Source organism: Scyliorhinus torazame, chromosome 17, assembly GCF_047496885.1.
Source record: "Scyliorhinus torazame isolate Kashiwa2021f chromosome 17, sScyTor2.1, whole genome shotgun sequence".
Lineage (NCBI taxonomy): Eukaryota > Metazoa > Chordata > Chondrichthyes > Carcharhiniformes > Scyliorhinidae > Scyliorhinus > Scyliorhinus torazame.
Window position 1 is genome coordinate 125,232,618 of NC_092723.1, and position 1,153,433 is coordinate 126,386,050.

Here is a 1,153,433-nt window from a genome sequence, read left to right on the forward strand (position 1 = left end):
GCATTTGCTTTTGTGACTAGGGGAAAACAAAAGGGTATAGAAGAGGTAACTTCAAAGTGGAAAGATAAGGGAATTTGCACTTGGATTCTCAAAGGCTGGGTCCACAGGGTGGGTAACATCAAAGAGAAAGAATGATATGTCCACAGAACAATAACTGGAGGAAGGGACACAGTAGAGGCAGCTGCCATCTCAGCCACACCCAGCTGCAGAAAGCCAGTCTCCCTGAAACAAGTTATTGCAAAAAGAACAGCCGGTTGAAATGCAAAGCTCGAACTGAGAAGATTTTGCCTTGGCTGAAACTGAAGATAATTTTCCCAAATGCAGACAACGGCCCTGTGCATGGTAATTATCTGCTGGATTTAGCTCAGAGTTATACAATATTTGATGTTGTTTGAGAACAAAAGGGGCATCTCAGAGTTCTGGAAACATAGGGGGCGGGATTCTCTCAGCCCAGGCCGGGCCAGCGAATCGCCGGGATGGGCGCGAATCGCGCGACGCCGTCCCGACACCGGTCTGCCGATTCTCCGGAGAATGGAGAATTGGCGCAATTGGGCGCGGTCGGCGCGGCGCCGGTTGGGGGACGCTCTACGCAGCCCCCCTGGCGATTCTCGGCCCGGTATGGGCCTTGTGGCCATGCATAAAAACCCGAGCCCTGCTGGCGCCGTTCACACCTGCTCTTACCCGGCGGGACCTCGGCGTGGATGCATCCAGAGGCGGCCTGGTGGGGGGTCCGATCCCGGAGGTGTGGGGCCTCCGCTGTGGCCTGGCCCGTGATCGGGGCCTACCGATCGGCAGGCCAGCCTCTCTGGCTTGGGGCCTCTTTTGTTTCGTGCCGGCCCCTGTAGCCCTACGCCATGTGGCATCGGGGACGGAGAAGGAAGCCATTATGTGTGCGCGCAATTGCGCCGGTCCCACTGCGCATGCGCAGACCTGCAGCGCCCATCTGACGCTGGGATTGGCAGCTGGAGCGGCGTAGGTCGCTCCAGTGCTGTGCTGGCCCCCTGTGGGGGTCAGAATCGCTGCTCCTGAGGCCATGTTGACCCCATCGAGAAACGCGACGGCGCTTACGACGGTGTCAACACTTAGCCTCAGGATCAGAGAATCCCGCCCAGGCAGTTGGGAACAAAGCGGTAACTTCATGCAATAGTGTGAGTATACAGTCATCAATGTAGTAAAGTATTGTAGTGTATTAAAGCCCTTCTTGTCATGTATTTTCTTTTAAAGTTAATATTCTTTATTCATTTATCACAAAACCATTGGACTATTTCTCCCTGGTGTGCATATCTTTTCTCACAATATACCAAATTGAAAATATGCACCCTAAGAACAGGTGTCCCACGTTACCTTTCTGGATTTTGGGATACCCTTGCATTTATCATCAGCGAGGTTCTTAACCATGTCCATGATATTTTACCACCTCTGCAGCAGTTAAGGTTGATTTTACTGGCTAGCGTAATTCCATGCCTTGGCCCTTTGTGGAATTGAGGGAAAATTATTAATCTGTTTTGGAGATTGTTGCCAACTAACCTGAGTCTGGATAAGTGACCAGTGGTGTCCCGCAAGGAATTGTGCTGGGCCCTCAACAGTTCACACTATTTATAATGACTGATAACACAACAAAAAGCAATATATCCATGTTTGTCAATGATAAATGGCATAGTAAGTAATGCATGCGGGAGTGTAGAGTGTACAGCACGGTAGCACAGTGATTAACACAGTTGCTTTACAGTTTCAGGGTCCCAGGTTCGATTCCTGGCTTGGGTCACTGTCTGTGTGGAGTCTGCACATTCTCCCTGTGTCTGCGTGGGTTTCTTCCGGGTGCTCCGTTTTCCTGCCACAGTCCAAAGATGTGCAGGTTAGGTGGATTGGCTGTGCTAAATTTCCCTTAGTGTCAAAAGGTTCGGTGGAGTTATTGGGTTACGGGGATAGGGTGGAGGTGTGGGCATAGGTAGGGTGCTCTTTCCAGGGGCCAGTGCAGACTCGATGGGCTGAATGGCCTCCTTCTGCACTAAATTCTATGATCTATGATAAAGTAGCTTAATACATTGATGGGGCAAATCCCTGGCAGATGGATTTCAATGCAGGTTTGAGGACATACTTGCAGGAGCAAAAATGGTGAAAAGATAAAAGTGGAGATCCAAGGAGATTTCGAGGCCCATATACTCAGATCACTGAAATCTGGTAGTCAGGAAGAAAAAAGAGTAGAAAGACTAGTGGAATGTAAGCCCATCCAACTGGAGAGGTACAATATAAAGGGGATGATGCTTTGTTGCAACTCAACAGACCCTTTGGGCACTGTGCAGAATTCTGGTCACTGCACCTTTTAAAGATATTCTGGCCTTGGAAGGAGTGTGACATCAATTCACCAGAATGTTACCATTGGACCTAATACTGTAGTTATATTACCTAATCTGTGTTTGTAATTCTGGAATATAGAACGTGAAGGGGTGATTTAACTCAAGTTTTGGGGATTTTTAAAGGATGTTTTAGAGTAGATAGAATTTGATTCTGCTCGTGAGGTGTGTGTGTGTGTGTGAGGGGGGGGGGGGTTGTTAAGAGCAAGGTAACATAACCTTACAATCAGAGCCACACCATTCATAAATTCAACACTTATGTAAAGTGTGGAACTCCTCCCACTGAAAATATGTGTTGATGTAAGATCTATGTTGATCTAAGATCTGGGCAGCACGATGGCACAGTGGTTAGCACTGCTGCCTCACAGCGCCCCAGATTTGATTCCAACCTTCGGTGACTGTCTGCGTGAGTTTGCACATTCTCCTCATGTTTGTGTGGGTTTCCTCTGGGTGCTCTGGTTCCTCCCACAGTCCAAAGATGTGCAGGTTAGGAGGTTAGGTGGATTGGCCATGCTAAATTGCCCCTTAGTGTCCTAAGGATAGGTGTGGGTACGGGGATAGCGTGTATGAGTGGGCGTAGGTAGGGTGCTCTTTCAGAAGGTCGATGCAGGCTTGATGGGCTGAATGGTCTCCATTTGCACTGTAGGGATTCTATTAATAGTTTTAAAGCTAATATTGATAGATATTTATTGCAACGGTATAAAAGAATATGAAGCCAGATTGGAGTTGTGATGCAAATCAGTCATGACCTTATTGAATACAGAACAGACTAGAGAGGCTGAATGGCTTATTTCTGTTCCTGCGTTCAGGCTACTTTGGGTGGGTTGTGTTGACGTCTTTTGCATACTGTACAATTCTCAATATCCTTGGTTCTATCTCGCTCCAGAAACCTCTGGCGGAATTTTGACGTTCTCACATTCCTAAAGTGACATAGCCAGTGGTACAGATGCTCAAAAGCCTGCTTCCTGCTATAATTGGTGTATGGGAAAGTGGTATATTCGTGGCCCTTGATCCAAATCCATTGTCTCAGCAGTTAATGACACGAGTTCTGACTTATGCTATGTTGGCTTTTTTCTATTAATTTGATTGTAGAAAGCTAACTCCAAGACAAGGTCCTCCTGATCCAGTTGCAGACCAAGAAAACTTCTTTTGCTGGAGTGACATTTCTACTCCTCGTTTGAATCAACACAGTTTTGCTTCCAAAGCTGTGCCTTGGGAGTAGCTCACCACTGGCTTAGATTGCTTCTTCCTGATAGCACCATAGACAGGCATTGTCCAGTCCAATCTTTGTTATTAGAAATCTCTTCTGCCTTCTTAATCTCCAGGGATTGAAGATTAATCTCCAGGACCTATTACTGGGCAAATAGATGCAGTTTTTGCTCCATTTGCACATGCAAATTCTAAATTTCTCTTTTGGAATACAGCCTACTGCAAATTTTGCCTTTGTGCTTCGATGAGGAGCACATCAGTTTTTTTAAAGTTATAGCTATCCTCTTAATTTTCCCCTCCTGACCTTTATTTTGTTCTGTTAAAATATTGGTGCACTGCTCCCAGGACCCAGCTTTCACCAAATTATCTGTCTGAGTACTTATAGTTGAAAAGTGTTTGTTCGTCATATGTAACAACGATGGGTTTCTGAAGAATACAACCCAGGTCTCAGTTTGATTCAATTGGCAGCACTCTTGCCTTGGAGTCAAAAGGTTGTTGGTTTAAGCCTGAGGCTGAAACACAGAGTGCAGTCTGACTACAATTACATTGCTGGGGGAGGCAGGCCTTCAGATGAGATACTTTGCTGTCAGTTCCAATGGCTCAGGTGGATGTTTAAAAATAACATTATGCTATTGAAGGAGGATTAAGGAGGTTGTTCATTGCCCTGGCAAAAAACAGATGAACTCATCTCACTTCTGTTTGTCGGGTCATGTTGCGTGTAAAATGGGAACTTTGTTTATCAACCTTGTACCATTCCTTCCATTTCCAAGTGACTCCCTCCCTCTCTGTTAAGTGTTTCACATTTTTCAGAAAGTGCCACGGGGCGGGGAGGGGGAGGGGGAGGGAGGGGAAGGAGTTGCCGAGATTTGGTTTGGTGCCTAAGTTTTTAAATCAACCATAACATATGAGGAATTTTAAAACTATCCAAGGCAGAATCTTGTACAGTTAATCCTGTGTATCGGGTTTCATCGGTGGCCCCAGCAGTTTCGTAGCAACTTTCCAAAGGGAATTGGCTAAATACTTGAAAAGGGAAATCTATGGGGCTTTAGGGAAGGAAGAGGGAGTGGCACTAATCAAAATGTTCTATCAAGAGCCAATGCAGATACCATGGACCAAACCTCCTTCAGTGTTGTGTCATTCTATGAAGTTAGAGGCTCCATTGTATGTCAGTAATCCTGTGAATTCCTCATCCTGAAGTGCCTTTTCCAAGGAGAACACTCCTAACTTTTTAAACCACCCCTCATGACTGAAGTCCCTCATCCTTTTTATTGCCTTTGCATCTTAACTGAATCGTGGTGTCCCAAATGGCCCCCAATACTCCAGCAAAGCCCTAAACATTGATTGATAAAGTTCTATCATCATTAATTTGCTTGTGTATTCTACTCCTCTATTTTAAAATCCAAATAACCTAGATTTTTTAATCGCCTTATCAACTTGGGCTGCCACCTTTAAAAATTTGTGGACATATATCGTACATATTCCAAAATTGTGCAATTAATAGTATTCTGTTTTTTGATATTAGTTCTGTCAAAGGACGTTGCTTCACACCTCTCTTCATTGGACTCCATCTGCAGTGCCCTTGCTAATTTCATCATGTTCTCCGATGTCATCCTGATGCCCATCAGCATCCTCATCATGATTTATTACTTCGCCAGGTTTTGTATCGTGCAAATTTTATAATGCTGCTCGCGACACCCAAGCCAAAGTGATTTATAAAAATCGCAACGAGTAATGAAACCAAGACTGGCCCTTGGGAACACCACTGCAAGCTAATGCACCCTTCACCCACACTTAAGTCTGGAAAACACCCACCCGCCTTTGCTTCTTGTCATTGAGCCAGTTTACAGTCACTTTTTCCTTAATTCCATGGACTTCCATCTTCTTAATAAGCTTAATAAGCTTCCTGTGTGGCATTTAGTCCCCATGGTGGCACAGTGGTTAGCACTGTTGCCTCACAGTGCCAGGGGCCCAGGTTCAATTCCAGCCTTGGGTGACTGTGGAGTTTGCACGTACTCCCTGTGTCTGCGTGGATTTCCTCTGGGTGCTCATTCCTCCCACAGGTAGATTGGCAATGCTAATTTGCCCCTTAGTGTCCAACGGTTAGATGAGGTTATGGGGATAGGACGGGGTCATGGGCCTAGGTAACGTGCTCTTTCGGAGGATCGGTGTAGATTCAATGGGCCGAATGGCACTGTAGGGATTCTATGAATGCCTTCTGATGATCCATATATACATATTACTGCATTTCTTTGATACATTTCTCTGTTACCTGATGAAAAACATTCAACGATGAGTATCAGATACCAATCCTTGCCTTTCTAAATTAAAATTTAATTTGTCTCTGACAATGGTTTCCAGTAACTTCCCAACTATTGATGTTGGGCTGACTAATTTCCTGGTTAATTCCTCTCTCTTTCCTGAATACTTCCAGTCCTTTTGCATGGGAATGGTAACATAATGGTAATGTTACTGGACTAGTAATTGAGAAGCCCGACTAATGTTTTGGAGGCATGAGCTCATTGAGGGGCATGAGATGGCATGCCAGGAGCTGAACCAGGCATATCTAAAGATGAGATACCAACCTTGTGAAGCTATAACATTGGATTGCATGCATGCCAAACAGCTGAAACAGCATGCAATAGAAAGAGTTAAGTGATTCCACAACCAACAGATTATATCAAAGTTCTGCAGACTGTCATCTAGAAGGGAATGATGGCAGCCAATTAAACAACTAACTGGAGGAGAAGGCCCCATGAATATCCCCATTCTCGGTGAAAGGGGAGCGCCGCAATCCATGAAAAAAACAAGGCTGAAGCATTGGTAATTATTTTGGCCTGTTCCTGACATCCCCAGCACCACAGATACCAGTCTTCAGTCAATTTGATTTGCTTCACATGACATCAAAACACAGCTGAACACACAGGATACAGCAAAGACGATGTTCACAATATCATGGATGTAGTCTTGAAGAGTTGTGCTCCATAACTAGTTACTCCCTTAGTCAATCTGTTTCTGCGCAGCTTATATCTACCCCATTGTGGAAAATTGTCCAGAGAGCAGAGCAAATCCATTCAGGCCAACTATCGCCCTTTTGGTCTTCCCTCAATCACCAGCACAGAAATGGAAGGTGTTGTCGACAGTGCAGCAATAATCTACTGCTTAATGCTCAGATTATGTTCCACAAGGACCACTCTGCTCCAGCCTTGGTTCAAACATGGTCAAAACAGTTGAATACCAGAGGTGAGGTGAGAGTGTCCACTCTTGACATTAAGACAGCATTTGACTGAATGTGGCATCAAGGAGCCCAAATTGAAGTCGATGAGAATCGGAGTGGGGGCTGGGTGGGGGGAGAAGCTTGCCACTGGTTGGAGATGTATCAAACGCAAAGATTATGGTTGTGGTTGTTGGTATGCTAGTCATCTCAGCCCCAGGACACCACCACAGGAGTTCCTCAGGTTGAACCATCTTCAGCTGGTTCGTCAATGGCTTTGACTTTGTCAAAAGGTCAAAAGTGGGAATGTTTGCTGATGATTGCACAATGTTCAGTACCATTTGCAACTCCTCACATACTGAAGTGGTCCATGCCCTGGTGCAGAAAGACCGGGACAGTATTAGACTTTGGCTGATAAGTGGCAAGTATTATTTATATGACAGAAGTGCCTGGCAATCATAGAATCATAGAATTCAAAGAATCATAGAATTTACAGTGCAGAAGGAGGCCATTCGGCATTTCGAGCCTACACCGGCCCTTGGAAAGGGCACCCTACCCAAGCACACACATCCATCCTATAACCTAATAACCCTACCCAACCTATTTTTCTGGACACTAAGGGTAATTTAGCAAGTTCAATCCACCTAACCTGCACATCTTTGGACTGTGGGAGGAAACCGGAGCACCCAGTGGAAACCCACGCACAAATGGGGAGAACGTGCAGACTCCGCACAGACAGTGACCCTATTTGGGAATCGAACCTGGGACCCTGGAGCTGTGAAGCAACTGTGCTAACCACTATGCTATCGTGCTGCCCGACATAGGTACATAGATACGTAGAAGACAGCAGCAGGAGGAGGCCTGCTGGCCGTTTGAGCCTGCTCCGCCATTCATCACGATCATGGCTGATCATCCAACTCAATAGCCTAATCCTGTTTTCTCCCCATAGCCTTTGATCCCATTCTCCCCAAGTGCTATATCTAGCCGCCTCTTGAATATATTCAAAGTTTTAGCATCAATTACTTCCTGTGGTAATGAATTCCACAGGCTCACCATTCTTTGTATGAAGAAATGTCTCCTTATATCTGTCCGAAATGGTTTACCCTGAATCCTCAGACTGTGACCGCTGGTTCTGGACAAATCCATCATTGGTAACATCTTCCCTGCATCTACCTTGTTTAGTCCCGTTAAAATTTTATACGTCTCTATGAGATCCCCCCTCATTCTTCTGAACTCTAGCGAGAACAATCCCAATCTAGTAAATCTCTTCTCGTATGACAATCCTGCCATCTCTGGAATCAGTCTGGTAAACCTTTGTTGCATTCTTTCGAGAGCAAGAACATGCTTCCTCAGAGAAGGAGACCAAAACTGCACACACTACTCCAGGTGTGGCCTCACCAAGGCAGCAACACATCCCTGCTTCTATACTCGAAACCTCTCGCAATGAAGTCCAACATACCGTTAGCCTTCTTTACCACCTGCTGCACCTGCATGCTTACCTTCAGCGACTGGTGCACACTCCACTCTCCCAATTTACAACCATTCAGGTAGTAATCTGCCTTCCTGTTTTTGCTTCCAAAGTGAATAAACTCATACTTATCCAAATTATACTGCATCTGCCATTTATTTGGCCACTTGCCCAACCTGTCCAGATCATGCTGTGGGATCCCTGCATCCTCGTCACAATTCACCCTCCCACCTAACTTGGTATCATCTGCAAACTTTGAGATGTTACATTTTGTTCCCCCATCCAAATCATTAATATATATTGTTAATAGCTGGGGTCCCAGCACCGATCCCTGTGGTACCCCACCAGTTGCTGCCTGCCAATTTGAAAAGGACCCATTAATCCCTTTTCTTTGTTTCCTCTCTGCCAACCAGTTTTCTATCCAGCTCAATACATTTCCCCCAATCCCATGTGCTTCGATTTTGCACAATAACCTCTTATGCGGGACTTTGTCTAACGCCTTCTGAAAGTCCAAATATACCACATTGACTGGCTCCCCCTTGTCAACTTTGCTGGTTACATCTTCAAAGAATTCCAACAGATTTGTCAAGCATGATTTTCCCTTCATAAATCCACGCTGACTCTGACTGATCCTGCCACTGCTTTCTAAATGTTCCGCTTCAAAGTCCTTGATAATGGATTCATGCATTTTCTCCACTACTGCTGTTAGGCTTACTGGTCTATATTTCCCTGTTTTCTCTCTACCTCCCTTTTTTGAATATCGGAGTGACTTGAGCTACCCTCCAATCTGCAGGGACAGTTCCAGAATCTATAGAATCCCAGAAGATGATCACCCAATGCATCCACTATTTCCAGAGCCATTTCCTTAAGCACTCTGGGATGCAGATTCTCAGGCCCTGGGGATTGATCTGCCTTCAATCCCATCAATTTTCCCAGCACCATTTGTCTACTAATGTTGATCTCCCTCAGTTCTTCCCTCTCACTAAACCTTTCATTCTCCAACATTTCTGGTATCTGATTTGTGTCCTCTTTTGTGAAGACAGAGCCAAAGTATGTATTCAATTACTCAGGCATTTCTTTGTACCTTATTATGCATTCCCCTGTTTCAGACTGTAGGGGGCCTACATTTCTCTTTACCAATCTCTTTCTCTTCACATATCTATAGAAACTCTTAGTGTCAGTCTTTATGTTCCCTTCAAACTTCCTTTCATACTGTACTCCCCTTCTTAATCAATCCCTTCATCCTTCTTTGATGAATTCTAAACTGCTCCCAATCCACAACCTATGGGCCGGGATTCTCTGAGCCCGCACCGGGTCGGCGAATTGTTGGTGACGCCGGACATTTCCGCGACACCGCTCTGACGCCGGGACGCGATTCTCCGGCGACAGAGAATTGGTGGTGGTCGTGCGTGCGGTTGATGCGGTGCCGGTTGGCGGCCGCTGAAAACGGCCCCACGGTGATTCTCTGCCATCTTCCTGCCGAGTTCCGCCGACGTGGTTCCAACCCTAACCACCCATTGCTACTCTCTGCCTTCTATGACCTAGCCAGTTCTGTATCCATCTCTGCCTTCTATGACCTAGCCAGTTGTGTATCCATCAGGGCCGCGTATTGGCGCCAGAGCAGTGTGGCGCCATGCTGGCCCCCTGTGGGCCACTGAATCGCCAGGCCAAGAGGCCCGTTGACGCCGGGATTTTGGAGAATCCTGGCCATTATTTTTCTTGGCCAATCTGTATGCGTCTTCCTTGAATCAGATACTATTTATAATTTCCTTTGTAAGCCATGGATTCGCCCTCTTTCCCCCTTTGCTTTTCTGCCAGACAGGAATGAACAGTTACTGTAGTTTCCCCATGCGTTCCTTGAATGTTTGACCATTTCTAACAAGAGAGCATTTGACCATCTCCTGATCATGGTCAATAGCATTGCCACCACTGATCATTAACATTTTGGGCGTTACCATTGACCAGAAATTTAACTGGACCAGTCGTATAAATACTGTGGTTCCAAGAGCAGGCCATAGACTGGGAGATCTGTAGAGAGTTGCTCACTTGCTGAATCCCCTAAGACTGTTCATCATTTACAAGGCACCGGTCAAGAGTGTGATGGACTAGTCTCCACTTGTCTGGATGAGTGTAGCTCCAACAACACTCAAGAAGCTCAATGCCATCCAGGACAAAGCAATCTGCTTAAGGGGCCCTCCCAACCACCATCTTAAATATTCACTCTCTTCACCTGCAGTGCAGGTAGCAACAATACTATCTACAAGATGCACTGCAGTAACTTGCCAAAACATTTTTGGCATCTTCCAAACCGTGGACCACTAGCCAATAGAAGAACAAGGGTAGCAGAGGGATGGAAACACAATTGCTCTCGCAAGTCGCACAACATCCTGAGTTGAAACTATATCGTTGTTCCTTCATTGTTGCTGGGTCCAAATCTGCAACTCCCTCTCCAACAGCATGACGAGTATGTTGGGTCAGTCCGAGAAGTCATCACACCACCACCTCGAGAACAATTTGGGTTGGCAATAAATACTGTTCTTGCTGACGATGCTTATATCTTCTAAACAAATCCAAAAATCTCTTGAATCCAATGAGGATCATTAAGTGTCCAATGCCTCTCCTGTTTCGACCTTTGCTTCTTTCTTCCGACCAGGTGAAATATCAATAATTACCCTTTTAATGCATCTTATCTCTCGGTTATGATCCCATCTATAACTTTTGCTGCCTCTTTTAGTGTAGCCTGCTCGTCATCTGCTTCCTTTGGAAAGTGGCATACAAAGTATTTAATACTTTTGCCATGTCCTTTGCCTCTACTTGAAGATTTCCCCTTGTGTCCTTAAGGAGCCAAAGCTTTTTCCTTGCAAACCATTTGTACTGTCTATGTGATAAAATATTTTAGGGTTCAATTTAATATTTCCTGCTAATCTTTGCCTCTTGTATTAACTTTTCCATTTACTTCCTGTACTTTCCATGACCTCCCAATTATTAACTGAATCTTGCTCCTGGCTTTTGTCTCCTTTTCCTGTTTTAACTTTATTTTGCCATTCAGAACAATTTAGGTTTTCCCTTCCCAAAGGAAAATGCTGGTAACTGAACTATCTTTTCCTTGAATGCTCTCAATTTCTCTGTTACTGCTTTTCCTTGCAACTGCCTTTTCCAATCTATCTGTGGTAGGTCTCTTCTTAAAGCACTGGCCCAATCACTATCACAGGAGTTGGGTGTAAATAATTCCTAGCTCAGGCTTATGAAATAAACTCAATTTGAAAAATGTTCTGATTTGATTGTATGAAGGTGGGTTGGTTGGGAGACGAGATTGCACCTATTCCTCAGTGCTCTGCCATACACATTTTGAGCTGCATTAGATGCTTTTAGTTCACATTGTTAATTGTTCCATTGCCCTGAAGTTGTTTTTTTTTCTAATAAATTTCGAGTGCCCAATTCTTTTTTTCCAATTAAGGGGCAATTTCTCATCGCTAACCTACCCTGCCCATCTTTTGGGTTTGTGGGGGTGCGGTCCACACAGACTCAGGGAGAATGTGCAAACTCAACACGGACAGTGACCTGGGGCCAGGATTGAACCCGGGCCATCAGCGCCGTGAGGCAGCAGTGCTAACCACTGTGTCATCGTGTCGCCCCTGCTCTGAAGTTGTTAATTTACTTCCTCGAGTTGCATTGTCACAGGTGATCCAATTACTACCACAAGCTTTGTTGTAAATAATTCCTAGCTCAAGTTTAGGAGATAAAATCATCAAAAATGTTACATGTTAATCTAAGGAGAGCGCTATGGGAACAAATAGGTTATTGTGTGCTTTGTGCCACTGTGCAATGATGTGGATGGCAGGTATTGAGGCACAACAGTGGCTGTATTAGCTGAAGGGGGTTAATGTCCAGCATCTATCCATATTGCCAGATTGCCCATACAGCATTGCTGCAATCTAATACAGAAGTGCATTGGCCCACATTGCCACAATGAAAGTGTCCAATGCAGTATTAGCTTTTACTGCTGAATTTTTCACCTGAGAAAATAGCCTGCTTCTGGAATCATATTGCACAATTATAATCAGTCCATTTGAATTATGACTGCTGCTTTCAATGTCCCATTTATTTTTAGCCTACATATCCATAGATTATCCATAGAATTTACAGTGCAGAAGGAGGCCATTCAGCCCATCGAGTCTGCACCGGCTCTTGGAAAGAGCACCCTACCCAAGGTCCACACCTCCACCCGATCCCCACAAGCCAACAACCCCACCCAACACTAAGGGCAATTTTGGACACTAAGGGCAATTTATCCTGGCCAATCCACCTAACCTGCACATCTTTGGACTGTGGGAGGAAACCGGAGCACCCGGAGGAAACCCACGCACACACAGGGAGGATGTGCAGAATCCGCACAGACAGTGACCCAAGCCGGAATCGAACCTGGGACACTGGCGCTGTGAATCAATTGTGCTATCCACAATGCTACCGTGCTGCCCTGTCTAGACTATTTTATGTGAATAGTACTTGAGACTCTGTGCTGAATTAGTGAACAGACAGCTGATTAAAGTATGAGCCACTTCTTAAAAATATAGTAAGCACCTATGAATGCAGGTCTTAGGAAATTCATAACTGCGACCTTGTAATGGATAGCCAGCAGCAAAACCCTAACCAGTTCTTCTCCTTATTGTCCCAGGGCATTGAAGTCTTAAAGGCACCCTACAATGACTATTTCCCCTGGCAGGGTGTTTAGAACATTGGGGCATTACCTTAAAATTAGAATTGGGCTAATTATGAGTGCCAAGTAGCATCATTTCACACATAAGGTAGTGGAAATCTGGAACACTCCCCATCCTTGAAAACTGTTGAACCTGGAGGTCAATTGAAAATTGAAACAAAACTGAGGTTGGTAGAATTCAGTTAGGTAAGTGTTACAGAGCCAAGGTGGGTAGCTGCAACTAATTGACAGGTTAGTTATGATTTAATTGAATGGTAATCTGGACCAAGCTTGAGAGGTCATATTCCAATGAAATCAACATGTGTTCAGCACCTTCCTGACCTTTGTGACTGTACTACAACATAGGCTGTGTTTACTCACTGAGCCCTTCTGGAAGTGCTAATTCATTGGATTCCAATAAAACTAGCTACAAGCACTAAATGTGCAAAATAGTTGGTTTGATAAGGTTTTGTCCATCCTAATTTTCTCATATTGGATTAAATGTTTCTGCGAATTGTCTTGCAATAGTTGAAAATTGAATTTGAAAGGGGCATTGTGAGGACTTGTTTACATCAAGATGACCGAACAATCAATTCGCTGGAGAGTTAGGTGAAATTGTCTCCTACCACTGTGGCACACCATATTATTACACCACAGTATGAAAATTGGCTGCCTCCTGTCTTGCATTGTGACAGTGACTACACTTTAGTTACACTACTAAATTTGCTATAAAGCACTTTGGGAATTTAAATAGAAATTGTATCTTTCTTCCTTGCTTTCCTGGTTTTCCGTTGTGCCAGTTCCATGATCAGTCCCCCAGAAGGACCCAGCAGTGCCCGCCTCAAAATGGAAGGGGGCTGTAGTGTTGGGTGTTCCGATATACAAATGAACCAACACAGTTGTAGATGGTACAACTCTGTTTTATTATTCTGTATAATAACAACTGTTAACTTCTGGCTGTGGTTCGTACTTCACCAGTTAACCTGTGGACCCAGCCCTAGCGCTAACTTAGAGAGGCACTCAGCACATGGTGTATGTCTGAGTGGCACGCTGTGAGCTCTGCTCTGAGCTATCTCCTGGTGGAAAAGAGCGGGAGCTGTGGTGTTCCCTGTTTTATAGTGCGTGTGCTCTCACAGCGTGATTGGCTGTGATGTTGCATGTGTGTTGATTGGTCCGCCTACCTGTCCATCAGTGTGTGTGTGTGATTGCACCATGATAAGTTAATATGGATATCATGACATCCCCCTTTTCACAAGAATATGTGCCTACATGGTAATAAATATTGGTGTGTACTGAGTGCGGCTGAGGATGTGTGTGCAATATTTACAACATGTACATGAGGCTAAACTATATACATAGGAAGGTGTCAGGTGCAACAGAGCAACGAGGTTGTAACACAAACAAAACAAGTGCAATCATCAAATAGCGAAAGAGAACTCCTGGAACGACAAAAAAGAGAAACACGTTAACATTGTTGCATAACAATTCAGTGAGTCCAATGTGCAAACAGGCCCATAAGTCCAGTCTAGTAGGTGGGCGACGAATTCGGGTTGACCGTTAGGGTGGCACACCATTCATCGCCCGGATTAACGCTGTGCACTGGCATCGGCTGGTAGGTCCTACTTGGGGACATCCGATTTCTGTCTATTACCGCAATGCGGAAGGGTTCCCGGTCGTCGGTATCACTGGTCTGTACGTCGTCAGGGTATGACTCGGTGTATGGAGACTGAATGGTCCGCACGTCCCTGCGAGGCTGGCAGAATTGCGGAGCGTTGGCAGGTTGAGCTGCTCGACAGCAGGCAGCGTAGTGGCCCATCTTGCCACAGCGGAGGCATTGTAGAGTTTTGGCTGGACATTGCCACTTTAAGTGTGCGGATCCACAGTTGCCGCACATCGTGACATCATGGCGTTCGTTGCGCCACCACGCATGCGCAGTTCGGTCCTGCGTAGAGTGCGCCTGCGCATCACGTCCCTCTGCGTCGACGTCCCCTCTTTTGGCACGTACAAACGCGGGAGGCGTCGGAAAGCGCGCGAAATGGCCGCCCTCGTCCGGGCTGTGGGCCGGGAGGTACTCGATCAACTGGACCCGCTCGGCCTCGTAGGACCCCTGCCGTGCCGATTTGGCCGCCTGGAATTGGGAGTACCGGCTGGTCGCGTTTTCATGGAGGACTCGGGTTTCGATGGCGGTGGCTAGGGTGAGGCGATTTATTTTGGGGAGCTGCTGGCGTAGGGTGTCCGAGGTGACCCCAAAAACTATCTGGTCCCGCATCATGGAATCGGAGGTGGCCTCATAGCCGCAGGACTGCGCGAGGATACGGAGGTGTGTCAAAAAAGATTGAAAAGGCTCATCCTTACCCTGCAGGCGCTGCTGGAAGAGGTACCTCTTTAAGCTCTCATTCACTTCTACACTGAAGTGTTGCTCAAGTTTTAGAAGGACCGTCTTGTACTTCCTCTCCTTCCGTGAATGCCAGGGAGTTGTCGATGTGGATGGCGTGTTGTCCCGCCGTGGAGAGGAGGAGGGTGATCTTCCTGGTGTCCGATGCATTCTCCCTGTTTATGGCTTCCATGAAGAGCTGGAAGCGCTGTTTAAACAGCTTCCAGTTGACGCCCAGATTTCCAGCGATTCGGAGCGGCTGCGGCGGGCTGATGGTGTCCATGGCGCAGGCTGGCGGATCTCTGAAGAGGTGCAGGTAGGTCTCACAGTTGCTGGCGAGTTTCCAATCCTGGTATCATATCGTGTTGGGTGTTCCGATATACAAACGAACCAACACGCTTGTAGATGGTACACCTCTGTTTTATTATTCTGTATAATAACAACTGTTAACTTCTGGCTGTGGTTCGTACTTCACCAGTTAACCTGTGGACCCAGCCCTAGCGCTAACTTAGAGAGGCACTCAGCACATGGTGTATGTCTGAGTGGCATGCTGTGAGCTCTGTGCTCTGAGCTATCTCCTGGTGGAAAAGAGCGGGAGCTGTGGTGTTCCCTGTTTTATAGTGCGTGTGCTCTCACTGGTGATTGGCTGTGATGTTGCGTGTGTGTTGATTGGTCCGTCTACCTGTCCATCAGTGTGTGTGTGTGATTGCACCATGATATGTTAATATGGATATCATGACAAAGGCCTTTTAAGAAATTGCTCTTTCCTAACAACTGAAAATAACTCGGCTCTAACTGAAGACTTAAAAATAATTGTAAACTCCTTACAAACCTTCCTGGAACCAACGTCAAACTCCAGGAGCTGATGGTTTAAAGCTCTCTTAAAACCTCAGCTGAAGTCCAGTAGTCAGCTGTAGCCTGACCTATTTGACCTAGAGAAACTTTCTAATTGGTCTGGTTATGATCATAAGAAATTATAACTTTTGTTTCTGGATGAGGAGAATCGACAGTTTGAGAGATGCCACTATTGGTTTCAACTTCTTGTTGTTGTGTCAGAAGTATTAAAGAAAATTGCAGCATTGAATACAAGGCTTGAGGAAACCATCCGAGTTAAAATGCTGTAATTTTCAGCCTTTTGTTCTCTGTCCGTGAGTGAGTCACATGGAAACCAACCGCACACAGTTGTTTGCGATGGACACTACGGCATGCAAAGGATTTGCGCCTGCCAGATGTGGCATATAATTTTATTTTAGACAGCACACAAATCTAACCACAGAGCCGGTAAGTAGAAAAGCCATGAGTGGGTTCGGCTAGCTGGAGTCACAAATAATCTCGGAATGACGTTCAGACACAGTAGTCACAATTAGTGTATGTTTGCAGACTGCAGTTTTTGTGTAAATGTATTTGGCTTTCACACAGTCTGTTTCAATAAACAGAGTATTTGTGGTACTGTAAAATTAAGTATAATTTACCTGTTAACAAGCATTCAGCTCTTTGAATGGTGACCACAAAGTAAATGAGTATTACTACCAGCCCAATCCTCAGTCACCTAATCTAATTGTTTACTTACCATGTGCATTCAAATAAGTTCATTTGATCCTGTCAAGACTAAAATGAAGTTGACAGAAGAAGTCAAAATTTATTTTATGCTAACCAACATTTACATTAACATAATCCGAAGAAAGAGGAGAAGACTTCTATTTATATAGTGCCTTCATGATCTCAGGGAACCCCAAATTCCTTTACAGCCAATGAAGTGCTTTTTTAGTCACTGTTACAATGTATGAAACAACAACTTCTCACAGCAAAGCTTATATTGGTTATTGGTTGCACTTAGAAAAGTTAGGTAGAGTTTCTGCTTTGGGCGCTATCGACAATCGAGGCACAATTGTGCTCACTCTCCAAAGTGCAGTAATGGTTCAAATTTTGGCTCAAACCCATTTGCGTAACCACAAAGGTACTTTTTTTTTGTGACCAACACCATGTGACAGTGTTCTAGAATGTAATAAGTCCTTTAATGCCTTGCATTAAAATATTTCTTGTTTTATTTAAGAGTGGCAACATGGTGCCGTTTTACTAATGCAGCTGAAATTGGGTTTAGCAAAAGTTAAGCTTTTTAAAATCTGTGCGTCGTCCATAACCTGTGAATAATCTGACTTTAAATGACTGAAAAGGATTTGTTAAAAGAAAATGCAGAACTGTTTACTAGTTTCAGAGCTGTACACTGGTCAGTTTCTTAAATATTTAGAAATGTTCAGTGTGCTAAAAACCTCTTAAAGTGTTGCTGAATGCCTTTGTGCTAAGACAAGACATTAAGGATGCGATTTGTGGAGACTCACTGTCATTGTTCTTTCAATCTAGGGGCATGGCTAGTTTTGTGGGAGAGGTTAACTTTCAATGTAAACTAGTACAGAACATTGCAGAAAATTTACCGCACTGGACATGACTTGCAGTTTAAATTCATGATTATCCTAATGCTGATTTGACAGATTTCGGGTGAATTGTGCTGATAACCTAGTGGAAACCTATACTCCATTGTGTCCATCGTATGGCATCTTAGTTTAGAGGGGATGTCGATGATTAAGATAGTGAAGAATTGACTAGGTTGAAACTGAGTGGCCTGTCTGTAATGATATGCAGTAACAGTGTATATAAAAGTGTGTATAGCCTCCGACTACTAGCTGTCATGCAACAGAAACAGGACACTCTAACCAGACAGAGCAAGTCTTGATCAGAGTTACAGAAGCTGTCAGTAGTAGAATGATATGTATAGTACAAGTATAGTAAAGGGTTAAAAAGAGAGACTACATGTAACTCAACACTAGATGGCGTTACTAAGTAATCATATAAAAGGCTGCATCTCTCGGCATGCTGGGAGAAGCAGATGGAGATTTCAATGTAGCAGGATAGTGTGAGGTTGAGTTATAGTGTAGTTTATAAATTAGAGAGATTATTGATTACTGTATCACAGATTCAGAACTGTTATTTTATTATGTTACTCAGTAAAGTGTGCAAACCTAATCAAGTTAAGTAGTGTAAAATAAATTAGTTTTGTTTTAGACTTCTTAGTTTTATATTCTTTGTCAACACTACATATCTGGACATCTTGGAGAACAAGACAAGGAATATAACAAGTAGCATGGTTAAAAGATCCATAGTTTGGTTAGCAATAGTTTTGTTTATTCAACATTAAATAACGAGTCTTGAACTAGAGGTTCTGTCGTACACTGATTCATTTATAATCATAGTACAGGGACATAACACCGTCTGGTTTTATTCCATTTTGTTCCATTTGTAGCAGTTGAATACAGCTGAGTGGCTTGCTATGCCATTTCAGAGAGCATTTAAGATTCACAGACATTGCTTTGGGTCTGGAATCACATGTAGGCCAGACCAGGTAAGGACAGCAGATTTTGTTCCCTAAAGGACGCTACTGAACCAGGTGTTTTTTATGACAATGGTCTTAAGGTCATCGTTAGACTTTTATTTCCAGCTATTTTGTTGAGTTTTTAATTCCACCATCTACCATGGTGGGATTTGAATCCTGGTTCCCAGAGCATTACCCTCAGTCTCTGGATTAATAGTCAAATAGTCAAATGGGCGGCACGGTAGCACAGTTGATAGCATTGTGGTTTCACAGCGCCAGGGTCCCAGGTTCGATTCCCCGCTGGGTCACTGTCTGTGCGGAGTCTGCACGTTCTCCCCGTGTCTGCAGGGTTTCCTCCGGGTTCTCCGGTTTCCTCCCACAGTCCAAAGACATGCAGTTTAGATGGATTGGCCATGCTAAATTGCCCTTAGTGTCCAAAAAGGTTAGGAGGGATTATTGGGTTATGGTGATGGGGTGGAAGTGAGGGCTTAAGTGGGTCGGCGAAGACTTGATGGGCCGGATGGCCTCCTTCTGCACTGTATGTTCTATGTTCTAAATGACAATTTCACTGTGCCATCAATCTGAGTGCATGACTCAGCGCTTCGAGATGGCCGCTTACTACCACCTTCGCAAGGGCAGTTAAGGATCAGCAATTAATGCTGGCCTAGCCAGCAACACCACATTCCATGAAAGAATGAAATAGAACACAGTCAATTAGGTGTCAATGCAAACAATGACATGCATCCAAGCTGTCATGTTGCGATGCGGGATGTGGAAGACTGCATTGCTGACGAAGAGCTCCGCATACATCTTCATTCCCAGACATGGTGGTCTGCACCGAGTTTTGTATTGAAGTCATCAAGAATACTTGTTTGACTTGGGCACTGTCGCAATCAATTAGTGGTGTCATCATAGTATTTATTCTTAACTTCATCAGGGTTGGTCATGGCTTTGGGGGGGCGGTGGGGAGGGAGGGTTGCCGGCCTTTTGCTGTGCAGGAGGAGTTTAGACACCATCATAAACACTCTTGAGAAGGCAAATAACCAATGGTTCATGACAGCAAAGTCTACTCCAGCTTACATGCAGAAGAAACAGAGGCAGGCCATTCAGCCCCTCAAGCCTGCTTTGCCTGCTTTGTGCTGTTTCTTTTTTCTTGGCCACTCCAAAAGAATGCTGGACTTTCACCGATTTCCTTGAGCCAAGCTTCTTCAGGTTGACAAATCTTGAAGAGGGGAATGATCTGGACAATGCACCTAGCCAGCTTTCTACTGACAAGAACAGTTCTCTCAGGCCTGTCAGCTATGGCGGTGTCCATGAGGGTGCGCACGTTTTTTGCGCCAGTGATGACCAGTGCCAGCTTTACCTTTTTGAGATTGATGGGATCCCTGCCAATTGCAGCTGATAGCCGGGGAGGTGAAGCAAACAATATTTAGGTCGTATTTTCCAGCCCTTTCCTCATATTGGGAAGGTGAGCAGTATGGCCCTGAAAAGGGCTGCTCGGGCGCTCAAACTGCTAAATTCCACTTCTTCGGCTTCTTCCAGTGAAAAGCAAGCCTATGGCCTCAGTCACCTGTGTAAGCCGCAGCTCCCAGTGAACGCACTCCTGCTGTTACATCATTCACTTTCACCAGAAGATTTGTGATAGATGTTGGAGGAAAGATGATGAATTGGATATGGTGAGGGAAGGTTGTGCATCAACAGCTGGTTTAAATTGCTGAGCTTATCAAAGAGCATATGAACAAGCTTGAAAGCGTTCAGGAACCAGCATTGGAGCTGTTCTGTGTAATGGGCACCAAAGCTACTCTTTGACACGACCAAACAACCGGAAGTGTTCCCTTGCTGAAAGGCAGAAAACATGCTGTCTGAACTTAAGAGAAAACTTTTGAATTCCACTTCCCTTTGCTGCTATCTTGCCACAGCCATACAAAAGTAAACGTGTGATAGAATGAAGGAGAAAAGGCACCATTTTTCAAATAATAAATAAATAATCTTTATTGTTACAAGTAGGCTTCCATTAACACTGAAACTAAGTTACTGTGAAAAGCTCCTCGTCACCACATTCCAGCACCTGTTCGAGTACACAGAGGGAGAATTCAGAATATCCAATTCACCTAACTGCACGTCTTTCGGGAGTTGTGGGAGGAAATCGGAGCACCTGGAGGAAACGCACGCAGACACGGGGAGAACGTGCAGACGCCACACAGACAGTGACCCAAGCCGGGAATCGAACCTGGGATCCTGGCGCTGTGCAGCAACAGTGCTGCCCACTGTGCTATGATGCTGCTCACTGTGCTACCATGCATCGCATAATAAGATACAGAGGCTACCCATTCCTCTACTTCATAAACCTCATAAATATTATGTAAATGATTGAGAATTTGATAAACTCAGCCTGAGAACATTTGGGGCGGGATTCTCCGGTCCGCCAGCTGCAATGTCTGCCGCTGCGTGCCCCCGCTGGCAGCAGAATTCTCCGTTTCCACAGCCAGCCGATGGGGTTTCCTATCGTGGCCACTCCACGCCGTCAGGAAACCCAGGGGCGTGGGTACGCTGCCGGCAGACCAGAGGATCTCGCTGATGGAGAAATCCGCTGATGCTATGTGGACTTTCATACAAAATGCAGAGTGCATGAAAGTAGGCCTTTCATTATTGTCATGTGAGAATACCTTTAAGAAATGGGTGTTTAAGAAATGTACCTTTAAGAAATGGAGCTGTTCATGTTACTGGAGTGATGTCAGAGTGTGGGTGGAGCTGAGCTCTACTTCTCCTTTTCAGTTTCAGTTTGAGAAAAAGCTTGGTGTGTGACTGTTTTTCAGTTAGCTGCATCTGAATTTTAACAAAGAGCTGTACTGTTGATCTCTGCTATCCAAAGACTATCTATGGATCACTTGGTGAACCCAGAATTGTAAAAGGTCTCAGTATTGAATGTAAATCTAATGTGCTCCTGTTTGAAGGTTTGTTAAGTCTTTTGGATGTTAAAAGGACAGCTTACAGGGTTACTTAGTGTTGTAGTCTTTGGGGTTGTATTTGATTTACTGGTTGCTAAGATGTTCACTTTGTTTTAAAAAGGTTAACTTGAGTTCATAGATAAAACATTGTTTTGTTTTAAAGAAATACTTGTCCATTTTCTGCTGTACCACACCTGTAGAGTGGGACGTGTGCTCCCCATACCACAATCTATTAAAAGTTGTGGGTCAGGTGAACTCCATGATACACTTTGGGGTTCTCTAAACCCTGACCCATAACATTCTTAACCTGTAAATTAAGGAGACTTGCATTTTCTATAGTATTGTAATTGTGTGTACCCTTAAATGTTCTCAGCTGTGCAATTCTTTTATTATTTTATGCTTTTTGCTTTAATTTAATGATTGTAACTATGGATTATGATGGCTTGCTTTTTTTTAAATGTCATCGTCACAATTTGCCACGTGCCGCCATGATGATTTTCAATAAAGCCATTTATCTATGTATCCATCTATTCCCTCACCCTGACCTACCTTGGTCCAGTGGCAAGACCATTCAAGATGGCTGGAGATAGATCTGGATGCAGTGGCTGACCAGGACATCATCCACACGTTCCACAACACGGTGCTGTTTGGCCATTCGACCTTCGATAGGTCTCATTTGCCCAGTCCATGAGAACCATTCTTCACATGGCAGGGTAGACAAATCCCTAAGCTGCTGAGGGTAAGAGACCTAATGGCAACCCTCATCTGGGTTTGGCCTGCCAGTCGAAATGGTTTCAAGGGTGTCTAATGCTGTCGTATGCTGATAAATACATAGAGCCACATGTGAAAGCTGGGTGAAGGTGAGGACCAATACAGAATGAGCCCCCTGTGAGAGGTGCTACCCTGCCTTTACACCCCATTAGATAGTTTCCTACGAACGACCTGGAATTAGGGAGGGCGATAAAGAAGCTTATGGGTTTTACAGTGTATGTTCACAGAAGAAAGTTCCACATCTGCACATAGTTAACTTTTTGAATGTTCTCATCTTCTATCTCTTACAGGCTGGGAGTCTCAGCTTCTGGAAACTGGCTTCCTAGGTATTTTCCTGTGTCCTGTTCTGACACTCCGCATCATTCCACATCATACACCACCATCCAAAATTGTCATATGGTCTTTTCGTTGGCTCATTTTCCGCATCATGCTGGGAGCGGTAAGGATTTTAAAAAAAAAAATCATTTAATACTGATCCTGGTTTTCACTGTAATCTTCTGTTTTGCAACATTAATTAGCAACAGATGCAATTTAGAGATGTGCAATCAGGGTGGGTGGCTTACGGAGAATGAGGGGATATAAACGAGTTCTTCTAAAAATCATTGAGTAAACTACCGAGAGAAGAAATATAAGATGCTGCATCTGGCAACCAAAGTTAAATAATGAGAATAGATCTGATTGATGAATATCTATTGCATTTAAAGGTGTATCAGTAACCATCAGTTGCACTTCTCCTTTCACGATAAGAACATTGACCTTGACTTCCGGTTGCAGCTATGCGGAGCTAAGCCGCACGAATCGGCATCTCCCGCAAAGACGGACTTTCGGGCTCGATAGAAGAGCCCCAACGGGACTTTTCACAGAGCCAACCCGTGGGGAAGAGAGGAGAGAGGTCCCCCACTAACCTGTATGGACCGGACCTGCAGTGAAACGGCCAAAAAAAGGGCACTGGAGCAGCGGGAGAAGAAGGGTAAAATAAACAAAATGGCGGCGGCCGGGGACAAAGAAGAGATGCAAGAATTCATCAAGCACTGCTTCGAGGAGCTGCGCAAGGAGATGGTGGTGCCTATGCTGGCAATAATTGAAGGACTTGGGGCAACCCAGAAAGCCCACGAGGTTAAGATCCAGGAGATAGAACATAGAACAGTACAGCACAGAACAGGCCCTTCGGCCCTCGATGTTGTGCCAAGCATTGTCCGAAACCAAGATCAAGCTATCCCACTCCCTGTTATTCTGGTGTGCTCCATGTGCCTATCCAATAACCGCTTGAAAGTTCCTAAAGTGTCCGACTCCACTATCACAGCAGGCAGTCCATTCCACACCCTAACCCTCTCTGAATAAAGAACCTACCTCGGACATCCCTCCTATATCTCCCACTCTGAATTTAAAGTTATGCCCCTTTGTAACAGCTACATCCACCCGAGGAAATAGCCTCTGACCGTCCACTCTATCTATCCCCCTCATTATCTTATAAACCTCTATTAAGTCGCCTCTCATCCTCCTCCGTTCCAAAGAGAAAAGCCCTAGCTCCCTCAACCTTTCCTCATAAAACCTATCCTGCAAACCAGGCAGCATCCTGGTAAATCTCCTTTGCACCCTTTCCAATGCTTCCACATCCTTCCTATAATGAGGTGACCAGAACTGCACACAATACTCCAAATGTGGTCTCACCAGGGTCATGTATAGTTGCAGCATAACCCCGCGGCTCTTAACTCAAGCCCCCTGTTAATAAACGTTAACACACTATAAGCCTTCTTCACGGCTCTATCCACTTGAGTGGCAACCTTCAGAGATCTGTGGACATGAACCCCAAGATCCAGGACAAAGTGAGTGAAAATGAGGACGAGCTCTTGGGCCTGGCGGTGAGAGTGGAGCGGCACGATGCGCTACACAAGACGTGGGCGGGAAGACTCAAAGACCTGGCGAACAGGTCGAGGATTAAGAATTTGAGGATCCTGGGTCTCCCAGAAGGAGTGGAGGGGGCCGACGCCGCGGCATATGCGGGCACAATGATCGGGGCGCTGATGGGCGCGGAGGCTCCCCCGGGGTTGCTGGAGCTGGAAGGGGTGCACCGGGTGCTGGCGAGGAAGCCCAAAGCAAACGAGCCACCAAGGGCGATGGTGGTGAGATTTCACCGGTTCACAGACAGAGAGAGGGTCCTGAAATGGGCCAAGAAGGAACGGAGCAGCAAGTGGGACTATTCTGAGATTAGAATATACCCGGACTGGAGCATGGAGGTCGCTAAGCGGAGAGCGGGTTTCAACCGGGCCAAAGCGGTGCTGCATCGGAAAGGAGTGAAATTTGGAATGTTGCAGCCAGCACGACTGTGGGTCACATATAACGGCCAACACCACTACTTTGAAACGCCCGAAGAGGCGTGGACCTTTATATTAACTGAAAAGTTGGACTCTAATTGAGGGTTTGTGAGGTTGGGGGTATGTGAGGGTTGAAGTATGATGGCGGTTGTATATAGGGGGGCAAGCATGCGCAGGGAATGTTATATGGGCTGGGGACGAGAGACAAGGCCGCAACAGAAGCTGCGTCGGGGGGGGCGGGGCAGGCTCTGGAAAGCGCGGGGAGGTGAGGGGGGGAGGAGGGGGGGTGAGAGGGGTGGGGGAGGAGGGGGGGTGGGGGAGGAGGGGGGGTGAGAGGGGTGGGGGAGGAGGGGGGGTGAGAGGGGTGGGGGAGGAGGGGGGGTGAGAGGGAGGGGAGGGGGGAGGGGGGAGTGAGGAGGGTGGGGGAGGGGGAGGAGGGGGGGTGAGAGGGGTGGGGGAGGAGGGGGGAGGGGGGAGTGAGGAGGGTGGGGGAGGGGGAGGAGGGGGGGTGAGAGGGGTGGGGGAGGAGGGGGGTGGGGGAGGGGGGGTGAGAGGGGGGTGGGGGAGGAGGGGGGTGAGGGGGGTGGGGAGGAGGGGGGGTGAGGGGGGTGGGGGAGGGAGGGGGGGTGAGGGGGGTGGGGGAGGGAGGGGGGGTGAGGGGGGTGGGGGAGGGAGGGGGGTGGGGGAGGGAGGGGGGGTGAGGGGGGTGGGGAGGTGGGGGGTGAGGGTGGTGGGGGAGGGGGGGTGAGGGGGTGTGGGGGGTGTGGGGGGTGAGGGTGGTGGGTGAGGGTGGTGAGGGGGGTGGGGGGTGAGGGTGGTGGGGGAGGGGGGGTGGGGAAGGGGGGGGAGGGTGGTGGGGGAGGGGGAGGGGGGGTGAGGGTGGTGGGGGAGGGGGTGGGGAGGAGGGGGGGTGAGGGGGAGGGGGGGTGAGGGTGGTGAGGGTGGTAGGGGAGTGGGGGGAGGGGGGAGGAGGAGGGGGGTGAGGGGGAGGAGGGGGGGTGAGGGGGAGGAGGGGGGTGAGGGGGAGTGAGGGGGAGAAGGGGGGGAGGGGGATGAGGAGGGGGAGTGAGGGGGAGAAGGGGGGAGGGGGATGAGGAGGGGGGTGAGGGGGAGTGAGGGGGAGAAGGGGGGGAGGGGGATGATGAGGGGGGTGAGGGGGGAGTGTGGGGGGGAGGGGGAGGAGGAGGGGGGGAGTGTGGGGGGGGAGGGGGAGGAGGAGGGGGGGTGAGGGGGGAGGGGGAGGGGAGGGGAGGTGAGGGGGAGGGGGGGAGGGGTGGGAGGTGAGGGGAGGGGTGGGAGGTGAGGTGAGGGGAGGGGGGGGAGTGGTGGGAGGGGAGGGGTGGGAGGTGAGGTGAGGGGAGGGGGAGTAGAGGGGGGGGAGGGGGGAGGGGGAGGGGAGAGGGGGAGGGGGAGGTGAGGGGGGAGGGGAGGGGAGGTGAGGGGGGAGGGGGGAGGGGAGGTGAGGGGGGAGGGGGAGGGGAGGGGAGGGGGGAGGGGTGGGGGGGGAGGTGAGGTGAGGGGGGAGGGGAGGGGGAGGGGAGGGGGGGGAGGGGAGGGGGGGAGGTGAGGTGAGGGGAGGGGGGAGGTGAGTGGAGGGGGAGGTGAGGGGGGGAGGGGGAGGAAGGAGGGGGAGGGGGAGGAAGGAGGGTGGGAGGGGGAGGGGGGAGGGGGAGGAAGGAGGGGGAGGGGAGGGAGAGGAGGGGGAGGAAGGAGGGGGAGGGGAGGGAGAGGAGGGGGGAAGAGGAGGGGGGAGAGGAAGGAGGGGATGGGATGGGGGGAGGGGATGGGATGGGGGGAGGAGAGGAAGGAGGGGAGGGGGAGGGGAGGGGGAGAGAGGATGGGGGGAGGAGAGGAAGGAGGGGAGGGGGAGAGAGGAGGGGGGAGAGGAATGAGGGGAGAGGGAGGGGGGGAGTGGATGGGGGGGGAGGGGGGAGGGGAGGGGGAGGGGAGAGGGGGAGGGAGAGGGGAGGAGGGAGGGGGGGAGGAGGGGGAGGGGGAGAGGGAGGGGGAGGAGGGGGGAGGGTGAGAGGAGAGGAGGTGAGGTGAGGTGGATTTATGAAGCGCATGTTGGGGCGCATCCCGGACCTGGAGGTAGGAGGACTGATAATGGGAGGGGACATTAACACAGTGCTGGACCCAGCACTAGACCGCTCCAGATCAAGGACGGGAAAGAGGCCGGCGGCGGCCAAGGTGCTCAGGGGGTTTATGGACCAGATGGGGTGAGTGGACCCATGGAAGTTTGCAAGACCGCAGGCCAGGGAATTTTCTTTCTTCTCCCACGTGCACAAGGCATCCTCCCGGATAGACTTCTTTGTGCTGGGCAGGGCGCTCATCCCGAGGGTGGAGGGGACGGAGTATTCGGCCATAGCCGTTCCGGACCATGCCCCGCACTGGGTGGAAGTGGGGCTGGGAGAGGAGAGGGACCAACGCCCGCTGTGGCGGTTGGATGTGGGACTGCTGGCAGATGAGGTGGTGTGTGGTAAGGTAAGGGGGTGTATTGAAAGGTACTTGGTGGCCAACGACAACGGGGAGGTGCGAGTGGGGGTGGTATGGGAGGCATTGAAGGCGGTGATCAGGGGAGAGCTAATCTCCATCAGGGCTCATAGGGTGAAGACAGAGGGCATGGAAAGGGAGAGGTTAGTGAGGGAGATTTTGCGAGTGGACAGGAGATATGCAGAGGCCCGGAGGAAAGATTACTTGGGGAAAGGCGACGGCTCCAGACGGAGTTTGACTTGTTGACCATGGGGAAGGCGGAGGCACAGCGGAGGAAGGTGCAGGGGGCGACCTACGAGTACAGGGAAAAGGCCAGTCGGATGCTGGCACATCAGCTCCGTAAGAGGGCGGCAGCGAGGGAAATAGGGGGAGTCAAAGATGGTGGGGGAGCCATGGCCCAGAGTGCAACGGAAATAAACAAGGTATTCAAGACCTTCTATGAAGAGCTGTACAGATCCCAGCCCCCAGGGGGGGAAGAGGGGATGGGAAGACTCCTGGACCAACTGCGGTTCCCGAGGGTGGAGGAGCAAGAGGTGGCTGGTATGGGGGCACTAATCGGGTTGGAGGAGCTGAGTAAGGGTTTGGGGAGCATGCAGGCTGGGAAGGCCCCGGGGCCGAACGGGTTCCCGGTGGAGTTCTATAGAAAGTATGTGGACCTGTTGGCCCCGCTACTAGTGAGGACCTTTAACGAGGCAAGAGAGGAGGGGACCCTGCCCCCGACAATGTCGGAGGCGACAATTTCCTTGTTTCTGAAGCGAGACAAGGACCCACAGCAATGTGGATCGTACAGGCCGATTTCGCTCCTTAATGTGGACGCTAAGCTATTGGCAAAAGTGCTGGCCACGAGGATTGAGGACTGTGACCGGGGGTGATACATGAGGACCAGACGGGATTCGTAAAGGGCAGGCAATTAAATACGAATGTGCGGCGGTTCTTAAACGTGATAATGATGCCATCGGAGGAGGGAGAGGCGGAGATAGTGGCAGCCATGGACGCGGAAAAGGCCTTTGACCGAGTTGAGTGGGAGTACCTCTGGGAGGTGTTGCGTAGGTTTGGGTTCGGGGGAGGGTTTATTAGCTGGGTTAAGCTCCTTTACAGCGCCCCGGTGGCAAGTGTGGTGACGAACCAGCGGAGGTCGGAGTACTTTCGGCTGTACCGAGGAACGAGGCAGGGGTGCCCTCTGTCCCCCCTGTTGTTTGCATTGGCGATCGAACCCTTGGTCATATCACTGAGGGAGTCTAATAAATGGAGGGGAGTGGTCCGCGGGGGAGAAGAGCATCGGGTGTCGCTATACGCGGACGACCTGCTGCTGTACGTGGCGGACCCAATGGTGGGGATGGTGGAGGTCATGCAGACTTTGAGGGAGTTTGGGGAGTTCTCGGGCTATAAGCTCAATGTAGGGAAGAGCGAGCTTTTTGTACTACAGGCAGGGGACCAAGAAAGAGGGATAGGGGACCTACCGCTGAGGAGGGCGGAGGGGAGTTTTCAGTATCTAGGGATCCAGATAGCCAGGAGCTGGGGGGCCCTACACAAACTGAATCTGACGAGGTTGGTGGACAAAATGGAGGTGGACTTTAAAAGATGGGACATGTTGCCGCTCTCGTTGGCGAGTTGAGTGCAGTCGGTAAAAATGGTCCTTCCGAGGTTTTTGGTTGTGTTCCAGTGCCTCCCCATCGTGATCACCAAAGGCTTTTTCAAGAGAGTAGGTAGGAGTATTATGGGATTTGTGTGGGCGAACAAAACCCCGAGGGTAAGGAGAGGGTTCCTGGAGCGCAGTAGGGACCGAGGAGGGCTGGCACTGTCAAACATAGGGAGCTACTACTGGGCAGCAAACGTGGCGATGATCTGTAAGTGGGTTATGGAGGGAGAGGGGGCGGCATGGACGAGGATGGAGATGGCGTCCTGCAAAGGAACGAGCTTGGGGGCGCTGGTGACGGCACCGTTGCCGCTCTCGCCATCAAAGTACACCACGAGCCCGCGTTAAGGGTCTGGGGCCAGTGGAGACGGCATAAGGGTCCAGTGGGAGCCTCGGTGTGGTCCCCGATCAGGGGTAACCACCGGTTTGGCCCGGGGAAGACGGACGGGGGGTTCCAGGGCTGGCACCGGGCGGGGATTAGAAGAATGGGGGACCTGTTCATCGACAGGACATTTGCGAGCCTAGGGGCACTGGAGGAGAAGTTTGAGCTACCCCCTGGAAATGCATTCAGATATATGCAGGTGAGGGCTTTTGTGAGGCGACAGGACAGGGAATTCCCGCTGCTCCCGACACAGGAAATTCAAGACAGGGTGATCTCGGGTGTATAGGTCGGGGAGGGCAAGGTTTCAGCAATACACCAAGAGATGAAAGAAGAGGGGGAAACGCTAGCAGAAGAGTTGAAGGGTAAATGGGAGGAGGAGCTGGGGGAGGAGATCGAGGAAGGTTTGTGGGCTGATGCCCTGGGTAGGGTCAATTCCTCCTCCTCATGTGCCAGGCTCAGCCTGATACAATTTAAGGTGGTTCACAGAGCGCACTTGACGGGAGCGAGGTTGAGTAGGTTCTTTGGGGTAGAGGACAGATGTGGAAGGTGTTCAGGGAGTCCGGTGAACCATGTCCATATGTTTTGGTCATGCCCGGCACTGGAGGGGTTCTGGAGAGGAGTGGCGGGAGCAATATCTCAGGTGGTGAAAGTCCGGGTCAAGCCAAGCTGGGGGCTAGCAATATTTGGAGTAGTGGACGAGCCGGGAGTGCAGGAGGCGAAAGAGGCCGGCATTCTGGCCTTTGCGTCCCTGGTAGCCCGGCGAAGGATCTTGCTAATGTGGAAGGAGGCGAAGCCCCCTAGCGTGGAGGCCTGGACAAACGACATGGCTGGGTTCATAAAGTTGGAAAGGATTAAGTTTGCCTTAAGGGGGTCTGCGCAGGGGTTCTACAGGCGGTGGCAACCGTTCCTAGACTACCTCGCGGAGCGTAAGAGGAAGGTCGGTCAGCAACAGCAGCAGCAACCCTGGGGGAGGGGTGGGGGGAGGTGAGAGAGGAGGGGGGAACGAGAGATTGCCTGAGGGGACGGACGACCGGGGGATAACGTGGAGGGTGGGGGAAACTGGCACGAACGGGCGAGAGTCAGTGTATAAAGCTCTGTAAATATATCATCTTACCATGTATGTATCTTGCTCAGGGCGATTTTGTTTTATTTTGTTACGGGGTGGGGGGGTGGTTTATTGTTTGTAAGGGGAAAAAATTGTTTTGTTTTGTTAAAAAACTTTAATAAATCTATTTTTTTAAAAAAGAACATTTTTCATTGTCATGCCTTGCTTCCCGTCTGATAATCACATATTCTAGTGTTAGCTGCAGCCTTTAAAGAAATATTAAGAGCTTGTCGATCTTGTGTGTGTAACTACAGGTTGCAAGCCATTACCCAATTAAAGTCACGAGAAAATCTAATGAGTTACCAGAGAGTGGTAACTTGCTACCACTTGCAGTAGTTGAGCTGAATATTCTCGGTCCATTTCAGGGGAAGCGAGATATGCACACGGAAGAAAGAAATAGAAGGATATGCAGATAAAATAGAGCGTGAAGGGGCATGTGTGGAGCATTGTTACATAGTGTCATTTTGAGTACACAGTATTCTTATAAGCCTTTCTCCAATGTAATTGTTCTGCTGGTATCTGTTGAGGGTTCAGAGGATGTGCAAGCTTTGGGCATGTTTTTCCGTCTATTGTTTTGCTACTGCTCCTGTTTTAATGGTTATTTCTGTTATGCTGAGTTACTGTTAAACATTTTTATTTATATATATCATGTGAAGTTCCTTTGTTTGAACAAGACATTCGACGACCCTCTTTGTGGTCTGAAGATGCCACAAGCATAAACACCTGCATACATCAGGTGGCCTGAATGGCCTATTCCTGTGTAATTCTGTGTATTCCTTTGTAATTCTGTGTATAAGGAGCGACAAAATATGATTGAGTATCTTATTTTGCTTTTCCCCTCAAAGTGGATGTTTCACCTGGAGGATCACCAGAGAACTGTCTCAATAAACCCATTCACCTTAGTTGTGCCAATCTAATTAATGCCACCCACTAATTATAGACAAGCAGCTGGTGAAAATCCGAGAAGATGGGCATGTTGGCCAATTGATAATAAATGTTAATACTTTCAGCCATTTCCTCGAGAATTCAGTTCACAGTTGTTGTTTGTGATCCTTTATTGTGGTTAATGGGGAAGGGTCCATGCAGAGCGTTCAGTCTTTAAAAAGGCAACCTCATGCAAAGCAGCTTGCTTACCAAAGTAGTGGAATTTTCTCTGAATTTGACTATGAAGGTGATGTAATTGTAGCTGGGTGTGCACGGAATTCATACACCAGATTAGGTGGAAGGAATTGAGAGTTGAGATTCAGAGGCATCTTATTGAGTTAAATTTAGAGGCAGCAATAGTCAGCGAAGGGAGATCGCAGGCTACTGATGTTCCAGATGAAAGTTGCTGTGATCATTTCAACAAGAACTTGGGCAGCACGGTAGCATTGTGGATAGCACAATTGCTTCACAGCTCCAGGGTCCCAGGTTCGATTCCGGCTTGGGTCACTGTCTGTGCGGAGTCTGCACATCCTCCCCGTGTGTGCGTGGGTTTCCTCCGGGTGCTCCGGTTTCCTCCCACAGTCCAAAGATGTGCAGGTTAGGTGGATTGGCCATGATAAATTGCCCTTCGTGTCCAAAATTGCCCTTAGTGTTGGGTGGGGTTACTGGGTTATGGGGATAGGGTGGAGGTATTGACCTCGGGTAGGGTGCTCTTTCCAAGAGCCGGTGCAGACTCGATGGGCCGAATGGCCTCCTTCTGCACTGTAAATTCTATGATAAAAAATGACTATCAGCTCAAAAAGTGCATTGGCCAATTTTGCAAACGAGGTTATTACGTAATAAGGCTGGAGTGCGTTGGTTTGGGTCGAATAAACCAGAGCAAACCTCTGTTCTATGTTCTCAGAAAATAGGCAACAATGTAAGTTAGCCCTCCAGTGTACACAGAAGGCTGAAGCAGCCATAATATGTTCTGAGGTAACCGAGCTGATGTCCAGAATAGTATAAAGGCTGTAGGTAATTGTTTAGAGCAGTAGTTCCCAACCTGTGGTCCATGACGGTACTGCAGGTGGTCTGTGTCTCCATTGAAGGAAGTAAAGGGCTGGTTTCGCTCAATGGGCTAGACAGCTGGTTTGCAATGCGGAACAAGGCCAGCAGCGCGGGTTTAATTCCCATACCAGCTTACCCGAACATGTGCAGGAATGTGGTGTCTAGGGGCTTTTCACAGTAACTTCATACTTGTGACAATAAAAGATCATTATCATCATTAAAGGTCGGTGAAATAAAAATTCATTAGACAAAATATAACAAGTACCTTGTGGGCGGCACGGTAGCACAGTGGTTAGCACAGTTCCTTCATAGCGCCGGGGACCCGGGTTCAATTCCTTGCTTTGTTCACTGTCTGTGCGGAGTCTGCACATTCACCCCGTGTCTGCATGGGTTTCTTCCGGGTACTCCGGTTTCCTCCCGCAAGTCCTGAAAGGCATGCTTGTTACGTGAATTGGACGTTCTGAATTCTCTCTCTGTGTACCCAAACAGCCGCCGGAATGTGGCAACTAGGGGATTTTCACAGTAACTTCATTGAAGTGTTAATGTAAGCCTACTTGTGACACTAATAAAAATTATTATTAATTAGCATACTAATCCTTGTTAAACTATTTTCGTGATTAATTTTGGTATTATATTAATCCCTGCAATTAAATATTGTGGCCAAAGGTGGTCTTTCAATGAAACACACAGCGCTGCCCCGCCAATGGGGGGTAGGGAGGCCTACAGAGAGGTGACTTATGGTGGGAACACCATGGGAACACCAATCTTAGCCTTGGTTGCTCTAAATTTGCTGATAGGTTCAAGATTGAGCCAATCAGCAGGCAATACAGAACAACATCGGGCTCTGTTTGGTGGACTCCCCTTCAGAGCAGGAAAACAGTTTGCCAGATATCAAGAGGTGGTGGAGACTTAGAGAAATTCAGACATGGATCTCCTGAATTGGTGTGAAGTTTCTGAACTTTGATTGAGTAAAGGTACAAAGCAGGAGCCAGGTTCCTGGCATTTGGTCTGGCAGGCAGCCTGAGGCAAAAGTGAGGTGATCGATCTAACATCGGGTTGCGTGCCTGCGAAGCCTTCAGTGAGGTGCTTGATTTGTTATGTTGTAGGTGTAACATAAGCGGCTTCCTTGTGGTGCACTTGACAAAGGAAGGTTCAGACGTGGAGATAACCTCAACACGTTTATTAAGCTATTTACACTTCTATTACTCGGGTTCGACACTACTGCTAATCCTACTATAGCTACCCAGACTGACTAACCAGTTGCTGCAATCCACCTGGTGGGTCTAATATTGAATCAACCCTGTGTCTGTACTCACTGACTGTCTCCACTGGAAAGAGGCAGATCATGTGTGTGGTGTCCTTTATACATGGGTTGGTGTAATGCCCCCCTGTGGTCGTGTCACCTCCTTGTGTATCATGAATGTCCATTGGTCGCGTCCTATCTAACTGATCTATTGGTTGAGTGTCTGTGTGTGATGTTTCTGGTGCTCCCTCTAGTGTCTAGTTAGCCTGCATGCATTTACATTGATGCACATCACCACAGTGCTGGCATATGACCATCGAAGGGAGCAGTGGGGCGACTCTTGACCTTCAGGACAGGACTGAGGAGGGCGTGTGTGCAACCAACCAAAAAGAACCGAGGTCACCAGGCTAGATAGCCAGCAGCAACAGCCAGGTAGCTAGCCAGGAGCACATGCGGTCGAGGTTTGAGGCCCAGCCACCCGAGAGAGAGCCCGGAGGAAACCCACGCAGACACAGGGAGAAAGTGCAAACTCGACGCAGACAGTCACCTAAGGCCAGAATTGAACCCGGATTGAACCGGTAAGTGTTAACTTTTCCACTGGTAGGCCTATTTCAGGTAATGTGCTGTGATGAATGCAATGTATTTGTGAGTGTGCATCATGAACTATTAGAAATAGCTGCGTTACCAATAGCAGTCTTGATATATTATAGAAGTTCAACTCCCGTCAGCCATAGGTTACGCAAAAAAAATGTTTAAAACAGTGGTCCGTGAAAGGTTTTGATGACAGTCCGTGGTCCCCATGAAGGAAAAGGTTGGGAACCACTGGTTTAGAGGGAACAATAAATTGTGCAATGAGAGTAGTTTCAGCTTTTTATGGGAATATTTCTATTATTTCTATTATTTTTAGATGCTTTTAGCTAAGAAGGGTGAGTATGTTTTAAGTGTTGAATATGGCAGTCTCGATCTCTGTGTCAAAATAATTTCCAATACACAAAGTTCTCTAGATTTGGCAGCATTACAAATAAGAGCAGTCTTTCTCGTTTTGCTGTTTAAAGATATTGATTGTAAAAATAACCTTATGTGGAATATCCTTAAGCGCTTATGGATTCATTTCATCCTTATCCTCTCCTAAGTATCTATTCCACCAATATCTCGCAATTCTTTCCTCCTACTGTAGTTACCTTAGTTGTAAATAAATTTCTATTGTAATTTTAGTCTCAACCTGATGGCCTGGCTTTGTGGAATGAACAAGCCTTGGCCTGCTTCTGGTCTTTTGCCTGTGGATGCAAATTGGCAGAGAACCAACGTTGCAACAAGCTGAATCTTTTTTTTCTTTTTTATGAATTTAGACTGCACAATAAGTTTTTATCCAATTAAGGGGCAATTTAGCGTGGCCAATCCACCTACCCCACCCTGCATATCTTTTTGGGTCGTGGGGTCGAACCGGGGACCTGAGCGCCGTGAAGCAGCCGTGCTCACCACTGCGCCACTGTGCCGCCCTCACAACTAGCTGAATCTGACTAAGAGGGATGCCACAAGTTAGATAATTGCTTTATTTTGGTTCAATGTCTGATGTTAACATCACTTCACAAAAATACTTCAATGAGGAAGATGTCCATTACAGAGCTCAGGCAACGGAGTGGACTGTAGTTCAATTCTCCCTTCTCAGGTAAAATGATAGGAGTGAATGGGTGAGACCTGCAGGATTATGGAGGAGAAACATTATTGAATAAGAAGCCAAGATTATTTAACATATTAACCTTGTTGCAAGAACAAACACTTTCAGACGTCTGATCCATCATGAGCCTTCGGAAATAAGTTAGGTCAAGTAGCTATGGTCAGTTGAAACTGAACTGGAAAAAAAACACGTAAACCTAAATCAGTTTAAGCAGTGCAGAAAGCAGGGGACAGATAATAAGTACACAGATCTCCACAGATTAAGTGTGAGAAATTAGTGGGGATGAACACTAGTTTTTCTAATTGTTTGAAATAATCTGCGTTTTAATATTTGAATGCAGCTTCAATTCAAAGCATGAATACTATGGCAGCAAGTAATCTTTTGCCTCCTTCCTCCTACTGCTGTTAATTTGCATCAAATTGCAGCTGTTTCAGTGTGAATGGTCAAGAATAAGTTGTGCAGGGTTTATACTTGGAGCACAGCTGAAGATGAAACACTGTCGCTTGCCAGTGGAGTTGATCGCTACTGCTGAGTGGGACGGTTGCATTTTGGTGAGGGAAGCACCGTTTGTCAATCTCATTCTATTTACTGCGGGGAAAATCATCAGCTTCAGACTCTTCATCCAGACATAGTGAAAAAAGGCGGACATCTGTATGAGCAAACATTGAGAAACTGAATTCAGTTTTAGCTATCATGACCTGAATGTGCTTATGCCCACCGCTATTGTACTTGTAGACATCTTCTATTTTTGACTTTTTATAGAGTTATGCATTGGTGGCTCAAGCTACAAAGCATTGAAATGGAGTGCGCTCGAATCCAGTCTCTTTTGGTCAGAAGTATAGAAGTAGAAGTATATCTTCTGTGAACCTGGGATTGGACATTCAACTTCACCATTCATGAGATGAGAAAATAACCGAGTGATCCTAGTTACCTCCAAATCCTTCCTCTTCATTGATCAAGACAGTCATTAAATCAGTGGCACTGACTACATAGAAGGAATTGGAAATATCGATTATTACATCGTTTTTTTAAACTAGCTTTTAAAAATATTTCCCCTGACTTCAATTTTGGCACAGTGACCAATGTTTTTTTGTGTTCAATGAAAGCAAAATTGAGATCTGAAAATCTTGAAAATCGTAGCCTTAATAAAAGAAACACTGCCTCGCTGGTCGAAGCAGTGGATTTTTAGCAGTAAGTGTATAGTTAAAACTTGATCTGATCTGTCCTGCTAGAGATGTGAGGTATGAGGAAAGATGGAGAATGGAAAAGAAGGCCTGGAATCACTTAAGATGTTTCTCTGGGGGGCTTCTAGGGCTCTTCTCGATGGATGAATTCGGCCAAGTGGCTTCCCTCATCCATAATTACTTCATAATTGGCACTTTTTTGTTTATCTTACTCATCGTCTACAATGTACAGCAAGGCGACAACCATTTTCCTTAAATACAGTCTTTTTTACGGTATAACTTTGTCAAGCATGCACATTTGTCAACTATGTTAACTTAGCTGACAAAAACAACTGTTTTAGTCTATATTGCAGCAAAAGATTTGTGGACTTCCTTCAGTGCACATATTCACAATAAATGGTTTGCGAAGTGCCCAGACTTTGTTCTTCCCTGCTCTGATACTGTACTGCAAAGTTAGAAATTAAAACGCTACTTGCAAGGGTTGAGGTGCTGAATTTGTTAAAGCTTTGTTCAGCTTTGCTCTCAGTAACTTGCTGGACCTAATCCATGTGGCTGTTCAAATATATTGTAGAGGATTAAAAGATGGGGATAAAGTTCAAACGGTGTTTTAGTACAAGGTATCGAGATACTTTGAAAAGTTGCTCCTTACTGGAAAGAACAAAGCTACTCTGCATATGGTCCTAGTTGCTACATTCCGATCCAGACTACATGGGCCAAAATAATTCTTAGTCAAAGGGACCAAAAGTGGTTATTTTCTGTTGCCAGCAGCCAAGACTACCAGCAACGCATAAATATCGCAAATTAGTTTAAGATGTCTAAGTGAAGTGCCATCCATCTGTTTAATGAGACTTAGGACATTAACGTCAGTGGGGGTGACCAATATAGTAAAATCTGAAATGTTGCAGATGGCTACCATTTCAAAGTTTGATTTTTGGAACAATCACAGACTGCAATAGCTTATATTTCAGTAATTAAGTGAAATTCATATAACTCAACTAAAAGTAAACAATTCTAAAACCATAACGATCAGACTCACTGTAGTTTGGCTTAATTCTAGAATTATAGAATCTTGCAGCACAGAAGAAGACCGTTCGGCCCTTTTTGCCTATGCCGGGTCTTTGAAAGAACTAGCCTGTTAGTCCCATTTCCCACATAACCCTGCAGATTTCTCCCCTTCCAGTTGATGTCATACCTGGACAGGAAGATTCCAGAATGAAACCCTGGCTCAAAAGATCATAACTTTTAGTTTTTTTTTAGAAAATGTGGAGGGACAGTCACAGGACCTCTAATTAGTTTTGACAGCAAGAAAAAAAATGTATTAAACATGAAAAAATTGGATTATAATACAATACTCCTTTACTCCCCCTTTAGCTTAACAATTACACACAGGATTAACACATTGACGCATTATGAAATGCATCTTAAACTACAATGGTCTCATCAACACAAAGTCCCTTTTAAGCACAAGATGACTGTGGTCAAATACACTCTCTCTGAACACAAGCTAGTATCTGTAGATTTCTCCTCTGAAATCTCCCAGATAATTATCAGATGTGAGTTTCCAAACTTCATTTTGAAAAATATGTTTTAAATCTCACATAATAATGTTTCCCCTTAGCCTTTTGCATTCCGAAATCCAGACCAGGTTTCCAAATGACACTTTTAACAAAGCTTCCGCTCCAGTTTTAACAGTGAATCCAGTCCAGCATTTTACACCATGACCTTTAGGATTTATTTGTCTTGGCTGGCATACAAACTGTTCACAGTTGTTTTAACTCTTGATTCCTAGACTATATTAAAATGTTATCAAATGTTTCATTTACCTTTGAAATCTACTGTCCCACTTTAAATCTAGTTACTGTAATTGTCTCTTTAACTCAGAATAGTTTGTTTACTCTTCCTTGAATTCTTCAGAACAATACCTTGGTCTCGGTTCTCTTAACTTCAATCGTCTAAAACATTCTTTCTGTCCCATTCTCTGGTTATGTGAACTGTAACTTGTTGCTTAGGAAGCTTGTATCTTTGCAACTCCTTTGTCCTGTCCACCTTCTCTTGGTAGAGTCGAGAGCTGTTCACTCCCCAGTGTTCTGTCTCCAACTGCACTGGTTTCCAGATGAAAAAAAGAAAGCTCGTCCCTCTAGAAAGTGGCCTTCTGTTGCTGAGTAATGGCTTACTTCTATTTACTCTTCATGGTGTAACCGTCTCTAAGCACAATTGGGATTGTAGTTGGAATTTAAACCAGCCCCCATACATACAAACACCTTTGTCCAGCATGAATTTAACTCTAGGTTTTAACCTTCCAGGCGCAGAAACATTAACTTAAATCCACTTAGGAAAACTATACCTTATTTCTAATGTTCACCAATACAAATATAAATCTCTTAAGGGCAGCACGGTGGCGCAGTGGTTAGCACTGCTGCCTCACGGCACCAAGGTCCTAGGTTCCACCCCGGCCCCGGGTCACTGTCCGTGTGGAGTTTGCACATTCTCCCCGTGTTCGCGTGGGTTTCGCCCCCACAACCCAAAGATGTGCAGAGTATGTGGATTGGCCACGCTAAATTGCCCCTTAATTGGAAAAAATGAATTGGGTACTCAATATTTTTTTTAAAAAGAAATAAGTCTCTTAAAACTACCTTTGTTTTCTAATACAAGTATATATTCAATTTACTTTTGAAAATTACAATCCAACAACTTCCACTATCTTTTCAAGCACACACAAAAGCAAACACTACAGATACAGGAAATCTGAAATAGAAAACAGAAGTTGTCAGAAATTCTCAGTAGGTTTCAGGTCGTGACATTTCATTAGAACTGGGAAAAGTTAGAAATGTAACAGGTCTTGAGCAAATGAAACAAAACTCATTACAGGAGGTTACAAAATAAAATATCAGCTACATACTGAGGTATTAGATCAGATGACTAAAAGCTTAGTCAAATGTTTTATGGAGTATTTCAGTGGTGGAAAGTGACGTAAAAAGGTGAGGGGTGCGGGAAGAGTATTCTAGGGCTTTGTGCCTGGGAATTAGAAGGCATGGCCACCAGTGGTGGAGCAAATAAAACTTGAGATGCACAAGAATCCAGAATTAGAGGTTTACTGATATCTTGGAATGTTGTGAGGCTAGAGGAAACTGCAGAGATAGAGAGGGGAAGGCCTATGTAGGGATTTGAAAATAAGGGTGAGAATTCCAACAACAAGATTTAATGTGACTGGGAGCCAAGGTAGGTGGTCAGAGAGCACAGCGGCGATGGGAGACCAGAACTTGGTGCGAGTAAAGACGTGTGAGCAGAGTTCTGGATTGATTCAAGTTTACAGAGGGTGGGATGTGGGAATCCATCCAGGAGTGTAGTAGAATAGTAACATTTAGAGGTAATGAATGAGAGTTTCAGCAGAAGTTAAGCTGAGATGGGTGATGCTATGGAGGTGGAAGTAGTCATCGATGGCGCGCATCTTGGGGACAATGGCTGCAAACAGACTGGCTTAATCTTAGACTGTTTCCAGATAGAGGATGGAGTTGGTTGCTGGGGAATGGAGTTTGGAGCTCAATTCCCTAGCAACCAGATGAAAAGGAGCAGAGTGGAAAGAATAAAAGGGCAACTGGTGATGGGGGTGGAGGGCAGGATAAATTGAGTGGTCATGGTGAAAGGCCAAATGAAATAATTATAGGAACAGAAAGGAGATGTAAATGATAGAATCCTGAATACAATCCAGTTAAGTGGAGACCAGAAACCTCGCTCTGAATTCTGACTGACTATCCAGTAGGATACTTGTATATGGCGAGTGTCGTATTCCACTCTACCTTATTGCATTCAACAACATGCATGCATAGAAAGTTTGACATTGAGTTATAAATGGAGATTTTAGGACAGAAAACCGATCGCTTGGTCGACGGGGTAGGTTTTAAAGAAGGTCTTGTAGGAGCTGGAGAGAGGAGGAGAGGCAGAGACGTTTAGGGAGGGAATTCAGGGTCAAGGTAACTGAAAGCATCGCTGCAAATGGTGAGCAAATAAAGTCAGGGATACATGGAACAGAATTGGAGCATCATAAATATCTTGGGAGATCTGTAGGAGGTTATAGTGATAGGGAGGGGCTGAGGCCATGGAGAGATTGAAAATAAGGATGAGAATTTCAAATCTGAAGGCTTTGCTGTACCAATAGACAATGATTGTCTGCAAGAGGTGATTGGTGCAACAGGACTTGAGGTGAATTTGAATACTTGCAGTAGGACAGAGGTTTATGGAAGGTGTAGATTGGGAGGCCAGCCAAGCAGTTTGTTGGAGTACAGTCCTCACTTAAAATTGTATTTGAATTTACCAGTGATTTACTTCACAGTTCATTTGTGTATTTCTGACGAGGGGCTGGATTCTCTGTTTTTGGGACTATGTCCCCACGCCGTATTAAAACTATGGACCTTCATGCCAGAAAAACTGGCGTGAAAGGGTCACATATTTCTAGCCATGCAGAGGGCTAGCAGTGAACCAGCGTGAAACCAGCAGCTTCTGCTGCAGATATGGGCACCCCCACTTCTGGGTCGGAGGCCACGCATGCGCACAGCGGCGGCCTCCAGCGGCCACGCCGTGCTACAGGCGGACTCAGACCGAGAACTGGACCCTAAACATAGTGCCCCCGATCGCCACGCGCCCGACCCTGACCACCCACCCAAACATTGCCGGCCGCGAATAAGGATCCCCTGCCTTCTGATCGGCCCGCCCCCGACCAGGGCGGCGCAGACTGAGTCCGCAGCCGCCACACTAGTATCCCGACCAGCAGGATCATGTTAGATCCACGCTGTCGGGATTTTGGCCGGTCGAGGGTGGAGAATGGCAGGCTGGGCCTCCAGAAATGGCCGGAGGTAGCTGATATGCGGCACGCGTACTCAGAGAGTGCATCACTTTTCGGGGCCCGGAGAATCGGGGAACCGACGCCAGTTCCGATTTCGTGCGCCAAAATGGATTCTCCATCCCGGCGCCGGCCACGATTTCGGTGTCGGGGTGCAGAGAATCCAGCCCAAGGTACTTGACTGAGTAGTGCTGTGAAGACTGCAATAACAGGACATGATCAAAGTTTTACTGTGAAATAGAAAATGTTAGTGTTTCTACTGCCTCAGAAAGACAGTACTTCAAAAACGTAACGTAACAGAATGAAGAAAAATAAAATTACTTTGCAAATTAAGTTACATTTTTGAAAAAAAATTAACTCAACCAAAATTGCATTGGTGTAATTTTAGATTTTGTGCTTCATAATTCTATTGTATGATCCCCACGAGGATATTCTTATATTTCCCATATTTGCAGCCAGAATTTGGCCGTAAAAGTGTCAAGTTCTACAATAATATTCTGTTCTGGTTCATATTACGCACAATTAAATCATTTGTTCTTTTTATCCTCACTATATTTAAACAATTAGCCTTTTACCCATTCACTTCAAGTGCATGGAATATTGTGTCCATGTGAGTCCAGAAGCAGAACTTTTATCTCATAATACACAAGAGTAATCTTTGCGCACCTATTCTGTTACAGGCGTTATAGGTTAGGAACTAAATTTTTACTCCACAATTTGTGCATAGAAATTAAATTGATAGCACGATCCTGCCAGTGCCTGAGTGAGTAATAGCTCTACCCAGTGTGGCTTTGAGGCTTACAGACTGGAATCATCTTTTCCCTAACCAGTACTTTGTGCTGCAAAACCTGGCATTATACAAGGCTGTAAAAGGACACTTCTTGTGGCCTCTGCACTCTGATTGAGGGAAGAAAAACAAAATGACCCCCAGAGAGCACGCCTGGCTGTTACTGGGTAATCCCACTGCAAATTGTGCATGTGTGCACCTAGCTAGGGACAAGATTGGGTTGAACGCGATGCCATCAGTCAGGCAGCCTGCCAAAGCATTCTGACTATGCTCAGGGATGAAGAGTATCAAGGTACCAGAATGTTGCCTGCTCCTATGAATCCTTGTTTTAGGATAAGGCGGTAGGAGAAAAGGGGAATATTGTAGCAAAATAGTAAAATCCTAAATTTGTGGGGGGCAAAATAATAAAATCCTAAATTTGAGGGAGGGGAAAAAACAGAGGGTAGAAAAACCTTGCATCAAATAGGAACACAGCATTGAATTTACTGAGGTATTGGAGTGGCACATGTTAACCTAATTCAAACTTGCTGTAGTTTTCAGTTTTATGTATTTGCCAAAGTTCCTTGTTTGTTCTCCAAGTTGCCCTGAACTGAATGTCAATATCCATGTCAGTGGAATCCTAACATGTAGAACAATAATCTTGACAAATGTTGAACATTCCCAATCAATCATTATGTGCTTCTTCATCCAAAGAGCCAGTAATAGAAAAAGCTATTTTTCCACATCTTCGGCAAGTATTTCAATTTACTTTTCCTTTTTGTGTTTTTTTTGACAAGTGTACACTTTTTGGGCCATTGATTGAATTGTAGTCCAGGAATGAAGTCCCGATAGTGGTAGTGGCAGCAATACAAGAATAGCAGTGTATCTTATGCTGCCAGTTATGTCTTGTGTTATTTGGTTGTCTGAGAATAAATGTTTTGAAATAAATTTAGAGTACCCAATTCTTTTATCTTCCAATTAAGGGGCAATTTTGGGTTGTGGGGGTGAGACCCACGCAGACATGGGGAGAATGTGCAAACTCCACATGGACAGTGACCCAGGGCTGGGATCGAACCCGGGTCATCAGTATCATGAGGCAGCAGTGCTAACCACTGTGCCACCATGCCACCACTGAGAATAAATGTTTGCATGTAAACGTGGCCGTTCACTGTTCAAACCCGGCAACTCCTGAGAGTCAGCAAATGCCAGCCAATTTATCTGAATTTCCCTACTCAATATCGCTTATATTAGTGCAAACATTAGTCTTGGTAATTGTGGTATGTTTTGACAAAGGGTCATCTGGACTCGAAACGTTAGCTCTTTTCTCTCCCTACAGATGCTGCCAGACCTGCTGAGATTTTCCAGCGTTTTCTCTTTGGTTTCAGATTCCAGCATCCGCAGTAGTTTGCTTTTGTTAATTGTGGTATGTTTTATTATTTCACAGCCGGAATAACAGATTTTGCAACTCAATATTTCAGAAGAAACTTTGACGCCTTTAAATTTCCCAACTAAAATTGGGCTCAATTCCAACATCACTCACTCTTTGCGACAAATATTTATGTTCTTGAGTGATATATAATATGCTATATTGAGATTTTACAGGTTTTCTTTAGTAAGTTATGACTAATAAAATCTAATTCTTACTTTTTCCCAATTTTATTTATTTCTCTTTTTCTTTCTTTCTCTCTCCTTATCTAATGCTTCATTAGCGAGCTCCTTTCCCTGGTCAGGAATTGGGTCACTCACATCACTTTGCTGTTATTGATGGCTATGACTGGAATGTGGGGATTTTCAGAACCATTTTTGTTTTGATTTATGGAAGTGCTGACTATGCTAGTCATCAATCTCTTTCCTGTTTCGAAACATGCCCCGACTACACTGAAATCTATAAAATACAGTTTGCCGAGCAGTGTTTTTATTATCTTGGTAGAAAAACCCAACATCCACCTGATGGAGCAGCTTGGTAGATGTCATGGGCGTTACCGCTGTCTGACACCACCTGGTATCAGGTTTGACAGCAAAATAGAGAAAATGCGCACTTCTCCATTGCGTTGTTTAAAGTCTCAAGTAATTTGGTTAGAATGCTACCACTCTCAATAAATGTACTATGCACAACTTACAAAAGATATTCAAGGGCATGTTTGAACATCAGAACAGTGTTTGAACTGCTATAGACTATAATAATAATAACCTTTTATTGTCACAAGTGCAAAGTTACTGTGAAAAGCCCCTAGTCACCACATTCCGGCACCTGTTCAGGTAAGTTGGTACGGGAATTGAACCCGCGCTGCTGGCCTTGCTCTGCATCACAAATCAGCTGTCTAGCCCACTGAGCTAAATCAGGAAGCCAAAAGTGTTGAAGTTCTTTGTCAAATGAATTATTACAGAGTGCTGGCCTAAGTTCTACTCTTGACCCAAAAATCGGAAGAGTAAACCCCTCGATTCTGTTCCTCCGTTCAACAAGATCATAGCTGATCTTCTATAGCAATTCGACTTTCCCTCCCTAATCACCATATTCCTGATTCCCTTCTTGTCTATCACTGATTCCCTTCTCATCTTGAATATAGTCAGTGACTGAGCAGTCACAGACCTCTGAGATTTCCATAGATTCACAATCCTCGAAATGAAGAAATGCCTCCTCACCTCCGTACTCAATAGTATGGTCCCTATCCTGAGACCATGACCCCTAGTTCTCTGCAGCCAGAGGAAACTGCAGGCTCTCCGTGTTTAGCTTGTCACACCCTCATTTGTGTTTATCTTGGGTGATAGTCACATGTGTCAACTTATACTAGATTCAACACCTGCATAATGTATCATTTGCAAAGAATGCTCATGGCATCTAGTGGCTCAGCATCAATCCTTTTTTATATTACTTTCTCTTAAAGCAGTGTCCAGTTTGGGTAGCCTAAATCCTGTTTGCGGCATCCACCTGGAATATCATTCATCCATTAGGTGTGTGGTTGATGCAAGTCAAGGTTGAGATCTTTAGCCAGTTGTGGAATAAAGTGCGTATGTATTGAATATTCTTGATATTTTTTGATTGCTTAGTAGGCTTTGACAGGACTTCAGTTGCTGACCATGGCACTGAAGTGAGTAACTTGCGTTTGATTTACGATTGTTTTGAAAGGCTGGACACATGGTGTCTTCTTTTAGAAAATGGACTGCTTAGGATATATTTCACAGAACTATAAGCTGTTTTAGGAAGGAAAGGTCCTTGGAGATCAGTTAAATGGTTAATCTGTGAAAGGAGAAAGAGCTGTGATTGATGGGGGTGTTAATGTCACTGGTTATGAACATGACACATAGACACTTGTAGGATTCCTTCTGTGCGACGATAATGTGCTTGACAGGCATGATAAAGTTAGTTTAATGCATGAAACTCCCATTTCCTTTGGAAAGGGGAGTGCACCTGTTAGGTTGCAACTCTGAGTACCACACTAAGCCTAGCAGGAGATGTAACACGTGCACTTCACAAGAGGTTTCCCAGGGCTGGTTTTCAGCAAGCAACCGAGCTTAGTGAGCCTTGCATAACACATGTCCCAGTGAACTACAAACCCTGATACCACTTAACAGAAACTTGTAAAACTCCTCATTCCCTTAAAAAAAAGTATATGTTTAAAGGTCTGCCCCTGTTCTTTTCTTCTAAAATGAGCGGTCGCTTGGATTACAAGGTTCTGTCACCTGTTTATAGAAGAAACATTTAAATTTTTCCAAAGCAGTGTTTATAGCGAGATCATTTATCAGTAAACAAGGAGCTAATTTAAACGTCACAGCTGTTATTTCTATTGGATTAATTTACTTCAAGAACAAAAATGCTGTTAATAAAATATACCGGTTATTTACTATATAGTTAACCATTCTGAAAGCAGTGTGCAAAACTAAGGCATCGCAATTTGTGATAAGAATGAAAATATTATTGAACAGGATTCAGAGACTAGACTGGGGGGGAAAAAACCGTCTCAATCGCATTTGAGATTAAGTTGTAGCTGAATACATTTCTACAGTTACTGTTGCCGAGAGCAATTTGCACAAAGTGTGATAACTATGACCAATTCAAAAAAACACTGACATCAGGCTCACAGTATCACTGGGATCTGTACACCCGCATGTTAACAAAATGGTAATAAGTTGACAAAAGAAAATCCATTAGGCTGCCCCATTTCATAAACTGATGAAGACTTGCCTGCTAATAGCATGCTGAGTTATAAATTGGAAGGCTTTCCACGGGTTCATTGAAAAATAACACCACATTGTTTCAATAAGCAAATTACTCGATACATTACTGGCATTGACTAATACAGATGTTTATTCCATGCCAAAATTTTCTTTAAAAATTGTAAATGGCTTGTGCTAGCTGTAGGCAAGATTAATATAAAAATTGAACCCAGGAAATATTTGTTGAATAGATAACAAGTTTTTGATTACAGTGATTTTGGAAAAAATGTAACTTAACTCATATAAGGCATAATCTCTTTTCATACCCTTGCCAAGTGATTATACATATAATATATAACTTGATTTACCAAATGAGAAATGTTCTTGATTAAAGCAGGCATGGGATCAATAAGCAGCCTAAAGGGTAGCCTTAAAGATATTCCCAGCACTTTCCCATTGGCTCATGGTTCATATGAAAATATTAGCAAGAGGTAAGATTTGCCCCTCAAATCTGACCTGTGTGTGCTGCTACAAACTACACAACTTACTAGTTCTTAATGTATACCAGTGTAATCCAGGCATGACCACAATGTAGATTTTATGCTAGTCCAGCAGAGATTAAAAAACAACAAAAGTCAGTTTCTCAGTGCTGTTCTCCTAGAATGCCGTCGAACATTCTCACTGCGTGTGTGTAATAAAGAGTTGTTTTACTGGGTAATGGAAAGCAAGAGGCACCGGCATTTACACAGCGCCTTTCATGACCTCAGGTTGTCTCAAAGCACTTTACAGCTAATGAATCACTTTTGAAGTTTCGTCACTGTTATGATTTAAGAAGCACAGCAGACATTTTGGTGCATAGCAAGGTAGGTCCCACAAATAACCAAATGATAATGGCCTGATAACTGCAAGTGCATTCCGAAAGCTCAGTGCAGATTTTGCTTTTCGATCTCATCATAACAAATACAACCAAGATGTAGAAAAAGATCTCGGAGAATTGACCATTTTTATGTTGCTGTGTATTTTCTCTGAATTGTTGTAATTTTAAAAATAATAGTGCAATATCACAGCTATCAGATACTGATTGCAGAATACCATTCCAGACAACCTAGTAAGGTATCTTGGCTGGTTTGTAGTATGTATGAATCAAACCAGTTGATCAAAATGTGGAGGGAGGCAGCTTCAGCATTAAAGTGTATCACATGATTATTTAGTTAATCATAAAAGCATTTGTCTTTTTTTAAGCTCCTTTCCATAGAATCCCTACAGTGTAGCCCATCGAGTCTGCACTGACCCTCCGAAAGAGGTCTCTACCTCTGCCCACTCCCCCCCCCCCCCCCCCCCTGTAAGAGTTTGAAATGCTGTATACACTCAAGTAATGATCGACCAAAGTGGGGGGGTCATGTCAGGCTGGGGCAGGAGTGGAGGGAGGTGGGGGTTAGTGTACGGGATTCCCCTGGTGGGTGGGAGGGGCATGTTTTTTTTGGGGGGGGGGATGTCCCGTGTGAGGCTGGGTCTGGGTTTTTTAAATAGTTCGTCTAGAGTCAGAACTGATTTTTTTATGAGTCATTGTACTTACCATCTACTCCTCGTTGAAGTCAGACTCATCTTGGTGCAAACCATTTCGTGCCATACATTTGGGGGTGGAGTTGGTAGAAGCAGTCTCTCCAGGCATCAACAAGAATGAGACACAATAAGCACCATCACCTCACTGGCATTGTTATAATCCTAGACCAGATCCTCCAAGTTTAAAACAAGATCCGGGTAGGAACCGATAATGTTTTGTTTAAAGTGGACAAAGTCAGAGAATAAAATCACAAGATTCCATGGGTTTTGAACATGTAAAAATAAACTGTATTATATAAGGTCAGAAAGATAAAGCAATTTGAAATATCTACCATATGCTCTCACAAGAAAGGCAAATGTGAGGCACATGTGAATTAACAGGCAAACTGTGCTCGAACACATCACACTCGTAGTCTATCATAGCATTTACAGTGCAGAAGGAGGCCATTCAGCCCATCGAGTCAGCACCGGCCCTTGGAAGAGCACCCTGCCCAAGCCCACACTTCCACCCTATCCCCGTAATCCAGCAACCCCACTGAACCTTTTTGAACACTAAGGGCAATTTAGCATGGTCAATCCACCTAACGCGCACATCTTTGGACTGTGGGAGGAAACCGAAGCACCCGGACGAAACCTATGCAGACACTGGGAGAATGTGTGGACTCTGCACAGGCAGTGACCCAAGCCGGGAAACTAACCTGGGACTCTAGAGCTGTGAAGTAATTGTGCTATCCACTGTGCTACCGTGCCGCCCCACTGCAAAACTAATGGCAAATGCGCCCAAGACAGAATCCACGGATTTCTCAACAGTCAACCCAGACATCAGTAAACACTGTGAATCAACTAATCTCAATGAAACTCTGTCCCTCTCATGAAAATCTTGCCTTGACATTCCCTCCACAAGTTGCACCACTTCAGATGACCTCAATCATGGTCCACCTTGCAGTCTTTTAGTCTCGTCACCCGAGACTCCTTTCCCCTGGATTTACAAATCTCCACTCAAGCACCAACTCACGAGCACGACTTCAGCACTTTGCCTGAGATCAGCAGAACCTATTGCTCCGAAGGTTTACCTTCACCCCAACAGCACATACCATGGAGTCACTGACCTTCTGATGCCTTCATGGATCCTCAGGACTTTTCTTGAGCCCTTTTTCATCACCACTGCTTTACCTGAGGTTTGCCAGGATTTGGAGTTCCTGATCTCCCTCTCTCCAATGAGGTAACTGTGGCTTTCATAACACTGCCGATTGTCTTCTATTACCTGTGCTGTGTTTCACTGGACCGCCTGGTACACCTGAAACTTTATTAAATAATGAGGTGAAAGAAAGGATGCTTCAACTCACTCTTCTACAGGATTGGAGTTAGCAACTCCACGCTAGTGAGACGATGGGAGAAGATAGATTTCAGCCTTTCAAAACTATTATTTGTGTAAAGGTCGATCCCCTACTCGTTGACTCAAAATTTAGTCTTAGCAACTCGACTTTTGCATGAGAATATACATTACTTGGTCTTCTCACGTCTATCTCAACATTCTGTATAGTTCCAAGATCTTTATTACTTCACGTGCAGTGACAGGAAAATTATTTCCTTTTTGACAATGATGGAGCAGAAATTGATGCTGGTTTCATGAGTAGCATTTTGTTTGCGACTTTGCTCAGTTGTTGGGAGTCCTCAATTTGCCTATACGTATTTGGGACTCATGTGACCTCATTCACTTCTAGGTATTTTGATCCTAAATTTTGAACACATTCTTCTATAAAATGGTGAATTGTTTAAACAGGTCACCTCCAATTTTCGCAATTATACAGCTTCCCTCACTTACCGTTGATGGAAAATTAAAAGTCCAATCATGCTGGAGTTGGAATATATTCTCAGAATTGGGACTAACTCTGAAACTGCAAGTACGATGCATAAATTGCACCTTTTGCTTGTGAACAAGGTGGCAAATTATATGAAAATGCAACCAAAATTTTGCCTCTTGGGTCGAGAAAAAGAAAGACTTTGGATTTACATGGAACCTTATCACTCAACATCACATGAAATTACTGTGACTATTCTGTAGGCAAACATGGCAGCCATTTTATTGTTATCAGCATCCCAAAAGCAGGATTGGATGAGTGACCAGCTGACTTATTTTTTTTGTGGTGATGTTTGAGGATGGAGTGTTGAACTAGTGGGTTCTTTAAAATCCATCTGAACCACCCTAATAGGCACATGACACTTGGCTTAGTGTCTCATCTGAAGGGTGACCGTTCCAATGAAACATCAGCCTAGATCATGTTCTCAGATTCTGGTGTGGGGTTTGAACTTCTCTCCCAGAGCCGAGACTGTTACAAACTTAACGAGCTGACAGTCTGCAAAGAAGTCATGAATACCATTTTTACCCAACCGATATAAACATTAAAAGAATTTGGGAATCTTTGTTTACTAAAGTAAACATATATAAGTAAATATATTTCAGAAATGTCAAACTATAATACTTTTATGGCAATCGGGTTGAATACTGGAATATTTAATAGACAAATATGAATATTAATAAAATCTTCATTAACCATGTAGAAAAATGAATTTACTTTAAGACTATATGCTGAATGTTTTAAGAAAAAAGATGATTAATGTACCACTCTTTCCCCTTGGTGACTGCTTTTTCTGATTTTAAATTCCTAATTGTATAGTGAACGGGACATATTGTTCTTATTTTATTCCATGTTTCTGCTACTTGATGTTCTTCCAGCTTAAGGTCTTGGCAAAAAAAAAAATAGAATTAATTTGGTATGTTTGCCAACTTTGTACACAGACAAAGAGTCAACATAGGTATAATGGGTTGATGATCACTAATTTATAATGCACATTATGCAACTTTAATATACAGCTAGTAAGCTTTAAGTGCAATGTGTCTAATGATTATACTACATTAATGTACATCAATGTAACTTATGACTCAGGCTAGGCATGTATCCCTTCTGTCAAAGGATTAACTAAAAACATCTTCACTGTTAACCATGAGCTTAAAAAGCAAAACAAAGTTAACTACGCATATCAATGTGTTTCTACCTTTTACCTGACAGTTCACTGAAGCATTCAATTCAAATTAATATCACTGCAATGTGAAATATCTTGCGGAAGTACAACACTTTATCATGGCCTCAGGGCATCCCAAATTGCTTTAAAATTTATGAATTACATTTAACCTGTACATGTAGGCCAGCTGAGACAGGAAGGTTCTGCAAATAACAAATCCATGAATGACCAGATAATCTGTCTTGATGGTTTTAGTTGGAAGAGGACATTTTGGGCTAGACATTGAGAGAGCTCCCTCCTCTTCTTTTCATAGGACCCTGAGATCTTCTACATCAGCCTGAGCAGGTAAATTAAAATACAAAACAGAACACATGATTCTTTTTCTGGAGCTGGCTGGGGATGTCAAGAGAGGGAATTCAGTATGCATGAAAAGTCAGAAAATAATTTTCTGCACCTTTTCATTTGAGTTCAGATTCATTCCTGTGATTTGTTAAAATAACACGCAAAAACATTAATGCCAAAATGCACTAAAATGATGCTCAGATGATACTTTTCCTTATTTTGCTTGTTTTACTTAAAATTACTTGAAATTAGAAAAAAGTATGAATGCACACATCAGTTTAAAAATTAAGATAACAATTTTCCCTTGAGGTGAACAGTTTTCTTTGAACATTTCATGTTACGTGGTTTTACAGGAAACTCCTAAAGTCAGATGGGGGAAATTGGACCTTGGTATTTGATGTAGATAAACCTTATGCCAAAGGCTCCAGAGTCACAAGGTGCAACTGAAATACAAAGAGGTTGAGGGTAAATGTAGAGGTCAAAATTTCACTCAGGAAAATGGAGAATCGGGTGGGTGGGCAAGTCACAAGGGGCAGAGATCCTGAAATAGGATTCATACATTCATGACTCACCCTTTGGATAAGATGCTAAAGTGGTGTACAGCTGAAAAAAGCTGACAGCCCCAAATTTCAGGAAACGTGAGGTGCACGCAAATCGGAAGACCATGGGAAGCTGGATGGCTGGAGGAATTTGCCCATTTTGAGTGAAAAGCCAACAAAAGAAACAATTTGGAAAGCCTTGAAAATCTGACAATTGGTTACAACAAAATTGGAAAACTACAGAACATAGTTCTGAGATACAAAATGACAAAGAGAGAACTTAATCATAGAATCATAGAATTTAAAATGCAGAGGGAGGGCATTCGGCCAATAGAGTCTGCATCGACCCTTGGAAAGAGCACCTACTTAAGCCCATGCCGCCACCCTATCCCAGTAACCCCACCTAACCTTTGGACATTAAGGGGCAATTTAGCATGACCAATCCACCTAACCTGCACATCTTTGGACTGTGGGAGGAAACTGGAGCACTCGGAGTCACCGGAGGCTGGAATTGGACCCGGGACCCTGGCGCTGTGAGGCAGCAGTGCTAAGCGCTGTGCCACTGTGCTGCCCCAATTTGAATATATAGAATGCTTTATTGGATTCTTGGGATATCCCAAGCACTTCACACCACTGGATTATTTTGTTACTGTATAGGCAAACTATAATGTTACTCATGTTCTTTGCTCCGCAGCATTGATTTGTATCAAGCTCTATGACTTGTGTAAAAATGAACAAGGGGGATAGTTTTCTCGTCGACTGTACATTTTGGGAAGTTGCAAGCATTTAGTGGATGATTTCCTGTTCATGGATGCAGAATTGTTGGGCAGCATGCCTGTTATTTCCCAATATGTGCTGACAGTGGGTGAGCCTCCTTGCCAGCAGCTTGGAAAACTGGCCCTATAATGGAATGTGTTCCAAGCATAAAAAGATCAAAGGTTCAGATGATATCACAAGTTGAAGAATACAGCCCAAGTAAAACTATTGATGCCAACCCAAAACGCGAAATGTGCTATTGTCTTGTAACACATTTTATTTTAATCGTAACGTTCTTCAAGTTAGTCTTTCCTTCCCCTATTCCCTCCACACTCTGGCCTAACAAGTTTAGCTGCTTCCAACTCCATGTTCACCAACCCTCCTCTTCCCCCCCCCACACCCCCTCCCCAATCTGACCCTTCAATTTGACCTCCCCCACCCTATCCCTCATTACCTCTCACCCTCGACCACCATCTGCTCGAACCCACCCTCTGACTGCAATCTCTGGCTACCTCCCTACTTGGTGGTGTTCTTCTACGGCAGGCTTTCCTGTTCTACATGTAGTCAGTCAGGCTGTCAATTTCACTGTTTGTCATGTGGGAAACCTGAAGAAACAATTCAACAGGCATCCTGAAGTATTTGTGTGGGAGACCTATATTTCTGGATTTCCAGTCCACACTGCCTTTCGGCCCCGTGAGTGTGCAAGTATCGGGGTCTGTATTTCTGTTGCAACCAGAAGGATGATGCAACTGTCTAAAGTACTAAACTGCAGCAATTCTTTAAATGCACAACATGTGCATTTAATTAATCAATTTTCTTTCCCCGATTCCTTCCCCAGTGAGCCCCCTACTTGTGCACTTCTTGGTATTTGTGTCAGCATTGTGCCAGAAGGTAAACTAAGTTACAAGTAAATACTACAGAAGATCTGTATACAGTTGCAATACATTTATCTGATGCAGTCTAATTCTAATTGCTAATCTATTTTGGCATCTTATTTCCCTCCTTGCAACAAATCGGAGTGAAAGGTCACAAAAAAATCATTTGCTGAATGTAAGATTATAGATGCTTGAGTCCTATGTTGGCCCATTCTTAGGTAAAAATTTTATTAACTGGGCTATTGATCTTAAAGAACTTATGATATTTAACTCTGATAAATTATCTTTAAAGTAAGCTTTTAATAATGCTAAGTAATACTGAGATTTTAACAGTGTGTCGCAACATTGAAAAATAGCAACAGATGCCGATGAATTGGTGTGACGGAATGGAGAAAGTGGGAAAAAACAGCTGTTCAGAGTCAAAGAGGCTCTGGCCTCATGTAGTGTCAGTGGAGTCATCTGTTGTCAGTGGAGGGCAAGAACATTCAGTTTTTACATGTTGCTTTTAGAATTCCGAGAAAACCATATTTTAAAGAAAGTTTTCAGAATGTACAAAATCTGCAATGTTACTTTAAGAAAAATCCTGGTGTTGTAGGTAATAAAAGTCTGCATTTGACTTTTTCTCACATGGGTTTTCTACTTGCACTAATCTTATATTTTTCTGGGTGATAGAAATATAAAGGTACCCTAATCAAAACAAAGCCCAGTAATCTAAGTAAAATCTATAAGTTCCTTTCCTTCCCCGATCAATATTTTTTTCTTCTAGTGTTTCTGGCCAACTAAAACTCTGAATTGTGCTATTCCTGCTTACATGACGATGATTGGTTAGATACGAACATGCAAAATTGGCAGGCAGGAAAAGACCAGTGGGTTCAGCAAGCCTTCCCCTCAACATCATGAAGATGGAGCGTCATGACTAAACATTCCTTCCACCCTCCCCCACCACCCACCCTCCTCCTCGCTCCTCTTCACCAACTTCCCCTGCAGCCAAATAATCACATTGGAGAGACAAGAAAACAGGTAAAAGGCAAGGCCCAACAAAGGGAATGTTAACTCTTCTTTGATCTCACCAGGTGATTGAAACCACTTCGGGAGATCACATGGACCAAGTGTTATCTATAAAGGCACTTACAGTACCTACTGCAATCTCTACTGCAGTTAGGAACCTGTCAAACTCTCTCTTGAAAGTCTCTGTGGAAAAGAGAATTCTAATAGCCAAAAGATATTCTGGTGCAATTGGGGCTTAGTTTGGCTGCTGATATTTTTTAAGTTCAATTTCCTATCAAATATTGTGGAGTCACGAATACAAATGTTCCAACCTAGCACTTTGATAATTTACAAAATCTCACAATTTTATTTCAACATCCTACATTGTTTTATGTATATGCTGTTGAAAAGTTCAATTTTTTTTGCAAATCTTTCCTCAAAATAATTACTCTTTAGGGAGCGACTCCTTTAGGAGAGTTGCTAATGTAGTCCACCAAATGTATGGCAAAAGACAGTCAATGCTGTCCAGTGCCATCAGCACGACAGATCCTTGTGGTCTAAATGTTTTGAAAATCTAATTTGCAACATATTCCTCATCCAATTAATGTAGTTTTCTTTCCCTGAAGTAACAGGAAATATTTCGGAAACAAGTTGGTTCGTTAGCTGAGCGAAATGCTTTGCCAGGGTAGCTTAAGAAGGAGTGCTGTGATACCGGTTGAATTGCACTTACAGTTGTGTTGTTGGAAGCTTTTGAAATTTTCATTTGATCTCGTCTCAAAAACTTTTAGTGGAAAAAAGTTGCAACTTTTTGTGCGAAGAAGTGTTTCCTGGCATTACCCCTGATTGGCCTGGCACTAATTTTAAGGCTATATCCCCCTTGTTCTGGACTGCCTGCCAGAGAAAATAGTTTCACTTTATCGAGCCTATCAATTCCTGTAATCTTCTTAAGTAGCTCAGTTGTGATTGCCCCTTAATCGTTTGTACTCTTTTGCTCAAAACCTTTTCCTTTGGGAAATGGCTTGACAATAGTTTCCACGAGCAAAGTAAATCTTTACTTTTTGCCATATTTAGTCGCACTTAATACTCAAGTGGACTGGAGTAAATTACCTGCCTCATCTCCTTTCCTCCAAATGGCATACTGTTACTTTACTAATTTACTTTACAACGCTAGACACTTAATGAAGGATGCAGCTGACAGGTAAACAAAATGAAGGAGGTTGAGGGGCGACCTGATAGAGGTCTACAAAATTATTAGGGGCATAGACAGAGTGGATAGTCAGAGGCTTTTTCCCAGGGTAGAGGGGTCAATTACTAGGGGGCATAGGTTTAAGATACAAGGGGCAAGGTTTCGAGGAGATGTACGAGGCAAGTTTTTTGCACATAGGGTAGTGTCTGGAACTCGCTGCTGGAGGAGGTGGTGGAAGCAGGGACGATAGTGACATTTAAGGGGCATCTTGACAAATACATGAATAGGATGGGAATAGAGGGATACAGACCCAGGAAGTGTAGAAGATTTTAGTTTAGACGGGCAGCATGGTCGGCGCAGGCTTGGAGGGCCGAAGGGCCTGTTCCTGTGCTGTACTTTTTTTTGTTCTTTGTTTGTTGAGAGACACCCTGTTTCCCTGTGAATTAGTGAGTCAAGGGTTATGGGGGATAGGTAGGAAAGTGGAGGTACAACCACAGTCAATTCAGCCATTATCTTATTGATACGTGAAGCAGGCTCGATGGCCCAATAGCCTACTCCTGCACCTATATCTTATGACCTTGCGACCTTTTTATGCATTATTTATTTATTTTAAATATTAATTTAGAGTACCCAATTCTTTTTTTCTCACAGTTAAGGGGCAATTTTAGCCTGGCCAATTCACCTACCTGCACATCTTTTGGGTTGTGGGGGTGAGACCCGCGCAGACACGGGGAGAATGTAAAAACTCCACACGGACAGTGACCAGGTGCCGGGATCGAACCTGGGTCCTTGGCGGCATGAGGCAGCAGTGCTAAACACTGCACCTGTCCCTTTTATGCACAATTTATAATGGTTCATCCTTGAGGCATTAGAGGCCTGATGTTTAGTTACCTCTTCTTGTTGCAGCTTTGTCTTGCTGACTATCGGCCCTCTCTTTCTTGAAATAATGTAAATTACTCTTTGTTCGGTGTAGCAAAATACAATATGTTTTATGTTAATTGAGTGCAGCAGGTACTTACATTCCACCCACTGCATTTGCGAAGTGAATAATGGAAGGATGAGAGAAGGAACACTTCCAGTTGGGGGAGTGGGGCGGGGAGAGGTGCAATGGACATGGCATTACCTCCTGGGCACTGATGGTGAATGAAGTGTTGGGTGCTCTGAGATACAGACGAACCAACACGGCTGCGATTGGTACAACGCAGTTTTATTTTGTTAAACTATTTATACAATGAACTTGGTACTCAGCACATGGCGACTGTCTGAGTGTTTTGCTTTGAGGTCCTACCCCTGTGCCGTCTCCTGACTGACTGCCCAGGAAGTGTTGTGTTTCTTGTTTTGTACTGTGTCTGCTCTTGTCTGTGATTGGCTGTCGTGTTATGTGTGCTAATTGGTCCGTTGCTCTGTCTATCATTATGTATGTGTTGTGATGTTCACTTGAATATCATGACAGTGAACAACTCAGGATCCTTGCCAGAGCATGAGGTGAGGGTTATTATATGTGGCAACCAGTCTTGGAAGATGTGCACGATGACTTCCTCCTGCCTTGCCTGGTCCAGTAAGAGCATTAAAGGTTTTTTGAAACTGACTGGCTGTGAATGAGGTTTTGGGAGTGGCAGTGAATTTTGACCTTCTTTCATTGGGACTCCTGCATTTTAATGTTGCAAAGAGGACCAACCTCCTGCACCAACAGTCGTAACAAAGTACAAAAAGCAGGGGGCTGCTTCCCTCCAATGAACCTCGTTGATATTTAGTGACAAATTTCTTAGCTGCAGCAAAAAATGTAAGCAAGGTGATGAATTGGCCATTTAAGCAGCTTGTCACCTTTGAAAGTTTATAGCTATTTTGACAACCCCATGCAGGAGATTGCAGTGCATGCTGTTTTTATACCTAGAATTTGCTCAAATAATTGCAAGGAGCCTAGCCCCAGAAATGATGTCAACATTTGTTATGTAAGGCAGGTGCGAATTGTACTGGGCCTCACTACTAATAATTGGATTGGAAAATCTAGGTTAGACACTCCTGTTTTTGTCATGCCAATCGATGACAGAAACTTACATTATACAGAGCTTTTAACATAGTCAAAAGTCCCAAGGCACTTCTCAAAAGCGTTTTCAAACAACATTTGAAGAAAATGAAATAGAGAGGTGGAGAGAGCTACAGCTGAAGGACAACCACCAATGGTGCGGTGATTAAATTTCCAGATTGCCTAAAAGACCAGAATCACAGGATTGCAAATATCTTGGGAAGAAATACGGCTGGAGCAGATGACAAATGAGGAGCTGATTTTCATCTTCGAGACGGGCAGCGAGAGTCGGTAAAATTCCTGCCTTGCTCCGTCCACCTTAGAAGAAAGTGTCAGGAAAAATGTGATGCTCATTGTGCTTGTGTGTGTGTGTGAGGAGGGGGGCCGGGGGGCAGGGGTGGGGGGGGGGGGGGTGGGGTGATGTGTTGTGGACTGCAGAGGGCCCAGCTGACCCAATAGAGAGTTTAGAGACAGACACACAATGCTGGGTGCTGAGGAGGCTGGTTTAAAAGGCCCACCGTGCTGCTGTGAGTCCTGATGTAATGAAAACGTAAGGCCCTCTAGCTCTTACCATTCGTACCCCCTCATCCCCACACACTGCCAATGCCACCTCATACTCCCCACCCACCTCCCTGTGGCTCCTCATTCCCTCCCATGTCTGCCTATGGCACTTCCATCCTCATTCACCCACTATACTCTATTGAGAACCAATGAACCCCACAGTGACAATACAATATGTTTTTTTCAAAAAGCTGATAACTTTCCACTTTCTAATGGATATCTGGGCTCCCAGCCAAGAATACATAATAAGGTTTGTCTGAGAGTCCAGCAATCCATTAGAATACTGAAACACCTGAGCACCAGGATAATATTGCTTCATTGACTGATCCTGCCCTTGGATCTGTGCTATCAATTTCACAATGTTTATGTACACAAGATAGAGGTTTCAAGCACTTGTAGCTTGAGCTGTTGATCCTTCAAAGGGTACGGATAATTGGCACTTTTATTAGCCTGCAGTAAAAAGGGTATTTTCCGGAAAATTACTGATGAATAACTTTTTTAAAAGCCATTTTTATACATTCTATTGTCACTATAGGGTTCATTGATTCTATACAATGTATAGTGAATGAATGGACATAGGAGTTTCATGACGTAGCAAGGGGGACATGAGGGGCTATAGGGCAAGAGGAGGACTTTTTTCAAAAGCTTCCCTCATGCAGATTATGGCTTGTAACCTCCGAGGTGCCGTGAACCACAACCTGTTGAAAATGTTAGTCCAACTTAATGAAAATTATGCAGGGACTAGGACGTACCTATCCCCCCAATGGAGTAAGCTGGGTATGAGTGCAGAGTGTGGACTTGTGACCTGAACTAGCCCGTACCCTTAAAAGACATTCCTGAAAATCGGCCGCCCTGGGAATACGGCTATATTAAAATGTTCTGTGTTAAAAGGGAATAGAGCATGCTCAATTTGTATGAAACCTCAGACTGAAAATGTATGTAGTAGCTGTGAATGAACACTTACTTTCCGACAGCTGCTTTTGGTTTACTTTTAAAAAGAATTATTTTGTTGAGTTAGCTTGTTCCATTTTGTCCGGAATGAAGCTGGTCATGGTTCACTTCAATAATCATGAGATTGCTTTTCTTACAAGCAGAATTCTAATTCCAAACAAATTCTGGAATAAATACTGGTAACCATAATATATATGAAATTGATGCTCTTTAGTCGATCAATTTCCTAAATCTGTTTGTCAGACATGATTATGTCTGCATTTATTCTCTTTGACAAGCAGAAAAAGATCAACTCGTCCATCAAGCCTGCCCCACACCACCATCTTCGCTGGGGTATTATAATTTTAAAAAATATATTTTTTTTATTCTCCTCCTTTTTCACATTTTCTCCCAATTTTACACCCAACAATAATCAGTAACAAATGTAATGTCAATCTCCACATCAATAACAACGATCCCATCCTCCCACCAAACCCCCAAACATTAGCCCGCATGTTAACATAAACAAATGACAAAAAGGAATCAGGAATCGCCCATAGTCACCATTAACACACACAGTCCCCCTCTCCCAACCCTCCCAGCACCCCCCCCCCCCCCTAATGTTCGATGTGATCCAATTCTCGAAAGTGCATAATAAATAACCCCATGAATTGTAGAACCCCACTGGAGTATTATAATTAAGCCTTCCCCTACCCCCACCCTTCCCCTACCCACCAACCATCCACTAGGTCCAAAAAGGGCCAAAGTATTGTAAAAAGTTTTTTCTGATGCCCGAAGATTATCAGAACCAGCCCAGGAGATCACATGAACCAGGTTTATTCGTAGAACCACAGAATCCCAACGGTGCAGACAGAGACCATTTGGCCCATCGAGTTTGCACCGACCCACTGAAAGAGCAGCCTTCCTACTCCCGTAACACCATCTAATCTGCACATCCCTGGACACTAAGGGACAATTTAGCATTGTCAATCCACCTAACCTGCATATCTTTAGACTGTGGGAGGAAAAGGGAGCACCCGGAGGAAACTCCCCAGACATGGGGAGAACGTGCAAACTCAGCATAAACAGTCACTTAAGGCTGGAATTGAACCAGGGTCCCTGGCACTTTGAGGCAGCAGTGCTAATCACTGTGCCACTGTTTAAAAAAAAGTGGGCTGAATGTTTGCCTTGGAACCAGGCAGCAGGAGCCAGGGACTGACTGTTTCTGGGTCCCATACCTGTCCCTACCCCTCAAAAATTATGGAGCCGCTCTCTTAATTGGTATGGAGTCAGGTTCCCTATCCGATTAAGGATAACAGATGAACCTTTGAGGCTGGACAGTCAATCAGAGGCTGCAGTAAAGGCTAGGTAACTGAGAGGATGCTTCAGCATGGGATTGCCCTCTCATCAACCTTTGTGGAGGCCGACGGGGAAATCCAGTTCTTGTAATGAAGTTGCTGATGAGCCTAATTGGCCACCTAACCCCATGAGATGGGCAACCTTAGCAGTCCCTGAACCCACCTTCCATAAAACCGATGACACTGGGGTCAGCGTGGGGTAACTTTGTCAGATGGCGCTGCTATTTCTGGGCTACAAGTACTTCCATTCCTGAATTCGGTGTGGCCTGAAAATTCTGTTCAGTCCATCTGCTGTTGCCATAGCAACGGCTAGAGCATGAAAGCAAATGGCTGTCTGCCTGTGCCAGCAAAGTTGCAGGTGAATGAGGTAAGTGCCAGTGATGAATTGCAGCCTGGCGATGTGTAATCAAGGAACCTGATAGCGCTGCCTGAGAAACCTGTTGGGAGAATCCGGTCAGAAGCAAAGATTACCAAAGCAACTGCGCTGCTGGCTTCCAGCGGGTGTGCAGCTGGCTGATCCCCATTTCCCGTCTGCATCGGTTCAATCTGAGACACATAAGAGTATTAGTAGTGTGCAGGATCATAGAATCATAGAATATGCAGTGCAGAAGGAGGCCATTCGACCCATCGAATCTGCACCGGCCCTTGGAAAGAGCACCCTACCTAAGCCTCCACCCTATCCCAGTAACCCCAACTAACCTTTTTGGCCACTAAGGGCAATTTATCATGGCCAATCCACCTAACCTGCACACCGCTGGACCCTGGGAAGAAGCCCACGCAGACACGGGGAGAACATGCAGACTCCGCACAGACAATGACCCTTGTTGGGCTTTAGTTAGGTTGGGAAGTGTGTCGCCTTCCTCTGAAATAATTTTTTTTGTACGCTGTAACAAATTGAAACATGCATCATTCTTCAGGGTGTTAGCCATTTAAGACTGAGATGAAAGAGTGTGCACTTCGGGATTCTCTATCCCAGAGATCTGATGTTCAGCTGATCGGTACAGACCAAGGGATTTTTGACTACCTAGGGAATTAATAGGCATGTGGATACTGCAGGAAAGTGGACTTCAAATAGAAGTTGAACCATGATTGTGTTGAATGGTGGAACAGGCTCGAAGGGCTGGTTGACCTACTCGTCCTCCTATTTCTTATGCAACTTATTGAACACTTAACTAATCAAAAACATGGACACACAAAAATATATTAAAGTGATACATTTTTGTCTTTGATCACCTCTATACATTTTTGTTCGATAAATTGTGACGGTGATATGCACCTGATTAAACTAGAACAGGGTCTCCCAAACTTCTCCAACCAGGGATCCATTTTGAGCTCCCAAGAGTACTGACCGAACACCTAAGAAACATTCTTATTATGTTGAACCAAAAAAAATATTTTATTGTGCAATAGGTACAAACATACAAAATCAAATTTATAAAAGTATTTTCTATTTTTAGTATGTGCACATATATTATAATTAAAATGTCCTCTTATTCAACAACTACTTCTAAATCTTGTCTTTTTGACTTTTTTTTATAAATGTTTTTTATTGGGTTTCTTTTTGACATTTTTAAAGGGAGAAGTGATTCTGATCTTTTGCTCACAGGTTTATTTAATACTGGGAGTGCTGCTGGAGAGCTGGATTTTTATTTCTGACACGTGCACACGCACACACACTCAAAAGAAGCGAAAGCACCTCTCACACACACACACACATTCACCTCTCTCTCACACACACACACATTCACCTCTCACACACACGTTCACCTCTCACACACACTCGCCTCTCACACAGACTCACCACTTCCACACATGCACACACACTCATCTCTCACATGCACACACTTCTATTACATGCGCTCACATCTCTCTCACACTCTTTCTGTCACACACACCTCTCTCCCTTGCACATGCACACATTTCCGTGTCTCTCGCACACATACACACACCTCTCTCTCACACAAGCACCTCTCGCACACACATACCTCAACTCTCCCTCATACATGCACACACATTCATCTCTCACATGCACACACTTCTATCACACACGCTCACGTCTCTCTCACACTCACTTCTGTCACACACACCTCTCTCCCTTGCACATGTACACACTACCGTGTCTCTCGCACACATACACACACCTCTCACACACAAGCACCTCTCGCACACACACACTCACCTCTCTTTCTCACACATGTATCTACACTCACCTCTCTCACACACGCATGCACTCAACTCTCACACAAGCATACACGCACATCTTTCTCACACCTATCCATCACATATACATACCTCTCTCTCACTCGCATACACACATGCACAAATACATCTCTCTCAGACAGGCACATAACTCTTTCAAAGCACACACGCGCACACTTGTCTCAGATGCACATACACACCTCTCACACACACACCTTTCTCTCACACACACTGACCCTCTCTCTCAACTTTCTCTCACACACTCACCTCTCCCTTTCACACCCACACCTCCCTCCCTCTCTCTCTCTCAAACCCCCACTTCTCTCTCACACACACACATACCCACTCACCCTGCTCTTGCACACACTCACCTCACTCTCGCACACACCTCAATCTCGCACACACTCACCTCACTCCAGCACACACTCACCTTGCTCTCTCTCGCACTCACTCGGTTTCACACACACTCACTCACCCCTCTATTTCACACACACACATGCACACATATACCTCTTACTTATACATACACACACCTCTGTCACACATGCTCATGCTCACCTCTCGCTCACATGCACATGCTCACCTCTCTCATGCACACGCTCACCTCTCTCACATGCACATGCTCACGTCTCTCACGCAAACGCACATGCTCACCTCTCCCACATGCAAACACACATGCTCACCTCTCTCACATGCATACGCTCACCTCTCTCTCTCACATGCTCACCTCTCTCTCTCACATGCTCACCTCTCTCTCTCACATGCTCAATTCTCTCTCTCACATGCTCACCTCTCGCTCACATGCACACGCCCACCTCTTGCTCACATGCACACGCTCACCTCTTGCTCACATGCAACGCTCACCTCTCGCTCACATGCAACGCTCACCTCTCGCTCACATGCACACGCTCACCTCTCGCTCACATGTACACACACATGCTCACCTCTCTTTCACGCGCACACTCATATGCTCACCTCCCTCCTCTCTTCCTCTAACTCTCTCGGGACTGTCCCGACCCCATTATTTCTCACATGCACACGCTCACCTCTCTCTCACATGTTCACCTCTCTCTCACATGTTCACCTCTCTCTCACATGCACATGCTCACTCTCACATGCACACGCTCACCCCTCTCTCACATGCACATGCTCAGCTCTCTCTCACATGCTTGCTCAGCTCTCTCTCTCATATGCACATGCTCACCTCTCGCTCACATGTACACACACATGCTCACCTCTCTTTGACGTGCACGCTCATATGCTCACCTCCCTCCTCTCTTCCTCTGACTTTTCCGGGATCGCCCCGACCCCGTTATTTCCTGGGTGCCCTCCCCGCTGGCCTTCGCCTCTCTCACTCTGTGGTTGTAACCTACCTTGTTCTGTTGTCCGGTCGCCTTTGCTTTCGGCCTTTCCTGTGCTTTTAGATTGACATGGTCGGTATTTCCAGTTCTCCCCCATCAGAGCCGATTGGCTAGCCTGTAAGAAGCCAATGCTGTGTGAAATCAACCTCCGATTGGACGAGCTGGAAGGGAAAGTTTGTTTTCAAATTTGAAACCGCTGGACCTGACACGGAACTCTTGGATGAGTTTGGGTTCTGCAGAACCAGGTTTGGAGAGCCCTGAAGTAGGCCACTCCTTGGAGCCCAGCTGCATCTTGATAATGGCGTCTCTGTGTCATTTTTTTTGCAGGTTTTGCAAATTCGTTGCAAAATCTGAGCGAAATGGTGCACAAAAAGCACTCAGATTTGCAACATTTTAGTGCTTCTCGTTGAATGCAACAAATAGATTACTGTGAGGCAGAAACAACAGAAATGATCACCTTGTGTTCCAGTTTCATTGTCAAGTGTTAGCTAGCACCTTTTTTTAGAAGTAGCTCTTACCATGTTATTGGTGATTTTGTTCTCTTGAGCAAAGCTATTTTAATATGTTGAAACCCACAATAACTGCCGTATGTGAGTTATTACTTATTTGACTAAGCTATACCAACTGAGCTGTTGAATGTTTGCTACAGTCATTTAGTAAGTCAAATTACTTCCTGGTATAGCTATGCTGCCAACTTGACTGTACCATCTGATTGACTAATGGAAAGAAAACCTGGAAGAGATGGGGCTTCCTTTTCCATGGCCTTGAGCTGTTTTTTCAGAATTATCAGCAATCAGATGTACTTGTACATGGGGTCTGGTTTGATACAGTTCATTCCTTTCTAAAACGATCCACATGGTTTCTTGAACCGTTAATGAGGATTTTTGTGTATTGTTTTTAAAAGAGCCAGCAGCTGAAGATGGCAACTTGTTGCTGTCGCAATCGCATTTGATGAAGTTTGATTTGTACTGATTGGAATAGGCAAGCCCGATGGTGCAGTTCATAAGAACTTAAGAAATAGGAGCAGGGGTAAGCCATTTGCCCCCCCTTCTGCTTGCTCCACTATTCAGTAAAAGCATCGACGACTTGGGGCGGGATTCTCTGACCCCCCCCCCCCCCCTTCCCCACGCCGAGTCGGAGAATCGCCCGGGGGAGGGGGGGGCGGCATGAATCCCACCCCCCTGCTCCGACGCTGGCTGCCGAATCCTCCTGCTCCGTTTTTTTGGCGGGGGTGGGGATCGCACCGTGCCGGTTGGGGCCGTTGGCAGTGGCCCCCCCGGCGATTCTCCGGTGCCGATGGGCCGAGCGGCCGCCCGTTTCCGGCCAGTCCCGCTGGCGTCGATTACACAATGTCTATACCGGCGGGCCCTGGCTCTGAGGGCACCCTGCGGAGTCCTCGGGGGAGCGCGGGGGGTTCCGGCCCCGGTGGGGGTGGGGTGGGGGGGGGCCCCTATGGTGGCCTGGCCCGCGATCGGGGCCCACTGATCTGCGGGTGGGCCTGTGCCGTGGGGGCACTCTTTTCCTCTGTGCCGGCCTGTGTAAAGCTCCGGCATGGCCGGCGCGGAGAAGAAACCCCCTGCGCAGGAATCACGGCACGGTTCTGGGAACACCCTGGCACTCCTGCCCATGCGCCAACTCACGCCAGCCGGCAGAGGCCATTCGGCGTCGGTTGGCGCGGCGCCAATCACTCCAGCCCAGCCTAGCCCCCGAAGATGCGGAGGATTCCGCACCTTCCGGGCGGCCGACGCCGGAGTGATTAACTCTTTGGCGCTGGTACGGTCCGCCCTGCCGGACACCGGAGAATCCCGGCCATCTCGGTCTGAAGTCAACTTTACTGCTCGCCCTCCATAATCTTTGACTCTCTTGTTGATCAAAAACCTGTCTTACTGAGCTTTGAATATACTCAACCTAGTCTCCACTCTTGTCTATGGAAGAAAATTCTGAAGACTAACAATCCTTTGAGAGAAGAGAATTCTTCTCATCTCAGTCTTTATTTTAAAAATGTGCGTCCGTGTTCCAGATGCCCCCCATGAGGGGAAACCTCCACCCTACCAAGTCCCCTCCAAATGTTATGTTTAATTGAGATTACCTCTCATTCTTCTGAACCTCAGTGAGTCTAGGCCCATCCTTTCCTCATAAACCAACCCCTTCGTCCCAGGAATCCATCTAGTGAACCTTCCCTGAACTGCTTCCAATGCAGGTGTATCCTGCCTTAGTAAGTAGAGAAAAATTGTACACAATACCCTTGGTACAGTCTCACAATACCCTGTGCAGTTGTAGCAAGGCTTCCTGTTATGGGCCAGGGTTTAGAGAACCCCAAAGTGTATCATGGAATTCACCTGACCCACAACGTTTACTAGATTGTGGTATGGGGAGCACACGACCCACTCTACAGGTGTGGTACAGCAGAAATGGATAAGTATTTTTTAAAGCAAAACAATGTTTATTCTATGAACACAAGTTAACCCTTTTAAAACATACAGTGAACATCTTAGCAACGATTAATTCAAATGCAACCCCAAAGACTACAACACTAAGTAAACTTTTAAGCTTTCCTTTTTAACATGCATACGATTTAAAAATAAAACCTTTATCAGAAGCACATCAGGTTAAAGTCACTACTGAAAACATTTATAATTCTGAATTCACCAAATGATGGCAGAGAGAACAGCAGTACACCTGCTTGGTCTGGCTTCAGCTCCTACACTAAAACACACCCTGCAGCCTGCTCAAAAACAAAAGTAAAAAGCTGACAGACAGCCCAGCTCCACCATGACATCACTGCAGTAATAAACACCCATTTCTTAAAGATACTCTCACTACAGATATTTATATACACACCCATTTATAAACACCCATTTCTTAAAGGTACTCTCACATGACACTTCCCTACTTTTATACTCCACTCCCCGCCCCCTTTGCAATAAAGGTCAATATCCCATTTGCTTCGTAATTCCTGCTGTACATGCATTCTAACTTTCTATGATGCATGTATGAGAACATGAAGATCCTTCTGTACCGCAGCATTCTGGAGTCAGTTTCCGTTTAAATGATAATCTGCTTTACTATTCTTCTTTCCTAAGTGGACAACTTCCCATTTTCCCCACACCATATTCCATCTGCCAGTTTTTTGCCCACTCACTTAATCTATTTATATCCCTTCGCAGACTCTTCATATCCTCCTCGCAACTTGCTTCCTACCTATTATTGTATCGCCAGCTAATTTGGCTATAATGCAGTCAGTTCCTTGATCTAAGACATTCACATGGATCAAAATAGTTGACGCCCCACCACTGATCCCTTTGGTGTCCACTCATTAGAGTTTGGCAAATTGAAAATTATTCTTTTATTCTGGCTCTCTGTTGCCTGTTAGTTAGGCAATCTTCTCTCCATGCTAAAATATCACCCTAACACCATGAGCTCTTGTGCAGCAACATTTTATGTGGCACCACTTTGAATGCCTTTTGACAGTCCAAATACATTACAGTTACTAGTACCCCAGTATCTACCTTCCTTTTTGCATCCTCAAATAACTAATAAATTTGTGAAACACAATTTCCCTTTCACAAAACCATGTTGATTCCGCCTAATTGTAATTTGATTTTCTAAATGTCCTGATACTACTTACTGAATAATGGATTCTCATATTTTTTTTTTTTCTAAATGTTTTTATTCAGGTTTTCATTTTATAGAATACAAAATAAACATGTCTGTGTAGACCATATACTATTTACAAAAGCCAAACACTAGAGGTAACCTCAAGTCCTTACCCCCCCCCCCCTCCCCCCCCCCCCCCCCCGGAAACCCCTGTCCTTTTTATTTTACTTTAAAATATTTTTGTTGATTTTTTACAACTGGACACTGTCCGATAGTTGAGCGAGACGGTTTGTATGTACAATTTTGTTACTATTGCCCCCATGGCTTTGTTTAGGGGGTACTCTGGCCGCCTCCTTGTTGTCTTCCCGTGTCGCCTCCTGATGTTTCCCTGGGTTTCTCCCTTGCTGCCTCCCTGCCTCCCTTATTCCTATCCGGTTAAGCCGACGTGCTGTCTCATCTGGCTCCAAGTTTTCAACTTTTCACCACTGGGCTGGATGTGTTCTTTGCCATGGGGGATGGGAGCGCTGTCATGGCTAAGACTTGAAGGGTCGTTAGTGTACAGGGGGACTCCTCCATTTTCACCCATTCCTTGCTCGGCTCCCTTACAAGATGACCCCGCTATTCATGGCCTTTTCCTCTGCTCCTGCCGTCTCCGCAGCCTCTTGAGCTCCCGTTTGCTGGCATTGTGGCTCTGTTCTTTCCCTTTCTGAATTGTGGGTGAGATGATACCGGATTTTCGGGCTAATTTTGACTAAAAGTGCCTATTAATAATAATAATAATAATAATAATAATAATAATAATCGCTTATTGTCACATGTAGGCTTCAATTAAGTTACTGTGAAAATCCCCTAGTCGCCACATTCCAGCGCCTGTTCAGGGAGGACGGTACGGGAATTGAACCCACGCTGCTGGCCTTGTTCTGCATCACAATCCAGCCCCTATTTGGCTATGTTCTGGAGGAGAGTCATCTGATGTGCGTCTGCTTAGCACATCACCGTCACCGGAAGTCTTGATTCTCATATTTTCCCCATAGGGGAGAGATTCAAGCCATTGGCAGTTATAGCCACCAGTAATGGAAGCAGGAAAGGTCGGGTGAGGGCAACTGAGTGAGCAGGTGGGATGAGACTGGTGCGGTTGCAACAACACGGAAACATGGCTCAACTAAATGTCATAGAGTTCAGAGTGAGTAAAACTAGACATGCATGGCTGTGATGATAGGAAGGGTGTGCGCTGTGATTGACTCAGGGCTTGAAAGAACCTGAGCAGCACTGTCCCGCTACCCACGTATTTAGCATCCAGTCTTCTTAATTTTAAAGTGCACGCATCTTATCTAAAATTTGCATTTTTAATTTCAAACTTTCAAATGTGAGTTTTTAGCAAAGAGCTCATCCTTATGTAAATGAGTGTTAGCTTAATTTGGTTAATAGCACTCTTACCTTTGAATAGGAAGTTGCAGGTCCCATTTCACGTTAGTGCATGGGCTGCTACTTCAGCACAGCCTCGAAGGAGAGCTGCACAGTCAGAAGAGCCATGTTTTGAATGAGATGTTAAGCCAAGACCTTGGCTGTCTGTCCAGGGGCATGAAACAGCTATTCAAAGAAGGGCAGGGGATATTTTTCCGCTGTCCTGGCCAATTCCTTCTTGAACCATCACCAGCAAAGCAAATTAAAAGTGTTATTCATCTCACTTGCTATTTTGGAACTTCGCTGTTCAAATTGGCAGTTGAATTTGCCTACATAATAACAGCGACTTCACTTCAAAAATAATTAATTGAATATGAAGTGCTTTGGGGCATCCTGAGCATGTGATGAGGGTCTATGAATACTGGTTCGTTTCTTCTAAATGATGCTTATTGATTAATTTGCCTGGAGGTGTGCTTGTTAATTGAGGGCAAAAGGCCATTGAACCATCATGTCAGAAAAAGGGGAAAAACCATTTACGAAATGCATTGTGTTGCGGTGTGACGGGGAATGTTTATTTTATCTTTGCTCTTTATTATTGAACAGTCAGGTCATGTGTGATGAGCATTGCAGACAATTATCTCGGCTGATTTTTACTTTAATACGCTTTGGAATTAAAAATAAATTATATCATAAGCACTGCCTTCACATCATAGATAAAGGCCACAGCTCCAGTCCTGAATTGGGAAAATAGCACATGTTGACAAAGTTAGTCATTAATCTGGATTTATTTTCATAGACCTGCTCATACTGATTTCAGGTGGGGTTTTTTCAACAATTTATAAAATCTAACCGCAGAATGTTCTGGGTGAGAATCATAATTTCAGGGTTGGAAGTATACTTTTATAATTAGAGCTTATAGACAATGAGGTGCAATCCAACACGAAGTCCACAAGTCAGCGACTTTGTGTACTGAATTTTCTTTATCCAAACGTGATGTGGTTAATGGCAAATTAATTTTCTTCCGGTTCATTCCATTGCAAGCAATAGGTATGCACGATTATATTTGCCCTTCACAACCGGGTCACTTTGCAGTTCCAAATTTAATTGTATGACCTTTTCTTTAAATTTCAAAGTTGTTGATGACCTTTATTAAAATGTATTTTGCAGAATTTTGAAAGCCTCATTGTCGAATTTCTTTTAATTTGAATTGCCTACTAGTTTTAAGTGCAAGCTAAATGTGCATTGTGGGTCTCCTTTGATGGCCATGCAATTCTAAAAGGCATATTCTCACATTTCTTTTTCTTACATTAATATTCCATACCTAACATAATGGTTGCAGTGAACGCTGGGAATATGTTGCCTTGGGTATACATATCAGCTTGCATTTCCAGAATTTTGAATGGGGGAAGGCTCAGATTTGGGTGTGTAACAAAGAGCTATTGATGGTGCTAAGAAAAGAGACATGGTTCCATTTTATGTTTACAAGCACAAACATATAACTAGCTGGATTGTTAATTAGACTGTGCAGTATGTGTGCTGTATATGTAGCACCAATATCCACAATAAGCTTTCTGTTCCTCGGTAAGTGTGTGAAAAGAACACATGTTGAGGTTGACATTTGAAATGAAACAATTATTATTTGTGGGATTGTGCTGCACAATTGACAAAACCTTGATTGAAAGCACAGCAGGACAATCTATGAGTATCTGACCTGAGTATTTGAAGCTCGATTTTAACTTGCGATTTGAGTGTGGCTTGTTGGGATCAGGCAATCGTCAAAGCTGCAACAGGGTGTCACAAAAGCTTTTAACAATTTTAATGCCTTGGCCTTATTCAAATGTTAACCACAAATCTCTTGCCCAAATCCAGTGAGAATCATTACCTAGATCCAAGGGTTAGAACTTTGGGTCCCATGACACTTGTCACCGGGAATTGCTACTGTAAAAATTGCTGATGAAGGAGGCTGGTCCAGAGATGATCAGAGGAGGAGGACAGACTCAAAGTCTCATTGTTCATCCTGGATGAGAACTCCTGTGCTGAAGCACCCTTTCTGAATTTTGAGACTAATTAGGCAGGCCAAAATAGCCATTTACAATAATGTATGTTGCTATCTTTCGACCAGTGTTGAAATGGCCTCAAATGGGTTAAAATATTGGCATGCAGGAGCCTATTTAACTCTTTGTGTCTGCAACAGCTCTTTGAAAGAATTATCCTATTGTCCTGCTCATTTCCCATCGCCATGCAGATTTCTCTTTTCAGCATTTTTCCAATGCCCTCTTGAAAGTTATTATTGAATCTTCTTCCATTGCCCTTTCAGGTTGTGCATTTCACAGCACCTGGTCATGGAGGGTTGAGATTTAAGTCAAGTTTATTTATAATTTTAAACACCAATTTTGAATTATGTTAAAATGGCATGCAGAGAGATTTTGTATGGGCACCTCAAGAGTGTTTGTGATCAGCCCAGCTGAGTGGAATTTCAATTGTTATATCTTTTGACGTTTATCCAGTTGCTTCACACTCCTGGGAATATTCTGTAGACGTTTAGGAAAATCAGTTGGAGGTATTTCAGCTCAGTAATTGAGGGTTCTTTTTTAAGTAGTCAAGAGAACATAAAGTACACATTTTGTAATTATTCTTTCGCTGTATTTTTAAGTGTATGTTTTAAATTTGGGTTTAAGAAATCTACTTGGTTCAGATTGTATAGACAATCCTTTATTCTAGCTGAATTTTAAGCTGACATAGTAGAACACTAATTCAGCAGTTTTGGGAATGCAGCCATGCTCTCTCTGCTATGGGAACAGGATAAGGTTTCCCTGAGGCTTAAAATCTGACCTTCCTACCCCTCTACTGCCACTGGATATCCCATTGCATATTCCTGGGCTGACACAGGCTGTGAGACTATCTACTAGTGAAAGCTCCCATGCCACTTGGCAGGCATCTTTTTGAAGTTTCCGTGGGTTATTGAATTCAATAAAATAGGGGTAGTTTTTCAAGCTCGCGCTACTAGCATGAGTCTTGCCTGCCATTCCCCCATTAATAGATCGTAGGTGCACCACCCATGATTTGTCGATCATTTGTACTAAAGGTGCTATGAACTTGGAAAGAAACGACCCTGTTTTGTCATTTGGTTTCTGCTAATTAATGACCAGTACAGTAGGAGTATCCCATGGCAACTGTGAATGCAATTTGTTTTCAAGTGATTATATTTAAAGAGCTTTTATGCAGTGTGAAAGGTTGATCAAAGTTAGGATTTAGAAGTTCTCAAGACAAGAAATTTAAAAGCCAAATGTCTACATGCATTTATGTTACAAATGTAATATATTGGTATAATGCAGTTTCAGCTTTGCATTGACACTAACTTTGTGTAGAGTAAATCAGAGCACAACTAACTTCTGAGTGAAACAAAGTGAGACTCTCTCCTCCAAGGGTTCTTACATCCCTTCAACCCAGCGCCAGGCTGGGCTCTGATTTCAGGCCGACTCTAAAATCATCTGTAGCCTTGTGTAAATTGAAACTCCTATGCAAACACTATGGGGGCGATTCTCCGTTATTGAGGCCAAGTGTTCGTGCCGTTGTGAACGCCGTCGCGTTTCACGACGGCGCAAACAGGGCCTGGACACAACCTATTCTGGCCCCCAAAGGGGGCGTCCTTATGCGGCGCCAAGTGGGCGTCGTGCCAACCCGCGCATGCGCAGTTGGGACAGCCCAACCCAGCACATGCGCAGTTGGGCCGCGCCATACTGTGCATGCGCGGGGAACGTCTTGCGCACGCCGGCCCCTCACTAACATGGAGCCGGTGTTCTGGGGCCGCGCGCGGAAGGAGGTAGGTCCAGGGGGGAGAGGTTGGCCCGCCGATCGGTAGGTCCCGATCGCGGGCCAGACCCCATTGGAGGCCACCCCGGTGAAGGAGCCCCCCTTAAAGGACAGTTACCCAGAGCTGGGATCGAACCTGGGACCTCGACGCCGTGAGACTGCAGTGCTCCCACTGCGCCACAGTGCTGCCCTTTAATTTAAAAAAAAAAATTTTTTTTTAAAAGATATTTTATTCAGATTTTTTGGCCAAACAAAACAATACAAAGGTTTTCCTTTTTACAACAGTAAAACAGTATAAATAACAGTGGCCTTTTAAAATAAATAAATAATATATAAACTAAACGGCAACTGCCCTATCAAAAATAATAACTCTCCAAAATAAAATCAAACAGTCTAGTACATAGCCTAGTACAAATATTTATACAAAAACACCCCTGTGGACCCACCCGGGCCCCCCCCTCCTGGGTTGCTGCTGTTACCTTCCCATTTCTTTTATCGTTCTGCGAGGTAGTCAATGAACGGTTGCCAACGCCTGGTGAACCCTTGAGCCGAACCCCTTAGTGCAAACTTTATCCGTTCTAGTTTTATAAACCCTGCCATGTCATTTATCCAGGTCTCCACGCCCGGGGGTTTGGCTTCCTTCCACATAAGCAATATTCTTCGCCGGGCTACTAGTGACGCAAAGGCCAAGACATCAGCCTCTTTTGCCTCCTGCACTCCCGGCTCTTCTGCAACCCCGAATATAGCCAACCCCCAGCTTGGCTCGACCCGGATCCCCACCACCTTCGAAAGCACCTTTGCCACCCCCACCCAGAACCCCTGTAGTGCCGGACATGACCAAAACATGTGTGTGTGGTTTGCTGGGCTTCTTGAGCATCTCCCACTTAATTTTATTTTTTTAATAGCAGAGCTTGCGTACGTGCCAAAGAATGTGAACAATAATATGACATGCACTGTGTATCGTGGTTAGAAGTTTCTGATCTTAGTGATTGAATCAGCTGTAGATGCCATTCATCCCAAGTAATTATTCACTAACAAAATATTGTTAGTGCTGGTTCTTTGAAAGATCTACAGATATTTATATACATCCATTTATAGACACCCATTTCACTGGAATCCTTCTCGATTGACAGTCTCTTTGAACAAGAAGGTCTCTGCACGATGCATCCATTTCTGTACGCCTCGGCATTTCTCTTTAAGGTCAGATACTTTAGTTCAATCTGATCACAGAGTCCCTTGTAATTCTCCAACACAGGAGCAATGGTTATCACAGCTTTCAGGCAGTCAAATGCATGTTTAAACTCCGCTGTCCACTGAAATTTGTGACGCTTCTTGAGCAAGTCCGTCAGTGGAGCAATCACGCTATAAAACTTTTGCACAAATGTTCGATCAAATCCATTCATGCCAAGAAATCGCATTATTTCCCTTCATCTTGAGGGTATTGAAAACTCCTCAAGGAAAGTGACTTGGGCTTTTCCAAATTCGCCGTTGGCCAGGTTTATCACCAAAACCGCCTCCTGAAGTCGATCAAATAACTCCATCAGATGTTTTAAATGTTCTTTCCATGTCTGGCTGAAAATTACCAGATCGTCGATGTATACCGCACAATTGGGTAATCCTGAAACAACTTTGTTAGTTAACAGTTGAAATGTGGCTGGGGTGTTTTTCATGCCAAATGACATACTTTGAATTGGTATATATCATCTGGAATCACAAAAGCTGAAATCTCCTTCGCAATTTCGAATAAAGGTACCTGCCAGTAACCTTTAAGTAAATCCAGTTTGGAAATAAAAGCTGATTGTCCCACTTTCTCAATGCAATCCTCCAAACGTGGGATAGGATAAGAGTTTGTTCTTGTAACTGCATTAACCTTTCTGTGGTCCACACACAACCATTGGGTACCGTCTGGTTCAGGTACCATCACTATGGGTGAGCTCCATTGGCTGCAACCCACTTCAATGATGCCATTTTTAAGCATACTCTCAATCTCTTTGTTAACCTGTGCCAATTTTAAAGGGTTAAGTCTATTTTGGATGTTGTTTGATTGGAACAGCATTTTCCACATCTACATCATGTAGAGCCATTTTGGTACTTCCCAATTTATCTCTACATACTTATCCATGTGATATCAATAACTCTTAAAGGTCAGTCCGTTTTTCCTCTGGAAGGTAACTCAACAATTTATCCCAATTTTTAAGACCGTCCTCGTTTTCCAATTTAATTTGAGGTATGTCAAATTCACAGTCATCTGGATTTGGTTAGAATCATTAAAATCTCCTTTTTCTCTCCTTCCCTTTCAAAGTACCTTTTAAGCATATTCACATGACCCACTCGGTGAGTCTTCCTTCTATCTGGTGTTTTTACCACATAATTCACCTCAATTTCCTTTCAATCTGATAAGGTCTACAAAACCTTGCTTTTAAAGGCTCACATACCACTTGTAACAATAGTAAAACTTTATCTCCACTGGCAAAACTACGAACTTTGGATTTCTTTTACACTACCCGTTTCATGACATTTTGTGCAACTTTTAAATGTTGTCTAGCCAATTTACCTGCTCCATTTAATCGTTCCCTAAAATTTGCAACGTAATCCAATAATGTAATTTCCGATTTCTCACTCACCAATTTTTCCTCAATCAATTTAAGTGGTCCTCTGACCTCATGACCAAAAATTAGTTCAAAAGGACTGAATTTGGTTGACTCATTAGGTGCATCCTTAATTGCAAACAGTATGAATGGAATTCCTTTATCCCAATCCTCTGGATAATCGTGACAGTAAGCCCTCAACATTGTCTTTAATGTCTGATACCACCTTTCTAATGCTTCTTGCAATTCCGGATGGTACGCAGTTGATTTAAATTGTTTTATTCCTAAGCTATCCATAACTTCTTTGAATAACCTGGAGGTAAAATTTGACCCTTGATCCGATTGTAATTCTGTGGGTAGTCCATATCTAGTAAAGAATTTAAGTAACTCCTCCACAATCTTTTTAGCTGTAATATTACGTACTGGAATGGCCTCGGGAAAGCTAGTAGACACATCCATTATAGTCAAAAGATATTGATTCCCACTTTTTGTTTTAGGAAGCGGTCCTACGCAGTCAGTTAGGATCCTTGTAAAAGGGCACTCAAATGCTGGAATGGGTATTAAGGATGCTGGTTTTATCACTGCTTGAGGTTTCCCTGTCACTTGACATGTGTGACATGATTGACAAAATTTAACTACATCTTTATGTAGTCCAGGCCAATAAAAATGTTTCTGGATTTTAGCTTGAGTTTTCCTTATTCCTAAATTACCTCTCACTGGTACCTCATGTGCAACTCGCATCACCTCCTTTCTATATACCCGACCGCCAATACTACTTGATGAACTTCTGCCCACGTTTCATCCGCCTGCATATGTAAAGGTCTCCATTTTCTCATCAAGACATCACTTTTACGGTAATAACACTCTGGTATCCACTCAGATTCCTCTTCAATGTATGCTTTCTGATACATCCGTTTTATTTGTATATCTTTCTGTTGTAACTCCGCCAATTTTCCTGAACTAAAAATATCCGCCTCATCCTCCACCTGTTCTTGTTCTTTTTAAACCATCTGATCAAAAATTGTTTCTGACAATTGCACTTCAACTTCATCTTCACTCTTTGATTTCTCCTCTTGTCTTAACCTGTGACTTTGCGACCTTGTTACGAGACAATCCGGAAAAATCCCAGGATATTCATCCTTCAACACTTCAGCTTATCAACCACAGTAGGCATCACTCCCACCTGCGATCCAGCTCCATCATTACCCAAGATGAACTGCATTCCTGGACAAGATAGTTTCTCTATTACTCCTACTACCACTTCACCACTCTTCACTGCACTTTCCAACCTTACCTTATATAATTGAACATACTCCTCTCACCCTGAATTCCACATATTACCACCTTATCTGGCAATATTCTTCCCAGACTACATAACTCCTCATCTCTTACCATTAAAGATTGACTAGCTCCCTTATCTCTTAACATTGTGACTTGTTTATCTGCTCCTCCTGATGCACATAAGTAAACTTTACCCACACAAGTAAGGCTGTAAAATCTTTTGCATCTCCTTCGCTTCACTTGGGCTTCCCTTTAGCACTTTAACAAACCCCACTGTCTTATCCTGTTTTACCACATCAGCCTTCCCAGTGCTTTTCTTCAACCACCAACACTGTGACTTTACATGGCCTAGTTTATTACAGTGAAAACATTTGAAACTTTTCATTTCCTTTCCACCCTCCTGGATTTCTTTTTTAATCTGAGGTACACTCTCCTTTTTATCTCCCATCAGATCACCTTTACGTTTACCAATTGAGTATTTCTCATGTCCCCAGTTTCTATCCCTCACAGGCTGAAACTGATGTCGGAAACCAAGCTTTGATTTATGAACTAATTCATAATCATCTGCCATTTCTGCTGCTAATCCTGCAGTTTTAACCCTCTGCTCTTCCACATGAGTTCTCACTATATCAGGAATTGAATTTTTAAACTCCTCCAAAAGTATAATTTCTCTGAGAGCTTCATACGTTTGGTCTATTTTCAAAGCCCTTATCCACCTATCAAAATTACTCTGTTTGAGACTTTCAAACTCCATGTATGTTTGACCAAATTCTTTTCTTAAATTTCTAAAACTTTGTCTGTAGGCTTCATTCACCAGTTCATATGCACCTAAGATGAATTTTTTCACCTCCTTGTAGTCTCAGATACCTCCTCCGGTAGTGATGCAGACACTTCACTAGCCCTACCAATCAGCTTTGTTTGAATCAGTAATACCCACATGTCCTGTGGCCATTTCATTTGTTTAGCTACCTTCTCAAATGAAATGAAAAAGGCTTCTACCTCCTTCTCATCAAACCTTGGCAATGCTTGGACATATTTAAATAGATTCCCACCAAGCCTTCAACTTTGATGCTCTTTCTCACTATCGTCATCAGTATCAACCAACTGCACATTTCCCTTTACGCCTGCCAATTTTAACTGACTGTCATGTTTCATGGCAATTTTCTGATGTTCAAACTCTCTTTCTTTATCTTTTTCCCTGATCTGTATCTCCCTTTCTCTTTCATTTTGTTCTGCTAGGGCTATTCTTCCTGTTTTCCTTTCTTCTCTCTCTTTCTCTTTCTTTTTCGTCCCTCTCTCTTTCGTATTCAAACTGCATTAATTCTTTTTCCTGTTCCATTTGTTTCATTTGTAACTGAATTTTTGCCATTTCCAATGAGTCAAACTGTATCTCGGTCAACTTTAAATGCTTAGCCACAGCCATAATGACCTCATCTTTTCGCATTTTGTCAGGTAATATTAACTGCAATGTTTTTGCCAAATCTAACAGTCTGCTTTTAGTCTCTGACCGTAAGGTACTGCGTGTGACCGTCTCTACCCCTGAAAACTTCAGAGCCTCTGAAAGAGCCATTGTCCACTACACACTCCCTACTTAAACTAAAATGCCACACCTCTAAAGCACCCACAATATGCTCACCCCTCACTGTCTTTATGTTTTTAAAACCAATCCAATAGATAGACTTTTATCCCGGACGAGCCCCCAATTTGTTATGAGCCAGGGTTTAGAGAACCCCAAAGTGTATCATGGAGTTCACCATGATGGTATGGGGAGCACACGGCCCACTCTACAGGTGTGGTACAGCAGAAATGAAAAAGTATTTTTGAAAGCAAAACAATGTTTATTTTATGAACTCAAGTTAGCTTTTTTAAAACATACAGTGAACATCTTAGCAACCATTAATTCAAATACAATCCCAAAGAATACAACACTAAGTAATCCTTTAAGCTTTCCTTTTAACATCCATAAGACTTAAAAGTCCCTTTACCAGAAGCATATCAGGTTAAAGTCACTACTGTTCTTAGTATTAAATCACCAGGATCGATTTACAGACTTTAGATTACAGAGAGAGACTCTAATACACCTTCTGGCTGTGACTGCAGCTATCCAGCTCTGAAAATGAACCTAAAACACACCCAGCAGCAAACAGCCTAAAACGAAAATAAAAAGCTGCCAGACAGCCCAGCTCCACCCACTCTCAGACATCACTGCAGTAATAAACACCCATTTCTTAAAAGTACTCTCACATGACAATTATAAATTCGGGATATGCTATATTAAAACAAACTTTATTATTCACACAGTATTACTAACTTTTACACCATAAAGACAAAAGGTTGGACAGCACGGTGGTGCAGTGGGTTAGCCCAGCAGCCTCATGGCGCCGAGGTCCCATGTTCGATCCCGGCTCTGGGTGTGTGGAGTTTGCACATTCTCTCCGTATTTGCATGGGTTTCGCCCCCACAACCCAAAGATGTGCAGGCTAGGCGGATTGGCCACATTAAATTGCCCCTTATTGAAAAAAATACATTGGGTATTCTAAATTTATAAAAAAAGTAAAGACAACAGGTTACAATTACCAGTTAAACAATGCTTCACCATACAATGAAACACTAACTCCTAACTGCAAACTTTATCCCCATTCAAACAACACCTAACTCAGGTGAAAATCCACTTTACAGTTAGCAGACCCAGGAATACTTGCTTGATAGAAATGTTTTAGATACCCTGTTTTGAGAAAGAGATGTCCTTCAGGACACATCTTTCCGATTCTTGCCTGTCTCAAAATATTGTTTAACCTGCCACCTTTTGAGAAACTGCTCCTGTCCTGTTCACAGGCAAATCTTTAACTCGCCATCTTGAGAGAAACATTTCCTGTTCACTTCCCACAACTCACTGTTTTCAGAGAAGCTGCTTGTCTGTCCACATCCCAATCTAAAATTCACTGATTTGATAGTCCACAGTCTAAAGTCAAACCTTGAACAAAAATGTTTTGCCAGAAACTGAATACACAACACCTGACTGCTTCAGCTGCTGGCTCCTCCGATTAGCTACATCATCTTACTAAAACTAAACGTAATGGCGTGATTCACCCACAAAATGTCATTTGGGCAGGTTTGGCCCCTTACACACTAGCAGTGCTAACCTGGCACACTGGAAATGCCAACTGGGCACCGCCAGGGTGCACAGGTGACATGGGGAGTACCAGCGTACTGCCCTGCCCTGTCCCTGACCACCTGGGGGTCCAATGGCCTCCCACGATCCTCGGAGTGGCCATCACTGGAGACCAGTACTAATCGCCGCCCAGGTTAGGATCCCAGGATCCGTGAGAATGAGGCCTCAACCGGGCCATGCATATTTATTGTGATCCAGATAGCGGCAGCTGCCACGGGACCGCTGACATGCTCGCAGTTTTTGTCCAACATGTTGCCCGATTTGGCTCCTGCGATGAGATGGGCACCATGTGCAACGCAGTGAGAAAATTGCGCACAACTTATCTAATTATTTACTCCCCAGGAAACCTCATTTCACCGGGGTTCCTGCGATGCTCCGCCTCCGCCAGGAGGGATCACTGACAGCGAGGTTCACTTGTGGTTCTACAAATTGGGAAACAGGCGCAGTGGTTGCTGAGGGTGAGAGCGGAGGTGGGTTATGTTCCCAGAGTTGCGACCGTGGGCCACTGGCTTGGTTGGCGGGGGGTGATGAGGGGATGGGATGTGACGTTGAGTAATACCCGGGACCGAGGTATCCAAGCACGGACTGCATTGCGCGTGGCCTGCAAGGTAGCCACCTTGCTGTACACCCCACTGACTGCCCACCGTGGTCCATGGTTGGGTAGAGCGACACCGGCTGCATGGATGCACCCACTAACACAACCTCTCCGTCCATCCCCTCCCCCCACCCACAACCGGGCATCACCTGGCGGTGGGCCATCACGAAGCCCACCCATGGGCAACACCCATCGTAGCCCCTATAGGAGGGCACCGGACAGGGGCAACAGTGTGTACCGCTGGCATGGGTAGCGCCCAAGGATGGCTGCTGGGCCAGAGTGCCAGGGGGTGGGTATTGGGATGGTGGAGGAGAGGGTTGGGGGTGGGACATGCAGGGCAGTGGTTGCAGTGTAGGCTGGGATCACCGTGTAGCTTGTTGGACCTGGTTGGGCCCGGCGGTACACACCATGCTAACATGTCTGCCTTACATCTGCTGAAGACAATGGATTTCGGAATCCAACCGGGAATGGTTGCCATCTGCCTTGGGAATGTAATGATGCTTTACGAGCAGGAGCTACTCAGGGAGCACCCTGCAGCAGTGGAGCCTGTACCAGAGAAGCAGTAATCAACCTGTGAGGTTGGAGAGCTGGCCGCCCAAAAGACCGAGGAGGAGGTGGGAAAGAGGTGCCGAATTAGGCCTCGTGTACCGGCAGTGCCTGTCATTCGAGGACCTGTTGGACCGGGCATACCATTGAAGAATCCGGTTGTGCAAGGGGACTGTATTGCATATCTGACGGATCATGGCACACCTTGGACCGCTGGTGGCCATCAATATGACGGTCGCCCTGAACATTCTCGCCACGGGCTCCTTCCAGGCGCCGAGTGGGGACCTGTGATGGATCTTGCATACCTTGTTGCACAGGTTCATCCGCGCCGTCACGGAGGCCTTATGTGTTTACACGGCACAATATATGAGCTTAATTGTGGAGTGAGCCCACCAGGATGCCTGGGCAGTGGGGTTCACCTCCATTGCTGGGATGCCCCAGGTTCAGGGAGTGATCACCAGTGCGCATGTCCCTCTATGAGCACCGGTGCATGGGGGGGTGATCTTCACGAAGATCCATGAACGTGCAGCTGGTGGATGACCACGAGATGCACATCATGTACGTGTGCGCCAGTACCAAACAGCGTGCATGACGCCTTCATCCTGGCGCATTTGACGGTTCCCCATACTTTCGAGGCGCAACCCAGGATGAGGGGTTGGCTCCTGTGCGACAGGGGTTATCCGCTGCCACCATGGCTGATGACGCCTATCCAGAGGCCACAGACTGACGTGGAGACCCACTAGAATGACACCCATGCCATCACCAGGGCCATGATCAAGCGGTGCATTGGCGTCCTGAAGATGCAGTTCAGGTGTCTGGACTGCTCTGGAGGGGCCATCCAGTATAATGCTGGGAGAGTCACCCATATCGCTGTCCACACGATGGTGCATCCTCCACAACATTGCGCAGCAGAGAGGTGACATGCTGGATAAGGGGGATGAATGCCAGGTCTGGTCCAATGAGGAGGATGCGGGTGAGAGCCACAATGGGCAGGTCATGGGGCCTGGGTAGACACGGGAGGCTGCACAAAATGTCCGCCAGGGCCCCTGGGCGCTGGCCGAACTAATCACCTCCAGGTATGCCGATTAGGGGGCCTGGCCGACAGCGGCAAGAACATCTCATCTCACCCCCTCTTCCCTCCCTGCACCATCCACCCCCCCCCCCCCCCCCCCTTCCCTCACCCTGCACCTGAAACCTCCTCCGTGATTCCTACCTGCCTCACTATGACGTGCGGTCCCTGGGTTGGCAGTAACAGCGGGTCTGGTCCATGGGATGATAGATGATGATGACTTACTCTGCAATGAGCTCTGATGCTCTGCATTGTTTGACAATATCTGACTCCTGCCCATGGTACCATTTTCCACTGTCCACCTGGGTGACCCCTGCAGGTGAATTGGCCACTCCATCACATGGTCCCATCGAACCCTTGGGATGGCGGAGGTAGGAGCAGGGTGGGGTGGGGGAGATGGCGTGCAGTTGTTGGGGTGGAGAGGGATAGGGGTGGGGCTGGATACCGGGGTGGTGAGTGGTGACTGACCTGGGGGCCCTGGCCCATGTCCACCTCCAACGGCTGCACACCCCCCCCCCCCCCCCCCCGCCCCCCATCAGCCGTCAGCCCAGCTCATCCCTCACACCCTTCTGACAGAGCATCAATGCAGGTTCAAACGTTCATGTACAGGTGGGTGAAAATATTTCTAAAGCCCTGTGCCCTAGCTTCTAACACTATCCTGTGTGCTGCACCTGTACCAACTCAACTGGCATCTAACATTCTGGCCTTACGAGCCCTAACTCTACATCTAGGTGGATCCCCAGCCGGTATATCAGGGGTGGAGCTGCCTGCTGCTGGGTTCCCTTTGGCGGCCGTCCCATGGGGCAACCGGGCCTGGACGGGCCCGGCAGTCTCTTGGGTGCCCCAAGTGGCGTGGTGCCACCCAGTTATGCCCGTTGCCCATCGGATGCACCAGGGCCAGGAGGGGAGAGTCTGTGGCTCTGTGGTGTTCCTGCATCTCCGTGGCAGGAGTCACTGGCATGGGTCCCATCACCTCGTCGTCCTTCGGTGTGCCTAATGGCCCCTGGGCTACTCCTTGGAATGGTAGTGTGGCCAGATCAAACTCTGGGGCTCCCCCACTACCTGGCGGTGCCAGCTCTTGTCTCGACCAGGATCTCAATGCTCGCGGCCATGGAGCACAGGGACTGGTTCACCTCCCTCGAGGACTGTGCCATTTCCCTCTGTGACTGGCTCGGGTCAGCCACGCCTGGGCATTGCCGTCGACGCCCGCAGCCATGACCTCTTGTGACTGGGCCAAGCTCTGGAGCACTGCTGCAATGTCCAGGTGCATAGCTGTTGGTGACGGCAGCCGTTTCCTGTACCTCAGCCACCACCCACACAGAGTGCCTCAGGTCTTGGAAATGCTGACCCATGGCCAATACCTTCGCCCACCAAGGCCTCCACCGCAGATGCCATTCATTCGGTATTGGCCTGGGTGGCACGCATGTTTTGGCTCCTCATCCTACCCCTGCAGGTGGTTGGGCTCCTCCAAAGCACCTGTAGGTGCTGGATGGTTTCCGTAAACCCCTCATGTAGTCCCCAGCTCTCAGTCTGCATCTCCAGCATCGATGCGACTGCCTTTACCAGAAGCCCAAGACCCGTCTGGATGGCAGCTAGTCCCTGCTGTGGGCTGTCCTCCGATCGGCCAATCCCGCGTGGGTTCCTACCTCCACCTCATTTATACCACGTGTTTGGTGCGCACCAGATAGTGCCCCAGGAGCCTCTTCACTAAAGTGCCCAACCGAGGTAAGTGTTTCTGGGATGGTGGACGCTGTTGGAGACGGCTGTGACAGAAAGTCGGTGTTGTCCCTGGACTGCTGCTCCAGGGTGTTGCGAGCTGACGTTTGGGGTCTTGATATGGCCAGGTGTGCGGGGACACCAGAAGGGTCCACCTTGTCACCAGGTGATCCTGCAAGACACAAGACATGACGCATGGTTGGATTGCGGGTCTGGGTGGTGGTGTGGGGGAGATGGCATGATGAGGTGTGTGGGGGGAGTGGGTGGTCGGGTGGTGGGGTGGTGTGGGGAATGTGGAGTGGTGTGGGGGGGTGGTGTGGTGTGGAGGTGGTGGGATGCTGGGGTTGGGATGATGTGGGGGAGATGGGGTGATGTGGGAGAAATGGGGTGATGTGGGAGAGATGGGGTGGTGGGGTGCTGGGGTGGGTGTGGTGTGGGGTTGGGGGATGCTGGGGTTGGGATGATGTGGGGGAGATGGGCTGCTGGGGTGGGTGTGGTGTGGGGTTGGGGGATGCTGGGGGAGATGGGGTGGTGTGGGGAGGTGGGGTGCTGGGGTGGGTGTGGTGTTGGGGTGCTGGGGTGGGATGGAGGTGGGGTGATATGGGAATGGCGCAGTGGTGTAGGGGTGGTGGGCTGGAGATGAGGTGGTATGGGAGTGGCGCTGTGGTGTGGGGGTTGTGCCACAGAGACAATAACTCAGCTGGGGCTAACCTGTCTCTCCAATGTCGACCTCTGCCTCGGCGACTGCCCTCTCCCTGGGCCCACCGACCAGGTCCAGAGCCCGCTCTGCGACTGTGAGGGGCTGCAGTTCCAGCGGGCCCTGTCCATTCTTCGCTTGCTCCCTGCAGTTGTGCGCTGCCTTCTCCTGAGGTGGAGGGGTGGCGGGGATGGAGACAGAAAATATGTTAAGCAATCGAATGTCGACAGCACGGGTGGGCAGCTGGTGACCTTTGTTAACAGGGCACCCGGCCATGGCAACTGGTATGGGTGCTGGCATGTGGTGCAGGATGGGGTGCAAGCAGACTGCTGGCACGTGGGGTTGGTCGCCCTCTGGGTGTGGGCGGGGGTTGGGGATTGGAGGGGGGGGGGGGGAGTTACGGGTGTGCGGGACGGGGGTTGGTGACTGGGGGATGGTGCTGGCTACTCACCCTGGCTGCCCTGAAGAGCACTTGAAGCTTTTTCCGGCACTGTTGGCCAATCCTGGTGGTAGGGCCCATGACGCTCACGGACTCTGCCACCTGCACCAAGGCCCGGTGTATGGCGAATACAGTGTGCCCTGCCTCTGCTCCACGGCGTCTGACGGGGACTGCAAAACGAGGTGCCACTCTTCGTGGTGCCATCTTGTTGGCTGGAATGAGTGTGTGTGGGGAGTGGAGTGTTTATATGTGGCTGCAGCTTGTCAGCCTCTCGAGTGCCATTCCTGACTCCATCGGACACTGTTGTCCATTGGAATTTCTCTAGTTCCATGTGGTGCCGGATCCTGAATTGCTCTGGGACAGGAGCCGCTTCTGTTGTAAAACACCACCGATTCAGTCCCGGCGTCAGCACTTAGTCTCTGAAACAGAGAATTTTGTCCTTAAACTTTTATATTCAAATGTATAACATTGATATTTTGATCTAAGCAGAATAAGTAATTGTTTTGTCCTGGCACATAAGTAATTGTTAATTGGAACATGCACTGACTCCCTTTGGAGTGTCACTTTGCATTACAATTTTGTCAGATGGTTAAAAATCAGTTCCTTTGCAATCTGTCCTGCCAGACACATTACTCTAGGGTGGCTAGAATGCTATGAAAAATAATGTTGACTAAACACAGTTGCAAAATAAAACCTTGATGATCTTATTCGTCAGGGACATTGGAGCATATCCATTTTTTTTTAACTGCTGGTAATCTTGACTGATTGAGATCCCTATTGCTTCTCTCGGCAGTGACATTTAGAAATCCTTACTGTTGTGCATAATTTTAAATGCAACTTATTTCTAATTTTCCAATTAATTAATTTCATGACAATGTGTCTTCAATTGAAATGATTGTAAAGATCTGCTGTCTGATGTACATTTTAATATTTCTCACGTGATTTCCAACTGTGGTTCTGTTTCTATTTTAGTTTATTTTCAGTTTGACCCTTTGTGGCGCACAAAGACTCCGTGAGACGAATAGAGTGAAGTCGATGAGGCTTTATTAAGCGTGTCTGTTCCCCAGCAGCCCGATAGTAAACTGGCCTGCGGGGGAAGGCACCGGCTTCTTATACTTCGCCTTCAGGGCGGAGTATGAGGTCAACGGCCAACCAGGACCCGGGATCTGTCAGCCAATGGCATTAGGGCTTCCAGTCCCACATGACCCCCAATACATACTACCACACCCTTTTTCTGATATCGACGTGCTCCTTCTGATTTCAGTGTGTTAAGTGTTCAACCGAGCTATCTCCCTCTGACTTTGCGCTCCCAGTCTTTACCATCCTAGTCTTAGAAATCAATCTCCGTCTCTTAACCTAGGCACCATTTGAGCTGAGAATAAGTCACAATGGTAAATCAGAATTTTCGCAAAATGGACTAAATTTAATTTGTAGTTTCATGATGACCAATTGAAATGAGGCAAGACTGCACATTTTTTTATGCATTTAACCCTTATATTTTTTAATTTTCTGCACCTTTTAAGCAGTTTCCCTTTAAGTTTGATTTAATCTTGAAATGTGACAGCACTGGCCACATTTATTGTCCATTCTCTGGGAACCATTGTCATCGCCACTGTAGCCTATATGTTGCAATGGTGATAGGTAAGAAGTATAAAAATAATGATCCAGTGATTATCAAGGTAGGCAGGAAGTGTCTATGTTGACATAGTGTGTGACCTTGGAGGTGACTGTGTTCTCATATTCTTGCTCTTCTCTTGGTGGCGGACATTGTGGGGTTCTTGAAATAACCTTGGATTTCTGCAAAACATTCTGTCGGTAGCAGATACTGCATTTGCGACGGGCTGTTGATGCCAGGGGGCGGCTGCCAAGTCCAGTGACAGATGCATATGAAAAAGACAACCTTTCTAATGGCATTGATCTTTAAAAAAATTTTTTAGAGTACCCAATTCATTTTTTCCGATTAAGGGGCAATTTAGCGTGGCCAATTCACCTACCCTACACATCTTTGGGTTGTGGGGGCGAAACCCACGCAAACACGGGGAGAATGTGCAATCTTCACACTGACATTGACCCAGAGCCGGGATCGAACCTGGGACCGCGGCGCCGTGTGGCAGCAATGCTAACCACTGTGCCACCATGCTGCCCCTGGCATTGATCTTCCTGAGTATCGTAGCTGCACCAATCCATGTGAGTGGTGGGTATTCCATCACAGTTCAGGAGAGGTTTGGAAGAGTTAGAAGGTGAGCCACTTGCCACAGGTTGTGCTTGTATTATCTGTAGCCGTGATGTTGATATGGGTGGTCCTGTTAAGCTTTTGTTAATGAAGGGAGCATGTAGACAGTCCTTTCCTTAGTTATCATCCATGGTGCCCTTGTCTTCAGGGCAGCAAGATTGAAAAATAAATACCGTTGGGGAGAAAAGAAAGAATTTAATGTTTCTAAATGCCACTTCAAAATCACAATAACTAGAATCTCAAAACATTCAGTTGTTTTGTTACACAACTGTGCATGGTTCAGTAAGAAGAAGAAAAAAGGATTTCTCAGGGTATAGGCTTACCGTCTTCGACACAATTACTGCCACACGAGGAGCTTAAGAGATTGCATGAACAACAATTACCATACATGTTGTTTCATAGGTCATGTGCAATATCATATCATGTGGATCAATTATACTGTCACTTGGAATAAGTAAGCACAGCACTAATATTGAAAAGAACTTCCCTAATTTCCTACCACAAAACTTTCACTTTATATCTTGAGTTTCTGCCAAGACTTCTCTGATATTTTACTACAGTCTAAAACTTTCTGCAACTGACGAAATAAACAGCTTTTCATCAAAACAACTCATTTTCCATGATTAAAATAGCATTTAAAAATCTCAATACTCCACAGTTACACATGGTTGAGAAGACATTATCAAGATGTTGACTCCTACTTTACAAGGAAACCATCTTGGCAAATATACAGAACTGGATCTGATCAAAGGAAGTGTGGAAAGTCCAAAGTGGTTCTGACGCAAGGTTTTGAACCTCGTACCTAATCTTATTCCGTTCTCTGCCGGTGTTGTGTTTCCAGTACTTTTTTTGCCTTTTATTCCAAGGACTGCAAACTGTTTTCAACACCTCATCCTGCTTGCATAGAGGTTAATTTCTACATGCATTGGTTACTTCTAGGGAATTCTCGTAACAATTGCATAACTACAGTGCAGTCTGCATAGCTGAGTTGTTTTGCGATCCTAGTAGGAACCGTTATGGTATAAGTCTACTGAGACAAGAAATTGTTCAGATATTTACATGTAAAAACTTGTCTACCTGTCAAAACTTTAAATATTGTCGTACTTTGTTAAAAGGGCGGCCACATCAGTGTAAGTTATTGTTGGATCATTCCACATTATAATTAAGTGTATGTATAGCATCGTTTCAGAGTGGCAGTGTTGCAGTGCATTTGAACACCAATTTTTAAGTGCTAGCTTGCAGTTTTGTGTCAAATTCCTTAAATGTTGTTTTTCTAAATTTGGTACCATTTTGCCCATCAGTGTGAGCTGCGACTCAATCTTGCTCAGTCAGAAGGTTGTGGTTCAGGTCCTACTCCAGGGTTTGAGCAAAAGGTCCAAGGCTGACACTCAGTGCTGAGGGAGGGCTGCATGTTGGAGGTGTCATCTTTCGTATGACGCATTAAACCAAGGCCCCATTTGCCCTCGCACACAGATGTAAACATTCCATGGCACTATCTTGAAGAAGAGTAGGGAAATTGCCAAGTCATTGCCAGCATCCTGTCTAGGAGTTACCTTTTGATCAACGTCACAAAGACATGTTATCTATTTGTTATTATATTTGTTGAGTTTTCTGTGTGCAAATTGGCTGTCGCATTTCATATTCTCCAATGACTGCAATTCAAAAGGAATTCATAGACTGTAAAGCCCTTTGGGACTTCCTGTAAGAATGAAAGGTGGCCATATAAATGCAAGTCTTAGTTAATCAAGCTTGCACCAGTGTTTTCTCCACAAGAGCCTCCTAGCCTTAATCCCAATTGTCTGCTCATTCCACTTTCTGATTTCTGATTTCAAGCAAATCATTTCTGTTTTTAGGAATTTATGAACTTTGACTCAACAATGATTTGTGATGGAAAATTCTACATTTTTGTTATCCTCCATGATCATATCCTCCACTTTCAATATTTTTCAATATTTTTGTGATTGTCTTAAAATTTTGCCTTCTCATTATTGTTTCTTTGCCTCCTTTGTTGGCGATAAAGGCACTTTAGAATACAGTCTACTGTAGAAACCACCCCATTTATTGGTGCATATTACTTTGAGTCAAGTTAAATCTGTGGATAATAAATATCATCTATTTTTCTGAGCCTGTTATTTCTACTTTTCTTATAAATTGACCAGATATCTCCTTTCTATTTTTTGGCACTCTTAAAATGAAATTCCATTGACTGTTCAGCCCGCTATTTGAATGGTCACCAACAGTTGGAGATTCGTGTGAGCAATGTTTCATTGCACTTTGCAATCGAACGGCACAGTTGGATTATAGAAGCATTTGTGGCGCAATTTAACTGAGCATAAGGACTATATGGTTCGAGAGCTTCCATGGCAAGTGAGGGGTGGGGGTAAAATAGTCTAGAGACATTCCCCCTCTAGATTTCACCACTGCATGTACAGCACAACTGTATTTATGTCTGTGCTTGCAGTTTTACTGAGGCCATGCTTTCGCTGCTACTCCAGGGATATGATTACACAATAGCAATTATGTTTTGAATGCCACTTGAATTGAGTGTTACCTTTTTCAAAGAACCAAACTATACAGGACAGTCAGTGCGCATCGCAGTCTGCTTAAAGTGCTACTGCATTGAAGTTAATTGAGTACTGTATGTCAATGCAAATGAGTTTGTGAAAACCCAATTTTTAATTGGTAGCACAAAATACTTTCTGCATTGTTGATGCCCATCAGTTGTATCAAATGTATGGCTGATTGTAATACTCTCCTCTTCCTTGCCCATATCAACAGTTTTACTTTGCAGTACAGTGTAAAAATAGAAGGCAAAATTCTTCAAATCTAATTGATTTCATACCCTTCCACCATGAGTTTCTTTTTATCTTTTGCTGCAAAATGGATGTATTGAGATTGTTCAGAGCAGAGTGCATTTCCAGTGAGGTGGAAATGTTAATAAATTATGAGAAGAAATCAAAGGGTTAATTTTAAAAGTGGCCTGGAATTTCCTGTAACAGTACAATAGAGGGCAATAGTAAATCTGGCAGTTGTGACCTCTGGTCTTCCCACACTATAGAGGTTCCCTGCCTCTCTAGCCCTCTCCCCTTGTTTAAGGTGCCCCTTAAAACCCACTTCTTTGGCCATGTTTTTGGTCACCAGTTCTAAAATCTCCTTATATGTCCTAATGTCAAATCTTGTTTGATAGTTCTCCTGCAAAACTTCTTGGGTCACTTTGCTACGTAAAAGGTGCTTATATAAATGCAACTTGTTATACTTGTCCTCTTTTTGTCTCTATTCCGGCAGACCTAGGGTGAAATTCAAGTTCAGTGGGAGTGCAATGCTGGAAGTAACGGGTTGACACCCCCTTATACAACTTGCATGATTTTCTTTATGTCATTTGAAGTTGATTGAAGGCTTCGCTGACCTCAATTTACAAATGGAGCTTTTATGTGAAGTATCATAAAAAATGGAGCATTTCTGATGGGTAGTACCACCATGACTAACACTTTCTTGTCAATGCTTGTCCTGAAAATGTGAGGACCAGCTCCTCATGTGTAGTGAGTGACAACCACCACCTTTCTCGATAGCCTTGGCCTGTGAACAGAGCAGCGTTTATAAAACAATTAACTCTTGGCGGAAGCGAACAATCACCACCATCTGCGTTGATCATTCCTGATTCATTTGTGATTGAGCTATGAAGAGCTATGTTTATGGAAAGGTTGGGCCACTGGTACTGTGCCGTGCAGGTTTTGTAGAATGAGGGTGTGCTCCAAGTGCTGTGTGCTAACTTGGCCAGCGACCTCCCTGAGGATGCAGCAAATGGACAGTATGTTAGGGCTACAACTTAGATGAACAATTTTCAACAGGATGAAGCTAAACCATGGGATTGTGAACAACTGTGTTGAATTATCTCTTCCAGTCACAATTGCCCTGTTGAGACGCTTGTCAGAATAACTCAGTTTGGCTCTTGCCAAAATGTAAAATTTTTGTGGATGGTTTTGACCTCCAGAGTTGGAGAAGGAAGACTTCCTCGTCGGGAGAAAAGTAAAATATTTCAGCTTAATAAGAAAGTAAAATAGGACACGGTATGATGAAGGAAAATAGAAATTAAAAATGTAGAAGGGAGAGTTTGAGAAAAATGATAGCATATAGGGGAAAAGGAAAATGGAGTGAGCAGAAGTTTAAACCTTTATTTCTGTCTTATTTTGTTTAATATTGCTGTGGTTTCTTTATCATAGTTGCACAAGTTGAAAATTTTAACAAACTGTTGATCCAAAGAACAGGAGCTGCATCCGAAATAGTCAATATGATGTGAGCTCGATGTTACTATCAATGGCATTGTTTCAATTTTGAACTCCAAGTATGGAGCTTTAAAAAAATAACTGATAGATCAGAGAAACTGAGTAATAATGGTGTAATTGAATCACAGGTTTCAGATGACATCTATAAGCCACTTGAGTTTTACTGCTGTGCTTCATCACATTATCTGAACCTTTTGATTAAATTACAATCTAATCAACCACTCCCAACTATGAGGAATCTTATAGTTCATGTGTTGACCTTCTCGATTGTACTCAACAAAAAAAACAATAAATTTAGACATTCTGGTCCATTAGTTGAACGTGAACATGAGAATAGCTATTATTTGTTAGCGATTAGATGCCCCACAGCAAAATGACCTCCAATGCTTCTCTGTGGATAAATCCTATCTATTTTTTTAAAAATGCATTTAATCAGTTGAGGCAAAAAGAAAATTCAATTTTTTGAAATTCAGCACAGCATACTGATACCCTGTGCAGCATGTTGCTCAGTATTTAGAATGATAAGTACATTAAAACAAAGTGGACACTGAGCCAACATAGGAGATATTAGAAGGGGTGACCAGAAGCTTTGCCCAAGTGTTGGAATTTAAGTGTCATAAAGTACGAGATGGAGGTGGAGGCCCTTATGGGAGGGAAGTCTAGAGCATGGGACCCAGGTTGCCAAAGGCACAGCCTCCAATAGTGACAAGAGAGCAGAGTCTGACAGAGGGAGGGTTTGGGACAGGCAAGGGTTTCGTGCAACGAGAGGTGATTACAGAGATGTTGTAACAAGATGATTTAAACACAAGGATGAAAATTTTAAATTAGAGGCATTGGGAGAATAGAGGCCAGAGTACATCAGAACGTGCAGGAGCAGTGGGAGTGTGGATCTTTGTTTGGGGTTGGATAGCAATAGTAAAGGTCTGAATGAAGTGAACATTTTTGGAGATCGGAAGATGGAATGCTAGCGGCAAGAGCATTGGAATAATTGAGCCTGGAGATGCCAACAACATCAAAAGTTTCACGATGTGTTAGTATGGGGACTTTATAATGGAGTTAGGTCGTAGATCAGAAACAAAATTTTGGATCAAATAGGACTCACCCTCTCAGTAGAAAATCCAGGAACTCACAGAACTCTGCCCTGCCATTTCCACATCATGGCATAGCTGAGAAAGGAATGTTGCTGAGGAAGGAATATGGTGGCATTATCTCCATTTACATCGGTACCTCAAAAATGAGAGAGCACAGCCGCTGACCTCAAATACCAATTTCTGTTTTGAATGGAATATAAATTTACTTTTTCAGTTTTCAGATATGTACTGTTTGTGTAAAGACATTGTATAAACATATTTCAGAGCTTGAGCCTTGTGTGACAGTGGCTCCGTTAGTACAACTCTCGTCTCTGAGGTTGTGGATTCATATCCCACTCCAGGGCTTGAGCACAAGAATGAAGGTTGACATTTCAGTACAGTACGGGGTGGTGGGGGTGGGGGGTGGGGAGGGGGGATGGGGGGAGTGCGGCATTATCGGAGGTGCTGTCATTTGGGTGAGATGTTAAGCTGTGATCCAGTCTCCTTTGCCAGGTGGATGTAAAAGATTCCATTTCGAAGAAGAGCAGGGGAATTATCTCTGTTGTCCTGGGCAATATCTAGCCCTTAATCAGCATTGTAAAAAAAAACAAATTATCTGATCATAATCACACTACTGTTTGTGGACGCTTGCTGTGCACATATTGGCCATCATGTTTTCTATTGTGACTACACTTCAGCATATTTTATTGGCTATAAAGCACTTTGTGATATCTGGTGGTCAAGTGCGGCACTATACAAAGGCAAATCCTTCCTCCTCTTCCCTATTCACGTTGATGGAAAACATCTTCATTTGCTCCAACCCGCAAGGGAAATACCAAGCTCTCTGAACCAAACTGTTGAACACTTCACTGTTACAGTGATGGAATGGCATTGCATTTCTTCTTGCTCATACGCTTAATGATATAATGAGATAAATGTAGGAATGAACTGGCCTCTTGCTGTTGATAAATACCAAAAGTAACAGATGCATTTGCCATCCTGTTTATGTGCATGTCCTCATCCTGTATATTATGAGTCTTAAATTGAGAGTAATTATTCTAATTTGTTTTATTACATTAGTGTAGGTCGTACGAATAAAGGAGGCTTTATTTAATGCTTTATTATTATTCATAGGAGAAGAGTCAGCTAGCCCAGACTTGTGACTTTTGTGCTGTGCTTCATGGGAAGTTTTAGAAAATGATGTCTAAAATGCTCTGACCTGTGCCCTTTCCAGCTGCAGCCTCTGCTCTCCACAGGAATCCCATACTTGACTCCTTAGAAAGTCCTTTGTAGTCGTTATCTTCATCCGTTTGTTTTGCCGTAGCCTTTGGCAGCACGATTTGATGCCACTGAATGGAATAAAAGGCGTAGAATCATTAATGCCAAGTTCTTTTCAAATCCCTTTCACCCACTACTTAAAGCTAGACTTGAAAGAGGCTGGATTGCAAATAATTCTGTTTGGGTGCAAATACATTGACTATCCAACGGACTGATAGAAGTTAACATTAAAAAACGTGGGGTTGGTTTAGTTTTTTTGTTGTGTTTTAGCAAAATGCAAGCTTGGAACAATTAGGGGATTGCTGCTCTGGCTTTTAAATGTGGCAGATCTGTATATGCAAAATATTTGTTTAAAACTGTGACTCAATTGGCTGAAAAGACAGTATTCAGTTTTCAAAATAATTTGCTTAATACAACTATGGTGGCGCGGATCCTATAAGGTGGCAGGTTGCGGGCGCATGTGACGGGGTCCGAGAAAATCATGCGGAATGCGCAAATCCCGGCCAATAGCGAGCCAGCGCGGGACTGGGGAGGGGAGGGGCCGGTGCAGTGTAAATCCAGGAGCTGGGGCATGAGCATCTGTACATAGTTACTCCACACTGATATTATGCTTGCCCTTAGCTTCCTTGATAAACCACTTTTGGTTTACGCCGCGCGCCTCCAGCGTGTATATCTCGAGCCGCCACTTTGGCGACGAGGTAAAAACTTTATCCTCAGCAAAGTTCTGCAAAATTGAAGGGCTGGGGCGGAGCGGGGGGTGGGCGGGTGGGGTTGGGGGAGGAGAGAAAAGGTGCCCCAAGAAGGCAGAAATCCCAGAAAACCTCATTGTAAAGTCGAGAACCAGCATTGAACAAAGAAGACATGAGTCAAAATGCCGATCAAAGGTAAATTGGAACCTTTTGACCAAGTTGCTGAGGGTTGAAGTTAGTACATAGAACGGCTCCGTTACTTCTTCACTGCAAGTGAGATCACTGGTGAAGATAAAAAGATGAATCTTCTGACAACCTGTGGACCGCAAACCTACAGCTAGATTAGGAATCTGATGTCCGCTGAAGCACTTGACTCGATGTTCTTCGACCAGCTGATCAAACTGGTGAAGGAGCATTTTAACCCAGAGCCCTCAATCATTCTTCAGCGTTACAAATTTAACTCAGGCAGTCCAGGACTCTGAGTAATTCATTTCGGTCTTCATCGCCAGACTTTGACAACTCGCTGAGCACTGCGAGTTCGGAACCAGGCTTAGAAACATACTTTGATACCAGTTGGTTTGTGGGATCCAGGATCACAGTATACAATTGAAGCTTTTGGCTGAGACCACGATAACACTGGAGAAGGCTATTGAGATTGCATAGGCAATGAAATGCGCAGCAAAAAGTGCCAGTGAACTACAGACAGACTGTGGCTGAAGGGGAAATAAATTATTTTGGGGCGGTACGGCTGTGAGACGAGCGGCAGGATAACCAGGCACAGCGTGGAACCAGACTTGGTCCTGAGTACGGGACCGACATCAGAGAACAGTGGACCGGTTAGGTCGTCAATCCCTAGTTGTAGAGGACTGTGATGGTTGGGGATGGGAGCATCCCCAGGAGAATTGCCCCTGTTGGGTGTTTGTGTGTTTTAAATGCAGTCGACAAGGCCACTTCCAAGTACGATGGGCAAAAAACGCCACAGTGATGCAAAAAAGGAAAAAAAGAAGGGGCAGCAGCAGCAACAGTCCATGGAACAACTGTGCCAAGTGCAGAGGAGCTCCAGGGAGAAGCTCATCATATATCGATTAAATGTTGTTCAAGTGAAAACAACAAATCTTATTGAGATTGTCTTGAACATGAATGGCAAATCATTAAAAGATGGAGGTTGACACTGGGGCTTCGGTGACCATTATGGGTGGGCAAGCCTTTAACTATATCCGGGCGGTAACCCGGGTCCTGCAGTTAAGCAACACTAAGGCAAAGCTATACATGTTTACAGGAGATCCTCGGTTCTGCGGAAACTTCAGTTGTTTACAAGGGGAAAGAAGCAAGTCCTCCGTTGGCTGTCGTCGAATGGGACACACCCAGCCTCCTGGGACGGGACTGGTTGAAACATATCAGGCTGAACTGGCTGGTAATTTTAAACATTTCCTACAGTGTACTATAAGATGTCCTGCACCGTTACAATGACCTCTTCCACAGTGAACTGCGCTGTATCAGATGCATGAAAGCAAAGTTTTATGTAAACCCTGACACAAAGCCCAGATTCTTGAGAGCGAGATCAGTTCCTTATGCCCTGCACCAGAAGGCGGAGACTGAGTTAAAAGGCCTTGTTGGGCATGATAAGACCAGTCCAATCCTTGGAATGGGCTGCTCTCATAGTCCCTGTCCACAAACCGGACAGATCTCGCAAACTTTGTGGGGACTGTAGGTGACAATACACCAGGTTGCCCAGGTTGCACCAGATACCCCATCCCCAGGATCAAAGGCTTCTATGCCAAGTTGTCAGGAGGCCTGACCTATTTGAAGCTGGACCTTAGCCGCGCCTACCTCCAGCTAGAGTTGGTTGAGGAATGCCAGAACTATACCACGATAAACACCCACAAAGGGTTGTACCAACACACCAGATTGCCTTTTGGGGTTGCATCAGCCTGCGCCATCTTCCAGCGCACAATGGAAAACCTCCTCCAGGGGAAGCTGAAAGTAATGGTTTACCTCGATGATGTGCTGGTTACTGGAACCACTCTGGAGGAACATATGTCAAGTCTGGAAGAAGTGTTAAAGCGCTGCTGTGATGCGGGGGTCCATCTTCAAGAAAAATGTCATCTGCGGGGTGCCTGTGGCTGCCCCCGTACAGGGGGAGTCGCGGGTTCAGGAAGCTGCTGTACCTGTGGTGCTTTCATCGAGTGGTGAACTGGCTATTCCAGTTGTTGGTGTTTCGGAGGTCTCGACTGTTCCAGGAGGTGAAAGATAAGCTCTCATGTTGAGATCATCCAGTTGGATCAGAAAGTCACCAGACCGATTGACTCTTTAATGGACTGACGGTCTTTCCCTTCTATTGTTATCCCTATTATGTATCATATTGTAAATAGTTTTCTTGTTGTTAAGCAAAGGATTTAAGGGGGAGGGTTGTGGTAGCGTGATCACTTTACGGGGGCAGGCTCATGGGCCATGTGACAGGGTCTGAGCCAATCGTGTGGGATCAAGCGAACTCTGGCCAATAGCGCGCCAGTGCGGGGCCAGGCAAAGTAAACCCCCAAGCTGGGGAAGGACACAGTTACTCCCTGCCAATATTGTGCTTGTCTTTGTCTTCCCTAATAAACCCCTTTTGGTTTACACCAGTGTTTTTCAAACTTTTTTGCCCGGGACCCATTTTTACCAACTGGCCATCCTTTGGGACTCACACCAGCCCACCTTCGTGGCCCACGCCGGCCCACCTTCGCAGTCCACGCCGGCCCACCTTCGCAGCCCACGCCGGCCCACCTTCACGACCCATCCGGGCCCACCTTCGTGGCCCATGCCAGCCATCCTTCGCAACCCACGCCGACCAAACTTCGTGATCCACGCCATCCAAACTTTGCGATCTACGCCAATCGAACGTAGTCATGACCCACCATTTAGCTTACCTTTAATGTGACAGGTGAGCCTGCCTCGTCCTCACAATCTCACTTGCTTTGTCATTCAATGTTACATTTCTGCTAAGGACTTCAGCTAATGATATAAGGTCTCACTGCGTCCATGGAAAACAAAATCAAAGATTTGTCCTCGAACTCTCCATGTTTCGTCTTCAAATGCCTTTGACGTTTTGAGGGTTTTAATCTTTCATTTGGCAGTACTTCCCTGCATATAATACACATGGGCTTTGTATCCTGATTTGCGGTGACACAATTAATAAACCCATACCTCAAGAAAACCTCTTTATTCTGCTTTGTTCCTGATTTCAGCTCTTAATGGGTTGTTCACCGGCCTGGAGCTCATACGAGCGCTGCTGGCATCTACAAAATGGAGGAATCTCTCTCCTGCCGAGAACATGTGAAATCAGTGTACATGACTTGTGAACATGTGAAATCAGTGTACGTGACTTGTGAACATGTGAAATCAGTGCACATGACCTGCTCCCTGCCGCCACTTCTGGAGAGAACACTCCATCTAACTTGCAAAAGGAATCTGCTTCTGGGTCAGCGCATCGACGTCAGGAGGAGGTGGTCTGCTTCGCTGGTACCTGGCCCAGCACACTGCTGAGGGGGCACGCATGCGCGGGACGGCCAGCATTCTGAAAGCCGGTCGCGGCCTTTGAGCCTTCGTCCCATGATTGGGAACACCACGATCTTGCCCCACGGCCCTCCCGGCACCTGCCCGCATTTACACCAGACGTCACCAGTGTGTATATCTCAAACCACCACAATAACTGCCTGTGACTGAGAGTGTTTGCTGTTGAAGTTTCATCCATTTCAAAATGTAATTTTTGTATTTCGTTTTTTGAATATGCTGTGCGTCATCATTTTAAGGAAATATTTTTTTCTGTATCCAAATTAGATTAAATAATTCAGGTTTTCTGTTCAAATTAACTTGAATTCGGTCAATACATTTGAACTGAAGGCTGTTCCAATATTGAAATAAAAATTCCTCAGTGAAATAATTGGGCGACTAAAGGAATAGCAATGGGGTAGCTATGTGCTTTTGATCGCCAAAGGATGTCAGATTAGTAGCAACACATTTTCATGCCAGTAATTCCTTATCATAACAAGTTCCTCATCTTCACCAAATTGGCGGTTGGGGTTCAGGGAGTGCTCAGTGGAAACCTTTCTATTGCCAGCTGGTGCAAATCTGAGAGAGCTCACCCCATGTTGCTTCAGTGCACTTTCTAGTTGTATCTCAGAGAAGCTCATTGACAAAAGCCCAGAAACAAGTTTCATGGCCGTCTTTGGTAAAGGGGGGTTCAGAGGTGGTTGGTGTGTTGATGTAAGGTGGCACGGTGGCACAATGGTTGGCACTGCTGTCTCACAGCGCCAGGGACCCGGGTTCAATTCTGGCCTTGGGCCACTGTCTGTGTCGAGTTTGTAGGTTCTCCCCGTGTCAGCGTGGGTTTCCTCTGGGTGCTCGGTTTCCTCCCACAGTCTAAAGATGTGCCGGTTAGGTGGATTGACCACGATAAATTTCCCCTTAGTGCAAGGGATGTGTGGGTTAGGTTATGGGGTTAATTGGATAGGGCGGGGTGGACAGGGGAGTGGTCATGGGTTGAGCGCTGATTCAAAGGGCCGGTGCAGACTTGATGGGCCAAATGGCCTCCTTCTACACTGTAGGGATTCTATGATATGCCTGCATGCAGTGTAATGTAAAGGCACTCAGCTGAATAAGGTGTTAACGTGTGACTGGCGAGTGGCACTGCTCATGGTCACATGGTAAGGGACAGTATAGAGAACACTCTGACATGTTGGAGCACCACCATGCGTGAACATGGCTTTCAACTGTATATGGCTAAACCCTACCAATAAAGTTGTTTCTGCTTAAACATCCAAGTCTCAAGATCTCATCAATAAGCCATCCCTACAGCAGAAAGAACCCATATTTAGGGAGGGATAGCTTAAAAGTAAGTAGAAAGGAAGGCAGGCCTCAAAACTATTTGAAATGAACAACTTACTCCATCCCACGTCATGTAACCTGTAAAGCTTTATACCCATGCTAATAAAGCTAGCAGAAGAACTATTTTTACTGGAGCAGTGTAGGCTGTAAAATATACTCTGTGTAATTTTATGTGAGGTGGAAATTTAGAAACATTGAACCACACTTGGCACAATAACACCCAGATTATAATTGCATCAGTTTCTACAGTTGAAATTACAAATTGCAGCTCAGCCTTAAGCATTTAGCATGCGAGATCCATTCCCAAGGTCACTTTTGTCTTTGCATAGTTAGCACAGTCAACATTTTTAAAGATACTTTGTTGACCTGATTTGCCGCATTGCCATTTGAGATGTTCATTGCCTTGAAACTAATTTAAAATGATAACATCTTATTTATCTATGGCTGTGCAATTCCCCAGTGGAGATGAGAAGCCAGGAACAATAAAAAATACATGAATAGTGGAAAAGATACAGAGTTGCTTGTGTCTGTACCTGTGGCTGAAATGCTACCAGCCCTTTAGATATGGGCTGGAAGGTGGTGGGGTCAGTGAAGCCGTGCCGAAAAGCATTGGAAGGGGAGTGCGTGTCCGTGCTGCCACCAGATATGACCAAGGTGAGAAGGGCTGTGGCTCAGCCCCATTAACATTTCACTGCCGTCGGCATAGCCCCTGCTGAGTGGTCAGTCTGCCGATGTCACCGAGGTGACCTCCCAGCAACATCCTGTCCGGGGGGGGCGGGGGGGGGGGGGAGGGTCACTGAAAGGGCAATGGCTGCTCCTGTGGCTCAACACCTCTGCTGGAGGGTTCACCCCTCTAGTTTTTTTTAAAGAAAAATATTTTTATTAAAGGTTTTTAACAACACAATTTTTTCCCCTTACAAACAATAACTCTCCCCCCCCCCCCCCGTATCAAAATAACGCAAAGTCACCCTGAGCAAGATATATACATGGCAAGATGGTATATTTACATAGCTTTATACACTGGCTTTTGGCCGCACGTGCCATTTCTCCCCACCCTCCATGCCATCTCCCGCTCGTCCATCCCCTCGGGTTCACCCCTCTAGTTGCTGTGGCTGCCCGTCTGACCTTGGCATGTAGCTGCTTTTACTGCCGGCTTTTTAAGTGCACCTGAACATGGAGTTGCTGGCTCCTTTTCCTTGCACCCTTAGAAGTGACCACCTCTATTGGTGGCGTTGCTGAGGCTGCCGAGCTGCCAGAATTCTTTGGGCCGGCAGCTTGGAGAAGCAAACCGTGGTCCATAATGGGATGGTGTCACCGGCAGCAGTCTCTCAATTGGCCGATACCTGTAAAATTGTCACCAAATTCCCGTTGCTCAACCTGAGTGCGCTTGGGACCAGTCTTTGGTCCTGACGGCACACCCAAGACATGCTGTTCGAATTCTGGCCCATGTTTCTTCTCTTCAGAATCAGTGTCCCGTGTGGTCTACTCTTAATTCTGAGAGTCTGATAATTCAGTCTGAAAACCCTCACTTTTCTGTGGTGTTTACATTGTCTGGTTCAAATGATTAGGTAATATCCATTTTTAGCACAGTAAATTACTTTGATTTATTAGGAGTAAGGTGTCCTTCCTTTTCTGCATCTGTGTGGTTGATCATTTCACTTTCTCTCTCCGTCTGTTATCCCAAAGCCTTTGTCTAGCAGTGTGTTGAAGAGCTGGTTAGATTTTCCCCCATGAGATTAAATGGTGAGGGAGGGAGGGAGGTAAATTGGGTAGCTTTGCCAGGCTTTGATGGGTTGAATGGCATCCTCCTTTTCTGTACAATTCGGTGAAATGAGTTTGAAAATGATGAGACAGATCAGATTTGAATCTGGACCACCTGCTAATGGAAACTCTGAAGCTGAGCTATTCGTCGTCACTGGACATTCATTTGCTAGACATTAGACGTTAGAAACCCGCAAAGGCAATTCGAAAAATGTTACCCCTTAGAGTACCTAGGGCAGAGCTTGAGCAATGGGAGCACATATTGGGAATTGGTGCATGATGCTGACATCGGTGATTCATGTTTTGGTGGATGAAGAATTGGGCAGGCTTGAATTTGTTGTACTTGCATCCATGTATCATTTCCTGATATGCACTTCTTTTGTGCACAGCTCTGTGCTATGAGGACTAAATTATAACATTTCTCTGGTTGTCAGGTTTATTTATCTATCTGTTATTCTGTATTAGTGTACACTCTCTAGTCCCCTTGGATTTCATCAGTCTCATTGCTGCCATATTAAAATAATTTGAGGTTTTATCCAAACTTAATCACCCAGTAGATTTTATTCCTTTGGTAGTGTTTGTAGCTTTCCATTAACTCCATGAACAGGAAGGCAGGAAATTCCCTTTATATAGCACTTTATGCATCCATACAATATCCCAAAGCCCCCTCCCAGCTACTTTTGAGGTATAGTCAAGGTTTTAATGTAGGGACTGCCCAAACAATAATTCTTGCGAGAAAGATCTGTGTTTAATTTTCTGTTTTTGCAATAAGGTTGCCCTCTTGGTCTGTGGTCAACATCAAGTACAATGAACATTTTGGCTTCCTTTCCAAAATCTGCCAACTCAACCACTACCTCTTCTGAAAAGACACCTAATCTATATTAATAACCACAGTGTGTGCCTCTGCATTCGATTCACTAGTCTCCCAAATCAGCAGTGTATTTCCCTTGAGCATGGAGACACAGAGACTAATGCTTCTCATAGAAGTCTTAAATGTGGTCAAACCAAAGCATTGTAAAGGGCTGATATCATCACTCTGGATATAAGCTTGATGCACACCCTGCACATCCATTGAAACATGCTTGAAAGTACTCAGACCAGATCAATGAGTGGTTAGTTAAAACCCGCAAGATTTTTTTCACATTTAACTTCCTTCCCCCTTCCTCCACAATGTAATCATTCCCAATGCTTCCAGGCCTATTCACATTGGAAGGTATCTACCATTTAACTCTCCAAATAGAGCCCAGATCCCTCAGAGTGCTCCAAAAAAAGTGCTCCACAAGAAAATATTTTCTATTCAGATCCCTATTCTGACATACCGTCACCTAAATTATGAAATGAAGAGTTTTTGGGGGGTCGTGGTGGTTGGCAGGAGAGAAGGAGAAGAGAATGTGTGATTGAATTTTTTATTAACCAGTTAAAATGTTTTGTTCTCTGTATTATTAAGTTAAATCAATACTCTTATGCAAATACATGAAGGAAAACTAATTTGTATTTAAATAAAAGGGGTAATGCTTCAAAGGATCAAATTAAAAAGCAACGCATTGATCTCTGTGGGTAAAGCTGCAACTATTTGAGAGAGTTTTCCAGTTAGAATTTGGTAACTCCTGGAATATTTAACAACTCACCTAGTGCATGGCTGCCATTTATTTTGAGGGCTTACATGATTCACCTAATTTTTGCCATCTTGTTTGCAACTGTTTGAAGCTTTACTAGCTACTGAAACTTAACTTTAGATGACAGTATCTTTTGTCTCTTCTATGAAATTTGTAATACTATGCCAAAATCATGTTGTGAATACATGCAGCTGACAAATATTGTCAAATTAATTGCTACTGAAGAATTATTGTCTAACCAGTTCTGTTTCTCAATCGTAAAGTGACAACTGACAAAATGCTTGATGCTGCATGAATCGAGTATCCATTTTGGTCATTTGCTACCGTTTCTAGAGCACCTATTTTGCTTTGAACATAGAGATGCTTGAAAGTTTCACAACTGATAACACCGGATAATTCCAAAACTGCTCCTATTTTCACTATGTAATTGTTACTCAAATAATGCCAGAGTTTTTGCCCTCGTATTTCTACTTGAACTCCATTTCAAATGTTGCCGCTATTTGTGTGAACATTTGTGTTATATCAGTCTTAAATCTTTTGACTCAGAAGATTGTGGTTTCAAGCAGCACTTCAAAGACTGGGCAAAAAATCGAGGCTAACATACCCGACCTCAATGCCGGATGTGTCCCCCTTTGGAATTTATTTGTGATGTTTCTCGGCTAGTAATCCAGAGGCCCAGGCCAATGCTCTGTGGACACAGGTTCAAATACCACCACGGCAGCTGCTGGAATATAAATTCAATTAATAAATCTAGAATATAAAACTAGCCTCAATAATAATGATCATGACAGCTGTCATTGATTGTTGTCAAGAACTATCTGCTTCACCAATGTCCTGTAGGGAAGGAAGTCTGTCGTGTTTACGCGGTCTGATCTACATCTGACCTTAGGCCCACAGCAATGTGGTTGACTCTTAAGTGCCCTCGAAATGGCCTAGTTAGTCACTCAGTTCAAGGGCAATTAGGGATGGGCAAGATATGCTGTCCTTGTCAGTGACTCCTGTATCCCATGAAAGACTAAAAAAGCTTATATTTACATACCATCTTCAACATAACAAAACATCTCAAGGTGCTTCACTGGAGCATTAATAAACAAAATATGACATTGAGATAAGATGACCGAAAGCTTGGTCAAAGAGGTAGGTTTTAAGGAGAATCTTATGGGAGGAGTGGGGTTAGCATTGCTGCCTCACAGAGCCAGGGACCTGGGTTCAATTCCGACCTCGGGTAACTGTCTGTGTAGAGTTTGCACTTCCTCTCCATGTTTGCGTGGGTTTCCTCCTGGTGCTCCGGTTTCCTCCCACAGTCATAAGATATGCGGGTTAGGTGGGTTTGCGGGAACAGGACGGGGAAGTGGGCCGAGGTAGGGAGCTCTTTCAGAGGATTGGTGCAGACTCGATGGGCCAAATGGCCTCCTTCTGCACTGTAGAGATTCTAGTCTAAAGTGAGTTAGAGATGTGGAGAGGTTTAGGAAGGGTAATCCAGAGTTTAGGGCTGAGGCAACTGTGGTGTTAAACTGGGTCCCAGTCTGCCCCCTTAGGTGGACTTAAATTATGTCATGGCGGTATTCAAGTGGAGTTCTCCCTTGTGTCCAGTTATTTATCCCTCAACCAACATTCGTTTTGAAAAAGGATGATGTCATTGCCTCCCAAATCTGTACTTATCTTTCCCAGAACTCCATGTTTGAATCCCATTGATTCCACCAAATCCCAGAAGCACACATAATACCTAATGGGACTGTGACAAAGGTAAGTTATCCCATCTCATTCTCCTCAACCTGTCTGTGGTCTTTCACATGATCCATCTGGGTTGGAATGCATACACCTGTTTCCATCCGAGCCAGAATATCACCTGCGATTCCTCTTCCCACTTCTGCACTGTCACCCCTGGTGTCCACCAAGAATCTACCCTTTTCCCTCTCCTATTACTAATCACATACTGCCAATCAGTGACATCATCCGGGAGCACAGCTTTAGATTTTGTATGCAATTGTGCTGAAGGTACCCAGCTAGTCCTCACCCTTACCTCTCTTGGATACTCCCTGCCACTGAATTATCAAATTGCTTATCTGGCAACCAGATGAGCTGAAATTCCCTCCAATTAAATATTAGAAAGACCGAAGCTATTGTTTTTGATGTGCACTGTAAAATGTGTTACCTGGCTACCAACTCCATCCCGTTTCCATGCAACAATCTGAGGCTGAACAGGAGACTCTGCCACTTTGGTCTCATATTTGCCCCTAGGATGAGCTTCCAATGTCACATCCCTGCCATCAGTAAAACCGCCGGTTTCCACTTCTGTAACATTGCCTGACTTTGCCCCTGTCACAACTTAACTGCTACTGAAATCCTCATCCATGTTTTTATTACCTCTCGACTTGACTACTCTAACACCGTATTCTTCAAACTTTTTTTCTGGGAACCCATTTTTACCAACCGGCCAACCTTCGGGACCCAACCCGGCCGACCTTCGCGACCCACGCCGGCCGACCTTTGCGACCCACCATTTTCTCTTACCTTGTTTGCTGCTGACAAAAATGGAGGAAATGGTTTTGGGTCCCTTTGGCCCTCGTCACGCTCCTCCAATGGAACCTGTTGGATGAAGGTGAAGCCTTCCGGTGTCGGAAAGCATGGAGTCTCCATCTGTCCAAAGTTCTGCATTTTTTTTCCTGTAAAATGTTATCAAATAACCCCCCCCCCCCCCAAACTTGTTGAAAAAAAATAAAAATAAAATGAACAAAGTAAATGAAAAAAAAAATTAAACGAATAAAATAAATTAATAAAATGAATAAACCCCCCCCCCCCCGAACATGCAAAACAAAAAGCTGCGACTGTTTTAAAAAAAAAAGCGGCCGCACTGCGCATGCATGCCTGATCATCGGCGCGCATGCGCATAGTTTTGCGCATGTGCGCCGATGATCGGGCACGCATGCGCAGTGCGGCCGCTTTTTTTTTCCATGTCGTGGCCATTTTGAAGGCCGCTTGCAGCCGGCGTTATTAACAGGCGGCTGTTGCGCGCAGATTTGTTTGATCGGGAACGCCACGATGGACGGCTCCGCGACCCTCCCGACATCCGCCTGCGACCCACCTGCAGGTTGCGCCTCCGAGTTTGACAATGCCTGCTCTAACACACTCTCAATCAACCTTCCACATTCTAGCCTCTGTAAATTTGGGGCCATCTAAATAGCTGCTGCCTGTGTCCTTACTTTGCAATCAAGTCCCGTTCACCCATGACTCCTGTGCTTGCTGACCTGATTGGCTCCCAGTTAAGTTATGCCTTGTTTTTGAAATTCTCATCCTTGTTTTCAACTCCCTCCATTGCCACATCTCTCCCTGGCTTTGTAATCTCCTTGAGCTCCACAACCCTCAGATGTCTGCACTCCTCCAAATCTGACCTCTGAAGCATCCCGATTTTAATTTGCCGCAGCATTGCTGGCTGTACCGAGAAATGCTACATACAGCCCTCAGCTCCTTCCCTAAACATCTCCCATTCTCTTTCCTCCTTTAAGATGCTCCTTAAAACCTAACTCTTCAATCAAGCGTTTGACCATCTACCCTAATATCTTACTGTGTCCACTTTAAAAGTGACTTCATTGGCTGTAAAACATTTTGGGACAGCTAGAGATGATGCAAAATGCAAGTCTTCTTTTCATTCTTTAACTTTACCACTTGCTGGTTAAAACCTGTTTTCCCTGATGGGATAAAATTTAGTTTCCCTTCACGAGGACGATATTTGGTCATTTTGACTGTCACCCTGGGTGGTAATCTGGCAGAGTGGATCACCCTTCCTGTTGTAGAAACCATCACGGAACCTGCCAGATTTTCATTCCTTTCAAATGAATGCGGATTGAGAATGTTCTGTAGTGAGTGTGGGTAATTCAGTCAGCCTGTTACTGCCTGTGTGCTGAAGAACTTTCCTTTATGTAGCTCTTTTCTTGAACTCAGAACATCCCAAAAGACTTAACAGCTAATAACGTGCATTAGAAGTGGAGGTTAGGTGGGGTTACGGGGATAGGGCGAGGGTGTGGGCTAGGTAGGGTGCTCTTTCAGAGGGTCGGTGCAAATTCAATGGGCCGAATGGCCTCCTTCTGCACTGCACGGATTCTAGCTGTCTTATTGTAGGATATGCAACAGCCAATTTACGCAGCGTGACATGATCAGATAACCTGTTTTAGTGATAGACTATTCTGTCCCTCAAGTCTGCTCTGCCATTCAATAAGAACGTGGTTGATCTGTTGTGTTTCAAGCTCTATATTTCCATCTTCCCCCCATAATCCTTCAGTTCCTTTGCCTAGGACGAATCTATCTACTTCTGATACAAAATATCCAGTGAGCCCACCTCTGCTGCCTTCTGAGGCAGAGAGTTCAAACATCGCATAACCCTCTGTGAGAAAAAGATTCTCCTCATCTCTGACCTAAAAGGCCGACCCCTAATTTTAAAACAGTGCCCCCTAGTTCTTGACTCGCCCACAAAAGGAAATTGCCTTGACACATTCACCTTGACAAGACCATTCAAGGTCTTATATACTTCAATCAAGTCACCCCTCACTCTTCTAATTTCCAGTAAAAACAAGCCCGGCCTGTCCAACCTCTCCTCTTAAGACAACTCACTCATTCCAGGTATCAATTGAGGAATAAATATTGATTAGGTCACCGGAGAACAACTCCCCTGCTAAACATCACTCCCACATGCATTATCAGAGTGCATTGTCATGCTACACGTTTACATATGTCAACATATGAAGACAGTCTGAACTCCAGAATTTAATTCAGCCGTTATCTCACTCCAAAATGATTCCACATTTCCAAGTGGCTTCATCATGGAGTCGTAGTTAATCAAACAGTTGAAGAATTTTGACTTCTAGTCTATAGCCAGTTCACCATTTTACTAAATTAATATGCTATGGTGTCACAAATTGCACAGTTGGACTGCCATCCAGCATCCTTCAGTGTCGTTAATGGAATCTCCTTGTGTAAAGGCAGACGTCCGGAAACAAGACTATTTTGCATCGTATATGGAAACAATGCGGTAAATTGCTTGTCTTATTGCTGACAAGCATAAGTCTGTCAATCATCCATGGGGGCGATTCTCCGAGCCCCGCGCCGGGCTGGAGAATCACCGCAACCGCGTCACGGCGCCCCGACGCCGGTGCGCAATTCTCCAAGGGGCGGAAAATCGGTGCCATTTGCGCCAGCACGTTTGGCGCGGAGCGGGCTGCTGGAATCGGTGGGGCCGCCGATTCTCCGGCCCAGATGGGCCGAGCGGCTGTGCCGATACGACAGTGTCCCGCCGGCACTGTTCACCACTGGTCGCTGCCGGCGGGAACTCTGCTCGACCGGACGAGGGGCGGCCTGTGGTGGCGGGAGGGGGGCTCCTTCACCCGGGGGGGACCTCCGATGGGGTCTGGCCCGTGATCGGGGCCCACCGATCGGCGGGCCAGCCCCCCCCCCCCCCCCCCCCGGCCTACTGTCTGGCGCGGCCGGCCCCTGAACACCGACGTTATGTTGAGCCGGGGCCGGAGCACTAAAGAAGTCTCCCGCGCATGCGCAGGTTGGCATGGCTCAACTGCGCATGTGTGGGTTGGTGCGGCGCCCATTTGGCTCCGTGAAAGGAGGCTGGACGGCGTGAACCCCTACAGCACCGTGCTGGCCCCTCATGGGGGCCAGAATCAGTCGCACCCGGGCCCGGTTCGCGCCGTTGTGAAACGCGACGGCGTTCACGATGGCGCGAACACTTGGGCTCCATATTGGAGAATCGCCCCCCATATCTTTTAAGTAATGAATCAGGTCCTTTTCTGATTACCATGTATATACCACAGACACCACAAATTGGAGGGGGCTAAGGGGCAGGATTCTCCGTTTGGGAGACTAAGTTTTCCTGCCGGAGTAAAATCGCTCCGGGTCTCCGTTCGCGCAAGGAGCAGTGCCCAGGAGCTATTCCCTCTCCCTTGCCATGCACATTTATGCATGGCGGGGAGCTCTGGTACGGGGCGGGGAGCTAATTGCCGCCACCGACTGGGGACCGAAGCATCAGAACGCCGATCCTGGGCTGGAATCTCCACCCCACCGCGCCACATTTCCGTTTCAACCTGCCAGCGGGGTGCTCCGTTACGGCAGCTAGTCAATGGGGTTTCCCATTGTGGGGCATCCCACGCTATCAGGAAACCTCCGGTCTGCAGGAAAAACAGAGCATCCTGCCGGCGAAGAATCCAGCCCCCTGTTTTTAGCCCGACGCTCGATTCTCCACCACATTGGGAACCCCGCTACCGGCAAAGGGCAGCGGAGAATCCTCTCCAAGATGTTTTTTGATTCCCGTTTTTTCATTCTTGCCCTTTGTTTGGTGCAAACCTCTTTTAAAGTGTGTCTGTTTTTTATTTAACATCTATTTTATGTTGTCCAGTCCCGCCAGCCCAATAAATGACTTTGGCCATCTGCCTTCAATGTCTCAGTTATGCCTCAAAACATTTGTTTGTTTTCAAAGTGTCATTAGCTTGTTCGGTTGCTTTTAAGGAAAGGGATGGAAAGTTAATGCTGTGTCTAATGCAACATTGGGAAGTTACTTGAACTTAAAATATAATTTAATTTTTAATCAGCTGAACAGAAATAAAGGATTAAAAACATTTTGTTCAGGCACTCTGATGTGCCCTGAGGTGCTGGTCGTTGGCTCGAGTGAAGCAGTGGATTGGAGCTAGTAATGGTCGTAATGTTGAATAAAACAATGTTATCACTGTTGTTATCAGTTTTGAATGAGTCGTTTTTTTCCCCAAAATCCTGCACATTGAGGTTCTTTGCATGAAGCCAAAGACGATGCATTCTTTGTTCAATCACATGAATAAACTCGACAAAACAGAAGAAAAAAATCATTTTTCCTGTTTATGTGCAGCTGATGTCTTGTTGACTTGTTTTTTGTTGCCGGAAGACTGGTCAACAAATCTTGGAATATCAAATGGTTCTGGAATTTCCTAACATCTGGCGTGTACATGAAATCAAATTGAAGGCTGGTCCAACAAAATTCTGTCAGATAATTTATCATTTGAGAGGCTGAAATGACTTTATGTGCAAAGATTCTGAGAGTGCTTTTTTTTTTTTGCTACGTCTGTAATGACTCGCAAACAAAATTGTGTTTCAGAAATTACACTTTTCAAAAGTGGGCTTTTCCAGGACTTCATTTGCAGGTTGCTATTTTCAGAGAAATACTAACAGCCCCCTATTTCCAATTGGCAGGTCCGAGTCCCCTTAGTTTTTCCAAACCAAGTAAACCTATGACTTTTTTGTCAAAACTCAATTCAATCATAGGTTCTCACTTGGAACATCACATTCATTGGAAAATGTTAACCGATTCTGCTGCTTTGTGTCTGCAACATTGGCTAAATACTTGGTGTTGTCAGTTCTTTTAATTCTTTGGAAAGTTAGGAAACTGGTAAAACGGAATTGTCTGCTCTGACAATTCACTGCGGCACGGTAGCACTGTTGCTTCACAGTTCCAGGGTCCCAGGTTCGATTCCCGGTTTTGGGTCACTGTCTGTACGGAGTCTGCACGTTCTCCCCGTGTCTGCGTGGGTTTCCTCCGGGTGCTCCAGTTTCCTCCCACAAACCCCGAAAGACGTGCTGTTAGGTAATTTGGACATTCTGAATTCTCCCTCAGTGTGCCCGAACAGGCTTCGAAATGTGGCGACTAGGGGCTTTACACAGTGTTAATGTAAGCCTACTTGTGACAATAAAGATTATTATTAGTATGAACGTCTTGTTACTCTTTAACAATTGACCCAGTTTCTGCTTTGAGATCCAGAATATTGTTTGGCAGCATTTTCTATGATTTACAGACGATGAGATTCCTTGGCCTCCCTGCGGTCTGTTTCCCGGCGACGGGATTTTCTGGTGCCACTGCTGTCAATGGGATTTCCCACTGAATCTACCCCACACTGTCAGGAAACCAGTGGCTGGGGTGTGCGTCAGCGGGACCGGAATATCCCGCCATATGAACAGCAGATTTTGCAGTCTGCAGCAAGGAAACAGTCCGTTTGGCCCAGCTGCACACCTTACCCTCTCAGCATATCATAGCATAATTAAACTGAGTGAGGGAACATTATTTATCATTGTTCTGTTAACAGATGGAGCAGGACTGCTTGGTTTCAGTGAAAATATTTTTAGTTAATACCTGGATGGCTGATAGTCATAGAGAATTGAAAAGCCAGTTGATGAGAGGTGGCCTGCTCCTTCCAAGCTATTATTCCCATTTTATACATACTGTTGCCTACTGTGAGGATAAGTTCAGGAATGCTGCTATAAGAAAAATGCTTGAAGCCCTCTCCTCATTGGGGCCAAAACGTTTTATTTAAGCTTTTGTGCGTTTCGGAGGTGAGGGAAGGGTAATTTGTTCAAGACTTGTTTTGTACTTTATGCAAACCCTACAGGATTTCGACAATTGGGTTTCAAAGCCAATTGCACCTGTAATAACTTATTCTTAATTATAACAAGTATGTTTGTCGTAGATGAAACTTAAATCTTGGCACTCCCTCATTAGATTTACTTCTATTTTGAATAAAACAGAATAAGTTTTTTTTTAAGTTAAATGTGTTTGCATTTTATTTAACTGGTTACATGGAAAACAGGATGGCTTTTTATAGAATGGATTCTGTCCAATCTCTCCCCCTCAGTTAAAAGTTGTCTGCAACTTTCAGCTCCAAAGTAGGTAAAAACTCCATAGTCCATGAGCAGATGCATGTGATAGATCTAATTATGTCTGTGTGAAATTGTGCTATATCCTTGAAATCATGCTGCCAGGGTGGAATTGTTTAGCTCTTTAAATAAATGTACTTTATTTGTACGGAAATTGTTTGGAATTGAAGCCTTTTTCAAAGTACCTTTGTAAAGTTTAAATTGGAGATGCAAATTTACTGATTTCTGTTAGTATATTGGATGAGGTGATTCTATAAGATGAACAGTGAATGCCCTTTCTGGTTGTTAAAGATTCATTAGACACTGATGAAAGCCAGCATCGGGTCTTGAAATATCTCTGATACTGTAGTAATCCCATTTCCCTAACTTCCTTTCCCCCACTATTGTTGGCTGTTACTTCAGCTGTCAGGACCCAAATTTCAGGAATGACCTCTTGAAACCTTCCTGCCCCTAAGGCATTCCTATAAAATCCACCTTCTTGACTAAGTTCTCGGTCACCCGTCTAATGCATTTCCTTTGGCTTATTCTTTATTCTTCTTTTATTATTGTCACAAGTAGGCTTACATTAGCACTGCAATGAAGTTACTGTGAAAATCCCCTAGTGTCACATTCTGGCATCTATTCACGTACACAGAGGGAGAATTCAGAATGTCCAATTCATCTAACAGCACGTCTTTCGAGACCTGTGATAGGAAACCGGAGCACCCGGAGGAAACCCACGCAGACACGGGGAGAACGTGTATACTCCGCACAGACAGTGGCCCAAGCCGGAAATCGAACCTGGGAATCTGGCGCTGTGAAGCAACAGTGCTAATCACTGTGCTACCATGCCGCCCATGTCACTTGATGTCACTTCTATCTGATTAGACTCCAGTGAATATTTTATGTAAAGGTGCTGCATAAGATGCAAACTGCTGTTGATTGGTGTTAATTTTTAAATGATATAACTGAGTATTTAATGAAAATAGGTGAAAATTCACGACACAAAACATTCCTCATCATTGAGGGCTTTGCTGCATGTAATTTATTACTTCACCCTCACTCATGGAATAGCTCAGTGTCCCACCATTTCTCATTATGGATTCTCTACATTTTAGTTTATAAAATCTCAATCATTTAAATCCCTCCGTGAGGCTATTTACAAAGTACCTATTTCTTAATACTGCGCAATGAAATAATTTTCACATTATTCCAGTCTTAGCCCTGTGAAATATTGGTAAATATGCCCATCATTAATCTCTGCATTGAAATTTTGGATTATTCTATGTAAAGCTACCTGTATGGTAACGATTGCCGGTTGTGTGTTTAATGTGCAACGTGGGTGCCAGAATTTAAATAAAGTGCATGAAACTGGTGACTTTGTTCTTGTTATCAGAATTCTGGACGTTGGAAATTTGATCTAAAGGTCAGGAAAGCTGGAAATGCAAGACGGACAGCCAATATCTGAAAAACAGATGAACGCTCATGATTTTGGAACATTTAATTATAGCTGTGCTTCCAGAAATTTTAAGTTTAAAAAGATGCTCACGTTGGCCAGTTTCTGAGTTAACAAGCTGTTTGTGACAGTTGAGGCTGCATTTTTGGAAATGGTCTCAAATTGCAAGGCTGATGGCATTTTCTTCTCATTGTTTCCCAGCAGATATGAATAGCAATGCAGACATAGCTGTAGGTCACTTGGCTTTTATTTGCCTCCCGTGCCCTTGCCCTGTCGATACCAGTTTTTGAATTAATTTGGGGTTGAATTGCTCAAAGACCGCTTTGTTCAGCAGACACTTGTGATCTAAGAATCCATGGAGGATCTGACATCTGCATGTAGAAAATCAATAGATTAAGAGTGAGTATAATTATACACTGTTTCCGAAAGATTTCTGCATCCTTTCATACTTAATTGGGCAGAATTTTTCATCATTTGCGACATACTTTCCATTATAGCTTACTAATGCTTTGTAATATGTTTTAGCAAAATGTTTTACATTTTATAATACCCACAGCTTTTAGTTGATTCTGTAGTGATAAGAACCTGTTTTGTACTTAGAAATGTTTATCACAATTCTGAAAATAAATATTAATGAAGTTTCATTTTAGCCAGTAAAGAACTCCACTGAAACATTCTGGTGATTTTATCAAAAGCAATGCAATAAATTTCAAGCCAAAAGCTAAAAGTTCAAAAATAAACATTGCAATTTATTACAAGATGTTTTACCTACATAACCATGGTGAATAAGTCAGCACTTTGTGAAGTCTTAAGGGCATGCTAAGATGTCATATAAATACAAGTTACCCTTTTTTTTGTTACCAGAAGAAAAATCATTGCAGTGACGAATAGTGTAGGGCCTAGGAGTCTGATTTTTAAAAAGGCAACAATACATTTAGGGTCTCAGAGTGCCTAAAACTAACAGACTCTGTGCAAAAGCGCGACCAATTTATAAACATTATCTGAATCTGTAGTGTGGAGGGCGAATGTGAATGTTTTCGAAAACGAGAGAAAAGCCACAAGTAACCTACAAAGAAATACCCGTGATACTACCCTAATTACACATTGAGTTCCCTTCTCCTGTAATTTTCTTCACATTTCTCCAGTGCTTACTGCATCTACTCATAAAAGTAAATAAGTGAGAAAGTTAGGAAATAAGATACACAAAACAAGCGAAAGAGGAAAATAAAGTATCTGGCTGTCCTCGAATTACTGTTGCAGTCAGTGCAAAATAGGACATGGGTTTTTGCCACCACGGGAATTCGGCCATCCCCAGCTGCCTGGGACACTGGCAGGAATGGTTCCCAACAGTCATTCTCATCTGTCCAATTGGCTTTCCAGCTGAGAATGAAATGACTGAGGTTATAAAAGGCAACATGCAAACAGGAAACAATTACGCATCAAAAGAAAGGAATTGGGAGAAGTGAAAGGCAAAAGAATCCATCAAAACAGATAGAGAGAAGAACTGAAATGAAAAGTTGATGACAAACTGTAAGGAAGCAGTCAAAAATGTACTAAGTGAATGCATAAGGGAAATGAAGATTATGCTAAGAGAAAGTACACGGTCAAAACAGAATGAGAAAATAAACAAGTGGATTCTCATAACTTCTCTGTGTTTGTAGAACATATAAACATGATTTAAAGAAACTGCTGAATGCATTGGATACATTAAATTCTAGGGCCCTGACAATATCCTGGCAATAGGGCTGAAGATTTGTGTTCCAGAACTAAACATGTCCATAGTGAAACAGTTCCAGTACAGCTAGAACACTGGCATCTGGCAATTTGGAAAATTATCCACATATGGCCTATCCACAAAAAGCAGGACAAATCTATTCAGGCCAATCATTGTCCGATCAGCAAAGTGATGGATGGTGTCATTGACAGTGGTATCAAACGGCACTTGCCCATAGCAATAATCTCCACACCGATGCTCAGTTTAGGTTATACCAGGGCTGCTCAGTTCTGTACCTTACTACAGACTTGGTCCAAATATCGATCAAAAGGCTGAAATACAGAAGTGAGGTGAGAGTGACTGGCCTGGACATCAGGCTGGTTGTAACAGCAAGGAGCCCTTGCAAAATTGAAGTCAGTGGGAATCGGGGGAAGCTCTCCACTGGATGGCATCATAATGTGCACAAAGGTAGATGGTTGTGGTTGTTGGAGGCCAATCATCTCAGCCCCAGGATATCGCTGCTGGAGTTCCCCATTGTAGTGTCCTCGGCCTAACCAGCTTTAGTTGCTTCATCAATGATCTTTCCTCCATCAGAAGGTCAGAAGTGGGAATATTTACTGATGGTTATGCATCATCAATTATTTGCAACTCCTCAGAAAATGAAGCAGTCTTTGATGATATGAGCAAGGCCCGGACAACATTCAGGCTTGCGCTGATAAGTAGCAAATAATATTTTTGTCATACAAGTGCCAGGCATTGAGAATTCAACAAGAGCGAATCAACCCATCCCCCCTTGACATTCAATAGCATTACCTTTATGAATCCTCTGCCTTCGCTGAGTCAACACCTGGGCATTACTATTGGCCAACAACTTAATTGGCCAGGCCATATGAAGTGTGCCAGAGGCTGGGAGGCTGGGAACATCTGCAGCATGCACTGCAGCAACTCTACCAGGCTCCTTTGGCAGCACCTTCCAAATCCATGATCAATACCACCCAGAAGAATAAGGGTACCAGATGAGTAGGAACATCACCAACTGCAAGTTCCCCTCCAATTCACACACTGGCCTGTCTTGGAAGTATATTGCTGTTTCTTCACTATCCCTGGGACAAAATCCTGAAATTACCCCTTGACAGTGCTGTACCTACACTACTTGGACTGCAGTGATTCAAGGCGATGGCTCACCACCTCGAGCGCAATTAGGAATGGGCACTAATGTTGGTCTAACCAGTGATGTTCAAATTCAATAAACAAATTAAATAAAGATGCATTTCTTAAAAACTACTGTGCATAATTTAATGATACTGTGAGTGCATGTTTTAGACATGGAGAAGATATTTCCATTTAGGGTCCATAATTATAATAGTTACTAACAAATCCAATAACAAATTCAGGAGAAGATTTACCCATGGAGTGGTTAGAATGTGGTACTTGTTACCACACAAAATGTATTTAAGGGGCAGCTGGCTAAGTGCATCAGGGAGCAAAGAATGGAGGGATAATACCGATAGGGTTAATTACAGTGGGAGGAGCTCTTGTGTATCTTGAAAACTGGTACAGACTAATTGACCTGTTTCTTTGTTGACGTTCCACGTAATTATAGGTTTCTATTTCATATTAGCTCATTGTTAGCACATCAATACAATATTGGCAATGTGATTGGGCTCTGCTAACGCTCAGCAGGTGATTAGTTCAACTATTTGCTCACTGTCAAAGATAACACCTGAATGATGTCTGCTATTTGGCCTACTGAGGGTGATCAGCATTCAATGAGGAGTTGGTATTTTCAGGAGAAGGTATGGTGGAAGACGAATGTTGAGGAAGACAGAGATCAGCACCATCACTGGGCAGGCATTTTAAATGTACTACCCATTGTCATGATATTCATATAAACATATCATGGTGCAATCACACACACGCACTGATGGACAGATCAACGGACCAATCAACACACACGCAACATCACAGCCAATCACCAGTGAGAACACACGCACTATAAAACAGGGAACACCACAGTTCCCGCTCATTCCAGCAGGAGATAGCTCAGAGCACAGAGCTCACAGCGTGCCACTCAGACATGCACCATGTGCTGAGTGCCTCTCTAAGATAGTGTTAGGGCTGGGTCCACAGGTTAACGGGTAAAGTACGAACCACAGCCATGAGTTAACAGATGTTGTTATCAAGAGTAATAAAACAGAGTTGTACCATCTACAACCGTGTTGGTTCGTCTGTATAGCGGAACACCCAACACGACATAGTACCAGGGTTGGAACCCAGCAACTGTGAGACCCACCTGCACATTTTCAGAGATCCGCCATCCTGCGCCATGGACACCATCAGCCCGCCGCAGCCGCTCCGAATCGCTGGAAACCTCGGCGTCAGCTGGAAGCTGTTTATACAGCGCTTCCAGCTCTTCCTAGAGGCCTCAGAAAGGGAGAATGCATCGGACACCAAGAAGATCGCCCTCCTCCTCTCTACGGCAGGGCAACACGCCATCCACATCTACAACTCCCTGGTATTCGCGGAAGGTGAGGACAAGACGAAGTACAAGACGGTCCTTCTAAAACTTGAGCAACACTTCAGCGTCGAGGTGAATGAGAGCTTCGAGAGGTACCTCTTCCAGCGGCGCCTGCAGGGTAAGGATGAGCCTTTTCAATCTTTTCTGACACACCTCCGTATCCTCGCGCAGTCCTGCGGCTATGAGGCCGCCTCCGATTCCATGATCCGGGACCAGATAGTTTTTGGGGTCACCTCGGGCACCCTACGGCAGCAGCTCCTCAAAATCAAGAGCCTCATCCTAGCCACCGCCATCGAAACCTGCGTCCTCTACGAAAACGCGACCAGCCGGTACTCTCAATTGCAGGTGGCTGAATCGGCACGGCAGGGGTCCTGCGAGGCCGAGCGCGTCCAGGCGATTGAGTTCCTCCCGGCCCGCGGCCCGGATGAGGGCGGCCATTTTGCGCGCTTTCCGCGGCCTCCCGCGCTTGTACACGCCAAAAGAGACGTTGACGCAGAGGGATGTGACACGCAGGCTCGCTCTACGCAGGACCGAACTGCGCATGCGTGGTGGCGCAATGAACGCCATGACATCATGACGTGCGGCAACTGTAGATCCGCACATTTAAAGCGGCAATGTCCAGCAAAAAAATCGACTATGCCTCCGCTGTGGCAAGATGGGCCACTACGCTGCCTGCTGTCGAGCAGCTCAACCTGCCAACGCTCCCAATTCCGCCAGCCTCGCAGGGACGTGCGGGCCATTCAGCCTCCATACACCGAGTCAAACCCTGACGATGTACAGACCGGTGATACCGACGACCGGGAAGCCTTCCGCGTTGCGGTAATTGACAGAAATCGGATGTCCCCAAGTAGGACCCACCAGCCGATGCCAGTGCACAGCGTTAATCCGGGTGATGAATGGTGTGCCACCCTAACGGTCAACCCGAATTCGTCGCCCACCTACTAGACTGGACTTATGGGCCTGTTTGCACATTGGACTCACTGAATTGTTATGCAACAATGTTAATGTGTTTCGCTTTTTGTCGTTTCAGGAGTTCTCTTTCGATATTTGATGATTGCACTTGTTTGTGGTACAACATTGTTGCTATGTTGCACCTGACACCTTCCTATGTATATAGTTTAGCCTCATGTACATGTTATAGATATTGCACACACATATTCAGCTGCACTCAGTACACACCAATATTTATTACCATATAGGCACATATTCTTGTAAAAAGGGGATGTCATGATATTCATATAAACATATCATGGTGCAATCACACACACACACACTGATGGACAGATCAACGGACCAATCAACACACATGCAACATCACAGCCAATCACCAGTGAGAACACACGCACTATAAAACAGGGAACACCACAGTTCCCGCTCATTCCAGCAGGAGATAGCTCAGAGCACAGAGCTCACAGCGTGCCACTCAGACATACACCATGTGCTGAGTGCCTCTCTAAGATAGTGTTAGGGCTGGGTCCACAGGTTAACGGGTAAAGTACGAACCACAGCCATGAGTTAACAGATGTTGTTATCAAGAATAATAAAACAGTTGTACCATCTACAACCGTGTTGGTTCGTTTGTATAGCGGAACACCCAACACGACACCCATCTTTCGGCTTACACTTGCTTTGGAAATCAAATTCATGCACACACGGGGATTTGCAATCTGCCGAAGGTTGTGTTACTGGATTGTATTGTTTCACCTCTTCAGTCAGCTGAACAGTTCAGAACCATATTTGTGATGAAGATATTAACAGAATTAACTGTGGCAAGATGTATAATCTTCTTCGGCATCAGTGGAACTTTGACTAACAAATAGCGTGCATAATGAATCCAGAGATTTGCATTAGTTCTGAATACTGTAAGTCATGTTGTATTGTCAGGGAATTTTAGATCATTTGATCATCTAAATAACAGAAATGTTCAGTTCACTCATTTACATCATCTTCCAGTTGACTTGATTAACCCAATTAAACCTCATGAAGGGACGTAATGTTATTGACAGCAGTTTTAAACCTTGGCCTCTGAAAGGTGTGGAACTATTCCAGCATATGGAGAATTTCTGAATTTTTGCATTTGATTATCATCTGAGAGCATTAGTTGATAACATGAAAGATGCCAACTGTTCTGTTTTGAATTTTTCTTTTTGCACAGGTTGTTTAGAATTTCTAAGATGTGAAGCAAATTTTAAACACTCACTTTTATAATAGCAGTCCATTTTTTTTTTTTGCCATGCTGAGATATCATTGTTTCTGATGTGGAGGTATTAGTTTATTATGGTTTTCAGTAAGCTTTCATCATCTGCACACACACATGCTGAAGTATTCCGCAAACCGACTCACTCTCATTTTGAATTTGGAAGATGTGACCATTCTACATTATGTGCTGGTCCCATTCACTGTGCTTTAGTTCTGGGAATAGTCATTCAGTGCAGCACAAAGAGATTAGATAAAAGCAGTGGTTAAGCAGTGCTTGAAATTCTTGAGGATTGACGTCTTAGCTTTGAAAACATAGCTGCTAAAATCTAACTTCTTTTGAAGAGCGAAACTTGGCTGGTGCTTATAATTGGGTCTAAAAGTTCCACAATCCTTGTATGCTTCCTACCAACTTTTTTATTCCCCAGCTTCTAATGATGACCCCAAGCTGAGAAACTCTGAGGGGCCTAGGGTAGCTCCTGCCAAAAGTATGTAAATTCAAGGTCTGCTAAGTATCACAAGTGAATTCAAGTTTCCGTCTCAGCCGAGGCTGTAGAGGAGATGTATTGCAGACCCGAATTATAGTTGGGGATGAATTTGTCCGTTTAATGGTGGGGCCTTGGATTGAAGATGTAGAAAATAAACGTTAAATAAATAATTGGTAGTGCCACTGAGGTGGGTATCTGTTGAACAGAAGCTCAGCATCATCACTCGTTTCAACCAAAACCAACAGCAGAATGTAAAAGCTCACTGAAAATTACCCGTATTACAAAGATATGGGGCTGGAGTCTCCGTATGTCCGGAACATGTGTCTAGTCATACGACCAAAAAGATGGCGCCGCCCCCACACCGATGCACCACCCGCTGGGGGTCTAACAGCCGTACCACATACCTGCAGATATGGATGAAGAATAGCCGGGTCTGTGGCCGCGCATGTGCACGGCGGCGACCTTTGACGGCTGCGCCGTACAACATGGCGCCGACCCCGTGCAGACCCAGCCTGCCAGATAGTCCCCCCTCGCCACTCCCGGACCCCGGACCCCCCCCCCCCCCCCCACCAGTCCCCGCCGCCCCAGCCGAAGCTCCCCCTGGCCCGCGGAATGCCCCCCCCCCCCACCGACTGTGGCAAGGCTGGACACAGTCCGCAGCCGCCACGTCAGGTCCCCGAAAACTGAGGACACGCGACCGATGCCGTCGGCAAGTCGGCCCATCGGGTGCGGAGCATCGGTGGAGGGCCTCAGGTGACATCCTGAGGCCGTCCCAACGCTGTGCGGTGTACTCAGCAATTGTGCCGTTTTTGAGGGGGCGGACAATCCGAAAAACGGCACCTCCCCCGAATTCGGCGTAAAAACGGATTCCCTGGCTAATCGTCGAACGCGATTTTGGGGTCAGCAATCAGAGAATCCAGTCTATAGTCTATGAATGATACCTGTCCCATGAGGTCTTACAATGGTGAAAATAAGGAAGATATCATGTGAAGCCTTAAGGATAAAACACCCTCACCGTTGATCTGTGCTGAGTTCTTGGATAAGACAGTACAATTGTTTTCAGTGCCTCAGGGCTTGGTAGGTGAATCAATGAAGGCTCTGCTACTGATGACAGCATCAGACTCGAATGTGCTGTGTTCCTTAGCAAAATAGCATGTTAATGATTGCTGTCTAGGTTTGCATAAGAAAAATGGCAGTAGGGTGAAATATTGGAGGCAAGTTTCCACTCATGAAATTGTCTTCCAGCTAGACTCGACCCCTCCGAGAGAGGGAAATAGAAAGAAAATAAGAAAAATGATACCCGCAGATATAAATTGACTCATTATGCTTCCGTGATTAATGGCAAAATTTATTTTGGATCACTTTTTAATTGCAAATTATTGCTTGTGCACATATCAGGATATTACTGTGACATCTTTCTTGAATATGGTGCAGTTAATCTTGGCCTTTTTGGGGGGATTATAAAGTCAATTTTCCCTTTTGCACATTTTGCTAAGTTTCAAAAAAATTGTAATCTAATCATATTTTAGTAGTTTGTAGAGATAATTCTTGAATTTCTACATTGATGCACACATAAGACCTAATAGAAATCCATGCAGTGAGTTATATTTGAAGTTGAATGGCTGTTGTTGTGCAGGCAAAACACAATTATGCACAGATGTTTCCTAAGTTATGAGTGTTGAAATGCGTTCGATGAAGTAAAAACTAAAAAGTAAGTGAATGCCAGCAATCTGCAATTTTAAATAAAAGTTTTATCAGTGTTTGTAAAGACTAAGTTAACTGACAAAAGCAATTCTGGAAGGCACACCATTTTTTTCCCCTCAGAGTATTCCTGCATTTAATGAAGGAAAATAACTCGAGCAACATATTTTACAAAAATAAAACATTGGTTTTCTCAGTTGTTGGGATTCCCTCCCTAGTAGGCCCCTCGGCGATGATGCTGATGGGGAACGTCTTGGAGCAGCTTTATAGGAAAGAACTGTGACTTTGAACTGGGCCTGAGAGCTGCTCTGGGGCCGATCTGCTTCACATCCTTGGCGGGGGATGCGCAGTACCTCACGCCAGCTGTATGCCTGGAGTTATCACATGGAAGACTCTTCCTCAGTTCCCATGGACACTGCCTAATTTGGGAAGTAGATTTTCACAGGTATTTACACCAACTTAATAGGAACAAAAATAGTGCAAGTAATATAACCTTGCCTGACCATGCAACATCATTTTGTTTTTATGTACACACACAGATGTGGAGGCAACAGTCTTCTGGAAGTTGGGGCATTGATCCTCAGAAGTGTGTCCATATTTGAAGTTCCTCACACAGAAGGATTTCTCAGATTGTCGTGATCCTTTAATATGAATAAGATCACTATTTTACAAATCAAAGAATTGCATTGTGTTGATTGAGATTTTAAAATTCAAGTCTTTTTGTTCAAATCTTTCCATGACTGCTCCTTATCTCTGCAACCTCCAGGCCCTAAAATCCCCTGAGATCTCTGCACTCCCTCAATTCTGGCCTCATGTTCATCCCTGTTATTCTTTGTTTCACTAATGATGATCATGCCTACAGCAGCTTCGGCCCGAATCTCTGGAGTTCCCTCTCTAAATTCTCCACTTCTTTACCTCTCTTTTCGGTGCCAAATGTGCCTGATAGCACTCCTGTCAATTGCTTTGTACATTTTCTTACATTAAAGGTGCTTTCCAGACGCAAGTTGTTGTTGATATAATGTGAGTTGCTAAATGCTTATTGCTACTGATGCTGCCCATTCCAAATACATGAGGACACGTGTATTGTACACAGAATTCATAGAGAGAAATAGGATAACTTGCTTTATCAATTTTGTTGTGCATGAACAGTGCAAAAAGCTGAATCCTTCTTGGAAAATAACTAATCATTGTCATTTAACTTTTGTTAGTGCTATGTAGCAACACAGATGCGTGTCTGGTTTCTGACAGAGAAATGAGAGTGTAGGAGAGAGAAAAAGAAACATGAACAAGAAAATAAAGCAACGAGAAATTGAGAACCATAATATTTCCGTAGCTTTATTCCTGCTTTAATTAGAAGTATTGCCATGGTGTGTTGACTACTTGATTCTCAATCAGAGCGGCTGTTAAGGTACGCACAGACCTCAATTGGTTTGGAGCTTCTAAGCGCAACTTGCATTGTACCATTCACACAGTAGCCCAATGCCCTTCACAACCACATGGATCTGAAATGTTTAAATTTCATAGCTTGATTGAAAATAACAGCGAGCAGCAAGGTCAACAATGTTGTATCCTATTGGGTTGGTGAAATGCCATCAGGATATCTTGGAAACCACATAGCCTTGAGCACCTTGATTAAGATGCAGGCTTTCACAGTACAATGCCTCATATCAGCTTTTGACATAGGTAGTACGTCTGTGCACTTAATTTTTCATTAGGCTTCATAAAACATTGACCAACATTTTATTTCAACTGAAGCTCAAGAAAGCTAGTTGTAGTAATAGTCCCACGTTAGACGTTATGAAGAGTTGGTCAAAATAAATTTACCCAACAGTTTTTCCCTTTTCTCCTCATTGATTGTCGTGAGTGCATGGATTCACAAATGTTGCCGGTTCTCGAATACCTCCAGGCAAGTGCGTGCTTTTTAAAATAAACTTACCGTAATTTTTTAATAATGTGGATACTGAAAGTCTGAAATAAAAACAGAAAGTGCTGGACAACCCAGGGGGTCTGGCAGCATCTGTGGAGAGAGAAACAGTAAAATTAAGGTTTTGGGCTTAATTCTTTGGAACCACATATTATTTAATCTTTTGTGGGATGTGAGCATCACTGGCAAGGCCAACATCCATTACCTAGCCCTTAAGTTTGGGCGTGTTCAAGCTTAGAAAATGAGTGCGTGTAGAGCATTCAGTCCCAGATTGATTTTATTTGCTCTTAATGACATCCTGTAGATATTTTCCAAGAGGGGTTACTGCATAACAGTTAGCACTGGGTGTCTTGACTAATTAACTTCTTTCCCCCTTCTTTGCTGCTGAGCAGAGGGACAGTAGGGTTGATTGTCGTTCTGCAGCTGCAGATGTGCCTGAGATTTATTTGTATATTCAACTCAGACCCCAGATGGACCTCCGAATTTGTATGGCTCAGCACTATATCGGGTGGTTTATCCATGAAACTTGTTTCTCATTGCTTTGTGTGGAATTATCTTGGAGCAATTGGAATCTTGATTTGGTACACTGTAACTTCTGCCATAAAACTGTCAAGTGTGACATGCAAAGTAGGAAACAGTGTTTCTGGTTCAAATATTGATCTGTCTTGTTTGCCATTTCTTATTATGTGGCTTTCAAAGGAAGTGCTCTTAGCAGAGTGTTAGATATTCCACAAATTAAACAGGTATACTAAAGGGTTAGCGGGCCTATTTTGGTTTTAACTAGCAATTAGCTACAGTCGTTCCAAATGCACAAGCGGATACATTTCTGTTTCAAATCATTCCTAATCTGTTTCAAAGCATCCCTGTAACTAGGGAAATACTGCTAATATTCCTGCTAGTGTTTGCATATCTTAGTAAAATAATATTCAAATACCAAAATATTGAAATAAGTTGGCAGGGTTGAACACACAACAAAACATCTCTGTATTTATATTAATTTCTGAGTTATCTAGTTGACTGCATTTCAAAGACCACGAACATTTGTGCAGGTCTGAATAGGACAAAGTAAAACCATGAGCACATTCCTTTCCCAAAACAGTATCTAGGACATTGGCCAGGGCTTTCTGCCCCCCCCCCCCCCCCCAACCCTGGGACGTGTTTCCCGGTGATGGAAGCAGCTTGCCATCGGCGGCCAACAGGATCTTCCGGGCCTGCCGGCGGGAAGAGGCGGAAAATTCAGCCCGTGGTGTTGAAAATCCTTAAGAAAGTTGGTCCTATACTCATTTGAGTTTGGAAGAGTGAGAGGTGATCTTTTTGAAACACAAGATTCTGAGGGGGCTTGTGTAGTTTCCCATCTTGATTTGAGTAGCATTTTAAGAGAGAGCAAAACATTTGATGGAATGAGAAATTTATAAGAAGCCAGCGGGTCTTCCATATATCCAAATAATGGAATTTTCAACTTCTAATTTCTCTTAAAATTTAAAGAACACTTAGAATGTAAATTTATTAACACTACTAACTTGGATTCAACACGTATTCCTAAAGAATGCACAGTTGATTAATAACATTTAAACTACACTCATCTACAGCTAATCTCACGACTGATACAAACTATGATCTGCTCTCACGTACACTATCTGTACTTCTGACACTCTTTAGCTAACTCCTCACACACTCTTCCACAAGGCTTAGCATCACTGCCTTATATAGTTGTAGCTGTAGCTCACTCTAGTGGCTACTCTAGGCACTTCATTAGCCCTTGCAGTTCCTACAGTTATGATAATACCACACACAACAATGTGCCATGCTGAAATAGAAGGGTTTCCTGTAATTGCTATAATTCAATATTTTTATTTTAAAAATAAATTTAGAGTACCCAATCCTTTTTTTTTTACAATTAAGGGGCAATTTAGCATGGCCAATTCACCTACCCTGCACATCTTTTTGGGTTGTGGGGGTGAGATCCATGCAAATACGGGGAAAATGTGCAAACTCCACACAGACAGTGGCCTGGGACCAGGACTATTTTTATTTTTAAAGCTCTAAACATATTTTGTGTAGATACTGAGAAGATGCTTCCCTCATGAGGGAACCGAGAGAAGTAGGAAGGGAATTCCAGAGCTTAGGACCTCAATAACTGAAGCACAGCCATCAGAGGTGGAGCGATTGAAAGTAGGGATGTTCAAGAGGTCAAAGTTAGAGGAGCAGATATACTTAAGAGCCTGTGGGACCGAAGATTACAGAGATTGGGACGATCAGTCAGCTGCTGCCATCAGTTGTATGGGGTGAGATGATTCCGCTCCACAGTACCAAATCACAAATTTTGTGATCAGTTCAGTTCAGCACGGCTTGCATTTTGAAAATATGTTCTGTTTTTGAAAAATGAAGATAGAACTATGACAATTGCAATTAACCCTTTGAATGCATGTTCTTCGAGTTTTACAAAGAATGATGCCTTGAAAAATTCCATTGTTCAGATATAAAGTAGATCCATGTGCTTATTGTAAATTTCCCATTACATTAAATGTTTTGCTCTATCTTATATGACTGGAAATCAAGATGAGAGTCAATGCAAGGCCTGTGAGAATCTCACATGTTTCCAAAAGATCAGCTCTCGTTCTTCTAAACTGCAATGAGTGCAGGTCCAACCCTCTCAACCTTTCCTTATAAGACAAACCCCTTCACCTCAGGAACCAGGTTCGTGAACTCTTTGAACTTCTTTTGTTGCAAATATATCCTTCCTAAAGTGAGGAGATTAGAACTGTACAAAATACTCTAGGTATGGTCTCCCCACTGCTCTGTACAGTTGTAATTGTATCCATTTGTAACTGGAATCCCACCCCCTTGCAATAAAGAACAATCCATGTGCCTTCCTAATTACTTGCTGTACCTGTGTGCACAGATAACGAGATCCCTCAGTGCAAAATTCAGCAATCTTTCCATTTAAATAATATTCTGCTTTTCTATTTTTTCTTGCCAATAACCTCACATTTTCCCACATCATGCTCCATCGTCTAAATTTTTACCCACTTACTTAACCTATCTGATTCCTTTTGTAGACTCTTTGTATCCCTCTCACAGTTTGCTTTCCTACCTATTTTGTATCAATGATAGTGAAGAGGATGGCTAGTGCCTCCAGCATTATATGAATGGTTTAGTTCAGTGGGCAGAAAAGTGGCAAATGGAATTCAATCCAGAGAGGTTTTAGGTAATGCATTTGGGGAGGACAAACAAAGTTAGGGAATGCACAGCAAACGGGAGGATATTGAGAGTGGAAGAGGACGTGAGAGACCTTGGAATGCATGTCCACAGTGGGAGGGCAGGTAGACAACGTGGTAAAGAAAACATGTGGAATGCTTTCCTTTATTGGACATGGTATTGAGCAAAAAAGCATGGATGGAACGCTATATAAATACTGGTTAAGCCATACCTGGAATTTTGTGTATTGTTCTGGTCATCACATTATATGAAGGGCACAATTGTTCTGCACAGAGGAGATTGTAGCTATGAGGAGAGGTTGGATAGTTTAGTTTTCCTTGGCACAGTGAAAGCTAGTTAAGATGTAGAGAATTATGAGGGACCTAGATAGGGTAGGCCGAAAAAACTCTTTCCCCTAACTAAAGAGTGAATTATCAGGGTGCATTGATTTAAGCTGATTGGTAGAAAGATTAGAGGAAAAAGATTAGAGGGAAAACGTTTACACCCAGAGAGTGCTTGGCATTTGGAACTCACTGCCTGAATTGGAGATTGAGGCACAAACACTCAATACCTGGATTTGCACCTGAAATGCTGTAACTTGGAGGGTGATGGAGCTGGAAATGAGCAGCTAGTTTCTTTTTTGTCTCTATCTCATGGCGCAGGCATGATGGGTTAAATGGCCTCTTTCCATGTCATAACTTTTCTATGGTTCTAATGCAGTCAGTCCCTGAATCTAAGTTATTCGTACAGGTCGCAGAAGGAATCCATTTAGTCCATCGAGTCTGCACCGACCCTCCGAAAGAGCACGTCATCTAGGCCCACTCTCGCGCCCTATCCCATTAACCTCACGCATTGATCATGACCACCTAACCATCATGTCTTTTTTGATTTGATTTGGTTTGATTTATTATTGTCACATGTATTAGTAGACAGTGAAAAGTATTGTTTCTTGCATGCTGTACAAACAATGCATACGTACATGGGGAAGGAAGGAGAGACTGCAGAATATAATGTCACAGTCATAGCAAGGTGTAGAGAAAAGATCAACTTAATACGAGGTAGGTCCATTCAAAAGTCTGATGGCAGTAGGGAAGAAGTTGTTCTTGAGTTGGTTGGAGGCCCGCTTGGACATTGGGGGTCGTGCGAGCTCCGCGCAGACATTCGCGCAGGACTGGAGTTGAACCTGGATCCCTGGCCCTGTGAGGCAGCAGTGCACTCTGAGAGAAAGTGGGATGCGTAAGGGTGGGGGAGGCTTGGGAGAGTTGAGGATCCTGGGGTGGAAGCCCTAACTGATTGTTGGTCTCTCTCCTTCTCCAATTCCTGACATACTACAATGGATGGTGTTGTTGACGCCGCAGCGGCAGCCCTCGCAGTCCTGGTGGCAGCCCAGGCAGCCAGACGTCGGAGATGAAAATGAAAATCGCTTATTGTCACAAGTAGGCTTTAAATGAAGTTACTGTGAAAAGCCCCTAGTCGCCACATTCTGGCTAGCAGCAACAGCATCGATGCAGGCTGGAGGAGACACCCCATGTGCAGGGGCTGCTTGCCGCACGCACTGCAGACCCGGCCACCCATCAGGCCAGGAGGGACCCAGAGGGGGATACCAGCGACGGCCCAAGGTGTGCAGGCCATTGGTCATACGAGGAGATGACGGACAGCATGTGGTGCAGGATGCTCTGTCTCTACACCCCGTAGAGGAGGAGGATGCCCACTCCTGGAGGCCATGAAGGTCACCGCAGCCCTGATCTTTTATGCAACAGATTCATTCCAGAGCTCGTGCAGGGACTTGTGCGGCATTTCTCAAGCAACAGCCCACAAGTGCATCCGTGAAGTCACTCATGTCCTGTATGCCCGGGCAGCTGATTATTATCAACTTTAAACTGGACCAAGCCCATCAAGTTGCACGGGCAGCAGGATTCTCCACCATCGTCGGGATGCCCCAGGTCCAGGGGGTAACAGATGGCATGCATGTCACCTTGTGCACACCGGGGCATCAGGGAGTGCCTTTCATTAACAGGAAGAGGTTCCACACTCTGAATGTTTACATCATGTGTGACCACCACTTTCAGATCATGCACGTGTATGCACGCTTCCCAGGGAGCGTGCATGACAACTACATCCTTGAGACAGTCTGAGATCCCCCGTCGTCTTTGAGGACCAACCCAGGATGACGTGTTGGCTCCTGGGCTGAGGTCCTGGCTGATAATGCCAGTATGGAGGCCAGAGACCGAGGTGGAGATACAATATAGCAAGACCCATGTAGCTGCCCCGGCTGTTGTTGAGCGGTGCATCGGATTGCTAAAAATACTTTTCCGATGCCTGACCCTCCACACCCCCCCCCCCTCCCCCCAGAGGGTCTCCCGCATTATGGTGGTGTGCTGTGCCCTCCATAACCTGGCTCAGCAGCGGGGAAATGTGCTGGAGGAGGAGGGACATGCTGCCTCATCTGAGGAGGATGAGGAGGAGCCGAACCAGAGGATGGAGACTGCTGTCATCTCCGTGGTGGAAGTGTGTCAGCTCGTTGACCACCTCCTTCAGGTCTGTGCCCGTAGGGTCCTGGGATCTCCATGGGATGGAGAGGCAGCTAGAGTGAGCTCCAAAAGCCTCTGCATTATCTGGCTCTGCCATTCCTGAAGCTCCATGCTGTCTGCACCATGGTGTTGACGACCTTGGCGATGCACCTCAGTGACTGCCGCATGCTCTGGAGTGCCTCGGCAATGTCCACCAGTGTCTGAAGCATGTCCCTCATCGGCTGGGACATGATGCCGAGGCCCTCAGCCATGGTCATCACTGATTGAGCCATGTCTTGGACACCACCACTCAAGGAGCTGACCTCATGCTCCAGCTTTCCACTGCAGTCGCCACCCTAGCAGTGATAACCTCGCTGCCACACATTGCCAGTGCCATCTCCTGCACCCATAGCCTTTGGAACTCTTCCAATCGGCTATGCACTCGCCTGAGTGTCGCTGACATCCCTCCCGAACCAAATTTCACGGCCGTACTCTCGCATCTGCCCAGAGGCTTGGCATCTGACTGGGAATCAGCTGACTTCTGGGATCCCACTGATCCAACTGCTGACTCCCGTGGATGTTCCAGCCTCCACCTGATGTGCATCAGCATCTGTACGGTACTTACCAGATTGCGCCCCAGAAGCTTGTCCACAAGGTGTGGGTCTCTGTGCTGGTGGAGGATGTTGCTCCCCGAGGTGTGTGCCTCTATGCTGGTGGAGTATGGGAGTGACAACTGTAATGCCTTGATGATGGTCTTCTCGGTGCTCTCCTCCGAGATATTCTCTTGGGTGGACGGTGGCGGCGGTGTGGTGGTGACCCAGTTGGCCCGGCCCCATCAGGTGGAGATCCTGCAAAAGAATGGGCGTATGATCAGTGGAAGGGGAGGACCATTTTATCTGACATGAACTACTCACTTGAGACAGGTCATCTGGGTGAAGGGTCTCCCGCATTATGGTGGTGTGCTGTGCCCTCCATAACCTGGCTCAGCAGCGGGGAAATGTGCTGGAGGAGGAGGGACATGCTGTCTCATCTGAGGAGGATGAGGAGGAGCCGAACCAGAGGATGGAGACTGCTGTCATCTCCGTGGTGGAAGTGTGTCAGCTCGTTGACCACCTCCTTCAGGTCTGTGCCCGTAGGGTCCTGGGATCTCCATGGGATGGAGAGGCAGCTAGAGTGAGCTCCAAAAGCCTCTGCATTATCTGGCTCTGCCATTCCTGAAGCTCCATGCTGTCTGCACCATGGTGTTGACGACCTTGGCGATGCACCTCAGTGACTGCCGCATGCTCTGGAGTGCCTCGGCAATGTCCACCAGTGTCTGAAGCATGTCCCTCATCGGCTGGGACATGATGCCGAGGCAGTGCATCCTCAGCTCTGCGGCGCAGCCCAACCTCGCTGTCGGTGACTGCTTTGTCCTCGGCCAACCCCGCGATCTCCAGGGCCTGTTCCTCATAGTGGGTGAGAACACTCATAACTGGAACTCCATTGCTCGTCTAGGCCCTTTCATACCTATAATAATGGGCTAACTTCTCCTGCAGGAGAAGTTAAATGGACAGAGAGGGGGCATTGTGAACTGCACGCTTGATGCATCAGAGGGTTCCATGACCGGTGGCATGTGTGGACACCGCACCCGGGCATGGAGGGCTTGTGCTGGTGGGTGCCAGGGACATGAGCGCGCTGATCTGATGTGGGGAAAGTGCAAGGTGCCAGCTGCTGACTTGGGTGGGGGGGGGAGGGGGAACTGCGGTCAAGGGGGTGGCAGGCAGGACTGATGTCAGGGGGCCAGTGTTAACTTACCCTTGCGGTCCAGTGGAGGCAGTTGGTCTTCCTGCATTGTACAGTGGTCCTCCTGGTTACACCGTCCGAACTGACTGCCACTGCCTCCCAGGCAGCATTGGCAGCTCTGCTACTGGCCCTCCGACCCCATCGGGGGAGCAGGGAGTCCTTGTCCCCACGGCATCCAGCAGCCTGACCAGTTCAGCATCTCCGAAGCGTGGAGCATATCTGCATGGTGCCATGCTCGTGTGCTGACTGGGTGTGAGTTCGGAGGGAGCGTTTAAGACCAGCTCCCCCTTGTTAGCAGTGAGCTGCCTGGCGTGGGTCTGGGGAATCAGCTGGCTGGGCAGCCAGGCCCGGTGTGAAGCTTGTGAGGGATCATTTCTGGCACTAAGTGCATTCAATACGAGCTGCGATCCCACTGGCTCGGCCGTCGGGAAACACCCAGGAAGTCACGCCCGATATGACGCTTGGAACGTTTCGAATGAAATCACGTCCATTATATTTGTTTATATATTATAAATGTAAATATTTTACAGAGTAGCTGTAATTTTTGTGGTGGAAACAGAAAGGTTTCCCAATGGGAAAAATACTATAACGCATTTAACACTTAACCAATGCCATAATGCACTGGTCAATTTACATATGCAGAGCCCTGTAATCAATCACTGCAGTAAAACATACATTTAACTTGCAACACAGCATCTAATTATTGAAATTGAAAGAAAGATTTTTTTAAATTTCAAATCTTGTCAATGAAAGAATTCCAGGAGTAGGTGATTTGTTTGGGGGGGTTTCCCACTTGGAACTGGAGTTCCCCCGTGGTTCATGGTGACTCATGTGAGATGCCGGAATGCACATATTCTTATGGAAGGGGCTCGACACCCGAATATTTCAGAGAGGTTTAAACTGCCCATCCCCACGATGGAGTCGGCAAGAGTGGGAGTGCTTTGTGTGGGCTGGCTACCTGCATCCTTGATCACACCAGCAAAAATTGCCAGGAATAGAAATGGGGATGGACCCCAACATGGTTTTTTTCTGGGAAGGTGTCGACTGCTGCGTACACTTTCTAAACGGCTATGCAAAAACTATTTTGTGCCCTGCAGCAGTTTCAGGGAATGTTGGTACTCAGCTTTCCTTACTACTACAAGCATTTAATTCCTTGTTTAAAAAAACAAACATGTTACCGATGATAACAAACACAATAGTGTGCCTTTGGCAAATATTCGTTTTGGGCTTCGGGATCGGATGATTACACTTGACAGCTAACATTTGCTTCTGTTTTGACTAAGAGAAGGGGCTTCTTGGGTGCGATTTATTGGAAAGGTTTCTAAGTGTGGGAGCGAGCAGGAAATGCTGCGAGCTCCCTGACGTGTGGCCCCGCGAGGTCATCACCTCTGTAAAACGTTAATTGGCCCACTTAACGAGGTCCCACAGGATTCCCGCCGCACATCATGGTTCGCTGGCTGACTCGCTCGGCACTGCGCTTGCCAGTCCCCTGCTAACAAGTGACAGCAGCATTTAAACCACTGCTGCACAACTAACCCCACTCTGATCTGATTTACAGAGTAGAAGGAGGCCATTCAGCCCATCGAGGCTGCACTGGCTCTTTGAAAGAGCACCCTACTCAAGGTCAACACCTCCACCCTATCCCCATAACCCAGTAACCCCACTGAACACTAAGGGCAATTTGGGACACTAAGGGCAATTTAGCATGGCCAATCCACCTAACCTGCACATCTTTGGACTGTGGGAGGAAACCGGAGCACCCGGAGGAAACCCACGCACACACGGGGAGGATGTGCAGACTCCGCACAGGCAGTGACACAAGCCGGGAATCGAACCTGGGACCCTGGAGCTCCGAAGCAATTGTGCTATCCACAATGCTACCGTGCTGCCCTCGCAGTAATGCCACCACGGAGACCAGCCTCACGCTTTGCTGACGTCGACCTGCGACGACTGCCCACTCTGTGTCCCCACAGGGGAAATTGGCCCATAACTGACAGGAGAAGGCCCAGACGGGAAGCGGGGTGCCAGACATAAGGGGTGGGATTCTCCGACCCCCCCACCGGGTCGGAGAATCCCCAGGGCGTGGCGTGAATCCCGCCCCGCCGCTCAGATGCCGGCTGCCGTATTCTCTGGCGCCGGTTTTCGGGCAGGGGCGGGGATCACGCCACGCAGGTCGGGGGCCTTTGGCAGCGCCCCCCCCCCCGGCAATTCTCGGAGCTCCGATAGGCCGAGCGGCCTTCGGTTGCCAGTCTCGCCGGCGTGGATTGGACATGGTCCCACATGCCGGGACCTGGCTGGTAGGCCGGCTGGTGCTGTCGTCGGGGGGGGGGCACGGGGGTATCCGGCCCCACGGGGGCCCGCACGGTGGCCTGGCCCGCGATCGGGGCCCAGCGATCTGTGGGCGGGCCTGTGCCATGGGGGCACTTCTTCCTTCCGCGCTGGTCTCTGTTGGGCTCACGCCGGAGTGGTTCGCGCCACTTTTTATGCTGGTGTCGGGGCATCGCAGGGATTCGGGAGAATCCCGCTGCAGAGTCCTCACTCCCCATGAGGAATGAGCCTTGAAGGTTATGGGAATGGCAGAGAACAGATCGGTCACCAATGTGGAGGTTGCAGCTGTAAGGATCCACCGGCGGCTCCCCAATGACCTGTCGAAACTGAGCTGTTAATGCCATACTCGATGGTGCCGGCCCGTCCTCCCCAATACCTCCCATGAGAACACCTCAGAGCAGTGTTCCAAGGATGCCACCATACACGCGGCATAGCTGTCATCCCCACCCTCCACCAGCGCAGAGACACACACCTCGGTGGGCAATGCTAGTGGTCAGGTTTCTGGGGCACATTCTGGTGACCAACACACAGTTCCAGATGTACATCAGGTGGAGGCAGGAATGCCCAGGTGAGACAGCAGTTAGAGATCTGCTGGGTCCCAGGACCCAGCTGGGTCAGAACCCGATGCTGAGCCTCTGGACCAGGTTTACCCGGAGTTGTTGCAGACGATAGGGTGTGGCCATGATATTTAGAGGAAGCAGTCAGTGACTCTCCAGCAGGTCCATAGCTGATTGGAGGACTCCCAGAGGCTACGGGCGCAGGAGTTGGCGTCGGCAATTTGTGGCGAGGCCAATACTGCTAGGGTGGTGACCGCAGAGGAGCGTCTGGTGCATGATGTCAGTAGTATTCGTGGATTTAGCCAAGGCATGGCTCAGTCAGTGACGGCCATGGCTGAGGGCCTCGGTTGAATGTCCGACTCGCTGGGAGTCGTGACGCAGTACCAGGCAGATCTTGATGAGGTTTTGCAGGCCATGTCCCACTCTCAGATGGGAATAGCCAAGGTGCTGCAGAGCTTGTCACAGTCACTGAGGAGCATTTCTGAGGGCGCTGGCACCATGCTGCAGACATTGAGGAGCCGCCAGGGCTGGCAGAGCCAGATGACGTAGGGGCTCGAACCAGCTGCCCCTCCATCCCGAAGAGAACCCCAGGGCCCAATGGGCACTGACTGGGAGGAGGAGACATTAGACGCGGAGTGGCTACAGTGGCCGCTAACTTCTCTCTGACATCGCTGTGTCTCACAGTCAGCACTCAGTACAGTGCGTCACGGAGGAGCATGTGCCGCCGGCAAGTGCACCGGGGCCCACCAGCCCCAGAGGATGCCTGCTAGGGGCATCGAGGGCCATGGGACGTGGTTAGCAGCTGATTGCTCCCACCTCTGATGCGCATCCTGGGGATACACCTAGACGCAGTGGTAGAGCACGTCGAAAATCACTGAGGGGGCACTGGGAGGAGGGGGAAAGGGGGGTAGGAAAGTGGTGGGAATGCACATTAGGGGGAGGGGTAGCGAGAGTGGGGCAGTAGTGGACACTCTGTGAAACCCATTAAAATATCTGCACCTCGACCACTAGATGCCTCCGGCACTTTCTTTCGCTATGCGGGCCGAGCACCAATCCCACGCCCCATCTCCCTGGACATGGGAGTCCTGGACTCCTGCAACTTGCCCCCCCGCCCCTTCGGCATACCATGTGATGGATGTGAACAAGCAGACAGCAACGGGTCAGACTATGACGTAGATTGAGAAGCATCAGCGCTCAGCTGTCTGCGGGTTATCATCACTGTGGGTTATGATTGCCCTCGACAGTGACCCGCCGACACAGTTCCAGCACCCTCAATTGATATTACACAGGCCCTGTAGATGTTCGGAGCTGACGTGACTTTGGTGGCCACTGGGAGGGGGTATCACCCTCCTCTATGTGGTGCCAAGTCCGCAAGGACATGGCATAGGTGCCGCATTGTCCCCTTGTTGAGGCGGAGCAGCCTGCAGCACAGACTGTCAACCATCGGCTCAAAGGACTTGTGACGCTTGTACACCTTGTGCCATCATGGGCCTACCCTTCTGGGTCCCTCCCTGGCATGTTGGGCGACTGGGTCCATAGGGTGAGGAGCGGGGCTCAACACATAGGCCAGCGCCAGGAGCTGCTGTCGATGCTGCAGTTGTGAGGTGCTCACTTAACTATGATGCCCATTCCCAATTATCAATAGCCATCAGCCGCGTGGCCAGAGGCCTCCATCAGTGGGAGTTATGGGTGGTCGGTGGGGCAGACAGACAGGTGCTAGGTTTGCCCCCAGAATGGGTACACACGATCCAGGGATTGGCATGGCTGACCCGCGAGTGATTATACCCCCCAGCGGGACTATGGACAGCCATCCCCCCCTGTTCTGCAACCCCCAACCACCATGGCGGCCCACCCCGACCGAGGTTGGCGCCCCGGTTGCTCCCACACACCCTGTCCGAGCACCGGGGCAGCAACCCCAGTGCCCCTGGACTCTTTGCCCGTGAGTGACTGTTCATCACCTCGGGTCCCCGCAGCAGCCCCCCCGCCAATACTAATTGGTGCCGTGTGGCCACTTGCTGGGGAGGCCATTAGATCAGGGGTCACTGCTGTTAATTGTATGGAGATTGGGCTTAATTGGTGATTATTGGTTTCTCGCCATGCTAAGGCGAGATCCAGATTTCAGCAAGGGGAGATGGCTGGTTAGATATTAACAGATTGGCACCCAGCCTGGTTCTCGTTTCTGGCCTTTCCCGCTATTTAACGGCCGCGTCGCGCTCTTGCTTAAGTGCAACGCGGTCATTAAATCCCGCCTCTTGTGTTGTGCATGTTTGTTAAGTGCTTTTGCCAGATTTACCCCAATACACTGGTAGTGCAGTAATGTAACTGAACTGGTTGGAGAATTTTCATTTGTGCCGTAACTGTGGCCAGACATCATTACACAATCATTCCTGGATCAAATGGGCCAATGCATCACTCCAAGAGCCTCCAACTGTTAGTTTTAAATCGCTGGCGGAATCTTTCATCAACATTGAGGAAGGGATTCCCTAATTGAACCACTTAAGGTGATTAAACAATTAAACCTTTCTCCAAAGGAGCTGGAACACAAAGGGATGAAGTTGTGTTACAGTTGCATAACGTTTTGGTTAGACCCCATTTTAAAAGATGGCATGCATTTATTTAGCACCTTTCTCAGCCTCAGGAAGTTCAAAGCATTTTATTGTTGCTAATGAAGTTCTTTTGAAGCGTAGTCACTGTTGTAACGTAGCAAATGTGGCATCTCATCTGCGCGCAGCAACCTTACACAGGCAGCAGTGTGATGTTCTGTTTAGTGATGCTGATTGAGGGATGAATATTAGCCATGACTCTGGGAATAACTCACCTGCTACTGTTCAGTACTGCCATGGCTCCACCTGGGAAAGCCTCAATTTAAGTTTTTGTCTGCAAGTCAGCACCTCTGACTGTGCAGCATTCTCTCAGTATAGCACCGGGTGTTAGCCCAGAATTTCCTATTCAAGTCTCTGGACAGCACTCAAACCCACAATATCCCGACTCGGGGATAGTCAGAGTGTTATACCTCCTGAACCACCGGCGATGTTTAGAGCACTGTGTTCACTTCTGAACACCACACCGAAGGAGGGAAATATCGGCCTGGGAATTGGTGCAGCCAATGCAGCAGAATGATACAGGGTTAAAAGGGTTAAATTATGAGGCCAAGTTGGATCAATTATGCTTGTATTTAATCGAGTATAGAATGGTGAGCTAATTGAGGTGTTTAAGATGATCTGAGTTGATGGTTTCTCCCTTATCTGTCCTGTACCCGAACAGGCGCCGGAATGTGGCGACTAGGGGCTTTTCACAGTAACTTCATTGCAGTGTTAATGTAAGCCTACTTGTGACAATAAAGATTATTATTATTATGAAAATGAAAATCGCTTATTGCCACAAGTAGGCTTCAAATGAACTTACTGTGAAAAGCCCCTATTTATTTTATTGGTGGTATTTTGGACATCTCTATCATGTGTGCACTTTCTAATAAAAATCAACAGGGTGTCTGATGAAGAGTTCCACTCTTAACATTATTCCTCTGTGGTGTTAACTAACTTATGGTGACTTTGCAGGATTATCTATTTTATTTGAATGCTTTGTTGATTGTGCATTTTCAGCTGTGCATATTAATTCTACTTGCATCTGCAGCTTTTGCAACCCAGCAGCCCAGTGTTTTCAACTATTTGTTACCAAAACACACACAGGAAATGGAAAATGAATCAGGCTTGTTTTGAAATGTGTATGTGTTTAATGAGAGTTACCCAAGTTAAGATTCCCACTTCAACAGAATTATTGACGAGTCAAGGGTGTGTAATGAGAGTGAAATGTTGCCAGTTTTTATTGCCTGCCAAATAAGTACTAACACGATGTTTTCTGTTTGCACAAATGGCAAAATTGGCAATTAGCATAACTTGCACTGACACCTGCTGTTATATCGTTTTGATGGGAGATAGAAGTGGCCTAATTTGCACATTGCCTCTATAAGCCTTGTTATTTGAATTGAATGGCATTATTTTTTGCTTTCCGAGTGAAAGGTGCCTTTGTTCAGATCCGGTTGCATTTGTCAGCTTTGCATATGAATATGGGAAAAGTTGGTGCAGTACGAAAATGAACAGTTATTCTGCAACCATACAGTATCTGTTACAGTAAGCTTGGCTTTGCTAAAGTAAAAGGGTGCCTTGTTAACTGCAAGATGCTTCTGGATGAGCTGTTATGTTAATTAGTGTTTGGCATTCCATTTTGCATGCGTTAGAAGGGAAGAATGAAAAAAAAAATTTTTGCTTTTTAAACTGTATTTTTAGTTTGGAGATTCGATATGACACAAAATGAAGTGAAATTACTGGCAGCTGTTGGCAATTTCTAATGACGTCCTTCCCACTGCAATGAATAGACAGCAGTTGCTGTGAGAGAGAGGACACTGGATTGCCATACACACGTCCTCAGCTTGAAATGGTGCCAAAAATAAGCTGTAGAATTTCCTCCACAGAGATTGTAAAACTACTGTTGTAACGCATACATGCCCCTGTAGTCTTGCTCCCAACTGCTGCAGGCTTTGCTAGAGGCAGCAGTTTAATTTGCTTTATACATTTCCGGCCCCTCCACTTCTATTCCCTAGAAGGTGACCAAGGTCCACAAACCTTTAGAAAAAGTGAAATGAGAGCGATCTTGGAAATGGCTGTTCTTGTGACTCTTTGGTTGATCCCCATATGCACTTGGGTTCGACTGTCAGTGGGTTATTTGCGCTACCGCGTTGGCCAAAATTCAGTTTGGGGGATGCTGACCACTGGCTGTGAGACAACTTTTTGCCTGAAGTTACTGGTCACTTCGCTAACTCTTCTATGAGAGGCCTTACTGCAAGACCTGGTTTCTTTATAAAAATAATACTCAAAATAGCCTGTTCCTGGGCAGTTTCCTTTAGAATTTCTTCCTTTTGTGTGGAACTGGCAACCATTTTGGCCAAGGTGGCAGATTTCCAAAATCATGCGTTTTAAGTGGCTGGATATGGCAGTCCAAGGCTGGGGGGATCATAATGCCTCTTGTGTTCAGATATATAATGCAACCTTTGATTTTGCGCCCTTCTCTATTTTCTGATATCCTCAGCAATTTTGTTTGCATTAAATTGTATGCAAAGCAGGACAACTGAAAAAAATAAAAAGCAGGGCTTTTGTGTGGAAGTGCACTGCTGAAGGTTCACTTTTTTACTAAATTATTTCAAACAATGGGAGTGACCACCAGGGCGGTACGGATAGGCTTTCCGTATTGCTTAATGAGCAGAAAATTGGTTTGTTGTAGCTGTAATGATATCTGTTGTAGATCGCGTAATATTCTAGTTGCTGTGCAACGCTTCTTTGCGGGGGCGTGCCGGTCAACGTCTCTTTGCGCACACAAACACACACACACAGATTTTGAACTCTTATCTTGGATTCCTTTGAATGATTTTTATTGGGCATTTGCCTCTGAAACAATATGTGTTCCCTGTCCCACAGGAGCTGTAATTTAAGCCTGTTGCAGAATTTTAACTGCCCCTGTCCTGAGCCACTGCAGATAACATTGTAAATAGTAACAAGTGATAACAAATCTACCTAGTGCATGGACATCCTGATGGTTTAGAAATTGGCTAAACTATTTGGAAAACATTGGCAAACTAATCAGCAGAAGTTCCATACAATCTGAAAAGTGCCAGCCCGCTTAAAAATAACGGGGTTTCTGTGTGAACGGTTTAAAACGTTTTTCTAAAAGTTATATTTTACAATCAACATGTCTCAGATTGTATTTTCAGCTCTTGCAGGATAGGACAAAATCAGTCAAAGGTTCTGAGGATTAAAGGGGCAAAACCGATTCTTGCGAGACATGGGAACGCAAGAATAGGGCATTCAGCACCTCAAACCTTCTCCATTTTACTTTGTTTATGGATAGATGCAGAAAGGGCAGGGATGTGGAACTAGCTAAACTGCTCTTGTGGAGAACCTGGATCAGCCTGAAAGACCACCTTCTGCACTGTGGTCTATGTTTCTGAGAATTAGAATTAAGGAGGTCTGCAGAGACTTCAATATTCTTTTGATATGGAGCAGATCTTTCTTTTCATCTCCTGTGTTAATAGTGATATTTCAAATTTAAAAAATCAATTGAGATTCAAAGCACATTTAAAAACAGATTGTTCTGGCAGAGCAGGTGTCCCTGTTGCAAACTAAACTTGTGTGGCAGCCAATTTGGCAGTCGGCGATCAGGAAATTAGCCTGTCTGAAAATTCCTGATCTGAGTCAATTTCCCCTCTTCAAAAACATGTGAAGTGACCATCCTTTCAAGTCGCAGCACTGCACACAGTCTATGTACATTTTATTGCCTGTGTAACCTCTAGACTCGAATATTCCACTGCACTCCTGGCTGATCTCTCATCCTGCACCTCTACTGTCAGTGTCCCACCTCGCTCACATCTTGTTCATGTATCAACTCTGCACTTAACGATATTTTCCCATGATCTGGCAACGACACAACTTCTTTTCAAATTTCTCTGTGGAGTTGCCCCACTCTGTCCCTGTAAGTCAACAACTCTTGGAGATTTCTAAACTCCTCCAATTCTGGCCCCTTGGGTATTCCCAATTTTCTTTGCTCCATCATTGGTAACTGAGCCTTCAACGGCCTCAACCCTAAACTCAGGAATATCCCGCCGAACCTCGGGGCCACTGTACCTCTCTGCCTCTTCTCCTTTGAGACATTTGATTAAACATAGCACTTTGAGCAGGTTAGCTATGCTAATTCATCCTAACGTGGCTTGGTGCCACATTTTGATTGCTAATACTCTTGTTTTCAATGCTATCAGAGAATCCGAGAATTGTTACCGTGCAGAAGGTGGCTATTTGGCCCATTGTGCACGCACAGGCTCTTCAACCCAGCATCGTGATTTAGTACCATTCTCCTGCCTTTTCCCCGTACCCCTGCACATTGTTTCTATTTAAGTAATCGTCTAATGCCCTCTTGAATGTCTGGATTGAACCTGCTTCTACCACACTCATAGGTAGGACGTTCCAGGCCCCAACCACTCACTGTCTGAAAACCTTTTTTCTCACATCACATTTGCTTGTTTTGCAAATCACTTTAATCTATGTCTGCTTGTTCTTGATCCTTTTATGAGCCGGAGCAGTTTCTACCCATCGACTCTGTCCAGCCCCCTCATGGTTTTGAGCATCTCTATCAAATCTCCTCTTGGCCTTCTCTCCAGGGAGAAAAATCACAACCTCTCCATAACCTCTCCATAACCTAAGCATAACCGCCTTGTTCTTGTACTATTAATAATGCCCAAAATACTATGTGCTTTATTAACTGCTCTCTCCACCTGTCCTGCCTCCTTCAATGGTCTAAGCACAGACACCCAGGTTGTTCTACTCCTGCACCCCCTTAAGAATTTTACCCCTTATTTTATATTGTTTCTCCATGCGCTTCTTACCAAAATGCATCATCCCCACTTCTCCGCATTGAACTTCATTTGCCCCTATCTGCCAAATCCACCAACCTATCTATGTTCTTTTGAAGGACATAACTCTACACTATCGTCTTCACAGCTTTGTGTCATCAGCAAACTTTGAAATTGCCCCCAGCACACCAAGATTTAGATCATTAATATATATCAGGAAAAGAAAGGGTTACAATACCCACCCCTGCAGAACACCACTGCAAACCTTCCTTCAGCCTGAAAAATATCCATTACTCTCTGCTTCCTATTATTCAGCCAATTTTGTATCCACACTTCAACTGTCCCTTTTATTCCATGAGCTATAACTTTTCTTACTAGTCTGTTGTGTGGCACTGTACTGAATGACTTTTGAAAGTCTAAGTACACAACATCAACAGCATTACCCTCATTAACCCTTTCTGTTACCTCCTCAAAAACTCCAACAAGTTTACTTCCGGTGGCGGCCATGGAGTGAATGGTCACTCCCGCTCAAGGTGGATTTTGTTGGTCCTTCCTCACCCATGTGGGGAGATTTTTGAGGGCAAAAGGTGTGTGAGTGCCTAGGGAAGGTAATACTCTGGTGAATCGGTGGATGGATCAGAGGATGAGAAATGCCACGAGAAAGAGAGAACAGCTGGATCAGGACAGCTGGTGCACCACAGGTTAAGATGGTGGAGGGCAAGGGGCAGCGTTGCCTGCCCAGTGGTCGACAGAGCAGCTGGTGGAGTTTTTGAACGGAAAATTCCAACAGCTAAGGAAGGAGGCATTGGAAGACTTGGCTAGGGTGGTGAAGATGCTCAGAGCTGCAATTGAGAAAATGCCGATTTGGGGGAACCATAGATTTGAGCGAAGGAAATGGGATGGAAATTTTCGGAGATGAGAGGAGAAAGGAAATAGAACGCTAAAAGATTTATTTCTTGGGGGTCGTTTTGCAGGATTGAAGGAGCTGGGAGCAAAGTTTGGACTGGAGCAGAAGGAAATATTTAGATACATGCAGGTTCGAGACGTTGCCAGAAAGGAGATACAGAGTTTCCCAGTAGAGCCGGCTTCCACATTGCTGGAGGAGGTGCTGACGACAGGGGGACTGGAGAAGGGGGTAGTGGGGCTATTTTGGAGGAGGAGAAGGCGCCATTAGATGGGATCAAGGCAAAGGAGGAAGAGTTGGGAGAGATATGGAGGAGGGGTTCTGGTGCGAGGTGCTCCGGAGGGTGAACGCCTCCACCTCGTGTACGAGGTTGGGCTGATACAGCTGAAGGTGGTGTATAGATCACCTTACAAGGGCGAGGATGAGCCGGCTCTTTGAGGGGGTAGAAGATGTGTGTGAACGTTGCGGGGGAGGTCCCACAAACCACGTTCATATGTTTTGGTCCTGTCTAAAGTTGGAGGATTACTGGAAGGAGGTGTTTAGGGTAATCTCTAAAGTGGTGCACGTGAAACTGGACCCGGGCCCTCAGGGTGTCGGACCAGCCGGGGTTGGAAACAGGCACGGAGGCAGATGTTGTAGCCTTTGCCTCGTTGATCGCCCAAAGGCGGATCCTGTTAGGGTGGAGATCAACCTCGCCACCGTGTGCCATGGCGTGGCGGGGCGACCTGCTGGAATTCTTAACACTTGTAAAGGTAAAATTTGAACTGAGGGGAAGGATGCAGGGGTTCTACAATTCATGACCGTTATTGATTATGCCCTTTCGAGAATTGGATCACATCGAACATGAGGGAGGTTGGGGGCTGGGAGGGTTGGGGGGAGGGGGACTGTGTGTGTTAATGGTGACTATGGGTGATTCCTGATTCCTTTTTGTCATTTGTTTATGTTAACATGCGGACCAATGTTTGGTAGGAGGATGGGATCGTTGTTATTAATATGGGGATTGACATTACATTCGTTACTGATTATTGTTTATTGTTGGGTGTAAATTTGGGAGAAAATGTGAAAAAGGAGAATAAAATAATATTTGAAAAAAGAGCTGCAATTGAGAGAGTGGAGCAGAGATTGGAGGCTCAGGGCCTGGCAATTCAGAAGGTGGAGGAGGCGGTGGGGGAGCACAAGGAATGGATGGCCTTGTTGGAGATGGATTTGGGAATGGTTTTGGACAGCCAGAAGAGGTTGAGAGAGAAATTGGAGGACCTGGAGAATCACTCCAGGAGACAGAACTCCAGAAGACAGCACGGTAGCACAGTATTTAGCACAGTTGCTTCACAGCGCCAGGGCCCCAGGTTCGATTCCCGGCTTGGGTCACTGTCTGTGTAGAGTCTGCACGTTCTCCCCATGTGTGCGTGGGTTTCCGCCGGGTGCTCCGGTTTCCTCCCACAGTCCAAAGATGTGCAGGGTAGGTGGATGGGCCATTCTAAAAAAAATTGCCCTTAGTGTCCAAAAAGGCTTACTGGGTTACGGGGATAAAGAGGGATAGGTTGGAGGCGTGGGGCTTAAGTAGGGTGCTCTTTCCAAGGGCCGGTGCAGACTCGATGGGCTGAATGGCCTCCTTCTGCACTGTAAATTCTCTGATCTATGATTCTCATCTATGCACTGCTTCTGCGACACATCATTGGAAAACACCAGGTCAGTTTTTGCATATACGTTGATGACATCAAGCTATATGTCTCCACCAATTCCACTCCACTATTGCCAAATTATCAGACTGCTTACTCGACATCCAGCACTGAATATGTGAAAACTTCCTCTAATTAAATATTGAGAAGACTGAATCTATTAATTTAAATTCCCAGGTCAAACTTCATTCCCTGGCCCTCTCCCGAGCACCTGCCAGAGGCTGAACCATGTTGTTCGTAAATTTGCACAAGTTTGGTGTTATATTTGGTTGAGATGAACTTCTGATCACATATCTGGGCAATCACTGAGATCACTTACTTCCATTTCCTTAATCTTCCATCACTTTGCTCTGTACTGCTGAAACCTTCATCCGTGCCTTTGTTACCCCTGGACCTAACTGTTCCAATGCACTTCTGACCCACCTCCCACTTTCTTCCATCCGTAGTAAACTTGAGTTATCCAAAACTCTGTTGGCCATGTCTTTATAAAAAATATTTTTATTCAATTAGGGAATATAACAACATCTACACAATCAATCAATAATAAAATAAACAAAATACAATCCTCCTAATTTGAGATTTTTTTTCTTTTATTTCCATGAAAATGTTCCATTTCTTCTCTCCCCTACCTCCCCCTCACTTTACCCACTGGCAACAAATACGTCTGTAAATAGAGGCAAGAATAGCTTCCACCTTGTCCACAATTCCCCATCTGAGCCACAAAGTGCAACCTTAATTTTTTTCATGTTTAAGGAATCCCACAAGATCCCCCAGCTATGTTGATATTTTCGGCAGATCTTCAGATTGCCATTCTAATAAAATTCGCCTTTGGGCAATCAACGTGGCAAATACCACCACATAGGCTCTTTTCCCTTCTATTACTCCTGGTATTTCCGACACTCTAAAAATTGCTTCATAAGGTCCTGGTCATATTTCCACCTCCATAATTTTTATAATGTTTTAAACACTTGAGGTCCAAAACCCTACTAATCGTGGCCATGACCAGGACACGTGAACGTGGTTAGCTGGTCCTCCTTCACACCTCTCACAATTATCTTCTACTTCAGTGAATAATCTGCTCATTCTTTCTTATGTCACATGGGCCCTATGTACTATCTTGAATTGTACTAAGCTTATTCTAGCACATGAAGATGAAGTAATGACTCTGTGCATAATTTCACTCTATAGTCCCCATTCTAATTCCACACCCAACTCTTTCTCCCACTTTTGTTTTATGTCTTCAATCAGTGTTTTCTTTGTGTCCATCAGCCATCTATAAATGTTAGTAATTTTCCCAACTCCCAAATCATCTGGAACCAGCAATTTATCAAGGAGGTTGATATCTGGTAGTCGAGGGAAAGAGGACAACTCCTGTTTGCGTGCAGTTTTGGCGCCCATATCTGAGGAAGGATGTTCTTACTATGGAGGGATGGCAGCAAAGGTTTACCAAGCTGATTTCTGGGATGGCGGGAATGTCATATAAGGAGAGACTAAGTCAGTTAAATATTCATTGGAGTTTAGAAGAGTGAGAGGGGATCTCATCAAAACTTCCAAAATTCTAACAGGATTAGGAACGCTAGATTCAGAAAGAATGTTCCCGATGGTGGGGGTGTCCAAAACTAGGGGTCATAGTTGGGGGATAAGGAGTATCCCTTTTAAGTTTGAGGTGAGGAGACATTTCTTCACGCAGAGAGTGGTGAATCTGTGGAATTCGCTACCACAGAAAGTAGTTGAGGCCAAAACTTTGTGTAATTTCAAGAAGGAATTAGATATAGCTGTCGCGCGTGCTGAGGACCCGGGTTCGATCTCGGCTCCGGGTAACTGACCTTGTGGAGTTTGCACATTCTCCCCGTGTCTGCGTGGGTCTCACCCCCACAACCCAAAAATATGTGCAGGTTTGTGAATTGCCCCCATTAAATTGCCCCTTAATTGGAAAAAAAGAATTGGATACTCTAAATTTATTTTTAAAAAGATATCGCTCTAGGGGCTGAAGGGATCATGGGATATGGGGGAGAAGGCTGGATCAGGGTATTGAACTTGATGATCAGCCATGATCATAATGAATGGCAGATGAAGCTCAGAGGGCTGAATGGCCTCCTCCTGCTTCTATGTTCTATGTTTCGATGTTTCACCAAATTTCGTAATTGAAGATATTCAAACTTCTCCTCCTTCTGCATTGTGTTTCTCCCTCAATTCTGCAAATGTCACAAGTCTATCTTCTAATGATAAGTCTTTTGCTTGTCTCAATCCCTCTTTATGCCCACTGTTTAAATATTATATCCAATCTTGTCATGGTGAATCAGTGGTTTCCATAAATAGGGGCTAGCACCGACATGTTTCCCAAACCAATATGTTGCCTCAGTTGGCTCCAGACTTTCAGGATGATGTCACCACCGGACTTTCTGTAAACTTCCCCGGGATAAACGGGGGTGGGCAGCAGTTAAAGCCTTCAAGCTGGCCCCCTTACACGATGCTTCCTCCACCTGTACCCATTCCGCTTCTTCCTCTTTCCACCTTTGCTGAATCTTTTCTATATTAGCCGCCCAATAATAATACAAAAGATTGGTCAGTACAAACCCTCCCACTGCCATTTCTTTTGTAAAACTATCTGTCCAGTTCGTGGAATTTTATTAGCCCATATAAAATCCGAAATTATTTGATCCATTTTATAGAAAAATATTTTAGGTAGAAATATTGGAAGGGATTGAAACACGAATAAACATTTTGGAAGGATGTTCATTTTTATCGTTTGTACCCACCCAGCTAATGAAAGGGGAAGGGTATTCTACCTTTTTAAATCTTCTTTTACCCCCTCCACCAGGACTGTCAAATTACATTTATACATTGTGGCCCAGTCATAAGCCACCTCAATACCTCAGCATTTAAATTTATTTTTGGTTAGTTTAAATGGAAGGGTACTTAAATCTGATCCTTTCCCCGGGGTATTTATTGGAAATATTTCACTTTTTGGTATATTCAATTTATAGCCCGAGAAGGTTCCAAATATTTTCTGTATATTCATAACCTTATCCATAGATTTCAATGGGTTAGATACATATAATAATAAATTGTCCACATATTGCGAAACTCTATGTTCTCTATTATCTCTAACAATACCTGACTATTCCAGAGAAGCTCGGAAAGCAATAGCCAGAGGTTCTGTGGCTAACCGGCAGGAAAGGACACTCCACTGAAAAACAGGAAGTGATCGATGCAATTGTCGCAGTGCAGTCAGGGAAGGGGCCAGGTCCAGATGGATTTACAATTGATTTATGTAAACGATTTGCGACAGTATTGGCCCCACATCTCTTAAATATGTTTTCTGATCTTTGGCATGGGGGGGGGGAATTACCAACCACGCTTACTTCAGCGTCTATTTCATTAATCTCCAAAAAAGAAAAAGAACCATGGAATGTGGATCGTACTGACCCATCTCCTTATTGAATACAGATGTAAAAATTCATGCTAAGGTGTTAGCACTACGGCTCGTGGGGTATGTTCCAGATGTAGCGATGGAAGATCAAACAGGTTTTGTGAAAGGTAGACAGTTGTCTAATAATATCAGTCACCTATTAAATGTTATTATGACATCCTCTAAAATTAAGGTGCTGGAAGTTATGGTAGCTGTGATGCAGAGAAAAGTTTGATAGGGTTTAAAAAAAATAAATTTAGAGTACCCAATTAATTTCTTTTCCAATTAAGCATGGCCAATTCACCTACCCTGCACATCTTTGTGTTGTGGGGGTGAGACTCACGCACGCACGGGGAGAATGTGCAAACTCCACACGGACAGTGACCCAGGTCCTCGGTGCCGTGAGGCAGCAGTGCTAACCATTGCGCACTGCGCCACCCAGCTTTTGATAAGATTGAGTGGAGTTATTTGTTGGAGGTTTGGGGTAAGTTCCGATTTGGGCCAACATTCATCTCATGGGTTAGATTATTATATATGGCCCCCACAGTTCCTGTTCAGATTAATTTGACTAGCTTGGGTTATTTACAACTATTTAGGGGCACAAGACAGGGTTGTCCATTCACTCCACTTCTGTTCACAGCAGCCATGTCTTTACTTATGCTGAGCATGTTCACCCATCACCTCTGTGCTTGCTGACCAACACTGTCTCCTGGTAAAACATGCCTTGAATTTCTAATTCACAACTTTGTTTTTAAATCCCTCCATGACCTCACCACTCCCTAGCTCCACAATCCCCCCCTGCTCCATAACCCTGAGATGAGGAGAATTTCTTTCTCACAGAGGGTCTTGAGTCTCTGGAACTCTATTCCTCAAAAGGCAGTGGAAGCAGAGGCTTTGAATGTTTTTAAGACAGAGCTAGATCGATTCTTGCTCGACAAGGGGGTGAAAGATTATCGGAGGTAGGCAGGAATGTGGAGTTGAGGTTACAATCAGATCAGCCGTGATCTTATTGAAAAGCTGAGCAGGCTTGAAGGGCCAAGATGTCTATTCCTACTCCTAATTCTTATGTCTGTATGTAAACTAGTCTAATTCTGGCCTCTTGAGCATTCCCAGTTTTAATTGTTCCACTGCTTATGGCTGCGCTTTCTGTTGCCTGGGCCCTAAGTTCTAAACTTCTTTCCCTACACCTCCACCCCTCTGTCTTGCTTTCCTCCTTAAGAGGCTCCTTCAAACCTAATTCATTGCCCAAACTTTTGGTTATTTGACTTAATATCTCCTTGTGTGGCTCAGTGTCATACTTAATTTTACACTGCTGTGTGAAGCACCACAGAATGTTAAACTATGTTAAAGGCACAGTATAAATATAAGTTGTTGTTGAATTATATGGGATAGAAAGAAATGGGATTGTAAGGCGAGGGGGTGTTTAATTGCCAGAAATATGCTCCAAGCTTGATTTGGACCGGAGGCAAACTGGTTGCTTATTTACTAGGTTAAAAAAGCTATTGATCTGCCCTTGTGTTGTCCAGATGGAAAGAGAGAATGTAGCACTTGTAACAAAATTTGGAATAGGGATCCATTTTGAAACTTCATTTTAAATATTACAGCCTGATAACAGAAAGAGCTGGAGAACGGCAGAAGGTCATCAAGATAATCTTTGCGTCCATATCAACCGCCATCCTGTTCCATTCTTCTGCGTGCTTTTCTATAATGTGCCGTCTTCCCTCTTGGTGACAGCTTTGGCAGTATGTATCCTGAATTCCTCTGAGATCACCTGAAGAGATATCCCTGTAATCCTAGAAGGCAAAGACTGAGATTGGATCAGGTTTTTCTGACTGCTGATGCCTCCTTTGGTCTGTTGCATTTGTAATTATAATCAGAACCTGCCTGCACTTCAAAGGCCCATGACAGGCCGCATAGCTTCAGGCCCATACGATCTGATTGTGTATCTTCCTGTCAGTAGTATTGCCATGATCCAGGTGTCTTTGTTGTTGCGGGCCACTAGCTCCTTTTTATTATTTGTGGTGATGAAGAAATTTAATCCATTTTTTATGTGCCCTGGCACAGCTCAGTAGGTTGGAAATATTATCCTGCGCTTATTTTGAAATTCAAATGCAAGAAAGGTAATAACAGTGCCTTCTTTTTCATTATAGCTTCCTTATAATATGTCCTAGCGGCCCATCAGTTACGGGTACATACATTGATTTGTCAGCCTCATATCAGATTATACCAGGACTGAAAATATAGAATTATCAGGGAAAACTGAGGTTGGAACTCTCTTTAGAAAAGAGAAGACTTAAGTAGTGGAGATCTTTCAAATTATAAGGAGAAATGCTTCGACTTATGGGGAGTCCAAATTAGGGTTAATAAATATTAAATTACCAATAGAGTAAGCTAAATAAATACATGAGGGAGAAAAGAACAGAAGGATGTGCTGATTGGATGAGATGGAGCAGACTTAATGAGGCTTGACTTGAATTTGGCCCGTTTCTATACAGTAAATTTTATCTGATAAAAGTTAACTTGGCAGCACTGTTGTGTGTTCTCATGAAGAGATTTTGAGTCTTGTGTGGTTGAATATTAACAGGTTATAGGCAACGCACAACTAAGTACATTTACACAAATATAACCTGAGCTCTGAACTAACTCAATGCTTGCCTCTACACAGGTCTCTGTCCAGCCCACAACAGGCTCTCTTTTCAGGTCATATGCCTCTTTACACCACACTGTGGGTGGTTTTCCAGTCTCACCTCAACCCTTACGATGTCAGATACTCTTATACTACACCTCCCCCCCCCCCCCCCCCCAGTCTTTACAGAATGTATTTATATCATAATTATGCTGCCACCCCCCCCCCCCCCCCCTCCCTCCCCCACAAGATCTCATTCTGGTCACGTTTGGAGGAGTGGAAGATTCAGTTGATATGGACACCCTATGTTCATTCAGAGTTTGAGTTGTAGTCTGCAGTTGACTTCTTATTCACTCAAATGTATAGTTGGAGGTTTGACTCAAAGGATAAGGATGTGACTTCACCTGCTCCTCCTGATCTTACCTTCTGGTGTATGGGTGAGGTATGACTTTGGTGGGTCATTGTCTCCCCAGACAATGATGCTTTCTCTTTCAAGGTTCCTGGTCCACACCCTGTTCCCTGTGTGCAACTGTGGCAAGTCTCTAATGCGGTACCTTCTATTGTAATCAGACGTCTGCCACAGCCTGTAGTGCTGTTCTCGGTCCTGAATGTTTTGGTCATCCACTACCAACCCTGGGATTATTTTTTGGCAGCATTGGGAGTTAGATGAGGAGTTTTCTGTCCTTCAAGTGTTTGATGAGGCTGATCTACATTGCAGCCAAATGGAATTATAAGTAAAAGCGCTGTCAGGAAGTCATCGTACTTTCTCATTTAGAGCTTTATTATGCGTCTTTCCGCCTCACTGCTCGACCCGTGATTGGGGAGCTGGTGCAGTGTTGAAAGCAGTAACTGATGGCAAATTGGATGAAGGTTCATTTGTGAATTGTGAGCCTTTATTGGACACCACCTGGTCTGGAATACGGTGCTTCTCAAATCATCAAATATCAACTGCGCTTTGGTCAGTATTAAATATCACCTAGATGGAAAAGTCTTTTGAATTCTATAATTCACCCCCGAAACCTCACCAAGTCTCTACCTCTCTCCTCCATGAAGATGCTCCTCCAAATCTATCTCTTTGACCAAGCACTGTCTGTAATATTCCTATGTGACTTGGTGTCAAATTCTGTTTCAAAATGCCCCTCACCCCCTATGGTAAAGATGCAACTTACATGCAAGTTGTTACTGCAGCACACTTTTAGCTGTCCTATTATCCTGTATATGTAATATACTCTCTTACTATAGCCATATTTACAACATCATTTTTGTGAAGAAATCATGGAAAATATGAGCCAAATTTCAAAGAAATTCTGTACTCGAGGTGCAATCTGCTGCCTTCTAGGTTATTTATTGTTAGATGTTTTCAAAAGAGTGATAGGTTTGAGTGTCTTGGTTATGGAAGCTGTAATAACCAGCACGGGACATCTGGTGTGGGGATGATTGTCTTCCTCGTGCTCCTTGAGGAGTACGGGCTCCCCCGCTAGGGGCAAGTTAGCTTACCCAAACTTATATAAAAGGTCGGCCAGTGTGCAATTGACCAACAGGGGAGAGTACCGGATGAGGTTTTACCAGTACCCGTGTATGGAATTGTGGTAAAATGAATGTTGATTACTTTTACTTACTTTGGACTCCCCAAGCCTTGTTAAAGAAGCAATCACTGCTTGTGTAGCACAGATCAATAATATCAATTAAACAGAATATTACACCGAAAGTGAAATCCATACTCTTGTACGTAATCACAAAGACACTGTATATAAAGTTTCCTAAAAATCAATGTTAATGCCATCATAGTGTGACACAAAACCCATTAAAATTTGAAAGACATCCCAAGAACAATAAAGAATAGAATTTGTAATGTTTTAACGTCCAAAAAGTAGAAACAGCATCCCCATGATAGGGAGTAAAGTGAACGGTGTAATCTGATTTAACCATTCTGGCAAAGGTCAGAAGCCTCCCGTTTCTTTTGTTGTCATCAGAACTCTTTCATTGAGCTACAATCTTGCTCAGGGATATGTACTCTTCAGCAACAAACAAAAACAGAAAAATGTTGGAAAAACTCAGTAGGTGTGGCAGCATCTGTGGAGAGAGAAGATAGAGTGCACAATCTACCCAAATGGGAACAGTCCCATCGTGCACGCAATTAGCCAAGTGTCTCCCGGCGCTTGGAGCACCAAGAAACACCACGTGAACGAATGGCCATTCAGGTAGATCGAGGGCCTCAGCAGGGAATGGGTGGCCGAGGACTCCTCAATGTAGGGAGAGAAAATGGCGCCCCGATCACGCGATCCCCTGACTCGACCCCCAAGCCCCAACTCAATGCAGCAGGTAGATCTTACCCAGAGTTAATGTTTCATGCCTGTATGACTTCTTCAGAGCTTTTTCAGATTCCAGCATCTGCAGTATATTGCTCTCATTATCCTCTTCAAGATCTGGACCTATATTTATTGTGATAGTTTTACTTTTGAAAGTGTTGAACTACTACGCCACTTTCTCAATAATGTTTTAATTTATTTCCTGACCCATTGATCAATTGTAAACAGTGTACTTCTATTTTTTAATTAACAGGGGCTGATTAAAATTCGCGGAGATCGCTGTTGGAAGGACCTGACCTGTATGAACTATCATTATGAGGTATGTGCATTGCAGCAATGTTGCATAAAGTGTATCTGACCCATTTTAGAATGTCACCTGGGAATGACTGATCAATCAGTGTGTGATCAATAATATATTTTTGTCTGGCATGTACAGTTTTTGTCTGACAAATCAGGTAAAAACAGGTTGTTCAACCCAAAATGGTTATGCATGGATTGTGTGTGTGCTTACACTGTAAGTTGAAAAGAAATCAGAAATCAAAAGCAGAAAGTGTTGAAAACATAGGGCAAGCCAGCAGAACTTGAAAGAGAGGACACTTTCTGCAGCTGTGACAGTGACTGTCTGTATCATAATTCTTGACCTTTCTGTTGACCATGACATCTTCTTCCAGCATTTGCACTCTGCTGGTTCGATTTATTAGTGACTTCAACAGCAACTCCTGTTGGCACACTGTGCTGACCAGATGAGGAGGGCTAGAAGGGCTCCCCTCTTTGCCCTCTGTGTTTTGCCCTTTGAAAAGGATATACTAGTCAATTCAGTGAGTACTTAAACTGTTACACGCTGTGATAATAATAGAAGAAGTTTTCTTGACTATAACAAAGAAAGAAGTTAGCTTTATTACACTTAAACTGATCTGAGTAAATTAATAAAATATACATTAACTTTTGCGCATGCACGCACACACACACCCAACCACGCGCACACACAAACGCACATACGTATGCAGCTGTAGTTTGGTGACACAGCTGGCTTCAGGTTGAATTTCATGGTCTCAATGCTTCTGATTTAGAGATAGAAACGATCGAGTTTGTTGTTCTTTAGGAGGTGGTAGTGCTGGGTTAGATTCTTTTATGAAATCTCTGCCTGAAGCAGGGCACCCTGGGTGATCATAGTCAGTAAACACAACTTGAAACTACCAGGTGGATTGGAGAGAAAATAGGAGGCAGGAGGGACCCCACTTAGACCGGCCCCTAAGCTCCTTGTTCTCAGTTCAGCCGAGAAAATATGTTTAAAACATACAGAGGTGTTTCTTGTCATGTGACCTTCCTTCTCCAACTGTCAGGGAATTAAGAAAAGTCATTGTCCTTGCATCCCCTTTCCTCTGCCTCATTTACATATTGCCTCTTGGTGCCATTATCCGGAAGCAAAGCTTATGGGTTCTGCTCCCACACGTATACTGATGGCACCCTGCTTTATTTCTCTGCCTCCTCCATTGATTCAACGGCTTCAACTGCTTTATTGATATCTAATGTACCTCCAGTTCAATATTTCGTTAAGTGACTATATCCTCTTCAACTCCGATTCGAGTCTACATTTGGATGTTGTTTCTGCCACCTACCTCACCACCTACTACCACAGGCTGAGTCCAGAGGTGTGAAGCTTTGTTGTATCATGGCCCCAAGTTCCGCTTCCATTCCCACCTCCATTCCTTGACCAAGTTTGCTTTTATTCATCATTACAACATTGAATGCCTCTGTCAAATATCTTCTTCACCACTAAAATCATAGGCCGGGATTTTCTCAGTTTTTAACTTGAATGTCAACTCAGGCAGGAAAAGTAGTGTGTAGCTCGCTGGCCCCACTGACCGCTTTTCCTGACAGGTTTTTCGAAACATAGTAAAACAAAATCCTGGAGCAGGTACCGCGAGCACCCTGTCTCCCACCCGGACATGGAGAATGCACGCGGAACGCCGCCCCCAGACACAGAGAACCCCCCTCTTGGACTTTCCCAGCTGAAGTCCCTGCCTCCGGGAGTGCCTCCAGGGAGCAGTGCCAAGGCAGTACCATGAAGGGAGGATTCTGGTGGGGAGGTTCGTGAAAAGGGTCCCCAGTTACATCATTGGCCGGGGGGAGGGAAAATGGAATTGGAAACCCCGCCTGTGGGTAAGGAGTTTGGGGAACCCCTTTGGATATCCACACCCAGCAGCTTTCTTGCCCACCAAAAACAAGAGCAGGGACTCCTGGCCATAGTCTGTGCCTTTATCAACTCATTACCTAACCTTCTCTTGGCCTGCACCCAACTTGCTAATACCTTTTTCAGGTGCTGATGGACCTGATATACATTCAGCATTCTTTGTTTTCACTCGTGTTCCATATAACTGACGGAATAATATTCTGACCATGACTGTGCCAGTGGTGGAAGCTTATTTAAGCCTTAGCATACTGCCAGAGAAGTGAATCATTATCAGTGTAGGTGAAGAGTTGATACTTGATACTTTTGGAGATAAAACCACCAAAAACAAAAAAAAAGCCAGGAACGTGAAATATTCTGCTTTCTGTTTAAACATGCTATTTTCCATCCCTTGTCTCATTTCAATACTGTGATATCAATACTTCAAGCATTTACTACAAGGCTAGCTAAACAGTTATTGAATTCTTTGCAAATATTTACAGTGTAATAATCATTAAACACAACAGACAATAAACTGTAAAATCTTTACGTAAGGGTAATATCCTATAGCTGAACACATGAAGGCCTCAACTTGTATCCCATTATGCTCTCGTCTCCCCTTTTGAAGTCTGATTTCAATTGCAAATGGTACTAGATTGGTAACAGATCTCTGTTTGTATTCTGGCTCCACTTTTTATCACAGTTAGATTATAGGGAGACAACGCTGTAATCAGTCATACGGGAAATTCACTGTTTACTTTTTGAACATTCACACACTGGCCTGTTGCAGATACATACTAACGCTAATAAGAGACAATTAATTTGTTTTTCACGTCAAGCCTTGGACTTACTTTTGACAGATAAAGTCTTCTACTCTAATTGCACTGCATCAAGATTTACCTTTTGATACCCTGCTCAAGCTATTCTTGAATGGAGCGTGGTATAATTTTGCATCATAGGTGCACAGATATATGCATGGAGCTCTGCTCATGATTGTTAAGAGATCTTTCGAAGATTGGAAACGAGCCCATAGGACGGGCAACCGAGTTAAACTTGGAAGAAAGTGAATAAGTAATTTGGGCTGGAGCAGCTGTTTCAAACTCTGATATTTATCACAAATTTCATGGGTTTATGATCCACTTAAACTATTTGTTTCCAACTCCTATGTGGCTGGAGAAAATGTAAATGTTGTGTTGGGATTTTGCATATGGATCAGTTTCACATTTGTCTGGACTTGACTGGGTAATTCACAGGACAGTTTGACCGTTTTTGACTTGTCATCACTGGCTGTACCCTTTCCAGTAGTAAATTGGTGTGAAAAGATTATCTGTTATTTCCAAAGGAAGTTATCTGCACGACGTAGTTTGTGAAATCCAACCCCCACCCCCCCCCCACCGGCTAGTGTTTCTCACAGTCACAAACAAACAATGTTAACAATTTAAAGAGGATTTTCAAAACGTAATTATCCCGCAACATGTCGGTATAATGGATGTTTGCAATGGGCTTCTTTATTACTTTTATAAAACAGTTTTATTTTTTCCAACTTCTCTACGGACAATGGGCGCGATTCTCCGATCGCGGGACAGAGTGTCCGTGCCGTTGTGAACGCCGTCACGTTTCACGACGGCGCGAAACGGGCACGGGCACTGGCGATTCTGGCTCCCACAGGGGGCCAGCACAGCACTGGAGCGGTTCATGCCGCTCCAGCCTCATTTCCTGGCGCGCACTGGGGGCGGCTCCAACCCGCGCATGCGCAGTGGCGACACAACATGGCGTGGGGGTTCTGGGGCCCGACGCGCAACAAAGTAGGCCCAGAGTGGGAGAGGCCGACCTGCCGATCGGTGGGCCCCGATCGCGGGCCAGACTGCATCGGAGGCCCCCCCCCAGGGGACGGACCCCCATCCCCCCCCACACAGGCCGCACCCCGACCCTTCGCACAGAGTTCCCGGCGGCAGCGACCAGGTGTGGACGGTGCTGGCGGGACTCTGCTTTTTCCACTTGGCCCATGAGGGCCGGAGAATTGGCGGCCCAGCCTCGTAAGGCAGCCCGTGACCAGTGCCGCGCCAAACGCGCCGGCGCAAATGGCGCTGATTCTCCGCACCTTGGAGAATCGCGCGCCGGTTGGGGCGGCGTGGCGCGATTGCGGCGTTTCTCCGGCCCGGCACGGGGTTGGGAGAATCGCGCCCTATGTTTCAAGTAGTATAGAAATATAAATTTATATATTTATATTTAAATATATAAGTATATCGATTTATAGGAATCTATTTTGTATAATTTTATTTACAACTACACATATTGGCCCAATTATACACAGTTCGCCACCTGAAGTTACACTTGAATGTAATGATACAGAGGATTGATTACTATCTTCTACATGTGAAGCTATTGACCCTCCTAGCTCACAGTCTTGTAATTTTTCTGAGGCATATGTTTGCTGAGTCCACTGACTTTGACATTTAAATCTTCTGACTTTTGTAGATGTTTTGACACTTTTTTCCTTCTTCAATTGGTTTAAGTTTTCCATTAAAGAAATGTAGTAATACTATGATGTACTGGATACTGGTGTGAAGGCTGGCTGCTCCTTAGAATGGATGGGAGCTGACTGCTAAAATACTAGCATCTCTGTAGCATGCTTGGCTGAAACACAAAGGAGCTATATGCACGCATTCAAATGGACACTTCCACACGCTGCTATCCAAATGTTGGTTAAATGTATTAGTATTTATTAATATTGTTAAGGAACTAATTGTGTCATGCTAGCTCTTTGCTTTCAAATAGACAGTTTGTATCACCCTTTTTGTCGGAGTCAGAAGGTTGTGGGTTGTCTTCCGCTATAAACCTTTAGCTTATAAAAGAGGCTGACATTCAAATGAGGCAAAGAGGAAGTGTTTGAGATTCCATTTTTTGCATAAGACATTAAACAATCCCCCATTTGCCTGTTCTGATCCTGGTGAGAGTTCACAATCTCACATTATTCAAAGAAAACCAGAGGATTATTGCATTCTCCTGGCGGTTATTCAAATCTCAATCAGTATCTCCTAAAAATGTATTAACAGGTCACTGGTGCTTATGGGATCTTGACATGTATTCAATGGCTGTCATATTTGCCAACATAACACACGTTACTATCTCATTTCCAATAATTCATTAATGTCATGAGCTTAATTGAGACTTTTTGAGTGAAATAATAAGGTGCCACATAACTCCAAGTATTCAATTCCTTTTTGTCGGGATTCAAAAGGTTAAAACTTTAGGTTAGACAACTCTGGAACGTTTTTTAAGCTTGGTTTGCACTGATTGCAGTGTGAAACTACCTCCTTGAAGTGGTCTCACGCTGCTTGCCAGAATTCAATCCAGGCAACTTCACTCCTCAGTTATGCAACTTATTTTGTATTGATGTAAAGGGGCCTTGGCTTTGCATCAGTGCAAAACATTGCAGTATGACCAACCTGTAAGTAAAATTATAGACTCAATTATGTGGCAGTAACTTGTGTAATATGCCAGTCCCGCACTAATGTGTGAGGAATGCTTGTTAGTAATGAATTGATTCCTTCGATATATGGTTAAAATGTAATTGTAGATTAGCCTGCAAAAAACAAAGTTTTTTTTCACTCCCTTGAAAGCAGTGATAGCAGAACCTTGATTCTTTGCAAAACTGTAGGAGCAATGACAGCAGCAGGGAGGATGAGTAGGAGAAACTACAATCGGGCATGGAGTCAATGGGTAATAGAACAATCATTAGTTTACTTTCACGTTGATTTTGTTTGGAAAGAATCCAATGCAATTTTTCCTGAATAGCACACTAGTATTGAGTAAGACCTTGGGACTTGTAGTTTAATATAAAACATTTATCAGTAAAATCTGTTTTCCTTGCAAAACGTGTATGCAGGAGATAAAGAAGGTTGTTGAAGTCCCCAGCATCACCGAATGCTTTGTAGTCTTGTGCGGGGAACGAAAGCATGCATTTTGGACTTGGGGTCACCACAACGCTTCTCCATCTCTTCCTGTCAGTCACCCTTTCTTCTTCTAATCCCGCTACATTTCTGATAGCTATATGTCCTCTCTTACCGCAATAATGATTTCCATGTTAATGATGGAAAGGGATAAGTATACACCGCAGGGCAAGAGTTATAGCTGGGGGAAGGGCAATTATGATGCCATTAGACGTGACTTGGGGGGGATAAGGTGGAGAAGTAGGCTGCAAGTGTTGGGCACACTGGATAAGTGGGGCTTGTTCAAGGATCAGCTACTGCGTGTTCTTGATAAGTATGTACCGGTCAGACAGGGAGGAAGGCGTCGAGCGAGGGAACCGTGGTTTACCAAGGAAGTGGAATCTCTTGTTAAGAGGAAGAAGGAGGCCTATGTGAAGATGAGGTGTGAAGTTTCGGTTGGGGCGATGGATAGTTACAAGGTAGCGAGAAAGGATCTAAAGAGAGAGCTAAGACGAGCAAGGAGGGGACATGAGAAGTATTTGGCAGGAAGGATCAAGGAAAACCCAAAAGCTTTCTATAGGTATGTCAGGAATAAGCGAATGACTAGGGAAAGAGTAGGACCAGTCAAGGACAGGGATGGGAAATTGTGTGTGGAGTCTGAAGAGATAGGCGAGATACTAAATGAATATTTTTCGTCAGTATTCACTCAGGAAAAATATAATGTTGTGGAGGAGAATGCTGAGCCCCAGGCTAATAGAATAGATGGCATTGAGGTACGTAGGGAAGAGGTGTTGGCAATTCTGGACAGGCTGAAAATAGATAAGTCCCCGGGACCTGATGGGATTTATCCTAGGATTCTCTGGGAGGCCAGGGAAGAGATTGCTGGACCTTTGGCTTTGATTTTTATGCCATCATTGGCTACAGGAATAGTGCCAGAGGACTGGAGGACAGCAAATGTGGTCCCTTTGTTCAAAAAGGGGAGCAGAGACAACCCCGGCAACTATAGACCGGTGAGCCTCACGTCTGTAGTGGGTAAAGTCTTGGAGGGGGTTATAAGAGACAAGATTTATAATCATCTAGATAGGAATAATATGATCAGGGATAGTCAGCATGGCTTTGTGAAGGGTAGGTCATGCCTCACAAACCTTATTGAGTTCTTTGAGAAGGTGACTGAACAGGTAGACGAGGGTAGAGCAGTTGATGTGGTGTATATGGATTTCAGCAAAGCGTTTGATAAGGTTCCCCACGGTAGGCTATTGCAAAAAATACGGAGGCTGGGGATTGAGGGTGATTTAGAGATGTGGATCAGAAATTGGCTAGCTGAAAGAAGACAGAGGGTGGTGGTTGATGGGAAATGTTCAGAATGGAGTACAGTCACAAGTGGAGTACCACAAGGATCTGTTCTGGGGCCGTTGCTGTTTCTCATTTTTATCAATGACCTAGAGGAAGGCGCAGAAGGGTGGGTGAGTAAATTTGCAGACGATACTAAAGTCGGTGGTGTTGTCGATAGTGTGGAAGGATGTAGCAGGTTACAGAGGGATATAGATAAGCTGCAGAGCTGGGCTGAGAGGTGGCAAATGGAGTTTAATGTAGAGAAGTGTGAGGTGATTCACTTTGGAAGGAATAACAGGAATGCGGAATATTTGGCTAATGGTAAAGTTCTTGAAAGTGTGGATGAGCAGAGGGATCTAGGTGTCCATGCACATAGATCCCTGAAAGTTGCCACCCAGGTTGACAGGGTTGTGAAGAAGGCCTATGGAGTGTTGGCCTTTATTGGTAGAGGGATTGAGTTCCGGAGTCGGGAGGTCATGTTGCAGCTGTACAGAACTCTGGTACGGCCGCATTTGGAGTATTGCGTACAGTTCTGGTCACCGCATTATAGGAAGGACGTGGAGGCTTTGGAGCGGGTGCAGAGGAGATTTACCAGGATGTTGCCTGGTATGGAGGGAAAATCTTATGAGGAAAGGCTGATGGACTTGAGGTTGTTTTCGTTGGAGAGAAGAAGGTTAAGAGGAGACTTAATAGAGGCATACAAAATGATCAGGGGGTTGGATAGGGTGGACAGTGAGAGCCTTCTCCCGCGGATGGATATGGCTGGCACGAGGGGACATAACTTTAAACTGAGGGGTAATAGATATAGGACAGAGGTCAGAGGTAGGTTCTTTACGCAAAGAGTAGTGAGGCCGTGGAATGCCCTACCTGCTACAGTAGTGAACTCGCCAACATTGAGGGCATTTAAATGTTTATTGGATAAACATATGGATGATAATGGCATAGTGTAGGTTAGATGGCTTTTGTTTCGGTGCAACATTGTGGGCCGAAGGGCCTGTACTGCGCTGTATTGTTCTATGTTCTATGTTCTATAAATGGCCATACCATTGCAACCTCTTCTGGGCTACTTTCTTCAAATTTTGCATAATCTTCACCGGCTCCTTGATGTGCTGGTTCCCGATCTTGTCCTTTCTCCTCACTCTGCATATGCATCTGAACATCTGCATCTCATTAATAGCTAGTCTTTGTTTCTCTCTTCTTGATGTTGCTCAGGTTTCTGCACTTTATAACAAGGCCGGCCTCACAACTGTCTTGTTCTTCCTTTCAGTTTCAGCAGTAACTTTCTGTCATAAAACACTCCATTGCACTTCTTCTAATTATGCCAACCAGAACAAATGTGTTGCTTTTCTTATTCCCCTACTTCCATCCTGCAACTATTACCAGTTACTTCAAACAACTCTCTTTTCCCAGGTCTTCTTAATCTCCTTCCCGAGGCTCAAACTGATGGTCTACACATTAGGCCTTTGGTCTACTAATTTTCGTACCCCTGTCATGCCATGTTTTTCTCCAGTTCTCCAGACAGTCAGTCATATTCTCATTATGCCCACCATGCATTTCAATGTCATCTGCAAGCATCATTGGCCAAGGCATTTGTTGCCTCACTTGCTCAGTTAGGACATCCATTCAATCAAGTAAAGGAGTGATGGCTGAAACAATGGTTGAATTGTCTTTTCATCTTAATACTGAAATATTTACTCATACCTTTAAACACATGAAACCTGGTGCTGTCGTATACTGGAGTCACATTGTTTGAAGTGACCAGTACCTTCCAGTGATTTTTCTATTTGCTCACTTCCCTCCCCAAGCTTGGAGTGCAGTTCTACAGATGCCAGCATCCGGCCAATCATTATCATTCTCAGCTGGCCATTTTTAATAAAAAACTATGGATGGTGAGTAGGCCATTTGATTATGGAGATCATCAAGGTTGAGTCCTCTTTCATTCTGGGTTTTCAACTGATTGGTTTTATACTTTAACTCAAGGGCAATGGGTATAATTGTAGCAAGCATAGTTACAGCATAGACTGAGGTTCTGTAACTCAACTGACAAGCCACTGTTCTTTGGTCGGGATTCTCCGTTCGCCGACACAGATTTCATAATCAGCGATCAGGCGGAGAATCCAACAGTCGGGAGGGAGCTGTGCTGCTGGCCTGGGGGTGGGGTGGGGGTCTTTGGCGAGGGCTGGGGAAAATTGTGGGGGGTGGCGAGGGGGTGTCCGGGGGGAGGGGCACTATCTGGCAGGTCGGGTCCGCGCACGGCCACGGACCAGCAATTCTCCAGGTGGTTATATCAGGAAAGCCGTGCGTTTTACGTGGCACAGTTGCTAGCCCCTCATCGGTCGGAGGATACGGGGCCGCGCCGATCTTTCCCACGTAAAACGCCACGGATCCTCTGGACATAGCCCCAAAATCATAGAATCCAGCCCCTTATCTCAGTGTCACATCTTCATCCATTGAGCAGATGGAATTCTGTGTTGAGATTTGACTATGGACCTGTCATACCATTAAGGAAGAGGTCGGTAGGAATTACAGTGAGGTCAGGTTTCTGCTGCAAATTTTTGAAGTGATCAAATCTTCATTTACTTTTGTGCATGAAGAAAGGCAAACTTGAATATAAATGCTTTTCACAACTCCATAGTGACCCAAGGCACTTCACAGCTGATGCGGCAAGTTTGGATGTAGTCACTGTTGAAGTGAAGAAAATGTACAAGCTACTGCACACTGTGAGCTCCACAAACAACAAACTGATAAACACCAGGGACAAAATTCTCCATTTGGGAGACTATGGGCTGGATTCTCTGTTTGGGAGACAAGGTCCGCATGCCAGCGTGGAAACGGTGGTGTTTAACACCAGGAAAACTGATGCAAAACGGCCACCGATTCCCTACTCCGGGGTGGTTGGGGGGGGGGGGGGCGGGGTGCAGGCAGCGTAGAGCTCCCAGCTCTAGCTGCTGATACGGCCCGGAGCATTGCCGGGTCCGTGACCACGCATGGCGGATGCAGCCTGCGGACCCGGTCTGCAAAAATAGTCTCCCCCTTCAGCAGGCTCGTGCTCCCCGGAACCCCCCTCCCCCTCCTCCCCCTCACAGTGCCCCCAGCCCTGAATAATGCCCCACCTTGCCCACAGATTGGCCCTCCTCTGACTGTGACAGGGCTGGACTGAGTCCGCAGCCGCCACGCTGAGTTCACGATGGGTGAGACCACACGTGTCCCACAGCGTCGGGAACCCGGCCGGTCGGGACGGAGCATCGCGGGGGCAGGCCGCAGGCAATGGCCTGAGGCACTGGATACAGCGTGTGGCGTATTCCTAGAGTACGGAACATCGCAAAAACGGCACCGGCCCCGATTCTGCCGCCATTGGGGATTCTCCGCCCTGTCGCCAAACTCGATTTTGGCGTCGGGGATCGGAGAATCCAGCCCCATGTTCTCCCACTGGAGCTGAATTATACTTGATTTGATTCTTGCTGGGGGCGCAAATCAGGACGAGATTCCCAATACTTCGCCATGCTAATTTATGCATTGGATTATGATTGCAAGGGAATCACGCTATCGGGCCGCCCACTCAAAATGGTTGAGTCGCTGGGCACCGCCACCTCCCCCGCAGTGCAATTCAGCCCCCTATCCCCGGATATTATAGGTCCCCCCCAGTACGTGGGTTACGCAACTCCCCCACTCCACAGTGAGCCCCACCTCAAGACGCCCTAAATAAAGAGACTCCCCAGAGACCCCCAGAAAAGAGAACCCTCTCAGGAAGCCCCCCTAGAAAAGAGAACCCTCTCAGAAAGCTCCCCCAGAAAAGAGATCCCTTTCAGGAAGCTCCCCCAGAAAAGAGACCCCTTTCAGGAAGCTTCTAGAAGAGAGACACCAGTCTGGAAGTTAGAGAGCAGTCCAGACAGAGGCAGTGACAAATAATCACTGCTCTAACACTCATTGGGGCAATACATCTGTTGGCTCAGATACAGGAAGCAGCATGGAGTGGTTCCTGGAAAGAGAAAACCAGTCAGCTGTGTTTAAGCCCCCTCAGAACTTTGATCTGCCAGCAATTAATTAATTTCTCTTTGATATTGATTTTACTAGGCTGTGATTGACAGCTTCCACACACCCTAGCTGTCAGCATTGTTTCATTCATCTTCCTTCATGGCTGAGTAACTCGTGAAGTGCTCTCACTACAATGTTTATAAGCTTTGATTGGCAGCTCCTGGACCATTTCAAACAGAGTTAAGTGCTGTCACTTTCTAGCTCACCACTTCAAAATCATTCAACCATGAAGGGAGGTGATTGGAAAGCACTTAATCTACGACGCTGGATTCGCTGCCTCAACGGTAACTCCGCCACCAGCAGCGCGAGGCAGAGAATTTCAGCCCAGGTAATCGGTTTCAATGATGTTGGTTGAGGGACAAATATTAGCCAGGACACTGGGGAGAACTCCCCTTCTCTTTGCAATAGTGACATTCCATCCAGCTGTGAAGGCCCCTCAGTTTAACGTCTCCTCCAACAGCGCTGAACGCCCTCAGTATCGAGTACCAGATCATATGCTGAAATTTGTTAGAATGGGAAGTGTTCCTTGATAACGAGTCAAATCATGCCTTGTGCATCAGGTAATATCTGGGACTGTACAGAACAAGCCAGACCCAATGCATTTCTCTGGATTCATTTTGAGTAACAATTTGTGATATTAAGGTAGATGATAACAATTTGTTCCATTAAAGTTGATGATATTTAAGCTGCCTTGTGGATGTTTACGTTATAATAATTATTACGTGTAATAATTTATCAATTAATAAAATATGCGTTTCTTACAAATTAGTTTCCACTGCCATATTATTTTCATTAGTAAAATTAAACTGAAAAAGTCTGATAGAATTAAACAAGCTTCCAGAATTTACAGTCCTTTGTGTTTCAGCTGGAGAAACCTTGGGCATGATCCACCAGCCGTGTCCTACCGGAATCTGGATGGATGTGGCTAGGAGAGGCCTCCCCCGGGATTCCCAATGGTCGTTATACCTCACAAGATCTAACCAAATCTTGCGAGACATGATGATCTGTATCTGGCCCACAATGGGTGGGACCCAGTCTTGCATGGCTAAGTGAGTTCAAGAAGCTGAATCAATCGGCTATCTGGCACATATCGACCTCACCAAGGAGAGCCCAGCCAGGCTCCACTCAGTACTGGTCCCTGCAAATGGAATGACACCTGGGGAGGGTCTCCCAGGTGAATGGAGGCCCCTGGGTGTTCGACCTCTGGAAAAGATGGCACCCTCACACTGCTGATCTCATCTGCGCACCTTGGCACTGCCAGCCTGGCACCCTGGCAGTGCTACTGTGGTGCCCCTGTGGCACTGCCAGGCTGGAGATGCCAAGGCGGCATTGTGGCTGTGCTGGGGATCGGGCCCACGGTGCCCTTCTCATATGAAGTGGGGTTCGGGGTCCCCCAACAGGTGAATTGGTGCATTGGTGGGATCCGGGGTTGTGTCGGGGAGTTGAAAGATTGGGCCACCATTTAAAAATGGCTGAATTGTTGCTTTATTTATATTCCCCTACTTCCATCTTCTGCAACAAAGACAAGATTAGGTAGTGGAGCACCGGGTACGACCTGGCTAATCCTGCCCAGAATGCACACTGTTTTAATTTGGTTAGATCGCACCCCTTGTCTATTGGAGCAGGAAGAGAGAATAGTGGACAAACTCAACAGGTCTGGCAGCATCTGGAGGGAATTTTCCAGCATTCTCTTTTCTTGTTCAGACTCTAGCATTGGCAGTATTTTGTTTGTTCTTGTCTACTGGAATTTGAACTTGGAGACTCCAAATCGCAGAGCATGAAAGAAATGCATCAATTTACATTAGCACCTCAGCACATCTCATGGAAGCATCTTGAAGCACTTCAATTCAGTCAGTTCACTTTGAAGTGCAGTGACGGTCATGTTAGCAAGTTCAGCTACAGTTTTGTACACAAAAATACAACAATGGTACAAAAGCAAAATACTGTGGATGCTGGAAAACTTAAATAAAAATGCTGGAAATCCTCAGCAGGTCAGTCAGCATAAGTGGTGAGAGAAACAGCATTAATGTTTCAGATTGATAACCTTTCATCAGAACTGTCCAAGACATAATCTTGGCTACTCTGGTGCTGTCAAGTGTGAATCACACTCTGCCTATTTTAAAATTCGTACTCTCATTCAAGAAGATTATCCTGACCAGTATAGCACATCATCAGATGATTTACAGTAGTAATCTGAATATGATCTTCATTAAGCCTGAATTTGTTAATCCATGTGACCTTTCACAACTCAACTGTTGTGCACCTGATCAGTTGATATTTTCACCCTGAACATGTGCAGATAGCAATTGTAACATTAAGGGGCCTTTAGACACAATCCCAGTGTCTAGGGGCTTTTCACAGGAACTTCATTTGAAGCCTACTTGTGACAAGCGATTTTCATTTCATTTTGTTTCATTTTCATTTCAAGCTAGTTTATTGCTCTTATGCGAGACATATATGGGACTATCCTCAGCATTAACTTTTATTATTGGTTTAGTAAAATACGTCCAGGCAATGGCCTGGGATTCCTTGTATTAATTTGTTCCATGTGTACAGTACCGACATAACAGACTGGAAAATTCCACTTGCCAACTAATGGAGGATGGTGCAGTGTGTTGACCAACCCAAGCTATTTGCCAGATTGTAAATGACATCCATGTATTTATCCATCAATCTTCAGTTCCTAATTGTTTCTCTGTTCTGTAGTTTTTTTTTTCCCTTCCTACTTTGGCCAATTTTCCTTTGGTCTAAGTCCAAGTGGCTGTTTCGCAGAGGAATAAAATGTTATATTTTAAAAGGGGATTATTGTTTGACAAAGTGTGTAATTTTTTTACATTTATTTTGGTGAAAATGAGACGTCAGTAGGAAATCTCCCAGCATTGAGGACTCTGCTGCTGATATGAAATGACAGAAACCCTTTTTGTCTTTCAAATATGAAGCTTAAAGCCAAATGTTACTTTGGGAGGGATGGGGTGAACGTACTTTCAATGGATGTTACGCCAATATGTCTAACAAAGTTTATTTAGAAAATTCTTTCGTCATTACTTTTTAAGGAAAATCATCATTTTCTTTGCAGCTGACAGGATAGACCAGGATTAGTAGTATAGAGTCTCAACTGCCTGGATAGTACCTGATTTCTGTGGTGTATTGCTGAGCAAGTGCTTGTCCTAATGGGAGCATGGATGTTTATGCATTGTGCTGCTTAGGGACGATCCTTTAAAACAGAGACGAGGAGGAATTTCTTCAGCCAGAGGGTGGTGAATCTGTGGAACCCTTTGCCGCAGAAGGCTGTTGAGGCCAAGTCATTGAGTGTCTTTTAAGACAGAGGTAGATAGGTTCTTGATTAATAAGGAAATTAGGGGTTCTGGGGAGAAGGCAGGAGAATGGGGATAAGAAACGTAACAGCCAAGATTGAATGGCGGAGCAGACTCGATGTGCCGAATGGGCTAGTTCTGCTCCCTTGTCTTATGGTCTAATGGTGAGTTATAAAAATAGTATTAGCTGAGTGAACTACCTAGTGTCAACACGTTGAGATCTTTATTTTCTTGTTTAAAATTTTGGAATGTCATGAGTGGAATCCACGACCAGGAAGTTTGCTGCTCTTTGCTTTCACAATAGATCTGATCAGTCATGGACATGGTGCTAAAATGAGTATAGCTTCTGTCTCGACTGGAAACCTGCTGAGTGAATAATTCTGGAACTGGGAGATTGTGCCCATCAAGTAATATTAAACAGGCTGGGGCTCTTTTTTCGAGAATAGGGAAGACGGAGGGGATAACATGATGGGGGCCTTTAAGATTCTAAAGGGTTTAATAGGGCAGACGTCAGCACGACATTTCGACTTTCGGGTGAGATTAGAGGCCACTATAAATCCAGTAGTGAATTCAGGAGAAACGTCTTTACCCAGAGAACGGTTTGAATGTGGAACTTGCTGCCACAGTGGATAGTTGAGGAGACGAACATAGATACATTTAAGAGGAAGCTGAATAAACACAAGGGAGAAAGTCATAGAAGGATAAGTTGATGGAGAGATTAATTGGGAAAGAGTGGGAGGAGGCTCATATGGAGCTTAAACAATGGCAGAGACCATTTGGCTCATTGGCCTGCTTCTATAGTAAATACTTTGTAATATTTTGAGAAGTTCATAGATGTTACAGCAAATCGCTCCTGTGGTAGTGCATGCTCCACAAATTAAGTTGTATACTTTGTTCCATTTCCACATGGATTTCTACGTATCCTTTTACTTCCTTATTTTTGATATTTTCTTTCTATTGCACGAGGATGTGCTTCTTGTGAAGGAGCCATGCCCATTGTCAGCTCACCCAAATTGAGCAAATGAGGCCTGAGAGCCAATTTAATGGTCCATTTTGCAATGTTCAACCATCAGCACGTCCGGTTAGAAGTGAACTACGGTTACAAGTTTGTGCAGGCATAGGGCTTCTAAAGACCGACCCACTGTTCAGAACGGACCACAAGAACATTGTTGCTAGCTGCAGACTGCGGAATCATAGTTGCACTAAACTTTCTATTTGGCCAGTGTTAATGAATCACCCAGCAGAATGTGTTCCGCAGTATAATTTGCAGAGATCTAAATAATCTTAACAGCACTGTGTGCTAATATTAGATATTAGATTATTTAAATTTAAAATGCATCTTGAGCTACAGTGTAAGTGCTAAACAAAATCTTTAAACAAAATCTTTGAGACTGCAAAATTTACTGTTATTCCTTAAATAGAAACTTTGATTGACATGTTTAGATTTACTTTGGTTCCCAATTTACACAAATGAACTCATAAACTGTGATGTCTGTAACCCCTAATTACACACTTGCTAACTGATAATCACTCTGATAAAGATCAGTATGGAAGGGACTCTTGTCATTTGGAGCTTGTTTCATCACATCAATTAACCTTTGCGCTTTGCTTAACAGACGCAATCATCCCCTTTGTCTTCCCTCCAGAATGACCACTGAACTGGAATCTGCCTTGACTATTTTATGACCTTGGGAGTAATTGAAAACTCATTATATGGCAATTATTTTCATGAGGATGAAAATTATCTTGCAATGTCATCATCAGCGTCTGGTAACTTGTTTGATAGGTGCTGTGGGAGTCTATTGATGAGGTTAATAAAGACCTAGGCATATCTTGGGATTGGGCCAGGCTTTAGATATATATGTTAAAGTCTTATTGCTGATGTTTTTGGGTTACTTATTAATCTGGGTCAAAGAGGTACCGGTAGTTTAGTGATAATGAAGGTAGGTATTTGCAAGATACTTTTGGTTAGGCATAGAGAATAAGCTAAAGTTTCATGAGTGTACTTTAGGCCTTGAAGAACTGTAGCCAGATATAAAGTATTGAGGTAATAAAGGGATTGTTGAATTTAAACCTTGTATTCACAAATGTAAACTCTCCTATTTCTATGCATGTTCCTGTAATATTTGTGACAACCTTCTTTTAAGGACAGAAAATGCTTCAAACATATGGAAAGTCAGCATATGTGGAGGGAGCGAACAAATCAGCATTTCAAGTGAACATCCTTCGGCTCTGAAACATCAGACGAGGACGGATTTATTAATAACAATTAACCCCCTCCCATTTGTCCAAAAGCCCAGTGAGCAATGATGAGTGGAATAATTTTGCAGGTCACGTTTACAAACAGCAGAGGTCTTCAGAAAAGTGAGCAATGTACCTAATCTGCACATTCGCCGTGAACAGTGAATGTAATGTACTATATAAGAAGCTGTCTCATAGAATTATTTTTCAATTCTATAGCGGAATCCCAAAAGTATGTACCGTGAATGGGACCATGAATGTAAGATGGTCACGAATAAATGCAATTCGGAATTTAAGAGAAACATTTTCCTGCAGAGAGGAGTGAGAATGTGGAACTTGCTAAGACGCTGTTTGGTCGCAGGTGGATGATTTTGAGGGGCGGCTCAGTAAAAACCTGAGGGAGAGAGGAAAAGAAAGACCTATTAATGAGATGAAGTAAGGTGGGAGGAGGTTCTTACAAGGCATAAACATGGGCATGGACCCGTTGGACCAATTTCTGTGCTGTTAATTCTACGAAGAAATATCCATGTCCAAAACGTTAACTTGTCTGTTCTTTCCTCAAATGTTGACAGACCTGCTGTGAATTTTCAGCATCTTTTTTTCTTTTGCCATATTTTTCTTTTCACTTCCTTCTGTTGTCTTTTTGAATTTGTTTACTGGTAGGCTTAGTTCCTCAGTCAGTGCTTCTGCAAACATGGATGGTGGGTTTTATTGTGGATGTTCTGATGATTTAAGTGGAGGGGCTGCAAAGACCTAACTGTTACTCTGTTACCCACTAAAATGGAAAAGTGTGGTTCATATTGAGAAAGCAAATAAAATAAATTGTGTAATCCTGTAGCCTCCATTTTAAACTAATGTGCCCATCGAAAAGCAGGCACATTTGGATTGAACGTTAGAACCCTGTTCAACACAGTCAATGTAAATCAGGAATATGACCCAAATATGCCCTGTTCTCCCAGGGATGTTAGGTTAAAATCAGGACTTGTACCTATCACATACTCTTCAGTCCTGTCATTCGTAATTATTATTTTGTCAATCTCTGTGGTTGAACAGGAATGCAATATTTGTCATTCTTGTAATAAAACCAGATTTTGTTTTAAAGCATGTTTTTGCTGCAATAAAAATGATCTGAAACCCTCCACACTTGAGGCCACCTCATTCCCTGAACGTCATCTCCAGGCAGAGTCGCTATCGTCCTGGGCTGGCGTTGAGTCTCCAGGAGCTGAAGGTTAATCTCCAGGATACTTCTGCGCGCAGTCTGTGGAAAAATCACAGTGACTTTATTTTTCAATGCTTTTTTCTCTCGTTTTCTTTGATCACCTTGATAAAAATAAGAAATGGAGAGAAAAGGTTGTTGTGTTGCCAGCCAGTCAGTTAACAAAGAATCTGTTCACTTCTTGTTGGTGTGGGAAGACAGGACATCATGAGGGTGGGACAGCCAGGGAACAGGATGGAGTATAGGGTGAGGGTTTGGGGATGGCGGTTGGACATGGGAGGTCATCCGATGAAACCTGTCGGAATAGATCAGACGAGAGTTGGCAACCCTGTCCCACCCAATTGATTTGCCCTGGATCTCTGGCACCTGTCATTTCAATAGAATGTGATATGTTGCAGCTCTCAAGGAATGGGCTACACTCAAGAATTTTACTTTGTTCTGTTGCTGGATGTTGTCACTGAATGTTCACATTGTGTTAACAGCTGATTCTCTTCGTCCTCCAACTGAGTTTTAATAATATTTATAGTTAAATCTTTATCAGATCATGTGTGCCAGCTGCTTTCTTCCTGATTTCTCTTACGGTTTATAATGAGTTCCAGCAAAAACACCACCTCTACTTTCACAGATGTAAACTTTACACTGCATGAAAATCACTTGCTGCACATTTTGGTCATGTATTAGACAGAACATAGAACATACAGTGCAGAAGGAGGCCATTCGGCTCATCGAGTCTGCACCGACCCACTTAAGCCCTTACTTCCACCCTATTGCCGTAACCCAATAACCCCTCCTAACCTTTTTGGACACTGAGGGCTATGAAGCATGGCCAATCCACCTAACCTGCACATCCTTGGACTGTGCGAGGAAACCGGAGCATCCGGAGGAAATCCACGCAGACATGGGGAAAACGTGCAGACTCCGCACAGACAGTGACCCAGCGGGGAATCGAACCTGAGACCCTGGCATGTGAAGCCACAGTGCTAGCCACCATGCTGCCCACTTGGGACATTGTGCTCCATGCTAGACGGTTAAGAGAGTCATAAATATGGGATGAGCTATCTCACTTTTAACTGTTTCCCAAACACTCTTAGGCACGTTCCAGCCCTTTGGCCTAAAGCTTGTGAGACAGCTTTGAATGAAGAATTCAAATGATTAGCAAAGCTTTGAATTTGCTTCTCTGGGTTCAAAGTTTTCTGAGGCAAGGTCATTGCCCATTACCAGTCTCTGTGCCGCTTCTCCCCTCCCTGACCCAGCTCATGCTCTGCAAAGGTTGAAATGCAAAGTGGATAAAAGCTTTGAAACTTTAGAGTAAAACAACAACCAAAGCCTGGAAGAAAAAAAGAAAAGAACTTAGTTCAGCTTTGTATGATTGTTCCTGCAGTTGTAATGTGACTGGACAAAAATCAGCTCACAAACAATCTCCAGGGTCCTTGAAGAGACAAATCTTGAAATTCGTAGTGAGACCAAGTTACCTTATTTGTAAATTGTTAAGATTTTTGGGTAGCAGCAGATATTTCTCTTGTACTCGGTGCAAAGAATCATTCCTGTAAGGGAGGTTCCTCTCGATCTTTACAGGCCCAATGTGAACAATATTTGGTGTAGCTCAATACTGTAATTCGCTTCCAGGAAATGTCACAAATATATCCAGCGGAATTCTCCATCCGTGGGTGTGGTGATATGCATCACTGTAAATACACAAGGGGTTAATGTAGATACACTAGGACACTGTAAATACACAAGGGGTTAATGTAGGTACACTCGGACACTGTAAATACACAAGGGGTTAATGTAGATACACTAGGACTAAATACACACTAGAGGGAGCACGAGAGACATCATGACACACAGACATTCAACCAATAGGTCAGTAAGATAGGACACGACCAATCGGCAGTCAAGACACACCCAGAGGTGACACTACCACAAGGGGGCTACCCATATAAAAGGACAGGGCACACATGCTCTTCCTCTTTCCACAGGCGACACGCAGAGAGACAGGGGCAGATCAGGAAGCATCGCACCCACCGCATGGATTAGAGCAGACTGGTTAGTTAGATTGAGTTACTATAGTTAGATTAGCAGTAGAGTTGAATTCAAGTAGGAGAATTGTTAACTGTTCAATAAATGTGTTAAATCTATCTCCAAGTCTGAAACTTCCTTTGTCAGAGTATACAAGAAGGCACCTCACCTCCACCTTTTAATGAGCAACGAGGGATGGGCAATAAATGCTGGCCTAACTAGCGATGCCCACACCCCGTTAATGAATTCAAAAATGTTTAAAAAAAAATAAATTTGGCCCCGACAGCTTGCTTCACCATTCAATGAAATCATGCTGATTTGATTGTGGCCTTAATTCCATTTTCCTGCATGACCTCCCCAAAATCCTTGAAACTCTTTTCAAACAAAAATATGTCCAACTGAGCCATGTATATATTCCACCACTTGCTGGCAATAGAATTAGAAACACTCATAACCTTCAGAGAGAAGAAATTCCTCGTCACCTAAAGGGCAACCCCTTATTTTTAAACTGTGTCCCCCAGATCTAGGTTTCCCCATAAGGGGAAACATCCTCTCAGCAAGTGCCCCGTCCAGCACGGGCAGCACGGTAGCACAAGTGGAGAGCACTGTGGCTTCACAGCGCCAGGCTCCCAGGTTCAATTCCACACTGGGTCACAGTCTGTGCGGAGTCTGCACATTCTCCTCGTGTCTGCGTGCGTTTCCTCCGGGTGCTCCGGTTTCCTCCCACAGTCCAAAGACGTGCAGGTTAGGTGGATTGGCCATAATAAATTGCCCTTAGTGACCAAAAAGGTTAGGAGGGGTTATTGGGTTATGGGGATAGGATGGAAGTGAGGGTTTAAGTGGGTCGGTGCAGACTCGATGGGCCAAATGGCCTCCTTCTGCACTGTATGTTCTATGACTATGACATCAAGGAAGCAGCTTATGCTACGTGAAGAAGCACAACACAACAGCGGGATCCTCCAGTCTGTCGGTCGGCAGCGCACACAATGGCGTTTGGTGTCCACAATGGGAAACCCCATTGGCCGGCTGCGGGAACAGAGAATCCCGCTGCTGGCGGGGAGGGGGGGGGGGGGGGGGGGGGGGGTGTGGGGGGGGGGGTGTGGGGGGGGGGTGCCGTGCCGAAAAACGGGGCTGGCGAACTGGAGAATCCCATCATGTTTTGATCATCAGAAAATAGAAGAGTCAACAGGGCTGGTTTAGCTCAGTGGGCTAGGCAGCTGTCTTGTGATGCAGAACAAGGCCAGGAGCACGGGTTCAATTCCCATACCTGCTTACCCGAACAGGCGCCGGAATGTGGCGACTAGGGGCTTTTCACAGTTACTTCATACTTGTGACAATAAAAGGTTATTATTATTCTGACAGACTGTGTGGTTTAGGATATAATCTCCCAATCAGTTTAATAAAAGGTGTGCAGTAAATAGCAACAAAGAATCTCACAACATATTCCAGAATGTAATATTTACTACACTTGGCTTACAATTTCTCAGTTCATGAATCATAGAATTTACAGTGCAGAAGGAGCCCATTCGGCCCATCGAGTCGACACAGGCCCTTGCAAAGTGCACCCTACTGAAACCCACGTATCTACCCTATCCCCGTAACCCCCACTTAACATTTTTTTGGACACAAAGGGCAATTTAACATGGCCAATCCACCTAACCCGTACATCTTTGGATTGTGGGAGGAAACCGGAGCACCCGGAAAAAACCCACGAAAACACAGGGAGAACGTGCAGACTCCGCACAGACAGTGGCCCAGCCGGGAATCGAACCTGGGACCCTGGAACGGTGAAGCAACCGTGCTAACCACTATGCTACCGTGCTGATGTTTAATAAAAGTAATCACACTTCACTTACTCTTCGTTACCATAGACCTTGGATCATCACCTGTAGCATAGAACTTGTACATGTAAGTGAGTCCATCCCTCTGGAGTCTCCATGTGTTGACTATCATATTGGTGGAACTGCTGAACTGGCCAAGCGCTACAACACATTTCTCCTTGCGCCAGAGGCATACTGTGGGATATCCTCAGTTATCTGAACCAGATGGCGGAAGTTCAGGTTTCTTAGCTGATTTTCAGGCCATGCAGGAAGGCAACACTTCTTCCCCACCTATTGCATGAAGTGGACCTCTCTCCCACAAAATGTAGCAGGTGCTAGTTCAGATACTGCTTTAAAATCTGAGATTTAGGGATTTTTACTTGCCAAGGGTATTAAGGAATATGGAGCCACAGCAAGTTTGTTGGTGTTGGGGAAAGAAATCGCCCATGATCTTGTTGAATTAACAAAATAGACTCAGGGGGGTCAGTAATGACATTGTGTGTCTGTGCCATCTGTAAAACAGTAAGCTTGGGGTCACAATAAACAGTCAAAACAGTTGAGTCCTGTGGTGGTCTGAGACATAGACTGGAGGCTCCCAGAAGTAAACAAAGGGGTTTATTGATGGAAGGCAAAGTTAGATAACAGGCACACAACAATAAACAACACGCCTTTACACTTCAGCTCCCTGGTCCAAACTGAGCAGGGCCCGCGCAAATTCCCCATTGGCTGGGGTTCACATGCTCCTGGGCGATTGGCCCTGAGCCAGTCACGTGGTCTGTTAGCCCGTCAGTTTAAAGAGGCCACGCGGCCACATCCCTCCCTCCTTAAGTCCCTTAACAAACTTCCCCAAAACTATGTACAAAAGTTACAGTGGTTAACCGGTACAACCAAGGAAAGAGAGTCCATCAAAAATCAATCGATCCAGAGACCTCCAGGTCTCCGACCTTCAGAGTCCAACCATGGGCTTGGCACCTGTAGCGTACAATGGCTTACGAGAGAGACGAGAAGTGATGAAGTCGATTCAGGCTTTATTAAGCGAGACTTGTCCCCAGCAGCTCAGCAACAGAATGAAGCTGCGGGGAGAAGCTCGGGTTCTTATACTCCGCCTTCAGGGCGGAGACAGGAGTCGGCAGCCAACCAGGACCCGGGATCTGTCAGTCAATAGCATCACGGCTTCACAGTCCCACATGGCCCCTAATACATACCACCACATTCACCCCTTGTTGAAAAGGAACCCAGCGGGGTGGTGATTCGCATGGTGGTAGGGGTTTACAAGGCTGGCCCTGGAAGGAAAATTTCGGACATGTTACTACAGTTTTAGCCCTACACTGGGCTATGTACAAGTTTGTGAAAACTATTTACAATATTAGCAAAAAAATGTTTTTTTGTTACAACAACATTCTTGGTGTCACGCGGATTCCACGAGTCGAGCGGGCGGTCTGGTCTTCCTCATCGATCGCCTCAGCCCCGGTGGTGGTGCAGGTGCTTGTTCAGGCGTTGTCGTCTCCGGGAGCGTTTCGGTGTTTGTTCCTGTTTTACTCCTGGGCGGGCACGGGAGGAGGACCGATCCCCCCGGGAAGGGGGCGGTCGCGGGGTGCGCCGGTGGCAGGGAGGGGATGATCGGTGTCGGGGATGTGTGTGTGTTGCCGGCGGGCACCAGGTCCCGCAGGGAGACTGTGTCCTGTCGGCCGTCGGGGTACGCCATGTAGGCGTACTGCGGGTTCGCGTGGAGAAGGTGAACCCTCTCGACCAACGGGTCCGATTTGTGCGCCCGCACATGTTTCCGGAGCAAGATGTGTCCTGGGGCCGCCAGCCAGGTCGGCAGCGACGTTCCGGAGGAGGACTTCCTGGGGAAGACAAGGAGGCGCTCGTGCGGCGTTTGGTTAGTGGTGGTACACAGCAACGACCGGATGGAGTGGAGTGCGTCCGGGAGGACCTCCTGCCACCGGGAAACTGGGAGATCCCTGGACCGTAGGGCCAGTAGGACGGTCTTCCAGACCGTGCCGTTCTCCCTCTCTACTTGCCCGCTCCCCCGGGGGTTGTAGCTGGTCGTCCTGCTTGAGGCTATGCCCTTGCTGAGCAGGAACTGGTGCAGCTCGTCACTCATGAAGGAGGACCCCCTGTCGCTATGGATATACGCGGGGCAACCGAACAGTGTGAATATGGTGCCAAGGGCTTTAATGACTGTGGCCGCTGTCATGTCGGGGCAGGGGATGGCGAAGGGGAAACAAGAGTACTCGTCCACCACGTTCAGGAAGTATGCGTTGCGGTCAGTGGAGGGGAGGGGGCCTTTGAAATCCAAACTGAGGCGTTCAAAGGGGCGGGAAGCCTTGATCAGGTGCGCTCTATCCGGCCTGAAAAAGTGCGGTTTGCACTCTGTGCAGATGTGGCAGTTCCTGGTGACTGTACGGACCTCCTCCACAGAGTAGGGGAGGTTGCGGGACTTTACGAAATGGTAGAATCGAGTGACCCCCGGGTGGCAGAGGTCCTCGTGGAGGGCTTGAAGGCGGTCTATTTGTGCGTTGGCACATGTGCCGCGGGATAGGGCATCGGACGGCTCGTTCAGCTTTCCGGGACGGTACAAGATCTCATAGTTGAAGGTGGAGAGCTCGATCCTCCACCTTAAGATCTTGTCATTTTTAATTTTGCCCCGCTGTGCATTATCGAAAATGAAGGCTATCGACCGTTGGTCGGTGAGGAGAGTGAATCTCCTGCCGGCCAGGTAATGCCTCCAATGTCGCACAGCTTCCACTATGGCTTGGGCTTCCTTTTCCACTGAGGAGTGCCGGATTTCTGAGGCGTGGAGGGTCCGGGAGAAAAAGGCCACGGGTCTGCCCGCTTGGTTAAGGGTGGCCGCCAGAGCTACGTCGGATGCGTCACTCTCGACCTGGAAGGGGAGGGACTCGTCGATGGCGCGCATCGTGGCCTTTGCGATATCCACTTTGATGCTGCTGAAGGCCTGGCGAGCCTCTGTCGACAGGGGAAAGGTAGTGGACTGTATTAGCGGGCGGGCCTTGTCTGCATACTGGGGGACCCACTGGGCGTAATATGAAAAGAAACCCAGGCAACTTTTCAGGGCTTTGGAGCAGTGGGGGAGGGGAAATTCCATAAGACGGCGCATGCGTTCGGGGTCGGGGCCTATTATCCCATTGCGCACTACGTATCCCAGGATGGCCAACCGGTTTGTGCTAAAAACGCACTTTTCCTCGTTGTATGTGAGGTTCAGGGCGTTAGCGGTCTGGAGGAACTTTGAGGTTGGCGTCGTGGTCCTGCTGATCGTGGCCGCAGATGGTTACGTTGTCGAGATACGGGAACGTGGCCTGCAACCCGTGCTGGTCAACCATTCGGTCCATCTCCCGTTGCAAGACCGAGACCCCGTTTGTGACACCAAATGGGACCCTTAGGAAGTGGTATAGACGCCCGTCTGCCTCGAAGGCTGTGTACTTGTGGTCACCTGGACGGATGGGGAGCTGGTGGTAGGCGGACTTGAGGTCCACGGTGGAGAAGACCTTATACTGGGCAATCTGATTGACCATGTCGGATATGCGGGGGAGAGGGTACGCATCTAGCTGCGTGTACCTGTTGATGGTCTGACTATAGTCTACGACCATCCTTTGCTTCCCCCCGGTCTTTACTACTACCACCTGGGCTCTCCAGGGACTATTGCTGGCCTGGATTATGCCTTCCTTCAGCTACCGCTGGACTTCAGACCGAATAAATATCCGGTCCTGGGCGCTGTACCGTATGCTCCTAGTGGCGACGGGTTTGCAATCCGGGGTGAGGTTTGCAAACAAAAGGACGGCGGTTCAACCTTGAGAGTTGCGAGGCCGCAGATAGTGAGTGGGGGTATTGGGCCGCCGAATTGGAATGTTAGGCTCTGCAGGTTACACTGGAAATCTAATCCCAGTAATGTGGGCGCGCAGAGTTGGGGAAGGACGTAGAGCCTGTAGTTCTTAAACTCCCTCCCTTGCACCGTTAGGTTCGCGATGCAGAACCCTTTGATCTCTACGGAGTGGGATCCTGCAGCTAGGGAAATCTTTTGCGTGCTTGGATGGATGGTCAGAAAACAGCGTCTTACCGTGTCTGGGTGAATAAAGCTTTCAGTGCTCCCGGAGTCGATCAGGCATGGCGTCTCGTATCCGTTGACCAGCACCGTTGTTGTCGTCGTCTGGAGCGTCCGGGGCCGCGATTGATCCAGTGTCACCGAAGCCAGTCGTGGTCGCGGCGTCTTCTTCGGACCCCGTGGAGCCGTCGATGCTGGGGTCCTTTGTTGTCAACCAAGATGGTGGCGTCCATGAATCGCACACGGCCGGGGGTGGACAAAATGGCCGCCCCCATGGATCGCACGTGGTCGGGGGTGGACAAAATGGCTGCCCCCATGAATCGCACGTGGCTGGGGGGGTCACAAGATGGCGGCGCCCATCCTCCCCTCGTGGTGCCCGGGACCCAAAATGGGGCGCTGGGGGGGGTTGGGGAGCGTTTGGGATATGCTGGGCTCGTTCTTCTCCGGGGATTGCGGCGACCCCCTGGGACCGGCACAATGCCGCGTAATGGCCCTTCTTGCCGCAGCTTTTACAAATAGCTGCGCGGGCCGGCCACGCTGCCGGGGGTGTTTCGCTTGTCCGCAGAAATAGCAGCGGGCCTCCCCGGGATGGTCTGGCGCTTTAACCGCGCAAGCTTGCGAGGGGGGGTTGTCGCGACGGGGGTCCACGGAGCCCAAGGGGCTGCCGCGCGGTCGGGGCCGTAGGCGTTTTGCGAGGCCACATCTAGGGAAGCTGCAAGGGCCCGTGCCTCTGAGAGTCCTAGCGACTCTCTTTCTAAAAGTCTTTGGCGGATTTGGGGAGGGTTCATACCTGCCACAAATGCATCGCGAATTAGCATATCCGTGTGTTCGATCGCGTTCACCGGCGGGCAGCTGCAGCCCCGTCACAAAATTAGCGCGGCGTAGAATTCTTCTAGTGATTCTCCGGGACTTTGCCGTCTCGTCGCAAGTTGGTGGCGCGCGTAGACCTGGTTAACGGGCCGAACGTAGATGCCCTTCAGCAATGCGAGTGCCGTCGGGAAATCCTCTGCGTCTTCTATGAGAGGGTAAATTTCCGGGCTTACCCTAGAATGCAGGACCTGCATTTTCTGGTCTTCTGTGATCCGGCCGGGGGCCGTTCGGAGGTAGCCTTCAAAGCATGCTTGCCAGTGTTTAAATACTGCTGCCGAGTTCGCTGCGTGGGGGCTGATCCGCAGGCATTCCGGGGCAGTCCGGAGCTCCATAGTCTTTTAAGCTCGCTTAATAAATTGTAGCGCACAATGACTTACGAGAGAGACGAGAAGTGATGAAGTCGATTCAGGCTTTATTAAGCGAGACTTGTCCCCAGCAGCTCAGCAACAGAATGAAGCTGCGGGGAGAAGCTCGGGTTCTTATACTCCACCTTCAGGGCGGAGCCAGGAGTCGGCAGCCAACCAGGACCCGGGATCTGTCAGCCAACAGCATCACGGCTTCACAGTCCCACATGACCCCTAATACATACCACCACAGCACCCTTTTGGCTGATCGAATGGTCTACAGTCGATGCCATCTCAGGAGACACCACTCGACAACAGCTGGTGTGACCCCTATGGTCGAATGAGGAGTTTTAAAAACATTTTTAAAAATTCATTTATGGGATGTGGGTGTCGCTGGTTAGGTTAGCATTTAATGCCCATCGCTAGTTGTCCTTCAGAAGGTGAAGTCCTTGAGGTGTAGGTACATCCACTATGCTGTTGGGGAGGGAGCTCCAGGATATTGCCCCAGTAACAGTGAAGGAACAACGATATATTTCCAAGTCAGGGCGAGTGACTTGGAGGGGAATCTTCAGGTGGTGGGGTTCCCAGATATCTGCTGCTCTTGCCCTTTTAGATGATAGTGGTCGTGGGTTTGGAAGGTGCTGCCTAAGAAACCTTGGTGAGTTACTGCAGTGCATCTTGTAGATGTTATACACGGCTGCCACTGTTCGTCAGTGGTGGAGGGTTTGAGTGTTTGTGGCAGGAGGAGCAATCAAGCGGACTGGTTTGTCCTGGATGGTGCCGATCTTTTTCTTTAAATAAACATTTTATTGAGGTATATTTGGTTTTACAACAATGACAAAATAAACAATGTACATGAGTCTATAAACATACTGCAAAAAGCCTGCATCCTCCCTTACAGATCCCACCTTTATTAAACCCCTACTCTAAGCTAAACTTCTGCTGACGATTAATTTTCTGCAAAGAAGTCGATGAACGGTTGCCACCTCCGGGCGAACCCTAATAGTGACCCTCTCAAGGTGAACTTGATTTTCTCCAAACAGAGAAAGCTAGCCATGTCAGATAGCCAGGTCTCCGACTTTGGGGGCTTTGAGTCCCTCCAAGCTAATAATATCCGTCTCCGGGCTACCAGGGAAGCAAAGGCCAGAACGTCTGCCTCTTTCTCCTCCTGGATTCCCGGATCTTCCGACACCCCGAAAATCGCCACCTCCGGACTCGGTGCCACCCTTGTTTTTAACACTGTGGACATGACATCCGCAAACCCCTGCCAGAATCCCCTAAGCTTCGGACATGTCCAGAACAGGTGGACATGGTTCGCTGGCCCCCCCCGCACACCTTGCGCACCTATCCTCCACCCCAAAGAACCTGCTGATCCGGGCCACTGTCATGTGAGCCCGGTGAACGACCTTAAACTGTATCAGGCTGAGCCTGGCGCATGTTGTGGTCGCGTTGACTCTACTCAACGCATCTGTCCAGAGACCATCCTCTATCACTCCTCCTAACTCCTCTTCCCATTTGTGCTTTAGCTCCTCAGTCTGCGTGATCCTCTGACCCCATGAGTTCCTTGTCGATGTCAGAGACCTTCCCTTCTCCCACCCCCACTCTGGAAACTACTCTATTCTGTATCCACCTTGGTGGTAGGAGCGGGAAGGTTGAGACCTTCCGACGTAGGAAGTCTCGCACCTGCAGGTACCTGAATTCATTTCCCCTCGCCAATCCAAATTTCTCCTCCTGCTCCCTCAAGCTAGGAAAGCTCCCCTCTATAAACATATCCCCCATCTTCTCAACTCCTGCTCTCTGCCATCTCCGAAACACCCCGTCCATCCTTCCCGGGGCAAACCGGTGATTATTACAAATTGGGGACCAGACAGATGCTCCCTCCGCACCCACATGTTTCCTCCATTGCCCCCAGACTCTCAGGGCTGCAACCACCACGAGGCTGGTGGAGTACCGTGCCGGTGGGAACGGCAGAGGCACCGTTATCAACACCCACAAGCTTTAGGGGCAGCACGGTAGCATTGTGTATAGCACAATTGCTTTACAGCTCCAGGGTCCCAGGTTCGATTCCGGCTTGGGTCACTGTCTGTGCGGAGTCTGCACATCCTCCCCGTGTGTGCGTGGGTTTCCTCCGGGCGCACCGGTTTCCTCCCACAGTCCAAAGATGTGCAGGTTAGGTGGATTGGCCATGATAAATTGCCCTTAGTGGCCAAAATTGCCCTTGGTGTTAGGGGGTTACTGGGTTCTGGGGATAGGGTGGAGGTGTTGACCTTGGGTAGGGTGCTCTTTCCAAGAGCCGGTGCAGACTCGATGGGCCGAATGGCCTCCTTCTGCACTGTAAATTCTATGAATTCTATGGTGCCCTTACATGAGGCCGTCTCCATACGCTCCCATGCCGACCCTCCCCCACCACCCACTTCCTAATCATGGCTATATTCGCCACCCAATAATAATTACTGAAGTTTGGCAGCGCCAGCCTGCCCTCTCCCCGGCTCCGCTCAAGCTTCCCCTTTTTTACTCGCTCGGTCTTGCCCGCCCACACAAAGCCAGTGATAACTTTGTTCACCCATTTAATAAAGGACCACAGAATAAAGATGGTGAGAAATTGGAACACTAACAGGAATCTCGGAAGGACCGTCATCTTCAGCGTCTAGACCCTCCCAGCTAATGACAACGGGAGCGCATCCCACCTTGGGAAATCGTCCTTCATTTGGTCTACTAGTCGGGCCAGATTAAGTTTGTGCAACTGTTCCCATTCCCGCGCCACCTGGATGCCTAGATACCTAAAGCTTCCCCCTACCACTCTAAACAGCAGTTCCCCTAGTCGCCTCTCCTGTCCCCTTGCCTGGATCGCAAACATCTTGCTTTTCCCCATATTTAGTTTGTACCCCGAAAACCAGCCAAATTCCTCCAAAACCTTCATGATTTCTTCCATCCCCTCTGCTGGGTCCGATACATATGGGAGCAGGTCGTCTGCGTAAAGCGAGACTCTGTGTTCCACTCTTCCCCCGCCCCCCCCCCCCCGGACTAGCCCCTTCCAGCACCTTGAGGCTCTTCGTGCAATTGCCAATGGCTCTATAGCTAAGGCGAACAACAGTAGGGAGAGGGCACATCCCTGTCTCATCCCCTGATGTAGCCTAAAATAGTCCGATGTTGTCCTATTCGTCCATACGCTCTACACAGGAGCCTGATACAGCAACCTGACCCAGTCAATAAAGCCCCGCCCAAATCCGAACCGTCCCAGTACCTCCCACAGGTATTCCCATTCTACTCGATCAAAAGCCTTCTCTGCATCCATTGCCAGCACTACCTCCACCTCCCTGCCTTCTGGGGGCATCATGATCGCATTTAGCAACTTTCTTATATTGGCCACCAACTGCCTTCCCTTAACGCACCCCGTCTGGTCCTCCCCAATCACGCCCGGAACGCAGTCTTCAATCCTAGAGGACAAAATTTCATCCAGCAGTTTGGCGTTCACATTCAATAGGGATATCGGCCTGTAGGACCCACACAGCTCCAGATCCTTGTCCCGCTTCAGGATCAGCGAGATCGTGGCCTGTGACATCATCGGGGGAAGCACCCCTCTCTTCCTAGCTTCATTGAATGTCCTCAACAACAGCGGCCCCAATATCCCAGAGAACGTTTTATAGAACTCCACTGGGTACCCATCCGGCTCCGGGGCTTTAGCCGACTGCATGGCCTTCAGCCCCTCCGCTATCTGTTCGATCCCTATCGGGGCCCTTCTAACAGCTCCCCGTCCGGTGCCGACCTTCTTGAGTGTTGTTGGAGCTGCACTCATCCAGGCAAGTGAAGAGTATTCCATTACACTCCTGACTTGCGCCTTGTAGACTATGCACAGGCTTTGGGGGGGTCAGGAGGTGAGTTACTCGCCGTAGGATACCTAGCCTTTGACCTGACCTGGTCGCCACAGTATTAATATGGCTAGTCCAGTTCAGTTTCTGATCAATGGTAACCCCCAGGATGTTGATTGTGGGGAATTCAGCGATGGTAATGCCATTGAATGTCAAGGGACGGTGGCTAGATCTTCTCTTGTAGGAGATGGTCGTTGCCTGGTACTCGTGCGGCACAAATGTAACTTGCTATTCGTCAGCCCATGACTGGATATTGTCCAGGTCTTGCTGCATTTGGACATGGACTGCTTCATTATATGAGGAGTCGCGAATGGTGCTGAACATTGTGTAGTCATCTGGAAACATCTCCACTTCTGACCTTAGTATTCAAGGGAAGTCCTTGATGGAGCAGTTGGAGATGGTTGCACCAAGGACACTACCCCGATGAACTCCTGCAGCAATGTCCTGGAGCTGAAATGATTGACCTCCAACCACCACAACCATCTTCCTTTGTGCCTCATATGACTCCAATCAACAGAGAGTTCCCCCCCCCTGATTCCCATTGACTCCAGTTTGGTTGGGGCTCCTTGATGCCATACTCGGTCAAATGCTGCCTTGATGTCAAGGCAGTCACTCTCACCTCACCTCTGACATTCAGCTTTTTTATCCATGTTTGAACCAAGGCTGTGATGAGGTCAGGAGCAGAGTGACCCTGGCAGAACCCAAACTGAGTGTCCGTAAGCAGGTTATTGCTGAGTAAGTGCCGCTTGATAGCACTGTTGATGGCTCCTCCATCACTTTGCTGATGATGGAGAGTAGACTGATAGGGTAGTACTTGGCTCAGTTTGCTTTGTCCCGTTTCTTGTGCACAGGACACACCTGGACAATTTTCCACATTGCCAGGTAGATGCCAGTATTGTCGCTGTACTGGAACAGCTTGACTAGGGGTACATCAAGTTTTGGAGCACAAGTCTTTAGTACTCTTGCTGGAATGTTCCTTCAGCCATTTCATGATATCAAGTGGAATGATTCGTATTGGCTGAAGACGGACATCTGTGATGCTGGGGATCTCTGAGGAGACCGAGATGGATCATCCTCTCGGCACTTCTGGCGGAAGATTGTTGCGAATGCCTCAGCCTTGTTTTTGCACACGTGCTGGGTTAAGTTGTACAACAACAAAAAATTAGCCAATCTCTGGCGAAGTGATTTATCGGATTGCTTTTTCATGGCATTCTTGAAAGTTTGAATGACCCTCTCAGCCTGCCCTTTTGAGGCTGGGTGGTAGGAGGGTCGTGTATCGTAGTCCATTGTCTGAAACAATTGGCTCTGAATGCCCATAAATGGCAAAAGCTCAGCTCGAGGCATCTACCGTGGTCTCGGAGGTAGGGGCACTCATCTCTTGAATTGATGGGCCACTTCAAGTGGGGATCTACCAGCACCAAAAACATCTTGCCCAGGAACAGGGCTGCATAATCAATGTAGACCCTGATCCATGGGCAACCTGGCCATTCCCAAGGATGAAGACTGGTGGAAAGTGGCAAAGATTGCTGCATTTGGCAAGGGTGGACTGTTGCATTAGCTCTATTGCTGCGTTCCAGCACCTTCATCTTTGTCTGCCCTGGGTGGGCGCTTTGCAGCTTTTGAAGGAAGAGCCCCCCCTGTCCTGAGGTGGGACGACCACTCGTGATCCCAACTGTTGAGACTTCTAATAAATCCACCCACCCTGCATCATTCGTCTAACCTTTGAAAGAATATGGTCTCTTTGGGTTCAGTTGCAGATGTGCCCAGCGGACACTGGCAGAGGGCCGTGGATGTTTAAAGCCTGAATGATCTCCTGGGGTAGCAGTAGTGGTGAAATGTTCTTGGGTAGGGGCAGGCAATGAATACATCGGCATTGACAATTTGCTTCCCAGACTTGTGCTGGGGATGGGTGGTATGAACTTATCTTATCGGACTCAATAATGGCAAACATCAACATCACTGGTGGAATTCCTTCACACCGAACTTCTCAATCTGCGCACAGTTTTGTTCTGCTTTAGAACGGGTCCTTGAGGCAAAGGTGATAGGATGTTCCGAACCATGTATCATTTTGTGGGATAAAATTGCTCCTATGCCATAAGGGATGCATCACATCTCAGCATGATTGGTTTTCAAAGATCAAAATGCACAAAGAGGTTTGACGACTGTGATGCTTGTTTCACAACTCTGGAAGCTGCCTCTTGAGATTCTCTCCATTGCCACCGCTGATTGTTCCTTAATAGCTGGTGTAATGGCGCCAATGTTGTGGCTGGATTCAAAATGCACCTCCATGATTTAAAAACATTTTTTTTAGAGTATCCATTTCATTTTTCCAATTAAGGGGCAATTTTGCGTGGTCAATCCACTTACCCTGCACATCTTTGGGTTGTGGGGGCGAAACCCACGCAAACACGGGGAGAATGTCCAAACTCCACATGGACAGCAACCCAGGGCCGGGATTGAACCTGGGACCTCGGCGCCGTAAGGCAGCAGTGCTAACCTGCAAAATAATTGACCATACCAAGGTAGGACTTCAGCTCACTGACATGTTTGGGTGCAGGGATGTCTCCTATGGTCTTTACCTTTTCTTCCACTGGGTGCAACCCTGGTCGCATCATTCCAAAATCCTAGATACGTCACTTCTGAGCCCTGAAAAGTAATGTTTTTGCGTTTTAGGCAGACCCCTGCATCACAAAACCTCTTTAATACTTCCTCTAGGCCATGTGTTCTTCTGGTGTAGTGCCAGTGACGAGCATGTCATCAAGGTAAATCATAACCTTGGGAATTCCCTGGAGGAGATTTTCCATCATGCGCTGGTAGATAGCGCAGGCTGAAATGATGTCAAATGGTAGTCTGGTATAATGGAAGAGGCTTTTATGGGTATTGATTGCAGCAAAAGTTTGAGACTCCACATCCAACTCTGGTTGCAGTTAGGCATCACTGAGGTCGAATTTTGATTGGTGAGGCCCCCCTGACGCTTGACGTAGCGGTTTTCAATTCAGAGAATTGGTTATCGGTTGACCTGTTCAGCTTGATTTATTGTCAGCTTAAAGTCCCCACAAATGCTTATCGATTGATCCCGACTAAGGACGAGGACCATCGCCGACGCACATTCTGAAAACTGAACCGACTTGATTGTACCTATATCTTCCAATCTCTTCAGGTTGCTTCAACCTTAAATCATAGAATCAGACAATGCAGAAGGAGGCCATTTGGTCCATTGATTCTGCACCGACCCTCCGAAAGAGCACTCCATCTAGGCTTTCTTCCCTGCCCACCCCCCCAATCCCTGTAACCTATCCTGCACATCCCTGGACATGAAGCGGTAATTTAGCATGGCCAATCCACCTAACCTGTACATCTCTGGACTTTGGGAGGAAACCGGAGCACTCAGAGGAAACTCTCACAGACACGGGAAGAACGTACAAAACTCCCCACAGTCATCCAAGGTCAAAATCAAACCTGGGTCCCTGGTGCTGTGAGGCAGCAGTGCTAAACACTGTGCTGTCATGCCACCCTTCTGATGCAATGCATATGACGCTGGACTGGCTCTGAAGAACTTTGGTGTTGAATCGGATTGACATATATTTTGGTTTTTACGCCCTTAATCCGACACAATTTCGGCGTGGAGGCACGGAGAATCCCGCCGCTTGTTTTAAACCAATATTTTGTGTATTCGACATTTCTGTTTTTGAGAAAACAATGCAACTGGAATACACGTGGAATTTGCTGGCTACTTTGGACAAATGCAATGTAATCTACTCATGTAATTTAGCAGCTATTTTGTGTCAAACAGTCTCACAAGTCTTAAACATGGAAAATATCTGTAACAGCACCACCGACAGGAGTGGCAGGTACAAGTAGTGTAGCTCACAATGAGTAGTCAGTAAAAAGTGTTTCTTGCATTCTAAATTTAATGTTACTTTTTATTTCAAAACAAATGAATTTTGAGGCTGACTGATTACTTCCAGCAGCATCCCAGAAGTGAAAGGTCAGAACATTAGCCCAGTGCAACATCCAATTCCCCAGTTTCCATTTCAAAGATTTAAAGATTAAAGAATTAAAAAGAAAACCCTGCCACGTGCTGATGGATTTCTGAACAATAGCTGCCAATGTGCTCACATCTCCACCTCAGTGCTGGGAATGTTGACCAGATTTTTAAAATATTCTCTGATGAATAAAATGTAAATTGATTTTTAAAAAGTTACTTTTGTTGAGAAAAATTATACAGCTCAGGAGGAGGCCATTCAGCCCATGGTACATATGTTTTCTCTTGAAAGAGCTATCAAATAAGTCCATTCCCCTGCTCTCTCCACAACCTTGCAAAAGTCTCCTTTTGAAAACTACAATTAAATCTGCTTCCACCATCCTTTCAGGCAGTAAATTCCAAACACTCATAACTTGATGCATTTAAAAAACAAACCCTCATCCCATTGATTTTTCTAAAAACCCACAATGATTGACCACATTTGGTTATTCACAATGGTCTTATCAGTCTATTTAGTTGGAAAAGAACAATACAAAAGTATATGCACTTACTCCTCTGCTCAACCATCTTCAGCTGCTCCATCAATGACCTACCTTCCATCATAAGATCAGAAGTGGGAAAGTTCTCTAATGATTGCACAATGTTCAGCACCATTTGCAACTCCTCAGGTACTGAAGTAGTTCAGGTACAAATGCAGAAAGGCTTGGTTGGGGACTTCCGGTGGCAACTTGCAGGGGAGAAGTTGCACATCAGGTGGCTCCCGCCAGAGATCTTTATTTAAGCCCTATTCGCCCGATTTTTGTAGGAAATTTGGGTGCAAGTTTGTTTGTATTGATGGGTTAAGTATCCCATATCAAGGGGATGCCCAATAGATCCAGGACCAGGCAACAGGAAAAGAAAGAATTATCGTCGAACTTGGAAGCTTCGAGAGTCTTGTCTGGGAAACATACAGCGGAGGCTGCTGCGGTATCACTGCACTAACTGTTAAGATCTTAGCGGTGGAGTTTCAGAAGTAAGGCCGGGAGGTTTTGGGGGACCATGAGAAAGCAATTGAAGCAGCAATACCCTCAATTCGAACGGCCTTGGCTAAGGTGGGCAAGGTGGTGAAGGCACAGGGTGTGGGGGGACCTCTGATTAGGCAGAGTGATCAGATCACCTCCCTGGAAGTGGAGGTGGCACGGGTGACGAACGATATAAAATATTAAGGGCCAAGGTGGAATACTTGGAAAATTGTTCTCAAAGACAGAACTTGAGGGGGGCTGAGTTGCCGGAGGGTCTACAGGGCCCGAGCCTGACAGTTCATGTCGCCGTTGTTTTGGAAGATGGTGGAGGAAATGCCAACCTCTCCCGAGTTAGATCGTACCCATAGGTCATTGGGGCAGAAGCCCGTGCAGATGAACCACCACATGTGATCATCGTGTGCTTCAACAGCTTTCAGCACAAAGAAAGAGTTTTACGATTGGCAAAAGATCATCATGATTGCAGATGAGAGGGCCATGCATTGAGAATTTATCAAGATGTTGGAGCTGACATTATTAGTGGTTGTTGGAGGAGCGATAATTTCTTACAAGGCACATAAGGAGAGGAGCGAAAGGATGGAGAGGCAAAGGTTGGTGGATGCCATCCTAGAAGTGGATCAGCAAGATTCAGTTGGTCAGACACCAGAGCTACTGGCAAGTAGAAAGAAACAACAGTTGGAGTCTGGGATGGTTTCGACTGACAGGGCGGTATGCCAGCTGCAACGTTTGAGGGGGGCTTTTTATGAGCATGGAGAGAAGGCCAGGCGCCTGCTAGGGCACCAGCTGAGGTGACAGGCGGCTCCTCGGGAAATAGTGCAGGTAAAGGACTCGGGTGGCAGGTTGGTCTCTGTCCCAGCTAAGGTTAGTGAGGTTTTTGGGGCTTCTTACTGTAACATGTTGGAGCCCCCGAAGAATGGGTTGTCAATGTTGGAGTTCATGGTTGGGTTGCCTTTCCTGGTTGTGGAGCAGGAGAGAAGGGAGGAACTGGAGTCCCCGCCGACCTTCTAGGAGGTTATGAAATGCATGGGTATGATGCAGTCAAGTAAGGCGCCGAGACCGGACCGATTCCCAATCGAATTTTACAAGATGTTTGCTGGACAGATAGGCCCGTAGCTGTTAGAAGTATTTAAGGATTCCCCCTTCTTGTTTGCAGTGGTGGTAGAGCCTTTGGCCATTGCCCTGAGGGCTTCAGGTAGGTGGAGGGGGATAATGAGGGGAGAGGTGGAACATAGTGTGTCCTGTACGCCAATGATCCCTTACTGTATGTGACAGACCACATCCCCACCAGGGGTGATATAATGGGGCTGCTGAGGCACTTTGGCTCTTTTTTACGGTACAAGTTAAACTTGGAAAAAAGTGAGTGCTTCCTGGTCAATCCCTCAGGGAGGGGAGTCAAGCTGGGATGCTGCCGTTCCAGTTCTCTGGTTCCAACATTAGGTATCTGGGAATGCAGGTGACCCGGCTCAATAAGCTGAAATATACAAACTTGGTGGGTAGGGTTAGGAATGATCTATAGAGGGACAAAGTTCCTCTGCCCATCAAGATGGACATTTTGACAAGGTTTTGTTTCTGTTCCAGTGTTTGCCGGCCTCGCTCCCCAAATCTTTTTTTGGGGCGAGTTGAAAGATTGATTACATCCTTTATTTAGGCGGGCAAGACCACGAGAATTCAGAGGGCAGTCTTCAAAAGGATAAACAGTCAGGGGGCTTGGTGTTGCCGAGCCTGATCCATAATTATTGGCCTGTGAATGTGGAGACTGTTGGGTTGGTGTAGTAATCCGGGAATCAAGTGGATGCTGATGGAATCAAAGACGTGTAGAGGGTCCAGGTTGGTGGCAGTAGCGACGGCCTCGCTCCCGTTCTCACCGGTAAAATATTCGGCATATCCGGTAGTTGTCTCCACCTTGAAGACACAGAGACGATTTCGACAGCATTGTAAATTGGGGGCAGTATCGAAGTTGACTCCGATTTGTGCGAATCATCAGTTTGAGCCTGCGTGATTGGAAGTCACGTTCGAGGGTTGTGAGGGGACGGAGTTGGAAATAATGGGGGATCTGTTCCTGGAAGGGAGGTTTGCCAGTTTAGATGAACTGTCGGAGATGTTTCGGCTCTCTCGCGCTCTGACTCATTTTGTAACTTACAAGTTTGCAATTTTGTAAAACTGATTTTTCCGACATTCCCAGTGGCACTGCCAACCTTGTTAATGGAGAGGGTTCTCTTGCTCGCAGGAAGAGAGTATTTCCGCTATCTGTGGACTGATTGTGGGAGGCTCAGTATCTGTGGAGGGGGTTAAGGCCAAGTGGGAGGAGGAGTTGGGGTCTGTTTGGATGATGAGGTGTGGAGAGAGGCCCTACAGAGGATGAACTCCACGTCCTCGTGTGTGAGGCTTGGCCTAACACAACTTAAGGTAGAGTATTGGGTTAACCTGACTAGGTCCAGGTTGAGGCGGCTCTTTGCAGTGGTGGAGGACAAGGTGAGCGCTGTGCGGGAGGCCCGACCAACTATGTACATAAGTTTTGGTCATGTCCCAAGCTTGTGGGTTTCTGGATGTCCTTCTTAAGCACCATGTCGGTGATTCTGAAAATTGAGCTGGAGCCCTGTCACTTCGTGGCCATATTTGGGTGTCGGAATCGCCAGAGTAGCAGGCAGGAGTGAGGGCTCATGTCCTGGCCTTTGCCCGGAGGGGAGTGCTGACGGGTTGGAGGTCAACTCCTCTGTCCAGTGTCTCAGTGGTACTGGGAGATCTGATGGAGTTCCTATACCTCAGCAAAGTCAAGTACACCGCAAGGGGAGCAATTGGGGGGTTCTACCGAAGATGGCAGCCATTTATTGTGTATTTCAAAGAGCTGGAAACCGTTAGTTGCTAAGTGGGGGTGAGGGGAAAAGGGGGCGGGTGAAAGTTAGTTATTTGGGAAGGTGGGGTTAGGTTTTAGGGTAAGGCATGTGGGATTGGGAGTTCTTACTCTGTTTGGTTGTGTTGTTTTGCATAATGTATAAAATGGAAACAAGTTGAATGAAATGTTTAAAGATTCGATGTTTCGGGGTACGTTGCCAGCCACATTGGCAGAGGCTTCGATCTCCTTGTCTTACAGAAGGATAAATATCCAGCAAAGTGTCTAACTTTTGGAAATGTCCCAGCCTGGGAAGATTTCAGCTGTAATTAATGTGTTTAATGAGAACCTAACCCTTTTCTTTACATGGAGGTAATTAATCTGCTTGAGTAATTTGCTGCAGTTGTCCAGGTACCAAGGTAAATACGAAATTGAATTGGTTCTAGCTTCTCCCACAGCAAAATGCTTCAGGTTACAACTTTCTAACAGAATCACAGCTCAGTTTGAATTTATTACAAAGCTACCGCACAATTGAGCAGCTCAAATTACATCACTGAGAGGGCAAAACTTGAGCTAGCACCTCTTAAATTACTTTTGTGCTGTAAAGTTTGCATTACATTGTTACTTGTGGCTGTATTGATCCTTACTATTTAATATTCACCTTTTAATAAATCTGATTTGCATATTACTGTCTGAGCTGCACTAAATTATTTTTTGTGTGCTCATTCTGGTTTGCTAAATTTTGTCCATTGTTTGAGGGATACTAGTCTCATTTGAATGGCAGGGCTGAACTGTTCATTTTAAAGTTTCTTAGTGATGGAGAAACGTTAATGGGCCGCGATTTAATGGAAATGAAGCAGAGTCTCGTGTTGAGCCTGTTTAGTGAGGTGTTTCCCGGCGCTTGCAGCACTGAGAATAACTCCGCTACTAAACGGGACCCTGCTTTATTTTTGGGTCTTGGCGAGGAACCCCACGCCCAGGCCACTCTTAGGCTCACTTGCTGCACTAACAAGCTCAGCTTGCCAGTGCGGAAGAGATCATGGGGCCATTTTTAAATGGTGCCCCGATCTCTAGACCACCCACTGCAGCCTCTGGACTCGCCCAATGCCCAACTCACCATTGAGCCCCCCCACACACCCCACAGGGACAGGGCATCCCAGGTCCAATTCCCAGCATGGGCAAGATGTCACGTGGGCACGTTGGCATTGCCAGGATGGCACCTGGGTGGCATTGCCAGGGTGCCCTAAGTGGCACTGCCAGGGTGCCAGACTGGCAGTGACAAGGTGCCCAAATGGCATTGGAGATTCCAAGGTACCACCCTGCCCAGAGCCCTACCACTCAGAGGCCCCTGGGAGATCCCCGCAAGTCCCAGTACGCATGGTCCACGTTGTGGAAAACAGTGCAAAACCTGCTCGGGGTCATTGAGGCGAGGCCATTAGATCCTGCGTCTTTGTATCTCAGGCCTCCACACATTCACGTGAGACTAACTATTCACGTGAATATGCAAAGCTCGATGGGCAGGATCCAGATCGTGACGCCTTGCGAGATCTCATTAGATCTCGTGAGGTGCGACAAGGGCTCGTGAGATTTACCCGCCTCGTTGCATCCCATGTCGGGCGCGACCTGGCCGATAGGTCGTGCTCAATATTTCAAAAATATATTTTGAAAATCCTGGAAAAGAAGTTTTTGTGACCAAGGCGGAAGAAGAATTCTGTTCTCAGTAGAATGCTCTGGGTTTCAGCAATGCTGAGCAAAACCTAAGGAATGAGCTCAAAGGCTGGAACAACATTGCAGAATGTTCTAACCCACTTTAGCCACTAATGTACTCTGTGTCCTTAAAGCATGATGATGATGATAACCTAATTGCATTAACCATTTTGTCTTTGGTACTGCAAGTTTATCAAGAAATAATTTGCAGTCGATTAGTGGAAATACTGTGTCCAGTGTATATGTTATGCAATAATCGCAGTAAATGTGTACTTAATTTTGGACTTCCTGCCTCTTTCCTTGCAGCTTAAATGTTTTCTATTAAATGCAGTTTGCAGCGAGACAGCATTGGGTCCCCATTGTTTGTTACCCTGTTGCCAATTTCTTAACTTCTTAGAAAATGTAGGATTTGGCTATCGCACCAATTAGTAGATGTACCGTCTTTCCCAAGTTTTTCCCAGCGATGTGATACACAAGTGATGGTTGTGAAGCGTGTCGTTTTTTGTAGAAACCCACGTCTGTGCTGAAAGAAAAATCTGTTGCCAAATCATTTTTAAATGTTTTTGTCTCAGAGATTGTTGCATTGAAAGGCATTGCAAAATGAAGCAAGTCTCCCCCATGTGCTGTGTTCCTCATTGCCACTGTGGAACTGGTGAGCAGGTTACAGAAGTTGTAACTGAAACAGAACAAAGCAGCAGAAAGTTTCAGTGACTCGCAGCAGACCCTTGGAAGCATTAACTCATTTGCTGCCACGGAGAGTTACAGTTCCATTTGATTTTCAGCAGAACGAAAAATATTAAATGGAACTTATGTACAATTTTTAATGCAGTAAAGTAAAGGCACTCACAGATAAGATTTGGCAGCAAACCACTTAAACCTATGCAGGACAGGCGACCAAATTCTTGCCAAGTAGGGGTATAATAGTGTCTTAAAAGAAGAGAGAGAGGGAGAGCTAGAGAGTCGAAGAGGCTTCGGGAGAGAATTCCACAGCATAGAGTCTAAATGGCTGTCGGCAAAACAGCCACTATTGGGGCAAAGGGAGTGGGTAATTCAGAGTTGGAGGAACATAGAACACCTGGAGGAATGTAGGGCTGGAAGAGTTTACAGAAATGCTAATCTCGATTGATCAGTACTTTTTGTTTAACTGTGACTAACATCTCTTCATTTTACATTAATCAGATGTAAGTGACATTTTGAGGGCATCTACCTGTTTATCAGGAAGTTTTCAAGTTAGCTGTGTTGCAGCAACAGCCAGCTCTCATGCCAATGCCGCACGACCTTTTGTCTTTCACTGTTCCTACAAGTATTTCACTTTTGCTACAGCGCAAGCTTCTTTTGTTAAATTTTATATGACTTGAAAATAAAAACTTAACATCTAAATTTGCATGTGCCAGACATCCATGAGCAGCCAACCTGCAGATGCTTTTAGTGGAGTGGAATTAGGAAGTGCCACAAATGACCAAAGGAAGAGGAGAAAGTTTTTAAAAAAAGAAAACAATGCTGCTTTTTACAGGTACTGGAGCACTGCAGCCCATAATCCTGTCAGTGAACATGTACTTGTGCTTTGTGACATATTGCACCAAATCATTGGATAATGGCCAACCCCAAAAGAGCAGGCTTTAACTTTTTAATCAATCACATGATGTACTTTGGATCATGCTGCTCGACGTCTCCAGGGTGTCCTTTCGTGCCCTGCAGTACTGATGCCAAAAGTCCTCTGTAGTAGCAGTACATGATGAAAAAAAACTGTGATGTAGATGTTGCAGACGGAACTAATTTACTATTTGCCAAGTTTAACCTGTGCTGAGCCGGAAAGCTGTTGTGTTACAGCTTTAGGCAACTGCTTTGCTCATTCTGCATTGACCAAACTGCCCGACTGAATTTTTAAGCTTTGATAGAAATGTCACCGCTGTGTGCTATATTCCTCCCCATCCCTGCCATCGCACCAAAATACCTCTTGCCCATTCCTTTTGCTGAATAATTTGCAGCAATTCTTGAGGTTCATTGCCATCCAACTCAAAGCTTCAGCCTCCCTTTGTGAACCACTATATTGCTTTGATTTGTTTAAGATCCAGCAGGTTAATTCTCATACACTTGGATGGATTTCTCTGGTGCCTATTAAGAACTCAAGTTGCCCAAAACACCCTTCAGTCAATGAAATACTTTTGAAGTGTCATCACTGTTATTATGGATAAATAATAACTGCTATCAAACAAAGTGGAACAGCCTAATTGTGCACAGCAAGGTACCACGAACATTAATAAGGTAATGAACAGGTACTTTTTTAGGCAACGTCGAGGGTTAGATACTGGCTTGGACATCAGGGAGAATCCCTTTGATTTTCTTTGAATAATGTCACGGGATATTTTACCCCCTCCAGATAGATGAGACAGCTGAGTGCCTCATCGAAAAGGCGGCAGCTCTGAAAGTGCAGCACCCCATCGGTACTGTTTTGAAATATCAGCAAAGGTTATATGCTTGGATCTATTGAGGTAGACCAACTCACTTCCAGAGACTTGAAGAAGATTTGAGTTAACAATCTTTTGACTAAACTAGCCTACCCCTGCTCCTATGTTCCTTTGATGACCAAATAATCCATCTTTGGTGCTCTTCATTGCAGTTTGATTCATGACTTGCCCTGTTCTCACTGTAAGCTCTAAAGAGTTTCCTGCAATGCTGAATTCTGAAAGAGTGTTGCACCAGTTGCTATTAACCATTCCTACGCCACACAGTTTAGTGCATTATAGAGTTTGTAACGAGCATGTATTAACTCGGACGAGCGTGCACTGATTTTTCTTTCAGGTAGGAATCATAGAATCCCTACAGTGCAGAGGAGGACATTCGGCCCATCGAGCCTGTACTGACCCTCCAAAAGACCACCCTGTTTAAGCCCAATCAGCCACCCTATCCCCGTAACCCCACCTAACCTTTGGGCCCTAAAGGGAAATTTAGCATGGCTAACCCACCTAACCTTGGATCTTCCAGTTGGACTTTTTCTAGCACCTATTGCGTAAATAATTTGTTAACCTTATTGATAAACACACCAAGAAACAAAAAGTTGGAAGCAAAACCACTAGCTAGCACAATACGTATGTGCAACAATTGGAATCAGCCGGTGATAATAATGGAAAAGGAAATCCTTTTATTAATTTGAACCTATGTCCTCTTCTCTTGTTCTACTCTGATTTAATTTGATTATATTCTAGATTTACCTTGATTATCTTGCGTATCTCTGTAAGATCACCTCTTTTTCAGGATGAGAAGTCCAAGTTTCTTCAGTTTGTCCTAATAACTTGGACACTTGCGACTCGGAATCAGCCTGATGGCATTTTCTGTTTCCTCTGCCTCAGTGCTCCTCAGTGGCCAGAAGAACGCAAAGTATTCAAGCTGCGATCTGACCAGAGAATTGTACAATTTCTTGTAAGAATAGCCTAAATGATTAGACAGCCAGCAATAATGGGAAATTACATTATTTTCTACCAAAAGCTGTATTTAAAATTTGTCATCTCAGCAATTAAGCAAAATATTATTGCCTAATTTTGGACTGTGACCCTGCTTGGATAATACCCAAGGTCTATCTCTTATACTCTTATTGCATGAACCTAAAAATGGAGCCTTCTATTTTGAAACAGTCACCACAATCTCGATCCTGAAAAAATTCACGCTACTATTTGTTGCTTAATTTACAATTGTACAACTGAATGGAAAGCATGAAAAAAAAATAAGTTCAGGCAATTTGCCTTTCTTTCTCCCTCACAAAAATTGCCAAAGGTCTGATGAAAATTTACTTAATTAACGTCAATTAATTTGTGAGGTGAACTGAGGTCAATAACTGAACCCATGATCTTCATTTTGTGAGACTCGCCTTCCATTACCTACTGGGCTATAGTGAGGTTCAACTTCTGAGCATCAACCTTATCGCTCTTGAGCTTGCTTGTCTCTGTGTTATCTGCAGAAGATCAGAAAATGGTGGAAACACTTGGTGAATTAGGCAGTATGTGTCTCAGGGAACAAACAATTTAAAACTTTGGGTGCGGAATCCCTTGCCAAAGTAGTTTTGATCAATGACCCAATGCTGTGTTGCTTGTCTGGTGATGGATGCTGCTTGACCTGCTGCACATTTCCAGCTTAGTCCGTTTTTTGTTTTCAATTTTGAGCACCTGCAGATTTTCCGTTTAGCATAAGCTTTAGTTCTGTTTCAAGTAATGCATATTTATTGAAAAAAATTGACAATCTGAAGAACAGTGTTTAAATGTTGAATTCGCTCTCATTAGAGGACTCAGCAGTGTTCTCAAGATTGCTATTTCATCATCCATTATGCTTCTTGTGCTGTGTACAATTTACTTTTAAATCTAAAAAGCATTTATCTTTCATGTCGACTGTATACTAGAATGTAGTACATGGGGACATTTAAAAGAAGGATAGGAACTAAAGTTTTTCAAAGTGGATCACAACACAGGTGAACGTCTCTCTGATTTGGACCCATTGCACTAACTGTTGTAATATAGGAAATGTGGCAGCTAATTTAGGCACAGTAATGACCCACACACAGCAACAAATGACCGGACTATCTATTTTAGTTGTTGGGTGTGCAATAATTGTTGTCAGGAGACAGGGAGAACTCCTCTGTCGTTTCTTGATTGATAGGATGGGAACCTTTAGATATTTATTACTCCGCTTTTGAGACATCTGGTAGTCTTGAAAAGTGCAATATAGATGCAAGTCTTTCAAAAGTTTTATCTTGAGAAGGCAGCCAAACTTTGTGAAACTTTTCATTTGAGGGGCAGTGTTTCTGATGGTGCAGCATTTCCAAGGTGCTGCATTGAAGTTTCAGTCTTGGATAATGTGCATAAATGCCTGGAGTGGAGTTTGAACCCCTGACCTTACTGATTCATTTCATGGACCCCTGCAGTGCAGAAGGAGAGAAGGAGGCCATTCGGCCCATCGGGTCTGCACTGATGTGCCAAAAGAGCACCCTGCCGAGGTCTACTCCCCCACCCTATCCCCATAACTCCACCCAACCATTGGACACTAAGGGGCATGGCCAATCCACCTAATATGCACATCTTTAGACACTTGGAGGAAACTGGAGGACCCAGAGGAAACTCATGGGTGAGAGTGCTGCTCAAGAGCGATCGAGGATAGTTTGTGGCGAATTCTGAAGTCCAATTTCCATACCTTGAGTCAAAATTCTCTTAACACCAATGAAACCCATAATGCAGAACTATCATAATTCACAAAACTAAATTGATGAGTCAGAGAATTCATTGGTTGATGTAGGAAATACAAAATTTCCACAGCCAGGAAGGAGGGAATTCAACTGCCAATGCTTGATGTGGGCTCAGAGAAATGCACACTATACAGGGCCCTGGAAAACTTGATGCTGACATATGATGAAAAAGTTGGAAAAAGTATGAAATCTCTCACTTGAACACAAAAAGTGTCCCCAAGAAATAAATAAAACCAGAAAATTGAACTGGCTGGTAGAGTGCTTTGCTGTGTTGGCAATCTTTCTGTGCTTTCTAACTGCTGTTGTTTCGTTATTGAGCAGGATTTTCCCATCCCGCGGGGTGTGTTTTCTGGCGCTGGCTCGCTATTGGCCCGCTGGCGAGATCTTCCGGTCCCACCGAGGTCAACGGCATTTTGTGTGGCTCGCCCATCCCGTCACCAGAGAACACACTTTCGGCAGGACCGCAAGATCCCACCGGCGGGAAAGGCCGGTAAATTCCATCCATTGACTCTTGGTGTCAATTATAGCCAGATTTACGGAATAGACTCATTTCCACCAAGAACTGTTTTAGGCATTTTTGACCTCCCTCCACAGAAATGTTCACAACAGAGAAAATTTTCATCTGATATGCCCCGACTTATATGAAGCCATATTTCAGTAGTAATAGGGGAATTTTTTGATGGGTCTTTTTTAATTGTGTAATTTGCATTTTCAAAATTGACCTGACTCATTTTCAAAATAATGCACGGAAAAGACATATTTTCTATATATGATTTCTTTACACGCCATATAATTGATGTCCTTATTGTTAGCAAAGCTGATCGAATCTTAATGAAGGTTACTTTGGCATCAAATTACAAACCGTTATCATTGTCACAATGTCAGACTCTTCAAGTTCATGACCAGCATATTCCACCTGAGTTCACAATCATTGTAGCTTGCCAAAGAACGGATACTTTGTAATGGGTACGTGGAGTCTCAAAGGAAGAAAGAGATGATCAGAGTGAAAACAAAGGCTGCACTCATATATACCTCCCTCCAACGAGCATGGACAGAGGCCAAGAATTAGGTCACCTACCTGTCTGGGTGGCCAGAAAATTGTGCCCTTAAATATATTCCAACCAAGTAACTTTCAAAAATAAGGAATAATTATACTCTTCAGAAATGTTGTGGCTATATTCAGAATAAGTGACACTATTATGTAAAAGAAGCTAAAACCATAATAGTTTTAACCCAGAAAATGTCTCCATTTCCCCAAAGCTCCTATTCTAAGGTCTTGAATGCAGCCTTGTGCGACGACAACTGTGACCTTCGTGCTGTAGTCACTTTGGAAAGTCTTTCCTGCAATGCAGCAATTCTCACGTACATATTGGAATATTTGTATTAGTGAGGCTGGAGTGAGATCAAAACAAAGGATTTCCTTCTTTGGACTCCGAATTCAGGAAAATCGTTTTTTATTTAGGTCTTTTTTACTGGTTGAAGATTCTGATTCCACTTTTGTTTACAATTGGCCCTATGGTTCACACAAAGCACCCACATGCTCATATTACAGTCAGCATGATACATGGTGTGCTTTTACTGTCAAAAAAAATAGATTGAACTCTAAGATAGTGGAAACAGGAACAGTGCAAGGGTTTGTAATTAGCATTTTGGACTTTTGGCAGAATTTGTTATTGATGGGAGAAAAGAGGCCAGCAGTAAATTTAATTTTTTTCAGAGACTCTACTCCTTTTAAGTTTAAAATGATTTAGCCGCCAAATGCTCACTTCCATATATCTGCGTCTTGCATCATTCGCATTGTATGAGAGAATACATTGCTTTACAATAGCCATTGTGCAGTGTGACTTAATAATAATAATCTTTATTTTCGCAAGTAGGCTTACATTAACACTGCAATGAAGTTACTGTGAAAATCCCCTAATCGTCACACTACGGCGCCTGTTCGGGTACACAAAGGGAGAATTCAGAATGTCCAATTCACCTAACAAGCACGTCTTTTGGGACGTGTGGGAGGAAACCGGAGCTCCCGGAGGAAACCCACGCAGACATGGGGCGAACGTACAGACTCTGCACAGACAGTGACCGAAGCCGGAAATCGAACCCGGGTCCCTAGCGCTGTGAAGCAACAGTGCTAACCACTGGGCTACCGTGCCGCCCCAGAGTACAGTTTGCACTTCAGGCATAATTGGCAATCTGGGCACAAATCACGCTCCAAACTGCACCAGTTTAAGTGTTTTATCCCTTTATATTTCCCCTCAACTCAGTTAAATCACTGCATATAAGACTGGCAATGAACTGGCACAGTCAGGGAGCATTTTAGATTATTGATTTTTTAATGTTGCTTTAAAGGGTATTCCTTGATATTCTTGAGAGTAGCAAAGTGTTATAGTTTGACAGTACAGCTGAATATGGGTTTATCAACAAAAAAAACTTAATCAGTGTTGAGTCATCACATGCACGTAACCTGATTTATGTTGAAAATGACTTTTAAAACCTATACAGAACCATTTGCTAGTTATTTAATGTACAGTAGTCAGTGGATTAAAAAATATATATTTAAAAGCTTTTAAAACAAACCTATTGTTATGATCCCTGTAGAAAATGATAACTTTGAAAAACACATTTTTAAATTTTCAATTAACAACTGAAAAAAATAACATTGCAGGATTTAGAGCTTTAAGACATTCATTGACTAAAAGCATTTTTGCCTAAATGCTCTTTAAACTGTAGACCAGAACTTTCCCTTTTTATTTTCAACACAACTGAAAAACCCACTTCACAGATGTAATTTACACTGCCCCAAGTCGTCATTTGATTTTCCCCCTGACCGAATCCAAAATCATTCTTGGGTCACAAGGGTTCACTTCTGTTCCTTTCCTATCCTTTCTCAGAGTGGGAAAATGTAACTCCACAGCTGTCTTTCACAGTGATGGGGTTTTCTTGCTGATTCTCCCTCGAGCACGGGTGAATTTTCCAGCCTCGTTTTGAATCCTCACGCATTTGGTCTTTTCAATCCGAGCGAATGGACAGTTTAAAGTTTCCAATCTGCCATTCCCACTTTCCTGGGATTTTGGAGACCAGCAGTCTAACTCCTGCTGCTGCCATTGTCTCCCAAGTGAGAACAACTTGCACGTTCTTTCCAGCAAAAATCCCTGGCCTCCCTATAATTTAGGATAAAATGAAAGGGGGATCACGTGAAAGGGCAGCACGGTAGCACAAGTGGATAGCACTGTGGCTTCACAGCACCAGGGTCCCAGGTTCGATTCCCCGCTGGGTCACTGTCTATGCGGAGTCTGCACGTTCTCCCCGTATCTGCGTGGCTTCCTCAGGGTGCTCCGGATTCCTCCCACAATCCAAAGATGTGCAGGTTAGGTGGACTGGCCATGATAAATTGCCTTTAGTGGCAAAAAGGTTAGGAGGGGTTATTGGGTTACAGGGATAGGGTGGAAGTGAGGGCTTAAGTGGGTCGGTGCAGACTTGATGGGCCGAATGGCCTCCTTCTGCACTATGTTCTATGTGACCTGTCCTGAAGTCTGCCTCACAGGAGGCCTGGGCGACTGAATGTTAAAGGATTAAAGACATGCTCCTAAACTAATTGTAAAAACCTCATATTTGTAGCATATTAGTGCATTTGAACCCAAAAGAACCAGCTGAATTTTAAGATCCTCTTCGAAGGCAAACAAGCATAATTAACACAAACCTGCCAAAGTGACTAATTTGATCTGAGGTGAGCCAGTTATGTGATGGGAGGATGGCTTCTAGTGTGATTTACTAACATGAAAGATTGTGGAAACTAGATTTTGTTAGGGTTTGGGCAAAGCTGGGTTCAAGTATATGTTACCTGATTCATTGTGCTTGGGTCTGGCCATGTTGGTGGATTCCTTTTTGGCTGCAGTCTGGGAGAGGGACAATGAGATAAGACAAATCTATATGATGGAGGTCACAAGGAATTATCCCTTTGACTGAATGTTGAGGCTCCATGTTCACCTGATATTGGGCCTAGAGCCTTGTGTTCATCCAGCTGTGGGACTGTAACATGTAGCTTTCCAGCGAATCAGCACCAAAGATTGAGAGGCTGCACCACCATCAATCAGCTTCCTGCAGGTAATTGCTGAAGGGACAATTGGAAGTGGGAATTGGACCCCAACCTTCTAACTGAGGGTGTGAATGTTGCCTGTGATCTGTTTTGTGTTCACCTTCGCTGTCTGCGATCCCCTCACTGTTCACCTTTGCTGTCTACGATCTCCTTGGTGTTCACCCTCACTATCTGCTGTCTCCTTGGTATTTTGACTTGCTGTCTATGATCTCTGTCTTCACCTCTCTGTCTGCAATCTCCTCGGTGTTCACCCTCACTATCTGCTGTCTCCTTGGTATTTAGACTTGCTGCCTATGATCTCTGTCTTCACCCTCTCTGTCTGCAATCTCCTCGGTGTTCACCCTCACTATCCGCTGTCTCCTCAGTATTTAGACTTGCTGTCTATGATCGCTGTCTTCACCCTCACTGTCTGCAATCTCCTGGTGTTCATTCAACCTCACTGTGTGCGGTCTCCTGGTATTCAGCCTCACTGTCTGCGATCCTCTAGTGTTCAACCTCACTGTCTGCGATCCCCTTACTGTTTACCTGTACTGTCTACGATCTCTTCGGTGTTCACCTTTTCTGTCTGTGATCTTCTCATTCACCCTCACTGTCTGTGATCACCTTATTGTTCAAACCTGCTGTCTGTGCTGTTAACTTATAGTCTGCGATCACCTTCGTGTTCACCCTGCTGTCTGAGATCTCCTTGTTCACCCTCGCTCTCTGAGATCTCCTCATTCACTTTTGCTGTCTGTGATCACCTGGTGTTCACCCTCACTATCTGCTATTACCTCAGTGATAAAACTTGTTGTCTGCGATCTCCTGGTGTTCACTCTTGCTGTCAGTCATCTCCTTGGTCTTCATAATAACTGTTGCAATCTCCTGGTTGCCACCCTCATGGTCTGCAATCCCCTGATGTTCACTCTTGCTGTCTGTGATCTCTGTCTTCACCCTCATTGTCTGCGATCTCCTCGGTCTTTACCCTCGCTGCCTGCGATCTCCTTGGTCTTCATCCTCACTCTCTGCGATCTCCTCGCTGTTCACTCTTACTGTCTGCGATCTCCTTGATGTTCATCCTCACTGTCCACCCTTGCTGTCTTCAATCTCCTCGCTGTTCACCCTTGCTGTCTATGATCTCCTCGCTATCTGCGATCTCCTCGCTGTCCACCCTTGCTGTCTGCAATCTCCTCACTATTCTCCCTTTCTGTCTACGATCTCTTCGCTGTCGCGATCGCCTTGCTGTTCTCTCTCACTGTCTACGGCCTCCTCAGTGTTCACCCTCGCTGTCTCCAATCTCCTCGGTCTTCACCCTTGCTATCTGCGATCTCCTTGCTGTCCTCTCACTGTCTGCGATCTCCTCACTGTTCTCTCTCGCTGTCTGCGGTCTCCTTGCTGTTGTCTCTCGCTGTCTTCGGTCTCCTCGCTGTCCTCTCTTGCTTTCTGCGATCTCCTCGCTGTTCTCTCTGTCTGCGATCTCCTCGCTGTTCATGTTTGCTGTAAGTGCTGACGTTCACCCTCCTGTCGAGAAAATGTGACTGAGTCTTTGCAAGCTCAATGAAAAGCTGCTGACCTATTTGAATACTCTAGACCTGTAGAGTATACTGCTGTCTTAAGGATCTTTACAACAAATATGCAGTAGGAAGCAAAGTGCTTACAGAGCGAGATGAGAAAAATGGGAATTTTCTTTTTTTTTAAATATATTTATTAAAGTTTTTTAAACACAATTTTTCTCCCTTACAAACAATAACCCCCCCCCCCCCACCCCCCGTAACAAAAAAATGAGAAATCGCGCAGAGCAAGATATATACATGGCAAAATGATATATTTACACAGCTTTGTACACTGGCCCTCTCCCGTACGTGCCAGTTTCCCCAGCCCTTCATGTTATCTCTTGCTCATCCACTCTCCCCGGTAGTCTCTCCCCCCCCCCCCCCCCCCCCCCCCCCCAGGACGTGTCTCCCCCCCCCCCCCCCCCCTCCCCTCCCCAAGGTTGCTGTTGCTGCTGACCGACCTTCCTCTAACGCTCCGCGAGATAGTCTAGGAACGGTTGCACCGCCTGTAGAACCCCTGCGCAGACCCTCTCAAGGAGAACTTAATCCTCTCCAACTTTATGAACCCAGCCATATCATTTATCCAGGCCTCCAGGTTGGGGGGCTTCGCCTCCTTCCACATTAGCAAGATCCTTCCCCGGGCTACTAGGGACGCAAAGGCCAGAATGCCGGCCTCTTTACCTCCTGCACTCCCGGTTCGTCCACTACTCCAAATATTGCTAGCCCCCAGCTTGGCTTGACCCGGACTTTCACCACCTGAGATATTGCTCCCACCACTCCTCTCCAGAACCCCTCCAGTGCCGGGCATGACCAAAACATATGGACATGGTTCGCCGGGCTCCCTGCGCACCTTCCACACCTGTCCTCTACCCCAAAGAACCTGCTCAACCTCGCCCCCGTCAAGTGCGCTCTGTGAACCACCTTAAATTGTATCAGGCTGAGCCTGGCACACGAGGAGGAGGAATTAACCCTCCCAGGGCATCAGCCCACAGCCCTTCCTCGATCTCCTCCCCCAGCTCCTCCTCCCATTTACCCTTCAACTCTTCTACTAGCACTTCCCCCTCTTCTTTCATCTCTTGGTGTATTTCCGACACCTTGCCCTCCCCGACCCATACCCCTGAGATCACCCTATCTTGAACTTCTTGTGCCGGAAGCAACGGGAATTCCCTCACCTGTCACCTCACAAAAGCCCTCACCTGCATATATCTAAAGGCATTTCCCGGGGGTAACTCAAACTTCTTCTCCAGTGCCCCTAGGCACGCAAACGTCCCGTCGATGAACAGGTCCCCCATTCTTCCAATCCCCGCCCAATGCCAGCTCTGGAACCCTCCGTCCATCTTCCCCGGGACAAACCGGTGGTTACCCCTGATCGGAGACCACACCGATGCTCCCATTGCACCCTGGTGCCGTCTCCACTGGCCCCAGATCCTTAGCGTTGCCGCCACCACCGGGCTCGTGGTATACTTTGTCGGCGAGAGCGGCAGCGGTGCCGTCACCAATGCCCCCAGGCTCTTTCCTTTACAGGACGCCATCTTCATCCTCTTCCATGCCACCCACTCTCCCTCCATAACCCACTTGCGGATCATCGCCACATTTGCTGCCCAGTAATAGCTCCCCAGGTTTGGCAGTGCCAACCCTTCTCAGTCCCTACTGCGTTCCAGGAACCTTCTCCATACTCTCAGGGTCTTATTCGCCCACACAAACGCCATAATACTCCTACCTACTCTCTTAAAAAAGGCCTTAGTGATCACGATGGGAAGGCACTGAAACACAAACAGAAACCTCGGAAGGACCACCATTTTGACCGACTGCACTCTACCCGCCAACGAGAGTGGTAACATGCCCCATCTTTTGAAATCCTCCTCTATTTGCTCCACCAACCTCGTCAGATTCAGTTTATATAGTGTCCCCTAATTCCTGGCTATCTGGGTCCCCAGATACCGAAAGCTCCCCTCCGCCCTCCTCAGCGGTAGGTCCCCTATCCCTCTTTCTTGGTCCCCCGCCTGTAATACAAAGAGCTCACTCTTCTCTACATTGAGCTTATAGCCCGAAAACTCCCCAAACTCCCTTAGAGTCTGCATGACCTCCACCATCCCCTCCATTGGATCCGCCACGTACAGCAACAGGTCATCCGCATATAGCGACACCCGATGCTCTTCTCCCCCTCGGACCACCCCCCTCCATTTATTAGACTCCCTCAATGACATGGCCAATGGTTCGATCGCCAATGCGAACAACAGGGGGGACAGGGGGCACCCCTGCCTCGTCCCTCGGTACAGTCGAAAGTACTCCGACCTCCGCCGGTTCGTCACTACACTCGCCATCGGGGCTCTAAAGGAGCTTAACCCAACTGATAAACCCTCCCCCGAACCCAAACCTACGCAGCACCTCCCAGAGGTACTCCCACTCTACTCGGCGTCCATAGCTGCCACTATCTCCGCCTCTCCCTCCTCCGATGGCATCATCATCACGTTTAAGAGCCGCCGCACGTTAGTGTTTAATTGCCTGCCCTTTACGAATCCCGTCTGGTCTTCATGGATCACTCCCGGGACACAGTCCTCGATCCTCGTGGCCAGCACTTTTGCCAGCAACTTTGCATCCACATTGAGGAGCGAGATCGGCCTGTACGATCCACATTGCAGTGTGTCCTTGTCCCGCTTTAGGATCAAAGAAATTGTCGCTTCCGACATTGTCGGGGGAAGGGTCCCCTCCTCTCTTGCCTCATTAAAGGTCCTCACCAGTAGCGGGGCCAACAGGTCTACGTACTTCCTGTAGAACTCCACCGGGAATCCGTCCGGTCCCGGGGCCTTCCCCGCCTGCATACTCCCCAAACCCTTGCTCAGCTCCTCCAACCCAATTGGTGCCCCCAAACCAGCCACCTCCTGCTCCTCCACCCTCGGGAATCTCAGTTGATCTAGGAATCGTCTCATCCCCTCTTCCCCCGCTGGGGGCTGGGATCTGTACAGCTCTTCATAAAAGGCCTTAAATACCTCGTTTATTTTCGTCGCACTCCGAACCATGGCTCCCCTTCCATCTTTGACTCCCCCTATTTCCCTTGCTGCCATCCTCTTACGGAGCTGGTGTGCCAGCATCCGACTAGCCTTTTCCCCATACTCGTAGGTCGGCCCCCTGCGCTTTCCTCCACTGTGCCTCCGCCTTCCCTGTGGTCAACAGGTCAAACTCCGACTGGAGCCGTCGTCTTTCCCCAAGTAATCTTTCCTCCGGGGCCTCTGCGTATCTCCTGTCCACTCTCAAAATCTCCCCCACTAACCTCGCCCTTGCCATACCCTCTGTCTTCTCCCTATGAGCCCTAATGGAGATTAGCTCTCCCCTGATCACCGCCTTCAACGCCTCCCATACCACCCCCATCCGCACCTCCCCGTTGTCGTTGGCCTCCAAATACCTTTCGATACACCCCCTCACCTTCCCACACACCACCTCGTCCGCCAGCAGTCCCACATCCAGCCGCCACAACGGGCGTTGGTCCCTCTCCTCACCCAGCTCCAGTTCCATCCAGTGCGGTCCGAAACGGCTATGGCCGAATACTCCGTCCCCTCCACCCTCAGGATGAGCGCCCTACCAAGAACAAAGAAATCTATCCGGGAGTAGTCTTTGTGTACATGGAAGAAGAAAGAAAATTCCCTGGCCTGCGGCCTTGAAAACCGCCATGGGTCCACTCCCCCCATCTGATCCATAAACCCCCTAAGTACCTTGGCCGCCGCCGGCCTCTTTCCAGTCTTTGATTTGGAGCGGTCCAGTGCTGGATCCAACACTGTATTGAAGTCCCCTCCCATTATCAGGCCTCCTATCTCCAGGTCCGGAATGCGCCCCAACATGCGCTTCAATGAATCCTGCATCATCCCAGTTCGGGGTGTATACGTTTACCAACACCACCCACGTCCCTTGCAGCCTACCGCTCACCATTACATATCGCCCTCCATTGTCCACGACAATAGTCTTGGCCTCAAAAGACACCCGCTTTCCCACCAATATTGCCACCCCTCTATTCTTCGCGTCCAGTCCCGAGTGGAATACCTGTCCTACCCATCCCTTTGTTAGCCTGACCTGGTCCGCCACCTTCAGGTGTGTCTCTTGGAGCATGGCCACGTCCACCTTCAGTCCCTTTAAGTGCGCGAACACTCGAGCCCTCTTCACCGGCCCATTCAGGCCCCTCACATTCCACGTTATCAGCCGGATTGGAGGGGCTCCCCCCCCCCCCCCCCTGCTGAGTAGCCATCTCCTTTTCTGGGCCAGTCCCGTGTCCACTCCTCCCTCACCCTCCAGTCCCCCAAACGGGGGACCCCCATCCCGACCACCTCTTCTGTGTCTCATTCCCTTTCGGCCACTGCACCAGCAACCCTCCCCCCCCCCCTCCCCCTCCCCTCCTCCCCGCTAGACCCCTGTCTAGCTTTTTTGCTCCCTCCATGTCACTCCCGTAAGTCAGCCGACGCCTGCTGACCCGGGCTTCCCCCGCCATCCCATTGACCTCCCCGTGTGGGAGTCTCCCAATCAATATGCATTCCTTCGTTCCCCTTCCCGCCTTTCTTCCCGCGCGTGGGAAAAAACCCCGCGCTTTCCAAAGCCCACTCCGCCCCCTCTGCCGCAGCTCCTGTCGCAGCCTTGTCTCTCTCCCCCAGCCCATGTGACATTTCCTGCACGTGATTGACCCCCTATATACAACAACCATCACACATCAAACCTCAAATATCCCCCCCACCCTCACAAACCCTCAGTTAGAGTCCAACTTTTCGGCTTGTACAAAGGTCCACGCCTCTTCAGGCGTTTCGAAGTAATAGTATTGGCCCTTGTATGTGACCCACAGTCGCGCTGGCTGCAGAATTCCTAATTTCACTTTCCGGTACAACGCCGCTTTGGCCCGGTTGAAACCCGCTCTCCGCTTTGCAACCTCCGTGCTCCAGTCCGGATATATTCGGATATCTGCATTGTCCCACTTACTGCTCTGCTCCTTCTTGGCCCATCGCAGGGCCCACTCTCTGTCCGTGAACCGGTGAAACCTCACCACCATCGCCCTTGGCGGCTTATTTGCTTGGGGCTTCCTCGCCAGCACCCAATGTGCCCCGTCCAACTCCAGCAGCCTCGAAGGGGCCTTCGTGCCCATCATCGCCTCGAGCATCGTGCTTGCGTATGCCCCGGCATCAGCCCCCTCCACTCCCTCAGGGAGACCCAGGATCCGCAGATTCTTTCTCCTCAACCTGTTCTCCAGGTCTTCGAGTCTTCCCGCCCACCTCTTGTGTAGCGCCTCGTTCTGTTCCACTCCACTCTCACCGCCAGGCCCACGAGCCCGTCCTCGTTCTGTCTGACTCTTTTCTGTACCTCCTGGATCTTAACTTTGTGGGCCTTCTGGGTGATCCCGAGTCCTTCAATTGCCGAAAGCATAGGTGCCAACATCTCCTTGCGCATCTCCTCGAAGCAGCGCTTGATGAACTCCTGCAGCTCCCCTTTGTCCCTGGCCACCGCCATTTTGTTTTCTTTCCCTCGCTTCTCCCGTTGCTCCAGTGCCGCTCCTTTGTCCGTTGCACTTCTGGTCCGTTTCATCGAAGTTGGAGGGGGACCTCTCTCTTCCCTTCCCCACGGGTTACGTCAAAAAAAAGTTCCGTTGGGGCTTCTCTAGCGAGCCCGAAAGTCCGTGGTAGAGGGAGCTGCCGAATCGTGCGGCTTAGCTCCGCATAGCCGCAACCGGAAGTCCAAAATGGGGATTTTCTTAATGAAGCAACTGATAATGCATCATCTTCTTAGAGCTTACAATGTTAAGTGATAAAATGTGAGGAGTGAAAGTGAGGATTTATTTCCTCTGTTGGCCCAAATTAATGGTGTCACAATTGATGACTGTCTGGATATTTGAACCAACAGACTTATTACTGAAAACAGATCCAAAATGAATAATTCTATGATTCCCCATTAGATTTGAATGGTGTCCATAAGATTACTCACGCTTACACACTCTGGGTTGTTGTGGCCAAACATTAACTCTGAAGTCATCTATCTTGGTGGGAAAATGATCAAAAATCAGGAAATGACCTTACGATTATTAATTTCACTTACAATAAGAGCAGTTTCTGTTATTCTAATTCCCCAGTGGTGTAATTTAAAGTTGTGTAAAGTTCCACTGTCTGATGATAATTAAAGCTGCAGTGCTCCATTTTTGTAATGAAGTTTTCTTTCTACGCTGACTTATGACTAAGTGGTAAGTCCCATTTTTCAGGAATATATTCAAGGTGTCCCAGTGGTGCTAGTTTTGGAAGGCCCTGCCTGTGTACCTGCACCCGTGGTCTCTTCAACGTTGTGCCCAGTGCTCTGATTGGCAAGAACCCAGGATTCATTTGGATCTTATATTGAAGTTAATTTGAAAATGAGGGAAATGTCAGTTCCTGGCTGATGTAAATTTCTATTTTCTAATTACGTGGGAAACCGCAAGAGGTAACTGCAGAATGGCGCATGGGTAAATGCACCAAATCAGAAGTAGGAGCAAAAACAGTTGGAAAATCTCAGCAGGTCAAACAGCATCTGTGAAAAGAAACGGGAACTCCCGGTGTCCACCTTCTCTGCCTGCGACCTTTGCAATACTTTACTTCTCTCCACAAGTGCTGCCTGAGTTTTTTCCCAGCAATTTTTGTGCTTATTTCGGATTCGTAGTATTTGCCTCTGTATTAACCAGAAATCTGAAAAGCCTGACTATCTGTACAGCATCACAATCAACACTTAAACCCGTTTCCAAATGACCTTTCGTTATCTTGCATGGTTACAGTGGCTTTAAAATGCTCATCCTTGTTTTCAAATCAATCCTCCGTGATCTCTGTGTTCCTTTAATCCCTGCCCTCTAAGCTGCTCTGATTTTTGCCATTCTGCTTTTAGCCGTTTTGGCCCTAAATTCTGGAATTATTTTTCGAAACCTCTTTGTTATTAATCTCTATCTCTCTCCTGATTAAGATGCTCCTTAAAGCCTTTGATCAAGCTTTGGTCAGCTGTTGTAATAGCTCCTTATGTGACTCGTTGCCAGGTTATTTTCTGTTATACACCTGTGAACCACTTTGGGAAGTCCTATTGTGTTCAAGGCATGAGATCAATCCAAGCTGTTGTATGAATCCAAGTTGTTAGCTTTGGAACCCGGACATTTGTGTTCCAAGCTACTTATTTGGGATGTTATTCCCAACCTAGTTGTCATATTTTTTTTTAATCTGTTCACGGGGTGTGGGCGTCGCTGGTTAGAGCAGCATTTATTACCCACCCCTAAATGCTATCCAGAAACTATCCCTTAATCCTGAAGTGTTCAAATGTGATCTTTTAATGTAATAACAACTGGAGAATTTTTGAAGCAAAACAAGCAATTACATTGAAATATCTTCTATAGATACCTCTAATAAAACAGAAAATGCTGGCAGTACATTTTGGCACCATTTAATGTAAAAGGTAATATCGCCATAGTCCCAGAAGACCAGAGGCTACTTTCCCCTTGGAGGGGGCGGGGGGGGGGGGTTGGGGGGGGGTGGGGGGGAGCTGACTGGTGGTGATTTAACCTGAGGATCACCACGCCTCAGGCGAGGTTTATCGAACTGGTGAAAGGTCATAAACCTGGAACATTCACCGTTTCTCTCCTGACAGTGCCTGACTTGACTATTTCCAACTTTTTTTGTTTTATTTCCGATTTCCAACATCTGCAGTAAAATGTTTGCTTTGGTCAAAGTTAACTGGGGTTGTATGAGAGTGTGATTACCAGCTGGCTGGGATCTGTGATTAAGGAGATAGTAGATGCCCACGGGTTTGCCACAATAAGGTGTTAAACTTGAAGGCGGTTTGTTAATTTCTCAACCGGCAAGGTGAAGGCGAAGTGAATCACTGAAACCTGAGATGATTTCTGCTGTGAAACACACTTCTAAAAAGAAAATTCCTTAACATGTATGTTAAAAGATAAGCCTGTCATTTGAAGAAAATGGAGACTGCAAAGCTAGGAGAAAGAAACCCGACAACCCACTACACTTGAGGGCGATCATAGAATTTACAGTGCAGAAGAAGGCCATTCAGCCCATCGAGTCTGCACTGGCCCTTGGAAAGAGCACCCCACCTAAGCCCACACTTCCACCCTATCCCATTTTTGGACATGAAGGGCAATTTAGCATGGCCAAAACACATCTTTGGGACTGTGGGAGGAATCCGGAGCACCCGGAGGAAACCCAGGCAGACAAGGGAAGAATGTGCAAACTCCACAGTCACCTGAGGTCAGAATCAAACCTGGGTCCCTGGCACTGCGAGGCAGCAGTGCTAAGCACTGTGCCACTGTGCCGCCCTAGTGTATTTTAAACCTTTATAACACGGCATAGTGTATCTTTGCTGAGGCAATGTGCTCAAAATTAAATATAGTACTCCAAATGAAATCTGACTGTAGCAATGCTTTGATGCTTTTTATATTTGAAATTTCTCGTGACTGAACCTAATAATCAGACAGCCTTTTGATTAATATCTGAAGAAGCATTTAATATTATGTAAATATTGGATGCAAACTGTACAAATTTTATTTTATTAAAACTGTCGCAGTTTGCACTTTCATCCTAAACATAACGTTTCGTTCTGACATTGATCATTTTTCCTGTTCTATCTGTAGTTCCCAGCAACCTCAAACATGGCCAGGGACCACCCAGCCACTCATCACCTGACTTTTAATATTACAGCAAACTCTTTAGTACTAATCAGGTTAAACCCCAAACCTACTTCACAGGCACTTTAATCAGCTCTTCACGATGACCTTCAGTGCACTTTTCATCCTTTTGAACAGTTCAACAGGCCTGGAAAACAACTGTTTGTCCCTGTGAGAGGTAGCTGAACACAGCTACTTGAAACTCTTTATGGCTCTTCAGGTTCAATTGGCTTCTTATGAAAGCCTGAGGGATTCTCGGAATGCCTTTTGTTTTGACATCATAGTTGTACCATAGTCACAGCAAAGCTGGAACAGATTTTTTTGGAAGATGTAACTGGTTAACGGTGTATATTTTAGTTGACTAATAATAAAATTGCCGATAACTAAAAATGTCTCACGTAGTTCAAAACAGATTGTGAAATCTTTTTTCAACATTTGTGGTGATTTTTTAACGTTACACACCCAACATGCTGGGTTATCAAAGGAAGATGTTTCTTTGTGGCAAAAGTGGTCAAATTGGAGGGTTATACACTTTCCAAACGTTTGGCCCAAGAGGCAAACCCTTGAGAACAGGTGACCTACCCGACAGCTAAAGAGGTAAATAAAAACATCATGGGTTGGATTCTCCGTTTGGGAGACTAAGTCCCCACGCCGGCGTGAAAACGGTGGTGTTTTACGCCAGAAAAACTGGCGCAAAACGGCCACTTATTTCCTGTTCCGGGGAGGGGGACGGGGGGGGAGCGCTGGCAGCCAGGCAGCATAGAGCTCCCAGCTCTAGCTGCCGATACGGCCCAGAGCATTGCCAGGTCCATGAGGAATATTGATGTTGTCTTATTTATTTTGGAAAGCGTTGGTGCAGGCTTGATAAGCCAAATATCCAACTTTAGTTCTAAGCTCTTCTGCGATTCAGCAATCCAGCTGAAATGTGTAAATCTATGCTAAATCTGAACAGTGAAGTTTTCAAGTCAATCCTGTACATTTTAGCAAGTTGCATTCTGTAAATCATGATTTGGTTTTACTCCACAAGGTGCCGGAGCACACGGTACAGTTTGATGAGGACACTGGAACTGGATGGTGCACTTATTTTAAACGCTTTCAGTTCAGAGTAAAATTTGGAAGGTATTAGAAATGAATGATGAGCAATTTATTTCCATGAGCTTAAATGGAGGGGCATTCGTGGTGATCCCGAGGAAGTCCATTTTCATACCACTCTGCCTTGCTGACCAAGATGATAGGATATCAGCTGGAAGGCAAAATAAATTAGCAGAAAATTGAGCATCACCATATATTATTTTTCATGATTTGCAAAGGATCTCACCAACAAGACCAGAGAGTAATGATGAGTGCCTGGTTTATAACGCAGGAGGTACAAAGACTATGGGCGGAATTCCCATATCCCTACTGGTGGTATCAATGGTGGGCGGGGGAGGGGGAGAATTCGGCTGGATCGTGAATCCTGCTAGAGGCTGGCCTGAAACCGATTTGTGTCCCGCCAATGAGATGCAGATGAAGGCCCAACTGGAATTTTCCCCCCAATGCCCATTTTTCCGTGACGCCAGCGGAAAAATGCACTGGTCCAGAACACATTTGCATTAATGAGGCATGCAAAAGTCAGAACTTTCCTGAAGAAGGCCTTGGGCTGCCTCTGGAGTTCGGGATGGAGACCACCAGCCACCCTGAACCCTGGAACAGCTCAGCAGTGTGGAGCAGCATCTGTCAGCAGCATCTTCCAGCATCAATGTCTTTGAGGAGGTCCACCTTCCCGCCTTAGAATGTTCCTGGAAATCCATCTTCTTTCTTCAACGGTGGTCAGTGATGTCAGGTGCCTTTCAAATATGTCAGTCAGATATGACGGCGGGACACGCGCCATCAAGCCCACCCCGCCACTGAAGAGTGCGCGCAACTCCAGGATGCATAATTAATTGTGCCAGGGATCAAAGATATGACGTGGTTTCCCATTGGCCTCCACAGCGAAAAACACTCCCAATCCTTGCCCCATCGCGGAACGTACAAAGAACAAAGAAATGTACAGCACAGGAACAGGCCCTTCGGCCCTCCAAGCCCGTGCCGACCATACTGCCCGGCTAAACTACAATCTTCTACACTTCCTGGGTCCGTATCCTTCTATTCCCATCCTATTCATATATTTGTCAAGATGCCCCTTAAATGTCCCTATCGTCCCTGCTTCCACTACCTCCTCCGGTAGCGAGTTCCAGGTACCCACTACCCTCTGCGTAAAAAACTTGCCTCGTACATCTACTCTAAACCTTGCCCCTCTCACCTTAAACCTATGCCCCCTAGTAATTGACCCCTCTACCCTGGGGAAAAGCCTCTGACTATCCACTCTGTCTATGCAGAGTGGATAGTCAGTGGCACGTAGTGCCGGATCTGGGAATCCTACCTTATAAGTCTCTGTCGACTCAATCTTTGGTGTGGAGCACATGACTAAAACATGTTCGACGTATCTTATTGATTATGAAGTCAGTGCAAGTGAAATAAGAAAATTTATTTTTTTATGCTTTCTAACTATATCTTGATGCTTCAGGGGCAGATGTAAGAAATATAATTTTAAAAAGCCTCCAGGGAACCCCGTTAACATTGCTGGCCCATTACAGACTGCCTCCCATAATTGGGGAAGGTTTGCAGCCAGGAAGCGAAAGTCAAGATGACAACGTTTACACAGCGCGTGTGGAAGCAGCTGTTTCTATGTTGCTGCAGGCACTTGGAAAGCTTTGGAACCCAATCTGAGCATTGCAAGCTTCAGAAAATTGTCAAACTATTGCAGCTAAAAGCATCTCTATGTCTAAAGTGGAATGGCAGCAGAGGGAAGCCCAGGTGGATTTATTAATAAACATGCTTTGAGTTGACTGGAAGCAAATTGGTCACAGCACGGAATTTTCATTGCTTATGACCACTTGACCAAGTGTGGAATTTGTGAAACCATATGATCTTGATGTACAAATTGTCTCTAACTAATGTCTGAGCTAGGTCAGTCAGCCTCACACAAAATTGTTCTTTCTGCATACTGTACACAAAACTCGCATCAACAGGATGCCCTTTGTGTTTTTCAGTAAAACAAGTCCAGATAATTTGTTAGTTGTGATTCAATGTGGTTCACACTTTCCTACTTAGGTGTTTGTGGGTTTCCCTAATTCGATCCCGTCCCTGGGTCACTGTCCAGGTGGAGTTTGCATATTCTCCCCGTGCCTGCGTGGGTCTCACCCCCCACAACCCAAAGATGGGCAGGTGGTTTGGCCACGCTAAATTGCCCCTTAATTGGAATTTATTTTGGAAAAAAGGTGTTTGTGGATTCAAATCTCACCCCAGAGCCTATATTCTACTGTTAACGACAGGAGGTGGGTTAATTTACACAGCACTAATTTCCTGTCGATAAACAGAAAGGTGTTTTGGATTTTCTTATGCCTTTGTAATGGGCAGACAGGCAAACATAACAGGAGAAGTGCCAATTAAGCACATCTTGCCAGCCCGGAGCAGAAACTTGACTGAGGCATATCATGGTTGATCATCTTACTAGCTCTGTATACGAAAACGGCTCTTGAAGCATGCAAGAAGAAAAACGGAAAGCGTTACAACTCAGGCAGCCACCATTACAGAAGGAGGACCCCGAGTTCGGAGCTCAGAGAAGAACAACCATTGTGGAAAGAAGACCCTGAGCTCAAAGCTGAAAGAAGAACAGTAAGAAGTCTGGCAACACCAGGTTAAAGTCCAACAGGTTTGTTTTGATTCACTAGCTTTCGGAGCGCAGCTCCTTCCTCAGGTGAATGAAGAGGTGTGAGGCATCCCGCCTCTACCACCCTCCCAGGCAGTGCATATCAGACTGTCACCACCCTCTGGGTAAAAAAGATTTTTCTCAAATCACCCCTAAACCTCCTGCTCCTCACATTGAACTTGTGTGTTCCTGAAGGAACTGATCCTTCAACTAAGGGGAACAACTGCTCCCTATCCACCCTGTCCTTGCCCCTCAAATCTTGTACACCTTGATCAAGTCGCCCTTCTGTCTTCTCTGCTCCAGCGAAAACAACCCAAGCCTCTCTTTATAACTTAAATGTTCCATCCCAGGCAACATTCTGGTGAATCTTCTCTGCCGCCCTTCCGGTGTAATTACATCCTTCCTATAATGCGGCGACCAGAATTGCACACAGTACTCCAGCTATGGCCTCCCCAAAGTTCTATGCAGCTCCATCACGACCTCCCTGCTTTTGTAATCTATGCCTTGATTGATAAAAGCAAGTGTCCCATATGCCTTTTTCATCTGACCTTCTGCCCTCCGAGATCAATAGACAAACACGCCAAGGTCCCTTTGTTCTTCGGAACTTCCCAGTCTCAGGCCATTCATAGTATTCTTCCTTGTTAAATTACTCCTTCCAAAGCGTATCACCTCACACTTTTCAGGATTAAATTCCATGTGCCACTGATCCGCACATTTGACCATCCCGTCTATATCTTTGTGTCGTCCACAAACTTACTGATCCTACCGCCCACATAGTCACCTATGTCATTTATCTAAATGACAAACAATAGGGGGCCCAGCATATGGATCCCTGTGGTAAGCCACTTGTCACTGGCTTCCAGACACTAAAGTCGCCATCTATCATCACCCGCTGTCTCCTATCGCGAATGCAATTATAAATCCACCTTATCAAACCACCCTGTATCCCATATGCCTTTACCTTCTTAACAAGTCTCCCATGTGGGACCTTGTCAAAGGCTTTGCTGAAATCCAGGTAAACAACATTAACTGCCCTACCCTCATCTAAACACTTGAGTACATGCTCAAAAATTTCAATCAAATTTGTTAGGCATGACCTCCTTCTGACAAAGCCATGCTGACTATCCCTGATCAAACCTTGCCTTTCCAAGTGGAGATAGATTCTCTCCTTCAGAAACTTCTCCAATAGTTTCCCAACCACTGACGTGAGGCTCACTGGCCTGTAGTTCTCTGGCTTGTCTCTGCGACCTTTCTTGAATATTGGGACCACATTAGCTGTTCTTCAGTCCTCTGGTACCTCCCTGTGCCTAGAGGGGAATTAAAAATTTGGGTCAGAGCCCCGGAAATCTCCTCCCTCTCCTCCCACAGCAGCCTGGGACACAATTCATCTGCACCTGGATATTTGTCCACTTTTAAGCCCACCAATACCTTGTCACTCCCTATGACAATTTGCTCAAGAACCTCACAATCTCTCTCCCCGAGTTCCATAACTACCTCCTCATTCTCTTGGGTGAAGAAAGATGTGAAATATTCGTTCAACACCCAACCAATGTCCTCTGGCTCCACCCACATATTTCTCCATGGTCCTTAATGGGCCCTACGCTATCTCTGGTTATCCTCTTCCCATAGGTATACTTCAAGAATATCTTTGGATTCTCCCTCCTTTTACCAGCCAGGGCTTTCTCATATTCCCTCTTTTCTCTCCTAATTGATTGCTTAAGCTCCATCCTGCACTTTCTGTACTCCACTAATGCCTCTGCAGACTTGCTCCCCTTATACTTGTTAAAAGCCTCTCTTTTCCTTCACTGTGCCGTCGTGCCACCCTACATGTATTGCAGATACATTTGCCGTGGATGATACTCGTGTCCATGAGCTCCCAGATTCTGCTGCCACCACACATCACCAGTCCTGCCATTCTTATGGCATTTAATTCATTACTTTACTGATTAAATTTTAATTAATGTCTCTAGTCTTGTCTGTGCTTACATTCTTATTATTTCAATAAATGCTCTGCTTAGCGCGATTGGAATTTCCTAATTACAATAAATAAATATGCACCAGCCAATCTAATGAGCTTTACAACTATTAGTAAACCTTTTACCAATAAACCCTTACAATTATTAAAATTACCCAGGTTTTAAAAGATAACTGAGAAATATACACCTCAACGAATCAACTACCTGTTTCTTGTGTCCTCGCATCTTGACTTTTCTCCTGACGTGGTTGGTCTGAGCTGAATCCACGGATTTGTCTGGATTGGATATCTCTGTCTGTCTCAGGGTCCTCCACTCCTCTAATAGGTACTGCTGTTTGTCTCTGGGTCCTCCTCACTCCTCTATTGGGTACTGCTGTCTGTCTCTGGGTCCTCCTCTCCCCTCTATTGGGTACTGCTGTCTGTCTCTGGGTCCTCCTCTCCTCTAATGGGTACTGCTGTCTGTCGATGGGTCCTCCTCACTCCTCTATTGGGTACTGCTGTCTGTCTCTGGGTCCTCCTCTCCTCCAATAGATATTGCTGTCTGTCTCTGGTCCTCCTCTCCTCTAATAGATACTGTTCTCTGTCTCTGGGTCATCCTCTCTCCTCTATTGGGTACTGCTGTCTGTCTCTGGGTCCTCCTCTCCCCTCTATTGGGTACTGCTGTCTGTCTCTGGGTCCTCCTCTTCTAATCTATCAGGTACTGCTATCTGCCTCTGGGCCCTCCACTCTCCTCTATTAGGTACTGCTGTCAGTCTCAGGGTTCCCCTCTCCTCTAATAGGTACTGCTGTCTTCCTCTTGGTCTCCTCTCTCCTCTATTAGGTACTGTTGCCTGTCTCTGGGTCCTCCTCTCTACTCTATTAGGTACTGCTGTCTGTCTCTGGGTCCTCCTCTCTCCTCTATTAAATACTGCTGTCTGTCTCTGGGTCCTCCTCTCTACTCTATTAGGTACTGCTGTCTGTCTCTGGGTCCTCCTCTCTCCTCTATTAAATACTGCTGTCTGTCTCTGTGTCTTCCTCTCTCCCACTCTTTTCTTTACTTGGTTCTTTCTCATGTTTTATGTCAAAGTACTTCTTGTAATGAATTATGTGAAAGCAAATCATCTACTTTGATTTCACTCTCCTGCCGTATCCCCAAATCCTTTATTTCCCTTAGTGTCCAAAACTTTATCAAATCTCATTTTCTAATGCACTCAGTGACTGAGAATTATAGCTCTCAAGGGTAAGGAACTCCAAAGATTGACAATCATCTGAAGACATTTTCCCTTGTCTCAGTTCAGTTAACACTCATTGGAGGCAATGCCAAGAGGATTCACCAGGCTAATTCCTGGGATGAGAGGGTTGTCCTATCAAGAGAGAGTAAATAGTCTGGGGCTGTATCCCTTGGCGTTTAGAAGAGCGAGGGGTGACTTTATTCAAACAAAAAACATCCTGAGGAGGCTTGACAGGGTAGATGATGAGGTGTTTTCATGAGTGGGAGAGTCTCAAACGAGGGGACACAGCTACAAGATAAAGGGCTGGTCATTTAAAACTTGAGGTGTGTAGAAATTTCTTCTCACAGAGGGTGGTGAATGTCTGGAATTCCTCTGCCCCGGGGGGTTGGGGAGGCTGGATCATCAGAAGTATTTAAAGTGGACGTGGATAAATATTTGATTGAGGAATAGAGATCTATGGGGAAATGGCACAGAAAAGGAGTTGAGGCCGGCATAGATCAGCCATGATCGTATTGAATGGCAGGGCAGGCTTGACGGCCTGGTGGCCAAGAGCTGCTTCTATTTCTTGTGTTCTTATGAATGTCCCATTCATCTATTTTGCTGGTGGAGGGAAGAGCACTGGTTAGGAAATTAAAAATTTGTGCTCTGCATTGGATAATGCCCAGACAAATTTTCAACATTCCCAACTACTGGAGCAGGCAGATGGAACCTCACACAGTTTAATGTGCCATCTGAAGAATGTCAGTTCTGCCAACACAGCAGTCCCTCACTTCTGCATCATCATTATGTGTTTGTATGGGATTCAAAACCACATTAACTCTCCGGGAGCCCAGACTGATTCTACCAACTGATGCTACCAATTGATTCAGATTGTGTGCTGACAAGGTCCTGTATGAACCAATTTGGATTTGGATGTCAAAATGAGTGAAAGAAACAATTTGATTGTGGATTTTTGTCAAGGAGTATGGGGCGGGCGCGATGGCGGAAGTGGTGTGTTGAGTTGAGGAGCAGCCATTATCATGTTGAATGGTGGAGCAGGCTCTAAAGGCCGAATGCCCTACCACTGCTGCTGTTTTCTATCTTTCTATTTACGTGGCATATAGAAACTGCAACACCTTCTGAAGACATCATCTTCCTGTGCACCAAACATTCTCCTTTAAATAGCATTGCGCAGCATGCCTTTCATACACTTTGATTGAATGGTGTCAGCCAAGGCCCATTGGGTAGCCCCCTTGTCTCTGATGAGCTGTAGTTCAAAACCTATTTCAGAGACATGAGCATAAAATCTAGGTTGACACTCCATTGGTCACGGGAAGTGCTCAATTAATACAGACTCTTTACTTTCATACCCGTGAATGGTTTAGGTACTACATAATTTGTGGCATTCATAGCAGATTGATCTCATGATCTAATTTCTACATGAGTTAGCGAAAGCAATCCCTGTTTACAGCATCTATTTTGAATGAAATGTGTTTTCCATCCTTTTGGTCTTGACCCTCCAGTGAAGTGTCATGTGTTTTCATTATACAAGGGAGGAAATCGAGGGCAGATGAGATTCGGGAGCACTGCAGAAGTTCAGGAGAAACCTCACCAAGATTCAATGACGTTATCTTGAGCTTTGCATGTGCGAGAGTTAAAGGGTTGCTGGGAGTTACGTTTTCAAAAACATCTGGGTTCATTTTCTTTCATTGAACAATCAGTTTGGACCTAGGCCGATTCTGCGAAATGTGTTCAAAGTTTTAGGTTCAGTTGCGTGGATGCTCTGTCTTAAAATTGGTCAGCTGGTTATAGTTACTAACAATTATAGTGGAGTGTCGCCATCCAGCTCGAGTTTACACTGAAAGCCTGCTTGGAAAACAAACACAAAATAACAACAGAAATGTCAGCAACAACAGCCATTTCTTCGAGGCTTTATTCAGGATTCCAACCCAGATGTTTCAAATAAAATAAACTGTAGCGAACCAGCTCTTGCTGGCTAGCAATCTGTACTTTAGGTCTATCGAACATAAATCAGTGCAACACCAATTACTACAAATTTTGAAAAGGCTTCCTCTGATAAATCACTTTCTCCTCTTCATGAGAAAATGAATTGCAAACACATTGCAATGCATTATGCTTGAGTAAAATGTTGTGATTTTGAATATGAGAAAGTTGATGATGCCGTTCAGTAATGGCAATTACTATTTGATGTAATGCTCTCATCCATCTACTAATCAAATTTATATATATTTTTTCATTCTTGGAATGTGAGCATCAGTCTAAGGTGGCATTAATTCCCCCATCTCTTGTGGTCCTTGAGAAGGTGGTGAACGTCTGCTTTGAACTAATGCAGTCCAAGTGGTGAAGGTGCTCCCACATTGCTATTAAGTCGGGAGATCGAGGATTCTAAGGTAGTGATGATGAAGCAATGGCAATGTGTGACCTGGGGCGATGGTGATCCCATGCATTTTCTGCCTTTGCCCTTCTAGCTAGTCGAAGTTATTATTGATGTTCTTCATTTTGTTCTTTTTACTTTTCTGTGATTTATTTTTAGAATTTGAGTTTGGCAAGATACTAGTTGATCTTTTGGTGATAGGTTATTTCCAGCTCCTGGTAAGGCACTTTTATATTACAGGCCAGTTATACTTTACAACTTGCAGTGAGACAAAACAGTTTCAGTTTTCATAATGCATACCACATTGTTTTCGTGAAATGTGCAGTTACTCAAAGTTAAGTTTGAAAGGTGATTGTTTTTCATTGTAATTCCAATTATTTTAATGTTAGCCAAGAGCTGCTTATCGTATTGAATCTTTGTAATATTAAAATACAAGGAGCATTTCATACCAATGAGCCTACCTATGCAGGTGTGTGAAGAATGTTCGTGGAGAGGTCTGGTTTCACTTGTTGGAAAGGGTGGGGTTTGCAGAATTGTTTGTTGCTCCCTTGTCAGTCAAAGCAGACACTGGCCTTGAACCAGTACTGTTTTAAAACAGAGCTGTACGGTTTCTATTTCGTATCAGAATTAACTGCAACCTTGCTCTTGAACCACTTTCAATCTTTCTCAGAGTATAGGTTCAGGTCAAACAAATTTTAATATGCTTCAATGCTGATGTGCACATTAGGATTGTATCCACCCATAAGACATCAGAGACTCGATTGACTTAAGGGCTAATCTTTCCTTGATTTCCTTTGGCCTCTGGAATATCCATGGAGCCGCCACCTCTTGCTTGTTGTCTGATTGTCCACCATCATTCTAAATCATTCAGGACCGTAGAACTTTGTTCTGCTCTGTTAGTTCTGGAGCTGCTTCGCTCTTTCTATTGCTTGTTCTTGGTTTTTCACATGCAGCCAGTGTTAAATAGAATACAAGAAATAGAGGTAGGCCTTATGCCCGCTCAAGCCTGCTCTGCCACAAGTAAGATCATGGCAGATCTAATCTTGGCTTCCACTTTCCTGCCTATTTTCCATAATTCTTTACTCCCCTGTATTAAAAAAAAAAAATATCTATCAATTACAGTTTTGAATATATTCAATAGCAGTCTTCATAGCTCTCTCGGGTAGAGAATTAAAATATTTGTGGACGGCATGTGGTTAGCACTGCTCCTCACAGCACTGAGGACCCGGGTTCGATCCCAGCCCCGGGACACTGTGTGGATTTTGCACTTTCTCCCCATGCCTGCGTGGGTGTCACCCCCACAACTCAAAGATGTGCAGGCTAGGTACATTGGCCACACATAAATTGCCCTTTAATTAGAAAAAAAATGAATTGGGTACTTTCATTTAAAAAAAACGATTTGCCACCCTCAAAGAGGAAAGTCCTTCTCATTTCAATCTGAAATGAGGGATCCCTTATTCTGAAGTTATGCTCTAGATTCTGCCAAGAAGGGAAGCATCCCCTTAGCATCTACCCTGTCAAGCCCCTCAATGTAAGATCTCGTCTCATTTTTGAGTATAGGCCCAAGCTGTTCAACTGTTGTCTCACAAGGGAACTCCTTTATCCAAGCAATCAACCTATTGGACATCCTCTGAACTATTTCTAGTGCAAGTGCATCCTTCCTTAAACAAGCAGGGCGACAGTGGTTAGTGCTGTTTCATTACAGTACCAAGAGGCCAGGTTCAATTCCAGCCTTGGATGACTGCCAGTGTGGAGTTTGCATGTTGTCCCCGTGTCTGTGTGGGTTTCCTTCGCGTGCTCTGCTTTCCTCCCACAGTCCAAAGATGTGCAAGTTAGGTAGATGTGCCATGTTAAATTGTCCCTTTGTGTCTAAAGATGGGTAGGATAGTGAGAGTTGCGGGGATAGAGCGATGGATTGGGTCTAGGTCAGGTGTTCTTTCAGAGGGTCAGTGCAGATACGATGGGCCGAATGGCCTCCTTCTACACTGTAGGGATTCTATTAGTTCCATGGAAGGAGACCAAAATTGTATGTTGTGCTCTAGGTGTGATCTCCATTGCCAATAGACATTAATATAGATCGTAAATAATTGTGGTTCCAGTTTGGGCGTATACTCAAAAATGAGACGTGATCTTACATTGAGGGGCTTGACAGGGTAGATGCTGAGGGGATGCTTCCCTTCTTGGCAGAATCTAGAGCATAATTTTGGAATAAGGGATCCCTCATTTCAGATTGAAATGAGAAGGAATTTCCTCTTTGAGGGTTGCAAATCTTTTTTTTTAATTGCCTTAGACAAAAGTAGAACAGCTTCCCTTTTGTTCATTCTCCACCCCCTTGCAATAAAGGCCAACATTCCATTTGCTGTTCCAATTATTTGCTGTACCTGCATGCTAACTTATTGTGATTCATGCACAAGGACATCCAGATCCCTCTGTACCACAGCATTCCGTCGTCTCTCCCCACTTAAAAATATTTTGCTTTTCTGTTCTTCGTACCAACCTCATTTTTTCCCCCACATTGTATTCCATCTGTCAGATTTTCCCACTCAACCTATGTGTCTTTGTATCCTCCTCACAACTCCCACCTGTCTTTGTATTGTCAGCAAATTTGGCCACAATACAATTTGTCCATTCATCCATTGTCAATAGACATTAATATAGATTGTAAATAATTGTGGTTCCAGCACTAACACTAATGATGCAGCATTAGTTACAGTTTGCCAATCTGGAATTGACCCGTTTGTCCTGTTTCTGTTTTCTTTTAGTGAGCAAAACACCTATCCAATCTAATATATTCGCCCCTCTCTCCCATCCGTACACAGACACACGCCCTCCCCTGCCCACTCCATGGGCTCTTATCCTTTTATGTGGCACCTTATTGAATGCCTTTTGGAAATGCAGATATGTATATCTCCTTATTCCTCATTATTTCTTGATTTATATTCTGTCCTGCAGCATATCTACGGTTAAGGAGATTATATATTACCCCCACCAAGCAGCCATGGTGTCATGATGGCACAGCATATCAACTTTTTGCAGGCTCGATAGAGCAATCCAGTCAGTCCCATTCTGCAGCTCTATGCCTGTAGTACTGCAAGTTCCTATCCCCACAAGTGCCCATCCATTTGCCTTCTGACATCAATGATTATCTCTGCTCTCACAACTTGGTGAAGGTGTTTTAATGGTCAATGCAGAAGCCAGAGAAAGATGATTTTTCTGAAAATGGACTACAAAATTTAAATGTAGCATTTAATTGTATTCTCACTAATACTGTGTTATTTAAAAGTGTACATGGGAAAACTTTGCCCACTAATACAATTTCCGTTGTTTCTTTTAATTGAAATCTATATTATACTTTATTATTCCTTCTCTCACTCCTCTGCTCACCTCCTCTCTCACATACCGTCCTCTGCTGTCAATCCTTTTTCTTCATGTCTCTCATTCCCTTTCATACTTTGTAACTCATTCCTTTTTCTCCTGTCTTTCATTCTCTCTCATATATCCCTCCTACTTTTTCTTTTATGTTCTTCTCCCATTCCCTGCAGCACTTTCTCTGGGAACTTGTCAGTAATTTGATCTTTGGGCGATGATGTAAAGCAGGTAATATTAGATCCCCTTACACCCCCCCCCCCCTTATATGTCTCTTCCAATTGAAGTCAATAGAAATTTAAATTGGGACAATGTTAATATATTGGAGTTACCACTTTTGTAACTTGAATGACTGAAGACTGTTCAGCTGAGGCTGTTGTATCCTTATGTTGCAGCTATGTTATGCTACATTCAATAAAGTGAATCCTTGGAATGGAGATAGTAATACAGTGTCAAACGTGGCACAGTAAATAACATAATTTCCTCTGAATCAGACGGTTACTGGAACAAGTCCCACATTAAGAATTTCAGCCCAAAATTAAAGTTGCCGTTTTCAATGCAAATGGAGTGTTGCACCGTTTGAGGAGATATCTTTCGGATGGTTCATTAATCCAAGATCCCCATCATCCTTCTCAACTAAATGTGCAAGATTCCATGACGCTATTTGAAGAAGCCCTTTGGAGATATTTATTTTCAACAACACCTTATATGTGAAATCTCCGGGTGCTCTGGTTTCCTCCCACAGTCAAAAGATGTTCAGATTAGGTGGATTGGCCATGCTAAATTGATCCTCAGTGTCCAAAGATGTGTAGGTTAGGTGGATTGGGCATGATCAATGTGCGGTGTAATGGAGATACGGTGGGGGATTGGGCCGAGGTAGACAGCAGTACCCAATAGAGGGGAGAGGAGGACCCAGAGACAGACAGCAGTACCCAATAGAGGAGTGAGGAGGACCCAGAGACAAACAGCAGTACTTATTAGAGGAGTGGAGGACCCTGAGACAGACAGAGATATCCAATCCAGACAAATCCGTGGATTTTTGTTCGGCAGCTCTGAAGAATTGTAAAATAATATTGTTAATTTAAAGTGTTCAGTTTTCAAGGTCCCATCAGAGAAGAAAAGGTTTGTGTCAGAAATATTACATCTGAGAACCACTGCCCTCTGATTTCACAACAAAAGGAGGAATGACTTCCATTTATACGGCACTAACCACCTCAGAACAGCCGAAAGCACCTTCGTTTGCAACCAATTTCTGAAGTGTAAATCACTTATGTAGTGTAGGAAACATGGTAGGAAACAGCACCTAAATTGGTTCAATGTTTAGGCCGCAAAGACAGTTGATACGGGAATGCAAATGTCACATTAGAACAGCAGATGCAATTTAAAGAATTCTCTTCATTTGAAGAACATTTTCCAACATCTAACCATTCCTTTGCCTAGTTTGGCCATATTTGAGCTGATCGAGGGTACTGAAAATGAAAAAAAAAATGATATCATAATCAAGAAATTTCCGGTAGAACAAGAGCCCAAATTGACAGTAAAATGTAAAAATTTACCATGTATTTCTGACCATGATCTCTTTCTAGCTGTTATTTTTCCATCATTGCAATGATACCTTCCAGGAAGTAGCAGTCATTTAAAAAGAGCAAACCCGACAGTGACTACCCTCCTTAAATGTAGCTGCAGAAATGAAGAGGCATAGATACACAAGAAGAAATTTGGTCTGGTTCTTTCATTTCCAAGGGACGTAACTAATTACAGGTGAACCCCAGTCAGTAAGTCTTGGTTGATGTAAGATTGTCACAGACATCTTTAAGATGACATTTGACACGCAGACATGATAGTGACTTGACTGTTTCATATCCGAAACGATGCACTGGGGGGGAAGCTGGTTAACCACATGAAGGAAGAAAGGATACAAGAATTAGGAGCAAGAGAAGGCTGTGCCGCCCCTTGAGCCTGCTATGCTGTTGGATAGGATCATGGCTGCTCTGATTATGTCCTCAGCTCCACCTACCTGACAACTCCCCAGAACCTTTGTCTCCCCTGCCAATCAAAAATCTACCTAACTCAGCTTTGAATGTATTCAATGTCCCAGCCTCTACTGGTCTCTGGAAAAGAGAGTTCCACAGACAGGCGACCCTCGGAGGGAAAAAAAAATCACCTCAGTCTTAAATGGGAAACCCCTAAGTTTTAAAGTGTGCCCTCTAGTCTGAGAATTTCCCACAAGGGGAGACATCCTCACCGCATCCACCCTGTCAAATCCCCTCAGGATCTTAAAAGTTTCAATGTGACCTCCCCTCACTCTTCCAAACTCCAATGGATACATAGGCCCAACCTGCTCAACCTTTCCTCACAAGCTAATTCTTCATCCCAGGAATCAATCGAGTGAATCTTCTCTCAACTGCCTCTAATGCGACTGTATCCTTTCTTAAGTCGGCCACAAGGGTAAGGAATGTAAATCGCCATCAATCTCAGCGGGACCAAAACTGCACAGAGTACGCAAAATGCGGTCTCACCACTGTATATCTGCAGCAGCAATTCCCTGCTTTTATACACAATTCTCCTTGCAATAAATGCCAACATTCCATTTGCTTTTCAAATCACTTGCTGTATCTGCATATTAACCTTTTGTGTACAAGGACTCTTTTGTACCATGGAGCTCTGCTGTCTCTCATTTAAATAATATACTGCTTTTCTTTTCTTCCGTAGACATGTTCACATTTTCCCACATTAGACGCCATCTGCCAAATTTTACCAATTCCCTTAACCTTTGTAGGTCTTTATCACCTCTTGACAACTGACTTTCCTACCTATCTTTGTGTTATCCACAAATATAGCTGCCATTTGGTTCCTTCATCCAAGTCATTGATATCGATTGTAAATTGTTGTGTCACTCAACTAGTTGCCAACCCAAAATGACCTATTTATCCCTACTCTCTGCTTCCTGTTAGCTAACCAATCCCCTATCCATGCTAATACGTTTCCTTCTGCGTCATGAGCTCTTATCTGTGTGGCAACATTTGATATGGCACCTTTTCAAATGCCTTTCGGAAATCCAATACATTGCACCTTTGCTTGATATATCCTCAATGAACTCTGATTAATTAATCAAACATGATTTCAGTTTCACAAAACCATGTTGATTCTGCCTGATTTTCTAAATGTCCTGATATTCCCTCATTAATAATGGATCCTATTGTGTACCCTATGGCTGGGGCCTTTCCCAAATTTAGGGAATTTTGGAAGCTCACAAGCATTGCATCCACTATCTCTACAGTCATTTCTTCCAGGACCCTAGGATGCAAACTAGAAGGGTCCAGGGGAATTGTCAGCTTTTAGCTGTAATAATTTCCCCAGTGCCTTTTCCCCAGTGAGTGCGATTGTTTTAAGTTCCTCAAACTCTTTAACCTGTTGATTTTCAGGCATTCTTGGGATTTTTTTATGAAGACAGACAGAAAATGCTTATTTTACACTTCTGCCATTTCCTTGTTGCCCATTATTAATTGCCCAGTCTCACCCTCGAAGGTACCAGCACATGAGTTTAGTTACGCTGTTCCTTATTAAATGCTTACAGAAACTCTTGTTATTTGTCTACATGGGCGGAATTCTCCCACTCTTCTTGTGACAGGGGTTGACCTCTGGGGCAATAAATGTAAATCGCCATCGCCTTTGGTGGGACTAGAAGATCCTGCCGCAGTCTGTGGTGAGCCAGGGAAACATGCCGGTGGGCTGGGGGCTGGGGGGAGGGGTGGAGTGTGCTTGAGAATTCCGCCCTATATTTGTAGTTAGCTTTTCCCCACACTCTAAATTCTTCCTCATTATTCCTTTAGTGATTCTTTGCTTGTCTCTAAAATTTATCCATCCTTCTAATCTTTGCAGTATTGGCATATATTGTGAGCTATTGTAAGAGAATACGTGGATTTGGTTCAGTATAAAGAGGTGGAAGGAGGCTCATAAAGGCTGACGGAATGATTGGCCTGTTTCTGTGCTGTACATTCTGTGTAACTGTCATTAATTTTAATCGGTTTCAAATTGTAATACAATTCATCCATTTCATTATTTTATGTCACATACTATTCTCTTGCTGATAGAGTAGCCAGACAGCCTGCTTCCAGGCCTCTGGTAATTGCAACTAAGTCAGCCTAGTTGACTAGCTCCTTGTTTTTTTTCCCCTAGCTGTCTTGTTTTTTTAAATTCTTTCCTGGATTGGGGGTGTCTTTTGGATTGGCAAGGTCAGCATTTGTTGCCCATTCTTAGTTGCCCTTGAGAAGTTGGTGATGAGCTGCCTTCTTGAATCGCTGCAGCCTATGTGGTGTAGATACACCCACAGTGCTGAGAGGGAGTCCCAGGATTTTAATCCAGCCACAGTGAAGAAACAAGAATATAATTCCAAATCAGGATGGTGGCTTGGGGCAGCACGGTGGCGCAGTGGGTTAGCACTGCGGCCTCACGGCGCCGAGGTCCCACGTTCGATCCCGGAGTGGAGTTTGCACATTCTCCCCGTGTTTGCGTGGGTTTCACCCCCACAACCCAAAGATGTGCTGGTTAAGTGGATTGGACACGCTAAATTGCCCCTGAATTGGAAAAAATGAATTGGGTACTCTAAATTTAAAAAAAAAGGATGGTGGCTTGGAAGAGACATGCAGGTGATGTGCTCCCATGCTTCTGCTGCTCTGGTCTTCCTTGGTGGCAGAGTTTGTGGGTTTGGAAGGTCCTGTCGAATGAGTCTGGACAAGTAGATGGTATACACTGCTGCCAGTGCGTGTCAGCGATCGAGGGAGTAAACATTTAAGATAGTGGATGGGGTGCTAATCAGTGGGGTAGCTTTGCCTTGGATGGTGTCGAGCTTCTTGAGTGTTGTTGAAACTGCATTCAAGTGTAGACTATTCCATCACACTCCTGACTTATTTTTTGTAGTGGTGGACAGGCTTTGGGGAGTCAAAAGGCTGGTTACTTTTCTCAGAATTCCCAGTCTCTAACCTGCCCTGTGGCAACCACAGTATTGATATGGCTAGTCCGTTTCAGTTTCTGGTCAACGGTAACCCCTCAGGATGTTGATAGTGGGGTCTTCAGTGATGGTCATGCCATTGAATGTCAAGGGCGATGGTTGGATTCTCTCTTGTTGGAGATGGTCATTGCCTGGCACTTGTCCATTAAATTCAATTTTACTCTGGCTCCTTGATGCCTCACTTGGTCGAATGCTGCCTTGATGTCAAGGGCAGCCAGTTTCATTTCACCTCATGAATGCAGCTCTTTTGTCCATGTTTGGACCAAGGATGTAATGAAGTCAGGAGCCAAGCTGCCCTGGTGGAATTCAAACTGAACAACTTATTGTTGTGTACACTTCCGGTGGCGTAGGCGAGTGGGGCGGCCGCATCAAGAAGAGCCCCCGCCGGTGGCCACGATTTGTGGCATTTTCGGGGATTTCCCCGATTTTTTGATAACCCCCCCGACTATCGTCGGCCTTTGGGGCCGTCACGGGCAGTTAGCGTAGCCCGTTTGAAAACCGGCGAGGAACCCCGCGCGGGTGGCGGAGGCTGAGGCCCGAAGGCCAGAGCAGCGGGGGCCAGGGCGTGATGTAGGTGGGATGTCCCACATCGGATGGCTCCCACCTAGAATGAAATAAGAAGGCTGAAGTCCGGTCCCAGAGGAACTCTGGGGGAATGTAAAAGAGAAGAGAAAGACGTTTTAAAGAAGTTTGGTGAAAGTTTTTTTTTCTCCCCTTTTTTTTGTGTGAAGGAAGAAAAATTGTTTGTATTTTTCAAAAAAAAAGAAACAGATTGATGAGGGACAGAAGGGTGAAAAGGAGAAAAAGGAAAGGAAAAACAATAAGCCACTAAAGGTGTGGTAGTACCAGGTATTGCGGTACCTGAGAGGCTGATGACTATTGGTTAGACCCAGGAGTCTACCATTGGCTGTATTACAAAGAACAAAGAACAAAGAAATGTACAGCACAGGAACAGGCCCTTCGGCCCTCCAAGCCCGTGCCGACCATACTGCCCGACTAAACTACAATCTTCTACACTTCCTGGGTCCGTATCCTTCTATTCCCATCCTATTCATATATTTGTCAAGATGCCCCTTAAATGTCCCTATCGTCCCTGCTTCCACTACCTCCTCCGGTAGTGAGTTCCAGGCACCCACTACCCTCTGCGTAAAAAACTTGCCTCGTACATCTACTCTAAACTTTGCCCCTCTCACCTTAAACCTATGCCCCCTAGTAATTGACCCCTCTACCCTGGGGAAAAGCCTCTGACTATCCACTCTGTCTATGCCCCTCATAATTTTGTATACCTCTATCAGGTCGCCCCTCAACCTCCTTCGTTCCAGTGAGAACAAACCGAGTTTATTCAATCGCTCCTCATAGCTTATGCCCTCCATACCAGGCAACATTCAGCCACAGTGAAGAAACAAGAATATAATTCCAAATCAGGATGGTGGCTTGGGGCAGCACGGTGGCGCAGTGGGTTAACATATTACGTAGCTCCGCCCTGAAGGCGGGGTATAAGAGATGGTGCCGTCCCAGCAGCCTTCACTTTCTGTATCGAAGCTGCTGGGGAAAAGGTTGTAGCAGATTAGGGCAGCACGGTAGCATTGTGGATAGCACAATTGCTTCACAGCTCCAGGGTCCCAGGTTCGATTCCGGCTTGGGTCACTGTCTGTGCGGAGTCTGCACATCCTCCCCGTGTGTGCGTGGGTTTCCTCCGGGTGCTCCGGTTTCCTCTCACAGTCCAAAGATGTGCAGGTTAGGTGGATTGACCATGATAAATTGCCCTTAGTGTCCAAAATTGCCCTTGGTGTTGGGTTGGGTTACTGGGTTATGGGGATAGGATGGAGGTGTTGACCTTGGGTAGGGTGCTCTTTCCAAGAGCCAGTGCAGACTCGATGGGCCGAATGGCCTCCTTCTGCACTGTACATTCTATGATTCTATGATTAAAGCCTTCAGTTATGGAATGACTTCGTCTTGAGTGTAATTGATTACGCTTCAATTTAATCTGCTACAACTTACGTTGGAAGGATGGATCTCCGAATCAAACTGGAGTGCCTCCAGCTCAGCCCCCACACGGAGAACTCTGCTGGTATTTTTAAACACTGGCTGGCGTGCTTTAAGGGCTACCTCGACATGGCTGTAGGCACCCCCACGGAAGGACAGAAGATGCATCTCCTGCGCTCCTGGGTCAGCCCTGGGATCTATCCCCTTATCGAGGAGGCGGAGAACTATGCTGCCGCTATTGAACTGCTAGAAGGACATTACATCCGCCCTGTAAACCAGGTCTACGCTCGTCACCTGCTTGCGACTAGGCGGCAAAGCCCCGAGGAAACGTTGGAAGATTTCTACCGGGCGCTACTGGTGCTGGGCCAAAACTGTGGCTGCCCGCAAGTTTTGGGGAGCGAGCACACGGAACCTTTATGCAGGATATATATATATGTCTTATAATACCGCTTCACCATTATTACCTCATTTCCAATTTGCCCACCATAAATATTGGACACTTCTGGTGTTGGGCGGTGCTGACAATCTGAACTTTTAGGGCAGTTTGAAAAGGCGGGGATCTAGTGAAATGTGCCCCAGCCCAATTTTCTACCTCTGCCCAATAAAGTGACACTGGGAAATTGGTGGGTAGACTATCTTGCTTACTGTATATAATTTCCAAAAAGGTGAGTGGAGAGACGGCTGGGGAGATGTGCAAAGTGTGAAGACATGGCACATTGACCCCATGATAATATTGGTGTACTGATGGAATGGCAGATTACTTGTTGCTGCTAGAATTCTTTGCACAGCAAGTATCTGATTTATCTCTAAGACTAAATGGAAGTACTGAGGAAACTCACTGATGTGGTCCCTCTCTATTGGATTAGCTGCAGCAGGCTGGTTAGGTGCTACTTTTTGTGATGTGCATCAATGTAAATGCATGTAGACTAGCTAGACACTAGAGGGAGCACCAGAAACATCACACACACACACACACACACACACACACACACACACACTCAACCAATAGATCAGTTAGATAGGACATGACCAATGGACATTCACGATACACACAGAGGTGACATGACCACAGGGAGGCATTACACCAACCAATATATAAAGGACACCACACACATGATCTGCCTCTTTCCAGTGGAGACAGTCAGTGAGTAGAGACACAGGGTTGATTCAATATTACACCCACCACGTGGATTGCAGCAACTGGTTAGTCAGCCTGGGACTGTAGTAGGATTAGCAGTAGTGTCGAACCCGAGTAATAGAGGTGTAAATAGTTTAATAGACGTGTTGAAGTTATCTCCACGTCTGAACCTTCCTTTGTCAAGTGCACCACAAGGAAGCTGCTTGTTACACCGAGAACATAACAAAACATGGTACCAGGACTGAACTGTTTCAATCCATATAGCCATACCTCAGTGTACTGTGACAACCAGCAACGATACCCAGGCAAGATGTTCGAGATCCGGGTTCCGCAGCAGCTCCAGTGCCACGGCGATCTCCGCGAAAACTGGCGGGTATTCCGGCAAATGTTTGAAATCTTCCTGGTAGTAGCCGAACTAGAAGACGTGGCCGATGCTGAAAAGACAGAGCTTCTCCTCACCATCGCCGGTGCCAGAGCAGAAGAAATCTTTTTAAAATTCAAGTTCTCCAAGGGGCAAAACAGGAGCGACTTCCAGGCAGCCCTGGACAAATTCGGCAAATACTGTGAGGAGAAAACACTCCAACCAGCAAGAAAGGGTAAGAGAAGAGCCAGTACTCACCACGAGGCCGAGATCCCGGAGCCGAGAACAATTGTGATCGGCGGCCATCTTTCTAAAGGTACTGCACTTGCACAGTTGCGCCAGAAGCGCACAGAACGGGAAGGTCCGTTTGCGTATGCGCGAGACGCCGCGCATGCGCAATCACAAAAACGGCCATCGGTACAGGAACAGCGATTTGCGCATGTGCAAACGCTTCCTACGTATGATGTCACATGCGTCATGACGCCAGAGGCCCTGGACCACGCCCATTTAAAGGGGAAACGTCCCAAATCAAAGAAAAAATCTTTTAAAGCCGTAAAACAACCTTCCTTCACCTGGAATGACAGCACAATGCCTCAAATTAAACCAGGAAATGAAATTAACCTCCAAAGAACCTTGCAGCAAGCAGTTATCTACGCCCAAACCGATGATTCCGACCTTGAATACTTCAAAACCGACCGTTACATTTTCTCTGGACCTCGCGAGCCCAATGCCAGCTCCAACGCAAATAGTGATGATATGGTCCTAGAAGACAACGACTCAGACAAACCTTTCACCTTGGGAGGCTACCCCAGTACCAAATCCGAACTGCAACTAGACGTGTTGCACATTGGCGACCCCCGTATTGAATCCGACGCAGTCACGGATTCGTTCTTCGGATTTGAGGATCTTCAGCCCAGCAGATATGACATCCCGACTCATGAGTGCAGGATTATGCTGTGGCCTGAAACCAAGAGACCGAGAGCGGTACAAGCCCACAGAGAGCGGCCTGCTGCCACACAGAGTGTGGTCCACGCACCGCTCAGGGTTCTCGACTCTACGAAAGAAAACACGCAAGACTCCACACCGCAGTCCTTGCATGAACACGAAGTGACTCCAGTGTCACAAGCCTCCACAGCGAGCTCGTGGACAGACTCCACAACTGCAGAAACGCAAGACTCCAGAGCGCAGTCCTTGCACGAACAAGAAGTGACTCCAGTGTCACAAGCTTCCACAGCGAGCTCGTGGACAGACTCCACAACTGCAGAAACGCAAGACTCCAGAGCGCAGTCCTTGCACGAACAAGAAGTGACTCCAGTGTCACAAGCCTCCACAGCGAGCTCGTGGACAGACTCCACGATAGAAGAAACGCAAGACTCCAGAGCACAGTCCTTGCACACACAAAATGTGACTCCAGTGTCACAAGCCTCCGCAGCGAGCTCGTGGACAGCCTCCATGATAGAAGCAACGCAAGACTCCGACGCGCAGTCCTTGCAGGAACAAGACCATGAGGGTCTAGCAACCTCCTCTGACCAACTAGCGGCAGACGATGCAATTCTGCCATGCTCAAGTAAACAGCAAGAAGACTGTGACAGTCTACCACGCTCCAGTGCACAGCAGGACAACCATGACCATCTATCATGCTACAGTGAAGAACAAAGCGACGATGACAGTCCAAGCCCAAATGAAGGACAACAGCAAGACAATGACAGTCCACCCATATTGTTTGCACCATCAGATGAAGACTGTGACAATTTACCCAACCCAAGTGAACAACAAGCAGCTACTGAGGCTCTATCCACGGTATGTGAGACGAGTGACAACAGCATCCCACTTCCCATGCAAGATGTGCAAAGTGACAGAGCTCAGATAGTGTGTACAGAGACACTCGACGATCACTGTGAGACCACTGGTGACTCCGATGACACCATGATACTTCCACCCTCATTCGCTCAAACCTCACCACAAGTCAATGCATTCCTGCATGTTCCGACTCCAGACGCGCAGCTTCAAGAAATCTCAGCTGACTCCAGTGAACCTGCTAAGACTCCGGACGGGGAGCATCAACAAACCAACACTGACTCAGTTAAAACAGACCAGACTCCAGATGGGGAGCAACCAAATGCCGAATCTGATTCATGTAAGCCGGACTTTACTCCAGACAGGGAGTGCCGCAACCTCAGTGATGGCACGCTCAGGGTGACAGCAGATGCCACAACGACAGGAGATGGATCACTTAACAATTACACTGGGTCAGTAATAACAAGCAGCGGCTACAGTCCAAGAGGAATACACCAATATTCACCACAGCTATATCCACACATTTTTTCCACACCAGCAGTGCAGCCAATGATAGCTCATGCTGGACAAACCCAGTATTCAGGCATGCTGCAGCCAGCAGTCTATGCAGCATATTCTCAAACAGGCCAGCACTACGGATTGCCCACTAATGGAATAAAGATCGAAGGAGGACTACCGCAAGTGCAATCTGCACTACAGACTGGATGCCTTAGTTACAGCCCAGGATTTGCTGCACCCCAGCCTGGTCAGACGGCATATTCCTATCAGATGCAAGGTTCTAGTTTCACACCATCACCAGGTATTTATGGCGAGCAGCAATTCTGTTTCCAATTCGACAAGCTTCAACGGTTCTCAGCAGGATCACCCTTCCAGCACAGCACGTGGCCTGAACCAGTACGTACAGTCTTATCCAACTTCAACAAAAGGCACATCCATGACCTCGAATGATACTGTTGATGGTACCTCTTCAACGTCAACACCTTATCAGCTACAAGATGCCATCCAACAACACCATCACAAACATCGAAAAAGAAAGGGACTCCAAATCAGACAGGAAAGTGATTTGACCACTTCTTGGTTCCTGTGGCACAGGGACGTTGATGGCGTTCATAACCAAGAGAGACATTTGACCATGATGATTGATGGTTTTTGGACTCACACGAATGATTTGGACTGATTGTTTAATCACTGTTCCCATTACTTGTATATACCTTAACGTATCTACCTGTTTTTTGTTCAATTTTCTAAAAGTGTACAGAAAATATGTAACATATAAAGAAAAGGGGATGTGGTGATGTGCATCAATGTAAATGCATGTAGGCTAGCTAGACACTAGATGGAGCACCAGAAACGTCACACACACACACACACACACACACACACAACCAATAGATCAGTTAGATAGGATGCGACCAATGGACATTCACGATGCACACGGACGTGACATGACCACAGGGAGGCATTGCACCAACCCATATATAAAGGACACCACACATATGATCTGCCTCTTTCCAGTGGAGACAGTCAGTGAGTAGAGACACAGGGTTGATTCAATATTACACCCACCACGTGGATTGCAGCAACTGGTTAGTCAGTCTGGGTAGCTATAGTCGGATTAGCAGTAGTGTCGAACCCGAGTAATAGAAGTGTAAATAGTTTAATAAACGTGTTGAAGTTATCTCCACGTCTGAACCTTCCTTTGTCAAGTGCACCACAAGGAAGCCGCTTATGTTACACCGAGAACATAACAAATCACTTGTCTCCTTTTTTTAAATTTAAGATTACCCAATTCATTTTTCCAATTAAGAGGCAATTTAGTGTGACCTAACCAGCACATCTTTGGGTTTTGGGGGCGAAACCCAGGCAAAAACGGGGAGAATGTGCAAACTCCACACGGACAGTGACCCCGGGCCGGGATCGAACCTGGGATCTAGGCGCCGAAAGGCAGCAGTGCTAACCACTGCACCACCATGCTGCCCTACTTTTCTTTCCTTAACCTATATCGACTGGCCTTTAACAACAAACTGTATTTTATGAAGTGTTAACCAAAGTGATCCGTTAAACTTGTTTTAAAATCGTCTCTTCAACTGGCAAACTTTCTGGACAATTATGTTCCTTTCCCCTTTTAAGTAATGGGGTTTTTATAATTATTTTCTAATCCTTAGAAATCTCTCCCAAACTTCCAATGGTGGCAGTTCAGCAAATGTTTGCTGAAACCTGTAACAAGAAACTACGAAGTCCTGTTTCATTCTGAGTAGAGGGAAGAATGTTCCAAATATCAGCACGGTGACACGATGGGTAAAGTACGTTTGAGGTTATTCTTGGCAGTGGTCAATTGCTGCCTTTGTTGTCAAAATGGTCCTATTGAGCACGCAGCTGACTGAACACTCATGCAGCAATTATAATGGCAGCGGTACAAACATGACTTTTATAACCCTCATCATTTTTCTAGTTGGTGGTGGCATCAAGAGTGGTCCGCCCCAGCTTAGGAACTGATTGTAGCATATTTAGCAATGTGATGCATGTTAGCTGTGGCCAAAGCTCAATACTAATTCCATGTCACAAGACCTTTGTAGAAAATTAATGGTTCGCAATTAATTATGCATGGTAAAAGCAAAGTCTATCCTTCTTTCTCACACACAGAGCTTCCTTTGTCGAGAAGTCCTTTGGGCATTTGAGAACAAAGTTGCACATGAAACACCTGAGGGCAGAGCTCGCCCTTCTGGCCCTGGCCTATTTTTCACACTGCTTTTAAAGTGTATGTAATTTGTAAGAGAGCATTCCCAACCTATTTTCCAATTATTTGTTCTTATTTCTGTTGATTTATGATATAATAAACAAGACGTAAGGAATTATTTTCCTCCCCCTTTTCTGACCAGATAGACAGCCATTTATTAATTCTGGAAGGGTATGCTGTAGTTTTAATACTGAGGTTTGATGGCATATACCATTGGGCCAGTGGGAATTAAATAGCTGGAAAGGAAGAGACTGGTAAGATCTTCCCTCTCACCTTCCCTGGAGACTTTTTGATTTCTCAATGTGTACAACTAACGATCAGAATTTTTCTTTATCCCACACATATCATGGGGAATAATCAGGAGCAACATCTTGTTGTTGGCCCGGAATTGAAGAACTATTTTCATTTGCTGAGTTTTGAGTTTGGCTGAATGTTGTCACTGGAGGCCTTTTTTTGCTTTTTACCAATGCCTGACTTCAGTGTTTATATGGACTGTCGAAAGGTATCGCACTAGCGTTTCCAGGGAATCTTGATGAATGTGAAAGGATAATGAATTCTGGATTGATGCAAGCCAGAATGCCTGAACTTACACTTTCATGTCTGAGCACTAGATGCATACCAACCTGAACCCCAAATCTTCCTCTGCCTTTTCTTCACTCCCAGGAGGAGTAATTGGACAACAAACAGTTTAAATGCTTTTATTCAGATGATTAGTTTAATGTCCAAGTTGTTAAATAAGAATCCACAGCATGAAAAAGAGTGTATTCTCTGACGGAGATGTGATTCCCCAGATGCAAGCTTTTGCAGCTTCATTGAAGTGACTTGTCTAGCTGGTTACTGCTCTGCGCAGCAATCTTCTCAATTGCAATCAACAAAAAATCTTCATCATCAAACCATGTTTCTCATGTATCGCTGGTGCACAGGTTAGTTCAACTGAAGCTTAGAGAGTCTTGGTTTTGCATATCTATCTCCAAATGCCACATAAGATGCAGGAAGAACCAGACTTGGGTGAACTCATTCCTTATACAGGAGATTGTAAAGTTATTCCCCAAGAAACTCTGAAGATATCAAATAATATAGAAAAGAAATGCACTTTGAAAGTACCCTTCAAAAAGAAATAAAATTCTGTATATAACAACTTCCATAGCCTCCAGACATCCATAGTCGATCATGTATTTTTAAAGCATAGCTGCTGTTACGCAGGAAACATGGCAGCCAATTTTTCATGTAGTAAGGGCCAACAAATAATACTGATAGCGCTGATATAACAACCAGATAATCTGTTTTTGTGATGTTTATTGAGAGAAAAATATTTATCAGAGCACTGGGAAGGACTGCTCTGCTTTTTGTCGAATAGTACCATGGGATCTTTTACACCCTCGTGAGAGGATAGACCCTGGATTTATTTTAAATTAAAAACAAATGACCACGGATGATGAAAATTCTGAGCTAAAAACAGAAAGCGTTGGAAATACTCAACAGGTTTTGCCCGCACCAGTGGAGAGAGGAACAGAGTTAATGGTGTGAGTGGAATATGACTCTTCTTTGAAACAGTTCCTCTTTTTCTCTCCACAGATGCTGCCAGACCTGCTGTGTATTGCTCCTATTTTCTGTTTCAGTTTAATTTTGTCTTCCGAAAGATGACACCTCTAATAGTGCAGCACTCCTTCAATACTGCGCTGGAGTGCCTGTCTAGATTTTGTCAAGTTCTGACTCAGAACTGAAAGTGCTGCCCACGGTTGAGAAGCAAGGATACTGGTGAACTTTGCCAACTTCCAAATGAGTCGGCAAAGGAGCTGACCGTCCACCTTCTCAGTAAAAGAAAGGCGCCTCTCTTTGAATACATGTGATAACTGGGAAGGCTGCAATGCCGATGAACCATGTCAGTGTGGTTAGAAGTAAAAAAAACTTGCTGGAAATGTAGCATTTTTACTGCCCATGCGCCCGTTAGGATTGTAGTCTCTTAGGAGGAAATCAAATCACAATTCGCAGCATTCAATACTGATTTCATTCCAGGATGAAACCAACACCGAGAAAAAAAAACCTTTTCTGACAGCAATGAATTGTGCAAATTTTCGGACTGAATTAATCGCTATTGTTGACAGGGTGTGTCATCTAGATTGCTATATTATCAATTTGATTATGACCCTTTCAATCTTGAACCTTGCAATTGCCCAATTTTCAAGCACAATTATAATGTTTTTCCGTAAGGTCAATTGCAAAAAATTTTAAACATAATTCATTTGAAATCATCTGAATATTTAACAAATTTTAAATCATTGCTTTTTGCTGCTACAACTTTTTAGTTGGTGCCCCTTTTCAATGAATCATAACGTTTGTTGAGCTCTGCCATTGCCAGGGTTGCGGAATGCAGTATGTTTATCGCTTTTGGCACGTATCACGTTCTCTGCAGTGACTGCGCGATTCTCCGGAAAGATTTCTAAGTGAGGTAGTGAACAGGAAGTGCCGCGAGCTTTCCGGTATTCGGCCCAGCGAGGCTGGCAAAACTATTCAACGTTAATTGGTCCACTTAACGAGGCCGCACAGGTTTCTCGCCGCAAATGAAGGCTCGCCAGCTGATTAGCCGGCTCCCCGCTTGCCAGCCCCTCACTAACAAGCAACACTTGCTCAGCCAACCCCAGTCAGCTCACAACAATGGCGCTGGGGAGACGGGCCCCAAGATTCGGGGGTGCAGACCTAGAGAGGCTCATGGACACAGTGGAGGCCAGGAGAGATGACCTGTTCCCCCGAGGGTCCCAGAATGTGAGCCACAGGGCTGCCTGGGACGAGGTGGCGCCAGCAGCTAGGTCGGGCAGTGTGACCAGGAGGACGGGTCTCCAGTGTCGAAAGAAACTCAACGACCTACACCAGGCAGCACAAGTGAGTAGACACCAATGCCCCTCCCCCCGCCGAGATCCTTCCACCCCCACGTGAGCATCCACATCCCCAATCTCCCCCATGTGACATCCAACTTTCTCTTCACCCCCCCTTTCAACCCCCCAACCCTTCCTTCACAGCACCCTCCCCTACCACTTTGAACCACGCATGTGGCTAATGATGCCTCTTTGTGTCTCCTCAGGGAAAGTTCTCCCACAATCGTGGGAGAGGGCCCAGACTGGCAGCGGGGTGCCAGATTTAAGAATCGTCACCTCCTTCGAGAAGCGGGCCCTGGAGGTGACTGGAGTGGCCGAGGACAGGGCGGCCATCCACGCAGAGGTTGGCGGACGCTGCAGAAGCGAGGAACCACCGGGCTTCACCCGGAGGACCTGTCAAATGTGAGTTGTTATTGCTTTACTGACTGACTGACCCATCCCTCCAACTGGCCACATGTCCATTCTCCCGCAGGTCCTTCAGCTGACGCTGCTGCCCCATCCCGGGTGGCCCCTCTCTATTGACTACCTGGAGACACCTCGGAGGGGAGCTCCGAGGAAGACACGGTCGAGGCGTCACAGCTGTCATCCCCACCCTCCACCAGTGCAGATACATACACCTCGGTGGGAAATGTTAGTGGTCAGGCTTCTGAGGCACAATCTGGTGAACACCACACAGCTGCTGATGCACATCAGGTGGAGGCAGGAACCCCCAGGCGAGACAGCAGCTGGAGGTCTGCTGGATCCCAGGACCCAGCTGGGTCCCAGCCTGACGCTGAGCCTATGGAAGGGGTATACCCAGAGCTGATTGATATGATAGGGTACGACCGCGAGATTCAGAGGGAGATGTCAGCGTCACTCCAACAGATCCATAGCCGATTGGAGGAGTCTAGGGGCTACGGGTACAGGAGATGTCACCAGCAATGTGTGGCACCGAGGCCAACACTGGCGACCCCAGTGGAGAGCCTGGTGTACAGCTTTGGCACCATTAATGAAGGTATCCAAGGCGTCATGCAGTCGGTGAAGGCCATGGATGAGGCAGAATGATCGACTCGCTAGGGGATGTCACCCAGTACCAGGCTGACCTAGAAGAGGTGCTGTGGGACATGTCCCGCTCTCAGATGGGAATGGCCGAGACACTACGGAGCTTGTCCCAGTTGCAAGTAGGCATTTGTCAAGGCACTGCAGAGCATGACCTAATCACTGAGGAACATTGCCGATGCTGTCGACACCATGGAGCGGACCAAGGGGAACCGCCAGGGCTGGCAGGGGCAGATGATGCAGGGCAGCCGGGCCTCGAACCAGCTGCCCCTCCAGCCCAAGGTGAACCCTGGGGCCCTCTGTGTACCGTCCGGGAGGAGGGAGTGCTGGGTGGCAACCCAGACCGCCCCATGGAGTGACGATGGTGGCTACTAGCTCCCCCATGATCCATCCCTCTGATAGGCCACGTCTTGCAACCAGCACACGGGACAAGTGCATCGGGGCACTCCGGCCCCACAGGACGCCCGCCAGGGGCATCAAAGGCCACATGATGAGGAAGCAGCTGCCTGCCTCCACCTCAGATGTACATCCTGGGGACACACCTAGATGTAGGGGTAGAGCTAGGAAAGCAAATCACACGGAGGGTTGCTGAGGGCACCGGGGAGTGGGGGGGGGGGGAAGAGGATGGGGGGTTGGAGTAGGTAGGGGTTGAAGGTGGGGGGGGGGGGGGGGGTGCTGCACCATTGGGAGGGTGGGGAATTGTAAAACATAATAATCACCCTTGACCACAAGAAGTATGATGGCCCTGTCACTTTCTTCCGCAATGCGGCCCAACCTCCGAACACTTGGCCTATCTCTCCAGGCATCTCCCCCTCCCTGGCACCCACCCACCCTCCGGCCGTGGAAATTTCCCTGGAGCTGTGTCCCATCCCCTGGGTGTTGGCTGCTCCATCTGTACTGTTGCCTCCCGCAGTGTTCAAGCACAGTATCTAGGCATCAAGGTGTGATTGGGATGCTAGGCAATGACTCCAACATGCATCATGGCCCGCATACCCACGGGGATCCACTTGAGCTGTGTGAAGTGCTCATTTAACCACGATTGCCAATTCCCGATTAGCAATAGCCTTCAGCAGCTCGGCCAGAGTCCTTGGCAGTCAGTAGGGGTTATGGGCGTGATGCACGATGAATGACTACTAAAGCGAGGTTGTAGTCCAACTGAAGGCTTTAATAAGCTAGATGTTTCCCCCAGCAGCTCAGGTACAGAATGAAGGTTGCTGGGGCGGCACGGGTTCTTATACCCCGCCGAGCAGGGCGGAGCTACCATACATTTTAACCAATAGAAAGCATACAGTTTCCACCAATGGTGCTTTAGCCTATCAGGTACCGTAATACCTAAAATACCACATTCACCCCCTGTTAAAAAAGAGTCCGGCGGGGGTGGTGGCCTGAAACGACAATACATGGCAACGTGGTATAATTAGTTATGGAGGTACCGTAATACCTCTGTACAGTGTTTAGTAACTATTTACAATTCTGATAGCTATGTACATTTGATGGTTTATATTTACAGTTTACAATTAAAATTAAGCAATCAGTCGATCGGGGGCCCTGGTCGTCCTCTGTGATCGTCGGAGGTGTGGTGGTGACTCCGGTGGAGGCTCGGGCGTCTGTGACTCCGGCAGCATGGCTTCGATCTCCATGGCAGCTTCGGCACACCTAGTGGCGCTGGTGGGGAAAACGGTTGACCTGGGAAGGGAGCGCCTGCGGGGGGCGTCGGTGGGGGGGTTGCCTAGACGGGGCCGGCGGAAGGACTGATCCTCCTGTAAGGTGCTGCAGTGGAGGGGAGGGTGGGACTGGTGGCTGGAATGTGCGTGGGGTTCCGGCGGGCGCCAGGTCCCGTAGGGAGACCGTATCTTGTCGGCCGTCGGGGTACGCCACGTAGGCGTACTGGGGGTTAGCATGGAGCAGATGGACCCTCTCGACCAACGGTCCGACTTGTGCGCCCGCACGTGTTTTCGGAGCAGGATGGGTCCGGATGCTGCCAGCCAGGTCGGGAGCGAGGTCCCAGAGGAGGACTTTCTAGGGAAGACGAGGAGACGTTCGTGAGGTGTCTGATTGGTGGTCGTACAAAGCAGTGACCGGATGGAATGGAGGGCATCCGGGAGGGTTTCTTGCCAGCGGAAGACTGGGAGGTTCCTGGAGCAGAGGGCCAGTAGGACGGTCTTCCAGACCATTCCGTTCTCCCTCTCTACCTGTCCGTTACCCTGGGGGTTGTAACTGGTCGTCCTGCTCGAGGCGATGCCCTTGCTGAGCAGGAATTGACGCAGTTCGTCGCTCATAAAGGAGGAGCCCCTATCACTGTGTATGTAAGCGGGGAACCCAAACGGTGCAAAGATGCTATGGAGGGCCTTGATGACGGTGGAGGCGGTCATGTCGGGGCAGGGGATGGCGAATGGGAACCGGGAGTACTCGTCAATCACGTTCAGGAAGTACGTGTTGCGGTCGGTGGAGGGGAGGGGGCCTTTGAAGTCCATGCTGAGGCGTTCAAAGGGACGGGAAGCCTTTATCAGGTGCGCTTTCTCTGGTTGGTAGAAGTGCGGTTTGCACTCCGCGCAGATTTGGCAGTCCCTGGTGGCTGTCCTGAGTTCCTCGATGGAGTAGGGCAGGTTGCGGGTCTTGACAAAATGGAAAAAGCGAGTGACCCCCGGGTGGCAGAGGTCCTCGTGGAGGGCTCGGAGGCGGTCCACTTGTGCGGTGGCACATGTGCCATGGGACAGGGCGTTAGGAGGCTCGTTTAGCTTACCGGGACGAATCAAGATCCCGTAGTTGTAGGTGGAGAGTTCGATCCTCCACCGCAAGATCTTGTCGTTTTTTATCTTGCCCCGCTGTGCATCATAAAACATGAAAGCAACGTGAGGAGAGTGAATCTCCTGCCGGCCAGGTAATGCCTCCAATGTCGCACAGCTTCTACTATGGCCTGGGCCTCCTTTTCGACTGAGGAGTGGCAGATTTCGGAAGCATGGAGGGTACGAGAGAAGAAGGCCACAGGTCTGCCCGCTTGGTTGAAGGTGGCCACCAGAGCTACGTCGGACGCATCGCTCTCGACCTGGAAGGGGAGGGACTCGTCGATGGCGTGCATCGTGGCCTTTGCAATGTCTGCTTTGATGCGGCTGAAGGCCTGGCGGGCCTCTTATCGCCAGGGGAAAAGCTGTGGATTGGATCAGGCGACGGGCCTTGTCCGTGTAGTTGGGGACCCACTGGGCGTAGTAGCTGGAAAACCCTAGGCAACGTTTCAGGGCCTTGGAGCAGTGAGGGAGGGGGAACTCCATAAGGGGGCGCATGCGTTCAGGGTCGGGGCCTATAACTCCATTTCACACTACGTAGCCGAGGATGGCGAGGCGGTCGATGCTAAACACGCATTTATCTTGTTGTATGTAAGGTTAAGGATTTTAGCGGTCTGGAGAAATTTTCGGAGGTTGGTGTCGTGGTCCTGCTTGTCGTGGCCGCAGATGGTGACATTATCGAGATACGGGAATGTTGCCCGTAAACCGTACCGGTCAACCATTCGGTTCATCTCGCGCTGGAAGACCGAGACCCCATTGGTGACACCGAAGGGAACCCTTAAGAAATGATAGAGCCGCCCATCTGCCTCGAAGGCAGTGTATTTGCGGTCACTAGTACGGATGGGGAGCTGATGGTAGGCGGACTTGAGATCCACCGTGGAGAAGACCTTATAATGCGCGATCCTGTTTACCAGGTCGGATATGCGGGGGACAGGGTACGCGTGCAGCTGCGTAAACCTGTTGATGGTCTGACTGTAGTCGATGACCATCCTATGCTTCTCCCCGGTCTTTACCACCACTACTTGAGCTCTCCAGGGGCTGTTACTGGCTTCAATGACTCCTTCCCTCAGTAGCCTTTCGACGTCTGACCTAATAAAGATCCGGTCCTGGGCACTGTAGCGTCTGCTCCTGGTGGCGACGGGTTTGCAATCTGGGGTGAGGTTCGCAAACAGGGAAGGCGGGTCGACCTTAAGGGTCGCGAGGCTGCAGACAGTAAGGGGGGTATAGGGCCGCCGAATTTCAAGGTCAGACTTTGAAGGTTACACTGGAAGTCTAAACCCAGGAGTGTAGCCGCGCAGAGGTGGGGAAGGACGTAGAAACGGAAATTTCTGAACTCCCTTCCCTGGACTGTGAGGTTTGCTACACAAAACCCCTTTATCTCCACTGAGTGTGAACCGGAGGCCAGGGAGATTTTTTGATTAATGGGGTGGATGAGGATAGAACAGCGCCTTACTGTGTCAGGGTGTATGAAGCTCTCCGTGCTCCCAGAGTCGATTAGGCAGGACGTCTCGTGCCCGTTGATAAATACAGTCGTTGTAGCAGTTGAGAGTGTTCGGGGCCGAGACTGATCCAGAGTCACCGAGACTAATCGCAGCAGTTGAGTGTTCTCTTCGGGCAGTGCATGGTCAGCCGAGCTGGGGTCCTGGGGGTTCATCCAAGATGGCAGCTCCCATTGGTCGCACATGGCTGGGGGGTGCACAAAATGGCGGCGCCCATCCCTCCAACGTGGCGTCCGCGGAACAAGATGGCAGCGCCCGGGGTCCGCACATGGCCCTGGAATAGGAGGATGGCGGCGACCGCTGGCCGCACGGAGCCCGTGGAGAAGTTTGTGGCATACCCCCACGAAATGGCCCTTTTTGCCGCATCCCTTGCAGGTGGATGCGCGGGCCGGGCAGCGCTGGCAGGGGGTGCTTGGCCTGCCCACAAAAGTAGCAGCGGGGCCCCTCGGGGTTGACAGGCCGCCTTGCAGCGCAGGCCTGTGGGGGAATGGGGGAAGTCTCGGGGTCGGCCGCGGAGGGGTTCCATGCTGCCCAGGGGGCTGCCGCGCGGTCGGGAACATAAGCGCGGGCGCTCCTGGAGGCCACGTCCAGGGAGCCTGCAAGGGCCCGTGCCTCCCTGAGACCCAGGGTGTCCTTTTCTAACAGACGCTGGCGGATTTGTGAAGATAGCATACCTGCCACGAAAGCGTCCCGGACTAAGAGTTCCGTGTGTTCGCTTGCCGAAACTTGCGGGCAGCTGCAGCTTCTTCCCAACACCAGGAGTGCATGGTAGAATTCCTCCAGCGATTCCCCAGGGGTTTGTCGCCTTGTTGCAAGCAGGTGCCGTGCGTAGACCTGGTTTACCGGGCGAATATAGTGTCCTTTTAGCAGCTCTATTGCTGCATCGAAGTCTTCCGCTTTCTCGATGAGGGTGTATATCCCCGGGCTCACCCTTGAGTGCAGGATGTGCAGTTTCTGCTCTCCCGTGGGTGCATTTTCGGCCGTCCCGAGATACCCTTTAAAGCACGCCAGCCAGTGCTTAAAGATTGCCGTTGAGTTGGCCGCGTGGGGGCTAAGTTGCAGACACTCCAGCTTGATTCGGAGCTCCATCCTTTCTTCTTAAAAAAACTAGCTTATTCAATTGATGCACGATCAATGACCACTAAAGCGAGGTTGTAGTCCAACTGAAGGCTTTAATAAGGTAGATGTTTCCCCCAGCAGCTCAGGTACAGAATGAAGGCTGCTGGGGCAGCACGGGTTCTTATACCCCACCTAGCAGGGCGGAGCTATCATACATTCTAACCAATAGAAACCATACAGTTTCCACCAATGGTGCTTTGGCCTATCAGGTACCGTAATACCTATAATATCACAGGGTGGTCAGTAGGTCAGACGGACAGATGCCAGGCTTTCCCCTGGAATGGGTACACACAATCCAAGGGTTGACATGCTGGTGCCGCAAGCGGTTGCCCCGCAGTGCTGTCCCTTTCCCCCCCCGGCCTTTCCATTGCAGCCCACCCCTCTGGAGGGTGCCCCCCCACCCAGCTGTGGGTCCCCCATCGCCCAGGATGTTGCGAAACTGACATTAAAAGCATCAGTAAAACCAGAAAATGCGAGATAAAAGCTCAGCAGATCAGGCAGCTTCTGTGGCGGGAGAAAACTGAGTTAATGTTTCGGTTTGGGTATCTTTGTTGAATCATGTTATCGATGTAATGGGCTGGATTCACCGATTTTGAGACTATGTCCCCACCCTGGCGTGGGAACTGTGGCGTTTTACGACAGAAAAAATGGCGTAAAACGGCCACTGGTTCTCCGTTTGGTGGGAGCTAACTGCAAGGCAGCGTGGAGCGCTCGGCTATGGCTGCCAATACGGCCCGGAAAATTGCCAGGTCTGTGGCCACACATGCAACATGGTGCCGGCCGTTCCTGGACCCGGCCTGGGAAGTAGTGCCTCCCCTTTGGCTGGCTCACCTCCCAGACCACCTCCACCCCCCCCCCGCCCCCCCCCCCACAGTGCCCCCAGCCCTTGGCAAAGTCCCCCCTGCCTGTTGATCGGCCCTCCCCCGACTGTGGCGACACTGGACTGAATCCGCAGCCGCCAAGCTGAGTTCCCGAAACAAAATAGCATGAGAGACCCACGCCGTCGGGAACTCGGCCGGCTGGGGGCGGAGCATCGGGGGGCGGGCCTCAGGCAATGTCCTGAGGCCGTCGATACGTCACGCGGAGTACGCCGCTTTGAAGGGGGCGGAGCATCGCGAAAGCGGCGCCGCCCCCGATTTGGTCGTGAACGGGGATTTTCCGGCCGATCGCCGAATGCGTTATCGGCGTCAGCGACCGGAGAACCCAGCCCAATAACTTTTAAACAAGTACAGAAATATGGGGGAAAGGAGGGAGGGAAGAAAATTTCATAAAGGTCATTAATTGGGTGGAAGGCAGGACTAACAAAAGAAGATTATAAAGGGTCAAGTAAAGAGGCAAAAGATGGCACAGGAGGAGTTATAAATGGCAACAGCTGAACCATTGTCAGTATCTGCTGCCTGAGATAATGGGAGGAGTGGTTTTGATCTAAAGTTGATGAACTCAAGGTTGTAAAGTAGAAGGTATATCAACTGTCTGCCTACTTTGTGGGCAGACACTGGAATTGGAATAATTTTCCATACACCCCGTTATGTCTGGTCACTAATGTACACTTGAAGCAGCAGTGACTCAGATGCCTCTGCATCCAGGTGGTGAGAAGTCCTGTGGGTGTGCTGCAGATCCACATGAATACCCGTGCAAGTAAAAGCACTTCCTGGCAAACAAAGTGAAGCTTCATCTCGGGAGTTGAGAGTTGCAGCCTGTGGTTGGCATCTTCTTTAATAATTTCCATTATGTCCCATCTTCAAATGCTTCATTCAGTCAAGCAAGCTTCTTTCCTCAGCTTCAACTCATTTTAAAACTAATAACTAACCAACGTTTTAAAAGAGAATTATAAAAACGCTATATTTTCCCCCTGACACCTGCATGCAGCAGATCAACTTTTAATTCCTACACTCTCCAGGACCGCTTTGAATCTCGGAGAGTGGGCAATGAATGGGAATTGTAGGTGAGTGAGAAAAAACATTCCCCAACCCCTCCCCCGCAAACTGTGACAACATTGAAAGCTAAGAATTGAAAACTATAAAATTTAAAACAAGGGGCAGCACGATGGCACAGTGGTTAGCACTGCTGACTCACAACGGTAGGGTCCTGGGTGAGAATCCGACCTTGGGTGATTATCTCTATGGACTTTATATATTCTCCCCGTGTCTACGTGGGTTTCCTCTGGTTGCTCCGGTTTCCTCCCACAGTCCCCAAGAAGCAGGTTAACTGAGGTTACAGGGATGGGGTGGGGGAGTGGGCATAGGTAGGGTGCTCTTTCGGAAGATCAGTGCAGATTCAATGGGCCGAGTGGTCTACTTCTGCACTGTCGGGATTTTGTGGTTTCTGTAGAAGAATGTGGAGGATTAACAAAAGAAAATCCACAAAAAATGCTCAACTTGTTTTACATGCCAGCCAATTCTCCTAAAATTACCTCATTTTTAAATATCGTCCTTGAACAGCCACTTAACCTGACAATGTTGAATTCTTTACCCATCAGTCTGGCCTCAATAAAACTCGAGATGGATTTGTCGGTATAGTATTATTTATTTTTAACCAACTTGCAAGGCTGACTCGCTCCATAGAGATTCAGAACACACAAGCTGTCTCCTGGAGCTCCAGAACCGAGTGCTAGCGGAGACAAAGAAATCTTTACAAATCTCATTCAAATGGCATCAAGTTACACATACAAGATTCCCATAGGTCATCCTATACACCTCCTGACCTGGCCATATATCCTGATTGGCTCACTTCGCATTCCTTAACCCTGGGCCTCTTGTTACCCAGCTGGTGAGTTCCCCACCGCTAACAAATGACACTGTGGGCACGATTCTCCCATAAGGGAACAATGTTTAGCCGCATGTTCCCGGCACTCGCAGTGCTGAGAGATGCATGGCTTTTCAACGCGATAAGGGGTCTGAATGGGGACTGTGCAGCTGGGGCCACACATAGCCGTTTTGTACAGTGAGGAGCTCCACATGCCGGAACTCCCCCTTACAGCGAGAGAACAAAACGGTAATTTTAAATGGCGTCCTGATCTCCGTAGACCCCGAAACAATTGCACCATAGGAGGGCCCCCCCCCCTCCCCCCCTGCCATTCACACACCCAACACCCACGCAGGGCACCCTCGATCCGATTGTGCATGTAAAGAAAATGCCAGCTTGGGACCTTGGCAATGTCAAACTTGCACCCTGGCAGTGCCTCTGCCAGCTGGCAATTCCAACTGGCTGACACCCAGGTGGCACTGGTAGGGTACCCCAGTGGCACCAGGAGTGCCAGGGCACCACTCTGCCCAAAGGGCAAGCAGCTGGAGGCCTCCAATAACCTGGGAGACCCCCACGAGTGCTGTTTTGTCTGGTTGCCGTTTGTGGGAACTAGTGCTGAATGGCGCTCGCCCGAGGCCTCTGAGGTGAAGGGATTGAATCCCAAATCCTCAAGAATCTCAGGAATCTGCACATTCGAATGAGACTTACTCCCTCGCTCTAATATGCAGATTTGCAAAAAAGTGATCCCGCCCATTGTGAGCAGGATTCTCATCGCAACATCTCACGAGATCGTGTTGCGAGCCAGGTAGATCCTGGGAGTGGGGTCTCCCGGCTTTCAACAGCCATGCTGTGCCACGAAGAGCTGCTTTTCCAATGCAACCAGGCCGTTGCACCGTGCCCTTCTTCCCTTTTTGGGGCCCTGGGGAGTTTCTCACCAGTTTAGCCCAGACTTAGAATTTCTTTCGGCACACGGGAGGTGAACTCTGAGATCACCATTTTGAAATCTCTAAGTAAGCTTGTGGGCCCCCACACCTCCCACCTATGGATACTGTCACCCCCCCACACACACCCCAAGTGAGGACACCCCTCTATGGGACCCACTCTTCAGGCACCCCACCGCCCCTTACAGGCCCCCCCTTCCAGGACCCCCACCCGTCACCCCTCAACCTCGCAGAGGCCTCTACTTAGCTGCCATGCACCTCCCCCACCCTTCAAAGCCCCCTCCACCCTCCATTCAGGGGCATGCCCTCCCTCGGGCCCTAACCCTTGGCACCATTGCACTGCCACCCTTGCATCCAGGCAATGCTCCTGCCAGCTTGGCAGTGCCACCTGGACACCTTGGCTATGCCAGGGTGCCAGGCCAAGGTGCGAACTGGGCAGTGTCAAGGTGCCCACGTTCTAGGTGGAGGGCCAGGGAGCCACCTTGCACTACCCCTGACCACCCAGCGGTCTCCGATGGCCCGGGAGACCCCACGGGTGTCATTCCACCTGGTCCACGCTTGTAGTCGCTGAGGAGGCTGGTAGATCCTGGTAGACTGGCAGGCCACGGGTTAGCTTGCCTAAGTAGGTTTAACCCTACTTAGGTACGTGGCGTTTGGCCACGGCCCTTTTGGGCGGGATCCCGATTCCAAATCCTCGCGGGATTCGGGTAGATCCCATGTGGAAGAAGGCAGCCGGGAAGCCCGAGAGAAGCCTCTCCCGGAATATACCGGCCACATCCTTCTCTCGCCCAAACTCAATGTGGCTGATAGATTGTGCCCTAAGTGGCAAATGATCATGAAACTGATCATCTAAACTGCACATCTTTGGACTGAGGGAGGAGACCAGAGCACCTGGAAGAAACCCACGGAGAGACGGGGACAATGTGCAAACTCCACACAGTCATCCAGTGCCAAAATTGAATATGGGTTCCTGGCGTTGCGGGACAGCAGTGCAAAGAACAAAGAAAATTACAGCACAGGAACAGGCCCTTTGGCCCTCCCAGCCTGCTCCGATCCAGATCCTTTATATAAACCTGTCACCTATTTTCCAAGGATCTACTTCCCTCTGTTCCCCTCCCGTTCATTTATCTGTCTAGCTGCATCTTAAATGATGCTATTGTGCCCGCCTCTACCACCTCCGCTGGCAAAGCGTTCCAGGCACCCACCACCCTCAGCGTAAAAAACTTTCCACGCACATCTCCCTTAAACTTTCCCCCTCTCACCTTAAAATCGTGACCCCCCCTTGTAATTGACACCCCCACTCTTGGAAAAAGCTTGTTGCTATCCACCCTGTCCATACCTCTCATAATTTTGTAGACCTCAATCGGTCCCCCCTCAACCTCCGTCTTTCCAACGAAAAGAATCCTAATCGACTCAACCTTTCTTCATAGCTAGCACCCTCCATACCAGGCAACATCCTGGTGAACCTCCTCTGTACCCTCTGTAAAGCATCCACATCCTTCTGGTAATGTGGCGACCAGAACTGCACGCAGTATTCCAAATGTGGCCTAACCAAAGTCCTATGCAACTGTAACATGACCTGCCGACTCTTGTACTCAATACCCCGTCCGATGAAGGCAAGCATGCTGTCTGCCTTCTTGACCACTCTATCGACCTGCGTTGCCACCTTCAGGGTACAGTGGACCTGAACTCCCAGATCTCTCTGTACATCAATTATCCCCAGGACTCTTCCATTGACCGTATAGTCCGCTCTTGAATTAGATCTTCCAAAATGCATCACCTCGCATTTGCCTGGATTGAACTCCATCTGCCATTTCTCTGCCCAACTCTCCAATCTATTTATATTTTGCTGTATTCTCTGACAGTCCTCCTCGCTATCTGCAACTCCACCAATCTTAGTATCATCTGGAAACTTGTTAATCAGGCCACCTATACCTTCGTCCAGATCATTTATGTATATGACAAACAACAGTGGTCCGAGCACGGATCCCCGTGGAACACCACTAGTCACCTTTCTCCATTTTGAGACACTCCCTTCCACGACTACTCTCTGTCTCCTCTTGCCCAGCCAGTTCTTTATCCATCTAGCTAGTACATCCTGAACCCCATACGACTTCACTTTTTCCATCAACCTGCCATGGGAAACTTTATCAAACGCCTTACTGAAGTCCATGTATATGACATCTACAGCCCTCCCCTCATCAATTAACTTTGTCACTTCCTCAAAGAATTCTATTAGGTTTGTAAGACATGACCTTCCCTGCACAAAACCATGCTGCCTATCACTGATGTCTATTTTCTTCCAAATGTGAATAGATCATATCCCTCAGTATCTTCTCCAACAGTTTGCCTGCCACTGACGTCAAGCTCACAGGTCTATAATTCCCTGGATTATCCATGCTACCCTTCTTAAACAAAGGGACAACATTAGCAATTCTCCAGTCCTCCGGGACCTCACCCATGCTCAAGGATGCTGCAAAGATATCTGTTAAGGCCCCAGCTATTTCTTCCCTCGCTTCCCTCAGAAACCTGGGATAGATCCCATCCGGACCTGGGGACTTGTCCACCTTAATGCCTTTTAGAATACCCCCTTCCCCCTTCCTTATGCCGACTTGACCTAGAGTATTTAAACACCCATCCTTAGCCTCATGTCCCTCATCCGTCATGTCCCTCTCCTTGGTGAATACCGATGCAAAGTACTCATTAAGAATCTCACCCATTTCCTCTGACTCCACGCATAAATTCCCTCTTTTGTCTTTGAGTGGGCCAATCCTTTCTCTAGTTACCCTCTTGCTCCTTTTATACGAATAAAAGGCTTTGGGATTTTCCTTAACCCTGTTAGCCAAAGATATTTCATGATCCCTTTTAGCCCTCTTTATTGCGCGTTTGAGATGTGTCCTACCTTCCCGATATTCCTCCAAAGCTTCATCAGATTTAAGTCGCCTAGATCTTATCTATGCTTCCTTTTTCATTTTAGCTAGTCTCACAATTCCACCCGTCATCCATGGTTCCCTAATCTTGCCATTTCTATCCCTCATTTTCACAGGGACATGTCTGTCCTGCACTTTAATCAACCTTTCCTTAAAAGACTCCCACATTTCAAATGTGGATTTACCCTTAAAGAGCTGCTCCCAATCCACATTCCCTAGCTCCTGCCGAATTTTGTTATACTTGGCCTTTCCCCAATTTAGCACTTTTTCTTTAGGACCACTCTCTTCTTTGTCCATGAGTATTCTAAAACTTACGGAATTGTGATCGCTATTCCCAAAGTAATCACCAACTGAAACTTCAACCACCTGGCCGGGATCATCCCCAATACCAGGTCCTGTATGGCCCCTTCCCGAGTTGGACTATTTACATACTGCTCGAAAAAGCTCTCCTGGATGCTGACCACTGTACCACAATGCTACCCGGAGATTTGGAGACTTGCAAAGTAGAACTGTCGATCAATTAATTTCTGAAAAAATTATTTCCAAATGAGAAAAGCCCTCTGTGAATGGAAAAACATGAAAGGAGTTTATGGTCCTATTAAATAAATTGAAGGGAACTTTCGTCTTTACTTATTGCCTGATTATTTATTTGAGAAGCATCTTAAAGCATTTTGCCCATGACAATTTGTTTTCAAGGGCAGTGACTATTATGTGAGCAAACACAGCTCCCACATACAGCAGTAATATTTGAACTAAAAATAGAAAATTCTGGATATACTCAGCAGGTCTGTTAGCACCAGTGGAGAGATTGGTTAAAAAGTAAATGATTTTACATATTTAGAAAGGAGAAGGAAGGAAGAAGGGAAATGGGCTAGTGCTACTAATTCAAGGCAACGCAGTGACAATAGAAAAACGAACATCGAAGCAGAGTCCATTTGGATTCATACCGTGTCATATAATTTACAGTGCAGAAGGAGGCCATTAGGGCTATCGAGTCTGCACTGATTGAGACAAAGCAAAAAGGACACAATCAATCACGAGCCGCAGATGGCCCAATAATTAAAGTGTTCTGATAAAAGGTCATTGACCTGTAATGTTAACTGCATTTCTCACTCCACAGAAGCTGCCTGCTCTGCTGACTGTTTCCTGTATTTTCTAAATTTATTTCAGATTTCTGGCATCTGTAGCATTTTATTTTTGTTGTTTTTTTTGAATGACTAGTCATCTACTTTTCATAAAAAATGTTTGATGGACAGATAGTGGTGAGGCTATTATATTCTTTTAGCAAGCTAAAACTTTTCCTTATCTCTCTTGATTAATCCTTTTATTGCATCTTATCTCATTGATAATCTCTAACCTAATTCCAAGGACCTCATCTATTTGGCACGTATCAGTAGCCTTTCAATTGTTTTTGTTGTAGATTGGAACATTTTTTTGGCAAGGCTGCAAGTGTCACTTCGCTCTTGAAGGTACTAACTTTTGACAACTCTTTCTCTCTCTCCCTCTCTCTCGTATGTATAAACACCCTCCTCTCTTACCCCTCATTGTTTTCACCTCATTTTGCTCACCATCTTGCCTTTCCACTTCCCAATGTTTCCAGTAATTGTGAATATTTTGCTGTGACGATATGGATGCAAGTTTGCTTGTCCATAATGGTAAGGCGTAGTCATAGTCAACTTTAAGTGACCTAAAAATCTTTTTAGCTTCCAAGACCTCAAGAGTTTTTTTTATCGAGTTACCAAAATTAGTGAGCAGTAATTGTAACCTACCTTGCCACAGCACAAAACCACTTTCAGCAAGAATTTCCATGACAGAGATTTCAGATTTGCTGTCAGTTTTATTTTCCTCCCAATTGGTTGCAATCTATAATCACCAATCTCTGACTTCAATGCTAACACAAGATTGTTGAAATTATTTAGTTGCAAATTATAAGCCATAATTGTCCACAACTATTTGCTTTGTTTGGCCCCTTGTTCCGCACTGTAACCAATCACTGTTTGTCGATCTACCATTTGTCAATGTACTCTGTTGATTATTCTTTTTGTCTACTATGTACATACTGTGTACATTCCCTCGGCTGCAGAGAAATACTTTTCACTGTACTTCGGTACATGTGACAAGAAATCAAATCAAATCTATTTGTTCGGAAATTCCCCTCGCCCCCCCCCCCCCCCCCAAATAAATACCTTGCTTCCCCTGGGCACTTTCACTGAACATATAAGCAGGATTCCCTTCCCTTTCACCAGCTAGGAAATTACACTGACAGATTTGCGTCCTTCGGCTCTGCAGCACAATATGGTCAGAAGGTTGTTGGTTCAAGCCCACCCTAGACATGAGCACATAGCTGATCTGACACTCGCGGTTCAGCCTGAAGGGGGATTGCTATACCCTTGCTCACTAAAAACTGAGGCCCCCGTCAGGTTCAGGTGGTTGTGAAATACCCACGGCCGCTCTTCAAGGAACGGCAGGGACATTTCTTGCTGTCAGGCCAACATTCCTCTCTCAAATGATACAACAAAAGCAAACTAATTGGCAATTCATCTGATTGTGCTCCTGGGATCTTGCTGTGTGAAAGTCACTGCCACTTTCTTCTACATAACAACAGTCGCTGTAGTACAAATGTAATCCAGGGTATTAAACTCTGAGCATGGTGACGAAGTGCGATATTAATGTAATTTTGTTAGGTTGTCTTCTAGTTTGGTACGCTGATCTATTCTGGGATTTAAACTGGACTCAAAACAGGAAAGTAAACCCACCTGTAATATTTTCTTTTCTTTCATATTAATTGCTGACTGTTTACAAGGAAGTGTTGGAACGCATCAGGTAAATACATATCTGTACTTATCAGCGTATTTTTTTAAACTACTGCACAGGGAATACTTTAGGAAGTAAATATGATCTTGATATATTCGTGTATCTGCTTCCAAGTTCATTACTTTCCCTGTCCCCTCTCCAGTTGTACACAACTATATTTTTTAGCAGTAACTCGAGAGAGTATAGGTTTTGCGTCGATTATTTCTGAAGCTATTTGACATTGCATAGCAGGACTCACTTTTGCTGTGCAGCTGGGCTGCGCTGATACTTGAGCCGGAAACATCTGGGTCCATCCACTGATTGCTCTTCTTGTTTCACCACTTCGTGTGGAGCTTTATGATTGATTTTTCAGCTTTAAGGCTTCAGTGGCTTGAGACAATTTGCTGCCTTGCTGGAATTTGACTTTATAAAGTACATAACAAAAACGCAAAAAGAGAACTGAAAAAAAACTGAACCAAGGAAAGAATTTGCAACACTTTTTTTTCACGTTGCGGGAGTTTGCTCAACAATTGCTCCAAAAAAGGGCTCGGTGAAAATCTTTTTTTCCAACGGTCATTCATTTTGAAGGTACTTGCACTGGATCTCTACTTTGAGAGTGTATGGTTTATATATTACTGAGGCTAAAGTCTTTACTTCACCCCATGTTCCTAACACTCAATCGTGCAGGATCTAGGGGTGTTGAGGCGTGATTAGCAGGACTGCACTAGTTGTTCATTTCTGAAATTTGCCAAGAAAGGAATCTTTTCATTGACGGTGGGGTTGAAGCTCATTATTGAGGAGAATAGAGCGAGCACTACTCTGTGCCCAAAGTAATGTGGAAGTGCTGTTAGTGACTGGAAGAAATAGGGACATGTTCCATTCCCCAGCACTACCATCCCTCACTTCAACGAGCACAAATAATGTCCCAGAAATTATTTTTGAAAAGGATAACAGTAGAACTGAGCTATGCTCTTTATAGCAGATGTTGTTTGGAAGAACAGTGCTGAAACCAGGAGAATTACTTAGTACTGATCTGTATGTCAGATTTATTTGTTTGCATGGTAACTGCAGGGTGTTTTTAGAAAGGAATCTTCCAACGGAAATAGTTAAAATAAGATGAGCTGAAAGGGAACAGCCTTTGCAGTCTTTATTTTTTGTTAAAAATATTTTTATTCACCTCCTTTTTCACATTTTCTCCCACATTTACACCCATTAACAATAAACAATAATCAGCAAGATATGTCAATCCCCATAATAACAACGATCCCATCTGCCCACCAACCCCCAAACATCAGCCCGCATGTTTACATAAACAAATTACAAAAAGGAATCAGGGATTACCCATAGTCACCCTTAATCTACACAGCCCCCCTCTCCCCCCCCAACTAATGTTCGATGTTATCCAATTCTTGAAAGTGCATAATAAATAGTGCCCATGACTTGTAGAACCCCTCTCAGCTTCGCCTCAGTTTGAACTTAACCTTCTCAAGGGTCAAGTATTCCAACACGTCCCCCCGCCACGCCAGGGCACTGGGTGGAGAGGCTGCTCTCCATCCCATCAGGATCCACCTTCGGGCGATCAACGAGGCGAAGGCTATGATATCTGCCTCCGCTCCCGTTTCCAACCCTGGCTGGTCCGACACCCCGAATATGGCCTCCTGGGGACCCGGGTCCAGTTTCACACGCACCACCTTGGAAATTACCCTAAACACCTCCTTCCAGTACTCCCCTAGCTTTGGACAGGACCAAAACATATGAACGTGATTCACGACCGCCCCCCCCCCCCCCCCCCCCCCCCCCCCCCCCCCCCACAACACTCACACACATCCTCTACTCCTTCAAAGAATCGGCTCATCCTCGCCCTCGTGAGGTGCGCTCTATATACCACCTTCAGCTGTATCAGCCCCAACCTCGCACATGAGGTGGAGGCATTCACTCTCCGGAGCACCTCACACCAGACCCCCTCCTCTATAGCCTCTCCCAGCTCTTCCTCCCACTTTGCTTTGATCCCTTCCAGTGGTGCCTTATCCTCTTCCAGAATAGCTCCGCACACTGCTGACACTGCCCCCTTCTCCAGTCCCCTTGTCGTCAACACCTCCTCCAGCAATGTGGAGGCCGGTTCCTCTGGGAAGCTCTATATCTCCTTCCTGGCAAAATCCCGAACCTGCATGTACCTAAACTCTTCTTCCTGCTCTAGCCCATACTTCGCTTTCAGCTCCCTCAATCCTGCAAACCGACCCCGAAGATACAAATCTTTTAGCATCTTAATCCCCTTCTCTTCCCATTTCCGAAAACTTCCATCCCACCTCCCTGGCTCAAATCTGTGGTTCCTCCGAATCGGCATTTCCCTTGACCCTAAACCCAACCCGAAGTGTTGGCGAAGCTGCCTCCAGATTTTCAATGAAGCTATTATTACCGGACTCCCTGAATATTTCCCCGGAGCTATCGGGAGCGGCGCTGTTGCAAGTGCCTTCAGCCCCGACCCCCTACACAAACTCTCCTCCATTCTGACCCACTGAGAATTAACCCCTCTGACCCAGCTCCGCACTTTCTCCACGTTCGCCGCCCAGTAGTAGTACAACAGGTTCGGGAGACCCAAACCCCCTGCCTGCTTTCCCCTCTGTAGCAGCACCTTTCTCACTCTGGCCACCTTCCCTCCCCAGATGAATGAGGTAATCCTTCCCTCAATCTCCCTGAAAAAAGACTTTGGTAGGAAAATCGGTAGGCATTGAAAAATAAACCGGAATCGCGGCAACACATTCATTTTAACCGCCTGTACCCGACCCGCCAGTGACAGAGGACGGCCATCCCACCTTGCCAGATCGGCTTTCACTCTCCCCACCAAACTAGTGATGTTGTACCTGCGAAGCCTCCCCCACCCCCGGGCAACCTGCACCCCCAGATACCTAAAATGAGTCCCTGCTCTACGGAATGGCAGCCCCCCCACCCCTGCCCCCACCCCCGGCCGAGACACAGCCTTGCAGTCTTTATGTCTAAAAATGTTGCCTCATCAAAATCAGCCTCTATGTACCTTCTTATTAAAATAGCTATTTTCTTAATGTCTTTTATCTTATCTCAGGGACAGTATTTATACCCATTTGGAAACAAATGGACTCTGTAGCGATAGTGAAGGGGAGGTCGTGCCTCACTAACTTGTCGAGTTTTTTAAGGAGGTGGCAAAGATGATTAATGAGGGGAGGGCGGTGGATGTTGTTTACATGGACTTCAGTAAAGCCTTTGACAAGGTGCCTTATGGCAGACTGGTACAAAAGGTGAAGTCACACGGGATCAGACGTGAGGTGGTAAGATGAATACAGAACTGGCTCAGTCTCAGTAGCAGTAGAAGGGTGTATTTCTGAATGGAAGGTTGTGACTAGTGGTGTTCCACAGGGATCTGTGCTTGGGCCTCTGTTGTTTGGAGTATACATAAACGATTTGGAGGAAAATATAGCTGGTCTGATTAGTAAGTTCACGGATGATACCAAGGTTGCTGGTGTGGCAGATAGTGTTGAGGATTGTCAGAGGATACAGCAGGACATATATAGGTTGGCGATTTGGGCAGAGAAATGGCAAGTGGAGTTTAATTCAGACAAATGTGAGGTAATGCATTTTGGTTGGTCGAACATGTAGGGGAAATATACTGTAAATGGCAAAACCTCTGGAATATAGAAGGTCAGAGAGATCTGAGCGTGCAGGTTGTCATGGGAGTGTCCCTTTAAGAAATGTTTTTTTGTCTTAACACATGGCTTCAGTGATGCCATTGTTTGTGTGGAGCTGGGCTGTGGCTCTGGAAGTTGATTTTACTTTCGCTTTGGTTTGGAGCCGGTTTGTGGTTCTGAGTTTTTTGCTTTCGTTTTCACATTTGGCTGCTGTACTCATAAAGAGAAGTATATTGGCCTGTCTCTATCTTCAGTTTAAAAGCTATATTTCCAGATTACTTGATAACTTAAAAGTGATAACTGTTTTCTGAAAGGAATTCAAACCTGCTGATTTGGAAAGGAAACGAGAACATCCATACCAAGTCTTAAAGATAGTAAGAGTGCCGTGTGTTGGGCCACATCTTTGAAAAGGGGTTTATGGTTTATGGGATCTTGTTATTAAATTGGAATAGTTAAAGGGGGAAACTTATTAAGGGTGATACATAGATTACTGTAGCTGTGGGGGGTATTTATGTTTGTAGTTAATAACAATGCTTACTGTATGTGTTTATAAAAATGTTAACTAAATTCATAGAATAAAGCTTGTTTTTGATTAAAAGTGCTTAAGGCCTCTGTTGAATAACATCTGAAAGGCAGGCCCTTGTGCTCATCGTAACCAAAATCAATAAACAGTTGTAGAACTCCATGATATACTTTGGAGTTTTCTAAACCCTGGCCCATAACACGGTCCACAGATCTTTGAAAGTGGCAACACAAGTGGACAAGGTAGTCAAGAAAGCATACGGAATGCTTGCCTTCATTGGATGGGGCATTGAGTATAAAAACTGGCAAGCCATGCTGCAGTTGTAGAGAACCTTGTAACGCCGTTTGTTAAATAGATCAAATTTCTCCATGCAGATTCTATGTCCAATTAGCTATGTCTATGTCTAATTAGCTGGAATGCAACACAACTGCAGACAAAAAATGGATACCATGAAAGATTATTTCCGGAATGCAGTTAACTTCTGTTTCATCAAATGCCAAAACAAATGGACGTGCTTTTTTGGGAAGTGTGGCTTTTGCATAGCTGTCTTGATGTCACAATGAATGAAGCCACTGCAGAGAATATCAGAGATCATAGTCTCAGGATAAGAGGTAGAAATTTAAAAATAGTTGAGGAAAAACTACTTCTAAAGGGTTGTGAATCTATGGAAATCGCTACCCCAGAGTGTGGTGGGTGCTGGGACATGAGTAAATTTAAGTAGGAGTTAGACATATTTTTAATTGGTAATAAATTAAAGGGTTATGGATAACGGGCTGAACGGCGGAGTTAAGGCCAGGATGAGATCAGCCATGATCGAATGGCGGAGCAGATTTGATGGGTCAAATGGCCCAATTCTGCTCCTATATCTTGTGAACCTATGAACATTAACTGGTGCAGGTCAGAGTTCCTTGGTTCAATTCCCAGTCTTCTGAGTTGGCACATCTGAGCTGGTGTGGAACAACTGGCCTCAGTGCCTCTGGACAATGGAGGGGAGAAATCACCCTGGATTCACACTTTAGTTTGCTTTCTGGTGACTCTTCTTAGCAAGCACATGAACGTGTGAGAATAGTTAATGAAATGGCATCAAATGGCAAATATCCTGGACCCATGAATGAAAAATTACTAATTGGTCGAATGACTAGGAGGGCCTCATGATGAGGCAGCACATTCAGGATAGCAGCAAAGAACATGGTAGGGGAATGAATCATAGAATCTCAACAATGAATATGGAGACCATTCGGCCCACCGAAAGTGCACCCTAAATCGGCCCATTCCTCCGCCTTATCCACATAACTCCACCTAACCTTTTGGACACTAAGTGGCAATTGAACATGGCCAATTCATCTAACCTGCACATGTTTGGACATCTTTGAACGATGCAGTTGGCCTTTTTGTGACATTTGTTGTTTGAGTTGTAGACTAAGTTCGAAGAATTATCATTAACTCATACAAAAAAGGAATCAGTCAGCTCATTATATCTGCCAGCACTTTGAAAGGGCTACCCTCTACACTTTCCCCATTGCCCTGAATGTTTTCCTTTGTCAAATATATATCCAGTTTCCCTTTGAAAGTTGCTATTGGATCTACCTCCACTGCTCTTTCATGCAATGTATTCCTCATAATAATTTACAAATTTTCTCCAATTCACCTTTTTTGCTAATTACCTTAAATCTATGCCCCCTGATCACAGATCTTCCTGTCATGGAACAATGCCTCCCTGTCCACTGTATTGAAACCCCATATAAGATTGACTACCTGTACAAAACTGTTATCCTTCTCTGCTTTAAGGAGATGTCCAACAGGTTTGTTTTGAATCACTAGCTTTCGGAGTGCAGCTCCTTAATCAGGTGAATGATAAAGGAGCTGCGCTCTGAACGCTAGCGATTCAAAACAAACCTGTTAGACTTTAACCTGGTGTTGTAAGACTTCTTACTGTACCTACCCCAGTCCAACGCCGGCATCTCCACATCCTGCTTTAAGGAGAATAGTCCCAACTTCTCCAGTCTCTCCATATAACCTAGTCACTCATCCATTTGTCATAATTTTGCAACATGTCTTGTTCACATGAGCAAAGTGTATGGGCATGTATGCTCCCCTGAAGGAAGTAATGCTGATGTTAGGATTCAATTTTAAAGAAAACAAATTCAAATCTTTTGTGACTGCAGTTGTGAACCATCCTTCATGGATTGCAGCCGAACACACAAATTGGTTTAGTATCAATGCTGGAGCTGGGCATAGCTGTAGCATTGCATCCTCACTGATCAGTCTTGTTACTGCGACTACATCTTGGCAGAGGGGCTGGCGAGCAGGACTGCAGGAGTCCTGGTTAATTGAAACCAGATGTCCCTGCTCATGTACGCTGATGGCATTATGTTGGCTGGCCTTTGGCTTTCATGCAGTGCTGGAGTTTGAGTTGGTCTCTGCGCTTCAACAATTAACAAACAATCAGTGACACCAACATTGCAGCTGTTTTGCGTTTTAGCTCGAGTTCTCACTCAAGTAAGCATGCCAGGATTGACGAAGTAACATTTCAATTTCAGTGTTTTAACTAGCAGCAAAAGATATCAGAACGCAACTTCGGACTGGTGACAGGCGGCAGGTAGCTTAAGCAGCTTTGTAATTGTGACATGAAATAATGCAAGTTGTAAATGCATTATACAATGGTTACCACACCCTGTTCTGTGACATCGCAGGAAATTACCAAAGCAGTGTAAGTACGTTGGATGGGGTTCCCATAAGAGCACTTTGGACAACTGAAAAGACAGGTGATTCACAGGAAGGCATTGAAGTGATTAAAGGAAAATGGCTTATTTGGAGCTTTCCCATGTGTGCCTGCCATCAGGGAAAAGGCCACCTTCATAAATGCTATACTAACAAGTGGAAGGTGACCAATAGTGCAGGCCAGAGGAGTGTTGTTTTTCTCTCTCAACTTGGACTATGTGCCCCCATTTATTTGTATTCATTTTTTAACAGCAGCAGCTTGCATTTATGTAATGCCTTTAACAGAGCGACAGTGTGCACTTGCATTGTTGGTGATTGCTCCCAATTTAAATAAACAGCAAAGACAATAAATGTGAAAATGGAGTTGTCACTTTGACTCAACACGATATCTGAGACACATTTCATGTGGTAATTGGTTTGAAGCTTGGCAAACACCCATCTATTACCAACCAAACTTATGTGTTCTTTATCTCCAAGAAAAACAGTGTAACTCCTCTCCTGAGGCCTGTAAATCGGCATTTAGGAGAAAACCATAGCAGTTGAATCCCTTCAGACATGTACTTAATCGTGATTGTTTGGGAATAAACTTTTTAAAATTGTCATTGGACTGTTAAAGTAAACATAGTTACTCAAGATTCTCCCCCAGAACTTTCAGTGCTTCCTTTCAGTCCCTGATGAAGATAATTTTCAATGCTCAACTTTCGGTTAGTGTGTTGTTAAGGACTATGTGTGATTAGAATGAATCCTGAAATAATTAAATGTAGGTACCTTCTATAGAGGCACAGATAATAACCCCGTACGTAAAATATTTCTTGAGAGATCTTAGCAGTTGCTGTAGTTTCAAAAAAGGGCAAAAAACACAAATGCACAATAAGTATTTTTAACTCCTTAAATTGCAATAATTGTTTCCAGTAATCCAAACCATTCTTTCCTCCACCTCCTTTCCACATTAGTCATTTGAAGATTCGAGCAGCATTTCTTTTTTTGAAAGTTTTTATTTCAAATTTTGAACCTTTTTACAATGTACAACAAAACAAAACCCACCCAACACAATACACCCCCCCCCCACGCGTACCTCCCCCTCCCTCCCCCACCCCTCCCTCAACAGTCAACAGTAACCAACTTTCCAAAATGCTAAATAAACAAACCCCAACCGGGATTCTCCGAAAATGGGGCTATGTGTGATTAGAATGAATCCTGAAATAATTAAATGCAGGTACCTTCTATAGAGGTACAGATAATAACCCCATACATAAAATATTTCTTAAGAGATCTCAGCAGTTGCTGTAGTTTCAAAAAAGGGCAAAAAACGGGTGCGAGTCACTCCAGCCTCCCACCAGGACGGCCACCGCGAGTCTGAGCTCCTGCCGGGTGAAACCATATGGGAACCACGCCGGCGGAACTCGGCGGGAACCACGCTGGCGGAACTCGGCGGGAACTCGGCCAGTCGATCGCGGGGAATCGCCGCAGGGTCTCTTTCAACGGCCCTTGACTGGCGCCGTGTCGACCGCGCGCGCGAGGCTGGCGCCGATTCTCCGGTCCACGGAGAATCGCGTCGCAGTGCCGTGGGTCTGAGACCCCATTCTCCGCCCCCCGCCGAGCGCGATTTCAGCACGGAGGCTTGGTGAATCCCGCCCCCCAACTTTTGTGGAACCCATCACTCGCCCCCCCCCCTTAGAGCAAATTTCACTTTCTCTCGGGCTAAAATCTCCAGTAGGTCCCCCCGCCACATCGAGGCACAGGTGGAGAAGCTGACCTCCACCCCAACTGTGAGCAGTCAGCGAAGGCTGAGACATCTGCCCCCACACCCATCTGCAACTCCAGCCAGTCCGACACCCGGAATATTCGATTCCCGGCTTGGGTCACTGTCTGTGCGGAGTCTGCACATTCTCCCCATGTCTGCGTGGGTTTCCTCCGGGTGCTCCGGTGTCCTCCCACAGGTCCAGAAAGATGAGCTGTGAGGTAATTTGGACATTCTGAATTCTCCCTTTGTGTTACCGAACAGGTGCCGGAGTGTGGCGATGAGGGGATTTTCACAAATTCATTGTAGGCTCCACATCAACATGCAAGACCCACGAGATGGTGCTGTAAACCGTCCTCCAAAATCTTTCGAGCTTCGGGCAGGATTAGAACATATGTACATGGTTCACTGGGCCCCTCCCACTTCGCTCACAGGTATCCTCCCTTCAAACAGCCGGCTTATCCTTGACTTTGTCAGGTGCGCCCTGTACACCACCTTCAGCTGTCTAAGCCCTAATCTCGCACAGAAAGTTGAGGCATTCACCCTCCACAGTACCTCACATTACAATCCCTCCTCCAGCGCCGCCCCCAGCTCATCCTCCCACTTAGCCTTAACTCAAGGATCATTTATAATGTCCTAAAATAGCACAATCTTTCTTGAAGTGTAACAAATAAATTCAGTTGTGTTCCCCCACCCTGGTTTAGCTGGTTTAGCACACTGGGCTAAATCGCTGGTTTTTAAAGCAGACCAAGGCAGGCCAGCAGCACGGTTCAATTCCCATACCAGCCTCCCCGAACAGGCGGCGGAATATGGCGACTAGGGGCTTTTCACAGTAACTTCATTGAAGTCTACTTGTGACAATAAGAGTTTTTCATTTCATTTTCATTTTTCAATGTCAGTTTTTTGCTGAATATTTAGTAAAAGCTGATATGCACTGAACGTAGTTACATTCTAAAGGATAAAATAGCACAAATTAAGTAGTGGGTCTTCCCTTTCTGTGAGCAAGTTAAAATAATTGAAGTGAACAGCTGACTAGGCACACTACTTGTGTTTAATTTTTCAATGGAAAACTCCAGTGCGAACCCCAGCCCAGCGATTCACCACCAAACTTGCATCGGAAATCTCGACCAGTTGTCTGGAGAGGAATGGATTGAAAATCAAGGTGGGCACTAGACCAAGGAAAAACTTGTGGATGCGGGAACTTCCTAGGGTGCAGTGGAGGAAGAGAATAATTGTCATAATAACAGCTTTAATTTCTTTTTTAGTTAAACTGAGGAGAAGGAGGATATGGCGGTTTGTAAAATTGTGTAATGAGTATATTAAGTCATGTAATTGCAGTCTTTGAGATAGCATTACTTGTGACAAATGGAGAAGGCTGGAGTTTAGCGGTCAATTTTCTATTATGCTTGTCTTGCATCAAGGTTGACCACTAACTGAACCAATATACTGATAAATTTCCTGTTCTTGGTAACTAGACTCATTGCAAGTTGACCACAGAATCAGTAGATGCTGGTACATGTTACATTAGACTGGAAAATGCTTTGATTGCTGACATTCATTGAAACCATGATGTTACAATACTGCATGCAAAGTTCCCTGGCCTGAATCAACAGCATTGCCAGTTTGCTAAGTGAATTTAGCACCGTTAATATACTGGTGAGAATAAGAGAGTGTTAAAAGATATTTGACATTTTTGTGTGAGAGTATGTCTGTTGGCCATTAGAAAAAAAACTTTCTCTTTAAGTTAAAACCATTGATGAGTAATAGACTTATGATGTGGTGTCAGAAATGCTACTGTGCGCCTTTGGGGAAAGAGGGTTAATCCCAGGCTATTCAGACTGTTCAGCTTCCTGCTCTCCACCTCATTGGGTAACCTGAGACTCAGACTCTGCTACATCCTGCAGAAGCTTTTCTGTTGGCAGAATGTTAGCACTGTATTCGCCTGAGGCACTTCCACCACTAACAAACTGCAACAGGAAGGCTCCTAAGGGGTTCAGAGTACATTCAACAAAACAAATGAAGGCTTGGCAAAAATGAAGTACCTTTTTGAGAATATGTAATAATGTTCCTTAAAATGAACGTGACTCTTTGCTTTATTTGGCATGTGATTAACTTCCATTTTTGTTGTGATGACAAGTTACATTGAAAGAGTCTTTACTCTTGTGAATTTGAGATGCCTTCACTTGCTTCAGTGAGGATTATGTAACTTGGTGAGACCCACCTATCTCCCTGATGCTCTCCAACAGTTTAGAAGGCAGACCACCTTGGCTGTAGCTGTTGTCAATTCTGCTAAATTTTTAGTTGCTTGCTTTAGTTTGTAATAACTGGAAGGCTCAATAATATGTATTTTAAACGTGTTTTTAAAAATTCAATGGTCATCTGCTATCTGCAAATTTTGAGTAACTCCTGTTGATTAGCACACAGATTACCATTTTGTTTCAGGGTACGTTGTGATGAATGTAAGAAACTGTCAGATTTTATAACTTACATTTTTCACAGTAATGTTATTAAAACCTGGGTTAAGATGCATTACGACACTATGACTACTAGAACTGTAATTAAAGTGTCGTAAAAGTGAGATAATCATTGATTTGCAGGTGAAGTGTTGTGCCAATAGATCTTGAGAACCATTTATTTGTTAACATATAGCTAGTTAATGGAATATTGTTACATTTGAAGGACCCCTGGGGTGTCGATAATTTATGAGAGGTACAGTGTTTGGTCCTTTCTAAACAAGCCAGGGACATTTTGTAATAAAAGACAAAAGAATGCGTTACGCTTTGGGTACAGGTGATGTAGTTAATAGAAAGAATCAGGTCTTTCTGAAGAGTCAGTAGGTACTAGAACTCTCATCTGAATGGAGGTGTTTCAGTTTGGACCTGAAAGGTGTTCTCGCCAATGAGTCTGCATAGAGAAAAGCAAGCAAAACCTTGGTTGTTAACTTTATTCATGAGTTCTATTTAGCATATGTTGATTTGCTTAATCAGAAAATCATGGCAGGTTTAGGAACTAAGTTAAAATTTCTTGTTTTGCTTAAGAACTGTTGTAACTGTTACTTCATTATGGTGTTAATGTAAAGCCACTTCTTTGTTGCTAATGTGGTTAATTCTGTGTTTAAATTAAAGTTTGTTTGAACATAAAAGATATCTATTAATATCATAGTACAGAAGGAGGCCATTTGGCCAGTCAAGTCTGCACCAGCCCTTGCTCAGATAGAGCCCCCTATCTAGGCCCAAATCCCCGTTCCCATTCCTGTAACTCACCTAACCTTTGGGCAATTTTAACATAGCCAATTCACCTAACCTGCACATCTTGGACTGTGGGAGGAAACCAAAGCACCCGGAGGAAACCCACACAGACACGGGGACAAAGTACAAACTCCACACAGTCACCCAAGGTTGAAACTGAACCTGGGTCCCTGGTGCTGTGAGGCAGCAGTGCTAACCACCGTGCCACCCTATAGGTCAGTGTTATCACTCCTGTGGTGCAGTAACCTTTCCACGCAGTCTTACAAATTGAAATCAGTTGGCTTCCCATTTGGGATCCTAACAGCGTTTGAAAGTAGGCATGAAAAAATAATTCATGATGTATATCCTAAGTGCATAAATAGACAAACACACATGTTTTACCTGGGATCATTATGATTCTGATCTTTTTTTTGTTACTTGAAAAATAAAGTGTTCAGTTCTCATGGAGTCCATGGCCGAGATTCTCCTATCCCGCGGCCAAGTTCTGATGCCGGCGTCAAAAGCGGCTCGAGTGACTCCGGCGTCAAATTGCCTCCAGGCCCAGGCATTCACCCCTTCCTAGGGGGCTAGTACGGCGCCGGAGTGGTGTCCGCTGCTCCGGCGGTTGAAAACTGGCACGCCATGGCCGGCGCGGGTCAGCGCATTCGTGTGGGTTGTCGTCTCCGCGCTGGCCCCCGGGCAATATGGCGGAGCCCTACAGGGGCCCGGCGCGGAGGAACATAGACCCCCCCACGGAATTAGCCCACCCACTGATTGGTAGTCCCCGATCGCGGTCCTGGCCACCGTGGAGGCTCCCCCTGGAGTCGGGTCCCCGCCCCCCACCAGGACAGCCCCTGCAGCCAGAACTCCGAGGTTCCACCGTGTATGACCATACGTAACCCACGCCGGCGGGACTCGGCCGAATTCGGTGGGCACTCGGCCCGTCGAGGTGTGGAGAATCACCAGGGGGGCTGCTTTCAACGGCCCCCGACCGGCGCGGCGGTGACCCCGTGGGCTCGATTGGCGCCGGAGCAGCGTGGCACGATTCTCAGGAAAAGATATTGGCCAAGATTTTTGAAAATATCATGGGTTGCAGGCATCGTTACAGGCCATCATTTGTTGCCCATCCATAATTGCCCTTAAACAGAGTGGCTTGAACCCATGTCCCCAGAGGATTAGCCTGGGCCTCTGGATTACCAGTCAGTGACATTAACACCCTGCCACCATCTCCCTTTAATTGCAGAATCAATCCCAAGATTCTTGTTGTTGTTCTGTTGTATTACTTTTTATTACATCATATAATCCACTCAAAACTATGATTTGTAGAATTTCTAAAGGAAACGGCGTACTTTTTTTCTAAATTAGTTTTTCTATTTGCGGATATAAAAAGTCTTTAGAAAGCAGTCCAGTATTCATTAAAAACACTGACATCCTGTTCTATATCCTTCCATCTCACCTCATTGTCCAACAAGATTGAGCACATTCTTGCATGCAGCTGTTTGTTGCTTTTCTCCTGTCAGTGTCACTGACAGGCAAATACGCCAGAGATAATTTGATCAAGCATAGCTGCCTGCCCTGTGACAGGTACAGCAGAACAACTTGCCCTCTTGAAAATCAACATGTCAAGCACAACTAAATGATGTTAAAGACGCGAACACACAGCAGAATTTCACAGCCTTCTCAAGTGACAACCAAGCAAACCTGTGCAGCTGAAGTATTGATTCAGCTCTTGATAACTTGCGTAACCCGGTGTGCCCATTTTTGAAGGGCAGGGAAGTGTCATTCCATGGTGGGAAATCTAACTGAGCTACTGGATACGTTAAAAGGAAATAAGTCCAGCCGAGAACTAAGAACCCCATGACACATATGTGCCCATCATTGAGGGCAGCATGGTAGCACAGTGGTTAGCATGGTTGCTTCACAGCGCCAGGGTCCCAGGTTCAATTCCCGGCTTGGGTCACTGTCTGTGCGGAGTCTGCACGTTCTCCCCGTGTCTGCGTGAGTTTCCTCCGGGTGCTCCGGTTTCCTCCCACAGTCCAAAGATGTGCAGGTTAGGTGGATTGGCCATGCTAAATTGCCCTTAGTGTCCAAAAAAGGTTACACTGGGTTACGGGGATAGGGTGGAGGTGTGGGGCTTAAGTAGGGTGCTTTTTCCAAGGGCCGGTACAGACTTGATGGGCCGAATGGCCACCTTCTGCACTGTAAATTCTATGATTCCATGATGATTCTATGACATCTATCAGAACACAAATTTGAATGTGAAGATTCAAACAAACGCGTTGCACTTTTCACATCATAAATAGCCGCAAGGCGCTATCAAACAATAGTCAATGCAGTCATATAAGTAGATATTAGAATAGAAAGAGAAGTTCAGGGAGGGGATTCCAGAACTTAAGGTCTAGGCAGCCAAAGGCATTTCTGCCAATGGTGACTCTAAGAAATTGGGAGATGCACTTGAGGCCAAGATTGGAGTGATGCAGTGACCTTGGGAGATTTGTCAGGCTAGCAGTGGTTACAGAGATGGGGAAGCATGAGGCCATGGAGAGATTTGAAAATAAGCGTTAAAATATTAAAATCAAGATGTTAAAGGCTTTCAAACACAATGGTGTAAAGTGGGCATATACAACACAGACTATGATTTTTCCCAGGCGTATATGAAGCAGTGAACTAGGTTTGCTGTAATCTTAAACTGAGACTTACCGTAAAACTGTCTGTAGCTGGGTAGAAAATTTAGGCCAACGGTCATTCCGACACCATCAACTAAGAAAATCAGAGCTTTGACTCTTCCCTTTTTCTAAGTTTACCTTCGAATACAATAATTTGATCTTTTTAATTGGGTGAATTTGTATGTGCTAAAGGTAAGAAATCTAGGCTTTGGATATCAATCACTCCCAAGGTTGTTTGCTGCATGGAAATCATGTGGTATTAAACTCCCTCACCTCAATCCTGATACTGTACCTTAGCCATGGCATTAGGTGAGTATTCCCTCCCACCAATATGTCACAGTGACCTTTTCCATACCAGCTAACCTTGGGGTTAAATTGCTGTCTTCGTAATTTACTGGAAAAGCCCTAGTATGTTCTCAGTGAAGGAAACCTGTTTTATACCTGTGCTTTCAATTTTATTATAATTGGCAGGAACGCCAATTTCATTTCATACTGGGAATGAGATTTGTCAGGGTAGTCCCAATTAGGTTGAATTATTTGCAGATTTATGGTATGGATTCTTAACCGAGGCTCCCAGTAAGCTGCATGGGTGCGTGACTGAGCAGCATGCTGGAAGATGCCAGGCAGGCCTTGTTTGTGATAAATAAAGTGCGTGACTGCAAAATCTTTAAAGGAGGCGCACAACTGACCACACACAATTAAGTTTTTAAGGAAAACTGTTCATAACCAGTGAAAAAAGAATCAGCTATGACGATTGTCACAGACAGATTTATGGACCATAACTTAGGTGAGTGGCAATCTCAGATGGATTCTGCTCCTGGTTTTGTGCACTGAAATGCAGCCACACCTTTCTCGCCTGACCTTCCAAATCGGGCTGGGTTCAAATATTGCAGTGCAGCAAGTTCACGAGGTCATCTGTCAAGTGCAATAGAGTTGAGGGTGAGCAAGTCTGGCTTCATTTTTACAGCGCTGGCTGCCAAAAGGCCGGTCATTTTAATGGTTCAGTCACTTTGAGAAACCAGGGTGTCAGGTAAGCAGGTAGGACGTGGAGTTGCGGGGGGTGGGGGCGTCAGATTGGGGGAGTATTGAGGGAATGGCCAGTGGTTGGGGGATGGGTATCAGTGAACATTGGGCGGTTTGGGTGGCCAGTGGGCATTTCACATGCCCAGTGTAGGAGGTTGGTCAGTTGGGAGGGGAAGCCAGTGGTGGGGGGGTGGGGGCGGTTTGGGCAGTCAGTTAGGGATTTGGCCGTGAGATACTGGGAAGGGGGGCATAATCTAAAGTACGCAAGTCATGTTTTGGGCATCCCACAAGTGAAAATCAGATCTGACTGAAGGAAACAACATTTCAACATGTGAAGCCGTCTCCGTGAACCACTATCTCTGTCCACCTCATATAGGCCTGAGACTTTTGGGACTCCTGCTGAGGGGAGAAGCAGGTCCTCCACTTGCAGTAGGTGCTCTCATTGGAAAGTGGGAGAAGAGCAGCTTGCTTCCCTGTTACAGAGTCAGTTTGGCATCCAGCTGCTGGCTATCTGAAAAAAGTGGTGGTGGGATTTGTATTGGCAATCAAGAGTCTCGGGGGTCAGGTCAAAAGTTACTTTGCTTTTTAACTGTGCTCGTTGCATTTTGACACTTGCAGGCTTTCTGGATGTCATTCTGTAAACCTCCGAGGTGCCATTTCTGCAAAACACGTCGGCACATCATGGAACTCAGCCATTTTTCTGGTTCGGTCTACCAAATCTCACGGGTGCCTTGATTCGGCCAAGCAAGTTTCACAGCTGTGTAGTTTCTGAGAAGCAGAAAGTTAGGGACATCAGACAGAGAAACCCATGCAAATATGACTCCTACCATTACCGTTGCCTCAACCTGTTCATTAACTGACTTGAAATACAATCTTGAGCGCAATTGTTTGACATCTTTGGACCCAAACTCTTGATTACCTGGATATTCACACAGACCCATGGGAGCCTCATCCCATTTGGTAGTCATCCCCAAACTAGATACCTCACAAGATCGAGGCTGATATTTCAGCAGTGTACTGAAGGAGTGTTGCGCGATTGGAGGTGCCACGTATGCAAAAGATCCTATGGCACTATTCAAAGAAGATCAGGAGATTTCTGCAGATGCTCCAGTCAATATTTACCCCTTACCCTACACATTTATGCAGGTGTTGATGCGACCATCAATTCACTGAGAGACACGTTGAGAAGTAAACCGTGGTTTTAATCAGCTTACAACTGAGCCTGGCCTGCCTGTGACCGGTACAACAATGAATGCGGCCCCGCAGGTCAGCTGCCTTTATACTTCCTGTAAGGGGTGGAGCCATGGGCGAGCCCGTACATACCCCGACATATCCCCCTGTGGGTGAAGCCGTACAATGGCCCATAGGTGGAACCCACAGGGTTAAACACATAACGTAACACGATACAGCAGTAACATGCTATCACAGTGCACTGGTGAATTAACAGTAGTTCCATTCACCACAGGTGTTATGGTCACTTACTTCATTGTTGGTTGTAGCAATCTGTTGTTTGCAGAAATGACTGAATGTAAAAACAACTTCATTAGTTGTGAAATACTTTTAGGTGTCCAGAGGTCGTAAAGGACAATGTATGACTGCAAGTCTTCTGCATACTGGCTTGGTGTGGTGTTTTCCTCCCTCCTCCCTGCCTGCTGTGCGCTGCAGGACTGATAGTGCACATGAAGTGATTGTTGAAGGGAGAAAATCTGAAGACAAAGCAGGTAGCATATCCGCAAAATGAGATTTCCTTTTAAATGCTAATCAAAAAAACATGTGAAGGCACCTTTTAATGAGGGAGCATGGATCTGTTTAGATTACTAGCAGTCTGAATTTCCCATTAGCTCTTTTGACCAGTAGGTGTTTAAATATACTGCTGTTTGAGGGGCCAGTTGACAGTGTGAAGTGCAGATCTATGTCATATAGATGGGCTTTTCTTGTCGGATGCACAATTGAAAAATGAAAGACATATGGTAGAGTTTCTTGCCTCGCTGCAGGCAATGCAATAATTCCTGTTGTAATTCCCCTACAGATTTAAGGTAAATATTTACATTTATTCTTTGGCTGATTGCCACATGTCCCAACAATTATTGTAATAATGATATTTTCTTTCCGTTTACTATATGGATTTTCTTTTTTAAATTAAAGCCTAAAGGTTGAACATTTGGAAACATATGAAACCCATCTTTCAGTACAGGACCCTATTCTGTTTAAAGTTCATTACCACATATCAACAGTGATCGTAGTTTATTTTTCCTTTCCGTTTACTAAATACATTCAAAATACAACCCTAAAGGTTATATATTTGGAAATCTATCAAATTAATCTTTGGATGCTGGAATTCTCAGTACAGGACCCATTTAAAAGAAATCTTGGATGTGGGTGTTGCTGACGAGGCTGGCATTTCTTGCCCATCTTTCAGTTGCCTCCAGAAGATGAGCAGACTTCTAGGTCTGCAACAGCCCTTGTGGTGGAGGTGCTCCCACAGTGGTTTTAGGTAGGGAATTCCGGGATTTTGACCTGGGGCCATTAATATCTAATGATATTCGAACAGAAATTTCTGATCTAGCAGCATCTGTGGAGGGAGAAACAGAGCTAACATGTAAAAGGTCGTTGAGCTTCCATCAGAGCTGGGAATAGTTAGATATAAAAAGGCTTTGATCAAATAAAAGGGGCGAGGAGGGGGTCACTGGTGGGGAAGAGGAAAGGTCCATGATAGTGTGTAAGGCAGGACGGATTAAATGAGAAAAGGGTTGATGGTGCAAGGCAAAGGGAGCGGTAACAAGTAAAAATACAAAGTGTCTGGAGGGTGTGTAAATGGCAGGATCATGAACAGCTGCTGTGCAAAAGCAAAAAAGGACATAAACGCAATAGAGGGGAACCAGCATATAAAGAGGAATCAAAATAAGGACAGGGATTGTAGTTTGACTATTGAGTCTGGAAGACTACATGATCGAAAGATGGAGTGTCGTCCCTCGAACTGAAGCTAAGCTTAATTGGAACACTGTAGGAGTCCCAGGCCAGAACAGTCAGAGCGGGAGCAAGGTGGAGAATTAAAATGACGGTCAACTGGAGGCCTGGGGTCATGTTAGCAGACTTAACTGAAATGTTTTACAAAGCGGTCACCCAATCTGCGTTTGGTCTCCCCAGTGTGGAGGACAGCACATCGTGAATAGTGGATACAATATAGTAAATTGAAAAAAGGACAAGTTCAAGAAGGAAGCATTCAAGGTGGCAAGGGCGTATACTGTACACTGGGTGTACACAAGGTGGCAAGGACGTATACTGTATACTGTACAAGGGCATATACTGTACACTGGGTCTACCATTACCACCAAGCTGGGATCAACCTTGGTTCAGTGAAGAGTGCAGGAGGGCATACCAATAGCAGCAGAACTAAAAATGAGGTGTCAACACAAGACTATTACGTGCCAAACAGCATAAGCAACAAGTATTAGGCAGATCTAAGCAACTCCACAACCAACAGATCAGATCTAAGCTCTGTAGTCCTGCCACATCCAGCCACAAATATTGGCGGCAGACAATTAAACAACTCACTGGTGGAGCAAGCCCTACAAATATCCCCATCCTTAATGCTGGGGAACCAGCACATAGTGCAAAAGACAAGGTTGAGGCATTTGTTATAATCTTCAGCCAAAAGTGCAGAGTGGTTGATCCGTCTGAGCGGCCTCCAGAGGTTCCCAACATCACAGATCTCAGTCTTCAGCCAATTCGATTCACTCCCCATGATATCACACGAAAAAGCTGAAGGCACTGGATACTGCTCTGGCAATAATACCAAAGACTTGTGCTCCAGTGTTCCTAGTCAAGATCATCCAGTACAGCTACAGCACTAGCATCGACCGTGGAACATTGTCCAGGTATGTCCTGCACACAAAAAGCAGGACAAATCCAACCCAGTCAATTATCGCCCAATCAGGCTACCCTCAATCATCAGTAAAGTGATTAAAGGAGCCATCAACAGTGCAACAGTGTAATTAAGTATTACCTGCTCACTGACGCTCAGTTTAGATTCTGCCAGGGCCACCCAGCTCCTTACATTACAGCCTTGCTTCAAGCATGGACAAAAAAGCTGAACTCTGAGGCGAGAGTTGCTGCTCTTGATATCTAGGCTGCGTGTGGCATCAAAGAATCCTAGCAAAACGTATGTCAGTGCGAATCAGGAGGAAAACGCTCTCCTGGATGGAGTTATACCCAGCACAAAGTTGTGTTTGTTGGAGGTCAGTCATCTCCCGTCCAGGACATCACCACAGAAATTCCTCAGGGGAGTGCCAAGGCCTAACCATCTTCAACTGCTTCACCAAATACCTTCCTTCCATCATAAGGTCAGAAGTGGGGATGTTCATGGAAGACTGCGCAATGTTCAATTTAAACTCTGCAAATAGTGAAGCAGTCCATGTCCAAGTTCAATATGACCAAATGGCAAGTAACATTCGCAACGCACAAACACCAGGCAATGACCATCTCCAGCAAGAGAAAATCTAGCGATTGCACCTTGACATTCAATGGAATTACCATCGTTGGATTCCCTACTATCAACAGCCTGGGGATCACCATTGACCAGAAACTCAACTGGACCAGCCAAATAAACACTGTGGCTACAAGAGAAGGTCAGAGGCTAGGAATCCTATGGTGGGTAACTCACTCCTGATTTCCTAAAGCCAGTCCACAATCTACAAGACACAAGTCAGGATTGTTATGGAATACCCACCCCTAGTCATGATGAGTCTGTATCCAAGAACACTCAAGAAGCTTGATGCCAACTAGGACAAAGCAGCCCGCTTGATTCGCATTCCTTCTACTAACCCTCCAGCATTGATGCACAGTAGCAGCAGTGCGTACCACCTACAATGTGCACAGGAACTCACCAAGGATTCTTAGGCAGCACCTTCCAAACCCACAACCGCTACTATCTAGAAGGAGAGGAGCAGCAGACACATGGGAACACCACCAGCTGGAGGTTCCCCTCCAAGCTGCTTACCATCCTGACTTGGAAATATATCGCCATTCCTTCACGTCAAAATCCTGGAATTCCCTCCGTAACTGCACTGTGGATGTACTTACACTATATGGACTGCGGTGGTTCATGAAGGCAGCTCACCACCACCTTCTCAAGACCAATTTGGGATGGATAATGAATGCTAGCCCAGCCTGAGAAACCCACATCCCATGAATGAATAATTTAAAAACAGGAACGATGGTATGTTTCCAGGTTGGGATGATGTGTGACTTAGAGGGGAACTTGGTCTGTGATGGTGTTGCCATGCACCTATGCCTGTGTCATTCCACAGGTGTGATTTAAATCAGTTTAGACTGCTTTAAAATTGTAAGTATAGTGAAAATATTTCAATCAGGTTGTATCCTTTCTACATTCAAATGCATGAAGTTTTCATTTTGTGTAGTGCCAGTAAGGAATGGTGACCTCAGCTGCTGTGATGCTTCAATTTTATTTATGGGTACAGAAGAAAAAATATCTGTTGGACAACTTTAAATATACCATTTATTTAACAAAATAATTCTGTTATTAAACACTATAAATACCATGCTACGATAGTCATTATGTTAAAATGATGCTTCTTTTTCTTGGTTGATCAGTATTCTTGGTTAATGGTGGGAGCCGCCTCGTCACCCCTTTCTGGGAGTAGATACGTATGATGTTTGTGAGGACAGACTTGGATGTAGATGTGTGACGCCCTTACTGAAATAGCTCACTGGCGTTCCAAATTCAGGCTCACACGCAGAGAGTGATTTTCGAATCATAGAACCCCTACAGTGCCGAAAGAGGCCATTCGGCCCATTGAGTCAGTACCGACCCTCTGAAAGAGCACCCTACCCACTCCCACTCACCCACCCTATTTCCGTAACACCACCTAACTTTGGACACTTAAGTGTCCAATTTAACGTGGACGATCCACCTAACCTGCGCATCTTTGGACTGTGGAAGAAAACGGAGCACCCGGAGGAAACCCACGCAGAAACGGGGGGGGGGGGGGGGGGATGTGCAAACTCCACGCAGACAGTCACCCAAGATCGGAATCAAACCCCGGTCCCTGGCACTGTGAGGCAACAGTGCTAACCACCGTGCCACCCATCTTCTGTTGTGTCATCCCAAAGATCAGACTGATTGAATTGTAGTCCACTATTGCAACCTGGGATGGTTTTCTTTTTCAGGAATGGATAGATGGAGAAAGAAACAGCAGAAGGGCTGCCATATGAATGTGTTCTGTCAGATTACAAATACAACAGCACAAACAAAATTTAAATTTGTCTTCTGAGACCTAATTAAATGAGGGCATTGCATGCATTATCCACGTGTTATTAATAAATAGGCAGCATTTTAATAGAGGTAAAGTGTTCATTAAAAATCTCTGGGTGAGTGCGCTGCTGATGACGCTACACATATTGGTCATTCCTTTGTGCCCTGAAGAAGCAGTGCTGGACTGCAAACTTTACAAGTGCGTGACTTATGCAGCCACTTCAGAGGACGTTAAGAATCAAGTTATGCAGGACAGGACCAGAGTCACATGTAGGCGAGACCAGTTAGGGATGTCAAGTTCCCTCCCTGTAGGCCCCAGAAGTTGGACCAAATGGGCTTTTACATAGTTTCTGATAGTTTTCCTCATGATGGCAACCCACAAATGAAAAACAGCATGCACCTTGAATTGTCTGATTCTCTCCCCTTTCCCTTGATACTCATGTCCTCTGATGTGTAAAGATATGCAAGTTGGGTCAAAGAGACCCCATTGTTCATCTAGAACCTCTGGACTAAGGTGGCACTGGTATAAATCGGTCGCAGTGCAATATTTGGTCCTGGATGAAACCTACCAAGTGCCTTTAATGCAGTAAAACTGCCTAAGGCATTTGACAAGAGTATTATCAACCATAGACACTGAGCCGCATGAGAAACCAATATTCTGACTGCCTTAAGCATTCTGCAAATATAATTCTTTCAAGATACAGACAGGAAAGTGAACAGTGATGGATTTGCTACCGGTTAAGGCTAAAGTGGAATCTCAAAACTTCTAGGTGATTTCCTCCCCAGTCTTGATGTTGACTTTCATGTCAAGATTTGATTTCCCCACACAACTTCCATGTCCTCTAAACATATACTTCCCATTTTAAATCCTTGCCTCATTTTACCTCTTCAGTGGACAAAGAAATGTTTCATTTGCAGTAAAACTGGTCGATTTTGTTCAGGTTTAATGCTCCAAGTATAAACCTTTGTTTGAGGTTGACGTCTGCATATGTTGTCCTTTTGAATGACTTTCTACTTATATTCAAGAGAGCTGCTGGAGCTTCAACTCTTGGCACCAACAAAAGAAATACAATCCCTCTTGTATATAAGAAATAAGAGCCAGAATATACCGATGAATTGGGGAAATAATACTTCAGTAAAGTAATGATATCCAAGTGGAGGATGAAGAAATGCAGAAGTAGGTCATGTCATTCAGTGTGGAGTTGCAGAGTGGCCTACTTCAGTTAACATCATGTGATGCTGTTCCAGATATCAGCAATTGTTCAAGCCCTGAGCCTGCCCACATAAAGCATCATTTTTAATGATGCAATGTTCTTTGATTGACGAGGATCACTCTCGGGATCTGAAAATATTTCCAGAGTATTTAGTTTCAGCAGATTTTGGGGTAAAACTCCTAAGTGTTTTGAGGAAGGTTGCATGAGTAAACTTTTCTTATTTAATGCAAGTCACTGTCAATTCAACTTTCATTGTAAGACTAATGAATAATTGCCTTGCATTTGAATTACTGTTATTTTTATGTAGCGTGGGACATTGTGGAATACGTTGGGCAAAATTCTTTTTCCCCCAAGTGTGTGGCAGGCAGTTCTCACGGCACCATTCCTGCTGGCTGGAATGCTGTGAACTCTCACTTGATTATGCACGAGCGAGCATCTCTCAGAATCATCTGGTGTCCGGGTGTTAATGGGCGCTATTCTCCCATCGGGAGACTAAGTCCCGACGCTGGAGTGAAAACCGGAGTGTTTCACTCCGGCGTCGGAGGCCGTTCCCAGCCCCCTATTCTCCTGCCCCCGGGGGGCTAGGAGTGGCGTCGCGTCATTTACGCGCGCCGGGCCTTGGCGCAGCGTAAAAGCGGCGCCGCGTAAATGACGCGACCGGCACAGCATAAATGACGTCACCCGCGCATGCGCGGTTGCCGTCCTCCCTGCGGCCGTCCCGCAAGAAGATGTCGGATGGATCTTGCGGGGCAGCGGAGGAAAGGAGGTCCTCCTTCAGAGAGGCCGGCCCGCCGATCGGTGGGCACCGATTGCAGGCCAGACCCCTTTTGAGCCCCCCCTCCCCCACCGGTGCAGGCACCCCCTTGCCCCCACAAAGGCTGCCCCCCCCACCCCCAGCGTTCCCGCGCTGTTTCTGCCAGCAGCGACCAGGTGTGGACGGCGCTGGTGGGAACCCGTCGTGTTGGGCAGGCCGCTCGGCCCATCTGGGCCGAAGAATCGCCGCTCGGCCATTACCAACGGCAAGCGGCGATTCTCCCAGCGGCCGGCCATGATTCGCGCCGCGCCAGTTTGGGGGGGGGGGTGGGAGAATCGTGTGCGGGCGTCAGGGCGGCGTGGCGTGACTCGCGCGGCGCCTGGGCAATTCTCCCTCCCGGCGTGGGGGGGAGAATTCCGCCCCTTTCGTCTGCCCGCCATTAGCTAGCGGGCTCCAAGGTCTGAGCGCCATATGTAAATTCTAATCCAGCACACTCGTATCACTCTCGCTAACCCACCGGCCTTCACCACTCCGTGCAAGGTTTTCGGAACCCAGAGGCAAAAGGCTTTAAACAACAAGATTCAACCAGCAGACGCTTGAGGTTTTGATTTGAGGAGTCTGGGTGCAGAAGTATGTTCTCTATGCAAAGGAAGGCTCCAGGAAACATGCCAGAATGTGTGCTCGTTGCTCAGGAGATCGGTGGGGCTGGCAACTGAGCCAGACACGCCACGCAGTGCAGAGCGTGGATGAATGATCTTGTCCGCTCCGCCAAGGTAAATCCTCTCTTAGCTCCCCTCCATTATCAAACTCTCATTGTGGCATCATGTACTCAAACGGTAACTCTCATCACGGATATCAAACATGCACTAGTGGGGGACACATATTAACAGCACTCATTCTCTCACGGGCACTTACACATCACCACATCTCATCTGTCACCTTGCTACACTCCATCCTCTGGATTCCTGGGTAGGTCGCACCTCACTGCATAGGCGCGATTGTGAAGGGCACAGCAAACTGCAATCATGTGGGAAACCCTCTCTGGAGCATATTACAGAGAGCGAGCTGAGCATTCCAGGCATCTGAATCACCGATGTCCTGTGGTTTGCTCTATGAGGGAGCGTGTGGACTGTTAACAGTATTGTACGTCTCCTCAGCACAGATCTGAGGGCGATGCACCAAAGTCATCAGCCAGTGTCTAAATGATAGCCCTTATCCCCTAGCAACCATCCCTGTAGATATTCTGCATCCAGTCATTGTTGTGGTGAACATTCCCATCCTACACCCCCACACCTGGGCCCATCACCTGCTAGGCACCCATGTTCCATCTGGAGTCTGCATGCATCCCCTTCCAGGAAACAATGCGGAATCCCTTAGATCTCTTTGTGAGTGTTTCATGCAGCCTTGGCGGGATCCAGCTTCCCTCCTCTCGGTCTTCCCTTTGTCTTCTATCCTTCCATTATTCTTCATCCTCATCCGCCTCCTTGCCCCTCTCCCTGCCATTATGCCCCCTTGCCCTTCCCCCCGACTCTTGTACAGTACCTCTTGTCTTGTTCAGCAACCCCCATCTCACATCCGACCCCCAGTCAAACTTCAGTCCATTGGAGTGGATGGTCCATGAGTCTCGCAGCACAGCGCTGCCCCAGCAGAGTGACGTTCATCACAATGGGAGCAGTGCAGGGCTATGTATGTTGCACTCACCTCAAAGTCTCGAACAAACTGAGGCCGCCTTGTGCATGCCACTCTTTTTAAAACAGGTTTGAGGTCGACATGGTTTCCCATTGGAGTGACATGAGGTTGGAAGGCTTGACCCGACTCTGGTGAGCAGCTGTTTTAATGAGCATTCATGAACTGCAAGTGGCGTTCATGACAACACGCAGCAGGAGAACCGTCCCGCCGTTCGGAGAATTTCCAAGTGTCTTTACTCTGATGCGTTTTCGACTCCCGCTGGATTCTCTGCTCCCGCCACCAAGAATATCGCCTATTATGCCACAACATAAACTATACTGGCATTTTCATTAAGAAGTCTTACAACACCAGGTTATATTGAACAAACTCAAGACAGTATGAGAAGTCCTGTGTGGTGAACTTAATGTTGTTGAAGATTCAGCTTTGAAGGATGTTAATCAGGGACAATTGCTATCTTTCTTTTGGTGCTGGTAATATAACTTCATGTAACCGAGCTCTGATTAGAATCTCAGTTGCAACGATTAAGATGGAATCTTATCGATTCTCAGTTCGAATCCCAGTGTTAGAACATTGAGACAAGAGACAGCTGCACCATGATTTCAGAGGAGGGGACAAAAATAAAGCAACGGTAAACTCTCTCATGTCAGGGTGATTTCAAACTCAAGAAGAGTTGACCTGTGGAGAAAGATTGGGGGTAGCGTTAATGGGGCAACCATGTCTGCACTTTGGGCACCCAAGGTCGACCAGCTGCAGTTTCAAGTGGGCAGCATAAGGTGCACAGTATGCCCAACAGTTTCAGTGGGAGGCTGTTTAAATATAGAAACCAGGGTCAGGATTCTCCGAGCCTGTGCCGGCTTGGAGAATCGGAGATGATGCCCGGCCCGCGACGCCGGTCCGACACTGGGACGCAATTTTCTGGCGACCGGAGAATCGCCGCGTGCGCGCGGTCGGCGGGGCGCCCGTTGGGGGCCGATGAAAGAAGACCCCGCGGTGATTCCTGCACTGGCGAGGTTCTAACATGGTTCCACCCACCGGGAGTTCGGACCCGCGCCCACGGTGACCGTCCTGGTGGGGGGGGGGGGGCAGGTAAGTCAGACTTCGGGAGGTGGGGGGGCCTCCACGACATCCAGGCCTGCGATCGGGGGCCACCAATTGGCGGGCGCGTGATCCGAGGCGGGGCCTACCTTCTTCCGCGCTGGCCCACTGTGTGGCTCCGCCATGTTGCGCAAGCCCGGTGCGGAAGCGGGCGCAGTGCACATGCGTGGACCCGCGGCCGGCAGTGCAGGGCCGCGTATCGGCACAGGTGCTGCAAGCAGCACTCCGGTGCCATGCTGGCCCCCTGTGGGTCACTGAATCGTTGGGCCAGGAGGCCCGTTGACCCTGGCGTGAAACACTCCAGTCTTTATGCCGGCATCAACACTTAGCCACCGAATTGCAGAATCTCGGCCCAGATTCCTGTGCCTTTCAAGATTCTAATTGCAACTTTGCGATACAGGAGGAATAGAAAAGCAACATATTATTTAAATGCAGAGAGATTGCAGAACTCTGAGGTACAGAGGGACCTGTATGTCCTGGTACATGAACCACAATACGTTAATGTGCAGGAATAGCAGGTGATTAGCAGGGCAAATGGAACATTATCATTTATTGCAAAGGGAATGGAATGACTATAAAAGGAGGGGTGTTTTGCTACAGTTGTACAGGGCATTGGTGAGACCACACCGAGAGCATTGTGTACGGTTAATCCTTTAAAAGGATTGTGAATAGACACTCCGCAATAGAGCCTGAAACACTTGTTTCCATTCATTCCAACAATTTAGGAATATAGGATCAGGAGTAGGCCATTCAGCCCGTCAAGCCTGCTCCGCCATTTAATATAATTATGGCTGGTCGGACACTTCAGTGCCTTTTGCACCACTATCCCTATAACCCTTTAATCAGAAATGTATTAACATACTCAATGACTGAGCTTCCACAGCCCACTGCAGAAGAGAATTCCAAAGATTCACCACCCTCTGTTGAAAGAAATTGCTCCTCATCTAGGAGTGGCAAGGTCCTTATTCTGAAATTGTGCCCCCTGGTTTTAGACTCCCCAAGGAAGGGAAACATCTTACCTGCATCTACCCTGTCTATTCCTTTAAGTATGTTGGTTTCAATGAGACCACTCTTTGAAGCTCGAGAGTATACAGGCCTAGTTTGCCCAGTCTCTCTTGATGAGATAGACCTGCCATCCTAGGAACTTGGGTCTCTAATGCCTTTTGTGCAGCAGAATATCCCAAAGTGCTTCACAAGAGTATGGTCAACTATAGTTTGATACCCAGCTGCATAAGGCGATATCATGATAGGCAAATTAGAACTCTCCAAAGTGGGTGATTTTAAGCAGCTTCTTAAAGGAGAGAACTTGAGAGATTTAAGGAGTGAATTTCAAAGCTTGGGCCGTGGCAGCTGTAGGCACGGCTGCCAGTGGGGGTGGTAGGGGGGTGGGGGTGGAGGGGGGTGGGGGTGGGGGGGGGAATCGCTCAGTGTTAGCTTGAATCTAAGTCTGCTTATCTGCTTTCTGCCATTTCAAATATTGCCCTCAATTTCTTTAACTACATCTTAAATACTTCTGAAACTTCACGTCCTGGCTAAGACTAGCCAGATCAGCACAGAAGACCCAGAATCAAGATTATCTTGTCTGGATAGTCTTGTACAAGATCCAACAAGGATTAATATAACCTGAATAAGGAAGTGTCATCCTTCCAGAGGCAAAAAACACATTAGGGTAGCAAAGTTCACCTTGGAGTCGCCATCTCATATGCACACAAACACACACACACCTATGTGTGCCCTGTTGCTGGTTTATGAAGTGATGTTGCCCTAATATTCAATTTGCAGGAGTCAGACTGTCTCTTGGGCTAATTGATATTAAAACATTACATCCTAAAAGAAAAAGTTGAAATAAATTATTTGTCTCTAAAGAACTTCATAGTAGAAAAAATAAAGTATTTCAAAAAGACAGGAAAATGAAAATCAAGCAGAATATCTGAGAAATACTGTGCAGGTCAGGCAGCATATTCGGAGGGAGAAACAGAGTTAATGTTTCATTTTTGGATTCAGCCAGGGACAAAGTAAAGGTGGGGTGGGGGTGGTAAGGAAAGAACAAAGGGGGAAAATCTATGGTAGGGTGGAGGGACAAAAGTGATTAAATAACATTCAATGACCTGCTTTGTGTGGTGTAAAAATCTTTTAAAACAATAAATCGCTGTAAGTTAATATATTTCTATTGTGTGTGGTTGACAGTGAAGTGGGTGGGGAAGGATCCAGTTGTTGTGGACCGCATGGGCACCAAGGACATAAGCGGGACAAAGAAAGTTTTTCCTGAGGGAGTTTGAGCACCTAGGGACTACATTTGAAAAAGCAGAAAAGCAGAGGTACTAATTTTGGCAATAATGTGTGCTTGGCAGCACTGCATTTATTGCCCTTTGCCAGTTGCCCTGAGAAGTTCATGGAAAATGCTCTTCTTGAACCACTGGTCTATGGGTGTGATATGAAAAGTTCTGCCCAGTGATTTACTTTCAAAGGAACCTTGCCACACAATGGAGGCTTTGACCACTGTCAATATTAGTGGAAATATTTTCCCTGGAAAATATAGGGCTGACTTTACTGTGATGTGGCAATCACTGTCAGATTTCCACTCTGCTCAGTTATACTTGTCTCAGTCTGGAGCTGCAAATTTCCCACCATGCTTTCTGATTCGGGCCTGATGAGAAATGTGCAGTGCGGGCTGCTCCTGGAGGCCTTCAATGCAGCGCAGGACCATCAGGAGTAGTGAAGTCATGGACCCCTTTACTCAGCACGAGCTGCCGTAAGTTTAAATGTCCCTGCCACTTTTCAAGAGGTGGGTGAGATTGTAGGAGAGGTCAGTCAGTGTGTGTGTGTGTAGCGGGGGGGGGTTGGGGAGTGGGGGGGAGGGGGGGGCTGTAGTTGTGTAGTTGGAGTGGGGGTGGGGGGTTAAAGTTGTGGGTCCAGTGGGGAGGGGTTGGTGTATGGAGCTTGTAGTTGGAGGTCCAACAAGGGGCTCACTGTTGGTGGTACGGGGATGATAGGTAGGGAGTCAGGGGTCGAGTGGAGGGTGTTGTCGTTGGGAGGTCGAATGGTTAAGTGTGTGGGGGGGGGGGGGGTCCGGTCCAGGGGTCCAGTAAAGGGTTGGGAAGTCAGTCAGTAGTATAGTTACCCTGGAGTCAGAACTGACTTTGATCCTTTTAACTTTTCCTGGGTAGTTAACCTGTTAAGAGAGTCGGAACCATCTGAAGTCTCTGACTTTAAATCAGAACTTTGGAAGACTCTAGGCGAAGGATAATTGTCCAACAAAAGTTAACACGTCCTTGGAAAATTCCATGCAGTCCTTTTCTGGGGACTTCAAGGGACCTGCGAGTGCATATTCTCGGGGATACATTCCTCTGTGGAACAGAAAATGTGGGACACAGTATTTGTTGTTTTGCTTAATACATGTGCACCTGATGTGGCAGATGTCTACTGGGGTGGTTTAGACAATCCAGCACCTGAAAACTCTCACTTTCCTGATCGACTTGTTTTCTGCAGACCATTACACAATGGATGGTATAATTCTATAGATACCTGTCTCAGGGCGGCATAGTAGCACAGTGGTTAGCACTGTTGCTTCACAGCGACAGGGTTCCAGGTTTGATTCCTGCTTGGGAATCTCTGTCTGTGCAGAGTCTGCATATTCTCCCGTGTCTGCGTGGATTTCCTCCGGATGCCCAGTTTCCTCCCACAAGCCCCGAAAGATGTACTTGTCAGGTGAATTAGACATTCTGAATTCTCCTTCTGTGTACCCGAACAGGCGCCGGAGTGTGGCGACTAGGGGATTTACACAGTAAATTCATTGCAGTGTTAATGTAAGCCTCCTTGTGACAATAATAAAGATTAATATCAATAAAGTTAAAGGACAAGTTGAGAAGGCTGATAAAGAGGCCTATGAGATATTTGACTCCACCAACAGAAGGATCAAGTTCAAAAGCAAAGCGGTTTTGCTAAACCTTTATAAATCACTGGTTAGGGCCCAGCAAAGAGGCGCGATTCAACAGAAACATTTCTAAATTCATTTGTGGCGGGTTTTTCAGGGAGTTTCCCACCGCTCTGCTGGTGAGTTCCCCACCGCTTTCCAATGACACTTTTCTGGGCCCCGGGGAATTTCTCACCTGTTAAGCCTACACTTAGAATTTCTTTTAGCACGGGGAGCTGATCTCAGATCGGGCCGCCAATTTGAACGGGTGCCCCGATCTCTAACTGAGCCTGTTACCCCCCCCCCCCCCACCCATGGGCAATGTCACCCCCTACACACATGGGCACTACCTCTAAGTTAGGACCCCCTGGGGGTCCCCCTTCTTTAGGCCCCCCCACACCTTCTTGCATGCCTCCCCCTTCCAGGACCCTCAACCGTCAGCCCTCCATCTCCCAAATGCTTCTACATACCTGCCATGCACACCTCCCTCACCTTTCATATCCACCCTCCTTTCATGGGCATGGCCCCCCTCAGCCTCTGAGGCTTGGCAGTGCCACCCTGGCACCCTTGCACTGCCACCCTGGTATCCAGGCAGTGCTCCTGCCAGATTTGCAGTGCCACTAGGCACCTTGGCAGTGCCAGGGTGGCAGTACCAAGGTGCCAGCTGGGCAGTTCCATTGTGCCCGCATTCTAGGGGTGGAAGACCAGGGAGACACCGTGCACTGACTAACCATTCAGGGGTCTCCGATGGCCCGGGAGACCCCCTGAGTTCGGTTCTGCCTGGTCCACGTTTGTGAGACCCAGTACTGAACGGATGCGGCCTCACTGGGGAGGCTGGTAGATCCTGGGAGGCCAGTAGGTCCCGGGTAAGTTCGCCAAAGTCGGTTTTAAACCGACTTCGGCGCATTCTGTCTGGCCCCATCCCATTTGCCCATGATTCAGATGCCGACACCTCGTGGGACTTGGGAGGACCTCGTGGGACTTGGGAGGATCCCGCGAGGCATAGAGGCTGCCGAGAAACCCGTGAGAGACCTCTCATGGGATTCACCAGTCGCACCCCGCTCGAGCAAGAGCGCAACAGCCTGTGGATCACTCCCAGGTATTGTGTCCAGCTATGGATATCATACTTGAGGAAAGATGTCAAGACCTTAGAGATGGTACAAAGATTTACCAGAATGGTATCAGGAATGAAGGAGTTGAGGTCTGTGGAGATCTAGAGAAAATGGGAAAGTTCTCCTTAGCGTAGAGAGGGTGAGGGGAGATTTAGTGGATGTGTTCAAAATCATGAAGAGCCTTGATGGACTGAATAAGGAAAAACTGTTTCCAGTGGCTAAAGAGTTGGTAACAAGAAGAGAAAGATTGAAAATAATTGGCACAAGAATCATAGGCCAGACTAGAATATTTTTTATGTGGCTAGATGTTATGATTTTGAACACACTGCCTGGAAGGAGGTCCAATAATAGCTCTCTGAAAGAAATTGGATAAATCCTTCAAGGGGAAGAATTTGCAGGGCTATGGGCAAGAGGAGTGGAACTAATTGGATAGATCTTGTCAGTATGACCTCCTGTGTGTCACGGACAGGAGGGGCATCAATTTAAACTGCCCTGATTTCCACGCTCTCTACTTTCCCGTAAACAGGAAGGTGTTTTTCTTATCTTGATTTTCCCTTTATAAAATGGTGTTGTATTTTCACCTACCCTTAAATTTGGAAAGGTTCCAATCCTCCATTAATGACTTGCACAGCAAACTTGAGGTAAGATGAAAATAAAAGGGTTGGTTTATTTTTCCATAAACATACAGGCGAGAAGGGTTTTGCAACGACCACCACCCTTTTTACACTCGCACAATAAATGGGGGATAAGGAAAAAAGGAAGAAGATCCAGGACACGACCAGAATAGAAATACAAGCATGCGTTTTACATGTGTGCAGAATCAGAAGGAATGCTCCTTCCAAGGAGAAGTTGGCTGATTTTAGAATGTTTAGTTTTTCCAGAGTGAGACTTGCCGCAGCTGGAGGAGGCACAAAGAATGAGTTAGTCTGGAGGCACGAATTCCGAGGTTCCAGCAGTTGGCAGCTTCGATGAAGGCCAGAGTTCCTACTGCTGCCACTAGCTTGTTGGGAGACAGCACAGGCTGTTGCCTGGAGTCCTGTTCATGTTGAGAGGTCAAAGCAGTAACTGCTGGAATTTGGTTCCAACAGATGTGATCACAGTGCAGTTTGGGGGAGGTCATGTGACATACCTCCTCGATGTTGGACACAGTCTGACTGGAATCTTGAGGTTTAATTGGAGCCGGGATTTCTTCTGCTTTTGGAGGCACTGGTGTCAGGTTAACTAACGGCCGCTCTCTTTGTCGAAACTGTTGTGTTAGGACTGCCAATGCCATTTGCACCTGCAAAGGGTTTTCCTCTGTTCTGATTTAGCTGGACCAGAGTCCTCATCCTGTGGCCATTGTTTTTTTTAAATATTTTTATTAAAGGCAGTTTGCATATATACATAGAAATAACAGAAAACCAGAAATCCACAGGAACAAAAAACATCGGCCCACAACTCTCCTCTCCCCCTTAATTTCCCCCCCCTTTCTCCACCCCCCAAAACAACAAAGAAATCAGAGATCAATCCCCCCCCCCCCCCCCCACCCACCGACTGACTCCTTAATTCACCTTAAAGAAATCGATGAATGACTTCCACCTTCAGGTGAACTCATCCTCCGCTCCCCCTAAGGCGAACTTGACCTTTTCCAAGTGCAGGAATTCTGTCTGGTCGCTCACCCCCACACCACCACCTTTGGCGGCTACGAGCCCCCCCATCCCCTCCCCCCGACCTTTGGACACATCCAGAACATGTGGACATGATTCGCAGGCCCCCTCGCACACTGTCCACACCTATCCTCCACCCCTGCAAAGAACCGGCTCATCCTCGTAACCGTCATGTGGGCCCTATGCACCACCTTAAACTGGGTGAGGCTCGACTTCGCACACGACGAGGACGCATTCACCTTCCTCCGGTTTCTTTCCACGTCACGGCCCTCACCTCCCCATCCAGCTCCGCTCATTTGCACTTGATCCCCTCCAACTGAGCGCACTCTCCTACCATCAGCTCTGCATGAATGTCTAACATTCCCCCCTCCCCAAATCATCCTTGGACGACAGCTTATCTTGCGACACTGGAGGCGGAAGCCCTGGGTAGGATGGCACCTCTATCCTCACAAAGTCCCTCATCTGCAGGTATATGAAGCCATTCCCCTTAGGCAACTTGTACATTTCCTCCAGCTCTTCCAGGCCTGCAAACATATCCCTTACAAACAAGTCCCTGAAGTACTCTATCCCAACCTGTCATCAACCCTGGAACCTCGAACCCAGTACCTCCGGCACAAACCTGTGATTATTGCATATCGGCGCCCACAGAGACATGCCTTCCAACCCAAAATGGGAATGCACTATTCCAAACTCGTAACGCCGAGACCACCACCAGGCTCGCCGAATACCAGACCAGTGAGAACAGAAGGGGCGCCAACGACAATCCCCTCAGACGCGTCCCCTTACACGATGCAGCCGCCATCCGCTCCCACACCGAGCACTGCTCCCCTGCACATTTCCTAACCATTGTGATATTCGTTGCCCAATAATAGTTAATCAAGCTTGGCAATGCCAGCCCCTCGCCCTCCCTTCACTCCCTCTCCAAAAACATCCTTCTCACCCGCGGGGTCTTGCCCACCCAAACGAACCCCAACATTATCCCATTCACCTTCCTATAAAAGGACTTGGGAACAAAAATGAGGGGATTCTGCAACACGAACAAGAACATGGGCAGCACTGTCATTTTAACCGTCTGCACGTGCTCAACCAGTGACAGCGGCAACCCATCCCAACTCTTAAAGTCCGCCCTTATTCCCTCCACCGGTCGTGGAGGGAATCAATTTATGCAGCTGTGCCCAGCTCCACACCACCTGTTTCCTGAGATTCCGAAAACTTGCTCCCACCATCTGGAAAGGCAACTCTCTTAACCTCCTCTCCTACCCTGTAGTATTGATCGGGAGCACCTCGCTTTTTCTCATGTTCAAGTTATATCCTGGAAAACGGCCAGGTTCCCTCAGGATCTCCATGACCCTAGTTAAAACTGCCGCCTAGGTCTGTAATGTACAACAGAAGATCATCGCATACAACGAGACTCTGCTCATCCCCACCCCGCTTAATCCCTTTCCAACCCCTCAACGCTTTGAGTGCCATTGCCAATGGCTCCATCGCCGGACCAAAATGCGGGCATCCCTGCCTTGTCCCCCGATTCAGCCCGAAGTATCCCAAACCCACCCTGTTCGTCCGGACAATAGCCATCAGCGCCCTATACAGTAGCCAAACCCAATCAATGAACTCCTGACCCAGCACCTCCAACAAATACGCCCACACCACCCAATCAAACGCCTTCTTCGCATCCATTGCCACCACGACTTCTACCTCCTGTTCCCTCCGAGAGCATCATAATGACATTGAGCAACCTGCGCACATACATCGACAGCTGTTGTCCCTTCACAAACCCTGTCTGGTCCTCTCCTATCACCCCCGGTGCACAGTTCTCTATCTGTGACGCTAACAGCTTCACATCCACATTTAGCAGTGAAATCAGGCACCACGACCCACACTGCACCGGGCTGTTATCTTTCTTTAAAATTAGCTAAATGGATGCCAGCGACAATTTGGGGGAAGCTCCCCCCTTCTCCTCGACTATTGTACATCCCCACTAGAAGGGCCCCCAGCTCCCCACTAAATTTCTTGTTGGTGCCCCTTCTGTACTCACTGGTCTGGTATTCAGCGAGCCTGGTGGTGGTCTCGGCGTTACGAGTTTGGAATAGTGCAGGAGACATTTCGGGTTGGAAGGCATGTCTCTGTGGGCGCCGATATGCAATTCTCACTCGCTTCCCCGCGGGTGAGAAGGATGTTTTTGGAGAGGGAGTGAAGGGAAGGCGAGGGGCGGCATTGCCGACAGGGTCGGGTCTTGGAAACCCGACCCTGAGGCCTTTCCCGCCTGCATCGCGCCTACACAGTCCATCACCTCCCTCAGCCCAATTGAGGACGCCAACCCCTACACCTTCTCCTCCACCTGTGGGAACTGCAGCCCATCCAAGAACCCCCTCATGCCTTCCTTGCAAGGCGGGGGCTCCGACTCATACAACTTCTTGATTAATAAGGGGATCAGGGGTTATGGGGAGAAGGCAGGAGAATGAGGATGAGAAACATATTAACCATGATTGAATAGTGGAGCAGATTCGATGGGCCAAATGGCCTACTTCTGCTCCTATATCTTATGGTCAAAGGCCTTAAACACCCCCATTCGCTCCTGCTGAGTCCGAATCCATCTTACCTCTCTCATTTCTCACCCCTCCGATCTCTCTTGTCATTGCTTGATTCCTCACTTGGTGCGCGAACATCCAGCTCGCTTTTTCCCCAAACTCGTACACTGCCCCTTTGGCCCTCCGCAATTGCCCTACCGCCTCCCCCGTAGACACCAATTCAAATTCCACCTGGAGCCTCTGCCTCTACTTTAGTAGCCCCTCCTCTGGTGCAAACAAATACCGTCGATCCACCCTCAAAATCTCTTCCACAAGTCTTGCTCTCTTCTCTCGCTCCACCGACTCCCTGTGCACCCAAATCGAGGTACGTTCCCCCTTAACTACTGCCTTAAGTGCCTCCCACAGCTTGGAGGCCATGACTTCCCCTTTGTCATTCAGCTCCACATAACCTCAGATGACTGCCCTCACCCTCTCGCACATCCCCTTATCCATCAACAAACCCACATCTGCCCTCCACTGCAGCCGCTGGGCCTCCCCCTGTACCACCCACAAATCCACCCAACACGGCGCATGGGCCGAGACCACGATCGGTGAATACTCCGAGTCGACTACTCCCGCCAACAGCTCCTTATTCATTACAAACATGTTGCCCCATTATCAGCCGGTGCATGTCCAGATCCTGAATCTTCCCTAATACCCGCCTCAGGAAATCCACATTGTCCCAATTTGGGCCTGTGGTTCATCAGAACCACAGCTGCATCTCCAGCTTCCCAGTAACCATCACGTATCTGCCCCCAGGGTCAGCCACAATACTGCCAACTTTGAAGGCCGAGTTCTTGTTGAGCAGCTCCGTCATCCTCCTCGTCGTCATGTCCAAACCTGAGTGGACACCTGCCCCACACATCCCTTCCTCAGCCTCGCCTGATTACCCAGCTTCAGGTGCGTCTCCTGAAGGAACACAATGTCCGCCTTCAAACTCCTCATGTGTGCGAAAACACGCCACTGTTTAACCAGCTCCTTCAGACCCAACACGTTTCATGTAACCAACCAGGTTGGGGCTTCTTCTTCAGCCAGCTCCCCCCGCTCTGCGTTTTGCACCTTTCCAGGCCTGTCCCAAGATGTCCGCCGCCATCCCTTTCTAACCAACTGTGTCACATCAACCCCACCCACGTCAGCATCCATCTCCCCCCACCCCGAACTTCACCCCTTCTTGTAGAGAGTGGCATTGATCCGGTTGTGCCCGGCACTCCGGTTGGCACACTCCGCTCCCAGGTCCTGATATATATGCAGCTCGTTCTCCTCCCAGGTGCACTTCTTTGTCTGCCTCGTCCACCTCAAGATCTTCTCTTTGTCGATAAACGATGCAACCACAGGATCATCTCCCTCAGCGGCTCCCCCACCTGCGGCCTCCTCCTCAGCGCCCTGTGCACTCGGTCTACCTTGAGAGGATAGTCCAACTGATTAACATTATTTTTATCTTTCACGCTTTAGCTGTGACATATGTTAATGTATTATTCTCTGATTCTAGTGAAATGGAGCTGACCAAGGAATGACTCTCTTTGGACATGTTCAGGCAGGAGTGCTGTGGTCCATATTACAGTAGCTGCAGAACTTATCTAAGTGTACAGAGTACTTTAGATTTCTTTGCGTCAAAAAGCTCACTCAGTGGCATAATAATTCCCATCCTCCAACCTTTTTAGTTTCCACTGTATTGTTGAAGCCAGTTGTCACTTTAAATTGGAAAAGTAATGATTGTGCAGAAAAACGGGTAATATGCCAAATACTGAAAGGTAGCAAAGATGTCGGAGCTGTCAAAGGCTTTTATTGAGGCTGCTCAATATTTGTGATGGGTGGATCTTCTCCAAAGTTTGAAAAGTTTGACCTGTGGCAGCTTGGAATAGAGACTCTTCTGTATTCCCGCATGCACAGCTTTTCCCTTGCCCCTGGAAAAATGGACGATATATAATCAGTTGACAAACCCTGATTTCCTGAGCCATGGCCACTGCCGACAGTGCCAATACTCTCAGCCAGCCTTGGAAAAATAGTAGTAAACCAACCTATTTTATGCCTACAGTATCTTGCTCTCAGTTCCTTCTCATCATCTGCCAGGGGTCTGGTGTACGCTGAGAGGTCTATGATCAGTCGCCGAATCTCTAATAAGCAGTGACCCAGGAAAAAGAGTCAAGAAGCATTGAGACATTATTTCTAATGTATTTCCATATAATTGAAGTGCCTGTAGCAGGTTGAGGAGCTAATTTACAAACCCCCCCCCCCAGACCTCCCCAAATCCAGAAATTATGAGAAATGAGCATTTCCTTGATGCGAGGAAGAGGAAAATTGGCCTTTAAATGTCTTATTACTTCCAGTCAACTCATTACAGTTTGAGCTTACTGTGCTGGCCTGTGTTCTGTAGAGATTGGATCTATATTTTATTCGTTGCTTGAATATTAATAGATAATTTTGGTTTGGTGAGATTACGAATGTCTACATGTATACTTACCAAAAGTATTAAACCTCCATGAGACAAAGTATTAAATTGTTTTGCACAATAACATTTTGCATTCATTGCACTAACAGAGGCAGATTTTTAAACATATTTTCCCATTTAAGACTAAGATGAGGAGGAATTTCTTCTCTCTGAGGGTCTTTTGTGTTTGGACTTTCCTTTCCTAGCAAGCAGTGGAGGCTGAGTCATTGAAAACGTTCAATACTGAGTTGGACAGATCTTTGATTGATAAAGGAGTCAAGGGTTTATGTTCTACCCTTGAATGTCTCATAAGGCAGAATTCCTTCAGTGACAGGAGCCCCTTTAAAGTTTATTCAGGCGCCTGGTTGGAAGAACACATTGTGCAGAATCCTGATGGATATTTTGCGGGTCATTAGTCAGTACTCGCTGCCATTGGGCTGCATTACATCAGAGTGTTTCTCTTTCCCTGTCCTTGAGTGACAAATCACTTGATAGTTTGATGGTTTGCAGACACGATAGTCTTTTTCTCTACTGTCTGATTGCTCTGGCCGGGTTCCTAATAGGGCTTCACCTCCTGCTGACATGTGGCTATTTTAATTGCATTGCACATCTTTAACCTTTCTACCTCCAGGGCACATTAAAATTGATTACAGTCTTAAGGCACTCAGCTGAATTCAGTTGTCCATGTGCTTAAATAAGACTTTAATATTTAAATGTATAAATACTAAAGGGACATGTTAGTTATAATGAAGATGATTTTTCCACAAACCTGGGGCGGAATTCTCTGATAATGGGGCTATGTCCCCACGCCTGCGAGAAAACGGGCGCAAATCACTCTGGACTTTCCTGGCGATCACCATTCACCTGAGGAAGGAGCTGCGCTCCAAAAGCTAGTGATTCAAAACAAACCTGTTGGACTTAAACCTGGTGTTGTAAGACTTCTTACTATATTAAAACAGTGATTGTATTTGAAATGCATTGGCTGTTAATGTATTTTGGGACATCCTGAGATTCTGATCTCTAAGCATCTTTGCTACTGTTACAGCACTCTGCTCTGGATGCTTCATCCGATGTCTATGTCCATATATTTACATTGTGTATTTCTAGTATGTCCTATCTTTTTCATGTATGGAACGATCTGCATGGACTGTACGCAGAACAATACTTTTAACATGACAATAAATCTGAGAGAAAAAACTGTACAGTTTTATCTACAATTACAAATAATAACCCTGAAATTTCATTGGGTAGGTTGGGGTGGGGCTTCTCTCAATGATTTCTTTAGGATCTCAACAGTCTCGCACAGAGAGAGAGAGAGACATTGCAATAAAATCTTTTGATTCATTCTGTTTCAACAGTGCACTTTGTGAATAATGAGGAAAAGAAAGATGATCTAGACTGATTTTCATATCGATTGCCCTGAATATTTGGTTTTTTTTAAAAAAGGCATATATTCCAGACAGTGCAGTAATGGTTTATGAAACTCGCAAGAGTTGTGGTGAAACAGTGAGTCGTTAAAAACAAATCCGCATATTAGTGTCAGCTTGGCTCAGTAGTGGCTCTCTCTTATTTGTGAGTCAGAAGCACAGATATTCAATCCTACGGCAGACATTCGAGCACATAATCAAAGTTGCTATTCCGGAGGGCTATACTGAACGCGAGTTGACATTCTCGTGTTAAACCAAGCCTGTCTCCTAAGGTGAATGCGAGTGATCTGATGGCATGATTTGGACGAAGAGCAGGATAGGTCTCACTGAATACTTGGACAATATTTATTCATCAACCAACATAATTAGAATAGATCATCTGGTCATTATTACATTGCAGCTTGTGAAACCCTATCATGCACAATTGAGTGCCACATTTCTCTACATTAAAACAGCGACTATATTTCATAGCCTGTGAATCGCGCCTGATATGGGTTGTTCGAACTTGTGAAGAGTTCTGTATAAATGTAAGTGCTTTCTTTACCAATGTGAGAAGAAATATTTTAAAATTAACCAATTTGTCCACAGTAGCAGTCTACAATAGGACATATATTTTCATTTCTCCAAGGCTATGTTTTCCTAACCAGATCCCTGGTGATGATTAATTTTAGTGTCTTTAGTTTCTTGCATATAATTACAATAAATTCACAGCACAGAAACAAGTCATTCATCCATTCCGGCTCCTGAGGCACACGAGCCTTCTCCCACCTTAACTACCTCTATCCCTGTCAGCGTACCCTCCCCTCTGTTCTCCCCTGTGTACTTGTCTAGCATCCCCTTAAATGCATTAACGATATTCATCTCAATAACTTTGATTAAAAATAAATGTTTTGATGCATCGAGTGCTTTGTAGTGCATTACCTGATGGGATGGTGGAAACAGAGTCAGTGGTAACTTGGATAAATGCCCCCAGCAGAAATGTTTGTAGGGATTTGGGAGAAGAGTTGGGAAGTGGATTGTCTATAAAGAGCCAGCACATGTTTGAAAGGCTGACTAGCCTCTTCCTGTGATTTAGTAGGTTCTATTGGAGGGATTTTTCACCCTCATTTTTGGCAGACTGGAATGGCGGAGGGGGCAGAGAATCGAGTGGGAGACCCAAAACTGCTTTCAAGCTCGCGGAATTAGTCCATTTGATTGTCTCCACCTCCCCTCATCAGTGATGTATCGGGGATCCCATCATGCAATTACAGGAACCCCATTTTAATACATTTAAATATAATTATTGGACCTCCCCATTGTAACATTCACCCCATATAGAAAAGTCCCCCCCTCCTTTCCTGGTAGTGTGGCATCACATCGGCGAAGTTTACAACAGGTTTTTAAAAATAGGGAACTGGGGGGCGTTATTCTGTGGTGGTCGTGATTATTCCGCGGTGGTTTGAGGGGGGGGGGAGGTTCCTTCATTCTATTTTTATCTTTCTGACATGGGGTGTCCTTTAAAAATGGTGCCTCAATCAGTCAAGAGCCGAGGTCACTGACAGGGTGAGCTCATTCAGAGCGTGGCTGTGGGACCCGCCTCCTTGATTTTTTTTTTGCCTAAGTGTCAGAAAGAATGGCTCGAAAAGCCAGCAGTGGGGCCGAGGGACTCTATACTCGCTTTTCCTGCCTGAGTTGACACTTAGTCAAAAAATGAGAAAATTATGCTCTGTGCAGTCGCGAGTTTCATATTCTAACCACCCTCAACAGAAAAAACAGTTTTTTTTGATTAATGTGCCCCTCGGTAAGGATTTCCTCCGAAAGTGGAAATTTCCATGGAAACCCTACAAAACCCTTTCATAATTTTTAAGCTTCTTTGGTCTTAGAGTCACAGGAGCCTACAGCACTGAAAAGGTGTTTTGGCCCATCGCATCCACACCAGTAAAAACAACCACCTAACTATTCTAATCCCATTTTCCAACACTTGGCCAATAGCCTTGTATGCCTTCCCATTGCAAGTGCACATCTAAATGTTATGAGGGTCTCTGCCTCCACCACCCAGTCATGTAGTGAGTTCCAGGCTCCCACCACCCTCTGAGTGAAAATGTTTTTCTTCACATCATCTCTAAACCTCTTGCCCCTTACCTTTAAATCTATGCTCTTGGTCATTGATCCCTTCACTAAGGGGAAAGGTTTCTTCCTGTCTACTCTATCTATGCCCCTCATAATTTTATACATCTCCATCATGTCTCGTTTCCCCCCCCCCCCCTCCCCCCCCCCCCCCGCCCCAATCTCCTCTGCTCTCAGGAAAACAACCCCAGTCTGTCCAATCTCTCTTCATGACTAAACTCTCGAGCCCAGGCAACATCCTGATAAAATTCCTCTGCACCCTTTCCAGTGCTAGCACATCCCTCGTATAATGTGGATTGTGAGCATTTTGGGCTCTGCATTGAAGGGAGGATGTGCTGGTCTTGTAGAGGGTCCAGAGGAGGTTCACTAGAATGATGCCTGGAATGAAGGACTTGTCATATGAGGAGCGATTGAGGACTCTGGGTCTGTACTCGATGGAGTTTAGAAGAGGGGGATCTTATTGAAACTTACAGAATACTGAGAGGCCTATATAGAGTGGACATGGACAGGATATTTCCATTTGTAGGAGAAACCCAGAACCCGAGGGCACAGCCTCAGACTGAAGGGATGTTTCTTTAAAACAGAGATGAGGAGGAACTTCTTCAGCCAGAGGTGGTGAATCTGTGGAACTCATTCCACAGAAGGCTGTGGAGGCCAAATCACTGAGTATCTTTAAAACAGAGACAGATAGTTTCTTGACTAATAAGGGGAACAGGGGTTAAGGGGAGAACTCAGTAGAATGGGGATGAAAAACATATCAGCCATGATTGAATGGTGGAGTAGACTCCATGGGCCAAATGGCTTAATTCTGCTCCTATATATACGACCTTATGGATTCCAGAACTGCACACAATATTCTAACTGTGGCCTGACCAGCGCTTTATACAGTTCCAGCATAACCTCTTCATCGATACTTAACAGTTTCTCAGTTCTAGTATCATCCTGGTTTGCGCTTTCTCTGATGCCTGCTAATGCAAAGATAATGTGTCGAAGTCCAGGAGCAACTTGCTCGCCTCTCCTCAAAGCATGAGAAACTATAATCCCACATCAAATCTGCACGGCTTCTGGAAAGAGCTTGACCTTCATTGTCATATGGCATCATCATAACCCTCTGGGTGCTTGTGGCTGTGCAATGCCACCTTAGCCATCAGATTCAAGGTGACAGTTTTAAACGATACAAAATATTGCTACTCACTTAAAAAAAGTTAATTTTGATTGGAAAACAAAAAATGCTCCATCATTTGTTCTTTCTAAACAGTTCTGAATGCTCTTGTTTCCAACGTGGACAAATTAGCATTTGGACTATATCCTGAAGAAATGTTTTTCTCCATTAGAATGTACTGTAATTAAACGAGTATTTTGGCTTCCGCAATGTTTTTTTAAAAACTTGGACCTGTTTATTTTCTTTAATTTTATTGAACAGGCAGCACAGAGCTGATTATGGAAACACATTTGCCCAGTTTCATCATTTTTTTCGTTGAAAGTCATACGGTGTAGAGTAATAACCAAAGTGATCAATGAGTGAATGATGGATCTCTGGCACTTTTTCTGGCCTGCACAATCTAATTAACTTCAAGTATTTGATGGTAGGCAGGCCTACTGTTTCACTGGAGAGATTTTTTAATGGAAATCAAACTGTATATATGGAGTTTAAAGTTTCATTGCTTTGCTGTTCAGCTGACTGGGACAGTCCCAACATGTGGACTTAACTGTTGATTACCCTGTTTACTTATACTGATTGTCTCCCTTCTCAATTAAAAGATTACTGATGACTAAAATTGTAAGCGTTAACCACCAATTTTAGAAATGGCCTGACATTACGCATTCAGTTGGTGATGCCTGATGATGGTGATAAACAAATCACCAGAATGATGCCTGAAAACCTGCTTTATCTTGATCAATAACTACTGACCAATTAAACAAACACTGATCCCATTGCCCTGTTTCACCACAGCCGATCCACGTTGGCTGATCTTGCCAAGTAAATGGAATAAATTGGATTATTTGGATATGAGAAAATGCAAAATAGCTGACATGTGATTGCTTGCTGGATGGCTCCTTTATTGATTAAGGACGTTGCGTATTATGTTACAAACTTCCTGGCACAGTTGGAGTATTTTAAAGTAAATTTAGAACAGTAACTCCATCTTGGTATGGTGTTCGAGAGAAAATGCAAATGAATGCATTTTACATCATGGGCGATGAAGGAGGATGCTTCTCATTTACCTTTGAAAGTATATTTTTCAGTTCTGTTTGTACATATGGAGGCGATTTTCTGAATGTACGTTTGCAGATGAGGTTACAAGCTTCCAGTGCGTACTTGTAAAACTATCGTCAATTACAAACGAAAAGCACATTAAAAGCCTACAGTATTGTGATGCTTTTATAATGAGGTGACCTGTTGTTGTACACTTTGGACATCATTGCCTGTCTTCCACAGACAAGGAGATTAATATCATATCCAGCAAGTGTCAGGCGTATATCCTCTGGTTCGAATATTGAACTTTCCATCAGTGGTAAGTTAACGTTAAACATTATTGAATTCTTTGTCCTTAAGGAGGACTAGATCTGGAACTTGTTATCACAGGGGAGTTGTTGAGGGGAATTGATGCTGCTACGGTCCCATGGAGAACAATGACGTTTTAAAAGAGGTGGATTTCTCAAACGAGTAACAGAAATAACCAAAGGACAAAATCTCACATTTGAAGACTTTTACTACAACAGACAAACTAAATTCAACAAAGATCAAACATCAATTAGCACCAAACTAAAGAAAAAGGTAAGTTTCACCTTGAAAAACTGACAGAACTCAACATATGGCTTAAGAAATGCGTTTACCCTATGCCACCCTTCTGGCAGATATGTAGCATTAAAGGGACAGTTTCAAAGTTACCCCCATCTCTCCAGCAAAGGTTCACCTCTCCCCACCATGCCAAGACAAAACCCTCAGCATCCTTCGACAATCGTTCCACTCTGCCTGAGTTTTCTGCATCCTATTATCACCAGCAAGGTTGAACCAACTCTTAGTTATTCTTTGGACAGAATTTAATGAAGGTGACTGGGGTCTCATCCACCAGTTGGTGACCTGGTGAGAAGGCTGCACTGCGTCTTTTTGGGAAGGCCTGCCTTATTAAGCGCCAAACAGCACTTAACTGGACAATGTTGGACCTTCCCCGAGGTCAAAGTCCCACCTGCTGAGAGCTGCCGGCCAAGCAGAGGTCGGCAGCTCTTCATTGCTCAGCAGCACCACCAGGGCAGCAATCACTGCTGCTGGTACTGCACCCACCAGAGCCCCAGGATCGCAGAGGGATCCAGGCCACAGGCGAGTGATGGCAGGATTGTGGCAGGTGGTTGGCAGCAAGGATAGAGGGGTGGCTCTCCTTTCCCAATGCCAGGTTCCTCAGTTAGACACGAGTGCCTTTGAATGAGGGACCAAGGTTTGCTTCTCGGGCTTCCCACAAGTCGAAACCCTCAATTGAAGGTCGGGTGGGAGCCATCCACGAACCTTCCCACCATTGACTTAATCAAATTAGAGTTGGGAAGGTGGTGGGGCTCCACCTACCACCCTCCCTCTTGATTAACTGCTCTCCCTTCACAAAATTCACCCTGGGGGAGAGCATTCAATTTCCTGCTTTTGAGTGAAAACATAGTAAAAGGAGCTTTAAGTATCAGAAATATAGCCAGAGTTCTTTGGTTATTGTGATTCACTTTTCCCACTGTCAGTTCATCCCCGCCAGCTGGTTTTGCAGTGATGTGGGGTGGTTACAATGGGGAATCCCATAAATAAGCGGCAGGAATATAGAATCCTGGCGCCAGCGAACGGCATGCTGCCAGGAAACACCCGAGGCACCGCAGAATCTCTCCCTTTGTAACTAATTGCATTTGAATCCTGGACTTCTTAAAATTTCCCATTCTCCTCTTCCCTAACCATCAACGTTTATGACTTCACGAGGATTCTTAGTTCAAGGCCTTGAGAATTTGCAGCATGGTATTGGAGATGAGAGACTTAAGTCATGTGAAAAGCGTGGCCTGTTGTTCTGAGAGCAGTGAAAACTTAATGGGAGGTTTAAGAGAGGTGTTCAAAATGATAAGTGGCCTTGGTAGGGTAGACGGGGAGAATTTGTTTCACAGGCAGGATTGGTGACCAAAAGACACAGATTTAATGTATTTGTCAAAATATCCATGGAGGAATTGAAGAGAAATCTTTTTTTTAGCAGCAGATTATTAGAGCCTCAAATACACTGCCTGATCAAAGCAGATTTACTGTCACTTTCAAATACTTGAAAGTATACTTGAAAGCTGGGTGACTAATTGGATAACTTTTAGGGAGTCAGCACAGATTCAAAGGGCTGAATGGCCTCTCCTGTGCTTTATGAATCTATCATTTGTGCTCTTTGGTTTGCACTCGAACTTGAAACTTTCAAATCTCATTGGCACCAGTGAAATGGAGTAGATTTATTGTGACCAATTTCCAGTAGACCAAATTATTTCATCTTGTATATTTTGCTGACAGAGGGGAAGTTTATCGTTTCAAAGTATATTAGCCGGTGGCAAATTTGAAGTTGAGATGTCACCTGGAATCAGTAACAAACAGTCATGAGGCGTCGATCCCGGCCCTGGGTCACTGCCCGTGTGGAGTTTATACATTCTCCACCTGTCTACATGGGTCTCACCCCCACAACCCAAAAGATGTGCAGGATAGGTGGATTGGCCACACTAATTAGAAAAGAAATAATTGGGTATTCTAAATTTATTTATTTATTTTTTAAATTTTAGAGTATCCAATTCATTTTTTCCAATTAAGGGGCAATTTAGCGTGGCCAATCCACCTAACCAGCATATTTTTGGGTTGTTGGGGCGAAACCCACGCAAACACGGGGAGAATGTGCAAACTCCACACGAACAGTGACCCAGAGCCGGGATCGAACCTGGGACCTTGGTGCCGTGAGGTAAACAGTGCTAAACCACTGTGCCACCGTGCTGCCCTCTAAATTTATTTTTAACAGTTACACTACAGACTGATTTATTTTGTCTAGGATTTTAGCATTTAAAAGAATTTGATAACAACGTAAAAGTTAGATTTGAAACAGTACCTTTCTTCAGCCATTGATATTAATTTGACACAATAAATGTCAGAAAAGAAGTGAATTGAATATATCTGGGCCAATTATTGCATCAAATGAACCAAGAGTTAATTACGACTGAGTTTCTTCAGATTTTGAGTCTCCATGTTGTTGAATTTATTGTTCCCTGGAATGAGAAAGTCACAACAAAATGCACTTAGTTAAATTTACAAGCAATAAAATGTAGATCCTATATTGTTCTAGGAAGGACACGTAATTTCTTAAATTTGTAATTTTACCTGCCTGCTGTGCTTTCTGAATTCAAGCTACAGAAAACCAGGACTACACTGCAGTCTGAAATCTGCAGTTTGGGTGTGGAACCCTCCCCCCACCCCCACCTCACCCCTCAGCTCTTGGGCGTTTCACTTCAGCTCAGTCACTGTTTCTCATCAACTTGCTCCACAACGCAGTAGAAATTGCTTTGTTGCTTTGTTGAAACCGAAACACAAAGTGCTTTGAGAGCCGCCCAAGGCAGTAAAATGTGCCTTCTGGCCTCCTTTGGCGTTTAGCCTGTGAATATCTGTGGAGGGATTGGAAGCTCCAGTGCATGAAAAAAACATTGATTAACCCTTTCGGGTATTCGTTCGGATCGGAACAGAGACAGTTACTGTCGTTGCAACACTTCAAAAAGTACTTTATTGACCCCAAAGCACTTGGGAGTACCGGGTGATCGTGAAAATTGCTATGTAAATGCCAGCATTTCTTTTTTTAAATATTTTGATATAGTAGATTATCAAAGGAAATGATGGTTTGTTAAGTGTTCATTAATTTATTTCACCGTAATCATTAGAAAACTAGACCGATACTCAGGTGGCACGGTGGTGCAGTGGTTAGCCCTGCTGCCTGACCCCACTGAGGACCCGTTTGATCCCGACCCCGGGTCAGTGTCCATGTGGAGTTCTTCCCCTGTCTGTGTAGGTTGCACCCCCAGAATCCAAAGACACGCTCGACACGGGACTCTTGATTCATTTCTGTTAATTTCTTCTCTATAAATATACCAGTTCAGTGGAAGCAACTTTCAGCAGCTCCTCCTTACTCTGTTTGACTTGTGTCTGGTGATCTTTGTGAGGGGTTTCCAGGATGGAGGCATAGTGATTACAAAGATACACAAAGCCCTTTTGAAGAACTAAACTAAATTTATTAACACTATTAAATTTGAGTTCTACACTTATTGTGAATAGCAAACATACATGTAAGAATTAAACTACACTCACTAACACTATCTCGAAATACTAATTATAAACTATTATATCTTTTATAAAAACATTTAGAGTATCCAATTCATTTTTTCCAATTAAAGGGCAATTTAGCGTGGCCAATTCACCTATTCGGCACAAAATTGGGTTGAGGGGGCGAATCCCACGCAAACACGGGGAGAATGTGCAAACTCCACACGGACAGTGACCCAGAGCTGGGATCAAATCTGGGACTTCAGCGGCGTGAGGCAACCGTGCTAACCCTCTGCGCCACCGTGCTGCCCCCTATTGTATCTTTTTTAAAAATAGGCATTTTATTGAAACTTGTATCAAAGTAGGTTACAGCAAATAAACACCCCGGGAAACATTCTTCCCAACAATCAACTAAACAGTTTGTACAGATTTTTCTTCTTTTTCACCCCCCCTTCCCCATCACCCACGCCCCCACCCTACTGCGACGAACAGCTCCTCAAACACGGTCACAAACATCCCCCACCTTTTCTAAAACTTCCCTGCTGAGCCCCTTAACTCAAACTTTATCTTCCCTAACCGCAGGAAGTCGTACAGGTCACCCAACCATGCTGCTACCTCCGGTGGCGATGCCGACCGCCACTCCAGCAAAATTTGTCACCATGCAATCAGAGAGGCGAAGGCCAAGACATCGGCCTTCCTCCTCTCCACGAGCTCCGGCTTCTCTGAAACCCCAAATATCACCAGCAAAGGGTCCAGGTGCACTCCCTCCTCCACTATCCTGGCTAAGACCGCGAACACTCCCGCCCAGAATCTTCTCAATTTTTCACAACCGCAAAACGTGTGCGCGTGATTCGCTGGCCCCCGCCCACACCTCACACTCATCTGCTACTCCCTGAAAGAACCCACTCATTCTCGCCCGAATCATATGCACCCTGTGCACCACCTTAAACTGTATCAGGCTCATCCTTGCACAAGAGGAGGTCCCGTTTACCCTTTGCAGTGCCTCACTCCATACTCCCCAATTGATCTCCATTCCCAACTCTGCTTCCCATTTCTTCTTGATCTTCACCACCCGCTCGCCTCCCTGCTCCCCCAGCCACTTATATATATCCCCAATTCTTCCATCCCCTTCCACATCCAGAAGCAGCAGTCGCTCCAGCAGGGTGTATCTCTGCAATCTAGGGAACCCCGTCCAGACCTTTCTTGCAAAGTCCCTAACCTATAGATATCTGAACTCACTACCCCTCGGCAGCTCTACCCTGTCCCTTAACTCCCCCAGACTGGCGAACCCTTCCTCCAAATACAAATTCCTCACCTTGACCAGCCCCACTTCCCTCCACCTCCTGTATAAACTATCTATCCCCCCCGGTTCAAACCCATGATTCTCGCACAGCGGCGTTAGCACCGACATCCCTTCCACCCTAAAATGCCTCCTCAGGTGATTCCACATCTTCACCGTGGACTGCACCACTGGGCTCCCTGAATACCTACTCGGAGCCATTGGCAATGTTGCCATCACCATAGCCCTCAAACTAGACCCCTTACAAGATTCCTCCTCCATCCTAACCCAAACTACCCCTTCTCCTTCCCACAACCACCGCACCTTGTCCACATTCGCTGCCCAATAATAATGAAGCAAGTTTGGCAATGCCAATCCCTCCTGCTGCCTCTGCCTCTGTAGCAGGGTTCTCCCCACCCTCGGCACCTTCCCTGCCCATACAAAGTCAGAGATGTTTGTGTCCACTTTCCGAAAAAAGGCCTTTGGTATAAAGATCGGGAGAGCCTGAAAGATAAACAAGAACCTCAGCAGAATATTCATTTTCACCACTTGGACCCTCCCCGCCAACGTTAAGTGCAGTGTATCCCACCTCTTAAAATCCTCCCTGGCTTCCTCTACCAGCTTCGTTAAGTTCCACTTATGGAGCCCTGTCCATTCCCTCACTATCTGAATCCCCAAGTACCTAAATCTATCCTTCGCTACCGTAAATGGCATCCCCCCTAAATTAGCCCGCTGTGCCAGCTCATTCATCGGGAATACCTCGCTTTTCCCTCCATTCAGCTTGTATCCCGAGAACCCTCCAAACCTCCCCAACAGGCCCATAATCATTCCCTTACTCTCCATCGGATCCGAAACATACAGCAAGAGGTCATCAGCATAGAGCTCCCTCTGTCCCCTCATTATCCCCTGCCACTCTGCCGACCCCGTGAGAGCCATCGCCAATGGCTCTATGGCCAGCGCAAGCTGCAGCGGCGACAGGGGGCATCCCTTCCTCATAACCCTGAGTAAGCCAAAGCTCCGTGAGTTCATATCATTCGTCCACCCCCTCGCTCTTGGCGCCACATACAGCAACCGCACCCATGCCACAAATCTCGGCCCAAACCCAAACCTTCCCAAAACTTCGAACAAGTACCGCCACTCCACCCGATCAAATGCTTTCTCCGCGTCCATGGACACCACCACCTCCGGTACCAGAGCTTTCGACGGATTCATCACCACATTCAACAGCCGTCTTATATTACCCGCGAGCTGCCTGCCCTTCACGAAGCCTGTTTGATCTTCTGCAACCACCCCCGGGACACAATCCTCCATCCTCTCCGCCAACAACTTAGCCAATACTTTCACATCCGTGTTCAATATTGATATGGGTCTATATGACCCACATTCCACCGGATCCTTCCCTTTTTTGGGATTAGTGTGATTACTGCCTGCATCATCGTCTCCGGCAACCCCCCCTTATCCAGTGCCTCATTAAACGCCCCCAACAGATGTGGTGCGCCGCAAATTCCTTATAAAATTCTGCCGGGTACCCATCCGGCCCAGGGGCCTTCCCCCGACTTCATATCCCTGATACTATCCAGCACCTCCCTCAGCCCTAGGGGCTCCTCCAACGCCTGCCTCGTTGCTTCCTCCACCTGGGGAAATTCCAGCTCACCCAGAAACCACCCCATGTCCCCCTCATCTCCTCCTTGGTCTGCCTCATAAAGTCCCTGGTAATACTCTCTAAATGCCTCATTTATCTTCCCTGGCTCTGACACCACATCCCCAGCCCCAGTCCGGATCTTCAATATTTCCCTGGATGCAGCCTGCCTCCGCAGCTGCTGCGCCAGCATGCGGCTCGCCTTTTCCCCATACTCATATTGCACCCCTCTTGCCCTACGCAGTTGCCCTAGCGCCCTCCCCGTTGTCAGCCTGTAAAATTGCCCCTGCGACTTTTTCCTCCTCGCCAATCCCTCCACGGTGGGAACCCTCGAATATTCCCTGTCCACCTCCACTATCTCGCTCACTAGATGGTCATGTTCCGCCCTCCTTTCCTTATTCACACAAACCGTAAATGAGAATTTCTCCCCGGACCACTGCCTTCAGTGCTTCCCAAAAAATGTCCGCCGACACCTCCACATTCTGATTGAACTCCACATAATCCCTAATTGTGACTTGCCGAAGTGCAATGGGGGGAGTAAATCAGCTAGGATGAGTCCTTGGTGGGGGTGGGGGGGGGGGAATCGAGCTGCTGCTGCTATGGTCAAGGGGGAGCTGGAGCGAGTGGGGGGGGGGGGGGGGTCGAGACGGGGGTATGCCGCTGTGGGGAACGCGCCGGGTGTGGGGTGCGGGCACGAGGCTGGCCGAGGAGGGGCTATGGCTAGTCGGCGGGGGAGGGGGGCGGGTAGCCCCCTGATCTGGCTGGTTACCTGGAATGTAAGGGGACTGAATGGGCCGGTTATGCGGGCCCGCGTGTTCGCGCACCTGAAGGGGCTCAAGGCGGATGTGGTTATGCTCCTGGAAAAACACCTGAAGGTGGCAGACCAGGTAAGACTGAGGAAAGGGTGGGAAGGTCAGGTGTTTCACTCGGGGCTAGATGCCAAAAATCGAGGGGTGGCGATCTTGGTGGGAAAGAAGGTGTCATTCGAGGCGTCGAGCATTGTGGCAGATAATGGCGGTAGGTACATAATGGTGAGTGGTAAGTTGCAGGGAGAGAGAGTGGTACTGATCAATGTGTATGCTCCGAACTGGGACGATGCGGGTTTTATGCGGCGTATGTTGGATCAGATCCCAGACTTGGAAGTGGGGGGCCTGATAATGGGGGAAGACTTTAACACGGTGCTGGATCCGCCACTAGATCGCTCCAGGTCTAGGACAGGTAGGAAGCAGGCGGCGGCTAGAGTGCTGAGGGGGTTTATGGACCAGATGGGAGGGGTGGACTCTTGGAGATTTGCAAGGCCGGGGGCTAGGGAATTTTCATTCTTCTCACATGTCCATAAGGCTTATTCCCGAATCGACTTTTTCATTTTGAATAGGGCGCTGATAGCGAGAGTAGAGGTACCGAGTATTCGGCAATGGCCATTTCGGACCACGCCCCGCATTGGGTGGACTTGGAGATGGGGGAGGAGAGGGACCAGCGCCCGCTGTGGCGCTTGGAGGTGGGGCTGTTGGCGGACCAGGAGGTGAGCGAGAGGGTCCGAGGAAGTATAGAGAGGTACTTGGAGACCAACGACAACGGGGAGGTCCGAATGGGGATGGTATGGGAGGCACTGAAGGTGGTGGTGAGGGGAGAGCTGATCTCCATTAGGGCCCACAAGGAGCGGGGGGAGAGGGAGAGGCTGGTGGGGGAGATGGTGAGGGTAGACAGGAGGTATGCGGAGGAACCCGAGGAAGGATTGTTGAGGAAGAGGCGTAGCCTCCAGGCAGAATTCGACCTGGTGACCACCAGGAAGGTGGAGGTGCAGTGGAGGAAGGCCCAGGGGGTGATCTATGAGAATGGGGAAAAGGCAAGCCGGATGCTTGCGCATCAGCTTCGGAAGCGGGACGCAGCTAGGGAGATCGGGGGAGTTAAGGACAGGGGAGGGAGTGTGGTGCGGAGTGGGGTTGGCATCAATGGGGTCTTCAGGGACTTTTATGAAGAATTGTACCGATCCGAGCCCCCACGGGAGGAGGGAGGGATGGGTCGCTTCTTGGACCAATTGAGGTTTCCAAAGGTGGAAGAGGGACTGGTGGCGGGATTGGGGGCCCCGATTGGGCTGGAGGAGCTGATCAAAGGGATAGGAAGCATGCAGGGGGGGAAGCCATCGGGGCCGGATGGTTTCCCGGTCGAGTTCTATAAAAAATGTATGGACCTGTTGGGCCCGCTGTTAGTCAGGACCTTTAATGAGGCAAGGGAGGGGGGGGGCTTTGCCCCCGATGATGTCCAGGGCACTGATCTCCTTGATCCTGAAGCGGGACAAGGATCCCCTGCAATGTGGGTCTTACAGACCAATTTCCTTGCTAAATGTAGATGCCAAGGTGCTGGCGAAGGTCTTACCCATGAGGATTGAGGATTGTGTGCCACAGATCATCCATGAAGACCAGACGGGGTTTGTGAAGGGGAGACAGTTGACGTGAATGTGCGGAGGCTTTTGAACATTATCATGATGCCGGCGAGGGAGGGAGAAGCGGAGATAGTGGTGGCGATGGACGCTGAGAAAGCCTTCGATAGGGTAGAGTGGGGGTACCTGTGGGAGGTGCTGAAGAGGTTCGGGTTTGGGGAGGGGTTTGTCAGGTGCGTTAGGCTGTTGTATGAGGTCCTGATGGCAAGTGTGGCCACAAACAGGAGGAGGTCCGAATACCTTCGGTTGCACCGAGGGACGAGACAGGGGTGTCCCCTGTCCCCCCTGCTCTTCGCACTGGTGATTGAACCCCTGGCTATGGCACTGAGAGAGTCGAGGAACTGGAGGGGGTTGGTGCGGGGTGGGAAGGAGCATAGGGTGTCGCTTTATGTGGACAACCTGCTGCTGTATGTGGCAGACCCGGTGGGAGGAATGCCGGAGGTAATGAGGATTCTTAGGGAATTCGGGGACTTTTCGGGGTATAAGCTCAACATGGGGAAGAGTGAGCTGTTCGTAGTTCATCCAGGGAATCAGGAGAGGGGGATTGGTGAGCTCCCACTAAAAAGGGCGGAGAGGAGCTTCAGGTATTTGGGGGTCCAGGTGGCCAGGAGCTGGGGGGCCCTGCATAGGCTTAATTTCACAAGGCTGGTGGAGCAAATGGAGGAGGAGTTCAAGAGGTGGGACGCATTGCCACTGTCCTTGGCGGGTAGGGTGCAGTCAGTCAAAATTATGGTGCTCCCAAGGTTTTTGTTCCCGTTCCAGTGCCTCCCCGTGTTTATCCCGAAGGCCTTCTTTAGGCGGGTCAACAGGAGTATAATGGGGTTTGTGTGGGCGCGAGGGACTCCGAGGGTGAGAAGGGTGTTCCTGGAGCGGAGTAGAGATAGGGGGGGGCTGGCGCTGCCCAACCTCTGTGGGTACTACTGGGCCGCCAATGCGATGATGGTGCGCAAGTGGGTGATGGAGGGGGAGGGGGCTGCATGGAAGAGGCTGGAGACGGCGTCTTGTGTGGGTACGAGTCTGCGGGCGCTGGCAACGGCGCCGCTGCCTCTCCCTACAAGGAGGTATACCACGAGCCCGGTGGTGGCGGCTGCCCTCAAAATTTGGGGGCAGTGGAGGTGGCATAGGGGGGAAGTTGGGGCCTCGGCGTGGATCCCAATACGGGGGAACCACCGGTTCGCCCCAGGGAGAACAGGTGGAGGGTTTTCGGGGTGGCACAGGGCAGGGATACAAAAGTTGGGGGACCTGTTTGTGGACTGGAGGTTCGTGAGCCTGGGTGAGCTGGAGGAGAAGTACGAGCTCCCCCCGGGGAACACCTTCAGGTACTTACAGGTAAGGGCGTTTGCCAGGCGGCAGGTGGTGGAATTCCCACGGCTACTGCCACCCACAGTACAGGACAGGTGCTCTCGGGGGGGGGGGGGGGGGGGGATCATTGAAACTTACCAGGTGATGCAGGAGGAGGAGGAGGCCTCGGTGGTGGAGGTGAAAGGTAAGTGGGAGGAGTTGAGAGAGGAGATCGGGGAAGGGACGTGGGCAGATGCCCTAGGGAGGGTGAACTCTTCCTCATCGTGCGCAAGGCTCAGCCTCATACAGTTCAAGGTGCTGCACAGGGCACACATGACCGGGACAAGGATGAGCCGTCTTTTTTGGGGTGAGGACAGGTGTGTTAGGTGCTCAGGGAGCCCAGCAAATCACACCCATACGTTCTGGGCATGCCCAGCGCTGGAGGAATTTTAGAAGGGCGTAGCGAGGACGGTGTCGAGGGTGGTAGGATCCAGGGTCAAACCGGGCTGGGGGCTCGCAATATTTGGGGTGGCAGAGGAGCCGGGAGTGCAGGAGGCGAAAGAGGCTGGTATTCTGGCCTTTGGGTCCCTGGTAGCCCGGCGAAGGATTCTTCTTCAGTGGAAGGACGCGAGGCCCCCAAGCGTCGAATCCTGGATCAGCGATATGGCAGGGTTCATTAAATTGGAGAGGGTGAAATTTGCCTTGAGAGGGTCGGTACAAGGGTTCTTTAGGCGGTGGCAACCGTTCTTAGACTTTCTGGCAGAACGATAGACATTGGTCAATGGCAGCAGCAGCTCGGGGGGTGGGGGTTTACTTTATTATTGTTTTTGTTATTTACTGAGGGGGTGTATATACCTGTTGTGTTAAGTCGGGGTGTTAATGTTAATTTATTATTATTTATGTACAGTGGGGAGGGGGGTATGGAGGGTTGCTTTTCTAGACTGTGTTTTGTACTTAACCCTGTTGGGTTGTTTTTTTCTCATTTTGTTATTGATATTTTATGAAAACCTTTAATAAAAATTATTTTAAAAACAATAAATAATCCCTAATTGCCAACCGCACCTTATCACAAAAACCTCCATCCGCCAACAACCCCGAGTCAAACCTCCACCCCGGCCTCTGCTCTCGTCCCGTACTGAACCAAATATCCAGCCAGTGGGGTGCATGGTCCGAGATAACTATCCCCGCATACTCTGCCCCCTCCACCCCAACTGGTACGTGGCCAAATCCGGGATTGCTGCCAGCAACCCCCCCATAAAACCCACATCATCCCAATTTGGGCCATACACATTTACCAACACTACCGATGCCCCTTCCAATACCCTACTCACAATCTCATATCTCCCACCTGCATCCTTCACCTCCTTCGCACTCACGAATCCCATTTTTTTGCTCATTAAAATCGCCACTCTCCTCGATTTCAAATCAAACCCCGAGTGAAAAACCTGCCCGACCCACCCCTTCCTTCACCTAACCTGGTCCTTCACACGGAGGTGTGTCTCCTGCAAAAAGACAACCCCCGCTTTCAAGTTCTTGAGGTGCGATAACACCCGCGACCTTTTAACCAGCCCATTCAGTCCCCGGACGTTCCACGTTACCAACCTTACCGGAGGCTTGCGCCTCCAATCCCCTCTACCATCCGTCATCTTCCCCACTTAACACCTGCCCCTTTAATTCCACTCTGTACCTAGCCCATCCCAGATCGCCCCTTTCCCCTTTCTTCACCCTTGACCATGTCATCTCTCACCCCCTGCCGCGTCGCAGAAACCCCCGCCTCCGCTTTCCCCCTTCCCCTTCTCCCCCCCCCCCCCCCACTTCCCCTTTCTCCCCTCCACCCGGCCACCCCTCTTGGCCTTCTCCCCCACCACCTCACTTCCGTTCACCAGCATAACCTGCTAGCGCAGCTGCCCCTGCCCAAAGGCACATCCTAATGACCTCTTCCCCCCCCCCCCCCACCCCCCCACACTCCTTAGCTCAAAGAAGAAGGCCTTACCCTCCCCCACCCAAACAAGGACTTCTGAACTCCAGGCAGCCTTCTCCAAAAGCAAACAAACAGATGTTAATCACAAACAGTCCTATAAAACAAGAGGGGGGATGGGAACATCCATCCCCACATAAACGTTTCACCCCTACTACTCCTTACAATCTCAACATTGAACAGAAACCCTCCCCCAGAAAAAAAGTCGTAAATTCCCCAATCCCTACACCCACTTCAAACATGCTCCCGACCATTACATAGTGCAAGTACCCAGGTTCCCAAGCATTGTCCACTCAGTTCTCCCCCAGTTTATGCTCCTTGATGAAGTCTTCGGCCGCGTCTGGGGTCTCGAAATAATACTCCCGGCCTCCGAACGTCACCCATAATTTCGCCGGGTAGAGCACCACAAACCTGATCTGCCGCCGGTACAGCACCACCTTGGCCTTGTTGAAACCTGCCTGCTGTTTTGCCAACTCGGCTCCGATGTCCTGATAAATCTGGATGTTATTTCCCTCCCAGTCGCAGCTACGCTTCTCCCTGGCCCACCGTAGAATTTTCTCTTCCTCCACAAATCTATGGAGTCTCACGATCACCTCCCGCGGCAGCTCCCCAGCTCTAGGCTTTTGCCTCAGAGACCTATGCGCTCAGTTCACTTCAGATGCCTTATCTAGCACCCCTTCTGCCTCCAGTCCCGCCAGCATCCTCGAGACGTACCCTGTGGCACTCACACCTTTCACTCCTTCAGGCAGGCCCACTATTCACAGGTTCTGTCTTCTCCTGCTCCTCAACCTTTGCCCTCAGCGTTTTTCAAAGGTCTCCTAGGAGCCCACCTCCGCCTCCAGAACCACCACACGATCGCTGTGGTCCGAGATCACTACTTCAATCTCACGAATCTGTGACCCCTGCACCTCCAAACATCTCTCCATTTGCTCCAAAGTACCCTTCAGGGGTGCCACAGCTTCTGCAATGGCCTTTGCATGATCCTCATGCATTTCTTTCCTGTTTATGGAATTCCTCCTTGATAAAAGTCATCTGTTGCAGTATCTGGGGCCTTACAGCTTGTCCCTTCCCCGCCTGCATGCTGGAAGAGACTGTCTGTGAAGCACAAGACTGTTTCAACATTCCAGCCAAACCTCTCACTGTTTTCTGCTGGGTCCGGTGATCAGAAGACCTACCATTCCAGGGGTAAACTACTCCTCTAACATTCACCTTCGCCTTTTCATCAAAATTCCACCCGGATCTGGGTAAAAAGAGCCCTTTTCTGTGACTTTGAACAGGAACAGCCCTTTATGTGACCAATCACTCCATGGTCACAAGTGGAAGTGCTCCCTATTATATCGTAACTAACTCTGCAATGCACTATGAATCTTATCTTTTTCCGCTCCAGTCTAAACTCCTCCTCTTAGCTTAAGAGCTCGTGCAATTTATAGTACTGTTCCTCAGCTCTCTCTAGTGGCTAGGCTTAACATAACGTTAACTCTTCACATGCTGTACGTTTGTATAATGTCACATTGTGAACTTGTTCTGCTTCATATAATCTAACGTTGGGATTTTCTTGTTTTTCCTTATATGATTGCCCTTCTGTTTCTTAGTGTATTGCAGATTATACATTCACATGAAATAACAGAACTGAGGGCTATTTAAAAAATATTTATTGGCCTATTTGAATCAATTGTTTGGTATGTGCAAACACACATATTGGGGGAGTAATGTGTTCACTTTGTTGACTTATCTTGATTCTGCTGGGGAAGGTTGTGCTGTGGGCTGCTACCTTTCATGGCTTTCTTCAATTATATAATTTGTTTGCATGGAAATGGCACTATGCAAACACGTTTCTCTTCCATTGCTTGTCAACTCTGGTGCACAATCATCACTATGTTTAATTTGTATTTCAATGGGTTAATCCCAACTAGCACAGCGATGTTGGGTACTTTGCTGCCTAATATCGCCATATTGGTACATTTCTCACTCTACAGTGTCACCAACTTGAATTATTTGGCAGAGGCAGTTGCCCTGTTTTTTATTCTATATTACATCTTGACGGCATGTTCTCCTGAGATGTCAGTATGCATAAGATGCAAGGAAACTAGCTGTAATGTAGTATGAAGGCTTGAATGAATAAACTTTGCAATATGAACCATAACCTTATTGGTTGACATTACCGGATTTCATCTTCTCCAGCAACGGTTCCAGCAACTGTTGGTTCATTCTGACTTCCACGTCTTGCCGGGCCCGCCTGGTGTGCTGTGCTGCCCTCTGAGGATGGTTCTCTGGAATGCCAATCAGGCAGGACATTGCACTTCGTTCATGCACTAGCAAATTAATCATGCCAATCATCAAACGTGGGAATGGAGGATGTGTGTGTGTGTGACCATATATATTCACTAGCTTTGGCAAATCTTTCCAATTCTTTGGAATGGTATGGGGATGCCTGATAGTACTGGCTGTTCTTTTTATCTGGCGAATCGGGAATTCAACCACCTATTTGGAGGTAAGGTTATGAAAATTAACACTTGTAACTGTTTACTCAACATTAATATGCCTGATCTTGACATAATCTACCACCTGAAACATTCATTACCTGCACTGCAGTGGATACTAGCATCATAGTGAGGCTTCTTCGACAGGACCTTCGCAGCTTGTGACCTCTATCATCGAGAAGGCCAAGGTCCTGAAGATGTGTGGGGACTCTATCACCTCCAAGTCACACCATCTTGACTTGGACATTTATCACCTTTCCTTTCTCATCACTGGGTCAAAATTCCACAACTCCCGAACCAGCAGCATGATGAGAGCACCTTCACCACACAGACTGCAGCTCACCACCACCGGGCTGGTTTAGCACAGTAGGCTAAGCAGCTGGCTTGTAATGCAGAACAAGGCAGCAGCGTGGGTTCAATTCCCGTACCAGCCTCCCCGAACAGGTGCCGGAATGTGGCGACTAGGGGCTTTTCACGTAACTTCATTGAAGCCTACTTGTGACAATAAGCTATTATTATTATTATTATTATTATTATTATTATTATTACTTTCCCAAGGGCAACTAGAAATTGACAATAAATGCTGGCCTTGCCAGCTACACCTATATTCCCAGAATGAATGAAAAAGAAGCAATGCTATTGAACAGATTGATGTGGGAACTTGCTGAATCACAGTTTGGTTTGCTTATTTTCCCTTGTTCTAGATGGATGCACCCAAATGAATAGTTGTGAACTTAGAATAGAAAGATAGACAGAAGACATCAATAACAGCACATCTAAGATGGCTTTAGCAGATTGCACTGTATAGTTGCTGAGCTATTAACATGAATAATTGAAGATACATATCCATCATGGAAAAACTCAAATGTAGCTTCATTATATTGAAGCTGTACTCCGTTTACTCAGGAGACCAGTAAGATGCTAAGGATTACCAAGGATGCATGCCAATAATGTGTGGCTGCCTCAACTGAAAAATAAATACTGGTTCAACCATTTAACACACTGCATCTTTATCACAGAAAGCCTCAGTGATGGTGGGTGTATGTGTTACCTGCTTCACAGCAGACCTTGTACAGGAATTGTCATTGTGAAGTTGTGCTGTATCGGACAGAAGAGAATTGATAACTTTTGTCCAATGTTTATGGACACTTATTGTGGAAATTTCAATGTATTCCCCTATCTTAAGTGTGAGACAAATATGTTTTTTGGCATTAAAGCTGGATTCTGGATTCTGACTAACGCTGCCCAGAGTAACTTTGATTTTGGGGAACATTTCAAAAGAAGACTGGAATATAGATTTTTTTTTTAAACTGTATCTAGTTTTCCCACCGACATGGGAAAGTACCAAAATGTGGTTAGACTGAAGTTACTCTATTGGTTATCTGAAGTTTGTTAATTTAAATGGACAGTTTTTTAAAATCTCATTGCTATCCAGGCTGCATCCTTAGTCCTTCAATCGTCTGAAACCGAGCCATTTTATGGAACCGAATGAACTTGTGTTTTTATAACTTCAGTGAATGTATACAATGCTGCCCTCTTTAGGAGCATATGCTTGATACTGATGTAGGTATTATGCCCCTCTTATTAACCTTGATGTGGTTTATTAATTTGTACTCGCTATTGAAAGCAGAGATTTGAGCATTGAATTTAGTCTATACCACCCTAAATGCAGTACTGAAAGAGAGCTGTGTTGGTGGAGGTGTGCAAACCTTTTGGTTGAGTTGGTAATTGGAGGCCTCAACTGCCTACCCAGCTGACCGTAAAAGGTCCTAAGGCACTATTTCATCCAAGAACAATGTCGTTCTCTCCAGTGTCCTAGAAAATATGTATCCTTTCACCAACATCACTAAAACAGATGAGCTGGTCATTTATCTCATTGCTGTTTGTGAGAGTTTGTTGTGCATAAATGGCCTCCGTGCTTTCTACATTACAACAGTAACTTCTTTGGCTGCAAAGCACTTAAAGGTATTCTGAAGTTGTGAAGTACACTATGTAAACTGAAGTTCTATTTGTTGGTCCCTTATAATCTGTACTGCGGGGCTGTTAACCTTCAGGTCAAATATTCCCACCCAATGCTATATCTGTATCACTCTACAGACCCCCTTTGACACTATCTTCCAAGTTGCAGCAAAACAAAAGGAACTCATTATAAATGCAGGCATAAGAACCACCAGACCTAATTTCATCCTCAAGTTACTTATTAACATAAACTGTGAGAATTTTCTTCTAGCTGAGAAATATAAGCAGGTATTAATAAAGTTCATGATGTAAGATAGCAGTAGCAACAGCAACCCCCGAGGGGTCTTGACAGGGTGGATGTGGGAAAGATGTTTCCTCTTATGAGAGAATCTAATATTAGGGGTCATTGTTTAAAAATAAGGGGTCGCACATTTAAGACAGAGATGAGGAGAAGTTTTTTCTCTCAGAGGGTCATGATGCTAGAATTAGAGGAATGAAGAGATCTCACAGGGCTGTGAGGCGTTACAGCGAATGAATGGGACAAGGCCACAGAGAGATGTGCAAACAAGGATGAGAATATCAAAATTGAGCTATTGCCACACTAGGTGCCAATGTAAGTCAATACGCACACGGCTAATGGGGAAACGGGCCTTGGTGTTCATTAAGAAATAGGCAGTTTTGGACACTTCTGAGATCAAAATTGATATAAGGAGATTAGATAATTCAAGAAGTAACAGTAATAGCAAGCTTAGGGTTTCAAAGCCTGTATGCTGGAGGATGGGAAGACTGAGAGAGTCCATGTTTCAAATTGACAAATCCATACAAAATTCAATTTGCCACACTGTAAATTACTCTTCATACGAACCATTCTATACAGCTACTCGTTAGAAAGGAATCCACAACTCATGACTGATGCCTGCAGTTGTTTTGTGGAAGGAAAATGACATGAATTAACACAAGTGATTATTTTCAGAGTACAGAAAATGTTCATTGCCTGCTGTCATGTTGATTTACATCATCTGAACTCTCCAGTGATGATAATAGCCTGTACCTTACTTTACATTATCGGCTGTGCATAAAATGTATGTTAGCAAAAGATTGTTTTGTAAATCAAAAGATTGATGAATGGCACATAGCTAGTTGCACTGATCTAAATTATTTGATGATTTGCTTTCGTAAAACTACTGAGTCCTGTTGTGCATCAAATTTTACCCACTCTCGCTTGATTTTCTTTCACAAATTGTGGAGAATGTTCAGCACGAAACCGGCCACTTGTCCCAACTGGTTTCTGCTGGTTTTATCCTGCCAACTTACTTCATTCCACCCTATCAGCAATTCTCCTATTCTTTTCTCCCGCATATGTATATCTCGCTTCCCACTAAATGTCATCGATGCTGCTCACCTTAACCACTTCACTCAAGTTCCACCTCCAGCAATTTTAAAGGTGGAGAGACCACTGATTATCCTTGGTGGGGCCTGCAGCTCGTTCTGATGGAGAGTGTTAGGGTCGAGCGCTTTTAGGCAACTTTAATGTGGAGCTGATGAGCTGGTGTCTATATTCTTCTCCCCTTCCTCCAGGTAGAATCTTTGATTATTCAAGGATTGTGGAGCCACAGCTTATGCATCGATTTTACTACCAGGAAGGGTGAAGAGGCACACAGGGTACAGACCCATGTTGTTGCTGTTATTCTGAACCACCGACTAGCCATCTAGCTAACTGAGCTAACCTCACCACCGCCCACTGTAACTCCCACCAAATCAATATGATATAGCAACAGAAAGCATAAATAAAAAATAGTTGTTGTAGCAAAAACTTAAATAATGATAACAAGGAGCAGATGTCGAGGTGAGAGAGCACATTATGAACTTGCAGTTTTAGGGTATTGCACTCATTCATATTTTGGGTAATGAAAGGGTGTCAGCATTACAGATAATTGATCACAACCCTTCAGTAGCAGCAACTTGAATTTATCTTGCACCTTTAACAGAGTAAAACATACCAAGGTACTCGATAAGAGAGTTATCAGGCAAAATTTGGCACCAAGCCACCTAAGGAGATTTGTGTTCCTCTCTCCACAGATGATACAGCTATTTATTTGCAAAGTATTTCCTGAATTTTCTGCTTTTATTTAAGGGGAAATAAGGACAGGTCCCCAAAGGGCGGTACAGTGGCTAGCACTGCTGCCTCAAAGTTCCAGGGACCCTGGTTCGATTCTGACCTTGAGTGACTGTGTGGAGTGTGCACATTCTCCCCGTGTCTGCGTGGGTTTTCTCCGGGTGCTCCGGTTTTCTCCCACAGTCCAAAGATGTGCAGGTTAAGTGGGTTGGCCATGTTAAATTGCCCTTAGTGTCCAAATGTTAGGTGGAGTTATGGAGATAGGGCGGGGGAGTGCACCTAGGTAGAGTGCTGTTTTGGAGGGTGGGGGCAGACTTGATGGGCTGAATGGCCTCCTGCACTGTGGGGATTCTGTGATATTCTATTTTTTAAATGTTTTTTATTGGGTTTTGTACATGATCTAAATACAGGTATATATATATATATATATATAGTAAAGCAAATCGCAAAGGATCTAGGAAATATGTAATTGGGTGGTACCCCTTAGTGCTATGTATATTCTTCGGTGCAGTTGCCTCGGCGTCAGCCCTTGCTTGTTTCTTTTTATCGTTTTTCCTGACTTTCTCTCACCGTGCTATGGTAGTTGCCGCCGTTGGCTTCCCCTATGCTCTCTTTCTCCTCCCCCCTGCGTTTTTGTTCTCTTATCTCTTCCCCCATCTGGCTCCACTTTTTTTTCCCCCTCCCCTTTCTATGATATTCTATAAAGTTTGGTCAAAGATAAACACTTTTTTTATAGAAACGGAAAAATGATGATCCAAATAAAATGTTGTTGGATTTGGAAATTGGTCTCATGGGCTCTGTTAAATCTTACATAAGGGGCACTATAAATCCATATTTATCCTGCTGGTTTGTCTGAGCAAACATCCCCTTTTTGAAATATTTGGCAGAGATAGCTGGCGATAGCTGCAACAAGGGCGGATGTCTTGCATTGACCCTAGGTGGTTGTAAAGTCTCGGCTATTAGCGAGGAATGTTCTTGGATTTTCTAACTCTACCATGTTGTCGGGGAGCTCTGAATGGAAGCCAGATGCTTTTGAACTGGGAGGGAGTGATTGGTAAATGAATCACCCTGTTGTACTCCCTCCTGCTGGCAGAGTTGGCCAAGAGAATGTTTATAAAAGCAGCAGTGAAATTTCCCCAGATATGATTCTGGTAACTCCCAATAATTGTTTGTGGACTGCAGTCATTTCTTCAGAGAGAATCCCAAGTGAATAGGTGGCAGTTACTGCAGCACTGTTCCACTAGAAACTGTACTGTAACAACAGAACATTTAGGGGGCTGGAGGAAGTGGGGGGGGGGGGGGGGGAGGGGGGGTGAAAACTACGATTCACAAGGAAATGCAAACATTGCTGACTAAACTTGGATGTTTAGTTTCAGAGAAGGTATTACTGAGGTTTTCAACTTTGCCATGAAAACAAAGTGAGACAGTGTTGGCGCGAATAAGCTCCAAGATGGTAAGCTGATCTCTTCACATCATATCTAAGGGAAAGGCAGTGGTGTAATAATAATGTCACCAGACTAGTAATCCAGAGGCCTAGGCTAATTCTCTGGGGCACACAGGTTCAATACCCACCATGGCAGCTGTTGGAATTTGAATTCAGTTAATAAATCTGGAATTTAAAAAAAGCCAGTCTCAGTAATAATCACCATGAGAGCATTGGCGATTGTCATCAAAGCCCAATTGGTTCTCTAATGTCCTTCAGGGAAGGAAATCTGCCCTCTGAAATGGAACCTATAAAAAGGAATCAAACTGGATGGATCATCTAGAATTGACCTAGGAACTGAAAATGACCCGACAGCCCTGCCAAGCCGTTGGAGTGGCAATGCGGCACAGTGGCTCGCAATGCTTCCTCGCAGCTCCAGGAACCCGGGTTCAATTCCGGCCTTGGGTGACTGGTTGTGTGGAGTATCCTCTGGGTGCTCCGGTCTCCTCCCACAGTCCAAAGATGTGCAGGTTAGGTGGGGTTACAGGGATGGGGTGGGGGAGTGGGCCTGGGTGAGTTGCTCTTTTCGAGGGCTGGTGCGGACTCGATGGGCCTTATGGCCTCCTTCTGCACTCTATGAAATCGCCTCCTTCTGCACTCTATGAAATCTATGATATACCATCTGAGGCCGTGTATCAAACTTTGGACAGCTGTCCCATCAGCCTGATATAGTCATACTCAAGGAGTCGTATCTTACAGACAATGTTCCTGACACCAACATCACCATCCCTGGGTATGTCCCACTGAAAAGACAGACCCAGCAGAGGTAGCACCACAGTGCTACACAGTCAGGAGTGAGTTGCCCTGGGAGCTTTCAACACCAATTATGGTCCCCCTGAAGACTCGTGACATCCGATCAAACATGGACAAGGAAACCTCCTTTGATTACAACAATGCCCCACCCCCACCTCAGCTTGTGAATCAGTCAGTACGCCCCCATGTTGAACATCACTTGGAGGATGCACTGAGGTTGGCAAGAACACAGAATGTACTCTGGGTGGGGGACTTCAAAATCCGTCACAGAGCGGCTCGATCGCACCACTACAGACCAGGCTGGCTGAGTCCTAAAGGACACAGCTGCTATACTGGGTCTGCAGCAAGTGGCGAGGGAACAGACAAGAGGGAAAAACATAGTTGTTCTCATCCTCACCAATCTACCTTCCGCAGACGCATCATGCACTGATCATGGTATTGGTAGGAGTGACCACCGCACAGTCCTTGTGGAGACAAAGTCTCGTATTCACAGTGAGGATACCCTCCCTTGAGCTGTGTGGCACTACCCTGTGCTAAATGAGATATATTTCGAATAGATCCAGCAACTCAAAACCTGGCATTCATGAGGCATTTTGGACAATCAGCAGCAGCAGAATTGTATACAACCACAATCTGGTAAATCCCCACCCCACCATTCGCATCAAACCAGGGGATCAACCTCAGTTCAGTGAAGAGTGCAGGACCAGGCACACCTAAAGATAGGGGGCTGGATTCTCCGCAGCCCCGTGCCGAAATCTCGTTCGACGCGGGGGTGGAGAATCCCCGTTTACATGAGAATCGTAGCCGGCGCCGCATCCGCGCGAATCACTCGCGGGCGGATTATGAGGCGTGGCTGGGGGCCCATTGACAGAGACCCCCCCCCCCCCCCCGGCGATTTTCTGGGCAAAACTGGCCGAGTTCCCGACGCCGTGGTTCTAACCACATATTTACCGCCGGGAACCTCGGGTGAATGGCCAGAGTAAAACTCCAGCGTTTTTACGCTGGCATGGGGACATAGCCCCATTTTTGAAGAATCCAGCCCGAGGTGTCAAACTGGTGAAGCTACAACACAGGACTGCCTGCATGACAGACAGCGAAAGCAGCATGTAATGGACAGAGTTAGGCAATCCCACAACCAGTGGACCAGATCTAACTTCTGCAGTCCTGTCACATTCGTGGAATGGTGGTGGACAAATAAACAATTAATGAGGAGGAAGCTCCACAAACCTCATGATCCTCAATGATGAAGGAGTCCAGCACATTAATGAACAAGACAAAGCCAACGCATTTTCAGCCATCATCACCCAGAAGCACCGAGTGGATGATCCATCTTTACCACCCCTGAGGTCCCCAGCATCAATGATGCCAGTCTTCAGCCAATTCGATTCACTCCATGTGAAATCAAGAAATGGCCAAAGGCACTCGATATTGTGAAGGCTGTGGGCCCTGCCAATATTCTGGCAAGATTCCTTTAACATTCAGTGCCATTACCTGTTGTGCCAGGCATAAAAGGTTACGAAGAAATAGTGGAAAGTTTGTAGGCCCACTATTCACCGAAACCTCTAGTCATCGCAGAAAGATTTAGGTTTCATCGGCGCAATCAAGAAGAAGGGGATTCGATTTCACAGTTTATGGTTACACTGAAAAGATTGGCTGAACACTGTGAAATTGGGGATGTATTAAACGATACCATCCAAAATAGACTAGTCTGATGGTTAAGGAGCGAGGCAATTCAAAAGCAGTTGTTAACCGAAAGCAACCCGACTTTAAAGAAAATCTTGGAAGTTGCTGTATCAATGGAATTAGCAGCCAAAGAAGCTGAACATTTGAGTTCAAACGCAAGAATTTCTAAGATGTTGGGTGATACTCGAACGCAAACACAGACTTGCATTTGGTATAGGTGTGCTAAACCATACACTCAGCAGCAAGTTGTTGGTGCAAAGGCATCATGTGCAAAACCTGTGGCAGAAAGGGCCGCATTGAACACGCGTGTTGGAGAAAGAAATAAGCTTCATGTAAAAGTTGCAAAAAGCAAGAAGCTAATAAAACAAATAGCAAACAGAATAAAGGAAAAAGTGTCCATTGAGCACAAAAAGGATGTGAAGGGAGACCCGATTCACAGTCCGAAGACGAGTTGTCATTAAATGTACTAGCTATTGCTGGTCCTACAAATCAGTCCTGGGTCACTCCACTACTACTAGATTGTCAGCTGGTAAAGATGGAGGTGGATACTGGGGCAACAATCTTGCTGGTGCTCGAGACGGTTTGTAAAGAAAAGCTCAGATAATATCTCTGAAACGTCCGAAGACAGTGTTAAAAACTTACACTGGAGAAGTGGTTCTGTTGAGGGACCATATTTATGCACCAGTACAATTGAATGGACAGACGGCAGATTTTTCCTTGCATATATTCAAAGGGAATTATCTGGCACTAATAGGAAAAACTTGGTCGGAATAGATCAGGTTAAATTGGGCTGAATGAAACCTCATGACAGATTCCGTATCAGGCCTTACCAAAATCCTGAAGAAACACTTCATTGTTTTCAATAGTGATCTGGGAAGTATGAAGGATATCTCAGTAAAGTTGAAGATCAAAGAAGAGAATCGGCAAAATGCTTAAAGGCTGGGTCAGTGCCTTACGCAATCAGACCTAAAATAGAGGCAGAATTAGAGCAAGAGGGAGCCCCAAAACCTGTTGACGTGAGTGGATGAGCTACACCAATCGTGCCAGTAGTGAAAAATGATGGATCCATACAGATTTGTGGTGACTTCAAAGTAACCTTAATCATGTACTCCATGCAGAACAATATCCTCTACCTTGATTGATGGCCTGTTCACAGGATTGGCTGAAGGCCAATCAGTAAGATCGACCTTGGTCAAGTATATCTACAAATGAATATGGATCAGGTTTCACAACAGTTCTTGATGATTGGTTATCTATACAAAAAGATGACCACTTTGCATCACTTCAGCTCCGGCATTGTTTCAACCCAAATTTTAAGGGGCTTAAACAGAGTCCAGTGTAACCTGGCTGACATTCTGGTGACTGGGAAGATTGAGAAAAAACACCTCTGCAACCTGGATGCCACAATTCAGAGATTAGAAGATGATGGAATAAAAGACAAATGCAAGTTTTTTCAATCTTCAGTCAAATAGCTGGGCCCTGTAATTGATGCCAAGGAATTGCATGAGTTTCCCTTGTAGGTCAAAGATATTACCATAATAGCACAGACTGGTGGTCTCCTACACCGTCCAAACCCAAGACAATGTAATTTGGAGAAAACACACCGATCAACTTTTGGTGACAAGAACTAATCTCCAGAGGCAGAGATGACAGAGTCCAAATCCAACTGTGCTGAGAGATGACATGGACCTTCACAAAAACCAGGCACTAACAGAAACAATTAGAAAAACAGTACCTCAATTGCCAATCAAACATTGAGTCAATATTAGATCATAATGGCGACTCCAGGTAAAACAACCGCTGACAACGGTGACACCAAGTCAAAGACATCAGAGGTTGCAGCATGGGCTAAGAAGTAGATGCCCGAGGTTCACCGACAACAATTCAGAGAATGACAACCTCCAAAACATCTGACTTAATTGACTGTTGCTGTTAATCCATTGTTCTTGTTCTAATTTTCAATGTGTTTGGGATCATTTGATTGCCATTGCTGAATCCCCCAGTATCAACATCATGGGCAGTTATCATTGACCAGAAGCTGAACTGGACCAGCTATTTAAATACTGTGGCTAAAAGAGAAGGTCAGAGACTAAGGGCGGGATTTTCCGTTGCCCGATGCCGATATAGTAATCGGCGATCGGGCGGAGAATCCTTTTTGACGCCAAAATCGGGGGTGTTGCCTGTTTTCTGATGCTCCGCCCCCTCCAAAACAGCATCGTCAGGGAATACGCCACACGCGGTTGGGACAGCCTCAGGACATAACCTGAAGACCCTCCCCCGATGCTCCGTCCCCGATGGGCCGTGTTCACAACGGCGCAGATCATTTGTGCTCTGAGTTTTTGTCAACCTCGCGTGGCGGCTGCGGACTGTGTCCAGCACTGCAACAATTGGAAGGGAAACCGCGCTGCTGGACAGGGGACTTTGGCTGGGACTGGTGGGGGGTGGTCCAGGGTTGGTGGGTGGGGGTCCGGGGGGCACTATGTAGCAGGTCGGGTCCGAACGCAGCCGGCGCCATGTTGTACGGCACGACCGCTGGAGGTCGTCGCTGTGCGCATGCATGGCCACGGACCCGGCTATTTTTGGCGCAGGAGCCAGGAATTTTACCCGGCGCTGCTGCTAGCCCCTCACGGGTTCGGTGCCAAGTTTGGCGTTGTAAAACACCATTGTTCCAACACCGGCATCAGCACTTAGCCACAAAATCGGAGAATCCAGCCCTTAGAATTTTGTGGCGAGTAACTCCCCTCCCATGGTACTATTTTGAAAAAAGAGTAGGGGAGTTGGTCTGATATCCTGGTCAGTATTTATTCCTCAAACAAAATTTCTTAAATAGATAATCTGGTCATCACCACTTTGCTATTTGTGGGTCTTTTCTGTGTACAAAATGTCTGTTGCATTTCAGACGTTAAACAGTGATTACACTCAAAAATATGTAATGAGCTGTAAAGTACTCTGAGATTGCAAATGGTGCTATATAAAGACAATTCTTTCATTAACATCCATTTTGGGTGAGAGCAAAGGGTTAGCTTGTGCCACTTTGTTTTATTAATTAAAAAAATATTTAATAATATTTTTTTAAATGCGAAGCAGAAGTAAAGCGGCCACCCTAAACACAGATCGGCGCTGATAACTTGACCCTTTTTATTCCAAAAGTGGAAATAGATTATTCTTTCCACCCTGCCACCCACGTTCACACACCTGCAGACACAAATATCCCCATGGGTAGGTCACATACCTTTTATATTCCATAACAATGAGCTTTCTGTGACAATAAAGATTAATTACGAGAGGTTTCCTCTTGGGACCACATACAAAAGGTTTTGCAAATGTAACATGGACCAACAGCAGCCAATGGGCCAAAGCATCACAACTAGCATGAAAATCCATTATCCCATTTACTGGTATAAACCTGAGCAGGATTTGTGAAAATCTGCCTCCAGGACAGCATTAACCTACATACAGGTTTACATTGCTAATAAATATTCGTCATGCAGTTGCATCTGTGTGGTACTCCATGGATCAGAACATGTTAACCAGATTTAGTTTTGTGCACAGGCTGAGGAAATTATTTTGAGTAAATCCACCTCAGGTAATTATAGAGAAGTTCCAACTCAGTGCTGTTATAATAATGCTTCAGGAAATCGGTGAAGAATTTATTTCAGGAGGATGGCTTGGGATTGAAAACTACTAACTTGGAGGGGTATTTTGGGTTAAGACATAGGATTGCACTTGGCAGTTTTCATAAATGCGATTCATAGAATTTTAGAATCATAGAATTAGAATTTACAATGCAGAAGGAGGCCATTCGGCCCATCGTGTCTGCACCAGCTCTTGGAAAGAGCACCCTACCCAAGCCACCCCCCCACCCTATCCCCATAACCCAGTAACCCCACCTAACACTAAGGGCAATTTTGGACACTAAGGGCAATTTCGCATGTACAATCCACCTAATCTGCACATCTTTGGATTGTGGAAGGAAACCGGAGCACCCGGAGGAAACCCACGCACACACGGGGAGGATGTGCAGACTCCGCACAGACAGTGACCCAAGCCAGGAATCGAACCTGGGACCCTGGAGCTGTGAAGCATGTGTGCTAACCACTGTGCTACCATGCTGCCCATTCATTAGCACCAACTCAATAACCACCACAGATGTGGCTTCACGGCAAGTGTATTGGGTCTCTGCATCCTATAACTGGAACACCAGAGTGGAATTTCATCACTTGGGTGCCAGCATTTGGTCAGAAGATCCCAATTCTTCTCGTCCCGAACAAAAGCATGTTGAACATTTCCTGAAGCAATTATAACTTATTAAGAACATGGGGCTGGATTCTCTGATTCTGGGGCTATGTCCCCACGCTGGCATGGGAACGGTGGCGTTTTACATAGAAGAAATAGTGCAAAACCACCACCGGTTCCTTGTTTTGCTGGGGGCTAGCATACCGGCAGCGTAGAGCACCCGGCTCTAGCTGTCGATATGGCCCAGAGAATTGCCGGGTCCGTGGCCGCGCATGTGCACGCCGGCGGCCTGCAGCGACCGCGTCGTGCTACATGGCGCAGGCCGCTCGCGGACCCGGCCTGTGAAATAGTGCCCCCCCTTCGGCCGGCTCACGAGCACCTGACCACCCCCCAACAGTGTCTCCAGCCCCAAATAATGTGTCCCCCCCCTGCCCGCGGATCGGCCCTCCCCCAACAGTGGCGTCACTGGACTGAGTCCGCAGCCGCCACTCCGAGTTCCCGACAGATGAGACCATGAGAGACCCATGCCGTTGGGAACTCGGCTGGTCGGGAGCGGAGCATTGGGGGGCGGGCCTCAGGCAATCTCCTGAGGCCAACGATACGTGGCGCAGCGTATGCCGCTTTGGAGGGGGCGGAGCATCACAGAAGAGGCGCCGAACCCGATTCGGTCGGGAACCCGGATTCTCCGGCCGATCGCTGAACGCGATTTCGGCATCGGCGACCGGAGAATCCAGCCCAAGAGATATTCAGACGTTACATAAGCAGAAAAATGCTGGAAAAACTCAGTAGGTCTGGAGGTGTCTGTGAAGAGAGGAAATAGAATTGCCATTTCAAATCTGTATGACTCTTCAGAGCTCTGAGGAAGAGTTACACGGACTCAAAACATTTTCTCTCCTTTCTCTCTGTACAGATGCTGCCAGATCTGCTGAGTTTCTTCAGCATTTTTAAGTAATTGTTTCAAATTCCAGCATCTTCAGTATTTTGCTTTTAATTTTGATATTCATATGGTGCTTTATCTCTTGGATGTCTTGCACACAATGATTTGCTTTGAAATATGGTGACTTAGGTAAGTAACTGCACCAGCCATTTTGTGCATATTAAAAAAGTAGGAAATAAATAGAACTACAAATCGTACAGCACAGAATGAGTCTATTCAGCCCATAGTGCCGATTGTTATGATCCCAGTTGATGTAATGTCTGCCCAGAATGAAGCCCTGGCTCAAAAGACCGCAACTTTTAGTTTTTTTTATAAAATGTGCAGGAACAGAGTCAAAGGACCGCTAATTAGTTTTATCAACAAGAAAAAAACATTTATTGAACATGAAAAAAAGGGTTATGATACAATACTCCTTTACTCTCCACTTGTTTTAATGATTACATGCCAGTTTTAGGATTAACACAGATTACAAAGTACATCTTAATTTACAATGGTCTCATTACCACAAAGTCCCATTTAAGCGCACAAGATGACTGTGGGCAAATACACTCTCCACTCTAAACCCCAAGTCAATGTTTGTGGATGTCTCCTCAGAATCCCACCAGATGATTATCACGTGAGGTATTCCGAAATCCAGACCCGTTTTTTTAAATGAGGGGGAGCTGCCTGGAGAGATGGGCTAAGGGTCGGAGGACGGCCCGTATTGCGGAAGAAGGTGACAGAGGCATCATACTGGTTGTGCACAATGGTGTTTATTGTGTTTGACAATTCCTCAACCACCAGACGGTGCTGCCCCTCCCCCACCCCCAGCCCCCTCACCCCCTACCTACCCCAGTGCTGTCCTGTCCCGTGTGCTAGCTGTGAGACGCGGGCTCGTCAGAGGGATAGGACCCGGGTGATCTGATGACCACCTTCCTACTCCACGGGATAGATCGAGGTTGGCACTCAGCGCCCCTTCATCCTGGACGGCGCCCTCAGGGTCCTGGGATTAACCTTGGGATGGAGGGGCAGCTGGTTCGAGCCCCGGCTGCTCCTGCATCATCTGGCTGTGACAGCCCTGGCGGTCCTCCATGGTCCACAGCATCATTTCGACGCCCTTGGTGATGCTCCTCAGTGACTGGGACATGCTCTGCAGCGCCTCGGCAATGCCCACCTGTGACTGGGACAAGCTCCACAGCGTCTCAGTCATTCCCATCTGAGAGTGGGACATGTCCTGCAGAACTTCATCAAGGTCAGTCTGGTACTGGGTGTCATCCCCCAGCGAGGCGCTTATTCCTCCGAGACCCTCAGCCATGGCTGTCACCGATTGCGCGACGCCTTGGACACCTTCACTAATGTTGCCGACATCTTGCACCAGGCTCTCCACTGCGGTCGCCACCCTAACAGTGTTGGCCTCGGTGGGTGCCACGCGTTACCGGCAACATCTCCTGCACCTGTAGCCTCTGGGACTCCTCCAAGCGGCTATGGATCTGCTGGAGTGTCGCTGACATCTCCCTCTGAATGTCCCGGCCGCTCCCTAACGTCTCCATCAGCTCTGGGTAACCCTGTTGCAGAGGCTCAGCATCTGGCTAGGATCCAGTTTGGTCCTGGGATCCAGCAAACCTCCAAGTGCTGTCTCACCTGGGGGTCCCTGCCTCCATTAGATGTACATCAGCAGCAGTGTGGTGCCTCAGAAGCCTGACTACTAACATTTCTTACCGAGGTTCATAGAATTTACAGTGCAGAAGGAGGCCATTCGCCTATCAAGTCTGCACCGGCCCTTACAAAGAGCACCCTACTCAAGCCCACGTATCTATCCTATCCCTGTAACCCAATAACCCCCACTTAACCTTTTTGGACACTAAGGGCAATTTTGCATGGCCAATCCACCTAACCTGCACATCTTTGGACTGTGGGAGGAAACCGGAGTACCCGGAGGAAACCCACGCAGACACGGGGATAACGTGCAGACTCCGCAGAGACAGTGACCCAGCGGGGAATCTGACCTGGGACCCTGGAGCTGTGGAGCAACTGTTCTAACCACTATGCTACCATGCTGCCCTATAGGGTCCTGGATTTCACCTTGGGATGGAGGGGCAGCTGGTTCGAGCCCCGGCTGCTCCTGCATTATCCAGCACGGCTGCACCGTGTATCTGCGGTGGTGGAGGGTGAGGATGACAACTGTGCCACAACTATTATGGTGGCATCCTCGGAGCTCTCCTCCAAGGTGGTCTCCTGGTAGGCTGGAGAGGGTGCCAGCCCGGGCTGGAGGACCTGCCGGTGGTCAGTGGGAGGGATGGGTCAGTCATTAAGGTGATAACACCTCACATTTGACAGGTCCTTCGGGTGAGGCTCGGTGTTTCCTCACCTCTGCGCCGTCCGCCAGCCCCCGCTTTGGTGACCACTCTGTCCTTGGCCACACCGGTCAACTCCAGGGCATGCTCCTCGAAGGTGGTGAGGATCTTGATATCTGGCACCCCTCTGCCAGTCTGGGCCCTCTCCTGGCGAATGTGGGAGAGCTTTTCCTGAGGCGACCAGAGAGGGCATCATTATCCACACTTGTGGTTCACAGTGGTGGGAGGGGATGGGGGGGGGGGGGAGAGAGGTCTCGGGGGAGGGGGGGCAGGGGCGTGCTGTTGGTGTCTACTCACTTGTGCTGCAAGATGTAGATCATTGACCTTCCTGCACTGGAGGCCAGTCCTGGTCACACTTCCCGGGCTCACTGCCGCCGCCACCTCGTCCCAGGCAGCACTGGCTGCCCTGTGGCTGACCCTCCTGGATCCTTGGGGGAACAGGACATCCCTCCTGACCTCCACAGCATCTAGCAGACTCCCCAGGTCAGCATCCCCGAATCTTGGGACTGGTCTCCTCGGCGCCATAGATTTCATAGAATTTACATTGCTGAAGGAGGCCATTCGGCCCATCGTGTCTATACTGGCCCTCAGAAAGAGCACCCTACTTAAGCCCATGCTCCCCCCCCCCCCCTTCCCAGCAACCCCACTTGGACACTAAGAGGCAATTTAGCATAGCCAATCCACCTAACCTGCACATCTTTGGACTGAGAGAGGAAACCCACACCGACATGGGGCGAAAGTGCAAACTCCACACAGACGGTCACCAAAGGCTGGAATTGAACCTGGGTACCTGGAGCTGTGAGTCAGCAGTGCTCACCACTGTGCCACCGTGCCGCCATTGTTATGAGCTCGCTGGGGTTGACTGAGCAAGTGCAAGTGCTGCTTGACCTTGGCTGATCGAGTGCTGGCAAGTGAGGTGCGGGCCATCCGCTGGCGAGCCTTTATTTGAGGTCTTGTTAAGTGCACCAATTAACATTGAATAGTGTTGCTGTGCCGAGCGCCGGGAAGCTCGAGGCAATTCCTGTTCGCTACAACACTTAGCAATCTTTCCAGAGAATCGCACTCCCAAGATCAAACCACCAATTTCCATAGTTTTTTCAATTGTGTTTCACAAGCTATAGTAAAATCTTACAAACCTGAAAATCACCTGAGATATCTTTCTGGTGTCTCATCCATCTTCTCAGTTTGGTGTATATTAAATTAACAGTTCTCTGTTCTGGTACCTTTAATCTCAGACTTCTTGAAACTTTCTCTTCATTTTTATAATTCCCTCAATTAGCTGTTCTTCTGATCTCTGATTCTTTTTTCTTAACCATTATGTAATTGCCCGCATGGAGCCTACAAGGTTTGAATGATTATCTTCCCCATGATCCTTGTGGAGTATGAGTTCTCCTCCTAGGTGCGGGGGCTCTCTATTAGTCTCTGTACAAAAGATCAACCAGTAAGGTACCCATCAGAAAGGAACCCGGTAGGGACCTACCGGGCAGTGTATATACTGTGATACAAATAAAAATGTTGTTTCTTTATTTTACTCTGTGTGAATCCCTGTGTCCTTATTAAACTGGTGACGAGGTTGTGATCCTCCTGTGAGGTACAAGGGTTCTTGTTCTGACGAAGGGCCAGGTAATCGTGTTGAAGGACAGTTACAACTGGCACCCCGGAGAATTCAAAATGAATATGCTGGCGAGCAGCCACGTCTGGTGGTCAGGTTTGGACGCGGGTATCGAGACATTGGCCCAACAATGCTCGATCTGTCAAGAGCACCAAAAGCTCCTTGCGATGGCACCCCTCCACCCTCGAGAATGGCCAGGATGCCCAAGGGCTCACATGCATGCCGATTTCGCTGGTCCATTCCTGCATTCGATGCTCCTCGTCCTATTGGCTGTGCACTCGAAGTGGCTGGAGATCCACAGAATGGCAATGATCACTGCACGGGCGACCAGTTACTGTCGAGCGATGTGCATTTCTGAGGCACTCATGACAGATAACAGAGCGTCTTTCACGAATGAAGAGTTTGTTGCTTTTGGGAAAGACAACAGGATTTGCCATGTCCGCACTGCCCCATACTACCGGCATCGAATGGCTTGGCAGAGAGGGTCATGCAAACGGTTAAACGGTGACTCGGTTTAACTTCTCACATCCCTCAACATTATTGCGGTACTGCAGCTTTAGATTGTGAGATCAAGACCTGAAGTGGAGTTTAAACTCATTGCCTTCCGACTGTGATTGGACTATTTCCAATAAATCAAGTTGACAGACAACTAGATCTTTTTAATGTTTGATTTTGGAATGTCTTAATATATGGACAATTTGAATCATATTTTTTCTAAATTTCATTTGATTTTTCATAGAACTCAAGGCTGTCAGGAATTTATGCTACTAGGCAGAGAATCAGATCACGCAACCTTTCAGGAAACATTCTGGCCGCTTATAAATGACATTTTATATATTACCTTTCATACCGCAAGATGTCGTAAAAGTGCTCCCCAAGCAAGGAGTTGCTTTTGAAGCATAATCATTGTTGCTATGCAGCCAAAAACCTAACTTACACTAGTTACCTGGTGATCTGTATTGGTGCTGTTGGTTGCAGAATATATTCTGGTCAGAATGATCACCGTAATTGTGGACATGTGATGATGCAGATTGCAGAGGCAAAGCAAGAAAAGGGATTTATAAATGACGCTAAGATTTGGGAGACAATGGATGTTGGCAAAATAGAGGAGAGAGACGTAGAATGGAATAGAAAGTGGATGGCAAACGTTTGGATGAGGTGAAGCATTTATGGGCTGGAGGAGAGATTTTGCAGAAGTGGAAGGTACGATGGTGAAGTAAGGATGGAGCTAGGGGATGTTGTGGAGTTAATTGGGGTTTGAAGCTTAGTTCAGGTTTAACTATGTTGCATATCATTGAATTTAGCCGATGAGTGTAGCTGGGATGGCAGATTCAATTTATAATTTGCTGAACTGCCTTTGTTGGGTGTCGAACAACATGGCTTTAGTCTTATTAGGTTAAGTGGCACAATGTTCTGGAACATCTATAACTTAAACAAATGGCCAAACAGCATAATGGAGCCAAGGATGGTTATAAAAAGAGACAGAGCTGGGTGTCATTTTTAATAGATATGAGTAACATGACACGGTGGCACAGTGGTTAGCACTGCTGCCTCACAGCGCCAGGGACCCGGGTTCAATTCCAGCCTTGGGTGATGACTGTGTGGAGTTAACACTTTCTCCCCGTTTCTGCGTGCATTTTTTCCAAGTGCTCCGGTTTTACCCCGCAGACCAAAAATACGAGGGTTAGGTGGATTGGCCTTGTTAAATTGCCCCTTTGTGTCTGAAGATATGCAGGTTAGGTGGGGTTATGGGGAGAAAGCGGGGAGTGGGTCTATGTAGGGTGCTCTTTCGGGGGAGTCAGTGCAGACGCGATGGGTCAAATGGCCTCATTCTGCACTGTAGCAATTCTGTGGTTCTAACTGAGGGCGACACGGTAGCAGAGTGGTTAGCAGTGTTGCTTCACAGCGCCAGTGTCGCAGGTTCGATTCCCGGCGTGGGTGACTGTCTGCGGAGTCTGCACGTTGTCCCTGTGTTTGCTTGGATTTCCTCCGGGTGCTCCTTTTTCCTCCCACTAATTCCGAAAGATGTGCTGTTAGGTAATTTGGACATTCTAAATCCTCCCTCTGTGTACCCGAACAGGCGCTGGAATGTGGCGACTAGGGGCTTTACACCGGAACTTCATTGCAGTGTTAATGTAAGCCTACTTGTGACAATAAAGTTTATTATTATTATATGTTAGATGATACATGCCAAAGGATGCTGTCTCCAACAACTTTTATTTATGTAACATCTTTAACATATTAAAGCACCAAAAGTGCGTCATAGGAGCATTATCAAACAAAAATGGACACCAAATCACAAAAGCAATACTGGAACAGAAGGTTAGAAATTTGGTCAAAGAGGTCAGTATTAAGGAGTGTCTTAAAGGAGTAGAGAGGGCTAGAGAAATTGAACAATTTAGGAAGGGATTTCCAGAGCTTATGATCTTGGCAGCTGAAGATGTGGCCACCGATGATGGACAGATTAATGTTGAGGATGCTCAAGATGCCAGAGTTAGAGGAGCTCAGATATTTTGTGGGGCTGGAGGGGTTCACAGATATAGACAGGTTGTGGCCATGAAAGGATTGAAAACCAGGATAAGAATATTAACATTGAGGTGTTGTTTAACCAGGAGCCAAATAGGTAAGTGAGCACAGGCATGATGGGTGAACAGGAGTTGGTGTGTTAGACAGGCAGCAGAGGTTTGGATGCCCTCAGACTTACAGCAAGTGGGACGTTAGCCACAAACTTGTTGGAATAGTCTAGTCTAGAAGTATCAAAGGCATGGGTGATATGTGAGACTTGTAGATTTCCCTGTACGTATCACCACAACAGTACTACCAAAGAAAGCAATTTCAGAGCTTGTTTTAAGCGATATTAACCACGCTATTAGAAAAATGAATTGCTAGATATTATTTCACTTTCGCTGTTGGTAAGTGAATGAAGTGCTAACATTTGGTTTGCAAATCATCTCATCATGATCTAAAAAATTGTTCTGGACTGTGAGGAGGGCTGGGAATTAAACTCAGTTGCATTGGACTTTGATGTTGACTATTTCATATTTATTGCAGTAATGTTATTAAAAACCTTGGTTTAAAATACATATACGTAGTATGCCTGCCAAAGCTGAATTAAAGAGCTGTAAAAGGTGAGGCAATCATTGTTTCTAACCATTTACTTGGTTACAGATAAAGGACTAATGTGATGTTGTTATGATTGTGATGATTTCCTGGAGTGTAGATCATTTATGAGGGATTGTATTTGGTTCTAGCTAAGCATGTCATGAACTTAGTGGGATACAGATGATGTAATTAATGGGAGGAGCCAGATATGTCCATAGTCTTGCAGTCTGTTATCGGATTTTAAGTTGAACAGTTGTTTTGCCAAATGCTGTTAGGCTGAGCATAATTGTACTGGACCTGCTCTTGAAAGGAACTCTCTACAAAAGTGTCTACACAGCTAAGCAAGTAACCTGTTTTGTTAACTTTACTTATCAGCGGCATTTGAACTGTATTGGGTTGCTTAATTGGAATTACTAGCAGGTGTAGATAGTGGGGGCGATTCTCCAAAACGGAGACGGCGCTAAACGGGCCTGGGTACGACCCCACAGGGGGCCAGCATGGCACTGGAGCGGTTCACGCCACTCCAGCCTCCCTTCCCAGCGCCAAATGGGCACCGTGCCAACCCGTGAATGCGCAGTTGGGCCACGCCAACCTGCGCATGCACGGGGGTCTTCTTCAGCGCGCCGGCCCCGACTCAACATGGCGTCGGTGTTCAGGGGTCGGCCGCGCAACAAAGTAGGCCCGGGGGGGGGGGGGGAATGCCGGCCCGCCGATCGGTGGGCCAGACCCCATCGGAGGCCCCCCCTGGTGAAGGATCGCTTTTCCCCACCCCACAGGCCACCCCTCCCGACCCTTCGTGCACAGTTCGCGCCGGCAGCGACCAGGGGTAAATGGCGCTGGCGGGACTCTGTCGTATCTGCGCGGCCGCTCGGCCCATCCGGGCCGGAGAATCGGTGGCTCCGCCGAGTCCAGTGGCCCGGCGCCGGGTCAAACGGCGCCGATTCTCCGAACCTCGGAGAATCGCGCGCCGGCGTCATGGCGCAATTACGCCGATTCTCCGGCCTGGCGCGGGGCTCTGAGAATCGCCCCCAGTATTTAAGAACAGTTTAACTGATAATTGTAAAGCTATTTCTTTGATGCTAATGTGGTTAATTCTGTGTTTATATGAAAGTTTGCTTTTAACAAGATACCTGTTGGTCAGAGTCATCACTCCTGGGGTAAAGTATCCTTTCCTCACTGTTTTACAAATAAAGAAATTGTTTGGTGTTCCTGTCCAGCATCCTAACAAAAGTTGGGGTCTTGTCCGGTTTCTTAACACTTAAAAGGCAAAACCAGCAGCCACTTCACGACATGCAGCAAGTTAATTTACTTTGGGTGGTGTGAGTGTAGATGTTGAACAGTATAATGGAAGGACTCCTGCATAGACTCTTGTTCAATTAGTGCCATGGAATCATTTGGATCCAGGCAAACAGGAGGTCTTGTGGCGCAGTGGATAGTGCCCTGCCTCTGAGCCAGAAGCTTTGTGTTCGAGTCCCAACCCAAGACTTGATGACCAAGGAGAGTGCGTTCATAATGTGGCCAAAAGTTCAGTGTCAACCTGCAAAATCATTCCAACATTCCAAGGGCAGGAGAAACTTCTGGTGAGCCAGGCTTGATGCAGAGTGGCGCCCCTCAAGCTATAAACCTCTGGTGAAAGGCGAGCAATCTGTTCCAGGAAACACCTCGCTCCGGGAACAGATGTAAATCTGCCTGGTGCACCATTAGGCGTGGGAAGTGAAACAACAGGCAAACAGGGCATGAACATTTCTTCCAAAAGATAGCGGGTGGGATTCTCCGGTGGCAGGATTCTCCGTTTAGCCGGCGCCCGGGGTTTCCCAACGGCGTGGGGCTGCCCCGCAATGGGAAACCCCATTGATCGGCCGGCGTAACGGAGAATCCTGCCGGCGGGTCGAGGCTGAAAAGTGGCGCGGTGGGGCTGAAAATCCAACCCAGCACCTTTGACAATTAGCACTGCACTGGCATATAGCCTAGATTTTGTACTCAGGCCCTGGAGTGGAACTTGAACCCACAAATTTCTGACTCGAAAGCATAAGTGCTATCAACTGGACAAAACTGAAACCTATGTTTGATGGCATTATTAGGGAGGGAAGCATTTCCCCAGGACAGCTGGAAAAAAAATCTTGTTCTTCAAAAGTACAGTGGGATCTTCAAAAGTATAACCTTTGGAATAGGCAGACTGTCATTCAGAGGGTAGCACTTCTGACAACAGAGCACTCTGTCAGCATTGCACAGATATATTTCTTTGATGATGTAGTCAAGGCCCATTTTGGCTGTGAATATCCCAATCACGCCATGGTGCCTGCACAGCATTCTCCTTCAGACTGCTTGAAACTTTTTTAATGTATTAAATATGTGGTTGGGTCAAAGAGTCTCTGTACTTCCTCACACAAAGTGTACTGTTTCAGTCTCTGCCCTTGCTGTACTCATTGATGCAAGTAGATTAGCTCCTGTAAGTAGCATGCTGGCTCATACGGATATATATTGTATGGTGTTAACTGTGCCTCAGTGGTAGGATTCTTCTGAGTTAAAAGATAATGGGTTCAAGCCTCGCTCCAGAGACCTGAGCATAGAATCTAGGTTGACTGTCCTGGTTCAATACTGATGAAGTAGGTTATTCATGACAACCCCGCCTTCTCAAACTTGCCCCTCGCCTGAGCTGTGGTGATCCTCAGGTTAAATCACCACCAGTCAGCTCTCCTCCTCAAGGGGAAAGCAGCCTCAGGTCATCCGGGAATATGGCGATATTACCTTTACATGCTACAACATTAAAGGTGCTGTCTTTAAGATGAGAACCAAGGTCTCCTCTTTCTTCACAGGTGGATGTAAAAGGTTTGATTATGCTATTTTGAAGAAAAGATATAAAGTCCTTTCCAGTTTTTGGTTAATATTTATCCCTCAACCAGGGTGGCACGTTGGCGCAATGGCTAGCATTGGTGCCTCACGGCGCTGAGGAGCCGGGTTGATCCCAGCCCCGGGTCACTGTCCGTGTGAAGTTTGTACATTCTCTCTGTGTCTGTGTGGATCTTACCCCCACAATTCAAACTAAATTGGCCCTTAATTGAAAAAATTGAAGCAGTATATTTATCCCTCAAAAAACATCACTGAAAGAGATTGGACTTTATCACATTGGTGTTGTGGGAGCTTGCTGTGTGTAAATTGGCAGCTGCAATTTTTTACATTACAAGAATGATTATACTTCCAAAGTATTTTATTGGCGGTGCTATGGGAAGTTCCTGAGATTGTGAATGATGCTATATAAATATTCATTTTCATATCCATTTATGGTTTTTCGGGAGGATGAACACGTCATTGAAGCATATTGGGTGGAATCTTGTTGAAGTGTCGGGGGTCTCGTCAATCAGGTAGAGAGCCAACAGGACACCCACACTGCCTCTTTTCAGGACAGCCCTCCGAACCATGTGCCGATTAGGCAGTGTTGAGGACACCACGGGGCCTTCTGCTGAAATCAAGCCCCCAGGGGGGGCTGCCAAAAAATCAGAGGCCATTAGCTCTTGTGCTCAGTAGCCTCATGGAGTAGGCCATGTCTGTTGTCGAAGAACATTACCCCCTCGCCTCATTCCCCAGTAACCCAGTAACAATGCTAAATTATGTGGAGGTTGGTTTAATGAGGTGGAGGTCATGAGGAGGGGGGAGGGGGCAGCAGGGTCTGAAGCAAGTGCCAGGCGGATGGCTTTTAGCGGGCATCTCTCCTCCCCCACCGCCCCCCCCTTCCAAATTGACAAGTTGGCCATGCACACCACATGGTGACAGGCCCACCTGCAGCTGGGTAAACGACAGTGGCGGCAGGATGAGGCCCGTATGTGGCCTTTAATGGGCCATTTAAGGGCCTCAATTGGAAACAGGGCAGGAGGTTGACCATAAGCCTGTCCGCCCAGAACCTCCTTCGGGTGGAGGCAGGGAAGTGGCGGCTTTCTGATGTGCCATCATTCTTCCCAAGTAATTGCCCCTCCCATCTCCAAGCTCACCAGCAGAGCACACGATTCTGCCTGCTGTTACTGAATGCAGATTTAATAATTTTGACAAATTGCTCCTTCAATTTGCAAGGCGCCGTAAGAGTAATTTGTTTGACCTCAAATTTAGTCGTCCACCTGCCCTGCAGCTTGTGCCGGGAACATTCACCATCCTACCTCACAGTGTGAAGTTTAAAGGTTACTGTGTTGCATGCGATGCCAACCCACAATGTAACATAAACCTCTTGTGCTGTCCTCATCAAGGTTATCTGTGTACATCATGGTGTGCGGTAAAGTGATGAATCATCATTATGTATATTGAAATGAGAGAGCTTTGCAAATCAGAATCTTGTTCATTCTATCTGTTTCTGTTTCTATGTTTTTAATAAAAGCAAACTTTGCAGGCGGACAATACATTGGAAGCTATGAGCAATCAAAGGGACTAAATGCATGAAGTAAATTAATCTATGTCTGCAAGCGTTTCAGGGGATTTGGCACTGAATGTGTTAATCAGAAAGCCTCCTCTGCAAATTCAGTTGGTGTCCATAAGGAGTAAAATTTCTGGCGGCCTCATTTGCTTTGGGGATCGGGACCCTTGTGAGACATTTGCGCAACCAGTACCAGAGAGGTGGCCTAGCTCAGCCACAATGCCTCGGAAAATTCAGCATCTCCAGCTTCCGGAGGGCATGCTCACATTGGAGAAACAATCCGAATGACACAAGAGGCCAAGAGCTCAGAAAAAACACTTTTATTCTTGCATTAGGCTGAACGATTGTTTTGAATGTGTAAGCCTGTGTTTTTGAGGGGGGTCTGGTTGACTTTGTTTGAGCCAGATGGAACAGAATGTGCCCCTCTCTCTTCAGGGGTGCAGAAATTGGTGTGGGCAAGCAAGGGCAAACAGTTTCTATTTCTCTTGGAACCAGTGTAAGTTTTTTTGGTAAAATTCGGGGTGTCATGATATGCAAACATGTATATAATGATATACAGACAGGCAGCTAATGAACACAGAACAGGACATGACCAATGAGCAGGCAGGACACTCAGGGGTGGTATCTCACTATAAAAGGCATGAGGCACTCACACTTCGCCTCTTTCCACTGGTGAACATCTACAGAGTGAGTCAGGGTGTATGTACAGTATCACACCTCCAGCACGTGGCTAAGAACTAGCCTCGTCCAGTCAGACAGAGTAACCACACTTAGGTTAGCAGAGAGTCGAACTCATAGAGAACTGTGCTACTGGTTCAGTAAATCAGATTGAACTAACTTCAAGGTCTGGAGTACCTTTTGGTCAAAGCTGCATCCAGTTGCAGCCTGTGTTATCCCAGAGTACATAACACATCAGCCAGATGGAACAGAATGTGCCCCTCTCTCTTCAGGGGTGCAGAAATTGGTATGGGCAGGCAAGGGCAAACAGTGGAATCCTCTATTTCTCTTGGAACCAGTGTAAGCTGTTTTGGTAAAATTCGGGGAAGATATCCTGCTCCTTCACTGCTGCCATTTTAGTAATATAGCATTGGCACCATCCAGCACACTTTTTCTTTTGAAGCCTAAATAAAACCTAATGGCCAGTAAAGTTTATAGATAGGTAGTGCTGATGGTTCATATGTAAACTTACTGACATACATTTTGTTTTTCTGCAAGTTTTGCGTCATTACTCAAGGTCAGCAATATAATAGAGGAATTTCCTACTCCTGATCGCTAGCCAGCATTGTCTGTTTTTTTGGGTAAGAACAAGAACAAGTCGGGCATTGGTTCCTCCCTCTCACCTACAGTCAGTTGACATTCATTTTCTTGGCTGATGTGTGGAACTGGGTTTAGATAGGGATGGCAAGGATGCACCGATCTGTGGAGTTAAAAAAGAGATTCAGCACTTAAAATATCGGAAAAGGAAAACAGTGAAATACTGTTCGTGCAACATAATGCCGCAGATGCTGAAAATGCAACAGCTAAATAATTTTAACCATGAAAAGAAATCAGAATCTCCACATGAATTATTTTACTAAGTTTGCATTTTACTCAGCAGGTGATGCAGTCGACAGTTCGTGCATTCACGATCCACACATCTTTGCAAAGTGAGCATAGGGCGCTGTGCAGGGTACCCAACTTTCCCCTTCTGTTGAACAGCTGACATCTGATGTTGATTTAATTCCTCTGGGATTGTGGCGCGGCACACTGTCTCTTTTAAATTGCCAAGTTTTATGACTGGACCAGCTCTGGGTCAAACACACATCGTTTTGGCCAAGCATGCTCTCCGAAAGCGTGCTGATTTTGTACGTTGGCCTACGGACGGAGAATTACTTTTGACTGGTCTGGGAAGACAATTCTTGATTCAGACTGCCCTGTAAGCGGTTATGATTCCTGGTGGACTTAATTATACACATCTTTGAATTTCTGTTTAAGTGTGGAAAAATTGACATGTGAAGCCAATGTAAGTTAAAGGTAAAACAAAAGATTTTTTTTCTGAACATTGATGTTGTTGTCTGTTTCTGGGGATTCTCGTAAAGCCTGAGTACATAAAATGTGCTAGTGTGCTGCAGCAAGATTCCAGGTTTGATGTTTAGTTAACTTGTGCTAAGATCGTCTAAATTTAGGGACCATAAATATAAGATAAATACAAATAAATAAATCCAGTAAAGCATTTGGCCATAACTCCTTATCCATAAATGGTGAGGATGTGACGCTCACTACCCTAAGGATTAATAGAGGCAAATATCATAAGGATGCATTTAAGGAGTAGCTAGATAAACACATGAGGGAGAATGGGATATAAAGGTATGTTAGGGTTTGATACAGTGGTGTGATGAGGCTCGTGGGTGCCAATGTATCACTTTGGCAATTGCATTGTTAAACTGATTACTTTGTTAAAGACGTCCAAAAGAGTATAAATGTGCAGAGCTGGGCAGCTGATGTGGGGAAACCATTAAGGAGTTTGTATCTCTGCTAAGTTGTATGAAGCATAAACCTGCTGAAGGGAGAAGACAAGCTGCTGCATTATTCCTCCATCATTATCTATTCGTGGAATTAACAATTGGGAACATAAACAGTCAGGTAGAATGGCCTGTTTCTGTGCAGTTAGCTCTAGGTAGGTTTCCTGAACCCAGCCAGGAAATTGTCAAAAATGAGCTCAAGCCTGCTCAATGCAAATAGCACACATGATTATTCTGCAATTGCCTTTGCCACCCTCGCCATGGCCTGTTACCCCTCTACTTCAGTCCAGTCAGTTTAGACTTAGCGGTTCAAGGTAAAACAATGTTCAAAAGTCAGCCAGGTTTCCAGGTGCCCATCATTATTAATTGATCTTCACTGAAAAGTATGGAAGTCGTCAAGCCTCACGGACATTATGCAACTTGGTGACAATGACATATGGCTTCCGAGTCCTCACTGAATAAGTTCTGACATGAGGAATGTCTTGAATGACTTGAATTTCTCCAGCTCCCATCATGATCTCAGGATATTCCAAAATGCCTTCAGCCAATGAAGTATCTTTGAATTATAGTCACTATTGTAATATAGAAGATGAGTAAGGAATGATTTGGTCAAGGCATCAAAGGGCTTTTTGTAATGAAAATCTGTACCCAGTATTAAGGAATAAAAGGAGAGTAAATTAGAAAAATGAAAACAAACTATGTTTGCATTGATAATTATTGATACTATAGTGTGACATGTTGGTAATTTCTCAGTGTTTGCAGGCTGTCTGAGGAAGTAAATGACGGGAGGAGGTGGGTTCAACATGTACCAGTCTCCTTGATCTATGTGTATTGAGCATACAGGGAGCTTGCCCAGAAAGTCTGCCATTCACTGGTGATGCCTGGAGCTTCATGATTAGAAGCTTCCTCACCATCCCACCCATAGCCATATAACCTCTTGTGATAGGCAGAGGGGCAGGAAACAAATTTGAAGATCATTAAAGTCAGATACAAAGGGCTGGATTTGGATGGAGTAGGGGAGCCTTCAGGGAAGTGTAAAAATGATTGCCAAGACCCAATTCTGGGGTTCCTCACCTCCTTCCTGGTATCCCCAACTTTCATATGAGTGGGCTAAAGATGTGGACTGGCGCAGAGCTCACACCCTGCACTTCTGACCTAGCTGGCTGCCTCTATTGCCAAGATAGGCATCTCCTATTCCTTTGCAACTTTCATAGAGTTTCATGGGCCAGTTTTTAAAGGATTTGTGGTTCGCGGCCCCTCCTAGGTGTCATGAACCATAGTGTGGATAAGAGAACCTTTTGAAAAGTAATTTCAAAAGGTCCTACCCATGCCACCCATACAAACCTATGCGCCCCCCCACTCATCCCCATGGCCCCATACCCTCCATGCCATGCTGTGCCACTGACTCACCTCCCCATAACCCCTCAGTCTCCATGCAGTCTTTGCCCCCATGGCCTCTCATGCACTCCATACCAATCGTCATGCCCACTCACCCACAATGTACTCTATATACATAATCAATGAACCCTGTAGTAACAATAGGGGGGGGGGATTCTCCGCAATCGGTGCGATGTCCGCCGACCGGCGCCATAAACGGCGTGAATCAGTCCGGCATCGCGCCACCCCAAAGGTGCGGAATTCTCCGCATCTTATGGGGCCGAGCCCTCACCTTGAGGGGCTAGGCCCGCGCCGGAGTGATTTCCGCCCCGCTGGCTGGCGGGATAGGCCTTTGGTGCCCCGCCAGCTGGCGCAGAAATGACTTTGCCGTGCGACCCATGCGCGGGAGCGTCAGCAGCCGCTCACGGCATCCCCGCGCATGCGCAGTGGAGGGGGTCTCTTCTGCCTCTGCCATAGTGAAGACCATGGTGAAGGCGGAAGGAAAGGAGTGCCCCCACGGCACAGGCCCGTCCGCGGATCGGTGGGCCCCGATCGCGGGCCAGGCCACCGTGGGGGCACCCCCCGGGGCCAGATCACCCCGCGCGCCCCCCAGGATCCTGGAGCCCGCCCGCGCCGCCTTGTCCCGCCGTTCGAAAGGTGGTTCAATCCATGCCGGCTGGCGTGGGTTGACAGCGGCGGGACTTCGGCCCATCGCGGACCGGAGAATCGCCGGGGGTGGGCCCGCCGACCGGCGCGATTTCCGCCGACTGGCACGGCGCGATTCCCGCCCCCGCCGAATCTCTGGTGTCGGAGAATTCGGGACACGGCGGGAGCGGGATTCACGCCAGCCCCCGGCAATTCTCCGACCCGGTGGCGGGTCGGAGAATCGCGCCCAGGATGTGTGAAAAATATTTTGAAGGAAGTCATTCATCATAACTTTCATTAAAAACCTGTTTTTAACCGCAGACCTTAAAAGTAGCAATCATCGAGATTCTTTAAAGTATCAATAGCAGAAACTGCAAACCTCTTGAAACCTCTTTTATCTTGAATAAATAAATAATGTACAATAGATAAAATAGATCATCGAGCAAGAGCTGTCAATCAAGCTTTGTTTTGCCAGGGGCACAGATGTTTCAACAGTCTAATGGATATTTGGGCTCTCAGCCAGGAGTGAATCTTGACTGAAATCCATTACTCTGATACAACAGCTGCATCCCATAGAAAACCTTGCTTGATTGACAGCTATTGATCTGTGATCTATTCTGCCAATTGTACAATGTTTATCTAGGATGGAAATACAGTCCAAAGTGCCATCGACCTAGACTTGAAAAATGTCTGTTGACATGGCTTTTTTAGATTGTGGTGCACTGCAACCTAAAACAGGACAACACAGGAACATTTTGGAATGAATAAACAGATAACATCTGGCTTATTTTGTGGTGTCATGAATGTCTCATCATGGTTTTGGACAAGAATATATTTCAGCGGCTAGTGGTGGAACATTGTGTCCTCATTATTTGAAGACATTGCTCTGCTTGCATAGAATTCTTGTGGAATGCTGGGGCCCACTAATCAAATATCTTACAAAGTTCTAATTGTGACAAGAAACGATATGGAAAATTCCATATTAAAGGGTAAGCTCACTTCAATTTGATTGACAATGCACAGCCATATCTCCACAGAACTGCATATATGCTTGATTTATACTCTATTTAGACTTGTATTCGTTGAGTGATTTGTCATGTCTCTGAGAAAAAGCATTGAATTACTTTCAAGTCTTTCATGTCATAACTTTGAATCGTCAATAACTTGGCTAGCAGGATACTTCCTCAATGTAAAGCAGTATGCAACAACTAGTGTTTGCAAAGATCCTGTGACATAGTAAAATATCCTAAGGCGCTTCACAGGAGTGCAATCAGCCAACCTTTTGACATCAAGCCAAAAAAATGAGATATTGGGACAGGTTTAGTCAAATAAATAGACTTAAGGAGTGTCTTAAAGGAAAAGATAAGGGGAGAGAAGTCTAAGGAAGAATTTCCAAAGTATAAGGCCTAAGCAATTGAAGACACAGCTGCTCGCGAAGTGAAGGAAGTTGGAGGAAAGCAGCGGAAACAGAAATTTTCTGAAACGGGTTTCGAAGAAAAATAACTTGACTCAAAACATGAACTCTGTTTTTCTCTCTACAGATGCTGCCTGATCTGTTGTGTTTTTTGAGTATTTTCTGTTTCTATCACCTAAGATAGATGATCCGTTTATTTATTTAATTACTGTTTGTGGGATTTCTCTCTGTGCAAATTGGTTGCTGCATTTCCTACATCACAACAGTGACAACACTTCAAAAGGTACTTCATTGCCTGTGAAGTACTTTGAGACGTTGCTGAGATTGGGAAATACACTGTGGAAATGTAAGTCTTTCCTCCTTTTCTCTGACGTCTGCTCCTATGATTCCTCTTGTTCCCAGATTAGTCCTTATTTAACAGGTAGCATGCTTTCTAAGTAGTTGTGCGTGTTCACTGACCTTTCAAGCTACATGGTTCTACTGTTGAATGCTGCAGAATGTTGCTTCTAGTTCTTCCTACCATAATCTGAAAATGTGTCTTGATGCGAATGAAAGCAATTTAGATTTGTAGGTGTGGCTGAAGATTTTAAGATCTTTTGTGTCTTGAGGGTGAAGAAAACACTTCAATAAATAAATTACCACTGTGGAATGAAGTAAAAATATGCAAGTTCCGATATTGTTTTATGAACTGGTCCATTTAAATTGTCCTAGATAGCTGGATTCAATCATTCTCAGTTACAAGGAGCCCTTTGTGAACTGAAACCCATGATCAATGTGTGGACCAATCACTCCATTAGTAATGTATTCTTGTGATAGTTTTCGTGTTAATTGGAAACATTGGTCCGTAGCTTCCTCAGAGTGGCAATCCCTGGCCGATTGCCACTCTTGAACGACATACCTATGTTGAAATTGTAAAGGCCCTGTCTCCCCCAACCTTCCTCAATCAGGCTGGGTGAGACAGGAGCAGCGAAGTGTGCCCCTGGTTTCAACAGCGAGGAGTAACTGGGTCGCAGGGAACAAAGGAATGTACCCTTTTCATGGCACTAGCTGCCGCAAAGGAGATGTTTAAAGGGATATATATATTTTTTAAATTTAGAGTACCCAATTCATTTTTTCCAATTAAGGGGCAATTTAGCATGGCCAATCCACCTAGCTTGCACACAGGGAGAATGCGCAAACTCCACACGGACTGTGACCGAGAGCCAGGATCGAACCTGGGACCTCGGTGCCGTCAGGCCGCAGTGCTAACCCACAGCGCCACCGTGCTGCCCTTAAAGCGACAATTTAAATGGAGACGGTACGTTTCAAAGATAAATGGTTCAGACAGTCGGGGGAGACTGGAACAGGATGGGGTGTGGGCGAGGGTCGGAGGGTGTGGGCGAGGGTCGGGGGTTGGGGTTTGATGAGTCGGGAGGGCTAGGAGGAGGGGGATGGAGGGGGAGTATGACTGGAGAGAGACAGAGTGGGGTAGTTAGAACATAGAACATAGAACATTACAGCGCAGTACAGGCCCTTCGGCCCTCGATGTTGCGCCGACCTGTGAAACCACTCTAAAGCCCATCTACACTATTCCCTTATCATCCATATGTTTATCCAATGACCATTTGAATGCCCTTAGTGTTGGCGAGTCCACTACTGTTGGCAGGCAGGGCGTTCCACACCCTTACTACTCTCTGAGTAAAGAACCTACCTCTGACATCTGTCCTAATTCTATCTCCCCTCAATTTAAAGCTATGTCCCCTCGTGCTAGACATCACCATCCGAGGAAAAAGGCTCTCACTGTCCACCCTATCCAATCGTCTGATCATCTTGTATGCCTCAATTAAGTCACCTCTTAACCTTCTCTCTAACGAAAACAGCCTCAAGTCGCTCAGCCTTTCCTTATAAGATCTTCCCTCCATACCAGGCAACATTCTGGTAAATCTCCTCTGCACCCTTTCCAATGCTTCCACATCTTTCCTATAATGCGGCGACCAGAATTGCACGCAATACTCCAAATGCGGCCACACCAGAGTTTTGTACAGCTGCAACATGACCTCATGGCTCCAAAACTCAATCCCTCTGCCAATAAAAGCTAACACACCGTACGCCTTCTTAACAACCCTCTCAACCTGGGTGGCAACTTTCAGGGATCTATGTACATGGACACCGAGATCTCTCTGCTCATCCACACTGCCAAGAATCTTACCATTAGCCCAGTACTCTGTCTTCCTGTTATTCCTTCCAAAATTAATCACTTCATACTTTTCTGCATTAAACTCCATTTGCCACCTCTCAGCCCAGCGCTGCAGCTTATCTATGTCCCTCTGTAACTTATAACATCCTTCCGCACTGTCCACAACTCCACCAACTTTAGTGTCATCTGCAAATTTACTCACCCATCCTTCTACGCCCTCCTCCAGGTGATTTATAAAAATTACAAACAGCAGTGGCCCCAAAACAGATCCTTGTGGTACACCACTAGTAACTGGACTCCAGTCTGAACATTTCCCATCAACCACCACCCTTTGTCTTCTTCCAGCTAGCCAATTTTTGATCCAAACTGCTAAATCACCCCGAATCCCATGCCTCTGTATTTTCTGCAGTAGCCTGCCGTGGGGAACCTTATCAAACGCTTTACTGAAATCCATATACACCACATCAACTGCTTTACCCTCATCCACCTGTTTGGTCACCTTCTCAAAGAACTCAATAATGTTTGTGAGGCACGACCTACCCTTCACAAAACCGTGTTGACTATCACTAATCAAATTATTCCTTTCCAGATGATTATACATCCTATCTCTTATAAACCTTTCCAAGATTTTGCCCACAACAGAAGTAAGGCTCACTGGTCTATAGTTACCGGGGTTGTCTCTACTTCCCTTCTTGAACAAGGCGACAACATTTGCTATCCTCCAGTCTTCTGGCACTATTCCTGTATACAAAGATGACTTAAAGATCAAAGCCAAAGGCTCAGCAATCTCCTCCCTAGCTTCCCATTTCTATTTTCACACTTTCCAGAATTGCTAACACCTCCTCCTTCTGAACCTCAAGCCCTTGTAGTCTAGTAGCCTGAATCTCAGTATTCTCCTCGACAACATTATCTTTTTCCTGTGGGAATACTGACGAAAAATATTCATTTAGCACCTCTCCTATCTCCTCGGACTCCACGCACAACTTCCCGCTACTGTCCTTGACTGGCCCTACTCTTACCCTAGTCATTCTTTTATTCCTGACATATCTGTAGAAAGCTTTAGGGTGATCCTTGATCCTACCTGCCAAAGACTTCTCATGTTGGACTGGAGGAGGTCATGGTGGGGGAGTCAGACCGGAGTTGGTCGGAGTGAGGGGAGGAAGCGGACCGGAGGGGGGGTGGGGAGGCAGACCAAATGGCGCGGGGGAGGCAGACCAAATGGGGCGGGGGGAATGGAATGACCTGTGCCCTTCCGTACGGGGGGTGCAAGGGGGTTGGGTGGGGGGAGGGAGGTCAGATTGGAGGGGTTTGGGGGAGGTGGGACATCCAGGGGGAAGGGGCACCAGGCCGGTCTGGAAGGGGGGAGGACATCGGGGAGAGGGGCGGTGATGTGGGAGATTCACGGGGGTGGATGGGAGGGGGAACTCATAAATATCATCCTAGTGCATTGTGATCTGTTTGCTGCTTTTGACATGGTTGACCATGAAATGTTAGTCCGATGCCACCTGCATCCACCTGGGTGTGACTGTGTTTGCCTGATTTCATTCTCGTCTCTCCTGCCATAGTCAGGGAATCCCTTCTGCACCATTACTTCTGGTGTTCCTAAGAATCTAACCTTGGCCTACTTTTTCTCATCTATCCCGTGAATATCCCTGTGATATTTTATTATGCTGAAGTTATTCTGTAAATACACATTGTTGTTGCTCTATTGGCCAAACCCTACCTTTCGTGAACTTATTTTCCTTTCATAAACTGAGGCCCATCTTAAAACTGTGTTGCCCATATCCTAACTCGCACCAAGTCCTGTTCACCCATCACTCTCTTCTTACTCACCTACATTAGCTCCCAGTCCAGCAAAGCCACAGAAAGTATCAGTTTGTTCAAATTCCTGGATGGCACTGCCCTCTACCTATCTCAGCAATGTCTCTTACCCGACAACTGTGGTCTCCAACCTTTTCAAGCACAAAGTCACTTTTAGGATCTAAATGCAGTGCAAGATCTACTCTTAAAAATTTGACTTTACTGAAGGCCCCCAAATGCACACTATGCAATACACTCACCTATTCTTAGTGTGACACCTGTGCTTGCACACTATCTGAGAGTGCTGTGAAGTCTGGGCCATTCAGTCCATCAGATAGGCATCTATGAGATGAGTGTGATACTTGTACTTGATGATTTTCAGCTGGGAAAAAGCCATCTCACAGAGGAACCAAAGTAGGCCTTCACCTTGAGTGCGCAGCATGTCAGAAGAGGGAACTTCTCACTGTCTATAAGTCCCCAAAAGTCTTTGTCCCTTGACTTAACTTTCAGCTCTATGTCATTTTGCATGGTGATGGTTTCCCTGTCAAGTCCACTGCTTTGTTCAAGCACCTCTGAAATGTTGCTGTCAGTTCTCTAATGTCTACTTGAAGAAAATGATTTGAGGCAAACATAGTGATGTGTTCCATCTTGTCTGACTCCTGAAATTGCATGTTGAATTCCTTTACAATTTGTTCAGGTGGCCACAGAATTTGTTTGGATGGAACACTTCCTGTTTGACCTGTTGTTGGGTTTTCTCCAGATTTGGGAAGTGCTCAGTAATTTTGTTCTTTATCTGAGAGGACCACGGACCCAGTTTCAACTTGAACACATTCTCTGCAGTGATCCTGTGTGACAAGCATGTGTCCTTCCCTTGCAGCTCACGATTCAGCTCGTTCAATTTTGCACTTAGAAACGACAAGTCCAGCAACCACGCATTATCTGACAGCTCGCTGTACACCTCATTTCTTAATTGAAGAAAGGTGACAATTTCAGGGAGCAGATCTAAAAATCTCTGAAGGACTCTTCCTCGACTTAACAACCTCACATCTGCATGAAGGCAACAAGCTCGTTGAGTAATGGTTTTAGCAAGCGATGTTGCAGAGCTCTGGCACTAATTGAGTTGACGATCTTGACAACAATTGTCATTACATGTGAAAAGTCAATAATCCTGCTCACAAGCACTTGTTGATGGATAACACAGTGATAATTAACAAAAGAGGGGAATTCAGGATCATTTCTGCAAAGTGCAACAAATCCAACATTGATACCCAGCATTGATGGTACACCATCGGTTGTGATTGAAATCAGTTTCTTGATCGGATTGTTTTTCTCAGTCACGTACCTTTTGAATTCATTATAGACATCCTCACCTCTTGACTTCTCTTTGAGTGGCAGAAGAGTTTGTTGTTGAGTCTTCAAGTGCCATGCGATTGAAAACAATCAGCTAGGCTGTATCCGTCATCATATAATCCCGACAGTGCAGAAGGAGGCCATTCGGTCCATCGAATGTGCACTGACCCTCAAACACTCAACCTAGGTCCACGGACCTGCCCACCCCACCTCCTTAAGCTAACCTGCATGTCCGTGGGCATTAAGGGGAAATTTTGAATGGTCAATCCACCTAACCTTCATATCTTTGGACTGTGGGAGGAAACTGGGGCACCCGGAAGAAACCAACATAGACACGGGGAGAACGTGCAGAGTCCACACAGGCATCACCTATGGCCGGAGTTGAACCCGGGTCCCTGGCGCTGTGAGGCAGTAGTGCTAACCACTGTGCCGCCATCCCATCAAGACGACTGGTTCATCAAACCACAGTGAGAAACATTCACATCCTGATAAGTCTTGATGTATTTGCGGAGACACCTCTTCGGACATCAATTCCACCCTTCTGGCTACTATTACAGTGCCAAGCCGCATACACTTGATGGCTGTCATACCTTCATATTTGTTTTTCAAGTCTTTGAACAAAGTGTCGGCAGCAACCGTCATAGCCTCATTGATAACGTTGACATCGGTGAATGGTTTCTTACGTTTCACCACTTTGCGCTAATCTTGCCTCTTTGCTAGCCTTGCCTTTATCCACAAGTTTTGGAAAGAGTGACTTTAAAGTTCCGTTTAACTCCCCAACTTTCTTCATTCGAATTGCATTGTTTAACAGGAAATTTTCTTGAATTTGTGCATGTTTGTCTTGTGATGCCATTCCAAATGACCCCCTTTTACAAATGGTCTTGCCGTTGACATTCATAAAAAGATATTTGTTTTCCCATTCCTGGTGGAAATGGTACATTTTTGCCCCTGGCTCCTTGCTCATCATTTTATCTTCAACCAGCTTATTCTAAGTTTTGGCTTTGTCGAGAATCTCATTGCCCGAGTCCTGCAAATGTTTGGCATTGTTCAGCAGGCAATGAGCTGATTCGCTCATCATTACGTAAAATCCCGAGGCGCTTGCAATTTGGTGAGGTTCGGCAGGCAACGGCAATCAATTGTTCGAGACCCTAGAATTGACCTGTCAATCGCGATCGACTATTTGGGGACTACTGCCCTACAACCAGTTGATACCCTTGTGCCCTTTTAGTTTGGATTTCTCACATATCTTTGATTTTCACTTCCTCAAATATTGACGGCCATGTCTTCAACTATCCTTCCTTATAATCCCCTCTCTTCCTGCCAATTTCTTCCTTTAAGACCCTCCTGAACACTGACCACTTGTGCCAAACATGTTGTCACCTGCCCTAATGTCTCTGTGTGGATTGCTGTCAAATTTAGTATTATAATGCTCAAGTGAAGTACCTTAGGATGTTTACTATGTTAAATGTGTTATATGAATGTAAATTGATGTTGTGGTACAATTATTTGGACCTCTCTTAACTAGCAGGGTTACTGAACCAGGAGTGAAAGTGTAAACTCTGTTGTTGTCTGCTGTAAGCTGCTAGTCTCAGAGCAGCATTGCCCTGCCATTATTGTCTTTATTTTTTCTTATCCCATCCTTAAAGTTACAAAGCCAATGTGCAGAGTGGACAGTGCAATCCATCTCATTGCTTGCTCAAAAAAACAATTCAAATTCAAATTGAATCCAATTCATAGACTCCACAAAAGAGACATACAAGATCCAAGCTGACAAGGAAAGACATTTCACCTCATCTTAGGCTTGATCTTAGCCAAAAGGCCACTATCGGCTGATTTTCATTAACGTCTCTGATAAGGGCCATGTATTTTGTGGAGCTGCTCGATGTAGGTTCTTAGCCTATTGGAACTCAAAAAGGATCTATAGTGGTAACGTTTTCAGCTACTACCTAAGTCTGCGTTTCCCAAAAATATTTTAGAAATTTAGGGCATTTGATTTTGGTTTTGAATATATTTAGAAAATACCATGTGTGAAGGCTAATAACAAAGTGGCTGCAGAATATTAAAGGGATGACTTTATAATTGTAGGTCAAGCTGCCATTTGATTTTTATTATACCTTGGAGATGCTGTTTCACTATGATACGATAGCCAGATGTTTCTGTTTAAGTCACATGATTGCAGAACATCCGCGCAGCTTCAGACATTTACCTCTAGGGATTCTCAGGATGGATAAAATGAATCTATCGTTTGCCAATAGGAGACGTCACCAGGAAAACATCGAAGGGGGTAGTAAGTGGGAAAGTACACGGCCTTCTAGAAGGAATTATGTCCGCAGTGATGTATTTTCAAGCAAAGTTATGATTATGCTTTTCTGAATGTCTGTCTCCTTTCTAGTATAGAAGGAATGATTTAAGTACAGTTTATACCAACAGAAATGCGTTCATTCCAGGAGGCTTCCAAAAGCTTTTGATGTATTCTACTTGAACAGCCAGAGGCAATCACACCTAAAAGATGACCATTTGTCAGAAAAAAAAGCCCAAGTACTACAAATATTCTTTTGCAAATCTCTTGGGAAACCGAAAGGAAGTTCAGGGCTGAGAATTCAGACGTTTTTGGAAGGAGCTTCAACACATTTGTCTCACAGTGTCTTCCTGCAGAATGGCCTGCTAACGATTATTGCAGTAATATATTAAAGCAATCACATGACATGATTTTGAAAATACTGTGGCAGATGCTCACGATTTCTTACATTGACCAGTGAAACCAACCGCCCTTTACACGATTAAAAGTAAATTGAATATTTAGTAACATTTGACGGACTAGACCAGTACTTCATTTCTAGAAAAAAATCTGCCGCGCACATCTCCTCTAACTGTTGCCACACAGACCTTAAACCTCTGCCCCCTAGTGACTGACCCCTCCACATTTGGAAAGAGTGCCTGCCCCTCCACTCTATCTATGCCCCTACAAGATTATGAGAGCCATGGGTAGAGTGGATGGGCAGGCACTCTTTCCCAGGGTGGAGGGGTCAGTCACTAGTGTCATAATATACACCAGTATATCATGGTGCAGACACACACACTGATGGACACACAGTGGGACCAATCAACACACACAACACCGCAGCCAATCACCACTTAGAGCACATGCACTATAAAGACAGGGGGCATCAGAGTTCCCGCTCATTCGAGCTGCAGCTTCCTAGTAGGACAGCTCACAGCCTGCAGCACAGATATTCACCATGTGCTGAGTGCATCGACTGGTTAGGACAAGGCAAAGATCTTTAGTTAAAGCTAGTATCGTGTTAACCCACAGTGAGAGTATGTTAAACTGTTAATGACTCAATAAAATAGTGTTGCACTATTTCAAGTGTTGGTGACCTGTATGTGTTCCACGGATCCAGAGCGCCCAACACAACAACTAGGGGACATAGGTTTAAAGTTGCGGGGCAAAGTTTAGAGGGGATGTGCGAGCAAGTATCTTACAGAGGGTGGTGAGTCCCTGGAACGAGTTGCCAGGGAAGGTTGTGGAAGCTGATACATTAACGGCATTCAAAAGGCATCTCAACAAATACATGGATAGGGTGGGTAAAGAGAGATACGTCACAAGGAAGTGCTGAGGGTTTTGGCCAAGGGTGGTATCATGACCGGTGCAGGCTTGGAGGGCCGAAGGGCCTGTTCCTGTGCTGTATTGTTCTTTGTTCTCTTTGTTAGAAGTAAACAAGAGGAGAAAATGTGCCACGAGGGTATAAGGATCAAGATCACAGACTAAACCATGAGGTCACCTTTTCAAGGTTATTTTGAATGCCTTCGATGTTCTGCAGTAATATATACAAATCCATGTTTCTTGTAGCTCCACAATGAGTGACACTTTTCACCTAGAATTCCTATTTCAGGTATAAGCCTTATTTGAAGTCAGAACTTAAATTGCAGTTGGCAAGATACTTTGTAGGAGTTGTAGCATCTGACTACACCGTGATGGAAAACGAGCACTCACATGCATACACGAGCATGCACACGTGTATCTATGCACATAACTAGAAATCTTGCATCTGTGCACACTTCCGGTATACCATCCCTTACTTCACCTTGTCACATCTTATGTTCCACTTTGTTAGTTTCTTCTAACGGCTTACATGTGTGACAGAATTACCCGAAGTGTGCACATGTATCAATGTCTTAACCTCAGCAGTCTATCGTTCTTCAGTGTTTACACTTTAAGTGTCAAAAATATAAAATTAGAGAGGCAATTTCTTCTGGCGTTAGGAACTTGCCAGCAATTGCCTATCTGCCAACCATCCTGATCAGCACCAATCAACTTCTAATTGACTTTAGGTTGTGCCTGTTGACAACAATTGAGCGCTGTGTCCTAAAAGGAAGAAGTCCGATAAACACAGCTGTATGAATAATATCTTATGTATTGTGTGGTGGAATACGCCTCTCTTTATAAAATACTTTACCATCTGATTTCCCTTCAGAAATAGAAAGAATTCACTTTTTTTCCACCACTTGCATTTACATATCTTTTTCTTATGTTTAGGTTAACTCCCTTCCATCAAGAGTATTGGATGCTGCATTAAAACAGTAGTCAAATTAAGATTCATGATCAACTATCATGAGACATGAATTAAGGACGCCCTATTTGCTAAGTCTGAATCATTTGGTTAGAAATCTGATCTAAATTGACACAACTCGATCCTTAAAATACTAAAAAAACAACTTCATTTAAACTGGGCATGCAATTTCTCTTTGTCATCGTAACTCTCAAGTCATTTCCCCACAATGTGATTAACTGTTTTCAAGGGACAGATTTTTTGGTTTTTCTTGATTATTCAACTGGTCATGTTCATGAAAATAAGACAGTTTCAGAGAAATTTAGCATTTGAATATGAATCCTTGTATTTGCATTCATTCAAATTAAGTTGCATTCATGGACAGTATCTCATCCCACGTTCATTGCTGGGTCACCAGATAGATCACTTAGCAGTTGCTGTGGTTTGTATGGAAAAATGACCATCCAGGCTAAGTCCTTCCTGGTCAAAGTTCATTTACCCTGTTGACTAATTAATTGGAATTGCCTGGAAGGTTGGATCTGAGGGAAAATAAAGAGAAAAAAACCGTATTCAAATATTGTGTAAGTTTAAAAAGTGTTATTATTTTGGCAATATGAGGTATCTGTGGCATAATAACGTTGCCAGAATTTCTTGTAAAGGTGCAAGGGAATTAAGCCATGGCGAAAATTTAAGGTCTCTTTATCGCTGCTGTATGGTTTCCCTTGCTGAATTCCAATGTCATCATTCTACCCACCCCTCCACCACTGCTTCTCCTATAAAGATCAATGGTAAAGTCGAGTTGCTGAATTAATCCTGCTTGGAACTCCAGTGCCACTTATCCTGAAGCAGAATGGCACTGATGACCTGTCAGCGGCCTACTTTATTGCTCTGAAATCAACTTCGCTAGACAGGGGACCTTTTTTACTGATACAAACACAAAATACTGTGGATACACGGAATCTGAAAAATAACCAGAAAGTGCTGGAAATACTCATCACGTCAGCCAGCATCTATGGTGAGGGGAACCAAATTAAATTTTCAGGTTGAAGAACGTCTGTCCTTTCACTGAATTTTGTCAATTTACACAGCATGGCAGAGGCGTACTGACACTTTTGAGGCCCCGTGCTCTCTCTCTTTACATGGCCCCCATGTCATGTCCCTCCCACTGGTGATGTCAAGCCCTGCCCCCAATGACATCAGTACCCGCCCCCAATGATATCAAACCCCACACCAATGGCGTCAAGTCTCATCCCCAATGACGTCAAGCCCTGCCCTCAATGGCATCAGTGCCCTCTTGACCCTGCAGTTCAGATAGTGCAAGCCACACAACCCCCAAATCACTGCTTAACTGCTTTAGTGCATTTAACTTATGCGAACAAGCCTGCAATTGATGAATTGAGATACACAATGTAAGTCACAAAACGCCAAAATCACTGTTTTAGTGCTCTTTAACTCATGAGAACAAGTCTATAATTGATAAATTAGAATTCCACAATGCATGCCACAAAAACCCAAAATCATTGCTTAACTCCTTTAGTTCTCTTTAAGAACAAGCCTGTAATTGATTAATTGAAATCCAAGCCTGCCTGTTGTCAGCCTGATGGTAGAGATGGTTAATATTGCGATCTGCATTCTTGAGGTGAACAAACATGAACTGGCTGCTGAGCAATGGGATGGAGAAATGAAAAGATCATATGATTGCAGCACAGCACTGAATGAACCAGAAAACGTCCAGTGCAATGAAGTGGAGTGCCCAGTGCAAGTCTAGCATCAGTGGAATTTTCTACCAATTGTCTGGCTGGATTCCGCTTTTTGTCCAGAAAAGATGAGACTTTATGAAGACCAGTAGTGAGAGCAATGAGGTGGTTACTCACTGATATAACTGTCTGCATGTGACCACCAGGCATTATATCAGACCAGCTTATGTTCTCTTTTGAAGAATAGAATTTAGACTGGAGAACATGGTGAGGGACAGATTTTTTTTAGATTTTCTTGCTTCATCAGTTGTTTGCATTCCATTGCAATTTAGGTAGCCTTTCCTCTGCACTTTGTCTTCACAAAATTATCAATAACTTCATTGTAGGTAAAATCTTGTAAGGATGCATTTTCAATTGTGAGTATAGCTGAACTTGTCAAATGTTCTTGACTCATCATACTTCACAAATAATTTTTCACTCATTTCAAGACAGGGGATGAACATTCACAAGAAGCATTTGTGACAGCTATTGTTAAAAAAAAATTCAGAATGGTTTCCACATTTGGAAAGGTTGGCTGTAATCCATCATGTACAAACCTGTACAAATCAGCTGGTGATCTCAAAGCATAGAGCTCATAATTATTGATGAAATGAATGAATTGTTTCACTTCACCTTCAAAAGGATTTGTGTCGTCCCAGTAGAATTCAATTAATCTCTTACTTAAACGGCTCTGAACATTCTTATCCAAACTTTTGTTGAAAAGCATGCAAAATAATTCAACAACTTTCTTCAGAGATTCACTTCTACTCTGCAATTGCACCATTATTGTCCGGTATTCTCCGACCCTGCGCGGGGTTGGAGAATCCCCTGGGGGAAGCGCGAATCCTGCCCCGCTGCCCCGACGCCGGCTTCCCTATTCTCCGGTGCCGTTTTTCGGGCGACTGCGGGATTTCCGCCACGCCGGTCAGGGGCCGTTGACAGCGGCCCTCCCCAGTGATTCTCCAGGCCCCGATGGGCCGAGTGGCTGACAGGTTTTGCCCAGTCCCGCCGGCATGGATTACTCACCTCACACACAGCGGGATCTGGCAGGTAATTGTGCGGGGTCGGGCCTGTGGGGGGGCGGGGGGATCCGACCCTCGGTGGCCTGGCCCACGATCGGGGCCTACTGATTGGCGGGCTGGCTGGTTCTGTGTGGGCCTTCTTTCCTCCGTGCAGGGCCCCTGTGGTGCTCCGCCGCATTGCCCGGCGGCCAGCTCAGAGAAGGGAATCCGCACGCATGCGTGGAAATACGCCGCCCATTCTGCGCATGCACGGAAATACACTGCCGTTCCGCGCATGCGCAAATTCACGCCGGCCCTTTGGCGCCGGCTGCAGCTGTGGGAATCACTCCGGCGTCAACCTAGCCCCCTAGAAAGTGGCAAATTCCTCACTTTCGGGGGTCGTTGACGCTGGAGTGGTTGGTGCCGGTTTACCTGCCGGCGTGGGGACATAGCCCCATTATTGGAGAATCCCGCCCATAGTATCACAAATGAAATTGACAGTATCAATGATGATCTTCCCTCTCCCGTTTAAAGTAATTTTGTTGTCCATAGTTTCATTAAAAGTAACTTCCTGTGCACTGTACACTTCTCATCATCAGAGGGACGTATATTCTTTGTTAATATTAATGCCTCTGCTTCCACTGAGGTATTGTCATTTCAGACTTCCATGAAAAATATTCTAACTGAGGCTAAATGTTGTGAAGAATTCAATCAAGTTGTTTCAACATTTTGCAACAATTTTCTGTTGATATTAATTCTCTGATGTAAATGGTTCCACAAAACAGTACAATCTGCAATATTATACTTTTCAAACTTCTCTACGAAGGATTTTGCTTCAGATTTCACACGTTTTCTTTGGTTTTGATGTGGCTAAATCTAATTAGCATTCCTTAATATCAACCAAGTTCATTCTCAAAGCCAAAATAGCATCCGCATGAGAGGAACACCTGGTGTCACATTATTTTGACTGTCAAATATTTTCGATGTGCCTTCTCCAAGTGTGATTGCAGCATATTCCCCTGATGTGTAGAAACCAAAAAAATGGCATACAAGTTTTGAACAAAGTTTTTTTAAAAATACGCCTGCCTCACATGATTCAGATGCTGCGTTGCCCATTAAATTCAAGGAGTGACTGGAACACTGGATGAATAATGCACAGGGCCATAGGTTGTTCCGTATTGCTTGCAGACCTGAATATTTTCCTGCTATGTTTGCGACATTATCAAAGCTCCACACAGAACAGTACTTGATGTCCAAACCTAAATTTGCAATGTTTTCCAAAACAGTTGTCTCCAGGCACTCAGAAATGTGGGAATGTAACTGGACAAAACAGAAAAATTGCTCTACACCTTCACCATCGCTGGTCACATCTCCTAAAATGAATGTTAATTGGCCTGCATGACTCACACCTGGTGTTGAATCAACTATCATGGAATAGTATTTGGCATCTTTTACTTCATTACTGAATTGGTTTCTGAGTTGCTCTGCCATTATAGCAATGAAGTCATCGTAAGTTCTGAGCGTTAAAAAGTTAGTCTACCCAGAACCACAATATTGATAACTTTTGAAGCTCGTCAAATTCAGCTAAATATTCAAAGCAGGCTAAAAAACTACCTCTTCAAGTTGACATTGATGACTCATCATGTCCTCTTTTAGGAAGTCCCAAGGAAGACAGCAGTTTGACACTGAGAGTAACACATCTCAGCACGTTCCTCCAATAAGAACACTCCATTCAAACAGCTGATAACACAATCAATTCTTCCAGATAATTTACATCTTTGAAAGAACACACACACTGCTTAACAAGACTTTTTGAAGTTTCATGACCACCAATATCTCTTACAACATTTCTCCGGTTAGAGCACCCATCGACATATGATTGTCTCCCTTTACTTGGAGCAGGGAATACTTTGCAAACAGAACAGTTGACTTCCTTAGAGGTTCTGAAGAAAATCAACCAATTTCTTCTTTCCGTCATGCCAATTCTCTTCACCCTCAGAAAGGGACCCATTAAGACTTCTAAACTGTTTTCGGTCTCAAACCTCAAACATTTTTCTCAAATTTACCATATTTTCTATGTTCTTTGGTCTATTTATTACAAAATATTCAATCATATCCAGTGGAACAAACTTTGGCCATAAGACAGCCCTCTCACTCTTAGCCCTGACCTATGGTCGAGTCGCCCTGCTGCTCCCCGAGAAACACGATGCTGGCGCTTGCCTGGTCCTCGCTCCTCCCGACTGCTCACTTCTCGTTCGGGTGACCAGGTCTCAAACGTGAATGTCCACATGTGTTCTGGCTGCCTCGCTGCTGCTGGCTATCTGGCCTGGCCCCTGCTCTCACCACTGCCAGGCTGGTTGCTGTCCAGCCCTCTCACTCTCAGCCCTGGCCTCTGGTCGAGTCCCCGAAAACCCCAATGCCGCAGCTTACCTGGCCCTCTCACCTCCTGACTGCTCACCTCTTACTCGGGTGACCCGGCCTTAAGTGTCGTCGACAGTGTGTGCTCCTGGCTGGCTGCCTTGGTGCTGCTGCTGGCTATCTGATCTGGCTTCTGCTCTCGCTCTCGCTGCTCTGGTGCTGCCAAGCCCTCTCAGTTTCAGCCCTGGCCTCCGCTCTAGCCGAGTCATGCTGCTGCTCCCTGAAAACCGCAACACCAGTGCTTGCCTGGTCCTTGCACCTCCCCGCGGCTTCCCTCGACAGCCGTTGCCAAGCACCTCCTCCTCGCCTTACCGAAGGTTTCACAGGCTCGCACTTCGATGTAAGGTCAACAACCTCAGTTTTGCCTCAGGCTGCCAGGCCGAATATCAGAAACCTGGCTGCTGCTTCATTCAATGAAAGTTCAGAAATTTCACAGGAGATGATCAGGCGATCCTGAACTGCTCTTCGTGTCCACCACCTCAATGTCTCGCACATTGTTTCCCCACTGCAAAGAGGAGCCCACCAATCAAAGCCCAATGTTGGTCTGTTGAGCCTATCAGCAAATTCCAAGCTACCAGGCTCTGATTAATGTTCCCAAACCACAGCCACCTCTCAGTATGGAGCAGTACCATTGGCCGGGTCCCACGCTGCATCGCTGTGTGTCTCATTGTAAGTTCACCTCTGCGGTGTGGTATTTTTAAAGGATAGGCTGGCAGACCATGAAGGTGCAAACAAGAGCTTTATTAGGAAGCTGTTTTCTCACAGGCTGCTAGAATAGACTAACTGTTAGCCTGCCTAAACTGCCGATGATGTCATCAGTATGTCGCATGATCAAACTCTTAAAGTGATCTTGTTCCAACTGGGAACAAACATGAATACTCAACCCTCAGTGCATATAAAAATAATAAACTCTCAGGCATTTTAGCTGGCTGTAAAGTTCCTTCTTCAGTGGATTTGAATCTTTGAAACTCATTAAACGTTTATATCCATTTACTTGGTCACTTAGTAATGTCGAGTGTTACCTTTAACATGGGAGTGTCCACTCAAAAGTATGTTTCTTTTGAAATTCATTTTGAAAATTACAATTCAATTACATTACATTCAATTACAGTTCAGTGGGGCAGTGCGTTTGTAAATATTGTATTGCAGGAAATATTTAAAGAGTTAAGATAACGATTGGAGACCAGGCAGCTGCTCTGAATTTAAAGATGGGGTAACTGAGTGATGCATTATTAAATAATTACTTCCGATCCTACCTTCCATTGACATTTTAATATATTTAAACGGCAAAGCACACGACATGTGCTTTGAAATGAATTGGGCCACCAACATCTGAAAACAATTACAGTTCAGAAGTCCTCAATTGGCTCAGGTACTTGCAACCTCACTTGGGCTACCCGTATTACACCAAGGGATTACTTCACAAAGCAGCATTATTAACATGATAAGTACAGATCTGTTGTAAATTCTCCAAATGTGGACTTGCCAGTCGAGTGCGGGCTTTTCCATTAGACGTGCACGGATCTTTCAACCTTGTACATGATCAAATCGGAATTGGTGGCCAATGAAAGTCAATAGCTATTGGCTGCTCCACTCCCAAATTCCCTGTCTGTAGTGTATTTTAATTAGTTCTCCAACAAAGTATGGACTCACTTCACCACTGGAAGGTCCAAAACAGCATCTGTCGAAATCCATTTCTTAACAAATGAACAATACAATGGCATGAATTTCATGAAGACGCATCAATAGGACATTTAGGTTGGGTGAAAGTGTTGAACTTTTCTACTTGTTCTCTTTTCATGAGTATTGAGCAGCAACTGAGTTTTAACGGCCAGTCATGCAATGCTGTTGAAAAGTTTGAAGTCTGTTTGTTTTCAATAAAACCTTTTGATTGTTTTCTGCTCCTTGTAAATTGCTCATCAATTCATGCTTTCCAGCTGTAGAAGTGGGCATGTGCAAATCATGGATGAGTAGGAATTAGCAGCCCTGCGACTTCAGGATTCAGAAGAGATATTATTTGGGGAGTAAAGTGGGTCAGACGTGACTTATTCCTACCCCTTCTTGATCCTTCTCCGAGATAAATCACTCCTACATTTAATTGAGGTGTTTAAAACTTCAGTGTTCAGGGACCGCTTGAAAATATTGGCGTAGCTTAGGGCTCCCTCTAAGTACTGAGGTGCCGCTAATATGCCATTTGATTCTAACTTGCAAACATTTTGCATGTTCAACTGCCACTATAAAACCTCTAAAATGCAAATTTTGTGTAAGTCAACAAAGACAGAATCCTGTTGAAGTCACAAACCACCTGGATTCTTTCTGGAGACCCTCGTTCAAAAAGCTGCTGCCCAGGCCTGGTGGAAATGGTTCCAGCTGAGGGATAGCGAATTGAATTATGGTTAACCTTATGCATCAAATCCATGTTCTTTTGGTTGAGAACTCTATTGTTTAAGTGATTTTTCTACTTTGAAGATGTTATGTAAATGTAAGTTGTTGCTGTTGAAGTATAAGGGTGTAGATTCCATATATGTTCACTGAAACCGAGTATAGTTTTTCATTCTTAGGAAATGAGTATCTCTAGTAGACCGGCAATTAGGACCCATCCTGAGTTACATTTGAGAAGGAGATGCAGCATGAATTTCTGCAGACAAATGCTGCTAGGCAGGGAGCAGGCGGTGATGAATCAACAGTGATATATATCCAAGTTAGAATGGTGTTTAACTGGGAGAGGATGGAGTTGGTGCTCTTCCCATGCACCTGCTGCAGTTATCCTCCTTAAATCTAGTTGGTGAAAAATGCAAAGTGGCATTATAGTAATGATTTTCTAATGTTCTAATGTATGTAACACATTGAAAAGCTATTGACAAGCGAATAGTAATAGACTTGTCATGACTGACAAACATAATAATAATCTTTATTGTCACAAGTAGGCTTACATTAACACTGCAATGAAGTTACCGTGGAAAGTCCCAAGTCACCACGTTTCTGCACCTGTTCGGGTACACAGAGGGAGAATTCAGAATGTCCAAATTACCTAACAGCACGTCTTTCAGGACTTGTGGGAGGAAACCGGAGCACCCAGAGGAAACCCACACAGACACAGGGAGAACGTGCAGAATCCGCACAGACAGTGACCAAGCCGGAAATCGAACCTGGGACCCTGGAGCTGTGAAGCAACAGTCCTGTGCCGACCATATCTGCACACTTAGGGTGTAATTCTCCCCAAGTGATTTCTAAGAGTGGTTTCCAGCGGGAATTGGGGGTGTGATACCCGCCAGGTGACTCGGCGTGATCCAGATCGCAATCCAGCCACACTCGGACATTTATTTGGAGGGGGATGAGTTTTACACCAGCACTATACACGCCGGCAAGTCGGGATGCCCTGATCTCAAAGTGACAGTAAAGGCCCCACCATCACCACCATCCTCACCGACATCGGGAGTTCAGTACTCCTTCACCTTTACCATCGCTGGCATTGGGGCTTAAGTGGTCACCCACCATCATCCTCGGCATCAACCCCCCTCACCCCTCCCCCACCCCAAGAATTGCTGTTCGCAAATGGTGTTTGTTCAGCAGTCCCCCCCGCCCCCCCAGGTGAGCGACACCCCGCAATGGGGGTGACTAAATACTCCTCATTTCATGCCTCTTCCCCTTTCAGGCCATGCCCTTGGCAGTTCCAACCTGGTTCTGGTAATTCCAACCTTGCACTGGGCTGCCATATCCCTGGCCACCCGGGGCTCCATGGTCATCACACTTGGGGCAGGATTCTCTCTAACGCCTGGTGCAGTTTTCTGGTGCAGCGCGTCCCGCCGATGGCGGGATTCTCGGTCTCGCCAGCTGATCAATGGGGTTTTCCATTGTGGGCAGCCCCTGGTCTCCGGTGGTGAGAGGGCTTCATGTTGCGCTGGCAGATGGGAGAATACTGGGAGACAGGAGAAACCAGCTTCAAACAATCCCAGCATATTTAAGTTGGGATTTAAATACGCAAATCTGGTTAACGCCCAGCGAGTACATGAATCCGACTGCGTCAGCTGCAGCAGGCCGGGAGCATCACCTGCTGTTTAACGCCTGGCGCAAACGCGTTTCGGGGTTTTCCGGCAATTCTCCCAACATAATGAGATTTGCAGCAGAGAACCGCCCCTTATTTTTTTCAAATTGTGTGAACCATTATGTTCAGCAGCAATTGGCTCTGCGCTTTCAATTTCTGTTTAAGGCTTTTGAAGATTGCACAATTATATTGCAGAAACTACAAAGTTACTAAACAGAACTATAATATTAAACTGTGCAACGTCTAATTGAAGGAATTGTAACCTGCAACTCAGCACAAGTGAAAGCTGGCTGCATCTGACACCACACTGAATTGAATTGTTTCCACTCAGGAAGTGCCTCGAGAAGCATTTCAAAGACATGCACCTTGCTGACCTAGGAAGTAATAATTCTGTGACCCTTACCGGTGAAGTTGTTGAACTTCTGGTCATTGCTGGGTGCTTCCTGCATTGGTCTTGGAAGAGGAAGGAAGGATGCGGTAGTGTCCTCAGGGAGAGGGGGTTGAATTCTGTGCTTATTTAATACAAATGCAAACACAAGAACTAGTTTATTAATTCCAGGTTGCATGGAGATTATTATCACACTTGTTTATTGGCAATGCGGATATATTTTTGTTGTACCATTTGTGAGGAAAATGAACATGTCAGAACTAAACATGTAACCCAAGTTTAGAAATATGTTACGTGCGTTTTCCACTTTTGATGATGCATATTATTTCCACAACCTTCTGTAAGTCAACCTCAGCACTTCAAGATCCCCCAATGATTCTGACTAGTTCCAGCAAGTGAAAGTGCTTTGTGTTCATGCCAACTAGGTAGCTAATTAGAGTACTAATAAAACATCAATGGCCTTCGAATAACTATTTGAAACTCATGATTTTTCTTTCCAAAATTAACTGATCAAGATTGTAAAAATAATTCCTTTGCCTTTCGCCATTTAAAAACAAAACTACACTTGCTCAGGAACACTTCTGTTCTTCTCGATGAAATGTTCTGCACATTTACTTAATTCAGTCACTTCATTTCCCTAGGAGCCTTGCAGGATCTCATGAAACTTAATGCTCAAAGATTTCACGTGCTGCTGATGAGTATGTTAGTGCCACTATACTGCCACTATGAAATCCCGGAGCCAGTGATTCAACCAATTACGTGCCTCAAAATAAAGGGAGGAACAGTGGACATGTTTTCGGCAGGCCGACAGCTGTGCTTACCTTTGTGACCAGCAAACCACACCAATTTGTGACCCGACAAACACTTAGATTAGCGTTCGGGAAATCGGGTGACTTCTCTCATGTCCCTCTTACAGCAGCACCCTATTAGGCTCTTGGCTCAGGTACAGAGAATACCAACCTTCCCCCAAGCACATGACCCCGGGTGGCTTCCCAGAATCTGGCTACAATTTCTTTCTTGCAGATGTTCAAGGTGTTTCCTGACATGCCAAAGAACAGAGACTGGGTTTTTCTTTTAACTGCAGGAGGTGTACCGGCTTTGTGAAAAGGCATTTGGAAGTATAACAGTCAGTATTTTCCAGAGCATTTCCCTATAAAGAGCAACTCATTGCAGGGTTTCAACGTCTTGTACTCGAAAATTGATATCTGTTTGCTCATCTCTGTTAATCGTCAATCATTTTTTGTTCTATGTTACAGACTCAACCTGTGCCTAATCCTATTGCATATTATATGCATCGATCCCCATGGTGGTTCCACAGTTTTGAGGTCCTTACTAACCATTTTATTGAGCTTATCGTGCCCTTTTTCCTATTAATTGGGCGCCGGATGTGTGCAATCCATGGAATCCTGCAGATCCTTTTCCAGGTAGGATTGGACATTTACCACTACTCCTGCTCAATTCTCATGTTATTGCTACAAAAATGCTCAGAAGAAAAAAAAATGGGATTAAAGGCATCCCAGTTAGCTGACAACTGTCACTGCCACAGGATAATTTTCAATGGTCTAGTGTATTCCTAGGTTTCTTTTCCCACGCAGTTACTTTGTTTATTTCACCAATTTTTCATCAACTCGTGTGTAATTGTTACACTTGTGCATCGAATTCACACCACAACAACAGGCCATTTGACCCACCTGGACCATGCTGGTGTTTACGTTCTTTGTTTATATTCTTCTTCCCATATGGGCCAGGGTTTAGAAACTCCAAAGTAAATTATGTAGCTCACCTGACCTATAATCTTTTGTTGAATTTGGCTAGGATGAGCACAAGCGCCTTCACTTGAGATGTGATTCAACAGTCTTCCCAGACACTTTAACCAAACAAGCTTTATTATAAGAATGTAGTAAACACTTATATAAACACACAGCAAGAATTTTTATCAATTACAAACATAAAGGCACCACCCAGCTACAATAATCTATGCATAACATTTAATGGATTCCCCCTTAACTGTTCCAATTCAAAAACAAAATCCCACAGACCAAAAATCCCGTTTCAAGGGCATAGCACAGCACTCTGCATTTTCACTTGAATAAGACTGGCTTTTCCTGAGATTCTGACCCCGTCTCACAAGCAGGTTTAAACCCTTCCGGAAAGCAAACTATATCGAAAGCCACCACCAAGGTCAGTTTTGCTGGAACAGATATTGAAAATAGAGAGAGACAGGCCAAAAAAACATTTCTGTTCTCTGACTGAGTCCACAGCAGCCAAATGTGAAAGCGAAACCAAAAACAGCTCATAGAACCACAGCCCAGCCCACCAACACAATGACATCACTGAAGCCATGTGAATAGACAAAAAACTTTCTTAAAGGGTCGCACATGGCACTACTTCATCTCACGCACAGCATAACCCTACTTTTCCTTTCTCCCTCAAGTACTTATCCAGCTTCCTCTTAAACTTATTGTTGATATTTGCCATGACTACCCCATGAAATAGAGAGTTTCACATTCTCATCACTCTGAGTTCCTCCTAAATTTCTTATTGGATTTATTGATTAACTTAAACTTATGAAGCATAGCTTTGATTTCCCCTTCAAGTGATGCTTTATGTGACTAACCTACCCTTCATAGTGTTAAAGTTCATATCAGGTACCCCTTTAGTCTTTATTCTGGAGAAGAAAGTTCCAACTCATGTTATGATCCCATAGTCATTAATAGTCTCTTCTTACCTCACACAAGTGACTGTTCTTCATATGTAAATGTGTTGACCACTGGCAAGGTGCCTTGGTGATGCAGCACTCTTAAGTCTGTCCCTGTTCTTGCCTAATATCCGTACATACAGACTACCCAGCAGGGAGTCAATGGCTAACAATCAAGAACCCAAATCCAGCCCCCCACCCGCCCCCAGTCCCTCCTCTACCTATTAAAAGGCATTGAGGCCAATTCTGCGATCTGGTTGGGACAATTGCTGAGATCAGTTAGTTTGCACAGACTGGTGATCAAATTTGTAACTTTCTAGACTGCAACCCCTACCTCTGTTCTGGGGGTTTCATTATGTAATAAGCAACCAGGAGGTTTTCTGGTGCGACGTTGATTTGAGCCCTGTCTGCCCTCTCAGGTCCCATCAGCGCACTATTCTGAAGAGGAGCAGGGGTATCCTGGCTCGTATGTATCCCTCAACTATCATTAAAAAAAGCTGCATTATCAGATTACTGATTGTGGGAGTTTCCTGTGTTCAAATTGGTTGTCATGTTTTCTGCACTTCATAAGTGACCAGATTTCAAAAGGTTTTTAATTGGCTGGAAGGCGCTCTGATACGTCTTGAGGTTGCAAAAGGTGCATGTGAATGCAAGCCTTTCTTTTTGGACAGTACGGAATTAAATTTACAACATCCCAACTCTCTGTTGCTCAATAACAACAGCCGTTACATGAAATATACCAGCTGCGCGAATACTCTGCCTCTTTTTGTTCTCCTTTTGCTCCTGGTAACATTTGACATCCAAACGGTGTCAAATTTCTGATGGTCAGGGCAGAAAGGAATCAAACTGTGTCCAGAATTTCTGTGCCAAGAATCTCAGATATTTACTTGCGCTTCATTTTTATGTTAAGGGGATGCTTGCTTATCACATCTGTGGTCACATGTTTTGGTTATGAAAGATGCCAATTTTAATCCAAATCCATAAAGTTTGCCATCAGCTGTTCACTGGCAGATACATTTGGAATATCTGAACTGACTGAATTTTAGTCACTTGCTTCAGATCCACAGAAATAAATAAGAGTTCCTTTCTGAATGGGATTATGGACATAACAGGGACATTAGGAGCTTGAGTAGACTGTTGAGCCTTCTCCGCCATGTAATTAGATCATGATTAATCTTCCTCTCAAGTCTATTTCGCTACCAGTGCCAAATGTGCTTGACTTCCTTACCCAAGAAGATCTCCGTATTGAAAGCTTCTGTTGACATGCCCATCATCGCTAACTTTTTTGGGTGAGAGTTTCTAACAAGTTATAGATTTCTACCATGAACCCTTGTTTTGATTTCCCCACCAGAGGGAAATACCCTAGAGAACCTTTGTTTTAAATCATTTTAAACACCTCAATCAGATCACTTCTCAGTCTCTCAATCTTCTATACTCAAAGGACTACCAGCTAAATATTTTAGTCCGATTGATTGGTCTGAATTAGAAAGCAGCCTTATCACCTTGTATTTCTATTTTAAGGATTTCTTTGCAATTATTATGAAGCACACTTTGTACAACTTCTTGCTTCTAAGGCATCACTGAATGAGGCAGGATCGTACATTGAAAATATAGATGTGGCAGTCTGATTAGTGACTCCTTGACTTTCTGTTCAAAATTGTACAAGCAGTGAATCAGGTGTACCACTCCCTTGCCCAAATTCCCATAATGTGCTTCTATTCCACAATGCCTTGCTAGCTTATTAAATGGACCCCCAAATGAACAGATTTGTGCTCGGCTTGCTGCTGCACCTGTAACTTTCAACAGTTATTCGATAAAGTTGACCCAAGCGCAGGGCCACTGCAATGATGGGTGGGAAACAGGAAAGAACAAAGAGAAAGTTGATGGCCTTTTTTTTTACAGTAAATGAGCGCAGCACTTAAGTGTGATGTTGTGTTTATTTAATGAAGATGCGAACTCAGTTGACATGATAAGCTTGGCAAGTGTGTTAAAGTAGTGGATAGGCAGGATCTTGGACAAAGACATTAAGCATCTGGTTGCTAATGCATTTTTGGCAGCCATTTCTACCCTCAGACTTCCAAAGCATGCAACATTTTTCTTCATATTTGCTGCTTAAGTGACTTTGTACTTGTCCAACAGGTTGGAGTACTCAGAACTTATGGATGGTAATATTCTTTCCATGTTTGTTCTGATGCACTGTACGTTGTCTCATAACATTGCCTGAAAATCCTCAAGAGCGTTTTAAATTATTGTTAAAATCCTATCTTTAGGTCTATTTTAGTGATCAATATGAAAGATGATTGAATCTGTTGTTTGATTTTTTCAGTTATGTTTCCATGCGAGGGGCCATTTAGATGACTATCAGGCATCAGGCACCTAGGTATGGACCTGCCATTTTATACAAAGAACAGCATTAGCTTATCTTTGCCCACTGGAGATTTGCTACAAAAAATAGAGCATTATTGGATGCATTAGGGCGCACTTTCCTGGTCATATGCCTGCTCTGGCTATGGCTCAGTTGCCAACATCTTTAGCATTACATAGGATGTCCGGCACAGAAACGCTTTATTCCGTCCAACAAGTCCATGCCGGCATTTATGTTCCACTTGAGTCTCTTCCCATCTTTTGTCATCTAAATCTATCATCGTATTCATCCATTCCCATCTCCCTCAAACTTGTCTAGCCTTCCCTAAATACATCTATACTATTCACTTCAACCACGTCATGCGGTACACTGTATGTGATACCGGGTTCCCCATTCTTATCTCTCTTTTGGTGAAGAAGTTACTTCTGTATTCGCTATTGGATTTCTTGGTGACTATTTTATATTGATGGCCTCTAGTTATGGTTTTCCCCACAAGAGGAAACATTCTCCCTGGATCCACTATACCTTGCATGATTCTAAAGATCTTGATTGGTCATCAAGAGAGTAGAGACCCAACCTATACCCACACATCTCTCGTATCATCATTATTACCAAGAGCACTCTCGCCTTTGAGTTAGAGGGTTGTGGTCAAGTCCCATGCCAGCATTTGAGCACAAAAGTCAAGGCTGACACTCCAGTGTAGTAGTGAAGGAGTGCTGTATGTCAGAGGTGTCTTTCAGGTGAGATATTAAACCTGCTCCCTCAGGCGGAGTTATTCCCAGTGTACTGGTTAATGTTTATCCATTATCAACATTTTAAAAACAGATTATCTGGTCATTATCACATTGCTGTTATAGGATTTTACTGTGCAGAATTTAATTGCTACATTTCCTACATTACAATCATGACTACATTTCAAAAGTACTTCAGTGGTCATGTAGCATTTTCAGATTCCCTGGCTGGGATTCTCCACACTGGCGGGAAAACCGGCGCCACGACTCCGGCATCAACGGGCCCCCAAGGTGAGGAATTCTCACCTGTCTCGGGGGCTAGGTTGACGCCGGAGGAGTTGGCGCCGCTCCAGCAGGCGCCGAAGGGACAGCGCGAGTTCGCGGATGTGAGGAACGGCCATCGTGATCTCGCGCATGCGCAGATTGGCCGTCATATTTTGCCGCATGCACAGGGGGTTCTCTTCTCCGCGCCGGCCATGGCGGAGCCCTACATGGGGCCTGCGCGGAAGGAAGAAGTGCCCCCATGGAACAGGCCCGCCCAGGGTAGGATCCCCCCCCGCGCCCCTCCCCAAGGACCGCCCATTCCGACTTACCTGCCAGGTCCCGCCGTGTGGGACCATGTGTAATTCACACCGGTGGGACTGGCCAAAAACGGACGGCCGCTTGGCCCATCGGGGCCCGGAGAATCGCCGGGAGGGCCGCTGCCAACGACCCCCGACCGGCGTGGCGTGAGGCCCGCCCCGGCCCGGGAAACTGTGCCGGAGGATACGGCAGCCGGCGGCGGGGTGGGATTCGCACCACCCCCCGGGGATTCTCCAATCCGGCGGGGGTTTGGAGAATCCCATTGCCTAATGCTGTGAAAGACATGAATGCAAATCTATTGTTTTGTACTTGGTGAGAAAATTGGGTGTGCTGCTCCTCACCTCACTGTCCTCTTCTCACTGGTTATGTGATCATGTCTGACCAGCAAGTCCAGGCCATTCTGCAAATCCAGACTTTCAATTGAAAACTGTTGTTGGGAAATGATGCAAATTGTTACGGGCCAGGGTTTAGAGAACACCAAAGTATATCATGGAGTTCACCTGACCCACAACTTTTAATAGATTTTGGTTATGGGGAGCACAAAGGCCCACTTTACAGGTGTGGTGCAACAGAGATCTAAAGTATTTTAAAAACAAAACAATGTTTATTCTATGAATCTAGTTAACATTTTATAAACCCACAATAAACATCTTACCAACTACCAACACTGATAGCCCCCCAAAAAGATACAATACTCTATAAGGTAACTCTCAGTAACTTTCCTAACAACATCCATAAGCCAAAACACTTTTTAACAAAGACAGTAGGTTTGAATTCTCTACAGAGAACAGTTATCACTTTTAAATTATCAAGTGATCTAAACACCTTGCTTAACATATAAAGAGACGCCAGTATACATCTGCTTGGTTTGAATGCAGCTCTCCAACTGAAAGCAAAACTAAAACACAGAGCCAAAAAGAGCTTCCAGCTCAAAACAAAAGTAAAAAGCAGAATCACATTCCAGCTCCACCCACACAATAACATCACTGCAGCCATTTGATGGAACACACTTTTCTTAAAGGGACTCTCACATGACAAAATGAGCATTATTGAAAGCAAACTCTTGTAATAATCTGACAGAAAATTATACTTCTGTGCGATGTGACTTGCTTATCTTAAAAACTATGGGCAGAATTCTCCCAAAACATTTCTGGGTGTTGTCCCCAGCGGGAAAACGGGTGAGATTCCCGCTGGGTGCTTTGGGCAATTCAACCACTTTTTCGGAGCCTGGGGAGATTCTCACTGAATTCTGCCACACTTTCTTTGGAGTGAAGACCTAAAGACGGCAGCAAGACAGGCTCCTCAGAGATCGGGGTGTCCCAAGTTGAAGGTCTTTCTGTCCCCCCAATGAATATCGGGACCCCCCCACCCCCCTCTTCCCTGGGTCCCTTCCATCCCCCACCATCAAAAAATGTCTGGGACCCTCCACACACAGGGCGCAGGCACGAGCGTGAACCCGCCCCTCTCCCCAAGCTTAAATAGCCTCCAAGTGTTGCCATCACGGCTGGTTCATCACGACTGGTTTCCGCTTTTGGAAACCAGTAGTGATTTGCACGGGTTCCTGCAGGCCGATGAATCCCGGGAGTAGGGAGAATCCAGCTCAAAACTGATAGCACAATTGAATGAGGATTTCAATATGCTAAACTGGTTCACACCCTCGCTGGTATTACCGTCACATTTTAGAATGTCACATTTAAAGGTTTCATCTGTAAACATTTATATGTACAACAACAATAGTTCCCAGCCATTGCCAATTAATTTAGCACATGGAGCCTTTACAACTTAACAATTTCCAGTAAATTTCGATTTTTTTTTTTTGAGGTGATTAATGCTAAAATTCCACCTATCTCCTCTGCTAACAATTATACAGGGCAGCTTCACTGAATATTTGACAGTTCCAGGTCATTATTTGAGGTTTGATTTTCAAGCAATCAATATGAGCAAGTGATCCTTTTAAACCTTGTTCCTCGAGAATTGGTTTTGTTGAGATAGTGTGGGATGGTATGGTGCCTCAAGGCAATACCAGGTAGATGGTAGTTTATTGGCAAAGTGTTTATTGGCAACTAACAAGGGTAACGTATGTACAGACACAAGAGTATCTAATATAGATGTTCACATTCGCTCCCGGGTTCACCCCAGGACCCAGGCTGATACCTCATTGGTCGGGCTTCTCACACTCCTGCATGATGGGCCCCAAGCCAGTCACATGGACTGTGAGGGCACGCCCCGTAAAGGGGCAGCGCTACCACAGTATTATTCTATATCATACATTGTCCTCCCATCAGTTCTCGCAAGTGACCATTTCTTCATGAGTGGGCTTTGAAGCTGTTGAGGGGCTTGATTAGAAAGGACCTTTTTTGCTGAGTTTGATTTTGCTGGAAGTAACATATTTCAGAAACTGAGGCCCCATCTCAGGTGCATATATAAGATCCCATGGTGTTAGAAGAGCCCTGGCCAACGTTTAACCGCAAGTCAACATCACTGCAAAAACAGATCATCTGGTCCTTCTCATGTCGCTGTTTGGGAACTTGCTAGTTGCAAACTGGTTTCCAGGTTCCCTAATTATAAGAAAGGCTTCATTTCAGAAGTATTTCATTGGCCATAAAGCACTTTGGGATGCCCTCAACTCATGAAAGCGCGATACAAATGCAAGTCTCTGCCATTAACATTAATGGGTAGAAAATTATACGTTCTGCACCTGTGCTCTCCCGGGATTGGCTTCCGTTGAGCAATGGCAATCTGGAAGTAATAGTTTGTAAAATCACCCTTTTGCATGCCGCCTGTATCTTTCTTAGATTAGTGATGGCTAATTATCTTTATTTGATACTTAAAATAACTGCAGATACTAATAAGGGAGATGAGACATCCAAATATTACCTTTACGATTGAAAAGTGGGCAGCATAGTGTCTCACAGCACCGAGGAACCCGGTTCGATCCCGTCCCGGGTCATTCTCTCTGTGGAGTTTGCACATTCTCCCCGTGTCTGCATGGGTCTCACCCCCAGAACCCAAAGATATGCAGGGTAGGTGGATTGGCCACGCTAAATACCCCTTAATTGGGAAAACAAATGATTAGGCACTCTAAATTTGTAAAAAAAAAAAAGAATTGAAATGTGAAATATTCAAATATGCTTTCATTAATCCCCAGCGGCCTGCAAATATCTTAGTAAGTGAGGTTTGGAGTGATACTTTTGAAGGATACTGGCTATCACAGGAATCATTGGTTAGGCTTTGTTAATGTGTATTTGCAAAGTAAAGAACTGTAATTTCACGAAATATGACCTTGGCACACCTCACTCACACTCACACCTGCAGTATTATTGAAGAAAAGAAAAATCACAATCATCAACAACCCAATGCCCTGGGGGAAAGTGTCACTCACAATAGTTCCACTACACTTGGTATAACTTTTCCTTTCTCTATCTACACGGTCAAGATAGTCTTTTAAAGTGGCAAGCATACTACTGAAACAGTGAAGAAATAACGTAGGATGAAGCGGTTTCAGCGTTAAATGTAAATAAGAGAAAGTTTTATGGAAGCAATCTTATGTCGCGTACATCTTTAATGCAACTGAGGAGCTGGGGAGGGGAGAGTAGGAAATCCAAAGTGACAGGAACTTCAATACTAAAGCAGTGAATGATGGATTATGCCATGTTGACCTCTGTACACTGTTACATCCATCCAACCTAGCCTGGAGATAAAAAGCTACCCTTTCACATGTTGTAATTTTCTGCAAGACTTGGCCCATACGTTGATAAGTTAGTAACTTGTTTTTGTTTTCGCCGACCCCAGTGTTGACCGACATTGAATAATCTAGTTAGCCCAAATTGAATTCTCAGGGAATTAATCGCAAGAAGGATCTCTTAGTATTTCCGCAGCTTGGACCTTGGGGTCTGCACATTCAAAATTTCACCGGTGGATTTGAAAAAGTATTTGTAGATTGCTATCACCCTCGGGGCATCCCAAAGTGAGTGCAGCAAAGTTTTAGGGAAGCAATCTTATGTCCCGTACATCTTCCACGTTTCCACTTCAGTGAATGTTTTTGAGAGATCTGCAAAACTATGCTCAATTCCACGGCAAATTAGTTAAAGGGTGGGTATTCTATTTATACAGATAATAAACAAGTTATGGATTTGGCTGTATTGTAACAAGTTAGAATTTGAATATTTTGCGACATGTTACGCCTTTTTTTAGCTAGAGGAGAGCAACAGCACATCTCCCCTCCTGTTAAATTAAAGTGATATATGGAACTGATGGCATTGAAAGGAGTTGTAAATCAGATGAGATTGATTTAGAAGATGTCAAATGTACATGAAAGCTACTCTTGTGAAAAAGTCCACTGCACACAGACTGTATTGCCAGCCTGGGACCACTCTGCCAATATATTTTCATTTGAGTTTTTTGCTTTGCAATGTTTCAGCTGGTTGATGGTAACTGCAGTTAGCTTTGTAGAGTATAGAGTTGGAAGGCCACAGAGATAACCATGCAGCAGACGTACACTTGTTGCATGGAGGCCCACTGCTCATTGCAAAGTTAGCTTGGTAGAGTCTCTGAACTGGAAGTACAGTGTGATAAACTGTAGATGCTAGAGAATAGCCATGGAATAAAGTTTCCATGGGGAGAATTCTCCCATCCTGCCTGCAGCAGGCAGGTGCGGAGAATCTGGTGGGAACCAAAAAGTCAGAAACCCGCCAGCGTAAAATCACGTTGAGATTCTCCCAATGGCGTGTCGCTCTTCCCACTGATGGGTGGCGCGAATGCCATTTTATTCATTTATGTCCCATGAATGCTCATTAAAACAGGCATCCTGTCAGGCTTTCCAGTCTTGCGTCTCGCCAGCGTGAAATCACATCGGCGTCACACCCGATTGATGGAGAGCGGTGTGTACAAGGTGGCCCTCAGTTCAGCAGAGACTCCGAGGTGAGTGTAACACTTCCATAATGCCGCACTGCTCCTGATGCACTGTCCATTGCGCTGCGGGGGCAGATCGGTTCCTGCCCTCCATCTCCATGCCAAACTGGTCTTCATGGACCCTGCTCTGGCACCAGTCAGATCCATACTGCCCTTGGGGTTGGGGAGTACAGTGATCTCCTTCCCCCTGTTGCTCACACCAGTGTCTATCTGAACAGCATTGCAAAGTGGGACTCATGCAGCCACCGCAACAATGGTCTGAAGTTCGACCGAGGGTGAGTGTGAGGCGAGGCTGGGGACAGAATGAGGGCTGTGCAAGGTGGGGGAGAAGGGCGAGGCCTCACGATGGCAGGCAGAGGGACAAGGAGGTGGATGACGAAGAATGGAATGCAGAGGGAAGACCGAGAGGAAGGAATCTGGACCCTGACAAGGCTGCATGAGAAGTTCACAAACAAGGGGAGGTAAAAGGGATACCACAACGTTTACCGGAAGGGGATGCATGAGAACTCCAGATGCAGAGGGTAGAGGTCTAAGTCGGGAATGGCCGCCTTGCAGGTGATGGGTTTGGACGGAGGGTAGTTGATTTGAGGAACAGGCTTCTTATTGGGGCGACTAGTCTTTTCCCTCTGGGTTGCTGATGTCCTGCATGATCTGGTGGAGACCGGTGAGCTGGAGAGGGTGATATGAGTGTGCTGGATTTAAATATGGCGTCTGGATTTCCAAACCCGCCAGCTGAGCGTGGGCAAGCGAATCAGCTGCCAGACTCCCAGGAGAGTCGAAGGGGACCTCGCCTGTGCATAATTAATGCGGTTTTGAGCACAGAATCTGACATGGGATCCCAGCATTCTGGCCAGCAGGTCAGGTGCTGCCAGAGCTTCCCACCACGACACTTACCTTAAAATGGAAGAATTCCCTTTGTCTGGCTGCAGTCATGTCCCAGCAAAGGATCAATCATAGAAACATGCAGCACAGGAAGAGATCTTCTAACCCCTCTTGCCTGTGCCACTGTTTAAATTATGAGGAGGGGTAAGGCAGGGATCTACCTCAATGCAGTTCTCGAAAAATGTGCTCTATGCTCAGTTTGAACCCAATGCTATAACTTGAACCATGCTCACCTAGATAGTGGCAGAGAAAAACTGTCTCAGGAACAATGCTCCCTGCAAAATGTACCAAATTTTATTGTGTGGCAGGGCATGCTAAGTATTTAAGGTAAAAAAAAAACTCCTATGCAACATCTAGGCTGCTGTGTGGCCATGCATGTGCGTAGCTTAGCAGAAACAATGGTGAGAAGGCACCAGATATAGATAGTGTCGTGTTGGGTGTTCCGATATACAAATGAACCAACACGGTTGTAGATGGTACAACTCTGTTTTATTATTCTGTACAATAATAACTATTAACTTCTGGCTGTGGTACGTGCTTCACCAGCTAACCTGTGGACCCAACCCTATCACTATCTTAGTGAGGCACTCAGCACATGGTGCATGTCTGAGTGGCTCGCTGTGAGCTCTGTGCTCTGAGCTATCTCCTGGTAGAATGAGCGGGAACTGTGGTGTTCCCTGTTTTATAGTGCGTGTGCTCTCACTGGTGATTGGCTGCGATGTTGTGTGTGTGTTGGTTGGTCCAACTACCTGTCCATCAGTGTGTGTGTGTGATTGCACCATGATATGTTAATGTGAATATCATGACAGATAGCATTATCATTTTTGTTGTTTTATCTGCCTCTATGGCAACAATAGGTCTAGATTGAAAATGTCAGTGTTATTTAGAGTCCCGTGTCCTCTTCAAGTCTGTTTCATCATAATATATATTGCTCGTGTTACGTGGAAGGGAATTATGAGGAGAGGGTGGAAAAGTGGAGTTGAGGCAGGAAATCAGCCACAATCCTATTTATTGGCAGAGCAGGCTCAAGGGCTGTACGGCCTACACCGGCTCCTATTTCTTATGTTCTTCTGTGCTTCACACTTCGTAATAGCTGAGGGAAACTCTCAGACTGAAAAAATGGAACAATTTTCTAGAATGGATAGAGTGAACGTGGAGAGGATGTTTCCACTAGTAGGAGAAACTAGAGTACGAGGGCATAGCCTCAGACTGAAGGGACGATCGTTTAAAACAACGATGAGCAGGAATTTTTCAGCTATAGTGTGGTGAATCTGTGGAACTCTTTGCCGCAGAAGGCTGTGGAGACCAAGTCACTGAATGTCTTTAACAGAGATAGATAGGTTCTTGATTATTAAGGGGATCAGGAGTTATGGAGAGAAGACAGGAGAATGGGGATGAGAAACATATCAGCCATGATTAAATGGCCTAATTCTTTCCTATGTCTCATGATCTCAATAATTAAATGCGGATTACATATATCATGAACTTTTTGAATATTTGTGATATGGTGTTCAAACTATGTGACAAATGGCTGAAACTATGTGCTGAAAGAAGGCTTATGGTCTGATTTATAGTTTAACCTAAGTTTCATCACAAGACAAGACTCATAAATGTGTTTATTTTATTCCCTTTTAATACATTGACTGCTCCTGACTAATACACAGATGGAAAATGTTCGATATGTTGATTTTGAAATAATTATCAAAACAGCCCATGGAATAAACTGAGCATGGTAATGTTTGCAGTGATGCCATTGCATTGCATGTAAATGGCTCGTCTCTTCAGTAACATTCCCAACTTTAACTGAGAGACGGCTACACTGCAGGTATACAGTAAACCACAGGGTACCACTGCAACCCTGCCACATGGTTCCTCTCAAAAATAGCCACTCTTCTTATATCATCTAAGACAGTTAGCATCATCAGTCTGCTCAAATAATTTGTGGAGGTTGAGCCACAGCTGAGTTTAGTCGAGTTCTTGCCCAATAACCCTGTTTAACTTTTTTTTGGAAATATTTAATGATAATTTTTAACAATTTTTATACAAAACATACAATAACAGAATAACAACCAAACAGTAAGAACCTCCACCCCCCACTTACAACACTATAATCTCACCAATAAATTCCCCCCCCCCCACCACCCTATCCTCACACCCCCCAACAGCGAACAGTGACCAACTCTTTAAAGTACATTATCAACAGTCAGCATCTACGGTAAAGCCCTTCCATTGACCCTCTCACGGTAAACTTGACCTTCTAGAGGTGCAAAAACGTCACTAAATCATTCATATACGCCAGGGGGCTTGGCAACATAATCGACCTCCAGCCCAAGAGGGTCTGCCCCTCGCCACAGGTGAGGCAAAGGCCAGGACATCTGCCCTGCTCTCGTCCAGAGAGCAGGCACATCTGAAATCTCAAAAATCGGCACCTGCGGTCAAGGCTCCAACCCAATGCCCAGGATTGCCAACATAGTATCACCGACCAGCTTTGAGTACAACCAGGACATGTACGCATGGTGCACCGGCCCCCTCGAACACCGATCACATCTATTCTCCACCCCCATCGAAAAATAGACTCATTCTAGCCTTTGTGAGGTGTGCATGAAACTTATCTGGATGAAACTCAGCCTCCCACAGGATGAGGTCACGTTTATCCTCCTCAGTGCCTCACTCCAAATCTCCTCTTCCAAGATCGGCCTCAGCTCCTCTGCCCACTTTGCCTTCACACCCTCATAAGCACGTCACCTCCCACGCTATCCATTGGTATATGTCCGACGTAATGGCCACTCTCGGCCCTGAGCAGGATAAAATCCGCTCGAACAAGGTAGAAGGCTGTGAAGTGCCTTTTGACCCAGCTACGCACCTGGAGATACCTGAACCCATCAGCATCTGTAAGCCCATATTTCTCCTTCAGTTCCCACAGGCTATTGGACCGGCCCTCTAAAAACAAATCTTCCACCTTCCCCAACCCCTTTTCCTTCCACTCCGTAAACTTCACAAATCAACCTGGCAGGCTCGAATAACTGGTTTCCACAGGTGGGATCTAGCCTCAAGGCAACCTTCAAATTGAAATGTTGACAGAATTGCCTCCAAATTTTTAACGTGGCTAATACCACCGGGTTAGTTGAGTGTTTCTTCGGCACCACCAGGAGTGGAGCCATTACCAACGTCCCCAGGCTTGTCCCCCTCACAGACTCTGCTTCTACCCGGACCCACAGCTCCTCTGAATCCCCGCACCACTGGCACCTTTTCAGCATTGGCCGCCCAGCAGTAATTTAAAAGCGTGGCAAGGCCAAGACCCCTGCTTGCCTCTCCATCCACTGTCCCCCTGATCCTTGGACCCTTACCCGCCAAAACAAACCCAGTCACAAGTCGGTTGATATCTCTGAAGAACGCAAGGAGGCACTGGAGTAAAATAAAAATCTCGCCAAGATATTCATCTTAACCGATTGCATTCAACCCACCAGAGATAGTGGGAGACCGTTGCACATTTGCCCCCCCCCCCCGTTTCCTCCTTCGGCCGTTTGGGGGGGGTGGAGGATTGCGGAGCAGGCCTCTGGCAATGGTCACAGGTAGGTCCTAGGCGGCGCAGGCCTACTCCCAAGTACACAGCTTTTCGGGGCCCACAGAATCAGGAAACCGGCACCGATCCCGATTCTTGCAGGAAAATGGATTCTCTGCCCCTGCGCTGGCCGCGATTATGGCATCGTGGTTCAGAGAATTCAGCCCATTGTTTTTGTGAAGCAGTGTAAAAAGGTCACTTTATCAAAGAATATCCCTGAAAAGCAAGTATTCCTTTGTGCCATTGGTATTTAAGGTGGATTGAGAGCTGCGATTGCTTTCTTCTTATTTAAGTGGGAATAAAGGTAGCAATTAAGGATATTGTATTCACTGTATTGAGTAGTATTATTTAAGGTGTAATTTTAAGTTATTCTCTGGTGTGATGTTAAAGATTTTAATGCTGTGTCAGTAATAAAGTTTGTTATAATATAACACATCCCTATTTCTTCATGCAATCACTCCTGGGGTGAAGTATCCTTACTCACAGTCTTAAAAAAATAAAATAAAATATTAATAATAGTAAACTTTATTGTCACAAGTAGGCTTACATTAACACTGCAATGAGTTATTGTGAAATGCCCCGAGTCGCCACATTCCGGCGCCCATTCGGGTACACAGAGGGAGAATTCAGAATGTCCAGATTACCTAATAGCATGTCTTTCGGGACTTATGGGAGGAAACCGGAGCACCCAGAGGAAAGCCACGCAGACATGGGGAGAACGTGCAGACTCCGCACAGACAGTGACCCAAGCCGGGAATCGAACCTGGACCCTGGCGCTGTGAAACAATTGTGCTAACCATGGTGCTACCTAAGGTTTCTGTCCAATATCCTAGCCACTGTTAGGGTCTGGCCTGGGATCGTAATACTATATTCCTTCTTGGCTCTGAATTTTTCACTTTCTTCGGCTATCCCAGAAGATTACATAGTTGTGGAGAGGAGGTTGTGGAGGGACTGTAGGATGTCTCTAGTTGAAATACTCCATTCAACTTAGCGCAGACCAACAATCCAGTGTTGCAGCTTTCTCCTCTGAAACTACCTCTGCAATTGTTGGTGAATGACATAACGCATACTTGCATGTAGGATTATTGACAAAAGAAGTGGGTTAATTTTACATCATTGTCCTTCCTGTGACAAAAGTACATGTTGGCAATTTGGGCAAGCAGAACGCCCAGTTTCATTTCTTGTCCTATCCTCTAACCATTAATTTTAACCAACTGCGAATTGGTCACACTGACCTGCTGCATCTAATCTCCTGATATACAGGGTCCCTCAGTTAATAGAATTTGCTTCAGTACTTTCAAACAGCAGATTAATGGGCTTTGACCATAAAAACGACCTTCTCCATTCCAGTAAAACACCTCATTATTAACAAACACAGTCTTCCCGATGGTCATGCTCCTTATCTCTAATAATTATCCTAATTTTCCAGTAATGGTAAATGTCAAACAAAGTTTTACAGAATTTTATTTTGATTGTCAACATATATAATAAGCATCTTCTTAATAAACATTCAGAATATATGTTAACGGTATAATTGGCAAAGTCTGCCAAGTGGGTACATTACTTTCACTTAGCTATGGGTAATGTCATACAGTGATGAGGCCAATAGTGCTCACTGGTTTTCAAAACATGGGGATCAAATTTCTGAATCCTAATACCTTCTTGCTGAAAAGGAAGCAGTAAGCAGTAGTTTCACAATTATGTTGGAATTGATCATTAAGGAGGTTATAGCTCGGCATTTCGAAAAACTCAAGGTAACTAGGAAGAGTCAGCATGGTTTTGTGAAAAAGAAATCATGTTTTACCAATTTATTGGAGTTCTTTGAAGGAGTAACATGCACTGTAGATAAAGGGGAGCCTGTTGATGTGCTTAACTTGGATTTCCAAAAGACATTTGAGAAAGTGCCCTAACAAAGGTTACCGTGGAAAATTAAAGCTAATGATGGAGTAACATTTAGCATGAACAGAAGATTGGCATGCTGGAAGAAACCAGAGAGAACGCATAAATGGGTATTTTTGAGATTGGCAGGATGTGACGAGTGATGTCCCACAGGACTCCGTGGTGGTGCCTCAACTTTTTACAATTTACGTCAATGGCTTAGATGAGGGGAGTGAAGCCATGGTAGCTAAATGTGAAGGTAGGTAGGAAAGTATGTTGTGAAGAGCACATAAGGAGTTTGCAGGTGGATATAGATAGGTTGAGTGAATGGACAAAAATCTGGCCGATGGAGTATATAATGGGAAATGCGATGTTCACTTTGGCAGAATAAAGAAGCGAGTATTAAACAGAGAGCAGCTGCAGAATTCTGAGGTGCAGAGGGATCTGGGTTTTCTGGTGCATGAGTCACAAAAGGTTATTTAGGTACACCAAGTAATTGAGAAGGTTAATGGAATGTTATCCTTTATTACAAGAGGAATTGAACATAAAAGCAAGGATGTCATGCTTCAGTTGTGCAGGACCACATCTCGAATATTGTGCTCCGTTTTGGTCTCCTTATTTATGGAAGGGTGTAAATTGTTGGAGGTGGTTCAGAGGTTTACTAGATGGTTCCCCGGAATGAGTGGGTTGTCTTATGCGGAAAGGTTAGACAGACTGGGCTTGTTTGCACTGGAGTTTAGAAGAGTGAGGGTGACTTGATTGAAGTATAAACGAAACTGAATTGTCTTGATGAGCTGGAAGTGGAAAGGAAGTTTCCACTTGTGCATGAGTCTAGGACTCAGGTTTTAAAATTAGGGCTCATCTTTTTAGCACAGAGGTTTGGAGATTTATTTCTCTGACGGTTTTGCAACTTTGGAACATCAGTGGACTGAAGGAAGGGTCATTACATTTTTTTAAGTAAGAAGTACAAGGGGCTGGATTCTCCACCAGCAGGATGCTCCATTTTGCCAGCAGCCCGGGCGTTTCTGAACAGCGTGGGGCTGCCCCACAATGGGAAACCCCATTGACCGGCTGGCGTAATGGAGCATCCTGCCGGCGGGGTAAAACAGAAATGTGGCGGGGCGGAGAATCCAGCCCATGGATTCTCAGGGAATATGGAATAAATTGTTATTGGGTGTAGATGGGAATTTAGAACTTGAAATCCAAATAGATCAGCCATGATCTTATTGAATGGCGGAACAGGATAGAGGGGCTGAATGGCCTAGTCTCTGCTCCTATTTCGTATGTTTGTGTGTAAATGACTTTTTTTTAAAAACTACCTCCCCAACCCCTAGCCATCTGACTGGATTTCTGAGGGGATCTTAACACAAGTGATCAGTATTCCCGTTTGAAACAGGTGTTTTATTAGAATATTACATCCTGAAGCCTTTTTAAATTGGATTTATTTATCCTGCACTTCAGCAATCTCCTTTTTAACACCACCTAATGAATGATCAACACTCCAGTCTTTCCAACCCAGCTAGTTCACTCTTCGTCTTTCTAAGATCTGCCCTATTCAGTCACATTGCACAGAAGCGATCAAGGCTTCAAGGACTCGAGTAGCGGAAACAAAGAGGTTGCAGTTGGCTGAAATGTGAGAATCTGAAGTCCACACCTCGCAACAAGAGACGAAACATGCTGGTAGCATTCCACTTAGAACAACGGGGAAGCAGCCAGTGGGAGCACAGTCACGTGAGAGCTGTTTTGTTTTTTAATGAACTTCTTTTTCCGTCAGGTAACTGGAATATCTCTCGCTCACCTCTGGCCTGTTCCTGGCTCCCAGCTCTCTGCTTCTATGACTCCCTTGACAGGCCACTGTAATGAGGGGGGTGGGGGGGAGATCATGGCCATGAACCCACACCCTACCGTTCTGACAGCTTGTTGAAGCACCAGTGTATTTGTTCTGCTGTGTTCAGTCAACTGTATTTGTTGATAGCTTTGTGTAATAATTTATTGGTGATTAAAATGTTGCTGAACGGAATCACAGTTATGAACTACTAACTAAATGTACAAAACCTTTGGGACTTCAGTACATTAACCAGATTCTTTTGGGGTGCTGTTAGTCCTCAAAATACACCCAGAAGTGGCCTTGACATAAGCTAATTAAAACAAGTTGTTTTGTTACTGTTTAAGTCATTCATTATTAATTATGTTCTCCTGTGGATTTTTTTGGGTTGCTTTACAGTGCAAGAGCTGGTTTGTAGTTGTTAATTTAAAAAAAATAAGTAAATGTCAACAGTGGGATCTTTACTCTGAAGGTATGTTCTTCATTCAAGAGCCAAAAAACCTTTCAGTATGTAAGAAATTTTTGATAAACATCCTCTAGTTTTTCTTTCACCTTCTTGTCCTGAACGCCCTGCTGTGCACTGCGATTAAAGTTCTACGGGTGCTGACAAGTCCTTTGGTACTTTCTAAACTGGTCATTATTTGAAGAGGCAGTTTAGCTCGATGCTCACTTCATTCAGTGTTCTTTTATTTCTCCTCTCATGCCCCCGTCGCTTATAGTCATCACTTTCTCACTCTGCTCTCTCTCACGCATGTTTGCTTTGTCTCTCTCTGCTCTCTCACATACTTGCTTTCTCTCTCTCCCATACGTTTTGTCTCGCACACAGTTCAGTTTCTTCCTCTCCATCCACCGCTGTCTCTCCCTGTGAACTACTCCACACATTCTTCACTTTCTTTTTCTGCACTCTTACAGACTCACGCAATCTCTTACAGATTGCATGACCAGAAGTGTTTGATCCCGCCAGCACCAGAATCAGTGTGGGCGGGACTGGAAAATTTGGAGTGCAGCCAATAATCAATTGATTTTGAGTGGGAATTTCTGATTCTGCCACTGGCAGGACTGGAAAATCCTGGCCTTTTTCTCTCTCTCTGCTCCCAAACTTTTGCTATCTTTCACTGTACTCAAATACTCTCACTATCGTTCTCTTTGCACTCCCACATATACTGTGTACTTTCTCTTTCTCTGCTCTCAATACACTTCACTTTCCCTCCCTCAGCACTGTCTCATGTTGGCTTCAATATTTCTCCCTCACTCTTCATTTTCTGTGATTTTCCTTGCAAACGCTCACTTTCTCTTCTTCTGCATGCTCTCAGACACGCTCTCTCACTGTCTATTTTCTCACACTCACTTTCTATCTCAGATACAACTGCTATGACTTCTGTAGGGCAGCTATAGTCCAAAATAAGGAAATTTACCAAATGACTCCTAAATGAAATAATTACCAACAAGATTTTGCTTTTTGTCAATTTTACTTCAACATGAATCAGAACCAACGCAACCTAAACATGAATTAACAGGCAAATTACACTTAAGTAAATTGCTTTTTAAATAGTCGATACAACAAACATACATCTTACACAAGCATCGGCATTGTTCTCCGCAGACATTTGGTACTATGTAGATACACAGTTCCACAATATGCTTTTCTTTATTAACACAGACTTGGTCAGGAGTCTTAGTCGACAACAGCTTTCACCTTCCAGTTTTACGAGTATGATTAACATCAGCCTGGCGCATTTCTTCAAATTCTCTCTCAGGACATGACAGTCCTGATGGTGTGGCTTTCCAGAGTTTATTTTCGACCGAGAAACTCAGAATGCCCCGGTTCCTGGTTTAACTGCTTAAGGGAAAATACCCTGCTCTTTAGCGCCTCCAAGCAGTTCTCAGGTCTCTGCTGGCATTAGAACGTTTCAGCCAGCTCGCATAATACCTCCAACAGCTCCTGTCCTCTTTTCTGCAAACATAAAAACTGTCCACCTCCTGAGAGCAATTTGCTTTTTAATCTCACAAGAATTCTTTCTATCTCTGTCTACAGTTCTGTATTGATCACCTTCACCCTCCAGCTCCTCGGCTTGTATCTTTCCTATGTGCCTGCCAGCCACATGGCTTCTTTCTTTGGGGCGTCACAGTGGCACAGTGGTTAGCACTTCTGCCTCACAGTGCCCAGGATCCGGGTTCAATTCCGGTCTTCGATGACTGTCTGTGTGAAGTTTGCACTTTCTCCCGGTGTCTGCGTGGGTTTCCTCCAGGTGCTCCGGTTTCCTCCCACAGTCCAAAGAAGTGTAGGTTAGGTGAATTGGCCATGTTAAATTGCCCCTAGTGTCCAAAGATGTGCAGGTTTGGTGGGGTTATGGGGTTGCGGGATTAGGATGGGGGAGTGGGCCTAGTTAGGGTGCTCTTTCAGAGGGTAGGTACAGACTCGGTGGGCTAAATGGCCTCTTCTGCACTGTAGGAATTCTATGGTTCTTAACTGCTTTCCCATTGGTACTGCTTCCAGGTCAAGGGTTACCAGGCCACATGACCAGCCTTTCTTGTTCAAGAAAACTACAATTGTTTCCTTTACAATTGGTGCAAACCCTTAAAAGTCCTTTTCAAACATTCTTGGAAGCAGATTCCACAGACCTTTTAAAAAAAATAAATGTTCTTGACTGTACTGCATCTGAATCAAAGGTTGAAATTCAATCTTTATTTCTCTCTCACTCATTCACATCGCTCTCTGTATTGCATGTGTCGCTGTACTCTCTCAGATATGCGCACAAATACACTCTGCATGACAATTAGGACTGGAAGCTCTAGATTATTTTCCTCACCTCAGCCCAGTGACACTGAGACTAATTATTGTGCTTGAGTCCAACTGACTGAGATGAGCTAGGTCATCTTTTTTTTTTTTTAAACGCATTTTATTCAAACTTGTATCAAAGTAGGTTACAGCAAATAAACACCTCGGGAAATATTCTTCCGTCCAGAATCTTCCCAATTTTTCACAACCCCAAGACATGTGCGCGTGATTCGCTGGCCCCCGCCCATACCTCTCACACTCATCTGCTATCCCCTGAAAGAACCCACTCATTCTCGCCCGAGTCATATGCACCCTGTGCATTACCTTAAACTGTATCAGGCTCATCCTTGCACAAGAGGAGGTCTGTTTACCCTTCGCAGTGCCTCACTCCATACTCCCCAATTGATCTCCATTCCCAACTCTGCTTCCCATTTCTCCTTGATCAGCCCCACTTCCCTCCACCTCCTGTATACACTATCCATCCCCCCCGGTTCAAACCCATGATTCTGAGCTAGGTCATCTTGGATCTACCTGGAATATTTCTGCTCTGCAAACTTGCGCAGAACACTGACCAATGTAAATTATGTAATAATGATGATTTTTATTAGTGTCACAAGGAGGCTTGCATTAACACTGCAATGAAGTTACTGTGAAAATCCCCTAGTCGCCACACTCCAGCACCTGTTCGGATATACTTGAGGGAGAATTCAGAATGTCCAATTCACCTAACAAGCACGTCTACTGACGGTTCTGAGTGATCCTTAATGATATCTTTCCCAATTTATCCCACCAAAATACATGGATATTAATTACCTAAAGGTCATGTGTAGTGACAAATATTCTGGCAACTAAGTTATCAACTGGGTTTGTCCTGCCTTAAATTAGAGGTCTTTTATTGGCTAATTTATGGGCGGCATGGTGGCACAGTGGTTAGCTCTGCTTCTTCAAGTGCCAGGGACCCAGGTTCAATTCCAGCCTTGGGTGGCTGTGTAGAGTTTGCACGTTCTCCCTGTGTCTGCATGGGTTTCCTCCGGGTGCTGTGGTTTCCTCCTACAGTCCAACGATGTGCAGGTTAGGTGAACTGGCCATGCTAAATTGCCCCTTAGAGTCCAAAAGATTTGGTGGGGTTATTGGGTTACAGGGATAGGGTGGGGGTGTGGACCTAGGTAGGATGCTCTTTCAGAGGGTCGGTGCAGACTCAATGTATCGAATGGTCTCCCTGTACTACAGGAATTCTATGATTCTGTGATTCTATACTCCCCATTTATTTTTTAAGATTTGGGCAGTTGCTGACAGATATGGAAAATTAGGAAGTAAATTAATTGCCAAAAGATTTTGATCCAAACTAGCTGCCTCTGTTTATATGATGTCTGCAAATCCTGTAAAAGACACATAAGCTGTTCAAAGATTATTTGTTATTTTTACACACTCCAGATGTGGAGAAAATGCTGAATGAGCCATCAAACGTCAGACCCTAAACTGTTAAAACTTCAGATAGTTGGCAGATAGGTGCCCATCAGCTGGATTGATTTCAGTCATTAAACAAGTACATTTTTGTTCCTTCTAAATCAACATTATTAGCTTCATTTCAGGAAAGCATAAAAAAGCAAAAAATAATTCAGTTGTTCCGATTCCCCCACCCACCCTCCCTGAGTAATGGAAGGTGAGGATTTCTCACTTCAAGATTGTGTCAGACCCCTTATGGGCAGTCGTCATTTGCCACATTAACCTTTAAAACTTCGCGGGATTCTCCTCTACCCGGTGGGGCGGGCTGTACCGGCGCTGAAGATTGGCGTGAACCACTCCGGCGTCGGGCCACCCGGAAGGTGCGGAATCCTCCGCACCTTCAGGGACTAGGCCGGCGCCAGCGGGAATGCGCCACGCCAGCCGGCGTGGAAGGGCCTCCGCCGGCTGCTGCGAGTTGGCACATGCGTGGGAGCGCCAGCGTGTGCTGGCATCATCCCAGCACATGTGCAGGGGGTTCTTCTCTGCGCCGGCCATGGCTAGATTTAACTGTTTGGCAAGCTTTACACACAATTTGAATCCTCAGCTTGGTTAATGAGCTGAGAATTGACCAGATCCTGCTCACAGGGAGGGAATCAGAATTTTATTTTTCTGACCACGGCCTTAAATTGTGTATATTATTTTAGGGCAGCACGGTGGCGCAGTGGGTTAGCACTACTGCCTCTCGGCGCCGAGGTCCCAGGTTCGATCCCGGCTCTGGGTCACTGTCCGTGTGGAGTTTGCACATTCACCCCGTGGTTGCGTGGGTTTTGCCCCCACAACCCAAACATGGGGAGGGTAGGTGGATTGGCCACGCTAAATTGCCCCTAAATTGGAAAAAAAAAATATTTTAAAAAAAGTTGTGTGTATTTTTAATGCTCAATTCTTTTTCTGGCGGGCGGATGTAGAGGGTGGGACAGTTTGAACAACAGGAAGCAAACCGTGGATGAATTGCATAGCTTCTGCATGTTTCACACTTCATTCTGTTGCTGTTCCCAGTGACTTGAATTTCAGACCTCTCTGCAGTCACACTCTTAGTCACCTCAGCTGTGTTAGCTGCAATTACTGAAGATGCATTACTTCCTCCTGAAGGCAGAATTAAAAAATAATGGTGAAACTCTAAACTACCATCACCAGGGCTGAAGTGGTTACAGGGCAATAAAGCAGAAGAAACTCAAGCCTTCTCAGATGTGCTTTCTGTTCTTTAGTATGAGCCTAGTTTTCTTTGAAAGCAGTGGAAAAACGGGGGCGGGGGGAGGCAAATGTTGAAAGTTTCACACTTAAGTTTGGCCCCTCAGGTGAGTCGTTGCTGGAGGATGTGTCACTGGATGATATTACACCAGAGAGACTCAACCATCGGGTAGAAGTGGCTCAACCAACCCTTAAGGATTGAAACTGGATCCCCTTTTGCTCAAGACGGTGAACTGCACCTGGGACATTTCAGTTGGGGGAACCTTCTTGCGAACCACAATGGACGTGTAGATGCATTATCATGGCTGTGGACCCAAGGGGAAAATGAAGAAAACTCTTTTGGAGTTGGAAAATATCTGCAATCAATCATTGGCATGTCGGGGAGACTTCCGGTGGCGGCTATGAAGGAGTAAGTCGCACATTTGGTGGCTCCCGCACTGGTCGGACTTTTGGACCTTTCCCCCCGACTTTTTTACGGTTTTAAATTGTAAATTCGAAGGCTGAGGCAATTGGGCACCGTTTCCACGTATCGGTGGATGGAGAAAAGAACCAGAAGTGCACGAACGGGCAGAAATAAAAAGACAGGCAAGGGCTGGGCTGAAGCTGCAGCAGAAGACAGCATGGCCGAGGACCGGACTCCTGGTGTGTCGGCCCAGCAATCAACGGAGCAGTTGATTAAAGCCAGCCAGCAGAAACGGGACTGCCTGGACCCGATAAAAGAGTCGATTGATCGGCTGGAGTACAGATTGGACGCCCAGGATCGGGCGATCCAGAAGGTTGAGAAGGCGCTGGTTGAGCAGGAGGAGCATCAAACTGCGGTGGAACTGGAGGTGGGGATGTTGAGGGACCAGCAGAAAAGGCTTCTGGAGAAGGTGGAGGACCTAGAGAATAGGTCCCGCCGGCAGAACTTAAGAATTGTTGGGCTCCCGGAGGGGTCTGAGGGAGCTGATGCTGGGGCATACATAGCGGGTATGTTTGAGAAGCTGCTGGGGGAGGGGACATTCTCCCGACCCCTGGAGGTGGACATGGCGTACAGAGCGCTTGCGAGGAAGCTGCGAATGGGGGACCCTCCGAGGGCAATGGTGGTGAGATTCCACAGGTTCCTGGACAAGGAATGTATTCCTCAGTGGGCCAAGCGAACGCGGAGCTGTAAGTGTTGTTGCAATATTAATCCTGTTCAGTACGAGAGGAACCGCAGGTTCAGACATTTGGTGTATGTGCTTGGCTGAGGAGCCAATGGTGCGAAGCTACCATCTGTGGGATTATGACTGAATGCCTCTAAGTCAGAATCCCGCCTAAAAGTAACGATACCCTGATCACTTGGTGGCCTGGGATAGCCGACTCCGATCAGTGAGGAGTGCCACCCAATACTGGACTGGAGCGCGGCTGGATGGGTGCCGCCTCTCTCTATAAACACACACAATGTTCATAAGTGGGACACCAGTATCCTGCGAGTTCATCAGGACCTGAGTGTGGAGGTGGCCAGGAAAAGGGCAGGCTTCAACCAAATTAAGTCAATCTTTTTCAAGAAACAGGTGAAGTTTGGACTGCTGTATCCGGCTCGTCTCTGGGTCACGAATGAGGACCAGCATCATTATTTTGAGTCTCCCGAAGACGCGCTGGACTTTACGAAAAGAAAAGGACTGGTGGTGGATTGAGAACTTTTGAACTTTGATGCAACTTTTTGGCTTATATTTGTTTGTTTTTTTCTCTTCCGTTTTTGAGTTCTGTTTAAGAAGGGGGAAAAAAGTTTTTCGTTTTCGGGTTTTCTTTTTGGTGAATGTTGGCAGTGCCTTTTACTTTGATTTGCACTTTTGTGGGATGGAGACGTGCATGTTTGGATTTTGGTGTTTTTCTTTCAGTTGGGTGATTGTGTGGGGATCATTAGATGAAGAATGTGTTTGTATGAGCGGGAGGGAGGGGAGCGAGGGAACAATAGGTGGGAGACTAGCTGCCACCAGGAGTGGACGTCACCAAGCTAGCTGGGTGAGCTAGCTCACGGAAGCGCAGTGGGAGGTGTGCATATGTCTAGTTTATTGTATGGGTTAGGTTTCAGAGTGGTGTTGCCAGGGGGGGAGGGCGGGTAGTTGTTCTGCTGACGAGGGAGGGACTTCGGTTGACGGACAAAGAGGAGGTTGGTGGCGGGGGCCTCCGGGGGGCGGGCCGGAGGTGGCGCGGCGCATGGGCTGGAGGGGGGCCCAAGAAAGGGGATGGCTGATCGGCGGAGGGGGGGTACTGTGTCCCCCAACTAGGCTGATCACTTGGAATGTTCGAGGGTTAAATGGGCCGGTTAAGAGGGCGCGTGTGTTCGCGCACCTGAGGGGACTGAAGGCAGACGTGGTAATGTTGCAGGAGATGCACCTTAGAGTAGTGGGCCAGGTTAGATTGAGGAAAGGCTGGGTCAGTCAGGTCTTTCACTCGGGGCTGGACACAAAGACTAGACGGGTTGCTATCTTGATTAATAAGCGGGTGATATTTGAGGTGGGTGGAATAGTTTCGGATGTGGGAGGTTGATATATTATGGTTAGTGGTAAGCTGGAGAGAATGAAGGTAGTGTTGGTTAATGTGTATGTGCCAAATTGGGATGATGTGGAATTCATAAAGAGGATGCTGGGGAAGATACCGGACCTGGACTCGCACAAGCTGGTCATGGGAGGAAACTTTAATACAGTTATTGATCCCGGCCTGGATCGGTCATGCTCTAAAACGGGCAGGGTGCCAGCAATGGCAAAGGAACTGAAAGGGTTCATGGAGCAAATGGGGGGGATGCATCCATGGAGATTTAGGCAGTCGAGGGTGAAGGAGTTCTCATTCTGCTCCCACGTACGTAAGATATACTCTCGGATCGATTTCTTTATTTTGAGTAGGGCCTTACTGGCAGGGGTGGTGGACACGGGGTACTCGGCGATCACAATCCCAGACCATGCTCCACACTGGGTTGACCTGCAGGTTAGTAAAGATAGCAATCAGCGCCCGCAATGGAGGTTAGATGTAGGGCTGTTGGCAGATGAAGCGGTGTGTGAGAGGCTGAGGAAATGCATACAAAATTACCTGCAGGTAAATGATATGGGGGAAGTCTCAGCAGCGGTGGTCTGGAAGCGCTGAAGGCAGTGGTGAGAGGAGAGCTGATCTCGATCCGGGCTCACAGGGACAGGACGGACAGGGCAGAGACGGACCTACTGGTAAAAGAGATTCTACAAGTCAACAGCAGGTACGCGTAGACTCTAGAGATGGGGTTTTAAGGAAACGGCGGAGGCTACAGGCGGAGTTCGGCTTGTTAACCACAGGGAGGGCAGTGGAACAGCTTAGAAAGGTGAGGGGGGCATGGTGAGAATGTCAGCAGGATGCTTGCACAGCAGCTCAGAAAGAGGGAGGCAGCCAGAGAAATAGGGAAGGTTATTGACCGGGATGGGAACTTGGTGATTCGGCAGGGGTAAATAAGGCATTTAGGGATTTCTACAGCAGGCTGTACAGGTCGGAACCCCCTACGGGGCCGGAGGGGATGAGGCACTTCCTGGAGAGGCTGACTTTCCCGAAGGTGGACAGGGAGCTGGTAGGAGGACTGAGGGCCCCGATCGGGTTGGAAGAGATAGTGGAGGGCTTGAAGGCCATGCAGTCGGGAAGGCCCCGGGACCGGACGGGTACCCTGCAGAGTTCCATAAAAAGTTCTCCGGGATATTGGGACCAGTGCTGATGAAGGTGTTAAATGAGGCAAGGGAAAGAGGGGTTCTGCCCCAGACGATGTCACAGGCCACGATTTCACTTATCCTGAAATGGGACAAGAACCCGGAGCTATGTGGGTCCTACAGGCCGATATCCCTGTTGAATGTAGATGCCAAACTGTTGGCCAAAATTTTGTCCTCCAGGATTGAGGATTGTGTACTGGATGTTATTGTGGAGGATCAGATGGGGTTCGTTAAGGGCAGGCAGCTGGTGGCCAATGTAAGAAGGCTGTTAAATGTGACAATGATGCCCCCGAAACGTTGGGAGGTGGGGGTAGTGGTCGCAATGGATGCGGAAAAAGCTTTTGACCTGGTTGAATGGGATTATTTATGGGAGGTTCTGGGGTGGTTTGGATTTGAGAGGGGCTTTATTGACTGGGTCAGGTTGCTGTACCAGGCTCCTGTGGCAAGTGTACGGACGAACAGGACGACTTCGGACTATTTTGGACTGCACCGGGGGACGAGACAGGGATGCCCCCTCTCCCCACTGCTGTTTGCGCTGGCAGTAGAGCCGCTGGCAATTGCTCTGAGAGCCTCAAGGGGCTGGTCGCCGGGGGGGGTGGGGGAGGGGGGTTGGGGGGTTGGAGCACAGAGTCTCACTTTACGCGGTTGACCAGCTCCTGTATGTTTCAGATCCAATTGAGGGGATAGAAGAAATCATGGGATTTTTAGGGGACTTTGGCCGGTTTTCAGGGGATAAGCTTAATATGGGGAAGAGTGAGATGTTTGCGGTCCAGGCGAGGGGTCGGGAGTGGCGACTGGGGGAACTGCCGTTTAGATTTGTAGGGGACAGTTTCAGTTTCAGGTATCTAGGTATTCAAGTAGCGCGGGATTGGGACCGGCTACATAAATTGAACTTGGCCCGGTTGGTAGATCAGATGAAAGATGATTTCCGGAGATGGGATGCGCTCCCGTTGTCTCTAGCTGGGAGAGTCCAAACGGTGAAAATGACGGGCCTCCCGAGATTCCTGTTTGTATTTCAATGTCTCCCCATCTTTATTCAGTGGTCCTTTTTTAAGCGGGTCAACAAAGTTATTGCAGGCTTCGTGTGTGTGGGGGGGGCAAGTCCCCACGAGTGAGGAGGAGAATGCTTGAGCGGAGTCTGGGAGAGGGCGGGCTGGCGCTGCCGAATTTTAGTAACTATTACTGGACAGCTAACATGTCCATGATCAGGAAGTGGGTGGTGTGGGAGGGGTCGGCATGGGAGCGTATGGCAGCGGCGTCATGAAAGGGCACAAGTTTGGGGGCCCTGGTAACTGCGCCTCTGCCCTTCCTGCCGGCACGGTACTCCACCAGCCCCGAGGTGGTGGTGGCCCTGAGAGTCTGTGGGCAATGGAGGAGGTATGTGGGAGCAGTGGGAGCATCGGTCTGGTCCTCAATCTGCGATAATCACCAGTTTGCCCCGGGGAGTATGGATGGGGGGTTCCGAATATGGCGGAGAGCGGGGATTGAGAGGATGGGGGATATGTTTCTAGAGGGGAGCTTTCTGAGTATCAGGGCACTGGAGGAGAAGTTTGCATTGGTGAGGGGAAACAAATTTAGATATCTGTAGGTGCGGGACTTTCTGCATAGGCAGGTATCAACCTTCCCACTCCTGCTGCTCAGGGGGATTCAGGACAGGGTAGTTTCCAGAGGATGGGTAGGAGAGGGGAGCGTCTCTGACATTTACAAGAACTTATGGGGTCAGAGGAGACACAGACCGAGGAGCTGAAGTGCAAGTGGGAGGAGGAGTTGGGAGGAGAGATAGAGGAGGGCCTTTCGGCAGACACGTTGAGTAGGGTCAACGCGACCGCAACATGTGCCAGGCTCAGCCTGATTCAATTCAAGGTCGTTCACCGGGCCCACATGACGGTGGCCCGGATGAGCAGATTCTTTGGGGTGGAGGACAGGTGTGCAAAATGTGCGGGAGGACCAGCGGACCATGTTCACATGTTCTGGGCATGTCCAAAGCTTAGGGGATTTTGGCAGGGGTTTGCTGATGTCATGTCCACGATGTTAAAAACGAGGGTGGCATTGAGTTCAGAGGTGGCGATTTTCAGGGTGTCGCAAGATCCGGGAATCCAGGAGGAGAAAGAGGTAGACATTCTGGCCTTTGCTTCCCTGGTAGATCGGAGACAGATACTATTAGCTTGGAGGGACTCAAAGCACCTGAAGTCAGAGACCTGGCTATCGGACATGGCTAGCTTTCTCTGTTTGGAGAAAATCAATTTCGCCCTGAGAGGGTCACTGTTAGGGTTCGTCCGGAGGTGGCAACCATTCGTCGACTTCTGCCCGGAAAATTAATCGTCAGCAGAGAGGGGGGGAGGGGGGTGGGAGGGTTAGGTTAGCGTAGATTAGGGGGTTAATTAATGGTGGGACCTGTTAGGGAGGGAGGTGGTATTTGCACTATGTTTATAGTCTCATGTACATTGTTTATATTGTTGCTGTTGTAATGCTAAAAAAGACCTCAATAAAATGTTTATGAAAAAAAAAATCATTGTCATGTTGGTAACTCGTATCATTGACAATTATTGATCAAGATTTTTCTCCATCAAGCTGATCTTTTTAATAAATACCTGGAAGATTCAAATTGACATCTTGGATTTTGAAGAGGGATAGAGGTTTCCTGGGAGCTCACACTCCTGGCCTCTGCATGTGCACAAGTATATTTTTGGAAGCAGGGAAATTGCAGTGTGCTGGGAAGCAGAGACACGGTGATCACTCTGGAAAGTCCTTACAGCTCTTAACTCAATGCATGGGTTCATAATGTCCACTATGATTTTTTTTCTAGGAATATTTGGTGTTGAGCTTCTTGCATGTTGTTGGAGCTGCACTCATCCAAGCAAGCGGGGAGTATTCCATCACATTTGTGCCTTGTAGATGGTGGACAGGCTTTGGGGGGGGGGGGTCAGGAGGTGAGCTACTTGCAGCAGGATTCCTAGCCTCTGATCTGCTGTATTAATATGGCTAGTCTAGTTCAGTTTGTGGTCAATGGTAACCCCCAGGATGTTGATAATGGGACAAGTGGGGAATATTCCATCACACCTCTGACTTGTGATCTATCTATATCATTGAAATTCATCTCTTAATATTTAGCGGACACAACTATAAGGGCTTGGAAGTTATAATTCAGCGAAAAAAAGGCTCTGGTAGACCACACCTGGAGTATTGTATTCGGTTGTGGGTACCACACCTTTGGGATTAATATATTGGCCTGGGAGTGAATGCAGAGTAGATTTATTAAAATATACACCTAAAATAAAATACAGGGAGAGATGACAGAAAGTAGGCTTTTATCTCCTGGAATTTGGAAGATTAAGGGTTAACTTGATTGATGTTTTCTTGATACGAAGGAGGAATGGCAGGGGAGATATGCAAAGGCTGTTTCTGCTGGTTGGGGAGTCTTTGATTTGTGGAAATAGCCTCAAAATTGAAGCCAGGCGATTCAGGAGTGACCCAGAATCAAAATCCTGCAAATTCTAGAAATCTGAAATAGAAAAAGAGAACGCTAGAAACACTCAGCTGGTCAGGCAGCATCTGTAGATAGAGAAACAGAGTTAATGTTTCAGGTTCATGACTTTTTATTAAACCTGTAGCTCCGATGAAAGGTCACCAACCGGCAAAATTGGCTTTAATTCTCCAGTTGTTGCGATTCACATTTCCCACCGGCAGCGCACCCCGTCTGCGGTTTTCCTGGCACCGTGGGGTGGTAACAATGGGAAGTCCCATTGACAAGCGGCGGGAAGAGCGAATCCCACCGCCAGCAAACAGCGCACCGCTGAGAAACACGCAGATGGGGTCCGGAGAACCCAGCTCATTAACTCTGCTTCCCTCTCCCCAGATGCTGCCTGACCTGCTGAGTGTTTCCAGCATTCTCCATTTTTATTTCAGGGGTATTGTTAGGGAATACTTGGAAGCGCAAGGAATGTTGCAAGTTTGAAACAGCAGTTGATGTCAGATCAATTTGTAAATTTTAAATCTGAGATTGACAAATTTCTATTGACCAGTGCCATTCAGGGATATGGGGCAAAGTTCACAGATTAGCAATAATCTCATTGAATGGCAGAACAGGCGTACCGTCTCCAGTTTCTATCTTTAAATAGGTGTAAAATGTGGTGCGCAAGATCACAGTCGTCGCCCTTGTGTATTCTGATCTATGCTGAAGTAATTTCTACTTTTTATCATAAAAAATTATTGCAAAAAATGGTGTATGATATCCTTCATCTGTGGGATGTTCAGATCATAGAATCATAGAATCATAGAATCCGTAGAAGGAGGCCGTTTGGTCCATCAAATCTACACCGACCCTCTGAAAGAGCAACCTATCTAGGCCCACGTCCCGCCTTATCCCTGTAACCCTATAACCCCACCTAACCTTTGGACAGTAAGGGGCAATTTAGCCTGGCCAATCCACCTAACCTGCACGTTTTTGGATTGTGAGAAGAAACCGTAGCACCCAGAGGAAACCCACGCAGACACGAGGAGAACGTACAAACTCCACAGTCACCCAAGGTCAGAATTGAACCCTTGGCGCTGTGAGGCAGAAGCGCTAACCACTGTGCCGCCAATGATTTCAGCCTCTTTAAAATTTAATAACATGGTGAGGCATTCAGATAATGTACTACAGATGTGTTCTCCACCAAATCATTGATTACTGTTTGACGTGTGAAATATAAAACAAGGAACACTTCCTTAGTTGAGGCCCCATAATAAACTCCCGATGGATAATATGTACACATAGCTGTATGGTAATTAAAAGAGAGAATTTCTTTTTCGTTGAGCATTCGCAAAGATTTAAAGCTGTTATGTGTGAGGTAGCAATGTCATTCTTTAAAGGCGATTTCATTATTTCAGGAAGGGCTTCATTGTTTGCTCCGGAGAAAACAAACAATAATTCAGGCCAGTGATTGTAATTATAAGTCGACTTTGGGCAGAAGGGTAGAGAGATGAGTTGGAAGCTCATGTTGCTCCACAATGAGACCTTGGCCTGTCCTTCATTTTGCAGCTGACTTTCCACCTCTAGGCAACATCATCCTGGACCAGCTTTCACAAATGTCCTGAATACACCCCTCTCCACTGTGTGCTAGTAGGACCAGCAACTCTGACTGGACATATTCCTGGATGTTTCAGCGCATGAACTCCTTGATTCTCTGACTTCCCCAGGGAGGCTGGAGCCGGGCACCATTCAGCACTGGTCCACACAAACATAGACCAGGCGGAATGGCACCGGGTGGGTCCCCTGGACCATTGGAGACCCCTGGGTGGTCAGGGTAAGTGCAGGCTGGTCCCCTGGCCCTCCCCCTGGAACACACCTTGGCACTGCCAAGCTGGCAGCAGCACTGCGTGGGTGCCAGGGTAGCACTACCCAGCGTCAGGGGCTGAGGGGGGGGTCATGCCCATGAAATGAGGGTGAAGGTGGGGGTGTTGAAGGGTGGAGGAGTGCAGGGCAGGTAAGTAAACGCGTCCGGGAGGTTGGGGGAGTGACGGGTGGGGGTCCTGGAAGGGTGGGGGTGCTGTAAGGCAGCTGAACAGGTCTGAAGAGGGGGAGCTCCCCAAGACTCCCATAATGGGGTGTTTTCACTTGGGGAGGGGGGGTGGGGGGGGGGGGGGGTAGTGCCCATGTGTGTGGGGGTGTCATTGCTCTTGGGTGGGGGGGACCCACAAGCTCATTTAGAGATCGGGTTACCAAGTGTGGGTTAAACCGGTGAGAAACTCCCCAAGGCCCAAACAAATGGCTGAGTGTCATTGAATAATGGTGGGCAACTCGCTGGCAGAGCCAGCGGGAAACTCTGTGAAAAACCTGTCACAAATTAACTTAGAAATCTTCCCGGAGAATCGTGGCCTGTAGCTTTTTCTTTAGAAAACGTGGATGAACAATGTCATCGGACTACCGATTAGCTTTTAGCAAAAAAAAATTATTAAACGTGGAAAGTTTGATTATAATACATTACTCTTTTACTCCCACTTACCTTCGCAAATATGCACAAATTTTAAGGATAACTCCAGTTACAAAATATATCTTATGCTATAATGTTCTCAGTAAACACACATCCATTTAAAGCCACATGCTCACTGTGATCAGATACTCCACTTTGAAACCAAGTGGCAGTTGCCACCCAAGTGAACTTCCATGGATATCTCATGCAATCCCCCCAGATAATTCTTTCACCATGTGCCAAATAATCTCACCGGACTTCAGCTTCCAGCCTCCACTCTCGAAAAGACATTCTTTGGAATCTTCTTTCAAGCAATGCTTTTCCGCAGCTGTTTCCAACAAGGATCGGCAATTCAACGCAATCACGCAAAACGTTGAGATGTAAATCCCGTCAACAATGGGCGGGATCACCTTTTAGAAAATCTGCATACTAGAGCGAGACAGGCCCCTTATTCAACGTGAGTGCTGGGAAACATGCAGCTAAATGCACTCGCTGGAGGTCTTTGTTCCCTTTTGGGAGAATCATGCCTGTTAACTCTGGGCTGGATTCTACCGTCCCACACGCCACAAAAACGCCACAGACAAGCCACGTAGAATGTTGAACTCCATGGATTTAGGGCAGGAGTCTCCGGTCGCTGGGCGGACATGGCCGGAGAATCCCGCCCTCTGTTTTTCTTCACAGATGTTGCCAGACTTGTTGCATATACCCAGCATTTCCCAACATCCGCACTATTTTGCTTCCACTTCAATCTATACCTTATTTCTTACATTTAACAATGCAATTATAAATCACTTAAAACTACCTCTGCTTCCTGACGCACCACAAAGGCAACCTAATTCCACCTCCAGAACATCACCTGCCTCCATCCTGCAAAGCCCTCACCCATGTCCTTCTTACCTCCAGACTGGAATAAAAGAAAATTAATACGGACACTGGAAGTCTGAAATAAGAAGAAAAAATGCAGGTCTGGCTGGAAAGAGAAACAGCATTAACATTTCGAATCGAATATCACCCTTTAGAACTCTTCCTTCCTGAAAAAGTGTTGACACCGGCGTCAAAACCGGTGCGAGCAACTCCGGCGTCAACGGGCCTCCAGGCCCAGGCATTCACCCCTCCCTAGGAGGCTAGTATGGCACCGGAGTGCTGTTCGCTGCTCCAGCAGTGAAAGCCGGCGCACAGGTAAAAGTCGGCGGGACTCGGCCGAACTCGGCAGGCACTCGGCCCGTCGAGGCGCGGAGAATCGGCGGGGGGTCCGCTGTCAACGGCCCCAACTGGTGCGGCGGCGACCCCACGGGCGCAATTGCCGCCAATTCTCCGGTTGCCGGAGAATCGGTGGCGGCGTGGCGTGATTCTCGCGTCCCCCAGTGATTCTCCGACCCGGTGCGGGATCGGAGAATTACGGCCATTAATTCTTGCTTCTCTTTCTTCAGTTGTTGCCAGAGGTGCTGAGTATTCCCAGCACTTTCTGGTCTTACTTCCAGACTAGATTGTTCCATTTCTTCATTTCCCATCCTCTAAGGTTATGAAAGACACATTGAGATGTAATTCTTTGTCTCTGAGGCAATCTGCAGCAAAAAAGTAGAAAAAGTGCTTTTCATTGTTTGCATTCCGAACGTCCAGTGTTATATTGAGGTATGGGAGTTTATAAGGAGCTGATCAATAATGTTGCTGTTTGTATGTCAGTTGTATCTCAGTTCGTAGCACCCTCACCTCTGAGTCAGAAGGTGGTGGGTCCAAGTGCCGGCCCAGAACTTGAGCACAACAATCTTGGCTGTCGCTTCAATGCAGTGCTGAGGACGTGATGCACTGTCGGAGGTGCCATCTTTCAGATGAGGCATTAGCCCACATCTGCCCTCACAGGTGAATGTAAAGGATCCTACGACATTATTTTGATGAAGGGCAGGGGAGTTATCCTCTGTATCCTGACCAATATCTGTCCCTCAAATAATATAGCAAAAATAGATGATTAATTTGTGGGAGCTTCCTCTGTGCAAATTAGCTGCCGAGTTCACTACATTAGGAGAGTGGCTACATTTCAAAAGTACCTAATTGATGATAATGAATTTTGGGATGCATGGTGGTCATGAACCATTCTACATAAATCCAAGTATACCTGCCTTTCTTTCTGTTTTCCTACTCTTCAATCTGTCTCGCACGTTGAACCTGCTTGACTTGCTGTTCAGTGGAGGATTTTTGAAGATTTCTTTCAATTAAGGGGCAATTTAGCGTGGTCAATCCACCTACCCTGCACATCTTTGGGTTGTGGGGGTGAGACCCACGTAGACACAGGGAGAATGTGCAAACTCCACACAGACAGTGACCCAGGGTCAGGATCGAACGAGGGTCGAATGAGAATTCCAAAGATTAACAACACTCTAAGAAAATACATTTCTACAGATCTCTATCTAAACTGTGCCCCATCGTTCTAGATTCCCTCGCAAAGCGAAACATCCTCTCAGCATCTAAGCTGTCAATTCCCCACAGAATGATATACGGTATAAGGCCAGGAATGGGAGGTTGGTTAGCTCAGTTGGCAGGACAGCTGGTTCGTGATGCGGAATGACGCCAACAACACGGGTTCAATTCCCGTACCAGTTGAGGTTATTTATGAAGGCTTCACCTTCTCAACTTCACCCCTCGCCTGTGGTGTGATGACCCTCAGGTTAAATCACCACCAGTCAGCTCTCTCTCTCTCAAAAGAGACAGCAGCCTATGGTCAACTGGGACTATGGCGACTTTCAAGGTCTGGGAGCATTAGCACTGGAAGCACACAATTCTCATTGGAGGTATTGCCTAGCCTGTGAAAATAAACTTCTAATCCAAGCGTGAAATCTTTCACAATTACTGATCTGCCTTTTGAATACCCTTGAATATTGTTAATCTATTGTCAATTTACACTTATGAATTTTTAAAGTCCAAACACTTGAATACTGTTGTTGCTTTTGATCTTTTTACTTAGATTGAATCACTGAATAATTTAGATGGGCTGCAACCACAATTTGAAAATTGGCTATTTTTGCCTTGTTCTTCATTCCCTTGACAATGTGTGCTCATCCAGATTCAATTTTATTAAGGGTGTGGTGTGGCTCACAAGTATCAAGTAGACAGTAGGACAAAGACAGGGGCGAAGTCATCAAAACAATTCAGTATAATTAGAAAATTGATCGCCGTAGTCCAAAGTAGTGTTGGTGTTACAGTGCAACATCTTTAGCTTTGAATTTAATATTTTTCCTGATACTAACAGCAGATACTGACTGCCTCTTTACATATTTACATCAGTAAAGTAGCTGACTTCTCATTTTATATTGCAACCTATTGACTAAAAATAATTGTAAAATTAGCTTGCTAAGCTAAGTAACTATTTTGGGTGGGTTTGGCACTCAGATTGCACCAGTCTTTTGATGCATCTGGAAGTAGAAAAGGCCATTCGAGTTCATGGGTTTTGCAGTTCACGCTTCGAGGGCATATATGAAAAGCTGCTCAGACCACAGGCGTCTGCACAAGGCAGCATTTTACCACAGATGCTGTGGTAGTGTGAGACTGCGGCCCAATAAGAGGATTGGAAGAGTCACAGTCTTGTAACTTGTCTCAGAGATTCTTTGTGATGGTCAAAACATGTCTTCAGCTTCCGCCGACAGCGACCCCTCGCGACGGGTTCCCTGGCGACGGCAGAGCTGAGACATGCAAAATGGCGTAAACTTCGGCAGGGCCGGAAGGTCCCACTGGCAGTCGACGGTGGGCCACATCCGCCGCTGGAAAACACGCGTGGATGGCGGTGGCGGAAAATTCCGCTGGATTGAATAACTGATTGATAACTGAAACCAAAAATCTGGTAAGAAATTAATTAAAGAGGGACTCAATTTCCCTATCCTTTCTTTTTAAAATAAGCGTATAAAATGAATTTGATGATATTCTCTGGCAGGGCAACAGATGTGGACATCAAGCAAAGACTGAATTGGGCACAGCTACGATATAGTGCACACCCAAATAGATCACTGATGCTCACTTCCCAGGCTTAATCCTGTAGTTTCCGTGCTAAGGTGAGGAATTCAAGAGTTGCTAATATGCCTCGAGTTTAACTCCAGCATGATTCAGCACTTCTAGAAGTGGGATAAATGTTAAAAAGAATTATCTTCTTTAACTACTGTAGGAAGGAGCTGACCAATGTATACTTGAGCTCACAAGGAGCATAACATATAGGAGCATAACATGTGGCCGTAACAACAGCACTTTGGGCGCAATTCTCCCATCGGGAGACTAAGTGCCGACGCCGGAGTGAAAACCGGAGTGTTTCACTCCAGCGTTGGAGGCCGTTCCCAGCCCTCTATTCTCCCGCCCCCGGGGGGCTAGGAGCGGCGCCGTGTCATTTACGCGCATCGGGCCTTGGCGCCACGTAAAAGCGGCACCGCGTAAATGACATGGCCGGCGCCGCGTAAATTACGTCATCCGCGCATGCGCAGGTTGACCGGCGCCAACCCGCACATGCGCGGTTGCCGTCCTCCCTGCGGCCGTCCCGCAAGAAGATGTCGGATGGATCTTGCGGAGCAGCGGAGGAAAGGGGGTCCTCCTTCAGAGAGGCCGGCCCGCCGATCGGGCCTTTTGAGTCCCCCACAACCCCCCGGTGCAGGAACCCCCCCCCCCCACCCTCACAGGACACCCCCCAGCGTTCCCGCACTGTTCCCGCCGGCAGCGACCAGGTGTGGACGGCGCCGGTGGGAACCTGTCGTGTTGGGCAGGCCGCTCGGCCTATCCGGGCCGGTGAATCGGCGCTCGCCCGTTACAATAACGAGCGGCGATTCTCTGAACGGCCAGCCGTGATTCTCGCCGTGCCGGTTTGGGAGAATCGCGTGCGGGTGCCGGGCGGAGTGGCAGGACTCGCGCGGCGCCCCAACGATTCTCCCACCCGGCACGGGGGGGTGGGGGGGAGAATTCCACCCTTTGTGTTTACATAGCATCTTCAGCATAATAAAAGATCCAAAAGCTTCCCACGGGTATTTTCAAACAAAATTTGACACCAAACTATATACTAGGGTTAATGCGGTGGTCTTTATGGACCATGTTGATGGGGAAATAGAGATAGAGAGGGGAAAAAGTTTAGGGCTTCGGCAATTGAACACACGGCTGCCAGTGGTGGAGAGATTGAATTCAGGGATGTGCAAGAGATCAAACTCTTGGAGATCTGTGCATTGTTGTAGAGTAGTAGGTACACAGGAATATCCAGAAAGTATGTCCATCCAACTGAAGCTGCTTTTGGGGTGAACAAAAGTTCATCATATTGTGCAGCTAGTTGACTGACATGTGGCACAACAAACACTACCAAGCACTTAGAGTAGAAAGTACTCACTCCAGATAATGTAGTGATGTTGTTATAATAATCTTTATTATTGTCACAAGTAGGCTTATATTAACACTGCAATGAAGTTATTGTGAAAACCCTCTAGTCGCCACACTCCGGCACCTGTTCGGGTACACGGAGGGAGAATTCAAAATGTCCAATTCACCAACAAGCACATCCTTCAGGACTTGTGGGAGGAAACCGGAGCACCCGGAGGAAATCTACGCAGACCCGGGGAGAAGGTGCAGACTCCGCACAGACAGAGACCCAAGTCGGGATCGAACCATTGAGTCCGTGAAGCAACAGTGCTAACCACTGTGCTTCTTTGCCGCCCATGTTTTCCACAGAGCCATGCCAGCCAAGAAATTCCAGGTTCAATCAGGCCTTGGGGAGCATTGGTTAGGATTCTTACTCTTGATCTCAGTCCAGTGACTCTTGTGAGGTGTGTTGAATAGTACCATCATTGGTGGCTGCACCGTTACCATCTCTTCCAAAACTTCTCCACCTCTCTTTTCCTTTCCTTTAAAATACTTATTTCCCAAACTTTTCCAGTCACAGAATCCTTTTGATCTCTTAGGATTCCTGACAGAACCCCTCATGTTGAGCGTTATTGGGCGTGATTCTCCACTCCCGCATCGAAGTGGCCGTGCTGTCGAGGTTCACGACGGTGCAAAACGGCCCCGGTCCCGACCGATTCAGGCCCTGACAATGGGCCAGGATCGGGGCCGCGTCATCTACACGCGCCAGGCCTTGTCGTTCGCGTAAAAGCGGCGCCGCATAGATGACGCGGCCGGCGCCGCATAACGGGCGTCATGCGCGGGTTGGCCGGCGCCAACCCGCGCATGCGTGGTTGTCGTCCTCTCTAAGTCTGCCCCGCAAGAAGATGTCTGACGGGTCTTGTGGGGCCGCGGAAGGAAGGAGGTCCTCCTTCAGAGAGGACGGCCCGACGATCGGTGGGCACCGATCGCAGGCCACCCCAACATCTGAGGTACCCCCCGGTGCAGGATCCCCCCTCGCCCCCCCGCAGGCCGCCCCCCCAGCGTTCACGCACCGCCCACGACTGCAGCGACCAGGTGTGGACGGAGCCGGGGGGAACCCGCCGTTTTGGCCTGGCCGCTCGGCCCATCTGGGCCTCAGAATAGCGGGGGTGCCGGAGAATCGCCATTTTCGGTGTCTCCGGCGATTCTCCAGCCTGCGAAACTCGACCGGGCTGTTCCCGCCGCTTGGGAGAATCGCGGGAGGGCGTCGGACCGGCGTCCCGGGAAATTTTGGCGGCCCAGGCGATTCTCCCAACCGGCGCGGGAGTGGAGAATCGCGCCCATTGTTTTTGTGCAATAGGTACAGTCATACAAAATTAAATTTATAAAAGTCTTTTCTTTTTCTTATATCTATACATTTATTATAATTAATAAGTTCTCCTTTTCAACAAATACTTAAGTCTTACATTTTTGAAAATGTTAATAGGAGTAGTGAACCTGTCTCGTTTGCTGATACATTTGTTTACTATTAGGAGTCCCTGGAGAGCTGGGTTCTTCTATCAGTCACATACACACACACACACACACTCTTTCTCTTTCATACACACACGGTCTCTCTCTCTCTCTCACTCACACACACACTCTCAGCTCTCTCTCACACAAACACACTCAGCTCTCTCTCACACATACACACTCAGCTCTCTCAAACACACACTCAGCTCTCCCTCTCTTTCACACACACACTCTCAGCTCTCCCTCTCTTTCACACACACACTCTCAGCTCTCCCTCTCACTCACACTCTCAGCTCTCACTCACACACACTCTCTCACACACACAAATGCACTCACACTCAACTCTCCTCTCTCACTCACACACACATGCAAATGCACACGCACCCTTACTCATTGGATGCAATCTAACGCAAATGTTTCGAAGTGTCATTTGTGGCGGGTTTTGATGGGGGTTTCCTGCCGGCCCTGTCAGCGAGTTCCCCACCGCTATCTAACAACACTTGGGGTGTGATCCAATGGCCACGCTGCACCCAAAAAGCTGCTCGCCACGGCGTAATGTGGCCGACAGAAGTCGGGAGACCACGCTCCGGGGATCCACCTGGCTCGTACATCCTCGCGAGATCTAACGCTAGCTCACGAGGCGTTGTGAGGTAGATCGTCCCCATTGTGGGTGGGATCACTTTTTAGCAAATCTGCACATTAGTATGAGACAGTGAGTCTCACTTTAATATGCAGTTTCTCGAGGGAGCCAAGACGTTGGGATATATCCCCTTCGCCTCGGAGACCTCAGGCAAGCGCCGTTCAGTTCTGGTCTCCACAAATGGGCATGAGCAGAACGGCACTCGTGAGGGTCTCCCAGGGGGTTGGACGCTCCCAGGTGCATGCCCTTTGGGCAGGGTGGTACCTGGTACTGCTGGTACCACCCTTGCAGCCTGGCACCTTGGCAATACTAGGCCAGCACCCTTGCAGTGGCACGTGGGTGCCAGCCTGGCACTGCCAAGGTGCCCAGGTGGCACTGCCAAGGGCACTGCCATGGTGCCAGATTGGCACTGCCAAAGTGCCTGCACTGGTGTTGGAGGGTGTGTGGGGGGGCGCTGGGACCCCTCCAATAGTGTTGGGTGGGGACGGGGGTCGCATCAGGCGCCTCGGAATTCGGGATACTATTTAAAAATGGCAGCCCAATCTCTCGCTGCACTGAGGAATTCCGGTGAGCGGAGCTCCTCAGTGTACAAAACGGGGCTATGTGCGGCCTCAGCCGCGCGTTCCCTGCTGAGGTCCCTTATTTAATCCGAGTGCCGTTTATAGCCATATTCTCAGCTCTCCCATTCTCTCACACACAGGCATCTCTCAGCTCACTCACACTCACTCTCTCTCTCCCCCCCTCTCTCCCCCTCTCTCTCTGTTTCTCACTTTCTCGCTCTTTCTCACACACGCGCATTCTCAGCTCTCCTCTCTCACACACATTCTCAGCTCTCTTAGTCTCTCTCACACACGCTCTCAGCTCTCCCTCTCTCTAACACACACACTCTCAGCTCTCCCTTACTCACACATTCACACACACACATGGCCTTCCCCTTCCAGCCCCATAGCCTCTTCCCCTCCCAGCCCCAAGGCCTCTTCCCCTCCCAGCCCCAAGGCCTCTTCCCCTCCCAGCCCCAAGGCCTCTTCCCCTCCCAGCCCCAAGGCCTCGTCCCCTCCCAGCCCCAAGGTTTCGGCCCTTCCCGACCCATGGCCTCTGCTCCTCCCAATCCCGTGGCCTCTCCCCTTCCTGCACATTGGCCTCTTACTCTCCCAGCCCACGTCTACGATCTACCTCACTCCGCTATCTGCTCGCCTTCATTCTGCTGCCTGGTGCCCTTTGCTTTCATCTTTTTGGAACTTTTAATAATCACTTTGTCCCTATTTCCAGCTTGTCTAATCAGAGGCTGACTTCTTAGTGCATTCAGGGCGGCATGGTTGCACAGTGGTTAGCACTGTTGTTTCACAGTCCCAGGATCGATTCCCGGCTTGGGTCACTGTCTGTGCCGAGTCTGCACTTTCTCCCCGTGTCCGTGTGGGTTTCCTCCGGGTGCTCCGTTTTCCTCCCACAAGTCCCGAAAGACGTTCTGTTAGGTAATTTGGACATTCTGAATCCTCCCTCTGTGTACCCGAACAGGGATGGCAAGAAATACTAGCCCAGCCGATGAAGCCCCCATCCCATAAATGAATTTAAACAAATAATGTTAAACAGGCTTGTGTGTGTGTAAACCTGGGAAATGGATTGATACAACAGACTTGTATATATTGTCATGTGTCTTAGAGTGTAATAGTTTCGTGTATATACACAAGAATGTAAGTAAGGCTGAGAAAATGAAACCGTCTTTTAGAGTTAGAATTTCCATCAAGCTGGAGGTGTGATGGAAATATATTTCTGTGAAATGGGCTTGTGTGTACATGGGTGTGACTACTTTAATTAGACTAACAACAGTTTGTTTGCAAGGTTAAAACATCAATAGGGGTTGGGTATGGATGCAAGTATTTCAAAGTGGAGATGAGCAGGGCTAAGGTGGGAACAGTGAGCAGCATGAATAGAAATTTGCATTATGAAGATGAGGAGGGTGACTTGGAGTTTAACTGTTATAAATGCATAAAGTATTAAGTTTATTGTTACACAGAAGTAGTAGCCATAAAGATAACATGAAAGTTAGTGACAATGTTAGAGCGAGACTGTTGGTAAAGGGTAAAGTGTTGGTTGTGTGACCATTTTATTTTTCAAGTGGCATTGGGATAAATGGGCTGATGATTTTGCCCTGCTTTAAACTGTTTCAGCCGGAGAACATGAGAGTTCTGTCATTCTGGGGCTGAAGATATGGTTTCCGTATTGTGCATCTGCCTTCATATTTTGCTGTTGCTCCATTGAAGATTACCTGTCTACAGTGCTGAGAATGGTATCACCCAAAATGTCTTCGGAAAGATACCTAGACCGTGGAACCTTGTAAATCTATTTTCTGCATTTAAATGAATTATTTAAGATCAGGGCAGCACGGTAGCACGGTGGAAAGCACTGTGGCTTCATAGCGCCAGGGTCCCAGGTTCGTTTCCCCATTGGAACACTGTCTGTGCGGAGTCTGCACGTTCTCCCCGTGTCTGCGTGGGTTTCCTCCGGGTGCTCCGGTTTCCTCCCACAGTCCAAAGATGTGCAGGTTAGGTGGATTGGCCATGCTAAATTACCCTTAGTGTCCAAAAAGTTTAGGAGGGGTTATTGGGTTACGAGGATAGGGTGGAAGTGAGGGCTTAAGTGGGTCGGTGCAGACTCAATGGGCCGAATGGCTTCCTTCTGCACTGTATGTTCTATGTTCATCTGTATGTTCTGGGAAAAGGAACTTCCAAAGGGGTGTAAAAACAATAGATTTAAAGATGAAAGGTTAAAACATATTTAAAGAGAGATTGGAGGCTGGATCAGTGGGGGGGGGGGGGGGGGGGGGTCATAAGGTCCTATAGAGCATGTGTGCTGAAACATATCTGTGGAGAAAGCAGCTTGCAGTCACGCTTCGAGAAGGCAAGTGTTTTGCCTGCGAGATTTTGATACAAATTCTGGCTATTCATTTTGCATTCGATACTGAAAATGGAAAGCAATGAATGGTAACACCTCCCGTGTAGCAACAGTGGATATTTGTGGTAACGTTACTGGATTAAAAGTAATGAGGACTGTTGCCTCAAAGGGGTATTTAACTCTGATTTTAACTGAGCAGAAATATTTTGGGAAATGTTTGTAGAACTACAATTAACTGTGTAAATGCAATCATGTGTGCTTAAGTTTTTTTTTCTTTTTAAATAATTGTTCAAATTTAGTGTTTAAATCTCTCAGGGTGGTTTGAAATTTGTGCTCCTGACTTCACATTATGAAGGACAAATCTCAAATCATTGTGATAGCTTGTCCCAAGTTTTCCAACTTTGGGATTTAGGAAGCCCTGCAATGACCATCTGCATGTCATAACATAATAGAAAAGACAGAAGAGAAAAGAGTTATCTGGTGAATTCTCTTGAGCATATTTCTGGCCCAATGGTGAAGGAAGCATTACTGGATCTAGCTGTAGGGAATGAGGTTGGTAAGTGGATCAAGTGTCATTGTGGGAACATTTAAGGAAGAGTGAGCATGGTATTATAAGATTTAGGTTAGCTTTGGAAAAAGACGAGGAGTAACTGAGAGTACCAATGCTTAATTAGAGGAGGGCCAATTTCACGTGGGGTGAGAGTGGATTTGGACAAGATAAATTGAAATTTAAAAATTGCAATGGAAGAATGAGTAACCGATAAAGCCGAGTTCAGGTATAGTCTCAGGAGGAGGAAGGGTAGGACAGCCAAAGCCAGAGTTCCATGTATGATGAAATAGATAGACAGTTAAGGTGAAGGAGGAGATGTATTACAGATGTCAGTTGATGATACAAGTGAGAACCAGGTTGAAAATAGAAGGTTTAGAGGGGAAATGAAAAATGATAACAGAGAACGTCATTCTGAAGTTACTAATCGATTGTGCAATATAAATGTTATTCATTAGGTTCTGATATCATTCTATCCTATAACATCCTGAATTTCGACCTAATGAGTTCAATGTTCATGCCGGTTGAAGTATGTTAGCGCACTTGGTTCCTGCAGTTTGTATGGCATTTTTAACATTTGTCTTGCACATTATTTTACTTTCTTTAAGTTTCTAATTTCTTATCCGTTTCACCCTACATTTAAGATAAAGCAATTGTTTCTGTGGATCCTCTCTGGTCTCACCACAGTAAATTTATTGGGAATACAGCTTGTCTGTGTAATTGGCGGCATGGTAGTGGTTAGCACTGTTGCTTCACAGCGCCAGGGACCTGGGTTTGATTCCCGGCTTAGGCCACTGTCTGTGTGGAGTTTGCACATTCTCCCCGTGTCTGCGTGGGATTCCTCCGGGTGCTCCAGTTTCCTCCCACAAGTCCTGAAGGACGTGCTTGTTGGTGAATTGGACATTCTGAATTCTCCCTCCGTGTACCCGAACAGGTGCCGGAGTGTGGCGACTAGAGGATTTTCATAATAACTTCATTGCAGTGTTAATGTAAGCCTACTTGTGACAATTATAAAGATTATTATTATTAAATAGGGTTTCTATAAACTTACATTGCTGAGTGCACTTCGCCGCCGAGAATGGTGCAGCCTATTCTTTCTCCTCACATTAACAACCTCCATTGATATAGCGCCTTTATCATACAGATATTTTTCACGGCATCTGACAGGAGTGTTTGGAACAATAGTTTGAGATGGAGCTGTAGGTGATGATATTAGGTCAGGTGACCAAAAGCTTGATCAAAGAAGTAGATTTTAAGGACTCAAAGAGAAAATGCTGGAAAATCTCAGCAGGTTGGCAGCATCAATAGGGAGAGAAAAGAGCTAACGTTTCGAGTCCAATGACTCTTTGTCAAAGCTTAGTAGATTTTAAGGAGTGTATTAAAGAGAGGTGGCGAGACAGAGAGCTTTAGGAAGTGACTTCCAAAGTTTGAGTCCAAGACAGTTGAAAGCACAACCACTATAGTGGAGTTAAGAAAATCAAGAATGTGTAAGAGACTAGCATTAGAGAAGCAGAGAGAACTGAAAGGGTGTAAGACTGAAGGAGGATTCATTGGCTGGAAATATCATGGCCATGGAGGCATGTGTAAAAAAGGATAAGAATCTTAAAATCGAGGTGTTGCTGGCCTGGGATCCCAATGTTTATAGAAACCCTATTTAATAATAATCTACATTAGTGTCACAAGTAGGCTTACATTAACACTGAAATGAAGTTACTGTGAAAACCCTCTAGTCGCCACATTCCGGCATGAACATAGGGGTAATAATGGGTTAATGGGACCTGGTGTGATTTAGGATATGGACAGCAGAGTTTTGGATGACCTCAAGTTTAAGGAGGGTGCATACGGTGAGTGGCTGGTCTGGAGAAAATTAGAATATTCACCCCAACCATGTGGCACTGGCTAATAAAGCAGGCAGCTTTCTGGTAAGTCAATAGGAAGTGTGCAAAAGCAATTCAGCGTGATCAGGTCACCAGTTTGCATCCATACTTGGGGTCTGTCCCAATTGTGCTGTAAAGACTGAGAACGTTCCCATGCACAAGTTGTGCAAGTCTGCAGGACAATGCATTGGACCACTGCCATCTTAAGTAACGTAATAGTATTCAGCTCTTCTGACTAATTATGAAGTTCTTCACAGACCGGATGAAATAACCAAAAGGATCGGATTTTGCCTGGGGGAGGGGGATGAGAGGAGTAGGGGGAGGGTGTAGTTGGTAGAGGGTGTGTGTGGGGTGCGGGGGGGGGGGTCCTTGAATTAAGGACCCCTGGCTTACAGTGCGCCTTAAAACAACAAAGTACCTGATCTTTATCAGATTACCTCGAGTGAGCGCGGCTCGATTACTCCAGCCTCCTACTGTTTAATACTTGAATTCTTACAGTCCAAAGCAAAGCATTTTATTGCCGTCTGTTAAAGATGGAGGCCAGACATTCGAAACATTTATCAAACCCAGTGTCATCTGGAGATAGTTTTACGGAAACAGATTGTGACTTTATGGGCAGGATGGGGCATGTTAAAGGAAATGTCACACATTTGTTTTCAATAGTTTTGAAGGCAGCTGGAGACTTAATCCAGAATGAAGATTGTAATTATCAATTACCATATAAATTTTTTTATTTATATCTAATTACAGACTACATTGTAAAAACCGACATAAAAGTTTTCATTTTTAAACAAGAGTATATATATTTAAATGAAATAAACCCAGTTGTTAGATGGGGAAAAGTACCAGTTCTGCTCCCAATAGCAGCCGTGTAAACCAACAGTTTAATTTTAATCAAACTTATGTCTGTCTTGTCGTGAGAAATATATTTGTAAAATCTATGGGAAAAGTCACTGGAGGTTTCTTTATTAAATAAGTTGAGAGTTGAAATATATGACTGACTAAAAATAGATACTTTGACAGGAAATTGTAAGGGAAACAAGACATTAGTCTATATAAATACTGTAACTGGTGTGGACTTGGTTAATTTGTGCATATGAAGGTTCCCTTTCATTCAGTTTAATCTCTCCCCAGCCTTGGTAGCAGACTAATGTTTCTCTGTTTGTTTATCGAGTGCATAAAATGAGCATATACCCGTGGTACAAGATGCCTATCTATTGCACGAATCAGTAATGATGAATCTTATGTTGCACAAAAATGCAAGGACAGTGACATGTAAATGCAGACCTGCATACTAGGGACATTTTCTGTCTGGCGTATTTGGGGTGTTACACTCAGTGCATCCACTGGAGAAATTTTTGAAAAAAATCTTGCGTTTAGTTCTTTCACAACATCCCAAAGTGCTTTCCAGCCAATGAAATATTTTTAAAGTTGTAATACAAGGAAATGTGGCAGCCAGTGTGCACATAGAGATGTCCCACAGACAGTAGTATGATAACGACCAGATCATTATTTAATAGCATTGTTGGTTGAGGGATAACTATTGGCCAAGACATAGTGGGACACTATCGTGCTTTTCTTTAGATTAGCACCCATGGGATCTTTGATGTCCATCTAACAGGGAAGGTGGGTCTCAGTTCAAATTGTATGCAAATAGACAGCATCTCCAACAGCGCCGTAGCCCCTCACCTGGCACTGGAAGGTCAGCCTGGAGTTTATGCTGAAACACAGGGATTTGAACAGCCCTTTTAACACCTATCTCCACAGCACAGGGATCAGCACTGTTTGTTCACTGTCATCGTGGGGCCATTGGCATCGTCTTGCTTCCTCTTTGGCTTTCATCTAGCCTCCCTCAGTTCACATCTCAATGTTATCCATCCATCTGATTTTCTTCTTCCTCTTTTGCCCTCAATTCCTCCTTCGATTGGTGCCAGGATGAGGCTGTCATGTCTTCTTCTCCAATGTCGGTACTAGGCTACCTTTTTTTCTCTGACTGTACTTAGCAACCATTTTTACTGTTGAACGTCTACTCTTGATCTAACCCACTCATTTGTCTTCCTATCAATCCTGCTGATTCAAAGCTTCCTCCACCATATCAGCACTAGGAAGTGCTGAGGGTTTTGGCCAAGGGTGGTATCATGACCGGTACAGGCTTGGAGGTCCAAAGGGCCTGTTCCTGTGCTGTATTGCTCTTTGTTCTATATCCACATTTCAGAAGCTGTTACGCTTTCATTCGTTTCTTCGGAGTCCAACTCTCACATCCACAGAGTGCAACACTTCAACTTCGTGCTGATGCTTTTGAACTTCCAAACACTACTTAAGTCACTGATCATGCCTCTTATTGTGGCTAATCTCAACTCGATTTCTTCTTGGATGTAATGTCACTGTTCACCATCGAGCCAAGGCACTTTAATTTGTCCACTGCCTATTGCTTCCAATCCTGACTTTTTCATTGCCAGTTAGAGCCATAATGTTGGTCTTTGCCTCATTTGTATTCAGTCCAACAGACTTCGTGCCTTCTGATTGGGTTTGCCTTAGTCTCGAGCTATTCCTTTGGTCTGGCTATCAATGTGATGCCTTCTGCCTACCAGAAATTCCATAAGATAAGACCTCCTATGATGCAGCCACAATCCCTGGTAACTTTCCCTGCACCACCCTCATTTTCATCTTGCCAACTGCAATAAACAGCACGGGTGCAGAAGTCACCCTGTCTGACTCCCTTCTCAAACTGGAATCGGTTTGTATGCCTATCACCAACTCTGATGACTAGTAAAGCATTTCTGTATACCTCTTGTGTTAGCCACAGATATTTGGACACACCAACGTCTATGAGTGTCTGAACATTTACAGTTCTGTAAACTCTGCAGGGATGGTTAGAAACTCATGTAAAGAAGAAAAACAGCAGTCAGTAAATGTATACCTTGACCTCTCAATATCCTTGAAAACGTCCCTTGATTGTAACTCCCGAGTATCAAGTTGGTACAAAAATATAAATTTCCCCTTTTTTCATTCATGGTATCTGGATATTGGGCAAGTCCTGCATTTATTTCCCATCCCTAATTGCCCTTCAGAGGGTGGTGGTGAGCTACTTCCTTGGCTACACCTGAGAGTTTGTGAGGCCATTTCAGAGAGCAGTTAGGAGTCAGGCCTAGGATCACAAAAGGGCCGCCCCAGGTAAGGACAACTGATTTCCTTCCCAAAACAACTTTGGAAAACATTTGAGTTTTTTGACAAGTGGTCATTATTACTGATGCTGGCTTTTTACTACACTAGTAACTTGCATTTATCCAGTGTATTTAAGGTAATAAAATGTCCCCCTTTTGCCTGTTGATAATTCTTGTGATGTTGCAAATTAAGTGAATTGATCTTTTTAGCCAGTTTGAAAATGATAACTTTAAGGAATACGTGATTTTGAATCAGGGCTGATTTAAAAGGATCTCGTGTTGCCACCAACAAATGGGAGGTAGAAATGCAATACCAGTGAGTGAATCCACGGAAAGCACGCGGCCAAGATCAGATCAGTGGAAAAATTCTTACAAACGTGCACATCAGTTGGCAGTTCCTTTCGACATAGCCTTTCAGAAATCGTTTGACGTACATACTGTTCCTTGCTGTTGGAAATCAGGCATCATTGTCCCGGTTGCTAAGAGGTCACGGCCCACTGAGCTGAATGATTACCAACCAATTGCTCTTATATCAATAGTCAAGAAGTGGTTTGAGAGCATTTTGTCAGGGGGAACAAGATCCTCTTGTTCCACATATTAAGTTAAAGTTTGCCTATCAACCTCATAAGTCAGTGGACGATGCTGTTCTGACCTTGGTCCATTGACCAAAAGCACACGGACAAATTATGCAACTATGCTTGTGCTATCTTTGTTGATTTCTCTTCAACTTTTAATGTCATGCAACCATTCAAGCTAATTGAAAAGTCTTGATGTTAATTCTACACTCCTTCTTTGCATCAGTGATTTCCTTCACAACAGGACCCGATATTAGTCTCCAGGATTTTCTCGGAGCGCATGTTAGCGAATACTGCTTTTCATCCTCTATACAAATGATTGTTGATCAGAGCATGATAACTATGCTGATGATATGGTACTAGTGGATCACATTAAGAATAATGACCTAATAGGGCTTGGAGGAGAAATGTGTAAAATGGCGAGACAATAATTCTCTTAAACTGAACAAAAGCAAGACAAGAGAACTAGTTATAGACTTTAGGAAAAGGCCATGTAATAATATTGTTCCTGTGAAGATTCATGATGTGGAGATTGAAATCGTTACGAACTGAAAGTATCTAAGTGTCAAAATAGATGACGAGTTGAATTGTACAGATGTGGTGACCAAGGCCCAGATACGATTATACTACCTCAGAAAATTGAAAGAAAGAACACACACAAATTGCGACTGTTTCAGCAAAACAAAATAAATGACAGCCATTTGCTGCCTCATTCCTCAGCTAATGTCTTGACCAATCGGAGTCAAGCTGTCTGGTTTAAATTTGAAACATTGCTTGCCAGTTAACAGTTAGTCACCATGAGCTCCATGACAACGCCTCTGTCAATCAGAGTACATTTGCCAACCAGATAGCACTGTATTCTCATACAGTATAAATTTGTTGTTTTCCCTGGCATTGGTATTCTTGGGAATTATCCTGATGAGTGCAAGGTGGAAAGTGTAGTAGCCGAAGGAAGAGATTTCATGGAACGCACGACAGGCTGGATAAGAACAAGGTTTATTTACACAATACACAATAACCACAAGTATTACATCTCCTCGCTCCAAAGGGACACACTCCCTAACCTGCATGCAGGCCAGAGTTTATATACTGTGAAGCTCCTCCAAGTCAGGGGGAGGCTCTGCCGCCTCATTAATCAGGTGAGTTCATATTCCATGGTGTAGGAAGGGAATCATGTATAACATAGTGCTTGGCCCTGGAGGAGCCGGGGCCAAAGGCGCCTGGATGCTGCCGTGTCCATGTCACAGTCATTGTCATCTTTGATGGATGGCCCTGAGGGTGCGTCGGGAACTTCAGCCTCCCAGTGCCCGACAGGCGGTGGCAAAGAGTGGTGCGCTGATCTCGGCGGTGCCAGGGGGGGCCCCCTAGGCGGTGAGGAGGACTGTGCAAGGATCCAGCTCGGGGCACCCGGACCGTGTTTGCGTGCGTTTCGCCCCCAGAACCCAAAAGATGTGCAGGATAGGTGGATTGGCCATGCTAAATTGCCCCTTAATTGGAAAAAATGAATTGGATATTCTAAATTTATTAAAAAATCAATAAATGGATCGAGAATGAACGAGCACAGATTTAAAGTGTTTTGCAAATGAAGCAAATGTGATGTGAGAAAAAACCTTTTTGCATAAGTGGTTTGGGTCTGGAATGCACTGCCTGAAAATGTGATGGAGGCAGGTGCAATCGAAGCATTCAAGGGGACGTTAGATGATTATTTGAACAGAAACAATGTGCAGGGGTCTGGGGAAAAGACAGGTGAATGGCACTAAGTCATGATGCTCATTTGGAGAGTAGCCGGTGCAGACACAAAGGGCCAAATGCCCTCCTCCTGTACCGCAACAATTCTGTGAATCTGAGATCCTATTACAGCAGTAGTAGTAGAAGTTAAGCGTGCTATATCTCACCAAAGTACTGTTGTTTTAGGAAAGCAGATTTTTTAAGGTTGCAGAGATTATTTAACAAGGCAAAAAGGGTATTTGATGAGCAAATCTCTCTTGATGAAATCTTCTGTTGAAGAAATTCTTCTTCACCGCGCTTGATGAATTGTACACCGCTATAAATAACAGTGAAACAGAACACCCGGAGGCGTTGTTCATTGTGGCCGGGGACTTCAACCAGGCCAACTTCAAGAGTGTACTGCCAAAATTCCACTAACACATCTCCTGTCCCACCAGGGGCCCCAACACTCTCGACCACTGCGACACAAACATCATGGGTGCCTACCAATCCACCCCTCGACCTCACTTCAGAAAATCAGACCTCAAGATGGTGCTCCTTCTCCCGGCATACAAGCAGAAACTTAAGCAGGAGAATGTAAGAAGGTCGGGCAATGCTGGTTTGAGGCAATGGAAGAACTCCTATGCGACTGCTTGGAGTCAGTGGACTAGTCCATATTCAAAACTCAGTGGCCAACCTAAAAGAGTATGCCACCACCATCACAGACTACATCGGTAAGTGTGTGGAAGATTGCATGCCAATGAAGATAGAAAGTGCGTTTCCCAACCGGGAACCATGGTTTAATGGGGAGATTTACTCCCTACTGAAGGTAACGTCTCAGGTATTCAAGACAGATGACCCTGACCTATACAAGAAATCTAGGTATGACCTCCGCAAAGCCATCAGGGACGCCAAGAGACAATACCAGACTAAGCTAGAGTCACAGACTAATGACACGGATTCTCGTCGGTTGAGGCAAGGCTTAAACAACATAACGGTCTACAAAGCAAAGCTGAGTAGAATCTCCGGCAACAGTGCACCCTTCCCCGAAAAACTCAATACATTCTATGCTTGTTTTGAGCAGGAAACCAACAAACCGTTGTCAACTTCCCCAGCAGCCTTGAACACAACCATACCTGCTGTCACCGTCTCCGAAGTCAGATTGGCCTTTTTGAAAGTGAACCCTCGGAAAGCATCAGGTCCTGACTGAGTCCCTGGTCTTGCACTCAGATCCTGCGCGGACCATCTGGCAGGTGTGAGTGTGAACATCTTCAAGTCTCCCTATTCTGTTCTGAGGTTTCCACCTGAATTCAAGAAGGCAACCATCATACCGGTGCCAAAGAAGAACCAGGCAACGTGCCTCAACGACTACTGTATGGTGGTCTTATGAAGGGCTTCGAGAGGTTGGTCATGAGACCCATCAACTCCATACTCCCAGCATGCCTTGGTCCACTGCAATTTGCATACCGCCACAACCGGTCCACGGCAATGGCTTTCGCCCTGGCCTAATCCTATCTCTGGAGCATCTCGACAACAAGGACTCCTACATCAGACTCCTATTCATTGACTACTGCTCTGCCTTCAACACCATAATCCCAGCCAAGCTCATATCAAAACTCCAAAGCCTAGGACTTGGCTCCTCCCTCTGCACCTGGATCGTTGACTTCCTGACCAATAGACCACAATGAGTAAGGATAAACAATAATAACTCCTCCACAGTAGTCCTCAATAGGGAGCCCCGCAAGGCTGTGTATTTATCCCCCTGCTATACTCCCTATACATGCACGACTTTGTGGCAAAATTCGGCTCTAGCTCGATCTACAGGTTTGCTGATGAAACGACTGTAGTGGGTCGGTTCTCAAACAACAATGAGTCAAAGTACAGGAGGGAGATAGAGAACCTAGTGGCATGGTGTAACGACAACAGTCTCTCCCTCAATGTCAGCAAAACCAAGGAGCTGGCCATTGACTTCAGGAAGCGAACTATCGTACACACCCCTGTCTGCATCAGTGGTGCCAAGGTGGAGATGGTTGACAGTTTTAAATTCCAACAATCTGTCCTGGTCCACCCACGTCGACACTACGACCAAGAAAGTGCAATAGTGCCTATACTTCCTCAGGAAACGAAGGAAACCCGGCATCTCCACATTGAATCTTACCAATCTTTACAGATGCACCATAGAAAGCATCCTATCTAGCTGCATCACAGTTTGGTATGGCAACTGCTCAGCCCAAGACTGTAAGAAACCGCAGGGTCGTGAGCACGCCATCACGTGAACCCACCTCCCATTCATTGACTTTGTCTACACCTCTCTCTGCCTTGGGAAAGCGGCAGCAGAATCAAAGACCCTTTCCCCCCGGGTTTTCTCTCTACCAACCTCTTCCATCGGGCAGGAGATACAAAACCCTGAGAACACGTACTAACAGATTCAAAAACAGCTTCTCCCCTACTGTTACCAGACTCCTGAATGACCCTCTTATGGACTGAACTGATCACTCCACACATCTTCTCTACTGAGTAGCGCTACAATCCGTATGTTACAACCGATGTCAGTGTATTTACATTGTGTATTTATCGTCTGTCCAATGTATCTCATGTATGGAATGATCTGCCCGGACTGTACACAACAATACTTTTCACTGTATCTTGGTACAAGTGGCATCTTGGTACAAGATGTCTTACAGAGCATCTGCTTCACAATAGATCAAATCAAATTTTGACAAAAGTAAAGAGGGTCATGAACAATGAGAATCACCCCTTGTCTCAGTATTAAAGTTGGCTCCATTCAGGGAAAAGGCTACAATCGGTTCCTGAATATATATATATATCTGTCCCTTGCACTTAGATGATGCCCTACACTCTCGAGCCAGCGGAAGCTTTTCAGCGTCTGACCTGGTAAACCCCCTCAGAGTCTTATATATTTCAGTGGGAACATCTCTCATTCTTATAAACTCCAGAGAATAGTGTTATTCAAGTCAAGTCCTCTTCATAGTGTCATGTTATTCACCCTGGAGTAACACGGATTGCAACACGATGCAGTGAAATGATCAAGCATACACCAAACGTAGGCGTTGGATCAATAAGATTTATTGAACTTCAATAACGAAGCACACAGCTGCCTGTGGGTTGACTCTCTACTACTCTAAGTAAACTAACATTAACTATCTAGACCAGGCTAGCTCTGGTCCATGTGTAGAAGGTGTTGAATGATTTGTACACCCTGACTGTCACTACAGTTGTCACCAGTGGAAAGAGGCAGAGTGCTGATGCCTCGTGTGTTTTATAGTTGGAAGCCCCCCTCTGGTGTTCTGTCTGGTGGTTGGTCGTGTTCTGTTCTGTATGTTGATTGGCTCACCTGGGTGTCTGTCACTGCCTGCTTACTCATGATGTGCATGGGTGCATATTATGACATCCCCCCTTTTTTTAAAACTTTGTCGGCTGCTTAGAGCATATACGACATATTTACAAAAGTAACTATATACAGCAATTGGTGAGTGAATGGATATGTACATGTAAGGTGTCTAGCGTGCAGAAACGTAACAGTATATATAAAAAGGAACTATTTATAAGTCCAGTCATTGGGGCTGTCGTCGGATTCTTGTGGACCACCTGAGAGGTGGAGGTGAGGATAATGGTGTCTTGACAGGTTGGCATGCAGCCAGATTGATGGCCTCGTGGTGCGAGGTGTCTGGATAAAGCATAACGACATCTGGGAATGTGAGATCCGGTGGTGGGCAGGCAAGTTTGCGTAGTGCCCTTCTGTTGCGCCTGACAATAGATCCATCAGCCAGGTGAACCACAAACGACCTGGGAGCAGCCTGTCGAACAACAACAGCTGGAGCTGATCAGACTCCACCTGGCAACTTGATGCGAACAGCGTCCTTCGGAGAGAGCACGGGCAGATCAGTAGCATGAGCATCATATGTCAGTTTTTGCCGGGTTCTGATCTGCTGCATCTTTTGCAGCACTGGAAGGTGATCCAGGTCAGGGACATGAATGGCCGGAACAGTCGTCCGCAGGTTACGATTCATAAGGAGCTGTGCCGGAGACATACGGTTGGACAGAGGGGTTGCCTGTACGCCAGAAGAGCAAGATTAAAGTCCGAAGCTGAGTCCGCAGCCTTATAGAGCATCTGCTTCATGATATGAACCCCTTTTTCGATGTTCCCATTAGATTGCGGGTAATGTGGGCTCGAGGTGATGTGCTGGAAGTGGTATTGCTTTGCGAAGTTGGACCATTCTTGACTATAGAAACGGGGACCATTGTCGCTCATAACCGTGAGCAGGATTCCATGCCAGGCAAATGCCTCCTTGCCAACCTTTATGACAGTCCTGGATGTTAGGTCAGACAGTTTCACTACCTCAGGGTAACTGGAGAAGTAATCAATTATCAGGACGTAGTCACGCCCGTTGGCGTGAAAAAGGTCAACTCCGACCTTAGACCACGGAGAGGTCACGATTTTGTGCTGCTGGAGAGTTTCTTTGGGCTGAGCAGGCTGGAAGCACTGGCAGGTCGCGCAATTGAGGACCATGTTTGATTTATCCTCATTGATGCCGGGCCAATAGACAGCCTGCCGGGCCCTGCGCCTGCACTTCTCAATACCGAGGTGTCCCTCGTGTATCTGCGTGATGCGATCCAATTTCAGGAGGATCCCCTCGACAACAGTTAGGTCATCCTTTACATTATAGTATTTGGGGCATTGCCCTTTCTGCCAGCCATTCGTGAGTTGATGTATGACCCGCTGCAGAAGAGGGTCCTTGGCGGTCTCTTCTCGAATGATGACGAGTCGTTCGTCGGATGTTGGGAGGGTGCTGGCACACAGTTGCACCTGTGCCTCAATGTCGTGTATGAAGTCTACCTGCTCACATGGCGAGGTGATGGCACGCGACAGGGCATCCGCGATGATTAGCTCCTTTCCAGGTGTGTAAATCAGTTCAAAATCATCCCTGCGGAGTCGAAGGAGAATGCGCTGGTCCTTGTGTATAATGTGCACTAGGGGTCAGTGGTCCATCTCTACTGTAAAGGTCGGGAGACCATAGACATAATCGTGAAATTTCATGATGCCAGTGAGAAGGCCCAGGCATTCTTTCTTATTTGAGCATATCGTTGCTCAGTGGGGGTCATGGCCCTTGACGCGTAGGCCACTGGAGCCCAGGACAAGGTGTCGTCCTTCTGGAGGAGCACCGCCCCAATGCCATCCTGGCGTCTGTGGAGCTTTTAGTCTCCCTCGCTGGGTCAAAAAAAGCTCAATCAGGAGCGGTGGTTAGCTTCGCTTTCAACTCAAGCCACTCTGCTTGATGTGCGGGTCGCCACTGGATGGTGGTGGACTTCTTCACCAGGTGCCTGAGGGCCGTGGTGTGTGACGCGAGGTTGGGAATGAACTTCCCCCAAAAATGTACCATCCCCAGGAAGCGGAGGACCGTCTTCTTGTCCTCTGGGGTCTTCATTGTGTTGATGGCCTTGACTTTGTCCAAGTCTAGTTGCACACCCTGCTGGGAGATCTGATTACCCAGAAACTTGATTGACGACATGCCAAAGGAGCATTTGGTTTTATTTCATTTCAGGCCGTTGGCATGTATGCGCCTGAAGACTTGTTGCAGACGAGAAATATGTTCCTCCGGGGTCGTGGACCATATGATGACGTTGTCAACATAAACCCGCACACCGTCAATGCCCTCTAGCATTTGCTCCATTATTTGATGAAAGATTTTGGAGGCCGAAACAATACCAAACGGCATGTGGTTGTAACAATATCTTCTGAAGGGTGTATTAAACTTCCTGCTGGACTTGTCAAGTTGTATCTGCCAGAAGCCACGGGATGCATCCAGCTTTGTAAAGAATTTGGCATGTGCCATCTGACTCGTCAGCTCCTCCCGCTTCGGGATCGGGTAGTGTTCCCTCATAATGTTGCGATTCAGCTCCTTGGGATCGATACAAATGCGCAGTTCTCCAGAGGGCTTCTTGACACAGACCATCGAGCTGACCCAGTCAGTTGGTTCCGTCACTTTGGATATTATTCCCTGATCTTGGAGCTCCTGCAGCTGCGCCTTTAGACGGTCTTTTAGGAGCGCCGGCACCCAGCGTGATGCATGGATGACAGGCGTGGCATCAGGCCTGAGCAGAATTTTATAGCGGTAGGGCAGCGTACTCATCCCATCTCCACATCCGGGTATTGCAATAGTAGCTCCTCAATGTTGGCCTGAAGAGTGCTGTTGGCAGAGGACATGGCATGTACACGCTGGATGAGATGGAGCAGCTTGCATGCATGGGCACCCAGCAGAGAAGCCTTGCCGGGCTTGACGATCTCAAACCGCAAAGTGGCCATGATGGCCTTGTTGGATACATGCAGGTGACAGGACCCTAAAGCAGTGATGCCGTTTCCATTGTAGTCAAGCAGCTGGCAGGACGGCAGAAGAATTGTTGGCTGCCTTTGGATCTGCTTGGGATATTAGATTGGTCGAAGCTCTGGTGTCCAGCTTGAACCGGATGCTACAATCGTTGACTTATACTGTGGCACGCCACTCGTCCCCATAATCCACATTAAGGATGGGTGTGTGTGTTGCTGAATGCGAGGAGGCCTTGTCATGCATGGTGATAATGCCCACTCGATATGGGGACTCCGGGCAGTTGTCCTCTGGATCCGTTACGGGATCAGGTTCCAAATCCAGCAGCCCTTGCTGCACACTTCGAACGCGTCTGCATTGGAACTGGGATCGCTGGCCCCCTATCGGAGGTGCTGACCTGCACAAAGCTGCATAATAGCCAAGCTTCTTGCAGTTGAGACATCACCTGCCTCTTGCAGGGCATTGCCGCTTTAAATGGGCGGTGCCGCAGTTGGGGCATGTCATCACGTCGACGTCGTGACGCTCTGTGCGTCGTCGCACATGCGCAGCGCGGTCAGCCGCCGCTCGCACCTGCGCAGTGTAGTCTTCAGCCGCTTCGTTCTCCTGACCGTGGTGCGCATGCGTGGGACCCCTGGAAAAGCGCGTGAAATGGCCACCTTCATTGATGCTCAGGCGCCGCATTCGGGCGATGGCCTGTACACCCTCTGCTCGTGGGAGGCAAGTTGGTCCTGCTCTGCCGATTTAAGGTGGGAATAGTGACTTTTCGCCTGTTTATGGACTTTGTACGTCTCGATGGCTACTGGCAGGGTCATATTTTTTATTTTTAGGAGCTGCTCCCGCAGGGCGTCGGACTGGACGCCAAACACGATCTGATTCCTGATGAGGGAGTCAGCGGTGTCACCGTAGTTGCAGGATTGCGTTAGAATGAGAAGATGAGTGAGAAAAGACTAGAAAGGCTCATCCTTACCCTGAAGGTGCTGCTGGAAGACATAATGCTCAAAGCTTTCATTCGTCTCAACCTCACAGTGACTGTCGAATTTGGCTAAGACGGTCTGGAACTTGGTCTTGTCCTCACCGTCGGAAAAAGTGAGCGAATTAAAGATTTGGATGGCCTGGTCCCCCGCAGTCGATAGTAGCAGTGCGATTTTTCAGGCATCGGATGCAATTTCGAGGCCCAAGGCAGGCCTCAAGGTACAGACTGAATTTCTGCTTGAAGACTCGCCAATTGGCGCCAAGGTTCCTGGAGTTTCGGAGCTGTGGAGGTGCCTGGATCTTTTCCATGCCGCTGGAAGGCAGTTGCTGGTCGTCAGTGAATTTTTCGAAGGTAAATTACTTAGAAGTAGCAGCCACTCCTGGTATCATGTTGTGTTATTCACCCGAGGGTAACATGAACTGCAACACGCTGCAGTGAAATGATCAAGCATACACCAAATGTAGGCGTTGGTTCAATATGATTTATTGAACTTCAGTAACGAAGCACACAGCTGCCTGTGGGTTGACTCTCTACTACTCTAAGTAAACTAACATTAACTATCTAGACCAAGCTAGCTCTGATCCACGTGTAGAAGGTGTTGAATGATTTGTACACCCTGACTGTCACTACAGTTGTCACCAGTGGAAAGAGGCAGAGTGCTGATGCCTCGTGTGTTTTACAGTTGGAAGCCACCCTATGGTGTTCTGTCTGGTGATTGGTCGTGTTCTGTTCTGTATGTTGATTGGCTCACCTCGGTGTCTGTCACTGCCTGCTTACTCATGATGTGCATGGGTGCATATTATGACACATAGGACAGCCATAAAGACAGAGAGGGGCAGGACCTGCAGAAGGATTTGAATACCAGAATGAGAATTTTGCGATGTTGCTTAACCGCGAGCCAGTGTAGTTCAGCGAGTACAGGGTGAATGTTCTTGGTGTGAGCTTGGACACGGGCAGTAGAGTTTTGGATAAACTCGAGCTTCTGGAGGGTAGAACGTGGTAGGCTGCCTGGAAGTGTGTTGCAGTTGACAAGTCTCGAGGTAGCAGAGGCAGGGATGATAAGCCTAGGTTTATTGAATTGAATTTAAAGTTGTCTGCAACTGCATTTAAACAGATACACTCTGGTTATTAATCAAGTAACCTGACAACTATAATACTATACACTTAAAATTAGACTAACTTGGCAGCAATACAAGCAGAAAATGCCGAATTTAATCAAGTGGTAAGGCAGCATCCTCATTATCTTGCTTTGGTCTTAAATTGGCAGCACTTGTACATCACCCTGCTACTTTTTAATTGCTGTTGTTGAGAAACTTCGATTTAACAACAACTTGCATTTCTAAAGGGCCTTAAACATAATAAAACATTCTAAGATCCTGCACTGGAAGGTTGTGAAGCAAAATATGACCGTGAGCACAAGAAGGAGTTTTAGGGCAAATGGCCCAAATCCTGACAATGGAGACTTTTAAAGATTGTCTTATAGGAGAACAGAAAGATAGAGCTGTTTTATATTTAGAAATGATCTTATGAGGAAATAAATCAATATTTCATTGAAAGCATTAATTGATTGTGAAGATGAAGGAGTGCTCCTCCTGGCTCTATGTTTAAATTTGTGGCCTGCTGCTGGTATTTGGATGTTTTACTGTGTTAAAGCTGTTTAAATAAGCATAAAAGTAAGTTGTTGATATATTTTAGCTGAGAAATATCAGTAAGTGCTGCTAAAAATTGAACACTTAATGTGATGTTTCACAAGTCACCGTTTCAGCTGAGATAATAGCCCATTTGTGTGGAATGAGTTGATCGTCCATTGAAGCAGCAGGATATCATTTTACCTCCAGAAGCATTGGTTAATAATATCACAGCAGCTTGTTCTGGCCTCGTGTTAATTTTCCAATAGTAGCGCCATCCATTTTTGAAGTTTGGAGGCTCTGCAGTGGTGTCAAGAACTGGATATTCCATCGTGGAAAACATTTTCCTGTCAAAATCCAGGTGGAGAGTGAAAACATAAAAGCAGTGGACTGAACGCAATACATCCCACACAGGAGCTACCCATAGCTGCAACTTATATAGGCTGAATGTGTACAAAGACAAATACACTCGCTGGCATTCAATTTCCATTTGTAAGAAAGAGACTTGGTCAGTATCTGAGGGCAATAACATTCGGACAAATTACAAAAACCTTTCTCAAGAGAATCTGCCTTTGGTTTGACTTGAGTAAGTATAGTGCATGTTAACAGTGCACCAAAAGGCTATCAGAGGGAGGTATTCAGTAATCTTGGCAGCTACTGTGCCATTTTCTGTTATGTTTTTGCCACTAACTTCTCTGTGAAGCCCAGCTGCAATGTTATTGCGAATTTGGCGGACCAATTAAAACAATTTTTAATTAGAACAAATTGTGAATTTGCAAACTTTTAAAGGTAATTTTACGGCCCTGCATATTTGTTAGAATACTCCCCCAGTGGCCCTCCATTCATTTGAAACATCTGGAGCTGGCAACAGGCAGTAAATCTGAACACCCTTTTCCTTCAACGCTGATATAACTGACTGCTTGCCTCAACTAAAGAGGTCAAAGTTGGCTAAAGCAGATGTACTCCGGTAGTAGCTATTTAGGTTGCAGATGCAGTTACCACCACTGGTTAATACCCCTGTTATTTATACAGGATCTCACACTGCAACTGACTCAGAGACTACCAGATGAGTGCTACTTTTTTGAATTTTGTCCACTGTGTGCACGTTGGAGCATTTTATCAGCAATAGAATTATAGAATCTAGTAGCACAGAAGAAGACCACTTAGTTTTGCCCAGCATGTGTACTCCTGAGAGTTTTATCAGCTCTTAGCTTCAGTTATCTCTATTTTCCATTCTCTACTTAAAGAAAACTATTGATAATCACACGGTTGTCAACCTTGCTGTACCTGCCTGGCTGATCTGAAGACTGCAGCTACAAAGAGGACAAAGACTAGTCATAAAAATAGAAGAACATAAGAACTAGGAGCAGGATTAGGCCATCGGGCCCCTCAAACCTGCTCCGCCATTCAATAAGATCATGGCTGATCTTTTTGTGGACTCAGCTCCACTTACCCACCCGCTCACCATGACCCTTAATTCCTTTACTGTTCAAAAATCTATCTGTATTTGCATTAAATGCATTCAAAGAGGTCACCTCAACTGCTTCACTGGGCAGGGAATTCCACAGATTCATAACCCTTTGGGTGAAGAAGTTCTTCCTCAACTCATTCCTAAATCTGCTCCCCCTTATTTTGAGGCTATGCCCCCTAGTTCTAGTTTCACCCGCCAGTTGAAAAAAACCTCCCTGCATCTATCTTACCTATTCCCTTCATAATTTTATATGTTTCTATAAGATCCTCCCTCATTCTTCTAAATTCCAATACGTTTAGTCCCAGTCTACTCAGTCTCTCCTCATAAGCCAATCCTCTCAACTCCGGAATCAACCTAGTGAATCTCCTCTGCAATCCCTCCAGTGCCAGTACACCCTTTCTCAAGTAAGGATACCAAAACTGTACACCGTACTCCAGGTGTGGCCTCACCAGCACCCGATAGAGCTGCAACATAATCTCCCTGTTTTTAAACTCCATCCCTCTAAAGGACAAAATTCCATTTGCCTTCTTAATTACCTGCTGCACCTGCAAACCAAATTTTTGCAATTCATGCACAAGGACACCCAGGCCCCTCTGCAAAGCAGCATGCTGCAATTTCTTGCCAATTAAATAATAGTCCATTTTTCTGTTATTCCTACCAAAATGGATGACCTCACATTGACCAGCATTGTACTCCATCTGCCAGACCCTTGCTTAAACAATTATTTTTGTTGGGTGGCACGTGGCACAGTGGTTAGCACTGGAACTGCGGCACTGAGGACCCGAGTTCGAATCCCGGCCCTGGGTCACTGTCCGTGTGGAGTTTGCTCATTCTCCCCGTGTCAAAGAACAAAGAAAAGTACAGCACAGGAACAGGCCCTTCGGCCCTCCAAGCCTGTGCCGACCATGCTGCCCGTCTAAACTAAAATCTTCTACACTTCCTGGGTCCGTATCCCTCTATTCCCATCCTATTCATGTATTTATCAAGATGCCCCTTAAATGTCTCGATCGTCGCTGCTTCCACCACCACCTCCGGCAGCGAGTTCCAGGCACCTGTGTAAAACACTTGCCTCGTTCATCTCCTCTAAACCTTGCCCCTCGCAACTTAAACCTATGCCCCCCAGTAATTGACCTCTCTACCCTGGGAAAAAGCCTCTGACTATCCACTCTGTCTATGCCCCTCATAATTTTGTAGACCTCTATCAGGTCGCCCCTCAACCTCCGTTGTTCCAGTGAGAACAAACCAAGTTTATTCAGCCGCTCCTCATAGCTAATGCCCTCCATACCAGGCAACATCCTGGTAAATCTCTTCTGCACCCTCTCTAAAGCCTCCACATCCTTCTGGTAGTGTGGCGACCAGAATTGAACACTATACTCCAAGTGTGGCCTAACTAAGGTTCTATACAGCTGCAACATGACTTGCCAATTCTTGTACTCAGTGCCCCGGCCAATGAAGACAAGCATGCCGTATGCCTTCTTGACTACCTTCTACACCTGTGTTGCCCCTTTCAGTGACCTGTGGACCTGTACTCCTAGATCTCTTTGACTTTCAATACTCTTGAGGGTTCTACCATTCACTGTATATTCCCTACCTGCATTAGACCTTCCAAAATGCATTACCTCACATTTGTCCAGATTAAACAACATCTACCATCTCTCCGCCCAAGTCTCCAAATGATCTAAATCCTGGTGTATCCTCTGACAGTCCTCATCGCTATCCGCAATTCCACCAAACTTTGTGTCGTCTGCATACCCACTAATCAGACCAGTTACAATTTCCTCCAAATCATTTATATATACTACAAACAGCAAAGGTCCCAGCACTGATCCCTACGGAACGCCACTAGTCCCAGCCCTCCAAACAGAAAAGCATCCTTCCATTGCTACTCTCTACCTTCTGTGACCTAGCCAGTTCTGTATCCACCTTGCCAGCTCACCCCTGATCCCGTGTGACTTCACCTTTTGTACCAGTCTTCCATGAGGGACCTTGTCAAAGACCTTACTGACGTCCATATAGACAACATCCACTGCCCTACCTGCATTAATCACCTTTGTGACCTCTTCGAAAAACTCTATCAAGTTAGTGAGACACGACCTCCCCTTCACAGAACTGTGCTGCCTCTCGCTAATACGTCCATTTGCTTCCAAATGGGAGTAGATCCTGTCTCGAAGAATTCTCTCCAGTAATTTCCCTACCACTGAAGTAAGGCTCACCGGCCTGTAGTTCCCTGGATTATCCTTGCTACCCTTCTTAAACAAAGGAACAACATTGGCTATTCTCCAGTCCTCTGGGACATCACCTGAAGACAATGAGGATCCAAAGATTTCTGTCAAGAATTCAGCAATTTCCTCTCTCGCCCCCTTCAGTATTCTGGGCTAGATCCCATCAGGCCCTGGGGACTTATCTACCTTAATATTTTTCAAGACGCCTCTTTTTGGATCTCAATGTGACCCAGGCTATCTACACACCCTTCTCCAGACTCAACATCCACCAATTCCTTCTCTTTGGTGAATACTGATGCAAAATATTCATTTAGTACCTCGCCCATTTCCTCTGGCGCCACACATAGATTCCCTTGCCTATCCTTCAGTGGGCCAACCCTTTCCCTGGCTACCCTCTTGCTTTTTATGTACGTGTAAAAAGCATTGGGATTTTCCTTAACCCTATTTGCCAATGACTTTTCGTGACCCATTTTAGCACTCCTGACTCCTTGTTTAAGTTCCTTCCTACTTTCCTTATATTCCACACAGGCTTCGTCTGTTCCCAACCTTCTAGCCCTGACAAATGCCTCCTTTCTCTTTTTGACGAGGCTTACAATATCTCTCGTTATCCAAGGTTCCAGAAATTTGCCGTATTTATCCTTCTTCCGCACAGGAACATGCCGGTCCTGAATTCCTTTCAACTGACATTTGAAAGCCTCCCACATGTCAGATGTTGATTTACCCTTAAACATCCGCCCCCAATCTGGGTTCTTCAGTTCCTGCCTAATATTGTTATAATTAGCCTTCCCCCAATTTAGCACATTCACCCTAGGACCACACTTATCCTTGTCCACCAGCACTTTAAAACTTACTGAATTGTGGTCACTGTTCCCGAAATGCTCCCCTACTGAAACTTCTACCACCTGGCCGGGCTCATTCCCCAATACCAGGTCCAGTACAGCCCCTTCCCTCGTTGGACTATCTACATATTGTTTTAAGAAGCCCTCCTGGATGCTCCTTACAAACTCTGCAACATCTAAGCCCCTAGCACTAAGTGAGTCCCAGTCAATATTGCGGAAGTTGAAGTCCCCCATCACAACAACCCTGTTGCTTTTACTCCTTTCCAAAATCTGTCTGCCTATCTGCTCCTCTATCTCCCGCTGGCTGTTGGGAGGCCCCCAACATTGTGACTGCACCCTTCTTATTCCTGATCTCTACCCATATAGCCTCTCTGCCCTCTTAGGTGTCCTCTCGTAGTACAGCTGTGATATTCTCCCTAACCAGTAGCGCAACTCCGCCACCCCTTTTACATCCCCCTCTATCCCGTCTGAAACATCTAAATCCTGGAACGTTTAGCTGCCAATTCTGTCCTTCCCTCAACCAGGTCTCTGTAATGGCAACAACATTATAGTTCCAAGTACTAATCCAAGCTCTAAGTTCATCTGCCTTACCCGTAATACTTCTTGCATTAAAATATATGCACTTCAGGCCACCAGACCCACTGTTTTCAGCAACATCTCCCTGTGTGCTCTTCCTCAGAGCCATACTCGCCCTATTGCGTGGGTTTCACTCCCACACCCCAAAGATGTGCATGGCAGGTGAATTGGCCACGCTAAATTGCCCCTTAATTGGGGGGGGGGGAAATTGAGTACTCTAAATTAAAAAACAAAACAATTATTTTTGTTAACTTTGAAATAGCAATTAAGGATGCTAAAGCTGGCTGCCAACATCTCTCAGTTAGTGAATGAACCATCTTCCAGGGTCCCCATTTATAGCAATGCACTGACCCCTGCTAAAAGTGGTTGTGTGTGAATGCAAGGCAAGGACAGGAAAATACTTGCTTGTCATTCCCTCCAGTTGTCTAGGCTGCCAACGCTGATTGCTGAGGTTTATACACGAAGAATGGGCACACAAACAAGTTACTGAAAGGGAGATTATTGCCTGTGGAGCCATGGCTCTTAACTTGCGACAACAAGGTAGCTTTCTCACTAATTCCTGACTACCTTATGCTGCTTCCAACTGAGACTGAAAGCCTTAGTCTGAGTTTAGTATTGGACTATTGAGGTCTGATTCAGTTGAGTTTGACTGATTTTCAGTGGAGCACATTCCCGACTGATAACTTTGATAACTATGGGTGGAATCTTGCCATATTTTTTCAAAGTGTCTGGCTCAGGCTGAAAACCAGCGTGTCGCTCTCCATCTTCAGAGACCAGTTTACACTCCAGATCTTGAGCCTCTCTGCGTCAAAGAAAATGAGTGGGGTGGTTTATGCCGTCACTCTGGCAGGGCAGGGCCTGAGAGAGCCGGCAGGGCCTGATAGAGCTGGTAGGGCCTGATAGAGCCGGCAAGGCCTGATAGAGCTGGCAGGGCCTGATAGAGCCGGCGTGGCCGGATCCACAGAGCGAATGATGGTACCCCGATCAGAATTCCCCTCTTTCCTCTCCACCCCCCGCCCCTTCAGCCATGGAGATATTGCCAGTGTTCCTCATCCCATCCCCGCACAATCATCAGGGGCTCTCTTTTTCTATCCCCGTCCCCCCCCCCTCCCCAACTGCGGATGTATCAGAGGTGTACCCTCCTCACTTCACTGTCCACCCCATCTCCCCCTCATGCCTGCAAATTCTCTCTTCAATGGCTTTGTCTCTCTCTTTCTTCCCTCATCACCACACATGACAGGAGCCCCACCCCATGAGGCACCCCAGAGGACCTGGCCCCTGGAACAAATTGCCAGTGACAGCCTGGGAGCACTTAACAGTGCCAAGGGGCAGTGCCAGGACACTGCCCGGGCATGTCCCTCTCCTCCTGGGTGCTATACGTACCTTTGTACCCAGGGGGACCCCTCGACAGTCTTAAATTGCTGTTGTAAACCTTGCCGACATGTTAATGAGGTTTGAATATTCAGTTAGTGGGGTTCATGAGGTGGGGGGGGCTGAGTAATTATGTTCAAATGTACTACAAAAATATTGAAATGAGGTTCTCGCCCCTTGTGGGCCAGAACCAGAACCTCGCGACCTCACCGGCGAGTGGCATGAAAAATCGGGAAACACGTCGGTGATCCCGAGAGCCGCTAACTCAGTTTGTAACTCAGCTAAATCACCCCCTGTAATTTTTGTACATGCAGTTGGGAGTGTTTTGTATTCTGATGTCAAAACTGGAGAATTGAGTTCACAGGAGATTGCCTCAAAATTTGTGTCAGGCTGAGAGAAGAAAGATTTACATTTCTCTAAGCACTTTTCATGATCTCAAGAAGTTCCAAATATTTTTACAGTGAATAAAGTACTCTTAATATGTAATCACTGTGACAATGTACGAAATGCGACAGCTGATTTACACAAAGCGAGCTCCCACAAATAGCATTGTGGTAATAGTCAGATAATCTGGTCTTGGTGAAACCCTTTCCTCGGGTGGGCTGTTTATGAGGATTGATTTCAACCTCAAGAGTGCACTAACCATTGAGAGTGGCTTAAATCCCCCTCACACTGATGGAACGGGAATGTTCCCCTCATTGTTAGAATGGCCCAAACATACTGAGTGGCAGTTTGGGGGATATGAGAGAAAATGCTGGGAATACTCAGCAACTCTGGCAGCAGCTATGGAGAGAGACATAAAGTTACGATTTTGCACCAATAACTTTTTGTCTTAGCTTATGATGTTAAACAGAGCAGAGAGTTTTGAGGAAGGGTTTTTGAACAATCAAAAGGGAAGGTGTGTGCTCAGGTGGGAGGAAAGCAGGAGCGATAAAATGGCCAAAGGGAGAATGGTGCAAGGCAAAATTAGATGTAATAGGCCCAGTAAAGATGTTTCATGATCTGAAATTGGTGAACTCAATGTTGAGTCTGAAAGGTTGTAAAATGACTAGTTAAAAGATGAGGGGTGGGATTTAACGAAATGGGAACAAAGCTCCATAGTGAGCGCGTTTAGCCGTGTGTTTCCCGACGCTCACAGTGGCAAGAAACACAACACTATAAAACGGCACTCATTTTAGCTAGGGGACCTCAGCGGGGAACACGCGACTTGAGGCCACACATAGCACTGTTTGTTGCACTAAAGAGTTCCACTTGCCGGAACTCCTCAGTGGAGCGAGAGATCGGGACGCTTCTATCAGCCACGCCGCGCTGCGGAGAGCTGTCTTTTGTGTGGTGATGTGCATCACTGTAAATACATGTAAGCTAGACAGACACTAGAGGAAGCACCAGAAACATCACACACACACACTCAATCAATAGATAAGTTAGATGGGAGGTGACCAATGGACATTCACGATACACAAGGAGGTGACACGACCACACGGGGGCATTACACCAACCCATACATAAAGGACACCACACACATGATCAGCCTTTTGGCCAGTGGAGACAGTCAGTGAGGAGAGGCACAGGGTTGATTCATTATCACACCCACCACGTGGAAGACAGCAGCTGGTCAGTCAGTTTAGGTAGCTACAATAGGATTAGCAGTAGTGTCGAACTCAAGTTATAAAAGTGTACATAGTGTAAATAAATGAGTTGAAGTTATTTACACGTCTCGACCTTCCTTGACAAATGCAACACAAGGAAGCTGCTTATGTTACAAAGGAAACATAACAAAACATGGTACCACGAGTGAACTGCTTAAAATCCAGACAGCCATACCTCAGCGTACAGTGACAACCAGCAATACCCAGGCAAGATGTACGGGCTCCCGCTTCCGCAGCCGCTCCAGTGCCACGGCGATCTCCGCGAGAACTGGCAGCGATTCCAGCAGGCGTTTGAATTCAACCTGGTGGCAGCCAAACTTAAAGACTTGGCCGATAATGAAAAAGTAGAGTTTCTCCTCACCATCGCCGGTGCAAGAGCAGAAGAAATCTTTTAAAAATTCAAGTTCTCCAAGGGGCAAAACAGGTACGTCTTCCAGGCAGTTTTGGACAAATTTGGCAAATACTGTGAGGAAAACACACTCCAATCGGCAAGGAAAGGTAAGAGAAGCGCCAGTACTCACCTCGAGGCCGAGGTCCCGGACCAGAGAGCGATTTGGGTCGAGGTCGGCAGCCATCTTGCTAAAGGGACTACACTAGCGCAGTTGCGCGAGAAGTGCGCAGAACCGGAAGGTTCGTTTGCACATGCGCGAGTCACCGTGCATGCGCAGTCAAGAAAACGGCCATCGGTAAAGGAACAGCGATCTGCACATGCGCAATCGCTTCCTACGTGCTACGTCACGCGCGTCATGACGTCAGAGGCCCCAGACCGCACCAATTTAAAGGGGAAACGTCCCAAATCAAAGAGAAAAATCTTTTAAAGCTGTAAAACAACCTTCCTTCACCTGGAATGACAGCACAATGCCTCAAATTGAACCAGGAAATGAATTTAACCTCCGAAGAACCCTGCAACAAGCAGTTACCTACGCACAAACCGATGATTCCGACCTCGAATACTTCGATACCGACCTTTACATTTTTTCTGGACCTCGCGAGCCCAATGACAGCTCCATGGTCCTAGACGACTACGACTCGGATGAACCTTTCGTGTTGCACATTGGCGACCCCCACATTGAATCCGACGCAGATGTGGATTCATTTTTCGGATTTGAGGATCTTCAACCCAGCAGATATGACGTCCCAACTCATCAGTGCAGGATGATGCTGCAGCCTGAAATTAAGAGACAGAAAGCAGTACAAGCCCACAGAGAGCGGCCTGCTGCCACACAGAGCGTGGTCCACGCCCCGCTCAGGGTTCCCGACTCTACGAAAGAAGACACGCAAGACTCCACACCGCAGTCCTTGCAGGAACAAGACGTGACTCCAGTGTCACAAGACTCCACAGCAAGCTCGTGGACAGACTCCACAATTGCAGAAACGCCATGGCTCCGATGCGCAGTCCTTGCAGGAACAAGACCATGAGGGTCCAGCAACCTCCTCTGACCAACTAGCGGCAGACGATGCAAGTCTGCCATGCTCATGTAAACAGCAAGAAGGCTATAACAGTCTACCACGCTCCACTGCACAGCAGGACGACCATGACGGTCTGTCATGCCACAATGAAGGGCACAGCGCTGATGACTGTTCAAGCCCAAATGAAGACAAGCCAAAGGAATCGTCTCTTCCAAGCCCGAAGAAAAAAGGATTATGCGCTGATCTTCAGGATCTTTCTAGCCGAAGAGATATTAATAATGCTACACAGTCACAGAAGGATGCTGAGGATTTGCTAAAGAAATTGCTTGTATGCTAACTTGCAAGGAGCAGACTGAAAATTGCCATTGCTTTAGTACGGATCGAACAAATGAACAAGGTTCTGTAATGTCTGGGGGAAGATTTAAAATTCCAAAGAAGAAAAGCCCAAATGAAGGACAACGGCAAGACAATGACAGTCCACCCACATTGTTTGCACCACTAGATGAAAACTCTGACAATTTACCCAACCCTAGTGAACAGCAAGCAGCTACTGAGGATCTACCCACGGTATGTGAAACGAGTGACGACAGCATCCCACTTCCCATGCAAAAGGTGCAAAGAGACAGACCTCAGCTAGTGCGTACAGAGGCACTCGACGATCAGGGTGAGACCACTGGTGACTCCGGTGACACCACACTACTTCCACCCTCAATTGCTCGAACCTCTCCACTAGTCAATGCATTCCTGCGTGTTCCGACTCCAGACGTGCAGCTTCAAGAAATCTCAGCTGACTCCAGTGAACCTGCTAAGACTCCGGACGGGGAGCATCAACAAAAAACAGACCAGACTCCAGATGGGGAGCAACCAAACGCCGACTCTGATTCACGTAAGCCAGACTTTACTCCAGACAGGCAGTGTCGCAACCTCAGTGATGGCACGCTCAGGGTGTCGGTTGATGCCACAATGACAGGAGATGGATCACGTGACAATCACACTGGGTCAGTAATAACAAGCAGCAGCTACAGTCCCAGAGGAGTACACCAATTTTCACCACAGCTTTGTCCACACATTTGTTCCACACCGACAGTGCGGCCACTGACAGCTCATGCTGGACAAACCCAGTATTCAAGCCTGCAGCAGCCAGCAGTCTATGCAGCATATTCTCAAACAGGCCAGCACTACGGATTGCCCACTAATGGAATCAAGACCGAAGGAGGACTACCGCCAGCGCAATCTGCACTACAGACTGGATGCCTTAGTTACTGCCCAGGATTTGCTGCCTGGCCAGACAGCATATTCCTATCAGATGCAAGGTTCTAGTTTCACACCATCACCAGACATTGATGCGAGCAGCAATTCTGTCTCCAAATCGACAAGCTTCAACGCTTCTCAGCAGAATCACCCTTCCAGCACAGCATGTGGCCAGAACCAGTATGCACAGTCTCATCCGACTTCAACATCTGGCACATCCATGACCTCGAATGATACTGTTGATGGTACCTCTTCAATGTCAACGACCTATCAGCTACAAGATGCCATCCGACAGCACCACCACAAACATAAAAAGAAAAAGACTCCAAATCGGACAGCGCAGTGATTCGACCACTTCTTGGTTCCTGTTGATGGCGTTCATAACCAAGAGAGACATTTGACCATGATGTTTGATGGTTTGTGGACTCACATGAATGATTTGGACTTATTGTTTAATCACCGTTCCCATGACTTGTATATACCTTAACGTATCTACCTGTTCTTTGTTCAGTTTTTCTTAAAGTGTACAGAAAATATGAACATATAAAAATGGGAGGATGTGGTGATGTGCATCACTAAATACATGTAAGCTAGACAGACACTAGAGGAAGCACCAGAAACATCACACACACACACTCAACCAATAGATAAGTTAGATGGGAGGTGACCAATGGACATTCACGATACACAAGGAGGTGACACGACCACAGGGGGGCATTACACCAACCCATACATAAAGGACACCACACGCATGATCAGCCCTTTGGCCAGTGGAGACAGTCAGTGAGGAGAGGCACAGGGTTGATTCATAATCACACCCACCACGTGGAAGACAGCAGCTGGTCAGTCAGTTTAGGTAGCTACAATAGGATTAGCAGTAGTGTCGAACTCAAGTTATAAAAGTGTACATAGTGTAAATAAATGAGTTGAAGTTATTTACACGTCTCGACCTTCCTTGACAAATGCAACACAAGGAAGCCGCTTATGTTACAAAGGAAACATAACAAAACATTTTGGACGCAGCGTTGCCAGAAAATCGCACCGGGATGTTATTCCTCAAGCTTACATTGAACAGTGTAGGAAGCAGGGGATAGAAAGGTCAGAGTGGAGTGAAGAATTAAAGTAATGTGAATAGAAGCTCTGGAACCTTCTTGGGGACTAAACAGGGTGCTCTACAACATGGTCACCCAGTGTCTTGGGATGTTCCTCATGGATATTCACTTACAGGACAACTACATGCAAGCTAACACAGTTTTACACTTTGATATTATTAAAGCATGCACAAGAGTGACTGACAAGGGAAATAGGAAACTTGGAATGACATATTTGGGTTCTAATCCTAGGTTGAGATAAGGATATCGTGTTAGTAGAATGCAGCGAGAGCTTCACATGCTCTGTTCCTCCACTGTGTGGGGACAGTTTCCTCAGGCCAGAGAAGTCAGATCCAATATGGTGAAACCAATTCAAGTGATCCACTTGTGTGCCACGCACATGTTCATGTCAGATGTGCTGTAACTGGCCCAGAGAATGCTTAGTTTGGGACTGATTGGGGGGGAAATGAATTTCTGCATCTGAGGACTGCTATAGAAATGGTTGCATGATCCAAAATTCGCCAAAAACAAAATAAAATCACAAAATCAAAGTGACTCGAGTTAAACAAGTAAATTAAAAAAGTTAATCTGCAGTGGTTGCTGTTGTTTATATCCAATTGGTGTGACCACAGAATGACTTTCAGTAACTTTACACTAGCCTCTTTCAGATAGATATATACTTATAATAAATCTTACTGTAATGGAGACACCGAGATCAGTTCCTCGCTGCAGGTCTGTAATTTATCCCTTAATAACTAAAAGCCCTGCTGCTTTACAGTTTGACAGTACATTACCACTATGAGCAATCTCCCATCTTTTGTGCTATTGTGCGAAAGATACTTCATTGTCATCTTGTCTGTGAAGATATCTTGTTTGATAGGGAGATTTAAATCTTTGTACCTTTGTACTTTAATACTTTGACTTACTGTACATCAATGACTTATCAGCTAATAATAGGATAAAGTAAACCCCATAAAATCAACTCAGTGACTTTGGAGGTGGGGATAGTCTATTTCAATATCTTAAAGAATCATGCAGATGTGAAGAAGGTTATTCAGTCCTTCAGGCCGATATCATCTCTTTAGATGAACTATCCAGCTAGTCCTGTTCACTTGCTCTTTCCTCGCAGCCCAGGAGATTTTTCCTTTGCAGGGACACATTCAATCCCCTTTTGAAAATTACAATTGAATCTGTTTCCACGACCCTTTCAGACAGTATTTCAGGTTATAATCATTTTTTTAAAATCGCTTATCTTCTCCCTGGTTCTTGTGGCTGTTATCTTAAATCTGTGTCCTCTGGATACTGACTGTTAGCCAGTGGAAACGACTTCTCCTTATTTATCCTGTGAAAACCCTTTATAATTTTGAATATCTCAAAATTATCTTGCTTAAACTTGCATTCTTGCCAACCAGCTGCTTCACAACAATGCCCTGCGGTGTTGAGAATTATTTCAGAATAGTTTAACAGCGGGTGTCATGGGGAAATCTGAAAGAGGAATTTTGTTCTTATTACCTACCAGGATTCTGTGATCCAGGTTACTCGTCATCCAAGGCGTAGAAGATTCAATTATTGCTTGCATATATATGGCTTGTATTTCTTTGACTTGAGAAGATTGAGAGATGGTGTGATTAAAGTGTTCAATGGATTCAGTACACAAAGAAACCACTTCCTGATGATGAATCAAGAATGAATGGACATAAACTGAAAATTAGAGCGGAGCGTTTTAAGAGGGAAATCAAGAAGCACTTTTTCACACAAAGGGCAGTAGAAATCTGGAACTCTCTCCCCCTGAAGGTGGAGGTCAATTGCAGCTTTGATAATAGAGTCATAGAGGTCTACAGCACAACAAAGGCCCATCCTGTCTGCACTGGTCAAAATCAACCACCTAACTCTTCTAATCCCATTTTCCAGCACTTGGCCCATAGCCTTGTATGCCTTAGCATCGCAAGTGCACATCTAAATAATTCTTAAATGTTATGAGGGTCTCTGCCTCCAGCACCCTTTCAGGCAGTGAGTTCCAGACCCCCACCACCCTCTGGGTGAAAAAGATTTTCCTCATATCCTCTCTAATCCTTCTGCCACTTACCTTCCATCTATGCCTCCTGGTCATTGATCTCGCCACCAAGGGGAAACGTTTCTTCCTGTTTCCTCTATCTATGATAATTTAATAATTTTATCATAACTTTACACATCTCAACCATGTGCCCCCCCTCAGACTCCTCTGTCCCAAGGAAATCAACCCCAGTCTGTCCAATCTCTCTTCATAACTAAAACTCTCGAGCCCAGGCAACATCTGGGTAAATCTCCTCTGCACCCTTTCCAGTGCTGTCACATAATATGAATTAATATGATAATATGAATTCCAGAACTGCACACAATACTCTAGCTGTGGCCTTACCAGCGTTTTATACAGTTCCAGCATAACTTCCAGCTCTATACGCTACACCTCGGCTAATAAAGGCAAGTATACCATATGCTTTCTTAACCACTATATCCACCTGCCCTGCAACCTTTTATTTGGTAAGGGTATCACGGGCCATATAGCCAAGGTAGGTAAGTGGAGTTGAATGACCTATCGGTCATGATCTAATTTAATTCAACAGGTTTGAAGGGCTGAACGTCTACTGTTCCTGATCTTGTGTCTGAAGAGGAAGCCAGTGTTTCTGTGGTCATATTTTTAATTCTGTACTGTACTTGTAATTTTTACCTTGTAAAGTATGTGGTATGCCAGAACTTGACAATTGTTTATTCACATCAGAATAATTGTGCTAAATACTCATTTCGTGAGTGAACATTAGTAGCAAAAAGAACAAAACCTTTTCGTGGCTTTGGCATTTTCATTTCCCGTCATCTTCCACCCAATATTTTATTTGAGCCCAACTGGTGTTGTGATATGATTTGGATGTACAATACAGCATGTGTAAACTAATTGTTAAAATTTAGAGTTAACTTTAATTCTCAAATTCTAAAAAAAAAGCTTGTAGTCGTTTATTGGGGTTTTTGGTAATAACTGTATTACTGTTGAACTTGACTTTTCTTCAAAAAATAAAGATAATAAGAGTCGGCAAGTGACTCTCCATCATAACTAAAATGAAGTGGTTGACTAGAAGGCCACGTGATCTCAACCATCAATTAGTCTATTGTATTATGACAGGCTTCTTAATCAATGAGGTGAGAGATGTGATGCATTGAGAACCCAATTGAGATGGAAGTTCAAAGTGACAGGACATGCTAGGCAGGAACTTGCTGTCTTTTGCTTCTCATAGCACTGGGTCCAGAAAAGTACTTCTCACCTGCAATTCACCTCCTCCCAGCCTTTGGAAGGTAATATCTTCATAGATTTGCTCACTCTGGTTGCAAATATATATATTTTTATATATTTAGAGTACCCAATTCATTTTTTCCAATGAAGGGGCAATTTAGCATGGCCAATTCACCTAACCTGCATATCTTTGGGTTGTGGGGGCGAAACGCACGCAAACACAGGGAGAATGTGCAAACTCCACACGGACAGTGACCCAGAGCCGGGATTGAACCTCGGACCTCGGCGCCGTGAGGCAGCAGTGCTAACCACTGTGCCACCGTGTTGCCCCTGGTTGCAAATATTTGTGAAGGTTTTATCACATGACTTACCTGTCCGCGCATCAATTTGCACTCCTGCTATTGGTCATCTGACAGTGCACCACCTTCCTAAACCAATCAGAAAGTGATTATACTCTTTACTTCCTGATTTGGGTAATCCTTTTGTCTCCCAAGTCCAATATTTTTGTAACTACTATGTAAAAGTGACCCAACAATCTTTACAAGTAACACAATTGTTTATTGTCGCAATGATTTTCTCCTGGGTTGCTGGCAGCAGCGTGTCCTGGATATCTGTCTTTAATTGCTGGAGATTCCAGGGCAAACCCAGAAAAAGAGCAACTCATCTTTACCAGTAATAAAAGAGATGGACCATATATCTTCAGGCAGAAATTTCTCATGAATGACTTTTTCTCAAATGCGATGTTAACATTTAAATGCCAGGACTGCTCTTCCAACCTCAGATCTAGGGCTGCTGTTCTTGCACCCTACAACCTGAATGGTGAACACGACAATCTCCTTTGTCTCAATCCCAGGAGGTCCCCTGCCCACCTCAGCCGCCAGATTCACTGTTGTCCATTGTAAGCATTTTGTTCTGAGCCTTAATCTCAAAAAGCCTCAGGTCCCAGGTATGTTATCCAGACCCTGACAAACTGATTCCAATCCAGGCAACTACTTGCTGTAACTTTCCAAAATGATTCAACTTACTGTTACTAGTCTGAAAAAACTTCAAACCTGTTTTCAATTGAGTCCTGTCGAAGACTGTGTGCCCCAGTTTTGGAGGAAAATCTTGTCTCGTAAAAACCATGAACATGATTTCCATATTTACAATTTGACTACAAATAGCAAAGAGTGGAACTCTTTGACCATTATCTTTTCTGCGCTGAGAATATCTGTAACTAGTAATTAACATTTGAGTTGTGTTACCCCATCACTCTAAGTTCCAGACTTGATGCTTCATACCTTTTTTCATGTTTTTTGTAATGTTCTTTTTAGTTTCTCTATTACTTCTGTTTTGCCCTTTATTCTCTTCTCAAGATCTCTTTGCGTCTAATCTGTGTTTGTTTTGTCTTCTTTTACTCCTGTATTTTCCCTACCTTGCTCAATGGTTGGACAGGGCGAAGGCTATGATATGAATACAATAATTCTGCATTTGATCAGTAAGCACTAGTATTGTGCAACTGAAGCAGGACTTTGACTGTGATTTATCCTTGGACTGCTTACCTTTTCATCATTAACCTCCTTCATGAAATTGATTAAGCTATCATTGTGCACATCAGGAGGCAGGCTTGGTATGGCTGCTAGCCCTATTGTCGACCCGTGATTTTAATCTTGTTCCTCCATTTGTTTTTCCTTTTGTTTTTGTTCTTCTCTTCTCCTGGGAGCAGTGACATGTTTGGATCAGATCCAACATGCAGGGCATCTTTCCAATACCTTGTTTTAGTGGCAGTTCTTCCTGTATGAGCCTGTACAGTGATCACCATTGGACTGTCTAATCATGGAGTCAACACATCTACATCAACCACGAGCTTCTCTGGCAACAATGGAATAATGCATGTCAATTTTCAATGGGGGTTAGTCATGACAATCAATTTTAATCTTCACCCCAAAATACAATGTTCACTCATTTGTATTTGCCTCATAATGGTGAAATCCTTTTTTCTTTTTGTTTTCCTATCATTCCTATACACCTGACAAATTAATTGTTTTGCTGCTGATTAGAAGATGCACGAGGTTAGCCATGTATGATTCTCATCTATGATATAAAACTTAAAACAAACTTACTTTCTCATCAATCCCCATAGAGAAAGTTTTGGCCAGCAATATCCATCTTTCTTGGCCTGCCTTGCATTAGTCTCCTGCATGAAATGACAGCATGTTGCAGCCAACCATTCAGGAAATTCCAGTCTTGAACTTGGGCCTTCCCACTTGGTGACACAGCCTTGTGAAAAGCCAGTCACACAGTCTACTTTTCCCGTTCCTTCCTCCTTTGCTTTCCTAATTGCTCTTAAAGTTTCTGAGCTCTTTCTGTAGAGCATGGCAAGCAGCTCCCGATGAATGAGATCCCAACTTTAAGATTTATTCCCAGTGGTACAATGTAAGGTGTGCACAAGCTACAAAGCTGTAAAGTGTGAGCTGTAACAGAATTAATCACGGCTGATTACTTCCTGATTACTGAAAATCACAGGGACCGTTGTCAGAGAGAAAGTATAAGAAATCATTTTGGATTTTGTCAGCTGCGTAAGCAAGCAGAAAAGTGACCTAGGCTGTACCTGGAAGTAGTTTTTCTTGTAGCTCCACCGCTCTTAAGAGACAGGGCAGAGCAGTGTTTGTATAGTGTTTCCAAACGCTGTCTCTTCATCTTCTGAACTCCACTTCATACTATGATCAAAGGTAACGAAGGTCCCAGCACTAACTGCTGTCGAGCTCAGGTGACTTTCCACACAATTGTTTGTTTGTTTATTGACACGTATACCAAGGTACCAATGAAAAGTATTTTTTTGCGAGCAGCTCAAACAGATCATTTAGTACATGAAAATAAAAATAAAATACATAATAGGGCAACACAAGGTAAACAATGTAAATACATTGGGTGCATTGGGTGAAGCACACAGGAGTGTAGTATTAATCAGGTCAGTCTATAAGAGGGTCGTCGAGGAGTCTGGTAAAAGCGGGGAAGAAGCTGTTTTTTGAGTCTGTTTGTGCGTGTTCTCAGACTTTTGTATTTCCTGCCCGATGGAAGAAGTTCGAAGAGTGAGTAAGCCGGATGGGATTATGCTGCCCGCTTTCCCAAGGCAGCGAGAAGTGTAGACAGAGTCAATGGATGGGAGGCAGGTTTGTGTGATGGACTCGGCTGGTGTTCACAAGTCTCTAAAGTTTCTTGAGGTCTTGGGCCGAGCAGTTGCCATTCCAGGCTGTGTTGCAGCCAGATAGGATGCTTTCTATGGTGTGCCTGTAAAGGTTGGTAAGTGTCAGTGTGCACATAGGTGTAGGGACTCAATTTTTAATTTTAATTTTTAATTTTTTGAACTTTTTTATTTTAAACAAATTTGTAACATTTGCGTGGAGAAAAAGGGCTCTATGCAAAGAGCCTCAACACAGTGAAAACGAACAGTGGGAGAAAAAAAACATGTTAATAAGGCACTTCCCCTGCCAGCTCTGTTTGCCCATGCTGCACGTGTTCAACTAAACTAACGTGGCTCCCCCCCCCACCCCCCAGGTGCTGCTGCTGTCGGTTACCTGCGCTGCTCCCTGAGAATCTGCAAGCGACTTGTCCCCCCGGGGATCCCTGATCTTCCCCCCCCCCCCCCCCCCCCCTGACCTCCCGAGGCCAGACCTGCCAGGCCAGTCCTGCACTTGGCCCTAGCCCACCTCTCCCCCTACTCTCCCTGGTGCCCCCTGACCTACACTAGCTACGCTGACCCCTGCCCTTGGCGCCTGTCTGTCTCCCGCCCGAGCGCTCGGGCCCTCCCCCTACACACCAAGGACCCATTAACCAAATTCTATCTCCCGGTGGCCTTTCACGTCCCCTAACCAACCCCTAGCCCATCTCCCTATCAGAGGCCCCGATCACCCGCCAAAAGGAACCAAGCGCAGGGCCTCCTTCGCAGGACTCCTCCCCCTCCCTCTTGTTGCATTCTCCCCAAAACACCCTCACCCATGCGCCCTCCAGCCCCCGCCCTCTGTCCAGGCTGAAAACACTCTTGGACCAAACATTACAGTACCGGATCATTTAACAAACCACCACCACACAAAAGCTCCGAGAGCCCCGAGTCCTGTAGTTCAAGTCCACCTTCTTCTTTTAATAAAAGTCCACTCCCTAATCAGAGCAAGTTAGGTTAACAGAACGCCGCCACTGTACAGCACTGAAAAAACTAAGTGCCCATTAGTTCAAGTCAAGCTTCTTTTCTTTAATGAAAGTCTAAACCTTCTCCGGTGTCTCAAAATAGTAGTGGAGTTCCTCAAACGTAACCCAAAGCTTCGCAGGATACAGCATTCCAAATCTCACCTTTTTGTAGAGGGCTGCCTTTACCGTGATAAATCCTGCACGCCTCTTGGCCAACTCCGCTCCCAAGTCCTGGTAAATGCGCACCTCGCAGTTCTCCCGTCTGCTGCTCCTCTCCGCCTTGGCCCATCGCAGCATGCGCTCTCTGTCAGCCAGCCGGTGAAAGCGGACTACCAAGGCCCTCAGTCGGTCGCCCGTCCTGGGCTTCCTTGCGGGGACTCTATGCACCCCATCCAACTCTAGGGGTCGGGGGAAGGCGTCTGGCCCCATCAGCGCCTCAAGCATATCTTTCACGTATGCACCCACATCTGACCCCTCACAGCCTTCGGGGAGGCCGACGATCCTCAAGTTCTGCCTCCTGGCTCTATTCCCCAGCTCTTCAAGCTGCTCCTGCATCCTCCCCTGGCGGGCGTTCAGCTCTTCCACCTCGTGCTCCAGCTCTGCCACCGTGTCCGCCTGGCTGGAGAGCTTCCCCTCGACCTCCCTGATCGCCTTCTCCTGGACCGCCTGCGCCTCGACCATTCGGTCCATCATCGGGTCCAATGTGCCCCTCTTCAAATCGGCGAAGCAGTTCTTAAAAAACTCCATTTGCTGCTCCTTTGGCCAGTGAGACTCCGCTCCCTGGCCCCTGCCGGCCGCCATGTTTTGCCGTCCGGCCTGGGGTCCCCCCTGCTCCCGCTTCGAGCCCTGCCACTCCACTCGACCACTTCTGGTCCAGCTGCTCATACCCCGGGGGGTGAAACCTCTCCCGTATCGCCTCTTCACCCTAACCTGGCCGCCAGGTCCCGAAAAATTCAATTTCGCAGGTCCGTTTGCCTATTACGGGCGGGAGCAATCTGACCTGCGACCTGCTTCCTCGAGGGCGCCACCGGAAGTCGTAGGGACTCAATTTAATCCCGCCGCAGTGTGTCATATAACAATGCACTCGGGTCAAATTATCTCAGGGTTATGAGAATCTGGAATCCTTATATTTTATATAAGGTAGAAAATTATATTAACTGACCTAAGGGATGTTGGAATATTGGAGCAATAGATGATGGAGGAAAGTGTACAAGTGTTTTCCCATTATATTACCACATCTCTGCCAAACACAGCCGCAACTGTAAGATCAGCAAAGTAAGAAATAAACCATTTTTGGTTTGTAAAGACTAAAGCAGTTGTGAATCGCAGTATTAACAAGGTCTTCCTGTACAATTGCTCTTCCAATATTGTGGAGTCTGCCCAGCAAGAAATCAAGAGGGTTTCCTCAAACCAGATTCCTGTGCAATATTGCAGAAGCCAAGAATGGGACTGTCGTGTAAGTAGACCACCAGTTGACCTTCATTGGGTCAGTGATCTCCCACCATCTGCCATTGTACCACTGAAGGAGAAGGTTCTTGTTAGCGGATGTAATTGGGGACAATCATTAGGGTAAGTGGAGGATTCCTGGTGACTTCCCAACAGACACAATTTCTGGAGCTAGTGGAGCTGAATGAGTAATGTATAAGCAATGAAATCATAAATATGTTAAAATGTTGTATTTTCAAGGTATATAAATGTTATTTTTGTGGGAAGCTGCTTCTTTTTAGAATCATAGAATTATAGTATTTACAGTACGGAAGGAGGCCATTCAGCCCATCGGGTCTGCACCGGCCCTTGGAAAGAGCATCCTACCCAAGCCCATGCCTCCACCCTATCCCCGTAACCCAGTAGCCCCACTTAACCTTTTTGAACACTAAGGGGTCATTTAGCATGGCCAACCCACCTAACCTGCCATCTTTGGACTGTGGGAGGAAACCGGAGCACCCGGAGGAAACCTGCGCCGATACGAGGAGAACGTGCAGACTCCGCACAGTGACCCAAGCAACAGTGCTAACCACTGTGCTACCATTCTTGACAAATATGTTTAAGCAAATTGCACTCGAGTGCGAAGAAAATGGTTGATTGTACAGCTGGACCCAGCGGTGGTTTAGAAATAATGATCAAGTGTAGGAGCACTTATTCAGATCATTTGTGGCATCTCAACCCTCCCTTGACTGAGATCAGCTAACTCAGCATGGGCCAAAGATTGAAGCCAGCTTAGTACCAGCCTTGGCGGTCGATTTAGTTACTGAGATATCAGAGAAAGCTTGATCCGCTGGATTAAAAGGGGCTGGTTTAGCACACTGGGCTAAATCGCTGGCTTTTAAAACAGACCAAGGCAGGCCAGCAGCACGGTTCAATTCTCGTACCAGCCTCCCCGAACAGGCGCCGGAATGTGGCGACTAGGGGCTTTTCACAGTAACTTCATTGAAGCCTACTCGTGACAATAAGCGATTTTCATTTTCATTAAAAATGAAAATCAGTGATAACTATAACATGGGCAACATGGAGCTGTATCCTGTAAGAGCTCCGCAGTTCCAACATGTTATTAACAATTAGAATCTTTGACTTATTGTGATCCTGGCAGAATTGAAGTCATGAATGCACGTGTACCTGTAACTTGGAAATGACTGGGATAGCTTGCACAGAGAACCTAGCCTGTTCAACGCTCAGCCAAGAAGCTCAGAATTCTGTGAGGTATCATCTGTAAAATAAACATAAGATTGCAGGATGACAAGTCATTGGAGCAGCAGCAATCTGGCCCATTGAGCCTGCTCCATCGTTGATTCGGATTACGGCTAATCTGATTCCGGTCTTAACTCCGCTTTCTGCTTTCCCCATAAGTCTTGACTCCTTTGTCAGTCAAAAATATGACAAAATCAGCCTTGATCATATTAATTGACCCAACCTCCTATTCTATCTATTCCAAAGACTAACTACCAAAAATTCCAAAGACTAACTACCTTTAAAGAGAAGAAATTTCTTGTCATCTCCATCTTAAATGGGGAACACCCTTATTTTTAAACCATGTTCTTGATTTACCAAGAGGGGATGCATCCTCTCAGCATCTATCCTGTCAAGCCCCTTCAGAATCAATAAGATCACCTCTCATTCTTCTGAACTCCAATGAGTGGAGGCCCAACTTGCTCAACCTTTTCTCATAAGACAACCATTTCACCCCAAGAATCAGCCTTGTGAATCTTCTCTGAACTGCTTCCAATATACGGTACGGGTGGCATGGTAGCACAGTGGTTAGCACTGTTGCTTCACATCACCAGGGTCCCAGGTTCGATTCCTAGCTTGAGTCTTTGTCTGTGCGGAGTCTGCACATTTTCCCCATGTCTGGTGTGTTTTCCCCTGGTGCTCGGTTTCCTCCCACAAGTCCCGAAAGACGTGCTGTTAGGTCAATTGGACATTCTGAATTCTCCCTCCGTGTCCCCTAAAAGGCACCAGAATGTGGTGACTAGAGGCTTTTCACAGTAACTTTATTGCAGTGTTAATGTAAGCCTACTTGTGACAGTAACGATTATTATTAAATATCCCAGGAGTATTACAGTACCTTTCTTATAAGCCCCCAATATTTCTTCTTTACATTCTGTCCTACACTGGAGCTACTGTCAGGGGACCTATAAACCACCCACACCAGCCACCTTTGTTCTTTCCACCTGAACTGATTTTACATCTTGATCCTCCGAACCAAGACCATTTCTCACTATTGCACTGATCTAATTCTTCATTAACAGAGCTACCCCATGCCCATTAACCTTCTTCCTGACCTTTCAATATGTCAAATACCCTTGAATATTCAGGTCCTAGCTGTGGTCATGGCTGCAAAGAGCTGCAACACATCACGAAAGGGATGGTTATGGCAGCAGCTGAAAAGCGGACTAATTGTCGGTGGCATAGTGGAAACTTGTGAACAGCATTGTGCTCCTTTTGATACTGACAGATTGGAGGTTGTCCTGCAAATGTTGCAGCCAAAGAGGGCCTTTCTCTGTGAGGCAGAAGCCCACCTTGCAATTAAGGCATGTGTGTAAACTGAATAGGGGGAGATTGCATCCAAACCATTGCAATCACCCACAGTTTTTTTACCCACCTGCAGAGAAGGAGTGTTCTAATATCAGAGGCGAGACGAATATAGCATGCATCTCATGTTTGCACATGAGGTGCAATAGGCATGGCACAAAATCATGTTGGCGAGTACCTCATATGCTGCACCATTGTGCATAAAACATTGCCTCCATTTTGCACAGAGTAAAATACAGAGTGCACTTGGTTTAAAAGTGGAGATCACACCTAACATACACCAGTAGATGCTGAGGTAGTATGCTCCTCTGCTGTTTGGGGATTTCTCAGTGAGATTAAGCAGATGCAGTGGACAAATAAGAGATTTCCACCCTCTGTTTCCTCTTTCTCTGAATTAACATATAAAGTATAGATTGCTGCACAGTGCTTCCTGGATAATAGCCACTGGCATGCATGATGTTGGAATTGACTGCAAACTATTTCTTTCCACAAAGGCCATCACATTAATAGAAAGAACCTATTCGCCCAACACGTGCAACTCTTTTCACTCAAGGTGACCTTACCACTTGGTGAAAGCTACATGCCCTTTGTAGGGAATGTGATGAAGATGTCCCCCCCACCCACCCAACCCTTTGCAAATGCAGCAGATGTCACTTCCCTGCTTCACGTCTGTGCTGCAGACTGCCTGGAGCACCAGATGTTCTCCTGGGGGTGGCTTGAAAGGATGCGGTTGCATGAAAACTTTGTGCTGTGGTAATCCTCTTCTGTGGAAAGATGCTTGTCACAGATGTTGACTGTAGGCCATTGCACAGCAGATGGCATCTGTGCCAGCCTGTCTATGTTTCAGTCCTGAGGAAGTGATGGGACTGGCCAAAATTACTCTTGATGGGGATCAATGCATTTCTTGACTCGACCCGAAAACCTGTGATTTGGTCCAATTTTGCGGTCCACTTGTTACCCCCAGAGGAACAGCTATCTTTACCTCTTTGTGGAGTGTGATTAGAACGCCAGCAGAAACCAGAAATAACAATGTATTCACGAAGAATAGGGTGCAAATATCAAGGATAACCCATCAAAATAAGCTAATTTACTGAGACAAATAAAAAAGCAAATTTTTTTCTCTGACCTATATCAGAAGCCTATTTCTTAGCTTTTAGAGACCTTTTGGAACAGACCAGCGGTTCAGTCATGCAGCTGACCACCAGGTTCTCAAGGGTAATTAGGGATGGGCAATAAATGTTGGCCTAGCCAGCGAAGCCCACATCCTGTAAAAAATGAAAAAATATATATCCTGGGACTCCTGTGAGATCACATTGGGTGAAGTCTAATCCAAATATGCATAGGACCTTGAAACCGTATTCCTACTTTTAAAAATAATGTCAGTGAGGTCGTACATATCTCAGTGTTGACCCTGAACTTCCCGCAGGAATTTTCGGCATCCTGTGATCGGGCACCCTGTTTTCTGACCTGTCAATGGCACATTGCAAGGCCCCACATAGGGGTCCCTACAGAATTTAATTGGTTCTTCTGGTATCTCATATCTGGAGTTAGCCAGTGGATTCCAGATAATTTTGTACAGGAGTCACCTCAGAAGCTTTCTAAATTTTTTATAAAAATCCATTCTTGGGATGTTGGGGTCACTGGATAGCATGTGTTGCCCATCCCTAATTGCTCTTTAGAAGGTGGTGGTGAGCTGTTTAAATGGCTGCACTCCATGTGGTGCAGGTACACCACAGTTGTGTAAAGGAGAGCATCCACGATTTTGATCGAGTAACAGTGAAGGAACGGCGACATATTTCCAAGTCAAGATGGTGGATAGTTTGTGGGTGAACTTCCAGAGAGCAATGTTCCCATTATGTTTGCTGTCCTTGTCCCTCCAGACGGTAGTTGTCGTGAGTTTGGAAGTTGCTGCCTAAGAAAATCTGACCTGCTCTGTTGGCCACAGTATTAATATGGCTGGGTCCAGTTCAGTTTTTGGTCAATGGTGACCCCCCAGGATGCTGATAGCGGGGAATTCAGTGAGGGTGATGCCATTGACTGTCAAGGATGATGATGAGATTATCCCTTATTGGAGATGGTCATTACCTGGCACTTGTGTGGTGGAAATGTTACTTGTCAGCCCAAGCCTCAATATTGTCCAGGTCTTGCTGAATTTGGAGATGGACTGCTTTAGTATCCGAGGAGTCATGAATGGTGCTGATCATTGTGCAATCATCAGCTAACATCCCACTTCAGACCTTATGAAGGGAAGGTTATTGATGAAGCAGCTGAAGATGGTTGGGCCTAGGACATTACCCTGAGGAACTCCTGCAGTGAGGTCCTGGAAATTATTTTGTATGAATGCTATACACAAGGCAGAAAAAGTAAGTGAATTGTGGTGGCGAACTTTGACAGATGAATTCACCTCGGCACGCAACAGACTGAAAGTTTTTCAATCCTTTACTGAAGTTTCATCTTTTCTTTTCCCACTTCATGGATGAGGTGTTTAGCTCTGCCTCAGTGGGTAGCACTCTTTCCTTTGAATCAGGTGTTTGTGGATTCAAGACCCACTCCTGGGACTGGATCTTATAATCTCGGCAGACACACACGTGTAGAACTGAGGGAGTGGTGCACTATCACGAGGCACCATCTTTCAGAACCAAAGTCCCATTTGCTCTCTCATGATCCCATGGCACTACTTCAAAGAAGATCAGGGAAGTTCCCCCTTGTTTCCTGCTCTATATTTATTCTCTCAACCAGCATCACTAAAACAGAATTATCTGGTCATTTTCTCATTGTTGTTTGTAGGACTTTGTCAAATACAAAATTTGCTGCTACATCTCCTACATTACAACAGTGACCGTATTCAGCATTCCATTGCTTATAAAGCACTTGGAGAAAGGTGCTATATGAATGCAATTCTTTTTGTTTGTTTGTTAAACCATTTTGCCAAAAATATCTCAAGTTGTTGGCTTATATAAAGCAGTCAGCATCTATTTTTGGACTGATATTTTCCAGATTTTTGTTATAGATTATCTTTGTAATATGCACCAATTAAACTGCATTAAATTGAAAAATGTCACTGTTAAAATGCATAACTTTCTTTTTATAAATTTAGAGTATCTAATTCATTTTTTCCAATAAAGGGGCAATTTTAGCATGTTCAATCCACCTACCTTGCACATCTTTGGGTTGTGGGGATGAAACCCACACAAACACGGGGAGAATGTGCAAACTCCACACGGACAGTGACCCAGAGCCGGGATCGAACCTGGGACCTCGGCGCCGTGAGACTGCAGTACTACCACTGCGCCACCGTGCTGCCCTTAAAATGCATAACTTAACATCTAAAGAAAAAAGAAAGGTCTAAGCTTTGTTTTTACAATTGAACATAAGTTGAACTCCAAATATTTAAAAAAACACAATGGCCAGTCAACTCTTCCATTTACAAAAAGGTTTGAAGAAATGGCTTAGGATGAACTCCTTCCATTTACAATGGAGGAGCTACATGATTAAACACATGTAATCGGAGAGCCTCTTGCAATGCAAGGCTGAATCAAGTGAGCTCAACCATGCACCTTTCACAAGACTGAACAGTTCCCACTGAGATTATAATATCATTCGAGCAAAACATCAATCCTATCTGAAGTTCTTTCCACGTTTTTAAATGAGTTACATGAGTCAATATGATTCACTTGAGCTCCTGGCAGCAAAGGATGTGCAAATGAGAGCCAGCAAGCTGAAATTTTTTTTAAAACACTACTGGAAAGAGGTAGGTCCCTCGCAAGCATGTATACTGCATCAATGGCAATTAGCATTTATGTAATGACTTGAAGATTGCAAACGTTTCCACACTTCACAGTGAGCTACATGAGAAATTAAGACAGGTGACCAAATGCTGGGTCATAGAGGTAGGTATAAAGGAGCATCGAGAGGCATAATTAGAAATGTAGAACTATAGGCAGCTGAAGGCACGACAGCCAATGGTGACTCATGTGTAGGTCTTTTGTCAGAACCTTGGACATTGAAAATGAGGAGGAAAGCCTTGCTGATGTTTGCTCTTAACATCTTTTTGTTTAGTCAATGAAGTCTTACAGTTGAAAATTGATGACCAAGTTAAGGCTAGTTGTATATTTGTGTAATCTAATTACAGTAACAGAATCCGATAAGAAATTTAAAGGAGATTGACTTGATGGATGAGAATTTCTATGTTTACTTGTAAGTGTTTACTTGGTCAAAATAGTGCTTATACAGCATATTTAAAGGAACATTCTTGTATTTGCACGGAAGATATATGGCTTGAATTTCATTACGGATTTTTGTCATAATTAGTTGAGATAAATTCAATGTTTGTGTGCCGGAACAACTACTTCTGGAGTAGTGTGTGGCATTTTCCAGTTGGATTATCTCATATCTTGGTTAAAAATTATCAAACAGCACATTATCTAATTGAATGTCCCAAATTTACCGGTTTGCTTCATTGCTTACCTATGTACACTGGTGGTGTGAAGGACGGCTCTCCTCTGTCCTGTTTGATTGTGGGGGCCTCATAATATGCAGGGGGGAGCCTGCCCAATTCCTTGCTGTTCACTCTCCATCTGTCTCCCATTTTACTGGAGGCTGCTGGAGGCGCCCGCTTGTTCTTGAGCCAACTAAGTTCCTTAAGTGACCAATTAACTGCCACTTCAGTGCCTCATCCAGCCTTGCCACTGTTTTGAATGGTGCACATAAATAGTTGACAGAAACCAGCAGCTGCCGCCATGTTTTGTCTTGGTTTGGGGTCTAGGTTGGGCTTCCTCCAGGTTTGCCTGTGACCCTAAGAATGTGACCATAGACTGCTGTAGCATTCTTTTATGTTTGTAGATCTCTATACATCTCAGTAGTCTACACAAGGTTGTCCTTCTGCTTCCCACTAGATCTCAGTCATGTGACATTGCATCATAATTACATCAGTAATTACATCTGTATCAGGTGCACCCAATGTTAACCCTTTATCCCACAGTCACTATTTTACCTATCTATTTTGAGGGGAGGCCTAGTACAGGGTGAGCTGTTGTCAGGCAAGAAGGGGGTTTGGTGGCTCTTTTGTCAATCACAGATATTCCACCACCTCCTCCCCCCGGGCCACTCAAACCCACCCACCTTGCTGGGACCTGCCAGTGAGGTCCCACCGATACTCCAAACCTACCTTCAGTCTGGTTTCCACAACTTATTTTCAGGATTCTAGCTGATTCCAGTGGTGGCAATAGGATGATCTTGGAGCTGCTGGGACGACACCGCTGCTGGCCAAGCAAATTAGTCGGTAGCTCTCTAAGGTGAGTTTTCCTCCCTCGATATAAGACTGTCAAGTGTAAAATGGCTGTGCGACAGCTGGCTTTTTCATGGACAGTCTACCAACCATAAAATCCAGCCCCGCGTATCTAGTTACCAGTATTTTATTAGCTGTGAAATCTCCTCACAAATGGGGTTGGGCAAACCTACATGCATTTGAGTGTGTATATTATACTGAGAGAATCATAACGTATTCATTTTATTTATGCTGTGGCTGACCTTGAGAGGTGCTTGTACATCTGCGACATTCTTCAATGCTAAGTGCCTTTAGAAGAGTAGCTAAAAATACTTTACTCGAAAACGATGAATTCCAGATTGCATTCAGGAAGCTGGCACATGGAACCTTGGGGAAATATTTTGTTTTCTAAGCCATTACCTGGATCTGTGGGACAACTTATGCTGTGAAATAGGTTGCAGTGAATTCCCTCCCTTCAAAAGCTGGGCAACAATTGTGTTAGCCTTGACCTAGTCTAGTAGGACTCACATCATTGAATTTGGAAGTTTTGATTTGATTTATTATTGTCACATGTATTAGTATACAGTGAAAAGTATTGTTTCTTGCATGCTGTACAAACAATGCATACCGTACATAGGGAAGGAAGGAGAGACTGCAGAATATAATGTTACAGTTATAGCAAGGTGTAGAGAAAAGATCAACTTAATACGAGGTAGGTCCATTCAAAAGTCTGATGGCAGTAGGGAAGAAGCTGTTCTTGAGTCGGTTGGTACGTGACCTCAAACTTTGGTATCTTTTTCTTGACGGAAGAAGGTGGAAGAGAGTATGTCCGGGGTGCATGTGATCCTTAATTATGCCTGCTGCCTTTCTGAGGCAGCGGGAATTATAGATAGAGTTAATGGATGGGAGGCTGGTTTCCGTGATGGACTGGGCTACATTCACGACCTTTTGTAGTTTCCTGCGGTCTTGGGCAGAGCAGGCTCCATACCAAGCTGGGATACAACCAGAAAGAATGCTTTCTATGGTGCACCTGTAGAAGTTGGTGAGGGTCATAGCTGACATGCCAAATTTCCTTAGTCTTCTGAGAAAGTAGAGTCGTTGGTGGGCTTTTTTAACTATAGTGTCGGCATGGGGGGACCAAGACAGGCTGTTGGTGATCTGTACACCTAAAAACTTGAAGCTCTTGACCCTTTCTAGTTCATTCCCATTGATGTAGACAGGGGCATGTTCTCCACTACGCTTCCTGAAGTCAATGACAATCTCCTTCGTTTTGTTGACATTGAGGGAGAGATTATTGTCGTCGCACCAGTTCACCAGATTCTCTATCTCATTCCTGTACTCTGTCTCATCATTGTTTGAAATCCGACCCAGTACGGTGGTGTCATCATCAAATTTGAAAATCGAGTTGGAGGGGAATTTGGCCACACAGTTATAGGTGTATAAGGAGTACAGTAGGGGGTGAGGATACAGCCGTGTGGGGCACCGGTGTTGAGGATGATTGTGGAGGAGGTGTTGTTGCCTATCTTTACTGATTGTGGCCTGTGGGTTAGAAAGTTCAGGATCCAGTCGCAGAGGGAGGAGCCGAGGCCAAGGCCACGGAGTTTGGAGATGAGTTTTGTAGGAATGATGGTGTTGAAGGCTGAGCTGTAGTCGATAAATAGGAGTCTGAAATAGGTGTCTTTGTTATCTAGGTGTTCCACGGTAGAGTGCAGGGCCATGGAGATGGTGTCTGCTGTGGGCCTGTTGCAGCAGTAGGCGAACTGTAGTGGATCAAGGAAATCTGGGAGGTTGGAGTTGATTCGTGCCATGACTAACCTTTCGAAGCACTTCATGATGATGGATGTCAGAGCCACTGGACGATAGTCATTAAAGCATGCTGTTTGATTTTCTTTTTGGTACAGGGATGATGGTCGTCTTTTTGAAGCAGATAGGGACCTCAGATTGTTGTAAAGAGAGGTTGAAGATGTCTGAGAATACCTCCGCCAGCTGATCCGCGCGCAAGACCTGAGTGCTCGTCTGTGTACCCCATCCGGGCCAGTGGTTTTCTGTGGGTTGACCTTCGAGAAGGCTGCTCTGACGTCTGCAGTGGTGATCTCAGATACAAGTTCATCCGCGGCTTCTGAGATGAAGAGCTCGCTCTCGCTGACCTCTTGCTCAAAGCGGGCATAGAATGCGTTGAGCTCATCAGGGAGAGGTGCGTTGGAGCCAACGATTTTACATGCCTTCATCTTGTCGCCCGTTATGTCTTGCAGACCTTGCCATAGACGGCGGGGATCCGTGTGGCTAGCCTGGGACTCGAGCTTGGTCCAGTACTGTCTTTTGGCATCTTTGATGGATTTCTTTAGATCATATCTGGCTTTCTTGTAGAGGTCAGGGTCGTCTGACTTGAATGCCTCAGACCTAGACTTCAGCAAGCAGTGGACATTCCTGTTCATCCAGGGTTTCCGGTTGGGAAACACGTGGATTTGCTTCTTTGGCACACAGTCTTCTACACACTTACTAATGAAGTCAGTTACTGTAGTGGCGCACTCGTTCTGGCTGGTGGCAGAGTTTTTAAATACTGACCAGTCCACTGACTCTAAGCAGTCCCGTAGGAGATCATCCGATTCCTCAGACCAACAATTTGTGTGATCACAACCAAGAAGTTGTGATTTCAAGTCTCACTCCAAAATATTGAGCACACAATCTAGGCTGACACATTAGTGCAGTTCTGTAGGTGTGCTGCACATTTCTACCATCTTTTGGATGAGACATTCACCTGAGGCCCCAAGTGCCCAGTAAGAGAGCCAATGGCACTACTGGAAAATGGGCCGAGCTTTCTCGGTACCCTGGATCAATATTTAGCCTTCAACCAATGTAACCAGAACAGATTATCTGGTCAATATCATGTCATTGCTGTGTGCAAATTGGCTGCTGTGTTTTCCTACATTACAACAGTGACTGCACTTCAGAATTACTTCAGTGGCTGTTAGGTACTTTGGGACCTCCTTGATTTGTGAAATTCTCGATAAATACATAGGGACGTTATTTTGGTGCTATGTTTAAATGCTCCTGTATCCTGGAATCGGCACTGTGGTCAGAGCAACGGTGAATGTTCCATCCTGACGAGGAATTTCCATCAGAAAGCATTCCTTAAAATTTCTATGCTTTTATTTTTCCCTGCAGTAAAGTCATGTGGAAGTTATATCTGTGCAAACTCTTCTGACAAAATCCGTTTCAGAATACTTTTCCATAGCGTGGTTCCACCGTTACAACTGCATAGTCAAAAAGCAATTTGGGAGCGCAAGTTAGTGTTATGCTTATCTTTTTATTCAAAGAGAGGCCACATCTGGAATATTGTGGGCAGATTTGGTCTCCTTATCTGAGGAAAGATGTTCTTCATCTCGAGGGAGTGCATTGAAGGATTAGCAGACTTATTCCTGGGATGGCGGGACTGACGTGTGAGGAGAAATTGAATCGGTTGGGATTGTATTCGCTGGAGTTCAGAAGAATGAGAGGGGACCTCATAGAAACCTACAAAATTCTAACAGGACTAGACAGGTTAGAGGCAGGAAGGATGTCCCTGATGGTGGGTGTCTCCAGAACCAGGGGTCACAGTCTGAGGATACGGGGAAGCCCATTTTGGAGAATGAGGAGAAATTTCTTCACCCAGAGAGTGGTCGGTCTGTGGAATTCATTACCAGAGGAAATAGTTGAGGCCAAATTGAGGCCAAAACAGTGAATGTTTTTAAGAAGCAGTTAGATATAGCACTTAGGGCAAAGGAGATCAAAGGGTATGGGGGGAAAGCGGACTTAGCCTGTTGAGTTGGATGATCAGCCATGATCATTGTGAATGGTGGAGCAGGCTCGAAGGGCAGAATGGCCTCCTCCTGCTCCTGTTTTCTATGTGTCTAAATTACATCTTAATCAATTACATTAAAACTTACATCTTGGAAAATAACACGATGAGAAATTTTGGGTGACAGAGACTGGGAGGTTGTCCAGATCCTGGCCAATTAATTGACTATTCTGTAACAGGCAAGGAGGCTTGGAATAAAGCACTTTGCAAAGTAAATATCATGTTAATTGGCTAAATTGCCCACACCGTTATATAGGCCCCGGTGCTGGCAGACCTGGAGGCTGAGAGGAGTTTTATTACGCATTATGAGACTTTACAAACATCGGCAACGTTTGGCCACTAGTTATAATTAGGTTTCAATAAAAGGTTGACGCATTACCAATGTACACAATCCAATACTCTGAGTTGGTTTAAAAAAACACTTCTTTCTGTAGGTACATTGCATATTAAGCTAATAAATTATTGTATTTGAAGTTGCCATGCATTGTGTCCTAGTAAAATGGTAAAGCCATGACCCAATCTTCAAAATATCATGCCTCCAAAGTTAACCGGTTGGAGATGAAGAAACGTTATGCATTCCATTTGCACAAGTGATTATTGAAATTATTTGGAATCCTTTGATAGAATATTTGTTATGATGACAAGCTCAATCAAAGCCCTTAGTTGAATAGAACAATTAACCACTGGATGTTTGACATCACTTGTGTTAAGATCACTACAAACTGGCTGTTAAGATGGGTCCAACACAATCTTTGCATTTACCATAAACTCCTGTCCTCAAGTTTGATAAAGTAAAGGGATACTTCAACTACCATCTTCAGCAGCTTCTTCAATTACAGCGATCAGTCTAAACAATGGAGGGAAACATAGTGAGATAAGGTTATTCAAGCAGAATGACCTGCAGCAGCAGGTTGCATATCAAAAAAAAAAGTCTAAAACTGGTTGATAACGCCAGTGTGTGCAGCTTTCTACGTTTTCCCTCAGTGTACTCCCACTGGCATCTGTAAATTGTTGCTATCTTCCCAGACTATTGCATTATCTTTCACAAGCTGGATGCTGCCTCTGTTAACTCTCCTACACAAGTACAGTGGATACCTATGCTAGGCAGATACTGAGCCTTTTCTTTTGAGAATGACGTACTCTGTGAAGATGATTTATTACATTTTTCGGCTTCTCACCAAACATTTTCCTAAAATGCTTGGGTAGAATCTGAAGGAAAACTCCCACCCTCCCTGATTTGCGCACTTGCCCAAATTTCATTTGGTCACTGTACATTGGACAAACATAGTAAATTAAAGTTAAATTCATTCCGGAATTTCTTTAACGCTTCAGTTATGTGTCTTTCCCTGGAAAATGGTGCGATGTGGTGGAAGAATCCTCAAGGGGATTCACAGTTGGACAGGCTGTGTTTCCGTGATTGCTTCTTCGGTAACTGTTACGGAGTGTTATTATTATGCATCTTCTGATTTAAATCCATTGCTGATGCCATCAGTAAGTGCTGTGGCGTCATTAATTGTTGTTACCTGAGGTTATTCATATCTAACTCTAATTCTATTCTGTCATTGTTATTTTCGATTTTTAGCTAGCTGCTCCTGCTTTTGAGTCCATACTGTATTTTAAACTTTGTTATTTTTATATATTAAAGAAGGTTAACTTTATTCATTGACAATGTGCTTCGAGGACCTTTTTGTGGTCAGGTTACCACAGTGACCATGACACATTGATTTAGCAAAATGTCCGGGCGGCATGTGGCACAGTGGTTAGCACTGCTGCCTACGGCGCTGAGGACCCAGGTTCGAATCTCGTTCCCGGGTCACTGTCCATGTGGAGTTTGCACATTCTCCTTGTGTCTGGGTGGGTTTCACCCCCACAACTCAAAGATGTGCAGGTTAGGTGGAATGGTGTTGCTAAAGTGACCCTTAATTGGAAGAAAAATAATTGGGTACTCAAAATTTATTTTTAAAAATGATTTAGCAAAATGTTACCCTGTGAAATCACATTGTCAAGTACCTCCTCTCCCAGGGAAGGTGTCGATAAGACAAACCAAGATTCTCTACTTCGATTTACGCTAAGTTGAAATGGGATGGCCTCTGTAAATTCCAGGAGGAGTCAGCCCACCCAAATTGTCATCCAAATAAAGCAAACAGTCCAGGATGTATATATCACTAATCCGTGTCCCCCACAACTTCTTGCTTAGAATTACAGTTTTAGTTTTTACGAGACGACCTTCGAGAACCAATACGTGACACCACAGACTTTCCAAATGTCTTTTGAGAGTTTGTTTTGTTTGATTACTCCTGACTTTATTTCTCGAATTTAATTGGTCGCTTTTGTTATTTTTCTTTTGATTAAACATTACGTCATAGCAAAATAAAAAGGATTTGTCAGCGATAAGAGCTTACTGTGAAGCGAGCAATCAAAAATGGTATGCTTTCATCAGTGTACTTATCTTTAGTTGCTCAACTGTGTCGTTGTAAGATCTATCCTATAGCTCCAGTCCCTGCTCCTCTAAGCACATTTCTCTGAAGCTCTGCCTGAAATTTGGTTTAAATTAATTTTTTTATAAATTTTGAATTCTGTCATCTGCTCCTACTTCCCTGGTTTACTTTGATCAGGGCTTAATCAGGATTTACCTTGTTAATTTATTTAATGTTTCATGATGTAGAAACTGGACCAAATTGTGCCTGCCTGAGAGGCGCATAAATGCTGAGACAACAAAGTTGGGGACAAATGTCCTGCATTCCAAGTCTGCCTGAAAAACATCCAACGTGGAATTGGGTCAGGTCTTTTTACAGCCACCCGTGACGACCATAGAACATACAGTGCAGGAGGAGGCCATTCGGCCCATCGAGTCTGCACCAACCCACTTAAGCCCCCACCTCCACCCTATTCTCGTAACCCAATAACCCCTCCTCACCTTTCTGGATACTAAGGGCAATGGCCACTCCACCTAACCTGCACATCTTTGGACTGTGGGAGGAAACCGGAGCACCCGGAGGAAACCCACGCAGACACGAGGAGAATGTGCAGACTCCGCACAGTGACCCAGCGGGGAATCGAACCTGGGACCCTGGCGCTGTGAAGCCACCCGTGACTTGTGCTACCGTGTTGCCCATAAAAGATACATCAAGTCCCTTGTAAATAAAATGAGTGATCCGATGCCTGTTTAAAGCCGTTTTGAACAGCAACAACTTTAGTATTATTCAATGCCCACCACAACCACCAAACAAAAGCAGTTTTTGTTAAAGCTGGTTCCAACAAGCTTTTTCGAGAATAGGTGTGCCCAACTCCACATCTCTATTGTGTGGTACGGGTTTAGATGGGGTTTGGGGGCTGCCGAGTCTCCCTAAAGTATGCTGTTCGAGTTCATAGTCTTTTTAACCAGGACTATTTGTTTACAGCAAATATTTGCACATTTGGACCTCCACGCAAGTAAAGAGCTTCCGCTCTTTTCAAGGTCTCTCTTATTTCTCAGTCATGTGATCTGACATCATTATAACATTAGCATCATGTATGCTTCTGATGTTAACCCTTTACTCTACACCCACGAGCTCCACAGTGACCACCTCCAACTACATGCTGCATCCTTCCTCTCAATACTTACTTGCCAGCAGCCCAATGTTCTCTCCGTTCAAATACCCGAGCTGCCAGTTAAAGGCTCATGTATCAAAATGTCGATCAAACCTAACTTTGGCCTGGCATCGGGTTTCAAGTCCAGGTCATCCTGTGCAATGCCATATTTTATTAAATTTTTTCATGTTTTTCAGTCTCTTTTTTAATAAATTTAGAGTACCCAATTCATTTTTTCCAATTACGGGGCAATTTAATGTGGCCAATCCACCTACCCTACACATCTTTGGGTTGTGGGGGCGAAACCCAAGCAAACATGGGGAGAATGTAGTGATGTCTCTTTTAAGGCCTCCTGACTGCTCACTGAAAGTATCCAGTCTAATGAGGCTCATCATTGCTTTGACCATTTTCAGTCACCACTCCACATCTCTTTCCCCAAACTCAGTTATTTCCCCTTTTACCTATCACTTCCACCTCTCTCAGTAAAGTGTGTTCATGCAATGTTAATGCATGATGGCACAGTGGTTAGCACTGCTGCTTCACAGCACCAGGGACCCAGGTTAAATTTCGGCCTTGGAAGACCATCTGTGTGGAGATTGCACGTTCTCTCCATGTCTGGGTGGGTTTCCTCCAGGTACTCCAGTTTCCTCCCACGGTCCAGAGATGTGCAGGTTAGGTGGGGTTGTGGCGTTGGGGCGGTGGGGTAGGCCTAGGTTAGGTGCTCTTTCAGAGGGTCGATGGGCCGAATGGCTTCCTTATGCACTGTAGCGATTTTATCATAATTCAGAATGAAATTATGGAGCAATGATGTAAGCAAAAGCTGAATGAATTAGATAATTATGGAACTATTATAACAAAGTCTAAATTGGAGAGACGGCATGGTGTTTACATTGGCAAGACAGTGAACAATAGGAAAATAAATGTTTTATGAATGTGTATGAACATGTAGTTTATCAGAAATTTAATGCCATGCTTCTGAGGATAGAAATTCCTGATAATGCAAGCCAAGAAAACTGTTTACTTTTAACATTGGATTTGTTGAAATGTTACAATATAAGAAAGAAAAAACAGGAATTGTGTTCTGTTATAAAACACACTGACGTACAGTATATCGAAAGAAATAGAGAATGGTTTGGTGTTTTGACATAATGTGATAAAAAATGGGCAATGCCATAAAGTGACTTGATAATAATTGAACATTATATCAACAAAATAAACGGCATAATGTGTACAAGAGCTTTATAGTGTCACTATCTTGGTATATTGCAGCTGTAAATCTGATTTTCCTCCATTCTCTACAGGTCCTACTCATCATAAGTGGGAATCTCAGCTTCTTGAACTGGTTGACTATTGTTCCAAATATTGCCTGCTTTGACGACTCCAATCTGGCCTTTCTCTTTGGCTCACGACAAGGGGGGGTCAAAGATCAAGTATCCAAGATTCAAGCTAAGGAGGCACTGGGTCAGAAACCACCTACTCATTATGGTATGTGATCTTGATTAACGGCCTAACCACTTTTTTTGACAAATGCCTTTTCCATGAACTTTACTTTTATTCCTTAACTCATTCACGACAAAGTTTTCATTCCTTCCCGCAGTCAGTCTTGATCTCAAAATGTCAACTGATGCTGGCATCACTTCCATTAGGTAGAACATGCGTATAGACTTCAGTCAATAGTGCTGAGTAAATCAATTGAAGAATAATTTAAAGAGGAGATTGAATCTGAATTCGAAATCAAATGTGAATTAGTTTGACTAGTTTGGATCACTTGCCTGATGAATCACTTTTACCTAAAGTAAAACACAGAGACAGGTCATTCAGCCCAAATGGTCAATACCAGAGTTTCCCTACCTGAATCTTTTGACATCATCTTTGCTTTCATGTGCATTCAATGTTCTCAATTACAATTTGACATCAATAGCTCTCATTTACAATGAATTTGATATCAAATTTGGTGGTGCTCTTAAAACCATCCCACTGTGCTCAAAGCTATCCCGGAGCACTCAAACATATCCCACCTCGCTCCCAACCCGGCCTCATTCTGCTCCAACTCCGGCCTCACTTTGCTCCGACTCCGGCCTCACTCCGGTCCAACTCCGGCCTCGCTCCTGTCCGACTCCGGCCTCGCTCCGGCCCGACCCCAGCCTCGCTCCGGTCCGACCCCGTCCTCGCTCTGGTCCAACCCCGTCCTCACTCTGGTCCGACCCCAGGCTCGCACCAGTCTGACCCCAGCTTCGCTTATTTCCTGCCTCCACAGTCCACCCTACTCCCACACCCATTTCAAATCTCCACAGGGCCGCCCCAAAAAACGCCATTTTCGGCTTCCAACTTGGCCTGTAACAAAGATCATCAGTTAGTGAGAGGGGGGGAGGAGGGAAGACGAGAGAAGAGGAGGAAAAGGGAAAGAAGAGGTGAGCGGGTGAAGTAGGGAGAAAGAAGGGGGAGGCGACGTAGGTTGAAAGAAGGGGGAAAAGCAAGGGAAATATTCAGGAGGGGGAGAAAGGAAGACAATAGAGAGCTTTGGAGAGGGTATTAAGAGGGGTTGTAGGAGGGGAATAAGGGGTGTGGTGAGAGTCAGGTAAGAGAGAGGGGTGAGAGAGAAACAGTGGGTGGGGAATGGGGGGAGTGGGGTGAGCAATGTGACCCTACCCACTGCGTACATAATCAGCTGGGACCTAGGATAGACACATTTGACATCACAAGTGTGGTTCTGTGTGAAAATGACGGCTAACTGGTTATTTCTGAAAGATAATGAAATAGAACGATAGCCAGATAATTGCTTGTGAGAACACATGATATATAAAGAATATCAGGAAAGACTGATCAGTCTTTTCTCAAGAAAGCGAAAGCTGAGGTAAGACCTAAAACTATGTATTTGAAACTCGGAAGGAGTTTGATAGAGTAGACATAGAGAATGTAAGGGAGTCCAAACCTGGGGGTCAAAAGGCAAGACAGAAAGGATTAGAAGATTTTGCTGATAGAGTTAGTTGAAGTAGGAGAAGGGCCATTTGAAGCATCCCCCACCTGAAATGTTTCATATTATTTGCTTTCAACAGCTTTCATTGACATCAACTGCACTCAATTGCAATCATTTTGCCATATCACATCATTTATTCTCAAATGCTATCATTTTATAATCGAATAATAATCTTTATTATTGTCACAAGTAGGCTTATATTAACACTGCAATGAAGTTACTCTGAAAATCCCCTAAGCGTCCCACTCCGGCACCTGTTCGGGTACACTGACGGAGAATTCAGAATGTCCAATTCACCTAACAATATGTCTTTTGGGACTTGTGGGAGGAAACTTGTAGGGGGGGCAGCACGGATGCATTGTGGATAGCACAATTGCGTCACAGCTCCAGGGTCCCAGGTTCGATTCCGGCTTGGTTCACTGTCTGTGCGGAGTCTGCACATCCTCCCCGTGTGTGCGTGGGTTTCCTCCGGGTGCTCCGGTTTCCTCCCACAGTCCAAAGATGTGCAGGTTAGGTGGATTGGCCATGATAAATTGCCCTTAGTGTCCAAAATTGTCCTTAGTGTTGGGTGGGGTTACTAGGTTATGGGGATAGGGTGGAGGTGCTGACCTTGGGTAGAGTGCACTTTCCAAGAGCCGGTGCAGACTCGATGGGCCGAATGGCCTCCTTCTGCACTGTAAATTCTATGAAAAAAAAAAATTCTATGAAACCGGAGCACCGGAGGAAACGCATGCAAACACTGCGAGAATGTGCAGACTCCTCACAGACAGTGACCCAAGTCGGGAATCGAACCTGGGACCCTGGCGCTGTGAAGCAATGGTGCTAATCACCATGCTACCGTGCCGCCCCCACTGTGCTACCAATTATTATTATTGGAATTTGAATTATTATTCAAATGTTCCTCCGTTTTCTCTGCTTCCTACAAAGTCAACCCATACCATATCCTACATACCCACTCACCTGGGTTGTTTGCAGTTAAAACAAGTCACTGTGTGGAAACAGCTTGAGAACTGTTGGTTAGTCAGATTTCACCAATACAACTGAGGTAATCCATGAATTGCATTTTTAATTTATAACTTCAGTGAAGAGAGAATACAATGCAAACGTTGTCGTCTTCAGCTACCCGCAAATTCGTGAAGCGTTCCATATTTTCTTTGCAGGGCTGGTTTAGCTCAGTGGGCTAGACAGCTCGTTTGTGATGAAGAACAAGGCCAGCAGCGCGAGTTCAATTCCTGTACCAGTTGAGAATTCTGAATTCTCCCTCTGTGTACCCGGACAGGCGCCGGAATGTGGCGACTAGGGGCTTTTCACAGTACCTTCATTGCAGTGTTAATGTAAGCCTACTTGTGACAATAAAAGATTATTATAACCCTTTACCTACTTGATGTATAGAACACAAAAACAAGGAATAGTTGAGAGGCATTAATAGTGTTTAGATATATAGCTCTAAATTATGACCTTTCTCCTCACCTATGTGAAAGTGTTCAGCCCTTCTGAGATAAAAGTGAAAGTTACAGAGTCCCCAAAGACCACAGGCTGCTTTCCCCTTTGAGGGGGAGAGCTGACTGGTGGTGATTTAATGTGAGGGCCACCACACCAAGGCCGGAACTTCATGAATAACCTCAGCCGGTACGGGAATTGAACCCGCGCTGTTGGCCTCGCTCTGCATCACGAACCAGCCATTCAGCCAACTGAGCTAACCGACTCCCTTTCCGAGATATAGTTACCATGGGCATGAAGTATATTACAGTAGCTCAACCATTCTTCATGTCAGAGGGGAGGTAGCAGGTTGCTGGTTATGCACATACACAGACTCTTGCATGGCCTTTCTCTGCCCTCTCTCACTTTCACTTGCGTGCACTTGGATTTTACAGGATAGTGAACATTCCAGTTTTCCACTTTCAAGCTCAGCACCAGGGAATCAAAAATGCAGAGTTCCTGCTGTCACCCAATTGAGATCAGAAGCGCTGCACTGTAAAATTTAGGCTTACCTCTAATAGTTCAATAAATCTTCTTTTAGTCTGATTTCCATTTTTTGAAATAAGCCTGTTGCACATTAAGGAGTAACAACCACATTATATTGTCACCACACTTTCTTTCATATCATTGCATGATTGTTTTCAAAGTTGTAATTGCTCACGTGTGTCACGGTATATGTGCAATTAAAACATTGCATTAACACCTGTGTCATTAAGCAGTACATTTTAAATGTATGCTGTTCGTCAGTGAGTACTCCAGTCCAGCAACTAAACACTTGGCTCCGTGCTGTCACTGTGGCTCATTATTTTGTTGTAATGACCAATATATCAAGAACGTGCATTTAATAAATATTCATTTATGGCAGTTGTGCTTTGGGAAAAGTTAATTAACCAGACCCCGAATGTTAATGTCTTTGGATTAAAATGAAATGAAAGCCAGATTTGCTTCAGGTTACAGTGAGTGATTACTGTTGAATTTTATAGTTACTAAAATTCCAATTTGTAAAGAATGCAGTTCTGATTTGATAGTCAGAGTCTTGAGAAAGGCAAGAAGCTGTAGCACTGATCTCGTTTTTGTTTTCTCCCCACTCCCGAAGAGTGGCAGCATCCTTTTTGCTACCTTTTGTCATATACAAATGTGGACCGTCAGCGAGCTGGATGGCAATGCGGCCAGAGTGATCAGCGGAAATGTGCAAAGTCTTTTCAGTGCTGTACCGCCGATGATGATTGTTGTATAAAATCCATGGCAGCTGATCTTAAGGCAGCATTGTTGCACAAAGCACACCCATAATGAATCATTACGTTTCCTGTCTTAGTTACGGCAGGGTGGAGAAGCAGAGAATAAGTCTGAATATTGTGTGTGAGACCAGACCCAGTGGTTATTAATATAAGGTGGTCACTAATAAATCCAATAGGGAATTCAGGGAAAGCCCTTTTTATCCAGAGATTGATTATAATGTGAAACTCACTGCCACAATGTTCCCCCAGACAAGCATGAGGGAAAGAAGAATAGAAGGATATGTTGATGGGGTTAGATAAAGAGAAATAGGATGAGGCTCACGTGGGGCCCATCATGGACAAGTTGGACTGAATTACCAGATTCACACTTTATCACATTAACACTTTGTAATCCAATCGTACTCCACTAGGTATTGCTGAACATACAAAGGCTTTAACTGCACTGAAGCACCGTTGGCTAAGTTCTGCTTTTTATTTTTTTTTCCAATTATTGAGCAATTTAGCGTGACCAATTCACCTACCCTGTACACCTTTCGGTTGTGGGACTGAGACCCACGCAGACCCAGGGAGACTGTGCAAACTCTACATGGACAGTGACCCTTGATCGAACCCAGATCCTCAGCACTATGAGGCAGCAGTGCTAACCACTGCACCTCAGTTCTGCTTTTTAAAATGTATTCTCTGGGATGCTGGCACTGCATTTATTGACCATTCTTAGTTGCCCTGAGAAAATAGTGATGGACAAGAGTGCTCAAACAATCTCCAATGTGGAGAACTCCATAATATTGACCTAGCAACAGCTAAAGAATGTTGGTATATCTCCAAATCAGAATGGTCAGGGACTAGAGAGAATTTTTGAAGGCGATGGTGCTGGCACAATATTGTTTGTTGTGTCCTTCCCGGTGGTCAAGGTTGGAGGGGACATTGGGGGAGTGCTGTCAAAGTAACTTTGGTCAGCTCTTACGTTGCATACTGTAGCTGCAATGAGCCTGCAACTTGTGCCTGTTCACAGGGTGCCAGTCAAATGAACTGGGTGGTAGCGAGCTTCTTTAATGTAATTGCGGCTGCACTCATCCAGGAGTGTGATGAGCATTCCCTAACACTCCTGAACTGAGCCTTTCACAAGATAGGTAGGTTTTGAGGGATGAGGAGTAAGCTGCTTTCTGACAAGTACCCAGCCTCTGTCCTGGTGCTGTAGCCACATGGTTGATACTTAAGCTTCTGGCCTGTAATGCCCCACAAGACGTTGAGAGTGAGCAACTTGGCAATGATGGTATTATTGACGATCACTAGCACCTGACTGACTTTCTCTTGTGCGTGATGATCATTACCAGGCACTTATGTTCCCCACCAATTGTCAACTCAATCCAGTCTATTATCCAGTTCCTGCTGTAGGGAGGAGTTATGAAGCAACACAGAGTCATCAGGCAACATCTCCACTCCTGACTTTCTGATGGAAGAAAGGTTATCGGTGAAGGAGCTGAAGGTGACTGGGCCGAGGGTAATGCTGCAGAGAACTCCTGATGTGATATTTGGCGGCTACGATTAAAGCCCAGAAGAAACAAAGTGCCATCCTAGTGAATCCGGTTACTGCACCAAATAGAAGCACCAGATTCATATTTCAGGGCCACAGCCCATAGGACAAAGTTGACATTAACCAGAAATGTTTTATCCTGGGATACCTGTAGTCAACGCGGTGTTCCTTTATTGCAGCTTCAAATTAAGGTGATAGTTGAACCTAATCCACTTCACAATTCGCCCAGCCTGCCGCTGGGGTGAATACAAAAGAAAGGATAAATCTTCAATCTAAGCAGAGCTGAAACATTTGGTAAAGGAGAAGGAACTGAGTTGAGAATGGTTCAAAATGAAAGAAAGAGCTGCCAAGATGTCCTAAAGCGCTTTGCAGTCAATGAAGTGCAGTTAATGTTGTAATGTTGGAAAAACGGCAGCCAAGTTTTGCAGAACAAGATCCCACAAAGAGCAATGAGATACTTGACCAGATAATCTGCCCGAATGATGTTGGTTAAGCAATAACTATTGTCCAGGACCCTGGGGGAACTCCTTTCCCCTCTGAATAGGAGATCTTTTGCTCATCTGAAAGGGAAGCTGTGGGTCTCTTTTCAGCATCTAATCTGATAGCAGCATTCCCTCGTTACTGCCCTGAAATGTTAGCTTCAATTTTGTGCTCAAATCTCCGACCCACAACTTGCTGTCTCATGGGGATGAGCTTGCTACTCACTGAACCATTGTTAATACCTATTTAGGTCCTATTCCAGTGGATTTAAATTGACTGTCAGTAATATGCTCCCACTGCATCAGGAATGTAATTTATAGCTTTCACCTGGGAGCTTAGCAGTAAAAAGTCAATACATATTACCAAGGTACAAACCTACCTTAAAATCTTTTTAAAACCTTGCCCCAGTAATCAAGAATATCCTCAGCAATAGGAACTGATGAAATGAATAAGAGAAAGCCAGAGTTGACCAAATAAATTCAACTGTATCATTTGACTGATTGGTGCAGTGGTATCTTTAACTTCATACCAAGGACTGCATTGCTGAAGCCTATGAAATAACAACTGCAGAATAAGATTTTTCACTGAAACATCATGTTCACCTAAATCCCTTTGCCTTGACATTTGTTAATGATCAGTAACTTATTTTAAACTTTATACACAATTATTGGTATCACACTTTTTCAATGGAAAATATTTTACGTGCCCATTGGATATTTATTGTGGACATTCCTTGTGCCGGGGTTTTGCTTCCCCTTACCTGTGTCATTCGGTAACTGATGAACCCAGTGTGGGGACCGAAGGTTCTCTTGCTGGTCATAAGTATGTACCATAAATGTGCACCATCCACAAAATGCACTGAGAGAACTCACCAAGTCTCCTTGGACAGCACGTTCCTAACCCATGCGCCGCTATCATCTAGAAGGCCAAGTGTAGCAGACATATGGGAACACCACCACCTTGAAGTTCCCCTCCAAGTCACTCACCATCCTGGCATAGAAATATATTGCCGTCCTTCACTGTCGCATTCAGAACAGCAAATTATGCTGTCCTATTTTGGCCTATCTCACTTGTTAAATATTTAACTAAAAGTTGCAATGCCACAAGAACAACAGGTTTTATTTATATAGTGCCTTTAGCAAAGCAAGGCGTAGCAAGGCATTTCATTGGGGCAATTATCACACAAAATCATTTCATGAGATATTAGGGCAAGAAAAGGAGGTGGACTTTAAGGACCTTGTTAAAGGAGAAGAGAGTGATATGAAGACACGGGTTCAGAGAGGTGTATTCCAGTGTAATGGCACTGATGCTAGGTTTCCTGCTAGACATTTGTGATCGCACTTCACTGGCAAGGAGTACCTCAGTTCACTAGATGTAACAACAATGTAAACAAAGAGGGAAATGTACCCGGCTGTTTCTTTGTCCATTTCTACACTTTTGCTAGAAGCAATGAACATAAAACATCACCCTAATGTTCGAGGGTATTGCCGCTGCACAGCTGTTGAGAGTAAAGAAATGGTCAAATGGTTCATCTTCCTTGTTCCTCTGAGAGAGCGGGGTGCGGCTCTGCCTTTGGACTGTGAGTGCTGCACTCTGTGATGAGAATTTAAATGAAGTCCTGTCTGCCCCCTCGGCTCAGTAGGGGAGTTCTGCGCAGTGTCCTCGCCAACATTTATTTGCCTCAACCAATGTCACAAAAATAGATTACCTGATCATTACCTCATTTCTGTTGTGGGATCTTGAATTCCAGAAATTAGCTACGTTACAACACCTCAGAAAAGTAAGCCAATGGCTGTAAAGCACTTTTGGGTACCCAGAGGCTGTGAAAGAAGCAATTTAATTGCAAGTCTTTCTTTTTTCACCACAAGGACTAGTTGACTTTGAAATCACACATGGTGAAGCATACTTGGGAGGCACAGGTGACGTGGGACATTGCACCACTGGGGTTTTCCTGAAGTCATGTCTGGGTTTATTGTCGACTAATTAATAGAGATTTGATCGCTATGATTAATCAATAACTCTATTGTCATCATGTGAAGCAACAAGCAGGAGGGGAAGAGGTGAACGAGCTGGGCCTTTCTTTTGTTTAGCACTTCCGATGTTTCTGGACCATGATAAAGTATTAAAATGATTTTGTTCTCTGTCTATTTCTTCAGGTGCCTTTATTCGACGAGCGCTGAACATCTCCTTTGGGGTTCTTATCGCCTACCTCAGTCTGCCAGTAATTGTAAACTTGCTCAGCTCAAAACAAATGATGAACACTTCCTTTAATCCACTACGAATTGTCAACACTTATGGAGCCTTTGGAAGGTGTGAAGCAGAAATAGTTGCATGATGCAATAATATTGTTATCCTTTATGTGAGCGTTATTTTGCATTGTCAAAAGTGAGTTAGGATTTGCCACAAGCCATAATTAATATCCTATCTGGCTATCATTGCTTGTTTTATTTGAGGTATCCCTAGTTTAATTTAATGGTTTTATTGTTGCTCTAACTTTTATCCGAGTTTGCTGCTGGCTGGTTTTGACACTTATTTATCATACCTCCTACTGGCATTTGTTGCTTTGCCCGCCTGACTGAAATGTCGTTGGCGAGTCCCCTTCTGCTTGTCCTGCACAGCTGTCAGGCCATTAATTGGCTCGATGTGGGGCTTAGACCCTCATATGGGAGCAAGTTCCACCTCCAAGAACTGTTGAGCAATCAAATGGCCAGAGGTATTCTAATACCAGCAGTTGCCACTGGTAGCGGTGGCCACTGCTGGGACTGCAGCCAGTTACCGAAGAAGAGATGCCATGAACCTGGATTTCAAGGTAAGTCCCAGGGTTTTGCCAACAAGTGGGAGTGGAGAGGCCGTGTTTATCAGGGAATGCAGGGACAGCTCAGTTAAACACAGGGAGACAGGAGAGACCCCTCCCTTAGCCCGCAAAAAGACCGCCAGGTTTTACCTGCCAGCCTTGCCATGTGGCATTGACACCTCCCAACAGTAATATTCCAGGAGGAGGTCTTAAGTTGCCCTTAATTGGCCCACGAACAAGCAGGCCGCAGATGCCTCCAATGCCGTGGGTAAATTCCAGCGGAGATAGACAGCATGGCGCTGCGGCTAAGGTGCCTAATTTTTCTCTCTGGGCCTGATAGCCCACCCTGGGGTGGGGGAGTCCTTAAATTTCTAGCCTGTTTCACCTGAGCTTTCTCTTGACCTGTCCATGGATACTGCTGCCTCTCATTTCATAAGGGCCTTGAGAAACTTGAGTAGAAAGACTAAATATGCTACAGTTGTTGTTAGTACAGAGGAAGGTGAGGAAATTTGATGGAGGTATTCAAAATCATGAATGCTTTTGGGAGAGTAAAACCAGCAACTCTTCTGGGGGAAAACCAAAAAACTTTCCAGCACATAAGGAGGCCATTCGGCTCATCCCGTCGATACCGGCTCACTGAAAGAACAACTTTGCTAGTCCCACTCCCCTGCTTTTCCCCCACAACGGTGCAAGTCTTTTTCCTTCAAGTAATTATCCAATTCCCTTTTTGAAAGCCACAATTGAATCTGCCTCCTCCACACTCTCAGGCAGTGCTTTCCAGATCCTAATTACTCACTGCATAAAAAAAGTTTCCTGTTATCTGCCAATCGCGTTAAATTGGTGGCCTTTTATTCCACTCTGACACCAACAGGAACAATTTCTCTCTGTCTACATATGATTTTGAATACCTCGACCAAATCTCTTCTCATTCTTTTCTTATCTAAATAGAGCAACCCAGGGTTGTTGGCTTGGGTTATGCTTGAAAGGTCGGAAGTAGGTTCAATAATATGATTTAAAACATAGAATTGGATAAATACTTGAAGAAAACAAGTTACAGGACTCTGAGATCAGAGCAGAGGAGTGGGATTACTATAATTATATAGTTCTACCTAAGAGCTAGCACAGGAATGGTGGGCAGAATGACCTCCTCAGTGCTGTGTCACGATTCTATGAACTGGGGTTAAGTAAATTTGATACGAATGCATCTTGTATCGGTGAGTCAATTTGGCACAATGGGTGCTTCACACCTTGGCTGGTAATCAGGTGGAGCTCTCCCATTGTTGAACCTTGCCAGTCTTCATCCCATTGATTTCAGTGGAGTGAGAGTGAGCTGGCAGATTCATTCCAATTACTGCCTGAGTGGTGAAGGGAAACATTAGCCTCGGTGACCACAGAAATGGATTCGCTCCTCACATTTACAAACAGCTGTTATACAGAAAGTGTTAAGTCATTCACCTTTTCAGAACTGTATGTCAGGCTTTGTAGATAGCAGATTCCTGGTGTCTACTTTGGGGCAAAATAAACATGGTGCCTGTAACTGGACTTTCATATGATGTGATGTTATTAGTGAGCTTGCATTTATTTTGTGCATGATGCCAGTAATTCTGCTGCTGTTAAACTCCCAATATGATAATGAATTTGACACAAATTAAGTGTGTGAACAATTTAATTCCTGTCAAAATATGATCTGGAATGCACTATCTGAAAGAGTGGTAGAATCAGATTCATAATTCAGAATCATAACTTTCAAAAGTAAATTGGATAAGTAATTGGAGGGGACTTATTTTCAGTCTTATGGGGAAGAAAGCTGGGCCATGGGGTTAAAATAGACAGTTCTTTGAAAGAGCTGGCGCAGATGTGTTGGACCAAATGGCCTCCTTCAGTGTTGTACGATTCTATGAACGTTTGGTCATTTTACAGAAATACTAACTAGGTCCTTAGAGTATTAATCTCTGTAATTATGTTCAAACAAAACACCACAAGGTAATTACTGTGGAGACTGTAACTGTGACATTTCAGGAAGTTGTCTTCACATAGTCAGCAAGTTCTGACACACTGAGAGGTGCCTCAAACTGTCCCCTACACCAGGACTGTCAACCATTGACAGCGTAGAGCAAGATTCCACAAGCCATCAATCAGCAATAGTCATCAGTCCAGAATTGAACAGCAGGGAAAATCTCTGCGACCAGTTTTTAAAAATAAATAATGCCATAAATTTGAAAGTTATGTTGAATAGAATATCAACTCCACAGTAAATATACACGATGAAGTTAAATTCATGATAGATGTTGAATTTTACATAATTCAAATGACACAAAACTTTTTTAGGTTAAAAATTGTCCAATAACTTTGATTTAGTAAGTGCTGCCAATAACCCGAAGTTAGAGCAAACTCCATACTTCATGCATTAATGAGGTGAGCCGCCCGACTGCAGGGGCACGTTGTACACTGCGAATAATGTTAACCCTTTCCAGTCAGGGAGCTGCAATCAGTAAAGCAGCATCAATGCTCACTGGATATCATCTGCAATGCAAAATCAGCAGTCCATTTATCTGGCCTGTCTCTCTGACACCAGCAGAAAGTCTGAGAGTAGCCGGATGCATGTAGAATTTTTATCCAAGGAGAAAATGGGAATAAATAAATGGCTTGTATAGTAGGCTCAAAGGTGGTTTCTGGATCATGCAAAGATGGGGAGATTTCAATGTTTCTGTAAGCAGACTTTCAAAATTCAATATTTTGTTTTCTCCCTTTTCCCCATCTCACTTTGCAGAAGAAGTGGGTGTCAGGAAACAGGTAGTTTTAAATAATCTGCATTTGTATTTGTGAGTATTAGAAATAACGCATACAGTAGCTTTCAGTGAGTTAATTTTTTGTGGTTCTGTATTTGAAAGGGATAATGACTTCAATTTTGATTTAGATGCATGTATGGTAATGGAAGTTTACAACGTGAAAACAAACAGTGTTTAAAGAAAGATAGACTGTAGCTTAGCAACCAGGATTAGGACGAGCTTTTGAGTTTAATTTTAAGCTGGACCCAGAAGAAACTTGACAGGACAGGGAGCTTCAGGGAGCCGACTTCTCAAAAGAACAAAGGAAAGTCCAGGAACTAGGGAATAGGCGGAGTATGTCTCAGGATGGCAACTAAGTTAAAAGAACAAAGTACAATAGTTGAACAAGGTTCTGTTGCATGAAGTTAAAGTAAAAGCATGAAAGTGCTCTGAGTTAAAGAGACAGCTGCAACAACCAGATTTAAGTGAGAAACCAGACAGTGAGATAAATCGAAAGTTTGGTGAAATCTTAATACAGCCTGTGAAGCAGTAGTGTTCTGTTGGAATGGCTGGGCATCTAAGAAATAGTGTGAAAGCTTGAATGCATGTGGCAATCCAAGGCAGAGAAATACTGAAAGGAGAGATTGACTTCCTGGAAGTGGATCCTTGGTGAAGGCATCCAAGAGAAAGCGTTGGTTAGGGAGGAGATTCCAATACATGTTTTCCAAGAGTGGAGTTTGGAAACACTCGGGTGGAAGTCAAAGTTCCCATGAGACCAGTTGACTCTCAGTGTGATACATATTTGGAGGGGTTGCTGGGTTGTTAACAGTGAGGTTGAGTGTCTTGGGTTACAGGAAGATATAGGTGGGATGGTCAAATGGGCAGAAAAGTAGCAGGTGGAATTTTACCCTGAAAAGTGTGAGGTGATACACTTTGGAAGGAGTAATGTGACAAGGAAGTATTCAATGAATGGCATGCCACTGGGAAGTTCCGAGGAACTAAGGGCCTTGGCATGTTTGTCCATACATTTCTGAAGGCAGGAGGGCAGGGTGGTGAAAAAGGCATGTGGGACACTTGCCTTTATCAATCGAGGCATAGATTACAAAAGCAGGGAGGCCATGTGGCAATTGTATGGAACTTTGGTGAGGCCACAGCTGCAGTACTGTGTGCAATTCTGATCACCACATTATAGGAAGGATGTGATTGCACTGGAGGGGTGCAGAGGCGATTCACCAGGATGTTGCCTGGGATGGAACATTTAAGTTATGAAGAGCAGTCAAATAGGCTTGGGTTGTTTTCACTGGAGCAGAGAAGACTGAGGGATGACCTGATGAAGGTGTACAAGATTATGAGGGACATGGACAGAGTGGATAGGGAGCAACTACTCTCCTTAGTTGAAGGGTCAGTTACGAGGGGGACACAAGTTCAAGATGAGGGGCAGGAGCTTTAGGGGGGATTGGAGTAAAAGCCTGAAAGAGGATAGTGACGTTCTGGAATGAACTGCCTGGCTGGGTGGTAGAGACATGTTGCCTCACATCCTTGAAAAATTACCTGGATTCAAGACTATGGGTCAAGTGCTGGCAAATGGGATTAAGTAGGCAGGTCAGGTGCTTTTCATGCAGACTCGATGAGCAGAAGGGTCTCTTCTGCACTGCATTATTCTGTGATTTGATGAGAAACCCATTGAAGTTGTATTGGGTGGCATCTGCCACTTGGTTTTAGAGTGGGTGTGTCTGACCACAGTTGACCTGTTGGTTTACATGAACTGTGTACTTACCGAGAACATTACAGTATGAGATATATTTTGTAACTTGTGTTATTCGTAAAAATCTGTGTACACCTGTGAATATATGGGTGGGGTGAAGTAGTATTGTATTATAATCAATCTTTTCATGTTTAACAAATGTTTTTCTTTTGTTAAAATTTAATTCGTAGACCTGTGATTCTGTCCATCTACGTCTCTAAACAAAAGATATAAGTTACGCTCTATTGAGCCAGGCTTCCATTCTGGGACCTGACTGTTCAGTGGTAACATCAGCTGTGATCGTAATATTGGGACACTGGGCTCTGAGTCCCACAGGCACCAATAGGAACATCAATATATCATCTATGTGAATATTTCTCATGTGAACCTCATTGGGGAATTGTTTCAAATCTATTTTTGGGATGTGAGCGACGCTGGAAAGGTCGGCATTTATTGCTCAACCCTGGTTGGCCTGACCCAGTGGTTTTGGGCCTTCTTGAACTGTTGCACCCTGAGCAATTCTGGTAAAGCTGAGTGATTTGTGAAGCTACTTTAGAGATAGTTAAGATTCAAGGAAGTTTGCCTGGCACTGGAATCACGTCCAGGCCAGACCGGGACAGCAAGTTTCCTTCTCTAAAATGAGATTAGCGAGCCAATCGAGCTTTTATGATGGTTACATTGTTCAGTTACAAGGTTTTTTAAAAAAAATCACGATTCTCAAACTGCCATTGTGGAATTGAAATTCACATTGTCTGGATTATTAGCCCAAGTTCACTAGCACAGTAAGATAATCACTAGACTGTAATATATACATGATATTTAACCACTTTGATGGCTGGTGGGGACTGAATTATTACAGTTAAACCTTGTATTCCCTTCCCCTGACATCAATGGGTTGTTGAATAGTGAGCAGGCATATGGAACTTGGCTGACATTTCTCCAGCCACTTTACCCTGAGTCATTGAGACCAATTAACGCCTTCCATCACTGCTCTGATAGAAATTGGCTGTCCAGGTACAATGATTTGAATTAGGCACCTTACTATCTTAACGACACTTCACGCAGTGACATGTCAGGGGAGCTCAAGCAGCTAAAAATGTTTATCCTTTGCTGAAATTACTATTAGTAAATGTTTCATGTGGATGGTGATTTGCATGATCTGATCCGATTCAATGCTCAGTAGAGCGGAATAGATGTCACAATGCTGGCTATTTTTGTGCTATCAGTAGGGGAGAGTTTTTATTAGAGGTATTGGCACTGTAATTAGTTTCTGATGGCTAGCAACTAAATAATACAGAGGAAGAACAGAGCGGTGGGAATGTGGAACCCCCTGCCACACACAGTAGTAAAGATGAATAACATGAATTTGAGGGAAGTTGGCAAAGCACATGATGGACAGAGTTAGATGAAGCAGGCTGGCACCTACTTGTGAGGAATAGTGATAATTCTGCAGTCATTGGAATTCTGACATTGTTTATGAAAAAGCATTTTGAACGTTCGGGGTAATTTTTCTGTTTTGTTTCTATTTGTCTAGTATTACAAAGGAGAGGACCGAGGTCATAATTCAGGGGACAATGAGTCAAGATCCGCATGACCCCAGTGCCTTGTGGGAGGAATATGAGTTCAAGTGTAAAGCTGGTGATTTGAAGCGGAGACCGTGTATTATCAGTCCGTACCATTACCGCCTCGATTGGCTTATGTGGTTTGCTGCATTCCAGGCAAGTGCTTTGTTGGGAGTGGATGTTTGAATCAGAGAATCGAACAAATCAATGCATTAAACTTGCTTTCTGAGATTAAATATGAACATATGAAATAGGAGCATAAGTAGGCCATTCGGCCCCTAAAGCCTGCTCCGTTATTCAATAAGATCATGGCTGATCTGTTTGTGTTGAGTTCCACATTGGCTGTCTACCCCCGATAATCTTCAATTCTTCTGTCGCCACCTTTAAAATATTCAGTGACCCGGCCTCCAGTACTTTCTGAGGCAGAGTTCCAAAGTCACATAACCCTCTGAGAATAAAATTCTCCTCATTTCTGACTATAGGCGACCTCTAATTTTAAAACTGTGCCCCCTAGTTTTGGACTTACCCAGAAGAGGAAACATCCTTTACACTTTCACCTCATCAAGATAGTTCAGGGTCTTATATACTTCAATCAAGTCACCCCTCATGCTTCTAAACTCCAGTGGAAACAAGCCCAGTCTGTCCAACCTATCATCATAAGACAACGTGTTCATTCCAGGTATCAATCTAGTAAACCTCCTCTGAACCGCCTCCAATGCATTTACATCCTTCCTTAAATAAGGAGACCAAAACTAAACACAGTATTCGAGATGGGGGTCTCATCAATGTCCTGCATAACTGAAGCTTAACATCCTTACTTTTATGTTCAATTCCACTTGTAATAAAGGAGAGCATTCCATTAGCCTTCTTGGTTACTTCTTGATTATAGGCTGCACCTACATACTAACTTTTTGTGACTCATTGTTGTTTTCCATTGAAGTAGGTCCCTAGCATCACAGATATCGGTCTTCAGCCAATTTGAATTTGCTTCATGTGATATGAAGAAACAACTGAAGACACTGGATACTGCAAAGGTTATGGGCCCTGACAATAGTCCCGAAGACTTGTGCTCCAGAAGTTGCAGCGCCACTAGCCAAGTTGTTCCAGCATAGCTAAAACACTGGCATCTACCCGGCAATGTGGAAAATTGCCCTGGTATGTCCTGTACACAAAAACAGGACAAATCCAGCATGGCCAATTGCTGCCCCATCAGTCTACTTTCAATCATAATCAAAGTATGGAAGGGGTCATCAGCAGTGCTATCAGGTGGCATTTACTCAGCAATAACCTGCTCATGGGCACTCAATTTGGGTTCCGCCAGGGTCAGATCCTGACAGCGTTGGTTCAAACATGGACAAAAGACCTGAACTTCAGAGGTAAGGGGCTGATTTAGCACAGGACTAAATAGCTGGCTTTTAAAGCAGACCAAGGCAGGCCAGCAGCATGGTTCAATTCCCGTGCCAGCCTCCCCGAGCAGGTGCCAGAATGTGGCGACTAGGGGCTTTTCACAGTTACTTCATTTGAAGTCTACTTGTGACAATAAGCGATTTTCATTTCATTTCATTTCAGGTGAGAGTGGCTGCTCTTGACATTACGGCAGCATTTGACCAAGTATGGCATCAAGGAGTCTGAGAAAAACTGGAGTCAGTGGTAATCAGGGGGAAACTCTCCGCTGGTTGGAGTCCTATCTGGCACAAAGGAAGCTGGATTTGGTAGTTGGAGGTCAATCATCTCAAGCTCCAGGACATCACTGCAGGAGTTCCTCAGGGTGGTGTCCTAGACCCAACCATCTTCAGCTGCTTCATCAATGATCTTCCTTCCACCAAATGTCAGAAATGGGGTTATTCAGCACCATTCGCGACTCTTCAGATACTGAAGCAGTTCATGTCCAAATGCAGCAAGGACGAGATAATATCCATGCTTGGGCTGACAAGTGGCAAGTAACATGCTACACTCGTGCCAGGCAATGACCATCTCCAACAAGAGAGGATCTAACCATTGCCCTTGGACATTCAGTGGTGATACCATCACTGAATCCCCCACCGTCAACATCCTGGGGGTTACCATTGACCAGAAACTGAACTGGACTAGCCATATAATACTGTGGCTACCAGAGCAGGTTGAAGGCTAGGAATCCTGTGGTGAGTAACCTATCTCCCGAACCCTCCCCAAAGCCTGTCCACCATCTACAAGGCACAAATTAGGAGTGTAACGGAATACTCTCCAATTGCCTAGATGAGTGCAGCTCAAACAACACTCAAGGATCACACACCATCCAGGACATAGCAGCCTCTTGACTGCTACCCCTTACACAAACATTCAGTCCCTCCACCACCGATGCACAGCAACAGCAATGTGTACCGTCTACAAGATGCACTGCAGGAACTCACCAAGGTTTCTTCGGCAGCACCTTCCAAGCCCACAGCTGCTACCATCTAGAAGGACCAGCATCGCAGATACCTGGGCACCACCACCACCTGGAGGTTCCTCTTCATGTCACTCACACCCTGACTCGGAAATATATCGCCGCTCCTTCACTGTCGATGGGTGAAAATCTTGGAATTCTCTCCCTAACAGCACAGTGGGTGTACCCACACCTCAGGGACTGCAGCGATTCAAGAAGGCAGCTCGCCACCACCTTCTGAAGGGCAATTAGGGATGGGCAATAAATGCTGGTCTGGCCAACGAAGCCCACGTCCCGTAAATTAATTTTTATAAAGGGCCTCGAACAACTCCTTGATGCCCACTCACATGCTGGTACCTTGGTTTGAGAAGTCAAATAACCAATTACGTACCGATGGCCATCCAGATGGAACGGCATTTCCATCAATGTTTTGTGATCTAAAGCCACAGCATTTTATTTGAGTGGAGTTGTGAAAGGAGCTCCGGAAACCACCAGCGTCCAAAAGTGCAGATCTCTGAGTGATGTTTGGATGCCAGAATGCCCTCGATATATGTTCCAAAGATTTTCTTTTCCTATCTGAGGACAAGTATATCTGTGTTAAAATTTATCCGTTGCTTCGCCACTCCATTTCTCTGTGAATTCCTCTATCACTACAGCCGTCTGACATTTCTGTGCGTCTCCTGTTCTGGCTTTTTGTGCATCCCTGATTTTAATTGCTCTCCCATTGGTGGCTGTTCTTTAAGCCTGTTCCACCATCCAATATGATCATGGTTGATCCTTTATCTCAGCGTCATACACCCGCACTCTCCCCATACCCCCTGACTCCTTTACAGTCTAGAAATCTATCTATTTCCTTCTTGAATCAATTCCGTAACTTGACTTTCACAGCCTTCTGTGGTTGAGAATTCCATAAGTTCATCACCCTCTGAATGAAGAAGTTTCTCCTCATCTCTGTCCTAAATGGCCTTCCCTGTAACCTGAGAGTGTGACCCCTTGTTCTAGACCCCCACTCCCAGCCAGAGGAAACAACATCCCTGAATCAAATCTGTGCAGTTCTGTCAGAATTTTATACATTTCATTTCGATCACTTCTTATTCTACTAAATTCCATTGAATTCAGGCCCAGGCGACCCACTTATTCCTCAACTGACAATCCTACCATCCCAGGAATCCGTGAACCTTTGCACTCCCTCTGTATCAAATATACCCTTTCTTGGATAAGGAGACCAAAACTCCAGGTATCACCAAGACCCTGTACAGCTGCAGTAAGATAGCCTTGCTCCTGTATGCAAGTCCTCTTACAACGAAGACCAACATTTGCCTTTCAAACTGCTTGTTGCTCCTTTATTTTCTCCATATTTTTCATGTCTTCTGCATTACCATAATCTGCTCTTCCTGAATTTGTGCCTCATCGGGGGTGATTCTCCCGGTCAGAGATTAAATGCGCCCATCAGCGGGAAAACTGGAGTTTTCATGACCAGCGTGAAACCTGTTTTTGGCCCTGCGTCCAAGTCACTGGGCCATTGGGATTCCCTCAGGGCAATCAGGATTCCCTCCGGGCCACCGGGATTCCCTCCGCTGGCTGGTGGCCCAGAGAATCCCGGCCACCATATATGCATTGTGCTCGCTGTCTCATATTTTCCTTTGAAATGAAATGAAAATCGGTTATTGTCACAAGTAGGCTTCAAATGACGTTACTGTGAAAAGCCCCTAGTCGCCACATTCCGTCGCCTGTTCAGGGAGGCTGGTACGGGAATTGCACCGTGCTGCTGGCCTGCCTTGGTCTGCTTTCAAAGCCAGCGATTTAGCCCAGTGTGCTAAACCAACCCCAGGTTGTTCTGATTATCATAGGATTCATAGAATTTACAGTGCAGAAGGAGGCCATTCGGCCTATCGAGTCTGCACCGGCCCTTACAAAGAGCACCCTACTGAAGCCCACATATGTACCCTATCCCCGTAAACCAGGAACCCCCACTTAACATTTTTTTGGACACTAAGGGAAATTTAGCATGGCCAATCCACCTAACCCGCACATCTTTGGACTATGGGAGGAAACCGGAGCACCCGGAGGAAACCCACGCAGACATGGGGAGAATGTGCAGACTCCGCACAGACAGTGACCCAGCCGGGAATTGAACCTGTGACCCTGGAGCTGTGAAGCAATTGTGCTAACCACTGTGCTACCGCCCTGCCCCTGATGATCCGAACATTGTCATGGATGCAAAGCCGTGCCTTATATAACAGGCAGAGATCTGCTTCGCTGTTCACTTGAACCAAAGCCAATCTGCAGCTCAGTGAATTATCCCATTCAGCTGCACTTCCTTAAGTAGATTTATGGATTCAAAAATGTCAGAATTTGCAAATTGGTTTGAAACAACCATGACCTTCTTTTGGTGGAACTGATGGAAAAATGAAATGCCACATAAGACAATTACCCATACACTTCACAGGTCACTGTGCATAGTTACAACCATTTCAGTCTTGTCCGTGCAATGGTTTGTCATATCTTAACTGTTCCAATCTCGGTTTCATATTAGTTGCAAAGGTTATTGTACCTTACATCATACTATGGTGATCTAAGGCACGGTGACAGAATGTCAAAATCTCACTTTAGAGGGAAATGCAAGTATCACGAGCAGTATTTTAAACTGCTGGGAACATTTTGAATCCTTCAGTGCGCGCAGGGCCCAAAGAATTTCATAATGGTAACTTCATATTGCTTAAACAAACTGACCAACTGTCGTACTGTCACACAAATTGAGACGGTCTGGAAATCCAGGCAGGTACTGTATTTTCCACCACTGATAGGGCATCTTTCTTTAAACGCTGCTCAGCGCACCTGACACTTTATTTCACCAACTGCTTCTGAAAAATATTTTCCAAATGTTTTCTGCAACTAATGTCCACACCTGAAAGGAGAATGTGCAGATTGATGGTCTTGGACCCTTCACTGAATGATGAGGACATGCACAGTACCTCTTTTTAAGTAATTTTAAGTAAAGAAAATGCCAGAAATTGAAGGTGTGCTGAAAATGAAAACGCAAGTTCAGGGAGTATCGGTCTACTGCTTCAAAATGAAATGTTCTTAAGTAAAAAAAGCTCCTTTTTTACCACTGGTAGTTTTTATTATTGCTCTGATCCTTGGATTTAAAATATGTAAAGTTATATAAAGATGCAAAAGTAAAACTGTACAGTTTTTTCACCTTTGCTCTAATGTTTCTAACCTCACAAAAGTAATGTTTGTCCACCAGAATTGCTGTATATTAAGACTGGTACTGAAAAAGTGCCCCACTGTTAGAGATTCTGCCTTTGAGCTGAGACCTCGGGAGGGGATGGAGGGGGGGGCGGGGGGGGGGGGGGCATAAATTATCTCATGGCATTTGTTTATTTAAATAAATTAAATAATTTATATTTAAAGGAGCTCAGGGGAATTTTCCTTGTGTCCTATCATAATATTTATCCCTCAGTTATCCTCATTAACATTAAATATCTGGTCATTATCCCATTGCGATTTGTAGGACGTTGCTCTGCCCAAATTGGCGGCTACATTTCTCACATTACAACAGTGACTCCACTTCAGACATACCACAATGACTGTCGGCCTCTCGTTATCACTAAAACTCACTAATAAGTCATTTATCTCATTACTATGTGCAAATGTAGCTGTAGCGTTTCTCAGTGAGACAATCAATGAGACTCTTGAACAAAAATACTTAATGCACTGTCAAGCACTTTGGACAAGGGCAGCACGGTAGCATAGTGGTTAGCACAATTGCTTCACAGCTCCAGGGTCCCGGGTTCGATTCCGGCTTGGGTCACTGTGCGGAGTCTGCACATCCTCCCCGTGTGTGCGTGGGTTTCCTCCGGGTGCTCCGGTTTCCTCCCACAGTCCAAAGATGTGCGGGTTAGGTGGATTGGCCATGATAAATTGCCCTTATTGTCCAAAATTGCCCTTAGTGTTGGGTGGGGCTACTGGGTTATGGGGATAGGGTGGCAGTGTTGACCTTGGGTAGGGTGCTCTTTCCAAGAGCCGGTGCAGACTCGATGGGCCGAATGGCCTCCTTCTGCACTGTAAATTCTATGATGACTTCTTGAACTTGTGTGAGAAGCCCCATGTCAAAGCAGGTTCCTTATTTTATTTTCCTCTTGTCTTGCTGTCTTACTCGTTAGCATTATCATTTTCTTTGTTCTTTTTTTCTTTCCTTACATGCAATGCTGGATTATCCTTTCACAAGAATATTGTCCTCCAGGTCATCCCACAGACCCATCCCTGATTATGCTGTGCTATCCTCCAACATTGAACTAGATTTTCAGCACCTGTACCATAAGACCACAAGACATAGGAGCAGAATTAGGCCACTCGGCCCATCAACTCTGCTCCGCCGTGCAGTCATGGCTGATATTTTTCTCATCCCCATTCTCCTGCCTTCTCCCCATAACCTCTAATCCCCTTATTAATCAAGAACCTATCTATCTCTGTCTTAAAGGCACTCAGTGATTTGGCCTCCACAGTCATCTGCAGCAAAGTGTTCCACAGATTCACCACTCTCTGGCTGAAGAAATTCCTCCTCATCTCTGTTTTAAAGGATCGTCCCCTTAATCTGAGATGGTGTCCTCTGGTTCTAGTTTTTCCCACAAGTGGAACCATCCTCTCCACATCCACTCTATCCAGGCCTCACAGTATCCTGTATTTTTCAATAAGATCCCCCCTCATCCTTCTAAACTCCCAACGAGTACAGACCCAGAGTCCTCAACTGTATCTCGTACGACATGCTCTTCATTCCAGGGATCATTCTTGTGAACCTCCGCTGGACCCTTTCTAAGGCCAGCACAACCTTCCTTAGATACGGGGCCCAAAACTGCTCCCAATACTCCAACTGGGGTCTGACCAGAGCTTTATACAGCCTCAGAAGTACATCCCTGGTCTTTTATTCTAGCCCTGTTGCTATGAATACTAATATTGCATTTGCCCTCTGAACTGCCAACTGAACCTGCACGTTAACCTTAAGAGAATCATGAATAAGGACTCCCAAGTCCCTTTGTGCTTCTGATTTCCTAAGCATTTCCCCAATTGTGAAAATAGTCTATGCCTAAATTCCTCTTTCCAAAGTGCAGAACCTCACACTTTTCCACATTGTATTTCATTTGCCACTTCATTGCCCACCCTCCTAGCCTGTCCAAATCCTTCTGCAGCCCCCTTGCTTCCTCAATACTACCTGTCCATCTACAGATCTTTGTATCATCTGCAAACTTAACAACAATGCCTTCAGTTCTTTCTTCCAGATCATTAATGTATATTGTGAAAAGTTGTGGTCCCAGCACAGACCCCTGAGGCACACCACTAGTCACCGGCTGCCATCCTGAAAAAGACACTTTATCCCCACTCTCTGCCTTCTCCCAGTCAGCCAATCCTCTATCCATGCCAGGATCTTTGACACCATGGGCTCTTAACTTATTTAACAATCTCCTATGCGGCACCTTTTCAAAGGCCTCTGGAAATCTAAATAAATCACGACAACTGGTTCTCCTTTGTCTAACTTCCTTGTTACCTCCTCAAAGAACTCTCACAGATATGTCAGACATGACCTCCCTTTGACAAAGCTGTGCTGACTCTCCTGTTTTACCCTACACTTCCGCGATCTCATCTTTAATAACGGACTCTAAAATCTTACCAATGACCGAAGTCAAGCTAACCGGCCTCCCTCCCTTCTTAAACAGTGGTGTTACATTAGCCACTTTCCAGTCCTCCGGGACCCTTCCTGCCTCCAGTGATTCCTGAAGGAACACCACAATGCTTCCACAATCTCCTCAGCTATCTCTTTTAGGACCCTGGGGTGTAGTCCATCTGGTCCAGGTGACTTATCCACCTTCAGATCTTTCAGTTTCCCCGGAACTTTCTCCTTCGTGATGGCCACTGCACTCAGCTCTGCCCCCTGATGCTCTTGGAGCTCTGGCATCCCACTGGTGAAGACTGATGCTAAGTAACTGTTCAATTTGTCTGCCATTTCTTTGTTTCCTATTATTACTTCTCCAGCCACGTTTTCCAGTGGTCCAGTGTCTATTTTTGCGCCTCTATTTCCTTTTACATATTGAAAGAAACTCTTCCTATCTTCTTTTATATTACTAGCTAGCTTGCACTCATATTTCACCTTCTCTTCCCTTATTGCTTTTTTAGTTGTCCGCTGCTCACTTTGAAAGGATTCCCAATCCCCTGGTTTCCCACTAATTCTCGTCACTTAGTATGCTTTTTGCTTTTGCTTTTTCTTTTATGTTGTCCTTGACTTCCCTCATCAGCCATGGATGCCTTGTCCTCCCCTTAGCATGTTTCCTCCTCCTTGGGATGAATTTCTGCTGTGCCTCCCGATTAACCCCCCCAAAACTCCTGCCATTGCTGTTCCACTTCTTCCCTGCTAGGCTCCTTTTCCAATCAACTCTGGCCAGTTCCTCCCTCATGTCTTTACAGTTACCCTTATTTAATTGTAATACCGTGACATCTGACTCCAGTTTCTCCCTCTCAAACTGCCGGGTAAATTCTGTCATATTGTTGTCACTGCTCTCTAAGGGTTCCTTCACCTTAAGATCCCTAATCAAATCTGCCTCATTATACATCACCAAATCCAGAATTACCTGTTCCCTAGTGGGCTCTACCACAAGCTGTTCCAGAAAACCATCTCTTAAACATTCCACAAATTCCTTTTCTTGGGATCCACTGCCAACCTGATTTTCCCAGTCCATGTGCATATTGAAATCCCCCATGATTATTGTGATATTGCCTTTTTTACATGCTTTCTCTATCTCCTGATTTATTTTCTGCCCCACATAACTCCCATCAGGGTCTTTTTACCTTTGCGATTCCTCAACTCTATCCACAGAGATTCTATGCCTTCTGATTCTATATCGCTCCTTGCTATCAATTTAACTTCATTCCTTAGAATCATCGTAGAATTTACAGTGCAGAAGGAGGCCATTCGGCCCATCAAGTCTGCACCGGCTCTTAGAAAGAGCACCCCACCCAAGGTCCACACGCCACCCTATCCCCATAATCCAGTAACCCCACCCAACACTAAGGGCAATTTTGTACACTATGGGCAATTTAGCATGGCCAATCCACCTAACCTGCACATCTTTGGACTGTGGGAGGAAACCGGAGCACCCGGAGGAAACCCACGCACACACGGGGAGAACGTGCAGACTCCGCACAGTGACCCAAGCCGGAATCGAACCTGGGACCCTGGAGCTGTGAAGCAATTGTGCTATCCACAATGCTACCGTGCTGCCCACTATTACTACTACTACAAATAATAATAATCACTTATTGTCACAAGTAGGCTTCAATGAAGTTATTGTGAAAAGCCCCTAGTCGCCACATTCCGGCGCCTGTTCGGGGAGGCCAGTATGGGAATTCAACCCGCGCTGCTGGCCTTGTTCTGCATTACAAGCCAGCTGTTTAGCCCACTATGCTAAACCAGCCCCTCTACTACTAACAATGCAACTCTGCCCCCTTTGCCCATCTGCCTGTCCTTTCGATAGGACTCATGTCCTTGTATATTTAGATCCCAGCCCTGATCCCCTTGCAGTCACATCTCTGTGATGCCCACAACATCGTACCGGCCAATTTCAATATGCGCAACAAGCTCATTTACCTTGTTCCATATACTGCATGCATTAAGGTACAATACCCTCAGTCCTGCACTGACCATCACACTTGTCACTTTTTTTGCTCTCCCTGAGGGTGATGTTATTCTCTTATTTTTGTTTTCTATTTCCCCTTCAGTTATGACACCTTCTAAGCTAATGCTCTGGTTCCCAGCCCCCTCCTCCAGAGTGACACTAGAAAATCTCCCAGCCAGAATATTGGTGCCCCTCGAGTTTAGATACAACCTGTCCTTGTACAGGTCGCACAAATCTGAAACCCTACCTCCTACACCACTGGTTTAGCCACGTGTTTAGCTGCCCAACTGTACTGCACTACACCTCCATGCGTTCCAAGCCATGCACCATTAAGCCATTGCTCATTACTGTGCTCTGGAAACCAACTTTTCAGTCTCCTAGGAGATGTTGCAATCATCTCCTAGCCCAGGCTGCTTCATTTTTTATTTTATTTGTTTGATCATGTAATGTGAGGGTCGCTGGAATGTTCATTCCTCATCCATCTCAATTTGAGCTTCAGAAAATGGTGATCTTGAACCACTGCAGTCCATCCACAATGGTGTTAAGTCCGAAGATGCTACTCTGCCATTGCCTCTTATAATACTGGACCACTTCTCAGTTCACACCATCCGTTGAACACCTCCTCCAGACTGTAGCACACTGCTCTCATGCAATAAGCCACCTTTGCCACGCCTGCAATGGAATATGAGGAATCCCATTGTTGGGTTGGGAATGTGATTAAGGCAGCTGATGTAAAATACTTTTTTTTGCACATTTCATGATGACCCAACAAAATAAACGGGGGCCTAGCATTAATAACTTGGAACTTTTCATGATTATTTGTCAAAACAGTCAATCTCTTCTCCAGATAAATTTCCTCTTTGTTCCATATCCACCAATACCATGTAAATAACCGTGCTGCCTCTCTTACGTATTCCAAAATTAGGCTTGGCTGTATTTAACTTGGTAATTACTTCAAGAGTTCTGAAAATCTAGTTCATGGTGTATATGTTTATAACTTTTAATTTTAGGAATTAAAGTTTTAACTAAATAAATGGGAGGCATCTGATTGAGAAACTGATAAGAAACGCTTATTTAAATTAAACACAAACCAGTTTGGGTTTATTACACTTTAAAGCTATTGTATGTTTGTCTTGAAATGTCGGAATTGATAGTGGTAAAAATTTGAACAATGTCTGGACAATTTGTTAGCTCGTCATGGAGCCAGGCAGTCTGGAGAGAGAATCACAAAACTCTGTTAGCATTATAAATGATTCATATGAATTGCAGAATGAAAGAGTTGTATTGAAGGTAAAATACTTTGTTAGAATTTTTATCTGAATTATCCCAAAGCATGCCACATTGCCATTGAGATAGTGATTCAGGGTGGAGCATTGGCTCAAAGGTTTTTGTGTTTAATTTATCTGTGTATGTTTGTTGAAAGAAACAATCTTCAATATTTCGTAAGGTGAAAAACTTGGTGGGGTGGGGTGCGGGAAAGTAGAAACTTGAAATCTAGAACTGAGTATATCACCTAAAACTTTATAAGCTAAAGTGTTAGATTAGTGGTGTTTGCTTTGTTTAATTTCATGTTACAGGCCAGTGTCTCAAAACCGACAATCTAGGGACTGAGTCTGTGCTGGATTTTGGATCTTGCTGGTTTTCAGGTCGGGCTGCTTGGTTTGGATTCAGCATATAGGAGAAGTGTTTTTCAAACTTTTTTGCCCAGGACCCATTTTTTACCAACCGGCCATCCTTCGGGACCAAAGCCAGCCGACCTTCACGACCCATGCCACCCGAACTTCACGACCCACCATTTTCACGTTACCTTTAATGTGACAGGTGAGCCTGCTTGGTCCTCACAATCTCATTTGCTTTGTCATTCAATGTTACATTGCTGCGAACAACTTCAGCTGATGATTTAAGTACTGCATCCGTTGAAAAAAATTCAAGAGGTTTATCCTCAAACGTGCCATTGAAGTTTTGAGGGTTTTAAACATTCATTTGCCAGTACTTCCCTGCATATGACACACATGGGCTTGGTATCCTGATGTGCAGTGGCACAATTGATAAAGCCATACTTCAAGAAATCATCTTATACTGCTCTGTTTCTGATGTCAGCTTCTTAATGGCTTGTTCATCAGAGGCCCTGGCGCTCACACCAGGCACTGCTGGCAGGTAAAAAGTGGAGGAATCTCTCGCGTGCCCAGGGCACGTGACCTCAGTGTACAGGGTTCGTAACCTGCTCTCTGCCGCCACTTCTGAAGAGAAAACTCTATCGATTTTTTAAAAGAATCTGCTCCTGGGTCAGGACGCTGACATCAGGAGGAGATGGTCTGCTTCGCTGGGATCCAGGTCTGTGCACTGTTGAGGGGGCATGCATGCGCAGGACAGCCAGAATTCTGAAAACCGGTTGCGGTCGGCATTTTAAAAAGCAGGTTGCAGCCATTGGGGCTATCTTCCCCAATCGGGAATGCTGCGACCTATGGTCCTGCGACCCTCCTGACATCTGCCCATGACCCACCCACAGGTCGTGACCCTGAGTTTGAAAATGACTGATGTAGAGTGTTGAGGTTTTTCAAGTAAGGATTGCAATGGACAGTTTTGAAAGAAATAGTCACAATGCAAGATGCACCAGGGAAATCCTTCAGGGCTACTTCAAATCCGTCAGTACTTGCCAGATGTGTGGCAGAAGGTCTGCTTATGTGTGGAAAAGGATTTCTCGCTGCACTACAATGACGTTTTGGTGGTGGAGTGGGAGTAGCTCCAAGGAATTTCCCAGAAATACTATTAGACCAAAGATGTCGGTGAGGGGGGAAATTCAGGTGAAGCAGCTTTAAAAGTCCAATTTTCAGACAGCTGGTTTTGAGACACTATATAATGGTTTTTAATCAAAAAAATGTGAAATTCTGGGCAGCACAGTGGCGCAGTGGGTTAGCCCTGTTGCCTCACGGCGCCGAGATCCCAGGTTCGATCCCGGCTCTGGGTCACTATCTGTGTGGAGTTTGCACATTCTCCCCGTGTTTGCGTGGGTTTCGCCCCCACAACCCAAAAGATGTGCAGGCTAGGTGGATTGGCCATGCTAAATTGCCCCTTAATTGGAAAAATGAATTGGGTATACTAAAATATATTTTTTTTAAATGTGAAATTCTGTTGGTTAATTACTGGCTGTTTGGATTTTTTCTTTAAACCTTATTAGGGTCATAACATAAGCAATAACGTGGTGGCATAGTGGTTAGCACTGCTGCCTCACAGCGCCAGGGACTTGGAATCAATTCCGGCCTCGGGTGACTGTGGAGTTTGCACATTCTCCCCGTGTCTGTATGCATTTCCTCCGGGTGCTCTGGTTCCCTCCCACAGTCCAAAGATGTGCAGGTTAGATGGATTGGCCATGCTAAATTGCCCCTTAGCGTTCAAAGGTTAGGTGGGGTTACTGATTTATAGGGGAGTAGGTCTAGGTAGGGTGCTCTTTCAGAGGGTCGGTGCAGACACAATGGGCCGAATGGCCTCCTTCTGCACTGTAGGGATTCTATGATTCAGTACCTGTGGTAAGCGATGGCAAACTTGGATAGAATGTTCAACAAATAAGTCGATTTTGCTTCACTTATGGCTGGTGTGGAGTTGTGTGATTGTGTTCTATCTGCAAGGGATCTGTGGAAAATGGTATTAAATTGCAGCAGGGCATCACTGAGCCATGGGACATTTCGTTCCAGCATCTCCCTGACATCGATAGCAAGTGGCTCGCGGATTTTTAAAAAAACTTTTGTTTAAGAATTCAAAGGAAAAAAATGTTTTTAATTACATGTCTCTTTGCTCTGCAGTGGTCTATTGTGGTCAGTTCCAACTTACTAATTAAAATAACTTGGAACCTTTTTTTTTCATGTCAGCATATTGCGACTTACACAAACCAGTTTTAGCTCCCTTGGCGGTAGCGCAAATGAAGTGAGTGAACCACATGGGCAGAACTGTGTGTATGTGCAAATGAGCCATTTGCATTATTGGTGTATCTGTTTTGAATGAAGACATGTTTACCCTGAATAAAAACAGAAAATGCTGGAAAACCTCAGCAGGCCTGGCAGGATCTGTGGAGAGAATAAGAAAGCGTTAACATTTCCGAGTCCATATAACTTTGTACACTTGCTTGGTAGGGAATTTTTGTCGTTTTGGGCAGGTACGTTTGTTTAAGAGCAATATAACTTGGGTAACTTGAGGTGTTTGTTCTTCTTCATGTCTGGTCCTTGGCATAGTTGCTGCTCCTGGACCTTCATTCATGACCTACCCAGGTATGGAATGTTACCGGAACTGGCATTAATTGTGATAAACATTGATAACATTTCAACATAATTCATTGGCAAGAAAATGCTGTGGGGTGTTTGAAAGTTTTGAAAGACATTTGCTAATACAAATTCTTTGTTCCATTCTTCAAGGAGGTCTTCCTACTGTCTTGTTTGTATGGGCAGTACGGTAGCACAAGTGGATAGCACTGTGGCTTCACAGCGCCAGGGTCCAAGGTTCGATACCGCGCTGGGTCACTGTCTGTGTGGAGTCTGCACGTTCTCCCGTGTCTGCGTGGGTTTCCACTGGGTGCTCCGGTTTCCTCCCACAGTCCAAAGACGTGCAGGTTAGGTGGATTGGCCATAATAGATTGCCCTTAGTGACCAAAAAGGGTTAGGAGGGATTATGTGGTTACGGGGATAGGGTAGAAGTGAGGGGTTAAGTGCGTCGGTGCAGACTCGATGGGCCGAATGGCCCCCTTCTGCACTCTATGTTCTATGTAAAGACCTCCTCACTGATCTCTCTTCTCCATGTAGATTTCCTCAATTGACTTTTTCCGTAGAGAGCTCTTCACACAACCTCTCTAAAACTTGCAGTCCTCTATTAGCTCTCATATCCATCTGTACCATGTAAATAATTGTGCTGTCTCTGTTAAATTTTTGAAACTTCGGCTTGGCTGCATTTTTGACATTACTTGACTTGACTTTATTTGGGATCTTGAATCTGCAGCTGTGTAAGGGTTTCCTTATACACCTTAAAATGTTTCATCCCGTGCTTAAATTCACTTTTGAGGTGGAGCAATCTAATGCACTCTCAACATACTAACTGCAAAGTCTGCCAATGGGTTCTCCATTGCTGTCTACCACGAGCCTACCCTCACTGGTCAAGACTCACGATGGGATTGATATCGCTCCAAGTGCTGTCAGAGTGGCGTGAACAGCAAGCTTGTAAATAGGACACTAGCCATTTGCTTGCCTTGCGAGCTTGACAGAGAAATAAAGTGCATCAAAGCAACCCTGCAGGACACTAGCTATCCTGACTGATTGTTCACAGTGTAACTCACAAATCGGACAAAGACTGCTGATGTGTTAGGCAGGTTGGTTCGATGTGAACTGCACTCGATGCAGGGAAGTTAGAAACAGACGTCTAACACAGGAGAAGATCCAACATTGTTTTATTCAACTAGATGAAGTGTTGTACATATTCAGCTGTGGGTCGACACTATACTGATCTGACTAGTGACCTTGTAGTAGCCTGACCAGACTTGCTAGCTGCCGCATGGTGTTTGTGCTTGCTAGCTCGTGGACTCTTGACTGTCTCAGTAGCTGGGTCCCGAGAGAGCGGGAAACCTAGTGCCCTCTGGCTTTATAGTGGTAGTGTCCTGTCTGATGATTGGCTGTGCTGTGTTGTATACTTACTGGTCATCCTATGTGTCAATCACTGCCTGTCTGCATCTCATTATATACATGAGTGGATATTATGACATCTCCCCTTTTTTTTTAGTTAAATAAATACTGAGGTGTGTGTGTTATATATATAATATATATATATTGCCTGACTATATACAAACGGTGATTGAACAAATGTACATACATGGGAAGGTGTCGATAGTGCAGATACATGGCAAACTAAGCAATATTTCCAAGAGTTAAGCCGATGGATTCAGTCACATAAATTTACAAAAGTTAAGTCTACAGATTCAGTCTTTGTGGCGGGTGACAAATTCTTGTCGATCGCCACAGAGGTGGATCAGGAGCCGCCTGCACTTGGAGAGGTGGGATCGCTGCCATTGCGGTGGTCGCGTGGGCCGGTAGGATCGCTGGCAGATTGGTGGAAGAATGCTTGGTCGGGCTCGGATGGTGTTGAGGTCAGATTGTGAGATGAGGTTTGCAGACACGCCGGTGTCCAGTTTAAATTTGATGCGAGCCTTGTTAACTGTGAGGACAGCACACCACTTGTCGTCGGGATCCGCACTGAGGATCGAGAGGCGTTGCGCAGGTGTGGTGGAGGCCAGCTCATGTGTGGTTATGATGCCCACCCGATATGGAGACTTGAGGCAGTCAGCATCAGGGTCCGTTGGGCTGTCGGGATCAGAATCTAGCATGCCTTGTTGTATTGAGCGGATACTTCTGTGCCACAGCTGGGATCGGTGGCTGCTGAGCAGTGGAGCGGATCTGCAGAGGGCTGTGTAGTGGCCAAGCTTGCCACACTGGAGACATCGGCGTCCTCTTGCCGGACATTGATGCTTTAAGTGGGCGGAGCCACATTTCGGACACGTCATGACGCTGACGTCAGCGCGATCCGTGTGCCATCGCGCATGCGCAGTGTGATCGGCCGACGTACGCACCTGCGCAGTCAGGTTTTCGGTCTCGTCGTCCACTCGCTCGTGGCTCGCATGCGCAGGGATCCGAGAAAAACGCGCGAAACAGCTACTCTCCTCGATGCTCAGGCCCTGCATCTGTGCAGTGGCCTGCACTCTTTCTGCCTCATGGGAGGCCAGCTTTGCAGTTTCTGCCGCCCTGATGTGGGAGTAACGATTCTTGGCATGCTCATGGACAATGCACGTCTTGATAGCGACAGAGAGGGTCAACTGTTTGATTTTAAGGAGCTGCTGCAGCAGGGAGTCGGAGTGGGCCCCGAAAACGATATGATCCCGGATCATGGAATCAGCCGTCGAGTCATAGTTACATGACTCCGATAGGATGCGGAGATGGGTCAAGAAGGACTGAAAAGGTTCATCCTTACCCTGAAGCCTCTGCTGGAAGATGTACCGTTCAAAGCTCTCATTCACCTCAATGTCGATCAGCAGGACTGTTTTGAATTTTGTTTTGTCTTCGCTGTCGGCGAATGTAAGCGAATTGTAGATATGGATGGCGTGGTCCCCCGCAGTGGAGAGAAATAGCGCGATCTTCCTGGCATCCGATGCTGCCTCGAGGTGGGAGGCCTCGATGTACAAGAGGAACTTTTGCTTGAAGATTTTCCAGTTGGCACTGAGGTTGCTGGAGATGCGGAGTTGCGGAGGAGGCTGGATATTTTCCATTTTGCTGGATGGCTGCTTGCTGGTCGATGCTGATTCACTCGAGGTAGGTCAGTCAAGATCAATGTCACTCTGGTACCATGATGTGTTAGGCAGGTTGGTTCGATGTGGACTGCACTCGATGCAGGAAAGTTAGAAACAGACGTCTAACACAGGAGAAGATCCAACACTGTTTTATTCAACTAGGTGAACTGCTGTACATATTCAGCTGTGGGTCGACACTACACTGATCTGACTAATTACCTTGTAGTAGCCTGACCAGACTTACTAGCTACCGCATGGTGTTTGCACTGTGCTAGCTCGTGGACTCTGACTGTCTCAGTAGCTGGGTCCCGAGAGAGCGGGAAACCTAGTGCCCTCTGGCTTTATAGTGGCAGTGTCCTGTCTGGTGATTGGCTGTGCTGTGTTGTATACTTACTGGTCATCCTATGTGTCAATCACTGCCTGTCTGCATCTCATTATTTACATGAGTGAATATTATGACAGCTGCCACTTCCAGACCTGGGAAGTGGCCCATCACCCTCAAGCTACCTTAAAAAGTCAAAGTATCCTAAAAATTTGAATAATAGGTGAAGCAATGCTATTTCACGCTATTAATATGTTGTGGCTTGTTGGTCTAAAAAGACAGTCTGCCAACCAGACACTTGAGCATGTTGTGTATGAATTTCAGGGTGCAGGCAATGCCATGTACATAGTCATACCTAAAGGAAGATGGTCGCGGTGGTTAAAGGTCAGTCATCTGAGGCCTGGGGCATCACTGCAGGATTTCCTCAGAGTAGTGTCCTAGCCCAGCCATCTTCAGCTGCTTCATCAATTACCTTACTTCCAACATAAGGTGAGAAGTGGAGATGCTCGCTGAATGATTTCACATGTTCAGCACCATTCGTGACTCCTCAGACACTGAAGCAGTCCATGTGCAAATGCAGCAAAACCTGGACAATGTCCAGGCTTTGGCTGACAAGTGGCAAGTAATATTCATGCCACACAAGTCCCAGGCAGTGACGATCTCCAGTAAGAGATAATCAAACAATCACCCTGTCATGATATTCAAACACACACATTATGATAGACACACCAACAGACAAATCAGCACACACAACACGACAACCAATCATAGACAAGGACAGAGACAGTATAAGAGAAGAAACACGACACCTGGTGGCCAGTAGATCTGGAGACCAGGACAAGGACAGGACCTGATTAACATCACACACAGGGAGTCACCAAGTGCAGAGTATCAAGACAGAACTGTAAATAACAAGTTGAAATAAAACAACATTGTACCAAATACAACCGTGTTGGTTCATCTGTAAATCAGAACACCCTACACTACATGGTACAGGAGTGGATCGATACCTGCCGGCAAACCTGCCATCCTGAGATATGGACATCACCAACAAACCGCAGCCGTTGCAAGTCGCTGGGAACCTTGGCACCAATTGGAAGCTTTTCAAGCAGCGATTGGAACTGTACATGCGAGCCAACGGGAAACAGAGTGCCTCGGACGAAACAAAGATTGTGATGCTCCTCACCACCGCAGGTCTGCACACCATCGATATATTCAACTCACTGGTGTTCGCGGAAGGCGAGAACCAATCCAAGTATGACACGGTCCTCCTCAAGCTAGACCAGCACTTTAACGTTGAAGTGAATGAAAGTTTTGAAAGGTATATCTTTCAGCAATGCCTGCAAGGTAAGGATGAGCTCTTTCAACCCTTTCTGACGCACCTCCGCATACTCGCGCAGTCCTGCGGTTACGGCACCACCTCAGAGTCCATGATCCGGGACCAGATTGTTTTTGGCGTTGCCTCCAGTGGCCTACGCCAGCAGCTTCTTAAAATTAAAGGCCTGACCTTAGCGTCTGTGGTGGAAGCTTGTGTCCTCCATGAAAATGCAATCAGCCGTTTTGCCCAATTTCAGGCGACCGAATCGGCACGGAGGGGGTCCCTAGCCGTCGAATCGGCAAGCCAGGCCGCCCACGAGGCCGAACGCATCCAGGCAATTGATTATCTCCCGGCCCGCGGCCCGGAAGAGGGCGGCCGTTTCCCGCACTTTTCGCGGTCTCCCGCGCTTGTGCGCGCCAAAACCAACGGCAACATCAAGGGACGCACTGCGCAGGCGCGCCCGATGCAAGACCGAACTGTGCATGCACAGTGGCGTAACGAATGCCGTGACGTCATGACGTGCGGCAACTGTGGAGCTGTACATTTAAAAGGGCAATGTCCTGCTAAAAACCGACAATGCCTACGATGTGGCAAGATGGGCCACTACGCTGCCTACTGTCGAGCGGTTCAACCGATGGATCCTACACATCTCCGACAACCTCGCAGACACGTCAGGACCGTCCAGCCCGTACATCAGGACATCCAGCCAAATGACACAGATGACCAAGATGCCTTCCGGGTTTCAGTCATTGATGTGAACAGGGTCAACAACATCAATCCGGCCGATGAATAGAGTGCCACCCTGACGGTCAACCTGAATTCGTCGCACACCTACTAGATTGGACTTATGAGACTGTTCACACGTTAAAGTTGAAACACTATTGTATTGTAACATGTTACTGTTTTATCATTCCAGATATTGTTTGACCGGACCACACTTCAAAGTTTTTCGTCTTCCTGTTTTGTTATGGTACAACCTCGTTAGCATGACACACCCGACATCGCCCCATGTATATAGTTACGCCACATGCACCTGCTGTAAATATCACGCACACTCACTTTTAGATGCACTCATGACACATTCGTGTTTATAACCACGTAGGCACATAATTTTGTAAAAAAAGGGGGGATGTCATGATATTCAAACACACACATCATGATAGACACACCAACAGACAAATCAGCACACACAACACGACAACCAATCATAGACAAGGACAGAGACAGTATAAGAGAAGAAACACGACACCTGGTGGCCAGTAGATCTGGAGACCAGGACAAGGACAGGACCTGATTAACATCACACACAGGGAGTCACCACGTGCAGAGTATCAAGACAGAACTGTAAATAACAAGTTGAAATAAAACAACGTTGTACCAAATACAACCGTGTTGGTTCATCTGTACATCAGAACACCCAACACTACACACCCTTGACATTCAGTGGCATTATCATCACTGAGTCCCCCACCATCAACATCCTTGGGGTTACCATTGATCAGAAACTGGGCTGGACTAGCCATCTTAAATGCTGTGGCTACAAGAGCAGGTCAGAGGCTAGGAATCGTGTGGCGAATAACTCACCTCCTGACCCCCGCCAAAGCTTGTCCGCCACCTACAAGGCACAAGTCAGGAGTGTGATGGAATTCCCCACTTGCTTGTATGAGTGCAGCTCCAACAACACTCAAGAAGCTCAACACCATCCAGGACAAAGTAGGCCACTTGATTGGCACCCCTTCCACAAGCATTCACTCCCACCACCACCGACCCACAGTAGCAGCAATGTGTTCAATCTACAAGATGCACTGCAGGAACTCACCAAGGCTCGTTAGGCAACACCTTCCAAACCCCAACCACTGCCATCTAGAAGGACAAGGGCAGCAGATACATTGGAACATCACCACCTTGATGTTCCTTCCAAGTCACTCACCATCCTGACTTGGAACTATATCGCCGCTTATGCACTGTCGCTGGGGCAAAACCCTGTAACTATCTCCCTAACAGTACAGTGGGTATACCTATACCACATGGATTACAGTGGTTCAAGAAGGCACTGTAACACCACTACCTTCTCAAGGGCAATTAGTGATGGGCAACAAATGCTGGCTTAGCCAGCAAACGTCCATACCCCGTAAGAAACAATTAATTAAAAAAATATATATCCCAGTGATTAGCTAGTTGAATCAAAAGCATGTTCCTCAGGTTGTTCATAGTAAGCAGAATACGGACTGTACTGAACCATCCTGCGCTTACAAAACACAAAATGTCTATTTTTAGATGTAAATCTGTGATTGGGCACATATGAGTGCACTAAAAATCAACTTAAGATAACAAGTCAGGCTCGTAATGTGGCTCATTTATGCTTGCTAGAAGTGAAATGCAGGGACCCATTCTCTGCAAACAAAAGGAATATGTTCAAGCCTTGCTCCATTTTTTAAATTACCTGGGAGCTAAAGGAACCTGCAGTTCCCTGTTGTTTTCCTCATGGCAACATCCTGGCCAATCAGTGTTGACTTGTCAACCAATCATCACCCTTTTCACCTGTAATGGAAATTGTTGTGGTCATTTGAAATTTGGCATTCTTGCTTTTGACCCGTTGAGTTTAAGACCTCAGCAACATGTCTCTCTTTTCAGCAATATTCAAGTTCTGTAAAGCTGAGCGACTTTTTCTTGTGCATTTTTCTCACTGCCTTGTTTCGTTTCCCATTATTCCCAACATTTGTTGAATCCATGCCGCCTCCCAGACCCTGAGATAATAAGTAATGTGTGAGCTTGCATCAAAATAGTTGCCAAGATTATTTGAGAAAATAAGCACTCTGGAGAATCTGGCAGCCATTTGTATCGTTTCCTTATGTCATTAGTAAGCTTTTCAAAACTGAAATTCATGGGAAATCCTAAGCGTTATGTATCAGAGTAACACATTGGCTGGTGTAATGTCACACATGTTACGCAATGACATAATCAAAGTGTTTTGCAGGCTTTTGTGGAGTTCGCTATTGTACCCTGTTTGAGCAGCATCTTGTAAATAAACCCCTTGCACAATATTATATGAGCTCGACATGTGCCACCTCAGATTCTTTTTCTTTGTGGCTGCAACAAAGAATGTAACAGAAGGGAAACTGGTCCGTAAAAGAAAATGGGAGAAAAAACACTTTTGATGATGATTTTGTGAGCCAGAAGAAGGTGAAATCTTCACTGGCAGTAACAACAACTCTCAATTACACATTTGGACACCATGCAGTTTGTAGCGGGGAGTTGACTAATCATCCGGTCGATCGCAACAGACTCCAGTGCAAGTAATGGTTTTTTAAAAATAAAGCTATTGGACAATTTCGAGCTACTGGGGCTTACTTCAAGCGGAGGATCAAAGTTTTCTGTACACTTACCGTTGTGGTGGGTAGAGTTTCGGAAACATCGCACGAGGCACTGAAACAGGCAGCAGAAATGTGAACCTACAGAGCTACCGACTCTGTAACCTACTGCTCAGGAAGTGGGGCAGTGCGCTGCAAGTTTGTCTGCTTTAGACCGAGAGAAAATAAACAGCAGGGAAGACAGGCTGATGGCTGAGTAGCACAGATCATAGAGCCGCAATCCAAAAATGGCAGGAAGAAAAGGCGCTATGGATGCGTTTGATGAGGAGGAGGACAGGTGGGACTCTTTTGAGGAAAGATTCCAGTCGTTCCTTAAAGCCAATCAGACACCAGCAGATCTGCATACTACAACCTTTCTCAGCTGAGTTGGGAGGAAAACATTCATATTTCTACAGAATTTAATACACCCAGCTAAACCTGGAGACAAGCTGTATGATGAGTTAATGAACGTCATGCAAGAACATTTTTCTCCCCATCCACTATTAATAGCTGAAACTGTCCGCTTTCACCTTCGTGTACAGGAGGAAGGGGAAAACATTTTACAATTTGTGGCATCACGGCGAAAGCTAGCAAAAAACCGTTACTTTGGCCAGACTTTGGATGATATACTTCGCGAATGATTAGTTTGTGGCCTCAGGAATTAAGTTATCCAAAGGGAATTGTTTACTGAAGGTACATTAACCCTAAAATCTGCTGTGGAAATCGCAACTTCTATGCAACTTGCTGCATGAGAAGCTTCACTGATGGGAGTTTGAGCTGAAGTTCATAAGATGAAGTCTGTGAGAAGCATGTTCGCCAAGAACCTACCATGTCATCGTTACAACCAAGTGGGACATATGCTGGAGCAAGGAGAACAAATGCAAAAATTGTGGTCAAGTTGGTCACATTGCCAAGGCATGCTGGTCACGCCAACCTCCTTCAGCACAAAAGAAGTGTAGCAAGAAAAATACTGCAAAGCCTACAAGGTGAGTTTACCAATTAAGTGAAGACTCACCAAAGTGTCAGGTCAACTTAAGGAATTTAAGGTCTGCGTTCTAGCAGTACAGGAGATCAGCAACGATTATCCAAAATTAAAAGGGAACACTATTAAGATGGAAATGGATACAGGCACTGCAGTATCACTTATACCTGAATTGATACACTGTCAGAAACTGAGGTATCTGCCATTGCAACCATCTGATGTGGTCTTGAGGACATTTACCAAGGGGGTTGTGCCGCTGAAGGGCTTCATCAAGATGATTGTGGAGTTAACGAGCAGAAAGTGGGGTTGCCTGTTCACATTGTACAATGAAATTTTCCGGCATTGTTTGGGAGATCTTGATTATGGAAGATTAAGCTAAACCAGGCCGTTGTGAACCAATTTATTAATTCTAGGAGCGATCTTCAACCACTTCTGCGAAAGTATAAGAAGGTTCTTGAGGAATCACTTGGATGCATGACTGGGGTTGGAGTGAAACTGAAGATAAAGGCAGGCAGCATGCCTAAGTGATTGAAAGTGTGGACGATACCCTATGCTATTCATCGAAAGTGGAAGAATAACTCAAGAGGCTACTGAGGACAGGAGACTGTAACCACCAGCGATTGGGCAACCCCAATCATCCCAGTCTTAAAGAAGGATGGTTCAGTATCAATATGTGGCGATTTCAAAATGACTATCAACCCATCACTTAACAAAGGTCTTTTTGCAGGGCTCTCAGGCAGCCAAATATTTAGCAAAATTGAGATCTCCCAAGCCTATCTATAAATGAACGTAGTTATTGAGTCTCAACCGTTATGACCATAGTAACACACAAGGGCCTGTTTCGGTACCGGAGCTTCAGTTTGGGATCATGTCATCACTGGCTCTCTTCCAAAGGTCTATGGATCAAATCTTGAGTAGGCTATCGCAGTGTTCTTCAAACTTTTTTTCCGGGGATCCATTTTTACCAACCGGCCAACCTTCGGGACCCAACCCGGCCGATCTTCGCGACCCACGCCGGCCTACCTTCGCGACCCACGCCAGCCAACCTGCGCGACCCACCATTTTCTCTTCCCTTGTTTGCTGCTGACAAAAATGGAGGAAATGGTTTTGGGTCGCTTTGGCCCTCGTACACACTCCTCCAATGGAACTTGTTGGATGAAGGGCAGCCTTCCGCTGTCCAAAGTTCTGCAATTTTTTCCTGTAAAATTTTATCAAATAAAACACCCCCAAACTTGTAAAAAAAATAATAAAAATAAAATGAATAAAATAAATGAAAAAATAAAAATTAAATGAATAAAATAAATGAATAAAACCCTGCCGAACTTGTAAAACAATAAGCTGCGACCGTTTAAAAAAAAATGGCCACACTGCGCATGCGTGACTGATCATCGGCGCACATGCGCATAGTTTTGTGCATGCGCGCTGTTGATCTGGCACGCATGTGCAGTGTGGCCACATTTTTCTTTACATGCTCGCGGCCATTTTGAAGGCCGCTTGCAGCCGCTATTATTAACAGCCGGCTGCTGCGGCTGTTGCACGCAGATTTGCGCGATCGGGAGCGCCACGACGGAAGGCTCCGCGACCCTCCCGACAACCGCCCGCAACCCACCTGCGGGTCCCGCCCCCCGAGTTTGACAATGCCAGGGCTATCGGTTGTGCAATGCTACCTGGATGACATTTTGATTACAGATTCGAAAGATGCAGAGCATGTATAGAACCTAGAAGCTACTCTTGCAAGGCTGCAACCACATAATCTCAGGGTCAAGAAAGAGAAATGCAAATTTAAAAAAAATTCTATTCACTATCTTGGGCACATCTTCGATCCTGACGGTCTTCACAAAAAACCTAAGAAGATGTTGGAGATCCTGGATGCTCCTTGACCACAGAACGTGATTCATTAAGTTTCTAGGATTATTAAATTACAATGGAAAGTTTGTACTACACTTAGCAACAAGGCTGAACCATTGCACAAGTTCAAGAACAATAACACAAGTTATTCACCCATTATAACTCACAACTGAAGCTGTAGCTTGCTTGTGGTGCATCACCCTATGGGCTTGGAGCAGTTGTCTCGCATATAATGCCTACAGGCAAAGAGAGACCAATAGCATTTGCTTCCGGGACATTGACTAGTGCTGAGTCCAACTATGCTCAACTGGAGAAAGAAGGTCTCAGCATTATTTTTGCTATTCGAAGGTTCCACCATTATTTATTTGGCCGTCAATTTATTCTAATAACCGACCATCGTCCCTTAACATCAATTTTTTGGCCGCACAAGGGGACCCCTTTGTTCTCTGCGAGTCGATTACAACATTGGCTATTAATCTTGTCGGCACGATTATGTCATAAAATATTGTAGTTCTGAACAGCACGTGAATGTGGACACTTTGTCTAGACTGCTTACTACTGCAAGATCAACAACACCAAAAAGATTAGCACAAATCTGTTGAACACTTCAACAATATATTCACTCTGTCTCATGTGGAAAATGTTCCAGTAGCATCTTCTCAGCTGCAAAAATTTACCCGAACAGATCGGTAACGGGGAAGGTGTTGGACATGATTCAAAATGGCACTCTATTACAAGAGCGCAGGAAGAATCTGGACCCTAAACTCTATTTTACCAGGCATCAGGTTGACTGTACAAACTAGAAAATTGTAGGATGTTAGAGTAATCATTCCGCCGTGTCCAAGAAGTAGAATCCTGGCACAGTTGTACGAGGGCCATCCCAACGTAGTTGAAATGAAGGATTGGTGAGAAGCTACTTCTGGTGGCTCGGGTTGGATGCCGAGATAGAGATGAAGATGGGGTTATGCCAATCCTGCACTGCGTTGAGAAATATACTTCCACTATAACTTTGGAACCATGGGAATGGCCTACTAGGCCATGGCAAAGAATCCATGTTGATTATGCGGGACCATTCGAAGGACACATGTTTTTGATCATGGTTAATGCGGATTCAAAGTGGCCGGAGGTTGCCATCGTGAAATCGACAATTACAGAACAGACTATAGCAAGTCATGACTAGGGATCTGCATGATTCGGCTGACCTAAACAATGCATGAGCGATAACAGTACGTTGTTCACATCTGTTGAATTCGAGGACTACCTGAAGGGGTGTGGCATCCACCATATTAAATCTGTCTCCTACCATCCAGCTACTCCCCCTTCAACTTTAGAGATTGTCAGGTAACAACATCAGATGCAAATGACTAGAAGGGAGCAATATCCCAAAAGTAGAATCTTTGACAGTGGGGAATGTGTTCTTGCGAGAAATAACACCTCAGGTGAAAAAGGGACTCCAACAATTGTATTAGTCAAAACGGGCCTGATTTCATACACTGTACAATCTAACAATGAACAAATTTGCCATAGGCACGCTGACCAATTATTGTCTGCATGCAGTGAGAGTACAGAATCTGTACCAGATCTTTACACCACAGAGTATATAGACATTGACATGTCTGACTTGAGGGCTACAACTTGTGAAATTATGGAATCTGTTACAACAGAATCATCCATACAACCAGAGACATTTCCTGAGTTGGTTTCGACAGATATAACACTGACCAGTGAACAGGAAGACACTCCTAGTACACCTAAGAGCCAAGTTCCCAAACATCATAGGAATTAGGAGCAAAAGTAGGAAATTCAGTCTTTGGAGCCTGCCCCGCCATTCAATCAGATCAGGGCTGATCTCTTCCTGGTTTCAAATCCACCTCTCCACCTGTTGCCCATATCTCTTTAACCTGTTTTTTTTAAATCAGAAATATATCCTTCTTGAAACCATTTAATGACACAGATTCCACTGCACTGTGGGGCAGCGAGTTCCACAAATTCACCACCCTCTGCGAGAAGTAGTTCCTCATCATTTCAGTTCTAAATCTACCGCCTCTCAACCTATGTCCGCGACCTCCTGTTTTGGCCTACGTTTACTTAATCAATCCCTTTTAGTGTTTTATACACCTCCATTAACTCCGCTCTCATCCTTCTAAACTCATGTTTATCATGCTCTGCCAAAACAAGACAGACGTCCACCCAAGAGACTATCTTACTAATTTACATATGTATCGGTGACATAACAATATTAGTTGTGGCATAATGTGTTGGATCTGTGTTAAAGCATTTGATCAAGTAAAAGTGCCAGGGAAACTAAAGGGGTAAAGAGGGAGGGGTGTTATGTAACAGAGTAACACCATTGGCCGGTGTAATATCACGTGTTACGCAATGACATAATCGGAGTGTTTTTGTGGAGTTTGCCATTGTACCCTGTTTGAGCAACATCTGATAAATAAACCCCTTGCATTAGGTTATACAAACTTGGCATGTGCCACATCTGATTTGCAGCTACACCAAAGAAAATAACACTTCATAGTGTAATAGTTTTTTTGACTATAAGGTTCAATAGAAGGCAAACGATATCTTCATCGATGGAAATTCTATCACAGCAACATCTAAAACTGCACAATTACATGTGGACCATGAGGGAACTGAGTTTCCAAAGGAAGATGCTGACCAAAGCCAATGGCCTTTATTTATGATCCAGTGAAGATCGAAGTTGGCATTTTTTCTGTGGTACAAATTTTTCAGGGATTTGTGTGCCAAGGTTAGCTCTTCTGGCAAATATTTGCATTGATAAAGTCTTACCACAAGGTTTACACATTTTCATAGAATTTATACCAACACAGAAACAGACCATTTGTCTCTACGGGTATAAACCTACACCCTTTGTTCTTTTAATATCGAACTCCCCTTTAAGTGCAGTTGCATGTGGCCGTGAGTTCCACATTCTCACCACTCGTAGAATATAGAATTTTCAGTGCAGAAGGAGGCCATTCGGCCCATTGGGTCTGCACCAGCTCTTGGAAAGAGCACCCCACTTAAACCCATACCTACACCCTATCCCTGTAACCCAGTAACCCCACCTAACCTTTTTGGACATTAAGGGGCAATCCACCTTTCCTGCACATCTTTGGACTGTGGGAGGACACCGGAGCGCCCGGAGGAAACACACACAGACATGGGGAGAACTTGCAGACACCGCCCAGACAGCGACCCAAGCTGGGAATCGAACCTCGGACCTTGGAGCTGTGAAGCAACAGTGCTAACCACTGTGCTACTGTGCCGGTACCCTTGGTCTTTTGAACTGTACTGTTTTCTTAACACGTGCAGGGATGCATTTTAGGAACATAGAAACAGGAGTACGTCATTCAGCCCATTCAATATGATCATGGCTGATCGGACTCTTCAATGCCTTTTACACTAATAGAATCAAAGCCAGGACATGTGAAGAAATTAGAACCAAAATGAGAATCAAGTGTCGTTGGTTGAAATATGTTATGGGAAAAGTGAGGGGAATGTTTTGCTCTCTGTCCAATGCTAATATACTTGACTTGACTGTGATTAATGCCGCACTGTGGGCCCGAAGTGGAAAGAGTAAAAAGCCCCTCTCACCTATTAAGCACCAAAAGAGAAAAAATAATCATGCGGTAAGATTTCTGCTGTCCATTATGCAAATTCATTTATGGAGATCAAATTTTAAATTTTACTGTGAATGGAGAACAGTGAAAATCTTAACTCAATCTCTTTTGGTTAGAATAAATGGTTGGCCAAAAGAGTGCACCTAAAGTACTTGCCTGTGCATTTCTGTGCAAGGCAGTGAAGGGACTTCTCCATCAGCACAGATCTGGCAATGAAGCATCAATCCATGTAATTTCTTGTAATGCTGCTCATTCAGTCAAACCATTTAACAAGGATTTGGATTTATTTTTGTCTAGCAAATAGTTAAAGGTTATGGATTTGGAGGGAGAAAATAAACATTTTCCGAATCAATATTCAAATATGAGCTGTGTGTTGAGAAATGTAAGTATCTCAGCCATACCTTGTTTTTTCTTCGCTAAGGGCGTAGCCCACCTCCATATATCCACTTCATTCTTCCACTGGTCATAGGGCTGGGCTTCACCGAACATACCCTGGTAGTTTATACTTGGTTTCGGCTGCCGTTCTTCTCAAAAGTAACTCTGATAACAATATTCTATCTGTAACTCCAATTATAATCTTCTGTTGTGAAAATAAATCTTTCTAGTTTCCAATCTTTGCCTTTAGACAACCATCCGCTGCTACCAAGTTACATGGATTCAAGCCAGTTGGTGAAGCCAAAACTAAGGCAGAGAATCTTTCCTTGCAGAGAGAGTTTATTGACTTAGTTCAGAGTGAACAATCTTCCGCCCCACCAATGCCCCAGCTATCCCCATTTAGAGGTGCACTGATACCCATCACCTGTTTTAACAATGGAATTGCCGTTGAACCGTAACAAAGTGATTGTCACTAATATCGACAAGAGAAAGAGAAGATTGACCATATCCAATCTCAAACATGAGCTGAAAAAATGGACATTTTTCATTAATGCGTTTTTTCTATTTCACTCTGTGCATTTTACATTCCTTCACTGTTATTTACAGCAAAATACTTTGAAATTACACCTGTCAAAAGATTCCCTGGTATGACACGCACTACAATCAGCAATAGGACAAATCTCTAACCCCCACCCTCAGCTGCCAACAGCTTACACAATTAATTACATTTATTTTTGGTAAAATAAGCTTTGAGTCAGACCCTTTCAAAATGCTGCCTGCAATGAAAGGGCAATTTGGAATTTTCTCGAATTCCGACCAAAGGTAAGGGCAAAGGGTTTGTGCCAAGTTTCTGTTTAAATTGTCAATGACTCAGACATTTATGACCTTTGCATTCTTTTTCAGCCTCGCTATCCCATTTGGTAGAATTACTGAATACTTTCTCAAGGCAGCTGTTCCTTTGATGCTAATCTTTAATTGTCAATCTTGGCCAATGTGTAGGCATTAACCTTGGGAAATGTGCACTCTATCTGTTAAAGTTGTTCCTGCGATTTTGATTTATGGTTTCTCAATTTCACTTCGGAAAATTACGGTTGTGGGTTAGAATTTAATTTGCATCGCATTGGCAATATTCTGGTGGAACAATTCACCTGGCCATTATAGATACCCCTCCAGTTTTTATTTCCATTGATTGAATCACTGGCTTACCACTCATATGGTGAGGATGAAATGAAATGAAAATTGCTTATTGTCACAAGTAGGCTTCAAATGAAGTTACTGTGAAAAGCCCCTAGTCGCCACATTTCGGCGCCTGTTCGGGGAGGCTGGTATGGGAATTGAACCCGCATTGCTGCCCTTGTTCTGCTTTACAAGCCAGCTCTTTAGCCCACTGAGCTAAACCAGCCTCTCATGAAAATGACCTGCAAAGTATCCTTAGGTGTGTACATCAGCTCTTAAGTTAAAATCCTAAAATGATACAAAGCCAAAGGATACTATTCAACCCATCATGTCTGTTCCAAATATAGCATTGTCCAAGTGAGGCGGAGCTGGAAGCAGGGTTTTGAGAAGGCTGAAAGTAGCTGGATAGTGATATCATGGCAACAGCATTCATCAACTTTAAAGAGGAAAAATAGGAAATTATTAACAGCCAATTTCTTACTCGAGAAATCAAAGAGTATGCATGTTCAGACATGTCAAAGTAAGCTTTCAAAATCTCCTAAATATGGAAATGTGGTTGTGGCAAGAAATGGAATTTGTCCCTTGGTTGTAAAATGCAGAATAACAAGGATTTTATAAATTGGAACCATTTTCAGTTTCCCTTTCCAGATTAACACTTCTCTCTTTGCACCATGTGTTACTTTCTTGGCTATCAAGCGACCTGTTTTTAGACCTCTGGAAGCCAATTGAAGATGCATTAGATCAACTGCTTTGCAATCTTTTCTTCTTTCCCACATTTCTGCCTACCCCCGATAATCTTTCACCCCCCATGTTGATCAAGAATCTTATATCCATCTTGTTATGTGGGAAATCACAAGATCTAAACCCACGCCTTGCCATTACATTCAGTGATGCCATCTGATTGTCTTATAGATGGGAAATGAGTCTTTTGTTGAACTGCTCCTTGTATTGTATATATAGCAATGGATCAGCGTTCACATCACGCCCCCCATCAGTACCCAGACTTACCTGGGGAAGCTATTGATCCTTCCAGCAGACTAAATTCCAAAGGAAGCTTCATGAGAAGAATCCACACAAGGAATCCTGGACAATGTCCCAGAGCCAAAAGGAACAATGGTGCCAGTGGGGAAAGAATTGCAGGAAGCAGTTGGAATACATTAATATGTAAATTCAATTTTGCGACAGAAATACATTTTAACAACTGAACTACAGGCCGGTGAGCCTTACGTCAGTGGTAGGGAAACGACTGGAGAGAATTCTTCAAGACAGGATCTACTCCCATTTGGAAGCAAGTGGGCGTATTAGCGAGAGACAGCACGGTTTTGTGAAGGGGAGGTCGTGTCTCACTAACGTGATAGAGTTTTTCGAGGAGGTCACTAAGATGATTGATGCAGGTAGGGCAGTAGATGTTGTCTATATGGACTTCAGTAAGGCCTTTGACAGGTCCCTCATGGCAGACTAGTACAAAAGGTGAAGTCACACGGGATCAGAAGTGAGCTGGCAAGATGGATACAGGACTGGCTAGGTCATAGAAGGCAGAGCAATGAACATAGAACATAGAATATTACAGCGCAGTACAGGCCCTTCGGCCCTCGATGTTGCGCCGACCTGTGAAACCACTCTAACGCCCATCTACACTATTCCCTTATTGTCCATATGTCTATCCAATGACCATTTGAATGTCCTTAGTGTTGGCGAGTCCACTACTGTTGCAGGCAGGGCATTCCACGCCCTTACTACTCTCTGAGTAAAGAACCTACCTCTGACATCTGTCTTATATCTATCTCCCCTCAATTTAAAGGTATGTCCCCTCGTGCTAGACATCACCATCCAAGGAAAAAGGCTCTCACTGTCCACCCTATCCAATCCCCTGATCATTTTGTATGCCTCAATTAAGTCACCTCTTAACCTTCTCTCTAACGAAAACAGCCTCAAGTCCCTCAGCCTTTCCTCATAAGATCTTCCCTCCATACCAGGCAACATTCTGGTAAATCTCCTCTGCACCCTTTCCAATGCTTCCACATCCTTCCTATAATGCGGCGACCAGAATTACACGCAATACTCCAAATGCGGCCGCACCAGAGTTTTGTATAGCTGCAACGTGACCTCATGGCTCCTAAACCCAATCCCTCCACCAATAAAAGCTAACACACCGTACGCCTTCTTAACAACCCTCTCAACCTGGGTGGCAACTTTCAGGGATCTATGTACATGGACACCGAGATCTCTCTGCTCATCCACACTGCCAAGAATCTTACCATTAGCCCAGTACTCAGTCTTCCTGTTATTCCTTCCAAAATGAATCACCTCACACTTTTCTGCATTAAACTCCATTTGCCACCTCTCAGCCCAGCGCTGCAGCTTATCTATGTCCCTCTATAACTTGTAACATCCTTCCGCACTGTCCACAACTCCTCCAATCAGAAAAGCACCCTTTCATAAGGAGGAGGTGTTAGCAATTCTGGAAAGTGTGAAAATAGATAAGTCACCTGGGCCAGATGGGATTTATCCTAGGATTATCCTAGGATTAGTGTCATCTGCAAATTTACTCACCCATCCTTCTACGCCTTCCTCCAGGTCATTTATAAAAATTACAAACAGCAGTGGCCCCAAAACAGATTCTTGTGGTACACCACTAGTAACTGGACTCCAGTCTGAACATTTCCCATCAACCACCACCCTTTGTCTTCTTCCAGCTAGCCAATTTCTGATCCAAACTGCTAAATCACCCTGAATCCCATGCCTCTGTATTTTCTGCAGTAGTCTACCGTGGGGAACCTTATCAAACGCTTTACTGAAATCCATATACACCACATCAACTGCTTTACCCTCATCCACCTGTTTGGTCACCTTCTCAAAGAACTCAATAAGGTTTGTGAGGCACGACTTACCCTTCACAAAACCGTGTAGACTATCTCTAATCAAATTATTCCTTTCCAGATGATTATACATCCTATCTCTTATAAACCTTTCCAAGATTTTTCCCACAACAGAAGTAAGGCTCACTGGCCTATAGTTACCGGGGTTATCTCTACTCCCCTTCTTGAACAAGGGGACAACATTTGCTATCCTCCAGTCTTCTGGCACTATTCCTGTAGACAAAGATGACTTAAAGATCAAGGCCAAAGGCTCAGCAATCTCCTCCCTAGCTTCCCAGAGAATCCTAGGATAAATCCCATCTGGCCCAGGTGACTTATCTATTTTCACACTTTCCAGAATTGCTAACACCTCCTCCTTATGTAAAGGTACTTTTCTGATTGGAGGGTTGTGACTAGTGGTGTTCCACAGGGATCACTGCTGGGACTTTTGCTGTTCGTAGTATATATAAATGATTTGGAGGAAAATGTAACTGTTCTGATTCGTAAGGTTGCGGACGACACAAAGGTTGGTTGAATTGCGGATAGCAATGAGGACTGTCAGAGGATATAACAGGATTTAGATTGTTTGGAGACTTGGGCGGAGAGATGGCAGATGGAGTTTAATCCGGACAAATGTGAGACAATGTATTTTCGAAGGTCTAATACAGGCAGGGAATATACAATGAATGGTAGAACCCTCAAGAGTATTGACAGTCAGAGAGATCTAGGTGTACAGATCCACAGGTCACTAAAAGTAGCAACACAGGAGAAGGTAGTCAAGAAGGCATACGGCATGATTGCCTTCATTGGCAGGGGCATTGAGTATAAAAATTGGCAAGTCATGTTGCAGCTGTACAGAACCTTAGTTGGGCCACACTTGGAGTATAGTTTTCAATACTGGTCACCACCAATACCAGAAGGAGGTCGAGGCTTCGGAGAGGGTGCAGAAGAGATTTACCAGGATGTTGCCTGGTATGGAGGGCATTAGCTATGAGGAGAGGCTGAATAAACTCGGTTTGTTCTCACTGGAACGTCGGAGGTTGAGGGACGACTTCTTTTAAATTATAAGTTTAGAGTACCCAATTCATTTTTTCCAATTATGGGGCAATTTAGCCAATCCACCTACCCTGCACATCTTTGGATTGTGGGGGCGAAACCCACGCAAACACGGGAGAATGTGCAAACTCCACACGGACAGTGACCCAGAGCCGGGATCGAACCTGGGACATCGGTGCTGTGAGGCAGCAGGGCTAACTCACTGCCACCGTGCTGCCCTAGATTGAGGGGCGACTTGATAGAGGTCGACAGAATTATGAGGGGCATAGACAGAGTGGATAGTCAGAGGCTTTTTCCCAGGGCAGAGGGGTCAATTACTAGGGGGCATGGGTTTAAAGTGCGAGGGGCAAGGTTTAGAGGAGATGTACGAGGCACATTTTTTACTCAGAGGGTAGTGGGTGCCTGGAACCCGCTGCCGGAGGAGGTGGTGGAAGCAGGGACGATAGTGACATTTAAGGGACGTCTTGACAAATACATGAATGGGATTGGAATAGAGGGATACGGACCCCAGTAGTGTAGAAGACTTTAGTTTAGACAGGCAGCATGGTCGGAGTAGGCTTGGAGGGCCGAAGGGCCTGTTGCTGTGCTGTACTGTTCTTTGTTCTTTGAAGAGTTAAATGGCAAAAGCAAAGTCTTATTGTGGATCCATTATTTTACTATCCTGAAAAAAGAATCAGGTTGTTGTCTCTGTCAGGTAAATTAACAGATGGGGTGAAAAACACTCATTCAGCAGTTTCTATTATTTTTGCTAAATCCTCTCAGGCATAATATTTCCTCCTGATAAACGTTGGTCTTCTCTGGCATGCTTCCATTCGAGTTACAGAGTGCATTATCCAAACTATTGGGCATGAAAGTGTAACTGTAGTGAACACCCGGTAGTTAAGGCTTAGACCGGCACATTTGTCAGTCTTTAATTCCCGACGAAGTGCCTTTGACTGCACTAAAATGCGTTTTGGAATTTGCTTCTGTAGGTTTCACTGCAACATAAACTTTTTACTAAATATTTGAATATTTTGCATTAACTACTTTATCAATTCATGATAAATATTTCTGAGGTATGTATTTTGTCTCTCAGATGGACATAAAAACATTCCTCGGCACTATTTTGAAGGAGTAAAGGAGTTCTGCTCAGTGACCTGGCCAGTAGCTATCCCTCAACCAACTTCACTTCAGACAAAAAAGCAGACTGTCACATTTGTGGGAGCTTGCTGTGCACAAGCTGGCTGCTGCATTCCAAACATTACAAAAGTGAAAAGTACTTAATTGGCTGTGAAGCACTTACGATGTCCTGAGGTAGTGAAAGGCTGTCTATTAATACATTTTTTTTTCCTGTCATATGTGTTTACATATGTTTCCTTGCGTGGAAATTGTAACATTACTGATATGACAGTACAATTGCAACTGAAATTCTCCATCTTGCTGGAAGCTTTCCTGTTTTGGGGTTGCAGTTGAAGGATTGCTCTTTGTGGCTGGAGTCACAGGTAGATCTAGTTTTAGCTTGTTGTTTTTTATAACCGGTCATTGTGGTAGTGGCTTATTTTTGTCAGTAGGGACAACTGTGCAAACTCAGTGGGCCAAGATGATGCAAAGGACTAGATTCTCCCGCTATTCGTAAGAAATCGGTGCAAACTTTAGCTTAATTCTCGCTGACCGTGTGGAGTGGAATCCCTGACACTGTAGGTGGGCTAATTGGTTGTCAGGAGGGGAAAAGGGGGCTTCTTGTGGGATGCCTGAATATAATGTGACTGCAATGTGAGACATGCTCATATTCCACAGCTTTCCAGAGACACAAGTCTGTCAACCATTAGGATTCCAGTTTCAGATGTGGTTTCACAATTTTAGACTTCCAAGGATGAAATGTATCCTAAATTGTTCCAGTTTGGAATCAGGAATTACATTCGCACTGCTATAACAGATGTAGACTTAATGCAGATGGACCCATCTAGACCAATGATGTTTGAAATTCAAAGACAATGACGTTTTCTGTCATGTCAACCAATTTAAATAGACATTTTTTTTTAAAAACTTAAAATGTAGGCTCATATAACTCTTCCTAATCCACAGTACTGATTTTTCATTAATTTTCTTTTGCCAGATTTCTGTTGAAACTGATCTGGACCTGTTTTTCATGGGTTGCGCAAGAATAGGATCATAGAATGGTTATAGCAGGCGAAAGAGGCCATTTGGCCCATCATGCTGGCTATCTCTAAGAGCAATTTGGCTCGTTTCACTACCCCATCCTTCCCGTAGCCCTGCAAATCCTTTCTCTTCAGCTTCTGATAAAATTGTCTTGGGAAAAGTGCGATTGAATCTGCCCCCACCACACTCTCAGGCAGTGCATTCCAGCCCATATCCACTCTCTGAGTAAAAAAATGTTTTTTGTTATGTCACCAGTGGTTCCTTTACCAATCAGCTATGTCCTCAGGTTCTTGACCCTTTCACCAACAGGAAAGGTTTCCCCCTATCTCCTCTGTCTGGACCCCACATGATTTTGAACACCTCCTATCTAATCTCCTTCGACCTTCTCGAAGGAGAACAACCCCAGCTTTTCCAGTCAGTCCACGTAACCAAAGTCCCTTATCCCTGCAACCATTCTCATAAATCTTTTCTGTATCCTGTCTACCATCTTCACATCCTTCTCAAAGCGTGGTGCCCAGAATTGATTGAGGCTGAAACAATATTTTATAAAGATTCACCATACCTTCCTTGCTTTTGTACTCGATACCTCCATTTCTATAGCCCAGGATATGCATTTTGAACTACTTTAGACACATATACTCCCTTTAGAAATGTACCTTTTAGTTTATATTGTCTCTCCTCATTCTTCCTTCCAAAATGTATCATCTAACATTTACATGCATTAAATTTGATCTGTCACATGGTCAGCCTATTCTATCATTTTGTCTATGTCCTCTTGAAGTCTATCAAAATACACCTCACAGTTTGCAATATTTCAAAGTTTTGTGCCATCTGAGGATTTTGAAATTGTGCCCTGCACACCCAACTCTAGGTCATTCATATATATCAAGAAGGGAAATGGTCTGAGTACCAACCCCTGCAACCCTGACTGTACAGCTACTTCCAGTCCAAAAACAAGCATTCATCACTGCCAATCGACCAGCTTGATGACCATACTGCCACTGTCTCTTTTATTGCAAGGGCAAGTGAGGTAGCATTGGGTTTTCCCTTCCTACCTAGCAGCTCCCTCCCCTTGCCTGCAGTGACATAAATTGATTGATGAAATTGGAGATGTCCGCACCATTAGTACACATTGCTCTTTCCTCAGCCATAGCTGCATTGGTAGCTCCCTAAAGCTTATTCAGAAGATCACAGGTTCAAACTCACTCCAGCGACTGAAGCATACAACCTAGTCAGCCCCGGAGATCCTTATCATTGACGCCATCTTTCAGATGAGACATTAAACCGAGATGCTGTGCACTCTCTCAGGTGAACATGGAAGAATCAATGACACTGTTCAAGGAAGAGCAGGGGAGTTCTCATCACTTATCCCTCAAACAACATTGCTGAAACAGGTTATCCAGCCATTATCTCATTGCCTTGCACAAATTGTCTGCTGCATGTTCTATATTACAACATTGAAAATACTTCAATAGTAATGCACTTACTGTGAAACTCTATGAGATATGGTGAAGTTATGAAGGCACCATATAAATGCAAATGCTACTATGTTTTCATTCGGATTGTTACACGGGTCATGGCTTTGAAATCACTCATGCAAATTAAAATCTTTGGGCCAGTGATGGACTCCACACCCATCTGTAATTAATCACTAGCTTTTGTTCTGTATACACTCTGGGAACGGATTTATTATTCATGGAAAAATGATGGACCACAAAGGTAAAGGAGGGGCTACAAGCTATGAGGTAGTTGACAGTGAAGAATAATAGATGTGGGATCAAGTGGGCATAAAAGACCAGAACTAATTGTAATTGTAAGCGCAACATAGCAGTTAAAAAAATCTATCTTCTGATGTCTAAATGTCCGCTTTACAAAATCATAATTTTCAGAGATTAATTCCTAATATAATGCTGATGAGTATCTATTTTAAAATAACCAGACTCCAGCAACCAACTATTTAAAGATTTAGTCATAGCAACATTCTTCAAACTGCTTAAATGTAATTGAAAACTTCTTTTCAGGCTTTGGCACACTCAGTTTGTTTATATAACGTACAGTGAACTACTGGGGAAAAAGAGCTGGACATTGTTGGTACGAATGACTGAAGTTTAGTTCTGATATGGTCTGTCGGAAATATTCAGTATTTTGAAAGATTGTTTTGTGGCGTAGGTGGTTAGCAGCCATGACTTGTACATAGATACTGCACTGCAAGGTGCATAAGGGAATAATAGTGGACGCTGGAAAAAGATGAGAAGAGGCTCTCAGGTATGTTTTGTGTGTTTGCGTGCGTTAATAAGTGCACTCCTGATTCTGTAGGGTGCCCTTTTGTTTTAGTTCTCACAGTTTGCATTTTCTCGTGATAGAACCACGATCAGATTATTCTTTGGCTTATTAAACTCTGCCCTGGTATTGGCAACAATTAATAACTAGGCCTGCAAAATCGTGTGCTGTTGCATGACTGTGAGCGTGCAGTTCCTGCTGTAGCAAGATACAGGTTGGCGGGACCAAATTGAAGGACTGATGGTAGCAGCAACCATCTTAAGCACCACTGGTACCGAGACATTGGAGGGACCCTGGACAGCTCCTCCTCATTTTGACGGAAAGCCAATTGGCCCATCTTTGCTCATCCATCCAGGAAAATCATAAAGTTTACTCATTGAGACTGGTGTCAGCTTCTGTGCAGAGTTGCCTTTAATGTTGCCTTTAATGAGCTTTGACAAAGGGTCATCTGGACTGGAAATGTTAGCTCTTTTCTCTCCCTACAGATGCTGCCAGACCTGCTGAGATTTTCCAGCATTCTCTCTTTGGTTTCAGATTCCAGCATCTGCAGTAATTTGCTTTTATGCCTTTAATGTTGCGCTTGCATCTCCAGTGCCCTAAATTACGGAATTGACTATTGCATTTAATTAACTATTTCATTTAATATTGGTATTAACAGGTTCAAAAAATATTGGCACTGATGTGTGGGAAGCCAGTCCCATCATAGAATTGTACATCACAGAAGGGACACTGTTTGCACAAATGACTGAACTCTAGTTCTGGGATGGTCTGTTGGAAATGTTTAGTATTTTCAAAGGTGTGCTTTGTGGTGTTGGTGGTTTGGAAACCTGACTTGCACAAAGGCACTGCACTGCAAGTAGCGTGAGGCAATAATGGTGGACTCCAGGAAAAGATGAGAAGAGGCTCTTAAATTTATACATTTTTTGTCTGTGTGGCATTTGGTCTCTTGATTCTGTAGGGTGTGGACTTCCGGGTGCGGCTATGCAGAGCTAGGTTGCATATTCGGTAGCTCCCGCTTGGAACGGACTTTTGGGCTCTTTTGCAGGGTCCCCACGGCATTTGTTTGACATTTCCCGGTGTGGCAAGAGGACTGCAACACTCCCCTGACGGTGTCCCCCAGGAGTGTTGTGTCTTTTGGCTGCCAGTCCCGTCAGAAGCAGTAGAAGATTTGGCTGCAAACAGGATAAACAGGGCCCCTTCCACCATGCAAGCGGGGGAAGGGCAAGCTTAAAGCTGTAAACTGACCTGAGGACCTTTATCAAAAGTGAATTCTAACAGCAGATGGAACAACTGTGAAAAGATCTCACCAGGGCCACTGAAGAAGCGGGGACGAGGCTTCCGGTGGCGGCCATGGAGGAGTAGGTCACGCACTCGGCAGCTCCTGTCTGGAACGGAAACTTAGACCTTTTTCAGGAGTTTCCACGGACATTTTGGGGCAGATTGGTGAAGCGAACACTGCCAAAAGTATTCCCTCTCGAGACTTTTGGGCTCTTTTCAGGGCCCCCAAGGGCACTTTTTCGACGTTTCCCGGTGTGGGAAGGAGTTAATAATAGTTCCCCGTCAGTGTATGGCTTTAACTAGGAGCGAGGTGACAAAAAAGGTGGTGGTGGACCAGAAGAAGGGAGGGAAGAAGGACAAAATGGGCGGAGACCAGGCAGCGTGGAGGCAGTGGGCGGAGGAGCAACAGGAGGGTATCCAGCGCTGCCTCAGAGAGATTAAAAAGGACCTGCTAGAGCCGATGAAGGCTGCTATTGATAAGCTGCTGGAGACACAGACGGCCCAGGGGGTGGCGATCCGAGAGGCTCAACAAAAGATCTCTGACAATGAGGACGAAATCTCAGCCCTGGCGGTAAAGGTGGAGGCGCACGAGGCGCTCCACAAGAAATGTCAGGAGCGGTTCGAGGAGATGGAGAATCGGTTGAGGCGGAAGAATCTGCGGATTCTGGGCCTCCCGGAGGGGCTGGAGGGGCCGGACGTGGGGGCCTATGTGGTCACCATGTTAAACTCGCTGATGGGAGCGGGGTCCTTCCAGGGGCCCCTGGAGCTGGAAGGGGCCCATAGAGTGTTGGCGAGGAGGCCCAAGGCTAACGAGCCTCCGCGGGCGGTGCTGGTGCGGTTCCATCGGTTCGTCGATCGGGAGTGTGTGCTCAGGTGGGCCAAGAAAGAGAGGAGCAGTAGGTGAGAGAACGCGGAGGTTCGGATATATCAGGACTGGAGTGCGGAGGTGGCGAAGAGGAGGGCCGGGTACAATCGAGCGAAGGCGGTGCTGCACAGGAAGGGGGTGAAGTTTGGCATGTTGCAGCCGGCGCGACTGTGGGTTACCTACAATGACCGGGACCATTATTTTGAGTCTCCGGAGGAGGCGTGGGCCTTTGTTCAGGCCGAGAAGCTGGACACAGACTGAGGGTCGGGATGGGCGATTGGGGACTGCGGTGGATATGTTATGCCTATTTTTGGTTCGGGGGGGGGGGGCCTTTGCATTGTTTTGGGTTTCTTTTTCTCTGTGTTTTTCTCTTTCAGGTTGGGGAGGGTGGATGGGGCGGGTTGGGCACTGTTTTGGTTGGTGGCGGAGCCTGGTAGGTGGAGAGCGCGGGATTTTTTTCCCGCGCCGAAGACTGGGGGGCGGCGGGACCGGGGCGGGGAAGCGAGGATTGTTTCCTGTGCTTAGAACGGAGGGGGAGAGCCTGTGAATGGGGAGCAGGAGAGGAGGGTGTGCCACACAATGGGAGGAGTCGAAGGGGAGGCGGGAGTGGCCGGGGTCAGCAGGAGTCAGCTGACTTGCGGAAGTGCAATGGGGGGAGTAAACCAGCTAGGATGGGTCCTAGCCGGGGGGGGGGGGGGGAATCGAGTTGCTGCTGCTAAGATCAAGGAGGAGCTGGAGCGAGTGGAGTGGGCCAAGACGGGGGTATGCCGCTGTGGGGAACGGACCGGGTGTGGGGTGCGGGCGCGTGTCTGGCCGAGGAGGGGTCATGGCTAGTCGGTGGGGGAGGGGGGCGGGTAGCCCCCTAATCCGGCTGATAACCTGGAATGTAAGGGGACTGAATGGGCCGGTTAAGCGGGCCCGCGTGTTCGCGCACCTGAAGGGGCTCAAGGCGGATGTGGTTATGCTCCAGGAGACACACCTGAAGGTGGCAGACCAGGTAAGACTGAGGAAAGGGTGGGTAGGTCAGGTGTTTCACTCGGGGCTAGATGCCAAAAATCGAGGGGTGGCGATCTTGGTGGGAAAGAAGGTGTTAATCGAGGCGTCGAGCATTGTGGCAGATAATGGCGGTAGGTACATAATGGTAAGTGGTAAGTTGCAGGGAGAGAGGGTGGTACTGATCAATGTGTATGGTCTGAACTGGGACGATGCAGGTTTTATGCGGCGTATGTTGGGTCGGATCCCAGACTTGGAAGTGGGGGGCCTGATAATGGGGGGAGACTTTAACACGGTGTTGGATCCTGCACTGGATCGCTCCAGGTCTAGGACTGGTAGGAAGCCGGCGGCGGCTAGAGTGTTGAAGGGGTTTATGGACCAAATGGGAGGGGTGGACCCTTGGAGATTTGCAAGGCCGGGGGCTAGGGAATTTTCATTCTTCTCACATGTCCATAAGGCTTATTCTCGAATCGACTTTTTCATTTTGAGTAGGGCGCTGATAGCGAGAGTAGAGGATACCGAGTATTTGGCAATAGCCATTTCGGACCACGCCCCGCATTGGGTGGACTTGGAGATGGGGGAGGAGAGGGACCAGCGCCCGCTGTGGCGCTTGGAGGTGGGGCTGTTGGCGGACGAGGAGGTGAGCGAGCGGGTCCGAGGAAGTATAGAGAGGTACTTGGAGACCAACGACAACGGGGAGGTCCGAGTGGGGATGGTATGGGAGGCACTGAAGGCGGTGGTGAGGGGAGAGCTGATCTCCATCAGGGCCCACAAGGAGCGGGGGGAGAGGGAGAGGCTGGTGGAGGAGATGGTGAGGGTAGACAGGAGGTATGCGGAAGAACCTGAGGAAGGATTGTTGAGGAAGAGGCGCAGCCTCCAGGCCACATTCGACCTGGTGACCACCAGGAAGGCGGAGGTGCAGTGGAGGAAGGCCCAGGGGGCGGTCTACGAGTATGGGGAAAAGGCAAGCCAGATGCTGGCGCATCAGCTTCGGAAGCGGGATGCAGCTAGGGAGATCGGGGGAGTTAAGGACAGGGGAGGGAGCGTGGTGCGGAGTGGGGTTGGCATCAATGGGGTCTTCAGGGACTTCTACAAGGAATTGTACCGATCCGAGCCCCCACGGGAGGAGGGAGGGATTGGCCGTTTCCTGGACCAATTGAGGCTTCCAAAGGTGGAAGAGGGACTGGTGGCAGGACTGGGGGCCCCGATTGGGCTGGAGGAGCTGATCAAAGGGATAGGAAGCATGCAGGCGGGGAAGGCACCGGGGCCGGACGGTTTCCTTTTCGAGTTCTATAAAAAATATATGGACCTGTTGGGCCCGCTGTTAGTTGGGGCCTTTAATGAGGCAAAGGAGGGGGGGGCTTTACCCCCGATGATGTCCCGGGCACTGATCTCCTTGATCCTGAAGCAGGACAAGGATCCCCTGCAATGTGGGTCTTACAGACCAATTTCCTTGCTGAATGTAGATGCCAAGGTGCTGGCGAAGGTCTTAGCCACGAGGATTGAGGATTGTGTGCCGCAGATCATCCATGAAGACCAGACGGGGTTTGTGAAGGGGAGACAGTTGAACGCGAATGTGCGGAGGTTTTTGAACGTTATCATGATGCCGGCGAGGGAGGGGGAGGCGGAGATAGTGGTGGCGATGGACGCTCAGAAAGCCTTTGATAGGGTAGAGTGGGGGTACCTGTGGGAGGTGCTGAAGAGGTTTGGGTTTGGGGAGGGGTTTGTCAGGTGGGTTAGGCTGTTGTACGAGGTCCCGATGGCGAGTGTAGCCACAAATAGGAGGAGGTCAGAGTCCTTTCGGTTGCACCGAGGGACGAGGCAGGGGTGTCCTCTGTCCCCCCTGCTCTTCGCACTGGCGATTGAACCCCTGGCTATGGCACTGAGAGAGTCGAGGAACTGGAGGGGGTTGGTGCGGGGTGGGAAGGAGCATAGGGTGTTGCTTTATGCGGACGACCTGCTGCTGTATGTGGCGGACCCGGTGGGAGGAATGCCAGAGGTAATGAGGATGCTTACGGAATTCGGGGACTTTTCGGGGTACAAGCTCAATATGGGGAAGAGCGAGCTGTTCGTAGTTCAGCTAGGGGACCAGGAGAGGGGGATTGGCGAGCTCCCACTAAAAAGGGTGGAGAGGAGTTTCAGATATTTGGGGGTCCAGGTGGCCAGGAGCTGGGGGGGCCCTGCATAGGCTTAACTTTACAAGGCTGGTGGAGCAAATGGAGGAGGAGTTCAAGAGGTGGGACGCGTTGCCGCTGTCCCTGGCGGGTAGGGTGCAGTCAATCAAAATGACGGTGCTCCCAAGGTTTTTGTTCCTGTTCCAGTGCCTCCCCGTGTTTATCCCGAAGGCTTTTTTCAGGCGGGTTAACAGGAGTATAATGGGGTTTGTGTGGGCGCGACGGACTCCGAGGGTGAGAAGGATGTTCCTGGAGCGGAGTAGAGATGGGGGGGCTGGCGCTGCCCAACCCCTGTGGGTACTACTGGGCCGCCAATGCGACAATGGTGCGCAAGTGGGTGATAGAGGGGGAGGGGGCTGCATGGAAGAGGCTGGGGACGGCGTCCTGTGTGGGTACGAGTCTGGGGGCGCTGGCAACGGCACCGCTGCCACTCCCTCCAAGGAGGTATACCACGAGCCCGGTCGTGGTGGCGGCCCTCAAAATTTGGGGGCAGTGGAAGCGGCATAGGGGGGAAGTTAGGGCCTCGGCGTGGACCCCATTACGGGGGAACCACCGGTTCGCCCCAGGAAGAACAGGTGGAGGGTTTCCGGGGTGGCACAGGGCAGGCATACAAAAGTTGGGGGACCTGTTTGTGGACGGGAAGTTCGTGAGCTTGGGTGAGCTGGAGGATAAGTACGGGCTCCCCCCCGGGGAACACCCTCAGGTACTTACAGGTAAGGACGTTTGCCAGACGGCAGGTGGTGGAATTCCCACGGCTACTGCCACACACAGTACAGGACAGGGTGCTCTCGGGGGGGTGGGTGGGAGTGGGGAAGATCTCGGAAACTTACCAGGTGATGCAGGAGGAGGAGGAGGCCTCGGTGGTGGAGTTGAAAGGTAAGTGGGAGGAGGAGTTGGGAGAGGAGATCGAAGAGGGGACGTGGGCAGATGCCCTAGGGAGGGTGAACTCTTCCTCTTCATGCGCGAGGCTCAGCCTCATACAGTTTAAGGTGCTGCACAGGGCACACATGACCAGGACAAGGATGAGCAGGTTCTTTGGGGGTGAGGACAGGTGTGTTAGGTGCTCAGGGAGCCCAGCAAATCATACCCATATGTTCTGGGCATGCCCAGCGCTGGAGGAATTTTGGAAGGACGTAGCGAGGACGGTGTCGAGGGTGGTAGGATCCAGGGTCAAACCGGGCTGGGGGCTCGCAATATTTGGGGTGGCAGAGGAGCCGGGAGTGCAGGAGGCGAAAGAGGCCAGAATTCTGGCCTTTGCGTCCCTGGTAGCCCGGCGAAGGATTCTCCTTCAGTGGAAAGACACGAGGCCCCCAAGCGTGGAATCCTGGATCAGCGATATGGCAGGGTTCATTAAATTGGAGAGGGTGAAATTCGCCTTGAGAGGATCGGTACAAGGGTTCTTTAGGCGGTGGCAACCGTTCTTAGACTTTCTGGCAGAACGCTAGACATTGGTCAATGGCAGCAGCAGCTCGGGGGGGGGGGGTTACTTTATTTTTGTTTATGTTATTTACACTGGAAGGGTCTGAGGGGGTGTATACACCTGTTATCTTAAGTCGGGGTGTTAATGTTAATTTATTATTCAGGTATGGGGGGAGGGGTTTGGGGGGTTGCTTTTTTAGATTGTGTTTTGTACTTAACCCTGTTGGGTTCTTTTTTCTTTCTCATTTTGTTATTGATATTTTATGAAAACCTTTAATAAAAATTATTTAAAGAAAAAAAGAGATTCTGTAGGGTGTTATGTTTTACTTAGCACAATTGTGATGGACAGAAGTGTGTTTTCTTCTTACCTGTAATTGGTATGTTTTTTAGTGAAAGAGGGGTGGCTTCTTATTGTTGGAGTGTACATGCCAATTAAAAAGATTTAGCAGCAAGCTTTTGTTAATTTTAAAATGAAGGTTATTTATTCTCTCACACTTACCCCGAATTAATCGCAACATCAGATATACTCGTTCTCCCACAGACAAAGATTATAGATAAAGGTCATGCACTTTTACAATGACAGGTATCTCAGTCTCTGGTTAATGTTCTCCAGCCACCCACATGGCAGGCCTGTCGTTTTTGGGATGCTTTTGATGCTTTTAAGGTTGAAAGGAAGATCTTGTCAAGCAAAGAGCTCACAGCGGGCTGTGTGGTTTCTGGTAGTTGAATCGTAAGGAGGCTGGTTCTCAGGCTAACCTTTGACAGGACCATATTGAGCAAGAGGGAAATGCTTCTCACTGGATCTCCATGCCACTATTTACCTTGGCTGTTTGATGACATGCAGCTAGTTCATGGTCCAGCTTACTGACCAACTAATGACTCACTGCAAACGGTTCTTAGATGATTTTTAAAAGCAGACATAGGCGTGACTGACCCCATGTGGCTTTTTGCATGTTCGAGTCCTTCTCCAAATAAAGAATGGTGATTATGTTGCTCTCACATCTTTTGTTGTGGGTTGACACTTCTGAAGGCTTGAGACAGTCATCCTGATACAATGGGACTCTGATAGGGGCCATTCACTTCCATCTGCCACCTATTGAGATTTGATCTTTCCTTTTGCCCAGTGTGAGGCACACAGAAGCAGTAACTCCATTGTCTTTAGTGTTGGCCAAACCTTAAACAAAGATATGTGTGAATTTTATGGATGCCCATATTTAATTAGGTATTCGACTGTGACTTGCTACTGCCTGTAGCTCAAATGCGAAAGGTCACATGGTTAGAAGCAGCCATTTTAATAGCCTGTTACATGATCTGAAGCAACCATTTTAATAGCCTCTTTATGCCCAGTATTTGAGTGAAAGTTCATAATATACTAGGCATGACAACTTTGTCAGTTCTTTGTTCAAGCTATCCAACTAGCCCCAATCCCTTACTATTTCTTATACCCCTATTATTTCATCCTTTTCACATATGATTCTAATTCCCCATTGAAAGTTATTATTGATTCAACTTCCATCACTTTTTAAGATGTGGAAATGCCGGCGTTGGACTGGGGTGAGCACAGTAAGAAGTTTTACAACACCAGGTTAAAGTCCAACAGGTTTGTTTCGATGTCACTAGCTTTCGGAGCGCTGCTCCTTCCTCAGGTGAATGAAGAGGTATGTTCCAGAAACATATATATAGACAGATTCAAGAATCTTTGAATCTGTCTATATATATGTTTCTGGAACATACCTCTTCATTCACCTGAGGAAGGAGCAGCACTCCAAAAGCTAGTGACATCGAAACAAACCTGTTGGACTTTAACCTGGTGTTGTAAAACTTCTTACTGTACATCACTTTTTAAGGCAGTTCATTCCAGGCACCTTGTTGCATTACCAAAAAACAAGTTCCGGTCTGGTTCCTTTGCCAATTATCTTACATTGGAGTTCTCTGGTTACCAAATCTCATATCAATGGAAACAGATTTTCCCTATCTACTCATCTGAACGTCCCTCATATGTTTGAAGGCCATCTCCCCGTGAAAAGGGGCGCAGTCATAACTATCATGTTGTGGGGTTGTCACCAAAACGACATGGCGGCTATGAGGTAAAGCAGGAATTACAATTACAGAGGATTACTTAGGATATGTGGCACAGAAGCAGGCCATTCGGCCCAACAAGTCCATGCCAGTGTTTATGCTCCAATAAAGCCTTCTCCCATCTTTTCTGATCTAAATTTACCATTGCAACCATTGATGCACGATCAATGACCTCTAAAGCGAGGTTGTAGTCCAACTGAAGGCTTTAATAAGCTAGATGTTTCCCCCAGCAGCTCAGGTACAGAATGAAGGCTGCTGGGGTGGCATGGGCTCTTATACCCCGCCTAGCAGGGCGGAGCTATCATACACTCTAACCAATAGCAAGCATACAGTTTCCACCAATGGTGCTTTAGCCTATCAGGTACCGTAATACCTATAATACCACATTCACCCCCTGTTTTTAAAAAAACGAGTCCGGCGGGGGTGGTGGCCAGAAACTACAAAACATAACAACATGGTATAATTAGTTATGGAGGTACCGTAATACCTCCGTCCAGTGTTTAGTAACTATTTACAAGTCTGGTAGCTATGTACATTTGATGGTTTATATTTACAGATTACAGTTAAAATGAAGCAATCAGTCGATCGGAGGCCCTGGTCGTCCTCTGTGATCGTCGGAGCTTCGGTGGTGACTCCGGTGGAGGCTCGGGCGTCTGTGACTCCGGGAGCGTGGCTCCGATCTCCATGGCAGCTTCGTCACCCCTAGACGGCGCTGGTGGGGAAAACGGCTGACCTGGGGAGGGGGCGCCTGCGGAGGGCATCGGTAGGTGGGGGGGCCTAGACAGGGGCGGCAGAAGGACGCCACGTAGGCGTACTGGGGGTTAGCATGGAGCAGATGGACCCTCTCGACCAACGGGTCCGACTTGTGCGCCTACACGTGTTTTCGGAGCAGGATGGGTCCGGGTGATGCCAGCCAGGTCAGGAGCGAGTTCCCAGAGGAGGACTTCCTAGGGAAGACAAGGAGACGTTCGTGAGGTGTCTGATTGGTGGTCGTACAAAGCAGTGACCGGATGGAGTAGAGGGCATCCGGGAGGACTTATTGCCAGCGGGTAGACTGGGAGGTTGCTGGACCGTAGGGCCAGTAGGACGGTCCTCCAGACCGTTCCATTCTCCCTCTCTACCTGTCTGTTACCCCGGGGGTTGTAACTGGTCGTCCTGCTCGAGGCGATGCCCTTGCTGAGCAGGAATTGACGCAGTTCGTCACTCATAAAGGAGGACCCTCTATCACTGTGTATGTAAGCGGGGAACCCGAACTGTGCAAAGATGCTATGGAGGGCCTTGATGACAGTGGTTACGATCATGTCGGGGCAGGGGATGGCGAATGGGAACCGGGAGTTCAGGAAGTACGTGTTGTGGTCGGTGGAGGGGAGGGGGCCTTTGAAGTCCATGCTGAGGCGTTCAAATGGACAGGAAGCCTATATCAGGTGCGCTTTCTCTGGCCGGTAGAAGTGCGGTTTGCACTCTGCGCAGATTTGGCAGTCCCTCGTGGCTGTCCTGACCTCCTCGATGGAGTAGGGCAGGTTGCGGGTCTTGACAAAATGGAAAATGCGGGTGGCAGAGGTCCTCGTGGAGGGCTTGGAGGTGGTCCACTTGTGCGGTGGCACATGTGCCGCGGGACAGGGCGTCAGGAGGCTCGTTTAGCTTCCCAGGACGATACAAGATCTCGTAGTTGTAGGTGGAGAGCTCGATCCTCCACCGCAAGATCTTGCCGTTTTTTTATCTTGCCCCGCTGTGCATTATCAAACATGAAGGCCACCGACCATTGGTCAGCGAGGAGAGTGAATCTCCTGCCGGCCTGGTAGTGCCTCCAATGTCGCATAGCTTCTACTGTGGCCTGGGCCTCCTTTTCGACTGAGGAGTGGCGGATTTCGGAAGCATGGAGGGTACCTGAGAAGAAGGCCACGGGTCTGCCCGCTTGGTTGAGGGTGACCGCCAGAGCTACGTCGGACGCATCGCTCTTGACCTGGAAGGGGAGGGATTCGTCGATGGCATGCATCGTGGCCTTTGCAATGTCTGCTTTGATGCGGCTGAAGGCCTGGTGGGCCTCTATCGACTGTGGAAAAACTGTGGATTGAATCAGGGGACAGGCCTTGTCCGCCTAGTTGGGGACCCACTGAACGTAGTAGCTAAAAAACCCGAGGCAGCGTTTCAGGGCCTTGGAGCAGTGAGGGAGGGGGAACTCCATAAAGGGGCACATGCGTTCAGGGTCGGGCCCTATAACTCCATTTCGCACTACCTAGCTGAGGATGGCTAGGTGCTAAACACGCATTTATCCTTGTTGTATGTAAGGTTAAGGATTTTAGCGGTCTGGAGAAATTTTCGGAGGTTGGTGTCGTGGTCCTGCTGGTCGTGGCCGCAGATGGTGACATTATCGAGATACGGGACTGTTGCCCTTCAACCGTACCGGTCAGCCATTCGGCCCATCTCGTGCTGGAAGACCGAGACCACGTTGGTGACACCGAAGGGAACCCTTAAGAAGTGATAGAGCCGCCCATCTGCCTCGAAGGCAGTGTATTTGCGGTCACTAGTGCGGATGGGGAGCTGGTGGTAGGCGGACTTGAGATCCACCGTGGAGAAGACCTTATAATGCGCGATCCTGTTTACCAGGTCGGATATGCGAGGGAGAGGGTACGCATCCAGCTGCGTAAACCTGTTGATGGTCTGACTGTAGTCAATGACCATCCTATGCTTCTCCCCGGTCTTTACCACCACAACTTGAGCTCTCTAGGGGCTGTTACTGGCTTCAATGACCCCTTCCCTCAGTAGCCTTTGGACCTCTGACCTAATAAAGATCAGGTCCTGGGCACTGTAGCATCTGCTCCTGGTGGCGACGGGTTTGCAATCCGGGTGAGGTTCGCAACAGGGAAGGCGGGTCGACCTTAAGGGTCGCGAGGCCGCAGACAGTAAGGGGGGGGGGGTATAGTGCCGCCGAATTGGAAGGTCAGACTTTGAAGGTTACACTGGAAGTCTAAACCCAGGAGTGTAGCCGCACAGAGGTGGGGAAGGACGTAGAGACGGAAATTTTTGAACTCCCTTCCCTGGACTGTGAGGTTTGCCACACCTTTATCTCCACTGAGTGTGAACGGGAGGCCAGTGAGATTTTTTGATTAACGGGGTGGTTGAGGAGAGAACAATGCCTTACCGTGTCGGGGTGTATAAAGCTCTCCGTGCTTCCAGAGTCGATTAGGCAGGATGCCCCGTGCCCGTTGATGAATACGGTTGTCGTAGCGGTTGAGAGTGTTCGAGGCTGAGACTGATCCAGAGTCACCGAGGCCAATCGCAGCAGTTGAGAGTTCTGTTCGTGCAGTGTGTGGTCAGCCGAGCTGGGATCCTGGGGGTTCATCCAAGATGGTGTCTCCCATTGGTCGCACATGGCTGGGGGTGCACAAAATGGTGGCATCCATCCTTCCCCCTTCTTAGACCGCAGAAACCAGGACAAATTCCCCAAGGAAAAGTTGAAGATGGTCACTCTGCGCACAGTTATGTGGGCCATATGCCCAAGAGATTTGCTCGCAATCAAAAAATACTTTTTAACACTGAGACATACAGAAAGTTTCATATAATTTCAGACTCTGAACATGTGTAAACAGAACACGATACAAACCTTCAGACTACCCTCTACAATTTGTTCTCACAAGTATCTTTCCATTGTAGTATATGCAATTTTTCATAAAAGACTAAATATCTGATCAACAAAACTCAGAAGAACATAAGAACATAAGAACTAGGAACAGGAGTAGGCCATCTGGCCCCTCGAGCCTGCTCCGCCGTTTAATGAGATCATGGCTGATCTTTGTGGACTCAGCTCCACTCTCCGGCCCGTACACCATATCCCCGAATCCCTTTATTCTTTAGAAAGGCATCTATCTTTTTCTTAAAAACGTTTAAAGAAGGAGCCTCAGCTGCTTCACTGGGCAAGGAATTCCAGAGATTCACAACCCTTTGGGTGAAGACGTTCCTCCTACACTCCGTCCTAAATCTACCTCCCCTTATTTTGAGGCTATGCCCCCTAGTTCTGCTTTCCCCGACCAGTGGAAACAACCTGCCCGCATCTATCCTATCTATTCCCTTCATAATTTTATATGTCTCAATAAGATCCCCCCACATCCTTCTAAACTCCAATGAGTACAGTCCCAACTCCTTTGATGTTGATGTGTTATCTGAGTTGGTTTAACATTGACTGCAACTGGATGCAGTGAGACTAGAAACAGGCTTCCGACACAGGAGATGGTCCAACACTGTTTTATTGAACCTGCTGGTTGCTGTACATAATCTGCTGTGGGTTGACACTCTATTAATTTAAACTGATAACCTCTGACTGGCTTGACCAGACTAGCTCTCTGTCACATGGAGACGGTGCTCACGGCCTTGTGCATTCTAACTATCTCTGTAGCTGTATCCTGGGAGAAGAGGGAGAGTCTTAATGCCTTGTGTGTTTTATAGTGGTAGTGTCCTGTCTGGTGATTGGTTGTTCTGTGTCGTGTGTGTTCATTGGTTATCCTGTGTGTCAATCACTGCCGGTCTGCATCTCATTATATACATGATACCTGTATTTCATCAGTGGACCCAGAAAATTTCACTGGTTATCAAATCAGTAGTTCCAGCAGGGAAACTTGACATGTCACTGTAGAATTTACAACATCCTTTTTGAATCTTCTCCCAAAATATGCTTCAAATTCTTCTCATCAATAGAGACAGAAGTGGTGAGAGAGCTCTACCCCATGGTCTAAATCTGTATTTGAGTTGAGATATCACAGTGCCATCCTTCTACCTTATACCAACATCTAGAATCCAATAGCTCATCCACAGAGCCTTTGGACTTGGACCAGTTGGGGGGAAAGTGAAAGGTGAACGAGTTGGTGGGAACATTCATTCTGGTGTCGTAGGAAGAGCTGACTAAAAATGCTTGCCTCGTTTGCTTACATAACAATGAACTTCAAAAGTGATTTGTTGTATAAAGTGCCTTGGCGTGCTTTGATTTGTAATCTGCTGTGGGAATTTAAGTACATTATTTTCTGTTATGTAGATGACTTGGAGAGTGGGATGCACAGTAGGGGAGTTGGATCAGACTGTTGAAATGAGACACTAGCTGGAGCAACCTAGGAATATGACTACACTATTATTACAATGAACTCAGTTACCTCACTCCATAAGAAGTCTTCCAAGATAATTTCCCTTGATTGCATAATTAACATTTAGTACTTAAATTAAATTTCCTGAAAATATTGATATTTTATTTTTTAATACAAAACGCATGCAAATATCTCACATCCTCAGTAACCACATGAGTTTGGAAAGAGATCCTGATGTGGAACTCTTTTAAATAAGAGCTCTCTAAGAATGAAGAAATTATACTGGAGCGGGAGGTTAGGAAGTTAAATGAAGGTGAAATAATTTGCCACAATTTGAGGCTGAGCCAGGTGTTGTAATTCGCTACCATTAAACGCTCGACACTATTTTTTCAGCCTTTACCTGGCAGCCCAGTGTTTTGCTATCCATAAATCCTGAGAGGAGTGTAGCTGGACCGTGCTGCAGGTCAGCCCATGGGATTAGGCACAAAGGCTTTGAAAGTTAAAAATGAAACAAAAGCAGCTGTTAGAAAAATATTGCTGTACCTAATAACAGCAATAAAAATCATTTACAGTCTGCAGTGCAGTTTGAGTGAGGCCAGCCATACTTTCCAAGCTAGTCAGTGTGGTATTAACAGCCTGATATAATTCACAGCTTTTGTTCCCCTGCTGTACTTTTTGAGACATTTGCTGACCCATCCATGGGTCCCACTTGAGGGAGTTAGGGGAATGATGCTGCCGCCTGTTTCCTGGCTATTTCCTGTGCAAAATAAAAAATGGTTTTGCATTTTATTTTTCTGAAGCACAACCAAAGTAGAGCATACCCTCCTACAGTCTGCAACGCGCTTCTTCATTGAGAATATCTTTGTCGGGGCTGTGCAGCCCCTGATCTTTGTCGAGCGAGGTGGAATGTCATGGGGTGGAAGGTATAGTACAGGTCCTATTGAACCTCGCTTCGGACCGCATATTGCCCTTGGAGGTGGTGCACTCCAGCTTCACCAGAATGATACTAGGGCTAAAAAGAGTAAAAATTGTGAAGACAGTTTGCACAGACTACGTTTGCACTCCTTGTAAGAGGTTAAGGGGTGATCAAACTGACATTTTCAAGCTGATTAATGGGGTGACAGGGTAGAGGGAGTACAGAACAAGGGGGCATAATCGTAAGTTTAGGAGCTAAACCATTAAGGGATGATGTCATGGTGCATTTCTTCACACAGGATCATGGAAACTTCTCTCCAAAAATCAATTGAGACTGAAGATCAATTGAAAATGTCAAAACTTGAGTTTTTTTCAGGGAGGGATACAAAATGATAGGCAACCAAGTTGGGAATATGGAGTTAAGATTAATTAACAGGTTGATTGGCCTACCACCTTCCTATGTTGGAAAACACAGACATCTTGTGGGGAGAGCATCGTAGTCAGTTGTGATGCTCCTGATGACTTGTTTTCGAGGTTCAGGTAAGAACAGTAACTTATGCTAGGTGCACTGTAATAATTTCACAAAGGCTAGGCTTCCAACACCAAACCCCTTTTTTGCAGTGATGAAAAAGGCCGCTGCAGGGGCTTACACTACATGTGTTAAGCTTGGAAACCTACTGAAATATTGGTCCGGGTTGAAGCAGCGGGTTTTAAGATCCCGCCTCACATTTCCTATTGGGCGAGCGACCGGTCACTTAAGGTCACGCGGCAAGTGTTTCTCTTCCACTGCTTCACAATCGGTCTGAGGTCCATCGAGATTGGCACTGGATCTTAAGGTGTGAACCCAATTGGAGACCTTTGCTTCTGGAGAGAGCATTGAAGAGTTACTAACACAGGTTCCTCCTCAGTGTCTGCTTCAATCAGAACACTTGCTTCCTCTGCTTCCACCTGGGACCTCGTGTTCTCGTTATCAGGGGAGACAGATTCAGGGTTCACTTCGGCCTGTTGCCCAGTACTAATGGCGGCACCTCTGGTAATGAGACTTGTACGGGGACGGAATCCCTACTTCTGAGGTGGTCCAGATGTTTCCTCCTTATCCTGGGCCCTTCACTTTGTAGGATACTGTTCCCATTTTCTCCATTATGACTCCAAGGACCCAGCTGGAGTCATGTCCGAAGTTTCTCACTTAGACCAGATCACCTGCCCTGAATATTCTTTCAGATCTCGCAGAGTCACAATTTATTTCCTGGTTCTCTTGTTGGGACACCACCCGCCCTGCCAGGTTTGGGAATAGTAGGCTTAATCACGTACAAAGCCGCTGTCCCATTAACAGTTCCACGGGGGTGATACCTGTTGTAATATGAGGAGGGGTCCGATAATCAAATAAAAACCCTGCCAGTTTGGTCTCTATGGATGCTGCCCGTTGTTTTTTCATGCTGTTTATAAATATCTGCACTGCCCGTTCCACCAGCCCATTTGACGATGGGTGATATGGTGCTGTTCTAATGTGGCTGATGCCACTGGATTGCATTAAACTTTGGAACTTACCACTGGTGAAGGCAGTGCCACTGTCGGAAACCAGGACTTCCAGTGTGCCATGTGTGCAAAAACTCTGTCATAGTTTCTTGATCATAGTGTGTGAGGTTGTGGAGCCCATGCAGTGTATCTTCAACTGTTTGGAGTGTGCACCTATCAGGATCGAAAACACGGAATGCATAAAAGGCAAGATTCACGTGCATTTGCACCAATGGCCTGCGTGGCCATTCCCATGTGTGTCAGGAGAGTGTTTTTGATTCTCCTGGCATGCATCGTACTGCTTCACCAAGTATGTGATATCTGAGTTGAGACAGGACCACCAGACATAGCTCCTGGCGAGCATTTTCATTTTAGATACCCCAGCATGGCCATTTTGTAATCCCATTAGTATTAGGCGCCGCCCTGGGCAAGGGACAACTACCTGAGATCCCCAAAGAATGATACCGTCCTCAACACTGAGTTCATCTTTCTTGGTCAGATAAGGTTTCTGTTCTTCTGAGGGTTGTCCTTGGACTCCGTCGTTCAGGATCATGAGCGAAATTCTCCATCCCACCCCGCCACATTTCTGCCCCGACCCGCCGGCGGGATGCTCCGTTACACCGGCCGGTCAATTGGGTTTCACATTGTGGGGCAGCCCCACGCCGTCGGGAAACCCCCGGGCGCCGGCAAAACGGAGACTCCCGCCGGCGGAGAATGACGCCCCATATGCTTCAATTTTGAGTGTTGGGTCTTTTTGCATCCAGGCCTTGATTTAACTTGCACACACTGAAAAGGTTTTTAGGAAATTTAGGGTAATTTCGACCTCTTCCAATGCTGGCAAGGGAGCTGGGCATATGGGCAGCGGGAGGTGACTCAAGGCCTCAGTGTTAACTATTCGTGTTCCTGGCAGTGTTCTAAGAGATATTTGTAAGCCACATTAACAGGGCCCATCTTTGTATCTAAGCAGAGGAAATAATGGGATTTGGCTTATCCTCTTTCAAAAGTCCTAATAAGGGCTTGTGGTTGGCCACGTATAACACGCCTGCTATAGATGTACTGGTGAAATTCTTTTGGATCAAGCACGATTGCCAAGCTGTCCTTCTTGATTTGAGAATAACTATGCATGGTATCCAAAGACTCCTGTTTGCGTGGCAATGTGCCTTTCTGTTCCGTTTTTCCAGCGGTGTGAAAGTATGGCCCCAACCCAGTAAGGGAAAGCATCACATGTCAGGATGAGTTTCTTTTTGAGGTCGAAATAAGCCAATATATTGAACAATAGCAGCTGTTGTTTTACTTTCTCGAAGGCTCCCACCTATGGTGCCTCCCGAGACTATTTTTGGTACTTTTGCAGCAGTATGTGTAGTGGAGACAACATGAAGACCAAGTTCTGGATAAACTTCCCACAATAATTTACTAACCCCAGGAAAGATTTCAATTCTGTTGTGTTTCTCGGAGTTTGTGTTTTTCTGATGGTCCTCACCTTGTCCTCCATGGATGTAGCCCTTTTTATCCACCTGATGGCTCAAATAGGCCACTTTGTCCGCTTAGAAAACACATTTTTCCCTTTTCAGATGTACCGCAGCTTTTGAAAATCGCTGCTAGAACTCTCCTGGGTTTGCCAGGAGCTCTTGTTCTGAAATCCACGTGATTAGAATATCATCCAAGTACACCACCACTTGAGGTAACCCTTGGGGTATGTTCTCCATGGTTTGTTGGAATTCGGTCCATGCTGACGACCCCGAAGGGCAAGTGAGTATACTCATTTAGACCCTTGTGCTGTTGATCATAACATACTTGCGGGAATGCTTGTCTAATTCGAGTTGAAGATAGACATGGCTCATACCTAACTTAGTGAACGACAGGCCATCTACTAGCTTGTCACATTGGACTTCTGTTCGTGGCATGGGATATCTGTCCAGTTTGGAGGTGATCAAATGTCTGCTCCCCAATGACAGAGATCACAGCCCCTGTGTCCACCTCCATTTTCAATGGATGACCATTTACCAATAGTTCTATCATTATACCATGGTCGTGATGATATGGTTTTGTTGCATTGTTTCTGCTCTGAGAGTGGGTATCCCTGCATGGTATGGGCCAATGCTGTCCTTGGCTTCTTCCCTGAGTAGCATGCGTATTGCCTATTCCTTTAGCTATGCTTGGCTGTGCCCTTTTACAGTGCTTACAATAATCCATCATCTGACATTTGCAACCTTCCGGAACAAGTTCCCAAGCATCCTTAGGACTGTCATAATGTTTCCTTGACCTTCGGGGGATGCGAGCTGAGCACTGATTTGGTGATGGATGATCACTTTTTCTTGAGTTGCTTCCCCTAACCGGAGGACATTGCTGCCTGATGCCTCTTGTAGCTCCTGAGCTCTTTTGTTCTGTGTTTTCCAATGATAAGAGCTACTTCAATTCCTTTTTAAAATCCAGATTGGTTTCTGCCAGTAACTTATTTTGAGTATTCATACTGTATATTCCACACGCCAATCTGTCTTGCAATGTTTCGGTGAGGAACGGGTCAAATTCACACTGTTCTGCCATCCTCTGGAGGATGATAAGGGCTTCGGGTCATAGTGATTACACAATACATTTAAGAGCTTGTCAAGTTTTCGAGTCGGGGCATCTGGGTAAGTCAGGCTTTTTATCATGTTGAATGTCGGGGCCCCGCATGTTGTCAGCAGAATTACTTTCTGCTTCATCTCCCACAATGCTATTAACTCGGAAGAAGTAACGCATGCGCTCTGTGTATTGGGCCCAATTTTCTCCGTTAACGTCACAAGGTTCGAGTTTACCGAAGAAAGGCATTTTTTTTTCTTATCGGAGAAGCTGCTTATTTCCGATTCTCACCTGTTGCTGGGAAAAACCTGTTTTACTCCTTGTCACCAATGTAATAACTTTGCCAAGGCCAGTCTCCCAACATCAAACCCCTTGCATGATGCCCATGGGGATATCTATCGATGACCCCCTGTGTCCTTCATGACCACCATAACATACACGAAGGTGGTGAGTGCCTGCTGAACCAAACCTGAAGATGAGTCAGTGCCTGCAGAAGTTCCAGAGGAAAAAAGAGGAAGATAAATGCCAGAATCACGAATTATCAAAGCACGCCAAATATTGCAAACAAATTTAGCCAAGTCAACTTTCCACTTTCACTGGATTACTTTCCAGTAAAGGAACAGCTGTTTGAGTATAATTGAATTAAAGTAATTTGCACCCCTTGATTGATCTGCTTAGTATAACAGCAAAGAAAAGGTCTGAGTAGCCTTGCTGTGCTGTCCTGGGGCTGATTACACTCTGTTGCTGTTTGAAGTTTTCACTCCTGCTTTTCGTCTCCAAAATTTCTAGGAGAATGTCCCTCGACATTACAATATTATTCTGGAAAGTAAACGCAAGGCATAGTGCCTTGATGTTTATTATTTATTTAGGCTATGCAAACCTGACTCAGTGGTGCCACTTTAGACTGGGAGTCAGAAGATTATGGTTACAAGCCCTACTTTAGAGATTTGAGCACACAAAAAAGGCTTGCAACGTGCAGAATTGAAGCAGGCATTGTTGGGGGCACCATGTTCCAGATAAGATGTTAATCCCCACAGCACTCTTTGCAGCACAGTTACCCCAGTGTCCTGGTTAATATCTATCCCTCAACCAACACTTAAAACCAATGCAAACAGGCAGTTCTGGAAAAACTCAGCAGGTTAGGCAGCATCCGTAGGGAGAGAGAACAGAGTCATTGTATTAAGCTAAAGCAGATTCACTTCCCAGCTGGAGCTGGTAGGCTTGTCAACTCTATTGTTTTGGTATTTTAATTTTCTCAGCAATTTTCAGTCAATGGCTTTTGTAGGTTAAGGACAAGGTGAACATCATGTTTGAAGAGTTGGCCATTTAAGGTAATGTGCGTGCGAAATGCCAGGCAATATTCCTGTGAAAGAGTGAGGGTATTCTGCCTTGAGTTTTGCGTAATTCACAAGTGTAGTTTTCAACGTGGAAATGCCAAGAGCTTGAATAACAAAGACATTGACATCAGTAATTTTTGTAATCTTGGTTGCAGATGCATTGTTTTTGTACAGATTTATAAGGAGTAGCATTTGAACCAATCCATGAGCTAGTGAAGTCATACATCGTATTTACAGTGCAAAAACAGGCTGTTTGGCACAACTGGTCTAACTAATATTTGTAACATATCAGCATATCCCGCTATTCTTTTCTTCCTCATGTTTATCTAGTTTATTTGAAATGGATCTATGCTAGTTGTTTCAATTGCTCTTTATGGTAGGAGGTTCCACATTCTCACTGTTCTCTGAGTAAAGAATACTCCTGAAGCCCCTGTTGGACTTAGTAGTGATGATCTTAATTATTGCCCTTTGTTCGGGTTCCCTGCATGTTGAAACATTTTCATGTCTACCCAATTTATAATCTTAAAGATGTCTATCCCTCCTCAGTCTTTTGTAGAGTCGGAAGCCCCAGCATGGTCAATCTTTTCTGATAGTCATAACTTCTTAGTTCTGCTACCATGCTTTTATTTTTTGTATATCCTCCAGTGCTTTTGTATCATTTTACATAATATGGAGACCAGAACTGTTCTAACCAGAACGTGGCCCAATCAAAGTTCGCTAAGTTTAACTTAGCTTCTCTGCTTTTCACTTCTATCTCTCCAGCAAAGTGCTTTGTTTGCTTTCAGTCTGTGTAGTCTTGAAACATCAGCCCTGTCATAATAATTCAACTGGCCCAGAATAGCAGGGCTCTTGATCTTTGAGCCAGGAGACCAGAATGCCAGACAATAATATAGGTTGTGATTAGATAGAAGAAAACGTCACCAGTCTTATGTTCCTATTGAAAGCCATTTTTAGTTAATGTAGTTTGGCCAAATACAACGACAATATTTCTGTGTTCCTGCAGTATCTTGAACATCGTAAAACATCCCAAGAGCATAACCAGACAACAATTGAAACTCAGCAGGAGGAGGAGTTATTAGATCCAAACATTTGGTCAAAGAGCAAATTTGATATGTACATAGACAAAGCAGTTCTGTTTAATGGATTGTTCTGTAAGAACAAGAACATGAAATGAATTTTAATTGGTGAAAGGTTGAAGAATTACTTTTCACTTATTTGGTTTCAAGGGGCATCTTAGAAGAGGGCAGATGGAGAGCAGCAGTTTTGATTGGGATTCCGAAACACAGGACCTAGAAATCTGAAACATAACCACCACTGGTGGGACCAAGGTTGCTGGTTCCTGGGATGAGAGGGTTTCCAATGATGGGAGGTTGAGTAAATTGGGTCTGCATTCTCTGGAGTTTAGAAGAGTAAGAGGTGGCCTCATTGAAACTGTTGTACAAGGTTGGGGAGGGACGAAAGCAACTTACTGCAGATGCTGGAATCTGAAACCAAAGAGAAAATGCTGGAAAATCTCAGCAGGTCTGGCAACATCTGTAGGGAGAGAAAAGAGCTAACATTTTGAGTCCTTTGTCAAAGCTTTGGGTCATATGGACTCGAAACATTAGCTCTTTTCTCTCCCTGCAGATTACTGCCAGATCTGCTGAGATTTTCCAATATCTTCTCTTTGGTTTGAGGAGGGGCAAACTGGCTCCTCTTTATTCAGCCTCTTCAGTTGGCCGTAACATAGGTTTTTAAATTTCTTTTCCCTCAGATGACTTTTTAGTAAGGAGCCAATCTAACCTGGTTTTCTTGAGTCCAAGAAAGAGCAAGTTTATCAGCAACAAAATCCGAGGAAGAAAAATAAAAGATACACATCCACACATACGTCCACACACACATATCAGAAGAACAGTTAAGAGTCCAAATAAGAGTTAAAAGAAGTTACGATTAAGTCCTTTGCTTGCTCTTGAGACGTAGATTGTTGAAGGTTTTGGCCATTTGAATTTAGCTGTTTCCCTTTAAAATCCTGGAGTTGATTTGAAGTCCAGGTAACTGCACTTTGCTGGAAACAATATCCTTCCTTTTAATTCCGTGAATTATCTCTCAGAAGTCCCATGGATTTCTTCTGTTATTCTTTCTGATGAACTATCTCCTTTGTTGGAATTTTATACTGTAGAGATTGCGGGCTGGATTCTCCGTTTTGAAGACTAAGTCCCCCACGCCATCGTGAAAACGGTGGTCCTTTACGCCAGGAAAACTGGCGTAAAATGGCCACCGATTCCCTGTTCTGCTGGGGGCTAGCTGGGAAGCAGCGTAGAGCTCGCAACTCTAGCTGCCGATACGGCCCTTAGCACTTCCGGTTCAGAGGCCGCGCATGCGCATGGCGACGGCCTGCAGCGGCTGCACCGTGCTCCATGGCAGACTCAACCTACGGACCGGAACCGCTAAAGTAGTGCCCCCCTTCGGCCACTCGCATGCCCCGGACTGCCCGGCCAGTGCCCCCAACCCCGAATGAAGCCCACCCCCCCCTGCCCGCGGATCGGCCCTACCCCGACTGTGGCGGCCCCAGACTAAGTCCGCAGCCGCCACGCCGAGTTCACGAATGGTGTGAGGACACGTAACTCACGCCGTCGGGAACTCGGCCGATCGGGGACGGAGTATTGTGGGGCAGGTCTCAGGCAATGGCCTGAGGTCGTGGATAATCGACGTGGCGCACACCTAGAGCACGCCGCTTTTCAGGGGACGGAGAATTCAAAAACCGGCGGTGTCCCCGTTTTTGCCGCCAAAACGGATTCTCCGCCCCGTCGGCAAACGCGATTTCAGCGTCGGGGAGTGGAGATTCCAGCCCTGGGCTTTTCAGAACTTAAAGGAGAGAGAAATAAAGATTCCTAATGGCTCCCTTCAATTTTCCTGATAACTATGATGACTTCTCTCTGTCCGGCTTGGCAAAACCAGCTCTTTTAACCCAGCTGTCTATATATTCCCACAAGGAAATTTGATTAACAGGTCTTGCAGTCATTGTTGTAGAGCAAGTAATCATGTTTTGATCTTTCACGTTGTAAACCTTTGCCACGTTTTAAGATAGTAGCAGCCAACAGGAGATGGGGTTATTTAATCCTCCACTGTGTGGGTTTAAGGGTCTGATGGGTGTATCTGGCTGGTTAGCAGTTCCCATTGTCTTTGCTGTTGGGGATGGGCAGCACAGTGGCACAGTGGTTAGCACTACTGCCTCTCGGCGCCGAGGTCCTATATTCGATCCCGGCTATGGGTCACTGTCCGTGTGGAGTTTGCACATTCTCCCCGTGTTTGCGTGGGTTTCACCCTCACAACCCAAAGATGTGCAGAGCAGGTGGATTGGCCACGCTAAATGGCCCCTTAATTGGAAAAAATGAATTGGGTACTCTAAATTTATTCAAAAAAGAAAAGTCTTTGCTGTTGGTTATAATTCAGCACATTGTATTTTTAATCTCTTCCTTAGAGTGTTGGGTTTTGATGTCTGTAGGGTTCCTTTGAAAGGTCTCTCTCTTCACATTTCCTTTCAGACGGGATCTTTGTGAACTTTTCACACCTTCACCTTGGAAAGTGGCCGAGTATTTTAAAGTAGTTTGTGTTTTTTAAAGTATCAAAGGAGGTTCAGAACTGTGTGGTCTTTAAACTCCTACCTTTTGGAAAACAGCCGAGATTGATGGGGTTGAAACCTCTTCTGTCTACTGGTTGTAAGGTTCCCATTACAACAATGGGTACACTTTAGACAATGCTTCATTGGCTGTAAAGTGCTTTGGGACTTACTAAGGTCATGAAAGGTGCTCTATAAATGCAATTCGTTCCTCCTGTTTAGGTGAAATCAACAGAGGTAATCCCAGTCCAGCTTTTCTGGGTGTTAGCCCAGAGCACGTAAATATCCAAATTGTCAACTCTGTCACTTTAAAGTGTTCCGCGATTCGTTGGTGAGAGAAATGAAAATAGGTGTCTTAAACTGAGATCAGAGCTTCAAGTAGATTGTTGTGAATATCGCACACCTACATGATGGATGTGCTCTCCAAAATGGGGTTTGGGGAGGGAATTCGCAATTGGATCAAACTGCTCTACACAAACATCTATAGCGCAGTCTCAATCAATGGGTGGGAATCAGAAAAGTTCCAGATCAAATCCGGAGTCAGGCAGGGCTGCCCTCTCTCCTCTGCCCTTTTTGTGTGCTGCATAGAACCTTTTGCCGAGTGCATCAGGAAGGATCCGGGTATAAGAGGAGTGACGATCCCAGGCAGTGGAGGCATGCAAGTCAAGGCCTCCCTGTACATGGACGACGTTGCCGTCTTCTGCCCGGATCCTGCGTCTGTACGCAGGCTCTTGACCATCTGCGACCAGTTTGAACTGGCCTCGGGAGCCAAGGTAAACCGTGGCAAGAGCGAGGCCATGTTCTTTGGGAACTGGGCCGACCGGTCCTTTGTCCCCTTCACTGTCAGGTCAGATTACCCGAAGGTGCTGGGGATATGGTTCGGAGCTGCTGGGGCGTGCACCAAAAGCTGGGAGGAGCGCACAGCAAAGGTAAGGCAGAAACTGGGCTGGTGGGAGCAACGCTCCCTCTCCATTGCGGGCAAAACCCTGGTCATCAGGTGTGAGGTACTCTCGGTGCTACTGCACGTGGCGAAGGTCTGGCCCATAACCCGACCCTACGCCACAGCAGTCACCCGGGCCATCTTCAAATTCATCTGGAGATCCAAGATAGACCGTGTCAGAAGGGACACCATGTACACACCTCTGGAGAAGGGAGGGCGGAACGTACCCAACGCCTCCCTCATCCTGTTGGCTACCTTTGTGTCCAACTGCATCAAGCTGTGCGTGGACCCCCAGTATGCAAACACCAAGTGTCACTACATACTGAGGTTCTACCTGTCCCCGGTGTTACGAAGGATGGGCCTGGCCTCATTGCCGCGGAACGCTCCAAGTAGTTGGACCGTATCGTACCACCTGTCCTTCGTGGAAAAGTTTTTGAAGAAAAACACCTTTGACCACAAGGCAATGAAGCAGTGGTCAGCACGTAATGTCCGCGAGGCCCTCAGGGAAAAGGAGACCGTGGAGGACGTTGGATGGTTCCCTGAGCAGACTGCCAGAGTCATCTGGCAGAACGTCTCATCACCAGAACTTTCAAACAAGCACCAAGACCTAGCTTGGCTGGTGGTGAGAAGGGCCCTCCCTGTCAGATTCTTCATGCACACCCGAAGGCTCTGCGCCAATGCACGCTGCCCTCAGAGTGGCTGTGGGGGAAATGAGACGGTCAAACACCTCCTTGTGGAATGTGCCTTTGCAAAGAAGGTCTGGAGAGAGATGCAGTGGTATTTGTCAAGGTTCATCCCGAACAGCTCTGTGACACAGGACTCTGTGATCTACGGACTGTTTCCAGGGACACACACCGAGACGAATATCAACTGCTGCTGGAAGGTCATCAACTCGGTGATCTTCCAGTGCAAAGAATTGTCCTCGACCGAGTGCTGCAGACTGGCACATTCCAAGGTCCAGGACTACGTGCTGAGGGACGCACTCAAGCTTGGGGCAGCTGCCGCCAAGGCGCAATGGGGAAAGACCACTGTGTGAGGTTTTTCCAGCAAATGTACACCGAGGGGCGGGTAACAGTGTAAACCCCCCTCGGTCTGGGCCACCGACACTCCAATGTATAAAAATAAACATGACAATGTAAATATTTAAGAAGGAATTGAAACGTAAAGAGTGATATGTGCATAATATTATCAAAATTGAATGGAAGAAAGCCAAGGCAATGTGTAACTCTGCCGGAAATGTACAGTCAAGACAATTCGAAATGTTCTGTAATGCTTATGATAAATTTTATGAATAAAGTATATTTTTTTGAATTAAAAAAAAATGGAAGGAGCTAAACTGCGTGATGTGCCTGCCTTCAACAGCACGGTAGCATAGTGGTTAGCACAGTTGCTTCACAGCTCCAGGGTCCTAGGTTTGAATCCCAGCTTGGGTCACTGTCTGTGTGGAGTCGGCACGTTCTCCCTGTATCTGCGTGGGTTTCCTCCAGGCGCTCCGGATTCTTGTACTTTGTAGCCACAAGTGGAATAATATTCTGCCTCATCACCTGAAATCCCTCACCCAAATGGTCAAAAATGAAAGGCCAGTTCTCCCACTGCTGGTTAAACATCCATATTCGAGCTATAGGCTGCCATCAAACAAAAGGGAAAATATCAGCATTAACATTTAACGAGGTTTCCAACTTATCCGAACAAATCAAAACAGATGTTGGTGGAGTTCCCCATTCCTCCCTCCCCTACATTACCCACACATGTTCCTTATAAAGAAGTGCTGATTGTTTTATGTGCAAATTGGACTTTTTTTCTGTTGAATTTAAAGCTTTTCTACCTAGAGGCGATGAAAACAAGCTCGGGAGTTATTTGTTTGTGGCCCCTTTCACCATAGGATCCCAATGTTTTGTTTTTTCTGTTTAGTTGGGACACCACTTAACATGCAGGACTACTAACTGCCCTGTATTCCCCAGGAGACTTGGGTGTAAGATCATAAATCTCTCACTCTGCAGGGATGAGAGGAGATTTAAGAGAGATGTTCAAAATTGTGAAGGGTTTTGATCGAATAGATAGAGAGAAATGGTTTCCGTTAGCCGAGCGTAGTCGTAAGGTAATTCGTTAAAAAGTCTGATGTTGGGGAGAGGTGGGGGAGGAGGTGAGGTGGGTGGGACGGAGCAGTGGATAGGGTGCAGTGGGGGCGGTGCAGTGCGGCGGATGGATGGAGAGGGTGTATTGGGGCAGGGCGGAGGGGTGCAGTGGGGCACAGAGGGTGCTGTGGGGTGGAACGGTGGAGAGGGTGCAGTGGGGCGGGGAGGTGGAGAGGGTGCAGTGGAACGGAGAAGTGGAGAGGGTGCAGTGGGGCGGAGCGGTGGGGAGGGTGCAGTGGGGCGGAGCAGTGGAGAGGGTGCAGTGGGACGGAGAGGTGGAGAGGGTGCAGTGGGGCGGAGAGAGTGCAGTGGGGCGGAGCAGTGGGGAGGGTGCAGTGGGGTGGAGAGGTGGAGAGGGTACAGTGGGGTGGAGAGGGTGCAGTGGAGCGGAGCAGTGGGGAGGGTGCAGTGGGGTGGAGCGGTGGAGAGGGTGCAGTGGAGCGGAGCAGTGGGGAGGGTGCAGTGGGGCGGAGAGGTGGAGAGGGTGCAGTGGGGGGGAGCGGTGGAGAGGGTGCAGTGAGGCGGAGCAGTGGGGCGGAGCGGTGGAGAGGGTGCAGTGGGACGGAGCGGTGGAGAGGGTGCAGTGGGGCGGAGCAGTGGAGAGGGTGCAGTGGGGCGGAGCGGTGGAGAGGGTGCAGTGGGACGGAGCAGTGGAGAGGGTGCAGTGGGACGGAGCGGTGGAGAGGGTGCAGTGGGGTGGAGAGGGTGCAGTGGGGCGGAGCGGTGGAGAGGGTGCAGTGGGGCGGAGCGGTGGAGAGGGTGCAGTGGGGGGGAGAGGATGCAGTGAGGTGGAGAGTATGCAGTGGGGCGGAGCGGTGGAGAGGGTGCAGTGGGACGGAGCGGTGGAGAGGGTGCAGTGGGACGGAGCGGTGGAGAGGGTGCAGTGGGGCGGAGCGGTGGATAGGGTGCAGTGGGACGGAGCGGTGGAGAGGGTGTAGTGGGGGGGAGAGGATGCAGTGAGGTGGAGAGGATGCAGTGGGGCGGAGCGGTGGAGAGGGTGCAGTGGGACGGAGCGGTGGAGAGGGTGCAGTGGGACGGAGCGGTGGAGAGGGTGCAGTGGGGCGGAGCGGTGGATAGGGTGCAGTGGGACGGAGCGGTGGAGAGGGTGTAGTGGGGCGGAGCGGTGGAGAGGGTGCAGTGGGGGGGAGAGGATGCAGTGAGGCGGAGCGGTGGAGAGGGTGCAGTGGGACGGAGCGGTGGAGAGGGTGCAGTGGGACGGAGCAGTGGAGAGGGTGCAGTGGGGCGGAGCGGTGGAGAGGGTGCAGTGGGGTGGAGAGGGTCCAGTGGGGGGGAGCGGTGGAGTGGGTGCAGGGGCAGTGGGGAGGGTGCAGTGGGGCGGTGGGGAGGGTGCAGTGGGACGGAGCGGTGGAGAGGGTGCAGTGGGGCGGAGCAGTGGAGAGGGTGCAGTGGGACACTGAGGTGGAGAGGGTGCAGTGGAGCGGAGCAGTGGAGAGGGTGCAGTGGGGCACTGCGGTGGAGAGGGTGCAGTGGAGCGGAGCAGTGGAGAGGGTGCAGTGCGGCGGAGCAGTGGGGAGGGTGCAGTGGAGCGGAGCAGTGGAGAGGGTGCAGTGGGGCGGAGCAGTGGGGAGGGTGCAGTGGAGCGGAGCAGTGGAGAGGGTGCAGTGGGGCGGAGCAGTGGGGAGGGTGCAGTGGAGCGGAGCAGTGGAGAGGGTGCAGTGGGGCGGAGCGGTGGCGAGGGTGCAGTGAGGCGGAGCGGTGGAGAGGGTGCAGTGGGGCGGAGCGGTGGGGAGGGTGCAGTGGAGCGGAGCAGTGGGAGGGTGCAGTGGGGCGGAGAGGTGGAGAGCGTGCAGTGGGGGGGAGCGGTGGGGAGGGTGCAGTGGGGCGGAGAGGTGGAGAGGGTGCAGTGGAACGGAGAAGTGGGGAGGGTGAGTGGGGCGGAACGGTGGGGAGGGTGCAGAGGGACGGAGCGGTGGAGAGGGTGCAGTGGGGCGGAGCGGTGGGGAGGGTGCAGTGGGGCGGTGCGGTGGAGAGGGTGCAGTGGAGCGGAGCAGTGGGGAGGGTGCAGTGGGGCGGAGAGGGTGCAGTGGAGCGGAGCGGTGGAGAGGGTGCAGTGGAGCGGAGCAGTGGGGAGGGTGCAGTGGGGTGGAGAGGGTGCAGTGGAGCGGAGCAGTGGGGAGGGTGCAGTGGGGCGGAGATGTGGAGAGGGTGCAGTGGGGTGGAGAGGGTGCAGTGGAGCGGAGCAGTGGGGAGGGTGCAGTGGGGCGGAGCGGTGGAGAGGGTGCAGTGGAGCGGAGCAGTGGGGAGGGTGCAGTGGGGTGGAGAGGGTGCAGTGGAGCGGAGCAGTGGGGCGGAGAGGTGGAGAGGGTGCAGTGGGGTGGAGAGGGTGCAGTGGAGCGGAGCAGTGGGGAGGGTGCAGTGGGGCGGAGCGGTGGAGAGGGTGCAGTGGAGCGAAGCAGTGGGGAGGGGAGGGTGCAGTGCGGCGGAGCGGTGGAGAGGGTGCAGTGGGGGAGAGCGGTGGAGAGGGTGCAGTGAGGCGGAGCGGTGGAGAGGATGCAGTGGGGCGGAGCGGTGGAGAGGGTGCAGTGGGACGGAGCAGTGGGGAGGGTGCAGTGGGAAGGAGCGGTGGAGAGGGTGCAGTGGGACGGAGCGGTAGAGAGGGTGCAGTGGGACGGAGCGGTGGAGAGGGTGCAGTGGGGCGGAGCGGTGGAGAGGGTGCAGTGGGACGGAGCGTTGGAGAGGGTGCAGTGGGGCGGAGCGGTGGAGAGGGTGCAGTGGGGCGGAGAGGTGGAGAGGGTGCAGTGGGGGGGAGCGGTGGAGAGGGTGCAGTGGGACGGAGCGGTGGAGAGGGTGCAGTGGGACGGAGCGGTGGAGAGGGTGCAGTGGGGCAGAGCGGTGGAGAGGGTGCAGTGGGGCGGAGCGGTGGAGAGGGTGCAGTGGGGGGGAGAGGATGCAGTGAGGCGGAGCGGTGGAGAGGATGCAGTGGGGCGGAGATGGTGCAGTGGGGGGAGCGGTGGATAGGGTGCAGTGGGGCAGTGCGGTGGAGAGGGTGCAGTGGGGGGGGAGAGGATGCGGTGAGGTGGAGCGGTGGAGAGGGTGCAGTGGGGCGGAGCGGTGGAGAGGGTGCAGTGGGGTGGAGAGGGTGCAGTGGGGGGGAGCGGTGGAGAGGGTGCAGTGTGGCACTGCGGTGGAGACGGTGCAGTGGGGTGGAGAGGGTGCAGTGGGGTGGAGTGGGTGCAGTGGGGCGGTGGGGAGGGTGCAGTGGGACGGAGCGGTGGTGCGGGTGCAGTGGGGCGGAGCGGTGGACGGGGTGCAGTGGGGCGGAGCGGTGGAGAGGGTGCAGTGGGGTGGAGAGGGTGCAGTGGTGGGGAGCGGTGGAGAGGGTGCAGTGTGGCACTGCGGTGGAGAGGGTGCAGTGGAGCGGAGCAGTGGAGAGGGTGCAGTGGGGCACTGCGGTGGAGAGGGTGCAGTGGAGCGGAGAGGTGGAGAGGGTGCAGTGGAGCGGAGCGGTGGAGAGGGTGCAGTGGAGAGGGTGCAGTGGGGCGGAGCGGTGGAGATGGTGCAGTGGGGCGGAGCGGTGGAGAGGGTGCAGTGGGACAGAGCAGTGGAGAGGGTGCAGTGGGGCGGAGCGGTGGAAGGGTGCAGAGGGATGGAGCGGTGGAGAGGGTGCAATGGGGCGGAGCAGTGGAGAGTGGGCAGTGGAGTGGAGCAGTGGGGAGGGTGCAGTGGGGCGGAGCGGTGGGGAGGGTGCAGTGGGGCACTGCGGTGGAGAGGGTGCAGTGGAGCGGAGCAGTGGAGAGGGTGCAGACGGACGGAGCGGTGGAGAGGGTGCAGTGGGACGGAGCGGTGGAGAGGGTGCAGTGGGGCAGTGCGGTGGAGAGGGTGGAGAGGGTGCAGAGGGACGGAGCGGTGGAGAGGGTGCGGTGGGGCGGAGCGGTGGAGAGGGTGCAGTGGGGCGGAGCGGTGGAGAGGGTGCAGTGGGGCGGAGCGGTGGAGAGGGTGCAGTGGGACAGAGCGGTGGAGAGGGTGCAGTGGGACGGAGCGGTGGAGAGGATGCAGTGGGGAGGGTGCAGTGGGGCGGGGCGGTGGAGAGGATGCAGTGAGGCAGTGGGGTGGAGAGGGTGCAGTGGGACGGAGCGGTGGAGAGGGTGCACTGGGGCGGAGCGGTGGGGAGGGTGCAGTGGGGCGGAGCGGTGGAGAGGGGGCTTGGGGCGGAGCAGTGGAGAGGGTGCAGTGGGACGGAGCAGTGGAGAGGGTGCAGTGGGGCGGAGCGGTGGAGAGGGTGCAGTGGGGTGGAGAGGGTGCAGTGGGGTGCAGCGGTGCAGGGGGTGCAGTGAGGCGGAGCGGTGGAGAGGGTGCAGTGGGACGGAGCAGTGGGGAGGGTGCAGTGGGGCGGAGCGGTGGGGAGGGTGCAGTGGGGTGGAGAGGGTGCAGTGGAGAGGGGGCTTGGGGCGGAGCGGTGGAGAGGGTGCAGTGGAGAGGGGGCTTGGGGCGGAGCGGTGGGGAGGGTGCAGTGGGGCGGAGCGGTGGGGAGGGTGCAGTGGGACGGAGCGTTGGGGAGGGTGCAGTGGGGCGGAGCGGTGGGGAGGGTGCAGTGGGGCGGAGCGGTGGGGAGGGTGCAGTGGGACGGAGCAGTGGAGAGGGTGCAGTGGGGCGGAGCGGTGGAGAGGGTGCAGTGGAAAGGGGGCTTGGGGCGGAGCGGTGGGGAGGGTGCAGTGGGGCGGAGAAAGTGCAGTGGGGCGGAGCGGTGGGGAGGGTGCAGTGTGGTGGAGAAGGTGCAGTGGGGCGGAGCGGTGGGGAGGGTGCAGTGGGGAGGGTGCAGTGAGGCGGAGCGGTGGAGAGGGTGCAGTGGGGCGGAGCAGTGGAGAGGGTGCAGTGAGGCGGAGCGGTGGAGAGGGTGCAGTGGGGCGGAGCGGTGGAGAGGGTGCAGTGAGGCGGAGCGGTTGTGAGGGTGCAGTGGGGCGGAGCGGTGGAGAGGGTGCAGTGGGGCGGAGCGGTGGAGAGGGTGCAGTGGGGCGGTGAGGTGGAGAGGGTGCAGTGGGGCGGAGCGGTGGAGAGGGTGCAGTGGGGCGGAGCAGTGGAGAGGGTGCAGTGAGGCGGAGCGGTGGAGAGGGTGCAGTGGGGCGGAGCGGTGGAGAGGGTGCAGTGAGGCGGAGCGGTTGTGAGGGTGCAGTGGGGCGGAGCGGTGGAGAGGGTGCAGTGGGGCGGAGCGGTGGAGAGGGTGCAGTGGGGCGGTGCGGTGGAGAGGGTGCAGTGGGGCGGTGCGGTGGAGAGGGTGCAGAGTGGCGGAGCGGTGGAAAGGGTGCACTGGGGCACTGCGGTGGAAAGGATGCAGTGGGGTGGAGAGTGTGCAGTGAGGCGGAGCGGTGGAAAGGGTGCAGTGGAACGGAGCGGAGGAGAGGGTGCAGTGGGGCGGAGCGGTGGAGAGGGTGCAGTGTAGCGGAGCGGTGGAGAGGGTGCAGTGGGGCGGAGAGGGTGCAGTGTGGCAGTGGGGCGGAGAGGGTGCAGTGTGGCGGGGCGGTGGAGAGGGTGCAGTGGGGCGGAGCGGGGGAAAGGGTGCAGTGGGGCGGAGAGGGTGCAGTGGGGCGGAGCGGTGGAGAGGGTACAGTGAGGCGGAGCGGTGGAGAGGGTGCAGTGTGGCGGGGCGGTGGAGAGGGTGCAGTTGGGTGGAGAGGGTGCAGTGGGGCGGGGCGGTGGAGAGGGTGCAGTGGGGCGGAGCGGTGGAGAGGGTGCAGTGGGGGAGAGGGTGCAGTGGGGCAGAGAGGGTGCAGTGAGGCGGAGCGGTGGAGAGGGTGCAGTGGGGCGGAGAGGGTGCAGTGAGGCGGAGCGGTGGAGAGGCTGCAGTGGGGCGGGGGGGGAGCGGTGGAGAGGGTGCAGTGGGGCGGAGCGGTGGAGAGGGTGCAGTGGGGTGGAGCGGGTGCAGTGGGGTGCAGGGGGTGCAGTGAGGCGGAGCGGTGGAGAGGGTGCAGTGGGACGGAGCAGTGGGGAGGGTGCAGTGGGGCGGAGCGGTGGGGAGGGTGCAGTGGGGCGGAGCGGTGGAGAGGGTGCAGTGGGACGGAGCAGTGGGGAGGGTGCAGTGGGGCGGAGCGGTGGGGAGGGTGCAGTGGGGCGGAGCGGTGGAGAGGGTGCAGTGGAGAGGGGGCTTGGGGCGGAGCGGTGGAGAGGGTGCAGTGGAGAGGGGGCTTGGGGCGGAGCGGTGGGGAGGGTGCAGTGGGGCGGAGCGGTGGGGAGGGTGCAGTGGGACGGAGCGTTGGGGAGGGTGCAGTGGGGCGGAGCGGTGGGGAGGGTGCAGTGGGGCGGAGCGGTGGGGAGGGTGCAGTGGGACGGAGCAGTGGAGAGGGTGCAGTGGGGCGGAGCGGTGGAGAGGGTGCAGTGGAAAGGGGGCTTGGGGCGGAGCGGTGCGAGGGTGCAGTGGGGCGGAGAAGGTGCAGTGGGGCGGAGCGGTGGGGAGGGTGCAGTGTGGTGGAGAAGGTGCAGTGGGGCGGAGCGGTGGGGAGGGTGCAGTGGGGAGGGTGCAGTGGGGCGGAGCGGTGGAGAGGGTGCAGTGGGGCGGAGCAGTGGAGAGGGTGCAGTGAGGCGGAGCGGTGGAGAGGGTGCAGTGGGGCGGAGCGGTGGAGAGGGTGCAGTGAGGCGGAGCGGTTGTGAGGGTGCAGTGGTGCGGAGCGGTGGAGAGGGTGCAGTGGGGCGGAGCGGTGGAGAGGGTGCAGTGGGGCGGTGCGGTGGAGAGGGTGCAGTGGGGCGGAGCGGTGGAGAGGGTGCAGTGGGGCGGAGCAGTGGAGAGGGTGCAGTGAGGCGGAGCGGTGGAGAGGGTGCAGTGGGGCGGAGCGGTGGAGAGGGTGCAGTGAGGCGGAGCGGTTGTGAGGGTGCAGTGGGGCGGAGCGGTGGAGAGGGTGCAGTGGGGCGGAGCGGTGGAGAGGGTGCAGTGGGGCGGTGCGGTGGAGAGGGTGCAGTGGGGCGGAGTGGTGGAGAGGGTGCAGTGGGGCGGAGCAGTGGAGAGGGTGCAGTGAGGCGGAGCGGTGGAGAGGGTGCAGTGGGGCGGAGCGGTGGAGAGGGTGCAGTGAGGCGGAGCGGTTGTGAGGGTGCAGTGGGGCGGAGCGGTGGAGAGGGTGCAGTGGGGCGGAGCGGTGGAGAGGGTGCAGTGGGGCGGTGCGGTGGAGAGGGTGCAGTGGGGCGGTGCGGTGGAGAGGGTGCAGTGAGGCGGTGCGGTGGAGAGGGTGCAGTGAGGCGGAGCGGTGGAGAGGGTGCAGTGGGGCGGAGCGGTGGAGAGGGTGCAGTGAGGCGGAGCGGTTGTGAGGGTGCAGTGGGGCGGAGCGGTGGAGAGGGTGCAGTGGGGCGGAGCGGTGGAGAGGGTGCAGTGGGGCGGTGCGGTGGAGAGGGTGCAGTGGGGCGGTGCGGTGGAGAGGGTGCAGTGTGGCGGAGCGGTGGAAAGGGTGCACTGGGGCACTGCGGTGGAAAGGATGCAGTGGGGTGGAGAGTGTGCAGTGAGGCGGAGCGGTGGAAAGGGTGCAGTGGAACGGAGCGGAGGAGAGGGTGCAGTGGGGCGGAGCGGTGGAGAGGGTGCAGTGTAGCGGAGCGGTGGAGAGGGTGCAGTGGGGCGGAGAGGGTGCAGTGTGGCGGGGCGGTGGAGAGGGTGCAGTGGGGCGGAGCGGGGGAAAGGGTGCAGTGGGGCGGAGAGGGTGCAGTGGGGCGGAGCGGTGGAGAGGGTACAGTGAGGCGGAGCGGTGGAGAGGGTGCAGTGTGGCGGGGCGGTGGAGAGGGTGCAGTGGGGTGGAGAGGGTGCAGTGGGGCGGGGCGGTGGAGAGGGTGCAGTGGGGCGGAGCGGTGGAGAGGGTGCAGTGGGGGAGAGGGTGCAGTGGGGCAGAGAGGGTGCAGTGAGGCGGAGCGGTGGAGAGGGTGCAGTGGGGCGGAGAGGGTGCAGTGAGGCGGAGCGGTGGAGAGGCTGCAGTGGGGCGGGGGGGGAGCGGTGGAGAGGGTGCAGTGGAGCGGAGCGGTGGAGAGGGTGCAGTGGGGTGGAGCGGTGGAGAGGGTGCAGTGGGATGCAGCGGGTGCAGAGGGGTGGTTCGGTGGAAAGGGTGCAATGGGGTGGAGAGCGTGCAGTGGGGGGAAGCGGTCATGGTGTATCGAGGCGGAGCGGTGTGGGGTGTGGTGGGGCGGAGCTGTGAGGGGGACATGGGAACTAAATGACAGTAAGTACGCTGTAAGATATGATTTGGAATGCGCTGGCTGCAATGGCGGTGGACATAAATTCAAAAATAACTTTCAAAAGGATATTGAATATATACTTGACAAGGAGACATTAGTGGGAATGTGTAGGAAGATTTGAAGAGTGAGGCCAATCGGATAGCTCCTGTAAAGTGCCAGTAGAGGCCTCGTGAGCCAAATGGCCTCAATCTGTATATTTTATTCTGTGTTGAAGATCACTTGGTTGATTTGTTTCTTTATTCCATTCAGGGTCATTGCGCCCAATTGTAGCTCTCGCAAGTTTTGAACTGGTTGACATCAATCATTTGTAACAATCAGGAATCTTGTTGATCTGGGTGACTGAATACCAGATTGGGTGACATATCTATCTATTTGAGGCACAGAGAGACATTTCCTCTACCTGACCACCTCTTTGTCTCCCCTCCCTTTCTTCTTTCTCCCTGTCTCCTCCTTTTTCTGTTTCCATCACTCTTTTTCTCTCTCCCTTCCTCAACTCTGGCAAAGGGGTCACAGTCAACAGATATCCTACTTACAGGCTATTTGGCCCAAATGATCCACACCAGTGTTAATGCTTGCACGAGCTTCCTCCCACACTACATAATTTAATCCCATGAATTGATCTTTCAATTCTGTTCTCTCTCATGTGTTTATCTAGCTTTTCCCTTCAATGCTTTGGGTATACTCGAGCTGGTCGGGCTGCCAGATTACCCTTCTGCTTTTCCTTTTTATTAATTTGTTTTAACATTGTTATTCCAGCTCGAATTTTTAAACAATGCTCTGAATGTTAAGCAAATGTTTTTAATCATTGCAGCAACACCATTGCCTGTGGTCATTCCCCAGCCCTGAACGATAGTTTGTTCGTTCTCCAAATTCAGCTTTCGTCAAACTTAACATGCTTTTCAGCACTTGATATTAAAATTATGATATTAGCTATGATGTTGGGGCTTCCTAGAGCTTAGATGGATATTGGCTTTTGATTATCAACAAATGAATGTTCCGCCTGGATGTAATTTCCTTGGCACAGTTAAAGCCTTGTGGGTTCGGGTTCTTGCATTACTACACTGTCCCCTAGAGTTTCAAAAGAAAATGATTCTGTGCAGAAAGTAACTTGCATTTCGAGCCATGAATCTGCAGTCACGCCAGAACTCCAGGCAATTTCGCCAGGCATTCATTTAATTGCATGATTCGGGATATGATGCTGATATGACGAGGTCACACGGTATCATGTTCCATTACCATTTGAACATGGAAGCAAACAGAGAAATGCTGTCTTCATCAATCTGGCTGAACCTAAAAGATTTGTACTGTCAAATTAGTTGGAGGTGTTAGAGACGCAATCGAAGGCCTTCTGCTTGCAAAGCAATGCCCTATGCCACAAAATCACTGAAGTACATCTCCCACTGTGTTGACATGTTTAATTTTGTTGATTAAAGTCATTAACTGATGCTGTTTGTGTGTAATCAGTGTGTGCTGGCAGCTCCTGAATTGTTGAAAGATTTATCGATGATGACTCTTGCGATTTCTGCACATCTGGTGTCTTTGCATGAGCCATTTCCTAAGACTTGACAGCCTCTTGCAATTGGGAGCAGCTCAGTTCTTTATTCTGATTTTCTTTCTTTACTTCCATCAGACCACTTAATTCACCCAGTAGACTTGTCAACAAACTTGTCAGCCGTAACTTTGAATCCATTCCCGATTACTTCATGTAAACTTCCCCGAAAAGTGGCACAACAGTTGTACTGTAAACCCTGACTGCTTAAATCCAGCATTTGTGTTGTTTCATAACACACACAGTTTGCAATTCTGCTGCAAATCGCAAGCATGAAACGTCTACCAACATTTAAGATGGTAATAAAACGTTTTGAGTGTCCATGCAGATTCTCCTAGTTTACTCTGGTTGGACTTATTCCTGGGGGTATCATTGCATGGCAGCCTCTCTACAAGCATTGCATCCCCATGTTCCTGTCATTGGCCACCGACATGCCAATCATGATGGTGTCCCCCCCCCAAACCCTCGTCATTGGCTGTCCAACATGCTCATCCTTGTGCTGCACGTCCTTCCCACCGCCAATTGGAAAGTGAGAGGACTCTCCATTTACTGACAGTCGATGAAAGTCCCATTATTCCCACATCCAATACTTTTGCGAAAAACGTGTTTCCAAAATTCTTTCATGAAGTGTAATTTTTTAAACCGCCCCCTGTGATCTTCTCCTCCACTGCTTGTAGTAGTAACCCAGAGATAGGTCTTTAATTTCTGGCAAGTCTTTAATTCCTGGTGACCCCAATGCCATCCCGGAAAGTTGGCAGCACTAGTTCTCTTTCAGCTTTCTTTCCTGGTTGTGGGAAATGTTTTATTATGCTCTTGACGTAGCAGAAGCTGCTTCCTTGATGTGCACTCTGACAAAGGAAGGTTCAGACTTGGAGATAGCTTTAACACGTTTATTAAACTGTCAACAATTCTCCTACTTGGATTCGACGCCACTGTTAATCCTACTATAGCTACTCAGACTGACGAATCAGTTTGCTACAAACTACGTGTTGGGTGTGATGTTAAATCAACCCTGTGTCTGCATTCACTGAGAGTCTCCACTGGAAAGAGACTGAGCATGTGTGATGTGTCCTTTTATATGGGTTGGTGTAATGCCCCCCTGTGGTAGTGTCACCTCTGTGTGTATCATGAATGTCCATTGGTCGTGTCCTATCTTCCTGACCTATTGGTTGACTGTGTGTCATGTCTCTGGTGCTCCCTCTAGTGTCTAGCTAGGTGTAGTGTATGTACATTAACCCTTTGTGTACTTAGTGATGTATATCACCACAGGAAATTCCCCCAGGTAGTATATTGGGAAATCAGGCCGGATTTGAACCTATGTCATATTGTCACTGCCAAGGTTTTATCATCCTTTCTTTCATTTTTTATAATACCACTATTGCTCTTGTTACGATTCCCCCCCCCCCCCCCCCCCCCCTCCCCCCGCCGGTAGAGACCAATAACTTCTAAAAAGAAATTTGAACTTCCGGTTAATAGCTAAACAGATGACACAAGAGTTCACATTCATCAGCGGAGAAGGTGGAGTCGAGGTAATATCACTGAACTAGTAATCCAGAGGCCCAGGCTAATGCTCTGGGGACATGGGTTCAAATCCCACCACGGCAGCTGGTGGAATTTAAATTCAATTAATAAACCTGAAATACAAAGCGTGTCTCAGTAATGGTCGTAAAAATCCATCTCATTTACTAATGAAGGAAATCTGCCATCCTTAACTGATCTGGTCACCATGTAACCTCATATGCACAGTGATGTGGTTGACTCTTAACTGTCCTCTGAAATAGCCTGAAAAGCCATTCAGTTCATGGGCAATTAGGGATGGGCAACAAATGCTGGCCTTGCAGTGATGCCTACAGCCCATGAAAGAATAAAAAATGTTTTCTCTAACAATCAGACGAAAGATCAAACTGTATTTTTGAACCACACAACCAGATATGTGTTACTCTCTCCTTTAAGTAGACAGTTAATTCCCCCGGAATCCAAACTGATTCGTATCTCCCGAGGATTTATTTCTGATCCTTTCTTTTCCCAGCCTGGAAACTTTTAACTCTAGAACTGGTTTTCATACTGCATCTTTTCCCAGAGACTTCTCCCTATACCTAAAGCTAGACAAACTTCCAGATTTGTTTTAACTCCGAATGAATTTGATCTTTCCAATCCAAGCACAAACTCCCACCTACATTCCTGCATGGTGAATGACAGAAACCTCTGGCCTAGAGCTGCTTCCTCACTCCCAGACCTTGTCTGTGAGCTTTCAGGAATATCTTTTTAAAAAACCTTCCCCTCAAAGCCCACCTCGTGGCAGCGGAAACGTGAATCATATTGGTTTATTTATTTTCTAAGACTGCTCTGTGAATTAATTAATGCAATATAGGTTGAGAAGTGACATGTAACATTTGTGCCACATAAGTCTCTGCCATGGCTACCTCCGACAAGAAAGAACCTAACCATTTCCTCTTCACATTCAGTGGCATTACCTTTGCTGAATCCCCACCAACAACATCCTATCCCGGCTGTTACTATCGCCCAGAAACTTAATTGGATCAGCCACATAAATATGATGGCTACCGGAATGCATCAGAGTCTGGGAATTCTGTGGAGATTAGTTCATCTTCTGACTCCCCACAACCTGTCCATCTGGAAGGCACAAGTCAGGAATGTGATGGAATACTCCTCACCTGTCAGATAAGTACAGCTCCAACAATACTCAAGAAGCTTAACAATATCCAAGACGAAACAGCCCACTTGATCAGCGTCCTATCCACCACCTTAAAACTTCACTCCCTCCACTACTGACGCGCAGTGGCAGTTGTGTGTACCATCTACATGATGCACTGGCAGCAACTGACCAAGGTTCTATTGACAGCACCTTACAAACCTGTGACCTCTACCACCTAGAAGAACAAAGGTGGCTAGTAATATGACCACCCCCACGTTCCCTTCTAGGTGGCACACCATCCTGACTGGTAAATTTATCACTGCTGGGTCAAAATCCTGGGACTCTCTCCCAAACAGCAATGTGGGGATATCTACACCACATGGATTACAGGGATTAAAGAAGGCAATTCATCACTACCTACTCAGGAGCAATTAGGAATGGACAATAGGTGTTGGCCTACCCAGAAATTCCCAAATCCCATGAATGATAACAAAAAAATCACTAGCAAAAGTGCTGCATTTGCTATTTGTGGTAAAATCAGAGAATACGTCTAAAGGAACACATTAACAATTTACAATACAAAGGCAGGCTGCTTGGTCCATCTTGTCCATGCTGGCTTCTTGAAGGGGCAGTCCAATCAGTCCCACGTCTGGCTCTTTCCCCAAAGCCCTGCAAGTTCTTGCCCCACCATGCATTTATCCAACTCCCTTTTGAAAACCGTCATTGAATCTGCCCCACCACCCTTCCAGGCATGCATTCCAGACCCAAATAACTTCCTGGGTAAAAATCTAATTCTCTTCATCTCCCCTCTGTTGGATCCTACAAGAATGAACACTGAATAATCTTACTGGTGGGATGTTTCAAATATTTGGGCAGAAAAGGTAAGGACTATTGGAAGTTCAGAGATCACAAAATACACCCAGAATCTTACTTCAGAGCAGGGAAGAGATATATAGGGCTTCAATTAAAGGCAAAAGGAGAACTTCCTTTCAGCACTTCCTGGGCAATCCTCAGGGATTCCTGTCGTGCTTCAAATCTGAGTCATTACTTTAGCTGAAGAAAATCAATGGTATTGAGATAAACCAAGGCTTGATTCCTCGATTCTGGGGGTATGCCCCCATACCGGCATGGGAACGGTGGCATTTTACACCAGAAAAAATGGCTCTGTGCCTAGGTGTGTTCCTAGGATGCACATAGAGGTGGAGGCAGCCTGCTGCCTTCCACGCTTTGTTGTTTGCGTCGCCTTTGGCTGGCATCCTCTTGCCCTGGAGAGACCCCGCCCACTTTTGGGTTGCTCTGATGTTGCTGTGTCACCTTATTCTGCTTGCTGTGCCTGAGTTGCGCCGGTCTCAGGAAGGGGGGATTCAGATTGGCTGGTCACTCCCAGGGACTCCTGGTTGGAAGGCCCCCAGGATGTGCTCCAACAGAAGCTCCTCTCTCCGGGTGCTTGTTGACCCCTGGGTTACTCCATGGGATGGAGGGGCAGCTGGAGTAAGCTCCAGAGACCTCAATGTCATCTAGTGCTGCCAGTCCTGGATATCTGCCATTGTTGCACTATGGTACTGAACCCCTCAGCCATGGCCCTCTGGGACTGAGCCATGCTTCGGAGTTCTTCCATCATGGATCTGACCTCTTGCCCCAGGCGTTCCACTGCGGTCGACACTCTTGCAATGTTGGCTTAGATGTTATGCATCGCCGACAACGTCTCCTGCAACTGAAAGCTTTGGGATTCCACCAATTGGCCTTGTAGTTGCAGGAGGGCCACTGACAACATCCGCTAGGTGTCGTCGACATCTGATCTGCCAGGCGTCCAGCTTACATTATCCCCATTTGTGTTCCTGCAGGAGAAGGGATGCCCGAGCTGAGGATGCTGACTCCATGCAAGGAAAGAGCCATGGAACCGTGCCGCAGCACGGTAGCATAGTGGTTAGCACAATTGCTTCACAGCTCCCAGGGTCCCAGGTTCGATTCCCGGCTTGGGTCACTGTCTGTGCGGAGTCTGCACGTTCTCCCCATGTGAGCGTGGGTTTCCTCCAGGTCCCCCGGTTTCCTCCCACAGTCCAAAGATGTGCAGATTAGGTGGATTGGCCATGCTAAATTGCCCTTAGTGTCCAAAATTGCCCTTAGTGTTGGGTGGGGTTACTGGGTTATGGGGATAGGGTGGGGGTGGGGGTGCTCTTTCCAAGAGCCGGTGCAGTCTCGATGGGCCGAATGGCCTCCTTCTGCCCTGTAAATTCTATGAACCCCTCCTGGTATTCTTGGCTCTGGATTTGCATCTGCGGCAGCTGAGGGATGAACATGCCCGGAGGAACAGCACCTGGCTGGGCACAACTGAGTCCTGGGATTCAGCAGTCCTCTGACTGTCTGTCCCCCCAGGAGCTCCTGCCTCCATCTGATGTACATCAAAAGCTGTGTGGCGATCACCAGATAGTGACCCAGAAGCTTGCCTGCTAAGTGCACCCACCAAGGTGTTTGTCTCTGACGGTGGATGGTGCGGGTAATAGTTGTGTGCTTCAAGCATGTCCTCTGAGATCTCCTCCAGGGTGGTGTTGAGGGTGGGCAGTGGGACACTGCTGGTAGATGGGCCAGGCATTCGGTTGATGTTCCTGCAAGGCAAGGGACATGGTTTCAGTACATGGCCTGGTCAAGGGGTTGGATTACACAGAACTCATTTGAGACTGCTCATTTGGATGAAGGTGCGGTGGCACCTCACTTTTCTCTCGCAGGTCCACCTCGCTCTCAGCGCAGGCCCATTCCTGCTCCTCCCCTGCGAGTTCCATGGCTCTTTCCTAGCATGGAGTCAGCATCCTCAGCTCGGGCATCCCTTCTCCTGCAGGAACACAAATGGGGATAATGTAAGCTGGATGCCTGGCAGATCAGATGTCGATGACACCTAGCGGATGTTGGCACTACACTTAAGCATGGAGGGGTTCTTCCGAGGAGTGCTGGGGGTGGGCGGGGGGGGGACTAATTTAGGATGTTCCTGGGAGGTCAGCTCCTTGGGCCCTGTGAGGTAGTGGCATGTGTGATCGAGGTGACATTCCAGGAGGTGATGGAAGGTGGAGTGCAGAGAGGAGACAGGGAGCACTTACCCTGACTGATTGGAGTAAGTCATTAATCTTTTTTCTGCATTGTACGCCTGTCCTCTTGGTTAGGCGGTTGGCACTGACCAGTGCAGGGAGACATGTACCGTCTCCCAGTCAGGATTTGTCACCCTGCTGGAGGGTCTCCTGCCAGTCCGAGGGTATAATGTAACCCAGCTCTCCTCCCCTAAATCCAGCAAATGACTGAGGGCCTGCTCTGTAAATTAGGAGTTGGTTTCATAGTTGCCATCCTGCTGGCTTGAATGAGAGAAAATGCTGTGGAACTGTTTAAATGCAGTTCCCCCTTCATTGGAGTGCTCAGAAGACTCTCGGGTTGGACAAATCAGATGATTCGTGCCTCAGGCACCGAGATTTTCACGTAGGGATAAATACATTTTCAAAGTGCCTTAAACTTGCGGTCTGGATCGCACCGCCATGGCCGGGGGGAAGTGTACCCATTTTCTTGCCGAAAATGACACTTTGTCAATTTGTTCGGAAAATTACGCCCTTTATCTTAATTTCTGTCAGTTTGAGATGCGTGAACCCATCAATGATACCTTAGTCTGTTTTCGAATCTCATTGCAGCTCATAGGGCCTTGCTTATACTTCAGTGTGGAAATTTTTCCCCAGGACTGCTGGGATTAATTAGATGTTGTTCTATTATTGGTAAATCCCCTTGAATTCTGCACTAGTTGTGTAGTGTTGTGATATACCTTTGAGGAGTGTATCTTACACTGCTGTCCATTACAATCCACCATGATGTATAGTCCTATGACTTTGGACAGAAGACAGTAGCAATCCTACAGGTCAGGCATGTCTACATAGTCTCTGAATTACCATTGTATGTATATCGTCTGAGCTTCAAATAAAAAAAATGCATTATTGTTCTATCAATCCTTACTGTATGATTGGTATGTTTGTGCTAAACAGAAGAATGCAACATGCAGCATTCCATGTCTGCAACATCTGAAGTCACGATCACTAGCAATGAGCTCGTGGCAGTAACAATAGAGAAAGGAACCAGAGGAATTTGCCAATGATACCCACTGATTTAGGCTGCAGATTACTGAGACATGCAGATTGGGAAGAAACCAGAGCCAGTCCCTTGTTTATGCCGTGATCTCAGCAGAGGTTGCCATTATCAGCTGTGGCTCAGCACCTTCAAATCGGAATGTTGTGGGCCCAAGTCAAACTCCGAAGACAAACTCTAGACTGATTCCCCAGTGTGTTGGCTCATAGGCCCTTACTTATACTTCTGTACGGAAGTCTTTCCTCAGGACTGCTGAGATTACACAGTTACATGTAGCAACTAGGACAACAAATGAGACTGACTTTCCTTCCCTTCCTTCTCGCAGTTCTCCAACTCCCGTCCTGACAAAGCAGCACACCCAAAGCTCACGCTGGCAGTCTTACGACCTCTCAAAAAGTATGTGGTAATAAATTTTGTTTTGTTTCTGTTAACTTTCCAGACCTATGAACAAAATGAATGGTTAATCCACCTGGCAGGAAGACTGCTGAAGAATGATAGCCTTATACTGTCGCTAATGGCACAAAACCCTTTTGAGAGACGAGGAGCACCACGGTGAGACATTCCATTTCTTTATTTATTTGGCACGTTTCAAGTTGAATCGGTGGTGCTATTCAGTTCAGAGTGTCCTCTTCCTTTTAGTTTCAGTCAATAGGGATCCCAGGTCAATTTTTAAAAAATCAATTCATGGGAGGTGGACCTCTCAGGATTATTGTCCATCCATGTTGCCCGAGAGAAAATGCTGGTGGGCCTCCTTGAACTGCTGCAGTCTGAATGGTGAAGATACTCCTACAGAGCTGTTAGGGAGGAAGCTCCAGGATTTTGATCATGTAACCCAAGTTCACATACATAGCAAATGGAAGATCAATTCAACTGTGGTATTTGAATGGTTCACCATTACATTGTCTCCTATGGTACAAATAGCCAGTTTTTTTACCCTCAGAACCTTTTCCTGTTCCTTTATTAGGCTCTGCTGGGTAGCATGAGGGAATAAAAAATCTGATTGACCTGTAATTTTAAAAAAAATTCGCTCCTGAGTTGTCTGCATGTCTGGCAAGGCCGACATTTATTTCCCATCCCTAATTGCCCTTGGACCTAGAGGCTAGAAGCCGAGAGGCTTTTCTGGGCCATTTCAGAGGGTCTGGAGTTAAATGTGTTACGTTAACGGCATTCAAAAGGCATCTTGACAAACACATGAATAAGATGGGTATAGAGGGATATGGCACAAGGAAGTGCTGAGGGTTTTGGCAAAAGTTGGTATCATGGCCGGTACAGGCTTGGAAGGCCGAAAGGCCTGTTCCTGTGCTGTGTTGTTCTTTGTTCTTTGTATGTAGGCCAGACCAGGTAAGGATGGCACATTTTCTTCTCTAAAGGCCATCAGTGAACCAGCTGGGGTTTTATGACAATCGATTATAGTTTCATGGTCACCATTACCGAGACCAGCTTTCAATTTCAGATTTATTAATTGAATTTAAATTCAACCAGCTGCGGTGGTGGAATTTGAACACCAGAGCATTAGCCTGGCCTTCTGGATTACCAGTGACATTACCATTATACCACCATTTTCCACACCGACTAGTCTCGTGACAACCAGTAATAGATATTCCAAGGGAAGCCTGTTGTGCTGGCTACTCTTTAGTGAACAGTATGAAGTATATAAATAGGGTCTCAAATAACCATGCGCTATTGCTTTTGAGGCATGTATTTTCCCTTAAAAAAAAATGTGACAGTATCACACAGGCAAAGCACCACTAAACCTACTGCAAACATAATGGGCTGAATTGGGCATGTTTCCTCCAGGAGGTGTGCGTTAAATGGGGCGGGAGGCCGCCCCTCAGCTCGCCCCATAATAGGGGGAGCAGCTAGGCTGCCAATATTTCTGCCTGCCCACCATATTTGAATATACAATTAAGGGGCAGTTAGGCTTCTCATCAAGCCAATTGACTCTGACAATATGCTGCCACGCCATAAAACATTAAGTGTGGGGAGCAGGGCAGGAGCGGAAAGCCCAATTAATTTTTTTTCCTCAAATTGTTAAAGTTAAGGAAGGAAGGAAGGGTGGCGGTTCTCCTCGGGGACTTACCTCCCTTAGGTTGAAACCCCCTTCCTACCCACTCCCTCCCTTAAACCCACCAACCCACTCCTCCCTCCACCCTTCCCACTGCCTTTTTCCCTGACCTTCCCAAACACTTCTGGCCCAAGACTTCAGACTTGCTTTCTCTAGGGATCCAAGGCCTTGGGGCCTTTTCTTCTCCAGCACTCCTGGCATGGCTACTGACGTCTTCCTGGTGCTGCCAGGATTGAAGGAGCTGACGGCCAATCAGATTGGCCTGCAGCCTCAGAGGGTGGGTAAATCCCTCTCAACCCTCATTAATCCGCCCCTCAGCACTTTATGGCTACAGGGTAGGTTGGTATGGAGTGTGCTGACTCCACAGTGACTGGTGTGCGCCCCCCCCCCCCCCCCCCCCGTATTATTTAGCCCAATGCCTGTTTATTTTATACACAAGCTAAGAATGACCCTTAGTCATGTGACCATATGGTGTCTGAACACAATTCTGACTTGTGCCTCTACCTTAGGTTGATTTGCTACTTTCAGGCATTAAGTTGTTCCTGTGTCAATTGACTCTTTCTGCCAGTTTAACAAAGGCATTAACCTTGGAGTAAATTTCTGTTGCAAATAAATTGAGATGATCTATGGATAAGCACTTGGAATAACTAATGATTTAAAAATTGGCAGAATAAGTCCTCTAATATTTAACCAACCTAATGCCTCTTTTGTGCTGCCCCATCCACAACCAGTAAATAACTTATTTGGAATCGTTGACATATGAATGGACTGACATCAAGTACAGTTTGTGCTGATTACTGTTGTGAATTGGCAGTTCCCCAATGGCTGGGCCAGTTAAGTATCAGACCCATGTGGGTCAGGAAGGCCCAAGGCTGATCACTAGTCTGTGTTGAGGTAGCTGACCTCAGCTGGTCAGTTTGAGAAGAGCTCTGATAGAGGCAGTGCACTCCTGGTAGCTATCCAGCAACTCTTGTAAACAGATGATGTCCATTGAGGGCAAGATCAGGACCTTTCACAGTTAAATATGTTCTCGAAACTGACTGCCTCTCTTCCTATATATAAAATGAGTGGGAGTTAGGCAGGAGGGAGAGTATTGATGAAAGATAGTGAGGATAAAGGAAAATATGAAGCACCTTTTCATAGTTTAATTCCTCCCTGCACCTACATATACAACATTTGCTTCTATATCTGTTACAGCCACCTCGGATATGCCCCAGATTTCCATCCTTAGTACTGTTTAACAGGCCAGCTTTAGCTTAGTGGTAAGATTCCATGGCGCTACTTGAAGAACCAGAGTGTTCTGGCCCACATTTACCTCTCACCCAACATAGAACATACAGTGCAGAAGGAGGCCATTCGGCCCATCGAGCCTGCACCGACCCACTTAAGCCCTCACTTCCACCCTATCTCCGTAACCCAATAACCCCTCCTAACCTTTTTGGTCACGAAGGGCAATTTAACATGGCCAATCCACCTAATCTGCATGACTGTGGGAGGAAACCGGAGCACCCAGAGGAAACGCACGCAGACACGGGGAGCACGTACAGACGCCGCACAGACAGTGACCCAGCGGGCCAACAAACCTGGGACCCTGGCGCTGTGAAGCCACAGTGCTATCCACTTGTGCTACCGTGCTGCCATTCCTAAAAAGAACATTCAAGTTATTTATTTTATTGCTGTTTGTGGAAGCTTGCTGTGTGCAAATCGGCTGTCGGGTTTCCTATATTGCAACTGTGACTACATTTCAAAAGTAGTTAGCTGTAAAATGCTTTGGGACATCCCAAAATCATGAAAGATGCTGTCTTAAATGCACGTTCTTTCTTGCACTTTGAATTTATCACTTGGCATCGACTAGTATTCATTTAGTTTTTTAGAAGTCTCTAGCTGGGAGTGTTTTCACCTGCAAATGTGTTCTTTTTCTTTCATCCTTTACTTTCTTTTTCCTTTTGTTGAATGCGGTTGCCTGTTTATCTTCTTGGCCAGAAACACTTGCTGTGTGGAAACTGAGAAAAATAAAATGTGGCTAACAAAATAACATAGCCACCCACAGAAGCCTCCAGAAAGATAATATCGCAGCCTAAATTTTAAACAGGCTTTTTTTTTCTACCTCACAACAGTATTAGCTGAAAGGAAACACAAAGCAAAACTGGGATAAATGCAGTAAAAGTAATCTGAAATACCAGCAGTTTTGTGATTTAAAAACCGGCACTGGGGAGAAAGAAAGTGAAAGTTTATGGGGGAGAACATTGACTTGCAGTAACTACACAAAAGGAAAGAAGATGCAAAACTCCTGCGTTGCTCAGCTTTGCTCTTGGATGCCCAGCTTCCCGCTGGACTGTCAGGCCATTAATCCTGACACAAGACATGATTACGTTTTCCCTCCAAAACCTCCCAGCTGTTGTTTAGGAGCAGCTGCTCCCCTCTGGAATTAATTCCAGCTGTCGGGAGTCTTAAGTGCTAAGCATAACATTACGAATATAGCCGTGTGGTTTTTAGTTTATATTGCATTTTTTTGTCCATTACACCTCCTGCTCTCCCCCCCCCCCCCCCCCCCCCCCCCCCAACTCCCACCCCCATGTAATTGGCTGATCAGGACTGGTCTTGCTTTTTCTAGCAAATCTCTGGTCATGTTTCATAAGTTTATCCTTAAAAAAGCTAATATATTGAAACCAGCATGGCTTGTGCTGCTTTTAAAGTTGTACTCTGTTGGTCAGTAATTAATCTATTCAACTAAAGCAAGATTACTACACAGTTCATGTGTTGATCAAAGGTATTTTATACTCACTGCAGGCTGTGACTGTAGAAGGTCAGCAGTCAAGAGGTTAAGTCTAACTTTTAACACTTGAAGCACTGGATGCAATTCACCTCTTCCAAAATTAGCAATTAATTGTAAAAATGATATTCTTTTGATTTCATTTTAACTCCTGCCCTCCCTTGAAGGTGCTGAATGTTATTTGAGTGTAGGTCCCTGGTTAGCAGCAGCCTTGCTATACGGTACGTCTGCGTAGAACTGGACTAATTTCAATGCAAGTTCAAATCCCACCTTGGCAATTTGAGTACTGGACCTTAAATCTACTTTAAAGAATCTGGGAATAATAAAAGGTGGTATCAGGAAGAGTGACCATGAAGCTGTCAAATTGTTGTACATACTCACCTAACCATAATGTGATATATTGGCAGAACGAAAAGAGACTAGTACTCGCACATGGAGCTCCAAACTGAACTGGTTAATGCCGGTTTGACTTATATACATACATGCAAATATGTCCACAAGAGGCTGCTATTATGCTCCTCCCTCCTTAATGAAAAACATTACATAATGGTGAAAATACCATTCAACTTGTATATATTTCTTATTTTTCATTTATTTGCAAATCCAACTTATCCACTGGGTTCATATTTTTAAAAGGATACCTAATTTCTTAACCCAAACATTAAGAACTTGGGGAAATACCATGATCCATTTCTGAGGAACCGATGTTTCCAACAATGCCTGATTTTGACCTTGACCTTCAGTTAAATTTTCCACTTCATCAGACATGTCTATTTGACTCTGAATTGCATGTGAACTGATTTCAGGCACAACTTGTGTTCGAGTGACTACACGTTACTCTACTGGCATCCCAACTGTCCAAACGTATTTGAGTCTTCCCAACTTCCTCCTTCTTGAATCTCAGAAGGTAAAACATGATCTACACGTACAGACCTAACTTTTCCACTGCCAAACATGTTGACCAAATATGTATGAGGACCACATATTTACACAATTTTTCTAGGTAGATACTTCAACCACTTATTGGAATGACCTTTCACCTTAACCTTCTCGTTCAACTTCAGACATCTTTCTCTCATTCCACTCCTCACTCCTATCATAACTCTCTTTCTGCCCGAGTTGTTTGTCTTCTACTGACTGCTTAATGTGGCTTGAGCAATGAAAACCTCATTCTAGACTTGTTTTCTGAGAAACAATTCAACGTGCATTCTGCTGGTCTACAATGAGGCATATTACAATAAATAAACAAAAACAACTTGCCAGGTTGTGATTCAGTGATAATTGACATTTTTTTCCAATTTGTCTCTCGGATTTTATTAACAAAAGCAAGCTTAACAATTTGTACTATGCACTCTGCTGCTCCGAAGCAGGGTGATATAGTGGAACTCTAGTGTGTTTTGTCATGAATTTTACAAACTCTTCCAAACAAAACCTGAGGTCCATCATCGGAAACCCATAAGCAGCAAGCAAACTCTGCCAAATGTCTAGAGTTTTACTAGTTGTTGTTTGATTCATCAGAAACCCCTCAACCCACTTCAAATGGTTATCGATCACAACGTATAGCTGGTGCCCATCAAATTCTCCAGGATCTATCTGCAGACCCTGCCACACTGTAGCGGGCCATTTCCATGCTTCCATAGATACCGTTGGCAGCTTCTTTTTTACCAGTTGATATACTCTACACTGTTTCACTCTGTCTCCTGTGTCCTTCTCCATCCCTGGCCACGAAAGAAAGTTTCTCATTCAATGCTTTGTCAAACACTTCCCAAGTATGGATCACAGATCACATAATAGCTGCGATCTGTACTTTTCAGGAATTACAACCTTAGTCCCCCACATAAGACACCTTTATCAACTGACAACTCATTCTTACGCATAATGAAATAGCCTGACTTCTGAATCCAGTATCTGTGTTAGCCACCCAGATGTGATATAGCCATAAACCCCTGCCAAAATGCAGGGCGCCTCCAAGCTCTTCCTACTGTCACCTGCTGTGGAAAGAAAAATACATCTTCCCTTTTGGGCTCTACCTCGATTGGGGATGGTAATCCAGACAACATATTGGAATCACGATGATTTTCTGATTGTTTGTACTTCAATGCTGGAAAGGCGTGTGAGAGGCAGATTCTACAGCAAGCAATACATAACCGTCAATCTTCTTCGGCAGCAGTGTGAGCAATACCTGTCACCAGAATTTTCTGCAATGCAAGTTTTTTGTGAATGGAGAGTAGTTGATGAATAAACTACAGGTTATGCCCTTGATCCTTAGGAATTTGCATCTTTGTTGCAATAGTATGCACACAGTTGGAGTAACTGGAAATTCAGGAACTTGAAACAGTTTTCAAAATGTCTGCTGTCCAATCTTCCGGAGAATATTCTGCATGAGGTTCTAATGGGTGCTGTATTGCCATTAACCTGAATGTTTGGCATGTCCAGCTGGAAGGCGAGAGTCAACACACGCACACACCTGCTATTTTCAGTGAACTTTCTTCACCGAGGAAGAAAGTTAGTAACTTAGATGATGTTGTTTATGATTTGTGAAAATTTTAGATGATGTTGCTTGCATCGCTTCCTCAGTCTTGAACAGATATGGTGGACAGTCGGTTTAACCTTTCATTGCCAGATGTAGCTGGGCCACTTAAAGCAATGTCGTATTCTGCTCTTGTCTACCAAAGCTGCTTACTATTCCAGAATGATGTAACGATAAACCCCAGCTTTTCGCTAAACCAGCTGTCTTCTGAAACCCCTTACCTCGAGCAAGTTCAGAAGCTCATGGACCTGTTTGTCATTGAGGTTCAGACCATCTGATCTGCTCCCTCTGCCACTTCCTTCCTTTCCCCTAGCCCAAAGTGTCAGACTTCCTTCTGGTATTCTCCTGCCCTCACCCTGAAATTGTGTCGTTCTCCAGTTCCTTTCCTGTCTCCCCTCATACCCTCTCCGAACTCATTTAGCCCATGAGACCTCCATCCTGCTCTCTTGATCTGATCTCACTAAACTGCTGACTGCCTAACTTTGGTTTGATGCTGTCTTAACTTTGGGGTGGCAGGGTGGCACAAGGTAGCACTACTGCCTCACAGCGCCAGGGACCCGGGTTCAATTCTGGCCATGGGTGACTGTCTGTGTGGAGTTTGCACTTTCTCCACCAGTCTGGGTGGGTTTCCTCCGGGTGCATCACTTTCCTCACAGACCAAAGATGTGCAGGTTAGGTGGATTCGCCGTGCTAAATTTCCCCTTAAGTGTGCTGAGATGTATGAATTTGGTGGGGTTACGGGGATAGGGCAGGGGAGTAGGCCCAGGTAGAGTCATAGATGTTTACAGCATGGAAACAGACCCTTCATAGAACATAGAACAATACAGCGCAGTACAGGCCCTTCGGCCCACGATGTTGCACCGAAACAAAAGCCATCTAACCTACACTATACCATTATCATCCATATGTTTATCCAATAAACTTCGACCAAGCTTGTCCATGCCGTCCAGTTTCTGTCACAAAGCTAGTCCCACTTGCCCACATATCCCTCTATATCCACCCCGCCCTTGTAACTGTCTAACTGTATTTTAAAAGACAAAATCGTACCGACTTCTACCACTGCCTCTGGCAGCCCATTCCAGATGCTCACCACCCTCTGTGTGAAGAAATTTCCTCTCTGGTGTCTTTTGTATCTCTCCTTTCTTACCTTAAATCTATGCCCTCTAGTTCTGGACTCCTCTATCTTTGGGAAAAGCTGTTGACTATCTCTCTTATCTATGCTCCTCATTATTTTATAGACCTCTTTAAGATCAGCCCTAAGCCTCCTACACTCCAGGGAAAAAGGTCCCAGCCTATCCAGCCTCGCCTGATAACTCAAACCATCATGTCCTCGTAGCATCCTCGTAAATCTCTTCTGCACTCTTTCTAGTAAGAAGTCTTACAACACCAGGTTAAAGTCCAACAGGTTTGTTTCGAATCACTAGCTTTCGGAGCGCTGCTCCTTCCTCAGGTGAAGGAGATTCTATGATTCAGGTGATTCTATGATTCACCAGAGGAAGGAGCAGCGTCCGAAAGATAGTGATTCAAAACAAACCTGTTGGACTTTAACCTGGTGTTGTAAGACTTCTTACTGTGCTCACCCCAGTCCAATGCCGGCATCTCCACATGGCACTCTTTCTAGTTTAACAATATCCTTCCTATTATAGGATGACCAGAACTGAACACAGTATTCCAACTGTGGTTTTACCAATGTCTTGTACAACTTCAACAAGACGTCCCAACTCCTGTATTCAGTATTCTGACCAATAAAACATAGCATGCTGAATGCCTTTTTCACCACCCTGTCCACCTGCGATGCTCTTTCAGAAGATCGATGCAGACTCGATGGACTGAATGGCCTCCCTCTGCACTGTAGCGATTCTATGATTCACCATTCTATGATTTCCTTCCTGGCTCCCTTGTTAGCTAATGGGGTTAACAGTTCATTCTGCCCAGGTACTGTGCCCCTGTCCTTCACAGCTGCCTTATCCCGTAAAACAAGGATAGTGTTCCAACTGTGGCTAACAGTAGAAATCAAGGATTGTATTAGATCAAAGGAAGAGGTGTATAAAGTTTTTTTTTAAAGTAAGCTGGAGAATTAGGAGCATTTTAGAATTCTGTGAAGGAGAACCAAGAAAAAAAAATCTGAAAGGGAAAACAATCTAAGAGTAAACTAGCAAGAAGCATAAAAAGGGATTGTAAAAGCTTTTAAAGAAAGGAATGTTAAAGGAAAAGATTAGCAAAAACAAATGTGGGTCCATCACAGAGCCTGGAACATTCATAATGGGGAATAAGGAAATGGCAGAAATAGGTGGCGATACTTGGGGTTTCAGAGAAGCCGGAGCTCATGGAGAGGAGGAAGACCGATGTCGTGGCCTTCGTCTTTCTGATTACACTGCGGCGAATTTTGCTGGAATGGCGGTCGGCATTGCCACCGGGGGTAGTGGCATGGTTGGGTGACCTGTACGACTTCCTGTGGTTGAAGAAGGTAAAGTATGAGTTTAGGGGCTCTGCAGGGGGTTTTGAGAAATGGTGGGGGATTTTGTGACCGTGTTTGAAGAGCTGTTCGTCGTAGAGGGCTGGGAGGAGGAGGGGAGGCTGGGAGGGTGAACAAGTGGAAAAATCTGTACAGACTGTACGGTTGATTGTTGGGAAGTATGTTTCCCGGGGTATTTATTTGCTGTAACCTGTTTTGATACAAGTCTGTAATAAAATACATTTAAAAAAAAAAGGAAATGGCAAAAAAACTAAACAAATACTTTCCCTCTTCACAGAGGAATATACTAAAAACCTCCCAGAAAATTGAAAATCAAGGGACTTGTGTAAACGAGGAACTGCAAGATATTAATATTAGTTTAAAAATACGTACTGGAGAAATTAGAACATAGAATATACAGTGCAGAAGGAGGCCATTCGGCCCATCGAGTCAGCACCGACCCACTTAAGCCCTCACTTCCACCCTATCCCCGTAACCCAATAACCCCTCCTAACCTTTTTGGCCACTAAGGGCAATTTATCATGGCCAATCCACCTAACCTGCACGTCTTTGGACTGTGGGAGGAAACCGGAGCACCCGGAGGAAACCCACGCAGACACGGGGGGAACGTGCAGACTCCGCACAGACCGTGACCCAGCGGGGAATCGAACCTGGGACCCTGACGCTGTGAAGCCACAATGCTAGCCACTTGTGGTACCAAGCTGCCCATAAATTAATGGGGCTCAAAGTAGATAGATCCCCTGGACCTGATGATTGACATCCCAGAGTGTTGAAGAGGTGGCTACAGTGCAAGTAGATGCATTGGTGGTCATCTTTCAAAAGTCTGTAGCCACCTCTTCAACACTCTGGGATGTCAATCATCAGGTTCCTGGAGAATGGAATGTGACAAATGCAATCTCAGTAGCAAAAATGCTCAAATCTATAATTAAGTTGACAGGGCACTTAGAAAATACAAGTAGAATTGGGCTGCATCAACATGGATTTATTTATTTTTTTAAATTTAGAGTGCCCAATTCATTTTTCCAATTGAGGGGCAATTTAGCGTGGCCAATCCACCTACCCTGCACATCTTTGGGTTATAGGGGCGAACCCCATGCAAACACAGGGAGAATGTGCAAACTCCACATGGACAGGTACCCGGAGTCGGGATCGAACCTGGGACCTCGGTGCCGTGAGAAAGCAGTGCTAACCACTATGCCACCGTGCTGCCCTGAACAACATCTAGTTAATCTCAGCAGTCCTGGGGAAAGATTTCCATACAAAAATATAATAAGGCAGTATGAGCTGCACTGTGATTTGAAAGCAGACTAAGATATCATGGATGGGTTCACATATCTCAATCTGACAGAAATTAAGATAAAGGGGGCACTTTTCCCCAAAAAATTGACAAAGTGTCATTATCGGCAAGAAAATCGGTACGATTCCCACCTGCCACGGTGGTGCGATCCAGACTGCAAGTTTAAGGCACTTTGAAAATGTATTTTTCCTCATGTGAAAATCTGCACATTAGAGTAAGGCTTACTGCCTCGCTCCAATATGCAGAAAAGTGATCCCACCCATTGTGGGTGGGATTCACATTACAAAGTCTCGTGAGATTGCGTTGAATCTCGCGAGACATTGCGAACCGGGTAGATCCCGGGAGCGGAGTTCTCCGGCTTTCAATGGCCACGGTGCGCAGCAGCGAGCTCTTTTCTGGCGCAACGTGGCTGTCTGATCGCACCCATGATTTCCTTATTATAAATCCATGTCAGGGCAGCAAGGTGGCGCGGTGGTTAGCACTGCTGCCTCACAGTGCCGAGGTCCCAGGTTCGATCCCGGCTCTGGGTCACTGTCCGTGTCTGAGCGGGTTTCCTCTGGGTTCTCCTGTTTCCTCCCACAGTCCAAAGATGTGCGAGTTAGGTGTATTGGCCATGCTAAATTGCCCTTCGTGTCCATAAAGGTTAAGTGGGGTTACTGGGTTACGGGAATAGGGTGGAGGCGTGGGCTTGAGTAGGGTGCTCTTTCCAAGGGCCGGTGCAGACTCGATGGGCTGAATGGCCCCCTTCTGCACTATGATTCTATGATAACCATACAAAATTAAAGCATATCTCTGCATTTGTGCTGCAGAAGCTGAAGTGGGTACTGAAGACTTTGGATTAAAAATAGCCATCAGTGGTTTATGATCAGTTTTGATTGTGAAGCTACAACTTACTAGCATTTATACGATCCTCTTACAAAGCTTCACGTTCACCCTGAGCATAATTTCAGTCACAGGCACTGATGGTGCTTGCGACAAATGTAATTGGTCCCACCTCACCATTGCCCAGTGCTTGAGAGATTACTGCATCTACTCTGGATGGAGAGGAAGCACGGGCTAAGTTTTCAAAAAATTTTAGAGTACCCAATTATTTCTTTATCCAATTAATGGGCAATTTAACGTGTCCAATCCACCTAACCTGCACATCTTTGGGTTGTGGGGGTGAAACCCATGCAGACACGGGGAGAACATGCAAACTCCATATGGACAGTGACCCAGAGCCAGGATTCGAACCCGGGTCCTCAGCGCCGTAGGCAGCAATGCTAACCACTGTGCCAAGTGCCGCCCCATCACGTGCTAACTTTTGCAATTTTGGACACATTGTAGCCTCCAAACATTGCAGCGCCTACCAATTTACTTGAACACAGCTGGGATTCCTTATCACACTCCCTTATCCAATTCCATGGAACATCTTTCCTCAAAAGTTCATTCAATGCATGAGATAAGGTTGCCAAATTTGGTATGAATTCACTGTATTAATGTACTAGAACCCAAAAAAGACCTGGGCTGGGTACTCCGCACCCCAAAGCTGAAATCGTGTTCGGCGTTGGGGCGGAGAATTCAGTTTCACGCATGAAATCGGAACTGGCGCCGAGGAGTACGCCGCGCCGAGTATCCATCACCTTAGGCCATTGCCAGAGGCCCGCCCCGCTATTCTACATCCCCGACGGTCTTGCCGTTCGGGAACCTCGTGTGGCGGCTGCGCACTCAGTCCGGGGCTGTCACAGTCAGGAGCGGGCCAATCGGAGGGACCGCGTTTTTTTTGTGCGGGCAGTCCAGGTCAGGCAACCGGGGCCACTATTTCAGCAGTCCAGCTCCGCGGTCTGAGTCTGCCATGGAGTATGGCGTGGCCACTGGAGGCTGCCGCCGTGCGCAAGCACGGACTCTGACCCAGCAGTGCGAGGGGCCGTATCGGCAGCTGGAGCTGCAAGCTCCAAGACAGCTGCCTGCTAGCCCCCTGCAAGGGATATTTACTCTGTGGCCTTTTGACGCCAGTTTTCCTTGTGTAAAAGACCACATTTTTCACGACGGCGTGGGGGCAAAGTCCCGTAAAAAGAAAATCCAGCCCCTGAGCTTAGGGAAATTCTGAGGGTGTGGCACATTTCTTATTGCTTGAACCTTGGCAGGATGCCACCCATCTTTGTCTACCCGGTGACCTAAATACTTCACAGAATTTTGAAACATCTCACATTTGTATGTCTTTGCCTGAACTCCATACTTTTCCAAATGTTGGAACACCTTCTGTCATCATGGGTCTGCCTGTTAGGAGCTAAAATAAGTATGTCATCCAAATAGTACGCTACTCCCTGAACATCTTGCAAAATTTGGTTAATTATCCTTTCAACAATGCCAGGGTTGAGCAAGCACCAAATGGCAGTCTAATAAACTGAAATAGACCCATGTATGTGTTAATAGTCAAATATAACTTGGATTCATCGGCTAACTCAAGTTGCAAATTGGCATTTTTAAGATTACATTTTATTTCATCTAGCCCCCTGACAACATTGTGAACAGATTCTCCACGTTTGGTGAAGTATCAGGTGGATTACATTCCAGTGCCTGATTTACGGGTAATTTCCACATATTCTTACACTACTGTATCACTTTGGTATTACCACTATGAGAGTAGTCCAATTAACCTATTCTGCTGTCGCAATATTGTTCTCGGTCTCAAGTGTTTTCAATTCTTCCTCTACTTTCTCCCTGAGAGCTTTGGAAACGGCTTGCAGTAAACTGGTCTTACATTGTTCTGAATCTGTACGTCAGTCTTATATCCTTGAATCGGTTTGCCAGTTCCATGAAACACTTGAAGGAACTTGGCAATCGCGTCATCTTGCACTCTGAATTTTGCTTCTATGCAAAACACATCGTTCCAATTTAACTTAAATGTTGTGAACCAGTTTCTCTGCAACAAGGCTGGTGTCTCACCCTTCACCACAATGTTGAGCAATTTTGCCCATTGCTCTTTGTGTGTGACTGGAAGCGACGTACTTCCTAGATGGGAATTTTCTCCTCTCCATTACTTCTATGTGTGATTTCTCCAGTAAATGTTGACTCGTCTTTCTACAGGGTAGCAATTCAGAATCACACTAACTAATGTAAACTTGCTGTCCTCCATATTTACTGGGGAAGGCAGGGTAGGATCGGACCAGCAAGGGGGCGCAGGAGTTGAACCGCGAGCTAGAAGACAGACCGGGAATGGAGGGAAATCGGAGTTGGACACGCACCGGGGGGGGGGGGTTCTTGGGGAGCAGCAAGGTTTGATGTGGGGTGCCACCTAGGGGATGGGAGTGTGTGATGTTTCCCATGTGGAGCTTGGTCTCGGTGTTTTTTTCCTCCTTTTAACATCAGGGTAAAACTGGCAGAACCATCGGAAGTTGGCAATTTAAATCACTTTGCTGGACAATTGCCGGGTAAACCCTCACGTGGGTACTGAAGTGTGGGTGCTCTGAGGTACAGACGAACCAACAGGGTTGCGATTGGTACAACGCAGTTTTATTCCATTTAACTATTTATACATCAGACTTGGTACTCAGCACGTTGTGACGGTGTGAGTGTCTTGCTATGAGGTCTGGCCCTGTGCTGTCTCCAGATGGACTGCCCAGGAAGTGTCGTGTTTCTTGTCTTATACTGTGTCTGCTCTTGTCTGTGATTGGCTGTCGTGTTATGTGTGCTAATTGGTCCGTTGGTCTTTCTATCATTATGTATGTGTTATGATGTATGTTTGAATATCATGACAGGTACAGCCTAGAGGGATTCCCCAGCGCACCATTGGGGTATCCCCCCAGATACAATGCTGGGGAACTAGGTGGTTTTGGGCCAATATTGCTGGAGGGACAAGCTTCGATGTTATGCAATAAATTATGCCTTTCAAGACTTGGATAAGGGTAACCGCGAAGCTTCAGTGTTGGAATTGTGGAGGGATTTGGATTAAATCACTACTTTTTTCCTCTTTCATTAGAAAACAAAATGTAAATCAGTAATACTTTTGGAATAACAGATTGCTGTAACTTTGTAATGAATCACAGCTCGCTGTAATATACCCCCCCGGGTTGGAGCACACATTATTTTTTAAATGAAATGAATCATATCTGACTCAGAAATGAACTAATTGCCAATAAATTCAAGCTCTGCTCCAAAATTGTAGCTCTGGCACTGCTGGACTATATACTGACTGTTTTTACATGCAAGATTTATGGGTTAGGTGCATTTTCCCACTGGGCATGTAGAGTGGAGATCTGGAGTTTGCTGGCAAAGATTCATGAACACTGTTGTTGTCTTTGTTTAGATGACAATCATGGCTCAGTGGGTAGCACTCTCGCATCTGAATCAGAAGATCATGGGTTCAAGTCCCATTCCAGAAGGCCTGAGCACACAATCAGGGGCTGACACATCACTACAGTACTGAGGGAGTGCTGCACCATCAGAGGTGCCACATCTTTTGGACGAGGTGTTAAAATGAAGCTCCGCCTGCCCTCTCAAGTGGACATGAAAGATCCCATGACACTTTTTCAAGGGAGAGGGGCAGGGATTCTCCCTGGTGTCTTGCCAATATTTATCCCTTGTGCGACGTCATGAAAACAGATTAACTGGTCACATTGCTTTTTGTACAGCTCATGAAAGGTGCTACATAAATGCAAGTCTTTCTGTCCCTCTACCTGCCCCTCTACCTATTTGTCTTTCCCTCTCCTTCCAGGCTAGCTGGACCCAGGCTTCCTCAAACCAAAAAGTGGCATGTTGTACCCAACATCTATCCTCATTCTATGCCTTCAGTCTAGTTCCTGACTCACCAGGGGGCGCAGCTGAATAGAATCGCGGAAGTGCCCCCTCCCCCAACCTTCCAACTCTGACCTGACAGATGCAGAGGCCAAGATGTCTTGTTGCTCCTCTCTGTGACAGAGAGCAAACACACCACTATGTTACTAGGCTTCAACTCCGCCCCCTCCCCCCCAAAGCATTCCCGCCCTGTCAGCTAGATTTGTGTGACAGGCTGCTCAGGACTTGAATATTAATGGGGCGAATTCTGACTTGTTGATCACCAGATATCGAGCCCTCACTTTTAATGAGCCCAAACTGCCAGGTGCACTGTAGAATTTATCTAAACCATAGTAAAGATTAACCTGGCATTTGCCCATGTCATAACAAAATGAAGATAACACTTTCTGTTCATTAAGTGTTACTTCACTTCTGGTTAGTCCACGATAAGGACAGAATATTGCTGACTTTCAAATCCTTTTTTAAACAAAACAAAATCATCAAATTGATTAAAACCCGCAGTCCCCTTTGCTCAGGCATTTTCAGGATTGCAAGTAAACCACCTAACAGTGTGCAGGTGAACTCTCTGCGATTTTAACCTCCTCAGCTATTCTTTTTCGTGCCCCTTTCCTTTAAACAGGCTTTTTTAAAAAAAGACCCAGCTTGTGTACATGGAAACCACCCAACTCTGGCACATCTGGAACTGAAATCATCTTTTTAAACCTTCCTTTGAAGGGAGGATTTGCTGTTTTCAATCCTTAAAGGGCCACCGTCTTCATGAAAAAGTGTTTCGGAACTGCTGCTTCTTTAGTTGTTTAATCAGGGAGAGTAATGGTGTGCTTTGAGCCTGTCTGTAAACGTTCCGAAAAAAAATTGTCAAAAGTTTTCTTCCATGAAGATAAAATCTGTTTTTGTTCATTGAATCTCTTTCTCCTTGCCCCCATCATTTTGTCCTGCCAACCCCTTGAATACTCTGACTTTCACTGAAACTCATCTCTTGTATTTATAGCCCAGGTGGCTATTTTCCACGTTTGAGCCATGCTTACTGAGTGCTAGCAGGCTATTTAACCGCTAGGGGCGTCACAGTCCACCCCAGTTCACTTATGCTGTCCAGAAGGGATCACTGGACAATGATTGGGAGCAGGAACTCTGGCTAGTCCTTCTTCTGGGATTTCCAGGGAGAGGTAGAGACTTCAAGAAATTGACAGGACAAAATAGGGCAACAAGAATAAAGAGAGTCAACAGCTCACCTAAATGATTATTAAAGCATACGGAGATCCCGAGGCATCGGGCATAAAAGAAGGAAGTTATGCTAAATCTATACAAACCACATGTTGTACCCCAGCTGGAGAATCATATCCAATTCTGGGCTTTCGGAATGATGTGAAGGCTTTGGAGAGGATACAGAAGAGATTTACGAGAATGGTTCCAGGAATGAGATATTACAGTTACGTGCAAAGACTGAACAAGCTGGTGCTGCCCTCCATGGAGCAGAGAATGCAAAGAGGAGAATTAGTAAAGGTGTTTGAAATCTTGAAGGGTTTAGATACAGTAAATGAGGAGAAATGTTCTTTATGGTTGAAAGATTGATAACAAGAGAGCAGCGATTGAAGGTGATTGGCAAAAGAATCCAGAGGCAACATGAAGAAAAAACCTTTTTTTAAACGAGTGGTTAGGATTTGGAATCGGCTGCCTGATGGGTGGGTAGTGAATACAGATTCAATAATAACCTTCAAAAGAGAATTGGATGAATAGTTTAAGTAGAAAGTATTACAGGGATACGGGGAGCGGGGAATGGAACTAAAAGCATTGTTCTGTGAACGAGCTGGCAGAGACTTTGATGGGTCAAGTAACCTCCTCCTGTGCCAAACTTATCGTTCCAATTGCTTGGCCAAGCTGATGATCAGAAGGGCCACCCCACACATGATTGGACTCAAGGAGTTTCACAAGCATACCGTCAGTATTATGGCTGTTACTGAGATCCAATGTCCAGTGATGCACGTGGCCAGTGTCTGCTGCAATAGATACTCCAGTGAACTAAATTCACTTAAAGACCAAAAGTGTAGCGAGCACATTGATTTTCGAAGGGCGCATGTAACTCCAAAATTGGAGAACACACATTATTTTTGTCTTTTTTCTTTCTCTGAGAATAAATCTGTGCAATAATTTCCTCTCTCGGAAACCCATAATTGTATATGCGCTGTTCATTCTAGCAAGGTCATCGTAGTGGTTTATACCGGGCAATTAACCCTTCCAATAGGCACGTGGCACAGTGGTTAGCACTGCTGCCTATGGCACTGAGGACCCGGGTTCGAATCCCGGCCCTAGGTTACTGCCCGTGTGAGGTTTGCACATTCCCCCCGTGTCTGCATGGGTTTCACCCCCACAACACAAAGATGTGCAGGTTAGGTGAATTGACCATGCTAAATTGCCCCTTAATTGGAAAAAGAAATAATTGGGTACTCTAAATTTCTAAAAAAAAATTAAGCCTTCCAATAACCCAAGTACACTTGTCAATGAAATGCCATTTCATCTTGTATGGAGGATAGTGGGGCGCCAGGCTGGCACAGTGGTTAGCACTTCTGCCTCACAGCACTGGGGACCCGGCTTTGATTCCGGCCTTGGGTGACTGTCTGTGTGGAGTTTGCACGTTCTCCCTGTGTTTGCATGGGTTTCCTCCAATGGCTCCTGTCTCCTTCCACAGTCCAAAGATGTGCAGTTTAGGTGGAGTCACGGGGATACAGCAGGGGGAGTGGACCTATGTACAGTGCTCTTTCAGAGGTTGGTGCAGATTCGATGTGCTGAATGGAGCTGCAAGTTCCAGCTCACTTCCTTCCATTTCCAAATCTGCACTGCCAATGGACATGAAGACAAGAAAGGAGGAGGCAGGAGAGGGACTTTTTTTTGGTTGCCAAGTAGGAAAGCTCCCAATCCTGCTGTTGGGCTCCCTTAGAACCATTTTAAAATGTAACGCTGGCAAACTGACAACAATTTACAGAAACATAGCATCAAGCCACTTCACAGGACCATTATTAGATGAAACATAGAACATACAGTGCAGAAGGAGGCCATTCGGCCCATCGAGTCTGCACCGACTCACATAAGTCCTCACTTCCACCCTATCCCCGTAACCCAATAATCCCTCCTAACCTTTTTGGTCACTAAGGGCAATTTATCATGGCCAATCCACCTAACCTGCACGTCTTTAGACTGTGGGAGGAAACCGGAGCTCCCGGAGGAAACCCACGCAGAGAACATGCAGACTCTGCACAGACAGTGTCCCAGCGGGGAATCGAACCTGGGACCCTAACGCTGTGAAGCCACACTTGTGCTAGCCACTTGTGCTACTGTGCTGCCCTTAACGTGTCACTGAGCCACATAAAGAAATAATAGGACAGCTTGGTCAATGAGCTTTATTTAGGTGGAGCTCCATTGGCTTCACCTAACCTGTAAAAACTAGAACAAGAGGACACCATCTCAGACTAAAGGGACGATCCTTTAAAACAGAGATGAGGAGGGATTTCTTCAGCCAGAGGGTGGTGAATCTGTGGAACTCTTTGCCGCAGAATGCTGTGGAGGTCAATTCACTGAGTGTCTTTCAGACAGAGATGGATTGGTTCTTGATTAATAAGGGGATCAGGGGTTATGGGAAGAAGGCAGGAGAATGGGGATGATAAAATATCAGCCATGACTGAATGGCGGAGCAGACTCAATGGGCCAAGTGGCCTAATTCTGCTCCTATGTCTTATGGTCTTATGGTCTTATTTAAAGGAGTTGTGGAATTTCCTCTGTAAACCTCTTCAGTTCTTCCTCTCCCCCCCCATGTACAGTGTTCCTTTAAAGTTACCTCAGTGATAAAGTTCTTTGGGCGCCTGTCCTGATTATTCATGGGGCTCGGTGTGAAATTCTGTTTGACAACTCTCCCCGTAAACATGTTTGGAGAGATTTAGACATTAAGAGATAAGTTGTCATTGAAAAATGGGGAGAAGATTAGGGATGGAAGTACAAAGTTTGGAACCTAGGCAGCTAAAGGCAAGGCCTGCAATGACAGGGCGAAGGAATCCAAGGATATCTAAGCTGGCGTGTGACGAATGACCATTTTTCATGGGATCTCTGAATGAGTTTGAATCTTGTCGGAAGTTACCACTTTCAAGTGGAAGACAAAAGATTTCTTATTAAGTTCTTTAAGATACATCTGGTTTAGCACAGTGGGGCTGGTTTAGCACACTGGGCTACATTGCTGGCTTTTAAAGCAGACCAAGGCAGGCCAGCAGCACGGCTCGATTCCCGTACCAGCCTCCCCGAACAGGCGCCGGAATGTGGCGACTAGGGGCTTTTCACAGTAACTTCATTGAAGCCTACTCGTGACAATAAGCGATTTTCATTTTCATTTCATTTTCATCTCAACCCAGAACTCTGGGAGCAGAAACATCAATCAACTTAGTAAACGATAAAGCTATTCTGAGTCCATTGTGGACTTAAACGATACGCACTTGGATAAACCATTTCAGTTACACTGCACTTACTGCCAATGGAAACTTTCCTCATAAAATCTTTTCAAAACAAATATGTTCTGATATTGTAGCTAAGTCCAAAGCAGCAAAGGTAAGTGGTAACTTCCACTCACATTTCACTAGATTCCTAATGATGTTTACTCTAATTCCCAGAATTCTGAAAATGGCTTTATAACATTTTTCAAAACAATTAATTATTTTTATCGTAACTTTTAGCATGGCCTGTTGAGAATTCCATGCATGGTAAACCACAAATCATTCAGGGAGAACAGATTTGCAAGGTTCACTGATGTGAATCACATCTCACAGTTGGCCATTCAGGGTTGCATTTAGCCTTGCACTGTTCCTAACCTGCCAACTTCCACTTGTTGCAACCAAATATAAAAATTGAAATCACCATCCTATCCCAACCCTCTCGCCACCCAGTGGTTTAGTTGTTAAGTTAAAGAGACTAACCTCTGCTGTACTGAGCCAGGGGAAACTCGGAGGCCCCAGGTCTGATCATTTGTGGATTGGAAAAGGACCGTCAAAAGAAAGATTTGTGCCTTTCATAACCTGAACAAAACATTTTACAGCGAATAAAATATTTTGGTAATGAGGGAAATATGGCTGCCAATTTGCACACAGCAAGGTCCCGGAAACAACAACATGATAATGGCCCAGTGTTCTGATTTAGTGATATTGCCACACCTCAGCCTCCCTCATTACTGCAAGAGAATGATAGCCTGAATTTTGTGCTTAAGTACCTGGACTAGGATTTGAACCAAGGACCTTCTGACTGAGAGGTGAGAGTGATGCCTTAACTGAGCCACAGCTATCTCAGAACCATAACTTGTGATCTAGAGCTCCCAAAGTTGGGAAACCCACCCTCTCTCAGTTCTGGGCTTTGTATCAAAAGTTGAAGCAACGGCCGATGTCCTGTGCTGGATATTAAAGTGATTCTGAAGGAACACTGAGATCGGTAAGGGGCTCCACAGTTGGATGTCCTTGGAAATGATGAATTTGACTTTGGGATGGTGCGATTTTTCCATGAAAACACTTCTTCACACACAAAGAGTAGTGGAAATCTGCAACTACAAGAAGCTGTGAAGTTTGGGGGATCAATTGAAGATAGAGCAACACATCAGGGAGGGAGGGAGTTACCTGGATGCTTTCTGCCAGCAGGTGGTCACACTCCTTAGGATAGGGTCTTCTGATTTGGAAGGTGGTCAGGGACAGGAGGGTGTGACTGCAGCTGAGGCAGGTAAGGGGATCCAGAGGAAAGGAAAGCCTCTGCAATTGTCCAACAGGTTGAGGTTCTCTCAGCTTGTTCAGATGAGTGCCGGATGAATGAGCTGGCTGACTGAGATACCCTCAATTATGACTCAGGAGAGGAGTTTGATAATACAAAGGCTTTAATTACCAGAGAACCAGACAGCTGCCGAGAAGTGTGCTCACTGCACGCTGCCTACTGAACGTAACCTTATATACAGCTTCCTGGGGCTGGAGGCGGAGTCCCCCAGGGTTCCAAAACCCGGTCTTAAAGGGGCCTACGCATTAAAGGTACATGTGTATACAGATATCATTCATCACACTGACCATGGCACCATGGTACAGGAAGCCATTCAAGTGGGCGGATCAAATAGGAATGTCGTGGGAATAGAGAATAGTGTAGTGGGGGGTTGGCACTGTTTTCTGCAACAAAGAGCAAGAGTCCAAACAAATTTGTGCCTGCCTTGTGCCAGTGTTTGAGCCATCTCAGGGTGCACGAGGGACTGACAGTGGGGAGGGGCAGTATGTAGTTGTTGTGGTCTATGTGGGTACCAAGGACCCGGGAGGAGGTTCTACGTAGTTCGTATGAGGAGTACAGACACCAAGTTAAGAAACAGAACCTCAAAGGTAATAATCTCTTCATTATTACCTGAGCCACATACAAATTGGCATAGGAGAAATAAAATTAAAGAGGTGAATGCATGGCTCAAAGATTAGTGTGGGAGAAATGGGTTCTGGTTCCTGGGTCACTGGCACTAGTACTGAGGAAATTGAGGGCTGTATCATTGGGATGGTCTACACCTGCACCATACTGGGACTGGTGTTATAATGAGCCATATAACTAAGGAAGTAGAGAGAGTTTAAAACTAAATAGTGGGGGCAAGGGATCAAAATTGGTAAGACGTGGTAAGAAAACCAAAGAGTATAGATAAGACAAAAGAGAAAGGTAATAATATGGGGAATGATAACAAGATCGTGACTTGAAGGGACAGAGAATGCAAGAATAAATCAGCAGATAAGACTGGATGTTAGAAAAATAATAAAGGGACAAAAGTAAAGGCTCTATATCTGAATGCATTCGAATTCAGAATTCAAAACAAAACAGATGAACAGTGCAATAGAAATGGATTCCTGAAGGGAAAGGAGATTGGGTAGAGAATTGGTCTTGATGCCGAAATCGTGGCCGGGTTTCATGCCAGGTTGCGATTTTCCAGTGCCCCGACAGCAGCAGGAATGCATTCCACTCCGCACGTACAGTAATCGCCGTTGGCATATCATTAGCGGGCCTGACCCGGTGTTTTCCAGGGCCTCTGCGATCCTCCACCTCCACAGGAGCGAATTCACTTCTGCTTTTAAAAATAGGGGAAAACGCCATGGCTGAGGGAGGGAGATGAGGTAGGACACACAACGTGTGACCGTGGGCTGCCGGTCCTTTTTAAAAAATTTACAGGACCCAATTATTTTTTTTCCAATTAAGGGGCAATTTAGCGTGGCCAATCCACCTACCCTGCGCATCTTTAGGTTGTGGGGGTGAGACCCACGCAGACACTGGGAGAATGTGCAAACTCCACACGGACAGTGACCCAGAGCCGGGATCGAACCCGGGTACTCGGCGCTGTAAGGAAGCATTGCTAACCGCTGCGCAACTGTGCCGTCCCAAAGGGGTGCTGCTGGTCCTGACACTGGACGGGCTGGCTGGTGTGGGGGGTGGGGGGGGGGTCTTGTGGGCAGGATGTGGGGAGGGTGACTGGCTGTAGGGCCGGGGTGTCCAGGCATGGACCGCCATTGCCGTGGCCTACATGGCAGCCATATTTCTGCACTCCCCACTGACCACCCGTTGTGGTCCCTGGTCAAGCAGCGTGCCAACGACCGTATGGGTGCCCCACCCCACCAACCCCCACCCCCCACCATCCAGCCCAGCACCCCACATTCCAGCCCCTGCCATACCACCTCCCCTCCCCTCCAACCAGCTGCCACCCACCGGCAAGGCATCACCTGGCCCACTCAAGGGCAACACCCACAGTAGCCACTATAGGAGAGCCCCGAATGGGGGCCGCAGACCTTACTGCTGGCTACGGGCTCCAGGACCACTCAGGGGCCAGGGGTGCGGAGATTGGGGAGGAGGGCGGGAGAGAGGGGGACATGTAGGAGATGGGTCCGCAGTGCTAACTGGGGCCATCATGTAGCCCATTGGACCTGTTAGGGCATGGGAATCCATAACATGCCTTTCACCCCCTTCAGATAATGGATATTGGAATCCAACCAGGAATGGTGGCCTTCGTCCTCGTCGCTGCAGCCCTGGGGGATGCACTGAGGCTGAACGAGCTGGAGCTGCTCGAGGAGGAGGACCATGCATCAGCGGAGCCTGCCCCAGAAAAACAGGAGGCAGCCGGTGAGGATGGTGAGCTGGCTGGCCAACAAGCCAAGGAGGAGGAGGTGCAAAGGGAGCGGCAGCATGAGGCCTCTTGTGTACCGTCAGCACCTGTCATTCGAGAACTTGCTGGACCGGGCATGCTGTCGAAGACTCCGGCTGAGCAGGGGGACAGTGTGACAAACACTTAGCACCACGGGGGAATTGGGGAGGACACCCGTTCCCAGTGCCGTCAAGGTGATGGTTGGCCTGAACAGCCGTGCCGTCATGGAGTCCACATATGCTCAGTCGGCACAGTTCATCCATTTCAGTGTGGACCGAGCCCATCAGGATGCCCGGGCAGTGGGGATCGCCGACATCGCCGAGATGCCCCAGGTCCAATGGGTGATCAACGGGATGCATGATGCCCTATGTGCACCAGCTTATGACAGGCCAGTCTTCACAAATCGAAAGGGGTTCCCACTCGATGAACCTGCATCTGGTGTGTGATGCGCATCATACACGTCTGTGCCTGATACCCAGGCAGTGTGCACGATGCCTTCACCCTGGCACACCCGGCGGTTCCTGGCTTCTTTGAAGCACCCCCCACCCCCTGGCGGCAGGGGTTATCCGCCATCACCCGGCCTATCCGGACGCGACATACCGATGCAGAGACCCATTATAACGTCGCCCATGCAGCGACCAGGGACATGATCGAGCGGTGCTTCGGCATCCTGAAGAAGCAGTTCAGGTGCCTGGACCTCTGGAGGGTCCCTCCAGTATAGCACCAGGAGAGTCTCCCAAATCGTGGTGGCCTTGCTGCATCGTTCCCAACATCACGCAGCAGACGGGTGACGTGCTGGAGGAGGAGGATGAAAGTCAGTCCTCGTCTGATGGGGAGGATGCGGGAAGGCAAGGGTGGCCATGACATGGGGCCCAGGCAGGCACAGGAGGCCGCACAATGTGCGCACCTGGGCCGACGGGCACGGGATGCTCTAATCGCCTCCAAGTAGTAAGGACGTGGAATGCCCTGCCTGCAACAGTAGTGGACTCGCCAACACTAAGTGCATTCAAATGGTCATATGGACGATAAGGGAATAGTGTGGTTTCACAGGTCGGCACAACATCGAGGGCCGAAGGGCCTGTACTGCGCTGTAATGTTCTAAGTTCACCAACTAGAGGGACTGGCCAAGGGCATGGACTTTGCATTCCCACCCCCCCATCCCCTTACCACCCCCGCCACCTCCTCACATGAACACAATTCCTGCGGCACCGCGCCCCCCCCTGCAACTTCCTCCATGATTCCTACCTGCCTCACTACAGGGTGTGGGCCCTGGGTTGGCAGTAACAGTGGATCTGGCCAATGGGATGGAGGATGATGATAACCCGCTCTGGGTGAGCTCTGGTGCTCCACATCATTTGGCAACATCTGGCTCGTGCCTATGATAGCACTTTCTACTGTCCACCTGGGTGATCCCTGCATGTGAACTGGCCATTCCATCACTCGGTCCCATCGAATCCCTGGAGTGGTGGCGGTGGCAACGGTGTCTGGGGGGGGGGGCTGTATGGGTAGGACACTGGAGCAGTGAGCACTGGCCACCCTGCTCTGCCCGCTGCCCATGTGATGCGCCAGGGACAGGAGAGGAGGGGAATCCAAGACGCTGCAGTGTTCCGACACCTCCCTTCCAAGAGTGACCGGCACGGGCCCCATCGCCTCCCCCTCCCACATGGGTACCCGATGGCCCCCGGGCTACTCCAGGGGATGGACGTGTAAGCAGTGCTAACTCCTGAGGCCCTCCCGCCACCTGCCGCTGCCAGTCCTGGGGGCCCACTCTCGTCTCGAACAGGATCTCCATGTTCGCGACCAGGGAGCACAGGGAGTGGACCACCCCCATCTGGGACAGCGCCGCACCCAGTGACTCTGCCACCACCTTCTGGGCCTGTGCCACATCAGCCGGTGACTGCGCCATCTCCCTTTGGGACTGGGCCACCTCTCTCTGGGGCTGTACCACATTGGCCAGTACATGGTCTCAGCCATGGCCCACTGTGAACAGAGCCACGCTCAGGAGTGCCGCTGCAATGTCCAGGTGGTTCTGGTACATGGCTGCCTGTGATAGGGCAGCCCTGTCCTGGGCCTCGGCAACCACCTGCACAGATTGCCCCAGGACCTGGACATTGTTGACCGATGACCGAAACCTGTGCCCCCAAGGCCTCCACCGCTGATGCCACCCGCGCGGTGTTGGCCTGCGTGGTATGCATGGAAGGGACCACCACCTGCTCCTGCAGGCGGTTGGACTCCTCCAACTGCATCTGCAGGTGCTGGATGCTCGCCAACAACCTCTCGTGTAGTCCCTGGCGCTGTGACAGCATCTCCACAATCGATGGAACTGTCCGTTCCAGAAGCCTGAAACCTGTCTGGACGGCAGCTGGTTCCTTGAATTGGGCAGCCCTCCGACCGTCCGGCCCCTCAGGGATTCCTACCTCCACCTGTTTTGCCAGAGTATGTGTGTGGTGAGCACACCCAGGAGCCTCTTCACTAAAGTGCTGACCACCCCTCACCACCACCCCCATACCCACCACCACCCCAAACCCCCTGTCCACCACCACCCCTATCCCCACAAACCCCTCCTCCCCCATTCCTCCCAGCCCACCATGCAATCATGCATCCTGTCTAGGTGAGTGTCTCTGGGATGGTGGAGGATGTTGGAGGCAGCTGTGATGGGAAGTCGATGTTTTCCCCGGACTCGGGCTCCGGGGTATCACAGACTGCGAGTCGATAGCTCCCGTCTGTGTTGGTGTCATCGACATTGCTGGTCGACACCTGGGGTTGCGGTTGGGACACCAGAAGGGCCTGCCTCATCACTGGCTGCTCCTGCATGACACAAGACAGGATGCATGATTGCATGGTGGGCTGGGAGGAATGGGGGAGGAGGGGTTTGTGGGGATAGGGGTGGTGGTGGACAGGGGGTTTGGGGTGGTGGTGGTTATGGGGGTGGTGGTGAGGGGTGGTCAGGTGACACACGTGCCATGGGGAACTGCAATTCTGTGGGGTCTGACTTCCTCACCCAATGCCGACCTCCGCCCAGCGACTTCTCTTTCTTCGGGATCTCCCACCATGTCCAGGGCCCTCTGAACATGGAGACCCTCCTGCAGTGAGAGTCTGCAGGTCTGGCGGTCCCCCTCCAGTCTTCTCCCTCTCTCAGCAGTTGTGGGTGGCCGGGATGTGGTGCAGGGTGGGGATTCGGCCACCCTACGGGTGAGGGTGAGATGGGGTGGTGTTACGGGTGTGTGGGATGTGTGTTGGTGCCAGGGGCACAGTGCTGCCTACTCACCCTGGTCACCCTAAGGAGATTGTGCAGTTTCTTTCGACACTGCTGGCTAGTCCTTGTAGCGTTTCCATGGCACTGACGAGCTCTGCCACCTGAACCCAGGCTCGGCGAATGACGGCAGCTGGCAACCTCCTTCCCACCCCGGGGTACAGTGTTGCCCGCCCCTATTCCACAGCATCCAGCAAGGTCTCCAGTTCAACATCTTTAAACCTTGGTGTCGCTCGTCTCTCTGCCATCTTGTTGGCTGGGATGAGTGTGTGTGGAATGAAGTGTGTATATGCGACTGCAGCTTGTCAGCCTCCTGAGTGTCAATCCCAAACCCAGCAAATCCGGCACCATTTCTATTTGGAATCGATTGTCTTCAATGTGGCGCCGGTGCTATCCCTTAATGGTTGTTGAATTGGTCTAGGTGTGGCGCCAGTTTTACTGTTTTAGAACTCCACTAATCCTGCCCGGCACCAATACTTTGTTTCAGGAACAAAGAATTTTGCCCATTGAATTTTTTGAGGAGGTGACTAATGTAGTGGATAGGGAAATGTGCATGGCTGTCACTTATATGGACTTCCAAAAAGCATTTGATAAAGTCCCACACAAGAGACTTTTAACTAAGGTGGAAGCGATGGAACTGAGGGAAAATTATTGACATGGTTAGGAAACTGTTTGATTGGCAGGCGATAATGGGTAATTTCTCAAACAGACAGGATCTGACTAATGGTCTACCATAGGGATCTGTCTTGGGGCCTCAACTATTCACAATATTCATTAATGACTTGGGTGATGGCATAGAAAGTCATATAGCACAATTTGCTGATGATACTAAGATAGGTGGCATTGTAGACAGCCTAGATGATAACATAAAATTACAAGGAGACATTGACAGGTAAATGGGCAAAATTGTGGCAAATGGAATTTAATGTAAGCAAGTGTGAGGTTATCCATGTTGGACCAAAAAAGGATAGAGCAGAGCACTTTCTAAATGGAAAGAGGTTAAGTACAGTGGATGTTCAAAGAGACTTGGGGGTTCAGGTGCATAGATCTTCAAAATTCCAGGAACAAGTGCAGAAAATAATCAAAAAGGCAAATGGAATGCTAGCCTTTATATTAAGAGGATTGGAATATAAAGACACAGGGGTTATGCTGCAGCTTTACAAAACCCTGGTTAGATCCCACTTGGAGTACTGTGAGCAGTCCGGACACCACACCTTAGGAAGGATATTATGGCCTTGGACGGAGTGCAACTTAGCTTTACAAAAATTATACCTGGATTACAGGGGTTGAGTTATGAGGAGAGATTACTTAAATTGGACCTATTTTCGTTAGAATTTAGAAGGTTAAGGGGTGATCTGATTGAAGTATTCAAAATATTAACCGTGAAAGACAGGCTTTCCATTCGAGCTTCTCAAACCAGGGGGCATAGTCTAAAAATTAGGGCTAGACCGTTCAGGAGAGATGTCAGGAAGAATTTCTTGATTCAATGGGTGGCAGAGGTTTGGAACTCTCTCCCACAAACAGCACTTGAAGCTAGATCAGTTGTTAATTTTAAAGCTGAGATCGATAGGTTTTTGTCAAGCAAAGATATTAAGGGCTATGGGCCAAAGGCAGGTTTATGGAGTTAGGTCACAGATCAGCCATGACCTCATTGAATGGTGGGACAGGCTCAAGTGGCTGAATGGCCTCCTCCTGTTCCTATGTTCCTATGAAATAAATAAGTATGATCTGATAGCCATTACAGAGACATGGCTGCAGGATGACATAGATTGGGACCTGAATATTGAAGGGTACCTGACATTTAGGAAGGACAGGGAGCTAGGAGAAGATGGAGGGCTGACTGTTAATTAATGATAGTATTAACACTTTAGAGAGGGATGACTTAAGTTCAGGAAAGCAGGATGTAGAAGCGGTTTGGGTTGAGATGAGAAATGATAAAGGCAAGAAGTCACTTGTAGGAGTGGTGAACTGGCCCTCTAATTTAACTACAACAGAGTATAAAGGATGGGAACATGGGAGTTTGTCAGAAAGGTACGGCAATAATCCTGGGGGAAATTCTAATCTACATAGAATCAGACGTATAGACTGGAAAAAGCTGATGAACAAAAGTAACATAAATGCGGAGTTAATTAAATGTTTTGGGGTTAGTTTCTTAGAACAGCATGTTCTGGTGCCAATCAGAGAGCAGGCCTGATATTGTGCAATGCAATAGGATTCATTGGGAACCTCATAATGAAGGCAGCCTGAGGGAGCAGCGATCATAATATGATTCAATTTTACATTCAATGTGAGGGAGAGAAGAGTGCGTGGAAGACTAGTATTTTAAACTTAAATAAGTGAAATTAAGAGGGCATGAAGCAGAGCTAGCTGAAGTGAACTGGCAAATGGGTTTAAGAGATAGGCCATTAGAGATGCATGGCAGACATTTAAAGGGATATATCAGAATACACACAATAGATACATTCCGACGAGAAAGAAAAATTCCACGGGGAGGACCCACCATCCCTGGTTAAGTAAAATCCATAGAATTTCTGGCACATCTCTGGATGCCAAGGGGCAATTTAACATGGCTAAATCAACCTTATCTGCACATCTTTGGACTGTGGGAGGAAACTGGAGCATCCGGAGAAAAAGGGAGAATATGCAAACTCCACACAGTCACCCAAGGCTGGAATTGAACCCGGGTCCCTGGTGCTGTGAGGCAACAGTGTTACCCACTGTGCCACCGTACCGCCCCAAAGTTAAGACTATATCAAACTTTTTTTTAAAGCATACAATTATGCAAAGATACGTGTCCAGAAAATTGGACAAAATATAAAGAACAGCAAAGAATGGCAAGAAGATTAATAAGGAGTACGAAAGAAAGCCAGCTGGAAATGTAAAAACGGGTACTACAAGTTTCTATAGATACTTAAATCAGGAAAGAGTTAATAAAGTGAGTGTAGGTCCTATAGCAAGTGAGTCTGGGAATTAATAATTAAAATAAAGAGATGGCAAATGAATTGAATAGTTATTTTGCATCGGTCTTCACGATAGTGAAAGTCACCATCTCCCCCGAGGACCATAGGCTGCTCTTCCGTTTTGAGAGAGAGCTGACTGGTGGTGATTTAACCTGAGGGTCTGCACACCTCAGGCGAGGTTGAGAAAGTGGGGCCTCCATGGATAACCTGTATCTTCACTGTAGAAGATATAAGTAACAGCCCAGAGATAACTGTAAAACAGCAAATGAAGGGAGCGAGTTGCTCATCAAAATTACGATCACCAGGGAAGTGGTGCTGAGCAAATTGTTGGAACTAAGGGCTGACGAATCCATGGGTCCTGAAGGACTTCGCCTTCGTGTCTTCGAAAAGTGGCTAATAAGATAGTTGGTGTGTTGGTGTTAATTTTTCAAAATTCAGGGAAGGCTCCATTAGATTGGAAAATAGCAAATGTAACTCCATTGTTCTAAAAGGGAGGGAGACAGAAAGCAGGAAACTGTAGGCCAGCTAGCTTAACATCTGTCTTTGGTAAAATGTTAGTAGCTATTATTAAAGATGTTATAACAGGGAACTTGGAAAAATTCAAGCCAATTGGGCAGAGTCAAGATGGTTTTGTGAAAAGGAAATCGTGTTTAACCAGTTTATTGGCATTATTTCAAGCAGTAACAAATGATGTGGATAAAGGGGGGCTGGTGGAAGTACTGTGCTTGGCTTTGCAGAAGGCATTTGATAAGGTGCCACATTAAAGATTATTGTTGCAAATAATGCATGGTAATGGCGGTAACATATTGGCATGGATTGAAGATTGGCTGGCTAACAGGAAACAGAGAGTAGGCACAAATGGGTAATTTTCCGGCTGGCAGGATGTAACAAGTGGGTCCAAAGGGATGTGCTCGGACCTCAACTTTTAACACTTTATATAAATGACTTGGATGAAGGAACCAAAGGTGTGGTTGCTAAATTTTCTGATGTTATAAAGATAGGAAAGTAAATTATGGAGGAGACATACAAAGGCTCGAAGGGAATAAGGATAGGTTAGGAGAATGGGCAAAGATGTGGCACATGGAGTATCATGTGGGCAAATGTGAAATTGTCCATTTTGACAGGAAGAATAAAAAAGTTTATTACCTAAATTGTTAACTTTCATAGAATCATAGAATTCCTACAGTTCAGAAGGAGGCTATTCGCCCATCGAGTCTGCACCGACCCTTCGAAAGAGCACCCTACCTAGGCCCAATCCCCAACCCTATCCCCGTAACCCAATCTAACCTTTGGACACTTGGGGGCAATTTAGCATGGTCAATCCACCTAACCTGCCCATCTTTGGACTGTGGGTGGAAACCGGAGCACCTGCAGGAAACACATGCAGACACGGGGAGAACTTGCAAACTCCACACAGTCACCCGAGGTCAAAATCGAACCCAGGTCCCCGGCGTTGTGAGGCAGCAGTGCTAACCAGCATGCTGCCCAGTGTCTCAAGGACACTGGAGTGCTATTTGACTTGGAGAAGCTGCACAGTTGAGCCTGATTTGTCTTTGCACACCATCCACACACCCCTAAATTTAAGCCAATAGCTAACAGTAAGGTTCTGATTGGTATCTTTCTTCAGTCGTGACAGTGTTGGGTATTTTAGTGCAGTAATGAGGGAATGCTGCATTGTTGGGGGTGCTGCCTTTGTCGTAGGTGCTGCCCCTTCAGGTGGGTGTAAAAGAACCCTTGACAAATTTTGAGGAAGGCATAGGGAGTTGTCCCTGGTGTCCCAGCCAATATTCATCCCTGAACCAACATCAGCAAATTGGATTATCTGGTTATTGTCACATATCTGTGTGCTGAAGTTCGCTGATGACCTAGTTTCCTACACGTCAACAGTGACTACACTTTAAAGAAGTATGGAATTGATTGTAAAGTGCTTTGGAATGTCTTGGCAATGTGAATGATGCTATATAAACGTAAGTCAGTTATTTTCTTTCTCCTCCTCAGCAAGGCAATCACATGATGTTGATTCTGGCGCCTTTTCATGCATGGGTGGTCCAATATCAGGCCATAATAACAGAATACGTTTTTGTCAACAGATGGATAAGGGGTGAACACTATCGCTATAAATTCAGCAAGCCCGGTGGCAACCATGCGGCGGAGGGTAAGTGGTGGATTCGGAAACGGATCGGCACTTATTTCCCCCCTGTCAATGTGAAGGGGTTGAAGAAGTATTTTAAGGAGCGTGACTGGCCAATTCATGAGACCCAATGAAGTGAGATGGTTCCTCTGTGAGAACAACTGGCTTCCAGCAAGAACACATTAATGGTACCTCAGGACTGCAATCATGTCACCTCATACCATGAAGCACATTGATTAATGTACAACTGATGGATGCAACATGACCGGAATTATCAACAATGAACAATTTGACCTCTAATTTTATGGAGTAAACAATGTTTAATTGAAAGTGGGACTCAGTTTCAAGACGTGTGATGCTAATTCTGATGGATTTTTGATCTAGTTCCTGTTCCCATTATATCCAGCTTTTCCAAGTTTTAATAGATTTTTTTGTGATTTGATCTGGAGATGTCTTTGTGATTCAATCCCATTACAGTGTGTGCAACTCCTGCCTCAAAGGTTAAGTATGCAACAAGAGGAAGAATTTACTGTTGGCATGTTGCTTAGTGTACTGGAGGAAAATTACATAATGGAGGGGGAATCAAGGATGGTTATGATGCCCCCATTCAGCAATCATTAATGTTCAGTTAATGGGGCTTTGGGGCATCTGTTCACCTGTCTTCAGGTCCCCCACTCAACCTGGTAGTCTGTGTAGTTCCCCACTCAGCCTGCTGGTCTGTGTGGTTCCCCACTCAGCCTGATGGTCTGTGTAGTTCCCCGCTCAGCCTGCTGGTCTGTGTGCTTCCCCACTCAGCCTGGTGGTCTGTGTGCTTCCCCACTCAGCCTGCTGGTCTGTGTGCTTCCCCACTCAGCCTGCTGGTCTGTGTGCTTCCCCACTCAGCCTGGTGGTCTGTGTGCTTCCCCACTCAGCCTGCTGGTCTGTGTGCTTCCCCACTCAGCCTGGTGGTCTGTGTGCTTCCCCACTCAGCCTGCTGGTCTGTGTGCTTCCCCACTCAGCCTGCTGGTCTGTGTGGTTCCCCACTCAGCCTGCTGGTCTGTGTGCTTCCCCACTCAGCCTGGTGGTCTGTGTGCTTCCCCACTCAGCCTGCTGGTCTGTGTGCTTCCCCACTCAGCCTGGTGGTCTGTCTGCTTCCCCACTCAGCCTGCTGGTCTGTCAGCTTCCCCACTCAACCTGTGGTCTGTGTGCTTCCCCACTCAGCTTGGTGGTCTGTGCTTCCCCACTCATCCTGCTGGTCTGTCAGCTTCCCCACTCAGCCTGCTGGTCTGTCTGCTTCCCCACTCAGCATACTGGTCCATGTGGTTCACCAGTCAGCCTGCTGGTTTGTGCGCTTCCCCACTTGGCTTGCTGCTTTGTGTCCATCCCCATTCAGCCTGCTAGTCTGTCTGCTTCCCTGCTTAGCCTGCTGGTCTGTGTAGTTCCCCACTCAGCCTGATGGTCTGTGTGGTTCCCCACTCAGCCTGATGGTCTGTGTGGTTCCCCACTCAGCCTGATGGTCTGTGTGCTTCCCCACTCAGCCTGCTGGTCTGTGTGCTTCCCCACTCAGCCTGATGGTCTGTGTGCTTCCCCACTCAGCCTGCTGGTCTGTGTAGTTCCCCGCTCAGCCTGCTGGTCTGTGTGCTTCCCCACTCAGCCTGATGGTCTGTGTGCTTCCCCACTCAGCCTGCTGGTCTGTGTGGTTCCCCACTCAGCCTGATGGTCTGTGTACTTCCCCACTCAGCCTGATGGTCTGTGTGCTTCCCCACTCAGCCTGCTGGTCTGTGTGGTTCCCCACTCAGCCTGATGGTCTGTATACTTCCCCACTCAGCCTGATGGTCTGTGTGCTTCCCCACTCAGCCTGCTGGTCTGTGTGCTTCCCCACTCAGCCTGCTGGTCTGTGTGCTTCCCCACTCAGCCTGATGGTCTGTGTACTTCCCCACTCAGCCTGATGGTCTGTGTACTTCCCCACTCAGCCTGCTGGTCTGTGTGCTTCCCCACTCAGCCTGCTGGTCTGTGTGGTTCCCCACTCAGTCTGATGGTCTGTGTACTTCCCCACTCAGCCTGATGGTCTGTGTGGTTCCCCACTCAGCCTGATGGTCTGTGTGCTTCCCCACTCAGCCTGCTGGTCTGTGTGGTTCCCCACTCAGCCTGATGGTCTGTGTGGTTCCCCACTCAGCCTGATGGTCTGTGTAGTTCCCCATTCAGCCTGCTAGTCTGTCTGCTTCCCTGCTTAGCCTGCTGGTCTGTGTAGTTCCCCACTCAGCCTGATGGTCTGTGTGCTTCCCCACTCAGCCTGCTGGTCTGTGTGGTTCCCCACTCAGCCTGATGGTCTGTGTAGTTCCCCACTCAGCCTGATGGTCTGTGTGGTTCCCCACTCAGCCTGATGGTCTGTGTAGTTCCCCACTCAGCCTGCTGGTCTGTGTGCTTCCCCGCTCAGCCTGATGGTCTGTGTGCTTCCCCACTCAGCCTGCTGGTCTGTGTGCTTCCCCACTCAGCCTGGTGGTCTGTCTGCTTCCCCACTCAGCCTGATGGTCTGTGTACTTCCCCACTCAGCCTGATGGTCTGTGTGCTTCCCCACTCAGCCTGCTGGTCTGTGTGGTTCCCCACTCAGCCTGATGGTCTGTATACTTCCCCACTCAGCCTGATGGTCTGTGTGCTTCCCCACTCAGCCTGCTGGTCTGTGTGCTTCCCCACTCAGCCTGCTGGTCTGTGTGCTTCCCCACTCAGCCTGATGGTCTGTGTACTTCCCCACTCAGCCTGATGGTCTGTGTACTTCCCCACTCAGCCTGCTGGTCTGTGTGCTTCCCCACTCAGCCTGCTGGTCTGTGTGGTTCCCCACTCAGCCTGATGGTCTGTGTACTTCCCCACTCAGCCTGATGGTCTGTGTGGTTCCCCACTCAGCCTGATGGTCTGTGTGCTTCCCCACTCAGCCTGCTGGTCTGTGTGGTTCCCCACTCAGCCTGATGGTCTGTGTGGTTCCCCACTCAGCCTGATGGTCTGTGTAGTTCCCCATTCAGCCTGCTAGTCTGTCTGCTTCCCTGCTTAGCCTGCTGGTCTGTGTAGTTCCCCACTCAGCCTGATGGTCTGTGTGCTTCCCCACTCAGCCTGCTGGTCTGTGTGGTTCCCCACTCAGCCTGATGGTCTGTGTAGTTCCCCACTCAGCCTGATGGTCTGTGTCGTTCCCCACTCAGCCTGCTGGTCTGTGTAGTTCCCCGCTCAGCTGGGTGGTCTGTGTGATTCCCCGCTCAGCCTGCTAGTCCGTGTGGTTCCCCGCTCAGCCTGATGTCTGTCTAATTCTCCTCATGGCCTTCAGCTAAGCATGAGCAGACATTTCCCAACTCAGTTTCCTTCTTGCCCCAAATCTCAAGTTTGCCACCATCCATATCAGCTGCACCTTGCCTTGCCGTGGCTTTATCAGCTATTTGAATGGTGTGTAAAAGAAGAGGCTGGCAGTTTCCCTGTTAAAACAATGGAATGTTTAGCCATAGTATTATAAGACCAGAATTGCTTACAGCTGCCTTGATTGCAAATACATAATGAGACAGTGCGAGGATGTAGAACATTACATTCAGTCTGGGAGCCACTGCCATTTAATCATATTTTTTTATAATTCCAACACTTTTGTTTTCTGTATGAATCAATCATGTTATCAAGTGGATCTTGTCCATTCTGGAAAGAAAGAGGCCATGAATCCTCTGGTTTCCTCGAGGGTTTGGAATATGCTGTTTTGACAGAAATGTTACCAGAAATTGAATTTGGAATTTCTAACCCTGAAGGAGGATATTTATCACTTGTTTCCTGTTATATCTTCAGTGTAATAATGACCTCCACGGGAATAACAGTTAATGGTAATGTAGCTGTGTCATGGCCTCCTTCTCTGTTTGATGATTCCATGGCGATGATCAAAATCATGGGCTGCCTCCTCCCCAGCCCTCCAAAATGCCTGCCAGAACAATGAAGAGTCTAACTTCCTTACCTGAAGTGTGCTTGTGTGCTGCTATAACTGTTCACCTTTATGTTTGGCTGCCTACAATGTGGTTTATGCTTGGAAGCCAAAAATAATTCATAAACTTGTCTCATGTTCTTAATGGGGAATATTATGTCAAGTATTTTAGCAGCTAACACAGCAGAGTTTACTGTCCTAACGATAAAGATATGTTATTCTCCTGAATACGTTTGTATTTGCAATGTACAAAATGTCAAGAACGTTTTCCCAGGTCTTCAGTTAGCCTTCTGTTTGCCTGTTGCATAACACGTGTCCAGACACTTGGCACACCGATCATGAAGTAAGTTTACATTCTGATCCTTCACTTCCCCCAGTCAGCTTAAAGAATTTCATAAAGATAAGGAACAACAGGTTGGGATATTGGTCTGCGTCAGTAGTGCACAACAGGCTGAACAAAGGACAGTGGAAAACAAAATTAGGTACGGTGAGTATAACTAGCTGCTGATTACCGAATCAGCTCATTCTGCACCACTGCAGCAGCCCAGTTTCGCCTCCAGTCTCAGATCCAAGAGATGGGCATGGGTCTAAGAGCACTTTTAACAGCTGAGATTAAGTTGAGGCACATCCCATGATGCAGCTCCATGGCCATCGAGTTAGGAACAACACACTCTATAACCAAGTCTTCCATTGTAATAAACTAGGCACAATGAAGATCATCTTCTGATGAAAATCATTCCTCCTTGGAAAGTTATCCCCAACATTTCAGCATTCTGATCTTCTATTCAACTTCCTGACCTCGGTTTCAGAGTGTATTGTAGATCCATTCCCGTGGGGAAGGGAAACTTTATTCTCCTGTTACAAAAAGGGGTGGCACAGCACCATTGCATGTGTATTACCCCATGATGCCAATGGAGACAGGAATGAAAAGAAGTGTGTGCTCAGGCCCATTATATAGTAGGAAAAGAGAAGCAATAACCACTTTTGAAAGAAAACTGAAATAAGACCAGAGTACAGATTGTTTCCACATTTTGTAGGTATTCACAGTTCAAGAAAAATGAGTTTGTTGCATGAACTTGGCCCGTTAATCCTTTTGGGTTTGGAAGATTGTCGGGTGATCTAATTGATGTGATTAAAATAATAAAAGGATTCAGTAGGGTAAATACAGCAGAGCTATTGCCACTCATGGGAAATGTAAAAACTTGGACACAGGATAAAATTAGAGCAAGGTCATTCGGAAGTGGAATCAGGAAACACTTCTTCACACAAATGGTGTAAAAATCTGAAACTGTTTTCCTCCCCCCAAAAGGATGTGCGAGCCAGTGGTTAATTGAAATTTTTCAGACTGAGATCAGAAAGATTCTTGTATAGAAATGCTTAGAGAGACATGGAGCAAATGCTGGTCACTGGAGTTGAGGTACAGATCGTCCATGATCAAATTGAGCAGGCTCAAGGGTCTGAACAGCTAAGTGCTGTCCCAATCTCATGAGAGGTTTTACTTTGGCCGGAATTCTCCGGATGTTGGGATTCCCTTTTCCTGCTGGGACCCCCGCCTGTGGATTTCCCGGCGACATGGGGTGGCTTCAAAGGGAAATTATCATTGACAAGCGGCGGGAAGAGAGAATCCAGCAGCCAGCGAATAGCGCTGGGGGACTGAAGAATCCCGCCCTTTGGGCGAAATTCACCGGAAACGGCGCGATGTCCGCCGACTGGCGCCCAAAACGGCGCAAATCAGACGGGCATCGCGCCGCCCCAAAGGTGCGGAATGCTCCGCATCTTTGGGGGCCGAGCCCCAACATTGAGGGGCTAGGTCGGCGCCGGACGAATTTCCGCCCCGCCAGCTGGCGGAAAAGGCCTTTGGTGCCCCGCCAGCTGACGCGGAAATGACATCTTCGGGCGGCGCATGCGCAGGAGCGTCAGCGGCCGCTGACGGCATTCCCGCGCATGCGCAGTGGAGGGAGTCTCTTCCGCCTCCGCCATGGTGGAGACCGTGGCGGAGGCGAAAGGGAAAGAGTGCCCCCACGGCACAGGCCCGCCCGCGGATCGGTGGGCCCCGATCGCGGGCCAGGCCACCGTGGGGGCACCCCCCGGGGCCAGATCACCCCGCACCCGCCCCAGGACCCCGGAGCCCGCCCGCGCTGCCTTGTCCCGCCGGTAAGGTAGGTGATTTAATTTACGCCGGTGGGACAGGCATTTTAGCGGCGGGACTTGGGCCCATCTGGGCCGGAGAATCGAGCATGGGGGGCCGGGGAATCGAGCGTGGGGGCCCGCCAACCAGCGCGCCGCGATTCCCGCCCCCGCCGAATATCCGGTGCCGGAGACTTCGGCAACCGGCGGGGGCGGGATTCACGCCCGCCCCCGGCGATTCTCCGACCCGGCGGGGGGTCGGAGAATCTCGCCCCCTATCTTTAAACATGCCATTTTGGACCAAAGTGAAGTTTCAAGGCAGAGGTATATTTTGAGAACTTTCAGATTCTGAATAATCAAAATAAAATAAGGGGAGAGTTTATCTTGTAATATATGTTTTGTGCTGTGACCACAATGTTTTTTCCCCAAATTCAAACACTGTGGGGTGAATTCTCAGCCGGCAGGATTCTCCGTTCCATCAGCAGTGCATCCCCGCCTGCAGGTTTTCCGGTGGGGGGGGGGGGGCCTACAATGGGAATCCCATTGACCAGCAGCGGGAATGGAGAATCCCGCTGTCAGCGACGGCACGCCGCCAAGAAGCACGCAGCTAGGGATGCGGAGAATCTACCCCGATGTCTTAGCAATGATAGATAAATAGTTAAAGGTGAATTAGCTGAGAGAATGTGGTTTATGAGAGCATTACAAGAGAAAACCTGTGCAAATATATCTTGGTATGGGATTGGAGAAGTTGCGCACCAAAGATTTCCCCAATTTTAAAATTACCTGCATCTCACTAACGTACAGTTCCTGTCCATTTCAATCCATCGTCTTGGATAGTCATCAGGCTAGCAGATATCAAAATGCCAAGTTTCTGTCCTGCATGCTTCCTATTGTGTAATCACATTCCTATGAGGTGTGAGTTAGGAGTTTGTATGGCTGGATAAAAAGTTAATCAGTTCATGGTTTGTTGGGCACTTGATTATCTCAAGACTTTCGGTCGAAATCCCATTCCACTTGTGAATTTTTGGAGAGTTACTCAGTGGCAGCGTTCAAACAGTCGCATAAATTGAGTTGTTTTCTCACAGCGTATCACATTATCTAACCATTTTTTAGTCATGTTTTTTGAGCCATTACATCATTCCTGGCTAGTGTTGAAGGCACAGTTCAATTTGCAGAAGCCTGACTGAGGATGACAATAGAATAACCCAGCAGTCTGAGTATGCTCGCAGTTCCTTACTGTATGAGCAAATCACAATGTTCTATTCCAAAAAGCCAGAGAATGCCCTACCACCGCCATTATCAATCTATGTGTTAACTGTCCTGTCATTTTCAGACAAAGAGCTGCGATTGTTTTACTGAATAAACTCGGAATTATAAATCATCATTGTTACGCCTTCACTTTTGATGTCATCACATATCAACAATATTAAATGTGCCAATTCCTGTGTCTACCATGCTTATTCTCATAGCTTAATAACCATGGAACTAGATCTGAATAAAATATTACCACAAATTGATGTGGTTTTGAAAGAAAATGGAGCACAATGTAAAATAGGAAGTATGACTATAAATATAAAACATAAAATGTAACAGTCTATTTGAACTACTGCCCATGATTTTAAAAAGACAGTTTCTCTTCCTGTGATGTTCCCTTTGTCAATCTCTCTGATCTTTCTCTCTCTTTCTTTCATTCTCTTTCTTTCTTCTTTTCCCTTACTTTCTATTTGTCTCTGACTTCATCCATATCCTGACATCATAAATCGCTTTAGGACATCCAGGAAGGCATTATACATTTGCAAGTCTTCATTTTCTGCCTGCAAGTCTCTCCTTCCCTCTCTCCCCTTTCTTCTGGCTCCACGCTCTCGATACTCATTAATATTCAGTATGCAACTGACAAATATAAATTGTATTAAATATTGTTTAACATTGTTCCGTTATAAATTATACTATAATTATTCAATCATGCAATTATAATGAAATGAAATGAAAATCGCTTATTGTCACAAGTAGGCTTCAAATGAAGTTACTGTGAAAAGCCCCTAGTCACCACATTCAGGCGCCTGTTCGGGGAGGCTGGTACGGGAATGATTAAACATTAAAAAGCTGAGGAATTACTCCGTTTCTAGAAGTTTATGGAAAATCTTTTGTTTTAAGGCTACTGTAAAGATCCAAAATCATCACCTGATCTAATTGTTGCTGACATTTGTTGCTTCCATTTCACTCATAGGCAGCACAGCCTTCCCTTAACTTTATTGCCATTCACAACACAAAGCAAGAACAGCATGCACAACGCAAAGGCCTAGAAAGCAATAGGCCAGGTATGGAGGATGGAATCGGGACACTGGACTGGAAGGAGCAAGCGGGAAATTAACCAGTCTTCAGGACAAAGACACCACCCAATGATGTCTGAATCTCCATGCTCTCTTTCCCAACCCTCAGGCACACTTTCTCTTCCCCCACACCTCACACACACTCTTTCCCCACACCTCACACACCCTCTTTCCCCACACCTCTCACACACATTTCCCCCACCCAACTCACACACTCCCTCTTCCCCCCCCACACACACTCTCGCTTTCCCTCACCCCACGCACACACTCTCGCTTTCCCCACACCTCGCACACTCTCTTTCCCCACACCTCGCACACACTCTTCCCCCACACCTCGCACACACTTTCTCTTCCCCCACACCTCGCACACACTCTCTCTTCCCCCACATCTCGCACACACTCTCTCTTTCCCCCACACCTCACACACACACTCTCTTCCCCATACCTCACTAAAATTCCCTCTTCTATATCTCACACACACACTCTCTCTTTCCCCACCCCTCGCACATATTCTCTTCCCCCAACCCCTCACATACGCTCTCTCTACTCCAAGCCACTGCACATATGCTTTTTGATCCATTATCTCCACACTTGCTGATGTGTTGGGTGTTCTGGATCACATACAGGTCACCAACACTTGAAGTAGTGCAACACTATTTTATTAAAAGGTTAACTATTTAAACATACTTGAACTGTGGATAAATACGATACTAGCTTTAACTAAAGACCTTTGCCTTGTCCTAACCAGTTGATGCACTCAGCACATGGTGAATATCTATGTTGCAGGCTGTGAGCTCTGTGCTCCTAGCTGGCTGCTACTTGAATGAGCAGGAACTCTGATGCCCCCTGTCTTTATAGTGTGTGTGCTCTCACTGGTGATTGGCTGCGGTGTTGTGTATGTTGATTGGTCCCACTGTGTGTCCATCAGTGTGTGTCTGCACCATGATATACTGGTGTATATTATGACATCCCCCTTTTTATATAAAAAAATGTGCCTGTGTGACAATAAATAGTGTGTGGTGAATGTTCCTGACTACGTGTGTGCGAAATATTTAGAGGAATATGTACATAAAACTAAGCTATTTACATGGGAAGGTACCTGGTGTAGAAAAAACTGTGTCACGCAAATAACGAGATGAACACTATACACAAACCACTTGAACAATTAAACGGAAGAACAGAACAGACCAGAGAGTCCATTAGTGCACAAAGTTCACAAATTAAGTCTCTGAGGTGGGCGACGAATTCTGGTTGACCGTCAGGGTGGCACACCACTTAGCGTCTGGATCAATGCTGTATACCAACAGCGGCTGGTGTCTTTGCTTCGGAGACAGCCTGTTTTTCGTTACGACACCGACTCGAAAAGGCGCCTTCGGGTCCTCGGTGTCACTGCTGTGTGGGAGGTCGGATTCGGACTCGGTGACCGTGGGTTGAATTGCCCGAACATTCCTGCAAGGTTGGCTGAAGCGATATGAATTGGAAGGCTGAGCTGTTCGACAGCAGGCAGCGTAGTGGCCAATCTTCCACATCATAGGCATTGTCGAGATTCTGTGGGGCATTGCCGCTTTAAATGGGCGGAGCCACAGTTGACGCACATCGTGACATCACGTTCGCTGCGCCACCGTGCATGTGCGGTGCCGTCATGCGTGGTGCGCGCCTGCGCATTAAGTTCCTCCACGTCGCCGTCCCCTCGTTGGTGCGCACAAGCGCGGGAGTCCGCGACAAGCGTGTGAAATGGCCGCCCTCATCCAGGCTGAGGCCCAGGAGGTGTTCAATCACTTGGACCGTTCAGCCTCGTGGGGACCTTGCCGCACTGTTTCAGCCGCTTGTATATGGGAGTACCGACTGGTGGCATTTTCATGTAGGACACAGGTCTCGCTGGCGGTCGCTAGGGTGAGTTGCTTTACTTTGAGGAGCTGCTGACGTAGGGGATCCGACTGAACACTGAAAACGATCTGATCGCGTATCATGGAGTTGGAGGTGGGCCCATAGCTGCAAGATTGTGCAAGGATGCGGAGGTGCATTAGAAAGGATTGGAAAGGTTCGTCCTTTCCCTGCAAACGCTGCTGGAACACGTAGCGTTCAAAACTTTCATTCACCTCTACGCTGCAGTGAGTGTCAAGTTTGAAGAGAACAGTCTTGAACGTCGTCTTGTCTTCGTTATCTGCAAAGGTGAGAGAGTTGAAAATGTGGATGGCATGGTCCCCGGCCGTGGAGAGGAGAGGAGCAATCTTTCTGGTGTCCGAGGTCCTCCCTGGCTTCGAGGAAGAGCTGGAAGCGCTGTTTGAAAATCTTTCAGTTGGCCCCGAGGTTGCCGGCGATGCGGAGCGGCGGCGGCGGGCTGATGTTGTCCATGTTGCAGGATGACGGAATGCTGGCAGAAGGCAGATCACTTGCAGGTAGGTCTAAAAAGTGCTCGTATGCAACCACACCTGGTATCATGATATATTGGGTGTTCTGGATCACATACAGGTCACTAACACTTGAAGTAGTGCAACACTATTTTATTAAAAGGTTAACTATTTAAACATACTTGAACTGTGGGTAAATACGATACTAGCTTTAACTGAAGACCTTTGCCTTGTCCCAACCAGTCGATGCACTCAGCACATGGTGAATATCTGTGTTGCAGGCTGTGAGCTCTGTGCTCCTAGCTAGCTGCTACTCGAATGAGCGGGAACTCTGGTTCCCCTGTCTTTATAGTGCGTATGCTCTCACTAGTGATTGACTGCGGTGTTGTGTATGTTGATTGGCCCCACTGTGTGTCCATCAGTGTGTGTCTGCACCATGATATACTGGTGTATATTATGACACTTGCTCTCTTCTCTCTCTCTCCCCCCATCACCACCAGTGGTGCAGTGGGAGATTTTGAGGTGTAGCAGTTCGGAGAAAATGTGTTGCCCATATAATTTCTCAATTTATTACATTGCTTTCCTATGTATTAATAATTTGAATCGCCAAACATCAGTATTAATGCTTTTTAAGTGAAAAATATTAGTGCCAATTGGCATTTTTTTAAATAAACATTTTATGGAGGTTTTTTGGGGGTATTGTAACAGCAGCAATATAAACAATGTACATGAGAATATAAACATAGTGCAAATACCCCCTCCCTCTGCTGACGATTAATTTTCCACAAAGAAATCGACGAATGGTTGCCACCTCCGGGCGAACCCTAATAGTAACCCTCTCAAGGCGAACTTGATTTTCTCCAAACAGAGAAAGCTAGCCATGTCCGATAGCCAAGTCTCCGACTTTGGGGGCCTTGAGTCCCTCCAAGCTAATAGTATCCGTCTCCGGGCTACCACCCAAGCAAAGGCCAGAACGTCTGCCTCTTTCTCCTCCTGGATTCCCGGATCCTGCGACACCCCGAAAATCGCCACCTCTGAACTCAATGCCACCTTTGTTTTTAACACCGTGGACATGACATCAGCAAACCCCTGCCAAAATTCCCTAAGCTTTGGACACGCCCAGAATATGTGGACATGGTTCGCTGGTCCTCCCGCACATTTTGCACACCTGTCCTCCACCCCAAAGAATCTGCTCATCCGGGCCACTGTCATGTGGGCCCAGTGAACGACCTTGAATTGAATCAGGCTGAGCCTGGCACATGTTGCGGTCGCATTGACCCTACTCAAAGCGTCCGCCCAAAGTCCCTCCTCTATCTCTTCCCCCCAGCTCCTCCTCCCACTTTTGTTTCAGCTCCTCGGTCTGCCTTTCCTCTGATCCCATAAGTTCCCTGTAAACATCAGAGACGCTCCCCTCTCCTACCCATCCCCTGGAAACTACCCTGTCCTGAAACCCCTTCAGCGACAGGAGTGGGAAGGTTGATACCTGTCTACACAGAAAGTCCCACACCTGCAGGTATCTTAATTTGTTTCCCTTCACCAATGCAAACCTCTCCTCCATACTCAGAAAGCTCCCCTCTATAAACAAGTCCCCCATCTTCTCAATCCCCGCTCTCCGCCATATTCGGAACCCCCCATCCATACTCCCCGGGGCGAACCGGTGATTATCGCAGATTGGGGACAAGACCAATGCTGCCACTGCCCCCACATACCTCCTCCATTGCCCCCAGACTCTTAGGGCCGCCACCACAACGGGGCTGGTGGAGTACCGCGCCGGCGGGAACGGCAGAGGCGCAGTTACCAACGCCCCAGACTGGTGCCCTTACAAGAAGCCGCCTCCATACGCCCCCATGCCTTCTTCCCCCCCACTAGCCACTTCCTAACCATGGCTATGTTAGCCGCCCAGTAATAATTGCTAAAGTTCGGCAGCGCCAGCCCACCCTCCCCCCCGACTCCACTCAAGCATTACCCTCCTCACTCGCGGCGACTTGCCCCCCCCACCCACGAAGCCAGCAATAACTTTATTGACCCGCTTAAAAAAGGACCGCGGAATAAAGATGGGGAGACATTGAAATACAAACAGGAATCTCGGGAGGACCGTCATTTTCACCGTTTGGACTCTCCCAGCTAGAGACAACGGGAGCGCATCCCATCTCCGGAAATCATCTTTCATCTGATCTACCAACCGGGCCAAGTTCAATTTATGTAGCCGGTCCCAATCCCGCGCTAACCGAATACCTAGGTACCTGAAACTGTCCCCTACAAATCTAAACGGCAGTTCCCCCAGTCGCCTCTCCTGACCCCTCGCCTGGACCGCAAACATCTCGCCCTTCCCCGTATTAAGCTTATACCCCGAGAACCGGCCAAATTCCCTTAAGTTACCCATGGTTTCGTCCATCCCCTCAATTGGATCCGAAACATACAGGAGGAGGTCATCCCCATAAAGCGAGACTCTGTGCCCACCACCACCCCCACCGGACCAGCCCCTTGAGGCTCTCGTAGCAATTGCCAGCGGCTCTATAGCCAGCGCAAACAGCAGTGGGAAGAGGGGGCATCCCTGTCTCGTCCCCCCGGTGCAGTCTAAAATAGTCAGAAGTCATCCTATTTGTCCGTAAACTCGCCACAGGAGCCTGATACAGCAACCTGACCCAGTCAATAAAGCCCCTCCCAAATCCGAACCGCCCCAGAACCTCCCATAAATAATCCCAGTCAAAAGCTTTTTCCGCATCCATTGCGACCACTACCTCCACCTCCCTACTTTCCGGGGCATCATGATCACGTTTAACAGCCTCCTTACATTGGCCACCAGCTGCCTGCCCTTAACGAACCCTGTCTGATCCTCCCCAATAACGTCCGGTACACAATCCTCAATCCTGGAGGACACAATATTGGCCAACAGTTGGCATTTACATTCAACAGTGATGTCGGCCTGTAGGACCCACATAGCTCCGGGTTCTTGTCCCACTTCAGGATAAGCGAAATCGTGGCCTGTGACATCGTCTGGGGCAGAACCCCTCTTTCCCTTGCCTCATTAAACACCTTCATCAGCACCGGTCCCAATACCCCGGAAAACCTTTTATAGAACTCTGCAGGGTACCCGTCTGGCCCTGGGGCTTTACCCGACTGCATGGCCTTAAAGCATCCACTATCTCCTCCAACCCGATCGGGGCCCCCAGTCCTTCTACCAGCACCCCGTCCACCTTCGGGAAAGTCTGCCCCTCCTGGAAGTGCCTCATCCCCTCCGGCCCCGTAGGGGGTTCCGACCTGTACAGCCTGCTGCAGAAATCCCTAAACGCCTTACTTACCCCTGCCGAATCCCCAACCAAGTTCCCATCCCCGTCAATAACTTTCCCTATTTCTCTAACTGCCTCCTTCTTTCTGAGCTGCTGTGCAAGCATTCTGCTGGCCTTCTCTCCATGCTCATAGATCGACCCCCTCGCTTTTCTGAGTTGTTCCACTGTCCTCCCTGTGGTTAACAGGCCGAACTCCACCTGTAGCCTCCGCCATTCCGTTAAAAGCCCTATCTCTGGAGTCTCCGCATACCTCCTGTCGACTTGTAGAATCTCTTTTACCAGTTGGTCCGTCTCTGCCCTGTCCGTCCTGTCCCTGTGAGCCCGGATCGAGATCAGCTCTCCTCTCACCACTGCCTTCAGTGCTCCCCAGACCACGGCTGCTGAGACTTCCCCCATATCATTTACCTGCAGGTAATTTTGTATGCATTTCCTCAGCCTCTCACACACCGCTTCATGCGCCAACAGCCCTACATCTAATCTCCATTGCGGGCGCTGATTGCTATCTTGACTAACCTGCAGGTCAACCCAGTGTGGAACATGGTCCGAGGTTGTGATCGCCGAGTACCCCGTGTCTACCACCCCTGCCAGTAAGGCCCTACTCAAAATACAGAAATCGATCCGAGAGTATACCTTATGCACGTGAGACCAGAAGGAGAACTCCTTCATCCTCGGCTGCCTAAATCTCAATGGATCCATCCCCCCCATCTGCTCCATGAACCCTTTCAGTTCCTTTGCAGTTGCTGGCACCCTGCCCATTTTAGAGCATGACCGATCCAGGCCGGGATCAATAACTGTATTAAAGTTTCCTCCCATGACCAGCTTGTGCGAGTCCAGGTCCGGTATCTTCCCCAGCATCCTCTTTATGAATTCTACATCGTCCCAATTTGGTGCGTACACATTAACCAGCACTACCTTCACCCCCTCCAGCTTACCACTAACCATAATATATCAACCTCCCACATCCGAAACTATTCCACCCACCTCAAATATCACCCGCTTATTAATCAAGATCGCAACCCCTCTAGTCTTTGTGTCCAGCCCCGAGTGGAAGACTTGACTAACCCAACCTTTCCTCAACCTAACCTGGTCCACTACTCTAAGGTGCGTCTCCTGCAACATTACCACGTCAGCCTTCAGTATCCTCAGGTGCGCAAACACACGCGCCCTCTTAACCGGCCCATTTAACCCTCGAACATTCCAGGTGATCAGCCTGGTTGGGGGGCAAAGTGCCACCCCCCTCTGCCGAACGGCCACCCCCTTTCTTGGGCCCGTCTCCAGCCCATGCGCGCACCTCCCCCGGCCCAACCCCCGGTAGCCCCCGCCACCGACCTCCTCTCTGTCCCTCAACCGAAGTCCCTCCCTCGTCAGCAGAACAACTACCCGCCCTCCCCCCCTGGCAACACCACTCTGAAATCTAACCCATACAATAAACTAAACATAGGCACAGCCCCCACTGCGCTTCCATGAGTTAGCTCACCCAGCTAGCTTGGTGGCCCCCGCCCCCTGCGCCAAATAGTCTCCCACCTATTGTTCCCTCACTCCCCTCGCCCCCGCTCATACAAACAAATTCCCTCATCTACCGATCCTCACACAATTACCCAACTGAAAGAAAAACACCGAAATCCAAACAAGCAAGACTCCTTCACCCAAAAGTGCAAATCAAAGCAAAAGGCAACATTCACCAGAAAGCAAACCAGAAAACGAAAAACTTTCCCCCCCCCTTCTTACACAGAACACAAAAACAGAAGAGAAAAAAGAAATAACCAATATACGCCAACAAGTTGCATCAAAGTTCAAATGTTCTCAGCCCACCACCAGTCCTTTTCTTTTCGCGAAGTCCAGCGCGTCTTCGGGCGAATCAAAATAATGATGCTGGTCCTCATTTGTGACCCAGATACAGCAGTCCAAACTTCACCTGTTTCTTGAAGAAGATTGACTTCATCTGGTTGAAGCCTGCCCTTTTCCTGGCCACCTCCACGCTCAGGTCCTGGTACACCCGCAGGATGCTGTTGTCCCACTTACAGCTCCGCGGTCGCTTGGCCCACTGAAGAATACATTCCTTGTCCAGGAATCTGTGGAATCTCACCACCATTGCCCTCGGAGGTCCCCTGTTCGCGGCTTCCTTGCAAGCGCTCTGTACGCCCTGTCCACCTCCAAGGGTCGGGAGAATGTCCCCTCCCCCAGCAGCTTCTCAAACATACCCGCTATGTATGCCCCAGCATCAGCTCCCTCAGACCCCTCCGGGAGCCCGACAATTCTTACGTTCTGCTGACTGGACCTATTCTCAAGGTCCTCCACCTTCTCCAGAAGCTTCTTTTGCTGGTCTCTCAGCATCCCCACCTCCAGTTCCACCGCAGTTTGATGCTCCTCCTGCTCAGCCAGCGCCTTCTCAACCTTCTGGATCGCCCGATCCTGGGTGTCCAATCTGTGCTCCAGCCGATCAATAGACTCTTTAATCAGGTCCAGGCAGTCCCGTTTCTGCTTGGCAAAGCCCTCCTGGATGACCTGCATCAACTGCTCCGTTGATTGCTGGGCCGATACTCCAGGGGTCCTGTCCTCGGCCATGCTGTCTCCTGCTGCAGCTTCAGCCCAGCCCTTGCCTGTCTTTTTATTTCTGCCTTTTCGTGCACTTCTGGTTCTTTTCTCCATCCACCGATACGTGGAAACGGTGCCCAATTGCCTCAGCCTTCGAATTTACAGTTTAAATCCGGAAGAAAGTCGGGGGGAAAGGTCCAAAAGTCCAACCAGAGCGGGAGCCACCAAATGTGCGACTTACTCCTTCATAGCCGCCACCGGAAGTCTCGGCATTTTATTTTAATGGCTCGCCTAGTACCTCTCCGATTTCTTCCAGCTCTTGAAGTTAAATGTTATCAGTTCCAGCAACCTGATTAATCTTCTGTGCCTCAAACCAATCTAGGGCCATTTATACATTTACATTCAAGGAGTCACTATCTAAAGCATTTTTACACACCACTGTATAATCTTCAATGGTGAAAATGAATACAAAACATATACATTTACAGTTCAGCCATATCCACTCCTCAGTCCTAACCACACATGCAAAATCCTTCGAAGATTCTATGAGGCTTTTCTGGCCCCTAACAGCTATTATAAAGCTTTATCATGGAAATACCGCCTGACTAGTTGTTTTTTCCAATGTATTTTTGGCATTCAATTGCGGCTTTAGTTAACATCAGCAATATCTGATATCTATTCATGCAATCTTGACAATGTTTTGTACTTTGCAAAATATTTATTTTTCTTCTTATCATGTATTTCCATCAACCAGCACACTCCGATATCCATTTTGAAACCTTTCTTTGTACCTAAAAATTGAACCCATTCTTACAGCTGGTACAGGATGTTGTTTGCAGCAATAAGCTTCTCAACCAAATTAAATCTGACAATACAATGTTAGGAGATAGAATGTGCAATCATGTCTATTGTGAGCTTGTTGGCGGTAACCATATTCGGGGACTTCAGATGGAAAAAAACTGCTGGTGAATGCGGCTCGAAAGGCCAAAACAGTTGGATGGAAAGTGAGTGATCATATAAAATGAAGGTCAAGTTGGAACAACTGTGCAATCACATCTGATGCCACATTTGTGTCGTAAGTAATGTCAGTGCCTCTGATATATATGTCAGGCATATCTTTGTTGCATCAACTATTTTTAAATAACGTACCTTTTTATTTGAAATATCCTCCCTCTGTTAATTAATGTTAGAGTTATAAAAGCAAATTACTGCAGATGCTGGAATCTGAAACAAAATCAGAAAATACTGGACAATCTCAGCAGGTCTGACAGCATCTGTGGAGAGAAAAGGGAGCGAACGTTTCGAGTCTAGAAGGCTTTGACAAAGAATCCAGACTCAAAACATTAGCTCCCTTTTCTCTCCACAGATAATGTTCAAGTTATGTTAATTTTAGTTGGTTTATTACAGTAAAAGTTCCCAAAAGTAAAATTTTGTCCAACAATTTTCTATCCATTGTTCCTTTATTTTTGAGAGTTATCACTCTTTATGGGGATCATAACAAATTGGGGGTTCATCTGAGATCTTGAAACACTGAGACAGGAACGCAAGTACACTGGACTTCTCCGAATTTAAATCAACAAGACTTTACATTTACTTTAGCAGTCTTCAATGTAAAATCAATATGATTACTTCTACTGTCAAGCATTTTTGGAAGAAGAAAACTTGTCTGTCATTGCCTTGGAGCAATTAACAAAGGTTAATTTGAAGGCTGTGACATAGGAATTAAGGATTGACTTGAAATTAGGAGCAATGAAAGCAGAGATTGTTGGAATATTAGCCTCAGTAAAAGTTTTAAAATGTGAAACCTTGTCCATCAACTTCTTTTGCGTTGCTGTTGTGGGGATTCCTTTCTTTTTAAAATAAGTTATTGGTCTCTACAGGAAGTGGTACTGAAACAATTGTTGCAGCTGTCCCCAGGTCCAGATGGATTTCATCCTAGGGCCTTAAAAGAAGTGGCTGGTGAGCCAGTTAATGCTAATGAGGTAGGGACAACAAAGTTTCGTGAAACGGAAGCCGTGTTTAGCCAATTTCTTGGAGTTCTTTGAAGAAGTAACATTTGCTGTGGAGAAAGGGGAACCAGTGGATGTACTGTACTTGGATTTCCAGAAGACATTTAATCAAATGCAATATAAAAGTTTATTGCAGAAAATAAAAGTTCATGGTGTAGAGGTTAACATATTGGCATTGATTGAAGATTGGCTAGCTAACAGGAAACAGTTGGCATAAATAGATCATTTTCTGGTTGGCAAAATGTAAAGACTGGCATGTCACCGGGATCAGAGCTGCGGGCTCAACATTTTACAATTTAAGGGCGCAATTCAACCAAAAAATTTCTTAAGGGCGCGATCCATTGGCCACACTGCGCTAGAAAAGCAGTTCGCTGTGGCGCAGCGTGGCCGATAAAAGCAGGGAGACCACACTCCCAGGATCTACCCAGCTCGTAACGCCTCATGAGATCCATAGCGATATCGTGAGACATTGGGATGTAAATCCCGTCCATTGTGAGCAGGAGCACTTCTGGCAGATCTGCATATTAGAGCGAGACAGTTAGTCTCACTCAAATGTGCAGATTCCCGAGGTACCTGAGGCTTTGGGATTCATCCCCTTCGCCTTGGAGAACTTAGATGAGAGCCGTTCAGCACTGGTCTCAACAAGCAGGGATCAGTTGGAATGGCACTTATGGGGGTCTCTCAGGGGATCGCAGGCCCCCAGCTGCATGCCGTTTGGGCAAGGTGGTGCCCTGGCACAGTTGGTACCACTTGAGCACTCGAGCAGTGCCAGCCTGGCACCCTGGCAGTGCCACCTGGGTGCAGGTGGCATTGCCAGCTGGCACGGGCACTGCCAGGTTGTCACTGCCAAGGTGCTACGCTAACATTTTTTGCACGCAGGCAATCAGGCCGGATTGCCCAACATGGGTTGAGGGGGGCCCGGGGACCCTCTCATAGTCCGTTCGGGCTGTGGGGTAGGTAGGGGATCACTTCAGGGGTCTCGGAGATCGGTACGCCATTCATAAATGGCGTACCGATCTCTTGCTACACTGGGGAGTTCCAGCGAACGGAGCTCCCCAGTGTAGAAAACGGGGTTATGTGCAACCTCGGCCGTGTGTTCCCCATTTAGATCCCTTAGACAATGCAACTTGCTTTGAATAGCCACGTGTTTCGCAGCACTGCGAACGCCGGGAAATACACGTCTAAACGTGCTCCCCATAAGACTTTGTTCCCATTTAGTTGAATCGAGCCGTAGTGTAATTTTGAGGTTTGGCGGGGGGTTTCCCACTGCCTTTTTGGGTGAGATCCACACCAGTATTCACCCGTACTTAGTTGTTTTTTTGGGCCTTGGGAAGTTTTCCTGATCCAGCCCAAACTTAGAAATTTGTTTAGCAGTGGGGGGCTGAACATGCTGGTGCGACCGGTTCCTCAGAAATCGGGGCGCCATTTTGAAAGGGTACCTTGATCTCTTACTGCGCTTGAGGGTCCCCCAAACCCACCACCCACAGGGAATGCAACCACCGCACACATGGGCATTACCTGCTGCTATAGGGATACATGGGCCTCCCTTTCTAGGCTGCCCACCCTCCTTTTGGGCCAGCCCCTTTCAGGATCTCTTCTTCACCCCCCAATCTTTATAAAACCCCTTCATAACCCCCTTCAACCCCTTTCATGGGCACGGTCCCTTCAGGTTCTGACCTTAGGCAGTGCCAACCTGGTACCCTGGCAATGCCAACCTAACACCCAGGAAGTGCCCCTGACAGTGCCAACTGGGCACCCTCGCAGTGCCACGCTGGCATTTCCTGGGTGGAAGTGGGAGTGCCATGGCGCTCTCCTGCCCTGTCTCTGACCACCCAGAGGACTCTAATGGCCTCTGGGCCCTGCTCCCAAGTGGCCATCATGACTGATCTCCGTTTGTGGAGACCAGTACTAATTGACAGGTTGGGACTCACCAACGTGGCCGTTGACTCCCGGGCGACGGGTGAATGCGACGATAACATATTTAAATGAACCTAATGGCTCATTTAAATATCATTATCTGGATCACTCCCTTGCTGGAGCGTCGTGACTCGCGGTCGGTTCGGCACCTGGCGCGAAGCCTGAATTGCGCCTCTCCTGCGATTCACCCAGGCACAATATATGACTTGGTGGAGTGACTGAAGACATGGTTGCTAATTTACTGATAACACATAGATTGGTAAGAAAGTAAGTTGTGAAGAAGACATAAGGACGCGACAACCCGATATAGATAGGTTAAGTAATTGGGCAAAGATTTGGCAATTGGCGTTTAATGTGGGCAAATGTGAAATTGCCCATTTTGGCAGGAAGAATAGACAGAAATGGGGGGTGGGATTCTCCCGTACCTGGCGGGGCTGGGGGTCCCGACGGGACGGTGTGGCGTGAACCACTCCGGCATCAGGCCGCCCCAAAGGAGCAGAATGCTCCGCATCTTCAGGGGCTAGGCCCACCCCGGAGTGGTTGGTGCCCCACTGGCCGGCGTGGAAGGCCTTTGGCGCCGCGCCAGCCGGGGCCGAAGGGACTCCGCCGGCTGGCGCGGGTCCGCGCATGAACGGAAGCGTCAGCAGCTGCTGACGTCATCCCAGCGCATGCGCAGGAGGGGTTCACCTGCGCGTTAGCCATCGCGGAGGCTTACACGGCCGGCACGTAGTAATAGAGTGCCTCCACGGCACAGGCCCGCCCGCGGATTGGTGGGCCCCGATCGCGGGTCAGGCCGGGGCCGGACCGCCCCACGCCCCCCCCCCCCCCCAACAGGACTCCGGAGCCCGCCCGCGCCACCAGGTCCCGCCGATAAGGGACCAACTCTAATTTACGCCGGCGGAACCTGCAAAGAACGAGCGTGACTTCGGCCCATCGCGCGTCGGAGAATCGCCGGTGGGGGGGGGCCCGCCGACCGGCGCGGCGCGAATCCCGCCCTCGACGAATCTCTGGCACCAGAGAATTCGGCAGCCGGCGGGGGCGGGATTCACGCCGACCCCCGCCAATTCTCCGACCCGGCGGGGGGTCGGAGAATCCCGCCCCAATGAGAGATGCAGAGGTGTAGTGCATGAATCATAAAAGGTTTGAATGGAGGTAAAGCAAGGAATTAGGAAAGTTAATAGTGTTTGGTTTATTGCGAGGGGAATTGAATTCACAAGTCAGGAGGTAAAGATTCAGTTGTACAGGGCATTGGTCGACCACGTCTGCAACGTTATGTACAGTATCGGTCTTTTTGAAGGAAGGATGCAAGTGCATTGGAAGCAGTTCAGAAATGGTTTACTCGACTAACACTGGAAATGGGCAGATTGTCTTATGAGGAAAGTTGGACAGGCTGGACTTGGATCCACTGGGGTTTAGAAAAGTAAGAGGAGACTTGATTGAAATCTTTAAGATCCTGAGGGGTCTTGACAGGGTGATCGTGGCGAGGATGTTTCCTCTTGTGGGAGAATCTAGAACTATGGATCACGGTTTAAAAATAATGGGTCACCCGTTTAAGACAGATATTAGGATAATTTGTTTTTCACTGTGGGTCGAGAGTCTTAGGAACTGCTTCCCCCAAAAGGCAGTGGAAACAAAGCCTGAATATTTTTACGGCAGAGGTAATGCAATATGCACTTTCACAGACATCATTAATGAACTTAAAAAAGGATTTGTTAATAAGAATTCTCAGCAGCTGTACGGGGGTTGCAGCTTGCTCCCTACATATCTCTTTTCTCAAGAGAACTCCACCCCCTTGGGTGATTAACTACTCAGATTACCAGCATACGCCATTTTTGTCGCACCAACTTTCCTGCAGGACAATTGGTCCAGTCTGTAAAGGGTTAACCTGTGTAGTCACCACACCACACACCCCTACCCTGCACCTCCCCCACCACACCCCTTTTCCAGGCTATCACATGATAAGCTAACCAGACCGCACAGTGGAAATCTGAGACAACTGAGAGGTTTAGGTGTCATTTGCCTGTCTGTTCAGGAACACTCTGAGATGCAGCGCATAACACGATTTCTGCTGGAATAATTATGACCTCAGGGTTTGGGTTCCAGTGAAAGAACGGCAAATGGACCCGGCCTCCATTGTAGTTCCATTGTTCGCTGTTTCACAACCGTAGAATGTCCCAACAGATTTGGAACTGAGGGGGGAGGGGATGGCGGCGGGGAAACAAACCCATGTCTAGCTGGAAAAAGGAAGTATTCTAGACACATAGCGATCATTTTCTAAACAGCATAGGTCTATAAAAATAATCATCTTCCTTTCTTTCCCCCACCCAAAATCTGGAATGGGCTCTTGTATTTGTGTTTCTAAAAGGAAATAATATAAATCTGCAGATTGCCTGGCCACTGAATCATGACATCTGTGAGAAGAGAATCTCTCCTCTCCACATCACTGGACTCTCATTCTCATTAACCATGACTAAAAGGAAGTGCCTTGCCAGAATGAGGTCTGTCGGCCCGTAGCCTCCTTCAGTTATGCAAAAGGGATGGAAAAAAAACTATCGTGAGTGCCATATCTCAATATTTCCCAAATTTGGAGAAACCAGATGCAGCAATTTGAACGCGACCTGCGCAATTCTGTTCATCTCTCCGCCCACTGAGTATTTCAAGCATTTTCCATTTTTAGTTTAGAACTCTGCATTTTCTGTTTCTTGGCTTTGTGGAAGAGAATCAAGTTTCCTCAGCCTTGAGGGATTGGCAGGAGACAAGGAAGAGTCACAAACCAATATGGAGAACGAACCAAATGTATTCTATTGGTAAGTAAGATAGAATGCAAATATTGATTAGATTTCAAGATTGTGCTTTAGAAAACGTGCCAAAAAGGAAATGCAGAGCTGTTGATGTCTGGGTGATGCTATCGGTCAGTGATCTTCCACATCCAGGGTCACCACTGCAGTTCCACCCTAATGTTGAGTGGTATTGAGTTGTGGCGGGTTGAAATAACTGTGAAGTGACTGTCACAGAATGCCTTTGCAACAACATTCTTCACCTGCCTGTTGTTGGCAGCAAGTATCAAAGCGTCCATAGAAATGAATCATCCCACTTGGGAGGAAACTGATTCATTCTTCAAGGCACTCATCCATCCCAGAGTAAATACGCTTCCACTTACTGTCAACTGAGAAACTACAGGTGGAAAACTGAGGTTGAATTTGTTGATTACTCAGCCAGCGAGATCTTATCGCCCCAGGAGCCATGTTCCTCTTCAGTGTGCATCTAGAAAGACTGAGTGGGCTTCTATTGATTATTTTGCCACCTAGGCCTTGTGGTATTATAGGTATTATGGTACCTGATGGGCTAAAGCACCATTGGTGGAAGCTGTATGCTTTCTATTGGCTAGAGTGCATAATAGCTCCGTCCTAATAGGCGGAGTATAAGAACCTGTGCTGCCCCAGCAGCTCTCATTCTCTACCTGAGCTGCTGGGGAACCATCTAGCTTATTAAAGCCTTCAGTTGGACTACAACCTCGCTTTAGTGGTCATTGATTGTGCATCAATTTAATAAGCTAGAATTTTAAGAAGAAAGGATGGAGCTCCGAATTAAGCCGGAGTGTCTGCAACTTAGCCCCCACGCGGCGAACTCAGCGGCTATCTGTAAACACTGGCTGGCGTGCTTTAAAGGGTATCTCGAGACGGCCGAAAACGCACCCACGGGAGAGCAGAAAATGCACGTCCTGCACTCAAGGGTGAGCCCGGAGATTTACACCCTCATTGAGGAAGCGGAAGACTTCAATGCAGCAATTGAGCTGCTAAAAGGACACTATGTTCGCCCGGTAAACCAGGTGTATGGCCAGCACCTGCTTGCAACAAGGCGACAAACCCCTGGGGAATCGCTGGAGGAATTCTACCGTGCACTCCTGGTGCTGGGAAGAAGCTGCGGCTGCCCGCAACTTTCGGCGAGCGAACACACGGAACTCTTAGTTCGGGACGCTTTTGTGGCAGGTATGCTTTCGTCACAAATTCACCAGCGCCTGTTAGAGAAGGACACCTTGGGTCTCAGGGAGGCACGGGCCCTTGTAGGCTCCCTGGACATGGCCTCCAGGAACGCCCGCACCTACGTTCCTGACTGTGTGGCAGCCCCCTGGGCAGCGTGGAACCCCGCCACGGCCGACCCCGAGACTTCCCCCGTTCCCCCACAGGCCTGTGCTCCAAGGCGGCCTGGCAACTCCGAGGGGCCCCGCTGCTACTTTTGCGGGCAGGCCAAGCACCCCCGCCAGTGCTGCCCGGCCCACGCATCCTCCTGCAAGGGATGCGGCAAAAAGGGCCATTTCGTGGGGGTATGTTAGGCCTGAGCGGTGGCTGCGGTCTCCAGCGGCGAATGCAGACCGCAACCACAAACTTCTCCATGGGCCCTGTGCGGCCAGGGGCTAGGGTTAGGCCACGTGCAGACCCTGGGCGCCGCCATCTTGTTCCACGGATGCCACGTTGGAGGGATGGGCGCTGCCATTTTGTGCACCCCCGGCCATGTGCGACCAATGGGAGACGCCATCTTAGATGAAACCCCAGGACCCCAGCTCGGCCGACCACACACTGACCGAACAGAGCTCTCAACTACTGCGATTGGCCTCGGTGACTCTGGATCAGTCTCGACCTCGAACACTCTCAACCACTACGACGACTGTTTTCATCAACGGGCACGAGACGTCCTGCCTAATCGACTCTGGGAGCACGGAGAGCTTCATACACCCCGACACGGTAAGGCGCTGTTCCCTCCTCATTCACCCTGTTAATCAAAAAATCTCACTGGCCTCCGGTTCACACTCAGTGGAGATAAAGGGGTTTTGTGTAGCAAACCTCACAGTTCAGGGAAGGGAGTTCAAAAATTTCCGTCTCTACGTCCTTCCCCACCGCTGTGCGGCTACACTCCTGGGTTTAGGCTTCCAGTATAACCTTCAAAGTCTGACCTTCCAATTCGGCGGCCCTATACCCCCGCTTACTGTCTGCGGCCTCACGACCCTTAAGGTCGACCCGCCTTCCCTGTTAGCAAACCTCACCCCGGATTGCAAACCCGTCGCCACCAGGAGCAGACGGTACAGTGCCCAGGACCGAATCTTTATGAGGTCAGAGGTCCAAAGGCTACTGAGGGAAGGGGTCATTGAAGCCAGTAACAGCCCCTGGAGAGCTCAAGTAATGGTGGTAAAGACCGGGGAGAAGCATAGGATGGGCATCGACTACAGTCAGACCATCAACAGGTTTACGCAGCTGGACGCGTACCCTCTCACCCGCATATCCGACCTGGTCAACAGGATCGCGCATTATAAGGTCTTCTCCACGGTGGATCTCAAGTCCGCCTACCACCAGCTCCCCATCTGCACTAGTGACCGCAAATACACTGCCTTCGAGACAGATGGGTGGATCTACCACTTCTTAAGGGTTCCGTTCGGTGTCACCAACTGGGTCTCGGTCTTCCAGCGCGAGATGGACCGAATGGTTGACCGGTACGGTTTACGGGCAACATTCCCATATCTCGATAATATCACCATCTGCGGCCACGACTAGCAGGACCACGACACCAACCTCCGAAAATTTCTCCTGACCGCTAAAATCCTTAACCAAACATACAATAAGGATAAATGCGTGTTTAGCACCGACCATCTAGCCATTCTCGGCTACGTAGTGTGAAATGGAGTTATAGGCCCCGACCCTGAACGCATGCGCCCCCTTATGGAGTTCCCCCTCCCTCACTGCCCCAAGGCCCTGAAACGCTGCCTCGGGTTTTTTAGCTACTACGCCCAGTGGGTCCCCAACTATGCGGACAAGGCCCGTCCCCTGATCCAATCCACAGCTTTTCCCCTGTCGATAGAGGCCCAGCAGGCCTTCAGCCTCATCAAAGCAGACATTGCAAAGGCGACGATGCATGCCATCGACGAGTTCCTCCCCTTCCAGGTCGAGAGCGATGCGTCCGACACAGCTCTGGCGGCCACCCTCAACCAAGCGGGCAGACCTGTGGCCTTCTTCTCAGGTACCCTCCATGCTTCCGAAATCCGCCACTCCTCAGTCTAAACGGAGGCCCAGGCCATAGTAGAAGCTGTGCGAAATTGGAGACATTACCTGGCCGGCAGGAGATTCACTCTCCTCACTGACCAACGGTCGGTTGCTTTCATGTTCGATAATGCACAGCGGGGCAAGATAAAAAACGACAAGATCTTGCGGTGGAGGATCGAACTCTCCACCTACAACTACGAGATCTTGTATCGTCCCGGGAAGCTAAACGAGCCTCCTGATGCCCTGTCCCGCGGCACATGTGCCACCGCACAAGTGGACCGCCTCCGAGCCCTCCACGAGGACCTCTGCCACCCGGGGGTCACTCGCTTTTTCCATTTCGCCAGGACCCGCAACCTGCCCTACTCCATCGAGGAGGTCAAGACTGCCACCAGGGACTGCCAAATCTGCGCGGAGTGCAAACCGCACTTCGACCGGCCAGAGAGAGTGCACCTGATAAAGGCTTCCCGTCCCTTTGAACGCCTCAGCATGGACTTCCAAGGCCCCCTCCCCTCCACCGACCGCAACACGTACTTCCTGAACGTGATTGACGAGTACTCCCGGTTCCCATTCGCCATCCCCTGCCCTGACATGACCGCCACCACCGTCATCAAGGCCCCCCATAGCATCTTTGCACTGTTCGGGTTCCCCGCTTACATACACAGTGATAGGGGGTCCTCCTTTATGAGCGACGAACTGCGTCAATTCCTGCCCAGCAAGGGCATCGCCTCGAGCAGGACGACCAGTTACAACCCCCGGGGTAACGGACAGGTAGAGAGAGAGAACGGAATGGTGTGGAAGATCGTCTGACTGGCCCTAAGGTCCAGGAATCTCCCAGTCTCCCACTGGCAAGAAGTCCTCCCGGATGCCCTCCACTCCATCTGGTCACTACTCTGTACGACCACCAATCAGACACGTCACGAACGTCTCCTTGTCTTCCCCAGGAAGTCCTCCTCTGGGACTTCGCTCCCGAACTGGCTGGCAGCACCCAGATCCATCCTGCTCCGAAAACACGTGTGGGCGCACAAGTCGGACCCGTTGGTTGAGAGGGTCCATCTGCTCCATGCTAACCCCCAGTACGCCTACGTGGCGTACCCCGACGGCCGACAAGATACGGTCTCCCTACGGGACCTGGCGCCCGCCGGAACCCCACGCACATTCCAGCCACCAGTCCCACCCTCCCCTCCACCACAGCACCTTACAGGAGGATCGGTCCTTCCGCCGGCCCCGTCTAGGCCCCCCCACCCACCGACGCCCCCCCCGCAGGCGCGCCCTTCCCAGGTCAGCCGTTTTCCCCACCAGCGCCGTCTAGGGGTGCCGAAGCTGCCATGGAGATCGAAGCCACGCTCCCAGAGTCACAGACGCCCGAGCCTCCACCGGAGTCACCACCGAAGCTCCGACGATCACAGAGGACGACCAGGGCCCCCGATCGACTGATTGCTTCATTTTAACTGTAATCTGTAAATATAAACCATCAAATGTACATAGCTACCAGACTTGTAAATAGTTACTAAACACTGGACGGAGGTATTACGATACCTCCATAACTAATTATAACATGTTGTTATGTTTTGTAGTTTCTGGCCACCACCTCCGTCGGACTCTTTTTTTAACAGAGGGTGAATGTGGTATTATAGGTATTACAGTACCTGATAGGCTAAAGCACCATTGGTGGAAGCTGTATGCTTTCTATTGGCTAGAGTGTATAAATAGCTCCATCCTGGTAGGCGGAGTATAGGAACCCGTGCTGCCCCAGCAGCCCTCACACTGTACCTGAGCTGCTGGGGAAACATCTAGCTTAGTAAAACCTTCAGTTGGACTACAACCTCGCTTTAGTGGTCATTCATCCTACATCAGGCCTTAACACACGAGCTCTGAGAACACTGTGGTTGAGAGTGCTTAATTGATGTATCAATAAACCTCACAGATTCAGTCTGCCAGTGTATATAAAGTGTACTGCTTATCAGAGCACTTATCCCATCAGGACCCACTTGGAGCATATTTTTTCAATTAAATGTGTCACAGCGAAAATTTAGTGTTGCTGGCATTACCATTGTTTCCCCTTCTTTCAGATGAACGGATTCATTGAATGATGATACCGTGGAGTCTGTGGCTGATCGTAAGGCAAACTGATGGCTTTGTGCAGCCTGTCTATTCCGACACAGAGAGCAGCATACACTGAACAACTAACAGGGATGTCTATGGTTTAGTTTATGGACCACTTGTGACTCCTCCTTGTCCCCTGCCAATCCCTCAAGTCTGAGGAAAATCAAAAAGTCTAAACTAAAAATGGAAAATGCTGGGAAGACTCAGTCGGTGGCGAGAGAAACAGAATTAACGTTTCAGGTCGATGACCATTCACCAGAACCGGAGAGATTTAAACAAGTACAATGGCAGGGCAAGGGGAAAAAGAATAAGAGGGAAGGTCTTTGAGAGAGCAGGGATAGGGGTGATTTTTTAAATATTCATTTACAGGATGTGGGCATCACTGACTATGGCAACATTTATTGCCCATCCATAGTTGCCCTTCAGAAGGTGGTGGTGAGCTGCCTTCTTGAAACGCTGCAGTCCCTGTGGTGTAGGTGCACCCACAGTGCTGTTAGGGAGAGAGTTCCAGAATTTTGACCCAGCAATAGTAGACGAACGGTGATATATTCCCAAGTCAGGATGGTGAGTGACTTGGAGGGGAACCTCCAGGTGGTGGTGGGACCCAGGTATTTGCTGCCCTTGCCATTCTGGATGATAGTGGGCATGAGTTTGGAAGGTGTTGTCTGAAGAACGTTGGTGAGTTCCTGCATTGCATCTTGTACATAGGACACACGGCTGTCATTGTTTGTCGGTGGAGGAGGGATTGAATGTTTGTGGAAGGGGTGCAAATTAAGCAGGCTGCTTTGTCCTGGATGTTGTTGAGCTTCTTAAGTTTTGTTGTCGCTCCCGGGTTCAAATCCCGACCCTGAGTCACAGTCCGTGTGGAGTTTGCATATTCTCTCGGTGTCTGCATGGGTTTCACCCCCACAACCCAAAGTTGTGCAGGATAGGTGGATTAGCTATGCTAAATTGCCCCTTAATTGGAAAAAATAATTGGCGACTCTAAATTTAAAAAAAAAGATTTGTTGTAGCTGCACTCATCCAGGCCAGTGGAGAGTATTCCATCACACTCCTGGCTTGCCACTCATAGATGCTGGACAGGATTCTATTGCGATCCCAGACCAGACCCAAACAGAGGTTAGGATACTGGATCAAAAGCCCAATATTTTAGTTTATTTTGTAAGACTGTGCGGAAAGAATACTTCGTTCCAGGAGTGATTGCACGAAGAACAAAACGTTATTATTGGGCAGGATCTAGTGGTCACATTGTGTCTGAAAAACTGCACACAACTCGACTGGTAGATGGCGGGAGATTTCACTTCCTGGATCTACCCAGATCTAACGTGATCTCACGAGATGTTGCGATGTGAGTCTTGACCATTGTGGGCAGGATCACTTCCTGGCAAATCAGCATATTAGAGTGAGACAGCCAGTCTCTAATATGTATTTCTGAGTTCTACTCAAGGCGTGGGATCTAACTCCCTCACCTTGGAGACCTCGGCCGAGCGCCGTTCAGTGCTGGGCCCCCAAGCAGGGACCAGATGGGACAACACTCGTGTGGGTCTCCCAGGAGATTGGGGGTACCCAGATGCATTCCCTCTGGGCAGGGTGGAACCCTGGCACTGCTTGTGCCACCTGGGCACCGTGGCAGTGCTATCTGGGTGCCAGTCTGACACTGCCAGCTGGCAGGCAGACTGCCAGTGTGACAGGCTGGCACTGCCAGGGTGCCCAGGTGGCTTAAATCCTGTTACATCATTAACTTTTTCCAGTTCTGACACAAGATCATTGGACACTGGATGGAATCTTACCGCCTTTGGAGATTTTCAGAGGACAGGGCCGTAGAACGGATCCCAATGCCGCTGGTGCTACCTGACTGCCTGCCCATATTCAATCTTCTTGGAGACCAGTGAAGAGGTTGCCTCCAGGAATCTCACCCAATTAAGGATGGCGGGCAGGCAGACACCTGGCTGAGTCAATGGGAGGGGACCACAGAGTTGCCCTGCTGTAGGCGCTAGGAGAGGTGGTGGACCACTGCAGCATGTTTCTCGTGGTCTCCCCAGTCTGCTCACAAATGGACACTTAAATATTCATACGAGCTACCTGCCACTGCCATGGGGCTAGCCTCTGGCACACACACATACACAGATTCTGCTTGACCTGCTAGATTTTTACAGAATTTTGTTTTTTTATATTGCTTCTTGTAATTATCTTTCTGATTTCCTTGTTTGTCCAGTTCAGACTTGGAAATTTAGAAAGAGCTGTTTTTAGTGCTGTTTATTGGATGAAACACCAGACGTGAGATGAGAATTTGATTTATGCAGCGAATTGTTCTGACCAGGGATATGTTGGTGGACAGGCTCGTGGAAGTAGATTCAGTTATAACTTTCAGAAGGGAATACTTGAAAAAGGAATGCATTTGCTGGGCTATGGCAGAAGAACAGGTGAATGGGAGCAATTGGATAGTTGCTTCAAAATGTTGGCACAGCCACAATGAGCCAAATGAACTCCATTTGTGCTGTATGATTCTATGAAGTCTACTTCTTTTAATGCAGAGTTGCTTAATGCAAATTATTGAATCATAATATGAAATACACATCTCTTCTTTAAAATTGCCTCATTCATACTGCTGGATAATTAAAATTATTTTCCCAATTCAAATGTAACATTTAAATCACAACAGCAAGATCTGTTAGCATCAGCAACTTGAGATGTATGTAAATGTAACATTATATGTGACACCAAAGCCTCAATACAATGCACCCTCATACAATGCCCTACAAAATCCTTTGGACAATCCTAGACACGGAATACTAAATCTTGCACTTCAAAATTTCTGTAAAGTGTTGGTCATTTGTCAAATTCTTTTTAAGCTTGGACAACTTGTACTGCTTTAGGTTGAGGGGTTATTTGATGCAGACAGTGCCTCCTGCTTTACGGATTTCAGTTTGAGAGATGCTAGATCTCTAATGACCACAGTTGGGACTGACCTTTGGATCAGTGCACTGAAAAATCATGATCTGGTAGTACACTTCCCCCTCAGGGCAAGAAAGGATCAAAACTGACCAACATCATGAATAAGAGCACATTGTTTGATGGCACTTGGTGTGAAGAATGACGAGAGATGCAAGGGTGGGATTTTCCGACCCTTCCCTCCACCAGGATCTTCCAGTCTCACCAAAGGCGACCCACTCCCACGGTAATTTCCCCAGCAGTGCAACCGGCGAGCAACCAAATGGCCATTGACATTGGCGGGACTGGAAAATCCCGCTGGTAACCAATGGCAAGATGCCTTCACTGCCAGAAAACCCCTGGGGGGAGGGGTGGTGGTAAATCCCTGCCACAGTTTAAGGTAATGGAGTTTGTTTTTGTTTTACACAGGGTGCTATTATAATTTGGAATGTATTGCTTGTAAAGTTGGAAGCAGGGTTAATAGTAACTTGCTAAAGGGAATTAGATAAGTACTTAATAAGGAGAGAAAAAATGTAGGGCTCGGGGGAAAGGACAGAGGAATGGGATCAATTAGATAACTCTTTCAAAAGGGACGGTGGATCAAATGGCCTCCATCTGTGCCACATTGTCCAATGAGTAGAGGTGGATTAGAAAGCTCTTATTTTATTTCTATCAAAAGGTGAATTTAATAGTGGAAGAAGCAGGGATCAGAGATATCAGAATTAAGCTGGCCTTCTAACATAAATGGCAAAACATTCTACCCTACAGGGATCATAAGAACAGCTGTACTTTGGAGTACTAAGTACTCACTTTGAAATATCTTTTTCAGCGATTCTCTAGAACCCATATTCTTGGACGAAATCCATATGGATCCACATTCAAGTGTTGTTTCAGCAGATGAAGGTTTAATTCGTCCAGAGGGATGCAGGATTTAAGAATTCCTTTTTAAAAAAAAAAAAAAAAATCTTGGCTATCTTTGAGTTGCTCCTTCTCTCCTGGCGCCTCTCCCCCCCCACCCCATGCCATTTACCATTTGTAATCAGGATTATTTTGATATAACAGACAGTTGATCGACTGCACTGTATTTTGTCACCTGTTCCATTTTCCCATTGAGACAGAGATTTGCATCACATCAGTACAGCTGCCAATGTGTAACCGTTTGGCTGAAAGCTGTTGAAAACTTGGTTGTCCAATGACAACCCAAAGGCATTGTAGCTGTACCGATTCCCTGAAGTCACGTTGAAAGCAGCCATCCTTGTATAAAAAAGGACGAGGGAGCACTTTTGCATCCAGATTGAATGAGACTATTTGTTAGCTTCAGTGACTGAATTCTGCATTTAGAAGGTGTTTTGCTGTCAAAATGAGCAAAGACAATTTTTAATTCAAGAAAAGCTGGTTACAATCTGCACCCAACACATTTTGAATTACTTACTATTCTGGTAAGGGAAAGAAAACAACGGCTTATTTCTCCAGATGCTTTCACAACTTGCAATGCATCCCAAAGTACTTTAGCGCCAATGCAGTACTTTTGAAGTTCAGTCACTGTTGTAAAATGGCAATTACGGCAACCAATTTGTTCACAGTAAGGTCTCACAAACAGCTATGTGATAAAGACCAGATGAGCTGTTTTAGGTGTTGATTGAAGGATAAATATTGGGCAGAGCACTGGGGAGGATTTTCCTGATCTTTGTAATAGGGCCAAAGGATCTTATACATTCACCTGAGAGGTGCTCACCCAAAAGAAAACAACACAGCAGCACCCCCTCACTGGATTGTGTGTTCCAGTGTATGGAGTGGGATTGAACCCATGACTTCTGACTTATGCCAGCTGAGCCATGGCTGATACCTTGGCGCCTAACCAGCCCTGTTCATCCATAATGACAGTCATAGAATCATAGAATTTACAGTGCAGAAGGAGGCCATTCGGCCCATCGAGTCTGCACCGGCCCTTGGAAAGAGCACCCTACCTAAGTCCACACCTCCACCCTATCCCTGCAACCAATTAACCCTAACTATCCTTTTTTGGACACTCAGGGCAATTTAGCATGACTAATCCACCTAACCTGCACATCTTTGGACTGTGGGAGGAAACCGGAGCACCAGGAAGAAACCCACGCAGACACGTTGAGAAAGTGCAAACTCCACACAGACAGTGACACAAGCCGGGAATCGAACCTGAGACCCTGGAGCTGTGAAGCAACAGTCCGAACCACTGTGTTACCGTGCCGCCCACCTTAGACAATGTCATCCGTGAACCTCCTGAGTGTTCCCACTAACTCGGTTTCCCATCACTCTTATTTTGATTCCAAACACCTTCATATTCACAGTAATGCAATTACTCACATCCAGTTTTATTTTGTTTCTTTAGCATCGCCGCCCGTAGCTAAACTTCATCTCTCTGCCCTAGCTTAGACAATTGCTGTTTCTTCTCCTTCATTAAAGTTCTGTCTCCCCTTCATAGCTCATGGTTTCTGTTAAACCTTATCAACCCCTTGGTACAAATCCTGTTGATCCCTTTGATCATCAATGCTTACACCCACACCAGTGTTAGGTCCGCAATGTGGGAGGATAAAGCACATGTAATACTGTGCCCATTCTTTCCCTAGAGTTAGATGGGTGGATGAGCGATGTGCTTCCCATGTATCGCTGCCAACTGATCATTTGATTTATGCTGACCCTTCCTTCCCCCGTCTGCTTCAGATCATTTCTTTGATTGTAGAAATGTGTGCTGTCCTGTTTCATGTTTGCCTTTAACTTTTCAGCAATGCTTGGTGATGCTTTAAGGGGCAAGTCTTGAAATTGCTTTTGTACCACAAGTAAAAATGTACCCAAATGGATTAAGGCATGTATTTTGCCAACTTTAAAGGCACAAGATCCCTTGCATGCCATTCTTCTTTTCCTTAATATCTTTGAATTATAATGGCCGGCATTCTCTTGCCGTTGCGATTCTCTGTTCCTGCCAGCAGCGCACCCTTGCCCACAGGTTTACTGGTGGAATGGGATGGCTTCAATGGGCAATCCCATTGACCAAGCAGCGGGAGTATGGAATCCCGCTGCCAATGAACAGCACGCCGCTGAGAAACACAAAGCTGGGGGAGCGGAGAATCCTGCCCAATGATTATGTTGTTTTTGCCTGTCTGAGGCCGTAATCCCATTCTGAGCACATTGTCAATGTCTACTAGTTGAGAATTACAGTTCAGATGTTCTCTTCAATCTCTTTATTACAGCCTCCTACACACCCGTGATTTCCTTCATCCCGCCATTGGTGCCTGTGCTTTCAGCTGCTGGGGGCCTAAGCCCTGGAATTTCCTCCCTGTGCCCTCTACCGTTCTCCTCCTGCAAGCCACTTCACCAACCCACCTCACCAACCCACCTCCCGGACCAAGCATTTCGTCACCTTATAATATCTCCTTATGTGGCTTGGTATCAAGTTTTTATATCCACTTCTGTGAATAACGTTGCTACATTTTACAATGCTGAAGGTGCTATATAAATCCAAGTTGTTAAATTCAGTTTAGTCCTTGAGGTACAACACTACTAGCAGATTCACTCCATTCCAACAAATCCAGTTAGTTTATGTAAAGAAATCCTCACTACAGAAGTCGATGAATGGCATTTCTTTCTTTGTGGAGGAAGCTCGGAGTAGCAGCTCTACTACGCAATAGTTCACAACCCTGAACTGCAAGGATGGTTACTGTAATAATCGCAGTAATTCTCACACCTGCAAGCACTTACAAGGGCCATAAACTCTCGGCTTTCCTGATAGCTTTTAACACCTGCAGAGGATGTCAACAATTGGCAATTAACCCAATGAATTGAACCCAGGCTGGGGAGGGGAAAGATGAACATTGGCCAGTGTTTTTATCCCTTGCCCTTGACTATCTCAGTCCTCAATGACAAGAAAGCAAGAAAAAAAATTTGCACTTTTGAAAAAAATAAACAGACCCTGTACAACATGAAAGTTTTGAATATCAATCATCATTCAAATGACCATCTGCCAATCTGACCCCGGGGGCAAAACGTGCGACTATCACAGAGAGTGTTATCGTCAGCACAAGGTCGGATAGATTATATCTGTAAAAGGAAAGTTATAAAGCAAGGTTGTTGCTTTTTACTCAAGTGAAAGTAGATTGCGCATGTGCCTAGGGGGCTTTTAACGTGTGGAGAAGTTATATACCTTCGCCTCCTACTGTCCCCCTGCTGCTTTTGATGATGACCCTTGATCACCTGTAAACCAAACTCCTTATCTGTTCCCGTCATTCCCTGCACAGAGTTTGAAGTGGAATGTTTTCTCATTTATCACAGTTTCTGCTCACTGTGATTACTCTCACATCAAAGCTGATGTTGCATCTAATTTTCACCACAACTTCTATAGATGCTGAAAAACACTTTGGATTATGAAATCCTTTGCCATCACTTTCTGACAGAAGAAGGATTTCATTTCCATTTAACCCTTTGAATATTTGAGATCCTAAGACAAGGGAGTTGGAATGAGTTTTTAACAGTCTTCTGAATTCTCAGGAGATTATCTTTTCCCCCTGAAGTATCCAGATTGTCAACTGGGGAGACGGACTAATACAGCACAGGTAGTGGTTTAAACTGGGACATTCCTCACCCAAAACATGAGAAAAATACTGCAGATACCGGAAGTACGTCGCAGGTCAGGCAGCGTCTGAGGAGAGGGAAGAATTCAATTAGCCTATGGTCGATGACCTGTCATCAGGACTGGGAAAAGTAAGAAAAATAATAGATGTTGAGCAAGTGAAAGGGAGAGGATAGATAAAGAACAAAAAGGTCTGTGATAAGGCAGAAAATGGAAGAGATTAAATGAGAAAAATAGTTAGTTGTGCAAGGGCAAAGGCAGTGGGATAACTAAAGAAACAAAAGTTGTACCTGGAGGGGGTATGAATGGCAGTGATGCCATCCAAGAGCAAAACGAGGAAAAATAAATCCTGCAAAGAAATTGCAAACAAAATGGAGGCAGAGATTACCGTCTGAAATGTTTGAACTCAATGCTGAATCCGGAGGGCTGGAAAAGTTCTCAATTGAGACATGGGGTGCTGTTCCTTGAGCTTGCTTTGAGCTTCATTGGCACAGTGCAAGAAGCTGAGGACAGAGAAGTAGGCAAGAGATCGACAGGTAGAATTAAAATAACAGACGGCAGAAGCTCGTAGTCATGTTTGTAGAATGGAGGTGTTCAGCGAAGCGGTCACCCAATCTGCATTTGGTCTCCTCAATAGAGAGCAAACAGCAATATGAGCAATGAATATAGTATACAAAATTGATGAATATAGGTGGATAGAGGGGTGCTGGTCAATGGAGTATAATTGGATTTCCAAAAGACATTCGATAAAATGCCACATAAAAGGTTATGGTATTGGGGTGATATATTATGGGCAGAAGATTAGTTGATAAACAGGAAACAGAGAGTCGGGGATAAATGGATCATTTTCCTGTTGGCAAACTGTAACTCGTGAAGTACCACAACATTGGGATCTCTGCTATTTGCTAGCTATATTAATGACTTGGATGAAGGGACCAACTGTAGCATATCCTCATTTTTTTGATGACATAAAGATAGTTCGGAAGGCAAGTTGTTAGAAGGATACAAAGAGTTTGCAAAGGGTTATAGATAGGTTGGCTGAGTTGTGGAAAAATTTGCTTTCGGAGTACCATGTGTGAAAATGTGAGGATGTTCCCTTTGGCAAGAAAAATAAAAAAGCAGAACATCATTTAAATGAGGAGGGACGGAAGAATGCTGTGATGCAGAGGGATCTGAGTGACTCTGTTTATGAATCATAAAAGGATAGCCTGCAGTATAGCAAATAATCAGGAAGATAAATAGCATGTTGGCCTTCATTGCATTTGATAAATGTAGGGAAGTCCTGCTACAACTGTACAGGGCATTGTTGGCACCACAGGTGCATTTCTATGTACAATTTGGTCTCCTTACTTAAGGAGCATTTACTTGCATTGAAAACATTCAGAGAATGTTCACTCGTATGATTTCTGGAATGGAAGGGTTGTCTTTGAGGAAAGTCTGAGCAGGTTGGGTCTATACTCATTGGAGTCCAGAAGAATGAGAGGTGATCTTGTTGAAACATATACTATTCTGAGGGAGCCTGATGTGGTACATGCTCAAAGGATGTTTTCACTCATGGGGGAATCTGGAACTGGTGGCACAGTTTCAAAATAAGGGGCCTCTCATTTAAGACTGAGATGAAGAGGAATTTCTTCTCTCAAAGGGACATTAGTCTTTGCAATTCTCTACCTCAGGGAGTGATGGAAGCTGGGAGTTATTGAACATACTCAAGGCTGAGTTAGATCGATTTTTGATTGACAGATGAATCAAAAGTTATGGGGAACAGGCAAGAAAGTTGATTGGCCGGATGGCCTCTCCTCCTATTTCTTATCACCTTAAGAGGTACACATAGATCACTGTTTCACCTGGAAAGGAGTGTTTTGAGAGCCTGGATGATAAGGAACAAGGAGATAAAAGGGCAGTTGTTGCATCTCCTGCACTATGGAAAGGTGCCATGGGAAGGTGAGGAGGGCGGTTGGGAGGTGGTTGAGGAGTGGAGCAGGGTGGCGCGGTGGGAACCATCTCTCTCTCGCTTGCTTTCGCATTGGAGTGACTGAGTGGATAATGGAGGTCAGAGGGAAAGAAAGATTGGAGAATGGAAGGCTTTAGAGTGGATGCAGAAATATTAATGAAAAGTTTTCCAGAGATGAGGAACTTCGGTAATGCGGATAGATTGAAGCAGCTGGGGTTGCTCTCCTTCGAAAGAAGAGACCGTTGAGAGGAAATTTGATCGAAGCGTTCAAAATCATGAGGGGTCTGGACAGAGTAGATGGAGGAAAACTGTTCCCATCGGCAGAAAAGTCGAGAACCAGAGGACACCGATTTAAGGTGATGGGCAAAAGGGCCAATCGTGACATGAGGGAAAATATTTTTATAATAGCGAGCAGTTTGCATCTGGAATCCACTGCCTGAGGCAGATACAATTGGAACTTTCAAAAGGTTATTAGATAAGCACCTGAAGAGAAAAAATATTGTCCGGGCTTTGGGGGGAAGGCCAGGGTAGTGGGTCTGGCTGAGTTACCCCCGCAGCCTGCACAGACACTATGGGCTGAATGGCCTTGTTCTGTGCTGTCACAATTCCATGAATCAAATAAGGATAGTGTGTTTAACTAGCTGAGCTTGGAGAAAACGTGGCAGTGAGGATGAACATATTGCAGATAGAAATGGTAGGGTGATGTATTACAGATGCAGAGAGCATGAGTCTTCCTGTATTAATGATTATACATACTGTTGATAACGCTCTACATTCCTGTGTGTCAAACAAGTAGCAGTGCAGTCCACAGCTTCCTGTCTTCAGGCTTGAGCAGCTCGAAATGCCAGGAAATAGTTAAGATTTAAAAAGAAGGTAACAGACGTACAAAAACCGCAGACTGCTAGAAATCCTCTGGGGGTTGTGCAGCCTTGCAATAAATCCTAGACTATTACATCTGATTCCCGAAATAATCACTGATTCAAAATCAGCTCTTTCACTTGCGTCACCACCCATTTGGAGCCAACCCACTTTGGAACATAAGGAATAGGAGTAACGTAGACCATTTGGCCCCTCCAACGAGCTCTGCCATTCAATATGATCTACTTCAGCACCACTTTACAGCCTGATCTCCATGTCCCTCCAAGAGACCCCTAATCTATCTCAGCCTCAAATATACTCAGCAGTGGAGCGTCCACAAGTACCTTCCGGAATAGAGAATTTCAAAGATTCACAATCCTCTGAGTGAAAACACTTCTCATCTCAGTCCTATGTCATCAACCTGTTATCCTGAGACTATGCTCCCCAGTCTACATTCCCCAGTCAGGGGAAACATGGGGCTGACTTTGAAAGCGAGCTTTGGGAATCCAAAATTTGGTTGCAAAGTGGTTCCCGAGCTGGCACTTGCTGACACTGGGACTGGCTCAGTGATTTTACTGCAGGCGGTCTCCTAATCGGCTGCCTCCAGGCTGGCCCTCCAATTAAGATGGGTGCTGCTGAAGAAGGTAGTCAACCTAAGGGGTCTCTCAAAGTGGGCAAGTCTGTCACAATTAAAATTTAGGTGACAAGAGCTGTAGGCCTCTGACAGCCAACAGGGGCCATGCGGGTTGGCCTCCCTGTTCCATCACCAGAGAGAAGCACTTGCATGAACCTGGAAGCTTCGCAATGTGAATTGTTGCCATTACAGAGACCTGGTAGAGGGAAGGGCAGGATTGGCAGCTAAACGTTCCAGGATTTAGATGTTTCAGGCGGGATACAGGGGGATGTAAAAGGGGTGGCGGAGTTGCGCTACTGGTTAGGGAGAATATCACAGCTGTACTACGAGAGGACACCTCAGAGGGCAGAGAGGCTATATGGGTAGAGATCAGGAATAAGAAGGGTGCAGTCACAATGTTGGGGGTTTACTACAGGTCTCCCAACAGCCAGCGGGAGACAGAGGAGCAGATAGGTAGACAGATTTTGGAAAGGAGTAAAAGCAACAGGGTTGTTGTGATGGGAGACTTCAACTTCCCCAATATTGACTGGGACTCAATTAGGGCCAGGGGCTTAGACGGGGCAGAGTTTGTAAGGAGCATCCAGGAGGGCTTCTTAAAACAGTATGTAGACAGTCCAACTAGGGAAGGGGCGGTACTGGACCTGGTATTGGGGAATGAGCCCGGCCAGGTGGTAGAAGTTTCAGTAGGGGAGCATTTTGGGAACAGTGACCACAATTCAGTAAGTTTTAAAGTGCTGGTGGACAAGGATAAGAGTGGTCCTAGGGTGAATGTGCTAAATTGGGGGAAGGCTAATTATAACAATATTAGGCGGGAACTGAAGAACCTAGATTGGGGGCGGATGTTTGAGGGCAAATCAACATCTGACATGTGGGAGGCTTTCAAGTGTCAGTTGAAAGGAATTCAGGCCCGGCATGTTCCTGTGAGGAAGAAGGATAAATTCGGCAATTTTCGGGAACCTTGGATAACGAGAGATATTGTAGGCCTCGTCAAAAAGAAAAAGGAGGCATTTGTCAGGGCTAAAGGGCTGGGAAGAGACGAAGCCTGTGTGGAATATAAGGAAAGTAGGAAGGGACTTAAGCAAGGAGTCAGGAGGGCTAGAAGGGGTCACGAAATGTCATTGGCAAATAGGGTTAAGGAAAATCCCAAGGCTTTTTACACGTACATAAAAAGCAAGAGGGTAGCCAGGGAAAGGGTTGGCCCACTGAAGGATAGGCAAGGGAATCTATGTGTGGAGCCAGAGGAAATGGGCGAGGTATTAAATTAATACTTTGCATCAGTGTTCACCAAAGAGAAGGAATTGGTAGATGTTGAGTCTGGAGAAGGGTGTGCAGATAGCCTGGGTCACATTGAGATCCAAAAAGATGAGGTGTTGGGCGTCTTAAAAACTATTAAGGTAGATAAGTCCCCAGGGCCTGATGGGATCTACCCCAGAATACTGAAGGAGGCTGGAGAGGAAATTGCTGAGGCCTTGACAGAAATCTTTGGATCCTCACTGTCTTCAGGTGATGTCCCGGAGGACTGGAGAATAGCCAATGTTGTTCCTCTGTTTAAGAAGGGTAGCAAGGATAATCCCGGGAACTACAGGCCGGTGAGCCTTATTTCAGTGGTAGGGAAATTACTGGAGAGAATTCTTCGAGACAGGATCTACTCCCATTTGGAAGCAAATGGACGTATTAGTGAGAGGCAGCATGGTTTTGTGAAGGGGAGGTCGTGTCTCACTAACTTGATAGAGTTTTTCGAGGAGGTCACAAAGATGATTGATGCAGGTAGGGCAGTGGATGTTGTCTATATGGACTTCAGTAAGGCCTTTGACAAGGTCCCTCATGGTAGACTAGTACAAAAAGGTGAAGTCACACAGGATCAGGGGTGAGCTGGCAAGGTGGATACAGAACTGGCTAGGTCATAGAAGGCAGAGAGTAGCAATGGAAGGATGCTTTTCTAATTGGAGGGCTGTGACCAGTGGTGTTCCGCAGGGATCAGTGCTGGGACCTTTGCTGTTTGTAGTATATATAAATGATTTGGAGGAAAATGTAACTGGTCTGATTAGTAAGTTTGCAGACGACACAAAGGTTGGTGGAATTGCGGATAGCGATGAGGACTGTCAGAGGATACAGCAGGATTTAGATTGTTTGGAGACTTGGGCATAGAGATGGCAGATGCAGTTTAATCCGGACAAATGTGAGGTAATGCATTTTGGAAGGTCTAATGCAGGTAGGGAATATACAGTGAATGGTAGAATCCTCAAGAGTATTGAAAGTCAGAGAGATCTAGGAGTACAGGTCCACAGGTCACTAAAAGGGACAACACAGGTGGAGAAGGTAGTCAAGAAGGCATACGGCATGCTTGCCTTCATTGGTCGGGGCATTGAGTATAAGAATTGGCAAGTCATGTTGCAGCTGTATAGAACCTTAGTTAGGCCACACTTGGAGTATAGTGTTCAATTCCGGTTGCCACACTACCAGGAGGATGTGGAGGCTTTAGAGAGGGTGCAGAAGAGATTTACCAGGATGTTGCCTGGTATGGAGGGCATTTGCTATGAGGAGCGGTTGAATAAACTTGGTTTGTTCTCACTGGAACGACGGAGGTTGAGGGGCGACCTGATAGAGGTCTACAAAATTATGAGGGGCATAGACAGAGTGGATAGTAAGAGGCTTTTCCCCAGGGTAGAGGGGTCAATTACTAGGGGCATGGGTTTAAGGTGAGAGGGGCAAGGTTTAGAGTAGATGTACGAGGCAAGTTTTTTACACAGAGGGTAGGGGGTGCCTGGAACTCGCTACCGGAGGAGGTGGTGGAAGCAGGGACGATAGTTACATTTAAGGGGCATCTTGACAAATACATGAATAGGATGGGAATAGAGGGACACGGATCCAGGAAGTGTAGAAGATTGTAGTTTAGTCGGACAGCATGGTCGGCACGGGCCTGGAGGGCCGAAGGGCCTGTTCCTGTGCTGTACATTTCTTTGTTCTTTGATCATAGAATCATAGAATTTACAGTGCAGAAGAAGGCCATTCGGCCTATCGAGTCTGCACCAGCCCTTGGAAAGAGCACTCTACTTAAGCCCACACCTCTACCCTATCCCTGTAACCCCACCCAATCCTTTTGGACACCAAGGGCAATTTAGCATGGCCAGTCCAATCTTTGGACTGTGGGAGGAAACCGGAGCAGACACGAGGAGAACGTGCAGACTCCACACAGACAGTGACCCAAGCCGGGATTTGAACCTGGGACCCTGGAGCTTTGAAGCAACTGTGCTAACCACTGTGCTACCGTGCTGCCCCATGGTGGGGCATGTTGGACTGCCTTTGGCAAAATGCCAGCGGCCCTGTAATATGAGCCCACAATGGGGCTTTTAATGTACACATCGAAGGAGGTGAGCAGCTTCTCTGCCTTGGTGCACGCCCTAGAAACCTCCCCAGTGGTGGGGATGGTGTTGGAGACCTGTCCAGGTGTGGCTCCTCACTGTTTGTAAACTTCCCCTTATAGCAATATATCCCATTTCCTTTTGAAAGTTACACCGTGCCGGTGGAAGTTTATCCTTATGACATTTTAAAAATCCTTCGTAAGATTGAACTCCTTTATTAATCCTCTGTTAACCTTCTGGAAGAACAGTCTCAGCTTCTCTCATCTCCCATCATAACTGGGGACATTGTGGTAAATATCTGCATCCACCTCCCTCCTCTCCCTGACCATTCCCCTCCCCCTCTCTCTCCCTGTCCCCTCCCCCCTCCCCTCACCTCCCCTACCCCTCCCCTCCCCGTGCCCCTCCCCCTCCCCTCCCCGTGCCCCTCCCCTCCCCCTCCACTTCCCTTCCTTCCCCTCCCCATTGCGCTCCTCTCCCCCTCTTCCTCCTCTTCTCCAACTCTCCCCCTTCCTCCACTCCCCTTTCTCCTGCACCCCTTCCCTCTCTTCCCTTCCACACTCCTCCCCTCCCATCTCCTCCCCTACATTTCCCTTCCTTCCCCTCTCCTCTCCTCCACTACCCCTCACTCTCCTCCCTTCCCCTCCCCCTTTCTTGCCCTACCATTCCCTCTCACCCACCCCTCCCCTCTCCTCCGCTCCCCCTTCCCTCTCCTCCCTTCCCTCTCCTCCCTTCCCTCTCCTCCCCTCCCCTCTCATCCCCTCCCCTCTCCTCCACTCAGCCTCCTCCACCCTCCTCCTTTCCTCCCCTGCCTCATCATCCACTCTCTTTTCCCCTCCCTTTCCTCTTCTCCTCTCCCATTTCTCCTCTCCCCCTCTTCCACTACCCCCTCCTCCTTCCCTCCCCTTCCTCCTCTCCTCCCCCCTCCACTCCCCTCCCCCTTCTCTCTCCTCTCCTCAAACTCCTTTCTAAAGTACAGTGGCCAGTATTGGGTTGGGTATTCCTGCTGGGACCCACCCACGGGTTTAGTGTAACTCCCTTGCTTTTGTATTCTAATATACACCAGATGCCAAATGACTGCCTCCTATTGGAGCAGCTTGACATTAGAGCTTCCCGCATAACTTCATTCAGTGAGAGAGTTCCAGCTAGTGCTGAATTAAGGTCAGTTCTTTGCACAAGCATCCATCAAGTGCAGGATCTGAATTGTCCCAAACCTCTTCTACGCAGAAGAAAGACGCGTGTAATTCCTCTTTCTGTAGTGGAGAGAGGACTTGGTTTTAAACCACGACACAATTGACAGATTGATTTATTTTTGCAAGAGATCAGAACCAGGATCTATAAATGTAAGATCGTCACTTAATAAATTCAGTCGGGAATTCAGGAGAAACTTCCTTATCCAGAAAGTGGTGAGAATTTGGGACTCGCTACCAAATGATGCACATCATCACTGTGATTGGGTAGCAATAGACAGAAAATACAGAAAGAAAATAGTGTGGGAGGAGGCTGGTGTTGGACATAAACACTAATGTACACCTCGTGAGTCAAATGACATATTTCTGTGCTGTAAATAACTTAGAATACTTCATAAACAGAAGGAAACTAATTTAAAATGTGAGTTTTTCAAGGTATACTGGAAAAACGATTACAGACTGGCGCCCCACCAACTAAATAACATGCTTGTTGAATTATTGCCGTGATTGGCCTTTGCTCTCACTGTATTCATTCAATCTATTTTCATTGACCCTATCAACAAAAGTTACTGTGTAGACACATTTGCTGTTGACCAGTTTATCAATTAGTTTTCTTGTCCTTCAAACGTCTCAAAATTAGTTAATAGAGAACTCCACCAACTCCCACACACCTTATTACCCCATACTTGCAAAACTCTGCCTGCTGTCACTTGCATATTAACTCCAAGGTCCTTTCTCCACCGCACCTTATCTGGATGACCCTCCCCAGCCGCACGCCATGGCCTGCACCACTCTTGACGGCTGTATTTCCCGGAATACCTTCGCTCACCAGAAGATGCTGATCTTTCAATCATGTGTTCCTGCTCTTTGGCTCTATCTCCCTGGGATAGGCCGCTGAGTAAGGAATTTTTTTTTTGTTCTTTTTAAAATAAATTTAGAGTACCCAATTATTTTTTTCCAATTAAGGGGCAATTTAACGTGGCCAATCCACTTATCCTGCACATCTTTGGGTTGTGAGGGTGAAACCCACGCAGACATAGGGAGAATGTGCAAACTCCACACGGCCAGTGACCCAGGGCCGGGATTCGAACTCTGGTCCTCAGCGCGTAGGCAGCAGTGCTAACCACTGCGCCACCGTGCTGCCTTTGAGTAAGGAATTTTACCGCACAGGAAACCAACTTGGTCCATTACGCTTATATCAGCTCTTCCAAAATCTTAGCACCTCTCCCCTGCTCTTCTCCAATCGACCTGCAAAGGTATATCTAGTTTTGTTTCAAGAGTTACTATTGAATCTCTTTCCAGTTTCAGGCAACGCAATCCTGATTGCAAAGACTCGCTACAAAGAAAATATTTCTCCTCCTTCTGCTTTGTGACCGGGATGCTGTTTCTCAGGGGGTTTCACAGGATTCAGTTCTAGATCCCTTGCTTTTTTGTGGTATATTTAGACTAAATCAATGATTAAGAAGTTTGCAGATGCTACAAAAAATGGTTGTGTGGTTGACCATGGTCAGAGGGGTAATGACATGACATGGAAATCAACCTAAGAGGTAATGCATTTGAGGAAGGAAAACAGGATGTAGGATACTGAGATGACATATACTTGCCTTTATTAGACAAGGCACAGAGTATAAGAGCAGGGAGATTATGACGGAGCTGGATAAAACGCTTCAACCACAGCTAGAGTACTGTGTGCAGTTCAGGTTACCACACTATAGGAAGGATGAGATTGCACTAGAAAGGGTGCAGAGGAGATTCACCAGGATGTTGCCTGGGCTGAGCATTTCAGCTATGAAGAGAGGCTGGTTTGGCTGGGTTTAGAGTCCTCGGAGCAGGGAAGGCTGAGGGGGATCTGATTGAGGTGTACAAGATTTTGAGGAACATAGATATGGTAGAGAGGAAGAAATGTTTCCCCTTAGTGGAGGGGCCAATAACCACGTGGCATAGATTAGGGGCTGAAGATTTGGAGGGGATTTGAGGAAACGCTTTTTCACTCAGAGGGTTTTAAGAACCTGGAACTCACTGCCTGTTAGGCTGGTCGAGATGGGAACCCTCACAACATTTAAGAAGCATTTAGATGAGCACTTGTAACACCATAGCATGCAAGGCTATGGACCAAGTATTCGAAAATGGGATCAGAGTAGATAGATGCTTGATGGCCGGTGCGGACATGATGGGTCGAAGGGCCTCTTTGTGTGCTGTGAAACTCTTTGATGTGGAGTGCATGTCCAGAGATTCCTGAGACTAACAAGACAGGTAGATTAAGAGGTTTATGAGATGGACGCTACACTTTCCATTATTAGCTCAGGCATGGAATATAAGAGCAGGGATGTTATGCTAGAACTGTATAAAATACTAGTTAGCTAGCATACAGTTCTGGTTACTTCAGTGCGGGAAGGATGCAATCATACGAGAGAGGGAGTACAGAAGGGGTTTAGAAGGATTTTGCCAGAGCGGGGGAGTTCTAGCTATGAGGAAAAAGGTTGGGATTGTTTTCTTTGGCTGAAAGGAAGCTGAGTGGGGATGATGAGGGGCCTAGATAGAATGGATAGGGAGGATCTGTTCCCCTTAGCTGAGAGGTCAGAAACTGGGGGGCATAGAGTTAAAGTAATTGTGGAAGGATTGAAAGAGAGTTGGGGAGACTTTTCACTCAGAGTGCAATGGGGTGGAGCTCGCTGCCCTAAAAGGTTGGTAAAGGCAAAAATCCTTTTTGTATTTTAAAAATACTGTAACGTGCAGGGCTGCAGACTAAAAGCGGGAAAGTGGAATAGGCTGTTTAATTATTTTTCAGCCAGCACAGACACCATGGTTCAAATGGCCTCTTTCTGTGTGGTGAATGTCTATGATGTATCCCCTTGACTCTTTTGCCAATTGTCAATAAATCTGCATCCTCTGCTTATCAATCCTTTTCCTGTGGAACTGGTGTCTCTCTATCTTGGCTGTCAAAACTTCTCATTGTTACGAGCACTTCAAAAGCTGCCTCAAAACGTGCTCTTTTTGTCAGCACTCTTGCCCATGACATTTTCCTGTCTCCTGCTCCCCTCTCCCAGAAAATACTTTTGACACATTTCCCAATGACGGATATCATATAAATATGTTGTTTTATCCGGTTTCCTTGCCCTACAATTTACTTCTCTCCTCTCAAGGCACTTACAAAGGAAAAATAAACACCATTATTAGAGCACCTTTCATGACCACTGTCCCAAAAATGCTTCACAGCCAATTGACTACTTATTGAAACATAGCCATTTGTTGCAGTGTTGAAAACACTGAGGTGCAATGTCCAGAAGCTTACCTTATGGGATCCTAGTTAGGCTGAATCTCAGCATTGGTGAGGGCATCAGAATTGAATATCTACATATGTCCTTTGCAACATGCGCCATTGAATATTGAGCTCATGAGGAGAAACTCCCCTGACTTGCCATTGCTCAGTACTGTCCCAGACACTGACTGCACTTACCCACTCAGGATTTAAAAAAATGTTCATTTATGCAAATGACATGTACGCTACCTGGTCAATCCCCACCGTGTTCCTCTCTGGTCAGTTCCTTACTGGTTGACCTTAAATACATGGGTTATTCGATATACCCTGCCCCGAGCAGGGGAGCTCGTACTCCACAAGGAGCATGGGGAAGACGAGCATTCCCACCTGTAGATCCCCTGCAGGATATTACATCCCTCATCTGCAATATTTCTAAAACTAAGCAGAAAAATGTCCAAGAGAAGCTTTAAAAGTCCACAACTGTTAATTCCCCTGATTTTTCACATGGGCTGCTCAGAATAGTGTCACCTCTTGCATGAGGTGACTTTTGGCATAGTCAGAAACAGCTCCAGCTCCCGATCATAGGAATTCAGTGGATTAACCCTCACGACATGTGATTGGGTGGGGGGGGGGGGGGTTCTTGTGATGCAGTGGGCAACGCTCCTGCTTCTGAGCCATGAAGATCCGAGTTTGAGTCCCACCCCAGGACTTGATGGCCGAGGAAGATGCGTTCATGATGCGACCAGACAGGTTCAGTGTCAATCTGCAAAATCCTTCCAAAACACACCTGTGGCACGTGGTAAGAGCAGGAGAGATTCCTGGTCAGCCACGCTTGATGTGGAGTGGTGCCCCTCAGGCTATAAGCCTATGGCGACAGACTAGAGACCTGTTCCAGGAGAGATTCGCTATTGCGACAGAAGACATTCTGCCTTGTGCACCACTAGATGCGGGAAGAGAAACAACAAGAGGAATGTGTGGCAGCAACAGTTTTGCAAGTACACGGTTCTCTGGTTCTAAGGAAAGAATAAAACATTCATTTATATAGCGTCTTTCATGACCTTATGATATCCCAAAGCGCTATATATCCACAGAAATATATTTGAGCTGTTGTAATGTAGGAAGCGCAGCAATTTGATCCATAAGCAGCAATGTGATAATGACAAGATAATTCATTTTAATCAAAACTTGGCAAATAGGAGCAGGAGTAGGCCATTCGGCCCTTCGAGTCTGCTTCGTCATTCAATAAGATTATGGCTAATCCTCTATCTCAATGCCATGCTCCCATCTCTCCCATAACCATGGACACACCTTTAGAGCCTAGAAATCTATGCATTTCCTTCTTAAATATATCCAGTGACTTGACCTCCACAGTGTTCTGTGGTAGATTATTCCACAGGTTCACCACCCTCTGAGTTTCTCCTTATCTCAGTCCTAAGTGGCTTATCCCGTATCCTGAGACTGCAACATCTTGTTCTAGACAGACCGGCCCGTGGAAACAACATCCCAGCATCCACTCTATCGAGCCATGTCATAATTTTATATATTTCAGTTAGATCCCCTCCCATTCTTCTAAGTTCCAGTTAATATGAGCCCAGTTGACCCAATTGCTCTTCATACAAAAACCTTGCCATCCCAGAAATCAGTCTGGATGACATTCACTCCCTCTATGGAAGTTTATCTTTTGTTCGATAAGGAGACCAAATCTGCCCACAATACTCCATGTGTAGTAAAGCTCCTGTAAAGCTGCAGTATGACATTCTTTGCCCTGTGCTCAAGTCCTTTTGCAAATTAAGGCAAATATACCATTTGTTGGTTAATAAAGGTTAGTGAGGAAGAATTCTCATGCTGTCCTTCAAAACAGTGCTACAGGACCTTTAATGTCCACCTGAGATGAGCATCTTTTTGCAGGTGTGCTCTAAAAGACAGCAACTCCAACAGTGCAGGGCAGCGCTCCCTCAGTACTGGATTGGAGTGTCAGGTGGAGCTTGGTTCTCCAGTCTCTGGAGTGACCCTTGAACCAACAGACTCAAAGGGAAGAGTGCTGCCATCTGAGCCGTCACTGACACCTTTACTCAATGTCAATGACCTCCTCAGGCTATCCCAAAGTGTTTACAGCGAGCAGAATGTTTTGAAATGTTGGGGAGGTGGGGGACTGCAGTTAATACACAAGGTCCTACAAATTAGAATTCAAACCAATACATCTGGCTTTTGTTGAGGAATAAATGATAGCTAGAATGTGTGGTAGCATGGGAATTTTCACATAGAACCCCTACATTGCAGAAGGAGGCCATTCAGCCCATCGAGTCTGCACCAACCCTCCGAAAGAGCACCCTACCCAAGTCCACATCCAGGCAAGTGCAAACTCAGTTAAAGAACCATCTGAAACTCTGTACCTTAAACAATGCGGTGCTCCCTCTATCCTATTCTGCAACATCAGCTGAGCTTCTGCGCTTTCAAGTACCTGGAGTTGAAATCCACAGTTTTCTGACTCAGAGGAGAGAGTACCACTCACTGAGCCAAATTGACACTTGGCCAGAAAGGATCCATGTTCACAGAATCTAGAGTTGAACGAACAACTTGTCTCCTGAAATTCTATTTCCACCGTGCACTCTGCGAACAAACTGGGATTGATTTTAATGATGGGCCAGCTTCATGTTTTAGATGACATCCTGTTGGTCAGTTTTAGGTGTGGTTCAGAATGTTGCACCCCACACATTCCGGTCGGGGACCTTTAAAATGAACCCCGCTCATTGAAGGATGCATAGAAATTGACATGAATCTCAGACCACAGAAAGAGGCCATTTGACAAATCAGGCTCTTTGAGAGACCTCCAATCAATCCCACTCCGCTATACCTCCCCCATAACCCTGCAAAGTTTCCCTTTCCAATTCCCGTTTGAGACAGCGGCACGATGGCACAGTGGTTAGCACTGCTGCCTCACAGCGCCGAGTACCAGGGTGACTGTATGGAGTTTGCACGTTCTCCCCTTGTCTGCGTGGGTTTCCTCCGGATGCTCCGGTTTCCTTCCACAGTCCAAAGATGTGCGGGTAAGATGGATTTTGATGTGTTGGGTGTTCTGGATCACATACAGGTCACCAACACATGAAATAGTGCAACACTATTTTATTCAACCATTAACTGTTTAAACATATTTAGACTGTGGGTTAATACGGTACTAGCTTTAACTTATGACCTTTGCCTTGTCCTAACCAGTCGATGCACTCAGCATATGGTGAATATCTGTGTTGCAGGCTGTGAGCTCTGTGCTCCTAGCTGTCTGCTACACGAATGAGCGGGAACTCTGATGCCCCCTGTCTTTATAGTGCGTGTGCTCTCACTGGTGATTGGCTGCGGTGTTGTGTGTGTTGATTGGTCCCACTGTTTGTCCATCAGTGTGTGTCTGCACCATGATATACTGGTGTATAATATGGCATCCCCCTTTTAGAAAAAAATGTACCTGGGTGGGAATAAATAGTGTATGGTGAATGTTCCTGACTACGTGTGTGCAAAATGTTATCAGGACTATGTACATAAAAACTAAGCTATTTACATGGGAAGGTGCCTGGTGCAGAAAAACAGTGTGTCACAAGAATACCGAGATGTACACTATATACAAACCACTTGAACGATTAAACGGAAGAACAGAACAGATCATAAAGTCCATAAGTCCACAAAGTTCACAAATTAAGTCTCTGAGGTGGGCGACAAATTCTGGTTGACCGCCTCAAGGGTGGGTCGGGAGCCGCCGGCTGAGGAGCGGGCTGGACTGCGTCAGAGTGAGGAGGATGCAGAGTGACCGGAATCTCTGCATAGTCCAGGTCAGGGGCAACAGGAGGGCGTGGCAATGGTGGAGGATCACGTAGCGAGCGCGGATCGAGACGAAGGGCACGTCGATTGCGGCGCAGAATGGAGCAGTCCTGCAGACGAACCAGGAACGAGCGGGGAACCACCTGCCGAAGAACCACAGCGGTTGCAGACCAGCCACCATCCGGAAGATGGATGCGGACATTGTCATCTGGAGCCAGAGCAGGGAGATCAGCTGCACGGGAGTCATGAGCTGCCTTGTGTTGTGTACGAGACAGCTGCATTCGTTGAAGGACCGGAACGTGGTCGAGGTCTGGGATGTGAATGGACGGCACCGTTGTCCTCAGGGTGCGACCCATGAGCAGCTGGGCTGGCGACAGGCCAGTGGACAGTGGGGCGGAGCGATAGGCCAGCAAGGCGAGGTAGAAATCGGACCCAGCATCGGCAGCCTTGCAGAGGAGCCGTTTGACTATGTGGACGCCCTTCTCCGCTTTGCCGTTGGATTGGGGATACAGGGGACTGGATGTCACATGCACAAAGTTGTACCTCCTGGCAAAGTTGGACCATTCCTGGCTTGCGAAGCAGGGGCCATTGTCTGACATCACAGTGAGTGGGATGCCGTGTCGAGCAAAGGTGTCCTTACAGGCACGGATGACTGCAGACGATGTGATGTCGTATAAACGTACCACCTCCGGGTAGTTAGAAAAATAGTCTACAATCAGAACATAGTCCCTGTCCAGCGCGTGGAAGAGGTCGATGCCGACCTTGGACCAAGGGGACGTGACCAACTCATGGGGCTGTAGGGTCTCACGTGGTTGGGCCGGCTGGAAACGCTGACAAGTTGAGCATTGTGTTGGCGATGTCGTCATTGATGCCGGGCCAGTACACTGCCTCTCGGGCCCGTTGGCGGCACTTCTCCACGCCAAGATGGCCCTCGTGTAGCTGTTCCAAGATGAGCTGGCGCATGCTGTGCGGGATGACAATGCGGTCCAGTTTCAGGAGAACACCATCGACTACCGCCAGATCATCTCTGATGTTGTAGAACTGCGGGCATTGGCCCTTGAGCCACCCGTCTGTTAGGTGGCGCATGACACGCTGTAGCAGGTGGTTAGCCGCTGTCTCGCGGTGAATTTGGACGAGGTGTTCATCCGTGGCAGGTAAATTGGAGGCCACGAAGGCCACATGGGCGTCAACTTGGCAGACGAATCCCGCTGGGTCACATGGAGTGTTGACTGCCCTGGAGAGAGCGTCGGCAATGATTAGGTCTTTGCCCGGGGTGCATACCAGCTGGAAGTCGTATCGCCGGAGCTTGAGCAGAATGCGCTGGAGGCGAGGTGTCATGCCGTTCAAGTCTTTTCGTATTATATTGACCAGGTCTCGACGGTGAATTGGGGAAGGCCGTACACATAATCATGAAACTTGACGACACCAGTCAACAGGCCCAGGAACTCCTTTTCTATCTGCGCGTAGCGCTGTTCCGTGGGGGTCATGGCGCGTGATGCATATGTGACGGGGGCCCATGATGAGGCCTCATCGCGTTGCAGGAGCACTGCCCCAATGCCAGATTGGCTGGCATCGGTCGAAATTTCTGTCTCTTTCGCTGGATCAAAAAAAAGCTAAGACCGGGGCCGTGGTGAGATTGGTCTTGAATTCTCTCCATTCGCGCTCGTGGGCAGGAAGCCATTGGAAGTCTGTTGTCTTCCTGACCAGGTTCCTGAGAGCCGTGGTATGAGAGGCGAGGTTAGGGATGAACTTTCCTAGGAAGTTGACCATGTCCAGAAATTGGAGGACCGCCTTCTTGTCCTCTGGCGTTTTCATGGCTGTGATAGCAGCCACCTTGTCCGCATCCGGCCACACACCCAACTGGGAGATGTGGTTCCCGAGGAACTTGAGTTCCGTCTGACCAAAGGAGCATTTGGCTCTGTTGAGGCGTAGGCCCGGCTCCCGTATGCGTTTGAGCACACGCTGGAGGCGACTGACATGCTCCTGCGGGGTCTTGGACCAAATGATTATGTCGTCGACATAGACGCGAACACCTTCAATGCCTTCCATCATTTGTTCCATAATCCTGTGGAACACGTCTGAAGCCGATATGATCCCAAACGTCATCCTGTTGTAACAATATCTGCCAAAAGGGATGTTAAAGGTACACAGTTTCCTGCTGGATTTGTCGAGCTGTATTTGCCAGAATCCTTTCGAGGCGTCAAGTTTGGTGAAGAGCTTGGCGCGAGCCATCTCGCATGTGATCTCTTCGCGCTTGGGGATTGGATAATGCTCCCTCATGATATTGCGATTCAGATCCTTGGGATCAAAACAAATTCTGAACTCGCCGGAAGGCTTTTTTACGCTCACCATGGAACTGACCCAGTTGGTTGGTTCCGTAACTCTGGAGATCACTCCTTGGTCTTGGAGGTCCTGCAGCTGCTGCTTGAGGCGGTCCTTGAGGGGTGCTGGGACTCTGTGAGGTGCATGCACCACAGGCTTGGCGTTCTGTTTGAGTATGATCTTGTAAGTATATGGGAGCGTGCCCATGTCTTTGAAGACGTCGCGGTGCTGGTCGATGATGGCGTTGAGTTGCGCCCTGAAGTCAGCGTCCTGGAAGGCAGACGTGTCATCAGAAGAGAGAGAGTTGACTCTTTGAACGAGTTTCAGCAGCTTGCACGCCTGTGCGCCAAGCAGGGAGTCCTTCGAGGAGACCACGATCTTGAAAGGAAGGATGGCTTTTCGTGACTTGTGCGTCACTTCAAGTTGGCACGAGCCGGTAGCAGGAATGATGTTGCCATTGTAGTCCAATAGCTGGCAGGCCGATGGAAGGATGGCTGGTTTGACACGAAGGCTTTGGAAAGCAGACAAATGCCATGAGATTGGCGGAGGCACCAGTGTCCAGGCGGAATCGTATTTGGGACCGGTTGACCGTCAGGGTGGCACACCACTCATCGTCTGGATCGATGCTGTATACCGACAACGGCTGGTGTCTTTGCTCCGTGGACAGCCTGTTGTCGTTACGACACCGACTTAAAAAGGCGCCTTCCTGTCCTCGGTGTAACTGCTGTGTGGGAGGTCCGCATCGGACTCGGTGACCGTGGGTTGAATTGCCCGAACGTTCCTGCGAGGCTGGCTGAAGCGATATGACTTGGCAGGCTGAGCTGCTCGACAGCAGGCAGCATAGTGGCCAAGTCTTCCACATTGTAGCCATTGTCGAGATTTTGCGGGGCATTGCCACTTTAAATGGGCGGAGCCACAGTTGCCGCATGTAGTGACGTCAGCATTTTTGCTGCGCCACCGCACATGCGCTGTGCAGTCATGCGTGGTGCGCGCCTGCGCATTATGTTCCTCAACGTCGCCGTCCCCTCGTTTGGTGTGTACAAGCGCGGGAGTCCGTGAAAAGCGTGCAAAATGGCCGCCCTCATCCAGGCTGAGGCCCTGGAGGTGCTGAATCACTTGGACCTGTTCCGCCTCGTGGAGACCTTGCCGCGCCGTTTCAGCCACTTGTATATGGGAATACCGTCACGTGGCATTTTCATGGAAGACACAGGGCGAGATTCTCCGACCCCCCGCTGGGTCGGAGAATCGGCGGGGGCTGACGTGAATCCTGCCCCCGCCGGTTGCCGAAGTCTCCGGCACCGGAGATTTGGCGGGGGCGGGAATCGCGCCGCGCCGGTTGGCGGGGTCCCCTGCGCGATTCTCTGGCCCGGATGGGCCGAAGTCCCGCCGCTAAAATGCCTGTCCCGCCGGCGTAAATTAAACCACCTACCTTACCGGCGGGACAAGGCGCCGCGGGCGGGCTCCGGGGTCCTGGGGGGGGGGCGCGGGGCGATCTGGCCCAGGGGGGTGCCCCCACGGTGGCCTTGCCCGCGATCGGGGCCCACCGATCCGCGGGCGGGCCTGTGCCGTGGGGGCACTCTTTCCCTTCCGCCTCCGCCACGATCTCCACCATGGCAGAGGCGGAAGAGACTCCCTCCACTGCGCATGCGTGGGAAGCTGTCAGCGGCCGCTGACGCTCCCGCGCATGCGCCGCCCGGAGATGTCATTTCCGCGCCAGCTGGCGGGGCACCAAAGGCCTTTTCCGCCTGCTGGCGGGGCGGAAATTCGTCCGGCGCCGACCTAGCCCCTCAAGGTTGGGGCTCGGCCCCCAAAGATGCGGAGCATTCCGCACCTTTGGGGCGGTGCGATTCCCGTCTGATTTGCGCCGTTTTGGGCGCCAGTCGGCGGACATCTCGCCGTTTCCGGAGAATTTCGCTCACAGGTCTCGATGGCGGTCGCTAGGGCGAGTTGCTTTACTTTGAGGAGCTGCTGACGTAGGGGGTCCGACTGAAAACGATCTAGTCGCGTATCATGGAGTCGGAGGTGGGCCCGCAGCTGCAAGATTGCGCAAGGATGCGGAGGTGCGTTGGAAAGGATTGGAATGGTTCATCCTTACCCTGCAAACGCTGCTGGAACACGTAGCATTTGAAACTTTCATTCACCTCTACGCTACAGCGTGTGTCAAGCTTGAGGAGGACCGTCTTGTACTTCGTCTTATCTTCGTCATCTGCAAAGGTGAGAGAGTTGAAAATGTGGATGGCATGGTCCCCGGCCGTGGAGAGAAGAGCAATCTTCCTGGTGTCCGAGGCGCCCTCCCAGTCCGTGGCTTCGAGGAAGAGCTGGAAGCGTTGTTTGAAAATCTTCCAGTTGGCCCCGAGGTTGCCGGCGATGTGGAGCGGCGGCGGAGGGCTGATGTTGTCCATGTTGCAGGATGACGGAGTGCTGGCGGAAGGCAGATCACTTGCAGGTAGGTCTAAGAAGTACTAGTATCCCACCACGCCTGGTATCATGATGTGTTGGGTGTTCTGGATCACATACAGGTCACCAACACTTGAAATAGTGCAACACTATTTTATTGAACCATTAACTGTTTAAACATATTGAGACTGTGGGTTAATACGATACTAGCTTTAACTAAAGACCTTTGTCTTGTCCTAACCAGTCGATGCACTCAGCGCATGGTGAATGCCTGTGTTGCAGGCTATGAGCTCTGTCCTCCTAGCTAGCTGCTACTCGAATGAGCGGGAACTCTGATGCCACCTTTCTTTATAGTGCGTGTGCTCTCACTGGTGATTGGCTGCGGTGTTGTGTATGTTGATTGGTCCCACTGTGTGTCCATCAGTGTGTGTCTGCACCATGATACACTGGTGTATATTATGACAGGTTTGACATGCTAAATTGAGCCTTAGCGTCCAAAGGTTAGGTGGGGTTGTGGGGATAGGGAGGGACATTGAGCCCGGGTTGAGTGCTCTTTCAGAGGGTCGGTGCAGACTCGATGGGGTGAATGGCCCTCTTCTGCACTGTATAAATTCTATGAAACAGCCTTGAAGGGCTAAAGTGGCCTACTCCTGTTCTTATGCTCATAAAGTTAACATTGAATTGACTTACACCAGTCTTTCAATGTACTAAAACTCAGGACTAAATTTGTGGCCCTTCGTTATTCAGCCCCCCAGCCACTGGAAACAGTTTCTCTGTATTTTTCACCATCACAATCCCTCCTAATTTTGAACACCTCTGTTCGATCACCCCTTCACCTTCTCCGTCCTCAGAGGAATGCACTTTGCCTTACATGGACGACGCGCTCACAGTTCTGCTTATTACTTTTAAAGAAGTGTTTCATCTTCAGAAAGGCAAGTATTACTTTATAGACAGCGTGGATGTTGCTATAACAACAGGCCGTGTTGATACAACAGTTTCAAAGAAGTGTGCGGGGGGGGGGGGGGGGGGCGGTGTTTATTTGTCAGCATTGTCGTCCTGTCTAGTCAGAACGCCTACGTGCTTCTGCTTATTTAATCATAAATTACATATTGTACGTCTCCAGATAAAACTTTGGCAAACATTAATGCCTCATAAATCACTTAACATTAAACTAGATGAAAAAACATACTGGTTGCAATCACACTGCAGCACTGGAGAATTCAAGCCACTTTCCTAAGATCTCAGCTCCCACTGAGCCTGTTCAAGATGCTCGGATGGCGATTTATCGCACTGCTCTGTGGGGAGGCAAGAGGGGGCGGGGGAGGTGGGATAATTTTGTGTCCACCGAGATCTTGGTTTTCACTTCCCCTGTTTGGGTGGGGGATCATCCAGATTTATTTCCTTATCTGAAGTTAACAGGAGGAGATGACTACAAGGATTAATGTAATGCACAATTTTCCTCAAATTCTACATGAAGTCCTCCCAGGCTCCTGTTTTTTTTTAACACGACTTGCTCAACTAAATTAGTAACATCTCTGTTTTAAAATTCTCTTCCTCATGTTCAGATCCCTCCATGTTTCTGCCTCCTCCCTACCTCTAATTTTCCTCAGCCCTTCGAAATCTCTGCATTCCTCCCATTCCGATCTCTTAGAGCATCCCATATAATAATAATAATCGCTTATTGTCACAAGTAGGCTTCAATGAAGTTACTGTGAAAAGCCCTAGTCGCCACATTCCGGCGCCTGTTCGGGGAGGCTGGTACGGGAATTGAACCCACGCTGCTGCTTGTTCTGCATTACAAGCCAGCTGTTTAGCCCACTGTGCTAAACCAGCCACTTTTGATCACCCCACCATGAATGGCCATGCCTTCAGCTGCCGAGCTACTTAGCTCTCGAATTCCCCCACTCCACTTCTCCTTCTTTAAGTCCGTAAAAGCTACCTCTTTGGTCAATGAGATTAATAACCCTTTATCTGGCTTGGGGTCAAACGTCACTTCATAATGCTCCTGTAAAGTGGCTTGGGACAAATTACTGAGTGAACGGTGCTATATAAATTAAGTTGTTGCTGAAGAAAAAAAGGGAAATTTGCTGAATGTCGGAAATTCTTCCTGTCGTGCTAGTTTTTCTTCTGTTAGTTTATCCTGTTTAAAATATTATCAGAAGCGGATGTTTCCGAAGATTCAATAAGTGAGTGGCAACTTTCAGTTGCTAACAGTTGAAATCCATCAGAAATTCTTAGTTTGCTACCTGACCCTGTGCTGACATGGTGGAATTCACATTAGAGACTGCCACTCGGGAAGGAAGAGCAGATCGATTACACTCTGATCAATAAGCAGCCCTCGCACAACGTCATTTTAAAAATAATGTATTTAATAAGTTGTAAAGCACCAAAGGATGTCCAGAGTGTAGTATAACTGTTTCTGGTATTGCAAGGGTTACATAGAGCATAGAACATACAGTGCAGAAGGAGGCCATTCGGCCCATCGAGTCTGCACCAACCCACTTAAGCCCTCACTTCCACCCTATCCCCGTAACCCAATAACCTCTCCTAACCTTTTTTTGGTCACTAAGGGCAATTTACCATGGCCAATCCACCTAACCTGCACGTCTTTGGACTGTGGGAGGAAACCGGAGCACCCGGAGGAAACCCACGCAGACACGGGAGAACGTGCAGACTCCGCACAGACAGTGACCCAGCAGGGAATCGAACCTGGGACCCTGGCACTGTGAAGCCACAGTGCTATCCACTTGTGCTACCGCGCTGCCCATGGTTAATGTGGGACTGTATAACAGTATCGCACACAGTGTGACGTGAAGAGAAACATGACCTGAAACTAGAGACAGTTGTGAGCTGGACAGAGACTTGTGTAGAAACAAGCATGAAGTTAGCTCATAGCTTGGGCTATACCCTGTATATAAGTTATGTGTCATCACTAAACACTTGGTGTTCAACCATACAAGACTCAGAACCTTTACATGAGACTGACTGAATATACACCATGGTGGCAGCTAATTAAAAAACCTCGACCCTCCGAGAAGCTGCAACAGAAATTCAAAAGCTGGAAAATGAAAGGAACAGCATTCTGACCTGACTGAAATCACCTGAAGTGAAGACACAGAGGGACCTCATCTGAAAGAATCTCAGTAGCAGAATTGGAAGCAGAAAGGCAGAAGAAAAAAATTGGACTGTGCAGCTGTGGACATCACAAGATCTCATGAAGGTCCATTGTGAATTCACAGAGAGTGCAGAATCAAAGGACCCAGCAGCGATGAGCAAAACATTCAGTTCTAAGCCAGGACGAGTCTAAAAACACTTCAGTGGTATGTAAAAGTCAGAGCAGCACATTCCGAAATCCCTACATCCAGCCTGGGTTCGCAATTGGCTGAGCTCGTTCAAAGAAACAAAATTGGAAAGCTTAAAAATCTCAACCAAAGCCAGGATCCACAGTAAAACATTCGACAATCCTCTGACCTCACCCCAAATTGTCTACTTAGCAAATCGCTGCAAAAAAATAAACAAAGAGGTTGGTACCGCCATCGCCGCAGGAGCCGGCCACAATGTGGCAAGGACAGGAAGGTACTTCAAAAACCATGAATGAACGGAGTGAACACTCAACGGGATAGGTCAGTGGACCCTGAGCAAAACAGATGGGCAGTTGAGAAAGAGGGGTTCATCTTCAAGGAGTGGAAAAAGTGCATCAGAGGAAGACAACCAAGTGCCGGAAGTACAGACTACAACACAAACTCTCAATCAACAAAGCTTTCCCAAATCAACAGAGCCCACTGCTCCTCCAAATGTGACAAGAGTGGTAAATACTTGGGGGAGGTGTCGTATAAAGGAATCTAGCATCGCAAGGGTTAAGTGGGATTGGGAACAGTACCGTCTACGGTGTGATGTAAAGGGACACATGGCCTGAGACTCGGATCAGCTGTGGACTGGACAGAGACCTATGTAAAAGTAAGCATGGAGTTACACTATACCCTGTATACATGTACATAGTTATGTGTTATCAATAAACATTTATGGTGTGATTTAATTAAATGGGGAACAAAGTCCCACAGTGAGTGCATTTAGCCGCAGCATTTAGAAACACCCTGCTATTTAACATGCCCTAGATAGATAGGGGGCCACAGCAGGGAACGCACGGCTGAGGCTGCACATAACCCCGTTTTTTGCACTGAGGATCTCCGTCGTCGGAGCTCCTCAGTGCAGTGAGAGATCGGGACGTCATTTGTAAATGGTGTCCCGATCTTTGGCGCCCCGATGCGACCCCCAACCCCCCCCCCCCCCCCCCCCAAGCCCCAACTTGGGAGGGTCCCCGCCCCCCGCCCGTCCAACACATAAACTTATCTTCCCATGCTGCCCCAGGCACCCCCGGCCCGATCGCCACTACGCGGAAAATGCCAGCATGGCAGTGCCAGCCTGACACCCTGCCCAAAGAGCATGCATCTGGGGGCATCTGGAGGGCCTCCGGTCCTCTGAGGCACCCCATAAGTTCCATTCCGTCTGGTTCCCATTTGTGGAGACCAGTACTGAATGACGCCCACCCGAGATCTCCGAGGTGAAGGAGAAAGACCCCACGTCTAGGGTGCCTTAGGAAAATCTGCATATTGCAGCGAGACAGCTAGTCTCACAATGGGTGGGATTTACATTGCAACATCGCATCAGATCTTGCGAGGTGTTGCGAGCCGGGTAGATCCTGGGAGTGGGGTCTCCCGGCTGCTATCGGCCACGCTGTGCCACGGCGAGCTGCTTTTTCGGGTGTAGCATGGCCGTAAAATTGCACCCTATATGTTCAACCAGACAAGACTCCGAACCTCTTCAGCAGACCTACTGAGCATGCAACACAACACTGAGATCTGAAAGGTGCTATATAAATGTCAGTCTTTCTTTTATTTAATGTTGGGCTGCCCATTCAGGGTCAGCTCTCGATGACTAGTGCAGTAATAAATAATCGGCTGGATTCCTATTTTTGGCTGCTCTCCAGTAACCCTGAATAATAATTCACACAAGGGCAGCAGGGGAAGATAAGTTCACGTTTTGCTGCAATACCTTCTGCACAGCCAGTCACCACCTTTGCCTCCATCCAAGCACAGAGGATCAGGAAAGTGATCTGGTCTCTTTAAATGGCACAGCAGCTATGGCCAGCGCCTTGAAGAGATGGGGAATAACATGGGGAGGGTGGTGGGGTGCGAAAATGGCCATCCGCTGCAGTTCTCCTCTTCGTGGCTGTCAGTCATTCCACTAAGTAACAAAGTTGCTGATTGCTGACCCTGAGGGACTGCTCTTTATGCACTGATCAATGCTTTATTTCCCTGCACCTGATACTGTTTAGCTGGCGCAAGGCCTTGTCCCTCACTCGCACCCCCCCCCCCCCCCCCCCCCCAAGAAGTATCATGAGCCATTAGCTGGTGTGACCTGTGGTTATCTGGAGGCCTTGAGGTGAGCTACTCCACCTACACTTACTGGCGGACCTCATTCTGTTTGTTAATGTTTAACAACTGAGTCATTGCTCATACTTCTGTGTGGTGAGCTAACGACTGAAGTAATGCACTCAGTCGATACTCGACAGTAATGCACAGCTCACCTGCTGCTGTTTCATCTTATTTTAATTAAGCTTCTGAGTAGGGGGAGGAGAGCTTTAAATCAAATTGGTCAGCACCAGTTAAACTGTGACACTAAAACAAGCTATTGGGAGAGGTTCACCTCCTGCGCTGTGAATCGTTTTGTGCACATCTGCACATTAAAGAGTTGTGGCTTTCTCAATGCAACAAAGTTGGAAAACATGACTTAGTTGTTCTAAGTCGACATCGGCAGTGCCTCATGTCCTTTCTTCCTCCGAATTGGCATGACGGGGGATCAGAACAGATTTACCAGAATGATAAACGAGCAGCACGGTAGCATAGTGATTAGCACAGTTGCTTCACAGCTCCAGGGTCCCAGGTTCGGTTCCCGGCTTGGGTCACTGTCTGTGTGTAGTCGGCACATTCTCCCTGTGTCTGTGTGGGTTTCCTCCGGGTGCTCCGGTTTCCTCCCACAGTCCAAAGGTGTGCAAGTTAGGTGGATTGGCTGGGCTTCCCCTTAGTGTCAAAAGGTTCGGTGGGGTTATTGGGTTACGGGGATGGGGTGGAGGTGTGGGCATGTGTGGGGTGCTCTTTCCGAGGGCCGGTGCAGGCTCGATGGGCCGGGTGGCCTCCTTCTGCGCTGTAAATTCTATAATATGGTTTAATTATGAAGTCAGTTTTCACCGAGTGAGTTTTTATTTCCTTGAGCATAGAAGATTACGAGGCAGCCTGATCGAAGTGCTTGCAATGATTAAAAGTGTTGATAGCATAGTGTGATGTTGCAAGGGGTCGGGCGATGATCTTGGTGAGGCTTAGAGACACAACGTAAGCAACCGGAAGACCAAGTCAAATCAATAAACAATTTATTGATTAACACACGTGAAGGCGCGTAGCCAAGTTAGTGGTCTTATAAACACAAAAGGGGCTCAAGTTACGGAGGCAGGTTCTCACACAGTCCAGGGTCAGGTTCCAAAGCAGGTTGTACTAGCTGTAACCCACAAAGCACACAGGGATGCAACGTCCTCCTCGATTCCAACCTAAGGCTTCCGCCCTTTAATATTGCTCGGTGATCTACTTATGTAGTCCAGCAAAGAGTTTGCAGCTGAACCCCATCTCCGAGATTGATGTGGATGTGCTTCTGGGTTGAAGGGCGCCAGTTCCTTCTGGGATTGCTGACAGCCATCTTGTTGGCTGTACGCAGCCACATTGAGTGAGGAATGGACGCGATCTAGAAAGGGGAGGAGCAAGTATCGGAAATACCGTCCTCCAGTACCAGGCCCCTTGTGACATCATAATAGATGGAGAGAAACTATGAGCGGGATTCTTCAATAATGGGGTTATGTCCTCACGCTGGTGTAAAAAGCAGCGCCAACCACTCCGGCGTCAATGGTGGCCGATAATGAGGAATTCTCCCCTTCCTAGGGGGCTAGATTGGCACCGGAGTGGTCCCTGCAGCTCCAGCCGCCACGGAATGGCCGGCGTGATTCCGCGCATGCGCAGAACGGCCGGCATATTTCCGCGCATGCGTGCTACGCCCGGTGTATTTCCGCGGATGCGCGGAGGTTCTCTTCTCTGCGCCAGACCCCGGGCAATATAGCGGAGCCCTACAGGGGCTTGGCACGGAGTAAAATAGGCCCCCACGGAACCAGCCCGCCCGCCGATTGGTAGGCCCCGATTGCGGGCCAGGCCGCCATGGCCCCCACCCCCCCGGGGTCGGATCCCCTGCCCCCCCACCAGGCCACCCCCCGCACACACAACTTGGCGGGACCTGAGTAACCCACGCCGGCGGACTCGGCCAAACTCATCCTTGGCCCATCAGGGCCCAGAGAATCGCCGGGGGATCCGCTGTTAATGGCCCCCGACCTGCGCGGCGGGATTCCTGTGGGTGGCCAAGAATCAGTGCCGGGGAATGGGTAAACTGGCATTGTGGCGCGATTCCCGCGTCCCCCCCCCCCCCCCGGGATTATCCGCCCTGGCGCCAGGTCGGAGAATCCCGGCCTATTTCTTTTCGGGAGAATCCAAAATAAGGGGACATGACCTTAAAATTAAAGTTGAGTAATTCAGGGATGATGTCAGGAGTGTTTGTTTACACAAAGGGCAAATCTGAATACTTAACCCCACAAAACTCTGTCAAGGCTGGAGGCAATTGAAAATTTCAAGATTGGTAGATTTTTGTTCAGTGAGGATTTTTGGAACAAAGGCAGGTGAATGCAGGTCGGCCATGATCTAATTAAATAGAGGAAGCTGGTCAATGGGTTAAATGGGCCTCCTCCAGCCGTTGTGATTTTCCAAGCAGAGCACCAGAAGCCAAATGGATACACAGATACTGTGCAAATGCATTTCCCTGCAACCCGGTTTCAAGGGGGATGTGTTGCAAAGGACTCACGGCTCCTCTCTTGGCCTTGCATTGTACTGTGTCAAGTACTGGGTGAACCCATTGCAAAGGATTGATCAGCAGTCGAGCATTTTCAGAGCTGCAAAGAATAACGCATATACAGCTATGTGCATTGTAAACTACGTCTGCTCCTGCCAACCTTTGACCTTCCACCCATTTGAAGTGAGTAGATAGGGAATAGTGAGAGCAAGAGTGCAATCTTTCTTAAATGCCCTAGAATGTGGAGTTCAGCAGGCTGTTCCACATCTGAAGACAGGTTAATGTTTTGGCTGATGCCCCTTTCGGAGAATCCAGTTTTCTCTGACTCTGTGCTGCACAAGACTGTACCTTAGTATGAACACACTCCCTAGGTTTCTCTGTGGCATACCTTAAATAATCAATAGGGATGCAGGTGACTTGTGGTGAATGCAATTCTTTGTGTTCCTGTATCTCAGCTCGAATACCCCAGTCACATCACCTACCTGTGGCTCAGTGGGTAGTCCTCTTGTCCAAGTGGGAAGGGTGCAGGTTCCAGTCCCAGTCCAGAAACTTGAGCACAAACATCTTGGTTAGGACTTCCCTTTCGTGAGTAACCTCAGCCGGTCCGACAATTGAACCGCCGCTGTTGCCGACGCTGTGCATCACGAACCAGCCATCCAGCCAACTGAGCTAAGTGGTCCCCATATTTATTCATCAAACAGCATCTCAGGAAAAGAAAAGTATTCGCTCGTTCTGGGACCTTGCTGTGTGCAAATTGGCTGTTTCCCACATTACAATAGTAAGTACTTTTCAAAAATCTTGATAAATACTTATAAGCACTTTTAGACATCCTGAGATGCCGAATAAATGCAAATCCCTTCTTCACTATGCAGGAAGATTTTCACCTCTGATCCATGTCATGGAAGCGTTGATAATTGTTGGATTGGCTTTAAGGGCTCGATACTCCCCAAAAATTTCAAAGTTAATTTATGACGAGTTCCCCACCGCTATGCAATGGCACTTGGTCATTTTTGGGGGCACTGGAGAGTTTCTCTCCGGTTTAGCCCATACTTTTTTAGCACTGGGGAACTGAACTCAGAGATCAGGCCGCTATTTGGAAAGGGTGCCCCGATCGCTAAGTGAGCTTGTGGGTCCTCCCCACCCATGGACAATGTCACCCCCGACTCACATGCACAACCCACACCCCCCCAAGTGAAGATACCCCGCTATGGGTTCCCTGGGGATCCCCCCTCTTCGGGCCCCCCGAAGCCGCTTATAGTACCCCCTTCCTTCTAGAATCCCCACCCATCACCCACGCAACCTCCCAGAGACCCCTACGTACCTGCCCTGCATTCCGCACCCTTCAAATACTTCCATCACCCTCATTTCATGGGCATGGCCCCCCCTTGCCCCCAACCCTTGGCATTGCCACCCTGGCACCCAGGCAGTGCTCCTGTTGGCTTGGCAGTGCCATCTGGGCACCTTTGCAGTGCCATCCAGACACCTTGCCAACTGGGCAGTGCCAAGGTGCCCACATTCCAGGGGGAGGGCCAGGGAGCCATCCTGCACTTACTCTGACCACCCTGGGGTTTCCGGTGGCCCAGGAAACCCCCTCGGGTGCCGTTCTGCCTGGTCCACGTTCGTTCAGCCCAAATTTGTGATGCTCTTTACATATGCAAATTAAACCAGTCTAACATAGTAGAAAGTAGGAGCAGGAGAAGGCCATTTGGCCTTGATCATCCTCGAGCCTGACCACAGCGAGTTCAGCGATTGAACCTGCGCCTCTGGCATAATTTTTACTCTCTCCATATAGTCAACTGAGCAAACTGAGAAGAATAAGAGGTGGTCTTATTGAAACCTGTAAGATTCTGAGGGACCTTGACAGGGTAGATTCTGAGAGGAAACTTCCACTTGTAGGGGAACCTAGAATGGGGGCGCAGTTTCAAAATAAAAGGGCTCTGTTAAGACTGAGGTAAGGAGGAATTCCTTCTCGAAGGGTCATTAATCCTTGGAATTCTTTTTTCCAGAAAGCAGTGGAGGCTGTGTCATTGAACACATTCAAGGCTGAGTTGGATAGATTTTTGATCTACAAGGGTTATAGAGGCAGGCAGGAAAGTGGAGTTAAGGCCACAATCACATCAGTCACTTGTGAGTGAACTCTTAAAATGAAGAGTTGAAGGTTAAATGAGTGAACATTTAGAAATGCGTGGGTTAATCAGTGACAACCACCGTAGAGCTATTAAATTCCAAGTCCTGTTCGCCAATTTTAACAAAAGTTAAAAAACTTTGGGAACTCGACCTCACAATGGCACCACCACCCTGTTCCCTCCTGGGTCCGAGTTAATATCCAATCTGTTATTCTAAGTGGAGACTGGACCAAATTGACTTATTTCCACTGGAGTCTGGAAAGATAAAAGAATTAATAAGAATTTCTAAAATTATGAACGGTTGTGATGGGGTGTGTAAAGAAAAACAAGCAGAAAAACATGTGAAAAGGCAGAAATGATAAATGCTAGTCATTTTTAATTATGTAGAGAGTCGAGATAAATGAGCCATTTTCAGATTGGCAAATTGTAACTGGTGGAGTGCCACAGGGATCAGTGCTGGGGCCTCAATTATTTATAATCAATATTAATAACTTGGATGAAGGGACCCAATGTATTGCAGCCCAATTTGCTGACAGTGTAAAGATTGGTTAAGGAGGATACAAAGGTGCACAGGGATATCGATAGGTTAAATGATAGGGCAAAAATTGGCAGATGGATTATGATGTGGGAAATTGTGAGGTTGTCCGCTTTGGCGGGAAAGACTAGAAAAGTGGAATTTTATTTAAATGAAGAGAAACTGCAGAATGCTGCATTACAGAAGGGTCTTGAAGTCCTTGTACATGAATCACAAAAAGTCCACTTGCAGATACAGCAAGCACTTTGGAACGCAAAACGAATGTTGGTAAAGTAGGGACATCTTGCTACAACCGTACATTGTATTGGTGAGCCTCACATGGAGTACGGTGTACAGTTTAGGTGTCCTTCCTTAAGGAAGGATAGAAATGCATTAAAAGCAGTTCAGAGAGGGCTGAGTGGCCTGGTTCCTGGGATGGAAGGGTTGTCTTATGAGGAAAGGTTGGGTCTATACACATTGGAGTTTAAAAGAATGAGAGGTGGATCTTATTGAAAGGTCTAAGATTCTGAGGGGGATTGACAGGGTAGACGTTTTCCTCTCATGGCGGAATCTAGGACTTGTGGCAGAGTTTTAAAATATTGCATCTCTCATTTCTGATAGAGATGAGAATTTATTTCTGTGAAGCCTTTGGTATCCTCTTCCACAGGGAGCAATGGAGGCAGGGTCATTGAATATATTTAAGGCTGAGTTCAACACATTTTTGATCTCACAATCCACAATCAGATCACCAATGACCATATTGAATGGTGAAGCAGGTTTATGGATCGAATGGCCAACTCGTGATCCTATTTCTTTTGATCTCATTCAAGGTGCCATCACCTTGAGTACTCATAAACCTGTCACTGAGATGTAAGTTTCTGTCAAATTGCTTTGTGCAAATGGTTCTTGGAATGTAGAATACAGGTTGAAGCTAGGACCATGGGATCTCTTGAAGGGAAAGTTGGATAAATATTTGATGTACAGCCAATCAGTGGTGGGAAGTGGGTGGCAGATTGGAGTTTAAGCAGTGACTCCTGGGAAATTCTAATTTTTGGAAGGGAATTGGATGAATACTTGAAGGGAAAAGATTGTCAGGGCTACAGGGAAAGAGCAGAGAGAGTGTGATTAATTGGCTAGCTCTTTCGAAGAGTTGGCACTGGTATTATGGTCCAAATGGCCTCCCTCTGTGCTGAAAGATTCTGTGAAAGCCAGGTTGAGGAGCACTGCACAGGGGGTTAACTTGTTGGGCCTGATGAATGAGGCTGGGGACTGAAATGGATAGAAAGTTGTCGGGTGGTGTGTGATAAGGGAGATTTGAATGCCTAGGCCTCACCTGCATGATTGATCTGTCCACCATGGCCATCAGGAGGGGCTATGAGGGTGGCAATGCGCAGCAGGAGTTTGCTGTTTTCTCAGGACCCTCGCTCTGAGTTCAGTCCCTGGGTGGGCTTGGGCTTAAAGGTTGAGGGAGCATTCCTCAAGGAAATAAGGTAAATAATTGCTGAAATATACATCATCATCTATTCCTGTCAGGCTTAACACAGCGGAGAAGCCATGAAGGTTCCCCAAAGCAGACCAGGACACGGGGAGGGGGTTAAAACTGCAGTCAGATCCCAATGATGTCATCGACAAATGACCTGTAGTTTAAAGGATCCAAGCAGCAGGTGATTCCCTCCCTCCATTTTAACCGTGTTTCCGCCAAAATTGGAAAGTCATAATTCCACCCCACTCTATCCCGCATTTTTTCAGTTTATTTCAGATCCCCCGAACTACAGTGTTGCCTCTGCATTTTAGCCCTCTTGTCCCCTTCCCCCGTGCCAACTATGCCCTCTGCTGACCTATCCGTTGAACTGTCCCGGCCCGCAGGAACTGTCCTGAAAGGAAAGTGGGACGACCGCTTTCTCCTTCTCTGCCGCCAGTCCTAATGTGTCTTTTGTCTGATCGAGGCCCCGGTTGTCATGATGAGGGGTTAACGTTCGTTGGGGGAAGGGGATACCAATGAAAAGCAAGCATTATTGTCCTTGGGGCATTTTAAATGTCAATGTTTATTTTTTGAAAGCTGGAATCCGTCGCTTTTGGCCAGGGTGCCCTGCAGCTGGTCGCTGTGAGAGAGAGGAGGTGACTTCTGCCCTGGCAAGGTCCCTGATATTTTTGCTTAATAAAGAATGAGACAGCTGCGCGTGCTTGGTACAGAGGGGACCCAGACTAACCATTCATCACCGGGCTGACTGGTGTAGACAATTACACTGCGGAAAGGGCTCTTAGAAAGCACAGGGCGATGTGGGGGCTGTGTTAGGAAAGCAGGTTCTGCAGGATGAAAAATGTTCTGAATATCAGTAAACGATACATTTACTTGGTGAGGGGGTGGGGGGGGGAGGTGGCGGTGTTGAGGATTACATTAATTTATTTTCCTTCTATAATTTTCTGGGATTAAACATTCCAGCTGTTAAAGCCCAAGTGGTTTAACCGCCTGTCCTTCTATGTTCAATATAATCCTTTAATTCCAGAACCTTCTTTCTAGAAATGTGCTCCTGCCACCTCCACCCCCAACCCATTCGACAATGCACAGAAACTAAAATCAATTCTAAGTTTCTGAAAGAAGGTGAAATGTAAATTCAGCACCAGAGGTTTTTAAATTTCAGCTTTGATTGTTTCTTCAGTTCTAAACCCCTGCCACCACTTCCTGCCCCCCCCCCCCTCCCCCCGGTACACACGTGCTCATCTTTATCTCGGACAGGTCAAAGTTGATCCTCAGTCACCTCCGCGTCATTGGTGCTTTTAACCCAGTGATCAGGAAGTTTGGTGAGTTGGAGCCTGGATTAATGTGGTCTCCTTCCCATTTCTTTTATTATTTACCTCCCTGTTTACATGTTCTATCAATTGCCGTTGCCACGTATTGCTGCCAACGTAACAAAGATAGGAATCAACAAATATCTGCCACCCTGCTAACCCATTAGCCCACTGTCTGTCCCTCTTGCTTCCTTGATGGAGACCAAGATAGCCCACTGCTTCTTTGGCGAACTACCTTTCTTGTCCATTGCCCCGATAGCTCACTGTCCCTTTTGCTCACCAGCCCACTGTCCCACTCATCCACTATTCCGCTTACACAGGGCAATCCCCAAGGTTATTCCCTGCCACTGAGTCTGGGTCCATGTCCTGGGCCGGTATATGAATGATCTGTAGAAATTGAGAACAATAACAAACCAAGCGATGCTTTATAATTCATAGTATTAGAGATATAAAGACCAAAATCTTTGCAATATGATGAGGCATTTACTTTGCACATTGAATACCAGCAAAAGGGAGTTTTCCTTTGCACGCAGAGATTTTTATTAACCATTTAGATTGTGACTAAACTTTATGAATCAAACATTATTCTAAAATGAATATTTACAGATAGTTTGAGACGAGCAGTGGCATAGTGGTAATATCAGTGAATTTGTAATCCAGAGGCCCAGGCTAATGCTCTGGAGACACAAGTTCTAATACCCCCACGGCAGCTGATGGAATTTAAAATCACTTAATAAAATCTGGAATTAAAAGCCAGCATCAGTTATAGTGACCACAAAACCATTGTCAATTGATGCAACAGCCCACCTGATGCACTAATGTTATTTAGGGAAGGAAATCTGCCGTCCTTACCTGGTCTGTCCTACATGTGACCCCAGACCCACAGCAATGGGGTTGACTCTTAAATGCCCTCTGAAATGGCCCAGCAAGCCACTGAGTTGTATCAAACGGCTATGAAGTCTAAATGAACTGAAACTGACCAGACCACCCAGCATCGACCTAGCTGCCGGGATTGACAAAGGCAAACTTAGCCCTGTCCTCCTTAGCAACATTTGGGGGCCTGTGCAAAAATTGACAGACTAGTCAACAACAGCCTGATTCAACGAATCATATATTACACAAAATGACCCAGACACCATCATCACCATCCCTGTATCTGTACTGTCCCACAGGCAGGACAGGGCCAGCAAAGGTGGCGGCACAGTGCTATATAGTCGGGAAGAGATGCACCTGTTCTTGACTGCATTTGGTAGAAGTGACCATCGCACAGTCCTTATGGAGATGAAGTCCCGCCTTCACACTGAGGATACCCTCCATCGTGCTGTGTGGCACCGCCAGATGGGATTGATTTCAAACAGATCTAACTACTCACGACTCCCCAAAGCCTGTCCACCATCTGCAAGGCACAAGTAAGGAGTGTGATGGAATACTCTCCACTCGCCTGGATGAGTGCAGCTCCAACAACACTCAAGAAGCTCAAGAAAAAACAGCCTGCTTGATTGGCAGCACATCCACCACAATAGACATTCACTCCATTCGCCACCGATGCACAGATGTGTACCATCTGCAACATGCACTGCAGTAACTCACTGAGGCTCCTTCCAAACCCATCTAGAAGGAGAAGGGCAGAAGATTCTTGGGAACACCAACATCTGCAAATTCCCCTCCAAGTTACACACTATTCCGACTTGGAACGTGTTATAACCTGCCTGCTTACCATTGGCTGGGGACTAATGACAATCCCACAATCCTGTGGGAGTATGAGCTTCCCCAATGAGGGGGGCGGAGAAACCATTAGTATAAATAAAGCTGGCCAGTTTAGGAACCAGCAGGAAGAGGTGTGCAGCAAGGGAAGTTGCTGCTGCTGTTATATATATATATATGTTATTGTAAATAAATGTTATTACTTTGTATCGTGCTGGATTCTTCGTGGCCCTCACAAAAGAACTATACCGCCGTTCTTTCACTGTCGCCGGGTCAAAATCCTGGTACTCCATTCCTAACTGTATTGTGGATGTACCTACACTGCACAGATGTAGCAGTTCAAGAAGGCAGTTCACTATAACCTTCTCAAGGGCAATTAGGGAAGGGCAATAAATGCTGACCTCACCAGCAACGCCCAGATCCCATAAAGAAATGACAAAAATAATCTGTGCTTCAAAACAGCCCAAAATAAAATATCTGGCGATTGACTCAACATTAAGGAGGTTACCTCCTTATCAAAAGCATTTCAGAGAGTGGTCTGTACAGTATCCAACTGGCGGTTACCATGTCAAATGATGTCATTCTGTCACAACAGTTTGGATGTTACAACCCAAATTATTTTGAGGATTATTTAGTGACCTTAGGAACTTGAAAAGATAACATGTTTCTTACTGGAAGTTTGGAAAGTATTTGCGTAATTGAGAAAGAATTTGCCTTTATTTGTTCCCTTGCATATTATAGAATGATTTGGAATTTGCAGAGCAAAATCAGGTCTTTGTCCAACTGGTCTTTGCTGGTGTTAATGCTCCAGACAGGTTTTCTCCCGGTCCAATGCATCTTACCCTATCAGCTTAGCCCTCTATTCCTTTCTCCCTCATGTACCTATTTAGCTTCCTCTTCAAGGTATCTAAGCTACTCCATGGGGTAGCAAATTCTTGTCACACTCTAAGTAAAGATTTTTTTTCCTGAATTCCTTATTGGATTTATCAGTGACTTTCTTATTTTATGACCCCTAGTTTTGGACTCTCTCACAACGGAAACATACAATCTTTCCCAAGCACCAATGTGGGAAGAATGTTGGAGACAGTCATGGAAAATGAGAGGACATGGAAGCAACTCTTGTGGAAGAGTGAGTCAGTGATGATGTTCATGACCAGCAAGCCCACGCCATCTGCGAGGCACTTGGTGACTACAGACTTAGTTAAATGTCACTTTGTACCTGGACATGTCTGGCACTTGGGTATAATGACACATCTGAGATCAGGAACTCTGAGTGGAAGATTGTATGTATGGACATGTAGCCTTAGCTTCTGTTATTTGACAATGTGCTTTGGCATTGCGTGTCCAAACATATGCAACAATCAGTTATTAATGTCAGAATGCACCAATGCTAAATTGCCCTTAGTATCTAAAATTGCCCTTAGTGTTGGGTGGGGTTACTGGGTTATGGGGATAGGGTGGACGTGTGAGCTTGGGTAGGGTGCTCTTTCAAAGAGCCGGTGCAGACCCGATGGGCCGAATGGCCTCCTTCTGCACTGTACATTCTATGAATAGGTGTTTTTTGCTTTTAATAAAGATTTTACAGCTGAATATTTTCAGGATAGTTTCTCATAACAGCACATTCTGGGACTGAGCAGGGTATAGTGGACCTGGTATTGTACAATGAGATAGGTTTAATTAATGACTTCATTATGAAGATGCACCTAGGTACCAGCAATCATAATATGATTGAATTTTACATTCAATTTGAGGGAGAGAAGAGTGGATTTAAGACTAGTATTTTAAACATAAATAAGGGCAGTTAACAGGGCGTGAAAGCAGAGTGAAGTGAACTGGCAAATTAGGTTAAGGGGTAGGTTGTGATGAATGTAAGAAATTGTTATATTTTATATTTTTTCGAGTCATGGCTTTATGATGCATACAGTCAGGATGTCTACTAAAGCTGTGATTAAGGGGGTTGTCAAAATAAGGTAATATTTTGTTTTAACCATTTACTTGTCTAAACAAACCTGTTGGACTTTAATCAGGAAATGGACGAGAAGGAGGAACTCAAGAAAATTACAATCACCAGGCAACTGGTAGTGAGCAAATTGTTGGAGCTGTGCACTGCTAAGTCTCTGAGTCTGATGGACTTCATATGTGGGCCTTAAAAGAAATGGCTCGTGAGATAGTTGATGTGTTGGCTTTAATTCTCCTAAATTCCCGACACTCAGGGAAGTTCCATTAGATTAGAAAATAGCTAATGTAATTCTTTATTCGAAAAGGGAGGGAGACAGAAAGCAAGAAACAACAGGCCAGTTAGCTTAACATCTGTCATAGGGAAAATATTGTTATTAAAGACGTTATAGCAGGACACTTGGAAAAATTTGAGATGACCAGGCAGAGTCAACATGACTTTGTGAAACGGAAATCATGTTGAAACAATTTCTTGGAGTTCTTTGAAGTAGTAAGAATGCTGTGGATAAAGGGGAACCGGTGGATGTACTGTGCTTATATTTCCAGAAGGCCAATGGGGGGAGCGGGGGGGACCTAGGGGGGAAAACCGGGTTGCTGCTGGAATGGCCAAGGGGGAGCTGGAGTCGGTCGAGGAGGTCGGGGCGGGGGTTTGCCGCTGTGGGGAACGGGCCGTGCGGGGGGCCCGGGCACGTGGCTGGCCTAGGAGGGGATATGGCTAGTCGGCAGGGGAGATGGGTGAGTAGCCCCCTGATCCGGCTGATAACCTGGAACGTAAGGGGACTGAACGAGCCGATCAAACGGGCTGGGTTTTCGCGCACCTGAAGGGGCTGAAGGCAGATGTGGCCGTGCTTCAGGAGACGCAACTGAGGGTGGCGGATCAGGTAAGGTTGAGAAAGGGGTGGGTAGGCCAGGTGTTTCATTCGGGGTTGGATGCACGAAATCGGGGGGTGGCGATCTTGGTGGGGAAGAGAGTGTCGTTCGAGGCGTCGAGCATCGTGGCAGACAATGGCGGTAGGTATGTGATGGTAAGTGGCAAGCTGCAGGGGGAGCGGGTGGTGTTGGTCAATGTATACGCCCCGAATTGGGACGATGCAGGGTTCATGCGGCGTATGTTGGGCCGGATTCCGGACCTGGAGATAGAGGGCCTGATAATGGGGGGGGGGATTTCATTACGGTGCTGGACCCGGCACTGGATCGCTCTAGGTCTAGGATGGGTAGGAGGCTGGCGGCGGCCAAGGTGCTGAGGGGGTTTATGGACCAGATGGGAGGGGTGGACCCATGGAGGTTTGCGAGGCTGGGGGCCAGGGAATTTTCATTCTTCTCCCATGTCCACAAGGCCTATTCCCGGATTGACTTTTTTGTTATGAGTAGGGCGCTGATTCCGAGAGTGGAAGATACTGAGTACTCGGCGATAGCCATTTCCGATCACGCTCCGCATTGTGTAGACCTAGAGCTGGGGGAGTAGAGGGACCAGCGCCCGCTGTGGCGCTTAGAGGTGGGGTTGCTGGTGGACGAGGAGGTGAGCGGGCGTGTCCGAGGGTGCATAGAGAGGTAGCTGGAGGCTAATGACCATGGGGAAGTCCAAGTGGGGGTGGTCTGAGAGGCGCTGAAGGTGGTGGTCAGGGGAGAACTGATCCCCATTAGGGCCCATAAGGAGAGGAGGGAGAAGAGAGAGAGGGAGAGGCTGGTGGGGGAGATGGTGAGGGTAGATTGGAGGTACACGGAGGTCCCGGAGGATGGATTGCTTAGGGAGCGGCGCAGCCTCCAGGCCAAATTCGACCTGTTGACCACCAGGATGGCAGAGGCGCAGTGGAGGAAGGCGCAGGAGGCGGTATATGAATATGGAGAAAAGGCGAGCAGGATGCTGGCGCACCAGCGTCAGAAGTGAGAGGCAGCTAGGGAGATCGTGGGAGTTAAGGATGGGGGAGGGAGCAAGGTGCGAAGTGGGGTGGGTATCAATGGGGTCTTCAGGGACTTCTATGAGGAACTGTATCGGTCCGACTCCCCACTGGAGGAGGGAGGGATGGGTCGCTTTCTGGACCGGTTGAGATTCCCGAGGGTGGAGGAGGGGCAGGTGACGGGGTTGGTGGCGTTGGTCAGGTTGGAGGAATTGGTCAAAGGGATAGGAAGTATGCAGGCGGAGAAGGCACCGGGGCCAGATGGGTTCCTCCTGGTCGAATTTTATAAGAAGTATGCGGACCTGCTGGGCTCTCTGTTGGTAAGGACCTTTAACGAGGCAAGGGAAGGAGGGGCTTTTCCCCCGACGATGTCTCGGGCGCTGATCTCCTTGATCCTGAAACAGAACAAGGATCCCCTACAATGTGGGTCATACAGGCCGATCTCACTCCTAAATGTAGATGCAAAGTTGTTGGCGAAGATTTTAGACACGAGGATAGAGGACTGTGTGCCGCAGGTCATTCACGAGGATCAGATGGGGTTCGTGAAAGGGAGACAGCTGAATACAAATGTACGGAAGCTCTTGAATGTTATAATGATGCCGGCGGTGGAAGGGGAGGCGGAGATAGTGGCGGCAATGGATGCGGAGAAGGCCTTTGATAGGGTAGAGTGGGGTACCTGTGGCGGGTGCTGAAAAGATTCAGGTTTGGGGAGGGGTTTGTCAGGTGGGTTAAGTTGCTGTATGAGGCCCCGGTGGTCGTGAACAGAAGGAGGTCAGAGTATTTTCGGTTACACCGGGGGACGAGGCAGGGGTGTCCCCTGTCCCCCCTGCTCTTTGTGCTGGCGATTGAACCCCTGGCTATGGCACTGAGGGAGTCGAGGAACTGGAGGTGGCTGGTGCAGGATGGAGAGGAACATCGGGTGTCGCTCTATGCGGACACTATTGCTCTATTGCTGTTATATGTGGCGGACCCAGTGGGGGGAAATGCCGGAGGTGATGAGGATTCTCAGGGAGTTTGGGGATTTCTCTGGGTATAAGCTCAATATGGGGAAGAGCGAGTTGTTCGTTGTTCACCCAGGGGACCAGGAGAGGGGGATTTGTGAGCTCCCACTAAAAAGGGTGGAGAGGGGTTTCAGGTACCTGGGGGTCCAGGTGGCTAGGAGCTGGGGCGCCCTGCATAGACTTAATTTCACGAGACTGGTGGAGCAAATGGAGGAGGAGTTTAAGAGGTGGGACGTGCTGCCACTCTCCCTGGCAGGTAGGGTGCAGTCAGTTAAAATGACGGTGCTCCTGAGATTTCTGTTCCTGTTCCAGTGCCTCCCCATCCTGATCCCTAAGACCTTCTTCAGGTGGGTTAATAGGAGCATTATGGGGTTTGTGTGGGCGCAGAAGACTCCGAGGGTGAGAAGGGTGTTCCTGGAGCGATGCAGGGATGGAGGGGGTTGGCGCTGCCTAACCTCTGTGGGTATTATTGGGCCGCCAACGTGGCGATGGTGCGTGAGTGGGTGTTGGAGGGGGAGAGGGCGGCATGGAAAAGGCTGGAGATGGCGTCCTGTGTGGGCACGAGCCTGGAGGCGCCACTGCCGCTTCCTCCAATGAGGTATACCAAGAACCCGGTGGTGGCGGCTACCCTCAGAATTTGGTGGCAATGGAGACATCACAGGGAGGAGGTGGGGGCCTCGGTGTGGTCCCCGATTCGGGGGAACCACCGGTTTGTCCCGGGGTGGAAGGACGGAGGGTTTCTGAGTTTACACAGGGTAGGTATTAGAAGGATGGCGGACCTGTTTGTGGATGGGACGTTCGCGAGCCTGGGTGAGCTGGAGGAGACGTTCGGGCTCCCCCCGGGGAACACCTTCAGATATATGCAGGTAAGGGCGTTTGTTCGGCAGCAGGTGGTGGAGTTCCCACTGTTGCCGCCACGCAGGGTCTAGGACAGGGTGCTGTTGGGGGTGTGGGTTGGAGAGGGGAGGTTCTCGCAATGTATCTGGTGATGCAGGAGGAGGAGGAGGCCTCGGTGGAGGAGCTAAAGGGTAAGTGGGAGGAGGAGTTGGATGAGGAGATTGATGAGGGGACGTGGGCAGATGCCCTGGGGAGAGGGAACTTTTCCTCCTCTTGCGCGAGGCTCAGCTTCATAGAATTTAAGGTGCTGCACAGGGCTCACATGACCGGCGCAAGGATAAGCCGGTTCTTTGAGTGCGTGGACAGGTGTGTGAGGTGCTCAGGGAGCCCAGCAAACCACACCCACATGTTCTGGGCATGCCCAGCGCTGGAGGAAACTTTGGAAGGGCATAGCGAGGACGGTGTCGAGGGTGATAGGTTCCAGGGTCAAGCCGGGCTGGGGGCTCGCAATATTTGGGGTGGCAGAGGAGCCGGGAGTGCAGGAGGCGAAAGAGGCCGGTATTCTGGCCTTTGCGTCCCTGGTAGCCCGGCGAAGGATTCTTCTTCAGTCGAAGGATGCGAGGCCCCCAAGTGTGGAATCCTGGATCAATGATATGGCGGGGTTTATTAAGTTGGAGAGGGTGAAATTTGCCTTAAGGGGATCAGTGCAAGGGTTCTTCAGGCGGTGGCAACCATTCCTAGACTTCCTGGCAGAGCGTTAGAAGATGGTCAGCAGCAGCAGCAACCCGGGGGGAGGGTGCTCGGTTCGGTTTTCTTGAGTGGGCGTATATATTTGCTTTTGTGTTGATGGTGGCTGTTAATTTATTATTTATGTATACAGGGTGGAGGGGGTTTGTTAGTTTCTTTCTGTATTTTGTTCTTGATATTTTGTGAAAATTTGAATAAAAATTATTTTTTAAAAAAAGATTTGCAGAAGGCATTATCAAAAGTTATTGTGAAAAATAAAACCCCATGGTATAGCGGGTTACATATTGGCACTGGCTAGCACAGCTGCCTTACGGCTCCAGGGTCCCTGGTCCAAATCTGGCTTAGGGTGACTGTGTGGAGATTACCCTTTCTCCCAGTGTGTGCGTGGGTTTCCTCCGGGTGCTCCGGTTTCCTCCCACAGTCCAAAGATGTGCAGGTTAGGTGGATTGGCCATGCTAAATTGCCCTTTAGTCTCCAAAAAGATTAGGTGGGGTTACTGGGTTACGGGGATAGGGTGGAAAAGTGAGCATTAAGCAGGGTTCTCTTTCCAGTGGCAGGTGCAGACTTAATGGGCCGAATGTAAGTTCTTTGATTCTATGAATAGAAGATTGGCTGGCTAACAGGACACAGAGAGCAGACACAAATATATAATTTATATAGTGAATGGCATGCCACAAAGATTAGTGCTGGGGCTTCAACTTTTTACACTTTATGGACACGATTCTTCCAAACAATTTCTAAATTAATTTGTGGTGGGTTTTTCAGGGAGTTTCCCGTCGGCTCTGCCGGCGAGTGCCCCACCACCTTTCAGTGACACTTAGTCACTTTTTTGCACCCTGCAGAGTATCTCACCGGTTTAACCCACACTTCGAATTTTTTTTAGCACTGGGAGCTGAACTCCGAGATCGAGCGCCATTTTGAAAGCGTGCCCTTTCTCTAACTGAGCTTGTGTGTCCACCACCCACCCCCACCTATGGGCAATGTCACCCCCCCCCCCCCCCCCACACATACACACACACACATGGACACTACCTCATCCCCCCAAGTGAGGACACCCCGCTAGGGTTCCCTGGGGGTCTCCCCTCTTCAGGCCCACCCAAGCCCCCTTACAGTACACCTCCTTCTAGCACCCCCACCCATCACCCCCCCCCCCCCCCAACCTCTCAGATGCCACTATTTATTTTCCGTGCACTCCCCTTCAAACCCCCTCTCCACGCTCATTTCATGGACATGGCCCCCCTCACCTCTGGACCCTTACCAGTGCCACCCTGGCACTCGGGCACCCTTGCACTGCCATCCTGGCACCCAGACAGTGCTTCTGCTGGCTTGGCAGTGCCACCTGGGCATGTTGGCAGTGCCAGGATGGCAGTGCCAAGGTGCCCGTGTTCCAGGAGGAGGGCCAGGGGCCACCCTGCACTTACCCTGACCACCCAGGGGTTTCCGATGGCCCAGGAGACCCCCGGGTGTCATTGCACCTGTTCCACATTTGTGTGGACCAGCACTGATCGGTGCCTGGGGAGGCCTTAGAATCATGGGAGGCCGGTGGATTCCGCACAGGTTGGTCGTAAGTAGATTTACTACCTACGTCCGTGAGTGTCATTCAGTCCTGCCCATTTGGGGCAGGGTTCCGACATCTCGCGGGACTCCAGAGAATTCCGCGAGGTGTGGAGCCTGTAGGGAGGCTTGCTGGAAGCCTCTCTCGGCATTCTCTCGCGGCATTGTGCTCTCTCTTGAGCGCAATGTGGCCGGAGAATCGTGCCCTATATAATGATTTGGATGAAGGGATTGAAGGCCTCGTTGCTACATCTGCTGATGATACAAAGATAGGTAGGAAAGTAAGATGCAAGGGTGACATAAGGAGGCTACAACTGCAGACAGATTGATTAAGTGAATGGTTGAAGATCTGGGAAATGGGGTAGAATGTGGGAAAATGTGAAATTGTGCATTTTGGCAGGAAAAAGAAAAAAGAAGCATATATTGCAATGAGAGATTGCAGACCTCTGAGATGCAGGCGGATTGAGGTGTCCCAGTGCCTGAATTGCAAAATATTTGTGTACAGGTACAGCAAATAATTCGTAAAGTTAATAGAATGTTACTTTTTATTGTGAGGGGAATTGAACAGAAAAGTAGTGAGGTTATGCTTCAGTTAACAAGGGCATTGGTTAAACTATGTCTGGAGTCCTGTGTACAATATTGGTCTTGTTATTTAAGGAAGAATGTAAATGCATTAGAAGCAGTTCAGAGAAGGCTTACTGGAATGGGAGGGTTGTCTTACAAGGAAAGGCTGGACAGGCTAGGCTTGCATCTCCTGGAGTTTAGAAGAGTAAGAGGTGACTTGATTGAAACCTTAAGACGCTGAGGCTTCTTGACAGGTGGGGATGTGGAGAGGATGTTTCCTCTTGTGGGAGAATTGAGAACGAGGGGATCGCTGTTTAAAAATAAGGGGTGACTCATTTAAGACAGAGGTGAGAAGAATTATTTTTCTCTCAGCGGGTCATGAATCTTTGGAACTCTGTTCCTCAAAAGGTGGTCAAAGCAGAGTCTTTGAATATTTTTAAAGCTGAGATAGATAGATAGATTCTTGATAAGCAAGGGGGTGAAAGTGTATCAGGGGTAGGCGGAATGTGGAGTTGAGGTTACAATCAGATCAGCCATTAACTTACTGAATGACAATGCAACTTCGGGACTCTACCCCTCCTACTTTGTCTGTATGGATTTCTGTCCAAGAGATTGTCAGTTTTATGCTCAATTCTTTCACATCATAGGAACGGGTAATGAATAGCAGGAGTTGGTTGACAGGAAGGGTTGCAGAGGCCAGGGCGCTGGAATCATACAAGAAATAGCTGGGAGCTATGGCAAGAAAATGTAGAGTTGATATCCCGGATGGATGAGATTAAATAGCTCAAATGGTCTTGAAGTTTCAAGCCCCTCATGAAATGAGTAATCCTGAACTTCTTTCCTGTGTGTCGTCGCTGAATCCCTGGGGCGATTAGCCTACCTACCGCCCAGCTTTGAGCTGCAAAGGGAAATCCAAAAGGGAGATGTTATTCAGTGTGAACTCTTGGGTTTCACCTGAGGGCTTGTTCACTCTCACTGTGGCCTTTTAGCAAATAACTGAAGATGAACGCAGGAGCACATCGTCTTTTTCCTGGTTGTTTTTATTGTAATGTGCTATCAATAGCAACAATAGCAGACTAAATCAAAATGACCTATTGCCAAGTAGCAACAGAAGGTTGCATTTATATGGTGTGTTTAGCATCGTAAAATATTCCAAAGCACGTTGCCAAACAACATTTGACACCAAGCCACCTCAGGAGAAATTTTAGTGCAAGTAGCCAAAAGGTGTTGAAAGAGGTGTCTTTCAAGGACCATCTTGAATAGAGAGAATAAAAGTAAAAGTTCTGATGAGTCAAATGGATACAAAACATCTACACAGATGCCACAAAACCCGCTAAATATTCCTGAATTTTCTGTTTTTATATTAAATATTGAGAATGCTTTGTTGTCACAGAGCTCTGATGTGGAGATGCCGGCCTCAACCGGGACCTGGGATTCATGTCGCATTATATTCACCCCCCACCATGTGGCCTGGGCTTGCGAAATCCTACCAACTGTCCTGGCTTGACACAATTCACACCTCTTTAACCTGGGGTTACCCCTATCTCTGGATATGTAAACACTTAATTAACTGCAAATGCTCGCATTCTAAGCATTGTCTTGCATCTTTGAATTTGCCTATATATATGTTTCTGCAACATACCTCTTCATTCACCTGAGGAAGGAGCAGTGCTCCGAAAGCTAGTGTTTGAAACAAACCTGTTGGACTTTAACCTGGTGTTGTAAGACTTCTTACTGTGTCAAAGAGCTCGGTGCAGGTTTGTATTCCCAGCCATGGAATGGCCAAGTTAATTGGCCGAGTCCTCAGTATCGCCCAGTTTATGGCCTCCTTTGCAGTTACTTTAATTCAGAATTTTTCTACTTAACCTCACAGTGGATATTTCACTTGCTGCTCTGTCCTTCCACAGCATTCGTGTCTCTGAGTCAAGAGGTCCTGTGTTTAAGCTCCACTTCAAAACCAGACACAATTCTCCGATTTTGAGGCTATGTCCGGAGGAAGTGTCTGGATTTACGATGAAAAAGTCGGTGGCGCCCCCCCCCCCCCCCCCCCAACCGATGCTCCGCCCGGTGGGGGGCTTGCAGCCGAGCCACTTAAAACCCCCGGTGTTCCAGACAGAAACGGCCGGAGAATTGCCAGGTCCATGGCCGCGCATGCGCACGAGGAAACCTGCAGCGGTCGCGCCATAAAACATGGCGCCGGCCGTGCGCGGACCCGGCCTACCAGATAGTGCCTCCCTGTAACCCCTCTCACCATCCCCGGACGACCCCCCACCAGTCCATCCAAGCCCTCGCCGAAGCCCCGCTGGCCAGCAGAACGGCTCTCCCCCTCCCCCCTCAACTGTGGCGGTGCCGGACACAGTCCGCAGCCGCCACGCGAGGTTGACGAAAACTCGGAGCACAAGTGTCCCATGCCGTCGGGAAGTCGGCCCATCGGGGGCGGAGCATTGGGGAGGGCCTTCGGGTGACGTCCTGAGGCGGTCACAACGGCGTGCGGCATACTCACCGGTGATGCCATTTTGGAAGGGGGGAGCATCCAAAAACAGACACCGCCCCAATTTTGGCATCAATAGGGATTCTCTGCCTGATCGCCGAATAAGATTTTGGCGACGGCAAGTGGCGAATCCTGCCCATATTCTCCAGGCTAATACTCTGCAGCACTAATGAGGGAGTGCTTCACTGTTGGAGTTGCCGATTGTAAATAAGACGTTAAATTGAGGCAGCATTTTCCCCCTCAGATGGACGTTAAGGATCCCATGGCACCTTTTAAAGAAGAGCTGGTGTCTTGGGCACTATTTATCCCTTGATCAGCATCAGAAACTGGGCTCTCTGATTATTATCTTGCTGCTGTTTGTGGGAGCTTGCTGTGCACAAACTGACTGTCACATTTCCAAAATTGCAACAACAACTGCATCTCAAAACTACTTAATTACCTGTGAGGTAATTTGGGACATCCTGAGGTTGTGAAAGGAGTTACATAAAAGCAAGTCTTTTTTCCCATTTGCTTCCTACTGAAGTAAACCGGCTCTTCTAATCCATTTGTTTTACATTTTCCCCATTTCTTGGAATTTTAAAGTTGTAAACCTGGCTCCTTGTTGAAAGTTAATGTTAAACCTGATCATCTGTGGTCACTGTCTCCTGGAGATACTACAATATCCATTTCCTCCACTCTGTCTGGGTCATTTGTAAATACTAGGTCAAAATGAATATTGCCTGATTCAAGAAGCAGTCATGCATTACATTCACCAACTCTTACTCCAGAAGACTTGATTTTTCCTAATTTATATCAGATTGACCCAAATCTCCATTTTAATGACCTTTCCTTTCTTACATACTCTTGTTCACCTCTTCATGGAATGCACAGTCCTCCACCTTAGTCAACCCTTTGTGTAAACTTTGATTTTTTTTTTACACTTGAGATTCTTCACTGAAGTAACCCTCTGTAGAGTTTACATCTGCCAACAGGATCTCCTCTTTGTTGCCCCTGACATATATAGTGACACCAGCCCCTTTTATGTCATTGAATCATACAGCACAGTAGGAGGCCATTCAGCCTCTGTTCTGTGTCTGTTTTAGCTCAATACTCTGATCTTTCCCTTTAAGCTCTAACATCCTAAAAGTCTTATTGCCCTGAATTTCCATCCTTTTGGGTTGACTAAGGTTCTGATATTCCCACCAATTCATACTTCCTTTTCAGTCTCCAGTTCTGTTACTTGCACAACCAAAGCGGCTTCTTTTCCCTTTTCCTGATGAGAACTACAGAGGTAGAAATCTGTCTTGAGAAATGCCTGGTGTCATGACGTCGGCCTGATGACCATACCTATCAGGCAGCGTATGTAGAATGGTGACAATACAGAAGGAGGCTTTTCGGCCTCTCATGTTAATTCAACTCTTTACAAGATCACTTTCCCTAGTGCCATACCCTCCACCCTTTCCCTGTATGTTCCAGTTCTCTTTTAAAAGCCACAATTGAACCTGTCACAATTTCTTCTTTTGCCAATCACCTTAAATCGGCACCCTCTGGTTCTCAATCCTTCCAGCAATGGGAACAGCTTCACCCCATCTTTCCTGCCCAGACTTCGCAGGATTTTGAACACCTCTATCAAATCCCCTCTAAACCTTCCCTTCTCCGAGGGCATTTGTCCAAATCCATACTATGCATTTCTACCCCACTCTGTCTATAGCTACCTGCTGACTACATTCAGTGGCAAAGCTGGTGAGTTCTCCCCCATGCCCTGGATAATGTTCATGCCTAAATTTAGCTTCAGAAGTAAGGAGGGGGAAGAAAGGTCCAGATATTCCTGCTCCTGATCGTCCACCAGTAATGTCAGGTACAAAAGGTGGGTTAGCGGTATACCAGGCATGTCCCTTTTCCTTTCCCAACCCTGCCCTATCTGCAGTCATTCGTTCACCAAAGAACAAGGCCATTTAACCTCTTGTGCCTGTGTAAGCTTTGATCAAACTTTTCAAAATCCCTCCCCCTGTTGCTTCCCCCTAACCCTGTAATTCCTTCCATTATGAATTATCTCATGAAAGGTTGTATCTGCCTCACTGTTTTTTCAGGTAATGAATTTTTAAAAAAGATTATTTTATACAGGATGTGGCTTCGCTTGCTAAGCCAGGATTTGTTGCCATCGTTAATTGCCCTTGAGAAGGTGGTGATGAACGTCCTTTGTGAGCTGCTGCAATCCGTATGTGTAGGTACACCCACTGTGTTGTTAGAGAGGGAGTTCCATGATTTTGACCCAGCGACAGTGAAGGAACGATGATATATTTCCAAGTCAGGATGGTGAGTGACTTGGAGGGGAACTTTCAAGTGGCGGTGTTCCCATGTATCTGCTTCCCTTGTCTTTCTAGGCGGCAGTGGTCATGGGTTTGGAAGGTACTGCCTAAGGAGCCTTGGTGAGTTCCTGCAGTGCATCTTGTAGATGGTACACAAGGCTGCTACTGTGCGTCAATGGTGGAGGGAGTGGATGTTTGTGGAGTGAATTCCAGATCTCAACAACTTGCTGCGTAAAGAAAGCAATTCTACTCGCCTTCTCCTTTGTCAAGTATCTTAAACCTATGTCCTCTGGTTAACAATACTGTCAATGGAAACAGTTTCTCCTTGTCTACTCTTATTGAAACCCATTGCAGGTTTTGAACACCCCCTGTTAAACTCCCTTTAACGGTCTCTGCTCTAAGGAAAACAAACCCAGGCTCGTCCAGGCTTGCATGTGGAGAATAGCTGTTTGGCAGCTGAAGATATAAATATAAATTGCTGTTGATTAAGGTTGTCAGGGTTGTGAAGGAAGAAAGAGAAAGGAAATAATCTTGGGTGCAATCCACAAAGAGGACAAACGAATGTAAACTGAGGTACATGAATAAACCCCCTATTAACCAATGCAGGAGAAACACAAGGAGGCAATAGCTGAAACATAGTGGCTGGGAAATTGCGATTAGGTTTGTGCATTACTCCCCAGTCACTGATTTATCCACATGATATATAAAAACAGGATTTCAGCAATGATGTGTTTTAACCAGCGAGCTAGACCGTTGCTTAAGGCACAAACCTAATAACAATTTCCCAGCCACTTTGATTATTTTTCAGCTGTTTATTAAGTTGGAAATGGAAAGTGATCTTGTTTTTTTTTGTTTTACAGACTTTATGTTCAGTGTGCACAAAACCAAAAAGACAGTTTGATTTGGAGAAGCACTGGCTGGGAAACTTTGTACATTGGTCCCCAGTCACCCATTTGACAATGACCAGCTGTGAGCAGGGATTGTCTTCCATCTCGGCAGATAAAACAGCAGCTAAAGCACAGCAAGAGTGCAGGAAAATGGCAGAGACTGTCTCTTTCTTCCCCGCACCATACAAACCCAATGTATGGGTTTCACTTTCTTAAAGCAAAGTCTCAATTTATGTTAAGTTTGAGATCTCTGCACTCCCTCAATTCTAGCCTCTTTTGCACCCTCATTTTAATCGCACCACCATTTGTGGCCGGCCGTCAGCTGCCAAGGTTCTAAGCTCTGGAATTTCCTCGCTCCGTGACTCTACATCTTTCACCTCCTGTAACTATGTGGGTGAGTTCATGGGTTCATGCTGAAGTGTGGAGTGTGGTTATATCAGGTAAAGATGTAATCTTATCATTTGAACCTGGGCTATGTTTAGAAAAAATTCTGTTATGCTCCCTTTGTTCTGGATAACCTGCCGGAGGAAATAGTTTTTCTCTTTTCTTTAATCACCATAAATACTTTGATGAATTCAACTCCTTCAAACCCAGTTGAATCTGTGTTCCACCACCTGCAATGGCAACATATCACCCCTCTTTCAGTGAGAATGTACAGGTTGTCATAGTACAGAATCAGTTCAGGTATTAGAAACAAAAGAACTTGGATAATAAACATAATGACAGTTCAGGCTTGATGGAAAAAATGAAAACAGGCTGAAGATTCTCCTATTAACTCCTATTAACAAAATTCCACAAATCTGAGTATTATGGAGATACATCTGGGCAACCTGTTTATCTGGAGCCTGCCCTGCAGTGGCAGGTGCTTCCTTTTGACCTTTGACCTGAGAAGCTGGTTAGATGACCAATAATTGTAAGCTGCTGTATTTGGGGAACGGAAAGGTGCATGGAGTGGAGGGCGGGGAATGTCACAAAATGGGATCTGTTACCCAGCAAAGCAGTATTAATGGCAATGCCCCCTCTGATTGTTGTTTCAGGGTTTCCAATGCACCCTCAGGCTGAAGGCTTCCAGGGCCGTGTCCAGCAGAGGGAGCAGGCTGAGATGGAAGAGGTTAACTGCAGGCAGCAGCTGTCGTTGTCACCTGTCTTGCTGCCGGCCCCTGCAGCTGTGCATAACACACAAGGCCATGTCTCAGCCCAGGCCAGATTAAAGCAGCAGAGAGAGAGAGATAGCTCTGTCCATGTGCATGAGATGCCTGTGCAAATCATTCATTTGAATTTCTACTTCTGAATAAACCAGGCATTGATCCTGAACAGTAAACCTGGTTCCTCTGTTTGAGGGGGGGAAGGAAGAGGGCACAATCTTAAAACTAAAACGAGGCCGTTTAAGAGTGAAGTTGGTCAAAACCTTTTCAGGAATGGTGGAGGTCAGGAAACTTACCCCTCAAGATGTTGTGGATCCATGGGGGGGGGGGGGGGGGGGGGGGGTGGGGGGTGGTATTTGTTACATTGTTACATTGATAGATTTTCTGTTCGCAAAGTATACGAAGGGATATGAAATAAAGGTGGTAAATGGAGGTGAGATGCAGGTCAGGCAATGAACCGACTGAATGGTGAAACAAGCTTGAGGAGTTGAATGGCACCCTGAGGTTCATAGAAACATAGTATTTCTACAGTCCAGAAGGAGGCCATTGAGCTTTCGAGTCTGCACTGACCCTTTACAAGAGACCCTACCAAGGCCCACTCTCTTGCCCTATCCTATAACCCCCATAACCCTACAAAACCTGCACATCTTTGGACACTAAGGGGCAATTTAGCATGGTCAATCCACCTAACCTGCACATCTTTGGTCTGTGGCAGGAAACCGGAGAACCTGGCGGAAACCCACGCAAAGATTGAGAAGGTGCAGACTCCACACAGTCACCCGTGACCGGAATTGGGCAGCACGGTAGCATTGCGAATAGCACAATTGCTTCACAGCTCCAAGGTCCCAGGTTCAATTCCGGCTTGGGTCACTGTCTGTGCGGAGTCTGCACGTTCTCCCCGGGTCTGCGTGGGTTTCCTCCGGGTGCTTCGGTTTCCTCCCACAGTCCAAAGATGTGCAGGCTAGGTGGATTGGCCATGATAAATTGCCCTTAGTGTCCAAAATTGCCCTTAGTGTTGGGTGGGGTTACTGGGTTATGGAGATAGGGTGGAGGTGTTGACCTTGGGTAGGGTGCTCTTTCCAATAGCCGGTGCAGACTCGATGGGCCGAATGGCCTCCTTCTGCACTGTAAATTCTATGATAATCTATGATAATTGAACCCGGGTCCCTGACGCTGTGTGGCATCAGCGCTAACCACTCTGCTGCCCTCTTATGTAGGATTACTTTCCCCCAGCAACGGTGGGGAGCTGGAACCTTTCCCCCCACCTGACTCCGCTCTCTTGCTCGAGCATGGCACTCCCCCCACCCCCCAGCTTCAGCTGAATTCAGCATGGGGTTCAAACCTGCCATTCTACAGCACGCGACACTGCCATTACCCGGTGGGGCGTGAGGGGAGTTTATTTCTTTCAGTTCCTGAGTGCAGGAAGAATGTATTCTTATTTTTCTTTCTGAATATGTGAAATATTGATATGCTGTATCAGATATCTCTATGATGCTGAGTTAATGGCCAGATGGAGTAATATTGTACTGATAGTTCTAGCAGCCACTCTTATTGTGCAAGACTTGGCACAGGCCAGATATAAACGTGAAGGATCTATTTCACAGTTAGCAAACTACCACGAGTACAAGTTTCATTCAACCTCTGATCAGCGCCTGTGGCCGTTTGAGAAAAACATGATTTGGTGTGCAATTTTACATTTTCCAAAACTTTTTTTTCTATTCATTCAGGGAGTGTGGGCATTGCTGGCTGGGCCAGAATGTATCGCCACTTGCCCGAGAGGGAGTCGTGGTGAGCTCCCCTCTTGAACCATTGCAGTCCATGTTGGGGACTGGGGACATGAACATCGCTGGCGAGGCCATCATTGGTTGGCCATCCCTCTCTTCACTTTGAGCATGGGGTGGCAAAGGCCTTCTAGTACTATGTGGTCCAGGTGGTGTAGGAGCACTTACAGTGCTGTTAGGATTTTGACTCAGTGACAATGAAGGAATGGTGATTTCCACATCAGGATGGCGTATTCTTGTGGGTGGGCGTGTTCCCATGTACCAGGTGCAGGAAGGCAAGGGAGGAAGACACTGCCAGCTGGAGTAGGGGAGGAGAAGAAGACACTTCCGGGCTGGAGTGGGGGAGGAGAAAAAGACACTGCCCGGCCAGAACACTGGGTAGAACTTGGGAATACAAAGGTGGGCAGCCACATTACTGGGAGTGTATTATGGGCCCCCAAAGAATCAGTGGGAAATAGAGGTGCAGATATGGTAGGCAATTTACTGAGGTGTGGAAGAATAATAATCGGGTAATTATACTTGAGGACTTCAATTTCCCCAACATAAATTGGGGTAGTCATCGTGTAAAGGGTTTAGAGGGGCGAATTTCTTGAAAGGTATTCGGGGGAGTTTTTTATATCATTATGTAGAATGCCCAACAAGAGATGAAGCAGTGCTGGATCTGGTTCTGGGGAACAAAGCTAGACAACTGTTCAATGTGGCAGTGGGGGAGCAGTTTAGTGATAGCGACCACAACACGGTACAGTTCAAGTTGTTACGGACAAGGAAAAAGATAACCTGCATAAAGCGGTTTTGGATTAGGGGAAGGTAGATTTTACTAAAATAAGCAGGATCTGGCCAAAGTTGACTGGGAACAGCTTCTTTCAGGAAAATCTACAGCGGAGCAGTGGAGGGCATTCAAAAAGGAAATAGGGAGAGTACAGTTCCAACACGTTCCCTATAGGGGGAAATGTAGGAGCAATAAGTTCAGGGAACCCTGGATGGCTAGAACAATCCAGGACTGGATAAGGACGAAGCGAAAGGCTTTTAGAAAGTCCAAAGGGAGAAATTCAACTGCAGCCCTAGAGAAATATAGGAAGTGCAAAAGGAGAAAGCAATTAGAAGAGCAAAATGGGGGCATGAAAAAGGACTTGCGAAAAAGATTAGGGAGAACCCCAAGATATTCTATAAATACATTAAGGGGATAGGTTAACCAGGGGAAAATGTAGGGCCCATTAGAAACCAAGGGGGCAATCAGTGTGAAAACCCAGGACATCGCACGGGTGTTAAATGAATACTTCTCATCAGTCTTCACTCAGGAGGAGGAGGACGTAGGAAACAATTAAGAAAATGGGACTGTGAGGACCGTGAGCAGTTTGACATAAGAAATGAGGAGGTATTGGACTTTTTGACGATCTTAAAAATAGATAAATCCCCAGGCCTGGATGAATTGCATCCCAAGCTGTTGTGAGAGGCGAGGCAGGAAATTGCTGGGGCAAGTTTTTATTTCTTCTCTGACCAAAAGGGAAGTGCCAGAGGACTGGACAACAGCTAATGTTGTTCCACTTTTCAAGAAGAGTGATAGAGATAAACCAGGGAATTATAGACCGGCGAGTCTCACGTCAGTGGTAAGGAAACTATTGGAGAAAATTCTGAAGGAGAGAATTCATTTCGACTTGGAAAGGTTGATTAGGGATAGTCGGCATGGCTTTGTCAGAGGGAGCTCATGCCAAACAAATTCTGAGGGGATTTGAGAAAAAAAGAATTCACTCAGATGGTGGTGAGAATGTGGAATGCACTACCTGGGAAGGTTGTGGAGGCTGGAAACCTCACGATCTTTAAAAGCACTTGGATGAGCAATTGAAACACCATCACATTCAAGAATATGGGACAAGTGCTGGTATATGGGATTAGTGTGAGATTAGGGGTAGTTATTGTCAGTGCAGACTTGATGGGCCGAAGGGCCTTTTCTGCACAGTCCAACTATATGGCTCCACCGAGTGGGTGTGTAGGAGGGAGTGTGAGTGAGTGTGGCAGAGGCATCATAGAATATCTACAGAATACCTACAGAAGGAGGCCATTCGGCCCATCAAGTCTGCACCAACCCTCTGAAAGAGCACCCACTGAGGTCCACTCCCCACCCTATCCCCGGAACCCCACCTAACCTTTGGACACTAAGGTGCAATTTGGCACGGCCAATCCACCTAACCTGCACATCTTTGGACTGTGGGAAGAAACCGGAGTACCCGGAGGAAACCCACGCAGACACGGGGAGAATGTGCAGACTGCACACAGACATTCATCCAACACCGGAATTGAACCCGGGTCCCTGCCGCTGTGAGGCAGCAGTGCTAACCACTGTGTCACGTGCCGCCTCAAAGGCCATTTGTGAAGAACAATAAATGTTGGCCTTGTCAGCAACACACACATCCCATAACTGAACAAAATCACAGGCCTCTTTGGGTGTAGCAGTCCCCACTTCAAGTATGCTGTAAACTGTCATAATATGCACCCATGCACATCATGAGATTAAAAACAGGTAGTGACAGACACCCAGGTTAGCCAATCAACACACAGGACAGAACACAACCAATCACCAGACAGAACACCAGAGGGGGGCTTCCAACTATAAAACACACGAGGCATCAGCACTCCGCCTCTTTCCACTGGTGACAGCTGTAGTGACAGTCAGGGTGTATATATCAGTCAGCACCTTTTACACGTGGATCAGAGCTAGCCTGGTCTAGTAAGTTAGAGTTAGTGCACTTAGAGTAGTAGAGTGTCAACCCACAGCCAGCTCTGTGCATTGTTACAGAAGTTCAATAAATCGTATTGAACCAACGCCTACGTTTGGTGTATGCTTTACAGTTCATCTGCATCCTGTGGCAGTCCGTGTTACCCCAGGGTGAATAATACGACATAAACCATGAAAGGAAATAAAACATTCCATTAATGATCAAATGTTTTCATTTATTTGTACAAAGAGGTTTATCTTGACAATGATGAGGAGTAAGCGAAAGGCATTGGATGGTGATTGCATTTCTCTGTGATTGAGAAGTTCTTGTAACACCGCACTTTCAAATCAACTTGTTGCTGCTTTCCTTTTGAAAACTCCCTCATAAAAAGTATCTTCAATCACTGCGGAACAATTCCCAGAATTTTACACAAGGCAGGTGGCCAGTCGGGGCCACCTCCTGTGGGAATTATTGGGGAATTTCACAGATAATCCCTTGGCCTTTACATTTCCTCCTCCTCGGCTCCCCATCCCCTCCCCTCTCTAAGTGACACTTCCTCTGACCCCTGAACAGTCAGGGTCACCATGTCTTCCTGACACAACTGGGTCAGTGTTTTGATAAGCTCCTGTTAAGATGCCAGTGCTGACTAACATGCTGTTTTATATATATTGGGGTGGGGGGGCTGTGGCTTTATTGTGAAGAGATCACAAGGATGTCTTCTGCTATTCTGAGGGCAGATATTTCAAGATTTGTACACCCGGCTAATAACTTCTTCAGCAACTGATAAATGATGTGGAAATGCTGTTTGAACAATTGGCTTTGCTCTGTTTAAAACCCAGCACAATAACATTCTGTTGGTGAAGAATTTCTCCTTTGCAAGCCATGAATGTCTGATCATTTACCGTTAATAATAGAATCAGAGAATTCCTATAATGCAGAAGGAGGCCATTCGGCCCAGGGAGTCTGCACCGACCCTCTGAAAGAGCATCATAGGCCCATTGCCCCGTCCTATCCCCATAACCCCACCTAACCTAACATCTTTAGACACTAAGGGGCAATATTTAGCGTGGTCACTCCACCTAACCTGCACATGTTTGAACTATAAGATGAAACCGGAGCACCCGGAGGAAACCCACACAGACATGGGGAGAACATGCATGCAAACTCCACACAGGCAGTCACCCAAGGCTGGAATCAAACCCGGGTCCCTGGCACTGTGAGGTAGCAGTGCTAACTACTGTGCCACCGCGCTGTCCATATACTAATATAGGATTGTGATTGCCCCATTGTTGACCAACAACCAAATGATTATTTCCTGTCAAAGATTGTGATGTAAGATGTTTGTTGCATTGGGTGAGTATTTACAGTCATCTGTACCTACTACTATGATCTGGCAGCATCCGAGGTGAGGGGTGGGGCTTTGGCAGTGAGTTATTGCCATTAGCTGCGGATTTTTAAAAGCCTGGGAGATTGTAGGGCAGGTAATCCGAGACTAAAAGGGAGGAAGACAGAACATTTTATATAGTGGCTTTCATAACTGCAGGACATCCAAAAATTCTTACCAGCCAATGAACAACATCTTGAAGTGTAGTCACTGTTGTAATATAGAAAATGCTGCAGGGGCAATTTACACACACAAAACTCCCGCAATGAGAAAACGACCAGATCATTTATCAGTGGTGTTCATTTTGGGTGGTGTGGGGCGAGGGTTAAATATTGGCCCAGGACAACTCTCCTGCTATTCTGTAAAAAGTGTCACTGCATCTATTCTATCAACCTGAGTGGGCTGACTCAGTCTCTATTGAACATTTCATCTGAAAGTCAGCATTGGAGTCTGTAAAGGAGTGCAGTATTGTCAGAGGTATCTGATGTACCATCAATTCACTGCAAGGTGATGAGAACGAGTGAACATAGGCTTTATTATCCAAGAACTTGCCTGCCTCTGACTGCTGTAGCAATGAGCGCCGCCCACAGGTGGCAGGTCTATATACCGCCCCTGGGAGGGCTGAGGGGGCGGAGCCAGAGCCAGAGCCCACCAGGGTTCCAGAACAATACATGGAAGAAGATGATATTACCATTCCCCGGCCATAGGCCACAGTACTATACAGACAACTTATATTATGGTGAATACATTCACCACAGTACCAGGAATGTTAGTTTAGAAAATATGCTCAAATCCCTGGGGTGGGATTTGAACTCACAACTTTCTAACTGAGAGGCGAGAGTGCGGTGACCTGACTGTAGAATCGTGCGGCATTTCCTCTTTTGATAAAGACAGTTACAGAATCAGAAGCCGTACGAGACAGAGAGTCCAGACTGAGGACTCCCTCCTCCCTCTTCTCTTTCCTCCCTACCTCAGATGACACACCTTAGACTTTGCATCGTCCAAGAATAAAAAACACAGTTAGAGGTTTTGACTTCCCTGCCTGCCCGCCGTGAATGCAGACTGATTCCTGGTGGCAAAATTAGATGACTGCAAATTCCCAGTGCCCACAGCAGCTTGTACAAATCGTCTGCTTTGAGTCTGTGGTCGACTGCGAGGGTCAAAGGACAGGAATTTGTAGTTGAACCTGCAATTACCTGGGTGGGGTGGTTAACTTTCTGGGGTCAAGCACTGAGAGTTTCAGCTTTGAACTCTGACCCTATACCTGACTCTTTAGCAGAGTCAGCTGGAAGCAGTTCAAAACAGATTAAGTGGTGACATGAAATCCATTGCAACAGTTTGGGATCTCTATAACTTATTTGATCGCCTTATGGTACAAATCTGAGTTTCGATGCATTTAAACATAGGTATTCCCATCTCTATGTCTCCCTGCCTCGATATCTACCTGTATATCTCTATTAAACAACAACTTTAATTTACTAAGCGCCTTTAATATAGCAAAATCCAGCTATCTTAAAGCATTTATGTGTTACTTCTCAAGTGCAGGAAGACCTCGGAATGCTTTACAATAAAGAGAGGAAAGACTACAATGAATATCAAACAACAGGAGGAGAAAAAAATGAATGGGAAATGATGGAGAATGAAAGGAGGAGCTGATCCTTTGAGATCGTTTTTCAACGCTGGGAGAAGGTGTTAAGATGGAGGATGCATATTACACTGAGAGTGTGTGGTTGTAGATGTCAGAGTGGAGGGAATGACTGATGAAGAAACAAGCAAAGTTAAAATTGTGGAGAGCTTATGTGGGGACACAGGCGGGGGAGATTGTGGAAATAGGGTGGAAATTCAAAATCATTTGAGTAGGGAAAGGCAGTGGAGCATAGAGAAGATTGAGGTGTTGCTGCATTAGCATGGTGAGAAGATGGAGATGTTGCTGCATTAGCATGGTGAGAAGATGGAGGTGTTACTGCATTAGCATGGTGAGAAGATGGAGGTGTTACTGCATTAGCATGGTGAGAAGATGGAGATTTTACTGCATTAGCATGGTGAGAAAATGGAGGTGTTACTGCATTAGCATGGTGAGATGATGGAGATGTTACTGCATTAGCATGGTGGGAAGATTGAGATGTTACTGCATTAGCATGGTGAGAAGATGGAGGTGTTACTGCATTAGCATGGTGAGAAGATGGAGATGTTACTGCATTAGCATGGTGAGAAGATGGAGGTGTTACTGCATTAGCTTGGTGAGATGATGGAGATGTTACTGCATTAGCATGGTGGGAAGATTGAGATGTTACTGCATTAGCATGGTGAGAAGATGGAGATGTGGCTGCATTAGCATGGTGAGAAGATGGAGGTGTTACTGCATTAGCATGGTGAGATGATGGAGATGTTACTACATTAGCATGGTGGGAAGATTGAGATGTTACTGCATTAGCATGGTGAGAAGATGGAGGTGTTACTGCATTAGCATGGTGAGAAGATGGAGATGTTACTGCATTAGCATGGTGAGAAGATGGAGGTGTTACTGCATTAGCAGCGTGAGAAGATCTAGGTGTTACTTCGTTAACATAGTGATAAGATGTTGGTCTTGCTGCATTAGCATGGTGAGATGATGGAGATGTTACTGCATCTGCATGGTGAGAAGATGATGATGTTACTGCATTAGCATGGTGAAAAGATGGAGGTGTTTCTGCATTAGCATGGTTAGACGATGGAGGTGTTACTACATTTGCATGGTGAGAAGATGGAGGTTTTACTGCATTAGCACGGTGAGATGATGGAGATACTACTGCATTAGCATGGTGAGAAGATGGAGATGTTACTGCATTAGCATGGTGAGAAGGTGGAGATGTTACTGCATTAGCATGGTGAGAAGATGGAGATATTACTGCATTAGTATGGTGAGAAGATGGAGGTGTTACTGCATTAGCATGGTGAGAAGATGGAGATACTACTGCATTAGCATGGCGAGAAGATGGAGGTGTTACTGCATTAGTATGGTGAGATGATGGAGGTATTACTGCATTGGCATGGTGAGAAGATGGAGGTGTTTCTGCATTAACATGGTGAGAAGATGGAGGTGTTACTGCAATAACATGGTGAGAAGATGGAGGTATAACTACATTAGCATGGTGAGAAGATGGACGTGTTACTACATTAGCATGGTGAGAAGATGGAGCAGTTACTACATTAGCATGGTGAGAAGATGGAGGTGTTACTGCATTAGCATTGTGAGAAGATGGAGATGTTACTGCATTAGCATGGTGAGAAGATGGAGATGTTACTGCATTAGCATGGTGAGAAGATGGAGATGTTACTGCATTAGCATGGTGGGAAGATGGAGGTGTTACTGCATTAGCATTGTGAGAAGATGGAGGTGTTACTGCATTAGCATTGTGAGAAGATGGAGATGTTACTGCATTAGCATGGTGAGAAGATGGAGATGTTACTGCATTAGCATGGTGGGAAGATGGAGGTGTTACTGCATTAGCATGGTGAGAAGATGGAGATGTTACTGCATTAGCATGGTGCGAAGATGGAGGTGTTACTGCATTAGCATGGTGGGAAGATGGAGGTGTTCCTGCATTAGCATGGTGAGATGATTGTGATACAACTGCATTAGCATGGTGAGAAGATGGAGATGTTACTGCAATAGCATGGTGAGAAGATGGAGGTGTTACTGCATTAGCATTGTGAGAAGATGGAGATGTTACTGCATTAGCATGGTGAGAAGATGGAGATGTTACTGCATTAGCATGGTGGGAAGATGGAGGTGTTACTGCATTAGCATGGTGAGAAGGTGGAGATGTTACTGCATTAGCATGGTGAGAAGATGGAGATATTACTGCATTAGTATGGTGAAAAGATGGAGGTGTTACTGCATTAGCATGGTGAGAAGATGGTGGTGTTACTGCATTAGCATGGTGAGAAGATGGAGATTTTACTGCATTAGCATGGTGAGAAAATGGAGGTGTTACTGCATTAGCATGGTGAGAAGATGGAGATGTTACTGCATTAGCATGGTGAGAAGATGGAGGTGTTACTGCATTAGCATGGTGAGATGATGGAGATGTTACTGCATTAGCATGGTGGGAAGATTGAGATGTTACTGCATTAGCATGGTGAGAAGATGGAGGTGTTACTGCATTAGCATGGTGAGAAGATGGAGATGTTACTGCATTAGCATGGTGAGAAGATGGAGGTGTTACTGCATTAGCAGCGTGAGAAGATCTAGGTGTTACTTCGTTAACATAGTGATAAGATGTTGGTCTTGCTGCATTAGCATGGTGAGATGATGGAGATGTTACTGCATCTGCATGGTGAGAAGATGATGATGTTACTGCATTAGCATGGTGAAAAGATGGAGGTGTTTCTGCATTAGCATGGTGAGAAGATGGAGGTGTTACTGCATTAGCATGGTGAGATGATGGAGATACTACTGCATTAGCATGGTGAGAAGATGGAGATGTTACTGCATTAGCATGGTGAGAAGGTGGAGATGTTACTGCATTAGCATGGTGAGAAGATGGAGATATTACTGCATTAGTATGGTGAGAAGATGGAGGTGTTACTGCATTTGCATTGTGAGAAGATGGAGATGTTACTGCATTAGCATGGTGAGAAGATGGAGTGTTACTGCATTAGCATGGTGAGAAGATGGAGGTGTTCCTGCATTAGCATGGCGAGAAGATGGAGGTGTTCCTGCATTGGAATGGTGAGAAGATGGAGATGTTACTGCATTAACATGGTGAGAAGATGGAGGTATAACTACATTAGCATGGTGAGAAGATGGACGTGTTACTACATTAGCATGGTGAGAAGATGGAGCAGTTACTACATTAGCATGGTGAGAAGATGGAGGTGTTACTGCATTAGCATGGTGAGATGATAAGATACTACTGTATTAGCATGGTGAGAAGATGGAGATGTTACTGCATTAGCATGGTGAGAAGGTGGAGATGTTACTGCATTAGCATGGTGAGAAGATGGAGATGTTACTGCATTAGCATGGTGAGAAGATGGAGGTGTTACTACATCAGCATGGTGAGAAGATGGAGGTGTTACTGCATTAGCATGGTGAGAAGATGGCGATGTTACTGCATTAGCATGGTGAGAAGATGGAGGTGTTACTACATCAGCATGGTGAGAAGATGGAGGTGTTACTGCATTAGCATGTTGAGAAGATGGAGGTGTTACTGCATTAGCATGGTGAGAAGATGGAGATTTTACTGCATTAGCATGGTGAGAAAATGGAGGTGTTACTGCATTAGCATGGTGAGAAGATGGAGATGTTGCTGCATTAGCATGGTGAGAAGATGGAGGTGTTACTGCATTAGGATGGTGAGATGATAGAGATGTTACTGCATTAGCATGGTGGGAAGATTGAGATGTTACTGCATTAGCATGGTGAGAAGATGGAGCAGTTACTACATTAGCATGGTGAGAAGATGGAGGTGTTACTGCATTAGCACTGTGAGAAGATGGAGATGTTACTGCATTAGCATGGTGAGAAGATGGAGATGTTACTGCATTAGCATGGTGGGAAGATGGAGGTGTTACTGCATTAGCATGGTGAGAAGATGGAGATGTTACTGCATGAGCATGGTGGGAAGATGGAGGTGTTCCTGCATTAGCATCGTGAGATGATTATGATACAACTGCATTAGCATGGTGAGAAGATGGAGATGTTACTGCATTAGCATGGTGAGAAGATGGAGGTGTTACTGCATTAGCATTGTGAGAAGATGGAGATGTTACTGCATTAGCATGGTGAGAAGATGGAGATGTTACTGCATTAGCATGGTGAGAAGATGGAGGTGTTAATGCATTAGCAGCGTGAGAAGATCTAGGTGTTACTTCGTTAACATAGTGATAAGATGTTGGTCTTGCTGCATTAGCATGGTGAGATGATGGAGATGTTACTGCATCAGCATGGTGAGAAGATGACGATGTTACTGCATTAGCATGGTGAAAAGATGGAGGTGTTTCTGCATTAGCATGGTTAGACGATGGAGGTGTTACTACATTTGCATGGTGAGAAGATGGAGGTTTTACTGCATTAGCATGGTGAGATGATGGAGATACTACTGCATTAGCATGGTGAGAAGATGGAGGTGTTACTGCATTAACATGGTGAAAAGATGGAGGTATAACTACATTAGCATGGTGAGAAGATGGACGTGTTACTACATTAGCATGGTGAGAAGATGGAGCAGTTACTACATTAGCATGGTGAGAAGATGGAGGTGTTACTGCATTAGCATGGTGAGAAGATGGAGGTGTTCCTGCATTAGCATGGTGAGATGATTGTGATACAACTGCATTAGCATGGTGAGAAGATGGAGATGTTACTGCATTAGCATGGTGAGAAGATGGAGGTGTTACTACATCAGCATGGTGAGAAGATGGAGGTGTTACTGCATTAGCATGGTGAGAAGGTGGAGATGTTACTGCATTAGCATGGTGAGAAGATGGAGATATTACTGCATTAGTATGGTGAGAAGATGGAGGTGTTACTGCATTAGCATTGTGAGAAGATGGAGATGTTACTGCATTAGCATGGTGAGAAGATGGAGATACTACTGCATTAGCATGGCGAGAAGATGGAGGTGTTACTGCATTAGTATGGTGAGATGATGGAGGTATTACTGCATTGGCATGGTGAGAAGATGGAGGTGTTTCTGCATTAACATGGAGGTGTTACTGCATTAACATGGTGAGAAGATGGAGGTATAACTACATTAGCATGGTGAGAAGATGGACGTGTTACTACATTAGCATGGTGAGAAAATGGAGCAGTTACTACATTAGCATGGTGAGAAGATGGAGGTGTTACTGCATTAGCACTGTGAGAAGATGGAGATGTTACTGCATTAGCATGGTGAGAAGATGGAGATGTTACTGCATTAGCATGGTGGGAAGATGGAGGTGTTACTGCATTAGCATGGTGAGAAGATGGAGATGTTACTGCATTAGCATGGTGGGAAGATGGAGGTGTTCCTGCATTAGCATCGTGAGATGATTATGATACAACTGCATTAGCATGGTGAGAAGATGGAGATGTTACTGCATTAGCATGGTGAGAAGATGGAGGTGTTACTGCATTAGCATTGTGAGAAGATGGAGATGTTACTGCATTAGCATGGTGAGAAGATGGAGATGTTACTGCATTAGCATGGTGGGAAGATGGAGGTGTTACTGCATTAGCATGGTGAGAAGGTGGAGATGTTACTGCATTAGCATGGTGAGAAGATGGAGATATTACTGCATTAGCATGGTGAGAAGATGGAGGTGTTACTGCATTAGCATGGTGAGAAGATGGTGGTGTTACTGCATTAGCATGGTGAGAAAATGGAGGTGTTACTGCATTAGCATGGTGAGAAGATGGAGATGTTACTGCATTAGCATGGTGAGAAGATGGAGGTGTTACTGCATTAGCATGGTGAGAAAATGGAGGTGTTACTGCATTAGCATGGTGAGATGATGGAGATGTTACTGCATTAGCATGGTGGGAAGATTGAGATGTTACTGCATTAGCATGGTGAGAAGATGGAGGTGTTACTGCATTAGCATGGTGAGAAGATGGAGATGTTACTGCATTAGCATGGTGAGAAGATGGAGGTGTTACTGCATTAGCAGCGTGAGAAGATCTAGGTGTTACTTCGTTAACATAGTGATAAGATGTTGGTCTTGCTGCATTAGCATGATGAGATGATGGAGATGTTACTGCATCTGCATGGTGAGAAGATGGAGATTTTACTGCATTAGCATGGTGAGAAAATGGAGGTGTTACTGCATTAGCATGGTGAGAAGATGATGATGTTACTGCATTAGCATGGTGAAAAGATGGAGGTGTTTCTGCATTAGCATGGTTAGACGATGGAGGTGTTACTACATTTGCATGGTGAGAAGATGGAGGTTTTACTGCATTAGCATGGTGTGATGATGGAGATACTACTGCACTAGCATGGTGAGAAGATGGAGATGTTACTGCATTAGCATGGTGAGAAGGTGGAGATGTTACTGCATTAGCATGGTGAGAAGATGGAGATATTACTGCATTAGTATGGTGAGAAGATGGAGGTGTTACTGCATTTGCATTGTGAGAAGATGGAGATGTTACTGCATTAGCATGGTGAGAAGATGGAGATACTACTGCATTAGCATGGCGAGAAGATGGAGGTGTTCCTGCATTAGTATGGTGAGATGATGGAGGTATTACTGCATTGGAATGGTGAGAAGATGGAGGTGTTTCTGCATTAACATGGTGAGAAGATGGAGGTGTTACTGCATTAGCATGGTGAGAAGATGGACGTGTTACTACATTAGCATGGTGAGAAGATGGAGATACTACTGCATTAGCATGGCGAGAAGATGGAGATGTTACTGCATTAGCATGGTGAGATGATGGAGATGTTACTACATTAGCATGGTGAGAAGATGGAGCAGTTACTACATTAGCATGGTGAGAAGATGGAGGTGTTACTGCATTTGCATTGTGAGAAGATGGAGATGTTACTGCATTAGCATGGTGAGAAGATGGAGGTGTTACTGCATTAGCATGGTGATAAGATGGAGATGTTACTGCATTAGCATGGTGAGAAGATGGAGGTGTTACTGAATTAGCATGGTGAGAAGATGGAGATGTTACTGCATTAGCATGGTGGGAAGATGGAGGTATTCCTGCATTAGCATGGTGAGATGATTGTGATACAACTGCATTAGCATGGTGAGAAGATGGAGATGTTACTGCATTAGCATTGTGAGAAGATGGAGATGTTACTGCATTAGTATGGTGAGAAGATGGAGGTGTTACTGCATTAGCATGATGAGATGATAAGATACTACTGTATTAGCATGGTGAGAAGATGGAGATGTTACTGCATTAGCATGGTGAGAAGGTGGAGATGTTACTGCATTAGCATGGTGATAAGATGGAGATGTTACTGCATTAGCATGGTGAGAAGATGGAGGTGTTACTACATCAGCATGGTGAGAAGATGGAGGTGTTACTGCATTAGCATGGTGAGAAGATGGTGATGTTACTGCATTAGCATGGTGAGAAGATGGAGGTGTTACTACATCAGCATGGTGAGAAGATGGAGGTGTTACTACATTAGCATTGTGAGAAGATGGAGGTATTACTGCATTAGCATGGTGAGAAGATGGAGGTGTTGCTGCATTAGCATGGTGAGAAGATGGAGGTGTTGCTGCATTAGCATGGTGAGAAGATGGAGCAGTTACTACATTAGCATGGTGAGAAGATGGAGGTGTTACTGCATTAGCATGGTGAGAAGATGGAGATGTTACTGCATTAGCATGGTGAGAAGATGGAGGTGTTACTACATCAGCATGGTGAGAAGATGGAGGTGTTACTGCATTAGCATGGTGAGAAGATGGAGATGTTACTGCATTAGCATGGTGAGAAGATGGAGATGTTACTGCATTAGCATGGTGAGAAGATGGAGATGTTACTGCATTAGCATGGTGGGAAGATGGAGCTGTTACTGCATTAGCATGGTGAGAAGATGGAGATGTTACTGCATTAGCATGGTGAGAAGATGGAGGTGTTACTGCATTAGCATGGTGAGAAGATGGAGATGTTACTGCATTAGCATGGTGGGAAGATGGAGGTTTTCCTGCATTAGCATGGTGAGAAGATGGAGATGTTACTGCATTAGCATTGTGAGAAGATGGAGATGTTACTGCATTAGTATGGTGAGAAGATGGATGTGTTACTACATTAGCATTGTGAGAAGATGGAGGTATTACTGCATTAGCATGGTGAGAAGATGTTGGTCTTGCTGCATTAGCATGGTGAGAGGATGGAGATGTTACTACATTAGCATGGTGAGAAGATGGAGGTGTTACTACATTAGCATGGTGAGAAGATGGAGGTGTTACTGCATTAGCATGGTGCGAAGATGGAGAAGTTACTACATGAGCATGCTGAGAAGATGGAGATGTTACTGCATTAGCATGGTGAGAAGATGGAGGTGTTACTACATTAGCATGGTGAGAAGATGGAGGTGTTACTGCATTGGCATGGTGAGAAGATGGAGGTATTACTGCATTAGCATGGCGAGAAGATGGAGGTGTTCCTGCATTAGTATGGTGAGAAGATGGAGGTATTACTGCATTAGCATGGCGAGAAGATGGAGGTGTTCCTGCATTAGCATGGTGAGAAGATGGAGGTATTACTGCATTAGCATGGTGAGAAGGTGGAGGTTTTTCTGCATTAGCATGGTGAAAAGATGGAGGTATAACTACATTAGCATGGTGAGAAGATGAACGTGTTACTGCATTAGCATGGTGAGAAGATGGAGCAGTTACTACATTAGCATTGTGAGAAGATGGAGATGTTACTGCATTAGCATGGTGAGAAGATGGAGGTGTTACTGCATTAGCAGCGTGAGAAGATCTAGGTTTTACTTCGTTAACATAGTGATAAGATGTTGGTCTTGCTGCATTAGCATGGTGAGATGATGGAGATGTTACTGCATCTGCATGGTGAGAAGATGATGATGTTACTGCATTAGCATGGTGAAAAGATGGAGGTGTTTCTGCATTAGCATGGTTAGATGATGGAGGTATTACTACATTTGCATGGTAAGAAGATGGAGGTTTTACTGCATTAGCATGGTGAGATGATGGAGATACTACTGCATTAGCATGGTGAGAAGATGGAGATGTTACTGCATTAGCATGGTGAGAAGGTGGAGATGTTACTGCATTAGCATGGTGAGAAGATGGAGATATTACTGCATTAGTATGGTTAGAAGATGGAGGTGTTACTGCATTAGCATTGTGAGAAGATGGAGATGTTACTGCATTAGCATGGTGAGTAGATGGAGATACTACTGCATTAGCATGGCGAGAAGATGGAGGTGTTACTGCATTAGTATGGTGAGATGATGGAGGTATTACTGCATTGGCATGGTGAGAAGATGGAGGTGTTTCTGCATTAACATGGTGAGAAGATGGAGGTGTTACTGCAATAACATGGTGAGAAGATGGAGGTATAACTACATTAGCATGGTGAGAAGATGGACGTGTTACTACATTAGCATGGTGAGAAGATGGAGCAGTTACTACATTAGCATGGTGAGAAGATGGAGGTGTTACTGCATTAGCATTGTGAGAAGATGGAGATGTTACTGCATTAGCATGGTGAGAAGATGGAGATGTTACTGCATTAGCATGGTGAGAAGATGGAGATGTTACTGCATTAGCATGGTGGGAAGATGGAGGTATTACTGCATTAGCATTGTGAGAAGATGGAGGTGTTACTGCATTAGCATTGTGAGAAGATGGAGATGTTACTGCATTAGCATGGTGAGAAGATGGAGATGTTACTGCATTAGCATGGTGGGAAGATGGAGGTGTTACTGCATCAGCATGGTGAGAAGATGGAGATGTTACTGCATTAGCATGGTGCGAAGATGGAGGTGTTACTGCATTAGCATGGTGGGAAGATGGAGGTGTTCCTGCATTAGCATGGTGAGATGATTGTGATACAACTGCATTAGCATGGTGAGAAGATGGAGATGTTACTGCATTAGCATGGTGAGAAGATGGAGGTGTTACTGCATTAGCATTGTGAGAAGATGGAGATGTTACTGCATTAGCATGGTGAGAAGATGGAGATGTTACTGCATTAGCATGGTGGGAAGATGGAGGTGTTACTGCATTAGCATGGTGAGAAGGTGGAGATGTTACTGCATTAGCATGGTGAGAAGATGGAGATATTACTGCATTAGTATGGTGAGAAGATGGAGGTCTTACTGCATTAGCATGGTGAGAAGATGGTGGTGTTACTGCATTAGCATGGTGAGAAGATGGAGATTTTACTGCATTAGCATGGTGAGAAAATGGAGGTGTTACTGCATTAGCATGGTGAGAAGATGGAGATGTTACTGCATTAGCATGGTGAGAAGATGGAGGTGTTACTGCATTAGCATGGTGAGATGATGGAGATGTTACTGCATTAGCATGGTGGGAAGATTGAGATGTTACTGCATTAGCATGGTGAGAAGATGGAGGTGTTACTGCATTAGCATGGTGAGAAGATGGAGATGTTACTGCATTAGCATGGTGAGAAGATGGAGGTGTTACTGCATTAGCATTGTGAGAAGATGGAGATGTTACTGCATTAGCATGGTGAGAAGATGGAGATGTTACTGCATTAGCATGGTGAGAAGATGGAGATGTTACTGCATTAGCATGGTGGGAAGATGGAGGTATTACTGCATTAGCATTGTGAGAAGATGGAGGTGTTACTGCATTAGCATTGTGAGAAGATGGAGATGTTACTGCATTAGCATGGTGAGAAGATGGAGATGTTACTGCATTAGCATGGTGGGAAGATGGAGGTGTTACTGCATCAGCATGGTGAGAAGATGGAGATGTTACTGCATTAGCATGGTGCGAAGATGGAGGTGTTACTGCATTAGCATGGTGGGAAGATGGAGGTGTTCCTGCATTAGCATGGTGAGATGATTGTGATACAACTGCATTAGCATGGTGAGAAGATGGAGATGTTACTGCATTAGCATGGTGAGAAGATGGAGGTGTTACTGCATTAGCATTGTGAGAAGATGGAGATGTTACTGCATTAGCATGGTGAGAAGATGGAGATGTTACTGCATTAGCATGGTGGGAAGATGGAGGTGTTACTGCATTAGCATGGTGAGAAGGTGGAGATGTTACTGCATTAGCATGGTGAGAAGATGGAGATATTACTGCATTAGTATGGTGAGAAGATGGAGGTCTTACTGCATTAGCATGGTGAGAAGATGGTGGTGTTACTGCATTAGCATGGTGAGAAGATGGAGATTTTACTGCATTAGCATGGTGAGAAAATGGAGGTGTTACTGCATTAGCATGGTGAGAAGATGGAGATGTTACTGCATTAGCATGGTGAGAAGATGGAGGTGTTACTGCATTAGCATGGTGAGATGATGGAGATGTTACTGCATTAGCATGGTGGGAAGATTGAGATGTTACTGCATTAGCATGGTGAGAAGATGGAGGTGTTACTGCATTAGCATGGTGAGAAGATGGAGATGTTACTGCATTAGCATGGTGAGAAGATGGAGGTGTTACTGCATTAGCAGCGTGAGAAGATCTAGGTGTTACTTCGTTAACATAGTGATAAGATGTTGGTCTTGCTGCATTAGCATGGTGAGATGATGGAGATGTTACTGCATTTGCATGGTGAGAAGATGATGATGTTACTGCATTAGCATGGTGAAAAGATGGAGGTGTTTCTGCATTAGCATGGTTAGACGATGGAGGTGTTACTACATTTGCATGGTGAGAAGATGGAGGTTTTACTGCATTAGCATGGTGAGATGATGGAGATACTACTGCATTAGCATGGTGAGAAGATGGAGATGTTACTGCATTAGCATGGTGAGAAGGTGGAGATGTTACTGCATTAGCATGGTGAGAAGATGGAGATATTACTGCATTAGTATGGTGAGAAGATGGAGGTGTTACTGCATTTGCATTGTGAGAAGATGGAGATGTTACTGCATTAGCATGGTGAGAAGATGGAGTGTTACTGCATTAGCATGGTGAGAAGATGGAGGCGTTCCTGCATTAGCATGGCGAGAAGATGGAGGTGTTCCTGCATTGGAATGGTGAGAAGATGGAGATGTTACTGCATTAACATGGTGAGAAGATGGAGGTATAACTACATTAGCATGGTGAGAAGGTGGACGTGTTACTACATTAGCATGGTGAGAAGATGGAGCAGTTACTACATTAGCATGGTGAGAAGATGGAGGTGTTACTGCATTAGCATGGTGAGATGATAAGATACTACTGTATTAGCATGGTGAGAAGATGGAGATGTTACTGCATTAGCATGGTGAGAAGGTGGAGATGTTACTGCATTAGCATGGTGAGAAGATGGAGATGTTACTGCATTAGCATGGTGACAAGATGGAGGTGTTACTACATCAGCATGGTGAGAAGATGGAGGTGTTACTGCATTAGCATGGTGAGAAGATGGCGATGTTACTGCATTAGCATGTGAGAAGATGGAGGTGTTACTACATCAGCATGGTGAGAAGATGGAGGTGTTACTGCATTAGCATGGTGAGAAGATGGAGGTGTTACTGCATTAGCATGGTGAGAAGATGGAGATTTTACTGCATTAGCATGGTGAGAAAATGGAGGTGTTACTGCATTAGCATGGTGAGAAGATGGAGATGTTGCTGCATTAGCATGGTGAGAAGATGGAGGTGTTACTGCATTAGCATGGTGAGATGATGGAGATGTTACTGCATTAGCATGGTGGGAAGATTGAGATGTTACTGCATTAGCATGGTGAGAAGATGGAGGTGTTACTGCATTAGCATGGTGAGAAGATGGAGATGTTACTGCATTAGCATGGTGAGAAGATGGAGGTGTTAATGCATTAGCAGCGTGAGAAGATCTAGGTGTTACTTCGTTAACATAGTGATAAGATGTTGGTCTTGCTGCATTAGCATGGTGAGATGATGGAGATGTTACTGCATCTGCATGGTGAGAAGATGACGATGTTACTGCATTAGCATGGTGAAAAGATGGAGGTGTTTCTGCATTAGCATGGTTAGACGATGGAGGTGTTACTACATTTGCATGGTGAGAAGATGGAGGTTTTACTGCATTAGCATGGTGAGATGATGGAGATACTACTGCATTAGCATGGTGAGAAGATGGAGGTGTTACTGCATTAACATGGTGAGAAGATGGAGGTATAACTACATTAGCATGGTGAGAAGATGGACGTGTTACTACATTAGCATGGTGAGAAGATGGAGCAGTTACTACATTAGCATGGTGAGAAGATGGAGGTGTTACTGCATTAGCATGGTGAGAAGATGGAGGTGTTCCTGCATTAGCATGGTGAGATGATTGTGATACAACTGCATTAGCATGGTGAGAAGATGGAGATGTTACTGCATTAGCATGGTGAGAAGATGGAGGTGTTACTACATCAGCATGGTGAGAAGATGGAGGTGTTACTGCATTAGCATGGTGAGAAGGTGGAGATGTTACTGCATTAGCATGGTGAGAAGATGGAGATATTACTGCATTAGTATGGTGAGAAGATGGAGGTGTTACTGCATTAGCATTGTGAGAAGATGGAGATGTTACTGCATTAGCATGGTGAGAAGATGGAGATACTACTGCATTAGCATGGCGAGAAGATGGAGGTGTTACTGCATTAGTATGGTGAGATGATGGAGGTATTACTGCATTGGCATGGTGAGAAGATGGAGGTGTTTCTGCATTAACATGGAGGTGTTACTGCATTAACATGGTGAGAAGATGGAGGTATAACTACATTAGCATGGTGAGAAGATGGACGTGTTACTACATTAGCATGGTGAGAAAATGGAGCAGTTACTACATTAGCATGGTGAGAAGATGGAGGTGTTACTGCATTAGCACTGTGAGAAGATGGAGATGTTACTGCATTAGCATGGTGAGAAGATGGAGATGTTACTGCATTAGCATGGTGGGAAGATGGAGGTGTTCCTGCATTAGCATCGTGAGATGATTGTGATACAACTGCATTAGCATGGTGAGAAGATGGAGATGTTACTGCATTAGCATGGTGAGAAGATGGAGGTGTTACTGCATTAGCATTGTGAGAAGATGGAGATGTTACTGCATTAGCATGGTGAGAAGATGGAGATGTTACTGCATTAGCATGGTGGGAAGATGGAGGTGTTACTGCATTAGCATGGTGAGAAGGTGGAGATGTTACTGCATTAGCATGGTGAGAAGATGGAGATATTACTGCATTAGCATGGTGAGAAGATGGAGGTGTTACTGCATTAGCATGGTGAGAAGATGGTGGTGTTACTGCATTAGCATGGTGAGAAGATGGAGATGTTACTGCATTAGCATGGTGAGAAGATGGAGGTGTTACTGCATTAGCATGGTGAGAAAATGGAGGTGTTACTGCATTAGCATGGTGAGATGATGGAGATGTTACTGCATTAGCATGGTTGGAAGATTGAGATGTTACTGCATTAGCATGGTGAGAAGATGGAGGTGTTACTGCATTAGCATGGTGAGAAAATGGAGATGTTACTGCATTAGCATGGTGAGAAGATGGAGGTGTTACTGCATTAGCAGCGTGAGAAGATCTAGGTGTTACTTCGTTAACATAGTGATAAGATGTTGGTCTTGCTGCATTAGCATGATGAGATGATGGAGATGTTACTGCATCTGCATGGTGAGAAGATGGAGATTTTACTGCATTAGCATGGTGAGAAAATGGAGGTGTTACTGCATTAGCATGGTGAGAAGATGATGATGTTACTGCATTAGCATGGTGAAAAGATGGAGGTGTTTCTGCATTAGCATGGTTAGACGATGGAGGTGTTACTACATTTGCATGGTGAGAAGATGGAGGTTTTACTGCATTAGCATGGTGAGATGATGGAGATACTACTGCACTAGCATGGTGAGAAGATGGAGATGTTACTGCATTAGCATGGTGAGAAGGTGGAGATGTTACTGCATTAGCATGGTGAGAAGATGGAGATATTACTGCATTAGTATGGTGAGAAGATGGAGGTGTTACTGCATTTGCATTGTGAGAAGATGGAGATGTTACTGCATTAGCATGGTGAAAGATGGAGATACTACTGCATTAGCATGGCGAGAAGATGGAGGTGTTCCTGCATTAGTATGGTGAGATGATGGAGGTATTACTGCATTGGAATGGTGAGAAGATGGAGGTGTTTCTGCATTAATATGGTGAGAAGATGGAGGTGTTACTGCATTAGCATGGTGAGAAGATGGACGTGTTACTACATTAGCATGGTGAGAAGATGGAGATACTACTGCATTAGCATGGCGAGAAGATGGAGATGTTACTGCATTAGCATGGTGAGATGATGGAGATGTTACTACATTAGCATGGTGAGAAGATGGAGGTGTTACTACATTAGCATGGTGAGAAGATGGACGTGTTACTACATTAGCATGGTGAGAAGATGGAGCAGTTACTACATTAGCATGGTGAGAAGATGGAGGTGTTACTGCATTTGCATTGTGAGAAGATGGAGATGTTACTGCATTAGCATGGTGAGAAGATGGAGGTGTTACTGCATTAGCATGGTGATAAGATGGAGATGTTACTGCATTAGCATGGTGAGAAGATGGAGGTGTTACTGAATTAGCATGGTGAGAAGATGGAGATGTTACTGCATTAGCATGGTGGGAAGATGGAGGTGTTCCTGCATTAGCATGGTGAGATGATTGTGATACAACTGCATTAGCATGGTGAGAAGATGGAGATGTTACTGCATTAGCATTGTGAGAAGATGGAGATGTTACTGCATTAGTATGGTGAGAAGATGGAGGTGTTACTGCATTAGCATGGTGAGATGATAAGATACTACTGTATTAGCATGGTGAGAAGATGGAGATGTTACTGCATTAGCATGGTGAGAAGGTGGAGATGTTACTGCATTAGCATGGTGATAAGATGGAGATGTTACTGCATTAGCATGGTGAGAAGATGGAGGTGTTACTACATCAGCATGGTGAGAAGATGGAGGTGTTACTGCATTAGCATGGTGAGAAGATGGTGATGTTACTGCATTAGCATGGTGAGAAGATGGAGGTGTTACTACATCAGCATGGTGAGAAGATGGAGGTGTTACTACATTAGCATTGTGAGAAGATGGAGGTATTACTGCATTAGCATGGTGAGAAGATGGAGGTGTTGCTGCATTAGCATGGTGAGAAGATGGAGGTGTTGCTGCATTAGCATGGTGAGAAGATGGAGCAGTTACTACATTAGCATGGTGAGAAGATGGAGGTGTTACTGCATTAGCATGGTGAGAAGATGGAGATGTTACTGCATTAGCATGGTGAGAAGATGGAGGTGTTACTACATCAGCATGGTGAGAAGATGGAGGTGTTACTGCATTAGCATGGTGAGAAGATGGAGATGTTACTGCATTAGCATGGTGAGAAGATGGAGATGTTACTGCATTAGCATGGTGAGAAGATGGAGGTGTTACTGCATTAGCATGGTGAGAAGATGGAGATGTTACTGCATTAGCATGGTGAGAAGATGGAGGTGTTACTGCATTAGCATGGTGAGAAGATGGAGATGTTGCTGCATTAGCATGGTGGGAAGATGGAGGTTTTCCTGCATTAGCATGGTGAGAAGATGGAGATGTTACTGCATTAGCATTGTGAGAAGATGGAGATGTTACTGCATTAGTATGGTGAGAAGATGGATGTGTTACTACATTAGCATTGTGAGAAGATGGAGGTATTACTGCATTAGCATGGTGAGAAGATGTTGGTCTTGCTGCATTAGCATGATGAGATGATGGAGATGTTACTGCATTAGCATGGTGAGAAGGTGGAGATGTTACTGCATTAGTATGGTGAGAAGATGGAGGTGTTGCTGCATTAGCATGGTGAGAGGATGGAGATGTTACTACATTAGCATGGTGAGAAGATGGAGGTGTTACTACATTAGCATGGTGAGAAGATGGAGGTGTTACTGCATTAACATGGTGCGAAGATGGAGAAGTTACTACATGAGCATGGTGACAAGATGAAGGTGGTACTGCATTAGCATGCTGAGAAGATGGAGATGTTACTGCATTAGCATGGTGAGAAGATGGAGGTGTTACTACATTAGCATGGTGAGAAGATGGAGGTGTTACTGCATTGGCATGGTGAGAAGATGGAGGTATTACTGCATTAGCATGGCGAGAAGATGGAGGTGTTCCTGCATTAGTATGGTGAGAAGATGGAGGTATTACTGCATTAGCATGGCGAGAAGATGGAGGTGTTCCTGCATTAGCATGGTGAGAAGATGGAGGTATTACTGCATTAGCATGGTGAGAAGATGGAGGTGTTTCTGCATTAGCATGGTGAGAAGATGGAGGTATAACTACATTAGCATGGTGAGAAGATGGACGTGTTACTGCATTAGCATGGTGAGAAGATGGAGCAGTTACTACATTAGCATTGTGAGAAGATGGAGATGTTACTGCATTAGCATGGTGAGAAGATGGAGGTGTTACTGCATTAGCATGGTGATAAGATGGAGATGTTACTGCATTAGCATGGTGAGAAGATGGAGGTGTTACTGAATTAGCATGGTGAGAAGATGGAGATGTTACTGCATTAGCATGGTGGGAAGATGGAGGTGTTCCTGCATTAGCATGGTGAGATGATTGTGATACAACTGCATTAGCATGGTGAGAAGATGGAGATGTAACTGCATTAGCATTGTGAGAAGATGGAGATGTTACTGCATTAGTATGGTGAGAAGATGGAGGTGTTACTGCATTAGCATGGTGAGATGATAAGATACTACTGTATTAGCATGGTGAGAAGATGGAGATGTTACTGCATTAGCATGGTGAGAAAGTGGAGATGTTACTGCATTAGCATGGTGAGAAGATGGAGATGTTACTGCATTAGCATGGTGAGAAGATGGAGGTGTTACCACATCAGCATGGTGAGAAGATGGAGGTGTTACTGCATTAGCATGGTGAGAAGATGGCGATGTTACTGCATTAGCATGGTGAGAAGATGGAGGTGTTACTACATCAGCATGGTGAGAAGATGGAGGTGTTACTACATTAGCATTGTGAGAAGATGGAGGTATTACTGCATTAGCATGGTGAGAAGATGGAGGTGTTGCTGCATTAGCATGGTGAGAAGATGGAGGTGTTGCTGCATTAGCATGGTGAGAAGATGGAGCAGTTACTACATTAGCATGGTGAGAAGATGGAGGTGTTACTGCATTAGCATGGTGAGAAGATGGAGATGTTACTGCATTAGCATGGTGAGAAGATGGAGGTGTTACTGCATTAGCATGGTGAGAAGATGGAGATGTTACTGCATTAGCATGGTGGGAAGATGGAGGTTTTCCTGCATTAGCATGGTGAGAAGATGGAGATGTTACTGCATTAGCATTGTGAGAAGATGGAGATGTTACTGCATTAGTATGGTGAGAAGATGGATGTGTTACTACATTAGCATTGTGAGAAGATGGAGGTATTACTGCATTAGCATGGTGAGAAGATGTTGGTCTTGCTGCATTAGCATGATGAGATGATGGAGATGTTACTGCATTAGCATGGTGAGAAGGTGGAGATGTTACTGCATTAGTATGGTGAGAAGATGGAGGTGTTGCTGCATTAGCATGGTGAGAGGATGGAGATGTTACTACATTAGCATGGTGAGAAGATGGAGGTGTTACTACATTAGCATGGTGAGAAGATGGAGGTGTTACTGCATTAGCATGGTGCGAAGATGGAGAAGTTACTACATGAGCATGGTGACAAGATGAAGGTGGTACTGCATTAGCATGCTGAGAAGGTGGAGATGTTACTGCATTAGCATGGTGAGAAGATGGAGGTGTTACTACATTAGCATGGTGAGAAGATGGAGCTGTTACTGCATTGGCATGGTGAGAAGATGGAGGTATTACTGCATTAGCATGGTGAGAAGATGGAGTGTTACTGCATTAGCAGCGTGATACGATCTAGGTGTTACTTTGTTAACATGGTGATAAGATGTTGGTCTTGCTGCATTAGCATGATGAGATGATGGAGATGTTACTGCATTAGCATGGTGAGAAGATGGAGGTGTTTCTGCATTAGCATGGTGAGAATATGGAGGTGTTACTACATTTGCATGGTGAGAAGATGGAGGTTTTGCTGTATTAGCATGGTGAGAAGACAGAGATATTACTGCAGTTGCATGGTGAGAAGATGGAGATGTTACTGCATTAACATGGTGAGAGGATGGAGGCATTACTTCATTAGCATGGTGAGCAGATGGAGGTGTTACTGCATTAGCATGGTGAGATGATGGAGATACTACTGCATTAGCATGGCGAGAAGATGGAGATGTTACTGCATTAGCATGGTGAGAAGGTGGAGATGTTACTGCATTAGCATGGTGAGAAAATGGAGGTGTTACTGCATTAGCATGGTGAGAAGATGGAGATTTTACTGCATTAGCATGGTGAGAAATTGGAGGTGTTACTGCATTAGCATGGTGAGAAGATGGAGATGTTACTGCATTAGCATGGTGAGAAGATGGAGGTGTTACTGCATTAGCATGGTGAGATGATGGAGATGTTACTGCATTAGCATGGTGGGAAGATTGAGATGTTACTGCATTAGCATGGTGAGAAGATGGAGGTGTTACTGCATTAGCATGGTGAGAAGATGGAGATGTTACTGCATTAGCATGGTGAGAAGGTGGAGGTGTTACTGCATTAGCAGCGTGAGAAGATCTAGGTGTTACTTCGTTAACATAGTGATAAGATGTTGGTCTTGCTGCATTAGCATGGTGAGATGATGGAGATGTTACTGCATCTGCATGGTGAGAAGATGGAGATTTTACTGCATTAGCATGGTGAGAAAATGGAGGTGTTACTGCATTAGCATGGTGAGAAGATGATGATGTTACTGCATTAGCATGGTGAAACGATGGAGGTGTTTCTGCATTAGCATGGTTAGACGATGGAGGTATTACTACATTTGCATGGTGAGAAGATGGAGGTTTTACTGCATTAGCATGGTGAGATGATGGAGATACTACTGCATTAGCATGGTGAGAAGGTGGAGATGTTACTGCATTAGCATGGTGAGAAGATGGAGATATTACTGCATTAGTATGGTGAGAAAATGGAGTTGTTACTGCATTTGCATTGTAAGAAGATGGAGATGTTACTGCATTAGCATGGTGAGAAGATGGAGATACTACTGCATTAGCATGGCGAGAAGATGGAGGTGTTCCTGCATTAGTATGGTGAGATGATGGAGGTATTACTGCATTGGAATGGTGAGAAGATGGAGGTGTTTCTGCATTAACATGGTGAGAAGATGGAGGTGTTACTGCATTAACATGGTGAGAAGATGGAGGTGTTACTGCATTAGCATTGTGAGAAGATGGAGCAGTTACTACATTAGCATGGTGAGAAGATGGAGGTGTTACTGCATTAGCATTGTGAGAAGATGGAGATGTTACTGCATTAGCATGGTGAGAAGATGGAGGTGTTACTGCATTAGCATGGTGAGAAGATGGAGATGTTACTGCATTAGCATGGTGAGAAGATGGAGGTGTTACTGAATTAGCATGGTGAGAAGATGGAGATGTTACTGCATTAGCATGGTGGGAAGATGGAGGTGTTCCTGCATTAGCATGGTGAGATGATTGTGATACAACTGCATTAGCATGGTGAGAAGATGGAGATGTTACTGCATTAGCATTGTGAGAAGGTGGAGATGTTACTGCATTAGTATGGTGAGAAGATGGAGGTGTTACTGAATTAGCATGGTGAGAAGATGGAGGTGTTACTGCATTAGCATGGTGAGAAGATGGAGGTGTTACTGCATTAGCATGGTGAGAAGATGGAGATGTTACTGCATTAGCATGGTGGGAAGATGGAGGTGTTCCTGCATTAGCATGGTGAGATGATTGTGATACAACTGCATTAGCATGGTGAGAAGATGGAGGTGTTACTGTATTAGCATGGTGAGAAGATGGAGATGTTACTGCATTAGCATGGTGAGAAGATGGAGATGTTACTGCATTAGCATGGTGAGAAGATGGAGGTGTTACTACATCAGCATGGTGAGAAGATGGAGGTGTTACTGCATTAGCATGGTGAGAAGATGGCGATGTTACTGCATTAGCATGGTGAGAAGATGGAGGTGTTACTACATCAGCATGGTGAGAAGATGGAGGTGTTACTACATTAGCATTGTGAGAAGATGGAGGTATTACTGCATTAGCATGGTGAGAAGATGGAGGTGTTGCTGCATTAGCATGGTGAGAAGATGGAGGTGTTGCTGCATTAGCATGGTGAGAAGATGGAGCAGTTACTACATTAGCATGGTGAGAAGATGGAGGTGTTACTGCATTAGCATGGTGAGAAGATGGAGATGTTACTGCATTAGCATGGTGAGAAGATGGAGGTGTTACTACATCAGCATGGTGAGAAGATGGAGGTGTTACTGCATTAGCATGGTGAGAAGATGGAGATGTTACTGCATTAGCATGGTGAGAAGATGGAGGTGTTGCTGCATTAGCATGGTGAGAAGGTGGAGATGTTACTGCATTAGCATTGTGAGAAGATGGAGATGTTACAGCATTAGCATGGTGAGAAGATGGGGATGTTACTGCATTAGCATGGTGAGAAGATGGAGGTGTTACTGAATTAGCATGGTGAGAAGATGGAGATGTTACTGCATTAGCATGGTGGGAAGATGGAGGTGTTCCTGCATTAGCATGGTGAGATGATTGTGATACAACTGCATTAGCATGGTGAGAAGATGGAGATGTTACTGCATTAGCATTGTGAGAAGATGGAGATGTTACTGCATTAGTATGGTGAGAAGATGGAGGTGTTACTGCATTAGCATGGTGAGATGATAAGATACTACTGTATTAGCATGGTGAGAAGATGGAGATGTTACTGCATTAGCATGGTGAGAAGGTGGAGATGTTACTGCATTAGCATGGTGAGAAGATGGAGATGTTACTGCATTAGCATGGTGAGAAGATGTAGGTGTTACTACATCAGCATGGTGAGAAGATGGAGGTGTTACTACATTAGCATTGTGAGAAGATGGAGGTATTACTGCATTAGCATGGTGAGAAGATGGAGGTGTTGCTGCATTAGCATGGTGAGAAGATGGAGGTGTTGCTGCATTAGCATGGTGAGAAGATGGAGATGTTACTGCATTAGCATTGTGAGAAGATGGAGGTGTTACTGCATTAGCATGGTGAGAAGATGGAGATGTTACTGCATTAGCATGGTGAGAAGATGGAGGTGTTACTGCATTAGCATGGTGAGAAGATGGAGATGTTACTGCATTAGCATGGTGGGAAGATGGAGGTTTTCCTGCATTAGCATGGTGAGAAGATGGAGATGTTACTGCATTAGCATTGTGAGAAGATGGAGATGTTACTGCATTAGTATGGTGAGAAGATGGAGGTGTTACTACATTAGCATTGTGAGAAGATGGAGGTATTACTGCATTAGCATGGTGAGAAGATGTTGGTCTTTCTGCATTAGCATGATGAGATGATGGAGATTTTACTGCATTAGCATGGTGAGAAGGTGGAGATGTTACTGCATTAGTATGGTGAGAAGATGGAGGTGTTGCTGCATTAGCATGGTGAGAGGATGGAGGTGTTACTACATTAGCATGGTGAGAAGATGGAGGTGTTACTGCATTAGCATGGTGCGAAGATGGAGAAGTTACTACATGAGCATGGTGACAAGATGAAGGTGGTACTGCATTAGCATGCTGAGAAGATGGAGATGTTACTGCATTAGCATGGTGAGAAGATGGAGGTGTTACTACATTAGCATGGTGAGAAGATGGAGGTGTTACTGCATTGGCATGGTGAGAAGATGGAGGTATAACTGCATTAGCATGGTGAGAAGATGGAGTGTTACTGCATTAGTAGCGTGATACGATCTAGGTGTTACTTTGTTAACATGGTGATAAGATGTTGGTCTTGCTGCATTAGCATGATGAGATGATGGAGATGTTACTGCATTAGCATGGTGAGAAGATGGAGGTGTTTCTGCATTAGCATGGTGAGAAGATGGAGGTGTTACTACATTTGCATGGTGAGAAGATGGAGGTTTTGCTGTATTAGCATGGTGAGAAGACAGAGATATTACTGCAGTTGCATGGTGAGAAGATGGAGATGTTATTGCATTAGCATGGTGAGAGGATGGAGGCATTACTTCATTAGCATGGTGAGCAGATGGAGGTGTTACTGCATTAGCATGGTGAGATGATGGAGATACTACTGCATTAGCATGGTGAGAAGATGGAGACGTTACTGCATTAGCATGGTGAGAAGGTGGAGATGTTACTGCATTAGCATGGCGAGAAGATGGAGATGTTACTACTTTAGCATGGTGAGAGGATGGAGATGTTACTACATTAGCATGGTGAGAGGATGGAGATGTTACTACATTAGCATGGTGAGAAGGTGGAGATGTTACTGCATTAACATGGTGAGATGATGGAGGTGTTGCTGCATTAGCATGGTGAGAGGATGGAGGTGTTACTACATTAGCATGGTGAGAAGATGGAGGTGTTACTGCACTAGCATGGTGAGAAGATGGAGCAGTTACTGCATTAGCATTGTGAGAAGATGGAGATGTTACTACATTAGCATGGTGAGAAGATGGAGGTGTTACTGCATTAGCATGGTGAGAAGATGGAGATGTTACTGCATCAGCATGGTGAGAAGATGGAGGTGTTACTACATTAGCATTGTGAGAAGATGGAGGTATTACTGCATTAGCATGATGAGATGATGGAGATGTTACTGCATTAGCATGGTGAGAAGATGGAGGTGTTTCTGCATTAGCATGGTTAGAAGATGGAGTTGTTACTACATTTGCATGGTGAGAAGATGGAGGTTTTGCTGTATTAGCATGGTGAGAAGACAGAGATATTACTGCAGTTGCATGGTGAGAAGCTGGAGGTGTTACTGCATTAGCATGAAGAGAAGATGGAGGTGGTTCTGCATTAGCATGGTGAGAAGATGGAGGTTTTGCTGTATTAGTATGGTGAGAAGACAGAGATATTACTGCAGTTGCATGGTGAGAAGATGGAGATGTTACTGCATTAGCATGGTGAGAAGATGGAGGTGTTACTACATTGGCATGGGGAGAAGATGGAGGTGTTACTGCATTAGCATGGTGCGAAGATGGAGAAGTTACTACATGAGCATGGTGAAAAGATGAAGGTGTTACTGCATTAGCATGCTGAGAAGATGGAGGTGTTACTACATTAGCATGGTGAGAAGATGGAGGTGTTACTGCATTGGCATGGTGAGAAGATGGAGGTATTACTGCATTAGCATGGTGAGAAGATGGAGTGTTACTGCATTAGCAGCGTGATACGATCTAGGTGTTACTTTGTTAACATGGTGATAAGATGTTGGTCTTGCGGCATTAGTATGATGAGATGATGGAGATTTTACTGCATTAGCATGGTCAGAAGATGGAGGTGTTTCTGCATTAGCATGGTTAGAAGATGGAGGTGTTACTACATTTGCATGGTGAGAAGATGGAGGTTTTGCTGTATTAGCATGGTGAGAAGACAGAGATATTACTGCAGTTGCATGGTGAGAAGCTGGAGGTGTTACTGCATTAGCATGAAGAGAAGATGGAGGTGTTTCTGCATTAGCATGGTGAGAAGATGGAGGTTTTGCTGTATTAGCATGGTGAGAAGACAGAGATATTACTGCAGTTGCATGGTGAGAAGATGGAGATGTTACTGCATTAGCATGGTGAGAGGATGGAGGCATTACTTCATTAGCATGGTGAGCAGATGGACGTGTTACTGCATTAGCATGGTGAGATGATGGAGATACTACTGCATTAGCATGGTGAGAAGATGGAAATGTTCCTGCATTAGCATGGTGAGAAGGTGGAGATGTTACTGCATTAGCATGGTGAGAAGATGGAGATGTTACTACATTAGCATGGTGAGAGGATGGAACTGTTACTACATTAGCATGGTGAGAGGATGGAGATGTTACTACATTAGCATGGTGAGAAGGTGGAGATGTTACTGCATTAACATGGTGAGATGATGGAGGTGTTGCTGAATTAGCATGGTGAGAGGATGGAGATGTTACTACATTAGCATGGTGAGAAGATGGAGGTGTTACTACATTAGCATGGTGAGAAGATGGAGGTGTTACTGCACTAGCATGGTGAGAAGATGGAGCAGTTACTGCATTAGCATGGTGAGAAGATGGAGATGTTACTGCATCAGCATGGTGAGAAGATGGAGGTGTTACTACATTAGCATTGTGAAAAGATGGAGGTATTACTGCATTAGCATGGTGAGAAGATGGAGGTGTTACTACATTAGCATGGTGAGAAGATGGAGGTGTTACTGCACTAGCATGGTGAGAAGATGGAGCAGTTACTGCATTAGCATTGTGAGAAGATGGAGATGTTACTACATTAGCATGGTGAGTTGATGGAGGTGTTACTACATCAGCATGGTGAGAAGATGGAGGTGTTACTGCATTAGCATGGTGAGAAGATGGAGATGTTACTACATCAGCATGGTGAGAAGATGGAGGTGTTACTACATTAGCATTGTGAGAAGATGGAGGTATTACTGCATTAGCATGATGAGATGATGGAGATGTTACTGCATTAGCATGGTGAGAAGGTGGAGATGCTACTGCATTAGTACGGTGAGAAGATGGAGGTGTTGCTGCATTAGCATGGTGAGAGGATGGAGATGTTACTACATTAGCATGGTGAGAAAATGGAGGTGTTACGACATTGGCATGGGGAGAAGATGGAGGTGTTACTGCATTAGCATGGTGCGAAGATGGAGAAGTTACTACATGAGCATGGTGAAAAGATGAAGGTGTTACTGCATTAGCATGCTGAGAAGATGGAGATGTTACTGCATTAGCATGGTGAGAAGATGGAGGTGTTACTACATTAGCATGGTGAGAAGATGGAGGTGTTACTGCATTGGCATGGTGAGAAGATGGAGGTATTACTGCATTAGCATGGTGAGAAGATGGAGTGTTACTGCATTAGCAGCGTGATACGATCTAGGTGTTACTTTGTTAACATGGTGATAAGATGTTGGTCTTGCGGCATTAGTATGATGAGATGATGGAGATTTTACTGCATTAGCATGGTCAGAAGATGGAGGTGTTTCTGCATTAGCATGGTTAGAAGATGGAGGTGTTACTACATTTGCATGGTGAGAAGATGGAGGTTTTGCTGTATTAGCATGGTGAGAAGACAGAGATATTACTGCAGTTGCATGGTGAGAAGCTGGAGGTGTTACTGCATTAGCATGAAGAGAAGATGGAGGTGTTTCTGCATTAGCATGGTGAGAAGATGGAGGTTTTGCTGTATTAGCATGGTGAGAAGACAGAGATATTACTGCAGTTGCATGGTGAGAAGATGGAGATGTTACTGCATTAGCATGGTGAGAGGATGGAGGCATTACTTCATTAGCATGGTGAGCAGATGGACGTGTTACTGCATTAGCATGGTGAGATGATGGAGATACTACTGCATTAGCATGGTGAGAAGATGGAAATGTTCCTGCATTAGCATGGTGAGAAGGTGGAGATGTTACTGCATTAGCATGGTGAGAAGATGGAGATGTTACTACATTAGCATGGTGAGAGGATGGAACTGTTACTACATTAGCATGGTGAGAGGATGGAGATGTTACTACATTAGCATGGTGAGAAGGTGGAGATGTTACTGCATTAACATGGTGAGATGATGGAGGTGTTGCTGAATTAGCATGGTGAGAGGATGGAGATGTTACTACATTAGCATGGTGAGAAGATGGAGGTGTTACTACATTAGCATGGTGAGAAGATGGAGGTGTTACTGCACTAGCATGGTGAGAAGATGGAGCAGTTACTGCATTAGCATGGTGAGAAGATGGAGATGTTACTGCATCAGCATGGTGAGAAGATGGAGGTGTTACTACATTAGCATTGTGAAAAGATGGAGGTATTACTGCATTAGCATGGTGAGAAGATGGAGGTGTTACTACATTAGCATGGTGAGAAGATGGAGGTGTTACTGCACTAGCATGGTGAGAAGATGGAGCAGTTACTGCATTAGCATTGTGAGAAGATGGAGATGTTACTACATTAGCATGGTGAGTTGATGGAGGTGTTACTACATCAGCATGGTGAGAAGATGGAGGTGTTACTGCATTAGCATGGTGAGAAGATGGAGATGTTACTACATCAGCATGGTGAGAAGATGGAGGTGTTACTACATTAGCATTGTGAGAAGATGGAGGTATTACTGCATTAGCATGATGAGATGATGGAGATGTTACTGCATTAGCATGGTGAGAAGGTGGAGATGCTACTGCATTAGTACGGTGAGAAGATGGAGGTGTTGCTGCATTAGCATGGTGAGAGGATGGAGATGTTACTACATTAGCATGGTGAGAAAATGGAGGTGTTACTACATTAGCATGGTGAGAAGATGGAGGTGTTACTGCATTAGCATGGTGCGAAGATGGAGAAGTTACTACATGAGCATGGTGAAAAGATGAAGGTGTTACTGCATTAGCATGCTGAGAAGATGGAGATGTTACTGCATTAGCATGGTGAGAAGATGGAGGTGTTACTGCATTGGCATGGTGAGAAGATGGAGATGTTACTGCATTAGCATGGTGAGAAGATGGAGGTGTTACTACATTAGCATGGTGAGAAGATGGAGGTTTTGCTGTATTAGCATGGTGAGAAGACAGAGATATTACTGCAGTTGCATGGTGAGAAGCTGGAGGTGTTACTGCATTAGCATGAAGAGAAGATGGAGATACTACTGCATTAGCATGGTGAGAAGATGGAGATGTTACTGCATTAGCATGGTGAGAAGGTGGAGATGTTACGGCATTAGCATGGTGAGAAGATGGAGATGTTACTACATTAGCATGGTGAGAGGATGGAGATGTTACTACATTAGCATGATGAGAGGATGGAGATGTTACTACATTAGCATGGTGAGAAGGTGGAGATGTTACTGCATTAACATGGTGAGATGGTGGAGGTGTTGCTGCATTAGCATGGTGAGAGGATGGAGATGTTACTACATTAGCATGGTGAGAAGATGGAGGTGTTACTGCACTAGCATGGTGAGAAGATGGAGGTGTTACTGCATTAGCATGGTGAGAAGATGTTGGTCTTGCTGCATTAGCATGATGAGATGATGGAGATGTTACTGCATTAGCATGGTGAGAAGATGGAGGTGTTACTGCATTAGCATGGTGAGAAGGTGGAGATGTTACTGCATTAGCATTGTGAGAAGATGGAGATGTTACTACATTAGCATGGTGAGTTGATGGAGGTGTTACTACATCAGCATGGTGAGAAGATGGAGGTGTTACTGCATTAGCATGGTGAGAAGATGTTGGTCTTGCTGCATTAGCATGGTGAGATGATGGTGATACAACTGCATTAGCATGGTGAGAAGATGGAGATGTTACTGCATTAGCATTGTGAGAAGATGGAGATGTTACTGCATTAGTATGGTGAGAAGATGGAGGTGTTACTGCATTAGCATGGTGAGAAGATGTTGGTCTTGCTGCATTAGCATGATGAGATGATGGAGATGTTACTGCATTAGCATGGTGAGAAGATGGAGGTGTTACTGCATTAGCATGGTGAGAAGGTGGAGATGTTACTGCATTAGTATGGTGAGAAGATGGAGGTGTTGCTTCATTAGCATGGTGAGAGGATGGAGATGTTACTACATTAGCATGGTGAGAAGATGGAGAAGTTACTACATGAGCATGGTGAAAAGATGAAGGTGTTACTGCATTAGCATGGTGAGAAGATGGAGTGTTACTGCATTAGCATGGTGAGAAGATGGAGGTGTTACTGCATTAGCATGGTGAGAAGATGGAGTGTTACAGCATGAGCATGGTGAGAAGATGGAGTGTTACTGCATTAGCAGCGTGATACGATCTAGGTGTTACTTTGTTAACATGGTGATAAGATGTTGGTCTTGCTGCATTAGCATGATGAGATGATGGAGATGTTACTGCATTAGCATGGTGAGAAGATGGAGATGTTACTGCATTAGCATTGTGAGAAGATGGAGATGTTACTACATTAGCATGGTGAGTTGATGGAGGTGTTACTACATTTGCATGGTGAGAAGATGGAGATGTTACAGCATTAGCATGGTGAGAGGATGGAGGCATTACTTCATTAGCATGGTGAGCAGATGGAGGTGTTACTGCATTAGCATGGTGAGATGATGGAGATACTACAGCATTAGCATGGTGAGAAGATGGAGATGTTACTGCATTAGCATGGTGAGAAGGTGGAGATGTTACTGCATTAGCATGGTGAGAAGATGGAGATGTTACTACATTAGCATGGTGAGAGGATGGAGATGTTACTACATTAGCATGGTGAGAGGATGGAGATGTTACTACATTAGCATGGTGAGAAGGTGGAGATGTTACTGCATTAACATGGTGAGATGGTGGAGGTGTTGCTGCATTAGCATGGTGAGAAGATGGAGATGTTACTACATTAGCATGGTGAGAAGATGGAGGTGTTACTGCACTAGCATGGTGAGAAGATGGAGGTGTTACTGCATTAGCATTGTGAGAAGATGGAGATGTTACTGCATTAGCATGGTGAGAAGATGGAGATGTTACTGCATTAGCATGGTGGGAAGATGGAGGTGTTACTGCATTAGCATGGTGAGAAGATGGAGATGTTACTGCATTAACATGGTGAGAAGATGGAGGTGTTACTGCATTAGCATGGTGAGAAGATGGAGATGTTACTGCATTAGCATGGTGGGAAGATGGAGGTTTTCCTGCATTAGCATGGTGAGATGATGGTGATACAACTGCATTAGCATGGTGAGAAGATGGAGATGTTACTGCATTAGCATTGTGAGAAGATGGAGATGTTACTGCATTAGTATGGTGAGAAGATGGAGGTGTTACTGCATTAGCATGGTGAGAAGATGTTGGTCTTGCTGCATTAGCATGATGAGATGATGGAGATGTTACTGCATTAGCATGGTGAGAAGATGGAGGTGTTACTGCATTAGCATGGTGAGAAGGTGGAGATGTTACTGCATTAGTATGGTGAGAAGATGGAGGTGTTGCTTCATTAGCATGGTGAGAGGATGGAGATGTTACTACATTAGCATGGTGAGAAGATGGAGAAGTTACTACATGAGCATGGTGAAAAGATGAAGGTGTTACTGCATTAGCATGGTGAGAAGATGGAGTGTTACTGCATTAGCATGGTGAGAAGATGGAGGTGTTACTGCATTAGCATGGTGAGAAGATGGAGTGTTACTGCATGAGCATGGTGAGAAGATGGAGTGTTACTGCATTAGCAGCGTGATACGATCTAGGTGTTACTTTGTTAACATGGTGATAAGATGTTGGTCTTGCTGCATTAACATGATGAGATGATGGAGATGTTACTGCATTAGCATGGTGAGAAGATGACGATGTTACTGCATTAGCATGGTGAGAAATGGAGGTGGTTCTGCATTAGCATGGTTAGAAGATGGAGGTGTTACTACATTTGCATGGTGAGAAGATGGAGGTTTTGCTGTATTAGCATCGTGAGAAGACAGAGATATTACTGCAGTTGCATGGTGAGAAGCTGGAGGTGTTACTGCATTAGCATGAAGAGAAGATGGAGGTGTTACTGCATTAACATGGTGAGAAGATGGAGGTGTTACTGCATTAGCATGGTGAGAAGATGGAGATGTTACTGCATTAGCATGGTGGGAAGATGGAGGTTTTCCTGCATTAGCATGGTGAGATGATGGTGATACAACTGCATTAGCATGGTGAGAAGATGGAGATGTTACTGCATTAGCATTGTGAGAAGACGGAGATGTTACTGCATTAGTATGGTGAGAAGATGGAGGTGTTACTGCATTAGCATGGTGAGAAGATGTTGGTCTTGCTGCATTAGCATGATGAGATGATGGAGATGTTACTGCATTAGCATGGTGAGAAGATGGAGGTGTTACTGCATTAGCATGGTGAGAAGGTGGAGATGTTACTGCATTAGCATTGTGAGAAGATGGAGATGTTACTACATTAGCATGGAGAGTTGATGGAGGTGTTACTACATCAGCATGGTGAGAAGATGGAGATGTTACTGCATTAGCATGGTGAGAGGATGGAGGCATTACTTCATTAGCATGGTGAGCAGATGGAGGTGTTACTGCATTAGCATGGTGAGATGATGGAGATACTACTGCATTAGCATGGTGAGAAGATGGAGATGTTACTGCATTAGCATGGTGAGAAGGTGGAGATGTTACTGCATTAGCATGGTGAGAAGATGGAGATGTTACTACATTAGCATGGTGAGAGGATGGAGATGTTACTACATTAGCATGGTGAGAGGATGGAGATGTTACTACATTAGCATGGTGAGAAGGTGGAGATGTTACTGCATTAACATGGTGAGATGATGGAGGTGTTGCTGCATTAGCATGGTGAGAGGATGGAGATGTTACTACATTAGCATGGTGAGAAGATGGAGGTGTTACTACATTAGCATGGTGAGAAGATGGAGGTGTTACTGCACTAGCATGGTGAGAAGACGGAGCAGTTACTGCATTAGCATTGTGAGAAGATGGAGATGTTACTACATTAGCATGGTGAGTTGATGGAGGTGTTACTACATCAGCATGGTGAGAAGATGGAGGTGTTACTACATTAGCATGGTGAGAAGATAGAGGTGTTACTGCATTAGCATTGTGAGAAGATGGAGATGTTACTGCATCAGCATGGTGAGAAGATGGAGGTGTTACTACATTAGCATTGTGAGAAGATGGAGGTATTACTGCATTAGCATGATGAGATGATGGAGGTGTTGCTGCATTAGCATGGTGAGAGGATGGAGATGTTACTACATTAGCATGGTGAGAAGATGGAGGTGTTACTACATTAGCATGGTGAGAAGATGGAGGTGTTACTGCATTAGCATGGTGAGAAGATGGAGATGTTACTGCATCAGCATGGTGAGAAGATGGAGGTGTTACTACATTAGCATTGTGAGAAGGTGGAGATGTTACTGCATTAGTACGGTGAGAAGATGGAGGTGTTGCAGCATTAGCATGGTGAGAGGATGGAGATGTTACTACATTAGCATGGTGAGAAGATGGAGGTGTTACTACATTAGCATGGTGAGAAGATGGAGATGTTACTGCATTAGCATGCTGAGAAGATGGAGATGTTACTGCATTAGCATGATGAGAAGATGGAGGTGTTACTACATTAGCATGGTGAGAAGATGGAGGTGTTACTGCATTGGCATGGTGAGAAGATGGAGGTATTACTGCATTAGCATGGTGAGAAGATGGAGTGTTACTGCATTAGCAGCGTGATACGATCTAGGTGTTACTTTGTTAACATAGTGATAAGATGTTGGTCTTGCTGCATTAGCATGATGAGATGATGGAGATGTTACTGCATTAGCATGGTGCGAAGATGGAGGTGTTTCTGCATTAGCATGGTTAGAAGATGGAGGTGTTACTACATTTGCATGGTGAGAAGATTGATGTTTTGCTGTATTAGCATGGTGAGAAGACAGAGATATTACTGCAGTTGCATGGTGAGAAGCTGGAGGTGTTACTGCATTAGCATGAAGAGAAGATGGAGGTGTTTCTGCATTAGCATGGTGAGAAGATGGAGGTTTTGCTGTATTAGCATGGTGAGAAGACAGAGATATTACTGCAGTTGCATGGTGAGAAGATGGAGATGTTACTGCTTTAGCATGGTGAGAGGATGGAGGCATTACTTCATTAGCATGGTGAGCAGATGGAGGTGTTACTGCATTAGCATGGTGAGATGATGGAGATACTACTGCATTAGCATGGTGAGGAGATGGAGATGTTACTGCATTAGCATGGTGAGAAGGTGGAGATGTTACTGCATTAGCATGGTGACAAGATGGAGATGTTACTACATTAGCATGGCGAGAGGATGGAGATGTTACTACATTAGCATGGTGAGAGGATGGAGATGTTACTACATTAGCATGGTGAGAAGGTGGAGATGTTACTGCATTAACATGGTGAGATGATGGAGGTGTTGCTGCATTAGCATGGTGAGAGGATGGAGATGTTACTACATTAGCATGGTGAGAAAATGGAGGTGTTACTACATTAGCATGGTGAGAAGATGGAGGTGGTACTGCACTAGCATGGTGAGAAGACGGAGCAGTTACTGCATTAGCATTGTGAGAAGATGGAGATGTTACTACATTAGCCTGGTGAGTTGATGGAGGTGTTACTACATCAGCATGGTGAGAAGATGGAGATGTTACAGCATTAGCATGGTGAGAGGATGGAGGCATTACTGCATTAGCATGGTGAGAAGATGGAGATGTTACTGCATTAGCATGGTGAGAGGATGGAGATGTTACTACATTAGCATGATGAGAGGATGGAGATGTTACTACATTAGCATGGTGAGAAGGTGGAGATGTTACTGCATTAACATGGTGAGATGGTGGAGGTGTTGCTGCATTAGCATGGTGAGAGGATGGAGATGTTACTACATTAGCATGGTGAGAAGATGGAGGTGTTACTGCACTAGCATGGTGAGAAGATGGAGGTGTTACTGCATTAGCATTGTGAGAAGATGGAGATGTTACTGCATTAGCATGGTGAGAAGATGGAGATGTTACTGCATTAGCATGGTGGGAAGATGGAGGTGTTACTGCATTAGCATGGTGAGAAGATGGAGATGTTACTGCATTAACATGGTGAGAAGATGGAGGTGTTACTGCATTAGCATGGTGAGAAGATGGAGATGTTACTGCATTAGCATGGTGGGAAGATGGAGGTTTTCCTGCATTAGCATGGTGAGATGATGGTGATACAACTGCATTAGCATGGTGAGAAGATGGAGATGTTACTGCATTAGCATTGTGAGAAGATGGAGATGTTACTGCATTAGTATGGTGAGAAGATGGAGGTGTTACTGCATTAGCATGGTGAGAAGATGTTGGTCTTGCTGCATTAGCATGATGAGATGATGGAGATGTTACTGCATTAGCATGGTGAGAAGATGGAGGTGTTACTGCATTAGCATGGTGAGAAGGTGGAGATGTTACTGCATTAGTATGGTGAGAAGATGGAGGTGTTGCTTCATTAGCATGGTGAGAGGATGGAGATGTTACTACATTAGCATGGTGAGAAGATGGAGAAGTTACTACATGAGCATGGTGAAAAGATGAAGGTGTTACTGCATTAGCATGGTGAGAAGATGGAGTGTTACTGCATTAGCATGGTGAGAAGATGGAGGTGTTACTGCATTAGCATGGTGAGAAGATGGAGTGTTACTGCATGAGCATGGTGAGAAGACGGAGTGTTACTGCATTAGCAGCGTGATACGATCTAGGTGTTACTTTGTTAACATGGTGATAAGATGTTGGTCTTGCTGCATTAGCATGATGAGATGATGGAGATGTTACTGCATTAGCATGGTGAGAAGATGGAGATGTTACTGCATTAGCATTGTGAGAAGATGGAGATGTTACTGCATTAGTATGGTGAGAAGATGGAGGTGTTACTGCATTAGCATGGTGAGAAGATGTTGGTCTTGCTGCATTAGCATGATGAGATGATGGAGATGTTACTGCATTAGCATGGTGAGAAGATGGAGGTGTTACTGCATTAGCATGGTGAGAAGGTGGAGATGTTACTGCATTAGTATGGTGAGAAGATGGAGGTGTTGCTTCATTAGCATGGTGAGAGGATGGAGATGTTACTACATTAGCATGGTGAGAAGATGGAGAAGTTACTACATGAGCATGGTGAAAAGATGAAGGTGTTACTGCATTAGCATGGTGAGAAGATGGAGTGTTACTGCATTAGCATGGTGAGAAGATGGAGGTGTTACTGCATTAGCATGGTGAGAAGATGGAGTGTTACTGCATGAGCATGGTGAGAAGATGGAGTGTTACTGCATTAGCAGCGTGATACGATCTAGGTGTTACTTTGTTAACATGGTGATAAGATGTTGGTCTTGCTGCATTAGCATGATGAGATGATGGAGATGTTACTGCATTAGCATGGTGAGAAGATGACGATGTTACTGCATTAGCATGGTGAGAAATGGAGGTGGTTCTGCATTAGCATGGTTAGAAGATGGAGGTGTTACTACATTTGCATGGTGAGAAGATGGAGATTTTGCTGTATTAGCATCGTGAGAAGACAGAGATATTACTGCAGTTGCATGGTGAGAAGCTGGAGGTGTTACTGCATTAGCATGAAGAGAAGATGGAGGTGTTACTGCATTAACATGGTGAGAAGATGGAGGTGTTACTGCATTAGCATGGTGAGAAGATGGAGATGTTACTGCATTAGCATGGTGGGAAGATGGAGGTTTTCCTGCATTAGCATGGTGAGATGATTGTGATACAACTGCATTAGCATGGTGAGAAGATGGAGATGTTACTGCATTAGCATTGTGAGAAGACGGAGATGTTACTGCATTAGTATGGTGAGAAGATGGAGGTGTTACTGCATTAGCATGGTGAGAAGATGTTGGTCTTGCTGCATTAGCATGATGAGATGATGGAGATGTTACTGCATTAGCATGGTGAGAAGATGGAGGTGTTACTGCATTAGCATGGTGAGAAGGTGGAGATGTTGCTGCATTAGCATTGTGAGAAGATGGAGATGTTACTACATTAGCATGGTGAGTTGATGGAGGTGTTACTACATCAGCATGGTGAGAAGATGGAGATGTTACTGCATTAGCATGGTGAGAGGATGGAGGCATTACTTCATTAGCATGGTGAGCAGATGGAGGTGTTACTGCATTAGCATGGTGAGATGATGGAGATACTACTGCATTAGCATGGTGAGAAGATGGAGATGTTACTGCATTAGCATGGTGAGAAGGTGGAGATGTTACTGCATTAGCATGGTGAGAAGATGGAGATGTTACTACATTAGCATGGTGAGAGGATGGAGATGTTACTACATTAGCATGGTGAGAGGATGGAGATGTTACGACATTAGCATGGTGAGAAGTTGGAGATGGTACTGCATTAACATGGTGAGATGATGGAGGTGTTGCTGCATTAGCATGGTGAGAGGATGGAGATGTTACTACATTAGCATGGTGAGAAGATGGAGGTGTTACTACATTAGCATGGTGAGAAGATGGAGGTGTTACTGCACTAGCATGGTGAGAAGACGGAGCAGTTACTGCATTAGCATTGTGAGAAGATGGAGATGTTACTACATTAGCATGGTGAGTTGATGGAGGTGTTACTACATCAGCATGGTGAGAAGATGGAGGTGTTACTACATTAGCATTGTGAGAAGATGGAGGTATTACTGCATTAGCATGGTGAGAAGATGGAGGTGTTGCTGCATTAGCATGGTGAGAAGATGGAGATGTTACTGCATTAGCATGGTGAGAAGATGGAGGTGTTACTGCATTAGCATTGTGAGAAGATGGAGATGTTACTGCATTAGCATGGTGAGAAGATGGAGATGTTACTGCATTAGCATGGTGGGAAGATGGAGGTGTTACTGCATTAGCATGGTGAGAAGATGGAGATGTTACTGCATTAACATGGTGAGAAGATGGAGGTGTTACTGCATTAGCATGGTGAGAAGATGGAGATGTTACTGCATTAGCATGGTGGGAAGATGGAGGTTTTCCTGCATTAGCATGGTGAGATGATGGTGATACAACTGCATTAGCATGGTGAGAAGATGGAGATGTTACTGCATTAGCATTGTGAGAAGATGGAGATGTTACTGCATTAGTATGGTGAGAAGATGGAGGTGTTACTGCATTAGCATGGTGAGAAGATGTTGGTCTTGCTGCATTAGCATGATGAGATGATGGAGATGTTACTGCATTAGCATGGTGAGAAGATGGAGGTGTTACTGCATTAGCATGGTGAGAAGGTGGAGATGTTACTGCATTAGCATGGTGAGAAGATGGAGGTGTTGCTTCATTAGCATGGTGAGAGGATGGAGATGTTACTACATTAGCATGGTGAGAAGATGGAGAAGTTACTACATGAGCATGGTGAAAAGATGAAGGTGTTACTGCATTAGCATGGTGAGAAGATGGAGTGTTACTGCATTAGCATGGTGAGAAGATGGAGGTGTTACTGCATTAGCATGGTGAGAAGGTGGAGTGTTACTGCATGAGCATGGTGAGAAGATGGAGTGTTACTGCATTAGCAGCGTGAGACGATCTAGGTGTTACTTTGTTAACATGGTGATAAGATGTTGGTCTTGCTGCATTAGCATGATGAGATGATGGAGATGTTACTGCATTAGCATGGTGAGAAGATGACGATGTTACTGCATTAGCATGGTGAGAAGATGGAGGTGGGTCTGCATTAGCATGGTTAGAAGATGGAGGTGTTACTACATTTGCATGGTGAGAAGATGGAGGTTTTGCTGTATTAGCATCGTGAGAAGACAGAGATATTACTGCAGTTGCATGGTGAGAAGCTGGAGGTGTTACTGCATTAGCATGAGGAGAAGATGGAGGTGTTACTGCATTAACATGGTGAGAAGATGGAGGTGTTACTGCATTAGCATGGTGAGAAGATGGAGATGTTACTGCATTAGCATGGTGGGAAGATGGTGGTTTTCCTGCATTAGCATGGTGAGATGATGGTGATACAACTGCATTAGCATGGTGAGAAGATGGAGATGTTACTGCATTAGCATTGTGAGAAGATGGAGATGTTACTGCATTAGTATGGTGAGAAGATGGAGGTGTTACTGCATTAGCATGGTGAGAAGATGTTGGTCTTGCTGCATTAGCATGATGAGATGATGGAGATGTTACTGCATTAGCATGGTGAGAAGATGGAGGTGTTACTGCATTAGCATGGTGAGAAGGTGGAGATGTTACTGCATTAGCATTGTGAGAAGATGGAGATGTTACTACATTAGCATGGTGAGTTGATGGAGGTGTTACTACATCAGCATGGTGAGAAGATGGAGATGTTACTGCATTAGCATGGTGAGAGGATGGAGGCATTACTTCATTAGCATGGTGAGCAGATGGAGGTGTTACTGCATTAGCATGGTGAGATGATGGAGATACTACTGCATTAGCATGGTGAGAAGATGGAGATGTTACTGCATTAGCATGGTGAGAAGGTGGAGATGTTACTGCATTAGCATGGTGAGAAGATGGAGATGTTACTACATTAGCATGGTGAGAGGATGGAGGTGTTACTGCATTAGCATGGTGAGAAGATGGAGGTGTTACTGCATTAGCATGGTGAGAAGATGGAGGTGTTACTGCATTGGCATGGTGAGAAGATGGAGGTGTTGCTGCATTAGCATGGTGAGAAGATGGAGATGCTGCTGCATTAGCATGGTGAGAAGATGGAGGTGTTGCTGCATTAACATGGTGAGAAGATGGAGGTGTTACTGCATTAGCATGGTGAGAAGATGGAGATGTTGCTGCATTAGCATGGTGAGAAGATCGAGATTTGCTGCATTAACATGGTGAGAAGATGGAGGTGTTACTGCATTAGTATGGTGAGAAGATAGAGATGTTACTGCATTAGCATGGTGAGAAGATCGAAGTGTTGCTGCATAAGCATGGTGAGGTCATGGTGCCATTCCCTTTGGATGAGTTGAAGCCTGTGGACGTTGAGGATACTCGAGATGTACAGCTTTGATGTGGTAAAGATATTAACCAGAGTTTTGGTGGCAGAATAATGAAAGCTGGGATGGAGACGGCGATGGATGGAAGTGTTTTTGGTAATGTAGCTGAGTCTGAGATTAGTCAGAATGTCATGATTACACATTGTGAGGTGGCAGTATGCCAATTGTACAGGGGTTTTAAACATATTATGGAGGAACATTAATCCACTATGGTGCTTATTATCTGAAGTGCTATACATAGGAATACTCCTATCACCAATGTGTATTATTTTGGTCCTTGTACCTCACCTTTGTTGAATTGGAAAGATATGACTTACACAGTTTACAACACACTGACTTGAACTGAAGTGACAGAATGGCACTAACCCCTACACTATCTTATGTGACTGTATTGCCTCCTTTTACTCAACATGGTGTCAGTTAGCAACAGTCCTGCTTTATGAGTCAGAAGATTGTGGTTGATGCCTTACCCAGGACAGGATTGATGGCACTGCCCTCCAGAGGAAAGTTAAACTGAGGCCATGCCAGCCAGTGCCAATGATAAAAAAAAAACCGCAACGAAAGAGAAAATGCTGGAAAATCTCAGCAAGTCTGGCAGCATCTGTAGGGAGGGAAAAGAGCTTTGACAATGAGTTATCGGACTCGAAACGTTAGCTCTTTTCTCTCCCTACAGATGCTGCCAGACTTGTTGAGATTTTCCAGCATTTTCTCTTTCGTTTCAGATTCCAGCATCCGCAGTAATTTGCTTTTATCCAGTTTTTAAAAAAAACCCACATCACCTTTTCAAGTAGCGTGGTGTTCTGGCCAAACAGCCTTCCCTCTAAAACAGCAGCAGAAAAACTGCTGCAAAATAGTTACTGGATTCATGAACACAACATCAGTGATTGCCCTTCAAAAGTAATTCATTGTGTGGGCGAAGCGTGATGAGGGTGTCATGTAGAAATCTCTTTCTGACCCATCAAGGTTACTTTTTTTTAACCAGTATATATGCTTTACATTCAGAAGGAATGAAATGAAATGTGAAGTTTGAAGGCTTGTCACAAATTATGTGAACAAATGAAAGTGAAATGGATTCTCTATATTTGGTATTGAGCTGGGTATATATTGTAGCAGGTGCATTTGTAAGGCTGCAAAGGGTTAAAAGGATCCACCCTTGCTGCAGATGATCGGAACGGCCACCGTTTCCCTCGGCACTGTGTTCTGCAATGCAGTCTTATCTGTTCAAAAATAATTGGTCACACTTTGGTGGCCTGATTCAACGACTACATGTAGAGTTATGAAAAAGGGAAGAGAGAGAAAGAAAAATCTCGGAGCAGAACAGCTGTTGGGTGAGTTCATCTCCTGGAAGGGCCTCAACTCAGCTGTTGCTATCTGTATGTGTCAATCCTGCCCGAATGGAGATTGATGCAACTGAGCACGTTCCTCGCGATGTCAGGTGGCGATTTCCTCTTATAAACCTTTCTTTGTGTCTTGAATTCTTCTCCTTTTGTTAGGATGCACACATCACTCTTTTTATTTGGCACATACTTAGTCTTAATCAATGGGGGGGGGGGGGGGGGGGGTGGAAGCCTGGCAAAGCTCCTGGTAGACTTAGGGCAAGGCTTTTGGTTTGATAGCTGTGGGTTTATCATGCAAATGGACCTGCTGGGCTACGAGCCAAAGCATTTGTTAATGGCCAAAATATGGACAGCACAAGGGATTGAATTTGCATCAACTGCAGACTTTCTCTGGTTTTTAACTGTTTCCTATCACATGGGCAGAGAAAGTAATGCTCAGCTCAGAATCCTTTTAAAACAAATCTAATTCTACTCGTCAGGTTTTCTGATCGTACACTTCAGGTTCAGCACATTAAAGCAGCCTGTTTCACAAGTTTCATCAAATAAGAGGAATAAAAAGACATGAATTTAAATATAGACTTTCACGACCATAGGACATCCCAATGTGTTTTTCAGTCGCTAAGTGCTTTAAAATATCTGTGGTCAGAGTTACAATGGCCAGGAATTTCCAGCCCAGTCAAGGTGGGACCCGCCGTGGGAGATTCGGCGGTCCAGCCAACAATCCCTTGATATTTGGTGGGACCGGATGATCCCGGCGGTTGGTGGGGCCAGAAAATCCCGCCCATAGGAAATTCAGCAGCCAAATTGCACACAGCTAGCTCCCTCAATCAGCAGGGTGTTACTAACAAAATTGAGAGACGTATATTTGGACTTTCAGAGGCTTTTAATAAAGTTCCCCGCAGGAGATTAATTAGCAAAATAAAAGCACATGTGCAGAGAAGCAAGAGACTGTCTTGGATTGAGGATTGGCTGACAGGCAGAAAACAAAGAGTAGGGATAAACACTGGATAAAAGCAAAACTGCAAATGACTGCGGATGCCGGAATCTGAATCCAAAAGAGAAAACGCTGGAAAGTCTCAGCAGGTCTGGTAGCATCTATAGTGAGAGAAAAGAGCTAATGTTTGGAGTCCTGATGATCCTTTGTCAATCCCAGCCATTAACTCCACCATGGAACTCAGGAGAAACTTGATTGCCAAAAAGAGTGGGTCGGACTTCCGGTGGTGACGTGCAGGTGAAGGTCACACTGCTGGAGTCTTTGTTTTTTGGATCTTTACGCTCGCTCTCAGGGGTATCTTTTGCATGAGCTGGTGGGAAGTTCTAAGGAATCAGTGGAATGCCGAAGTTTCAGAAGAATGGTCAGGGAAGGAAGGGGGCGAGCAAATGTTCTCCGCCAAGTGGCAGGTGTCGGTTCGTCGGGTGAGGCCGCTCCCATCATGGTTGAAACTCTGAACGAGGTGGTATCGGGGGTGTTTGAAAGGCTGTTCATAAAGCATTTAGAGGTGCATCAGAGAGAGATGATGACCTCATTCAAAGAGTGTGTGGAGGAGACAATTGCCCCGATAAAGGCTGCATTGTTGAAGATGTCGGTGGAGGTGCGGGAGCAAGAAGAGAAGATGAAGGAGGTGGAGAAGCATAGTTGCAGCATAGAAACCAGTTCACCTCGATGGGTGAGAGCTGCGGAGGTGGTGGAGGTAAATAAAGGGCTAAGAGCTAAACTGGAGGACCTGGAGAACAGGTCGAGGGGACAGAATTTGGGGATTGTGGGCTTGCCCGAGGGGCTGAAGGGCCGGAGGCCGACCAATTATTTTGCAGCCATGTTCACCCAGTTGATGGGGGAGGAAGGAGAGCTCTCCCTCTATGAGCTGGACAGGGTCCATTGGTCACTCCGGCTGAGGCCGAGAACAAATGAGCCACCAAGGGTCGTCATAGTCTACTTCCACTGCTACCACATGAAGGAGAGGGTATTGTGATAGGTGAAGCAGAAATGGGGCGTGAAGTGGGAAGGTGTTGGTAGACGTATAAACCAAGATCTTACAGTGGCATTGGTAGAAGGCGGGCGGGTGAAGGCGGTACAGAACAGCAGTGGAGTGAGGTTTGGAGTGGTCTATCTTGCAGAGCTAAGTGACTCAAATTCGAAGAACTTCTATTTTGAGGTGGCGGAGGTGTTCGTGAAGGCTGTAGAACTGGGACTGAAATGAGTTTTGGGATTTGAACTTGGATGGTGTGGATTGGGATCTTCTTTCTTTGATCTTTTTTCTTTGATTTTTTTCACTGGGGGTTTTTTTTTGGGTGTTTCTTTTTTGTTCTGCGGATGTCGTCTCCCCACTCTGACTGTATGGCCGGCGGGCTGAAATGTGCTTTTGGTGGGAGTGTGGTGTGGGTGTGTTGGAAGATGGTGGGCCTGGGGGGCCGGTTGGGGCTAAGGGTGTGGCTGGGAGGATGAGGGGGCTCTGACAGGGGCCACCGTGCTAACAAATGAAGGTTGGCTAGTGAACGGGCGTGCGGTGGGGTTGGGGGGGAGGTGGGGGGGGAGGGTTTTCTTGCATTTATGAGTTTGAAAGCTGATGTGGTGATGCTGCAACCACCAGAGGACGAGCGGGAGATGAGGGATGTTTTGGGAGGTTCGAGTGCCCAAGGGTGGGTGAAATGGAGAATACAGGGCTGGAGGAGTTGGTGAGGGTAAAGGAGGTGAAGGTGGCAATTGGAAAGATGCAGATGGGGAAGGCGATGGGGCCGAATGGGTTCCCGGTGGAATTTTACAGGAAATTTATGGATAAGCTGGCGCCGTTACTGGTGGAAATGGTCGACGACGCAATGGTCAGGGTGTTTTGCCGAAAATGATTGGTCAGGCCTCCATCTCATTGCTGCTAAAGAAGGATAAGGACCCCGTAGAGTGTGGGTCGTACAGACCCATATCTCTGCTGAATGTAGATGGCAAGAAATTGGCAATGATGCTGGCGTTAAGGTTGGAGGTGTGCCTTCCGAGGGTTGGGGAGGATCAGACGGGGTTCGTTAAGGGAAGATAGTTGTCATTGAACGTGTGGCGGTTGCTGTCTGTGGTGCTTTCTCTAGCAGAGGCAAGGGTGTTGGAGGTAGTGGTGGCATCGGATGCGGAGAAGGTTTGATTGGGTGGAGTGGAATTATCTGATTGTAATATTGGACAAGTTTGGGATTGGGCCTAAATTTGTGACATGGGTGCAGTTGCTGTATAAGGAGCCGATGGCGAGCGTGCGCACGAACGATATGAATTCAGGGTATTTTTTGTTGCACCGGGGAACAAGGCAGCAATGCCCCATGTTCCCCCTTCTGGTTGTGTTAACGATAGAGCATTTGGCCATTGGGCTTTGGTGCTCCGAGTTGAGGAAGGGAATAATGAGGGGGTGTGTGGAACATAGGGTGCCCTTGCACGCAGATGATTTGCTGTTGTACATTTCAGAGCCGGTAGGGTCCATAATGGGTTTGCTTCAAAGATTTGGGACGTCTTTGCGGCATAAGCTAAACTTGGGGAAAAGCGAGTATTTGTGGATGGGATAATCTTCCTCTGTCATTGGAGGCCCGGGTGCAGGCGATGAAGATGAACATTTTACCACGGTTTTTGTTTTTATTTCAGTGTCTGCCATACTTTATGTCTAAAGCGTGTTTCAAGGGGGTGGCGAGGTTGATCTCTTCGTTTGTCTGGGCGGGGAAGGTGGCCAGGATAAGGAAGGTGGTACTGCAGAGGGGACGGCAGTCAGGGGGAGTTAGGCCCTCTGTATTATTACTGGGCGGCGAATGCAGAGAAGGTATAATAATAATAATCTTTATTGTCACAAGTATGCTTACATTAACACTGCAATGGAGTTACTATGAAAAGCCCCTAGTCGCCACATTCCGGTGCCTGTTCGGATACACAGAGGGAGAATTCAGAATGTCCAAATTACATAACAGTATGTCTTTCGGGACTTGTGGGAGGAAACCGAAGGAAACCCACGCAGACACGGGGAGAACATGCAGACTGCGTACAGGCAGTGACCCAAGCTGAGATTCAAACCTGGGACCCTGGCGCTGTGAAGCAACAGTGCTAACCACTGTGCTACCGTGCCACACACGGTGGTACAGGGTTGGAACAGGGCTTTGTGGGTAAGGATGGAGGTGGGTTTGTGTAGGGAGGTTGGGGTTGCGAACACTGACAACGGCGCCGCTCCCTTTGGTTTCAGGCAAGTATTTGGAAAGTCCGGTGGTCGGAGGCCATGCTGAAGTTTTGGAGGTAGTTTCGGCAGCACCTGAGGTTGGGATCGAAGTCGAAGGTGATGCCAACCAGGGGGAATCATGGATTTGAGCCAGGAGGATGGAAGCGAGGTTCTGGTGATGGGAGAAGAGAGGGATCAGGGAGATGAAGGATTTGATTCGAGGATGGCGATTTGCGAGCTTGGTGTAGTTGAATGAGACGTTAGGGCTGGCACGGGAGGAGAGTTTCCGGCACATGCAGGTGCAGGACTTTGCGACCTTCCCTATAGATGCTGGAGGAGGTGCTGTCAGTGGGGGAGTTGGAGACGGGTGTCATCTTAGAGGATTTCAGAAGAGGATAAGGTGTCCATGGAGGCAGTGAGGCTAAGTGGGACGAGGAGTTGGGGGTGGCATTGGAGGAGGGATTGTGGTGTGAGGTGTTGCGGAGGGTGAATGCCTTGATCTCATGTGCGAGGCGGAGGCTGATATAGCTGAAGGTGGTGGAGAGAGCACCTCTGACGAAGTCAATGATGAGCCAGCTATTTGAGGGGGTAGATGACATCTGTGAGCGGTGTGGGAGGGGTCCTGCTAATCACGTGCATCTGTTCTGGTCCTGCCGGAAGTTGGAAGGAATCTGGAGGTCAGTTTTCAACAACATTCCAGGGGTGTTGCATGTAGATTTGGAGTCCGGTCCCCTGGAGGCCATATTCAGGGTGTCGGGCTGGCCGGAGTTGCAGATGGGTGGGGGGGTTCTTATTGTGTGTCGGGGGGTTTAATATGTTGAGTGTTTTTTCTGTAAAATGTTGAAAATTGGAATAAAAATACTCAGAAAGAACAGAGTGGTTAGATTGTGCAGATTGCTACTACAGGCAGTGGTTAAGGTGCATAGAGGGGAATAGATTTAAAGGAAAACTAGTTACAGGCACACGAGGGAGAAAGGAATAAAAGGACATCCTGATAGGGTTTCATTAAACAGGGTGGGAGGAGGTTCAGGTGGAGCATAAACACTAGCACAGAGCAGATGGGGCCGAATGGCCTGTTGCTCTGTTGTAAATTCAGTGCAGTTCTATTTTTACTAGAGTCTTGCCTCTGGCTACGTAAGAGCTGAATACCAGAAATGGACGTCATTGACACACAATGTAACACTTGTATAAAAGCAATTAATCTATACTTAGCTTTCCTGAGGCAGAAAAAGTGGCTCGGTAGATTACCAGACTATTTCAGCTTGTGTTAGCCAATCTTCCGTGCTGCAGCAGCAAACGTGCTTACGTCAAATATATCTGTCAATCGATGTGCTTGGATACTTAATGTAAATGAGTTAACAACTCTGAACAAATGAGTTTGATATAAATGTATTAATATGTCAGTGTATCAGTATTCTGATGGTAATGTCAATGTTTAAAAATTCTTTTTTTTACAGGATGTGGGTTACATTGGCTAGGCCAGCATTTGTTGCCCATCCCAAATTGTCCTTGATAAGGTGGTGGTGAGCTGCCTTCTTGAACCGTTGTAGTCCATGTGGTATAGGTGCACCCACTGTGCTGTTAGGGAGAGAGTCCCAGGATTTTGACCCGATGACAGTGAAGGAATGGTGATATAATTCCAAGTCAGGATGGTGAATGACTTGGAGGGGACTTCCAGCTGTTGCTGTTCCCATGTATCTGCTACCCTTGTCCTTCTAGGTGGTAGTGGTTGTGGGTTTGGAAGTTGCTGTTGAAGGAGCCTTGGTGAGTTCCAGCAGTGCAGCTTGTAGATGGTACACACGGCTGCTACTGTGCATCGGTGGTGGAAGGAGTGAATGTTTGTGGAAGGGGCTGCCAATAAAGTGGACTGCTTTGTCCTGGATGGTGTCAAGCTTATTGAGTGTTGTTGGAGCTGCATTCATTGACACAAGTGGGGAGTATTCCATTACACTCCTGACATGTGCCTTGCAGGTGGGGCACAGGCTTTAGAGAGACAGGGAGCACGATTATCCGGAAAAATTTCTAAGTTAATTTGTGGCGGGTTTTTCAGGGGGTTTTCCACCGGCTCTGCCGGCGAGTACCCTGCCGCTATTGAATGACACTTAGTCATTTTTTTGGCCCCTGGTGAGGTTCTCACTGGTTTAGCCCACATTTAGGGCACAATTCTCCGGCTTCGTTACGCTCTTGCTCAAGCGAAACAATGCCGGAGAATAGCGAGAGAGGCCAAAAACGAGAACAACGCCAAGCGCCAAATAGTTTGCGATGCAACGGGGCCACTCCATAGGCAAAATTGGGATGTCGCCGTAGCGTGGCGAGAAACCAATTATCACCAGTTAAGCCCCATTTCCATACAATTAATGAGAGCCACCCCATATCCAACAACTTCCCATCATTCATCGGCCTCCCCATCTAGCGTTTACCGGTGCCAATTAGTACTCATTTTGAAAAACGTGAATCTGACGAAGGGGCTTCTGTGGGGAGCCTAGTTGGTGAGGAGCCATCTTTGCTCACAAGCAAAGAGCCTGGGGCGCTGGGCTTGGCACCCAATGCTCGGTGGGGAGTGAGAGACCCTCGGCTGTGGGTGGGGGGCCCTTTGCAGCTGTGGGCTGCCATGGGAGGTTTGGGGGGATGCCGGGGGGGCAACCCGGGGGCAACCGCATGTGGCACCACCATATCAACCCCTGGATCGTGTGTACCCATTCCTGGGGCAACCCTTGTCCCTGCCTGTCTGCCCCACCGACCACCCATAAACCCCACCGACTGCCGAGGCCTCCGGCCGTGCGACTGAAAACTATTGCTAATAGGGAATTGGTAATTGTGGTTAATTGGGCATTGCACACAACCCAAGTAGATTTCCGTGTGTGGGCGGGCCACGTAGCATGTCATTGCCTAGCCTCCCAATCATACATTGATGCCTGGACACTGTGCCTGAACACTGCGGGAGGCAACACTGCACACGCAGCAGCCAACATCCAAACCCCTAGGGGATGGGACACATGTCCAGGACCTGTGAGAGATGAATGGACTCTGTTTGATTGGTTGGTTGGTTGCCAATGAATTTGCCAAAAGGTCATATTCTGCCTGACAACAGGTGGTGATTGCTTCCTACCCTAGTGAATTGGTTTTCAGGGAGCCAGGGAAAGGCCAGTCGAGTCCTGGATGCTCAGAGAAGAAGCTGTGAATCTCTCTCTCTCTTTCCCCAGCAAAGCTGCATGGCTACTGTATTTCTGAATGTACAGAGAACCTGGATGAATCTACAGTGAAAACCATTACAGACTGAAAGCAGAAACCTTGAACTGAAAGCCTAGACTGGAGGAAGGAGTACTACAAGACAACCATCTGAAATATTCTTATTCTTTTACTTTCATCATTATTTCTACACCCCTCTTTTCCCCTCTGTGTTTGTTTGTCATCTGTATGTGTGTGTGCATGTGAGTGAGTGAAGTGGGGGGTTAGGAATTAGATAATAGTTAACCAATTATACTTGCTGCATATTGAAGTTATTGTTATTAATAAAATTAATTGTGCTTAAGTTTACAAACCTGGTGACTGTAGTTAATGGGAAGCCCCAAGGGCCGAAGACTTCAAGTGCTTTTCCAAGAACTATTTGTTAATTTCAATTACTCTGGGTCAAGTAGGGCTGGGAATTTACCGCGCACTAGTCCAGCGGGTCCTAACATGAAAGAATACCCGGTTTCTGACTGTAAGAGACCTACATTTGTCTTCACCAGCCTTTTTCTCTTCACATACCTATACAAGCTTTTACAGTCAGTTTTTATGTTCCCCGCATACAGTACTTGTATAGTACTTTCCCCTTCTTAATTAATCCCTTTGTCCCCCTTTGCTGAAATCGAAACTGTTCCCAATCTTCAAGTCTGCTGTTTTTTCTGGCCAATTTGTATGCCTCCTCCTTGGATCTAATACTATCTCTGATTTCCTTTATAAGCCATGGTTTGGCCAGCTTTCCTGTTTTATTTTTGCATCAGACAGGAATGAATAATTGTTGCGGTTCATGTGCTCTTTGAATATTTGCCATTGCCAATCCACGGTCTACCCTTTAAGTAACATTCCCCAATCGATCATAGCCAACTCACACCTCATGCAATTGTAGTTTTCTTTGTTTAGATTCAAAATCCTAGTCTCAGATTCAACTATGTCACTCTCCATCTTGATCAAAAAATTCTGTCATATTACAGGTGCTCATCCCAAGAAACCTCATACAACTAGATTGCCAATTATTCCTTTCTCATTACACAATACACTGTCTTGAATGACCTGTTCTTTAGTTGGTTCCTCAAAGGATTGGTCCAAAAAACACCATCCCATACACATTCCAAGAATTCCTCCTCTATGGTATAGTTACTAATTTGATTTGCCAAATCTATATGGAAATTAAAGTCACCCATAATTACAAATGTCCCTTTATCGCATACATATTTAATTCCCAGTTTAATGCCATCCCAAACATCACAACTACAATTTAGGGGTCTATGTATCACCCCCACTAATGATTTTTGCTCCTTGGTGTTTCTCAACTGTCCCCATACAGATGCCGCATTGTTGGAAGTCATATCCTTCCTCCCTATTGCGTTAATTTCCTCATTAACCAGCAATGCAACACCGCCGTCTATTCCTTTTTTGTCTGTCCTTCCTAAATACTGAATACCCCTGGATTTTCAGTTCCCATCCCTGGTCACTCTGCAGCCATGTCTCCGTATTTCCTACTATATAATATTCGTTCACATGTTTGCATGATTAATTCATCTGCTTTATTGTGAATGCATAGCGCATTAAGACACAAAGCCTTAATGCTTTTATTAACAGTCCCTTCACGTTATTTTTCACTGTGGCCCTGTTTGATTCTTGCCCTTGGTTTCACAGCCTTAACTCTTTTTATTCCCTTTTCTGTCTTTGGTTCTTATCCTGGATTCCCCCTCTTCTGACTCCTTGCATAGAGTCCCACCTCCCTGTCATTTTAGTTTAAACCCTCCCCAACAACTCTAGCAAATATCTAGTCCTGCCCATGCGCAACTCATCCAGTTTGTACTGGCCGCACCTCCCCCAATGCCCCAGGAATCAGAAACCCTTCCCCTCACATTATCTCTTCAGCAACGTATTCACCTGATATATTCTACTATTCCTGCTCTGACTAGCCCGTTGCAGTGTTTATGGTGTCTGTCTCTTTAAGACAGTACAGCTGAAAAGGGTCACCTAACCTGGATGGACCAATGGGAACCAAGAGTGAGTGATCACCCGAGGTGTTGGAGTCCTTTCTTGAATACATCCAGCAGCCACGAGGTAAAAATGTAAGGACTTGGAACTGTTCCTGCAATGCAACTTAGTGCTGCAAAATATCCTGTACCAAGTTACTCTTTATTAATAAACACCTATTTGTTCCTAACAAAGTCTGAAGTCTCTTAACAATGCCAGAAGTGTGCCACAATGCATGACACGGATAGTAATCCTGAGATCACTATCTTTGAGATCCTACTTTTCATCTTACTTCCAAATCTGCTTCGAGGACCTCATCCCTTTAAACCTTTGTTGTTTGTACCAATGTGTAACCATCTACTGACAGTTCACCCTCCCTTCCAGAATGTACTGTAGCTACTCTGAGACATCCTTGATCCTAGCACCAGAGAGGCAACATGACAGCATCCTGGGGTCTTATTTGTGGCCATAGAAATACCAATTTATTCCCTTTATAACTCAATCCCCTGTAACTATTGCATTTGCACACTTATTAATTCTACCCTTTGCAGCAGAGTCAACCGTAGTGCAACAAATTTGGTTGCTGCTGCTTTCCCCTGAGAGGCCATTCCCCATAACCATATCCAAAATGATATATATCTGTTTAATAGGGGAATGGCCACAGGACATCCCTGAAATGTCTAGTCCTCTTGCTCTGCCTGGTGGTCACCTATTTCCTTCCTTCTTGTGGAGTCTGAGCCTGCAGTGTGACCACCTCTCTATATGTGCTATCCAGAGCATTCACTGCCCCTAATGCCCCCAGCTGCCACTCCAGCTCAAAAAAATAGGATTCAAGGAGCTGCAGCTGGAGTCATGTCCTGCACACATGCTGGCCCAAAGCACTGGATTTCCACATAGAGCAAGAGAGGCACACCACGGGCTGGATTCTTCCACCCTGCCCGCTGAACAAACGCCATGGACGAGTCACGGACAATGGTGAACTCCATTGACCTTGGGCGGGATTGTCTGGTCACTGGGTGGATGTGGCCACAGAATCCTGTCCCGGTGCCCTCCGCTCACACTCTCCTCTAGGGGCTGCTGACTGTCTGTCTCGGTGACCCCCTCTCGCACTCTCCTCTGGGTGCTGCTGACTGTCCCGGTGTCCTCCTCGCACTCATCTCTGGGTGCTGCTGACTGTCTGTCCCGGTGTCCTCCGCACACACTCTCCTCTAGGTGCTGCCCATTGTCTGTCCTGGTGTCCTCCTCTCGCACTCTTCTCTGGGGGCTGCTGACTGTCTGTCTCGGTGTCCTCCTCTCACACTCATCTCTAGGTGCTGCTGATTGTCTGTCCCGGTGTCCTCCTCTCACACTCTTCACTGTGTGTTGCTGACTGTCTGTCTCGGTGTCCTCCGCTCACACTCTCCTTTGGGTGCTGCCCATTGTCTGTCTGGTGTCCTCCTCTCGCACTCTCCTCTAGGTGCTGCCCATTGTCTGTCTCGGTGTCCTCCTCTCGCACTCTTCTCTGGGTGCTGCTGACTGTCTGTCCCAGTGTCCTCCTCTCGCACTCTTCTCTGGGTCCTGCTGACTGTCTGCCCCGGTGTCCTATTGCAGTTTCCTCTGGGTGCTGCTGACTGTCTGTCCGGTGTCCTCCACTTACACTCTCCTCTGGGTGCTGCTGATGGTCTGTCCCAGTGTCCTCCTCTCGCACTTTTCTCTGGGTGCTGCCCATTGTCTGTCCCGGTGTCCTCCTCTCACACTATTCTCTGGGTGCTGCCCATTGTCTGTCCTGGTGTCCTCCTCTCGCACTCTCCTCTGGGTGCTGCTGACTGTCTATCCCGGTGTTCTCCTCTCACACTTTTCTCTGGGTTCTGCTGACTGTCTGTCCCGGTGCACTCCTATCGCAGTCTTCTCTGCGTTCTGCTGACTGTCTGTCCCGGTGTCCTCCTCTCGCACTCTTCTCTGGGTTCTGCTGACTGTCTGTTCCGGTGTCCTCCTCTCGCACTCTTCTCTGGGTTCTGCTGACTGTATGTCCCGGTGTCCTCCTATCGCAGTCTTCTCTGGGTCCTGCTGACTGTCTGTCCCGGTGTCCTCCTCTCGCACTCTTCTCTGGGTTCTGCTGACTGTCTGTCCCGGTGTCCTCCTCTCGCACTCTTTTCTGGGTGCTGCTGACTGTCTGTCCCGGTGTCCTCCTCTCGCAGTCTCCTCTTTGTGCTGCTGACTGTCTGTCCCGGTGTCCTCTGCTCACACTCTTCTCTAGATGCTGATCACTGTCTGTCCGATTGTCCTGTCCTTTTTTTTTATTCGTTCATGGGATTTGGGCATTGCTGGCTGGGCCAGCATTTATTGGCCATCCTAAAGGATGTTTTAGGAGTCAACTACATTGCTGGGTGTCTGGAGTCACATGTAGGTTATTGAATTCAAATTTCACCATTTGCTAAGATGGGATCCAAACCCTGGTCCCAAGAACATACCCTGGCTTTCTGGATTACGAGTCCACTAACAATACCACTGCTCCACTGCCTCCCCTCACACTCTTCTATAGGTGCTGCTGACTGTCTGTCCTGGTGTCCCCTCGCACTCTTCTCTAGGTGCTGCTGACTGTCTGTCCTGGTGTCCCCTCGCACTCTTCTCTAGGTGCTGCTGATTCTCTGTCCTGGTGCCCCCTTGCACTCTTCTATAGGTGCTGCTGACTATCCCAGTATCCTACTTGCTCTGTTCTCTCATGGACCAGGCATAATGGCACCTTGGGGGGGGGGGGGGGGGGGGTCTTGCAGGCCATTAAAGACCCCTGGGTGCTCGGGGACAGAGCAGCACCTTCACACTTGCCCTGGCACCTGGGCACCCAGGTGCTGCTAAGAGTCCCAGGTGGCACTAATGCCAGTATCCCATGCACACTGCCAGCGTGCCAAGCCAACAGTGCCAATGTGCCTGAGTGCCAGGTTGGCACTGCCAGGGATTGGGCCCAGGGGGGCATTGTCCATGCGAGGGGGGGTTTTGGGAGGTTCCGAGGTCATGAGTAGGTTGGGAGAGCGAAGGGTGGGCCCTGAAAGGTGAGGGATGCTGAGTTCAGGGCTGCCATTCAAAATGGCGCCTCGATCTGTGAGGAGCCTTTCCTGCTGGTGAACTCAGCTCACCAGTGCAGGAAGTCAACTAAAGTGTGGACTTGGCCGGAGAAAGTCCCCAAGTCCCAAGGATCTGGCAAACATCTAGTGAGATTCTCGACACTGCAGCTGCCGAGAAGCACCCCACTAAATACACCTGAAGGGAGACTTAGCTCAATAAAAGGTTATTATTAATAAATCTGCTGAATCGCGCCCCATATTTCAAAGATAAACAGGGGCGTTCTACCAGGTTGCTGTGTGCAAAATAGCTGCCATCTATACCACCTTGCAACAGTGACAGGGGTGGGATTTTCCAGCCCCGCTCACTGGCAGCTTTTTCCAGTCCCGCTAAAGTCAATGGACTTTTGGCTTGTTCACAGCATCCACCATGGCAGGACCCACCACGCCGGGGCCAGAAAATCCCAGCCTAAATTTCTACAAGCACTTCATTGTTTGGAAGATGACTTGCGTTGTGAAAGATGCCACAGAAATACTTTATATAAAGTAGCACGGTAGCATTGTGGATAGCACAATTGCTTCACAGCTCCAGGGTCCCAGGTTCGATTCCGGCTTGGTCACTGTCTGTGCGGAGTCTGCACATCCTCCCCGTGTGTGCGTGGGTTTCCTCCGGGTGTTCCGGTTTCCTCCCACAGTCCAAAGATGTGCAGGTTAGGTGGATTGGCCGTGATAAATTGTCCTTAGTGTCCAAAATTGCCCTTAGTGTTGGGTGGGGTTACTGGGTTATGGGGTTATGGGGATAGGGTGGAGGTGTTGACCTTGGGTAGGGTGCTCTTTCCAAGAGCCGGTGCAGACCCGATGGGCCGAATGGCCTCCTTCTGCACTGTAAATTCTATGATAATCTATGATAATGATTTCTGTAGCCATCCTGTCATCTCAGTGACTGAACCTTTTCCTCTGTGAAGCTCCTCCTCTTCACCGTTTAACTGAACCATCAGCACTCCAATGGACAAAGCAGTTAATAAAGCATATGGGATCCTTGATAGAAGAGTAGAATACAAAAGTCACGCTAACCATTTATAAAACACCGGTTATCGGCCTCCACTGGAGCATTGCGTTCAATCTTGAGTGGCTCACTTTAGAGAGGATGTCACGGCCTTGAAGAGATTTACTGGAATGGTTCCGGTGACTTCAGTTATCTGGATCATCTGAAGATGTTGGGGTTGGTCTTCCTGGAACTAAGAAGGTTAAGAGGAGATTCGATAGAGGTGTTCAAAATCCTGAACGGCTTTGATCAAGCAAATCAAGACCAACTGTTTGCAGTTGCTGAAGGGTCAGTAACCAGAGGTCACAGATTTAAGGTGACTGGGAAAAAACAGAGGTCACTGAAAACTCATTCACAAAGTGAGTTCTAATGATCTGATATGCATTTCCTGCAAGGGCAGTGGAAGCGGATTCAAACGTAATTTTCAAAAGGGAGTTGGATAAATACTTTAAAGGCGAACGTTTACCCGGCTACGGGGAAGTGGCAGGGGAGTGGAGCTAATTGGGCAGCTCTTTCAAAGAGCTGACAAAGGTACAAAGGTCTGAGTGGCCTCTTTCTGATGCTGGAATCATTCTCTGATCGTGTGAATAAAACACCTCAGCCATTCTGAAAGGAAGCAGCCTCCAATATACTGTCGCTATGACATCTCTTGCGTATCAGCCATCTTTCCACTTCACAGGCAGTGCTGCTTCTCCACATACTTTGTCCCTTTGACAATGGGAAGATATCTGTAGCACCTTCTACAATCTCAGGATGTCCCAAAGTGCTTTGCAACCAACAGAATACTTAAGGAGTCCAGCCACTCGAGTGTAGGAAATGCTGCAGCCACTTAACACATAGCAAACCTCCACAAGCAGCAATGAAATAATGGCCAGGTAATCTGCTCTTGCATGATGTTGAGAGATGGATATTGACCAGGACACCAGGTAAACTACCCTTCTGCTCTTCAAGAGAGCCCAAAGGGGTACCTTACGTCCGCTAGTGAGAGCAGGTGGGACTTCAGTTTAACCTCCCTGTTATACCGTCAATTCACTGTGAGACCATGAGAATGAGTGAACATTAGGCTTTAATATCCAAGAACTCGTCTGCCAGAGTCGGCTGTACAAATGAGTGCCACCCACAGGTGGCCGGACTATATATGGTCCCGGTGAGGGCGGAGCCAGAGGCGGAGCCCACCGGGGTTCCAGTACAGTACCTGGAAGTAGCCTGTATCATCACTTCCAGGTCATGGGTCACATCATTATACAGACAGTACAGACAGCTCATGCATTAGGTGAAATACATTCACCACACTCCCAATCTGAGAATGTTGCTCTGGAGTTGGAGCCTGGATTATGTGCTCAGGTCCTCGAGTGGGGTATGAACCCATTGTCTTCTGACTCGGGTGTGAGAATGCCACATAGGAAGTGAGAATACCACAGTGTGTCAGCCTGGCCTGTGTTTATGATGTACACTTTTCTGTTGTTCCTCTCCGACAAGTGACCTCTTTGCAAATTGCAGAAGGTTCTTAAAATACATGAAGCTGAGGGGGTTGATTCTCAAAATAGACACGAGCTGATGCCTTGGGCCAGTGCATGTTCTTGATGAATGAGATATAAATGTGTGGTACTGGGGTGCAGAACGTACTGTTCAAAATCACAAGACCGTGAAACGAAAAGAAAATATTTACTACAGATGCCAAGATGTATGAGATGTCAGGGATGTTGTGTTATGTTCCAGAATTAAGTCTGAATTAATGACGAATCTCACTGATCTCCAAGAGTCTGGGCGCACTGTACAGAAAAAGAAGCTTTTTTTCTTATTGAACACCCTGTCAGTTCTCCCCTCCAAACCGCTTTTTCTCTCTGACACAATTTATTTTTCACATTTTCTTCATAATAATTGTTCCTCTGAATTTGCATGCCTACAAAGTCCAAAAATACACCAACATATTCCTTCCTGCACTCACGCTGTGTTGAAAGCAAGAGTTACTGCACCTTTTTTTTCTCTACTCATCCTATCCCAGAATCTCAAAGCAAGGGATCTTCCATTCCTTTGTCTCGCTGTCCTCTTGGAGTCTTCAGACTTTAAAAAACCTGCCATTCATGTCATCCCTGAAATCCCAGATTTAACATCAAATGTGAAAGACAACACCTCTGACAGTGCCCCACCCCCTCACTGCCACACTGGGGTGCCAACCTTCATGATGTGCTTGGGTTTCTGCAATGAGGCTAGAATCCAAGAACCTCAAAGGGGCAAGTGCTGCCACCAGCCACCACCAGGTCAGGGGATGTTTAATGCTTAGAAATGGAACATTTCCCACTCCAGGGTAAGCAGAATAAAGCTCCGCCTCTTCTTAAATTTCACTGAGTCACAACTTCCTCAGAAGAGCACATCCTACTGCACCATATCATAGAATAGTTGAGCAGCACGTTAGCATAGTGGTTAGCACAGTTGCTTCACAGCTCCAGGGTCCCAGGTTCGATTTGCGGCTTGGGTCACTGTCTGTGCGGAGTCTGCACATCCTCCCCGTGTCTCCGTGGGTTTCCTACGGGTGCTCCGGTTTCCTCCCACAGTCCAAAGATGTGCAGGTTAGGCGGATTGACCATGCTAAATTGCCCTTAGGTTAGATGGGGTTGCAGGGTTACGGGGATAGGGTGAAGGTGTGGGCTGAAGTAGGGTGCTCTTTCCAAGAGCTGGTGCAGACTCGATGGGCTGAATGGCCTCCTTCTGCACCGCAAATACTATGAAATTGGCGGGATATACCCAGCTAGTGCAAAATTAAGCCCATTCCATGAGGAAATGGATTCAAACTGCCCAAAACTATTTTGATCGGATCCTATCAGTCAACCAGGGAGGAGATTTTCATCCCATCAGTTTTGAGTCTAAAGGTAAATGTTCCTGGCGGTAGATGAGCTGGAGACTGGATGACGTGGGAGTCAAGAGGGTGGGGGGGGGGGGGGGGGGGGGGCGCACAGTTAAACAGCTTATTTATTTTGAGCCAAGGGCAGAGAAAATTATCCCACTCTCTCTTTCTCTTTCTCTCTCTCCTTCTCATCCTCCTTCTCTCTCCTACCTTCTCTCTCCCTCCGTACTTCTCTCTCTCCTTCCCTCCTTCTCGCTTTCTCCCCTTCCCTCTATCTTTCTCCATCCCTTTTTTGTCCATCCCTTTCTGTCCATTCCGCTCTCACCGCATCCCTCTCTCACTGCATCCCTCACTCTGTCCATCCCTTCTTCTCCTTCCCTCTCTCCTCTCTCTCTATCCCTTTCCACCTCTCTCTCCCACTCCTTCTCCCCATCCCTCCCTTGTGCTCTGTCTCTCTCTCTCCATTTCTCTCCCTCCTCTCTTTCTCCCTCCCCTCTCTCAAATCCCCTCCCACTATCTCTCCCTTTCTCTTCAATTTGAGTGAATTGGATGAATAGAACAGGAGTAGGCCTTTCAACCCCACTAGTCTGTTGTGCCATTCAGTTAGGTCATGGCTGATCACATTGAACAATGGTGGAAAAATCAATGGATAACTGTTTTGATTGCAAATATTTGGCAGGAGCATTACAGACAGGGGACCAACTCCCGTTAAAAATGTAACGGACACTTTGGCATGGTGAACCTGCAAAGGTGGGGGAGCAGGGGAGAGTAGGCGGTTCTTCCGGTCATCCCAGAACTCAGGGCCCAATGCATCCTGGGGGCAGACACAGTGTTATGGACCAGGGTCTAGCGAACCCCAAAGTGTATCATGGAGTTCACCTGACCCACAACTTTTAATAGATTGTGGTATGGGGAGCACATGGCCCACTCTACAGGTGTGGTACAGCAGAAATCAAAAAGTATTTTTTAAAGCAAAACAATGTTTATTCTATGAACTCAAGTTAACTTTTTTAAAACATACAGTGAACATCTTAGCAACCATCAATTCAAATACAACCCCCAAAGAATACAACACTAAGTAATCCTTAATAACTTCCCAAACAACATCCAGAAGACAAAAGAAACACCTTTTAACAGAAGCACATTAGTTTTACATTCACTACTGAGAACATTTATAATTCTGGATTCACCAAATGATCAAGAGATAGTCTTTTCATGGCAGAGTGAACAACAGTACACCTGCTTTGTCTGGCTTCAACTCCAACACTGAAAACAAAACCAAAAAAACACAGACACACCCAAGCTTTTCTCAAAGTGAAACTAAAAAGCAGAGCCAGAGCTCAGCTCCACCCACACTCTGACATCACTGTAGTAACATGAGCAGCCAAACATTTCTTAAATGACATTCTCATGACACACAGCAATGAAAGACTAATGTGCTGAGCATGGCTTACACGCAGAAACAAAGTCTCCTGCGAAGGAAGAAACCTGCGACAAACACGTCTCGGGGAGGCTTGACCCAGGCTGTTGGATGAAAGACCAAGTGAAGGGATGGTCTTGGAAAATCCAGGACAGTTGGTCACCTTGAACTCAGGCTGCATTGCTGCCAATTCCTGAAATACAAGTGCCACTTACTGCTGGGAAGATGGGGTCTCGGAGTTGCTTCATTCCTCCTCCTTGACATCCAGCACATCTTTATGTCCTTGTAGTCCAATCCAACGACATCACTGTAATCCCTGGCACTGATTCCCTTTACATTTGGTCATCACCAGGTCCCGGCACTTGTACTGATTTCGAGAGCACCTTTAATGACTTCATGATGTCCCAAGGAGTTTTAAACCATTAAAATACTTAAGCGTTGTGACTGTTATAATGTTGAAAACATGTCAGCCATGCACATAGCAATCTCCCACATCAGCAATATACATTACACAAGATTACACATGCTTACATAGGCAAAACCTGAATGTTGACATCGTCATATTAGCATATCTCAGTGATCATAAATGATTGACACCATCACCAAATAGCAGACTAAAACCATTTGAACATACTAACAGTTTTGCCGCAGATTCTTCTTTGCAGGACAGGTCATTTCCGGTGCGTCTGGCCTTAAGATGAGTCAGGTCCTGAGTTCTGGGATGACTGGAAAACCGCCCCGCACCTCTCCTCAAACCAATACACCACCCCGGCTCACCATACCAAAGTGACCCTTACATTTTTTACCGGGGGTTGGTCACCCTAGGTGAAATTCCCATTTTTTGAGAGTAAGCACGCAATTAAATAGGAAGAAAAGAGTCACGTTTTGAGAATATTTAGTGAGGCGTTTCCTGGCTGTTTCAAAGCTGAGAACGACCCCGCTATTAAATGGGATTCTGCTTAATTTCTGAGCCTCGGTAAGGAATGCCCCTTTGAGGCCACACTTAGACTCATTTCCTGCACTAACGAGTTCAGCTTGCCAGTGCAGGATGAGATTGGGATGGCATTTTTAAATGGCATTCCAATCTCTCATCCACCCCCTGTGGCCTCCGGTCCCCCAACACCCCAACTTCTCAATTAGGGGGTTCTCGAGCCCACTCCCCGCCTCCTAAAGGGCAAAGCAGCCTTGGGCCCAATCCCTGGCATGGGCAATCTGGTACCCATGTACCTGAGCACAATTAGGGTGGCAGACTGGAAGTGCCAAGGTGTACAAAGAACAAAGAACAACGAAATGTACAGCACAGGGACAGGCCCTTCGGCCCTCCAAGCCCGTGCCGACCATGCTGCCCGACTAAACTACAACCCTCTACACTTCCTGGGTCCGTATCCCTCTATTCCCATCCTATTCATGTATTTGTCAAGATGCCCCTTAAATGTCACTACCGTCCCTGCTTCCACCACCTCCTCCGGCAGCGAGTTCCAGGCACCCACTACCCTCTGTGTAAAAAACTTGCCTCGTACATCTACTCTAAACCTTGCCCCTCTCACCTTAAACCTATGCCCCCTAGTAATTGACCCCTCTACCCTGGGGAAAAGCATCTGACTATCCACTCTGTCTATGCCCCTCATAATTTTGTAGACCTCTATCAGGTCGCCCCTCAACCTCCGTCGTTCCAGTGAGAACAAACCGAGTTTATTCAACCGCTCCTCATAGCTAATGCCCTCCATACCAGGCAACATTCTGGTAAATCTCTTCTGCACCCTCTCTAAAGCCTCCACATCCTTCTGGTAGTGTGAAGTTTGGAGTGCTACGGTACCACACCGCCCAGAGCCTGACCAACCGGGGGCTCCGATTGCCGCGGAGACCCCTGGGTGACCCCCCCCTCCCGCTCAATAGCAGGATCTCCGAGGTGAGGCCATTCAATCCTGCGTCTTTGGTAACTCTGAGCAACTGCTGGCCCAGCAGGCGTTGTAACCGCTGGGGCTGGAGTTAGCGTCAAAGAGCTTGGCAGCTGGAGCTGTTTTTAAGTGCTCCACTTACTACACACTCACTGCAGCCACAAAAATGGCTCGCAGAGACCTGCCCCCCGAGGTTGGGAGTCTGAGGTGGACCCACAGCTCCATACCAGTGAGTAGCGGAGGGACACCCAGTTCCCCAGCATGGGCCGCAGACTCACGCCTGCCCTCCTGAAATACTGCCTTGGAGGTGGTGGCAGAGGCTGTCATCACTGCCAGTCTCACCAGGATGAGACAGCTGATGATCCAGAGGGGTGGGGGTCACTGGTGAGACCTCCGCCCTGAGGGGGGCAGAGAACCCGGGAAGATTCCAAAGGCCACAGTGCAGGAATCCTCTGCTTGGGGTGAACTCTGCTGATCCCCTGCTTCCCCTGCAATGGGGCAGCGCTTCTGAGGAGTGCCAACACTTGGTGGGCTCCTGATTGAGCTTGGCACTTGACAATACAGCTGGGGTATGAGGGTGACCAGAGGGGTGGCCTGGGTGACTTCCCAGATGATCAAAGGCCTTTTGAACATTTAAAGGACACAGGCAGCCCTCAGCAGTGTGAGCTGCCAGGAGCCTGTTAGTTGCCAAATGGGTGTGTTTAAATGACAGACGGTAGCAATGGCGGTTTGAGACAGGCCACCCTGATCTTGAAGGGAACACCCAAGTCCACTGACATGGCACTAAGTCACTGCCCATTATCGCCCCTGGTTGGGGCAGCCAATACCTAGCAAACCCGACAGTTTTCAATGTTTTTGTTAGCCTCCCACTCCCATTGTGCAACTATGGTGCCCAGTCCATGTTTATAAATATTTGTAGTAATTCACGCCCGCGAGATATCCGTCTGAGAGGAGCAGAGCATCATGGAAGGGCGGAGCATACGGTGTCCAACCCACCAATAACATTTAAATGCATGCACGTGCCAGTTTTGCATGCCACCGCCGGCGCGAGACGCCCGATTCTCTGTCCAATCACAGTTTGCGTTTGTAGTGGCACAAGGCGGAGAATTTTGTCCCCTGTCTGTGGTGCTCCTTGTAAATATTTGCAATTAAAACAGTTATAGTGTCATTGCAATTGTGGTGAATGTATTGCTGCTACCATTCACCATTGTAATTGCATTACATTGTATTGTATTATGTTGATGCCCTTGTGAGCTCCGCCTGTGGCTCCACCCCCTCAGGAGAGGTATATAGAGCTGCAGCCTGTAGGCGGCATTCAGGACAGAGCAGTCGCAGGCAGGCATAGTTCTAGCTGATTAAAACCACTGTTCACTTCAACTCTCTGTCTTGTGTGAATTGATGGTCGCATCAATTTAATCAGCTTCAATATCGCTATGGAAGCAGCCCTCAAACCTGATCGACTGGAACTCGACCCACAGGCAGCTGAAGCCAAAGGAATTTTTTCGCACTGGCTCCGCTGTTTTGAGGCCTACCTCGCCACCTCCTCCTCGCCCACTGTCACCACGTAACAGAAACTGAGTCTCCTCCACGCCCGGACGAGCCACAGAATCTCCGTGCAGATCGAGGAAGCGACCACGTACGCAGACGCGGTCGCGATCCTGAAAAGGCAGTACGTGAGGCCAGTGAACGAAGTGTTCGCGCGGCATCTCCTCACCACTCGTCGTCAACACCCCGGGGAATCGCTGGAGGAATACCTACGCGATCTGAAGGTATTCGCTCGAAACGGCCTCGCAGCATATGGAACTCCCCATCCGGGACACCTATGTGGCTGGAGTCTGGTCCAACTACGTCAGACAGCGCTTGCTTGAAAAGGGCGCCCTCAACCTAGAAGAGACGGTAAAACTACCCACCTCCTTAGAAGTAGCGTTTCAGAGCCTCAATGCTTTCCCCTCCGACCACACGATTCCCTCGTGGACACCCGACCAGAGGGTGTCCCAGGCCTGTGCTGCGTGGCTGCCTGCCCAACCTGGGGGGCTGCCCTGCTTTTTCCAAGGTCAGACCAGCACCTCAGGCAGCGTGCCCGGCTCGGAACGCGACCTGTAGCGACTGTGGCAAGAAAGGACACTTTGCCAAAGTCTGCCTGCCCAGATCCAAAGTTCCTAAATCACAGGCCCGACTTTCAGACTCACAGGCCCGCAGACCCCGCAGTGTGGCTGCATGCCTGCTGGTACCACCCCCTTCGGACGCGTTATCAGCCTCGTACTGTCTGTGGGGGCAGCCATCTTTAACCCTAGCCGACACGTGCGACTCATGGGGGCCGCGATCTTGGCCACCATCTCCAACGCCACCCGACACGTGCGACCGATGGGGGCTGCCATCTTGGCCTCCATTTCCAACGCCGCCCGACATGTGCGACCGACGGGGGCCGCCATCTTGGGACCACCCCACCACTTCCGACCACGCCGGCTACCCGCAGCTCGGCGCTGTCACCCTCGACCAGTCACGGCCCAAGCACCTCAAGAACTCCATGATGACCGCCCGGGTCAATGGGCATGTAACGCCCTGCCTGTTTGACTCTGGGAGCACGGAGAGCTTCATACATCCAGACACGGTAAGGTGCTGCTCTCTCCAAATTTCCCCCACATTCCAAACAATCTCCCTCGCTTCCGGATCACATTCAGTGCAGATCCGGGGGTATTGTGCCGTGAACCTCAAGATACAGGGTGCCAAGTACGCCAATTTTAAACTATATGTCCTCCCCGACCTCTGTGCTCCTCTCCTGTTAGGACTGGACTTCCAGTGCAACTTCAGGAGCCTGACCCTGAAGTTCGGCAGGCCCCTACCCCCTCTCGCCGTATGTAGCCCCGTGACCCTTAAGGTTGCCCCCCCCCCCCCCACCCCCGCTCTTAGCGAACCTCACCGCCGACTGTAAACCCGTCGCCACCAGGAGCAGGCGGTACAGTGCCCAGGACAGGACTTTTATCAAGTCAGAGGTCCAGCGGCTCTTGAGGGAGGGGGTCATCGAGGCCAGTAATAGCCCCTGGAGAGCCCACGTAGTGGTCGTCAGGACCGGGGAATAGAATCGGATGGTGGTAGACTACAGCCAAACCATAAACCGGTACATGCAACTCGATGCGTACCCCCTTCCCCGGATAGCGGACATGGTGAATCAGATTGCACACTACCTGGTGTTCTCCACGGTAGATGTGAAGTCCGCATACCACCTGTCATAATATACACCAGTATATCACGGTGCAGACACACACTGATGGACACACAGTGGGACCAATCAACATAAACAACACCGCAGCCAATCACCAGTGAGAGCAGACGTACTATAAAGACAGGGGACATCAGAGTTCCCGCTCATTCGAGTTGCGGCTAGCTAGGAGGACAGAGCTCACAGCCTGCAACACAGACATTCACCATGTGCTGAGTGCATCGACTAGTTAGGACAAAGCAGAGGTCTTTAGTTAAAGCTAGTATTGATTAACCCACAGTCTAAGTATGTTTAAATAGTTAATGATTCAATAAAATAGTGTTGCACTATTTCAAGTGTTGGTGACCTGTATGTGATCCAGAGCACCCAACACATCACGATACCAGGAGTGGTGGGATACTAGCACTTCTTAGACCTACCTGCAAGTGATCTGTCTTCCGCCAGGATTCCGTCATCCTGCAACATGGACAACATCAGCCCACTGCCGCCGCTCCGCATCGCCGGCAATCTCGGGGCCAACTGGAAGATTTTCAAACAGCGCTTCCAGCTCTTCCTCGAAGCCACGGACAGGGAGGGAGCCTCGGACACCAGAAAGATTGCTCTTCTCCTCTCCACGGCCGGGGACCATGCCATTCACATTTTCAACTCTCTCACCTTCGCAGATGATGAAGATAAGACGAAGTTCAAGACGGTCCTCCTCAAGTTTGACACTCACTGCAGCGTAGAGGTGAATGAAAGTTTTGAACGCTACGTGTTCCAGCAGCGTTTGCAGGGTAAGGATGAACCTTTCCAATCCTTTCTCACGCACCTCCGCATCCTTGCGCAGTCTTGCAGCTACGGGCCCACCTCCGACTCCATGATACGCGACCAGATCGTTTTCGGTGGTCAGTCGCACCCCCTACGTCAGCAGCTCCTCAAAGTAAAGCAACTCACCCTAGCGACCGCCATCGAGACCGGTGTCCTACATGAAAACGCCACGAGTCGATATTCCCATACACAAGCGGCTGAAACGGCGTGGCAAGGTCCCCACGACGTGGAACAGGTCCAAGTGATTGAGCACCTCCAGGGACTCAGCCTGGATGAAGGCGGCCATTTTGCGCACTTTCCGTGGACTCCCACGCTTGTACGCATCAAACGAGGGGACGGCGACATTGAGGAACGTAATGCGCAGGCGCGCACCATGCACGACCGCACCGCGCATGCGCAGTGGCGCAGCAAACATGCTGATTTCACGACGTGCGGCAACTGTGGCTCCGCCCATTTAAAACGGCAATGCCCCGTAAAATCTCAACAATATCTACAATGTTGAAGACTTGGACACTATACTGCCTGCTGTCGAGCAGCTCAGCCTGCCAACTCCCATCGCTTCAGCCAGCCTCGCAGGAATGTTCGGGCAATTCAAACTACGGTCACCGAGTCCGATGCGGACCTCCCAGACAGCAGTGACACTGAGGACCCGAAGGCGCCTTTTCGAGTCGGTGTCGTAACGGAAAACAGGCTGTCCCTGAACCAAAGACATCAGCTGCTGTCGGTACACAGCATCGATCCAGACGATGAGCCCTGACGGTCAACCGGTCCCAAATACGATTCCGCCTGGACACTGGTGCCTCCGCCAATCTCATGGTGTGGTCTGCTTTCCAAAGCCTTTGTGTCAAACCAGCCATCCTTCCATCGGCCTGCCATCTATTGGACTACAATGGCAACATCATTCCTGCTACCGGCTCGTGCCAACTTGAAGTGACGCACAAGTCACAGAAAACCATCCTTCCTTTCGAGATTGTGGGCTCCTCGAAGGACTCCCTGCTTGGCGCACTGGCGTGTAAGCTGTTGAACCTTGTTCAAAGAGTTCACTCTCTCTCTCCTGATGACATGCCTGCATTCCAGGACGCTGATTTCAGGGCGCATCTCGACGCCATCATCGACCAGTACCGCGACGTCTTAGAAGGCATGGGCACGCTCCCATATACATACAAGATCCTACTCAAACAGAACGCCACGCCTGTGGTGCATGCACCTCGCAGAGTCCCAGCACCCCTCAAGGACCGCCTCAAGCGACTTCCGGGTGCGGCGATGACCAGCTGAGTCGCACGTTTCGGCAGCTCCCGGTGAAACGGACTTTTGCGCTCTTGATAGGAGCCCCAACGGCAATTTTGACGGCTAAAAACACTGTGCGGTAAACCAGAAGGGAATCCCCCCTGGATACGGATGAAAAAAGGAGGAGAAAGTGGCCGGATTGCAGTGGATCCTTTAGAACAGCGGCAAGGAAGGCAAGCAAAAACCAAGATGGCGTCGGAAGGTGGCAGTTTAACATGGGGCCCTGAACAACAAGAGTTCTTGAAATGCTGTGTGGAAGAGCTCAAAAAGGAAATGAAGAAAGAGCTGTTGGCCCCGATACTACAGGCGATCGAAGGGCTAAAGGAGGAACAAAAGACCCAGGAGCGGGAGCTTCGGGTCGTGAAGGCAAAGGCAGCCGAGAATGAGGACGACATACAGGGCCTGGTGGTGAAGACGGAGATGCATGAGGCACATCAGAAACAATGTGTGGAAAGGTTGGAGGCACTGGAGAACAATGCAAGGAGGAACAACCTGAGGATTCTTGGTCTTCCTGAAGGTGTGGAGGGAGCGGACGTCGGGGCATATGTGAGCACGATGCTGCACTCGTTAATGGGAGCGGAGGCCCCGACGGGTCCGTTGGAGGTGGAGGGAGCATACCGAGTGATGGCGTGAGGACCGAGAGCAGGAGAAATTCCCAGAGCCATAGTGGTGAGATTCCTCCGTTTTAAGGATAGAGAAATGGTCCTTAGATGGGCAAAGAAAACTCGGAGCAGTAAATGGGAGAACGCAGTGATCTGCGTTGATCAAGACTGGAGTGCGGAGGTGGCGAGAAGGAGGGCGAGCTTTAATCGGGCCAAGGCGGTGCTTCATAAAAAGAAGATAAAATTTGGAATGCTGCAACCGGCAAGACTGTGGGTCACATATCTAGGGAGGCACCACTACTTTGAGACGGCGGATGAAGCGTGGACTTTTATTGTGGAAGAAAAACTGGAATGAGCGGGTTATTAAAAAGAACGTTTGAACAAAGTGGTGAGGCGAATGTGGGGGGCGAAGAGGGGGGTTAAAAAGGGGGGAAAGAGGAGTTTTATGTACTAATCCTGCGATGTGGTAACTTTTCTCTCTTCCACAGGTGGTGATGGGGGGAGGAGGGGAGGTGGAGGAGATGGGGCGTTGGCCATTGGGGGCGGGGCCAAGGGAGAAGCGCGGGCTTGGTTCCCGCGCTATGTTAATCATGGCGGGAATAGAGAAGCAGGAAGGAGGGGGCATCGCACGGTGCGAGCCGAGGTCACGGGGGGAAGCCGAGGTCGGCCAGAGTTTGCTGACTTCTGGGAGCAACATGGGGGGAGTAATTACGCTAGCGGGGGATCTAGCGGGGGGGGTGGGAGGGGGGAATGACTTGGTTGCTGCTGCTGGGGAGAGGGAGGAGCTGGTATGGGAGGGGATGGGTGGGGGGGCACCGCCTGGGGGAGATACAGCTGCGTGGGAACCGGGTGAGGAGCTGGAAAAAGGGGATGGCTAATCGACAAGGGGGGGGGGGGGTAGAAAGCCCCCCAACCCAGCTGATCACGTGGAACGTGAGAGGGCTGAACGGGCCGATAAAGAGGGCACGGGTACTCGCACACCTTAAGAAACTTAAGGCAGATGTGGTTATGTTACAGGAAACGCACCTGAAACTGATAGACCAGGTTAGGCTACGCAAAGGATGGGTGGGGCAGGTGTTCCATTCAGGGCTAGATGCAAAAAACAGGGGGGTGGCTATATTAGTGGGGAAGCGGGTAATGTTCGAGGCAAAGACTATAGTGGCGGATAACGGGGGCAGATGCGTGATGGTGAGTGGCAAACTACAGGGGGAGAAGGTGGTTTTGGTAAACGTATATGCCCCGAACTGGGATGATGCCAATTTTATGAGGCGGATGCTAGGACGCATTCCAGACCTAGAGATGGGAAAGCTGATAATGGGGGGAGATTTTAATACGGTGTTGGAACCAGGGCTGGATAGGTCGAAGTCCAGGACTGGAAGGAGGCCGGCAGCAGCCAAGGTACTTAAAGATTTTATGGAGCAGATGGGAGGTGTAGACCCGTGGAGATTTAGCAGACCTAGGAGTAAGGAGTTCTCGTTTTTCTCCTATGTCCATAAAGTCTACTCGCGAATAGACTTTTTTGTACTGGGAAGGGCGTTGATCCCGAAGGTGAGGGGAACGGAGTATACGGCTATAGCCATTTCGGATCACGCTCCACACTGGGTAGACTTGGAGATAGGGGAGGAAACAGGAGGGCGCCCAGCCTGGAGAATGGACATGGGACTAATGGCAGATGAGGGGGTGTGTCTAAGGGTGAGGGGGTGCATTGAAAAGTACTTGGAACTCAATGATAATGGGGAGGTCCAGGTGGGAGCGATCTGGGAGGCGCTGAAGGCGGTGGTTAGAGGGGAGCTGATATCAATAAGGGCACATAAAGGGAAGCAGGAGAGTAAGGAACGGGAGCGGTTGCTGCAAGAACTTTTGAGGGTGGACAGACAATATGCGGAAGCACCGGAGGAGGGACTGTACAGGGAAAGGCAAAGGCTACATGTGGAATTTGACTTGCTGACTACGGGCACTGCAGAGGCACAATGGAGGAAGGCACAGGGTGTACAGTACGAATATGGGGAGAAGGCGAGCAGGTTGCTGGCACACCAATTGAGGAAAAGGGGAGCAGCGAGGGAAATAGGGGGAGTGAGGGATGAGGAAGGAGAGATGGAGCGGGGAGCGGAGAGAGTGAATGGAGTGTTCAAGACATTTTATAAAAAATTATATGAAGCTCAACCCCCGGATGGGAGGGAGAGAATGATGGGCTTTTTGGATCGGCTGGAATTTCCCAAGGTGGAAGAGCAGGAAAGGGTGGGACTGGGAGCACAGATCGAGGTAGAAGAAGTGGTGAAAGGAATTAGGAGCATGCAGGCGGGAAAGGCCCTGGGACCGGATGGATTCCCAGTCGAATTCTATAGAAAATATGTGGACTTGCTCGCCCTGGTATTGACGAGGACCTTTAATGAAGCAAAGGAAAGGGGACAACTGCCCCCGACTATGTCTGAAGCAACGATATCGCTTCTCTTAAAGAAGGAAAAGGACCCGCTACAATGTGGGTCCTATAGATCTATCTCTCTCCTAAATGTAGATGCCAAGATCCTGGCCAAGGTAATGGCAATGAGAATAGAGGAATTTGACCCGGGGGTGGTCCACGAGGACCAAACTGGGTTTGTGAAGGGGAGACAGCTGAACACGAATATACGGAGGCTGTTAGGGGTAATGATGATGCCCCCACCAGAGGGGGAAACGGAGATAGTAGTGGCGATGGATGCCGAGAAAGCATTTGATAGAGTGGAGTGGGATTATTTGTGGGAGGTGTTGAGGAGATTTGGTTTTGGAGAGGGGTATGTTAGATGGGTGCAGCTGTTGTATAGGGCCCCGATGGCGAGCGTGGTCACGAATGGACGGGGATCTGCATATTTTCGGCTCCATAGAGGGACAAAGCAGGGATGCCCTCTGTCCCCATTATTGTTTGCACTGGCGATTGAGCCCCTGGCGATAGCGTTGAGGGGTTCCAAGAAGTGGAGGGGAGTACTTAGAGGAGGAGAAGAACACCGGGTATCTTTGTATGCGGACGATTTGTTACTATATGTGGCAGACCCGGCGGAGGGGATGCCAGAAATAATGCGGATACTTGGGGAGTTTGGGGACTTTTCAGGGTATAAATTGAACGTGGGGAAAAGTGAGTTGTTTGTGGTGCATCCAGGGGAGCAGAGTAGAGAAATAGAGGACCTACCATTGAGGAAGGTAACAAGGGACTTTCGTTACCTGGGGATCAAGATAGCCAAGAATTGGGGCACATTGCATAGGTTAAATTTAACGCGGTTGGTGGAACAAATGGAGGAGGATTTCAAGAGATGGGATATGGTATCCCTGTCACTGGCAGGGAGGGTGCAGGCGGTTAAGATGGTGGTCCTCCCGAGATTCCTCTTTGTGTTTCAGTGCCTCCCGGTGATGATCATGAAGGCTTTTTTTAAAAGGATCGAAAAGAGCATCATGGGTTTTGTGTGGGCCGGGAAGACCCCGAGAGTGAGGAAGGGATTCTTACAGCGTAGCAGGGATAGGGGGGGGCTGGCACTACCGAGCCTAAGTGAGTATTATTGGGCCGCTAATATTTCAATGGTGAGTAAGTGGATGGGAGAGGAGGAGGGAGCGGCGTGGAAGAGATTAGAGAGGGCGTCCTGTAGGGGGACTAGCCTACAGGCTACGGTGACAGCCCCATTGCCGTTCTCACCGAGGAACTACACCACAAGCCCGGTGGTGGTGGCTACACTGAAGATTTGGGGACAGTGGAGACGGCATAGGGGAAAGACTGGAGCCTTGGGGGGGTCCCCGATAAGAAACAACCATAGGTTTGCCCCGGGGGGAATGGATGGGGGATATGGAATGTGGCAAAGAGCAGGAATAACGCAACTGAAAGATCTGTTTGTGGATGGGAAGTTCGCGAGTCTGGGAGCGCTGACCGAGAAATATGGGTTGCCCCAAGGGAATGCATTCAGGTATATGCAACTGAGGGCTTTTGCGAGGCAACAGGTGAGGGAATTCCCGCAGCTCCCGACACAAGAGGTGCAGGACAGAGTGATCTCAAAGACATGGGTGGGGGATGGTAAGGTGTCAGATATATATAGGGAAATGAGGGACGAAGGGGAGACTATGGTAGATGAACTAAAAGGGAAATGGGAAGAAGTGCTGGGGGAGGAGATCGAGGAGGGGCTGTGGGCAGATGCCCTAAGCAGGGTAAACTCGTCGTCCTCGTGTGCCAGGCTAAGCCTGATTCAGTTTAAGGTATTACACAGGGCGCATATGACTGGAGCACGGCTCAGTAAATTTTTTGGGGTGGAGGATAGGTGTGCGAGGTGCTCGAGAAGCCCAGAGAATCATACCCATATGTTTTGGTCATGCCCGGCACTACAGGGGTTTTGGATGGGGGTGACAAGGGTGCTTTCAAAAGTAGTGGGGGTCCGGGTCGAACCAAGCTGGGGGTTGGCTATATTTGGGGTTGCACAAGAGCCGGGAGTGCAGGAGGCGAGAGAGGCCGATGTTTTGGCCTTTGCGTCCCTAGTAGCCCGGCGTAGGATATTGCTAATGTGGAAAGAAGCCAAGCCCCCGGGGGTGGAGACCTGGATAAATGACACGGCAGGGTTTATAAAGCTAGAGCGGATTAAGTTCGTCCTAAGGGGGTCGGCTCAAGGGTTCACCAGGCGGTGGCAACCGTTCGTCGAATACCTCGCAGAAAGATAGATGGAATGGAAAAAAGAAGGCAGCAGCAGCAGCCCAGGATCGGGGGGGGGGGGGGGGGGGGGTGGGGGAGGAGGAGGAACCAGAAGGACTCTCAGGGTTGTTAATATATACTGTATAATATGTATAGGTCGTTGCTACAGATAATTATATATTGGACTGTTAAATTATATTTTTGGAGAGTGTTACTTGTGATAAGGCAGTTGCCAATTAGGGTTAGTTTTCATTTTTGTTATTTATTATTTATTCATTTTCTGTTTATAAAATAGGTCATTGTTATTTGTGTTGTTATAATATTGTATAAAGGATGCACAATATACTGTGTTGGTTGACCAAAAATTTTCAATAAAATATTAAAAAAAAAAAAGGACCGCCTCAAGCAGCAGCTGCAGGACCTCCAAGACCAAGGAGTGATCTCAAGAGTTACGGAAACAACAGACAGTCAGTGCCATGGTGTGCGTAAAAAAGCCTTCCGGCGAGCTGAGAATTTGCATTGATCACAAGGATCTGAATCACAATATCATGATGGAGCATTATCCAATTCCCAAGCGCGAAGAGATCACATGCGAGATGGCTCGCGCCAAGCTCTTCACCAAACTTGACGCCTCGAAAGGATTCTGGCAAATCCAGCTCGACAAATCCAGCAGGAAACTGTGTACCTTTAATACCCTCTTTGGCAGATACTATTACAACAGGATGCTGTTTGAGATCATATCGGCTTCAGAAGTGTTCCACAGAATCATGGAACAAATGATGGATGGCACTGAAGGTGTTCGCATCTATGTCGACGACACAATCATTTGGTCCACCACCCCGCAGGAGCATATCAGTCGCCTCCAGCGCGTGTTCAAACGCATACGGGAGCAGGGCCTACGCCTCAACAGAGCCAAATGCTCCTTTGGTCAGACGGAACTCAAGTTCCTAGGGGACCACATCTCCTAGTTGGGTGTGCGGTCGGATGCGGACAAGGTGGCTGCTATCACAGCCATGAAAACGCCAGGGGACAAGAAGGCGGTCCTCCGATTTCTGGGCATGGTCAACTTCCGAGGGAAGTTCATCCCTAACCTCGCCTCTCATACCACGGCTCTCAGGAACTTGGTCAGGAAGCCGACAGACTTCCAATGGCTTCCTGCCCACGAGCGCGAATGGAGAGAACTCAAAACCAATCTCACCACGACCCTGGTATTGACGTTTTTTTGATCCAGCGAAAGAGACAAAAATTTCGACCGATGACAGCTAATCTGGCATTGGGGCAGTGCTCCTGCAACGCGATGAGATCTCATCATGGGCCCCCATTGCATATGCGTCACGCGTCATGATCCCCAAGGAACAGCACTATGCGCAGATAGAAAAGGAGTGCCTGGGCCTATTGACCGGTGTCGTCAAGTTTCTTGATTATGTGTACGGCCTTCCCCAATTCACCGTCGTGACTGACCATCATCCGCTGGTCAATATAATACAGAAAGACTTGAACGACATGACGCCTCGCCTCCAGCGTATTCTGCTCAAGCTCCGGCAACACGACTTCCAGCTGGTATACACCCTGGCCAAAGACCTAATCATTGCCGACGCTCTCTCCAGGGCAGTCAACACTCCATGTGACCCAGCGGGATTCGTCTGCCAGGTTGACGCCCATGTGGCCTTCGTGGCCTCCAATCTATCTGCCACGGATGAACGCCTTGTCCAAATTCGCCGCGAGATGGCGGCTGACCCTTTGGTACAGTGTGTCATGCGCCACCTAACAGACAGGTGGCTCAAGGGCCAATGCCCGCAGTTCTACAACATCAGAGATGATCTGGCGGTAGCCGATGGTGTTCTCCTGAAACTGGACCGCATTGTCATCCCGCACAGCATGCGCCAGCTCATCTTGGAACAGCTGCATGAGGGCCATCTTGGCGTGGAGAAGTGCCGCCGACGGGCCCAAGAGGCAGTGTACTGGCCCGGCATCAATGACGACATCGCCAACACAGTGCTCAACTGCCCCACCTGTCAGCGGTTCCAGCCGGCCCAACCACGTGAGACCCTACAGCCCCATGAGTTGGTCACGTCCCCTTGGTCCAAGGCCGGCATTGACCTGTTCCACGCGCTGGGTCTATGTCCTGATTGTAGACTACTTTTCAAACTACCCGGGGTTGGTACGTTTACACAACATCACATCGTCTGCAGTCATCCGTGCCTGTAAGGACACCTTTGCTCGACACGGCATCCCACTCACTGTGATGTTGGACAGTGGCCCCTGCTTCGCATGCCAGGAATGGTCTAACTTTGCCAGGGGGTACAACTTTGTGCCTGTGCCATCCAGTCCCCTGTACCCCCAATCCAATGGTAAAGTGGAGAAAGGCGTCCACATAGTCAAATGGCTCCTCTGCAAGGCTGCCGATGCGGGATCCGACTTCTACCTCGCCCTGCTGGCATATCGCTCGGCCCCACTGTCCACTGGCCTGTCGCCAGCCCAGCTGCTCATGGGTCGCACCCTGAGGACGACGGTGCCGTCCATTCATGTCCCAGACCTCGACCACGTTCCGGTCCTTCAACAAATGCAACTGTCTCGTGCACAGCACAAGGCTGCTCATGATGCCCGTGCTGATCTCCCTGCTCTGGCTCCAGGTGACAACGTCCACATCCATCTTCTGGATGGTGGCTGGTCTGCAACCCCTGTGGTTCTTCGGCAGGTGACTCCCCGCTCATTCCTGTTTCGTCTACCGGATGGTTCCCTTCTGCGCCATAATTGACGTGCCCTTTGTCTCGTTCCACGCTCGCTACGTGATTCTCCACCATTGCCACGCCCTCCTGCTGACCCTGCCATGGACTATGCAGAGATTCCGGTCACTCTGCATCCTCCTCACTCTGACGCAGTCCAGCCCGCTCCTCAGCCGGCGGCTCGCGACCCACCCTTGAGGCGTTCAACCAGAATTCGTCGCCCACCTCAGAGACTTAATTTGTGAACTTTGTGGGCTTATGGACTTTCTGATTTGTTCTGTTCTTCCGTTTAATCGTTCAAGTGGTTTGTATATAGTGCTCATCTCATTATTCTTGTGACACACCGTTTTTTCTGCACCACGCACATTCCCATGTAAATAGCTTAGTTTTATGTACATAGTCCTGTAAATATTTCGCACGCACATAGTCAGGAACATTCACTCTACACTATTTATTGCCACGCAGGTTCATGTTTTATAAAAGGGGGATGTCATAATATACACCGGTATATCATGATGCAGACACACACTGATGGACACACAGTGGGACAAATCAACATACATAACAACGCAGCCAATCACCAGTGAGAGCACACTCACTATAAAGACAAGGAGCATTAGAGTTCCTGCTTATTCGAGTTGCAGCTAGCTAGGAGGACAGAGCTCACAGCCTGCAACACAGACATTCACCATGTGCTGAGTGCATCGACTGGTTAGGACAAGGCAGAGGTCTTTAGTTAAAGCTAGTATCGTATTTACCCACAGTCTAAGTATGTTTAAATAGTTAATGATTCTACAAAATAGTGTTGCACTATTTCAAGTGTTGGTGACCTGTATGTGATCCAGAACACCCAACACATCACCACCAGCTTCCGCTTCCAATCCACCCGGACGATTGCCACTACACGGCCTTTGAGGCAGATGGCCACCTCTTCCACTTCCTCCGGGTCCCCTTTGGCGTCACCAACGGGGTCTCGGTCTTCCAAAGAACGATGGACCGAATGGTGGACCAGTACGAGCTGTGGACCACATTTCCGTACTTGGACAAAATCACCATCTGCGGCCACGATCAGTAGGACCACGACGCCAACCTTTAGAAGTTTCTCCAAACCGCCCAAGCCCTCAATCTCACCTATAACAAGGAGAAATGCGTTTTCCGCACAACCCGACTGGCCATCCTCGGCTATGTCGTGGAAAACGGAGTCCTAGGGCCCGACCCCGACCGCATGCGCCCCCTCCTGCAACTCCCCCTCCCCCACTGCCCCAAGGCCCTGAAAAGATGCCTCGGGTTCTTTTCATATTATACCCAGTGGGTCTCCAACTATGCGGACAAAGCCCGCCCACTTATCAAAGCCACCATCTTCCCCCTGACGACTGAGGCCTGCCTGGCCTTTAGCCGCATCAAGGCAGATATTTTTTTTTTTATTTTTTATTTTTTTTTATAAATGTTTTATTGAAAATTTTTTCCCAAACAACAATTTTTCCCCTCTTACAAAGCAAACGCAACAAAAACAATACAGAAATTTTAAACAATACACAAGTAACAAAACCCCTTTATCTTTGACCTAAACTAAACCCCCCCTCCCCCCCCCCCCCCCTCCCCCTGGGTTGCTGCTGCTGGTCATCTGTCTTCCCTCTAACGTTCCCCTAGGTAGTCGAGAAATGGCTGCCACCGCCTGGTGAACCCTTGAGCCGATCCTCTCAGGGCAAACTTTATCTGCTCCAGTTTAATGAACCCCGCCATATCATTTACCCAGGCCTCCAGTCCGGGGGGTTTCGCCTCCTTCCACATGAGTAGGATCCTGCGCCGGGCTACTAGGGACGCAAAGGCCACAACGTCGGCCTCTTTCGCCTCCTGCACTCCCGACTCTTCCGCAACTCCAAATAGAGCTAACCCCCAGCCTGGTTTGACCCGGGCCCTCACCACCCGCGAAATCACTCCCGTCACTCCCTTCCAATACCCTTCCAGTGCCGGGCATGCCCAAAACATATGTGCGTGGTTTGCCGGGCTCCCGCCACACCTCCCACATTTGTCCTCCACTCCAAAGAACCTGCTCAATCTTGCTCCCGTTATGTGTGCTCTATGTAGCACCTTAAATTGAATCAGGCTAAGCCTGGCGCATGAGGAAGAGGAATTTACCCTGCTTAGGGCATCAGCCCACATACCCTCCTCTATCTCCTCCCCTAGTTCTTCTTCCCACTTTCCTTTTAGTTCGCCCACCGACTCCTCCCCCTCTTCCCTCATCTCTCGGTAAATCTCTGACACCTTGCCCTCTCCGACCCACACCCCTGAAAGCACCCTGTCCTGTATCCCCTGTGTCGGGAGCAATGGAAATTCCCTCACCTGTTGTCTAGTAAATGCCCTCACCTGCATATATCTCAAGAAATTTCCCCGGGGCAACTTATACTTTTCCTCCAATGCTCCCAAGCTCGCAAAAGTCCCATCTATAAATAAATCTCCCACCCTCCTAATTCCCAACTGGAACCAGCTCTGAAATCCTCCATCCATTCTTCCTGGGGCGAACCTATGGTTGTTCCTGATTGGGGACCCCACCAGGGCTCCCCGCACCCCTCTCTGTCGCCTCCACTGTCCCCAGATATTCAATGTTGCCGCCACCACCGGGTTCGTGGTAAACTTTTTAGGTGAGATCGGTAGCGGCGCCGTCACCAGCGCCTCTAAACTCGTCCCTTTACAGGACTTTCTCTCCAGTCTTTCCCACGCCGCTCCCTCACCCTCCATCATCCATTTACGTATCATTGCCACATTGGCGGCCCAATAGTAATCGCCCAAGTTCGGTAGTGCCAATCCTCCTCTGTCCCTACTACGCTGAAGGAACCCCCTCCTTACTCTCGGAACTTTCCCTGCCCACACGAAGCTCGTGATGCTCCTGTCTATTTTATTAAAAAAGGTCTTAGTGATTAGTATAGGGAGACATTGAAATACAAATAAGAACCTCGGGAGGACCATCATCTTAATTGCTTGCACCCTGCCCGCCAGCGATAGAGGCTGCATGTCCCACCTCTTGAAGTCCTCCTCCATTTGTTCTACCAACCGTGTCAGATTAAGTCTGTGCAAGGTTCCCCAGCTCCTAGCGATCTGAATCCCCAGGTATCGGAAGTTTCTTTCCACTTTCCTTAGAGGCAAGCCTTCTATCTCTCTACTCTGGTCCCCTGGATGTATCACAAATAATTCACTCTTCCCCATGTTTAGCCTATACCCCGAGAAATCCCCGAACCCCCTCAAAATTCGCATAACCTCTATCATTCCCCCCGCTGGGTCCGACACGTATAACAATAGGTCATCCGCATATAACGAGACTCGGTGTTCTTCTCCCCCTCTAATCACCCCTCTCCATTTCCTGGAGTCTCTCAACGCCATGGCCAGAGGTTCAATTGCCAACGCGAACAACAATGGAGACAGCGGGCATCCCTGTCTTGTTCCCCTATATAGTCGGAAATACTCCGATCTATGTCGACCTGTAACTACGCTTGCCGTTGGAGCCCCATAAAGAAGTCTAACCCAGCTAATAAACCCGTTCCCAAACCCAAACCTCCTTAACACTTCCCATAAATACTCCCACTCCACCCTATCAAATGCCTTCTCTGCGTCCATTGCCGCCACTATCTCTGCCTCCCCCTCCACTGGGGGCATCATTATCACCCCTAATAGTCGTCGCACGTTAACATTCAGTTGTCTCCCTTTTACGAACCCTGTCTGGTCTTCGTGCACCACCCCCGGGACACAGTCCTCTATCCTCGATGCCAGTACCTTTGCCAACAATTTGGCGTCCACGTTCAACAATGAAATGGGTCTATAGGACCCGCACTGCAACGGATCTTTATCCCTCTTCAAAATTAACGATATCGTCGCCTCCGACATCGTCGGGGGTAGAGTCCCCCCTTTCCTGGCCTCATTGAACGTCCTCACCATCAACGGGGCCAACAAGTCCACATATTTTCTGTAATACTCCACCGGGAACCCGTCTGGTCCTGGGGCCTTCCCTGCTTGCATGCTTCCCAGTCCCTTAATAACCTCGTCCACCCCAATCGGTGCCCCCAGGCCTACCACCCCCCGCTCCTCCACTTTCGGGAACCTCAATTGGTCCAGGAACTGCCGCATCCCCTCCTCTCCCTCTGGGGGTTGAGACCTATACAGTTCCTCATAGAAGGTCTTGAACACCTCATTTATCTTTCCTGCCCTTCGCACCGTGTCTCCCCTTTCGTCTCTAATTCCTCCTATTTCCCTCGCTGCTGCCCTCTTTCGCAATTGATGAGCCAACAGGCGACTCGCCTTTTCCCCATATTCATACCTCCTCCCCTGTGCCTTCCTCCACAGTACCTCCGCCTTTCTGGTGGTCAGAAGGTCAAATTCCGTCTGGAGTCGTCTCCTCTCCCTGTACAATTCCTCCTCCGGGGTCTCTGCAAATTCCCTATCCACCCTTAAAATCTCCCCCAGTAATCTTTCCCTTTCCTTGGCCTCTGTTTTCCTTTTGTGGGCCCCAATGGAGATCAGCTCTCCTCTGACCACCGCTTTTAGTGCTTCCCATACCACTCCCACAGGGACCTCGCCGTCGTCATTGACCTCCAGGTATCTCTCAATACACCCCCGCACTCTTGCACACACTCCCTCATCCGCCATCAGTCCCACATCTAATCGCCAGAGTGTTCTCTGCTCCCTTTCCTCTCCTAATTCCAGGTCCACCCAATGTGGGGCATGATCCGAAACCGCTATGGCTGAGTACTCAGCTTCTTCCACCCTAGAGATCAACGACCTTCCCAAAACAAAAAAATCTATCCGGGAGTACACTTTATGGACATGGGAGAAGAAGGAATACTCCCTAGCCCTAGGTCTAAGAAATCGCCATGGATCCACTCCCCCCATTTGGTCCATAAACCCCTTAAGTACCTTGGCCGCTGCCGGCCTTCTTCCGGTCCTTGAGCTGGATCTATCTAGCCCCGGGTCCAGCACCGTATTAAAGTCCCCTCCTAAAATCAAGTTTCCTACCTCCAGGTCCGGTATACGCCCCAGCATCCGTCTCATAAATCCCGCATCGTCCCAGTTTGGGGCATACACGTTAACCAACACGACCTCCATTCCCTCCAGCCTGCCACTCACCATTACATATCTACCTCCGCTATCTGCTACGATGTTCTTTGCTTCAAATGCGACCTGTTTCCCCACCAAAATGGCCACCCCTCTATTCTTTGCGTCCAGTCCTGAGTGGAACACCTGTCCCACCCATCCTTTCCTTAGCCTAACTTGGTCCGCCACCTTTAGGTGCGTCTCTTGGAGCATAACCACGTCTGCCCTTAGTCCTTTCAAATGCGCGAGCACTCGGGCCCTTTTTATCGGTCCGTTCAGGCCTCTCACGTTCCACGTGATCAGCCTCACTAGGGGGCTACCTGCCCCCCTCCCGTGTCGACTAGCCATTACCTTCTCTAGGCCAGTCCCATATCCCGCCTCCACGCTCCCGCTCGCTCCCCCAGCGTCGCACACCATCCCCGCCCACCCACTCTTTAGCCATTTCCTTTTGGATTTCCGCAGCAGCAACCCAGTTGTCCCCCCCCCCCTTCTCCCTCCCTCCTCCCCTCCCCGCTAGATCTCTTTCTAGCTTGATTGCTCCCCCCATATTACTTCCGTAAGTCAGCTGACTTCAACTGACCCCGGCTACTCCTGCTCACTCCTCGACCCCCCCCATGTGGGGAACTCCCATCCGCCTTGCGCCTGTCTTCCCGCCTTATTCTTTCTGGTGCGGGAACATCCCTTTACCTGACCCGCCTCTTATGGCGCAGCTCCCTTTCCCCTCCCCCTCCCCTTCCCCATTCTCCAACTATGTCCCGTCTTTCCCCCCTCACCGGCGCCCACATTTCCCCAATGTCTCCCCCCTTCCCTGTTTACTTCTCAATTAACTTCCACCGTAACATTAACAATAACATTTCCTGCAGCATCAGTCCCTCAGTTCCGATCCAATTTCTCTTCTTTGATGAAGGTCCATGCTTCCTCCGCCGTCTCGAAATAATGGTGTCTCTCCTGATACGTGACCCATAGTCTTGCCGGCTGCAGCATCCCGAACTTCACCTTCCTTTTATGCAACACCTCTTTGGCTCGGTTGAAGCTCGCCCTCCTTCTCGCCACCTCCGCACTCCAATCCTGGTATACCCGTACCACTGCATTCTCCCATCTGCTACTCCGCACCTTTTTAGCCCATCTCAGGACCTCTTCTCTATCCTTAAGGCGGTAAAATCGCACGATTATCGCCCTGGGTGGTTCTCCCGCTTTTGGTCTTCTCGCCGGAATCCGATTTGCCCACTCCACCTCCAAGGGGCCCGTAGGGGCCTCAGCACCCATCAGTGAGCTCAGCATCGTACTTGCGTACGCTCCACAGTCCACTCCTTCCACACCCTCAGGGAGACCCAGTATCCGAAGGTTCTTCCTTCGCGCTCCATTTTCTAGGGCTTCGATCCTTTCAGTACACTTTTTATGAAGTGCCTCGTGCGTCTGTGTCTTAACCGCCAGGCCCAGGATCTCGTCCTCAATATCTGTCACCTTCTGCTCCACCACACGGAGCTCTGTCTCCTGGGTCTTTAATGTCTCCTTGAGCCCCTCAATTGCCTGTAGCAACGGGGTCAGCACCTCCCTCTTCAGCAGCTCCATGCACCGTCTCACAATTTCATGCTCAGGCCCCCATGTCGCCTGCGCTTTCTCCGCCGCCATCTTGTACTTCTCTCTTTCTGACCCTTTGGTCGACGATTCTTCGCGCTGCAGCCGCCGCCGCCGGTTTTTTCCTCCTTCGTTTGGGGGGGACTCCCTTCTCACACGCCCCACACCGGGTTGCGTCGTCGAAAAATTCCCCGTTGAGGCTCTTAAAAGAGCCCGAAGGTCCGTCGGAGCTGGAGCCGCCGAAGCGTGCGGCTAGCTAGGCATCACCGCAACCGGAAGTCCCTTCAGTGGCCTTGATGAGGTCTTTTCACAGTTGTTCCCTCTGCTGCTAGAATTCACCTTTGATACAGGCCCTCAGGTCAGCTTGCAGCTTTAAGCTTGCCCTTCCCCCGCCTGCATGCTGGAAGAGGCCCTTTTTATCCTGTAGTTGCAGCCAAATCTTTCACTGTTTCTGCGTGTGTCTGGCAACCAAGAGACATACCCTTCCTGGGGGACACTGTCGGGGGAATATTGCCGCCTTCTTCCAACACCGGGAAATGTCAAACAAATGCCGTGGGGGCCCTGTAAAAGAGCCCAAAAGTCCGTTCCAAGCAGGAGCTGCCGAATATGCGACCTAGCTCTGCATAGCCGCACCCGGAAGTCGCATCAAGGCAGATATTACCAAAGCCGTGATGCACGCGGTACGCGAGTCCATACCCTTTCAGGTGGAGAGCGACGCGTCAGATGTCGCCCTGGCCGCTACCCTTAACCAGGCAGGCAGTAGCCTTTTTTTCCCGTACCCTCTCAACGCCTCCGAGATTCGACACTCCTCAGTTGAAAAAGAAGCTCAAGCCATTGTGGAAGCTGTGCGGCATTGGAGGCACTACCTGGCTAGTAGGAGGTTCACCCTCGTCACCGACCAACGGTCGGTAGCCTTTATGTTCCTCACTCTCCTCACTGACCAACCGTTGGTAGCCTTCATGTTTGACAATACACAGCGGGGCAAGATCAAGAATGATAAAATCTTGAGGTGGAGGATCGAACTCCTCACCTATAATTACGATATTGTGTATCGTCCCGGGAATCTCAATGAGCCCCCAGATGCCCTGTCCCGTGGCACATGCGCCAGCGTGCCAGATGACCGACTCCGCGCCATGCACAATGTCCTCTGTCACCCGGGGGTCACCCGGCTTCTCCACTTCATCAAGGCCCGCAACCTGCCCTACTCCACCGAGGCGGTCAGGGCCATGACCAGAGACTGCCAAGTCTGCGCGGAGTTCAAGCCGCACTTCTATCGGCAAGACAAGGCCCACCTGGTGAAGGCATCCCGGCCCTTTGAGCATCTCAGCATCAATTTTAAACGGCCCCTCCCCTCCACTGACCGCAACGTGTATTTTCTTAACCTCGTTGACGAGTATTCCCGTTTCCCCTTTGCCATACCATGCCGCGACATGACCTTGGCCACTGTCATAAAGGCCCTACATAGTATCTTCACCCTGTTCGGTTTCCCCACTTACGCCTACAGTGACCGGGGCTCCTCGTTTATGAGCGAAGAGCTGCGTCAGTACCTGCTCGGTAAGGGCATTACTTCAAGCAGGATTACCAGCTACAATCCCCGGGGAAACGGACAGGTGAAGAGGGAGAACGCAACGGTATGGAAGGCCGTCCTTCTGGCCCTACGGTCTAGAAGTCTCCCAGTTTCCCGCTGGCAGGAGGTCCTCCCCGACGCGCTCCACTCCATTTGGTCACTGCACAGCCACGAACGAGACCCCTCATGACCGTCTATTTGTTTTCCCCAGGAAATCCACCTCTGGGGTCTTGCTTCCAGCTTGGCTGACAACACAGGGGCCTGTCCTCCTCTGAAAGCACATGAAGAGCCATAAGTCCGACCCCCTGGTCGAGAGAGTCCAGCTCCTTCACGCCAACCTCCAGTATGCCTACGTGGCGCACCACGAGGGCCGACAAGATACAGTCTCCCTCCGGGATCTGGCACCCGCTGGTTCCCCTGCAACCATCACCTACCCCCCCCACCCTACACCGAACACTGCTCCCGACCCTACATGGCCTACAACCACCCCCCTCACCCCAGCGCCAACCTACAGTGATGAAGCTCCAGAAGAGATGCTCCCGGAGTCAACGAGCCCAACACCCGTGCCCGCAATGACGAGTTCAACACCCGTGCCCGCAGCGAAACCAGAGCTCAGGCGATCGCAGCGAACGATCAAGGCACCGGACAGACTCTATCTGTGAGCCCACTTCACCCCCGCTGGACTTCAATTTTTAACAGGGGGTGAATGTGGTGAATGTATTACTGCTACCATTCACCATTGTAATTGCATTACATTGTATTGTATTACGTTGATGCCCTTGTTAGCTCTGCCTGTGGCTCCGCCCCCTCAGGGGAGGTATATAGAGCTGCAGCCTGTAGGCGGTACTCAGTACAGAGCAGTCGCAGGCAGGCACAGTTCTAGCTGATTAAACCACTGTTCACTTCAACTCTCCGTCTCGTGTGAATTGATGGTCGCATCAACAATGACACAGAAAGCCAGCTTCGATGAGCTCTTTAATAAAATGCTTTCTTTCAAATGCGAAATATTGTCCTCTTTTTAAGAAATAAAACAGCCAAATGTTTATATTTTTCACTCATGTTAGTGAATATAAGAAATTATGTTATTGTACTTTGATTCAATATCAAATTTTGACCAATAATGCTTTTTAAAAAATTCATTTAGAGTTCAAAGAAAGAACAAAGAACAAAGAAAAGTATAGCACAGGAACAGGCCCTTCGGCCCTCCAAGCCTGGGCCGACCATGCTTCCTGTCTAAACTAAAATCTTCTGCAATTCTGGTGTCCATATCCCTCCATTCCCATCCTAGTCATGTATTTGTCAAGATGCCCCTTAAACGTCACTATCGTCCCTGGTTCCACCACCTCCTCCGGCAGCGAGTTCCAGGCACCCACTACCCTCTGCGTAAAAAACTTGCCTCGTGCATCGCCTCTAAACCTTGCCCCTCTCACCTTAAACCTATGCCCCCTAGTAATTGACCCCTCTACCCTGGGAAAAAGTATCTGACTATCCACTCTGTCTATGCCCCTCATAATTTTGTAGACCTCTATCAGGTCGCCTCTCAACCTCCGTCGTTCCAGTGAGAACAAACCAAGTTTATTCAACCTCTCCTCATAGCTAATGCCCTCCATACCAGGCAACATCCTTGTAAATATCTTCTGCACCCTCTCTAAAGCCTCCACATCCTTCTGGTAGTATGGCGACCAGAATTGAACACTATACTCCAAGTGTGGCCTTAGTAAGGTTCCAAACATCTGCAACATGACTTGCCAATTTTTATCCTCAATGCCCTGGCCAATGAAGGCAAGCATGCCATACGCCTTCTTGACTACCTTTTCCACCTGTGTTGCCCCTTTCAGTGACCTGTGGACCTGTACACCTAGATCTCTTTGACTGTCTATACTCTTGAGGGTTCTACCATTCACTGTATATTCCCTACCTGCATTAGACCTTCCAAAATGCATTACCTCACATTTGTCTGGATTAAACTCCATTTGCCATCTCTCCTCCCAAGTCTCCAAACAATCTAAATCCTGCTGTATCCTCTGACAGTCCTCATCGCTATCCGCAATTCGTGGGCATCACTGGTTTCCCAATCCCTAATTGCCCTTGAGAAGGTGGTGGTGAGCTTGCTTTTTGAACTGCTGCAGTCCTTATGGTGTAGCGGTACACCTACTGTGCTGTTAGGGTGGGAATTCAAAAACTTTGACCCAGTGACAGCGAAGGAACGATGATATATTTCCAAGTCAGAATGCTGAGTGGCTTTAGAGGGGAGCTTCCAGGTGGTGGTGTTTCCAGGTATCTGCTGCCCTTGTGAAGTGCATTGGGATGTTTTGCCTTATAAATGCAGGTTGTTGCCTATCCCAGCACATTTACTCATCAGCATTTGTTTCTTAAAGGAATGGGGCGTCACCACATAACGTGCTTCGCCCACCAGTGTGCGTTTACTTAAGCTGCTGCCTTTCCCACAGTGGGGAAAAAAGACATATTTGTATTTATATAGCTGCCCTCCTCTGGTTCTGTATTGCGTGAATTAGCCTACATTTTGTTGTGCTTATCCTGGAGAGTGAATTGAGCCCCTGCAACCTTCTGTCTCAGAGGTGAGAGTGTAACTAAGTCATGGTTGACGCTAACTAACAATTACTGTGGCGATTCTTCCCAAGTGACCAAGAGAAGGCAATGCTCAAATCTGCCACTTTAGTTCTCCCGAATCTTTGTCTCGATTCCAAAGGTGAAATAGCTGTCTTGTCCTGGGCATTACATTAGGAAGTGATGACCCCCTTGTCCCACATGGCCCTTTATCAAAGCTTGGGAGACATGAAACTTTGCGCTTCACCCGTTGTCTGAACGACAAGAACTTGCATTTATATGTCACAAGCTGCTCCCCAGAGCCATTCGAAATAAAATTGACAGATCTCCACAAAAGGAGGTTTTCAGCGAGCTGATCAAATGAGCTAGCGCTTCGGGATCATTCTAAAATGAAGGATAGAGTGGTAAAGTGAAGGGGAGGTTTAGGGAGGAAACTCTTGAACTTCGAGCCCCAGCAGCCAAAGAAGAAATTGTTAGGACAGTGATGCACGATCAATCACTACTGAAGTGAGATTGTAGTCCAATTGAAGGCTTTAATGAACAAGCAGTTACCGCGCATGCGCAGGTGACGCCAGTTACGCGGTGCCGGCCGCGTCATTTACGCGGCACCGCTTTTACGCGGCGCCAATGCCCGGCGCGCGTAAATGACGCAACGCCGCTCCTAGCCCCCCGGGGGCGGGAGAATAGGGGGCTGGGAGCGGACTGTGACGCCGGAATGAAACACTCCGGTTTTCACTCCGCCGTCGGCACTTAGACTCCCGATGGGAGAATTGCACCCAGGGTTTTACAACAATCGACCATGGTCATCATGAGATTTTTATTGAATTCAAATTTCACCATCTGCCGTGGTGGGATTTAAACCTGGGTCCGAAGAGCATTGCCCTGGATCTCTGGTTTATTAGTCTAGTGACAACACCACTGCCTCCCCTCTACTGCAAACGTGGGTTTAACATCAGGGGGGATACATTTTGACTTTATTTGGAAACACAGAATACAAGGCAAGCCAGTATAACAAGTCAGAGTGAATACAGACTTGATTGGGTAGCTCTCTGCAACAGGCACACCTTTCCCGATTACACCTTTGCAGCTATACAAATCCCTGGTTAGAGCTCCACATGGAGTACTGTGATACCTGGATTACAGGGAGGGGTTGAGTTACGAGGAGGGATTACTCAAATTGGAACTGTTTGCACTAGAATTTAGAAAGTTAAGGGACGATCTGATCAAAGTATTCAAGGTATTAACAGGGAAAGACAGGGTAGATAAAGATAAACTATTTCCACTGGTTGGAAATTCTAAAACTAAGGGACATAGTCTAACAAATAGGGATAAACCATTCAGGAGAGATGCTGGGAAGAACTGCTTCACTCAAAGGGAGGTAGAGGTTTGGAACTCTCTCCCACAAACAGCAGTTGAAGCTAGATCAGTTATTAATTTTAAAGCTGAGATTGATAGATTTTTATTAAGCAAAGGTATTGAGGGATATGGGCCAAAGTCAGGTACATGGAGTTAGGTCACAGATCAGCCATGATCTCATTGAATGGCGGGACAGGCTCGAGGGGCTGAATGGTCTAATCCTGTTCCCATGTTCCTACCTTTGAGACATCCCTGAAACATTAGAATGAAGAGTCCTTGTCAACACTTGATCCCCAGAACACCTACTACTTCATAGAATTTATCATAGAATTTACAGTGCAGAAGGAGGCCATTCGGCCCGTCGAGTCTGCACCGGCTCTTGGAAAGAGCACCCTACCCAAGGTCAACACCTCCACCCTATCCCCATAACCCAGTAACCCCACCAACACTAAGGGCAATTTTGGACACTAAGGGCAATTTATCATGGCCAATCCACCTAACCTGCACATCTTTGGACTGTGGGAGGAAACCGGAGCACCCAGAGGAAACCCACGCACACACGGGGAGGATGTGCAGACTCCGCACAGACAGTGACCCAAGCCGGAATCGAACCTGGGACCCTGGAGCTGTGAAGCAATTGTGCTATCCATAATGCTACCATGCTGCCCCAAGTTGGAATTCAGATACGGGCTGGGATTGCAAACGACAAGTTGTAAGTTTCTGGATCTGTTGTAGTCTGATTGATAGAGATCGATTGCTGTGATTGGTTGAGAACTCCATTATTGTTCTCTCATGCAACTGGTAGTTGGTAAAGGACCCACAAGATGGCCGATTATCTTGTGATTCCTATGCTTAAAAATGTTGGAATTAACTTCCCTAGAGGCTCAGAGAGTAACTCCACTGCCTCGGTGGAGTACATAGAATCATAGAATTTACAGTGCAGAAGGAGGCCATTTGGCCCATCGACACTGTACCGGCCACTGGAAAGAGCACCCTACTTGATCCCATGCTTCCACCCTAACCCCGTAACCCAGTAACCCCACTTAACCTTTTGGACACTAAGGGGCAATTTAGCATGGCCAATCCACCTAACCTGCACATCTTTGGACTGTATGAGGAAACTGGAGCACCCAGAGGAAACCCACGCAGATACGGGAGAAAGTGCAAACTCCACACAGACAGTCACCCAAGGCTGGAATTCAACCCGGGGCCCTGGTGCTGTGAGGCAGCAGTGCTAACCACTGTGCCACTGTGCCGCCCCATCCAAATTATTTGTTCAAGGAATGTAGAACTTCAATTCTTGGACTCATCTGACTTCACTAATCTAGAATTTCTATCAGGACCAATGAGTGAAGGTGCCAGGCTGAAGAGTGAGGTTGAACAAAGGGTTCCACTCCTGATCAATACTTATACTTGAAATTGTAATTACTGCATCAGGTTGAGGGCAGGTTTGGACTCAATGGTGAACTTCCCCTCATGGTTGAATATTCTGCTCGCACTCAACATGGAACTGTTCCCTGGCATGAGTAAAACCTGGGAAGAAAAATGTTGGATGGAAATAACAATCTATACATGTGGAACTATTGGATCTGCCGATGCCTCATGGAAAGGAGTTGATCATGGTTCTGGGGCCGTCCAACCTGACTCCCAGGGAACCCTGCCACCCTGGAACAGAAATCTGACCTTCTGGGTTCCTTTCTCCCGAGTCAGGTTTGTGAAGGCGTAAGATATCCCGACTTGGAGCGAAAACCCAGGTTCTTCTCTTCTCATATCCTGAGGTACTCACTAGATGTGGCTTGTAGGCACTCATGAAATTAGTGTTGTCTGACGGTGACCCGCTGGAAACTGGTCATTTTGGCATCGAGGACTTTTGGTAGTCTGTGAGCCATCTTGGTCTTCTGCTACAATCGACAGTTTTGTTCCACAAAGTGACGACACCAGCTTACTCTTGGTCTGAAATCTTTGCTAGGCTCAGGGTTTCATGTAACCACTTTTTTGCATTTCTGGTTCTGACAAAGCCCCTCTGATGATTTTCGAGGACTCATTCCGATAGATGGTTCTATTCTCAAGACCAGGCCAATGGCTGCTCCCTGTTCTGACGCCACATTCAATCTTGGGCATCTTCTTCCATTCCCACGCCAGTTTTTCATTCAGATTGAATTCTCTCGCTGCAGCAGTCATGTGACAAGTTCGCAAATGTTCTGACTTTTAGCTTGAAACCAGCTTTGTACTAAATTTGTTGAGTTGGAAAATTTGTTTCTCTTCGTCGTTCGCCATGCACAGAGGGTCTACTTTGTGTGGGCATGTAATAAACTCCCACAAAGCTTGGTATAATCTGCTTGGTCATGTGCACCCACTTAAATGGTAAGTAAATCATTAATAATAATCTTTATTAGTGTCACAAGTAGGCTTACATTAACACTGCAATGAAGTTACTGTGAAAAGCCCCTAGCCGCCACATTACGGAGCCTGTTCAGGTACACAGAGGGAGAATTCAGAATGTCCAATTCACCTAACAAACACGTCTTTCGGAACGTGTGGGAGGAAACCGGAGCATCCGGAGGAAACACACGCAAACACGGGGAAAAGGTGCAAATTCCGCACAGGCAGTGGCCCAAGCCGGGAATTGAACCCGGGTCCTTGGCATTGTGAAGCAACAGTGTTAACCACTGTGCTACCGTGCCGCCCATAAACATGCATTTGTGAGGGGAATAATTGATGCTGAGTACTAATGCAGATATCACTTGTCCTGGCTGAAAAGAGGAGTCAACTTAAATGGCGAGTATTTGCAAAAAGACAATTTTTGGGACCAGCAATATGTGATTGTATTATACGCCTGGTTAACTTATACACCATGATACGTGTACGGTACATGCATCGGAGGCAGTTCAGAGCAGATTCACCGGTTGACTGCTGGGATGACGGGGTTGTCCCATGACGAACGTTTCAGCAGGTTGGGGCTATACTCATTGGTGTTTGGAAGAATGAAACATATAAGATTCTATGTAATCCACCTTTGGATTTGTATATTCATAATTCTGTGAGTATTCAAGGATTCACTGGTCCGCAATTTCCTGGAAAGAGCCAAACAACAGCGTCCTCCACTGGTGGAAACGTCTATTGCACCTCTCAGCCACCTCAACAACAACTGACCCAGTCTGATGCTGCCCTCCAACCTTTGCATTTTCACAAAGCTGTTCCAGCACCTCCCGTCTGTTTACACGGGCCTATCATTTGATATTTCCTGCCGGCTGTCTCGTGTCAACCCTGTTTTTCTAGCGTGAAATTGTGTGTTTAACAGGCAGCGACATATGTGTCTTATATTAAAAGGAAAATGAGGGAATTGACGTGTAGCAATGCCAGCTGCTGCTGCTCGTACGATTCCCTCCATTTTCTTTTCTTAACAATAAAATTACCGTCCTTGACTCAAAAAGCAATTTTTAATTGTGATGGAAATGCAAACGATGTGCAGCCACTTCCAATAAAGATCCCTTCCTGAATACTCACAGGACGACAATGCCCATCTATATGTGACTGTTAAGTCCGTTCCACGGTTACTTACTTACAATTTCAGGGTTTTCCATTTTCATATGAAGGTTCTCCAGACATTTTGTTCTGGATATATCTTTTATTACTTTTGCCCTCCACTTGATCAAACTTTTAAAAAATTTCCCGAACTATCTATTCCAGGAGGTTGAGGAGCCTAAGTCCACCCCCCCCTTCCAGGCATCACTGAACATGCTTCGACACTGCATCAGGTAAAGGAGTTCCTTAGAGTGATTGTGATGTTCCTAAAAAAAACAATTATACATCTGCGCGGCAGTTGATGTGTTAACTGACGGGTAATGTTTTTGTCTACCTGTTTTTGTGTTGGGTTGAGGCAGCAAGATTGAAAAGGACATGTTGTTTTCTTTTTTGAACATGTTATACCAAGTGCAAGAAATCCAGAATCACAGAAGGGAGCCATTTGGTCCATCGTGCCTGTGCTGGCCCTTTGGAAGAACTGTCCAATTCGTCCTGCTCCATGATCTTTCTCCATAACCCTGCACCCTTTTCAACCTGAAAGTAGAGATTCAGTTCCTCTTTAAAAGTTACTCTTGAATCAACTTCCATTGCCCTTTCAAGCAACGTATTCCATTTCATAACAAGTTGCTGAGTTTTAAGAAAAAATGCCTTGTCTTCACCCTGCTTTGTTACCAATTATTTTAAACCATGTCCTTCAGTTAATGGCTCTCTTGCCAGTTTCCCCCTATTTACTTGTCAAAACCCTTCAGGAATATAATATAAGCACGAACAGAAATAACAACACTTTCTGGGTTGCAAATGATCTCTGGGTGCTGACTATTTGCCCTTTTAATTGCACCTCCTTCCATTTCTAACCCCTGGGTTGAAGGTCGGTGGGAGGGATAGAGAGCAGAACAGAGAGAAATGGAGAGTTTTGGAAGAGGGAAGGTTGTTGGCCTGAAGGATGTTACAGCAATAGAGAGTGGCAAGGCCATGGAGGGATTCAAATACCAGTACGTTTGTCCGATTAGCCCAATTCTTCAATCATAGTTTATATGTTCACTAATCCTTGGCTTGCCAATCTGTGCTGTCCTGGATGTAAATAAGTAGGATGTGTTGTGATACACCAATTCTATGTGGACTCAATCAAACAAACCCCTTGTGATGATTGTTCTGGAATTGTGCTCTTGAGATTCTTGGACATGCCAATTCCCGATGTCGGACTGACCAACCAAAAAAAAATGGAAGATCCTATAGAACCTATAGGTTCAAACCCAGTGGGAGTTCCCATGATGATGATATATCTTTCTTGGTCCTTTAACCTGCCAGGTCTTATCATCTTATAGCTAACCAAAATAACTTTAAAATGTTTCCCAATTATTGTGGGGTTCTGTATTACGTCTCTTTAGCTGCAGGGCTGTGTTTATAATCAATAACTTGACGTCTAATATGGAGCAAACCCTTTCCTGGACTGGTTAGGTTTTGGTTTGTAGGTGCAATTGAATCTCCTTTTTTTTGTTGTCTCTTGTCCGAGCTCATTCAGGCCCCTGACCTCAATCTCTCTCTCATTCACTCACTGGACTCTCTCTCACTCACTCACTGCACAGATCGCCGAGAGAGATTTTTTTTTCAATGCAAAATGTGTTGAAATGTGAAAAGATATTCCGACAGCTGGTGTGAGCGACAGTGTAGTGTGACTGGGAGAGCTGTCGAGGGATTTTGTTGTATTTTACTTTTATTTCAAACCCTGATGAAGTGTTCTCTCCACAGGTCTGGCTTTGGTCTCTAAAGTGGCAGCCATATTTGCTACAGGCCGTAATGGAATACTATCAAACTGCTGGTTCGCTGTTTCCTTTCTGTCAGTTTTCTCCTCTCCTCTCATGAAATCGCTCCCTTCCACAGACAATATTGTTTTTATTAGACAAGGACATTAAGGGTTCCAGAACCAAGGTGTATAGATGGAGATAAGCCATGACCTACTTGAATGGCAGAACATTTTAGGAGGCTAAATGACCTACGCTTGACTCTACATTCCTCCGCTAGCCCACCAGCCCCTCACCAATGGTTGTTGCTTGCCTGTTTGATTGAGGAGGGGCACTGAAATGGAAAAGATTCAGTTGAGACCCTTTTCCATGTCTTTGTCTCCAGGCTCAAGTATTTCAATGGTCTTCTGCATGGCCTCTCATGTTCCACTCTCTGTACATGTAAGCTCCTATCCTTATTTGTACCTAGCTCTGTTCACCCATTGCCCCCTGCGCTCGCTGACTTACACTGACTCCTTGTTCGGTGCACTGCCTCAAACCTGAAGTTCTCATCCTTGTTTCTGAATCCATCCCTGGCCTCTCCCCTCCCCTATAACCTCTTCCAGCCGCACAACACCGCCAGATTTCTGCTCTCCCCTGATTCCGGCTTCTTTGGCATCTCTGATTTTCACTGCCAAACCATTGGTGGCCGGCATTCAGCCTTCTCAGACCTATGCGCTGAAAGTCAGGCACTTCCTCTCTGATGAATTATTTCCTGCTGGCAAGCCCAGGAGAGGCTCCTCGCAGATCGATTTGCCTGGCTGTCCCGATCCTCCCCTGGTTTTCTACCCCCCAATGCTCGGGAATCTCCTGGAAACACCCTCCCCCTCCACCTTGCGAGGCATTTTGAGCATGGCAAATTTTCCGAGAAGCATCTTGCAAGATTCAGCGACCTCGCTCCGACACCAAACTGGACGTGGCGAGGCCTCCAAATCGCACCCACTATGTAAATTCAAGTTGCTGTTCCTGAGATGAGCTGACTGCTGCGGGTAGCAGCACAATGAAATCTTGTTTAGTGGTGTTTGAGGGAGGAGATCGTGCTGAGGTTAATAGGGTGACAAAACATAAACGTGGCTCTACCTCAAGGATTTTGTTTTGGCGCAGCGTGATTTTAATTTTTCGTGATTGGTCAATCAGGAACCTTTCAGACCCCCAAAAGCGTAAAGGGGCAAAAAAACTGGCACGGTGTGGAAAATTGTAATATTAACATTTGGACAAAACTGAGGCACATCGGACTAAAGGGACGAATTTAAGAATAAATGATTTACTTATAATTTTCTTGGTGGGATTCTACAAAAAGTCCTTTGAGGAGACAAAGAGCAGTAGCTTCCACTGGTGCCTTATCCCAGAAACTAATGAAGAATTATAGTGCAGAGCTACTGAATCCCTCAAGGTTAATCACTCATTGAGTTATATATTTTTTCAGTGGCTTAACATCATTGTAATTAATGATCCTGTTGAGATTCAGGTCAATTTTTAAGTGTTGCAACTAATCCTGAGTGACATTCATCACCAATTAACCCTTTGAAGACTTGTAACCCCTTGGTAATAAATACAATTCAAGGTCCCAGTGTGTATTAACTAAAAATCAAAGTGACATTTTGTGGTCATTACCAGCTTCTTGAGGAGAAAATTCTCCGGTATCGGCGCGATGTCCGCCGACTGGCGCCAAAAACGGCGCTAATCAGTCGGGCATCGCGCCGCCCCAAAGGTGCGGAATGCTCCGCATCTTGGGGGGCCGAACCCCAACCTTAAGGGGCTAGGCCCATGCCGGAGGGATTTCCGCCCCGCCAGCTGGCGGAAAAGGCCTTTGGTGCCCCGCCAGCTGGCGCGGAAATGACATCTCCGGGCGACGCATGCGCGGGAGCGTTAGCGGCCGCTGATGGCATTCCCGCGCATGCGCAGTGGAGGGAGTCAGAACCTTGGATATATACTAATTTGGTTTTGAAATATGTTGGGCTGGACTCTCCGTTCCTGCGTACAAGTGCTGAAGCCAACGGAGGATCCATAGAGTTCCACGACGGAAGAATCGGTGCCACACCCACACCGATTCCGCGACCGTGAGGGGCTAGCACCGGCTACGCGTGAAAAACTCGCAGAACACACGCGTGTGAGAGAATCGGCGGGTCCGTGCTGGACACGCGCAGGGTTGACAAGCCACACGTACACTTACACCCCCCCCACACATGCACCAATCATGCTCGAAAAGATGGCTCCGGTTGTGCTGGACCGCATACCTACCCACACCAGCCCCAGGTTCGATTCCCTGCTGGGTCACTGTCTGTGCAGAGTCTGCACGTTCTCCCCGTGTGTGCGTGGGTTTCCTCCGGGTGCTCCTGTTTCCTCCCACAGTCCAAAGACGTGCAGGTTAGGTGGATTGGCCATGATAAAATTGCCCTTAGTGACTAAAGGAGGAGCTAGCGTCTGCCCGATCACCATTCCTGATTTCAGCCTCGGGCAACGGAGTATCCCGCCCATTGTATTTTATTGATACTGAGTATTATAGAATCTTAGAATGATACAGCACTAAAGGCGGCCATTCAACCCATCAATTCTTTAGCGGCTCCTTCGTAAAGTACTCCAGTTAATCTCACTGACTCTTTCCCCCCAAATTCTGCAATTATTCTCCTTCAAGTACTTATTTAAAACTCTATTGAATCTTTATCGCGCATTGCATTCCAAATCCTATCAACTTGTTACATAGACTGGGACAATGCAACTCGGCTATCATAGAAATTACAGTGCAAAAGGAGGCCATTTGGCCCATCGAGTCTGCACCGGCTCTTAGAAAGAGCACGCTACCCAAGCCCACACCTCCACACTATCCCCATAACCCAGTAACCCCACCCAACACTAAGGGCAATTTTGGATACTAAGGGCAATTTATCATGGTCAATCCACCTAACCTGCACATCTTTGGACTGTGGGAGGAAACCAGAGCACCCGGAGGAAACCCACGCACACACGGGGAGGATGTGCAGACTCCGCACAGACAGTGACCCAAGCCGGAATCGAACCTGGGACCCTGGAGCTGTGAAGCAATTGTGCTAACCACCATGTTACCGTGCTGCCCCATTAAAAATCAATGTCTCCTTATATCACCTCTGGTTCTTTTGTCAATCACCATGACCCTGTGTCCTCTTGTTATTGGACATCCATACATTGGAAACAGTTTCTCTTCATTTACTCTATCGAATTCCCTTCAAAATTTTAAACTCAAATCTCCTCTTGTCCTTCTCCACTCCAAGGCATACAATCCCAGCTTCTTCACGTAGTTTTCTTGTTTCATTTCCTACCTCTTCTCCTTGTGCAGGTGTTTTGGCTTTTCGACTCTCCTAAACTGCAGAGTCGGAACAAGTTACATTTTAAACCGGACATCCCTAATTGAGCCTCCCACATATACTTTATTCCAGCTGTTTTGGGTGTAATCTGGATACAGCAGAATGGCTAAACTTGGTGGAGGATCCATTTGAACCGATTTCTCTGGGTGGGAAATCCGGGGGCTATTGGTGGAATGTCCTTGCTCAGTATTACACTCCTCTGACTTCAATGGGTTCAGTTTCAGTTTTGACGGAACGTAAAACCACATGCACGTCCAGTCCTGTCATTTTCCCAAAGGGTGGCTTCAGTTAGAATTGCTCCTTCAAGTGTTCCCCTCAGTGTACCCGAACAGGCACCAGAGTGTGACGACCAGGGGATTTTGACAGTAACTTCATTGCAGTGTTAATGTAAGCCTACTTGTGACACTAATAAAGATTATTATTTTTGTGGCCGGTAGAGTAGCACAGTGGTTAGCACTGTTGCGTCACAGCGCCAGGGACCCGGGTTTGATTCCTGGCTTGGGTCATTATCTGTGAGGTGTCTGCACGTTCGCCCCGTGTCTGCGTGGGCTTTCTCCGGGTGCTCCGGTTTCCTCTCACAAGTCTCGAAAGACGCGCTTGTTGGGTGAATTGGACACTCTGAATTCACCCTCTGTGTACCCGAACAGGCGCCGGAATGTGGCGACTAGGGGCTTTTGACAGTAACTTCATTGCAGTGTTAATGCAAGCCTACTTGTGACACTAATAAGGATTATTATTGTTCTTGATTGTTGTTACCGTCGCTGAGGTGGGATTGGAAAGTGAAGTTGAAATTTCTGCATGAGCCAGGTTTTCGTCGAATGGTCTGATGAGGCCTTTGACTTCCTCCAAAGGATAGAAATAGGATTGCATCCATCCCCTGACTTAGACGTTGCATTCTGTTGCAAAGAAACCCTGTCTAGTACATGTTTTGCTTGACTGGTCCAGAAGCAGCAATTAACATGATGGGTTTAGTTGTGAGGAAAAAATGGTGAAGGCATAATTCCGGCTGAGGGAACATCACAACATACCAGTGCGCTGTGGCAGGGAATTCTATAGAATGGGGGAAGAGGGAAGGAGTGGTTCTTCCCAAGACAGCAGGGTGCTGTCCTCTCTCATAATGTCAGGAGAAGCCATGCAACAGAGGCTTGGCGGAGGGAGAGGAGCAAAAGTAAATGGTGAGTCACTCTGGGGCCCCTATGATGCATCCACCCACAGGCTGACTCAACAGTGGAATTGGCAAGGGTTGAGCAACAGGTTACTTGGTCACCCGTGTTTCGTAATAATAAAAACAAAGCTGACATTTCTCGGGATAGTAGCCAAGCCAAATTCACGCTAGTTGAGAGATAATAGTTTCTATCTGTGGCTGGAGTTCCAGCAGCAAGAAAAATAACCTTTTATCCTCTGACCGGGTGAGGCAGCAGCTCCTTTTTAAGTAATCTTTCTTCTTTCTTTGGTGCCTTGGCACCAATCCCCAGTGGAACCACAGGTGGGAATATTTCACCAGGAATATTATGAAAAGCTCTGACTACAGATACACAAGGAAGTAGGAGGGGTTTAATATATTGCACTCTTCAATATTTCAAGCCTTATTGGTAAGATTTGAACAGATTTATACTCGAGGTCAACAAAACTACAAAGCAAAATAACACAACATTGAGGACAGTGCTTTAGATCAGTCGGATGGAATACATCAAACCTTGTGACTTTATAGCAAGAGTGCTACAAACTGAACCGCAGCTGACACAGGAAATTTTTATGGCTTTTGGAACACTCCCTTGTATTTATGGTACAATCTCCGGGCCCAGTTAACACTTCAAAGCTGTTAAAACTTCTCCCTATCTCTTTCGCACAGTTGCACACACTGATTCACACAAACAAACATGTTCACACACAGCCATGTGCACACACACAGACTCACAATTTCACATCAACATGCACAAAGTTGCTCACACACAACAGCACGGTAGCATTGTGGATAGCACAATTGTTTCACAGCTCCAGGGTCCTAGGTTCGATTCCGGCTTGGGTCACTGTCTGTGTGGAGTCTGCATGTTCTCCCCGTGTATGCGTGGGTTTCCTCCGGATGCTCTGGTTTCCTCCCACAGTCCAAAGATGTGCAGGTTAGGTGGATTGGCCATGATAAATTGCCCTTAGTGTCCAAAATTGCCCTTAGTGTTGGGTGAGGTTACTGGGTTATGGGGATAGGGTGAAGGTGTTGACCTTGGGTAGGGTGCTCTTTCCAGGAGCCAGTGCAGACTCGATGGGCCGGGTGGCCTCCTTCTGCACTGTAAATTCTATGATAATCTATAAACCACGTGCACACACACAGACTCATAATTGCACACCAACACGCACAAACATGTTTGATGCGCAGTCAATTACACTCAAGACGAAGTGATTTCATAACTGAAGGCTTTAATCTACTAGAACTTGTTCCCCAGCAGCTTCGGTACAGAAAGTGAAGGCTGCTGGGACCCCACCGTTTCTTATACTCCGCGTAGCTACGTACAACAGCCAATGGTAGGCTCCTGGGTCTAACCAATGGTCATCAGCCTCTTAGGTACCGCAATACCTGGTACTACCACATTCACCCCCTGTTAAAAAAGAGTCCGGCGGGGGTGATGGCCAGTGGTAACAGTTGACTTTAGCATGGTATGACCAGGTATGGAGGTACCGTGGTGTCGAGGATATTTACAAAGTGTTCACAGTGAAGCAATCAGTCGATCGGGTGGCCTGGTCGTCCTTCTGGAGCGTCTGGGCTTCGGTGGTGATTCTGGTGGGGGACCCGGTGGTTGCGATTCCGGGAGTGTGGTTTCGGCCTCCCTGGCAGCTTCATCACCCTTAGGCGGCGCTGTTGGGGAAAACGGTTGACAAGGGGGGGGGGGAGGCACCTGTAGGGGGCGTCGGTGGGTGGGCAGGCCTAGGCAGGAGTGGCGGGAGTACTGACCCCTCCCACTGCTGTGGGTGTGGGTGGGTGTGGGGGTAATGGTTCGGGTGCGCGTGGGGTTCTGGCGGGCGCCAGGTCCCGAAGGGAGACTGTATCTTGCCGGCCGTCAGGGAACGCCACGTAGGCGTACTGGGGGTTAGCGTGCAGAAGGTGGACCCTCTCGACCAACGGGTCCGACTTGTGCGCCTGCACATACTTCCGAAGCAGGATGGGTCTGGGTGTCACTAGCCAGGTTGGGAGCGAGGTCCCGGAGGAGGACTTCCTGGGGAAAACAAGGAGACGTTCATGAGGTGTCTGATTTGTGGTTGTACAGAGCAGCGACCGGATGGTGTGGAGGGCCATCGGGAGGACTTCTTGCCAGCGGGAGACTGGGATATTCCTGGACCGTAGGGCCAGTAGGACAATCTTCCAGACCGTTCCGTTCTCCCTTTCTACCTATCCGTTTCCCTGGGGGTTCTAACTGGTCGTCCGGCTCGAGGTGATGCCTTTGCTGAGCAGGAATTGACGCAGCTCGTCGCTCATAAAGGAGGACCCCCTATCACTGTGTGTGTACGGGGGAAACTGAACAGTGTAAAGGTACCCTGGAGGGCCTTGATGACGGTGGTTATGGTCATGTCTGGGCAGGGGATGGCGAATGGGAACCGGGAGTACTTGTCAATCACGTTCAGGAAATACGCGTTGTGGTCGGTGGAGGGGAGGGGGCCGTTGAAATCCATGCTGAAGCCTTTATCAGGTGCGCCCTCTCTGGCCGGTAGAAGTGCGGTTTGCACTCTGCGCAGATTTGGCAGTCCCTGGTGACTGTCCTGACCTCCTCGATGGAGTAGGGCAGGTTGCGGGTCTTGACAAAATGGAAAAAGCGAGTGACCCCCGGGTGACAGAGGTCCTCGTGGAGGGCTCGGAGGCGGTCCGCTTGTGCAGTGGCGCAAGTGCCGCGGGACAGGGCATCAGGAGGCTCGTTTAGCTTCCCCGGAAGGTGCAAGATCTCGTAGTTGAAGGTGGAGAGTTCTATCCTCCACCGCAAGATCTTGGCGTTTGTAATCTTGCCCCGCTGTGTATTATTGAACATGAAGGCAACCGACCATTGGTCCGTGAGGGGAGTGAATCTCCTGCCGGCCAGGTAATGCCTCCAATGTCTCACAGCTTCTACTATGGCTTGTGCCTCTTTTTCGACCGATGAATGGCGAATTTCGGAAGCATGGAAGGTACGGGAGAAGAAAGCCACGGGCCTGCCCGCTTGGTTGAGGGTGGCCGCCAGAGCTACGTCGGACGCATCGCTCTCGACCTGGAAGGGGAGGGCCTCGTCAATGGCACGCATCGTGGCCTTTGCAATGTCTGCTTTGATGCGGCTGAAGGCCTGGCGGGCGTCCGTCGACAGGGGGAAGGTTGTGGACTGGATTAGGGGTCGGGCTTTGTCGGCGTAGTTGGGGACCCACTGTGCATAATAGCTGAAAAACCCGAGGCACCGCTTCAGGGCCTTGGGGCAGTGAGGGAGGGGGAACTCCATGAGGGGGCGCATGCGCTCAGGGTCGGGGCCTATAACTCCATTTTGCACTACGTAGCCTAGAATGGTTAGACGGTCGGTACTAAACAAGCATTTATCCTTATTGTCTGTCAGGTTAAGGATTTTCGCGGTCTGGTGAAATTTGCGGAGGTTGGTATCGTGGACCTGCTGGTCATGGCCGCAGATGGTGACGTTATCCAGATACGGGAATGTTGCGCGTAAGCCGTACCGGTCAACCATTCGGTCCATCTCTCGCTGGAAGACCGAGACCCCATGAGTGACACCAAAGGGAACTCATAAAAATTGATAGAGCCGCCCATCTGCTTCGAAGGCAGTGTACTTGCGGTCACTATTACGGAGGGGTAGCTGGTGGTAGGCGGACTTGAGATCCACCGTGAAGACCTTGTATTGTGCGATCCTGTTTCCCAGGTCGTCTATACGGGGGAGAGGGTACGCGTCCAGCTGCGTAAACCTGTTGATGGTCTGGCTGTAGTCAATGACCATCTTATGCTTCTCCCCAGTTTTCACCACCACTACTTGACCTCTCCAGGGACTGTTGCTCGCTTCGATGACCCCTTCCCCCAGCAGCCTTTGGACCTCTGACCTGATGAAGGTCCGGTCCTGGGCACTGTACCGCCTGCTCCTGGTGGCAACGGGAAGGCGGGTCAACCTTAAGGGTCGCGAGGCCGCAGACAGTAAGGGGAGGGATAGGGCCGCCGAATTTAAAGGTCAGGCTTTGCAAATGGCATTGGAAGTCCAGCCCCAGGAGGGTAGCCGCGCAGAGATACGGCAGGATATACAGGCGGAAATTGTCGAATTTCCTGCCTTGGACAGTGAGGTTCGCTAGGCAGAACCCCTTTATCTCCACCAAGTGTGACCCGGAGGCCAGGGAGATCCTTTGGTTTACAGGGTGGGTTGCAACTGAACAGCGCCTTACCGTGTCGGGGTGAACAAAGCTTTCCGTGCTCCCAGGTGCAATTATTTCGTGGCCGTTGATGAAGATCATCGTTGTAGCTGTTGCGAGTGTCCGGGGTTGACTTTGGTCCAGTGTCACCGAGGCCAGATGAAGCAGTTGTGAGTTCTGATTGGGCAGCGTGTAGTCGGCCGTACTGGGGGCCTGGGGCCCCATCCAAGATGGGTCGCACATGGTGTTCAGTGACAAACAAGATGGCGGCGGTGATGGACAAAATGGCGGTGCCCACCCGTCCAGCGTGGTGTCCGGGGGGCAAGATGGCCACGCCCGTGGGTCGCACGTGGCCCTAGGATAGGGGGGTGGCGGTGAGCGCTGGCCGGTCGGGGCCTGAAGGGGGGTTGCCGCGGCTGTCCGGAGTTGCTGGAGACTGCAGCCACGGTGCAGGCCTGGCATACCCCAACAGGTGGCCCTTCTTGCCGCACCCTTTGCAGGTGGCGGTGCGGGCCGGGCAGCGCGGCCATGGCGCGGGCCTGGCAGACTCCAACAGGTGGCCCTTCTTGCCGCACCCTTTGCAGGTGGTGGTGCGGGCCAGGCAGCGCGGGCGGGGATGATTCGCCTGCCCGCAGAAGAAACAGCGTGGCCCGGCGGCATTAGCGGGCCGTCTCGTAGCGCAGGCCTACGGGGTCAGGGAGAAGGTCTGTGGGGCTGCCGCTGTGGGGTGCCAGGCAGCCCAGGGGGCCGCCACCCGGTCGGGCGCATAGGACTGCGCGTTTTTGTAGGCAACGTCCATTGACCCTGCCAGGGCCCGTGCCTCTCTAAGTCCCAGGGTTTCCCTTTCTAGGAGTCTTCAGTGGATATCTGAGGAGCTCATACCTGCTGCGAAAGCATCCCTGATTAAAAGTTCCGTGTGCTCGCTCCCCGAAACTTGCGGGCAGCCACAGTTTCGGCCCAGCACCATTAGCGCCCGGTAGAAATCTTCCAACGATTCCCCGGGGCTTTGCAGACCCCAAGCAGGTGACGAGTGTAGACCTGATTTACAGGGCGGATATAATGTCCTTCTAGCAGTTCGATCGCGGCATCATAGTTCTCCGCCTCCTCGATAAGGCGGTCGATCCCAGGGCTGACCCTTGAGCGCAGGAGATGCATTTCCTGTCCTTCTGTGGGGGTGCCTCCGGCCGGCTCGAGATAGCCTTTAAAGCACGCCAGCCAGTGTTTAAAAATTGCAGCTGAGTTCTCCGCGTGGGGGCTGAGTTGAAGGCACTCCAGTTTGATTTGGAGATCCATCCTTCCAGCTTAAGTCTAGTGCATTAAATTGATGCGCAATCAATTACACTCAAGACAAAGTGATTTCATAACTGAAGGCTTTAATCTACTACAACTTGTTCCCCAGCAGCTTCGGTACAGAAAGTGAAGGCTGCTGGGACGGCACCGTTTCTTACACTCCGCCTGTCAGGGCAGAGCTATGTACAACAGCCAATGGTAGACTCCTGGGTCTAACCAATGGTCATCAGCCTCTTGGGTACAGCAATACTTGGTACTACCACAATGGTCGCACACACACTGACTCACAATTGCACACCAACATGCACAAACAAAGGTGCTCACACACAGCCACATACACACACAGACTCACAATTGCACACCAATATGCACAAACAAAGGTGCTCACACACAGCCACGTGCACACACACAGACTCACAATTGCACACCAACACACACAAACATGTTCACACACAGCCATGCGCACAAACACAGACTCGCAATTGCTCACTAACATGCACAAATATGTTCACCACACAGCACGCACACAGATTCACAATTGCACATACCGACATGCACAAACAAACATGGTCACACACAGTCAAGCACACATACACTGATTCACAATTGCATACCAACATGCACAAACAAACATGGTCACACACAGCCACGTGCACACACACAGACTCACAATTTCTCACCAACATGCACAAACCTGTTCACCACACAGCCTTGGGCACACACACACTCAAAATTGCACACACTGACACACACAAACAACCATGTTCACACACAGTTTTGCGCACACACAGACTCACAATTCTACACTGACACATACACATACACATAGAGACATGTACACACCCCCATCTCAGTTGCTTGCCTCATAGACACTCCTGGCTCTGTGAACATGTTGAATAACAAACTTTAAAATATCCTAAAAATACTTATTTTAAATTCATAGATTTCAGTGACCTTTAATGGTTTTGAATACTTTAAAAAAATCTTTGTAAAATATTGGAATAAGACACTTCCAACAAAATGCTTGGGATGAGAACATGTTTTTAGTATTGCAAAAGGAGCATTTGTATATTTCTATTTGGGCAATTATGTGCTTTGCGTAAAGTTTTATAGTGACTTTTAATTATTCATTACCCTAATGTATGTATTGATTTAACCCACTGTGCCAGAACGTTAGTCGGAAATAATTGGATATGACTTTTACAGAGCTCTCCACGTTTATTCACAGAAAGGAGCTACTAAACATAAATGTTATTAGCTAAAGTGTTTTTTAACTACAGACATCCCTGAGACTCTCAACCTTGGCACTTAATAGCAGTAGCATGTATTTGAAAAGGAACTCTGTAAATTTGTATGTAGATATGAAAGAACTTACATTTCTGTAGTAATTTTTACAATCCTAAAAGCCTTCACAGCCAATAAGGTACTTTTGAAATAATTGTTGTAATGCAGGGAACACAGCAGCCACTCTGTACACGTCAAGGTCCCACCAGCAGCAATGTGATAATAACCAGGTTGCCTACTTTAGTGATTTTGGCTCAGGGATAAATATCAGCTCAGACACCAGAGAGGACTCCCAGCTTTGAAATAGTGCTCTGTCGATCTGAGAAGGCAGATGGAACGTCGGTTGAGCACCTGTTCAGGAAGATGGCACATCTGATGCTGCAGCGCTCCCTTAGTACTGCACTGGGGTGCCAGCCTAGTTTATGTGCTTAAAACACTGGAGTGAGACTTGATGTGTGTGGTGAACATATTGCAGTAACCATTCACCATGTATATAACTGTATCACGCTGTTGCCCATGTGGTGTCCACCTATGGACCATTGTATGGTATTACCTGTAATGTATCATGTTGGTGCCTTGTGGGCTCCGCCCCTGGCTCCACCCCTTGAGGGGAGGTATAAAGAGCAGTAGCCCTGTAGGTGGCTCTCACTAGCAGACCAGTCGCAGGCAGGCACTGTTCTAGTTGATTAAAGCCATAGTTTACTTCTACTCTTGGTTTCGCGTGAATTGATGGTCGCATCAATGCGTACTTCTAATTGTTTCTCTTTAGGTTATTGCTGTACTGCGTTGTTGTTACCATTTGCAGGGATGTCCCTGTTGGAGCTTGAACCGGACTGCGTTAGGGAAGAAAGCTGGTCCTTAAAATTAAATGACTGGGTTTCCAGTATTTTTGAAGCCAGTCGTCCTCCTGTATGTTGTCCAAATTGCTAAACAGTGAGAATGTGCAGGTCGAATGTGTATGGCATCACAACAAGGACCTGACCTCCACACACTGTCCAGCAGTGTCAGTGATGAGGAACGAGAGCCTTGGCCTGATTTTGTTCCCTCTCCGATCGGCCGCAAGGATTGAGGTAGTTCTAGAATCGCAATTACATTGACTGTTGGGATCGGTTAACTCAGCGAAAGGCCCAAGGATAGGCCTGGGATCTTCCTGATTTTTAGCTCCGTGTCAACCTGGGCGATGCACCAGCTTTCTTTTTAAGTCGAGAAATTGATATAAACAGACTCTGGATCTAATCTGAAGGGGGTTGGCCTTTGACCAGTCAGACGTAACTGCTTGTGAACTTAAGGTTTCCATGCATCAGCTGTGGCTCAGTTGATTGCTCTCTTGTCTCTGAGTCAGAATGTTGTGGGTTCAAGTCCCACTTGAGAAGCTTGAGCACAGATTCCAGGCTGACCCTTCCAGTGTGGTATTGTGGGAGTGTCACATAGTTGGAGGTCTTTCAGATGAAACATTAAAGTGAAGTCACATCTATTCTCGCAGATGAATGTGAAAGATCCCACAGCACTAAGGTGGAGGGGAGCTGTCCCCTCTGGTCTTGGCCAGTATTTATCCCTGGAATATATCATAAAAGAAGATTGTTTTTGTGGGATCTTGCTGTGTGGAAATTAGTTGCCGCAGCATATATATATATATACGCTGCAAAAGTACTTAATTGGCTGTACAGGACTTTGAGATGTCCTCGCGTCCTGAAAGGCACTATGCCAATGCAAGATATTTCTTTATTTTAATAAAGCATTTAGTGCTAAATATAATTAAAAGTATTTTGAAGAAGGAGATTTCATCAACCATCATTTATATTGATGAGCACATGTCCTTCACATTTGTAGGGAGCCACTTTGAGATTGATTGTAACACATTATGAGCACTGCAGTATGCCCGAGAGAAAATTAGGAATTTCTACCATTTCATTTGAATAACATTCAGGCGCATATTAAATTATTTGAGCCTCTTTAAATGGAAGAGCAAATCATAGGTTTTTAGCAACTCTATTATCCAGGGTTCAGTTCGGCAAAGGTCAAGCTGTGCTTTTTTTTAGGAAGCTGATGATTTTTAAGCTGGAGCTAATTAATTCTCCAATGGGCAGGAAGTTGGTCCCTGACCGCAGGCTGACTGTGATTCCCAGGAAAGGTGACTGTGTGGTTTAGTGATGGCCTTCCCGACTGAGGATGTGGACAGGGCATGTAGAGGTTGGCTGTGCAGCTGAAGTAATTCCTGCACATTTCCAAGTGGGTTTTGTGGTGTGCATGACTTGAGCTCAAATCAGGATATTAAAACTGTGATTTCCATGTGCAAGCCTGGGTTACATCATCATGCACATTTCATTCAGAAAATAGCACCCTGGGAACTGATAGACCTTCATTCTTAAACCCGCCTAGTCTGTTAACTCTCTGAATACCAAATGTGATCACTTGCAGGGAGCTCTAAAACTAGGCTGAAGGGTAAGAGATGCTTCAGATTGTCACAAAGCATTTTTTTAAATAGTGTAGATGTAGAGATATTTCCACTTATGTGTAAGTTCAAAACAAGGACCCATTAATTATAAGATATGCGCTTATACATGCAATGGGGGATTTGGGTAAGTGGCACAGTAGTTAGCGCTGCTGCCGTACAGCGGAAGGGACCCGGGTTCGATTCTGACCTCGACTGTGTGGAATTTGCACATTCTCCCCGTGTCTGCATGGGTTTTCTCCAGGTGCTCCGGTTTCTTCCCACAGTCCAAAGATGTGTACATTAGGTGTATCGGCCATGTTAAATTTCCCCTAAGTGTCCAAAGGGTGGTGGGGTTACTGGGTCCAGGTAGGGTGGTCTTTCGAAGGGTCGGTGCAGACTCAATGGGCCGAATATCCTCCTTCTGCGCTGTAGGTATTTTATGATTCTATAAATATTTTCCCTGGGGCGCTGCTGTCTTAACAGTCTAATGGATGCCTGGGCTCTCAGCCAAGCCTTATGGTGTGTTTTTGGTGGAGACTTAAAACTAGCCCCATTCTCCACCAATCCTGTGACCTTAATATCTCCCTGTCCAATATGAGCAGTGAATTCAAAAACAAATGGCAGTGAGGTCTTGACACTGCAATTCATTAGCTACTCGCTAAGGTTACTCCAGCTGAATCTCCCCAATTCATGACCATCATTGTCTAGAAGGGCAATGGCAGCAGATGCCTGGGGAACGCCACCACCTACCTGTACGTTCCGCTTCCAAGTTACACACCATCCTGATTTGCACCTATATCACCATTCCTTTGCTGTCAACTGGGTTAAAAACCTGGAACGCTCTCCCTAGATGTACGGTGGGTGTATCTACACCATATGGACTACAACGGTTCAAGGTGACAGTTCACCTCCAACTTCTCAGGGAAATAAATAGAGGCTTTGCCAGTGATGCCTGCGTCTTGAGAATTAACTTCGAAAAAGACTTTGAGGTTTTCATGCCGTCCGACTCATTTCTTTCAATCTTGGGAATGAGAAAATGATTGAAAATAGAGTAATGTAGGCCACCATCATGCCAGACCAAATGCATGATGGTGTATCAGATTCTCAAATCTCAGAATATCAAGGGCAGAAAAAGGTCAATAAAAATTTGCTGCAAGCAATTTGTTATCTTTGCGAATTGTGTATCATATCACTGGGTTGGCAGTGACGCTAATGATTTACAGTTAGCTGCTTCAGAGGTACTGAGTTATCTACTGGATAACGAAGATTATAATCAGATTTTCACTAACGTTTACATGTTTAATTATGGGTAGGTCACCTTTGATGCAAAACGTGGCTGAATGACTACAGATTTGCAGTATATGTTTAATATGAACATGGCATGCATTGATCAGAGTGGATTTTTATAACACAGCCTCCACTGATTTACTGTGCATGCCATGAGGTTAGGAGCATTGGATTGTAAGCAAAGAAAGGTGGATCGGGCTGACCCCCTCATTGAGGCACTGCAGTCAAAGTTTAATTAAAACAAATTTGCTCTCAGGCTCCATCTGCCAGTGAGTTGGTCGGGCGGTAATTGATTTAAAATTGGAACGGGTTTAGGAACTGTCACTCTCTCACTGTCTAACTCTTGTTAACATCCTCCCTCTTATTAACGCAAGCTGAAAACAGATAATAAAATCAATGTTGTCTAAGGTGCACATGAATTATTCTCTGCACCGAGCTGTTTCTTCTCACTGCAATGAGATTGGCCTATGCTGGTATTGTCACATCCAGATACGCAAGCAACATTGAAAAAAGTACCGTTCGACCAAATCAGTAAATACTGAGTCTATTCTGGAAAACCTATCAATGTGAGACTGTCAAAGTTCAGAAATCTTTTAGCATTTGACAGTTTTCTTTCCTCAATTGTTGACCATGGCTCATGGGGAGGGAGGGGTGGGGGTGGGGGGGTGGGGGGGGGTGGGGTGGGGGGGGCAAGAAGAGGGTGGTGCACCCAGGCCTCCATGTCAGAAGGTTGTAGTTACAAGTTCGACTCTAGACACTTGAGCACAAGATCTAAGCTGACACTCCAGTACATTATGGGCCGAATGACCTCCTTCTGCACTATTAGTGATTCTATGATTCTATGATTACTGAGGGAGCATTGTACTGTTCGAGCTACCATCTTCCCTAGGTTCCGTCTGCCCTCTCACGTGGATGTAAAAGATCCCACGAAGTGCCATTTCCATTGCAAAGATCCCACAGTGCCATTTCCTTTGCATCCCTAAATCTCTCTGTCTCGATGATATGCAGTGTATCATTGGGCTCTGAACCATCTGCAACATTACCATTGATGAATATTGACTTAAACTGTTCCTTCATGTTGTGCTATATTAATGATGATGGGTAAGAACCACATTTGCTTTCTCCATGGTGTGTATTAATGCTGTTTAAATTTCCTGTTCCCCACTCACCTGCATCTCAGACCCCTGACCCTTAACACTGTGTATTCGATTATATAGAATAACCTGGAAGAATATGAAAGAATTTGGCGAAAAGCACAGGGTAATGAGGATTAGAGATTGTGACTGAGGAGGTGTCACCAGCACGATGGGCTGAATGGTGTTCTGCTGTGCTGTATCATCTTTGACCTGTTACCTTACAGAAAATACCATGAACACGGTGCTCCAAATGCCCACCAGAGAAATGTTGCAGAGAATTACAGCCGGTCGATCTTTCCTTTTTTCAGTAAATGCTTGAAAATGCAATTACAAGATATAATACAACACACATTTTTGAAGAGGCAGCTTGCTGGGAGGGATTTGACCCTTGAACCTTGAATGGGTAAATAAGTTCCAGAATTGGTTCTGGTTATCGCCAGTGGGCTAACTGGATAATTGATTAATTGTGGATGCATTGGTACATTTTGGACTCTGTCAAGTCACAAATAGATTAAAATACTCAAAACATTACACCTTTCTGGTGTAAAAGAAAGTATGATCCTTTGAATTTATGCTCATCCAGAACCAGTGTATATCTCGTTGACTATGCTTCATGAAGAATTTAATTGACTGTAAAGTGCTTTGGGACATCCTGAATTCGAGATATATAAATGTGAATCCCCTCTGCTCGCTGATCAACTTAAGTGACGCCTCCATTTTCAAATTCTAGTTCTTGTTCTCAAATCGCTCAGGGCCTCACTCCTCCCGATTGCTGTTCTCTCCTCTAGCCCTGAAACCCTCTGAGACCTCTGCGTTCACCTAATTCCGCCCTTTTGAGCATTGTAATTACTCCACCACTGCTGCTTTTTGTTTGCAGGTTCAATTTATCCATCGCCCTTCTCCCCCGTTGATCTATGTTGCCATCTGGCCCAACCCATCGCCTTCAAATTAACATTCTCATCCTCCTCTTTAAAATTATATTTTCTACACTTTGTCTGTGTGTCATTATGGATTTTGCCAATCGCAACAGAATGTTCTAAAATATGCCATGCTGTATGAGAAAAGCAGTAAGTGGTTTAGTGTGGCTGAATTTCTGCTCAAAGTAGTCTCCTTTTCTGCTTTCATATATTCGCCCCACTGATTGCAGAATTGAAGCTATCATCATGAACGGTGACATTAATTGCCATCCCTGAAATCCCTTGAGAAGCTGGTGATAAACCTTCTTCAACAACCGCTGTGGCTAGCGCATTTTGACGCAACTGAATGCCACTTCAGGGGACAGATAAGGGCCAAGAATCAAGGTAAGAGCAATAGGTTTCCACCTTAAATAACAGCAGCTTCATGGACACTTTTACTGAAAGTGGACTTTTGTTCCCAGGTCTTTAAAAAAAAGTCTCAAACTGCCATGGTGAGATACAAACTCAACTTTATCTGGATTATTACCACTCAATTTCGAGTCCAGTCACACAACCGCAGCACTATTGTGCCTGGTTTTGTGGTGCTTTGCGTTATGGAACCACAGCGAGGGCTCACACCTGGGATCTCACCATGCAGTCCATTTCCCCATCTCAACCATGCTGTCAGAGGTTGGAGGAAGAGAGACTGGTTGGACGTAGAGAACAAGAATTCACATGGTTCCTGAAAGGGCAAATTGGAGGGAACCGCTCTGGAGACCTTTGCATGAGTTCAGATGGCTGGTCGTGGTGCGCCATTGGCTGTCAGCAAGGGATAGAACTGCTCTCTGGGTTGACGAGCAAGTGGTGACGGTGTAGCAGGAGGGGGAGTGGGGAGAAGGTGAGAGGAAATGCAACACCTTTAAGGCTTTCCTAATTTCTGAAGGGCCAAGTGTCCTAAAAAAATCTAACCTCCATGCACAAACATAGGAAAATGATGGACAGTAAAAAAACAGCTGGTTCATCAGGAATACCCCCCTCTTCCTGCCAGCCCATGTAATCTCCTTGGGTGAGGCACAGAAAAACCCAGGGCTTAGAAAAAGGAGGGAAATCAGGAAAATTCCTCTCTGATACCTTCAAGAGATCAAAACTAGTCAGGAGATCACATGGACCATACTTATGACATTAACTGTGGAATTACTAACTTTTTTAATGTGCGATTTCTTCCGCAGTTAAAGAAATTACATTTTCAGAATTAAGCAAAGTTATTAATATTCCAACCCCTGATGTAGTACTGCATCATGAGTTATCCCTACCAGAGATAATGGGTGTGAATCCCGCCCCCGCCGGCCACCGAATTCTCCGGCACCGGAGATTCGGCAGGGGCGGGAATCGCGCCGCCTCTCCTGGCAATTCTCCGGCCCGCGATGGGCCAAAATCCCGCTGCTTCTATGCCAGACCCGCCCCGATCAGCCTCTGCTATGGCCGACGCGTAGGTGATCCCCCACCTTGCGCATGCGCGGGGATGACGTCAGCAGCCGCTGACGCTCCCGCGCATGCGCGGACTCCCGCCGCTGGCGGAGTCCCTTTGGCCCCGGCTGGTGTGGCGCCAAAGGCCTTCCAAGCCAGCCGGCGGGGCAGCAACCACTCCGGGGCGGGCCTAGCCCCTTAAGGTGCGGAGGAATCCGCACCTTTGGGGCGGCCCGACGCCGGAGTGGTTCACGCCACTCCGTCCCGCCGGGACCCCCCGCCCCGCCGGGTAGGGGAGAATCCCGCCCAATAGAATCATAGAATCCCTACAGTGTAGAAGGAGGCCATTCAGCCCATCATGTCTGCACCGACCCTCTGAAAGGGCAACCCATCAAGGCCCACTCCCCCGCCCTATCCCATAACCCTACCTAACCTGCACACCCCAGCACACCTCAGGGTAAGGAGGAGAAAATTAGTCAGGGCACCTGTACGGTACTTGGTTGCGATCCAGCAAGTCACATTGGCAAGTCTGGTGCTGGTACGACACTGACGTCGGGGATTATCACCAAAAGTTTCAATGTTTCCCCATATATATCACCAACTTAGCTGTTGTACTCCTTAGGTTCAAAGGCTGAACTCCTCTGAGGTATTTGAACATTTGTTCGCCCACAATCGATGCCAACGCCCCGGTGTCGACCTCCATCTTTGGCCTTCTATTTACTGTGAGGACTATCTCAATTGGCAATACTCACTTTCACCATGTTTAACCTGTACGTTCCAGGTTCTTCATCGAAATTTCTTTCCACTTTGTTCATTGCCATCATGACTTTTTTAATTTGCTGCACTGTACCCGGATGTGACCCTTCCCAATGCTCCGAATGCAAATAAACTCTCTGCAGCGGCACCTTTCTTCGAGGTGACTTCCCCCACATCATGAGCAAGGCCATGACTTTTGGGCTGATGACCCAAATTCTTTTCGGACCGCTGACTGCGATCCTGTTCCTGGGATTATGGCTGAATGTCCTCTGTTGCTCTCTACCTGGCACACCTCACAGCCATTCCGCCCCTCAGCTGGTATACCTTGCCCTGTTGCATGCTTTGAAGCTCTGATGCACTCCTCTCAGTGCCATCGGTTGCCTGAGCTATTTCTATCGCTGTGTTTAAGGAAACTTTTGTTTCAGTCAGAAGCGTCTTTTGCACACTTATGTTGTTAACACCGCATACAAAATAGTCAAGCAGCATGTCACTGAGCGCTGTGCCAAACTCACAATGCTCGACCATTTGGTGGAGTCTGGCAATGAAGGTGGAGATCGTCTCTCCTGGGTCTCTGACAGTGGAATTAAACTTGTAGCACTGGAGTATGATTGAGGATCTGGGGTTGAAGTACTGCTTCACAAGTATCACCAGATAGTCGAACGATTTAGTGTCAGGAGCCATTGGGGATGTCAAATTCCTTATGGGGTTGTAGGACTGGGGCCCATAAACCATTAATAGGATAACCTTCTGTTTATTTTCCCCCATTATTTTGTTTACTGTAAAAAAAAGTAACGGAACCGCTCAATATACTGGCTCCAGTCTTCGGCCCCTTGATCGAATGGGTCAAGCTTCCCAACCATGGGCATTTTTTCACTCACTATATGACGATGCTGTCGACACTTTTCAATTTCTCTGTTCATTTTGCAGGCTTCTTCCTTCCCAGGGTACTAGCATCGTTCACTAAATAAATCCTTCCCGCTTAAATTCTGAGCAAATGAGGAATTACAATCGATCCGGATTGCACTCTTTGCCAGCGTGGTAGCTTGAGACAATATCCGGGAGACGCCCAATGTAACAGAACAAGGGTTTATTAGTAACAAGTACAGGTAAACTTTACACAGGCACAGAATCACTAATCAGTCTTCACACTCTGGCTCCCGGGTCCACACAACCTAGGCCCTTGCTCCTCAGGCCCCGCGCTTTCTCCCCATTGGTTGGGGTTCACGTGCCCCTGTGCAACAGGCCCTGAGCCAGCCATATGGACCTTGAGGGCTTGCCCCATAAAGGGGCTGTGCTACTACATTCACCAATATCTAAAAACAAATCATCTGGCCATTTATTTCATTGCTGTTTGTGAGACCTTAGTGCTCTCAAAATGGCTTCCGGGTTTCCTACTTGACAACACAATGCACTTCATTGGCTGTAAAGTGCTTTGGGACATCCTGAGGTCACGAAAAGGTCTACAGAAATACAAGTTATTTCTTTCATTCTCAGTTACAGCAGCTGTTAGTTGTTTGTATACCTCCACAATGTACAAAACGTGGCCATACGAGCATAGCATTAGGGTTGTGAAATAATCCACCAAAGATTTTGTAATTGCATCACCATCTGTAAAATTGTTTTCGTAGTAGCTGTTCGCTTTTTCTTCGCAGTTATCTGATTTATTTAGTAAACAATGCTTGTTTTCCACTAGTACACTGGTTCTGACTGTTGGCAAAGACGGTTTCAGCAGGAATCTCACAGCTGGACGAAAACAGATCAATAAATCGGCTCTCAAGGTGACTAGGACCGTCCACTCATGTTTCCTGAAGTGATGGGAGATTGAAAACTGGTTACTTAGAGGAATGTGTTCTCCACATCTTATTTTCTGTTTGAGGAAGTAATGGCTATTCCTGGGTTGCCCCCTTCATTTCTGCCTTCAGTCCTTCTTCTTGCAGTAATTGCATTTACAGATAATTTGCACTATGATGATAGCTGTTCAATCCAAGTCAGGAAAAACGGCACAACAGCTGCACCAATTCCGGGACCGTTGGGGGGCTTGCAGCCCCACCAGGTAAAGCCCCCGGCTCCCGTGCCAAATACGGCTGGAGAATGGTCAGGGCCGTGGCCGTGCATGTGCATGGTGGAGGCCTACCAAATAATGACCCCCAGTAACCCCTCTCGCCACCTCCGGACCACCCCCCAACAATCCCCCCAGCCCTCGCCGTAGCCCCCTCGGCCAATGGCACGGCCCCCCCCCCCCGCCCACCCCCGATGGCGGCGCTGGACACAGTCCGTAGCCGCCCAGCGGGGTCCACATAGCATCAGTGTTCCGTGCTGTCGGGAACTTGGCCCATCGGGGGCAGAGCATCGGGGGAGGGCCTCAGGTGACATTCTGAGGCTGTCCCGATGATTTGCGGCGTGTTTATGAGGGGACGGAGCATCGCAAAAGTGGCGCCGCCCCCGATTTTGCCGCAAACGGGGATTCTCCAGCTGATCGCGAACGCAATTTCGGCGTCGACAATCGGAGAATCCCGCCCACTGTCTTTCAAACGTTTTTTCCGGGGACCCATTTTTACCAACTGGCCGACCTTTGGGACCCACGCTGCCCGACCTTCGCAACCCACCATTTTTCGCTTACCTTTAATGCGACAGGTGAGCCTGCCTGGTGCTCACAATCTCATTTACTTTGTCATTCAATGTTATATTTTTGTATGTGTTGTTCATCTGAGGTCTTGGAGCTCATACCAGCACTGCTTTTTCCTGTCATGGATGCTCCTGTGAAGCTTTCTCCAGCAGATTCAGTTGTGAGATCCTGGCCAGTATGTGTCTCTGGCCCTCTCTTCCTTAGTCCAAAAGATCCATCTTCAGTTCTTCATACAGTCTTGTTGCTTATTGTTGGCAGCGACAAAATGTAGGAAGCTCCCCTCAGTAATTTTGCGCTAGCGGCTGGTTTAGCACACTGGGCTAAATCGCTGGCTTTTAAGGCAGGCCAGCAGCACGGTTCAATTCCCGTACCAGCCTCCCCGAACAGACGCCGGAATGTGGCGACTAGGGGCTTTTCACAGTAACTTCATTGAAGCCTACTTGTGACAATGAGCAATTTTCATTTCATTTCATAAGGTCACGTGATGTCAGTGTATGGGGTGTGTGACCTGCTTTCTGGCGGGAAGACTCCATCGATTTAAAAAAAAAATCTGCTCCTGGGACATCATGCTGACTTACGGAGGAGGCGGTCTGCCCCGCTGGGCTCCAGGCCTGCGCACTGCTACATCCGGCTGAGGAGACAAGCGTGCGTGGAACAGCCGGAATTCTTGAAGGAGGTCGCGGCCGGCATTTTAAAAATCCGGTAGTGGCCGTTGTGTACTTATTCCCAAAATCGGGAGCACAGCAACGATCGCTTTGTGACCCTCCCGCCACCCGCCCAAAACCTACTTGCAGGTCACGACCCTGAGTTTGAAAATGGCAGGTCTAGAACTCAAACTTCTCTCACTCTCTCGCCTTAAAATCTAACTATTTGGCCAAGCCTTTGATTACCTGTCCCAATATTTCCTTATGCGGTTGGCATCAGATTTTATTTGATAATGCTCCTGCGAAATGTCTAGGGGCTTTTAACTACCTTTAAAGGTACAATATAAATGCTGTTTAAATTAAATCTCCTCACACTATCTCCTACTCTAACTCATTCTTTCCCAGATCCTTTGAATTGGCATGTTTCCTTCAATCTTCCTCCCTCCCTCTTTCAATCCATAGTCTTTTAACACCAAGCGTGGCTGCATTTACCTTCCATTATATCCCAGCTTTCTTTTAACTTTGGATATTTTCTGCACTATGAGCCTTCTTCGCTCAATAACACAATAAAAGATCATTGTTCACAGAGCATTGAGTTTTCACGAGGCTCGAAGAAAGAACTTGCGCAGGGATTCTCCCACCCCCCCACCGGGTCGGAGAATCCCCTGGGGGAGGCGCGAATCCCGCCCCGTCGCCCCAACGCTGGCTGCCCTATTCTCCGATGCCGTTTTTCGGGCTGCAGCGGGATTCCTGCGACGCCGGTCAGGGGCCGTTGACAGCTGCCCCCCCCGGCGATTCTCCGGGCCCCGTTGGGCCGAGCCGCTGACCAGTTTTGGTCAGTCCCACCGGCGTGAATTACTCACCTCACACACAGCGGGACCTGGCAGGTGAGTATGCGGGGGCGGTCCTCGGGGGGCGGGGGGGATCCGACCCCGGGGGGTGACCCCCGGTGGCCTGGCCCGCGCTCTGGGGCCACCGATCCTGCGGGCGAGCAGTCTCCGTGGGGACCTTCTTTCCTCCCCTGTAGGTCTCTGCCATATTGCCCGGGGGCCAGTGCGTGAGATCACGCCGGCCGTTCCGCGCATGCGTGGACTTGCGCCGTCCCTTCACCACCGGCTGGGGGAGGCAGAGTGACAGGGAGCTCTGCATAGTCCGAGGCAGGGTCAGCAAGAGGGCGAGGCGACAGTGGAGGATCATGTGGCGAGTGTGGAACGAGACGAAGGGCGGGCCGATTGCGGCGCAGAATAGAGCCATCCGGTAGACGAACCAGGAACGAGCGGGGGGGCCACCTGCCAAAGGACAACAGCGGTTGCAGACCAGCCACCATCCGGAAGATGGACACGGACGTTGTCATCTGGAGCCAGAGAAGGGCGATCAGCTGCACGGGAGTCATGAGCCGCCTTGTGCTGTGCACGAGACAGCTGCATCCGGCGATGGACTGGAACGTGGTCGAGGTCTGGGACATGAATGGACGGCACCGTCGCCCTCAGGGTACGACCCATGAGTAACTGGGCTGGCGACAGGCTAGTGGACAGCGGGGTGGAGCAATATGCCAGCAAGGCAAGGTAGAAGTCGGACCCAGTATCGGCAGCCTTGCATTGGAGCCGTTTGACTAGATGTACTCCCTTCTCCGCTTTGTCGTTGGATTGGGGGTACAGGGGACTGGACGTCACATGGGCAAAATTGTATCGCCTGGCAAAGTTGGACCATTCCTGGCTGGCGAAGCAGGGGCCATTGTCCGACATAACCGTGAGCGGGATGCCATGTCGAGCAAATGTTTCTTTACATGTTCGAATGACGGCAGACGAGGTGATGCCGTGCAACCGTATCACCTCCGGGTAATTCGAAAAGTAATCCACGATCCAGTCTCTAACCAGCGCGTGGAACAGGTCGATGCCCACCTTGGTCCATGGTGACGTGACCAACTCATGGGGCTGCAGGGTCTCACGTGGTTGGGCCGGCTGGAAGCGCTGACAAGTGGGGCAGTTGAGCACTGTGTTGGCGATGTCGTCATTGATGCCGGGCCAGTACACTGTCTCTCGGGCCCGGCGGCGGCACTTTTCCACGCCAAGGTGGCCCTCGTGTAGCTGTTCCAAGACGAGCTGGTGCAAGCTATGCGGGATGACAATGCGGTCCAGTTTTAGAAGAACCCCGTCTACTACCGCCAGATCATCTCTGATATTATAGAACTGAGGGCATTGGCCCTTGAGCCACCCGTCCGTTAGGTGGCGCATGACATGCTGTAGCAGGGGTAAACCGCCGTCTCGCGGCGAATTCTGGACGAGGCGTTTATCCGTGGCAGGTAGATTGGAGGCCGCGAATGCCAGATGGGCGTCAACTTGGCAGACAAATCCCGCTGGGTCACATGGAGTGTTGACTGCCCTGGAGCGAGTGTGAGCAATGATGAGGTCTTTGCCTGGGGTGTATACCAGCTGGAAGTCATATCGCCGGAGCTTGAGAAGAATACGCTGGAGGCGAGGCGTCATGTCGTTCAAGTCTTTCCGTATTATGTTGACCAGTGGGCGATGGTCGGTCTCGACGGTGAATTGAGGAAGTCCGTAGACATAATCGTGAAACTTAACAACACCGGTCAGAAGGCCCAGGCACTCCTTTTCTATCTACGCGTAGCGCTGCTCCATGGGGGGTCATCGCACTTGATGCATATGCAACGGGGGCCCATGATGAGGCCTCATCACGTTGAAGGAGCACTGCCGGATTGACTGGCATTGGTCAAAATTTTGGTCTCCTTTGCTGGATCAAAGAAAGCTAAGACCGGGGCCGTGGTCAGTTTTGCTTTGAGTTCTCTCCATTCGCGCTCGTGGGCAGGGAGCCATTGGAAGTCTGTCGTCTTCATGACCAGGTTCCTGAGAGCCGTGTTATGAGAAGCGAGGTTAGGGATAAATTTCCCTAAAAAATTGACCATGCCCAGAAATCGGAGGACCGCCTTCTTGTCCTCTGGTGTTTTCATAGCTGTGATGGCAGCCGCCTTGTCCGCATCCGGCCGCACACCCAATTGGGAGATGTGGTCCCTGAGGAACTTGAGTTCCGTCTGACCAAAAGGTTGAGGCAGAGGCCATGCTCATGTATACGTCTGAATATGCACTGGAGGCGACTAACATGCTCCTGAGGGGTGGTGGACCAAATGATTATGTCATCGACATAGACGCGAACACCTTCAATGCCTTCCATCATTTGTTCCATAATCCGATGGAACACTTCTGATGCAGAAATGGGGCGAGATTCTCCGACCCCCCGCCGGGTCGGAGAATCCCCGGGGGCTGGCGTGAATCCCGCCCCCGCCGGTTGCCGAATTCTCCGGCACCGGATATTCGGCGGGGGCGGGAATCGCCCGTGCCGGTTGGTGGGTCCCTCCCGCGATTCTCCGGCCCGGATGGGCCGAAGTCCTGCCGCTAAAATGCCTGTCCCGCCGGCGTAGGTTAAACCACCTACCTTACCGGTGGGACAAGGCGGCGCGGGCGGGCTCCGGGGTCCTGGGGGGGGGGGGGCGCGGGGCAATCTGGCCCTGGGGGTGCCCCCACGGTGGCCTAGCCCACGATCGGGGCCCACCGATCCACGGGCGGGCCTGTGCCGTGGGGGCACTCTTTCCCTTCCGCCTTTGCCACGGTCTCCACCATGGCAGAGGTGGAAGAGACTCCCTCCACTGCGCATGCGCGGGAATGCCGTCAGTGGCCGCTAACGCTCCCGCGCATGCACCGCCTGGAGATGTCATTTCCGCGCCAGCTGGTGGGGCACCAAAGGCCTTTTCCGCCAGCTGGCGGGGTGGAAATTCGTCTGGCGCGGGCCTAGCCCCTTAAGGTTGGGGCTCGGCCCCCAAAGATGCGGAGCATTACGCACCTTTGGGGCGGCGTGATGCCCGACTGATTTGCGCCGTTTTGGGCGCCAGTCGGCGGACATCGCGCCGATACCGGAGAATTTCGCCCATGATACCGAACGGCATCCTGTTGTAACAATATCTGCCAAAGGGCCTATTAAATGTGCAAAATTTCCTGCTGGATTTGTCGAGCTGGATTTGCCAGAATCCTTTTGAGGCGTCGACTTTGGTGAAGAGCTTGGCGCGAGCCATCTCACATGTGAGCTCTTCGCGCTTGGGAATTGGATAATGCTCCCTCACGATATTGCGATTTAGATCCTTGGGATCAATGCAAATTCTCAATTCGCCGGAAGGCTTTTTTACACATACCATAGAACTAACCCAGTCGGTTGGTTCCGTGACTTTGGAAATCACTCCATGGTTCTGGAGGTCCTGCAGCTGCTGCTTGAGGCAGTCCTTAAGGGGTGCTGGGACCCTGCGAGGTGCGTGCACCACAGGCGTGGCATTCTGTTTTAATAAGATCTTGTAGGTGTATGGGAGCGTGCCCATGCTCTCGAAGACGTCGTTGTGCTGGTTGATAATGGCGTCGAGCTGCGCCCTGAAGTCGGTGTCCTGAAAGGCAGACGCGTCAGCAGGAGAGAGAGAGTGAACTCTCTGAACTAGGTTCAACAGCTTGCATGCCTGCGCGCCAAGCAGGGAGGCTTTCGAGGAGCCCACGATTTCAAAGGTAAGGATGGCTTTGTGTGACTTGTGCGTCACTTCGAGCAGACACGAGCCGCTGGCAGCAATGGCATTGCCATTATAATCTAATAGCTGGCAGACTGATGGGAGGATGGCTGGTTTGACACGAAGGCTTTGGAGGTCAGACCGCGCAATGAGATTGGCGGAGGCACCAGTGTCCAGGCGGAATCGTATTTGGGACCGGTGGACCGTAAGGGTGGCACACCACTCATTGTCTGGATCGATGCCGTATACCGATAGAGGCTGGATTCTTTGCTTCGGGGAGACCCTGTTATTTGTAACGATACCGATTCGAAAAAGTGCCTTCGGGTCCGCGGTGTCAATATCGGGTAGTAGGTCCGCATTGGACTCGGTGACCGTGGGTTGAATGGCCCGGACACCCTGCGAGGCTGGCCGGAGTGATACGAATTGGCAGGCCGAGCTGATCTCCATAAAGCAGCATAGTGGCCAAGTTTGCCACATCTCAGGCATTGTCGGGAGATGCAGGGCATTGCTGCTTTAAGTGGGTGGAGCCACAGCTGCCGCATGTTGTAGTGTCAGTACGTTCGCTGCACCACCGTGCATGCGCGCTGCAGCCGTATGTGGTACGCGCCTGCGCAGTACGTTCGTCGACATCACTGTCCCCTCGTTCGGTGCGCACAAGCGCGGGAGTCCGCGAAAAGCACGCGAAATGGCCGCCCTCATCCAGGCTGAGGCCCTTGAGTTGCTTGATTGCTTGGACCCGTTCTGCCTCGTGGGAACCTTGCTGCGCCGTTTCAGCCGCTTGGATGTGGGAATACCGACTAGTGGCGTGTTCGTGTAGCACGCAGGTCTCGATGGCGGTTGCTAGGGTGAGCTGCTTTACCTTGAGTAGCTGCTGGCGTAGGGGGTCCGACTGAACACCAAAAACGATCTGGTCGCGTATCATGGAGTTGGAGTTGGGCCCATAATTACAGGACTGGCAAGGATGCGGAGGTGGGTGAGAAAGGACTGGAAAGGTTCATCCTCACCCTGCAAACGCTGTTGGAATACATAGCACTCAAAACTTTCATTCACCTCTACGCTGCAGTGAGTGTCAAACTTGAGGAGGACCGTCTTGAATTTTGATTTATCTTCATCATCAGCAAAGGTAAGAGAATTGAAAATGTGGATGGCATGTTCCCCGGCCGTGGGTAGGAAGAGACCGATCTTCTTGGTGTCCGAGGCATCTTCCCGATCTGTGGCTTGCAGGTAGAGCTGGAAGCGTTGTTTGAATATCTTCCAGTTGGCCCCTAGGTTACGGGTGATGCGGAGCGGCGGCGGCGGGCGGACGCTGTCCATTTTGCAGGATGACTGTATGCTGGTGGAAGGCAGATCACTTGCAGGTAGGTCGAAGAAGTTCTAATATCCCTCAACTCCTGGTATCATGATGTGTTGGGTGCTCTGGATCCGTGGAATACATACAGGCCACCAACACTTAAAATAGTACAACACTATTTTATTAAGTTAGAACCTGTTGAACATACTTTCACTGTGGGTTAACACGATGTTCGATTAAACTAAAGACCTATGACTGTCCGAACCAGTCTATGCACTCAGCATATGGTGAGGATCTGTGCTGTAAACTCTGTCCTTGTAGGAGGCTGCATCCCGAATGAGCGGGAACTCTGATGCCCCCTGTCTGTATAGTGAGTGTGCTCTAACTGGTGATTGGCTACGATGTTGTGATGTGTTGATTGGTCTTGCTGTGTGTCCATCAGTGTGTGTGTATCTGCACCATGATACACTGGTGTATATTATGACACATAGGAGCGACCGAATGGAGTGCAGTGCATCGGGGAGGACCTCCTGCCAGCGGGAGGCCGGGAGATTTCTGGACCGTAGGGCCAGCTGGACGGCCCTCCAGACCGTCCCGTTCTCCGTCTCCACTTGCCCGTTTCCCCGGGGGTTATAGCTGGTCGTCCTGCTAGAGGTGATACCCCTGTTGAGCAGGAACTGACACAGCTCATCACTCATGAATGAGGATCCCCTGTCGCTGTGGAAGTAGGTGGGGAAGCCAAACAGAGTGAAGATTGTGTTGAGGGCTTTGATGACTGTGGCAGACGTCATGTCGGGGCATGGGATGGCGAAGGGGAATCTGGAGTACTCATCGAACACACTGAGGAAATACGTGTTATGGTCGTGAAGGGGAGGGGCCCTTTGAAATCCACACTGAGGCGTTCACGCGGTCCGGCTGGTAGAAGTGCGGTGTGCACTCCGCACAGACCTGGCAGTCTCTGGTGATTGCCTGTACTTCCTCGACGGAATAGGGCAGATTGCGGGCCTTAATGAAGTGGTACAACCGTGTGACAAAGGTTGTCGTGCAGAGTCCGGAGACGGTCCACCTGTGCGCTGCCACATGTACCTCGGGATAGGGCATCGGGGGGCTCGTTGAGCTTACCGGGGCGATACAAAATCTCGCAGTTGTAGGTGGAGAGCTCGATCCTCCACTGCAAGATTTTATCGTTTTTGATCTTGCCCCGCTGTGTGTTGTTAAACATGAAAGCTACCGACCGTTGGTCAATGAGGAGAGTGAATCTCCTGCCGGCCAGGTAATGCCTCCAATGCCGCACAGCTTCAACCATAGCCTGGGCCTCTTTTTCGACAGAGGAGTGTCGAATTACAGAGGCATGAAGCGTTCGTGAAAAGAATGCCACGGTCCTGCTTGCCTTGTTGAAGGTGACGGCTAGAGCGACGTCTGATGTGTCGCTCTCCACTTGAAAGGGTAATGTCTCGTCGACTGCGTGCATCATGGCCTTGGCGACGTCGGCCCTAATACGGTTGAAGGCCTGTTGAGCCTCAGCCGTCAGGGGGAAAAGTGTGGACTGGATGAGCGGACGCGCCTTGTCCGTATAGTTTGGGACTCACTGGGCGTAGTAAGAAAAGAACCCCAGGCAGCGTTTGAGGGCCTTGGGGCAGTGGGGAAGGGGGAGTTCCATGATGGGACGCATGCGGTCGGGGTCGGGCTCCCCAGAAGCCGAGGGTGGCTAAGCGGTCCATGCTGAATACGCACTTCTCCTTGTTATAGGTGAGGTTTAGGAGAATGGCGGTGTGGAGAAATTTGGCAAGGTTGGCATCATGGTCCTGCTAATCGTGGCCGCAGATGGTGACATTGTCTAGGTTCAGGAAAATGGCCCGCAGCCCGTACCAGTCGACCATTCGGTCCATCTCCCTTTGGAAGACCGAGACCCCGTTGGTGACGCCGAAGGGAACCCTAAGAAAATGGTACAGGCGGCCATCTGCCTCGAAGGCAGTGTATGGACGGTCCGCCTTACGGATGAGGAGCTGGTGGTAGGCGGATTTTAGGTCGACAGCTGAGAAGACCCGGTACTGTGCAATCTGATTGACCATATCAGATATGCGTGGGAGGGGGTACGTGTCGAGCTGCGTGTACCGATTGATGGCCTGGCTGTAGTCCACGACCATTCGGTGTTTCTCCCCAGTTTTCACCACTACAACTTGGGCTCTCCAGGGGCTGTTGCTGGCCTCGATGCTGTTGCCTTCCCGAAGCAGCCGCTGGACCTTGAACCTGATGAAGGTCCTGTCCTGGGTACTGTACCGTCTGCTCCTGGTGGCGATGGTTTGCAATCCGGGGTTAGGTTTGCGAACAGGAAAGGTGGGTCGACCTTTAGGGTCACAAGGTCGCACACAGTAAGGGGTGGTAGTGGCCCGCCAAATTTTAAGGTTAGGCTCTGGAGGTTGCACTGGAAGTCCAGGCCGAGTAGCAGGGCAGCGCAGAGGTTGGGGAGGATGTAGAGGCGGAAGCCGCTGAATTCTACGCCCTGGATCGTGAGCGTGGCTATACAGTACCCCCGGATCGCCACGGAGTGGGACCCGGAGGTCAGGGAGCTTCTCTGATTGGCGGGGTGTACCGCGAGGGAGCAGCGCCTTACCATATCGGGATGGATGAAGCTTTCGGTGCTCCCGGAGTTCAGCAGACAGGAGATCTCGTGCCCATCAATCTTCACGCTTGTCGAGGCGGTGGCTAGATTGTGCGGGTGAGACTGGTCAATCGTGACCAAGGCGAGTCGTGGCTGGTCGTCGTTGGTGTCGGACGATGGGGTGCCCGGGACGCACGGGTCCTGGAACAATGGTGGTGCCCATGTGCCGTGGGGGAGACAAGATGGCGGCCCCTGAAGATCCTGAGGTGGACAAGATGGCGGCGCCCACTGGCCGCACGTGGCGGGCGTTGAAAAAGATGGCGCCACCCATGGGCGTGGTCCAAAGAGGGGAAGATGGCGGCGCCCACTGGCCGTTTGCGGGGGGGGGGTGGGGGGGTGGGGGGGTGGGGGTGGGGGGTCCGGGCGATCGCGGCGACTGAGCGGTCTGGCACACCGCGGCGAAGTGCCCCTTCTTGCCGCAGGCCTTACAAAGGGCGCTGCGGGCCGGGCAGCGTTGGCGGGGGTGTTTTTGCTGCCCACAGAAGTAACATCTAGGGCCTCTGGGGTTGGCTGGCTGGCTCGTGGCCCAGGCGTAGGATTGGCTGAGTGGGGTCCCCGGTGGGACGGCCGTCTGCGGAGTCCATGATGCATAGGAGGAGTGGGCCGTGCGGCCGGGGGTGTAGGCCTGGATAGTGCGCAAGGTGATTGTCATCGATAGCGCCAGCTTTTTGGTTTCCGCGAGGTCGGGCGTGGCCCCCTCTAAAGTCTTAAAGTCACTGGCGGATGTGGTCTGACCTATTCCCGTGACGAAAGCGTCCTGCATGGGGAGGTTTGAATGTACCGTGGCCGTGACGGCCTGACAGTCACAGTCTCTGACCAGGGGAATTAAAGCACGCCAGAAATCTACTACGGACTCACCAGGGAGCTGCCTACGAGTAGAGAGTATGTGTCTGGCGAAGAGCGTGTTCGTCCGCTGGGCGTAGTTCTCTTTCAGTAGCGCCATGGCTTCATCATAGGTCGGCGCGTTCTGGATAAGCAGAAAAACGTTGGAGCTCAGCCGCGTGTAGAGGATTTGAATCTTCTGAGCTTCCGGAATTGGGTCTGGTGCAGACCTGATGTAAGCTTCGAAACAGGCTAGCCAATGTTCAAAGTCCTTTTTGGCATTGCTTGATTGCGGATCCAGCTGCAGGCGATCTGGCTTGATGCGGAGGTCCATCTTCTGAAAACTTTAGTGTAATAAATTGATGCACGATCAATTGCACAAAGATGAGAGTTGAATACAACTGAGGCTTTATTACACTAAGATGTGTGGCCTCCTACAGCAGCTGGCGAAATGGCTGCTGTATGGGGAGCACACATATTTATACTCCGCCTACTGGGCGGAGCCAGCAGGCAGGGTCTACCCCTGTTCCTGTAGTACAGGGCCTTACCACACATCTCCTAATATATACAACAGTGGTGATTACCACACATCCCAACAAGACCCCCCTCCGAGCGATCAGCGAGACGTCTGCACCCACACCCGCCTGCAGCTCGAGCTGGTCTGACAGCCCAGATATGGCTTCTCGGGCACCGGGTTCCACATTCACATACAAGGCCCCCGACATTGTACTGACCAGTGTTCTCCAAAACCTTTCCAGCTTCGGGCAGGACCAAAACATGTGAACACAGCTCCCGGGTGCCCTCTCACAAATATCCTCAACCCCCTCGAATGGCTGACACATCATCGATTTTTTGAGTTGCGCCCTATACACTACCATCTGCTGCATGAGCCCCAACCTCACACATGGAGTTGAGGCATTTTCTTGCAGACTCTAACGGAAGTTTGCTGAACCTTTTCCATCCACTAAACATTTGACATATTTGGTGCCACTTAATGTGCAACGTTTCCTGCTTCACACACATCATTGGTCTGATTAAATTACAAGCAGTGAGGTGACCTGGTTACCCAGGGGAGTAATGCATCTTAAGTGGAACTGACTGTAATTGGTCATAATGCAGCAACATATTATGGAAAGGTTAATGTTGGACTATTGGGTTTTCAATCAAGTCATGAAATTGTGCTGATTCATTTCCTGTCCATGTTCCTCTGCTTCTACCTCATCCCTTCCTGCTCCTAAAACCTTCCGTCTTTTCCATGGCCACGATCGCTGTTTCCCACAGCTTGCCTCCTGCCTGGGGGGGGGGGGGCGGCGGGGGGGGGGGGGGGGGGGGGGGGAGGTGAGGGCTGGGAGTCGGCTGGGGATTGAACCAGTTTGTCTGCTCCTGCAGCCCACTTTGAGAGCCATTCCGCTCTGTCCAGTGCTCAAAAAATAACCAGTTGTGGCTTGCCTTTAATGACTACGGCTGTAAATGTCCCCGAACCACCCCCTCATAGTCAGAATGACATGTGACACAAAATTGACTCGCAGCAAAAGACTTTAGCTGGGTACGGCAGAACTGCTGGTAACAAAATTAACTTTCAAAATATCGACATACATAGATATCTAGAATATAGGAGCAGGAGGAGGCCTTTTGGCCCTTCGAGCCTGCTCCGTCATTCATCACGATCATGGCTGATCATCCAACTAATCTTGCTCTCTCCATACTCAACCTGCAATGAAACAAGTATGTCCTTTACAGTACTTCTAGGTACTTTGGACATTCAGTCACTGTTGTAATGTGGGAAACGCGGCTGTCAGGTTGCGCACAACAAGATCCTGTAAATAGCAATGTGATAATGGCCAGATGATCTGTTTTGACCATGGAGGATGAGGGATAAATGTTGGTCAGCATTCCAGGGCTAGCTTCCCTACTCTTCTTTGGTTAGTGTCTGTGGGGTCTTTAGCGTCCCCATGAGAGGGATTATGGGGCCTCAGTTTAACATACGAAAGGCGCCACTTTGACAGTGCTCCCTCCGTACTGCATTGGAGCCTCAGCCTAGATTCTGTGATCAAGGGCGAGATTCTCCGACCCCCCCAGCGGGTCGGAGAATGGCCGTTGGCCGCCGTGAATTCCGCCCCCGCCACCCGCCGAAGTCTCCGAAGGGAGAAAAGTCGGCGGGGCGTCAAGAGAAGACCTCGGAGAATGGCACGGGTGGGCGCAAGGCCATCGATTTTGGGCCTGCTGACATTCTCCCGTCCTGATGGGCCGAAGTCCCGTCGACGTGATGACGGGCCACGTCGACGTAAATCAAACCTCCTTTTAATCGGCGTCAACCTGTGCTCAAGGTTTACGCCGACCAGGGTGGAGGTGGGTGACGGCCTGGGGGGTTGGCCGCTGGACTGGCGATGGCGTGGCCGCAGTCTGAATGTGTGGGGGAGAGGTGTGTCTAGGGTTTTGTGTGTGTGTGTGTGTGTGGCGGGGGGGGGGGGTGGTTAGAGTGGGCTGGGCTCCGGGGGAGTGCCGGGAGGGGGGTTGAGTGTCGGGGACGGGAGGATGAGTGCTGGGGATGGGGGTGGGGGGACGGGGTCCGTGCGGGGGAGGAGGATGGGGTGGTCCGTGCCGGGGAGGAGGATGGGGGGTCCGTGTCGGGGAGGGGGATGGGGGAGTCCGTGCCGGGGAGGGGGATGGGGGGGTCCGTGCCGGGGAGGAGGATGGGGGGACGGGCTCCGTGCCGTGGAGGGGGATGGGGGGGTCCGTGCTGGGGAGGGGGATGGGGGGGTCCGTGCCGGGAGGGGGATGGGGGGACGGGGTCCGTGGGGGGAGGAGGATGGGGCCGTGCTGGGGAGGGGGATGGGGGGGTCCGTGCCGGGGAGGGGGATGGGGTGTCCGTGCCGGGGAGGGGGGGTGCGAGGGCAAGTGAGTTGGTCCACCTGGCCAGGTGCCAGCCTCCAACAGTTGGACCCATGCGGTTGGGGGGAGGAGGGGGTATGGGCAATGATGACATGTCGTTGTTCCCCCCCCCCACCAGGCCGTCATGTTTTCCGATCAGCCAGCGATGTTGGCCGCCGTGGCGGCAGCCGCTAATGTCTATGTTGCCCTGGATGAGGAGGAGGAGGAGGAGCATGCCAGAGAGGTGGCGCAGGCTGCCGCAGAGGGGCAGGCGGCAGCCGCCCAGGCTGGAGGGACACCTGACCGACAGGACGAGGAGGGGGAGGAGGACGTCGCGGCCCCACGGCAACGGAGGCACCCAAGGGCGCCCCGTGTGTACCGGCCCCGGCAGTCATACCAGAACCTCACGGACCGGGAATGCAGGAGGAGACTCCGGATGAGGAGGGAAACCGTGGCACACATCTGCCACCTGCTGGCACACCTGTCACCGCGTGGCACTGGCGTGTCCGTCAAGGTTACGGTGGCCCTGAACTTTTATGCAACGGGGTCATTCCAGGCACCGAGTGGGGACCTGTCCGGCATATCGCAGACATCGGTGCACCGGTGCATCCGGGCAGTGACAGACGCCCTATATGCCATGGCGCACCGCTACATCCACTTCCCTGTGGACCGGGCCAGCCAAGATGCCCGGGCCGTGGGCTTCTCTGCCATGGCCGGGTTCCCCATGGTCCAGGGCGCGATTGATGGGATGCACGTCGCCGTGCGGCCACCTGCGGATAACAGGGCCGTGTTCACCAATAGGAAGGGGACCTATTCGATGAACATACAGGTGGTCTGCGACCACCGCATGATGATCCTGCACGTCTGCGCCCGTTACCCGGGCAGTGTACACGACTCATACGTGTTGTCGCGGTCATCCATCACCGGCATGTACGAGGGACGCCATCCCCGGCTGAGGGGCTGGTTGCTGGGCGACAGGGGCTACCCATTGCGATCGTGGCTGATGACGCCTATACGGAGGCCACGCAATGAGGCGGAGAACCGCTACAATGATGCCCATGTAGCGACAAGGGGAGTGATAGAGAGGTGCTTTGGCATGCTGAAGATGCGTTTCAGGTGCCTGGACCTCTCTGGGGGCGCCCTCCAGTATCGGTCAGATAGGGTCGGCCGCATCATTGTTGTGTGCTGCGTCCTGCACAACATAGCCCAGCAGAGGGGCGATGTGCCGCAGGCAGAGGACGGCGGAGTGGAGGAGCAGCAGGAAGAGGCGCAGTCCTCCCCAGATGAGGGGGATGGGGGCAATGGTCAGGGCAGATGGGGTAGACACAGGCGGGTGGCTGTCCACCATTACCGGCTGGCCCAGCGGGCACGGGACAGACTGATAGCCGCCCGCTTCACTGACTAGATGGGCGTGGGAATCGGGTCGTATGGCCACAGACTGCACACCATGGCAACACCCGACCACCCACACCCCCCACCCATCCACCCACCCAGCACCCTCACCCCCCTCCCCAACCTCACCCACCCCACCCGCATGCACACCACCCCCTCATTGCCTATCCACCTGCGGCACAACGGCTGGGCTCACACAGTTGCCGGTGGACGCGTGTCTATCGCAAGCCATGGAGGATGATGACAACCCGCCCTGCGGTGAGCTCCTGGCTCCACATCATTGGACTATGTCTGATCCATGGCCACAGTACCACCATCCACCCGGACCATCCCTGCATGCGGCTGTGACACTGCAGCGCACGGTCCCGTCCTCTGCCCGGGGGGATGTTGATGGCGGCCCAGGGGGAAGGGGGCAGACTCACCTGGGGCTGAGGTAAGACCACCCCTCACACACATGCGCTCAACGTACATCACACACGCACGCCTTGGACAGAGCACAAAGGCAGCTTCTGTAGGTGTAACATTGACTTTAATAACCAAAGGAGTTCATGCACGTGCCCTAGCCCCTAAAACTCATCTGTGCCCTGCACCCGTGCCAACTTACTCAGTGTCTAATTGGTTGGCCTTACGGGCCCTTTGACTACGTCTACGTGGTTCCCCAGACGGCACAGCAGAACTGGAGGTGGACTCCTGTGATTCCTGCCCTCTGACACGGGATCCCTTTGGCGGCCGTTTCCTGGGGCGTCCTGGCCTAGATGGGCCAGGCTGCAGCCCGGGCGACTGGGATGGCGAGCTGCCAGCCTGTCCTGCCCGTTGCCCACCCGATGCACCTGGGACAGAAGGGGGGGAGTCCGAGGTGTCGCGGTGTTCCGGGGCCTCCCCTACAGGGGGACCCGGGACGGACCACACCACCTCCTCCTCCCTCGGGGTGCCCGATGGCCCCCAGTCCTGGAGGCCCGTGCTGGTATCGACAGGGGTCTGCAGGTTTGCTGCCATGGAGTTCAGGGGATTGGCAAACCCTGTCTGTGAATGTGCGACGCCGGCTCGCACATGGCCAATGGCGCCGATGCCCTCAACGATGGCCTACAGAGACTGGGCCATGGCCTGCTGAGACTGGGCTATGGATTGCTGAGACTGGGCCATGGCGTTGAGCGCCTCTGCCATCTGGCGCTGGCACTGGCTCATGGCCTCCTGTGAGAGGGCAGCCATGTCCTGGGCCACAGACGCCGCCTGCACGGAAAGCCCCAGGCCTCGCAAACCGTTCCCCATGTCTGACACCGTCGTACCCATTGCCTCCACCGCGGACGCCACCCGTGCGGTGTCGGCCTGTGTGGCACGCATGACCGGCACCACTCCCAGCTCCTGGACGCGGGTGGACTCCTCCACCTGCGACTGCAGCCGCCGCAAGCCGGCCGTCACCCTCTTCGCTCGTCTCCGGTTCGGTGGTTGCATCGGATCTATGGGTGGGTGTGGTAACTCCAGGAACCCGGGATCCATCTGGGCAGCAGATGTTCACTTGGGCTGGGCTGCCCTCCGACCGCCCGGCCCCTCTGCTGCTCCTACCTCCACCTGCTGTACCGGGACGGCTGTGTTGTGCGCACCAGTGAGTGTACCAGACGCCTCATCACTAAAGTGTCCAACCGAGGTGAGTGTTTCTGCGATGGTGGAGGGTGTTGGTGACAGCAGTGGTGTTGTGTCGTGCTCTTCATCCCACTCTGAGTCCATGGCACTTTGGGGTTGGGGTTCGTCTCCACCCATCCACTCTGTGTTACTGTCCGGTATTTCATTTTCCTGGGTAGTGCTGTACCGAGTAGTGGTGTCCTGAGTAGTGGTGTCCTGGGTAGTGGTGTCCTGGGGAGTGGTGTCCTGGCTCGGCTGTGACGGGGGCCTGTGGCTGCCCCTCTCGTCGCTGGGTGGCACACGCCTGCGTCGTCGCACCCGCACGAGATGGGGGCGTCGTCTCCCTGTTGCTCCAGGTCTCTCCATCTCCAGTGGTCTCCAAGGGACATACTGCGGGCGTCGCATGCCGGTGGGTCCGGGTCTCTCCGTCTCCCGTGGCCTCCGAGGGGCATCCTGCGGGCATCGCATGCCGGAGGGTCCGGGTCTCTCCGTCTCCCGTGGCCTCCGAGGGGCATCATGCGGGCGGTCTGCATCTGCGGGGATGGGTGCCTCGACGTTTGCTCCTGCGATACACAATGAAGCATGCATGGTTAGACACGCAGGCAGTGATCAGGTGATATGGGGGAGGGGGATATAGGGGAGGGGGGATATGGGGACGGGCTGTCGGTGGCTCACTTGCTAGTACGCCCCCGACCTCTGCATCAGCAACCTCCCGGTCCTCAGGTCCGCCAGCCAGTTCCAGGGCCCTTTCCTCGTGTTCCTCGATATGGGGGAGGGAGGATATGGGGGATATGGGGGAGGGGGGATATGGGGGAGGGAGGATATGGGGGAGGGGGGATATGGGGGAGGGGGGATATGGGGGATATGGGGGAGGGGGATATGGGGGAGGGGGGAATATGGGGGATATGGAGGAGGGTGGGATATGGGGGATATGGGGGAGGGGGGATATGGGGGATATGGGGGAGGGGGGATATGGGGGAGGGGGATATGGGGGAGGGGGGATATGGGGAGGGGGGATATGGGGATATGGGGGGATATGGGGGAGGGGGGATAGGGGGGATATGGGCCAGGGTGGGATATGGGGGATATGGGGGAGGGGGGATATGTGGGATATGGGTGAGGGGGGATATGGGGGATGGGGGGATCTGGGGGAGGGGGGATATGGGGGAGGGGGGATATGGGGGATATGGGGAGGGGGATATGGGGGAGGGGGGATATGGGGGATATGGGGGAGGGTGGGACATGGGGGAGGGGGGATATGGGGTATATGGATATCGGTGAGGGGGAGGCTCACCCTGGCTGCTCTGACGTGGTCGTTCACCTTCTTGTGGCACTGGGTGCCTGTCCGTGGTGTCAGGGCCACAGCGGTGACGGCCTCTGCCACCTCCCTCCACAGACGCCGGCTGTGGCGTGGGGCAACTCTGCGGCCGTGTCCGGGATACAGGGCCTCCCTCCTCTGCTCCACTGCGTCCAGGAGCGCCTCCACATCCCGTGACTGGAACCTCGGGGCTAAGCGGCGGGCGGCCATCCGGTCGGGTGTTCCGGTCGGGTGTTCCGGTCGGGTGGGGGGGAGCAGCGCGTCCTGATGAGCCGTCACGCCGTGCGGCGCGTATGACGCCGCACGGCATGAAGCACGTGAGCAAGCGCGGATCCCGTCATTGAGATGTTTTGGGCGGCGTGATGAAAGTCGGATTTGCGCCGTTTTTGGCGGACTTTGCGCCGATAATGGAGAATTTCGCCCCACGTCTCTGGAGTGGAGATTTTGCCCCACAATCCCCCTGAATCAAAGGTGAGAGTACTAACAACTATGTCACAGTCAACACCAGAATAAATAAGCTCATTTAGTCAGCACAGCTCTGAGGTGTATGGTTTAAGAGAACCTGAAGGCATTTTGCTCCCGATATTGTGGGGTTATGTGTCTTTTTGACCAGCTCGTCAAGCTTGTGCAAATGCGATCAGTTCAGACAGACCTGGCCAAAAGCTGAGCACTCCATACTTTAACTGAAAGGATTGATTTTGTTATTTCCCTTTTTTAGTGCATAGAATGCTATGTCAGACATATCTCGGGAGCCACATCCCTGATCATGGCCAATCCACTGTACCTGTTCATCTTTGAACACTTAAGGACAATTTAGCATAGCCAATCCACCTAGGCTCCACATCTTTGGACTGTGGGAGGAAACCGGACACCCGGAGGAAACGCACGCAGACATGGGGGGGAACATGCAAACTCCACACATACAGTCACCCAAAGCCAGAATTAAACTCGGGGCCCTGGTGTTGTGAGGCAGCAGTGCTAACCACTGTGCCACTGTACTGCCCCATGTCCTTTAATATCTAACAAAAATTTATAGATGTCAGTTTTGAAATCTCAGTTGATTCCCAACCTCAGCAGCTGTTTAGGGGAGAGCACTCCAGGTTACCAAGGCCCTTTAGGGGAGAGCATTCCAGGTTGGTAAAGCCCTTTAGCGGAGAGCACTCTGGGTTGCTAAGATCCTTTAGGAGAGAGCACTCCAGGTTGTTGCAGCCCTTTGGAGAGAGCACTCTGGGTTGGTGAAGCCCTTTAAGAGAGAGCACTCCAAGTTGGTAAAGCCCTCTTGGGGAGAGCACTCCGGGTTGCTAAGATCCTTTTAGGGGAGAGCACTCCAGGTTGGTATAGCCCTCACGAGGAGAGCAGCTCATGTTGCGAAGCCCCTTTAGGGGAGAGCACTTCAGGTTGGTAAAGCCCTTTCTGGGAGAGCACTCTCGGTTGCTAAGGCCCTTTAGAGGAGAGCAGTCGACGTTGATGTCATGATATCCAGGTAAACATCATATCAGATACATACATACATACTGATGGACAGATCAACGGACCAATCAACACACACACAACACGACAGCCAATGACAGGCAAGAGCACACACAGAACAAAACAGGGAACACGACACTTCCTGGGCACTCGAGGACGAGACAGCTCAGGGCACAGAGCTCATAGCAAGCCACTCAGACATCCACCATGTGCTGAGTGCCACTGCAAGATAGAATTAGGAATAGGTCCACAGATTCAAGGGTTATGATCGAACCTCAGTAAACAGTATACAACTGTAAATAGATGTTTGAAATAAAACTGAGTTGTACCATTCGCAACCGTGTTGGTTCGTCTGTGTAGCAGAGTACCCAACATGACATAGTACCAGGAGTAACTGTGGTACCTACCTCCAAATCCCCCGGAATCTGCCATCCTGCGCCATGGACACCGTCAACACACCGCAGCTGCTGCAAGTCACTGGAAACCTTGGCGTTAATTGGAAGCTGTACAAACAGCGCTTCCAGCTCTTTCTGGAAGCCAATGAAAAGGAGAGCGCCTCGGACACCAGAAAGATCGCAATCCTCCTCACCACGGCAGGGCAACACGCCATCCATGTTTACAATTCCCTGGTGTTCGCGGAAGGCGAGGTAAGACCAAATACAAGACGGTCCTTCTCAAGCTCGACCAACACTTCAACGTCAAGGTCAACGAGAGCTTTGAGAGGTATCTCTTCCAACAGCGCCTGCAAGGTAAGGATGAGCCCTTTCAGTCATTCCTTACGCATCTCCGTATCCTCGCGCAGTCCTGCGGTTACGGCACCACCTCCGATTCCATGATTCGGGACCAGCAGCTCTTAAAAATAAAAGGCCTCACGCTAGCCTCCGCAATCAAGCCTGTGTCCTGCACGAAAACGCGACTAGCCGCTATACCCAATTTCAGGCGGCCGAATCAGTGTGGCTGGGGTCCTACGCGGCCGGATCGGCGAGGCATGCGCCCTATGAGGCCGAACCGGTCCAGGCAATCGAGTTCCTCCCGGCCCGCGGCCCAGACGAGGGCGGCCATTTTGCGCGTTTTTTGAGGCCTCCCGCGCTTGTGCGCGCCAAAAACGACGGCAACACTGAGGAACGTGATGCGCAGGCGCACTCGACGCAAGACCGAACTGCGCATGCGCGGTGGCGCAACGAACGCCATGACGTCACGACGTGCGGCAACTGTGGAGCTGCACATTTAAAGCGGCAATGTCCCGCAAGAATCCGACAATGCCTCCGCTGTGGCAAGGTGGACCACTACGCTGCCTGCTGTCGAGCAGCTCAACCTGCCAATGTTCTCCAACTCCGACAACCTCGCAGGGACGTGCGGACCATTCAGCCTCCTTACTACGACTCGTGCTCAGACGATATCCAGACCAGTGACACAGACGACCGGGACGCCTTCCATGTTGCGGTCATTGATGGGAACCGAATGTCTCCAGCCAGGACCCACCAGCCGATGCAAGTTAACACTGTCAATTCGGGTGATGAATGGTGTGCCACCCTAACGGTCAACCGATCACTGATAACATTCCGTCTGGACACTGGCGCCTCCGCCAACCTCATAGCATGGTCAGCCTTCTATGCCATGAAGGTCAGACCACCAATTCGGCCATCCCGTTGCAAGATGGTCGACTACAACGGTAACGTTATCCCGGCTATGGGATCCTGCCAGCTCCAGGTGACACACAACACACATACGGCCCCACTCTCATTCGAGATAGTCGGATCATCGAAGGACTCCCTGTTAGGTGCACAGGCATGCAAGGCTCTCCACCTCGTGCAACGAGTCCACGCTCTGTCTCCAGAAGGCACATCCGACTTCCCGGATGCAGAGTTCAGGGCACAGCTCCAATCGCTCCTCGCCTACAACCAGGAGGCATTCGAGGGCATGGGAACACTGCCCTACACCTACAGAATTCGGCTCAAGCCGGACGCCACCCCGGTCATTCACGCACCTCGCAGGGTCCCAGCGTCACTCAAAGACTGCCACAAGCAGCAGCTGCACGATCTCCAGGACCAAGGGGTCCTATCCCGGGTCACGGAGCCCACACCGTGGGTCAGCTGCATGGTGTGTGTTAAGAAGTCCTCCGGCGAGCTCCGGATCTGCATTGATCCAAAAGACCTCAACAACAACATAATGAGGGAACACTACCCCATACCCAAACGGGAAGAGATCACGAGCAAAATGGCCCGGGCTAAAATCTTCACAAAACTGGATGCCTCGAAGGGTTTTTGGCAGATCCAATTGGATCCGTCCAGCCGAAAGCTGTGCACCTTCAACACCCTTTTCGGCAGGTTCTGCTACAACAGAATGCCATTTGGTATCATCTTGGCATCCGAGGTCTTTCACAGGATCATGGAGCAGATGATGGAAGGCATCGAAGGGGTGCGCGTCTACGTGGATGACATCATCATCTGGTCCACCACACCACAGGAGCACATCTATCGTCTCCAGCGCGTCTTTGCGCGCATACGCGAAAACGACCTGCGCCTCAACCGAGCCAAGTGTTCTTTCGGCCAAACCGAGCTGAAGTTCCTGGGAGACCACATTTCCCAGTCAGGGGTCCATCCGGATGCAGACAAGGTGAGCGCCATTACAGCCATGCCGCAGCCGGCAGACAAGAAAGCAGTGCTGCAACTTCCTGGGGAAGTTCATTCCCAACCTTGCCTCCCACACGGCAGCTCTGCGCCACCTCGTCAAGAAGTCCACGGAGTTCCAGTGGCTACACACACACCAGCAGGAATGGGAGTAGCTCAAACTTAAGCTCACCACAGCACCGGTATTGGCGTTTTTCGACACATCTCGTGACACCAAAATTTCGACTGATGCCAGCCAGTCCAGCATTGGGGCGGTACTCCTACAGCGGGATGACACTGCGTCATGGGCCCCGGCCGCCTATGCCTCGCGGGCCATGACCCCCACAGAACAGCGCTACGCACAGATCGAAAAGGAGTGCCTGGGCTTGCTAACCGGGATAGATAAGTTCCATGACTACGTGTATGGTCTCCCCCAGTTTACCGTTGAGACTGACCACCGCCCCCTGGTCAGCATCATAAATAAGGACCTGAACGAGATGACCCCTCCCCTCCAGCGCATCCTACTTAAACTTAGGAGGTATGACTTCCAACTGGTCTACACCCCGGGTAAGGACCTTATCATTGCGGATGCCCTATCTAGAGCAGTGAGCACACCGCCAGATTTGGAGGGGTTCGTCTGTCAGGTCGAGGCGCAGGTGGCTTTCACATCAGCAAATCTGCCAGTTGACGACTCCAGTCTGGCCCGTATTCGCCGAGAGACTGCGGCTGACCCCCTTCTACAACGGGTGATGCGCCACATGACGGGAGGGTGGCTCAAAGGGCAGTGCCCACAGTTCTACAATGTCCGAGACGACTTGGCCGTCATTGATGGTGTCCTTCTAAAGCTGGACCGGATTGTGATTCCGCACAGCATGCACAAGCTGGTCCTCGACGGCTACCAGCACGGTAGCCTTGTGGATAGCACAATTGCTTCACAGCTCCAGGGTCCCAGGTTCGATTCCAGCTTGGGTCACTGTCTGTGCGGAGTCTGCACATCCTCCCCGTGTGTGCGTGGGTTTCCTCCGGGTGCTCCGGTTTCCTCCCACAGTCCAAAGATGTGCGGGTTAGGTGGATTGGCCATGATAAATTGCCCTTAGTGTCCAAAATTGCCCTTAGTGTTGGGTGGGGTTACTGGGTTACTGAGTTATGGGGACAGGGTGGCGGTGTTGACCTTCGGTAGGGTGCTCTTTCCAAGAGCCGGTGCAGACTCGATGGGCCGAATGGCCTCCTTCTGCCCTGTAAATTCTATGAAACTACACGAAGGCCATCTGGGGATCGAGAAGTGCAGACGGAGGGCCCGAGAGGTGGTGTACTGGCCGGGCATCAGTGATGACGTTGCCAATATGGTGCTCAACTGCCCCACCTGCCAAAGGTTTCAACTGGCGCAACCTCCTGAAATGCTTCTGCCCCATGAGCTGGTGACGTCCCCCTGGGTGAAGGTGGGTGTGGACCTCTTTCACGCGCGCAGCAGGGACTATGTAATCGTCATTGACTACTTTTACAACTATCCAGAGGTCATACGCCTGCACGATTTGACATCGTCCGCTGTCATAAGGGCTTGCAAATACACCTTCGCTCGTCATGGCATTCCGATGACTGTCATGTCGGACAATGGGCCCTGTTTCGCCAGCCAGGAATGGTCATCCTTTGCTGCCTCGTATGGCTTCACACACGTGACGTCCAGCCCTCTGCACCCCCCAGTCCAATGGAAAGGCAGAGAAGGGCGTTCACATCGTCAAGCGGCTCCTCTGCATGGCTGCTGCTGCCGGATCGGATTTCTGCCTAGCCCTGCTGGCCTATCGCTCGGCCCCACTAGCCACTGGCCTCTCACCAGCCCAGCTGTTGACGGGTCGCGCCCTCAGTACCACTGTGCCTTCCATTCTGGCACCCACGACCAACCATGCTCCGATACTACACAGAATGCAACAGCAGCGCGGTCGCCAGAAGAGGTCATATGACACATGGGCAACTGATCTTCCCGCCCTGGCCCCTGGAGACGAAGTCCGCATCCACCTACCAGAAGGTGGCTGGTCAGCACCTGCCGAAGTTCTCTGACGCGTGGCTCCTCGCTCGTTCCTGGTTCGCATGCCTGATGGATCCATTCGTAGGCGCAATCGCCGGGCTCTTCGCCTACTTCCACGCTCGCTACAGGACCTTACACCGACACCGTGCCCTCCTGTTGTTCCTGACATCGACTTCGTGGAGCTGCCTGCCACCATGCCCCTTCCGTCGTCGCCCGTGGCCAGGCCCATGCCTCAGCCGGTGGTTCCAAACCCACCCTTGAGGCGGTCAACCCGAATTCGTCGCCCACCTACTAGACTGGACTTATGAGACTGTTTGTACATTGAACTCATATTACCACTGTGTTAATATGTTTCTGTTCTTATCGTTACAGGAATTCGTTCTGTCGTTCAACATTTCCCCGTTCTTTGTTTATGGTACAACCTCGTTGTTATGTCGCACCCGACATCGCCCCTTGTATATAGTTTAGCCCCATGTACTTGCTGTAGATATTGCACACACACACATTTAGCTACACTCAGTACACATCTCTATTTATGACCACATAGGCACATGTTCTTGTAAAAAAGGGGGGATGTCATGATATCCAGGTAAACATTATAGCACATACATACATACATACTGATGGACGGATCAATGGACCAATCAACACACACACAACACGACAGCCAATCACAGGCAAGAGCATACACAGTACAAAACAGGGAACACGACACTTCCTGGGCACTCGAGGACAAGACAGCTCAGGGCACAGAGCTCATAGCAAGCCACTCAGACATCCACCATGTCTGAGCCACTTCAAGATAGAATTAGGAATAGGTCCACAGATTCAAGGGTTATGATCGAACCTCAGTAAACAGTATACAACTGCAAATAGATGTTTGAAATAAAACTGAGTTGTACCATTCACAACCGTGTTGGTTCGTCTGTGTAGCATAGTACCCAACACATCAGTTGATTAAAGCCCTTTCGGGGAATGCAGTCCAAGTTGTTCAGGCCCTTTTAGGGAAAGCAGTTCAGGTTGCTAAGGCCTGTGGTCTGAAGACATGCCTCCTGACGTCATTTCCCAATGACGTGCATCTTATTTTAGGGTTATTCTCATTTTTCTAAGTTCCCTCTCCAGATAAAATAGTTTCTCAATATCTCCTTTATCAAATCCATTAATCATCACAAACACCTCAATTAAATCACCCTGGATATTCCATTTTCAATGGAATAAAATCTAGTCTTGGAAACCTGTCCTTAAAATGTAACCTTTTTAACCCTGGTATCATTCTGGTGAATTTATTCCCCGTCTTCCCAACCTATGGGTACCAGGTACAAATGCTAGGGAAATGAAGGTGTTGGATGAGCAAGAAATTAATACTATTCAACCAAAGCCGTAATAATCCTTGGAAAATACGGAAGGGGTTGAGGTCAGGGGTGGGGGGAGGGGGGGGTTGGCGATGGCGCTGGAGGGGGGACTGTGGTGAGGGGTGCTGTGGAGGGTGAATGTCTCAACTCGTGTGTGAGGCTGGGGTGATAGAGTTGAAGGTGGTGCACAGGGTGCCCTTGGCAAAGTCAAGGATGAGCCGGTGGTTTGAGGGGGTAGAGGATCCCTTGCGAATGGTGTGGGCGGGGATTGGCAAATCATGTGCAATGTTCTGGTCCTGCCTGAAGTTGGAGAAATTTTGTTGGTTGTTTTTCAGCATGTCCTGCATGTGGATTTGGAGCTGCGTCCCCTGGGGGTCATTTTCAGGGTGTTGGACCTGCCGAGATTGCGGATGGGAGCAGGGGCAGATGTTTTTGCCTTTGCCTCGTTGATGTTGGGGTGAGGGTCAACGGGAGATAGGGTTTGTTTGTTTTGCATTTCGGAGAGCTAGTTGCCGTCAACTGTTAGGGAGCGTGTGTTGGGGGAACGCGCTGGGGGGACGTTGGTGCAGGATTTATTGTATTTGGGGGTGTAATAATTTTGTTTTGTTTTGTATAATGTTAAAATGCTAAAAATTGGAATGAGAATATATATATTTTTTAATCCTTTTAAAAAATAACCCTGGCTAAAAGCTCATAATAGTATAGATATCTGGAATCACTCTTTAGCTTATTAATGAATATTAGCACATAAGTTTGCAGAGTAAGCCCTGGATTCTTCATCTTAAGTCACTAATCAAAACTCCGCACTGATCTGATACATTGTTATGAATTTTAATGAATGGTGACAGTCGAGGCTGCCTTATTTTTATATTCTTGTAACGGTGACTCCCATCGGCTCAAGTCAAAGATGTGCAGGTTGGGTGGGTTGGCAATGCTAAAACTGAGCCTTAGTGCAGGTTAGGTGGTATCACAGGGATAGGGTGGGAGAATGGGCCTAGGTGGGGTGTTAGACGTTTAGCTGCTGTTGTATAAAGAGTCAAAGGTTCTGCTCCTTTTCACCAACAGCTTTATTTCACTTTAACAGACTCTGCACAAAACCCTATCATCGCATCACCTCACACAAAGGCCACCTGAAGCCCCTTTACATATCAGTGTCAATTATTGGATACCTAACATAAATGAGGCAACTAATTGGAATGTCTCTTAACCCATTACTTAACATGGGATGCTCTTTCAGAGGGTCAGTGCAAAATCGATGGGCTGAATGGCTTCCTTCTGCACTGAAGGGATTCTATGGATTCAAATGGCTCACAGGGGACCTGTCTTAACCTATCTTATCTTGAATCAACCATTGTTACAAACTGGCTATTTCTGGGGGGTCATTAAACCATTACATGATAATTCTAGACTATTTAGCACTTTCTGCTTCCTTGCTTTCAATCTTTTGAGTTTTAACCTTACCGCTGAGAACCAATTATTCTCACAGCATGAAAGTTTACAGGTCCGTTGTACCTTCTTGAATGCATAATTTCACTTGGAGATGTAGGCTTGAGAGATTACTGTCAGCTGAATTATTTTAGACTTGTGGTCAAGAGCGACCTGCAGGACCTCCCAGATAGATCTGTCCACAATGATGTATAAATTTGAGGAATGTGCTTTGGAAAGAATATTGCCTGAACGTTTAATTTGAGGTTGGCTATAACCTTCATAAGAAGTAAAGTCTTTCAGAAAATAAATTATAAATTTATCTTCTCTGGCTTCAGAGTTTTGTTTTATTACACAAGGCCATTAAAATTAAAAGTTTTGAAAATGTTAGATGCTCTTAAAATAATGTCTGCAAAAGAAGTGCTATTTTATTTAGGTCGGCAAAACAGCTTCTTCCCTGCTGTTACCAGACTCCTGAATGGCCCTCTTATGGACAGCCTTTCCACGCATCTTCTCTGCTGAATAGCCACTACACTCTGTATGCTTCACCCGATGTCTATGTCTGTATTTACTTTGTGTATCTATCGTATGCCCTATTGTATTACTATTTCTGATAGTAATGTTGTACTGCTTTGTGCAACATGTGTTACTCACTTGCTTCTTCCAGGATGATCTTTAACTTGATGTTGATTAATTGAAGACTCGTAGTCTTCCAATGAGAGCAAATACTTTATTGAGTAACTTTGATTAATTAACTGTGAGTTTGTTCACTCTCCAATGCTTAAATTAGATGTTAAATGAACATGATTGATTAAGAAATACTTATGATTATCCACACCTGAGCTGAGCTGAGCTGTCCTTGTATGCTTGTGGTCACTAGACCCTGTTCCGAGAAGAGCCTGATCCTGGCTTCAGTCTGTCTATTTATACATCTCTAGTGCTGCCCTCTAGTGATTACTTAGTTGTAGTGTCTTTCCATTAACGCCTCGTGTATATACAGATATGCAGATCACTACATGCCCTATGATTTTCATGTATGGAATGATCTGTCTGGACTGTACACAGAACAATACTTTTCAAGGTACCTCGGTACACGTAACAATAAACCAAAATCCAATCCAAAAGACTTGGCTTGCCACGATCTAAGCTCCAAGAATTGGATTGGAATGAAATTCCCATAAGATGCAGCAAAGAGATCTGATCCTTTCAAAATTACCTCTGGCAGACACTCATTCAGTTCTTATAAAGCGTGAGATGCACAATATAAAACTCCACATCATCAATATAAAACTTGCCATTCCTAAATTGTTGTAATACATTGTCTTATCACCCCATGTCTCTGAGCACTTTACAAACATTGAGCAACATGACAGCAGTGAAATGAATCAATCTGCTTTCAGAGCTGTCATAATAGCCACTCATGTATATAATGAGATGCAGACAGGCAGTGATTGACACACAGGATGACCACTGAACACACACAACACATAACAACCAATCACCAGACAGGACACCATCACTATAAAGCACACAGGGCATTAAGACTCTCTCTCTCTCTACAGGGCACAACTACTGAGATAGTAAGAGTGCACAAGCCAGTGAGCATTATTACCATGAGAGTTAGTCTGGTCAAGCCAGGAGGAGGTTATCAGTTAGATTGATAGAGTGTCAACTCACAGCAGACTATGTACAACAGTCAGGAAGTTCAATAAAACAGTGTTGGACCATCTCCTGTGTCAGAAGCCTGTTTCTAGTTTCACTGCATCCAGTTGCAGTCAAGTTGAACAAACTTACTTAACACATCATGTCCTATTAATCCTAACGAACCTACCTCGAGTGCATCTGCAACGACCAGCAAGCAGCCATCCAGCGGCATGGAAAGGATCCAGCCTCCTTCGCAACTCCGGATCTCCGGCAAACTCGGCGCCAACTGGAAAGTCTTCAAACAAAAGTTCCTCCTGTACATCGAGGCCTCCGACCTCAAGGCAGCATCGGATGCCAGAAAGATTGCGCTGTTCCTGTTGACTGCGGGGGATCACGCCATCCACATCTATAACTCGCTTATGTTTGCTGATGGCGAAGACAAGACAAAGTTCAAGACAGTTCTGCTGAAATTGGACAGCCACTGCGACATTGAGGTGAATGAGAGCTTTGAACGGTACATCTTCCAACAGAGGCTTCAGGGTAAGGATGAACCTTTTCAGTCCTTCTTGACCCATCTCCGCATCCTAGCACAGTCATGTAATTATGACTCGACGACTGATTCCATGATCCGGAATCAGATCGTTTTTGGGGTCCAGTCCGACTCCCTGCGGGAGCAGCTCCTCAAAATCAAACAGTTGACCTTTCCGTCACCATCGAAACGTGCGTTGTCCATGAGCATGCCAGAAATCGCTACTCCCACATCAGGGCGGTAGAAACTGCAAAGCTGGCCTCCCACAAGGCAGAAAGGGTGCAGGCCATAGCAAAAATGCAAGGCCTGAGCATCGAGGAGAGTGGCAGTTTCACGCGCTTTTCTCGGGTCCCCACGCATGCGCGCCACGACCGGGAGGACGATGAGGCCGAAGACTCTGAGATGCATGCACGAACGTCAGCCGACCGCACTGCGCATGCGCGATGGCGCACAGAAGGTGCTGACGTCAGCGTCATGACGTGTCCGAATTGTGGCTCCGCCCATTTAATGCGGCAATGTCCAGCCAAAGCTAGGCGATGTCTACAGTGTGGAAAGCCTTCTGCAGGTCCGCTCCACCGAACAACAGCCAGCGATCCCAGCTGCAGCGCAGACGTTTCCGCTGTGTACAACAAGGCATGCAGGATTCTGATCCAGACAGCCCAACGGACCCCGATGCTGACTGCCTCGAGCCTCCATATCGGGTGGGCATCATCACCACACCCGAGTTGGCCAACCGCCTTTCAATCCTCAGTGTGGATCCTGACGACGAATGGTGTGGCGTCATCACGGTCAACCAGTCTCGCATCCGATTTAAATTGGACACTGGCGCGTCTGCGAACACCATATCACAGTCGGACCTCGACAGCATCCGACACCAACCTAGCATTCTTCCACCAGCCTGCCAGCTTCTTGGCTACAATGGTAATGCCATAGCTGCCAGTGGGTCGTGTCAGCTAGGTGACTCTCACAAGGCAATCAAGGGGACGTTGAGATTCGAGATTGTCTGGCCTGACAAGGCATCCCTGCTCAATGCTCGCGCATGCAAACTCCTAAATCTGGTACAGCAAGTTCATGCCATGTCCTCGACACCAACGACGGCCTCGCCAAATACGAATCTCCAGGTTGAGATAGACGACATTCTCACACAATACCACAGTGTGTTTGATGGGATGGGCACACTCCCATATTGCTACAAGATATTGCTCAAGCCGAATGCCACCCCAGTCATCCATGCACCATGCCGGGTGCCGGCTCCTCTCAAGGATCGTCTGAAACGCAGCTACGAGAGCTCCAAGACCAGGGCATCATCTCAAAGGTCACGGAACCCACAGACTGGGTCAGCTCCATGGTCTGCATCAAGAAACCCTCTGGCGCACTCCGCATTTGCATTGATCCCAAAGACCTTAATTGCAACATCATGCGAGAGCATACCCGATCCCTAAGCGTGAGGAATTTACCTGTGAGATGGCTCACGCCAAATTCTTTACCAAGCTCCCGTGACTCCTGGCAAATTCAGCTGGACGAGTCCAGTCGGAAGCTGTGCACTTTTAACACTCTGTTCGGCAGGTATTGCTACAACCGCATGCCTTTTGGTATCATATCAGCTTCCGAAGTATTTCATCGCATAATGGAGCAAATGATGGAGGGCATCAAGGGGTGCGAGTCTATGTGGACGACGTGATCATCCGGTCCACGACGCCCGAGGATCACATTGCTCGCCTCAAACAGGTTTTCCAGAGGATTCATGAAAATGGCCTCCAGCTCAACAGGGCCAAATGCTCGTTTGGGTGGTCCGCTATCAAGTTTTTAGGTGACCACATTTCACAGCAAGGTGTGCAACCTGACGCCGACAAGGTGCTGGCAATCAATGCCATGAAGACTCCAGAGGACAAAAAGGCGGTCCTCCGCTTCCTCGGGATGGTAAATTTTCTCGGAAAATTCATTCCAACATGACATCCCACACCATGGCCCTCCGGCATCTCGTTAAAAAGTCGGCAATGTTCCAGTGGCTTCCCGCACATCAAGCGGAGTGGCATGAGCTGAAGGCAAAGCTCACCACAGCCCCAGTACTGGCGTTCTTTGACCCAACCAAGGATACCAAAATATCCACAGACGCAAGCCAGGACGGCATTGGGGCGGTGCTCCTCCAGCGAGACGATTCCTCGTCCTGGGCTCCAGTGGCATATGCCTCCAGGGCCTTGACTCCGACCGAATAACGGTATGCCCAGATCGAAAATGAGTGTCTGGGTCTCCTGACAGGAATAGTCAAGTTTCATGACTACGTATACGGTCTGCCGAAGTTCACGGTGGAAACAGACCACAGGCCTTTAGTACACATAATCCAGAAGGATTTATATGACATGACACCTCGGCTGCAGCGAATTCTTCTTCGTCTCCGCCGATATGACTTCGAACTCGTCTACACACCGGGTAAGGAGCTGATCGTCGTTGATGCCCTATCCCGATCCATCACCATGCCGTGTGAACCGGGTGACTTCATTCACCACATCGAGGCACAGGTGTAGTTGTGTGCCAGCAACCTCCCAGCCACTGGTGAACAAGTTGTCCAGATACGCGAAGAAACTGCCAAAGATCCTCTACTGCTGCGCGTGATGCAACACCTTGCCCATGGCTGGCAAAAGGGGCAGTGCCCCCAGTTCTTCAACATTAAGGACGAGTTGACGGTTGTCGAAGGGATCCTTCTTAAACTAGATAGAATCGTCATTCCCCAAAGCATGCAAGCCATGGTGCTCAGACAGATCCATGAGGGTCATCTTAGGGTCGAAAAATGTCGATGCAGTGCTCGGCAGGCAGTCTACTGGCCTGGCATCAGCCAGGACATTGCCAACACGGTCCTCAACTGCACAACATGCCAGAAGTTTCAACCAGCTCAGCCCAAGGAAACACTGCAACAACACGAGATTGTGACTTCTCCATGGTCCAAGGTGGGGATAGACCTCTTTCACGCAAATGGGCGTGATTACGTGCTCTTGGTCGCTACTTCTCCAGATACCCGGAAGTGGTGAAACTGTCGGACCTCACGTCCAAGTCAGTGATTAAAGCCTGCAAAGAGACGTTTGCCAGGCACGGGATACCACTCACAGTAATGAGTGACAACAGCCCATGTTTCTACAGCCAAAATTGGTCCGACTTTGCATGATCCTGCCACTTCAGTCACATCACATCCAGTCCCCATTACCCGCAATCAAATGGGAAGGCCGAAAAAGGGGTCCATATTGTCAAGCGGTTGCTGTATAAGGCTGCAGACTCAGCCTCGGACTTCAACCTGGCGTTGTTGGCATACAGGGCAACCCCTCTGTCGACTGGTTTGTCTCCGGCGCAGCTGCTCATGAACCGCAACCTGAGGACGACTGTTCCAGCCATCCATGTTCCAGACCTTGACCGCCTCATGGTGCTGCAGAAAGTGCAGCGATCCAGGGACCAGCAGAAGATCACGTATGATGCTCATGCCAAGGATCTACCTGCACTGGCTCCAGACGATGGTGTTCGCGTCCAGTTGCCTGAGGGAGGTTGGTCAGCCCCAGCTATTGACGTCAGGCAGGCTGCCCCCAGGTCCTTCATTGTCCAAATGGCTGATGGTTCCATTCTACGGCGCAACAGGAGGGTGCTACGAAAAGTTCCCTGCCCACCGCCTGGCCGAATTCTCCGCATGTCATCATGCCTCCTCCGGACATCTCACACCACGAGGCCACCGATCTGGCAGCGATCCTGCCTCTCCATGAGGCCACCGACATGGCAGCAATCCCGCCTGTCCAAGTGCCGGCGTCCCCCCCTCCACCTCTGAGGCGATCATCAAGAATTTGCCGCCCGCCACAAAGACTGAATCTATAGACTTAAATCTTGTTCAGTTTGCTCTGTATCTGCACGATAGACACCTTCCCATGTACATACGTTCATTCACTCACCACTTGTATATAATCATTCATATATATATATCGCCACGTTCCAAAATTTACTTCAAAAAGGGGAGATGTCATAATATCCACTCATGTATATAATGAGATGCAGACAGGCAGTGATTGACACACAGGATGACCAATGAACACACACGACACATAACAACCAATCACCAGACAGGACACCACCACTATAAAGCACACAGGGCATTAAGACTCTCCCTCTCTCTACAGGACACAGCTACTGAGATAGTAAGAGTGCACAAGCCAGTGAGCACTATCACCATGAGGTAGAGAGTTAGTCTGGTCAAGCCAGGAGGAGATTATCAGTTAGATTGATAGAGTGTCAACTCACAGCAGACTATGTACAGCAATCAGGAAGTTCAATAAAACTGTGTTGGACCATCTCCTGTGTCAGAAGCCTGTTTCTAGTTTCACTGCATTCAGTTGCAGTCAACATTCAACCAACTTACTTAACACATCAAGAGCGACTGAGGAATATTGGCCCTCAGGATGTTGGAAGAAATCTGTATTCCTCTTTGAATCGGACCACAAAGACAGTGCCGTTCACAATTGATGTGGTTCCCAATCAGTTCGTCGACTGGATTACTTAACCATGACCTAAAAATCGCTTTCGAACGTAGAGTTTTGCAACTGAGCGCAAGTTAACTCGATTGCGGACTGAATTGTGTCAAAGTTTGTGGATAGGGACGCAGCAATCTTTCAGTACTGCACCGGAGGGTCAAGGTAGAAGAAGCAATCAAGTTTGAGAATGAAATGGGACTTCCGGTGTGGACCATGGAGTAAGTGGTCACACACAAGGCAGCTCCTGCCTAAGGTTACAGAAAAGAGCTCTTTTTTCATCAATACGGGATGGAATTTTGATGAAACGACGTAGGTGAATATTGGAGGGGTACTTTCCCCCAGGAATGGTATGTCTCTTGGTTACCAGACCCGGCAGAAACAGTAAAAGATTTGGCTGAGCTGCTGTAAAGACAAAAGCCTCTTCCAGCGTGCAGGCGGGGAAGGGCAAGCTTAAAGGCTGCAAGCTGACTTAAGGGCCTTTATTAAAGGTGAATTCTAGCAGCAGAGGGAACAACTGTGAAAAGATCTCACCAAGGCCATTGAAGAAGCGGGGAAGAGGCTTCCGGTGGCGGCCATGGAGATGTAGAACAGGGTCCGAGTGGTCTAGCCGAGTTGGAAGTTGGGGGGAAGGAACAGAGGTTGGGGGAGGAGTTTTACAAGAGGAAGTGGAGGGGGAGGAGTTGGGGAGGGAGGGTTTACAACTCTTGGGTGTCATTTACGGTACTCTTTTGGAGGTTGGATGGTATTGAGTGTTGTCGTGGGGGGGGGGGAGGGGGGGTGCGACTCTCTCGGTTAATGGTGGCCATGGGCGATTCCGGACTCCTTTTTCTTTTTTGCTTTTGTTTTTTTTTCTCCCACCGTGGGAGGGTTTGTTTTATTTGAGGCATATGTTGACAGTTGGGTGGGGTGGTGGGAGGATGGGATCATTGTTGATGTTAAGGGTATTGACTTTGTATTTGTTACCGTTCGTTGCCTGTTAGTGGGGTGTAAATTTTGAAGGAAAATGTGAAAATGGAGAATAAAAACATTTTAAAAAAAAGTTTGAGAATGAAATGAACGCGGAATAGGAGGCGGCAATCAAACTAAGCCAGGCTCAACATTTTGTAAAGGGGTAAAAAAAAATCAGTTTCCTTCTGCTTGTCTGAATTCTCCCGATCTCGGTCAGGACTTTTGCATCATTCAAAAAATGATCAAATGTTTTCATGTGTTCAATTGATTCATGACTTCTGTGCACCGCTACTAAGGGATACTGAATAGTCAGAAGTATTTTTGGATGACATATTGAACTGAGGACCCATCTGCCTTTCCAGATAGACGTAAGAGATTCCATGGTGCTATTTTGAAGAAGAGCAGGGAAGTTCTCTCAGGTTTCTCTTGGCCAATATTTTTCCCTCAAATAACATCGGTAAAAAATCCCAGATTTTTATTTTTGTGGGATATGGGTGTCGCTGACTAGGCCAGCATTTATTGCCCATCCTGAGTTGCCCTTCACGGCCAAATATATCTGAGTGAGGATGGTGAGTGGCTTGGAGGGGAACTTCCAGGTGGTGGCATTCCCAGGTATCTGCTACTCTTGCCCTTCTAGATGGTAGCGGTTGTGGGTTTGGAAGGTGCTGTCGAAGGAATCTTGGCGAGTTCCTGCAGTGCATCTTTAGATGGGTACACATGGCTGCCACTGTTCGCCGGTGGTGGAGGGATTGAACGTTTGTGGTAGGGGGTGCAATCAATCAGACTGCTTTGTTCTGGATCGTGTCGAGCTTCTTGAGTGTTGTTGAGCTTCACTATTCCAGCCAAGTGGAGAGTATTCCATCACATTCCTGACTTGTGCCCTGTGGATGGTGGACAAGCTTTGGAGGGGGTCAGAAGGTGAGTCACTCATCACAGGATTGTTAGACTCTGACCTGCTTTGGTAGCCATAGTATTAATATGACTAGTCCAGTTCAGTTTCTGATCAATGGTAACCCCCAAGATATTGATAGATGATCTGGTTGATTGTTGCGGGATCTTGCTGTGTACAAATTGCCTGCTGTATTTCCTACATTGCAACAACAATTACACTTTGAAGGCACTTCATTGGTTGTAATTTGCTTTAGGACATCTTAAGATTGCGAAAGCTGCAATAGAAGTCCCATTCCAACCTCCCTTGATTCAGAGGACTTAATTTACATTTCTTTTGCAATGCTGAAGTAAAGCAAATAAATTTTGTTTCAGAGAATTTGCCCACCCCTGGATTCCCAATAATAAAAATAAAAAAAATATCCCAGATGCTGGAGATCTGAAAATAAAAACAGAAAGTACTGGAACAAATCAGCTGGTCTGGCAGCATCTGGGGGGAGTGAAACAGGGTTCACGTTGCATGTCCAAATATGGCTCTTCTTCAGAGCCCTGGATTCCCAACGTTGTTGGTGACAGTTGCCAAGGAGATGGACCACTAACTGCCCCCCAGTATATCTTTTAGGCACCCGTCTCTCCAACCTCAGTCTACTCTGTTTTGGCAGGCAACACCTCCAACTGGTCATAGTTTGGTGATGATGTCTTATCGAAACTTAATGAATTCAGAATGCGTTAACATCCTGTCAGCACAATTCCAGTGTGGTTGCAATGTTATTCAAATGAACAGAATGTCAGGCATCATCCAACAAAAATGAAATCCTGCCTCAATGTAATAGAACTTAGTCGATCACAAGCTGTTAATCTTGTAGAGTTACAGCCTCATTTCTCTGTCAACACAGATATAGCATTAGGCATACTGCAGGAGCATAGGTACTTCCAAGATCCAAATTGGCAGTTGTTACGTTGAAAATCCTGCCTCTGTCGTGTATAACCAAGCATGGGCATGTAGCATAATCCAGGCTCAGACCCAAAGGCATCAAACTTGTTTTTAGCAGCCCCAGAGAATGTTTTCACAGATCAGAGACATGACACAAGACAACGCTGATGGAAGAGGTAATAATCCCTTTCGTTCCTCGATAACTCATTCGTTGCTACACATTACCATTTGTGTCTGCAGTAACTCAGTCGATAGCGCTCTCAACTCTGGGACAGCAGGTTGTAGGCTCGAGTTCCACGCACATAATGCGGGCTGACACTCCAGTGCAGTAATGTCGGAGTGCTGCACTGTCAGAGGTGGCACCTTTCGAATACGACGTTAAATTGCGGCTCTTTCAAGTGGACGTGAAAGATCTCCCAGGGCAGTTATTTATGCTGCCTACAATACCTTAAAAATAAGCAGATTATCTGGACATGATCACATTGCAGTTTGTGGGATCCTGCTGTGTGCGTATTTGCTGTCACATTTCCAACATTACAACAATGATTCCACTTAAAAATATTTACATGGCTGTAACGTGCTTTAGGATACCTTGGGATCTTAAAGGACACTGTATAAATGTAAGCCTTTTTTTATCTGCAGTTTGACATCAATCTATGTTTGTGAGGTAAACCACATGGAGGTTGTGTTGCCCTGCCATTATTGTTGTATTCCCATTGGTTTGCTAGATTGTTAGATAAAGCAAATAACAGACCACTCTTGGCAGGGCAAATTCCCATATACCGTCTACACTCTGACACAATTCTCGATTTAAATATGTATTTTCAATCTTACTAATTATAATCGGTTTTGTTCAAAAGCAGTTGAAGGGAAAGGGACACACCAATTGGGATCCGAGTGGCTCATGCTGCTGGCAGTTTCTTTGTTGATGTTCATGATTGTAATCTCACCAGTTATTTCCCAATTTCCTCCTCAGTTAGATGACTGCTTTTGTTATGAGTTAACGCTCCACTGAGTCTCCTTTTGGCATTATTGATGAGACCCCTGCCAAAATCAGCGGAACAGGTGAAACTGTGTGGATAAATCTGTCATATGGGGTGCAAGACTTCCAGTTCACTGAAACTGGCGCGGTGACTAGTGGAAAGGGTTAATTTCTGCTTTTTCTCGGGCCAGCTCAATGCAGCCAAGTTTAGTGTTTTTACTTTGCAGCATGTACAAAGCTTATACCCTGCATAACTCAATAACAATGTGGAAAATCAGTTAAGCACTTCAAAGAAATGCACTGCACTCGATTTGAATTTAAGGCTTAAAATGCCCACTTGATTACTCTACCAGCTGCACAAGGAAAATAAACTCTGCATCATTTCTTCTTAACTTTATCCTGAGGGCGCAGGGCATCCTCATGGTCATTGTGAATGTTGAAGACTCCACGGTGCTATTTGATGGAGTACAGGGTGTTCACGCATTCTATTGGCCGACACTCTTTCCTCAACCAACCAAAAATCAGCCCATTGCTCTCTCTTTTTATTGCAGTCTGAGGGATCTTGTACAATGGCCGCCGCACGCAGCTCAGCATCAATCGCTGCACTCCGCACTGATTCATTCTGTGTGTTTGTGAGTGGGGTGAAATGCCTCTGGGGAATGTGGCAAGGTGCTGCATAACTGCAAGTTCTTCCATTCTTTTGTTTCATGTTGGAACATCTGAACGGTAGTTTGACCATTCAGCCTTGCGAGCCTTTTTTGCCGTTTAGTTTCCGATTCCGGGCTGCTAGGTGCTCTACCTTTCTCCTGCTGTGTTAGTTCTGTTCCAGGAAGAGAAGGCCACCGAGTGAGACTCTTTTATACATTTGCACAGTGAGTCAGGTGTTGTGTGCCTGTAATACCCTTTCTAAGGTAGGGTTCTAGCACGCCATCGTGTCAGGTTGGTCCTTGTACGGAAACCAAAGGTCTCAACACATTTTTCTTCAGTATGAAACATTATTGACTGTTTAAACCTGAGTCAGGCTGTGTTAGAATTAGCCATGGCTCTGTAGTAACAATCAGGTCAGGGTTAAAATCTGCTAGGGCAGCCAAATGCCCATTGACTTATAGACGGATTTTTCCGCCCTGCGGAAAGTCCCGGCCTAACTCCTGAGTCACAAGATTGCAGGTTACAATCCCACTCTGGAGACTTGAGCACAGCAATCCAGGGGTGCTGCATTATTGGAAGAGCTACCTTTCAGATGTCGTGTGAGAGTACCTTTAAGAAATTGGTGTTTATAAATGGGTGTGTATATAAATATCTGGAGTGAGAGTACCTTTAAGAATTGGGTGTTTATTACTGCAGTGATGTCAGAGAGTGGGTGGAGCTGGGCTGTCTGTCAGCTTTTTACTTTTGTTTTCGGCTGTTTGCTGCAGGGTGTGTTTTAGTTTCATTTTCAGAGCTGGATAGCTGCAGTCACAGCCAGAAGGTGTATGAGTCTCTCTCTCTGTAATCTAAAGAGTGTAAATTGATCCTTTGGTGATTTAAAACAAATAACTGCTCTCAATCGTGACTTTAACCTGATGTGCTTCTGTTTAAAGGTTTTTTTTTCACGTCTTATGGCTGTTAAAAGGACAGATTAAGGATTACTTAGTGTTGTATTGTTTGGGGGTTATATTTGAATTGATGGTTGCTAAGATGTTCACTGTATGTTTTAAAAGGGTAAACTTGAGTTCATAGAATAAACATTATTTTGCTTTAAAAAATATTTGTCCATTTCTGCTGTACCACACCTGTAGAGTGGGCTGTGTGCTCCCCATACCACAATCTTTTAAAGGTTGTGGGTCAGGTGAATTCCATGATACACTTTGGGGTTCTCTAATCCCTGGCCCATAACACACGTGAGATATTAAACCGGATTCCTGGCCCGCATTTAAATGTGTTAGTAGCAGGATCACTGGGACCCAGGGCCATATCTTATCAGTGGCAGCCAATTAAATGGGGCAGCCATCACCGTTAAATTTGGCCACCAAGTTGCAAGAGCTACCAACCAAATGGAGGGGCCAGTAAGGCAAGCCCTGGTGATAGACGGCCTGTGGTACTGTCTCGCAGAAAGCCTTTACTGCCAGAAAGTACCTTTGTCGGCCAAAGAATGCTCAAATAGGAGGAACCCCCTCAACAGCCTCTAGCTGACCATCAGGGTTTACCAGACGGTGGTGAATTCTCCCTCCCTACCACTGGTTAAATCCCAGCGGAGGTGTTAAGTGACGCTTAGTTGACCACTTAAATAGATCAATTGGCCTGAAGGCAGAGAGCCATCTGCTACCTTCCCTGCCTCTGGCAAGCCGCCATGGTGATGGGAGGATAATGAGACACCATTGCGGGCACACCTTCCTGTGCCATTTTACAGCCCAACAGCACTTGCCCGTCCACTCTCACCACCCAGCCCACCCTAGAGAGCTGGTAAAATCCAGCCTCCTGCTCAAGTAAAAGGAAAAGATCTTGTGACACCATTTAGAAAAAGAGCAAGGGAAGTCATGAAAGGTGCTACAGAAATGCAAATTCTTCTGTTGGACCACTTCAAACAATAGAGGGAGCAGCGTTTATGCATTATGCTTCCTTTACACATAATGAATATTTCAGCTTCGGGGCTGTTATTTTCAGTGGGAAATTCACAGACAAGGCAGTTGCAACAGGTTTTTTTTTGTCCTGATGACAGAATGTCTGGGACTCCTTGCCACTGGTTGACATACTTGGCTTCTGGTCAGCAGTATAAATCTTTTCAGGTAAATTCCAGAACAACCGATTACACAAGAGCGCTGCCTTTGGAAATAATACTTTGCATTTTGTATACACTTACCTTTAGTAGTACTGTTTTCACCTGCCTCAAGCTGCACCTCTTTATCTCTCCCCACATCTTTAAAAGACCTTCTCAAAACCTGTCTCTTTGATCAATCTCCCACCATGCACCACAATCTCTCCCTTGGTGGCTGAATTTCCTTGTGCCCATTTGTGAAACATTTTAGAACATCTCCTCATGCTCAAGATTCAATATACAAGCAAGTTATTGCTTGAAATGTCCATCTTTAAAAAAAATTAATTTAGAGTACCCAATTATTTTTTTTCTAATTAAGGGGCAATTTAGCATGACCAATCCACCTTCCCTGCACATCTTTGGGTTGTGGGTTGAAACCCACGCAGACACGAGGAGAATGTGCAAAGTCCACACGGACAGTGACCCAGGGCCGGGATTTGAACCCGGGTCCTCAGCACCGTAGGCAACAATGCTAACCACTGCGCCACGTGCCGCCCTGAAATGTTCATCCTGTAAGAAAACAGCCAGTTAAACCCATCGATGCGAGGTGCATTGGCGCGAGGCAGTTCTGAGAGATTGTCATCTTGTAATGATAATAATGGAGGCGTTGGCAGAATTGCCATTGGCCAACTTAATTAATGGCAACTCCATCTTCTGACAATGTAGCAGCATCAACATTGATTTTGTGGATATTTGAATTTTCTCACTTCACCTCACTTATCAAGGGTTATGTCAGGAAGTTTAGTGATAGCTGGAGGCAGCAGCAAACAAGAGTAATATTGATAAAGCACCTTTCATTATCCCAGGATATCCCAATACACTTTACAGCTAATGGAATGCTATCAAAGTGTAGTCCTTGTTGCAATGTAGAAAGTCTGACCACCGGTTTTCACACAGCAAGGTTCCATAAACAACAATGTGATAATGAGCAGATCATATATTGTTTTAATGATGTTGATGGAGGGATAAATATTGGACAGGATACTCATGAGAACTCACCTCCTTTTCTTTGAAATAGTATCATTGGACCTTTTGATTCTAACTGAGAGGGCAGCACTGTGAGTGGTTAGCACTGTTGCTTCACAGCGCCAGGGTCCCAGGTTTGATTCCCGGCTTGGGCCACTATCTGTGCGGAGTCTGCAAGTTCTCCCTGTGTCTGTGTGGGTTTTCTCCGGTTTCCTCCAACAGTCCAAAGATGTACAGGTTAGGTGGATTGGCCATGCTAAATTGCCACTTGGTGTCCAAAATGGTTGGGTGGGTTTACTGGGTTACAGGGATGGGGTGGAGATGTGGGCTTAGGTAGGGTCCTCTTTCCAAGGTCTGGTGCCGACTCAAAAGGCCAAATGACTTCCTTCTGCACTGTAAATTCTATGTGTGAGTCCCTCACATAGGTTGAAAATCAGGCCGAATCTCTGCCTTTAGAGGTGTTGAAAGACAACACCTCTGCATTGAACCATTCAGTCAGTACTGCACTGGTTGATATGTGAGCTTCGATTATACACTCAAGTCTCTAGAGTGGGCTTCAGCTCATGACCTTCACAATCAAAGGTCAGAGGTGAATGTACGCCATTGTTCGGATGATATGTTAAACCGAGGCCCCGTCTGTTTGCTGAGGTAAATGTATAGATCCGACACACTTTTAGAAGAAGAACAGCAGTGTTCTTCCAGTGTCATGACCATCTAATGTCCATCAACCTACTAGACTGAAACAGTTTAGATAGTCACTTATCTCATCGCTGTGGGTGCTGGGTTTCAAATTGGTCACCATATTTTCTTTCATAATAAGAGTGTTCAATCTTCAAAATAGTTTAATTGGTTGTTGAAGCTCTTTGGGATGTTCTGAGAACAGGGAAGGTGTTCTTTCTCAGGCACTTCTCATTGAAAAAGTTGACCGTACAGACCTGGAAAGTTCCTCGGCCCATGTTGTTGAGTTAATTGACTCGACTTAAGTAGGGATAATGCCATTCGCCTCAGTGCCCCAGCTTCCTGATCACCACCCAATAACTCCTGTAGGAAATGCGTGAGTTAGTGCAGGATGATGCCAGACCATAAATGCTCCTCATCACCCCCCCCCCCCACCTCACCCCAGCGTACCCCCCCCCCCCCCCCCCCCCAGCAGTAAAGTGGGATGCTAGCATTCCTTGAATGCACAATTCAAGATGGGTCACCAAGGTGGGTGAGGTATCAGAGAGTGCCCATGGAATGATGAGAGTCAATAACAGGAAGAGATGAAACGGGAGGAAATAAATACCACAATAGTTGATGACTGGGGAATCCTGTCGTTGTCATGGGAAAATAATTGCAGTGAAAGTGAAAACTCAGCCTCCACACATAGCAAACAGATGAATGGTCCTGTCTGTATGTGATAAATCGTTTGTCCCAAAGGTACACTTGTCGGGTACTTGGCTCAAACTGTTGGATTCCAATGAGACTGACAGGGGTCAGGTCTTGACATTGTTTTCTTTGGGGTGGTGAATTCACTATTTTCGTGTCAAACTGGGGTAAATCTTTATGATCAAAAACTGAGGTGGAATATATTTGCACACGACCTGTTAATAGTCTGAGCAACCAGTAGCACTAGCCGAGTCTGCAGTACTTGCTGTCAAGGCAACTCAGTGACCTGACCATGCAAAGTCTTTATGGCGGTATTTGCCTGACTGAGATCTGAAGGCATCCACACAAGTTTGGTGAGACTCTCCCTGCTCACAGACCATACTTTATTAATTTACCAAGAGGCCTTAAAATAGGAAAGATACATGCACGGAAGAAAAGCTGGAGGAATATGTAATAGATTTTTTAAAAAGTTCATAGATATGAAATCTTTGGCGAAAAATCTGGAGGAGATGAGTTTTCTTTCACTTGGTTGGAATCTGGTCTACTTCAAAAAGTGGTAGAAGTTGATTTAATTTATAATTTTAACAGGAATGGTACTTGAGAATGAAAAGCTTACAAGCGGAGGTGTGGCTATTTTGAAAAGCTGCTACATGACAGACTGATGTCCTCTTGTGCTGTTTCTGTGATTCGATATAGGTAACATGTGTCTAAAAATTGCTTCCTGTCAAGGTCTGTGCCTTAAATAACTTCCGCTAATGCAAAAAGCCTCTCTGTGACATTATTTCCTGCCTCACCATAGCTTTAGGCCTGATACTTCAGTTTAACTCGAGTCTATTACAACATTTACTTGGTCTTGAATAATAGAGAGACTGCAGACATTACTATCTATCCTTTGGGTCTCATTCTGAATGTTCCTGGCTTCTGAAGCGATGCACTATAGACCAATCTGGCTGATGTGTAAGTTAATGGGCAGTAATAGCAATGAATGTCAAGCTGTTCTTGGGTAGCATCCAGGATTCTTCAGTTACGTCTGTCTGGTGAAAGCAGTTTCCTGCTCATTTTGATGTATGTGGTCCCTTTAGCCATTTGGGCCTGGGTACGCAGACTATTTCAGGCATTGAGTGGTCACCAAGGTGTCCTTTCACCAATAGTTTGGGGGTGGCAAGTAGAAGAACAGATTATTTTGCCCTACTTAGTCATAATAGGTCCTTGGAGTTGGATTCCTTTCTAGCTTAATATAGCCTGTCGACATTGCTGCCTATATACGGTAGATCTTCGTGACAGAGGCCTCCCTGTTTTTCTGTTGAATGACTTCCATTTCAATATGGGCAGAGGTGTCAGTCCTGCCTGTTCTACTCATATGTATGTCTGACATTTTATTTCAAACCTTTTTGGCATGAATATCTCTGGATTTCAAAGTTATTTTAAATGTGACTTAATGGGATGTAGTGACAGATTACTCTCCATACCAATTGTTCTTGGACCAGTTATTGGGGCAGCACGGCAGCACAGTGTTTAGCACAGTTGCTTCACAGCTCTAGGGTCCCAGGTTCGATTCCTGGCTTTGGTCACTGTCTGGGTAGTCTGCACATTCTCCCCGTGTCTGCGTGGGTTTCCTCCGGGTGCTCCGGTTTCCTCCCACAGTCCAAAGATGTGCGGGTTAGGTGGATTGGTCATGCTAAATTGCCCTTAGTGTTCAAAAAGGTTGGGTGGGGTTACTGGGTTATGGGGAGGGTGGAGGTGTGGGCTTGGGTAGGGTGCTCTTTCCAAGAGCCGGTGCAGACTCGATGGGCTGAATGACCTCCTTCAGCACTGTAAATTCTGTGATTCTGTGATTAAGTTGTCCACTGGAGAGGTTGGGTTTAATAGCAGATGTGGCACTTATTTTATTCGCATCCCTATTGGGGAGAAAGGCCTTTTCCTTAAGTTAAGTACAAGTGTTGAGGGAAAAAGAAATATCACTGGATGTTCCACGCATCAAACCTCTCAGATTGGTTTAATTTGAGGGAGTGGGTTAGCCACACAGTTTGGATCTGATATCCTCCCCCACCCAACAGATAAAATCCCCTTCTATCCTTCCAATAAGCAACGGCACCAACCACAATTGTAGACGAATCCAATGGAAGTCCACAGTTGCTGACGCCCTCTTAAGGCCAGGGACCTGAAGGAAGAGAAGGACCTTTCCAATGCATAAAGAATTTGTTGATGTTAGCGGAGTTGAGGAAATTGGTTTTGTTGTTACCGTTTATAACTCTTTCTGGATCCATTTTTGATTTTCGTCATTGTTTCCTGTGATCAGGGAGGGTGAGAGATGTGGAACTCCCGTAGCTCAGAGATTACAGCACGGCCACTGCAACTGTGGGATCACAACACTCACACCTTGTAAGGGCCGTGGCAGGGAGACAATCGAGCTAGATCGTTCCAGGAAGTTCAAGACCTTCACTGAAGGAAGCAACAGAAGTTCCAATATCGCAAGGTTATTCCTGAACATTGGAATCTGCTAGTTGCACTACAATATTTCCTTTCTGACAGGCATGAAGTCTTCAATAGGAAACATTGAGCAGAGCGTGTTATTGCATGGGTTCCAGCATGGGTGGACAGGGCAGCGAGATTCATTCATTTATTTTCATTTTTATGGGATGTGGGCTTCACTGACTAGGCCAGCATTAGTTTCCCATCCCTAATTGCCCTTGAGAAGGTGATGGTGACCTGCCTTCCTGAATTGCTGCAATCCACATGGTGTTGATAAATCCAGAATTTTGACCCAGCGACAGTGAAGGAATGGCGATATTTTTCCAAATCAGAATATTGAGTGACTTAGAACATAGAACATTACAGCGCAGTACAGGCCCTTCGGCCCTCGATGTTGCGCCGACCTGTGAAACCACTCTAAAGCCCATCTACACTATTCCCTTATCATCCATATGTCTATCCAATGACCATTTGAATGACCTTAGTGTTGGCAAGTCCACTACTGTTGCAGGCAGGGCGTTCCACGCCCTTACTACTCTATGAATAAAGAACCTACCTCTGACATCTGTCCTATATCTATCTCCCCTCAATTTAAAGCTATGTCCCCTCGTGCTAGACATCACCATCCGAGGCAAAAGGCTCTCACTGTCCACCCTATCCAACCTTCTGATCATCTTGTATGCCTCAATTAAGTCACCTCTTCACCTTCTCTCTAACGAAAGCAGCCTCAAGTCCCTCAGTCTTTCCTCATAAGATCTTCCCTCCATACCAGGCAACATTCTGGTAATTCTCCTCTGCACCCTTTCCAATGCTTCCACATCCTTCCTATTATGCGGCGACCAGAATTGAATGCAATACTCCAAATGCGGCCGCACCAGAGTTTTGTATAGCTGCAACATGACCTCATGGCTCTGAAACTCAATCCCTCTGCCAATAAAAGCTAACACACCGTACGCCTTCTTAACAACCCTCTCAACCTGAGTGGCAACTTTCAGGGATCTATATACATGGACACCGAGGTCCCTCTGCTCATCCACACTGTCAAGAATCTTACCATTAGCCCAGTACTCTGTCTTCCTCTTATTCCTTCCAAAATGAATCACCTCACACTTTTCTTCATTAAACTCCATTTGCCACCTCTCAGCCCAGCGCTGCAGCTTATCTATGTCCCTCTGTAACTTGTAACATCCTTCCGCACTGTCCACAACGCCACCGACTTTAGTGTCATCTGCAAATTTACTCACCCATCCTTCTACGCCCTCCTCCAGGTCATTTATAAAAATGACAAACAGCAGTGGCCCCAAAACGGATCCTTGTGGTACACCACTAGTAACTGGACTCCAGTCTGAACATTTCCCATCAACCACCACCCTTTGTCTTCTTCCAGCTAGCCAATTTCTGATCCAAACTGCTAAATCACCCTGAATCCCATGCCTCCGTGTTTTCTGCAGTAGCCTACCGTGGGGAACCTTATCAAACGCTTTACTGAAATCCATATACACCACATCAACTGCTTTACCCTCATCCACCTGTTTGGTCACCTTCTCAAGAACTCAATAAGGTTTGTGAGGCACGACCTACCCTTCACAAAACCGTGTTGACTATCTCTAATCAAATTATTCCTTTCCAGATGATTATACATCCTATCTCTTATAAACCTTTCCAAGATTTTGCCCACAACAGAAGTAAGGCTCACTGGTCTATAGTTACCGGGGTTGTCTCTACTTCCCTTCTTGAACAAGGGGACAACATTTTCTATCCTCCAGTCTTCTGGCACTATTCCTGTAGACAAAGATGACTTAAAGATCAAAGCCAAAGGCTCAGCAATCTCCTCCCTAGCTTCCCAGAGAATCCTAGGATAAATCTCATCCGGCCCAGGGGACTTATCTATTTTCACACTTTCCAGAATTGCTAACACCTCCTCCTTATGTACCCCAAGCCCTTCTAGTCTAGTAGCCTGAATCTCAATATTCTCCTCAACATCATTATCTTTTTCCTGTGTGAATACTGACGAAAAATATTCATTTAGCACCTCTCCTATCTCCTCGGACTCTACGCACAACTTCCCGCTACTGTCCTTGACTGGCCCTACTTTTACCCTAGTCATTCTTTTATTCCTGACATATCTCTACAAAAGCTTTCGGGTTATTCTTGATCCTACCTGCCAAAGACTTCTCATGTCCCCTCCTGGCTCTTCTTAGCTCTCTCTTTAGGTCCTTCCTAGCTAACTTGTAACTCTCGAGCGCCCTAACTGAACCTTCATGTCTCATCTTTACATAAGCCTCCTTCTTCCTCTTGACAAGTGTTTCGACTGCTTTAGTAAACCATGGTTCCCTTGCTCGACCACTTCCTCCCTGCCTGACAGGTACATACTTATCAAGGACACGCAATAGCTGTTCCTTGAACAAGCTCCATATTTCCATTGTGCACAGCCCCTGCAGTTTTCCTCTCCATCCGATGCATCCTAAGTCTTGCCTCATTGCCTTTCCCCCAGATATAACTCTTGCCCTGCGGTGTATACCTATCCCTTTCCATCACAAAAGTAAACGTAATCAAATTGTGGTCACTATCACCAAAGTGTTCACCTACCTCCAAATCTAACACCTGTCCTGGTTCATTACCCAGTACCAAATCCAAAAGGGCCTCGCCTCTCGTTGGCCTAGCTACATACAGTGTCAGGAAACCCTCCTGCACACATTGGACAAAAACGGACCCATCTAAAGTACTCGAAATATCGCGTTTCCAGCCAATATTTGGAAAGTTAAAGTCCCCCATAACAACTACCCTATTGCTTTCGCTCCTATCCAGAAGCATCTTTGCAATCCTTTCCCCTACATCTCTGGAACTTTTCGGAGGCCTATAGAAAACCCCTAACACGGTGACCTCTCCTCTCCTGTTTCTAACCTCAGCCCATATACCTCAGTAGACGAGTCCTCATCAAACGTCCTTTCTGCCACCGTAATACTGTCCTTCACTAACACTGCCACCCCTCCCCCTCTTTTACCACCTTCCCTGAGCTTATTGAATATCTAAACCCTGACACCTGCAACAACCTTTCCTGTCCCTGCTCTATCCATGTCTCCGAAATGGCCACAACATCGAAGTCCCAGGTACCAACCCATGCTGCAAGTTCACCCATCTTATTCCGGATGCTCCTGGCATTGAAGAAGACACACTTTAAACCATCTTCCTGCCTGCCAGTACACTCCTGCATCTTTGAAACCTTACTCATGACCTCACTACTCTCAACCTCCTGCATACTGGAGCTACAATTCAGGTTCCCAAGCCCCTGCTGAACTAGTTTAAACCCTCCTGAAGAGCATTAGCAAAATCCTCCCCAAGATATTGGTACCCATCTGTTCCAGGTGTAGACCATCCCATTTTTAGAGGTTCCACCGACCCCAGAATGAGCCCCGATTATCCAGAAATCTGAAACCCTCCCTCCTGCACCATCCCTGTAGCCACGTGTTCAACTCCTCCCTCTCCCTATTCCTCGTCTCGCTAGCAAGTGGCACGGGTAACAAGCCAGAGATAATAACTCTGTTTGTCCTAGATCTAAGTTTCCACCTTAGCTCCTTGAATTCCTGCCTTACATCCCTATCCCTTTTCCTACCTATGTTGTTGGTACCTATGTGGACCACGACTTGGGGCTGCTCCCCCTCCCTCTTAAGGATCCCGAAAACACGAGGGGAACTTCCAGGTGGTGGTGTTCCTATGTGTCTGCTGCCCTTGTCCTTCTAGATGGTAGTGGCCGTGGGTTTGGAAAGTGCTGCCTCAGGAGACTTGTTGAGTTCCTGCAGTGCATCTTGGCGATAGTACACACGGTTGGTACTGTGCATCGTTGGTGGAAGGAGTGAATGTTTGTGGAAGGGGTGCCAATCAAGTGAACTGCTTTGTCCAGGATGGTGTTAAGCTTCTTGAGTGTTGTTGGAGCTGCACTCATACAGAGAAGTGGGGAATATTCCATCACACTCCTGACTTGTGCCCTGTAGATGTTGGACAGGCTTTGATGAGTCAGAAGGTGAATTGTTCGCCATAGGATTCCGAGCCTCGGAACTGCCCTTGTAGCCATAGTATTTATATGGCTAGTCCAATTCAGTTTCTCGGCAATGGTAACCCCCATGTTAATAGTGTGGGATTCAGTGATGGTAATGCCATTGAATTTCAACGGTGATGGTTTGACTCCCTCTTATTGGAGATGACATTTCCTGGCACTTGTGTGGTGCAAATGTTACTTCTTACTTGTCAGTTACAGCCTGGATATTTCCCAGGTCTTGCTGCACTTGCTCATGGACTGCTTCAGCATCTGGGGAGTTGCGAATGGTGCTGAACACTGTGCAATCATCAGCGAACATCCCACCTTCTGTTGAAAGGAAGGTCATTGATAAAGCAGCTGAAGGTGATTAGAACTAGGATATTACCCTGAGGAACTCCTGCAGTGATGCGTCGGGACTGAGATGACTGACCTCCAACCACCACAACCATCTTCCTTTGTGCCAGGTATGACTCCAACCAGTGGAGAGTTATCCCCTTGATTCCCATTGACTCCAATTTGGTTAGGGCTCCTTGATGCCATACTCGATCAAATTCTGCCTTGATGTCAAGGGCAGTCAGTCTCACCGCACCTCACCTCTGGAGTTCAGCTCTTTTGACCATGTTTGAACCACGGCTGTAATGAGGTCAGGAGCTGAGTGGCCCTGGCAGAACCCAATATGAGAGTCAGTGAGCAGGTTATTGCTCAGTAACTGCTGCCTGATAGCACTGTTAATGACCCCTTCTATCACTTTACTGACGATTGAGAGTAGATGATAAGACAGTAATTGGCTGCGTTGGACTGGTCCTGCTTTTTGAGAACAGAACATATCTGGGCAATTTTCCACAATGCTGGGTAGATGCCAATGTTGTAGCTGTACTGGAACAGCTTGGTTAGGGGCATGGCAAGTTCTGGTGCGCAAGTCTTCAGTGCTATTGCCGGGATATTGTCAGGGTTCATAGACTTTGCAGTATCCAGTGCCTTCGGCACAAGGAATGTGCAGTGGTCACTCCTACCAATATTGTCATGGACAGTTGGTGAGGACGGAGTCTAGTATGTTTTTCTCTCTTATAGGTTCCCTCACCACGTGTCACAGACCCAATCTAGCAGTTATGTCCTGTAGGACCCGTCCAGCTCGGTCAGTAATGGTGCTACCAAGCCACTCTTGGTGATGCATATTGAAGTATCATCTCACAGTACATTCTGTTACTTGTCCCCCTCAGTGCTTCCTCCAAGTTTTCTTCAACATGGAGGAGTACTGATTCATCAGCTGATGGTGGACGGTACGTGGTAATCAGCAGGAGGTTTTCTTGCTCATATTTGACCTGAGGCCATGAGGGTTCATGTCGATGTTGTTGACTCTCATGCAACTCCCTCCTGACTGCATTTCACTGTCCACCACCTCTGCTGGGTCTGTCCTGTCGGTGGGACAGGGCACACCCAGGGATGGTGATAGTGGGATGTTGGCTATAAGGTATGATTCTGTCAGTATGACTATGGGCGTGATCTAACCCAAAAAAATTCGAGTCCATTCTGGGCAGGATTAGTGGCGTCGTTCCCGGTGCTGACTCTGCTATCTAACGGCATTCTACTGTTTTTTTGGGCCCTGGCGGGGAACGGCCCCCGAGGCCGCACTTCAGTGTAATTTCCTGCACTGAGGAGCTCTGATGAGTGGAGCCCCTCAGTGCAGGAAGAGGTCGGCACGCCATTTTTAAAAGGTGCCCTGATCTCTCGACACCCCCCCCCCCCCTGCAACGAGGTCCAGCCCCCCCCCAATGCACATATAAGGGGGTCCGCAGAGCCCTCAACTAGCTCCCCAACTCAGGCAGCACACCCCCGGTCCCAATCCTTGGGGCGGGCAAAATGCCAGCTGGGCACGCTGACACTGTCAGGCTTGCACCAAGGCGGCACTGCCAAGGTGACACTACCAGGGTGCCAGGCTGGCAGTGTCAAGGTGCCCATGTGGCACCAGCCGTGCCAGGTTGCCACCATGCCCGGAGGCTGATCAGGCCATAGATGCCGGGTGGCCGTTCTATCTGGCATCAGCACGACTAAGTGGATTTCTAAACTCACTAATCCACGCGAGACTGTGCCCCGCCCATTGTGGCTGGATCCAGATCGCCATGTCTTGCGAGATCAGATTAGATCTCACGAGGTCTAACAGCTGTCAGGAATCCCAGGGCAGACGTCTACCAGCCGTGTTCTGCTCTGATTCCGGTGGGACACGGCCGGTAAATCGTGTCCTATGTCAGCCTGTTGCTTGACTAGTCTGTGAGACAACTCTCCCAAATTTGGTACAAGCCTGCAAAATTCCTGAGGAGGGCTTTGCAGAGACCACAGGTCTGGGATTGCCGTTGTCGATTCTAGTTCCTTGGTCGATGCCAGGTGGTCTGTCCGGTTTAACACCAGCAATTTTCCTGAATATGGTTCCGAATTGGCCGCATGCGAGCCTGCGACCTGATTTAGCTCCAAATCCTTAGTAATGCCATTGTGAGACGGGATCGCTGCTGAGGCCGTCTGCCGATTTCAGGCCTACAACAGGAAAGTAACAAAAAACTTTTAAAAAGATGAGGCTCAGCATTGGAGGGCAAGCCGCTCTGGGAAAATCGTTGGATCCACAAGGGCTCCCTTCACTGCCCCTTGATGGAGGAGTGCTAGGTCACCACTGAAGAAACTCTGCAGCTCAGGAAAGGGGCCCTTAACTGTGCCTCGAGTTATTCAAATTGGCTGTCCACCTCCATTAGGCAGTCGCTGTTCCGACACTTAGCCCATCACTGGGAAACTTCACCAACCGTGTGACTGTATCTTGGATCTTACCCAGCATTTACCGGCACACCCACCTCTCAGCCCATCACCCCGGGATCAGTAAAATCCCAGCTACTAACTCTGTATCCAATTCCACAAATACTGCCGGCCTGCTGAATATTTTCAGCATTTTCTGTTTTTACTTCATCATTACTGTAGACCTCCATTACAACTGCGAGTACCACAACTCCTACTGTTATTAATTCTGTTGTTACTGTCATTACTTTGATTATAACCAATAAAACTAATACTGCTCCTGACGATCGCCTTTATACAACTACTTTTACAACTACTTCTGTTCCTCCTGCTCGTTTACCAAATCCACTGCCAAGGTTTTTGGGATCAACATTTTTATATTTGTATAGTTGCCATTGTGGCATGTGACTGAGTTGGGGGAGGAGGCTTTTTGGTCCAGTGGTTACAGTCCTTACCTCTGGGCCTGAAACTCCGTGATCAGTGGTCAAGGAAGGTGTGTCAATAATGTTGGCATACGGGTTGATTACCAGCGTATATATCCGTCTAACGTGGCTGAGGGCAGGCAGTAAGAGTGGGAGAGTTTCCTGGTCAGCTAGACCACAGAAGACAATGGCAAACCACTGCGGCACTTTGCCAAGCATCATCCTGGACCAGTCTGTGGTGATATGCATCACTGTAGGTACACAAGGGGTTAATGTAAATACACTGGGACTAAGTAAACACTAGCGGGAGCACCAGAGACATCATGACACACAGACATTCAACCAATAGGTCAATAAGATAGGACACGACCAATGGGCAGTCAAGACACCCAGAGGTACACTACCAGAAGGGGGCTACCCATATAAAAGGACAGGGCACACATGCTCTTTCTCTTTCCACAGGCGACACTCAGAGAGACAGGGGCAGATCAGAGCATCACACTCACCGCATGGATTAGAGCAGACTGGTTAGTTAGATTGAATTACTATAGTAAGATTAGCAGGAGAGTGAACTCAAGTAGGAGAATTGTTAACTGTTCAATAAATGTGTTCAACCTATTTCCAAGTCTGAACCTTCCTTTGTCAGAGTATACATCAAGGAAGCAGCTTATGCTACATGAAGAAGCATAACACAACATGGTACCAGTGAGTGCTTGTTGAATCTCTGTAGTTCAACTCAACAAATCCGTGACTACCAGCAACAGCACCCAGGCAAGATGTTCGAGATTCCGGTTCCGCAGCAGCTCTGGTACCACGGCAATCTCAATGCAAACTGGCGTGCGTTCAGGCAGAGATTCGAGATCTACCTGGTAGCGTCCGACCTAGATGGCGTGGCAGATGCAGAGAAAATAAAGGTTCTGCTCACCATTGCGGGTGAAACTGCAGCAGAAATCTTCCACTCCTTCAAGTACTCCAAAGGGCAAGACAAGAGAGACTTCCAGACAGTCCTGGACAAGTTTGAACCATTCTGCGAGGAAAACACACGAGAGAGAACGGTAAAAGAGGCGCCAAAACTCACCACGAGGCGAAGGTAAGCCTGCAAATGCAGAAAGCGGTAGTTTTGATTGGCAGCCATCTTGGGAAAGGAGCCGCACATGCGCAGTTCCCCAAAAGAAGCATACCGGCAAAACAGTGTTTTGCACATGCGCAATTGCGAAAACGGCGCAAAGTAAAGGAACAGCGATCTGCGCATACGCAATCCATTCCTACGTTCTACGTCACAAGCGTCATGACGTCTGAGCCCCAGACCACGCCCACTTAAAGGGGAAATGCCCGAAAATAAGAAAAAAAATCTTAAAGCCGTAAAACACAATTCTTTCACCTGGAACGACAGCACAATGCCTGAACTTCGACCAGTAGCTGAATGTAGCCTCCGCAGATCCCTACAACAAGCAGTTAGCACAGCCCAAAGAAATGATTTGGTTCTTGAAGACCACGACTCAGATGTTGATTTCCTCTTTGGACATCGCGAGCACAATGACAGCTCCGACACAGTAAGTGATTATATGGTCCTTGAAGACTACGACTCAGACAATGATTTCATCATTGGACGTGGCGACCTCAGTACCAAATCCGAACCGCAACGAGATGTGTTGTACAGTGAAGAATTCGACACAGACATGGACGAGTTCTTTGGAATTGAGGATCCTCCGCCCAGCACAGACGACATCCTAACCCAGAAGTACAGGACACCAAGAGACAGAGAATGGTACAAGCCCACAGAGAGCGGCCTGACGCCAAGAGTCAGAGAGCGGTACAAGCCCACAGAGAGTGGCCTGACGCCAAGAGACAGAGAGAGGTACAAGCCCACAGAGAGTGGCCTGACGCCAAGAGACAGAGAGAGGTACAAGCCCACAGAGAGCGGCCTGACGCCAAGAGTCAGAGAGCGGTACAAGCCCACAGAGAGTGGCCTGACGCCAAGAATCAGAGAGCGGTACAAGCCCACAGAGAGTGGCCTGACGCCAAGAAACAGAGAGAGGTACAAGCCCACAGAGAGTGGCCTGACGCCAAGAGACAGAGAGAGGTACAAGCCCACAGAGAGCGGCCTGATGCCACACCAGTGGTCCACGCACCACGAACAGTGCTTCACGCACCACAAAGAGTCCCTGACTCCACACAGATACTGGTCCACGCACCACGAAGAGTCCCTGACTCCAAGTGGTCCACGCACCACGAAGGGTTCCCGACTCTGCACAGAGAACACAGGAAGACTCCACAGCAAGACCACTGCACGTCTCCACGCAGAGAACACAGAAAGACTCCACAGCGAGACCACTGCACGACTCCATTGAGAGCACACAGATCGACTTCACAGCGAGACCACTGCATGACTCCACTCAGAGAACAATGCCAGACTCCACAGAGAGAGCGATACAAGCCTCCACAGCGAGCTCGTTGATAGACTTCACGATGGAAGCAATGCAAGACTCCAGAGCGCAGTCCTTGCATGAACAAGACAATGAGGGTCTAGCAACCTCATCTGAGCAACCAGTAGCAGACGATGCAAGTCTGCCACGCTCAAGTGGACAGCAAGAAGATTATAACAGTCTACCACGCTCACGTGAACAACAAAATGACTATGACAGTCTACCCAGATTATTTGAGCCACCAGAAGACACTACCCAACCGACAAGAAGATACTGAAGGTCTACCCACTGTATGTGCGACAGGTGACAAAGGCTTCACAATTCCCATACAAGATGTGCGACATCTCAGCGAGACTAACAGATCTCAGCTAGTATGTACAGAGGCACTCAACAATCAAAGTGAGGCTACTAGTGACTCCAGTGACACCACGTTAATTCAAACCTCATCCACTCGAGCCTCTCCACAAGAAAATGCATTCCTGAACGTTTTGACTCCGGACGGGGAGCATCAAGACACCTCAGATGATTCAAGTGACATCTCAGGTGATTCAAGTGAACCTGAAATGACTCCGGATGGGAGTGTCAAGAAACCAAAGATGATTCAGGTGAACCAGAAATGACTCCAGACGGGGAGCATCAACAAGCCAAAGATGATTCTAGTGAACTGGACATGACTCCAGACGGGGAGCGCCGAGGAATCACAGACGGCACGCTCAATGAAACAGCAGATGTCACAAAGGACACTGACAAAAGTAACTTTGTGAAGGACTCGAATTCTCCACTCGGTGTGGTCATTGAGCGCAACAAACACAACAACAAAACCTACAAAAACAACAACACCGACGACAACAAGAAGCAGACCAAAGGCACCAACGTCAACACCAAGCACGACAAAACCAACAACAATGGAAAAATGACTGGTACGACATGGTACAACTCTGCGAATGCAGGACAATGTAACAGCACAGCTCCTAACACTGGCAAGAGTACAGACATACAATGGCATGACGGCAAATTTCACCGATTTAAGTTTGCTCCACTATGAACAAGCAAACCAGCTTTCAAGGCAGATGACATACTGCATCAATATCACAATCACAAGAAACAGTCCAGGTTGGACAACACAGGTGACATACTGCATCGCTGCCACAAGCATAGAAAAAAAAAAAGAGTTCAAATCAGACAATGAAGTGATTTGACCACTTCTTGGTTCCTTCAGCACAGGGACAATGACGGCGTTCACAAAGCAATGACAACGTCAACATCACCACTTCAATAACGAAACAAGAAAGCCACTTGACCATGTTAATTCGTGAACTTTGGACTCATACATATTATTTGGTTATTATATAATCATCACTGTCATCATGATTTGTACATGTCATCACTTATCTACCTATTTTGTTCAATTTTCTTTAACACTGTACAGAAAATATGTAACACGAAAAAAGGCAAACCACTGCGGCACTTTGCCAAGCATCATCCTGGACCAGTCTGTGGTGATATGCATCACTGTAGGTACACAAGAGGTTAATGTAAATACACTGGGACTAAGTAAACACTAGAGGGAGCACCAGAGACATCATGACACACAGACATTCAACCAATAGGTCAGTAAGATAGGACACGACCAATAGGCAGTCAAGACATCCAGAGGGACACTACCAGAAGGGGGCTACCCATATAAAAGGACAGGGCACACATGCTCTTCCTCTTTCCACAGGCGACACTTAGTGAGAGACACAGGGGCAGATCAGAGCATCACACCCACCGCATGGATTAGAGCAGACTGGTTAGTTAGATTGAGTTACTATAGTAAGATTAGCAGGAGAGTCGAACTCAAGTAGGAGAATTGTTAACTGTTCAATAAATGTGTTAAACTTATCTCTAAGTCAGAACCTTCCTTTGTCAGAGTATACATCAAGGAACCAGCTTATGTTACATGAAGAAGCATAACACTAACATAGTCCAATCCTCTTTGGGTAAAGCACCTTGAGGAGGAGGTAAATAAACTGAGGTGGAGAGGGATTGCAATTTATTTGTTTACTACCTCTCCCCTCTATCGTTGGTAAGTTCAAACTTATAGACAAACAGGGAGTGACAAGGCAGCGCATTTTGCCCTTTGGACCAATTTTCATTTCTCGATTCGCACCTACTTATTTTCCAATCACACAGGAACGCTTCACTGTCTCTGAGCTCGTTTCTCTCACATGTCTCTTTCCAAATCCTCTCAGCACACCCCTTCCCCACTTCCCCCAATCCCAGCAGTGTTGCCTCTGAAGTAACACAAGAGCAGATCACTAAACAAGCTTAAAACGACTATGTCTCAGTAGATTAAAAAGGACGGTGTAAAAGGGTTAAAGGATTTTTAGAAAATCTGGTTTTTGATGAGAGTAATAAATGTCTGATTCGGGGCAGACATTTCCTGCCTCGGTGCTCTGGTTTCTGGTATCAGTTCATTCTTTGGGATGTTTTATGTCTAATAAGTGGCAGGTGCAAACTAGTGAATGCTCCCTGCAGTGAGGAAGCAGAGATGCGTCAGGGTTAAACTCTCGATAAGGGAATTTATAAATCCAAACTTTACAGGGGAGGTGGGGATGGAGGTTGGAGAAAGGTATTTTGCTCTGTTCTCTCCTATGTATGCATGAATCAAATTCTCTTCCTCGTAACTCAAAATAAAGGATTGAGAGAAAGAATTGTCTGTGGGGGGCTTGCTTGTACAAGCTGATCTGTTACACTCATTCACGTCTCAATATAGGATTGACTCCACAGCCCGGGTGCCTTGCAGTAAAGCTGCGCTTTTTGTTGGCCAGTAAAGCATGGGGTTTTAATCCCAGCAAATGCACCCTGCGGAGCCATGGCCTATTGGCAAAAGGAATTGTTCTCGGCTGCAATAAGTACATTTTTGCAATTTAAAAAAAAATGTATATTTTTTAATCTTTCCAATTAAGGGGCAATTTAGCGTGGCCAATCCACTTACCATGCACATCTTTGGGTTGTGGGGGTGAGACTCACACAGACAGGGGGAGAATGTTCAAACTCCACATGGGCAGTGACCCGGGGCCTGGATCGAACCTGGATCCTTGGCGCCATGAGGCAGCAGTGCTAACCACTGCAGCACCATGCCGCCCCATGTCTGCAATTGTTGTGTGGCTGGTGCTTTGTGTGTGCACAATCAGCAGGTTTTTCTGAGAGAACAAGGGGTGTAATGAGAAGTTTGGGGTATTTTCTATCAATTTTGACAGCTTCTCACATTATTGGGAAGCTACCAATCAAGGAATTGTACCTGGTGCACAGCCTAAGCAACCGAATTGGCAATCTTAATTTTTACAGGTTGTAATACAGTTGGATATTCTTAATAGCTAATTATAGTGTGCACTAAACCAGGACTGACAATTTCCTCGTGTCTTCTCAATGGTCTGAATATGGTGGAGGATGGCACTGAGAGCAAGGCCGTAAGATGGCCACTCATAAATCCTGTAAGAATTCAGGAGAAACTTCTTTCCACAAAGAACCATTTGACTGAGATTTAGCTTTTCAAAGGAGCTGTTAAAACTGTGGCCTGGTGAGCTCTCTCAAGTGGATGTAAAAGATTCCCTGACAGTATTTCGATGAAGAGCACGGGAGTGTTCCCCAGTGACCTGGATGATATTCATCCTTCAACTAACCTCACCAAACAGATTAGCTTGGTCATTGGCTCATTGATGTTTGTGGGATCTCACTGTGCATAAATCAGATGCATCTCTTTCCCACCTCACAACTGTGACTACATTAAAAAAAAAAGGTGTTTAATTGGTCATAAAGCACTTTTTATGCCCTGAGGTCATGATAGGACAAAAAAAATGAATCTGTATTTTTTTCCTCCGCCAAAACCCAATATCTGCCCATCTTCCCCTTCTCACAATTAACAACACCTCGGGCGATCATGTTGCCTGAAGGGTGGCACCTCCAATATCATGGAATCTCCTCAGATGGCATTTGAATGCCAGCCCAGATTGTGTGTTGGACTCCCAATGGTGGTCTTGAGTCCACAATCCTTTTAACCCAGAAGCTATGGGCAAGATTCTCCTCTCCCACGCCGGTTGGGAGAATCGCCTGGGCGGGCGAAATTTCCGGGGACGCCGTTCCGACGCCCTCCCGCGATTCTCCCAAGCAGCGGGAACGGGCCGGTCGAGTTTCGCGGGCCGCAGGCCGAAGAATCGCCGGAGATACCCAAAATGGCGATTCTCCGGCATCCCCGCGATTCTGAGGCCCGGATGGGCCGAGCGGCCAGGCCAAAACGGCGGGTTCCCCCCGGCGCCGTCCACACCTGGGGCGTCATTCTCCAACCCCCCAGCGGGTCGGAGAATGGCCGTTGGCCGCCGTGAATCCCGGCCCCGCCGGTTGCCGAAGTCTCCGGTACCGGAGATTGGGCGGGGGCGCGAATCGGGCCGCACCGGTTGGCGGGCCCCCCCGCTCAATTCTCTGGCCCGGATGGGCCGAAGTCCCGCCGAGAAATTGCCTGTCCCGCTGGCGTAAATTAAAGTAGGTATTTACCGGCGGGACAAGGCGGCGTGGGCGGGCTCCGGGGTCCTGGGGGGGGCGCGGGGTAATCTGGCCCCGGGGGGTGCCCCCACGGTGGCCTGGCCCGCGACCGGGGCCCACCGATCCGCGGGCGGGCCTGTGCCGTGGGGGCACTCTTTCCCTTCCGCCTCCGCAACGGCCTCCACCATGGCGGAGGTGGAAGAGATTCTCCCCACTGCGCATGCGCGGGAAACTATCAGTGGCCGCTGACACTCCCGCGCATGCGCTGCCCGGGGATGTCATTTCCGCGCCAGCTGGCGGGGCAACAAACGCTGTTTCCGCCAGCTGGCGGGACGGAAATCCCTCCGGCGCCGGCCTAGCCCCTCAATGTCGGGGCTCGGCCCCCAACGATGCGGAGCATTCCGCACTTTTGGGGCGGCGCGATGCCCGTCTGATTGGCGCCGTTTTGGGCGCCAGTCGGTGGACATCGCGCCGTTGGGGGAGAATTTCGCCCTGATCGCTACAGTCGTGGGCGGTGCGTGAACGCTGGGGGGGGCGGCCTGTGGGGGGGCGAGGGGGGATCCTGCATCGGGCTTCACCTTGAATGTGGGGTGGCCCGCGATCGGTGCCCACCGATCGTCGGGCCGTCCTCTCTGAAGGAGGACCTCCTTCCTTCCGCGGCCCCGCAAGATCCGTCCCCCATCTTCTTGCGGGGCGGATTTGGACAGGACGGCAACCACGTATGCGGGGGTTGGTGCCGGCCAACCCACGCATGCGCGGATGACGTCCGTTATGCGGCACCGGCTGCGTCATCTATTCGGCGCCGCTTTTACGCAGGCGACAAGGCCTGGCGCGGGTAGATGACGCGACCCCGATACTGGCCCATTGTCAGGGCCTGAATCGGTCGGGACCGGGGCCGTTCTGCGCCGTCGTGAACCTCGACGGCGTTCACGACGGCGGGGCCACTTCGGCGCGGGAGTGGAGAATCCCGCCCAATGTGTCTGAATGGAACAGACACTTCTCTGCTCCTGGATGTAATATTAATCTTGAGAGTAGGTTTCATCCTCAAATGTCCACAGATTCCACAGAAATTAAATGGCCTCGTCAGATAGTGCAGTGGCACGAGAGCTCCAATGCAGGGTACCACAGGATGGGAGCAGAGGAAGGGGAAATAGCATAGATTCAGCCATTGAGTCCATTGAGATCTTGATATCAATGGGGTTAGATGCTTTTTCAGTGTAGTGACAACTGTTATGTAGTCAAATGCGGCAATAATTTGGCAATGCACTTATTCTACCCTGAGTGTTGCTCAAAAAAATGGGTTCTGTACGGGCAGAATTCTGAGCTCACAACTCTTAAGAGCGTGGACTTGAATGTACAACCCTCTGATTCTGAGAGGGGAAAGTTGCTGGTGAGCCATGCTGACAGCTGGTTTTATTGAGCGCACATGATGGAATAAATGACCATCCCTTGTGCTGAAATTTCTATGATTCTGACAAGCTTCTGAAGTGTGAGGAAGAGTAACAGCAACATCTCAATAAAGGATTTTCTAAAAGTGTGATAGTCAGTCTGCTTGGATACATTAACGTCAGTCGCTGCCAACTGTGGATAAGCTTTAGTGCTTTGCTTCATCGGGGGACCTGACAATCTCAAACTACTTTGGCTTAAGAACATTAACAGCCATCCGAGAGATTTGGGGGTGGGAGAATAAGGGGACCCTCATTTAATCTTCCGAAGCTCGATTTAAACCCAGATCCACGAGCTGCAGCACAGGCAGCACAGGATATGTGAACTCCGGGGGAAGGAAGTATTCAACAGTTAATGCGTTGACTGAAATATGTATTTCCCATAAAGTAGAGTAAGGGATGGGGAAAAAAAGAATCATCCAGGGCGGTCATACAGACTGCAGAATGGATCATCCTCCCTTAGTAAACCCAACAACTGCATCAAGTATTCCCTGGTCAAGTTTACCAAAGGTCAAAGGAAGCTCACTGGATAGGCCTATCATCTGACCAATATACATTTAAAGAAAAAAAGATTTGCATTTACATGGCAACTTCAGGTTATCCCAAAGCACTTTATGGTCAATGAAGTAGATCTTTGAACTGTTATTGTACAGCTGGAAGCAGTCAACTTGCACACAAACATCGCTGAGATGATGAATAGATAATCTGGGGCAGTCTTTGTACGCGGGAACATAGGTAAAACTCTCCAGGTGACTGTCCCAAAGTCATCTCCCTTCCCAGGCCCTAATTGAGGCTGTTAATTGACACTTAAGGGTCTAAAGATTGCTGACCTCAAAATTGAGACTGGGGTAGGAGTAGGCCAAGAATAGTGTGGGGTGACCAGATGCCGGGCGGGGGGGGGGGGGGGGGGGGGGCGGGGGTGCCGCCGCCACCGGGCCCCATTTCACATCGGGGCCCCACACTCCCCAAGGACTGCACTGCGCCCCCACCCCACCTCTCTGATCATGACCCCAACCCCTTGCCTCTCCTCAAGTTGCTGGCGCAGCACCTCCCGCACCTACCGCCAACCTGGTCGGATTGGCCGGCACCTCGGTGAGGCAAGGCATCCTCCCGGGTGAGGGGCGGAAGCCTTGCCCCCAGCCAATTAACATTCCTCGGACTGTTAAGTATCTGCGGGGCAGCCGTCGAGAGTTCGGGTACATTTCCCAGAACTCTTCTGGAAGCGGAGCAAGGAAACCTGTCTTCCTGTTAAATGCTGCCCTTGGTTTTGGTAGCTGGCCAAGAAATAAATATTGGTCTGGAAACCAGGGTCAGCTCACAAGCTCTTTTTTGAAATAGTCCCATGGGATAATTTATGTTCACTTGAGAGGGGAGACATGCCCTCAGTTTAATATCTTATCTCAGAGATGGGACCTCTGACAGTTCAGTACTCCCTCCGTACTGTGCTGGAGTGTTGGCTGAGATTGTGTTCAGGTCTCTGGGGTGGGACTTGAATCCAAGACCTACTGACTCTGAGGCAAGAGCACCACACTGTCGTGCAAGTTTTGCAAGGGTTTCAATTGACTCAAATTGGCAATAGGGATAGAATAAATCTAGATGTTTATAAATATCTGCAAAAAGGACAGCACGGTGACACAGTGGTTAGCACAGCAGCCTCACAGCGCCGAGGACCCGGGTTCGATCCTGGCCCTGGGTCACTGGCTGTGTTGAGGTTGCACATTCACCCTGTGTCTGCATGGGTCTCAGCCCCATAACCCAAGAATTAGGTCCTCAAATTTTATTTTAAAAAATAAATAGCTGCGAAAGGACACACATGGGAACTTTTTTGAGGCATTACCAAGAAATAGACAAATCAGTCTCCTCGTTTGTAACAAGGTTGTGTCCCAGGAGCAAAGTCTCCCATTTTTCTCTTCAGTATTGGTAAGCTATTTAGAATCATAGAATCAAAGAATCCTTACAGTGCAGAATGAGGCCATTCGGCCCATTGAATCTTCACCGGCCCTCTCAAAGAGCACCCTACCAAGTCACAATTCCCCGCACTATCCCCGAACCCCACCTAACTGTTGTACACTAAGGGGCAATTTATCATGGCCAATCCACCTAACCTGCACATCTTTCGACTGTGGGAGGAAACCGGAGCACCCTGAGGAAACCCACACAAACACGGGAAGAACCTGCAAACTCCAGACAGGCAGTCACCCGAGCTCGGAATCAAACCCAGATTCCATTGTGGAGTGCTTCACTGCTGACCCAGATCCTTTGCTCACCATCCCAAACATCCATATTAGAATCCACCAACAGGATGTCATGTAATACCGCTATGGAGCAGAATCCTTAGTAATTTATTCCTCTCCCTCTACTGGGAGAGGGGAGGCCAAATGCACCGCTCCAACTGGGGCGAGGATCACGCAGGCCTTGAGGTTTGAACCCGTGACCTTTTACTCTGTGTGAGCTTGGTTCCACAATTATCCCTTAATCCACCAGGGAATATTCTTGTTGATGTTTCCTGGTTGACTGATCATGAAATGGAACTCATGCCTTTGTGTAGAGTGTTTGCATTTTATGCATTTTGGGACAGATTTATGAAATGTGTAAGTTGACAGAAAACAGCTGTTCGAGGGGCTGCCTCCATTAACACATTTTATCTGTTTGACACAGATGACTGTTCCTGGTTCCACTCATCTGTATTCCATCGAACTCCATCTTGTGCGGTAAATTGCCTTTTAGAAAGAAGATAGAGTGGAGTGTTCTCCCAGCAGAAAAAGGAACATAAAAGTTTTTTTTAAAAATTAGACAGATGTGGAGAACTACAGGTAGCTTGATTTTGCAATGTATCAAATCAATGTCATCTCAGCCCACATGGAGTAACTGGGGCGATAGTGTAGATTTGTTTCAAGGCAAGTGAGGTAAACGCAAGGGGGAGAAGATTATGCGGATGAGGTTACATGAAGAACACTGGAGACTCCACAAATTGGACGTTGTGACTGTCATGGAGTAGTTGGGCCGAATGACTTGATTCTGTGTTGTGCATTTTGCTTAATTCCCTGTCATCAATTTTTACTTTCCAATAAGTTTCTCATGTTTCGCAATCATCGAACTTCCAACAAAGGTCCTGACATTCTCTGCTTATCAAAAGCATTGCAAAATTACTCTTTTTTTTCACTGCCGCTTTTTCAAGGGCAATTAAGGCTGGTCTAGCCAGCGTCTCCCAAATCCCAGAATAATTATAATAAGGTGGATTTAAGGTACAGATCAGCCACAATCTAATTGAATGGTGGAACAGGCTCAAGGAATCAAATGCCCCACCCCTGTTCCCATGGGTTGAGTTTTCCCAGTTCTGTGGTGTGGGGTTTGGAGGCAGGGGGAAGAGGGAGGGTAGGCTTTTTCCCAAATAAATAGCAGGGAACCTCGTTGGGGCAGCTCCCCGATGTATCTGTCATGCCAGGGGAGTTTCCCAGAGGCGGCCTAAAAAAGGAATCAGTTGCCGGCACCACAAAAGCAGGTGCCAATGAACATTATGAGGGCTCCAATCTCAGGTTATCCACTGATCCTCACCAACAGTGAAATGGCCCGCTATTACATAGGAGGCCATCAGCTTCTTGCAGGCCGGTCTCCTTGCGACAACCGGGTGGACTGGGGTCACGGCAAGAAAGGCATCGCTCCTGGCTCCGTGGAGGTGGTGCCATAGTGATATTGCCCATGGACTACTAAACCAGAGACCCAGAGTAATGCTCTGGGAACCCAGGTTCAAATCCCACCACTGCAGATGGTGAAATTTGAATTCAATAAAAGTCTGGCATCGTATGTCTAATGTTGACCATTAGACCTTTATCGATTGTGGTAAAAACCCATCAGGTTCACTAATATCCTTCAGGGAAGGAAATCTGTCTTCCTTGCCTGGTCTGGCCCACATGTGACACCGGACCCGCAGCAAATAACTGTCCCCTCAAGGGCAATTAGGGATGGGCAATAGATGCTGGCACAGCCGCGACGCCCACATGAACGAATAAAAGAAAATCAAACTGAAGAGGTTTCGCCTCCAATCCGAGGGGTCTGTCACCACCCCCCACCCCCCCCCGCCCCCCCCCCCCCCCCCCCCCCAAAAAAAAATTTAACTATATTTATGTCACCCAGGGTGTCCTCGTCATCTCAGACCTGCTCAGGCAGTACCTACCTCTCCCAGTGGGGCTGCCACAAATCTAGAGGTGCCGTCCCTCTGGGCCAGCAGCAAGATCCTGCTCACTATCCTTATCAGAACATGGAAGTGGAAAATTAGGAGGCTCCCACTGGTCTACTCTTGTCAAGAGCCTGCTTGAGGCCCCCAATCTGTCCCCAAACCCAGGGGAAAATCCTGCCTCACCTTTCTACCAGTGGTTCCCTTAATGGCAGCTAATAAGCTGTACAAGTCTCAGCTTGGTAACACAATTGTTAAATGTCCAAATTTTGTGGAAAATCAATAAACGAGTGGGAAAATGTTTATTTTCCAGAAAGGCTTTGTACATGCTGGTAATCTCAGTTGTGTAGAAATGTGAGAACATGCTTGGTAGGGCAGAGGGCAAAATACACAGAGGAGGTGTTAAATATATGTCACAGAAAGAAGGCTCAACTATTTGATAGAGGAACTGGCTGAAGGCCCAGGATAAACGGTATGACGTGTAGAAGAGCAGAAAGGAAGATTACTGTAAATCAGCAGCAAAAGACATATATGGACATGAAGAGAAGTACTTGTTAAAGTTATATTCACAAAAAAGCACCATAATGACACAGATGTAATATGATCACATGATCTCATCGAAAGCACCACGCCCACAGGCACATATACATGCAGACACATATTCACACAGACACACATGCATGCAGATGCATTTACATGCAGACACATATTCACACAGACACACATGCATGCAGATGCATTTACATGCAGACACATATGCACACTGACACACATGCATGCAGATGCATTTACATGCAGACACATATGCACACAGACACATATGCATACAGACACATATGCACAGGGACACATATAAATGCAGACGCATATGCACAGACACATGCACACAGACATGTATAAATAGATACATGTACAGACAGACACATATACATGCAGATACTTATGCACACAAGGCATATACACAAATGTGCACACACACATCAGGACATAACCAGAGTTTTGTTTCTAGACTTAATTTGTGGAAATTGGAGAGCCCCTGAAAATGGTCTGTGGGCCAACGAGCATGATTAACATATGCAGAAAGCTAGCATGATTTTAGTGTGAAACCGGCATAAACTGAGCTGTTGAATGGTTACCTGCCTCCATAAGGGATCCAAGATCATGAGAGACTTACACCACTTAAAATTAGCCTACATTTCTTAAAGCTAGCCGTTTACAAAGTGGAGGGGCATTGTACCCGGAACTGTTGGTCGTAGTCTTTGCACAAGTGAATTTGATGTAGAAAAGACTAAATAATGGCACAAAATGTGAGGGAAAGGGCTCTGTCTAACTCAGATGCTGCATTAGAGGTGGAGGAGATGGACAGGAGGAGACATGTCCTGTATCCGTAGTGAGCCAGGAAGTCCTCGAGGTAAATGCTCAGAACACAGTGGGACTGGATTGCTGTGGATGACAACACCAGGAAAGAAGCCCAAAGAACCTGGCTTCAGTGCCGCAGAAAGATTTAATGGACTCACCCGAGTGGTCAAGGCCAGTGAATGTATTGTCGAATGTCAGTCCCATCAATTGCCCCATTAGCCTCACATACTGAATAATGCACCACACCCCCATTACTCACTGACCTACAATCTTTATCAATCATGATTCATACAGAAAATTGGAAAAACCTAAAAGCTGCACCTCACATTCACATACTTAGAACTGACTGCATCCTCGCATCCATGTCTCACAGCATGCACATATTACAGCCTGGTTAGACTTCACTGATTATGTATATCCAAGGGGTTTTGAATGTATCTGCCTGTGGCAGCCATCATTTCAATATTCAACCATTTACATTTTAATGTTGCTGCCTTAGACAGTTACAAATTTCAGTGGGTGTCCGATTATTGGAAATGTGTCTCCCTTCACACTCCCCTGAGGATGCTTTATCGGTTTCTCACTTTCACCTTCCATTTTTAACCAGTTTGCTCTGTCTCAGTTCAAACTGCGCAATGTCCAATTAAATTGAAAGTTGTGAAATCATATTTCCAAGGAAAAGGTCATATCAGGGATCATCAACAGTGCTATTAAGCAGCACTTGCTTTAATCTGCTCACTGACACTCAGTTTGGGTTCTGCCAGTATCAATATCCTGGGGGTTGCCAATGCCCAGAAACTGAACTGGAATAGCCATTTAAATAAAGTGGCTACATGAGGCTCAGGATTCTGTGGCAAATAACTTACCACCTGACTCCCCGAAGCCCATCCACCATCTACAAGGTACAAGTCAGGAGGGTGATGGAATATTCTCAGCTTGCCTGGACAAGTGCACCGCCAACAACATTCAAGAAGTTCGACATCATCCAGGACAAAGCTGCCCGCTTGATTGGCACCCCTTCCACAAACATTCACTCTCTCCACCACTAACGCACAGTAGCAACAGTGTATACCATCTACAAGTTACACTGCAGGAACTCACAAAGGTTCCTGCAAGAGCACCTTCCAAACCCACAACCCTATCATCTGGAAGGGCATCAGGCACATGGGGACACCACCACCTGCAATTTTCCTTCCATGCCATTCACCATCCTGACTTGGAAATATATTGACGTTCCTTCACTGTTGCTGGGTCAAAATTTTGGAACACCCTCCCTAACAGCACTGTGGGTGTGCCTACACCATGTGCACTGCGGCGGTTCATGAAGGCAGCTCATCCCCACCTTCTCAAGGGCAATTAGGGATGGGCAAGAAGACTGGCCTAGCCAGTGGCATCCACACCCAATGAACGAATGACAACAAAGGGGCATACCCTTGTAATACCGCCCCATCACAAAGAAATTAAATGAGATTCACTTTCATTTCATTACAAGGTATAAAAACAGAAAACCAAAAAAAACCACATTCACTTCCTTTCACTCTCAGCCTTTGTCTGGAGTTTCCCATGATTTCTAACTAGGTCTCTTTAAGTTCTGCACAGGGCAGCCACATTCGATTTCCCTGCAATATGAGAGATTTTTAGGTGATATGGTTGGGTATATAGACTCCAAAAAATAACCTTGATTCTGAGTTTTATATTTCTCCACAAAGGGAGAAAGGGCTGTGGTCGATATGGACTGTGGTCTATTTGTATCCATTTCGCAGATGTATCTCAAAGTGTTTGAGAGCCAGTAATAAACCGAGGATTTATTTTCCTCCTGTGGAATACCGTTTCTGATGTTTCTTCAGATATTTGGAGAAGTACCCGATTGGTCTCTCTATCCCTGATTCGTCGTCTCGGAGGAGGACTGCAGCCCCTACACTGAGGTCACTAGCATCGATGGCTACTTTTGACGCTTGGAATGGCTAGCATTGGTTTGTTTATTAAAATGGTTTTCAGCTTCTCCGAATCAGTCTGGCATTTATCGATCCATACTACTTATACTTTTTCCTGTCATAGGTTTGACAGCAGGGCAGCTATAGTGCTGACGTTTGCAACAAAGTAATGGTGAACCCACACCTATCCAAAAATCTCAGGATTTCCCTGTGGTAGTCACCACTGTTTGTATAATACGTATATGAGAGGTAATACGGTAAGGCTCCTGTACTACAGGTTCGGGGGTAGATCCCTACCTGCTGGCTCCGCCCAGTAGGCGGAGTATAAATGTGTGTGCTCACCAAGCTGCAGCCATTTCAGCAGCAGCTGCAGGAGGCAACACATCTCTGCTTAATAAAGCCTCGATTACTCTCTACTCTCGCCTCGCCATAATTGATAGTGCATCATTCCCATTAACATTTGGGAATGGGAAACTGTACCTCTGCTTGTAACTTTGCAGTTCTGGGCAGTACTTGTCCCTGATCCATAAGACCACACGTTTGCCAAACCAACACTGAAGCTTGCTTCACCCCTGCCACCTTTCCATCTCCAACAGCATATAACCCATCACATTTCTACCTCTCGGGTCTGGAGAAGAACTATATGGACTTAAAAAGTTGACTCTGTTTCTCACTCCATGGATGCTGCTGGACCTGCTGGCTATTTCCAGCACTTTCAGTTTTTATTTTAGGTTTCCAGTGTCTGCAGTGTTTTGCTTTTATTTAAGCTGAAGCTTTTCTACCCCTTGAGGAAGAAAAAAAACTGCAGATTGTATTGGCACGTTTCCTAGCTGAAACAAAACTAGAAGAGGACTTAGCTCTAAGGCTTCCTCCACATGCACTAATGCGAATGCTCTTTCAACCAAAAAAACAGCATTTTACAACGATTACATTTACGTAACACCCGTAATGTCCCACTTTACTGGAGTGTAATGGGGGAAAGATTTGGCACTGAGCCACATGAGACATTGCGGCAGTTGAATGAAAGCTTGGTGAAAGGGGTAGGATTTAAGGAGTGGCTTAACAGAGTGTGTGGGGGGGTGGGGGGGGGGAGTGGGGGTAGAGGCAGAGAGCTTTGCAAAAGGAATTACAGAGCCCCGCGGTGGCACGGGGACGTGCAGTGGGAATTACACAAGATGGTGTCTGTAGTAGTGAAAGAGTTAAAAACAGGAAAACTCAGCCATTCACTTGCCCTGTGTCAGTGTTCATTAATCTTCAGAAGCACCTGTGCCAGTGCAGTGAAATCAATACCAGTGACGGTGATTGCTTTTCCAGGAATTGGTAAGATCCACTGTGCTTTTTAAAAAAAATGTTTAGTCCAAGTTTTCTAGTGATGCTGAAAGATCCCAGTTTTGGCACAGGAGTAGGACTTCTGGTTTTGAAATCAGTCTCTCTTTAAAAAAATTTTACATCGCATGTGTTTTTGATAAATCGCAAAGTCTGAAGACTGTAAAATCCATTCTACATGAAGGGGCAGGTTAACAAGACAAAAGTTAGACATTTAAAAGTTTGATTTGGTTTGATAGCTATTCGGTTACACGTTGATTGATTATTGAGATTATTAACCCCTTTATAGGCTTTTGATTACCTGACAGGACAAAGAATGGATTTCACTCCAGTTCCCATTGATACCCTAATGAGATAAAGTGGGGATGGTTGGGTGGAAGGAAGGAGAGGAATGCGATCTTAAACATGCTGTGTAATTGACTGACACCGACCCTAAAAACCTCCCACTGTTGGAGTAGTGTCCACTGTTAGTCATGAAACAGCTGCTGACCTTAAATACAGTCTTTAACCAAACACCTAAATATGCTCATGCATTAATCACTGAAACTTCTTTAAAAAATGATTCAGATAAATTTGAATTTACAAGAACAGGAAAAATCCAACTGGCCAATTATTGTCCACCGGCCTACTCGCAATCATCAGCAAAGTGATGGAGGGAGTCATTGACTGGGCTATAAAGTGGCACTTACTCACCAATAACCTGCTCACCGATGCTCATTTTGGATTCCGTCCAGGACTACTTGGCTCCAGGCCTCACTGCCGTCGAGTGAGCAGGACTGTAGTGTTGGACAGGAGGCAGGGACAGAAGCATTTTACATCACCTCAAGTTTATGAAGGAGAGGGTGGGGGAGGCAGTCCAGGAGATCATAGGAACGGTCGAGACAAAGACAAGTACAGAAGTTTCAGTAGAAGATTGGCTGTGGGGGGAGACAGTGCTGGAGGCACTTTATGTTACGGTGTTGGAGGTTAGGAAGTTTTGGTGACAGGGAGGCTTTGAGATCAAGAAGCTCAGTTCAGTGTTGGATGGGAAACGGAGCGACAAAGCTGAAGGTTTCGCCTGAGACAGGAGAGTGGAAGAAATGATCAAAACGGATAAGGTGCCATTAGTGAAGTGAGAACAGAGTTAACATTTCAACTGGACAACCAGATCTGGGAGGTGGGGAACAATCGGAAAAGCCGCCTAAAGTCAATGGATATTTGCTGCCTCCCTGAATTTTCCACCCTGCCCACAATGGGTCCCGCCACAGGTGGGAGAGGAATGCCCCTGATGAGTCAATATTCTGAAGTGTCAGAAGGGTTCTAAGGTCTACACGACTTTAGAATTTCCACCATTTTCTGTTTTTATTTCTGTTTCCAGCAGCTGCAATTTTTTTTAACGATCAGTGGGAAGAGTAGAGATTGTGGCAGGGTTCAGTGATGATGGTTTTGGTCTTCCCAATGTTGTGTGGAGCAAGCTGTTTGCAAGACTGGACATTGGACATTTGTCCTGCCAGCAATGTGGTGTGGTCAATCAGCCTGGCAGCACTGTGGTGTGGTCAGTCAGCCTGCCAGCACTGTGGTGTGGTCAATCAGCCTGCCAGCACTGTGGTGTGGTGTGGTCAATCTGCCTGTACGCACTTTGGTGTGGTCAATCAGCCTGCCAGCACTGTGGTGTGGTCAATCAGCCTGTCCGCACTGTGGTGTGGTCAATCAGCCTGTCCGCACTGTGGTGTGGTCAATCAGCCTGTCCGCACTGTGGTGTGGTCAATCAGCCTGTCCGCACTGTGGTGTGGTCAATCAGCCTGTCCGCACTGTGGTTTGGTCAATCAGCCTGCCAGCACTGTGGTGTGGTCAATCAGCCTGTCCACACTGTGGTGTGGTCAGTCAGCCTGCAAGCACTGTGGTGTGGTCAATCAGCCTGGCAGCACTGTGGTGTGGTCAATCAGCCTGCCAGTACTGTGGTGTGGTGTGGTCAATCTGCCTGTACGCACTGTGGTGTGGTCAATCAGCCTGCCAGCACTGTGGTGTGGTCAATCAGCCTGCCAGCACTGTGGTGTGGTCAATCAGCCTGTCCGCACTGTGGTGTGGTCAATCAGCCTGTCCGCACTGTGGTGTGGTCAATCAGCCTGTCCGCACTGTGGTGTGGTCAATCAGCCTGCCAGCACTGTGGTGTGGTCAATCAGCCTGTCCGCACTGTGGTGTGGTCAATCTGCCTCTCCGCACTGTGGTGTGGTCAATCAGCCTGGCAGCACTGTGGTGTGGTCAATCAGCCTGCCAGTACTGTGGTGTGGTGTGGTCAATCTGCCTGTACGCACTGTGGTGTGGTCAATCAGCCTGCCAGCACTGGTGTGGTCAATCAGCCTGTCCGCACTGTGGTGTGGTCAATCAGCCTGTCCGCACTGTGGTGTGGTCAATCAGCCTGTCCGCACTGTGGTGTGGTCAATCAGCCTGTCCGCACTGTGGTGTGGTCAATCAGCCTGCCAGCACTGTGGTGTGGTCAATCAGCCTGTCCGCACTGTGGTGTGGTCAATCTGCCTCTCCGCACTGTGGTGTGGTCAACCAGCCTGCCAGCACTGTGGTGTGGTCAATCAGCCTGCCAGCACTGTGGTGTGGTCAATCAGCCTGTCCGCACTGTGGTGTGGTCAATCAGCCTGTCCGCACTGTGGTGTGGTCAATCAGCCTGTCCGCACTGTGGTGTGGTCAATCAGCCTGTCCGCACTGTGGTGTGGTCAATCAGCCTGTCCGCACTGTGGTGTGGTCAGTCAGCCTGCCAGCACTGTGGTGTGGTCAATCTGCCTCTCCGCACTGTGGTGTGGTCAACCAGCCTGCCAGCACTGTGGTGTGGTCAATCAGCCTGCCAGCACTGTGGTGTGGTCAATCAGCCTGTCCGCACTGTGGTGTGGTCAATCAGCCTGTCCGCACTGTGGTGTGGTCAATCAGCCTGCCAGCACTGTGGTGTGGTCAGTCAGCCTGCCAGCACTGTGGTGTGGTCAATCAGCCTGTCCGCACTGTGGTGTGGTCAATCAGCCTGTCAGCACTGTGGTGTGGTCAATCAGCCTGTCCGCACTGTGGTGTGGTCAATCAGCCTGTCCGCACTGTGGTGTGGTCAGTCAGCCTGCCAGCACTGTGGTGTGGTCAATCAGCCTGTCCGCACTGTGGAGTGGTCAATCAGCCTGCCAGCACTGTGGTGTGGTCAATCAGCCTGTCCACACTGTGGTGTGGTCAATCAGCCTGCCAGCACTGTGGTGTGGTCAATCAGCCTGTCCGCACTGTGGTGTGGTCAATCACCCTGCCAGCACTGTGGTGTTGTCAATCAGCCTGCCAGCACTGTGGTGTGGTCAATCAGCCTGTCCGCACTGTGGTGTGGTCAATCAGCCTGTCCGCACTGTGGTGTGGTCAATCAGCCTGTCCGCACTGTGGTGTGGTCAATCAGCCTGTCCGCACTGTGGTGTGGTCAATCAGCCTGTCCGCACTGTGGTGTGGTCAATCAGCCTGCCAGCACTGTGGTGTGGTCAGTCAGCCTGCCAGCACTGTGGTGTGGTCAATCAGCCTGTCCGCACTGTGGTGTGGTCAATCAGCCTGTCCGCACTGTGGTGTGGTCAATCACCCTGCCAGCACTGTGGTGTTGTCAATCAGCCTGCCAGCACTGTGGTGTGGTCAATCAGCCTGTCCGCACTGTGGTGTGGTCAATCAGCCTGTCAGCACTGTGGTGTGGTCAATCAGCCTGCCAGCACTGTGGTGTGGTCAATCAGCCTGCCAGCACTGTGGTGTGGTCAATCAGCCTGCCAGCACTGTGGTGTGGTCAATCAGCCTGTCCACACTGTGGTGTGGTCAGTCAGCCTGCCAGCACTGTGGTGTGGTCAATCACCCTGCCAGCACTGTGGTGTGGTCAGTCAGCCTGCCAGCACTGTGGTGTGGTCAATCAGCCTGTCCGCACTGTGGTGTGGTCAATCAGGCTGCCAGCACTGTGGTGTGGTCAATCAGCCTGTCCACACTGTGGTGTGGTCAATAAGCCTGTCCGCACTGTGGTGTGGTCAATCAGCCTGTCCGCACTGTGGTGTGGTCAGTCAGCCTGTCCGCACTGTGGTGTGGTCAATCAGCCTGCCAGCACTGTGGTGTGGTCAATCAGCCTGCCAGCACTGTGGTGTGGTCAATCAGCCTGTCTGCACTGTGGTGTGGTCAATCAGCCTGTACGCACTGTGGTTTGGTCAATCAGCCTGTCCGCACTGTGGTGTGGTCAGTCAGCCTGTCCGCACTGTGGTGTGGTCAGTCAGCCTGTCCGCACTGTGGTGTGGTCAATCAGCCTGCCAGCACTGTGGTGTGGTCAATCAGCGTGCCAGCACTGTGGTGTGGTCAATCAGCCTGTCCGCACTGTGGTGTGGTCAATCAGCCTGTCCGCACTGTGGTGTGGTCAATCTGCCTCTCCGCACTGTGGTGTGGTCAACCAGCCTGCCAGCACTGTGGTGTGGTCAATCAGCCTGCCAGCACTGTGGTGTGGTCAATCAGCCTGTCCGCACTGTGGTGTGGTCAATCAGCCTGCCAGCACTGTGGTGTGGTCAATCAGCCTGTCCGCACTGTGGTGTGGTCAATCAGCCTGTCCGCACTGTGGTGTGGTCAATCAGCCTGTCCGCACTGTGGTGTGGTCAATCAGCCTGCCAGCACTGTGGTGTGGTCAGTCAGCCTGCCAGCACTGTGGTGTGGTCAATCAGCCTGTCCGCACTGTGGTGTCGTCAATCAGCCTGTCCGCACTGTGGTGTGGTCAATCAGCCTGTCCGCACTGTGGTGTGGTCAATCAGCCTGTCCGCACTGTGGTGTGGTCAGTCAGCCTGCCAGCACTGTGGTGTGGTCAATCAGCCTGCCAGCACTGTGGTGTGGTCAGTAAGCCTGCCAGCACTGTGGTGTGGTCAGTCAGCCTGTCCGCACTGTGGTGTGGTCAGTCAGCCTGCCAGCACTGTGGTGTGGTCAGTCAGCCTGTCCGCACTGTGGAGTGGTCAATCAGCCTGCCAGCACTGTGGTGTGGTCAATCAGCCTGTCCGCACTGTGGTGTGGTCAGTCAGCCTGCCAGCACTGTGGTGTGGTCAATCTGCCTCTCCGCACTGTGGTGTGGTCAACCAGCCTGCCAGCACTGTGGTGTGGTCAATCAGCCTGCCAGCACTGTGGTGTGGTCAATCAGCCTGTCCGCACTGTGGTGTGGTCAATCAGCCTGTCTGCACTGTGGTGTGGTCAATCAGCCTATCCGCACTGTGGTGTGGTCAATCAGCCTGCCAGCACTGTGGTGTGGTCAATCAGCCTGCCAGCACTGTGGTGTGGTCAATCAGCCTGTCCGCACTGTGGTGTGGTCAATCAGCCTGTCTGCACTGTGGTGTGGTCAATCAGCCTATCCGCACTGTGGAGTGGTCAATCAGCCTGCCAGCACTGTGGTGTGGTCAATCAGCCTGTCCGCAGTGTGGTGTGGTCAATCAGCATGCCAGCACTGTGGTGTGGTCAATCAGCCTGTCCGCACTGTGGTGTGGTCAATCACCCTGCCAGCACTGTGGTGTTGTCAATCAGCCTGCCAGCACTGTGGTGTGGTCAATCAGCCTGTCCGCACTGTGGTGTGGTCAATCAGCCTGTCCGCACTGTGGTGTGGTCAATCAGCCTGTCCGCACTGTGGTGTGGTCAATCAGCCTGTCCGCACTGTGGTGTGGTCAATCAGCCTGCCAGCACTGTGGTGTGGTCAGTCAGCCTGCCAGCACTGTGGTGTGGTCAATCAGCCTGTCCGCACTGTGGTGTGGTCAATCAGCCTGTCCGCACTGTGGTGTGGTCAATCACCCTGCCAGCACTGTGGTGTTGTCAATCAGCCTGCCAGCACTGTGGTGTGATCAATCAGCCTGTCCGCACTGTGGTGTGGTCAATCAGCCTGTCCGCACTGTGGTGTTGTCAATCAGCCTGTCCGCACTGTGGTGTGGTCAATCAGCCTGTCCGCACTGTTGTGTGGTCAATCAGCCTGCCAGCACTGTGGTGTGGTCAGTCAGCCTGCCAGCACTGTGGTGTGGTCAATCAGCCTGTCCGTACTGTGGTGTGGTCAATCAGCCTGTCCGCACTGTGGTGTGGTCAATCAGCCTGTCCGCACTGTGGTGTGGTCAATCAGCCTGTCCGCACAAGGTGTGGTCAGTCAGCCTGCCAGCACTGTGGTGTGGTCAATCAGCCTGTCCGCACTGTGGTGTGGTCAATCAGCCTGCCAGCACTGTGGTGTGGTCAATCAGCCTGTCCGCACTGTGGTGTGGTCAATCAGCCTGTCCGCACTGTGGTGTGGTCAATCAGGCTGCCAGCACTGTGGTGTGGTCAATCAGCCTGTCCGCACTGTGGTGTGGTCAGTCAGCCTGTCCGCACTGTGGTGTGGTCAATCAGCCTGTCCGCACTGTGGTGTGGTCAATCAGCCTGCCAGCACTGTGGTGTGGTCAATCAGCCTGCCAGCACTGTGGTGTGGTCAATCAGCCTGTCCACACTGTGGTGTGGTCAGTCAGCCTGTCCGCACTGTGGTGTGGTCAATCAGCCTGCCAGCACTGTGGTGTGGTCAATCAGCCTGTCCGCACTGTGGTGTGGTCAGTCAGCCTGTCCGCACTGTGGTGTGGTCAATCAGCCTGCCAGCACTGTGGTGTGGTCAATCAGCCTGCCAGCACTGTGGTGTGGTCAATCACCCTGCCAGCACTGTGGTGTGGTCAGTCAGCCTGCCAGCACTGTGGTGTGGTCAATCAGCCTGTCCGCACTGTGGTGTGGTCAATCAGGCTGCCAGCACTGTGGTGTGGTCAATCAGCCTGTCCGCACTGTGGTGTGGTCAATAAGCCTGTCCGCACTGTGGTGTGGTCAATCAGCCTGTCCGCACTGTGGTGTGGTCAGTCAGCCTGTCCGCACTGTGGTGTGGTCAATCAGCCTGCCAGCACTGTGGTGTGGTCAATCAGCCTGCCAGCACTGTGGTGTGGTCAATCAGCCTGTCTGCACTGTGGTGTGGTCAATCAGCCTGTATGCACTGTGGTTTGGTCAATCAGCCTGTCCGCACTGTGGTGTGGTCAGTCAGCCTGTCCGCACTGTGGTGTGGTCAATCAGCCTGTCTGCACTGTGGTGTGGTCAATCAGCCTGTCCGCACTGTGGTGTGGTCAATCAGCCTGGCAGCACTGTGGTGTGGTCAATCAGCCTGGCAGCACTGTGGTGTGGTCAATCAGCCTGCCCGCACTGTGGTGTGGTCAGTCAGCCTGTCCGCACTGTGGTGTGGTCAATCAGCCTGCCAGCACTGTGGTGTGGTCAATCAGCGTGCCAGCACTGTGGTGTGGTCAATCAGCCTGTCCGCACTGTGGTGTGGTCAATCAGCCTGTCCGCACTGTGGTGTGGTCAATCTGCCTCTCCGCACTGTGGTGTGGTCAACCAGCCTGCCAGCACTGTGGTGTGGTCAATCAGCCTGCCAGCACTTTGGTGTGGTCAATCAGCCTGTCCGCACTGTGGTGTGGTCAATCAGCCTGCCAGCACTGTGGTGTGGTCAATCAGCCTGTCCGCACTGTGGTGTGGTCAATCAGCCTGTCCGCACTGTGGTGTGGTCAATCAGCCTGTCCGCACTGTGGTGTGGTCAATCAGCCTGCCAGCACTGTGGTGTGGTCAGTCAGCCTGCCAGCACTGTGGTGTGGTCAATCAGCCTGTCCGCACTGTGGTGTGGTCAATCAGCCTGCCCGCACTGTGGTGTGGTCAATCAGCCTGTCCGCACTGTGGTGTGGTCAATCAGCCTGTCCGCACTGTGGTGTGGTCAGTCAGCCTGCCAGCACTGTGGTGTGGTCAATCAGCCTGCCAGCACTGTGGTGTGGTCAGTAAGCCTGCCAGCACTGTGGTGTGGTCAGTCAGCCTGCCAGCACTGTGGTGTGGTCAGTCAGCCTGCCAGCACTGTGGTGTGGTCAGTCAGCCTGTCCGCACTGTGGTGTGGTCAATCAGCCTGCCAGCACTGTGGTGTGGTCAATCAGCCTGTCCGCACTGTGGTGTGGTCAATCAGCCTGTCCGCACTGTGGTGTGGTCAATCACCCTGCCAGCACTGTGGTGTTGTCAATCAGCCTGTCCGCACTGTGGTGTGGTCAATCAGCCTGTCCGCACTGTGGTGTGGTCAATCAGACTGTCCGCACTGTGGTGTGGTCAATCAGCCTGTCCGCACTGTGGTGTGGTCAATCAGCCTGCCAGCACTGTGGTGTGGTCAATCAGCCTGCCAGCACTTTGGTGTGGTCAGTCAGCCTGCCAGCACTGTGGTGTGGTCAATCAGCCTGTCCGCACTGTGGTGTGGTCAATCAGCCTGTCCGCACTGTGGTGTGGTCAATCAGCCTGTCCGCACTGTGGTGTGGTCAATCAGCCTGCCAGCACTGTGGTGTGGACAGTCAGCCTGCCAGCACTGTGGTGTGGTCAATCAGCCTGTCTGCACTGTGGTGTGGTCAATCAGCCTGTCCGCACTGTGGTTTGGTCAATCAGCCTGTCCGCACTGTGGTGTGGTCAGTCAGCCTGTCCGCACTGTGGTGTGGTCAATCAGCCTGTCCGCACTGTGGTGTGGTCAATCAGCCTGTCCGCACTGTGGTGTGGTCAATCAGCCTGTCCGCACTGTGGTGTGGTCAATCAGCCTGCCAGCACTGTGGTGTGGTCAGTCAGCCTGTCCGCACTGTGGTGTGGTCAATCAGCCTGTCCGCACTGTGGTGTGGTCAATCAGCCTGTCCGCACTGTGGTGTGGTCAATCAGCCTGGCAGCTCTGTGGTGTGGTCAATCAGCCTGTCCGCACTGTGATGTGGTCAATCATCCTGCCAGCACTGTGGTGTGGTCAGTCAGCCTGCCAGCACTGTGGTGTGGTCAATCAGCCTTTCCGCACTGTGGTGTGGTCAATCAGCCTGGCAGCACTGTGGTGTGGTCAATCAGCCTGTCCGCACTGTGGTGTGGTCAATCAGCCTAGCCGCACTGTGATGTGGTCAGTCAGCCTGCCAGCACTGTGGTGTGGTCAATCAGCCTGGCAGCGCTGTGGTGTGGTCAATCAGCCTGTCCGCACTGTGGTGTGGTCAGTCAGCCTGCCAGCACTGTGGTGTGGTCAATCAGCCTGTCCGCACTGTGGTGAGGTCAATCAGCCTGTCCGCACTGTGGTGTGGTCAATCACCCTGCGAGCACTGTGGTGTGGTCAGTCAGCCTGCCAGCACTGTGTTGTGGTCAATCAGCCTGCCAGCACTGTGGTGTGGTCAGTCAGCCTGTCCGCACTGTGGTGTGGTCAATCAGCCTGTCCGCACTGTGGTGTGGTCAGTCAGCCTGTCCGCACTGTGGTGTGGTCAGTCAGCCTGCCAGCACTGTGGTGTGGTCAATCAGCCTGCCAGCACTGTGGTGTGGTCAATCAGCCTGTCCGCACTGTGGTGTGGTCAATCAGCCTGTCCGCACTGTGGTGTGGTCAATCAGCCTGTCCGCACTGTGGTGTGGTCAATCAGCCTGTCCGCACTGTGGTGTGGTCAATCAGCCTGCCAGCACTGTGGTGTGGTCAATCAGCCTGCCAGCACTGTGGTGTGGTCAATCAGCCTGGCAGCACTGTGGTGTGGTCAATCAGCCTGTCCGCACTGTGGTGTGGTCAATCAGCCTGGCAGCTCTGTGGTGTGGTCAATCAGCCTGTCCGCACTGTGATGTGGTCAATCATCCTGCCAGCACTGTGGTGTGGTCAGTCAGCCTGCCAGCACTGTGGTGTGGTCAATCAGCCTGTCCGCACTGTGGTGTGGTCAATCAGCCTGGCAGCACTGTGGTGTGGTCAATCAGCCTGTCCGCACTATGGTGTGGTCAATCAGCCTGTCCGCACTGTGGTGTGGTCAGTCAGCCTATCCGCACTGTGGTGTGGTCAGTCAGCCTGTCCGCACTGTGGTGTGGTCAATCAGCCTGGCAGCGCTGTTGTGTGGTCAACAGCCTGTCCGCACTGTGGTGTGGTCAGTCAGCCTGCCAGCACTGTGGTGTGGTCAATCAGCCTGCCAGCACTGTGATGTGGTCAGTCAGCCTGTCCGCAGTGTGGTGTGGTCAATCAGCCTGTCCGCAGTGTGGTGTGGTCAGTCAGCCTGTCCGCACTGTGGTGTGGTCAGTCAGCCTGCCAGCACTGTGGTGTGGTCAGTCAGCCTGCCAGCACTGTGGTGTGGCCAATCAGCCTGGCAGCACTGTGGTGTGGTCAATCAGCCTGCCAGCACTGTGGTGTGGTCAATCAGCCTGTCCGCACTGTGGTGTGGTCAATCAGCCTGCCAGCACTGTGGTGTGGTCAATCAGCCTGGCAGCACTGTGGTGTGGTCAATCAGCCTGTCCGCACTGTGGTGTGGTCAATCAGCCTGCCAGCTCTGTGGTGTGGTCAGTCAGCCTGTCCGCACTGTGGTGTGGTCAATCAGCCTGTCCGCACTGTGGTGTGGTCAATCAGCCTGCCAGCACTGTGGTGTGGTCAATCAGCCTGCCAGCACTGTGGTGTGGTCAATCAGCCTGCCAGCACTGTGATGTGGTCAGTCAGCCTGCCAGCACTGTGTTGTGGTCAATAAGCCTGTCCGCACTGTGGTGTGGTCAGTCAGCCTGCCAGCACTGTGGTGTGGTCAATCAGCCTGCCAGCTCTGTGGTGTGGTCAGTCAGCCTGTCCGCACTGTGGTGTGGTCAATCAGCCTGCTAACACTGTGGTGTGGTCAGTCAGCCTGCCAGCACTGTGGTGTGGTCAATCAGCCTGCCAGCACTGTGGTGTGGTCAATCAGCCTGTCAGCACTGTGATGTGGTCAGTCAGCCTGCCAGCACTGTGTTGTGGTCAATAAGCCTGTCCGCACTGTGGTGTGGTCAGTCAGGCTGCCAGCACTGTGGTGTGGTCAATCACCCTGCCAGCTCTGTGATGTGGTCAATCAGCCTGTCCGCACTGTGGTGTGGTCAATCAGCCTGCCAGCTCTGTGGTGTGGTCAGTCAGCCTGTCCGCACTGTGGTGTGGTCAGTCAGCCTGCCAGCACTGTGTTGTGGTCAATAAGCCTGTCCGCACTGTGGTGTGGTCAGTCAGCCTGCCAGCACTGTGGTGTGGTCAATCAGGCTGCCAGCACTGTGGTCTGGTCAATCACTCTGCCAGCTCTGTGATGTGGTCAATCAGCCTGTCCGCACTGTGGTGTGGTCAATCAGCCTGCCAGCTCTGTGGTGTGGTCAGTCAGCCTGTCCGCACTGTGGTGTGGTCAATCAGCCTGTCCGCACTGTGGTGTGGTCAATCAGCCTGCCAGCACTGTGGTGTGGTCAATCAGCCTGTCCGCACTGTGGTGTGGTCAATCAGCCTGTCCGCACTGTGGTGTGGTCAATCAGCCTGTCCGCACTGTGGTGTGGTCAATCAGCCTGCCAGCACTGTGGTGTGGTCAATCAGCCTGTCCGCACTGTGGTGTGGTCAATCAGCCTGCCAGCTCTGTGGTGTGGTCAATCAGTCTGTCCGCACTGTGGTGTGGTCAATCAGCCTGCCAGCACTGTGGTGTGGTCAATCAGCCTGTCCGCACTGTGGTGTGGTCAGTCAGCCTGATCGCACTGTGTTGTGGTCAATCAGCCTGTCCGCACTGTGGTTGGTCAGTCAGCCTGTCCGCACTGTGGTGTGGTCAATCAATTTTCCGCACTGTGGTGTGGTCAATCAGCCTGTCCGCACTGTGGTGTGGTCAATCAGCCTGTCCGCATTGTGTTGTGGTCAGTCAGCCTGCCAGCACTGTGGTGTGGTCAAACAGCCTGCCAGCACTGTGGTGTGGTCAATCAGCCTGCCAGCACTGTGGTGTGGTCAATCAGTCTGTCCGCACTGTGGTGTGGTCAATCAGCCTGCCAGCACTGTGGTGTGGTCAATCAGCCTGCCAGCACTGTGGTGTGGTCAATCAGCCTGTCCGCACTGTGGTGTGGTCAATCAGCCTGTCCGCACTGTGGTGTGGTCAGTCAGCCTGCCAGCACTGTGGTGTGGTCAATCAGCCTGTCCGCACTGTGGAGTGGTCAATCAGCCTGCCAGCACTGTGGTGTGGTCAATCAGCCTGTCCGCACTGTGGTGTGGTCAATCAGCCTGCCAGCACTGTGGTGTGGTCAATCAGCCTGTCCGCACTGTGGTGTGGTCAATCACCCTGCCAGCACTGTGGTGTTGTCAATCAGCCTGCCAGCACTGTGGTGTGGTCAATCAGCCTGTCCGCACTGTGGTGTGGTCAATCAGCCTGTCCGCACTGTGGTGTGGTCAATCAGCCTGTCCGCACTGTGGTGTGGTCAATCAGCCTGTCCGCACTGTGGTGTGGTCAATCAGCCTGTCCGCACTGTGGTGTGGTCAATCAGCCTGCCAGCACTGTGGTGTGGTCAGTCAGCCTGCCAGCACTGTGGTGTGGTCAATCAGCCTGTCCGCACTGTGGTGTGGTCAATCAGCCTGTCCGCACTGTGGTGTGGTCAATCACCCTGCCAGCACTGTGGTGTTGTCAATCAGCCTGCCAGCACTGTGGTGTGGTCAATCAGCCTGTCCGCACTGTGGTGTGGTCAATCAGCCTGTCCGCACTGTGGTGTGGTCAATCAGCCTGTCCGCACTGTGGTGTGGTCAATCAGCCTGTCCGCACAGTGGTGTGGTCAATCAGCCTGCCAGCACTGTGGTGTGGTCAGTCAGCCTGCCAGCACTGTGGTGTGGTCAATCAGCCTGTCCGCACTGTGGTGTGGTCAATCAGCCTGTCCGCACTGTGGTGTGGTCAATCAGCCTGTCCGCACTGTGGTGTGGTCAATCAGCCTGTCCGCACAAGGTGTGGTCAGTCAGCCTGCCAGCACTGTGGTGTGGTCAATCAGCCTGTCCGCACTGTGGTGTGGTCAATCAGCCTGCCAGCACTGTGGTGTGGTCAATCAGCCTGTCCGCACTGTGGTGTGGTCAATCAGCCTGTCCGCACTGTGGTGTGGTCAATCAGGCTGCCAGCACTGTGGTGTGGTCAATCAGCCTGTCCGCACTGTGGTGTGGTCAGTCAGGCTGCCAGCACTGTGGTGTGGTCAATCAGCCTGTCCGCACTGTGGTGTGGTCAATAAGCCTGTCCGCACTGTGGTGTGGTCAATCAGCCTGTCCGCACTGTGGTGTGGTCAGTCAGCCTGTCCGCACTGTGGTGTGGTCAATCAGCCTGCCAGCACTGTGGTGTGGTCAATCAGCCTGCCAGCACTGTGGTGTGGTCAATCAGCCTGTCTGCACTGTGGTGTGGTCAATCAGCCTGTACGCACTGTGGTTTGGTCAATCAGCCTGTCCGCACTGTGGTGTGGTCAGTCAGCCTGTCCGCACTGTGGTGTGGTCAGTCAGCCTGTCCGCACTGTGGTGTGGTCAATCAGCCTGCCAGCACTGTGGTGTGGTCAATCAGCGTGCCAGCACTGTGGTGTGGTCAATCAGCCTGTCCGCACTGTGGTGTGGTCAATCAGCCTGTCCGCACTGTGGTGTGGTCAATCTGCCTCTCCGCACTGTGGTGTGGTCAACCAGCCTGCCAGCACTGTGGTGTGGTCAATCAGCCTGCCAGCACTGTGGTGTGGTCAATCAGCCTGTCCGCACTGTGGTGTGGTCAATCAGCCTGCCAGCACTGTGGTGTGGTCAATCAGCCTGTCCGCACTGTGGTGTGGTCAATCAGCCTGTCCGCACTGTGGTGTGGTCAATCAGCCTGTCCGCACTGTGGTGTGGTCAATCAGCCTGCCAGCACTGTGGTGTGGTCAGTCAGCCTGCCAGCACTGTGGTGTGGTCAATCAGCCTGTCCGCACTGTGGTGTGGTCAATCAGCCTGTCCGCACTGTGGTGTGGTCAATCAGCCTGTCCGCACTGTGGTGTGGTCAATCAGCCTGTCCGCACTGTGGTGTGGTCAGTCAGCCTGCCAGCACTGTGGTGTGGTCAATCAGCCTGCCAGCACTGTGGTGTGGTCAGTAAGCCTGCCAGCACTGTGGTGTGGTCAGTCAGCCTGTCCGCACTGTGGTGTGGTCAGTCAGCCTGCCAGCACTGTGGTGTGGTCAATCAGCCTGTCCGCACTGTGGAGTGGTCAATCAGCCTGCCAGCACTGTGGTGTGGTCAATCAGCCTGTCCGCACTGTGGTGTGGTCAGTCAGCCTGCCAGCACTGTGGTGTGGTCAATCTGCCTCTCCGCACTGTGGTGTGGTCAACCAGCCTGCCAGCACTGTGGTGTGGTCAATCAGCCTGTCAGCACTGGTGTGGTCAATCAGCCTGTCCGCACCGAGGTGTGGTCAATCAGCCTGTCTGCACTGTGGTGTGGTCAATCAGCCTATCCGCACTGTGGTGTGGTCAATCAGCCTGCCAGCACTGTGGTGTGGTCAATCAGCCTGCCAGCACTGTGGTGTGGTCAATCAGCCTGTCCGCACTGTGGTGTGGTCAATCAGCCTGTCTGCACTGTGGTGTGGTCAATCAGCCTATCCGCACTGTGGTGTGGTCAATCAGCCTGCCAGCACTGTGGTGTGGTCAGTCAGCCTGCCAGCACTGTGGTGTGGTCAATCAGCCTGTCCGCACTGTGGTGTGGTCAATCAGCCTGTCCGCACTGTGGTGTGGTCAGTCAGCCTGCCAGCACTGTGGTGTGGTCAATCAGCCTGTCCGCACTGTGGAGTGGTCAATCAGCCTGCCAGCACTGTGGTGTGGTCAATCAGCCTGTCCGCACTGTGGTGTGGTCAATCAGCCTGCCAGCACTGTGGTGTGGTCAATCAGCCTGTCCGCACTGTGGTGTGGTCAATCACCCTGCCAGCACTGTGGTGTTGTCAATCAGCCTGCCAGCACTGTGGTGTGGTCAATCAGCCTGTCCGCACTGTGGTGTGGTCAATCAGCCTGTCCGCACTGTGGTGTGGTCAATCAGCCTGTCCGCACTGTGGTGTGGTCAATCAGCCTGTCCGCACTGTGGTGTGGTCAATCAGCCTGTCCGCACTGTGGTGTGGTCAATCAGCCTGCCAGCACTGTGGTGTGGTCAGTCAGCCTGCCAGCACTGTGGTGTGGTCAATCAGCCTGTCCGCACTGTGGTGTGGTCAATCAGCCTGTCCGCACTGTGGTGTGGTCAATCACCCTGCCAGCACTGTGGTGTTGTCAATCAGCCTGCCAGCACTGTGGTGTGATCAATCAGCCTGTCCGCACTGTGGTGTGGTCAATCAGCCTGTCCGCACTGTGGTGTGGTCAATCAGCCTGTCCGCACTGTGGTGTGGTCAATCAGCCTGTCCGCACTGTTGTGTGGTCAATCAGCCTGCCAGCACTGTGGTGTGGTCAGTCAGCCTGCCAGCACTGTGGTGTGGTCAATCAGCCTGTCCGCACTGTGGTGTGGTCAATCAGCCTGTCCGCACTGTGGTGTGGTCAATCAGCCTGTCCGCACTGTGGTGTGGTCAATCAGCCTGTCCGCACAAGGTGTGGTCAGTCAGCCTGCCAGCACTGTGGTGTGGTCAATCAGCCTGTCCGCACTGTGGTGTGGTCAATCAGCCTGCCAGCACTGTGGTGTGGTCAATCAGCCTGTCCGCACTGTGGTGTGGTCAATCAGCCTGTCCGCACTGTGGTGTGGTCAATCAGGCTGCCAGCACTGTGGTGTGGTCAATCAGCCTGTCCGCACTGTGGTGTGGTCAGTCAGCCTGTCCGCACTGTGGTGTGGTCAATCAGCCTGTCCGCACTGTGGTGTGGTCAATCAGCCTGCCAGCACTGTGGTGTGGTCAATCAGCCTGCCAGCACTGTGGTGTGGTCAATCAGCCTGTCCACACTGTGGTGTGGTCAGTCAGCCTGTCCGCACTGTGGTGTGGTCAATCAGCCTGCCAGCACTGTGGTGTGGTCAATCAGCCTGTCCGCACTGTGGTGTGGTCAGTCAGCCTGTCCGCACTGTGGTGTGGTCAATCAGCCTGCCAGCACTGTGGTGTGGTCAATCAGCCTGCCAGCACTGTGGTGTGGTCAATCACCCTGCCAGCACTGTGGTGTGGTCAGTCAGCCTGCCAGCACTGTGGTGTGGTCAATCAGCCTGTCCGCACTGTGGTGTGGTCAATCAGGCTGCCAGCACTGTGGTGTGGTCAATCAGCCTGTCCGCACTGTGGTGTGGTCAATAAGCCTGTCCGCACTGTGGTGTGGTCAATCAGCCTGTCCGCACTGTGGTGTGGTCAGTCAGCCTGTCCGCACTGTGGTGTGGTCAATCAGCCTGCCAGCACTGTGGTGTGGTCAATCAGCCTGCCAGCACTGTGGTGTGGTCAATCAGCCTGTCCGCACTGTGGTGTGGTCAATCAGCCTGTCTGCACTGTGGTGTGGTCAATCAGCCTGTCCGCACTGTGGTGTGGTCAATCAGCCTGGCAGCACTGTGGTGTGGTCAATCAGCCTGCCCGCACTGTGGTGTGGTCAGTCAGCCTGTCCGCACTGTGGTGTGGTCAATCAGCCTGCCAGCACTGTGGTGTGGTCAATCAGCGTGCCAGCACTGTGGTGTGGTCAATCAGCCTGTCCGCACTGTGATGTGGTCAATCAGCCTGTCCGCACTGTGGTGTGGTCAATCTGCCTCTCCGCACTGTGGTGTGGTCAACCAGCCTGCCAGCACTGTGGTGTGGTCAATCAGCCTGCCAGCACTGTGGTGTGGTCAATCAGCCTGTCCGCACTGTGGTGTGGTCAATCAGCCTGCCAGCACTGTGGTGTGGTCAATCAGCCTGTCCGCACTGTGGTGTGGTCAATCAGCCTGTCCGCACTGTGGTGTGGTCAATCAGCCTGTCCGCACTGCGGTGTGGTCAATCAGCCTGCCAGCACTGTGGTGTGGTCAGTCAGCCTGCCAGCACTGTGGTGTGGTCAATCAGCCTGTCCGCACTGTGGTGTGGTCAATCAGCCTGCCCGCACTGTGGTGTGGTCAATCAGCCTGTCCGCACTGTGGTGTGGTCAATCAGCCTGTCCGCACTGTGGTGTGGTCAGTCAGCCTGCCAGCACTGTGGTGTGGTCAATCAGCCTGCCAGCACTGTGATGTGGTCAGTCAGCCTGCCAGCACTGTGGTGTGGTCAGTCAGCCTGCCAGCACTGTGGTGTGGTCAGTCAGCCTGTCCGCACTGTGGTGTGGTCAATCAGCCTGCCAGCACTGTGGTGTGGTCAATCAGCCTGTCCGCACTGTGGTGTGGTCAATCAGCCTGTCCGCACTGTGGTGTGGTCAATCACCCTGCCAGCACTGTGGTGTTGTCAATCAGCCTGTCCGCACTGTGGTGTGGTCAATCAGCCTGTCCGCACTGTGGTGTGGTCAATCAGACTGTCCGCACTGTGGTGTGGTCAATCAGCCTGTCCGCACTGTGGTGTGGTCAATCAGCCTGCCAGCACTGTGGTGTGGTCAATCAGCCTGCCAGCACTTTGGTGTTGTCAGTCAGCCTGCCAGCACTGTGGTGTGGTCAATCAGCCTGTCCGCACTGTGGTGTGGTCAATCAGCCTGTCCGCACTGTGGTGTGGTCAATCAGCCTGTCCGCACTGTGGTGTGGTCAATCAGCCTGCCAGCACTGTGGTGTGGTCAGTCAGCCTGCCAGCACTGTGGTGTGGTCAATCAGCCAGTCTGCACTGTGGTGTGGTCAATCAGCCTGTCCGCACTGTGGTTTGGTCAATCAGCCTGTCCGCACTGTGGTGTGGTCAGTCAGCCTGTCCGCACTGTGGTGTGGTCAATCAGCCTGTCCGCACTGTGGTGTGGTCAATCAGCCTGTCCGCACTGTGGTGTGGTCAATCAGCCTGTCCGCACTGTGGTGTGGTCAATCAGCCTGTCCGCACTGTGGTGTGGTCAATCAGCCTGTCCGCACTGTGGTGTGGTCAATCTGCCTGGCAGCTCTGTGGTGTGGTCAATCAGCCTGTCCGCACTGTGATGTGGTCAATCATCCTGCCAGCACTGTGGTGTGGTCAGTCAGCCTGCCAGCACTGTGGTGTGGTCAATCAGCCTTTCCGCACTGTGGTGTGGTCAATCAGCCTGGCAGCACTGTGGTGTGGTCAATCAGCCTGTCCGCACTGTGGTGTGGTCAATCAGCCTAGCCGCACTGTGATGTGGTCAGTCAGCCTGCCAGCACTGTGGTGTGGTCAATCAGCCTGGCAGCGCTGTGGTGTGGTCAATCAGCCTGTCCGCACTGTGGTGTGGTCAGTCAGCCTGCCAGCACTGTGGTGTGGTCAATCAGCCTGTCCGCACTGTGGTGAGGTCAATCAGCCTGTCCGCACTGTGGTGTGGTCAATCACCCTGCGAGCACTGTGGTGTGGTCAGTCAGCCTGCCAGCACTGTGTTGTGGTCAATCAGCCTGCCAGCACTGTGGTGTGGTCAGTCAGCCTGTCCGCACTGTGGTGTGGTCAATCAGCCTGTCCGCACTGTGGTGTGGTCAGTCAGCCTGTCCGCACTGTGGTGTGGTCAGTCAGCCTGCCAGCACTGTGGTGTGGTCAATCAGCCTGCCAGCACTGTGGTGTGGTCAATCAGCCTGTCCGCACTGTGGTGTGGTCAATCAGCCTGTCCGCACTGTGGTGTGGTCAATCAGCCTGTCCGCACTGTGGTGTGGTCAATCAGCCTGTCCGCACTGTGGTGTGGTCAATCAGCCTGCCAGCACTGTGGTGTGGTCAATCAGCCTGCCAGCACTGTGGTGTGGTCAATCAGCCTGGCAGCACTGTGGTGTGGTCAATCAGCCTGTCCGCACTGTGGTGTGGTCAATCAGCCTGGCAGCTCTGTGGTGTGGTCAATCAGCCTGTCCGCACTGTGATGTGGTCAATCATCCTGCCAGCACTGTGGTGTGGTCAGTCAGCCTGCCAGCACTGTGGTGTGGTCAATCAGCCTGTCCGCACTGTGGTGTGGTCAATCAGCCTGGCAGCACTGTGGTGTGGTCAATCAGCCTGTCCGCACTATGGTGTGGTCAATCAGCCTGTCCGCACTGTGGTGTGGTCAGTCAGCCTATCCGCACTGTGGTGTGGTCAGTCAGCCTGTCCGCACTGTGGTGTGGTCAGTCAGCCTGTCCGCACTGTGGTGTGGTCAATCAGCCTGCCAGCACTGTGGTGTGGTCAATCAGCGTGCCAGCACTGTGGTGTGGTCAATCAGCCTGTCCGCACTGTGATGTGGTCAATCAGCCTGTCCGCACTGTGGTGTGGTCAATCTGCCTCTCCGCACTGTGGTGTGGTCAACCAGCCTGCCAGCACTGTGGTGTGGTCAATCAGCCTGCCAGCACTGTGGTGTGGTCAATCAGCCTGTCCGCACTGTGGTGTGATCAATCAGCCTGCCAGCACTGTGGTGTGGTCAATCAGCCTGTCCGCACTGTGGTGTGGTCAATCAGCCTGTCCGCACTGTGGTGTGGTCAATCAGCCTGTCCGCACTGTGGTGTGGTCAATCAGCCTGCCAGCACTGTGGTGTGGTCAGTCAGCCTGCCAGCACTGTGGTGTGGTCAATCAGCCTGTCCGCACTGTGGTGTGGTCAATCAGCCTGCCCGCACTGTGGTGTGGTCAATCAGCCTGTCCGCACTGTGGTGTGGTCAATCAGCCTGTCCGCACTGTGGTGTGGTCAGTCAGCCTGCCAGCACTGTGGTGTGGTCAATCAGCCTGCCAGCACTGTGGTGTGGTCAGTCAGCCTGCCAGCACTGTGGTGTGGTCAGTCAGCCTGCCAGCACTGTGGTGTGGTCAGTCAGCCTGTCCGCACTGTGGTGTGGTCAATCAGCCTGCCAGCACTGTGGTGTGGTCAATCAGCCTGTCCGCACTGTGGTGTGGTCAATCAGCCTGTCCGCACTGTGGTGTGGTCAATCACCCTGCCAGCACTGTGGTGTTGTCAATCAGCCTGTCCGCACTGTGGTGTGGTCAATCAGCCTGTCCGCACTGTGGTGTGGTCAATCAGACTGTCCGCACTGTGGTGTGGTCAATCAGCCTGTCCGCACTGTGGTGTGGTCAATCAGCCTGCCAGCACTGTGGTGTGGTCAATCAGCCTGCCAGCACTTTGGTGTGGTCAGTCAGCCTGCCAGCACTGTGGTGTGGTCAATCAGCCTGTCCGCACTGTGGTGTGGTCAATCAGCCTGTCCGCACTGTGGTGTGGTCAATCAGCCTGTCCGCACTGTGGTGTGGTCAATCAGCCTGCCAGCACTGTGGTGTGGTCAGTCAGCCTGCCAGCACTGTGGTGTGGTCAATCAGCCTGTCTGCACTGTGGTGTGGTCAATCAGCCTGTCCGCACTGTGGTTTGGTCAATCAGCCTGTCCGCACTGTGGTGTGGTCAGTCAGCCTGTCCGCACTGTGGTGTGGTCAATCAGCCTGTCCGCACTGTGGTGTGGTCAATCAGCCTGTCCGCACTGTGGTGTGGTCAATCAGCCTGTCCGCACTGTGGTGTGGTCAATCAGCCTGTCCGCACTGTGGTGTGGTCAATCAGCCTGTCCGCACTGTGGTGTGGTCAATCAGCCTGGCAGCTCTGTGGTGTGGTCAATCAGCCTGTCCGCACTGTGATGTGGTCAATCATCCTGCCAGCACTGTGGTGTGGTCAGTCAGCCTGCCAGCACTGTGGTGTGGTCAATCAGCCTTTCCGCACTGTGGTGTGGTCAATCAGCCTGGCAGCACTGTGGTGTGGTCAATCAGCCTGTCCGCACTGTGGTGTGGTCAATCAGCCTAGCCGCACTGTGATGTGGTCAGTCAGCCTGCCAGCACTGTGGTGTGGTCAATCAGCCTGGCAGCGCTGTGGTGTGGTCAATCAGCCTGTCCGCACTGTGGTGTGGTCAGTCAGCCTGCCAGCACTGTGGTGTGGTCAATCAGCCTGTCCGCACTGTGGTGAGGTCAATCAGCCTGTCCGCACTGTGGTGTGGTCAATCACCCTGCGAGCACTGTGGTGTGGTCAGTCAGCCTGCCAGCACTGTGTTGTGGTCAATCAGCCTGCCAGCACTGTGGTGTGGTCAGTCAGCCTGTCCGCACTGTGGTGTGGTCAATCAGCCTGTCCGCACTGTGGTGTGGTCAGTCAGCCTGTCCGCACTGTGGTGTGGTCAGTCAGCCTGCCAGCACTGTGGTGTGGTCAATCAGCCTGCCAGCACTGTGGTGTGGTCAATCAGCCTGTCCGCACTGTGGTGTGGTCAATCAGCCTGTCCGCACTGTGGTGTGGTCAATCAGCCTGTCCGCACTGTGGTGTGGTCAATCAGCCTGTCCGCACTGTGGTGTGGTCAATCAGCCTGCCAGCACTGTGGTGTGGTCAATCAGCCTGCCAGCACTGTGGTGTGGTCAATCAGCCTGGCAGCACTGTGGTGTGGTCAATCAGCCTGTCCGCACTGTGGTGTGGTCAATCAGCCTGGCAGCTCTGTGGTGTGGTCAATCAGCCTGTCCGCACTGTGATGTGGTCAATCATCCTGCCAGCACTGTGGTGTGGTCAGTCAGCCTGCCAGCACTGTGGTGTGGTCAATCAGCCTGTCCGCACTGTGGTGTGGTCAATCAGCCTGGCAGCACTGTGGTGTGGTCAATCAGCCTGTCCGCACTATGGTGTGGTCAATCAGCCTGTCCGCACTGTGGTGTGGTCAGTCAGCCTATCCGCACTGTGGTGTGGTCAGTCAGCCTGTCCGCACTGTGGTGTGGTCAATCAGCCTGGCAGCGCTGTTGTGTGGTCAACAGCCTGTCCGCACTGTGGTGTGGTCAGTCAGCCTGCCAGCACTGTGGTGTGGTCAATCAGCCTGCCAGCACTGTGATGTGGTCAGTCAGCCTGTCCGCACTGTGGTGTGGTCAATCAGCCTGTCCGCAGTGTGGTGTGGTCAGTCAGCCTGTCAGCACTGTGGTGTGGTCAGTCAGCCTGCCAGCACTGTGGTGTGGTCAGTCAGCCTGCCAGCACTGTGGTGTGGCCAATCAGCCTGGCAGCACTGTGGTGTGGTCAATCAGCCTGCCAGCACTGTGGTGTGGTCAATCAGCCTGTCCGCACTGTGGTGTGGTCAATCAGCCTGCCAGCACTGTGGTGTGGTCAATCAGCCTGGCAGCACTGTGGTGTGGTCAATCAGCCTGTCCGCACTGTGGTGTGGTCAATCAGCCTGCCAGCTCTGTGGTGTGGTCAGTCAGCCTGTCCGCACTGTGGTGTGGTCAATCAGCCTGTCCGCACTGTGGTGTGGTCAATCAGCCTGCCAGCACTGTGGTGTGGTCAATCAGCCTGCCAGCACTGTGGTGTGGTCAATCAGCCTGCCAGCACTGTGATGTGGTCAGTCAGCCTGCCAGCACTGTGTTGTGGTCAATAAGCCTGTCCGCACTGTGGTGTGGTCAGTCAGCCTGCCAGCACTGTGGTGTGGTCAATCAGCCTGCCAGCTCTGTGGTGTGGTCAGTCAGCCTGTCCGCACTGTGGTGTGGTCAATCAGCCTGCTAACACTGTGGTGTGGTCAGTCAGCCTGCCAGCACTGTGGTGTGGTCAATCAGCCTGCCAGCACTGTGGTGTGGTCAATCAGCCTGTCAGCACTGTGATGTGGTCAGTCAGCCTGCCAGCACTGTGTTGTGGTCAATAAGCCTGTCCGCACTGTGGTGTGGTCAGTCAGGCTGCCAGCACTGTGGTGTGGTCAATCACCCTGCCAGCTCTGTGATGTGGTCAATCAGCCTGTCCGCACTGTGGTGTGGTCAATCAGCCTGCCAGCTCTGTGGTGTGGTCAGTCAGCCTGTCCGCACTGTGGTGTGGTCAGTCAGCCTGCCAGCACTGTGTTGTGGTCAATAAGCCTGTCCGCACTGTGGTGTGGTCAGTCAGCCTGCCAGCACTGTGGTGTGGTCAATCAGGCTGCCAGCACTGTGGTCTGGTCAATCACCCTGCCAGCTCTGTGATGTGGTCAATCAGCCTGTCCGCACTGTGGTGTGGTCAATCAGCCTGCCAGCTCTGTGGTGTGGTCAGTCAGCCTGTCCGCACTGTGGTGTGGTCAATCAGCCTGTCCGCACTGTGGTGTGGTCAATCAGCCTGCCAGCACTGTGGTGTGGTCAATCAGCCTGTCCGCACTGTGGTGTGGTCAATCAGCCTGTCCGCACTGTGGTGTGGTCAATCAGCCTGTCCGCACTGTGGTGTGGTCAATCAGCCTGCCAGCACTGTGGTGTGGTCAATCAGCCTGTCCGCACTGTGGTGTGGTCAATCAGCCTGCCAGCTCTGTGGTGTGGTCAATCAGTCTGTCCGCACTGTGGTGTGGTCAATCAGCCTGCCAGCACTGTGGTGTGGTCAATCAGCCTGTCCGCACTGTGGTGTGGTCAGTCAGCCTGATCGCACTGTGTTGTGGTCAATCAGCCTGTCCGCACTGTGGTTGGTCAGTCAGCCTGTCCGCACTGTGGTGTGGTCAATCAATTTTCCGCACTGTGGTGTGGTCAATCAGCCTGTCCGCACTGTGGTGTGGTCAATCAGCCTGTCCGCATTGTGTTGTGGTCAGTCAGCCTGCCAGCACTGTGGTGTGGTCAAACAGCCTGCCAGCACTATGGTGTGGTCAATCAGCCTGCCAGCACTGTGGTGTGGTCAATCAGTCTGTCCGCACTGTGGTGTGGTCAATCAGCCTGCCAGCACTGTGGTGTGGTCAATCAGCCTGCCAGCACTGTGGTGTGGTCAATCAGCCTGTCCGCACTGTGGTGTGGTCAGTCAGCCTGTCCGCACTGTGGTGTGGTCAATCAGCCTGTCCGCACTGTGGTGTGGTCAATCAGCCTGTCCGCACTGTGGTGTGGTCAATCAGCCTGCCAGCACTGTGGTGTGGTCAATCAGCCTGGCAGCACTGTGGTGTGGTCAATCAGCCTGTCCGCACTGTGGTGTAGTCAATCAGCCTGTCCACACTGTGGTGTGGTCAATCAGCCTGCCAGCACTGTGGTGTGGTCAATCAGTCTGTCCGCACTGTGGTGTGGTCAATCAGCCTGCCAGCACTGTGGTGTGGTCAGTCAGCCTGCCAGCACTGTGCTGTGGTCAATCAGCCTGCCAGCACTGTGGTGTGGTCAATCAGCCTGTCCGCACTGTGGTGTGGTCAATCAGCCTGTCCGCACTGTGGTGTGGTCAATCAGCCTGTCCGCACTGTGGTGTGGTCAATCAGCCTGTCCGCACTGTGGTGTGGTCAATCAGCCTGCCAGCACTGTGGTGTGGTCAATCAGTCTGTCCGCACTGTGGTGTGGTCAATCAGCCTGCCAGCACTGTGGTGTGGTCAGTCAGCCTGTCCGCACTGTGGTGTGGTCAATCAGCCTGCCATCACTGTGGTGTGGTCAGTCAGCCTGCCAGCACTGTGGTGTGGTCAGTCAGCCTGTCCGCACTGTGGTGTGGTCAGTCAGCCTGTCCGCACTGTGGTGTGGTCAATCAGCCTGCCAGCACTGTGGTGTGGTCAATCAGCCTGTCCGCACTGTGGTGTGGTCAATCAGCCTGCCAGCACTGTGGTGTGGTCAATCAGCCTGCCCGCACTGTGGTGTGGTCAATCAGCCTGTCCGCACTGTGGTGTGGTCAATCAGCCTGTCCGCACTGTGGTGTGGTCAATCAGCCTGTCCGCACTGTGGTGTGGTCAATCAGCCTGCCAGCACTGCGGTGTGGTCAATCAGCCTGTCCACACTGTGGTGTGGTCAATCAGCCTGCCAGCACTGTGGTGTGGTCAGTCAGCCTGCCAGCACTGTGGTGTGGTCAGTCAGCCTGCCAGCTCTGTGGTGTGGTCAATCAGCCTGACCGCACTGTGGTGTGGCCAATCAGCCTGTCCGCACTGTGGTGTGGTCAATCAGCCTGCCAGCTCTGTGGTGTGGTCAATCAGCCTGTCCGCACTGTGGTGTGGTCAGTCAGCCTGTCCGCACTGTGGTGTGGTCAATCAGCCTGTCCGCACTGTGGTGTGTTCAATCAGCCCATCCACACTGTGGTGTGGTCAATCAGCCTGTCCGCACTGTGGTGTGGTCAATCAGCCTGGCAGCACTGTGGTGTGGTCAATCAGCCCATCCACACTGTGGTGTGGCCAATCAGCCTGTCCGCACTGTGGTGTGGTCAATCAGCCTGGCAGCACTGTGGTGTGGTCAGTCAGCCTGTCCGCACTGTGGTGTGGTCAATCAGCCTAGCAGCACTGTGGTGTGGTCAATCAGCCTGCCAGCACTGTGGTGTGGTCAATCAGCCTGGCAGCTCTGTGGTGTGGTCAATCAGCCTGCCAGCACTGTGGTGTGGTCAATCAGCCTGTCCGCACTGTGGTGTGGTCAGTCAGCCTGCCAGCACTGTGGTGTGGTCAATCAGCCTGTCTGCACTGTGGTGTGGTCAATCAGCCCATCCACACTGTGGTGTGGTCAATCAGCCTGGCAGCACTGTGGTGTGGTCAATCAGGCTGTCAGCACTGTGGTGTGGTCAGTCAGCCTGCCAGCACTGTGGTGTGGTCAATCAGCCCATCCACACTGTGGTGTGGTCAATCAGCCTGGCAGCACTGTGGTGTGGTCAATCAGGCTGTCCGCACTGTGGTGAGGTCAATCAGCCTGTCTGCACTGTGGTGTGGTCAATCAGCCCATCCACACTGTGGTGTGGTCAATCAGCCAGCCAGCTCTGTGGTGTGGTCAATCAGCCTGTCCGCACTGTGGTGTGGTCAATCAGCCCATCCACACTGTGGTGTGGTCAATCAGCCTGGCAGCACTGTGGTGTGGTCAATCAGCCTGTCCGCACTGTGGTGTGGTCAGTCCGCCAGTCCGCACTGTGGTGTGGTCAATCAGCCCATCCACACTGTGGTGTGGTCAATCAGCCTGCCAGCACTGTGGTGTGGTCAATCAGCCTGCCAGCACTGTGGTGTGGTCAGTCAGCCTGTCCGCACTGTGGTGTGGTCAATCAGCCTGCCAGCACTGTGATGTGGTCAATCAGCCTGTCCGCACTGTGGTGTGGTCAGTCAGCCTGCCAGCACTGTGGTGTGGTCAATCAGCCTGTCCGCACTGTGGTGTGGTCAATCAGCCTGCCAGCACTGTGGTGTGGTCAATCAGCCTGCCAGCACTGTGGTGTGGTCAGTCAGCCTGTCCGCACTGTGGTGTGGTCAATCAGCCTGCCAGCACTGTGGTGTGGTCAGTCAGCCTGTCCGCACTGTGGTGTGGTCAGTCAGCCTGTCCACACTGTGGTGTGGTCAATCAGTCTGCCAGCACTGTGGTGTGGTCAGTCAGCCTGGCAGCACTGTGGTGTGGTCAATCAGCCTGTCCGCACTGTGGTGTGGTCAATCAGCCTGCCAGCACTGTGGTGTGGTCAATCAGCCAGGCAGCACTGTGGTGTGGTCAATCACCCTGGCAGCACTGTGGTGTGGTCAATCAGGCTGCCAGCACTGTGGTGTGGTCAATCAGCCTGCCAGCACTGTGGTGTGGTCAGTCAGCCTGCCAGCACTGTGGTGTGGTCAATCAACCTGTCCGCACTGTGGTGTGGTCAATCAGCCTGCCAGCACTGTGGTGTGGTCAATCAGCCTGTCCGCACTGTGGTGTGGTCAATCAGCCTGCCAGCACTGTGGTGTGGTCAATCAGCCTGTCTGCACTGTGGTGTTGTCAGTCAGCCTGTCCGCACTGTGGTGTGGTCAATCAGCCTGTCCGCACTGTGGTGTGGTCAATCAGCCTGCCAGCACTGTGGTGTGGTCAATCAGCCTGTCCGCATTGTGGTGTGGTCAATCAGCCTGTCTGCACTGTGGTGTGGTCAGTCAGCCTGTCCGCACTGTGGTGTGGTCAATCAGCCTGTCCGCACTGTGGTGTGGGCAGTCAGCCTGTCCGCACTGTGGTGTGGTCAATCAGCCTGCCAGCACTGTGGTGTGGTCAGTCAGCCTGTCTGCACTGTGGTGTAGTCAATCAGCCTGTCCGCACTGTGGTGTGGTCAATAAGCCTGTCCGCTCTGTGGTGTGGTCAATCAGCCTGCCAGCACTGTGGTGTGGTCAGTCAGCCTGTCCGCTCTGTGGTGTGGTCAATCAGCCTGTCCGCACTGTGGTGTGGTCAATCAGCCTGTCCCCACTGTGGTGTGGTCAGTCAGCCTGTCCGCACTGTGGTGTGGTCAATCAGACTGTCCGCACTGTGGTGTGGTCAATCAGCCTGTCCGCACTGTGGTGTGGTCAATCAGCCTGCCAGCACTGTGGTTTGGTCAGTCAGCCTGTCCGCACTGTGGTGTGGTCAGTCAGCCTGCCAGCACTGTGGTGTGGTCAGTCAGCCTGTACGCACTGTGGTGTGGTCAATCAGCCTGTCCGCACTGTGGTGTGGTCAGTCAGCCTGTACGCACTGTGGTGTGGTCAGTCAGCCTGCCAGCACTGTGGTGTGGTCAGTCAGCCTGTCCGCACTGTGGTGTGGTCAGTCAGCCTGTACGCACTGTGGTGTGGTCAGTCAGCCTGCCAGCTCTGTGGTGTGGTCAATCAGCCTGCCAGCGCTGTGGTGTGGTCAATCAGCTTGTCCGCACTGTGGTGTGGTCAATCAGCCTGTCCGCATTGTGGTGTGGTCAGTCAGCCTGTCCGCACTGTGGTGTGGTCAGTCAGCCTGTACGCACTGTGGTGTGGTCAATCAGCCTGTCCGCACTGTGGTGTGGTCAGTCAGCCTGTCCGCACTGTGGTGTGGTCAATCAGCCTGTCCGCACTGCGGTGTGGTCAATCAGCCTGCCAGCACTGTGGTGTGGTCAATCAGCCTGCCAGCACTGTAGTGTGGTCAGTCAGCCTGTCCGCACTGTGGTGTGGTCAATCAGCCTGCCAGCACTGTGATGTGGTCAATCAGCCTGTCCGCACTGTGGTGTGGTCAGTCAGCCTGCCAGCACTGTGGTGTGGTCAATCAGCCTGTCCGCAGTGTGGTGTGGTCAATCAGCCTGCCAGCACTGTGGTGTGGTCAATCAGCCTGCCAGCACTGTGGTGTGGTCAGTCAGCCTGTCCGCACTGTGGTGTGGTCAATCAGCCTGCCAGCACTGTGGTGTGGTCAATCAGCCTGTCCGCACTGCGGTGTGGTCAGTCAGCCTGTCCGCACTGTGGTGTGGTCAATCAGCCTGCCAGCACTGTGGTGTGGTCAGTCAGCCTGGCAGCACTGTGGTGTGGTCAATCAGCCTGTCCGCACTGTGGTGTGGTCAATCAGCCTGCCAGCACTGTGGTGTGGTCAATCAGCCTGTCCGCACTGTGGTGTGGTCAATCAGCCTGCCAGCACTGTGGTGTGGTCAATCAGCCTGCCAGCACTGTGGTGTGGTCAATCAGCCTGTCCGCACTGTGGTGTGGTCAATCAGCCTGTCCGCACTGTGGTGTGGTCAATCAGCCTGTCCGCACTGTGGTGTGGTCAATCAGCCTGTCCACACTGTTGTGTGGTCAATCAGCCTAACAGCACTGTGGTGTGGTCAATCAGCCTGTCCGCACTGTGGTGTGGTCAATCAGCCTGCCAGCACTGTGGTGTGGTCAATCAGCCTGTCTGCACTGTGGTGTGGTCAGTCAGCCTGTCCGCACTGTGGTGTGGTCAATCAGCCTGTCCGCACTGTGGTGTGGTCAATCAGCCTGCCAGCACTGTGGTGTGGTCAATCAGCCTGCCAGCACTGTGGTGTGGTCAATCAGCCTGTCCGCATTGTGGTGTGTTCACTCAGCCTGTCTGCACTGTGGTGTGGTCAGTCAGCCTGTCCGCACTGTGGTGTGGTCAATCAGCCTGTCCGCACTGTGGTGTGGGCAGTCAGCCTGTCCGCACTGTGGTGTGGTCAATCAGCCTGGCAGCACTGTGGTGTGGGCAGTCAGCCTGTCCGCACTGTGGTGTGGTCAATCAGCCTGCCAGCACTGTGGTGTGGTCAGTCAGCCTGTCTGCACTGTGGTGTAGTCAATCAGCCTGTCCGCACTGTGGTGTGGTCAATAAGCCTGTCCGCTCTGTGGTGTGGTCAATCAGCCTGCCAGCACTGTGGTGTGGTCAGTCAGCCTGGCAGCACTGTGGTGTGGTCAATCAGCCTGTACGCACTGTGGTGTGGTCAATCAGCCTGCCAGCACTGTGGTGTGGTCAATCAGCCTGGCAGCACTGTGGTGTGGTCAATCAGCCTGCCAGCACTGTGGTGTGGTCAGTCAGCCTGCCAGCACTGTGGTGTGGTCAATCAGCCTGGCAGCTCTGTGGTGTGGTCAATCAGCCTGTCCGCACTGTGGTGTGGTCAATCAGCCTGCCAGCACTGTGGTGTGGTCAATCAGCCTGCCAGCACTGTGGTGTGGTCAATCAGCCTGTCCGCACTGTGGTGTGGTCAATCAGCCTGTCCGCACTGTGGTGTGGTCAATCAGCCTGTCCGCACTGTTGTGTGGTCAATCAGCCTGCCAGCACTGTGGTGTGGTCAATCAGCCTGTCCGCACTGTGGTGTGGTCAATCAGCCTGCCAGCACTGTGGTGTGGTCAATCAGCCTGTCCGCACTGTGGTGTGGTCAGTCAGCCTGTCCGCACTGTGGTGTGGTCAATCAGCCTGTCCGCACTGTGGTGTGGTCAATCAGCCTGCCAGCACTGTGGTGTGGTCAATCAGCCTGCCAGCACTGTGGTGTGGTCAATCAGCCTGTCCGCATTGTGGTGTGGTCAATCAGCCTGTCTGCACTGTGGTGTGGTCAGTCAGCCTGTCCGCACTGTGGTGTGGTCAATCAGCCTGTCCGCACTGTGGTGTGGGCAGTCTGCCTGTCCGCACTGTGGTGTGGTCAATCAGCCTGGCAGCACTGTGGTGTGGGCAGTCAGCCTGTCCGCACTGTGGTGTGGTCAATCAGCCTGCCAGCACTGTGGTGTGGTCAGTCAGCCTGTCTGCACTGTGGTGTAGTCAATCAGCCTGTCCGCACTGTGGTGTGGTCAATAAGCCTGTCCGCTCTTAGGTGTGGTCAATCAGCCTGTCCGCACTGTGGTGTGGTCAATCAGCCTGTCTGCACTGTGGTGTAGTCAATCAGCCTGTCTGCACTGTGGTGTAGTCAATCAGCCTGTCCGCACTGTGGTGTGGTCAATCAGCCTGCCAGCACTGTGGTGTGGTCAATCAGCCTGCCAGCACTGTGGTGTGGTCAATCAGCCTGCCAGCACTGTGGTGTGGTCAATCAGCCTGTCCGCACTGTGGTGTGGTTAATCAGCCTGTCCGCACCGTGGTGTGGTCAGTCAGCCTGTCCGCACTGTGGTGTGGTCAATCAGCCTGTCCGCACTGTGGTGTGGTCAATCAGCCTGTCTGCACTGTGGTGTAGTCAATCAGCCTGTCCGCACTGTGGTGTGGTCAATCAGCCTGCCAGCACTGTGGTGTGGTCAATCAGCCTGTCCGCACTGTGGTGTGGTTAATCAGCCTGTCCGCACTGTGGTGTGGTCAGTCAGCCTGTCCGCACTGAGGTGTGGTCAATCAGCCTGCCAGCACTGTGGTGTGGTCAGTCAGCCTGTCTGCACTGTGGTGTGGTCAATCAGCCTGCCAGCTCTGTGGTGTGGTCAATCAGCCTGCCAGCTCTGTGGTGTGGTTAATCAGCCTGTCCGCACTGTGGTGTGGTCAATCAGCCTGTCCGCACTGTGGTGTAGTCAATCAGCCTGTCCGCACTGTGGTGTGGTCAATCAGCCTGTCCGCACTGTGGTGTGGTCAATCACCCTGCCAGCACTGTGGTGTGGTCAGTCAGCCTGTCCGCACTGTGGTGTGGTCAATCAGCCTGCCAGCACGGTGGTGTGGTCAATCAGCCTGTCCGCACTGTGGTGTGGTCAGTCAGCCTGCCAGCACTGTGGTGTGGTCAATCAGCCTGTCCGCACTGTGGTGTGGTCAATCAGCCTGTCCGCACTGTGGTGTGGTCAATCAGCCTGTCCGCACTGTGGTGTGGTCAATCAGCCTGGCAGCTCTGTGGTGTGGTCAGTCAGCCTGCCCGCTCTGTGGTGTGGTCAATCAGCCTGTCCGCACTGTGGTGAGGTCAATCAGCCTGTCTGCACTGTGGTGTGGTCAATCAGCCCATCCACACTGTGGTGTGGTCAATCAGCCAGCCAGCTCTGTGGTGTGGTCAATCAGCCCGTCCGCACTGTGGTGTGGTCAATCAGCCTGCCAGCACTGTGTTGTGGTCAATCAGCCTGCCAGCACTGTGGTGTGGTCAATCAGCCTGTCCGCACTGTGGAGTGGTCAATCAGCCCATCCACACTGTGGTGTGGTCAATCAGCCTGGCAGCACTGTGGTGTGGTCAATCAGCCTGCCAGCACTGTGGTGTGGTCAATCAGCCTGTCCGCACTGTGGTGTGGTCAGTCAGCCTGTCCGCAATGTGGTGTGGTCAATCAGCCTGTCCGCACTGTGGTGTGGTCAATCAGCCTGCCAGCACTGTGGTGTGGTCAATCAGCCTGCCAGCACTGTGGTGTGGTCAGTCAGCCTGTCCGCACTGTGGTGTGGTCAATCAGCCTGCCAGCACTGTGATGTGGTCAATCAGCCTGTCCGCACTGTGGTGTGGTCAGTCAGCCTGCCAGCACTGTGGTGTGGTCAATCAGCCTGTCCGCACTGTGGTGTGGTCAATCAGCCTGCCAGCACTGTGGTGTGGTCAATCAGCCTGCCAGCACTGTGGTGTGGTCAGTCAGCCTGTCCGCACTGTGGTGTGGTCAATCAGCCTGCCAGCACTGTGGTGTGGTCAATCAGCCTGTCCGCACTGCGGTGTGGTCAGTCAGCCTGTCCGCACTGTGGTGTGGTCAATCAGCCTGCCAGCACTGTGGTGTGGTCAGTCAGCATGGCAGCACTGTGGTGTGGTCAATCAGCCTGTCCGCACTGTGGTGTGGTCAATCAGCCTGCCAGCACTGTGGTGTGGTCAATCAGCCTGGCAGCACTGTGGTGTGGTCAATCAGCCTGCCAGCACTGTGGTGTGGTCAGTCAGCCTGCCAGCACTGTGGTGTGGTCAATCAGCCTGGCAGCTCTGTGGTGTGGTCAATCAGCCTGTCCGCACTGTGGTGTGGTCAATCAGCCTGCCAGCACTGTGGTGTGGTCAATCAGCCTGCCAGCACTGTGGTGTGGTCAATCAGCCTGTCAGCACTGTGGTGTGGTCAATCAGCCTGTCCGCACTGTGGTGTGGTCAATCAGCCTGTCCGCACTGTGGTGTGGTCAATCAGCCTGTCCGCACTGTGGTGTGGTCAATCAGCCTGCCAGCACTGTGGTGTGGTCAATCAGCCTGTCCGCACTGTGGTGTGGTCAATCAGCCTGCCAGCACAGTGGTGTGGTCAATCAGCCTGTCTGCACTGTGGTGTGGTCAGTCAGCCTGTCCGCACTGTGGTGTGGTCAATCAGCCTGTCCGCACTGTGGTGTGGTCAATCAGCCTGCCAGCACTGTGGTGTGGTCAATCAGCCTGCCAGCACTGTGGTGTGGTCAATCAGCCTGTCCGCATTGCGGTGTGGTCAGTCAACCTTTCCGCACTGTGGTGTGGTCAATCAGCCTGTCTGCACTGTGGTGTGGTCAGTCAGCCTGTCCGCACTGTGGTGTGGTCAATCAGCCTGTCCGCACTGTGGTGTGGGCAGTCAGCCTGTCCGCACTGTGGTGTGGTCAATCAGCCTGCCAGCACTGTGGTGTGGTCAATAAGCCTGTCCGCTCTGTGGTGTGGTCAATCAGCCTGTCCGCACTGTGGTGTGGTCAATCAGCCTGTCTGCACTGTGGTGTAGTCAATCAGCCTGTCCGCACTGTGGTGTGGTCAATCAGCCTGTCCGCACTGTGGTGTGGTCAGTCAGCCTGTCCGCACTGTGGTGTGGTCAATCAGCCTGCCAGCACTGTGGTGTGGTCAATCAGCCTGTCCGCACTGTGGTGTGGTTAATCAGCCTGTCCGCACTGTGGTGTGGTCAGTCAGCCTGTCCGCACTGTGGTGTAGTCAATCAGCCTGCCAGCACTGTGGTGTGGTCAGTCAGCCTGTCCGCACTGTGGTGTGGTCAATCAGCCTGCCAGCTCTGTGGTGTGGTCAGTCAGCCTGCCAGCTCTGTGGTGTGGTTAATCAGCCTGTCCGCACTGTGGTGTGGTCAATCAGCCTGTCCGCACTGTGGTGTGGTCAATCAGCCTGCCAGCACTGTGGTGTGGTCAGTCAGCCTGTCCGCACTGTGGTGTGGTCAATCAGCCTGCCAGCTCTGTGGTGTGGTCAATCAGCCTGCCAGCTCTGTGGTGTGGTTAATCAGCCTCTCCGCACTGTGGTGTAGTCAATCAGCCTGTCCGCACAGTGGTGTGGTCAATCAGCCTGTCCGCACTGTGGTGTGGTTAATCAGCCTGTCCGCACTGTCGTGTGGTCAATCAGTCTGTCCGCACTGTGGTGTGGTCAATCAGCGTGCCCGCACTGTGGTGTGGTCAATCAGCCTGTCCGCACTGTGGTGTGGTCAGTCAGCCTGTCCGCACTGTGGTGTGGTCAATCAGACTGTCCGCACTGTGGTGTGGTCAATCAGCCTGTCCGCACTGTGGTGTGGTCAATCAGCCTGCCAGCACTGTGGTGTGGTCAGTCAGCCTGCCAGCACTGTGGTGTGGTCAGTCAGCCTGCCAGCTCTGTGGTGTTGTCAGTCAGCCTGTCCGCACTGTGGTGTGGTCAATCAGCATGTCTGCACTGTGGTGTGGTCAATCAGCCTGTCCGCACTGTGGTGTGGTCAATCAGCCTGTCTGCACTGTGGTGTAGTCAATCAGCCTGTCCGCACTGTGGTGTGGTCAATCAGCCTGTCCGCACTGTGGTGTGGTCAATCAGCCTGTCCGCACTGTGGTGTGGTCAACCAGCCTGTCCGCACTGTGGTGTGGTCAATCTGCCTGCCAGCACTGTGGTGTGGTCAATCAGCCTGTCCGCACTGTGGTGTGGTCAATCAGCCTGCCAGCACTGTGGTGTGGTCAATCAGCCTGTCCGCACTGTGGTGTGGTCAATCAGCCTGTCCGCACTGTGGTGTGGTCAATCAGCATGTCCGCACTGTGGTGTGGTCAATCTGCCTGCCAGCACTGTGGTGTGGTCAATCAGCCTGTCCGCACTGTGGTGTGGTCAATCAGCCTGCCAGCACTGTGGTGTGGTCAGTCAGCCTGCCAGCTCTGTGGTGTGGTCAATCAGCCTGTCCGCACTGTGGTGTGGTCAATCAGCCTGCCAGCACTGTGGTGTGGTCAATCAGCCTGTCCGCACTGTGGTGTGGTCAATCAGCCTGTCCGCACTGTGGTGTGGTCAATCAGCCTGTCCGCACTGTGGTGTAGTCAATCAGCCTGTCCGCACTGTGGTGTGGTCAATCAGCCTGTCCGCACTGTGGTGTGGTCAATCAGCCTGTCCGCACTGTGGTGTGGTCAATCAGCCTGCCAGCACTGTGGTGTGGTCAATCAGCCTGTCCGCACTGTGGTGTGGTCAGTCAGCCTGTCCGCACTGTGGTGTGGTCAGTCAGCCTGCCAGCACTGTGGTGTGGTCAATCAGCCTGCCAGCACTGTGGTGTGGTCAGTCAGCCTGTCCGCACTGTGGTGTGGTCAGTCAGCCTGTACGCACTGTGGTGTGGTCAATCAGCCTGTCTGCTCTGTGGTGTGGTCAGTCAGCCTGCCAGCACTGTGGTGTGGTCAGTCAGCCTGTACGCACTGTGGTGTGGTCAATCAGCCTGTCCGCACTGTGGTGTGGTCAGTCAGCCTGCCAGCACTGTGGTGTGGTCAGTCAGCCTGTACGCACTGTGGTGTGGTCAATCAGCCTGCCAGCACTGTGGTGTGGTCAGTCAGCCTGCCAGCACTGTGGTGTGGTCAGTCAGCCTGTCCGCACTGTGGTGTGGTCAGTCAGCCTGTACGCACTGTGGTGTGGTCAGTCAGCCTGCCAGCTCTGTGGTGTGGTCAATCAGCCTGCCAGCGCTGTGGTGTGGTCAATCAGCTTGTCCGCACTGTGGTGTGGTCAATCAGCCTGTCCGCATTGTGGTGTGGTCAGTCAGCCTGTCCGCACTGTGGTGTGGTCAGTCAGCCTGTACGCACTGTGGTGTGGTCAATCAGCCTGGCAGCACTGTGGTGTGGTCAGTCAGCCTGCCAGCTCTGTGGTGTGGTCAATCAGCCTGCCAGCGCTGTGGTGTGGTCAATCAGCCTGTCCGCATTGTGGTGTGGTCAGTCAGCCTGTCCGCACTGTGGTGTGGTCAGTCAGCCTGTCCGCACTGTGGTGTGGTCAGTCAGCCTGCCAGCACTGTGGTGTGGTCAATCAGCCTGCCAGCACTGTGGTGCGGTCAATCAGCCTGCCAGCACTGTGGTGTGGTCAGTTAGCCTGTCCGCACTGTGGTGTGGTCAGTCAGCCTGTCCGCACTGTGGTGTGGTCAATCAGCCTGCCAGCACTGTGGTGTGGTCAATCAGCCTGTCCGCACTGTGGTGTGGTCAATCAGCCTGCCAGCACTGTGGTGTGGTCAGTCAGCCTGCCAGCACTGTGGTCAGTCAGCCTGTCCGCACTGTGGTGTGGTCAATCAGCCTGCCAGCACTGTGGTGTGGTCAGTTAGCCTGTCCGCACTGTGGTGTGGTCAGTCAGCCTGTCTGCACTGTGGTTTGGTCAATCAGCCTGTCAGCACTGTGGTGTGGTCAGTCAGTCTGTCCGCACTGTGGTGTGGTCAATCAGCCTGCCAGCACTGTGGTGTTGTCAATCAGCCTGTCCGCATTGTGGTGTGGTTAGTCAGCCTGTCCGCACTGTGGTGTGGTCAATCACCCTGCCACCACTGTGGTGTGGTCAGTCAGCCTGTCCGCACTGTGGTGTGGTCAGTCAGCCTGCCAGCACTGTGGTGTGGTCAATCAGCCTCTCCGCACTGTGGTGTGGTCAATCAGCCTGTACGCACTGTGGTGTGGTCAATCAGCCTGTCCGCACGGTGGTGTGGTCAGTCAGCCTGCCAGCACTGTGGTGTGGTCAATCAGCCTGTCCGCACTGTGGTGTGGTCAATCAGCCTGTCCGCACTGTGGTGTGGTCAATCAGCCTGCCAGCACTGTGGTGTGGTCAATCAGCCTGTCCGCACTGTGGTGTGGTCAGTCAGCCTGCCAGCACTGTGGTGTGGTCAATCAGCCTGTCCGAACTGTGGTGTGGTCAATCAGCCTGCCAGCACTGTGGTGTGGTCAATCAGCCTGTCTGCACTGTGGTGTGGTCAGTCAGCCTGTCCGCACTGTGGTTTGGTCAATCAGCCTGTCAGCACTGTGGTGTGGTCAGTCAGCCTGTCCGCACTGTGGTGTGGTCAATCAGCCTGCCAGCACTGTGGTGTTGTCAATCAGCCTGTCCGCATTGTGGTGTGGTTAGTCAGCCTGTCCGCACTGTGGTGTGGTCAATCACCCTGCCACCACTGTGGTGTGGTCAGTCAGCCTGTCTGCACTGTGGTGTGGTCAGTCAGCCTGCCAGCACTGTGGTGTGGTCAATCAGCCTCTCCGCACTGTGGTGTGGTCAATCAGCCTGTACGCACTGTGGTGTGGTCAATCAGCCTGTCCGCACTGTGGTGTGGTCAGTCACCTTCCAGCACTGTGGTGTGGTCAATCAGCTTGTCCGCACTGTGGTGTGGTCAATCAGCCTGTCCGCACTGTGGTGTGGTCAATCAGCCTGCCAGCACTGTGGTGTGGTCAATCAGCCTGTCCGCACTGTGGTGTGGTCAATCAGCCTGCCAGCACTGTGGTGTGGTCAATCAGCCTGTCCGCACTGTGGTGTGGTCAATCAGCCTGCCAGCACTGTGGTGTGGTCAATCAGCCTGCCAGCACTGTGGTGTGGTCAGTCAGCCTGCCAGCAGTGTGGTGTGGTCAATCAGCCTGTCCGCACTGTGGTGTGGTCACTCAGCCTGCCAGCTCTGTGGTGTGGTCAATCAGCCTGTCCGCACTGTGGTGTGGTCAATCAGCCTGTCCGCACTGTGGTGTGGTCAATCACCCTGCCAGCACTGTGGTGTGGTCAGTCAGCCTGTCCGCACTGTGGTGTGGTCAGTCAGCCTGTCCGCACTGTGGTGTGGTCAATCAGCCTGCCAGAACTGTGGTGTGGTCAATCAGCCTGCCAGCACTGTGGTGTGGTCAGTCAGCCTGCCAGCACTGTGGTCAGTCAGCCTGTCCGCACTGTGGTGTGGTCAATCAGCCTGCCAGCACTGTGGTGTGGTCAGTTAGCCTGTCCGCACTGTGGTGTGGTCAGTCAGCCTGTCCGCACTGTGGTGTGGTCAATCAGTCTGCCAGCACTGTGGTGTGGTCAGTCAGCCTGGCAGCACTGTGGTGTGGTCAATCAGCCTGTCCGCACTGTGGTGTGGTCAATCAGCCTGCCAGCACTGTGGTGTGGTCAATCAGCCAGGCAGCACTGTGGTGTGGTCAATCACCCTGGCAGCACTGTGGTGTGGTCAATCAGGCTGCCAGCACTGTGGTGTGGTCAATCAGCCTGCCAGCACTGTGGTGTGGTCAGTCAGCCTGCCAGCACTGTGGTGTGGTCAATCAACCTGTCCGCACTGTGGTGTGGTCAATCAGCCTGCCAGCACTGTGGTGTGGTCAATCAGCCTGTCCGCACTGTGGTGTGGTCAATCAGCCTGCCAGCACTGTGGTGTGGTCAATCAGCCTGTCTGCACTGTGGTGTTGTCAGTCAGCCTGTCCGCACTGTGGTGTGGTCAATCAGCCTGTCCGCACTGTGGTGTGGTCAATCAGCCTGCCAGCACTGTGGTGTGGTCAATCAGCCTGTCCGCATTGTGGTGTGGTCAATCAGCCTGTCTGCACTGTGGTGTGGTCAGTCAGCCTGTCCGCACTGTGGTGTGGTCAATCAGCCTGTCCGCACTGTGGTGTGGGCAGTCAGCCTGTCCGCACTGTGGTGTGGTCAATCAGCCTGCCAGCACTGTGGTGTGGTCAGTCAGCCTGTCTGCACTGTGGTGTAGTCAATCAGCCTGTCCGCACTGTGGTGTGGTCAATAAGCCTGTCCGCTCTGTGGTGTGGTCAATCAGCCTGCCAGCACTGTGGTGTGGTCAGTCAGCCTGTCCGCTCTGTGGTGTGGTCAATCAGCCTGTCCGCACTGTGGTGTGGTCAATCAGCCTGTCCCCACTGTGGTGTGGTCAGTCAGCCTGTCCGCACTGTGGTGTGGTCAATCAGACTGTCCGCACTGTGGTGTGGTCAATCAGCCTGTCCGCACTGTGGTGTGGTCAATCAGCCTGCCAGCACTGTGGTTTGGTCAGTTATCCTGTCCGCACTGTGGTGTGGTCAGTCAGCCTGCCAGCACTGTGGTGTGGTCAGTCAGCCTGTACGCACTGTGGTGTGGTCAATCAGCCTGTCCGCACTGTGGTGTGGTCAGTCAGCCTGTACGCACTGTGGTGTGGTCAGTCAGCCTGCCAGCACTGTGGTGTGGTCAGTCAGCCTGTCCGCACTGTGGTGTGGTCAGTCAGCCTGTACGCACTGTGGTGTGGTCAGTCAGCCTGCCAGCTCTGTGGTGTGGTCAATCAGCCTGCCAGCGCTGTGGTGTGGTCAATCAGCTTGTCCGCACTGTGGTGTGGTCAATCAGCCTGTCCGCATTGTGGTGTGGTCAGTCAGCCTGTCCGCACTGTGGTGTGGTCAGTCAGCCTGTACGCACTGTGGTGTGGTCAATCAGCCTGTCCGCACTGTGGTGTGGTCAGTCAGCCTGTCCGCACTGTGGTGTGGTCAATCAGCCTGTCCGCACTGCGGTGTGGTCAATCAGCCTGCCAGCACTGTGGTGTGGTCAATCAGCCTGCCAGCACTGTAGTGTGGTCAGTCAGCCTGTCCGCACTGTGGTGTGGTCAATCAGCCTGCCAGCACTGTGATGTGGTCAATCAGCCTGTCCGCACTGTGGTGTGGTCAGTCAGCCTGCCAGCACTGTGGTGTGGTCAATCAGCCTGTCCGCACTGTGGTGTGGTTAATCAGCCTGTCCGCACTGTGGTGTGGTCAGTCAGCCTGTCCGCACTGTGGTGTAGTCAATCAGCCTGCCAGCACTGTGGTGTGGTCAGTCAGCCTGTCCGCACTGTGGTGTGGTCAATCAGCCTGCCAGCTCTGTGGTGTGGTCAGTCAGCCTGCCAGCTCTGTGGTGTGGTTAATCAGCCTGTCCGCACTGTGGTGTGGTCAATCAGCCTGTCCGCACTGTGGTGTGGTCAATCAGCCTGCCAGCACTGTGGTGTGGTCAGTCAGCCTGTCCGCACTGTGGTGTGGTCAATCAGCCTGCCAGCTCTGTGGTGTGGTCAATCAGCCTGCCAGCTCTGTGGTGTGGTTAATCAGCCTCTCCGCACTGTGGTGTAGTCAATCAGCCTGTCCGCACAGTGGTGTGGTCAATCAGCCTGTCCGCACTGTGGTGTGGTTAATCAGCCTGTCCGCACTGTCGTGTGGTCAATCAGTCTGTCCGCACTGTGGTGTGGTCAATCAGCCTGCCCGCACTGTGGTGTGGTCAATCAGCCTGTCCGCACTGTGGTGTGGTCAGTCAGCCTGTCCGCACTGTGGTGTGGTCAATCAGACTGTCCGCACTGTGGTGTGGTCAATCAGCCTGTCCGCACTGTGGTGTGGTCAATCAGCCTGCCAGCACTGTGGTGTGGTCAGTCAGCCTGCCAGCACTGTGGTGTGGTCAGTCAGCCTGCCAGCTCTGTGGTGTTGTCAGTCAGCCTGTCCGCACTGTGGTGTGGTCAATCAGCATGTCTGCACTGTGGTGTGGTCAATCAGCCTGTCCGCACTGTGGTGTGGTCAATCAGCCTGTCTGCACTGTGGTGTAGTCAATCAGCCTGTCCGCACTGTGGTGTGGTCAATCAGCCTGTCCGCACTGTGGTGTGGTCAATCAGCCTGTCCGCACTGTGGTGTGGTCAACCAGCCTGTCCGCACTGTGGTGTGGTCAATCTGCCTGCCAGCACTGTGGTGTGGTCAATCAGCCTGTCCGCACTGTGGTGTGGTCAATCAGCCTGCCAGCACTGTGGTGTGGTCAATCAGCCTGTCCGCACTGTGGTGTGGTCAATCAGCCTGTCCGCACTGTGGTGTGGTCAATCAGCATGTCCGCACTGTGGTGTGGTCAATCTGCCTGCCAGCACTGTGGTGTGGTCAATCAGCCTGTCCGCACTGTGGTGTGGTCAATCAGCCTGCCAGCACTGTGGTGTGGTCAGTCAGCCTGCCAGCTCTGTGGTGTGGTCAATCAGCCTGTCCGCACTGTGGTGTGGTCAATCAGCCTGCCAGCACTGTGGTGTGGTCAATCAGCCTGTCCGCACTGTGGTGTGGTCAATCAGCCTGTCCGCACTGTGGTGTGGTCAATCAGCCTGTCCGCACTGTGGTGTAGTCAATCAGCCTGTCCGCACTGTGGTGTGGTCAATCAGCCTGTCCGCACTGTGGTGTGGTCAATCAGCCTGTCCGCACTGTGGTGTGGTCAATCAGCCTGCCAGCACTGTGGTGTGGTCAATCAGCCTGTCCGCACTGTGGTGTGGTCAGTCAGCCTGTCCGCACTGTGGTGTGGTCAGTCAGCCTGCCAGCACTGTGGTGTGGTCAATCAGCCTGCCAGCACTGTGGTGTGGTCAGTCAGCCTGTCCGCACTGTGGTGTGGTCAGTCAGCCTGTACGCACTGTGGTGTGGTCAATCAGCCTGTCTGCTCTGTGGTGTGGTCAGTCAGCCTGCCAGCACTGTGGTGTGGTCAGTCAGCCTGTACGCACTGTGGTGTGGTCAATCAGCCTGTCCGCACTGTGGTGTGGTCAGTCAGCCTGCCAGCACTGTGGTGTGGTCAGTCAGCCTGTACGCACTGTGGTGTGGTCAATCAGCCTGCCAGCACTGTGGTGTGGTCAGTCAGCCTGCCAGCACTGTGGTGTGGTCAGTCAGCCTGTCCGCACTGTGGTGTGGTCAGTCAGCCTGTACGCACTGTGGTGTGGTCAGTCAGCCTGCCAGCTCTGTGGTGTGGTCAATCAGCCTGCCAGCGCTGTGGTGTGGTCAATCAGCTTGTCCGCACTGTGGTGTGGTCAATCAGCCTGTCCGCATTGTGGTGTGGTCAGTCAGCCTGTCCGCACTGTGGTGTGGTCAGTCAGCCTGTACGCACTGTGGTGTGGTCAATCAGCCTGGCAGCACTGTGGTGTGGTCAGTCAGCCTGCCAGCTCTGTGGTGTGGTCAATCAGCCTGCCAGCGCTGTGGTGTGGTCAATCAGCCTGTCCGCATTGTGGTGTGGTCAGTCAGCCTGTCCGCACTGTGGTGTGGTCAGTCAGCCTGTCCGCACTGTGGTGTGGTCAGTCAGCCTGCCAGCACTGTGGTGTGGTCAATCAGCCTGCCAGCACTGTGGTGCGGTCAATCAGCCTGCCAGCACTGTGGTGTGGTCAGTTAGCCTGTCCGCACTGTGGTGTGGTCAGTCAGCCTGTCCGCACTGTGGTGTGGTCAATCAGCCTGCCAGCACTGTGGTGTGGTCAATCAGCCTGTCCGCACTGTGGTGTGGTCAATCAGCCTGCCAGCACTGTGGTGTGGTCAGTCAGCCTGCCAGCACTGTGGTCAGTCAGCCTGTCCGCACTGTGGTGTGGTCAATCAGCCTGCCAGCACTGTGGTGTGGTCAGTTAGCCTGTCCGCACTGTGGTGTGGTCAGTCAGCCTGTCTGCACTGTGGTTTGGTCAATCAGCCTGTCAGCACTGTGGTGTGGTCAGTCAGTCTGTCCGCACTGTGGTGTGGTCAATCAGCCTGCCAGCACTGTGGTGTTGTCAATCAGCCTGTCCGCATTGTGGTGTGGTTAGTCAGCCTGTCCGCACTGTGGTGTGGTCAATCACCCTGCCACCACTGTGGTGTGGTCAGTCAGCCTGTCCGCACTGTGGTGTGGTCAGTCAGCCTGCCAGCACTGTGGTGTGGTCAATCAGCCTCTCCGCACTGTGGTGTGGTCAATCAGCCTGTACGCACTGTGGTGTGGTCAATCAGCCTGTCCGCACGGTGGTGTGGTCAGTCAGCCTGCCAGCACTGTGGTGTGGTCAATCAGCCTGTCCGCACTGTGGTGTGGTCAATCAGCCTGTCCGCACTGTGGTGTGGTCAATCAGCCTGCCAGCACTGTGGTGTGGTCAATCAGCCTGTCCGCACTGTGGTGTGGTCAGTCAGCCTGCCAGCACTGTGGTGTGGTCAATCAGCCTGTCCGAACTGTGGTGTGGTCAATCAGCCTGCCAGCACTGTGGTGTGGTCAATCAGCCTGTCTGCACTGTGGTGTGGTCAGTCAGCCTGTCCGCACTGTGGTTTGGTCAATCAGCCTGTCAGCACTGTGGTGTGGTCAGTCAGCCTGTCCGCACTGTGGTGTGGTCAATCAGCCTGCCAGCACTGTGGTGTTGTCAATCAGCCTGTCCGCATTGTGGTGTGGTTAGTCAGCCTGTCCGCACTGTGGTGTGGTCAATCACCCTGCCACCACTGTGGTGTGGTCAGTCAGCCTGTCTGCACTGTGGTGTGGTCAGTCAGCCTGCCAGCACTGTGGTGTGGTCAATCAGCCTCTCCGCACTGTGGTGTGGTCAATCAGCCTGTACGCACTGTGGTGTGGTCAATCAGCCTGTCCGCACTGTGGTGTGGTCAGTCACCTTCCAGCACTGTGGTGTGGTCAATCAGCTTGTCCGCACTGTGGTGTGGTCAATCAGCCTGTCCGCACTGTGGTGTGGTCAATCAGCCTGCCAGCACTGTGGTGTGGTCAATCAGCCTGTCCGCACTGTGGTGTGGTCAATCAGCCTGCCAGCACTGTGGTGTGGTCAATCAGCCTGTCCGCACTGTGGTGTGGTCAATCAGCCTGCCAGCACTGTGGTGTGGTCAATCAGCCTGCCAGCACTGTGGTGTGGTCAGTCAGCCTGCCAGCAGTGTGGTGTGGTCAATCAGCCTGTCCGCACTGTGGTGTGGTCACTCAGCCTGCCAGCTCTGTGGTGTGGTCAATCAGCCTGTCCGCACTGTGGTGTGGTCAATCAGCCTGTCCGCACTGTGGTGTGGTCAATCACCCTGCCAGCACTGTGGTGTGGTCAGTCAGCCTGTCCGCACTGTGGTGTGGTCAGTCAGCCTGTCCGCACTGTGGTGTGGTCAATCAGCCTGCCAGAACTGTGGTGTGGTCAATCAGCCTGCCAGCACTGTGGTGTGGTCAGTCAGCCTGCCAGCACTGTGGTCAGTCAGCCTGTCCGCACTGTGGTGTGGTCAATCAGCCTGCCAGCACTGTGGTGTGGTCAGTTAGCCTGTCCGCACTGTGGTGTGGTCAGTCAGCCTGTCCGCACTGTGGTGTGGTCAATCAGTCTGCCAGCACTGTGGTGTGGTCAGTCAGCCTGGCAGCACTGTGGTGTGGTCAATCAGCCTGTCCGCACTGTGGTGTGGTCAATCAGCCTGCCAGCACTGTGGTGTGGTCAATCAGCCAGGCAGCACTGTGGTGTGGTCAATCACCCTGGCAGCACTGTGGTGTGGTCAATCAGGCTGCCAGCACTGTGGTGTGGTCAATCAGCCTGCCAGCACTGTGGTGTGGTCAGTCAGCCTGCCAGCACTGTGGTGTGGTCAATCAACCTGTCCGCACTGTGGTGTGGTCAATCAGCCTGCCAGCACTGTGGTGTGGTCAATCAGCCTGTCCGCACTGTGGTGTGGTCAATCAGCCTGCCAGCACTGTGGTGTGGTCAATCAGCCTGTCTGCACTGTGGTGTTGTCAGTCAGCCTGTCCGCACTGTGGTGTGGTCAATCAGCCTGTCCGCACTGTGGTGTGGTCAATCAGCCTGCCAGCACTGTGGTGTGGTCAATCAGCCTGTCCGCATTGTGGTGTGGTCAATCAGCCTGTCTGCACTGTGGTGTGGTCAGTCAGCCTGTCCGCACTGTGGTGTGGTCAATCAGCCTGTCCGCACTGTGGTGTGGGCAGTCAGCCTGTCCGCACTGTGGTGTGGTCAATCAGCCTGCCAGCACTGTGGTGTGGTCAGTCAGCCTGTCTGCACTGTGGTGTAGTCAATCAGCCTGTCCGCACTGTGGTGTGGTCAATAAGCCTGTCCGCTCTGTGGTGTGGTCAATCAGCCTGCCAGCACTGTGGTGTGGTCAGTCAGCCTGTCCGCTCTGTGGTGTGGTCAATCAGCCTGTCCGCACTGTGGTGTGGTCAATCAGCCTGTCCCCACTGTGGTGTGGTCAGTCAGCCTGTCCGCACTGTGGTGTGGTCAATCAGACTGTCCGCACTGTGGTGTGGTCAATCAGCCTGTCCGCACTGTGGTGTGGTCAATCAGCCTGCCAGCACTGTGGTTTGGTCAGTTATCCTGTCCGCACTGTGGTGTGGTCAGTCAGCCTGCCAGCACTGTGGTGTGGTCAGTCAGCCTGTACGCACTGTGGTGTGGTCAATCAGCCTGTCCGCACTGTGGTGTGGTCAGTCAGCCTGTACGCACTGTGGTGTGGTCAGTCAGCCTGCCAGCACTGTGGTGTGGTCAGTCAGCCTGTCCGCACTGTGGTGTGGTCAGTCAGCCTGTACGCACTGTGGTGTGGTCAGTCAGCCTGCCAGCTCTGTGGTGTGGTCAATCAGCCTGCCAGCGCTGTGGTGTGGTCAATCAGCTTGTCCGCACTGTGGTGTGGTCAATCAGCCTGTCCGCATTGTGGTGTGGTCAGTCAGCCTGTCCGCACTGTGGTGTGGTCAGTCAGCCTGTACGCACTGTGGTGTGGTCAATCAGCCTGTCCGCACTGTGGTGTGGTCAGTCAGCCTGTCCGCACTGTGGTGTGGTCAATCAGCCTGTCCGCACTGCGGTGTGGTCAATCAGCCTGCCAGCACTGTGGTGTGGTCAATCAGCCTGCCAGCACTGTAGTGTGGTCAGTCAGCCTGTCCGCACTGTGGTGTGGTCAATCAGCCTGCCAGCACTGTGATGTGGTCAATCAGCCTGTCCGCACTGTGGTGTGGTCAGTCAGCCTGCCAGCACTGTGGTGTGGTCAATCAGCCTGTCCGCAGTGTGGTGTGGTCAATCAGCCTGCCAGCACTGTGGTGTGGTCAATCAGCCTGCCAGCACTGTGGTGTGGTCAGTCAGCCTGTCCGCACTGTGGTGTGGTCAATCAGCCTGCCAGCACTGTGGTGTGGTCAATCAGCCTGTCCGCACTGCGGTGTGGTCAGTCAGCCTGTCCGCACTGTGGTGTGGTCAATCAGCCTGCCAGCACTGTGGTGTGGTCAGTCAGCCTGGCAGCACTGTGGTGTGGTCAATCAGCCTGTCCGCACTGTGGTGTGGTCAATCAGCCTGCCAGCACTGTGGTGTGGTCAATCAGCCTGTCCGCACTGTGGTGTGGTCAATCAGCCTGCCAGCACTGTGGTGTGGTCAATCAGCCTGCCAGCACTGTGGTGTGGTCAATCAGCCTGTCCGCACTGTGGTGTGGTCAATCAGCCTGTCCGCACTGTGGTGTGGTCAATCAGCCTGTCCGCACTGTGGTGTGGTCAATCAGCCTGTCCACACTGTTGTGTGGTCAATCAGCCTAACAGCACTGTGGTGTGGTCAATCAGCCTGTCCGCACTGTGGTGTGGTCAATCAGCCTGCCAGCACTGTGGTGTGGTCAATCAGCCTGTCTGCACTGTGGTGTGGTCAGTCAGCCTGTCCGCACTGTGGTGTGGTCAATCAGCCTGTCCGCACTGTGGTGTGGTCAATCAGCCTGCCAGCACTGTGGTGTGGTCAATCAGCCTGCCAGCACTGTGGTGTGGTCAATCAGCCTGTCCGCATTGTGGTGTGTTCACTCAGCCTGTCTGCACTGTGGTGTGGTCAGTCAGCCTGTCCGCACTGTGGTGTGGTCAATCAGCCTGTCCGCACTGTGGTGTGGGCAGTCAGCCTGTCCGCACTGTGGTGTGGTCAATCAGCCTGGCAGCACTGTGGTGTGGGCAGTCAGCCTGTCCGCACTGTGGTGTGGTCAATCAGCCTGCCAGCACTGTGGTGTGGTCAGTCAGCCTGTCTGCACTGTGGTGTAGTCAATCAGCCTGTCCGGACTGTGGTGTGGTCAATAAGCCTGTCCGCTCTGTGGTGTGGTCAATCAGCCTGCCAGCACTGTGGTGTGGTCAGTCAGCCTGGCAGCACTGTGGTGTGGTCAATCAGCCTGTACGCACTGTGGTGTGGTCAATCAGCCTGCCAGCACTGTGGTGTGGTCAATCAGCCTGGCAGCACTGTGGTGTGGTCAATCAGCCTGCCAGCACTGTGGTGTGGTCAGTCAGCCTGCCAGCACTGTGGTGTGGTCAATCAGCCTGGCAGCTCTGTGGTGTGGTCAATCAGCCTGTCCGCACTGTGGTGTGGTCAATCAGCCTGCCAGCACTGTGGTGTGGTCAATCAGCCTGCCAGCACTGTGGTGTGGTCAATCAGCCTGTCCGCACTGTGGTGTGGTCAATCAGCCTGTCCGCACTGTGGTGTGGTCAATCAGCCTGTCCGCACTGTTGTGTGGTCAATCAGCCTGCCAGCACTGTGGTGTGGTCAATCAGCCTGTCCGCACTGTGGTGTGGTCAATCAGCCTGCCAGCACTGTGGTGTGGTCAATCAGCCTGTCCGCACTGTGGTGTGGTCAGTCAGCCTGTCCGCACTGTGGTGTGGTCAATCAGCCTGTCCGCACTGTGGTGTGGTCAATCAGCCTGCCAGCACTGTGGTGTGGTCAATCAGCCTGCCAGCACTGTGGTGTGGTCAATCAGCCTGTCCGCATTGTGGTGTGGTCAATCAGCCTGTCTGCACTGTGGTGTGGTCAGTCAGCCTGTCCGCACTGTGGTGTGGTCAATCAGCCTGTCCGCACTGTGGTGTGGGTAGTCAGCCTGTCCGCACTGTGGTGTGGTCAATCAGCCTGGCAGCACTGTGGTGTGGGCAGTCAGCCTGTCCGCACTGTGGTGTGGTCAATCAGCCTGCCAGCACTGTGGTGTGGTCAGTCAGCCTGTCTGCACTGTGGTGTAGTCAATCAGCCTGTCCGCACTGTGGTGTGGTCAATAAGCCTGTCCGCTCTTAGGTGTGGTCAATCAGCCTGTCCGCACTGTGGTGTGGTCAATCAGCCTGTCTGCACTGTGGTGTAGTCAATCAGCCTGTCTGCACTGTGGTGTAGTCAATCAGCCTGTCCGCACTGTGGTGTGGTCAATCAGCCTGCCAGCACTGTGGTGTGGTCAATCAGCCTGCCAGCACTGTGGTGTGGTCGATCAGCCTGTCCGCACTGTGGTGTGGTTAATCAGCCTGTCCGCACCGTGGTGTGGTCAGTCAGCCTGTCCGCACTGTGGTGTGGTCAATCAGCCTGTCCGCACTGTGGTGTGGTCAATCAGCCTGTCTGCACTGTGGTGTAGTCAATCAGCCTGTCCGCACTGTGGTGTGGTCAATCAGCCTGCCAGCACTGTGGTGTGGTCAATCAGCCTGTCCGCACTGTGGTGTGGTTAATCAGCCTGTCCGCACTGTGGTGTGGTCAGTCAGCCTGTCCGCACTGTGGTGTGGTCAATCAGCCTGCCAGCACTGTGGTGTGGTCAGTCAGCCTGTCCGCACTGTGGTGTGGTCAATCAGCCTGCCAGCTCTGTGGTGTGGTCAATCAGCCTGCCAGCTCTGTGGTGTGGTTAATCAGCCTGTCCGCACTGTGGTGTGGTCAATCAGCCTGTCCGCACTGTGGTGTAGTCAATCAGCCTGTCCGCACTGTGGTGTGGTCAATCAGCCTGTCCGCACTGTGGTGTGGTCAATCACCCTGCCAGCACTGTGGTGTGGTCAGTCAGCCTGTCCGCACTGTGGTGTGGTCAATCAGCCTGCCAGCACGGTGGTGTGGTCAATCAGCCTGTCCGCACTGTGGTGTGGTCAGTCAGCCTGCCAGCACTGTGGTGTGGTCAATCAGCCTGTCCGCACTGTGGTGTGGTCAATCAGCCTGTCCGCACTGTGGTGTGGTCAATCAGCCTGTCCGCACTGTGGTGTGGTCAATCAGCCTGGCAGCTCTGTGGTGTGGTCAGTCAGCCTGCCCGCTCTGTGGTGTGGTCAATCAGCCTGTCCGCACTGTGGTGAGGTCAATCAGCCTGTCTGCACTGTGGTGTGGTCAATCAGCCCATCCACACTGTGGTGTGGTCAATCAGCCAGCCAGCTCTGTGGTGTGGTCAATCAGCCCGTCCGCACTGTGGTGTGGTCAATCAGCCTGCCAGCACTGTGGTGTGGTCAATCAGCCTGTCCGCACTGTGGTGTGGTCAATCAGCCCATCCACACTGTGGTGTGGTCAATCAGCCTGGCAGCACTGTGGTGTGGTCAATCAGCCTGCCAGCACTGTGGTGTGGTCAATCAGCCTGTCCGCACTGTGGTGTGGTCAGTCAGCCTGTCCGCACTGTGGTGTGGTCAATCAGCCTGTCCGCACTGTGGTGTGGTCAATCAGCCTGCCAGCACTGTGGTGTGGTCAATCAGCCTGCCAGCACTGTGGTGTGGTCAGTCAGCCTGTCCGCACTGTGGTGTGGTCAATCAGCCTGCCAGCACTGTGATGTGGTCAATCAGCCTGTCCGCACTGTGGTGTGGTCAGTCAGCCTGCCAGCACTGTGGTGTGGTCAATCAGCCTGTCCGCACTGTGGTGTGGTCAATCAGCCTGCCAGCACTGTGGTGTGGTCAATCAGCCTGCCAGCACTGTGGTGTGGTCAGTCAGCCTGTCCGCACTGTGGTGTGGTCAATCAGCCTGCCAGCACTGTGGTGTGGTCAATCAGCCTGTCCGCACTGCGGTGTGGTCAGTCAGCCTGTCCGCACTGTGGTGTGGTCAATCAGCCTGCCAGCACTGTGGTGTGGTCAGTCAGCATGGCAGCACTGTGGTGTGGTCAATCAGCCTGTCCGCACTGTGGTGTGGTCAATCAGCCTGCCAGCACTGTGGTGTGGTCAATCAGCCTGGCAGCACTGTGGTGTGGTCAATCAGCCTGCCAGCACTGTGGTGTGGTCAGTCAGCCTGCCAGCACTGTGGTGTGGTCAATCAGCCTGGCAGCTCTGTGGTGTGGTCAATCAGCCTGTCCGCACTGTGGTGTGGTCAATCAGCCTGCCAGCACTGTGGTGTGGTCAATCAGCCTGGCAGCACTGTGGTGTGGTCAATCAGCCTGTCCGCACTGTGGTGTGGTCAATCAGCCTGTCCGCACTGTGGTGTGGTCAATCAGCCTGTCCGCAATGTGGTGTGGTCAATCAGCCTGCCAGCACTGTGGTGTGGTCAATCAGCCTGTCCGCACTGTGGTGTGGTCAATCAGCCTGCCAGCACAGTGGTGTGGTCAATCAGCCTGTCTGCACTGTGGTGTGGTCAGTCAGCCTGTCCGCACTGTGGTGTGGTCAATCAGCCTGTCCGCACTGTGGTGTGGTCAATCAGCCTGCCAGCACTGTGGTGTGGTCAATCAGCCTGCCAGCACTGTGGTGTGGTCAATCAGCCTGTCCGCATTGCGGTGTGGTCAGTCAACCTTTCCGCACTGTGGTGTGGTCAATCAGCCTGTCTGCACTGTGGTGTGGTCAGTCAGCCTGTCCGCACTGTGGTGTGGTCAATCAGCCTGTCCGCACTGTGGTGTGGGCAGTCAGCCTGTCCGCACTGTGGTGTGGTCAATCAGCCTGCCAGCACTGTGGTGTGGTCAATAAGCCTGTCCGCTCTGAGGTGTGGTCAATCAGCCTGTCCGCACTGTGGTGTGGTCAATCAGCCTGTCTGCACTGTGGTGTAGTCAATCAGCCTGTCCGCACTGTGGTGTGGTCAATCAGCCTGTCCGCACTGTGGTGTGGTCAGTCAGCCTGTCCGCACTGTGGTGTGGTCAATCAGCCTGCCAGCACTGTGGTGTGGTCAATCAGCCTGTCCGCACTGTGGTGTGGTTAATCAGCCTGTCCGCACTGTGGTGTGGTCAGTCAGCCTGTCCGCACTGTGGTGTAGTCAATCAGCCTGCCAGCACTGTGGTGTGGTCAGTCAGCCTGTCCGCACTGTGGTGTGGTCAATCAGCCTGCCAGCTCTGTGGTGTGGTCAGTCAGCCTGCCAGCTCTGTGGTGTGGTTAATCAGCCTGTCCGCACTGTGGTGTGGTCAATCAGCCTGTCCGCACTGTGGTGTGGTCAATCAGCCTGCCAGCACTGTGGTGTGGTCAGTCAGCCTGTCCGCACTGTGGTGTGGTCAATCAGCCTGCCAGCTCTGTGGTGTGGTCAATCAGCCTGCCAGCTCTGTGGTGTGGTTAATCAGCCTCTCCGCACTGTGGTGTAGTCAATCAGCCTGTCCGCACAGTGGTGTGGTCAATCAGCCTGTCCGCACTGTGGTGTGGTTAATCAGCCTGTCCGCACTGTCGTGTGGTCAATCAGTCTGTCCGCACTGTGGTGTGGTCAATCAGCCTGCCCGCACTGTGGTGTGGTCAATCAGCCTGTCTGCACTGTGGTGTGGTCAGTCAGCCTGTCCGCACTGTGGTGTGGTCAATCAGACTGTCCGCACTGTGGTGTGGTCAATCAGCCTGTCCGCACTGTGGTGTGGTCAATCAGCCTGCCAGCACTGTGGTGTGGTCAGTCAGCCTGCCAGCACTGTGGTGTGGTCAGTCAGCCTGCCAGCTCTGTGGTGTTGTCAGTCAGCCTGTCCGCACTGTGGTGTGGTCAATCAGCATGTCTGCACTGTGGTGTGGTCAATCAGCCTGTCCGCACTGTGGTGTGGTCAATCAGCCTGTCTGCACTGTGGTGTAGTCAATCAGCCTGTCCGCACTGTGGTGTGGTCAATCAGCCTGTCCGCACTGTGGTGTGGTCAATCAGCCTGTCCGCACTGTGGTGTGGTCAACCAGCCTGTCCGCACTGTGGTGTGGTCAATCTGCCTGCCAGCACTATGGTGTGGTCAATCAGCCTGTCCGCACTGTGGTGTGGTCAATCAGCCTGCCAGCACTGTGGTGTGGTCAATCAGCCTGTCCGCACTGTGGTGTGGTCAATCAGCCTGTCCGCACTGTGGTGTGGTCAATCAGCATGTCCGCACTGTGGTGTGGTCAATCTGCCTGCCAGCACTGTGGTGTGGTCAATCAGCCTGTCCGCACTGTGGTGTGGTCAATCAGCCTGCCAGCACTGTGGTGTGGTCAGTCAGCCTGCCAGCTCTGTGGTGTGGTCAATCAGCCTGTCCGCACTGTGGTGTGGTCAATCAGCCTGCCAGCACTGTGGTGTGGTCAATCAGCCTGTCCGCACTGTGGTGTGGTCAATCAGCCTGTCCGCACTGTGGTGTGGTCAATCAGCCTGTCCGCACTGGTGTAGTCAATCAGCCTGTCCGCACTGTGGTGTGGTCAATCAGCCTGTCCGCACTGTGGTGTGGTCAATCATCCTGTCCGCACTGTGGTGTGGTCAATCAGCCTGCCAGCACTGTGGTGTGGTCAATCAGCCTGTCCGCACTGTGGTGTGGTCAGTCAGCCTGTCCGCACTGTGGTGTGGTCAGTCAGCCTGCCAGCACTGTGGTGTGGTCAATCAGCCTGCCAGCACTGTGGTGTGGTCAGTCAGCCTGTCCGCACTGTGGTGTGGTCAGTCAGCCTGTACGCACTGTGGTGTGGTCAATCAGCCTGTCTGCTCTGTGGTGTGGTCAGTCAGCCTGCCAGCACTGTGGTGTGGTCAGTCAGCCTGTACGCACTGTGGTGTGGTCAATCAGCCTGTCCGCACTGTGGTGTGGTCAGTCAGCCTGCCAGCACTGTGGTGTGGTCAGTCAGCCTGTACGCACTGTGGTGTGGTCAATCAGCCTGTCCGCACTGTGGTGTGGTCAGTCAGCCTGTACGCACTGTGGTGTGGTCAGTCAGCCTGCCAGCACTGTGGTGTGGTCAGTCAGCCTGTCCGCACTGTGGTGTGGTCAGTCAGCCTGTACGCACTGTGGTGTGGTCAGTCAGCCTGCCAGCTCTGTGGTGTGGTCAATCAGCCTGCCAGCGCTGTGGTGTGGTCAATCAGCTTGTCCGCACTGTGGAGTGGTCAATCAGCCTGTCCGCATTGTGGTGTGGTCAGTCAGCCTGTCCGCACTGTGGTGTGGTCAGTCAGCCTGTACGCACTGTGGTGTGGTCAATCAGCCTGGCAGCACTGTGGTGTGGTCAGTCAGCCTGCCAGCTCTGTGGTGTGGTCAATCAGCCTGCCAGCGCTGTGGTGTGGTCAATCAGCCTGTCCGCATTGTGGTGTGGTCAGTCAGCCTGTCCGCACTGTGGTGTGGTCAGTCAGCCTGTCCGCACTGTGGTGTGGTCAGTCAGCCTGCCAGCACTGTGGTGTGGTCAATCAGCCTGCCAGCACTGTGGTGCGGTCAATCAGCCTGCCAGCACTGTGGTGTGGTCAGTTAGCCTGTCCGCACTGTGGTGTGGTCAGTCAGCCTGTCCGCACTGTGGTGTGGTCAATCAGCCTGCCAGCACTGTGGTGTGGTCAATCAGCCTGTCCGCACTGTGGTGTGGTCAATCAGCCTGCCAGCACTGTGGTGTGGTCAGTCAGCCTGCCAGCACTGTGGTCAGTCAGCCTGTCCGCACTGTGGTGTGGTCAATCAGCCTGCCAGCACTGTGGTGTGGTCAGTTAGCCTGTCCGCACTGTGGTGTGGTCAGTCAGCCTGTCTGCACTGTGGTTTGGTCAATCAGCCTGTCAGCACTGTGGTGTGGTCAGTCAGCCTGTCCGCACTGTGGTGTGGTCAATCAGCCTGCCAGCACTGTGGTGTTGTCAATCAGCCTGTCCGCATTGTGGTGTGGTTAGTCAGCCTGTCCGCACTGTGGTGTGGTCAATCTCCCTGCCACCACTGTGGTGTGGTCAGTCAGCCTGTCCGCACTGTGGTGTGGTCAGTCAGCCTGCCAGCACTGTGGTGTGGTCAATCAGCCTCTCCGCACTGTGGTGTGGTCAATCAGCCTGTACGCACTGTGGTGTGGTCAATCAGCCTGTCCGCACTGTGGTGTGGTCAGTCAGCCTGCCAGCACTGTGGTGTGGTCAATCAGCCTGTCCGCACTGTGGTGTGGTCAATCAACCTGTCCGCACTGTGGTGTGGTCAATCAGCCTGCCAGCACTGTGGTGTGGTCAATCAGCCTGTCCGCACTGTGGTGTGGTCAGTCAGCTTGCCAGCACTGTGGTGTGGTCAATCAGCCTGTCCGAACTGTGGTGTGGTCAATCAGCCTGCCAGCACTGTGGTGTGGTCAATCAGCCTGTCTGCACTGTGGTGTGGTCAATCAGCCTGCCAGCACTGTGGTGTGGTCAGTTAGCCTGTCCGCACTGTGGTGTGGTCAGTCAGCCTGTCCGCACTGTGGTTTGGTCAATCAGCCTGTCAGCACTGTGGTGTGGTCAGTCAGCCTGTCCGCACTGTGGTGTGGTCAATCAGCCTGCCAGCACTGTGGTGTTGTCAATCAGCCTGTCCGCATTGTGGTGTGGTTAGTCAGCCTGTCCGCACTGTGGTGTGGTCAATCACGCTGCCACCACTGTGGTGTGGTCAGTCAGCCTGTCCGCACTGTGGTGTGGTCAGTCAGCCTGCCAGCACTGTGGTGTGGTCAATCAGCCTCTCCGCACTGTGGTGTGGTCAATCAGCCTGTACGCACTGTGGTGTGGTCAATCAGCCTGTCCGCACTGTGGTGTGGTCAGTCAGCCTGCCAGCACTGTGGTGTGGTCAATCAGCCTGTCCGCACTGTGGTGTGGTCAATCAGCCTGTCCGCACTGTGGTGTGGTCAATCAGCCTGTCCGCACTGTGGTGTGGTCAATCAGCCTGTCCGCACTGTGGTGTGGTCAATCAGCCTGCCAGCACTGTGGTGTGGTCAATCAGCCTGTCCGCACTGTGGTGTGGTCAATCAGCCTGCCAGCACTGTGGTGTGGTCAATCAGCCTGCCAGCACTGTGGTGTGGTCAGTCAGCCTGCCAGCAGTGTGGTGTGGTCAATCAGCCTGTCCGCACTGTGGTTTGGTCACTCAGCCTGCCAGCTCTGTGGTGTGGTCAATCAGCCTGTCCGCACTGTGGTGTGGTCAATCAGCCTGTCCGCACTGTGGTGTGGTCAATCACCCTGCCAGCACTGTGGTGTGGTCAGTCAGCCTGTCCGCACTGTGGTGTGGTCAGTCAGCCTGTCCGCACTGTGGTGTGGTCAATCAGCCTGCCAGAACTGTGGTGTGGTCAATCAGCCTGCCAGCACTGTGGTGTGGTCAGTCAGCCTGCCAGCACTGTGGTCAGTCAGCCTGTCCGCACTGTGGTGTGGTCAATCAGCCTGCCAGCACTGTGGTGTGGTCAGTTAGCCTGTCCGCACTGTGGTGTGGTCAGTCAGCCTGTCCGTACTGTGGTTTGGTCAATCAGCCTGTCAGCACTGTGGTGTGGTCAGTCAGCCTGTCCGCACTGTGGTGTGGTCAATCAGCCTGACAGCACTGTGGTGTTGTCAATCAGCTTGTCCGCATTGTGGTGTGGTTAGTCAGCCTGTCCGCACTGTGGTGTGGTCAATCACCCTGCCACCACTGTGGTGTGGTCAGTCAGCCTGTCCGCACTGTGGTGTGGTCAGTCAGCCTGCCAGCACTGTGGTGTGGTCAATCAGCCTCTCCGCACTGTGGTGTGGTCAATCAGCCTGAACGCACTGTGGTGTGGTCAATCAGCCTGTCCGCACTGTGGTGTGGTCAGTCAGCCTGCCAGCACTGTGGTGTGGTCAATCAGCCTGTCCGCACTGTGGTGTGGTCAATCAGCCTGTCCGCACTGTGGTGTGGTCAATCAGCCTGCCAGCACTGTGGTGTGGTCAATCAGCCTGTCCGCACTGTGGTGTGGTCAGTCAGCCTGCCAGCACTGTGGTGTGGTCAATCAGCCTGTCCGCACTGTGGTGTGGTCAATCAGCCTGCCAGCACTGTGGTGTGGTCAATCAGCCTGTCTGCACTGTGGTGTGGTCAATCAGCCTGCCAGCACTGTGGTGTGGTCAGTTAGCCTGTCCGCACTGTGGTGTGGTCAGTCAGCCTGTCCGCACTGTGGTTTTGTCAATCAGCCTGTCAGCACTGTGGTGTGGTCAGTCAGCCTGTCCGCACTGTGGTGTGGTCAATCAGCCTGCCAGCACTGTGGTGTTGTCAATCAGCCTGTCCGCATTGTGGTGTGGTTAGTCAGCCTGTCCGCACTGTGGTGTGGTCAATCACCCTGCCACCACTGTGGTGTGGTCAGTCAGCCTGTCCGCACTGTGGTGTGGTCAGTCAGCCTGCCAGCACTGTGGTGTGGTCAATCAGCCTCTCCGCACTGTGGTGTGGTCAATCAGCCTGTACGCACTGTGGTGTGGTCAATCAGCCTGTCCGCACTGTGGTGTGGTCAGTCAGCCTGCCAGCACTGTGGTGTGGTCAATCAGCCTGTCCGCACTGTGGTGTGGTCAATCAGCCTGTCCGCACTGTGGTGTGGTCAATCAGCCTGCCAGCACTGTGGTGTGGTCAATCAGCCTGTCCGCATTGTGGTGTGGTTAGTCAGCCTGTCCGCACTGTGGTGTGGTCAATCACCCTGCCACCACTGTGGTGTGGTCAGTCAGCCTGTCCGCACTGAGGTGTGGTCAGTCAGCCTGCCAGCACTGTGGTGTGGTCAATCAGCCTCTCCGCACTGTGGTGTGGTCAATCAGCCTGTACGCACTGTGGTGTGGTCAATCAGCCTGTCCGCACTGTGGTGTGGTCAGTCAGCCTGCCAGCACTGTTGTGTGGTCAATCAGCCTGTCCGCACTGTGGTGTGGTCAATCAGCCTGTCCGCACTGTGGTGTGGTCAATCAGCCTGCCAGCACTGTGGTGTGGTCAATCAGCCTGTCCGCAATGTGGTGTGGTCAATCAGCCTGCCAGCACTGTGGTGTGGTCAATCAGCCTGTCCGCACTGTGGTGTGGTCAATCAGCCTGCCAGCACTGTGGTGTGGTCAATCAGCCTGCCAGCACTGTGGTGTGGCCAGTCAGCCTGCCAGCACTGTGGTGTGGTCAATCAGCCTGTCCGCACTGTGGTGTGGTCAGTCAGCCTGCCAGCTCTGTGGTGTGGTCAATCAGCCTGTCCGCACTGTGGTGTGGTCAATCAGCCTGTCCGCACTGTGGTGTGGTCAATCACCCTGCCAGCACTGTGGTGTGGTCAGTCAACCTGTCCGCACTGTGGTGTGGTCTGTCAGCCTGTCCGCACTGTGGTGTGGTCAATCAGCCTGCCAGAACTGTGGTGTGGTCAATCAGCCTGTCCGCACTGTGGTGTGGTCAGTCAGCCTGCCAGCACTGTGGTGTGGTCAATCAGCCTGTCCGCACTGTGGTGTGGTCAGTCAGCCTGCCAGCACTGTGGTGTGGTCAATCAGCCTGTCCGCACTGTGGTGTGGTCAATCAGCCTGTCCGCACTGTGGTGTGGTCAATCAGCCTGTCCGCACTGTGGTGTGGTCAATCAGCCTGTCCGCACTGTGGTGTGGTCAATCAGCCTGCCAGCACTGTGGTGTGGTCAATCAGCCTGTCCGCACTGTGGTGTGGTCAGTCAGCCTGCCAGCACTGTGGTGTGGTCAATCATCCTGTCCGCACTGTGGTGTGGTCAATCAGCCTGTCCGCACTGTGGTGTGGTCAATCAGCCTGTCCGCACTGTGGTGTGGTCAATCAGCTTGTCCGCACTGTGGTGTGGTCAATCAGCCTGTCCGCACTGTGGTGTGGTCAATCAGCCTGTCCGCACTGTGGTGTGGTCAATCAGCCTGTCCGCACTGTGGTGTGGTCAATCAGCCTGTCCGCACTGTGGTGTGGTCAATCAGCCTGTCCGCACTGTGGTGTGGTCAGTCAGCCTGCCAGCACTGTGGTGTGGTCAATCAGCCTGGCAGCTCTGTGGTGTGGTCAGTCAGCCTGCCCGCACTGTGGTGTGGTCAGTCAGCCTGCCCGCACTGTGGTGTGGTCAATCAGCCTGTCCGCACTGTGGTGTGGTCAATCAGCCTGTCCGCACTGTGGTGTGGTCAATCAGCCTGTCCACACTGTGGTGTGGTCAATCAGCCTGTCCGCACTGTGGTGTGGTCAATCAGCCTGGCAGCTCTGTGGTGTGGTCAGTCAGCCTGGCAGCTCTGTGGTGTGGTCAATCAGCCTGCCCGCACTGTGGTGTGGTCAATCAGCCTGCCAGCACTGTGGTGTGGTCAATCAGCCTGTCCGCACTGTGGTGTGGTCAATCAGCCTGGCAGCTCTGTGGTGTGGTCAATCAGCCTGTCCGCACTGTGGTGTGGTCAATCAGCCTGGCATCTCTGTGGTGTGGTCAGTCAGCCTGTCCGCACTGTGGTGTGGTCAATCAGCCTGGCAGCTCTGTGGTGTGGTCAGTCAGCCTGGCAGCTCTGTGGTGTGGTCAGTCAGCCTGTCCGCACTGTGGTGTGGTCAATCAGCCTGCCCGCACTGTGGTGTGGTCAATCAGCCTGGCAGCACTGTGGTGTGGTCAATCAGCCTGCCAGCTCTGTGGTGTGGTCAATCAGCCTGTCCGCACTGTGGTGTGGTCAATCAGCCTGTCCGCACTGTGGTGTGGTCAATCAGCCTGTCCGCACTGTGGTGTGGTCAATAAGCCTGTCCGCACTGTGGTGTGGTCAATCAGCCTGGCAGCTCTGTGGTGTGGTCAGTCAGCCTGTCCGCACTGTGGTGTGGTCAGTCAGCCTTCCCGCACTGTGGTGTGGTCAGTCAGCCTGGCAGCACTGTGGTGTGGTCAATCAGCCTGCCAGCACTATGCTGTGGTCAATCAGCCTGTCTACACTGTGGTGTGGTCAATCAGCCTGTCCGCACTGTGGTGTGGTCAATCAGCCTGTCCGCACTGTGGTGTGGTCAGTCAGCCTTCCAGCACTGTGGTGTGGTCAATCAGCCTGTCCGCACTGTAGTGTGGTCAATCAGCCTGTCCACACTGTGGTGTGGTCAATCAGGTTGCCAGCACTGTGGTGTGGTCAATCAGCCTGTCCGCACTGTGGTGTGGTCAGTCAGCCTTCCCGCACTGTGGTGTGGTCAATCAGCCTGTCCACACTGTGGTGTGGTCAATCAGCCTGCCAGCACTATGCTGTGGTCAATCAGCCTGTCCGCACTGTGGTGTGGTCAATCAGCCTGCCAGCACTGTGGTGTGGTCAATCAGCCTGCCAGCACTGTGGTGTGGTCAATCAGCCTGTCTGCACTGTGGTGTGGTCAATCAGCCTGCCAGCACTGTGGTGTGGTCAGTTAGCCTGTCCGCACTGTGGTGTGGTCAGTCAGCCTGTCCGCACTGTGGTTTGGTCAATCAGCCTGTCAGCACTGTGGTGTGGTCAGTCAGCCTGTCCGCACTGTGGTGTGGTCAATCAGCCTGCCAGCACTGTGGTGTTGTCAATCAGCCTGTCCGCATTGTGGTGTGGTTAGTCAGCCTGTCCGCACTGTGGTGTGGTCAATCACCCTGCCACCACTGTGGTGTGGTCAGTCAGCCTGTCCGCACTGTGGTGTGGTCAGTCAGCCTGCCAGCACTGTGGTGTGGTCAATCAGCCTCTCCGCACTGTGGTGTGGTCAATCAGCCTGTACGCACTGTGGTGTGGTCAATCAGCCTGTACGCACTGTGGTGTGGTCAATCAGCCTGTCCGCACTGTGGTGTGGTCAGTCAGCCTGCCAGCACTGTTGTGTGGTCAATCAGCCTGTCCGCACTGTGGTGTGGTCAATCAGCCTGTCCGCACTGTGGTGTGGTCAATCAGCCTGCCAGCACTGTGGTGTGGTCAATCAGCCTGTCCGCAATGTGGTGTGGTCAATCAGCCTGCCAGCACTGTGGTGTGGTCAATCAGCCTGTCCGCACTGTGGTGTGGTCAATCAGCCTGCCAGCACTGTGGTGTGGTCAATCAGCCTGCCAGCACTGTGGTGTGGCCAGTCAGCCTGCCAGCACTGTGGTGTGGTCAATCAGCCTGTCCGCACTGTGGTGTGGTCAGTCAGCCTGCCAGCTCTGTGGTGTGGTCAATCAGCCTGTCCGCACTGTGGTGTGGTCAATCAGCCTGTCCGCACTGTGGTGTGGTCAATCACCCTGCCAGCACTGTGGTGTGGTCAGTCAGCCTGTCCGCACTGTGGTGTGGTCAGTCAGCCTGTCCGCACTGTGGTGTGGTCAATCAGCCTGCCAGAACTGTGGTGTGGTCAATCAGCGTGTCCGCACTGTGGTGTGGTCAGTCAGCCTGCCAGCACTGTGGTGTGGTCAATCAGCCTGTCCGCACTGTGGTGTGGTCAGTCAGCCTGCCAGCACTGTGGTGTGGTCAATCAGCCTGTCCGCACTGTGGTGTGGTCAATCAGCCTGTCCGCACTGTGGTGTGGTCAATCAGCCTGTCCGCACTGTGGTGTGGTCAATCAGCCTGTCCGCACTGTGGTGTGGTCAATCAGCCTGTCCGCACTGTGGTGTGGTCAATCAGCCTGCCAGCACTGTGGTGTGGTCAATCAGCCTGTCCGCACTGTGGTGTGGTCAGTCAACCTGCCAGCACTGTGGTGTGGTCAATCATCCTGTCCGCACTGTGGTGTGGTCAATCAGCCTGTCCGCACTGTGGTGTGGTCAATCAGCCTGTCCGCACTGTGGTGTGGTCAATCAGCTTGTCCGCACTGTGGTGTGGTCAATCAGCCTGTCCGCAATGTGGTGTGGTCAATCAGCCTGTCCGCACTGTGGTGTGGTCAATCAGCCTGTCCGCACTGTGGTGTGGTCAATCAGCCTGTCCGCACTGTGGTGTGGTCAATCAGCCTGTCCGCACTGTGGTGTGGTCAGTCAGCCTGCCAGCACTGTGGTGTGGTCAATCAGCCTGGCAGCTCTGTGGTGTGGTCAGTCAGCCTGCCCGCACTGTGGTGTGGTCAGTCAGCCTGCCCGCACTGTGGTGTGGTCAATCAGCCTGTCCGCACTGTGGTGTGGTCAATCAGCCTTCTCGCACTGTGGTGTGGTCAATCAGCCTTCTCGCACTGTGGTGTGGTCAATCAGCCTGTCCGCACTGTGGTGTGGTCAATCAGCCTGTCCGCACTGTGGTGTGGTCAGTCAGCCTGCCCGCACTGTGGTGTGGTCAATCAGCCTGTCCGCACTGTGGTGTGGTCAATCAGCCTGCCAGCACTGTGGTGTGGTCAATCAGCCTGCCAGCACTGTGGTGTGGTCAATCAGCCTGTCCACACTGTGGTGTGGTCAATCAGCCTGTCCGCACTGTGGTGTGGTCAATCAGCCTGGCAGCTCTGTGGTGTGGTCAGTCAGCCTGGCAGCTCTGTGGTGTGGTCAATCAGCCTGCCCGCACTGTGGTGTGGTCAATCAGCCTGCCAGCACTGTGGTGTGGTCAATCAGCCTGTCCGCACTGTGGTGTGGTCAATCAGCCTGGCAGCTCTGTGGTGTGGTCAATCAGCCTGTCCGCACTGTGGTGTGGTCAATCAGCCTGGCAGCTCTGTGGTGTGGTCAGTCAGCCTGTCCGCACTGTGGTGTGGTCAATCAGCCTGTCCGCACTGTGGTGTGGTCAATCAGCCTGGCAGCTCTGTGGTGTGGTCAGTCAGCCTGGCAGCTCTGTGGTGTGGTCAGTCAGCCTGTCCGCACTGTGGTGTGGTCAATCAGACTGCCCGCACTGTGGTGTGGTCAATCAGCCTGGCAGCACTGTGGTGTGGTCAATCAGCCTGCCAGCTCTGTGGTGTGGTCAATCAGCCTGTCCGCACTGTGGTGTGGTCAATCAGCCTGTCCGCACTGTGGTGTGGTCAATCAGCCTGTCCGCACTGTGGTGTGGTCAATAAGCCTGTCCGCACTGTGGTGTGGTCAATCAGCCTGGCAGCTCTGTGGTGTGGTCAGTCAGCCTGTCCGCACTGTGGTGTGGTCAGTCAGCCTTCCCGCACTGTGGTGTGGTCAGTCAGCCTGGCAGCACTGTGGTGTGGTCAATCAGCCTGCCAGCACTATGCTGTGGTGAATCAGCCTGTCTACACTGTGGTGTGGTCAATCAGCCTGTCCGCACTGTGGTGTGGTCAATCAGCCTGTCCGCACTGTGGTGTGGTCAGTCAGCCTTCCCGCACTGTGGTGTGGTCAATCAGCCTGTCCGCACTGTAGTGTGGTCAATCAGCCTGTCCACACTGTGGTGTGGTCAATCAGGCTGCCAGCACTGTGGTGTGGTCAATCAGCCTGTCCGCACTGTGGTGTGGTCAGTCAGCCTTCCCGCACTGTGGTGTGGTCAATCAGCCTGTCCACACTGTGGTGTGGTCAATCAGCCTGCCAGCACTATGCTGTGGTCAATCAGCCTGTCCGCACTGTGGTGTGGTCAATCAGCCTGCCAGCACTGTGGTGTGGTCAATCAGCCTGCCAGCACTGTGGTGTGGTCAATCAGCCTGTCCGCACTGTGGTGTGGTCAATCAGCCTGCCAGCACTGTGGTGTGGTCAATCAGCCTTCCCGCACTGTGGTGTGGTCAATCAGCCTGTCCGCACTGTGGTGTGGTCAATCAGCCTGGCAGCACTTTGGTGTGGTCAATCAGCCTGTCCGCACTGTGGTGTGGTCAATCAGCCTGGCAGCACTGTGGTGTGGTCAATCAGCCTGGCAGCACTGTGGTGTGGTCAATCAGCCTGTCCGCACTGTGGTGTGGTCAGTCAGCCTGTCCGCACTGCGGTGTGGTCAGTCAGCCTGTCCGCACTGTGGTGTGGTCAATCAGCCTGCCAGCACTGTGGTGTGGTCAATCAGCCTGGCAGCACTGTGGTGTGGTCAATCAGCCTGTCTGCACTGTGGTTTGGTCAGTCAGCCTGCCAGCACTGTGGTGTGGTCAATCAGCCTGGCAGCACTGTGGTGTGGTCAATCAGCCTGTCCGCACTGTGGTTTGGTCAGTCAGCCTGTCCGCACTGTGGTTTGGTCAGTCAGCCTGCCAGCACTGTGGTGTGGTCAGTCAGCCTGTCCACACTGTGGTGTGGTCAGTCAGCTTGCCAGCACTGTGGTGTGGTCTGTCAGCCTGTACGCACTGTGGTGTGGTCAATCAGCCTGCCAGCACTGTGGTGTGGTCAGTCAGCCTGTCCGCACTGTGGTGTGGTCAGTCAGCCTGTCCGCACTGTGGTGTGGTCAGTCAGCCTGCCAGCACTGTGGTGTGGTCAGTCAGCCTGTACGCACTGTGGTGTGGTCAGGCAGCCTGTCCGCACTGTGGTGTGGTCAATCAGCCTGTCTGCACTGTGGTGTGGTCAATCAGCCTGTCCGCACTGTGGTGTGGTCAGTCAGCCTGTCCGCACTGTGGTGTGGTCAATCAGCCTGTCTGCACTGTGGTGTGGTCAATCAGCCTGTCCGCACTGTGGTGTGGTCAATTAGCCTGCCAGCACTGTGGTGTGGTCAGTCAGCCTGCCAGCTCTGTGGTGTGGTCAATCAGCCTGTCCGCACTGTGGTGTGGTCAATCAGCCTGGCAGCACTGTGGTGTGGTCAGTCAGCCTGTCCGCACTGTGGTGTGGTCAGTCAGCCTGCCAGCTCTGTGGTGTCATCAATCAGCCTGTCCGCATTATGGTGTGGTCAATCAGCCTGGCAGCACTGTGGTGTGGTCAGTCAGCCTGTCCGCACTGTGGTGTGGTCAGTCAGCCTGTCCGCACTGTGGTGTGGTCAGTCAGCCTGTCCGCACTTTGGTGTGGTCAGTCAGCCTGTCCGCACTGTGGTGTGGTCAATCAGCCTGCCAGCACTGTGGTGTGGTCAGTTAGCCTGTCCGCACTGTGGTGTGGTCAGTCAGCCTGTCCGCACTGTGGTGTGGTCAATCAGCCTGCCAGCACTGTGGTATGGTCAGTTAGCCTGTCCGCACTGTGGTGTGGTCAATCAGCCTGCCAGCACTGTGGTGTGGTCAATCAGCCTGTCCGCACTGTGGTGTGGTCAGTTAGCCTGTCCGCACTGTGGTGTGGTCAATCAGCCTGCCAGCACTGTGGTGTGGTCAATCAGCCTGCCAGCACTGTGGTGTTGTCAATCAGCCTGTCCGCACTGTGGTGTGGTCAGTCAGCCTGTCCGCACTGTGGTGTGGTCAATCAGCCTGCCAGCACTGTGGTGTGGTCAATGAGCCTGCCAGCACTGTGGTGTTGTCAATCAGCCTGTCCGCACTGTGGTGTGGTCAGTCAGCCTGTCCGCACTGTGGTGTGGTCAATCAGCCTGCCAGCACTGTGGTGTGGTCAATCAGCCTGCCAGCACTGTGGTGTGGTCAATCAGCCTGTCCGCACTGTGGTGTGGTCAGGTAGCCTGTCCGCACTGTGGTGTGGTAAGTCAGCCTGTCCGCACTGTGGTGTGGTCAATCAGCCTGCCAGCACTGTGGTGTGGTCAGTTAGCCTGTCCGCACTGTGGTGTGGTCAACCAGCCTGTCCGCACTGTGGTGTGGTCAATCAGCCTGCCAGCACTGTGGTGTGGTCAATCAGCCTGCCAGCACTGTGGTGTGGTCAATCAGCCTGTCCGCACTGTGGTGTGGTCAGTCAGCCTGTCCGCACTGTGGTGTGATCAATCAGCCTGACCGCACTGTGGTTTGGTCAATCAGCCTGTCCGCACTGTGGTGTGGTCAGTCAGCCTGTCCGCACTGTGGTGTGGTCAGTCAGCCTGTCCGCACTGTGGTGTGGTCAATCAGCCTGTCCGCATTGTGGTGTGGTCAATCAGCCTGCCAGCACTGTGGTGTGGTCAATCAGCCTGTCCGCACTGTGGTGTGGTCAGTTAGCCTGTCCGCACTGTGGTGTGGTCAGTCAGCCTGCCAGCATTGTGGTGTGGTCAATCAGCCTGCCAGCACTGTGGTGTTGTCAATCAGCCTGCCAGCACTGTGGTGTGGTCAGTTAGCCTGTCCGCACTGTGGTGTGGTCAGTCAGCCTGTCCGCACTGTGGTGTGGTCAATCAGCCTGCCAGCATTGTGGTGTGGTCAGTTAGCCTGTCCGCACTGTGGTGTGGTCAATCAGCCTGCCAGCACTGTGGTGTGGTCAATCAGCCTGCCAGCACTGTGGTGTGGTCAATCAGCCTGTCCGCACTGTGGTGTGGTCAGTTAGCCTGTCCACACTGTGTTGTGGTCAGTCAGCCTGTCCGCACTGTGGTGTGGTCAATCAGCCTGCCATCACTGTGGTGTGGTCAGTTAGCCTGTCCGCACTGTGGTGTGGTCAATCAGCCTGCCAGCACTGTGGTGTTGTCAATCAGCCTGCCAGCACTGTGGTGTGGTCAATCAGCCTGCCAGCACTGTGGTGTGGTCAATCAGCCTGTCCGCACTGTGGTGAGGTCAGTTAGCCTGTCCGCACTGTGGTGTGGTCAATCAGCCTGCCAGCACTGTGGTGTGGTCAGTTAGCCTGTCCGCACTCTGGTGTGGTCAATCAGCCTGCCAGCACTGTGGTGTTGTCAATCAGCCTGTCCGCACTGTGGTGTGGTCAGTTAGCCTGTCCGCACTGTGGTGTGGTCAGTCAGCCTGTCCGCACTGTGGTGTGGTCAATCAGCCTGCCAGCACTGTGGTGTGGTCAGTTAGCCTGCCAGCACTGTGGTGTGGTCAATCAGCCTGTCCGCACTGTGGTGTGGTCAATCAGCCTGCCAGCACTGTGGTGTGGTCAATCAGCCTGCCAGCACTGTGGTGTGGTCAATCAGCCTGTCCGCACTGTGGTGTGGTCAGTTAGCCTGTCCGCACTGTGGTGTGGTCAGTCAGCCTGTCCGCACTGTGGTGTGGTCAGTCAGCCTGTCCGCTCTGTGGTGTGGTCAATCAGCCTGTCCGCACTGTGGTGTGGTCAATCAGCCTGGCAGCACTGTGGTGTGGTCAATCAGCCTGTCCGCAATGTGGCGTGGTCAGTCAGCCTGTCCGCTCTGTGGTGTGGTCAATCAGCCTGTCCGCACTGTGGTGTTGTCAATCAGCCTGCCAGCACTGTGGTGTCGTCAGTTAGCCTGTCCGCACTGTGGTGTGGTCAGTCAGCCTGCCAGCACTGTGGTGTGGTCAGTCAGCCTGTCCGCACTGTGGTGTGGTCAATCAGCCTGTCCGCACTGTGGTGTGGTCAATCAGCCTGGCAGCTCTGTGGTGTGGTCAGTCAGCCTGGCAGCTCTGTGGTGTGGTCAGTCAGCCTGTCCGCACTGTGGTGTGGTCAATCAGACTGCCCGCACTGTGGTGTGGTCAATCAGCCTGGCAGCACTGTGGTGTGGTCAATCAGCCTGCCAGCTCTGTGGTGTGGTCAATCAGCCTGTCCGCACTGTGGTGTGGTCAATCAGCCTGTCCGCACTGTGGTGTGGTCAATCAGCCTGTCCGCACTGTGGTGTGGTCAATAAGCCTGTCCGCACTGTGGTGTGGTCAATCAGCCTGGCAGCTCTGTGGTGTGGTCAGTCAGCCTGTCCGCACTGTGGTGTGGTCAGTCAGCCTTCCCGCACTGTGGTGTGGTCAGTCAGCCTGGCAGCACTGTGGTGTGGTCAATCAGCCTGCCAGCACTATGCTGTGGTGAATCAGCCTGTCTACACTGTGGTGTGGTCAATCAGCCTGTCCGCACTGTGGTGTGGTCAATCAGCCTGTCCGCACTGTGGTGTGGTCAGTCAGCCTTCCCGCACTGTGGTGTGGTCAATCAGCCTGTCCGCACTGTAGTGTGGTCAATCAGCCTGTCCACACTGTGGTGTGGTCAATCAGGCTGCCAGCACTGTGGTGTGGTCAATCAGCCTGTCCGCACTGTGGTGTGGTCAGTCAGCCTTCCCGCACTGTGGTGTGGTCAATCAGCCTGTCCACACTGTGGTGTGGTCAATCAGCCTGCCAGCACTATGCTGTGGTCAATCAGCCTGTCCGCACTGTGGTGTGGTCAATCAGCCTGCCAGCACTGTGGTGTGGTCAATCAGCCTGCCAGCACTGTGGTGTGGTCAATCAGCCTGTCCGCACTGTGGTGTGGTCAATCAGCCTGCCAGCACTGTGGTGTGGTCAATCAGCCTTCCCGCACTGTGGTGTGGTCAATCAGCCTGTCCGCACTGTGGTGTGGTCAATCAGCCTGGCAGCACTTTGGTGTGGTCAATCAGCCTGTCCGCACTGTGGTGTGGTCAATCAGCCTGGCAGCACTGTGGTGTGGTCAATCAGCCTGGCAGCACTGTGGTGTGGTCAATCAGCCTGTCCGCACTGTGGTGTGGTCAGTCAGCCTGTCCGCACTGCGGTGTGGTCAGTCAGCCTGTCCGCACTGTGGTGTGGTCAATCAGCCTGCCAGCACTGTGGTGTGGTCAATCAGCCTGGCAGCACTGTGGTGTGGTCAATCAGCCTGTCTGCACTGTGGTTTGGTCAGTCAGCCTGCCAGCACTGTGGTGTGGTCAATCAGCCTGGCAGCACTGTGGTGTGGTCAATCAGCCTGTCCGCACTGTGGTTTGGTCAGTCAGCCTGTCCGCACTGTGGTTTGGTCAGTCAGCCTGCCAGCACTGTGGTGTGGTCAGTCAGCCTGTCCACACTGTGGTGTGGTCAGTCAGCTTGCCAGCACTGTGGTGTGGTCTGTCAGCCTGTACGCACTGTGGTGTGGTCAATCAGCCTGCCAGCACTGTGGTGTGGTCAGTCAGCCTGTCCGCACTGTGGTGTGGTCAGTCAGCCTGTCCGCACTGTGGTGTGGTCAGTCAGCCTGCCAGCACTGTGGTGTGGTCAGTCAGCCTGTACGCACTGTGGTGTGGTCAGGCAGCCTGTCCGCACTGTGGTGTGGTCAATCAGCCTGTCTGCACTGTGGTGTGGTCAATCAGCCTGTCCGCACTGTGGTGTGGTCAGTCAGCCTGTCCGCACTGTGGTGTGGTCAATCAGCCTGTCTGCACTGTGGTGTGGTCAATCAGCCTGTCCGCACTGTGGTGTGGTCAATTAGCCTGCCAGCACTGTGGTGTGGTCAGTCAGCCTGCCAGCTCTGTGGTGTGGTCAATCAGCCTGTCCGCACTGTGGTGTGGTCAATCAGCCTGGCAGCACTGTGGTGTGGTCAGTCAGCCTGTCCGCACTGTGGTGTGGTCAGTCAGCCTGCCAGCTCTGTGGTGTCATCAATCAGCCTGTCCGCATTATGGTGTGGTCAATCAGCCTGGCAGCACTGTGGTGTGGTCAGTCAGCCTGTCCGCACTGTGGTGTGGTCAGTCAGCCTGTCCGCACTGTGGTGTGGTCAGTCAGCCTGTCCGCACTTTGGTGTGGTCAGTCAGCCTGTCCGCACTGTGGTGTGGTCAATCAGCCTGCCAGCACTGTGGTGTGGTCAGTTAGCCTGTCCGCACTGTGGTGTGGTCAGTCAGCCTGTCCGCACTGTGGTGTGGTCAATCAGCCTGCCAGCACTGTGGTATGGTCAGTTAGCCTGTCCGCACTGTGGTGTGGTCAATCAGCCTGCCAGCACTGTGGTGTGGTCAATCAGCCTGTCCGCACTGTGGTGTGGTCAGTTAGCCTGTCCGCACTGTGGTGTGGTCAATCAGCCTGCCAGCACTGTGGTGTGGTCAATCAGCCTGCCAGCACTGTGGTGTTGTCAATCAGCCTGTCCGCACTGTGGTGTGGTCAGTCAGCCTGTCCGCACTGTGGTGTGGTCAATCAGCCTGCCAGCACTGTGGTGTGGTCAATGAGCCTGCCAGCACTGTGGTGTTGTCAATCAGCCTGTCCGCACTGTGGTGTGGTCAGTCAGCCTGTCCGCACTGTGGTGTGGTCAATCAGCCTGCCAGCACTGTGGTGTGGTCAATCAGCCTGCCAGCACTGTGGTGTGGTCAATCAGCCTGTCCGCACTGTGGTGTGGTCAGGTAGCCTGTCCGCACTGTGGTGTGGTAAGTCAGCCTGTCCGCACTGTGGTGTGGTCAATCAGCCTGCCAGCACTGTGGTGTGGTCAGTTAGCCTGTCCGCACTGTGGTGTGGTCAACCAGCCTGTCCGCACTGTGGTGTGGTCAATCAGCCTGCCAGCACTGTGGTGTGGTCAATCAGCCTGCCAGCACTGTGGTGTGGTCAATCAGCCTGTCCGCACTGTGGTGTGGTCAGTCAGCCTGTCCGCACTGTGGTGTGATCAATCAGCCTGACCGCACTGTGGTTTGGTCAATCAGCCTGTCCGCACTGTGGTGTGGTCAGTCAGCCTGTCCGCACTGTGGTGTGGTCAGTCAGCCTGTCCGCACTGTGGTGTGGTCAATCAGCCTGTCCGCATTGTGGTGTGGTCAATCAGCCTGCCAGCACTGTGGTGTGGTCAATCAGCCTGTCCGCACTGTGGTGTGGTCAGTTAGCCTGTCCGCACTGTGGTGTGGTCAGTCAGCCTGCCAGCATTGTGGTGTGGTCAATCAGCCTGCCAGCACTGTGGTGTTGTCAATCAGCCTGCCAGCACTGTGGTGTGGTCAGTTAGCCTGTCCGCACTGTGGTGTGGTCAGTCAGCCTGTCCGCACTGTGGTGTGGTCAATCAGCCTGCCAGCATTGTGGTGTGGTCAGTTAGCCTGTCCGCACTGTGGTGTGGTCAATCAGCCTGCCAGCACTGTGGTGTGGTCAATCAGCCTGCCAGCACTGTGGTGTGGTCAATCAGCCTGTCCGCACTGTGGTGTGGTCAGTTAGCCTGTCCACACTGTGTTGTGGTCAGTCAGCCTGTCCGCACTGTGGTGTGGTCAATCAGCCTGCCATCACTGTGGTGTGGTCAGTTAGCCTGTCCGCACTGTGGTGTGGTCAATCAGCCTGCCAGCACTGTGGTGTTGTCAATCAGCCTGCCAGCACTGTGGTGTGGTCAATCAGCCTGCCAGCACTGTGGTGTGGTCAATCAGCCTGTCCGCACTGTGGTGAGGTCAGTTAGCCTGTCCGCACTGTGGTGTGGTCAATCAGCCTGCCAGCACTGTGGTGTGGTCAGTTAGCCTGTCCGCACTCTGGTGTGGTCAATCAGCCTGCCAGCACTGTGGTGTTGTCAATCAGCCTGTCCGCACTGTGGTGTGGTCAGTTAGCCTGTCCGCACTGTGGTGTGGTCAGTCAGCCTGTCCGCACTGTGGTGTGGTCAATCAGCCTGCCAGCACTGTGGTGTGGTCAGTTAGCCTGCCAGCACTGTGGTGTGGTCAATCAGCCTGTCCGCACTGTGGTGTGGTCAATCAGCCTGCCAGCACTGTGGTGTGGTCAATCAGCCTGCCAGCACTGTGGTGTGGTCAATCAGCCTGTCCGCACTGTGGTGTGGTCAGTTAGCCTGTCCGCACTGTGGTGTGGTCAGTCAGCCTGTCCGCACTGTGGTGTGGTCAGTCAGCCTGTCCGCTCTGTGGTGTGGTCAATCAGCCTGTCCGCACTGTGGTGTGGTCAATCAGCCTGGCAGCACTGTGGTGTGGTCAATCAGCCTGTCCGCAATGTGGCGTGGTCAGTCAGCCTGTCCGCTCTGTGGTGTGGTCAATCAGCCTGTCCGCACTGTGGTGTTGTCAATCAGCCTGCCAGCACTGTGGTGTCGTCAGTTAGCCTGTCCGCACTGTGGTGTGGTCAGTCAGCCTGCCAGCACTGTGGTGTGGTCAATCAGCCTGCCAGCACTGTGGTGTGGTCAATCAGCCTGTCCGCACTGTGGTGTGGTCAGTCAGCCTGTCCGCACTGTGGTGTGGTCAATCAGCCTGTCCGCACTGTGGTTTGGTCAATCAGCCTGTCCGCGCTGTGGTGTGGTCAATCAGCCTGCCAGCACTGTGGTGTGGTCAATCAGCCTGTCCGCACTGTGGTGTGGTCAGTCAGCCTGTCCGCATTGTGGTGTGGTCAATCAGCCTGCCAGCACTGTGGTGTGGTCAGTCAGCCTTCCAGCTCTGTGGTGTTGTCAATCAGCCTGTCCGCATTGTGGTGTGGTCAATCACCCTGCCAGCACTGTGGTGTGGTCAGTCAGCCTGTCCGCACTGTGGTGTGGTCAATCAGCCTGTCCGCACTGTGGTGTGGTCAATCAGCCTGCCAGCACTGTGGTGTGGTCAATCAGCCTGTCCGCACTGTGGTGTGGTCAGTCAGCCTGCCAGCACTGTGGTGTGGTCAATCAGCCAGTCCGCATTGTGGTGTGGTCAATCAGCCTGACAGCACTGTGGTGTGGTCAATCACCCTGCCAGCACTGTGGTGTGGTCAGTCAGCGTGTCCGCACTGTGGTGTGGTCAATCAGCCTGCCAGCACTGTGGTGTGGTCAATCAGCCTGTCCGCACTGTGGTGTGGTCAGTCAGCCTGTCCGCACTGTGGTGTGGTCAGTCAGCCTGCCAGCACTGTGGTGTGGTCAGTCAGCCTGTCCGCACTGTGGTGTGGTCAATCAGCCTGTCCGCACTGTGGTGTGGTCAGTCAGCCTGCCAGCACTGTGGTGTGGTCAGTCAGCCTGTCCGCACTGTGGTGTGGTCAATCAGCCTGCCAGCACTGTGGTGTGGTCAATCAGCCTATCCGCACTGTGGTGTGGTCAATCAGCCTGTCCGCACTGTGGTGTGGTCAATCACCCTGCCAGCACTGTGGTGTGGTCAATCAGCCTGTCCGCACTCTGGTGTGGTCAATCAGCCTGTCCGCACTGTGGTGTGGTCAATCAGCCTGTCCGCACTGTGGTGTGGTCAGTCAGCCTGCCCGCACTGTGGTGTGGTCAATCAGCCTGTCCGCACTGTGGTGTGGTCAATCAGCCTGTCCGCACTGTGGTGTGGTCAATCAGCCTGGCAGCACTGTGGTGTGGTCAATCAGCCTTCCCGCACTGTGGTGTGGTCAATCAGCCTGGCAGCACTGTGGTGTGGTCAATCAGCCTGGCAGCACTGTGGTGTGGTCAATCAGCCTGTCCGCACTGTGGTGTGGTCAATCAGCCTGGCAGCACTGTGGTGTGGTCAATCAGCCTTCCCGCACTGTGGTGTGGTCAATCAGCCTGCCAGCACTGTGGTGTGGTCAGTCAGCCTGCCAGCACTGTGGTGTGGTCAATCAGCCTGGCCACACTGTGGTGTGGTCAATCAGCCTGTCCGCACTGTGGTGTGGTCAGTCAGCCTGCCCGCACTGTGGTGTGGTCAATCAGCCTGTCCGCAGTGTGGTGTGGCCATTCAGCCTGCCAGCACTGTGGTGTGGTCAATCAGCCTGTCCGCACTGTGGTGTGGTCAATCAGCCTGTGCGCACTGTGGTGTGGTCAATCAGCCTGCCAGCACTGTGGTGTGGTCAATCAGCCTGTCCGCACTGTGGTGTGGTCAATAAGCCTGTCCGCACTGTGGTGTGGTCAATGAGCCTGTCCGCACTGTGGTGTGGTCAATCAGCCTGTCCGCACTGTGGTGTGGTAAAACAGCCTGTCCGCACTGTGGTGTGGTCAATCAGCCTGCCAGCACTGTGGTGTGGTCAGTCAGCCTGCCAGCACTGTGGTGTGGTCAATCAGCCTGCCCGCACTGTGGTGTGGTCAGTCAGCCTGCCAGCACTGTGGTGTGGTCAGTCAGCCTGCCAGCACTGTGGTGTGGTCAATCAGCCTGTCCGCAGTGTGGTGTGGTCAATCAGCCTGCCAGCACTGTGGTGTGGTCAATCAGGCTGCCAGCACTGTGGTGTGGTCAGTCAACCTGCCAGCACTGTGGTGTGGTCAGTCAACCTGCCAGCACTGTGGTGTGGTCAATCAGCCTGTCCGCAGTGTGGTGTGGTCAATCAGCCTGTCCGCACTGTGGTGTGGTCAATCAGGCTGCCAGCACTGTGGTGTGGTCAATCAGCCTGTCTGCACTGTGGTGTGGCCATTCAGCCTGCCAGCACTGTGGTGTGGTCAATCAGCCTGTCCGCACTGTGGTGTGGTCAATCAGCCTGTCAGCACTGCGGTGTGGTCAATCAGCCTGTCCGCACTGTGGTGTGGCCATTCAGCCTGCCAGCACTGTGGTGTGGTCAATCAGCCTGTCCGCACTGTGGTGTGGTCAATCAGCCTGCCCGCACTGCGGTGTGGTCAATCAGCCTGTCCGCACTGTGGTGTGGCCATTCAGCCTGCCAGCACTGTGGTGTGGTCAATCAGCCTGTCCGCACTGTGGTGTGGTCAATCAGCCTGTCCGCACTGTGGTGTGGTCAATCAGCCTGCCAGCACTGTGGTGTGGTCAATCAGCCTGTCCGCACTGTGGTGTGGTCAATAAGCCTGTCCGCACTGTGGTGTGATCAATCAGCCTGTCCGCACTGTCGTGTGGTCAATCAGCCTGTCCGCACTGTGGTGTGGTCAATCAGCCTGTCCGCACTGTGGTGTGGTCAGTCAGCCTGCCAGCACTGTGGTGTGGTCAGTCAGCCTGTCCGCACTGTGGTGTGGTCAATCAGCCTGCCAGCACTGTGGTGTGGTCAGTCAGCCTGCCAGCACTGTGGTGTGGTGCTGGTCAGATGGTGTTGGGTGCCTTTTGCATGAAATCTGGCTGAGGGAAATGAGGAAGTGGAGACCACCAAGAGACTCAGTGGCCTCATAAGTGAACAAGAAGAGGAGCCTTTGCTAGTGATGATATGGTTTTAATTGGATAGGTGAGGGTGAAGTCAGGTGCGAGCGGTCCCACTGAGCTGGAGAGATATGGGAGGGCGGTGCTGTGCTCGACCTATTGAAAGACTGCAAAAGGGAGCAGGCGGAGGAGTGATAGTGCACCACCTGTGATTTTGATTGGGACTGTTTCAGTATTGTGGCTGGTGTTATGGGCCAGGGTTAGAGAACCCCAAAGTGTATCATGGAGTTCACCTGACCCACAACTTTTAATAGATTGTGGTATGGGGAGCACACAGCCCACTCGACAGGTGTGGTACAGCAGAAATGGAAAAGTGTTTTTAAAGCAAAATAATGTTTATTCTATGAACTCAATTAAACCTTTTTAGAATATACAGTGAACATCTTAGCAACCATCAATTCAAATACAACCCCCAAAGAATACAACACTAAGTAATCCTTAATAACTTCCCAAACAACATCCAGAAGGCAAAAGAAACACCTTTTAACAGAAGCACATCAGGTTTACATTCACGACTGAAAACATTTATAATTCTGAATTCACCAAATGAATAAGAGGTAGTCTTTTCATGGCAGAGAGATCAATAGTACACCTGCTTTGTCTGGCTTCAGCTCGAACACTGAAAACAAAACTAAAACACACCCTGCAGTAAACAGCCTAAAACAAAAGTAAAAAGCTGACAGACAGCCCAGCTCCATTCACTCTCTGACATCACTGCAGTAATAAACACCCATTTCTTAAAGGTACTCTCACTACAGATACTTATATACACACCCGTTTATAAACACCCATTTCTTAAAGGTACTCTCACATGACAGTGATTTGATCCCTAACACCAGACCCCAGTGTATCTTCAATAAATCTGATGCACAGAAAAAGGTGGGGAAAATCCTCAATGCAAAGCAGTAGAAGAATCATCGAATCCCGACTGTGTGGAAGGAGGCCATTCCACCCATTGAGTCCGCACTCACCCTCCAAAAGAGCACCCTACCCAGGCTCTCTCCCCCATCCCATCCCCGTAACCCCGCCTAACCTGCACACCTTTGAACTGTGGGAGGAAATCGGAGCACCCAGAGGGAACCCATGCAGACACGGGGAGCACATGCAGACTTCACACAGACAGTCACACAAGGCTGGAATTGAACTCGTGTCCTTGGTGCTGTGAGGCAGCAGTGCTAACCACTGTGCCACATGCTCCTTCAGGAACAACAAAGGAAATATTTTGACTGCTCACAGATTGAACACACTGCCCATCTTGAGGCAAGAAGAGCAGCAATCTTCAGAGCCCATTAAATCCAAGTGGTAAGACCTGGCTGTGGGGACCTGATGTATTAAAGCCCAAAGTGAACCCATTCACTGTCAGTTCATTTTATGCTTTGAGGTAGCCCTCATCGGTGTCAGCTGTGGTACATTGGGTAACACACTCATCGATGAGTCCCAATATTGTTGGTTCAAAACCCATTCCAGAGAGTTGAATTCTAAATCCTCACTGATGCTCCAGGCGGTGTTTTATTGAGGAGATGTTAAACCAAGCCCTCAACAGCCCTCTTAGGCGGCTAGGATAGATTCCACAGCACTACTTCAAAGAAAAGGAGGACAGTTCTTCCTGGTGTCCTGGCAACCATGTGCCGCTCAACAAACATGACTGGAAAACAGGTCATTATCTGGCCATTGCTGTTTTTGGGAGCTTGCTGTGCACAAACCGGTGCGGTGACTTGAGTTCAAAAGTACTTAATAGGTTGTGAAACGCGTTGATACACCCCGAGGTAATGAAAGGTGCTATTGTTTCCAGCTGTTTTCTTTAAATGGAAGTTGAAGTGATTTTGCTATGCTGCAAAGCAACTGAGGAACCCTAAATCAAGAGGAAACACTACTGCAGCAGCAGAGTAAAGAGGGTGGATTTCAGATTCAAATTCCAGGTAGGAGGTCATACATAGACGGTGCTATCATATAGCTCTGTTGTAATGGCCACAGTGGAACTGTGCAGAATGCTGGCAGCTGACTAATTTGGCTGCCATGGTGAAGCTTAACTTACCGCTGTTTAGGTTTTTGCATAAAGCCCAGCTCCTGATCAGATTACTGGAGGGGGGGGGGGGGGGGGACCTGCAGGCACATGCACAGCTGAAAAGGGTTCTTGCAACAACAAAAAAATTGGGATGGGCTGTATATCGATGAAACAGTCTCCCAAGGGAAACTGCATCAAGGGTCACTTGCGTAACAAGCCTGCAGATCAGAAAACTGGTCTTCGTTTGTGGTGGTTTTGTAATTAAACTGATCCGATGCCAACAGGCCCCTGGATGGCCATTCCCTCTGAATGTTACCTTCCAATCTCCATTGCACTCAACGGTATTGAGACCGCTGATTGCAAAGCACAGGCTGGCCTGAATCGATCCAAGAGTGAGACGCAGGGATGACTAAAGAGAACTTGTACAGTTTCTACACCTTTCATAGCTTAACGTCACACCCAAAAGCATACTAAGATCAATGAAGTATTTTTGGAGTGTTGTAACGTTGGGAATACGGCAGGCAATTTGTGCACAGCAAGCTCCCACAAACAGCAGTGACCAGATCACCTGTTTTAGTTATGCTGACTGAAGGATATATATTAGTCACCACACCGGGGTCAGCTTCCCTGCTCCTCTTAAAAATAGTACCATTCACCTGGGAGGGCAAACAGGACATTGGTTTCATGTGTATTTCAACAGAGGGGCACTTCCAACAGTGCGGCACTCCCTCACTATTGCACTGGCAGTGTTGGCCTCGATTTTGTGCTCAAGCCTTTGGGGCGGCATTGACCTATAGCTCCGTAATAAAGGCAGAAAGGGAGTTGAAAAAAAAAAGATCCTGGATATATTAAGGTATGACTATGTGGTTGTGGTCAATCTGTTTAACATATTATTGTACATTTGGAAGCAGCTGGATAGCGGAACTGAGCTGGTTTATCTATCAGACAGTACGAAAACTACTGGACTCAGCCAAGCACAAAGGATGGATGAATACCAATATAATTACATTTTCTAAGCTTAGCAAACTCAATTAGTAGTGATCAGACATTTGGTAGTGGTCAATAGCACTATAACTGGCGGCTTCCCCAAGCAATAAGGCCCTTTGAAGATTACACAGTTATTGACTGCTTAATAATCGACAGGCAGTCATCCACTGAGCTGAGATGGAGTTAAGAGCTACTTATGGAAAGTATCCCAGCTCCTTACGGTGCAATAAAGAGTTGGTTAATTTTATTGCGGTAGCTGTTTATGGAGATGACATCAGAAAGTATGGAAGAAGGCAATGTGATTTTTAAGCACTGCTGGATCCCACAAAGGAGTGATGTAACCCATTAAACCTCCTTGATGTTGTTCCGAAAGCTCCAAGAACACTTCCGTTCTGCATTATGTGCCAAAGAAACCTTCAACCTCACGGGCAGTTCACCAAATTACCTTTCAAAAGTCATCAGAAATTAGAGACTTTTATAATATTGGATGCTGAAACACTCAGATTTTATTACAGCCTGATGTGGCGTTGAATGGTGTACGGTGCCAGTTCCTGCACTGTACCTGATATACTGGAGGGATTGAAGCAACCATCCTAATATTTGGGAGAAAACCTTCAATGATGTCGATGGAGTGAATTTTTGAGATTATTGTGTGAAACTTTGAGCCGCGGAATTTAATTTGAGCAATATCAACGTTTCCCAGTGGATGACTTTTAATATGAAATATGCATTGGACCTCTAAAAAAAGAACGGAGCTTAGCAAATTTATTTTCTCCCAGGTACACAATAAAAGAAAACACACAGGAAAAGTACAGAGAAGTCATTTTATTCTCAGTGACCACTTACCTGGGCTATGTTTTTAAAAATTAATTCATCGCTCGCTAGGTCAGCATTTATTCCCTATCCCTAATTATTTTTGAACTGAGTGGCTTATAGACCATTTCAGAGGGCAGGTAAGATCCATTGGTGTGGATCTGGAGTCACATGTGGACCAGACAAGGTAATGATAACAGATTTCCTTCTCCTAGGAGCATTCGTGACCAAGATGGGTTTTTGTAACAATCTACAATGGTTTCAAATTTCACCATCTGCAGCGGTGGGATTTGGACCCTGGACCCCAGAGCATACCCCTTAGTCTCTGGATTACTAGTCCAATGACAATACCACGACACCGTCGCCTACCCATATATTTACCTGAGGCACTCAGTACCTGTTTACCTAGGCTGCATATTTTGCAAGATCTAGGGCGGGATTCTGTGATCCTGAGGCTCAGTGTTGACGCTGTCAGAAACGCCGTTGCGTTTCTCGACGGCGTCAACACGGCCTCAGGATCAGCAATTCTGCCCCCTACAGGGGACCAGCACGACACTGGAGCGGTTCACTCCAACTGCTGATCCCGTCGTTAAATGGGTGCGACGGGAAATGCGCATGCGCAGTGGCACCGGCGCCAACACGCGAATGCGCAGTGCCTTCCTTCAACGCGCCGGCCCCGACACAACATGATGCAGGACTACAGGGGCCGGCGCGGAAGAAATGAGGCCCCCAGCCAGAGAGGCCGGCCCGCCGATCGGTGGGCCCCGATCATGGGCCAGGCCACATCGGAGGCCCCCCCCCCGGGTCGGACCCCCCCAACCCCCCACAGGCCGCCCCCCTACCCTTCCACGGCGAGTAGTGAGAGCAGGTGTGGATGGGGCCGGCTGGACTCGGCATTTTTACGACAGCCGCTCGGCCTATCCCGGGCCGAGAATCAGTGGGCCAGCTGCGTAGAGCGGCCCCCGACCGGCACTGCACCAACCACACTGGCGCCAATGGCACCGATTCTCTGCTCTGCGGAGAATCGTGTGCTGGCATTGGGGTGGCGTGGTGCGATTCGCGCCGGTCGCATGGATTCTCCGGCCCGGGCTGAGAGAATCCCGCCCCGAGTTTAACATTATATCTGAAGTAAGATAGTGTTACTATTTTGTAGTAGAACTATTCATGATACAAGTCTACAGGGAGGGAACAACATTTTAAACTTGAAGATGGATGATGTTCATCTTTAATGGACTCAACGCTGGTTTTCTGTGAAGCTGCTGACTCTTGCTGGGCTCGATCTGTTTACAGGCATTGATAGCTTTATACTCTTTCAAGTGCCCATTCTTCAAACATGAGTCTCAATGATGATGTCTGCCGATCATAACTGACCCTGATCCTGCTGCCATCCCATATGTAGACTTACCATGGTGGTGGAGCAGGTGGAAGGGTGTGAGGGGGCAGGAGGATGGGGAGTGATCACAGTATTGACACTGAGGAATGGGAGTCCATGCGCCAAGACTGATCACAGCCCTCCAACTGATAGCCAATCTGAGCACAGCCGACTCAGCAGGACCCTGGATTGAGCCTGGCATCTCTGATCTGTGTGTCTCAACGATACAACAACTTACACTGTCAGCACCTCTGGTTTACGAGCCCATGACCGACGTCTGATAACGTCGTTCTTCATCTTGTTGTTTCCTCCAGTTTCTGATTCTCTCCACTGGTTCTACAATCCCATCGTTCCTGCAAAATCCCTCATCATCCACGTTATGAACTTTTTTCACTGTTCTGGAGCTGATTTTGGATGGCACGTTAAACTGAGGCCCCGCCTGCCCTCTAGGGTGGAGGCAAAGAAGAGCAAAGGAGAGGACCATGGCTTCCTGGCCAGTATTTATCCCTCATCAAACAGCTACAAGAAAAGATGATCTGGTCATTTACCTCAATACTGCTATGGAGCTTGCTATGTGCAAATTGGTTGCCATGTTCCCTACATCACAGTAGTGACTACACTTCAAAAAGTAATTCATTGGGTGTAAAGCACTTTAGGATGTCCTGAAGGTTCACGAATGTCACTCTAGAAATACAGATATTTCTACTTATTTTCTGGTTGACTCCTCACTTGCTTGCCAACTCTCCCTTTCTCGTTCCCTCGCAGAAGGATACATGGTGCACTCGGCCTCCTCCATGTCAGCAGGCTCACTTCCATGTCTCTCAGCAGGTCTGTCGTTGAATATATTTTGTGAGCATTTCCCTTCTGAAGTATTCTAACCATTTTGACCATTGCTGCCCCGGGGACAGAATTTATTCAGTCTTCAAAACCCAGTCCTGAGAATTCTGAAAGAACGAGGGCGCAGACAGAGACTACCTAGTTAGGTACTTAATTTGCAACTGATGCCTGCACGAACCACCCGATTGAAAAAGCAATTGGAGGACATCTTTCAGAATTTTGAATCACAAACATATTACTCTGGAAAGATTAGACTAACCTGTTATTTCATTGCAAGGCAGAAGTGAAGGACATTTTTTGAAGCAAATATAATCTAACCTGTCAGGGCATACATATTTTAACATTTGCAGGTTGAATGACTAATTTCTCAGAGATTAGGTCAATTGAGGACCACATACCTTTATAGTGTGTCAGAACAATGTGGTGAGGTTGATTTTCCCTGTTTGAAAAGCCGGTCACATTGTTATGAGTCTATTGTTACGAACGAGGGAGAGATGATCGAGCTGCTCCCCTCTGTTCCCACCTCTCAACTGACTGAAGAGAGAACAAAGTAATTTAACCCCGAGTGCTGTAACTGTTGTGAAGGTGGATGTTGGGGTTTTTCAAATATTTTTGGGAATATGGTGGTATTCTGTAAAGAAGGCTGTGTGTCTCGTGGTTAATAAAACCAGGAGAAGTTGTCTGGGAGAGTTGAGAGGTAAAAGGGCAAAGGTGCTAGATGCATGCAGTTGTAATGAGAGACCATGGCGAAGTTGGATTTACATGTAAATAAGCTGGGGTTTGCATTAGGAGATAGATAGGGAGTTAGCTTTTCAACTGTTACATTCCAAAGGGGAGTTTAAGAGACTTTCATAACTAACAAAAGATTTGATAAGTAGTCAGGGGAACGTTATTACATTTTGTAATGTGGGGACAATAGGAAAACTTGAAAAATGTTTATATTTTGGAGAAATTGAATTCAAAGAGATGCTGAGGATAATAGAATCAGAGATGTAAGTGGAAAACAGTACTTAAGGAAAGACATTGAGTTCGGTTGAGGTGGTTGTGTGCAGTTTCATAGTCAACATTACACTTTTATTCCAGATTTTTATTGAATTGCAGGATGCAGAGATCCTTCAGTGTGATTTGGACAAGTTGAGTGAGTGGGCAAATGAATGGCAGATGAAGTATAATTTGGAGGATGCAAGGTAGCAAAAATGAGAAGGCAGACAACTATCTGAATGGCCATAAATTAGGAGAGGGGAATGTGCAATGAGACCTGGGTGTCCTCGTACACCAGTCACTGAAGGTAAGCATACAGGCACGGCAGGTGGTAAAGAAGGCAAATGGTATGTTGGCCTTCATAGCAAGAGAATACAAGTTCGGGAGCAGGGAAGTCTTGCAGTAATTATACAGGGCCAAGATGAGGCCACATCCGGAATATTGTGTGCAGTTTTGGTCTCTTTATTTGAGGAAGGATGTTTTTGCTGTAGAGTGAGTGCAGAGAAGGTTCACCAAACTGATTCCTGGGATGGCGGGACTGATGTATGAGGAGAGATTGAATCGGTTAGGATTGCATTTGCTGAAGTTCAGAGGAATGAGGGGGGATCTCAGAGAAACCTATAAACTTCTAACAAGACTAGAAAGGGCAGATGCAGGAAGGATGTTCCCGATGGTGGGTGTGTCTAGAACCAGGGGTCACAGTCTGAGGATACTGGGTAGACAATTTAGGACAGATACGAGGAGAAATTTCTTCACCCAGAGAGTGGTCGGCCTGTGGAATTCCTTACCACAAGAAGTAGTTGAGGCCAAAACATTGTATGTTTTCAAGAAGCAGTTAGATCTAGCACTTGGGGCAAAGGGATCAAAGGATATGGAGGGGGGAGGATATTGGGATTAGGCTACTGAGTTGGATGATCAGCTATGATCACAATGAATGTCGGAGAAGGCTCAAAGGGTCGAATGGCCTTCTATTTTCTATGTTTTTATGAATTCATCATTTTATGTGGTGGGATTTGAGCCCAGAATATTTTACTGGGCCTCTGGATTGCTAATCCAGGAACAATTCACCAATCCAACCCATTCAAGAATATCAGTCTCTTAAAGACATTGCTAACTCTCATGATACATCAACAACTGAAATTTTCTTCTGAAATGTTGGAGATCTTTATCTATGAAAATAGAACAATTGGATCAGTCGGCAGAGAGTGCTAATAAAGTTCTTCTCGCTCTCGTTCCACTTCGCTCTTTTCATGCACTTCTCCCCTTTCTTCTTCCCTCTCTCCTGCCACTCTTTCCCCTCTTTGCTTTTCTTTCCTGTTTCTTCGCCCTCCCTTTTGTTTTCCTCCCCTTGTCCTCTCCTCTCCTCTCCCTCTTTCCCTCCATCGCTTGCGCTCTCTCTCTCGTTCTCGCTCTGCACCCTTCCTTCTCTCTCTGCTGTCAGCTTTCCTCAAATACTTGTGTGCAAAAAGTGGAACAGTCAGCTTCGCACTGACATTCCGCACGTCAAGCAGCACAAACTCCACGATCCCCCACAATCTCCCCCAGTCCAGCCAACCTGCAACAACAATCTCTGTGCCATGGCGGACAGTACAGGCGCACTCTGAGACAACATGCTGCTTCTTGTCAAGTTCCTTCTCCATCAGCCGCACTCTAATCCCGGCAGCAGGGCTGTGGCACGATGCCAGGCACAGGAAGTAGAACATCAGAGGAAAGGTCATCCCTCGGCCACTGTCACATTCCTCCGCAGGGTTAGCTCAGCTTCATTAGTCATGGTCTGGGATCAGGTGACTCAGCAGCCTCCTGGCTTGCGTTAGTGTGTGGTCTTGCAGTAAAACAGAGAGTGATTCTTTTCAAAAACTCAGGCGGGTCAATTGGTGGCAATGCAGAATAGAAACGGACGAACATAATTGGGGACAAATAGGCCAGTTTGATCGACATACCCATTCACTGGGCTAAACATTAACTACACCAGCACACAGGGGCCGCAGTCTGTACTTGATACAACATACAGTGCCCACTACTTGTCAAACTCCTGCATCAGCTCCTTCCCCCCCACCTTCCAAACCTGCAATCTCTACCACCGAGAAGGACAAGGGCAACAGGTAATCACTCGCCATCCTGACCTGGAACTAGATCACCGTTCCTTCACTGTCATTGGGACTCCTTGCCTCACTGCATCATGGATGTGCCTACACCACATGCTTCAAGAAAACGGCCCACCACCACCTTCTCAAGAGAACATTAGGGATGAGCAATAAATGCGGGTCTTGCTCAGACCCTGTGAGTGAATGAAAAGGTATCGGAACATTGGAGCTGCTGCTGTTTTGGACAATAGTTACATTGTCGTCCTGCATGAAGAGGCTGTTGCTCGGTTTTCTAGCCGAGGCTACAGATGTGGAATTGTTCAAGTTGCTGTATTTGAACAGATTCAGTGAAATAATGATTCATATCGATCGCGAAAGTTGCAAAATTCTGGAAGTGACCTTGAGATGATATTCAAACAGCAATAGAGTGTTGCCTCACCGAAAGTTATATACCAGTATGGCAACTCCATCAATAGGAGAAATGTCAGATGGCTACATCTTTGGCAGTGAATCACTCATATTGGCTTTTGTATAGCAGCCCAGGGAAGAAATATTGTGTAAGCTCGTGCCAATGTACCTTTATTGGGATAAGAGTGGAGAGAGGGGGAGAGAGGTGGAGAGCCCAGTCTGAGAGAGGGAGTGGGGGAAAGTGGGAGAGGGTCCGGTCTCAGACAGAGTGCGGGAGAGAGCCCGGTCTCAGAGAGAGAGCGGGAGAGAGCCCGGTCTCAGAGAGAGAGCGGGAGAGAGCCCGGTCTCAGAGAGAGCGCGGGGAAGATGGGAGAGAGCCCAGTCTCAGTGAGGGAGGCGGGGGAGAGCGGGAGATTGCCAAGTCTCAGAGTGGGAGTGGGGGAGAACGGGAGAGAACTCGGTCTCAGTGAGGGAGCAGAGGAGAGTGGAGAGAGCCCGGTCTCAGAGAGGGAGCAGGGGAGAGCGGTAGAGAGCCCGGTCTCAGAGAGAGAGCGGGAGAGAGCCCGGTCTCAGAGAGAGAGCGGGAGAGAGCCCGGTCTCAGAGAGAGAGCGGGGAAGATGGGAGAGAGCCCAGTCTCAGTGAGGGATCGGGGGAGAGCGGGAGATTGCCAAGTCTCAGAGTGGGAGTGGGGGAGAACGGGAGAGAACCCGGTCTCAGTGAGGGAGTGGGGGAGAGCGGGAGAGAGCCCGGTCTCAGAGAGGGAGCAGGGGAGAGCGGGAGAGAGCCCGGTCTCAGAGAGAGAGCGGGAGAGAGCGGGAGATTGCCAAGTCTCAGAGTGGGAGTGGGGGAGAACGGGAGAGAGCCCGGTCTCAGAGAGGAAGCAGGAAGAGTGGGAGAGAGCCCAGCCTCAGAGAGAGAGCGGGGAGAGTGGGAAGAGATGATCTCAGAGAGAGAGCGGGGGAGAGTGGGAGGGAGCCCGGTCTCAGAGAGGGAGCAGGAAGAGTCGGAGAGAGCCCGGTCTCAGACAGAGTGTGGGAGAGAGCCCGGTCTCAGAGAGAGAGCAGGAAGAGTCGGAGAGAGCCCGGTCTCAGAGAGAAAGCGGGAGAAGCCCGGTCTCAGACAGAGAGCGGGAGAGAGCCCGGTCTCAAAGAGGAAGCGGGGGAGAGTGGGATAGAGCCCAGTCTCAGTGAGGGAGCGGGGGAGAGCGGGAGATTGCCAAGTCTCAGAGTGGGAGTGGGGGAGAACGGGAGAGAGCCCGGTCTCAGTGAGGGAGCAGAGGAGAGTGGAGAGAGCCCGGTCTCAGAGAGGGAGCAGGGGAGAGCGTGAGAGAGCCCGGTCTCAGAGAGAGAGCGGGAGAGAGCGGGAGATTGCCAAGTCTCAGAGAGAGAGCAGGAAGAGTCGGATAGAGCCCGGTCTCAGACAGAGTGCGGGAGAGAGCCCGGTCTCAGAGAGAGAGCGGGAGTGGGGGAGAACGGGAGAGTGCCCGGTCTCAGAGAGGAAGCAGGAAGAGTGGGAGAGAGCCCGGTCTCATAGGGAGAGCGGGGAAGATGGGAGAGAGCCCACCAGTGTCAGTGAGGGAGCGGGGGAGAGCGGGAGATTGCCAAGTCTCTGAGTGGGAGTGGGGGAGAACGGGAGAGAACCCGGTCTCAGTGAGGGAGCAGAGGAGACTGGAGAGAGCCCGGTCTCAGAGAGGGAGCAGGGGAGAGCGTGAGAGAGCCCGGTCTCAGAGAGAGAGCGGGAGAGAGCGGGAGATTGCCAAGTCTCAGAGTGGGGGAGAACGGGAGAGAGCCTGGTCTCAGAGAGGGAGCGGGGGAGTGCGGGAGAGAGCCCGGTCTCAGAGAGGGAGCGGGGGAGCCCGGTCTCAGAGAAGGAGCAGGAAGAGTCGGAGAGAGCCCGGTCTCAGACAGAGTGCGGGAGAGAGCCCGGTCTCAGAGAGAGAGCAGGAAGAGTCGGAGCTCTTGAGGCTGCACGTGAGTCATCAGCCGCCTTGTGCTGTGTACGAGACAGCTGCATCCGGCGAAGGACTGGAAAGTGGTCGAGGTCTGGGACATGGATGGACGGCACCGTCGTCCTCAGGGTGCGACCCATGAGTAACTGGGCTGGCGACAGGCCAGTGGACAGTGGGGCCGAGCGATAGGCCAGCAAGGCAAGGTAGAAATCGGACCCAGCATCGGCAGCCTTGCATAGGAGCCATTTGACTATGTGGACGCCCTTCTCCGCTTTGCCGTTGGATTGGGGGTACAGGGGACTGGACGTCACATGGGCAAAATTGTACCGCCTGGCAAAGTTGGACCATTCTTGGCTGGCAAAGCAGGGGCCATTGTCCGACATAACCGTGAGCGGGATGCCGTGTCGAGCAAAGGTTTCTTTACATGCACGAATGACTGCAGATGAGGTGAGGTTGTGCATCGTATCACCTCCGGGTAATTCGAAAAGTAATCCACGATCCAGTCTCTAACCAGCGCGTGGAACAGGTCGATGCCCACCTTGGTCCATGGTGACATGACCAACTCATGGGGCTGCAGGGTCTCACGTGGTTGGGCCGGCTGGAAGCGCTGACAAGTTGAGCACTGTGTTGGCTATGTCCTCATTAATGCCGGGCCAGTACACTGCCTCTTGGGCCCGTCGGCGGCACTTTTCCACGCCAAGGTGGCCCTCGTGCAGTTGTTCCAGGACAAGCTGGCGCATGCTATGCGGAATGACAATGCGGTCCAGTTTTAGAAGAACCCCGTCTACTACCGCCAGATCATCTCTGACATTATAAAATTGAGGGTATTGGCCCTTGAGCCACCCGTCCGTTAGGTGGCGCATGACATGCTGTAGCAAGGGGTCAGCCGCCATCGCGCAGCGAATTTGGATGAGGCGTTCATCCAAGGCAGGTAGATTGGAGGCCACGAATGCCACATGGGTGTCACCTTGGCAGACAAATCCCGCTGGGTCACATGGAGTGTTGACTGCCCTGGAGAGAGCGTCAGCAATGATGAGGTCCTTGCCTGGGGTGTATACCAGCTGGAAGTCGTATTGCCGGAGCTGGGGAAGAATACGCTGGAGGCGAGGCGTCATGTCGTCCAAGTCTTTCTGTATTATATTGACCAGCGGGCGATGATCGGTCTAGATGGTGAATTGAGGAAGTCCGTAGACATAATCGTGAAACTTAACCACACCGGTCAGAAGGCCCAGGCACTCCTTTTCTATCTGCGCATAGCGCTGCTCCGTGGGGGTCATCGCACGTGACGCATATGCAACGGGGGCCCATGATGAGGCCTCATCACGGTGAAGGAGCACTGCCCCAATGCCGGATTGACTGGCACAGGTCGAAATTTTGGTCTCCTTTGCTGGATCAAAGAAAGCTAAGACCGGGGCCGTGGTCAGTTTTGTCTTGAGTTCTCTCCATTCGCGCTCGTGGGCAGGAAGCCATTGGAAGTCTGTCGTCTTCCTGACCAGGTTCCTGTGAGCTGTGGTATGAGAGGCGAGGTTAGGGATGAATTTCCCTAAAAAATTGACCATGCCCAGAAATCGGAGGACCGCCTTCTTGTACTCTGGTGTTTTCATATCTCTGATGGCAGCTACCTTGTCCACATCCGGCTGCACACCCAATTGGGAGATGTGGTCCACAAGGAACTTGAGTTCCGTCTGACCAAAAGAGCATTTGGCCCTGTTGAGGCGGAGGCCATGCTCATGTATACGTCTGAATACGCGCTGGAGGCGACTAACATGCTCCTGCGGGGTGGTGGACCAAATGATTATGTCATCGACATAGACGCGGACACCTTCAATGCCTTCCATCATTTGTTCCCTAATCCTATGGAACATTCTGATGCAGAGATGATCCCAAACGGCATCCTGTTGTAACAATATCTTCCAAAGGGGGTGTTAAATGTGCAGAGTTTCCTGCTGGATTTATCAAGCTGGATTTGCCAGAATCCTTTTGAGGCGTCGAGTTTGGTAAAGAGCTTGTCGCGAGGCATCTCACGTGTGAGCTCTTCGCGCTTGGGAATTGGATAGTGATCTCTCATAATATTGCGATTTAGATCCTTGGGATCAATGCAAATTCTCACTTCGCCAGAAGGCTTTTTTACACATACCATGGAGCTGACCCAGTCGGTCGGTTCCGTTACTTTGGAAATCACTCCTTGGTTCTGGATGTCCTGCAGCTGCTGCTTGAGGCGGTCCTTAAGGTGTGCTGGGACCCTGCGAGGTGCATGCACCACAGGCGTGGCATTCAGTTTTAATAAAATCTTGCAGGTGTACGGGAGCGTGCCCATGCCCTCGAAGACGTCGTGGTGCTGGTTGATAATGGCGTCGAGCTGCGCCCTGAAGTCGGTGTCCTGAAAGGCAGACGCGTCAGCAGGAGAGAGAGAGTGAACTCTCTGAACTAGGTTCAACAGCTTGCATGCCTGCGCGCCAAGCAGGGAGGCTTTCGAGGAGCCCACGATTTCAAAGGTAAGGATGGCTTTGCGTGACCTGTGCGTCACTTCGAGCAGACACGAGCCGCTGGCAGCAATGGCATTGCCATTATAATCTAATAGCTGGCAGACTGATGGGAGGATGGCTGGTTTGACACGAAGGCTTTGGAGGTCAGACCGCGCAATGAGATTGGCGGAGGCACCAGTGTCCAGGCGGAATCGTATTTGGGACCGGTTGACCGTAAGGGTGGCACACCACTCATCGTCTGGATCGATGCTGTATACCGATAGAGGCTGGATTCTTTGCTTCGGGGACACCCTGTTTTTTGTAACGATACCGACTCGAAAAAGTGCCTTCGGGTCCTCGGTGTCAATATCGGGTAGCAGGTCCGAATCGGACTTGGTGACCATGGGTTGAATGGCCCGGACCTTCCTGCGAGGCTGGCTGGAGCGACAAGAGTTGGCAGGCTGAGCTGATCTGCATAAAGCAGCATAATGGCCAAGTTTGCCACATTCAGGCATCGTCGGGATTTGGCAGGGCATTGCTGCTTTAAGTGGGCGGAGCCACAGTTGCCGCACGTTGTAGCGTCAGTACGTTTGCTGCACCACCGCACATGCATGGTGCGGCCGTACGTGGTGCGTGCCTGCGCAGTACGTTCATCGACGTCGACGTCCCCTCGTTCGTTGCGCACAAGTGCGGTAGTCCGCGAAAAGCGCGCGAAATGGCCGCCCTCATCCAGGCTGAGGCCCTGGAGTTGCTCGATTGCTTGAACCCGTTCTGCCTCGTGGGGACCTTGCCGCGCCGTTTTAGCCGCTTGGGTGTGGGAATACCGACTAGTGGCGTGTTCGTGTAGCACGCAGGTCTCGATGGCAATCACTAGGGTGAGCTGCTTTACCTTGAGGAGCTGCTGGCGTAGGGAGTCCGACTGAACACCGAAAACGATCTGGTCACGTATCATGGAGTAGGAGGTGGGCCCGTAGCTACAGGGCTGCGCAAGGATGCGGAGGTGGGTGAGAAAGGACTGGAAAGGTTCATCCTTACCCTGCAAACACTGTTAGAATACATAGCACTCAAAACTTTCATTCACCTTGATGTTGCAGTGACTGTCAAACTTGAGGAGGACTGCCTTGAATTTTGATTTATCTTTACCATCAGCAAAGGTGAGAGAATTGAAAATGTGGATGGCATGTTCCCCGGCCGTGGATAGGAAGAGAGCGATCTTCCTGGTGTCTGAGGCAGCTTCCCGGTCTGTGGCTTCAAGATAGAGCTGGAAGCGTTGTTTGAATATCTTCCAATTGGCCCCTAGGTTACCGGTGATGCGGAGCGGTGGCGGCGGGCGCTGTCCATTTTGCAGGATGGCTGTATGCTGGTGGAAGGCAGATCACTTGCAGGTAGATCTAAGAAGTTCTAAAATCCCTCAACTCCTGGTATCATGATGTGTTGGGTGCTCTGGATCCGTGGAACACATACAGGCCACCAACACTTAAAATAGTGCAACACTATTTTATTAAGTTAGAAACTGTTGAACATACTTTCACTGTGGGTTAACACGGTGTTAGATTAAACTAAAGACCTATGCCTGTCCTAACCAGTCTATGCACTCAGCACATGGTGAAGATCTGTGCTGTAAGCTCTAAGCTCTGTCCTTCTGAGAAGCTGCATCCCGAATGAGCGGGAACTCTGATGCCCTCTGTCTATATAGTGAGTGTGCTCTAACTGGTGATTGGCTGCAGTGTTGTGTGTGTTGATTGGTCTTGCTGTGTGTCCAACAGTGTGTGTGGCTGCACCATGATATACTGGTGTATATTATGACACAGGGGAGAGTGGAGAGAGCCCGGGCTCAGAGAGAGAGAGTGGGGGAGAGCGGGAGAGAGCCCGGTCTCAGAGAGAGAATGGGGGAGAGTGGGGGAGAGCCCGGTCTCAGAGAGGGAGTGGGAAAGAGAGGGAGAGAACCCGGTCTCAGAGAGAGAGTGGGGGAGAGCGTTAGAGAGCCTGGTCTCAGAGAGGGAGTGGGAAAGAGCGGGAGAGAACCTGGTCTCAGAGAGAGAGTGGGGGAGAGAGCCTGGTCTCAGAGAGGGAGTGGGAGAGAGTCCGGTCTCAGTGAGGGAGCGGAGAAGAGCGGTAGAGAGCCTGGTCTCAGAGAGAGTGCGGGGGAGAGCGGGAGAGAGCCTGGTCTCAGAGAGAGAGTGGGGGAGAGCGGTAGAGAGCCTGGTCTCAGAGAGGGAGCGGAGAAGAGTGGGAGAGATCCCGGTCTCAGAGAGAGAATGGGAGAGAGCGGGAGAGAGCCCGGTCTCAGAGAGGGAGTGGGAAAGAGTGGGAGAGAACCCGGTCTCAGAGAGAGAGTGGGGGAGAGCGGGAGAGAGCCCGGTCTGAGAGAGAGAGAGAGCGGGAGAGAGCGGGATAGAGCCCGGTCTCAGAGAGAGTGGGGGAGAGAGGGAGAGAGCCCGGTCTCAGAGAGAGAATGGGAGAGAGCGGGAGAGAGCCCGGTCTCAGAGAGGGAGTGGGTAAGAGTGGGAGAGAACCATGTCTCAGAGAGAGAGTGGGGGAGAGCGGGAGAGAGCCCGGTCTGAGAGAGAGAGAGCGGGAGAGAGCGGGATAGAGCCCGGTCTCAGAGAGAGTGGGGGAGAGAGGGAGAGAGCCTGGTCTCAGAGAGGGAGCGGGAGAGAGCCCGGTCTCAGTGAGGGAGCGGAGAAGAGTGGGAGAGAGCCCGGTCTCTGAGAGAGTGCGGGGGAGAGCGGGAGAGAACCCAGTCTCAGTGAGGGAGCGGAGGAGAGTGCGAGAGAGCCCCGTCTCTGAGAGAGAGCAGGAAGAGTCGGAGAGAGCCCGGCCTCAGAGAGGGAGCAGGAAGAAACGGAGAGAGCCTGGTCTCAGAGAGACAGCTGGAAGAGTCGGAGAGAACCCGGTCTCAGAGAGGGAGTGGGGGAGTGCAGAGGAGAGCCTTGTTTCAGAGAGGGAGTGGCAAAAAACGGGAGGGATCCCGGTCGCAGAGAGGGAGTGGGGGAGAGCGGGAGAGAACCCAGTCTCAGAGAGGGAGTGGGGAGAGAGCCCGGTCTCTGAGAGAGAATGGGGGAGATCGGGAGAGAGCTCATTCTCAGACAGAGAATGGGGGAGAGCGGGAGAGAGCCCGGTCTCAGAGAGGGAGTGGGGGAGGGCGGGAGAAAGCGTGGTCTCAGTGAAGGAGCGGAGAAGAGCAGGATAGAGCCCAGTCTCTGAGAGAGAGTGGGTGATGCGCAATCAATTGCACAAAGACGCAGATTGGGTACAACTGTGGCTTTATTACAGTCAAATGCATGGCCTCCTGCTGCAGTTGGCGAAATGGCAGGGCAATGGAGGTCATGCATATTTATACAGTTGTTAGTGGGCGGAGCCAGCCGGTAGGGGCTACCAGCGAACCTGTAGTGCAGGTCCTACCTTACATCCCCTAATACAGTGGTTCACCACATTCACCCCCTGTTAAAAATGAGTCCGGCGGGGGTGATGTGAAACTATATACAAATAGTGCAATTATGTACAGTGTTAAGAAGGAAAAAAAAGAAAAAGTCCATGTTGACGGTCCGGAGTCCGTCAAAGGTTCAGCCGATTCATTGCTTTGGTGCTTCGTTGGGAACGGCGTAACGGCGGCGGCAAAGTCAGTGCTGGCAGTGGTGGAGGTGGCACCGATGGCGTGGTGGCGGTGCTGATGCTGGCCAGTCATAGGGGAACTCCGGGAGCGTGCCAAAGTCCTCTTTGTCCTCTTGTGCGGAAAGGGGGGGGGGGTTGTCTGGTGGGGGCGCATGGGTGGGGGAGTGTGTCAGGGCGGAACCTGACGGTGCCAGGTCCCTGAGTGAGACAGTATCTTGGCGGCCATCGGGGAACTCAACGTAGGCATATTGAGGGTTAGCGTTGAGCAGGTGAACCCTGTCCATCAAGGGGTCCGCCTTGTGGAGTCGGACGTGCCTACGGAGAAGGACCGGTCCTGGAGCTGCGAGCCAAGTCGGGAGCGACACCCCGGATGTGGACTTCCTGGGGAAGGTAAAAACACGTTCATGGTGTGTGTTATTAGTGGCGGTGCACAACAGTGACCGGATGGAGTGTAGAGCGTCAGGGAGGACCTCCTGCCAGTGAGAGGCTGGGAGGTTCCTGGACCGTAGGGCCAGCTGAACGGCCCTCCAAACCATCCCATTATCCCGTTCTACTTGCCCCTTTCCCCAGGGGTTGTCGCTGGTCGTCCTGCTGGAGGCTATACCACTGCTGAGCAGGAACTGACGCAGCTCATCACTCATGAATGAGGATCCCCTGTCACTGTGGATGTAAGCGGGGAAACCGAACAAAGCGAAGATGGTGCTGAGGGCCTTGGTGACGGTGGCAGACGTCATATCGGGGCATGGGATGGTGAAGGGGAATCTGGAGTACTCATCGACCACACTGAGAATGTATGTGTTATGGTCGGTGGAGGGGAGGGGCCCTTTGAAATCCACGCTGAGGCGTTCAAAGGTGTGGGAAGCCTTCACCAGGTGCGCACGGTCCGGCTGGTAGAAGTGCGGCTTGCACTCCGCACAGACCTGGCAGTCCCTGGTGACTGTCCTTACTTCCTTGACGGAGTAGGGCAAATTGCGAGCTTTGACCAGATGGTGCAATCGAGTGACCCCCGGGTGACAAAGGCTGTCGTGTAGGGCCCGGAGTTGGTCCACTTGTGCGCTGGCACATGTACCTCGGGAGAGGGCATCTGGGGCTCGTTGAGTTTACCAGGGTGATACAAAATCTCATAATTACAGGTGGATAGCTCGATTCTCCACCGCAAGATTTTATCATTTTTGATCTTGCCCCGCTGTGTGTTATTGAACATGAAGACTACCGACCGTTGGTCAGTGAGGAGAGTGAATCTCTTACTGACCAGGTAATGCCTCCAATGCCACACAGCTTCAACGATAGCTTGGGCCTCTTTTTCGACGGATGAGTGTCGAATTTCAGAGGCATGAAGGGTGCGGGAAAAGAATGCCACGGGTCTGCCTGCCTGGTTTAGAGCGGCGGCAAGGGCGACAGCTGAAGCGTCGCTTTCTACTTGAAAAGGCAGTGACTCGTCCACTGCGCGCATCCCGGCCTTGTCGATGTCTGCTCTGATGCGGGCTAAAGCTTGTTGTGCCTTGGTCGCGAGAGGGAATCGGGTGGACTGAATGAGTGGGCGGGCCTTGTCCGCATAGTTTTGGACCCACTGGGCGTAGTAGGAAAAGGACCCCAGGCAGCGTTTGAGAGCCTTGTGGGCATGGGGGCGGGGAAGCTCCATGAGGGGGCGCATGCGGTCGGGGTCGGGCCCGAGAAGTCCGTTTTGGACTACATAGCCGAGAATGGCAAACCGGGTCATGCTGAACACACACTTCTCTTTGTTGTAGGTCAGGTTGAGAAGAGTGGCAGTGCGGAGGAATTTATCGAGGTTGGCATCGTGGTCCTGCTGGTCATGGCCGCAGATGGTGACATTATCTAAGTACGGAAAGGTGGCCCGCAAACCGTACTGGTCGACCATTCGGTCCATCTCCCTTTGGAAGACCGAGGCCCCATTTGTGACGCCGAAAGGGACCCTAAGGAAGTGGTAGAGGCGACCGCCCGCCTCAAAGGCCGTGTAGGGACGGTCTGACTTCCGGATTGGGAGGTAGGCGGATTTCAGGTCAATTGTTGAGAAGACCCGGTACTGCGCAATCTGATTGATCATATCAGATATGCGTGGGAGGGGGTACACGTCGAGCTGCGTGTACCACTTGATGGCCTGGCTGTAGTCCACGACCATCCTGTGTTTCTCCCCAGTTTTAACCACTACCACTTGGGCTCTCCAGGGGCTGTTGCTGGCCTCGATAATTCCCTCCTTAAGCAGCCGATGGACTTCGGACCTGATGAAGGTCTTGGGCGAAATTCTCCGGTATCGGCGCGATGTCCGCCGACTGGCGCCCAAAAAGGTGCGGAATGCGCCGCATTTTGGGGGGCCGAGCCCCAACCTTAAGGGGCTAGGCCCGCGCCGGACTAATTTCCGCCCCGCCAGCTGGCGGAAAAGGCCTTTGGTGCCCCGCCAGCTGGCGCGGAAATGACATCTCCGGGCGGCGCATGCGCGGGAGCGTTAGTGGTCGCTGACGGCATTCCCGCGCATGCGCAGTGGAAGGAGTCTCTTCCACCTCCGCCATGGTGGAGACTGTGGCGAAGGTGGAAGGAAAAGAGTGTCCGCACGGCACAGGCCCGCCCGCGGGCCAGGCCACCGTGGGGTCACCCCAGGACCCCGGAGTCCGCCTGCGCCGCCTTGTCCTGCCGGTAAGGTAGGTGGTTTAATCTACGCCGGCGAGACAGGCATTTTAGGAGCGGGACTTAGGCCCATACGGGCCGGAATCGCGCCGCGCCGGTTGGCGGCCCCCCCCCCCCCCCCACCGCCGAATATCCGGTGCCGGAGAATTCGGCAACCAGTGGGGGCAGGGTTCACGCCAGCCCCCGGCGATTCTCCAACCCGGCGGGGGTTCGGAGAATCTCGCCCCATGGCCTGGGTGCTGTACCGTCTGCTCTTGGTGGCAACGGGCTTGCAATCCGCAGTTAGATTGGCAAAAAGGGAGGGGGGGATCGACCTTGAGAGTCGCGAGGCCGCAAACGGTAAGGGGGGGGGTAAGGGCCCACCGAATTTGAGCGTGAGGCTCTGGAGGTTGCACTGGAAGTCCAGGCCCAACAGGAGTGCAGCGCAGAGATTAGGAAGGACATAGAGGCGGAAGTTACTAAATTCTACGCCCTGGACTGTGAGGGTGACTGTACAGAAGCCTTGGATCGGGACGGAATGGGATCCAGAGGCTAGGAAGATCCTTTGATTGGCAGGATGGACCGGGAGGGAGCAGCGCCCTATCGTATCTGGGTGTACAAAGCTTTTGGTGCTCCTGGAGTCCAGCAGGAACGAGGTCACGTGGCCGTTGATTTTCACTTTCGTCGACGCGGTGGCCAGGTTGTGCGGGCGGGATTGGTCCAGCGTCATCGAAGCGAGCTGCGGGTAGTCGTCGGATGCTTCGGGTGGCGAGCGTGTGCGGTTCCGATCTCGGGATGTCCGGAGACCCTGTGGGGGACAAGATGGCGGCACCCATGGTGCGCACATTGCGGGGTCGGGACAAGATGGCAGTTTTGGTGGGGGTGCTTCTGCTGCCCACAGAGGTATCAGCGGGGACCCTCGGCGTGCGGTGCAGGCGTATTGGGAAGGCAGGACCCCAGCTGAGGAGGTCGTTGGCGGGGTCCAGGAGGGGTAGGGAGGAGTAGAAGGGTGGGCAGCGTGGCGGGAGAGGTACGATTGCACATTACGGGATGCGACCGTCATGGAGAGTGCCAAGGTTTTCGTCTCCGCCAGTTCGAGCGTGGCCCCTTCCAGTAATCGTTCTCGGATGCGGTCCGACGCAATCACCGTCACGAAAACATCGCGCATGAGGAGGTTCGCGTGTTCGGCGGCCGTAACGGCCTGACAGTCACAGTCCCGGACGAGTGGAATTAGGGCGCGCCAGAAGTCTTCGATGGACTCACCAGGTAGTTGCGAGCGGGTGGCGAGTACTTGCCTGGCGAAGAGCGTGTTCACCTTCTGCACGTAGTGTTCTTTAAGGAGTCCCATTGCTTTTGAGTAATTTGTGGCGTCTTGGATCAACGGGAACACGCTGGAGCTCAGTCTGGAGTATGGGACGTTTATCTTCTGAGCCTCCGTTGGTGCGGGGTCCGCCGCGTTGATGTAGGCCTCAAAACATGCTAACCAGTGAGTAAAGTCTTTTCTGGCATCGGGCGAGTGCGGATTCAGCTGCAGGCGATCGGGTTTGATTCTGATATCCATTCTGTGGAAAAATCTGACTGTAATAAATTGATGCACGATCAATTGCACAAAGACGCAGATTGGGTACAACTGTGGCTTTATTACAGTCAGATGCGTGGCCTCCTGCTGCAGCTGGTGAAATGGCAGGGCACTGGAGGTCATGCATATTTATACAGTTCTTAGTGGGCGGAGCCAGCCAGCAGGGGCTACCGGCGAACCTGTAGTGCACGTCTACCTTACATCCCCTAATACAGTGGTTCACCACAGTGGGGGAGAGCGGGAGAGAGCCCGGTCTCAGAGAGGGAGTGGGGGAGAGCGGGAGAGAGCCCGGTCTCAGAGAGGGAGTGGGGGAGAGCGGGAGAGAACCCGGTCTCAGAGAGAGAGAGTGGGGGAGAGCGGGAGAGTGCCCTGTCTCAGAGAGAGAGTGGGGGAGAGCGGGAGAGAGCTCGGTCTCAGACAGAGAGTGGGGGAGAGCGGGAGAGAACCCGGTCTCGGAGAGAGGCTGGGGGAGAACGGGAGAGAGCTCGGTCTCAGAGAGGGAGTGGGGGAGAGAGCCCAGTCTCAGAGAGAGAGCGGGAGAGAGCGAGATAGAGCCCGGCCTCAGTTAAGGAGCGGGAGAGAGCCCGGTCTCAGAGAAAGAGCGGGAGAGAGCGGGATAGAGCCCGGACTCAGTTAAGGAGCGGAGGAGAGCGGGAGAGAGCTCGGTCTCAGTTAAGGAGCGGAGGAGAGCGGGAGAGAGCCCGGTCGCAGAGAGAGAGCGGGATAGAGCCCGGTCTCAGTGAAGGAGCGGAGGCGAGCGGGATAGAGCCCGGTCTCCGAGAGAGAGCGGGATAGAGCCCGGTCTCAGTGAAGGAGCGGAGGCGAGCGGAATAGAGCCCGGTCTCAGTTAAGGAGCGGAGGCGAGCGGGATAGAGCCCGGACTCAGTTAAGGAGCGGAGGCGAGCGGGAGAGAGCCCGGTCTCAGAGAGAGAGCGGGATAGAGCCCGGTCTCAGTGAAGGAGCGGAGGCGAGCGGGATAGAGCCCGGTCTCAGTTAAGGAGCGGAGGCGAGCGGGAGAGAGCCTGGTGTCAGTTAAGGAGCGGAGGCGAGCGGGATAGAGCCCGGTCTCAGTTAAGGAGTGGAGGCGAGCGCGAGAGAGCCCGGTCTTAGAGAGAGAGTGGGGGAGAGCGGGAGAGAGCCTGGTCTCCGAGAGAGAGCGGGATAGAGCCCGATCTCAGAGAGACAGCGGGAGAGAGCAGGAGAGAGCACGGTCTCAGAGAGAGAGTGGGGGAGAGCGGGAGAGAGCCCGGTCTGAGAGAGAGAGAGCGGGAGAGAGCCCGGTCTCAGAGAGAGAGCGAGATAGAGCCCGGTCTCAGTGAAGGAGCGGAGGCGAGCGGGATAGAGCCCGGTCTCAGAGAGAGAGCGGGATAGAGCCCGGTCTCAGTGAAGGAGCGGAGGCGAGCGGGATAGAGCCCGGTCTCAGTTAAGGAGCGGAGGCGAGCGGGATAGAGCCCGGTCTCAGTTAAGGAGCGGAGGCGAGCGGGAGAGAGCCCGGTCTCAGAGAGAGAGCGGGATAGAGCCCGGTCTCAGTGAAGGAGCGGAGGCGAGCGGGATAGAGCCCGGTCTCAGTTAAGGAGCGGAGGCGAGCGGGAGAGAGCCTGGTGTCAGTTAAGGAGCGGAGGCGAGCGGGATAGAGCCAGGTCTCAGTTAAGGAGCGGAGGCGAGCGCGAGAGAGCCCGGTCTCAGAGAGAGAGTGGGGGAGAGCGGGAGAGAGCCTGGTCTCAGAGAGAGAGTGGGGGAGAGCGGGAGAGAGCCTGGTCTCCGAGAGAGAGCGGGATAGAGCCCGATCTCAGAGAGACAGTGGGAGAGAGCAGGAGAGAGCACCGTCTCAGAGAGAGAGTGGGGGAGAGCGGGAGAGAGCCCGGTCTGAGAGAGAGAGAGCGGGAGAGAGCGGGATAGAGCCCGGTCTCAGAGAGAGTGGGGGAGAGAGGGAGAGAGCCCGGTCTCAGAGAGAGAGTGGGGGAGAGCAGGAGAGAGCACGGTCTCAGAGAGAGAGTGTGGAGAGCGGGATAGAGCCCGGTCTTAGAGAGACAATGGGGGAGAGTGGGAGAGTGACCTGTCTCAGAGAGAGAGTTGGAAGACTGGGAGAAAGCCCACTCTCTGTGATGAGTGGGGGAGAGCGGGAGAGTGCCCGGTCTCAGAGAGAGAGTGGAGGAGAGCGGGAGAGAGCCCGGTCTCTGAGAGAGAGTGGGGGAGAGCGGGAGAGAGCCCGGTCTCAGAGAGTGAGTCGGGGAGAGCGGGAGAGAGCTCGGTCTCAGACAGAGAGTGGAGGAGAACGGGAGAGAGCCCGGTCTCTGAGAGACAGTGGGAGAGTGCCCGGTCTCAGAGAGAGAGTGGGGGAGAGCGGGAGAGAGCCCGGTCTCAGCGAGAGAGTGGGAGAGAGCCCGGTCTCAGAGAGAGAGTGGGGCAGAATGGGAGAGAGCCCGGTCTCAGAGAGAGAGAGTGGGGGCGAGCGGGAGAGAGCCCGGTCTCAGAGAGAGAGTGCGGGAGAGCGGGAGGGAGCTCGGTCTCAGCGAGAGAGTGGGGGAGAGCGGGAGAGAGCCCGGTCTCAGCGAGAGAGTGGGAGAGAGCCCGGTCTCAGAGAGAGAGTGGGGCAGAATGGGAGAGAGCCCGGTCTCAGAGAGAGAGAGAGTGGGGGAGAGCGGGAGAGAGCCCGGTCTCAGAGAGAGAGTGGGGGAGAGCGGGAGAGAGTTGGGGAGAGCAGGAGGGAGCCCGGTCTCAGAGAGAGAGTGGGGGAGAGCGGGAGAGAGCCCGGTCTCAGAGAGAGAGTGGGGGAGAGCGGGAGGGAGCTCGGTCTCAGAGACAGAGTGTGGAGAGCGGGATAGAGCCCGGTCTCAGAGAGAGAGTGGGGGAGAATGGGAGGGAGCCTGGTCTCAGAGAGAGAGAGTGGGGGAGAGCGGGAGAGAGCCCGGTCTGAGAGAGGGAGTGGGAGAGAATGGGAGAGAGCCCGGTCTCAGAGAGAGAGTGGGGGAGAGCGGGAGAGAGCCCGTCTGAGAGAGGGAGTGGGAGAGAATGGGAGAGAGCCCGGCCTCAGAGAGAGAGTGGGGGAGAATTGGAGAGAGCCCAGTCTCAGAGAGAGAGTGGGGGAGAGCGGGAGAGAGCCCGTCTGAGAGAGGGAGTGGGAGAGAATGGGAGAGAGCCCGGTCTCAGAGAGAGAGTGGGGGAGAATGGGAGGGAGCCTGGTCTCAGAGAGAGAGAGTGGGGGAGAGCGGGAGAGAGCCCGGTCTGAGAGAGGGAGTGGGAGAGAATGGGAGAGAGCCCGGTCTCAGAGAGAGAGTGGGGGAGAGCGGGAGAGAGCCCGTCTGAGAGAGGGAGTGGGAGAGAATGGGAGAGAGCCCTGTCTCAGAGAGAGAGTGGGGGAGAATTGGAGAGAGCCCAGTCTCAGAGAGAGAGTGGGGGAGAGCGGGAGAGAGCCCGTCTGAGAGAGGGAGTGGGAGAGAATGGGAGAGAGCCCGGTCTCAGAGAGAGAGTGGGGGAGAATGGGAGGGAGCCTGGTCTCAGAGAGAGAGAGTGGGGGAGAGCGGGAGAGAGCCCGGTCTGAGAGAGGGAGTGGGAGAGAATGGGAGAGAGCCCGGTCTCAGAGAGAGAGTGGGGGAGAGCGGGAGAGAGCCCGTCTGAGAGAGGGAGTGGGAGAGAATGGGAGAGAGCCCTGTCTCAGAGAGAGAGTGGGGGAGAATTGGAGAGAGCCCAGTCTCAGAGAGAGAGTGGGGGAGAGCGGGAGAGAGCCCGTCTGAGAGAGGGAGTGGGAGAGAATGGGAGAGAGCCCGGTCTCAGAGAGAGAATGGGGGAGAATGGGAGAGAGCCCAGTCTCAGAGAGAGTGCGGTTGTGTAAAGTGTAACATATAACATATGTTACAAAATGAATACAAGGTGGCGCCGAAGCGTGGTGACTTTCTGCGAGCTCTCCCAAACAGATCCTTGTCATAATATACACCAGTATATCATGGTGCAGACACACACTGATGGACACACAGTGGGACCAATCAACATATACAACACCGCAGCCAATCACCAGTGAGGGCACGCGCACTATAAAGATAGGCGACATCAGAGTTCCCGCTCATTCGAGTTGCAGCTAGCTAGGAGCACAGAGCTCACAGCCTGCAACACAGACATTCACCATGTGCTGAGTGCATCAACTGGTTAGGACAAGGCAAAGGTCTTTAGTTAAAGCTGGTATCGTATTTACCCACAGTTCAAGCATGTTTAAATAGTTAACCTTTTAATAAAATAGTGTTGCACTACTTCAAGTGTTGGTGACCTGTATGTGATCCAGAACACCCGTCACATCAATCCTCTTTTTACATCTCGTATAACCGTACTCCCTATTATGTATTGTCTTTTCATGTACTAAATGATCTGTTTGAGCTGCTCGCAGAAAAATACATTTCACTGTAACTCGGTACACGTGACAATAAACAAATCCAATTCAATCCATAACCACAACTGCAGTGGCCTTTTACACGACACCTGAACCATTAACTCTGCTGCTACCCAGGGACCCAGCCTTGGTCCTGCCCTTTTGTTTAATCATCTAAACGCCACTCATTGGCGGAATCATCTGCAAACGTTCCATCAGTTTCTGTCTGTTTGCTGGTGACCCCCAGCTCTACCTCAGCACCACATCTTGTGACCCTTCAACATCTCAAAGTTATCAGACTGCTTGCCTCATATCCATACTAGATGAGAAGAAATGTCTGAGACTGAACTGTTCCCAGCAATGGTGTCATATTTGACCCTGAGATGAATTTCCAAACACATATCCCCACCATCATCAAGGCTACCAATTTCCACCACACTGTCCAAAACTCTATTTTGTTGCTATCTCTAAATTGACGGTTCTAACATATTCGTCACTCCATAAACATGAGGTCACCCAAAACTTTGCTGCTCGTTTTCGAACACATGCCAAATTCCGTCCTACACTCGTTCCTGTTAAAACAATGCCTTGATTTTTAAATGCTTGTCCTTGTTTTTAAATCCCTGCATGGCCTCACTCCTCCCTATCTATGGAATTTCCCCCAGCCCCACATCTCCTCTGAGATTTGTGTGCTCCTTTAACTCTGGCCTCGTGCACATCCCTGACTTTAATCACTCCACCAGCCGTGCCTTGAGCTGCCTCAGCCCGAGGCTCTGGAACACCCTCCCTCAACTTCTTCACCTCTCTTTCCTCCCCTAAGATGCTCCTGCCTGCGTACATCTTTGACCAAGCTTTTGGCCATCTAAGCCTGATGCAAACTGGAGGAGCAGCGTCTCATCTTCAGGTTAGGCACGTTACAGCCCTCAGGGCTCAACATTGAGTTCCACAATTTTAGACTGTGACCTTTATTCTCCCTCTTGACCTGTTTTTATATCAAGAACATTTTTTTGTCTCAATGCAAAAGAACCCCGTCCTCGGCCATCTGTCACTTGTTCTTCAGTTTGGCTTTCACTGAGAATTGACCTTTGTTCTTCCATTAATACATTCTGATATCTTACCTTGATGCAATTACTAACACCTTCTCCGGCAATAATGCTTCCTCCATCTTGTGACCTACACAGCGTTATTGCAATCTCTCTTAGCTCCCATCTATCACTGACCTTGTACTCTGCTTCAACTGCTACACCCCAACAGTATAAAATCCATCACATTTTGGGGCGGCATGTGGCGCAGTGGTTAGCACTGTGACTGCAGCACTGAGGACCTGGGTTTGAATCCAGGCCCTGGGTCACTTACCGTGTGGAGTTTGAACATTCTCCCCATGTCTGCGTGGGTTTCACACCACACAACCCAAATATGTGCTGGTTAGGTGCATTGGCCACGCTAAATTGCGCCTTATTCGGAAAAAGAAAAATAATTGGTTACTCTCCATTTTAAAAATAAAATCCATCACATTTCTAACTCTCTTTAACTCTGAGAAAGAGTCATATTGGACCTGAAACATTAACTCTGTTCCTTTCTCCGCAGATGCTGGCAGACCTGTTGAGTTTTTCTGGCACTTTTCTGTTTTAGTTTCAGATTCCAGCATCCGTAGTATTTTGCTTTTAGTTTGGTCATCTGTCCTGATATTTCCTTATGTGACTCACGGTCAAATTTTGGCTGATAATGCTCCTGTTCTATCAGTGCTTCGGAATATTTTTCCACATTACAGGTGCAAATGCACGTTGTTGGGACTGTAACCAAAACAGCTACCACTCCTGTAATGTTCTTCAGCACATTTGTAGTTAAAGTTATAAACAATTTATTAACATTAACTGGGGGTAAACTATATACAAGACACCAGATGAACAATAGCAAACTCATGCACATGCAAGCTCTTTCTTTTATTTCCTCCAGCCAGTCTGAGGGGTCAGCTGACTCTCATCCACTTAAATACTAGTGAGACTCCTAGCGGTCAGTCGGTGAATTACAACATAACTACATCACTCCAGCTTCCTTTGCAGAGATGCTGTGGGGCTCGACTTTTCAAAGCTGGGGAGATATGCAAGGCCAGCCGTTCAATTAATTTCTGCCAGAGAAGAGTTGATCGCGCATTCCAGTCACTGCACGTCACCAGAATCAATTTCCTGAAGATCATTCTAAAGCACACCATATCAGGGCAAGTCACTACTTCTCTCACAGTTGGCACAGCAGGAACTTGCTGCTTGCCTTTAATGCAGTGAAACATCCCATTGTGTTTACAGACAGCCTTTGAATAGTCATTTGAGGAGAGTGGGATGATGCACGGGTGGGGGCAGGCCGTGAAGAAGTCAGAGTGTTGGCAAGAACAACTTGCAATCAAAGAGTGCCTTTAACATAGGAGCACCTCCCAAGTCAAAGTAGGGGATATTAGGGCTAAAAACGTGGTCTAGTAGTTATGTTTTATGGAGGGTTTTAAGGGAGGGAGAAGCCGAGAGAAATCCAGAGTTTAGGCCGAGATGGCTGAAGGCATGGCTGCCAATCGTGGGGCAAAGGGAGTGGGGGGGGGGGGGGGGGAGGGGGGAGGAGGGGAGGATGTGCAAGAGGAGAAATGCAGAGTGCTTTGAGGGTTGTGGGGGTGAAAGAGGTTACAGATGGTATGGTCAAACACTTAGTTGCTGAGGACCATATGAGCTAAAATTGCCCATCCTCAGATGAATGTTATTCACATAGAAGATAGGAGAAGGAGGAGGCCTTTTGTCCCTTCGATAAATGGCGCAGCAGGCTCGAAGGGCCAAAAGGCCTCCTCCTGCTCCTATCTTCTATGTATCTACGTATTATTCACACGCCTGGAACCAGCTCAACGTCGTCTGAATAACTCCAACTCATCCTCCTCTCTGCAGTTGCGGGAAGTTTGCCAACTCTCCTTGGATGTATTCTGGGAGGGTCCATCACATGACCAACCACCCGTCCTCCCCCAATGCTCCCTTATCCATTGGCTGCTCAATGTCCAGCCTCTTGTTTCCAAATGGAAAGTGAATGAACAGGCCACTATCTGATTGGATGATTCTTGACTGACAACAATTTTTCGCAACCACCTAAAATGTTTACAACAAAGAGTTCGTACATATATTTTTAAAAGCACGCAATCGTGTTTAAAGAGCCTATGATTTTCCTACTGGGTTGGTGCCAGCTGTATCCTGAAGATTGATTCTTGGGGACTCCTGGACAATCCTGGAGTTTGGCAACTTTGCGTTGTGGCTATTTTAGTCACGATAGTCGAGTTTACAACTAAAAACAAGTTACATTTTCTAAATAATCACGTGAAACTTGACTTTCTGTAGATTGAGTTAGATTGTAGGTGATGTTTAAATATTTGCGACTGGTTTGAATTTCATGTCTCCCGCTCCCTCACTCTGGGTTGATGTTGTCAGTTTTCCACAGTGTTGGCTGTGAATATGGCTTCAGTTTTGTCAATATTCCTTTGATCCTGAAGATGCAAACCACATTTAACTGTGCATCCACACAAATAGTCATGTTGTCATAGTCGCAGAGGTGCTGAAAACCCCAAAATCCTTTTCCCCAACATTCCTAGCCCGGGTGAGGAAATGGTTCATTTCTATCGTAACAGCCCCACCATGTGTCCACTGAGGTAATTGCATGTGCCAGCTCTGTGCTGAGGTGCCACATCGGCCAGGTTGTCTGTTGTCCAACTGGGCTTGATGGTTTGCGGGCGACAGCCAACCCAGCAGTCAGCTTAGTGTCCTGGCACCTGGTATGCCTGAGGATACAGTGTGAAAGCGTTTAACTTTCCAAGTGGCCGGTGGGACCAATGCCACTATGAATGCTTCTCCAATGCCCGCTTGCACAATGCAGCCCAACGTTACAGTCATAGAATAGAATTTACAGGAGGCCATTCGACCCATAGAGTCCACAGCGGCCCCTGAAAGATCACCCTACCTAAGCCCACACCTCCATCCTAACCACGTAACCCAGCAACCCCACCGAACTTTGGGCACTACGGGGCAATTTAGCATGGCCAATCCACCTAACCCACACATCTTTGGACTGTGGGAGGAAACCGGAGCACCCGGAGGAAACCCACACAGACTCTGCACAGACAGTGACCCAACCCGGGAATCGAACCCAGGTCCCTGGTGCTGTGAAGCAACAGTGCTAAGCACTGTGCTACCGTGCTGGCCCTTATGGGGAGGGAGGTTGCTGTCCAGGGTCTCCCCCACCCCACAACCAGTGCAAACCGGACGGGGGGGTGAAGTCAATCACAAGTTACGCCAAGGGCCTTACAGCTAATGAAGTACTTTTAAACTGTCCCTGTTCTGATGTCAAACTCCCAGCAGCTAATTTGTGCAGTGGGATAAGGATCAGGTAATCTGTTTTTAACCATGTTGATTGAGGGATAAATATTGACCTGGGAGAATTCAATTCCCCTTCTGTTCTGAATAGCTGCCAATGGGATCAATTAAATCCCACCTGAGGGGGCCGCAGGTTTGGTTTAACAGCTTAGCTGAAAGACAGCACCTCCAGCAGTAGAGCATTCCTTCAATACTGCACTGGAGTGCCAGCTTAGATTGGACGATATGGTCAGATGGGCAGAACAGTGACAAATAGAAAGCAAAGAGTGGGGATTAATGGGTGTTTCTCTGGTTGGCAATCAGTAGCTAGTGGTGTCCCTCGGGGATCAGTGTTGGGCCCACAACTGTTCACAATTTACACAGATGATTTGGAGTTGGGGACCAAGGGCAATGTGTCCAAGTTTGCAGACGACACTAAGATAAGTGGTAAAGCAAAAAGTGCAGAGGATACTGGAAGTCTGCAGAGGGATTTGGATAGGCTAAGTGAATGGGCTAGGGTCTGGCAGATGGAATGCAATGTTGACAAATGTGAGGTTATCCATTTTGGTAGGAATAACAGCAATAGGGATTATTATTTAAATGATAAAATATTAAAACATGCTGCTGTGCAGAGAGACCTGGGTGTGCTAGTGCATGAGTCGCAGAAAGTTGGTTTACAGGTGCAACAGGTGATTAAGAAGGCAAATGGAATTTTGTCCTTCATTGCTAGAGGGATGGAGTTTAAGACTAGGGAGGTTATGCTACAATTGTATAAGGTGTTAGTGAGGCCACACCTGGAGTATTGTGTTCAGTTTTGGTCTCCTTACTTGAGAAAGGACGTACTGGCACTGGAGGATGTGCAGAGGAGATTCACTAGGTTAATCCCAAAGCTGAAGGGGTTGGATTATGAGGAGAGGTTGAGTAGACTGGGACTGTACTCGTTGGAATTTAGAAGGATGAGTGGGGATCTTATAGAAACATATAAAATTATGAAGGGAATAGATAGGATAGATGCAGGCAGGTTGTTTCCACTGGTGGGTGAAAGCAGAACTAGGGGGCATAGCCTCAAAATAAGGGGAAGTAGATTTAGGACTGAGTTTAGGAGGAACTTCTTCACCCAAAGGATTGTGAATCTATGAAATTCCTTGCCCAGTGAAGCAGTAGAGGCTCCTTCATTAAATGTTTTTAAGATAAAGATAGATAGTTTTTTGAAGAATAAAGGGATTAAGGGTTATGGTGTTCGGGCCGGAAAGTGGAGCTGAGTCCACAAAAGATCAGCCATGATCTCATTGAATGGTGGAGCAGGCTCGAGGGGCCAGGTGGCCTACTCCTGCTCCTAGTTCTTAAATGGAATTTAACCTTGAAAAGTGTGAGGTGATGCATTTTGGAATGGCTAACAAGGCAAGGAAATACACGATGAACAGGAGGATGCTAGGAAATACAGAGGACCAGAGGGATCTTGGAGTGATGTCCAATGATTCCTGAAGATAGCTGGACAGGAAGATAAGGTGGTTAAGTAGGCATACAGAATACTTGGCTCTATTAGCTGAGGCATAGAATATAAGAGCAGGGAGGTTATGATGGAGCTGTATAAAATTTTAGACAACAGCTGGAGTACTGTGTGCAGTTCTGGGTCGCCACACTGTAGGAAAGATGTGATTTCACTAGAAAAGGTGCAGAGGAGATTCACCAGGATATTGCCTGGCTGGAGCATTTCAGCTATGAAGAGAGGCTGGTTAGGTTGGGGTTGTTTTCCTTAGAGCAGAGAAGGCTGAGGGGGGGACCTGATTGAGGTGTACAAAATTATGAGGGACATAGATAAGGTAAATAGAAATACATCTTTTCCCTTAGGAGAGGAGTCAATAACCAGGGTGCATAGATTTAAGGTAAGAGGTTGGAGGTTTAGAGGTGAAAAGCTTTTTCACCCAGAGGGTGATGGGAATCTGGGTCTCACTGCCTGAAAGGGTGATAGAGGCGCAACTTTTAAAAAGCATATGGATGAGCATTTGAAATGCCATAGCAGACAAGGCTACGGACCAAGTGCTGGAAAATGGGGTTAGAATGGATAGGTGCTTGATGGCCGATGCGGACACAGTGGGCCGAAGGGCCTCTTTCTGTGCTATAAAACTCTTATGAATTTATGTATTTCAGTCTCTGGGGTGGGATTTGAACCTACAACCTGCTTGTTGCCTTGTCTGTAATACTCTATGAATCATAGAATCCCTACAGGGCAGAAAATGGCCATTCGGCCCATCAAATCTGCACCTCTGAAAGAGCACCCTTCCTAGTCCCACTCCCCCACCCTATCCCTGTAACCTCATCATCCCAACTAACCTTTGGACGCTATGGACAATTTAGCATGACCAGTTCACCTAACCTGCTCATCTTTGGACACTAAGAGACAATTTTAGCATGGCCTCCTGTAAACCCATCTTTGGATTGTGGAAGGAAACTGGAGGAAATCCATGCAGACACGGCGAGAAAGTGAAAACTCCACAATCATCTGAGGCCGGAATTGAACCCGGGTCCCTGGCGCTGTGATGCAGCAGTGCTAACCACTGTGCCACCGTGCTGGGTATTGAACATCAATGTGACTTGTAAGCCAATGGAGTGAATAAGGCCAAGATCACTGGGTGAAACATTTATGGCAAGCTGTATGGGGGAGGTGAGGTATGAGAGATCAGTATCTGAAGCTGTTAAAGTGGAGGGATGGGCTTGAGGGTTGTGCCTATAACCATAGTGCAAGATTTTGAGTCAGGGATGCGAGGTGTAAAGTTGTGCAAGTTGTTTTAGCAGGTTTAGTGGAGGGTTGTAGGGCTGCCTCCTCAGCCCTACAACCCTCCAAAATACTGTGCTCCTGCTAATTCTACCCTCTTAGCTATCTGCTTTTAGTCACTCTAGCATTGGCAATCAGGCCTTCAGTTAGACGAAGCTCTGGAATTTCCTTGTTAAACCTCTCTTGCTCTATGCTCTTTTAAGAGGTTCTTTAAAACATGCCTTTTTGACCAAGCTTTTGGTTACCTGCCTTAATATGACTGTGTTAACTCTTTGTCCTGTGAAGTATTTTGAGGCGCTTTTCTACATTAAAGGTGTTACATAAATATAGATTGCTGTTGTTGTGGAGTGCATTATTGGCTGCTTGCGCTGAAACTCATTATCGCTAAACAGAACTTTATGGTCACCCAATTACCATACTTAGCACATTTACACAAAAGGACAAAAAGGCCATGCTATGACTATGTAATGAATTTTGAGACAGTAGAGATCAACTTTGCAACAGGATGCACGACAAACAAAGAGCTCATCGGACTCCATAATGAGCTAATAGATGGTCAGACAAGAGTGTTCAGAGGACAATGGATCTTGATTAAATCACCTCAGTTAAATAGGAGTGTCCTGTTTATTTCTCTTCATGAGTTTAAGTTCTGATGAGACACGAGAACTCCGGCCAGGTGTGTGTGTGTGTGTGTGTGTGTGTGTGTGTATCATGTCTCAGCACTAGCAGAACCTGGATAAAAGAAGTGACATTGCAAAGCATCATCAGCCCGGGAACCTCCAGGAGCAACCATCACAGAAGAGGAGTCCTGAGCTCGGAGCTAAGAGAAGAAGATATCCACACCGAATGATCGTAGCCAGGCCAGCCCCCTTCACTAGTACCTAGAGCTCTGCTATGAAACTGAGTCATATTCTGTGTGAATTATTTTGAAGATTGTTATGCCCAAATATAGATAGTGTGTGTTTTCTTGTGTCTGTCTAAGCTGATTGAACAGGGTGTCAGTCAGCATGCGCTGGTGCCCAGGGGTGGCCAAGGAACAGAAGACAGAAGAGTTCTGGATGTTACCTTGCCTACCTTGTGAAGGATGTAGGCTTCTCTGTGGCAATGGTGTCTCTATCCTCCACATCATACAAGTCATGATTCTGGACAATCTTCTGGCACCTACACCTCAGTGTATTCATCCTGCTATCAAAGCCCACCAAGAGGACTTGAAAGACCGAATGGGAGAGTTTTTCTTTCCTCCTTGGTTCCTTGTCCGTGTGGGGTATTGTGGTTATGTTTCCAGACTCGTAATCTGGAGACATGTGTTCAAATCCTACATGACAGCAATGAGATAATTACATAAACCTGAGATAAAAAGTTTGAATGAGTAATGGTCATAAAACTGCTGGATTTCTATAAAAATCCTCCTGTTCACTAAGGCCCTTTAGGGAAAGAAATCTGCCGTCATTATCTGGCCTGGTCTGTATGTGACGCCAGACCCACAGCAATGTGGTTGATTCTTAACTGACTTGAAATGACTTAGTAAGCATTCAAGAAGGTGGTGCACCCCCATCTACTCACTAGGAATTTGGGATAGACAATTAATGATTGCCTTAAGTGCACGTGATGCCCAAATCTTTGAAGTGAGTTGCCGTGATTGGAGCTCACCTATTGTGATTGTAGAAAAAACAGATGGAACACAACGATTGTGTGCGGACTATAGGAAAGTCAAATGCAATTAAGAAGTTAAGAACAGGCGCTAGAATGTGGCGACTGGGGGCTTTTCACAGTAACTTCATTGCAGTGTTAATGTAAGCCTACTTGTGACAATAAAGATTATGAAAAAGTCAGATAAGTATCCTATTTGGAAGACTGTATTGAAAAGTTGGAACAAGCAAATTTCATTACCAAACATATTTAAAGGATAATGGCAAGTGCCTTTATCGGAAAGGGTGAAGGATTTTTCAGCTTTTGCAACGCCAGTACCAGTTTAAATTTATACCATTTGGAATGAATAATGCACCAGCAAAATTCCAAATACTAACCAATAAATTAGTTTCTGGACTAAAGAATTGTACACTGGGAAGTGTACATAGACGATCTGGGTGGTGTTCAGTCAAACCGTGGAAGGAGCATTTGGGACATTTGAAGGAATTGTTCGATTGACTCAAGAGGTTGGCTTGGTGGTAAACTTGACTACAAGTGAGTTTGCAAAAGCCCAAATCATGTTCTTAGCCCCCCCCCGGAATGTTAAAACGGAAGCTATTGGGGAGTTTCCAATACCGTCAACAAGAAGAAAAGGTTTGAGATTTCTGTGCATGAGTGGTTTCTACAGAAAATTCATGCCAAATTTTAGCAGTGTGTTTGCTCCACTGACTGAACTTTTGAAAAAGAACCGGAAATTTGTCAGAGTATCAGGAAGCATTTAATAATCTGAAAACAGTGTTGACCACAGCACCAGTTTTGGTGACACCGAATTATGACAAGCAATTTAAGGTGGCCATTGATGGGAGTGTTGGTGCTGTACTATTACAAGAAGCTGATGAAGGAATAAAGAGACCTGTTTGTTATTTTTCCAAAGATTACCATCAAAGACCTGGACGTACCAGCAGATTACCTTTATGTTTTACAGACTCACAGATCCATCCATTCTATGCACTTGTGAAATAGTAACTAAACATGAGAGGCCTTGTGGCATAGAGGGTAGCACCCTCTCTCTGAGTCAGAAGTTCTAAATTCAAGTGCTAACCCACGATCTGGTAACCAAGGAAGATGTGTTCAGAATGGGGCCAAAGAGGTTGAGTGTGCCAACCTGTAAATCCTTCCAACATGCCAATGTCTGGTCTGCTCTATGATGAGCAGACCAGACTGTTCAGTGAAGAATCAAGCCAGGAACACTTTCCCTTATCTCATATCTGCTCCCTCAGCCCTACGCTTGTGAAACCGCTGCTGTTTGAAGTGTAGAGCCTTCCTAGAAAGTCCACAACACTTGAAAAGGCCTGAAATGCCCAGATATCCTTTGAAATACTAAGCATTCATTCAGTTTCACAGTGTCGTACCTTTAACTTGCCTTTGCTTGACAGCCCAATGGTTTAAACACAGCTGCCTGGATGTCTGTTTATTTATCTTTCCCTTCATGCTTGAATGCATCTAAAGTACCCTCAATTGATCCCAACCATAATGTTTATAAACATTCTTGTTCAGAGGGCGGCACGTGGCACAGTGGTTAGCACTGATGCCTACGGCACTGAGAACCCGGGTTTGAATCCCGGCCCTGGGTCACTGTCTGCGTGGAGTTTGAACATTCTCCCCGTGTCTGCGTGGGTTTCACCCCCACAGCACAAAGATGTGCAGGTTAGGTGGATTGACCATGCTAAATTGCCCCTTAATTGGAAAAAAAATTGGGTACTCCAAATTTTAAAAAAATAAACATTCTTGTTATCATTGACAACTGCTGACCATTTCAACAATGCTTTTGCGATTGGAAAACAGGAAGAGAAGCCACTTAGCTGCTTTGATGAGAAGAGATTTTTCTTGCAAGAGGGTTGAGAAACTTGGATCATTGGATATTTTCAAGTCTGAGATAGGTAACCGTTGACTTTCTTGTTAGTCAAGAATCTGCCAGGGGTAGGCAGAATGTGGAGTTCAGGCCATAATCAGATCAGCATGACTTTATTGAATGGCAGAGAAGACACGATAGGCTGAATGGTCTGGTCCTGTACCTTGACAATGGATTTATCCCTTCAGGATTACTATTTTATTTTTAGTTCTGTGCACGTCCCTGTTATTTTGAAGCTTTATCTGTGCTTCTGATTGTTTTATATTTATGCTGAAGCTTTGAATGTGTGGCACCCACTTGTTTTGTGGATGTAGCATTGAGGCAACACTTTAATCGATCGTTGCAATGTAACAATAACAACGGAGGCTATTGCCTTCTAAGAAACTCATACTTCAATCCAAAATTATAGGTTTCCGCCAATATTTCAGTCAGCATAATAATGCTAGCCTTTGCCTCACGTTGGGAATGCTGAGAGTATTTTTACTACAGGTTTGTTAACAGCCTCTGTAATTGCAGGGCTTCTCATGTTGAATGGTTTGTGAGGCCACAGTCTTGAACCTGCACACAACAAGGACAGCAACATCTGCACATTAAATGTAGGAAAATGTCCTACAGTGCTTCATGGAATGTATATTGACACAACACCCTGGGCTCGTGGGCTATCAATTCCAGCCCCACTTGAGCTGGAATCGCAACATAGGTGAAATTAGATTTTAATTAAAATATCCAAGCTCCTTGGTTGAGCCCAATTAACTACAGTCACCAGGTTTGTAACTTTAAAGCACAGGTAACCCTTTATTATGTACAGTATTATAATGAAATGGGCAGAAAATGTAATTGATTCTCTACCATTCCGTCCCCAATCCCCCCCGCCCCCTTTCTAACTTGCCCACTTTCTATACACACACACAGACACCTAAGACAAACAACAGAGAGGGGAAAGGATGCTGGAAAGAGAAAGAAAATATAAATACAAATTAAAGGATAAGATTCTTTGATGCACTAGGATGACTTTCAGTCAAAGTCTTTCTAATGTTCAGGCTTTCATTTTGGTACTTCTTCCTTCTCGGCTCGAGATGGTTTTCTCTGGCAAGATTGTCTACTTTCTCTGCAGATTCAGCATCATTTCAGGTTTAAAGCAAATGATGTTTCAGGTATTCGCTGCTTTCAGAAGAATAGAGCAGGGGCTGGATTCTCCCAAAATGGGATTACGTCTGCACGTCGGCGTAAAAACGCTGGAGTTTTACTCTAGAGATTCCTGCAAAAAAGATCAGCTAATTCAATGTCCTGCAGGGGGTTAGCAGGGATCCAGTGTAATTCACGCAGCTTTAGCTGCGGATACGGGCCCCCGCACTTTCGTTTTTGAGTCCATGCATGCGCACGGCGGCGGCCTCCAGCAGCTGCACCGAACTCCATGGTGGACTCGGACCGCAGAGGGAGACATAACAATTAAACCCCCCAGATCGGCAGCACACCCAAGGATCTGACCACGCGGATCTAACCCCCAGCCACCTAAAAGGCCACCCCCCCCTGTGTCCGATCCCCCCCACCCCACACCAGGACGGCCGTGGACTGAGTTCGCAGCCGCCATGCCAGCATCCTGACCGGCAATACCAGGTTACTTCCACAGCGTTGGTAACTCGGCCGGTCGGGAGCAGAGGATCGCTGGGCTGGCCTCTGACAATGGTCCCCCAGCCACACGGCGTACTCCGCAGTCATGCCGATTCTCGGATCCCAGAGAATCACCGGACCGGTGCCGGGCCCGATTTCGGCATGACATTGGATTCTCTTCCCCTGCACCAAACGCGATTTTGGTGCGGGGCTGCAGAGAATCCAGCCCCAGGTCTTTCACTTCAGCAAGCCGGAGGGAGAGAGTTCCTTTCACTTCCAAGGTCTAAGCACCTCTGCTCAGCTCTTCTGAAATGAACCAATCACTGACCATTGTCCGGAAGAACTCTGTCCCTGGCCAATTCGCTTGTTGCCCGTTAACCAATCGACCTGACTCCCTCCAAACCTGATCCGATGATCCACTCAGTGCCAAAGAGTCTGGCTTCCCCCTTCCAAAATACAAAACCTGGAAACAACGTGTCTTGGCAAGCAAGTTGCTTCAGCTTTGAGTCCTCTGTTTATGGGTCCATGGAGCAAACTAATAAAAATAAAATACATGGGAAGAAAGGAAATAAACAGGAAGGTCTCTTACAGTATCAGAACAAGTGTGGAGATCGAGCGAAATAAGGAGGTATTAGGAGAGGGTGGCCAACAGCTTATTTAAAGAAGTGGGTTGTAAGGAGGTGGAGAGGATTAGGGAAGGAATTTTATGGAATAGGGCCGAGATAGATGAAGACATATTTGCCAATGGTGAGATGAAGGGTGGAGGCACAAGAAGCCAGTTAGAGTTCTTCCACCCAAACACATATGGACATAGTTTTATACATGCATCTAATTTTCAGGGAGGAGGAATGTCGCCTTTACTTCATAGAAGTAGCTGAACCCTCAAAGTGCTGCTGTTGTACCTTCACTGTTATGACTGGAAAGGAAGGACATTGAAAGTCAGCAGCCTCTCATTGTCATGGCGCCTCGCTGATGTTTTAAAATGTAAATTGTCCCCGAATACCAGAAAAGCAACAATAAACAAGCGTGTCAGCCAACACACATCTTCATGCGGCGCGGTAACACAGTGGGTAGCACTGTTGCTTCACAGCACCAGGGTCCCAGGTTCGATTCTCAGCTTGGGTCACTATCTGTGCGGAGTCTGCACGTTCTCCCTGTGTCTGCGTGGGTTTCCTCCAGGTGCTCCGGTTTCCTCCCACAAGTCCCGAAAGATGTGCTTGTTAGGTGAATTGGACATTCTGAATTCTCCCTCAGTGAACCCGAAAAGGTGCTGGAATGTGGCGACTAGGGGCTTTTCACAGTAACTTTGTTGCAGTGTTAAGGTAAGTCCACTTGTGACAATAAAGATTATTATTATTACATTGATCCTTTAAATCAGTGTTCTTCAAAGTCGGGGGCGCGATGGGTCGTGGGAGGGTGTCGGGAGGGTCGCGAAGCGTTGTCCGCGGCGCTCCCGATCGCACAAATCCCCGCGCAGCAGCCGGCTTTTCATAACGCCGGCTGCAAGCGGCCGCGAGCATGTTAAAAAAAAATTTGGCCACATTGCACGTGCGCGCACGATGATCGGCACGCATGCTCAGTGCGGCCGCTATTTTTTTAATACGGTTGCAGCTTTTTGTTTTACAAGTTTTGTAGTGGTTTTTATTCATTTATTCATTTATTTTATTCATTTAATTTTTATTTTTTTCATTTATTTTATTCATTTTATTTTTTTTACTCATTTTATTTTTTATTTTTTTTTACAAGTTCGGGGGGCGGGGGGGGGTTTTGATAAAATTTTACAGGAACTTTGGACAGATGGAGACTCCATGCTTTCCGACACCAGAAGGCTTCACCTTCATCCAACAGGTTCCATTGGAGGTGCGTGTACGAGGGCCAAAGGGACCCAAAACCATTTCCTCCATTTTTGTCAGCAGCAAACAAGGTAAGAGAAAATGGTGGGTCACGCAGGTCGGCCGGCATGGGTCGCGAAGGTCGGGCGGCGTGGGTCATGAAGGTTGGCTGGATTGGGTCCCGAAGGTTGGCCGGTTGGTAAAAATGCGTTCCTGGAAAAAAAGTTTGAAGAACACTGCTTTAAATGACCCTTAAAGTGGCATGCACTTGAGATTGCTCTGTTTTGTATACAAACCAGACAGTAGATGGTGCTAAAAGATTAAACTCTCGACTATCGACGCTATCTGTCAAATTAACAGAAAAAGCCTCCAGACCTCCTGGACTGCATGCTAAGGTTAGTTATTTTGTCTGTCATAAAGGTGATGTTTTTTTTATTGATATAAGCGTCAAGTGCTGTATTGAGCTAATTCATGCCAACCTTTCCTAATGTCCTGAGTGAAACGGACAATGAGTTAAGCAAAATTATACCCTGTAAATATATATTTTTTTGAAAATATATTTACTCGATTTTTAACATTTTATACATAAAACGAAACAATGCAAAACATCAAGGGCAACAGAAGCCCGGCCCCCACTCAACCAACCAACACACCAATAACTTCAAGAACCACCCCTCCCCCCCCACCCCCAACCAACCCTTCCCCTTTGCAACTGACGGTAACCTACTCTTTAAAGTGTAGAATAAACAGACCCCATCTATTGTGGAACTCGACCATCACCCCTCTCAAAGCAAACTTGATCTTCTCCAAATAATGTAATTCCATCAGGTACCCAAACCACACTGAGACACAGGGTGAGAAGCAGGCCTTCACCCCAACAGGACCCGCCTGCGAGCAATCAGTGAGGGAAGATTAAAACCTTGGCTCCCTACTCCTCTCTGCAGTTCTGGCAAGTCCAACACCCTAATTATGGCCCCCCCAGGGGATTGGTCTCTAAATCCACATGCAGGATCGCCAACATGGTGCTGAAAAACAACCCCCAAAATTTCTCCAACTTTGGGCAAGACCAGAACATATGGACATGATTGGTCAGACCTCTCCCACAAAGCTTGCAAGTGTCCTCCACCCCCTCAAACAGCTGGTTTATCCTTGACCTCGTCAGGTGCATCCTGTGCATCACCTTTAACTGTATTAACCTCAGTTTCACACACGAGGTTGAGGTATTCACCCTCTGCAACAGCTCACACCACAACTCCTGCAGCGCCACCCCCAGCTCCTCCTCCCACGTGGCCTTAACCCCCTCCAGCGACGCCATATCCTCCTCCAAAATCTTCCCATAAATTGCTGAGATGAACCCCTCCTCCAGCCCCATCACCAGCAACACCCCCACCAACAAGAAGAGTCAGTGTCACTGGAAACGTCGGGGGAACCTTTTTTGCAAAGTCTCTCATCTGCATATACTTCAAGGCCTCCCCCGTGGAATCCCAAACCTCTCTGCCAACTCCTCCAAACTCGCAAACCGTCCTTCCAAAAATAAGTCCTTCATTTCCATCACCCCCTGCTCCTCCCATCTCCGAAACCTAGCATCCAATCTCGCCAGCTTCGACAAATGATTCTCTCAAACTGGCATTAACTTCGACCTCGCCCCCAACTTAAAGTGCTGCTGAAATTTCCTCCATATCTTCAGCGTGGCCACCACCATCGGACTACCAGAGTATTTCCCGGAGGCAAATGGGAGCGGTGCCGCTGCCGGCGCCTGCAATCCGGACCCCCTACAAGAGGCTGCCTCCATCCTCATCCACATTGCCTCCAGCTCCCTACCCCAGCCCCGCACCTTCTCGATGTTCGCCGCCCAATAATAATACATCAGATTCAGAAGAGCCAAACCCCCCTGACTATTGCCCTCTCTGAAACACCGTCTTCCGAATCCTTGCTACCTTACCTGCCCAGACAAATGACAAAATCAACCGTTCCACCTCATAAAAAACACCTTTGGCAAAAAGACAGGTAAGCATTGGATAAAAATAAAAACCACGGGGAGATACTCATCTTTACTGCCTGCACCCAGCCTGCCAATGACAGGGGGAGGCTGTCCCACCTCAACAAATCCGCTTTGATCCTACCCACCAGCCTTGTAAAATTCAATTTCCGGTGCCGAGCCCGGTCTCAGGCCACCTGCACCCCCAAGTACCCGAAGTGAGTAGTCGCCACACAAAATGGTAATCCCCCCAAGCCAGCTCCCACACCCAGAGAAGAAACCAAATAGCATTCGCTCTTTTCCAAATTCAGTTCATATCCCGAAAAAGCTCCAAACCTCTTGAGCAGCCCTAATATATCTACTTCCGTGGGACCCAGGTTAGAAATATACAACAAAAGATCGTTGGCCTACAGGGACATCTCATGCTCCACCCTCCCCTCAATATCCCCTCCACCTATCCGAACACCTCAGCGCTGTCATGATATGCAGACATGCAGATAATGATATACAGACAGACACAAACAGGCAGCTAATGAACACAGAGAACAGGACATGACCAATGAGCAGGCAGGACACTCAGGGGTGGTATCTCACTATAAAAGGCACGAGGCGCTCACACTCCGCCTCTTTCCACTGATGAACATCTACAGAGTGAATCAGGGTGTATGTACAGTATCACACCTCCAGCACATGGCTAAGAGCTAGTCTGGTTCAGTCAGACAGAGTAACCATACTTAGGTTAGCAGAGAGTCGAACTCATAGAGAACTGTGCTAACTGTGCTACTGGTTCAATAAATCAGATTGAACTATCTTCAAGGTCTGGAGTATCGTTTGGTTAAAGCTGCATCCAGTTGCAGCCAGTGTTATCCCAGAGTACATAACACATCATGCTACCAGGAGACTGCTTAATCTAGGTGGTTTACCTCAGTCCATTCCATGACAACTAGCGAATGTATCCCGGCACCATGAAGAAGATTCAGGCTCCCCACCAGCTCAGGACCTCCAGCAATCTCAGTGCCAACTGGCGGACATTCAAGCAAAAGTTTCTGCTGTACATCGAAGCTTCAGACTTCGTGAGTGCGTCTGATGCAAGGAAGATCGCGCTTCTCCTCTCAACAGCGGGTGATCAAGCCATCAAACTCTTCAACTCTTTTCACTTCACCGAAGGCCAGGACAAGACAAAGTTTCAGACCATCTTGGACAAGTTTGACAGTTACTGTGACGTGGACACCAATGAAATCTTCAAGCGCTACATATTCAAACAGCGTCTACAAGGTAAAGATGAATCTTTCAACTCCTTCTTAACTAACCTCCGCCTGCTAGCGCTGTCCTGCAACTTTGGTGATATTGTTGACTCCATGATCAGAGACCAAATCATTTTTGGAGTTCACTCTGATCCTCTGAGAGAGCAGCTACTGAAAATCAAATATATGACCCTGCCAGTTGCGATTGAAACATGCACAGTGCATGAGCACGCCAAAAATCGCTAAGCCCAGTCCAAATCGGCTGAAAATGAAAAACGTGCCTCCCACGAGACAGAGAGTGTGCAGGCCATCTCTCGGATGCAGCACCTCAGCATTGATGAAAGCGGCCATTTCGCGCGCTTTTCCCGGGGCCCCATGCATGCGCGATGCGAACGGGATAACAAAGCAGCCGACACCCGCACTGCGCATGTTCGACAACGCGCGGAGCGTCAGGATGCTGACATCATGACGTGCTCGAAATGCGGCAATGCCCACTTAAAGAAACACTGCCCTGCAAGAGGCAGGCGATGTTTAAACTGCGGAAAGCCTGGACACAATGCAGCCTTGTGCAGGTCTGGGGGCGTGGGGGGGGTGGGGGGGCGGGGGGGGGGGAGGACATGAGGCTGTGGGGGACACTGCCTCATCCTAGGAGAATCTGGTGGTGATGAGGGCCTCTCTGGTCTTCCTTGTATGATGGACCCTCACCATAGCCTGTCGTCCATCTTCTGGTTCCTCCTCAGGCTCATCCTCCTACCCCTCCTGGTTTGCCTCCTTCTCAGGCAAGGCTGCATTTCCCTCCTCCTCCAGCATGTCACCCCACTGCTGTGCCAGACTGTAAAAGGACAGCAGACCACCACAAAACAGGAGATTCTCTTGTGGGTGTACTATGGGGTACCACTAGAATGGTCCAGGCATTGGAATAGCATTTTCAGCAGCCCGATGCACCGCTCAATGACAGCACGGGATGCATACGTGGGCTGCACCCGGAGGAAACCCACGCAGACATGGGGAGAACGGACAGTGACACAAGCCGGGAATCGAACCTGGGACCCTGGAGCTGTGAAGCAACTGTGCTAACCACTAAGCTACTGTGTCCCTCTGATATTGATTTATCAGATTCTGAGTTCAAACCAAATTCTTGAGAGTTCAGCACCAAAAGCGAGGCTGACACTCGCAGTGCAGTACTGAGGCGGTGCTGCGCTGTCGGAGGTGCAGTCTTTTGAATTAGATCTTCAATCAAGTGGACATAAATGTTCTTATTTTGAACAAGAGCGGAGGGATTACCCCTGACCTCCTGATGACTATTTATCCCTCATTCAACATCACCAAAAACAAATGATCCGGTCATTCTCACATCCCCGTTTGTGGAAGCTATGTGGAGATTGGCTGCCCCTTTCCTACAACACAACAGTGACTATCTTTCTTTCATTTTGGGGTATCCTGAGATCATGAAACATGCTGCATAAATGCGAAGACGTCTTTCCTTTTTTTTGTTGTTCTCTCTCCTTCTTGTCCCCCTCCTCTTCAAACTGCTCTGGCATTGTATGTACCTGGGAGCAGGACACAATTACACATCCTCACTCACTTTCCTGCCAGCCCTTGAGCTTTATTTGCGTAGGCCATGAATAATTTACAAGCCTCACTCACGACCACTATGACCCCAACACAGAAAAATTAAAGGGCTGATCCCCACTTTGCCGTCTGTATTACAGCAGTCAGGACACACAAAGATGCTGACTCTGTAGAAAGATATACATAGAACTCTTTTTTCCCCCCAAACCAACTGTTACTAAATCACAGTTCATGTAGGTTGTTAAAAGTTATAAATAAATATAAACAGCATTTATTAATATGTAAAAAATGAACTGCAGTCATTTGCCAACTCTGCAGCCCTCGACTGGGCATTTTCCCGGAATGTGCTAAAGCCAGACTCATTACATATAAATTCAGAAATATGAAATGAAATGAAATGAAAACCGCTTATTGTCACAAGTAGGCTTCAAATGAAGTCACCGTGAAAAGCCCCTAGTCGCCACATTCTGGCGCCTAGTACGGGAATTGAACCGTGCCGCTGGCCTGCTTTCAAAGCCAGCGATTTAGATCTGTGCTAAACCAGCCCCAGCAAACAGTGAGTGCTGGCAATGCTCACGAATCTATACATTATGATTTGATATTCAATCATTTTATCTCTAAATTCCCAGAAAGTGTAATCTTAACAATCCATTTCTGTTGCTGGTTTTGAGTTTTGTTTCAGAGTCCACAGAGCCAGACTATTTTAGAAATTAGAGACAATCTAATTCTCCAGGTGGATCTATAAGGCACCAAGACTTACATTTCTATGTTGTCTTTCGTAACATTTTGAAGAGCATTACAGCCAAAACAAATACTCCTTTTAAAAAAATTTAGAGTATCCAATTATTTTTTTCCAATTAAGGGGCAATTTAGCGTGGCCAATCCACCTAACCTGCACATAAGAACATAAGAACTAGAAGCAGGAGTAGGCCATCTGGCCCCTCGAGCCTGCTCCACCATTCAATGTGATCATGGCTGATCTTTTGTGGACTCAGCTCCACTTTCCGGCCCGAATACCATAACCCTTAATCCCTTTATTCTTCAAAAAACTATCTATCTTTATCTTAAAAACATTTAATGAAGGAGCCTCTACTGCTTCACTGGGCAAGGAATTTCATAGATTCACAATCCTTTGGGTGAAGAAGTTCCTCCTAAACTCAGTCCTAAATCTACTTCCCCTTATTTTGAGGCTATGCCCCCTAGTTCTGCTTTCACCCGCCAGTGGAAACAACCTGCCCGCATCTATCCTATCTATTCCCTTCATAATTTTATGTGTTTCTATAAGATCCCCCCTCATCCTTCTAAATTCCAACGAGTACAGTCCCAGACTACTCAACCTCGCCTCGTAATCCAACCCCTTCAGCTCTGGGTTTAGCCCAGTGAATCTCCTCTGCACACCCTCCAGTGCCAGTACGTCCTTTCTCAAGTAAGGAGACCAAAACTGAACACAATACCCCAGGTGTGGCCTCACTAACACCTTATACAATTGCAGCATAACCTCCCTAGTCTTAAACTCCATCCCTCTAGCAATGAAGGACAAAATTCCATTTGCCTTCTTAATCACCTGTTGCACCTGTAGACCAACTTTTTACGACTCATGCACTAGCACACCCAGGTCTCTCTGCACAGCAGCATGTTTTAATATTTTATTATTTAAATAATAATCCCTCTTGGATAACCTCACATTTGTCAACATTGTATTCCATCTGCCAGACCCTAGCCCATTCACTTAGCCTATCCAAATCCCTCCCTCTGCAGACTTCCAGTATCCTCTGCACTTTTTGCTTTACCACTTATCTTAGTGTCGTCTGCAAACTTGGACACATTGCCCTTGGTCCCCAACTCCAAATCATCTATGTAAATTGTGAACAGTTGTGGGCCCAACACTGATCCCTGAGGGACACCACTAGCTACTGATTGCCAACCAGAGAAACACCCATTCTTTGCTTTCTATTAATTAACCAATCCTCTATCCATGCTACTACTTTCCACTTAATGCCATGCATCTTTGTCTTATGCAGCAACCTTTTGTGTGGCAGCTTGTCAAAGGCTTTCTGGAAATCCAGATATACCACATCCATTGGCTCCCCGTTATCTACCGCACTGGTAATGTCCTCAAAAAATTCCACTAAATTAGTTAGGCACGACCTGCCCTTTATGAACCCATGCTGCGTCTGCCCAATGGGACAATTTCCATCCAGATGCCTCGCTATTTCTTCCTTGATGATAGATTCCAGCATCTTCCCTACTACCGAAGTTAAGCTCACTGGCCTATAATTACCTGCTTTCTGCCTACCTCCTTTTTTAAACAGTGGTGTCACGTTTGCTAATTTCCAATCCGCCGGGACCACCCCAGAGTCTAGTGAATTTTGGTAAATTATCACTAGTGCATTTGCAATTTCCCTAACCATCTCTTTTAGCACTCTGGGATGCATTCCATCAGAGCCAGGAGACTTGTCTACCTTTAGCCCCATTAGCTTGCCCATCACTACCTCCATGGTGATAACAATCCTCTCAAGGTTCTCACCTGTCACAGCCTCATTTCCATCAGTCACTGGCATGTTATTTGTGTCTTCCACTGTGAAGACCGACCCAAAAAACCTGTTCAGTTCCTCAGCCATTTCCTCATCTCCCATTATTAAATCTCCCTTCTCATCCTCTAAAGGACAAATATTTACCTCAGCCACTCTTTTTTGTTTTATATATTTGTAGAAACTTTTACAATCTGTTTTTATATTCTGAGCAAGTTTACTCTCATAATCTATCTTACTCTTCTTTATAGCTTTTTTAGTAGCTTTCTGTTGCCCCCTAAAGATTTCCCAGTCCTCTAGTCTCCCACCAATCTTTGCTACTTTGAATGCTTTTTCCTTCATTTTGATACTCTCCCTTATTTCCTTAGATATCCACGGTCGATTTTTCGTCTTTCTACCATCCTTCCTTTTTGTTGGTATAAACCTTTGCTGAGCACTGTGAAAAATCGCTTGGAAGGTTCTCCACTGTTCCTCAACTGTTTCACCATAAAGTCTTTGCTCCCAGTCTACCTTAGCTAGTTCTTCTCTCATCCCATTGTAATCTCCTTTGTTTAAGCACAAAACACTAGTGTTTGATTTTACCTTCTCTCCCCACATCTTTGGGTTGTGGGGGTGAGACCCACACAGATACAGGGATAATGTGCAAACTCCACACGGACAGGTACCCAGAGCCAGGATAGAACCTGGGACCTCGGAGTGATGAGGCAGCAGTGCCACCATGCTGCCCCAATGCTGGTTCAGGCGAGTAAGCAAAACGCCCCTGCTCAAAACAATGTCACAGGTCGTCCACTTGTGAAGACGTACAGGGTCGCCATTCAGCATCTCTCCCAAGAGACAGCTCTAAGTGTCAGCCTTCATCAGCTGCTCAAGTCTGTGGAGCGCCGGGCTTGACCCCACACCCTGTGCCTGTGAGGTAGCTGTGTTATTCTTTCTGTACCATTGACACATGGCATTTTATTGTTGGTTAGCACACCAGACAATCAGCTGAAATCTCAGGCCCTGTTCCATACAGAGAATCAATATACTTTACAAAAATCGAATACTCAGAGAACTTTAGCTCCACAGGTGGCCTTCTGAACTGGGTCAAGACATTTTGTTCGACACTTCATTGACAAGGCGGGATTTTGATTGTTGAATCAGGCTGCTGTGTGTTACGCAGCTGTTTGTTTAGTAAGGGGCCACTGGGGATAAGAATCAGTTTGCTTCCATTGCCCATCAAAGCAGGGAAAAGTGTCTTGTTACCATATTACCTGTTCAAAATGTAAATCAAACTTCCAATAAACAAGCTTCAATCACAGGCACTTATAATGCAATAGTGCCTTGTTTAGACAAGTTAAAGGCCAAACTTATATTTGGCCAGGGTGTGGCTTGGGAGTAGACTTGGAATACTTGACATGGATAACCATTCCGAGACCCTTCCTCTAGGGATTGTAGGACAGCTTCGTACATTTAAATTGTTCTGAAGAATCATTCCAGTTTACCACAAAACAAAGTCAATTTGTTTCAGAATCTGACAATGATCATTTTGCCCATAAACAAATGTGGTGAGTTAACAGAACATACAGTACATGGATTTAATTGCTCGTCCCCGAGTGGTTGGTGCGTCAGTTTTCTGGACAGAGATGGCAGACTTAATGAATGCATGGCTTCAATCTTATCCTCATCGACTACCCATTCCCGCATCCTGCAATCTCTCTCAAATTCTCTTCAATTTTCTCCAAATCACAAATGCACTGTTGCTTCACAGTGCCAGAGACCCAGGTTTGATTCCCAGCTTGGGTCACTGTCTGTGTGGAGTCTGCACCTTCTCCCTGTGTCTGCGTGGGTTTCCTCCCGGTGCTCCGGTTTCCTCCCACAAGTCCCGAAAGATGTGCTGTTAGGTGAATTGGACATTCTGAATTCTCCTTCTCTATTCCCGAATAGGCGCCTGAGTGTGGCGACTAGGGGATTTTCACAGCAACTTCATTGCAGTGTTAGTGGAAGCCTACTTGTGACACTAATAAAGATTATTATTATAAATTCTCTCTCTCTCTTGCTCAATTCAGGCAACCACATCTTTTATAATGAAGGAGCAGTAGTGGCTGATGTTATCTCTTATTTCAGAGTCAAAATGTTGAGGGTTTCAAAATTCCATTCCCAGAGACTTGAGCCCAACATTTCGGCTTATCTCCCCAGTACAATACTGAGGGACAGCTGCACTGTCAGTAGTGCTGTCTCTTGGATAAGATGTTAAAGCATAGCCTCATCTGGCCTATTAGATGGATGCAAAAGATCCCATGATACTATTCAGAAGAAGAGTCGGGGAGTACTCCCTTGTCCCCTGGCCAACATCTCTGCCTCAACAAATATATATAAAGCAGATCATTTGACAACTAACTCATTGCAGGTTGTGGGGACTTTTCATATTCAAATGGTTGCTTTATTTCCTTTGGTAAAGTTGGGACTACATTTCAAATTTCCTTCCTTGACTGTAAAGAACTCTGGAATGTCTGAGGCCATAAAAGGGCTTGAAATTAATATAAACTTTTGTTTTTACGTTTGCTACCAACAGTACTGTTACAAGCCACAAGTACCTTATGGTGGGAACAATTAACTTCTCTTTGAACCTTGTAGAATACGAGCTCCTCTGTTAAAGGGGCGGGGACCTCTAAACAATGCACAGTTGGATGGTATATAAAGCCGGCCAGTTAGGCACCGGCAAGGCAGGTCCAGCTGGGACCTATGTGATGTATATAATAGTTATTGCAAATAAACTAAGTTTCTTTGAACTACTCGGTGTGGTCTCCTTCGTGGTCTTATAAAACTGGCGACAAGGGTCAAACTGGATAGCTATCAATGCTGATACACCATTGGATATGCCACCTCCCGGACCCTGGATAATGGCTGGATTTCTCTTTTGCTTACGCCTCTGTTCGGATGGTTAGATGTCTTTGACATCAGCTTGGAAGACAGGAATTAATATGTGGAGCAAATGAACTACTTTTTCAGGGCCAACAATATCACCGAGAATGACTGCCAGACAACATGGGCGGGATTCTCCGACCCCCCCGCCAGGCCGGAGAATCACCGGGGGGGGCGGCGTGAATCCCGCGCCACTGCCCCGACGCCGGCTGCCAAATTCTCCGGTGCCGGTTTTTTGGCGGAGGCGGGAATCACACCGCGCCAGTCGGGGACTGTTGGCAGCAGCCCTCCACCCCCCCCCCCCCGGCGATTCTCCGCTCCGTGATGGGCCGAGCGGCCAACTGTTTTCAGCCAGTCCCGCAGGCGTAAATTACACAAGGTTCTTACCAGCGGGACCTGGCTCTGCGGGCGGCCTGCGGAGTCCTCGGGGTGAGGGGCGCCGGGGGATCTGGCCCTGAGGGGGCCCCCACGGTGGCCCGCCCCTTGATCGGGGCCCACCAATCTGCGGGAGGGCCTGCGCCATGGGGGGCACTCTTTCCCTCTGCACCGGCCGCTGTAAAACTCCGCCTTGGCCGGCGTGGAGAAGAAACCCCCTGCGCATGCGCAGGAATCACACCAGTGGTTCTGGGAACCAGCTGGCGCTCCTGCACATGCACCAACTCACGCCGGCTGGCGGAGACCCTTTGGCGCTGGTTAGCGCGCCGCCAACCACTTCAGCGCCGGCCTAGCCCCCGAATCCTCCACACCTTCCTGGCGGCCCAATGCCGGAGTGGTTCACGCCACTCTTTGCCGCCGGTACAGCCCGCCCGTCGGATACTGGAGAATCCCGCCCCATATTGTTGACTGCCTGTGGTGCACATACGTTGGGAATGATCTGAAGCCTTACATGCCCGGCACCACCAGACACACGAGCCTTCGACCAACTAGTAACTCATGTGGGGCAGCATTTTAAACTAACTCCATCCGTTATCGTACAGCAATATCATTTTAATACCACGGAGCAGACCTCTGGTGAACCCATCAATGAGTTTTTGTCACAGTTGCAAAAGATTGCAGAGTTTTGAGAATACGGCTCTGCCCTGAAAGAAATGCTGCAAGACCGTTTTGTTATGGGAGAGGTGTTTTCAGAACCCCAAAATGGATCATGGAGTTCAACCAACCTCCCCCTTTAATGTTTTGTTGCTTTTCCGAGCACATGGCTTGTTCTCCAGGAGTGGGATTACAATTATGGACACGTGGGTTTTTTAAACACAAAACAATGTTTATTCCATAAATTCAACTTAACCCTTTTAAATAAACATTGGATCTCTTAACACCCCTTTCTTCAAAGATACCCCGAAAATAATACAACTCAAAATGTTCCTTCAAACATCCCAAAAAACTTAACACCTTTAAACAGGAACACATCAGGTTAAAGGCTTTACTTTTATGAGTTTAAATCACCCAAATGATCCAGAGATAGTCTTTCATGGCAGAGATCACAGCAGATCCAACTCGCTGCAAACACTAACACTCCCAACCTCTTTTCAAACTAAAACTGCAAAATGGCTGATCTAAAGCCCAGCTCCACCCACACTCTGACATCACTGCATTTCTTAAAGGTACATTGCTTAAACATCCATTTCTTAAAGGCACTCTCACATGACACCTCCCCCCAAGAAAAAAAACCCCATCAACTTCAAGATGGTTTCATTTTTCACTTTTGCACCATCCACTAAGAAATGCACACAGTAAAAATACTTTCTCGTTTCACAAAAAAAAAACACACGCAAACAGGCATAATAATATAGTCAATTTTCCCCATTCTTCCTCCAACCGAAATCCTTCCATTCATCACATTCGTTACAAAGCATCGGCTATCACATTTTCCCGTCCTGCCACATGTACTATTTTTAAATGAAATGGCTGTAACGATAAACTCCAGCGAAACTGCCTTGCATTGTTTCATAGAATTTACAGTGCAGAAGGAGGCCATTCGGCCCATCGAGTCTGCACCGGCTCTTGGAAAGAGCACCCTAACCAAGGTCAACACCACCACCCTAGCCCCATAACCCAGTAACCCCACCCAACACTAAGGGCAATTTTGGACACTAAGGGCAATTTATCATGGCCAATCCACCTAACGTGCACATCTTTGGACTGTGGGAGGAAACCGGAACACCCGGAGGAAGCCCACGCACACACGGGGAGGATGTGCAGACTCCGCACAGACAGTGACCCAAGCCGGAATCAAACCTGGGACCCTGGAGCTGTGAAGCAATTGTGCTATCCACAAGGCTACCGTGCTATTCTGGAATCACTCCAAAAAAGTCACAGGATTATGATCAGTATATATAATGGTGTCAGATGGATTGCTGGTCACATAAATGTGAAAATGTTGCAAAGCCAGCACCAAACTCAAAGTCTCCTTCTCAATCGTCGAATACTTTTTCTGGTGAGAATTCAATTTCTTTGAAAAATAACTAACAGGCCGCTCTAGCCCTTCGTCGGCGTCTTGTAGCAGCACCGCACCTACGCCCACATCGCTCGCATCAACAGCCACTTTGAAGGGTTTGGTATAATTTGGGATGACTAACACAGGAGCAGTGGTTAACACAGCCATCAGGCAGTCAAATGCCTGTTGACACTCCGCTGTCCACTGGAATTTGTTACGCTTCTTGAGCAAGTCCATCAGTGGAACGACCACACTGCTAAAATTTGGTACACATTTCTGGTAAAATCCACTCATACCAAGAAACCGCATTATTTCCCGTCGTGTCGAGGGTATCGGAAACTCCCCAATAACTTTTGTTTTCACATCCCGTGGGACCATTTGACCCTGTCCGATTGTATGGCCAAGGAAAGTGACTTGGGCTTTTCCAAATTCACTTTTGGCTAGGTTTATCACCAAACCCGCCTCCTGAAGTCGATCGAATAACTCCCTCAGATGTTTTAAATGTTCTTTCCATGTCTAGCTGAACACTACCAGATCGTCGATGTATACTGCACAATTGGGTAATCCTGAAACGACTGTATTAGTTAACCGTTGAAATGTTGCTGGGGCGCTTTTCATGCCAAATGGCATAACTTTGAACTGGTATATACCATCTGGAGTCACAAAAGCTGAAAGTTCCTTCACCCTTTCAGATAAAGGTGCCTGCCAGTAACCTTTGAGTAAATCTAGTAAAGAATTTAAGTAACTCCTCCACAATCCTTTTAGCTGTGATATTACGTACTGGAATGGCCATTGGAAACCTAGTAGACACATCCATTATAGTCAAAAGATATTGATTCCCACTTTTTGTTTTAGGAAGCGACCTACACAATCGATTAGGACCCTTGTAAAAGGTTCCTCAAATGCTGGAATGGGTATTAAGGGCTCTGGTTTTAACATTGCTTGAGGTTTCCCTATCACCTGACATGTGTGACATGATTGACAAACTTTAACTACATCTTTATGTAGTCCAGACCAATAAAAATGTTTCTGAATTTTAGCTTGAGTTTTCCTCATTCCCAAATGACCTCCCACTGGTACCTCATGTGCAACTCGCAACACCTCCTTTCTATACCCTACCGGCAATACTACTTGATGAACTTCTGCCCACTTTTCATCCACCTGCACATGTACAGGTCTCCATTTTCTCATCAAGACATCACTTTTACGGTAATAACACTCTGGTATACTCTCAGATTCCTCTTCCATATATGCTTTCTGATATATCCGTTTTATTTCTACATCTTTCTGTTGTAATTCCGTCAATTTTCCTGAGCTAAAAATATCCGCCTCATCCTCCACATATCCTGATACATATGAGTAAACTTTACCCACACAAGTAAATTCTTTAAAGACATCTGGCACCTTCTTAACAATTACTTCTTGAACAGGCTGTACAATCGTTTGCACCTCCTTCGCTTCCCTTGGGCTTTCCTTTACCACTCTAACAAATCCCACTGTCTTATCCTGTTTTACCACATCAGCCTTCCCAGTGCTTTTCTTCAACCACCAACACTGTGACTTTACATGGCCTAGTTTATTACAGTGAAAACATTTGAAACTTTTCATTTCTTTTCCACCCTCCTGGATTTCTTTTTTAATCTGAGGTACACTCTCTTTATTGTCTCCCATCAGATCACCTTTACCTTTACCACTTGAGTATTTCTCATGTCCCCAGTTTCTATCCCTTACAGGCTGAAACTGATGTCGGAAACCATGCTTTGATTTATGAACTAATTCATAATCATCTGCCATTTCTGCTGCTAATCTCACAGTTTTAACCCTCTGTTCTTCCACATGAGTTCTCACTACATCAGGAATTGAATTTGTAAACTCCTCCAGAAGTATAATTTCTTTGAGAGCTTCATACGTTTGGTCTATTTTCAAAGCCCTTATCCACCTATCAAAATTACTCTGTTTGAGCCTTTCAAACTCCATGCATGTTTGACCAAATTCTTTCCTTAAATTTCTCAACCTTTGTCTGTAAGCTTCAGGCACTAGCTCATATGCACTTAAGATGGATTTCTTCACCTCCTCATACGTTCCAGATACCTCCTCCAGTAGTGATGCAAACACTTCACTAGCCCTACCTACCAGCTTTGTTTGAATCAGTAATACCCACATGTCCTGTGGCCATTTCTTTTGTTTAGCTACCTTCTCAAATGGAATGAAAAAGGCTTCCACTTCCTTCTCGTCAAACCTTGGCAATGCTTGGACATATTTAAACAGATTCCCACCAAGCCTTCGACTATGACGCTCTTTCTCGCTATCCTCATCACTATCATCCAACTGTACGTTTCCCTTTACGTCTGCCAATTTTAACTGACTTTCATGTTTCATGGCCATTTTCTGAAGTTCAAATTTCCTCTCTTTATCTTTTTCCCTGATCTGTATCTCCCTTTCTTTTTCTTTTTATTCTGCTAGGGCTATTCTTTCTTTTCTCCTTTCTTCTCTCTCCTTTTCTTTTTCCTCTCTCTCTCTTTCTTTTTCCTCTCTCTCTCTCTCTCTTTTTCCTCTCTCTCTCTCTCACGTATTCAAGCCGCTTTAATTTGTTAAATTTGCAACTGAATTTTTGCCATTTCCCCTGAGTCAAACTCTATCTCAGTCAACTTTAAATGCTTAACCACTGCCATAGTTACCTCATCTTTTCGCATTTTGTCAGGTAATGTTAACTGCAATGTTTTTGCCAGACCCAACAGTCTGCGTTTAGTCTCTGTCTGTAAGGTACTGCGTCTGACAATCTCCACCCCCAAAAACTTCTGAGCCTCTGAAAGAGCCATTGTCCACAACACACTTAAACTAAAAGACCACACCGGAAACGCCACAATCCTTCACTGCCTTTAAGTTCACAAAAGCCAATCCAATAGATAGACTTTATCCCGGACGAGCACCCAATTGTTATGGGAGAGGCGTTTTCAGAACCCCCAAATGGATCATGGAGTTCAACCAACATCCCCCTTTAGTTGCATTTCCGAGCACAGGTTGCCCTCCAGCTATTCCTCCTCCCTGATGGTGCCCATAGGGCCCCCAGAACCCCATGGGATGGAGGGGCAACTGGAGTGAGCTCCAGAGGCCACTGAGTCATCTTGCTCTGCTAGGCCTGGAGGCTCCCTATTGTCAGCACCATTGTGTCATAGAAATAGAACATACAGTGCAGAAGGAGGCCATTCAGCTCATCGAGACCCACTTTAAGCCCTCACTTCCACCCTATGCCCGTAACCCAATAACCCCTCCTAAGCCTTTTGGACACAAAGGGCAATTTTAGCATGTCCAATCCACCTAACCTGCACGTCTTTGGACTGTGGGAGGAAACCAGAGCACCCGGAGGAAACCCACACAGACACGGGGAGAATGTGCAGACTCCGCACAGACAGTGACCCAGTGGGGAATCGAACCTGGGACCCTGGCGCTGTGAAGCCCCAGTGCTAACCACTGTACTACCGTGCTGCTCATGTCGATGCCCTCAGCAATGCTCCTCAGTGACTGTGCCATGCTCTGCAGTGTCTCGTCAATGTCCACCTGCATCTGAGACACATCCCTCAGGGACTGGGACATAATGTCCAGGGAAACGTAGCTGTATGGGGGAGGGGTTCCACACTAGGAGGCGGCACGCCCCAAGGCGTTTACTTCCATGCCTTGTATTTCTTGCACACCTCGCTCTATGCTTTCCCAGTAACAGTGAAATTTGTACGGTTTGTTATAGATTTAGGGAAGGTTCGGCCAATAATCTCTTTTGGGTGGCGGCATTGTTAATGCCACATACTAAACTGTCTCGCAGCATTTCTTTCAGGGCAGAGCCGTATTCTCAAAACTCTGCAATCTTTTGCAACTGTGACAAAAACTCATTGATGGGTTCACCAGAGGTCTGCTCCATGGTATTAAAACAATATTGATGTACGATAACGGATGGAGTTGGTTTAAAATGCTGCCCCACTTGAGTTTGTGTGTCTGGTGGTGCGGGGTAGGTAAGGCTTCAGATCATTCCCAACGTATGTGCACCACAGGCAGTCAACAATATGGGGCGGGATTCTCCAGTGTCTTGCGGGCGGGCTGTACCTGCGCCAAAGAGTGGCGTGAACCACTCCAGCATTGGGCCACCCGGAAGGTGCGGAGTCCTCCGCACCTTTGGGGGCTAGGCCGGCGCTGGAGCGATTGGCGCTGCGCCAACCGGCGCCGAAGGGCCTCCACCAGCCGGCATGAGTTGGCACATGTGCAGGAGTGCCAGCGTGTTCCCAGAACTGCTGCCGTGATTCCTGCGCATGGCAGGGGGTTTCTTCTCCGCACCGGCCATGGCGGAGCTTTACAGAGGCCGGCGCAGAGGGAAAGAGTGCCCCCATGGCACAGGCCCGCCCGCAGTTTGGTAGGCCCCAATCGAGGGCCAGGCCACAGAATCCCCCCGTGCCCCCCCCCCCGAGGACTCTGCAGGCTGCCCACAGAGCCAGGTTGAAAACGAGTGGCCGCTTGGCCCATCGCGGAGTGGAGAATCACCGGGGGGGCGCTGCCAACGGCCCCCGACTGGCGCGGTGTGATTCCCGCCTCCACCAAAAAACCGGCGCCGGAGAATTTGGCAGCCAGCGTCGGGGCAGCGTGTTGGGATACACTCTGCCCCCCCCCGGCGATTCTCTGGCCCAGCGGGGAGTCGGAGAATCCCACCCATGGTGTCTGGCATTCATTCTCAGTGATAATGTTGGCCCTGAAATAGTAGTGCATTACGCAACGTATTGATTCCAGTCTTCCAAGCTGACGTCTAAGACATCTAACCATCCGAAAAGAGGCGTAAGCAAAAGAGAAATCCAGCCTTTATCCAGGGACCGGGAGGTGGCATATCCAATGGTGTAGCAGCATTGATAGCTATCCAGTTTGACCCTTGTCGCCAGTTTTATAAGACCACGAAGGAGTCCACAGCGAGTAGTTCAAAGAAACTTAGTGTATTTGCAATAACTATTATATACATCACATAGGTCCTAACTGGACCTGCCTTGCCGGTGCCTAACTGGCCGGCTTTATATACCATCCATCTGTGCATTGTTTAGAGGTCCCCGCCCCTTTAACAGAGGAGCTCGTATTCTACAAGGTTCAAAGAGAAGTTAATTGTTCCCACCATAAGGTACTTGCGGCTTGTAACAGTACTGTTGGTAGCAAACGTAAAAACAAAGATTTATATTCATTTCAAGCCCTTTTATGGCCTCAGACATTCCAGAGTTCTTTACAGTCAAGGAAGGACATTTGAAATGTTGTCCCAACTTTACTAAAGGAAATAAGGCAACCATTTGAATGTGACAAGTCCCCACAACCTGCAATGAGTTAGTTGTCAAATTATTTGCTTTATGTATGTTTGTTGAGGCAGAGATGTTGGCCAGGGGACAAGGGAGTATTCCCCGACTCTTCTTCTGAATAGTATCATGGGATCTTTCGCATCCATCTAATAGGCCAGATGAGGCTATGCTTTAACATCTTATCCAAGAGACAGCACTACTGACAGTGCAGCTGTCCCTCAGTATTGTACTGGGGAGATAAGCCGAAATGTTGGGCTCAAGTCTCTGGGAATGGAATTTTGAAACCCTCAACATTTTGACTCTGAAATAAGAGATAACATCAGCCACTACTGCTCCTTCATTATAAAAAATGTGGTTGCCTGAATTGAGCAAGAGAGAGAGAGAATTTATAATAATAATCTTTATTAGTGTCACAAGTAGGCTCCCACTAACACTGCAATGAAGTTACTGTGAAAATGCCCTAGTCGCCACACTCCGGCGCCTATTCGGGAACACAGAGGGAGAATTCAGAATGTCCAATTCACCTAACAGCACATCTTTCAGGACTTGGGGGAGGAAACCGGAGCACCCGGAGGAAACCCACGCAGACACAGGGAGGAGGTGCAGACTCCACACAGACAGTGACCCAAGCTGGGAATCAAACCTGGGTCTCTGGCACTGTGAAGCAACAGTGCATTTGTGATTTGGAGAAAATTGAAGAGAATTTGAGAGAGATTGCAGAATGCGGGAATGGGTAGTCGATGAGGATAAGATTGAAGTCATGCATTCATTAAGTCTGCCACCTCTGTCCAGAAAACTGAAGCTCCAACCACTCAGGGATGAGCAATTAAATCCATATACCAGCCTCCCCGAACAGGCGCTGGAATGTGACGACTAGGGGCTTTTCACAGTAACTTCATTTGAAACCTACTTGTGACAATAAGCGAATTTCATTTATTTCATTCTGTTAACTCACCACATTTGTTTATGGGCAAAAGGATCATTGTCAGATTCTGAAACAAATTGACTTTGTTTTGTGGTAAACTGGAATGATTCTTCAGAACCATTTAAATGTACGAAGCTGTCCTACAATCCCTAGAGGAAGGGTCTCGGAATGGTTATCCATGTCATGTATTCCAAGTCTACTCCCAAGCCACACCCTGGCCAAATATAAGTTTGGCCTTTAACTTGTCTAAACAAGGCACTATTGCATTATAAGTGCCTGTGATTGAAGCTTGTTTATTGGAAGTTTGATTTACATTTTGAACAGGTAATATGGTAACAAGACACTTTTCCCTGCTTTTTTGGGCAATGGAAACAAACTGATTCTTATCCCCAGTGGCCCCTTACTAAACAAACAGCTGCGTAACACACAGCAGCCAGATTCAACAATCAAAATCCCGCCTTGTCAATGAAGTGTCGAACAAAATGTCTTGACCCAGTTCAGAAGGCCACCTGTGGAGCTAAAGTTCTCTGAGTATTCGATTTTTGTAAAGTATATTGATTCTCTGTATGGAACAGGGCCTGAGATTTCAGCTGATTGTCTGGTGTGCTAACCAACAATAAAATGCCATGTGTCAATGGTACAGAAAGAATAACACAGCTACCTCACAGGCACAGGGTGTGGGGTCAAGCCCGGCGCTCCACAGACTTGAGCAGCTGATGAAGGCTGACACTTAGAGCTGTCTCTTGGGAGAGATGCTGAATGGCGACCCTGTACGTCTTTACAAGTGGACGACCTGTGACATTGTTTTGAGCACGGGCGTTTTCCTTACTCTCCTGAACCAGCATCACAAAAACAAACGATCTGTGCATGCATTGCTTGGTGAGAACTTGCTGTGTGCAAATTGGCTGCTGAGTTTTTGACATTACGATAGTGGCCACTCTTCAGGAGGATTTCACTGGGGCAGCACGGTGGCACAGTGGTTCGCACTGCTGCCTCATCACGCCGAGGACCCAGGTTCTATCCCAGTCCTTGGTACCTGTCCGTGTGGAGCTTGCACATTCTCCCCATGTCTGTGTGGGTCTCACCCCCACTTCCCACAAATGTGAAGAGTAGGTGGATTGGCCACGCTAAATTGCCCCTTAATTGGAAAAAATTAATTAGATACTCTAAATTTTAAAAAAAGGAGTATTTCATTGGCTGTAATGCTCTTCACAATGTTGCGAAAGACAACATAGAAATGTAAGTCTTGGTGCCTTCTAGATCCACCTGGAGAATTAGATTGTCTCTAATTTCTAAAATTGCCTGGCTCTGTGGACTCTGAAACAAAGCTCAAAACCAGCAACAGAAATGGATTGTTAAGATTACACTTTCTGGGAATTTAGAGATAAAATGACTGAATATCAAATCATAATGTATAGATTCGTGAGCATTGCCAGCACTGACTGTTATTTCTGAATTTATATGTAATGAGTCTGGCTTTAGCACATTCCGGGAAGATGCCCAGTAGAGGGCTGCAGAGTTGGCAAATGACTGCAGTTCATTTTTTACATATTAATAAATGCTGTTTATATTTATTTATAAATTTTAACAACCTACATGAACTGTGATTTATTAACAGTTGGTTTGGGGGGAAAAAAGAGTTCTATGTATATCTTTCTACAGAGTCAGCATCTTTGTGTGTCCTGACTGCTGTAATACAGACGGCAAAGTGGGGATCAGCCCTTTAATTTTTCTGTGTTGGGGTCATAGTGGTCGTGAGTGAGGCTTGTAAATTATTCATGGCATACGCAAATAAAGCCCAAGGGCTGGCAGGAAAGTGAGTGAGGATGTGTAATTGTGTCCTGCTCCCAGGTACATACAATGCCAGAGCAGTTTGAAGAGGAGGGGGACAAGAAGGAGAGAGAACAACAAAAAAAAGGAAAGACGTCTTCGCATTTATGCAGCATGTTTCATGATCTCAGGATACCCCAAAATGAAAGAAAGATAGTCACTGTTGTGTTGTAGGAAAGGGGCAGCCAATCTCCACATAGCTTCCACAAACGGGGATGTGAGAATGACCGGATCATTTGTTTTTGGTGATGTTGAATGAGGGATAAATAGTCATCAGGAGGTCAGGGGTAATTCCTCCGCTCTTGTTCAAAATAAGAACATTTATGTCCACTTGATTGAAGATCTAATTCAAAAGACTGCACATCCGACAGCGCAGCACCGCCTCAGTACTGCACTGTGAGTGTCAGCCTGGCTTTTGGTGCTGAACTCTCAAGAATTTGGTTTGAACTCAGAATCTGATAAATCAATATCAGATGGGCACGGTAGCATAGTGGTTAGCACAGTTGCTTCATAGCTCCAGGGTCCCTGGTTCAATTCACAGCTTGGGTCACTGTCTGTGTGGAGTCTGCACATCCTCCCCGTGTCTGCGTGGGTTTCCTCCGGGTTCTCCAATTTCCTCCCACAGTCCTAAGATGTGCAGGTTAGGTGGATTGGCCATGCTAAATTGCCCATAGTGTCCAAAAAGGTTGGGTGTGGTTACTGTTTCGTTATGCTCTTGACGTAGCATAAGCTGCTTCCTTGATGTGCACTCTGACAAAGGAAGGTTCAGACTTGGAGATAGCTTTAACACATTTATTACTGTTAACAATTCTCCTACTTGGATTCGACGCTATTGTTAATCCTGCTATAGTTACTCAGACTGACTAACCAGTCTGCTACAATCCACGTGGTGGGAGTGATGTTCAATCAACCCTGTGTCTGTACTCACTGAGAGTACAGACTGGAAAAAGACTGAACATGTGTGATGTGTCCTTTTATATGGGTTGGTGTAATGCCCTCCTGTGGTAGTGTGTGTATTGTGTGTATTGTGTGTATTGTGACTGCCCATTGGTCGTGTCCTATCTTACTGACCTATTGGTTGACTGTCTGTGTGTCATGTCTGGTGTTCCTTCTAGCGTCTAGCTAGGTGTAGTGTATGTACATTAACCCTTTGTGTACTTACAGTGATGTATATCATCACATCCCTCCTTTTTTCGTGTTACATATTTTCTGTACAGTGTTAAAGAAAATTGAACAAACTAGGTAGATGAGTGATACTCTGTACAAGTCATGATAACAGTGATCATTAAACAATAAGTCCAAATCATATGCATGAGTCCAAAGTTCATTAATTATTATGGTTGAGTGGCTTTCTTGTTTGGTTGGTGAGTTGGTGATGTGGATGGTGGCATTGCATTGTAAACGCCATCAGTGTCCCTGTGCTGAAGGAACCAAGAAGTGGTCAAATCACTTTGTTGTCGGATTTGGACGCCTTTTTTTCTTTCGATGCTTGTGGTGGTAATTCTTGATGGCATCTGTCCTGAAAGCCAGGTTGCCTGTTGGTAGTGCAGCAAACGTGAATTGGTAAGATGCATCGTCCTGCCATGGCATGTCATTGTACTGAGCTGAGCAGTAACAGTGTCCCTCATGGGCAGAGTTGTACCATGTCGTACCAGTCTTAGTTCCATTGGTGTTGGTTTTGTCGTGCTTGTTGTCGATGTTGTTGCCTTTGGTACGCTTCTTGCTATTGTCTTTGATGTTGTTGTTGTAGTGGTTGGTTTTGTTGCCGTGTTTGCTGCGCTCAAGGACCACACTCTGTGGATAATACGAGTCCTTCACACAGTGACTCGTGTTGGCGTGCTTTGTGGCATCTGCTGTCTCCTTGAGCGTGCCGTCACTGAGTTTGCGGCGCTCCCCGTCTGGAGTCATGTCCGGCTTATTTGAATTAGCTTTGGCTTGTCGATGCTCCCCGTCTGGAGTCTGGTCTGTTTCACCTGAGTCAGTTTTGGTTTGTCGATGCTCCCTGTCTGGAGCCCTTTCTGGTTCACCTGAATCAGCTTTGGTTTCTTGAAGCTCCCTGTCCGGAGTCATTGCAGGTTCACTTGAGTCAGCTGAGATTTGTTGATGCTCCCCATCTGGAGTCATTTCACGTTCACTTACATCTTCTGAAGTTTCTTGATGTTCCCCGTCTGGAGTCAAAACATTCAGGAATGCATTTGCTTGTGGAGAGGCTCGAGCAAGTGAGGTTTGAAGTAACGTGGTGTCACCGGAGTCACCAGTAGTCTCGCTGTGATTGTCGAGTGCCTCTGTACATTCTAGCTGAGGTCTGTCACGTTGCACATCTGGTATGGGAAGTGGGATGCTGTCGTCACTTGTCTCACATACAGTGGGTAGAGCCTCAGTGTCTTCTTGTCGTTCACTTGAGCTGGGTAGACCGTCAGAGTCATCGTCTGGTGGCTCAAATAATCTGGGTGGACTGTCATAGTCTGCTTGCTGTACACTCGAGCGTGGCAGACTGTCATAGTCTTTCTGTTGTTCACTTGAGCATGGCAGACTTGCATTGTCTGCTGCTGGTTGCTCAGAGGTTGCTAGACCCTCATGGTCTTGTTCATGCAAGGACTGCGCTTTGGAGTCTTGCATTGCTTCTATCGTGGAGGCTGTCCACGAGCTCGCTGTGGAGGCTTCTGTCATCCCTCTGTGGAGTCTTGCAGCGCTCCTTGTGTGGAATCGTGCATTGGTCTCTCTGTGGAAACTGTCATCACTTCTTGTTCATGCAAGGACTGCGCTCTGGAGTCTTGCGTTGTTTCTATTGTGGAGTCTGTGCATGAGCTCTCTGTGGAGGCTTGTGTCACTCGAGTCACTTCTTGTTCATGCAAGGACTGCGCTGTGGAGTCTTGCGTTGCTTCTATCGTGGAGTCTGTCCACGAGCTCGCTGTGGAGTCGGGGACTCTTAGTGGTCCATGGACCACTCTCTGTGTGGCAGCAGGCTGCTCTCTGTGGGCTTGTACCGCTCTCTGTCTCTTGGCGTCAGGCCGCAGCATAATCCTGCACTCACGAGTCGGGATGTCGTATATGCTGGGCTGGAGATTCCCCAATCCGAAGAACTCATCGTTGGGGTCGTCAATGTATAACACGTCTAGTTGCGGTTCGGATTTGGTACTGGGGTAGCCACCCAAGGTGAAATGATCGTCTGAGTCATTGTCTTCTAGGACCATATAATCACGTTTTGAGCCGGAGCTGGCATTGGGCTCGCAATGTCCAAAGAAGAATCCAAAGTCTGAGTCATAGTCTTCAAGGACTGTATCATCTCTTTGGGCAGTGCTAACTGCTTGTTGCAGGGTTCTGCGGAGGTTACTTTCAGCTACTGGTCGAATTTCAGGCATTGTGCTGTCGTTCCAGGTGAAAGAATCTGGTTTTGAGACTTTACATTTTTTATTTTGTGTTTTGTGACATTTCCCCTTTAAGTGGGCGTGGTCCGGGGCCTCTGACATCATGAAGCATGTGACGTAGGTCGTAGGAAGCGATTGCGCATGCGCATATCGCTGTTCCCTTACTTGGGGCCTTCTTTTCAATTGCGCAAGCGCGGCTTCTCGCGCATGCGCAAACGGACCTTCCCGTTCTGTGCGCTCTTCGTGCAACTGCACATGTGCAGCACCTTTTCCAAGATGGCTGCAATTCAAAACTGCCATTCGTTGCTGCAAGCCTACCTCGCGGTGAGTTTTGGTGCCTCTTTTACCTTTTCTTCTTGTATGTTCCTCGCAGAATTCTTGGAATTTGTCCAGGACTGCCTGGAAGTCGCCCTTGTTTTGCCCCTTTGAGTATTTGAAGGTCTGAAAGATTTCAGCTGCTTCTGGACCCGCGATAGTAAGTAGAAGCTTTATTTTCTCTGCATCCGCCACGCCATCTAGGTCGGACGCTACCAGGTAGACCTCGAATCTCTGCTTGAACCAACGCCAGTTTTCACTGAGATTGCCTTGGTACCTGAGCTGCTGTGGAACCGGAATCCCGAACATCATCTTGCCTGGCTGTTGTTGCTGGTTGTTACTGTTTGCTGAGTTGAAACTATATGGATTTAACAGTCACTCCTGGAACCATGTTTTGTTATGCTCTTGACGTAGCATAAGCTGCTTCCTTGATGTGCACTCTGACAAAGGAAGGTTCAGACTTGGAGATAGCTTTAACACATTTATTACTGTTAACGATTCTCGTACTTGGATTCAACGCTACTATTAATCCTGCTATAGCTACTCATACTGACGAACCAGTCTGCTACAATCCACGTGGTGGGTGTGATGTTCAATCAACCCTGTGTCTGTACTCATTGAGTATCTCCACTGGAAAGAGACTGAGCATGTGTGATGTGTCCTTTTATATGGGTTGGTGTAATGCCCTCCTGTGGTAGTGTCATCTCTGTGTGTATCGTGACTGCCCATTGGTTGTGTCCTATCTTACTGACCTATTGGTTGACTGTCTGTGTGTCACGTCTCTGGTGTTCCCTCTAGTGTCCAGCTAGGTGTAGTGTATGTACATTAACCTTTTTGTGTACTTACAGAGATGTATATCACCACAATTACTGGTTATGAGGATAGAGTGGGGGGGTGGGCTTAGATAGGGCGCTGTTTCCAAAGAGTCGGTGCAGGCTCGATGGGTCGAATTATCTCTTGCTGCACTGTAAATTCTATGATACTCTATGAATAGCATCCCTATAGTGCAGGAGGAGGCCATTTGGCCCATCAAGTCTGCACCGACCCTCTGAAAGAGCGCCCTACCTAAGCCCACTCCGTCCCACCCCCACCCCCGTAACCCTGTAACCCCAGTTAACCTGCACATCTTTGACACCTATGGGGCAATTTAGCATGGCCAATCCACCTAACCTGCACATAAATGGTGATAAACAAGCAAGTGTAGTAGTCTCCAGGTAACAGCAACATACATTTACTTCCAGTGTGTCAGCCGTGGCTCAGTTGGCAGTACTCTCACCTCTGAGTCATAAGGTTCTGGGTTCAAATTCCTCTCTGGGGACTAAGTACCATGGTGTGAATTGAGCATGGTGTGCTCCCGCTGCAGAGGGCGGCGGGAAAACAAGCCAAATCTTCCATCCTTGACCCTATTAATTATGCATTGGGTATTTTGCTCCATTTTCCGTGGCGGGACAGACATGATGGAGCGTAGACTGCTGCCCTATCCGGGTGCCATATTGAAAACCGCCCAACGTCACTGACCTAATATTGAAGAAAGAAGGTGGACCACCTGAAAATGAAGATGGATCTCCGGGAGCCTTCTGGGGCTGGAAGATGGACCTCCTGAGAACAGAGTTGCATCTTCAGGAACACTCTGAGCCTGGAAGCTTTGATCCCTCTGACCATGTCGTTGTTACTCTACCTTTATAACATTGTGATGATTTAGTTAAACATCCATTGTCAATCATATCACTCGCACCCATTCAACGTGATGTAAGTGGGCAGCTTTAACAACTGGATTTCATATAGTAATTCAGATATCATTAAATTCCTCCCCCAGCATCAGGAATTTTGTGCATGCGCTGGCGGACGCAATGTGGGTCGAGTGCACATGCGCAACTGTTCCCGACGCACCACCGGTCAATAGGAGTGAAATCAAAAAGCTGATTCTCCAATGCAGTACTGAGGGAGTGCTGCACTGCCAGAGGTTCTGTCATTCAGATGAGACGTTAAGCTGAGGTATTGTTTGACTGCTCAGGTGGTTGTAAAAGATCCGAGGGCACAATGTCAAAGAAAAGCAGGGAGGTTACCCCAGGTGTGCTGGCCAATATTTAGCCCTTAATTAACATCACAAAAAAATGATTAACTAATCATTATCATATTGTTATTTGGGGGAGTTACTGCGCACTTATTGGGCGGGATCTCCATTGCGAGTCTGCCTCACCTCCGCTGCCGGTGAGGGTGGACAATTTGGCACTCAGCCAAATCTCCATTCACTGCAGTGGGAACAGAGAATCCTACCGGTGTGAAAGAACGGAGAATCAAAGTCATTGGCTGTTTTTCTCCTATATTTTAATAATGACCGCAATTCAAAAGTACTTCATTGGCTGTAACATGCTTTGGGATGTCATCAGGTTGTGACACATTCTATATAAATGCAAGTCTCTCTTTCTCTTTAACATACATGTTAGCCCAAGGTTGAGCCATCCGGTTCTCTTTATTGTGAGTAACCAGCACAGAGGCCTAGGGCTGTATTCTCTGATTGCCAATGCCAAAATCGCGTTCGGCGATTGGCCGGAGAATCCGTTTTTACGCCCAAATCAGGGGTGTCATCTGAGGACATCCCCCGATGCTCCGCCCCCGATGGGCCGACTTCCCCACAGCGTGGGGTGCGGATGCTCACAGTTTTCGGGACCCTCGCGTGGCGGTTGTGGACTGTTCCGCTGGCCGGGGGAGGTTTTGGCGGGAGCTGGGGGGACTGGTGGGAGGTGGTCCGGGGGTGGCGAGAGGGGTTACAGGGGGGCACTATCTGGCAGGCCAGGTCCGCGCGCAGCCGGCACCAAGTTGTACGGCGCGACCGCTGCAGGTCGCCGCCAGTGCATGCGCAGCCACGGACACAGCAATTCTCTGTCCATATCAGCAGATAAAGCTGGGGGTTTTCGTGGCGCAGCTGCTTGCCCCCCACCAGGCGGAGCATCAGTGCGGGGGCGGCACTGACGTTTTGGTCATAAGACTAGACACATGCTCCGGACACAGCCTCAAAATCGGAGAATCCAGCCCCTAATTAATGGCCTTGTGTGGTTTAAAACACCATTGGAAGCTTCCCTGGAATGCAACTGGGAACTTCCTAATGATGTTTCAGTCAGCCAGCTCAAAGAATGAAGTCAGTGAGTTGGATGGTGTATGGTGGCCTGTGGGATCATCCAAATCCCTTCTGCCCATTTCCTATCCTGCTTCAGCTCACACTCGCCCATCAGCCCTGTGCTCACTGCCTGCATTGTCATCTGGCCTGGACACATCTTCATTTTTACTTTTCATCCTTGTGTTCAAACCTCTTCAGGTTCTGCAGCCTCCCTATTTCTGTCCAGCCCTACACCCCTCTGGAGTTCTCTGCGTTCCTTTAATTCTGGCGCCTTATGCACCCCTTAGGTGGTTGGCAGTTTTGCAACTTGTTGAAAAATAGTATTTCAGAATCAATTCTGTATCAGGTTTGATTTCCCCCACTCCCCTCAATTCTGTAGCGGAGATTTTCTGTCTGAGTTATTTTATGCTGTTCAAGTTGAGGGGGTTGTGATTGTGGGGCATTAACATTGAGCAATAGAGCAGTAACCCACTTCAGAACTCAGTGGCTGTGTTAAGTACCCCCAAATGAAGAGAGTGTGGTGATATGCACCACTGTATATACACAAGGGGTTAATGTAAATACACTACAACTAAGTAAACATTAGAGGGAGCACCGGAGATGTCATGATATGCAAACATGCAGCTAATGAATGATGTGTTGGGTACTCTGGATCTGTGGAGACTGCGTTTACCTTAGCAGTAACATAGACAGGCTACCAACACTTGTAATAGTACAACACTATTTTATTAAGCTAGAAACTGTTGAACATACTTTCACTGTGGGTTAACACGATGTTAGATTAAACTAAAGACCTATGCCTGTCCTAACCAACCTATGCCTGTCCTAACCAGTCTATGCACTCAGCACATGGTGAAGATCTGTGTTGTAAGCTGTAAGCTCTGTCCTTCTGAGAGGCTGCATCCCGAATGAGCGGGAAAACTGATGTCCTCTGTCTTTATAGTGAGTGTGCTCTAACTGGTGATTGGCTGCGGTGTTGTGTGTGTTGATTGGTCTTTCTGTGTGTCCATCAGTGTGTGTGTTTGCACCATGATTTAAGAATGGGAGATGAGGAAATGGCTGAGGAACTGAACAGGTTTTTTGGGTCGGTCTTCACAGTGGAAGACACAAATAACATACCAGTGACTGATGGAAATGAGGCTATGACAGGTGAGGACCTTGAGGGGATTGTTATCACCAAGGAGGTAGTGATGGGCATGCTAATGGGGCTACAGGTAGACAAGTCTCCTGGACCTGATGGAATGCATCCCAGTGTGCTAAAAGAGATGGCTAGGGAAATTGCAAATGCACTAGTGATAATTTACCAAAATTCACTAGACTCTGGGGTGGTCCCGGCAGATTGGAAATTAGCAAACGTGACACCACTGTTTAAAAAAGGAGGTAGGCAGAAAGCGGGTAATTATAGGCCAGTGAGCTTAACTTCGGTAGTAGGGAAGATGCTGGAATCTATCATCAAGGAAGAAATAGCGAGGCATCTGGATGGAAATTGTCCCATTGGGCAGATGCAGCATGGGTTCATAAAGGGCAGGTCGTGCCTAACTAATTTAGTGGAATTCTTTGAGGACATTAACAGTGCGGTAGATAATGGGGAGCCAATGGATGTGGTACATCTGGATTTCCAGAAAGCCTTTGACAAGGTGCCACACAAAAGGTTGCTGCATAAGATAAAGATGCATGGCATTAAGGGGAAATTAGTAGCATGGATAGAGGATTGGTTAATTATTAGAAAGCAAAGAGTGGGGATTAATGGGTGTTTTTCTGGTTGGCAATCAGTAGCTAGTGGTGTCCCTCAGGGATCAGTGTTGGGCCCACAACTGTTCACATTTACACAGATGATTTGGAGTTGGGGACCAAGGCCAATGTGTCCAAGTTTGCAGACGACACTAAGATACGTGGTAAAGCAAATAGTGCAGAGGATACTGGAAGTCTGCAGAGGGATTTGGATAGGCTAAGTGAATGGGCTAGGGTCTGGCAGATGGAATACAATGTTGACAAATGTGAGATTATCCATTTTGGTAGGAATAACAGCAATAGGGATTATTATTTAAATGATAAAATATTAAAACATGCTGCTGTGCAGAGAGACCTGGGTGTGCTAGTGCATGAGTCGCAAAAAAATTCGTTTACAGGTGCAACAGGTGATTAAGAAGGCAAATGGAATTTTGTCCTTCATTGCTAGAGGGATGGAGTTTAAGAATAGGGAGGTTCTGCTGCAATTGTATAAGGTGTTAGTGAGGCCACACCTGGAGTATCGTGTTCAGTTTTGGTCTCCTTACTTGAGAAAGGATGTACTGGCACTGGAGGGTGTGCAGAGGAGATTCACTAGGTTAATCCCAGAGCTGAAGGGGTTGGATTACGAGGAGAGGTTGAGTAGACTGGGACTGTACTCGTTGGAATTTAGAAGGATGAGGGGGGATCTTATAGAAACATATAAAATTATGAAGGGAATAGATAGGATAGATGCGGGCAGGTTGTTTCCACTGGCGGGTGAAAGCAGAACTAGGGGACATAGCCTCAAAATAAGGGGAAGTTGATTTAGGACTCAGTTTAGGAGGAACTTCTTCTCCCAAAGTGTTGTGAATCTATGGAATTCCTTGCCCAGTGAAGCAGTAGAGGCTCCTTCATTAAATGTTTTTAAGATAAAGATAGATAGTTTTTTTAAGAATAAAGGGATTAAGGAATATGGTGTTCAGGCCGGAAAGTGGAACTGAGTCCACAAAAGGTCAGCCATGATCTCATTGAATGGTGGAGCAGGCTCGAGGGGCCAGATGGCCTACTCCTGCTCCTAGTTCTTATGTTCTTATGATATACTGGTGTATATTATGACAATGAACACTTAGAATAGGACACAACCAATGAGCCATCAAGACACCCAGAGGTGGCATTACCACAAGGGGGCATTACACAACCCATATAAAAGGACAGGGCACACATGCTCTGCCTCTTTCCACAGACCCACAACTAGAGAATACATCAGGGTTGATCAGAAGCATCACACCCAGCACATGGCTTAGAGCAGACTGGTTTAGTTAGACTGAATTACTATAGTTAGATAAGCAGGAGAGTCAAACTCATTTAAGAACTGTGTTAATAGTTCAATAAACATATTGAACTCCTGACAAAGTCTGGACCTTCCTTTGTCAAAGCATACACCAAGGAAGCAGCCTGTGCTACACGAAGAAGCATAACACAACAGAGAGCTCTCTGTTTTACTGTGCCAGTGTGACAGTTATCCATTTTGGGACAAAGTAGATAGGGGAAACTGTTCCCGTTTGTTAAAGGATCAAGAATAAGAGGGCACAGATTTAACTTGATTTGCAGCAGAAGAAAATGTGATGCGAGATAAAAACTTTTTTCACACAGTGAGTGTTTATGATCCGGAATGCACTGCCTGGAAATGAAGTGGAGGCAGGTTCAGCTGAGGCATTCAAGAGGGTATGAGATGATTATTTGACAAGGAACAATGTGCAGCAGTGCAGGGGAAAGGCAGGTGAAAGGTGCTGAGTGATAATGTCTGTTTGGAGAGCTGGTGCAGAGACGACAGGCCAAATGGCCTCCTTCTGCACCATAATAACTCTGTTATCCTGTAATTAATTTGCTGCACAGCTACTGTGACCCCTCTGAATGGCATTATCAATTGGTGCAGAATGTGGGCCATTTTGTCAAGGCTCTGGCTCGCACTGTGACATCTGAATGAAAGGTCATGGCTTCTGTTCCATTCCAGAGATTTGAGTGCATCATCTAGGCTGACATGGCAGTACAATATTGAGCAAATGCTGCACTATCAAAGATAACCGGTGGAATTCTTCATTCCTGAGACTCGTGTTGACGTCGGGGCAGGATTCGTGGACTTCCACGACAGCAAAACCAGTGCTGCACCTGGACCCATTCAGCAGCTATTGAGCTATTCACTCCCCACACACACTCATCCCAGTCAGCAAGATGGCACTGGTTGCACTGGAGCGCTCCCATACAGTTGATGGGTTGACTGGAGCCAGAGGGCACCTAGGAGGTGGCTGGGGGTGGGGTGGGGGGGGGGGGGGGGGGGGGGGCACCCATATGACCTGTGGCCCTAAGTTCACAGTGGACAGTCAGTGGCATGCGTAGCCGCATGGCTGCCTTGCTAGATGCGACAATAGTGTTCCATGCCTGTCCACCCCAACCCCACAGACCATCTCCTGGCCATCCCTGTTACTCCGCCTGGCCCAGGCAGAAGCCCCCTGGCCAGCAGCACAATTCTCAGCTATGTTGGATACTTTCCACACCCCTCTCTCTCCCTTAGCAGCCACGGTGCCTGTTTCACGATTTTTAAAAGCACAAGTGAACCGGGCCATTGGGAATTCACCCCAGTGGAGGCGGAGCATTGTGGAGGTCTGAGAGAATATTGGGTCAGGCCCGCTAATGATATGCCAATGGTGTTTACACTATGTGCGGAGTGGAACGCACCAACCCCGCTGTCGAAGCCCCGGAGATTTGCGATTTGGCGTGAAAGTGTCGCCTGCCATGATTTCAGCGTCGGAACCGATTCTCCGCCCAATCACGTTTCCCGATTACAGAGTCGACCGACGGAGAATCCCACCCACTGTCTTTCAGAAAAGATGTTGAACTGAGGGTCAGATGTCCTCTTAGGTAGACATAAAAGATGGTGAACAGTATTTTGAAAAAGAGCAGTGAAAATTCACTGCAATGTGCAGGTTAATATTGACCTCATTGATATTTGTGGAATCTCACTCTGTGCATATAGGCTGCTTGATGTGCTTACAGTGAGTACAAGTGTACCATTATTTTCTGTTCCAATGCTAGAGTTCTCCTGCAGAATTGTCGGTCGGCGGGATTTTCCGGTCTGCCGGCAGTGCACCCACGCCCACGGGTTTCCCGATGGCGTAGGATGGCCACAATGGGCCAGCTGCGGGAACGGAGAGTCCCGTTGCCAACTAGGGTGTGCCATCCAGGAAAACACGGCTGCAAGACTGGAGAACCTCCCCCCAGGTTTCCTTTCTCATATTAGGTAAGGGTGACAGTTATATTCAGAGGAGATCAGCCTTTTGTGAAATTACGGTGTACATTCTTTTGTTGATTCAACAATACTTTGATGCATTTAATAGGCAAGGACATGAGGGGCAAAGGAACAGACCATTATGATGAAAGGGTTGAATGACAACAGGTCAGATGGGGATTGCACACAACATGAATACTGGCTTGGACCATTTGGGTTGAATGGCCTGTTTCTGTCTCATAGGGCAAAACCTTCTCCTCTCGCGGGTGACGAGCTTGGGCTTGGTAAGGGCTTGTAATTAGGTGGGACGGTGTCACACCGGAACCCTGATGTCTTGCTAACTCCACTAGAATTAAGTTCTCCGTTGGAAGGCCCAGGGTCAACCTTACCCCCACCACCTGTCGAGGTGTTTAAATGGTCAATTAATGACCAGCTTACCCACCACGGTTGGTATTAACCCAGCTGCAGCGGACCTGTTGCCATGTGGCACACACGGCAACTCCAACTGTATGGCCAGCTTATCAGCTCCCGGGGATGGGGGTTCCCTGGTTGGGAGACTGGATATTTGAAAGGGGGAACCCACTTTGGGAGTCGCACTCCTGGCCTTACCGCTAGCCCCCTACCACCCCCCAACTCCCATACCCCTTTCTCCATGACTCCACTGAACATAACCCTCGGCCCAGACCCTCTCCCCACACCACATTATCAGATGGGAGAGGCTATGGGATTGTCCTAATGTCACTAGGCTGGTAATCCAGAGGCCCAGTCAAATGTTCTGGGATCATGGATTCAAATCGCAATGACAAATGATGAATTTAACTTTAACTAATAAACATCTGGAATCAAAATCTAGTATCTGTAACAGTGACGACAAAACTATTGGTGATTGTCGTAAAACAGAAACCCATCTGGTTCACTAATTTCCTTTAGGGAAGGAAATCTGCCATTGTTGCTGGTCTGGCCGACACATGACTTCAGACCCACATCAATGTGATTGACTCGTAAGTGCCCTCAGGAATGGCCTAACTAGCCACTCGGCTAGTTTCAAAATACTGCAAAGACTTACTGCAGCTGTTCAAGAAGGCAGATCACCATCACCTTCTCAAGGGCGATTAAGAATGGGCAATAACGCTGGCCCAACCAGCGATATCCACACTCCGTGAATTTATACATAACAAAAAATTATGAATGAAAAAATGTAGTTGTGGCCTGGCTCACTTCACAAACCTGGATTCTGGTGCCCGTCCTTCTGTCAGCAGCCACTGACCTCCCTGTGGTGCTGCAGAGCACACGAGCTGTTGGCCTTTGATTAGCCAGCAGCTCTCGGAGGGCGAGGCTCCCACACCGGTCGTCTTAATCCCGGGGGAAATCCCACTGATGGCCCCTTGAGAGGGAGGCGGAATTTCAGTGGGAAACTTGGAAATCCATAACATGCCACCGAGATTCTCGTTTTCCAGCTTGTATGAGATGCTCACACCAACGGCATTTGTGCTCACAGCGAACATGGCCGCAGAATCTCCCCGCTATTTTCCCTGAAGTTGCCCTTCAGCTGCCAGAGTCCTGAGGCCTAGGAAACCCGACTGGTCACATTTAAGCCTGGAAATCAGATTATTTATATTTTTAATAGAATTTACAGTGCAGAAGGAGGCCATTCAGCCCATCGAGTCTGCACCGGCTCTTGGAAAGAGCACCTACCCAAGGTCCACACCTCCACCCTATCCCCATAACCCAGTAACCCCACCCAACACTAAGGGCAATTTTGGACACTAAGGGCAATTTATCGTGGCCAATCCACCTAACCTGCACATCATTGGACTGTGGGAGGAAACCGGAGTACCCGGAGGAAACCCACGCACACACGGGAAGGATGTGCAGACTCCGCACAGACAGTGACCCAAGCCGGACTCGAACCTGAGACCCTGGAGCTGTGAAGCAATTGTGCTATCCACAATGCTACCGTGCTGCCCCAATTAGATCAGAGGTTGTCAGTAATTAAATTACTAACCTGCTTCCTGGAGTGGCTTTTGTCCCAGGTTTCCATTGGACCCGGAATTGGGTCTGTTGGGATAGGGCTTGAGATTTTAAAACAACGTTAACATCTGACCCAACCTGTCTTTCAGTGTCGAAATTCACCCTATGTTATTCAACTGAAGGCTTTACTTCCAATTTTTTGGTAATAATCGTTTAATTGATATAGTGTTCAGGTTAGATCTGCATCTCAATTATTCATCGCACTCCAATGAATGATAAATTAGATCCCATTGCTCCAGGATGCTTGAAATTCTGCCCACGCCGTCGCAGCACTGATTCCCTTTATTTCTTTGGGCCAACAACATCACGGATCTAACGATTGTCTGGCGACTTGTCTGACAATGTAATGAGGAGTCGCTACTGAACTGACAATTCGACACATGAAAATCTTCATTCCCCCTCAGCCTATTTGTAACAATAAAGACAAGCGCTGATTTCATTAGGAGTGGTGGCTGCATCCCATTACAATTGTAACAGTGGCCCGTTGGGGGACTGTTGCTGTTAGAGCTTGCAGAGGGCTTCACCAAGAGTGAGCTAGCGCTACACAGGTCAGAGTATTTCACCTCCCCTACAGCACTCTTGATAAATTATTGTGCCTTTTTTGTGTTTACTGAGTTGAATGCACAGGGGAGTCAATGTCTGCAGCAGAGCATTTTCACCAGATTTCGTCCTGCTGTTGCTACACCTGTCATGTTTATGCTATTCAGGGGCGAAGTTCTCCGTTATCGGCACGATGTCCGCCGACCGGTGCCAAAATCGGCGCAAATCCCACCTGCATCACGCCGCCCCAAACGTCGCTAAGTCTCCGGCCCGGAATGGGCTAGCAGCGACGTGACGTTATCCGCGCTGGGTGACGTGGTTCATGCCGTGCGGCGTCATACCGCCGCACGGCGTGACGGCTCATAAGACGCGCTGCTGCCCCCACCCGACCAGAAGACCCGACCGGATGGCCGCTCAGCCCCGAGGTTCCAGTCCCGCGACATTGAGGCGCTCCTGGACGCAGTGGAGGAGGGAGGCCCTGTATCCCGGGCACGGCCGCAGAGTCGCCCCACGCCACAGCCGGCGTCTGTGGAGGGAGGTGGCAGAGGCTGTCAGCGCTGTGGCCCTGACACCACGGACAGGCACCCAGTGCCACAAGAAGGTGAACGACCTCGTCAGAGCAGCCAGGGTGAGCCGCCCCACCCCTGCCCGATATCCATATCCCCCCTCCCCATATCCCCCCTCCCCATATCCCCCTCCCCATATGCCCCCTCCCCATATCCCCCTCCCCATATCCCCCTCCCCATATCCCCCCTCCCCATATACCCCCCATGTCCCCTTCCACATATCCCCCTCCCCCATATCCCCCTCCCCCATATCCCCTCTCCCCCATATCCCCCTTCCCATATCCCTCTCCCCATATCCCCCTCCCCCATATCCCCCCTCCCCATATCCCCCCTCCCCATATCCCCCCCTCCCATATCCCCCCTCCCCCATATCCCCCCTCCCCCATATCCCCCCTCCCCATATCCCCCCTCCCCCATATCCCCCTCCCCCATATCCCCCCTCCCCCATGTCCCCCCTCCCCCATATCCCCCTCCGCCATATCCCCCCTCCCCCATATCCCCCCTCCCCCATATCCGCCTTCCCCCATTTCCCCAAGTGAATCCAGCCCTAACCTTAACCTCTGCAATACACGTGCAACCGATGGCATGCATTCATATACCTGTCTAACACTGTTGCCTTTTACCCCTGCCACCACCCCCCACAGGAGAAGCGCGCACACAACACCAGGGAGCATGTGAGGACTGGAGGAGGCCCAGCTGATGCGAGGCCACTGACCGAACATGAGGGAAGGGCCCTGGAACTGGCTGGCGGACCTGAGGACCGGGAGGTTGCTGATGCAGAGGTCGGGGGCCCACCAGCAAGTGAGCCACCGACAGCCCGTCCCCATATCCCCCCTCCCCATATCCCCCCTCCCCATATCCCCCTCCCCCATATCCCCCCTTCCCCATATCACCTGATCACTGCCTGCGTGTCTAACCATGCATGCTTCATTGTGTATCGCAAGAGCAAACGTCGAGGCACCCATCCCCGCAGATGCAGACCGCCCGCACGATGCCCCTCGGAGACCACGGGAGACGGAGAGACCCGGACCCTCTGGCACGCGACGCCCGCAGGATGCCCCTCGGAGACCACTGGAGACGGAGAGACCCGGACCCTCTGGCATGCGACGCCCGCACGATGCCCCTCGGAGACCACGGGAGACGGAGAGACCCGGACCCTCTGGCATGCGACACCTGCACGATGCCCCTCTGAGACCACGGGAGACGTAGAGACCTGGAGCAACAGGGAGACGACGCCCCCGTCTCGTGCGGGTGATGCGACGCAGGCGTGTGCCACCCAGCGACGAGAGGGGCAGCCACAGGCCCCCGTCACAGCCGAGCCACGAAACCACAACCCAGGACACCCCTACCCAGGACACCACTACCCAGGAAACTGAAATACAGGACAGTGACACAGATTGGATGGGCGGAGACGAACTGCCACCCCAAAGTGCCATGGACTCAGAGTCGGACGATGCGCACGACACAACGCCACTGCTGTCACCAACACCCTCCACCATCGCAGAGACGCTCACCTCGGTTTGGCACTTTAGTGATGAGGCGTCTGGTACACTCACTGGTTCGCACAACACAGCCGTCCCGGTACAGCAGCTGGAGGTAGGAGCAGCAGAGGGGCCGGGCGGTCGGAGGGCAGCCCGGCGCAAGCGAACATCTGCCGCCCAGATGGATCCCGGGTTCCTGGAGTTACCACACCCACCCATAGGTCCGATGCAACCACCGAACCTGAGACGAGCGAAGAGGGTAACGGCCAGCTTGCGGCGGCTGCAGTCGCAGGTGGAGGAGTCCACCCATGTCCAGGAGCTGGCAGTGGTGCCGGTCATGCGTGCCACCCAGGCCGACACCGCACGGGTGGCGTCCGCGGTGGAGGCAATGGGTGCGACGGTGTCAGACATGGGGAGCGGTTTGCGAGGCCTGGGGCTTTCAGTGCAGGCGGCGTCTGTGGCCCAGGACATGGCTGCCCTCTCACAGGAGGCCATGAGCCAGCGCCAGCGGCAGATGGCAGAGGCGCTCAACGCCATGGCCCAGTCTCAGCAGGCCATGGCCCAGTCTCAGCAGGCCATGGCCCAGTCTCAGCAGGCCATCGCTGAGGGCATCGGCGCCATTGCCCATGTTCCAGCCGGCGTCGCACAGTCACAGACAGGGATTGCCAACTCCCTGAGCTCCATGGCTGCAAACCTGCAAATCCTTGTCGATACCAGCACGGGCCTCCAGGACTGGCATTGCCAGATGTCGGAGGGGCGTCGGATGGCCAGTCCGTTCGCATCCCCCACCCATGTAGAGGCCTGGGGGCCATCAGGTACCCCAAGGGAGGAGGAGGTGCTGGGGCCTGTTCCGGGTCCCATTGTAGGGGATGTCCCAGAACATCTCAACACCTCGGGCTCCCCCCCTTCCGTCCTAGGTGCATCGGGTGGGCAACGGGCAGGACAGGCTGGCAGCTCGCCATCCCAGTCGCCCGGGCCGCAGCCTGGCCCATCTAGGCCAGGACGCCCCAGGAAACGGCCGCCAAAGGGATCCCGTGTCAGAGGGCAGGAATCACAGGAGTCCACCTCCAGTTCTGCTGTACCGTCTGGGGAACCACCTAGGCGTAGTCAAAGGGCCCGTTAGGCCAAACAATTAGACACTGAGTAAGTTGGCACGGGTGCAGGGCACAGATGAGTTTTAGGGGCTAGGGCACGTGCGTGAACTCCTTTCGTTATTAAAGTCAATGTTACACCTACAGAAGCTGCCTTTGTGCTCTGTCCAAAGCGTGCGGGGGTGTCATGTACATTGAGCGCAAGTGTGTGAGTGAGGGGTGGTCTTACCTCAGCCCCAGGTGAGTCTGCCCCCTTCCCCCTGGGCCGCCATCAACATCCCCCCCGGGCAGAGGGCGGGACCGTGGGCTGCAGTGTCACAGCCGCATGCAGGGATGGTCCGGGTGGATGGTGGTACTGTGGCCATGGGTCAGACATAGTCCAACGATGTGGAGCCAGGAGCTCATCGCAGGGCGGGTTGTCATCATCCTCCATGGCCTGCAATAGACACGCGTCCACCGGCAACTGTGTGAGCCCGGCCGTTGTGCCGCAGGTGGATCGGTAATGGGGGGGTGGTGTGCATGCGGGTGGGGTGGGTGGGGTTGGGGAGGGGGGTGAGGGTGCTGGGTGGGTGGATGGGTGGGGGGTGTGGGTGGTCGGGTGTTGCCATGGTGTGCGGTCTGTGGCCATACTACCCGATTCCCACGCCCATCTAGTCAGTGAAGCGGGCGTCTATCAGCCTGTCCCGTGCCCGCTGGCCCAGCCGGTAACGGTGGACAGCCACCCGCCCGTGTCTAGCCCGTCTGCCCTGACCATTGCCCCCATCCCCCTCATCTGGGGAGGACTGCGCCTCTTCCTGCTGCTCCTCCACTCCTCCGGGGGTGGGGGGTGGGGAACGATGACATGTCATCATTGCCCATCATTGCCTATAGGCAGCACGGAAGCACAAGTGGATAGCACTGTGGCTTCACAGTGCCAGGGTTCCAGGTTCGATTCCCCGCTGGGTGACTGTCTGTGCAGAGTCTGCACGTTCTCCCCGTGTCTGCGTGGGTTTCCTCCGGGTGCTCCGTTTTTCTCCCACAGTCCAAAGATGTGCAGGTTAGGTCGATTGGCCATGATAAATTGCCCTTAGTGTCCAAAATTGCCCTTAGTGCTTTGTGGGGTTACTGGGTTATGGGGATAGGGTGGAGGTGTTGACCTTGGGTAGGGTGCTCTTCCCAAGAGCCAGTGCAGACTCGATGGGCCGAATGGCCTCCTTCTGCGCTGTAAATTCTATGATACCCCCTCCTTCCCCCAGCCAGGTGGCATGGACCGCATGGGTCCGACTGTTGGAGGCTGGCACCTGGCCAGGTGGACCAACTCACTTGCCCTCGCACCCCCCCTCCCCGGCACGGACCCCCCCCTCCCCGGCACGGACCACCCCCCGTCCCCCTCCCTGGCACGGACCCCCCCCGCCCCCCTCCCCGGCACGGACCCCGTCCCCCTACCCGGCACGGACCCCGTCCCACTCCCCGGCACGGCCCCGTCCCCCGTCCCCCTACCCGGCATGGACCCCCCGTCCCCCTCCCTGGCAGTCATCCTCCCGTCCCCGGCACTCACCCCCCCTCCCGGCACTCCCCCGGAGCCCAGCCCACTCTAACCACCCCCCCCCCCCCGCCGCACACACACACACACACAACCCTACACACACCTCTCCCCCACACATACAGACTGCGGCCACGCCATCGCCTCTCCAGCGGCCAACCCCCCAGGCCGTCACCCACCTCCACGCTGGTCGGCGTCAACCTTGAACACTGGTTGACGCCGATTGAAAGGTGTTTTGATTTACGCCAACGTGACCCATGGTCACGTCGGCGGGACTTCGGCCCATCCGGAAGGGAGAATATCGGCAGCCCCGAAATCCATTGCCTCGTGCCCACCCGTGCCATTCTCCGAGGCGTGCGGCGCGATTGACGCCCCGCCGACTTTTCTCCCTTCGGAGAATTCGGCGGGCGGCGGGGGTGGAATTCATGACGGCCCACGGCGATTCTCCGACCCGGTGGGGGGTCGGAGAATCTCGCCCCAGTATTTCTTTATTTTGTCATTTTTGTTCCACTCTGAGATACAGCAGTATTTTGGTTTTCTGTCAGAAGGGCACGATGGTGGTCACTAATTTGTGAAGAGGATGCTAAATCCTGATCAAGGACCCAGCTTGAATTCCCAGCTTGACTCAGAAGTGAGAAGCTCACCAACGAGACAAATAAATAGCTCTCACCACTCTGTCCCTCAGTGAAATGGAACCTCCATCTATTCCTCAGTGAATGGGAACCTCCATTCTATTACTCAATGAATGGAGACCTCCATTCTATCCCTCAGTGAATGGAAACCTCCATTCTATTACTCCATGAATGGGAACCTCCATTCTATCCCTTAGTGAATGGGAACCTCCCTTCTATTACTCAATGAATGGGGACCTCCATTCTATCCCTCAGTGAATGGAAACCTCCATTCTATTCCTCAGTGAATGGGAACCGCCATTCTACCCCTCCATGAATGGGAACCTCCATTCCAGCCTTGAGTAAATGGGAACATCCGGTCTCGCCTCCGTTACTGGGAACCTCGATCTATCCCCCTGTGAATGGGGATTACATTATTTCCCTTAGTTTTCATAAGACCAAAAGACATAGGAGCTGAATTCGGTCACTAGGCCCATCACTAGGCCCATCGAGTCTCCTCGACCAATTTATCTGAGTGAAAATGGAATGTCTGTGGTATTATCAGGTATTACAGTACCCAAGAGGCTGAAGACCATTGATTAAACCTAGGAGTTTACCATTGGCTGTTGGTATGTAGCTCCGCCTTGACAGGTGGGGTATAAGAACCGGTGCCGTCCCAGCAGCCCCCATTTTCTGTACCGAAGCTGCTGGGGAACAGTTCTAGTCGATTAAAGCCTTCAGTTATGTTACAACCTCGTCTTTGATTGTAATTGATCATGCATCAATTTAATCAACTAGACTTAAGCTGAAAGGATGGATCTCCGAATCAAGCCAGAGTGTCTACATCTCAGCCCCCACGCGGAGAACTCGGCGGCGATATTTAAGCACTGGTTGGCGTGCTTTAAAGGCTACCTCGAGACGGCCGGAGGCACCGCCTCAGGAGAACAGTAACTGCATCTCCTGCACTCGAGGGTAAGCCCTGGGATCTACACCCTCATCGAGGAGGGGGAGGTATTTTGGTTCGATGCTGCGATCTAACTGTTAAAAGGACATTATATCCGCCCTGTAAACCAGGTCTACGCACGTCACCTGCTTGCAACTAGACGGCAAAGCCCCGGGGAATCGTTGGAGGAGTTCTATCGTGTGCTGCTGGTGCTGGGCAGAAACTGTGGCTGCCCGCAAGTTTCGGGGAGCGAGCACACGGAACTTCTAATCCGGGATGCCTTCGTAGCAGGTATGAGCTCCTCAAAGATCCGGCAAAGGCTCTTAGAAAAAGACACCCTGGGACTTAGAGAGGCACGGGCCCTGGCAGGGTCCATGGATGTTGCCTCCAGAAATGTGCAGTCCTATGCGTCCGACCGCGCGGCGGCCCCCTGGGCTGCGTGGCGTCCCACATCGGCAGCCCCACAGACCTTCCCTGTGTCTCTGCAGGCCTGCGCTGTAAGACGGCCCGCTAACTCCGTCGGACCCGCTGTTTCTTCTGCGTCCCCGCTATCTTTCCCCTCGGACACCACGCTGGACGGATGGGCGCTGCCATTTTGTCCATCCCCGCTGCCATTCTGTCCATCCCCGACCACCATGTGCGACCCATGGGAGGCGCCATCTTGGATGGGGCCCCAGGCCCCCAGCACGGTGTAGCACAATCAATCACTCATGAGGCGAGAAGAGATTAAGTCAATCGATGGCTTTATTACGCAGACTTGTTCCCCAGCAGCTCGGTTACAGAATGCGGCTGCTGGGAGAACCCGGGTTCTTATACTCCGCCTTATTGGGTGGAGCCAGCAGGCGGCAGATCCAATCAGGACCCAGTGTCTGTTCACCAGTAGCCTCTCGGCATCGCTGGGTACCGTATTACCCCTAATACATACCACCAAATTCACCCCTTGTTGAAAAAGAACCCGGCGGGGTGGTGGGTCGCATGGTGGTAGGGGTTTACAAGGTCGGTACTGGGATTCCATTAACACAGTGGCTATGCATCGATATCAACGGTTAACTATTTACAATGCCGCTTTTACTGGGCAACTGAATTATTTACAGATCTTGCTTTGTCACGCAGATTCAGTGAGTCGAGTGGGTGCCCTGGTCGTCCTTGCCGATCGTCTCAGCTCCGGTGGTGGTGCAGGCTCTGGCTCGGGGACTGTCGTCTCTGGGAGCGTCACGATGTTTGTTCCTGTTTCACTACTCGGTGAGTCAGTTTCAGCGGGAGCAGTGCGGAAGTGGCTGCTGGGAGGTAAGTCTGTCCTTTAAAAGCACTTGTCTTTGCAGGGGCAGGCCAGTCGATTTCGGCGGGAGAACAGCTGGTGAGTCAGTTTCAGCGGGAGCAGTGCGGAAGGGGCTGCTGGGAGGTAAGTCTGTCCTTTAAAAGCACTTGTCTTTGCAGGGGCAGGCCAGTCGATTTCGGCGGGAGAACAGCTGGTGAGTCAGTTTCAGCGGGAGCAGTGCGGAAGTGGCTGCTGGGAGGTAAGTCTGTCCTTTAAAAGCACTTGTCTTTGCAGGGGCAGGCCAGTCGATTTCGGCGGGAGAACAGCTGGTGAGTCAGTTTCAGCGGGAGCAGTGCGGAAGGGGCTGCTGGGAGGTAAGTCTGTCCTTTAAAAGCACTTGTCTTTGCAGGGGCAGGCCAGTCGATTTCGGCGGGAGAACAGCTGGTGAGTCAGTTTCAGCGGGAGCAGTGCGGAAGTGGCTGCTGGGAGGTAAGTCTGTCCTTTAAAAGCACTTGTCTTTGCAGGGGCAGGCCAGTCGATTTCGGCGGGAGAACAGCTGGTGAGTCAGTTTCAGCGGGAGCAGTGCGGAAGTGGCTGCTGGGAGGTAAGTCTGTCCTTTAAAAGCACTTGTCTTTGCAGGGGCAGGCCAGTCGATTTCGGCGGGAGAACAGCTGGTGAGTCAGTTTCAGCGGGAGCAGTGCGGAAGTGGCTGCTGGGAGGTAAGTCTGTCCTTTAAAAGCACTTGTCTTTGCAGGGGCAGGCCAGTCGATTTCGGCGGGAGAACAGCTGGTGAGTCAGTTTCAGTGGGAGCAGTGCGGAAGGGGCTGCTGGGAGGTAAGTCTGTCCTTTAAAAGCACTTGTCTTTGCAGGGGCAGGCCAGTCGATTTCGGCGGGAGAACAGCTGGTGAGTCAGTTTCAGCGGGAGCAGTGCGGAAGTGGCTGCTGGGAGGTAAGTCTGTCCTTTAAAAGCACTTGTCTTTGCAGGGGCAGGCCAGTCGATTTCGGCGGGAGAACAGCTGGTGAGTCAGTTTCAGCGGGAGCAGTGCGGAAGGGGCTGCTGGGAGGTAAGTCTGTCCTTTAAAAGCACTTGTCTTTGCAGGGGCAGGCCAGTCGATTTCGACGGGAGAACAGCTGGTGAGTCAGTTTCAGCGGGAGCAGTGCGGAAGTGGTTGCTGGGAGGTAAGTCTGTCCTTTAAAAGCACTTGTCTTTGCAGGGGCAGGCCAGTCGATTTCGGCGGGAGAACAGCTGGTGAGTCAGTTTCAGCGGGAGCAGTGCGGAAGTGGCTGCTGGGAGGTAAGTCTGTCCTTTAAAAGCACTTGTCTTTGCAGGGGCAGGCCAGTCGATTTCGGCGGGAGAACAGCTGGTGAGTCAGTTTCAGCGGGAGCAGTGCAGAAGTGGCTGCTGGGAGGTAAGTCTGTCCTTTAAAAGCACTTGTCTTTGCAGGGGCAGGCCAGTCGATTTCGGCGGGAGAACAGCTGGTGAGTCAGTTTCAGCGGGAGCAGTGCGGAAGTGGCTGCTGGGAGGTAAGTCTGTCCTTTAAAAGCACTTGTCTTTGCAGGGGCAGGCCAGTCGATTTCGGCGGGAGAACAGCTGGTGAGTCAGTTTCAGCGGGAGCAGTGCGGAAGTGGCTGCTGGGAGGTAAGTCTGTCCTTTAAAAGCACTTGTCTTTGCAGGGGCAGGCCAGTCGATTTCGGCGGGAGAACAGCTGGTGAGTCAGTTTCAGCGGGAGCAGTGCGGAAGTGGCTGCTGGGAGGTAAGTCTGTCCTTTAAAAGCACTTGTCTTTGCAGGGGCAGGCCAGTCGATTTCGGCGGGAGTGGAGCTGGCTGGTTAGTCAATTTCAGCAGGAGCTGAGAATTTTTTTTTTTAAATTAGTGTTTTAGGCGGGAACAGGAAGTCGACCCGCGGACGTCTGGGAAGACCCTCACCAATAAATTCTGGTGGAGAGGAAACCCGAGACACTACACGTGTAGTGTCTCCCACCCACCCTCCTCCTCTAACCTAATAATAAAACCCATTGGTCTGAGGTAAGTACCGTATTTTATTATATTATATTATTATTTTTTATAAAAAATTTAATTTAGTTGTTAGCCAGATCTTGGTAGAAAGTTAGAGGAATGGCAGGGAGGGGAGTGCAATGTTCCTCCTGCAGGATGTTTGAGGTGAGGGATGCAGTAAGTGTCCCTGCTGATTTTACCTGCAGGAAGTGCTGCCATCTCCAGCTCCTCCAAGACCGAGTTAGGGAACTGGAGCTGGAGTTGGAAGAATTTCGGATCATTCGGGAGGCAGAAGGGGTCATAGATAGCAGCTTCAGGGAATTAGTTACACCAAAGATTGGAGATAGGTGGGTAACTGTAAGAGGGACTGGGAAAAAGCAGTCAGTGCAGGGATCCCTTGCGGTCGTTCCCCTGAGAAACAAGTATACCGCTTTGGATACTTGTGGGGGGGGGGGACTTACCAGGGGTAAGCCATGGGGTACGGGCCTCTGGCACGGAGTCTGTCCCTGTTGCTCAGAAGGGAAAGGGGGAGAGGAGCAGAGCATTAGTAATTGGGGACTCTATAGTCAGGGGCACAGATAGGAGATTTTGTGGGAGCGTGAGAGACTCACGTTTGGTATGTTGCCTCCCAGGTGCAAGGGTACGTGATGTCTCGGATCGTGTTTTCCGGGTCCTTAGGGGGAGGGGGAGCAGCCCCAAGTCGTGGTCCACATTGGCACTAACGACATAGGTAGGAAAGGGGACAAGGATATCAGGCAGGCTTTCAGGGAGCAAGGATGGAAGCTCAGAACTAGAACAAACAGAGTTGTTATCTCTGGGTTGTTGCCCGTGCCACGTGATAGTGAGATGAGGAATAGGGAGAGAGAGCATTTAAACACGTGGCTACAGGGATGGTGCAGGCGGGAGGGATTCAGATTTCTGGATAACTGGGGCTCTTTCTGGGGAAGGTGGGACCTCTACAGACAGGATGGTCTACATCTGAACCTGAGGGGCACAAATATCCTGGGGGGGAGATTTGTTAGTGCTCTTTGGGGGGTTTTAAACTAATGCAGCAGGGGCATGGGAACCTGGATTGTAGTTTTTGGGTAACAAGGTAGGGGAACTGGCAGCATGGGTTGGTACCTGGGACTTCGATGTTGTGGCCATTTCGGAGACATGGATAGAGCAGCGACAGGAATGGATGTTGCAGGTTCCGGGGTTTAGGTGTTTTAGTAAGCTCAGAGAAGGAGGCAAAAGAGGGGGAGGTGTGGCGCTGCTAGTCAAGAGCAGTATTACGGTGGCGGGGAGGATGCTAGATGGGGACTCTTCTTCCGAGGTAGTATGGGCTGAAGTTAGAAACAGGAAAGGAGAGGTCACCCTGTTGGGAGTTTTTTATAGGCCTCCTAATAGTTCTAGGGATGTAGAGGAAAGGATGGCGAAGATGATTCTGGATAAGAGCGAAAGTAACAGGGTAGTTATTATGGGAGACTTTAACTTTCCAAATATTGACTGGAAAAGATATAGTTCGAGTACAATAAATGGGTCGTTTTTTGTACAGTGTGTGCAGGAGGGTTTCCTGAAACAATATGTTGACAGGCCAACTAGAGGCGAGGCCACGTTGGATTTGGTTTTGGGTAATGAACCAGGCCAGGTGTTGGATTTGGAGGTAGGAGAGCACTTTGGGGACAGTGACCACAATTCGGTGACGTTTACGTTAATGATGGAAAGGGATAAGTATACACCGCAGGGCAAGAGTTATAGCTGGGAAGGGCAATTATGATGCCATTAGACGTGACTTGGGGGGGATAAGGTGGAGAAGTAGGCTGCAAGTGTTGGGCACACTGGATAAGTGGGGCTTGTTCAAGGATCAGCTACTGCGTGTCCTTGATAAGTATGTACCGGTCAGGCAGGGAGGAAGGCGTCGAGCGAGGGAACCGTGGTTTACCAAGGAAGTGGAATCTCTTGTTAAGAGGAAGAAGGAGGCCTATGTGAAGATGAGGTGTGAAGTTTCAGTTGGGGCGGTGGATAGTTACAAGGTAGCGAGGAAGGATCTAAAGAGAGAGCTAAGACGAGCAAGGAGGAGAAGTATTTGGCAGGAAGGATCAAGGAAAACCCAAAAGCTTTCTATAGGTATGTCAGGAATAAACGAATGACTAGGGAAAGAGTAGGACCAGTCAAGGATAGGGATGGGAAATTGTGTGTGGAGTCTGAAGAGATAGGCGAGATACTAAATGAATATTTTTCGTCAGTATTCACTCAGGAAAAAGATAATGTTGTGGAGGAGAATGCTGAGCCCCAGGCTAATAGAATAGATGGCATTGAGGTACGTAGGGAAGAGGTGTTGGCAATTCTGGACAGGCTGAAAATAGATAAGTCCCCGGGACCTGATGGGATTTATCCTAGGATTCTCTGGGAGGCCAGGGAAGAGATTGCTGGACCTTTGGCTTCGATTTTTATGTCATCATTGGCTACAGGAATAGTGCCAGAGGACTGGAGGACAGCAAATGTGGTCCCTTTGTTCAAAAAGGGGAGCAGAGACAACCCCGGCAACTATAGACCGGTGAGCCTCACGTCTGTAGTGGGTAAAGTCTTGGAGGGGATTATAAGAGACAAGATTTATAATCATCTAGATAGGAATAATATGATCAGGGATAGTCAGCATGGCTTTGTGAAGGGTAGGTCATGCCTCACAAACCTTATTGAGTTCTTTGAGAAGGTGACTGAACAGGTAGATGAGGGTAGAGCAGTTGATGTGGTGTATATGGATTTCAGCAAAGCGTTTGATAAGGTTCCCCACGGTAGGCTATTGCAGAAAATACGGAGGCTGGGGATTGAGGGTGATTTAGAGATGTGGATCAGAAATTGGCTAGCTGAAAGAAGACAGAGGGTGGTGGTTGATGGGAAATGTTCAGAATGGAGTACAGTCACAAGTGGAGTACCACAAGGATCTGTTCTGGGGCCGTTGCTGTTTGTCATTTTTATCAATGACCTAGAGGAAGGCGCAGAAGGGTGGGTGAGTAAATTTGCAGACGATACTAAAGTCGGTGGTGTTGTCCATAGTGTGAAAGGATGTAGCAGGTTACAGAGGGATATAGATAAGCTGCAGAGCTGGGCTGAGAGGTGGCAAATGGAGTTTAATGTAGAGAAGTGTGAGGTGATTCACTTTGGAAGGAATAACAGGAATGCGGAATATTTAGCTAATGGTAAAGTTCTTGAAAGTGTGGATGAGCAGAGGGATCTAGGTGTCCATGTACATAGATCCCTGAAAGTTACCACCCAGGTTGATAGGGTTGTGAAGAAGGCCTATGGAGTGTTGGCCTTTATTGGTAGAGGGATTGAGTTCCGGAGTCGGGAGGTCATGTTGCAGCTGTACAGAACTCTGGTACGGCCGCATTTGGAGTATTGCGTGCAGTTCTGGTCACCGCATTATAGGAAGGACGTGGAGGCTTTGGAGCGGGTGCAGAGGAGATTTACCAGGATGTTGCCTGGTATGGAGGGAAAGTCTTATGAGGAAAGGCTGATGGACTTGAGGTTGTTTTCGTTGGAGAGAAGAAGGTTAAGGTTGGGGCAGCACGGTAGCCTTGTGGATAGCACAATTGCTTCACAGCACCAGGGTCCCAGGTTCGATTCCAGCTTGGGTCACTGTCTGTGCGGAGTCTGCACATCCTCCCCGTGTGTGCGTGGGTTTCCTCCGGGTGCTCCGGTTTCCTCCCACAGTCCAAAGATGTGCGGGTTAGGTGGATTGGCCATGATAAATTGCCCTTAGTGTCCAAAATTGCCCTTAGTGTTGGGTGGAGTTACTGGGTTATGGGGATAGGGTGGTGGTGTTGACCTTGGGTAGGGTGCTCTTTCCAAGAGCTGGTGCAGACCCGATGGGCCGAATGGCCTCCTTCTGCACTGTAAATTCTATGAAAGAGGAGACTTAATAGAGGCATACAAAATGATCAGGGGGTTGGATAGCGTGGACAGTGAGAGCCTTCTCCCGCGGATGGAAATGGCTGGCACGAGGGGACATGACTTTAAACTGAGGGGTAATAGATATAGGACAGAGGTCAGAGGTAGGTTCTTTACGCAAAGAGTAGTGAGACCGTGGAATGCCCTACCTGCTACAGTAGTGAACTCGCCAACATTGAGGGCATTTAAAAGTTTATTGGATAAACATATGGATGATAATGGCATAGTGTAGGTTAGATGGCTTTTGTTTCGGGGCAACATCGTGGGCCGAAGGGCCTGTACTGCGCTGTATTGTTCTATGTTCTATGTACTCCTGGGCGGGCACGGGAGGAGGACCGATCCACCCGGGAAGGGAGTGGCTGTGAGGTGCGCCGATGGGAGGGAGGGGGTGATTGGTGTTGGGGGGGTGTGGGGAGCTCCCGCAGGGAGACAGTGTCCTGTCGGCTGTCAGAGGAGGGTTCGCATGGAGAAGAATAATCCTCTCGACCAACAGGTCCGATTTGTGCGAGTGCACATGCTTTCGGAGCAAGATGGGTCCTGGGGCTGCCAGCCAGGTCAGAAGTGATGTTCCGGAGGAGGACTTCCTAGGGAAGACAAGGAGGCGCTCGTGAGGCGTTTGATTAGTTGTGGTACACAGCAGCGACCGGATGGAGTGGAGGGCATCCGGGAGGACTTCCTGCCAACGGGAAACTGGGAGTCTTCTGGACTGTAGGGCCAGTAGGACGGTCTTCCAGACCGTACCGTTCTCCCTCTCTACCTGACCGTTCCCCCGGGGGTTGTAACTGGTCGTCCTGCTCGAGGCGATGCCCTTGCTGAGCAGGAATTGATGCAGTTCGTCGCTCATGAAGGAGGACCCCCTATCGCTATGGATGTAGGCAGGGAAACCGAACAGTGTAAAGATGGTGCAGAGGGCTTTAATGACTGTGGTCACGGTCATGTCGGGGCAGGGGATGGCGAAAGGGAAACGGAAGTATTTGTCAACCACGTTTAGGAAGTATGTGTTGCAGTCGGTGGAGGGGAGGGGGCCTTTGAAGTCCAGACTGAGGCGCTCAAAGAGACGGGAAGCCTTTATCAGGTGCACTCCATCTGGCCTGAAAAAGTGCAGCTTGCACTCTGTGCAGATTTGGCAGTTCCTGGTGGCTGTTCGGACCTCCTCGACGGAATAGGAGAGGTTGCGGGTCTTCACGAAGTGGTAGAACCGAGTGACCCCTGGGTGGCAGAGATCCTCGTGGAGGGCTTGGAGACCGTCGCACATGTGCCGCGGGATAGGGCATCGGAAGGCTCGTTCAGCTTTCCGGGACGATACAAGATCTCATAATTATATGTGGAGAGTTTGACCCTCCACCGCAAGATCTTGTCGTTCTTGATCTTGCCCCGCTGTGCATTATCGAACATGAAGGCTACCAACCGTTGGTCAGTAAGGAGAGTGAATCTCCTACCAGCCAGGTAATGCCTCCAATGCTGCACAGCTTCAACTATGGCTTGGGCCTCCTTTTCCACTGAGGAGTGGCAGATTTCTGAAGCGTGGAGGGTACGGGAGAAAAAGGCCACGGGTCTGCCCGCTTGGTTGAGAGTGGCCGCCAGAGCTACGTCGGATGCGTTGCTCTCGACTTGGAAGGGGAGAGACTCGTCGATTGCGTGCATCGTTGCCTTTGCGATATCCGCTTTGATGCGGCTGAAGGCCTGGTGGGCCTCTGTCGACAGGGGAAAGACAGTGGACTGAATTAGCGGGCGGGCCTTGTCCGCGTAGTTGGGGACCCACTGGGCGTAATAAGAGAAGAAGCCCAGGCAGCGTTTCAGGACTTTCGAACAGTGAGGGAGGGGGAACTACATAAGGGGACGCATGCATTCAGGGTTGGGGCCTATCACTCCATTACGCACTACGTAACCAAGGATGGCTAGACGGTCGGTGCTAAACACGCATTTTTCCTTGTTGTAGGTGAGGTTCAGGGCATTAGCGGTCTGGAAGAATTTGCGGAGCTTGGCGTCGTGGTCCTGCTAGTCATGGCCGCAGATGGTGACGTTGTCGAGGTACGGAAACGTGGCCCGTAAACCGTGCTGGTCAACCATTCGGTCCATCTCCCGTTGGAAGACCGAGACTCCGTTAGTGACGCCGAATGGAATCCTTAAAAAGTGGTAGAGCCGCCCGTCTGCTTCGAAGGCACTGTACTTGCGGTCGCTCGGGCGGATGGGAAGCTGATGATATGCGGCCTTAAGGTCCACGGTGGAAAAGACCTTGTACTGTGCAATCCGATTGACCATGTTGGATATGCGGGGGAGAGGGTACGCATCTAGTTGTACCTATTGATGGTTTGACTATAGTCTACGACCATCCTCTGCTTCTCCCCAGTCTTTACAACTACCACCTGAGCTCTCCAGGGACTATTGCTGGCCTGGATTATGCCTTCCTTCAGCAGCCGCTGGACTTCAGACCGGATAAATTATTGGTCCTGGGCGTGTACCATCTGCTCCTAGTGGCGACAGGTTTGCAATCCGGGGTGAGGTTCGCAAACAAGGAAGGCGGTTCAACCTTGAGGGTCGCGAGGCTGCAGATAGTAAGTGGGGGTATAGGGCCGCCGAATTGGAACGTTAAACTCTGAAGGTTACATTGAAAATCTAACCCCAGGAGTGTGGGAGCGCAGATGTGGGGGAGGACATAAAGTCAGTAATTCTTAAACTCTCTCCCCTGCACCGTTAGGTTCGCGATGCAGAACCCTTTGGTTTCTACGGAATGGGATCCCGCAGCCAGAAAAATCTTTTGGGTACTCGGGTGAAAGAAAACAGCGTCTTACCGTATCCGGATGGATAAAACTTTCCGTGCTCCCAGAGTCGATCAGACATGGCGTTTTGTGCCCGTTAACCAGCACCGTCGTCATTGCCGTTTGGAGCAGTCCGGAGCCGCGACTGGTCCAGGGTCACCGAAGCCAGTCGCAGTTGCTGCATCGGGGCGTTTTCTTCAGGCCCCGTGGGGCCGCCCATGCTGGGGTCCTTGGCTGTCAGCCAAGATGGCGGTGTCCACGGATCGCACGCGGTCGGGGGCGGACAAAATGGCCATGGCCATGAATCGCACGTGGCCGGAGGGTCACAAGATGGCAGCGCCCATCCCCCCCGCATGGAGTCCAGGACCCAAAATGTCGGCACCCGTTGGCCGCACATGGATCGTTGGGGGAGTTGAGTCTGTGGTCCCAGTTCTCCCCCGGAGATTGCGGCGACCCCCCGGGACTGGCACACCGCTGAATAGTGCCCCTTCTTGTCGCAACTTTTACAAATGGCCGAGCGGGCCGGGCAGCGCTGCCGGGGGTGTTTCGACTGCCCGCAAAAATAGCAGCGGGGCCCCCCGGGTGGTCTGGTGCTCTGGCCACGCAGGCTTGCGGGGGAATGGGGGGTGCTGGAGAGTCGGTTGCGGCGGGGGTCCACAAAGCCCAAGGGGCTGCCGCGCGGTCGGGAACATAAGCGCGTGCATTCTGCGAGGGCACATCGAAGGAGGCTGCAAGGGCCCGTGCCTCCGTGAGCCCCAGTGAGTCTCTCTCCAGCAGTCGCTGGCGAATGTGGGATAAGGTCATACCTGCTACGAAAGCATCCCTGATTAGGAGTTCCGTATGTTCGTTAGCCGTCACCGGTGGGCAGTTGCAGCTCCTTCCCAATATTAGCAGCGCACTGTCGAACTCGTCCAGCGATTCTCCGGGGATTTACCGTCTCATCGCGAGTTGGTGGCGTGCGTAGACCTGGTTTACGGGCCGAATGTAGATCCCTCTCAGCATGGTGGGCACCATCGGGAAATCCTCCACATCTTCGATGAGCGTGTAGATCTCCGGACTGACACTGCATTTTCTGATCTTCTGTAGGTCTGCCGGGGACCGTTCGGAGGTATCCCTCAAAGCACGCTAGCCAGTGTTTAAAAGTGGCCGCCGAGTTTGCTACATGGGGGCTGATTCGCAGACACTCCGGGGCGATCCGGAGCTATAGAGTCCTTTAAAGTGTGCGTAATAAATTGTAGCACAATCAATCACTCACGAGGTGAGAAGCGATGAAGTCAATCGATGGTTTTATTACGCAGACGTGTTCCCCAACAGCTCGGTCACAGAATGCGGCTGCTGGGAGAACCCGGGTTCTTATACTCCGCCTTACTGGGTGGAGCCAGCATGTGGCAGATCCAATCAGGACCCAGTGTCTGTCCACCAATAGCCTCTCGGCATCACTGGGTACCATACTACCCCTAATACATACCACCACACACGGATGACTACACCCTGCCCGATCACAACCCGCAACTGCTCCATCTGCCCTCGGTGACGCTGGACCAAAATCGACCGTGGACACTTGCAACTGCAACGACGATGGTCTTCATCGAAGGCCACGAGACGTCTTGCCTGCTCGACTCTGGGAGCACGGAAAGCTTTATATGCCCCGACACGGTAAGGCGCTCTTCACTTGTTACCCACCCTGTAAACCAAAGAATCTCCCTGGCCTCAGGGTCACACTTGGTGGAGATAAAGGGGTTCTGCCTAGCAAACCTCACTGTCCAAGCAGGAAATTCAACAAGTTCCGCCTTTATGTCCTGCCGCACCTCTGCGCGGCTACACTCCTGGGGCTGGACTTCCAATGTAACTTGCAAAGTCTGACCTTTAAATTCGGCGGCCCTATACCCCCCCCTTACTGTCTGCGGCCTCGCGACTCTTAAGGTCAAACCACCTTCCATGTTTGCGAACCTCACCCCGGATTGCAAACCAGTCGCCACCAGGAGCAGACGGTACAATGCCCAGGACCGGACATTCACCAGGTCAGAGGTCCAAAGGCTACTGAGGGAACGGGTCATTGAAGGTAGCAACAGTCCCTGGAGAGCTCAATTAGTGGTGATAAAGACCGGGGAGAAACATAGGATGGTCATCGACTACAGTCAGACCATCAACAGGTTTATGCAGCTGGATGCGTACCCTCTCCCCCGCATATCCGACCTGGTAAACAGGATCGTGCAATACATGAGGCGGGATTCTCCACTCCCACGCCGAAGTGCCCACGCCTTCGTGAACGCCGTCGAGGTTCACGACGGCGCGAAACGGCCCCTATCCCGACCGATTCAGGCCCCGACAATGGGCTAGGATCGGGGCCGCGTCATCTACACGTGCCAGTCCTTGTCGCCGCGTAAAGGTGGCGTTGTATAGATGACGCGGCCGGCGCTGCATAACTGTGCGCATGGGTGGTTGCCGTCCTCTCTGAGTCCGCCCCGCAAGAAGATGGTGGACGGATCTTGCAGGGCCGCGGAAGGAAGGAGGTCCTCCTTCAGAGAGGACGGCCCGACGATCGGTTGGCACCGATCGCGGGCCATGCCACATTTGAGGTACCCCCCAGTGCAGGATCCTCCTCCCCCCCCCCCCCCCCCCCCCCCGCAGGCCACCACCCCCCAGCGTTCCCGCGCTGTTCCCGACGGCAGCAGCCAGGTGTGGACGGCACCGGGGGGAACCCGCCGTATTGGCCTGGCCGCTCGGCCCATCCGGGCATGAGAATAGTGGGGGTGCCGGAGAATCGCTATTTTGGGTGTCTCCGGCGATTCTCCGGCCTGCGGCCCGCGGAACTTGACGGGGCCGTTCCCGCCGCTTGGGAGAATTGCGGGAGGGCGTCGGACTGGCGTCCCGGGAAATTTTGGAGGCCCAGGTGATTCCCCCAACTGGCGCGGGAGTGGAGAATCTCGCCCAAGTTCTTCTCCACGATGGAACTCCAGTCCGCTTACCATCAGCTACCCGTCCGCACTAGTGACCGCAAATACACTGCCTTCGAAGCAGATGGGTGGCTCTATCAATTTTTAAGGATTCCCTTTGGTGTCACTAATGGGGTCTCAGTCTTCCAACGCGAGATGGCCCGAATGGTTGACCGGTACGGCTTACGCGCAACGTTCCCGTATCTTGATAACGTCACCATCTGCGGCCATGACCAGCAGGACCACGACACCAACCTCCGAAAATTTCTCCAGACCGCGAAAATCCTTAACTTAACGTATAATAAGGATAAATGCGTATTTAGCACCGACCGCCTAGCCATCCTCGGCTACGTGGTGCGAAATGGAGTTATAGGCCCCGACCCTGAATGCATGCGCCCCCTTATGGAGTTCCCCCTCCCTCACTGCCCCAAGGCCGTGAAGCGCTGCCTCAGGTTTTTCAGTTATTACGCCCAGTGGGTCCCTAACTACGCAGACAAAGCCCGACCCCTAATCCAGTCCACAACCTTCCCCCTGTCGACGGAGGCCCTCCAGGCCTTCTGCCGCATCAAAGCAGACATTGCAAAGGCCACGATGCGCGCCATCGACAGGTCCCTCCCCTTCCAGGTCGAGAGCGATGCGTCCAACGTAGCTCTGGCGGCCACCCTCAACCAAGCGGGCAGACCCGTGGCCTTTTTCTCCCGTACCCTCCATGCTTCGGAAATTCGCCATTTCTCGGTCAAAAAAGAGGCAAAAGCCATAGTAGAAGCTGTGCGACATTGGAGGCATTACCTGGCCGGCAGGAGATTCACTCTCCTCACTGACCAACGGTCGGTGGCGTTCATGTTCGACAATGCACAGCGGGGCAAGATAAAAAAACGATAAGATCTTACGGTGGAGGATAGAATTCTCCACCTCCAACTACGAGATATTGTACCGTCCTGGGAAGCTAAACGAGCCTTCCGATGCCCTGTCCCGCGAGTGGACCGCCTCCGAGCCCTCCACGAGGACATCTGCCACCCGGGGGTCACTCGTTTTTTTCCACTTCATTAAGACCCGCAACCTGCCCTACTCCATCGAGGAGGTCAAGACAGTCACCAGGGACTGCCAAATCTGCGCGGAGTGCAAACCGTACTTCTACCGGCCAGTGAAAGCGCATCTGATAAAGGCTTCCTGTCCCTTTGAACGCCTCAGCATGGACTTCAAAGGCCCCCTCCCCTCCACCGACCGCAACACGTATTTCCTGAACGTGATTGACGAGTACTCCCAGTTCCCATTCGCCATCCCCTGCCCAGACATGACCGCAAACACCGTCATCAAGGCCCTCCAGGGTATCTTTACACTGTTCAGTTTACCCCGCGTACATACACAGTGATAGGGGATCCTCCTTAATGAGCGACGAGCTGCGTCAATTCCTGCTCAACAGGGGCATTGCCTCAAGCAGGACGACCAGTTGCAACCCCAGGGGAAACGGGCAGGTAGAGAGGGAGAACGGAATGGTCTGGAAGACCGTTCTACTGGCCCTACAAGTCCAGGAATCTCCCAGTCTCCCGCTGGCAAGAGGTCTTCCAGGAGGCCCCCCCACGCCATCCGGTCTCTGCTCTGTACAACTACCAATCAGACACCTCATGAACGTCTCCTTGTCTTCCCCAGGAAGTCCTTCTCCGGGACCTCGCTCCCAAACTGGCTAGCAACACCCGGACCCATCCTGCTTCGGAAGCACGTGCGGGCGCACAAGTCGGATCCGTTGGTCGAGAGGGTCCACCTGCTGCACGCTAACCCCCAGTATGCCTACGTGGCGTTCCCTGACGGCCGGCAAGATACAGTCTCCCTTCGGGACATGGCGCCCGCCGGAACCCCGCGCGCACCCGAACCATTACCCCCCCCATCCCGCCACTCCGGCCTAGGCCCTCCCACCCACCAACGCCCCCTACAGGTGCCCCCCTCTCGGACCAACCGTTTGCCCCACCAGCGCCGTCTAGGGGTGACGAAGCTGCCATGGAGGCCGACGCCACGCTCCCGAGTCTCAGACGCCCGGACCCCCACCAGAATCACCACCGAAGCCCAGACGATCCAGGAGGACGACCAGGCCACCCGACCGACTGATTGTTTCACTGTAACTAACTGTAAACGAACACTGAATGTATATATCTCCCACACTTGTAAATATTCTCGACAACTCTGTAACGAGGTATCACGGTACCTCCGTATCTGATCATACCATGGTCGATGCAATTGTAACCACTGGCCACCACCCCCGCCGGACTCTTTTTTAACAGGGGGTGAATGTGGTATTATCAGGTATTACAGAACCCAAGAGGCTGAAGACCTAGGAGTTTACCATTGGCTGTTGGTATGTAGCTCCGCCTTGACAGGCGGGATATAAGAACCGGTGCCATCCCAGCAGCCCTCATTTTCTGTACTGAAGCTGCTGGGGAACAGTTCTAGTCGATTAAAGTCTTCAGTTATGTTACAACCTCGTCTTTGATTGTAATTCATCGTGCATCAATGTCCATTCTATCCTTCCGTGAAAGGGAACCTCCATTCTATCTCTCAGTGATTAGGAATCTCGATTCTATCCCCGAGTGAATGGGAACATCCAGTTTACCTTGCGTGAGTAGGAACCTCCATTCTATACATCAGTGAATGGGAACCTCCATTCTATCCCTCAGTGAATGGGAACCTCCATTCTATCCCTCAGTGAATGGCAACCTCCATTCTATCCCTCAGTGAATTGGAACCTCCATTCTATCCCTTAGTGAATGGGGACGTTCATTCTATCCCTCAGTGAATAGGAACTTCCATTCTATCCCTGAGTGAATGGGAACCTCCATTCTAACCCTAAGTGTCAGTGAATGGGAACCTCCATTCTAACCCTAAGTGTCAGTGAATGGGAACCTCCATTCTATCCCTGAGTGAATGGGAACCTCCATTCTAACCATAAGTGTCAGTGAATGGCAACCTCCATTCTATCCCTCAGTGAACGGGGACCTCCATTCTATCCCTCAGTGAATGGGAACCTCCATTCTATCCCTCAGTGAATGGGAACCTCCATTCGGTCCCTAAGTGAATGGGAGCCTCCATTCTATGCCTAATTGAATGGGAAACTCCATTCTATCCCTCAGTGAATGGGAACCTCCATTCTAACCATAAGTGTCAGTGAATGGCAACCTCCATTCTATCGCTGAGTGAATGGGAACCTCCATTCTATCCCTCAGTGAATGGGAACCTCCATTCTATCCCTCAGTGAATGGGAACCTCCATTCGGTCCCTAAGTGAATGGGAGCCTCCATTCTATGCCTAATTGAATGGGAAACTCCATTCTATCCCTCAGTGAATGGGAACCTCCATTCTATCCCTCAGTGAACGGGAACCTCCATTCTATCCCTCAGTGAATGGGAACCTCCATTCTATCCCTCAGTGAATGGGAACCTCCATTCTATCCCTCAGTGAATGGGAACCTCCATTCTATCCCTGAGTGAATGGGAACCTCCATTCTATCCCTCAGTGTCAGTGAATGGGAACCTCCATTCTATCCCTCAGTGAATGGGAACCTCCATTCTATCCCTCAGTGAATGGGAACCTCCATTCTATCCCTCAGTGAATGGGGACCTCCATTCTATCCCTAAGTGAATGGGAACCTCCATTCTATCCCTGAGTGAATGGGAACCTCCATTCTATCCCCTAGTATCAGTGAATGGGGACCTCCATTCTATCCCTCAGTGTCAGTGAATGGGGACCTCCATTCTATCCCTCAGTGAATGGGAACCTCCATTCTATCCCTCAGTGAATGGGAACCTCCATTCGGTCCCTAAGTGAATGGGAGTCTCCATTCTATGCCTAAGTGAATGGGAACCTCCATTCTATCCCTGAGTGAATGGGAACCTCCATTCTATCCCTCAGTGAATGGGGACCTCCATTCTATCCCTGAGTGAATGGGGACCTCCATTCTATCTCTGAGTGTATGGGAACCTCCATTCTATCCCTGAGTGAATGGGAACCTCCATTCTATCCCTGAGTGAATGGGAACATCCATTCTATCCCTCAGTGTCAGTGAATGGGGACCTCCATTCTATCCCTCAGTGTCAGTGAATGGGGACCTCCATTCTATCCCTCAGTGTCAGTGAATGGGAACCTCCATTCCATTACTCTGTGTCAGTGAAAGGGAACCTCCATTCTATCCGTGAATGAATGGGAACCTCCATTTGGTCCCTCAGTGAATGGAAACTTACATTCTGTCCCCCAGTATCAGTGAATGGGGACCTCCATTCTATCCCTCAGTGTCAGTGAATGGGGACCTCCATTCTATCCCTCAGTGTCAGTGAATGGAAACCTCCATTCCGTTACTCTGTGTCAGTGAATGGGAACCTCCATTCTATCCGTGAATGAATGGGAACATCCATTTGGTCCCTCAGTGAATGGGAACCTCCATTCTATCCCTCAGTGTCAGTGAATAGGAACCTCCATTCTATTACTCAGTGAATGGGAACCTCCATTCTATCCCTCAGTGAATAGGAACCTCCATTCTATTACTCAGTGACTGGGGACCTCCATTCTATCCCTCAGTGAATAGGAACCTCCATTCTATTACTCAGTGAATGGAAACCTCCATTCTATCCCTGAGTGAATGGAAACCTCCATTCTATCCCTCAGTGAATGCGAACCTCCATTCTAACCCTCAGTGAATGGGAACCTCCATTCTATCCCTCAGTGAATGGGAACCTCCATTCTATCCTCAGTGAATGGGAACCTCCATTCTATGCCTAAGTGAATGGGAACCTCCATTCTATCCCTCAGTGTCAGTGAATGGGGACCTCCATTCTATCCCTCAGTGAATGGGAACCTCCATTCGGTCCCTAAGTGAATGGGAGTCTCCATTCTATGCCTAAGTGAATGGGAACCTCCATTCTATCCCTGAGTGAATGGGAACCTCCATTCTATCCCTCAGTGAATGGGAACCTCCATTCTATCCCTCAGTGAATGGGAACCTCCATTCTATCCCTCAGTGAATGGGAAACTCCATTCTATCCCTCAGTGAATGGGAACCTCCATTCTTTCCCTCAGTGAATGGGAACCTCCATTCTATCCCTCAGTGTCAGTGAATGGGGACCTCCATTCTATCCCTCAGTGTCAGTGAATGGGAACCTCCATTCCATTACTCTGTGTCAGTGAATGGGAACCTCCATTCTATCCGTGAATGAATGGGAACCTCCATTCGGTCCCTCAATGAATGGGAACCTCCATTCTATCCCCCAGTATCAGTGAATGGGGACCTCCATTCTATCCCTCAGTGTCAGTGAATGGGGACCTCCATTCTATCCCTCAGTGTCAGTGAATGGGGACCTCCATTCTATCCCTCAGTGTCAGTGATTGGAAACCTCCATTCCGTTACTCTGTGTCAGTGAATGGGAACCTCCATTCTATCCGTGAATGAATGGGAAAATCCATTTGGTCCCTCAGAGAATGGGAACCTCCATTCTATCCCTCAGTGAATAGGAACCTCCATTCTATTACTCAGTGAATGGGGACCTCCATTCTATCCCTCAGTGAATAGGAACCTCCATTCTATTACTCAGTGAATGGAAACCTCCATTCTATCCCTGAGTGAATGGAAACCTCCATTCTATCCCTCAGTGAATGCGAACCTCCATTCTAACCCTCAGTGAATGGGAACCTCCATTCTATCCCTCAGTGAATGGAAACCTCCATTCTATCCCTGAGTGAATGGGGACCTCCATTCTATCCCTCAGTGTCAGTGAATGGGAACCTCCATTCCATTACTCTGTGTCAGTGAAAGGGAACCTCCATTCTATCCGTGAATGAATGGGAACCTCCATTTGGTCCCTCAGTGAATGGAAACTTACATTCTGTCCCCCAGTATCAGTGAATGGGGACCTCCATTCTATCCCTCAGTGTCAGTGAATGGGGACCTCCATTCTATCCCTCAGTGTCAGTGAATGGAAACCTCCATTCCGTTACTCTGTGTCAGTGAATGGGAACCTCCATTCTATCCGTGAATGAATGGGAACATCCATTTGGTCCCTCAGTGAATGGGAACCTCCATTCTATCCCTCAGTGTCAGTGAATAGGAACCTCCATTCTATTACTCAGTGAATGGGAACCTCCATTCTATCCCTCAGTGAATAGGAACCTCCATTCTATTACTCAGTGACTGGGGACCTCCATTCTATCCCTCAGTGAATAGGAACCTCCATTCTATTACTCAGTGAATGGAAACCTCCATTCTATCCCTGAGTGAATGGAAACCTCCATTCTATCCCTCAGTGAATGCGAACCTCCATTCTAACCCTCAGTGAATGGGAACCTCCATTCTATCCCTCAGTGAATGGGAACCTCCATTCTATCCTCAGTGAATGGGAACCTCCATTCTATGCCTAAGTGAATGGGAACCTCCATTCTATCCCTCAGTGTCAGTGAATGGGGACCTCCATTCTATCCCTCAGTGAATGGGAACCTCCATTCGGTCCCTAAGTGAATGGGAGTCTCCATTCTATGCTTAAGTGAATGGGAACCTCCATTCTATCCCTGAGTGAATGGGAACCTCCATTCTATCCCTCAGTGAATGGGAACCTCCATTCTATCCCTGAGTGAATGGGAACCTCCATTCTATCCCTCAGTGAATGGGAAACTCCATTCTATCCCTCAGTGAATGGGAACCTCCATTCTTTCCCTCAGTGAATGGGAACCTCCATTCTATCCCTCAGTGTCAGTGAATGGGGACCTCCATTCTATCCCTCAGTGTCAGTGAATGGGAACTTCCATTCCATTACTCTGTGTCAGTGAATGGGAACCTCCATTCTATCCGTGAATGAATGGGAACCTCCATTCGGTCCCTCAATGAATGGGAACCTCCATTCTATCCCCCAGTATCAGTGAATGGGGACCTCCATTCTATCCCTCAGTGTCAGTGAATGGGGACCTCCATTCTATCCCTCAGTGTCAGTGAATGGGGACCTCCATTCTATCCCTCAGTGTCAGTGAAAGGAAACCTCCATTCCGTTCCTCTGTGTCAGTGAATGGGAACCTCCATTCTATCCGTGAATGAATGGGAAAATCCATTTGGTCCCTCAGAGAATGGGAACCTCCATTCTATCCCTCAGTGAATAGGAACCTCCATTCTATTACTCAGTGAATGGGGACCTCCATTCTATCCCTCAGTGAATACGAACCTCCATTCTATTACTCAGTGAATGGAAACCTCCATTCTATCCCTGAGTGAATGGAAACCTCCATTCTATCCCTCAGTGAATGCGAACCTCCATTCTAACCCTCAGTGAATGGGAACCTCCATTCTATCCCTCAGTGAATGGAAACCTCCATTCTATCCCTGAGTGAATGGGAACTTCCATTCTATCCCTCAGTGTCAGTGAATAGGAACCTCCATTCTATCCCTCTGTGAATGGGAACGTCCATTCTATCCCTGAGTGAAAGGGAACCTCCATTCTACCCTTCCATGAATGGGAACCTCCATTCTATCCCTCAGTGAATGGGAACCTCCATTCTATCCCTCAGTGAATGGGAACCTCCATTCTATCCCTCAGTGAATGGGAACCTCCATTCTATCCCTCAGTGAATGGGAACCTCCATTCTATCCCTCAGTGAATGGGAACCTCCATTCTATCCCTGAGTGAATGGGAACCTCCATTCTATCCCTCAGTGTCAGTGAATGGGAACCTCCATTCTATCCCTCAGTGAATGGGAACCTCCATTCTATCCCTCAGTGAATGGGAACCTCCATTCTATCCCTCAGTGAATGGGGACCTCCATTCTATCCCTCAGTGAATGGGAACCTCCATTCTATCCCTGAGTGAATGGGAACCTCCATTCTATCCCTCAGTGTCAGTGAATGGGAACCTCCATTCTATCCCTCAGTGAATGGGAACCTCCATTCTATCCCTCAGTGAATGGAAACCTCCATTCTATCCCTGAGTGAATGGGAACTTCCATTCTATCCCTCAGTGTCAGTGAATAGGAACCTCCATTCTATCCCTCTGTGAATGGGAACGTCCATTCTATCCCTGAGTGAAAGGGAACCTCCATTCTACCCTTCCATGAATGGGAACCTCCATTCTATCCCTCAGTGAATGGGAACCTCCATTCTATCCCTCAGTGAATGGGAACCTCCATTCTATCCCTCAGTGAATGGGAACCTCCATTCTATCCCTCAGTGAATGGGAACCTCCATTCTATCCCTCAGTGAATGGGAACCTCCATTCTATCCCTGAGTGAATGGGAACCTCCATTCTATCCCTCAGTGTCAGTGAATGGGAACCTCCATTCTATCCCTCAGTGAATGGGAACCTCCATTCTATCCCTCAGTGAATGGGAACCTCCATTCTATCCCTCAGTGAATGGGGACCTCCATTCTATCCCTAAGTGAATGGGAACCTCCATTCTATCCCTGAGTGAATGGGAACCTCCATTCTATCCCTCAGTGTCAGTGAATGGGGACCTCCATTCTATCCCTCAGTGTCAGTGAATGGGGACCTCCATTCTATCCCTCAGTGAATGGGAACCTCCATTCTATCCCTCAGTGAATGGGAACCTCCATTCGGTCCCTAAGTGAATGGGAGTCTCCATTCTATGCCGAAGTGAATGCGAACCTCCATTCTATCCCTGAGTGAATGGGAACCTCCATTCTATCCCTCAGTGAATGGGGACCTCCATTCTATCCCTGAGTGAATGGGGACCTCCATTCTATCTCTCAGTGTATGGGAACCTCCATTCTATCCCTGAGTGAATGGGAACCTCCATTCTATCCCTGAGTGAATGGGAACATCCATTCTATCCCTCAGTGTCAGTGAATGGGGACCTCCATTCTATCCCTCAGTGTCAGTGAATGGGGACCTCCATTCTATCCCTCAGTGTCAGTGAATGGGAACCTCCATTCCATTACTCTGTGTCAGTGAAAGGGAACCTCCATTCTATCCGTGAACGAATGGGAACCTCCATTTGGTCCCTCAGTGAATGGAAACTTACATTCTATCCCCCAGTATCAGTGAATGGGGACCTCCATTCTATCCCTCAGTGTCAGTGAATGGGGACCTCCATTCTATCCCTCAGTGTCAGTGAATGGAAACCTCCATTCCGTTACTCTGTGTCAGTGAATGGGAACCTCCATTCTATCCGTGAATGAATGGGAACATCCATTTGGTCCCTCAGTGAATGGGAAACTCCATTCTATCCCTCAGTGTCAGTGAATAGGAACCTCCATTCTATTACTCAGTGAATGGGGACCTCCATTCTATCCCTCAGTGAATAGGAACCTCCATTCTATTACTCAGTGACTGGGGACCTCCATTCTATCCCTCAGTGAATAGGAACCTCCATTCTATTACTCAGTGAATGGAAACCTCCATTCTATCCCTGAGTGAATGGAAACGTCCATTCTATCCCTCAGTGAATGCGAACCTCCATTCTAACCCTCAGTGAATGGGAACCTCCATTCTATCCCTCAGTGAATGGGAACCTCCATTCTATCCTCAGTGAATAGGAACCTCCATTCTATCCCTCAGTGAATGGGAACCTCCATTCGGTCCCTAAGTGAATGGAAGCCTCCATTCTATCCCTGAGTGAATGGGAACCTCCATTCTGTCCCTCAGTGAATGGGAACCTCCATTCTACCCCTCAGTGAATGGGAACCTCCATTCTATCCCTCAGTGAATGGGGACCTCCATTCTATGCCTAAGTGAATGGGAACCTCCATTCTATCCCTGAGTGAATGGGAACCTCCATTCTGTCCCTCAGTGAATGGGAACCTCCATTCTACCCCTCAGTGAATGGGAACCTCCATTCTATCCCTCAGTGAATGGGGACCTCCATTCTATCCCTAAGTGAATGGGAACCTCCATTCTATCCCTCAGTGAATGGGAACCTCCATTCTATCCCTCAGTGTCAGTGAATGGGGACCTCCATTCTATCCCTCAGTGAATGGGAACCTCCATTCGGTCCCTAAGTGAATGGGAGCCTCCATTCTATGCCTAAGTGAATGGGAACCTCCATTCTATCCCTGAGTGAATGGGAACCTCCATTCTATCCCTCAGTGAATGGGAACCTCCATTCTATCCCTGAGTGAATGGGAACCTCCATTCTATCCCTCAGTGAATGGGAAACTCCATTCTATCCCTCAGTGAATGGGAACCTCCATTCTTTCCCTCAGTGAATGGGAACCTCCATTCTATCCCTCAGTGTCAGTGAATGGGGACCTCCATTCTATCCCTCAGTGTCAGTGAATGGGAACCTCCATTCCATTACTCTGTGTCAGTGAATGGGAACCTCCATTCTATCCGTGAATGAATGGGAACCTCCATTCGGTCCCTCAATGAATGGGAACCTCCATTCTATCCCCCAGTATCAGTGAATGGGGACCTCCATTCTATCCCTGAGTGAATGGGAACATCCATTCTATCCCTCAGTGTCAGTGAATGGGGACCTCCATTCTATCCCTCAGTGTCAGTGAATGGGGACCTCCATTCTATCCCTCAGTGTCAGTGAATGGGAACCTCCATTCCATTACTCTGTGTCAGTGAAAGGGAACCTCCATTCTATCCGTGAACGAATGGGAACCTCCATTTGGTCCCTCAGTGAATGGAAACTTACATTCTATCCCCCAGTATCAGTGAATGGGGACCTCCATTCTATCCCTCAGTGTCAGTGAATGGGGACCTCCATTCTATCCCTCAGTGTCAGTGAATGGAAACCTCCATTCCGTTACTCTGTGTCAGTGAATGGGAACCTCCATTCTATCCGTGAATGAATGGGAACATCCATTTGGTCCCTCAGTGAATGGGAAACTCCATTCTATCCCTCAGTGTCAGTGAATAGGAACCTCCATTCTATTACTCAGTGAATGGGGACCTCCATTCTATCCCTCAGTGAATAGGAACCTCCATTCTATTACTCAGTGACTGGGGACCTCCATTCTATCCCTCAGTGAATAGGAACCTCCATTCTATTACTCAGTGAATGGAAACCTCCATTCTATCCCTGAGTGAATGGAAACGTCCATTCTATCCCTCAGTGAATGCGAACCTCCATTCTAACCCTCAGTGAATGGGAACCTCCATTCTATCCCTCAGTGAATGGGAACCTCCATTCTATCCTCAGTGAATAGGAACCTCCATTCTATCCCTCAGTGAATGGGAACCTCCATTCGGTCCCTAAGTGAATGGAAGCCTCCATTCTATCCCTGAGTGAATGGGAACCTCCATTCTGTCCCTCAGTGAATGGGAACCTCCATTCTACCCCTCAGTGAATGGGAACCTCCATTCTATCCCTCAGTGAATGGGGACCTCCATTCTATGCCTAAGTGAATGGGAACCTCCATTCTATCCCTGAGTGAATGGGAACCTCCATTCTGTCCCTCAGTGAATGGGAACCTCCATTCTACCCCTCAGTGAATGGGAACCTCCATTCTATCCCTCAGTGAATGGGGACCTCCATTCTATCCCTAAGTGAATGGGAACCTCCATTCTATCCCTCAGTGAATGGGAACCTCCATTCTATCCCTCAGTGTCAGTGAATGGGGACCTCCATTCTATCCCTCAGTGAATGGGAACCTCCATTCGGTCCCTAAGTGAATGGGAGCCTCCATTCTATGCCTAAGTGAATGGGAACCTCCATTCTATCCCTGAGTGAATGGGAACCTCCATTCTATCCCTCAGTGAATGGGAACCTCCATTCTATCCCTGAGTGAATGGGAACCTCCATGCTATCCCTCAGTGAATGGGAAACTCCATTCTATCCCTCAGTGAATGGGAACCTCCATTCTTTCCCTCAGTGAATGGGAACCTCCATTCTATCCCTCAGTGTCAGTGAATGGGGACCTCCATTCTATCCCTCAGTGTCAGTGAATGGGAACCTCCATTCCATTACTCTGTGTCAGTGAATGGGAACCTCCATTCTATCCGTGAATGAATGGGAACCTCCATTCGGTCCCTCAATGAATGGGAACCTCCATTCTATCCCCCAGTATCAGTGAATGGGGACCTCCATTCTATCCCTCAGTGTCAGTGAATGGGGACCTCCATTCTATCCCTCAGTGTCAGTGAATGGAAACCTCCATTCCGTTACTCTGTGTCAGTGAATGGGAACCTCCATTCTATCCGTGAATGAATGGGAACATCCATTTGGTCCCTCAGAGAATGGGAACCTCCATTCTATCCCTCAGTGAATAGGAACCTCCATTCTATTACTCAGTGAATGGGGACCTCCATTCTATCCCTCAGTGAATAGGAACCTCCATTCTATTACTCAGTGAATGGAAACCTCCATTCTATCCCTGAGTGAATGGAAACCTCCATTCTATCCCTCAGTGAATGCGAACCTCCATTCTAACCCTCAGTGAATGGGAACCTCCATTCTATCCCTCAGTGAATGGAAACCTCCATTCTATCCCTGAGTGAATGGGAACTTCCATTCTATCCCTCAGTGTCAGTGAATAGGAACCTCCATTCTATCCCTCTGTGAATGGGAACGTCCATTCTATCCCTGAGTGAATGGGAACCTCCATTCTACCCTTCCATGAATGGGAACCTCCATTCTATCCCTGAGTGAATGGGAACCTCCATTCTACCCTTCCATGAATGGGAACCTCCATTCTATCCGTGAGTGAATGGGAACCTCCATTCTATCCCTCAGTGTCAATGAATAGGAACTTCTATTTTATCCCTCAGTGAAGGTGATCTCCATTCTACCCCTCCATGAAAGGGAACCTCCATTCTATCCCTGAGTGAATGTGAACCTCCATTCTATCCATGAGTGAATGGGAACCTCCATTCTATTACTCAGTGATTGGGAACCTCCATTCTATTACTCAGTGAATGGGAACCTCCATTCTACCCCTCAGTGAATGGGAACCTTCATTCTATCCCTGAGTGAATGGGGACCTCCATTCTATCTCTGAGTGTACGGGAACCTCCATTCTATCCCTGAGTGAATGGGAACCTCCATTCTATCCCTGAGTGAATGGGAACCTCCATTCTATCCATCAGTGTCAGTGAATGGGGACCTCCATTCTGTCCCTCAGTGTCAGTGAATGGTAACCTCCATTCCATTACTCTGTGTCAGTGAATGGGAACCTCCATTCTATCCGTGAATGAATGGGAACCTCCATTCGGTCCCTCAGTGAATGGGAACCTCCATTCTATCCCCTAGTATCAGTGAATGGGGACCTCCATTCTATCCCTCAGTGTCAGTGAATGGGGACCTCCATTCTATCCCTCAGTGTCAGTGAATGGGGACCTCCATTCTTTCCCACAGTGTCAGTGAATGGAAACCTCCATTCCGTTACTCTGTGTCAGTGAATGGGAACCTCCATTCTATCCATGAATGAATGGGAACATCCATTTGGTCCCTCAGAGAATGGGAACCTCCATTCTATCCCTCAGTGTCAGTGAATAGGAACCTCCATTCTATTACTCAGTGAATGGGGACCTCCATTCTATCCCTCAGTGAATAGGAATCTCCATTCTATTACTCAGTGAATGGGGACCTCCATTCTATCCCTCAGTGAATAGGAACCTCCATTCTATTACTTAGTGAATGGAAACCTCCATTCTATCCCTCAGTGAATGGAAACCTCCATTCTATCCCTCAGTGAATGCGAACCTCCATTCTAACCCTCAGTGAATAGGAACCTCCATTCTATCCCTCAGTGAATGGGAACCTCCATTCTATCCCTCAGTGAATGTAAACCTCCATTCTATCCCTGAGTAAATGTGAACCTCCATTCTATCCTTGAGTGAATGGGACCTTCCATTCTATCCCTCAGTGTCAGGGAATAGGAACCTCCATTCTATCCCTCGGTGAATGGTAACCTCCATTCTATCCCTGAGTGAATGGGAACCTCCATTCTACCCTTCCATGAATGGGAACCTCCATTCTATCCCTGAGTGAATGGGAACCTCCATTCTACCCTTCCATGAATGGGAACCTCCATTCTATCCGTGAGTGAATGGGAACCTCCATTCTATCCCTCAGTGAATAGGAACCTCCATTCTATTACTCAGTGAATGGGGACCTCCATTCTATCCCTCAGTGAATAGGAACCTCCATTCTATTACTCAGTGAATGGAAACCTCCATTCTATCCCTGAGTGAATGGAAACCTCCATTCTATCCCTCAGTGAATGCGAACCTTCATTCTAACCCTCAGTGAATGGGAACCTCCATTCTATCCCTCAGTGAATGGGAACCTCCATTCTATCCCTCAGTGAATGGGAACCTCCATTCTATCCCTCAGTGAATGGGAACCTCCATTCGGTCCCTAAGTGAATGGGAGCCTCCATTCTATGCCTAAGTGAATGGGAACCTCCATTCTATCCCTGAGTGAATGGGAACCTCCATTCTGTCCCTCAGTGAATGGGAACCTCCATTCTATCCCTCAATGAATGGGAACCTCCATTCTATCCCTCAGTGAATGGGGACCTCCATTCTATCCCTAAGTGAATGGGAACCTCCATTCTATCCCTGAGTGAATGCGAACCTCCATTCTATCCCTCAGTGTCAGTGAATGGGGACCTCCATTCTATCCCTCAGTGAATGGGAACCTCCATTGTTCCCTAAGTGAATGGGAGCCTCCATTCTATGCCTAAGTGAATGGGAACCTCCATTCTATCCCTGAGTGAATGGGAACCTCCATTCTATCCCTCAGTGAATGGGAACCTCCATTCTATCCCTCAGTGTCAGTGAATAGGAACCTCCATTCTATCCCTCTGTGAATGGGAACGTCCATTCTATCCCTGAGTGAATGGGAACCTCCATTCTACCCTTCCATGAATGGGAACCTCCATTCTATCCCTGAGTGAATGGGAACCTCCATTCTACCCTTCCATGAATGGGAACCTCCATTCTATCCGTGAGTGAATGGGAACCTCCATTCTATCCCTCAGTGTCAATGAATAGGAACTTCTATTTTATCCCTCAGTGAAGGTGATCTCCATTCTACCCCTCCATGAATGGGAACCTCCATTCTATCCCTGAGTGAATGTGAACCTCCATTCTATCCATGAGTGAATGGGAACCTCCATTCTATTACTCAGTGATTGGGAACCTCCATTCTATTACTCAGTGAATGGGAACCTCCATTCTACCCCTCAGTGAATGGGAACCTTCATTCTATCCCTGAGTGAATGGGGACCTCCATTCTATCTCTGAGTATACGGGAACCTCCATTCTATCCCTGAGTGAATGGGAACCTCCATTCTATCCCTGAGTGAATGGGAACCTCCATTCTATCCCTCAGTGTCAGTGAATGGGGACCTCCATTCTGTCCCTCAGTGTCAGTGAATGGTAACCTCCATTCCATTACTCTGTGTCAGTGAATGGGAACCTCCATTCTATCCGTGAATGAATGGGAACCTCCATTCGGTCCCTCAGTGAATGGGAACCTCCATTCTATCCCCTAGTATCAGTGAATGGGGACCTCCATTCTATCCCTCAGTGTCAGTGAATGGGAACCTCCATTCTATTACTCAGTGATTGGGAACCTCCATTCTATTACTCAGTGAATGGGAACCTCCATTCTACCCCTCAGTGAATGGGAACCTTCATTCTATCCCTGAGTGAATGGGGACCTCCATTCTATCTCTGAGTGTACGGGAACCTCCATTCTATCCCTGAGTGAATGGGAACCTCCATTCTATCCCTGAGTGAATGGGAACCTCCATTCTATCCCTCAGTGTCAGTGAATGGGGACCTCCATTCTGTCCCTCAGTGTCAGTGAATGGTAACCTCCATTCCATTACTCTGTGTCAGTGAATGGGAACCTCCATTCTATCCGTGAATGAATGGGAACCTCCATTCGGTCCCTCAGTGCATGGGAACCTCCATTCTATCCCCTAGTATCAGTGAATGGGGACCTCCATTCTATCCCTCAGTGTCAGTGAATGGGGACCTCCATTCTATCCCTCAGTGTCAGTGAATGGGAACCTCCATTCTATCCCTCAGTGTCAGTGAATGGGAACCTCCATTCTATCCATGAATGAATGGGAACATCCATTTGGTCCCTCAGAGAATGGGAACCTCCATTCTATCCCTCAGTGTCAGTGAATAGGAACCTCCATTCTATTACTCAGTGAATGGGGACCTCCATTCTATCCCTCAGTGAATAGGAATCTCCATTCTATTACTCAGTGAATGGGGACCTCCATTCTATCCCTCAGTGAATAGGAACCTCCATTCTATTACTTAGTGAATGGAAACCTCCATTCTATCCCTCAGTGAATGGAAACCTCCATTCTATCCCTCAGTGAATGCGAACCTCCATTCTAACCCTCAGTGAATAGGAACCTCCATTCTATCCCTCAGTGAATGGGAACCTCCATTCTATCCCTCAGTGAATGTAAACCTCCATTCTATCCCTGAGTAAATGTGAACCTCCATTCTATCCTTGAGTGAATGGGACCTTCCATTCTATCCCTCAGTGTCAGGGAATAGGAACCTCCATTCTATCCCTCGGTGAATGGTAACCTCCATTCTATCCCTGAGTGAATGGGAACCTCCATTCTACCCTTCCATGAATGGGAACCTCCATTCTATCCCTGAGTGAATGGGAACCTCCATTCTACCCTTCCATGAATGGGAACCTCCATTCTATCCGTGAGTGAATGGGAACCTCCATTCTATCCCTCAGTGAATAGGAACCTCCATTCTATTACTCAGTGAATGGGGACCTCCATTCTATCCCTCAGTGAATAGGAACCTCCATTCTATTACTCAGTGAATGGAAACCTCCATTCTATCCCTGAGTGAATGGAAACCTCCATTCTATCCCTCAGTGAATGCGAACCTTCATTCTAACCCTCAGTGAATGGGAACCTCCATTCTATCCCTCAGTGAATGGGAACCTCCATTCTATCCCTCAGTGAATGGGAACCTCCATTCTATCCCTCAGTGAATGGGAACCTCCATTCGGTCCCTAAGTGAATGGGAGCCTCCATTCTATGCCTAAGTGAATGGGAACCTCCATTCTATCCCTGAGTGAATGGGAACCTCCATTCTGTCCCTCAGTGAATGGGAACCTCCATTCTATCCCTCAATGAATGGGAACCTCCATTCTATCCCTCAGTGAATGGGGACCTCCATTCTATCCCTAAGTGAATGGGAACCTCCATTCTATCCCTGAGTGAATGCGAACCTCCATTCTATCCCTCAGTGTCAGTGAATGGGGACCTCCATTCTATCCCTCAGTGAATGGGAACCTCCATTGTTCCCTAAGTGAATGGGAGCCTCCATTCTATGCCTAAGTGAATGGGAACCTCCATTCTATCCCTGAGTGAATGGGAACCTCCATTCTATCCCTCAGTGAATGGGAACCTCCATTCTATCCCTCAGTGTCAGTGAATAGGAACCTCCATTCTATCCCTCTGTGAATGGGAACGTCCATTCTATCCCTGAGTGAATGGGAACCTCCATTCTACCCTTCCATGAATGGGAACCTCCATTCTATCCCTGAGTGAATGGGAACCTCCATTCTACCCTTCCATGAATGGGAACCTCCATTCTATCCGTGAGTGAATGGGAACCTCCATTCTATCCCTCAGTGTCAATGAATAGGAACTTCTATTTTATCCCTCAGTGAAGGTGATCTCCATTCTACCCCTCCATGAATGGGAACCTCCATTCTATCCCTGAGTGAATGTGAACCTCCATTCTATCCATGAGTGAATGGGAACCTCCATTCTATTACTCAGTGATTGGGAACCTCCATTCTATTACTCAGTGAATGGGAACCTCCATTCTACCCCTCAGTGAATGGGAACCTTCATTCTATCCCTGAGTGAATGGGGACCTCCATTCTATCTCTGAGTATACGGGAACCTCCATTCTATCCCTGAGTGAATGGGAACCTCCATTCTATCCCTGAGTGAATGGGAACCTCCATTCTATCCCTCAGTGTCAGTGAATGGGGACCTCCATTCTGTCCCTCAGTGTCAGTGAATGGTAACCTCCATTCCATTACTCTGTGTCAGTGAATGGGAACCTCCATTCTATCCGTGAATGAATGGGAACCTCCATTCGGTCCCTCAGTGAATGGGAACCTCCATTCTATCCCCTAGTATCAGTGAATGGGGACCTCCATTCTATCCCTCAGTGTCAGTGAATGGGAACCTCCATTCTATTACTCAGTGATTGGGAACCTCCATTCTATTACTCAGTGAATGGGAACCTCCATTCTACCCCTCAGTGAATGGGAACCTTCATTCTATCCCTGAGTGAATGGGGACCTCCATTCTATCTCTGAGTGTACGGGAACCTCCATTCTATCCCTGAGTGAATGGGAACCTCCATTCTATCCCTGAGTGAATGGGAACCTCCATTCTATCCCTCAGTGTCAGTGAATGGGGACCTCCATTCTGTCCCTCAGTGTCAGTGAATGGTAACCTCCATTCCATTACTCTGTGTCAGTGAATGGGAACCTCCATTCTATCCGTGAATGAATGGGAACCTCCATTCGGTCCCTCAGTGCATGGGAACCTCCATTCTATCCCCTAGTATCAGTGAATGGGGACCTCCATTCTATCCCTCAGTGTCAGTGAATGGGGACCTCCATTCTATCCCTCAGTGTCAGTGAATGGGGACCTCCATTCTTTCCCACAGTGTCAGTGAATGGAAACCTCCATTCCGTTACTCTGTGTCAGTGAATGGGAACCTCCATTCTATCCATGAATGAATGGGAACATCCATTTGGTCCCTCAGAGAATGGGAACCTCCATTCTATCCCTCAGTGTCAGTGAATAGGAACCTCCATTCTATTACTCAGTGAATGGGGACCTCCATTCTATCCCTCAGTGAATAGGAATCTCCATTCTATTACTCAGTGAATGGGGACCTCCATTCTATCCCTCAGTGAATAGGAACCTCCATTCTATTACTTAGTGAATGGAAACCTCCATTCTATCCCTCAGTGAATGGAAACCTCCATTCTATCCCTCAGTGAATGCGAACCTCCATTCTAACCCTCAGTGAATAGGAACCTCCATTCTATCCCTCAGTGAATGGGAACCTCCATTCTATCCCTCAGTGAATGTAAACCTCCATTCTATCCCTGAGTAAATGTGAACCTCCATTCTATCCTTGAGTGAATGGGACCTTCCATTCTATCCCTCAGTGTCAGGGAATAGGAACCTCCATTCTATCCCTCGGTGAATGGTAACCTCCATTCTATCCCTGAGTGAATGGGAACCTCCATTCTACCCTTCCATGAATGGGAACCTCCATTCTATCCCTGAGTGAATGGGAACCTCCATTCTACCCTTCCATGAATGGGAACCTCCATTCTATCCGTGAGTGAATGGGAACCTCCATTCTATCCCTCAGTGAATAGGAACCTCCATTCTATTACTCAGTGAATGGGGACCTCCATTCTATCCCTCAGTGAATAGGAACCTCCATTCTATTACTCAGTGAATGGAAACCTCCATTCTATCCCTGAGTGAATGGAAACCTCCATTCTATCCCTCAGTGAATGCGAACCTCCATTCTAACCCTCAGTGAATGGGAACCTCCATTCTATCCCTCAGTGAATGGGAACCTCCATTCTATCCCTCAGTGAATGGGAACCTCCATTCTATCCCTCAGTGAATGGGAACCTCCATTCGGTCCCTAAGTGAATGGGAGCCTCCATTCTATGCCTAAGTGAATGGGAACCTCCATTCTATCCCTGAGTGAATGGGAACCTCCATTCTGTCCCTCAGTGAATGGGAACCTCCATTCTATCCCTCAATGAATGGGAACCTCCATTCTATCCCTCAGTGAATGGGGACCTCCATTCTATCCCTAAGTGAATGGGAACCTCCATTCTATCCCTGAGTGAATGCGAACCTCCATTCTATCCCTCAGTGTCAGTGAATGGGGACCTCCATTCTATCCCTCAGTGAATGGGAACCTCCATTGTTCCCTAAGTGAATGGGAGCCTCCATTCTATGCCTAAGTGAATGGGAACCTCCATTCTATCCCTGAGTGAATGGGAACCTCCATTCTATCCCTCAGTGAATGGGAACCTCCATTCTATCCCTCAGTGTCAGTGAATAGGAACCTCCATTCTATCCCTCTGTGAATGGGAACGTCCATTCTATCCCTGAGTGAATGGGAACCTCCATTCTACCCTTCCATGAATGGGAACCTCCATTCTATCCCTGAGTGAATGGGAACCTCCATTCTACCCTTCCATGAATGGGAACCTCCATTCTATCCGTGAGTGAATGGGAACCTCCATTCTATCCCTCAGTGTCAATGAATAGGAACTTCTATTTTATCCCTCAGTGAAGGTGATCTCCATTCTACCCCTCCATGAATGGGAACCTCCATTCTATCCCTGAGTGAATGTGAACCTCCATTCTATCCATGAGTGAATGGGAACCTCCATTCTATTACTCAGTGATTGGGAACCTCCATTCTATTACTCAGTGAATGGGAACCTCCATCCATTCTACCCCTCAGTGAATGGGAACCTTCATTCTATCCCTGAGTGAATGGGGACCTCCATTCTATCTCTGAGTGTACGGGAACCTCCATTCTATCCCTGAGTGAATGGGAACCTCCATTCTATCCCTGAGTGAATGGGAACCTCCATTCTATCCCTCAGTGTCAGTGAATGGGGACCTCCATTCTGTGCCTCAGTGTCAGTGAATGGTAACCTCCATTCCATTACTCTGTGTCAGTGAATGGGAACCTCCATTCTATCCGTGAATGAATGGGAACCTCCATTCGGTCCCTCAGTGAATGGGAACCTCCATTCTATCCCCTAGTATCAGTGAATGGGGACCTCCATTCTATCCCTCAGTGTCAGTGAATGGGGACCTCCATTCTATCCCTCAGTGTCAGTGAATGGGGACCTCCATTCTATCCCACAGTGTCAGTGAATGGAAACCTCCATTCCGTTACTCTGTGTCAGTGAATGGGAACCTCCATTCTATCCATGAATGAATGGGAACATCCATTTGGTCCCTCAGAGAATGGGAACCTCCATTCTATCCCTCAGTGTCAGTGAATAGGAACCTCCATTCTATTACTCAGTGAATGGGGACCTCCATTCTATCCCTCAGTGAATAGGAATCTCCATTCTATTACTCAGTGAATGGGGACCTCCATTCTATCCCTCAGTGAATAGGAACCTCCATTCTATTACTTAGTGAATGGAAACCTCCATTCTATCCCTCAGTGAATGGAAACCTCCATTCTATCCCTCAGTGAATGCGAACCTCCATTCTAACCCTCAGTGAATAGGAACCTCCATTCTATCCCTCAGTGAATGGGAACCTCCATTCTATCCCTCAGTGAATGTAAACCTCCATTCTATCCCTGAGTAAATGTGAACCTCCATTCTATCCTTGAGTGAATGGGAACTTCCATTCTATCCCTCAGTGTCAGGGAATAGGAACCTCCATTCTATCCCTCGGTGAATGGTAACCTCCATTCTATCCCTGAGTGAATGGGAACCTCCATTCTACCCTTCCATGAATGGGAACCTCCATTCTATCCCTGAGTGAATGGGAACCTCCATTCTACCCTTCCATGAATGGGAACCTCCATTCTATCCGTGAGTGAATGGGAACCTCCATTCTATCCCTCAGTGAATAGGAACCTCCATTCTATTACTCAGTGAATGGGGACCTCCATTCTATCCCTCAGTGAATAGGAACCTCCATTCTATTACTCAGTGAATGGAAACCTCCATTCTATCCCTGAGTGAATGGAAACCTCCATTCTATCCCTCAGTGAATGCGAACCTCCATTCTAACCCTCAGTGAATGGGAACCTCCATTCTATCCCTCAGTGAATGGGAACCTCCATTCTATCCCTCAGTGAATGGGAACCTCCATTCTATCCCTCAGTGAATGGGAACCTCCATTCGGTCCCTAAGTGAATGCGAACCTCCATTCTATCCCTCAGTGAATAGGAACCTCCATTCTATCCCTAAGTGAATGGGAACCTCCATTCTATCCCTGAGTGAATGGGAACCTCCATTCTATCCCTCAGTGAATGGGAACCTCCATTCTATCCCTCAATGAATGGGAACCTCCATTCTATCCCTCAGTGAATGGGGACCTCCATTCTATCCCTAAGTGAATGGGAACCTCCATTCTATCCCTGAGTGAATGGGAACCTCCATTCTATCCCTCAGTGTCAGTGAATGGGGACCTCCATTCTATCCCTCAGTGAATGGGAACCTCCATTGTTCCCTAAGTGAATGGGAGCCTCCATTCTATGCCTAAGTGAATGGGAACCTCCATTCTATCCCTGAGTGAATGGGAACCTCCATTCTATCCCTCAGTGAATGGGAACCTCCATTCTATCCGTCAGTGAATGGGAACCTCCATTCTATCCCTCAGTGAATGGGGACCTCCATTCTATCCCTGAGTGAATGGGGACCTCCGTTCTATCTCTGAGTGTACGGGAACCTCCACTCTATCCCTGAGTGAATGGGAACCTCCATTCTATCCCTGAGTGAATGGGAACCTCCATTCTATGCCCCAGTGTCAGTGAATGGGGACCTCCATTCTATCCCTCAGTGTCAGTGAATGGGGACCTCCATTCTATCCCTCAGTGTCAGTGAATGGGAACCTCCATTCCATTACTCTGTGTCAGTGAATGGGAACCTCCTTTCTATCCGTGAATGAATGGGAACCTCCATTCGGTCCCTCAATGAATGGGAACCTCCATTCTATCCCCCAGTATCAGTGAATAGGGACCTCCATTCTATCCCTCAGTGTCAGTGAATGTGGACCTCCATTCTATCCCTCCGTGTCAGTGAATGGGGACCTCCATTCTATCCCTCAGTGTCAGTGAATGGAAACCTCCATTCCGTTACTCTGTGTCAGTGAATGGGAACCTCCATTCTATCCGTGAATGAATGGGAACATCCATTTCGTCCCTCAGAGAATGGGAACCTCCATTCTGTCCCTCAGTGAATAGGAACCTCCATTCTATTACTCAGTGAATGGGGACCTCCATTCTATCCCTCAGTGAATAGGAACCTCCATTCTATTACTCAGTGAATGGAAACCTCCATTCTATCCCTGAGTGAATGGAAACCTCCATTCTATCCCTCAGTGAATGCGAACCTCCATTCTAACCCTCAGTGAATGGGAACCTCTATTCTATCCCTCAGTGAATGGGAACCTCCATTCTATCCCTCAGTGAATGGAAACCTCCATTCTATCCCTGAGTGAATGGGAACTTCCATTCTATCCCTCAGTGTCAGTGAATAGGAACCTCCATTCTATCCCTCTGTGAATGGGAACCTCCATTCTATCCCTGAGTGAATGGGAACCTCCATTCTACCCTTCCATGAATGGGAACCTCCATTCTATCCCTGAGTGAATGGGAACCTCCATTCTACCCTTCCATGAATGGGGACCTCCGTTCTATCTCTGAGTGTACGGGAACCTCCACTCTATCCCTGAGTGAATGGGAACCTCCATTCTATCCCTGAGTGAATGGGAACCTCCATTCTATCCCCCAGTGTATGTGAATGGGGACCTCCATTCTATCCCTCAGTGTCAGTGAATGGGGACCTCCATTCTATCCCTCAGTGTCAGTGAATGGGAACCTCCATTCCATTACTCTGTGTCAGTGAATGGGAACCTCCATTCTATCCGTGAATGAATGGGAACCTCCATTCGGTCCCTCAATGAATGGGAACCTCCATTCTATCCCCCAGTATCAGTGAATAGGGACCTCCATTCTATCCCTCAGTGTCAGTGAATGGGGACCTCCATTCTATCCCTCCGTGTCAGTGAATGGGGACCTCCATTCTATCCCTCAGTGTCAGTGAATGGAAACCTCCATTCCGTTACTCTATGTCAGTGAATGGGAACCTCCATTCTATCCGTGAATGAATGGGAACATCCATTTCGTCCCTCAGAGAATGGGAACCTCCATTCTATCCCTCAGTGAATAGGAACCTCCATTCTATTACTCAGTGAATGGGGACCTCCATTCTATCCCTCAGTGAATAGGAACCTCCATTCTATTACTCAGTGAATGGAAACCTCCATTCTATCCCTGAGTGAATGGAAACCTCCATTCTATCCCTCAGTGAATGCGAACCTCCATTCTAACCCTCAGTGAATGGGAACCTCCATTCTATCCCTCAGTGAATGGGAACCTCCATTCTATCCCTCAGTGAATGGAAACCTCCATTCTATCCCTGAGTGAATGGGAACTTCCATTCTATCCCTCAGTGTCAGTGAATAGGAACCTCCATTCTATCCCTCTGTGAATGGGAACCTCCATTCTATCCCTGAGTGAATGGGAACCTCCATTCTACCCTTCCATGAATGGGAACCTCCATTCTATCCCTGAGTGAATGGGAACCTCCATTCTATCCCTCAGTGTCAGTGAATAGGAACTTCTATTTTATCCCTCAGTGAATGGGACCTCCATTCTACCCCTCCATGAATGGGAACCTCCATTCTATCCCTGAGTGAATGGGAACCTCCATTCTACCCTTCCATGAATGGGAACCTCCATTCTATCCGTGAGTGAATGGGAACCTCCATTCTATCCCTCAGTGTCAGTGAATAGGAACTTCTATTTTATCCCTCAGTGAATGGGACCTCCATTCTACCCCTCCATGAATGGGAACCTCCATTCTATCCCTGAGTGAATGTGAACCTCCATTCTATCCATGAGTGAATGGGAACCTCCATTCTATTACTCAGTGAATGGAAACCTCCATTCTACCCCTCAGTGAATGGGAACCTCCATTCTATCCCTGAGTGAATGTGGACCTCCATTCTATCTCTGAGTGTACGGGAACCTCCATTCTATCCCTGAGTGAATGGGAACCTCCATTCTATCCCTGAGTGAATGGGAAGCTCCATTCTATCCCTCATTGTCAGTGAATGGAGACCTCCATTCTATCCCTCAGTGTCAGTGAATGGGGACCTCCATTCTGTCCCTCAGTATCAGTGAATGGGAACCTCCATTCCATTACTCTGTGTCAGTGAATGGGAACCTCCATTCTATCCGTGAATGAATGGGAACCTCCATTCGGTCCCTCAGTGAATGGGAACCTCCATTCTATCCCCTAGTATCAGTGAATGGGGACCTCCATTCTATCCCTCAGTGTCAGTGAATGGGGACCTCCATTCTATCCCTCAGTGTCAGTGAATGGAAACCTCCATTCTATCCCTCAGTGTCAGTGAATGGAAACCTCCATTCCGTTACTCTGTGTCAGTGAATGGGAACCTCCATTCTATCCATGAATGAATTGGAACATCCATTTGGTCCCTCAGAGAATGGGAACCTCCATTCTATCCCTCAGTGTCGGTGAATAGGAACCTCCATTCTATTACTCAGTGAATGGGGACCTCCATTCTATCCCTCAGTGAATAGGAACCTCCATTCTATTACTCAGTGAATGGGGACCTCCATTCTATCCCTCAGTGAATAGGAACCTCCATTCTATTACTCAGTGAATGGAAACCTCCATTCTATCCCTGAGTGAATGGAAACCTCCATTCTATCCCTCAGTGAATGCAAACCTCCATTCTAACCCTCAGTGAATGGGAACCTCCATTCTATCCCTCAGTGAATGGGAACCTCCATTCTATCCCTCAGTGAATGGAAAACTCCATTCTATCCCTGAGTGAATGTGAACCTCCATTCTATCCCTGAGTGAATGGGAACTTCCATTCTATCCCTCAGTGTCAGGGAATATAAACCTCCATTCTATCCCTCGGTGAATGGTAACCTCCATTCTATCCCTGAGTGAATGGGAACCTCCATTCTACCCTTCCATGAATGGGAACCTCCATTCTATCCCTGAGTGAATGGGAACCTCCATTCTACCCTTCCATGAATGGGAACCTCCATTCTATCCGTGAGTGAATGGGAACCTCCAATCTATCCCTCAGTGTCAGTGAATAGGAACTTCTATTTTATCCCTCAGTGAATGGGACCTCCATTCTTCCCCTCCATGAATGGGATCCTCCATTCTATCCCTGAGTGAATGTGAACCTCCATTCTATCCATGAGTGAATGGGAACCTCCATTCTATTACTCAGTGATTGGGAACCTCCATTCTATTACTCCGTGATTGGGAACCTCCATTCTATTACTCAGTGAATGGGAACCTCCATTCTATCCCTTCATGAATTGGAACCTCCATTCTATCCCTGAGTGAATGGGAACCTCCATTCTATCCCTCAGTGTCAGTGAATGGGAACCTCCATTCCATTACTCTGTTTCAGTGAATGGGGAAATCGAGCCCATCCCTCAGTGAATGGGAACCACCACTCTCTCCCTGTGTGAATGAAAGTGAAAAAATTGGAAAATGATTTTAATCGACTGAGATGAGGTAAACAGGATTGGAGGAGATTCACGTGGAGGATAATCACTAGCTTGGACCGATTGGTCTGAGAGGCCTTTTTCTGTGCTGCAAATATTAAGTAATGAAATTATGAACCCTCTGAATGAGATTTTTGAGTTGATAGCATTGGTTAATGGGAGACTTTATGCTTTGGCCCCCCTTTCCATTGAGAACCGACTTGCGATAGACAGACTAATTTTATTTAGGATTCACCAGCCGCCCGACATACTAGGTTTACCTTTCTCTCAGCATGAAATGAAATTGACATCCAGTCTCAGAGGTGTAATGAGAGTGTCATATTCCATTATGTCACCTATTGCCCAGAAGCTTCCAGCTTTGAAAAAAAAGCCTGTGTGTGACTGTCTCAATAATTATTATTACCATTCCCCACCCACACAACAGTCATCAGCTGACAGAGAAGTAAGGTTGGGGGAACCCCTTCAGAGGATATCCTGAGACACAAAGAGTGAAGTTTTAAGGTTCAGATTTGCCAATTACAACAATAACCTGTATTTACGTAGCACCTATAAAATAATAAAATGTTCCAAGACCCTTCACCCAAATAATGGAAGGGAGTAAGAAGAGCAAATATGGAAGCAGCTTTCTGAGTGCAAAAACAATAGGGGAGTAATCATTGGGATCTTCAATTACCCTAATACTAATTGGGATACAATCAATGTGAAGGGCACAGAGGGTACAGAATTCTTGAACTGCATTCAAGAGAATTCTTTTAGCCAGCATGTAACAAGCCCAATGAGAGGGGGCATTTAACAAGGACACGGGAAGACAGCACCGAGTAAAATAAGAAACAAAGTTTTATTTACACAAACGATATATACACTACCTGGTAGATCCCTACCAGGTTCCTATTCATGTTGGTGCCTTAATGGCCGACCTTTTGATGGTTAATGGAGATGCCCGTCTCTAGCGGGGGAGCTCCTACTCCACAAGATGCACAGGGAAGACAAACATTCCCACACCTTTTTTTCCATGTGGGATATTACATTCTTCCTCCCCCCAAAGTCCAATGGCCCCCTCGATAAACAATGAGGCAGAGAAGGAGGAGCAGGCAGAGGACATCAGAGTCTCTTCGCTCTGGCAAGTAATCATGGAGCTGATGCATCGGATCAGTCGGCATATACCTCGCTGGTAAACGGCATCTGTGGCAAGAACGTTGTGGCAGATGATCGTCAGGAGGCGGCTGAACTCCGAAGTCGGTGTCCGAAACCTACGAGGTCTGTGCCTCCATTTCGGAGTTGGAAGACACAATGTCGGGCATGTCAACGTCGAGAGAGACTGGAGGCATCACAGCAATGGAGCCAGAGGACCCATGATACGTTTCTTCTGAGGAACATCAAGAGAGAACAACCTCCGTGAGCGAATGTGATCTGGGTGCCATCTCATTCGTTGCCCTCGGACCCGAACTTGGTAAAAGACTGGTCCCATTTGACGGATGACAATCCCAGGGAGCCAGCGAGCACCATTGTTGAACGAACCCTGCGTCTTTAGGTGCGAAGTGTCAAAGAGGTCGACATCAAACTGTAAACCTTGGTTACAATGCATCGTTCATAGAATCTCCATTCAGCCCATCGAGTCTGCACTGGTCCTTGGAAAGAGCACCCTACTTAAGCCTACGCCTCCACCTTAACCCTGTAACCCAGTAACCCTACCTAACCTTTTGGACACTAAGAGGCAATTTATTGTGGCCAACCCACCTTTTGTGCCGTGTCCGGTAGAATCAAACTCAGTTGTGCGAGAAACCTACGACCCATTAACATCTCCGTGGAAGCAACCCCAGTTACAGCATGCGGTGTGGTCCTGTACAAGAATAAACAACTTGACAGTCTTGTGTCCATTGAGCCAGGCATCTGTTTCTTGAGGCCCCGTTTAACCGTCTGCACGGCCCTCTCTGCCAAACCAAATGATGTCAGATGGTATGGGGCGGTGCGGACATGGTGAACCCTGTTGCTTTTCACAAAAGTGCCAGACATTTCACTCGTGAAAGAGGTCCCGTTATGGGTCACGAGCAATTCGGGGAATCCATGGGTGAAAAAAGTAATGTGCAATCACTCGATAATACGCCAAGAAGTGATCAATGGCATTTTGTGGGCCTCCAGCCAATTTGAGTGGCTGTCCACCAGGATGAGAAACAGCGAACCCAAGAATGGACTGGTGAACTCAGTGTATACGTGAGCCCAAGGGTGCCCGGCCGCTTCCAATAGTGTAGGGCTTCCGCCGCGGGAAGCTTCTGGTGCTCTTGACTGATGGGAGTGTTGTTGGGTCAGTGTCTCGATATCTGTGTCCAAACCTGGCCACCAGACGAAGCTTCTCGCCAACATCTTCATTTTGGGCACTCCGGGATGTCCATTGTGAAGGTCCTTCAACACGATTGCCTGTCCCTTCGCCGGGACAACAACCCTCGTGCCCCACAGGAGGACACCGTCTTCCATGGTCGGCTCTGACAATTTTGAGGAGAAAGCCTTCAACTCCCCTGGTAGTTGTCACTGTTGCCCACCGTATAGCACTTGATGTCACACCTTGGCAAACACAGGGTCAGTTTAAGTCCAGTCACGAACACACGAGGCAGTGATGGGCAAGGAGTTCACAAAATTCAGGACAGCAATTTATTTGTCCGCCGTCGGGTGGTTCACGGATTTGATCTTCAGGGGAAGACGGCTCAACATTTTGGCATACGCAATCCAGGTCCCTGGGCGGTGCTCAAAAGAGTATTCGTAAGCAGCCAATAGCAAAGCCCAGCGCTGGATCCTTGCAGGTGCTATTGGCGGGATCGCCCTGCTTCATGGAAGAGGCCTAGCAATGGCTTGCGATCGGTGACGATAAAAACATGGTGGCCATAGGCGTATTGATGCAACCACTATGCACCGAATACGACCGCCAGACCTCTTTTTCAATCTGGGCATATTTCTTTTCGGCTTCAGCCAGCGTTCAGGAGGCAAAAGCGATTGGACGGTCAGGTCTGTCACTCATCCGATGGGACAGAACTGCCCCAATGCCATACGGTGAACAATCGCAGGTGACACACAATTGTTTTGAAGAGTCCAAATGTGTCAACACCTCCGAAGATGACATCCGCCGCTTCACCTTTTTAAACGCTGCATTCTGGGCCAAGCCCAAGACTGACACTTCTTCAAGAGCAAGTGGAAGGGGGGCTAGGACAGTAGCCAAATTTGGAATAAATCGCCCATAGTAATTAACTAGTCCAAGAATGAAGGAAAGTTCTGTGGCGTCTCGCGGAGCAGGGGCCATTTTTTTTTCTTTAAAAAAAAAATTTAGCGTGCCCAATTCATTTTTTCCAATTAAGGGGCAATTTAGCCTGTCCAATCCACCAAGCCTGCACATCTTTGGGTCGTGGAGGCAATACCCACGCAAACACGGGGAGAATGGGCAAACTCCACACGGACAGTGACCCAGAGCCGGGTTCGAACCTGGGACCTCGGTGCCATGAGGCATCAGGGCTAACCCACTGCGCCACTGTGCTGCCCTAGCAGGAGCCATTTTGATTGCCCGTACTTTCTGGGTGAAATATGCACTTCTCGAACTGTCTTATCTGGCTTCATTACGGGGACCACCAGTGCCTCCCAATCAGTGAAGTGCACAGACCGAATGACGGCCATAAGGTCTGAACTTCGATGTTCGGTCTCAACCTTCCCTACTATAGCGCAGGAAACTGGGCGACACCAAAATCTCAGGGCTGGGCTTCCGGGTCCACCTGGATTTTGGCTACGGCCCCTTTAATGGTACCCAAACCAAGCTGGAAAACCTTGGGGAACTTGCTCAGTATCGCACACAGGCCGCCAGACCCCACTTGGAGGATCTGTTGCCAATCCAGCTGCAGCTGGTTTAGCCAATCATAGCCCAACAGGCTGAGGCCATTTCCTTGCACACCATTGAGGGGAAGGTGCACTGATTGGCGCCCATAAACCACAGAGTGAGGGTGGACCCATACTATTTAGTCATTCCGTTGTGTAAGTGGCCAAACGAGCTGCTGAGCCAGTCAAAGACAAAATATGCACCCCTCATTTGATAAGGTCAAAAGTGCTTTGTGCCATCACAGGAATGGCCGTTCCCATATCCAGCTCCATTTGGAGCATATGACCATTCACGCGTATGGGAACACGAAAACGGGCCACACAGGGCTCTGCCAACATTTCAGTTACATTTCAGCCTCATCCTCTGCCACTTCTGGGTCATCCAGATGCAAGGCCCGGCCCCGGGACTGACACCTACCTTTACCGGGGAGCCTGAAGCTGCCTGCGGGTATGCTAGACCGGCATCCACATGTCACATACAAGTCAGAATCATTTTCAGCCGAGTCTGGGGATGTCGCACCTCCTGGCAGCTGGTGCTTTGAACAGAGGCCAGAGTCGCAGCGGCATTCGGTCCGTGCTGTGAGGATACCGCATCTGGGGCAACGCCCCAAAATGTTCACCTCCATCCCTTGTATCTCTTGGACACCACATTCCACGCTTTCCTGGGACAGGGAGATCTGTAACGCCTGCTGAAAAGTTGGGGAGACTTTGCCCAAAAGCTTTTTCTGAGTTATTGGTAACGATTGCGAAGCATATCAGAGAAACAGCTCCATACTCACAAAACTCAGCTGTCCTCTGTAGCGGAGATACCAACGTACTCACTGCTGGATATCTCAGGTGTATTAAACAGATATCTGTGAATGATTATCGATGGGGTTGGGTTAAAGGGTTGTGCCACAACTGTCTCGAGTTGATCGAATGTTTGCGTATCTGGCACCGTCGGTTACGTAAGTCTCCAGATCACCCTGAACCTATGCAGTCCACAGGCTGTCAATAGTATGACCGTCTACCACTCCGAGATATTGTTGACCCGGAAGAAATAATGCATTCGTTCCGCATATTGGTCCCAGTCTTCAACACCGGCGTCAAATGGATCTAATCTCCCAAACAGAGGCATAGCGAAAATCAAAGAAATCCAAACCTGGGTCCAGAAAATCGAGGCTGCGACTCAGCTGAGTAAGTCACAGAGCTGACAGCAAACCAGTTTACGCCTCGTCGCCAGTTTAATAAGGACATGCAGAGTCCACACCGAGTAAAATAAGAATCAAAGTTTTATTTACACAAATGTTACGAACAGTACCCGGTAGATCCCTACTGAGTTTCTGTTCTGGTTGGTGCCTCACTGGCTGACCTTATATACATTGACTAATTGAGATATGCAAATAGACTACCCCTCCTTGCCCTTCTCAACTAGTCTGCATTTTGTGATGTGATTGGCAAAACCATCCTCCTCGAACACTTCTCCACCCATCCAGCTGGGCAGACTGCACTCAGCTGGTTCACCCTGTCTCTCCTGTCATAGTCGGAGAATCATCCACAATGGCTTCTCTTTCTGCACAACCACAATTACTCATGGTGTCCCCTAAGGATCTATCCCTCTTATTTTTCATTTATCCTTCAGCTATATCACCTTAAAACATGTAAAGTTCCACATAGGACAATAGAATTCCTACAGAGCCGAAAGACATCATTCGGCCCATTGAGTCTGCAGTGACCCTCTGAAAGAGCTCCCTACCTAGGCCCATTCCCCGCACCCAAAGGAAACCCATGCAGACATGGGGAGAATGTGCAAACTCCACAGAGACAGCCACCGAAGGCCGGAATTGAACCTGGGTCCCTGGCGCTGTGAGGCAGCAGTGCTAACCACTGAGCTGCCTGACGACTCCTAACTCTGCTTCCCCACCACCTACACCTACCCCTTCACTATCTTCATTTGCTCGACTGCTTATCTGACTTCCAGTACTGTTGAAATTTTCTCCTGCTAGATATTGGGAAGAGTGAAGCTACTGTTGCCTGGCAGTGTCTGAATCTGAACCAGACTGTTCACAACCTGGGTGTCATATTTGACTCGAAGATTAGCTTCCAACTACTTAAGTGCCCAAAAATTGCCTACTTTTGCCTCTGTACCCCTGCCTCAGCTCATCCACTGTTGAAACCATCGTTCAGACCTTTGCTACCTCCAGACCTATCTGTTCCAAAGCTGCCCTCCTAGCATCCCCTCCCCACAAACCTGAGCTCTGCTTGCCCCATCACTTTTGTGCTCACTGACCCACATTGATTCCTGGTATAGCAACACATGAATTTTAAAAGTCCCACTTCATGCACTATTTCTGTAATTCCTTCTGATCCCACAGCCTTCCAAAATCTCTGAGCTCCTCTAATTCTGGCCTCTGGTGTATCCCTGGTTTTCCTCTCCCCGTCTTTGGCAGCCTTGATTTCAGTGCCTAGGGCAGCCCTTTAACTCTGGACTTCTCCCTCGAAACAACTTTCTCCATCTACCTCACTTTCCCCCTTTAAGGCACTCTTTAAAGTCGATCTCTCGTCAAACTTTTAGCCCCCTAATATCTCTTTACATGCCTTGATGTCAAATTTGTTTGATAAAAAGCTCCTGTGAGGTCTCTTTGAAATGCTTTGCTATGTTAAAGATGCTGGAGTTATTGTCTAACCCCTCCTTTTATCCTTTTATTGACCGAGAGATCATCCGCACTGATTCTGGGGCCCCCATGCTAAGATACCTCACCTTTTAAACTACAATAAAACAGAACCGTGGAATTTATAGCCTAAATCTGTAATGTGTATACGACATGTGCTGGATTCACAGCGGTGATAATCCCGTTCAACCTGTGCACATGCCAGTATTCACTCCATTAATTAGTATGTCAGTTTGTGCATCTGTTAAACTGTCAGTCCAAGTCTCCTGTTTAACCTCCCATCTGTTCCTCTGCCAATCTTTGCTCCCTCATGATGTGGTATCTTATCAGACATAATTGTACGCAGCCAATTTATGCATTTCAGATGATAGCCTCAGGTTCGTGTGATGCTGTGGTTGCCTTTTGCTGCCCAATTGTTGTTAAAAGCGGTAAGCGGTGCTCCTGTGCATAGCAGAATGCTGCACAGATATTTAGATAGTGTTATATAGAATGTAGAGCACAGAAACAAGCCATTGATTATACACACAAACACAGAAAATACTGGACCATCTCAGCATCTGTGGAGAGAGAAGGGAGCTAACGTTTTGAGTCTGGATGACTCTCTGTCAAAGCTAGAGAGAGCTAGAAATAGCGTCAGATTTATAATGTTGTTGGGGGTGGGGTGGGGGGGTGGGGTGGTGGAGTGGTGGGGCTGGATAGGGGGAGAGTGATAGGTGGAGATTGACAAAGATGTCAATCACTGAATGTGGTATTATAGGTATTAAGGTACCTGATAGGCTGGAGCATCATTGGTGGAAACTGTATGCTTTCTATTGGTTATGATGTATGGTAGCTCCGCCCTGCTAGGTGGAGTATAAGAACCCGTGCCACCCCAGCAGCCTTCATTCTGTACCGGAGCTGCTGGGGGAAACATCTAGCTTATTAAAGCCTTCAGTTGGACTACAACCTCGCTTTAGTGGTCATTGATCGTGCATCAATTTAATAAGCTAGTTTTTTAAGAAGAAAGGATGGAGCTCCGAATCAAGCCGGAGTGTCTGCAACTCAGCCCCCACACGGCAAACTCAGCGGCAATCTTCAAGCACTGGCTGGCGTGCTTTAAAGGGTATCTCGGGACGGCCGAAAACACACCCACGGGAGAGCAGAAACTGCAAGTCCTGCACTCAAGGGTGAGCCCGGAGATTTACACCCTCATCGAGGAAGCGGAAGACTTTGATGCAGCAATAGAGCTGCTAAAAGGACACTATATTCGCCTGGTAAACCAGGTCTACGCCCAGCACCTGCTTGCAACAAGGCGACAAACCCCTGGGGAATCGCTGGAAGAATTCGACCGTGCACTCCTGGTTTTGGGGAGAAACTGCAGCTGCCCACAAGTTTCGGCGAGTGAACACACTGAACATATCCTCACAAATCATAGAATCATAGAATTTACAGTGCAGAAGGAGGCCATTCGGCCCATCGAGTCTGCACCGGCCCTTACAAAGAGCACCCGACTGAAGCCCATGTATCTACTCTATCCCCGTATACCCCACTTAACATTTTTCGGACACTAAGGGCAATTCAGCATGGCCAACCCACCTCACCCGCACATCTTTGGACTGTGGGAGGAAACCGGAGCACCCGGAGGAAACCCACGCAGACACGGGGAGAACGTGCAGACTCCGCACAGACAGTGACCCAGCCGGGAATCGAACCTGGGACCCTGGAGCTGTGAAGCAACTGTGCTAACCACTATGCTACCGTGCTGCCAGCGACTGTTAGAAAAAGACACTCTGGGTCTCAGGGAGGCACGGGCCCTTGCAGGCACCCTGGACGTGGCCGCCAGGAACACCCACGCTTACGTTCCCAACCGCGCGGCAGCCCCCTGGGGAGCATGGAACCCCTCCGCGGCCGACCCCGAGACTTGCCCCATCCCCCCACAGGCCTGCGCTGCAAGGTGGCCTGGCAACCCCGGGGGGGCCCCGCTGCTACTTTTGCGGGCAGGCCAAACACCCCCCGCCAGTGCTGCCCGGCCCGCGCATCCACCTGCAAGGTTTGCGGCAAAAGGGCCATTTCGTGGGGGAATGTCAGGCCCGTGCGGTTGCCGCGGTCTCCGCCCGGCGAATACGGACCGCAAGCACAAATTTCTCCATGGTCCCTGTGCGGCCAGCAGTCGCCGCCATCCTCCGATTCCAGGGCCATGTGCGGACCCCGGGTGCCACCATCTTGTTCCGCGGACGCCACGTTGGAGGGATGGGCGCTGCCATTTTGTGCACCCCCAGCCATGTGCGACCAATGGGAGCCGCCAACTTGGATGAACCCCCAGGACCCCAGCTCGGCTGACCACGCACTGCCTGAGGAGAACTCTCAACTGCTGCGATTAGCCTCGGTGACCTTGGATTAGTCCCGGCCTCGAACACTCTCAACTGCTACAATGACTGTATTCATCAACGGGCACGAGACGGCCTCCCTAATCAACTCTGGGAGAACGGAGAGCTTCATACACACCGACACGGTAAGGCGCTGTTCTCTCCTCATCCACCCCGTTCATCAAAAAATCTCCCTGGCCTCCGGTTCACATTCAGTGGAGATAAAGGTGTTTTGTGTAGCAAACCTCACAGTCCAGGGAAGGGAGTTCAAAAATTTCCGTCTCTACGTCCTTCCCCACCTCTGCGCGGCTACACTCCTGGGTTTAGACTTCCAGTGTAACCTCCAGAGTCTACCCTTCAAATTCGGCGGCCCTATACCCCCCCTTACTGTCTGCGGCCTCACGACCCTTAAGGTCGACCCGCCTTCCCTGTTAGCAAACCTCACCCCGGATTGCAAACCCGTCGCCACCAGGAGCAGACGGTACAGTGCCCAGGACCGAATCTTTATGAGGTCAGAGGTCCAAAGGCTACTGAGGGAAGGGGTCATTGAAGCCAGTAACAGCCCCTGGAGAGCTCAAGCAATGGTGGTAAAGACCGGGGAGAAGCATAGGATGGGCATCGACTACAGTCAGACCATCAACAGGTTTACGCAGCTGGACGCGTACCCTCTCACCCGCATATCCGACCTGGTCAACAGGATCGCGCATTATAAGGTCTTCTCCACGGTGGATCTCAAGTCCGCCTACCACCAGCTCCCCATCTGCACTAGTGACCGCAAATACACTGCCTTCGAGACAGATGGGTGGATCTACCACTTCTTAAGGGTTCCGTTCGGTGTCACCAACTGGGTCTCGGTCTTCCAGCGCGCGATGGACCGAATGGTTGACCGGTACGGTTTACGGGCAACATTACCTTATCTCGATAATGTCACCATCTGCGGCCACGACCAGCAGGACCACAACACCAACCTCCGAAAATTCCTCCAGACCGCAAAAATCCTTAACCTTACATACAACAAGGATAAATGCGTGTTTAGCACCGACCGCCTAGCCATCCTCGGCTACGTAGTGCGAAATGGAGTTATAGGCCCCGACCCTAAATGCATGCACCCCCTTATGGAATTCCCCCTCCCTCACTACCCGAAGGTCCTGAAGCGCTGCCTCGGGGTTTTCAGTTATTACGCCCAGTGGGTCCCTAACTACGCAGACAAAGCCCGACCCCTAATCCAATCGAACTCTCCATCTACAACTACGAGATCATGTATCGTCCCGGGAAGCTAAATGAGACTCCTGGTGCCCTGTCCCGCGGCACATGTGCCACCGCACAAGTGGACTGCCTCCGAGCCCTCCACGAGGACCTCTGCCACCCGGGGGTCACTCGCTTCTTCCATTTTGCAAGACTTGCAACCTGCCCTACTCCATCGAGGATGTCAGGGCAGCCACCAGGGACTGCCAAATCTGCACGGAGTGCAAACCGTACTTCTACAGGCCAGAGAAAGCGCATCTGATAAAGGCTTCCCGTTCTTTTGAACGCCTCAGCATGGACTTCAAAGGCCCCCTCCCCTCCACCGACCGCAACACGTAATTCCTGAACGTGATTGATGAATACTCCCGGTTCCCATTCGCCATCCCCTGCCCTGACATGACCGCAACCACCGTCATCAAGGCCCTCCATAGCATCTTTGCACTGTTCGGGTTCCCCGCTTACATACATAGTGATAGGGGGTCCTCCTTTATGAGCGATGAACTGCGTCAATTCCTGCTCAGTAAAGGCATCGCCTCGAACAGGACGACCAGTTACAACCACCGGGGTAACGGACAGGTAGAGAGGGAGAACGGAACGGTCTGGAAGACTGTCCTACTGGCCCTATGGTCCAGGAACCTCCCAGTCTCCCGCTGGCAGGAAGTCCTCCCGGATGCCCTCCACTCCATCCGGTACGACCACCAACAGACACCGCACGAATGCCTCCTTGTCTTCCCCAGGAAGTCCTCCTCTGGGACCTCGCTCCCAACCTGGCTGGCAGCACCCGGACCCATCCTGCTCCGAAAACACGTGCGGACGCACAAGTCGGACCCGTTGGTCGAGAGGGTCCATCTGCTCTAGCTAACTCCCAGTACGCCTACGTGGCGTGCCCCGACGGCCGACAAGATATGGTCTCTCTATGAGACCTGCCGTCCGCCGGAGCCCCATGCACAACCCAGCCACCAGTCCCACCCTCCCCTCCATTGGGGCACCTTACAAGAGGATCGGTCCTTCCGCCAGCCCCGTCTCGGTCCCCCCACCTACCGACGCTCCCCGCAGGCGCTCCCTTCCCAGGTCAACCGTTTACACCACCAGCGCCGTCTAGGGGTGCCGAAGCAGCCATGGAGATCAAAGCCACGCTCCCGGAGTCACAGACGCCCGAGCCTCCAACGGAGTCACCGCTGAAGCTCCGACGATCACAGAGGATGACCAGGGCCCACGATCGACTGACTGCTTCATTTTAAATTGTAGACTGTAAACTGTAAACTGATTGCTCCATTTTAAATTGTAAACTGCAAACTGTAAACTGTAAATGTAAACCATCAAATGTACATAGCTATCAGCATTGTAAATAGTTACAAAACACAGTACGGAGGCATTACGGTACCTCCATAACTAATTCTACCACGTTGCCATGTTTGTAGTATCAGGCCACCACCCCCGATGGACTCTTTTTTAACAGGGGGTGAATGTGTTATTATAGGTATTACAGTACCTGATAGGCTGGAGCACCATTGGTGGAAACTGTATGCTTTCTATTGGTTAGGATGTATGGTAGCTCCGCCCTGCTAGGCGGGGTATAAGAACCCGTGCTGCCCCAGCAGCCTTCATTCTGTACCTGAGCTGCTGGGGGAAACATCAAGCTTATTAAAGCCTTCAGTTGGACTACAACCTCGCTTTAGTGATCATTGATCGTGCATTACCGAAGACAAAAGGATTGTAAATGGGGATGATTAAGGCTAAGAAGGGTGCTGATAGCGGCACATAAAGAGATTAAAATGTGTGACTATCAGAACAAAGGTGCGAAGTGTGTCAAAGGGCAATTCAAAACAATTAGCCCAAGTGGGGTGTGGGGGGCAGAGGGGGAACAATTGTGACGGAAAAACAGATCAATGGAAGAAATGAAAATAAATTGATAGAAATAAAAATGGAGTGAAGGTGGAGGAGAGAGTTCACAGTCTGAAGTTGTTGAACTCAAATGTTAATTCTGGAAGGCTATAACATGTCTAATCAGAAGATGAGGTGCTGTTCCTCCAGTTTGTGCTGTGCTTCACTGGAACATTGCAGCAGGTCAAGGACGGACATGTGGACGAGAGAACAGGATGGTGAGTTGAAATGGCAGCGACAGGAAGGTCTGGGTCCTGCCTGCAGACGGGCTGGACGTGTTCTGCAAAGCAGTCACCCAGTCTACGTTTAGTCCAGAATGCCACGAAACTTTAAATTCTCCTTCCCTTCAACCCCTTTATTGGCTTATTTCTCCCCCATCTCTGTGATGTCCTCCACCCCAACAGCTCCTGTGATCTCTGTGTTCCTTTAATTCTGGTCTCTTGAGCATCTCCGATTCCCGTCGTTTTACCATTGATCATTTCAACCCCCGTGGCGGGTTACCCAGCAACAGGATAGAGCAGCGTGCAAAAGCCACAGGTCTTGGCAGGACCAGAAGGTCCTACCGCCGAGCAATGACAAGCCATCTCCTCTGCCAGAAACCATCCTACAGGGTGGCTGGAGGGGGGAAGGGTGTGCGGTTTGGAAAATCATAAGAACATAAGAACTAGGAACAGGAGTAGGCCATCTGGGCCCTCGAGCCTGCTCCGCCATTTAATGAGATCATGGCTGATCTTTGTGGACTCAGCTCTACTCTCCGGCCCGTACACCATATCCCCAAATCCCTTTATTCTTTAGAAAGGTATCTATCTTTTTCTTAAAAACGTTTAAAGAAGGAGCCTCAACTGCTTCACTGGGCAAGGAATTCCAGAGATTTACAACCCTTTGGGTGAAGAAGTTCCTCCTACACTCCGTCCTAAATCTACTTCCCCGTATTTTGAGGCTATGCCCCCTAGTTCTGCTTTCCTCGACCAGTGGAAACAACCTGCCCGCATCTATCCTATCTATTCCCTTCATAATTTTATATGTTTCAATAAGATCCCCCCGCATCCTTCTAAACTCCAATGAGTACAGTCCCAGTCTACTCAACCTCTCGTCATAATCTAATCCCCTCAACTCTGGGATCAACCTCGTGAATCTCCTCTGCACTCCCTCCAGTGCCAATATGTCCTTTCTCAGGTAAGGAACTGAACACAATACTCCAGATGCGGCCTCACCAACACCCTATACAATTGCAGCATAACCTCCCTAGTCTTGAACTCCATCCCTCTAGCAATGAAAGACAAAACTCCTAGCCTAACAGTGTATCCTGGCAAATAACGACAGGAGGGGAGTCCAAGCTTCTCATAACTTTCACCATTTGAAAATTTCTGTTTTAATAGGTTACCCTTTGGAATAACATCAACACCCGAGATGTTTCAAAGTGATACATGGGTCTACTCAAGCTGAGCATGACATGAGAGTGAGAGCAATGCTGAGAAGATTACAAGAGGGAGGACTGACACTCAACAGTAAATGTGAATTTTCACAGCTAACAATCAGGTTTCTTGGTCACGTAGTGAGTGCATCTGGAATAAGGTTGATCCACTGAAGGCCAGAGTCAGAGAAGAATTTCTAGTTTCAAGTTGCAAAGGTTTATGGGAATGGTGAATCAAGCGGTAACATTTCTCAAAAGCTTAATCAAGCTCAATGAGCCGCTATGCCAATTGTTATGCCAAGACAACAAATGGAGTTGAGAAGAGACAGATCAGAAATCATTCCAGATAATCAAGCAGAAATTGATGTCATTAGAGATATTAGCTCAATACAATATCGACAATATCGACAATAATAGCAGTTGACGCATCTGTAGGAGCGGTTTCAAGGCCTGTGTATTATGTTGGCTTCCACGTGGGCTTTTCTCCTGTGGCTCAACTCAATACAAAGAGCAGCAGACACATCAACAATCTGAAAGACGGTTCTATTTTCTACAAGCTTGCATTCATGTACATGAGTGATAAGGGGCGGGGTTCTCCGACCCCCCGCCGGGTCGGGGAATCACCGGGTACGGCGTGAAGCCCGTCCCGCTGCTCCGACACCGGCTGCTGAATTCTCCGCCGCCGGTTTTTGGGTGGGGGCGGGGATCGCGCCGGTTGGGGGCTGTTGGCAGCGGACCCCCGGCAATTCTCCAGGCCCCGATGGGCCGAGCGCCACCCGTTTTCGGCCAGTCCCGCCAGTGTGGATTAGACATGGTCCATCCCGGCAGGACCTGGTTTGGAGGACGGCTTGCGGAGTCCTTGGGGGGGGGCGCGCGGCGGGATCCGGCCCCGGGGGGGGGCTCCCACGGTGGCCTGGCCCACGATCGGGGCCCACCGATCTGCAGGCGGGCCTATGCCGTGGAGGCACTCTTTCCCTCCGCGCCGGCCTCTGTAAGACTCCGCCATGGCCGGCGTGGAGAAGAAACCCCCTGCGCATACGCAGGAAACACGCCGGCGGTTCTGCGCATGTGCCAGAACACACTGGCAGTCCTGCGCATGCGCCAACTCGTGCCAGCTCGCGGCGGCCCTTCGGCGCTGATTGGTGTGGCCCAACTCCTCCAGCACTGGCCTAGCCCCTGGAAGTGCGGAGGATTCCGCAACTTCCGGGCGGCCCGACGCCGGAGTGGTCCGCCCCGCCAATTGCGGGAGAATCCCGCCCAAGACCTGGAGAGCTGCCAAGATCTTTCTACGGATCTGGATAGCTGCCAACATCCTTCTACAAAACAAAGACACAAAATCTCAGTACATATACAACTGTCAAAAATCAATAGCCCTTCCCAGTTGGACGTGATCAAATCCCTGAAGCTGCTGTGTGTAAACTTATCCAATAGAATCGCCAGCAATGTTCAAACTCCACCCAATAGAATTGCAAGCAATGTTTAAACTTCACCCAAGAGAATTGCAAGCAACCATGATTAATCCTCATCCTGACAACTATGTACAGTCTCAGCATTCTGTGCTCATTGTTTGTGAGAAACAGGACAACAGAACCAGCATCCTGGATTGTTTCACAAAGACAGGATATCAGAAGTGACGTCCCTTTGGTCAAGTTCGCTATCCTAAATCCCATTTGATTACTTATTACTGCTATGTCCTAAAAATACATGTTTAATGGTTAATAATGATTACTCAGTACTCTCCCTTTTATTCATCTCAATCCTTAATAAAGTAACTTATTTAAAACTACTCTAGTGGCATGCTGACTATTCAGTTTTAAGAGGTATCATCGCTGAACCCCCCCCCCTTCAGTATCCTCTGCAAGATTGGGCACAGTACTTTCTAAGGTATCAAGAGATGGAAAATGCGGACCAGTCTATCACACATCATGGTCTTTAACAGATAAATAGAAGAGATATATAGTAATCAAAAAGGAAGCAGTAGCAGCCACGTGAGCTTATGAGACATTTGCTGACTATATCTTACAATCATTAGAACAGAAACAAGCCGTAAAACTTTGGTCACACGATTGAATTCGAAAGAGCTTGCAATGATGCCATCAAGAGTTCAAAGGTTTAAATTAAGACTGGTGGGTGGCACAGTGGCGCAGTGGTTAGCGCAGCTGCCTTACGGCGCCGAGGCATGTAGAGTTTTCACATTCTCCCCGTGTCTGTGCGGGTCCCATCCCAACAACCCAAAGATGCGCAGGGTAGGTGGATTGGCCACACTAAATTGTCCCTTAATTGGAAAGAAAAAATAATTAATTAATTAAGACTGGTGAGGTTTGATGCTCATACAGTATTTGTTCAAGGGAAACAACTGAGCACAGCAAATGCATTATCGTGCATTGAAATAGAGAACTCAGAAAAACCTGAAATTGAGTTTGTGGAAGATGTTGAGAAGTTTGTGTGATGTTTTGAGTTATGGCTGTAGTACACAAAATATCTAGTACTTTGACTCGTAAGATGATTTATTCACAAGATGAACACGTAGAAAGATAACTAACGAATTGTGATACAAACAGTAACGAATAAATGAATTCAGTGAATTCTCCTGGAGCTACTTCTAGTCCGCCTATCCTCTTGTACGACTTACTACCATCTGCTGGATATCTATAGTCACATGGTAGATCTCTATCGTCACCAACTGATTGGTGGTCGCACTGGTAACCATATACATTGCTAGACAACTATATACGAAACTGTGCACAAGCATATCACCACGGTTTTCTATAATGATAGTCCATACATTACCCGCAACTGCTGAGTAAAAACAAAAAGGCTGAACAGTCAGATGAGGGATGCAAACAATTCAGGGAATACGGGAAGGGACTTTGTAGTCTTTCCCTTTTTGCATCCATACAAAGGAAGAGGGATAAGGGTAAGAAGGGGGCTCAGGGCAAAGATCATGATAAAAATATGAATTATGTTTTCACATGACTACAGAATCCAGTAAGTCAAAATCCAATGAAAGTTTGTTCAGGTGGTTTTGTCTGGAAGAATTCCTGCTCTTGGGCGTAGGAACTCGGTTGCGGGTTGTGTCTGTTAAAGATGCACCAAAATATTCTTGTCTCCTGGAAATAAGTTCACTCTGCAGGCAAAACACAGGAGACCTTTTGGAGATCAGACTTGGAGAGATGGAGGTAAAAAGCAGGCTGCTCACCTGGATTCCAATTGTCTCTTCAGAGGTTAAACCGCAGCTGAAGATATAATCCAAAAGCTGCATCATTAAAGCTGTAAATAGAGAGCCTTAAGAAAAACCTTTGTACTGCACAATAAACAAAATATTGAAAATGCCAATAAAAATATTTTAAAAAATAATTAAAGCCATTCAAACAGCTCATGTGACTTCGGGTAACAAGGTCCTTGTTTTTTTTCTATTCGTTCATGGGCATTGCAGGCTGTGCCAGCATTTATTGCCCTTGAGGGGACAGTTAAGAGTCAACCACATTGCTGTGGGTCTGGAGTCACATGTAGGCCAAACCAGGTAAGGACGGCAGATTTCCTAAATGGCATTAGTGAACCAGATGGATTTTTACGACAATTGACAATGATTTGGCTTTTAATTCCAGATTTTTTATTAGTTTAAATTCCATCAGCTGCTGTGGTGAGATTCGAACCCAGGTCCCAGATCATTATCCTGGGTCTCTGGATTACTAGTTCAGTGATAATACCACTATGCCATCTCCCCATTGTGTTTTGTGTAGGTAACTGTCGAATCATTATCACAATATTGGAGACAAGGGGTAAATTCTCCGGAAACGGCGCGATGTCTGCCGACTGGCGCCCAAAAAGGGGCCAATCAGACGGGCATCGCGCCGCCCCAAAGGTGCGGAATGCTCCGCATCTTTGGGGGCCGAGCCCCAACATTGAGGGGCTAGGCCGACGCCGGAGGAATTTCCGCCCCGCCAGCTGGCGGAAACGGCCTTTGTTGCCCCGCCAGCTGGCGTGGAAATGACATCTCCGGGCGGCGCATGCGCGGGAGCGTCAGCGGCCGCTGACAGTTTCCCACGCATGCGCAGTGGAGGGAGTCTCTTCTGCCTCCGCCATGGTGGAGACCGTGGCGGAGGCGGAAGGGAAAGAGTGCCCCCATGGCACAGGCCCGCCCGCGGATCGGTGGGCCCCGATCACGGGCCAGGCCACCGTGGGGGCACCCCCCCCGGGGTCAGATCGCCCCGTGCCCCCCCCAAGGACCCCGGAGCCCGCCCACGCCGCCTTGTCCCGCCGGTAAGGTAGGTGATTTAATTTACGCCGGCGGGACAGGCAATTTATCGGCGGGACTTCGGCCCATCCGGGCCGGAGAATCGAGCGGGGGGCCCGCCAACCGGCGCGCCGCGATTCCCGCCCCCGCCGAATCTCCGGTGCCGGAGACTTCGGCAACCGGCAGGGGCGGGATTCACGCCAGCCCCCGGCGATTCTCCGACCCGGCGGGGGGTCGGAGAATGTCGCCCAAGAAGTCACAAATGGCACTGCCGTTGTCATAACTGGCTGGTGCAGACGTTTCGGTTACTATCCTTCGTGTTGGCTTGGCTGGAATATTTATACAATGTAAGGAATGTTACTTCCAGGGGGTTGACAAGTTAGCCTTTATCCATTTTAGAACTGCTCAGAAACTTCCAGAACTCCCATCATGTGGTCAGCAGCTACCATTTAATCACTCCAGCCACTTGAAAAAAATAATACTTTGAAAGTAGCAAGGGTGACGTAAATATTATACATATATTCTTCATGTCTTCTGATCATGACACCTATGAGAGAAAACGAGGCTATATTTCCCACAAACTTCAAAACACTGAAATATTGAGAATGACTAGGAGACTGGCGAATTGGTCTTCCAGGAAAGCAAGAGACTATTGAAGATTGCACAGTCTTGGGAGGGGGGTGCGATGAAGGATAATGGAATATGTTAGACTCAGGCCCATGAAGGGTTACCTGTAATAGTCCACAATGTCACAGAAGGAAGTGCATATTGATGTGATATGAAGTTCTGGCACACTCTAAAGTGAAAGTTAAAGGAAAGCAAGCCTGGTTAGAAGCCTGGAAGAGTGTTCTCCAAAATCTGTAATTATGTTCAAATAAATGTTTTAGAGTGTTTATAGCTGGCAGTCTTTGGGACCATTCCAACACAATGACACAATAATAAAGTTTCAAAGTTCTGATGGACTTATTGATTTCTCCTCTGTAATGGTGGGAATACTGAGTTTTGAGGCCTCTCAGTCCCGCAGGTAATTTATTAGCTTTCCTTGTATCTCTTTCAGCACGTTTTTCATTCCTATGAACAGCATTTTACACTTGCCTATGTTAAATTTTATAAATCGTTAATCCACCCACCTACATATTTTGTCCACCTCATTTCATAATTTCTAAGCTGCCTGCTTGGTTCCATTATTTCCCGAGCTTAGCATCATCTGTAAAATTTGATTAATTTGATTTGTATTTCTGAGCATGAATAATTGATGTAAAATAGAAATGATAGGGGTTTCAACAATGATCGTCAGGACAGCCCATTTACTAATTCTCCCCATCTTAACTGATCTCTTTCAATGAGGACCTGCTATGTTCTACCCTTCAGCCAGTTCTCCATTCAAACTCTGTACTTTACCAAGATTCCCATAATCTTGAATGTATATGTGTGGATGTATGGTGTCAGTGAAACAAAAGCGAGCACTGAGTCCTCATGTGGCCAACAGACTCAAGGACTTGTGAACTTTAGGTGAGTTCCCATTGCATCATTGCCGCATTGGTGGCAGGGTGGCACAGTGGTTAGCACTGTTGCCTCACAGCTTCAGGGTCCCGGGTTCAATTCTGGTCTCGGGTGACTGTCTGTGTAGAGTTTGCACTTTCTCCCCGTGTCTGCGTGGGTTTCCTCCGGGTGCTCCCGTTTCCTCCCACAGTCCAAAGATGCACAGGTTAGGTGGATTGGCCATGCTAAATTGCTCCTTAGTGTCCAAAAGGTTAAGTGGGGTTACTGGGTTACGGGGGTAGGTTGGAGGCGTGGGTTTATGTAGAGTATTCTTTCCAAGGGCTGGTGTAGACTCGATGGGCCAAATGGCCTCCTTCTGCACTGTACATTCTATGAAAAGGACCGGGTACCCTGTCTACCCTATAGATTAACAGTATTCCTGTAAATTATTCTAGAGAAGGGGAATTTAAGTTATGTAGAAAGATTGGAGAAGTAGGGACTGCCCTCCTGGGAGGGGAGAAGGTTGAGAGGATACTTTACAGAGGGATTCAAACTCATGAGGGCTCTGGACAGAGTGGATAGGTAGAAGCCATTCCCACTAGTGGAATGATTGAGAAGAAAAGGATCCAGGTTTAAGGCATTTTTCAAAAGGAACAAGGACGAACTGAAGAGGAACTTTGTCATGCAGCGACTGGGAAGGCTCTGGAATGGACTACTTGAGAGTGTGGTGGAAGCAGAGTTAACTGGAGCCTTCAAAAGGAAGCTGATCATTATCTGAAAAGGAAAAATTTGCAGGGCGAAAGGGAAAAGGCAGGGGAATGGCACAAGGTGAATTGCTCCTTCAGAGGGCTAGCAGGGACACGATGAGCTGAATGGCCGTCTTTTACGCTGTGCTCCTATGATTCTATGAGTCAAGTTTGTGGAACAGGAAGCAGTGGAGCATTGTAATTAAAGAGTACAAATGAAGGAAAAAAGTAAAAATAACAAGAAAGTTGCTTCTGAGCTCTGTGTTTCTGAACAAAGGAAAGTAGCCAGGTCGAAGTAATTTGCATTGTCTGTTCGCTTCAGCATTATTAATCTCAATCTCCATTCCTGGAATTGAGGTAAAACTGTACTCAAACCTCAAAGTTGATGCCGGTAACACCACCACAGGCCAAGCTGGCTGAGTTCTAAATGACATAGCTGCTAGTGGGACTGCTGTATGTGGTGAGGGAATAAATCTACTTGACCTCATCCTCATTAATCTACCTGCACAGGTGCATTTGTCCATGATGATGCTGGTAGAAGTCACCACCACACAGTCTCCGTGGACATGAAATCCCATCTTCATATTGAGACTACCCTCTATCAGGGTAGTGTTGTGTGGCACTATCACCGTGCTAAATGGAATAGGTTTCAAAAAGATCGAGTCACTGAAGGTGGGGCATCCATGAGGCACTGTGGGCCATCACAACAGTAGAATTGCACACAATCACAATCTGTAACCTCATGGTTCAGTATATTCCCCACTATACCATTACCTTCAAAATGGTGGGATCAACCTCAATTCAATGAAGACTGCAGTGGGACATGTCAGGAGCAACAGCAGGCATATCTAAAAATGAGGTGAGAACCTGGTGAAGCTAGAACAGGGTAACTTGTTTGTCAAACAGTAGAAGCAGCATGCGATAGACTGAGCTAAGTGATCCCACAGCCAACAGTTTGGATCTAAGCTCTGCAATCCTGCCACATCCAGTTGTGAATGGTGGTGGTCAATTAAACAACTCCCTGGAAGAGGAGGCTCCACAAATATTCCCAGCCTCAATGCTGGAGGAGCCCAGTGCAAAAGACAAGGCTGGAGCTTTTTCAGTCTGAAGTGCCGAATGATTGATCCATCTCAGCCTCCTCCGAAGATATCCAGCATCACAGATGCCAGTCTTCAGCCAATATGATTCACTCCACATGATATCAAGAAATGGTTGAAGGACTGGATAGTCTGACAATATTCCAGCAATAATACTGAAGACTTGTGCTCCAGAACTAGCCACGTTCCTAGCCAAGCTATCCCAGTACAGCTGCAATACTGGCATCTACCCAGCAATGTGAAAAATTGCCCAGGTGTCTCCTGTACATAAAAAGCAGAACATATACAACCCGGCCAATTACCGCTCCATCAGTCTACTCTCGATCATCAGCAAAGTGGTGGAGGGTGTTGTCATCAGTGCCATCAAGTGGCACTTACTCTGCAACAACCAACTCACTGATGCTCAGTTTGGGTTCTGCCAGGGGCACTCAGTTCCTGGCTTCATTACAGCCTTCGCCCAAATATGGACAAAATAGCTGAACTCCAGAAGTAAGGTGACTACCCTTGACATCAAGGCAACATTTGACTAAAGTGTGCAGTGAAGGAGCCCTAGCAAAACTGGAGTCAATGGGAGCCAGAGGGGAAAATGTCCACTGGTTGGAGTCATTCCTAGCACAAAGGAAAATGGTTGACGCTCTCTTCCAAACTTGCTGCAGCAGTTCCTCAGGGTGGTGTCCTGGGCCCAACCATCTTCAGCTGCTTCACCAATGACCTTCCCTCCATCATAAGGACAGAAGTGGGGATGTTCGCTGATGATTACACACTGTTCAACACAATTTGCAACTCCTCAGGTCTTGAAGCAGTCCATGTCCATGTGTAGATAGATCTGGACAATATCCAGGTTTGGGCAGATAAGTGGCAAGTAGCATTTGTGTCACGCAAGTGCCAGGCAATGACCATTCCCAACAAGAGAGAATCTAAACATCCCCCTTTGACATTCTATTGCATTACCATCGCTAAATCTGCCACTATCAACATTCTAGGGGTTACCATTGACCAAAAATTTAACTGGACTAGCCATATAAATGCTATGGCTAGAGGTGAGAGGCTAGCAACTCTGTTGTAATTAATGCACCTCCTGACTTCCCAAAGTCTGTCCACCATCTACAAGGCACAAGTCAAGGGTGTAAGCAGCCCATGTGACTGGAACCTCATTCACCTCCTTAAACATTTGCTCCCTTCACTACTGACTCTCCCCTCTTCCCCCCTGCATGCTGTCATTGGGTCCCCCCTGCCCCCTACTGCCACTCATAAGCTGAACACCCACCAAATGGAGGAGGGTTACCCCACTGCCAGAGTCTCCTTGGTACTGCCCACTTCATGTGCCCCCTTGGCTGGGTGTGAACCTGACCACGTCACCGGCGGGGGGATCGGCATTATCTCAAGCCGAGATCTTGCCGGCGCAAATCCCATTTTTGCCATCTTGCAAGATTTAGCGACTGTAACAGGATTTGTGCCTGCAGCAAAGGGGACCGTTAGCTCTCGCCCACTGTCTTCCAGATCAGACACTGGGCAGGGTTTTCCGCCAACCCGCATTTTGAAAGTACAGCATTGGCTGTAAGACACTTTGAGGCATCATGACAACCTGAAAGATGCTATATAAATGCAAACCTTTCTTTCTCGCTTTATTTCTTGGGAGCGTTACTGGTGGAGAATGACTACCTCCTTTGTCTCCATTGCACCAATCAGCCCACTTATAAAATACAGCTGGATATTTCAGTATGATACACCACTAGACATAAGCAAGTGTTATCATTTATAATAATTGCTACCCGGGAAAATGACTAACAAATGCCAATGTGAAACGTGCCAATTATTAGGGATTCAGAATTGGAAAAGGTATGTGCCAGTTTAACCAGGCATCTGTTGCCCACCTGTGAAAGCAGCTGTGAAGATGAGTCACCACTGATATATGCTAACAATAGGAGAATGAGGCCTGTTTCCTTCTTCATGAAAAAGAGGTTTCCCTATAAACATTGAGCTAGGTTCCGTCCAACACCCCATTTGCAAACTATAACACCTTTTTTGTACTTCAGTAATTCCTTGGGAAAAGATACATCAATAAGGTACATTATCGTGCAGGCATCACCACTCTGCCCACAGTGAAAATAATCGCTCAGCTGACCACAGAGAAAATAAAGCAAAATAGGAGCAAGAGGAGGCCATACGGCTATTTTCAAATTTAGGGTGACCATTTGTCCGTTTTTATACTGGGCAGTCTGGTTTTTAGCCAGTCTGGTCACTATCCAATACCAGATGGCTTGTGATGTCACTTATTTTGTGTCTTTGTATCTGTATCTTAACTCCATCCACTCACCTTGGCTACAGGGCTGAATACGCCACCACATCGGCAACTCCGCTACCGACGGCGGGCTGCTGAGTATCCAGCATCAGGCAGAAAATGGGATTGGCGCGGGTCTTGACAAGCATATTCCTGACACGATGGACCTCGCAGTGGGCCAAGGGGTAATTCTTTGAGAGAGTTGCTCTAAAGTCGATCGGAGGGCCGCACTCCCCCACCCCACACAATGCAAGACCTGCACACTCTACCAAAGACCCCTATTAAAGAGACCCCCATTAGAGACCCCCTATTTAAAGACACCCCTACCAGAGATCCCCCATAAGAGATCCTCTGTCTGGAAGTCCACCAGAAGAGAGATCCTTGTCTGGAAGCGAGAGAGCAGTTCAGACAGAGGCTGTGAAAAACATAACTTTAAAACTCACCTGTGCTCAGGCACAGGAAGCAGCACCTGTCAATTCCTGGAAAGAGAAAAACAGTCAACTAGGTTTAAATCCACTCAGATCTTTGGTCTGTAATCCATTCATTCATTTCTCTGTGAAATTGATCTTACGAGACACTGATTGACAACTTTCACACACACCCAGCTGTCTGCATTGTTCCATTCATCTCCCTTCACACTTGAATGGCTTTGAAGCAGTCAGCTGTGAGGATGACTCCAGTGATGGGTCAGAGGAGAAGCCTGGAGAAGTACAGGGGAAGGGCACTGAGGCAGATGACAGGAAGATTCAGGGGGTCAGAAACACCAGGGATGCTTTGATACTGCAAACCAAGGCATCGAAGCTTACTCGAGCCAATGGCATTGTCCCCTTTGCAAACAATCATTAAATGAGAACTCAGCCCAGAACACCAGCACCACACAACCCCATACAATTTATAAACCTGTGCAGCATCTGGCACTTATTCAAAGCATCCAGCCAACTCAGCCCATTAAAGTAAAGAAAAGGTTTATGCTACTTCACTTGAACAGAAAGAGATACAAATTTATCATCCCTAACACAAAGTTCAAAATAATGACACCCGTGACATGCTTCTGCGGTGCTCAAGGTGCCTTCAACATTTGTCTGCGGGTGCAGCTTCTTGGTCCCCCCACCTCCCCCAACCCCCCCTGCTGGCTGGCAGCTGATGTGTTGGGTAGGCTGGATCGATGTGGACTGCACTTGATGCAGTGTAGCGAGAGACAGACCTCCAACACTTGATAAGATGCAACACGATTTTATTTAACATCTAAAACTATTATACATGTTCAACTGTGGGTTGACACTATGCTGACTTGACTGGAGACCTGATACTAGCCTAGCCAGACTTACTAGCTACCAAATGGTGTTTACACTGGCCAGCTCACTAACTCTGACTGTCCCAGAGGCTGGATCACGAGAGAGCGGGAAAACTGGTGCCCTCTGGCTTTATCGTGGTCGTGTCCTGTCTGGTGATTGGCTGCTCTGTTCTGTGTGCTTACTGGTCATCCTGTGTGTCAATCACTGCCTGTCTGCACTCCATTATATACATAGATGTATATTATGACAGCAGCAACTGGTTTAGCACAGTGGACTAAACAGCTGGCTTGTAATGCAGAACAAGGCCAGCAGCTCAGGTTCAATTCCCGTACCAGCCTCCCCAAACAGGCAATGGAATGTGGTGACTAGGGGTTTTTCACAGTAACTTCATTGAAGCCGACTTGTGACAATAAACGATTATTGGCTTGCTGACTTTGCAGCCCAGATGGCTATGGTGATCTTGATAGTCATCCTATGGCTGGTGGAGCCTGAGTTGGCTCCATCTGGGAGGGTGCCTCCAGACGCATGGCTGAGAACTCCTTGTTGCGGCATTATTGGATGCATCGGCCAGTGGAAGAGGGGTGGAGGAGCTGGTGGTCTCGTACGGAATGCCCTGAGAGAAGCCCACCGAGATGACAGGTAGCTTGTCCGCCTGCGTGAGGTGCATTTGGATCTCCTTGTCCATCATTGATGGACGGGCACTGAGCAGAGAGATTAAGTTCCTCATCAATTTCTCACACCGGAAGTGACCTCCTGAAGCCACAGCCGGTGTGTTGGCTTGCAGGTCTGAACACAAACCCTGGAACCGCTGATTCTGTTCCTGGAGCTGTCTCTCCAGGAGATTCAAAATGGAGAAGGCTGTACACTCAGTGTTAAGGGTTAAGGGTCATGGCACAGAGGCCCTCAGGGACCTCCACCAGGTCTGCCGTGTATCCCGCTGGACATCCGGCATCTTAGATCTCCAGAGGTTCATCAGCATGATCTGCCTTGGACTCAGCATGATCCTGGTCTCCAGCAGTGTTCCCACTGTTAGTACCCTGGGACTTCACTGCCTCTGCCCAGCTCCTTACGTGATTGTGATGTGCCCCCATCATCGTGTACTACCCATGAAGAAGATGACCTATTGCCTACCAACGTGTGAGTAGCTGCACTAGTACCTGTTTCAATGTGAAAATGGTGCAGTTGCAATGTCGTTCTCAGAGCCTAACAGGGGAGTCATCATGGTCACCTGCGGCTCCACAGCTGCGGGAGGAAATAAGGGGCTGGATTTTCCGATTTTGAAGCTATGCCCCATGACGGCGTAAAATGGCATAAAACGGCCACCAATCCTCCATTTGGGAGGAGACTAGCATCAAGGCAGCGTAGAACACGTGACTCTAGCTGTCAATATGGCCCAGAGAATGGCCGGGACCGTGGCCGCGCATTCGTACGGCGGCGGCCTGCAGCGGACCCGGCCTACGAAATAGTGCCCCTCCCTTTGGCCGGCTCGCGCACTCCGGCCACCCTCCAACAGTGCCTCCAGCCCCTGGTAAAGTTCCCCCTGCCCGCGGATCGGCCCTCACCCAAGTGTGGCGGCGTTGGACTGAGTCCGCAGCCGCCACGCCGTGTTCCTGACGGATGAGACCATGAGAGACCCACTCTGTCGGAAAATCGGCCAGTCGGGGGCGGAGCATCGGGGGGGGGGGCCTCAGGCAATGTCCTGAGGCCGTTGATACGTCACGTGGCATACCCCCCCCCCCCCCCCCCCCCCCCCCGAGTATGCTGCTTTGGAGGGAGCGGAGCAACGCTCCCGATTTGGACGGGAACTTTGATTCTTCGGCCGCAAGTCGAATGCGATTTTGTCATCGGCGACCGGAGAATCCAACCCCAGATATCAGTAAATTAAATCAACATAGTACTGTGCATGCTAGATGGCTGAGGAGACAATGGGCATATGCAACATGGTGCCGTTTGCATTGGGGCTTCAATGAACATTCTAGCTGCCTCATCTCCATTTTCAATGAGAGGAGCCCATAATGTATGCAGGACCGGATGCACAAACATCCATGAATTGCACTCTTACCCTACCCTGATCCGACAGCTCCGCCTCACCACAACCTGAGGCACAAGCTGGCCAGTGGCACTCCAGTTCCAGCACATTGCTCTCATGTTTGGTGAGGAAATACCAATTGTGAACACCACCACCCGTCCTTGCACTCTCTGCAATAATATGGTTTCTCTTCTCCTGTCAGCAAGAGATAGAATTCATCATCAGTGCTCTGTCTCCCTGAAGGTTGATTCCAGTTTCCAAAGGCGCCCCCTCCCCGGCCATGGTAGTCAGCGGGCATGTCACAGTGGCACACCTCACCCTGCAATGCACTGAGACCAAGCATGTTGACCTCTCAGCCTTGACAGGGCCAAGCTTCAGTGCCAGGCTTCCAAACACCCCCCATCAACCTCCCATAAGACATGGGAGCAGAAGTAGGCTATTCAGCCCTTCGAGCCAGCCCTGCCGTTCAATGCGACAATCCCTGACAGCCTTCGGGGAGCTGCCTCTGCAGTATTTAAAACACCACCTGATCGCCTGAAGCGTTCACGGACTGAAAAGCCTATTGGCAGTTGCCTTTCACGTTGGGTGGGCCTTAATTGGCCAGCCAGCGGATTATCACGTGAACAACACAATCTTGGCCGCGAGCACGTTTTACATCTGCTTCCGGCTGCGCTGATTTTGGGCCCAAATGTAAAATTCAGGTCCATGTATGCACAGTGAAATATGCTGCAAAAAATAATTTTTACACACCCTTTGCCTTGTGCTATACTTAGTGAGACTTTGCACTCAGTTAATGGAGGTGGATGGATTTATTTTGAAACAGTGCCATAACATTTGGTCTAATTTTAATTTTCTAAAAGGTGATAAGGCTATAAATAGCTCCCATCAATTGACAAAATCATGCCCATAATCTCATCACCTGGTTTGCTTCAATGCATCACGACAAACTATCTTTATAAATTGAAGCATTTATCGATGCTGACATGATGATTCCCCTCAGAATCTGAATAATCTTGATTTAGGGCTCTGCCCTCACCCCTTCCCCTCCCTCCCAGAACCATGACAGGGTTCCCCTTCTCCTCATTTTTCACCCCACTAGCCTCTACATTCAAAGGATCATGCTCCGCCATTTCCAGCACCTCCAGCAGGATGCCGCTTTTAAACACATCTTCCGCTCACCCCGCTGCCAGCATTGCACAGGGACCACTACCTCCGCGACATTCTGGTCCACTCCTCCATTGCCCCCAACCCTTCACCCCCTTCCCACAGCACCTTCCCCTGCAATCACAGATGGTGCAACACCAGCCACTTTTACCTCCTCCTCACTGTCCAAGGACCGAAACACTCCTTTCAGGTGAAGCAGTGTTTCTGCACTTCCTTCAGTTTCGTCGACTGTATTCACTGCTCCCAATGCGGTCACCTCTATATTGAGACGACTAAACACAGGCTGGGTGACCACTTTGCGGAACATCTTCACTCCGTCCGAAGGATCATCCCAATCTTCTGGTCGCTTGCCATTTCAACTCAGCATCTTGCTCTCATGCCCGCATGTGTATCCTCAGCCTGCTGCAATGCTCCAGTGAGACCCAAGGCAAACTGGGGGAACAAGACCTCATCTTTCGATGAGCCACGTTACAGCCTTCTGGACTTAACGTTGAGTTCAACAACTTTAGATAATAAACGTCCCCTCCATCTTAAACCATCCCCACCCCTCCCCCTTTTGTAGTTTGTTGTCAGTTGTTTTTCAGCTCCCTGGCCTGCAGCAACACAACCCCACCCCTCTTCCACCTGGCTGCTCAGTTGCCACCATTAACACAGTCTGCTATCTCACCTTTTTCCACTATTCACACTCTTCACCGCTTAATGGCACCATGAACACTCCCCTTTGTCTCGTGTTCAGGACAAATTTGTCCATAGCTTCTTTACCCTGTGTTATGGGCGAGGTGTTTTCAGAACCCCAAAATGTATCATGGAGTTCAACCAACCTCTCCCTTTAATGGATTTGTTGCTTTTCCGAGCATGCGGCTTTTTCCCTAGGTTACAATTATGGACACGTGGGTTTTAAGCACAAAACAATGTTTATTCCATGAACTCAACTTAACATCTTAAATAAACATTGGATCTCTTAACACCCCTTACTTCAAAGATAACTCAGAAAATATTGCAAGAGTAAATAACTCCTTAAAATGTTCCTTCAAACTTCCAAGAGACTTAACACCTTTAAACAAAATTACATCAGATTAAAGGCTTCACTATTATAAGTTTAAATCACCCAAATGATCCAGAGATAGTCTTTCATGGGGGAGATCCAGCTCACTGCAAAACACAGACACACACACAAGCTGTTTTTAAACTGAAACTTCAAAAATGCAAAATCAAAATGGCTGAACTGAGCGCTACCCACTCGATGACATCACTGTTTTCTTAAAGGTACATTGCTTAAACATCCAGTTCTTAAACGTACCCTCACATGACACCTGACCTATCTCTGTTCTTCTATTCTGCCCAGCCCCACCCCCACCTTTCCAACTGTATAATGCAGCACATAATAATAATAATCGCTTATTGTCACAAGTAGGCTTCAATGAAGTTACCGTGAAAAGCCCCTAGTCGCCACATTCCGACACCTGTTCGGGGAGGCCAGTACGAGAATTGAACCCGCACTGCTGGCCTTGTTCTGCATTACAAACCAGCTGTTTAGTCCACTGTGCTAAACCAGCCCCTAATTTCAACCTTGCTTCAGTTCTGTAGAAGGATCATTTAGATCCAAGACATTACCTCTGTTTCTCAGCACAGATGCTGCCAGACCTGCTGAGTTTATCCAGCGTTTTCTGTTTATATTTAATCTTGGTTGAGTACCTCTTTGAAACAATAAGTTGCAAGTGACTTGTTAGCTGACAAGGGAGTAATGGCTTGTACTGGTCCAGTATTGTGTGGACTGTGGAAGACTAAAAGGTGCTTGCTGTCTATATCGCTGAAACTCTGTGTACACATTGTATGCACTGTGCATACGTGAATGTCGCATTGTACATAATGTTTGTACATTTTCTTTCGAGTTCATTCTTGCACCCAGGTGACACCCACTTTCAACTACTTCAAGCCTCAACATATCATTTCCGATTTTGAACGTATTTTAACGGGAGTTTGTTGGAAACAAGTTGTTCCGGTCTGGAATGCGCTACAATAATAACTTTCCAAAGAGAATTAGATCGCTATTTAAAAAAGGAAAAGATTGCAGGGTAATGGAGGAAGAGCAAGGGCGAGATTCAGTGGAAAAACGTTCGTCCATTTTTGGGTGCGCTTGCCAGGGTATTTCTCGGTGGCTGCAGCGCCGAGATTCATCCAGTTATTCATCGGCTCTTTGCCAGTTTTTTGGGCCTTGGGAAGTTTCTCCCCACCAAGGACACACTTAGGCAGTCGTCATGCACTAGTGAGTTGATCTTGCCAGCAGGACTGGCTCCTTGCAGATCGGGTGCCATTCTGGAAGGCTGTCCCAATCTCTCGACCCTCCCCTTTCAGCTCCTCCGCCTTTCAGGACCCCCCTCACTTCACCCCCAAAAGTTTCTGGGACCTCTGAAGCCCCCACCTCGCCCCGGCATCCCCACTCCTATGGGCAAGGCCCGTCCAGGCCCTAAACCCTGGCACTGCCAACCTGGAATCTGGGAACCTTGGCACTGCCATCCTGGCATCCTTACACCCTGACACTGCTATCATGGCACCCTAACACCTTGGCAGTGACACTCAGCACCCTAGCAGTGCCAAGGTGCCAGGGGAGTGCCAGGGTACCACCCTGCCCTGTCCCCGACTACCAAGGTATCTCCAATGACCTGTGAGACCCCCTGTGGTGCTGCAACACCTGAGCCATGTTTGTGAAAATGAGTGCTAAACGGCACTGGCGAGGTCTCGAAGGCAAGGCCGTTGACTCCCAGGCATCGGTGCAAATATGCAGATCTGGACCTTGCCCAGTGAGGGCGAAATCGGGTGGAGTGTGTCGGTGACTCGTGATTGGCCCAGCACCTGGCACGGAGCCTGATTTGGGGCTCTCACCTGAGTCACCTGTTGCATCCAGATCCCCACCTGGTACAACACAGTCGTTGAATTGTGCCCCAAGAGAGTGGAACGAACTGGATCTTTTGAAGAGTCAGCACAGACACAATGGACTTCTTGTGTGACTAAAAGATGACAGGATGAAATTATTCTTTGGTGGAAGTGCAATGTGGACAAACACAAGTTGGTATGGAAAAGAAAATTGGGCAGGGTATAAATCTACCAATTCGTGACTGTCCATTTTGCACGGCTGGTGCAGACTGTCACACCCTTGACAGCACATGCCACTCTCCTAGGACAATCCTCCAGGAGCTTCCTAGAGTCTTCAGGAATTAAAGATTAACCTCCAGGGCACTGCTCCAGCAGCTCTGGAGAAATTTTATAAGGGACATTCAAAATGTATTTTGTTTTTCATTTTTGACGTTGATTAGTCATAAAAATAATGAAGGTGCGAAACCAGGTTGTTTGTCTGACAGCTATACATCATCCCAACTGGATAAAGAACGGTCTGTTCATTTTACAATTGCAAAAATTAGATGCTGCAAGGATGGATGTTTAAGGTGGTCAACGGCAATGAGTGGCAATGGTTGAAGGTGTGTTATAACTCCCACAAGACCCATGGGGATGACTTGATTAATCTGCCCATGAGCCCCGTGGAGTACGGGCTTCCCCACTGAGGGCCGGAGGCCCATCAGCAGGATAGTTAACTCAGGCCCAGGTAGGAGCCCACTTGCAGAGTAGTCCCGACTGGGACTGTTACTTGTAGATACTTTAGTGGCCAGTAGCAAAGTGCGATGGCCAGGCCTGGGTGACCAGATCAAACGATTGGCCCCACAATGCATCACAGGCCTGGAACAGAAGAGATTCCCACCAACCTCCCCGCTGCATCCCTGGGAATTGCCAGGTTGGCCTTGGGTGTGTCTACACACCAATTTTGTCAGACCTTTCCAAGGGTAAATGTTTCTACTCATGATTAACGGCCATTTAAAGTGGTTGGAAGCCCATCAGATGTCGTCCACCACGTTGAAGGCTATGGTTGAGAAACTACTGCTCTCCTTCAGTAACCATGGCATTCTGGAGGTGTAGGTTGCAGATAACGGCAACTCCTTCACCAGTGACGAGTTTGAGCAGTTTATGAAAACAAACGAGGTGCGCACATCCGCATGGCCCGGTTTCATCCTTCCTTGAACGGGCTGATCGAGCGAGCAGTGCAGAACTTCAAGACAGGGATGACGAAACAGACCATTGTTCCATGGAGATGCAACTAGCAAGGTTTTTGTTCAGCTGTCAAACCATGTCACACGCCACGACAGCATAGCGCCGGCAGAACTGTTGATGGGCCGGAGGCTCAGGACTGGCCTCAACCTCACATTCCCTGAAATTGATGAGAAAGTTTGACATGGCCAGGACCTGCAGAGGTGAAGCCAAGTCAGCAGGCGCGGACCAGGAGTTTCAAACCATGGGGCACAGTATTTGTCCGAAACTTCGGGGACAGTGCCCGATGGATTCCAGGGACAGTGGTACAGCAGACCCGGCTGGTTTTCGTACCAGGTGAAGACACAAGAACAGAGGGTGTGGAAGCACCTTGACGACCACAGGAGAAGGGGGCAGTATTAGGCCACAACCCACCCAGAGGAATCGTCATCCAACCATGTCGCCCCGACACGTGGAGACTTGGGGGCCTCACCACCTGGGAACCCCAACACTGAGATGCGAGAGGTGGTAGACACTGACTCAGAAATGGAGACCCAGGCATCTGTGGCTTCCGATGGTGACCTGCCCAGATAGTCATCGAGGAAACAATGTTCCCCAACACGCTATATGCCCCCTGGAGACGGCCCGATTAATCTCCCCGTGAGCCACGTGGAGTGAGAGCCCCCCGCTGAGGGGAGGAGGCCCATCAGCAGGATAGTTAACTCAGGACCAAGCCCAGGTAGGAGCTGAGCTGCAAAGTAGTCCCAACTGGGACTGGGACTTGTAGATACTTTACTTTTGGTAATAAATCATTCATTTGACTCTCCTTGTGACTACTTAAAGGGGAGATGGTCATGTGATCCTATTTGGCATCCTATTTGGAATGGGAGGAGATGGTCATGTGATCCCATTTGGCATCCTATTTGGAATGGGAGTGTAAGTTTATATGGTGATATCCTGTATTGGGGCTTGAACGTCCAACCTTTGCACTCAGAAGCAAGACTTTGTGGTCACTTCGGCAAATTAATACTTTAATTCATTCGTACAGCGGAAAAAAAACAAAATTATACCACAAGACTTTGTGATCAAACACCAAAGAAGTAATTTAGACTTGTTTAAAAAATAGATTTTGTTCTTTTGTAGTTTGGATGCTGGCATCGCCACTTCACTGTATTATCAACTGTTTTGATTTTGCCTTTTTATTTTCAGGATTATAAACGTTAAAAGTAATAATCCAAATGCGAGTATCTTCGCTTCAGATTATTTCCTTACAGAATTCCACGCAGGTGCTAAAATTGGAAGCAAGTGGGCCTGAAAAGTAATAGGGGAAACAAAGGAGGTTGAAAATTGCAGCTGACAAAGTTCTCTGCTTCCTGGTTTAGTGAAGCTCTCTCCTGCCTCGAGGGACTGATTAGAGCCTGCATGTGGGTGTAATGAGGGACGCTTCATACTGCTGTGGAACAAAATGATCTCTTAATTTCCTGATGAATGTGTGGCACAGGACAGGCCTATTAATACTCTTATGCTTGTGTTACCATTCTGGTGTGTGGTATTTTACATCCTGGTATTTGTACCTACCATCAGGTAATATCCACAATGCTTCCTCCCCCAATCCCACCCACCCACCTTACCTCAGTTTTCTCTCAACCTGCACTGAAGACAGAAATGGACAATGGACCAAAAGCTTGGTTAAAAAGTTAGGGTTAAAGGAGCACCGAAAAGGAGTAAGATACAGAGAGGTTTAGGGAGGGAATTCCAGAGCTTAGGACCAAGCATCGTGGCACGGCTGCTAAGGGTGCAGCGTTTAAAATAGAGATGCTCAAGAGACCAGAAATGGAGGAATGCAGAGATCTTGGAGGGTTATGTAGTTTTCAAAGATGGGAAGAGACAAAGCCAGGTGAGGAACTGCAAACCAGGATCAAAATTTTAAAATTGAGGCTCTGCTGGACTGAGAGCCAACGTTACTACGGCTACTACTACTATCATTGTATGTACTGATAAACAGCAAGGTGTCAAATTGGAAATTCTTCAGCCAGTTGGCAGCCTCATCGGCCTGGTGTCGGGCAGCGAGATGGTCACTGAATCACAGGTTGGGGCACTTGTCGATAATATGCGCCGTGGTTTACACTTCATCACAGTTCCCCAGGGGGAAGTCACTGTGTCTCCAAAAGAAGTGGTTGTTGTGACATTGTCTAACTCCAGTGCGAAACCTGTTCCGTTTGACTCATTCCCTACGTGGGAGGTCGAAGCCTGGCATTTCCAATGTGGGATCATCAACCAAGTGCTGAATCTGGGCTGTGTTGTTGGTGTTGTGCCACGGGTCCTTCAACACTTCCGCAGCAGAACAGCTGAGCCTGAGCAGTGTGGTCCAGATTGGCTGCCTTGAGATGAGGTGTATGGGGGGTGGGTGGGTCGTGTCTTCTGCCAATGGCAGATCCAGATTTGTGTACACGCTTTCTAGCAATCGAGTTTTTCTAACTACACAATGGCTCAATGTTACAGAGCACAGGTAGCCAGTTTGTGTTTGTTGACTGGATTACTCCTGAGATGTTCCTCATTGTCTCATTCAGCTGGACACTTACCAGTTTGCAGTGAGCTGAGTTCTTCCAGACATAAGCGCAGTACTCAGCTACTGAGTAGCAGACAGCCAACGAGGTGGTTCTTCAAGCTCTGGGGCTCCCCAAGAGGTTTTTGCTAGTTTGCTGATGATATTGTTGTGAGTCTTTAGTTTAGCTGAGGATTTCCGCAGGTGTGGCTTGAAGGTCAGTATGTGGTCCAGAACAACACCAAGATAGGTAGGTGTAGATAGTGCTTGATGCGGCTGCCGTTTAGGTAGAGGTCAAGTTCTTGGTGACTTCTTGCATTGTCAAGGTGGTAAACATATGATACGGTTTTGGCAGCACTTGGTTTGAGCCACCAGTTTTGTCAGAGAGTTTACGAAGGTCGTTTATAAGAGCACTGTTAATGTCCTTGTAATCTCTCACTTGGTAAGCATGGCAGATGTAAAATGTGTAGATGACTTGCTGCTGCATGTGGCTGGCAAGTCATTTATGTACAGGTTGAACGGGGTGGGGGCCAGTACTGATCCTTGAGGTAAGCCATTTTGCTGCCTCTTCCATGCTTTGGACCCCATATGGATTTGAAATAGTCTGTTATGAAGAAGAGATGCTATCAACAACCCAGAGTGGTAGGAGCCTAGAAAGCTTGACCAGTAGGCCTTAGTGCCACACAGTGGCATAGGCTGCAGTGAGTTCGAGGTAGATGACTCTAGTTTTCAGGCACTTTTGAAAGCCATTTCTGATGTGGGTGGTGAGCCAATATTGGTCAGGGAGCACAGAGGGGTGGTGAATGAATGACATTTGTTGTGAGTTAAGATACTGACAGTGGAATTTTGGATGCGCTTAAATGAATGAACATGGAATGTGGGAGCTGGCTGAGAGTCCATTGGAATAGTCAAGTCTCGAGATAATAAAGAGTTTCATCAACAGATGTGACTAAGACTGGAGTTCTGGGTCCTGAAGCCACTTTGGGTGCAGAATAGTAATGGTGTGTGGTACACTGAGTGACTTGGAGGTGTGCCAACCATCGTAAGGGTGGGAGTGGGGTCCAGATCAGACGGCTTTAAAAAAATAAATAAGTAATCTAGATTGGTTTCATTACTGGGGAACCACAGAACATGACCAGAGTAAATCTTTTCCATCAGTCTTGGGCAGATGGGACAAGAGATGCACCAAACCTACACCTTCCTGCACACCCTGTGGTTGTCACTTGGAGTCAACATTGTAGATCATCAATAATATAATTTCCACTCAAGTAATTTTATGGGCCCTATTTTCAATCAGGGCATTGCTCTGTTATATCAATGGGACATTTCTGGTATCATTGGAAACTTCACTTCCGATAGGATTCAGACTACATCTTCAAAGATTTTAGGATTCATTGATGGACTGTGGGCTTCACTGGTGCGGCCAGCATTTATTTCCCATCCTAGTTTCTCTGGAGGAGCTGATGGTGAGCCGCCTTCTTGAGCCACTTCAGATTATATGCTGAAGATGCTTCTGCAGTGCTGTCAGGGAGGGAGTGCCAGAGCTTGGACTCATTGACCATGAAAGGATGCATAATATGTGTCCATATCCAGATGGTGAGTGATCTGGACAGGGAACCTGCAGGTGGTAGTGTTCCCATGTGCCTGCTGCCCTTGCCCTTCCTGATGGTAGAGGTCATGGTTTTGGAAGGTGCTGTTGAAGAAGCCTTGACAGTGCTTGCAATGAACATTTAAGGTGTTGAATGGGGTACTGATCAAGTGTGCTGCTTTGTCCAGGGTGTGGTCGCACGCCTTGGGGCTGCATTCATCCTGGCAGATGGAGAGTATTCTCTCACACTCCGGCTCCTGATTTGCACTTTTTATGTAGTTGAAACTCTTTGGGAAGTCGGTAGGTGAGTCACAGTTCTGCAGTGGCTGATCCAGTTAAGTTTCTGGTCAATGGTGGTCCTCAGGACCCTGATGGTGAGAGATTCAATGGAATTAAAATTGATCTCCTAGACACTGCAACCCAGAAGGAAACTGCTAGATAAAAGCAAATTATGCGGATGCTGGAATCGGAAACAAAAACAGGAAATACTGGACAATCTCAGCAGGTCTGTGGAGAGAGAACGGAGTTAATGTTTCGAGTCTGGATGAATCTTTGTCAAAGCGGAGAACTGGAAAAAGGTGCGTTTTATACTGTTGTGGGGTGGGTGGGTGGAGGGAGCGCGAAACAGTGGGGCTGAATAGAGGGCCAGCGATAGGTGGCGGTCGACAAAGATGTCGTGGACAGAAAGACAAAGGAAATGTAAATGGCGGTGATGTCATCGTTGGCCTTCTATCCAGCCCCACTGCTCCATGTCACCCACCTCCCCCCACCCATAACAGTATCAATCTTATCCTATTTCCAGTACTCCAGCTTTGACAAAGATTCATCCAGACTCGAAGCGTTAGCTCCGTTCTCTCTCCACAGATGCTGTCAGATCTGCTGAGAAAAATGAGAGGTGTTTAAAAACAAACGTGCAATTGTTTTTGTGTTCTTTTAAGAGTTTCATTCATTAGTTACCAAAATATTGGGGTTCGGGAATAAAGGATTTTCGAGTGGGTTGGAAAATTGTGTGATGTAACCTCCAGAAATAGGTCCGACCGGAGTTGGCAACCCCGAGTGACTAAAAATGCTGCCTCCCTCCTCTCAATGCCGCAGCTCGTGGGTTAACTCTCTGCGTCGCTTTATTTATTTCCTTTTGGTTGACTGACTGATGACCTCTGCCTCAGCAGCTGGAGAATCAGCAGGCCGCAGAGCAAAAATGGAGAACTGCTTTTTTTAATTTCCGGAAACAGCCGATTGTCCCTGCTGGCCATTGCCCGCTAAAAGTGTCCCGAGAATGCAGCCTGACGCTGACATATCTGTAGTGGCCACGGTGCGACGCACTCGGCCCTGTCTGGGAGTTGTATTCCACACAGGGACAGATTGGATTTTCTGCATTCTTCCTGCGCCAGCGTTGATGCCTGTGGGAAACTGTACCGTTCTGAGAATGATGTATCTGCTGGTGGCCACTTCTCCCAAAACTATGTGATCTCCTGGGACCGGCAAAAAAACAAACCAGAATGAATAACCCTGGCCAGTCTGGGGGAGACGAAATTCTGGGAGATCTCTCTGTGACCATCTAGGCGATCAAAAGCACAATTGTGGCTCTGAATCCTCTGGGCCCAGCTGACCCTTTTGTTAAAGGCAATGTCCGGCCCTGCCAGAGACAGGTTCATCTCTCACCTGGAAGAACTGGGAGAATGAATGTCAGCCAGACAAGACAGCAGCCCGTTCCTCGCGTTCAATAGTCTCTGTGAAGAGAAAGCTACCTTCTCATATCTAACATGGATCTTGACCTCATCCAACTTAAAATAAAACCCCGTTCGCCCCATTGTTTTCACCCTCCGTTGCCGGGGAACCCGTGGCAGCTGGTCACTGTCGACGTGATCAGAAGATCCCCACTGGCAGGAACAGCTGGAAAATTCCATCCATTAACCTTTTCTCTCTCTCTGCAGATGCTGCCGGAGCTGCTGAGTATTCCCAGTAATTTGCTTCTATTAAATATTGTTTTCTCCCCTCGCTCCCTTTCCTCTGGTTCATCAATAATCTATTTCATTGAACAAAACCATCATTTGGAACACAATCTCTTTCATTATCTCACAAATTTCAGTCAGATAATCCTCGGTCTACAATTCTCTCAAATATAAAGTCCTAACTCTATTCACCGACCTGATAACTAAGATTCGTCATTGTAATAACTTCACGAATTGGCTCCACCAGTTAACTTATAAGAAACAACAATTTATTCCAACTATAAACAACTATCAACAGAATCCTTGAAAATGGCCTTTCTGTACTCTGTTCTCGGACCCAACGACTGGGACAAGTCCCATCACGTTCCAGTGAATTCCCAACTCCCATCCCTGATTAGACGAGTGGATCACATGATCCCTCCCGCAGAGAACGCTCCTTAAAGGGGCTAGCCTGGGGCTAGCGACAACAACCCTCCCCTTTAAGTCCCTTTTTACACATGAGAATAATTAAATTACACAATTGCAAAACAGGAATGAACATGAACATTTTTACACTAGTCCATCAATAACTGTCTGGTGACTTTTCTCTCTCTCGTAGAACAACTTAGCTCCAATAACTGAGGTTCTTCTACTGAGGTAGTTACTGTTGGCCTCATTTCACAAGGGTTCGCTCCTTGTACCGATGGTTCATCACCCCCTGTTTCTCGGGGGTTAACACTCTGGTCTGTTACTTGCTGATTGACCAGTTCACTCCTCGGGCAACCCACAACATTTCCTGCTGACACAATTGGATCAGATCATAGCACAGGCTCTTGGGAAGGCTCTCGTCCACACAAATGGTCCGCATGCTTTTTTAAACTCTTGTCTTGTACTTAAACTTCACAGTACACTGGTCCCGTTCTGGCCACAGCAACCACAGGAACCCAATTTGGCTCGTTACCTAAATTCTTCACAAACACTGGATCCTTTCCTGAATGCTTTTGCTCTTTTAAACAAATTGTGATTCCACTTCTGGTACCTTGCTTGTCTCCACCCTCCACACTAAATTTGGGAACACCAGGCTTAACCAAGTCCTCAACCAACCACTCATCAGCAGCTCAGCTGGAGAGACTCCACTAGTCACATGTAGGATGATCCAATATGATAGCAGGAACCTGGTCAACTTGATGGTTAAGGATGTGTGTGGTTGCTTCTTCAGTCTGCACTGCCCTGTCAGCCAGTCCATTGGACAAAAGAAGGCATGGTGCCTTTCTGATGTATTCTCTTCCATTAAAAGTCATAAACCTCTGAAACATGGCATCGGTAAAAGCTGTTCCTTTGTCCAAAATGAGGACCTTTGGTATACCATGGTTTGCAAAACACCGGTGCAGCTTCTCAGCTCTGTATCTCATATCAAACACCCCTATCCACTTTGAATGTGCGTCCACTAACAACAAAAACATGGTGCCCATAAATGGTCCCACGTAGTTGACATGGACCCTAACCCATGGTCAACATGGCCATTCCCATGGATGTAATGGAGCTGTGGCAGGTAGCTTCTGCTGAAATTGGCATTGATCACAGTGCTTTATCACTCTTTCAATTGCAGCGTCAATGTCAGACCACCCCCTTCTTTGATATTAAAAATCTCTACCCAATTTAAATTTAATCTCCTGGAGCCAGTCACACTCCTTAAACTGGGCCCCTGATGGCAGCTGAGTGGATAACTGTCCACAGCTCATTATTGTACCTATTATCTTTATGGCCTCCCTGTATATGTCGTTAGCCTGTTCCAATGTTGTTCAATCTCAGGGGGTAGACATCTTCTTGAAAGTACCGGTATGTCTGCTCCCCCACCATGGTGGCTGAGGCCCAGTGTCTCTGAGCACTCTGGATCCATCCCAGGCTGTGGGTTTAATCTTCCATACCTTCTGGCTCTTCCAATTCCCATATTGGGAGTGAGAGTGAGGGTGGTGTGGGGGTGAGAGTGGTGTGGGTGGGATGTTGGGGGGGGTTGACACATGTGTCACGGGGAACCGCAACTCAGCAGAATCTCACTTCCTCGCCCACGGCCGAACTCTACCCCAGCGGCCTCCCTTTCCCCTGGGCTGCCGAGCATGCGCAGAGCCAGACCCTCTGCCGCTGGTCCAGTGTACCTCTTCCAATCTTCTCCTGCTCCCAGCGATTATGGGCGCCTTCTCCTTGGGTGGGGGGGAACCAGAAAAAGACAGTGTTAGACAGTCTGACGCATGCAGCCCAAGGGGTGGGTAGATGGTGGCCTTAGTGACCAGGGCATCTGGCCATGGTGGCCAGTATGGGTGCTGGCATATGGTGCAGGGTGGGGGTTTTGCCACCCTCTCGATTGGGGTAGGCTGTTGGGTTAAGTCTGTGGGATGGGGGTTAGTGCCAGGGGCACAGTGCTGCCTTACCACCATGGCCACCCTGTGGAGGTTGTGCAACTTTTTTGGCACTGCTGGGCGGTCCGACAGTGTTGCCCTCGGCGCTCATGGCCTCTGCCACTTGCACCCAGGCACGGCGAATGGCGGCGGCTGGCATCCTCCCTCCCGGGCCAGGGTACAGGGTCATCCGCCTCTCTTCTACGGTGTCCAGGAGGGTCTCATGCTCTGCATCCGCGAAACATGGGGCCACGCATCTTGCTGCCATCTTGTTGGCTGGGATGGTGTGCGTGGAGAGTTAAGTGTGTATTTGTGGCTGCAGCTTGTCAGCCTCCTGAGTGTCAATCACGGACCCGGCGAATCCTGCACGGTTTCTCATTGGAATCGACTGTATTCCATGTGGCGGCGGTGCTAGCCCCTTAATAATCGTTGAATCGGACCACGTGAAGTGCAGTTTTGCCGTCGTGAAAGTCCACAAATTCAGCATCGTCGTCAACACTTAAGTCTCAGAAACGGAGAATCCCGCCCCTTGTTTCTGGAACATCACCAACAGGCGGACCGGGTATAATACCCCAAACCTCACCCCCTATTCAAAGAGGGCAGCCTTAATGCAATTAAACCCAGCCCTCCCCTTCATCAGCTCCACATCGGGTCCTGGTACACCCACAGCTCACTCCCTTTCCAGGTACATTTCTTGGTCTGCCTCACCCATCGCAGGACCTTCTCCTTGTCCAGAAAGTGGTGTAACCGCACCACAATCACCCTCGGCAGCTCGCCCGCCTGTGGCCTCCTCCTCAGCGCCCTGTTTGCTCGGTGCACCTCCAGAGGCCCCGTCCCCCATCAATTTTTCCAGCATCCTTACCACATACTCAGTGGCCTCTGCACCTTCAATGCCTTCAGACATCCTGACAATCCTTAAATTCTGCCACCTGGAGCGATTCTTCAGATCCTCCACCTTCTCCCTCAGTCTCTTCTAGCTCTCCCACATCATTCCCAGCTTTTCCACTAATGAGGCCAACTGCTCCTCCTGCTCCCCCACTGCCTCCTCCACTTTCTGAATCACCTGGACCTGATACTCCAGCCTCTGCTCAACTCACTCAATCCCAGATCTTAACGGTTCCACCACCTCGGCCAGATCTTCCGGGGCCATTTTCCTCTTTTGCCAAATCCTAATGTTCAGGATCTCTACCAACTGCTCCGTCGACCACAGGGCATGCAGCGTGCCCCCCACCTTGTCCTCCGCCATCTTTTCCTGTGGCGCACCACGAAGACTCTCCTGCACCTGCTGCTCTTTCTTCCGTGCACCACCCCTTGTCCGCAGATCCATCCATCAACCACACCAGAGGAGTATTACCTTCCCCACCAGAGGAGTATTACCTTCCACAGGCACTCCTGTACCTTCTGCCCTCCAATACGATGTCCTCCGGGCAAGAAAGACCAAACAAATCTGCCTTGAGTGGGAGCCACCAAATGTGCGACCACTCACTACATGGCTGCCACCGGACGTTTGCTCGTAGATTCCTGCCCTAACTGGTTGACTGCGCTGCTCAAACCGCTTTGTAACTCATTGGCCCCCTTCTGGGCTCTCCATGGTTATCACAATCTTCAGTGCCTTTCTTAAAACTACTTCTGAATCTGCCAGAAGCTTCTTTTGTATAGCTTCATCGTTAACGCCACATACTAAACGATGGTAGCACAATGGTTAGCACTGTTGCTTCACAGCGCCAGGGACCCTGGTTCGATACCCGGCTTGGGTCACTAACTGTGCGGAGTCTGCACGTTCTCCCCGTGTCTGTGTGGGTTTCATCTGGGTGCTCCGGTTTCCTCCCACAAGTCCTGAAAGACGTGCTGTTGGGTAATGTGGACATTCTGAATTCTCCCTCTGTGTACCCAAACAGGAGCCAGAATGTAATGATTAGGGGCTTTTCACAGTAACTTCATAGCAGTGTTAATGTAAGCCTACTTGTGACAATAAAGATTATTATATTAGATTATTATTATCTCCTAGCATCTCATTTGTTCCAAAATTGCAATGCTCTGTAATCTTCTTAAGCCTCACCAAGAAGGCTGCAATGGCTTCCCCTGGGGCTCTCTCGGTTGAATTAAACTTGTAACACTGTAAACTTACTGGGGTGGTAATGCCCTTTGAGTAATTCTGCGATCTCTGCGAATGTTTGGGTATCAGAGGTATCCGGGGACATTAATTTTTGAATCAGACTGCATGCCCGTGCCCCACATACAGTTAACAAAATGCTTCTCCTCTCCCTCTATTTCATTCACATGGAAGCATAATTTGAAGTGTTCCTCATACTGTACCCAATCTTCTGCAGCAGGATCGAACGAGTTTAGTTTCCGGAAAAGAGGCATTTTGACTGTTCTCTCCCTTGCATAGAACATAGAACATTACAGCGCAGTACAGGCCCTTCGGCCCTCGATGTTGCGCCGACCTGTGAAACCAATCTAAAGCCCATCTACACTATTCCCTTATCATCCATATGTTTATCCAATGACCATTTAAATGCCCCTAATGTTGGCGAGTCCACTACTGTTGCAGGCAGGGCATTCCACACCCTTACTACTCTCTGAGTAAAGAACCTACCTCTGACATCTGTCCTATATCTATCTCCCCTCAATTTAAAGCTAAGTCCCCTCGTGCTAGACAGCACCATCCGAGGAAAAAGGCTCTCACTGTCCACCCTATCCAATCCTCTGATCATCTTGTATGCCTCAATTAAGTCACCTCTTCACCTCCTTCTCTCCAATGAAAACAGCCTTAAGTCCCTCAGCCTTTCCTCATAAGCTCTTCTCTCCAAAGCAGGCAACATCCTGGTAAATCTCCTCTGCACCCTTTCCAATGCTTCCACATCCTTCCTATAATGCGGCGACCAGAATTGCACGCAATACTCCAAATGTGGCCGCACCAGAGTTTTGTACAGCTGCAACATGACCTCATGGCTCCGAAACTCAATCCCTCTACCAATAAAAGCTAACACACTGTACGCTTTCTTAAGAACCTTATCAATCTGGGTGGCAACTTTCAGGGATCTATGTACATGGACACCGAGATCTCTCTGCTCATCCACACTACCAAGAATCTTACCATTAGCCCAGTACTCTGTATTCCTGTTACTCCTTCCAAAATGAATCACATCACACTTTTCTGCATTAAACTCCATTTGCCACCTCTCAGCCCAGCTCTGCAGCTTATCTATGTCCCTCTGTAACCTGCAACATCCTTCCGTGCTGTCCACAATTCCACCGACTTTTGTGTCATCTGCAAATTTACTCACCCAACCTTCTATGCCCTCCTCCAGGTAATTTATAAAAATGACAAACAGCAGTGGCCCCAAAACTGATCCTTGTGGTACTCTACTAGTAACTGAACTCCTGGCTGAACATTTCCCATCAACCACCACCTTCTTACGGCTAGCCAATTTCTGATCTAAACTGCTAAATCACCCTGAATCCCATGCCTCCGTATTTTCTGCAATAGCCTACCGTGGGAACCTTATCAAACGCTTTACTGAAATCCATATACACCACATCAACTGCTTTATCTTCGTCCACCTGTTTGGTCACCTTCTCAAAGAACTCAATAAGGTTTGTGAGGCACGACCTTCCCTTCACAAAACCGTGTTGACTATCCCTAATCAAATTATTCCTTTCTAGATGATTATAAATCCTATCTCTTGTAAACCTTTCCAAGACTTTGCCAACAACAGAAGTAAGGCTCACTGGTCTATAGTTACAGGCTGGACTTGGTCTGTAACTCTTGCAATCAGATCTTTCCTACACATTCTTGCAATCTGAGTCACTGGCCTTCACCTTATCACCAATGTAATAACTTCAAGAATTGGCTCCTTATAGGAAGCAATGATTTATTCCAACAATAAACAACTATTTACAGAGTGCTTTGAAACAGTCCTTCCAGACTCTGTTCTTGGGTCCAACTGCTGGGACAAGTCCCAATACGTCCCAGTGAATTCTAAACTCAGGTCTCTGATTGGACTAGCAGTACACATGACCCCTCCCTCAGAGAATGTACCTTAAAGGGTCCCTGTCGCTAGTTACTGCAGTTATATTGGGAATGAATCCATTGTCCCTCCACCACACCCTTTCTAAAGCTTCTATATCCTATCATGTGAGGAAACTAAAACTAGACACCATGGGCGAGATTCGCCGACCCCCGCCGGGTTGGAGAATCGCCGGGGGCTGGCGTGAATCCCGCCCCCGCCGGTTGTCGAATTCTCCGGCACCGGATATTCGGCGGGGGCGGGAATCGCGCCGCGCTGGTTGGCGCCCCCCCGACCCCAGACCCTCCCCCCCCCTGCGATTCTCCGGCCCGAATGGGCCGAAGTCCCGCTGCTAGAATGCCTGTCCCGCTGGCGTAGATTAAACCACCTACATTACCGGCGGGACAAGGCGGCGCGGGCGGGCTCCGGGGCCCCAGGGCATGCCCCCACGGTGGCCTGGCCTGCGATCGGGGCTCACCGACCCGCGGGCGGGCCTGTGCCGTGGGGGCACTCTTTTCCTTCCGCCTTCGCCACGGTCTCCACCATGGCGGAGGCGGAAGAGACTCCCTCTACAGCGCATGCGCGGGGATGCCGTGAGCGGCCGCTAACACTCCCGCGCATGCGCCGCCCGGAGATGTCATTTCCGCGCCAGCTGGCGGGGCACCAAAGGCCTTTCCCGCCAGCTGGCGGGGTGGAAATTAGTCCGGCGCGGGCTTGGCCCCTTAAGGTTGGGGCTCGGCCCCCCAAGATGCGGAGGATTCCGCACCTTTGTGGCGGCGCGATGCCCGACTGTTTTGAGCCGTTTTGGGCGCTGGTAAGCGGACATTGCGCCGATACCAGAGAATTTCGCCCCGTATGCGAAGTGAGAGCTGACCATGAGGTCAGGGGCGTCATTCTCCGACCCCCCAGAGGGTCGGAGAATGGCCGTTGGCCGCCGTGAATCCCGCCCCCGCCGGTTGCCGAAGTCTCCGAAGGGAGAAAAGTCGGTGGGGCGTTAATGTCGCGGCTGCCGCGGAGAATGTCACGGGTCTGCGCAAGGCAGCCGATTTTCGGCCTGCCGATATTCTCCCTTCCGGATGGGCCGAAGTCCCGTCGACGTGATGACCGTTCACGTCGACGTAAATTAAACCTCCTTTTCATCGGCGTGACCCGGTGCTCCAGGCTCACGCCGACCAGCGTGGAGGTGAGTGACGGCCTGGGGGGTTGGCTCTGGGCAGGCAATGGCGTGGCCGCAGACTGAATGCGTGAGGAGAGGTGTGTCTCGGGTTGTGTGTGTGTGTGTGTGCGGCGGGGGGGGGGGGGGTGGGGGGGGTGGTTAGAGTAGGCTGGGCTCCGGGGGAGTGCCGGAAGGGGGTCCGTGCCGGGGAGGTGGATGGGGGTTCCGTGCCGGGGTGGAGGTTGGGGGGGGGGGGATCCGTGCCGGTGTGGAGGTTGGGGGGGGGGTCTGTGCCGTGCCGGGGTGGAGGTTGGGGGGGGTCCGTGCCGTGCCGGGGTGGAGGTTGGGGGGGGTCCGTGATGGGGTGGAGGTTGGGGGGGGTGTCCGTGCCGGGGTGAGGTTGGGGGGGGGGTCCGTGCTGGGGTGGAGGTTGGGGGGGGGGGTCCGTGCCGGGGTGAGGTTGGGGGGGTTCCGTGCTGGGGTGGAAGTTGGGGGGGGGGGTCCGTGCCGGGGTGGAGGTTGGGGGGGGGTCCGTGCTGGGGTGGAGGTTGGGGGGGGGTCCGTGCCGAGGAGGGGGATGGGAGGGCAAGTGAGTTGGTCCACCTGGCCAGGTGCCAGCCTCCAACAGTTGGACCCATGCGGTCCATGCCACCTGGCTGGGGGGAGGAGGGGATATGGGCAATGATGACATGTCGTCGTTCCCCTCCCCCCCCCACCAGGCCATCATGTTTTCAGATCATCCAGCGATGTTGGCCGCCGTGGTGGCAGCCGCTCATGTCTATGTTGCCCTGGATGAGGAGGAGGAGGAGGAGGAGGAGGAGGAGCGTGCCAGAGAGGCGGCGCAGGCTGCCGCAGAGGGGCAAGCGGCAGCCGCCCAGGCTGGAGGGACACCTGACCGACAGGACGAGGAGGGGGAGGAGGACGCCGCGGCCCCACGGCAACGGAGGCACCCGAGGGCGCCCCGTGTGTACCGGCCCCGGCAGTCATACCAGGACCTCACGGACCGGGAATGCAGGAGGAGACTCCGGATGAGCCGGGAAACCGTGGCACACATCTGCCACCTGCTGGCACACCTGTCACCGCGTGGCACTGGCGGGGGACACCCTCTCCCCGTGTCCGTCAAGGTTACGGTGGCCCTGAACTTTTATGCAACGGGGTCATTCCAGGCACCGAGTGGGGACCTGTCCGGCATATCGCAGACATCGGTGCATCCGGGCAGTGACAGATGCCCTTTATGCCATGGCGCACCGCTACATCCGCTTCCCCGTGGACCGGGCCAGCCAAGATGGCCGGGCCGTGGGCTTCTCTGCCGTGGCCGGGTTCCCCATGGTCCAGGGCGCGATCGATGGGATGCACGTCGCCGTGCGGCCACCTGCAGATAACAGGGCCGTGTTCACTAATAGGAAGGGGACCTATTCGATGAACGTACAGGTGGTCTGCGACCACCGCATGATGATCCTGCACGTCTGCGCCCGTCACCCAGGCAGTGAACACGACTCATTCGTGTTGTCGCGGTCATCCATCCCCGGCATGTACGAGGGACGCCATCCCCGGCTGAGGGGCTGGTTGCTGGGCGACAGGGGCTACCCATTGCGATCGTAGCTGATGACGCCTATACGGAGGCCACGCAATGAGGCGGAGAACCGCTACAATGATGCCCATGTAGCGACAAGGGGAGTGATCGAGAGGTGCTTTGGCGTGCTGAAGATGCGTTTCAGGTGCCTGGACCTCTCTGGGGGCGCCCTCCAGTATCGGTCAGATAGGGTCGGCCGCATCATTTTGGTGTGCTGCGTCCTGCACAACATAGCCCAGCAGAGGGGCGATGTGCCGCAGGCAGAGGAGGGCGGAGTGGAGGAGCAGCAGGAAGAGGCCCAGTCCTCCCCAGATGAGGGGGATGGGGGCAATGGTCAGGGCAGACGGGGTAGACACAGGCGGGTGGCTGTCCACCGTTACCGGCTGGCCCAGCGGGCACGGGACAGACTGATAGACGCCCGCTTCACTGACTAGATGGGCGTGGGAATCGGGTAGGATGGCCACAGACCGCACACCATGGCAACAGCCGACCACCCACACCCCCCACCCATCCACCCACCCAGCACCCTCACCCCCCTCCCCAACCCCACCCACCCCACCCGCATGCACACCACCCCCCCCCCCCATTGCCGATCCACCTGCGGCGCAACGGGCCGGGCTCACACAGTTGCGGGTGGACGCGTGTCTATCGCAGGCCATGGAGGATGATGACAACCCGCCTCCGATGAGCTCCTGGCTCTACATCGTTGGACTATGTCTGACCCATGGCCACAGTACCACCATCCACCCGGACCATCCCTGCATGCGGCTGTGACACTGCAGCGCACGGTCCCGTCCTCTGCCCGGGGGATGTTGATGGCGGCCCAGGGGGAAGGGGGCAGACTCACCTGGGGCTGAGGTAAGACCACCCCTCACACACACACTTGCGCTCAACGTACATGACACCCTCGCACACTTTGAACAGAGCGCAAAGGCAGCTTCGGTAGGTGTAACATTGACTTTAATAACCAAAGGAGTTCATGCACGTGCCCTAGCCCCTAAAACTCATCTGTGCCCTGCACCCGTGCCAACTTACTCAGTGTCTAATTGTTTGGCCTTACGGGCCCTTTGACTACGTCTACGTGGTTCCCCAGACGGTACAGCAGAACTGGAGGTGGACTCCTGTGATTCCTGCCCTCTGACACTGGATCCCTTTGGCGGCCGTTTCCTGGGGCGTCCTGGCCTAGATGGGCCAGGCTGCGGCCCGGGAGACTGGGATGGCGAGCTGCCAGCCTGTCCTGCCGGTTGCCCACCCGATGCACCTAGGACGGAAGGGGGGGAGTCCGAGGTGTCGCGGTGTACCGGGACCTCCCCTACAGAGGGAGCCGGGACGGACCACGCCACCTCCTCCTCCCTCGGGGTGCCCGATGGCCCCCAGGCCTCTACATGGGTGGGGGATGCGAACGGGCTGGCCATCCGACGCCCCCCCGACATCTTGCGCTGCCAGTCCTGGAGGCCCGTGCTAGTATCGACAGGGGTCTGCAGGTTTGCAGCCATGGAGCCCAGGGGGTTGGCAAACCCTGTCTGTGACAGTGCGACGCCGGCTCGCACATGGCCACTGGCGCCGATGCCCTCAGCGATGGCTTGCAGAGACTGGGCCATGGCCTGCTGAGACTGGGCCATGGCCTGCAGAGACTGGGCCATGGCCTGCCGAGACTGGGCTATGGCGTTGAGCGCCTCTGCCACCTGGCGCTGGCACTGGCTCATGGCCTCCTGTGAGAGGGCAGCCATTTCCTGGGCCACAGACGCCGCCTGCACGGAAGGCCCCAGGCCTCGCAAACCGTTCCCCATGTCTGACACCGTCGCACCCATTGCCTCCACCGCGGACGCCACCCGTGTGGTGTCGGCCTGTGTGGCACGCATGACCGGCACCACTCCCAGCTCCTGGACGCGGGTGGACTCCTCCACCTGCGACCGCAGCCGCCGCAAGCCGCCCGTCACCCTCTTCGCTCGTCTCCGGGTCGGTGGTTGCATCGGATCTATGTGTGGGTGTGGTAACTGCAGGAACCCGGGATCCATCTGGGCGGCAGATGTTCGCTTGGGCTGGGCTGCCCTCCGACCGCCCGGTCCCTCTGCTGCTCCTACCTCCACCTGCTGTACCGGGACATGGGATATGGGGGAGGGGGGATATGGGGAGGGGGGGATATGGGGAGGGGGGGATATGGGGGATATGGGGGAGGGGGGATGTGGGGGATATGGGGGAAGGGGGGATATGGGGGAGGGGGGTATATGGGGGAGGGGGGGTATGGGGGAGGGGGGATATGGGGGAGGGGGGATATGGGGGATATGGGGGAGGGGGGATATGGGGGAGGGGGGATATGGGGGATATGGGGGAGGGGGGATATGGGGGAGGGGCGGATATGGGGGAGGGGGATATGGGGGAGGGGGATATGGGGGAGGGGGATATGGGGAGGGGGGATATGGGGGATATGGGGGAGGGGGGATATGGGGGATATGGGGGAGGGGGGATATGGGGGAGGGGGGATATGGGGAGGGGGTATATGGGGGAGGGGGGATATGGGGGAGGGGGGATATGGGGAGCGGGATATGGGGGATATGGGGGAGGGGGGATATGGGGGAGGGGGGATATGGGGGATATGGGGGAGGGGGATATGGGGGATATGGGGGAGGGGGGATATGGGGAGGGGGGATATGGGGAGGGGGTATATGGGGGAGGGGGGATATGGGGGAGGGGGGATATGGGGAGCGGGATATGGGGGATATGGGGGAGGGGGGATATGGGGGAGGGGGGATATGGGGGATATGGGGGAGGGGGATATGGGGGATATGGGGGAGGGGGGATATGGGGGAGGGGGGATATGGGGAAGGGCGGATATGGGGGATATGGGGGAGAAGGGATATGGGGGAGGGGGATATGGGGGAGGGGGGATATGGGGGAGGGGGTATATGGGGGAGGGGGGATATGGGGGAGGGGGGATATGGGGGATATGGGGAGGGGGGATATGGGGGATATGGGGGAGGGGAGATATGGGGAGGGGGGATATGGGGGATATGGGGAGGGGGGATATGGGGGAGGGGGGTTATGGGGGAGGGGGGATATGGGGGAGGGGGGATATGGGGAGGGGGATATGGGTAGGGGGGATATGGGGATATGGGGGAGGGGGGATATGGGGGAGGGGGGGATAAGGGGTTTATGGGGAGGGGGGATATGGGGGATATGGGGAGGGGGATATGGGGAGGGGGATATGGGGGATATGGGGGAAGGGGGATATGGGGAAGGGGGGATATGGGGGAGGGGGGATATGGGGTATATGGGGCAGGGGGGATATGGGGAGGGGGAATATGGGGGAGGGGGGATATGGGGGATATGGGGAGGGGGGATATGGGGGAGGGGGATATGGGGGAGTGGGGATATGGGGAGGGGATATGGGGGAGGGGCGGTTATGGGGGAGGGGCGATATGGGGGATATGGGGGAGGGGGGATATGGGGAGGGGGATATGGGGAGGGGGGTATGGGGGATATGGGGGAGGGGGGATATGGGGGAGTGGGGGATATGGGGGAGGGGGGATTTGAGGGAGGGGGGATATGGGGAGGGGGGATATGGGGGATATGGGGGAGGGGAGATATGGGGAGGGGGGATATGGGGGATATGGGGGAGGGGGGATATGGGGGAGGGGCGGATATGGGGGAGGGGGGATATGGGGGAGGGGGATATGGGGAGGGGGGTATGGGGAAAAGGGGGATATGGGGGATATGGGGGAGCGGGGGATATGGGGGAGGGGGGGATATGGGGAGGGGGGATATGGGGGAGGGGGGTATATGGGGGAGGGGGGATATGGGGGAGGGGGGATATGGGGGATATGGGGGAGGGGGGATATGGGGAGGGGGGATATGGGGAGGGGGGATATGGGGGAGGGGGGATATGGGGAGGGGGTATATGGGGAGGGGGGATATGGGGAGGGGGGATATGGGGAGGGGGATATGGGGGATATGGGGGAGGGGGATATGGGGGAGGGGGGGTATGGGGAGGGGGGATATGGGGAAGAGTGGATATGGGGGATATGGGGGAGAGGGGATATGGGGAGGGGGATATGGGGGAGGGGGGATATGGGGGGGTATATGGGGGAGGGGGGATATGGGGGATATGGGGAGGGGGGATATGGGGGAGGGGGGATATGGGGGATATGGGGGAGGGGGGATATGGGGAGGGGGGATATGGGGGATATGGGGAGGGGGGATATGGGGAGGGGGGATATGGGGGAGGGGGGATATGGGGGAGGGGGGATATGGGGGAGGGGGGATATGGGGAGGGGGGATATGGGGATATGGGGGAAGGGGGGATATGGGGGAGGGGGATATGGGGTTTATGGGGGAGGGGGATATGGGGGAGGGGGATATGGGGAGGGGGATATGGGGGATATGGGGGAGGGGGGATATGGGGGAAGGGGGGATATGGGTGAGGGGGGATATGGGGTATATGGGGGAGGGGGGATATGGGGGAGGGGGAATATGGGGGAGGGGGGATATGGGGATATGGGGAGGGGGGATATGGGGGAGGGGGGATATGGGGGAGGGGGGATATGGGGAGGGGGATATGGGGAGGGGGGATATAAGGGGAGGGGGGATATGGGGAGGCTCACCCTGCCTGCTCTGACGAGGTCGTTCACCTTCTTGTGGCACTGGGTGCCTGTCCGTGGTGTCAGGGCCACAGCGGGTGACGGCCTCTGCCACTTCCCTCCACAGATGCCGGCTGTGGCGTGGGGCAACTCTGCGGCCGTGCCCGGGATACAGGGCGTCCCTCCTCTGCTCCACCGCGCCCAGGAGCGCCTCCACATCGCGTGACTCGAACCTCGGGGCTGAGCGACGGCCAGCCATCCAGTCGGGTGTTGCGGTCGGGTGTTCCGGTCGGGTGGGGGGGAGCAGCGCGGTCTTATGAGCCGTCACGCCGTGCAGCGCGTATGACGCTGCACGGCGTGAACCACTGCGCAAGCGCGGATCCCGTTACGTCGCTGCTAGCCCATTTCGGGCCGGAGACTATCGACCCATTTTTCCGACGTGACGCAAGTCGGATTTGCGCCGTTTTTTGCGCCGATCGGCGGACTTTCCGCCGATAACGGAGAATTTCGCCCCAGGTATTTGAACAGAATCTTGGGCGGGATTCTCCCAGCCCTGGGCCGGGCCGGAGAATCCCCGCGAATGGGCCACGCCGCCCCGATGGCAGCACACGATTCTCCCCTCTGCGGAGAATTGGCGCCATTGGCGCCAGTGTGTTTGGCGCGGCCCTGGCCCGCCGATTCTCGGGCCGAGCTGCCGTAAGAAAAGAGCCGAGACCCGCCGGTGCCATTCTAACCTGCTCTGGCCCGGCGGGACCTCGGTGTGGTGGCCTGTGGAGGGGGGGGGGGTCCGATCCGGGGGGGGGGGAGGGAGCCTCCGATGTGGCCTGACCCCCGATCGGGGCCCACCAATCGGCGGGCCGGCCTCTGTAGCTGGGGGCCTCCTTTTCCACCCGCCGGCCCCTGTAGTCCTCCGCCATGTTGCGTCGGGGCCGGCGCGTTGAAGGAGGTCACTGCGCATGTCCTCAGTTGGCGCCGGCGCAACTGCGCATGCGTGGATCCCACGGTGCACAGTTCGCACCGGGACCTGCAGCTGGAGCGGCACGAACTGCTCCACCGCCGTGCTGGCCCCCTGTAGGGGCCAGAATTAGACGTGGGAGCGGCCCGTTCACACCGTCGTAAAACGCGACGGCGTTTACCACGGTGTGGACACTCTGCCGAGGGATTGGAGAATCCGGCCCCTTTTCTCCTTCCACCTTCTTTAATGCTGTGTGTGTTTATCTCACTTCCCCTGAAAAGCATTGAGGTTATTCGCCTCTTCTACTCCTTATAGTGATGAGTCCCACATTCTAACCACTCTCTCAATGAAGAGGTTTGGCTTATGACGTTTAAGGGTATCAACAGCAATGACTGCAGACGTCTCACTTTGCCTCTGGCACTTGAATGCTCTGTGGCTTAGAGAGAAAGAGGAGAACCAAAGATACTAATTTAATTTGCTAAACTGAGGGAGAAAGAAATAATTAGGCATCTTGTTAATTTTATTTGTTTAATCTGCCAGATTGCTGCCGAGCTCACTCGATATTTTGGGACTCAAGAAAATCAAATTGGAAAGCTGTGAAGTGGAGGAGGATTCATTAAACCCTCTCAATACTGAAAGACTTTTTCTGCCTTTTGAGTTTTGTGGAGTAAATTATAATCCCACAGGAGTTTCCGAACAATTTGACAGCGTAAATTCAGAAATATCTCTGCAGTTGTTTGTCTCATTTTCTAATTGTTTTAATTTCTCAGGGCTGTATATCTCTTCTTGCTCGCTGTCCCGCCACTTACCAGTGCAGTCCAACATTGAGGGTTGGTGTAGTTGGAGGGGGGCCTATTGTTTTCCCAAAAGCTGAGGAATAGTGTCAGTAGGAGGTGTTTGCTTACCCTCAGTAAATAACGGCTCAGGCGTCTAAATCAGAAGACTGGGTTCAGGTTCCACGCAAGAGCACTGAACTGGCATCCTAGTGTTGACACTGTCAGCAATGCCATCTTTCCATTTACCCTGTCAGCTGGATGGGCAATATCCTGCAGCACTATTTCAAAGAGGAGCAGGGGAGTTCACCCTGGTGACCTGGCCAACGTCCGTGATATCGAACAAATACCTCAAAGTGAGTCGCCCATCGTTTGTTTTGTTGCTGTTTGCAGGACACTGGTGCGTGCAAACTAACTTCCACGTTTCCTCCATGGGCTTAAAAAATATTTCCACGACACTATTTCGAAGAAGAGGTATGGGAAGATTTCTCTGACATCCTCACCAATATTTATCCCTTGAACAACATCAACACAAACGCAGGCCATCAACACATTGCTGTTGAGGGAGCTTGCTTTGCGCAAATTGCTGACATTTCTTACGTTACAACAGTGACTACACGCCACAAATATTTATTGACTGTAAAGCTCTTTGGGCGGCTGTTAGTTGTGAAAAGTACTACATGAATCCAGGTGTGTTGAGTTAATGTTCGAGGAGGCCTCAAAATGGGGAAATGGTGGGTTATTTTTGCTGGTCCAAAATCTATTTAGAGACCAGTGTGCAGAGACCTGTTTATAAAATGACCCCCTCAGAAAATGGATTACTTACCCTTAGTACCGTGGGGGGCATGGCAGCACAGTGGTTGGCACAGTTGCTTCACAGCTCCAGGATCCCAAGTTAGGTTCCCGGTTTGCGTCACTGTCTGTGCGGAGTCTGCATGTTCTCCCTGTGTCTGCGTGGGTCTCCTCCGGGTGCTCCGGTTACCTCCCACAGTCCAAAGACGTGCAGGTTAGGTGGATTGGCAGATTGGCCATGCTAAATTGCCCTAAGTGTCCAAAAAGGTTGAGTGGGGCTACCGGGTTACGGGGATAGGGTGGAGGTGTGGGCTTAGGTAGGGTGCTCTTTCCAAGGGCCGGTGCAGACTCGATGGGCCGAATGGCCTCCTTCAGCACTGTAAATTCTATGATTCTATGGAAAGGAGAGGTCTGCTTGGTGAAAGGTTATGGTGGGAACAGAGAGGGTAGGGTGCAACTAGCCTGATGGAGCCACAAGTATAGAGGTCAGCGCGTATGGCCTAAAAAGATGCTTCATTGGTCCAAAGGGCAGTTATTCTCTGTCCCACCCCGAATCAGCCTTGACGAGCTATTCTCATTCTGTGTCGTACAAGATAATGTATTGCCACAGCAGGAGTGTAAATGTAATCTATTAAACAGTATGCAGCCCTCCTGTGGACATGCTGTGCCAGTACTTACAAAGGAGATACTGCAGCATGTGTTTTAATGCAGTCTTGGTGTGGGAATCACTGGAACTGATTCATTTCTATTGACACACAAAGGGGGCCATATTTGCTCTGTGCATAGTTTGTAACAAAATAGTCAAGCCTTTCTTTCGATATGACACACAAAGGAAGCCTTCAAAAGCAACCAAAAAGCAAATATTTCATCGCGGTGCACTCACTTCAGTTGATAAGTGCATCAGTACTTTGACTATTTGGGCATTATATTTGCAGACTTTTCTTCGCTGATTTGCATACATGCGATGTTGAATTTCTCAGCGTGTGCACCAAGCCTACAGCAGCGCACCAAAGGCACCACAGGGAGGGAAACAACATGCCTTTGAATTCTTTCAAATCACCCAGAAATACACTCTGTAAATTTTTAACGCTGCAAATTGAAAATATTGGAAACCTCTTGAATTATATCCTGCTTGCGTGCGATGGTGGGCTGCCTTGGATCTGGTAGCTAATGGGCTTGTTTCCTGTACACCCGAACTCGCCTCCCTAGCTTCTCTCTTTGCACCAACGCCCCCCCCCCCCCCCGCCCCCCGCATCTCCCCAGGAATGGCAGCAACCTGACTAGCATTTAAATATTAATCATGAACATAAACAAGCAGCTAAGAGAGAAAGCGACCTGAACACTGTAGAGGTACTATTTCCAGAATGTGCCGAGAATCTAATAAACATTCAGACTGACAACCAGATCATTATCTTTCTCCATCCCTCTCTATTTTTATCTCGTTATCGATTTCAACAACAGCTTGTATTTATGCAGCACCTTTAATGTAATGAAGTGCACCAAGGTGCCCGACATGACCCTGATAATCCAAAATTTGACACTGAGCCACATAAAAATATAACGGGGCAGATAACCAAAAACGTGGTCAAAAAGGTTGATTTCACATAAACGTCCTAAAGGAGGAAACAGAGGTGGAGAAACTGTGGGAGGAAATTGAGAACTCAAGACGTTAGCAGCAGAAGGCTCAATCACCAGTGACAGAGCGATTAAACTCAGGGATACTCTATATAACTCTCGCTACATCTCCATTGCACAGTTTTTCGCTCGATCCGAGTCATTTGCAAACACAAGTGTAAGCTCCAGGACTGGACCCTTGAACTATTCCAGATATTCCGATGGAGGGAGGTGTTACATTCAGAAAGATGTCATGAGTACATTGTGACTGGCTGATATACTGCTTTGTTGCTACTATTGAGGTTGTATCCACCACTCCCAGGCTTAAGTCATTATTCTGTTCAAATGGCTGAGAAACATGCTTTTCACTTAAAGTTATCTTTTAATCAGATTAGTGCATGTTAGAAATTAATGCTATTGCTTTCTGTAGCACAATCAATCACTCACGAGACGAGATGAGAAAGAGTCGAACGCTGGCTTTATTACGCAGACTTGTTTCCCAGCAGCTCAGTTACAGAATGCGGCTGCTGGGAGAAGCCGGGCTCTTATACTCCGCCTTACTGGGTGGAGCCAGCAGGCGGCTGATCCAATCGGGATCCAGTTCTATCCACCAATAGCCTCTCGGCATCACAGGGTACCTTAATACCCCTAATACATACCACCACATTCACCCCCTGTTAAAAAAGAACCCGGCGGGGTAGTGGGCCGTATGGTGGTAGGGGTTTCCAGAGTCGGTACCTAGGATGCCGCTAACACGGCGGCTATGCTCTGATATCAACTACTTGCAATGCCGCTTTTACTGGGCAACCCCAAAAAATTATTTACAGAGGCATTTCTCGCTTTACTATACTGATTCGATGAGTCGAATGGGTGCCCTGGTCATCCTCACCGATCATCTTAGCCCCAGTGGTGATGCAGGTGCTGGTTCGGGCCCCGTCGTCTCTAGGAGCGCCGCAATGCCTCTTCCCGCTCCAATACCCCTATTCAGGGCCCGGGGAAGGACCGATCCACCCGGGAAGGGGGCGGCTGTGGGGTGCGCCGCCGGGAGGGAGGGGGTGATTGGTGTTGGGGGGGGGGGCTCCAGAGGGGGTCACTGGTGTTTGGGGGGGGCTCCGGTGGGTGCCAGGTCCCGCAGGGAGACCGTGTCCTGTTGGCCATCGGGGTACGCCACGTAGGCGTATTGAGGGTTCGCGTGGAGGAGATGAACCCTCTCGACCAACGGGTCCGATTTGTGCGTCCGCACATGCTTTCGGAGCAGGATGGGTCCCTGGGCTGCCAGCCACATCGGAAGTGACGTTCCGGAGGAGGACTTCCTAGGGAAGACAAGGAGGCGTTCGTGAGGTGTTTGATTCGTTGTTGTACACAGCAGTGACCAGGTGGAGTGGAGGGCGTCCGGGAGGACTTCCTGCCAGCGGGAAACTGGGAGACCTCTGGACCGTAGGGCCAGTAGGACGGTCTTCCAGACCGTTCCGTTCTCCCTCTCTACCTGACCGTTCCCCCGGGGGTTGTACCTAGTCGTCCTGCTCGAGGCGATGCCCTTGCTGAGCAGGAATTGACGCAGTTCATCGGTCATGAAGGAGGACCCCCTATCGCTATGTATGTAGGCGGGGTAACCGAACAGTGTAAAGATGGTGCCGAGGGCTCTAATGACCGTGGCCGCGGTCATGTCGGTACAGGGAATGGTGAATGGGAACCGTGAGTATTCGTCAATCACGTTCAGGAAGTACGTGTTGCGATCGGTGGAGGGGAGGGGGCCTTTGAAGTCCAGACTGAGGCGTTCAAAGGTGCGGGACGCCTTTATCAGGTGTGCTTTATCTGGCCGGTAGAAATGCGGCTTGCACTCTGCGCGGATCTGGCAGTTTCTGGTGGCGGTCCTGACCTCCTCGATGGAGTAGGGTAGGTTGCGGGTCTTTACGAAGTGATAGAACCGAGTGACCCCCAGGTGGCAGAGGTCCTCGTGGAGGGTTCGGAGACAGTCTACTTGTGCGTTGGCACATGTGCCGCGGGATAGGGCATCGGAAGGCTCATTCAGCTTTCCGGGACAATACAAGATCTCATAGTTATAGGTGGAGAGTTTGATCCTCCACCGCAAGATCTTGTCGTTCTTGATCTTCCCCCGCTGTGCATTATCGAACATGAAGGCAATCGACCGTTGGTCAGTGAGGAGAGTGAATCTCCTACCGGCCAGGTAATGCCTCCAATGCCGCACAGCTTCCACTATGTCCTGGGCCTCCTTTTCCACTGTGGAGTGGCGGATTTCTGAAGCGTGGAGGGTGCGTGAAAAAATGGCCACGGGTCTGCCCGCTTGGTTGAGGGTGGCCGCCAAAGCTACATCAGATGTGTCGCTCTCGACTTGGAAGAGGAGGGACTCGTCGATCGCGTGCATCGTGGCCTTTGCGATATCTGCTTTTATGCGGCTGAAGGCCTGGCGGGCCTCTGTCGACAGGGGAAATACCGTGGACTGGATTAGCGGACGGGACTTGTCCGCGTAGTTGGGGACCCACTGGACGTAATAAGAGAAAAAGCCCAGGCAGTGTTTTAGGGCCTTGGAGCAGTGGGGGAGGGGGAACTCCATGAGGGGGCGCATGCGTTCGGGGTCTGGGCCTATCACTCCATTTCGTACTACGTAGCCGAGGATGGCGGTCGGTGCTAAACACGCATTTTTCCCTGTTGTATGTGAGATTCAGGGCGTTCGCGGTCTGGAGGAATTTGCGGAAGTTGGCGTCGTGGTCCTGCTGGTCATGGCCGCAGATGGTGACGTTGTTGAGGTACGGGAACGTGGCCCGCAAACCGTACCGATCAACCATTCGGTCCATCTCCCGCTGGAAGACCGTGACCCCGTTAGTGACGCCGAATGGAACCCTTAAAAAATGATAGAGCCGCCCATTTGCTTCGAAGGCAGTGTATTTTTGGTCGCTCGGGCGGATGGGGAGCTGATGGTAGGTGGACTTAAGGTCCACCATGGAACAGACCTTGTACTGTGCAATCCGGTTGACCATGTCGGATATGCGGGGGAGAGGGTATTCATCCAGCTGCGTGTACCTATTGATGACGACCATCCTCTGCTTCTCCCCGGTCTTTACAACTACCACCTGGGCTCTCCAGGGACTATTGCTGGCCTGGATTATGCCTTCCTTCAGCAGCCTCTGGACTTCTGACCGGATAAAAGATCGGTCCTGGGCGCTGTACCGTCTGCTCCTAGTGGCGACTGGTTTGCAATCCGGGGTGAGGTTTGCGAACAGGGAAGGCGGATCGACCTTGAGGGTCGCGAGGCTGCAGATAGTGAGTGAGGGTATAGGGCCGCCGAATTTAAACGTTAAACTCTGGAGATTACACTGAAAATCCAATCCCAGGAGTGTGGCAGCGCAGAGGTGGGGAAGGACGTAAAGCCGGTAGTTCTTGAACTCCCTCCCCTGCACCGTGAGGTTCGCAATGCAGAACCCTTTTATCTCTACCGAATGGGACCCTGCCGCCAGAAAATGTTTTTGATTACTCGAGTGGATCGGAAGGGAACAGCGTCTTACCGTATCGGGGTGTATAAAACTCTCCGTGCTCCCAGAGTCGATCAGGCAGGGCGTCTCGTACCCGTTTATAAATATAGTCGTGGATGCTGTTTGGAGCATCCAGGGCCGCGACTGGTCCAGTGTCACAGAAGCCAGTCGTAGTTGCTGCATTGGGGCGTTTTCTTCAGGCCCCATGTGGCCGTCCTTAGCCTTCAGCCAAGGTGGCGGCATCCACGGGTCGCACACGGTCGGGGTGGACAAGATGGCGCCGCCCATGGATCGCACGTTGCCGGGGAGCACAAAATAGCGGCGTCCATCCCTCCCGCATGGAGTCCGGGACTCAAGATGGCGGCGCCCGTTGGCCACATATGGATCGCTGTGGGGGGGTTGAGTTTGGGGTTCTCCCCTGGAGATTGCAGCTACCCCCCGGGCCTGGCACACTGCTAAAAAATGCCCCTTTTTGCTGCCCCCTTTACAGAGGGCTGAGCGGGCCGGGCAGCGCATTCGGGGCTGTTTCCCCTGCCCACAAAAGTAGCAGCGGGGCCCCTCCAGGTGATCTGCCGCTCTGGCAGCGTAGGCCTGCGGGGGGTCCCGGGGGTTCGGTTGCGGCGGGGGTCCACGGTGCCCAAGGGGCTGCCGCGCGGTCGGGGGTGTAGGCGCGGGCGTTCTGTGACGCCACATCAAACGAGGCCGCGAGGGCCTGTGCCTCTTTGAGGCCTAGTGTGTCTCTTTCCAGCAATCGCTGGCGAATTTGGGATGAAAGCATACCTGCCACGAACGCATCTCGGACCAGTAGCTCTGTGTGTTCGTTAGCCGAAACCGATGGGCAGTTTCAGTTTCTCCCCAGTATTAACAGCGCATTGTAGAATTCATCCAGCGATTCCCCGGGGATTTGCCGTCTCGTCGCGAGCTGGTGGCGTGCGTAGACCTGGTTGACGGGCCGAACGTAGATTCCTGTCAGCATGGCAATCGCCATCGGGAAATCGTCCGCATCCTCGATGAGCGTGTAGATCTCAGGGCTCACCCTGGCATGCAGGACCTGGATTTTCTGGTCTTCTGTAGGTATGCCGGGGGCCGTTCAGAGGTAGCCCTGAAAACACGCTAACCAATGTTTAAACGTGGCCGCTGCGTTTGCCGGGTGGGGACAGATTCGCAGACACTCCGGAATGCTTCGGAGATCTATGTCCTTAAAAGTTTGCGGAATAAATTGTCGCACAATCAATCACTCATGGGACGGAATGAGAAGGAGTCGAACGATGGCTTTATTACGCAGACTTGTTCCCCAGCAGCTCAGTTACAGAATGCGGCTGCTGGGAGAACCCGGGCTCTTATACTCCGCCTTACTGGGTGGGGCCAGCAGGCGGCTGATCCAATCGGGATCCAGTGTCTATCCACCAATAGCCTCTCGGCATCACAGGGTACCTTAATTCACCTAATACATACCACCACACTTGCCTTGTGTGTTCACCGTGCATTTCGTTGACATTGAACACTTTCAAGGGAAGACAGGTTTCATTTGAAAGGTGGCACCTGCAGTGGTGCTGCACTCCTTCAATGCTGCACTGGTGTCACCCTGGAGTAAAAGCTCACCCTTGATGGAGTCACTGGTCCTGTCAGTTGTCCTCGGGACACTCACAGAAGTTAACTTTTTAAAAATTCATTTATGGGATGTGGGCATTGCTGGCTGGGCCAGCATTTATTGCCCATCCCTGAGGGCATTTAAGGGTCAACCTCATTGCTCTGGGTCATATGTACGCCAGACCAGGTAAGGATGACAGATTTCCTTCCCTAAAGGATATTAGTGAACAAGATGGATTTTTACAACAATTGACAGTGGTTTCATGGTCACCATTAGACTTATAGCAACAGATTTTTTATTGATTTGAAATTTCACCATCGGCCGTGATGGGATTCGAACGCAGGTCCCCAGAGCAATATCAATATCCTGGTTCTTTGAATTATGAGTCCCAGTGACAAGACCGCTGCCTCCCTTAAACTGTCCCTGAGTTTACCAAAGGGGTCTTTTATCATGCTACTGGAGATCTTTAAAATTATAAAGGACAGGATAAACCTAAAGAAGATGTTTCCATTTGTGGTGGAGTCCAAAACTAGAATTAATTATAAGGTTATCACTAATAAATCTAATCAGGAATTCAGGAGGAGGTTATTTGCTCAGAGATTGATGGGAATATGGAACTTGCTGCAAGAACTAGTGGCTGTGGCGAATAAGCTAAATGAGGGAAAGCTGTTTAAGTGCATAAGGAAGAAGGGAGCAGAAGGATATGTTTTTTAAAAAAATATTTTTTATTCTCCTCCTTTTTCACATTCTCTCCCAAATTTACACCCACCAACAATAAACAATAATCAGTAACAAATATGTCAATCCCCATATCAATAACAACGATCCCATCCTCCCACCAAACCCCAAACATTAGCCCGCATGTTCACATAAACAAATGAAAAAAAGGAATCAGGGATCACCCATAGTCACCATTAACACACACCGCCCCCCCCCTCAACCCTCCCCCCCCCCCCCCCCCCAATAATGTTCATTGTTATCCAGTTCTTGAAAGTGCATGATGAATAATGCCCATGAATTGTAGAACCCCCTCCATCCTTCCCCTCAGGTCAAATTTTACCTTCTCAAGAGTCAAGAATTCCAACAGATCCCCCCGCCACGCCAGGGCACAGGGTGGGGAGGTTCCTCTCCAACCCATCAGGATCCGCCTTCGGGCGATCAACGAGGCGAAGGCTACAACATCTGCCTCCGCACCCGTTTCCAACCCTGGCTGGTCCGACACCCCGAATATGGCCTCCCGGGGGCCCGGGTCCAGTTTCATGAGCACCACTTTAAAAATGACCCTAAAAACCTCCTTCCAGTAATCCTCCAGCTTTGGACAGGACCAAAACATTTGAACGTGATTAGCCCCCCCCCGCAACATTCACACACATCTTCTACTCCTTCAAAGAAACGTCGCATCCTCGCCCTTGTGAGGTGTGCTCTGTATACCACCTTCAGCTGTATCAGCCCCAACCTTGCGCATGAGGTGGAGGCATTCACTCTCCGGAACACCTCACACCAGAACCCCTCCTCCATATCGTCTCTGTGGTAAACCACTGTTGCACCTCTATTAGGTGATGTAAGGTGGGATCTGTACTACAGGTTCGCCGGTAGTCCCTGCCTGCTGGCTCCACCCAGTAGGCGGAGTATAAATATGCGTGTCCTCCATTCAGCAACCATTTCACCAGCTGCTGTGGGAGGCCACACATCTTAGAGCAATAAAGCCTCAGTTGTATCCAACTCGAGTCTTTGTTCATTTGATCGTACCTCAATTTATTGCTCTAAGATTTTCTAAAAGGTGGACCTCCGAATCAAACCAGATCGCCTGCAGCTGGATCCGCAATCAAGCGACGCCAAAAAGGACTTTCATCACTGGCTAGCTTGCTTCGAGGCGTACTTCAACTCAGCGACCCCCCCTGTTCCGGAGGCTCAGAAGATACAGATCCTGTACTCAAGGTTGAGCTCCAACGTGTTTCCGCTGATCCAGGACGCCCCGAACTACGCCGACGCCATGGCTCTTCTCAAAGAAAACTACGCACAGAAAACGAACGCACTCTTCACCAGGCACGTACTCGGCACTCGCTCTCAACTCCCTGGTGAGTCTATAGAAGACTTCTGGCGGGCCCTAATCCCACTCGTCCGGGACTGTGACTGTCAGGCCGTTACGGCCACTGAACATTCCAACCTTCTTATGCGGGACACGTTCGTAACAGGGATTGGGTCGGACCTCATACGCCAAAGACTGTTAGAAGGGGCCACGCTCGACCTAGCTGAAACAAAGAAGCTAGCGCTCTCCATGACGGTTGCCTCACGTAACATTCAGGCCTACCCCACCAGCCACGCGGCCCACCCCTCCTACCCCTCGTGGACCCACAGACGGCCTCCCCAGCGGGGGCCTTACCCAGCCAGTATGCCTGCGCCACACGCCAGCCCGTGCACCCCGGGGGTCCTCGATGTTACTTCTGCGGCCAGCAGAAGCACCCTTGCCAACGCTGCCCGGCCCGCACTGCCCTTTGCAAGGCTTGCGGCAAAAGGGGCACTTCACTGCGGTGTGCCAGGCCCGCGCATTCGTCGCTATCGCCCCCACCCCCCTAGCCTACACACAATGGGCGCCGCCATCTTCATCTCCCCGCACACGCGCGGCCAGTGGGCGCCGCCATCTTCACCTACACGGACCACGCACGGCCAGTGGACGCCACCATCTTCAACTCCCGTGGCCACCTGCGGCCCATGAGTGCCGCCATCTTGTCCAACCCCCGCAACGTGCAACCCATGGGTGCCGCCATTTTGTCCCCCGCAGGATCTACAGACGCCGCCATCTTGTCTCCCCCACAGGACATGGACACCGACAGCATTCCAGGACCTGGGCCCCCCAGGCTCCCCATCATCCGACGTCAGCGACGACTGACCACGACTCTCCTCACTGATGATCGACCAGTCTCGTCCGCACAACCTGGCCACCGCATCAACCAGTGTGAAAATCAACGGCCACGTGACTTCTTCCCAGCTGGACTATGGGAGCACTGAAAGCTTCATACACCCGGATACAGTAAGGCGCTGCTCCCTCGTGGTACACCCCGCCAACCAAAGAACTTCCCTGGCCTCCGGATACCATTCCGTCGTGATCCGGGGGTTCTGCACGGTCACACTCATGGTCCAGGGCGTAGAATTCAGCAGCTTCCGCCTCTACTTCCTCGAAACCTCTGCGCTGCCCTGCTACTCGGCCTGGACTCCCAGTGCAACCTCCAGAGCCTAACCCTCAAATTCGGCGGGCCCCTACCACCCCTCACTGTGTGCGGCCTCGCGACCCTAAAGGTCGATCCGCCTTCCCTCTTCGCCAATCTAACCCCGGATTGCAAACCCGTCACCACCAGGAGCAGACAGGACAGCACCCAGGACAGGACCTTCATCAGGTCCGAGGTCTAGCGGCTGCTTTGGGAGGACATTATCGAGGCCAGCAACAGCCCCTGGAGACCCCAAGTGGTAGTGGTTAAAACTGGGGAGAAACGCAGAATGGTCGTGGACTACAGCCAGACCATCAATCAGACACGCAGCTCGACGCGTACCCCCTCTCATGCATATCTGATATGGTCAATCAGATTGCACAGTACCAGGTCTTCTCAACGGTAGACCTCAAATCCGCCTACCACCAGCTCCCCATTCATAAATCGGACCGTCCATACACCGCCTTCGAGGCAGACGGCCGCTTCTATCACTTCCTCAGGGTTCCCTTCGACGTCACCAACGGGGTCTCGGTCTTCCAAAGGGCGATGGACCGAATGGTCGACCGGGACGGTTTGCAGGCCACCTTCCCGTACTGAGACAACATCACCATCTGCGGCCATGACCAGCAGGGACCACGATGCCAACTTTTCCTAATTTCTCCACACCGCCACGCTCCTAAACCTCACCTACAACAAGGAGAAGTGCGTGTTTAGCACGACCTGCTTAGCCATACTCGGCTATGTGGTCCAGAACAGAGTCCTGGGGCCCGGTCCCGATCGCATGCGCCCCCTCATGGAGCTCCCCCTCCCTCACTGCCCCAAGGCCCTCAAATGCTGCCTGGGGTTCTTCTCGTACTACGCCCAGTGGGTCCCAAACTATGCGGACAAGGCGCGCCCACTCATTCAGTCCACCCATTTTCCCCTGAGGCACAGCAGGCCTTCGCCCGTACCAGAGCAGATATCGCCAAGGCCGGGATGCACGCAGTAGACGAGACACTGCCCTTTCAAGTACAGAGCGACGCATCGGACGTCGCCCTAGCCACCACCCTCAATCAGGCAGGCAGACCCGTGGCATTCTTTTCCCGCACCCTTCATGCCTCAGAAATTCGGCACTCATCCGTCGAAAAAGAGGCCCAAGCTATCGTTGAAGCTGTGCGGCATTGGAGGCATTACCTGGTCAGCAGGAAATTCACTCTCCTCACTGACCAATGGTCTGTAGCCTTCATATTCAATAACACAGAAAAGATCGAAAACGATCGAAGCACACCTGTAGTTCCTTCCTCTTTTCCAGCTTCGCTGGGTCCCCATCTTCTACATAACTCCTATCTACCTCCAACATCTCATCTATTACCCTCTGCCGCTCCAACCTCTCCTCTTTGTCCACCCTGGCCTTAAACAAAATCCCCTCACCCCTCACCACCGCCTTTAGAGCCTCCCAGACAACTGCCTTCGACACCTCACCCGTACAGTTGAAACCGACATATTCCTCAATTGCCTTTTCAATTTTGTCACAGAACACTTGGTCCCCCAAAAGTCTCACATCTAATTTTCACCCCGGCCTCTGCGCTACCCTCTTCTCCAGTACCATATCCACCCAATGCGGAGCATGATCTGACACTGCAATTGCCGGGTATTCCAACCCCTTAACCACAGCCAGCAAAGCCTTCCCCACCACAAAGAAGTCGATCCGCGAGTGTACCTTATGGACCGCTGAGAAAAACGAGTACTCCCGTTGCCTCGGGTGCAGAAACCTCCAAGGGTCCACCCCTCCCATTTCCACCATTAGTCCAGCAAACGCCTTCGCCTAACCCCTGATGGGACCAGCGAGCGTGGGCGTGATCTGTCCAACCTTGGCTCCTGCACCAAGTTCCAGTCCCCCCCACAATCAGCTCATGTGTGTCCAAGTCGGGGATGGCCCCAAACACCTTCTTTGTGAATCCCACATCGTCCCAATTGGGACCGCATACACTTAACAGCGCCACTAATCTCCCCCCCAGCGCCCCTGTCACAATCACAAATCTACCCTCCTGATCTGCCATCACCTTCTCCATCTGGAAGCGTACTCTTTTGCTGACCAACACCGCTACCCCTCGAGCCCTTCCGTCAAATCTAGAGTGAAACTCCTGACTAACCCAGCCCTTTTTAGTCTCACCTGGTACTTCACCCTCAAGTGAGTCTCCTGCAGCATTGCTACATCGGCTTTCAAACTTTTAAAATGCGCAAGCGCTCTTGACCTCTTGACCGGACCTCCTAATCCCCTCACATTCCACTTGACTATCCTAACTGGGGGTCTCTCACCAACCCCCCCCCCTCCCCCACCCTTCTTATCCACCATCATCATACCACCGGGCCCTGCTCCATAAGCCTGACCCGCCCCTATCCATTACTAACATTGAACCCCTTCCCCCTCCCAAACCGCCCCCCCCCCCCCCCACACACACTTTTCCTCTCTAAAAAACATCTCCCAGCATCAATCCCTCCCCCCCACCACTTGCTCGCCTCGTAGGCCCATCGAAACCTGCTAACCATGCTCCAATGTCCACAGCCCTCCTCTCACCTCACCTCCGTTCACTCGCCGACTTTAGTTATCTAGCACGGGTGGCTCCCCCGCCAAGATATACCGTCCCCTCCCACCCAGTCCCAGAGAAAGAAAAGACAAAAACAACAATCCAACTCATACAATTCACTAAAGTAAGATATAACCATCGCAACACAGAATGCCAATCAATCCAACCAATAACTTGAACTTTGCCACAATGTGAAGAGAAGTATATTACAATACTCGTCAGTAAAAAGAAAGTTATAACATTTATACATTTTCCAGCTCCCCAATCACAGTCCACTGTCTCTCTTCCAGCTCCGCTCCTCACGTCTGTCCCAAGCCTTCCGCCCTCACGAACGCCTCAGCCGCCTCCACTGTCCCAAAATAAAAGTCTTTGGCATCATATGTCACCCTCACTTCGCCGGGTACACCATACCAAACCGCACCCCCTTTTTGTACAGTGCCACCTTCACTCACCCGAACGGCGCTCGTCTTTTTGCCAACTCTACCGTAAAGTCCTGATAGATCCGAACTCCAGCACCATTGCACCTTCTCCTTCATGCAGTACTTATGGAAGCAGATAATTACTGCTCTTGGCGGCTCATTGGCCTTGGTCTTCGGCCTTAATGACTAATGAGCTCGGTCTAGCTCGTACCGGGAGGGGTTCTCACCCTCCCCACCAGCTCCGCCAATTTCTTAGCAAAGTACTCTGTTGGTCTTGGACCCTCTGTCCCTTCGGGCAAGCCCACAATTCTTAGATTGTGTCATCTCGAGCGGTTCTCCAAGTCCTCGAGCTTTGCTCGGGGTCCTCTGTTGACCTCCACCACTCTCCGCAGCCCGCCCCCATCGAAGTGAGCTGGTCGCTGTGCTGCGACACGGCCTCCTCCACTTCCTTCATCTTCTCGCCGTGCTCTCTCACCGCGGCCGATGTCTTTGCCACAGCTACCCTCACCGGGGCGATTGCCTCCTCCACCAATGCTTTCAATGCGACCACCATCTCCTTCCTCAAAGCCTCCATGTGCCTCGCAAACTGCTTTTCCAGCTCTACCGCCATCACCTCGGTCATCTTTTCCAACGTAAGTAGTGCATCTGTGATGTTGATTGAGGTCAGAACACCAAAGGGAACCTCCCTGCTCTTTGGTGAAATAATGCGCTAGGATCTTTTACACTCACCTGAGCCTCGTGTCAAGCTCCGCCCACACATCCAACCGCTGGATCGATGCCCCCCGCTCCGGCCGCTGGAGACTCCCGCGGGGCTCCTCACCGGCTCCAAACCGGACCGACCCGACGCCTGTCCCTCAGGCCCCAAAGGCCGAAGAATCGCGGGAAGAAAGAACAACGGGGCAACCCCCGAAAAAGTCCGAAATATCGCGGACCGGCGGGACCCTCTTCTCGTCGCAGCCACTCCGCTCGTGAGCGCCACCGGAAGTCGAGCAGAAGGATATGTTGATGGGCTGGGATGAAGTTGGGTGGGAGGTGGATCGCCTATTAGGCCAAATTGGCCTATTCTTGTCCTGTAAATTCTATGTAAGAGGTGCAGCCATGGTTCGGTTGTTTGCACTTTCAACTCTGAATCACAGCGTTCTTGGTTTAATTCCCTCTCCCGGTCTTGAGCACAAAGGTCAAGGCTGACACATCAGTGCAATACTGGGGGAGCGCCGCACTGGCAGAGGTGCTATCTTTCAGATGGGATGTCAAACCAAGGCCCTATCTGCCTGCTCAGGTGAGTGTAAAAGATCCTATCGCGCTATTTCACCAAAGAGCAGGGAGGTTCCCTTTGGTGTTCTGACCTCAATCAACATCACAAAAAATCCCCAGATGATCTGATTATTGTCACATTGCTGTTTGTGGGAGCTTGCTGTGCACAAACTGGCTGCCACGTTTCCCGCATTGCAGCAGTGACCATGTAAATGCCATGTAAATGCCAGTATTTTCTTCTTCTTTTCTCATGCCTTGGAGGATTCCACGTGACTGTGTGTAGCAGAGAAAGTGATGCTTAAACTCCCTGCAGAAATATCATAGTTTGTTCCCTTAAACTTCAAAGTGCTGCAAAACCAGGAGGTATTGGAAATTATAATAAATGAAGATGAGAAAGAGATAAAAATACATATCTAGTAATGGTATGATTCAGATGTGTATGCATAATGAAGTGACTGAAGTTGGAGACAGGCAGCGGCTAGTACTTTTGTGATCAAGGGCATGAGAAAACAAAAAGCAGTCGCTATTATTGGGAGGAGGTCAGGTGGCATTGGAATCGTCACTGCCTCTGAGCCAGAAGCTCTGCTTTCAAGTCCCACCCCAGGATAATGTGGCCAAACAGGCTGAGGGTTAACCTACAAATCCTTCCAGCATACACCAATGGCAGGCAGTAGCAGCGAGAGAGATTCCTGGTCAACACCTAACTCCAGGCTACAACGTACTTGTACAAACGTATGTTGCCACAGCAACCCAGACTCCTTGAGGGGAGGGGTTTGGAGGTCGGGTGTGGGGTGTTACAGTTGACTGAACGGCTGACGTGGATCAAATTGGTGCCAACAGCATGGGGTTCTATCTACCTGCGTAGATTGCAGGTGGAAGATGGAGTGGTGTCCTTGGGATCTGAAAAAGAATGAATTGGAAGAGGAGTCATAAATACATAAGAAATAGGAGCTGGAGTAGACCTTTGAGAGTGCCCTTGGTGTGAGTAGCACAAAGACCAACTCAATGCAGTACATCTTCGACAGTATACTTAACTCGGACATTTGGTGAATGAGGCTATTTGACGCATTGAGGGAAGAGGTGCTATTCTGGTCTTTTACAAGACAGGGCAATGATCTGACAGATGGGGCAAGAAGCAACAAGGACTGAGAACTGAGGTCTAGAGGAATTCATTGGAAGAGCAGGAAGCTGACTGGTTGGTGAGTTCTTTGGGTTTTTTTTCTCCAAACTAGGGCAGGTGTTTAAACTAAGATTTTTTTAAAAATAAAAAAATTTAGTGTACCCAATTCATGTTTTCCAATTAAGGGGCAATTTTGCATGGCCAATCCACCGAGCCTGCACATCTTTGGGTTGTGGGGGCGAAACTCACGCAAACACAGGGAGAATATGCAAACTCCACACTGACAGTGATCCAGAGCCGGGATCGAACCTGGGACCTTAGCGCCGTGAAGCAACAGGGCTAACCCACTGCTCCACCATGCTGCCCCGTGTTTAAACTAAGATCAGGAAATATAAGAACTGTGTTAATTTTATAACATAACTCATTAAACTACTGAATATAACTGCAAATAATTATTGAGTGTTATTTCAAAACAGGAAACCATAATTAGTCAAATAAAGTACAATAGATATTGTGGGATGGGTGATGTGTTGCAGCTGTAGCATGTGGGAACAGGGGGATACATGTGTGATCCGCAGAAACCGTAGCTGCAGTAAATGACTTGTGATGTAGGAATTTCAGATATATTTTATTATATATTATAAGAACCAGGTCAGCAGGTCAGACATAGAGAATTATAAAGAATTGAACAAAATAATTTTGAGAGGTGAATAAAAGCATTAAAATTAGGCCAAACGTAAGACACGGTTTGGGAAATTATTATTTTGGAGGAATTTAAAGATTCACTTTCCACAGTAGTGAGAACTCATGTGGAAGAGCAAAGGGTTAAAACTGCTAGGCTGGCTACAGAAATGGCCAATGTTTTGAATTAGTTCATAAATTAAAGTCTTGTTTTCTGCATCAATGTCAATCTGTGAAGGATACAAACTGGGGAACTGAGAAATCCACAGGTGGGTAAGGCAAAGGAGGTTTAGTTGGAGATATTATGGAAAGTTTGCCTCCGGTTAAAAAGGAAACCTACAATAGTGGAAGAGGAAACTGAAATGTTTTCATTGCAATAAAGTTGGGCACATGAAGTCGCAGTGTTGGTGGCTTAAAGAAAGTACTGGGAAGGCAGACTCATTAAAACAAGATAAGCCAGTGGGGTTTATTAAAATGGGAAATATAACCATGATTCCAGTGGTAGAGTGCAATAGAGTGTGCAGCCTGTTCAGACGTTGGTGAATCAGCAGGAGCCACAGGAGGATGCCATCCCCCATGCTGAGCTCTTGCTGTTTGGTCTTGAAAACCCACAGCTCTTTTGGCAGTTTCCCTTGCTGACCCCCATGTAAGACGACATGGCGTAACTTCACCAAGACTGTCTCCAATCGTGAACTTGTGCAGTGATGACTGGCAAGGAAGTCATAAGATTTAAGGTTGATATGACTTTGTCAGTCCTTGGTGGAGATGGGGGGCATGTTGGCAACCGGAGCCGGCTCAGAACATCCGCGCTTGCGATCTGCATGCCCGGGCGATAGGGCTCAACGCTATATCCTGACAAAAGCGTTTGACAGAATTGCCTTTTCCTCTTTAAACAATCCGAGCAACGGCTTGTGGTCTGTTAGGATGGTGAATGAAATCCATACACATACTGGTGGAATTTCTTGGCCACAAAAACGACGGACAGCCCTTATTTCTCAATCTGGTTATAGTTGAGCTCTGCAGCAGCCAAAGTCTGCAATGCGTAAACTATCGGTCTCTCTGTTCCTTCGTCCATGCGTTGAGACAGCACTGCCCCGATTCCATATGGGGAGGCATCACAAGTGACCAAAAGGGACTTTGGGGGATCATATTGGGTCAACAAACCCGATGGCGACATCTTCTTGTGGTGCTCCTGGTGCTTTTTCAATAATGCTTGCAGCTGGTGCTAGGATGGTCGTCAAGTTGTGGATAAATTCCTCGTAATAATTCACGAGTCCTAAGAACCGCAATTCGGACACGTTCTTAGGTGTGGAGGCTTGTTTGAATGCTCGCATCTTCTCTTCTACTGGGTGCAAGCCACCTCGGTTGACACAATACCCTAAGTATGTGACCTCTTTTGCAGAAAAAACGCATTTTCCTCTCTTAAGGCAGATGCCTGTCTCGGAAAACCAGTGGAGGACTTCCTCCAAGTTGCTTAGGTACTTCTGTTCAGTGGCTCAGGTGACCAAACATTATCCAAGTAGACCACCACTCGCGGTAGTCCTTTGAGGATGTTTACCATAATTCTATGGAAAATAACAGAAGCCAATAAAACAACGTATGGTAACCTTGTATATTTGTACAGGCCTCTGTGGGTATTAGTGGTCACGATCCTTCTGGAAGCCGCATCCAGCTCTAATTGGAGGTATGAGTGACTCATGTTGAGTTTAGAAAAAGAGTGTCCTCCAGACAACTTTGTGTAGAGGTTATCTATTCCAGGCATTGAGTATCTGTCCAAACGAGAGGGCTTAGTCACTGCTGGCTTGTAATCCCTGTACAGGCAAACAGTTTTGTCTGGTTTCTGCATCGGGACTACAGGCACTGGCCAATCTGCAATTTGTACTGGCTGGATGATTCCTGAGCTTTCCAAGCAGTTGAGTTCATCCTCTACCTTTGTCAGCAATGTGTAGGGAACTGGGTGGGCCCTGAAGTACTTCGGCTGGGCCTCAGGGTCTACGTGAATCTTGGTCATGGCACCTTTGATCTTGCCCAGGCCCTCCTGGAAAACCTCATGGGTACTTCCCCAAGACCTTATATAATCCCCCAGTGCCCATCCTGAAAATCCGCTGTCAGTCCAAACAGAGCCTCTGCCGAAAATGAAAAGTGGGAATCAGTATTCGTTGACTATAATGGACATGTCTACTAGATTTCTGGAGGCAATTCCATTCAGAAATATTGCAGCTAAGAGGGTTGCAGAGGAATTAAGTACGTTTTCTGTTTACCAGAGACAGACTACCAAAATAAATTCAGTCAGATCAGGGATCCAATTTATGTCGAAGTTATTCAGGGAAGTTATGGACAGCTTAAAAATGAAGCAATTTAACTCAACTGCGTTATCATCCAGAATTACAGGAAACATTAGAAAGGTGGCATCAGACTTTAAGGACCACGTTGAGGACTAATAATCAGGATTATCCAGAGGATTGCGGAAAACAAATTCCATTTATACTGTTTGCTAATAGGGATACACTTAATGAATCAACTAAATTCAGTGCATTCAATTTGATTTTTGGTTATGTGGTAAGAGGACCACTGAAATTGATCAGAGAGAAATTGGCGAGTCAGTGTTCAAAGACTACGTTGCTTGGTTACGAGGAGCATAAGGGCCAAACTATGCGTCAAACTTTGGGGAGAGATTAACTAAGGCTGGTCAGTTGGCTAGAAAACATTTAAAATTGTTACAACATGTAATGAAAAGAGAGGTGATAAGAAATGAAAATAATTGTAGTTTTGTAAGTGGGGAGAAAGTATTAGTGTTATTATTAGTAGTAATAGTGAACCATTAAAGCGAGGTTGAGTGGGCCTTATCAAAAGAAAGGAAATTAAGTGAGGTGAATTAAAAACAAAGAACAAAGAACAATACAGCACAGGAACAGGCCCTTCAGCCCTCCAAGCCTGTCCCGGTCATGATACCAACCTTGGTCCAAACCCTCAGCACTTCCTTGTGCTGTATCCTTCTATACCCATCCTATCCATGTATTTGTCAAGGTACCTTTTGAATGCCGTTAATATATCTGCTTCCACAACCTCCTCTGGCAACGCTTTCCAGGAATTTGATAAGAATGTCAGAGAGAAGGAAAACTCAGAGTGTATCATGTTAATATACTCAAAAGGTATTTTGAACAGAAGGAAGGAAGAGTTGTTAGTCGTTACTCGAGGAGAAGAGAGCAACCCAGATTATTCTTAATTTGACATTCCTCAAATTAGATTGGACAATGAGGAAATGATAAGAAATTGGGATAAATTACTGAGTTATCTTCCGGAGGAAAATCAAGTTTCCTGAAAGGGTTATTACAGTCACATAGAGTTATATGTGGGCACAAATTAGGAATTACAGAAGTAATTGTACATGATGTCGATGTAGGAAATGCTATTCCCATTAAATAACATCCACACAGGCTCAATCCCCTAAAGTTGGCACAGGTACAAAAGGAGTTTGAAAGCATGCTTAAGAATGATATAATTAGAACATAGAACGATACAGCGCAGTACAGGCCCTTCGGCCCACGATGTTGCACCGAAACAAAAGCCATCTAACCTACACTATGCCATTATCATCCATATGCTTATCCAATAAACTTTTAAATGCCCTCAATGTTGGCGAGTTCACTACTGTTGCAGGTAGGGCATTCCACGGCCTCACCACTCTTTGCGTAAAGAACCTACCTCTGACATCTGTCCTATATCTATCTCCCCTTAGTTTAAAGCTATGTCCCCTCGTGCCAGCCATTTCCATCCGCGGGAGAAGGCTCTCACTGTCCACCCTATCTAACCCCCTGATCATTTTGTATGCCTCTATTAAGTCTCCTCTTAACCTTCTTCTCTCCAACGAAAACAACCTCAAGTCCATCAGCCTTTCCTCATAAGATTTTTCCTCCATACCAGGCAACATCCTGGTAAATCTCCTCTGCACCCGCTCCAAAGCCTCCACGTCCTTCCTATAATGCGGTGACCAGAACTGTACGCAATACTCCAAATGCGGCCGTACCAGAGTTTTGTACAGCTGCAACATGACCTCCTGACTCCGGAACTCAATCCCTCTACCAATAAAGGCCAACACTCCATAGGCCTTCTTCACAACCCTATCAACCTGGGTGGCAACTTTCAGGAATCTATGTACATGGACACCTAGATCCCTCTGCTCATCCACACTTCCAAGAACTTTACTATTAGCCAAATATTCCGCATTCCTGTTATTCCTTCCAAAGTGAATCACCTCACACTTCTCTACATTAAACTCCATTTGCCACCTCTCAGCCCAGCTCTGCAGCTTATCTATGTCCCTCTGTAACCTGCTACATCCTTCCACACTGTCGACAACACCACCGACTTTAGTGTCGTCTGCAAATTTACTCATCCACCCTTCTGCGCCTTCCTCTAGGTCATTGATAAAAATGACAAACAGCAACGGCCCCAGAACAGATCCTTGTGGTACGCCACTTGTAACTGAACTCCATTCTGAACATTTCCCATCAACCACCACCCTCTGTCTTCTTTCAGCTAGCCAATTTCTGATCCACATCTCTAAATCACCCTCAATCCCCAGCCTCCGTATTTTCTGCAATAGCCTACCGTGGGGAACCTTATCAAACGCTTTACTGAAATCCATATACACCACATCAACTGCTCTACCCTCGTCTACCTGTTCAGTCACCTTCTCAAAGAACTCAATAAGGTTTGTGAGGCATGACCTACCCTTCACAAAGCCATGCTGACTATCCCTGATCATATTATTTCTATCTAGATGATTATAAATCTTGTCTCTTATAATCCCCTCCAAGACTTTACCCACTACAGACGTGAGGCTCACCAGTCTATAGTTGCCGGGGTTGTCTCTGCTCCCCTTTTTGAACAAAGGGACCACATTTGCTATCCTCCAGTCCTCTGGCACTATTCCTGTAGCCAATGATGACATAAAAATCAAAGCCAAAGGTCCAGCAATCTCTTCCCCGGCCTCCCAGAGAATCCGAGGATAAATCCCATCAGGACCCGGGGACTTATCTATTTTCAGCCTGTCCAGAATTGCCAACACCTCTTCCCTACGTACCTCAATGCCATCTATTCTATTAGCCTGGGTCTCAACATTATCTTTTTCCTGAGTGAATACTGACGAAAAATATTCATTTAGTATCTCGCCTATCTCTTCAGACTCCACACACAACTTCCCATCCCTGTCCTTGACTGGTCCTACTCTTACCCTAGTCATTCGCTTATTCCTGACATACCTATAGAAAGCTTTTGGGTTTTCCTTGATCCTACCTGCCAAATACTTCTCATGTCCCCTCCTTGCTCGTCTTAGCTCTCTCTTTAGATCCTTCCTCGCTACCTTGTAACTATCCATCGCCCCAACTGAAACTTCACACCTCATCTTCACATAGGCCTCCTTCTTCCTCTTAACAAGAGATTCCACTTCTTTGGTAAACCACGGTTCCCTCGCTCTACGCCTTCCTCCCTGCCTGACCGGTACGTACTTATCAAGAACACGCAGTAGCTGATCCTTGAACAAGCTCCACTTATCCAGTGTGCCCAACACTTGCAGCCTACTTCTCCAACCTATCCCCCCCCAAGTCACGTCTAATGGCATCATAATTGCTCTTCCCCCAGCTATAACTCTTGCCCTGCGGTGTATACTTATCCCTTTCCATCACTAACGTAAACGTCACTGAATTGTGGTCACTGTCCCCAAAGTGCTCTCCTACCTCCAAATCCAACACCTGGCCTGGTTCATTACCCAAAACCAAATCCAACGTGGCCTCGCCTCTTGTTGGCCTGTCAACATATTGTGTCAGGAAACCCTCCTACACACACTGTACAAAAAACGACCCATCTAATGTACTCGAACTATATCTTTTCCAGTCAATATTTGGAAAGTTAAAGTCTCCCATAATAACTACTCTGTTACTTTCGCTCTTATCCAGGATCATCCTCGCCATCCTTTCCTCTACATCCCTAGAACTATTTGGAGGCCTATAGAAAACTCCCAACAGGGTGACCTCTCCTTTCCTATTTCTAACCTCAGCCCATACTACCTCGGAAGATGAGTCCCCATCTAGCATCCTCTCCGCCACCATAATACTGCTCTTGACTCGCAGAGCCACACCTCCCCCTCTTTTGCCTCCTTCTCTGAGCTTACTAAAACACCTAAACCCCGGAACCTGCAACATCCATTCCTGTCCCTGCTCTATCCATGTCTCCGAAATGACCACAACATCGAAGTCCCAGGTACCAACCCATGCTGCCAGTTCCCCTACCTTATTTCGTATACTCCTGGCACTGAAGTAGACACACTTCAAACCACCTATCTGAACACTGGCCCCCTCCTGCGACGTCAAATCTGTGCTCCTGACCTCTATACTCTCATTCTCCCGTACCCTAAAACTACAATCCAGGTTCCCATGCCCCTGCTGCATTAGTTTAAACCCCCCCAAAGAGCACTAACAAATCTCCCCCCCAGGATATTTGTGCCCCTCAGGTTCAGATGTAGACCATCCTGTCTGTAGAGGTCCCACCTTCCCCAGAAAGAGCCCCAGTTATCCAGAAATCTGAATCCCTCCCGCCTGCACCATCCCTGTAGCCACGTGTTTAATTGCTCTCTCTCCCTATTCCTCATCTCACTATCACGTGGCACGGGCAACAACCCAGAGATAACAACTCTGTTTTTTCTAGTTCTGAGCTTCCATCCTTGCTCCCTGAAAGCCTGCCTGACATCCTTGTCCCCTTTCCTACCTATGTCGTTAGTGCCAATAGTGGACCACGACTTCGGGCTGCTCCCCCTCCCACTTAAGGATCCGGAAAACACGATCCGAGACATCAGGTACCCTTGCACCTGGGAGGCAACATACCAAACGTGAGTCTCTCACGCTCCCACAAAATCCCCTATCTGTGCCCCTGACTATCGAGTGCCCAATTACTAATGCTCTGCTCCTCTCCCCCCTTCCCTTCTGAGCAACAGGGACAGACTCCGTGCCAGAGGCCCGTACCCCATGGCTTACCCCTGGTAAGTCCCCCCCCCCACAAGTATCCAATATTATGTTTCGATATTAAAGTTAGTAATACTGTGTTAGTAATAAAGTTTGTTTTAGTATACCATATCCCTATTTGCAAGTGGACTCACTCCTGGGGCAAAGTCTCCTTTCCTCACGGTCCTAAAAATTAAATAAAATATTGGGGTTTCTGTCCAGTATCCTAGCAATTGTTGGGTTCTGGTCTGGGATCGTATCGTGAGTGACAGTGTGAGCTGTGAGTGTGAGAGTCAGTGTGAGTTGTGAGTGTAAGAGTCAGTGTGAGCTGAGTATGTGAGAATGATAGTGTGAGAGAGACAGTGTGAGTTGTAAGTGTGAGAGTGACACTGAGCCGTGAGAGAGACAGTGAGAACTGTGAGTGTGAGAGTGACACTGAGCTGTGAGAGAGACAGTGAGAACTGTAAGTGTGAGAGTGACATGGTGAGCTGTGAGAGTGACAGTGTAAGCTGTGAGGATGATAGTGTGAGCTTTTTAAAAATTTGTTTTTGGGACGTAGGTGTTGCAGACTGTGCCAGCATTGATTGCCCACCCCTAATTGCTCTTGAGGAGGTAGTCAAGAGTCAATCACATTGCTGTGGGCCTGGAGTGACATTGAGGCCAGACCGGGTAAGGATGGCAGATTTCCTTCTCTAAAGTACATGAGTGAAATAGATGGGTTTTTAAGACAATCGACAATGATTTCATGGTCATCATTAGGCTTTTAATTCCAGATATGTTATTGAAATCTAAGTCCACTATCTGCCCTGGCGAGATTCGAACCCAGGTTCCCAGAGCATTACCCTGGGTCGCTGGATTACTAGTCCAGCGACAATACCACTGCGCCACTGCCTGAGAGTGTGTGCTGAAAACGTGAGAGTGCCACTGTGAGCTGAGAGAGAGTGAAAGTGTGAGCTGTGTGTGCGTGTGAAGTTGGAAGCTGGGTGTGAGAGTGACAGTTTGAGCTGAGAGTTTGCGAGTGACAGTGTGCGCCAAGAGTGACAGTAACAGTGTAAGCTGAGAGTGAGAGTGACAGCGTGAACTGTGAGTGTGAGAGTGACAGTGTGAGCTGTGAGTGTGCGTGGCAGTGTGAGCTGTGAGTGTGAGTGACAGTGTGAGCTGTGAGTGTGAGTGACAGTGTGAGCTGAGTGTGAGAGTGACAGTGTGAGATGAGTGTGTGAGCGTAAAAGTATGAGGTGTGAGTGTGAGAGTCAATGTGTTTTTTGAGTATGAGAGTGATGGCATAAGCGGTGTGTGAGAGAGACAATGTGAGCTGGGAGTGTGAGAGTGACAGTGTGAGCTGTGAGTGTGAGAGTGACAGTGTGAGCTGAGTGAGAGAATATCATTGTGAGATGTGTGTGAGAGGGACAGTATGAGCAGAGTGTGAGCTGAAAATGTTAGAGTGACAGTGATTTTTAAAGATTTGTTTATGGGATGTGGGCGTTGCTGGCTGCACCAGCATTTATTGCCCATTCCTGAGGGCATTTAAAAGTCAACCACATTATTGTGCGTTTGGTGCCACATGTAGACCAGACTGGACCAGACATTAGTGAACCAGGTGGGTTTTTACGACAATCGACAAAGGTTTCATGGATTACTAGTCCAGCGACAATATCACTCGGCCACTGCCTGACAGTGTGAGAGATGCAGTGTGAGAGAGACAGTGTGAGCCTTGAGTCTGAGAGTGCCAGTGTGAGCTGAGAGTGAGAGTGACAGTGTGAACCATGAGTGTGAGTGCAAGTGTGAACTGAGAGTGGGAATGACAGTGTGCGATGAACATGGCAATGTGAACTGAGTGTGAGAGTGACAGTGTGAGCTGAGTCTGAGAGTGACAGTGTGAACTGAGTACGAGAATGACAGTGTGAACTAATTGTGAGAGAGAGTGGCAGTGTGAGCTCAGTGTGAGATCAAAAGTGTGTGCTGATAGCGTGAGTGTGACACTGTGAGTTGAGTGTGAGAATGATTGTGTGATGAACTGTGACAGTGACAGAGTGAGCTGTGAGACTGACATTGAGAGCTGAGTGTGATAGAATGACAGTGTGAGATGTGAGAGTGACAGTGTGAGTTGTGAGAGTGATAGGGTACTCTGATGTGAGAGTGACAGTGTGAGCTGTGAATGTGACAGTGTGAGCTGAGTGTGAGAGCGGCCGTGTGAGCTGTGAGTGTGACAGTGTAGTCTGAGTGTGAGAGAGTGACAGTCTGAGCTGTGAGACAGACAGTGTGAGCTGAGTGTGAGAGTGACAATGTGAGCTGTGTGAGAGAGTGACAGTGTGAGCTGAGTGTGAGAGTGACAGTTTGATTGGAGTGTGAGAGAGTGACAGTGTGAACTGTGAGAATAACAGTGTGAGCTGAGTGTGAGAGAGTGACAGTGTGAGATGTGAGAGTGACATTGTGAGCTGAGTGTGAGAGAGTGACAGTGTGAGCTGTGAGAATGAGCGTGAGCTGTGAGAGTGACAGTGTGAGCTGGGAGAGTGACAGTGTGAGCTGTGAGAGTGACAGTGTGAGTTGTGAGAGTGACAGTGTGAGCTGTGAGAGTGACAGTGTGAGCTGTGAGAATGACAGTGTGAGCTGTGAGAGTGAGTGTGAGCTTTGAGAGTGACAGTGTGAGCTGTGAGAGTGACAGTGTGAGCTGTGAGAGTGAAAGTGTGAGCTGTGAGAGTGACATTGTGAGCTGTGAGAGTGACAGTGTGAACGGTGAGAATGGCAGTGTGAGCTGTGAGAGTGACAGTGTGGGCTGTGAGAGTGACAGCGTGAGCTGTGAGAGTGACAGTGTGAGTTGTGAGAGTGACAGTGTGAGCTGTGAGAGTGACAGTGTGAGCTGTGAGAGTGACAGTGTGAACTGTGAGGGTTACTGTGTGAGCTGTAAGAGTGACAGTGCGAGCTGTGAGAATGACAGTGTGAGCTGTGAGAGTGACAGTGTGAGCTGTGAGAGTGACAGTGTGAACTGTGAGAATGGCAGTGTGAGCTGTGAGAGTGACAGTGTGAGCTGTGAGAATGACAGTGTGAGCTGTGAGAGTGACAGTGTGAGCTGTGAGAGTGACATTGTGAGCTGAGTGTGAGAGTGACAGTGTGAGCTGTGAGAGTGACAGTGTGAGCTGTGAGAGTGACAGTGTGAGTTGTGAGAGAGACAGTGTGAGCTGGGAGAATGCCAGTGTGAGCTGAGAGAGTGACAGTGTGAGCTGTGAGAGTGACAGTGTGAGCTGTGAGAATGACAGTGTGAGCTGTGAGAGTGACAGTGTGAGCTGTGAGAGTGACATTGTGAGCTGAGTGTGAGAGTGACAGTGTGAGCTGTGAGAGTGACAGTGTGAGCGGTGAGAGTGACAGTGTGAGTTGTGAGAGAGACAGTGTGAGCTGGGAGAATGCCATTGTGAGCTGTGAGAGTGACAGTGTGAGCTGTGAGAGTGACAGTGTGAGCTGGGAGAGTGACAGTGTGAGCTGTGAGAGTGACAGTGTCAGCTGTGAGAGTGACAGTGTCAGCTGTGAGAGTGACAGTGTGAGCTGTGAGAGTGACAGTGTGAGCTGTGAGAGTGAGTTTGAGCTTTGAGAGTGACAGTGTGAGCAGTGAGAGTGACAGTGTGAGCTGTGAGAGTGAGTGTGAGCTTTGTGAATGACAGTGTGAGCAATGAGAGTGACAGTGTGAGCTATAAGAGTGGCAGTGTGAGCTGTGAGAGTGAGTGTGAGCTGTGAGAGTGACAGTGTGAGCTGTGAGAGTGACAGTGTGAGCTGTGAGAGTGACAGTGCGAGATGTGAGAGCGACAGTGTGAGCTGTGAGAGTGACAGTGTGAACTGTGAGGGTGACTGTGTGAGCTGTAAGACTGACAGTGTGAGCTGTGAGAATGACAGTGTGAGCTGTGAGAGTGACAGTGTGAGCTGTGAGAGTGACAGTGTGAACTGTGAGAATGGCAGTGTGAGCTGTGAGAGTGACAGTATGAGCTGTGAGAATGACAGTGTGAGCTGTGAGAGTGACGGTGTGAGCTGAGTGTGAGAGAGACAGTGTGAGCTTGAGAATGACAGTGTGAGCTGTGAGAGTGACAGTGTGAGCTGTGAGTGTGAGAGTGACAGTGTGAGCTGAGTGAGAGAATATCATTGTGAGATGTGTGTGAGAGGGACAGTATGAGCAGAGTGTGAGCTGAAAATGTTAGAGTGACAGTGATTTTTAAAGATTTGTTTATGGGATGTGGGCGTTGCTGGCTGCACCAGCATTTATTGCCCATTCCTGAGGGCATTTAAAAGTCAACCACATTATTGTGCGTTTGGTGCCACATGTAGACCAGACTGGACCAGACATTAGTGAACCAGGTGGGTTTTTACGACAATCGACAAAGGTTTCATGGATTACTAGTCCAGCGACAATATCACTCGGCCACTGCCTGACAGTGTGAGAGATGCAGTGTGAGAGAGACAGTGTGAGCCTTGAGTCTGAGAGTGCCAGTGTGAGCTGAGAGTGAGAGTGACAGTGTGAACCATGAGTGTGAGTGCAAGTGTGAACTGAGAGTGGGAATGACAGTGTGCGATGAACATGGCAATGTGAACTGAGTGTGAGAGTGACAGTGTGAGCTGAGTCTGAGAGTGACAGTGTGAACTGAGTACGAGAATGACAGTGTGAACTAATTGTGAGAGAGAGTGGCAGTGTGAGCTCAGTGTGAGATCAAAAGTGTGTGCTGATAGCGTGAGTGTGACACTGTGAGTTGAGTGTGAGAATGATTGTGTGATGAACTGTGACAGTGACAGAGTGAGCTGTGAGACTGACATTGAGAGCTGAGTGTGATAGAATGACAGTGTGAGCTGTGAGAGTGACAGTGTGAGTTGTGAGAGTGATAGGGTACTCTGAGTTTGAGAGTGACAGTGTGAGCTGTGAATGTGACAGTGTGAGCTGAGTGTGAGAGCGACCGTGTGAGCTGTGAGTGTGACAGTGTAGTCTGAGTGTGAGAGAGTGACAGTCTGAGTTGTGAGACAGACAGTGTGAGCTGAGTGTGAGAGTGACAACGTGAGCTGTGTGAGAGAGTGACAGTGTGAGCTGAGTGTGAGAGTGACAGTTTGATTGGAGTGTGAGAGAGTGATAGTGTGAACTGTGAGAATAACAGTGTGAGCTGAGTGTGAGAGAGTGACAGTGTGAGATGTGAGAGTGACATTGTGAGCTGAGTGTGAGAGAGTGACAGTGTGAGCTGTGAGAATGAGCGTGAGCTGTGAGAGTGACAGTGTGAGCTGGGAGAGTGACAGTGTGAGCTGTGAGAGTGACAGTGTGAGTTGTGAGAGTGACAGTGTGAGCTGTGAGAGTGACAGTGTGAGCTGTGAGAATGACAGTGTGAGCTGTGAGAGTGGGTGTGAGCTTTGAGAGTGACAGTGTGAGCGGTGAGTGACAGTGTGAGCTGTGAGAGTGACAGTGTGAGCTGTGAGAGTGACACTGTGAGTTGTGACAGAGACAGTGTGAGCTGGGAGAATGACAGTGTGAGCTGTGAGTGTGACAGTGTGAGCTGTGAGAGTGACAGTGTGAACTGTGAGGGTTACTGTGTGAGCTGTAAGAGTGACAGTGTGAGCTGTGAGAATGACAGTGTGAGCTGTGAAAGTGACAGTGTGAGCTGTGAGAGTGACAGTGTGAGCTGTGAGAGTGACAGTGTGAACTGTGAGAATGGCAGTGTGAGCTGTGAGAGTGACAGTGTGAGCTGTGAGAATGACAGTGTGAGCTGTGAGAGTGACAGTGTGAGCTGTGAGAGTGACATTGTGAGCTGAGTGTGAGAGTGACAGTGTGAGCTGTGAGAGTGAGAGTGTGAGCTGTGAGAGTGACAGTGTGAGTTGTGAGAGAGACAGTGTGAGCTGGGAGAATGACAGTGTGAGCTGTGAGAGTGACAGTGTGAGCTGTGAGAGTGACAGTGTGAGCTGTGAGAATGACAGTGTGAGCTGTGAGAGTGACAGTGTGAGCTGTGAGAGTGACAGTGTGAGCTGGGAGAGTGACAGTGTGAGCTGTGAGAGTGACAGTGTCAGCTGTGATAGTGACAGTTTCAGCTGTGAGAGTGACAGTGTGAGCTGTGAGAGTGACAGTGTGAGCTGTGAGAATGACAGTGTGAGCTGTGAGGGTGACAGTGTGAGCTGTGAGAGTGACAGTGTGAGCTGTGAGAGTGAGTGAGAGCTGTGAGAGTGACAGTGTGAGCTATGAGAGCGACAGTGTGAGCTGTGAGAATGACTGTCTGAGCTGTGAGAGTGACATTGTGAGCTGTGAGAGTGACAGTGTGAGCTGTGAGAGTGACAGTGTGAGTTGTGAGAGAGACAGTGTGAGCTGGGAGAATGACAGTGTGAGCTGTGAGAGTGTGAGCTGTGAGAATGACTGTCTGAGCTCTCAGAGCGACAGTGTGAGCTGGGAGAGTGACAGTGTGAGCTGTGTGATGACAGTGTGAGCTGTGAGAGTGACAGTGTGAGCCGTGAGAGTGAGTGTGAGCTTTGAGAGTGACAGTGTGAGCGGTGAGAGTGACAGTGTGAGCTGTGAGAGTGAGTGTGAGCTGTGAGAGTGACAGTGTGAGCTGTGAGAATGACAGTGTGAGCTGTGAGAGTGAGTTTGAGCTTTGCGAGTGACATTGTGAGCGATGAGAGTGACAGTGTGAGCTATAAGAGTGGCAGTGTGAGCTGTGAGAGTGAGTGTGAGCTGTGAGAGTGACAGTGTGAGCTGTGAGAGCGACAGTGTGAGCTGTGAGAGTGACAGTGCGAGATGTGAGAGCGACAGTGTGAGCTGTGAGAATGACAGTGTGAACTGTGAGGGTGACTGTGTGAGCTGTAAGAGTGACAGTGTGAGCTGTGAGAATGACAGTGTGAGCTGTGAGAGTGACAGTGTGAGCTGTGAGAGTGACAGTGTGAGCTGTGAGAGTGACAGTGTGTACTGTGAGAATGGCAGTGTGAGCTGTGAGAGTGACAGTGTGAGCTGTGAGAGTGACAGTGTCAGCTGTGAGAGTGACAGTGTGAGCTGTGAGAGTGACAGTGTGAGCTGTGAGAGTGACAGTGTGAGCTGTGAGAATGACAGTGTTAGCTGTGAGAGTGACAGTGTGAGCTGTGAGAGTGACAGTGTGAGCTGTGAGAGTGAGTGTGAGCTTTGAGAGTGACAGTGTGAGCGGTGAGAGTGACAGTGTGAGCTGTGAGAATGACAGGGCGAGCTGTGAGAGTGACAGTGTGCGCTGGGAGAGTGACAGTGTGAGCTGTGAGAATGACAGTGTGAGTTGTGAAAGAGACAGTGTGAGCTGTGAGAGTGACAGTGTCAGCTGTGAAGGTGACAGTGTGAGCTATGAGAGTGACAGTGTGAGCTGTGAGAGTGACAGAGTGAGCTGTGAGAATGACAGTGCGAACTGTGAGAATGGCAGTGTGAGCTGTGAGAGTGACAGTGTGAGCTGTGAGAATGACAGTGCGAGCTGTGAGAGTGACAGTGTGAGCTGAGTGTGAGAGTGACAGTGTGAGCTGTGAGAGTGACAGTGTGAGTTGTGAGAGAGACAGTGTGAGCTGTGAGAGTGACAGTGTGAGCTGTGAGAGTGACAGTGTGAACTGTGAGGGTGACTGTGTGAGCTGTAAGAGTGACAGTGTGAGCTGTGAGAATGTCAGTGTGTGCTGTGAGAGTGACAGTGTGAGTTGTGAGAGAGTCAGTGTGAGCTGTGAGAATGACAGTGTGAGCTGTGAGAGTGACAGTGTGAACTGTGAGGGTGACTGTGTGAGCTGTAAGAGTGACAGTGTGAGATGTGAGAGTGACAGTGTGAACTGTGAGGGTGACTGTGTGAGCTGTAAGAGTGACAGTGTGAGCTGTGAGAATGTCAGTGTGAGCTGTGAGAGTGACAGTGTGGGCTGTGAGAGTGACAGGGTGATCTGTGAGAATGGCAGTGTGAGCTGTGAGAGTGACAGTGTGAGCTGTGAGAATGATAGTGTGAGCTGTGAGAGTGACAGTGTGAGCTGAGTGTGAAAGTGACAGTGTGAACTGTGAGAGTGACAGTGTGAGTTGTGAGAGAGACAGTGTGAGCTGTGAGAATGACAGTGTGAGCTGTGAGAGTGACAGTGTGAGCTGTGAGAATGACAGTGTGAGCTTTGAGAGTGACAGTGTGAGTGGTGAGAGTGACAGTGTGAGCTGTGTGAGTGAAAGTGTGAGCTGTGAGAGTGACAGTGTTAACTGTGAGAGTGAGAGTGTGAGCTTTGTGAATGACAATGTGAGCTGTGAGAGTGACAGTGTGAGATGTGAGAGTGACAGTGTGAGCTGTGAGAGTGACAGTGTGAGTTGTGAGAGTGACAGTGTGAACTGTGAGAATGACAGTTTGAGCTGTGAGAGTAACAGTGTGAGCTGTGAGAGTGACAGTGTGAGCTGTGAGAGAGTGTGAGCTTTGAGAGTGACAGTGTGAGCGGTGAGAGTGACAGTGTGAGCTGTGTGATTGAAAGTGTGAGCTGTGAGAGTGACAGTGTGAGCTGTGAGAGTGACAGTGTGAGCTTTGAGAATGACAATGTGAGCTGTGAGAGTGACAGTGTGAGCTGTGTGAGTGACAGTGTGAGCTGTGAGAGTGACAGTGTGAGCTGTGAGTGTAACAGTGTGGGCTGTGAGAGTGACAGTGTGATCTGTGAGAGTAACAGTGTGAACTGTGAGAATGGCAGTGTGAGCTGTAAGAGTGACAGTGTGCGCTGTGAGTGTAACTGTGTGGTCTGAGTGTATGAGAGTGACAGTGTGAGCTGTGAGAGTGACATTGTGAGCTGAGTGCGAGAGTGACAGTTTGAGCTGTGAAAGTGACAGTGTGAGCTGTGAGAGTGAGAGTGTGAGAGGGTGACAGTGTGAGCTGTGAGAGTGACAGTGTGTACTGTGAGAATGGCAGTGTGAGCTGTGAGAGTGACAGTGTGAGCTGTGAGAGTGACAGTGTGAGCTGTGAGAGCGACAGAGTGAGCTGGGATAATGACAGTGTGAGCTGTGAGAGTGACAGTGTGAGCTGTGAGAAGGACAGTGTTAGCTGTGAGAGTGACAGTGTGAGCTGTGAGAGTGAGTGTGAGCTTTTAGAGTGACAGTGTGAGCGGTGAGAGTGACAGTGTGAGCTGGGAGAGTGACAGTGTCAGCTGTGAGAGTGACAGTGTGAGCTGTGAGAGTGACAGTGTGAGCTGTGAGAGTGACAGTGTGAGTTGTGAGAGAGACAGTGTGAGCTGGAGAATGACAGTGTGAGCTGTGAGAGTGACAGTGTGAGCTGTGAGAATGACAGTGTTAGCTGTGAGAGTGACAGTGTGAGCTGTGAGAGTGAGTGTGAGCTTTGAGAGTGACAGTGTGAGCGGTGAGAGTGACAGTGTGAGCTGTAGGAATGACAGGGCGAGCTGTGAGAGTGACAGTGTGAGCTGTGAGAGTGACAGTGTGAGCTGTGAGAATGACAGTGTGAGCTGTGAGAGTGACAGTGTGAGCTGAGTGTGAGAGTGACAGTGTGAGCTGTGAGAGTGACAGTGTGAGCGGTGAGAGTGACAGTGTGAGTTGTGAGAGAGACAGTGTGAGCTGGAATAATGACAGTGTGAGTTGTGAGAGTGACAGTGTTAGCTGTGAGAGTGACAGTGTGAGCTGTGAGAGTGACAGTGTGAGCTGTGAGAGTGACAGTGTGAGCTGCGAGAGTGAGTGTGAGCTTTGAGAGTGACAGTGTGAGCGGTGAGAGTGACAGTGTGAGCTGTGAGAGTGAGTGTGAGCTGTGAGAGTGACAGTGTGAGCTGTGAGAATGACAGTGTGAGCGATGAGAGTGACAGTGTGAGCTTTAAGAGTGACAGTGTGAGCTGTGAGAGTGACAGTGTGAGCGATGAGAGTGACAGTGTGAGCTTTAAGAGTGACAGTGTGAGCTGTGAGAGTGACAGTGTGAGCTGTGAGAGCGACAGTGTGAGCTGTGTGAGCAACAGTGTGAGCTGTGAGAGTGACAGTGTGAGCTGTGAGAGTGACAGTGTGAACTGTGAGGGTGACTGTGTGAGCTGTAAGAGTGACAGTGTGAGCTGTGAGAGTGACAGTGTGAGCTGTGAGAGTGACAGTGTGAGCTGTGAGAGTGACACTGTGAGTTGTGACAGAGACAGTGTGAGCTGGGAGAATGACAGTGTGAGCTGTGAGTGTGACAGTATGAGCTGTGAGAGTGACAGTGTGAACTGTGAGGGTTACTGTGTGAGCTGTAAGAGTGACAGTGTGAGCTGTGAGAATGACAGTGTGAGCTGTGAAAGTGACAGTGTGAGCTGTGAGAGTGACAGTGTGAGCTGTGAGAGTGACAGTGTGAACTGTGAGAATGGCAGTGTGAGCTGTGAGAGTGACAGTGTGAGCTGTGAGAATGACAGTGTGAGCTGTGAGAGTGACAGTGTGAGCTGTGAGAGTGACATTGTGAGCTGAGTGTGAGAGTGACAGTGTGAGCTGTGAGAGTGAGAGTGTGAGCTGTGAGAGTGACAGTGTGAGTTGTGAGAGAGACAGTGTGAGCTGGGAGAATGACAGTGTGAGCTGTGAGAGTGAGAGTGTGAGCTGTGAGAGTGACAGTGTGAGTTGTGAGAGAGACAGTGTGAGCTGGGAGAATGACAGTGTGAGCTGTGAGAGTGACAGTGTGAGCTGTGAGAGTGACAGTGTGAGCTGTGAGAATGACAGTGTGAGCTGTGAGAGTGACAGTGTGAGCTGTGAGAGTGACAGTGTGAGCTGGGAGAGTGACAGTGTGAGCTGTGAGAGTGACAGTGTGAGCTGTGAGAGAGTGTGAGCTTTGAGAGTGACAGTGTGAGCGGTGAGAGTGACAGTGTGAGCTGTGTGATTGAAAGTGTGAGCTGTGAGAGTGACAGTGTGAGCTGTGAGAGTGACAGTGTGAGCTTTGAGAATGACAATGTGAGCTGTGAGAGTGACAGTGTGAGCTGTGAGTGTAACAGTGTGGGCTGTGAGAGTGACAGTGTGATCTGTGAGAGTAACAGTGTGAACTGTGAGAATGGCAGTGTGAGCTGTGAGAGTGACAGTGTGCGCTGTGAGTGTAACTGTGTGGTCTGAGTGTATGAGAGTGACAGTGTGAGCTGTGAGAGTGACATTGTGAGCTGAGTGCGAGAGTGACAGTTTGAGCTGTGAAAGTGACAGTGTGAGCTGTGAGAGTGAGAGTGTGAGAGGGTGACAGTGTGAGCTGTGAGAGTGACAGTGTGTACTGTGAGAATGGCAGTGTGAGCTGTGAGAGTGACAGTGTGAGCTGTGAGAGTGACAGTGAGAGCTGTGAGAGCGACAGAGTGAGCTGGGATAATGACAGTGTGAGCTGTGAGAGTGACAGTGTGAGCTGTGAGAAGGACAGTGTTAGCTGTGAGAGTGACAGTGTGAGCTGTGAGAGTGAGTGTGAGCTTTTAGAGTGACAGTGTGAGCGGTGAGAGTGACAGTGTGAGCTGGGAGAGTGACAGTGTCAGCTGTGAGAGTGACAGTGTGAGCTGTGAGAGTGACAGTGTGAGCTGTGAGAGTGACAGTGTGAGTTGTGAGAGAGACAGTGTGAGCTGGAGAATGACAGTGTGAGCTGTGAGAGTGACAGTGTGAGCTGTGAGAATGACAGTGTTAGCTGTGAGAGTGACAGTGTGAGCTGTGAGAGTGAGTGTGAGCTTTGAGAGTGACAGTGTGAGCGGTGAGAGTGACAGTGTGAGCTGTAGGAATGACAGGGCGAGCTGTGAGAGTGACAGTGTGAGCTGTGAGAGTGACAGTGTGAGCTGTGAGAATGACAGTGTGAGCTGTGAGAGTGACAGTGTGAGCTGAGTGTGAGAGTGACAGTGTGAGCTGTGAGAGTGACAGTGTGAGCGGTGAGAGTGACAGTGTGAGTTGTGAGAGAGACAGTGTGAGCTGGAATAATGACAGTGTGAGTTGTGAGAGTGACAGTGTTAGCTGTGAGAGTGACAGTGTGAGCTGTGAGAGTGACAGTGTGAGCTGTGAGAGTGACAGTGTGAGCTGCGAGAGTGAGTGTGAGCTGTGAGAGTGACAGTGTGAGCTGAGTGTGAAAGTGACAGTGTGAACTGTGAGAGTGACAGTGTGAGTTGTGAGAGAGACAGTGTGAGCTGTGAGAATGACAGTGTGAGCTGTGAGAGTGACAGTGTGAGCTGTGAGAATGACAGTGTGAGCTTTGAGAGTGACAGTGTGAGTGGTGAGAGTGACAGTGTGAGCTGTGTGAGTGAAAGTGTGAGCTGTGAGAGTGACAGTGTTAACTGTGAGAGTGAGAGTGTGAGCTTTGTGAATGACAATGTGAGCTGTGAGAGTGACAGTGTGAGATGTGAGAGTGACAGTGTGAGCTGTGAGAGTGACAGTGTGAGTTGTGAGAGTGACAGTGTGAACTGTGAGAATGACAGTTTGAGCTGTGAGAGTAACAGTGTGAGCTGTGAGAGTGACAGTGTGAGCTGTGAGAGAGTGTGAGCTTTGAGAGTGACAGTGTGAGCGGTGAGAGTGACAGTGTGAGCTGTGTGATTGAAAGTGTGAGCTGTGAGAGTGACAGTGTGAGCTGTGAGAGTGACAGTGTGAGCTTTGAGAATGACAATGTGAGCTGTGAGAGTGACAGTGTGAGCTGTGTGAGTGACAGTGTGAGCTGTGAGAGTGACAGTGTGAGCTGTGAGTGTAACAGTGTGGGCTGTGAGAGTGACAGTGTGATCTGTGAGAGTGAGTGTGAGCTGTGAGAGTGACAGTGTGAGCTGTGAGAATGACAGTGTGAGCGATGAGAGTGACAGTGTGAGCTTTAAGAGTGACAGTGTGAGCTGTGAGAGTGACAGTGTGAGCTGTGAGAGCGACAGTGTGAGCTGTGTGAGCAACAGTGTGAGCTGTGAGAGTGACAGTGTGAGCTGTGAGAGTGACAGTGTGAACTGTGAGGGTGACTGTGTGAGCTGTAAGAGTGACAGTGTGAGCTGTGAGAGTGACAGTGTGAGCTGTGAGAGTGACAGTGTGAGCTGTGAGAGTGACACTGTGAGTTGTGACAGAGACAGTGTGAGCTGGGAGAATGACAGTGTGAGCTGTGAGTGTGACAGTATGAGCTGTGAGAGTGACAGTGTGAACTGTGAGGGTTACTGTGTGAGCTGTAAGAGTGACAGTGTGAGCTGTGAGAATGACAGTGTGAGCTGTGAAAGTGACAGTGTGAGCTGTGAGAGTGACAGTGTGAGCTGTGAGAGTGACAGTGTGAACTGTGAGAATGGCAGTGTGAGCTGTGAGAGTGACAGTGTGAGCTGTGAGAATGACAGTGTGAGCTGTGAGAGTGACAGTGTGAGCTGTGAGAGTGACATTGTGAGCTGAGTGTGAGAGTGACAGTGTGAGCTGTGAGAGTGAGAGTGTGAGCTGTGAGAGTGACAGTGTGAGTTGTGAGAGAGACAGTGTGAGCTGGGAGAATGACAGTGTGAGCTGTGAGAGTGACAGTGTGAGCTGTGAGAGTGACAGTGTGAGCTGTGAGAATGACAGTGTGAGCTGTGAGAGTGACAGTGTGAGCTGTGAGAGTGACAGTGTGAGCTGGGAGAGTGACAGTGTGAGCTGTGAGAGTGACAGTGTGAGCTGTGAGAGAGTGTGAGCTTTGAGAGTGACAGTGTGAGCGGTGAGAGTGACAGTGTGAGCTGTGTGATTGAAAGTGTGAGCTGTGAGAGTGACAGTGTGAGCTGTGAGAGTGACAGTGTGAGCTTTGAGAATGACAATGTGAGCTGTGAGAGTGACAGTGTGAGCTGTGTGAGTGACAGTGTGAGCTGTGAGAGTGACAGTGTGAGCTGTGAGTGTAACAGTGTGGGCTGTGAGAGTGACAGTGTGATCTGTGAGAGTAACAGTGTGAACTGTGAGAATGGCAGTGTGAGCTGTGAGAGTGACAGTGTGCGCTGTGAGTGTAACTGTGTGGTCTGAGTGTATGAGAGTGACAGTGTGAGCTGTGAGAGTGACATTGTGAGCTGAGTGCGAGAGTGACAGTTTGAGCTGTGAAAGTGACAGTGTGAGCTGTGAGAGTGAGAGTGTGAGAGGGTGACAGTGTGAGCTGTGAGAGTGACAGTGTGTACTGTGAGAATGGCAGTGTGAGCTGTGAGAGTGACAGTGTGAGCTGTGAGAGTGACAGTGAGAGCTGTGAGAGCGACAGAGTGAGCTGGGATAATGACAGTGTGAGCTGTGAGAGTGACAGTGTGAGCTGTGAGAAGGACAGTGTTAGCTGTGAGAGTGACAGTGTGAGCTGTGAGAGTGAGTGTGAGCTTTTAGAGTGACAGTGTGAGCGGTGAGAGTGACAGTGTGAGCTGGGAGAGTGACAGTGTCAGCTGTGAGAGTGACAGTGTGAGCTGTGAGAGTGACAGTGTGAGCTGTGAGAGTGACAGTGTGAGTTGTGAGAGAGACAGTGTGAGCTGGAGAATGACAGTGTGAGCTGTGAGAGTGACAGTGTGAGCTGTGAGAATGACAGTGTTAGCTGTGAGAGTGACAGTGTGAGCTGTGAGAGTGAGTGTGAGCTTTGAGAGTGACAGTGTGAGCGGTGAGAGTGACAGTGTGAGCTGTAGGAATGACAGGGCGAGCTGTGAGAGTGACAGTGTGAGCTGTGAGAGTGACAGTGTGAGCTGTGAGAATGACAGTGTGAGCTGTGAGAGTGACAGTGTGAGCTGAGTGTGAGAGTGACAGTGTGAGCTGTGAGAGTGACAGTGTGAGCGGTGAGAGTGACAGTGTGAGTTGTGAGAGAGACAGTGTGAGCTGGAATAATGACAGTGTGAGTTGTGAGAGTGACAGTGTTAGCTGTGAGAGTGACAGTGTGAGCTGTGAGAGTGACAGTGTGAGCTGTGAGAGTGACAGTGTGAGCTGCGAGAGTGAGTGTGAGCTTTGAGAGTGACAGTGTGAGCGGTGAGAGTGACAGTGTGAGCTGTGAGAGTGAGTGTGAGCTGTGAGAGTGACAGTGTGAGCTGTGAGAATGACAGTGTTAGCGATGAGAGTGACAGTGTGAGCTTTAAGAGTGACAGTGTGAGCTGTGAGAGTGACAGTGTGAGCT

The 1,153,433-nt window shown here is 48.3% G+C and overlaps 1 protein-coding gene across 2 annotated transcripts; it reads left to right on the forward strand.

Annotated features, from left to right (window-relative positions):
• Positions 1-22,657: 22,657 nt before the first annotated feature.
• On the forward strand, positions 22,658-602,028 carry LOC140394126 (lipase maturation factor 1-like). 2 transcript variants are annotated; one of them, XM_072481000.1, is made up of 8 exons: positions 22,658-22,837; positions 152,187-152,252; positions 367,056-367,223; positions 464,823-465,006; positions 473,386-473,539; positions 480,070-480,253; positions 562,619-562,731; positions 594,558-602,028. In XM_072481000.1, the coding sequence occupies exons 1-8, from the start codon at positions 22,826-22,828 to the stop codon at positions 594,730-594,732; spliced, it is 1,056 nt and encodes a 351-aa protein (XP_072337101.1). In that variant the 5' UTR covers positions 22,658-22,825; the 3' UTR covers positions 594,733-602,028. The 2 variants fall into 2 exon arrangements, with proteins under 2 accessions (XP_072337101.1, XP_072337102.1); XM_072481001.1 differs by lacking the exon at positions 22,658-22,837 and adding an exon at positions 112,947-113,090.
• Positions 602,029-1,153,433: the final 551,405 nt, after the last annotated feature.

Bases quoted from the DNA above. Each gene is read 5' to 3' on its own strand.
- LOC140394126 (XM_072481000.1), top strand. The intron at 465,007-473,385 runs GTATGTGATCTT...CTATTTCTTCAG, and splicing joins GAAACCACCTACTCATTATG to GTGCCTTTATTCGACGAGCG. The intron at 473,540-480,069 runs GTGTGAAGCAGA...CTATTTGTCTAG, and splicing joins ACTTATGGAGCCTTTGGAAG to TATTACAAAGGAGAGGACCG.